This window comes from Myotis myotis, unplaced genomic scaffold, assembly GCF_014108235.1.
Source record: "Myotis myotis isolate mMyoMyo1 unplaced genomic scaffold, mMyoMyo1.p scaffold_m19_p_9, whole genome shotgun sequence".
NCBI classification, from domain to species: Eukaryota; Metazoa; Chordata; class Mammalia; order Chiroptera; family Vespertilionidae; genus Myotis; species Myotis myotis.
This window is the reverse complement of record NW_023416401.1, coordinates 35,649,047-36,611,868: the sequence shown is the minus strand read 5'-3', so window position 1 is coordinate 36,611,868 and position 962,822 is coordinate 35,649,047. Positions and strand designations below refer to the sequence as shown.

The following is a 962,822-nucleotide window of genomic DNA, read 5'->3' as shown; positions in this document are numbered from 1 at the left end:
AGCAGCTTGTAAGAAAAGATCTTTTTGGATATTGATTTTTTTGTGAAATTCTTGTAAACCTGTGCAAGCCTTTCTCTGTTTACCTAAATGGGAGTTTTATAGAGATAACAGATTTAAAATTTGTTTTACAAAATTTACTTTTAGCACTTGTCTTTTGAGGATAACAAGACAAGAACTACTTTGAGCTAATTCATACCTAGCACACATAATTATCATGTAAATGTAACCTCCAGGGTAATTTAAGTCTAAACAATATGCTCACATATGCCTGTGCTTATTCAACAATGCATTGCATTTAGATAGGGTTTAATGGTTTCCAAATGTGTGCAAGCTCACTTGTTCCTTGAGGAAGTTAGGAGGACTGGGGTTAATCCGCCCAAGGTCACTTACTGAGAAAATGGAAGAATGAGGCTTTAAATTCCAGTCTTCCCCTGGATGGAGACAGCTCTCTTTTTTATGGTTTAACATTAACACTGAATATGTTGATCCCCTTCTTCAGGGTTCCCAACCTTTGGCATGCTTGTAAACTTGTCCTAACATTCTACAGACATCTCCTAAGCCTACATTTCCATCCAACCATGCACCTCATGGGAATTGTGAGAAGAGCAAATCAGACCAAGATCATTCTAAATGACCTCACTTTTCTTTTTTATTATCTAACTAGAGGCCCAGTGCACAAAATTCATGCACTCGGGGTGGGAAGGGGGTGTCCCTTCAGCCTGGCCTGTGCCCTCTTGCAGTCTGGGAGCAGTTGGGGGATGTCCGACTGACGGCTTAGGCCTGCTCCCCGTGGGGAGCCATCAGTCAGACATCCTTAGTGTTGCTGTGGAGCAGGGAGAGGCTCCTGCCACCACTGCTGCGCTCGCCAGCCATGAGCCTGGCTTCTGGCTAAACGGTGCTCTCCCTGTGGGAGCACACTGACCAACAGGGGGCAGCTACTGCGTTGAACGTCTGCCCCCTGGTGGTCAGTGTGCATCATAGTGACTGGTCGTTCCACTGTCGATTTGCATATTAGCCTTTTATTATATAGGATAATTCTAAGTTATAGCTAACCCTAAATTCTAAAGTTATCGCCAAGACCGGTTTGGCTCAGTGGATAGAGCGTCGGCCTGCGGACTGAAAGGTCCCAGGTTCGATTCCGGTCAAGGGCATGTACCTGGGTTGCGGGCACATCTCCAGTGGGGAATGTGCAGGAGGCAGCTGATCGATGTTTCTCTCTCATCGATGTTTCTGACTCTCTCTCTCTCTCCCTTCCTCTCTGTAAAAAATCAATAAAAAATATATTTAAAAAAAAAATTCTAAAGTTATCACTGAAGTGTAGTTCATTTGTCTTTTGATTTGTTTCTTTATTAGGTTCTTATAAATTAAAAACACAGCCCTAACCGGTTTGGCTCAGTGGATAGAGCATCAGCCTTCGGACTGAAGGGTCCCAGGTTCGATTCCGGTCAAGGGCATGTACCTTAGTTGTGGGCACATCCCCAGTGGTGGGCATGCAGGAGGCAGCTGATTGATGTTTCTCTCTCATCGATGTTTCTAACTCTCTATTCCTCTCCCTTCCTCTCTATAAAAAATCAATAAAATATATTTTCAAAAAAAACACAAAAAAAAACAAACAAAAAAATGCCCACACCACGTGATTTGTTATTTGTGGGCAGATCATTCCTGTTGGGATGGAAGAATCTTCTCCTTGGGAGGATTTTTAAAGTTCTGAAATGGATAGTGATGATAGTTGCACAGCATTGTGAATGTAGTTCATGCCATGGAATTGCATACTTAAATATAATTTGAATGGTCAATTTTTGTATGTGTATTTTACGACAATTAAAAGTAATTTTTAAAAGGCAGAATGCCAAGGCAGCAAAGAGACCTTTAGACTTTCTTCAAACATCTGGAAGCCTTAGGAGCGGGAGACAATTAGCACCACAGAAAGAGTCTGGCCTTTGGAGCTGCACAGATCTGAGCTCCCAGTGAGTCCCCGTCGTCACTAGCTGTGTGACCTTGAGCAAGCGACTCAGCTCCTTGGCTCTCAGCTTCATACAGAGAAGAAAGACATTAATACTAAGCAGGATTTTTGCTAGAATTAAAGAAAATAATGTAAGTGTGAGGATTTAGAATATACCCAATTAGTTACTCTCAATCTCTGGGGCTTTTGGAAACTACCCACCCTGAGACTCTACTCCAGCTGGACACCCACCACTGTCCCGAGGGCCTGAGAAGTGATGACCCCTGCTGTTTAAAGCAGGCATCCGCACCCAGTGTTAGTACAAAGCTTCTTTATTTAGTGCTTCAGTGTGTGTGTGTGTGTGTGTGTGTTGTTGCTGTTGTTGTTAATTCTCACCCGAGGATATTTTTCCATTGATTTTTTTAGAGAGAGTGGAAGGGAGGGGAAGATACAGAGAGAGAGAGAGACATGGATGTGAGAGAAACACATCGATTGTTTGCCTCCTGCATGCACCCCCACCAGGGCCAGGGATCGAGCCTGCAACCGAGGTATGTGCCCTTGACCGGAATTGAACCCAGGACCCTTCAGTCCATGGGCCAATGATCTTTGCACTGAGCCAAACTGGCTATGGCTAGTGCTTCTGTTTTTTATACTTCTTCCCATTATCTATATTTCACTTAGCCTATCAAGAAGCTTGTGCCTCTTGTCTCCATACCTGCTGGCACTTAACAACACAACAGTCCTTTATATTAGTGCTGTGGTTGGTGGGTTTTCAGACTTAATTATCAAATCCTCTCTGACAGTTTGGTGATAACATCTTGGACCTGAGAAAGGAAGGCAGAGGCTGGGTGATCAGCCCTGTGGGAGGAGCGGGATGTATTCCATGGGCCCTGCCTGGGCGTAGTCACAGTGGACCTCACTCTGAGTAGTTCGGGGTCTCAACACTTCTGAGTCCTATTTCCCTCTGTTCCCAGGAATGGAAAGGGTCTGTCCACCTTCCCCATATCTTTCTTTGTGACTTGGAAAAATTCCCAGATTTACAAAAGGAATCTATTCCTGATGATAACAATTTATACTTTTCCTACACGGAATGGCCAAATTCTCTAAGAACATGCACTCCAAGAGAATTAAGTTATGCCTGTAGAAATCATGTAGGTTAGTTGGAACAGTAATAACCACTGATCAGATGGCATCTAGAGAGAACAGAAAAGTGCCTAGAATGGAAGGCATGGTCTATTGATTTGTTTAGCAGACATTTTGCCCTGGCTGGATCGCTTAGTTGGTTGGAGCATCATCCGATACACCAACAATTGGTGGGTTCGATTTCCAGTCAGGGCACATACCCAGGTTGTGCGTTCAATCCTAGGTCAGGCACATGCAGGAGGCAACTGACTGATGTTTCTTACTTCAATGTTTCTATTTCCCTTCCTTCCTCTCTAAAATAAAAATAAATTTTTAAAAAAACACACATATTTACTGAGAGCTGTTCTGAGAGCTTAGCTTTTCTTAACTCCTCTGGATCCTAACACTAACAACATTATCTTCCTTTGGATCCTAACACTAACAACATTATCTTCCTTTGATATATGTGAAAACAGGCATGGAGAGGTTAAGTCACTGCATTTGGACACACAGGCAGCAGGTGACAGAGCAGTCAATTGCTGGAGCCCATGCACTTGTCACCGCTCAGTTACTACTGGCTTGCTACTACTATCCAGCCTCACTGGATGTGTAAGTGCTGTGCCCAGCTGGAAATGCGAGGGAGACTATTAGAAAGGCTCTTCATCTGTCTATACTCTATAGAAATGCACTGAATCTCAGTTGCTATGGCGGGGGGGAGGGGGGGCAGGGAGGGAGAGAGAGACTGCCCCTCACCTCTTGCTCACATGTCCCAGAAGGCAAACATCAGACAACAAATGTTTAATATGCCTAAATAATGGGGCTTTTGACTAAACACCGTTCTAAAGAATGATATTCCAGTAAAGGGTATGCAAACCAGAATTTTAAAATAAGGAGGCAGAATGATTTTATGCCAATGATCTTGTCCCCGAGACTGAAGGGAGGTGGAGAAAATGTGACTGCTTATTTAATAGAGTTTCTAGAAAGCAGTATCTGATTACCACTTCCTCTAGTTGTCTTGGAAAGTGCCATTCCTGCACAAAGGAGAAAGAGAGAAGGTCATCAAATCCAAATAACTTCAAACCAACTCCCAAAGCAAGCCTGGCAAATAACTCGCTGCCGGAAACTGAGAGGAGCTCCCAGGAGAAGAGCTCAGCTGGGCACCACCCAACGGGGCTGCCAGAGTGAGCCAATGGAAATGCAGGACACCCAGTGAAATTTGCATATCGGATAAACAATGAATAATGTTTTTTATGAGTATGTCCACGTTGTTTATCAATTCAAATTTAACTGGGAGTCCTGTATTTTATCTGGCAACCCTACTCCCAACACTAAAAATGTGTACATAGTATAGTTTTCCCTGGAAGCATTAGCCTTCCTGCCTCATTATACCCCAAAGTGCTGACCTTCTTTCACTAAAAAGAAAAACTGTCCATGAGAAGATATAGGAACATTAAATGTCTTATATAAATCAAATCAGGGCACCAGCGGTGTAAAGTGAATTTTATTATTGCTGCTGTTCTTCCCAAGTCAAATTAACAAAAGTTGTGCAGAACTGCCGGGCTGAGAATGAAGAGGAGCAGGGTCTAGTCCTGTACCTGATCCAACCTCCACCCCCAACTCCACTCCCACTCAGATCTTGGGAAGCGCTGAGTTTTTTCCACTTGATAGCTGGGGCCCACTGAGTGGTGAGGGCTGAAGGAAGAGGGGTAGAGATGGGAAGATTTGTGTATGTTCGTGGGACTTGCAGGTCGGGAATAAATTATAGTTTAACTAGAGGCCCAGTGCATGAATTCATGCATGGGTGGGCTCTGGCTGGGCCCAACCCCAATGGGGGGCGGAGGGGCGAGAGGGGGGATGTGGCCAGCCAGGGGGAGTTGTTAGTATCACAGGGTGTATACACGTTTGCTGTTGGCTTTCGGATGAGTTGAAGCTTCAAAGGCGCTTTAGTGTCAGGGACACTTACAGCTTCTGTTTCTAAGCCTCTCCCTAGACAGGTAATGCGGGTTAGCTCCCTGCTGACAAACCCTCTAAAGAGAGGCCGTGGTGTGATGTGGCTGCCGTCTTTGGTAGGAAGCGGTGGAGAGAGAACGCAGGAGATGGTGGTTGTGCTGGGCACCTCTCCGGGACACCTGACTGACGGTCCAGACCTTGAGCAGTTTTCCTCCTGATCACTCGTCATTCAGGTTCCTGGGCTATGAAGGCTGGAGAGCGTTTACTTACTTAGAATCACTGAAGGGCACACTTCAGTGATCTGGGTCGGGGGTGGGGCTGCGGGCGTTTGGCTGGCCGGCCCTGCCACCGGTCGTTTGGTCACTTGGCTTTTATATATATAGATATTTAAAAGTTCACATTAATTAATATAATTAGATATTTGAGTGATTGTATCACAATGTATGTGCCTGCTATTTTAGTTAAAAATAAAAATGATACATATCTGTCTCTGAAAAAAGAGCTGGAGATAAATAGGTGTCAGTCCAAGGGTCTGATTTATTTCTGAGTGTCAGAGTCCTCACACGTAGCACAGGTCTCTTCTTGCTCTAGAACTCTTCGATGGGACAGTTCCTCAATGGGCTTTTTAGGCTGAAGGAATTTCATAGCTCTGAAAAGGGAATTAATGTCATTATTTAGCAAGTTTCAGCTGAGGGATAGAATTATTCTTGCTTTACTACTGAATAACCATCATAAAGTAAAAAGGACTGAACTTAACTCCACCCTCCCTCCCCCCCCCTCCCAAAAAAAATCCACATGAAATAATAGTGCCATTCATTCTCCTGCACTAGCAAAACTTGCCAAAGAAACAGTTGTTCAAGGGCAATTGCCTCCAGGCCTTTGCTCACCAGCCTTCTTTTAAAGAAAATGAACCGCTTTGAGTAATGAACAACACAAGTATATTCACACTCTAACTTCGAAAGGAATAAGAAACTGTAATCACAAACTTTCCACCCCTAACTGTTTAAGCGAGTTGGGCGGATTCTGAAATTACTTCATTTCCCAGGTCCAAAAATACTTCCACACAAGCACTGTGATTCTTGCTTCTTATACATAATCACAGTGGTCAAGGTTTCCAACCCACGACTGTCCACTGGGCAAGTAGTAAGTTTTCTTTTGCCCACATTTATATTGAATCTTGATTATTTAATTCTAAATATCAGCAAGATCCATTAGTAGGTGGCTGAAGGTGGTAGAAATCCTATAACTCCTGTTTATTTGGTACTACGAGTAAGAGAAAACATAATGGCTATTTAAATATGGCCAGGCAAAGCCAAAAACCATTGAATTGTACAACAAGGTTCTAGTGAATCCAAACTTTAAACCTTTGTTTCAAAATTCCAAACCTTAGAAAAGTGTATTTTAATAGCATTTTTAAAGATATTGGATTACAAATGAAAGACCAAGTTAGAAAAATTGGATTGCCATTTAAGTGACATTAATAATAATGAAAAGTATTACTATTATTATAAAAAATGTTTGAATTTAAAGCATTCCTTTCTTCTAATAATTTGAAGTACTTAACAATATGCCATATTTTACTTGTCTTCGTGACTGAAAATTATTATAAAAAAAACAAAGTGCACCCTAGCTGGTTTGGTTCAGTGGATAGAGCATCGGCCTGCAGACTGAAGGATCATGGGTTTGATTCTGGTCAAGGGCATGTACCTGGGTTGCAGGCTCAATCCTCAGCCCAGCAAGAAATCAATGTGTCTCTCTCACATTGATATTTCTCTCTCTGTCTCCCCTCCTCCCTTCCACTCTCTCTAAAAATTAACAGAAAAATATCCTCAGGTGAGGATTAACAACAACAAAAATATAGAAAAAAAATGACTTTGGATTATTCCAGCTCTCTATCAATGCTTAAAGTAAAAGGGAAGAACTTCTTCCTCTATTTTCCTTCTCATAAATATGGATAATTAACCAAGATAAATTAGTTCCCAAAGTAGATCTAGGGTAGCTCTCTATCCAGTTTAAATTCACTAGATAATTGCCAATTCTCCCATATTCTTTTTCAACTCCTATCTATGCTCACCATATGCCTTGGGATAAAAACAGGTAAAGAGAGATAAGCTCAGGTCTTTCCTCGGATCTCTGGAGAAGAGCATTCTTTGCTTTCTTTTCATCTGTAGGGCCAGGGTTATGACTGACTATCCACAAGGGTCCTGTGATCACTTCGGAGTCCTACTCGCCCCCAGTGGACTGAAGAGCACCGCTGAGCTGCTGGCCAGCACCTTCCAGCAAGGGCGCTAGACTACTGCAGAGGGCTCCCTGCTACGTCTTCCGAAACCACTAAGGTTGAGGCAGGATCGAGGAGTAGACAAATTATGGGTACAAAAGAGTTACTGAGACCATTCAAAAGGTGTTCCTGTGTTGGGATCCAACCCCAGCAGGTCCAGGGGTTCCCAAAGGTGTGAACGGAGTCGGCAAAGAAGAAATGACATGGAGACAGCGTTCAGTTGATCAGCAGCCTAGCCAGGTTCTATCTTTATTCTCCTGTTACATCTGTATTTATACCAGTTGATTTTAATCCTATCCATTCTATTCCAAAGGTTAGGGCATTTGTTATCTCCATTCCAAAGTCACTACTCTACTGTTCTGTTAAGCTACAAGGAAGTAACTGAAGGAGATTATCCTAAGTAAAGATTATCTAGTTTAAGCGTGATTGTTCATAGTTAAAGTGATTAACTACCCGCCTGGCACTTAGTTAAGGGGTTTTTACTGATTTATTCCCTTCCTTAGTCCTGTTAATCCCTAACTCCAGGGAAAAATCCCCACCTGGGGAAACAACCTTTCTCGGAGAGGTGACCTTGGTTAAAACACATAGCGCTAAGTAGGGGAGCAAACATATTAAGAACAGTATGCCATATAGGCCAGGTCCCTTGAAACATATGCTGTGCAGATGTTTCTTCCCTGCAGCGACTGTGTCAAGCAGCAAGGATGGACTGGCTTCTGGCATTCCTGAGTGCCCAGCTTGGGTCCTTGATTTCCTGTACGGAGAGCCCAGAGTTCAGCCCTTTGCCTCCCAGGTCAGAAAAATCTGGAAAATAATTATCCTTTGGGTTCACTCAGTGCGACCATTTTTAACACCCCTCCTGCATCCTGGGTGCACTCTCAGTGAAATCAACTTTGCCGTCTAGAACTCTTCAATTACTTAATCCTTAGCTTTCCCCCTCCGCTTCTTTCCCCGATTTCCTTCCTGAACTTCTTTGTTTCCCTTTCTCTCTTTCTGCCTTTGCTAAACTCCCCCTGTCAGTCCCGCTTTCCAGGCCTGGGGCCTGTTCGAAGACCTTATCTGGTTTTCTACAGCAGCACTATCTAATGCCAGACATGTGTGTAATTTAAATTTTTCTAGCAGCCACATTTCAGAAAAGTAAAAATAAAGAGGTGCCATAAACATTTTATTTAATCCGATATATCAGAAATACTTTGACATGTAATCAATATAAAAACAGATATTGCCAAAACCGATTTGGCTCAGTGGATGGAGCGTTGGCCTGCAGACTGAAAAGTCCCAGGTTCGATTCCGGTCAAGGGCATGTACCTGGGTTGCGGGCACATCCCCAGTAGGAGATGTGTAGGAGGCGGTTGATCGATGTTTCTCTCTCATCGATGTTTCTCTCTCGTCGATGTTTCTAACTCTCTATCCCTTCCTCTCTGTAAAAAATCAATAAAAATTTTTTTTTAAAAAAATGAAAAATAAATAAATAAATAAATAAATAAATAAAAACAGATATTTTACATCCCTTTTTATATGAAGTTTTTGAAGTTCTGTGTATATGTTATAATGATAGCACATCTCAATTTGGACCCGCCAGTTTAACTACCCAATAACCCCAGGTGGTTGATGGCTGCCCTGTTGGACAGTGCTCACATGGAGACTAATTTGTCTGCCCCAGTGCTCCTCCCAGCATTCTTGTCCCCTTTTTAATTTAATAATAGAACCCCAATGTTTAGGTTCTATCTCAGCCTCTTCTGCAGTTCAGCATAGCCATGTAACCAAGTTCAGGCCAACCAGATACAACAGCAATCATTTACCACCAAGATGTCTCCTTATGGGGAAAAGGCACCTATACTTTTGTTGACTCCTCCCGCTTTAACATCTGGCTTGGGATTTTAAAAAATCTTTTAAAAGCGAAAGTGAGCTCACTGCTCTCCTCGGGAGCTCTGGGAGGCAGAGAGCGTTCTTGGCCTCCTTTCATCTGTTGGAATGAGCCTTGGAAAGCCATCAGGGAGCTGTCGTAGCCTGAGGCTGCTGGTGTCTGGACTCAAGCGTGAGTGAAATAAACGTCTGCCTTATTTAAGTTATTGAAATGTGGGCTTTTTCTGAGCCCCATCTTAACTAATGCACTTCCATAAGATGGTTTTTGTTTATAATAAGATCAGTCATAGCAAATAGCGGGCAACCTTGGGCCATACTTTGTGGAAATGTCCTCCCCAGTGTCATACCTTACTATGGTCTGCCTCCAGGGATGTTCTAAGTGTCTACAGGCATAAAGACCCTTTTGACTCACTGAATAACCTGGAGAAGGGAGCTCTCTCTAGCTGGTTATTAGCCTCATTGAGAGAGAAAGAGGCTTACTTGAAACTACCTACTGCCATGTGTTCCAGGGGATGAGAAAATGTCAGTAATATAGACTAGAGGTTCAGACTATATTTCACTTTAACATTTAAAGCTGAGAAATAAAAATGTTATTGTCCTGGCTCTCAAGGATCAAGTGGAACATCATGATGCACAGAGCTGTCCACTGTCTCGTTCATAATGAAAAGGGGCCCTTCCATCTTTTAGAACATGTTTCTTTAAAAGGAAAAGTGCTCCAAAGGCAATTCAGACCAAATAAAAAGGAACATGAAGTGCAGTGAGCCGTGTGCAAAGTTGCCTATGATAACCCCTGGGTCACCTGGACAATGAACTTTTGCAACCAGAAACCTTCCTCTTGCAAAAGGGGCTATACACAAACTTGGCTTCCCACAGGACCCGGGTCTTCCCTGGCAAGGGGCTAACACCAGGACACAGCGGGCATCGGCTGGACGGTGGTGATCATCAAGAGACACACCTTACACAGCTGAAGAAATTAATTACTAAAATTTTAAAAATCATTTTCTCAGTCACTTTGGGAAGTATCTGGGAGTTTCTTTATAAACTAAGCGGACATCTACCCTATGACCCAGCAATTCCACTCTAGGTATTTGCCCAAGAGAATTGAAAACATATGTCCACACAAAGCCTTGTACAAGAATGTTTGCAGCAGCTTTATTTATAATAGCCCCAAACTGAAAACAGCTGAGATGTCCATCAAGGTAGTACTGGCTAAACAAACTGTGGTATATTCATTCAATGCAATTCTGATAGACAATAAAAAGCAATGAGTTACTGTGATACACTCGACAATAGGGATGAAAGCTCAAAACAATTATGTGGAATGAAGAGAGCTTTACACAAGAGTCCATGCTGTATGGTTCCATGAAATGGTTACATGAAATTCTAGAACAGGCAAAACTAATGTATTGCGGGAAAATATTAGAACAGTGGTTCAGACAAGAATTGATTGGGCAGGGGCAATAGATATATATTCTATATCTAGAGTGGGGTTTGGTTAACACACATTTACACTGTTGCCCAAACTCATTGAATGGTGCTTTTAAAACTTGTGCAATTCATTGCATGTTATTACTGTGGTAAAATGTACATAGCATACTAATAAAATTTACCCTTTTAACCATTTTAAAATATACAATTTAGTGGCATTAAGTAAACTCACTTTTTATGCAATCATTACCACTATCCATATCCTGAATTTTTTATCATCCCAAATTGAAACTCTATACCCATAAATAATAATTCCCCATTATCCTCTCTCCATAGCCCCTGGTAATGACTATTCCACTTTCTGTATCTATGAATTTGACTATTCTAAGTCCCTCATAAGTGGAATCATACAATATTTGCATTTTTTTAGTTTGACTTATTGTATTTACTATGTTTTCAAGGTTCATCCATGTTTGAAATGTATCAGAATTTCATTCCTTTTTAGGGGTGAATGAACACCACATTTTGTATATGTACTCATTCATTGGTGGACATTTTGGTTGTTTCCCTCTTTTGGTTATTGGGAATAATGCTACTGTGAACATTGGCATATAAATATCTGTTTAAATCCTGTTTTTAATCTAGATATGGAATTACTGGATCATATGGCAATTCTATGTTTAATTTTTGAAGAACTGTCATATTATTTTTCATATTAGCGACACCATTTTACATTCCCACGGACAACACACAAGGGTTCCAATTTCTCTACGTTGCCAAGTCTTGCTATTTTGTTTTGTTTTTATAATAGTCATTCTAATAGATGTGAAGTGGTATCTCATTGTAGTTTTGATTTGCATTTTCTAATAATTAGTGATGTTAAGCATTTTTTTATAAGCTTATTGGCCATTTGTATATCTTTTCTTGAAAAATGGCTTTTCACCTCCTTTGCTCAGTGTTTTGCTCAGTGTTTAATTAGATTGCTTGTTTTTTGTTGTTATTGAGTTTTAGGAATTCTATATGCATTCTGGGTATTATTTACAAATATATTCTCCACTTCTATAGGTTGCCTTCTTACTCATTTGATAGTATCCTTTAAAGCACAGAGGTTTTGATTTTTATGAAGTCCAACTTTTCTATTTTTTCTTTTGTTGGCTGAACTTCTGGTGTTTTATCTAAGAACTCACTGACAAATCCAATGTTATGAGTCTTTCCCTCTAGGTTTTCTTCTAAGTGTTTTATAGTCTTAGTTCTTAAATTTAGATCTTTGGTCCATATTGGGTTACTTTTTGTATATGATGTCAGACTAGAATGTTCCAACTTCATTCTTTTGCATGTGGATAGCCAGTTTGCCCAGCACCATTTGTTGAAAGTTTCTCCTTTCCCTGCTGAATGGTTTTGGCATTCTTGCTGAAAATCATTTGACCATATATTCAAAGGTTTATTTCTGGACTTTCTATTTTATACGATTGATCTATACATCTATCTTTATGCCAATACTATACTATTTTGATTAGTGTCGGTGTTTTTTATTTTGGGCCTCATTCAAGCACTTCTCCAAAAGCCTTCTTGAGATCCTATAATTTTTTTGCAAGATTTATAATTTCACTTTGCTGTTGATTTTAATTCCTGCAAAAAAGATAGCTATTAAATGGGTTCTGTATCCAGCTCATCCAGGTTGAAATCCTACTCTGTCACTCACTTGACCTAGTACATCAATTTCCTCATGTGTAAATGGGTTAATAATAATATTTACCCTATATATTTTTAAATTAATATTAAATGAATCATAAAACAGTACTGGCACATAATAAACATTCAATAATGCAGTGTTTATTTTTATGGTTGTGTTATACAAGCAATTAACAAAGACATTGATGCCTTAGATTGAGACACATGCTGATATTTAGTAGTGTTATGGGCTGAATTGTGTCCCCAAGAATTCATATGTTGCAGTCCTAACCCCCTGTACCTCAGAATGTGATTATATTTGGTGGCAGGACCTTTAAAGAGATAATACTGTCTGTCTGTTAAGAAGAGGTCATTAGGGTGGGTCCTAATCCAAAATTATTTGTGTCCGTATAAGAAAAGGAAATTAGGACACAGACACACATAGAAGAAAGACCATGTGAAGACACAGGGAGAAGGTAGACACCTACAATTCAAGGAGAGAGGCCTCAGAAGAAACAAACCCCATTAACACCTTGATATTGGACTTCACATTCTCCAAAATTGAGGAAAAATAAATGTCTGTTGCTTAAGTCACCCCGTCTGTGGTATTTTGATATGGCAGCCCTAACAAACTAATACAAGTGAGGAGGGATACTGAATGTGACTATCTAACTTTAACAAGTTAGTTTTTTAAAGTTTCATTAGTAAGTATTTCTGTTCTGATCATTTTATTTCCCTTTCACCCTTGTAGCGAAGGTTTCCTGTAGTGAATACTGGAATACAGATGGCCCTGGTATCACCAGACACATTTCTCTATCCACAAGGATGTCACAAGAGGTTTCTGGCAAATGTCTCGCTAAAATACGTCATTCTGACTACAAGATGTTCCTGCTCCTCCAGTGAAGCAAATGGAAACGAGGTTGGTTGGAGTGAGTTCAGGTTTCAGGGGGAGTGCCTAGCAGTCACTACTTTTTAAACTAAATAGACACAGTGCCACTTTAATCATCCACTCTGGCTTTTTTCTGAAGCTCAACATTAAACTTACCCAGTGCCCCAATCCATAAGTCACCTTTTCTGTTGTGTTGGAAAATCTGGAACTTATTTGCTCATCTCTGGTCTTTCGCTGTCTCTCCCTCTCTCTCTTCCCTGATTCCTCCTGTTCAGATAGCCCTGTGATCACATCTGTAAGTTCTTTCAGGACTCCAGAGTGTCATTTATCTAAGCCTGACTCTCAGTTTAAACAGTTAGAAGCTCTTTTGGCATCTGTCTTGGGTTGGAGATCACTGTGCTTGAGGGAGAAAACTAAAGCTTTATCATTTGTGCTGTTTTGTTATACTCATTGCACTCTTTTCGTTTACATTGATCATCTTTCTTTTGTCTTTCCTAGTTTTGTCAGTCTAAAATTTTGTTCACTGTCACAAATATCTTTTAACTGCAAAATCTCATTAGGTTAATATCAGTTTAATTCAATATATACTATTGAGAGAGGTAAGATCCATTGATATAATATAATAATTTGTATAAATATACTCAGGAATTCCAAATATAGTTCTATTTTTTGCTACTCCTTTGTCTTGAACTAATCTTGGGCCACTGTCATATATTACAAACAATATATTTAAAAGTGTAAGTATCGCCCTAACCGGTTTGGCTCAGTGGATAGAGCATCGGCCTGAGGACTCAAGGGTTCCAGGTTTGATTCCGGTCAAGGGCATGTACCTTGGTTGAGGGCATATCCTCAGTGGAGAGTGTGCAGGAGGCAGCCGATCGATGTTTCTCTCTCATCGATATTTCTAACTCTCTATTCCTCTCCCTACCTCTCTATAAAAAGTCAATAAAATATATTTTTTTTAAAAAGTGTAAGTATCAAAAGTAGTGACTATCATATACTAAATCATACCATGTTGTTCTCCATTAAATGACGCCAGTTTGGGAAGGTACATACTTTTTCTCCCTCCATGTGTCCTGTACAGTGAACATGTTTGCATGCTTGTACCTAGAGCCCTTTCAGTGACTCATCTATCAGGTCCCCTAGACACCAGAGAAGGTTTGCAAGACCATACACATTAACTCCCTCCAAGATTGAGATCACTGAAAACCTGCACTGCCCACCTGAGCCCCAGTTTCTCAGGGGATGCGGTCCTGCCACCTAGTACTGATGCCATCGTGGGAGAGGTCTCTGCCACCTCCAGAGCTGCTCTAACATTTCCACTGAACGGCATGGCAGGACCTTCTCAAGAGGTCTGCAGAAATAACCCAAGAAACCTCTCCCCGACCACCAGATGTAAGAAGTGGCTGCATGCTCCTCAGGCCATTGCAGGGAAGGGGAAGTGAGGAGAGGGCTAATGGAAGAGAGTCCCCCTTATCTGTGCTTCAACTTGAGCAGATTAATTTTTTAAAATATATTTGACTTCCTTATAAGATTTTGTTTCAGCAAAGCTTACAAGATGGTTAATTAGTATTTCTAGAGGTTATTCACATCTGCTCCCACTTAAGGTTGCTAGGTTTAGCAAATAAAATACATGATGTCCAACTAATTTTGAATTTCAGATAAGCAACAAAAGGAATTTTAGTATAATTATGTTCCACATATTACATGGGACATACTTATACCAAAGAATGATGAGTTGTTTTCTGAAATTCAAATTTGTAACTGTGCCCTGTATTTTATCTGGCGCTCCTACCCTAAACCCAATGACCAACAGCCCTTTCTCCCACTCAAGAGCCTGAAAAAGTGGCAGACTGATTCCTCAAAGTAGTCATTTGATTCATTAAAATGATATGCATAATAAAAATTTAAAAACAACCACAAAATATTTGGAAAGTAGAAAAAAATGAAAGAGACACTATAATGAGTTGATCAGAATGGAAGGCTGGGTCCAACTCTTTTAACAACCTTTCTGGCTCTTACCTATAAAAGATAAATTATAGTATAAACCCTACTGTCTTGGATTGATTATAAGAGGAAAATGTGGTATGTGTAAAGGTTTTGTATATTTAAAACACCATAGAAATATAAGCAATTGTATTGATTAAGAGCATGAAGCAAAATGTAGCATAAGAAAACTAGTTTAACACCAATTAGCAGTTGGTTCTTGTTTGCAGACCTCAGCAAACTTGAACCAAAAATCACTGCCATGCAGAGATATAATGGCTAAGCCATATGGAAGAGAAAATGTTGCTGCCTTCCACAGGGCACTAAGGCTGCTCTTATAAATGTTCACTGAGTTTGAAACCAAACGTGTTTGTAATGAGCACTGGGTACATAATTAGTGCGTACCGTCAGATGCTTTCTAAGGTGGCCCCTGAGCCATTTTGCCTAGATAACCACATAAAAATGGCCAAGTCTGTAGTACAGTTAATAACATTGTACAAATTTTAATTTCCTGATTTTGATACTACCTGATTATTATGTAAGATCTTGTCATTGGGGGAAGCTGAGGGGACGGAAACACAGAAATTCAATGCACTATTTTTGCAAAGTCTTGTGAGTCTAAAATGAACTCAAAGCAAAAAGTTAAAAAAAAAAGAGTATCCAGATCCAACCAATGCCCAGAATGAAAGGAAACCCAAACTACTTCTAGAATGCAAAGAAGCCATAAACCCTACAAGAACACTGGATTATGCTACATTAAGGACAGGCTGCATCAACATCCTCACAGGCTGCTCTGTTCTTGCCAAGAAAGGATAGCCTTTCACCAGCTCTATTTTCCTGAACCATTTGCTCAATATCTCCCCTCAAATCACTATTTTATGTTTTCCATTAAGAAAAATTACCAGGTATACTCCTTTATCTTAAAGAAGAAAAAGAGTATAATAATTTTTCTTATTTTCAGATAACCAAGTAGGAAATCAGACGTCCCTAGGTAACCTGTAAAAATGCCAACTTTGTTTTATGTAAGAGATGCCAAGACTCCTTGTGCCACTGGCACTGTGGGCGGAGGGATTTCCTGCATGCTAAGTCACTAATGCAAGATGCATTAGCTCTTAGCTTTAGAAGTCTCAGATTTCTTGGCACCAAAGGGTTATGAATAATCCTCTACACCTCTCTTGACTGTTGGAGGCCTTTCAAAATGTATCCTAGCCTTCACCGCTCCTGCCCTTTGATCTTGTCAGGGAGAATACAAGATCTCAAGTTGTTTATACCCTAGATTACCTGCACTGCTTCTCCAACTTGAGTGTGCACTAGAATCATCTGGAAAAATACAGATTCTCAGGTCACACTCCCTGAAATTCTGATTCCACAGCTATGGGCTGAGGCAAGTCAAAAATACGGACTATGATCACACTATGAAAATCACTGGCAGAGAGTAGTTGCTTATAAACAATAAAGAAAACGGCTTAGTATATATGAAGTTTCATTAAAAATGATATGAAAATCAAAAGGTTTGACATGAGCATTGAATCATTAAGAAATGAAAATGTGATCATGGCTCATCAGCGCATATTTAGACTTAATACTCTGTTCAGAAATCAATCATTTAAGAATAAAAATTTAGAAATGTCTTATTATTTTCACTTGTTATTTCAATGGGACAAAATAAAGTAGAATTCCTTAGTGCAGTGGTTCTCAACCTTCCTAATGCCGTGACCCTTTAATACAGTTCCTCATGTTGTGGTGACCCCCAACCATAATATTACTTTTGTTGCTACTCCATAACTGTAATTTTGCTACTGTTATGAATTGTAATGTAAATATCTGATATGCAGGATGTATTTAGGCAACCCCTGTGAAAGGGTCATTCGACCCCCAGAGGGATTGCAACCCACAGGTTGAGAACCACTGCCTTAGTGGTTCTTCCCTAGTTGTGAGTATTTGCATCTAAAGTGCAAAGACTTGACTTGGGATGGTGCACACACAATAAAATATACAGAATATGTATAATAATATTGTACACCTGAAACCTATATAATTTTATTAACCAACTAGAGGCCTGGTGCACAAATTTGTGCACGGGTAGGGTCCCTCGGCCTGGCTGATGATTGAGGCCTTTTGGAGGTGCTGGCTGGCTGTAGGGAGGAACCTGGGAGGTTGGCTGGCCAGCCCCCTGATTGGGGCCAATAGGGGGCCAGATGAACGGGGAGGAAGGGGAGAGAAATTGTGGAAGGTTGGCCAGGGGGTGGGGCCATGGGAGGTTGGCCAGCTGGAGCAAGGGGCCACGGGAGGTTGGCTGTGGGAGCGCACTAACCATCAGGGGGCAGTTCCTGCGTTGAGCATCTGCCCCCTGGTGGTCAGTGTGCATCATAGCAACTGGTCAACTGGACATTCTGGTCGTTCCAGTCATTCGGTCGTAACAGTTGCTTAGGCTTTTATATATATAGATGTCAACCCAATAAATTCAATTAAAAAGTAAAAAATAAAGTGCAAAGACTGACTTCTTTTTAAAAGTGTCCACAAGGAGAAGAGTAGAAATGAATTAGCATACAGACTTATTTAGTTTACATGGGTCGTGATTATTTAGGAAAGTTTGAAGAACAAGTTTCATTTTAAAGCTGGGCAGTCTTCAAAGAGCCTTTTTTTTTTTTTTTTTTTAATTCCAACCCAGTTCCTACTTCCTTCCTGAACAACATTCCTCTTAACACCTCATTTACCTTCAAACTTGGCCATTTATTGTTTTAGACTGGTTTAATTATTACTGATTTTGGCAACTACCTTCTGCTCTATGTGTTGAACAGGTCTGCATTAGACACTCAGAGCTCATTTGGCAGAAGGTATTTAATCTAGTTGGAACTGAGCTTATATGCTTCTCTGGTCACCAAACTGGGAGAAAGTGAATCAGGATATTGCAAGTTACCTTTAGAGCCATGGGAGGAGATTCTGCAGGAAGAAGCCCCAAACAGGAGGCATTGAAAAACAACAGCAAACCAGGCTGATGACATTGTCAGAGTCCTGATGGCCAAATTTTCTGAAGTGGGGCACACCTTTGGGCATACAACTTCCAGGAAGCATTTAAAAAAAAACAAAAAAACACAACAAACTTTGTGCTACATTGAACTGGGGTTTTAATCCCTGTAACTGAGTCCCAGCCTGTCCCGGGCTCAGTCTGCCTAAGCAAAGAGCTGCCTAGCTGTCTATGTTGAGTCTTTCTTTGTTCCTAGAGGCCTCCGTGGGGACACTGCAATTGAAATCCTATTTAATGGGGCTTTCCTGTTGCTGGCTGAGCCCTTGCTGCATACCCTGGAAAGACTCCTGCTGCCCCTGCCTGCCCCAACACCTCAGAAGGCTAGATGAGGGTGGGACGTTTGGATCACCATAGCCTTTTAAGCCTGGGGGACCCAGGTTGGACTCAGGGCCTTTATGAAATGGAAGGTATTATGTGTGTGATCCTCTAATTCTAAGGTTACATCATCTCCTTCAGCTTGTCTGCTGTGGGGTACAAACTATGTAAGAAACAGCCAAACCTGAAGAGAATTTTTATGAGTTTATTTGAGCTAAACTGGTGATAATGGCCGGAAGCAAGATCTCAAGGGATTGAGAAAATGCTTCAGAGAATATTTTATACATTACAATCAAAGAAGGAGGCAAAAGGAGGTTATGTGAAATCCATTGATGACAGATTAGGGAGGTGGGAGAATGCAAAGTGGGGGAAATCTCCAGGATTGGATAAAAAAATGATAGACACATACTTCTTTTACATATGTGGATATAGGATAGTTAACAGTTAACAATCCTATATAATAAAAGCCTAATATGCAAACTGTCCCCTCAGGAGTTCAACCGGGAGTTTGACTGCTCGTTATGATATGTGCTGACCACCAGGAGGTGGCGCAGAACATGGCAGGTATCGGCGATGTGGCGCTGGCAGCAGGCGGCAGTGGAGGTACTGCCAGCCCAGATGGGCCCCGGCGAGAGTGGGACCATGGTGGGATGGTGGAGCAGGTGAGCGGGCGATGCCAGGCCAAGGCAGATGCAAGCGGGGACCCAATTGCCCCACTGATCACTCTGCAGACAGTGACCAGCGGCAGCAGTGGGGGGCGGGGGGGGGGGGGCCGCCACCCGGCTCCCAGGCACTGAGGGAGCTGGGTGGGGGCCCAGCTCCTATTGATCACCTCGTAGGTGGGATGGTGGAGCAGGTGAGGGAGTGGCACCAGGCCAAGGCAGGGTGCCAGACAGGGTGCGGGGCTGCGAGGCTGGGGGCAGGAGCTGGGGCTGCTGGCCTTGATAAGCCCTGATTGCAACTGGGCAAGATGGCTCCAATCAGCCCTGATTGGGAATGGGTGAGATGGGGCTGGACACACCATGAAGCCCTCCTGCGGTCCCTTCCAGGCAGGCCAATCTTCCGCAGTACCCCCCCCCCCTCCGCTCCATGCACGAATTTGTGCACTGGGCCTCCAGTTAACATGAAAACAATGTCAATGAGGAGCTTTGTGGTCTCTGCTTTGGTGTAATGATTGTGTCCTGAGGGGTTTAGAAAAGGGAAATTACCCTGACTTTCCAAAGGTATGGTGTTATCGTAGATGTAGAAGACAATAGTCTCAGTTAAAGTAAAGACTAACTTTTGTTAAAGAAAATACTGGCCTAGGACCTTACTACCCACATGTCCCACTTCTAGTTAGAAAGCTTTAATTTCAGACCACCCTATGATGACTTCAGGCCTCTGAGTTTGTAAGGCCTGCCATGCCGGTCTCCCCTGCGCTTGTCAGGTTTAGTATGTGGCCCCTTTTTCATCCACAGCATGATCATCCTCTCCCACGCCAGGGATCCTCAGCAAGTGGCTGTGTTAGACACCAAACATTTATTCGAAAACTCACCTTTTAGGATACCTTCTTATTATTTTGGGAAGTACTTACATGATTAACATAAAATTATGTATTCCTCTGATTGTGGCCTCTCAATGAGAGAGTGGTAGGGCATGCTTTAGAATAAGATCACTGGGCAGCCGCTACTGGGGATCTAGCCTGCAGCCTGGGCATGTGCTCTGACCGGGAATTGAACCTGGGACCTGTTGGTCTAGCCCAGTGGTCGGCAAACTCATTAGTCAGCAGAGCCAAATATCAACAGTACAACGATTGAAATTTCTTTTGAGAGCCAAATTTTTTAAACTTAAACTATATAGGTAGGTACATTGTTACTAACTTAATTAGAGTACTCCTAAGCTGGCCTTTACTAAAAACGTCTCAATCTGATTGAGGTACGTTCGCTGAGGTCGACCCCTTCCAACTCTCCCATCCACACTCGTCTGGTATACTTGTTTCTGTAGGATTTGCAGCCAATTGGAAAAATACAGGTAACTTTATGCTTCGAGTAGGTACTTTTGTCACCCGCACGCGATTTGCAGATGCAACTAGCACTAACCACTGCACAGCGAGACTGCAGACTGGCTGGCTCACTCAACTCATGTATGAATCGCGGGCGAGCCTCCCCCGCGCTGTGTATCCCGTCGCCTGAGGGACCGACACCCCCCACTTCTTCTAACGCCACTTCTTCACAATAGACTCGCCCAGGCCGAAAACCACTTCTGCACATGGGCCACAAAGTTTCAATCGCACTGTACCTGCGCACCCTCACGTGGTATTTTGTGGAAGAGCCACACTCAAGGGGCCAATGAGCTGCATGTGGCTCGCGAGCCGTGGTTTGCCGACCACTGGTCTATGGGATGATGCTCAATCCACTGAGCTACATCAGCAGGGCAAGACCATTAGGCATATAGGTTTCTCTGAGGCTGAGTTCACAAAGGCTGTCCGATTTAAAGATTTATGCATATTAGATACATATTTCTTAAAGTGAGGGTAGACTTCTGACCTTTTTTTTTTTTTAAATCCTCATGGGAGGACATGGTTTTTATTGACTTTTTAAAAAATCCTCACAGGAGGACATGTTTTATTGTAGAGGGAGAGGAAAGGAAAGCAAGAGTAAAAACCATTGATATTAGAGAGAAATACTGGTCAATTGATTGCCTTCCATTGCCTCCCCTATGTGCCCTGACCGGGAATCAAACCTGTAACCTTTTGGTGCACAGGATAATACTCCAACTGACTGAGCCACCCAGCCAGGGCTGATCATTCTTTTACCAGTGAGAAAACTTGGCCTAAAGATCTGAAGAGCCCTGTTCAAGTTTGAAAGAGTTTACTTCCCTGAAATCTACATCCTTGGACAATATCATGGAAGCTGTAACTTCCCTCTGCCTGATATTCTTACCTTTGAAGGAACCACCTCTCTACTCTGTGTGATCATTATGGGTTGCTTTGGTCCCTGCTGTTCCCTAGGTGACCCAGTCAGGGAGCACCCACCAATAATGTGATTATAAAGGGGTGGTGAGGCTGAATCTACTGATTCTATAGACCTCATAAACTGAACTTGTCATAAGCATAGATTCATTAGGCTTTTATGTTTGTTTCTAGTACCTGCTTTATATTCATGCTTCTCACTTAAATTTTAGTGACTATTTCTAAGAATAGTTATGGTGATGTAGGAAACAGGATCTGTTTACTTTAGGGTTTGGGTTCTTTCCATTGAAAATGCTCTGTTCTAAATCCTCCTGAGAGATAGGGTGAGGTTTTTTACCATCGGGCATGTAGAATTTGGGGGTGGTGGTTATGAAACTTTCTACATCTTGATTGTGGTGGTGGTTACCATTGTATGTGTTTGTCAAAACTCATAGAACCAAAAGTGTTGAATTTTGCAATCTGTAAATTTATACCTTGAAGGGAATCAGAATATCCTACCCCAAAATATGCCACTTTGGCATAGGATTCCTTTCAGCTAACGAGTATTGAGAATCAACAGATGCAAGAAGAGTTATTGCCCTTCTTTACCTGCCTAAAAGCAGGACATAAATTTCTCTTCGTGAAGGCGTCTCCTTCCCCTTCACCAGGAGAGGAGCAATTCTTATCACTGTGGACGAGGAGTTGGCACTGAAATGAGATTGCATAAACATACATTCCTGAAAATAACCTTTATATTCCATTATTTCCCACGTTTTTGTTAGCCATTTCTCCATGATTTATCACCCCTTGAAGCCCAACCTTCTTTCCTTTCCTAAAAGAGTATATGTTCCAAGTTTAATAATTGAGTTCCACTGCTTTTCTGTAAACTCTTGTGCGTGTGAATATTAATTAAAATTCTATGCTTTTTCTCCTGTTAATCTGTCTTTTGCTGGTTTAATTCACCGGTCCCTAATTACTAAACCTAAGAGGATAGAGGAAAAGTTTTTCCTTCCCAACAAGCTTAATAAAAATAAATAAATAAATACATAAATAAATAAGTAAGTACTTCCCTGAGAAGTGTGTATGTAATGTTAGTATTTGGGGGTAAACGGAAAAGGATCACAAAACAACGTGCTCAGTTTGATCTTATAATGGACATCAGTGCTTTGGATTTATCCCCAAATTCCTGCACCATAGAAATCTGCCCCTTCCTGATTCCAACTGCCCTGAAAAAGATAAAGTTAATTTGTCTGTGGGAAAATTTGGGAAATATATTATTAAATATTTAAATATTCAGACATATTGAAATAATTACAAGAGTTCATAGAATTGCTCTCATGACTCAGCATTTAAGGCTCTCTCATGTGCTGAATATCAGACAGACAATATAAAATACCAGAAATCATTGTTTTCTGTATCATATCAATGAATCATTCAATTAAGTAAACATGACCAATCCCAGTAGGGGTCACTGCCATTCGTTGCAAAATCATATAATATTGATTTAGAAGAAAACTTTGACATCTAAACTAAGATTATTCATTTAGGATGCAAATTATTTTTTTTAAAAGTCTTCCTCTGTATCTCATCACATTGAATAATCTGTTTTAAATCTGTGGACATATATTTTACAAAAGTTATACAAATTATTTTAAGGGCAACATGGCTGATGAAAGATAAACAAGAACTAGTTAAAAGTTTTAATTGTTTGCCTGGCCGCTGTGGCATTCACACCAGGGGGTTAGATTCCCTGTCAAAGGAGCCACCTACCGGGTTGCAGTTTGCTCCCTGGGACACTTTGGGGGAGCCAACCAATCAATGTGTTTCTCTTAAATCCATTTTCCTCTCCACCACCCTCCCCTCCACTCTCAAAAAAATCAATGGAAAAAAATGTCCTCGGGTGAGGATTAACACCAAAAAAAAGTTTTTCAGATTTTATTTGATAAAAAATCAGTTTGAATCAGGCAGCACCAAACTACAATTAGGAATGCTCCAGTAACAATAGCCAGGGGGCAAGGCTTTTATAGAGAAGATATGGAAGTAAAGCAAGGAAATTATCTGAATGGCTATAGCTTAGATTTGCCTTATTTGGGAAAGCCTGCTTGGCTGTTCTTGACCAGCTGTCTTTAGTTTTTGATGTCTTAACTTTGAGGCATTTCAAGCTTAGGTTTGGTTTGCTTATATAGCCTACTAAGGCATTAAAGCCACCTCAGTCTAAGGACCTCCTTGTGGATAAAGGGGAGCAGAGTTTGCCACCCCAAAATGTGCCTTTTTGGGGATATTGATTATTTTAGGTTGGTTAATTTTAAGAAACAGCAGATATGGGAGAAGCTTTGAAAACCAAGCAGAAGTTGCCCTTTGTAAAGGACATTTACATTTATAAGGGAAATATCTCCACTTGTAAGGGCGTTTCCCTCACTGTACCAGAAAAAGCAGAATATCTAAATCTCTAGAACTGTTGTTGATGGAGAAGGCATGAATTTAAATCTGCATAACAATCTTGCCCTTGTTTACTGTGATTTTCCTGGTAATCTCCCATCAATGACTCCCCATCCTCTTCTTTTGACTTTAGCTGAAGGTGGTATTTAAGGTCACAGCTTCTGCCATTTTGTCGAGTTACTCAGTGTCCCTGAATCTTTGTTAGTAAACTTTAATTTGTTTTTCTCTTGCTAATCGCTTTCATGTCAATTTGATTATTAGATCAGCCAGAAGAACCTAGAAAGGTGGAGAAAAAAATCTTCCTTCCTTGTCACACATTTCATTTATTCATGTTTTTACTTATCATTGTCTTTGTTATTACCTAGTGTTTTTAATTCTACCTTTATCATTTGTTTCTAGCACTTTAAACACTAGTTATTTTGTACTACATGGAATAGATAACTAATACAGTTAGATTGTCCCTGCCTGAAGATTATTCTTTTGGCAAAATACATTGGAAAAGGGATCTTTGTAAGTTCCATGTATTAGGTTTATAAGGAAATTGTCTACCTATAAAGAGCACACATTCCACCCGGTCATTAATTTCTGTGGTTGGCTGATGAATTGGAAAATGAAATTGGGTTCATGGAATTTTAAGGCTAGAAGGGATCTTAAGAATTATGGATACATCATGGTTTTTGCTATTCAGTGGCTCCATATCTACAGCAACCAGTGAGTGAGTGAACTGCAGGAAGCTGCATGATCATTCGGATATACACAACCTGGAAGTACAGACAGGTAGCACACCATGGAACAACCTTTTGTTCTCATCATAATTTGCTAGTTAATATTAATAATAGGAAGAGAGCAAAGGGAAGGCCAGAAATTAGAAGCATGGTTATCTGGGCAGCTTCATCTGGAAGTCGCAACTTCACACTCCACACAGGGAATCATGGGTTCATTCCCTGCAGATCACTGGGGGGAGGGATAAAACAAAGGGGGAGATGGGTGCATGCACAGTGAAGCTGAGATAACCTAGGAAAGGTGCTTTTCTGTTAGTCTAAATAGCCAAAATTCTTGGAATTTTAACTAGAAATGCACTGAAACATGATGATGCACTACATACAGGAAAAACTGTCCAGATTCTATAATGAATTTCCTTGATATATTTTCTTTATTATAGATAGAGTCATACCCACACACACAAATAATTAAAACTTAGTTTTAGAATGATTCCAGAAAAACAGTACTTTTATCTCATGAAGAAAAGCATATAAAGTTACTAATGAAATTATAAAGATAAAAGTTGAATGAGCATGCTACTCATGGAACAAAGAGGCATTTTCCTAGAATAGATTTGTTCTTTGTTGATCTTTACCATTGTAACCAGTGAAATTAATGAGAGAAAAAGAAAAAAAAGAAAGAAAGAAAGAGGAATCACTTTGCCCATGCACATATACCAGATAATTTGTCAGCATTAAAGAAATAGAAGTAATGGGAGAATCAATGAATTGAAACACCTGTCAAGAGGTGACTGAATTAAATTCTATTGTCCCAACATAAGAATATTATTATGACATTAGAGGCCTGGTGCACAAATTCGTGCATGGGTAGGGTCCCTTGGCCTGGCTGGTGATCAGGGCCGATCAGGGCCATGGAGGTTGGCCAGGGGGAGGGGTCGTAGGAGGTTGGCCACCTTGATTGGGGCCTTTGGACTGGCCGGCTGGGGGCTGGGGCGTGAAGAGGGGCCAGGGGAAGTTGGCTATGGGAGCATACTGACCACCATTGGGTAGCTCCTGCATTGAGCGTCTGCCCCCTGGTGGTCAGTGTGTGTCATAGTGACCAGTCATTCGGTTGTTCGGTAGCTTAGTCTTTTGTATATATGGATCATATTCTAGAATAAAGAAGCTGAAGGATTTTTTGTTTAATTTTGAGTAGATACCTCTTGTCTACTGCTGGTCACATCAATTATAGTTTCATCCTCCCCTTCCAATGGTGTGTGGATGTTTGACAGTTAATCAATTGAGGATTTGATCTTTGTGACAAAACCTGCTTCTTTGCAGAGTAACTTTCCTCTTAAAAACCTTCTTAACAACTTACCACACCTTGAACTGGAAGTGTGTTGGGGGTGGGGACATTAGAACTCATTTTCTACTCTTACAATCCACTCAGTCAAACCATGGTTTTAGTCAGAGTTGCATTCAGGTGTTTACATGATGTCATCAGAATTATATTTCCTACTCTTCCTTTGAGGTTATGTTTCTCTCTCTCTCTCTCTCTCTCTCTCTCTCTCTCTCTCTCTCTCTCCCCCCTAATTCTCTTCTGATAGAAATATGCTCATTATTTGTGGCAGGAAATATGGCTACTGGTACCCAAATCCTTCAGATAAACTTATAATTTATGGTACAAAAAGGAGACATTCCCTCTCTTTCCCAGTACTTCATATATCAAATCTCTTGGAAGAAATATGAATGGACTTACATGGGTCAGAGCCCAATTGCATTGTGAAAACATGGCTGGGATGTTATGATTGGATGAGGTGGTCAGTGTACCCATCCCCATGGCCAGTCCCATGGGATCTGCGAAGACCAATTTCCCAGTGTTAGAGGAGTTTTGTGTTGAGAAGACAAAAGCAACAGATTTACCATACCTCATACTCTCTGTTGCCTTAGCTGTGTTTCCTTTCTCTCCCATGGCTCATCCTGCCTTTGGTTAAGGGTTATTTCCAGGACCTCAGAACCTTTTTACTAAAATATTGTTGAGAAACAACAACAACAGAATTAAATAAAGTAAATTTGAAAATCTAATTGGCTTTATTGAGTGATTTGTGAATCAGGCAGCATCCCATTGAACAACTAGAAGAGTACTCCAAAGGGTTGTACAAAGTGGGAAGTTTTTATAGAAAGACGGTGGGGCAAGGGAACTATGAACAACAGAAAAGAAAGGATTATTTTTAGATTAGGACAATTTCTTTTTCAGGGAAGGGAACACCAAGCATTTTTATCATGCACATTGCCTCTTCTTTCTATGGGAGATGGAGGGAGCCCAGGTACAGATTACCTCATTGGTGTTGACCAGAAAATTCCAGATTGGTTTATTAAGATTATATTTCTCAAAAAATTGAAACACAAATTAAGTCAGGTATGAAATCTAGGTTTGGTATCATGGACTTTAAGCACAAATGACACCATTTTAGACCTGTGGTGTTCTCTTTAACAATATCAATATTTGCATCCTATTAAAGAGTTGGGGAACTAGCATCAGCTTGCGTTTTTGTCTCTTTTGTGATTGTTTTTTTTCTCCCAGTAAATTTCAGGGGGAGGAGTTAACAGGGGAAAATTACTTTTATGAAAGGTCTTTTGTTTTTGTTTTGCTTGTGTGTGAAATATGGTGGAAACTGAAAAGCAAATGAGGATTAAAAGAATTAAAAAAAAAGACAGAAGGAGAAATGGCCTCATAAACCTCAACCTTTCAAAGTAAAATTATAGTTGCTGCAATGGTTCCACATATAAGGGACTCAGTGAATTGTACTGAGGCAAGTCATGACGAGGCAAAAATGCTCAGTCAGGTAGGTATCTGAGTGGTACTACAGTCAAAGAAAAACCTTGCTTTGAAGCTGTTTACTGAAAGCAATATACATTTATTGAGCACTTAAAATTTGTCAAGCACTGTGCTAAGTTCTGAGTATAAACATAGGTGATTAAAAGAGACTGTCTTAAGAACTTAAAATCTAGCTATTGTGTTGTATAAATCTTTTACTTCCTCTATATATTTTATTCTTTATTATAAGTGATGATTTTAAAAGATTCTACTGTATTTCCTTCTTCAAAAATACTTTTATGTATAATAATAGCTACCATTTGGTGAAGTCCTATTATGTTATACAGTATACACTTTATATACACTATCTCTAATCCTCCCCAAAACCCTATGAGGTAAGTGTGATTATCTTCAAATTACAATGAGAACAATGAGATTTAAAGGGGTTAAGTCAATTCCTCAAGATCAAGTGGCATAGTCAGGATTGGAACTCAAATCTCAGGTCTCTTTCTCCTATTGTGTTTTTTGCCTCAAGGCTTCTATCTGCATCTTCTCATCTTTGCCTCCCTAGGGTAACTGCCTCCTGCTCTCACAGTTTCTCAGTCTGACCCAGTTCATCCTTTCCCACTGACTCGGGCCTACCCTTGGGTTGGTGTCCACCTCTGGCTCAATCAGTTGTGGGTTCAAATGCGACAACTGATTGGTCTGTGTAGCAGGGATATCTGAGGCAGAAGTCCGCTTAGAGGAGGATGTCAGCCGTAGTGAAGATGGTTGGCCTTCAATGCAGTGCAGAGTAGTAGAACATGCCTCCTAAAATGTGTTGTTTTGCCCTAGCTCAGTGGTTGGCAAACTGCGGCTCGCAAGCCACATGCGGCTCTTTGGCCCCTTGAGTGTGGCCACGAAGTTTCAATTGCACTGTATGTGCACGCTCAAACGTGGTATTTTGTGGAAGAGCCACACTCAAAGAGCCACAGTTTGCCGACCACTGCCCTAGCTGGTTTGGCTCAGTGCATAGAGTATCAGCCTGCAGACTGAAGGGTCCCAGGTTTGATTCCCATCAAGGACACATGCCTGGGGTGCGGGCTCAATCCCTAGTTAGGGGGTGTGCGTGCAGGAGGCAGCCGATCAATGATTCTCTCTCATCATTGATGTTTCTATCTTTCCCTCTCCCTCTCTGAAATCAATCTATCAATCAATCAATAAGTAAATAAATAAATAAATAAATAAAATGTATCACTTTGACAATGGAGAAATAGCAAATACAAGAAAAGCTCTGTTCTCCCCTTATTTGCCAAAAGTTGCGGCATAAATGTATAAAGATGTACTCCCTCTGAAGCCCTCTTCACTAGAAAGGACAGAAGCTAATCACCAGAGACAACTTCTAGACCAGCCATGGGCAAACTACGGCCTGGGCCGATCCCGCCGTTTGAAATGAATAAAACTATTGAAATAAAAGACCGTACCCTTTTATGTAATGATGTTTACTTTGAATTTATATTAGTTCACACAAACACTCCACCCATGCTTTTGTTCCGGCCCTCATCCAGTTTAAGAACCCATTGTGGCCCTCGAGTCAAAAAGTTTGCCATCCCTGTTCTAGACTCTTATCAGCCTGGAGATGGCACCAAAGAAATCTACATAACAAACTTTACTAATTAGACTTTATCTTCCTTAGTTTGCCCCGAATATTTGTCTTTCTATAATTTGCTACCCTCAGGAGCTCAAAGTCATTTTCCTTTGTCTTGTCACTTTTCTACAAAATTATTACTTTTTTTCTTAAGATGCTATATAAGCCTAACTTCTAACCACCCTCTTTGAGTTATTATTCATCAATGAGCACTCCCAGGTATGTTCAATGCACATGTCTGTTTTTCTCTGATCTGTCTTGACAGTCTGATTTGCAGGGTCCCAGCCAATGAACCTAAGATGAATAGAAGAAAAAGATTATTTTCCTTCCCTACAGCAGACACACACTTTTATTAATTTATTAATCAATATAATGTTATTAAATTTTGTGTCCTAGCTAGCAGGGGACTTGCCAGAGTCATCTTCTACAGATGAAATGGCTAACCAACATGTGAAGCAGATGCAATATTGAAAAGTGACAATCCAATGTCAAAAAATGGGATGGTTAAGCAATCATAGTACATAAGTAGTCACACTACGAAAGCATCAAAAGTTATGTTTTCAAAAAAATTTAATGACATTGGAAATGCCCAAAATATACTAAGTAAAAAAAAGCAGAATAAAATTTATAAACACATCCCATATAAAATGAACATAATGTGCATTTATAACTTATTAGGAGGCACTATAAAGTCCAAAAATAAAGAGAGAAAGAAAAGAAAGAAGATATTTTCCTGGAAAGTGTCAACCAAGAAGTTCTAGAAACAGGAAAGAAAGGCAAGAAAATATATGCTCTTCTGCATCAATGTTGGGGAAGGGGGTTCTGGACCAGGAGGCAGACATTCCAAAGCAGACAAAACATCATTGGTTCCTGCATCTGTAAAAATACTGTGTTATAGAGTTAGCCCCCTTTGTTGGCATTCTGCATAGCCAATTTATGATTCAAAGCTTACCAAATACTCTGGCATAGGGAGGGTAATGTTCTCGCAAGTATGTCTGTCTTTTTGAGCACATGCCACTGTTGTGCTAGAATACTAGGCTCGCTGTCTGGGTGACAAAGCAGCCCCTGTTTGTATAAAGTAAGACAGTTACTTCATTCACTTCAAAGTTCACCAGGGAAGCTCTGAAACTTCAGGGCAGAGAAAGCAAACCCTAAACTGTGGTCAACGTGCCCCAGCAAAAAGAAACCAAACAGGTTCAACCTGAAACTGCCTACCAACCTTTCCCAGTTCCTCACCCCAGAGAATTCTGAGATCATTCAACCAAAGGGACAGCTTTTTGTGTTTGTAAATGACATTTGGCCCAAAGTAAATGCTTATGTCCTGGGATCTTGTGCATAGGTTGGCTCCAAAACACAACGTCTCTACTGTTTGCCCTTGATGGGCACACCCACATACATTTTGAGGTTACAGAGGTAGATTTTTGTGGATAAGGAAGGAATAAATTCCATAAACACAAACTGGACAACCATTGGTTAGATGGAACCAGGGAAAAACGTCTGGGAAAGAAAGCAGACCACAAACTGAATGTGAGTCAACAGAGTGATAGAAAATACACATAAACATGTACATGCGCGCGCGCGCACACACACACACACACACACAGCATTTTAGGATGTTCAATGAAAGCATTGTTTGTAAGACAATTCTACCCCTTTCTCTGTCTACCTCCACTGAAAACACAAGTGGAATACTGTTGCAAATAGAACCACAATGATAGCATGCATGTAATTTGGAAAACAATTTTTGAGGAAAGAGTGAATAAAAACAAAGATGTTTACAGAAATGCAATAGTAATCAATAAATGTATGAGTGTTTACAATGAAGGAAACAGCACCGTAGATGAGAAGGGAATGATTATAGGAGTTAGTTCACACCATTTGCTAGCAGAAGCATAAAGTACAATCGAACTCAAAAGTTTCAGTTAAGTATTTTGAACTTACATAGAAAAGTCTCCTCAAATCGGGATAAACTATCATTAGGCTATCTAGATATAATAGTGGTTAATATTTTTTGTATGATGCTGTTTTCCAGGCAACCTTTTAAGGACCTTAATGCATTAGCTTACTTAATTCTCACAGACACACTATGAAATGGGAGCTGTTATACCTTCATTTTACAAATGAGAGACTTGAGGCACAGAAAGGTTAAATATCTCCATCATGGTCTTAGTGCCAATGGAAGTTTTTGAACCCAGAAAACCTGACTGTTATCCAAAAGTCTGGAGCTCCAATTTTCATACAGTGCACTCCCCTGTGGAGCTCATTCCTTGGCTTTCCTTTTGGAGTTTATTATAATGCCTCAATCTGCCCAGCAGTCAGGCATAATAATTTTGGATGTTATCAATGACTTTGCATTCAAAAGTGTCCCTTTCTTCCTTCAAGCTTCCAACTAGCTTCTGGAAAGATCCTGGAATCCATAAAAAATACTTTCCACAATATGTCTGCTGCTCGTTACAAGAATCTCTTAGAGTGGACTAAGATTTAGTATTTATAATAATACTAGAGGCCCAGCACATGAAATCATGCATGGGTAGGGTCCCTAGGCCTAGCCTGTGATCGGGCCCATCTTCCGCCCGCTCTTCAGTCCCCGGTCCCGCCCTGCCAACTCCGCCAGCCACCCGGTTCCCCTCACTAGCCCCCCACCTCATAGCGACTGGTCGAGCGATCGAGCGGTCGTTCCAGTCATTACGCTTATGGTTGCTGGCCTTTTATTAATTAAGACGCATTTGTATACAATTTTATAAGCACTTACCTTCTTACAAATGTTCTCACTTCTTGCAAAATCCTGAAAGCATGTCAAGGCTAGTATTCTTCTTCCCATTCTAAGGTGAAATAACTGAAGTCCTGAGAGTTCAGGTGGCTTGTCCAAGGACATATAACTAACATGTGACAGAACCTGCACTAGAATCATATTCAGTGAGTGGTCCCCTGTGTGATGGAAGCTGTGGAGACCAGGACAGTTGTTGGGGAATTCCTTTGGAATCTCTCACATCACTAATATGGTAATACATAACCCATAATAGATCTTCAATAGAGTGTTGAAAGACTTTGGTAGCAGGAAGAAATGTCAAGGAAATAGTGAATAAAGACAATGATGTTTATAGAAGTGCCATAGTAATCAATAAATGTATGAGTGTTTATAGTGAAGGAAACAGCAAGGTTATGGCTATTGACAATATGAAAGCACAGATGACAGGCATACTGTGGAGATATTGTGAGTTCAGTTACAGACCATAGCAATAAAGCAAATATTGCAATACAGCGAGTCACACAAATTTCTAGATTTCCCAATGCATATAAAAGTTAAGTTTACACCCTGGCCAGTGTGCTCAGTAGTTAGAGTGTTGGCCTGTGTTCCAAAGGATTGAGAGTTTGATTCCTGGTCGAGGGCACATATCTGGGTTGTAGGTTTGATCCCCGGCCTGGTGGGAACTCCTGCAAGAGGCAATCAAACGTGTGTGTCTCTCACATCAATGTTTCTCTCTCTCTCTCTCTCTCTCTCTCTCTCTCTCTCTCTCTCTCTCTCTCTCCCCCCCCCCCTCCCTCCACTCTGAAAATCAATGGGGGAAAATATCCTCTGTTGAGGATTAACAATAACTACAAAAAAGTTAAGTTTACACTATACTGTAGTCTATTAAGTGTGCCATAGCATTATGTCTAAAAAAACAATGTTCACATTTTAATTTCAAAACACTTTATTGCTAAAACATGCTATTATCTGAGCCTTCAGCGAGTCATAATCTTTTTGCTGGTGGAGGGTCTTATAAAAAAGTCAGGATCTGTAAAGCACAATAAAACGAAGCTCAACAACACAAGAGCAGAGATGAGAGAAAATAGATAATGTCAATGACATAACAAGAAATGAAGGTGCTAATTTAAAATTATAAATGTAACCAAGAGAGGAACTTAAAATGAGAACCTAACTCTATTGAGAAAAGTGACAGGGCAGAAGTACAGGTGAGTGCAATCTTCACCTTTCATGGTAGGAAGTAAGAAAATACTACATCAAGAAATAGCAATGTTAGCATATTATTTAAGGACATGAGGCCATCACCATAAGAATAAAAACAGAAATGACTAAAATAGTTAAAAAATATTTTCATCTTAGAGTAGGGACTACTTTTTTTTATTAGCCCTTCTCTACAATTCTTTTTTTTTTTTTAGCTTACAGAATGCATTCCTATGATGAAACATTTTATAATCACGTTTTCAGAAGGAGGATACACAAAGTGGGACAGAGTCTTCCTACAAAGAGATTCTTTGTAAAACTGCTTTGTCCAGGAATGGCATCACCAGAAAGTAAACAGAGCCCCAGACGGACCTGTCTCATGAGCTTTAAAAATGGTTGTATTGGGCCAGGGTTTCTGACAAAAGGCCCTCTCCTCATTAGCATAATCCTCTGGACAGCTGTACGGATGCATGTGTGGCCGGAGGTGATGAGGACCAGCTCTGCATGGTGGGTTGACAGTCTTGCTGCTTTTGGAGAATTCCCTGTCTTGACCACCCCTGCCTTCTCATTCAGATGTGGAGCATAGAGCCATAATGGTAAGGGATGCTTTCACCCGGAGAATCATCCTCACTAGCCTCTTAGTTCTAATCGGACAGCTGTCTGTTTGCATCACAAGAAGTCATAACATTTCAACAATCAATTGGCCCAAAAGCATTGTCCAGACAGTAATGGTAGTATATTTATTGTAAGAGGATAAATTAAACCACAACTGTGCCTTTAAATTTAGCTGGCATGTTTCCTCCTACCATACTGTCATTTTTGTGATTTATTCTGTGCCTGAAATTACTTGTCCCACAAGTTGATGTCAGGCTCTTTGTTTTCAACACCAGGTAATTACGGCTGGAAATGGGGGAGGTTAAAGTGGTTTGGGAGCAATGTGTGTAGGGCAGTGGTTTTCAGATTGTTTTCAGTGGAGCCTGGGGTGCTGCAGAGAGAGATACCTTCATGGGGGTGTCCCAGGGAGTGGGGGGGGAGTGGCCAGCACTCTGGGCCCCACCTCACTCCCAGTTAATCAGAATAGAAGGCTCCAGAAATAACTCCTTGAAAACCACTGGTGTTGTGAAATAAACACTGCGCTAGTACTCAGAAGACCTGGTTTGGCTCGTTATTTTTCTCATCTACTTGGTAGCTCAACAACCATGAACAATCATATTACCTCTTTGCTTCTGCTTCCTCACTTGTAAAATGGAGAAAATGGTATCCTATTCCCCTATTTCACGAGGTTGACTCTTTGAATTAGATTTTTTAAAAAAATCCTAGGTTATTATAAAATCCAAAAGTATTATTGCCTAGAATAGAGAAGAGGCAATCTCTGAAGAGTTCATTTAATTTGGCTAAATATTAATGGAGGACAACACACATTTTAAAAAATTTTGTTCAGAAAAGCAATGGAATAGTATCATGTGGGAATAGCTCCCACCCCTCCTCTTTGAACACTCTTTTCCCTCAATTTGTATTAAGTTACACGTATATAAAAGACAAGTGACAAGCATCCTGAAACCCAAGGGCTGTGTATGTGCCCCCAGCTCCCAAAGGCCCACTTAATTTTAAATGCAGCCTTTCAATTCCTATGATAGAGAGGAAATAAGATGCAGCAAGATTGTAAAATTACACAAATCAGATGCGAAAAAGAATTTCGAGTTTGTTTTCCCAATGATTGCTCATTTCCAAACATACATTCCTCTGCCACACCCTTCTTCACTTCTCAGGTATCAGGGGTAAAGCTTCATTTATTTCCTTCACAGTATTCCCATCTCTTCCCACTTACACAGGTTTGTTCCAGTGTAAGCATTGGGTCCAAATTTCAACTTCCCATTAGGGCTGATTAAAATCTTTATCAAGTGGAGTGAATGTTTTTAGATAAAATATCTCTTAAATTTAGTCTCCTCCTCCTTCTCTTCCTTGATCTGGGAGATGGGCAGGACTTATACATCCTCTTGATGCCTTTGAGATAAAAGGGGCTTGGACGGCGCAGTATCCAGGCCTCCTCTGGCCCCATAGGCAAGGTCCTCCGTCTGCTTGGTGAAGTTTGCTGCTGGAGTAATCTATGGCTTGGTCGGTGCCCAGTGGGCTCTCTCTCTCTGAGCTATGCCCCACCTCCCACCAGGCCCCTGACAGTGGGTCTATCCAAACCTCTGCCGTCAGGTCTGCTTATCCTTGCCCTCTGGGGACACCACAAGTTCCCTGGTTCTCAAGTCAACCACCTTTGTGTCTTCCCCAATCGTGAAACTTGCGTTCAGAATATTCTGGGTTCCATGAAACTTCCTGGGAATCAAGTGCAGCTTGGGAAACTGTACTCCATTCTTCTCTGAACCAACCACAGTGTGTGACCTGTCTCAGCCCCAAGCGAGAAGACCCGAACACGCCCAACCATCCACGCCCTTACCGCAGGCTCCTCTCCTCTCTCCGCTAGGACCCTAGGAAGAAAGGTAGGCTTTTGCCTCTCAGCTTCCCTTCATCATATCCTTTTTCTTCTGGAGATGACTTCTGCCCTTACCCCAGGATAAAAAGGGCTCAAAAAACAGAAACTAGCTTATCATAAAGAAACATAGCCAGGAATTGTTCAAAAGCATTTTATCTGTTTGGCAAAGAAGCCCCTTAGGACAACAGCAATTTGCCTCAGCTGGGAAAGGCCTGGGCCGGTGTCAGAGACCAGCCTCAGAGAGGCAGGAGGTGCCCAGGCTCTGCACCAGGCTCACCCTGCCCTGTCCACAGAGGCAGCCCAGTCAGCAAAGACCCAGGTAGGAAGGGGTGAGACCTCGTCCTACTGCTTCTCGATCCACCTGACACAGGGTCAGATCCTGAGATTCCCAGGGAACGTTACATTGTGTGGAATCCCCTACTTCTGGCCTTTGCACACTTTTTACTTTATCAAGCTTCCTTGCGTAAGTCTCAGTTTTTCTCCTCTATGAAGTAGCTGATAAAAAATAAAATCGACTTCATAAGGTTTTTCTCAAGTATGAAAAAGATAAGGTATTGAATATTCCTTAGTGAACTCAGAATTGTAAGGGATAGCCCTAGCAGGTTTGGCTCAGTGGAGTGTCAAGGGCATGTACCTTGGTTGCAGGCTCCTCCCAGGCCCTGGCCCGCATCAACGTGTGCAGGAGGCATCCAATCTATGTGTTCCTCTCACAAAGACATTTCTCTCTGTCTTTCTCTCTCTCTTCTACTCTCTCTAAAAATCAAAGGAAAAATATCCTCAGGTGAGGATTAACAAAATAAAGAAAAAGAAAGAAAGAAATGTAAGGGATAAAAGATTCCTTTTTCTTCAATACACCCAGATACTAATAGTGTAGTGACTACAAAGAACTGTTAGTTTTCTCATTGGCATTATTTAATAGAGCAGGAAAATAAGAGACTTGTATTTCATGGAAACAAGAAAACTATTTTCATGCTGAAAGAGGAAAACGTGGCGAGTGAACATTTTTATTCTTCTTGAACTGGCTCTTGAGCAATAACGTTTGCTAATTACCACCCAAAGGTTACCTTGTTTGCTACTTATTCTTCCACAGAAATTAGAATCATTAGGTAAACTTCTTCCCCTAAAATTGAACTGAAATTCGATTGGAATTTTGTAAAACCCATTTTGTCATTCTTAATGTATCTATCTACATATATATAATAAAGAAATATTCTAATTAACTGGGACGCTATAACGGGTCCACTGGACAGGAGGAGGTTGCATTCGCAGCATCAGGGGCAGGGCAGCAGGGGCCTCCATGTGCCTGTGCTGGGGGAGGGCCTGATCAGCAGAGGCCCTGGCTGCTTCAATGGCTGGAGAGGGAGGCAGGGCTGGACCTGCAACTTGAGGGTGGGCGGCGCCACTCGATTTCAAATCTCGTGCTGGGCTCCTAGTCTATAATAATAAAAGGGTAATATGCTAATTAGGCCAGATAGCCGAACAACCTTCTGAACATCCTTCTTGATGACCATCTGGACGAAGCCGGGGCTGTGAGGGCCAAGTCACTTGCACGAATTTTGTGCATCGGGTTCCTATATAACTATGTGACCATAAATCTCTTTCTTGTATGTATTTATGTATCTAGCTATCTAATCACTATAGAAATCACTACAGAAAAACAAAAATATATATTCCCAAATATTCATCTCTTGATGGTGTTATTCTTTAAAAATATATGTATTTTTTATTGATTTTTTACAGAGAGGAAGGGAGAAGGATAGAGAGTTAGAAAGATCGATGAGAGAGAAACATCAATCAGCTGCCTCCTACACACTCCCTATTGGGGATGTGCCCGCAACCAAGGTACATGCCCTTGACCGGAATCGAACCTGGGACCCTTGGGTCTGCAGGCTGACGCTCTATCCACTGAGTCAAACCGGTTAGGGCATTGATGGTGTTATTCTTAAGAATTTAAGAATTAGTTTTAAGAATTTTATGAGTTTTTTTTTTACTAAAATTAGACGTTTCCTCATCATATTTTAGCTGTTTACAAATGATATGTATAAAAGTTGCTGATTTAAAAATTTTGTCCTTTAGCTGCCATAAAAATAAATATAATAATTATAATAAGTAATAAAATTATTGTAGTATTGTGCACCTAGGTTGTAGACAAAGAGGCACAAACTATAGCGCTCAAATAAACTAGGACAGTGATGGCGAACCTTTTGAGCTTGGCGTGTCAGCATTTTGAAAAACCCTAACTTAACTCTGGTGCAGTGTCACATATAGAAATTTTTTGATATTTGCAACCATAGTAAAACAAAGATTTATATTTTTGATATTTATTTTATATATTTAAATGCCATTTAACAAAGAAAAATCAACCAAAAAAATGAGTTCGCGTGTCACCTCTGACACGCGTGTCATAGGTTCGCCATCACTGAGCTAGGAGATTAAATCTCCCCAACTGTCTAGAGGTGAATGGTCCAGTGTTACAATAAAGCGGTATTCCACAAAGTTATTCAAGCATTCAGATTTCTTTCATCTTGTGCTACTGTTATATAGGTTAGTGTCCTTTCCACACAATAGACACTGGATAATCTCCGCATCCACATTCTAGCCCACAGAAAAGTCCAGGCCCAGTAGACTTGTCTTTAAGGGAATGACCTGATGAAGTTACACACTTCATCTTCACTCACCATGGGCTTCATCCTAGTCACATGACCACACCAGTTTGCAAGGTAAGCTGTAATCTACAGTGCCCAGTTGTCAGGCATATAAACATGTTCAGTTAAAATTCAGGTTGAAGGCAGAAGGAGGAATGAATAGTTGGGATCAATTACTAGACTCTTTCCCCAATATCATAAAGTTAAAATACTGTGATACTGGTATAAGCATAAATAAAACAATGGAGTAGACTAGGAAAGCCAGAAACAGGCTCAAATTCAGATGGGATTTTAGCACATACAAAAGGCAACTTTTTCAATTAGGAATTTGAAAAGAAAATTAATTATTTAATCAATGATGAAATCTGGATAACCATTTGAAAATGTCAAAGTTAGATTACATGATAAAATGCATTTCAGATGTCTTAAAGGCCTAAAATGCTATAGGGAAAAATTGATGACAATGGTGACCAGACTATAACTTCTGCTTTAGCTGGTTCCCCATCCCACAGTTCTCTGGACCATATTGAGCTTAATTATCTCCTCATTGACCTTCAGCAACCAGAACTATAATCTTATACCACATGTAGGGGGCAATGATTGTCTTAGGTCAGTAGAGTGCTTTCCATTTTGTTTTTGAATCCTTTCTTATGAAGTGATATTTTTTATGTTGATCTTATATATTGCTAAATATAATGCATAAAACTAGTAATCCATGTAATGACTTCTGTTTCCCATCCTGAACTAGCTTATATAAAAATTAGTCTCGCCCTAGCTGGTTTGGCTCAGGGGACAGAGCATTGGCCTGCGGACTGAAGGGTCCTGGGTTCAATTCCGGTCAAGGGCACATGCCTGGGTTGTGGGCTTGATCTCCAGTTGGGGGTGTGCAGGAGGCAGCTGATCAATGATTCTCTCTCATCATTGATGTTTCTAGTTCCCCCTCCTTTCCTCTCTGAAGTCAATAAAAATATATTTTAAAAAATTAGTCTCTAACTCAACAACAACAAAAAATAACTTGATTAGAAAATGGGCAAATAATTTGAATAGATATTTCTCTAAAAATTATATACAAATTGCCAACAAACATATGAAAAGATGCTTAATATCACTAATCACTAGAGAAATGCAAATCAAAATCACCTCACACATTCTACTTATTGATAGTAGAATGGCTACTATTAAAAAACTGAAACAAAACAAAACAAAAAATGTTGGCAAGTATGTAGAGAAATTGGAGCATTTGTGCACTGTAAGTGAGAATGTAGCTGCTATGGGAAACAGTACAGTGGTTCCTCAAAAAATTAATAAAAATAGAACTATCATATGACCCAACAATCACATGTTTTAGACAAATACATAAGATTCCACTTATGTGAAGTGTATAAAATAGTAAATTTTAGGGACTGGCTGCGTAGTTCAGTTGGTTAGAGGGTTGTCCCCATATACCAAGGTTGCAGGTTTGAACCCCGGTCAGGGCACATACAAGAATCAATTATGAATGCATAAATGAGTGGAACAATAAATCGATATTTCTTTTTCTCTCTCTTCATCTCTCTAAAATCAATCATTCAATAAATAAAATTTAGAAATTAAAATAGTCAATTTCATAGGAACAGAAAGTAGAATGGTGGTTAACAGGGGCTGAGGGGAGAGGGAAATGGGGAGTTGTTATTTAATGGATATAGTTTCAGTTTTGCTTGCACAACAATATTAGTACACTTAATACCACTGACCTGTACACTTAAAATGATTAAGATGGTAAATTTTATGTCATATGTTTTTTACCACAACTTAAAAAATTCAGATCTACATAGAGTTCGAGAAATGAAGCATTCAGAAATAAAGATAAAATAAAATATTTTTTTCTTATTCTTAACTGGTCTAACAGATAACAATTAATTAATAATAGCGCCCTAGCTGGTTTTGCTCAGTGGATAGAGCATCAGCCTATGAACTGAAGGGTCCCAGGTTCGATTCCGGTCAAGGCACATGCCCAGGTTGCAGGCTTGATCCCCAATAGGGAGCATGCAGGAGACAGCTGATCGATGATTCTCTCTCATCACTGATGTTTCTATCTCTCTCTCCCTCTCCCTGCCTCTCTGAAATATATAAAAATATATTAAAAATAATAATAGCAACAATATATTGCGCGATTATAGCTATGGATAAGTGAAGTATATGAGAGCAGTATTATAAAAGATGGGTGGGAGGAATTAGAAATATTATTATAAAGTAGCTGCAAACACATGAAGTGGTTTGATGTTATTTCAAAGTAGAATTAGATAAGTTGTAAATGTATATTGCAAACTCTAGGGCAATGATTAAAAAAAATTTAAAGTATAATTGATATATTAAGAGAAGAAAGAAAATTGAATCATATAAAATGCTCAATTAAAACCAGAGAAGGCAGAAAGAGTGGACGATCAAACAAACAAACAAACAAAAAAACAGAACAAGAACAACTAATAAAAAGCATTTTTGCCTGGCTGGTATGGTTCAGGGATTGAGCATCGACCTATGAACCAGGAGGTAACAGTTCAATTCCTGGTCAGGGCACATGCCCAAGTTCCAGGCTTAATCTCCAGTGTGGGGTGTGCAAGAGGCAGTCAATCAATGATTCTCTCTCTCTCTCTCTCCCGTCCTCTATCTAAAATCAATAAAACTATTTTTAAAAAGCAGTTATAAATATGATAGCTATTAATCTAACTATATCAATAATCACTTTAACTGTGAATTATCTAAAATACTGATTGAAAGACAGAGACTATCAAGGTGAATAAAACAAGACCCAATTCTATATTATCTATAAGAAACCCAATTTAAATATAAAGACATGGATTAAAAATAAAGGGATGGAGAAAGGTATACCATGCTAACACTGACTAGAAGAAAGCCACAGTGAGTATATTAATTTCAGGCAAATGATCTCCTGCAATATAGTGGAAAGTACTGCTCATGCCAATCAGGCCCACAGCTCTGGGAGAAGTGTTTGAGAAAAGTCAGAATGTTTATGTGTGTTGACTTCTTTTTCTGCCATTATCTAAGTTCTATGAGAGAGATGATGCCAGGCACACATTAGCCAGTTTGAAAGCAGAGTGAAATGGGATACATTTCCACCAACGACATTTTGTTAAGGCTTTCTCTTGTGTTCTTTACCAGACAATGGGAGCTGGCCAGATTAAAGTTTGGTTGCTTTCCAACACCAGCCTATTTTTTTCACATGGCCTCAGGGTACCCATCACAATACTTCAAGTGTGGGTTTGTGCCATCATGCACCAGCCAGTGAGTAAAAGAATAGACTCTTCAGGTTTAAGAACATTTTTTCAGACAAGATGTATGGCTGTGGTTACTTCACCAAGGAACGGAATGGAAGGAAATATACCAGAAATGTATTAAGAATGCACAGACTGGCCTTTAAGAACCTGTAATTCTTTAGTCTCTAAAGCAGTGGTTCTCAACCTTCCTAATGCCACGACCCTTTAATACAGTTCCTCATGTTGTGGTGACCCCCAATTTCATTGTTACAAATTGAACATAATTAAAGCATAGTGATTAATCACGAAAACAATATGTAATTACATATGTGTTTTCCAATGGTTTTAGGCGATCCCTGTGAAAGGGTCGTTTGACCCCCAAAGGGGTCGCGACCCACAGGTTGAGAACCGCTGCTCTAAAGCATTCCCCACAGTCCCCACAACTGAATCCGCCTGCGAACATACTCTTCAATAGCACTTTAGCTGTGGCGATGGAGGATAACAGGTGGAAGAACCTTCCAGAGGCAAAGCCAAAGGCCACAGAAGACAATGGAGAAGGAGATTCCTTGGCAGAGTCAGGGTCTAACATAGAAACACATATTATTGCCAGGGCAGGGAGCCTTTCAGGTCAGTGGGCATTATGTCATTGCAGTAGTCTGATGATTGCTGTTTCCCTCTCTTTCTCTTTCTGAAAGAGGATTTTTATAATCTTGTTCTTAAATCACCACTATCTTTTTGGTGGTCTTGAGGGTGGAGAGGACAGATGCTTCTTTTTCAGTAGATGCTCACATGAGGGTCACAAGTACACTTGATGAGGGGAATGTATATCACTCAGAGGTCCTACATTTTGAGCTGAATGGAGGGAACAAATGGAACTCTGTGTTGTTTCATTAGATCAGAAGAAAAATGAGTTTTGTGTGTAGGAAGAAAAAGAGTGCCCTAGCCAGTTGGGCTTAGTGGATAGAGCATCAGCCTATTGATTGAAGTGTCCCAGGTTCGATTCCAGTCAAGGGCACATGCACAGGTTTCGGGCTCAATCCCCAGCAGGGGCCGAGACAATCAGTGATTCTCTCTCATCATTGATGTTCCTATCTCTCCCTCTCCCTTCCTCTCTGAAATCAATAAAGATATATTAAAAGGAAAGGAAGGAAGGAAGGAAGGAAGGAAGGAAGGAAGGAAGGAAGGAAGGAAGGAAGGAAAGGAAGGAATAGGCAAGCCTCCTCTTGTTCTTTTCTCTCTTCCCAGTGGCCAAGAGGTTGATAGGTATCAAGTGCTAACGCAACCATATTAGATAACAAGAAAGCAACCATGGTGGAGCAACAACTAGACGGAGTCTGGGTCCCCAACACCTCATACCTGCCATACCAGCTCTTGAGTGTTTATGCTCAGACTGTGACACAAAGAGAAATAAAATTCTTTTCCTGCTGATATGGGTCCTTGTTAGAGCAACGCAAGCGTATAGCCTAATTAATACAGTGTCATATCACATTGCATTGTAACTGTTTTTTCTTAGTTATAATTCTTTTTATTATAAGTATCCAATTAATATATTGATAGTATCCGCTAATAATAGCATGTAGCAAGTGTCTACTGTAATCCAAGGGCTGGAAATTCAACCAGCCCTTACAGGATCTAAAACAGGAAATAGAGAAGCCATCAGTAACTGAGGTTACTGCCTCTGCAAACTAGTTTCCTCTACTTTGGTTGGTATATGACCAAATATGATTGAACTGGTCCCATCTTTACATCATTTTCTAACAAAGACAGACTGGAACTTTAGTCCTAATTTAAGAGTTACCAGCTTTGACTAATTCAAGATCAATATTGATGAAGAAAGTTCTCAGAAAAGGCTGGTGTCAGCTTTGTAGATAAACTATGGGTCTAATACAGTATATTACTAATTTACATGTCTGTCTTCTGTATTATGCTTTGTGGCTAAGGCTGTGGAGAATCAGGAACTCCCATTCATTGCTGGTGGAAATGCAAATTGGTACAACCATTTTGAAGTAGAATTTGGCAATATCTAACAAAACCACACGTGTTTATTTTTGACACAATTGCACTTCTAGGAAATTGTCCCCAAGATACACATTCAATATTATAAAAATACATATGCATGAAATTGTTCATTGCAACATTATTTGTAATTGCAGCCTAAATGCCCAAACATAAGAAAATAATTGAAGTATGGTACATTCATACAATGAGAACTATAAAACTAAATTAAAAATAAGTATGATATCTATAAACATGTGGAGTGATTTCCAAAATAGATTCTTTTTTTTTTAATCATCATCTGAGGATATGCTTATTGATTTTAGAGATAGGGGGAGGGAGAGAGAGAAAGAGAAAGAGAGAGAAACATCAATGTGGGAGAGAACATGGATTGGTTGCCTTCCAGACATGCCCTGCCCAGGAATTGAACCTGCTACCTAGGTATGCGCCCTAACCAAGAATTGAACCGCCAAACTTTTGGGGTATGGGATCACACTCCAACCAACTAAGCTATACTAGCCAGGGGTAAAAATTCTCAGTTTTAATTTCTGTTGCATTAAATATAATAGCTATAGCCCACATAAATAAAAACTTTTGGCTCTTCAATTACTTTTAAAAAAATATCTTTTTATTGATTTTAGAGAGTAAGGGAGAGGGAGAGAGAGATAGAAACATCAATGATGAGAGAGAACCATTGATCAGCTGCCTCCTGCATGCACCCATTGGGGACTGAGCCTACAATCCAGGCCTTTGACCAGAATCGAACCCAGGACCCTTCAGTCCACGGGCCAATGCTCTATGAATGAGCCAAACCAGCCAGGGCTCTTTAATAACGTTTATAGTCTAAAGAGGCCCCGAGGCATAAAAGTTTGAGAATTTCTGATCTATCATGAACTACTTATTGCATAATAAAAAATGTATCTGCTTTTTGTTTGTGTAAAAAAACAACAACAGAAAAAACAGAAAGGGAACTCTAGAAACCAATGATCTTGGTGACCTACATGGTGAGAGGAATCTACAGGACTGACACTTCTCTAGGTAAACCTTCTAATTAGTATTGATTTTGGAACCACACTAATCCTTTAAATACCAAAAAATAATCATAAAATCAAAATAATGTGTGAGAACTACAAAATGGAATATAAATTTAAAAAAGAAACTTAAATCTATTTCAAAAGAATAATAGTCACATTGAAAGGGTAGAAGAAAGAACTAACTCGAGTAACTTAAACATAGTATTTTGACCTTATACCCTCAGAGTAAAGAAAAAATAAATGAATACTGAATTATTGTAGCAGGTTTGTTCTTTGCAGAGGCATGTCTGATATATCCTAAGATTGAACAAGTAATAATTATCTTGAGAGTAATGGGAAACAGGTTTCTCACTGTCAGAGAAGATAATTAACACTATGAAAAGTGGAAAGATTGAAATGAGTCCTGTGGGGTTGGAATGGAATGTATCAGTATGAATGCATGGTTTTCAATGTGCTGTATGGACACAGAGGTGTGAGTGTGTGTGTGTATGTGTGTGTGCGTGTGCACACACGCATTCTACCTCTGTCCACTGAGAGGTAGAAGTCACGACACTCCAGTAGTGATAAGCACACATACAGCCCATGTCTTAGTTTCTAAATACCAATGTCTACTGAAAATAGCTGGGGCTTTTTGGAGAAATGATTGCTTCCAGGGCTGGGGCAGGGAAAAAACAATATGACCCTGAAACATTTTGTCATTCCAGAAAATAAGAAAGTCCTCAAAGAATGAGGGAGTCAAGTTACAAGGATAAGGGGGTCAGTTTGAGGAGCTCCCATTGGCTGCGTTTGAGACAATCTGCGCACCAACATAAAGAATAATAGTAATTAGCTATAACCCACTTACTAAAAGGACTCCATACATCCACAGAGATATAAATAAACAAGCAAATGGAGAAGAAAAAGCATTTATGTATAGTAGAATGCCAACAAATAAATGTAAATGATGGTAGAAATCACCAATTGATAAATATGATAGTAATATTTGATTCAAACTAGAATCATAATGGATTAGACACTATCTTAACAAGTAATCAATGTTAACATTACCCAGTAATGTAGCAATTTTCAACCAGTGTTGAAACCGTAAGAATTTTTAAAACATGAAATACATGTTTTAAACCTGTACTTAGTGGCATTGACCTCTTTTCCCCTAGATTCCCAGGTAAAAAATGACAACAGTCAACATGACAATAGCTATCCAGTGTGAAAACCCTCTCTTGAACCATAAATATATAGGCCATATAATATAGTTGCATCTTATTGGTCACATCGCATAATAAAGTTGCATCTGATTGGCTAATTCTGGGTACCAGAAGTCCTTATATACCAATTATAGGCACCTGACTTTTAAAAAGTCACATTGGAGCAAAAAGGGTAGGTAATTACTACTATTTATTTTTTTGTAAATCAATCAAAATCATACCTATTTTTTGTCAGATCAGCAAAAATATATATAATTTTTGTTGTGATGCAGAATTTTAGTAATTAGTTTATGTATGCCATGAGAAAAAAAGGTTGAAAATCACTGCAGTAAGGGGATGTCAACATTGAAATTATCTGCCACCTAATATGATACACTGAGGACATAATGTCACTTTTGTGATTTATCTGTCAAAAATGCACAGCCTCGATTTAACTATGAGGAAACATGAGATAATGCCAAAGTGAGGTCAGACTGTGAAATAACAGGTCTTTACTCTTCAAAAATGCCAAGGCCATGAATGACAAAGACAGACTGTCCCAGATTAAAGGAGACTAAAGAGACAGGCCAACTAAATGCAACCTGTGACCCTACATTGGCTTAGTCTAGAAATTTTGGCTTTTGTCTGAAGGACATTATCTGACAACTAGCAAATTATGAATCTGACCTGTATATTGAGTAACAGTATTATATCAGTGTGAGTTTCCTAATTTTGATGATTGCATTATGTAAGAGGAAGTCCTTGTTCTTAGGAAACTCATACTGAAGTATTTAGGGCTCAAGGGGTAACATATTTGCCATTTATTCTCAAATGATTCAGAAAAAAAGGACATACATAAAGGAAATAAACGTGTGTGTGTGTGTGTGTAAAATCTGGGGGATCTGGGTGGTGAAGAGTAGATGGGAGCTCTTTGTACTATTCTGACCACTTTTTTGTAGGGATGAAATTATGTGAAAATTACAAAAGTAAATGAGGCCTTGGCTGGTGTGGCTCAATTGGTTTGAGCGTCAGTCATCCCATGGCACCGAAGGGTGGCAGGTTTGATCACTAGTCAGGGCACATGCCAGGGGTGCTGGTTCGATCCCCGTGGGCGTGTACAGGAAGCAGCTGGTTGGTGTGTCTCTCCTTCTCCTCCCCTCTCTAAAATAAAAATTAAAAAAAAAATGTTTAAAGCAAATGAGGAAGAAATTCTGATGCATGCAATAACATGTGACCTTGGAGATACTCTAAGTGAAATAAGCCAGAGCCAGAAGGACAAATAGGGTCTGATTCAGCTTCTGTGACGGACCTGTAGAGCTCAGGTTCATGGAGACAGAAAGCGGAACGCAAGTTGCCAGGTTCGGGGAGGGAGGAAAGGGAGTCCCTGTGTAGTGAGCACAGTTTCCGTTTGGGAAGATGAAGTGCTCAGGAGCGGGTGACAGTGGTGATGGTTGCACAGCAGTGTGAATGCACTCGATGCACAGAATTGTGCACTTAAAAAGAAGGCAATAGTCGTCTTCACGTTGTGTGTGAAGCCTTCACTTCACAGAGTGAGTGAGGGCTGCCAGGCCCAGATTTACCCGTCACCCCACACCGCCGGCCCTCCTCCCCAGGACTGACTACAGCTGCAGGCTCAGTCCACAAGAACGCGGGGAGCGGCCTCCTCACAGCAGCCTGATTACACGATGGCGACAAGCTGGCTGGGGGGCAACTTAGTCACGAGGGTCACTGGTCAGCAGCCTGTTGGCAGGGTAGCACTTCCCAAGGGCGCGGGTGACACTGTGAAACAGGCATCGGTAAACTTTCCCCCTGACCTCCGTGCCCGTGACCTCTGCGCCCCGTGACCCCTGCGCCCTGTGACCTCCGCAGCGTGAACAGGAAGAAGGAGCAAAGGAATCGGCTGACTCAGGCAGCCTCGCCTGGCCCAGCCTGGCGCGGGGCGGGTCCTGCTCTCAGCTGGGTTGCTCACTGTTTTTAATAGTATAAACAATGGTAAAGTGTTTTCTATGCTTTGTTGGCAGTAATTGCCTGTTCGGTGTCAAATATCAAGGACCGGGTAGATCTCCTCTTATTTCAGAAAGGTACAGGACCAAGCGAAAGCATCCCTTCCGTTTTCACAGCCGCAGTGAGGTTTCAGGCCCTTTGTTCTGTAAAACCCCATTACCCGGACTCTGCCTCTAATTTGTTCTGGAGAAAACTGCGAACTTCATCTTCCTAAAGTGTTGTGGAGTTGTCGTCACTTCCTGCAGAAGAAAGCCCGACCCCACCTGAGTCTAGCAATGTAACTTTAATGTACCTATGAGGTTTGCTTTCTCTGACTCCCTCCTCCCGTATCCACCAAATTAGACCACGGCACCTTAGGACCGTGAGAACAGACCGGTCCTGTGTCCTGTCCAGTAGACAGCCGCCATTTGGCTCACGTGACTTGGAAGCCGCCATTTTGGCTCACGAGACTTGGAAGCCGCCATTTTGGACTGCGTACCTTGGCAGCTACCATTTTACCTCACGTGAGGTGGCAGCCGCCATGTTGGCTTGGGTGACTTGCAGCTCCCCTGGGGGTCGCCATCTTGAACCGGCAAAGGCCAACCCCTCCCTTTGAATTAGCCAATCGGGAAAGACTGTGCGCCTGAGCTCCAATCAAGAGTGAGGGGCAGGTCACGTGCGTCAGGATTAAAAAGCCACGCAGAGCCTGCTCAGTGTGCAGGTGCTCCCAGGCCATGGGCGTGCGCAGCCTCCTGCAGGAGTGAAGATATTTGCCTTGCTGCCGGGCGCCCCAGTGTACTTTGTGTTCTACCAGGACCCCTGAATTTGGGGGCTCACCTTATTGCTTACAGAATAAATCCCCAAAAAGTGTGATTGGGGATCAAAGAGTGCTTCCGAGACTTTATATATACATTGTTGAGTTCTCTCACCAGCTTTGAACAAAAGCCTCCTTTTCTCCAAATCCTTGTCAAATCGACATACTTCAGTTTTTGAAATTCACTTTACTCATCTTTTCTCCTCCTTTGAACTCCTAGCACATTCACCTACATTGCTTACTTATTTTGTTTTCGGACAAACCAGCTTACAGCTTTGCACATAGTAACCATTCAGGAATATTTGTCAATATCTGTCAAGTGAATAATATTACTATTCCAGTTCATGTGTAGAACCAGTAATTGTACCTAGAACCTGGTGCCAAGGATAGGCAGCTTTAATTTTAGCTTAAAAAAGAAGACCTATTGCTTTTCATGATAATGAAAGTGAAAGAATCCAAACTCACTGCAGAAAACTTGCAAGAGAGTGAGAAGCCACAACCCCCCAACACTAGCTTGGGCATTGTTTACATTTAGGGCTACACACAGGCAATCGTGATGCAACAGGTGAAGCTGAATCCTAGAAATACACAATTTTATTTTTGTTTTGTTTTGGTGTACATTCAAATAATGTCTGGAGTGGATCTAGAAGGTAAAAGAAAATACACCTTCAATTTCATTAACCTGAAAGAAAGAGTATAAACTCTCTTTGTACGTCTCTAAAACTTCTCAGCTTTATTTCTCAAGAACAATCCATAACTAGGACTGACTACTATGTGTGAACAGGGACCGTAAGGGGGGAGGTGAGGCATTCGAAACCTACAGCTCAATCAGTGAGGAATGACTAGTCCAGTATTTAAAATTTTTTTTCTAGCATAGTTCACCTGATAGCATATAAGGATTCCTTAACAGTAACTTAGTTAAGTCTTCTTTATACAACTTGAATATGAGCAAACAAAATTTACTCTTTTTTCCTGGATAAAAGTTTAATTTGCTTTTTTTTTTTTTAAATCCTCACTAAGGATACGTTTTTACTGATTCCATAGAGAGAGGAAGGGAGAGAAAGAGAGAGACAGAGAAGAAGAGAGAGCGAGAAACATCGAATAATTGGTTGCCTCCTGCACATGCCCCAACCAGGGATTCCAGGGATCCCACACACAACCTAGGTATGTGACCTGACCGGGAATCGAACCCACAACCTTTTGGTGTATGAGATGATGCTCCAACCACCTGAGCCACCTGGCCAGGTCTATTTTGCATTTTTAAAAATACAAACATGGTTTGATTACAATTTACAAAATAATAAAAGATGTATGGGGGGGGGTGTGGGAGAGAACTAGGAAAAGCAAGTGTGTGTTTAAGTTATATTAGAGAGTAATCTTTTTCTAAACAACACTGTTAGAATGAAAAGCCAGAAGGTTATTTTGTGAACTGGATTTCAAAGGTACATGGAAGGACTTGTATTTCAGATTGAGGATATCTCAAGAATTCTTCCAGGTTCGGTGAAATAATGACACAGGCAAAGCACTGTGGTTACAGAATCATTAGTCCTTTTGGAAAATGTACTTTTTGGTCAGAATAATAAGAAGTGGCAAGTGACTAATCAAATAGAAGTTTGTGTAGGCTTTTGCTGTATTCTTTTCCCTAAAGAAGCTGGTAGGATGAGCATATTTTATCAGATGAAAGCAAAGTGAACTTAACCTAATTCAAGAAATCTAGGCCCCATTTTTCAAAGGGTTATTTTGTTTAGTTTTTTAAAAAACTAAATGGGATTCTTGTGAAGGACAAAATATTAAGGACAAATAACAGATTTGTGATTTCCATTGAGGGATAATATATCCAAAAGGAGAGGGAGAAAGAGAGAGAGAGAGAGAGAGAGAGAGAGAGAGAGAGAGAGAGAGAGAGAAAGGAAGGAAGGGGAGAGGGTCTTGTCTGCCTATAGGCCATAGAGTCCCAGGTTCGGTTCCGGTCAAGGGCACATGCCTGGGTTGTGGGCTTGATCCCCAGGGGGGTGGGGGTGTGTGTGTGTGTGTGTGTGCAGGAGGCAGCCAATCAATGATTCATCATTGATGTTTCTATCTCTCTCTCCCTCTCCCTTCCTCTTTGAAATCAATAAAAATATACTTTAAAAAAACTAAAATTGATTTTGAACTAGTATACATGTATGTGAGTTGTTGCCAGCACAAACGAAAGGGGAGAGAGAAGTCTGGACTGATTCAGTCATGTTTCACCCTGAGGAGGAGCCCCGCTGATCGAGTCCATAAATGTGTTGCTGAGGCGAGCTTCCAAAATGGGTGGGAAAGAGAAAATAAAATGTATCTAAGTTTTGAAAATAAAGTATATCCAAGTAACTTGGAAGTGAATGTTTTCCTCCCTTTTAAGGTAATATGGAAGAATTGTTTTGGCTTTTGCATGACATCCTGTGGACGCCTGATGAAAACACTGGGAGATAACAGATTGTTCTCTTTTAAAAATATGCCAGGGGAAGAGAAAGCCTTTACTTAAATGTTCCTTGCCTTTCAGGGGATATGCTGCCTCCATCCATGCGTTGATAGCATTTAGTTCAATTCTGGGAAAAGCATCTTGCTCTCTTTTTAAGTATTGTAATGCTTGACCAAATTGTCTGCAAAAATTACCTGCATCAAAATTAACCTTTCCAATTTTGCAGATTTGGTCATCCAATTCAACAATGTAAATGGTTTGATGGCCTTTGTTATTATTTTTTGTAAAAGGCAATGAATAATGAGCTCCCAGGGTGTCATTGGGGCTTATTCACACTTGCGAATGATTAACTACCCAAGACTCTTGAACTGCAGAGCCAGTTTTAAAGGCCCCATATACAACTTCATCCTATTTTAGATCCCTGCTATGGAGAGGGGGCATAGAGTATTTGCAAAAATCCTCTCTAACTCAAACCAGACCAAAGTTAAAATGTACAATAATTGAGGATTGGTACATAAATTACATCTATAGTTACAATCCACTGTATTTAGTAATTAAAAATTTCCTGCCTTGCAAGAAATGTTAAAAGAAGTTCTTTAGAGAGGGGAATATTAGGTAGGCCAGAAACTCAGACCTACTTAAAGGAAGAGCACAGAAGAAGAAATAAGTGAAGGTAAAATAAAATGATGATATAGGCCCTCTGTACCAGTCAATGACTGGACACTTGCCTTCACTAACTTCACTTCAAGTGGCCCTCTCTCTCTCTCTCTCTCTCTCTCTCTCAGTTCAGGCTTGTACAAAAAAAAAAGTAGAAGATGAAAAAAAAATAGCCTGCTTACCATGTACAGAATCCCATTCCCTTCCCCATTCTCTTCCTCCAAAGATAGCCATTGCTAATATTTCCTTGAGTATCATTTTAAAAAATATAGGCATAAAAATTTTTACACAAAAGGGATAATACTATAGTTTTCTGTACCTTGCTTAAAAATATAGCCCTAATCAACATAGTATATTATTAACCTTCTCATACCAGCTCAATCCAATTTACTTAATTGTAATTACAATTTTTATGATTTTTAAAAAACCGTTTTTGTTTATTTGGATTCCTTTGCCCAACTTTTTTAAAACAGAATTCTTTCCGATGGTTTTTATGAGCTCTTCATATATTAGGTACATTGGTCTGATGATGCCTGCCAGGTGCTGCAAGTACTTTGCTTTTGAAAATTTTATGGGATTTCCCCTCAAACACAGTTAAAAAAAACAAACAAACAACAAAACAAAAACAAAATGCTTATAAACATTTACATATTTTATTCTTTCTCAATTTTGTGTCCTGATTGGAAAGGTCTTCTCCATTCCAAGATCATATTCATGCCCCACGCTACTGACTTTTTGGACAGGATAATTTCCTGTGGACGTCAGTGCTGTGTGTAGCAGCGTGTTTAGCAGCCATCCCTGGCCTCTATCCTCCAGAGGCCAGTGGCTTCCCCCCTATCTAGTGACGACCAAATGTCTCCAAACAATGTCAAATGTCCCTGGGAGGCCAACTCGCCACATACACACCCTCTGGAAAATCACTGTTCTAGAACATATTTAGTGTATTTTAAGTTACTTTAATATTTCAATCTTTAACTCAATGAATTTTATTTTTGTTAAAGGAGACAGAGATCCAGCTTCATTTTCAACTAAAAGTAGTCAATTATCCAATTCAATTATCCCTGATCTGAAAAGCCACCTTTGCCAAAATCTCCATCTCTCTCTGTATTCTAATGTCTCATTGTTCTTTGTTTCCTTTTTATTCTCAGTACAAAACTTTTACATTGTAATTATTATCAACGTCAAAACACACTTTAATGTTTGGAGGGGCTTTCCCTATCCTCCCCCACCCTACTTTCTCTTTTAGAATTTCCCCAGCTATTGTGAGATCTTTAATTTTTATGAACTGTGGCCATTACAAAAAAAAAAAAAAATCCTGTTGGTATTTTAATGGAAATTGCTTTGAATTTAAAGATTGATTGGGGGAAAATAAACATCCTTCTCCTTTCACTACTAAATCTTGCTAAAAACAATGTTATAGTTTTTATTTTACTTAAGTCTTCCTTCATGTCTCTCCGTAGAATTTTAAAGTTTTCCTCATAAAACTTGCACCTATTTCTTGTTAATTTCATTCCTGGATATTTCGTCGTTTTGTTGCCATTATAAATGGGTCCTTTATAGCTTTAGGAAGATAAATGGACACATGTGAATGGATTAACTACATTCATGGAAGTAGGAAAAAGGGAATAAGTTAACATCTGGTATGATATCTGAAAGTCTTTTTAGTGGGAGTCACAGGAAAATAAACAAGTTAATAGTCAAATAGCAAAATACTGTAACTTAAAGTGAGGTGTTACGGAAGAAATAAAGGGTTGAGCTAGATCTGTGGTTCTCAAGCAGAGATGATCCTCACCCCACCCACACCAACCCCACCCCAGCCCATTTCCATCCCCTCTGGAGGACCTCTGGCAATGCCTGGGCTGTTTTTTTGTTTGTGACAACTTGGGGGATGGGTGTTACTGACAAGTATTGGTTAGGGCCAGGATGCTGCTAAACATTCTACAATACACAACAAAGATTATCCAGCTCCAATTGTTAATAGAACTGTGGTTGAGACGCTGAGGTGGACGGTAGCATTGAGGATACCTACATTTAGGTCAGGATATCACAGACTCCTGGGACCATCCCAGGCCCAGTCGACTTAAAAAGAGGAAGTAAGAAGACATCCCTTACATTTGTGTGTAGTATACATATGCACATTTGGAGAGTGGAGAGTAATTACGGTCTTTCACATTTAACTTTGTGTACTTGTTTCTTGCTTGAATTTTTTTAGCACTTTTTCTTTTTAAAAAATGAGAAAAGAACACAAATCACAAAAAGCTATTAGGTTGGAAGAGAGCCTTTTGTAAAACTACTGGTAGATTTCAAAGAAGAGATTTTGAAGCAATCGCCACACATGATCAGTAGGCCCTGATACCATCATCTGTGCTTAAAATCTGTTTTATATACTGCCTTCCACATCTATTGGATCTTCCAAGAAAGAATGACAGAGAACACCTGACTTAAAGCCAGGCAATTTATGCCCCGCACTTGGTTTTATACCTTTTAGCTTTGTTATATTTGGGTGTTAAGTTATATTGACTTTAGAGAAAAATAATAACATACTTCACTGTACTATTAAGTAAGGCCACCTAAGTGTTTCATAGACTGTAAAGCACACTACAGATGTATGATGAGGCCAAAAGAGGGCAAAGGCTGTACTCAAATTATCTCTTTACTCGGTCCCCTTGAGTCCAAGGCGCTAGGCAAAGGAAAAGGAGGACTGGGCTACAGAGGAAAAAGGATGGGAAGAGAAGTGCAGGCTAGGAGAAAAGTGATTACCTACTAATTACATTATTCATTACTAATTACATTATTCATGTAATTAAGAGATGGAGACAATCCTGATGGGGTCGATAAAAATCATAAGAGGGTTGTAGCCCCACACCAGGCCCCTGAAAAGACTATGGTCAGCTTTCTTTAAGTAGTCCCAGCCCCCACACCTGAGATGTGAAGCGATAACTATAAAATCCTTGTGCGAGCCCAGCAGTCTACATATATGTTTTTAAAAAATATCTGTCCCCCAGAGATTAGAAGCAAAAGGGATGGATACAAGGCTGAGTGAGCATCGTTCCTCCACCTAGGACAGGGCCGGATGGAATTCTTGCTTGATCAATGGTTGTTTAGATTAATGAAATACATTCTGCAATTACTTCCTGGACCTGGCATCAAAATAACTGGATGTATTGATACATTTTTCTGGCTTTTGTGCCTTTGAAGGGTTTGCAGGCTGTGAAAAGTAACTTTAACAACTGTTTCTTTTCTTGGCCTTGAGACAGCTTGAGAAGATAAGACACCCATTGGAACGAAGTATGCCTGGAGGGGAAAAAATAATAGTGAAAAACGTTTATCAGCAGCCTTCTCGAGCACCAGTTTTCCAACTTAATTAACTTTCATATGAACTCAGCAAATAATATGTAGCACATGTAAATCCATATACTTTTATTAATTAAAAAAAAATTTAGCACTGGAAAAAAATCCTGTCATTGGATCAGTTTTACAGAGAGGCGCTAGGTGGGCACTAGAATTGACAGAGCCAGAACTAAAAGTTGCTTTTCCACCTTGGGAAAAGCAAATACCGTTAACAAAAAATATCCTAAGCAATTGCTGATTTTTCTTGCCTGTGTTATGCAGACTCCAGGCACTTCTCAGAACGAACCAACGTTTCAAAGCCCCAAACAAGTTTGGGAACGAGCCCTGGGGGTGGGGACCTCTACCAGGGGAGTGCTCACCCCGACAGGTGCCCGGGTTCCTCTTCGGACCGTCTCACCAGCTTTAATAATTGCTTTGATATTATGCGCTCCAGCAAAAGGCGAGCATTGGCCGGATCAAGCCGGACCTCCAGCGAGAGCGTTTAAAGTTCCACTATTTCCTCTTCGCTATTTGAAAGAAATCACGTGCGCCCCTCCCCCTGCCCCTAAAGTTTGTCTTCTAGCCAAACTTCTAGCCAAAGTTTGTCTTCGCTTCCTCTCTCGGTTTCCAACTCAGTTGCCAGAGAATCGCCGTCATTAGCCAAGTTCATTTAGACGAGAAGGTGCCTTTGTGTACAGAATGAGAGCCATCGCGTGGCCAAGGATAACCACGCGGAAGAAGGAAACCTTTTTTGTCGCGAGCTGCTGCCAGCGGCCAGGAGGCGTGTTTTGTCGAGTGGCCGAGGCCGCTGTCGAAGTTAGCAAACAAAGCGTCTCCCCAGTAACCGCCGGCCTCCAGCCAAGGCTGCTGCCACTCAGGCCGCGGCGTGGGCCCCTCCTCCCGCGTCTCCTCCCGCCCTCCCGTCCCCAGCGGATGTGAGCCACCAATCCCTGCAACAAACAAGCCTTCAAACGCCGGCTCGCAGCGGCCCCCAACGGGCGGCCCCCGCCCCGGCCCGGCCCCACATCTGTCCCGCTCGCGGGCGCAGCAGCTGCTTCATCTCCAGCCAGGTCCCGGGGAGGAGCTGCGCCCAGCAAGTTGCAGGGGTCCGTTCAGGGCGCTGCTTTGCCCCGGGACCAAGTTTATTCGCTTTGTCCTTTCAGAAGTGTGTTCTCTTCGGTGCTGATCAGTCGGCAAACCACTGAAGGAAAAAAAAAATCGTGAGGTCGCTGCCTGCTTAAAGTGACGCTTTCCTCCTTGTTTATTCATTTTAAGTCCTGTAATTGGAAAAACCACCCAAGCTTTGTAAACTCTGGCCTCAATTCACTCTGCTGGCGGGGGTGTCTTTTTTTGGGGGGGGGGGGGTGAGTGGGTGGGAGGCTGGCTTTAATTTAATCCGAAAACAGAGGCTCCAAAGTCTAGTTAGTCATCGTTTGGCTGCCTTCTTCCTCGGGTTTAACCTTATTTCCACGGAGCGAGTCCTGCCGGGTTCTCCATTGAGGTTACAAAACAAAAAGAGCACAGAGCCGAAACTGGAGGCCGGCTCGGGCGCTGACGTCTCCACCCGGGTTATTTACGTTGGGGGTTTTTTCTCTTTTAAGTGACGGTGAAAGTCGCACTGTGGCCTGTGACAGTTCGTTTACTTCAAAGCAACGGGACACACACGGGGAAACTCGGCTCGGAGGAGAGGGCGGGGAGGGGGTATGCGTTTCTTGGAATCAGCCAAACAGGATCTGGTCTTTGAAAAGGGTACTTTCGTCAAGGACTCCTGTTGGAGTCTTCCTCAACCAAAACAAACCTACAGGAGCATGTGTTTTTCCCCTCCATGACTAGTCTGAAATATCCGATGAGAGAAGGGGCCCCCTAGCAGGGCTGAAGTCATAAAAGCAGACTTGACCGAAACAGACTTGACCGAGCAGCCCCGGTGCGGTTCCCGCCGTTTCCTACAGGCGGCAGCTGCCCGGGTCCGAGCGTGGGAGAGGCAGGCCGGGAGGCGGCGGGACGGGCGGCGCGGAGTTTTAAAGAGCATGTGAGCATGACAAGTGTGCGCCGCAACGTGTTCGATTTCGAAACTGCCTTGCAATCCGGCCCGGAACTCGCAGCGTTAGCCCCGGGGCACAGTCATTCTCCCCGGGTGTCTGTGTCTCACCCCCCCCCCCCCCCTCGGCCCCGCACGGTCGACGGGGGAGGAAGAGCCCCCGGAGGAGAAGGGTGCGCCGCGCCGCGCCCGCGAGCCCATGGCAGCCGCGCGTTCGGGAAGAAGTTGGTTCTTGTCCCGAATACTTTCCCTCGGTGCCCCGCCCCTTGAATCAGAAGCGGCCGTCTCATCCCGCGGCCCGAGCCGGGACTGGAGTGTGGGGCAGCTGTCAAAAACGAAGGGGGGGTGAGGTGTGCTTTTCTTCCCGGGGGTCGAGGAGAGGAAGGAGGGGGCGGCCCGACCTCCATCTGTGGCAGCTTCCTAACCAAACACACCTTCGTCTGCCCCGGGAAGAAAGGCCCCAAGGAGAAACGCGGGGCACTCGGCTGGGGTGGCCGCGGCCCCACGAGGGATGCGGGAGGCGTGCGCGCCGCAGGGAGGAAGGATCGCGTTTCTGGGCTCCGCCGCCCCCACCCGGGACCGGTAACAGCGGCCCCCGGGGGCGCGGAGTGAGGCGGCGTGGCCGCGGCCCGCGTGCAGCCCTCCCCGGCAGGAAGGTGCGGGGGAGGGGCGGGGAGCGGCGGGCGGGGGACGGGGCGGGCGGCTGGGGGCGGAGGCAGGACCTCCTGTACCTTCCCCTCCTCGCCTCTCACTCTGACAGCGCCGAGGTGCGCCGATCGGGAGCGGGGAACAAAGGAGCGGCGTGGGGAGGGGAGCGCGCTGGGCGAGCGAGAGCCCCCGGCCGGCTGCCAGGAGGTCCCGGCAGGAGGAAGCCCAAGTGTCACTTGAATTCCGCCCAAGAAGCGGGCGCCTGCGATCCGAGCGCCGGGGCCGCACTCACTGCTGGAGCTCGTCCTGCAAGTTCCCGGAGCGCCCTCCGGGGAGGACAGCCGCTGGCCCCCGGCGCTCCCGCTCCCGCCCGCGCCCCCGACACCCCGGCGGTGCCCCGCGCTGGAAGGGGAGCTCCAGGATGAAGAGCAAGAAAGGTAAGGCTCCGCCGGCTGCCGCCCCGCGGGCGCGTGTCCCGGGGAAGCGTGCGCGCCGGCCGGGCTCGGGGCGAGAGTGACTTTGTGGACTTGCCAGCCCCGCGCTCCCCGGCTGGGACCGCGCCGGCCCCTTTGTTGAGGCCGCGGCTGAAACGGCAGTGGCCGCGCTCCTTCGAGACACAGCACGAGGGGCGGTGGTGGGGAGACGGGCCTCCACGCCGCTGGCACGTTGTCAAAAAAACACACGCTCGCCGCCTTGTTTGTGCGCCTCCAACTTTCATTGTCTCAGCCCACGCCCCACGCTTCCCGAGTCGCCGCGTGGCTTCTCGCGGGTTCTCCGGGGCGGGGAGTTCTGAGGGTCCTACTCCAGGGGTACCCCCCCGCGCCCCGCTTTCCCCGTCGCGACCGGCGGCAGCCAGGAGCGCGCCTTTGTCTGAAAGTTGGGCTTGGATTCCGGGGTTCCCACTCCCCCCCGTCCCCCCCAGCTGGGCCCGGGCACTCTCTTCTCGGGGGATGGGGGTGTTTTCACAATCAAAAGGAATGCGGCTCCGACCCCCGGGTCGCCCTCGGGGGTGGGAAACGCCGGGAAGCGGGTCTGGGACATTCCCGGCCGCTCCAGGTTTTCCCACGGAGAGTGCGGGGCGGGATGGAGAGTTAGGGCCGCGGGCAGGCAACACACACACACACACACACACACCCCACACCCACACCCCCACCCCCGGGACGAGCCCGCGTCCGACAAGCAGGCTTGGTTGTAAGTGCAGAGCGAGGCTGTCATTGTTTCCACGAAACGTTCTGGAAGCCGTACAACTAAAACTTGCCGGCAGTCTGGCTTAAAAACAAAACACACACGAGAAAGAAGAAGGGGGGAAAAAGGCCTGCCACCACGAAAGGTCAGAAATGTTCGCTCCCTCTCGAAGTGAACTTTTGAGCTCCTGGCGGGGGGCGGGGGTACCCCGAATGTTCCGTCGTGGGCCCCGTGGGCTTTTCTGTTGTGATTTATGCGAAGTGGCTCAAAACAGAAGTTAGTCGCTGGGGAAGCCGCGGGGGAGGGGGCGCCGCGCGCAGGCGCAGAAGCGCGCGGAGTTTCCGCGGCCCCGCATTCTTCCAGGCGGCCCCGCGGGGACAGTTAGAACAATACGGGCCGAACGCCGCCCCCCGCCCCCCGCCCGGCTCCGGCCCGGCCCGCCCCGGGGTGCTGTGCTCGGGCTGCCGGCCCGGGGGCCTTGGAAACCCGCCTCACCTCGTGCTGCACGCGTCCGAGTCGGGCTTTCGTAGCGGTTGGGAGTCGGCGCCCAGCGACCCCCCTCCAGGGACAGTGACAACTCGGCGCGGACAAGTTTGGCCACGTAACGGCGCGGGGAGCACGCGGGTGGCCGCCCCGGAAGGCCATGTCTACTCGGGGAGGACTGACAGGTCTGGACCCTGCCCGGAGGGACTCTCCCGCGGGCGCCGGGACCCCCTGGGATAAGTTGGGGTGTATGTGTGTTGGGAGGGTGAGGAGTGGTGCTGGTGAGCCCACTGCAAAGCTGGGCTTCCGCGGGGGCCGGGCGCCCCGCATTGTTCGGGCGCTGCTGGGGGAAGCGTTGTAGCTTCCCCGACCCCCCCCCCCCCCCCGGCGCCCCAAAGCCTTCCCGAGTCCCCGCCCCCACCAGGCCGGCCGTTGGGTCTCCCCCCCGCCCCCCGCCCCTCTCCTGCCCAGGTACCGCCGGGCGTCCCTCGCCGATTCCCCGCACTTTAGGGTGCCTACCCGCCCCCGCCCCCGGCAACTTTTGCCTCCTCCCCCCCCCCCCCCGCTCCCATTATCCCTCGGTCCTTCCGCGGCACTCGGTGCCTCCGGTCGCCCCCTTTCCCCGCCGGCCGCAGGACTGGGGGCTCGGAGTCGGCAGCCCGGGGCGCCGGGCCCTCCGCGGAGCGCCGACTCCTGGAAACAATGAGAGGTGCGTGTGGGGGAAACTTTGCGCCGGGCGCGGCCCGGCTGCCTCACCTTTTTAGGTTTTCTGGGTAAATCCCCCGGGGTGGGCAGCCCCCTCAGAAGGTGGAGGTTCTCGGCACCGTCTCCGGTTTCCTGTAACCCGAGAGCCCCGCGGGCCGGTGGTGCTCACGCCGCCGTCGGAGGGGCCGAGTTCGGTGCGGGCGGAGGGAGCCGCCGAACAAAAGCTAAAAGCCGGCCGCCCGGGCCCCCTCCCCGCGGCCGCCGCGGCCCCGCCACCCCGCGCCGGCTACTGGGGGGCCGCGCTCCGAGCCGCCCAGCGAGGACTCTGGAAGAAATCTCCCCCCCCCCCGCCCCCCGGTCCCTCTCGGCTTGGACTATTGTTTGTCTTATAAAAGTCCGTTTTCAAGTTTTCTTGAAAACAAAATCACCTTCAACTCCATCGCAGAGCCCGGGCTTTGGGAAGACTGAAAAGTGATCATAGGGTCTCGTCTTAGAGAGCAGAGGGTGCCGAAAAGAGCCCCCCAAAGGCCCTAAGCCACGCAGAAAGGGGCTCCTTGAGGAAACCCCCGAAGTCTCAGCTCGTCCTTCCTGACCGTGGGATTCTTGCGATAACGTTGTTCTGTGGCTGCTCCTCGGCGGGGGTACGATTCCTGTCGCTTCTGAGCTGTTCTGGGCGGGCAGGGAGTCTGTTAGGCTAGGCTTGCCTTTTCCTAATTGTGCCTTAAACTTTTCCTTCGATTATGTGAATCTGCGTCTAGGTTCCTGCCTCTTCTAGGGATCCAACCACTGCTCCCAGCTCCCTTTCGGAAAGGAGAGGGTTGCTTTACAGACGGTGGGAGCCCTGGGCCATCTTCCCAAACAACATTCCCTTGTATGTGGATGGAGAGAAGGCGGCCTGTGATCCCACACCCCTCCCCCCAGCCACATATTTTTAAAAAGTGTAAGCAGAGAGCAGGACGTTTGGAAACCAGTCGTAACCGGGAAACTTTTCAAAGGCTCTGTTACAATAGGAAATGAGTAACGTGGAAAAGTCTTTTTGTTTTTCCAAGTTGAGCCACAATCCGGAGGGAGAGTTTTAATGAAAATAGTCCTGACAGCAGCAAACGTGGGTGAAATATCAGCTGCTGTAGCCAAGAAACTGAAGTCTTGACTTCCTGTTACTTCAGCTTTTGTGCACATATTGGAAATATTTGTTAAGAGGTCCAGAGGCCTGGCACTCATTTGTTTAAATGAACTGAGAACAGAGTCAAGTCGCCCTGCAGTTGGGTGTTGCTTAACTGAAACCTGCTTTTGTGTGTCATTAACCTGTTGTAAAAGCTCAGGCTTCTTGTCAAACTGAAGCCGATCGAAGTGCAGGCTTCAGGGTCTTTTTGTTGTTGTTTTAAATTCTTTGTTATTATCAACTTACAGTTGAGAATTCACTGTTTAATGAGCAAATTTTCACACTTTTAAAAAAATTTATAAAAGGGAGGGGGGTAATAGCTTTGAAAAGAAGGTCTGGCTTTTCAGACATTGAGGAGTTTAAACAAATTTGCTTTAGTTACTCAAGTATTTAAAAGTTAGAGTTAAAAAGCTAGATTTCTTTGCAAATATAAAATGTACTCATTTATAATTTATTAAGTTGTGTTTTTTTTTATGAAGAGCTCTTCACCCAAATTTTAATATGGGTTTAAAATTTTTCTCATCTTTTCAACAGTGAAAGCAGTTTCGGTTTTAAATGTACCTCTTTTTCTTTTAAAGCAGTTTAATGAGCCTTTGGGGGTGGGTAGCTCAGTTGGTTAGAGTGTCGTCCCCATGCTCCACAAGGTTTTGGGGTTCCATCCCTGGCCAGGCCATATACAAGAATCAACCAAGGAATGCATAAATAAGTGGAACAACAAATCAATGTTTCTCTCTTTCTCCCCCTTTCTATCTCTCTAAAATCAATAAATAAGTTTAAAAAAAATAAAGCAGTTTAATGAAAGCTTCTGGGAAGGGAAACATCAAATACATGGGGTTAACATTTAGGATTCTTCTGTGATTGGTTTATTGATGGCTGTTTAATAAGGCTTGAGCTAAAGTGAATTTGCAAGTTCATTCTGCTCCTTTTTTTTTAAATTAAATTTATTGGGGCGACATTGGTCAATATGATCATGTAGGTTTCAGGTGTGGGTTTTTGTTACTCATCCTGCTCTTTTGTTAGAACTTGGTTTACTTGGTCTTAGGAAGGTCCTGCCTTTTCTGTGGACACTGGCCAATACCTTCTGCCCCCTGCGGTCCAAAACTGACCATGTGTCACCAAATAAAGTCAGACTCAACTAACTGGGGAGTATCTCATCAACAAACCTTTGAATGGATAATTCTTTGAGTTTCATTGTGTTAAAAGGCTTTAAAAGGATGTGTGTGTTTTTTAAAAAAATCCTCAAGTACAGCTGAAACCGGTTTGGCTCAGTGGATAGAGCGTCAGCCTGCGGACTGAGAGGTCCCGGGTTCGATTCCGGTCAAGGGCATGTACCTGGGTTGCGGGCACATCCCCGGTGGGGGATGTGCAAGAGGCAGCTGATCGATGTTTCTCTCTCATCGATGTTTCTAACTCTCTCTATCTCTCTCCCTTCGTCTCTGTGAAAAATCAATAAAATATATTAAAAAAAAAAATCCTCAAGTACATTGAGTGGTTTATCACTGTGAGGAATATTCTGTTTTTATTTCCTATCCAGGCAAACCACTCAATTAAGTTTGCATCAACAAAGTTAAGAATGCCTAACTTTAAATTTTGTGTCAGTTTAATAAATTTTCTTTATGTAGAAGTACTGTTAGGTTCAAGCATGCACTAGTTTATGACTCATTTATATCCTTAAAATTTTAGATCAATACATTCTAAGAGTTGCCCATGTTCTTTGTGTTGTTGTGGGGGTGTGCGCGTGGGTGTATGTGTGTGTGTGCGCGCGCGTGGGTGTATGTGTGTGTGTTTAATAGCGTATAAAGTTCTAAATTATGTTTAAATGTCTAAAAGGGCCAGGTCTGAATTTTTATTGAACTCAGTCTGTGTGTGATTTGAATATCCTTTAATGGTGTGTGAATTCTTAAAATTTCTGGTGGGATTAAAGTACTTACAGACAAGAGATTTTCCTTTGGGATTGCATATTCAGGGTTGTTGTTTTCTTGTCATATAATTAAGACAACTCTGCTTATTGATACCTCCTGTTCTAGGTTCAGATTAATCTGGCAGTAGAAATTTATATGAAATTTAAATTTTTATTCAGTTAAGGCATCTCTGACCTTTTACTAATAGAAAAATATTTTTTGTGCAACAACACTAAAAACTTCATTGGTTGTTTGTATTTACTAAATAGCGACCAGTACTGGCCATTAAAAGTGGTGTTGAATAAATGTAAGGAGCCATGAAAAAGAAATGACCATGGAATTGGCAGAAACTTTAGACATGCATTTTATCTTTAGAATACTAACTGGGTTAAGAGTGTGATTTTCCCTCATATCAGTGAAAGAAATGTACAGATATTCCCTTTTTATTTCAAACCTTCAGTGGAAGAAGGAAGAATAGCATTTAAAATGTACAATAGAACACTCATTAGATTTATCCTAGATTAGCAATGACTTCAAAGAGGTTGTTAGACACATTCCATCTGTTGTAGCACCTTTCCTGATGCACAGGTGGCAAGCTGTTATTCACTTGGGGTGGGGCTTTGTCTCCTCTGTTGGATTACAAGAAGGACTTTTCTGAGGATCATTCCAAAGGAATGTGAAAAGTTGAATCCTAGCGGAGTGGGCACGAAAGGGCATCCGACGACTGGTTGAGAATCTAGAATGTGCCTCTAGTCAAATTACTCTGGAGCCTTTACATGTGCTCTGGTATTTCAGGACAGAAAACACTCACTGGTCCTTCCCCTGCCTCTCAGTAGTTGAGAAAACATGTTTACACTGAATGGTCAAAAGAGATGAGTTTTGCATTAGGTGCTCTGCTGATGAAACCGGTTGACGGCTGGCCTTTGTCCTTTCCTAGGTGTTGTCGCCTCCGGCAGTGAGACCGAGGATGATGACAGCATGGACATCCCCTTGGACCTTTCCTCTTCTGCCGGCTCAGGCAAGAGACGGAGAAGGGGCAACCTGCCCAAGGAATCTGTGCAGATTCTCCGAGATTGGCTGTATGAGCACCGATACAATGCCTATCCCTCAGAGCAAGAAAAAGCATTGCTGTCCCAGCAAACACGTCTATCTACACTACAGGTGGGGAAAAAAAACGTGGTATATGCACTCAGGTTTCTTTCTTTTCCCCCTAAAGTCATTTTATAGCATTCCTGTATGTCAAGTCATTAAGTGCCTCCTGACTCAAAAGCTTGGGGTGGGGGATATCTCTTAAACTTTCTAGTGCTGATAGCTAATAACTGGCTATTTAGAGAAACAAACACTTGACAGTCATCTGTCAAATAACATTTCCTTTAATGCCTAAAAGAGCCTTCCTTTGTGCAACAATCATAAAAAGGAGGTTAAATCTTACTCTATTACCCAGGAAACTGGTTTGATATTTAAACAAGGACAGACCTCAGTGAGGTAATTCATGTCTGTCTGTTGACACAGTGATTTGAACTGAGAAAAATCAGTAACTTGGGGGAGTGGCCCTTTTCATACAGGAAAGATTTTCCTGTAGTTGATTAACTTCAATGCTGGGCAGTAGGTAATCGGTTAATATGGGGGAGTCAAAAGGTAAACCTCCTTCTCTAAAGTAACTTTTAGACATTTGAGAATTTATACCTTTATTTTCCTCCTGAAAAGGTTTATGGATGATGAGACAAGGGAATTTGTATTGGAGAGAAGCAGGTTTATGATAGGAAGCAGTTTTTTTTCTTGTCTAGGCTCAAATACGTTGGAATAACTTTGTAAGTTCCGATAAGTCTTTTCATGTCTTCTTAAATGCAAAGAGATAATTAAGCATCTATGGAAGGTTCTCAGAACATGTATGCTGAGTGTTAAAGCATACCCAAATCATTTCAGGTCTGTAACTGGTTCATCAACGCCCGCCGAAGGCTCCTCCCTGACATGCTGAGAAAGGATGGCAAAGATCCAAATCAGTTCACAATTTCCCGCCGTGGGGCCAAGATATCTGAAGTGAGCTCTGTGGAGTCAGCAATGGGCATCAAAAACTTCATGCCAGCTCTAGAGGAGAGCCCATTTCATTCCTGTCCTGCTGGACCAAACCCAGCCCTAGGGAGGCCACTGTCCCCTAAGCCGTCGTCTCCGGGATCAATTCTGGCTCGTCCATCAGTGATCTGTCATACCACTGTGACTGCATTGAAAGATGTGCCTTTCTCTCTCTGTCAGCCAGTTGGTGTGGGACAAAACACAGATATACAGCAGATAGCAGCCAGCAACTTTACAGACACCTCCCTCATGTACCCAGAGGACACGTGTAAATCTGGACCAAGCACAAATACACAAAGTGGTCTTTTCAACACTCCTCCTCCTACTCCACCGGACCTCAACCAAGATTTTAGTGGATTTCAGCTTCTAGTGGATGTTGCACTCAAACGGGCTGCAGAAATGGAGCTTCAGGCAAAACTTACAGCTTAACTATTTTCAAGCAAAACAGTTCTAACAAATGTTATGATTGCCGGGGTGATGGCAAGAGATAAATTGCATTATTTTATATATTTTTTTATTAATATTTGCACATGGGATTGTTAAAATGAAGCTTCCTGTTACTGAGATGTCTTCAATGGAATACAGTCATTCCAACAACTATAAACTCAAAGCTACTGTAGAAACAAAGGTTTTTTTTTTTTTTTTAATGTTTCTTGGTAGATTATTCATAATGTGATATGGTTCCCAAGATTATGTGATTCCCCCCTCCCCTTTTTTTTGTTGGTGTTTTTTCAGACTGTGCAATACTTAGAGAACCTATAGCATCTTCTCATTCCCATGTGGAACAGGATGTCCACATACTGTCTAATAAATTTTCAAATTTTTTTCAAACAAGTATGAATCTAGTTGATTGATGCCTTTTTTCATGACACAATAAAGTATTTTGTTTAAAATTTACTGTAACACAGACTGTTTTGTTGAGGGAGGTGCTTTAAAGTGAGTAGGACTATATCACACCAATGAGAGGAAGTTGGGGGGTGGGTTGAGTGTGAGTTGGGGGGTGTCACCAGCTCTTTGAAGAACTTTGGACAATAAGCCAGTATGTATAAACAGGATGTGTGATATTTACTCTTGATAGGAGGCATAAAGCTTTTCTTAAAGCAGGGCAAATTGAAATGAATCATTCCATCAGACTTTAGTTAACCACTCAATCCCTTGGTAATCTGTCCTGCATATTTTAAGACATGGCCAGTGTTGAAAAGAAAGGTCTCAAAGCACCTGATAATGGCTTAAGTTTCCAGAAGTAAACAACCTAAGCAGTCTCTTAATATTACCCCTTTTTCATGTTACCCTTTAAACTTTATTCTTTGGTACAGTTAGATAAGGAGTGTACATTCAAAGACAGCATTATTTGTACAGAAATCACCTTTTAAAACATTTTCTAAAGTGATTAAAACAGGTTCTATCTTTTGTGGGGCTGTTAACTAGGTTTATTTTCTAAGGTCACAGTTTGTGAGAAAATGGTGCCAAACACAAGCGGAGTTTGTTGGGCTAGACTTTATTTATGAAGCCAGGATGGCCAGAAGGGAATTGGTGGTGTTTCTTTCACTTACGGTTGAGCAGATTTGTCACATGCCACAAAACCATTCTTTGTAGTCATGCTTAGTATGAGGTTTCTTTGTTATGACACTCATGTTTTTTTCTAGCCCTGACCCAGCTATGATTCGTCTAAGTTTGAGGAAGCATCAGAGCTTCATCATTGTTTAAAGAATATAGAAAAATTCTTCCAAATTTAAGTTTGCCTAATTTTGAAACTAGAAAGTCCCTACTGTAAAAAGAGCTAAACTCCAAGACTTTTTGAAAATGGAAGAAAAGAACTTACAACCAGGAGGTGTAAGAAAAATAGGTGAGGAAAAGGTGTGCTGCTGTAACCTGGTAAGGGCAGTTTGGAAGGGCACATCAGCCTCAAGTGGGCTGATCCCACCTCAGGGTCATATAAGTAGATAAAACCAAAACTGAAATAAGAGTATATAAAAGGAACAGAATAAACACAAATAAAAATGAGATAGAGGTGATTGAGAATCATTACTTGCTCTAATAGCTAGATCAAAGGCTGAAAGACTTTGAGTACAGATAAGGGAGACCAGCAAATCATAAAAGGCTTTCCCAGTTAAGATGTTTTATGAATCATACCAGAAAGGGGAGAGAAGAAGCCATATGAGTGATTAAAGAAAATGTCAAGGGTTAGATGAAACTCAAAGGTTTAAGAAAAAGATCACCCCAAATTGCCTGTTTTATTTTTTCCCTCTTGAAGTTGATGGATAATAAATGTAATTTTTTTAATAAATGTAATTGGAAAGAAATATATTTTAAAAATTTTAACTCTAAACCAAGTAGAAGTTATTTTTATGCTTAGTATTTGCATTGAACATTTGTATATCTTTTCATTTGCTTATTTTTAACCTATTTTGTTTAAAGTTCATCCCTTTTAGAGAGTGTAGATTTGGGTCTTTTTTATTTAGCCTAATCTGCCTTTTTTTCTTGGTGTTTTCAGTTGATTTACATTTCTGTAATTACTGATATGTTTGGATTTATTTACCATTTGGGGTTTTTTTTTCCTCTGTTACTCTTCCTACCTTTTGGGTTACATGAATATTTTTAGTATTTTGGTTTTACCTTTTCTATTGTTTTACAAACTATACTTTAGCTTTTTAAATTTTTGTTCAATTACAGTTGACTATAGTGGTTGCTCTGGGATTACAATATATATATCTTTAACTTATTACAATCTACTTAGCATTAATATACAACTTCATATATAACCTTCCAACAGTATAGTTCCATTCATTCTCTCCTATTTTCCTTTGTGTTTGATATATATTATGGCTACATGATAAATCCAACAGGGCAATGTTATAATTTTTCCTTTAAACAGTTAAATGTATTACAAAAAGAAAAAAGAGTGTACATATAGTCTTTTGTATTTGCTAAATATTTACCATTTTTGAGGTTCTACATTTGTGTCAGTCCAAATGACATGTCATTTTGCTTCAGCTTAAAGGAATTTCTTGAGACTTGTGTGGGCTTGTGGTGACAAATTGTGTTTTTGTTCATTGAAAATATTTTATCTTTTAAGGGTAGTTTCATTAAAGATAGAATTAGGGGTAGATAATCTTTTTCTATTTTTCATTATTACATCTATTATCTTCGGGCTTACATTGTTTCTTAATATGTTTTTATTAAAAATATTAATGTTTTTATTGATTTTTAGAGAGAGGAAGGGAGAGGGAGAGAGAAACATTGATTGGCTGCCTCTTACATGCCTCCTACTAGGGATCCAGCCAGAAACACCCCCCATGTGCCCTGACCCAGAATTGAACAACAACCTCTCCATGGATGGAACATCATTTAACAAACAGCCACACTGGCCAGGGCTGGCTTCCACTGTTTTTGATGAAACAACAGTTGTCTTTTGTATCATTCTTCTCTTGTATGTAATGTCTTTTTCTCTGGCTCTTTTATTATCGTATTTCAGTACAATGCTGAAGGTTTGTTGAGCTGCTTGGATCAGTAAGTTTACGTTTGGAAAGTTGTGGCCATTTCTTCATCCCCCCCCATCCCCCCCCCCCCCCCCCCCCCGTTTTCTCCTAGAATTCCAGTAGGTTTATATTAGATCACTTGAGATTCTCCTACATGCCTCTGAGGTTCTGTTTTTCTTCAATCTTGGTTCTCTTTGCAGATTGGATAATTTGTATTTGTTTACTTATCTGCACATTGGAATCACCTGGAAAACTTTCCAAAACCCCCACAAAAGCTATGGGATGGGTTTAGAAATTTTGAAAAACTCCTTTGGTGATGCTAATGCATAGGCAGGTTTGGGAACCACTACCCTAAATAATTCTTCAGCCATTGTTTCTCTTCATAAGTAGAATATTAGGAGTCTCTTTCCAGACAAAATTTTTGTTTTTGCAGTCTTTTTGTTGGGGCATCTTTGTGAAAGAAATGTAATTTGCTGTAAAATTATCACCCAAGTTAACTTATCCAATTAGGTTAAACAGTTTGAAAGTGGCACTGAGATTACCCTATAGTATACATATACTAGTAGTCCATATAATATGTAAAGCCAAGCCACTAACAGATCTAACACTGCAGGGAGGTAACATGCATTTGTATCAAACCAAAAAATAAACTTTATCTCTGGAAACTGGAGAGTTAAAAAGCAACGCTCAGAGATCTAGTGTTAGGTCTCCTTGGGCCAATTAAGAGGAGAGCGTTACAATTCTGTTGCTTTAAATTTCTTCCCAATGATTTTTTTGCTTTGAAATTTGATTGCTTAAATGATTGTGTGAAAAGCCAGTGTGTATGACACTAACATTTCCTCCCCCCAGCCTTTGGATATAGTAAATCTCCACAATATGGAACACCATGTGTTTTAAATTATCTAATCGACAGTCCTTCCCATTATGAAGTTATCAGGTGTCATCTGTAAACCCATACTGAAATGAAAATGTTAGATTAATTTGAAATGGACAATATATAACATGTAATATTTTATACTCTATATTATATTAATTGAACATTTTATGTGCATATCTCATTTAATCCTCACAACCCTGATGAGATGCTACTCCCATTGTGTATCTAAGGAAACAGATTCATCAATGTTCAGCTTGTCTGGTTACCAGCTGCAATAGAGCCCACATCCATGGGGTGATTCTGTAAGCTTACACTTTCCACATACTATGCCTGAAATGAAACAGTTTGGAACCATCCCACTTTTATTACCCTGTTCCGTAAGGATTTGGTGGTTGCTTTGGCAGATGATCATAATATACATGTTTTATCTTCCAAGTACCTCAGTTTACCGTTCTGCTGTTTATTAACCATCCTCCCCTTGCCCATTCCATTCCCTTTGGCCACTTTTGCTTCTCAGGAGACTTGCAGGATCTGACACATCCTCCTGGTGTCCTAAGCCTTAGGGCTAGCCAGCCAGGGCCTGAAATAATGAACTCTGCAATGCCAAGAAATGTTTTGTAGCTTCTATGTGTAATTCTTAAACTTAAGCTGGTATTCAATGTATTTAATTTCCCTTCCCTTAGTGGCTTTTTGAATCTGCAACCTCGGGCTACTACCATTTTTAGCACACTTCTCTTTTTTATTTTGATTGAGAATCTTTAGGCTTATCCTAGTATGTATAGTTACTCTGTGCTGCTCCTTCCAACTTCCTCTGTCTTTTAAGCTATATTTTGCCAAATAGAGATTAAGGATTGCTCTGGGACAAGGGTATAGTTTAACTGAACAACAGTTGTAATTTTAAAAGGAAAGTAAAGATATATGGGAATGCCTTCCCACTCTTTAACTCCAACCCCAAAACAGCCACCTTTTCTAAAACAATGTATGTCAATTAGAGCCAAAGGTCTTACATGAAATACAGCACGGGGCAAAGATCAGCTTTAAAATAAATAAACACCTCTTTGTGAACAAAATAAAGCAGAGCATTCTTTCCCTTTGGAGACCTAAGATACAGCAGGAATAAACTTGGCCTATATAAGTTTTATAAAAGAACTGCCACCTCCAAGCTCGACTAAAAGATTAACTTTATTTGGTGAAATGTGTTTCTATTCACAGGCAGGTGCTGCCCTGATTCACCAACTCCTGTTAATTTGAACCTGCAGAGGTACCTTTGATCAGCTCTCTCAGAGCCTCACCGGTTTCCCTAGTTGGCTCAGAAAACATCAAAAGAACTGTAATGCCGACTCTAATCTCAGCCTTCCTGTTTCTGCGTCTGCCCACTGGGTTCACACAGCAGCATGTTTTCCTTGAAAGGCATTCTCAGCGATTGTACTGGATGTCACAATGTTAAACCTGCATCTATGGGGGGGGGGGGGTGGATGGGGGTGGTATTTCTCTTTGTAACTCAAATCTCTGCAAATGATGAATCAGGCCTCCTCGGCTCATTTGCACTGACATTTATGTGGGTATGTAAATTAATGCCTGCTGGCCTGATGCTGGAAGTAAGGAAGAAACAGCTCAGTTAAGGGGAACTCTGTTATCAGTAAAGCAGTTACTAAGTGCAATATATTCTGTCTATGAAGGTGATGTTCTTTGGGGCTCTGGCAGTGAGCTGAGAATTCTGAATTATAAACAAATAGCAAATGTTCCTTACCAAGTCACATTTATACTCAAGGGTGGTGGGTAGGTAGGTCAGATAACATCTAGTCTTTTTCTTCTTCAGTTGGCATCGCATTCTGTTTACACTCAATTACGATTCAATAGTTATCCTTGGGCCTCATTGCTCTTTCAAGGCCCATATAATTATATAATTTTGTCCTCCAGGATTTCATGCCTGTATTAGGATTTCTAAAAAAGCCTTGTTTTTACAATGCATTGGGTGGTATTTTAGAATAAGAGGGGCCATAGGTAAAAGGGAACCGGACTTGTGTAGCCTTAAGCAAGTTACTTGGCATCTGTAAGCCTGGGTGTCTTCATCTCTAAATTTGGTAAGAATAAGTACCTAAATCTCAAGGTTGTTGAGAGGATTAAGTGAGGCAACAAAGTGGAAACTCTAAAAATTTTAGAGCAAAGCAGATTGGCCTACAAATGTGTTTTGTTGAGATAGAAGGTCCTCACTCCATACACCTACCATTTCAGAGTTCTGCTTCCACATTGCCACCTGGCAGGTGAATGTTCCTAATCCAGTTTCAGCCTTTGATCTTGTCCTTCCAGGCCCTGGCCCCACCTGCTCTTCCCACCTCCAACCTGCCTTTCTCCAGTTTCTTACAATAGCAGCAGTTCAGTTCCTTTCCTCCATCTTCCTTCTCCTCTAGGATGTTTATACAAGAAAGTGAGGTGAGGGCTTCAGAAATGTAGGCTGGAGCCAGTGGTAACCCGTATGCCGAAGACTAGGTAATCCTCATCTCTCTCAAACGAAGCTGTTTGAATTTTCAGCACTGGCATCATTTCTGCAAATTTCAAAAGAACACCAGTTCTTAGTTACTAAAGGGATGAGTATTCAGAGCCCTGATTTGCTGTCTCCTCCTCCCTCTGGGCACACTTCCGTGGAATGCTGTGAAGACATCTCAATTTGCCTTTTGTGAGTTCTTTTTCTGTTCTTGTAAAAGATGTCAAATTTATTATGAGTGTGGAGCAGAAATAGGTATATAATTTCCTTTCTTTTTTCCCCCACCTTTAGAGGTAGAAGGACTTTTAGGGATCATGTGGATAAGATGAGAAAATTGAGTTCATCTCTTAACCTTTTCAAGTTACTTGACCTCTCCAATCCTCAGATTCCTCATTTCTTTGTTTTATACTCCAGGGAATATTTATCACATATCACAGTCAGCCTTGTACGAGGAACAATGTCTGATTTAATAGAATCTGATTTGTCTGTTCTCAGAGCTTTGCTTTTGCCTCATTCCCTAGTTACTCGAGGAAAATGTTTTTCCTTCAACTCCTTTCTTCGCTCTTTACTCTCTCGTTTTCTTTCTTTATCCCCTTTTTTATTCATTCACCAGTTTATTACAAAGTACATTTTGTGAAGGATACAGATAAGCAGCCAGGTGAAGAGGTGAGATCCAGAAGGGTCCTGAGTATAGAGCTTCTGTCCCCATGGCCCTGGAGTATGCCACCCTCCTTGCATGTGGGTGCATCCACCAACCCAGAGAGTCTTACCAGGTGTGATGCTCTTCATTGGAGACTAATGCTGCCACCTGATATAGAAGGAAGAACACTGAGCTTAGCTTCAGAGGAACTAAGTATTAATACTAGGCCAACATACTGCTAACTTCTCTAAACTGGTTTTCTTACCAGCAAAGCAAAGGGTTGGATTAGATGATCTCTTCAGCCTCTGAAAGCTTTAAACCTCTAAGGACATAGATAATAATTCATATAGATCCAATAACAGTATGATCATTTGAAATCAATAAAAGTTCTATAAAATACTGATCATCAGTATTCTCCAAATGATGACATTTAGTGTTCTCAAAATGAGGAAATAACGTCTTTCTTTGGACACAACTATCAAAAGGGTGATTGTAAACGAGGGATGACTCTTTGTCCAGGGAAGAGAGCAGTCTATGTTAAAATATTAAGTTGGAGAGTCTAAGTGCTTTAATTCAGATATAATTCATGGGAATTGTGAAGAGGAATCAGCTGACAGAGAGCAGAATATCGGGGGGCACAGAATGGGGTATTGCTGTTGAGAAGATGCCAGAAGAGGGGGGACATTGTGCCTGGTTGCCGGAGAGTGCCAGGCCAGCCCTGTTAAGACCAGGTGTGATGTTCTTCATCGGAGACTGAAGATGAAAGGATTTCAAGGACCTGGGGGATTTCTTGACAGAGCTCCAGGAAAACCTGTAATGGACTAGGAAAATGACTGTACTTATAAACATAAGTCAAGGGGGGCTATTTGGAAACCAGATAGGAAAGGACCTTATGACTCCAAGGAAGGGAAGCATGTAAATTCTGAAGTCAGAATGCAGAGCTTTAAAACAGCTGTTCCTTCAGAGTAGCTGGACAACTGCATGCTTTAAAATGAAGGATGTTTGAAGAATAGTGTCTTACTTGAGAGAGAGCAGCAGCTATGCAGAGCAGATAACGTTTGTGCACAGAGAACGTTTACTTTGTATTCTGGATTCCGTTACGAAAAAAGTGGAGAGGAGCCGGTGGATGGTAGGAGGTTGGGGAGCAGATGGGTAGAAACAGAGCCCAGGTTCTATATTTTGGCTATGCACCAGAATCTCCTGGCCAGAGGCTTTCAAATACAGGTGTGGAGGCTCCATCCAGGGCCCACTCCATAATTTGCAGGGCCCAGTGCAAAATACACATGTGGGCACTTTAAGAAACAGGAAAAAAGTACCCTTAAGGGTACTAAAATGTAAAGCTTTCCCCTTTCTGTTGACTTGTTATGGGGTTTTCTATTTGCTATCTAATGCTATTTTATGTAAAGGAAAACTACAATTTTGAATTATTAGCATGAAATTAATTTTTACTGCTCATCTTTATATTGTGCAATACCAGTTTTAAATGGAAATATGAGAGAATATGTGGAATCATCCAAATTACACAATTTCTATTTCATAACTTGTACATATGCATATATTTTGTTCTAACTAGAACAGTGGAAAGGCTGCATAAACTGTTGTTTATTTGTGTTTTCTTTTTTACTTCTTAATATGCTTATACCCTAATAACATTACCTTCTGCTTACTAAGGATGGACTAAAAAAAGGAATTATGGGTTATCTTTTTTTCCCCTTTCCTTTTATGTTATCATTTTCAGCGTAAGTAGTTGGCTAATACAGGGAAGTAGCAAGAGCAAGAAAGAATACAAAAGGGTTTCTTGTTCGTTCATGTTTCTTAGAATGTCATTGCTTTCTTTCTGGTTTTAATGGAAAGCATGGCTTCTTGGGGCTGTCAGCACCTCTACTGGTACTTACTCAGTTATAGACCCAGCACCTGGAACCTGCTTTGAAGTCTTGCTGATCTCCCACTATCTCCAGTGGGGATCTCTCGTGGGTCCCCCGGAATCTTGTGCTCATGGTCATGGGGACAGCTGTATGAGAGTGAGGCAGCAAGGAATAGCTATGGACATATGATGTGTATGGCCTCTCCTCATGCATATCCACTGTTGTCCCACTGGACTTCATTTACAAACACAAGTTCAAAAATACACTTACTAAGAATTTTAAGATGGTTACAGCAGAGTGTAAACCAAGCACAGGGTCCATTGCACATCTGTGCCATTTCCAGAGACATGTGCTGGCTGAGTTTCTACATTTGTGAAATAAAGGGAGTGAGACAGAATGATCTCCAATGTACCTTTTAACTCAAAATTCAGTGAAAAAAAATGTAAATAAACATTAAATTCCAGTTATGTTAAGTATACTGAAGTATTCAAAAGGAATGTCCATAATTTTCTTTGAAATTCATTTAAAAAAAAAGATAGATTGATGACTGTAGAGAGGATGGATAATGGATAGATAGATGATATAGCAATTTCAGTGAAATTTAATAGTGGAATCTGGGTAGTAGGTAAATATTGGGGTTTTCACTTAAGAGTCTTCAATTTGGCTGTGTGTTTGAAATTTTACATTGAAAAATGTTAGGGGGAAAATGAGTGATTTGGCATCCAGTCTTCATGACTAATGCAGAAAAAATGAACACCATGAAGTAACCTGTTTAACTGGTTAAAAGCTGTTGGATTTAATAGCTAATCTAAGATGTAGCTAAAGGGTTTCAGCTTAAGAAGCAAAAGTTCAAAACTTCTTCTACTGAAAACTTTTAAGGTAGCAATTATTGAATGTTTACTGTCAGCCAGGACCCTTCTGAATGTTTCTAAGTAACATGTCATCCAACTGAATCCTCACAACAATCTATGAAGCAGGTAAAATAGGTATACAGTTATTTGTCTTTGACAGACAAAGAAACTGAGGCTCAGCAGGCTAAGTAAATGAGCTTGTCCAAGATCATGGAGTTGGTACCTGACAGAGTCGAGATTTGAATTCTGGGCTGAATGAACTCCCACACAGCTCTCAGCCAGTATTTTACTCTGTTCTGCCTGTTGCCTCATTTGTTGGTAAGAAAGTTAGGTTTATACATACACAATATATTAGTTGGTGGGCCTCTGAGCAGACAGCCTGATGGAGTAAAATATTCCCTGCCCACGTGTGTGTGGGTCGCAGGCCTGCTTCCAGTGTAGCTGTGTATGATGGCTTGGCTGTGATTGTGCACAAGTCACTTATCATTCAGCACCTCAGTCTCTTCCTATGTAAATGGCGGCAACAAAACTTATCCATGTGGAGAAAGAAGAGGACTTTCTGTGCTGTCTTTCTTCACGTTTTGTGCAGCCTCTTCTGTGTTCAGCCCAAGGCAACCAACCGCAGGCCTTGAGGACCATGAGGAGAGTGATGGAAGCAATGTGAAGAGAAAGATACATTCATGTGCTCGTTGGTTTTACTCTGAAAGTACACTTTTTTAAAAGAGAAAGTAAGAGAAAGGGAGAGAGAGAGAATCATCAATGTGAGAAACATCCATCAGCTGCCTCCTGCACGCCCCCTATTGGGGACCGAACCCAAAACCCAGCATATGCCCTGACTGGGAATTGAACAGGCAAACTTTCAGTGCAGAGGACGATGCCCAACCAACTGAGCCACACCTCCCAGGCCTGAAAGTACACTTTTTGAGAATTAGAGGCAGAGAAGAAACAGCAAGGCATAGGGTTCAAGCCATACCAATAGGATGAAGAGAGAACTGCCAGATTAATCAGTGAGGAGGGGAAGTAGGAGGAGGTGCTGAGGTGACGGTCACCAGGGCTGCTGTGGGGAGGGGAAGGGAGATGGGGCTTGTGGCCTTGGAGACGATAGGGGTGGCTGATGAGAGGTGTTGAGTGGAGGTAGGAGAGAAGGGTAGATGGAAGCCTTCAAGTCAAGCCCATGCTCAGCACTGTGCACACCTGATCAGTGGGCTCCCTTTTAGAGAGAATCACCCTCCTATGCTATTGAGGTGTCAGGACAGCTGTTCCTCCAGCTGCAGACACACTGCCCATGGCTTACTTTGCAGACAAAGCCCCAAACAAAGTCTGCTCTGTGTGTCCCCTCCACTCCCCACCAACTCCTACACCCCCAGGCAGGGCAGCTCCTGAACTAGGGTAAGACTGATCAATGGTAAAACCTATGCTTGTGATGTACCTTATTGGGCAAATCAAATAAGACCAATCCCTAGGGAAATGCCTTATCATTTCTAAAGTATTGGCAAATTTAGCTTAATACAGGCATTTCCTGGATTATAAAACGTTCATACAAATTCAACGTTAGGCAAATCACTCCATAGAGCACTTAGTAACATTTCAGATATGTGGGGAAGTAATTAGCTTTAGGTGAGGTCATCAGGGTGTAGCCCTCATGATGGGATTCATGTTCTTATAAGAGGAAGGGACAGGCCCTCTCTCTAGGCCTGTGAGGATACAGCGAGAAGGTGGCCAGCTACAAATCAGGAAGAGGTCCTCACCAGGCCCTGGATTTGTCGGTGCCTTGATTTTGGACTTCCCAGCCTCCAGAACTGTGAGAAATAAATGTTGTTCAAGCCACTCAGTGTTCGGTATTTTTATTGTAGCAGCCCAAATGGACTATAAGACAGCAAGTGATTTGCCCATGGTTGTGCAGCTGAAAAATACCTCTACACAGGGGGCTTCTCAACCTCCGCTGCACAGAAACACTCTAATGTCATTAATCTGATTTCTTCAAGCTTCCCTGATTGAAGACCATTGCTGTCCAGCAGTTCTCAGAGGCTGGCCCGTGGACTCTGACATTAGACCAGGGGTGGGCAAACTTTTTGACTCGAGGGCCACAATGGGTTCTTAAACTGGCCCGGAGGGCCGGAACAAAAGCATGGATGGAGTGTCTGTGTGAACTAATATAAATTCAAAGTAAACATCATTACATAAAAGGGTACGGTCTTTTTTTTTTTAGTTTTATTCATTTCAAACGGTTTGCCCACGGCTGCATTAGACTCACCATGGGGTAAATTTGTTAGAAATTCTGATTGGCTCTCTGAACAGACTCACTGAGTTAGGATCTGCTGGGTGCAGAGTTGCAGGGGAGGCTAGGCTAAGTGATTCTTAAGAATACTTAAGTTTGAGTACCATTGTTCTCAAGATTGTGAAAAGCTTGCAAGGCAAACCCCACCTTCTATAAATCTTTGCCTCACTCTCTCCAATTAACCACTTAATGTATTTTGTAAAGGGCAGAATTTTTTGGCTAATTTTCAAGTTTTCATTTGGTTTGCTTCTTTGGTATTTGCTGTATTTGTCCTCTTCCCTTTCCCCCACCTTCCAAACAGTGGAATGTGGCTGCTATTTGGAAGGTAGGAGCAGCTCAGCTCGGTGTTTTACATGTAATAAAGAAATGGTGCTTTGCCTGGCCCAGATGGGGGCCAGGTGGGGGAGGGGTTGGGGGGGCTTAGTTGGTTAGAGGTTGTCTCCATATGCCAAGGTTTCCGGTTTCATCCCGGGTTAGGGCACATATAAGAAGCAACCCGTGAGTTGGTAAATAAATGGAACACACAAGTCTTTCTCTCTCTTCTCACCCCCAACCTCCACAAATCAATTTAAAAGAGAAAAAGAAATGGTGGTTTAAATTCAATATCAAAGCACAGTCTTACCAGGTCTGGAGATGAAATATTAACCAGACCTCAGAATCAAAGCTGCTCTGTGCAGTTCTCTGTGTGCTTTCCCACACTGAGGAAGAATCCTCTGTCCTAATGTGTGTTAAAAGGCACAGGACAGTTTGCCTATGAACTGCCCTTAGGTGGTAGCTCAAACCTGGGTGTTATTAGGTGGCGCCAGCCCTGAGGGATAGCAGTGTCTTCCGCCTTCCAGCCAGCTCAGGAGCAGCAGGAGAAGGCTGGGTGGGAAGGGTTGTAACTTTTAGCTGTCCAAGGGATGTGTCTGGGAAATGAGAGTTCATGTTTATAGACAAACTAGAGGCCCAATGCAAGAAATTCATGCAAGGGCCACAGCCAAGGGCCTCTGCCGCCTCTGCTTCAGCCCCCGCACCCGCTGTGGCTTTGGCCAGAAGGAAGGACATCCGGAAGGACGTCTGGTCTAATTAGCATATTATGTTTTTATTATTATAGATAGGTCTATAAAGTCACACACTCTGATATGGGTCTGTCTGAACAGGAAAAGGAGGACTTCTTTGTCAAGACGTCTACTTGAAAAGAAAAGAAAAAACGTACCCACTGACATATTGCTTACTTCATAGAAGGAAGGACACATTCTTGATTGAGCTCCAAAGGATTTTGGACTCAGGAAGGATGTTAGACTCTATCTTCATCTGAGACCGTTTGTTTGCCAAGAACCAAAAATCAATTGAGCCAGTTAAATACAGTAAGGTTGGTTTTAAAGACACAGTAGGTGTACTTCATGCTATGTGTCACTTTGTCAGTGCTATGATTTGCAAGGCAGTCCTGCTCTGTACATTAGGTTTGCAATGCATGCAGAATCTTGTTGGTAGTTCTTTGAGCAAACAAGGAGCTTTCAAAGTTGTGGTGTCTCCATACCGAATGAGTACAAACTAAAAAATGCTGACCACATTGCCCTGGCTATCAGGGAGCCTGTGAAGAATTGTAGTATTCATTCCCCACCACTCAGGACCCTGGGGACCTGGGTCCTTGCCTTGGTGAAATTACTTAATCTATCAATTTTCTTTTTTTCTCACTTAAAAATTGTTCAGTACTTTATGTTTTATTTCTGTAAATTGTCTTTAAGCCTTTTTAGAAGTGGAGTTTTACTTTTTTTTAAAAAGCACACACCAAAAACTAATAAGAAATAAATGAAATACCAGGAATAGGAATTGGTGTCCTGTGGTATAAACCTACTAACCTTCAAAGTGGTTAGGCTCTGCTCCCAGTACTGGCTTGGACCCCTATGGTGAGCCTGGACCTGCTGCAGGAGGCACTTCTTAGGCTGTCCTCTGAGGTTTATGACATAGTCCCAATTCCTAGATAAGTTTATACCCTGGGGCAAATATATACTTATTAGAGGCACAGTGCATGAAATTCATGCACAGGTAGGATCCCTAGGCCTGGCCAGTGATCAGGGCTGACTAGGTCCTGCCAGCTGCTGGCCAGGGCCTTCCTTCCAGCTGCTGGCCGGGGCTTCCTTCATTCCACACCACCCCCTGGTGGTCAGCGCACATCATAGCGAGCAATCGAACTCTCAGTCTCCCAGTCGAACCCTTGAGGGGACAATTTGCATATTAGACTTTTATATGTTTACTAGAGGCCCTGTGCACAAAAATTTGTGCACTCGGGGGGGAAGGGGGTTGTCCCTCAGCCTGGCCTGTGCCCTCTCGCAGTCTGGGACCCCTCGGGAGATAACGACCTGCTGGCTTAGGCACGCTCCCGGGTAGCAGAGGGCAGGCCCAATCCCTAGGTGCAGCCCCTGGTCGGGCTCAGAGCAGGGCCAACTGGGGAGTTGGGGCGCCGCCCCCTGTCATGCACAGAGCAGGGCGGATTGGGAGGTTGCGATGCCACCCTCAGTCATGCTCAGGGCAGGGCCGATGGGGAGGTTATGGCTCTACCCCGTCACACACAGAGCAGGGCAGATCAGGGGGTTGGGGCGCCGCCCTCTATCACCCACAGAGCAGGGCCGATCAGGGGGTTGGGGCGCTGCCACTGTCACACTCAGGGCAGGGCCGATGGGGAGGTTATGGCTCTACCCCGTCACACACAGAGCAGGGCCTGTTGGGGGGGGGGGGGGCGCCGCACCCTGTCACACACATAGCCGCAGGGTGATCAGGGGGTTTGGGTGCTGCCCCCTGTCACGCTGATCCCGGTGCCGGGAGGCCTTGTGGCTCCGCTGATCCCAGTGCTGGGAGGCATATTACCCTTTTACTATATAGGATAGAGGCCTGGTGCACATGTGGGGGCCGGCTGGTTTGCCCTGAAGGGTGTCCTGGATCAGGGCGGGGGTCCCCACTGGGGTGCCTGGCCAGCCTGGGTGAGGGGCTGAGGGCTGTTTGCAGCTGGTCACACACCCTTCAGGGTGGGGGTCCCCACTGGGGTGCCTGGCCAGCCTTGGTGAGGGGATGATGGCTGTTTTCATGCTGGCGGGTGACAGAAGCTCCCAACTGCTCCTTTTTTCTTTTCTTTTTTTTTTATTCTGGGCCAGCTTTAGCTCTGAGGCTGCAGCTCTGAGGCCTCAGCTGCTGAAAGCAGGTATCTGGTTTGTTTTGGTTCTATAATCGAAACTCTGTATCAACTCCAGCTCTGAGATCCCAGGCTCGCTGAAAGCAGGTTTCTGGGGTTTTGTTTAGCTTCTATATTTGTTACAATGTTTCTAAAACTGCAGGCTCAGAGGCTGGCAAGGCAGGCGGGGAACGTTGGAGTCCTCCGTCACTGAAGCAAGCAAGCCTCATGTTAGTTTCTAGCTGCCTGGCTGCCGGCCGCCATCTTGGCTGGTAGTTAATTTGCATATCTCGCTGATTAGCCAATGGGAAGGGTAGCAGTCGTACGCCAATTACCATGTTTCTCTCTCTTTTTTTTGTTTTGTTTCTCTTTTATTAGATAGGATTCCTTCTTTGAATTCTAGCATCTTTGTTCTGGGATTTACATAAAAGACTGCATTAAAACCACCACTATATCCCAGCCAATGTGGCTCAGTGGTTGAGGTTTGACCTATGAACCAGGAGGTCATGATTTGATTCCTTGAGCAGGGCACATGCCCAAGTTTGGGCTTAAACCCCCCTCCCCCAGTGGGGGCCTGCAGGAGGCAGCCAATCAATGATTCTCATCATTGATGTTTCTCTCTCCCTCTCTGAAATCAATAAAATATATATTAAAAAATAATTAAAACAAACAAAAACTCACCACCATATTTATAGACACCCTTATCTTCCCCTTCTTTTTTTAAAGCCAACTAGAAGATGCCTAGATTTTTTGTTGTTGTATTTTGTTTTTAATATTCACCTGAGGATATTTTCTCCATTGATTTCTTTTTTTTTTTTTAAATATATTTTATTGATTTTTTACAGAGAGGAAGGGAGAGAGATAGAGAGTTAGAAACATCGATGAGAGAGAAACATCGATCAGCTGCCTCCTGCACATCTCCTACTGGGGATATGCCTGCAACCCAGGTACATGCCCTTGACCGGAATCGAACCTGGGACCCTTCAGTCCGCAGGCTGACGCTCTATCCACTGAGCCAAACCGGTTTCGGCATCCATTGATTTCTTGAGAGGGTGGAAGGGAGGGAGGAGAGGGGAGAAAGAGAGAGAAACATCAACATGAGAGAGACACCTCGATTGGTTGTCTCCCAAAAGGGCCCCTACCTGGACTGGGGAACCTGCAACCGAGCTACATGCCCTTGACGGGAATCAAACCCTTGAACCTTCAGTCCACAGGCCAGCCCTGTAACTACTAATTGTATTTTTAAGTATGGCTCTGAATTTACTTATGAATGCCTTGTTTCTTTGTTTTGCAAAAATAGGTGCTAAAACTCATACATGTTTGGTGATTCCCACCTCACCTTGATTTCCACCTCAATTGGCAATATTTGAAAACAAAAGTTCATGTCTATTTGTCTAGGAATATAACCTATAGACACATTTCCATATGTACTGAAGATACGTTGTAAAATGATTTTCACTACAGAGTTTGTTTGTCATAGCAAGCAGTGGAAACAGCCTAAATGCCCATCAATAAATGGGGGGGGGGGGGGGAGAACTAAGTAATGTCTAATGGTTTATCCATAAAACAGAATGCTGTGGAGCCACTGAGGATAGTAGGTGGACCATAATGTTCTGAAATAATACATTACTAACTTTTTTAAATGGTGGGGAAAATGGCAGATAAGTTGCTTTGTCTTGCACAAATCACACACATATAAATAAAGAGTTTGGAGTTATATTGGATTCAAATATTAGCTCTGCCACTTACCAATGACCCTGCGATACTCCTTAATCTCTCAGTAACTTATTGTTATGACTGTCTCATAGGGTTATGGAATGCACATAAAATAGTGCAGCCAGGGCACAAGGTACTTTCTCAGTAAATGTAAACATGTAATGATGGTAGTGATGATGACAGTGAACATTTGAGCGCTTACCATGTGCCAGGCACTCACTGTGTTAATATATATATTTGAAATATGTTTTTATTGACTTTATAGAGAGGAAGGGAGAGGGAGAGAGAGAAACATCAATTGGCTGCCTTCTACATGACCCCTACTGGGGATGGAGCCCACAACCTGGGCATGTGCTTACCAGGAATTAAACCGGCAACCTTTTGGTGCATGGGTTGACATTTAACCAACTCACCCACACTGGCCAGGGCAAGAGCTTTATATAGATTTATTTAATCCTTTCAACAGCCCTGTAAGTATTGGTTTCATCCTAATTGTACAGATAGGGGAGCTGAGATACAGAATGGTTAAGTAACTTGCCCCAAAGACACAGCTAGTAAGTGGTGAAGGTAGGATTCAAACACCGGCAGTCTGGCCCCGTAACCTGAGCTCTTTCTCACTTACAGAATAGTCCTGCCCCTGCTGGACAGTCAGGCCCACTCATGGCACAATTTTGAGGCTGATGAGAGGGTCAGTCCAGTGTCTCAGAGAAATGCTGGCAACCCAGGGTGTCCCCAAAATGTATACACACTTTGAATGATTACAAAGGCAGTGTTTATTAAAATACATTTCATTTTCAAAATGTAAGAGAATCACCTGTTAAAGTGTGTGTTTGCATTTTTGGGGGACATCCTGTAATTGTAAATGTCTTCTAAGAGTATGGCAATGCTTTCCTACCTAACCCCAAGTCAGAATAGTATAATCAGAATGACACCTGGGTGTTTCTGTTGGGGTGTGTGGGGACGTTTCGCTTTGCCTTGGTTTTCTCCCATCTGGATCCTCTCTGCTCACGGATCTGGGGTCACAGACAGAAACCGGGTGGGAAATTCTTCACTTTGGGCTGAAGCCAACAGGGATCATGGTGTGCGTGTATGTGAGTGTGCGTGTGCGTGTGTGGAGACCTGTCTTTACTGTATGTATTATCTAATAAACACATTTAAATACCAAGAGGATGGAGGACTTTCCCTCTTTCGTAAGGATCCTTTGGTGACTCAGTTCTCATAATGACTTCTCTTGGAAGAGTATGTCAAGTTTTTCAGGGCAGTCAAGATGTCATATATTCTTTAGAGAAGCATTTCCTTAATATTGAACCCATATTCTCTAGTTGGATATTTCACCCAATTCTAATGTGTTGCCTTTGCTAGAAGAAAGCTGGTCCTTGGCCTCCTTATGGCCTATCTGAAAGTGAAGTGCCCTTGAGCACAATTACACCATGACTCAGCCACTGACAGATCCTGAATAGTCCGATGCCAAAACATCTTGGGTCCTCGTTCGCAGCATGTTTTACTTTCTTTCTTTACCTTCAGACTTACTCAGACTTGTCTGAATATTTATTCCTCACTTCACCGCTAGTCACAAGTGTTCATTCAGTTTGGAAATCCTCATTTTCCTGGGCTAACCTCTCTCCACTGTTCCAATTTTCCAAACTATTGATCAATTTTTCACTCTCTCTGTAAAGACTTCATTTTGAACAACCTGCTGGTCAAGGGATCCTTGGTGCACCAACCCAAGCCAGGACAAAAAGACATCAGCATCCTGAAAAAGATCCCCCTTCAATCGTCTCTGACTCATTGCCTTGCTGACTATCATAAGAAACAATCCAGAGCCCTTGAGTTGCTCTTTCCCCTTTGTCAAGCTCAACGTTGGAAGTGCCACGCTCACCAAGGCCTCCCGGACACTGCTTCTGTAGGGACCAGGCTGCAGAGAACAGAAAAGATTGGCCCCGGCCAGGGAAGGCAGTAAAGGCAGCGAGGCTCTCTTCCCTGCGCAAGCCAGGGAGAGGGGTGGCTCTCAATGAATGTGTTCCATTAAATCAAACCAGAAAGGAATCCAAGGGTAAGTTATTCAACCTCTCTCCTTCTCACCTGTGTTCAAGATCTGCCTTTGAGATCTGCTTCTCACACTTGGAATTATAGACAGACCCTGCATCGGCTGAGGTTGCAAAGAACCTTATTCTCGAAAGGAAATGATGTGACACAGCTGGGAGTTTTAAAAGTGTCACTGACAGCCCAGCCAGTGTGGCTCTGTTGGTTGAGCATCATCCTATGCACCAAAAGGTTGCTGAGGTTGCCAGTTCACTTCCTGGTCAGGGCACATACAAGGCTGTGAGTTTGACCCCCCAGTCAGGGCACATACAGATGGCAACCGATCAATGTTTCTATCTCTCTCCCTCCCTTTCTCTCTCTAAATGTGTCACCATGTCATCGGGTGAGGATTAAAGAGATTTTTTTAAAAACCCTTAAGAGGGTTTTTTAGTGTTACTGACTGACAGAAGTAAACATCGACCATAGAAAGAGATTAACCCGAAAACCAAAACCCTTAAAAATAGGTCCTCCTTTTTTCAGTTATAGAATATCAATCTTTTAATCTGGAGAGATGTTTAGAATGCACTGAATGGGCCATCCACAGTATTATTATCTAACCCCTTAGATGTTTCTCCTTACGGTTCATAATTGAAACTGCTGGTGGGATTGGGCTTGAGCCCTCAAAACAAGGAAGGCAGCCCTAACCGGTTTGGCTCAGTGGGTAGAGCATCAGCCTGCGGACTGCAGGGTCCCAGGTTCGATTCTGGTCAAGGGCATGTACCTGGGTTGCGGGCACATTCCCAGTAGAGGTTGTGCAGGAGGCAGCTGATTGATGTTTCTCTCTCATCGATGTTTCTAACTCTCTACCCCTCTCCCTTCCTCTCTGTAAAAAATCAATAAAATGTATTAAAAACAAACAAACAAAAAACAAGGAAGGTATCATTAATTGATGGCTATGTGTCCAAATCTCAGAAGGCTAGCTCTGGGGAAATATTTTCTCTTTGTAGAGCATTGGCCTCCAGCAGCAGTGAAAGCATTAGAAAAGCTACCAAACCTATAATTGTTGCTCATAACCTCTTCCTTAGGGTCAACAGGAAGAATGCATTTCCCACCGATGCTACAGAAGGGAAAACCGAAGCTCTATTTGTTACCCCCTTCCTCCTTTCCAAGGTGAAAGGGAGAGTTGTTCTATGGATGAATCTCTTTATTGAGACCTCAATAGGAGCTTCATGGTGTTGACTTACCTATCAAGTAATCTGAAAGGAGGAAACTAGCAGATCCTTCTCACAGAAGGCAGGCTAGAAGTGTGAAGAGGAGAATGGCAATCTTCATCTGTACTAGTGAAAACATTTGGTGCATCGAATTGCAACAGTTCACTAAACATCAGTGAGCAAGTGTTTCAGGATTGCAAGGATAAACTGGAAACTACAGCAGAGCTTGACTTCTGGTGTTTGTGAAAACACTTTCTTGCTTTCAGGCATTTTTTTATAAAGTCAGGCTTGGGCTCCTTTTCACAGAAGACATGGAGATAATGCATTGACGTGGCTCCACGGGGACCCAGGAGTCAGGAATGGCACCGGGCTTCACATTCTTGTGGTTATCTGCTGATGGCTTCCCGGGGCCAGCAGTGAGCCCTGAGGAAAGCATGTGGACCAGGAAGCAGGAAGCTATTTTCTCTCTCTGCTTCAGGGGAGATGATGAGTGCTTTGCAGAGGAATGTAAGACCTACAGTATTCTGTAAACTTCTACTAATACGTGAGTTAGGACCCTGAGACAGTTTTCAAACAGGGCCACTAGTTTCTGTTTGTAAAAGGAGTGGACCTAACCTTGTCTTAGCAGCTGAAAGTCAAACAGCCAGCAAATCTGAGGTCAATTTCAGCACCTTTAGGGTCTACAGTGGCATCCGAGAATGAACACATTCAGACACTGTAATTTTTCAATGTCATTTATTTAAACCAAAATCCATTTATATTTTCAACGGGGGGGGGGGGAATTTCAAAGATATAAAAATATATTCATATTCAGAACAAACAACTTTGTTCAATTTCTATAAAAAATGAAACTACATTTTTTGGGGGGGGGTGAACCCTGTAACATGGGAAATAGCTTCACTGAAATTCAAATTTCCACATGCAAAAACTAACTCATTTTGTTTGGGGATTGACTGAAATGGTTAGGAGCCCAATAAAATAAAATAATTAATTTGTCAGGCCCTGGATGGGTAGCTCGGTTGGTTAGAGTGTCATCCTGATATGCCAAGGTTCGGGTTTGATTCCTGGTCAGGGCACATACAAGAATCAACCAATGAATGCATAACAAGTGGAACAACAAATCTCTCTCTCTCTCTCTTTCTCCCTCTCTCTCTCCCTCTCTCCCTCAAATCAATAAATAAAAACTTAAAAAATAATTTGTTAAAGGCGAACACTGTAATCACAGTTGAGACTTTGGGAATAGTCAGTGCATGAACAAAGTAATAAGATCTTTGCTGCCTCACGAGGATCCAGCCACTTCAAACTCTTGAAGCCGTTTCAAAAGTACGTTGTGTGTTATTTTGGTGACTGGCATGGTTTTGCTTATGTATAAAAATCAGAAAAAGTGGCTTATCTGCTTAACAGTTTCCAAGTTTGTTGCATCTAAGGTGGATGGGTTTGTCCAAGAACGCGGTGGGGAGGAAGCACTGTGGATATAGGTTTCTTCAGAGCTGCAGCATTCTCAGATTACTGCAAGTTCACTTCATAAAATACTGCAATTTACTTTCTTTTTTTGATAAATCTGTATTTTTATGTATATGGAGTCAGGTTTGTGGATATAACCTAGCTAAACCCCAGACAAAATCAACAGTGACAAATAATTACCAATGTTAAATGTTGGAAGCATGATAGAGACCCCACTGAAGGCTGAATGAAGGCTTGAACTTGGGACTCAGATCTATTCCTTAATAATTATGTCACACCGGGCAAATCACTAAACCAGTGAGCACAGTTTTTCAGTACCGCAAGGATAAATTGAGAACCGCAAAGCATTATTCTGACCTTTCTTACCCTGGCGGACTGTGTAGAAAACAAAATTGATGAAATGTTTGCAAAGAAATTCAAGTGGCTGAGATATATACAGAGCTGCACAAGTTTGAGAGGCTAATAACTGCTTTCATAAAATATACAGCTTTTGACTTGACACTTTGACCTGTGTGTGATCATCACGGTAACGTGACTTTTAGTTTTCAGTATTTCAGTCCCTTCTGTGGGATACAAGGTCTACCCCCTGGCTCAACAGGGACTAGCACTGCGTGCTGTTACAATGAAAGCTACAAGGAGGTGCTTCTTTATTGCTTAATTATTCCCCCCAAAGGCAATTACTTCTATCTTGGAAAAAGCAGGACTCTGTAGTGAAGACATGCAGACCTGAAAGCAGTGCATTAATTATTTTATTAATTTCATCTTTTTACATTATGGGAAACATTCATCTATTTACAATTTTTTTTGTTCACACACAATCTAAGTAGATAAGCCTATGAAATTCCAATTCATAAATCCATAAAAATGTTCCCCATCCCTCCATCAGAAGGCTTTCAAATGAATCTTTTTTTTTTTCCAAACCAAAATAATTTTTAAAAATTACATTTGGGAATTCAGATATGCTAGTGATTTACATTCCAGTTATTTAAAATATGCATCTAGACATGTTTTAAAAAAGAAATGGTAAATTCACAAGGATAAGGCTTAAATTAAAGTGGTAACGCACAGTAAAACATTAAGGAAACATCTATAAATAACAGAAATATATTACAAATAAATTAGTTCTATTTACCATTTCAAATATTAAAAATCTTTAATCCATTTCTTCATCTCTCTTTACAAAAAGGTTATGTGAATTGTATGGAAACAACTGCAAAAAATATAATAAATACTTAATTTCTTTGAACTTTTTTTGATGCGGGAGACAAACTTCTTTTTTAATGCCCCCCTCCCCAAGAAAATGCCCAAACATCTTTGTACCAAAGTTAAACAAAATAAGTAATTTTTCAGGGTACATACATTTTCCATTATGAACTAAGAAACATTTCTACAAATACATCAAAAAGAACAATGTAACAAAGGTTATGCTCATGGATGTCAATTAAAGGGGGCAAGTGGTTAACAAGCCGCTTGATGTGGGGTCACGTTTTAACATCAATAATTAGCTCTTTATAAAGTGTTTGTACAATTTGTGATTAGAAGGAAGGCAAAGGTCATGATGCCTGTAGGCATTTAGCTAAAAGATTTAAAATTCTTACCAAAAATAGCTTATGAATATACAAATACCGCTCACACGGACAAGATAAATAGGACTTCTCTTGTCTCTCTTTAAAATATCCTGGGCTAAACCAGTTTCCAAAGAAAATATTGTAGGATGATCTGGAATCGTATTAGAAATCTATTTCTTACTCCAAATCGTATCTCTACCTCAGGGCACAGAGCTGTTGAGAACATGGGTTTTCCAATGGATACCACTTCCTTCACGTTAATCTGCGAGTTCCACGTCATTTGCAGGACTGAATGTGACCATAGGCTACCCAAGGTGGCAGTTGGCCTTACTTGATGCAAATTTTGTGTGACCTTCCACTGCTGCTAGAAAGTAAATAAAAGATGTATTCTTTTTAGAACCAGCAACACCTGAAGCTCAAAATCTCTGTATGCTCCAATTTTACAAAGCACTCAAGGTGCTTTGTTCACCCTAGTTAAAAGTTTGTTTTGAGATAAGTTAGTAGCCCTTGTAAACCACAGCAGTAAACATTTGTGCCCTGTTTATAAAGATAGCTCAAAGCATCGATGGCTCTGAGAGGTAGCGAATTCCCTAGTGGTTTTTGAATATGTCCATGAAAATAGTTGTTGCCAGAACCCATCACCTCTCTTAATTTCAGAAATAAAATTAAATTAGCACCTGGCGATGCGAGTGTGTTTTTTGAAAAAGCTTCTCTGGTGCAAGCGTATTTGATGTATGTTTTTAGAAGTCTTTCATTTTTCAATGGTAATTTCTAATACTTTAGGGTGGGAGCTGGACGTAAAACGCCAGTGATACTTTAAGATCCCCATATTCTAAATGTATTGACTGCTATGAATAAGGGCATTTACGGAGAACTTCAGCAAAGTGCAGACTGCCCATCCAGCATGACTAAAAATGTCAATCAACATTCTCTGCCAAAAGCCTGGGCATCTTTCAGTGTTTGTGCGTCGTGACTGTTCCCTCTCCTTGTGGTTGCTGAACCTTGCAAGTCAAATTTTTCTCACTACCTGGGACTTCAAGAGGAGTGGCAGCTCTTTGGAATGAGGCATGTCTATTGGGGTAGAAAATTTATTTTGTTGGGTTGACGTGGGACACAATCCTTATGCTAGGGGTTGATCGGACTCTATGGAATAGTAGTTAGAGAAGACTAAAGGAAGAGATATGTCAGCAATATGAACTAACAGGTTAAAAGAGATGGCCGTATAGCATTCAAGGGGATGATGGGAAAATCCAAAAGCTTCTCCGAAAACCACCTGGCTGCCATGTAGAGCGCTTCAGAAGCAGATGTGTACGTATACAGGTGTGTTAGGTAGGCTCCCCAGAATGGACACTAACAAATTAATAGAACCAACACTTTCCCCATTTAAGACCCTACTGCACAACAATATAATATACATAACACAATAAAGGTTGATGAAACATTTCAGGTCTAATTGTTTTTTAAACAATAGAACAAAAAAAAAATCCCTATGTATATCTTAAACTCTCAGTGCTTCCTTTGCCTTGCCTTTCTTCATTTTATTGCCTTTCAGAATAGATTAATTTCCCTGAAAGAGCGAATTTACAATCTTCTGCTGATTGAAACATTTGAAGCAGTGATTGATGAAGCATCAGTGAGGCAGTTTGTGCAGCTGTGAGTGGTGCCGGTACTCCCAGCGCCCGCAGATTTTGCTTCTCCCTTCCCCACTACACATCCAGGTCCCCCACCCCCAGCCCAACTCGGTCCCCTCTTGGTTTGTCACTCATGGATTCCGGTGAGATGGCGTGATTTCTGAGGCTGGAAATAAAGTGCTCCATCTGCTTTGCAAAATAATAACCATTGGGGAAATAAAGGGGGTCGGAGCCCTAGTTTCTTTCACGTGGAAGACGGTTAAGTCCCAAAGGATCCCCCTGTGTTACTGGATTTCTGAAATACCCTACGGTTTTATATTGCTGAGCTCTAGGGACACACTAGCTTGAGAGAACTGAGGATGGCGGGTGGCTTAAAGGGGCTATCTCTACACAGGTGGGCTTGGTTTTGCCAAGAAAAGAAAGGGCTGCCTATCCGGATGAGGCAGGTGACGCATCAGTACAGGTGGCGAAGCTCAGTGAATAACATAGGCCAACTGGTCCGGGCAGAGGGGTGCCTGGGGGGCGGCTCCTGCAAGATGGACAACGACACCGCGACAGTGGGAGTCCCTGGGCTCAGAGACAGACGGGCTCGGAGGCGGAGGGGGCCGGGGGAGGAGGCGGGCGGGCGGGTCGGCGGGTCCTGGGGTGCCGCCGCGGGGGCGCGCCCGGGCGCCTCAGAGCCGGGTCTGCGCCTCGGGGATGTAGATCTCGATGCTCTCGGCGCTCTCGGTGGCCGAGTTCTGGCGGACGGACGCGGCGCGCCTGGCGGCCATCAGGCGCTTGCGGGCCTCCTGGCGCTGCGAGCTCTCCAGCGAGCGCTCCCGGATCAGCGGCGCGGGGCCCTTCGCCGGCTTCTTTGGCACTGGAGGAGGGGCCCTTCTCTCCTGATCAAAGCAGAAGGTTCAGGACATTACACAGCTTCTCAGGACAAGCGTGGGGGAAACTGGGATAGGTCAGTAGTTAGAACACACTTTTTTTTTTTTTAAACCTAGGGGTGGTTAGTTCTGATCTGCACACTGCATATAACTTTTTCTTCATTTTTCTGGTTTGGGTATTCAAAAGATGCAGGGGGAAAAAATATACCGGTAAGCTTAAGGCCAAGGGTGAGGCTGGACTGCAGAACTAGGTCTCTCCAAAGAAAGGCTGCGGGTACTTAAAGGCCCCCTGCTGAAAGGCTGCGCGCCCAGCACGTTTAGTGGTTCTCTCTGGAGGTTCCAGACTCCTCCGGCGGCCAGAGATGGGCAAGGGTTGCAGCGGCAGCAGCAACAGCAGCAGCTTAGAATTCTGCACCCCCTCTAAGGAGGCGAGGCAGCTGCTGTGAGCTGGGTTCAGAGTTTAAAAGCATCACCGCCCTCTCCCCAGACCCACCCAAACCTAAATAGCCAAATGAGGAGGAAGAGACGATAAGACTGTGTTCCTTTAGCTTTGTAGATGCCTCAGTGAGTTACGCCCGTTTGCACACCACACACAAACACACAGCAATATACATTCCAGGGTCACCCTGGAGGGAAGACATGGGTAATTCCTACACTCTCAGCTCCAAAACGGCTCTCAAACATCCTGCTGGGATGGCACTCCGGGGCCCAGAGAGCTATTCCAATCATAGGGACAGACACTGTGAGAACTTAACACGGGATTGAAAGAGTTCACTTGCCTTAGCAACAGCAACTATAAAACAGGTATTTTTAAATGCCATTGCAAAGACAAAAGCCACTCATGACTTCAGTAGAAAAAAAAAAATGCCAGTGGGAAAGAAGGAAATCTAGACCAGAAAGGATTCTTATGAAAAGGATGATAAACTGAGGCTGCGAAATGGTCCATGTGAATGTTTTCATTTTAAATAAAATACCCTCGGTCCTCATAAATAAATGTGAAGTGTGTCATAAATGTGAAAAGTATCTTAAAGTGTAGAGTCTATGATTCTCCAAAGCGCATTCCTTGTGCCTTAACACTCATGCTGGTCACAGAGGTCCCTCCTTGCTGGCATGGGTGGAGCCTAGTTAAACTTATCACCGTGGAGTGGGGCCCGCAGGCAGTGTAAGGGAGTCTGGGTGGCCCAGAGGACAGAAAAGGAAGCACAGAACGCAAACAGTATTCTGCCAACTCTGATTGTGCTCATTCATTTTTTCCCCCTAAAGTGCACGGGATGATGAAAAGCTCTGATCATGGACAAAGTGTGTAAGGATTTAGAAATCAAGTTAACTAATGATTTACTGTGCGAATGTCAATAGTTACCTATATCATTTCTTAGCATCACTCAGTTTGGACATTTAAAAATCTTCATTGTTGAGCAACTTCGTGTATATTTTTAAAAGTATGAATACTGATCATTTTCAGTCATATTTCCCTATTGTGTACGTTATATATTTTAACAATACAAGTGGGAAATTAGATGGATGTGTGTGTACATCTGTAGTGGTTTTTTAAAAAAATAAGACCAATTCAAAAGCTTATCTAGCTGACAATTTTAAACACAGATTTAAAAAAACAAGCTGGATTAAGTGCACATGTTTGGCTTCCCAAGTGAGAGGCCACATATACACCAATGGTACTTTGATGCTTAACACTAAACCCTCAGGTTGACGGGTGACAGAGTTGGAAATTAGGGATAGGATGATAGTGTTGCTTTCCTGTCCCCTGGGACTGGATTTCTCCTGGGAGCCCACTGACCCTAAGAATCCTGATACTATGGGCAGCAACAGAATGGACTGGATTGCCATGCGCTCTGATAGGTGAGGAGATCTGAAAAGGTCAGGGCCACCAGTGCTTCAGGGGAATAACCGTGAGTCATTTTTGTAGTTGAATCTCTTGGAACTATTTGACCTCAGGCCAGAGGAAAGCAAAACATTACAAAAGTGGTGCATGACAGCCCAGCCTAGGGAGGACATTGTATACCTGTGTGAGCCTGGTGGAACCACCATAGTCCAATGTGCAAATTGTAATTTATTAATTAAAGTAAAAAATTTGAGTCTTTATTTCTAAACGGCTGCATGAGGAACCCAGTGAGCAATATTCCCCAAGGCAAATAAACCAAAAGTAAACTCTTTTATAAAGGAAAAAGTCCAACATTTTTGATTACTGTGAAACTCGATGGTGTGTATATTTTTAGACTTGAACAACAGTGGTTTCTTTATTCCTATATTTATGAAAGGATTATCAAAGTCAGTTAGCTTTCAGGGCTTATTTTCCTCAGAAACACATCCTAGGGCTGTAAGGAAGTTGAACTCTTGCTCTATGTAATCATGCACTGAATATGTCATTTATTTTAGTTTAAAAAGCAAAATGGAGGCAGTTCCTTCCAGTGACTAAAATGGTTTAACTTAAAGTTTAATTAACAAAAAAAAAGCCACATTCCCAATTTTCCAATTCACAAAGACAGGTTTTTCTTTAAAAATATGCCTGAAACATATTACAGATAATATCCCAAATGATTACTATGTAAACATTGTCATTACAATGAAATTAGTATGATGTCAGCTCCATTTCACATTGTAAACAGCAAGACTGAATGCAGAAGCCTATTTAGACTGTCCAATGTTTGTGCAGGTTTTTAAATGAACCATACAAAATCTACATTGTTCTACCTTCTTGTCAAGAGGATCCATCTGTTTCCAATTATTGGCCTTTAACTGATGGAGTTCATCAAATTTCATACTAATATTTTCTATGGACAACTGCAGCATGTCCCAGAACCCCGCCAAATCCTGGGAGGTGGGCCTTGGATGAGCATTAGGGTTCTGTACAGAGAAAGAAGAATATTCATGCTTTAGAGGCGATCCATGAAAACAAGCACAGGGCCAAAGTAACATTTTCAAATACTTCAAACAACAGAAGGAGAGTGAGTTCCTTTTGGTTTTCAGATAAAAGTGGTAATTATATAGTAATTTATAAATGGTTATTTAAAAAATTATACTTTCAGCTCTACTGAGGTATAATTGACAAATAATAATGACATTTAAAATGTACAATACGATAATTTGATATACATTGTGAAAGAATTCCCTCCATCAAGTTAAGTAACACATCCACTACCTCACATATTTACCTTTTAAAAAAATGTTTGGTGAGAACATTAAGTTCTACTCTCTCAGTGAATTTCAGTTATACAGTACAGTGCTACCAACTATAATCAACATGTTATACATTAGATCCTCAGACATATTTATCTCCTAACTGAAAGTTTATACCCTTTTACCAGCTTCTCCCTATTTTTTCCACCCCTCAGCCCTCAGCAACCACTTTTCTATTCTGTTTCTATGAGCTTGACTTTTTTGTTTTAGAGGCAACTACAAATGGTCATTTTATATACACATCCGTTTGACTTTCAAATGCCGAGGTTGTAAAACTCTTCTTTTGTAATGCAACATCAATCAGTACAGTGTATGGGGAGAGTAATCATTTGAAAATCCAGAATGTATGATCTACAATAAGATGCATATAAAATACCATATTTAAATGAAAATACCATCTTTGAAAAAAGTACAGTATATTAGAGTTGATATTTGACTACCTGCTACCTAACTTATTCAGAGAACAGATACATAATCTAAAATATGATTTGTTTTAATACTAATGTTGAGTGAAATACTAGGGAAGACAGATGAGGAGTAATAAAACATATGTTTAACAATTAAGATGCTATTAATATAAGAAGTCATTTATCATATAAATACTTTGGCAAAATCATTTGGAAATGAATTTGTTTCAAACCAGTGGTTCTCAACCTGTGGGTCGCGACCCCTTTGGCGGTCGAACGACCCTTTCACAGGGGTCGCCTAAGACCATCCTGCATATCAGATATTTACATCACGATTCATAACAGTAGCAACATTACAGTTATGAAGTGGCAATGGAAATAATTTTATGGTTGGGTCACAACATGAGGAACTGTATTTAAAGGGCCAGAAGGTTGAGAACCACTGTTAAACTGACCGTAACATAATATAGCAAATGTGAGAACACATATCTACACATACACAAAGAGTCCATAGTGATCCATTTGCTAGATAATATTGAACAATCTTTGGTATTTAAGGGTTGGCTTTCTTTGCCTCCATCCACATCTCCCTCCAAGTACTAGAAAGTATGAACCACAAATTATTATGATCTAAGACAGAAAAAACATAACTAAGAGAATGAAGGTGCCATGCTCATTGTTAATCACTACCTGCAGTAGTGGCTAAAGCATTAGATTGGTGGGAGCTGCCGTATGTCAGATGTTTATAGCTGGGGTCAGTTTTGGTTACCTCTAAGTATTCAGGCAACTAAGACTGTGAGACCTTATGCTGTATAATAACTTGAGGCCAGTTTCTTCTTTTAAAACCAACCCTCATAAGAAATGATATCAGAATTTCAGAATGTGTAAGGTCAGTGACCATCAAAATTAATGGGTTGGAAAGAACTTTTTAGCCCTTTGAATGAACTAGCATTATTTGTCTAGACTCAAAATAAATACAAGTAAAGATGTTTTTATAAACTTATAGTTCTAAAACTACCCATAGTTCTGAAATTCATTGGAAGAAGTAAATGCTAAAGTTTGTAAGCATTTGGTTCAGTATTAAATCTGTGCTAATGACACCTGAATTAATGAGTTTCTCTATAACATTTTGATTTAGTGAACTAAAAAAAAATGTTTCTAAATATCTAGGTTCAGAAAGACAGATAATAGTTTGGACAAAGTACCTCTCAAATGGAGTTTATGGTCTCACAATATATTTCCTTATCTTATTGATGATCAAAAACTAAGTTGCTCATATTCTGGAGTTCACTAAAGTCTTTTAGGTCATAAGCTCCATTGGCTAAATTGTTTCAGTGCACCAGTGCATGACATGATAGTTCAATAGGCAGAGTTATTTTTGACTCTGTATATTGGGCAACTTGTTCCCTCCTCACCAGGAACCTCTTTGCCCCCATATCATGAAAGAGATAGAAGAGGAAGCAGTGAGAAAGAGTTCAGGCACCCAGCCAGTCTCTGAATCAGTGGGTCATGTGACATCTCATGCACAAGAAGAAGTTGTAGTACTAGCCTTAGTCTGAACCAGGCCACTTAGGGTTCAGAGATGGTAAAGAGTGTAAAAAGATGAGGGGAGGTTGGGTTCCTTGGTTTAGTTTTACTGGGGAAAAAGTAACTCTCATCCATTCATTCTATGCCTGAGAGTCTAGATAATGTGTGGGTGTTCAAGTGTTCCCTTTGTCAGAGTAAGAACTCAAGACAGGAGAACTGGGTCTGGATGTGACTAATCTTAATGTCATTCTTATGCAGCTTTGTAGACCTAAATAATGCCACTACCAGGTCACCATGCTTCCTGCTGCAGAGGAGGGAGAGCTGACTGGTCAGCCTCAGGTCCCTCCACCAGGGTAAGAATGCAGCTCAAATTCTAGGGGATAAGTAGGGTGGTGGGTGGATTTAAAGGGATTGAGGTCAAAGAGACTGAGATTTGAATCTTAGTGCAGCCTCTTACCATGTGGCCCTGGTCAAGTTACGTAGCCTTTCCATGCCCATTTTTCTCAACCGTAAAACCATCATAGAAATAATGGCACAAGCTGCTCCATAAGATCTGACACAGTGGGCTCTTGACCTTCCCTCCTGGGACATGGTTTGACCGGCCATCAATGGCCCTTGGCCCACAGTGTGGTTCCGCTTCCATCTACCTTTAACATGCTTCTCACATTTTGCCACCTAAGTTCCTCTAGTGGCCAAGGAATGTGAGCCCATTAGGAGCTAGGAAACATCAAAAGATGGCTTTAACAAGGTTAACCTTTCCTGGACATCTGCAAAATTTTCGAAACGTTTTGTCTGCAATTTGATCTTCAAAATCTGCATAATATTAGTATTCTACTACATAATATACTTGCCCGTAGTATAATTCTTTAAAAAGGCATGCTCTGTGCCCTGCACTGTGTACACATTGGGCTCCAGGTATCTAGCAATCATTTTGAGAAGTATAGCTTTATGCGTGCTTTCTTACATTTAAAGAACAAAGAATCATGTTAATTAAGATGTGTGACACATTACCAAGTTCACGAATTAGCGGGAATTCTGTACCTGGCATGAAGTGAAGCTCAATAAAGTATTTTTGGTAGTCACTTATCAATACATTTACTAATACATATTATCTATAATCCAGAATAGAATTTCTGGGAAGGTGAAAGAAGGATCAGCTAATTTTTGCTGAGGGAAGGGAAGACAAATTATAGATGGGAGGATGGTGAGTAGGAGGGAAGAGATAGCTCCAAAGGAAGATCTCAAAAAGAAAGGCCTGGTGCAGAGAGATGGAGAGTACTAAGGTTTGCATGCTTCCTGTTTTTTCTTGGCCGAGTCCTGTCTAGATAAATCCTTTTCATTCTTTATTTGTCCTTGTTAACAAGAAGATGTGGTTAAAACTCTGAAATCATAGTTTGGGTCAATTAGATTGCATATAAGAATGTTTTTGCTTTCAACAAGATAAACAAGTTGCTTTTCATTATCTTTGTTTTAGACCCAGCCTGACCAACAATTGGCCAATAAAAGCTATTCTGTGGAATGACTGTAGAGCTGGTAGTAGTTTTTAAAAAGGGCATATGTGAGTGAGGAAGCGCTTGCCCCTGTATTAAAATGTTGCTGGCAGTGGTGCTTTTGTGCCTGTTTTGCTTTATTTTGTTCTGGTATGTCTAAGAAGGATCCATGTGTCTCAGGGAGATCAAATCTACACTTTGTGATGCCCTTCACCTCTGGCCCTTGAATTAAAACAGAGAACTCTGATAAGGATATACGAACTGATGGCTATTTCAGAAAGAAACTCATTATCCAAAATGGTTTTCTGTAATATTATTTTTGAAATACCAGGTGGTCCCTATTTTGGTAAGAATAATGAAATCAGAGATGCCATGTGAAAGCCAGGAGAATGGGGATTTTTCAGTTACCATAGAGCAGGAGATGGAATTTTAAATTAGTTGGGTTTTTTCTTCTACGATTTTTTAAGCATGAAAGTATTTTTAATTTTAAGAGCAGATAATAAGATTCATCAGAAAACTCTTGATTCCAAGAGAGTCCAATGGGCCTTGACTTGGTTCAAAATCAGGCCAATCTTGATAACACACTCTTCTCATGGTACTAGCAGGAAAGGGGAGTGATGGGGAATGTTACCTACCAGGTTTTCTTCACACAGTTCTCTGAACTGGTAGAATTTCTGGGCCATGAGAAGTTGGGCACTGCCAACTGCCGTTCGGATTTTCCCTAGAACTGAAAAGAGCAAACATACAAGGAGTTTACACATTATGTCTCATTGTTGAGATTTAGTCTGGTAAAGCAAAGAGGAAGTTATGCTGCAATAATTGGGGAAAACAGCACACACACAGTGCTCACACACACGTGCACACAGCCCAATCGTGGTCGTTACTCTGCTGGTCTATGTAACAGAGGCTCCTAGGTTAAAGCATAAAATCAACTGAGGGAAAAACACGTGCTCATCATGCATATTTCTCAGGGATCACAGCGTTTTCCACCACAGCACTGGACGCTACCAAGAGGAGAGGCAAACGGTTTTGTTTTGCTTTTTCCTTTTACTGCAAGGATGAATTGCAAGTGTTTGCCCGTATAGTTATGGATTTACTTGTGTCAGCAATCCGGGTCTGCCAGTTTGTTTGTTTTTTTAACCCAAATCCAAACACAAGAAAAGCCATCCTGTCTCGGAGGGGGACCCCTTGGCACTCACCATGTTCCAGCCATAGTTTCATTATTTTTCCGGAGCTCTGCCTCTGGTACTGTCAGGAAAGAGCCACTGGCCAGTGGAAAGACTTTCTAAGGAGTGAACATTTTCAGACTGTTGCCTGGGGAACGCCAGCCCCGTCCCAGCTTTTCCACTCCACAGCCCAATGTTATTGTTAACGTGGGTTTAATTCCCTCTGCACGGTGCTGAAACTCTGCCCCTTTGCAAGTCACTTCTTGCCTTCTGTGCAGTCTAAGGCGAGAACCTTTCAACCGACGGGCGTGCTGAGACGGGGCGGGGCGCTGCACTGAGCGGTCCTCAGGTCTGCATTGTCCCAAGGCTCTCCCTCCAGCCGGTGGGGACCAGGGCACAGCTGCACTGCTGGAGCCCTGCCACCAGGCAGCTCTCAACATGCCCTCCCTGCCGGGAAGGAAGGGGAGAAGGCACCCTGCTTGCTCATAGGAAACCAGAGGGGGCACTTCTCAAAGTGCACTTGGCCTGCTCAGAAATCCTCCCGGGGAGGCACAGTATAGGACTGAAGCAATGGTTTTGCTGTGGTTTTGTTATGGGTGTACAGAACCTGAGACTCAGAGTGGAATCAGGTCTCCCTTCCTTGACCTCATTCCTCACAAAGTCTGAGGAGAAGGAAACAGAAGAAAAAGAAACTTCATTTTGGCCCTGGGTTTTCTAGAAGTCTGCTTCTGTTTAAAACTGCCAGGCTAGCCAATGGTTTGTAATGCACATTAGTCATGGGCACTCCTCTAATAGTTCAGCATTCCCACACACATAACTCAGGGCGATGACGAACTCTCCAATATGTCACCAGGCACGCCAAACAGCTGAAGTGCAGGAATTCGCCTACTCAGTGATAGCGAGGGGCCGCCCTGGACAGCCGACTGGCAGCTATTGCTCAGGGCGAAGTTTTTACTTCTTTCCAATTTGCTTACACTCTTTTGAGATGGCTAGTCCATTCCTCTCTAACGGATCGATCGGTTGTTGGAGGCCTCCTCTCCCTTTCTCAACACTCCAAAAGCAGAGGGACAGCATATGCAGACACAGGGCACCACAGCAGTTAAGAATTCAGGCCCTGAGTAGGCCAAGGGTTCTGGCTCCAACAATGAGAGCAGCCGCGTCCTGGACAGTCACTTAATCTGTTTTCTCACGTGTAAAATGGAGCAATGGGTACCTATTTGTAGGGTTGTTGTTAAAGTTAAAAGTGGTACTGTATGCGAACTGTTTAGGTCAGTGTCTGACCTATAGCAAGCACTCAATAAATGCATATTATCACCTAGGGCCAGGACATTGCACTTCCTCTAACTGTGAGCCCCACACAGAGTAGAGGAAACAAACCAAAGCCTGGATGATCCCTGGCTGCCTGGGATGGGTGTGTGCGTTGATGACCTGTCCTAGAGCTGAGACAGGTCTGAGAAGGCACTTCCTAAGTGAACACGTGGCTTTAGGCCAACTCCGAGGTTCCTGAATTATCTTGCTGAAGGGGAGGATTCTGACACCAGCAATTTTCAGAATGAATCATGGGAGATTAGATCTAATACCTAAGTCTCCAATGGGCTGCCTGGGATCGCTTAGCTCCAGGCAACTGGCATAGAAACTCAAACAATTCTGATGTTCCTCAAACTTTGCACTAAGATTCTCACTTACAGCCGAATACCTGCGCTATGTAATAGACTACCATAAGAGTAGCTAAGACAGTGATTCTCCAATGAGGAGAAAGAAGTGCTCCAAACAGTCATCCAGGCAACACCCAACCGCGGTGGGTAGGACTAACTCGGATTTCTTCTCAAGGAAAACAAGGGACATCTTTCTTCATTCAGTATGGTTTGGCCAGAACCCTAGATTTGGAGCAAAAATACCTGGGGTGGAGTGTGGTCCTTCTGTTTCCCAGGTTTTTGCCATCATGTTCCTTGAGTGGAAATGTCTTACTGGCTCCAGGATTATTCGCATTTCCTGGGTCCAAGTGATGGTCTTTTCTGGGCCCAGGGTAGGGAGATGACGATTTGGGTCAGGGGGGAAATATGAACCGGGAGGGTGTGGGACAAGCAGATGATAGCTCACACTTCTCTGACCTCCATGCTTTTTTTTTCTTTTTCTTTTTTTAATATATTTTATTTTTTACAGAGAGGAAGGGAGAGGGATAGAGAGTTAGAAACATCGATGAGAGAGAAACATCGATCAGCTGCCTCCTGCACACCCCCTACTGGGGATGTGCCCGCAACCAAGGTACATGCCCTTGACGGGAATCGAACCTGGGACCCTTCAGTCCGCAGGCCGACGCTCTATCCACTGAGCCAAACCAGGTAGGGCGCATTCTTTCTTTTTCAGAGAATTAAAAATTCATTTTAATTTTTAGGGAAGAAGCTCTAATGAAGTTTGTTCCGTTTTGTTTGTCCACTAGACACAAACTTGGTGTGATAACTCTTTTCTCCTGGAAGTAAATTTCATATTTGTTACATATGCCTTAAGGAAGTACAAAACTAATAAACAGCATGTGGTAAATATCAGTGGAAATAAACACTAGGGAAAATAAAGCTGAATGCTGGTAAAGAAATGAGATAAAGAAGAGCCATCATAATGTTATTTAGAAACTACTCTAAAACATTCCATACCATCCTTCAGCAGAGTGCAAAGAAAAGACTTTGATCGGGGATTCTAAGAAAAGAAGTATAAGGGAGCAACAGTAACTAAGCTGTGGGCTTTCCCCATGCATATAAAACAGCCCACCCTGGTATTAGAAAGTTCTGGAAGAGGCCTAGAGATAGTGCATCTTTCCAGGGTTTGCCTTGCATCTCACTATTTTACTGTAGCATGGCAGCAGTTAACTTCGTAGGGTTGGCCTGGCCCTCAAGGACATGGCCAAGAAAGCCAGAGGAGCCTAAAAGTGTGGGGTCTATGCAAAAGCGGTTGGGCAAGGCCAACCTTCAAATTATGTTTTCATGGAGCAGGACAGTCGTTGTGGGTTCTGGGAATTCAATCATTCATTCATTCAGCAACTATTTATTAAGGGCACTGTACGATGTGCCAGGCACTGTACTGGAGGGTAGGATAAGGTGATAAGAAAAAGCCCTGCCCTCATGGATTACATTCTGGTGAGGGATAGTGGGAGAGACTGTGAAACAGAAAAACAAGATTTAAAGGCTTGGGATTTGCTAGACGGCTTGGAATGATCAGATGGTGCTGAGTGTGACTGAGCACTTCAAAGGGCAGTGAGTCCCTTAAACGGTGGCTAGAAAACATTCCGTCTTCTTGGCCTCTCTTAGGAAACGGAGAACAAACAAACAAACAGCAAACAAAAACCGCGGTTTGAGATGGTATCAGTTGCAATATGAAAATGGACTCTGGACTAAACAGCATGTTGTATAATTTTATTTATTGATTTTTTTGAGTTGATTGATTTGAAAGAGAGAGAGGAAGAGAGATTTGTTGTTCCACTTATTTATGCATTCATTGATTCATGTATGTGCCCTGATCGGGGTTCAAACCTGCAACCTTTGGCATATTTGAACGATGCTCTAACCAACTGAGCCACCCAGCCAAGGCAACAGCTTGTTTTAGTAGTCATCATCTGAAAATGCCACTGTTTTTTATTTGGAAAAAAATTAAAATACATGAAAGTAGAAAGGGCAAAATAGCAAACATCTATGTATATGTTCTTCCCTAAAGAAATAATTTTTAAAAATGCACTTCTTAATTTGTGTTTCTTTTCTTCTCTCTCTCTCTCTCTGCAATGAAATAAAGCCTACAGATAAAGTATATGCCACTTCTGTCCCGTTAGCCTCCCTTCCAGAAGAAACCACTGGACTAGACGAACAGTCCAGCCTATCCCTGAGTTTATGAAGGTTTTCCCCCTGGTCCTAGGAAGGTGACAGCTAAGGGCCCTTGGAGTGTAAACGAGAGAGCGATAGTCAGGGGCAATTCCACTGGCACAGTTGAGACCCCACAGCTTAAGGCAGCAGACTGTCTGAAGTCAGATGGGAGGTTTCCAGCCTGTGCTGCGCCAGGGGGAAGATGTGCTGCTGGGGTTCCATTTAGTTGGTTTCCTTCACACTCTGGTCCATACAGTCTTTCCAGATTGCTTACCCCGTATGTAGTTGACAATTTTTACCTCCCATCTCCCTTAAGGCACATTCCAGAATAATGATCTTTGCTGCATACCCAAGCATGACATTCAATCATGAGTTATACTATCTATTTGTGTAATAGTTCATCATGTAACACGCCTTGCCTTGCTGTGTCACTCTTTTTATATCGGTAAGTCTGCTTCTCCCCAGGGGTTTTATTAGTGCCTGCCAGTGCATTTTTAGATCCCTTTCTCCCTTTCCTTTCCTCCCAGCTCCTTGGTTAGTCCAGCCCTCAATGGAAGTACAGGACAACAGCCATAAACACTGTTGAACTAAATTCCTTCTATTTAAAAAGTGGGCCCTAACCGGTTTGGTTCAGTGGATAGAGCGTCGGCTTGTGGACTCAAGGGTCCCAGGTTCGATTCCGGTCAAGGCAATGTACCGTGGTTGAGGGCACATCCCCAGTGGGGAGTGTGCAGGAGGCAGCTGATCGGTGTTTCTCTCTCAACGATGTTTCTAACTCTCTATCCCTCTCCCTTTCTCTCTGTAAAAAAATCAATAAAATATATTTTTTAAAAAGTGGGTACCTTTTTATTAACTCTCCCATTTATAATGCTAGAAACCTCTCAGCCCACAACAGATGGCTATGAGGGATCATAATAGAGAGGATAGGCCCAGGTTAATTCATATAAAGCCAGGAAGAGTCTTTGGATGGCCATCACTGTTTGTTCCAGCAAAATTCTATTTATCTTATTACCTTGTATTTCAAAGCATTTTCACACGCACAACTAATTTGATCCTCCTAGGACCCGGTGAGGCAGGGCAGATATAATTTCATTTGGAAAATTTGGGCCCAAACGAAGACATGCCTTCCCCGGGTCCCCACAGTTCTGGATCCCTGTCTTCTCACTTCTGGTCCAGTTGTGTTCCTTTCTCTCAACACTTATTGAAAACTAGGCCTGAAACTCCTAAAGTGAAGCTATTTGATGGTGATTTCTTTCATTTATCAACACTTTCTAGGTGGTACACGTGGATAGAAGGGCAATGGCTATGACAAGTCAAGGGGTGGGGGTGGGGGGAATTTGAAGAAGTTCAGCAGCCCAAGCCCGATGGGAGAGCAAAGCACATCTCCACTAAGTCATTGTCACACAAAGGAATTTCAGCTGTGAAAACAAGGGAGGAACCAGGGAGGATCACTTGAAAGGGATGGTGGTGTAAGGTTCAAATTTTGGTGTTTCTTTTAAAGAATATACATGTAATGAGAAGCAGAGAAAGACTATTTTGGGTGTGGGGGTCTTTTGTGAGAACTATGATTTTAAATCTCTTGGCTACATTCAGTTAAAACCCCAGATATTTAAAAGATGTTATACCTACCCCCCCACCAACATCCCAGTGTGACTTTTTTTGGTTGGGGGACAAGAAGGGGGTATAAAAAGCACAGGGGTAAAGGTAATGAACAGTTTCTTTTAACCCACAAGTGAATCCATGACAAAGCTGCACAGAGTTTAGTGTGCTGTGGTAGCAGAGTGAAAAAAAGGACTGTTTCTTTTGGGGAAATGCCTGACATTTTGCTGAGTCAAAATCAGTATTTCAAATCCTTAGGCATAATTAATATATGCATTCTTTTTTTTTAATATTTTATTGATTTTTTACAGAGAGGAAGGGAGAGAGATAGAGAGTTAGAAACATCGATGAGAGAGAAACATCGATCAGCTGCCTCCTGCACATCTCCTACTGGGGATATGCCCGCAACCCAGGTACATGCCCTTGACCGGAATCGAACCTGGGACCTTTCAGTCCGCAGGCCGACGCTCTATCCACTGGCCAAACCGGTTTCGGCAATATATGCATTCTTTAAAAAAAAAAAAAAAAAAAAAAAATATATATATATATATATATATATATATATAACTTATTTATTTTTAGAGAGAGAGGAAGGGAGAGAGGGAGAGGGAGAAACATCAGTGTGAGAGAGACGCATCAGTTGCCTCCCACACATGCCCCCACCAGGGCCAGGGGTGGAACCTGCAACCCAGGTACATGCCCTTGACCCAGAATTGAACCCATGACCCTTTGGAGCTCAGGCTAACACTCTAACCACTGAGCATGCTGGCCAGGGCAGAGGTTTGCTTTCATTAAGGGAGCTGGAGTGGCCTCTTATCTCATAATTTTAATGCTTGAGACTGTTCCACCGTTCCCTATCATCCACGGGATAAGCAGAAACTCCCTTTAATGGCTTGCAGACAAGGCCCAGCTGCCCAGCCTGACCTCTGCCCACTCTCTCGGTGCTTTGGGCCCCCAGGTCCCCAAATCCAAAGTTGCCTCTCTCCTAAGTGTCTTTGCTCAGGCTGTACACTAAACTGGGGATGCCTCCTGCCTTGGTGCCTACCCACCCTTCCCCTCCCCTGTCGCTCAGGTGTACCTCCTGCAGAAAGCCCTATCTCCTTTCACCACCCCCTCCCCCCCGCAATGCTCCTCGAATTCCCATGGACATCTCTGTCTTTTTCCTTCCCACGTGCTTCCCAGCATCATCTATTTATAGGTCATACTTTCTAACCAAAGGAGACCAGCCCTTCAATGGCATAGACTGTGCCCACAAAACATGTTTCAAAATTAACTGACTCATCTACAAACTTTATGTTAACCAGAAAAATACATTAACTGCAACATTCCAGGCCTTGACTATTCTGATTCTTTAAGGTTTTAGCAGGTCTAAAGTTATAGTCTTGATGAATTGATTAGTAATACAGTCTTGGCTGGACTATTCTTCCTCTCTGGTTTCTCTTATACTGTTTGTGCTGACTTAGGCTGGACGAGCCAAGCCATTTTTGAATAAGTTGGATATAATTGTGTGTGAATTAAACCTTTTTATCCTCAGGTTTTGAGTTCTTTGTACTCCCCTGGCTTTTCTCTCTCTCTCAATGTTGTAAACGTTATGGGTAAAGGAGGAAAAAGGAATTTTTAAAAAGTGGGTCAACCCACTTATTTTAAAGTCCCGTGGATTCGTCCGACTGAATCTGTTGACTGCATGTGGGGATTATCCATGTGGAGTCATTCTTATTTACGAGTGTGACCTTGTGGGACAGAATTTCTCCAACCAGCTGCTTCTCAACAGTCCTGACCCAGAGCTGCTGTGGGAAACAGGTCTCCACAGAAAACGTGGATGTTTCCTTCCTGGCTGACAGGGGCTGCTCTGCATTTAACCAAAGTGCTTTCCTTTTATTTATTTATTTTGTAGCTGAAACTTGATGGCTAATGAACAAAGAGGGAGATTCACAAGTAGAAATTTTCCCATAGATGAAAACCAGGGCTTCCACAGAGGTAAAACATGGTGGTGGTGGTGGTTGGCGGCAGGGGGACGGGGGGGAGGGTGCTGTTTTGTTTGTAAAGAGCAAGTTTTCAAGAACTCAGCTAATTTTACTTTTTTCTCCCCAGTCCCTACTCCAGGAGTCTTACTCATGAAAGGTGGTTACGCTCCAACCCCTATTTCAATTTACATCAGCATGGAAAAAGTAGTAACATCATACGCATCACATAGTTAACTACAAGCTTTGAACCTTTGAAAGCTGGAGGAAATGAAGTTAGTTAGCATTTCCTTTGGTAACAGAGAAGAAAAGAACGCAATGCTGTGTTTGAAGTCCATTGTAATTATATTCCACAGAAACAGTTATTGGTAGAGATCTTGCTCCATGAGCCAGCCCCTCTCTCTGTCCTCTCCGCCTCGCTGCCGCTGCCGTGCAGGAAGGAGGGCACTCATTCCTGTCTGGAATGATGGGCACAGCGCTGGCCTAGGGAGCAGGAGAGCTGGTCCGGGCCTGGTTCTGCCTTCAGCTTGCCATGACTTCACCTCGTCATGCCTCAGCGCTCCCCTCAGCCTGGAGACCACCCCCAGGGAAACACACCCACAGAAGCATGCTCTGTAATGTCCTCTTTGTGCCCAGGGCAATGCAAAGCAAAATGAACTGAGCATTCTACATTCTAGAAAGTGAAACATAAGTCACATTACACACTGTTTCCTTCTTATTACTTTCACTTCCTCCTCAGTCACTAATTTCAGGTTGGCCAGACCTTGAAAAAAAAAATTATAGTGTTTGTGTGTGTGTGTGTGTGTGTGTGTGTGTGTGTGTGTGGTGGGGGAGGAAGGGGAGGGACCTTTTGAAGGCTACTCCAAAAGTAAGATGAGACTAAAACAGAAAGTAGCTAGGATGCACCACCCACCTCTGCCGGCTTAGAAATACACAAGGGCCTGAGGCAGATGAGTTGCAGAAACCATGAGGGCTGCTCTGCCTGCCACCCACTGTTTCACAGGCTGCAGGGCCATGCCACAGGCGACACCGAGCAGAGCGAGCCTGGCGATGGCACCGATAGACGGTCACAATGATGACTGTGCACAGCTTCCGTAACTCAACCTGAAACCGGGCAAACCCCATTTCAGGTTTCATTACCAATCCCACACTGGCTGCCAAGGCTCACAAGCCTTCTGGGGGACTCGGGGCCAAGTTTCACTAACTTGGATGCTATTACCAGGCAAAATTAAAGTGGAATTAATCTGCCTCCTGCACATGCTCTAGGTTTATCAGTTCGTTTCAGATAGAGCCTGAAAATTCCCCATATAAGCCGTCCACAGTTCAGGAGGCAAAGATAGATTTCCAAGTACAATCAGCCAGTATTCCATGCGAGGGCCACTGAAACCCGAGCCTATGTTTTTCACCCGCAGTGGTAGACAGCATTCCTAGTTAGAAGCATTCAGTTCCATCTGGCCGTTTCTTTCCCGGTCAGATAAGACCAGACGTATCTATGGAACATACAAGCCACTGTCAAATAGCACTGAGCCATCTCCCCCAGACAGCTGTTTCTCACAAGGGCTTCATTGTCTGAGAAAAGCTTGTATCATTTTACGTCAAGTGCTGCAGGGACAAGCATTCTGTCAGCTGCCACAGTTCGGAGGAAAACACTCCCTGCAGATTCTCAGTATTTTGTTATTGAGCCAAAAACCCACTATCGACTCTTAGGGATGAGGGTTTAAACAAGAACGAAAGTCCTTGCTCTGCTTTTATTTTATCAGGAAAAAGAATAGCTCCACACACCTGGAGAATTTAGAGTTATACTTTTCAAAAGCTAGCTGGCGGTTACTGGGCGACTGCACGTGCTTGCTTCCCTCTGCCCTGCATGGCACACGGTTACCCAGCCTCAGGTAACCCGGCAGAGTGTTTCCAGCCCGGAGGGAGCGCCCAAAACAAAAGCCCTAGGAGGCAGCTGTCAGAGGGAGGATAATGGCATCATAAAATAATTGATAATTGGATAATTATCTAAAATTGGATGGCTCCTTTCTTTGATTGCAACCACTCAAGCCCAAAACTGTACTTGGAATTCCCATTGAGCAAAGAGGTTTTATTCCTAACTCATCCTCCCCTCCTTCTATTCTGCCACAGACATACAATGCAGTTGGCTCTTAAACAACGTACAGATTAGGGGCACCAACTCCCCGTAGTTGAAAATCAGCATGTAACTTTTTTTTTTTTAGAAAGAGTATGTGACATTATTTGGTCATTTTACTTTATTTATTGTTAAATATATTTTTATTGATTTCAGAGAGGAAGGGGGAGGGAGAGAGAGATAGAAACATCAATGATGAGAGAGAATCACTGATTGGCTGCCTCCTGCACGCCCCACACTGGGGATGGAGCCTACAACCAGGGCATGTGCCCTTGACAGGAATCGAACCTGGGACCCTTCAGCCCGTAGGCTGATGCTCTATCCACTGAGCCAAACTGGCCAGGCAGCATATAACTTTTGATTCCCCCAAAACTTTAGTTGTCCCTTGGTATCTGTGGGCCATTGGTGCCAGGACCTCAGCACCAAAATCCATGGACGCTCAAGTCCCCTAATATAAAATGGCCTAGACTAGATCAATGCACACAGTCATATCCACAGACTGTAAGGCACAGGCTGAAAACAGTACAGGTATTTATTGGGGAAAAAATCCTCCCACTGGCCGGTGGGACTCGGTTGAGCATTGTCTCATGCACCAAAAGGATGCCGGTTCAGTTTGCTGCCGGGGCACATGCCTGGGTATCGGGTTCGGTCCCCTGTCAGGGTGCATGCTGATTGATGTTTCTCACCGCCCCCGCTCTTCCTTTCTCTCTAAAATCAATAAAAACATATTTTTTTTTTAAAGAAAAAAATCCTCATATAAGCGGACCCACACAGTTCAAAGCTGTGTTGTTCAAGGGTCAATTGTATTTTTAATTCAGGAAGACATTTTAAAAAATACCTTACATTCTCATAAGCATAATGAGTAACTATGAACAGGATGATAGCATACTTATTCTACCTACCTTTGGCTGTTGCGAACATTTAAAAAGATATATTTTTATTGATTTCAGAGAGGAAAGAAGAGGGAGAGAGAGATAGAAACGCCAATGATGAGAGAGAATCATTGACTGGCTGCCTCCTGCACGCTCCACACTGGGAATGGAGCCGCAACCCAGGCATATGCCCTTGACCAGAATTGAACCCGGGATCCTTTAGTCCACAAGCTGATGCTCTATCCACTGAGCCAAACTGGCTAGGCTACTTTTAAAGAAGGCTATTTTTAAAGAAGGGTTTTTTTTTTTTTATTGTGATAAAATATACATAAGATCTACCATTTTAACAATTTTTTAAGTGTACAATTCAGAGAAACATTAAGTACATTCATCAAACATTGTAAAAGATTATAAAATTGGGATAATGATGGTGTCCCACAAAATAAATAAGCAAATACAGTATGGTAGACTCTTCCTTTCTCTCCCTGTCCTTCTTATTTTCCATGAAGATTTTGAAGACTAGCTCTCATGGGAGGGACTTGTGAAGGAGCCACCTTCTCATGTACCCTGGAGAGAGCCCCTTCTTGTATAGGACCCAAAGGACATAAACGGCGGCTTGACCAAGAGGTAGATACAGCTGTGGTTGACCCATGTACCCAAGCTATTTTTCTGCTGTACACAGATTATTTTTTTAAGCTGGTTACTTAGAAATTGGCTATGCCTGTCAAACGGGATTGACCCCTCTTCTTTCCCACTCCTTTTAAAAAAAAAAAGTTAAATTAGAGAATTAGTAAAACAAAGGCCCTGTACAACTCCAGGCCCAGTTATCAGAACAGAATTGTGGTTGCCAAGACACCAGGAAGAGATATGTAGAGAGAGCTTTAGAGGACGGCACCCAGCAACAAAGTATTATTATCTTGTCAACTGTTATTCATGTTGTATCTGTTCCATCAGACACTTCTGTGTTCTGTGACCTTGGACAAGACACTGCCAGAGAGCTGTTTTGAGGGCAAATGAAACAACACCTGTCAAAGTCTCCAGCCCTCTGCCGGGGTATTGTAAGGACAAGACGAATAGTCTTTCGTGTGCTTATATTCTCCCTTCTCACGGTGGAGGTTTGCTTGGGCTTTCTGGTCATGTCCTTCCTTGGATCTGCCTCACTTAAAATTGTCATCTCCCTAACCAATGGACACAGACAACAGGGGGGTGAGGGCATGAGTGGGGAGGATGGAGGGTCATGTGGGGATAAGGATACATATGTAATAACTTAATCAATTAAGAAATTAAAAAAAAATTTGTCATCTCTGACCTGAGCATATGAGTTTACCTCCACACTATTTAGAAAGCGGGAATGCTAGTAAATAGGAGCTCCTGTTTTGTACCCCCAGAGCACAAAAGAAAGAAAAGCCTTCAAATGCTGGCAGAACAGAATCGCGTCCCAAGAGCTGGAAGGGACACACAGGGCTCATCTAGACCATCCAGCCGACCAACACAACAGTCCAATCTCCCATTTCTGTGGTAAATGCCTCTCTCTCTGCCAAATCCTTACTCTGGTGAGAAGGGCTCATCACCGCACAAGGTTACACCCCTTTCCATCTCTTGACAAAAATAACTGCTAGTTACGCACTATTTTTTTTTAGCTACGTAGGAAGAAATGTTTTGTTAGATAAAATACTTTTGTAAAACAAAATTTTCAAAGTACTTCAAGGACTCAAATACACATTCATGGATCCTCTGCTATGTGCTAGCAAATAGGAAGATGATGAGACAGTAATCCTTTCTGTCCTCAGAGAGCTCACTTTCAGTGAAGGAGAGAGATACACACAGATTATCATAAAATTATGTTGGAAACACCTGATAGAGACACGCACAGGCTATGACAGAAGCACCAGTGAAATACACCCAACTCAGCCTGAGGGGAGACATTCCACAAAGACTTCCAGGTGAGGCCCACGCTGAGACTCAAGGAAGAGCCGTCTATTGTAAACTAGTTGGGCTTACACAAATAGATGTCACTAATTTGGATTAGTTTTATACATGTTAAAAACCACATGTAAAGGGCATTGATCTCTAAACTTTGTGTTAGCAGTTTGATCTAACATTATAAAGTTATATTTAGCCGAAACCGGTTTGGCTCAGTGGATAGAGCGTCGGCCTGCGGACTCAAGGGTCCCGGGTTCAATTCCGGTCAAGGGCATGTACCTGGGTTGCGGGCACATCCCCAGTAGGGAGTGTGCAGGAAGCAGCTGATCGATGTTTCTCTCTCATCGATGTTTCTAACTCTCTATCTCTCTCCCTTCCTCTCTGTAAAAAATCAATAAAATATATTTTAAAAAAAATAAAGTTATATTTAAAAAAAGTAATAATTTGACCCTTTCATTATAGTCCATTGACTTTCAAACTGTATTCCAGAATTTTGGGGAGAGGGGGCTGGCGTGTTTTTAGGCACCTCGGCCTGGGGGTGGTAGAAGCTAAGCAGGCAGTCCTCCGGGCCCTCACCAGGGGTGCTTCACTGTTCCTCCTGTTGTATTTGTGGGTGTTGTGTGCACTTTTTTCTAATCAGAAAAGGAGGTTCTGATATTAAAATATGTTTCAAACTACAAAGAGAGGCCAAGTCCCCAGTGAAGAAGGGTTCATTACATACTTCTCATCTAAGGCCAATTTACTCAGGTGGGTACTTTAAAGCAAAGCACCAAAAGTATTCCCACCCCTAGTTATCTTTGCTCATTCTGCAACCATGACCCTGATACCCTTCCCCTATCCCAGGCAGCAACCTCATAAAATGAAGAGGTAGACTTGAAAAAATTAATCATTATCCTGAAGAAAACACCCTCAAGAAGTACAGTTTATTAATGGTGGGATGGTGGCACATTCATGTACAAAGACAGCAAATTATCATTCTTTAGAACAAATTGTGTTATAATGAATACTATCATAATAAAAATCACGTCATATGGAATAGGTTTATAATTCCTAATTCTAAATCAATGTTTTGCCCTGGCTGGTGTGGCTCAGTTGGTTGAGCATCATCCCATGCATCAAAAGGTTGCTGGTTCCATTCCGGGTCAGGGCATATGCACAGGATTTGGGCTTGATCCCCACTTGGGAGTGTAGGGGAGGGAGGCAGCCTGATCAATGCTTCACTCTCACATCTATGTTCCTCTCTCTCTCCCTTCCCTTCCTCTTTCTCTAAAAATCAATACAGAATCTTTTTTTTTAAATTAATGTTTTAAATAACATCTGATATAAAGTTATAGAACAGCTAATGTTTGGGTAGTTCCTTTGTGTTTATTATTTTGGGACTTTACCAGTCATGTACATTTCAAAATACAAAAATGTTTTTCTTTTGTCCCAAATGCAAGATGAGAACCTGGTTTTCTGACATGATTGTCAGAAATATGTTGTTTTAGATACATCAACATATAGTTTCCATGGCTCTTTTAGTCTAAAGGAAGGTTTTCCAAAATAGTTATACAATGTCTATACAACACATCATTTTGAAGCTGGGTTGAGAGAAGTAGATCTAGTCTCAGGTTAAAAGGAAACATCAGATGAACAGCTACCCTGGGTCCTACTGAAAGCCAACCAGGAAGGTAGAATGAGTCCCACACGAATGGATTGAAATCTGAAAGACAGCTTGTTGTGTTGAGCAGCACTCAAAGGCCATAGCTCCTGAGACACTGATTTTTCCTAGAAAATCTAGTGCACTTTGGGTATGCCCACATGGGGGAAAGAGACCATGAAGCAGCTGCTAAGGCTTTCTTACTGAAACCTCTCCCCATCCATTGCTCCTTGGGGCGCCTCATCAACCTGCTATGAGGGCAAAAAGCTAATTCTGCTTGTGGATCAACGCTCAGGTGAGCCCCCAGTGGCACCGACTCTTTGGGGCAAGTGTCGAGGAGATTAATTTTTCCACTGCTAAGTTGTTTGTACTCATAATACGAAAGAATCTAATGAATGTTACAGAAACCCATTTATGGATTTTTTAACCTGCTCATAAGGGTAACAAATAAGCTAGTCATCTGGTTGGCAGGGTCTAGGCAGGAGGCAGGAGCAGAGGGAAAAGATGTGAGCAAGAAAGTGGACATGGAAAGGAAATCCCACAAACTACTCTTATTTCCCAGACTTAGCTTTCATTGAAAAATACGTCCTTAATGGAAAACTTACTGCTCCTTGACACAGTGAGTTTGGCTTACAGTGGGGCCTTGACTTACGAGTTTAATTTGTTCTGAGACGGAGCTCGTTAAGGAGCTCATTAAGGAGCTCGTTAACTCAAATTACTCTATCAACTCAATGCAAAAAATCAGGAGAGGCAGCTGGTATCTCAAAAAACTCGTTAGTCGGGACGCTGGTAAGTTAAGGCCCCACTGTATTTAGTAAGTCTTTTTAACATGACTTATAGTAGGCTCTCGGTCTACTTATTAAGAAATTACTATTATTTTTGTTGGGGATGATAATGCATGATAGTTATGTGAGAGAAAAAAAAGTCCGTGTCAGTGTGAGATACATAGTGAAGTGACATGATGCCTTAGATTCTTTTTTTTTTAAAGAGAATCTGGCAAAAATAACAGTAAGTGGGGGGAAATAAGAAGATAAGACTGGCCAAGTGTTACACTTCATGATGGGCATATGAGGGCTCCTTACATTAAACTTTCTATTTCTGTGCATGTTACAGTAGGTTACAAAGTACCCAACTGAGTAAATTGGCCTAAAATTTTCATAATAGGAAGTTAAACACCGATTTTTAAAATAGGTCGAAAAGCCACACTGTGACAATGCTCTTCCAGCTGGTTCCCACACAAAAAGAAGGCAAGCCTACCACTAAATGTCTTTGATTCATCAGTTGGAAGATCCACCATTCATTTAATAATAGTTTTTCAGAGGAAAATAAATGCACAACATTAAAATGATTGTAAACTATATCAAATTTCAGAATTGTTGAAACGTGCCTCGAAATCATCGTAACTTGCCATTTTTCCTTTGTCAGTTTTCAATAGGAATTGTTGCTAAGAGGCCAAGTTTGAAAAGAAAGGTGTACCAGGTCTCCATTATTTATTTAGTCATCATATTTTATTTTATCACTTGATTTAAGCCATTAAATGGGAGTTCGTGTTAACTTAGCGGCTGAAGGTTTGCCTCCCTAAAACGTAAGCGAGCAAGTGCAGGCGAAGCAGGCTTAAGAATGCAGTAAGTCTGAGCCTCTCACTGGCCTGTACATTGCTACCCTTGTTTTAATATTGCCTGCTAATGAAAGTAATAAAACTGTAAGATTATAAATGCCCAAAGCACACGTATCTGTGGACCTTGAAAGGAGTCAGAGTCACTGCTAGTTTCCCGAGAATCAGCTACCCCTTCAGTAACACCTCGGGGGAGAGGAACCACGCTGGGCAGAGAAGCTTCGTGCTCTGCAGAGAGGAAAGGATCTATTCTAGGTGCTACAAGTTACGGATCTAGAGCGAGTGACGGCGTAACCAGAGGGTCTCTTTTCATCGTGCCGCCCAGGGGCGGCTGGGCTCTCCGCGGGATCGCCCGGCGCTCCCACACGCCCCCTTGCGGTAGGGTTAGCCTGGGGGCTGGACACGTGCATCTGGCCGGGAGGAAACCACGGAGTCTGAAGACGCCAGGTGCGCCCAGACCTGCGCGCGCGCGGACAGATGTGCACAGCGGCGTTACTTACTGTCTTCCGGCAGGTTGTTCTCCCGCTCTTCTCTCTCCATCTGCTGGCACCAGCCTTCCATGCGGTCTCGCTCCGCCTGCAGAAGCTTCAGAAACCAGTGGCCATCCCGGTGGCACACTGACCTTTGAACGGCCTCCATGGGGTCTTCGGTGATCGAGTCAATCCAGGGGTCCGGGGGAGGCAGGATCGAAGGGTCAAAATCCGCGTCGAAATCGTCGTCGGCCGCACAGGCGTGGTAGTGGTTTCCTGAGCCCTGAATGCTGACGGTGGAGGTGCTGGCGTCCCGGGAGAACTGCCTGGCCGCGGGGCCCGGGCACGAATTGTCCTCTATAGACTCCAGAGAGTTTTCCAGGTTGTCGTGGAAGTCCAGGTCAGCCTGCACTGCCGTCGTCACACTGTTGGATCGGGTGAACCTGCGGAAGCTTGGAGGAATGGGGAAAGGAGATTTAGTTCAAGGATATTTCTTGAAGCAACACCACTTTCTACATTTCTTCATGGTGTGACAATCGGGGTCTCATCTCCTCGGTCTGCAGAGGCACGCCCTGATACAAGCATATCAGTAGCCGTAGCTCTAACATAAAGAATGCGAATTTCTCTCCCGGCCAGCGTGGCTCAGTGGTTGAGTGCGGAGCAATGAACCAGGAGGTCGCAGTTTGATCCCCGGTGGGGCACATGCCCAGGTTGTGGCCTCAGGCCCTGGTGCAGGAGGCAGCCTATCAATGATTCTCTCTCATCATTGATGTTTCTCTCTCCCCCCCTTCCTCTCTGAAATCAATAAAAAAATATTTAAACAAAGAATACAAATTTCTCATGTTCATTCAGTATTAAAGCACAGCGAGAGAAATTTTAGAAGTGGAGCAATCAAAGCCAGTATAATGTCCCATAGCCAGTTTCCTCCCCATATCTGGACAGCCTGAATCCTGAAATTCAGATTGGTGAGGGGTAAGGGAGCAATTCAATTATGTCTTATTATGCATAACTTGCATAGAAGTGGGAGGGAGGGGAACCAACCCAAACTGGGCGAAGGCTATCATGAATCTGGCAAAAATCACATTTTCCCAGCGGCAGCTCTTACCAAGTAAGACTTCCTGAAAGCAAACTAAAGAATTGGTAGGTTCCCCTTAAAAGTAAGACTCCTTTCCCTGCTAAGGATTCACCTGTCTCTTGATTGCATAGGTCATTGTTATTATTTAGAACAAAGCTTTGGGGGCAAAAATCAGCTCACAGTTCTAGAGTTTTCCTGTACCGTCCTCCCCTGTGCCTTTAACTTCCCTTCTCAGAGTCCTTCTACCAAGGTGATAGAAGACAACTTGTTAAGAGATTCAATCTGAGCACTTTATATGGACAGCCAAAGGACTCTGAACATCCCTGGTTGATTCCTGCAGTGAAGGTGAAGACGTGGAAGATGGGAGGGTTGGGGAAGAACCGAGGAGCAGTGAATTCTTTCTCAGACAAGGGGAAAGGAAGCCGTGGGTGTGAAGCAATTTAAATGCACACACACACAAGCTTAACGGCTCCTGGCGCAGGCGGGAAACAATGGTGGAGAATATAAGTCCACTGAAGGTAGCATCGTGTGTCTGTTACCCCATCTATATTTCTTTGTTTTTTTTTCTTGAGTCTGCAGGCCGACGCTCTATCCGCTGAGCCAAACCAGCTAGGGCTTGTTTTTTTTTTTCTTAAGGTAATTTCTTGATCTAATATTTTATATATTTTAATTGTGAAAAAATACATATCACAAAATTTACCATTTTAATAAGTTTTGAGTGTACAATTCAGTGGCATAAGTACATTATTCACATGGCTGTGCATCCCTCACCATTACCCATCTCCAGAACTTTTTCATCCTTGATAATTGAAACTCTTTACCCCTTAAATAACTACCACTCATTCTACCTACCCCTTCCCCAGGCTCTGGCAACCACCATTCCTTCTGTGCCTTTGAGTTTGACTACTTTAGGTCTTCCATATAAGTGGAATCATAAAGTAATTGTCCTTTGGTGACTGCCTTATTTCATTTAGCGTAATGCCTTCAAGGTTCATCCATGTTGTAGCATGTGCCATAATTTCCTTCCTTTTAAAGGGTGAATAATAACCCCCCCTTATTCATGGGGATATGCTCCAAAACCCCCAGTGGATCCTGGAAACCGTGGTTAGTACTGAACCTTGTGTATACTGTTTCTCTACACATTCATACCTGAGATAAAGTTTAATTTATAGACACAGTAAGAGAGTAAAAACAATCCTATATAATAAAAGGCTAATATGCAAATAAACCAAACAGTGGAACAACCAAACAACCGGTCGCTATAATGTGCGCTGACCACCAGGGGTGGGGGGCCGCATGTGGAACATGGCAGGCATTGGATATGGGTGGGATGGTGGAGCCGGTGAGTGGGGGCACCAGATCAAGGCAGGGTGCTGGTCGCTGTTATCAGGGCAAGCCTCTGGTGCTTACTGAAAATTCTTTGCTCCCTCGCGCTGTGGCCCTGCAGGCGCTCGCATCTGCTGCCAGTGATGGCCCCACTTGCACCCGCTGCCCATGCCTGGTGCCAGCCCTGATCGCTAGGCACCATCAGTGGGTGTGAGTAGCAGCTGCCACCCCCTACCACCCCTGAGGGCTCTCCACCTTCCCCTGCTCCTGAGTGGCGATCGGGGCAGCAGCCGCCGCTCGCACCCACTGCTGGCGCTGGCCCCAATTGCTCAGCGCCGTTAGCAGGTATGAATGGGGCCAGTGTTGTCAGCGCATGGGAGCAGCAGCGACCAGAGCAGGGCTGCCGGCAGACAGGGGACCGGGGGCCATGGTGGGAGGGGTTGGGCAGGGGCATGGAGGATGGGCTGAGACCCGCCCCTGAGCCCACCACAGTCTCATGGCCCACAATTCCTTTCAAGGTGCACGAATTCGTACACTGGGGCCCTAGTAACTAATAATACAATAGAACAATTATAACAATATTCTATAATAAAAATTATGTGGGTCTCTCTCTCAAAATTTCTCATTGTACCAAACTCACTTTTTCACTTAATGGAAGCACCATACAGTTTCTCTTTGGCATAGCTGAATGGCCAGGATCACTACTCTTGTGCTTTGGGGCCAATAAGTATAAAAAGGGTTACTTGAACACAAACACTGCGATATGGGACAGTCAATCTGATAACCTAGTCTGCTGCTGACTCACGGGCAGGGCAGGGAGTATACACAGAGCTAATGCCCTGGACAAAGGGATGATTCACTTCCCAGGAGAAACAGAGAGGGATGGAGCAAGATTTCATCATGCTATTCAGAATGGTGCACAATTTAAAACTTATGAATTGTTTATTTCTGGAATTTTCCATGTAATATTTTCAGACATGATTGACTGCCAGTAACTGAGACCTCAGAAAGAAAAAGTGCAAATAAGAGGGGACTACTGTATGTATATACCATATTTTGTTTATATACTCATCTCTTGATGGACTCTTCTGCTATGAACATGGGTGTACAAATATCTCTTCGAGAGCCTGCTTTCAACTCTTTTGGGTATATACCCAGAAGTACAATTGCTGAATAATATGGTAATTCTGTTTTTAATTTTTGAGCAATTGTCATGCTGTTCTCCATAGCAGGTACACCATTTTATATTCCCATCAACGGTGCACAAGGGGTCCAATTTCTCCACATCCTTGCCAACACTTATTTATGTGTTTTTTTTAATAGTAGCCATCCTAATGGGGCTGAGGTGGTAAATTTTCTTGACCAGTTCATGATTATACCATTTTAAGAGTGCTCATTTGCCAGTTGATTTTCAGTTACTGTTTCATGTTCCATAGTGCACTAAACAATACAACATTTAATAAACCAGATATGCTTCTTAACTCTCCTGGAACACTCTGTGAAAGCCAATTAAGACTAATACTCTGATCCCTCAAAAATAAAGAATGACCAGAATAAAACAGGTAATTATTTGCAACCCTATACCCCTTAGAAAAACTAGAAGTCCCAAAAAGGAGAGAGTCCAATCATCTGAATAAATCATTTCCCCCCCCCAAGACAATAAATATCTAGGAAAAAAGTGGCTGCACTAATCTGTGTTAGTTATTAGCACAGTCAAAATGATCAAATATGTTGTGATTCATTTTATGAAGATGGACCAGACGAAACTGGCCCATTTCACTGTTTGCTGTTTTCAAGAAATTACTTCCATTATACCTGGTCATGTTATAAGTTTTCAAACTCTCCAATGGGCCATTAAAAAATCACATAATGCGAGAGTCTGAAGGCAATGTTGTAGATCTCTTGTACTAGCAAGGAAACATAGAAGAGCCACTTATTTCCGAACTTCCTGTCCAGCTGCATATGTGTGAATTGGATGGCTCTCCTTGCAACAGTTGACAGTGTGGCTGTTCTACTAACACAAAATCCCAGCTATGAGAAAACACGAGGCTGCACTCTCCAAGATCCTGTGCTGCCAGAGGCATTACATTTCCAGACTTAAGGACGGACCAGTGCCTTATTGTTTCCAACTGGAGCAAACTTGCCAGAGACAGAATCTGTTTCACATACAAAACAGAGACCTACTTTCCTGGGCCCGTTTCTATCGACACAAAACCGTACCATTGGCATTCCTGACAGAGGCTCCTGGCTATGAATCTGGTAAAGTCTCCACCTCCTTAAGAAAAATCACTTGGCAGCAGATTAGTAGGAGTTTGTGCAGTTTAGTCACCCAGAAAGAAATAACAGTTAAGTGAAATGAAAATGGTTTGGGATTAAAAGCGGTGCCTTTGAACTCAGGCAGCCCTGTCCCGGCTGCACTGTGTCTATCAATTAAGTTCCTCAAGCAAGTGCTTTCTTCCACCCAGAGCTTTCAAAGAATGTTCTGCTCTACAGAACGTTTTCAGTCTCTCATGGGCAAAGTTCCTTCTCAGGGAAGGGTGCCATCAAGTTGTTGCTGTTTTAAAATTCTGATAAAAACAGAGAAGCAGTCACTGGATTAATTTCTGTAGTTTTGAAAAGAACAGATCAGTTGCTGGTTGCTGCTAAAAATCCAAAAGCTGAATCCAGTGTCTTGCTAGTTTTGAACCCACAATCTCCAGTGTTGAAGCTTCTTGGGTCCTTCATGCCCTGAAGGCACAGTGTGTAATAATTACAGCTTCTGAAACAGACCGGCCAATATTCTGGTCTAAGGAGCAAAAAACCATGAAACTACAGACTGGCTCAACCAGTATGGGACACAATACCCTGTCTGTTCTGAATAGCAAGAGAAAAGTCACTTGTTAGTATTCACCTCTGCTGTTGCTTTGTGCTCCTTCTATGAAACCAGTTTATATTTCAATTAGAGGATTTTCTGCCCCCCTCCCGCGACTTTTCTGCACAGCAGGCTACAAATCAACACGCAGATGGCGCGTTGCAGGCCCATTCTCATCTCCTCTGTCCGATGGGGCTGTCTAAGCAAAGTAAATCATGAACAGAAACTAAGCACAGTTGTTATCTTTAGAATATACGTGCTTGGGACCTGCAAGGATTCCATTATGCGAGACCTAAGCCATGAAATTATCTTAAGGAGACGGACTCAGTCGTCCTGTTGCACAATCCTCTGGCTTCTGGTGATCTTTATCTCTCTCATTCACATAGTGGTTGCTTCTCAGAGCTACATCTAGTTTCAAAAGGAGAAACACGATTCCTATGCTGCTCTTTCTTTATAGGGGACTTCAGACATTTGTCACCAAGCCTTTGGTCAAGGCCAAATATATGTGGGATCTCAAAACGATACTCTTCAAAAGTGCAGTCATCTTGGTATTTTATGAAATGGTTCCCTTTAACTGATGTAAAGCCCAAGATATCTCCTTACATAAAATAAAAGATAGGTTAAAAGAAAGTTGTGGGGTGAGGAGATTGAGATAAAAATTACAACTTTTTAGCCCTGGCCGGTTTGGCTCAGTGGATAGAACATTAGCCTGAGGACTGAAGGGCCTGGGGTTCAATTCCAGTCAAGGGCACATGCCCGGGTTGCAGGCTTGATCCCTAGTAGGGGGTGTGCAAGAGGCAGTTGGTCAATGATTCTCTCTCATCATTGATGTTTCAATTCCTCTCTCCCTCTCCCTTCCTCTCTGAAATCAATTAAAATATATTAAAAAAAATTACAACTTTCTAAAAAAGAGGTTCATGCTTTTTTTGTTATGGTTAATCCTCACCTGAGGATATTTTTTCCATTTTTTTTTAGAGAGAGTAGAAGGGAAGGGGAAGAGAGAGAGAGAGATCAATTGGTTGCCTCCCACACGTGACCCTACCAGGGCCAGGGACCAAACCTGCAACCCAGGTACATGCCCTTGACCAGGAATTGAACATGTGACCCTTCATGCCCAGGGTGATGCTGTAACCACTGAGCATGTGACTGGGGCAAGGTTCATGCTTTCTGTCATATCAGCTTCCCAGTTGGAACAGCGCATGAAGAACCTAGGCCTAATGCAGCCCTTGTTTCCAAATTCAGTAGGGAGGAGCTCTCCAGCTCCCCATTTGTATGAGGTTAGCACTGTCTTATCGACACATTTTAAAACTACCTCAACACAAAAATCCATTGGTTATTTAAAACCCTCCATGTCGGTCACTCTTTTGCTTGAAGAGCTCCCCCTTATATATTTATTTATTTTTGAGAGAGAGAGAGAGAGAGAGAGAGAGAGAGAGAGAGAGAGAGAGATCAATTTGTTGTTCCACTTATTCATTGGTTGATTCTTGTATGTGCTCCGAGCAGGCATTGAACCTGCAACCTTGGCATATCAGGACAACACTCTAACCCACTGAGCTACTTGGCCAGGGCCATGAAAATCTCTTTAAGCAAAGGAAATAGAATAGGTTTTCAACATAAAGACTCTCTCTACTTCAAATAATTGTATTATATTTGTCAAATAAAAGAAAGAGAGGAAATGGGAGATAACCACAGTGGGCTTGTTATCATGTGACAGCTTCAGAGGGCACCCAGCATGCTGCCAGCCTCCTTTCAGGGCCAGCTGGGCAGGTGCTAGCGCAGTGATGAGCTGTCACTGCAGAACCTTGGTGAGGAGTCTCAACAGAACATCCTTGAACTGGCTGCCCCAGGAGGAACTGCTTTCTTCAGCAATCCAAGCATTAGGTCACTCCCTGGCTCCTGCCCTCAGGCAGCTAAAAGCCCAAGAGGTCTCACTTACAATTTTTTTTTTTTGTTATTGTGGTCTTGTTGTTGGGTCAAATGGAGGCCATAGGCTTGTGAAATAGATGCTTTTTGTAAACTAAATTATCTTGAAAAATGTGTAAGAGAAAGAGAGAGAGGTGGAAAAGACAAAGACAAAAGGAAGGAGGAAAGAGAAAAAGAAAAAAGAAGGAAGGAAGGAGAGAAAGAAAAAAAATGAACGTGTATGAGGCATATCAGGAATTATGCCAAGTTTCAGGCTTTTGAAACTTGAAACGCATGAATGACGCACCTTTAAAACTCAGGTGTACTGTAAGGAACTATTTGGCTAGATCATGATATTGTTAACTTGGCAAAGAAAAGAGGCTGTTTGCCAAATCCCGTCTAAGATCAATAGTGGGTATTAGGCTATGCAGCACTCCAAGTAAACTGTGAGGAGTGGGGATTGATCCAAAGCTTCTGAGTTGGCAAAGGCGGATATTTTTGACTGCCAAAGGTCTTTCCAAGTCTGTGGTTCCTGAATTGGCTGTCAGAAGGTTCTGTCTCAATTTTGGCTTTTTGTTTTAACGTCCTGCCTAGTTGAAAAGACACAAATCACTAGAAGCCCAAAGTTTACATATTTAAGTCATTTGCAATCAAAAGAGATCATTCATAGTAGTTGACGCTTGCTAAAAGAGAAAGCAATGCTACCTCTTCACATTGTTCCACTCAGTTGTGAGGCCATGAATTTGAATGTATGAAGCAAGAAAGATTTCAGAAACTCAGAATTTTATAGAAATAGAAGAGACGTTGGTGATAAAAGCATAATCATCTTATTCCCTGAGGCATGTGCGTTTAGAAATAGAGAGCAGCTTTCATAATAGATTGCCAGTACTTTCCTCCAACACCTACACCTTGACTTGTGCATTCACAGGCCTGCTGAAGTGGCAGGTGTCATTCTCAAGCATATTTTGATGCCAGCAATAGTCTCCCCAACCCCAGCATTGAGTGTCCCCTGGAGCCTACATATTATCTTGCAATAAACAAAAGGTAAACTAGGAGAGAAGGAGATGGCTCCACCAACTGGAGATAAGAAAGACCAGAGGCTTTTTTGCAAATCACCAAAATACCCATCTCTCCTATTCCCATCCCATCAACACCAATGAAAGGATTTTGCCTTTCCCTCGCATACACATAGCTCCAAACGCACAAATCCTACTGATGACATTCACTGTTACCTAACTTCACATATTTCACGAAGGCATGGTGGGGTGGGGGAGTGGTTGAAGGAAGAAAAGAAGCCACAAAGTGATTTACTACCCACTTATTCTAGTTAAAGTTTTCTATTCTAATTCCCTGGATGCTGAAGGCAAATCGTCCTTGATGTAGCACTTTGTCTCACATGGATGATCGCTAAAGATCCCAGGTAGTTAAGAAGTCCTTTACAAAGACACAGATGGAAATATTAAATATACATACACCAGAAAAATAACATTCTGGAGTTTCCTTTCTAGAAAATTGCCATGAGACCAGTAGCTTCTATCTATATAATCTCTAACATCAGATGTCAGTTTGTTAATTTGACAATGTTGATAAATAACAAAAAGCACATAAGTTCAAAACTTCTACCATCCCTTAACACTCTTAGTTGTGAAAATTAAGAATGACTGATTTATAAGTTGTTACAAAATATGTCACAAATATCTAACCTTATGAAAGCTGAGTTGCAACAGGGGCTGAAGGCCAAACCTATAACACTCACTTCACACTTTTGTTTCTGAACTAGAGATTACGTCAGCAATATGGCAACATGGGAAATATAGCAATAAGCAGAAAAGCAAGACTCAGTAGATTGTGCCTACACCTCAATTAAGAGTCTCCATATATGCATAATACTAAGCTAAAATTGAAGAAAAACGAACCCGACTGGCATGGCTCAGTGGCTGAGCATCTACCTATGAACATGGTTCAATTTCTGGTCAAGGGACATGCCCAGGTTGCAGGCTCGATCCCCAGAGTGGTGGAGGCAGCCGATCAATGATTCTCTCTCATCATCGATGTTTCTATCTCTCTTTCCTTCTCCTTTCCTCTCTGAAATCAATAAAAATATATTTAAAAAAATAAAAATAAATGATGACAAAATAATGACTTTTTGAATACCCCAAAGCTGGAAGAATTCATCACGGGTAGATATACACTATAAGAATGGTTTAAAAAAAATTCTTCAAGCAGAAGGAAAATGATGCTAGGTGGAACTTTGGACCTACACAAAGGAATGAAGAACACTGGAAATCATAACTTGGTGGATAAATATAAGACTTTAAGTCACTATTCAGAACTTGCTTTTATGACTACTTTATTATGACCAGGACTAAAAACCAGTCAGAAGTCTGGGGTTGGGGGAGGGGCTCATCCACTCTAATCCTCACTGCAGGATGATCTGGCTGGGATTGTAGCTTGCCAAATCCTTGATGTCAGAATCTTTGGGTCTTGGGTTCAAATTGTTTGTAAATTTGCACGTATCCTCCTATTTTCAGTGCAGTAATCCTGCCTTCAACTGTGCTGCTGTCCTCCAGACCAGACACCCTTTTGTTTTAGCCTCTGAAGATGAAAAGCCTCCAGGCTTCTGCCCCAGGGAGGAAGGACTGGCACGGGCTCTGCAGGTCCAAGGGGTTTGTAGCTCCACCTTCATTCTGCTTTGACTGCCCAACATATTCCCATGCCTTCTGTGGGCTCTGAAATTTAAATCAAGGTACAGCTTGGATTTCTGCATCACTGGCTTTAGATTCAGTTTCTCTGATCAGCTAAGTCGGTTATCACTAGTCTATCTGCCTTCCAGCTTTCGAAATGGTCTCTGTGTGTGTCTGTGTGTTTCCCTCTCCTGTTCTCTTCATCCGTGGCAATTTGTGCCAAAACAAAACAAAAAATAAATATGGTCAGAAACAAGTAACCCAGGGAAGTTTGATGCTTTTGCTTTGTTTTTTGTTTTTTTTTTTTAATAAACACGAAGTGGAATTCAAATAAAATAAAATAAAATAAAATTTTCCTGGAAAAAGTATGGGTAAAACTATACCCCTATATTAATTCATGGTTAATGGATAAGATTATGGGGGATTTTATTTTATTTCTGTAATTTATAAATTTTTATAATACATAAATATGAACGTACTCTTTATCGTTAGATTATCCAATTATAGAAAATATAGATAATACTTAATAATAAGATATATAATCAGTTTTTTAAAATGCTCCAAAGCCCATCAGAGAGTTATAAACTGTTATTATGCTATTGTACGTTTTTTTCTAATTAAATTTGCTGTTTCATACCAATTTTATAATGAAAATAATATTTTTTCTCTTTGTGTCCACTGTTATAGCCACTAATGGGCTAGTGCAAGAAGTTTAGTTTGAACCACTGTTGAAGCACAGTTTTTACCCAGAAGGAAGGGGAGATCCATGGGAGACTCTTTGCTTCTCACCTTAGTAAATAGGAAGGATTGGTTTACTAGATTTGCTAATTATCAGCTTGGAAGAAAGGAAGACCTCATGCAAATTCCCGGGGAGTCATCAAAAGACCAGACAGAATGGATACAGGATGCTAGGAGGCCGTGGGACAGAGAACCGTGGTGGAGGTGAGTAATCCCGGGGAGGAGGTGGCACGACTTGCCCGCTTTGTTCAGCACCAGTCCTGCATGTCAGCAAACATATGCCGTGTGGATCCTGTCAAACAGTGCCTCCAGCCTACCCGAGAAACGGAATTGAAGGAAGATAGCTAGTGTTTGATGGAGATGAGGTGTTTCTTCACGGCCTTCAAATAAGCTGTCTTGTTCCCAAACCACATGCATGCATTGTCCCTGGCTTGGTGCTGCCATGGCATTCAAACTGGTGACCTTTAGCATTCCTCTGTGCAGGGCCCCACCATGAGGCGGCCCTGGAGAATGAATGTGGCATATTTGCTATCAATGGCATTCTGAAGATGTCATGGCTGCCTGCAAATATATCAGCATTTGTAATACTCATTTTGATTCCCCCTCCCCCCCCTTTTTTTTAAGCAGATAGGTTACTTAGTGCATTTTACTTTCTACTAATGAGTTACTGACTTTTGTTTTGATTTGGAACACTGAAGAGCACCCTGTATTTACAAGTCTACCCTTTAACAGACAAACCAGCCGGGTGGACTTTGCTATGCTAGTTTTGGTTCCTAAATTGTGGCAAATTCAAAAGGTGATAATGAATCTCTTGGCCTCTTACAAAGTCTTCCTCTTCCTCTTTCTGTACTATCTTTCTCTGGCTCTGTTTTCTTTCTTTCTCTCACTTTTTGTTAGGTTACTGTTGCGTATCAGTCTGTTTATTTGGGGAAGGAAGAGATGGGTTGTATTGGCCATTCATTGTGAAAACAACAGTCTCAACTTTATCACTAGATAATTTAAGAAAATCCCCTGTCTGTCATTAGGTAATTTCATCTGCCCAAATTAGCTTTTTAAGATCCCATCTAAATGAATTACTACCAGCAAAATTATAAAAAGAATTATAATTAGAGACAGAAGATATAAGTAATCCCTGACTGTTTGACAATGGATTTCCTTTGGAGAGGTTGAAAACATCATTAACATAAATTTAAATGCTTATTTACTTTACAGAGGTTAACTATAAAGTGACCTCTGAGGAAGGGTGCGTTTTAGAAAGTTAAGCACCAACATTGGGTTTACTAGTCCTTTGGAGAATGAATTTTAAATAAACTACTCAGTTTACCGAGGAATTGACCATCCTTACAAACTTCAACAATTCATTAAATGTTCAACTTTTCAATAACATGATTAAAGTGGCTCATTTGAAGTTTTTGGGTTGCTACTAGGCCAAATAATGCAATATTTTACATTCTGAATGCTGGGCAAGTGTCAGGGCATTAATTTGGTAAAAGAACAGTTGACTGCAGGGGAAATGTTTAAAGGAAAAATTTAAATTTGAGGTTATTCTCTTACTTTAAAGAAAAGATGGTATAATTGCTTTCTTAAAATTTCAATCTTTAGAGAGATTCTATCTGGGTACATAATAGAATTGGAAATACTTATACAGAGCTTCTTTTATGTCAGGTAATTTTCTAAAGTTTTACATATATGAAACATCACACCCCCAGGACAAAACTCTGAGGTTAACATTGTCCACCCTCCTGCTTTGTTAAATTAATAAAATTTATTTCTTAGAGCAATTTTAGATTCACAGCAAACTTAAGCAATTTCCCATATACCTTTGCCCTCTTCTCCCCACTACCAACATCCCCCACCAGATGGTGAACCTACAGAACGTGTAGGTACACAATGGTGAACTTACATGGACACACCATTATTATCCAAAATTCATAGTTTACATTAGCATTAAGTCATGGTGTAGTGCATTCTATGGATTTTGACAGCTGTACAATGACATATATTCAAGTATCATAAATGATCCTACCACTGTAGTATAACAGAATAGTTTTACTGCCCTAAAAATCCTCTGTGCTCTGCCCATTTATCCCTCATTCCCCAATCTTTGAGAACCATTTTTTTACTGTCTCCATGTTTTGTCTTTTCCAGAATGTCATATGGTTGAAATCATATAATAACATGTAGCCTTTGCAGATTGGCTTCTTTCACTTGGTAATGTGCATTCAATTTTCTTCCATGTCTTTTCGTGGCTTGATAACTGATTTCTTTTTAATGCTGAATAATATTCAATCGTCTGTATATACCACAGCTTATTTATCCATTCACCTACTGATGGGCATCTTGGTTGCTTCTAAGTTTTGACAATGATGCCTAAAGCTGCGGTAAACATCTGTGGGCAAGTTTTTACATGGACATAAGTTTTCAATTTCTTTGGGTAAGTACCAAGGAGTGTGATTGCTGGATCATATGATAAGAATATTTTTAGTTTTGTAAGACTAAAACTGTCTTTGAAAATGGTTGTACCATTTGGCATTCCCACCAGCAATGAATGAGAGTTAATGTTGCTCCACATCCCCACCCGGATAATAATGGGAAATTTTCTTTTTCCTTTTCCCCATTTATTCATTATTTATCATTCATTGAGTGCATATCAAACACCAAACACTATTAAGTGCTAAGAGAAAACAAGGAATAAGATAAGTCCTCGTCTCTTAAAAAGTTTACAGTGCCAAATAGAAAGGTTTGTTGAAGAGGAATAGTTTCGCAACACAACAGTAATATACACAGTGCTTATATGTATGTAAATGCAATGTGCTTACTCTACTATTCTAGCTAAACCTTCAATGGAGTGGCCTCCACTATTAAAGTAGAGGAGGGAATCAGCTAATATTGTTTCAGGCTTACCCTGTAAATGCTATCAAAAGTTAACAGACAATATCATTGAATCTTGTTGGTTTATCCTGGGGGAAAATACTTGTACCATACTTGCCAACCTCAAGATGAAAGAGGACAAATGCATGTGGACTCACCACTTTTCTTCTTCTACTTGCACTCCTACGGACTGGAACTTACTGGGTGCTTTATTTTCCCCTGTTTTGTCAGGTTCTTCAGCATCATCCACCTAAAGAAATAATCAAATACGTAGAGGTGCTCCATTTTATTTATCTCACTTGAAAAACAAATGTCACATCTCACTAGAAACCTCTGTACTCTACTAGAATGTTTTGTGATTTGTAACCATTTTCTTCAATATTTTTGCATTTAATGAGAGCCATTACTACATTATTATAGCATGCACTTTGACTCTGCTGATCTTCATAAAATGCAATTTTAGTCACTTAAAATTTACCTAATAAATGTTTGTGATTCCTCCATAGATTTGTATGTACTCACCTGTGAGCACTATGTTAGAAGGGAACACTACATGGGACTATGTTCTTAGAAGTTTTGAATTTGCAGATAACAAAATACAAAAGAAAGGAGAAAATTAATTGATTGTAGTCAGAATTATTGATTTTGGGAGATTTAGGTCTTTACCTCATTAAGATAAACCGTAGAATATCTTCACTCCCCCCTTAAATGTTTCCATTTTAAAATGTATAGTTCCAGGGGTATTAAGTACATTCACATTGTTGTGCTGACATCACCACCATCCATCTCTCTAATTTTTGCATCATCTTATACTGAAACTCTATACCCCCATAGGTTCCTCGATTAGGAAACTTAATTCTCAAAATAATCCTATGAGGGATAGAGGAGGAAACAGGCTCAGGAAGATGAAGTAATTTGCCTAGGATGACACACAGGACCGACCTCTGCTCTTCCCTATTCCAAATCCTTCGGTGTTGGGAGGGTAATTAGCTTCTAGGAAGATGTGGAGGGCATGGTGGTGGAGACTTTGGGCCACAGCCTTCTGCTGTGCCATTTAATTCCAAGCACCAGGGCTAGGAGTTCTTTTAGGAAACTTGACAACTTGTGTTATGGTAACCTGCAGGTTATAAAAAGCATTTGACTCATCACTATTAGAGAAAGTTTAATTACCCTTTAAAAGTGGACTCTGCAGAAAGGGCTGTGAAAATACATCATTGTTGTGAAAAATGTACCCCGCACCTGGCTTTTAGCTGTGCCCTATGTTGGTTCAGTGTGGATAGATTTATTGGACACCACGTCAGGAAGTTATTATTCAAAAGGGCACCTGCACTACAAAACCGGGGGAAAAGAATGACTCTTCTCCATTGATAAAAGGGTAAGCCAAGCTGAACAGATGGGAAAAACAAGAATTAGTTTGATGTTATCTTTGAGGAGCAGAAAATAGTGAGCTGAACTGACAGCCCTGATGAGTTTTCTACCATTTTTATGAGATGCTTGATTAAATGGCCAATGATTATGCTGGAACTGCTGTGCATTCTTTCCTCTTGATGCTGTGATGTGAGTAACTGCTTTCCACACCACCAGGCTCTTTGGTCTTGCTCTCCCTCCCTCCCATATCTATGAGGAGGGACTCACATTTTTGTTCTCATCTGGTTACTCAAGGGTGTTGAACGTACTGTAACACAACCCGATAACCCAGGTTATTCTTGAATGTCCACTCCTTTGTTGAGAATCAAAATGTGCATTAGGAATTGAGGGCCCTTTGTGTTTGACTGTGTTCATGTTTGTTTAGTTACCCTACAGTTTGAGTCACACATTCAATTTAAAGAACAAAAACAATAGCTGCTAATATCTAAAGACATAATGCCTTCATAATTTTGTTTCATCACGTTTAACAATTTAGGGAGTCCAGAGCCAATAATTTGAAAATCTGGTCCTAGACCAGTGATGGCGAACCTATGACACGTGTGTCAGAGGTGACACGTGAACTCATTTTTTTGGTTGATTTTTCTTTGTTAAATGGCATTTAAATATATAAAATAAATATCAAAAATGTAAATCTTTGTTTTACTATGGTTGCAAATATCAAAAAATGTCTATATGTGACACGGCACCAGAGTTAAGTTAGGGTTTTTCAAAATGCTGACACACCGAGCTCAAAAAGTTCGCCATCACTGTCCTAGACACAGCTATGTCATCCAAAATGGCAAGACCACAAATCTGGGAAAATATAAGTTACATTTCTTAGTTTTGGGTTCCTAATTCGAAGGTCGGAAAGGGAGGCTGTTACCTGTATCCCAATTGACAGGCATCGATTTTTCTTAAAGTGATCCTTCTTCCTGTCCTCTGTAGTGATGGTGGCTATGGTGGTCGTGGTGGTGATGGTGGCAGGGTTGTTGCCCATGTGTTGACTTGCAGGGCCATGGATCTGGGCATTGGCGGCTTCGATGGCGGCTGTCAGAGCCTTCATACTGTCCAGGCTCTCCGTGGAGTTGCTCAGTCCAGACTGGCTGATAATATCTCCTCGCTGGCCCTGTCCGTCCATGTAGGCATCCTGGGCAGACTCTGTGCTACTCTGGGCTGTGATAGAAATGAAAGGTTTCGTGGTAGTTCTGGGTGGGACTGGAGGTGGTGTCTTCTTATATGTTGTAATGCAAGATGACACTGGAAGACAGTGAAAACAAAGACACTGTGATTTCTGCATGGGTTTTAATTTCTGATATTGTAACTGACATCCATTGGAAACACACTAAGACACTTAACAAGAACACAAGTCCATTGACAGACTAAGTGAGATTCCTGGTTGGGCCCTTAGGGCCTTTCATGAGGTGACACCCCTACAAAACTGAGGGGACAAAAGACCGAAAAACACCAACCTCTGAGATGGAAGTTTCTGAAATGGAAATTAATATGAGTCAACATAAAGTAGACATGATTAGCCATCTGTAGAAATCTTCTCAGGCAACAGTGCACCCTGAGAGATAATATATGCACATAGATAAGGCCAGGGTGGTCTCCACCTTCTCAGGAAAATATTAAATATAAGTAATATTAAACCAAGTAACTCGTTAAAGAAGATTCTGATGGTTGATAATAAACATTGGGAAAAAAAGGAAAGCATAGAGATTGTAAGCATGTAAAATCTTAAAAACAGTATGAGGTGCCTGGGTTGGGGGGGGTGGGGTGGGATATACAGCATATTATCATAGGTTCCTGCAATTTGCTTTTATCAACATCAGTCTTTCTTTCTCTTTCTTTCTTTCTTTCTTTCTTTCTTTCTTTCTTTCTTTCTTTCTTTCTTTCTTAATATATTTCTTTATTGATTTCAGAGAGGAAGGGAGAAGGAGAGAGAGATAGAAACATCAATGATGAGAGAGAATCATTGATCGGCTGCCTCCTGCACACCCCCCATCGGGGATCGAGCCCGCAACCCAGGCATGTGCCCTTGGCCAGAATCGAACCTGGGACCCATCGGTCTGCAGACTGACGCTCTATCCGCTGAGACAAGCCGGCTAGGGCCATCAGTCTTTCTTTTTCCTTTTCCTTTTCCTTTTCCTTTTCCTTTTCCTTTTCCTTTTCCTTTTCCTTTTCCCCTTCTCCTTCTCCTTCTCCTTCTCCTTTTCCTTCTCCTTCTCCTTCTCCTTCTCCTCCTCCTTCTCTTCCTCCTCCTCCTCCTCCTCCTCCTCCTCCTCCTCCTCCTCCTCCTCCTCCTCCTCCTTCTTCTTCTTCTTCTCCCCCCCCCTCCTCCTCCTCCTTCTTTTCTCTCTCTCTCTCTCTCTCTCTCTCTCTCTCTCTCTCTCTCTCTCTCTCTCTCCTTTCTGTCTCTTTCTCTCTTTCTGGATAGAACTACATGAACTTTTGTTCTGATTTTTTTTGGTGGTTGTTTCTGAGCAGAACTACCTCTTGAGAGGCAATACACTGCACCAAAGTCTCCTTTAGTTGTAAAATAAATGTACACACTAGTTTCTAAATCAGTCTCTGTGTGTCTGTTTGAGCCTACTCCCTGATGTGCTGTCCTTCAGGGCGACTTGATCACCTCAGGGCCTGCACCTGCGCAGTGAGGTGTCTGTGGACCTGGTGAGTTAGCTGAGGTCCTCCTGAGGCTCCAGCTGAAGCCGGCTCCAGCCCTCTCTCCAACTATCTAATTCAGCAGTTCTCAACCTGTGGGTCATGATCCCTTTGGCGGTCGAACGATCCTTTCACAGGGGTCGCCTAAGACCATCCTGCATATCAGATATTTACATTACGATTCATAATGGTAGCAACATTACAGTTATGAAGTAGCGACGAAAATAATTTTATGGTTGGGTCACAACATGAGGAACTGTATTTAAAGGGCCAGAAGGTTGAGAACCACTGATCTAATTGTAACGCTGAGGGTCTTGAAGAAGCTTTACACACTGGCTTTCAGCTTTCCACTTGTGTAGCACGATATAGGAAAATGCAGATCAAAATGAGTTATTAAGTGTCCAAATGGAAACTCCTTGCCAGTGAACAATTTATCAGCTTTCTACAGGCTTTTGTCTTTCATTTAAGATTATTGCATAAAACATACAGCTTTGCATGGGAACAGAGCTCAACAATCAGCAGTCCTGAGAGGCAATGTGTCCAGTGGAGACTCACAGAGCCTGCAAGGTGCAGAGCCAGGAGCAGAACCAGTCTGGTCTCAGGTTCCCCTCCGGGCCACAGTGAAGCTTCTGGCCCAGTAACGCAGGCATGAGCATTGCCAGTATCCCACCTCACCCACTGTAGTTCCATGCACTGTCACTACCGGGGAACTACCTTGTGCTCCCTAGGAGGGTCTGAACAGGATAACCCTACTCAGGGTAATGCTAAGACCAGAGCGGGTGAGAGGAGGAGTGACCATAACTAGGATAGAATCTGCCTATTTGAACCAAATGAGATTAGATCAACTTTATTACTTTTCCTACAATAAATCTTTACAATATGAACTCATTATTTTCTTAAAAATGGATTCCCAGGACATTTGGTCCACTCATATTCCAAAGAAACTCAATCCACATTTCAACATCAAATGTCTGATCTTTTGAATGATTTACTGCTTGTGGTTAACTACCCCAATTTTCTCCTTTAATGTAGACGGTCAAAACCGGACAAAGCAGACAAATACAGAATCGTTTCCTTTGCTGTGATGTGCAATAAAAAGTCTGCCCCGATGTGCTGAGTGTGATATGGAGGTGGAGGGGCACCTTATTTCCAGGGTAAAGACTGACTGGGCTTGGAGCCACTCGCTAGGGCCCATTGCAACTTGGTGGCATCTGAGGGCTGTTGTCGGCTCCTCTTCGATATCCATAGGGATAACTCTGGCTGCTGAAGGGAACCAAAATTTTGACTCCAGAAAACTGCTTTTAGGGATATTGATCTTAAGCTGTTTACTAAGAAACAAAAATCTCAGAAAGAACCTTTGCTCTCCCCTCCACTCCCCCTCTCCCTCTTTCCTGCCCAAGAGATGCAGACTGAGAAACTGCTTTGGGAAGGGAGCTTTGGCTTAATCACTGTAAGAATCTTCACCCTAGCAGGAAGACTCCATGCCTCTCAGCTAGATACCCATTGTTTCTGAGTTGCCCAGCAAGAATTTGCCTGCTCTATAAGTTCGCCTCCTCCTCAACTACCTGTAAATCACCCATTCTCACTTCTGACATCTAGTCCCCTGTTGCCCCCTCCCCTTTCTCCTCGGTTCAGAAATGTCTTATATACCCAATGTTGCCTCATGGTCTTCATGCCTATGTGCATTCTCCATTCGCATGTATTAAAACTTTGATTTTCGACTGTTATTCTATCTCTATTAATTTGATTGTTAGCCCAGCCAAAGAGTGGGAGAAAAAAGTATTCATATATTTTTTAGCCCCCACAGTACGTTGATCACTGGGGACTTCCAGAGAGCAGCAGCAATGCCACAAGTTCACCATGGCTAGATTGGACAGGGAGAGTTCTGGGGACATGTCTTCCCTAACAGGCTGGCCGAGCCCCAGTGCCTGAAGGAAGTAAGAATTTAAGATTGTCCCACTTAGAATAAGGGAGCTGAATAGAGGACAGGACTCATCGGCTGTGTTTTTATCCCACGGGCTTTGTGATGAGGTTTTACTGTGGTGTGGAGCTTGTCGCAATGCTACCCCAGGAATTACAGTCAGGCACCATCTGTCAGTCATCAAATAGGTATTGGGAGTTCAAATCTCCAAGACTGCCGTTTGAAGTAGAAGAAAGAAGATCCAACACGCAGCTCACAATTCTCACAATTCCCTTCTTTCTTGTGCCCCAAATCTTTTGCATTCAAGGTTGCTCTAGAACTCATACGACTAAATCCCCCAATTTTCCCCAGCATTACTCTTTCCTAGCTTTTCAGACTAAGCCCTAAACCCTCCTTCTGTCCTAAGTTTTTGTTTTTTTTTTCATTCTACTCTCATGATTTAATAACACGAATGACTTAGAATCCATTGAGATCTGAGAGCCAGGAAGAGTATGGTAGAGGAGGGTATTAAAAAACTGTGGTACATCTGTACAATGGAATACTTCGCTGCTATAAAAAAGAAGGAACTCTTACCGTTTGCAATAGCATGGATGGAACTGGACAGCATTATGCTAAGCGAAATAAGCCAGTCGGAGAAAGATAAATATCACATGGTCTCCCTCATTTGTGGAATATAATGAACAACATAAACTGATGAACAAAAATATTTTAGAAAATAATAAAAGTAATCCTGATATTTTCAGATTTTTAATATTTCCTACAACTTTTGTGATATACTATGTTAGCACAGTTCTGGTAATATTATTATATTTAAAATATTAATGTTTATTGCACATAATATTATATTTAAATTGTTTTTCTTGAAATATTAATGTTTATTGCATGTAAATGACTAATTATTTTGTATCTACAATCTGGTAAAAAGATTTATTTTGTATATTGTAAACAACAAAAAAAGAGCCCTAGCTTGTTTGGCTCAGTGGATAGAGCGTTGGCCTGTGGACTGAAGAATCCCTGGTTTGATTCCTGTCAAGGGCACATGCCCGGGTTGCAGGCTCTATCCCCAGTGGGGGGCATGCAGGAGGCAGCCAATCAATGATTCTCTATCATTAATGTTTCTGTCCCTCTCCCTTCCTCTCTGAAATCAATAAAAATATATATATTTTTAAAAAGAGCACACATAATTCAGGTGGCCATAAAGCAGATGTAGGATCAAACCCACTTTCTGCATCTTCTTATTAAGGGGTCTCACTGTCTAAGCTAATAGGTCAGATACTATAAAGCTATGTTGAAGAATTATTTAGCAGTTCTTGGTTACTAAATTTTAGAAAGTCTTTCGAACCTAAGAACAAGCCCATAAGAGTTGATTGTGCACATCTCTTCCCAAATCTGTGTTCAGTGACATTTCATTAATAGCTTGAAACTGAACTTGGTCTGAGTGTTTACGCCATGGAAACTGGCAGATACTATAAATCAGTAGTTGTCCCCTGGAGAGCCTGTTGTTAAGCATTTCCAGCACATCTCAGTGCATAGCGGTTCTATTTAAAATGTGGTCCACAAATAGGTATCGATTCACAAACTATTTGATGAGTGCATGGTGAGATACACCATGAAAATTGAAAGTAAGCTTTTAGAAACTTTTCTAACAGTTCTACAGAGTAGTTTGTCAGTTGATTCTAATGAAAACTGCTCGTTTTTGTGTGCCTTTTTAAAAAATTTCCTTTTCCTAGTAATTCATTTTCATTGCATTTTACCAAAGTATTGTTCTGCAACAGATTGGACATCAAACAAACAAACAAACAAACTGGTCTATCACTGGAGATAGTCTGAGAAGCATCTGGATAGTTGGAGAAGCACAGGAAACATTTCAAATCCAGTGGACAGGGCAGAGGTAGTGCATGTGAGATTAAGGACATATTAGTGAAGTAACTTGAAACTACAGGGAACTTTAGAAAGCAAAAGGACATAAAAAAGCCAAGAAAAATGTGGAAGGATCTAAACTTGGGACGTAAAGAGTTTCCTGCACAATTACAGGATGGACTTGTGGTTTTAATGTCAGGCAAGTTGCTTATTTATAATGTGTATGAAAAGGGGCCACATACTCAACCTGACAAACTCAGGAAAGGCCTGTGTGATGGCCTTACAATCTCAGAAACCTAAAGAAACCACATAAGATGGTCTGAGATTAAAACTTTCTGACCAAGCAGTTTAGTCATGTCCTAGGCTAGAATTTTCCCTGACAAAGGTCAATCTTCACTTTAACTAAGCCTGGGTATTGTCTTTTTGCATCTAGGATAACATACCTGATAAAATTGCCTTTGCAAAAACAAAGTAATTTCCCTTTTTCCAGACCTCTCAAAGCACAGGTACCACAGCAGAGTAGAGACCACAAATCCCCTCATTGTCATTGTTATCATGGTAGTTGTTGGCTGTTCACTATCCAGTCTGAGGACAGAACGGCTAACAGAGAAGTTCACGACTGCTGCTTCCCGTCAACAGGCCCAAAGTGCTGGCCTTACAGTGAATTGTGGAGGGTGTGGCCTCCATGGTGGTTTATTACACAGGCTGGACTTCCCCACCTGATGCCAATCAGTGGCCTGGCCTGAGTCCTTCACAGGATAAAAGCACAAATCCAGGTGTAAACAAAGATGATGAGATGGAGAATTCCTCCATACCCCTCGGTGGGCCATTAGATCCACCTCAGCACCAGAGAGTGTCCCGTACTCTAACACACACTGCGCTAAAAATCCAATAGACCTGGTCTAATGGCAGAGGACGAGCTCACTGCCCCCATTGTTGGATGGTAAGACTGAGGCTCACAGCAGGTTAAGTTATGCAGCTACTAAGTGGTACAATTAGCATACTCAGGGCTCCAAATCGCATCTCTTTTCCTTCCCCCAAACCACCTGTATTCATCCCCCTATGAAACTATCCGTTTCAACACCTGGTCCAGTGAAGCCTGATGCCTTCCATCAAAAACTGCCAGGAAACTGCTCCTGGCACAATCCTTTGTGCCCTGCAGGAACCTGACAAAGGTTTGGAGAGTGAATGAATTTGGAGGGGTCAACAAGGGTGTACCAGCTACAACTTTAAAAACACTGCAAAAAGGGGAGAAATTCCACACACACACACACACACACACACACACACACAAATACACACACAAATACACATGGAAAAAATCACTCCTGCGTTTCAAAATATTTACAGCATAACATGGACAGGCCACCCAAAGTGTGGTGGTCAGTGGTCGCGGCCCTGCCGGCGTCATGGTGAGAAGGCAGAGGGCTGAGGCGTGGGGGGCTGGGCTTCTGGGACAGGAGCAGGGCTTCCCCTCGCCTTCTCTCCTGGTTAGTTTTGGCTCAAGGGACGTAGCCATGAGAACGATTTCCACTCAAGTCATCCTCCTCGGAAACCACAGAGACTAGCTAACCTTTTCTCCATGGGAGCCGAAAAAAAGCACGCTTGTGTGAGCGTGCAGGGGGAGGACAGGGAATGTGGACAGAGAGGGAGGGGTGGTGGAATAACTCTTGTAGTCATAAGACTTGCCAGTTGGTAGTTACTAGTATTCCAGACACTTCCTAATGCCAGACAAATGCCCCAAGCCCGGGCATGTCTGGCTCAGAGATCTGTTCAGCTGATAGCAGCCGTTTCTTGTGGGGAGAACAGATCTTTCAGGGAGCAGTGCTCTGAGGCTAATCAAACACAACATTGTTCTCAGAAGGGAGACTGGAAAGGTTTGTTTCAGTCACTTTTTTTTTTAAGAGGCACTCAAGTTGTTTTAACAAGTTGCTACAAAACGTGGGCTTCCTGAGGTGAGCCGGTGGCTCACAGTGCCTGTACTGTACCAAAATCCAGAGAGGGAGGGATCAGAAAGTTAGTCATAAAAAGGGGGGGGGGGGAAAGAGCCCCAGGCACAAGGCGTAGCCACTCCTCTGTTAGAACCACAATCAAACAAGGCTCAGGCAATCCTCGCAGCTGCTCTCCAAATGTCAGCGCCAGCCGTCAACACAGCTTGAAAGCCACCCAGCTGAAGGACTTTGTGCTGTACCTTCTCGCCCACATTTTCCCCGAGCACTCCCAGGAACCTGGCAACAGGTAACGTGGCAACCTTTGCTTTATAAAATGGCAAGTGGCATAATTTCAGAGAAAAATGGATGTTTTTCAAGTCAGCTGTGTCTCCCGCACCAACCCCATCCCCAACCCCCCTCCCTCCCAACCGAAAGTCTGGGAAAACAAAGTAGTACTTTGGGACTGGCAACCGTACTCTCTAGTGTCCCCTGGTGGCCAAGATTGGAACATCACTGATGTACCGTGAAAGCTGCAGCTCTGCTCCAAGGTAAGTCACGCTGTAGGAAGGGGTGGACACTTTTGCAGGACTTGTCTTCCAAAAAAACATACAGAGTGGAAGTTAAGACTCAGAATGTCTTGATTTTTAATTTATTGCTTTAACAAAAATTTTACTTTAGCTGCAAGGTAAGATCTCTGAGTCGAGGTTGCAGAATTTAAAAAATTATATATATTTTATTATTTTATTGATTTCAGAGATGAAGAGAGAGAGAGAGAGAGAGAGAGAGAGAGAGAGAGAGAGAGAGAGAGAGAGAAACATCAATGATGAATCATTGATAGGCTGCCTCCTCCATGCCCACACGGCATCAAGCCTGCAACCAGGCATGTGCCCTGACTGGGAATCAAACCATGACTTCCTGGTTCATAGGTCAACACTCAACCACTGAGCCATGCTGGCCAGGTCAGATTTATTATTATTATTTTTTAAGCAGTAGCCAGTGTAACATTTTTTTGTTAAGATGGAAAGTTGAAAAGCAAGAACTGCTGTAGCCTTTGGTCTGATGGATGGCAATGAGGATTCCCTCTGGGTGAGACATGCATTTTCCATTTTAATCCAAATTTGTATGTTGACGGCAGAAAACCTTTCTGGCAGGAGCATTTGTAATTCACTTTGCTGGCTTCCCCATTTGTCTATTTGCAAGGATTACTTAGGACTTCCAGACTGAAGGCCCAGCCTCCCAGAGAGCAGGCCTCGCAGCCTCACCTGAGTGCTTTGATCTCTGTGTGGGGCAGACACCCACAGAAATGCCCAGGGCGATGCTTTGCACCAGTCTCCTTCCCCAGGTTCTCCTTCCTCTGCTCCGTCTCCTTCGATTGGGAGGCTGGACCACAGTTGTGAGCTGCTGGTGCTTCCGGCCAGTTGCAAGGGCAGCCGTTCTTCCTCCCTCTCTGGAAATGTTAACTGGAACCTAAGAAAGAGGCTCAGATCAAAGGAGCTGTTCTCTTCAAAAGTTCCATTAATTAACTAAATTAAAGGAAGTTAAATGCTGTTTGGAGGAAAGTCATTTTAGAAGGCCCCCGTCCAGGGGCTGAGGTCTCAGACTTGTAATGTGGACTTTTAATGAAGTTTGGCAACAAGTTAAATAGTATTAGAAATTGAGGGTTACCATATGTAAAGCCAGTTGTTGCCTGAAATCAATCATTTCAAAGGAGCATCTTGAAAGTAGACATTTGGCTAGAATTTCATACTAAAGATGAAAAACCCAGGGCTCTGAGTAAGAGTCATTTGCCCAGTAGCTAAGGTGAGTCACAGCCTCTGAGAACTAGGCACACATGTTGAAGTCAGGATGTCGAAAACACGGGGCTTACTAATGTGCAAGGCAGGGCTGTTGCTTCCAGTAGTCTCTTTCACGGCTCATTTTCCCGGCCTTTTCAACAGGTGCGATTGAGTCATCCAGGCACACAAGTGACTGTGCTGGCAGTAGCATCTGTTGGGATTGAATTTCCATTTGTTCCATTACTTTATGAAGTGATTTCTACCACTGAATCAGATATGTCACTTCCTCTAGGATTTAGGGATTTTTTTTCCTTGTTTGTAACATGATGTGTCTTTCAAAGTTTGTCACAGCAAGGTCTGCAGGCCTTCCTGGGTTGAATGGACCGTTTACAGGAGGGGAAGATCCAGGGCCCAAGGTCAGGGTTACCAAATTATGTAAGGTTTCCTGTTTGTTCCAACTCCTCAGGTGAGGGTAGACCGAGTTTTGTTGAGAGACAGCATGCCGAGGAGGCTGGGGTAAGGGGAGTGCCAGAGCAGGGAAGGACATTTTTCTTTTAAGCTTCTCATCAACAAGCTTTCATTCTTCTCAGATGTCACTTCTCAGAAATACGCTCCCGTATTCTCTTCTGTGAATTCCCACCCCCGACCCCCCCACCAGACCGAGAGAAAGGAGTTAACTAGGGATGTAAGAATCACAAGGTCAGCATTGTTGTCTGTTTTATTCATAATATGACCACAGTCCTTAGAACGTGTGTGGCACATAGTAGTGCCGTGTGTGGAAAATACTTGTTACACGAAGGAATGAACAGGAATGTGAAGAGACTTCTTGGCAAAAAGAAAAAGGGACCAACAAGGAGGTCACCAGGGCTCAAGTCAAGTGAATACTCACCAAAGCTATTCTCAGTGATCTTGGATGTTGTAATATAATCTCCTGTCACCAATGCCCGCTTCTGTTTTGCCATTGGCCAAATGCGATGGTGGCTGGCCAGCCCTTGACATGGAGTTAGTATGGGAAAAATCAATCTATTACCAGTGGAAACCGGTTGTTCCTATGGGGTATCCACCTAATTTCCTCTGTCCTCTCTGGTTGGCTTTGTCTGTAGGCACTGAGCGGATGGCTGTGTGAGGGGTCCCTGATGCTAACTGCCCGCATCCCGTGCAGCTGCCCTTCTTCGCCTCAGTTCCTTTCACTCCTCATTATTCTGTGGCTGCTTCTGTGCTCTCCTGCTCGCACAAGGTGCGTATCTGAGAGCCAGGGAACTTTCTTTGCCTCTGGTCTTCTTTCATGAGAATTTGTACTACCTGCACCATGGAACCTGGAGCCCGGAGTACAAGGAAGAACCTGGAGTGGAATCGGACAACTAAACAGGACTCTCCTGCCATGTAGCTGTGTGTCTGGTAAACAAAATAGAACTCAAGAGTACCTGCCCCAAGGCTACATATGGGATAATGGTTGGTTCTAGATGGGAGCAAGGTATTGGGCATATGTTGCCAACCTGTCTCCCTGGAGAAGGTGAGATAGACAAGCAGACAGAATGACCCGTGTACACACCAGGGTAGGTCGTATCTAATGAGAGTCCAGTTAGGCTGAGTCCAAACTAAAGCTTCAGGCTGGATTTATCAGTAACCTCTGCTCACTGGCAAGCTTTCTGGGCTTTGGAAAGGAGGCAGGCCTATTAAGCCAGCCCCCTGCTGCTGCCCTGTGGACAGAGGGCCGGGAGGGAAGGCTGGACCTGGAACAGAAGTTTTTGCACAAGTCAAACTCAAATCCCCAAACCTGGGAAAACAGGATGTGTGGGGAAGTAAAGAAGAAAGAAAATGCATCCACCATTCCTTCCTGTTGGTTTCAGCATGATGAGGAATAATTACCTGGGTCTGGAGAGCAGGGCCTGTGGGAGGCCACAGGAGGCCCTGGGCTGGGCAGTTAGGCAGTTAATTATTCATCCTACTCCTTTCCTCTTTCCTCCCTGAAACCCATCCTTTAAAAGTTAAAACAGGAAAAACTCTCTGGGTTAGCCTGTGGAAAACTGTTTGCTCTGCTCTTTACTGACTCTCAAGTAACAGAATCAGCACTTTAAAATGACACCTCGTTATCCAACTGTGTCACCGGCTGATGACACAGATCCAGAGAAGAACCTGTCCAGGTGCCCGTGGGGCTCTCTGTCCGCATCACGAGTTCAGCCCTCACACGATTACAGTTTGAGTGCAAAGGGCCACTGAAAGGCGGCACTGAAAATTCCACTTTACAGCTGGGTTTTTATCATTGGCCGAAATTAAATAAAAATAACCCAGGACACTGGTGTGGCCAGTACTAAAGTTTGGATCAATTCACTCTGCCCACCTCCCACCATCATCCTCATTCCCTGAATGTAATAAACCGGGTGCATCCACAGCCCCAATTCCCCACCTGACAAGGAGGTTGGAGAGTTTGGTTGTCCATGTTCTCCAGGGTGGAGTCTGGTTGGAACTGGGTACTTCCCATCTAAGCCTCTTAAGATGACCTTTGAACCCTTGTGAGAACAATGTCTGAGTCCCAAAGGCAGTATTGAATATCTGTTGGTCCGATGTGCTTGGAATTCAGAACTTTCGGGGCTGTAGAAAGCTAATAGACATGACACACCAAGGGGGGGGGGGCAGGGGGAACACCCCTTAATCTCGTATTCTAAGCCAGCGGTCGCCAACTGGTGGTCTGTGGACCACTGGTGGTCCGTGAGGTCTGAATGGTTGGCGACCGCTGCTTTAAGGAAACCTTTGGAGCAGTGGTCGCCAACCGGTGCCTGCAGGAGACAGTAGGGCATTCACATTGCAAGTAGTTCCAGGGTCAGGTTTGGGGCAATGGCTTTCAGAATTGCAGGTGAAGGAATAACATCCACCTAGCCCTTCAGATGCCTTAGAGCAGTTCCCTTCTAGGGCTCCTTCAGAGGCAGCTCTGGTCCTGGATGGAGCCCTGTTCCAACCAAGCCCACACAGAGGGTGGCAGATGGCGCTGGACTTGGCATTGTGGGTGGGCAAGGTTTCTGTAACTTTAAGGAAAAGAGGAATCTAAGATCAGATCTCATAATCCTTCTCACATGTCTCTTTCCTTGACCTCATTGGAATTTTGGATGTTTATTGGTTTATCCCTATCAGAAACATCCACTATGGTTTTTGTTATAACGGTCATCGGAGCACTAGCGGGGAATTTTAACTGGCCTCTTCCCACAGAGTGGACCCCTCTCTATACAAATTAGAGAACGGGGTAGTGTGATGTGTTCTTAGAAACACTTCATATTTGCAAGGTTGTGTGCATGTGTTTGAACACACCCTTTCCATCAGTCTCTTCTTCATTCTTATTCCCTATCCTCAAGCTATAGTCTGACTTGACAGTGCAGTCCATAAATCAACATTCTTTCCTTGGCCACCATAATTTGCAGTGACAGGAGGGTGGCCCATGCTAGGTCCAGGCTGGGCACAGCACTAACCTGACGTAGCTCAGGACACTCACCTAAAAGTTTATCTGCAGTGGTACTCATCACTCATTAGCATATTGCCTACAGACAGTTTGAACATCACTTTCAAAACACACCCATAGCCCGAATTAAAGAATAAACTAAGAATAAGATATAAGTAGACTGAGCACTAGCAATTTTTATTACCTAAAGCAAGCCAGGCACTGTCTCCGGGTGTGGGTGACATTCTACTTCCCAAAAGGAACCATAGAAAGTAAAGGCAATACAAGGTGAGTATTTTGGATTTTTGCTGTCAGAGGTGAAAGATTTTAAGTACCACCTCTTTGAAAAAGCAACTATAACCCCTGCAAATGTACCAAGTCAGCATATGTTAAAATATTCTGCGTCGTATGTTTGGGACTGAGGTTGGAAATTTATGCTCATGTTTTGGGGTTGGGTTATGATTGTGATTGTGATTCATAATCATGATTGTGATAGGACTGCTTAAGTGCAGGAATGCGGAAAGACTAGACTAGGAATCAAAATGAACTACCAATCAAGGGTGGGGAGCTGGATCACCAGGAAGGGAGGCACGTGATGGCGCAGCTCAAAGGTTCGGCCTGTTTGCAGTTGCTGATAACCTTGTCAGGTCTCCAGATACAGGCAAGTCTTGTCACCCTGCAGCACCTGGCTGAGAAGTAATAAAAAACAGTTGCCTTATCTTCTAAGGATGGAATTAACCCAACCGCAGCCCATGGTAATTAGAGTAAACTGAAATTGCTTGCCATTTACCAAAAAAGGGGGAGGGAAAAAGAAAGGAAAAAGGCTTTAAGCAGGAAATTGTGTTTGTCGCCTTCTCTCTCTGGATTTTTTTTAAAAAGTGAGCAAAACAGCCAGAAGTTTTGCAAGGAGTGAGAAAAACAGCCCGCCCGGCTGCCCTCTCCCCGGGGGACCGGGCTGCTGACAGCTCAGTCCCACGTGATGGTCTAGAAAAGCTCAGGCTGACGAAAATCCAAGAAAGCTTCTTAGGAGCTTTCCTTCTAAATGTAAATGACTGACTCAGTGCTTTGCTAAGCGGGGAAGGAAGTCACCATCCCACCGAGTGACTCATTCCGGGCTGATAGTTCAGGCCGTTGGAGAAAAAATTTTCGCAAAAGCAGCAACAAATCTGCTTTAAATACTAGCACAGTAAGGAAATTCCTCTCTCTCGGGCTGAATGCCATCCACACAAAAGAGCTCCTGTTGACATCTCATTTACAATCTCCCCCAGGACACAGACAAGACCATTTCAATAACCCCGGCTCAGAAACACCCATTGTTCCAAATCTTCAACTAGCGACGGGCTACCAGCACTCCCTATTGTTGTGTAAAAGAAAGGATTTAGAAGGAGAAGGGTGGGCACTGTGGAAGCTCTGAACAGAGGAAGGAAAAAACTCCCTTTGACCCAGTGCTGTCAGAGGGCGTGCGTGAAGAATAAAGTTAATGGATTTCCATTTTTTTAAGAAGTGCATAAGCAATGTCTGTGATGTCCCTGCAACTAGTGATTGGGAATTTTAAATTTGATGCCAATACTATGTGCTCTGAAGCTCACTCCTGCCAACATGCTAGTAAACCAAAAGCCAAAATACTCAGCCTCACAAAAGCCCTGAGAGCAGGCCGAGCGAAAGCCCAGGTGAGTCTTTGATCTGGGCTGTTTCTCCGGAATTTCTAGCTTGACTGTCCTTTCCGAGGAGAATTTTCGGGCTCAGCCTTAGAGCCCACACCTGTCCATAAGGATTTCGTCCTTCCCATCTCCACCAATTTGCTTCTTCTGTTAGACAAGCGTGACCACTTCCTGGAGTTATATAATGTAGTCTTTAGGTGGTTTTTCTCCAGATGTGCCACAAATGAAGGGGCACATTTGTGTTTACCAAAAATGGGCATTTCTCAAATGCTCAGGGTCTTTGACCTCCTAATACATCTTTTAGTTAATGTTCTCCTTCTTGGCAAATGACCCCTTTGTCCAGAATTTAAGCCAAAATTCTGAGCAGTATCTCTACTTTCTTTGGTTCTTTCTCTCCTAGCTCTTAAATCCCTCTGGAATCATTCCACATCGTTCTAGCCACCTTTCTGCTTCCTTAAGTCCTATTATCTCCTTGCTGGAGGATCACAGAGACTTCCTAATTCAAGGTTTCTCAAACTGCTAGTTGTGACTTAATAATGGGTCCTGGGATAATTGAGGTGGGTTATGCAGTTTCACCATTCAAAGAGTGAAATAGATTAGAAAATGCCATTAGAAAATGCACCCAACAAAGAAGAAGTATTGTTTTGCAAAGCGTGCTTCAGTTTGTGTGTGTGTCCAGATGTGTGTGCATTCTGCAGTTTGTCTGTCAAAATATTTTGAGCGATACTTTCCTAATTGGTCTCCCTGGGTCTGTCTCGTCCCTGCTTCCACACTGTTGTACACACTTAAGGCAAGAGTTGGAGATACGAAACAGACCCTGTCACTGTCCAGCTGACAGATCTACCCTCAGGGTAAAGTCTCAAATCTAAGGCTTTGGAGATTCTGAATAGCTTGCTTCCTGCTCACCTTCGTGGTCTCAGAACTCTACATGCTCCTGCCCACTTTTACTTTTAGTTGTTAAGACCATCAAGCTCCATTTGTAAATGGAGTAAGTCCTTTCTTCCTCTTTCTCCTTCAGGTATCAGCTTAGGTGTCACCTCTTCCAGGCAGACTTCTGGAATGTCCTTCCAAATGCCTCTACTAGACCTCATTGGAATACAGCGCTTTTATTTGACAGAGCACTTACTACATTGTAATTATCTTCTCAATTCCCTACTAGACCGGAAGCTCCCAATGAGCGTTCAGTAAATATTTTGTTGGGTAATTATTGTGCAGTGAATGGTTCCGTTTACACAGTTTACATTTCCTTTCTCTATATAAATCTGAATAACCATTATAAAGTATCTTATCTCTATTTCTCTACGCGTTTGTTTTTATTATCTTACACTTCAGTATCTCCTGTCCACTTGCTTTTTCAAACACAACCTAATTGATTTAAAAATTCTCTGAACTCTTAGAAATCAGAATAATAAGATTTGGAGGAAGCTGTTGAGCTTCGGGCTGGTCCCTCACGCTCTCTGAATCTCAGATCATTCATGTGCAGAAGGGATCATTGTGCAATGATCTCTAAACTCTCCTCCAGTCTGCCACTCTGAACCTCTGGCTTGAGCTTTCTCTTTTTAAGGCCCAGAAAGGCTAATTGGTTTTTCCCAAGGTTACACAGCTTTTTAGTGCTAAGATATTCTTAGCCTTTCTATAGGTTTTTAACAAGCTGCACACAAGAAACATAACTTTTTCCAGAAACTGGCAGTGCCACTGAATTTGTGGGAAAAATAATCATAAAATTAAATAAAAGAGAACTTAAAAAACACACACAAAAAAACCACACCCAGAATGGATTCCTGCCTAGGCAGGTCCTGACACTTTTTAAAACAGTCTTGCTATTGTCTGTTATTAAATGGAGAGATGTTCAGATTTCCTTTTTAAATTGGAAGTGAAAAATTAAAGAATTCTGTACATCCTGACCCCTTGAAGTGGGGAGGCACAATGGGCAGACACAGTCTTCCCGAAGGTGCCAACAGAAACATCCACATACCTTTCTGAGTGCCGAGGCCCTGGGTCCCTGGCCCGGAACCACTCTCAGCTAAAGCTGTGCCTCACCAAGAAGAGACTTGGCCTCAGTTCATGTAACCCCCCTCCCATCCTTCCCCTGCCAGAAGTCAAGGCCCCGCTTTTCCTCATTTACTTACGTTACAGAGTTTGGGTTGGATGACCTGCTCTGTAAAGCAGAAAGTCAACAGAAAGACACCCCTTTGGGAGAAAAAAAACCTAAAACAGTAATATTACTTTTATTTTTCCTAATGTAAGATGTTGCACCCTATAACTTAAGCCAGTGTTTAATTTGTTGCTTTTTTTTCCCCTCTAAAAAGACCAGCAGTAGTTTGCCTTTGATTGACACAAAATTATAAGAAGAAATGGACTTTGAAGTGCATTCTTACAAAGAAAAAGGAAAGTCACTTACTACTCTAACTCCATATAAAACTACTATGCACATGAGGACCAACTTTGACATCAGATAGTTATAGTCCAGTGATGAGCTTATAGATGACTTTTATTTTATTCTTTAGGCTTCTCTGATTTTTCAATTAGGAAAAATGAACACACATTACTACTCTAATCATAAAAAGGTGCAAACATTAGAATAAAAATTAGATATACTATTATGTTTTCACTGCTATGACAATTGACTAAATTTTATTTTTACCATATATTTTGCTGTATATTTGCCTCTACTTAACATATATATATATATACATATACATATACATATACATATACATATACATATACATATACATATACATATACATATACACTAGTGTGATAGGAAGGGAGAGGGAGAGAGAGAAATATTGATGAGAGAGAAACAGATTGTCTGCCTCCTGCACACCCCTTACTTGGGATGGAACCTGCAGCCTGGGCATGTGCCCTGATAGGGAATCTAACTGGCAACCTCTCATTGCATGGGACGATGCTCAGCCAACTGAACCACACCAGCCAGGGCTAACCATTTGTTTTTGAAGAAAATTTTATGATTGCCAAATTTAAAAAAAAGAAGAATAATGAAAAACTCTTCACATTGTTTGATGTTTCACTCTTTAACCCTTAAGGAACACTAACCCATAAGACACAGACAAACACTGGCATGTGACTCCTTTACCACCTGGCTGTAGCCTATTTCATTTGCCTCTCCTGACATTTTCACACCTAATGACTTATCACTTGGAGAATGCCATCCCTTCCATGCCTTTGTGCCTGTGGGACACCTTGTTTGTTTTCTGATAACCTCCCTCCTTGCCAACAGGAGGACCCCAATGCTGCTGACTTTTGCACGCAGCCATGACTTTTGGGAGATGTGAGCACCTTCCTAGATTTGGAGGCTGAATCTTCATTAGTCTGTAGGACGAAGGGATGAGAAGGGAAGTCTGGTGGGAATGCCTCTGGGCAGGTTTACCTCCCTCAGGGACATCCCTTTCTTCCTCGGAATATTGTCATCAGCAAGAGATACTCTGAACTGTGTGGCTGCCATCTGGGGACCACAAGGAGCATCTGCCTGAGAAGACAAACGCACGCTGATCTTCACAGGTGAAAGACGGCAAGGAGCTGGGTTTGACACATTCGTTGGCTGCCCTTCCAATGGCTGGCTATTTTTTGAAAAAATAAATGCCTTTACCAGCTAAGTCACTTTGGCTTTTTAATGGATATTTTTATTAAGTTTTTAGAGAGAGAGGGAGGGGGAGAGAGAGAGACATGGATTGGTTGCAACCTGGGCATAGGCCCTGACTGGGAATTGAACTGGCGACCTTTTGGTGCACGGGATGACGCTCGACCAACTGAGCCACACTGGCCAGGGCACTTTGGTGTTATTTTTAAAATTTTGTTTATTTGCTTACTTATTTGTTTGGCGAGGCACTTATGTGGTGTCTTTCCATATACTCAGTGTCCTTCTTTTCTTGGAAAACTGTTCATTCATCAAGAGTCACTTAATTTGGTTCCATTAGCATTTCCTGCATATGTTTATTACAGAACTCATCACACTTGGCTGGTTCTGGTCCTATTTACTCTAGTGCTCTCAGTGACCAGAGGCAGATTTTTGTTCACGACTCTATGTACTTGTGGGATTAAATGATTCTATGTGGCAGATTCTATCACACAAGGCAGTGCTTTTCAGCTGCCATGCTGCAAGAATTTTTAAAACATGCAATACCTGACTATTTAGTCAGGGCACTGACCTCTTTTACCTTAAAATGTCAAATAAAACAACGACAACAGCCAACACAACAATAGCCATCTGGTGTGAGTGATTAAAAATTATACGTTTTTGGGGGGTCAGATTGGCAAAAATATAACATATTTGTTGGTGTGCTGCAGAATTTTAGTAATTAGTTCATGTGAGGCGTGAGATGAAAAAGGTTGAAAAGCACTGACCCAAGAGAATGAAAGCGGTCTGGGGAAATTGGGACCGAGCTAGTGGGGAAGAGCAGGGTGGCAGCACATCTCTGATTGCCGATGGCAAGAAAGACTGGAGAAATGTGACCTCCTCACAGCTGTGCCAGGGCTGCCTCTGAACACTACAGAGGCAACACGTGTGAAAGCCCCTTGTAGACTGTGCAGATGTGACAGTCGGACCGGCCCCAGCAGTAGCAGTGCTTGTTGTTTCTTTTTCCGGAGCCAGCTGAGTCATTTTTCCAAACCACAGTTCTTCCGGGAGCAGCATCAATTGACTTGGCCTTTGGTTGATATTGAGTTGGGACTCTGGGAATACTACAAACTATTTTCCAAAATTTGCATAAAATTGCAAATTTTAGGCTAACTGGGAGGGGGAAAGATGCTGTAAAAATTAATTGGACCAAAGGGAATGGTCTCTAATCAAATTGCCAACTCCCGCTCCCAACTGGCCCCAAAACACTCATCATATTTGATATGAAAGTAATCTGATGACAAATAGGTGCATTAAAAGGAACCAATTCTTCCAATATAGTTGAGGATGCTGCTACGTAGATTTTAAAAGTGACTGGAGTCAAACGGAACTCGAAGAGGAGACAGAAAAGAATTTTTAAGTGGTGCATAAATAGAACGGATCATTTTGGTGGTTTGGAGAAAATGGGTAGGACACTGGGACTGGAGGGTCTAATGTTAGCACAGTAAGTGCCAGTTATCAGAGGTCTCTATTTTCTTGAACAGAAGCGTGCTCCAGTATCTGGGGTGGGGGTTGGAGGGGGTGGTGTGGAGAGGGGGCCAGCAGGAGGGAAGACGGGTCATAGGTGAACAATCTCTTGGATGCGCTGGAGGATTGGCCTTGGAAATTCCACGGGAGGAGAGAAAAAAGGCTCAAGGAGATCTTGGCAGGTGGGAGGAGGTTGGAGCAGAGATAGCAAGTCTGGGCAATAGAAAAGGGGAGGCAAAGGGGAAGGGAAAGCCAAGAAAACATTTTTCAATGCTTTGTCTGAGACACAGGCAGCCCTGAGCACAGCTGTGAGGAGGTCACATCTCTCCAGTCTTTCTTGCTATCGGCAATCGGAGATTTGCTGCCAACCAGCTCTTCCCTGCTTGCTCAGTCCCAATTTTCCCCGATCACTTTCGTTCCCTTAGGTATTTGCTCTTTGAAAGGTAAAAATATAGCAAGTCTGACAGAGGAATGCACTGAGGGATGGGGGTGAGGATTGCATATTTAAAAGAATTCTTGTAAACATTCCTTTCTTTCAAGCATGTATTTTAAAAGGAGGTCTCTGTAAAGCCTGCCTTAATTCAAGGGAGCATCTGAAACAGGGTATTTCTGATATTGCTAATAGACCTATAGTGGTAGCAAACACATTTCCATGGCTCTCAAATTATAATTAAGTCTAGAAAGGGAAGAACTGATTTTTTTTTTTTTTTTTTAAAGAACAGTTTATTGATTTTTAGAGAGAGAGAGGAAGGGAGCAGGAGAGAGAAACATCTGTGTGAGAGGGTAACATGGATGGGCTGTCTCCTGCATGCCCCTTACAGGGGTTTCAGCCTGCACCCCAGGCATGTGCCCTTGACCCGGAATTGAACCAGCACCTTTTGGTGCATGGGATGACGCCCAACCAACTGAGCACACCAGCCAGGGCAGAGCTGAATTTTATACTTTATCTGTTACAGGCCTGGAATTGTGCTAAGTGCTTTTTTTTTTTTTTTTTTTAACATATATATGCTCTTCATTCCATTTTACAGATATGGAGCTGGAGGTCAAGTTCAGAGAGGCTGGTACCTGCCAGTGGCATATGGCAATGATCAAAGCTGACTGCAGCAATATCTTCCATATGACATGTGCTTATAGAATAGGGGGCAGTGAACTTTTCTATCAAAAGCCATACATATTTTAGGCTTTGCGAACCAGGCCATCTGTGTCCCAAACACTTAGCTCTGCCATTGTGGCAGAGATGTATATAAATGAACAGGCTGGCTGTCTTGAAGAGGTGAGCCAGATTGCACAGGAGAGCCGTTTGCTAAGCCTGCTCTCCAACGTCGCTACTTCCTGTTGGGAGGTGGAGTCTAATTCCCCTCTCCTCGAACTCTGGGAAATGTGATTTGCCTGGGACTGAGAGAATGTGAAGGAAGTGACACTGCATGACCTCTGAGGCTAAAGAGGTGATGCAATGTCTACCTTACTCTCGGCTTGGAGCCCTGAGCCACCACCGAAGCAGTCCAGTTGTCCTGAGGCCCCATGCTGTAAGCAGGCCATGCTAGCCATGTGCAAAGACGGAGAAGTGCTGAGGCTGTAAGAAGAGGGGGTTGCTCAGCCAGCCCCCAGTTTTAGCTCTTCCCCTGACTGCAAGCCCCGGAGAGATGCTGAGCCACAATTAGCCAGTGGACGCTCCTCCAAACTCCTGCCCCATAGAAACAGAGGAATAATATGATGCTGTTGTTTTAAGACACACAGAACATTGCTCCCAACTGGTGTGTGGCAGATATGGGATGCAAACCGAGGCTGGCCTGACCTCAACCATGTATTCTTTCTATTACATGATTGTTTCCAGCAGAGGTTGTATTTTTTTTTAAAACTGCTAAAATATATGTAATAAGATTTACTGTGTTAACTATTTGAAAATGTACAGTTCAATAAGTACAGTTACATTGCTGTGCAACCAAGTCTCCAGAATTCTTTTCTTGACTCCAGCCCTAGCACCACCATTCTCCTTTCTGTCTCTATGAATTTGTTGACTCTAGGTCCCTTGTGCACGTGTCCTTCTTGTGACTGGCTCATTGCACTTAGTGTGAGTATGTGTGTGTGTGTTTCTGTATTTATGTATTTTAAGCCCGTGTTGGTTAGCGAGCCTGACCAGTGCGTAGCAAAGATTTGTCAAGGAAAAACATCAGAGCTTCCAGGCCCTGTAAGTCACAGACACAGTATGTCCCAGGATGGACCTTGCCCTCACTCTCACAATGACAACTCAGTGTCCTGCCTCTACAGGGCTTTGAAGAAAAAGGAACCCCTGCATCAAGAATAAGATAAGGCTGTTGGATTTGTTTCAGCTTGTGCGCTGTTTGACTTCCCTCTCAGAGCCATGCTCTGAGAATGAAATCATTTTCTCTCACGCGGCCCTTGCAAAGAGCATCCAACACAAACACTCGCTGTCTGCTTCCTTATTTCCTCTCTGTCCAGGGTGTGCACTGAGTTGGTAGAATTTCTGTGGCTGGCTGTGAATTATATATCGAGCCAAAAATCCTGCAGGGAATCAGCTCAAATGCTACTACTTGCTTACGCAGACGAAGACGGAGCCTTTGGGAGTTTCCTTGACCTTCTCTGCCTTCCCTTGTGCCTAACCTAAGACCAAAAGGCCGAGGTCACACTTTTATTTATTTTTTATTATTATTATTTTTTAATATATTTTATTGATGTTTTACAGAGAGGAAGGGAGAGAGATAGTTAGAAACATCGATGAGAGAGAAACATCGATCAGCTGCCTCCTGCACATCTCCTACTGGGGATGTGCCCGCAACCCAGGTACATGCCCTTGACCGGAGTCGAACCTGGGACCTTTCAGTCCGCAGGCCGACGCTCTATCCACTGAGCCAAACCGGTTTTGGCCACACTTTTATTTTTTAAATATATTTTTATTGAATTCAGAGAGGAATGGAGAGGGATAGAGAAATGGAAACATCAATGACGTGTGATCTCTGAGTCCGTGGCCTGTTTATAACACGCGTGCTAACTTCGCTTCTGTGATAGAGCTGTTGAGAGGTTAAGTGAAATAATATATGTCAAGGTCCTAGCACAGGACCCAGAACAAAGTAAATGGTTAGTGGTGTTATTACTACCTAGAGGCCCTGTGCACGAAATTCGTACAAGAGTAGGCCCTCGCAGCCGCCCAGGCTTCATCCGGAAAGTTGTCCGGAAGGTTGTCCAGATAGTCGTTCCGCTGTTCGGCCGTCTGGTCTAATTACCATATTACACTTTTATTATTATAGATTATTATTATAGATTGTCATTAATTGTAGTTAGCATTATTAAATTGCAATGAATAGCTATTTGCACCATCTTTGATATTCCCCGTCTCCTATTTCCAGGCTTCATATAAATAAGGTATCCAATAACACATTCAACCTATTTTAAGTTCAGCTAATAACATCTCTTGTTGAAGTTCTTCAATGCTCTGCTAACAGTGGAAGTCCCCTATAACAGGAGGGCCTTTCTCTTTGCTGCCCAGCTGATGGAACTTTTCCCAGCAGCCGGAGGGCATGGCCCGGCCTCAGTGAGGATGCTCCCATTCCCCCTGGCTGCCTGCATTCCCTGACCCGTCTGGTCAGACCTGGTATTTTTCCTCCCTCCTCCTGGGCAGCTTCCATATCACCCAGACAGCTGCTGCCACATCCCGTTGCTTCAGAAGCGGAAGGAAGGCGCATTTCGGACCTTTCCGGGTGAGTGACAGCATTTGAGATGAGATGAATGAAATGCCAGTGCTGAGGGAAAACCAGACTTCCCCCAGTCACCTCCGCTCCACCTTCCTCGTGACACACAGAACGAGCCTGACCGATGTCAGTCCCTGCCTTCTGGTCTGGCAGCCTCTTTGGGAGACAGTGGGCGCTGGTGACGTGGGTGTGAACTGTCCCTTCGTGAGGGTGGCTTTGCGACACCCTGCCACTGAGTGAGCCTGCATGCAGCTGGCCACTTTGTCCTTGGCTGTGCCACCGAGCCTGCCAGCGCTCTGTGGACATCACGGGGCATCTGCTCCAGGGGCAGAGGAGGTATTATTCCAGGTCACCCATGGGTGCCGCAGGGATTTTCCTCAGCCACCACATGATGACTGAGTGAGAGCATTCCAGGAAACCAGAAGGGCTGCTCGAGCCTCTGGAATGTCAAAGGAAACTGCTTGGCAAGGCTGCCGGCCCTTTTCTGCTGTGTCATTTTCTCTGAGCCGCGCTTCCCTATGTGGCTGCATGCTCACTTCCCGCCGAATCCCACAAACTTTAACCTTTACCTTCCTTACAAGGGAGAGTCTATTTTTTCCCTTCCACAGAAACTTTAATTTTTTAAGATTCAAGATGTCCCCAAATGTCATGGAAACTCACAGATGAAGAATACCCACTCCCTTTTAATTCAAATGTATTCTGTTTAACTAGCAGGAGGGACTGGTTGTATTACATCTGATTGAGGCCATATGCACCCAAGGGTACAGGTTATGGACTCAATGTTTGTGTCCCCACAAAATGCATATGTTGAAGCCCCAACTCCCAATGTGATGTTGTTTGAAGATGGGGCCTTTGGGAGGTAAGGTCATGAGGATGGGGTCCCCATGATGGGATTAGTGCCCTTAGAAGAAGAGACACCAGATCTCTCTGATTCTGTCTCTTTGTCTCTTTCTCCCCATGTAGAAAGGCCACGTGAGAACATAGTAGAAAGGCAGCCATCTGCAACTGAAGACAAAGACGAAAGCTCTCACCAAACATCTAACCTGCTGGCACTTACATCTTGGACTTCCCAGCCTCCAGAATTGTGAGAAATAAATGTCTGTTTCTTAAGCTACCCAGTCTCTGGTATTTTGTTATAGCAGCTCAAGCAGACTAGGCAATACCTCAGGAGCAAAAGAAACTAAACTCCAACCCTAACTGGTTTGGCTCAGTGGATAGAGCGTCGGCCTGCAGACTGAAGGGTCCCAGGTTTGATTCCGGTCAAGGGCATGTACCTTGGTTGCGGGCACATTTGCAGTAGAGGGTGTGCAGGAAGCAGCTGATCTATGTTTCTCTCTCATGGATGTTTCTAACTCTCTATCCCTCTCCCTTCCTCTCTGTAAAAAATCAATAAAATATATTAAAAAAAAAAAAGAGAAACTAAACTCCAAGAAATAGAGCACAAAAACCAGGCAGCTGTCACTGGGTACTCCTCCTCCCTGCCCTAAAATACAAAGTAATGATTTTCACAGATGCTTCCAGAAGCAAAGTCTAGCCACTACACACGGATATGCAAAAAGGAAGATCCAAGGCTGAGCCCTGGGATCTGCCAGAGCTGCCTCGCAGAGCCTGGCCCTCCCCCTCAGCCGGTTTCATGGCAGCGATTTCTACCTCCTACTTCCTGAAAGACATGGCTTTTCATTCCCCTCATCACAGCAATTCCACATGTAACCCCACAGCAATCCTGCGAGGGCATCGAACAGGTGTTACTATGAGTGTGTCCTCGGCACTGTAGGGGTCACGCCGTGGCTTATGAGCTTTTCAAAAGGATAAGGTACCTAAGTCTTGGAAAAGAGACACTGTCATTAAACCATGAATAAATCTGCAAAATCAAAACTAATAAAAATTTAATTAAATGCTGTCATAAACTAATATTATGTCAGCATCACTTATTGTTAAACTATTAACAAAGTTCCATTACATTTTTATTTTATTTTATTTTTAAATATGCCTTTATTGATTTCAGGGAGGAAGGGAGAGGGAAAGAGAGAGAAACATCAATGATGAGAGAGAATCATTGATTGGCTGCCTCCTGCATGTCCCCTCCTGGGGATCAAGCCCACAACCCAGGCATGGGCCCCTGACTGGAATCGAACCTGGGACCTGTTAGCCTGCAGTCAGACGCTCTATCCACTGAGCCAAGCTGGCTAGGGCTCCATTACATTTTTTAAAAATGTTTTTATTGATTTTTAGAGAGAGGTAGTGAGAGGGATAGAGGGATAAAAATAGTGATAACAGAGAAACATCATGGATTGGTTGCCTCCTGCATGCCCCCTACTGGGGATCAAGCCTGCAACCTGGTCATGTGCCCTGACTGGGAATAGAACTTGCAACCTCTTGGTTCATGGACTGATGCTCAACCACTGAGCCATACCTGACAGGCTGAAAATACTTTGTGGATTAAAATTTTTTTATTTTTTATTTTGTGAGGGTTTCCTATATAGGTTTGATTACCAAGGAATCACAGCTAATCAAACTGAGTACATTTTGCATATATAAATTTAATTATAGACAAAAAATGATAAAAAATCTTTCAAAATATTTACAGAAAACACATTCATTTAATGGGGATGTGGATCACTGTAATATGTTGGAAATAATTTAGGGTGGATTTTCTAAAGGAAGCAGCTCCTGCGTTGAGCGTCTGACCCCTGGTGGTCATTGTGTATCATAGCTACTGGTAGAATGGTGGAAGGGTTGGATGGTTGCTTAGGCTTTTATATATATAGATTTTTTTTTGCTTTCAGACTATCATTTTAGATTGAAAATGTAGAGGCCATTTTCTGAATTTGGGAGTCAAGTACAAAAGGGGCTTTGCTATCACTATTACTTTAGCCTTGAAGACTGCTAATTAGACCACAGGCCTTAAAAGCTGCCTTCTTAGGCAGCTTAATCAGTTGTTATTCTTTTAAAGTAAGAACTTTGTTTACATTGAAAACTTCCAGTAGATTGATAAAAATAATAAAAACAAACATATAGACATTACACTCTTAAAAAAAACAAACAAAAGAAAATAAATCAGTGATTCAACTGGCAGATTTTCCTTTACAGCTTGCCTTTGATTTATAAATTTCTATTTCCTGCCCCAGGGAGGGTAGTGAAAGCGAGGTTATGGTGCTTTAGCTGTAAACTGTCTTCTGGGTTATGCTAATTTGCTGAAGGTACTCCAGGCTGCTTATTCAGCACAAACTATTAGTTTTTGGTTACAGAAGGCTGCTCTCTGTATATCTGTGGTTGTTGTCACTTTAGTTCTCTTAATTCAAAAACTTCCATATTCTTGATCAGTGTTGACAAATGGCACACTCAGAAACACAGTGAATTTATAATCGACTTCATAAAAAACATTAATATTGATGAAATCAGTCTTTATCTAACACTTTGTTGGATTAGCCTGAAAACCTTTCCTCTTCTCCTCACTAACCTCCCACACCACCCCCTAGGACTGGAAGAGCAGGTGAGGGGACAGTCCATCTGATGGAAACACCCCCGGTTTGGGTTGTGATTGGCGCCTGGCACTGTTCACCTGGGAGACTGCTCCTGGATCCACACAGATGTCATGGTTCCCAGCAAGGTGATCAGGAACTCTATTCCCTCTAAGTTCTTTCAAAGTGGAGAAGCAACTGTTTATGTTGCTTGTTTGTCTATGGCTTTGCCCCAAGTGAAACTGACTTCAGTGGTGCTATGACATAATCCTAGAGGAATGATCATTTGTTTGCCAGATCTTTGGATGCTGAAAAAAGGGAGAGATGCAGGGAAGTCAGCAGAGAAAGAGGAAAGGTAAAGAAGAGAATAAGAACTTATTGAGCACTTCCTGTATGCCATTTACTGTGTTAAATCAGCTTGTTTAGCCTTAAGAAATAGAGATCCCCTTTTTATTGGTGAGGGCACCAAGGCAAATAAAGGTTACTTGCCAAAACTATAAGTGGTTACTTGCCAAACAATGGTTGGCTTTCTGTTGCCTGATGGCCCCCCAACCCCAATTCCATGCCTTCTATTGCATGTGTAGAAACAGAGGAGTGCAGCTGGGATACAGGGGGAGGAGAGGGAGGGGAGGAAGGGAAGAAAGAAAAACCACAAAAAAAAAAAAAGAGAGCGCTCTGAAATGCTGCCAATAGTTATTCAAGGTCAATTCTATCTGCAGCAAGGGTAATCCTAAGCAAGACCACAAACTAGGCATACCTTGTTTCTGGGTCACATTGCCCCATCTTTGCCATTTCGGGAGGGTCCTAGTTTTAAGAAGCTATTTGGTAAATTTTCAACTTAATTCTCATTCCTCAGAGACATTGCTATGTAATAGGAAAATTTTGCCAAAAGTATAATGACAATTTTCTGCAAAATACATTTGAGAAGGGAACACTTATTTGCTTCGTAGGACGATCCAGCTTCCAGGCTGGCCTTGTAAGCAGAAAGTCGGTGTTGTTTTGTGTTTTGTTTTTGTTTTTAATTGCAGAGATAACTCTCTCCAGTCTCGTTTTCAGCTTCTACAATATTGCATTTTTAGATTCCTGACCCTCCTTCACATTTCACCCTGGGCTTTGGAATGGGGAGGAATTCCTTCCCTGGAGGAAGCCCTTCCCTCTCTGTAGCAATCTGGCTTGAAGGCCTGTAAAGAGGTTTTGTTTTAATTCCAATAGTAAAAATGTGGAAACGTCATTCCAAATTTATTACTAGAAATAGTAATAAATCAGCTATCTATTTGTTAATGGGGTTTACCACAGTCTAACCTGACAAATGAACATATAGCTTTGCTTAAAAAGTAGAAAGACAGTGACAAAAATAAAATTCACCTGGGGAGGAAATGACATCAATACATTTAGAATACTTTTTAAAGGTTAAAACCATTTGGGGTTGCTATAGACTGAATATTTGTGTTTACCAAAATTAATATGTTGACATTGTAACCTCCAGGGTGATGGTATTAGGAGGTGGGGCAATTTGTGATAGCAGCCTAAACAGACTAAGACAAGGGTATTTTGGGATTCATCCCATGTCATATGGAAAATAGAATTTAAGCAAAGCAAATGAGTATCCCACTCCTCAGCACACATGTGAAGTTAGGTCAGAGCGTTGCAACAGAAAAAGCAGCTCTACTTTTACAGCTGTGAATTTTGAAAATGGGAACAAAAATTGCATCACGATTTTACTTGATTTATCTTTCCCATATTTGAGGATTTGTTGCAATTCCTGGGTCTGAGGCCATGAGGTCATCAAAAACACCACCTTGGACGTGACAACAGCCCCAAGTCCCCTGCTTTGATGGTTCATGAACCATTATCAGGGAGAAATAAGACACTTAAAAAATATCTAAATATCTAAATATCTAAATAAAATGGAGTGACAAGAAGCTAAAGAAAAACAGAAGCTTCACGTGTCAGGGGAGCTTTTGTTTATAAAATCACAGTTGTTCACAGAGGTTTTACTGTTGACGCTCACCCATTCTCCTCTAGTGCTAATTGAAACCCCCAGCGTCCCCACTGAGAGGCGGGGGGGGGGGGGGGGGCAGGGGGGACGGGGTGGGGGGGAAGAGGGGGATAGCCTGGGGGTTGGGCAAGGGCTAAAGTCAAACTTCATTCCCTCATACAGGCTTTGAAAAGAACTTGATGTCATTTTGGAATCTTACCTACCTACCAGGTAGGAACAAATCACCTTTGAGACAAGTCTCATCACGGAACACACCTTGGGTATCAGCTGCAAAGCCTGTCATCAGCCTCCATTGCCTCATCTTGCCCTTCAGACTTGCTGCCTCCCTGCCTGAATGCTCCCCACTCCCCTCATGTCTGAACTCATCTCCTCATATGCTGGATAAAGAGCTTCTGGTTGGGGCTGGGCCCTCCCGCCCTGGAAAGAAATAGCTGCCTTCGGAATATCAGAGCAATTCTAATCAGGCGTGACTCAGCTCTTCCGTGACCTCTGTTTTCATTTTTCCTCGATTAGGCTGCTGCACTGGTCCTGCTTGTGGAAATATGTGTCCCTCCCTCCACCTTCTCCCTCCTTGCTCAATTTCAAGGGGAAAAATCCCTTTTAAGAGGAATATTTAGAATTCTTGCCCTGGGATGGTTTTTCTCTCCTTGCCATTGCCCTTACTATCTCCCCTGCCCCTCAGTTTGCTGTCTGGATGTCTCTCCCTTACACCAGTTTTCTGAGTTTGGGCTTATCAATCTAAAATTAGATTCCAGGATTCTTCACTGCAGTCCTTTCTTTCCAACTTGTTTTTCCCTATTCAAATATTTCAAACTAAGTGAAGCATCGATGTGTGTTTCTGTTTAAGTATAATTTTAAGTCTTATAATGTGGAAGGACAATTCACTTTAATCTTACCATTAATGTGATACAGGCTTTTTCATCCTGCTGAATTTAAAAGCTCATGTGAAGCTGCACAATGCTGAAGGGGGCACCCCTGCTTCAGAAGAAGAAAAGGAATAAAACTGCAAGCAAAACTACTTGGTAGGAAGGAGCAACTGGAATCTGTTGATTTTCTCTTATGACGCTGACAATTGTTTTATTTTTAAAAAGAGAACAGAAAGGGAAAGGATAACGCACCTACAACAGTAATGCTATTTTCAGAGTTCTAGGGTAATCCAGAACAGAGTCACTTTTGAAGAAAAAGAAATAGGTTTCATTTCTGGCAGTGGATCCGGCCACTGATTTGCATAGTCCTTGACATGAGAAGTTGTATGACGATGCCTTGAGTTCATTCCACAGATGGAAAGTAGCAAGTACAGGAATTAGCTAAATATTCACAGGGACTACCATCTGAGGTTTGATTTGGAATCAAGAGAGAGCGTCCGACACACATTTCACTGAGCATGCTTGTCAAAAATCTGACATTCCAGATGCACCAAGAATGCATGCACTGAGCATACACACACACACCCCGGCCGACAACTGCATCCCAGGCGGCCCTTGCAACACACATGTTCTAACACAGTTACAGCAGAGCATGCTCCCAAGCCTTCAACAGCCCTCAGCCAATCAGCTGCCAAAAGATGCTCAAGCAGCAGTTGAAGTGGGCCTGGCCTCTGGTATCCATGGCCACTTCCGAGAACTTCCTGTGACTCAGAGGAGGTGATGAGGAGGCTGTTAAAACAGCCCCCAATAGTCAGCCTGCTTCCTGCCCTCACTCTTCCTTACTCTCATCTTTCTCTGGAGACCATATACCTGTTTTGGGGGTTCAGATAGGCCATGCTGCCTAGTAATAACAGTAGTGACTAGCATGATAATGAACAGAACTATAGTTATAGCTGAAGAATCGTTTTTACATTATCGAATGTTCTCGTAGCTTTCTACAAAATTTTATTTTGTTTTTCTGTCCTTTTGTTGTAAGTGGAATACTGTGCTTAAGCTAAGCAGGCAATGGAAAGCTCCGACTTCAAGGCCATTTCTTGATAAAACATCCAACAGCCCGGAGTGGACCAACTGCTATCTGGAATTCTACAGATAGTGACCTGAAACTCGGAGCCCGCTTGCGTGGGAGTTTCTGCCCGCAAGGTCTTTCTCATGGGCCTGCTTGCTTTTGTTGCCACTTCTATGTTTTGTCGGGCACGGAGAGGTTTGGATAGCCTCTCAATACAACTGCGTGTTACCGAGCTTGGGGAAGGTGTATTCCTGCTTAGCCTCGCAGAGGCCCGAAACGTGCCCCCTGCTCTCACTGGCTCCTGGAGGCGACATCCTTGTGTTCCTCCCTCTCGACCGGGAAGCACCACGGCCTGCACCTGCTCCTGGTCCTTGCCTCGCCTGAGAGGAGCAGCATGCTTCTTGCCAGGCGTGTCAGAAATATTGCCTTTGAAACTTGGTTTTGAAAAAAATGTGATGGTACTAAACCTACAGAAGGCAGAGTCCCCCACTACGGACTTGCCAGCCCAATGGGTACATTACTGAGCCCCTTTCTCATCCTCCAACCTTGGAACGCCAGCCCTCTCAATCCTTTATTTGAGTCAAGCGGATGGTCTCACCACTCCAACCCCCCTTGCATTTTCCCACTCCCCACCTCCATGCATTGCCCATTCATCAAGCCACATCGCCCTTTAAATGTGAAGACTCACCTTAAACCCCACCACCTCTTCCAAGGAGCCTCCCCTCCGAAGCATGACTGACAAACTCCCAATAGATGAGAACACACACATCCCAAAACAAACACAGAAACTCACAAAAAGAGAAAATTACACATTCTCTACTTTCAGATTATATGCGTCTATGAGGGCAAGGGAATCAACTTTATGCCAATAACCAATGAACCATTTCAAACAATGAGGTATTTTTAATAGTCTTGGGGGTTACTCAGCAAAATGCTGCTATGTGTCTTTTCTTCCCCAATGATTCTCCTCTGTCTTCAAATCCCTCTTCCTTTTCTTCTCAGCTTCTTGAATGCATAACGAACGGGGACTGCCACTTGCCCGATAGGGATAATATGGAAAATACTAGAGGAAGCTGGGCCTCGAAATCCCCCCTGGGTGTCACACAGCTTGGGAAGAACCTGCACTTGAGCCTGGCAAATGCCTTAGCCACTTGGTTTCCTCATCAGGAAGCCTTGATGACTACGGGCCTATATATTCCTGGGCAATCATGTCTGCTATGTTGGCATAAAGGGACCAAAACGCTCTAGAGAAGGCTCTGCTGAAAGATTGGGGGCAAGGCTCCTGATAAGACCCAATGTCCAGCCTCAAAGAAGGCCTTTGGAGGGCCAGGGGATCCCTACAGAGCCCTGGATCTGAGGCAATCACATCAGAAAATACAAACAGATATGTTCGCTCGTAAATGCTGCCTTCTCGGGTCAGCGTTCATGCCACTTGTGGAGGGTGGAGAGACTTGTGGCAGAAAATGATCAGAACGAGGAGAAACACAGACGGAATGGCAATAGCTGGCAATTAGAACATGGCATCAAACACCACTGCCACAGAAGCTTACTAGCTATAAAGCCACGCTATGCAACCTTGAAGCAAAACATTACTGATTTTGTGGTTGTAAAACATACCTTCAACTGCAGAACTCAGTTTTATGACACCTTGAATAAAAACAAAAAGTGGCAGTTATATAATGGACCCGAAATACCTTTCCCAGTCTTCTCTTAACAAACACATGCTTCAGATCTGGACTTTTTTTTTGCTGGCATTTTGATAATTTAACTAAACAAATGTCGACTTTAAGAACTAAGTAACTTTCAGTCTGTGAATAGACATCATGGGTGCCTTCATTTCCCCAGGAAAATCATTCAAGGGAGTTTTTCATGAAAATGATCTGACATGTTCCTGGGTGAAACAAAGGCCAATCTGTCTGTCTGACTATTTCCGTACATAAATCATGCTGGATAATGGATTAATAAAACTTCATACAATAGGCCACCAATGTCTAGTACTTCTTATTTATGACTGTGTATAGAGATCCTTTGATATATGCTGGAGCAGGGTTTCTGTTGAAATATGTAACAGGTGGTTAAAAACCATGGTGTGATCTGGCAACCCCCTTCTTTGGGGTGGTTGGGTTGCAGGCGTTTTCTGGTCTGAGTGTTAGGCAGTCCCACTCCCTGAGGGTCAGACAGAGAGGACTATCTGAGCATGCCAAATTGTTCAGGAAGCAAGTGCACATTACCCTTGTGCTTTTTGGGCGAATCCAAAGGTAAAACTGCAAAACTAAGATAAATTAGACCTGCTTCGATGATTTGATTTAAAAGTTTCTCTTTGTAAGTAATAGTTTTAAATAAACAATATTCCCCGAATTCTCTGTGATGGCCATGACACTGTAGGCCGAGCAAACATGTCTACTGTTTTGGTTGACATCCCGGTTCTCTTTGAAGTTGGAGGAGTTTCAAATTAAAAAATGGAGACAAAATTGGTAGACCAAATGGGCTTCAGCATGAACACACTCTGATTTTAGCAGATTACGTTCACAAAAAGACAAACTTGCTCTCTATCATAAATTTCAAGTTGTGTGTTGAATTTCATGTTTCATGCAGAACAGTAGTGTCTGCTCAGTGTTTAACAAGGGACTCTTCAGGGGGAAAAGTATGTATACTATATGTATGTGTGCTATTATAAATTTTGCTAATATGAATGATGTGTAATAAGCAATCTACAAATAATAATAAAATATACAGTACTCTTTGTTGCAAGTTCTATTATAGCCAATTGACTCTCACATAATGCTTCTGTTGATTTTGGTCAAACACTTGTATCCACAGCCAGCAAACCAACCATGATTTGACAAATTCATGCATTTAGTAGCGCCCCAACTGCTCTTTTCCCTATAAATTTATTATCATTACACCTTTTATATGATCTATTGTTAAACTATTTTTTATGTTCATATAAATTATTGTCATTAAAGTAAAACTCTTTCAAGTTCAACACTATGCAAATACTCCCACCATGACCTATTTCAAGCTACCAGGTTGATGTCACTGAACATGGAGTTGAGAAGAGATGAGCAGTAGCAACACCATTGTACAGTATTTCATTATACAAGTACAGTAGATATAAACAACCGTAAGAGTATGGATAGCAAAATGTAGTTAGATGATTATGATGTAAAGATTTTTAGGTATTTACTACCGTTGTTGTGTTTTTTGTTTTTTTGGTTAATCCTCACCTGAGGATATTTTTCCATTGATTTTTAGTGAGTGGAAGGGAGAGAGAAACATCGATGTGAGAGAGACACATCAATTGGTTGCCTCCTACACAAGCCCCTACCAGGGCTGGGGATTGAGCCTGCAACCGAGATACGTGCCCTTGGCTGGAATCGAACCCAGGACCCTTCAGTTTGTGGGCTGAGCCAAACCAGCTAGAGCTATTACCTTTGTTTTTAATTTAATTTATTTAATTGTAAGTTTAAATTATTTAATTTGTAATAATGGCTGTGTTTAATAATGGACTCACAAAATTTCTGAAAAATGTAACAACTGGCTCTCCCAACCTGGTCAGAACCAGGTCTAGCATAGCATTATCTTAACTGATGTTTCTTTCTACTCAGGCCCAGAAAAGAAAATCTCAATCTTCAAAATACTTTCTGAGTTATTCACAAAAAAGGATTATAATTTAACTGAACAAGCTGAATGTGAGTAAGCTCAGCATTTACTATTATTTTGCCAGTAATTTCAAAACCTTTTAAACCTGTCATATGCAAAAGTATACTGTACATAGGTCACCTTGGAAATAACAGTCATTGACAATCAACTAAGAACACAACCTAAACAGACTTGGCATCCTTTTGGTCAGGTGACTATGCCAAGAGGTATGAGTCATTGGCTTATTAAACAATGATCCTGTCTTTTGTAAACTGTAGAATCTTTATACAGGAAACCAGGTCAAAATATTGATTTTTTTCCCCAGCTATCTTTGTTTTTGTGTTTAACCATGTTGATAGCAACAGTGAAAGGACAAGGCACTCTAATCAGTATGTAGAAATAGGCACTATGCAAGCAAAGCAAGAAAATCTAAACAAATTCATATAGGAAATGTGGGTGGTGATGGACCAGAGCCCAGCAATGCATTTGTTGGGTAAGAAGGAAAAGATAAGTTAAAAAAAAATAAAAGTCTGACTTTAGAACTCTAATTATAAAGATTATCTTAATAAAAACTTTAGTGATTCATTAGCTCCATATGAACTGTTCTTATTTTTTAAAAACTCAAATTAAGCTTTTTTTTTAATAGTAGGATAGGCCTTTATATTACAAGTAACTATGCTATAGTGAAAATAAAGAAGTAGCTAAATCTAGTTGGATAGCTAATATTGACATTTTACAAAAAATTATAGAATGAGGGAAAATATATATGTTATCTTATAATATGAATCATTTTTATAAGTTTGAATATTTAAGAAATGATTAATGTTGATGCTGAAAAGTTACACGTAGCACTGCTGACTTGCAGGACACACAATAGACATTATCTGGTGATTGGCTGACAGTGACATTGCCTGGAATTCAGGGTGAGCCATAACACATACGCATATGTATATACACACAATGGATCCTACCCTTCCCACCCCACATTTAATTCCTCATAGTTTGCAGAAGTGTTTGAAAAATAGAAAAAAACCCCCAACAAAAAACAAAAGAGAGAAAAGAAAAACAAACTGTTCTTTCCTCAATTCAATATCTTTAGTGTAGTAAAATTCCTAATCTTGTGGGAGATTCATGCAGACCATGTCCATTGTCTTCCTACAAGTCAGAGCCAATCACTAACCAGAAATGCTTCCTGCAGCAGTTCTCAAATTCCAAAGTTACTTCACCGTCTTTCCTTCCACTCTCCCCTAATGATTAATTTCTTTTTTTTTTTTAAATATATTTTATTGATTTTTCACAGAGAGGAAGGGAGAGAGACAGAGAGTTAGAAACATCGATGAGAAAGAAACATCAATCAGCTGCCTCCTGCACATCTCCCACTGGGGATATGCCCACAACCCAGGTACATGCCCTTGACCGGAATCGAACCTGGGACCTTTCAGTCCGAAGGCCAACGTTCTATCCACTGAGCCAAACCGGTTTCAGCTGATTAATTTCAATTGATCTAAAATAATTCTTAGGAGAAAGGGTCAGGTTAAAGTGTGAATGACGAGGGCTCACTAAAACCCTCTAACGATACCTCGTTGTTGTTGAAATACTAATCAAAACTTTAACCCTGGCCATCAAGGCCCAATGTGACATATCCCTGCTTATTTTCCTATTTATTCTACTTCATCTCACTTGACTTTCTCTTTTATTCAAGACTAGAGGCCTGGTGCACGAATTCGCGCACAAGTGTGGTCCCTCAGCCTGTTCTGCGGGATCAGGCCAAAACTGGTTCTCTGACATTCCCTGAGGGGTCCTGGATTGCAAGAGGGCACAGGCCAGGCAGAGGGACCCCACTGATGCACGATCAGGGCCAGGGAGAGACACGGGAGTTTGGCCAGCTGGGGAGGAACCGTTGGAGGGCTCCAGGGTGTGTCCAGCACATCTTGCTCAGTCCCAATCAGCCGGACCCCAGCAGCAAGCTAACCTACTGGTCGGAGCATCTGCCCTCTCCACGTCATAGCGAGCGGTTGAGCAGCCTTAGCATACCACTAGCATGGTACGCTTTGATTGGTTGAAAGGCTGACTGGACAACGGAACACTTAGCATATTAGGCTTTTATTATATAGGATGCTTTAGTCACTTCTGTCTTCTTTCTGTTCTTTGCAATGCTAATGACTTTCTACCTCTGGCTATTGCCCTTGCTACTCCTTCTGGCTTAAATGCTCTTCCCCAACCTGCCAGTCTGCCTACAGCTAGCATTTTCTCTTCTTTCATATTTTACTTCAAATGTCACTTCCATGGAGAGTTCTTCCTTGACTACTGTATTTAGCAGCCTCAGTAATAACTTTCTAGACCAAGGGTGGGGAACCTTTTTTCTGCCAAGGGCCAGTTGAATATTTATAACATTATTTGCAGGCCATACAAAATTATCAACTTAAAAACTAGCCTGCTATATATGGTCAAAGATTTAATTAACTCACCTCTAATGCCTTGGCAGGGCCAGAACAAATGATTTTGCAGGCCTTATATGGCCTGAAGGTCGGACATTCCCCACCCTTGCTCTGACCATCTTTCTCTTTTATTTTTTTCATAGCAGTCATCACTAGGTAGAATTATCTCATTGACTTATCATTTGGTTCCTTGTTTATATCTATTTTCCTCATTAGAATTAAGCAGAGTTGAGAGCAGAGACCTACCTGCTCTGCCTTGCTTGCTGCTGTAACTCCCCTGACTAGAACAGTGCCTGGCATAGAGTAAATACTCAATAAATATTATCATTACCAAGTATTTCTAGGTATCCTAAAAGAGAATTTTATTAATTCCAGCAAATGTACTTCCAACATGTTATCTTAGTTGTGGATATTGCTGACTAGAGTTCCCAGATTTCACTATAATGACTACTGTCCGTTTCTACTCAGAGGCCAGTCTTCATGGAGGTGAACATTGAGGTGTGGAGTGAATATACATAAGTTACAGTAGTTAATTAGGTTTCAGGGTTGTAATATTAAAAAGGTACCTAAGAAGTAGTCTATCAACTAGTTGAAGACAGATAATGTTCTAAATGGACTTCAAGGAATATTAGCTAATTGATTTTATATCCAAATATCTCTAGAATCTACAGTTCTCACCTCTACTGTCATCACCCTAAGTCAAATTATCATAGCCATGTTCACATGACTCTATATGCTAAGAATTGAGAAAGAGGAACTAAGAAAAAGCCATTCAGTTTTTAATAACCTCCTTCCAGTGCATTCTTACACTGCAGCTGGAGTGATCTTTTCCAAAGCAAGTACAATTATATGTTATAATTAAATGTTAAATGGCTTTTTATAATTTCTAAGATAAAGATAAAAAAGTTTAACATGACTTGCAAAGTCTTCACGATGTCACCCTTGGCAGAATAAGTATGGCTACAAGTTCCTCCCTACACCTGCCATAGAGAGCTGGGGGCTATGTGCCTTCTTGAATCCAGGCAAGCTCTCTGATTGCCTTGACCATTAAAATACAGTGGAAATGATGCTCTCCCAGGGTCTCTCCCAGGCTTTATGAAACAGACAGCTTCTTCCTCTCGTCTGTTGGATCATTCCCGCTTGGAACCCCGAGATACCAGGGTAGAAGTCTGAGATTGCTCTGATGAAGAGGCCGGGTGCAGACGTTCTGATAAACCCCATCAGCTGAGGGAAGAAGCTGGATGGCCTGGAGGAGACTGCTGATGAAAGCTGGGAGGGCAGGAAAAAACTGACCCTGGAGATAGAAAGAAAATGCAACTTTTCTGATGTAGTGGCAGAAAGTTTGGCAACATTATGACTTGTAGTAACATGGAAAGTAGAAAATATACTTAATGAATTCTTAGATTTTAGTGAGGAGATTTCTAGGCAGAATGATTAAAGTGCCAATTAGTTTTTTTAAACAGTTGTATATAATAAAATATAAAGACAAGTTTAAAAAAGAACTGCTTAGTTTTCAAACAACATTTAGAGAAAATATAGAGCTAGTAATTGTCAGTTTAAAGAAAAAGGTAAAAGGGTTTCACATTTCTAGTCTTTTTAAAGGCAAAAGTCTCTCAAAGTAAGAAATTGATTGAAGGTGAAAATCATCTTAAGGGTATGGCTGTAAGACCCTTTCATATGATTTTAGAAATATTTAAGTGTGTGCCTCATAAAATTATACAGAGACATGAGGGCGTCTAAGAATCCTAAGGGTATTGTTCCACAGCAGTCTGATTCTGAGCACAGGACAAAGAAGGACCTATATTGAGGAGAATTGTGGATGTGTGTTTTGTCTAAAGGAGTAAAGTCTAATAAGATTCAAAGGAAGTCCAGAAAGATTTTAAGAGAAGTGTATTAGTGGAGGCATTATCAGCTAGGACAAAAATGGGCAGAAGTAGTTCAAAGTGAAAGAGTTTTTAAAGGCCCCCATCTCCTATGGTCAGGAAATAGGCTGAGAAGATTATACAGCTGCTAATACCATTTCTTATGTTTTATGGACTGAATTGTGCTCCCCGCTCCCTATTCATATGTTGAGGTCCTAACTAATCCCCAGTGATGGTATTTGGAGATGGGACCTTTGGGATGTAATGAAGTTTGATAAGGTCATGAGGGTAGGACCACCATGATGGGAATAGTGCCCTTATAAGAAGAGGAAGAGAAAGATACTATTCTCTCCACATGTACACACTTGAAGAAAGGCCATGCTAGCACACAGTGCAAGCCAGGAAGAGCGTTCTCACCACAACCTGACCATGTGGCACCCTGATCTCAGACTTCTAGTCTTCAGAATCGGGAGAAATAAATATCTGTTGTTTAAGCCATGCAGGCTACGGTAGTTTGTTACGGTAGCCTGAGTTGACTAAGACATTATACAAACAGGACAACTCAGAAGGTGCAACCAAGAGTTTGGAGGGTGGAGACAAGAGTTGCAGAGAATCATTCCCAGGAAGTGGGACTGTGCCCTCTAGTTAAGGAACTGGCAACATAAGAATTTCAGAATTGCTATGTACCTGTGATGGCTATGTGCCTCTTGTTCCTCTTTGAATCAAAGTGCTCATTGCATCGATGTCATCTCTGTATCATTAGCCTGTGTGTGGAACAGATGCTTTTTCTTTTTAGTTCACAAATCTTCATACTGAGAGAAACTGTACTAGAGAACTATATCAAAGGAACTTCGTCAGCCCCTGGACCTTATTTAGATGGTGAGAACCTAAATCTCAAACTTAAACTTCATGCCATAAAGAGATCAGATTTTTGGAAGGCTTTAGAAGGAGTGAGTATATTTTGCTTTACAGAGGAATCTAAATAATTTGTGTACCGAGGGTGAACCATAGCCTACTAGAAATGGAAACTGTTAAATTAATTGAAACTGTTCCAATTTCAATTAATTTAAACAGTAGAATACAAATTAGGTATGAAGAGAGCAATTCTGCAAGCTGTGGGGATGGAGGGAACAGAATCTTTAATTAGCCATCAGCGCTAAGGTGAGCAGCCAGTCCTTCTTCCTTTGGATGAAGGGGTACAGTAGGAAAAGGTTCACAATCTAGTTAGAAATTACTTCTTAACTTAAACTTAGGAATAATTTAAACAATTTGAGCACTCCAATTTCCTTTAGGTCAGTGGTTCTCAACCTTCTGGCCCTTTAAATACAATTCCTCATGTTGTGACCCAACCATAAAATTATTTTCGTTGCTACTTCATAACTGTAATGTTGCTACTGTTATGAATCGTCATGTAAATATCTGATATGCAGGATGGTCTTAGGCGACCCCCGTGAAAGGGTCCTTCGACCGCTAAAGGGGTCTCGACCCACAGGTTGAGAACCGCTGCTTTAGATGCTCAGGAAAGCGCCCTGATTTTCACCAAAGACATAAATGTGAGCGGGAACTGATTGCCTTTGTTTTTTTTTTTTTCCTCTGCACTACTGTGCCCACACACGCCCAGCAGCCTCCTCTTCTCTGCACCAGGGTTATAAAAAGGAATTTAGGCAACTTCAATTGTGCTGAGCTGCCTGTCATTCTCCTTGATCTGGGAGGGCTCGGTAGCTGCTTTGACCAATAAGTGATCTCTGCAAGTATGTGGGCCCAGAACTTACGATTTCTTATATTTTGGACACTATCCCTGGGAGCCCTGAGCTACCACGTGAGAAGTCTTGAAGCAATGCTGGAGGTACCACTTATAGGTGCTCTGTTCAGCCGTCTCAGCTGAGCCTACACTCCTAGACATTGAAACTAAGGTGCCAGGCCTGTAAATAATACCATCCTGGACCCCTTAGACCAGTCCAACCTCTTGCTGAATGTGGCACAGAAGAATCACCTAGCTGAACCCTGTCTAAATTCTTGACCTATATGATCACAGGTTATAATAAAGTAGTTGTTTTTAACCTGCTGAAATACACTTTGGGGCAATACTAGCTACGTAGTGACAGATAACTGAAACAGTTACCTCTGCCTAAATTCTGACCTCACCGTACAGCTAATGTCTTCGCTTTCTGTTCAACAGCCATATGACTCTTTTGGTTCTCTGAATATTAGCATGATATTAATATTAACAGGAACATTAACATCTCCTCACCCTTCTTGGCCTTTCAGCTCTTAGTTTACAAAAATTTTCTCAGGAAAGCTCTCCCTGACCCAGTAGGTGAGTTTCATTGTTACAGTAAAGTCTCCCACAAGAACTGTATTTCTTTCTTTCAGAGCATTTACCTCTGTGATTATTTCATTAATGCTGGTCTTCACCTCTAGATTGTAAACTCTGATGAACAGAGAGCAGGACTCTTTGATCATCACTGAATTCCCAGAGTCCAGCAGTTTGTCCGGACAAAGCAAGTGCTGAGCAAATATTTGTTAAGTAGATGAATGAAATATTTGATGCAGCTGATAAGGATTCTCTCCTTACCACAACCTTTAATAACTGTGCCACGATTCTTCTCTCACATGCGGTGCACATTTGGACTCAAAGCCACTGTAACTGGGAAAGACGGTGTGACATGATATTAGGCCACTGCTCCTGCCTTGCTATTGTCTGTGAGGGCAGCTCAGCACAACTGAAGTTGCCGAAGTTCCTTTTCATAACCTGGTGCACAGAAGAGGTGAAAGGTTACTGCTGGGTGTGTGTGGGACAGGAGTGCAGAGAAAAAAACACCCCAAAACAAAACCAATCAGTGCCCGCTCACATTTATGTCTTTGGTGAAAACCGGGGCGCTTTCCTGAGCGTCTAGAGAAAGTTGGGGTGCGCAAATTGTTTATATTATTCTTTAGTTTAAGTTTAGAAATAATTTCTAACTAGATTGTGAGCTTTTTCTTATAACCCTTCACCCAAAGGAGGACTGACCAGTTGCATGCCTTAGGGCTGATGTCTGGTTAAAGAGTCTATTCCCTCCATTCCCACTGCCTGAAGAATTGTTTTCTTCATACCTAATTCGTATTCTACTGTTTCTTTTTGAAAATGCATTTTCCCAGTTATTTAGTCCTGTGGATGTGGAAAATAGATGATCTATTGGAAATAGTCTTTCTTAAAACATTTCTGCTCTATTTCATTAAGGTTTTGATCTGTCATTTTTGTTGTAAGTGAAATAAATGTTCTTATAATTTATTTCTGAACATGTCCTTATAGGTATCAATAATTGTCCTTTTATTTCCATTTTACAACTTAATAAGTATGTTCCTTTGCCTTGTTATATTTCTACTTAACACTAGTCATCAAATGGGTCCATGTACAATATTTCATTAAATGAGTTCAGAAGAGCTCCACTCAAAGAAAGGAAGATTACCAATTACCCATAATGTTCCTGTTCTTTTTAAATGAAAACACTGCCAAATGGCAGGGCTACTATGTAGACAGATATGGCTCGTGTCATTTCAGTGAGTGCAAACACTCTGGGATTTTGCCTGTTTCTACTTCTCTGATGTATCCTCCCTCCCTAAGTGCACAATACTGCACTTGTACCTTTTGAACATGTAACTGATTAAAGAGCTGGCCAGGAGGCAGATGTAGGCACACCTTTGATCTCTCATCCTTGGGGGCCAAGGGAGGGCAGACACCTGGCGCTGCCAAGTGGGGAAACAAAACACAGCCTGAATTACCTTAAAGGGAACCGCAGGTCTAGCCAAAGGTGCAGCTGGATTGGCTGAATGGGCACGAGGGAGGAGAGCCCACAGTTGGGCAGAGAAAGTTCCAACACTATGATTCAGACTACCTGGGGGTTGGTTAGGATGACCATTTCTTAGGCAGAGGGCTGGAAATATCAGGCAACTGTATTAAGAAAAAGTGAAAAGTAATTCTTTTGCAAGGAATATTGCAAAATGTTCAGCTGTGCACATGCTGAAAGGCAATTTTAATGGCAATTCAGGAAGCTTTCAAGGAAAGGATTTATGCACCTTTTCCCCCTTAGCAGAACTCTTTTGTTTCTTAAGGATGTCTGCCACCTTTACACCAGGATGTTGTAAATGCTCTTAGTGAAAATGAGATGTAAGCACTTCCTACGATTTTAGTGAAATTGCATTGCCCCCTGGCGTCTGTGTGCTGTTGTTACACCATCGCATAGAAAGTCTAAAGAATGCCAATCAGCTGTGTAAGGCTGTAGCTTCCCGTCTTATCTTGGATCACAGAATATAGTCTGAAATATCAAATGTAGACATGGTTTGACAAGAACTGGAGTGAAAATTTGAAATAAAGACCCTTTCCTTTGCCATCCTCAGCGGAATCTCCTGAGATTTTCAAGTAGCTTTGAAAAGGAATGGATAAGATTCTAATGAGCAAAATTTGAATTCATGAATGGTCACGTGAGTGGCTTCCACACATTTACCCATTTTCCAAGAACCAACTCAAATATCTCCTGTGCTATAAAACCCTTTCAGGCTTCTCTGTGGCGTCTGGTACACACCTGAACTGTCATGCCTTTCTCTGCCTTCGTGCTTCCTTCTCTGATGGAAACTTGAAAGCGGGATTACACCTGGTTTTCCTTTGTATCCACCGTGACTACCACAGTGCCTGGCAGATGGTACGTGTCTAACAAAAATGTGTTGTTTGTTGGTTGCATATAACAATGCTATTCACAAAATGATCCAAAGTATTTACTGATTAGCCACCTGCTGAAAATCAATATGGTAACCAAATTGGAGGCAGGAGAACATGGTCCTTGGATGGATCTTAGGAGGCCCTTAAGCTCCCTGAAACTGTCAGACACCATGTCCAATTATGGCAGAGAAGGTCAGAATAACCTAAACCTAGAATATATCTAGCTATAACAATCTAGGGACCTAGAAAACTATTCAGACTTTAGCTTCCATTTCCTTCCCAAGTGAACCTTATTCTAGAGAGATCATGAGTATATTTGTTATCACTAATTCAGTTTTAAATTTCTTTGGGGGCAGATATTTCTAGTAGTAAGTAAAGCTTCTGAATGTTCTTACTGAAGATAATGTGGCATATTGATCAAGGCCATCAACCCTGAGCTGAGTGACAATAAGCATGAGACCTTGGTGATTGGGGCAGGTTAGGTGTACTGAAGGGCAGATTATGAAGGAACTGAAACTATGAATCAAGGGCCAGACTTACCTGTGTTTCATGGATACAGTGCTATTCTGCTTTGGATATCATTTTATGACAGAAAAAAATGACCAGATATGAAGAATTGATTGTATTAGGATGAGTCAAGAGGTTGCTATTATTAGCAAGACTGTTTTTAGTTATAGTATTGTCAAATTAATACTATTATTTTTTTGTTCTTTTTTTCTTTTCAAATTAATACTATTAATAAAAGTTTCTTTGAAGCCATTTGTTATGCTTTTTTTAAAAAAATATTTTATTGATTTTTTACAGAGAGGAAGGGAGAGGGATAGAGAGTTAGAAACATCGATGAGAGAGAAACATCGATCAGCTGCCTCCTGCACACTCCCTACTGGGGATGTGCCCGCAACCAAGGTACATGCTCTTGACCGGAATCGAACCTGGGACCCTTGAGTCCACAGGCCAACGCTCTATCCATTGAGCCAAACCAGTTAGGGCTGCTATGCTTTAAATACAAAAATTTCCAAGAAAGAAGGCTGGCATAGTAGAGGCACAATTCATGGTTTTTAAGGACTTGAATTTTATAGTCAAACTAAATAGGTACAAATATCGACTGTACCACTAACCAACCATTTGACCTTGAAAAAAAATCACTAAACTTTCCTGTATCTCAGTTTCCTCAATCACCAAAATGGGGATGTCTGGATGGCTACTAAGAATGGGAGTCAAGAGCAGTCTTCTTTGTCTCTGGTTCTTTTTGAAGGGGTCCGCAATATGCCACTGTGGCATAAAATTATTTTGAGCTGATGGCATTTGAGAATAGGCTCCCTTCTCCCCTACCCCCGAAACTCCCTTATCTTCCTAAAAGCAGAGCCTCACAAACAACTCAGTTGTTACAAATCCATTCCCTAGGAGTTTCTGCAACAAGAGAAGATGGACTCTTATCACCAGAGAGAAGAAATGTCACCACATTTAAACAGACATTGTCACAAAACTATTATATCTCTCATCTGTTTCCCTAAGGGTCCATTTCTCTTTCCTAAAAGTCATTCATAAGTGCTTTTCTCTTCCTTCCCTGCCCCTATTAAGATGGTACATAAGCCTCAAATTCTAACTGCCTCCTGGAGTATATTTTTCTGTGAACTACTGTATGTACATAAATAAACATCTGTCTTTTCTTAACATGTCTTTTGACAATTTAATTTGCAGGCCCCCAATGAAAAAACATAAGAGGGTAGAGGAAAAGGTTTTCCTCCCCAACATGTCTCTATAGGGCTTTGGACTCCACGATGCTAAATCTCTTCTCAGGTCCTCAGAACTAGCTTGACACCTTGCACCAAGATATCCTCTGTTTAAGAAAACGTAGGAAAATAGATGAGAGATATCACAGTTTTGTGACAATGTCTATTTAAATGTGGTGACATTTCTTCTCTCTGTTGATAAGAGTCAATCTTCTCTGGTTGCAGAAACTCCTGGGGAAGAACTCAAATGGCAAATGTAAGCCCACCATAAATCGGAAATAAAAATGCCCCATACTATTTGATGTATTAATATTGGTAGAACATCTTTTATTTTTTTTAAAATATATTTTATTGATTTTTTACAGAGAGGAAGGGAGAGAGATAGAGAGTTAGAAACATCGATGAGAGAGAAACATCGATCAGCTGCCTCCTGCACATCTCCCACTGGGGATATGCCGGCAACCCCGGTACATGCCCTTGACCGGAATCAAACCTGGGACCCTTCAGTCCGCAGGCCGACGCTCTATCCACTGAGCCAAACCGGTTTCGGCGGTAGAACATCTTTTAATACTATGAGCATTTTTGAACATTGGTTGACAAATATAAGTGCTAGGTAAATGCTTGTTAAATAAGAATAAATCTTCACGATATTGCACAATCCTAATCTTTAAGGCAAAGTAATTCAGACTAATTTTAGGGTTTCAAGCCTCCTAGATATTTTTCTTATTTGACACCCCATCTTTATAATCTTGCATATATGATGATGTAAGAAGCGAATGCTATTAAGAAAGAGAAATCTCTTTACTGTTGGAAAAATATAATCAAAGTGAAATTATTTTAACTAACTTCTGCCTTACAATTTTTGTTTAAATTGACTTTTAGAGAGAGAGGAAGGGGGAGAGAAAGAGAAACATTGATGTGAGAGTGGAACTTCAATCAGTTGCCTCCTGCATGACCCCCATTGGGTATGGAGCCTGCAACCTTTTGGTGCCCGGGAGAATGCCCAACCAACTGAGCCACACAGCCACGGCAACTTCTGCCTTTTGAAGTGTAATTGGGAATAGCATTTTTAGACATGTACAAAGTCATGTTCAGACTTACAAAATGGAATGGGTGGGTGACTGAAGTCATAAATGGTGGCAATAACCACTAACAATGGTGCAAAATTATGCATCCCATGGGAGTTTGGAAATATATCTATACTAGAGGCCTGGTGCACAAAAATTTGTGCACTCAGGGAGGGGGGTCCTTTAGCCCGGCCTGTGCCCGCTTACAGTCTGGGACCCCTTGGGGGATGTCCACCTGCTGGCTTAGGCCCGCTCCCCGGGGAATTGGGCCTAAGCTGGCAGTCAGACATCCTTCTGGCAGCCTGGGAGCCTTCAGGGGATGTCCACTTGCCAGCGGGGAACAGGCCTAAGCTGCAGTCGGACATCCTTAGCATTGCCGAGGAGGCGGGAGAGGCTCCTGCCATCACCGCTGTGCTGTCAGCTGTCAGCCTGGCTTGTGGCTGAGCAGAGCTCCCGCTGTGGGAGTGCACTGACTACCAGGGGGCAGCTCCTGCATTGAGCATCTGCCCCCTAGTGGTCAGTGTGTGTGTCATAGTGACCAGTCATTCCCAGTCATTCTGCTGTTAGGGTCAATTTGCATATTACCTTTTTATTATATAGGATTTTTCAAGAAGAGATTAAACTTAGAAATGGACCCTCTAATGCAATTTCAAAAGGCGTATGACCATCAGTGAACTACATGGGGCTTGGCAGAGCACACTTGGGCTTCCTGGGAATTCCAGGGCATTCCAAGAAACCTGGCAACTGATTACTTCCTGGGCAGCTGTTTCTTCCCTCCCCCCTCCCCCCAATTCTTCTTTGTTAGTTGTCAGCTAAATTTTTATGTGAGTGAAATATCCACCCTGCAGAAACAAATTCTTCTTAGAGGTTTTCATTTTCATTGGCAAATGAATTGCAGAAATATTGATTGTCATTTTCTAAGTCTAAATTGAAAATGCAGGGGATGTTTCCTACCAGTGCAATCAAGCATAACATTGTGCTATGTTTTTGAGAAATTTCTAAGTAATTTCCATTTCAATGTTTCTAAATGTAAATAGCTATTCTGATTATCCATGCTTGTATTAACCATATCCTGAAATTAATATTTGACAACTGTCAGGTAAGTGAAATGATTGATATTTGGTCAATTTAACAATAACTTTTCCATAGCTAAGCACATTGAGATGGAGGTCAATTAACTTTAGTTTACTTCATTAAGACCATCTATTTATGGTGACAGATGTTTACTAGACTAACTTTAGTGATCATTTTGCAATACATACAAATATCAAATCATTAGGCTGTACACCTGACCCTAATATAATGTTATATGTCAAGTATACCTTAAAAAAAAAGCATCTGAAAAGTTAAAACTGCTTGACCCTTGTTTGAAACCATTTAATAGCCTCCCATTGAAAAATATACACGATCCTTCATCTGGCGTACAACACGGGCTACCTGGGCCCTCTTTAGTCCTTGTTTTAGCTTAGACCACTCCCTACCAACATCACCTCTACCACCTCCACCTTTCTCACCTCCACTACTGCCATCACTTTATCATTTCCACCACGTCCACCACTATTATCATCCCCACTCTATTGAGTACTGCCAAGTACCAGGCACTGATTCAACTTTAATATGTGTGATCTCTTCATCTTACATTCTGATTAAAGCAGAGTGTTATGGTCTGAATGCTTTTGTCCCCCTAAAACTCACCTGTTGGAATATTAATGCTAAAGTGATAGTCTTAGAAGATGGGGCTGTTAGGAGGTGATCAGGTTATGAGGGCAGAGTCCTCATGAATGAGATTAGTCCCTTACAAAAGAGGCCCCAGAGTACTCCCTTGCTCCTTCTGCCATGTGTAGGTACATGTGAGGCTTCTTATAAACTAGGAAGCAGGGCCTCACCAGACTTAGAACCTGACCATGTGGGCACTATGATCTCCGACCTCCTGCCTCCAGAACTGTGAGAAACACATGTCTGGTGTTCATAGGCCACTCAGTCTCTGGTATTTTGTTAGAGCAGGCAGGATAGACTCAGACAATGAGAAAACTGTGGCCCAGAGAGATTGTTACAACCTGTGCTTACATAGGTCCAGGTGGAAGAGTTGGGATTATAACTTGGGGCTCTCTGGTCTCAGAATCTGAGTTCTTCATCTCCAGGCAAAATGTCTCCCATGTTTCAAATGCCAAGCGTTTTACTTCTTTTTGTAGCTCTTCTCACAGTGCTTTTCACACGGTGAGAAGACAATACATGCTGAAATTCAGTACTGGATGCAAACGTCAGTAGCCCAGCCCTGTTTGGGTGGCTCAGTTGGTTGGAGTGTTGTCCCACACACCAGAAAAGGTTGAGGGTTCGATTCCCAGTCAGGGCACATACCCAGGTTTCAGTTTGATCCCTGGTGGGGGTGCCTGCGAGAGGGAACTGATTGGTGTTTCTCTCTCACATCCACGTTTTCTCTCTCTCTCTCTCTCTCTCTCTCTCTCTCTCTCTCTCTCCATCTCTCTCTAAAAATCAATAAACATATCCTCCACTGAGAATAAAAAAAGTCAGTAGCTCAATTAACATTCAACTTATTTACCGAGTGTGTGTGTTTTAATTTAAAAAGGCACATCATACCATGGACAATTGGTTTTAATATTCCTCATAAAGTCTCCATTTAAAAAAACAGTAACCTGGCTTTTAATCTGTTTTGCTCCTCATATTAAATCCAAGATATTTTATTTTTTATTTTAGATGGTAAGGCAAGGGCAAGGGTAATCTCAATTACCATTGAAGATAGTCAATTACCATAGACTACATAAAAATAGAAGACTATAAGGGGAAGATCGAAAGTAAGGAGGAATTGGAAAATAATGAGTCCTGTATATGTAATGTAATGACCAGTGAATTGGACAAATTTATGCCAAAGGAGTCTAATGCATTTTTGTTTTCACTTGGAACTCTAGTGAGAGAATCTGTTGGAAAGAGCAACTATATCACTTGCCTTTGCTTGACTTTCCAAGCTGCAAGCCATGAACAGACAAAATCTGACATTAGGAAGGCAAATTTGCAGAGGCTTGGTCAGAATCCTAGCATTTCCACTGAAACTTGGGCTAATAAATCAGATCTTCCCTGTGACTAATAGGACACTGCTGTTTACTTCACAATTTCTTGTTTCCTTCATCCTTATTATCTTTGCTCACTTCCATCCCCTTCAGGTATCTCATCCATCCCATCCTTTTCCACCTCCAGTCCTATGGGAACCCTTTCTAGTGTGAGCAACTCCTTCCTTCCAGACGTCTGCCTTAAGGAAACTGACTTTTCCTTGATAATCCTGTTGCCCCGAAGCCCTTGGCAATTTGAGGCCACTTCTCCTCACAGGCCAACATACATGGACAAATACATTACTTTACAAACTAGAAAAGGTTCCACATTTTCATGATTTAAACTTCAAATTTCAGCAGGGTAGCTACTGAAGTCTCTTCTCTACTAGTGTTCCCAGTCACCAGGTTTCTCTCCTTGAGCGCAATCATGAATGTTCTCAGTTTTCATGTGATCACCATGCTCATGGTCATTTATGAATCATTTTTCTATTGCCACTACCCTACACACGCCCTTGTTTTGAGGCTGAGTATACCATTTTCTCTGTTGATCTCTACTAACTCCCAGGATATTCCTCATCTTCTGTCATGACTTTCCCTATTTCATTGACCTTTCCATTTCACCCTCTAAAACAACGGTTCTCAACCTGTGGCGGTCGAACGACCCTTTCACAGGGGTCGCCTAAGACCATCCTGATTATCAGATATTTACATTACGATTCATAACAGTAGCAACATTACAGTTATGAAGTAGCAAAGAAAATAATTTTATGGTTGGGTCACAACATGAGGAACTGTATTTAAAGGGCCAGAAGGTTGAGAACCACTGCTAAGATGTCAACATTCATGTTTATAACCTCACAAAATGTCCTCAACTTTAGTGATTGTTCTCTCTACTTTAATTTATCAACTACCAGCCTGGTCATCATACCTCAGACATCAGCATTCTCAGTACAACTCCACCTCTAAGTGATTGAAGAGTAAAAATGCCCCCATGACCACAATCTCTTTATCTTACACTTTAGTCACCTCTTCTGTGGACTAACTCTCCCATAGGGCCTCTGGAGGACTCTAGCATGTCTCTATGTCTATAGTTTACCCACTGAGCCAGCTCTTTGTGCGTTTCATGTGTTGTCCTATTTAACCTGCACACTAATTCAACAGAAGAGTTCTCTGTTCTTTTGACAAACTACCACTTATATCTATTCTAATATTACTCATCACCTATATATTCTTGGGGCAGATATAAAGACACTTAAAAACCTTCAGTGGCTTCCCAGAGATTCAATCCAGAATTCTCATGTAAACAGCAAGTGATTTCCATGATCTGGGATGGTCCATGTTTCTAATGTATCTGTACCCATCACTTCATAGATCCAGTGCTTCAGACAAACTCAAGTACGTTCAAACTTGCTCTTGTTTGAACATATCCTGGGCTTTCCACCTCTGAGCAATTTGTTTGGTTCTTCTTCCTGCTTCATCTGCCTATGGGTTTATCTCCTATTATCTCTGCCTATTGAAGTCCCAGAGATTCTTTCAGGCCCAGTTCAAATGATACCTCCTTCACCAAGCCTTCTCGTGAGTACTGTTTGATTAATGACTAGTGTCCAAAGCTTTAAAAAAATACATTGAGTATGTATTTCTTATTCAGTATTCTTCTTTTTACATTTTTATTTATTGGAGAGAGAGAGAGAGATAGAGAGAGAGAGAGAGACAGAGAGAGAGAGAGAAGAGAGAGAGAGAGAGAGAAGAGAGAGAGAGAGAAGAGAGAGAGAGAGAGAGAGAGAGAGAGAGAGAGAGAGAAGAGAGAGAGAGAGAGAGAGAGAGAGAGAGAGAGAGAGAGAGAGAGAGAGAGAGAGAGAAACACCAATTTGTTATTCCACTTATTTATGAGTTCATTGGTTGACTCTTGTATGTGCTCTGACCAGGGATAGAACTTTCAACCTCAGGTATGGGGACGACACTCTAATCAACTGAGCTACCTGGACAGGGCCTTATTGAGTATTCTAACAGATAAAATATGGAGAAGATACTGAAATCAGGTGAGAAAGGGCCAAATATATAAAAACATCAAGAGATCAATTTAGTTTCTCTTTATAATAAACAACCCAAACTAAAAATGTCAACATACATAAACAAGAACTGTTCTAATAGAATCCTATTTAAAAAATAGCTTTATTGAAACCTAGCCTGAGGTTTTTATGGAGAAAAGGTTAGACTGGAAAGCCTCCAAATCTGTTAAGAGAGAAACTCCCTGCTCCCTGCCCCATCTCTATTTGGGATGATCAATGATGCTTTTCAGTCTAGAGGCCCAACTGAAAACCAAAGTGAAATAATAAGTACATAAATGGCTAGAAATAAACAGAGCTGCAGCTTTCCCCATATGAGGAATTTCCCCGATAATGAGGATCAGACAAAGAACTATCATCACAGAGAGGAAATGAGGCATTAAGCAAATAATTAAGAAGTATTAAATCATCTCAGAGAATATTTGTAAGACTGTAAAAGGCAAACACTGTTAGCCATATTGCTGAGGAATGATGGTAAGAAAAAGTGAATGGCCCAGCTGGTGTTGCTCAGTGGTTGAGCATCAACCTATGAATCCGGAGGTCAGGGTTTGATTCCCTGTCAAGGCATATGCCCTGGTTGTGGGGTCATCCCCAGTGTGGGGAGTGCAGGAGGCAGCTGATCAGTGACTGTCTCTCATCATTGATGCATCTATCTCTTTCTCCCTCTCCCTTCCTCTCTGAAATAAAATATATATATATTAAAAAAGAAAAAGTGAATGAAATAAAATTAGTATCTGGGAGGGAGTGTGCTATCATGGTCTCTTACTAGGTGCATGTTTTTTGGCAAATTATTTACTCTTCAAGATTCTTAATTCTTTTCCTCAGTAAAATGGGGCAAATAATATTTCCCTCACTGGTGTGACACAGGATTAAATAAGGTGACAAATGTGAAGCACAGAGAGATGATTCTGAAACATGAATGGGCTCAGCACTTGATACCTATTGTTATTTAGGAATAGCAATAAGGTGATATTTGATCCAGGTGGTTAAATAGCTATACTCTATTATTGATCTGAAAGATGTTCCCTAAGGGGACAGTTTGTTAAACTAGCATGTATAAATAATATGATCAAGTAAGATGTTTTCATAATTTTCTTGAAAGTTGCTGATTCTCCACTTTCATTGCATGAATCAGTTTCTCTTCTAATCATAGCAGGAAGAGTAATTCACCCAAGATTCTATGATATGCTAGAGTAGCTAATCATCACTGAAAAGTTACAGAAGGAAAGACAATGGGGGCTGGGACATCCCTCTCAGGACAGTTGGAGGCCTTCTCTGGAGAGCCCTAGACAGAGCCTAGGGAGAGAGTCTTTCTCTTGAGAAGAAAAATTGCTGAGATTCAGATGAAATAGGGGGAAAAAAAATCAGAGACACTTGTTTTAGAAAATCACCATTTCAGATACAACGAATCACTTAAACTACACCAGGATATACAAGATCATTATTAGCTGGCAACACTGCAACCAATATTGTGAGAGAAGGCAGCATAGTTTGCTAAATTATCTGATCAAATCAAGCAAGGATTTGCAGATAATAAAAAATGTCTAAGGGTTATTTAAATGAGAAAGCTGTAAGCACAGAATATTCCTGTATTGGGTTTTTCTTTTGGTTGCAATAGTTTAACATTTGTCATTACTTAAAAAGCACTATTTTTTTCCTAAACATTGGAAATAAAATTCCTGAGCATTGTTAAGAAGCTCGCATAACCTGGTGAATAATAGATGCATCTTTCTATCTCCGTGATGTAGTTATAACTTGACAAGAATGTTCTTTTGTGAAGTGGATTTAAGTGTGATGCATTATTAGCAAACAAAAAAGGAATATGAAAAAGAACATGGTGCATTTTTTTTTTCTAGCATTCAGTATCTCAGTGCAAATACAAAGGTGCTACATTTAGATCCTCATTAAAAGAAAACCATAAACTTAGAAACCCAGGGGGACTTTACATCATACAAAATAATTGGTATTCAAGGCCCCTGCCAATATGAAATGGTGTAGTTGCAAGGCTTACCAAGACAATGCTATGGGAGGGCTTTCTTGCAAACCTGACCATTGAGGTTGAGTGTGACTGGAATCCCTAACAGAGCAGTAAGAAAGCATGGAGGAAGATCGTTTACACGACTATTGTTTGGAGAACTATAGCACACATTGTCTATAGTATTAGTAGCTTTATTTAAAGACTACATTGGTTATGTTGGTGATAAATATTGCGTATTTGTATTCAGTTCCCTTATATTAATGTTCCCTTATATTAACGCTGTGGAGAGCAAATGAGGCTTTATATAAAACTGTTTCTTTCCTGCAATTTTTCTTTTGCCCTATAGGCCTTGATCGTGGAAACTGACTTCAATTGCCTCAGGAAGAGAAGAATTCCAGCCTAAACCAAAGAAATCCTCGGTTAGGTTCTAATTAGCCTTTTAAAATTTATAAAGTAGGACACACACAACCTACCCTCTGAGAAAGAGTAGGAACATGGGGCCCTCCTCGTGGAACAGATGTTGGAGGCATTATAATAGATGGAATAATTGCCCCCACAAAGATGTTCAAGTCCTTACCCCTGAAGCCTGTAAATGTGATCTTATCTGGCAAAAGGGACGTTGCAGAAGTGATTAAACATTTTAAGATGGGGAGATAATTCTGGATTACCTGGGTGGGCCCAATGTAATCCCATAGGTCCTTATAAGTGAAAGAGGGATGGGGGAGAGTCAGAATCAGAGTCAGAGTCTGAGTCCGAGTGAGAAAGACTTGCCCAGCCATTGCTGGCTTTGAAGGTGGAGGAAGGGGCCACAAGCCAAGGAATGTATGCAGCCTCTAAGAGCCGAAAAAGGCAAGCAATACATTCTTCCCTAGAGCCTCTAAGAATGTAGTAGCTCTGCCAATACGGGTTTAGCCCAGTGAGACCCATGTCATAATTCTAAACTCCCAGAACTTTGAGATAATAAATTTGTGTTGTTTTAAGTCACCAAATTTGTGATAATTTTCTATAGTAGCAATAGGAAAGTAATACAGGTACTGTCTCTCAAATCTTTGTATTCAGTACTTTCATGTACTTCAGCTGATAGGTGCCCAGTTAGAAGGATTTTCTGATTACATTATCTGGGTTTTCTTGAATCAGCCTTTATAAAATGGAAAGATAGTTTTAAAAATTAAGGATAATACTAGTAACATGAGCATATGTAAGCAACATAACAGAAAAGTGGAATTGCTTTGTTATATCCATTCATTAATCACTTTATAGGTTAAACATGATGATGATTTTGTCAAATCTTATAAGAAAGTGGCCCTCAAATTTAGAATTATCAAAATTATGAATAACATTTACTCTTAAAGATGAGAACCAAGCTCTAAATAGATAAAGTTTTGAAAATATTAACTAGTGATATGAGGTCACCACTATAGAAAAGTGCTTTTAGAAATACTGAAAGTATTGGAGGTGTTGTTCAGTGGTTAAGCATCAACCTATGGACCAGCAGCTCACGGTTCGATTCCCGGTCAGTGCACATGCCCAGGTTTTGGGCTCAATCCCCAGTATGGGGCGTGCAGAAAGCAGCCATTCAGTGATTCCCTCTCATCATTGATGTTTCTATCCCTCTTCCCTTCTCCCTTCCTCTCTGAAATCAATACAAATACATTAAAAAAATAAAATTTAGTAACAATGTAAGGCAGAATTATTTTCCCATCTAAAATGTATGTGGTGTTGAAACCGGTTTGGCTCAGTGGATAGAGCGTCGGCCTGCGGACTGAAGGGTCCCAGGTTCGATTCCGGTCAAGGGCATGTACCTGGGTTGCGGGCATATCCCCAGTAGGAGATGTGCAGGAGGCAACTGATCGATGTTTCTCTCTCATCGATGTTTCTAACTCTCTATCTCTCTCCCTTCCTCTCTGTAAAAAATCAATAAAATATATTAAAAAAAATAAAATGTATGTGGTTAGTGGTTATCAATTCTAAATGTATTGATTCACAGGAAAAAATATGTGTGTCTTAAAATCAGAAGTAAGAATGAGATGCAAAGTAGAAATCCAACACTGTAAGGGAAGCAGAGAAAAGCTGTCCTCAAAAATGGAATGGGACATCCTGGTCACTTAAAGGAAAGATTAATGTAATTATGAAATGTCCCAAACAAAAATATGAAATTCCTGTATATGTAAGGCTACCACAATATCTTAAAATAAACTTTAGGATGTTACTGTTCATAAAATTTGCATTTCTCCCTATAGTTTAAGGTATTATATTCTAGTATGTAAAAAAAAAAAAAAAGATAAAACAAAACTAACTTAAGAAATGAAAATTTGTCCTACTTAAAGATGACAAAAGGCTAAGAAGCTAAGGAATGGGTTAAGGGGTAATGTGGGATGGTTTGGAAACATCTGGCAGTGTCTGCACTCCCAACTCCTTCCCCTGTGGATTCTTTACATATTTGCACAAGCCTCATGAATACAGGAGACTGTGGCTTCTTTCATCCAGCCTCCTTTCTGGTCTCCAGAACCCTCAAAGGAAGTATTTATGAGAAACAGATTTGATAATGAAAATGCTGCCATTTAGAACCCGGGAATTAGTTCATTTATACCCAGCACACCTTTAGCAGGCCCTCACCTTGCCCCTGGTTTCATGTGTTCCCTAACATATATATATCATATGTATCAGATATATATATATATATATACATATATCTATCTATCTATATATCTATATATATATTTATATCTGTCTCTCTAGAAAGAATTCTGCCTCCTGTAGCACAATGTTTTTGTTGACTATAGCTCTCAATAAATGCTTACTCTTAAAAAAGAATCTTTGAAGATTCTTTGTATTATGATTGTATGATTGCATCATTTGCAAAGCAGGATCAGTGGTTTCTAGCAGAATTTAAGTTCATTTATTTCCCTGCTCATGTTAAATGCTCCAAACTATTCCCCAACCTTAGCCTATAATTGATATCCTCAAACGACAAACTTTTTCATCAAGTAGATCAGCATAGAAACCCAGCTGCCAAATAAGCTCTATTCTCCATTTGACCTTTAATGGATTTCAGAAATGTAATTTTAGATTTCCCATCCACCAGGGTCAGGTTGCCCTCATTTTTGTGATAGTCTGAATGTCTGAAAAATAATCTCTGTCCTTGTATATATTAGACAACATGTATCAGGTATCCTTTTTTTAGTGCTCCTATCATTTTCCTCTTCTAAACATCATCACGAAGAAGAGAAGGTAATTAACTATTTCAATGGGAAGCTGATACATGTTAGGAATTGCTACCCACCTCAGCAAATCACAATACAGGTGATGGATATAAAGATATAGTCTCCTGTGTCTAGGATTTGCACCCATACTACTACACCCAAGTCAATATGACATAATTGTTGTTCAAATTTTCTTAAGTTGCAAGGCTTGGAAGACCAGTTCTGATAGATATAGAAATATATTTTGAGATAAAAGATTTTTGTGATGAAAGCAATTTGGAAAATTCTGGATCAATGAGGATGAAAGAGGTTGCTTTACTGTAGGCTTTCTTAGAGTCTTTAATATGGTAACAAGACTATGACTTTCTTAATGGTTTACATGTGAGATACACTCAATTGCATCTCAATAGGTGAGATATCTTTTCTTTTTTGTTTTAAATTCTTTTTCTAGAGTACCTCATGAAATCCTGGAATACAGTTTGAGAAATGCTGACAAGCCCCGCCCACCCCTTGTTTTTGTGAAATTCCTAGGCATTGCTAAGAATTTCTAAACTATAGGATTATTAGTGGTGTCCTGAGGCTGGATCAGGATTTGAGTGGGCAATACCAAGGAAGGAGATATTTACTTGGTTATCTTTAGCTCTTGGAAAAACCTTTGGGGATTCCAAGATGATTTTGGGACCTTGGTCTTTAAAAACTTTTAAAAATCGAATTTATTGGGGTGACATTTGTTAATAAAATTATATGTTTCAAGTGTACAATTCTATAATACATCATCTGTATATTGTGTTGTGTGTTCACCATCCTAAGCCAAGTCTGTTTCTGTCACCATTTATCTCCCCCTACTCAGAGACTTTGATTCTAAAGCACCATTGTCTTTAAATGGCCTGGCATGGCCTGCTGGTCCCAGGATCTTTGATGGTTTGCTATGGGATGAAGTGACTGGAGTGCCCAGAGAAGGCTGATAGAAGTACATTAGAGGAGAAGGAAGTTTTAAGAAAAAATGAGGAAAGGAAGTAATTGATCTTCTGGTTTCCTCATTCTTTTTCAACTATTTATTTCTATGGGAATTTCCCTATAATATCTATTCTTTTTTAGTTTTCATATAATTTTTTCCCTTCAAGTTTCCTAATTTATTAGGTTTTTGATCACCAACAACAGGATTAGGCTCTACATCTCATGCTACTATTCACCGAGACCAAAACTTATGGTTCAGATTACTGAGGGCGGCTGGCTTCTAATAATGTGAGGGAGAAGCAAACATAACTTAGGAAATAAGGCGGTACTGCATGCCACACAAAACAGGATTTGGTGTGGATCAAAGGCGCATCTGAGGATCTGGTTTAGTAGGAAACCTCAAAAGCACCCACATACAGACCATCCCTGATAAAGGAAGCTTCCTTTTATATATGGGCCAGATGATTTCCACAGCTAATAGGTTAATTTGAAAAACATGAGTCAGATGAACAAAAATTACTCAGAAAGGTTAAATTAACATGAGTATGGCTTTGAGCAAGTAAACTTTAAAATAAATGTTTAAGTGTATTAGCCTGTATTTACATTTACTACTATGACAACATAAGATTAGCCTAAATAATTCCATAATTCCACCATACAATAATATTTTTAAAAGGGTTGATGAATTAATTTAATATTGAACATAAGGAAAGATGAGAAAATCCTGAAAATGACAAAATGATGGTCTATATTTTTCTCTATATTTGCTCAAGTCATTTTTTTTTTTTTTTAAAAAGTTCATCTCATATATTAAGGGGCTATCCTTAGGAGAACTCTGAGAAATTTACTGATAATTTAATACATCATCAAAATAACATCAAGGGAAATAAATTCCTGGCTGCTTATAGGCTGCCTCTGGTAATGTAATCTAGTTCAAGATCCAAAGTTAAGTGCTTCTTACCAGAGGGGAGAAGTAATCTTTTCCATTATGTGTATTTTTTTTGGAGTGTTTTTATTGGTAATACAAAATGAAATGGACCCACTTCCCCTCACCTCCCAAGAAAAAGTTGTATATGGACATGAAAAGCACATTATGAGACTCAGTTATAAAGTTCTCATGGTCTTCAGAGTTCAAATGCAGTTTTATCTTTTTAATTATCAGTTTATTCCTTTACCAGGCATTAGAGTCTCTTGTAACTATGCCCTCTCTCACTCCCAGTTTACAGTGGACTAGAAAGCCATTAGCTCTCCAAGGTCACTCAGTACCTCTCCCTATTTATTTACACTGGCAGTGGTTCAGGCCTGGGAAAGGCAACCGCTTTTCCACAAGTGAAGGCCAGATGATCAAGGCTGACCGAGACCTCCAAAAGGCAGCTGTGTGCTAACTATTGAGCACTTAACGCTTCGAAGGGCCCTCCTGTTAGTGAGCTCTCCTGTTACATGTGTGAGGAGATGAACATGAGCTCTGAATTACTGTCAGCAACCAACCTTCTTTATTAACTTTTCTCCTTCATTAGGAAATCAAGAAGCTGTGTCCCTGGAAATTCAACCGGATTCTCTAAGGCCCCAGAACTAGTGAACGAGGCAGGCCTGCTGACGATGGGGAGCTCGTATCTAGGTCACTCACTCTGAACTTCCTCATGTTCGTGAACGCCAGGCAGCATCGCATCATGAAGCCAGCACCCCAGATCACATTAAAGATCTTCAGCTCTTAGCTTAAGGCATTCTGGCTTTCTCAATATAAGGGCCATTATATTTCTTTGCATTGGTCATCTCTAGGAGCAAACACGAGGCACACTATACTTTCTAACACTTGATTTTCCTCTTTCCTATACTCTAATCTAAATGTTGAATAAATGCAAAATATTTAATTATACTGTGCACAGGCAGAAACCTGTCAGAAAACCCAATTTAATAGAAGGTAATCACTGCATAGATGTATACTAGTCAGATTAGAGGTGTAGCTTCTTGCTGAGTATGATAAGATAAAGAGAAAAGGGAAAGTCAGATATCCAGGCTGACTCAGCACAAGTTGGTATATGATTATATTCAGGCCATGACTTCTCTGCGTTTTCACAGCCCAAGCCAGAGCGTCCCAATCAGTTCAAATGGAAGTGTTTTCCCCCACTGAAAACTTGTTTATCTGAAAAGGGCAAAAGGGAATGCATATTGGGTGAGGAGGCTGCTGGGACGTATTTCATCTTTGCATCTCTACTGCTCAAGGTGTGCTGCTTGCTTCAGCTGCTGAGGTGAGTTGATGGTGGCCTTTTAGGTGTACAAACTGTCTGATCTTATCAGAGGAGCAAAATACTATGAGAAGCGGGGAGAAATAACCAACTTGGCCTCATGGATCTCCAGGGTAAAGGCATTTTTCATTCTGTAATGTCAGTGTGTGCTGCTGTGGTTAATGATAGGAAGTCCTGACAGGGCCCTGTGTTGGGCCTTCCTGAAGTAATCATGCCCTCCCCCCAAATCAGTGAGGACTCTGGTTTCTAAAGAATGTGCACATCATAATATGGGTTTAGGAGAATGAGAATGCTGCAAAGTCAAAGAAAATGGCAGGGCAAGGTGGAAGGGGGATTCTAAGTATTTGATGAATTCTTTGCCAGCTGGTGAGCTGGGGACATCGAGGTTGTCACCCTCTTCTATTTCCTGTGGGATGGCAATAGGACAGTTCCCGAGAGGCAGAGTGGTCCCCTCGGTGGACTCTGGCTGGGGAAGGGACCTTCTGGGCAGAGTTGCTCTGGAGATACTGGGCCTCTCCTGAACTCTCTCCTGGACTTGAGAACCAGGGGGTAAGGCAGGCTGCAGGGTCCTATATGCCCCATCCTAGGGGCAATTGGTCTCAACAAAGTTGCTGGTATCTGAGCAAACTGCGTAGCTGGAAGAATTTAAGCTCCACGGGCAGCAGAAGGGCTCACTTCTGGGAAGATACGCCTGCTAGATCCGAAACAGGAGAGAGCCGAAAAGTCAGTGAGGCCCGCTAGCAGGGCTCCTGCCATGAGGGGAAGGAGAGGCAAGAGAAAGGTAAGCAACAGGGTGAGAAGACCGAGGATAGGGATCCAAGTCCTAGAAAAGAGTACACGATGGGAATTTGGTCACAGAACTAGACAGGAAACGTATATGCCAGGATCGAAGAAAGCAAGAGCCATTTCGGTGTTCTAAATTCCTTGAAGCCAGGATCAATCCAGAGCTGATGAAGGTGTGGAGCCCAATGGTGCGGGCTGGTCACAAGACCATACAGGGAAAGGAAGGATTAGGAAAGACGACGGAGATCTAGGCCCATTAGAGAAATCCCTTAGTCCAGATTTCAGGATCTTTTAAGTGGTGTGAAGACTGTGCATCCCCAGAAATAGCTGGTCTTCAGGATGGAAGTTTGGAGCTGTCCTGACAAGGAATCAGAACTGTCAGTGAGAGACCGGTTCACATGCTTGGAGTGTTATCACATTTACTTTATTTTACATGCTACTGGGCAGCTATGTGTTTATAGGTTGGGGAAATTGACAAGAAGGGCAGAAATCATGATACATACTATAAGGGACAAATAAATGAGACTGGTAACAAACTAGACAGAGAAGAAAAAAAGAAAGGAGAGAAACTGCTTTAAGTGTGAGAAGACTGTGGTTCTGATTTTCAGTGAAGAAATGGACATGCGAGGAAGGCCTGTATTCAGAGAGTGGCCGTTTTTCATTTGTTTCATTTTAGAAGATGGAGGGGTGTTCAAAAGGTCACTAGATAATGACAAAGCCCCTGTTCTCTGGAAATGTTCTCATTGTGACAACTTCACGGAATGCATTTCAGCTGGTTTCCATTGTCCCCGGTGAACACACGTCAGCGGCCGCCAGAGGGAGACTCCGCCCGCCAGCTTGCACAGAGCAGTCCCTTGAGGATTAATGCGCCCAGCATCACACACATTCCTCCCCAGTTTCCCTTCGCACGCCGAGCCTCTCATCTCCACAGTTCCCAGAGCAGCAGGCGTGGCTATATCTGGGCAATTATACCACTGGGAACATCAAGACTGCTTTGTAAAACCATAACCCTCCAGAACAGATGCTTTACAAAAATGTACAAACAGGACTGCAGTGACAGCAGTTAGGATTATGGAAGCCAAGTCACGTCACTGCATTTCCCCACATCGCGTTGGGGAGGAGAAAGCTCTGCAGAGAACCCTCCGGCAAGGCCGGAGCTGCATATGAGGGACCAAGGGGTTGGCGAGATGGGCTTTGCACAGCCAGGCTCCGGTTGGTGGGGAGGAGGGATTCTGTTTCCCTCACTAAAGTCAAACTTCATGACTAAGGGAGAAATAGTAGTTTTGAAGGCCCATTGCTAGATATTCTTTCAATTCTTCTCAAAATAACTTTGAATTAAAGTGTCTGAGCACAGTGATTCAGGTCTCTCTGCTTCCCAGCTCTCCAACCCAGTGGCCATTGAGTCCTAGGGGTCAGGCCTAGAGAGAAGGACTTTTCTTTAGATATATATTTTTATTGATTTCAGAGAGGAAGGGAGAGGGAGAGAGTGATAGGCATATCAGTGAGAGAGATGAGAGAGAATCATTGATTGGCTGCCTCCTGCACGTCCCACACTGGGGATTGCGCCCACAACCCGGGCATGTGCTCTGATTGGGAATCCAAGGGAGACCTCCTGGTTCATAGGTCCACCCTCAGACACTGAGCCAGCCAGCTAGGCCAGAGGGGAGCACTTTTAATTTGAGCTTTATCTCTTTGTTACTGAGCTGATGTCATAGAGATTGGAATATACTCAGATGAAAAAACACTTCTAGGATTTATTAATATTAGTATCTACTGTCTTTTGGATATTTTTGATAGGAGACTTGTGTAAAGAGAAAAGACATGACTACACAGAAAAGCGAACAAGGGGAAAGTTAGCATTTATAACACTATTTTGGGGTTCCAGAATTAGGTAATAAAGGACAAATGTGGGGATCTTAAGGAATTTTTTCTGTAGTTCAGTTCACAAAATGCAGTGTGAACTGAATAATAGAACTGTGGGAATAAGTTAATAGACAGAAATGAGAAATTCAGGTTCGTATTGCAGAGAAATGCAGAGAAATTGGTAGGGTTACTTTAATATTTTGAGCCAAACAGATTTTGTGCATGACGATTTCAGCAAACCATCTGCAAGGCTCTCTGAAAGACATCTAAAATAAATGAAGGGGTTATTTCAGTTTATTTTTTGGAAAAAAAAAATTTAAACTTTCTGGACTACTTCTCAGAAAACTTCAGGAATGAGGGGGAATGCAATTCTGTTTTGCTCTGTACACCTTCTGGTCAACCAGTATTGTACTGTGTACTATTGCAGCTGGAATGAGTTACTTGTGTTTGCCTCTTATAGATGTGTCACACGTCAGCAGTCACAGTGCAATTCTCCATAAGATGCTGCTCTGCCTGAGCCATCAGCAAAGGAGCAGTAGGATCCAGCTTAATCTCGGGCCCTGGACTTAAACACAGAGCCAGACATACGATGCCATTGCGACAGGATGCTCATCTCTCTCAGTGACAGTTATTAATGATGTCGTTTTCAAGCTACAGGATATGGGCACCACTGAGTTTGGAAATGGAGGGAGGGGAGAGACACTTCGGTATGAAATATAAGAGAAGACCCAAGTTTAGAAAGGGAGAACTGAGTGTCGCCGGGTACTATAGATGAAATTGTGAGTTAGCTCTGTGGGAATAAAATGAAGAAACAGGCTGCTAAAAGCCTGATTAACTAGTAAGCCAAGATCTCACATTTGTTTGCTTGTATCTTATTTATACATGTGAACCCACCTATTTGAATATAATTTGTATCTTAATATTTCATGACTCCAAGTTCTCTCCCTATTACTGTGTCAGTTTGAGCAAAGGCCAGTAGAATGACTGGCATGCAGGTGCTGACGGTGGGAGAATGCTTCCTTATTTGCTTTGGTGGAGGCAGAAGACATGGGTCTAGATGTCCTCCCGCCTTGTAATGAGGCCCTGTTATCACCGACGTATTTGCCCTCATTGGTTGCTGAATTTCTGGAAGGGTGGGAATCATATTTTCTGTGAGGGCAAGGACTACATCTGTCTGATTGAAAGGGGCTCCTTAGAGCCCTTTGCTCACATTAAAGAGGCACAGGAATGAAATCCTTCAAAACATTCGCCTTTGGATGTAGCCTCTGGGTGACACAGTGCTTAGAGCAGAGGACCCTCATGGAGTGAGCCTCCAGGGCAGCAAGCTCTTGAAATTCTGAATGACACTGTTCCAACTGTGAGAAAAGGGTAGATATACCCTATAGAACTCATTCTTTACACACAGCTGATATCGCAAGGTGAGGCCTTTATTGTTAGAATTGCTAATTCACCAATTGGAAGCCTGGACGGTGTGGTCTTCCCCCATTTTGCCTGAGCAGTGTTGGGGATGGGTGAGTCATTGCTTGTATGGCAGCGCCCAGGACTCCATCTTACTGTCAGGCCCTGCAGTGGGCTCTGTGAGATCCCTCCCTGCTCCAGCCCCCCCCCCCCCCCCTGCCCCGCCAGGTGCATATCCAGGAAGGGCAGAGGGCAAGGGGACCTGTTTGGGCATCTGGGCTTAAATGGCTTTCAATGTTGCCACCTGCTCTCCAACAAGAATTGAAAAGTTTGAATAAATGTAATCAGAAGTGATCTAAAGCTTGTAAAAAGTGATGAAGCAAAGTAATACAAAAGGACTTAAATGAACTTTGCCATGGAGAAAGAAGTCTCAAGGGCACAGCTCAGATATGACATTTTTAAGCTTCTGTCTGGTTTTCATCAGGCAGAAGGAAAAGAGAAGAGAGGAGCCAGGTTTCTTTAAGTATAGTAACGGGATTCCTGTCTTTGAGATGCCTTACACCTCCTATAATCTCGTTGGATTCACTCTCCTAAGAGAATGGGACACAGAAACTTTACAAAGTCTATTTGTTTAGCTAGTTTATTCAAAAAAATATCTATTAAGCACTTATTATATGCCAGGCATTGGGTATACAATGATGGGAAAAGAAACAGCACCTTTCTTTCAAGGTGCTCATAAAGATGTATATTTACAAACGATGGTAAGCATGATCAAAGAAAACAACATACAGGTAAACTCAAATCCAAGTCCAGCCTAAATAAAATTAGAGAACAGTAGTGCAACCCAACATGGACACCAACTCCCTGGACACCTTCCTTCCCTCTGTGCTGCTCTGCTCGGCCTCCAGCTCTTTGTGGACGACACCCTTCTAGGAGTCCTCCTAAGACTCTGATAGTGCAACTTGAGAATCCTTCACTGGCCATAGCCGGTTTGTCTCAATGGATAGAGTGTTGGCCTGCGGACTGAAGGGTCTTGGGTTCGAGTCCAGTCAAAGGCAGGTACCTTGGTTGCAGGCTTGATCCCTGGCCCTGGTCAGGGCAGATGTGGGAGACAACCAATTGATGTGTCCCTCTCACATTGATGTTTCTCTCTCTCTCTCTGTCTCTCCCCCTCCCTTCCACTATCTCTTAAAACCAATAGAAAAATATCCTTGGGTGAGGATTAACAAACAGCCAAAAAGAATCCTTCACTGTACACAAATAACTCAACAGCAGTATCGAGCCAGCTCCTGTGATCTGATAAGCTCCATTTGAGTGTAAGCTGAACTGTTAGCACCTTTGAGTTGGAACTGAGTCCCCAGCAAGGTGCCAGTAGAGTTGAAAATAATTGCACATGTCAACTGGATAAAGTCCTGTAGTCGTTTAGGAAGACAGATTACACCAGGGTTTTCAGCCTCTTTTCAGTCTGCAGGGAACATGCACATTTGTGGTGACTGAGTCCTAGAGCATTCTGCCCTGGAAAAACAGTGCAAAAGTTGAGAATTTAGCAAATGGTGTTGAAGTAAAAAGTGTCGGTTGCATGCTAGACTGTAAACGCCCTCAGGCAGGAATGATTTCTTATCATGTTGGTGCTGCTCCTAGACCTGAACTCTGGTTTGGCACCGACAAGTGTTCAGTGTTGGCTGGATGGAAGGATTAGATAATATTTGTCATTACTTTCTTTCTCCTCATTCTCACCACTGCCAGGCTTTGCTAAGACAGGAATCAGAACTAGATGGTGTGGGAATAGGGGGTATGTTTCCCTGCCTCTGGGATTCAAGGGGACCCTTCCAGGATAGGCCCACGTCTGGTTTCCTCTATGGCACACAAACTAAAGCGCAGGTCCACTGATGGTGAATCATGGTTATCCCTTAAAAAAAAATAATATAAATGAAAGCACTTTAAAATGAAGTCGTAGCTGCCATCTCAGAAGAACTTCCTTGCATATCTTAGTCTTCAAACCTTGGAAATGTTAAAATAGGGCAAAATAACCTCTAGACTGGGCCTAAAGCAACATTGTCTCTCCAACAACTGTTTGCAAAGATAATAAGAAAGCAGGTATTATGACTACCAGACCAATGACTACTGGATTAAAAATTAAAAATATTGTTTAAAGTTAGCATCACGATGTTGGCTTATCTGCACCTATAGAAATGCCTTCCTTCTATTGATGTAATTGTTCCCCTTCCCTTTCTCGTAAATAACCCTCGCTTCACCTCCTAATTGGAACACTATTTGGGTTTCTTCCTGAATCAGTGCTTCTCAAATAACTATTCTTTGGATCTCAAATCAATGCTTGTTGCCTTTCACTTTTATTTTTAGGTTAACATCCACCAGCCAATGAGAGGCAGCACAGATACCATTTTAAATAGAGAACTAAAATGTTCTGTAGTAGAGAGACTGATTCTTCTTGCATGGCTAAGTTTAGGACAGACAGCTTGGGACATGGATGCATTTATGCTTCTCCGTGCAATGGGCTCTCTTCATACATACTCTAAAGTCCTTCCTTTCATACCAGGAGAGGTGAACCACCATAAACCAAGACCTTTTCCAACTCCATTTGACCCACTCTGACCAAAGCCCTGGTTTAGAGAAGGTGTGCTTAGGGAAGATGATTTGAAGGGTTTGTGGCTCATGCTTCCTCTTGGGAAACTGAACACGCTCACCTACCCCTATAGATTGTGGTCGGTGCCCCACTTCACTCCCACCCTTTTCCATTCCGCCCCCAGCTCCAGACCCTGCAGTGGCACATGAGGTTTTGCTTTCTTTGTTTGTTTTGTGTCAAAAGGAGGCATGGGTGAAAAAGATTGCAGTCTGTGTCTGATGGTCTTCACATTGTTCCCAGAAAAGCTCCCACGAGAGTCAGTACCATTAACTGTGGGGAGAAGAGCACAGCTTTCTTTCACATGTTCATTCCACAGATACTTTTAAGGCATCTATTGCAGATGGTGCTGTTCAAAGAGCTGGAGCAATCAGTGTCATGAAGGAAAAGAAAGCATAGCAAGGGACAGGGGAGTGACGTGGGGTGGCACCAGTGGCTGTGAGATAGTGCCAGGAAGAACAAGGAGCTTGTGGTGGGGGAGGGAAGAGGATTCCAAGTATGGGCAGCAGCAGCAGCCCTGGAGCCTAAAATAGGAACACACCCTTGCTGGGGTTCGGAAGGTCAGAGCTCCCCATCCCATGGGTCGAGGTGCCCTGGTGAGCAGCTAATGGTTACAGGTGTCCTGAGAAGGCCGGAGGGCAGAATCTGGGCTGCTGTGATGGGATAAAGCTGGGAAGCACGGTGGGTGAGGGGGGACAAGCAGGCCGTGTGCCTGGAACAGAAAAGTCCAGAAGAATAACTGAAGAGGTCTGAGAGGCAGCATGGACCATACTGGGCAAGGCCTGGGTGGTAATTCCTTGAAAGGAAGTAGAAAAGCAATAAGCATGTCACAGACTGTTCCAGGCACTGAAATCTGATAAGAACCTGATAACTGGAGATGATAAAAGCTACAGCCTGATGCCTCACATAATGACTTCAGTGATCAATTCTTTTATCATTAAAGTGCATCAGATCATATCACTATGAATTACAAAAATCAAGTTAAAGAATAGCCAGGTGAGCCCTAGTTGGTTTGGCTTGGAGGATAGGGCATCGGCCAGTGGACTGAAGGGTCCCAGGTTCGATCCCAGTCAAGGGCATGTACCTTGGTTGCAGGCACATCCCCAGTAGGGGGTGTGCAGGAGGCAGCTGATCGATGTTTCTCTCTCATCGATGTTTCTAACTCTCTATCTCTCTCCCTTCCTCTCTGTAAAAAATCAACTAAAAAAAAAAAAAAATATATATATATATATATATATATATATATATATATATATATATATAAAGAATAGCCAGGTGAATTGGCCTGTTTGTAAATAAAATGTTATGCCCAATTGGTCTACTGGAACAAGAATGAAATGTAAGACAAAAAATACAAATAGTTACCCACGTGAGACTTTGTAGACCAACCCCCTGAAAAGTGGTTCAAATATCCCACAGACAGTCAGCCACGTTGGCTGTGGCTAGGAATAAGACATGCCTCCATCTGACAGTGATTGTATGGTTTACCCACACAAAGTGAGGATGGGCTCTGGAGAAGGGAAACATATAGAAATGTATACAATCGCCTCCCTTATCTTTGCTTTTATTTCCACAGTGTTAATGTCTTGTGGTCTACCATAGCCCAAAAATATTAAATGGAAAATTCCAGAAATGAACAACTCATAAGTTTTAAATTGCACACTGTTCTGAGTACTGTGATGAAATCTCACACCATCCTGCTCCATCCAGCCCTGGACATGAACCACCCCTTTGTCCAGCATCTCCACGCTGTGTATGTTCCCAGCCCATTGGCCACGTAGTAGCTGTCTCAGTTAACAGATCAACTGCTGGGATATCACCATGCTTTGTGTTCAAGTGACCCTTATTTTACTTAATAATGGCCCTAAAGCACAAGAGAAGTGATGTTGGTAATTCAGATATGCCAAAGAGAAGCTGTAAAGTGCTTCCTTTGCACGAGAAGATATGTATATGTAGGAAAAACAGAATATACTAGAGGCCTGGTGCATGGATTTGTGTACTGGTGGGGTCCCTTGGCCTGGCCTGCACCCTCTCGCAATCCAGGACCCCTCGGGGAATGTCAGGCTGCCGGTTTTGGCCCAATCCCCATAGGCCAGGGAGAGGGACCCTCTAGTATGCATATAAGATCTTTGGTTAATCTCTTCCTGCCCTCCCTCCTCCCCCTTCCCTCTGAGATTCATCAGTCTGTTCCATGTTTCCATGCCTGTGCGTTAAGTGTCTGCTCCCTGATGGTCAGTGTGTGTCATAGCTACCAGTGGAATGGTCGAATGATCACTTAGGCTTTTATATATATAGATAGGGTTCCGTACTAGCTGCAGTTTCAGGCATCCACTGGGGGTTTTAGAGTGTATCCCCATGGAAAAGAGGGGACAGATGTACTGCATGGATCCTAAGAAACGATGCCTGGGTCCCGGTGAGAGGCCTTTCTCATAGGTTCACATTTGGGGGGAAAGAAGGATGGTGGGTTAATGGCTAGAAGTTTTGGTTTTCAATCTTCTCTGTCCTAAAAGCTGAGGTTGCAACTCCAAATGGGGACTCTCACTGTACTTATTGCTCTCCCAGCTGCTGCTGAGAAACGCACCCCCGCCTTCATCTCTGGCCTGCTCTACTAGTGGGTGAGAGCATGCACCGCAGCAAGGCTCAGGTCGGCAGCCTCTGCGGCAGCGCCCAGGCTGGACCCAGGGGATGGCAATGTTAGGTGCGGGGCTTGCACTAGCAGCTCCTCTTTTGTTGGCCACTGCTTCACATGAAAAAGACCTTCAATCTCCAGGGTTTCTTTCCCATTGGGAAATCTTACGTGGGGCGCATACTTCTCATTTATACCTGTTAACCTCCACGTTAGAGCAATATATGACCACGTTATAAAGCTCAGTTATTAAGAGCTGAATCCGCCCAGGTGTTATTTTCTTCAAGTAACTGATAGGCTCTGATCTTGACCCATTAAAGGGCACTAAAGTGGGGTGTCCAGTGGCAGGTGGTGGGGAGCTAATTATTGGCAAGGATTTGTCAAGTCACAGAACTGCCCCTCTAATTATTCCTTTGCCCACTGCAGCTGAAACTGTAGGGATCTCCAGCAGAGAAAATGGGAAGGCACAGGAGGCGATAACAACTTTCAGTTAAGATGCTGAAGTTACCACTTTTTGCAGCTTGCAGAGCTACAAGTTTAAGCAGCTGCACCAGGGATAGAAGCAGTTCTGTCTAAGCTGAACCAATTATCTCTCAATCAGTTCATCAGTTTGAAAGTCAAATTTATAAGACAGCAAAGTAGTTTATTGATTTTTTTTTTAACAAAATTATCCTTCAGATGGATGCTGAAATGGCTGGAGATGGGAGGGTAGAAAGAGGGATTGGGGGGAGAGTTAAGGGAATATTTGCAAAAGATCCATCGCTGGCATTTAAAGTTGTTATTATCTTTAATTAAGCCTCATAAAGCAATGCTTCGGTGTGAAACCAGACACTGCATATTGGGAGATTTATATACATAAGGCAGAATGTGAACTGCCACGAGTACAATCAGGGGTATTTTGAACTAAGACAATTCTACCAATTCTTCCTCTCCCTGCTTCTCCCCCAGCCTTCACAGCTTTATCAGCTGAGCTAGAGTTTGCACAGCTGCAGCTGATTGAACTCCCGCTCACCTTTTCCAGAGCATTTACTAGGTCCCCCAACCTACCAACGCTGATACTAACCAGGCAAGTGAGAAGATTAGGAGCCAGGAATAATAAGGAGGAAGGTGGGGTAATCCAAGATGGATACAGTTGGAAACCTGTGGACATATAACTCAGATAGTCAAGGCTTATGCAGTACTTGAGATCTAAAAATAAAAGGTTTTAAAAATGATTTATCATTCTGAGTTATATAAGAAAACACAGGCAAGCAAGTAAGGACACTACTAAAAATCTGCCTTCTTCTGAAATGTCCAAATAATTCTGGGGGTGTGGTATTAACATTGGAAATAGTTCCATAATTAAGAAAGCATTTTAACTGAAGACCACAAGTTTCTTATCCCCCCACCTCCCTACCTTTTAAAACATCATTTTGATTCAGAACCAGTTTGAGGTGAGAAGTGTGGATTGCCTATTCAATAATTTAATCCTATTAAGTCTGTCTTTGGCAGCACAATAAAAACATGCAGTTTTCTAAAATGGTTTAGGGCTTCCCCATTAAGCAACTGAAATCAAGAAGAGTTATATTTGGAAAGGATCATTACAAACTACTCACGGGTTAAAACGGTCAACTGTTTTCAAACAGAACCAGGGTTGTGTATGATGGGATGGAGGAACAACCCTAGAAGGAAGGCTCTGAATGAACACATTCAGTTATCATTATGGTTAACAGCAACCCCCTAAAGCAAAAGGCAGGAAATTAGCTTCAGTTTGCTCATCAGCTTCTGGTTGAAATCCTCCTGTGACACACATTCAACTAGAATGCTACTAATGGACTAAGAGGTTTGGAAGTATGTACTGATGTATGTGGGTTTTCAAACTCAGCGGACAACACAGCATATGCACTTTCTCTTGCACTCCTCAGATGAAGGTGCCACAATGCTTCTGAAGTGACGTGTCCTGCAGATATCAGTTGAGCCCTGGCTGGTGTGGCTCAATTGGTTGGAGTGTTGTCCCATGCACCAAAAAGTGGCAGGTTCGATTCAGGTCAGGGCACATACCTGGGTTGTGGGTTTGATCCCGGTTGGGGTGCATGTCTGGGGCAGCCAATTGATAATTGATGTTTCTCTCTCTCTCTCTTGCTCGCTCTCTCTCTCTCTTTCTCAGTCTCCCTCCTTCCCTTGTTCCTGAGTCACACTTATGTATGTCATGTTCTCTTAAACAGCAAGATCCAGAAGAATCCTTTCTAATAAAAGAGCAATATGGAAATTAACCATCACTCTGTGGCAAAGATGGCAGCACCCATAGTGGCCGGGGCGGGACGCTGGCGGCATTGCCCTGGCAATGCAAGCCCAGCATCCACGCCCTGTATGCATGGAGGGAGGGGAGGCGCCTCGGGGCCGGAGGCTGGGGTAAGGGACACTGGTGTCATTGTAGGCCAGGTTGAGGGACCCCCTTCCCTCCCGCCCCATGCATGAATTTTGTGCATCGGGCCTCTAACACATATAATAGAAGATAATCAATTGGCATGGTTATTTTCATCTTTCTTCATGTTTCCCCTAGAGCTGCTGGAATAGATCAGAAACACCAAGTGCCTTTGAGTTCTCCCTGGAAAAGAATAAGGAAGAGGGGAGGCAAAGGTTTGAAAGAGGAAACCCGGAAAGTGGCTTGAGAAATGAAAAGGCAGATGCTGCAAAGAATGTAACTTATTAACCCAGTAACTTCCGTTTCCACCAGCGTGGCAGAGAGCTGCACCAAGGTGAAGCACTCACCTTTGTTTTGTTGCTCTGACACTTCTCATGGAGCAAGAGTTCCTAATACATTTTTAGTGTAAATTTGTCAACATCACTCTTTAAAAATTTGTTTTTTATTTTTTAAAAATGTTTTTATTGATTTTTAGAGAGAGAGGAAGGAAGAGAGAGAGAAAAACATTGATGAGAGAGAAACATCAACATCAATTGGCTGCCTCCTGCAGGCCCCCTACTGGGGATCAAGCCGGAAACCTGGGCATGTGTCCTGACCAGGAATTGACCGTGACTTCAACGGTGACCTCCTGGGTCATAGGTCGATGCTCAACCATTGAGCCACACCAGCCAGACATCACTCTTTCTCAATAAAGAACAATGATAAATATTTCCTATAACTTTCCACAATTCCATTCAGCGCTTCACTTTTTCTACTTTCTAAAGGGTTTGTCAAAGCCTTTCTAAAAAGACAGGTGGCTTACACTATTACATTAGACTGTGGCTGTGGCAGAAACCTCTTCTTACCATAATTGCTTGGGGAGCTTCTTCAGCTGGTAAAAGCTGAAAGCCTGCCTCTAAGAGTTGGGCTTTGTCAGAGAAAAGTCTACAAAGGCATGGATTTATGTTGTTAAAGATACTCTAAGCTGGGCTTATGTAGCTTTATTCCTTTGTCCTGAACTCCCATCTCCTCAAAAAACCACCTGCAACTGTCGGTTACTAATTACTTACTGCTTCTGAATCTGAAGGGAAAAAAAAAAAGCAATGAAATCAACACAAACTTCACCTGCTACTACTAGGAGAGTCAGGGGAGACAAAGAAAAGGATCCTTTAAACATTTATTGTTTTTCATTTTGTTTTTAAAGAATTCCTTCTTAGAAGGAGATGTGTTCTTTGATAAATGACAATAACAAAGGAGCCTCTTTCTAGAGATCATCTTCAATTAACCTCTGAGCCCAGGAGACTTCATTTAACCAAAAAACTATAAAAGAAAAAAGGTAAAACCTAAAGATATGCTGATGTGAGGTCTATTATTGCTTTCTATAGGATCATAACCATAAAATATTTGCTATTTATTTTTTAAATTTTTTTTGCTATTTATTTTAAAAAATAAAGTTTCTTTTATTATGAAAGTAAAATACTAGTATGTGCACTATAGAAAAATTGGAAAATAAAATATAAAGATAAAAAAACACCAAATTTAGTTCCAATACCAAAATAACTGCTGTTTAACATTCTAGTGCATTTTCTCCCTTTTTTTTTTTTGTCTGGGCACAATTTCTTGACACAGTTCTGAACTATATGTGTATAGGCACATATACTAGTACATGCACACAAACACAATTTTGGATAGTTCTTAAATGTGCTTAAATTTATAATATACTATAATCCTATATAATAAAAGCCCAGCGACCATAACAGCGTAACGATAAGGATGACCGTTCGACCAGCCGCTATGAGGTGCATTGACCACCTCTCGGTCCCTCCCCCCAACCCTCAGGTTCCCATTGCTGGATGGCGAACCGTGAACCGGGATGGGTAGTGGTGGGGTGGGACTAGGGAGAGCAGGCAGAATGGCCAACCTCTTGGTGTCCCGCGCGCGCGGCACCCCCCCCCCCCCCCCCCCCCCGCAGGCTCTGATCACTGCATGGCCAACGGGAACCACAGGGAACCAGGGTGGGTGGCAGCAGGGTGGGACTGGGGACTGGAGCGTAGATGGAAGGCGGACCTCTTGGTCCCTCCCCCTGGCCAACAGGCTCTGATTGATCACCAAATGGTGAATTGGGTGGGTGGCGGCGGTAGTGCAGGACTGGGGACTGGTGAGTGGCAGAAGATGGCTTGGATCGCAGGCTAGGCCTAAGTACCCTACCCGCGTATGATTTTGTGCATGTGGGGCCCCTAGTATAATATAATAAGATATAATATGATATGATATAATATAATATAATATAATATAATATAATATAATATAATATAATATAATATAATATCAGGTTTTCCACCTTTATTATTATAAAATTTTCTGAAAACTTTTTACACTCTAATAAACCATTGAAGTGGATGTTTCATAGCTTACTTAACCTTTCTTCTATTGGTAGACAAGTATTCACCACCAACAAGGGTTGTTCAAATCTTTCACCATCATAAATAATGCTGTGGTGAACATCTTTGTCTGTAATTTTTTTCTTTGTTTCACATTATTTCTGCAGAACAGATTTATAGAAGGATATTATAAGTTAAAAAATAATGAACATTTAAAAAGTTATTTGCGATTTCAGCACATGGCTTGGGGAGTATTTTAGGGCTTAAATGGAAGTAGAGTGGGAGTTTTGCTGTTGTTGTTAATCCTCACCCAGGAATATTTTTTCCATTGATTTTTACATTGATTAGTTGCCTCTTGCATGAGCCCTGACTGGGGCCTGTGATCAAATCTGCAACCCAGGTATGTGCCCTTGACTGGGTTTTGAACTGATGACCCTTCAGTGCTCGGGCCGATGCTCGAGGTTATCAGTATTTTTTCTGGCTTTTCATAGTGCTTTAATAATTTTGGGGGTAAAAATGATTCATTTTAAGGGAAAGCTAGACAAAAATAAAGAAAAAATGTTGATGCAAATCCTTTATAGATTTTTCCATGTTTTAATATCCACTCCAGATATGTGATCAGAAGCTCGTGAAGTCCTCTTATTCAGAGATTCACAAATTAAATAGAGATTTGAGACCAGGTCAGGACTGAGGATACTATTAATATTACTTCCATATTAAAGATAAGAGAGAGATGAAAGGCAGGGACGTAACCTTTATGGGGCTTTGGTTAGAAGAAATGGGGATAAAATGGCATTAACAGCTTGAGAATAAAATGGAAGCCTTTTTTTTTCCTTTTCTTTTCTTTCTTTCTTTTTTTTTTTTTTTTTTGCACAAGTTAACATTTGCCCATCTCCTGGATTCTTATTATCACTTATTTCCAGAAGTTCTTTCCCCAAATAAGAAATTGTTGAAACTTTGTTCCTCAAGATGGTGTGGGGGAGACAGGCAACCATCCCACTCTCTCCAAAAGGAAGTGGTTTATTTTCAGATGCATAAGAAAAAGTGAGTACTTTCTGCTTCTGTGTAGATGTTGGAGTTATCCAAGAAACTTTTAGTATTCATTGGAGCAGAAAATTTCCCAAGGAAATCCTCCATTTTCATCTATCAATCAACTATCAACAAATATCCATGGGACGAATCTTAAGTGCGAGAACTGTAGGTTTGTGTTTCAAAGGCTAATTGCTGAACCACTGCAAAGCTTAAATTAAGTGGTATTTAAACTCTTCAATCCTGTTGCAAGGTACTGCACAGAGACCTTATATAATGTAGTGCAGACTTCAAAACTGCTATAGACCAAAGTTGAGAGCGTTCATTCTCTTGATTTAAGCAATTTAGAAAGTATTACAGGATTTTGGAGTGTGGGTTTCTTTTTCTTTTTTTTTCTGATGGACAGCTATTCATTCATGTTCCAGGTAACTAATTTTTAAATAAAAAGAAAGTTACTACAATTTGTGTCAGTTTTAGCTGGGTTTACATCAATCTTCTTTTTATTTAATGAAATACAATAAATGTGCTGTCAATAAATTAGAGAAGATATTGCTCTAGCTGCCATCTGAATTTAACAAACAAAAAATTCCATAAGCTATATAAATAGAGCATAACTGGTATCAGGATTATTTTCTTTTTTTTTAAAAAATATATTTTATTGATTTTTTACAGAGAGGAAGGGAGAGAGATAGAGAGTTAGAAACATCAATCAGCTGCCTCCTGCACATCTCCTACTGGGGATATGCCCGCAACCCAGGTACATGCCCTTGACCGGAATCGAACCTGGGACCTTTCAGTCCGCAGGCCGACGCTCTATCCACTGAGCCAAACCGGTTTCGGCAGGATTATTTTCTAAGAGAAGTTGTGCTCTATTAAAGTTCAAATGTGACTTGATATGTCACTAAAGTCATCTTACATTATTTAAAGGACAATGGATACTATTGTCTTTGAGAATTCTTTACCTTCACCTTTTTCTAAGTGAAGATTGTTGTTTTTATTTTGAGTAGTTGAATATGATTAAAGAGTATATAATTTAGCTCGTAGGTTGTAGAATGGTGATAAAGAATACTTGGGTAGAACTGGGAAGGAAGGTAATGGGTTCTGACAGTGCTAAGCGACACTGTGTACAGGAAGCAGTAGCTAAATGTAACTTTGGGTGGTTTCCCATTGGTGAAAGTTGTGTTGTGTTAGGTGGGCATCTCTATGTGTGTCAATAATTGTCTTTTTTTTTGGTTTGACAGGCAGAAGATGTCATATAATAGAGACGAAACAGTGCCTGCCCACCACATTCTCTTCCAAGGACACCACTCTTCTCAAACTCCCCATTGAGGGAGTTATGGCTGCTGCTATCACTGGAGGCCCAGGGAACAGGAGAGAGAGTGGTGATGAAAATGTAGTCATAGAGATAATGGGTGAAAATGTCCCAAACTTGGGAAAAAACATGGGTAAATGCAATAGACATTTCTTCTCTAAAATTTTCTAAATTATGTTTGACATTTGAAGCAAAGAGTATAACATTGTAAGAGCCTCCTCAATGTGTGTGGAGAAAATATTTAAGATAATCCTATATAATAAAAGGGTAATATGCAAAATGACCATAATGGCAGAACGACCAGGAATGACCGGTCGCTATGACACGCACTGACCACGAGGGGGCAGACACTCAATGCAGGAGCTGCCCCCTGGTGGTCAGTGTGCTCCCACAGGGGGAGCTCCGCTCAGCCACAAGCTGGGCTGAGGGCTGCAAGTGCAGCAGGGGTGGCGGGAGCCTCTTTCATCACCACGGCAGTGCTAAGGATGTCTGACTGCTGCTTAGGCCTGCTCCTGTGGGCAATGGGCCTAAGCCACAGTCAGACATCCCCCGAGGGCTCCCAGGCTGCCAGAGGGATGTCTGACTGACAGCTTAAACCCAATCCCCTAGGGAGCAGGCTTAAGCCAGCAGGCAGACATCCCTCGCGCAGTCCGGGACCCCTCGCTCCTTACTGCCTGCCTGGTCATTGCTCCTTAGCGCTGTCTTGGAGGCGGGAGAGGCTCCCACCACCGTCACTGCCACTGCACTCACCAGCCATGAGCCTGGCTTCTGGCTGAGCAGCGCTCCCCTTGTGGGAGCACATTGACCACCAGAGGGCAGCTCCTGCATTGAATATCTTCCCCCTGGTGGTCAGTGCACATCATAGCGACTGGTTATTCTGGTCCTTCAGCCATAAGGGTCAATTAGGCTTTTATTATATAGATAAAAATTTAAAAGATGATGGAAAGAAGTTCCTTGAAAATGACAAAAGGAAACAATGTCTCATTATGATTTTCTGGCCAATGTCAACATTTTGGAACACAGAAAGGCTTTTCAGAAGCTAAGTAGAGGACGGTGTGGACTGGTTTTCTTAAATTTAAAGCTTGAATTGTGGGAGAAAATATATAATTAAATAAGAATATCAGATGGGAAAGAAATTCAAGGTTGGGCTTAAAAGAGACTGGATGGCAATCCTACCCAGAAATTCAGGATGAGTTGTCTTGGTCAGAAATATACTTTTAAGGTATGAAACTGGTTAAGCAAAATTATTTAAAAAATATTTTTATTGATTTCAGAGAAGAAGGGAGAGGGAGAGAGAGAGATAGAAACATCAGTGATGAGAGAGAATCATTGATTGGCTATCTCCTGAACGCCCCCTACTGGGGATCGAGCCCACAACCCGGGCATATGCCCTTGACTGGAATCTAACCTGGGACCCTTCAGTCTGCAGGCCGATGCTCTATCCACTGAGCCAAACCGGCTAGGGCAGCAAAGTTAATTTTAATAACATTATGTATCCCTTTGAAACCATAAAATCATAACAAATTTTAGGGATTAAAAACTGATTAAGTTTTGACAGTTTGTCATATTTTTAGAAATAATTTAAACTGGTAATTTTTCTTTCTTTTTTACCCTTTTCTACCAATTATCTTGTATGTTGGTGGAATTAGCTTGTCAATCGGACACCAACAGATGGCAAAGAAAGCTTTCAGAGTGTCAATGGTTACATGATCATTGATTCATCATTACAATACATGGAAGACTGTTTCTTATTTGCCAGTGTGGTAAAATCATGGTACTACTCATTTTGGTCTTCTCTGTTTTTAAGTAAGAACACTTGGCAGCAATAAAGGGTTGCCCTGAACACTTTACAGAAAGTCAACAGCAAGAGGAATATATTGAGAGAAATACAAAGCCTAGGGTTTTGGATTTCCCTCCTGGAGTGGTGTAACACTATTACTCTAAAGCAGTGGTTCTCAACCTGTGCGTTGAGACCCCTTTGGGGGTCGAACGACCCTTTCACAGGGGTCGCCTAAGACCATCGGAAAACACATATTGACTATATAATTACATATTGTTTTTGTGATTAATTGCTATGCTTTAATTATGTTCAATTTGTAACAATGAAAATACATCCTGCACATCAGATATTTACATTACGATTCATAACAGTAGCAAAATTACAGTTATGAAGTAGCAACGAAAATAATTTTATGGTTGGGGGTCACCACAATATGAGGAACTGTATTAAAGGGTCACAGCATTAGGAAGGTTGAGAACCACTGCCCTAAAGTGTAGGCTTGTCCAACTGCCAACATTAATTCCATGTATTGTTTTTAATTACTATTACTTTGCTATATTTGTTAAAGTTCCATATGAATTGGATCAGACAACTCTGGCCTATGAAGGCTTTTAAATGTGGCAGTTTCTTTAATAATAAAACAATGCCCATTGGAGGTATCATAAAGGTAAAAAATTGAATTTTTAGGTTCTATATTGTCATGCCATTATTTTTTGAGAAATTTCCCATATAGTAAATATTCACATTAAAGGAGTCTGATTTGTGTTTTCTCATTGACTTTTGTAACTGGGTTATGAATGATCACATCTTTGCTTTACAACTCAATCAAGAGATCAGTCAGATCAGGGTTACATTATTGTATTTTTTTACTTAGTCTAAGGCAGAGACCTCTGATCATTTTATCAGCCACAAAACAGAATTTACCACCTGCTTAGTTTATAAGAGAGTTGGAAAAAATTCTTTTCCCCCCATTCAGTGCTGTCTAACAATACTACAGCTAGATCAAAGGATTAGACATTTGATCTCTAAATCCAATATAATGCCAAATGAAAAAGTGTAATATGAAACTTTAAGCCCAAAGCGTATTTTCTTTTTATATGCTTTTTCTTCATGCATTTTCTCTATATTTTACATCTTTAATTTCACTTTAAGCAGATACTCCACAGTTAGACAAACCAATATGAAAAGCCATGTCAATAATATGTGAACAGAATGGTTTCTTTTAAAAAGAGGTATTTTCAGAAATTTTGATGGAAAACACAGGTTTTAGACATGGCAGGAGTTAAAGGAATATTTGTGGGAAGAAAGTATCAAAGAAAAGAGTCCTCTCATGTAGCAGACAGGTTTTGTATTAGATTATTTCCAGGCATACCATACTTCACTAAGCATTTACTGACAGGCAACGAGAATTTAAAAGCCTGCTCTGTCCACTACTAGCTGTAGTGCTTTGGTCAAGTTGTATAATAAACTCTCCAAGCTGTAATTATTTTTTTTCTCTGTACTTCATCCCTAGTCAGGAGCTACATAGGTCACGTCATAGAATATTCCTTAGGATTACCTGAGAGAATCTATGCAGCCCGTTCATAATGCTTTTTAAGTAGGAAGTGACCACAGGTTTAGCTATTGTCAGTATCCTATCTAATAATAGAGAAACATGGTAATTAACCATAACTTCGCTACCCTTCCCATTGGCTAATCAGGGCGATATGCAAATTAACTGTCATCCAAGATGGTGGCTGGCAGCCAGGCAGCTGAAGCGAATAGGAGGCTTGCTTGCTCCAGTGATGGAGGAAGCCAAGGTTCCCCGCCTGCTGCTGCCGGCCTCTGAGCTGCACTCTAAGAAACAATGTTGCAATTATAGAAGCTAAACAAACCCCAGAAACCTGCTTTCAGCCAGCCGGGCCTCAGAGCTGTAGTTGCAACAGTGTTTCAATTATAGAAGCCAAACAAACCCAGATCCCTGCTTTCAGCAGCTGAGGCCTCAGAGCTGGAGCCGAGCCTCAGAGCTAAAGCCAGCTCTCAGTTTCAGTGACAGCCATAGAAGGTAAATAAATCCCAGAATAAAAAAAAAGAAAGAAAAAAAGGAGATTTGGGAGCTTCAATCACCTGCCAGCCTGAAAACGGCCCTCAGCCCCTCACCCAGACTGGCCAGGCACCCCAGTGGGGACCCCCACCCTGAAGGGTGTGTGACCAGCTGCAAATAGCCATCATCCCCTCATCCAGGCTGGCCAGGCACCCAAGCGGGCCCCCCAGCCTGATCCGGGACACCCTTCAGGGAAAACCAGCCGGCCCCCACCCGTGCACCAGGCTTCTATCCTATATAGTAAAAGGGTAATATGCAAACTGATCCTAACAGCAGAAAGACTGGGAATGACTGGTCACTATAACACACACTGACCACCAGGGGGCAGACACTCAATGCAGGAGCTGCCCTCTGGTGGTCAGGGCGCTCTCACATGGGAGGACTCTGCTCAGCCACAAGCCAGGCTGATGGCTGCCAGTACAGTGGTGGTGGTGGGAGCCTCTCCTGCCTCCTCAGCAGTGCTAAGGATGTCCGACTGCAGTTTAGGCCTGCTCCCCGCTGGCAAGTGGACATCCCCCAAGGGCTGCTGGGCTGCCAGAGGGATGTCTGATTGCCCTCTTAGGCCCAATCCCCCGGGGAGCGGGCCTAAGCCAGCAGGTGGTCATCCCCTGAGGGGTCCCAGACTGCGAGAGGGCATAGGCTGGGCTGAGGGACCTTCCCTCACCCCCCCCCCCCCGAGTGCACAAATTTTTGTGCACCGGGCCTCTAGTTAATAAATAAGCTTGGCTGAGAAATTTAAAATCAAAGACAGGGTAGAGGCATTGTAGTTTATAACTTACATAGTGCTTCCTTATTAATGATCTCATTAGAATATCACAACAACCCTAAAGAATAGCTGTATATTCCAAACAAGGTAGTTTTAATCCAATACCCTGAAGTGAAGGTTTGGGTATATTGCCGGCGCCAAGTCTTACTTTTAACTAAAATATTTGGATGACTGAGTAAGGGTGTCTGTTTTCCCATAGTTATGTGGGTAATTGCCCATTTTTGCATTTTACTTTCCTACAGTAGCTCTAACCCTAAACTAATAGTCTCAGTTGCAATGGTTTATATAAAAACTTGTTCGATCTATTAGATGGAGAAATATCTGGTTGCTTGAAGCAGATTATATAGGCCGAGAGGAAGTAAGATTCTATCATATTTATACAAGTCCAAAAGTCAATAAATCAAAGGAAACATAATTACAAGTCACTCTAACTCAGTTCCCAATTTGCTGTGGTTTGCTGGGACCAATCTGTCCATCCTCACTCACGTTGCTAAGGGATCCTTAGGGCCTCTTAGAACTCAGCCCATCGCCATGAGTTTCCCAAATGATACCAGACACTTTTTGGTGGACTTTGGTGTATGGTTTCATTTTGCTAATATGAAGAATGAACAAGGCTGGAAGAGAAAAACTTAATAGTATATTTTGTCGAAAACATGAACAATTAAAATGGATTGACACAAAAATCAAAGACTCAGAATGTGGGTTGTTGTGGGGGAAAGTTATAACTAATAACTTCAATTTGCCAAAATGAGGACTTTTTTTCAGGCAAGGGGAAGTTTAGGAAAAAGGGACTGTGTTGTGAGTATCCAAAAATAAGGAGTAAAGGAAGAGAAACAGAAGGAAAATTTATATCATGTCATAAAAACATGGATGTAAATTTGACCTGTGTATATGGGGGAAATGGTTAAAATTAGAGCAAAGTGATTTCCTGATTTCCACAGAGGAGTGCATTCTTTCAAAAGTTAGTACATCCCGTCATCCTGTGAGAAAGTAGATTTTCTGTTTTCTACATGAAATTGTATTTTATTCAATGTAAGAAGGAAACTAGTAGAAGAAAATTAGTATAATAATATTGTGGTTATGTGAGAGAGAAGGGGAAAATGAGAGAGAGAGAGTAGAAGAGGAGAGCAGAGGAGAGGAGACAGAGAAAAGAGGGGGAAAGGGAGAAAGAGAGAGAGAGAAGAAGAAGAAGGAGAAGGAGAAGGAGAAGGAGAAGGAGAAGGAGAAGGAGAGGGAGGAGGAGAAGGAGAAGGAGAAGGAGAAGGAGAAGGAGAAGGAGAGAGGGGAGAGAGAAAGATAGGTAGAGAGGCACGTAGAAGTAATGGGAGGGTAGAATGAAGGATACATAATCTTATACCATAAAACAATGGCTTAAAAAAGAACAAATCTATGGGATAGAGAAACTGTGAAAGGTGATATTAAAATTCTTAAGGTTGTACTTCTAAATATCTGAGGTGCATACTTAGAACCTATTGTAATGGTTTATAACTCCTTTAATGGGTAATTTTTCCATGACTGTAAAGATAATACATCTTAATGTTCAGTTTGATGTAAGGGTGAAGCCCTGTACAAAAATCTGATATTTTATACTTGTCCACTCCAAAGGCAAGTCACATCTTCCTACCCTACCTGCCTGCAGCTGCAGCCACGCCTGCCACCCTCCCACCCGGAGAGCTGCAGGCTGTGGCCCATGGCGTAGGACGAGACGCACCGAGCCCGAGAAGAGCAGATGCAATGACCACGGCGTTTTTGCTTACTTCTCCCTACTTTGGGGTGTTCTCCCACAGAGGACCCCTCCAATCCTTCAATTGTTGGATTCTAAATATAAAATCCGATTTGGATTCTAAATATAACAACAGAGTGAGGAGTGGACCACCTCTCATCTCCTTGGACAGGCTTGTCAGATCCAGCAAATACTACACACAGTTTTGTAGTAGAAGTACGTTCCCTGCAATATTTGGGGTATACACACACAAAAAAAATTACTCACTATTTATCTGAAACTTAAATTCAACTGGCAACCTGGATTTTATCTGGTAACCCTGTTGTTGAACTCCGGGAACCTCCAGAGTAGCTGGAAGGGTCCTAGAAAGGTCAGGTGTTTGGTGTGAAGACCATGAGACAAGAACTGTTGCAGGAAGTATAAGTAAGCTGTCTCTCAAAGAAATCCTCTGAGTGGTGAGCAAAACATAAGCCATCTGGAGTCCCCTGCCACTTTATCGATAACACCCCCTGAGGCAGAAGGAGTGAGCCAGTGGCCCTTCTCCTTCTCTTCGTTCTTCTGAGCAAGCATCTGCATTTTGTGTATTGAAGGCGTGGTTTCAGTACAGAAGAGCAGCTGGCAGGCGATGAGACTGCTAGGGTGAGGAATGGAGCAGACACTGGAAACGGGTCATGTGTGGGGTGGGGATGATGAAAAGGAGAAAACACCCAAAGACAGTGATGTGCTACAGGCACAGGGCAGACCTTTAAACTGCACTTACTGCACGAATGTAAACACACACATAAATATGCCCATGATAATTAAACAAATAGCTTTCCATTGCATAAATCAGCCTTATTTAATTTATAAACCTCATCTGTGGTTGTTCTTACAGAATTTCTGAGTGAACAAGAACGCACATGCACTCTCTGCTTGGAGATGGCCGTGGGGAAGAGCGGCTGAGCTCCCTGAGGGGCCAGTGCCATGTCTGGGGGCACCTCTTTGCATTGGTCAGGAAGGAACTCCTGTTGTTTAGCCTCTAATATTTTTTCTCCCCCAAATTCCTACTTCAACCTCATATTTCTAGTTAGTAGGATATTAACTCAGGTTTGAGGACTTATTCTCAATTTCAGACATTTGATGCACCTAGAACAGAAATGGAATAATACAATATTATGGCATAAGCTCTTTCTTCTAATTTAGTCATCATTATTTATCTTGATGCTAGGATTGATGATCTCGTAGAGCTACTCTGTACTGGAGTGATGCTAAATTTAATCATAAAGTTAAGACTTGTTAAGATGGAGGGGATTTTCTTCTTGGACACAAGTGTCATAAATATAAAAACACACACGCATTGTTGTACATAACTCATGGTTGCATTCTTGTGCGGGTCCCAGTGTCATGGGAACCAGTTAAGCTCTTCTGTGCCTGTCTGCCTAAAATCTACTGATAAAAATACAGTTTAAAGGCATAACCCTAACTTCAATTTAGAGGGGAAAGGAGGTGCTCTATACATATGACAGTCAGAGGTTTTAAAATAATGAAATAAATCTGCCTTCTGTTACAACGAAAGGGAACTCGGAAAATGTGCAATCAATATGACTGGATCATTCATTTCAGGCCTTTGGGGATAGGCATTTTGTGGGTATCTTGCAATTAGAAGAGCATGCCACCTCTGTGATGCTCAACAACCATGGTGTGTGGCTTGTTTCAGGGTCACACCCCTTGAAGTCAGAGCTGGTTATGGAGAGTAGCGTTGTTGGGGATGACTTTGCTGGCGCCTAGGATGCTGTGTGGGGATCTTGTGAAGACCTGTCCCCTGTGCTCTCCCTCCTGGTCCCCTAGTTGCATATTTTTTTCTCTGTTGAAAGCAGAGATGGTGATGGAGAAAGAAGGTTGGGCGTGAATGTGGCCAGAGGCTTTGCAGGGTGTGGGAGATATTTTGTTATGGTGACTGTGTGGTAACCACAAGGACACAGTGTGTTGTCTACGGGGGCTGTGGCACACCGGGCGCCAGGCCAGCCTGCGCCCCGGGACAGCCGCTCTGCTCACTCACCCGTGCTGCTCTGAATGGTCCTCACGGTGGTGGTGGTGCGCGGCGGGGAGGAGGACCTCAGGGACACGCACTCGTCGTCCTGGGAGCAGCCCTTCTCGATGGCCCGCACGTAGCTGTGGCTCCGCATGCGGAAGCAGCCGGGCACCGGCAGGTCCAGAGCTTCCACCGCCTGGGACTCCAGCTCGCTGAACACCGACTCGCACACGGACTCGAACTGCCCGTTCACTTCCATCTCGCTCACCTGCGGGCACAGACAGGGCGCTGTCACTCCGGAGTGTGCCTCCTCCCGCCCAGTGGGCAGGTGATCTCTCCCTTCCAGCACCTCCAAAGCGCAGCTCCCCAGCAGAAAGCAGCGCCCGATGGCTAAAACGCCAACGCATTGGCTTTCCTCTACATTACGGTTATTCCAGTGCTGCCCAGGGGCTATTCTCCTTATTTATAAACGCAAACCCAGGGAACAGTCTTATCGGTCCATGTCAGAGTTCATGTATTTCAACAGAAGCACTTCCAGCACAAACATGTTAGAAACTAGTATTTATTGTGCTTTTGGAAGTGATTAGTTCATCAAATAATTTCAGTGTAGACTGAAGTTAAATTTAGTGTAAAGTATAAAACAGGCCCTATATTTTCCAACAAGATACTCATATTCTGCCCCAAAATAGAACAAAGCTGCAATGTCAAAATCTGGAAAAGCACTATCAAGATTTTCAAACTACGTACTATCTAAAAAGGTTATGCTCTCCTTTTTAAAGAACTGATAGCCATGGTCCACTATTTATAAATGTGTTGTAAACATTTTCCAAATGAGGCCTTCTCTTTTTTGAGGAATCAGTTTTTATTTGTTTATATGCCTCTGTGTATAACTTACATTGGGCTTGAGCACCCTCTAAAAAATAAATACGGAAATAAATAAATAAGCCAGACCCAGTGCTCCAGTTCCCACTTTGCAGAGATGTGGGAGCATTCTTCAATTTTCTGGTTCCTTTCAAAACTTCATGTCTAATTTCCTAACATCAAATTCATGAGTAATTGAGAATTTAACAGGTTAAACTGCAACTAAGCTTAGAATACATAGTGAAAACTATTACAATATTTGACTCTTTCCTCATTTTATGTTATCTGAAGACTCCCTCCAATAATGCCTAATTCTTGAAACTTCAGATAAAAGTGACCAATTTCTTTAAAGCATACTAAGTGGAAAAGACATGGATTTCTTAAAAATTCTTTAGAGTTTAAAATAGTATTTTAGCATACTTCATCTAATTTTATATAACCCCTGCATGCTTTTGAGGCTAATTATATATGTCCACATTGAAAATTAAATCTAGATGATCTATATACATGTTTTTTTAGGAAGTACTGGAGACTTAAAGGGACATGATATTTGCAATTCATTGTCAAGGAGAGAGAGTTACATGCAATTCTTTTGTAAGTTTTAAATGATTTCAAAGTAAAAGCAAAATAAGCTTTTACTATGTATGTGTGTATGTATTTATGTAAACATGTATATGTATCACTTGTTACATTTTCCTTTTTAGTCACCATTTTGCCAAACATCACAAAGAAATAGTACATCCATCCTTGTGAAGGTAACTATTACACGTGAATAACTAGCTTTCTACAGGTATATGTGTCCTCCTGGCTATTTTTCATAAACATTGAATCATAAAGTAAAACCAAACACAAAACATGTATAACTCAACAGATTATAATAAGGAAAACACCTGTATAAGCACTACCCAGAGCAAGAAGCAGAACTTTTCCAGGCACTCATCAGCCCCTCCATAAGCTCCATCCTAACCACAATCCCCACCCTCCCTCCAAGAGTAACTCATACTCTGAGTTCTATTGCAATCACTTCTTTGCATTTCTTTTTCTTTTCTTTTTTACCCAATTGTGCATTCCTGTATTCTGTAGTTTAGTTGTACACATTTTAAATATTTAATGTATCTTTTTAAAAAAAATATATTTTATTGATTTTTTACAGAGAGGAAGGGAGAGAGATAGAGAGTTAGAAACATTGATGAGAGAGAAACATCGATCAGCCGCCTCCTGTACATCTCCTACTGGGGATGTGCCTGCAACCCAGGTATGTGCCCTTGACCGGAATCGAACCTCGGACCTTTCAGTCGGCAGGCCGATGCTCTATCCACTGAGCCAAACCGGTTTCGGCTTAATGTATCTTTTAATTCATGTTTAACATACAGGTCTTCCTTCATCCATTTTAAAAATCATATTCATCCATTGAAACATCTGGGTCATTTGACCTGTAGAGATTACCATAGTTTGGATTTGCAGATTTCATATTTACAGTAGGATTTAGCATATATCTTTCTTTGTCTTTTATATTTCCTGAAAAGTATAAGCTGGATCCAGATATTTTTCTTTTCTTTTTCTTTGGATCAGAAATTTTGATCAGACTCAGGCTCAATCCCTTTGGCAAGACTAGAAGTCATGTGTTCTTTCATTAGGAGGCACATCATGTGTGAATTGTCTCTTATGTTGTTAGGAGTTATTCGTGCTCAAACGTCCAGATCCATTAACTCATTGAGGGTTTGCATAATGGTGATATTTTATTTCCAACAACTTTTACTATTTAGGAATAGTTTTATAAAGAAATGCTTCCTCTCATATTACTTGGTTACCCAATGGTTTAGTTCATATGGGAACTACAGGAAAAAGGAATTTTCACTTTTATTTACTAAGTTTTAGGGTAATACATTTGTTCCCTCTTATCTACCAAAAGTGAACTGTACTTTTAAAAATATCAAAATAAACTCATAGGTGTAAAAACATTTGATGGTTTTAAATAGAATTCACTTATCATTCTTAGTGAACTGGAATTTGTCTCAGCTTTGGCCAGTGAGCACCTCTTTGGTTGGCTCCTGAGTCCTTTTGACCTGAAGCTAGTAGTCTCAAGTAGCTTCCTTGCTATCGGTATGACAAGGTATTCTAAACTCATCTCATACGTTTCCTGCCCAGTCCTGGAGTCAGTATTTCCCCCCAAATCCCTCGTTTCTATTAGTGGGAACTGTTACCCAAGAACACAATCTGCTCACTAGGAAGCTTTGTTGTCATTGCTACTTGTTGGTCATTGTTCCTAGGTTATGAATTCCTCCATTTCAAACCCATCTCTTTTATATTATAATTATTTCTTTATTCCATACTAAATTCTGCTTCTCGTGCACACAAAGATGACAGGATTGGGATATCCTACAATTATTCACTTGCTTTATTCCACAATACATGCACAACAGCCTCATAATAACACATTAATACTACCACTGACCATATCATTACTGAAAACAGTTAATTCTTTTTTTTGGGGGGCGGGGTACATATGCTCTCTCCATTCTTTCCTCATTTTAGAATAGTTGTACTATATTTACATTATAAGAGCACATAACCTATATGTTCTGTCCCACTTTAGCCTGCTGTTAGTCTTAGTATCATTAATAACTATATTTTTGAATGCTTGACACTACTTTTTCATATAAAAAGATTATTCTTTATCAAATTTATACATAAATATAGGTCAAATAATTATAGATGGCCTCACTTCCCTCATCTGTAAAATGGTTAAAATAATACCTACCCCATATTGATGCTTTAAGGATAAAAATAAAGTAATATATATAAATATATACTATATTTCTAGGCATATGGTAGGCACTGCATAAGTAGCTTATACTATTTTTCGATATAGTGAGAAGAATGAGACAAATTATTCTCTCAGATTGAGTTTTGTAAATAAAAAATGATCTTTCTTATAGTTCATATGAAATTAATGAGATATTATGCAAAGCTTCCAGACTGTATCTGGTAAACAATACATTGTTACTAAATGTATACAAACATTCTTTTCATTTTCATCATAACTACTACTACTACTACCACTATTATTATTATTTTAAAATATATTTTTATTGATTTCAGAGAGGAAGGGAAAGGGGGAGAGAGAGAGAGAAACATCAATGATGATGAGAGAGAATCATTGATTGGCTGCCTCTTACACATCCCCTACTGGGAATTGAGCTGCAACCTGGGCGTGTGTCCTTGATAGGAATCAAACCTGGACCCTTCAGTCCTCAGGCTGATGCTCTATCCATTGAGTCAAACCAGCTGGGGCAAGCCTTACTTTTAAAAGCCCTCATTTTTATTAGATGTATATATAGCAAAACATAAAAAGGGAGTAACCATATAAAATGATGTTCAATTATTATCTAACATTCAAGCACAATCTGTTTTTATGGTTATTTTATTTCTGTGGGGTAGGAATGTCAAACATACAATTTAGTTATTCTAGGCCAATTTCTTAGCTTACAACATTTTACTTTGCTCTTTCTAGGAGACTTTGAAAAATATATGTATCAAGTTTTAAAAGGGTACAGGATATAATGCACTTAAATTCTACACTGTTAGGGTTGCTACTAATGATTTATAAGAAAGCATATCTTCAACATTATAAAAGTCTACCACTTTTTGAAAAGTCTAGAGTATGTATATATGGGTAGTATTGCTTTGAAGAAGAAACTATTCTCTGAATAATGGCAATATTGGAACTGCAATTGAAAGTTGAAATTATCCTTAAAGATGCTGTCTTACCTGATAATTGAATATAGAACTAGAAAAATGAGGTATCATTAGGAATCCATTTAGGATGGCTATTCTTCCTGTATTTTACTTAAGGTGAAATGATGATACCATTGAATTGCAGAGCTTTGCCTGCTGCAGTATCAACATGCTTCTTCGGTAATTTGTTGATATCTCATTAACTCTCACTAGGAAGTAATATTGTCTCACAGAAGGTCATGTCTCTGGCTCAGGGACTACTAGCAGGCAGTTGCATGGGCACACTATCCCGATGGGGGAAGTGACACACAATGTCCCATTGGGGGAAGTGACATGTGCTCCTGTTTTAAATGTGTAAAATTATAAAAGCAGTGAATGTGTATAAACATTTTTCCTATAAAAAATTTTAAGCCCACTGATGTATTCTGCTCACATAACAATTGTATTTATAGATGATTTTATAATTGCAGAAGACTATGTGATCATGAGGCTGTCCAGAATAAAGATAAGCTTAAAGAAGTTTTAAATGTTGTATTATATTGTTTATTGTGAAAACATAAGGACAGACAAGTCCAAACTTCACCAAATGAGGCAGCAACTATTTCCCTGAGAGTTGCGTTTGTGAGCATCACTGGGCAGCATCAGCTAGCAAACATAGGTATGCATGCTCTTAGAGATTTCTTTAAAGTAAGGAAATGCTGACATTTCACATGCCAGTTTTCCATGTCTCCCACCCTGCTCTGCTCTTAGAACCTCACTGTGGTCCCTGTCTTTCTTTGCTCTTCAAGAATCCATGTAGATCAGGGAGTAGGGATGAAGTGAGAGCTATGGTTCTATTTAAGGGACTCCCTCAGAGATCAGAGATGCTTCCATGCTTAGCCTATAATATCATCATTTTTTGTTCAAATGCATTATTTGTCTAATCTATACCAACACCACATTATACTATCACTTCCCTGTATCAACATCACTGCCATCACCACCATAAACACAATCTCCATCACCACCATCACTACCACCACTATTACCACCATCACTACACTACTATCACTATCATCACCATCTTCTCCAACACTATTACCATACCACCATCATCACTATTACCACCATCACCACCACTACCACCAGCATCACTATCATCACCACCATCTCTACTACCACCACCATTACCACTGTTACCACCATCTTCACCATCATCATCACCATCACCAGCTCTACAGCACCATTAATAGCGTTAATTCACCTTGATGATCACAATGTCTGTCTTCCAAACTAGCTTCTCTGCCTCTAGCCTCACATCGTCTCCAATATTTCCACATTTTTTGGTCAGATTAATTATCCTATGTCAAAATTCTGATCAGATTTCTTGCTTGCTTAAAAGCTGAAGTTTTAATTAATCTTTAATCAATCCCATTCCTAATGAATAAAGTCCAGTCCATTGGGCCTGCCAAGCAAGACCATTTGTATAAAAATGTCTCCAGAATAAAATTCGGAATAGGTTTCCATTGCTGCCTCTACAAGTATTCTAAGCTCCATCTAAACCCGAGCATTTGCTATTCCTTGTAATGCTTCAGGCTAGCATTTTTCAAAGTTAAGAATCAGATACTACTTTATTTGTTAAAATGCCTAGAAGCTTTTTCTTTAGAATCTGGGTACTTAGTATCTTTTTCTCCTTTGCTTCAGGATCTTATTGACAATTTCATGACCATAAAGACAGTCTCATTTAACATCTGGTTACTTACATATCTTACAGGGTGCTTATAAGGACTAATATTTTAAAAATATAAAGCAATTGGCATAGTGCCTGACCTAGTAAAGGTGGCTTCATTGTTAATTCCTGCCCTACCTATCTCAGAGTGTTTTTGCAGTGTTCAAGAAAATAATGTTTATGCCAGCACTTTTAAAATTTTTTTGTATGTTTTCCATTAGACTGTAAGCTTTGGGGGTGGTGGCAGCAGGGATTATGTTGTATTCATCACTGAATAGCATGCATAATCCAGCTCAGTGTTCCGCTCAACAAATACTAGTATTAGCTGAATTAATAGCATATTGCGTATTTCTTAAATTGTGAGATAACTTTAAATGAAGTGTTCCTACGCATCATTAAAATAACCTTTTTTATTTTGTCCTTCCAGAGGAAGCTTCTGAGGTACTTTCTGCTTTTCTGGTGACCCCTGAAAGCTGCAAGGTCAAATGCCCCAAGAGTCCCAGGTTCTTTTCACCCCAAGCTTCGGCAGTACACCGCTCTCCCATGCCCTCTGAGACCCTGAGTGGGAGAGACTAGAAAAGCTTTAGCTGAATATGTTGCCTTTATTGAGTGTTTTTAAAAAATATATATTTTTATTGATTTCAGAGAGGAAGGGAGAGGGAGAGAGAGATAGAAACATCCATGATGAGAGAGAATCATTGATCAGCTGCCTCTTACACGTCCCACACTGGGGATCAAGCCTGGGAATGTACCCTGACCAGGAATGGAACCATGACCTCTTGGTTTATAAGGTCAACTCTCAACCACTGAGCTATGCTGGCTGGGCAAACTTTGAGTCTTCATCTCCAGTCCTGTGTACCAGTTCTTAGAAGTGGACTTCTGTCTCATTACCAAGCCACACTATTCACCTAGGACCCACTGCAGGTAAATAGATTGTATCTCATTTCTTGTCTTGCTGGCCTGCTTAATACTTGTGCTTTTATGATTGGACACTGCCTTGGTTTTGCCAGTGAGGTCTACCATGTCCTTTAATCCTTTGAGCATCTTACAACTGAAGCCTCATCTATTGACTTCTTGCTGACAAATTTACTGATGCTCATGAATTTCCAAGAACTCCCCTGCTGTGCTTTATTTATCTGCAGAAGACCCCTCACCTGCTGGTAGATTGTTGATATCAGGGGCCAAACGCAAGCAGCATTCAGACCAGGCCTCCTGCCTGATTCAGCAGTGGTCTCCTGGGGGAATGACTGACTCTTCACCTCGTCACTCTCAGTGTCCAGTAACCCTTGTGCAGTTAATGGCCTGCGGCCAAGGTGCTCACCTGGCTGATGGTGCTCATGGCTCGCATGTAGCTCTCATTCCTGGAGCGGAACTTCGGTGACGTGAGCAGGCCTGCAGGGTCAAGGCTGTCCAGGCTTCGGTTGATGGAGACTTCACTTACTGCCCTCAAGTAACTGTGACTCCGGATCTGGAGTTTGGGGGAGTGTTCATTGGAAATCCTGGAAGAGAACAATAAAAGGGATGCATTTAGTCACATTCTAAAATGTAGGCAGTAGTAAGATGCGGCAGTGCTATCATTAACATGGCACCTAAAATGCTGGGGCCAATAATATAAATGCCCTCCCATGATTGCTCAACTCCTGCATGGTGTCGCAGAAGGAAAACCTTTCACAGGAAATCATCATGGTCTGGTGACACCAGAGAGCAATTAAATTCTCAAACTATGAAACAATTTCGCCGTTCACCTTTGCCTCGGCATCTGGGGAGGGAGATGACAGCTGCGACTGCCTCGCCCCAGAATTCTGTCCTGTGTAATTTGTAAGCTTTTCCTTTGTGCCCCTTTCTTTTCAGTGCTTTCACAAAATAGAAATTTTAATTTAAAAGTTCCATTCAAAATGAAAAAACATTATAAATAAGTAGAAATTATAAAAAAGAAATGCACCAGAATTTTATGAAGAAATCGATAAAACTTCATGGCAGGCAATATATAAGGCCTAAGTAACTATAAAGGAAAACAATTTTCCTGGATGGAAATATGAAATATTGTAATAAAATTTCCCCAATTAATCTATAAATTAATGCAATTGCAATAAAAATTCCCACAGAATTTTTTTATTGGAATGTAACAAACTCCAAAAGTTTATATGAGGTTCGTAGCAGTATTATTCATAAAACCTAGATTTGGAAATAACCCAAATGCCTATCAATAGACACATAGATAAGTAAAATGTGGTATATCCATGTAATGGAATACTATTTCTCCATAAAAAGAATGAAACAGTCATTGAATAGGGAACATATCTGCAACACTACACAATGTAACAAAAAGGGTTCACATCCTTAATATGTAAATTAGACTGAAAAATGAATAAAGAACAATGCAACCAATTCAAATAAAATGGGGAAAAGCTATAAAGAGGTAATCACAGGAAAAGAGATACATGAATTGACAGGAAAATACATTTATATGCCACCATGTTATAAAAAGATGTTCAGTCTCACTAATAATTAGGGAAATGTTGATAAAAGGTAAGATACTATTTGCACATTAAATTCATGCACATCCATGTCCATGTTCTCAGATGGTAAAGATATTCTTCACAGTTCAAATGTCCTCTTAGCATTGTATAATATTGAACCCATTCTTTAAAAAAACATGCAGAAAATTTTATTTCACTGAACAGGAAGTTGGAGGTAGAGTACTCAAGATTAATTCAATGCTTCTGGTTCTTTCCATTTCACAGCTTTGCCATCTTGTGTTCTGACCTTTGTTTTCAGGGATTTCCCTTCCTTACAAGGTGGTTGCTGCAGGTCTGGGTCTCATGCATGTTCATACCCATCATGTAAGCTGCCACCACACTGTGGCTCATAGGCACCCCACCGTCAGAGGTTCTGGCCAACAGCTCATTGAGGTCCCAGCCAACACCAGTCCCAGAAGCCAGAACGTGAGTGAAGATACCTCTAGATGATTCCAGCTCCCTCAGCCATTAATTTTCCCAACTGATGCCCCAGACATACTGGGCAGAAACAAACCATCCTCATGTTGCCCCATCTGAGTTACTGACTTGCAAAATCCAAGATCACAATATTGTTTTATGCCACTAAGTTTTGGGGTGGTTGCATCCATTCATGAAGCTTGTATGGAATTACTTAAAATAATAGCCAAAAAAGATACATTCAATAATACTAAACTCGGAGAATTTGGTTAGCAGCTACTTTTTGCAATTATACTGAGGGAGGGACCAGATTAAAACAGATCTAGAATTTAATATAAAAATGAACCCCTTATGTATTTTACTATCACAAAAGAGAAACTTTCTAGAAATGCCCCCTCTGGACCCTTCAAATAGCTGCCAAACATGAAAAAACCTCTGTCCGGTCAAGCAAATATTTTCCATGTGTTATGTACTATTACGGCAATTCATAGTGGGCCATTATAAATGCCCACACCAAAAATCCCAACCAACAAACCGATAAGGTAAAGAATTCATTTTCCCTTTACATTCTCTTCTAGGAAAAGAGAACCCTAGCTAGACGCATTATAATCTCAAGTTCACTTCCCTTTAGAACCTGAAAGGTAGATGACAGATGTGTTTCTTTGGCTATTTTGCAACTTGTCCCAGAGCAATGATATTGCCATCATTAATGATGATGGGCTGTTCCAAATGGTTATCTGGGCAGCAATGGGGTGGTTATTTAATAAATGGTAGATTTTCAAAAGAAGAAGTGAATTTCCACTGTTTTGAAGAATGAATGTCTGCTGGCTGGGATGGGGAAATGAGGGCTCATTGCAACAATCACTCTGGCCACTTGTAATGAAATATAGCATAATTCCCAAATTTTGAAGTGAAAAATCATTCAGAAAGGTTTGAATAGTTCTATTTTGGTGAGTCATTCTGATAAAACAACATATACATTAATAATACACTAAATATAAGGAAGTGAACTCTTTTATCTGTACATTTCGAGAGCAGAGCCCACAGCTATCAATATAAAGGGACAGTATGTACATGTGCTCCTGATGCGAAAACACTCATTAAAAATACCCTGAAGAGTGCATTGATTACTTTATGTCCACCTCAAAAGAAAGTTGACTTGCTATGAGGAAAGGGAACGTGTGTATTCAGAAATATTAGCTCTATGTTAGATTATTTTTTGATGTTGGCCTATTCAAATGGTATTCATCTTTTCCCACTTTTCTCTCTACATAACTTATGCTAAGTTCATCTCTTGTGGTTTATCAGAACTGAACTGAGATTTTGAACTGGTTGAATCCCATTCATTATCATGTCCTTTAACTACACCTAAAGATGAGATGCCTTAGGTGGCTGAGAGGCAGAGATACAATCAAGATATCAGTAAGGTTGCCATTGCAAAGAAGAGAAAATGCAGTGATACTCAGACCATGACATTTTAAACCAAGGTCCCAAAAGAGAAAATGACTAACTTTATTACTAAAAATGTATGTAACTTTATAAGATAAATAAGCTCTGGGGATCTAATGTATAGAGAGCATGGTGGTAATAGTTAATAACAATATGTTGTGTACTTGAAATTTATTAATAACTAGTGGCCTGGTGCACAAATTCATGTACATTGAAAGGAAATTAATTAGAAGAAATATTTTAATATTGCTATTCGCCCTTTCTCTATAATAGAAATGTCAACCAAATTCATGGTTGACAACGACAGGTGGGAACACATGTGTGCAGTTGGCACCAGTGAGACTTTATATGTATTGCGCATGTGTGAGTCAACTTAGCCTTTTATAGATATAGAAGAAATTTTTTAAATTTTAAAGTTGAGGTATAATTGACATATAACATTAGATTAGTTTAAGGTGAACAGCATAATGATTCAGTACTTGTATATATTGTGAAATGCTCACCATAGTAAGTTTAATTAACATCTATCACCACGTAGTTAGAATTTTTTTTCTTATGAGAACTTTTAAGATTAAATCTCTTAGCAACTTTTCAGTATAAAATACAATATTATTAACTATAGCCCCCATGCTATACTCACTTCCCCATGAGTTATTTATTCTATAACTGGAAGGTTGTTCACCCTCCATGCCCCACCTCTGTTCCCTATATCTATAAATTTAGTTTCTTTAAGATTCCACAATCAGTGAGACAATAGGGCATTTGAAAATAGATCTTAAGCAGGGCCACCATACACAAAAAGGTAACTGCGAGGTGATGGATGTTTTAATTAACCTGGTCATTATACATCTTAAATATATAAAACTGGGGGGGGGGGGTCAATGGCTTCCACTACTAAGTTTATACTGACAATCACAAGTCTATTTGTAGCCCATAGCTTTCTCTGAAAGTTTAAAACTAAACTTCTAATTAACTACTGTGCATTGCTATCTGTAATTTCCACAGGTATCAAAAAACCATCCTGACCCCCCTAAACGAACACATTACCTTTCCCTCCGATTTGTTTCTTTCCTTTTATTCCACATTGAGATGAATGGCACTGAGATTTACCCATTACCAAACCAGAAACCCAGGTGTTTATCCTTCCTCTTTTCTTAACTGTCCAAGTCCCTTTGATGATCAGTTCTCAGTTTTACTTCCTATACACATTTAAAATTAATTCCACTCTCAGATAATGAATGGGTTAGAATGTACAGATCCTCCTTGACTTAGCTATGGGTTTGCATCCCAATAAACTTATTGTAAATAACGCTGGCAACATGTACACTGTAGGCTATCAGTTGCTTACTCTTGTGATTGATTGCATGCCTTGCTATGAGCTGTGGCTCAGTGCCACTGCCCAGCATCATGAGAGTATCATGCTGCATATCACCAGCTAGGAAAAGATAAAAATTCAAAATTCAAAGTACGATTTCTACTGAATACATAAGGCTTTGCACCATGCTAGAAGAGAAAAATTGTAAGCCGAACCATCGTGCCAGCGACCATCTGTAGAAAAAAACTAATAACATGGCCCCTGACCTACTCCCAAACTGGATGTTAGACCTGAGTTCATGCCTGAGAATAAGCAGTTAATTTCCAAATCTTTAAACTTCTGCTATGATGAGTCAGGGTCTATGTGTGTGGGCTTGAGCATCACTGTGCATGAGGCCCCTGAGTATTCCATGTCCCAGCCTGATGGATGGGTCAGTGCTGTAGTCAGTGGAGAGGAAGGAAGGCATGAGCCAAGGGAGATGGTGGGACTTTCCCCTTGTTCTTCTTTGATTTGCAGCATTCTTGTCTGATTCCCTGGGAAATGCAGGTGGTTTCTAATGACCAGACTGCCCTACTGAGTATCGCCTCCTGCCTTCCAATACATCACTGGCTCCCACAATTCCTTATACTATAGCTATCCTGGTGCCTTAATTAAGGAATGGAAAGACCAGACGTGACCATACAATTTTAATGTGCCATGAAATACACACGAATGCACATTCATTTGCTATGTTTTACCACAGCTTTAGCTGTAGAAATGCAACAGTTCTGAAACTTATAGAGAAAATAACTATTCATTCATCCAAATAGAAAGAATAAAACGGTTTTGCAGTAAATGTGAAGAATCATTAACTTCACAGATTCTGAACAGAAAGTATAATTGCCCACCATATAAGGCAGAAACATATTTTAAACCATTGTTGAGCAGAATGAAAACATGCTGCACCAATCCATTATCACCAGAATCAAATAGTATTCAGATGGCCACATGTTCTCTGAGTAAATCAGTTAGGTACAAAGACAGTAATAATTAGGACTGTTGGCAGTCAAAAGCTTTTCCAAAATCATACTCAGGTATTGAAAAGATGACTTCTGCCCACTTAATTACTTTTGCATCATGATAAATGATAGTAATTTTTTATGCCTTGAGCAAGAAAGAATGGAAATATAATATTTACCCCAATGAAGATGGCTTAACTTATCCATAGAGAAGCACTGAACAATTATTTACTGACACATAAAAAGAGATACAAGCTTTCTGATCAAAATGTTCTCTATTATGGTAGCAATATAATACATTATACATATTCTGCTGTGGAAAATACCAAGATTCTTATTTTAAATTTAAAAAAATTAATTCATTTTTTTGTTTAATATATTTTTATTGGTTTCAGAGAGGGAGAGGGAGAGATAGAAACATCAATGATGAGAGAGAATCATTGATAGGCTGCCTCCTCCATGCCCCACAATGGGGATGGAGCCTGCAACCTGGGCATGTGCCCTGACCAGAATCGAACCATGACCTCCTGATTCATAGGACGACACCCAACCAATGAGCCACACTGACAGGGCAAAAAAAATCCCAAGAATCTGATAAGGAATGTGTATAAAACTCCAGCTAGGGAGCCAGGGAACTAGACAAAATAAATAAACAAAGCTACTCTTTCATATGCTGCTGTCCGGAGAGCTAAAACTCATCTCGTTTCTTTCCCTCATCTACACCCTGAAGGCCCTTCCTCTTCTCTGGGTCTTTATTAACCCTCTGAGTGCCAACCAATATCCTAGGAACTATGCTAAAATTGCCAAGGCATTTTTGCTGATTTTACAGCAGTTTAGGAAAAAAAATTATGAATCGCAAGTAAATGAAGTTACATATTCAAAAACTTAAGGAAACCTTTACTACATTGACATATTTAGCAATATCATCATCACTAATAAAAGCAGACTTAGAACTGGACGCCATTTCGAAGCTTTGATAGCGCTCCCGGCACTTTTGGCGAAAGACAGGAGGAGCGCGATCGTGCTCCCCGGCACTCGAGGGGTTAACTAGCTTTCGCCTCTGCACTAATGAAAACGGCGTTTATGGTTTATGCCCCGTCCAGCTCTGTCCTACGCTCAGTGGTTTAAGTGAAGGAAAGGTGTGTCTGTTTCCCAAGACAGGGCCCTGACCACAAGGCGAGTCAGTCCCGGAGAGCGCCTGCAGGGGGCGGTCGACGCCGAGGAATGAGCAGAAGGCGCTGGCTGCGCAGGACATTCTGCACCTCTTGTACTAGGTATGTAAGATACAAATCTCCAAGAAAGGGGCCTTCTGGGAAGTTCAGGGGTGTTTGCTCAAATCAAGTTGTTAAATGTTTGCCATTGGTGACTTAAGGATGCGGCCTGGGTAGATGTGGCCATCTTTTCCCAGGCTCTCATTTCACAGATGAGGGAGTAACAGGCCCAGAGGAGCGCTGCGCTCTAACTAGCTAGTGAGAGGCATGGCTGATGCTAGAACTGAGGTCTCCCCCGAGCCTGCCCCTTCTCCCCGCTTTAAAAAAACTCCAGGTGGCTCCTGCTGCTTACAAGATAAATATCTAATGCTAAAAGAACATTCCCCCTTCTGAGTTAGCATGGCTAGGCTTCCAGCGGTTCTCAACCTGTGGGTCGCGACCCCTGAAAATACGTCCTGCATATCAGATATTTACTTTACGATTCACCACAGTAGCAAAATTACAGTTATGAAGTAGCAACGAATATAATTCTATGGTTGGGGGTCACCACAACATGAGGAACTGTATTAAAGGGTCGTGGCATTAGGAAGGTTGAGAACCACCAAAAGTGGTGAATGAAGTGCTCATTAGGGAAAAACAAGCACAAACTTGAAATGAGATAGAATTATGGACATATTGCAATATCTTACTATTTTACAACAACCTTAGGCTCTCATGGTAAGGCCAGTTAATAAATTAATGTTTTTCTAGCTGTATCTGCCTATTGTCTTTAAATATATTTAGAAATGAGGCTGTTGTTTTTTTCTAGTAAACACTTTGGGAATTTTATTATTATTTTCACCCCATCCTCTATTTCTGAATCCCACTTAGAACAATTAATTTAGGCTCTCAGGGTATTTTTAAAAGCAAGCTACTCAAAATTTGGTCCTGGGACTGGCAGCATCACCTGGGAGCTTGCTAGAAATATGGAATCGCAGGCCCCCTGTCAGGCGTACTGCACCAGCACCTGCATTTTCACAGGATTCCCAGGTGTTCCTTATGTGCATGCAAGTTTTAACAGAAGTCCTCTAAGCCCCCATCCTCCTCTCTGCTGGAGACATGGCAGCAGGACACGGGGCTCTAAGCCAGTGGTCGGCAAACTCATTAGTCAACAGAGCCAAATATCAACAGTACAACGATTGAAATTTCTTTTGAGAGCCAAATTTTTTAAACTTAAACTATATAGGTAGGTACGTTGTTATTAACTTAATTAGGGTACTCCTAAGGCTTAGGAAGAGCCACACTCAAGGGGCCAAAGAGCTGCATGTGGCTCGTGAGCCGCAGTTTGCCGATCACGGTTCTGGGCTATGGTAGCATCCATACACTGTTCAAATTACTCAGCGCTAGGATTTTCCTCTTGGCCTGGGCTAGGATACAAGAAGCTCAGATCTCCTGTTTAAGCCTTACTAAAGGCCTGGTCAATGGTTCAAGTCTGCCAGGCAACAAAAGCCTCATCATTTCTCTCCTCCTAATGACAAGGCAATTAATCACCAGGGAATGTTAGTGATTTCCTTTTCTTTTGGTTAATCCATATTTTTTCCATTGATTTTTAGAGAGAGTGGAAGGGAGGGAGGGAGAAACATCGATGTGTCCACATAGATCAGTTGCCTCCTACACATGCTGGACCCTGGCCAGGATCAGGCCTGCAACCCAGGTACATGCCCTTGACCGGGAATTGCTCTAATCATCGAGCAAAACTGGCCAAGCCAGTGATGTCCTTTTTATTGCTCATTTAGGAGAGTCTCTATCTGTGATGCCAGAGAGGCTTTCAATTCAGGTGTCAAGGGCATGTAATGGAAAGGAGGTGGACTTGTCTTGCTAGAGAGGCTGACTTGCTAACAGTTGCCTCCTTCTTGCTGCTGGCAGGAGGTGCTTATCATTAAAGGGGATAGTTTAGCCATTGCCCAATCATCCCAGTCTCCTACTTGGCCCTACTTCTTTAAATAAGACACTTTAAAAATCAATTCATTAGCTGAGAAAGTACTATCACAAGAAACTCTCGTAGAAAACTGTGGAATTTTAAATAGTAAATACACAACTCTAAAACAACTGTTTTACTGAAATATGTATGCAAAATAGTGCACAAGTTATAAGCTTACAGCTTGACAACTCAATGATTTGTCACAAAGGAAATATACCCACAGAACCAACTCTCAATAAAAAAGAAATTCTTTCTAAAAAAAAAAGAAAGAGCACTTTCTTGATGACTAGTATCCCTGAAGCTCCTTGCCAATCACACATCCTCCCCTTCCCCAAGGTAACTGGCTTCTAGCACCACAGACTTGTTTGGCCTGCTTTTAACTTTAGATAAGTGGAATCATAAAGTATGTATTCTTTTGTGTCTGGATCCTTTCGCTCAACATGGTGTTTATGTGATTTATCCTGGTTGCTTGGTGTAGCTGTAGTTTGTTTATTGGTCTAAGTAGTCCATTGTATGCATATGCTGTTATTTATCCATTCTATTCTTGTCGATGGACAGTTTAGCCATTGCCAGCTGAGGATGTTAAAAATAACACTGCTATGAATATTTTGTATCTTTTGGTACACATGCGTGTGCATTTTAGTTGTGTATATACCTAGGAATGGAATTATTGGCTTATAAACTCTGAATTTTGGGGGAATGACAGTCCACCACCGGCCCCAAGCACTCCCGCATGTCCTTCCTGAGTGTGCCAAACTTCAAGCTATATCCATCCCTGATACTGAGCACTCCCTGTTGCTGGTCACATAGGAACTAAGCAGGTCACAGCCACTATGGTGTGAATGCTGCTTGCTCCTCAGGGGAAGCAGGAGGACTGGCATGTTTGCTGCTTGCTACAAAAGGCTCTGAGCCCGAGACCCCGTGTGCCTCAGCTATTGCACAGCCCCTTGTGTGAGTGGCTTACATCTAGGCCCATCGTGTTCCCAGTGGGTGTGTGAGGCAGGAAACCAGCTCACCTGTTTGATGTTCCTGCCATTTGCTGTGCTGTGAGTTAGAAACTGTCTATTACATCTCAGAGCCCACTTTTGGCAACTGAGGAGTATGGCAAGCCACCTTGCTTGTCTACCTAGCAATCTCCTTTGGGGTCTTATTACTCCTTGCTCTCCCTCCATGAGGTTGGGGTTCTCCAAAGTAATCTCTTATTATTCTTCTGACTCAAGCTTTTTAGAACTTGATGGCTACTATTTTATTGCCCATTATTTATATACTTCCATATTATCAAATAAGATAATTCTTACAGAAATTCTGTGAGGCAGGCATTATTTTACAGAGTATTTCACAGTATTTATATTGCACTGAAGACAGAAGGTTAAGGGGTACATTTGGTTTTATAAAACTATGATAACAATGGTTACCATAATATATAACTACAACCCTTAATGCTTTATATGTGACCTAGAAGCCCAGCACACGAAATCACGCAGCCCCGCCCACTCATGTGAGCCCCGCCCACCCACCCACCGCCCTGCTGGGCTCACAACCCTGCCTACCCACGCCAGTCTTTGGTTGTTACAAAGTTAGGGCCACAGGCTTTTAATACATACATACATATATATATATATATAGATTGTTTCATAACAATAAGATATATGTTATTGTCATTCCCAATAAATTAATAAATCAACATGCATTAAAGCTAACTCACCTGATTACAGTCACACAAACAGTAACACCCTGCAGCATTTATAGTCTAACTAGAGCAGTGGTTCTCAATCTTCTGGCCCTTTAAATAGAGTTCCTCATGTTGTGACCCAATCATAAAATTATTTTCGTTGCTACTTCATAACTGTAATGTTGGTACTGTTATGAATCGTAATGTAAATATTGGACATGCAGGATGGTCTTAGGCAACCCCTGTGAAAGAGTTGTTCGACTGCAAAAGGGGTCGCGACCCACAGGTTGAGAACCACTGAACTAGAGGCTCGATGCACAATATTCGTGCAAGAGTAGGCCTTCCTTCCCCCAGCTGCCCACACTGGCTTCCCTCTGGCACCCGGCACTCGGGACCCAGGCTTCCCTCTGGCCGCCAGCAGGCACCTGGGACTCGGGCTTCTCTGGCAGCCCCGGCTTCATCCGGAAGGTTGTCTGGAAGGACATCTGGTTTAATTAGTATATTATGCTTTTACTAGAAGCCTGGTGCACGAAATTTGTGCATTCGTGTGGTCAGAGATCGCTCAGCCCAGCCTGCACCCTCTCGCAGTCTGGGAGACCTCGGGAAATGTCCAACTGACAGCTTAGGCCTATTCCCCACTGCACTCGCCAGCTGTGAGTCCGGCTTCTGGCTGAGTGGTGCTCCCCCTGTGGGAGCACACTGATCACCAGGGGGAAGCTCTTGCATTGAGCATCTGTCCCCGGCAGTCAGTACGCATCATAGCGACCAGTTGTTCCACCATTTGGTCTATTTGCATATTAGTCTTTTATTATATAGGATTATTATAGTTCTGTAAGTGGCACAGCTTGAACCCACATCCTGGGAACTCAGCACTGGTGTTCACTTCACTGGACACTTTGCCAAGACACCTCAGCCCTCATCAACTATCTGCTTGTTTGAGTCCTCCACCTGGCACTTGATTGAATGAGCTGTGAAATGCCCAGTGATTAGGCAGAGAATTAAGAGAGGAAGGAGAATGGAAGGTTTGGGAAATTCTTGTACTAGACCATCAACCTCCAAATAACAACAGATTGTGCACCGCATATAAAATTGCTTCCAGAAGGGGAGTATAAATCCTTAGAAATCTAGAAGAGTATATATGTGTCTAATTTTAAAGGAAACATTAATTTAGGCTTTTAAAGGTTACCAGTCTCATAATCATCTGGAGCTCTCTTTCTCCAGGAAAAGTAGTTCTAGCAGGTCAGGAGGGGTGTCTTCGTGTGTGTCTGTAGAACTCAAATGAAATGAATTCTCAGAAAGTCAGGAGTCTTTCATGTTTTTTCATTCACCATGCTAACATGGCCTCAACCTAGATCCAAGAGACTGGCCCCTGGGAGGAACAAATACATGATTAACTTTTCACACCGACCCAGTTCTTGGCTTCTTTGCTTAGGGACCTTGGCCACTCTTGGGGCTACACTGACTCTCCATCATAACCTAAAAGTGAAAATGCTTTCCCGATTCACCCTGCCACCCATACCCAGTGCCAGCATGTTTCTTTGGGGACATCACACTATTTCTCTGACTCTGAATGTGACAGAGGGGAAATTGCATAACATTTGTCCAGTTACCATTTCAAGAAACTGATTCGAAGAGATCCTTGGGAAAATTATCTTATATATATGTTCATAAAATCAGTTTTAAGGGCCTATTACATTTGAAAAACCTGTACTTCAATGATTGCTTAGTTTTCCTTTAAATATACATTCCAAATTATGGCTGGGTACTTTGGCAGAGTGGGGGAAAAGGGTTTACATAGACGTTCAGAGGGAAATTCAGAAATATTCTTCAGTGACCAAGAACTCCATGATGAAATGTATCTTCAGTAGGGAGGGGCCATTTCAACATCAGCCCATGTAAATCCAGAAATGATTATTTCAGAGGATAAGAGGGAATATCTTAAAGAAAAAAATGTAGATACTTTCATTTAAGTGGAGAGATGGTGAAGAAATATGCCTATGTGGCTGGGGAGAGGGGCTAGAAGAGGATATACAATGTTATATCTTAAAGTAAATTTCACAGAGGCCTATTGGTTATTATTTCATATTGAAAGTAAGGAAAAGGAAGCAATTCTCAGCCATCTTACTTGGAATTTTTATACTATATTGCTATGGCCATTTCTTCTTGTATAAATAAAAAGTGATATAAAAGTCATTGCAAGGGTATCTGGGGTAGAGAGTATGCATATTTTGATTCTGAAAGGTATTTCAAATCAGTGATAAGCTTAAGTGGATCAACAAGACCCAGTCAAAAACAGGTCTTGCATTTTTTTTTTATTGCTTAAAGTATTACAAAGAATATTACATATGTCTCTTTTTTTCCCCCGCCCTTGACAATCCCCTGGCCTCCCCTATTCCCCAGTGTCTTATGTCCATTGGTTATGCTTATATGCATGCATACAAGTCCTTCGGTTGATCTCTTACCCCCAACTCCTGCCCTGCAACCCTCCCTGGCCTTCCTGCTGTAGTTTGACAGTCTGTTCGAGGCAGCTCTGCCTCTGTATCTATTTTTGTTCATCAGTTTATAATTGTCTTTATTATCCATAAATGAGTGAGATCATGTGGTATTTTTCCTTCATTGACTGGCTTATTTCACTTAGCATAATGCTCTCCCATTCCATCCATGCTGTTGCAAATGGTAAGAACTCCTTCTTTTTTACAGCAGCATAGTATTCCATCGTGTAGATGTACCACAGTTTTCTAATCCATTCATCTACTGATGGGCACTTAGGCTGTTTCCAGATCTTAGCTATGGTGAATTGTGCTGCTATGAACATATGGGTGCATATATCCTTTCTGATTGGTGTTTCTGGTTTCTTGGGATATATTCCTAGAAGTGGGATCACTGGGTCAAATGGGAGTTCCATTTTTAGTTTTTTGAGGAAACTCCATACTGTCTTCCATAGTGGCTGCACCAGTCTGCATTCCCACCAGCAGTGCACGAGTGTTCCTTTTCCTCCACATCCTCTCCAGCACTTGTCGTTTGTTGATTTGTTGATGATAGCCATTCTGACAGGTGTGAGATGGTACCTCATTGTTGTTTTGATTTGCATCTCTCGGATGATTAGTGACTTTGAGCATGTTTTCATATGTCTCTTGGCTTTCTGAATGTCCTCTTTAGAAAGGTGTCTATTTAGGTCCTTTGCCCATTTTTTGATTGGATTGTTTATCTTCCTTTTGTTAAGTTGTATGAGTTCCCTATAAATTTTGGAGATTAAACCCTTATCGGTGATAACATTGGCAAATATGTTCTCCCATGCAGTGGGCTTTCTTGTTGTTTTGTTGATGGTTTCTTTTGCTGTGTAGAAGCTTTTTATTTTGATGTAGTCCCATTTGTTTATTTTCTCTTTAGTTTCCAATGCTCTAGGAGCTGTATCAGTGAAGAAATTGCTTTGGCATATGTCTGAGATTTTGTTGCCTTTGGATTCTTCTAGTATTTTTATGGTTTCCCCTCATATATTTAAGTCCTTTATCCATTTTGAGTTTATTTTTGTGTATGGTAGTTTCATTTTCTTGCATGTATCTGTCCAATTTTTCCAACACCATTTATTGAAGAGACTATCTTGACTCCATTGTATGTTCTTGCCTCCTTTGTCAAATATTAATTGAGCATATTGGTTCAGGCCGATTTCTGGGGTCTCTATTCTATTCCATTGATCTATATGTCTGTTCTTGTGCCAGTACCAGGCAGTTTTGAGAACAGTGGCTTTGTAATACAGCTTGATATCTGGTATTGAGATCCCACCTACTTTGTTCTTTCTCAGGATCGCTGCAGCTATTCGGGGTCTTTTTTTATTCCAGATGAATTTTTGGAGAGTTTGTTCTAGGTCTGTGAAATATGCTGTTGGTATTTTAATGGGAAGTGCGTTGAATTTATAGATTGCTTTGGGTAGTATGGACATTTTAATGATGCTGATTCTACCAATCCATGAACACGGTATGTTCTTCCATCTATTTATGTCTTCTTCTATCTCTTTTTTCAATGTCCTGTAGTTTTCTGAGTTGAGGTCTTTTACCTCTTTAGTTAAGTTTATTCCTAGGTAGCTTAATTTTTTTTGGTGCGATGGTAAATGGGATTGCTTTTATAGTCTCTCTTTCTGTAAGTTCACTATTGGTGTATAAAAATGCCATAGATTTCTTGGCGTTAATTTTGTATCCTGCTACATTGCCGAATTCATTTATTAAGTCTACTAGTTTTCTGATGGAGTCTTTAGGGTTTTTTATGTATACTATCATGTCATCTGCAAATAAGGACAGTTTTACTTCTTCTTTTCCAATTTTGATGCCTTTTATTTCTTCTTCTTGTCTAATTGCAATGGCTAATACTTCCAGTACTATGTCGAACAGGAGTGGTGAGAGTGGGCATCCCTGTCTTGTTCCTGTTTTTAGGGGAAATGGTGTTAGTTTTTGTCCATTGAGTATGATGTTGGGTGTGTGTTTGTCATATATGGCTTTTATTATGTTGAAGTATGATCCTTTTATTCCCACCTTGGTGAGAGTTTTTATCAAAAATAAGTGTTGAATTTTGTCAAACGCTTTTTCTGCATCAATTGATTTGACTATGTGGGTTTTTTTTTCAATTTGTTTATGTGATGTATCACGTTTATTGATTTGCGGGTATTGTACCATCCTTGCATCCCTGGGATAAATCCTACTTGGTCAGGTCTTGCATTTTTATATTAAGTACTGCTTCTTTCAGTCCGATAAAACAATTCAGCCAATAATGATTGGTATTGGTATTCAGAGAAAAATGTTCATGAGAAACAAGTTCTTCAGATCTAACATTAGAGTCCGGGGTGTGGGATCCTCTTCTGAGATCAGGGGGCCTGCAGCACTCATATGGAATGAATTCCCAAAGCAAGCAACCTGTCACACATCCATTCTTTCACTTGCTTTTTACAAGACCCTCCCTTTGTACTATTGCCATTGATATTTACTCAAGAATCTCTGATTAAAGATAGTGAATCTGTAGAGAAAAATTTAATTGTGCACATCAGAGTCTTGAACTAATTGCCTTTTATGTTGCACATATAAAGCAGGCCATGCCTCTCCTTTTAGCTCATGTAGGGAAGAAAAGGCTTTTCTGATGGAAGGATCTAGGTTAGCAATAAAAACGGTTTCCTGACAGTGGGGGCTGTAGGCGCAGGCTTCTCAGGGTTGCTGGGGAATCCCTCACTAGAATGCTCAGGCAGAGAGAGACCCGTGCACAGCAGCGACGTGTGGAGAGACACACGCCCCTCAGAATCGGCCAGAGTGCAAACTTCTGGAGCCAAACCTCTACATTTGTGAAATAGAAAGGCTTAGCATGGCTATGGGAAAGAAGGACAAATGATCACTATATTAGGGGTAAAAATTCCTTGGGAGAGCAGACAAGGAAAGCAAAGAGAAGGGATGAGGATGTGACAGGAAGCTGGATCCTGCCATGGAGATGCAGGTGGGCACCATGTCGGCTCTGGCCATGGCTTTGCACCTGCTCTCCATGGCCCTGCCCTGTACTGGAGCCTCTTAAGTCACTCACATGGTATCTACACAGGAGATTCCCTTGACATCTAACACTCAGTATAACCCACCCTGCTCTCACCCTCACATTTCCTGGGTGAACAGTGCCCCTTCTTTGTATGGACAAATATTCAAAGTATCCCTAATCATTGTTTCTTTAATCTCCACAATGAGGAAGTTGAATTAGATTGTGATTTTTACTACCGAGTTTATTCGAGAAAAGCAGGAAACAGCCTCTAGATTTAGCTGAAGGAAGCGTAGTTACTTGGTTTCTGTTAAATACGACAGCCTTTGGGGAGAAGGGAATTGGACACTGAGTTTTTGGCATTGGGAAGTGGGAAGGCTTCCTCCGAAGGACTCCCTGTGAGGGTATTTGGCCGGGCTTCAGCATCTGTCACAAGGGGGTTGGTAGATTTATGTGCTTCTCAAGGAGGCCCCTGAACTTGCTTTCAGCATGAGATAAATCACTGTCACTTTGCAGACAGGCACAGACAAACATGGCGGTGACTTTTGCTTCATTAAAACAAAAGAACCAACCAGGCTCCCGCAGATGTGGTTTCTGCCTCTTCAAAATGACAGAATCAATTAGTGCAGGTTCACCTCCACAGTATGCCACGGGCATGGCTTTTGGGCTGAGGCAATAAAGACCTGTCAACTATGATGATGTTTTTGGAGAACAGGTGGGGAATGTGTGGCAGCTCATCAGGATATGAAAAATGATACCCCTTGGAAAAGTAGGTACAGGCATTGTAATAATATACTTGACAGACACCTTCCCTTCTAGCAACTTTGCAAGGCATGATGATAATTACTAATCAAATTGGCTCAATATAGTATAACAGTACTCACCAGAAATCAGCCCAGATGGGAAAACTGTGAAAAACAGCATTTTTTTCTCATTAATTTTATACACTTTTATTACTACAATGGGGTCATGAAATCTAAAGTGGCTCACAAAAAAAAGGCTGTGGATTCATAAAGCTGGTGTGAATCCAGAGCTGTCAAAGTTTGGTCTGTGCTGTATGATGCCATTTATTTACTGAATCAAGGTAATATATGTGTGTGCATATTTGTATGTGTGTGTGTGTGTGTGAGAGAGAGAGAGAGAGAGAGAGAAAGAGGAAGAGAGAAAGGGAAGGAGAAGCCTTATTCAGATAAAAATACATTAAATATTTACTTAGGTGTCAGTGATAACCATCATGTAATATACACTATTATACACAGTCAGGTATTATATATAAAGTATATTTTCTTAGAAAGTATAACAATATTTTCATTTTATTTATTAATTATTTTTTAAGTTTATTTTTTTATTGTTGACATTATTACAGATGCTCTCTATTTTTCCCCCACTTCTCCCCTCTACCAGCGACTGCCCCACCCCAGGTCTTCACCACTATTGTCTGTGTCCATGGGCTACGCATATCCTAATATATAAAAACCCTGGGTCTGTCACATCCACAACGACCGAAGACTTGACCTAAAGCCTAGGCTGTACACCCAGCAGGCTCTGGTGGGTGGGGACTTATGACAGCGCAGATGGGGACGGGGGAGGCGGGGCTGACACTCACACTCACTCACAACCGCGCACACACACAGACACACAGAGTGCCTACCAGCTCACAGCCTTTTCTCCCTTTCTTTCCCTCCCTCCCAGCTCACTCTCAGAGCCTCTCTCAGAATGAGGAAACAAAACAGATTGGGCCTGAAGAGGTCTGGATGGAAGGGAGGGCTGGCAGAGGGTGGAGTGGCTCCCATTGGCTCCGCCCCCTCCCAGCCAGGAAAGAGGAAGAGGGACACAGGGAGGCGGGGACTCCGGGAGGACTGCTGGGAAAAACAAGAGAGACAGAGACTGGGGGAGATCAGGCCGGCAGGGGAGGGCAGTTGGGGGCAAGATCAGGCCAGCAGAGGAGGGCAGTTAGGGGTGATCAGATAGGCAGAGGCAGTTGGAGGCAAGATCAGGCTAGCAGGGGAGAGCAGTTAGGGGTGATCAGGCAGGCAGGCAGAGGCATATAGGGGCAATCAGGTAGGCAGGTAGAGAGGTTAGGGGCAATTAGGCAGGCAGGCAGAGGCAGTTAGGTGTGATCAGGCAGGCAGGCAGGCAGGCGAGTGGTTAGGAGCCAGCAGTCCCAGATTGCAAGAGGGATGTCCGACTGCTGGTTTAGGCCCGATCCCAGTCTAAACCGGCAGTTGGACATCCCCCAAGGGGTCCCCAATTGGAGAGGGTGCAGGCTGGGCTGAGGGCCCCCCCCCCCCCCCTGCACAAATTTGTGCACCAGGCCACTTAGTATATATATAAGTTCTTTGGTTAATCTCTTTCCATCGCCGCCCCCCCCCCCCCCCCTTGTGCCCTTGTGAGATATGTCAGTCTGTTCCATGCATCCATGCCTCTGGACCTATTTTTTTCATCAATTTATTTTTTTTCCATTAGATTCACATATAAGTGAGATCATGTGATGTTTGTCTTTTTCTGACTGGCTTATTTCAGTTAGCATAGTGGTCTCCAGGTTCATCCATGCTGTTCCAAACGGTAAGAGATCCTTCTTTTTATAGCTGCATGGTATTCCATTGTGTAAATGTACCACAGCTTTTTTATCCAGTCATTTAACTGATGGGTACTTGGGCTGTTTCCAGATCTTAACTATTGTAAATAACTCTGCTATGAACTAGGGATGCATATATCCTTTCTGATTGGTGTTTAGGGATTCTTAGGATATATTCCCAGAAGTGGGATCACTGGGTTAAACAGTAGTTCCATTTTTAAATTTTTGAGGAAACTCCATACTGTTTTCCACCGTGGCTGCACCAGTCTGTATTCCCACCAGCAGTGTACTATGGGTTTCCTTTTCTCCACATCCTCACCAGCACTTGTCATTTGTTGATTTATTGATGGTAGCCATTCTGGCAGGTATGAGGTGATGTCTCATTGTCATTTTAATTTGCATCTCTCTGATGATTAGTGACACTGAGCATTTTTCCATATGCCTATTGGTCATCTGTATGTCCTCTATGGAGAAGTCTCTATTCAAGTCCTTTGCCAATTTTTAAATTAGATTGTTTGTCTTCGTAGTGTTGAGCTGTATGAGTTCTTTGTATGCTTTGGAAATTTACCCCTGATTAGATGTATTATTGGCAAATATGTTCTCCCATTCAGTTGCCATTTTGTTGATGGTTTCTTTTGCTCTACAGAAGCTTTTTAGTTCGATGTAGTCCCATTTTTTTTCCTTTGTTTCCCTTGCCCTAGGATATGTATTGATGAAAATCTTGCTATGTGAGATGTCTGAGACTTTTCTGCCTATATTTTGTTCTAGGATTTTTATGGTTTCATGACTTATATTTAAGTCTTTTATTTATTTTGAGCTTATTCTTGTGTATAGTATGAGTTGGTGGTCTAGTTTCATTTTTTTGTATGTACCTGTCCTATTTTCGCAACACCATTTTTTGAAGAAACTATATTTACCCCATTGTATGCTTTTGCCTCTTTTGTCAAATATTAACTGACCATAATAGTGTGGGTTGATTTCTAGGGTCTCTGTTCAGTTCCACTAGTCTATATATCTGTTATTGTGTCAGTGCCAGGCTGTTTTGATTATAATATAGTAATATAGTTTGATATCTTTTCTTGTGGTCCTTCCAACTTTGTTCTTCTTTTTCAAGATTGCTGAGACTATTTGGGGTCTTTTTTTGGTTCCATATGAATTTTTAGAATATTTGTTTTAGACCTGTGAAATATGCCATTGGCATTTTAATAGGAATTGTGTTGAATCTAAAGATTGCTTTGGGTAGTAGAGACATTTTAATGATGTTAATTTTCCCAATCCATGAACACGGTATAAGCTTCCACTTGTTTGTATCTTCCTCTATTTCCTTTGACAACGTCCTATAGTTTTCTGAGTATTGGTCTTATACCTGCTTGGTTAAGTTTATTCTCAAATATCTTTTTTGTTGTTGTTGCAATGATAAATGGGATTGTTATTTTAGTTTATCTTTCTGAGAGTTCATTATTTATATACAAAAATGCCATTTATTTCTGGGTGTTAATTTTGTATCTTGTTACTTTGCCGAATATACAAGATACAGAACATTTCATCCCAAAGTGCAGGTAGAATATACATTTTTCTTAAATGCACATGGCAAATTCTCAAAGATATACCACATGTTAGGACACAAAATAAGTCTTAACAAATTCAAGAAGATTGAAAATATATCAAGCATCTCCTTAGATCACAATGGCATGAAACTAGAAATCAACTACAATAAAAAACCTCAAAAACATTTAAACACATGGAGGCTAAATAGCATATTATTAAACAATAAATGGATTATGAATAAGAACAAGGAAGATCAAAACGATAATGCGGTACCATCTCACACCTGCCAGATGGCTATCGTCAACAAATCAACAAACGACAAGTGCTGGAGAGGATGTGGAGAAAAAGGAACCCTTGTGCACTGCTGGTGGGAATGAAGACTGGTGCAGCCACTGTGGAGAACAGTATGGAGCTTCCTCAAAAAACTAAAAATGGAACTCCCATTTGACCCAGTGATCCCACTTCTAGGAACATATCCCAAGAAAGTAGAAACACCAATTAGAAAGGATATATGAACCCCTATGTTCATAGCAGCACAATTCAACATAGCTAAGATTTGGAAACAGTCTAAGTGCCCATTAGTAGACGAGTGGATTAAAAAACAGTAGTACATCTACACAATGGAATACTATGCTGCAGTAAAAAGAAGGAGTTCTTACCATTTGCAACAGCATGGATGGAACTGGAGAGCATTATGCTAAGTGAAATAAGCCAGTCAGAGAAAGATAAATATCACATGATCTCACTCATTTATGGAATATAATGAACAACATAAACTGATGAACAAAAACAGATCCAGAGACAGAGAAACATTGATCAGACCATCAAACCTCAGAGAGAAGGTAGGGGAGGGTGGGGGTAAGGGGGAGAGATCAACCAAAGGACTTATATGCATGCATATAGGCCTAACCAATGGACACAGACAACAGGGGGGTGAGGGCATGAGTGGGGGTGGTTGGGGGGTATTGTGGGGATAAGGACACATATGCAATAACCTAATCAATAAAGAAATTTAAAAAAAAAGAACAAGGAAGAAATAAAAAACTTCCTGGAAAAAAACGAAAATGAACACACAACAAACCCAAATCTATGGGACACAGTGAAAACAATCCTGACAGGGAAGTTCATAGCATGACAGGCCTATCTCATGAAACAAGAAAAAGCTCAAATAAACAACCTAACCCTATAACTAAAAGATTTAGAGAGAGAAGAAGAAAAGTTCAGAGTAGGTAGAAGGAAGAAAATAATAAAGATCAGAGTGGAAATAAGTGACATAGAGACTAAAAAATAAATACAAAAGATCAATGAAACCAAGAGCTAGTTCTAGGGAAAGATAAACAAGATTGAAGGACCTTTAACCAGACTTATCAAGAAACAAAGAGAGAGGATCCACATAGATGAAAATCAGAAATGAAAGAGGCAAAGTAACAACTGACATCACAGAAATACAAAGGATTGTAAGCAAATGCTATGAACAACTATGTGCCAACAAACTAGACATCCTTATGAAAGGCCTGCACAAAATGGACAAATTCCTAGAAACATACAATCTCTTAAAACTCAATCGGAAAGAATCAGAAAACCTGAAAAGGCTGATCACAACAAGTAAAATTCAAGCAGCAATAATAAAAATAAAACCTCCCAGTAAACTAAAGTCCTGGGCTGATGACTTCACAGGTGAGTTTAACCAAGCAGACAAAGAACTAACACTTACCCTCCTAAAAAAGTTCCAAAAAATTCAAGAGGAGGGAAGATTTTCAAGCTCTTTTTAGGAGGCCAGCATTATCCTAATTCCAAAACCAGATAAAGATACTACAAAGAAAGAAAATTACAGGCCGATATCGCTGATGAACATAGATGCTAAAATTGTCCCAAAAATATTAGGATCCAGCAACACATTGACAATATCATACACCATGACCAAATGGGATTTATTCCAGGAATGCAAGATTGGTTCAATATTCTCAAGTCAATAAACATGCTACATCACATAAACAAAAAGGGTGAAAATCACATGATCATATCAATATATGCAGAAAAAGCATTCAACAAAACTCAGCACCCATTCATGATAAAAACTCTCAACATGCTAGTAATAGAGGGCTCATTCCTCAACATAATAAAGGCCATATATGCAAAGTATGTTCATACTTTTAAGGTTGCTGTATTTTTCTTGTATACTATCAGGGGAATTTTGGGAAACAAACAAAAGCATAAAGGAAACCCCATTAAGACAGTCTTGGGAATTGTCCTATTTTTTTGATAATCTCTACACAGTGCATGTGGGTTTGGGCTAGGGGGAGGGAGGGGGCCCCTAAATTTCCTGATACTGCATACAAGATGGAATGTGCGCATGTGCACTGTTTGGGCGAGAGGGTTCATACCTTTCATCAGCTCCTCAAAAGGCCTTGTGACCTAAGTAAGTCAGTCATTAAGTAAATAAATACTTAATCCTTATTAGCCAATTCTCGGCCTAATCAAAGAAATCTTTTAAATTTACTTAATATAAAAGAAATTAACTTACACCCCAATTAAAAAAAGAAAAGAAAAGAAATTAACCTGGACATTCAGCTCCTTGACAGAAGGCAGTTGTTACAGTCATCCCCGCCCCCTGCTCAAGTCAAGGAAAGGAGCAGAGGCCTTTCACAAGGACGCCCAGTAAATGTCTGTTTGGATTTCTGACATGTTTTTACATTTACATATCCAGAGAGGATCCTCTGATCTTTCCTCACAAAGCTGCTTCTCTGACAGTCCCCCAGTTCTGGACCCAAACCCTTTCACTCTTCCTTTCACAGCCCACATCTGATCCATTCACACCTCTAAAGGCTCTGCCTCCAGAACAGACGCAGCGTCTGACCACTGTCCCCCATGACTGCTCCCAGTGCTGCCACCAGTCCCAGCTCTCACTGCCGCTCCCCTGGAATACTGCCATAGCTTTCTCCTTGATCAACTTTAGTTTCTCCTCGAAGAGCAGCGGGAGTAATTCCTTTAAAATGCCACTCCACCTAAAACCTTTTAATATCTCCCCACCTCTCTCGGTAAAATCCAAAGTGCTCCCAAGGCTTCCAGGCCCATCATCAGTCTGGCTCCATTCCCTTGGGGACCGTCCTCCATGGTTCTCCCCTTGTCCACCTGCTCTAGCCACACGGCCTTTGTGCTGTGCCTCAAACACACCAGGTGCCTCCAGGACTTTGCACTTATCACTCCCTGCCTGAATCATCTTCTCCCTGATGGCTGCAGGCCTCACTTGCTCACCTCCTTCAGGTCTTTACCCAAATGTCCTCTTCTTGGTGTGGCCTTCCAAGGTCACTCTATTCGAAGGGCACCTCCCCTGCTAATTTTTTCCTTTCCAGCACTTATTCACATCTGACCTACTCAATACCTATCTATCTTTTTTTTTTTTTTGTCTACTCATCAAGAATGAAAGCTCCAGGAGGGCAGGGGCTGCTATAAATTTTTTTCACTGTGGTCCCTTAAGTGCCTGGAGTGTCTGAGGAACAGCAAATATTAAATATTTGTTGAATAGGTAAATAAGTGAACAAACAAGGATGCCATAAGCATTTAAACTTTTCATTTCTAACTATACACAGCTCCTCCATTCTCCTTTGAAGGGTTAGGCATCCCTAGCTAGGTCCTAGGTGGTCTGTGAGTACTGCCTGCCCTCACACTCCCTTGTCTGGCTGTGTTTCCACCTTCGATCCTTCTTTAACCATGACAGCATGGAAGGTGACAGCAATAATACAGGAAACTTATCAGCTTGGACTTAATATATAAATAGGAGACTTTGTGTAGTTGACCATATGCATTATTGTGATACATGTTGGAAGCTTATTTCAATTATAGGCGCTGCTTCATTTTTTCTGAATTCAGAATGCCAGTGTTACAGGTACTGCTCCTAATACCTTGTTGAACATGACTGTGGAAGTGGGTAGAGATGCCTGAGGATGGGTCCATGAATAAACAACCTTAGGATGTTCCCTGTTTGGCATTTAAATTATGCTGAATGTAGCAGGTCCCTCTAGGTTTAAAGAGCTCCTTGCACTTGAGGATTTTATGTGGGGCAGGAAAGACTGCTGAGTCGTCCACATGGGATCACACGTGGCCACAAAGGCATGTTTGGCGGCTGCCTCTAGAGGGCAGATTGCAAAAGTTGGCAGAGACTCCACATAATTACCAAGGTAGCTGCCTGGCTGTGAGCTACTATCCAAGGTATCCAGCAGCAGAGGAAGTTCTGCCAATGCTCCACACACAGGATCTGGCTAATCTGATAACATACGGTGGAGAGAAACTGCATCACTAATTTCCTCTCCCACCATGACTGACTTCTGCAAGTCTACTGTCTCCTTATTTCCCATTGTGAGGACTTATGCATTCATTCCCATGCAGTGTAATTAGTATCATAAAGGTTATCTTAGAGATTATAGAATGACCCAATGAAAACTTACATATTGGTTAAGTAAGAAAGCAACTTCAACCAATTTCCCTTGTTAACTGGCCAAATTGGCATGACTCTAATACTTGGTGGACGTATGTTACCGGCCAGGATTGGGGATCACAGAGTGATCCTAAGCAGCAGAGGTATTAGATGTCAAGAGAAACCAAGAATAAGTTCCTAAATCCTTTAAAGCAGATAAGGGTTGATTTTCTTTTCGTTTGTTTGTTTTTTACAGGTGGCTAAGATAGATATTCATTAAAAAATATTTTCTGTATTGTCCATACCTATTTTCTCAGGGTTGCATAGCTTATTGAGTACCAATGTGGTAAGGAGCAGGTTTTTGGTCAGCTCTGCCTTTTCTGGGTATTTCTGGCTGCTTTACCTCAGCGAGACTGTGATCTGATTACGACTGGTGGGCCTTGGAGAGTGGATGTTGTGATGATGGAGAGGGAAGAAGATGGAGGGGTTGGCCAATGGGCTGTCCCTTCTGCTGGGGTTTCTTCACAGCATTCCTTTGGTCCCTGAAATTATTCCCTTTCTCACAGTATCGAGGGTAACCAGCAGATTCAAATGACAACTATTATATTTTCTATAATTTATCATGCTATTTAAAGAGTAGAGGTTTGTTTGTTTTTTAAATAAAGGAGCACAAAAACATTATTAATATATTTAAGTAATCATTTAGATTTACTGTAGTTATCTCCAGGGCCCAGGTAATGATCATGGAAGGCAGACAGAGGCCCTCCAAGCTGTTTTCACAAGACGTAGCTCAGCTGCTTACGGTGTAGCTGGTTGCTACGGGCAACCACTTAAATAAACTCAGGGAAGGTCCAGGGGGTTGAGTAGCACAGGCATTTCATGAATTTACCTTATTTTGGGGAAACAGAACAAATAAAAAAAAACCTAAGGTTTTTTCCCCCTAAGGGTCACTTCTTTCTCTTGCTAATACTAGGAATTTCCTCTGCCTAACAGATTTTTTTTTCAATACAGCCAGTGAAAGAAGAATAGGAAGGATGATCATAACCTACCTTCTAAGCAGCTCAGCCAATCTCAAGATATTCAACAATGAAAATAAGGAGGAAATTTCTAGCTGTGATTTAATATCACCATAACTGTAAATTAAAAGAAACAAAAACAAACAAAAAGCCACCTATTTTCACAATGGCCCTAGTTTATTTTCCTGATAGTAGATTGTTTATATTTAACCCGAGTGGCAGACTCTTAGAACCCAACCCTGATTTTGAGAAATTGAAATGGCAGGCTTTATGGTTATATATCTTTTGATTTTGGTGACTATGAATGTATTTCACTTTATATCATGCTTTTTACTTAATTTTTACTCTCTTCAAATGATTGAGGGCTTTGAGGTCCTAAGCCTTTATATTTATTGAAATTACTTTAAAATTCTTAGCTCATTTCTGTACTATTACATAAGATTTATAATCCAATAACAATTGTGATATGTTGTAAATATCTTTCCTTATAAACTAAGCCTTTTTGCCTTCATACATTTGCATGAAGAATATTCCCCATTCAAAGAGAAAAGTGGTTACACAAATTATTGTACACGCACACAATGGAATGCTTTGCAATTGTTGAAGATAATTTTTTAAAATATTAGTCTACATGTACTTGTATAAAACGATGTTTTAAGATGTAATTTTAAGTGAAAAGAGCAAATTGTAGAACAGATTTTTTTTGGTGTGAACAATTACAGTACTTTTAGTCTAAGGTAAAATACCTAATATTATTTTGAAAGTTATAAATAATTGTACAAAATTGTTTTCATCACTCTTGGTGGCACTTAATCATATATATGCAGTAGAGACAGAGTCTTATATTTCTCTTGTCTCCTTCAGGGAATGTAGCAACATAAAAACTTTGATTTTTCTGGAAAGAATTCTTGATTAAGAGTGAGACAACCTGCATCCTAAAACTTGCAGAATATTTTAAGCAAGTCATTGCTCTTCACTGGGTCTCCACCTCCTAATTTGTAATATCACAGGGTTGGAATCATCTGTAAGGTTCCTTCTACTTTTGCTTCTAAGATTTTTCTTTCATCTTATATCTAAAGAAAGACTACATAAATACAGTGCTCAGTGGCATACAGATAAATGTTTAAAAACTGGCTCTTTGGGAGCAAAAAACTTTGACTTGTAGGGTTTGTTGATTTCCTTAATGTAAATATTCCCATCATAGCCAATATCAAGGTACCAGGGTGACAAAACCAAGAGTGAAGTTGGGAGAGATATTGGCTCTTATTAGCCAACTGCACCCAGACAGTGCGGCTGAGTGGCTCTTTTCAATGAAGAAGAGCGCAGTCTCAGGCTGGATGAACATGGCCAGCTATTTTAACCCCTAGCTTCTCTCACTCTAAAACACAACTTTTCTTCACTGAGTGGAGGGAAACAACAAAACACAGTGGTTCTGTCTTGGGCTTTTTAATTTCGGCCTCTCCAGGCATGAGCTCTCAGGTTAGCAGCCCAGTCTTCCCAATGCCTGTATCCTCAGCAGAGTGTCCATCTCTTAAAGTCTGGCACAGGGATGACACTCCTGAGGTGGAGGCAATTTCATGTGCAGTTGGTAACCTGGATCTATGCCTAGTGCTCGCAGCTCTGCTTTTCTGGTGAAAGAAAAGTGGTCCAAAGAACTAAAAGAAGTTTCTGAGCTGGAAGTCAGAGATGATGTCCAGATGGTGAAGACAGTCGTGTTCAGGAAGAAGTCCCCACAGTTCCGTGAGATAGTGGGAGGAAGAAAGTTGGGATGGAAAGCAAAAAGCTGGAGCTTAAGACCCAGCTCCGAGCCTGGCTCTACCTCATGATGCTCAGACCAGGCAAAACTCTTGGTTTATCTGTGAAGTGTTGGTTAGTTTCAATTCTACATTCCTTCTGAGACCATTGGGAGGACCAAATGAGATGCACTGAAAACACTTGATAAACTGTTATTTACAACTACAGGCCCAGTGCACGAAATTCGTGCACGGGTAGGGTCCTAGGCCTGGCCTGAGATCAGGGCCTATCTTCCCTGGCTGCTGGCAGCCGGCCCTGCCTCCTGCTGCTAGTAGCCCTCTGTGTATGGGGCAACCAGCAGGGCGATCGGGGCCTTGGTGCCACCCACATCTGCTGCCACCCACCCCTGGTTCCCAGTTCCCCATTGGGTGATCGGAGCCTGCTGGCCGGGGGGGAGGGACCAAGAGGTTGGCCATTCTGCCCACTCCCCGGCCCCGCCCCTCACTGCCGCTGGTTGCCTTCTGTGTGTGGGGCGACTGGCAGGGCGATCGGGGCCTGTAGGGTCGGGGCAGCTCCTGCGTTGAGCATCTGCCCCCTGGTGGTCAGTGCACATCATAGCTGACCGGTCGATTTGCATATTACACTTTTATATATATAGATTATTTAAATAACAGTTTGAAAAATAGGCTTGGAAGAAAATTAAAATGTTACTAGTTGTCAGGTTAGATGATCATGTATATTTCCTCCTCATTGATGTGATTGGTTGGGTTCACAGATAGAGTGACAAGTGGTTAATGTGATCATTGAAGAGGATGCTTCTTCAATTCTTAAAGGACTAATTGTTGCTGGTTTCTTAGAGCCACTCTCCTCCTCCTCAGAGAACTAGAAAGAACAGGTATTCCCCAGGAGAACTGAGGGAAATATGCTAATGTTCAGAGTGGATGACAACACGAGGGATGGATGCATAGATATTTTTAACACACTAATGTGTACCTGCCAGACTGAGTCTCCAGGTGGGCTGGCAATGCCAAGTAGGGTTGAGATGGAACAGGAAGCTTTCCAACGAACCACAGATTCCGAAGCAGAGGGAGGGTAAAGAGTCTGAGCGAGCACAGACACAGCCAAAGGGTGCCCGGCAGATGTGTGATGACAAGCCAATTCAACATCTACGGTTCAGAGCGACCCTGAAGCTACTGTTTAAGGCACCTTAGGCATATATAGGAATTGTGTAATGGTGAATTAGCGTTCATTCAATATCTCCTCAGGGCTGGGCCAAGTGCTTCACAAACATTACTTCAGATAGAGTTTGAATTCCTTTCGACATGAGAGACAGAGAAAATAAAAAGTGTGTGAGAAGGCTGTAACTTCCTTGAGAAATGTTTCCACACAGAGCTTCCAAAGTTCTAAGGAGGAAGGAATAACAGCCAACAGGGAGAGGTTAAATTTGAGAGGAAGACTGAAAAGAATAGACTTTTTCCCCCTACTCTTCTCTCCCATTAGATTGTAAACTATATTATCCTAGGAATACTAACTACTAATATACCCCAATCCTTAGCACATAGGAGGTGGCCCAAAATTGTTTTAATAGAAATAGCTAACGTGTGTGAAGCACTTACTATGTGCTAGGCACTATTCTAAGTGTTTCACATATGTAATCATATTGAATCTTCACAATGGCTCTTGAGGTAGGAAATATTATCACCCCTGTAAAACTGATGAGGAAATTGAGGCACTGAATGGTTAAACGATTTCCCTACAGTAACCCATTTAGAAATGACAGAGCTATGAGGTAACCTCACCTCAGAGCCTGCACTCTTGAGCAACATGCTAGAAAACCTTTGTTGAGTGAATAAATTAATAGGAGATGGCATTTCAGGGGTACAGGGTGGGAATAGCACAAACAAGGGCCTTGAGGCATTATTATTGCTGTTCACCAAATATAGCCAGTGCTCCATTTTCTGGGCATATGGTAGTATTGCATTTCTTTGTCTCTTTGAAATTTGTGTGGCCTTGTAGATGGCTTTAGCAATGAAATGCAAAAGCTATGTATACAATTTCCAGGAACTAGAGCTCAACTCACCACATTCCCTTTTTCTGATTCAGTAACCATGGAAGCACCTATTTCCTCTGTTCTGGGAATCAGATAATTGCAATGAGCAGAGCTTCCTTCCATTTAATGATGGACCCATATTGTGAGCAATAAATGAACTTTTAAGATTTGAGGATTACTTATTAACAGTGTAACTAACCTAGCCTATCATGGGTAGTACATAAATTGGTACCAAAAATGAGGTAGCCATATTACAACAATAATTAAAATACCATACCCTAAAATATGTAGCTATGATTTCAGGATATGGTAGCAAGCAGCAAGGTAATTGTTATCAGAGGCTGGTAACATGTTAGGCAGAGGTGAAATCAGTTGTTTACAACAACTTGGAAGTAGATGATGTGACAAATGAATTTGTAACTCTAGGGAACGTAGTTGCAAAACACAATGTTAGTAGCACGTGTCGGTTGCTATTGGTCGCCTTCAACAGGTGTTTTGCAGTTTGAAATGAACTCAGAAAAGAACTGGTTAGATTGCAAGTAGAAATGAAAGGGAAGAAGGAGAGGCTGGACATCTGAGGATTTGCAGGATTGGAAAAAACAACTGGCTTCAACCCAGCTTGTAAAAGGTAACTGTGCTCTCTTGGCTGCTCTGAATTCTTCTGAATTCTGCTCGACTATGCCAACTGTCAGGGCAGGTTCTTTCTCAAACCCTTCCCATTGTACTAACTGTCGCGGTCAAGCACCTCTGCCAGGGGCTGGACCTTCTTAGACACCGGGTGGTAGATGGAGAAGCCATGATAAGTTGTGGATGTATAAGAATGAGTCCATATTGTAGAAGCTAGTGGCCATACAGCCATCAGAAAAAACAGTCCTTCACAGCAAAGTCCCATACAGGTAGCCGCACACCGGCTGATAACAGATACATCTTTCCCACATAGTAGCACTGGCCTCTGTACTCACAGCCTCACATAGTAGCAGCACCTGAGCTCTCCACTCTTGCCTCTCTGGCCTCTCCCCTCTCTCCAGCCTTTCCTACACTCCTCTCTCAGCAGCACCAGTACACTGGCTGGTTAGTATCATGTATTATACCACTTAAACAAAGGAGGCCAGTTGCTAACAGTGACATCAATCATTTGGGTTACAGAAGAGCACGCGTGTGCAGTATAACGTGAGATTGTTGTGTCCTTGCACCTGTGTATGGCATCTTAGCCTTGACCATTCTGATTAAGATTCCCATGTTCAGGGTGGCCTTGGCCGTCCAGCGTACTATCAAGAAGGCATTTCACACTCTGTTGCCTTGACTATCTGGCATCTCTGGCATGGTTCCCACAGTAACATGAGAAGATCTTTGAGTGTTGAAGACATGATGGAAACTCGTGGCAAGATTCCAATCAAGGATATGGCCACATCACCCCAAAGAACCACAAGACTAGATTAAAGGACATGGTAATAAGAGTAGTCCTACAATGTCTCTCTGGCTCAAAGAGCACACTTCCCCTGATGTGTGCTTTGGATATGATCAAGAAGGATTACAGAAATAGAAGGCTCTCCCAGAGCAGAGATCCAGGAGACATGAAAACAATGAACAAGGAAGTTGCTCCCAGGGAGGAGAACTGCAGCCTAATCAGAAACATTCCCTCCCCAGGGTAGAGGCTAAACATTTTACCCAGTGGGATTGCAAAATTGAGACGGAGCAGTGACCACTGTTGTCTCCCATGTTCTTGATGTTGAGTGGGAGTGTTTAGTGTGTATGTTTTGTCCTCGTCCTGCCTTACACGAGGTATATTGGGTGTGTGGGAAGAAGATAGTCTGTCTTTGTGGGTCGCGGGTCTCCAGATGCAGGGGAGCCACATCTTGATCGGGTGTTGACACCATACCCTTCTACATAGACTATCGAACGTCACCCCCAGACCAAAAACTATGGGATGAAGAGAGGACCAGGACAGAGTGTTTGGTTTTTCTCCCTTTGATGGTGGTGGTAGGGCATGAATATGTTGTGCTTGAAGGAAAGAGAGTGAGCCAAATATTTGGCGTCCAGGAGATAAACTTTGGTAGTCATTATTGCTACTTGCCAAATAGTGTTTTATGTGTCCATGTCCTGAGTGCATGGGAAGATTGCCTTCTCTGCCCTCTTTGAAGATACACACTGCCATGCCACTAGCTTTTGCCCATCAAATGGGAATGGAGGTGACCTGTCCCACTTGCAAGTGGAAGCATTAAGATTCTGTGCACTTGCCCTGGCTGGGTGGTGGTGGGAACCTTTGTTGATGTGGTGTGTCCGTACCTTAGTCCTGGGTGACCTTGGTGAGCAGAGTTCCAAAATGACCCAAGATGGACATGTAGCATGAGCAAGAAATAAAGTTTTGTTGCGAGATGCTTCTCTGATTTGGGGGTTGTTTTACGCTGCCAGCATAATCTAGCCTATCCTGATTAGCACAGTCCTAAAGCCAGCAAAACAGGTCTCAAGCACAATTAGTAGTTCCATTTGATTTAAGCATAGAATGCTCAGAAGGGGACAGCAAAAGAGAAGAGCTCAAAGGAGGGTGGAGTCTTCTTGTGAATCTCTTACTGCTGTTGAGTACTACATACACAGACAAAATGGATTCAGAGATGAGTTCTCAGTAACCTGGTAGAAAGTTTATGGAAGGAGTAGTTGCAAAGAGAGGCAACAACTCCAAACGTGGCAGCAAGACAAATCGGTCCTTTGCAATCATTCAAGTGAGAAAGAGCGAAGTTCTAAAGCTTGAGGAAGTGAGAAGTGAGCTGCAATGGTTCAAGAATGAATTTAAGAAACTGGTAATTTGGTTCACAGACATGAAAGAGTCAGGGAGAGAAGTGATGTACTTCAGCGGTAGTGAATTCTTCGGGAAATCTCATTTTCTTGCATGCTTAGATTAAAAAGAGAGGATCAGTGTACCTGAGAGGAACACAGCACTGGTCTTATGCTGAAGACTTAGACTCCATGGGATGGAAAAATTGCACCCAGAGACATGGGGCTCCTTACTAGTAAAGTGGGGGAAATCGCATGTGGTGATTAAATGGGAAAACAACAACAACAAAAAGGAATGTAAAGCTGTTAGCACTCAGTCAGGCACTCAGAACCTTATTCAAACTTAAATCTTTCTGTCATGTTTCCTTCTCTCTAAGCCAATCTGAATTTTTCGTTTGTTTTTCACCTCCTTCAAAGACTCACATGCAGTTTTTCCCTCTCTGAGGTGATGATCCTTGCAGGTACAGTTCAGTCCACACAGGTCTCCTTCCCAAATTGGCTTTCCTACAGAGCACTTACATAGCAAGAGGCCAGCGTGGGGTACAGACTACACTATTACCCACACCCACCTCATAAAGAAGGAGGAGGTTTTTAAAAACAAGGCATGGCAATTAGGGGCTGAATATAATAGGCAATTTCTCATTTCAGTTTTGTATGTTTTGTTTTTAACTGGGCTTATTTCTAGCAGGGGGTTGAAAGGTATTTAGATAATTTGTCTATGAGCTAGTGAGTGAGTTTCCATGTTTTAAACTTTTTTAAAAATTTCTTATTTTGGAAGGGTAGGGAGAGTTGGGTGAATAGAAGATAATAGAAGAAAATACATGATAAGGGAAGGATGGGAAATTGTCCTGAGTTTCTATCTCTGCAGGTGTAAATGCATAATTTTGAAGTGTCAGACTGTGTTATTTTGTTCCTCCGCCCACTGTGAGGAGCATTCGCTATTGTATGTTACAGTTATACTGAGGAACAGGTAGAGAGGAATGGCAAAACATTTGGGGAAAGTGGAGAACAAAGAAAAACAGAGACATTTCATACACTAAGGAGAAAGGTGGACTGATACACATTGCTATGTTCTTAAATATGGGGAACTCAGATAACCCTCAGGGAAAAAATCCTCATGCTCCCATCTTTATATCACCTCCCTCCCCCTCCCCCATCCTTTTTCTGGTTAGGGAAAGAACATGAGGAGCCCTAGGTGGGTAGAAGGGGCATGTGGAATGTGAGGAACTGGCAGAGGACACAGTGTGTCTAGAGAGAAAAAGGGAAGAAATAAACTTAGAAAGCTAACCAAAAAAAGAGACCCTACAGTTTGGGTTCTTGCGATAGAACGGACGCATTTTAAATCTCCAGAATTAAAGGCGAAGGAGAACATCCTGTGTATCTCTTCTCAAATGTTGTCATTTATCAATACCACTTCCTTTTGTCTTCAAATAGTAAACTATTTCTTCTGTGCCTCCTCTTTACAATTGTCCACATCAGCGCTTTTAGATGCCTCAGAGACCATGTAGACAAGGGATAGCACCCGGGGAGTCACTGGCCAATGAGAAGCTGTGGCTGTAGCACGGCGTTGGGAGGCGTTCTGAGCCCCAGGGGTATGCTGCTCAGTGGGAAGGGTGCTGAGATCGGCTACTGCTGTCTGTCCCTGACCTGGTTGGGAGCCTTCTAGGTGGTGCTGTCCACACTTGCAGCCCAAGCCTCTCATTTAATTGGGGCCGGGGCGCACAGAGACATTAATCCAGTTGCCAAAAGCCACAGAGCTATTTCGTATCTCACTAACTTATTATTATTTTTTTAAAAGTGTCCTATCAGGGAGAGAATGAGATTAAGAGAATTAACGATTCTGAAAATGAAAAACTATCTGCCTCCAAGGCATTTAGGATTGAAAATAAACCTTCCTGAAGCCTTTTGTTAGACACTTTGTCAAAATTGTTAGGCACCCTGCTTGGTCTTCTCCAGAGCCAAACACGCACAGAAGCCTGGGGGCCTTCTCGCCAATTTCAGAGGCGTTTGCAAGTCTGTGTGTCAGAGACTGTTTCTCCCAGGAGGTAAGTTTCCTTCACGCTTGGATGAAGGGATAAAGAAGAAGGAAGAGATTTTAAGGTGCTATTTGCCTTGGATTAATGGACATTTAAATTTAGCTTTAGAATCTTTTAAATGACAGCTCACAAACGTTAGTTTAAAAAATTCTTCCTTTTCACAATATATTGAAAAAAAAAACAACCCACCACAAAAATCTTATCCTAGATAAGATTTGGACATGGTTTTAACTAATCATGATAGCAGGCAGTAGTTTTAATTTTAGAATAAATGGCATATCATAACAAATTTAAGGAAAAGAGTTCAGTCCTTTAACAGAGCCAAGCTGGAACTCTGGCCCCCAGATCTCTCCCTTACTTGCCTGAGAATTGACTATTAAACATTCAGAAGGTATTTTTGAAAATAATAATATTCTTGGATGATATGTCATTTAGGTTTATTGTTAGCTAATAACGGAAAAGGAAGGCTAGTGGTGAGGGGAAGGGGTTTATTGCGGCCGTGGAAGAAGAGAAGGGAGTGAAAGAAATAATGGTCCTCGGAGAGTAGCTATGGGAGTTTTACAGCCCAGAGGTGGAGTTCACTGCCTCAAGGCTGCCTCTGACTCTAGAATGTTCGGCTGACCTTTGGCCTTATGTATCTAAAAATGCAACAACATTAAGTAGCTGATGAAAACCATCCTCATAAGTAAACCCTCAAGATGCCTTTGGAAAACAGCGAAGGGAAAAGAAAAGAGAAAAACAATGTCAGAGAGTGTAGGAGTACCTTCTCTCCAACATTTCTGAGAAGATGGGAGTTGAAAACCTCAAACAAAATGTTGCCCCAATCTCACTTGGCTAATTTTAGTTATCTTGGTTCATGGCTATGAATCATCCCTAAAGCTGTGAATTGCTGAGGAGGAAGGAGGAAAAATTGACTTAAATGTCAGAGCAGTAGGAACAAAAATATAGTTTCTTTTTTGGAGAACTAGAATTCCAGAATATGGGGATCTTTTTTCTTCTGAGGAACTAAATGCTTCAAACTTCTAGAGAAGTAATTATCTCCAGTCAAAACATCGTCAAGGAATAAAAGACAGCATTAATTATGAGTGATGTCATATCCCAACTTTTGCCTTCAGAGTGTATTTCCTTTTTCTTCTTCTGTATCTCTATAAGTCCTATTAAACTAGAAATCACTAGTAATCATATGTATTTGAGTATGATGGAAGCTTAATATGCAGACTGTAATGAGAGATGGCGCTCCTAAAGCAGGTGAGGAAGAAATGGATGGAGATAAATATAACTAGGAGAAATAAGTCTGGGGAATGGGAGGGTAGCATAGAAATGAAAGACATATTAGAATGGTCAGATGCTATCTTGCCTGCTAACGAATAGGCAATCAAGAAAAGGTATTTCCATTTAAGAGGTGCCCCCTAGTAAAATGGCTATTGTTTTGAGTTTCTACAGGTTTAGAGGAAGGAAGTAGAAGTCACCGACTCTGCTCAATGACTAACTTCACTGTCTGAAGTGCTGACCCTCTCTACCATCAGCTTAGCCACTGTCTGTGTAGTGGTCTCTTTTTGCTCTGAAAGCTTGTGAGCAGTGAAAGAAATAAATGCTAGTTGCATTAAAAAGAGCTATTGAAAAAGGACAAATCAATAAAAAAAAATAAAATAAAAAGAGCTATTATGTAGAAGACAAAATGAAAAAGAAAGACTTCCAATGGCTTGGGAGCTGATTTCTCACAGCTCCCAAGCTCTGAGGAGAGTAGCTACCAGGTATAATTGTGGACTTGATTTCTGCACATACCCCTGTCCCTGGCCTCCCCCGAGCACTCTCCTCACGTTCCTTATGGCTCTACTCCTTTCTGCTCTCCCATGCCTGGGTACCGCTGTGAATAGCAGCAATCACTGTATTTCATCACCCAAGATGTATACTGTCATTCAGCTGATGTGACAAATGCATCCCTATAGGTAAACTAATGGGATAAAGGAGGTGGATGGGTCTCCGGAGGTTGGAGACTCCCACGACTTGGTTTTCATATTAGGAAGCTGATATCTTGAAGGTCCAAGTGACTTTATTGCCCAAAGCTTTCCTTCTTTTGCATCTTTTGGAAGATGTCAATGCCATGACTACGACTATCTATTATTATCGCTAGTGGAGAGATACTTTAAAATCCATAGAAAATATTTGCCAGAAGGGTCCTTAGCTAGCCCCATTTCATACCACCTTGGACCACTGCCTTTATTACATATCCAGTTCTTTTCACACTGAGTATCTTTAATTTTATGAGCCTCTGTGAGCTGTGCCAGAGTACAATAAATACCTGTTTCTGGTTTTCATTTCTATAATTAATTTTTACCTCACGTGGCAGTATTTGTTATGGAGTGAACTGTGTTCCCCACATAGATATGTCCAAGTCCTAACTCCCAATACCTGTGAATGTGACCTTACTTGGAAATATGGTCTTTGCAGTTTAATCAAGTTAAGATAAGGTCACTAGGGAGGGTTCTAACCCAATGCCACTGGTGTCATAAGAAGACAGCCACATGATGACAGAGGCAGAGATCGAAGTGCCGCAGCTACAAGCCAAGGAATGCCAAGGGTAACAGGTGCAGAACAGAAGCCCGGAAGAGGCCAGGAGATTGTCCTCTACAAGTTTTAGGAGTGAGGCTATGCTGACCTTGACTCCAAACTTCTAGTTTTCAGAACTGTGAGGTAATAAACTCTTATAGTTTCAAGGTCGTAGTATGGCACGCCCGGGAAATGAATACATGCAGAAATAAAGGCAAAGGGGAGGGCAACTGGAAGCCAAAGGAAAGGAAGAAGAGCTTCCTTTCTTGGGATGGTTTACTCATGTCATTGGTTCTAAGTTTTTTTTATTGAAATGATCCATAGTGGTTTCACATGCTCCATTGAAAAATTATTGATGAGGGGGCTCTCCCTGTCCACTTCCTTAAAATATAATGTAACTTGCTATTTAAATAAATTTCCACCATGGAATGGTTGGTTGTTTTTGAATGTCATAGGTCATAATCTAGTTTATTTTCCTTTGGGAAAATTTATATTTTATTTATTATGTCTTTTAATATCTTATTTTGTAGTGTATATAAATGCACAAAGAGCAGTATGTATTTCCTCAAAACATGTAATCAAAGGCACTTAAGAAACACAAATTATCCGTGATATATTATTTAGGTCCAAATGATGAGCTACATGATGCTGTGTTCCAAGCTCGGATTTACTTCTGTAAATCAAATTAAAAATTAAAATTTCAATTTCAGTAGTTTATTTTGTAAAGCTCTTCTCTGTTTACAAAGGGCACATGTGGAGGTAAATATTACTTATATCATATTTTTCAAAACAAAAAAACATTTGAAGGTCTTACAAAATATATTGAGTGACCAAATTTAAAAATGTATATCAAGAACCTTCACATATCACCCAATTTTAAAACATGACCACATTCTAGAAGCTTCTCCAATATAATCTGATCTATTATATTACTCAATTATCTGAACAGTTGAAGGGTCTTGTAAGGAAGAGATTTCTCATAGATTTAGTGGTTAAACAAATGTCCAAGAGTTGGGGTACATGGGTCTTCTCAATAACCAGAAATCTTACTTTCTTTCAGAAGCCAGTCTGGATTATATCAAACTCTTCATCTTGAAGATTGGGGATTCAGCTTATGTCCATGCATAGTACACCTGAATGCCCTTGTCTTTGAAAGCAAGTCAAACCCAATGTCAAAATCAATAGACCAGTCAATGTATCACAATGCTCCATGGATAGAATGTTTTCTGTCCCATTTATTCTAGGCATCACACAATCTGATCCTAGGTAATAATATTAGAAGGAGGTGGACTACCAGACGTATAGTGTTAGAAACACTTACTTGAGTGTGGTGAGTTCTGTAAGGGATGGCTGAGTAGCCTTGAGATAGCTTTCTCTTCGTGCAGCAACTTTGGGAGACGGCTTGGGGCTTGTGTCCGAGTCACCACTGTCTTCATCTCCCATGGCTTTGATATAACTGCCACTCCGCATTCTTCGGCATGGAATTTCATCATCTTTACCTCGAGGGGTATACCCTGTCCATTCATCTTGAGGAACCTATTCAGATATAAAAGAGATGATTCATTTTTTATAAAACCCTACATTTTTCTTTTCTTTCCTTTTTTGGGGGCTCTGACCCAAAAACTTCAGACGTTAACTTTTCAATAATGGCATTTTACTATAACTGGTTTGAAAATAATTTGAATACATGGAAATCCATGTCTGAATCTTTAAAACAACTTGTATATTAGGAAAAATGAAAATCATTGGCTCAGATTTACTTATACCTCTCAGTTTTCATGTTGAGAATAATTGAGTCAGGCATAAGAATACCATTGGAAAGGAGATCGGTTTTATTAGAGTTTTTCAATTATTTGTTTTCAACTGACATTTAGAATTTAAAAAAGGTTTTTTTCGACATCTTCCTTGAACCCCTCAACTCTACTATCTCATATCCGATCTTTCTTCTTCCTCAACCAGTGATCTATACCAGCTGCACTGACTTCCCAATCACCTGTTCTTTCTGAACCCTCTTAATTTGGATTCAGCCTCCAAATTAAGGGTTACCAATGACCTCCTCATGAAAGCTAGTGGCATTTTCTTTAAATTATTCTTGCTCTACACACACACACACACACACACACACACACACACACACACACACACACTACCACCACCACCACCACCATCACCTCTTAAAGCAGCGGTTCTCAACCTGTGGGTCGCGACCCCTTTGGCAGTCGAACGACCCTTTCACAGGGGTTGCCTAAGACCATCCTGCATATCAGATATTTACATTATGATTCATAACAGTAGCAACATTACAGTTATGAAGTAGCAACAAAAATAATTTTATGGTTGGGTCACAACATGGGGAACTGTATTTAAAGGGCCAGAAGGTTGAGAACCACTGTCTTAAAGAGTTTCTCGACTCACCTGGGATAGCTATTACTGTACTTATCTGAATTGTTCTTTTCTTCTTGCTTTGCTGGGTCCTATTCTAGTCCCTAATTGTGGGTACCACACAAGATAATGTTCTCAGCACATTCCACAGCCATTCCCTCTGAGTTCAGCAGAGCACTACATTACAATATAGAGAGCTTCTTTATGACTTTTCTTCGCTTGCTCTTAGATTTTCCACTTCAACATGGACTCAACTTAGGTTCTCATTCTTCCTCCACTTGGTAAAAGACACGAATAATTACCACTCTTTATACACATTAAGAAGTAACAGCCTACAGCACACAGGGCTTAATTTAAAAAGAAGGGGAGTCTGGTTCTTGCCCTCAACATGTTTACAGGAGATGAGAAGACAAAGCATAAATAAATTTGAGAACCGTTCCAAATCAACATGTTAACAAGTTTAAGGTATGGTGCCATAAATGGAAACTGGCCCAATTTGCAATGCGAAGTTAAAAAGGTATTTAATATTTTGATGCTAAACATTTACTGATTATCCATTAGATAATACAGTGTTTCATTACTAACATTTAACTATGCTAAGCAGTTTGTTTATAGGGTCTTATTTCATTAATACAACAACTCTGCATTTTTCAGCATTTCTCGGGTGAGAAGCAGGAGCTCAGTTAGCTTAAGAAATTTGCCAAAGAACATATAGCTACTAAATGGCAGCACTGGGGTCTAAAGCATTTTGTTTAACACAACAGATCAGAATTTACTTACTCCCAACATATGATACATACAGGTATTACACATAGATTTCTAAATGTTATACAGGTTCTAAGAAGTGAGAATAGATGTTCCACTTCTTTCTCCCTTAAGTTATGAATTTGACTATATAATTTGAAAGCTAATGTCTAGAAACATCAGATTAAAGAGTTACTACTATTCATGGATCTGAAAACAGTTGTTTATAAGTTCTAATCCTGAAAAGTACTAAAAAAGTATGATTAAGTTTCACTGTGCAGCTTGTTTGTTTTATTAAACAAATTCTTAAATCATGTTTCCATATGCAGGCACTGTTCTAAATGTTTTATAAATGTTCACCCATTGGATCCACACAGCTGAAGGGTAGTATTACTATTATCCCCATTTTACAAATGATGAAACTGAGGTTATGTAACTGACTCAAAGTCCCGGCCACGAAGGGCAGGGTTCCAGCTCACAGATCCGGGGCCTTGCACTTGATCACTGTTTGATGCTGTCTCTCTAGGCTACAATCAGTAGTCCTTAGGGAACCGAACACTTACGGTCCCAGGGCACCTTTGTAATCCATCACATCTGATGCATTTGCCATTTATCACTTACGGTAGTAACAGTGTAGAGTTTTTACTTTTTTAGCTAAAAAGCATCAGTGTCACTATAGCAACAGGGGACATTTCTTAGGGAAATTATAAATGCTGAGAACAGTCTTGTTTTTCCCTTCAATTGGCAGATGACTCACTGCAAAGATATGATCATGTTCAGAACCTCATTGTTGACTTAGTAGTTAAATTTAATAATTAAGTTAGTACAGCTGAGGGTCATAGATGTGCCCACGACATTGCCATTTCTCAGTACTGATGCGCAGTTTGTCAGAGACTAATGACATATTAGCTTATATCACTTATGAAACAAAACATGGAAAATTTCTGATTAGGTGTTTTCTCCAAAATCAGTTTGTGGCCGAAACCTAGACTTGGCCTAGAAACAGGCTATGATTATTAAGAAGGGAATCAGCTGGTTAGTATTTAATCTGTATATCTTTCAATTAAACATCATTTTCAAATGACTGCTTCTAAAAAGTTGTATGTAAGTGACTTACCTTGGGATGGAATTTAAAAATTAATGTTATTTATACACTTAAAGATAGCCTAGAACAAGATTACATATAAAAATGCAGAAATCAGTTCTAGGAAAAATGTAAAAAAACCCACAAAAACCAAAAATCAAGACCTTGGAGAAGAAAAATACTGTTGCTAAAGTTTAAGGGCCAGCAAAATTGTTATAATTGCACCATAGTTTTTATTCCGAGTCTCTTACATTCTAGAGTAAAAGGTCCGAGTCTCTTACATTCTAGAGTAAAAGGGAAGACAGTGGTTGGGTACATAGTTTTCAAAGAAAGCATACAAATTTGTGAGGTGTTTAGAGCATGAAATATTATCCCCTTTTGATTGAAAAGAAAGGAAACTCATAGTTACAGCTACTATTGTGATCTCTTCAAAGGTTGCTATGTCTTCCTGCTTCAGTTGCACAGGGAAAAATGATTTAGGGAAATAAAAAAAATTTAACCTTGCAACTGTCTGTGGAAGCCTTTATTATTACTAGTCTTAGCAGTTTAAAGTAATGAAAGTCGGTAAGAGAAGGAAGCTGGAGCAGATAGAAAAGCAGCCTGGTCAGTTCTGCTTGTCTGCCCCAGTTTAGGAGGTGGTTGGATCCAACAAAACCCGCTAATAACATATATGTAATAACGGCTAAGTTTAACAGTAGTTATGGGTTAGAGAAACAGAGGATCATTAGCTTTTTTATGTATCTGTTTAAGTATTAAAATACCAATGGAGAGTTTTATTTTTTATAAAATGAAATGAAGATTAGTATGGATTTTTCTATTTTGATTATAGCCAGTCTATAACTTAAACCACTAGTCATCATTCAGAAGTACAGAAGACCTACCTCTGACCAAGGAATGGCCACCATCAGTGCTATCATTCTCTTATTACAGGATGAGGATGTTTTATTAACTGAAATAGAGTTATGGGCACTGAGTGATAGCCATTCAAAATGACGGCGACAATCTATTCAGACACAGAGAAAAGAAAAATTAAGCAGGACATAATGAGGCATGCTTACATTTCCTAAGTCTCTCTCCCTTTCTCTCCTTTGCCTCTCTCCCCCTTTTCATTTGCCCTTGCAAGTATTTTTTGCCCGTTTATTTTCTGGCCACTGTCTGCGTGCCAGGAATATACAGCAGTGAACAGTACAAATGTTGATCCCATGTTATTGAGCTTACATTCTATAAGGAGAACAGGAAGAGACAGATAACAGACAAGTACACAATCATGAACAAGGTAATTTCTGAAACCATAAATGCCTTGAGGAGAGCTTGGGGAAGGAGTTCCAGGCAGAGGCATCAGCCGGGGAGAAACCTCTAGAGGAGGAATAAGCTTGGTGTAATAAAAGCCTAGGAAACATAGGCCAGCTGGCCAGAACCCAGGGAGCAAGAAGGGGCAGCGCAGGTCTCACAGGTCCTCCGAAGCCCACCCTAAACTTCTCTTCAAGGCTTAATTCCCAAAGCTCCCACCAACTGCTCCTGTCTACACTGATCTCCATTATGAAATCTGTGGCATAGATCATCTACATAAGGGTCAGCAAACTGTAGCTCCAGACTAACTCCAGCATGCCATTTATTAGTAAATAAAGTTTCATTGGCACATAGCCATGGCCCATTCATTACGTATTGACCATGGCTGTTTTTCAGGTACGGGGGCAGAGTTGTGGTGGAGATTGTGTGGCCCAAACCAGATCCACATGTTCCATCTGAGTTCTTTGGCATTTGTATACACTACTTGTTTGTGTTTTTGTGTCATCTCTCCAAATACTCAGTAAACTCCCTGAACTTGGGGGAGCAGTACTGCTGAAGGGTCAATGTGTGGGCTCTGCAGTTAGACTGCCCAAGTTTGAATTCTCGCTGGGCCAGTAACAGGGCACTTTCATGGTCAAGTTAACTAAGACCTCTATGCCTCAATTTCCTGGTTCGTTCTCCACTCCATAGAGCCATTTGTGGATTACATGAGGTAATGCCCACAGGCCACAGGAAGTGCTCCTGTTATGGCTGGTGTTATGGGAGTTGTGCATGACTCCCAGCACACAGCATGGCACCGAGCGTACAGATGCTCCTGGATGATGGATGACATTGGCTTTCCAAGAGGTCTGATGCCATGTTCAAGTTTCTCTGGTAATGGAGGGGCAGAAATAATTGAAATATAGTAATCAGAAACTTAAATTCCTAATGTATTGTCTAGTCCCATTATTTTTAAGGGAAAGTCCCCATCAGGAAGTAGTGCACAGCTCTTTGCCCTGGGACTCATCTCCATCTTGCTGGACTAAGGGGGAACCTGCTTCCTTGGGCCACTTATCTTGCTTGGCTTCCAGGTGATCAGATCTCAAATGCTTTCTTCTGGTTCACAAATTAGAAACCTTGGGAAGAAGAAACCTGCAGGGGAACTATTTTGGTATTTGTATTTTTTAGAAACCTAGAGCCTATGCCTTCCATAGGTATGAAGACCGTCAAGGCCAACTGCTGGGGCACAGAGGCTCTGGGCTCCATGACAGTTCTACTCTGGGCAGCTCTTAGTCTCAGAGGTCAGGGAGGGAGAGGTTGGAAAAAGTAAAGGGGGCAACTTCTTGCTGTTTATCCTGCTCTTTCTAGGGCCCAATACAGTGCCAGAAACAGACCACGTGACACTGAATGAATTCCAACACCAGCTTTGCTTTCACTCACTGCATTTGACCTTGGATAAGTCACTTCATCTCTTGGACTCAGTCTTTCAATCTGTAAAATGGGGATGATAACAGATGTTTAATGAATATGGATAATGTGTGTGAAAATAGTTGTTAACTTCAAAGCACCATACAAATCTGAGAATGAAGATTAGAAATCTGTCTCTTCATGTCTACTGTTAAGTATGGTCAGCTGTACCATCTTGTGAGTTAAAAAGCAGTGACATTTTAACTGACAAACTTCTAATCATTAAAGTAGATATTCTAGCATGAGAATATAAATGCAAATAGAATATATGTAACCCTATGTAAAAATAGAAAAATTGCACAATATAAAATTATAAATATTATAAATATAAACATTTCATCTATATATCTATCTTCTATAGTAAACATTTGTTCTCCCAACTTGGCCCACAGGCACAAAAATGTATTTATCTTTCTTCTGAGACCTTTGGAAGTGGACTGTCCTCTGGAGCAGCCATATTCCTCCCGCCTCCTCCCAAGGCTTCCCCAAACTCAGTTGAATCAGGATCACACTAGTTCTAGGAGACCTGTGAGCCTAAGCTATAAGCTAGGAGACCTGGAGGTCCTTAAAATATATTTCCCATAGGGAACCTTAAAAGATGATATAATTCAAGGCAATACCTTCTATCTGAATGCTTCAAAGACTTTGCTGATTTTTTTGGGGGGTGGTGGTGGTCCTATTGCCACTCACTTAATAAAGTTTTCATTTAGATAGACAAAGTACTTTTACCCTTCTTTAGCTTTCCTCTAAGCGCCAAATACATTTTACTGACTCCAATGCAAACCCCACAATAATTTTTATACCACTAAGAAAGAAATGAATGTCACCAACTAATTTCTGATATACCATTGGTTGTATGATACATTCAATATCAAAGATGCTAAAATGTTGCTCTGGCTGGTGTGGCTCAGTTGGTTGGAGCATCATCCTGTACACCAAAAGGTGGTGGGTTCAATTCCCGGTCAGGGCACATACCAAGTTTCAGGTTTTTTTTCTCTCTCTCAAATTAGTTTTTTAGAAAAGATGCTAAAATGTTAAAAAAGGATATTAGAATCAATTAAACACCCCTTTAAAGAATATGTGCAAAAATAAGAACAAGAAATGGACATATTCTGGGACAGTAATTATAAACTTAATGTTCATGTTCTTAGTGACAAAATTAATAGTAATAATTAGCATTAATCTATAGCATGCTTTTGAAAAAACATTAAGTATAAATGCAACATAATGTTTCATGATTCTTTTAACTACCTTGAGAGATAAGAAGAGTAAATGTTATAATTTCAGCTTGTCAAGTAAAGAAAGTGAGGTCCAGAGAGGTTAGTAGTTAGTCCAAGTGGCACTGTGCCCAAGCTGGGTCTGATGTACACATTCCAGGGATTTCTCACCCATATTCATTTCTTAGCTATTTTGTAATAACTATTATTTTATGGTCTTCTAAAGAACACATTTCACATAAGAAAACAACTTTTTAGTGTTTAAAGGTCTTTCCGGAGGAAAAAAACAATAAAATAAATAAGAATTACATGCTTTGAAATAAAAACTTATGAGAAATACTATTTCAGACACCGGAAGGCTTGCCTTGAAAAGGCTTTTTCAAAGCACACATGGTTGAGTCGGCTTTGGCTGGGCTGCAGGCATAATGTGTAACTGAATGTAGATAGAGTCAGACATTCTGTGCCAATGATGGTCTGAGAGACGGTGGCTGGGGGATGAGCCATGTGTGAGTGACTTCTGGAGATTGGATTATCTCAGGATGGGAAGTTGGATGGTGAGGTCTGGAGTAATGAAAATGCGTGAGATTTTGGGAAATCTGAGAGCCACAAAAGGAATGAAGACACTTAGAACGCCGGGACAGCTGGGATGGAACATATGTCCTGACAAATACCAGGGAGGCCAGCGCAATTCTGTGAGCAGCTCTGCAGTGTAGGGAATTGGGAGGAAAACTGATCACCCTAAGACTTGGGGCGGGGGAGGGATTTAAAGCAAAGTCCTAGTTCATCAGGAATCACAGAGACTGAGAGCAAGGACTCAGACATTTGATTGACTAAGTAGAAATAAAGGCAATATAGCAGGGAAGAGCAGTGACTGAAATGGTGAAAGTCAGTTATAGGTTGATATTGGCAAGACTACCCCTCAGCAGCTGTTGATTTCTCCCCAAGCATAGATTATATCAATGAAAGCAACCAGATACATGAAGGTGCTTGGCGATGGCCAAAGGGAGTCAACCTACCAGGCCTTTCCTGAACTTGGGGAAGGGTAGCTCTGAGAAGGGAAAACTGTATTTATGAAAGGAGAGGCAGGGACTTGATGTTTATGGAATAAAATGACATTTATGGAATAATCTCAAAGGGCTGGAACTGGTACTTATGTCACTTTATTTTCATCCTTCCAGCAGCCCTATGAAATAGGCATTACTGCTGTAAAAATGAGACTCAAAAAAGCTAAAATGACTTGCCCCAGGTCATAATAATGAGTAGGAGTCCGCATTTGCCAGCCACAAAGTTTTAAGTAATATTACCCTGCGTCTGATGAATGTATGTTGACTGAGTGAATGAAAAAATAAACTAAAAAAAAAGGAGTGCACCACTCACTTGCACTGTTTTTTGAAATAAAATTCAATTAATAAAATAAGCACACATATGATCTTGCCACTTTCTAGCACCGATAAAGAGGGTTTAAAATAATAAATGTTTATAATAATTATGAAGTAAAACAGCGTTTGCCATGTCACTGTTTTGTGGCATACTTATTGAAGGTCTTATCAGTTACTGCTTCAACACAAATGGACAGTTTTGGGGGGAATCAGAAAACTTACAGGAGAGCCACGCCTTTCAAGGGTGGCTTTGGGGCCTCCACGCACCCCTGGTTTTTCAGAATTTGTTAGAGCCTTCGCCCGGATTCAGTCCTGCCTACCACTTTTCGCAGAAATGGCTTTAATGCACGGGCCTTCTAAGCACTTTTAGTGAGCTCTCAGATTCCCTACTCACTCGGCTCCTTTGCATCTTCTTTGCAGCTGGGAGAACTGCTTTTCTGCTCCACACAGCTTTCAACTTGACAATTGCGACTTGGCAAAAATGTCCCTGTAGCCTTTTTAGCTTACTCTTCTCATAGCCAAAGCAGAAAAAAAAAAAAGCAAGAATAGGAAAGTTACAATTACGCAACGTGCAGATTGGTGTTTTCCAATCAGATTTCCCTGGAAACCGCCCTTTCTAACTCCCCTTGAAGTCTGAAGCTGGTGTAAACCTTAAATTGCATGAAAATGACCTTTTAAGGACAAGAGTAAATACCCACCTCTTTTAAAATAAGACATATGCCCTTTGCCACATCTCCCTCCAAACAATATTTTTAAATGCTACTTAACAGAACTTTGTAAATAGTGCTCTGCAATGGTCATTTGTTCACTCTGATCCTATGGAATGACTCTCACCCACCGACATTATAGGTATCTTTGAGGTATCCAGAACCGTAGTAGGTGCCAGGTAAATACTTAAGCATTTTATAAAACAGTCTCAAAGAGGTTTATACGTTTTAAGCGGACTAGGCAATTCTGGGGGATGGATGAAGAAAAAGAGTAAAAACGGTTTCAAAGCAAGTCTCGCTGAGTTGAGTACTAAACTTGAGTCCCTATGAATTACCTACTGCGTTTGTAGTTTGTTCTTAGAAATCCTCTTCCCTGGTGGTAACGCCGTTCCTTAGGAGTTGACTGTATGTGTGTGAAGTGCATGGACGCCACTGAGAAATGGCACTGCAGGTGCAATGCAGAGGAGCAAGGCCTGTGACCCTCAGAAGGGGGGGAACCCATGGGCCTTTGGGGCTGTAGAAAATGCTCCTGAGGTGAGGCTGACATCAAAGGGGGCGCTCTTCTTGGGAAGATGTCCTTGTGATACCACATCAAGAAACAGTAACTAAGATACTACACTCCGGTATCATGTGGGGACAGGGCGGAAAGTGAATTTTATTCATCACCCACCAGGTATTTTGATTGTAGTGGGCCTCTGTGGGTTGTGCTATCCCACACCCACTTCTGGCTCTTGTAGTCACATCCCCGTGATTTTGCTTTGGGGGAACTTTCTTCCCCACCACCCAAGGTCCAGGTATTTCAGGGGTAACACAGGAGTTGGGCTCAGCCAATCAACCCATTGTATCCCCAGCTCCACTGCTCTGAGCCTGTGATCTAAGCCTGTTCAATCAGCAAGTGCCTCTGGACCTCGGAATGCTGGGACGAAGATATTTTCCTCTCACTTTGTGTATCAATAGGGTTGCTGGTAGCCATGTATAATCCCTAATACACAAACATTATCTCACAGAATACCAAAACCCTATGTTGTTATTAATTCCATTGCAAAGGTGAGAACATTGAGATTCAGTGCTATAAATAATTTACACCAAATCTTACAGCTAGTAAAAGCATAGAATTGAAAGGCAGGGTTGTCTCACTCAAATTTCTGTGCTCTTTTTCAGGTTGCTGTCTATAAGTTTCAAAATTTAATAACAATGATTTTTCACTAAACATAAAACTCAAGAGTGAGGTTGCTGGGACATACAATGCTATATAATATTTTGAAACTTGTAACAAGTAATGAAGGTTAGATGTTTGGAAGAACCAAAAGACTTAAAAAATGTCCACACAACACCCATCACCCAGCAGTCACAGTTGGCTATGAGTTTTAGTGAAATATCAGGAAGAACACAACAACCCTAAAAGATTACAAGATAAAAACAACAGAGGCTTAGGTCTATGGTGAATATCTTATACTTTTTTTTTTTTTTTTACTGACTACATAGGAGATATGTTAATTTAGAACCCCTTCTTAGTTTTTAATGAAGCTGTTCATTTTTAACACGTCTTTCTGGCATTTTAGAGGCCTGTCTGTTGGATTGCAGTGGCTAAGTGTTTTTCCATTATAGTAGTCACCAGTGTGGTGTCTGTCTACCACATTCTCTTAGGCACATTCCCCGAGGCAAACTAGAATTCTGTGTCTGGTGTTCAGAAGCACAGATGTGGTAGAAGGTTAGTGATCTTCCTCCTGGGGTCAATGGAAACCCAGATGTAGAAATATCATTCATAAAACTAAACTTCAGTGTCGGCCAAAATCTTACAACTCTCTCAGCAGGAGTGAGACCCCACTACTTGTCAAATGCTTATGAGTAGGAATCATCTCCCTTAGAGCATAACGTCTGATAATCTTATTATGAACAAATGGTACAGCTAGTTTATAGTCTATAAAATATCATGCCAGCATCTCCAGTATTTATAATTAATACAAAAATTATGAATTTTAAAATAAATTTCAGCAAAAATTTTCCTTTAGTTTCTCTATCATTGCTTGATTTTGGGATGCTAAGTTTCTCAAATGAGGCTATACATTATTACTATAAATTCAGTGGCTCATTACCTTAGCTATTTGGCATCTATAAAGAAAAAGATAACATATTTAAGAAGAGATACAACTCAACATTTCCTGCTTTTCATCATCACTGCTCTATCTTGGTGCTACTTGGGCTTTTAGTCCAAGTTACATTCACAATTTCTAAAAGGATACTACATTCAAATGGGCCAAAATAGAATCTATTCTTCATGAATCTTTGTCAATCTAATACAATAAAACCATTATCTTTCAAATTATGTGAATCTAGATCTTGATATCTGGGAAGAACTGAATACTAGTTAGGGTGTCCTTATGCACATGGGTAATACAAAATTCCATTTTAATAACCACCATACTAGGAAGTTGTCTCTCGAGGATTTGTACTTTAAGCCTATATTCCAAACCACTGTTAGGCAGCATGATAAGTAGAACTAACAGGAGTTGTCATACCAGCATGTGCAGAGGGGAGTGTGATATACTCTAGAGCAGTGGTTCTCAACCTTCCTAATGCTGCGACCCTTTAATACAGCTCCTCATGTTGTGGTGACCCCCAACCATAAAATTATTTTCATTGCTACTTCATAACTGTAATTTTGCTACTGTTATGAATCGTAATATAAATACCTGATATGCAGGATGTATTTTCATTGTTACAAATTGAACATAATTAAAGCATAGTGGTTAATCACAAAAACAATATGTAATTATTTATGTGTTTTCCGATGGTCTTAGGCGACCCCTGTGCTTAGGTGAGCACAGAGTAATGACTGGTGTGGGATCCAGATCAAATGGGCCTTGCAGGCCATTGTAAGGACTGTGGCTCTTACTCAGGGTGAAATGGGAATAGACCTGAGGTTTGATGAGAGACGTCACACATTCTAGTCTAAAAGGAATACTTAGGTTGCTGAATTGAGAGTGACTAGAGTAAGGGTGGAATTGGAGGGAAAGTTTGGAGGCTCAGGAGATAATCCAGACTAGAGTTGAGGGTGAGGAGTGGTGCTAGCATTGGGGGTCAAGAGAAGATAGGGCCAATACGTTTCTTAATGATGATCTGAATGTGGGTTTGAGAGAAAGAAAGGAGTCAAGGATAACTTTGAGGTTTCAGGTCTGATCAACAGGAAAGATTGCATTCCTGTTGGCTGAGATGAGGAGGCCTAAGGGAGGCTCAGCCTGGGGAACAAGGACTAGGAGTTCAGTTTGGGACATATTAAGTTTGAGATGCCCAAGAGATATCTAAGGAGAGAAGTTGAATAGGGACCTGTATAGACAAGTCTGCGAGTTCAGGCAATCTGTGCTGGAAAAAAGAAATGAGGGCCTTCACATGGCATTCACAGCTCTGAGAATGAATGAGGTGACCTGAGAAATGAGTGTTGGAAGAAAGAGAACTGGCCCAGGATGTGCCCATTCGGCACTGATCCAGCCTCAGAAGATGGTAGGTAAGAAGGAACCAGTTACCAGGCTGAGAAGGATCAACAAGGTGTGTTGCTCTAGAAGCTGAGTGAGGAAAGCTTTTCAAGGAGGAAGGAGTAATACATTATCACAGTGATTTTTCCCAGGCCTTAATCCCACTGGGACATTAAATTAGCAACATTGCTTTTATCCCTTAGTCATTAGTTGCTTTATACAAAGAGTTCTGCTGTTCATGAATTAGCTTTATCTTCCCAGCAAGATGCAAACTTCTTGAAATCAAGGCTTTTGTTTTCATCTTTTTCTCTCTAGAGTGATAGCTCTTAAACAGTTTTTGACTACATCTCACAGTAAGAAATACATCTTACTTTGGGAACCAGTATATGCACATATGCAACTGAAAGAAAGAAATGTTTAACCTCTCTGCATGCGTGCACTCTACCATCTTTTCCATTTTCTCTGTTATAATCTAATTAATTAAAAGTAATGTTCAGACCCAATGAATTGATTTTCACTAATCATTAATTGATTGCAACCATGGGTTTGAAAAGCACTGCTTTTAGAACATCCAGCACAGAGTGCTGCCACATTCATTATTAATCAGAGACAACATTATTCATCTTCGTTTCTCCCATCGTGCCTTCTGTAAAGCAAATGCTTAATGTGCTCTTGTTAAATGAATAGCTTTGAGATCCTAAAGTAATACTTCTTCAACTGAGTTACCATTACTTTTACGATTGTATTTGTGTAGAAGAATATCTCTTAAGAGTGCTCATATGTTCAGCCTGAGGACAGATGGGAGTGTCTTTCTGAATGGGTCCCTGTAGCCTAGAGTCAGAGAACACTCTGGCCAGAATTAGAGTTGCTGACCAGATGGAGTGGGTCCGTTAGGTGGGTTAGTACTAACTAATGCTGAATTCATTGCATGTCTTGTATATCAGCCTTGGGGGGCAGGGGTGATAGGGTTCAAAATATTTTTAAAAAACAAAACTAACTCACTAAATTTTTTAAAAAGACTTTCATTCACCTTAGAACAATTATGTCTTTTATTCTAATTAATAAGATATTAAATGTCAAAATGAAACATCTATCATTTAGGAAGAGGGGAAAAATTAAATATTCAACAACGAAAATAGATGGTCTGGAACAAAAATCACTAGTAATAGCATGTCTCAGAATTTTGAAAAGTCCAACTATAGAAATGAGGTATAATTAACTGTAGACATTTCACTCAAGAAATCTTTAAAACAAGAGCTGGGCACATAAGTCCTCAATAAATATCAGGTGATGCTTAAATCCTTCTCCATACAGCACCTAAGGAAGTGGCACAGAAGAAAGTGGAATATTTTCCACCATGTAATTCTTACTGCTGTAGGTTTTCACCTACATGGAAGGAGCTTGGTGCAATGAATATAGCATAGGTTTTGGAATCAGGTAAATCTGGGTCCAAATCTAAATCTCTTATGAGATGTGTGATTTGGCCTAATTACCGTAACATCTTTTGACATTAGTGTTCTCAAACATCTAATGAGGACAATAACACATACTTCAGGGACTTAGTTTACTATAAAGAAGATATAAAAGTATACATATATATGTATATTAGATAAAAACTTGTTTTTTGGAATTCAATGGTTTTCTTGTAGAAGTCATGTCCTAAGTGATGCTTAAATTTCCACGTGCGGCAAACTCCTACAGCTTATTTAACTCATAATAGAGCTGAACCACGAGGCATGATGCACTAGTTCTAAGGCTCTTTCAACCTGGGGTGAGGACGAGGAGTGCGCTTAGGGGGATCTCCAGAGGTCTGTGTGTAAGAGATGGTGGGTCAGTAAAGGTTCTCAGAGCAAAACAGAAAAAGCAGAGATTTGTTTTAAAGAGCTGGGTCACATGATTGTGTGTGTGGGGGGGTGGCAATTATGAAATCTGTGGGGGCAGGCTGGTAGGTCGAAAACTCAGGCAGGAGCTGAAGTTGAAGATATTCTTGAGGCAGAATTTCTTCAGGGAAAGCCTAAGGTTTACTCTTGGGCCTTTCAACTGACTGGATGAGGCCCACCCACATTATCTAGGGTAACCTCCTTTATTTAGAGTTAACTACAATAAAACCTGGATATAAGGAACTAACTTGGGTGAGGAGGTGTCTGTTAAAGCCGAAAGTCTGTTATATAATGAAGTAGGTTTTCCCAAATGTGTATGTTAAAGGACTTGACAAATTAGCTAGTTTACCTGTTTTTACTTATGTAGACACACTTGTGTAATTAAAATTAAGTATATATGAACATTTTAATTTCACAGAAAAGTTTTCTACATGTAGCACAGTAATTTTAAATTTGTACTGACTAGGTCTAGTAAATTCATGCATTCACTAGTCACAGCAAGTAAGCAAAAGCACACGGCTGGGGCGTGGCTTAACATACAAGGGAACAAGGGCCAGCAGATGCTAAAACTGCTGCAGAAAGTCACTCCATGAGATAGCAGAACTAATTACCGAACTCCATATGCTGTGATCACATGCTAATCATTTGCCGAACATTGTTTGCCAGCAGTGACTCTTGGATTTAAATATATAGACTACAGTTGTAGATAGGTCGGCAAAATTACTAGTGTTTTTTCCAACATATGGTCTACTCCCTAAAATCTGTTAAAAATAACAGTGAATTAATAATAAAAAAGTAACCTGTTAATTTTTATTATAAGCACATCTTAGTTAAAAGCATTTTAAAGTTAACTGGGTGTTACTTTTCACATATGACATATGGACTGGAAATTTTGTCCTCTATATTCAAAGTCTGTTAAATTGAGGTCTGCAAAACTGAGGGTTTACCATATCTTATATGAACTAAGCACATCACCAACAAATGATCAAGTGACTAAATGTCTAGAGCAGTGGTTCTCAACCTTCCTCATGCCGCGACCCTTTAATACAGTTCCTCATGCTGTGGTGACCCCCAACCATAAAATTATTTTTGTTGCTACTTCATAACTGTAATGTTGCCACTGTTATGAATTGTAATGTAAATATCTGATATGCAGGATGTATTTTCATTGTTACAGATTGAACATAATTAAAGCATAGTGATTAATCACAAAACAACATGTAATTATTTATGTGTTTTCCGATGGTCTTAGGCGACCCCTGTGAAAGGGTCATTCGACCCCCAGAGGGGTCGTGACCCACAGGTTGAGAACCGCTGGTCTAAAGCATCTACCCACAACAAGCAAGCAACTCAAAGGCCTACTTAGGTTGTCCAAGTTTCAGAACAAGTTATAAACTATTTTATCTTCATCCACTTACATTGGAAGTATTTAGAAAATTTAGAATTACATAGTTAACAACCTGGCTCTAAGAGCTTACTCGTTACTCAGGAAAAGTTGCTGCTTGCTACTAAATACGGTGATCGGTGGTGGTTGGAAGGAGTGAAATCCTACACTTTCCTCATACAGTGAACATGTAAAATGTGAAGACCTCCTGTGTGTGCAAAGCACAGTGCCAGGCATTGCTGGGGCAAATATGGGTCCCGAGTGTGCCCAGTTACTGTGCTTTACAAGTGCTGAGAATTTCTAGTCATATTTGTTTGTAAACCACACAGTGGAATATCCTTAACAACCGAAAGACCCTGATCAGGGTGATTAAAATGGATGAGTTGCTATAAAAAATTGCCTTGAAAAAAGAACAACTTCCATTGTAATATTTTCTTATCTCAAAGAGATTAGTTATATTTTACTAGATTTTATTTGTAATATTCCATTGTAATATTTTCTTATCTCAAAGAGATTAGTTATATTTTACTAGATTTTATTACTCTGTCTTAAAGCCCTGCGCTAGTGATAGAAGAGTCATTTTGTTGGGCTAAAACACCAGCAAGACTCAGTTTTTTTAAATCTACTCACTGAAGCTTTCTTACCACAGGGGTTGACTATTATTCTAACACAATTTCTCCCTTCTCTCTCTCTCCCCATTGTTTTAATTCCCTGGCTCCATCCCAATCTACATTATTTTAAATCTCTAAGAAATTAAATGTCATCCAGTAATATTGTACTATGGGTTAAAAATGTTTTCCTTTTTTCTAAGCTACCATGGGGGTTTGGAGAGAGAACAAAACGTTTGGTGCATTCATCACTGCACATGACTTTGATAATCTGGGCTATTTTGCTTTCTCAATGATAAAGTATGTCTAAGATGTTACAATTGTTGGTATTTTTGAGTCTTGTTTATAAAGATGATGCATTTGTATAAAGTATAAGATTAATGTCCATTGTTGACAAAATTAATGTGCTCACACCTGAGTTGAAATTCACATACAAATAAAGTCGAAAGGGGTCATAAGAGGGAATGTACATAAATATCACCTCATCTAAATGCTTCATTTTTGTAAAAAGAAAGAAGCACTCTAGTTTATTGAGGAGGGAGAGCTAACTCATGATAGTGAAGGTTTAATCATAAGAGGAAAAGAAGAAAGAAAATAAGTTATGTTTGGATTGTTATATCATAACACACCGCTGGAAAGAAGATGGAAAACACATCTTAAAAGCGTAGACCACATGAAGGCCTCCCCCTCCCCCTCCCCCCCCAACACAATCCCTGTGCCATCTTATTAACAAGCTTTTCCACATGTAGCTGTTGGACCTAATGAGAGGTAAAATCTTTTTTTTTTTTTTTTTAAATATATTTTATTGATTTTTTCACAGAGAGAAAGGGAGAGAGATAGAGAGTTAGAAACATCGATGAGAGAGAAACATCGATCAGCTGCCTCCTGCACATCTCCCACTGGGGAAGTGCCCGCAACCCAGGTACATGCCCTTGACCGGAATCGAACCTGGGACCTTTCAGTCCGCAGGCCGACGCTCTATCCACTGAGCCAAACCGGTTTCGGCGAGAGGTAAAATCTTGCCTTTATGTTAGAACCTGATTTATTTCCCCCTCATTCTGAGTACTCCTAGAGCCAGCCCCAGGGCCTCCAGAGCCAGCTCCATTGTTCATCATGAGTATTTATCACTTGTACAGAATGCCAAGGGTTGCTCCGAACTATACCACCCTCGTCAAAAGAAAGCACAAACTCCTTGCTCCTGGACCACTCAAAACATTTACTGAATCTAAGAAAAGGGAAATATCGTCGTGATAAAGCGATGTGTCCAGTGCGAGGGCCATTTAGGCTACCTCTGAGAGGTAGATTCTGAGGAGACATGGAAGAATGGGTGTTGGAGGGCTCTTTCTCCTTAACCCAACCACTCACTGCCATGGCTTCAGGTCAGCAGGAGCAGGTGCAAGCCCAGAATGAAGTAACCCAGGTAGGTATTCAAGTCACATAATGGAGGGGTGAAGAGTACAATTCCTTCTCAGTGGGCAAACACCATTCACTTGCCATCTGTGCGACAGCATTCAGGGTCAGGAGAATGCCTGACGAAGGAAGAAACAGAATCTAATCCCATTACCTTTTATGAGCACTCAGAGAAAACTTCTAAAGGAACCGAGGATAAGCATGTTGCATAGGATGACATATGCCTTTGCCCTGACACAGACCTGATTTCCTTTTTCATATTAGCCAATAAATGCAATTTCCTCCTAAAGTGTTTTTTAATAAATACAACCAGGAGGATTCTAAGACAGGTGTATTTTTCTGGGTGGGAAAGTGATGCATTTGGTTTCATTTTCTCCTGGTGTCATAATTTTTTGCCTTCAGCAATGCTCCCAAGATGGGAACACTGATTTTAATATTTCATACTTTAATGGACTATAGTGCTTCTGTATATCTACTCAGTTTGAAAATTTGGGTGATAGTATATTTTCAGCTCAACCTATTTGAATTCTTATCCTAGACTCAGTGGGATAGTATGACAGCTAGTATAAGGCTACTATTAACCACTTATTTTGGGCAGGTTTGTATACACATTATTAGATATCTGTAAAGTCAGATAAAATACACTCGAAATTATCTTTATATTTAGTTTTGTAGCCACAGTGTCTGCCACATTCAATAAATAGCTGACAGAAGAATGATGGGGAAAGTACATAATTAGAAGGGTGAAAAAAGAAAAAAAATTCTCCATGTGCAATTATTAAACACTCTTTCCAACCACATTTAGGTTTCCATTAAATTAATTACAGTCACCAAAAAGTAGAACTCAGCTGGGATGTCTTTATATATAGCCTATGTTCAATGATTGTGATTGGTTCCAAAGAACTATAGGTTATAGGTTAGAAAGGAGAATAATTTATTTGAGTCCTCACAGCATAAAACTTGCCCTCCTTACATAATATGGATGGTAAATGTGGCTTTAGAGTTCTGCTTCTTTCTCCAAAGGGTATTTTTTTAAAGCACCCACAAATGTCATCCCATCTATTTTTAAGCAGAGTGCTGCTGGATAAACAGCTGAATCGTCTAAACCCAATGGGAAAATTCAAAGTTTAAATAAGCTGTTTTATCTCATTGAAAATAAATGGTGCCGACTGACTCAGAACATATGGGATTTTTGCATTCAGTTACATGTACATTTTCCTTGAACATAAGATTCTAGTCCAAGCTGAAAAAATGAAAAAAAAAATAAACTTTAATAATAAAGAACCTACTTTCTAATTGTCCTACCCAACGTTCACTAATTTCCAGCTACAACTTCCTCCTTACGTTTTCCCTGCCAGTGATGGAGTGGTCTCTGCAGACTGAGGCCCTGTAGAGACAACACAAATTCTCAAAAACAGACCCATTCTGGCGGTAGGCTTGTGATCTCTCACAGATTTCATCTTTTTAAGATAAAAATGGGTTTGGGGTTTTTCCACAGAATTCATTTTTTAGTAAAAGTTATATATGTTAATTCTCGAAAAAACCCCCACAAACACTATAAATGGTGTAGAGTTAAAAGTAGAAGTCTCCTGCTGCCCAGTCTCCCAGTTCTTACTTCCTAAAGGTAACCACTGTTGTTATCACTTTCACATTTTCCTTCTGATATTCTGTGCATATATGTGTGCATATCTACATATCCACATATAAGCACATTTTCTTTTTTAACAAACTCATATTATACCATAAATACTGTTCAGCACTTGACATTTTTACTTTAGTATATATTGGTCTTTGCATGTCAGTGCCTATAGGCCCTCCTCCTTCTTTCTAATAGCTATGAAATGCTTCATTATATGGGACTATTCATCCAGTTAGCAAATGTTTAATGCCCATCTTCCCTGTGTCAGGCCCACTTCCAGACACTGAAGATGTAGAACTGAACAAAACGAAATCCCTGCCTTCATGAGGACCACATTTTATGTTTTAGCATCACAGATGGAGGAACTAGCATATTAACAGTACACTGAGGGACACTTCAGCATCACATTTCTCTCTTTCTCAAAGAGGGCTGCAATGAATCAGCTAATAAGTAAATCTTTATACCAATTTATCAGTTGAATAAATTGCAGATATTATTTTTATATATTTAGCCTTTTATATTTTCTTTCTATAATCAACCTCTTAAGAAAGAAAATGTGGATTTTTCATGGTTAATTAAATTAATGCAATAACAATTTTTTTTCCATCGAGGTACTCTATCTTTTGAAAATCTACATACTCAAGTACCTTGCAGTCAAATTGTATCCATATTGAATCCTCCTACATGAGGCTATGATAATTCCCCAAAGGCAATCAGACCAGATGCCTCAGTTTCCCTCTACTTCTATTGACCACACGTGCTAGAAACTGCTGATTTAAATATTTCATGATACCCAAATGCCTCCCAGACATTTTTTTTATATCTTCTTTTGGTGTCTGCATAACATCAGAACAAAAGGAAAGCTGTTTTGTAAACCCAAACAAAGTGAATGTACTTCTTCTTTCACATAAAATTCAAGAAAATGATGCTTTCTGCAAAACTGGGCCAAAAAATCAATTGTTACTTAAGTGATTTTTGTTCAGGAAGCCAACCCGAAAAAAACTCCAGATTGGGACAATTGCTCATGAACTTCTTTTGCCTCTATGCCCCATATATTTATTACAATTGAAACCAGGTCAAAATTTACATATAATGGCATCTTGGATGGGAGAGAAGAAATTCGAGTTGCCAGATTGATGGGTGTACAAGGAAGAAAGTGAGTCTTAGCCCCTCTACCTCGGCAGTTGGAAGGGCGCTAAAGTGCCCTGCTTCAGCCTCTGGCTGCCCCATAATGGCCTACTTACCCCAGAATGTATGCTCTATGCTCCAGACTTCTTCCAGTGTTATCGGGGACATTTGACTGATATGAACAAAAGCTAGGAAGCCACTTAATTTTTTTCTGATTTTAAAATCATGTCTCACTAAAAAAAATGTTCCCTCTGGACACTGTGACACAAAACAGTTTGTTTTGTTTGGTTCTGGATGTTATCCAAGTCTAGCTCAGGGAAAAAGAAAATAATCCCTTTTTGTCAAGTAGGATACTATGAGGGGCACTTAGTTGAATGTTTTCTATTAATTCAGAATTTTTACTCTGCACAAACATTTGCAAACTTGAGTGGGAAGTGAGGTGCCTAATCACTCTGCTGCAGGGTGGCTACGACTTGCAGAAGTCAGCCTTGTTACTGGGAAGTATGAATATTTGAAGAACCCAAATCAGGTCATTTTGACTCATTACCAAAAAGGTAAAGAAGATATATATCCTCAAATGAAATATATCTGCTCTAGAGGCCTGATGCACGATATTCATGCAAGGGGCTTGGCCCTCACAGCCCCGGCTGCCTCGCGGCCCCACGGTCCCTCCCACTGGTCGTTCCAGAAGGTTGTTCCACTGTCCAGTCTAATTAGCATATTAGCTCTTTATTATATAGGATAGTTACTGTCGTTGGGTAGTTTAAAATGTAATAGGGAAAACATTGAATATGAAGTGTGCACGTGTGTTCATGTGTGTGTGAGAGAGAGAATACTATGGAATTCCAGTCAATTTTTGGTGATAGAAGGTTCTTTTGCACCCAGAGATAATCATTTATTACCTTGAATAAGACATTTTTATCTCATTACAGTTTTTACTGGGAAAGATTGGCATGGTCTAGGTTCATGATATAAAATGCAAAACATGTGACACATACCTAATTTTACAGGCCAATGCCACTCTCATGCCTCTATTGCTATGTTTCATGAACACGGATTCTTTGAGTGAAACAAGCAATGGCATAGGCTTGACACAAAGTGTAAATTCCTGAAGACTGGGTTTTGTTATGGTTCTTCCTTTCCACAGAGAAACCAAGCTCCAAATTAGTCTTTTACATCTCCATACAGGGAGATCAAAACAGTTTTGCAAATTGATGAAAATTATTCATATAGATTAATCATGTTTAAAAAACTATTTTTATTGATTTCAGAGAGGAAGGGAGAGGTAGAGAGATAGAAACTTCAATGATGAGAAAGAATCATTGATTGGCTGCCTCCTGCATGCCCCTCCTGGGCATTGAGCCTGCAGGCATGCACCCTTGACCAGATCAAAGCCAGGACTCTTCAGTCCCCAGGTCGATGCTCTGTCTACTGAGCCAAACCAGCTAGGGCTAGATTAATCATGTTTTTATTTTGTTGAGTTCAGTGGATAGATAGTTACAATATGATAAAGCTGAAAGCACATAGGTCCAAGAGAAAGATCTGATTTCCAGTTAAATTCTGCCCCTTATGAGCCATGTCAACTGCAATTTACATTCTGGGTGCCAGTTTCTTCATTTGTAAATGAGGGGATTGACATTTGCCAAAGCATGATGTGAATAGATGTGCATGTGAAGCAAAGGAATTGAATCTGATAAACTCAGTGATATACTCAGACATCTGGAATCTTTAGATGCTAATATGGATGGCAACTCTCTAAGGGAGCAGTGCAATATAGAGCTTTTCCCAACCTCGTCCATCTTGGAATGCTCTTCTGGATGCCAGTTATGTGTCCACCAGTCAAACCCACCAGCACGATACTACGCCCCCGCTAGCCCCTTCATGCACAGGGGCCCTTCCAGACCTGCTGCCATGTTTCTCCCCCGCCACTGGGGAAGGAAAATCCAGGCTTAATGGTTCCCATGCTGACTCCTGAATTGATTAATAAGTCAGGTATAACTCAGGCTATGTGGTAAAAGATTTGGTGAGATGATCTCACTCATATGTGGGATATAATGATCAACATAATTTGATGAACAAAAATAGATCCAGAGACAAATGGCAGGGGAGGTAGGGGGGTTAGAGAGCAACCAAAGGACTTGTATGCATGCGTATTAGCATAACCAATGGACACAGACACTGGGGCGGTAGGGCTTGCCTGGGGTGGGAATGGCTGGCGGGGAGGGGGAGTGTTAATCAGGGAAAAAGGAGACATATGTAAAACTTTAGACAATAAAAAAAAAGATTGGTGAGTAGTTTTATTTTGTTTTATTTACTTGATTTGATCCTCTCCTTGTAACTGGAAACATAGGCATGAATAGGACACAGCCTCTGCCAAGTGAATGACATCATCCCTTCCCTCAAGTGGCTTACAGATTGCTGGGTGCGACAGATTTGTAAACAACTGGTTTTAAAATAATGTGATATGTGTTACATTAGTAGTATGTGTCAGTTGTTAGAGTAAATCTTTATTTTTTTCAGGTTTTATTAGGGCAGGTCATTATGGAAATATTGGTCTTTTAGAATGTAGAAGGGTTTAAATGATCGGCTTCTGAAATTTCTATTTGTTTCATGTGATGTGATATTGCAGGTGACTGTAGGTTTTTCTGTTCATCTGTCAGCAAGAAGCAAAAATTTCACCATTGATTTCCTTGCTCTTAAAAACATGTCAATTACACTGACGACCTAGGCACTGTGTTAAGGCACCAGGTACAAGTCAGCGCAGCAGAGGCTCACTCTGCTTGGATGGACTGTGGCCTCCTGGGCAGCTGCTTAGACAGTTGCTATTTACACTCAGGTCTTTGACCCAAACTAACTTAGAAGAATGAACGCAATGGAAGGGAACCTTTATAGCAATTAGCTCTGCAGCGTCCCTGGTTGCCCCTGCAGTCTCGAAACCACTACCCCTGAGGCTGCCACTCAAGTTCCCATCTGCAATGGTTAGTTTAGGTGGCCGCCAGGCCAGGCTAGAGTACCCAGTTATTTAATCAAACACTGATCTAGGTGGCTCTGTAAAGGAATTCTGTACATGTGGTCAATATCTATGATTATAGTAAACCCTCAGTTTTGTGGACCTTGATTTATCAGACTTCGGATTTAATGGGCAAAATTTCCAGTCTGTATGTCATATGTGAAAATTAACACCCTGTTAATTTTTAAATGCTTTTAAACCAAGGTTTTCTTATAAATAAATTAACAGGTTATTTTTTGTTACTGTTATTTTTAACCAATTTTATGGAATAGGTCATATGTTGGGAAAAAAACTGTAGTAATTTCACCGACATAAATAAATATTACATATGTACAACTAAAATCTACATATTTAAATCCGAGGATCACCGCTTGTAAACAATGTTTGGTGAATGATTAGCATGTGATCACATGGCATCGCTCAGAGTAATTGGTTCTGTTGTCGTGGGTGTGACTTTCTGCAGCAGTTTTAACTGGTGCTGGCCAATGTTCCCACGTGTGCTAAGCCACGCCCAGCCCTGTACATCTGTTTACTCCTGGTGACTGGTGAATGCACCCATTCACCAGATCTATTCAGTATAACTTTAAAATGATAGTAATAACATATAGAAAACTTTCCTGTGAAATTAAACTTTTCATATATACTTAATTTTAATTAGATAAACGTGTCTACATAAGTAAAAACAGGTAAACTAATTTGTCAATTTTTAAAATATACACAGTTGGAAAACCTACTTTATTATATAATGGACTTCCAGCTTTAATGGACATCCCTTGCCTGAATTAATCCGTTATATGGAGGTTTTACTGTAATTTTATTCCAATTGTAAATGTGATGTGTTTTACTGCTACTCTTACTATTTATATTTGTAGTGAAACTATAATAGTAGCATTCATTTATAAATATTGCATTGAGCATATGTATCTTTTTTTTTAAAGAAAAAAAATATGAACCTTGGAAATTTTCCCTCAAATGTGCAATACAATAGGTAAAAACCAACCTGTGGTTTTATTATACTTGAAAATAAATTAGCGTGCATTTAACATAGTATTTTGCTATTCTCCTTTTGTAGGCTGCCTTGGTAAAAAAAAAAATCATGTCATAAAAGAGATGGAAAATTAGATCTGGGCATGAAGCAAAGTTGTTCTTAAATTCTAGCTCAGATAATGAGTTGCAATTTGAACTAAACAATAAATGATAAAGGAATTAATCCCTGTTCCATGCATGAAACAGTTCTTCCTTTTATTATTTCTTGCTTTTGAAGAGTAGGATGGAAGGACTACTTTTCTTTAGACACTGACCTAGGATTCATGAACTTTATTATTATTTTTTTATCCCATGATAACTTTGCCCACAGGATTTGATTAATGAATCGATTCACCCATCCATCCATTCACTTTTATTTGCTTCTTATATGCCAAGCACTGTGGGAGCAGAAGATATAAGTGTCAATAGACTCGCATTTGCCCTCAGGGATCTTTCTGTCTATTGGAGGGAGAGGTGAGATTAGTGGGGGGAGGGAGTAACAAGCACTCCAGTGTGATTACAGTCAACTGTAGAAATTGCTAGAAAACACATACCAGACAGTGCAATTAGCATGGAAGGTGGTCCAAGGAGGTCATACTTGACTAGTTACTTGAATGATGGGCATACTTTGCCAGCTGGGCCCAGGGGAAAGGGAGAGGAAACAGTGTACGTGGAGGCATGGCCATGTGAAATGGCACTGTGTGTTCGGTATGAAGTACAAATTACGTACAATCCATGGAGACTTCCCTGCAGATGGAGGCCTCTCTGGGCACTGTGAGAAATAGATTAAGTTGAAGTCACTCAGTTTCCTGCTAATAGTCTGGACTAGATCTAAAGCACAACAGGTCTTTTTCAGAATTCTTCTCATTGGATTGTCTTTTTTTAACAGTAATATGGCACTGAAAGCAACAGACATGGCTGCTTTTCTTTCTGCGACACAGGTCATATTTTCTAAATCTATGTTTCCTCCCTTTCTCAGCAAGCCTGGCTGCCCAGGGAAATTCCCCAAACTAGCCTTTCTTCTTAACTGCTCCCTCTTTCCTGAACAGAACATTCACCATCTGCTCAGCCACCCTGCACTGTCACATCCCACCCTCAACCACCACGTTATCACCTCCCTTCTCCACAAGACCTCATTTCTGTTGTCTAAAATCCCCACACATGGCTTCACCCATCCACTTCCTCCTTCCACACTTTCTCTAACCCACGACACTGGCATTGTGATCCCTCCAACCATGCCTTCGGGTGCACACTGAACACTTACAGGGCTTCTCTGCCCCACACGCCAACCTTTGTCATGTCTCTTCCAGAGTCATCTTTCATCTCCCAAAATATCACCACAGTATTAGCTTCCTATGGCTGCCATATCAAATGATCAAACTTAGTGGCTAAACATAACTCACTTATTCTCTCACAGTTCTGGAGGCCAGGAGTCCAAAATCGGCTCACTGAGCTAGAACCAAGGTTTGGGCAGGGCTGAGCTCCATCTGGAAGCTCTAGGGCAGTGATGGTGAACCTTTTGAGCTCAGCATGTCAGCATTTTGAAAATCCCTAACTTAACTCTGGTGCCGTGTCACATATAGAAATTTTGTGATATTTGCAACCATAGTAAAACAAAGACTTATATTTTTGATATTTATTTTATATATTTAAATGCCATTTAACAAAGAAAAATCAACCAAAAAAATGAGTTCGTGTGTCACCTCTGCCACGCGTGTCATAGGTTCGCCATCACTGCTCTAGGGAGAATCCGTGTCCTCGCTTTTCCCACCTCTAGAGATGCATTCCTTCCCTCCCTCCACCACAAAGCCAGCAGCACAGCCTCTTCAAACCTCTCTGCTCCTAGGGTCACATGGCCTTCTTCTGGGGTCAAGTCTCTCTCTGCCTCCCTTTTATAAGGACACTTGTGCTGACATTCAGTGTCTGGCTAGATAATCCAGGAAAATGTCCCCATCCAAAAATTGTTAGCTTAGTCACCTCTGCAAAGCCACATTTGCCACGTAAGGTAACGTGGGTCGTTTCCTGGATCAGGGTGTGGGCATATTCTGGGCCATTTCCCACATACCACAACCACCAACACTACATTATAGTTAATTAGGTGCCCACTGTGTGCCAGGCATCATTTAATGAGATAGGCACCATTGTTATCTCTGTTTTACAGATGAAGCAATGGAGGTGCAGAAAGGTTACTTGATTTGGTCAAGGTCACATAGACAGAGAAATGCTCGAACCAGGATTCAAGCCAATGCCTGTCAACTCAGAAGCCTGTGCTCCTCTCACGAGGCTGTGCTGCCCCTCACATTCTGAGACTGTGTGCAACGTGTCTTGGTTTGCATCACAAGGACCCTGAAGACTATCTCAGTCAACACAAAATGGAACATTTCCCAGAAATTGTACATTTCCTTCTCTAGCTGTACTTCCAGATATTTCTCCCACAGAGAGTACTGCTCATTAAGTGCTTGGATGGTAACAAGTAGCAATTTGCTTCCCCCATGAAAGACCAGTGGAAGCCCCCTAATGGTCTGACATCAGACTATGGCTGACGAACATTAAGGGCTCACTGAGCTCAGGCAAAAGCACCGTGGAAAGAGTAATCATAGAGCAGGACTGGGGGAAAATTGTGTTGAAAAGGACAATGGAAATGAAACAGAAATGTGAGGCCCAGCTACTTTCACTGTGGAGAGAGCAAGAAAAGCAGAAAACTCCCGGAGGCATAGGGGCTATAGAAGAAAGCTGGAGGATAAAGAATACAGTACAAAGAAAGGCACTTTCAGATTAACAATAAAGGAAAAGTACAATCAGGGCAGGCCGCTGGAGGTCAAAAGGCAAATGAATAGGTAGGCAGTGACAAATTAAGGAATTTTTTTTTTTTTTACAATCCACTGTTCATTTTTAAGATGAAATTTTCCTCTCATTCTTAAGGAGCAGTGGCCCATGTGGAGAATAGAAAGAGATGGCCCCTGGAATTAAGCAGACCAAGGGGCACATGTCTTAAGAACAGTGCCACTTATGGCAATTTGAGCCTCAGTTGTAAAATAGGAATAGGAACAAGATGACAGAATTTATGCGAACCGCTTTATCACAGTACTTTGCATGAATAAGTAACAAAGAATCATTGCATTCAGTTTCTGCAACATCATCAAAACAAAAGATAATAAAGCTTGTTATGGTGCCCAAGTATCTACTCATGCATTCATATAGAATTTGAATGAAGTCTATACGGCTACTAACTTTGAATAAGAGACTGGATATGTTCCTTCATGGAACTGGTAGGTTAGTGAAGCAGATAATCCTATAAATAGAGGAAGCATGGTAAAGAAATAATGGATGCTGTGAAAACATATTGGGAGAGGGGACTGAACTCAAAGCTGGCCAAAGAGGGCTTCTTGGAGGAAGTGCCATCGCAGAGGAGGCTTGAAGGTTGTAAAGGGTTTAAGTAGGGGAGGGAAGAATTTGGGATAGATGGATGGAAGAGACAAAGGAGAGAGCAGCTCATGCAAAGGCCCTGGGCAGGAGAACATGGCACCTTTGAGAAAGTTAGAAGTCAATCAGTAGGGTTGAAGTGAAGATTAGACAGGGGGAGTGTTAGGAAATGAGGCTGTGAAGGAAAAGGTCTCCACTTATGTCATACCCTGTAAATCAAGGAGTTTGGACTCTATCCCCTGGGTAAGGAGGAATCACTGATGATTTATATGCAGTAGAATTGGTGATTTTTATCTGTATTTTAGAAACATTTTTGGGCTACAGTACACAGAATGGACTGGAGTAAGGGCAAACTAGAGGCAGGAAGACCACTTGGAGGTATCTAGAAAAATCAAGGTGAGAAACCAGAGACATTTAACTAGGATAGTGGCAGAGAGAATGGAGAGAAGTGAATAGAAATAACATTTATAAGACATGATTTCTTCACTCATTTATCCATTCATCCAACCGACTTTTATGAGTTTACCTTGGAAATGTGAGAGTGAGATAGAGGTAGGGAAAATCAAGGTTTTCCCATGTTTTGGGATTGAAAAAACTGGGTAGGCAGGGTTGCTACTTACAGAAGTAGGAAACACAGGATAAGGATGCTTGTGGGGAAGATACTAAGCCCAATTTTAGACCTGATAGGTTTTGAGTAATACCTTTGTTTTCATAATGCAGACATCCTTGCATTCTCCAGACCGTGAGCTTACATGAGGTAACCTTAGCAATAACAAGCAAGTCTAGTGATATTTTAGTCCTCTCTCATCTTTGCTCCTCCGCCACTTAATTCTGATTGTCCCCAAGAATGAGCTTCACATTTATTTGGGAACAAATCTGTTTGCTGCCTTCTGCTCAGGCCTCCTTGCCATCATGCCAGGAACGTCTTATGATGGCGGGCCATCTGTAACAATGCCGCTGTCTCTGTTACCACTGTCCTCAGCTGATGGCTGCTCTGTGGTCTTTGCTCTGTGGGTGTGTGAAGGCAAGGTGGTGGTGCTGCTTCCTCTAGTTTTTCCGCATTAATTAACACTGAGAGTTAACACGCGAGTCTGCAAATAACACATGCCTTGCATTTGGCAGCTTTGAATCTCATCTTGAGTATGAGTGGGTTGACCGTTGTAGACAACAGAATCATGAGAGGGAAGCTGGCCAGACAGCCTTGCAGACTGACATCAGCAGGTTGGTTTTAGGTAGCTCTAATGGATAAAATGTCATGCTGGTATAAGATAGTTCATGTTGTCCAACTGACAGGAAATAGAAGAAAACACCTTCGCGGTTACAAAAATTTGCTTTCTAGTTAGTTTCTTCCAGTGTAATGCAATCCAGAGGTATTAGAGAGAAGGGAAATGGAAAATAAATATTAGAATTAAAGGAGAAAAAGAGTGCACGGGGCAGCCAAGGATGGTCTGGAGCAAAGAGCTGTGAGAGGGAAAGGGGGAAAGATGAAGAGAAAATGAACACTTTACAAATAAAAACCAATCCACCACATTTGCACTTCCAACAGGGTTCTATAAACAGAGAATGGAATTGAACACATCTTAAAGCCTTGAAGAATAGGTAACATATGTCTGTCTGTCTTGGTGTTCTTAAAAATGAACTGTGGTAGACTAAAATGACACACTCCTCCTTTGCATGGCTGTACTATATTAAAGGCATCTCAAGAGAAATGCTCAAATTTGTAGGTGGAGCATGGATGATATTTCAGTGGAATTAAATCATTAGTGGCAGCTGACTACTTGTACTCAAACATCCTGTTTATACTTTTAAGGAAAACAGACACCGTGAATACTTTAAAGGGGGGAGGGTCATAAAAACTCTTTCATTTCTATAAAAGCCTGTGATGTTTAAAGATTTCCACAAAACAAAAACATCAGGTGTTCACAGCCCACTCCCCACTCAGGAAAACAGAATGGGAAGGTTTGACAGTAGGAATAGAAGAAACATTTCCTTTCCATTTCTCCAAAATTTCCACATAGTTTGGCTGTTTTTGAATAGACCTTCTGAAATGCCTTTTGAGGTCACCTACTTTGAGAGAATAGAGTCTCTAATTTTCAGGTGACACAGCAGTGAGCCCAGAGAACATAAATCTTGATCATATTTTTCATTTTTGTCGTTCTTATAGAAAAGATTGCAATTTCCTTCCCATCTTGCTAAGCTTTTGCTGGTTTCAGGGATTTGTGCTCCAATCTGACTAAAATAAAAACCCTTGTGTTAAAGGCTGAAAAACTTATCACAAAAAACATAACCAAAGTAGCAACGAAAGTCTCAGACAGGTCTCATGGTTTTTAATTCCATGAACTTCAGTGAACAAATAAGTACATTTTCCACAGGAACTAAAAGCATTGCAGCCATGGTAAATAAGAAACTAATAGCCAAAATTCATATTACTGTGATGCTGCTATTTTAGAAATACAATCTTACAAAATAAAACCCATCTAAAGTAAAGCTGGAATAATGTTAGCAACTGAAAATATTACCTTCTCGAGAATAACGTGTACTTAGAAATGAAATGACTCAGAAACCAACACGATTTATGTATTCTGCTTTCTTTAGAGCACATTCAACATCAATTTATATGTCATACTAAATGCTAACTATATTCAATAAGCAGTGCTTAAATAAATTGGTCTATCTCTGCTGCATCTACATTTTCTGCTGTTCAGCTAAATTCACTTTGCACTATGGGTGGTAAAAAAATATTATATAGATGACATTTTTACTAAAAAGCTGGATTTTTCCCTCTGTCCCTCTCATAGATAAGCAACCTAATCAGAGAAAAAGGGTTAGTTGGGGGTACTCTTCCTAAAATTGTTCATTCCACATTCACAGACATAGTGAAACATGACATTAACTGCAGCATGTTAAAAGAATTATGGATTAGCACAGAAATCAAACACAACGAGACTATTTATTTTCTTTTCCATAGCCCAGAATTGCCATTAGCTTACCTTATTAGCTGAAATGCCAAACAGAATGTCTTTATGGAAAATTAAGTTCATTATTCATCTCAGCGTTGATTTGGTATAGTGCAGCTGAGAGCATTTAGCTTCTCTCTATGATTTGCCGATGCAAAGTGAGTGAGTAAGGCAGTAAACACAGAACTTGGGAGGCAGGGAGTGGTTGGCCGTGGCTCACAATGCTAGACTTGCAACTTTACATTTCATTCATATCAAGATACCTAAGGAAATCAAATCTTATCACTGAAGATTATCACTTAAGTGAATACTTAGTGCAAATTTTAAGCCCATCCATGCAATTTTGCATAACATTTGCAAGAACAGTGTCCTATATGCTCACTACCCCAGCAACATTGCATTGCTATTTTTTCATTATCTCGATGGATTCTTAGGCTATTGATTCACATATAGTGGATAATGTATATTCTGTGAAGGAGAAATCCACATGGGGAAGCAATCTCGATTTTTCGTTTTTTGTTTTTTAAAGAGAATACCTGTGATAGTCTGACTAGCGATGGAATGGCAGATGTAGATTACAAATTTGAAGGTAAGTGTATAGGCTCACAAATTGGATACAACATTCACAGAGCTAATGAAGAGAGAGACTGTAGGGCTCCAGGGGTAAATAGCAATAAATATCGTCCTCTGGACATCATATTCTCTTGTAGAAAAAAAGTCATATTCTTTAATAATTCATTAATTTTTTCAAATGAATTAAACACGTTTTAGAGTTGATTTTGGAAAACACTTTTTCCTTCTGAACAAATGATTTCCATAAAAAGTACCCCAGAAAAATCTTGTTTCCTTAAAGTGTGCCTCGTTTCCAGATGGGCAAAAGAGCTATTGCAGCTTCCTCTCCAGGTGTTTCAGTTCATAGAATTTGAGCAGGCAGCATTTTTTAAATCCAGCTTTACCAAGTAAAATGTGCAATCACAACAAGACCATCCTAGGTTATCAATAGACAAGGACAACGTGACTTAGCAAAGCTATTTTAGCTTAAAGACTTTTAAACCTTTCTTGTCTTTGTCATGATGCCAACTTGGCCCTAAAACTTTCCTCTCCTGAATTAATAAGACTATGGCTGCCTCTAATTCTATATAATAAAAGGCTAATATGCAAATCAACTGAACGGCAGAATGGCTAGTTGCTATGACATGCACTGACCATCAGGGGCAGATACTCAACACAGAAGCTGTCCCCTGGTGGTCAGTGTGCTCCCACAGGGGGAGCGCCACTCAGCCAGAAGCCCTGAGCGGGGCTCACGGCTGGCCAGCGCAGTGGTTGTGGTGGGAGCCTCTCCCGCCTCTGCGGCAGTGCTAAGGGGAGTGGGCCTAAGCTGTCAGTTAGACATCTCCTGAGGACTCCTGGACTGTGAGAGGGCACAGGTCAGGCTGAGGACCCTCTCTCCACCGAGTGCATGAATTTCGTGCACCGGGCCTCTAGTGAGATATAATAAAGAAAAAGTAATAATTAGTTGATTTGCCTCAAAATGATAAACATAGAATTACCATCTGACTGAGAAATTTCACTCTTAGGTATATATCCTGGAGAACTGAAAACATGTATCCACACAATAATTTGTACACAAATGTTTATAGAACCATTATTCATAATAGCCAAAAAGTAGGGAAACAACCCTAATTTCTTTCAATTGATGAATGGTTTAAAAATGTATTCTACCCAGACAGTGGACTATTATTTGGCATTAAAAATAAACTAAGTATTAATAAATGCTATAACATGAATAAATCTTGAAGACAGTGTGCTGTTTGAAAAAAGCCAGTCACAAAAGATCACATATTGTATGATTCCATTTATATTAAATGTCCAGAATATGGAGAATCTATGGAGACAGTAAGTAGATTAATTAGTGGTTTTCCTGGGCTTGGGGTAGGAGTACTGGGAAGTGAATGTTTCTTATCAGAGTGATGAAACTGTTCTTAGATTGATGGTTGCACAACTCTGTGAATGTACTGAAACCATTGAATTGTATATTTTAAATAAGTAATTTTAATGATTTTCAAAGTATATTTCAATAAAGATGTTAATAAAATTATTAATTTTTAAAAGAAACATTGTCATGCTATGTTTGTAATTATAATAATCTTATATTATAAATTCTGTAGAAGGTAGATAGGGAGAGTTAGAAAAGAGTAGGGGCAACCCCAAACCTGGGAAATCCTTGAGGACTCATCAGCTGTAGACCTACGTACAGAACCATTTGTGCTGGTGTTCAGTCATGGCTAATTTTCTTTCTTTTTTTTTGTTAATCCTCACCCAATGACATTTTTTCCATTGATTATTTTTTTAGAGAGAGTGAAAGGGAGGGAGGAAGGAGGAGGAAAGAGAGAGAAACATCAATGTGAGAGAGAGACACATGCACCCCACAAGTACCTCGACCAGAACCAGAGCTCAAACCTGCAACCCAGGTACATGCCCTGGATGTGGAATTGAAACTGCAACCTTGCAGTGTGTAGGTTGATGTGCTAACTGCTTAGCAAAACCAGCCAGGGCATAATCATGCCTAATTTTCAATAAGACAAAACTCCAAAAACAGAGGAGTAAGAGCAAGAGGAAAAGGAGGAGGCGGAGGAGGGGGAGGAGGAGGGAAAAAAAAGAAGAGGCAGAAAATAGAAGAAAAAGGAAGGGATAGAAGAAGTGAGAATAGGGGGAGACTTGTTTTTGATTAGATAACATAAAAGGACAGATGATTCAAGAGGGAAAGTGGCATCACAAACCTTAATTCTGATGATATAATATGAAATGATTGAGATGAGAATAAAAGAAGAATACTTTTAAAGAGGCCAAAAAATTGTACAAGGAGAGTTTTGAAGTGTTCAAATTAAAGGACTTTGATTCAAACTTGAGAAATGAGTTCACAATAAAAAAGAATACACTAAATGATGAGCATATGCAAGAATTTTACCAAAGGGCTAAAGCACAGAATAAAATGAAGTTTGTGAATTAAAGAAAAGGAATAAAAAAAACCTTGAGCAGAAAATAAAAGGCCATTTAAAAATATATGAATTGGAACAAATAGAAGAACAAGGACAATCCCAAGGCTTGGTCCAGATGGTATAATGTGAACAGATGATGATGAAGGAGGAGGAGGAAGGGGAGGAAGAGCAGCAGGAGGAGGAGCAATGCAGAGGAGGGAGAAGTAGGACAAAACATCAGACTTTGAAACTTCACCATTTTCTCTATCAAAGAAAATGATCCTCAAATTGGAAAGCGTAGAAGAAAAAGCTTGGTGAAGAGAAATTTAAATCCCAGGAAAACCTCTCACATGCAGATGACTCATAAATTTATATTTTATTCCATATCTCCCACATGAACTTCAGCTACTTGACAACTTCACTTAGATACCTCAAAGCACTTAAAATCAAATCATTTTCTCATCTCTCCTCCCCCTCACCATGTCCTCACTGTACTTCTTCTAGTGTTCCCTACTTCAGTGAATGAAAAACCATCTTTTAAGCAAGTCAGAAACATAGGTATCATTCTGAACACTTCCTTCACATTCCACATCACCCAGTCCTGTAGATTTGTAATCTCTGGGAACTGTTCACTTGCTTCAATATCATGCCACCATCCTTGTCCATTTTCTTTCACCTGGAATACTACATTTGTCTTCTAACTGGTTCTCCTTCCATTTTACCTGTCTTTTGACTTCATCTAAAAGGATGTTTTCAGAAGGCAAAGTGGATAGCAGCTTTCCCCACTCCAACCTCCTACACATACAAATTAGGGTATAAAGATTAAACATATCATCTCACTTCTGGGAATATGTCTGAAGAAACTGGAAACACTAATTCCAAAGAATATTCCCACCTCTATGCTCACGGCAGTGTTATTTACAATAGCCAAGCGTTGGGAGCAGCCCAAGTGCCCATCAGTAGATGCCTGGGTAAAAAAGCTGTGGTACATCTACATAATGGAATACTACTCAGCCATAAAAAAGGGAAATTTACCTTTTGTGACACCATGGAGGGACCTGGAGAGCATTATGCTAAGTGAAATAAGCCAGTCAGAGAAGGACAAATACCATATGATCTCATTTATATGTGGAATCTAATAAACAAAATAAACTAACAAACAAACAAACTAGAAACAGACTCATAGAGAACAGACTGACAGCTGTCAGAAGGGAGGGGGGCTTGGGGATGCAGTGAAAAAGGTGAAGGGATTAAGCAAAAAAACCTCACAACCTCACAGACACAGAGAACTGTATGGTAATTACCAGAGAGAAAGGGGGGGTGGGGGAAATAGAGAAGGGTAAAGGGGGTATAAATGGTGATAGAGGAGACTTGACTTTGGGTGGTGAAAATGCAATACAATATACAAATAATGTATTATAGAAATGTACACTTGAAACCTATATAATTTTATATAACCAATGCCACCCCAATAAATTCAATAAACTTAAAAAAATTTTAAATGTGAATGCAGCCTCCAGGACCCTGAATGATATCGTCCTGCAAATCTTACCAGACTCATCTTGCACCATCTTGGTGAGGTAGCCATATTACATTCATTTCTGACCCTTTTGTTTCTTCCTGCCTTTTCATGATTCTCTAGGCTGATTGTCTGGTTTACACTAGCCCTTCCTTCGATCCTAACCATTACTTTCTAGGGGCATGCGTCTCTGAACTGCTTAAATGAGTGTGCCACTGCAGTATCGTAATCTCCTGTGTATGTATTGAGCACAGTGGTCATGGGATAGGCTTGTGTTTATGAGCAGAAGGTTCAGAAGGCGCACGGGCCACTTCACTCTTGCCATCTTTGAAGAGACTTACTTGGGTTGAGTCTCTTGGTTAAACTCACAATGAAGAGACCTCCTCCCAACCCCCCTGCCCATTGGCCACTTTTCTAATAGGACAAGTATGAGGCATTCATGGAGAGAAGGCAAGGAATAAACTTTTGGGTTCAGGGACCCAGCAGGTGCAAGATATTTAGCATAGTACCAAGAAAGGTGTCCTGGTCTTATAAGCAGAATTCAGCCATAGTTCCTCCCAACGAAGAAAGAAACAGCTCTGATTACACGCAGGGAAGAGCTCCCATCATAATTTAATAGTAGTCCCTACTATGGTAGTACTAATTTAAATTCATTTGTGTGATTGGTCTGAGTAACATTTTCTTCCCACTGACAATAAGGTGCTTGAGAATAGGAATCATGTCTATTTCTGATCATCTTTGTATTCTTTGCATCTACACAGAGCCGGCAATCGTAGGCATTTAATAAATATTTTTTGAATGACTAATGAAGAGCTCTTAAATTGGCAGCTGTGTTGAAATGGTAATTTAGCATAATAGCTACCAGCAAAATAATTTAAAGCATGTGTTCTATGAAGGGTGTAAGGACTAGTCTTATTTATTAAGTCTCACTATTCTATATCTGTCTCTGGTTAACATGGCTGTGGTGTCATTACTGCATGAAGATCCACTATTAATTAAATACATACATTTTGCTTAGAAAATGAGCAGGCAGGATGTTGATTTAAAATATCAAGAGATTTATTAGATTAATAATTTAATATTCCAATGAAGACATTTTCCTTTTTTTTAAAAAGGGCACACCTAAAACCATTAAGCTTAAGGTTTTGTGCTTAGGCAAATTATATCTTTGTGTACCCTAAGAGCTTTCGGGAGGACCCAAGAATCAAGGTGGGTGATCTTAAAGATTGCTAAGGGAAACACAGCAGCAAGGGATGATGATGGACAAGTCTTTTGAATCATCCAAAGATAATACCTGATGGGCTTGGATTTATAACACAGCCTCATCCTAGAACACTGTGTTACACGGAAGGTCTCTGAGCACTAAGAGAAGCAGCCTGGGTTTATGGAAAAGTAGTATGCTAAGCCGACAGTGCTTTATTTTTATTTTTGAAGATTAACTTGGTTGATAGGTAAACACACACCCTGAGCTTTCTTATGCAGTCATCTTTACTAGTATAGAGAGAAAACAGTAGGGAAATGTTTCTAAATGTTAACAAGACTGGTTTTCACAGAAACTGAGTTTTCTCACTTCTCCACCTGGAATCCATTCCAAACAATAAAAGCCACAATAAAACCAAGTGAAAAGCATACCCACAAATCACATTTTTAGCAAAACCAGCCGAAAATCCCCAAACTCCACAGCCAGAGTCAGGCAGAACATCAAAGAGGGAAGTCATATCAATGTGGTAGGTAATTGGGAGGTATGAGCTGACCCTAGAGAACTCCATCAAATATATCCTCCCCCAAAGTGAGGGCCTCATCTCAGAGGCATGTGCTGTGGAAAAGGCCAGGACTAAGGCAGGTGGTGGAGAGTGAACGGCCCAATCTCATTAAGGTCCAGAAAAATTCTTTCTGAAAATGACTATCATTAGGGTTTTTATGTTGCAGGCAGCCTGTGAGTTCATCCATGAAATAACTGAGGGAAAAAAGAACTAGGTTTGGTCTGAGAGTCAGAGTACGTGTGACTACATAGATGCATTATAGCATCAACAAACAGTTTATAACTATAGCAACAGCAAAAGAAGCCCTGGGCTCAAATGCTTGGGAGGCTACTGCCCAGCAGTCTCTTTAGAGGAAGCTTCTGATTCTCTAGGAAAATGCAACTCATTCAAATAGGAGTAGCATAAAAGGAATGCACATGCAGGTACTCTAAGAAATATGAAAAAGAACAATCACAAATTTCTTATAAATAATGGATATGCACTGGAAAAATATCGTTTCATAAAGAAGATTAAAAGAATAACCCAATGAAGCAATTACAGCTACATGTAAAGGAAGATCACAAAGCAGAATTATAAGAACTCAGGGAAGAAGTGAGAAGACAACAAATGGTTGCTGGTAGGCAGCTGGAGGATGTAAAACATGAACTGACAGAATTGAGGGAAAGGAAGGTAAATGAAGGGGTTGGGATCAGTGAAATAGGTGCAGGGAGTCAAAAGGTCCAACCTTCCAGTTATAAAGTAAGTCCTTGGGATGTAGTGCACAGCATGTGGATATCCATATATATAAAATCTTAATATGCAAATAGACCAAACTGCAGAACAACCGAACAACCGGTCACTATGACATGCGCTGACCACCAGAAGGTGTTGTGTGTTGGCAGCAGGTGGCAGAGCTCAGAACATGGCAGACATCAGCTGTGGAGGGATGGTGGAGCAGGTGAGCGGGGGCGCCAGACCAAGGTGGGGCACCAGTCGCTGTCATTGGGGCAAGCCTCTGGTGGTTATTGAAAATTCTTTGCTTCCGCATGCTGTGGTGCTGCCCAGTGTTTGCACTGCTGCCAATGCCAGAGCTGCTGCTCACACCCACTGCCAGTGTCAGAGCCACCACTTGCACCTGCTGCTGGCACCTGGCACTGGTCTCAATTGCTCTGCACTCTCAGCGGGTGCAAGCGGAGGCTGCCGGCCATGATCGCCCCTGAGGGCTTCTCCACCTCCCCCTGCTCCCGAGGGACGATCGGGGCAGCAGCCGCCACTCACACCCGCTGACGGTGCCAGCCCCGCTCGCACCCACGGCTGGTGCCAGCCCCAATCGCTCCGCGCCATCAGAAGGTGTGAGTGGGGCTGGTGCTGTCAGCACGTGGGAGCGGCAGCAGCGGGAGCAGGGCTGCCAGCAGACCGAGGACTGGGGGCCGCAGCAGGAGGGGCTGGGTTGGGGCACAGAGGATGGGCTGAGACCTGCCCCTGTGCCCACCACAGTCTCGCCACCCACAGTTCCTTTCAAGGTGCACAAATTCGTGCACTGGGCCCCTAGTAGTTAATATTATTGTATTGCATATTTAAAAGCTGTTAAATAGATCTTAAAAGTTCTCATCATAAGAAAAATAATTTTTAAAATTATGTATAGTGATGGATAATGACTTACTGTAGTAATCATTTTGCAATATATACAAATACTGAATCATTGTATACCTGAAACTAATATTATATATCAAGTATATCCCAATAATAATAATAATAAAAAAGAACCAGCAGCCAAATCTAGTTAGTACATTTTAGAAGAGGTTTATCTTCTTAATGGACTTAAAAGCAATATTTTGAAGATGCAACCTCACATGAAGTTCCTGTCGGCTATATATAAGTTGATACACTTTAAAAAATTGTTTTCTATTGATAATTTGTTATTATATTTTTGTAAAATCATTAATGGCTGTTAAATATGATGAAATGCCTTTCATGCACATGAGATAGTCATATGTGTTTTCTCCTTTAATTTCCTAATGCTGTGAATATTGTGAATATCTTCTTGAATGCTAAGCCTTCCTTTTATTACCAAATAAATCCTATCTGGCCATGTTATTTTACATTAAATTAAATAATTGTTTAATCTTACTCAAATATTTATTAAGGATTTTTATATCAGGTCCATGAAAGAAATTGCATTAACATTTTTCTTTCTCAAATTGCCCTTGTCTGTTGAAGAATATACTAAATCCTAAAATGAGTGAGACATCTCTTTTGTTCAGATCTCTAAAAGAATTTTTGTATGAGATCACCTTTCCTTGCAGGTTTCATAAAACTATTTGGGTCTGGCCTTTATTTTCTGTGTAAATTTTAAGCTAATGTGCCAATTTATTAAATTGTTGTAGATATATTCAAGGTGTCTGTTTTTATTGAGTTTTGAAGAATTTATTTTTCCAATAATTATCCACGTAAGTTTTCAATATATTGATACGAAGTCTATTTCTGTTCTAGTCATATGATAGATTTAATTTCTACTGTACAGTTATTCATGTTCCTGTCTTCATTCTTGATAATGTTTATATTATTCTTTTTTTCTCACTAGGTAGTTTAGGCCTCAATATGACTAGTATTTTCAAAGAACAGCAACAACACAAAATGTTCAGAGTGATGATCTCTGGGTAATTTCTATTATCTTTATTTTCTTACGTATATGACAAAATTTCCTTAGTAAATGTGTATTACGTTTATGAACCTCCCCAATGATACCTGTAGTAAAATAATATACGTTGAAACAAAGTAAAGACATATGGACTAAATAGGAGATTCACAACTGGTTGAATGGCTTTCCCTAGATGGTATATAAATGTTTTCATTAAACATGATAGAATGGTTTCTAGAGGTATGCATAAGCCTTCCTGTTTGGCCTTACTCTGAACGTTTTTTATCATCAACATTGATGATGATATATTAGACACTATTATAAGATATAACACATCTTGGGAAAAATTAAAGTACTGGATTTTAGTTTTAGTATTCTCAAATTTTGACAGCAGAAACATTTTTTTGCTAGTCCAAATGGCACTTTCAGGTGGGGGAATTGGAAACAAGCTATCTCTTTCTCGAGATTCTACTGCTATTTGCTGGAAAATCATAGTAACAAATAAATAACAGTAAGATAATACTGATATAAACGATGTCCCGCAGAGTTAGTGCATAATCTGCATAACAGTCAGGGGTGGACCTGGGCTAGAAAGACATATCTATATCTGTACGATGACATTTAATAAAAATAAATATAATATACTACCTTATGTAGTACTGTGCACGATCCAAGTGCACAGTACAGCGTGGGAGAAACATGACAACATGATTTCATGTGACAAAATGGCTTGAAAATTTTATCTGAGTGTGAGATAGGTTAGCATGGCTTCCAGACAAGCTAGTGCATTGATTGAAGAAGGGTGTTTATATCCAAAGATTTTCAATGGATGCTGTGAAGCCTGAATTCAACTATAATACTGTTCACACATTTATACCATAAGGTAAAGGGATATTGCTTTCCTTGAAACAAGATATAATTTGTCAGTTGGGATGTTGACAGTGCTGGAAATCCTGTTCTTAGGGAATTGCTAAAGAAATTAGGTCTTTTGAAGATGGGCCAATGAAGACTTAGGGACAAATAACTGTTTTCATTAAGCATATGCAGGACTGCCATGTGGAAGAGTAGTTATGTTTATTTCATATGGCTCTACATCCAAGTTAAAGGGAAGTGGATTTGTATTCACAATAGAGAAGAATTGTCAAGTATGGCAATTGGTACTGGAGTAAAAATTCAGACAACCTTTGTAGAGGTCATTTGGTAATATATATGCAAAAATCCTTAATATTTTACATACTCCCTGATCCACCTAGTCCACTTCTAGGAATTTCTACTGAATAAATAATTGGATGCCCCTTGAGGCATTTGTCACAGTAAAAGATTTGAATAGGCTACTAAATTAATAGGAAGAAAAGAAAAAGAAATGTGAAAAAACAAACAAAACCTAGAGTGGGGCAAAGCAAATTGGAAAGAGAGAATGAATTCAATAGAATAGAAACTACTATTATATTAAGTACAGGGGTGAAAAAGAGAGTGAGATATTATTAGAAAATTGCCAGTCAAAATAAGGTTGAATGCAGGCCACTGAGGCAATGGCCCAATTTTTTTAATTAGATGAGAGAATTGTGATTGCTAAAATAAAACTTAGATTGAGGATCTCTAGTGAAGTGAGGTCAATAAAAATAGTTAATGGGTGGGAAATTAGTTATTTGAAAGTGAAGAAACCTATTACTAATGGGCATCAAATTGTTTATAATGTAGAGGAAGGAAGCAAATTATTATCTATACTAATAATAGAGGGATATGCAAATTGGTCAGGACGCCCTCACACAACAACCGAACAGCAGGCTGCGTGGGGTGACCAGGCTGATTGGGGGGGGAGGTGTGAGGGGAAACCAGGCCAGCAGGGGGCAGTTGGGGCAACTAGGCAGGCAGGGGGGAAATTGGGGGCAACCAGGCCAGTGGGGGGGGGGAGTTAGGGGTGACCAGGCCAACAGGGGGGGCAGTTAGGGGCAACCAGGCTGGCAGGGGGGGCAGTTGGGGGCAACCAGGTTGGCAGGCAGAGGTGGTTAGGGGTGATCAGGCTGGCAGGGGGGCAATCAGGCAGGCAAGCAGAGGTTATTAGGGGCGATCAGGCAGGCAGGCAGGTGAGCAGTTAGGAGCCAGCATTCCAGGATTGTGAGAGGGATGTCCGACTACCAGTTTCAGCCCGATCCCCTGAGGGGTTCCGGATTGGAGAGGGTACAGGCTGGGCTGAGGGGACCTCCCCGCCCCCGTGCATGAATTTCGTGCACCAGGCCTCTAGTGTACTATAATGCTGCATTAACAGAGGGCTTTAGGATGTAGTATGTTGAGGAAATGCTTGCTATAGAAGGGTGCACTCCAGGTTAGACAAGTCCAGACATTTGTGATTGTCTCTATGTGAAAATAATGGAAAGAGAAAAAAAAATCTCTGCAAAATAATTATTCAAAATTAGAATACCTAAATTATTTTAAAATACTAAGATTTACTTGCACTTCTCTTTTTGAATCGAAGAATAGTGTATAGTATTTGGGAACACTAACCAGAAAATAATTTTTCACATTTATCAAAAACAACATTTATTACATTGCTCAGAATATTGAAAAACTGTAAAAATATTTAAATGCCAAACAATTGAGAAATGAAGAATTTAACCATGGCATACTAGCATATTTTAGTAGCTGTACACATTTTCATTAAAATTATACTACTAAAATAATAAGCATTTATTAAAACGAACAGCATGATTTTTACCCTATCACTTTAGGGAAACTGAGGCCAAATGCAATAGTTTCTTCCTAATTGCCAGATTTATTGATATACTTTTCATTCCTTGCCTGACTCAACTACTGTTTGGTGGTTGATCTTGTTGAAGCTTCTTTATTCTGTGATATCTTCTTCTCCCTTTGCTTGCATATGAATTTTTTTTTTTTTTACAGAGAGGAAGGGGGCGGGACAGAAAGCTAGAAACATCGATGAGAGGGAAACATCGATCAGCTGCCTCCTGCACACCTCCCACTGGGGATGTGCCCGCAACCAAGGTACGTGCCCTTGACCGGAATCGAACCTGGGACCCTTCAGTCCACAGGACAAAGCTCTCCCCACTGAGCCAAACCAGTCAGGGCGCTCCTTTCTGTCTATCTTTTGGACTCTTTATTATTGTTCTCCTTTTGCTTTTTGTCTGTGCTTAAAGTCTGGCTAGCTCAGGAAATGGGCCCATGCTGCTCATCTTCTAAATTACACATGCCACAAGGTGATCTCATTCATTCAGACTCTTCTCTCCCTTCCACATGGTAATTCCCAAATGACCTTTCTCCATTCCTGCCATCTTCCTGAACTTCAGAATAAAAATTTTGCTGCTTTCACTTCTCCATCTTCCTCACATGAATTTTAAAAAAAATGTTTTTTATTGACTTTTTTTTTTAGAGAGAGGGAGAATGATAGAGAAAGATAGAGAGATAGAAACATTGATGAATGCCACATCACTCATCAGCTGCCTCCTGCATTCCCCTTACTGGGGATCGAGCCCACACCCCGGGCATGTGCCCTGACCGGGAATCCAACCAGCAGCATTTCGGTGTACAGGACAGCGTCCAACCAATTGAGTTTTTTGCTTTTACTTTCATTGCTTGAACCATAATAATCTTGTGTCTAGATAACTGTAATAACCTCCACATAGTTTTGAATAAATGAATACTTGTCTATGGGACATCTTCAAATGGCACATCAGATTCAAAACGTCTAAAATGAAATCATTTTCTCCATCCAAACGTATTCTTTCTCCCATATTATCTGTCAATATCAGAGGTACTGATGTGCACCCAATTTTTCAAACCATGAATTGTTTTTCATTTCTACTCCTCTCTTTCTGACAACTCAATCATTCACTCTCCAAGTACAGGCGATTATGTATTTCAAACGTGTTTTCTCCTTCTTAAAAATTGCTACGATCAGGATCCTTCCCCTCTTCCAGTATAATGAGAGCTCCTTGTGGACAGGAATCAGCCTTTTCTTTTTCAACTTTGTGGTCCTAGCCTTCATCAGAGTGTCTGATGTATAGTTAGTGCTCCTTGAATTAAAAATTATATTATGTACGAAAAAAGACAAAACAGTATATGACACAATAATTGAAAATGTGTAAAATGTATGTATTTATATTTATAGATATTGGAAGGAGTTTTCAAGTGATAAAACAATTGGGGTTTTATTGTAAAGTGAATAATAAACACTTTAGTTAAAAAAGAAGCAGCAAATATGCAATTCACAGGTAAAGAAGGAATCTAGATCCACTCATTTAATATAGTCTAAAAAAAAAAAAGAAGAAATATCCAGGAGCCACTGCATATGTACATACAGTGAGTTCATTTAACTAACATGCACTGGATGGATGATTTCAAACATTTCATGCACAACTTAAAAAAATTATACTTGGTTTTTAAAATATATCCTGCATTAGGCAGTAGATTCTGTAGTAGGCAGATGAGTGGGTCCCCGAAGATCCCACTTCTTAATTCATGGGACCTGTGAACGTGTTACCTTACAACGGGGACTTTGCTTCTGTGATTAAGTTAATGATCATGCGATGGGAAGATTACCCTGCTTATCCAGGTGGTCCCAATGGTAAGTGAAAGGGAGAGATGGGGGAGTCAGAGAAGGGGACGTGGCCACAGAAGCAGCATCAGAATGAGGTGATGGCTGGCTTCGAAGAAGAAAGAGGCAGCTAGGAGTCAAGGTGCACAGGCTGCCTCTAGAAGCTGGAAAAGCAAGAAAACGCTTCTCCCCTAGGACCTCCAGAAAGGACTGAGCTCAGCTATTGCTGTGTTTTCAGCTCACTGAGACCCACTTTGGACTTCTGTCCTCCAGAACTGTAAGGTGATAAATTCGTGTTACTTTCAGCCACAAGGTTTGGTACCTTGTTATAGCAGCAGTAGGAAACAAATACAGATGCTATAGGATTCCATTCCATCAAAAGCCTGACCAAATGAAATCCCTGCAGTGGCTCTGAAATCTGTTTTGTTGCATTTTACGTTGCTACTACATTCAGGCTTACTAATAAAAATAATAGCATTTACTGAGGCATTATGTAATGTCCCTTTCCCAAGTATTGTTCTATGCCCTTTACATTACATTAACTAATTTAATCCTTTCAACAACCCTCTGTGATATGTATTGTTATCTCCACATTACAGAGGAGGAGACCGAGGCAGAGAGAGGTTACATATGCACTCAAAGTTGAATAATCAGTAAAACACAGTTTGAACACAGCCTTCTGACACCAAAGCTCTTCCTAGAACTAACTTCATGGCCTTCAAAATGCATGGCTGCCAATGAAGGAACTCCCTTATCAACCTGCTATTTATATTTACTCACTCTTCGGATAACTATCGTGGTAGACAGAATTTTGGCTCCCATGATCTCCATCCCCCGGTGTCACACCTGTGAAAATGTTATCTTAGGTTTCATGGCAAAAGGGACGTTGCAGATGCCATAAGGTCATTCATTAATCAGTGATCTTAAAATAGGTAGATCATCCTGGATTAATCTGGCATACCCAGTGTAACCACATGAGCTCTTCAAAGAAGAGCTTTGTTACATGTATTTTACATGTATTTTATGACAATAAAATAAAATAAGATAAAATATAATATAATATAATGAAATAAAATGAAAGAGGAGAGCTTTCTCCTGCCTCAGTGCAAAAGATGTGGCAGCATTAGTGAGAGAGATTCAAAGCGTGATAAAAATTTCAATGTGCCGTTCGTTGGCCAACAGATGAAGGGACCACAGTTGCACAGCTACAGGAGCTGGGTTCTGCATCTACTTGAAAACATTTGGAAGCAGGGTCATCCCAGAGCCTGCGGATAAGAGCCCAGGCAGCTGGGACCTTTATTTCAGCCTTGGGAGGCCTTGAGCACAGCACTCAGCTGAGCCAGGCTGTGCCTGGACTTCTGACCCATGAACATGTCCACTGTTTAAATCTCTCTGATTGTTCTCCCGAGAAACTCTGAACTGAGCTGGCTGCTGCAATAAGGACTGTATAGACGTGTACACTCTATTGCTTCTTCTCCCCTTCCCTCTCTTTCCCTGGGGCCTTCACTCTCTCCTGCTTATGACCATCATCCATCCACCCACCCATCCATCCATCCATCCATCCATCCATCCATCCATCCATCCATCTATCCAAAATGGTGTTTGCTAAACACTAACTAAGTTAGGCCTGGGGGATGCAAGGTTGAATTACTGAGTGATTAATAAACATGGAAGAATGCTAAGAGAAATCTCAATATGCTTCCATAGAAATGATAGAAAAGCTTCAGAGATACAGCATTTCCAGTTGGGAAATCTTTCTTGTCTTCTACCCTTCCTTTCCTAAGCCTCAGGTTGTGATTCTTATTCTTAAAAACCCCATATTCTTTGTTCAGGTATCTTTATGCTTCTTACTTTGCCTTGTATTATATTTATTTAACTATGTGGTATCCCACTTGACTGTAAACTCTCTGAGAGTAGGAACTATTTTACAAATCTTTGAATTCTTTTCTCCTCTCAGCTTCAACCCTTGTACACAGCAGATCCTCCTGGTTTTGCTGTTTAACTTGATCACTCAATAAAAGCTCCTTCACAATAAATCCTAGTACAGGCTTTACTTTGTAATAGGATATTCAAGGTCCAACAGAGAATCTACTTATTTCAGGTAATATGCCCCCACAACAACTCTTTAACAACTGCACATTCCTCAAATTATTCTAAGGTCATGACCAAAAGTTTTTTCTGATGGACTGTTATAAGAAAGAAGAAAAGTAATCAATTTTAAGTTTTTTTTGAAAACTACCTAATTAAAAAAAACTACCATGATATTTAACAATATCATGATTAATGGCTCTTTATCTCTTTTGAGAATATGATAAATGTTAAGAACTTTTCTCCCAAGCAAAATGAATATAAAGCCTCCCCTCCCAAATTTTTAATGTAATATCAAGAATTTACTGAATCCCTGGAGTTTATTCTTACCCACCCTACATTTCCCCAGCCCAGCCTGAGAACACTTGAATTAGGTAGGTAGGTATGCCCAGCCTTTCTGCATTTGAGTTCTCCTCAATCCCCCTCCCCGTCCTCTATCCCATCACAGGGTCTTCTCAAGGTAGGATTACTTCAGAGGTCAATCAAACTGCTCCTCAGTTCTGCTCCTGGGTTGCCTCAACTCTGAGTAACCTCCCCATGAACACTTCAGGCCTGGAAACCCTCTGAGGGTCTCCATTAGGGATTCCTGCCTCAGTTAGCTTTTCTAGAAAGGCCTTTTCTGAAAAGTAAAGTTTTCCAACTGGCTTGTGACCAATGACATTTCATGTCTTTCTGGGCTGAAGTATCTCTCCCTTCCCAGCTCTCAAATATGGCCATAGAACACCAGGTTTCAGAGAGCAATATGAGAAACACGGCTTTGAAGCTTGGTAAGTAAACAAAGGAGACCAGACAGCACATGTTTGGTTAAACCAGTTTCCCCAAAACAAAAATCTACTTTCAAAAGGACATCCCAGCGACTGTTCAACTACTGCCTATTATGTAAATAGGTAGTCACATTTACAACTCAGAATGGTGTGCTTAAGTCTCCCATGGACACCCATAAATTAGTATTTTAAATTTTAGTGTGCAAAGGGAAGGCGTGAGACTCACTCACCTCATGAATAGGGTTAATGTAAACACTGCCCTGGAAAACCCATAGCAACTAGGGTCTCTCTAGAAAGCTCTTGCTCTTTGGTCAAAGGCAGGAGAATGGGATGTACACAGAAGTGTCTCAGGTAAGATGCAAACCATACCTGTTGGCTGGGGAGAGGGCCTGTCAGATTGGCAACCAGTTGTGTGACTGGCTGTAGCAGAAATTCCTAAGCCTTGCCAAGCTCTGAGTCCATTTGCACCCAGACTCAGCTCCTAGAGGTGCCAAAACATTGTAATTTACAAATAACTATGAGTAGGAGGAAGGCTTTGCAGGCTGCTTTTATAAGTGAGGAGGAAAATCACAGATGAGGCTTAGTGTCTGAGAAAAAGCTTCGGTGCAAAGCTCAGAGTGTGAATGGAAATATTATTCTAGGTACTTCCTGGTTGGCTAATGGTGAGGCGGGCACATAATGCAAAGCAGGAGCAGAGCAGGGCCCCTGGAAGGGTCATGCCAGGGCTGATGGCAGATCCAGGGGAACAAAGACATGCCCAGCACAATGCTCCACGTGCATAACGTGTGGCTGGTAAATGCTTGGGGAGAATCTGGGCAAATCCTCGGGATCCTAGTGAAAGTTGATTGTCCTCATTGAAAACTATGTACTTTATAGACTATATTCCTCGAAATAACTCCACGAGGTGAGTCTTTTTGCAAAGGAAGGAACAGAAGCTAAGAGTGGTGGAATGGATTATTTAATGCCACCTAGTGGGTAAGTGGAGGAGCAGGCATTCCCACAGGGCAGCTCTCACTCTCACTGAGCTGTCCTGTGCCACGTACACACACAGAGAAGTACTGGCCAGCTCTGACACTGCTGAGCACTGAGACATCACAACAGGATGTCACCTCCTCAGGGCAAACCCAAATCTAGTAGAAATCAGTGCATTATAATAGGCGCGCACGCGTATGCCCCCCCCCCCCCCCCCCCCCGCCACACACACACACAATACCAGCCCAAAAGAAGAGGAGGAATGCTGTCTAGTAGCTTTCTATGATGATGGGAATATTGTATATTTGTGCTGTCCAATATGGTAAACACCAGCCATACCTGGTTACTGAGTTGAGTACTAGAAATATGGCTACTGTGACTGAGCAACTAAATTTTGATCTTTATTTAACCTTAGTTAATATAAATTTAAATATCCACATGAGGCAGTGGCTACCATATTGGACAGCACAGAACTAGACTATTTGATTTAAAAGGAATCCAATGGGCCATCCACCATCATTTTACCAAATAGGGAAATTTCCTTCGCTCCATCCCTGAGATGTTCACCCAGACTTTCATTACATATTTTTAATAACAAGAATTTCTTCACCCTACTTGAGATCTGATGCCTTTGTTAGAAAACTCTTCCTGATCTAAGAGCTCCATTCTCAGGTGTATGATCTGGGGATGCAGCTAGGTTTTGGTGTAATAATAAACCCACTCATTACTCCCAGGGTTCTCTCTGGACTTGCCCTCTCTGCTTTTCTCATGCCATTGAACTTCTATGGCTTTAACGGCAGCCCCACTGCATCTCCATTTTCTGGGTTTAGTGTTGCTGCCGCTGCCCACAGAATCCAGGAGAGCGCCTCCTGCTGGCCTGGTGCTGATGCTGAGGATGCTTTCCCTCATGGACAGTGCTCTGCTTACTGTCCAGATTTTTCTCTAGGGCCTGGGCAGCCCCACTGCCTCCAGGACCAGAAGATTGGTTGTTGGACTCTATGCTCTCTGGGGAGTTTGTCTGTCTTCTATGTCACCTTCACACCATTGCTTGTCCTGAAAAATTCTGCCCAGAGTGTTAAATTGCTGGGGCCTCGCCTCTAGGCTGAACCATATTCTCCATCTTTGGGAAATTTCAATATTTTAGAAAAATGATTCCATATCATCTTGTCAACCAGAGACTCAACCCTGTCCTCCATACACTTATTCTCACCAGCCAGGTGGTTGGCTATCTAGATGTTCTGTTCTTTAACCCAAGCTGGTCTTTAGCCCTTCCCACTTTTATCTAGTTACCTCTCCTGGAGTTCAGTCTGGGTCAACTGAACAGGTGCTAAATAAATCTTGGTTGAATGAAAGACTTGTTGAGAATGCCAGTTCTATTAAATCATTCAACAAAAGTTTTCCTTCTACACTCTAGACGATGCAAAGGGATTATATATTATGATACTTGGATGGATTCCATGCTTGTTGAAACTAAGAAAGACATTGCTACATTCTATTCATTCATTAATCTAATAAAACCTTCAAAAACATAAATGAGATTAAATTGGCATGGTTTAATTTTAGTGAATTCATTCATTTCTTAGTCATCTACAAAGCCCTATTAACTGAATTATTAACATTTTATTTTATGCATGGGGATATTTTATAAAATCTTGAACCAAGAGAAAGTGAAGGCTGTGGAACATATCAAGCCTGTATCCATTACTTAAAATTAACTTCATCCGGGCTTAAACAAATAGGAGAGGGCATTAAATAAGGGCTTGCTAGAACAGGAAATTACCCGCAATGAGCTACACGTACATGAGGAAAAATCCAAAATAAGCTGAGAAGCAGGATAAGAAAGTCTACATTGACTTCTAAATTCATAGTTAACTATGGCACTATTTAGCCTGATGGACTTAAAACGTGTGAGCATGTATGGCTACTGATGAAATGAATTCAGTTTAAACTCTACTAATATCTGTGAGTAGCACTGTTTATGCATCGGATATAGGTATCCAGCTCTAAGCTGATACACATGAGTGCTCTGTCCTGGGTATTCTATGACTCGATCTGGTTATCCTTTTATAAGGTAATTTATAAGCATTCTAAAGATAGACCTTTAGGGAAACATCTCTTTTCCTTCTGACTTAGAGTGATAATTTAACAGATAGTAAAATTGGTGAATTTCTCCAATATTTAGTTAACAATCTGGATTACAGGAGTTCATGCACCAAACAGAATTCTGGCTCATAGTATGCCTGGGAAATAACTATCTGGTCTCCCTAAAGGACAAATATAAAGTCAAGCTGATTTCGAGGAATCGTATTTGGGGATATTTAGTTTACTTCCTCATCATTTCAGTGAAATTACTTCTTATAGAAGCAAACATTCCCAAGTTAATCCAAGGAAAGGATAGAAAATGGGAAGACAGTGCTCATTCAGACATAACCTTGTAGTGTTTTAACAATGTTATAACTACAATCAAGTTGGCAGTCTCAAGGGACCAATAGTACTGTTTCTCATTGAGACAAACAAAAAAAGCAAAAACAGCCTTGAGCCATGGTTCTTTTATAGGTTGAGATATAATTTTCCTGCTACATGAAATATTGTTCTAATACAATTTAACACTTTCTATATCTAACTTTGCAAATGAACCTCATATATGACTTGCTTTCTAACATGATCACTCTCCAAACTAGACAGGTTTACAGTTAAGCACAATGGTAGGATCTTATTTTTTAACTATAGTTAATCACGCTTTAAAATTGGTATTAAAATACATTCTCATCAAGAAACATTCTTGCAGGAAAAGATCAAAGGGACTATTTACATAGCAGAGGCTGCATGATATAGTGGAAAGTGAACAGATTTTGGAATCAGATGATCAGGTTTTAAATCTTTGTTCTGTCATTTAATAGCAGCATAATCTTGAGCACATTAATTACTCCCATTTCATATAAAATGAGGGTATGCATAACTGCCCCAGAAACTTTCAGAAATAAGGACAATATATGTTTAAACATAGGGCCATAGAACTTCCTCAATAAATTATGGTCTTTTTTTTTCTCCCTTTCTACTCATTCTCCTCCTCCATCTTCTTCCTCTCCTTGCCATCATTCAGTATCTCATGAACTGCATCCAGTATGTGATAGAAGAGCTCTAGACTGGAAATCAAAGGGCCTGTGTGTTCTTAGAAAAGCTAATCCCTTTCGCTGGGTCACAACTGAGGAATAGGGTATGAGGGTGACATAGAATGATCTGTTATGCCTGGTCAGTGGTTGAGCTTGACCTATGGATCAGGTTCCATTCCCAGTCAGGGCACATGCCTGAAGTTGCAGGCTCGATCCCCAGTAGGGGGCATGCAGGAGGCAACCGATCAATAATTCTCTCTCATTATTGATGTTTCTATCTTCCTCTCTCCCTCTCCTTTCCTCTCTGAAATCAATAAAAATATTTTAAAAAAGAATTTTCTGTTATAGCTAAGAAGTGGTTCTATAGTGCGAGTTAATCACAAATTCTTGGTAACCCATGCTCAGTTGTGTTTTCATGAAGGACAGGGCACCAGGACTACAGTCTGGGAGAGCAGTGAATTAAACTTACCAAGCTTGGAATAATTACTTAACATTTTTTTGGACTTTATCAAGGTCTTCTGATTTATTAGATTTATTAAGAGTAGATACAGACTATTCCCTCTGCCTACCCGGGTCATTAAACTCTCTTTGATAGCTTAGATCTGCTTATTGGGGAAGGAATGGGCAATAGTTTTCAAATTGTGTGTGTGTGGGAAATTTCTCCCCACCCCAGGAAAACTTGGATGCAGGACAGTAGATGGGGGAAGAGGATTTAGATTTGAATCCTCCTTTTCTTCCTCTTATTGCTTCATTAGGAGTAGCTCTGTTTTAAATTCTTTTATACAAACAAGAAATTCATCTAAATAGGTTAAAAGTGTAAAATGCACTGAGCTAACTGATCTTTGAAGTTCTTGCCAATAACTGCTTATATTGACTGTGCATGTTCACTGGGAGTTCATAAAGAAGAAAGGCACAGCAAGATGCATTCTCCAGAAACTACGGAATAGACTAAGCCATGACCAAATTAGTCCCAATGCTTAAAGTAAAAAAAGCAGGGGGTGGGGCAGGAGGAAGAATTTCTTGAGTATATCTCTCTATATAAAAGCCCAGCAACCAAATGGCGCAACGATTGGAAAGACTGGAATGACCGGAACGACTGGTCGCTATGATGGGCACTGTGGCAGCCAACCGGCCCAATCTGGGCCCCTATCAGCCCCTCTGAACCTCCCATGGCCCCGCCCCCCTCCCCCAATCAGGCCTCCCACCCCAATCGGGAGCGGGGCTGGCTGGCCAACCTCCCCCCAGCTGGCCAGCCCCCCATAGGCCTCGATCGCCGGCCAGGCCAAGGGACCCCACCCATGCACGAATTCATGTACCGGGCCTCTAATAGTTAAGATAAATTAATGTTTTGTGCTACATGATTGAGGAACACTAACAGACTGAGTAAGAGGAAGACTTCCTACTGGCCCTGCTTCTGCATGGCCCTCTAAAGCCGAGAAGCCATGAGGATGCCAGCTAATGTCTCCAGGCCTCTGTCTCCTCATCTGCAAACTGATGTTTTCCTGTTCCAAATGATATTATAAAATGGCTACCTAAAACATAAGGGGAAGAAAAGAGAAAAGGAAGAAAGGAAAAGGGGAAAGTACTGCTAAGCCCAATTCTCTTTTGTTCAGAAGGGTATAGGACCTGGGAAGGTGGAAGTAGGTGGGAGTATAATCAACTTCCATGCCTGATTTCTAAGGCTGATTTCAGTAAGATCAAAGAGGGATGATAGTAAGGTCTTGCTTGGTATGGGTACAGTCTTCCAGGTTGTTCCATAATATCATTTTGGGAGATTTGGTGGTGTTGACAATAGTGGCGGGGTGGGGTGGAAGGGTTGGGAGGGGGTTACGGGAGGTGGGATGGTGCGGGGGCGGGAGCACATAGGAGACAAAGAGAAGCTGGGCTAGACAGTACAAGCTCTCTATAAGCAAGAACAATATCTTGGAAATTTCAAATTTCCTGTCATGAAATAGCTATAGGACTTGGTTATCTAGATTTACCAATAAAAGCTAATAAGTATAGTTGGTTTGGGGATTTAAAAAAAACAGCATGAAAGTCAAAATATGTATTTTTAAAGTAGTATGAAAGCTCATATGAGATATTTTTGATTGTTTAGTTCTTGAGATCACATAGCATGAAATAAAATGTTTCTTTTTCTGTTCAATGATTGCGTAAGTCAAATATGGCAAACCTACATGACAACTTTCGGCCTGTGGACCTGAGTTTCCACAAGCCTCACCACTCACCCCTCACAGAGAGTTCTTGTTTCTGGTGGATTTGTTTCACCTCCTTTGTGAAAGCCTCAGAGAGAAGGCAGCAAGCAGGAAAATCAGCTATTTATAGGCTTTTTTTTTTTTTTGACTAAAAGTGTCTGCTCAGTGTGCCATGGAATACTTCCAAGAGGTGGGAGAACAGGAAACTATCTAAAATCATCTAGAAGGCTGGAGGAGTGTTATGGGGGAAAGATTTTTATATGGGAGTCATTTTCAGAAAGCTCAGCGTTCATTTGCAAACAAATGACAGTTACTTTCACTGACACCTCCTGAGTCACAGAAAAGCCAGCTAAACTTCTTCTAGTTAAGAGGAGAAGGGAAAAAAAAGACAAATTCTCTAAGGATTACAAATAGTTAGGATCCTTTAAGGGACGTAAAGGCAAAGTCCTGCGGGAACGTGCCTCTCTCTGTACGTACGTATTTACTGCAGGAGGGATCACCGGTCGAGACTGATGTCCATAATACAAGTTGGGCTAACAGTTGGCCTTCTAAGAGTGGGCTTCAGGTCCTGGGTGACCTTACAGGAGTCCTACTATGCTCACAGGAGGATCTTTATCTTCAGTCATTTCCATTTTTATAAAGAAAAATGGCAAACTATTTGCTCAAATTTTCACAATTAAGAGTCATAATTTTATTAAATTGTAGTGCATTATTCCCATGAATGATAATGGGTTTATTTTTATTGCTTTGGTGGCAATGTGGAAGCAGGTGAGATAGGGAGTATGTGGCTGTCTGAGAAAGTCTGAGCTCCCCATGGTCCTGTGGAGGAAAGAGCTCCTGAGAGAGAACTGACTTCGATGCTTATGTTCTTTGTCTGAATTTCTGCAGCCTTGTAAGTATGATGTAGTTGGCTTCAGTGATGTAATCTCACTCTTTAGATTAATGGAGAGGATTAATCAGGGACTTTGGGCAGGGGTGAAGAAGAGTGACGGACAAGAAGCTTCTGTCATCTGCTAGCAATAGCAGAACTCCCACCTATGAAAGTTGCCATGGTGGAAACACTCCTCAGAGAACCTGGATAAGCCCATAAAGAAAGCAATGAAGAGTATATAGAACCCCTTGTAGACAATCCCCATAGCTGCTACTGTTAATTAAATTGTCCTGTTGACATACCAAAGCTTCCTGGAATAAGGCACCAGGGTCTTGACAGACTTAAGGGATGAAAATAAAAGGAGGTTTTATTTGAACAAACTAAACCTTGAGGAGGCCAGAAGAATTGTGTTCCATCAGGAAATATCAAGGCATGAGAAAATCTGACCCACTAATGTTAAGCTTTCAAAAGATCAACCCTTTATGATCTTTTCACTTGTAGACAAAGCTTTATGTGTAGTTGGCACGTTGACGAAGAAGCCTAAAATCTACTCTGTGATGAAGACCTACTATCATCCAACACTGGGAGAGTGCTTTCCTTTACCATGGAATCAAACTGTGGATTAATGAAAATTAGACCCAGCAAAATATAAAAGAAAAAGTGGTAAGGTACATGAATCACATGAAGAAGCAGAGAAACATGGTAACCTCAGGATTTGTAAACTCAAAACATTGAACACTAGGTTTTTTAATTTATTAGCAAAATTTAAAGTTAAAAAATGTTAAACACCTAAACAAATACAAAGGTTGTGTTATTATACCCATTTTTCAGATACAGAAATGGAAATACTAAGTAGAGGGAACCCAAAGTCATGTCGGAAGTCAGTGGCAATATTAAAGCCCATGTTTTCATCTGCTAGGCTAGACTGCCCCCTTCAGTAGATAAAATGATAAATTTAGTTGTTAGTTCCCTAGAATTGGGTTAAAGCGTGGTTCTTGGATTTATTTATCTCTGTAACAAAATCACTCCAGATGTACAGAATCAGAATCTCTTGGTTTGATGCCCAAAAGGCTCATTTTATAGACACTTTCAAGCTGATTTTCATGCATACACAAAATTGAGGAACCATTGCTCTAATAGTCAATGATAAAGCAAGTGACCACACACATACATGATTCTATACATGCAGATGAATGTCGTATTATGCTAATTTTTACCCACATGGATGCCAATATATATATAATGCTTCATATAGTATTTACAACTTTAGAGCTAGATGTTTTTTTTTTTTTCATTTCCTTACTTTTTCATTTTGAAAGCAATGACCAAGAGGTCAGACTGTAGCCATTGTCATCTCCCATGCACTCTTCCTTTCATATTTTCTAGAGTTGCCCTGATTTAAAGGTCTCATTGCTCAATAATTCTCTCCTACATGTCACATTTGGACAGTATGGTTACAGATAAGTTAACAATTTTTATCTTAGGAAAGTGACATGAGAGGTGAGGAAAACTGGCTGCCAAGAGAATGGAAGATGCCAGCAAGAAGGATATTGTCTTGAAAATCCAGTGTCAGGGCTCTGTCGCTGTGTCTAAAGGTCACATCTCCATTTGTCTTTCTTTGGCATGTGGTTCACTCATAATAAAACCATTGGAGTGCAGGAAGTACTGATAGGAATAAGAGAAAAAAACATACTCATTTCTTTATGTTAGAGGTTAAAAATACTACCTGCCATTTGTAACCATAGAATTATAGGTTGCAACCAGCATATATGCACACAATGTACACTAACCCTGGACTCCACATTATTTTGCTTCATAGACAGTTCTGTGATATCACAAGCCTACATTTTATAAAATGTTTTCTAATTCTGTAAGAACAATGAGTAGGAACTATAACTAATAGAATATAGTGACCTAATAGTAAAAGAAAAGATCTACCTGTCTAGAAAACTTATTTTGCAAATGTAATTAGAAATTTATTTATCTCAGAAATAGAAACAAGGTAGGGTATATTGCCAAACTTTAGAAAATAAAAAATAAACTACCCAATTTTTTAACGGTAATTCTATATATTCTTACACTTAAAAGGTTAGAGAATCAGAAGAGGTCTTTCTTTGGTCATTGTTTCTTTAATAAATGTTCTTAAAAAATAATAATAATAAAAATAGTAGAAATAAGAAACTGGCCAAAGGTAACAGAAGGAGTTGTAGGATATGTCTCTCCTTACACTATATTATCTCCTTTACCTCTGTTATTGGAATAACAGCAATGGAATCATTCATTCTCTATATCTTTACTTTTGAGCTACAAATAGAGAGAACTGGGTTGAAGGAGAATAAGTGATTCATTGAAAAAAATTAGAGCACCCCCTCCAACTGTGGTTTCAGATTAAGCATTTATAAAAACACTTGAATATGCACTTACAAAAATAAAGTAAAAGAATTTTCCCTGTGTCATAATGTGTTCCAAATGGGAGTTATTAGAGGTGAAGCCAGAAGGCAGGGGGTGAGGCAAGATGGTCTTGAGAAGCAGGTAAATGAGCCCTAGATGTGAAGTGACACATGCATGTTATTCCTATCCAATGGGAAAAATTACAGGTTCAAAATTTCAGGTGAGTAAAACAAATCACAGTGAGATTATACAACTCTTCATGGGCTTTTAAAATTTTTTTAAAATATATTTTATTGATTTTTTACAGAGAGGAAGGGAGAGGGATAGAGAGCTAGAAACATCGATGAGAGAGAAACATCGATCAGCTGCCTCCTGCAAACCCCCTACTGGGGATGTGCCCACAACCAAGGTACATGCCCATGACCGGAATCAAACCCAGGACCCCTCAGTCCGCAGGCCTACGCTCTATCCACTGAGCCAAACCGGTCAGGGCTCTTCATGGGCTTGTTAATAGTAATCTCATTTTACCTAAACTGGCCAATTTTCATTTTTTAAAAACCAAGCTTCCCTTGCAAATGACAGAAAATAATCTAACTATTAATAATGAGGTGCTATAGTTTGAACCATATTTGTAATTTTAACTGTTTAGATCTATAAAAATGGAATTTCCTCTGATTCAATTCCATCTCAATGAACACAAGAATCTACTAAGAGATGGTTACATTAAAACCAAAAATCAAATTGGTGAAAACAAACAAACAAACAAACAAACAAACACCCTTAATCTAGTCACCAAATCAAAGTCAGCTTGGTAACACTGCATATGTTTTTAGTGGTTCCTATAAAACCTCAAACAAAAAAAATACAATGAGTTCTACCATTTACAAATCACTGTTGGTGTAAAGATGTGTAAAGCCATGATCTCAAAGGGACCAGAGATTATGGGTAAATATTTTTCTACAGAATGGTAAATTATTACTTGGGTTACTATCTTTAATTTTCAACCAAGCAAACTGCCCTATAAGGATGCAAGGGAGTGAAGAAATAAAATGCACTGACCACTGAGAGACCTAAGGCTAGTTTTCCTCTTTTACTCAGTGCTAACTAATGCTAAAACTTCCAATAGTAGATTGGACTTTGTGGGATCAGATAACCAAGCACTTCTGGTGTTATTGAAAATGTCTTTAAAATAATAAAACTATAGACCAAGAATAACAAAGTTTCTTTAACAACCTCCAAGAAATATATTCTTTTTTTTTTCTATTTCATTTCAATCTTCCTTTTACTACCACTGAGTCTTTCTGGACACCTGCTTTCACATAGTGTTTTTCCAGTTGTCTCCCCCACCACCCCCATTACTTGGATATGGGCGATAGTGAGAATTACAGAAAACCCAGGAGAGAATTGTGAGGATTCTGCTGCTGATCACTGATTCTACATTCAAAGTTAACATCAGGCAGGAGTAGCCTCATTTCCCAATCAACAAAGAAGGACCTCTCCACTGAGATCCGTGACAAATAGGGAGATTGTGCAAGACAAAGAGGAAATACATTAAAATTTCTGGCACTCTTTGCTGGATTATTAGAGCAATTTAAATAACAAACAAACAACAACAAAAGAAAACCATCAACTAATGTGGTGGATGGGGGTTTTAAAACGGCAGCAAGGAAACCTCACAGTAACCAAAGCCACTAGCAGAATTGCTCAGCACTGTCACACATTTCACGTACAGTAGTTTAGTTGATTCCGTATAATTTAAATTGTTCTAAAACAAGAGGAAGAAAAGCCTCAGCCAGGGAAAGAAAAACCTCACTGGGCAAAGAATGAAATAATCTTGAACAAAATTTTGAAAAACAGTTGTACCTGCATTGAAAAATAATCCTGGGTTCATGCTTTATGAATGATACTTCAGTGATCTTTGGTGGAGTCTTATTTAACCAGCAGCCACCCCCCCTCGCTCCCCGCCCCCCCCAAGCCCCTCAACCATCCAGAAATTTTAATTTTGCAACAGAACGGTAAGCATTCAGGATTCATGTCATGGAAAACGAATGATCACATTTCAATCACTAGCCACATAATGTTCTCTAATAGCACCTGGCACCTTAGATCATCTGTGTCAGTTAAAGATTTTACAAAGCCCCTGTGCGGACACCAATTTGTGGGTGTCCGAAGTATCAACCTGTTTTCTTACCATCTGCACATACATTAGTTTGTTAGCTCTTACAGTCTTACTAGCTATTATTTAGAGAAGAAATAAAATAACAAAACGATCCTCCTTCCCCCCTCCACCCCAAACCACCCAAACCAGCAACATACTATCCCCAAATACAAAGTAATAAAAGAGCTGTACCCAAACCTGGTCAGTCCTTCCATTTCTTGAAACTTGCACACAAACTGAAGAAACCCACTCAGCCTTAAAGAGGTCGATCATTTTGTTCTCCTAAAATTTCATCTCTGTGAGTGCGTTCTTTCCCGGGTCTGTCTTGCTCTCTCTCTCCCTCTCTGTGTCTCTCTACTTCTACCCGAGAGTGTTTTCTTTCTCTTTTCCTGTTTCTGCTGCTGAATGAACGCAAAATACATGATTTGAAGGGATTCTGGTTTTTAGGCTAACAGTTGGAAATCTAAAATCTTGCTCTTCTGAATGGCTTTAAATACCAGTCACTCAACAGATAACGTTTACATAAAGACGCATCTACAGAACCAAGAATCTTGCTTTTTTAAAGCAAAAACAAAACCACAACAAAAGCTCCTTTTATTCCTTTCATCCCCTTCCTATTTTATTTACTTAACTATTAGCACTTACCCTGAGATGTGCCATAAATGCTCTATTCCAAATGTATAAAAGCCAACCACATCTCAACTGAGAATTAAACAGTTTTAATGTCTTCAAATCCATGTCCCTGATCCAAAGCCTGATACAGACAGTCACTGGCAGTGGTACAATAATTCTACACAGCAGACATCTGATTCTTGACATTTAAAAATAACAATATTGGGGGGGAAAAAGAGCCCTTTTTTTAAAAAAAACTACAAACAGCTTGTGAGTGAGCACATTATCACCAATTGATTGTATTAACTGGAACTGGCAGTGATTTCAAGCTATAATATTTCATTTCAAAATCAATGTCACACAGAGGCCAAATACCTATAGACCTCTCATTTTCTATATAATTACAGCAATGGCCTATGTTAAATTAATTCTAAGTGATAATTGGACAAAGGGAGAATCAGAACTGTGCTAGTATTTAGATGCTATTATTGGTGACTATTAATTTAATCTTTGTTCATTCTTGAATCAAATTAGGAACCTTTCAGTCATTCTGTTGCTTGTCTAAGATGGATCACATTTCATAAACATGCAGGCACACATATCAAAAACCCCCAGCACATTTATTTCTATTTCTGAAGCACATTAGAGACTCAGACTGATATCAAGTCTTAGCTCTTCTACTTACTATCTTTGCATTCCTGGGCAATTGATTTAATCTTTTGTGCCTCAGTTTTGTTGTCTGTAAGCTGGAGTAAACAGTAATACTTTACAAAGTTGATTTAGGTACTAAATGAGATACTGTATGATTTCTAGCTCATAAAAAGTATTTGATATATGCTACTTCCTCTGTTGTATATTTGGAAGGGGATTGGGATCAGGCATAGTAAAAGGAAAGAATTCAGGTTTTGTAGGCAGACATCAGTTTTGACCCGCCATGATGCTATGGACTAGCTGTGTGTCCTTGGGCAAGTTACTTAACCTAATTTACTAAATCTCAGCTTCTTCAACTGTAAAATACCTTTTGGTTTTAAAGAGCAAATTAGATAACATTGGGAGAACATTCACTTTTGGTAGGTATTTATTGAGAGCTCCAGGCTCTGGAAAATTGCTTTAATTAGTACTCTGCATATGTAACTTAGGAGTTTAAAGATGTAGACTGAGATCACAGGCCTTTAGATCAAGTGTCTCACTTTATAGCAGAGGAAGGAGACCCAGAAGAGCTGAAATAATGGTTCCAAGCAACATCAACATCACTAGTTCATGGTAAGTAGGGACTAGAACACAGACCCTCTTATTTAAAGCTCAATGCCTTGTCCACTAAACCCTGTGATGTTGAAATTGAACACATTGGAAATCCAATTTCAGGACTAGGTGGTAATTAAAACAATACAACTAGAAAAAAACAAAACAAAAATCTTCTCTTTCTTGAATTCCCCAAATTTGCTTCTAAGGATGAGCTTACAAATGAAATTATTCCATAGGAGCTGGCAGGAGCTGGCTACATCCATCTTTCTGAGAGGAGCTCGCACAGGACAGCAGATTCTCCTTTTCCTCTAAAGCAAGACAGGAGCTGGAGAGAACGTCCAGTTCTCAGGCGCTGCCCATTCTCCTGCCTCCCCTTGTGAATGGCCAGCTCGTTCACTTTTTTTAGAGGAACTCTTCGACATCAGCACAATGGGTGAGAAGAACACACTGTTCTACATTTAGTTTACTCACTAACCTACTACTTCATCATATTCAGTTTGAAAGCCTTGTACAGACTAGGAGCTCAATAAATATCAAAATTTGTTAAAGAAGGTATAATTTGCCCTAGCTGGTTTGGCTCAGTGGATAGAGCGTCAGCCTGCGGACTGAAGGGTCCCAGGTTTGATTCCGGCCAAGGGCACATACCCGGGTTGGGGGCTTGATCCCCAGTGTGGGGCATGCAGGAGGCAGCCAATCAATGATTCTCTCTCATCATTGATGTTTCTATCTCTCTCTCTCCCTCTCCCTTTCTCTCTGAAATCAATAAAAATATATTTTAAAAAAAGAAGGTATAATTCTACTCTCAGTTATATTTAAAGGCTTGAACTAGCTCAGGTTAGGGTTAATTATTGCCTAGTGTAGAATAGAAACTATTAAATGTTTTCAATATTTTGATAATTTCAGAATTAAAAATAAAGGTGCCTTGTGTATCAAAGTCAGATCAGTGATTACTCTGAGGAGGAAGGGAGAGAAGTGGGGTTGAGGAAGGAACATGTGAAATCCATTGCAATTAATGTTTTATTTCTATAGCTGGGTGATGTATAAATGGATGTGTATTTTACTTTTTTATACCTTTTTGTAAGTCTCAAATATGTCATTTAAAAATTGGCTTAAAATAAGGTCAATAATTTGAAAATAGAATTTCCAAATCTTTATGATAGATCCACTAATATGCCTGTGCTAAATCCCATACTTAAATCTTCAAGCTTTCATTCTCATTTTACTAAAGAATGTAAATAATATGTTTACGTTAAAGATTTTTTCTCCTTGCTCGCCATTTTCATGCCCTTGATTCCAGGGTTGTGCTGGGTATATAGGAAAGAGCTATGTTGCATCACATAGATCAGGGGTCCTCAAACTATGGCCTGCGGGCCACATGCAAATACAAATATTGTATTTGTTCCCATTTTGTTTTTTTACTTCAAAATAAGATATGTGCAGTGTGCATAGGAATTTGTTCATAGTTTTTTTTTTAAACTATAGTCCGGCCCTCCAATGGTCTGAGGGACAGCAAACTGGCCCCCTGTTTGAAAAGTTTGAGGACACCTGACATAGATCTAAGTCTAAATCTCAGTTCTATAATTTACTGGCCACATATCTTTAAATAATTCAATATTTCCAAGCTTTGGTTTCCTCTCTTGTAAAAAGAGAGTATTATTATATCTAGCTCTCAAAATTATTATGAGGAAAATTATTATTATTAATATGGAAATGTTTGCTACAACATCTGGTACATAGTAAGTTTTCAATTAATATTAGTCTCTTTCTTTCTTCCTCTCTCATTCTCTCTCTCTCTCTCTCTCTCTCCCCCTCTTTCTCCTTTCACTTTTCACCACTACTTGAGCTTTTTACTTCACAATGGTATAAAAAGAAAAAAGAATTTAAGGTAGGAAGAACATGGGCAATTATGCAACATAATGGAAGCATTTTGTTACTAACAAAGGCTAGCTCCAGATGCACGTAGAGTATCCTTCTTTAACCTGATATTTCTTATCTAATCTCATCACTATTTATTAAAGTCCAGTTTTTTTTTAAATTATTCTATTTTTGCTGCTAGTCACAGAAACTATAGAAAAAATATCCTATTCTAGGGCTTCTATCTTATTATCCATTCTTTCTTCAAGACAGATAGTCTAATCAAAGTATTTTATTCTCAGTGATGGATGAGATTTATGTGCTTAAGGCAGTTATAAAGTTTTCTGATATAATTCCTATAATGGTCATTTCCATAAATAAAGAGGCGTGGGTTCTAGTCCTACCAGAGCCACACACTAACAGCATACCACTAAGTCTTTACCTTTCTTTGAGTCTAGTTTTTTTATATGCTAGATGAAGAGGTTGGATTAAATGACCCCTTTAGCTCTAACTTAAGCAATGCACCATGTAATTGTGTAGTGTTTGTGAAAACTATCCACATGTTGGTGGCTTCTTCGGAAGCCTGGGGAACGGCTCTGGCACTGTCCTTGCCCACTGACTGCCAGCCTGGAATATTCCCAGGGTTTGTAGACACATGTCCAAAGGAGCCAGTTTTGTCAGGAAGAGAGCAAGATGATAAACTTCTCAGTGGAAGACTTTTTCTTGCATTTCTTCTTAAGATTAGAGTGGGAAATGATTATAGTACAGTAAGAACTTTTTAAAGAGATGAGGATAGTCGGAGAAAGAGGGAAAAAGACACTGTAACAAGGAAGGATATGAGGGTCATTGTTATGAAGGGTTGTGTCGTAGGAAAAATGACAACACCAGAGGAAGGTGGTAGGGAAGGGAAATACTCTTCCCCTATTTTTTTTATCCAGGTGAAATCTAGTTTAAGTGACTGGAGGGCAGCGGGAAAACATGAGGAGGTTGTGGCAGAGGAGGAGCAGCCTGTGGTGGGTCTGTACGTGTGTGGGATTTACACGCTGACACTAATTGCATTTTATTGTGTGGATGCTTCCCCTTGTCCTCCTCCTCTCTGCTGTCCTACTCTCTGCAGCTGTGCTTGTCAGGTCCCCTAACTGGCTCCAGCTCCACCTTCCCAGTGCTCAGGGCATTACCCCCATTCCCTATGCTCTGGGCAGCGGGGGCTCAGGTGGGAGTGTGGTTAGTGTTGGTATTGGTGTGACAATTACAATGGTAAGACAGATCAATTCCCCCAAACTAATAACTCCAGGCAGAATTTTACAACTAAAAATAAAACAAAAACCAGAAAAGAACAACAACTCTAGATAGATATAATTAAACTCTTTCCAAAATTCCAGAGGTCATTGTTGACTTTTGTAAAAAGGTGGATTTATTTTAACATTCTGTGTAGACTTCCCTTTCCTCTCCTCTCTATCCCACAATCCTTCAGACAAAAGAACACAAAACATTAATAACTCCTTGCCTCTATGCGGGTGTGCTTTTCAAAGCACTTTGATGTCTAGTAACTCAAGATACCTAGATGAAGATGGTAGCAGGTTTATTTCCTGAGAGGAGCACTTAGCCAGAGAAATGTTAAACAAATTTTTTTTTTCATGCAGACTATTCATAGGAGAGCCAATACTAGACCCAGGAGAAGACACCACACAATTAGCAGGTATAATTTCTGAACATCCACCACCCGACAGAAATGGTACCTGAAGGTACTGGCAGGAACGTTCTTGCTGACACGTCTCAGACTTCACCATGGCCTGGTCCACGTTCACCGAGGCCTTCTGGTAGACCTCCCGGGCGCGGCTCACCGTCAGCGTGGACGACCAGGCGCTCTTCTTCAGGAGCGGCGCGTCCAGGTTGACGGGCAGGTGGGCACAGGTGGAGCACTTGACGTCGTTGTTACTCCGGGAGGCCTTGACCGCCTGCTCACTGATGGTGTTGTAGGTCTCCATGAAGTACTGCGAGGCCGAGCGGTCAGGGCACCTGCCCATGGTCATCACGCCCGACGGAGAGTGGTAGATGCACATGTCGCTGTCCAGGTTGTCGTCGGAGCTCCACCAGCCCGGGGAGGTGTTGGGGGAGGTGTTGGGCCGGGCCTTGGGCTCCGGGCGCCTCTCCTTGCTCTTGCTGCGCTTGCCATACCTCACGGTCTGTGTTTCGTCGGGGCTGGCTTTGCCCCCGTTGACGCTGCCTTTGGATGGTCCCTCCAAGGAGTGCGACTTGGTGAAGAGCTTCTGGACCGAGTGGACCAGGTGGCGGATGCGGCCCGGGCTGTCGCTGCGGTGCTCCAGGGCTGTGCGCTTGTACTGCAGCGTGTGGTACCCATCCCGGCTGAGCGGCAGCTGCCTCTCAAACTGGTCCAGGAGGTTCGGGGGGATGCGATTGGCCTTGGTGGCCAGGGTGCGGGGCACGAGGGCGCACTCGTCCTTCAGCTCCTGCTGCGAGTTGTAGTGCCTGCGCGGGAAGGTGCTGCTGGCCAGCGGGTCGCTGAAGGGGCCCACGCACTCGGCCTGGAAGGAGTTGCGCTGCGTGTAGTAAGGGTGGTCAGCCGGGTGGTGCTCCACTGGGCTCAGCAGGTATGGCTTGCGGTCCGAGTGGTGCGAGTCACAGGCGGAATCGCAGGTGACTCCGTGGTGATGGCTGCGGCTGCCGGATAACCCTTTCATTGCTGATGGGGCGCAACCGCGGGGGTCATGGACACCCCGTGGTCAGGTTCCAGACCCGTCTCCCGCCAAGACCTGGGGGATGAACAGGAGGGGGAAATGGTTAACAGGTCCTTTGGTAAATAGATATTGCTTTGTCTTGCGGTGCTGTCTGCTACTGTGTTTGTTTTCTGGCAGAAGAACTCATCACTGTCCCTGAAAGCAGTTGCACTGCATCGTTGGACAAACTCCATCGCCTCTGTAGGGTGGGAAAGACAACTCCAACCAGATATGGGGAGACTGTAGGGGTGAAAGCTAGAAAACCCGGAACAGGAAACTATAGAAATGCTTAAGTGTTTTAAAATTATTTGGAAAGAGGACCCCTTTTCCCCTTCCTTGCTTCTCTGGCTTTATCCTTAACTATATGTGAATGGGAAATCTAACTCACCGAAGGTTCATTTGCTCTGGGAAGCCTTTGCTGATCCCCCTTTGCAGACAGGACTAGTTCCCCTCTGTGCTTCCCCACCAGTTACTCTCTCAGCGCCGGTGGAATTGTCTCTGGCTTTCCTGGGTAGCTTCAGTTCCTTGCAGACCCGCCTACCTTTTAGGCACCTTTACATCCCTCTCCCTAGCACCAGGCCAGCCATGTAGACACATAGAGTAAGCATTCCATAAATGCGAATAAAAAGAAAGGAATAAATAAAGGAGTATACTGGCACCTTATATATAACTTGAGGATATAGCTTTCTATCTTCCGTCACATGCTTTCCCATTAGAATTCTGTAGTAACAATGACACCACACAGGCACCCCTCCCCCACCATGGTAATCAGAATTGATAAAAATAACAGTCTGGCAAATAAACCAGAGCTGTAGAGACAATCTGCCCCTATATTTCTGTCATCAGAGGGTTAACAAACCTAGAGCAGTTGAAGAAGGACTAAGCTTGAATAACATGGCACCTGTTCTTCCTGGCTTAAAGGTTTCTGGCTAAATGTTCACAGATGATGGCAAGATGGCCAAAGGGGAGGTCCTTGAAATGTTCCCGAGGACATGAAACACCTGGGCTAAGGGTCAGCTCAGCCTCTGTGAGAAGCCACTCCTGTAGATCCACTGTGGGAGCTCATTCACTCTGAGCCCAGGCCTTCCCCTGGTGTAACAGGGGCTGCTGTTGCCCCAGGCAGAGGATTTTCTGACTCTAACGGAGTGTGTTCTCCAGTCACTGACCAAGTTTCTATTGTCAGCCCGAGTTTTACCCATCCAGCACCCCAAAAAGTGCTTGGCTGATGGTGGGAACTCAGTAAAATATTTATTCAATAAATTAACGTATTAGCGCAAAATCTCCCAGAGTGGTCTGTACTGTGATTCAAGTCACATCTATTGAATGGAAAGATAATTGTGTGACAAGGGATGGGCCACGCCAAGGAAGGAAGGGACCATCTTACAAACATTCCAGGTACCAGTGGTTTTCAGAGTGAGGCAAGAGAGAGACAGGTGAATGGTCTTTGTGCCACCCCCCAACTCTTCACAAACCATCAAAGACTATCCCACCTCTGTAAGTTCCAACTGCCTTAGAGTAAAAGTTTGAAGAATTTGCCTGCCCTCCTGACTATATAGAGGACAATCTATTTGAAGGAGAGAAAGAAATTGACATCTGAAGAGGAGAAAAGGAAATCAGAACTCACTAGAGGCCTGATGCACAAAATTCGTGCAAGAGTAGGCCTTCCTTCCCCCAGCTGCCGGCACCAGCTTCCCTCTGGCACCCAGGACCAGGGCTTTCCTCTAGCCCTGGCTTCATCCAGAAGGACGTCCGGTTTAATTAGCATATTACCCCTTTATTATTATAGATTAATAATAATCCTTCCTGTGGATTAGGAAGAACCTGTAAATCAAAACTTGCCCATTGAGGAGAGACTCATGAAAAAGGAAACTTAAGCATAAAATACCTTGGAACTGCTTTGTATTAAGTTTTGACTCCAAGAATAGGTGTGAAAAAAGGGATATCAGAAGGTTAAATACATGTTTTTAGCAAAACTGTGGCACAAACTAATTTAGATGAAAAAATCCATTGTATGAGGAAGTCTATATGAAACAGGTCCTGTTGTGGACATTTTTGCCTTTTAAATACGGATTTAAAAATAAAAAAAAGCAAAAATAACAATCTAGTAGGATCATACTCACATAATTAGTCTTAAGATTACACATGAAAGAGGAAAATGAAGACTGAGAGGAGGAGCACCTCCACCTGCAAGGTGAGGTCTTACTCTTAAACTCCCTTTCCAGCACATTTCTTCCTGCCAATTCTCCCCCTCCCCTTCCTAATTAATGTTTGTAAGTGGCATCCATGGCCCTCATTTGCTCCAGCCTGTGGTGTAACTGGGTATCTCTCCTGTGCAGGGCCCAGTGTTTGCTGCTGCAGACCAGGGCATGGCCACAGCAGTCCCTAGAGGCCAAAGGGCTTGTGAGGTGCTCAGAGACATGATCTCATCAGGAAAAAAAATACGAAAAGCAATTCTTATTATCTTCTGCATTCTTGGATAAGGAAGCTGCTAGCCCCTGAATTAGATTTTAAGTGGCTGTAAAGGTTTCTGAAAATAGAAAGGGAAATTGCCTTTCATACTTTCCCCTTTGAGTGTGGGTGGGGACTGTAGGTAAATATGCCTTCATAACGGTTTCTATGATGATCCTCTCTCTTTTTTAGTGTGTCTACCATGACTTTAAAATTATGTTTTGTTGTTCTCCTAAGTTTAATTTTACTATCAGACAACATGTCCTGATTTGGGGATTGGAAAATTTGTTGAGTATATTGGATATCCTGAGATGAGTTCTGAGGTTTAGAGGGAGAGATGAAGCATCAATGATGAGAGAGAAACATCCATCAGACACCTCCTACACGTCCCACACTGGGGAGCAAGCCCTGACTGGGAATCCTACCCTGACTTCCTGGCTCATAGGTTGAAGCTCCACCACGGAGCCACGCCAACCAGGCAAGATGTGCCTGGTTTTAACGGACTTCCCACACCTGTACAGATGATGACCAAAGCAAGAATCCAGCAAGGTAAAGGAAATTCTCAAGGTAGATAATTTATTAGACCAAGAAAAAAACAAACAGACCACATATTAGAAGATGCTGACAGTGGAAAAACAGTGTTGCAAAGCTGGCAAGTCCTTATTTCATTTTGATTTCTGTGCATGTCTTTATTTAGAGCTGCTGTTCTTGATTTTTCTTTATATGCAGAGAGAAGACCATGTGGAGGGCTCCACTCTCTCACTCAATGAGGACTGACAGCCAGGCTATCATGACTAGCTTTAGAAAGAACAATGTGGGGAACCCCACCCAGGAGAACAGGGTTCTGGTTTGGGGAGGCATCAGGAGGAAGAAATCTCCGTAAATCTTTTCAGGGTCAGGAGGCTTCTTTGGTTTCCCTCCGTGAGACCTGCCCATGCCAGGTTATAATAGTTAACTAAAGAGAAAGAAAGCATTCCCTTATTGAAGAGTATAAAGTAATCCCAGAATAATGACTTTGTTTCCCAGTCTCCCTAGATGTGCATAGGTGACTAATTCCGACTAATGAAATATAATTGGAAATGGCATGTGCAATTTCTGGAAAGTGTCTCTAGCATGAAGGGCATACTCTTGGATATCCCTTTCCCTGGCTGTAATGCAGACCTGAGGGCTGGCAGAGCAGTGAGCGATCTGGTACATGAGGCAGAAGTAGTAGTAGTTGGAGCAGCACAGGGAAAGCACCTGGCCACAGTGGAGGATCAGTTCATCCCTGGATGCATACCTCTGCATCTTGTTTATGTGGAAGGAAACAGACCTTTATCTTTGTCTCTGCCACTGGTATTTTGTTTTCTGACATTTCATCTGGACCTATTCCCATGTAAGATGGGTAGTGAGGACCAAATCCTGGAGAGCCTTTGTTAGTATCCCAGATCGCAGGACCTCACTTTGCATGTGGAGGCACTCCATGAGAGTGATTGAAACCAGACAGTGATATGGCCATACCTCTATAGATATTTTTTTTGGCTGTAGCTAGAGCCTAGATTTAGGTGTGGGGAGAGGTCCAGAAGATCTAAAGAAGCAGTTACTTCTTGCTTGGGCAGTTCATGGGAGAAGACCAGAAGGGAGGATGGCCAGCTGGGGCTGTGCCTGTCTCAGGCTACTTGCTCATACATGTGTGTTGCTACCACAGTTTAAACACACGACACTTTTTCCAGAAGAAAATTCTAGGTAACATGGATGCAGATTTTATTAGCAATTTGTCCTCTATTAATAATAAATCTCCATTCTATAAAGATTGAGAATGAAGAATCGTATGAATGTATAGGCTTATGATTTTAAATAAAAATAATTTAAAAATAAGGGAATGGTTCTAATTAATATATTACTAAAACACAAAGCCATGCCACTTTAAGGTAAAAAATAAACAGAAAACTGAACAGAGGTGAGAGTGTAGGTTGACATTGGCCAAAGGCCCACTTCTCAGATATTTTCTGACCTTCTGAATTTGTAGCTGTAATGGATAGCTGAATGCCATTTTCTTTCACTTTTCCAAGCTTTCCTACTTGAAGGTTTACAGGTGTTGTATACTTAAAGTCATGTAAGTACCATTAGAGCACCTTTGAATAAGCACAGTCTGAAATACACTGGTTATATTGCTCGAAGTACAATAGTAAGCCATTTTCTATACGTGGAATGTGTTCTGGCTTCTCTTTAATATTAATTACGATCATAATCATCTGCAGTTAGATTTTGTTTGTGCATACCTCCTTCAATCAATCTGAGTCAGCTCCTGTAAATAAATGCCTTTGGAGCATTTCCCTTTCAAAAGATACAGTATTGTACAACCCCCGCCACCCCCACCCCCCTCACAAATAACCAACAAAAAACCCCCAACAACATCCAAAACCTCCTCCAATTTGGTCACAGTAGGTAGTAGAATTACAATTGCCTTTGTTTTCATATAAAAGCTTTAAAAGAGTGGTTTCATTTCTGTTTTTGAGCATAAAAAGGTGAAAGATAGTGTTCTTTGAGAAATGGTTAGCAAGTCATGAATATTGGTATATTCGTATTGCTGGTTGAGTAAAATATCATAAGACGTAGGAGGGAATTTTTATGTGGAGATAAGTGAGGCAGTACATTTTAAAACCTCATGATATTATTTTGAATTGACACAAGTGGAAAGGTGACTGTCCTGACTCAATGTGACCTTGGAGATGTGCTCCCCATGGAATCGTTCCCCTTCCGATTTCTAGGAGAGTGTCTGATTATCTCAGCTATGCCCACAGATGGATTCCTGGGAGTTGCTGAGAGAATGTGGTCACCTAGACCAGACATGGCAAATAGCTCTTAAGGGGGGCACCGTGAGCATGTGGATACTCTTTCTAATGGGGGTAAAACAGATGTCTGCAGAATTTTCACACAGAAGAGCAAAAAGGTTTCTACTCATGGGTGCATGTAGGCACCGGTGATAGATTTGAAAGAGGGAATGTAAATTCCCTCAATGTCTACTAAAAAAAAAAAAGTTAGTTTAGAAAAACATACAAGCCATTGACTAATCTAGGAGAAACAGGAATAAAGGAATCTATATATATAAAAGTCAAGGGACCGGAACGCCGGAACGACCGAATGACCAGTTGCTATGATGCCCACTGTGGCCGGCCAACCAGCCCGATTGGGGGGCAGACCCCGATTGGCCCCCCCCCCCTGATCAGGGGTGGGGCCATCTGGCCAACCTCTTTCAGCCCCTCCCCCAGCTGCCCATGGCCCCTCCCCCTAGCTGTCCCTGCCCACGATCAGCCCTCCCAATTGAGGGCAGGGCCAGCTAGCCAACCACTCATGGCTCCTCCCTCCCACTGGCCTGGCCTGATTGGACCCTATGGTGGGGAGCCAGCCGGACCCCACCCATGCACAAATTCATGCACCGGGCCTCTAGTGAGGATATAATAAAACTAACGAGATATAAAGATAGCCATGATAGAAAATGAAAAAATGCAAACACAATGGCAATCAAAACAACACAACAATTCAACTTGAAAAAAATAAGCTAAAATAGCCTCTAATGAAAGCTGAGTTATTTTTGTCTATATCTCTCATAACTAGCTGAATAGTCTTGTGAACATGTTCTGGCACATTCTGGACAACTTGCTTCACAGCCAGACTATATAGTTGGTTTTTATGTTTTTTGTTTTACCTGAATTAAATGTTTTCCTCCCATAAATTCCCTTCTTTTTAAAATTTGTATTATTTTTTAAAATAAAATTTAAGGAGCGTCTTACTGATTATTAGTTATGTTTAGTTCAAGTAACTAAAAGAGTCAATTATTGGTCTTCTGTGGTTGTTGGCAAGTCCAGGTTCTTTATTTTTAAAAATTTTTATTGGATTTATTGGGATAACATTGGTTAATAAAAGTATGTCAGTTTAAGGTGTACCATTCTATAATACATCATCTGTATATTGCATTGTGTGTTCACTACCCAAAGTCAAACCTCCTTCTGTAACCATTTCTTCCTCCTTACCCTCTTCTACCACTTCCCACCCCTTTCCCTCTGGTAATCACCAAACTGTTGTCTATGTCTATGAGTTGTTGTTTGTTTGTTTTTTCCTTCGCCTTTTGAAAAAGAGTAAATTCCCTTCTTTTAAATGCTGCTATTTTTCTTACCAAATTTGCTATACAAATTTACTTTACTGAGTGCCTATAGTGCGTCCCTATTGTGGTAGCTGTTCAGCTGACACCTGCTTTGGGGAATTGTTTCCCCTAACCACAACATCTGCTGACAACATCCTGGCTAGGAACACTGAAGCCAATCATCACATCCTCTGAGCTGATTGAACTAGATTTGAAGACCCAACTCAGGGGCATCCACGCAGAGGCTTAGCTGAGCTAATCAGATGCTGGCTCCTGGAAACTTAAATGGAAATGTCCCTGGAGTCACTGAACCCTGATGTTCTCATCTACAAGGTCAAGTAGAGGAAAGGGTCAGTGTTGGCATCATGAGAAGCCAGAGCTATTTGAAAATGTGAGGCAGCAGAAACAGGGCCCTACAGAGGAGTGTGTGTAATGGAGGAGAGAAGCAAATATGCAGAGGGAAGCAGATCCAGTCTCCATGTCGCCCCAGGGAAAGAAACAGAGGGAAGCTGCCCAACAATCTTTTAGGTCTAGTCAGGCCCAGCTTCCTATCCAGAGCTGAGAACCTGTAGTTGTCTGTGGCAGAACCATTATAGGCCCACAAACGCATACTCATCCAAGCGGCCCTCCTGCCCAGCTGGGGCAATTTGCCAAAGTGCTCTATGTCCCACAGAGGCCAAATGTGAGTCCATCTCTGAAGCAGCCCCATCAGAATTTGCTAAGGCGTCTGTATATAGTTCTTTTCCAGGTTAAGTATTTATTGCTTCAACAAACTACTCAAACTGATTCAGATTTTACATTTCCTCTTTCAAAACTATTACTGGTGCCTATATGCACCCATGAGAGAGAAGTGGTCAGATAGCACACAGGGGGTGAGAGAAAGGGCAGTCCTGCAGCCAGTCATTTTTAAAAGAATTTTTTAAATATATTTTTTTATTTATTTCAGAGAGGAAGGGAGAGGGAGAGAGAGACAGAAACATCATGATAAGAGAGAATCATTGATCGGCTGCCTCCTGCCCACCCCACACTGGGGATCAATCCACAACACGGTCATGTACCCTGACTGGGAATCAAACCATGACACTCCTGGTTCATAGGTCGATGCTCAACCACTGAGCCATGCCAGTTGGGCAGCCAGCCATTTTCAATGCCCTGTGGAGTGTTTTTCCATTGGTGAGTTCGTCCTTACCTGGCCATGGCAATGGTTGCTGTTGATGGGAATTAGATTTGCAATTCCTCAAGCACCACTCTTTTCTTCTGCTTCCATCTTCACATAATTTCTAAAGGTTCTATTTTTCACTCTACCTAAATAGCTTTGTTAATATTAGAACCAGTCTCTCATTCCCCACTAGACTTCTATATCTAATCTTAAATTTTAAACAAACAAATCCTTCACCACTAAACTTTCTGCTATGATAGAGAGGAAAACATAACGACATTCATTGTCCTTAGGTTAAAGTCATTTAGTTTTGATAGATAAAGTCATTTAGTTTTGATAGCCTAGAGGATAGCAGTCAATATAGTCTTTAAATGTACTGGATATGAAGTCAAAGCAAATCAATACATATGAACTTATGTCAACATTTGTTTATTAAATAGCTATTGTTTACATGCACTGAGTACTGTAAAGAGAATTACAGATTCTTAATATCCCACCCTCAACTTCCTAAATCTCAAATTTTCTCATTCCCTTACTCCTACGCCCACTGCTCTCAAGTAGCTCTCATGATACTTTCTTCCATTCTCTGGCTCCTCAACTCCTCCCTCTTCTTCAGTTCCATTAGCCCATCTGGTCTTCCTTCCTTCCCTTGGCGGCCTAGGAGACACATCACACCAAACATTCTTTGTTATCACCCTAAGCTCCCTGCTCTGTGATCCTTCTGCCTCATCTTTTCTGGACTATGTCAAACCAAGGACAGATGCCACCATCCTTCTATCCTTCCACATTTGGGGGGGGGGGGGCTGCTGAGTGTCACTGGGAATGAGACTGGTGCAATGACAAATTCCCTGTGTCCAATCTCAGCTCTATTCCCAGAGCTGATTAGGAATAATGTCATGGATCTCCTGCTTCTGTTCACGCTATTCCAAGTTCTTGGCTCCACTCATTATTTTTCATCTGGACTTGGTTGGAAAAACAAAGACCAATAAATACTATGTGAATAAAAAAGGCATGGTCCCTCTGCCTCTAGTAACCATACTAATTAAAAAATCTTTGAGCATCTATATGCCAGGCACATGTTGACCACTTCAAACAATGTATGGTAGGGACTATTCTCTGGATAAGAAAACAGACTACTAAAGATTAAATAACTTGTCTGAAATCATGCAGTTAGTAAATTTTGAACCTGGCATGCTCTTAACCACTAAGCCTTAATGACTTTGTTTCACCACTTCTAACACACACACACACACACACACACACACACACACACACACTCGGCAGTGTTTTCCACAGTGCTAACAGTATGGTTTGTAATGTGAGCTTTGCTATCTGTGCCATTTTTAGCTTTAAATTCTTCCCAGACTCCCCATACATTTATGATATAATCTAAACCTTTGAATATGACCCAGAGCAGAGATCTTCATGTTCTGCTCCCCATCTTCAAGAGAGCCTTGTCTCCTGTCACCCCACCCCTTACACCAGCAATACTGGCCTCTGTATTCTTCCCCATATGCCATGTTGTTTGTGCTTCCTGCTCCCTCAACTACTGACTTCTGTTCCCTGAGCAAATTCTTATTTCTCCCGCAAGAGGAGGTACAAATATAGCCTCCTTTTAAAATTTCCCTGTGCTAAAGGAAACATGGAAATGAGAGGCTTCACCTAATTTACAAACTAGTTGAAGAAAAAATCCACATAAATGTGAAACAATCAGAAAATAATACATCAAAATCTAATCAAGCAAGCACTAGATGTTGTGGTATATCTCTGCATACCCCAAGTAAAAAGCCTTTGAAAAAACAGTTCTAAAAGGTGCAAAAGTTAAGGAGTGAAAGACATCTCAATTTAGGAGGATTAGAGTGTGTAGAGAAGCACATTCTTCACAGATGAAGTTCTTGGGGCAATGTGCAGTGCCTGTTCTAGTGCAAGTATTCCATCTCTCCTTGGGCTTTTTTTAATGCTACTCTGCTTTCATCTTTGATGATACTATCCAAATGGAAGTCAGATCATCTGAGAGCTACAAACCTGACTTCATTATTAAGGTTCCTTTCACTCAACTTCTCTTTCATATTAAACCACTGGCCTGTCGAAGGGAATTATAAGAAACAGGTATTCATGCTTGCATGGCTGTTATTGTTGGATGTTATCTATTCCACAAAGAGTGTCTTGTGAATGAGGCATCATGGGGGATATCCCCCTCTAGTCTTAATATTAGCAAGGCTGTGTGTTTAACGACTGCCATTTAATCTTGCCAGTTCTGTAACTCTTGTAAAGTGAATACGTTTCACTTATGCTTTGAATACCAGGAAGTTTATTGGCAAATTTATGACAAAACAGTAATGGCTTCATTATTTTTCCACTTTTATTCTACTTTCATTATCTTTACTTTGGCAATATGCTCTATCCCTTTTCATCCTATATAATAAAAGCATAGTAGGCAAATTGTCCCCTTGACCAGGAGTTCGTCTGGGAGTTTGACCAAGGGGTGGGGCAGGAGGCCCCGGCCAGTGGCAGTGGCAGGAGGCAGCCAGGGAAAGAGAGGCAGTACCTGGCTGGCAGCTGGAGGCCACTAGGGAGCCTACTAGTGCATGAATTTTGTGCACTGGGCCTCTAGTATCTATATAATCTAGTAAAGCAATTGTGAAAAAGTTGGAGTGGGGGTGGCAAATCTATATCTATCTAGTATCTATCTATCTATCTATCTATCTATCTATCTTTATTTATTTATTTATTTATTATTGCTTAAAGTATTACAAAGGGTATTACATATGTGTCTTTTTTTCCCCCCCGCCCTTGACTATCCCCTGGCCTCCCCCACCCCCCAGCGTCCCATGTCCATTGGTTATGCATATATGCATGCATACAAGTCCTTCGGTTGATCTCTTATACCCCTTCCTCCTGCCCCCCAACTTTCTCCGGCCTTCCCGCTGCATTTTGACAATCTGTTCGAGGCAGCTATGCCTCTGTATCTATTACTGTTCAAAAGTTTATAATGGTCTCTATTATCCATGAATGAGTGAGATCATGTGGTATTTTTCCTTCATTGACTGGCTTATTTCACTTAGCATAATGCTCTCCAGTTCCATCCATGACGTTGCAAATGGTAGGAGTTCCTTCTTTTTTACAGCAGCATAGTATTTCATCGTGTAGATGTACCACAGTTTTCTAATCCATTCATCTACTGATGGGCACTTAGGCTGTTTCCAGATCTTAGCTATGGTGAATTGTGCTGCTATGAACATATGGATGCATATATCCTTTCTGATTGGTGTTTCTGGTTTCCTGGGATATATTCCTAGAAGTGGGATCACTGGGTCAAATGGGAGTTCCATTTGTAGTTTTTTGAGGAAACTCCATACTGTCTTCCATAGTGGCTGCACCAGTCTGCAGTCCCACCAGCAGTGCACAAGTGTTCCTTTTCCTACACATCCTCTCCAGCACTTGTCGTTTGTTGATTTGTTGATTATAGCCATTCTGACAGGTGTGAGATGGTACCTCATTGTTGTTTTGATTTGCATCTCTCGGATGATTAGTAACTTTGAGCATGTTTTCATATGTCTCTTGGCTTTCTGAATGTCCTCTTTTGAAAGGTGTCTATTTAGGTCCTTTGCCCATTTTTTTGATTGGATTGTCCTTTTGTTAAGTTGTATGAGTTCCCTATAAATTTTGGAGATTAGGCCCTTATCAGATATGACATTGGCAAATATGTTTTCCCACACAGTGGGTTTTCTTGTTGTTTTGTTGATGGTTTCTTTTGCTGTGCAGAAGCCTTTTATTTTGAAGTAGTCCCATTTGTTCATTTTCTCTTTAGTTTCAAGTGCCCTAGGAGCTGTATCAGTGAAGAAATTGCGTCGGCATATGTCTGAGATTTTGTTGCCTTTGGATTCTTCTAGAATTTTAATGGTTTCCTGTCGTACATTTAAGTCCTTTATCCATTTTGAGTTTATTTTTGTGTATGGTATAAGTTGGTGGTCTAGTTTCATTTTCTTGCATATATCTGTCCAATTTTCCCAACACCATTTATTGAAGAGATTATCCTGGCTCCATTGTATGTTCTTGCCTCCTTTGTCAAATATTAATTGAGCATATTGGTTCGGGCCGTAGTATCTCTTTATTATGAAAAATATAAAATTTTGTTAATCTAGCTTTTCTCTCACTTGGTACCATCAATTAGCTACAACAATGGTTCTCAGGCCTGAGTGTGCATAAGAATCAGCTGGAGGGCTGGTTAAGACACAGGTTGCTGGACCCCATCCTAAGCCATTCTAAGGGTTTCTGAGGTGGTTTCCAAGAATCTGCATTTCCAACAAATCCCCTAGTGATGTTGATGTTGGTCCAGCTAAATAGAGAGAATTAGACTCTCTATTTCTTACATCTGTGATTCTTTCTGGAATGCACATCTTCCTTCCTCCACTCACTATTCTAAACTCATACTTTTTCTTCAAAGCCCAAACTCTATTGTCACTTTTTTGGTGATGCCTTTGTTGTATCAGTAGGCAGAGTTAACAACCACTCATGTGTTCTCACAGAGCTCACTATTCATACTTCCACCAGGCACTAGAAATGCCTGTATTTGATTTCCTTATATGCACATCTCTCTCAGTAGACCCTGAGAGATTCTAGAGGGCACAGACTGTCTCACTCATTTTCATATCCCCATTTCCTGGGAAAGTCCCTGACGCTGTCCATCAATAATGAGCTTTATAATCTCTGAAAACTATAAAAGCTAAGCACATGAAAGAACTTAGGAGTTGGTTGCCTGGGAATAGTGGCCTCCATGCTCCCAGCTATCATCTAATCTTGGGTTGGGCAAAGAGGTTGATTCATCACAGGGTGTAGCTCTGACTGGGGAGAAGGATCTGACACCTGACCCAGAGCCTCTTGGATCCCCATGTGGCAATATTTCTACCTATGTTGGGTATTTCCTACCATATTTTAACATTTCTGCTCAGCCTAAGAAATCTCCCCCCTTAGTTTTGTTTTCTCAGAAAATAAAGGTAGGTTGTTATGCTTGTTCTCAGCAACTAGAGGTAAGGAAGCAGCCCACACATGGAGTGGGAATTAAATTAAACCCTGGGACCTGAATTTAATTTCCAAGTGATAATGAGCTGAGGGAGAAGTCTAAAAGAAATGCCTCAAGCTCTCAATTGGCCAATCGTATCCTAGAATGTCCATAGCACACTAGATTTTCCTTCTTGTGCTATGCAGTGTTCACTTGTGTAATTCCTATTTTCCTACTCAACTGAGCTCTCTGGGAACAGAGGGTGAAGTTCACCTTTGCATTCCCAGTGCCCAGCACACTAGCTGGTCCAGAGCAAGGTATCCTAGTATTGTGGCATTGAATGGCATAGTGAGAATATTATTCCCATTTCAATTCTTTCATTCCATTTAGTTTAGTCAAAGTAAAAAAATCTATTTCTTGATGATATGTTTTTAATACTTCTAGCCTTTCCTCCCTTTTAAGCATCTACCTAAGTGAGCAACCTGTTTTCTGTTTTGCTTTCTTTGTTCTTATTTTTAAGTTAACTTCTATTGGAGGCAAGGTAAATGGAAGTGACATGAAGATTCTTAAAAAATGTTTAAATTAAAAGTGAGTCTATTTTTAGAAAAGTATTAAGTAAAAACCAATGCCAACAAAAGTGGATATGGTAAACATCATGATGGTGGTATGTAAATGATGGGTGTTTAGGAAACACCAACATACAGCAGGTGCTCATTAAATGTTAGTTTAATAGATAAACGACAGTGTCTTGCATCTCCTCTCTCTCTCTCTCTCTCTCTCTCTCTCTCTCTCTCTCTCTCTCTCTCTCTCTCTCTCTTTACTTTTTTAACTTCCACAACAGGTCTGGATCTGCCTCCAGTTTGTATTATTGCAATTATCTCATATTCTAAGCTACATTCCTGTCTCTAGCTTCTGCCTGGTTCCCCCATGCACTAGGATGAGCTACTCATAAATATGCCATGATTTCTTCTCACTTAGCAATAAAGCCCTTGACTTCACACATTCAAGGTCCTCCAAAGCTGGCTCCAATCTCTCTTTCCAAAATACATCAGACCAAGTTCCTTTCTATAAACCACGTGGATGTTTGTGATTCCCAGACTATACCTGGTATCTTCTTGGTCCCGAGGCTTTTAGTGGAAAGCCCTCAGAATCCTAGTCATCTTTTAAGGCCCTTTCAAGCCCTCCCTCCATGAAGCCTTCTTTGTTTATTCCATCTGGGGGTGATCTGCCTCTCCAAGCTCTGAAAGCACTTTGCCTGCGGGGAAAGAGTCATCATGTATTCCTTACATTTAAGGTATTCTGTCAGTGCTTTCCTAAGGGCCCCATTTTCTCTTTTAGATTTCAGGCTCTAGGAAAGGCAAGAACCAATTCATATACATCTTTCTACCCCTACCCTACTTTAGTTGACTAAATACCTTACTGACTGAATTAATAAACGAATGGAGATATTTGGGGATACGCAGAGGGAAGAAAATGTAGAAAATCAGTGCACTGCTTACAAATGCTACCACAGCTGAAGAAATGGACAGCAAACTCAGCAGAAGGAAAACTTCGTTGGGAATTTGAATGTGTTGATTCATCCAACTTGTGGAAATCTATCTCCTTTTAAAAATATGTACTATTGAAAAATATTTTTCAAATTCATGTTCTTTATCATCTAGACCAAATCCTCCCATTTTAAGGCAAGAGAATTGAGATAAGAACAGAAAGAAAATGTCTGGACATACAAAACATTATATACGACCTGCACAGCTTTGACACTGCAAATACTAGTATGCTCAGGTAAAGCAGTCCTGGGTTCTCTGTAGCATGTTTCACACCTCAAAGCTATCACGTCCTTTAAAACTCTGTTAACCATAGATATAACCATAAACAATAAGAGCCGTATTTGTACTCTATCCACTGGGTCTAATTTTTTGGCTGTTTCAGAAACGTTGGAGAAAGCTGTCTGTGGGCTATTTGGGCTGACCTTCCCTTACAAGGTGGAGTGATATTATCCCAAAATACATTTCACAGAAGATCTTTCTACAAGAGCTGCTTCTATTTTTAATTTGTTTTTGTTTCATGCCAGATGCCTCATTAGAAAAATAGCAATATTGAAATGGCAAAGGTACTAAGGTTAATAATATTAGTATATTTATAACTACTCAGCAAAAACCACACCAAAAAAACCACAAAAAAAACCAAAAAAAAAAAAAGAAAAGAAAAGAAAACAACAAAAGACTTATTTGCATGATCTCCCAGAGAGATGGATCACTTTTATAAGGAAACACCAATAATCGAGTCTATAACTCTGGGCTGGAGGACAATTTTTCTTCCTGACCCTACTCTGGCAAAAATTCCCCTTTGCTCCCCTTATACCACCGATAGAATTGGGGTGATCCACTCTCAGGCGCAGCATTTACACTAAGTGTGAACAAATCCTCTCAGTAACCGAAGGCTGTGAAGGACTGCATGTGAGATCAGCCTCCTTTAGCAGGGCAACGCTAACCAGGGCATGCAGCCTTGCTCCACTGAGCCAAGCAGTGCAGGGTCATAGGATGGTGGTCAACAGTGGTCATATGACATGGTAGATGGCCCAAGATCTGGTAGAGTCTACAAACTCTGAGGCAATGCTGGGCTGGCTTCAGAGTGACCTCAACCTCTAAGGAAATAAATTTTAGGAATTTTATTTATTTTTGGTGGGTCCTTAAGCTTGAGGTTAATCCAAGGATAGGCTGGGCCTCTGAGGATGCTGCTGGCAAAATGGACCCACCAGACTTCATCTGGTTCTACTCCAAACTTCAGTCTGTAGAGTCAGATTGTAAGGGCATTGATCATAAGCATTTTGGGGATTGCCATTCGATGGATTTTTAGTTGATGATCAAAGAATCTATTCAAACCAGGAGAAAAGACATTTGATCTTTTACAGTTTATCCACTTCATGAATCACAGTTTAAGGGACAGGCCTCAGAATTAAAGCAAAGCTGTCAAGACAAAATATTTTGTTTTTACAAAGGTGTATAATTTATACAATTCTTAGCTGATAATGCACTAAACTGTTATTTACTCCTTAAGAAGGCTTGAGGTCATTCAATCTTTCAAAATATACTTTGGTTCTTTTCCCACACCTTATACATAAAATATAAAAGGAATAGCCACATGCACCCCACTCATTTGGTACAAATAAATACATTTTCTAGACAACTGAATGTGCATGATTTTGCAAAGTTTTTTAATAGAAATGCCCAATTCCATTATTTATAATCATCATCATCATCACCATCATCATCATCTTTAATCTCTGTTCTGTTTATTTTATATAGTACTTTCACTGGCATTAGAAAAATGATCAAGACAGTTGAAATGTATGTACATAGAGGCAGGGACTAAAGAACTAATAAAGATCATTTGGAAATCACCTCCATCAATCCAATACTGTATCCAACTTTCTCTCTCCTTTCTTTCTTCCTTTCTTTCTTCTTTCTTTCTTTCTTCTTTCTTTCTTTCTTTCTTTCTTTCTTCTTTCTTTCTTTCTTTCTCTCTTTCTTTCTCTCTCTCTCTCTCTCTCTCTCTCTCTCTCTCTCTCTCTCTCTCTCTTTCTTTCTTTCTTTCTTCTTCTCTCTCCTTCCTCCCTCCCTCCCTTCCTCCCTCCCTCCCTCCCTCCCTCCCTCCCTCCCTCCCTCCCTCCCTCCCTCCCTCCCTCCCTCCCTCCCTCCCTCCCTTCCTTCCTTCCTTCCTTCCTTCCTTCCTTCCTTCCTTCCTTCCTTCCTTCCTTCCTTCCTTCCTGAGCAGAGGAGACAGGGAAAGACAGACAGAAACATCGAATGTGAGCACATCAATTGGTTGCCTCCTGCATGTGCCTGGACCAGGGCCCAGGCCAGGGAGGAGCCTGCAATCAAGGTACGTGCCCTTGACCAGAATCGAACCTGGGACCTTTTGGTTTGCAGGTCAATGCTCTGTCCACTGAGCCAAACCAACTAGGGCCAAATTTCTTTATAATTACAAAGTTTAGTGGTGGTCATTACTTGGTGCCAAGGAAAATATCAAAGAAGGTTCTGGTAACTGTCTATCCCCTTCTTAATGTTGTCCAAGATTTTGTCTTTTAAAAATAATTCCCACTGCTTCTCTGGCCATTTCCAACACTGTTTGTTTAAAAGTATCACTGAGTCAGCGATGCAGGGCCCCAGCAAAAGAATAGATTTAGAGTTAGAAAGGACCATAGAATTTCCCCAAAGTATGTTCTGTGGATCTCTAGTCCTAAGAGAGGTTCCACGAAGTAAAAAACAACAACACAAATATTTGGTGCAATATGCTTGAGGAAAGCTGTTAGTAATAGCTTTTCTTTAGAGATTTGAAACACCCTTTATAGCCTATTACAGGCTGTGAACTGTTGCAGTTAAGAAACCTTTTTAACATTTTACCCAGCATTTTGTAAAATTGCCTGGTCACTGACTTTTTGAAGACTATCTCTTGCCATTTCTCAAAAAGAACATACCTGAGGAATTGCTGACCGATAAGTCCCTCATTTCACAGATGGGGAAATTGATCATGATTCCCTCTCCTTTTACCTAAACCACTTTTACCCACAAGAATCTTGGGTAAGTATGACTAACAGGCTTTTGAAGTGGAAGATGTCTATGTTTTTAAAAGAAAAACTTATCTCTAGGAAGTTTAATCGATTTATTCAAAGTCACCAATTAACCAGTGTCCGTGACTAGAATTTAGAATTTCCTCAACTTCTGTTTTCTCCTTCGCCCATGATAAAAGGGCTTTTTCCACTATATAAGGTCGCTTGTCAGAAATTATTACAGCCCACATTTTGTTTTATCTTATGGTGAGTCTTTTTTCCCCCTCAGTTGAGTAAAAACCTTTTCCACAGAATTCTACCTCATCCACTTCCCAGCTGAATGGAAACTCTTCAGTTCTCTCTGAAAACACAGTCTGCCCAAGGCGCAGCACTCACACAGGAAAGCGACTCTAGAACTTTTTTAGACTTTCCCTCAAATCTACTTATGTTATCTATTTGGAATCACAATTATTTAATTTAATTAAATATTACAAGGAGTGTTGAAGTATGAGTGCAGAAGAGTCATTTCCCCAAAAACTTAAAAAAGAGAGTGGTTTATCTTTAAATTCAGCAGGTATCAGAATCACCCGAAGTGCTTGTTAAAACAATCTGATTCAACTGCCCCGGAGTCTGAGAATTTGCATTCTATCAGGTGGCCAGGTGGTACTGATGCCGTAGGCCCAGGGACCCACTTTGAGAACAAACTACCACTGACCTTTCATTGTGATGCACTAATCTGACATTAAGTAATTTTCCACTGCTGGCATATGCTGAGCCAGATAAATAAATATTATCACTTCACCTCTTTGGCAGCCCAGCTGCAAAAGGAGAGAAGAGAAAGAAATGCAGTCATCAAGAACATCTTGACTTGAAATTGGCAGGACCAGACACGAGAGAAGAAATGTAGACATAAAAGAGTTTAGAGACTCAGTGTATAGTGTACAAAATTAAGCCCAGAATAGAGAGCTTGAAGGGTGATTCTATTCTATAGGAGTGTTTTTTAGGGAGGAAAGGCAGTGATATCAAAAATAAAAACCCTTATTTGGAGATGAGAATTTAAAGGGTACAAAAGGAGAGGCCAGAGTTTCTGGTCCATTTTTGATTAAAAGCACAGTAAGAAATATGTAGCTTACTTATTGATCCAGTATAAAAGAAAAGAAAACCAGCAGTATGTTCTATTCTATGTGATCCTATGCTACCTACCTGATTCTATTTCATTTTATAAAATACTGGCTATGAACACAAAATTATTCCTTGACTCACATTTCAGAACACAGTGTGTACATAATGACTGGTGCTGTTAGAAGGCTTGTTTCTGACCATATCAACATCTCTAGGGTCAAACCTGGTGTGGCAATCAATAGAAACAGAGAGGTGAGATGGGTCTGGGAACATCCCAGATCTCTTGCCTGAGTTACAAGTTGGAAAGATGGCAAGCCGACAATGAAAGCCTCATATTGGGGTTTGATTCACACTGTCATTGGTGAGGGCTGACTTGGTGAACGAGTGACCTCAGCAAGCCCCCCCCCCCACTTCCTGGGCTGGGGTGGAAGGAGCAGGTGATGGTTTCTGAGTGGCCGTGGAAGTGCTGAAAGAACCAGGGGCCTGTGGCTGGGGCCTGAAGGACACGGGTGCGCCCAGTGCACCATCACAGCCTGCAGTAGAGATCACAGGCGTCAGCAGCAACAGGCAGCACAGAGGACCCGAGGGCCAGGCAGGTGTTGCCACTTCTCAGCTGACACAGAGGACGAGGGTACAGGAGCCAAAGCTTAGGGACCAGGGAGGGCAGGCTCTGGGGAGCCAGCCCTTCTCCGAAGGCTGGGTTCACTTGCCAGCGTGGCAAGAATGTTTAGTTTGCCCAAATATCCATCTTAAAGGGAGAACCTTGCATGGAGGGACTGTTACCTTCACAGAGCTAGTGTTTCAAGTTCTCGGTTTTGACTAGAGTTGGGGTCTCAAGAGGCAAGCTCACTTTACTGTGGAAACTAAGAAAAGCTATGTTGCTGCACATCTGATTTGTGACTGTAGGTCTGAAACCTGACATTCCAGCATTGAAAAAATTTTTGGTGTATGAAGGCGACATGCAGTGCCTCCTGTTATTTTTAACACTTACTCGTGCCAATGTTCTAGACACTGTACTGAACACTGAATCAGACAAGGTTCCCTGCTCACTTGGCTCACGGGCAGAATGAGAGGAACACAGCCTACCGAGAGGCAGTGTGATGGGGGAAGGGATACGCATGAGTGCGAGTGGGACACATTTGGGAAGTAGAAATAATCTCATGACATATTTAAAGGTAATTGTCATAGGAGATGAAAACTGTGCACTCACACGTCACTGATTAAACACCTCAAAAATAGTCTGTAACCATAGAATTTCGCTCTTAACTCTGCTTGGCTGGGATTTAGGATCTTCGGCAGCACTTTTGAAAAATGAATATTTCTGGCCTCCACTCCTGAAAACCTGCGATTTGACGGGACCACTTGTATTTCAGCATGTTCCCGTGGTGAAGCTGCTGTGCAGCTCCAATGGGTAGCCACTGCCATAGGGTTATGTGTGTTTTTAATAAATGCTCTATCTGCGTGCGCCTGACTATTTATGGGGCATTCTTGAGAGGACAGAAATGACTGATCTAGGCTCTCTCAAATATGTTTCTCAGTGAGAAAACATCCTTACACATATTACGTAACCTCCAATTCTGCATTAATTAGAACAAACTTTAAAATTTTTGTTGTTGTTAATTTTCACCCGAGGATATTTTTTCCATTGATTTTTAGAGAGGGAGGGGTAGGGACAGAGAGAGAAACAGCGAAGTGAGAGAGACATATCGACTGGTTGCCTTCCACGTGTGCCAGACCGGGGCCAGGGATCGAGCCTGCAACCGAGTGTTCCTGACAAGAATCGAACCTGCAACCCTTCAGTCCCAGGGCCAATGCTCTAACCACTGAGAAAAACCAGCTAGGAAAACAGTTAGTTTTGTGTCCTAAACTAACTGTAAGGGAGTACCCATAAGACTGTCAGCTGATTTCTCAACAGAAACTATGCAGGCCAGAAGGGAGTGGCAAGAAATATTCAAAGTGATGAATAGCAAGAACCTACAACCAAGATTACTCTACCCAGCAAAGCTATCATTTAGAATTGAAGGTCAGATAAAGAGCTTCACAGACAAGAAAAAGCTAAAGGAGTTCATCACCACCAAACCAGTATTATATGAAATGCTGAAGGGTATTCTTTTAGAAGAGAAAGAAGAAGAAAAAGGTAAAGATAAAAAATTATGAACAACAAAGAGACGACAAATACATATCTATCAATAAGTGAATCTAAAAATCAAATGAATAAAAAATCTGATGAACAGAACAAACTGGTGAATGTAATAGAATCAGGGGCATGGAAAGGGAGCAGACTGACAATTCTCTGGGGGAAGGGATTGTGGGGGTTGTGGGAAGAGATTGGACAAAGAGCTCACATCTATGGATGAGTACAGTGGAGGGAGGGGGGTGAAGGCCTGTGGTAGGGTGTGAACTGGATGGAGGGGAGCTATGGGGGGGAAAAAGAAAAACATCTGTAATAATCTGAACAATAAAGATTAAAAAAAAAAAACCCCAGCTAGGGCTAGAACATGCTTTTAATAAGCTATGTGAAAAGTAACGAACTTAAAAAAATGTGGTAGAAGCATCATGTCAGGTAGGGGTAGCCTACTCCTTAATCTTGAATAATAGATGTTATGAGGCAAAGACTTGCGTATTTGTTTTTAAGATGCTTAACCCACAGTAATAGAGAGCCTCACTCACCTTGTTCTTCGTGGTTCTGCTGGAAGGTGTGTTTGTTCAGGAAACCCTAGCTTGAGTTGCTGAAATCAGTAGGTAAAAAGCATACTATCTGAAAATATGGCAGTGGTCTGAGGGAGTACAGTTAGAAATGAACTTTTCTCTACGCTGGAAAATCTAACACTGATAATATTGTACTTAAAACCATGACAGCCTTTTGCTACAGAAGGCAAAGAGTGGTAAAAGTAGTTTGTGTCCTAAACAGTTGAAACAAATTGCTGACGATCTCTCCTAAGTGAGATGTTGTTACCATAGGCATAGAAGACTTGTGAGAGTCATGTCACACAGGTTTTTAGCAACTAAGTTCTCTTATTCAAGATGTAAGATCATATAAGCCAAACAACTGGGTGGAAATAGAGGTTTCAGTCCTTGGCTAGTGATATAGTTAATCTGCACTTTTGTATCAAAGTACTGTTATTGGTTACTACCACCTTGGCAAACCATTAACTGCAGTTTTATTTTTTCCTTTATTTATTTTATTTTAATTGCCATTTATCCCCCTTATACTCTTCCACCTCCACCTACCCCCTTCCCCTGACAATCACCACACTGTTGCCCCTATCCATGAGCTCTTTCTTTTTTCTTTTTTGCTCAATTGCTCAGCTCCCCGCAATTAACATCCCCCATTGCCCTTCACCAGAGCTGTCTGCCTGCTCTCCATCTATGAGTCTGTCTCTATTTTGCTTCTTAGTTCAGTTTGTTCATTAAATTCCACATATGAGTGAAATCATATGGCACTTGTCTTTCTCTGGCTGGCTTATTTTGCTTAGCGTAATGTTCTCCAGGTCCAGCCATGCTGTCCCAAAGGGTAACATTTTCTTCCTTTCTATGGCTGGGTAGTATTCCATTGTGTAAATGTACCATAGCTGTTTCATACACTCATTTGATGATGGACACTTGGGCTGCTTCCAAATCTTGGCTATTATAAATAACACTGCAAGACTGAGTTTTGAAAGAGACCAATTCTCTAGTAATGACACTAAAGAAACCCTGGATACTAGTTTGTTGACATTATGACTATGAATCTTTTCTTGCTCTTGATTTTTATTGATTGATGATAAGTACTCCTATTTCACAGAAACAGCAGTTGAATAAAAAGAGAAAAACAGTTGGACTTACAACTTTATAGATTTCTCTTTCCCTTGATTCTCCCAGTAAAGTGCTAATAGTGGGTGAATTCCTTGAACAGCAGGGACCATCTGCTTCATTTTTGGCATCTCCTTGGTGTATGACACACAGAAGGTGTTTGTTCAGTTATTGTTGACTGCCTACCTTACAAGACTCCTGCAATATAATTTCATCTTTCTATTTACGTGGAATGCTAAAAAAACCCTCAGTGTAATTAGATATTCCATACAAGTTTTTCTTTTGCGTAGATGTTTAACACTATTGTGCTCAACTTGTTTTGAGTTTTCTAGAAGAAATGTACTTTTCCTTCCTGTTTTTAAGCTGACTTAAATTCAAGGCTCATACTGATAAACTGCAGCTTTCCTGATCTACCATTATTTCTGATAGGTTCTTGAGAATGCACTTGCAGTAGCATAGAAAATAGAAGTAATCATTTACTACATTTTCATGGTTAAAAACTTTTACAAGTTAGTGGTTGGACTATAAAAATGTCATCCCAATAAATTTAGCCATCTAGTATTCCTACCTAGTATTAAGGAACAATTAAAACATCTTTCCAATGAGCATGTGCCATTATATCATTTAAATTCTAAAGAGACACAAACAAGTAATTTGGAGATGTCATCTTTTTAAAAAATATATATTTTTATTGATTTCAGAGAAGAAGGGAGAGGGAGAGAGAGAGATAGAAACATCAATGATGACAGAGAATTATTGATCGGCTGCCTCCTGCACATCCCACACTGGGTATCAAGCACACAACCAGTGATTGTGCCCTGACTGGGTATTGAACCATGACCTCCTGGTTCATAGGTTGATGCTCAACCACTGAGCCATACCGGCCAGGCTGGAGATGTTATTATCTACAGAACAGCTTCCCCTCTCACTCCCCCATTTTCAAAGAAATAAACATGTAATACATTTGCTGGCAATTTCTGTGTTGGTATTAGCTACAACAGAATGAGAGTAAATTGAGAGAATTTTAGTGATTTTAAGATAAGGAATGCAGAATGGAATTTGATTTTTTTTAAAAATCAAATAATTTCAGATCAAAAATTTCATGCATTAGAACCTGCTTCTTATAGGCCAAATTCAAATTTGATAACCACTTAGAATGAAATGCAACATTTGGGTACGTGACTTCATGTGGACTATAGTATTATCTCCTTAGTGGACTCTAGGACAATTAACACTCTTTAAATGACTGCTTGGGATCTGTGCAAAATTGGTGACTAGGAATCAATGCCATCTGCTAGCACCTGCCTTTGCAGCATCTGGGGGGATGTTGATTATAGAGCTGTATTTCTAGCAAGCTACAGTGGAATGACTCACCTCCTCTCTTGGACAGAAATAACGGATTGAGAAGGGATACCTCATTTTCTAAATATATAAAAATATTGAAGAAAATTAGAAGGAATCTTTCTGATGTCATCTGTGGTGTCTAAAATAACATAAATGTCAAGAGGGGAGGCTTGGTGGAAGTGAGAGGAAATGTCTACAAAACCTGCAAGGATGATTACTTGGCTGGAAGTCAGGAGTCATAGCTCTAATCCTGGTTTTGGCTCACAAATTGCTTGAGGATAAGACATTTAAACCCTCCAGAGTTTGATTTTTCCAGCTGTGAGTTGAGACAGCCTTACCTTAATTAGATGAGTACAAATACAGCAAATATGTAACTCCTATTGCAAAGTTTATGATGGTAAATGCCTATCAGGTAAACCTGCTTTCTCTCTGAAGACAAAGTTTACTGGGCACTTACTTTGCATCACAATTGGGACATCTAGCTTTACATGTAGTGTGCCAGCCTTTAGGATGAAGGCTGGACCCTACACATATTTGATTATTCTTAGTACAGTGGTTGGTTTATCTGCAGTACTCAAATATTGGAACAGAGTTGATTTTGCATGAATTATCTCATAAAAATGAAGGGGGAAAAAAAATCCCTTTCTCTGATGGTGGGTGAGGGGATAACAGATAGTAATCATGCAAAGAAAGTTAAAGTTGGATCCTTATTAAAAATAAGTTTTTTTCTTTATCCTTCATAATATGAATGAATTTCCCTTCATTTTATATGGAGAAATGTACTCCTAGACTCCTCCATAATATGAATAAATTTCCCTTTATTTTATATGGAGAAATGAACTCCTGGACTCTGTCAGTAGATGGATTAAAACACTTAGAGGACTGTTGCTCAGTTTCAAGTTGTCCAATAACTAGAGTACTGCTCATTGTGGGGTATATAGTTATTTGGTGTGCTATAGCTAACTGAATCACCCAGCGAGGAAATTACTGAAATTTGCAGTTCTTCAGATGGCAATGCTAGTCCCTTTCCTCATGATTTGCTTGATGGCTCCTCTGTGAAAATGTCAGCAGGAATAGAAATAAGTCCTGATTCCTTTTGCTGGACCATAGCACTTTCCTTTTCTCTTTTTGTAGCGGGGCTGCCAAAGAGGTTAAGTGATAACATCTACTTAGTTGCTACTGGCTCAACATGTGTCAGCAGTGGACATTTTACTTAATGTCAAATTAATGCATCACAATGAAAGGTCAATGGTAGTTTTGTCTCAAAATTTATTTGGTCTCTTGGTCTACAGCATCAATATCACCTGTGCACTTATCCTTCCTATATAATAAAAGCCTAATATGCAAATCAATTGAACGGCAGAACAACCAGTGGAACGACCAGAAACTATGATGCATACTGACCACCAGGGGGCAGATGCTCAATGCAGGAACTGCCCCCAGCCCATAGGCCCCAGGCCAGCCAAGGCGGCTCCAATCACCCCGCTGGTCGCCCCACAGATCGGCCCTGATCTCTGGCCAGGCCTTGGGACCCTACTCATGCACAAATTTCATGCACTGGAACTCTAGTTAGAATATAAATCACCAGTGATTCTGATATCTGCTATTGTTTTGAAACCCCTGATCTATGATATTTATGCTCCAGTTAACAACTAACTGTTATTCTACTTGGGCCCATTTTTATTTTGAAAAATAAGAGATTATTTTATATGTTAATTTATTCCATATGGATAGCTAAATTTAACAAACTAAAATCAGATTTCTTGTATTCCTAACAACTCTAGGTTATTAGAAATATTAGGCTATTACCTAATATGGCCTATAATTTCAGGTGGGGCAATTTCAATTCACATTAATAACTGTGGGGAAAATGCACTTGAATTAAGACTAGTTCTTTCCACCAGGGGTCTCACACTCTAGTGGGAATATTTAAATATATAAATACATGAAATAAATATACGGCATGTCAAGAGCTCCCTGGAGAAATTCAAAGCCAGGGAGCAGGGGTTGAGCCGTAAGCAGAAACTCACAGTGCTATAGGCGGCTGGTGTGTCTACAAGGTCTTGATCACACCAAGGCCTCAGTTCTATGATTAAATAGGTGAACCTGGCCATGCCAGAGCAAGCCTCCTTTCTGTGCCTTTGTTTCCTTGCTTCTAAAATAGTCTGAGGTGGGCTTGAACTGTGTTTTGAAAGGGCCCCTTTGCTGTTGGTTTAGGAGATGGAAGAGGCAAAAACTGGGGCAACTCTGTACCTTCTGCAACTTACTTCTCTGTTTACATATCAAACCCCATGTAAGTTTTTTTTTGAGAAAAAGATTTCACAACTGAATCAAAAAATAATCTCTGAGCTAGATGATATCAGGTTTGTTCCAACCTACAGTTCTATAGTTGCTACTTCTTCATGAACTTTCTGGGAGAATTCATTAGTAGGAAGAAATACCTTGAATTCTTTGCAGGAAGTTGTTATGGAACTACATTTTAAGGTAAAATGATAAGTATTTTTGTTAAACACAGCTTCTATTTATCATGTAACATGAAATAGAAAAATAGTGAATTCCTGAGTTTTCCTGAAGAGGTATATAATTACTTTTTCTACTTTCCTGATTTAGGAAGAGAAAAGTTTTGTTTTTTTCTATGACAAAATTGAAATATGCACCCTTTTGGACTTGGACCAAAATTTCAAAATAGATCAGAATCTCAAATGAATGAAGAAAATGTCTTATAGTTCAGTTTTCATTATTATTGATCCTTAAACTAAATACCACTCTTCAGTTAGTCTTTTACTTATAAATATACAGGGTGGGGAAAAAGTAGGTTTATAGTTGTGAGTATGGGAAGAAGCAGTTTTATTACTGTACTATTTATTAATTATCTTATTATTTATTTGTATCACAACTGTAAACCTACTTATGCCTAATCCATACAGTGACAGAAATTATATGCTCTCTCTCATACTACCATATGTCTTGCTAGCTTAAAAACATTACAACAAGAATGAAAAATTTTTTTTCCAAACAAAAACCAAGAGAATAATACTCCAATAAATGAACATTGGGAAACCTATGCTGGAAACCTGCTCTGTTTTACTTTCTTTTTTTTTTCTTTTTAAAAAATGTTTTTATTGACTTTTAGAGAGAGAGAGGAAGGGAGAGGGATAGAGAGATAGAAACATCAATGAGAGAGACATGTCATCGATCAGCTGCCTCCTGCACAGCCCCTACTGGGGATTGAGCTGCAACCGAGGCACGTGCCCTTAATGGGAATTGAACCTGGGACCCTTCAGTCTGTAGGCTGATGCTCTATCCACTGAGCCAAACTGGATAGGACTGTTTTACTTTCATAGCAATTTATAAACTCAGCCTTAATGAAAAGTCCTTCCCATGGTCACTGTTGCTTCTTTTAAAACATAATTTTAATAGTTTTATTATAAGCTAAGGGTAATAAGCTCAGCTATGGCAATTCTGTACAAGAATAACTGGGAATACTTTAAGAAAGGATGCTAACTAACCTTCAGTCAAGCCCCCTTGGAGTGAACCTCATGGAGATTTAAAGCAGTGGGTGACCTGAATAAATGATAATTCACTGCACGATAGCTCAATGTCTGAGCCACCCAGTTACAATCTAAGGAGGTAATCAAGACATTTAAAAAGGGATAAGAAAAAAAGCTGGAAAAAACTCTACAGAAAACAGGAACAAAAATTGAAATTGCTAATTATAACTGAAAAAGGCATGGTAGAACTGAATCCCAAACATACGATGTGATTGATCTGTATCTGATATTTGTTTGTAAACTTGGAGAGTTTCAAAATTAACCAGGGGTAGGGAACATCTGTCCCAAGGGCCCTATAAGGCCCTTGAAGTCATTTGGTCTGGCCCTGCCAAGGCTTTAGGAATGAGTTAATGAAATGTTTGACAAAATAGAGCAGGCTAATTTTTAAGTTGATAATTTTGTATGGCCCGCAAATGATGTTATAAATATCCAAATGGCCCTTGGCAGAAAAAAGATACCCCACCCCTGAATTAAGCCTTTGATTTTTTGAAAGTAATGATCAAAAGGGGGAAGAAGAGATAAAATAAGAATATAGTAGACCAGCCCAGAACAGGCTATTTCTGAAACATCAATTATATTTGGATGCTAAGTTTACAAGTTCTTTCTGTTGGGAGAATGTTGTTTCTGAAGACATTTTGCTGTCTTTGTGAAAGGATAGTGAATTCTGACAAGCTTTAGACCTTAGATGAGAAGAGAAGTCAATGAAAACAGGACATTCCCTACTCTTTACTATAGCAAGATGCCCAACAGCCTGTAGAAACGGATGCTACACTAAACTGTATCGCCCTAGCTCAACTGAGCTCTTAACCTCCCTTCCCCTCAAATGTTTATAGTTCTATAGTTAAACGCCTGACAGCTTGATTTGCTCTCTGTGCTGTCTACCACAGAATATGTTTAACTTGTTGGAACCTGGTCTGGTGCTAAATAGCCCAAGGACAGTGATGCCACTTGAGAGACACCCACAGTCACAATTGCACCAGCCAAATTTGTTCCTGTGCGCATGCCTTCCCAGAGAAGAGAGGAGCATATGGAAGGTTCGGGCTCCTTGCCATCTGTCAGGAGTGGGCAGGAGGACTGCACGTGATCCCAATTGGCACTGATGCTTGGGAGATAACGATTTACACAGAGAAGGGTCTGCTTGGCATCAAATAAGAACACTTTTCAAAAGGGGACTGTGAGAAGCCGAATGCCAAAAACAACTTTGTTCCACTCCTCTCAGATCTACGGGTTAACCTATACGACTCTGAGGGCAGCAAAACCCCACTCACTGCTTATTCTGGAGTCTGAACATTCATTCACACACTATATAAATATTATTGTTGTAAATAATAATAATATTTACAGAACTACTGCCCAGCAACTTTAGTTTCCAAGAATTTGTTTAGTATAATAGCCTCATCCATAAATTTGAGACCAAGGTATATAACTCTTTTCCATTTCTATTTGTGCTTCTAACAAGTAAGGTATGAAAATGGCAGTGGGAATTATTGTTATTAGGAAAACTGAAATTCTGATTTTTGTAGCATCCCCTTACCACTCTGAAAATCTTACCCTTATAACTTGGATCAACATCTACACATGACCAAATGAAAAAATATAAGACATACAGTTACTATGATCACCCTATGTATGGAGGTGGTAGTAGATGGCCATACAAGGTTACCATGAAGGCTTCTGTTAGAAGTTTATCCAAACTAATCACTATGTACTTTAAAACTCTTGAGTTATTTCTCAAAAGTACTGCCAACAGTTTGGTTCTTTACTGAGCAGGATTGGTTTACTGAGCAGTTTGGTTCTTTACTGAAACACTAAACTTCTATTTTAGATGCCCTGTTTAAGTTCTTTGTATATTCTAACTCATCAAATCCTGTTAAGAATTCTACAGTGTAGATAACATTAATTTCCTCCTTTTACAAATGAGAAAAGTATAGCACCAAGAAATAAAGTAACTTAACCCAAGTAATATAGATGGTAAGTGGTGGTGGTGGTGGTGGGGGGGGGGGGCGGGCAGGATGCCAGTATAGGAGGGCTGGTGCTGGACTCTGTGCTTATAACCACTAGTCTTTACTGTCCCCACCCCCCCAATCTAGGATTGATGCTTTTGGCAGGGTGAGGAGGACTAGCTGGTAGTAGGGGGAGTGGGAAGGGTAGGAAGACAGAACATAGAGGATGCATTGGGATTTCCCTGTTTCACATATGCTATAGTAAATTTCCCAGGAAATAACTGTACTGTCCGTTGGAGAAGGCAGGTTGCATTAGGGCTGAAGGACCTATAGAGGTGCCAGCAGCATCCTGCCATTGCACCGATGGACAAGGATGGGAAGGCACTGGTGGTCATGCTAAAAGTGCTGGCTACATTCCAAGGACCCTGATATCTCTATTTTTCAGTCAGTGTTGTTATCCTTATGTCCTCATTTCTGGAAGAGTCACCTAATATGTGATAAAGTTTTTTCATGTAATAGAGTAACAGGCTACATTAGTGTTTATAAATGTGGAAGTTTGTCGAGTCATTAGACATAAACCTGGCCAATATCAAGCATCTACCCCAACCACATTTGCTACCAAACAAATTCTAGCATAAGAGGAGACTTTCGTGTTGGAACTATTGAGCATATTTTGGGTGGTTCTTCATGCAACATTATGTATGTAAAGACATGTAGTAAATACTCTTCTAGAGTAATAATAAGCATATTAAACTTGCTTATATCGGGACAAGTGAGTACAAGGAGAAGTAGGTACCTGTGGGAAAGTAAAAATATCAGATAAAAATATCAACATGAGCAAATACCACATTTACCCCCACAGATTGAGGATATGGAATGGTGGCGGCAGTAAGCAATGGAGAAGGAAGATAAAGAAAGGGAGCTTGCTTCCCCCCTTCCCCCCTTAACTGTGTTAAAAAGGAAGAAAACAACTTTACAGTTTTCCTCCCATCTAACAATAAGCCAGAGGATGTGGTACAGAAGAAAGAGCTAGGATATTAACATTACAAAGAACGAGGATGCCTTGCACATTTGCATTCCTTTGGTCTTTGGCAATCATCTCTATTCAAGCTGAGCTGTGAAACACACCATACCCGTTATTACCTGGCTCCTGGACTAGCTGTGTGCTTTGTTGTTGTTTTTAAAATTGTGTCTGTTGCTATGAAACCGAAGCACTCCAGACTTAAGATTTGAAATATGTAAGCTGACTGGAGTACAAATCAACACAGAATAATTCTAGTTTTGAACAAATATATGTCAAATTCAGATAAGTGATTTCATTGATCTGAGCCTCAGTTTCTTTAAAATAAATATGCTGTTAGATGTTTTCCAGGTATCTTTAGTCACTAACAGGTGAGAAGAGACTACCAACCAACTACTAACTAAGCAAGCACAGGCATTAGGGGGGGATAAATGATAAAATACCACTCAGCGGATTATATCACAGAATATTCAATTCAGGAACTTGAGGCACACCCTGGGAGAGCCATTACAATGTTTTTGGAGTCTTTCTCCACAGATTTTCTCAGCCGAAAGAGTAATTTCTACCCATGTTAGAGGTTACTGCAGGAACTGGCATTCTGGGCAGATTGCACTTCCTGGTGGGGGCCAGGGGACAAGGGCGGCTAGAGGAAGTGAATGGAGGGGAACCAGGAGTTGGTCTATTGCAATAGAGGTATTAGTGATGGGGCTTTGAACTAGGGCAGCAGCGGGTGCAGGGCTGGACAGGAAGGGAAACATGGCAGAACTATCGTGACGCTGAATTGAAGAAGAAGGCAAAGATCAGGACAGAATTGCAAGCACTAGCAATGGATATCTCGGGAACCTGTATGCACTGCAGCCAACCAGTACAGGCACTGTACAGGGTTCTAAGAGTTGCACACAGTTCTACGTATGCAGAGGGACAGACAAAAAAGATTGGGTGATTTGTGACATGCACAGACAATGAAAGTTTTGCCAAATTAACATACATGCCATATCAAAGATTCCTGAAAACAGATAAAGTTGGTCACTAAGGAAAGATTGGTGGAGGCCTTGACCTTTCTCTGGACTCAGTTTGTAAGCATGCTGAATCATTTCAATCTCCCCTGCAGGCACTTGAAAAAGACCTGAAATTCGCACATCTAACATCCTTAGCTTTGTTTGAAGGTTCTTCTTGGCAAATAGTTCCCTTCCTTGGCGGTTAAGGAAACTTGATACCAACAGCTGATGTCACCAAGTTTGCACATGCAAGGGTAGGTCATGGCAGAAGCACAGGCATCAGGGGCAGAGCATAGAGAATCCTGGTGAGTTTAACTGGGAGATAAGGCTGGACAACATTTTAAATTTACTGACTGATAAGGGGTTGAGCCTACTGATGGCTGTTGCACAAGGAGGTACCGTAACCATCAACTTTAGCAAGCTAATCTGGCAGCAAAGGAAAAATGGATCCACCCAAGTAGGATTCTTGAGCCATTCTGTCAAATAGGAGCCTGCTGAAATGTGTTAGATATAAGGTGATAACATTGCAGTATGTTGTTCTATGCCAGGAACTGTGCTAAATAAGCTTGTTATCTATAACCTATATTATCTATAACCTATATTAAATAACCTATATTATCTCACTTAATCCTTACAGCAACAATGTTATCAGTTGCAATTCAGTGAAGAGCCCAGAGAGGCTCAAACTTTTAGGGCATTTGCTTGCCCAAGGCCAAGTGACAGAGCCAGCTTTGAACAAAGACTTAATCTGACTTCTCACCTGTGCTCTTAACCAGTAAACTAAGAAAGGGATATTGAAAAGGAAGAGCTAGTGAGAAGCACTGTGAAGCAGAGCTCACACAGTTAGATAAAGCTGCCTGAGAGGTGAGCATCATCTCCCCGATGGGTTCTCTGCAGATGTTCAAGGCCTGAAGAAAAGAACTCTTCCTTTTTATATCCATCTCCTTAAATGTAAAAAATGAACAACTCTGCTTGGAGGCAGGGCTAGTAGGATGGAATGGACTTGCCACGTGAGTTATTCTCACCATTTCTCTGATGCATTAGGAGCCAGCCTACCATTAAGTTCATTAAAATTGTAGTGGGCCACTTTAAAAATGTTCTACCTTCCCTGTGCTGTTGTAATGAATGCCCCATTTCTTTTCCAGAGTATATTCAGTGCTGCCTATTGCCACATAGCTCATCCTTTAATTTCCCCTGATGTCTATGAGGTAAACCTGAGTTGTGCTCTGTTGTATGGTATTGGGCTCTTAGAGTACAGTTATTCTTCCCATCCCACCCCACCCCACCCAAGGATACATGCCAAGGTATCCACGAAGCAATGTCTATTGTTGTAAAAGGCCTTTTTGACCAGATAGCAATCAGTAGTCACATCTTATTTTAAGAGATCACTTGTCAATTGCTTCCCATTTTTAATAGTTTCACTCGGCATTAAGTGCTACATTCTGATTCATACAGTAATTTTATTTATTTTCTATTTCTTCTGGCAAAAGTAAAATTCTCAGTACTCATAACTGTTAGAGAAAATTATTATTTTTTGCCTTTCCAGCAACAGCCCTAACCATTCCAAATCCAACTTGTATGTTTATAAAACTGTAGTTCTGTTACATTTATAATCACTACATGGCAAAGGGGATTAATTTCCCAACATACTGATGTAACTTGGGATGATTCTCTAGCTTAGCAGAAGTAAAAAGCATGTGTCAGGGAATCATTCATTCTTTTATGAGCCACAAATATAAAGAGAGAAAATTAAACTAAGTACCCTAATCCCTAGTTTCTTGTTCTACCTTTGTCATTTCCTTCTGGGTAATATTGGGCAAGATAATCCAATATTCTGAACCAGAGTTTCCCCAATTATAAAATGGGAAGACTACTTGAAAGTATTGTAAGAATTGACTTGAGAAAAAAAAATGAATGGATATGTGTGTGCAAACATTGGTAAAATCACCACAGGAGAAACTTAAATAGTGTCTGTGAGGTGTGAAGTCTGGCTCCATCAATTTCTATACCTATACATTTGAGAATGTTGTTAAACAGTGAATTTCTTGAAGAAGAACAGGTGAATGGTTAGATTGCTGAGACAATCAAATAAATATTAGTTAAACCACACGTAAACTGTAAAGCAATATGTAAATGCCAGAATAAATAGTAAAACTCATGTAGGCCTTATTAAGGGTCATAAGTGAACATAAGCATATACATACTGCTAAGTCAGTTAAATAGGTCACAGGGGCAACTACCTGCTTACCTAGCTTCTGAGCCTCGCTATGGAAATAAGCATGTTCCAGTTCTCTGCTCAGCATTATCTGCAATTGCAGTTGCAGTGAGCTGTAATAAAATCGACTTTGGACTTGATGAGAGTGGGTGCTTGTGGGGTTTTAAGAGAAGCTATCCAGCATACAGAGTGGTCTATTGGGAGATCTAGATTTAGAAATAAAGGCATCTCATTTTTGTTTCTTGTTTTCTGTCTGCTTGTTTTGCCTGCCTTTTGATTATACTCCATGATGGTATCTAAAATCTGTTCTTGAGTTGTAAACAAATTTGAAAGTATATCATCCTTGAGTAAAATTGCCCAGTAGCATGATTTTACATAAGTTCATTTTTGTTGCATTTCTATTTAATAACAGATTTCTGATACTACAAAAAAAAAATTATATCCCAAAGAATGTCATCTGCAAACATAGAGATTTTATTTTGCACTATTTCTCCCATAACCTCTAATAGTAGCATGTCTATGCTAAGGAGTTTGCATTTATCTCTAACTTAGACATGAAGACTGACCCCTGGATTTTATCCCTGAGCAGTCACTTTCAGACCCGGCCTTAGGATGCCCTGTTCCCTCCTGTTATAGCCCTGGCTTACCCTGGAATTGCCATAATCATGAATCATGATCTGCTCTCTTAAAGTAAAAGGCAAAAACACTATTATGAAAATAGCTTCCTTTGGTATAAGCAGAAGTTTAGCCAGGAAAAATCATACAGGCCAATAGAGCTAATACATTTAAATACTTTTATACTTAGGACATACAGACCTAAGTAAAACATAGTTTGTTTTCAAAGCTAAGATACAGAGAAGAAAAAAAAAGCAATAAAGCTTAAGTTGCTCCCATGCATTTATCAGATTCAGGAGAGAAAAAACAAACAAACAACCAAATGGCTTTTGAATATGGTATTTTGACTATTTTCATGCCAACGACCAAAAAGAAAAAAAAAAGCAACCAACAAAAATAAAACTAAAAAAATCCCATTTTGCCCTAACCGGTTTGGCTCAGTGGATAGAGCATCAGCCTGTGGACTGAAGGGTCCCAGGTTTGATTCCGGTCAAGGGCATGTACCTTGGGTTGTGGGCACATGCCCAGTGGTGGGTGTGCAGGAGGCAGCTGATAGATGTTTCTCTCTCATCGATGTTTCTAACTCTCTATCCCTCTCCCTTCCTCTCTGTAAAAGAAATCAATAAAATATATTTTTAAGAATCCCAGCTTAAACAAATACTGAGTTCAGTAAGTAGGTTTATTTTTCTGCAGAGGAATGGGACAACAATTTTGGAAGGATGCTTTCTGTGTATTGAGGGTTGATTACATAGGAAGCACAGAGTGGCTGAAGGAGGCCATGTTTCTCACTGCCAGAGAAGGAAACATGAGCAGGAACACTGTGGGGCTGGATTAAAATGAGAGGTAACAGTATAAGCAAGGGTTTCTCAACCTTAGCACTACTGGCATTTTGAGTTAGATAATTCTTTGTTGTGGGGGGCTGGCCTGTGTTTTGTAGGATATTTAGCAGCATCTCTGGCTTCTACTCATTAGATGTGGGTAGTACCCTTGCTGTCCTCAGCTCTGTCAAGCAAAAATGTCTCCAGACATTGTCAAACGTCCTTTGTGGGAAAAATCGCCCCAGTGGAGAACTGCTGGTATGAACTGATAATTTTTAGTAGATTAGAGATGTGTGTGCACACACACATATTTCCTGGTTCTATTGGGAGGACTTGGAAGCAATGATACTAGAGTAGCAATGAGCACATCTAGCACCCAGGTGTTGTGTTCTAACTGTCCTTCTTGGCCAAAAGGAGTCTGGGCTCCTTGGAGAAATGGCTTCTCTGTCATATCCAGGGCTGGTGCTGGGGAAGTACAAGATGATCCTGAAACAACTTCTTATGCCAGAAAGGAATAAAAAGCTAAAAAAAATAATGGGGACATATTGAAATGACATAAGGAGCTTGCCTAAAGTTGTTCCCTAGGACCAAATCTGTAGCACCAGATTAAAAATGTTTGAGGCAGCTAAACAAATAACTGAATAAAATAAGAATACACAGTCCATACAAAGTAAATTAGAGAGAAAGCTTTTTAATATAGTAGAATATGAACTAACAAAAAAGCAGTGATCCCATAATTAGAAGATTACATAGGCTGATAATTGATGCAGGCAAGAATAACCAATGAGTGCCTAAACTAGTGGGGAAAAGTGGGTGAGTATCAGTATATTTACAACTTAAAGTTCTTGGAAAACCACTGGCTTAGTTGAGTATATGGTTGAATTCTTGTATAAATGTTTTTATTGGAAGATTGAAAGAAGCCTAAATTTTGGCACATTCCAGATTCAAATGAGCATGTATAATGTACTTAGTTAGTATCAATGCCTGTTAAAATTTTTTTAAATGAATGAATGCTGTATTCCCATTAATGTATGATATATGGCTGTTGCATCAATATAAGAATCATAAATTTTCCATGGCAACATGAAGAAAGCAGCTAGTTGTACTTTTCTTAGCCTAAATACATTTTTATCACATCAGTAGAAAAGTTTTAGGCCTTCAATTATGCATATGATTTACAGTTTTAATGCGGAAAAACCATTTCTACTCATGGGATAAGGAAGGCAATTTTTTAAAAAATTATTTGTTTAAAGTATATTTTTATTGATTTCAGAGAGGAAGGGAGAGGGAGAGAGAGAGATAGAAACATCAATGATGAGAGAGAATCATTGATCGGCTGCTTCCTGCACACCCTTGACCAAAATCAAACCCAGGACCCTTCAGTCCACAGGCCAATGCTCTATCCACTGAGCAAAACCAGCTGGGGCTGGAAAGCAAATTTGAATTATTCCTTTTTATTTGTAGTCCTTTAATATGAAGTCCACTAGAGTAAATTGATGGGGATGCCAGCAAGTGAACTTGTTAAGGAATAGAACTGTAAAATGTAAATTATTTATTATATTGTTAAACAGTATGAATTGGTTTTAAAATGTAATGTTAGAATCATTTACACTTTTGTTGACTTATACTGTACACCAATACAAAAAGGTTCATCCCTATTATAATAGTTTTTACAAAACTGAGATGACCTGACTTGCAAACTAGTCATCTAAAGTAGAAGACCTCGAAGATTTCCCTGCTTAGGGATTTTTTACGCAACTTAGTAGTTCACGTTCCTCTGTGTGAACTTTTCACCCTCCTCTCCTCCCCTTCCTTTCTCCCCATCTACATTAATATTTTTTTCTCGCTTCTTTATGGTTTCTGTGGACATGTCCTCTATTTGTATTTCTATCCCACACAGCACCTGGCGCTCAATATATTTGTTGAACTTATCTGACCATTAAGGACACACTAGTAGTTTTTCACTTTTAGGAAGCTAGGTATTGGGCCATTAGAACAAGACCTTTTGACAACCCCTTCAGCAGTTAAATTGTTGCCATGTTGATGCGCCTAAATATAGAGACACATTTCTCACATTAGTCATCATGCTGACATTCATTTTGCTTCTTAAAAATATTCCTACAGAGGCATGAAAAAGGTGTGACTAAAGGCTCTAATTGATTACTTTTAGCAAAAACTAAGAGAAGTAAAGGGAGATATTACTGCTGCTGCTAATAACGACGATAATAATAGTTGGCTTGTGTAGAGACCTTTCTGTGTGGCAGTCTCGGTTCCAAGTGCTTCAGACACGTTAGCTCATTTAACCTTGACAACAATACCACGGGGTAGGTACAATTATCCTCCCACTTTCCGATGAAGAAACTGAGCTACAGAGAGGTTAAGTAACTTGTACAAAGTAAAAAAAGCTGTTAAGTCATGGAACCCGGGCTAAAGACAGCAATCTACCCACTCTGCTGAACTGAAGAGTAAAGTAACGTTGCTTACCTAACCTAGTCCCACGCTAACCCGAGACCTCTACATCCGAGGCTGTCAAGGCCTGGCACACTACCCCCAGGGATTTGCAAATGCATTTGAAATGAGCAACTCCCACAGCCCTGCCCATCCCAGCGATGGCTTTGGGTCACTGCATCTGTGTCAGAAGAGAGAAGCCCACACAGGGCCAAGGTGTGTGGTTCACCAAAGTGGAAACCACACGTGCGGCTTTCTGCTGGGTGCCAACAGGGATGCCAATGACGGGAAGTGCTCTCCTAACTGCCTCTCATCCGATTCTAGCATAGACGCTGCTGCGTGCCACTCCAAGGCCATCTCTCAGAACTGCCCAGTTTCTAGGTGCATGCTGAGAAAGGCTTTCATAGATGTCTCCCTGGGAGCAGAAGAATCCCCAGAAGTTTTTGAAAGAGGACAGAAGGAAGGCCAAGAGACATATGAAAACAAGCTCAAAGTCACTAATCATGTGAGAGATGCAAATCAAAGGACAATGAGGCATCATCTCACACCTGTCAGACTGGCTATCATCAACAAATTAACAAACGACAAGTGCTGGAGAGGATGCGGAGAAAAAGGAACCCTCGTGCACTGCTGGTGGGAATGCAGACTGGTGCAGCCACTGTGGAGAACAGTATGGAGTTTCCTCAAAAAACTAAAAATGGAACTCCCATTTGACCCCGTGATCCCACTTCTAGGAATATATCCCAAGAAACTGGAAACACCAATCAGAAAGGACATATGCACCCCTAGGCTCATAGCAGCACAATTTATAATAGCTAAGATTTGGAAACAGCCTAAGTGCCCATCAGCAGATGAGTGGATTAAAAAATGGTGGTACATCTACACAATGGAATACTACACTGCTGTAAAAAGGAAGGAACTTCTACCATTTGCAACAGCATTAACCTGGAGAGCATTATGCTAAGCAAAATAAGTCTAAGAAGGATAAATATCACATGATCTCACTCATTTGTGGAATATAATGAACAACATAAACTGATGAACAAAAACAGATCCAGAGACAGAGAAACATTGATCAGACCGTCAAACATCAGAGGGAAGGTAGGGAAGGGTGGGGGTAAGGGGGAGAGATCAACCAAAGGACTTGCATGCAAGCATATAGGCCTAACCAATGGACACAGACACCAGGGGGGTGAGGGCATGAGCGGGGAAGGTGGGGGAGCAATGGGGGGGGATAAGGACATCTATGTAACACCTTAATCAATAAAGAAAATAAATAAAAGAAGAATCCTCAGAAATGTTTTCCATCCCTATGGCAGGAGAAACAGGGATATGGCCCCAATCTCTGTGTCTCTGCTGAACTTTAAATCCTATGCTGTGTGTTGCTGTTGTCTACTCATAACAAACCTGCCTTTTGCATTTATCAAAGGTCCTGCAAAGGGGCTGTGTTCAGTTGTTGGTAAGGGTGGGGCAGGGAGGGCCTGGGGTGTGAAATTGCTTTAAAACCACACAAGAAAAAAAACACCAGAGAGCCCAAGGTAACAGGGGACAGAAAGGTTCAGGAGGGACACAGATCGTGTCATTTTTAATGAGTTGGAGTACTTTCTACAAGCTGAGTAGTAACACGATTTCTCCTCAGAAAGGTGGGCAGCAGTTTTAGTGTAATAACACTTGGTGGGGTGGGCGGCAGGCTTATCTGAAATCAGGTAAAAGGCAGGGATCTTCTGAAAGTTAAAAGTGTCATGGAAGGTTAGCAGAGGTGCCTTGAACTGACACGCACTTATAGCCAAGACCAAACATGTGAAGTTGAGGAATATAGACACTGACAAACCAGATCAAGGGAGAGGAGAGATGAGGCTCCATGACTCCAGTCCTGCTGGCCTCGGGCTCCTTCTCCACACGATAGGGAACATTGCCACAGAGCAAATCTCATCCAAAAGCTGCGAGCCAAGTTCGGAGTCCACAGCGCAGTGTGCAAGGCCTCCTGCTTCTGACTCCAGTTGACCTCTTCCCCTTTACCTCCCGCCCCATCTCGGCTCCTTCACATCTGACTGCAGCATCCAAGCCAAACTAACTTTGTCCTTTGTGGTACCAGCTCTTTTACTGACTTCTCTGCATGTGCTCTTCCTTCTGCCAGCAACACCATTCCTTCTTTTTTCCTTATACATACATAATCCTCCCTCCAGGAAACCTTCCGTCTTTGGCCCTTTGAAGTCTGAGTTAGTGACCCTCCTGTATCTCCCAGTGCTGGAAATGACTATGCTGCAATGACTGTGTATTTGTACTCACCACCCTAGTAAAACTAATACTAATCTCCATGCCAGTACTACTAGTAATAGTAATGTAAAACAAGTACTAAGCCAATAGTCAACAGCTAACATGTCTACTGCTATTTCTAGCACCAGCACAAAGTCTGGCATATATGAATGCTCTGTAGATAGTGGGAGAAAAGAGAAATCCCAATTCAGACATGCATTTAAGTCTGCGACTATATCCTGAAATCTTAAACTTAAAAATTTTAGGTAAAATTTTTTCTCAATACAGAAACAATGCATATGCACTACAGAAAAATTAGAAAATGCTTTTAAGCAGAACAAAACAAAAAATTGTAATTCCACCATGTATGGACAGTCACTGTTATCTCACACTACCTTTTTCTACACCTTTATTCAGGTTTTGTAAGTTCCTTTTCCCAATCATGACTATCTTGACCATCTTTGTATGATAAGAGAGCAAAGCCTGCAACATTATTGATAGGTCTGAATATCTTTCCACTGTACAATAATATATTTAGTCAAACCTCTGTTGTTGACTATTCAGATAATTTCTGTTTTTTTTTCTTTTATAAACAACAGCATTCTATAGGTAAGTATTTGTGCATGCTCTATATTTTTCTTAGAACGAATTCCAAACAAGTGTAATTACTGCATTAAATCTATACAGACATTTCCGACGTTTGTAATCTTGTGAGATGAAGTGGCAGGTCACACTCAATGGAAAGTGTCTGAGGGTCAGGCTGCTCCCTGGCCACCCCAGAGTATTATCTTAAAACAATACAAACACAAAGCAAACTTTGCCAATTCAACATTTGGGGAAAAGGTGGTTCATTATTTTAATTTGATTTCTAACGAGGATAATATTTTCTATGCTTTGTGTGCCATATAAATCTCGTCCTCTGTGAACTATCTGCCATGAGCACTTTCTTTTCCTATTTTTCTATTGACTTACAGAAAGCTCTCTTTTTATTTTTATTTTAAATCCTTACCTGAGGATATTTCCATTGATTTTTAGAGAGAATGGAATGGAGGGAGAGAGGTGGTGTGAGGGAGGAAGAGGAGGAAAGACAGAGAGAGAGAACCATTGATGTGAGAGAGACACACACCTATTGGTTGCCTCCCAACCAGGGCTGGGGATCGAACCTGCAACTCAGGCATGAGCTCTTGACTGTGAATCGAACCTGTGACTCTAAGGTGCATGGATGGAAATTCCACTTAGCCACAACAGCCAAGGCAGAAAGCTCTATTTTAATGACAATAACACCTTCAACATGCCAATTAGTCACCGTGTGCCTGGCACAGTGCTGAGCCCACTGCTTTCAAATACACGGAAAATATTTTCCCAGGTGGTTTGCCTTTTAAAATACTCTTCTAATAGCATCATCACTCTAATTTCTTGAGGCAGTGTTTGAAGCAGTCTTTTAGAAGTTGGCATTTGTCCATGTTTAGCACTTAACAGCTTGAGTTGGGGGCTGAGGCTCAGAGCCTGTGTAGGCTGCCCTTCCCAGAGTCTGTGCAGCCTTGAGCCCACCCTTCATTGGAAAGGCCCAGCCCGACAGGGTGTGCACCTGCTCACGCCCTCGTATGCTCTGGCCTGTGACTCGGTGGGAACCTCAGAATTAGGGCCTCTGTGAGCATTCCTCTAAGACTGCTCTTCCCATGGATCCCACAGACAGAACTAGAAGAGTAGGTGTGATGAGTATAATGACACCACTTTCCAGTGACAGTAAAATGTGGGGTAAAAACAGTCTGGAGAGCTCTTGGAGATTTGTCCAAGCACCTGGAAACCACATAGTATTGGGATTGAGAAAACCCAGCAACGACTCTTGAAATATCATGAGACAGACACTTCCCTGGGTGGTTCTGGAAACTGTCAACCCTGTTGTCATGGTTATGTGAAAGGTGGTCTACGCTGGCCCCTCTGTTAGCTTCTGAGCAGAGCCTAACGGGCATTTTCTCTATTGCCTGTCTGCCCCTCCTTTCCCCTAAGAAGGTCCTAAGGCCACAGCATGGGCTGCTGCCTGCCTCTACCAGCGCACTCCACCAAGGCCTGTTGTGGTGGCAAATAGGCCATCATCTGTGTTCCCTTCAGCCTCTCATGGTCATCGAACTGGTACTTACTGCCTTTCCTGCATGGAGAGGTAAGATGCAAGCTTTGAGTTTTGGAATTGGAGCTGAGATAGACAAAAGCTGTCTTTCCATTTACCTGGGCTCTGGCCCACTGAGCTGATGGAACTCGGGGAAGGAGCTCCCCACAGAGTCCGGCCGGCCCTGTCCACTTGGTTCTGGGCCTGCAGATGAGCAGTCATTTGCTTCTGCTCTGGGCATGCATCTTCCTCAGGAACTGGAGGTGAGAGGCAGGGCTGGACAGTGGCCAGACGGTAGCTTTCAAATCTAGATATGACTCAGACTAAACTGGGACCCTTGTTAAAAACTAGATGTGTGGGCCTATTCCCTTTTGACTCGACAGGACAGGACAGGGCCTGGGAATCTGTCTGTAATTAGTTGATGATGTCTGAAGTCATTCTAACACAGCCCATCTGGCATTCTGAAAGGAAGGACTTGAGGGAGAATTGGAAGGGACATTTCACTTGTCCTGGTTAAAAAAAAAAAAAAAAAATCTAAAGGTGCATCACTTTCAATGTCCTCCTTTCAAAACCTGAACAGCAGTTTAGTGTTGCTTTTGGACAGAGGTTATTTTACAAAATGCAAAGTAATTACGGCAGCAATTAACCTCAGTTACAGAGGCTCTGTGCATGGACAGATTATAAATACAGCAGCACCCAGGAAGGCATTTGGGAATCCACATTTTGCTTCTTTCATCATCTTGGCCTTGGTTGTGACTCATCTCCTCTCCCCGCAGTGGCAAGATGGATCGTCTGCGTCCTCCTGGTCCCTGGGTCTCTGTGCTTCCCTCCCATCCCGCCGCTCAGATTGCTTCCTTACCTGCATTTCTAACTTCTCTTGTAACGTGGGCTGCTGCGGCAGACACCAACACCCACAGGCCAGTCACAGAGGTAGAAAGGTTGTGTCGGTGTCGAGAATGTAGTCGGTCTAATTAGGCTCCCTCGGAACTCGCCCACCTGGTTGAACCTAAAGAGAACTGGCACACTGGTGCCTGTTTGGGAAGTGCCATTTGAAAGCCACAGGGCAGATGGAGGTTGTCACAGCAGCCTGAGGTGGGTAGGTGAGGGGACGGATACAGCCCAAACCAAAGAATCCATGACATCCCACCTTCCAGAGTGTGGGGTCAGAAAGTCCTCTTGTGCATGTTCTTCCTTCTGGACATCTAGCCAATAACGATGCCTCACTGGCAGCTTCAGAAGCTCAGGGGCAGATGGGAACAGCCCCCTTGCAAGTTTGTGCCAGAATGAAGTTGTGTCATCACCTTCTGAGATGGAAGGTTGAAGAACATGCTGCTCACCTCCATGGATCCCTGAGGGGCTCAAGGGAGTTTGGCTGATGATGAGGTCAAATCTGGAGGTGACAAAGGCAGCAGAACCCATCTGGTCTCATCTCTGTCCAGTACATCCCACAAGTGAAAATGAAATCAAGAGCATGACTGACACATGACCAGAACCAATGGACAAAATCCACTTAGAATTGGCTTTCCCTAACTCCTCATTTCGTATTCATTTGACCACTTGATGCTAGTTAGTACTAGCCAGAAATAGAAAACCGTGAATTGCTGTGCAGATTATTAGAAAAAGAAATAAGATTCAGTTCTGAGAACATGTACCTGAGGTACAATGTGGAAGGCAAGTAGGCCCAGCCTGATTCCTATCGGAGGATCGAAAGGCAGACTAGTGATGCGTGGGGGGGAGGGCTTTAGCTTGCTGTCCAAGTGCATGCTCTACAACTTACAGATGATGAACGCGAAAACACTTGCCCTTGGGCGTTGGAGTGGGTTCAAGGTAGTGGATCTCCGGGTGGTGCAATGCACTTGGGAAGTCATTCATTTCGCAGCGAACATTCTGGGACTCGGGTCTTCTAACCTCAGAGGCTGTACTCGTTCTTTACTACTCTGCCTCCTGTCGCCCTGTAGAGTGTCCACTGAACTCAGAGCCGAGGATAAAGGAAACTACAGATGGCCTTTGCCTTCCTGTAGCTTCTGCTCTGGTGAGGGAAGTGGACATGCATAAAGTTATCACCACACACAGGCAGCAGGGTCAGAGTTTAGAGTCACAATTCAGGTGGCAGAAATGAAATGTTCTGTTTTTCCAGATCTGAATTCAATTTACCCCCAGGACCCCATTTCTGCTAAGGAGTTTTTCCCCCATAACCTTTTTGGTAATTTCACAGTCAATTTAGAAATCAAATTTGATGGATCCAAAGTTTAAACTCCATGAAAGGATCCCCTCCATTACCCAGAGCTATTCTCTCCACCCTTCCTCACTGGGTGGGTATGGGGAGCAGATAAATGACACAACACCACAGCTCTGGGCAGGGGACTCCTCTGTCTGCAGCTTATTGTTCTTTTTCTGAAAGCCTGGGCCTCCTGGTCACGGGTCAGGGACCTTAATCACAGCCTGCTCACCGGTACATGCAGTCCCCTCCGGGAGAGGAAGTAAAGATATGGTGCAAATGTGCCATTTCTCACACCCTGATTGGTTTGGGACCTGCCCGCTGTCAGACAGAATTGAGGGGCAAGCGAAGGAGATTAGGCTACAAGGAGAGGGCCCGGTACAGTGCCTTCATGGGGACCACAGTTGTACAGAAAAGCTGGTAGACCCATCAAATTAATAGCCTTTTAAGAAGAGATAGTATCTTCCTGCATAATGTTCCAAAAAACTATCTCCCATGGATAATCTGGTCTGAGGCAACAGGTGGCTGAGTCTCGGGTCACTTGGAGTCATGAGAAGCAGTCACATGGGCTGTAGCACACTACATTTGGGGTGATCGTTGTGTCGTCCCACACAGAGAGCATCAGTGCTGGAAGGAGGGCCTCTCTGTTTGGACTCTTAGATAATTGTTACTTTTACGTAGTTACTTTGCCTACTCACTAAAAATGGAATTGCTTTGATTAAAAAAAAGTTAGCAACAAAGTACAGGTATTTCCATTGTGGTTTCTTCATTCCTTTTACTTAGCGACCATACCTGTTCCACTGTAAACATAGACGGCCGTTGTACGAATTTACCTAAAGGTTCTGGGCCTGAGCAGAATGCTTTCAAGACTTATTGCAGTGGATAAGCTAAGGGGCTCCCAGAGGAGGCTGACAGAGATGAGAGTATTCAGACTCATTATCATTGACTCATTCACTTCCTCCATTCAGTCAAAAAATGTTTAAATCTAGGGGCATCTACTATATTTTGGTGTAGAAAGATGGATAAATGGATGGATGAATAAGATAGCATGCTAGGCTTTGTGGACAAAGGTGTAGTTTCTGCCTCAAAAAACTTCAGAAACCTTTTGGTGACATAAGATTATACGTAGACAGAGAGTGAAGATAATATTTTCAGAATTAAGAATAATACCAGACAGTAGTACAAAAGATCCCTTATACTGTCTGCATTATAATTTGGTGCCAAATAAAGAGTCTAGGGCAGCGGTTCTCAACCTGTGGGTCGCGACCCTTTTGGGGGGTTGAATGACCTTTCACAGGGGTCACCAAAGACCTTCGGAAAACACATATATAATTACATATTGTTTTTGTGATTAATCACTATGCTTTAATTATGTTCAATTTCTAACAATGAAATTGGGGGTCACCACAACATGAGGAACTGTATTAAGGGTTGCGGCATTAGGAAGGTTGAGAACCACTGGTCTAGGGGAAGGGAAAATGACAGACTGATGGAGGCCAGGCCAGGCCCTCAGCAGGGCAGTGAAAAGGGGATAAAATGTGGACAGACAGCAAAGAGAAAATGTGTCCATGGAGCAGTGATCAAATCGGCCTGGCTGGAGAGGGGCCTCTTTTTCAAAGCAGCTTGAGGCAGTATAATGAGGACTCAGAAACACAGTTCTGAAAGTAAACCCCTGTCCCCTTCCTGAGAGCTGTGTATGTTTGCCCAAAGGACTTATCAGATTGATTTAGTCTTTGAAAATGGAACAAATGGAGTTACTGTAATGATCATAAGAAAGAATACATGCCTGCCTGGCATACCGTAGGTCCTCAGTAAAGGCTTCTTCCCTTTTCTCTTGTGCAGGGTGGGCAAAAGTAGGTTTTCAGTTGTGAGTACAAGAAGCGTTCTATTCTTGTATTATTAATTACTGTATTATTTTCCATACAAATAACTGTAAACCTACTTTTGCCCCACCCAGTAGGTAGTGCATTATAACACACATCACATCTACAGCTAGATCTCATTTGATTCTCACCACTACCTTGTGAAGTGGATAAAGCAAGTATAAGCATCCTCCATTTATTGGTCCTATGAGATTTCTACTCTACTACCCTCCTTAGGGAAATAGAGAGAAATGCAGTAGCACTCTGCTGTTAGCTCAAACAAAGACTCAAGGATTAGTTAAGGTGTTATACCACTGAACATTCCAAAACAGAAAAATTCAAGAATAGTCACATTTTAGGAAGATTAATCTGGCAATGGTGGGCAAATTAGATTGAGAAGGACTTACTCAAGTTTGCCCATTGTTCCAGGATCGGCGCTCCATCCTCCAAGGGCTTCTATGATTTTGTGAGACTGTATTGAGACACCTGAGTACATTTCTGTCTCTCTGTTAAACTGTGAATGCCTTGGGGAAAGGCCCTGTTGTCTGTCTGATCACCCTTGCAGAAGTTCTGGCCTAGAGTAGGAGTTTAAATGAATAAGTGAGTGAGTAAATGAATGAATAAAATGCTACTGAACAGCATTCTAGAAAGGTCCCAGCATGCCAAAATCTACATAACGATTCACAATTCGGAGACTAACGTGGGATATTGTGGCAATTATCAGCTCACATAAGAACAAAGAACCAGGAATGATGACCCATCCCTGAGAAGTTCTAATTTCCATGCTGAAATCCATTGAAGCTGGATGGAGACAGAGAGAGATGCTAATTTTGTGTGGGCGTTTGAAGTTAGTCAGCTCTGACACACAAGCGACCTGCCTCAGCTCCCATAAAAACCGGTTTGCTGAGAACTCCAGGAGGGAGCACATGATGAGCTTATGACGCAGGGAGAGAAGGGGCTCTGTTGTAAAGGCCAGCTTCTGCAATAGCTTGTGTGGGAAGAGAAACAAGTGCTCCCGACAGCATTACTTTACATCTGCTTTCAATTACTCTCCTGCATTTCTTGCGGTTCTTGCTTGCACAAGAAGACAGCGACTTGCACACCTAGAATGTAGCCACCTACCACTTTGAGCTGGCCGAGGTGCAGTGCTAAATGAGAAGAAACCGCATGGGTATGTCCCGAAATCCACACATGAAAGTTTATGTCCTTTACTCACAGCAGGTCCCCTCAGACACTTACTCAGAGCCAATGTATCTTTATTTTAGATGCGGTTGTAGAGAGGGAGCGGCCTGTATTACAGTGGTGAAGGGGAGGGCTTTGGAGCCAGACTGCTTTCATTCTCATCTGGCTCTGACATTCATTAGCTGAGCCACCATGAATGAGCTATGGACACCCTCTGTGCCTCAGTTTCCTGAATCGAACAGTGGAAATAATAGGCCGTAACGGATGGGGTTGCTATGAGAATGACAGCACTCAGCAGGCACTAGCTATAATTATAAGGTGCAGCCAGCTAGTTCCTAAGCTCGGAGTGGAGCAGAAGCAGCAAGAAGGTGCTACTAAGGCAGATGTGCTGAGAGGGGAGGCAGCTGAGGTGGTGGTGGCCATGCGGTCACCAGAACACAAGCACACATAAAAAGGTTAACAGTTCAGGGATACTGGTCCAATAACTAGAAACAAATGAAAAAGGCCTGTCTGTCCTTTAGATCTTTCAGTCCGACCAGGGAGCTGGACACTTAACAGATGAACATACAATATCAGATATGATAGGTGGTTTGAGGGAAAATAAAGCAGCGCCTGGGAAGAAGTAGTGAGGATGCCAGAGAAAGCCTCTTGGAGGAGGAGCTGGGGGCGAGGCCTAGATGGTGGGCGTTGTCTTGTGCACCAAAAGGTTGTGGTTTGATTCCCAGTCAGGGCACAGGCCCGGGTTGCAGGCCCCATCCCTGGGGGGCATGCAGGAGGCAGCCGATCAATGTTTCACTCTCACTTTGACATTTCTCTTTTCCCCTCTCCCTTCCTCTCTCTCTAAAAATCAATGAAAATATTTTTAAAAATAATAAAAGGATTAACTTAAGTCAAAACAAGTAAGCACCTGGTCAGGTAAAATCAAGTTCTGGAAAATTGGTTCTTGTAAATCAAGTGTTGGCACTATAGTCACCTCAGCAGCATCTTTAAACAGATAAATGAGTCCTAAGATTACACAGTGGGTTTCATTAAAGCTTCCTTTTGTTTATCATCCAGACTTCTGGAAAAATATCACCTTGCTTTGAAATCTCTTCTGTTTGTTCTCTTCAGAGTTTTAAAAGGCAGGTATATAGTGCACATGATAAACAGATGAACTTAAGTGAGTGAAATAATTTTTCATTTCCTGACTTTTAGTAAGGACTTAAAAATTTCAGAGAGAGAGAGAGAGAGAGAGAGAGAGAGAGAGAGAGAGAGAGAGAGAGAGAGAATGGTGTACGAAAGATCCTTTTAGTCTATTAAGAAACTTGGCAGGAACAAATGAACACCTTAGTCCATTACAGTAGAGAAAGCCACGGGCTATGAAGTGGTAATAGCATTTTCTTCCCTTGTTGTAAATGACATCTGATAGTTTGCCATAATACTTTAAGTGCACAGTAAAAGACAAAATTGCAGTGATTAAATTCTAGAAAACCAGGATGTGAATGAATGGAACTTGCAACTAGGGCACAAACATGCCCCTCTGAGTGTGAGTGGTTAGCCAGAGATCTACGCTCAACCAATGGTTTGCACTTGTCAGACAGGAAGCAGGGTGCAGGGCACCACGCCCAAAATGGAACTACACCCATTGAGACAGCAGAGGAAGGTGCTCTGCTTCTGAAGCAAGCTTAGGCTCCGGGGATGTGCCACTCCTCTCAGGGAGCCTGTTGTAGGGGCCTAAACGGGGATGCTGACAAGAGCCTTGGGGACAGAAGCCTAGCCTGAACCAAGGTCGAAGGAGTCTTAACAATAGGATGATAAAGAGAATAGGCCAGAGGAAATTAGGTTGAGACAGAAGTTTGCATCCCAGAATCTGGAGACAGAGGGTTCCAGAAAGGGCAAAGGGAAAAACTGTAAGAGCAGAAGCCTTGAAGACCCTTGGGAGAGAGGAGGAGAGGGAGGGAGACTTTCTTGATCCAAGAGAGCATCATCCGAGGTCATCTCATCCTGTTGACAATAGTAGGGGTTTACTGAGGGCCTTCACTGTGCGCCAGGCACTGTGTCCAGAGATTTGCACATTTTCACTGGATTTCTACAACAGCCTTCTGAGTGTTGTTGTTCTTCCAGTTTATGACTGAGGAAACTGAGGCTGAAAGGGAGGCTACTGGTAAGTCACTTGCCCAAAGCCTCAGAACTAAAGGTGCTGGTGTCTGAAGGCAGATATCTGACTGCAAAGCCTGAGCTCTCCATCACTCCATATACTAGTACTAGTGGCCCGGTGCATGAAATTCATGCACATTAAAAGGGAATTAATTAGAGCAGCGGTTCTCAACCTGTGGGTCGCGACTCCTTTGGGAGTCGAATGACCCTTTCACAGGGGTTGCCTGAGACCAGGGGTCCTCAAACTACGGCCCGCAGGCCACATGAAAATACAAATATTGTATTTGTTCCCATTTTGTTTTTTTACTTCAAAGTGAGATATGTGCAGTGTGCATAGGAATTTGTTCATAGTTTTTTTTTAAACTATAGTCTGGCCCTCCAACGGTCTGAGGGACAGTGAACTGGCCCACTGTTTAAAAAGTTTGAGGACCCCTGCCTAAGACCATCAGAAAACACATATATAATTACATATTGCTTTTGTGATTAATCACTATGCTTTAATTATGTTCAATTTGTAACAATGAAAATACATCCTGCATATCAGATATTTATATTACGATTTATAACAGTAGCAAAATTACATTTATGAAGTAGCAACGAAAATAATTTTATGGTGGGGGTCACCACAACATGAGGAACTGTATTAAAGTGTCACGGCATTAGGAAGGTTGAGAATCACTGAATTAGAGGAAATATTTTAATATTGCTATTTGCCCTTTTTCTATAATAGAAGTGTCAGAGATGAAAGAAAATTAGTAAAATGTATATGAAAATCTTCCTCCTATTAGAGTCTGGGGCACACCGCAGGACCCAGAGTCAAGTCCCCGCCCACCCGTGTGCACCTCAAAATCGCGCGAGACCCAGACCTGGCTGGCTCTACCCCCGTCAAGCCCCGTGGGGTGGGGGGCACAGCCATCTTGTGATGGTGTGATGGAGCGAGGGTCAATTTGCATATTACCTCTTTATTATATAGGATACCTCCTTCCTGGGAGGGAAAAGCGACAGAATATAATAAGTATTACAGGTCCTGGAGATAGAAGAGATTATTGAGGAAAATAATACTCAGACTTGGAAGTGAGTTCTCAGAAGGATGAGCAAATCTATTAGAACCAAATGTGTGACAACCAAGTTTGCCTAAGGAAAGACCTGTGGTATCTTAATGTCTCGCCTACCCCAAATAGGATGGAGGGAACAGAACATGATGGGGTGAAGGTGCCCCTTCCTGGTGAGCCAAGCTGGTAGCTAGAATTAAGATCAGAAACCTTGATCTGCTCTGGGCCTTTTTCTCGTTGAGGGCCGAAATTAATTTTGAACAGTACCTAACACATAGTAGATTATTAATGTTTCTTGAGTTGAAATCATGTATTTTCAAAATTCTAATGAAAAATTCTTTGGTTTGCAAAAACTATGAAGAAAATGAATTTTTCTACCCTCTTAGCATTGGAAATGGGGGTGATGGTTTGGATAGAATTTGAGAGCTGGGGCACCTGGTGGGGGCAGATTCCACCTAAGAGTAAAAATCAGGACTGGTAACATTTTTAATTCTTTTCTACCTAAGCCATCTCTTGATGTAGCTATTAAAAAGATATAAAATGTGGTTTCATTGCCCACTTTCTTTACCATTCACTTTCAGAGAAAATTTGTTACCATTTTCTTTCTTGTTTTCCATTCAGTCTCCCATTTCCCATCTCTTTTCTGGTTATTTAGTTCTCTGGGATCAATCTCTGTGTTAATTTCACTATTGTCTTCCATTTCTGAGTCTGCTCGCCTCTGTCATTTTCCAAGGATGAAAAGGTTAAACTGACAGATATATGCTTTGAGGAATGGAAAAAAGAAAAACAACCTGTGCTATGGGGTTTGGGGGTTTGGCTCCATAGATTGCCAGGCTTCGCTGACTTAGTTATGAAACACTATTTTGATTTTTGCATCAACAAAGAGCTTATTCATGTCAAGGTTTTGAAATGATAAACTACATTGATGGAGGATTAGTGACTGTCATAGAGAATTTTTTTTTTCTTTTTTTCTGGTATGAGGAAAAGAACATGGCTGCCAGGAAATGGTCTGGGCCTAATAGGATTACTCCATTTGGGAATTTGCAAATCAGTAGAACCAGTCAGCCACTGGGAAGAGGAGATAGCTAAGGCTGCAAACCATACCTGCTTCATGACTTATGGCTTCAAGGTGGGTCTGGGCCTTTGTGGGAGGCCCTGGGGGGCCGTCCTCCCGCCTGAATGAAGGGGACCAGGGATGGTTCTCCTGCATGTGGAGGCAGCTCTCTACTGACCCCCACATTTCTCCTCTGGCCTCCCACTCTCCTCCCCACCCCCAGATCACCTCTAACATGGACTCTCAGGGGCCGCAGCCAGCTTTCTGCCAAGGCCTCATCGGACTGACAAAGGCCAGTGAGGGAGCATGCTCAGCTCTGGTTGAAGAAGCACTGCCTGGAATGAACAATGCGCTGAAGAAAGCATTTTCCCTCAGAAGTTGTGCAGGCAGCAAGAAGTTGAGAATCACCTTTTTGTTGAGAGGGTCCCTGTTATGCTTTTACCTTGGGCCTTTGGGACAGACAGGAGGATATACCTGTCCATGGAGGGACCCACATAACCTTCTGCCCAGGCATGGTGGGACTGGAACCTGCCCATTGTACCCCTGTAGAAAAAAAACAACAGTGAATCTGGTTCTTTTAACAACTGAGTTTGGTTGCTTTTTAAATAAACAGTTGGGTGGCCTTTCATCATATTAACTTTGTTTTCTTTTCAAAAAACCCTTAGGATTCCTTATATCTAGGTTAGACTCTTAGAAGCAGCAGAGCCATTGAAAGCCAGGCTCTGGGACTAGAGAGCCAGGGTCTGAATCCCACCTGTTCCCAGCTAACCTCTCTGTGTTCTGTTTTCCTGTCTCTAAAATGGGAATAGCAATAATATTTCCATCATCAGTATGATGTGACTATTAAGTGAGTTAATGCATGTAAATCCTTAGAACATTGCCTGGTCTGTGAGTTCATTAACATTGCCTATTAGAATATCTCCAATTGTATTTAATACTGTGCTTTAGGAAGAAAATAGAACTCGCCAGCAAAGTGTGAGCCAGACTATAAGACAGAAGCAAACTTGAAGCAACGAGCATACATCATTCTTTGATCTCTTAATATTTCATGCTTTGGGGGTATATAATAATAATATTTTAAATATAGTTTGTTTGGAGCAGGATATAGGGCCTAACTGAACACTATGGTTAGTGCTAACATTTATGCAGAGATTTAAAAAAAGGTTAAAGTGAATGCCAAGGTAAATTTTGAAAGAAAAACACCAAGAATTCTTAAAAAATATATATGTTTTTATTGATTTCAGAGAGGAAGGGAGAGAGAGAGAGATAGAAACATCAATGATGAGAGAGAATCATTGATGGGCTGCAACTGGGACATATGCCCTCACTGGGAATCAAACCATGACCTCCTGGTTCATAGGTCGAAGCTCAACCACTGAGCCATGCTGGTTGGGCAACACTAAGAACTTTAAACATACTTACTTAGTACCTTTTATATAAAACAAGGACAGTAATATCTTATATAGGGTGTCCCAAAATTCATGCAAGATTTGCAATTGAATTGAACTGAATTGCAAACCTTGCGTGAATTTTGGGACACCCAATAATAAGTTCAAGAGTTAGTATGTTCTGTAAAACAATGGTTTCAAATAATGAGATTTCCTTTAAGTATAATATGTAATTCTAAGAGTAGATGCCTAAGATAACTTCAGGCTACATATTTAAAATCTCTGTTGATGAAAATTATTAGATAAACTAAAACTGGGGATGATGCTGTTGGCCCTGAGTCCTTCTGCATGGTAGCGTTCAGCGTCACAATCTGGCAGTGAGCTAGTTATCTGTCTGCCTGCCCTCAGGTTCATACCTTGAACTTCCCCTGCTCTGCTCTGCCTCACTGGGTTGGTTGCAAATTCCATTTCCCAGCCTCCCTTACAACTGGCTTGAGTAAGGTTGAATCTGTGGGAGGGTTAGTGGGAACTCGAAGGGTGGGAGCAAGGGAGAAACCAGGCTGTTTCTCCCTCTCTCTGCTTCAAGTGGCCGTAGTGTTCATCGGATCCAGCCATGGCTTTGGGTTCTCATGACACACCTGTTCCTTGTGCCTCCACCTCTGGCTCTAGGGGGGTATGGGAGTGCTGTTAAAATTCTTGCCACCATCTTTGTAACTAATTCCTTATATTAAATCGCCTCTAGTGAGTCCTGTGGCATGGATTCTGTTTTTCTCACAAGACCATGGCTGTTATATCTCCACTATCTTATCATAGATAATTTCACTGGTCAGAACATTTTTTCTTACATTTATTAAACACCCTTTTCTATATAGCACAACATTATCTCAGAGTTATGTAGCGTTATTTGGGTGTATGCGGCTAACTCAATATAATTTATAATTGTCTGTATATAATATCACATAGATAAAACACTTGGCATAAGTACTATTCTTTTTTTTTTTATTCTCAAAAAAGAAATCTGTTATTTTCTCTCTCTAAGAAGATCATTTATAAGACGGGTGAGCTGTTTGTAATAATTAGGCTAAATAGTAGCATAAATCACACTGGGAAATATGTATGCTATTGAAGACCACCTGTCAACACATTTTGCACTTCACATGGTGGATTGTTTCTTAAGGGAAAATAAATTTATTTATTTAAATCCTAAAACACAGATGGTATATGCTAGAAAAATCATTTGAATAGATACAGCTTTATAATAATATCTAAGAGCTGAAGGCAGAGTGGGAAGTGAATTCCATATTACTCAGAGATTTAATATCTTCATGTTCAGGAACAAGCTGATCAGGGCTCTCTGCCTATTTGATTTACCATTTAATGCACAATTGCTTGAGCATCCCTAAAAACCGTACAGAATTACTTAATAAACCTTACAGGGCAGAAACTTGAAAAAACTACTACTATAGTATTTCATCATTTATGGAAAGTCATATCACAATCTTTGTTAGTCCCAAATTAAGGGATAGGTTCATACACATGTACGTCTTCCTTGAATGATTTCTCTCTTGTCTAGTTAACTCCTTTTGTCCTTCAGATCTGGGGTTAACTGACACCGCTTCATTGAGTCAAATTCCCTCTGTTACAGTCAAGTCACAAAGACCATGCCTGCCCTCAGTAGCACATATTTGCTTAATTATTGGAAGCGTCTCTCTTTCCAACTACACAGGAGGCCCTATCAGGGCAGGGAATCTTTCTCATGTTGTTTATGTTTATTTTCCTAGTGAATTGCACATACTAAATAGTTAGTACAAGTCAATTGAATGAACGAATGAATGAATGATAAATAGTCACAGAACTCTTCAAGGTTAGGAAGTGGTAACAGCCCTGGAACTGTCTCTAACTTCCACGTCAAGCTCCAGGTAACTCATAAACTCTGCTTTCATTTGTCCTTTCTGGAGGTAAATTCACTTGGCAAAAATTATCTTTTCTCTACCAGCCCTCAAAAGGGACTACTTGTTCGCTAGATATTCTAATTGTAGTGGTACAATAAAACTGCAAGGGAATTTTGATTGGACAACAATTTAAACGAAAGGCATAGATATCAATGTGAATGAATTATAGGAGATGACAGTTATCCATCCTCAAGGAATGGAAAGATTGGAGAGGAGTTCAAACACAGGGGCGGGGGGGGGGGGGGCGTGGGGGGGAAGGTGGTGAGAAGGTAAGAAAGTGTACCTTAAACAGAAGCATATAAAGGTGAATAATAATTCAAGTAAGAAATTATTTCATCTGCTCTTCATATTTAAAAAAAAAATCAAGTGGTTTGGTGGTTAGCAGAACCTAGACTGAAGAAAGCTCACTTGGTTTCTCATGTGCCCCATCCTATAAGACTAATGCTGTTTATCTAGAGCTTAGTCAAACTAACATTCTAGTTGGAACAAAATGAGTGAATTAAAATGTGATTGGAAGTGGTTTTGTGCTGTTCCTGCATTCTCAGTGCTAATATTAAAAGCATCCAATTACACACATATACAAATAAATACATAAAAATATTTCTGGGGAAGAAAATCACTATAATACAGTGGAAATGAACATCTAATACACTTAAGTTGGTGTTTTATAATTCTTAAATAATTGATTTTAAATTTTTAATGTAAAATAGGTATTTTGATGAATATATTAAAATCTTTGGAGAGTAGTTATCAAAGTATCTTAAAATTGGTATACTGATTCTTCATTTTTATTTGTTTATTGGTTTATCATTTGGTCCTATTTTCTGAATGAATTTAATTTCAAATGCATCCACTAGAGTCTTTTTTTTTTTTTAATATATTTTATTGATTTTTTACAGAGAGGAAGGGAGAGAGATAGAGAGTTAGAAACATCGATGAGAGAGAAACATCGATCAGCCGCCTTCTGCACATCTCCTACTGGGGATGTGCCCGCAACCCAGGTACATGCCCTTGACCGGAATCGAACCTGGGACCTTTCAGTCCTCAGGCCGACGCTCTATCCACTGAGCCAAACCGGTTTTGGCTAGAGTCTTTTATAATTCCAAAAACCTCTTTAGTTTACAAAGAATGAAATTTGACTTATTAAGTGAGTGCTAATTTTCTTGAAGATTTAGGTTATTAGAATTATTGAGAAATATGGGATGGTAGGAAAACACAAGGAAATTGCTATACTGAAGGAAGACAGTTATAAATAGCATATTACATTCTGCTAGAGATAAGCTGGTTTTTAAGATGGATGCCATGTGTGGAATTTTGACCAAAGTAAACTAATATGGACTCAGATTATAACTTTTCTGGGAAGAAAAAAACATTTCTCCATCTCAGGGATAATTTTTACAGCTTTTATTTTTTTACTAGAGGCCCGGTGCACAAATTCATGCTCCAGTGGGTCCAGCCCTCCCGCCCTGATGGGGGCCGATGGGGGCCAGGCTGGTGGGGGGGGAGGGGACACGGGAGGTTGGCCAACCAGCCCCGCCCCTGATCAGGGAGGGGGGGGCTGATCAGGGTGGGGCCAGCCAGAAGGAGGGGTTGCAGCTGGCCGGGGGGAGGGACCACAGGAGTTGGGGGGGGAAGGAAGGGGGTCAATCGGGGTCCCCATCAGGCCGGTTGGCCACCAGAGTGCGCGTCATAGTGACCAGTTGTTTCAGTCATTCCACTGTTCTGGTTGCTTGGCTTTTATATAGATGCTAGAGGGGAAAATATCAAAGAAGGTTTCTTTAAACTCCTTGGCTCTTTAACACGATGTATCGGATAATGTAGGCCTCGCATTGTGACCAAGCCTACACCCTAAAGCAGGTTTTCCATTGCTGGCTAAGTCCACACCACTGATCGGTCCTACTGGTGATATGTATTAACCAGGTGCCCAAATGGAGAAAAGAAACTGAGTAGCCTCTGACCACTCCTGGGGGTTGGGTTTCCATCTAAGTCAACTGGCTGACTTTGGCCACAAGCCTGTAGTCTCAACCACACTAGCCTTGTGTTTCTACTGACGGAACTGGAGGTGACACAAAAGAGCATACTGAGGACAGAAACAAAACCATTGCAAATGCTCTCAGAGAAGAGGGTACATTGACATTGGTCATTCAACTGAATATATATAGTCATTTGTCAAACTTCAATGAGGTTGTCTTACATAATGAAGGGTGGCTATCAGGTCCACTTTTAAGTAGATGAAAGATTTTGGGGGATGCTGAGCAATTTGTCTTTGCTGCCACAGAATCATCAGCAATGGAATAAAATTACAGGCTGGAGACAGTTCACAATAAGTAAATAAGTACTTGGAATCTCTTTAAACAATTCGGAACAGATTGCTACATGTTACTCTCTTGATATATAGGGACATTTGCACATTTAACCATGAAATGATTCATCTACTGAGTTCCTACTAAGGTTAGGCTCTGTGTTCAGTCCTTAGAAGACTGTAAGTTTTCTAATTTGAACTTGGTTATTATTTTGAAGTCTATTAATTGTAAACTAAATATGCAGCATAGCAAATAAGCCCAGGTCTTTAAAAGAAATTGTCCTAAGAAATTGTTTTATCTCAGGTTTGCAAGTAAATAATCCTCCAACTTCCTTAGTTCCTCCAATGGTATGTCCCAGTGTTCCACTCTATTTTTCACGTGGGAATAATTTAACCAAACCATTGGAATATTGTTTAATGATGATAGTAAGGTATCTGATATCACAATCAGTATTGTATTCACACTCAACTTTTATGTCATTGTGATATTGTGATTTATAATAAATATATATTTAGTTTACAACCCTGTTTTTGACTCAGAGCTCCAAAAGCCCTTGGAATTTCCCAAGTTATGAGAGCTATAAAGTCTTTTGCTATGTTAATGAAGTGACTTTGGACTGCACCTTTGGATAAGGGCTGGTTGCCAGGAGAACCAGCCTTGTGATAAGAGGATTGGAACTTTTCGTTCCATCCCCCTGACCTCCCAGAAGAGGAGAGGAGCTGAAGGTTAAGTTCAATTGCCAATGGCCAATGATTTAATCAAGCATGCCTATGTAATGAAGCCTCCATTTAGAACCCAAATGAACAAGGTTTGGAGAGCTTCTGGATTGGTGAACATGTGGAAATTTGGGGAGAGTGGCATTCTCAGAGAGGGCATAGATGCTTAGTGCCCTTTCCCCATCCCTTGACCTAAGTATCACTTCATCTGGCTGTTGATTCATATCCTTTAATATTCTTTGTGATAAACAGCAATCTAGTGAGGAAACTGGTTTCCTGAGTTCTAGCAAATTAATGGAACCCAAGGAGGGAGTTGTGGGACCCTGTAATTTAGCCCATAGGTCAGAAGTACTGGTGACAACCTGGACTTGCAATCTAACATGAGGGAGCGAGTAAGGGAGGGAGTAGTGTTGTAGGACTGAGGCTGGAAGCTGTGGAGCCTGTGCTATCTCCAGGTAGACAGGGTCAGAATTGAGTTACATTGTAGGACACCCAGCTGGTGAAAAATTGCTTGGTGGTGTGGGGAAACTGTCACCCCACAATGGAATTGGGCCCAGAACCCATTTTAGTCATCCCTTTGGAATTCTCATAAACTAGGCTCTAGTAAGATGGAAGACAATGGCCGAGGGCTCCATGGCTTGGATGAAATTTTATTTTCCACTACTGTCAGGTTGTACTGAAAAAGGAAATTATTTTTAAAGTACTATGAGAAGACACTTCATCTCTTGTCCTTAATAGTAGGTAAATATTTATATTTATTTTGCTTTTCTCAATATATAAAAGCTATACGTAATTGTTTACCACTTGCAAATGCATAGGTATATTTTAAGGAAGGGAATGTTTAAATGTGGAAAAGATACAGACTTGGAAGACTGAAAGATCAAATATATGTTAGAATAAACCTATCTTTCTAAAAAGATATCTTAAAAACATCTCCCCTCTTATCATAATTAGAACCATGTTTATATTATGCCTCTAAGGGGATGGGAATACAAGGCTCGGTAGGGTTCTGTCTCTATTCGGAAGCCTCTGAGACTAAACTGCCAAAACATAATTTTTAATGCAAAGTGGTGTGAACAGATTTTATTTTAATTGACACATCTGAAGATGAGTAACAGTGAAAGACAAAACAGTGCAGGTACTTCAATGAAAGTTGAACAATATTTTTACTAAGAGGTAAAAATTTTTAAAAAAGTATTTCACACAAGAAAGTTCCAGTCACACTTAATGATTTTAAAGCAAAAGGTTGTTTGACTTATCTCTCTAGTGCCACAGCATTGTGTTCAAGTAAATGGAAAGCCTCAATTGTCTATAAGAAACATGTGAAGAAGCGCTTTTCTAAGGGTCCATAAATTGCTTAAGGGATGAGGCACTTCTGCCTAAGGGGGAGTCACAAGGGACCAGATTCACCTCCTACCTGAAACAACCAAAAACACTGGACAAAATATATGAAACAATAGTTTTCAAAGCACTGGACATTCGGCAATGAAGGACAGTGTTCCCTAAGAGATGGGAAAGAAATGAGGTGAACTTGACAATCACTCCCACTTATTCCAGAGTGTCCAGGCTCTGGTGCAGGAAACGGAAATCCAGGCAGGGCCATGCTGATTCCCTGAGTTTAGCAGACAGAGAGTCCAGGGAAATCTAGGCAGATTAACTCAGGACACAGTACCACAGAGGAGAGCTACACACAGAGAGAAACCCAGAGATCTGTGGGGAGTCTGACTGGCAACTGCATGTGAAGAAACTACCCAAGGCCAAGATTATCAAACAGTGTGTGGTGCTCATTCAGAGCTGGGAATAGCACCTACTCCCATCAGGCACACTGGGAAGCTCAGAATTTGTGGGGCATTGGGTAGAGCACCCAGGGTGCTCTTGCTTCAGTAGTGGGAAGAACTAACTTCATATTGACAACTGCTCTATAATCATCTAACATATCATAAAAGCAAGACATAAAAAGATCAAGCTGCTTCCAAGCAGTTTAACTGTATCATAGGAAAAAAGAGCTCAAGGATATTTATAGGAACACAAAAAGATATAGTACCCAAACAGGTAACATTCACAATGTCTGGTAATCAATCAAAAGTTAAGTAGAGACACAGAAGCTAAAATAGACACAAACTGAACTTCTGGAGAGAAAACTAATAGGTATGAGATGAAAATACAATGGATGGGATTAATGACAGATTAGACATGGCAGAAAATTTTACAATATAAAAAGAACCCACAGAGTGATGAAAGAATCCCTCAAAGAAAAGCATTGGTGATCTGGAATTATAGACTAATATATGTGTAATTGGAGTCTCTGAAGGCTTATTGAAGAAATAATGGCTGCAATTTGATAAAAACTATAAATTTACTAATCCAAGGGCTCAATTAATTCCAAACATGAGATATGTGAAGAAAACTATAAAAGACATATCATAATCAAATTGAATAAAACCAGTGATGAAGAGCAAACCTTGAAAGTACCCAGAGAAAAAGGACACTGTGTACAAAGGTAACAATAGCAGCAGATTTCTCACAGAAGCAATATAACCAAGAAGATTTATGTTTATAGTAATAAAAGAAAAAAGAGACACCCTATCAACCTAGAAATCTAATCTATACCTAGAGAAATAATTTTTCAAAAGTGAAGGTGAAATAAAAATGTTTCACTCTGAAAGAATGCCTCTGATATTTCTCATTTTATCACTCCTTTTCCAGGAAGTGAAATTGTTAGAGTCCTACTATGTAGGCAGAATAACGACCCCCAAAGATGTCCATGTTCTCTCTCCAGAGTCAGTAAATATGTTACTGTCAGTTCAGGCTGCTATAACAAAAATACAGAGACTGGGTGGATTAAACAACAAACATTTATTGCTTATGGTTTTGAAGAATGGAAGTCCGACATCAGGGTGGCAGGATGGCTGGGTTCTGGCGAAAGCCCTCTTCCAAGTTACTGACTGCCAACTTGTCATTCACATGGTAGAAGGAGGGCTAGAGAGCTCTGCGGGGGTGTCTTCTTTAAAGGCACTAACCCAGTTATGAGGCTCCTCCCTTCTGCTACCATCATATGGGACTTAGCATTTCAACATATGATTTTGGGAAGGGGGAGACCACAAACATCCAGTCCATAACAGTTACCTTACATGACAAGAGGTTTTGCAGGGATAATTAAGATGAAAATCTTGACATTGGGAGGTTATCCTGCATTATCTGGGTGGACACTGGTAATTACAAGTGTCCTTATAAGTGAGAGGAAAACAGGAAAGTCAGAGACAGAGGTTAATTTGAAGATGTTCTGCTGCTGGCTCTGAAGATGGAGGAAGGGGCCATGAGCCAAGGGATGCAGGTGGCCAATAGAAGCTGAACAAATCAAGGATAGGATTCTCCCCAAGAGCCTCCAGAAGGCAGTACATGAGAAATCTGAGACAAACTATGCCAAGGCACACCATCATCAAATTGTACAAAACCAGTGATAAGCAGGAGATCTTGAAAGCAGCCAGAGAAAAGGACAGTATGTATAGAGGAATACAGGTAAGAATGGCAGCAGTTATCACAGAAGCAATACAACCGAGAAGACATATGTTTAAAGTACTAAAAAACAAAAAACAAACCATCCTATCAATCTGGAAATCTAATCTCTACCAGAGAAAGAATACCTTGACTTTAGCCCAGTGACATCCATTTTAGACTCCTGACCATCAGAAATGTAGGTAATAAATGTGTGCTGTTTTAAGCCACTAAATTTGTGATAATTTGTTACAGCAGCAATAGGACACTAATACACTTATATTCAGAGGATGATATTTGGGTGTTAATTGACTGAATAATCAGGTAGATTTTACATGTGTTAGATATTTTTTAAAACTTTTACCTATTCGTTAATAACCACACTAATATTTCCTTTCTACCTTGCATAATTTAACCTTGAAAAAATATTAAAAATATTTCTGCTCCAAAATTATTTTAGATGTTGTTTACCTGAAAATTTAAAATCTCTAACTGTTAAAAGCTTTTACTGTTGTCAGCAAAGTACTTGAATCTATAGTTCTCCAATAAAAGGGTTTCTTATGATCCTAGTCATTCTTCTCTCTTTCATATTCAACAATGGAGAACCCAGTACGGGAATATTAAAATAAAGTCTATATTTGATAGAAATACCTTCTCCAGTGGGGTCATTTTACATTCTTCCCTCTTTCATATATATTTTTGTAACCACAGTAAAGAAGAAGTGGTTATTTCATGAAAATTAGGTAGAAGTAGTAGGAGAGGGGGGCAGTCTGGCCTTGTAGCTAGGACTTTAATGCTAGTGCTAAGAGAGAATTTGTGGGAGGCAAAAAGACAGAATAAACTAGAAGTTGTCTCCTCGCCAAGTCAAGTACTTAGGCTTGGCCAAGACAACAGATGAAAATTGAGAAAAGGCCATTAAGAGAGTTTTCAGGCATCTTCTGCTTATACCCTGACCTTTCCTTTCAAGCATGTAACCAAAAAAGCAAGGGGTGATGTTTGGTCTTTTTTCTTCTTCCACCCACTGATAGTTTAATTTAACCTACTGAAGATTTCTTTCAAACGCAGAAGAAATGTTAGCACCAAATTATATCCTCACTCAATGAACTCAAGTCCTCTTTGTCAACTTTAAATAACTAGCCAGTCTTTTATAGGCTAACTTTTATATCTTTATAATCTCTTTTTTTTTCCTTTTTAAGGGGCAGAAACACTTTTCTCACAATACTTTAAGACCCAATTTCACATGAGAAGAATCTTGAAACAACTGCAAGTGTTTTTCTGAGGCCCTTCTGTTGACCTGGAACTTCTAAACTCTGTCTCATCCAGTTTTTCTCCAAATTTGTTAGACTTCCTTTGCTCAAGACCAAAGGTCTCCCTCAGAAACACGTGAGTCACAAGTGTAATGAAAAAGGTTCTAGTAGCCACATTAAAATAAATTGAAATTAATTTTGATATTTTACTTGACCCAGTATATCAAAGAACATTTATGTAATCAGTATAAAATTAGCAATGGGTTGTTGCCTGTCCTCTCTGTATACAAAGGCTCTGACGCCAGTGTGTATGTCACATTTACATTCAGTTCAGAGGAGCCTCATTCCAATCACGCCACAGACACACTTGACAAGTGGTTAATGCATTAGAGAGCATGGCTCCAATCTCTCTCCCTTCACAGTCCTCAGGAAAATTCTCCCCTGAGCATTACCTAATTTCCAGTATCTTTAGCTTGTTATTGGAATTTTTTTCTTGCCTTTAAACTGCACAGACTTCCCTTGAAAGCCCTTCACTTGAATTATCACCGCTTTGAGTTCCATTTCTCAATTTTCTACCCCTGATAAGCTGTTTAAATCAAACCTAGGGCCACATCATTGCATTAGTCGCTGCCCACAGCTCTCTCCTTCTCTGCCTTGGTTTGCTTTCACAGCTGCCTATCTGCCCCCACCTCCAAACCCCCGCCTTTATTTCTCCTTTGTGCATTCATCCTAAAGGAGGGAGATGGAGACCGGCTGTGATTCTCAAACTTCAGAGTGCCTCGGAGTCCCCTGGAGGACTTGTTAAAACACTAGCTGCTCAGCCCCCACTTCCAGGTTCTGACTCTAGAGATTTGGGGTGAAGCTGGAGAATTTGCATTTCTAAGTTCCCTGCTGCTGGCCTGGGAGCCCCACTTTGAGAACCACTGCTCTAAAGTGTCTGTCCTTGACACTCTGACTTTTCTCCCTGGAAGGGCCTGCGCTGGCCCCTCTCCTGGCTGTTAGAGGCCCCACTCGGTTCACGGTCAGGGGCCCTCACCAGTGTCAGGGCCGACCTTGTATTAGCCTGAGTCCATCCTCTGGCAAATGAGACCTGGGAGGTGGAGGATAGGGGAGCTTCTAGAGCTTTGCATACTCTGTCAAGGGGACAGACAGGCTTGCACTTTTCAGGCCTCTGCCTTTGTTGCCTAGGTGCATCCCTCAGAACTACGGTCATCATCCTGGGTCCCTGAGGGGATGGCCAAAGAGGCCAAGCCACGCACTGACCACAGACAGAGATGAGAGAGATGACTGAGGATTTCACTGAGCCGCTGAAAGAAACCACCTGAGGCCTCCCTCCTGTGGTGTGAGCACTAGGCAGTGTGCATGTCAATTAGGCCATCTTGAACTGGGTTTTCTGTCAGTTACTGCAGAGAACCTCCGGACACTTCCTGTGAGAGCTTCCATCCCACCCTCTCCGATGGCCATGCGCGGTTGGTGTTTTTCTTAAGCCAGCTTTCAGCCCCACTTCCTTCTCTACTGAATTCTCTCTTCCCTCCCTAATTTTTTCATTTTTGAGGTTTAGGATAGGAACACAAATGGAGGGTCCTAGCTTGTGGCCTTGCCCATTTCTCTTCCCACGCTGTGACAGCCATGCACGTGGGCTCCTGCCAGTGTGTCCAAGCTCTGTCCATAACTCCCCACTCCCTGTAAACCACACCCTTAGGCCATCCTTCATCTGAGTATGCCCATTAGTGCTTGGTCAGCCACAGGAGGGAAGACCTGGAGAAGAGCTATGATGTGTTGGAAGTGGGCTCAGGGCCTTTGGACTGGCAGTTCCAGCTTCCCCGAGACCTTGAACATGGTCTAAAATGGGAGACAAGGGGAAGCTTGGCCTTGGGGGATCCCCAGGCTCCTCATGCTACCACGAGGGAAACGACAAAATGAAGGCCACCCTAGGCCTTCTAATGCGGAGCCAGGCAGTGGCTCCAGGTCACTCAGGTCTCATAGAGAACAAGATGAGGGATGCTCATGTGACAGTTGATTCTTGGACTCTGTCACTTACAGTAAAGGCTTCCCTTGCTGAGTAGGAACAGGGCATGGCTACTACTCTGATCATTCTTTGGAACAAGATAATAGCTTAGTGTATTACTTAAAAAAAAATCTGAAAAGTTTTAATTTTTTTTTTAAAAAAGTATTGCATTATGTACCCTAGGCATTTCAACCTTCGTGGTAAGATTTTCTTTTACTCTCATTTCTAAAAACCCCACTCCTTCTTCTTCCTTGGATTCAGTTGCTGAAATAAATTCATTAGTTATTTTTTTTCAGGAAGGACCTCATTTGGTAAATTTATTCAGAAGACTCTTTGTTTTTCTATATTAAATTTGAGTAGGAAGTAGATACAAACTGATGTTCATCTGCCCTCAGCGCTTTGGAAAACTGATCCTATGACTCGTGACACAGACTCACTGATGAAATGTCTAGCCTACCTGCTCTTCCCTCCTTGTGAGTAATCTGTGTCCACCCCTCCCTCCAGCCAGAAACCTTTTATGTATTCATAAATTTATTTATGTCTGGGTATTCTGGAAGTGAACAATGCTGTCATTCAGTTCAGGGAAATATTCTTTTAATTTGCTCACTCTCTTCTCTTGCTTTTCTAAAACTATTAGACAGATGTTGGAAGTTTGACTCTACTCTTTATGTCTACATGTATTGACTCTGCCCATTCTTTCCATCTCTCTGTTCGTTTCATGATATTTTTGAGAATCCTAGAACATTCATTCTTTTAGCTGTATTCATCCTGCAACCAAGTCTTTAGACTGAGAGTATATGTTTATTTTTGGATCATATGGTTAACTCCTGGGAATTTAAAAAATAGTGGCTTATTCTTATTTTATTAATATCATTGACTATTTGAGGATAATTATATTATTTTTATAGTTGTTTTAAAGTTGCCTTAGTTTTTTATTGACAGTGTTTCCTTGGGGTTAGTTCTTCCGTTTGTTGAGTTTGATGTTTCTCTTTGAAGGTGTAGGTATTCTTTCAAAATGTGATGATTTTTGGTTTTCTGTTTATACTTATGTTAAAGGATAGGATTGAAGACTGAGTTTCCTCAGATCAAACAAGAAACCCTATTAACTTTCCTGTTCGTATGGGTTCTGACCTCTGCAGTCTGCCTTCTATAATTATGGGGAGGGCAGGATGGGTGAGACTGACTTGCTTTGGGGAGTAAAGGAGAGGGAATTTCTCTTTACCTGAAGCAACTGGGACCTCTTTTGTCAGAATCCCCATTTCAGAATACACATTCAGTGCCTTACCTTAAGGGCCAACCCTAGCCTCAGTGGCCTCATTTCATTCCCCCAGGTTCTACTCTGCTTATCTCAAAGACAAAGCAGCAGAAGTGCTTTCACTTTGTTGGGAGAATAGTTCTGGGCCATTAGCCTGGAGAGAAGTATCGCAGCTGTCTGGGCTCATGTGTGCCTGAGGATGAGGTGCCCTACTTACCTGGCTCTTCTGAAGGCCATCTCCTAATTACTGATTCACTTGCCCAAGGCCCTTCCTAGTGCTTGGTACAGTCTGCCTCTAGCTTCTTTAGAGCATTTTTTTTTTTTTAATTTTACCCTTGAAGGCCCATTCTCTTGTGTGTATTTTGGGCTGTGTGTGTGTGTGTGAGAGTGTGTGTGTGTGTGTGTGTGTGTGTGTGTGTGTGTGTGTTGTTGTTGTTTTTAATGGAGATGTAATTGACATATAACATTATGTAAGTTTAAGATGTTGATTTGGTCCATTTATATATTGCAATATGATCACAGCATCAGCTAACACCTGTATCATGTCACATTATTATCACTTCTTTTTTTGTGGTGAGAGCACTTGAGATCTAGTCTCTTAGCAATTTTGAGATATCTAATGCAGTATTGTTGACTCTAATCACTATGCTGTGTGTTAAATCTCCAGGCCTTACTCATCTTCTAGTTGCAAGTTTGTACCTTTGACCAACATCTCTCCAATTCAGGCTGTTGTTTTTATCCTCATTTTGATTCCATTTGCTTAATAAGTTCTCTACTGATAGCTCCCTTAATGCTTCTCGGTGTCGTTATGAATTGGCTCTTTGTTTTCATTACCTTCAGCCTTCTCTCTCACTGAAGCTATAGGCATATCTTTCCACATGAGTGTTAGTCCCACTCCAGTTCACTCCATACACCTATGTTATCTTATATGACAGCCAGTAGCCACAGGAAGCCATTGAGCACCTCATTTTGAAGACTTTGTACAAAGAAAAAGGAATGTAAAATATCTATTAATTTTTTACATTAACTACAGCACTACTCACACTGCTGCGAGTCATTCCTTAGATAAAATTAGGAGGATGGGGTAAAGATAATGAATTTAATATGAATATAGACCATCTATACTCATATCTTATCACAAAAAACACAAAAGACTATAATAAATTATGCTCCTAAAAGTAGCAGTGTGGATGAAAAGGAGAGGTCAGACCAAGGATATATTATTTGGTAGAATCTATGTAACTTAGAAATCTGTTTATTATGAGTAGAAAGCTCAGGAAAAAATTCAGTGTTTTAAGCTTGGGACAATGGATCAATAACAGTCCTTTCAATCATGTTAATTGTGATGTCTTTCAGGAAGGAAGGGCTCAGTGGTACACATGCCAATGGAAGTGTGAAGATAATGAGTTTGACTTTGAATTGTGGTATTTGAGGTGTCCTTAGGCTATCCCATGTCCAACAGATAGGTAACAGCATGAACAATGCTGAGAAAAGAGCATGGGGCTAGGGATATGTAGATGGGAGCTTGCATGCAGTGGATGAGACCGCCTGGGAGCATGCACCTAAACATTGGTGCTTTGGGAAACCCGCCTTTGAAGAGTTGGCTGATGAGGAAGAACTTTGAAGGGAAAAAGAGTATCAGTAAAGTGAACCTTGATAAACTTGTATATTCTAAGACCTCCCATAGCATTAGCACAAAGGAGGCTGTTACAGAGTAGAAAATTTTTTAGGCCTGCTTAATTACCTAGCCACCTCAGCAGCTTGACAGCCTGTGCAAAGTTTCTAGGAACTGAGCTCACACCCCTGAGCAACGGCCCACAAAGAACAGACAGATCAAAATTAAGAACAGTCCTGACCTTTAACTTACCCAGAAATGAGTAACAGGAGGATGATGAATAGCTTGGCTAAAACCACGCAATGAGCTTCTGTAACTTGGCTTTGCTTGCTATGGGAACCTGAACACAGATGTAGTTGTCCCCTTTAAATATTGGACTCTGCAGATGGTCGTGGCCGCTTCCCTCTTGGGCTTCCGGAGTGGAGGAGCGGACACTGGCCAGTCAATAAAGGCTCTCTAGATTTTAATCAGTTTGGAGTCCTGCTCATTCTGTCACTCGTGCTCCACAACAGAGGCCACAGGTAGACATGTGTGTCAATAGTAGCTTTTAATACACTTCGTGTTTCAGGAGTTACATGAACATGTTTTAACCCATGGAAGCTTTTATCAGTCAACGGTTTTAAGAGGGCACATAAATGTGAGGAGAAAGTACAAACCTGTGAACAAAGAGAGTTTGCCATGGAAACAAGGGAGTCTTACCTTGGGTTAGATTGGGAGGAATGAATCTAGCTCTTATTCCTGCTTGTTTATAAAAGATTCTACTAAGAAAATTAACTAGCCATGGTAGAAATTGTAACCAAATTTGTGTTAACTCCAAATCTAAAGCCGAGTAGAAGGACTTTTCAAATTCTAAGTACCTGGCCAAGGGGAGATTCCGGTTGTTTTTTATGCTATAAACATGGGGGGAAAACAACTTTGAAAACAGATTAAGGCATAAATTCTTTTTATTTTTTTCCTGTGGCTTAAACTTGGTACACAAAATGCTGAACACCACCACAAAGCATATAATCACTGTCAAATATATTTGAGCTAGGGCTTCAGGTCAACATGGAAACTTCTAATTCTCAAGTTGAAGTCTATAGTGAATAATGTGGAGTACCTGAATGAAAAACTTGATCTTGTTTATTATATTTAAAAATGCTAGCCAGAAGGGGTTCATATTGAGTTCAGAAACATAGTCTATGGTCTAAATTAAAAATAAATACTAAGGACTACACAAAGACAATGGCATGCAATTTCTGTTAAACAGCCCAAGCATCTGTCTTGAATCCACATTATTGCTTTCAGCGTTCAAGAAGAACGGATGCGAGTGTATGAGTTTACCACTGATTAGAATACCCATTATCCAGATAGGAGTGAAGTTTGATCAAATTATAAAATAATACCTAAAGAGTCACCAACATGGTGTTGCAGAAGAAGATAAATAGATTTAAAGTTCATCAGTTCACCATGCTCGTGTGGTGTACTAGGTTTTAAATGATTCTGCAATAAAGAAGACACAGACTTCTGTCTGCTTGGAGTTTACATTTTAGTTGCCAGATACAGATAAATGCTTGACAAACAACTATATAAATAATTTTAAATGCGTTGTAAAGGAAATAAAAATGGGATAGAGAGTGATGTGGTGGTGGGGAACCATTTTGCCCAAAGTGCTTAGGAAAGGCCTTAGGCTGGGGAGGGCACTGCAGGCAAAGGGAACAACAGTGTTAAAGGAAAGAGGCAGGAGAAGCTTGTTATGTTTAAGAGGGAGAAAGAATGGTAGGGTTGCTGAAATCCCATGGGCTGGGTGTGTGGGGAAGTAGCAGGAGATGAGGATAGAGAAGTGGTGTCCTTTAGGCCATGGTAAGAGGCTTGTATTTTATCCTGTTTGTGGAGGGAAGTCATGGGCAAGTTATAATTGTTATTGTCAGATTCACCCTAACAACACCACCCCAGCTGCTAAGTGGAGCATGGACCAATGGAGATGAGAGTGGGAACTGGGAGAGGAGTCACGAAGCTATTGCCCTGGTTTAGGGGAAGAGAGAGAAAGTGGTTTCAGCTGTGGTGCAGCAGGTGAGATGGTACAAAGAGGTTGGACCAGAAACAGTTTGGGAGTGAAAGCTGATCAAATGGGTTTGTGGAAAGTTAGCACGTGAAAGAGATTCAAGATGTTGCCCAAGAGTTTGGCTTGAGCAACTGATATATGTGGGTGATACGTACTGATATGGAGAAAACTGGGGGGAAGTTTGTTTAGACAATGGAGAATTTGGGTTTGGATCTGTTACATTTGAGATGCTTATTAGATATTCAAGTAGACATGCAAGTTGGCAGTTGAATAAATGAGCATGGAGCTGAGAGGGGAAGTCTGGGCTGGAGTTGTAGACTTGGGTGACATCAGCCCATTGGTGTTTTCAACATCTATGGGACCAGACGAGATCATCCAGGAATAGAGAAGGCAGTCAGGAAAAGAGCTCCCTGGGGAATCCCAATGATTCTAAGGAAGTGAAAGAGAAACTAGGAGGTAAGGTGGAACAGAGCCTAGAAAAGAGTAGTTTAAAAAGGATTAGTCAACTGGCTCAAACTGCTGAGTGACTGAATAGGACACAGAGAGAAAACTGAACAAAGGATCTGGCAAGACTTAGGTTACATTACCTAAGATTTTCCCTAAAATGGGGATTATAATGCTTTGTGCACAGGAGCAAAATACCAAATATACTTAAAAAATATCTTCACCTGAGGATATTTCTTAAAATTGATTTGAGAGAGAGAGGAAGGGGAGGGGGGGGGAGAGAGAGAGAGAGAGAGAGAGAGAGAGAGAGAGAGAGAGATATGAGAGAGAAACATTGATTGCCTCCTTTGCAGGGATCAAACCCGAAACCTAGTTATGTGCCCTGACTGGGAATCTAACCTGCAACCTTTTGGTTTAGGACCGTGGTTGGCAAACTGCGGCTCGCGAGCCACATGCGGCTCTTTGGTCCCTTGAGTGTTGCTCTTCCTAAGCTTTAGGAGTACCCTAATTAAGTTAATAACAATGTACCTACCTATATAGTTTACGTTTAAAAAATTTGGCTCTCAGAAGAAATTTCCATCATTGTACTGTTGATATTTGGCTCTGTTGACTAATGAGTTTGCCGACCACGGGTATAGGGGATGATGCTCCAACCAAGTGAGTCACCTGGCCAGGGCTACTTTTGACATTTTATACTTTTCAAAGATTTACATTTTTATTTAGTTGTGGCCTTTTATTATCTTTATGGAGTGCTAAGATATTCTGAAATAAATGCTACTCATTTAGGAGCTAAGGTTATGTCAATGACTCGGTATTTTATTCCTTTGATACAGAGATGTATCAAAGAGTTAATATTTGTGTGTGTGTGTGGAAGTGCCTCTTTGCATTCACAGAGAGAATGTGCCTGACACCTTTGTAGATGGCATTCAGGAAATACTAGTTTACAAACATTCCTTCCTCAAAACAGTTATTGGGTACCATTATGTGCTAGGCACTGTGGTAGGCATGGGGAGAATCTGCAGTGAATGAGAAAGAGATCCTAAGGGAGTAAGATGTAGAACTTGCCAGTTATAAAAACAGTCATGGGGATGGAAAGTACAGCATAAGCAATATAGTCAATAGTATTATATTGTACTGTGTCAGATGGGTACTAGACTCATGGGAGTGATCAGTTGTAAGTTATACAAATATCTAATAATCACTATGTTGTATACCTGAAATTAATATAATACTGTATGTCATTTATAGTTGAAAAATTAAGAAAATAAATTGTCAAAAATATATATCAAGTATACAGTTTAAACATGAATATTTTAGAGAGGGGAGAGAGATAGAGATACAGATAGATATAGAGAGGGAGGGAGAGGGAGAGGGAAAGGGAGAGGGAGAGGGAGAGGGAGGGAGGGAGGGAGAGAGAGGGAGAGGGAGAGGGAGAGGGAGGGAGGGAGGGAGGGAGAGAGAGAGAGAGAGAGAGAGAGAGAGAGAGAGAGAGAAATAGATCCTGAACATTGGTTCTCCAGTGACTTCAGCCACTGTAGATACTCATCCTGGTATTGCAGAGTTTGATTTAGAGCAGTGATTCCCAAAATGTGGTGTCCGACCAACAGCCTCAATAGAACCTGGGAACTTGTTAGAAATGCAAATTCTAGGGCCCTATCCCAAACCTACTAAATCAGAAACTGAATCAGCAATCTGTGTTTCAACAAGCCCCTCGAGGTGACTTTGAGGTGTGTTCACATGTGAGAACCATCAGTAAGGAGGAATGCAGGCTGTCATCTGGAAAGTTTTCTCATTTAAGCTCCACTGGAAAAATTATCGTATCAAATGAGAACATATCACATGCAGAGGTAATGGTGGTATTTGTCACTTTATGTTCCATTTCTGAAGCCAGTACTTGGTTATTTTGGCTTAGGGTGTATTTGAATCTACTTTTGGATTCAGATTATGTGAAGCTATTTAAAACTTTTGGGGGTTATTTATTTCCATTATATAAGTAAAACTGAGAGCTCCTGAGAAATCAGCCAACTGTGCAGATTGGCCCCAGTCTAGATGTATGGCTCTTCGATGCCAAGTGGGAGCCCAGTTTTCCTTGTCAGCACTGCCTCACTTTCTCCCAGAAACAGTTCAAAATTTTCTATTTGATTATTTGCTTATAATTCCCAATCCATAATCTTACCTCTTATTCTTCATGGGTAAAATATGCTATTAATTAAATAAACTTCCTGATACCAATCCTGAAAATGTACCTAATTCCAGCACGCCTTTCTTTCTTTGATCATGCTTAGATGAAGGAACTCTAATATAAGCATAAGGTGCCCAGGTCCCCACCCTCCTCTCCTGCCTCCTCTATCTTAAACCTTCCACTGCCCATCAGTATCTTTCCTGCAGCATTTAACATGCTTCAAGGCTCTATAATCTTAAGAAAAACTAAATCGTGCCTCAATTTCACATCATTTTTAAGCTGTTGATCGCAATCTTTTATTTTATGGAGCAAAATTTTTAACGCTTGTCTCTCTTCTCATCACATTCCCATCAACCAGCTTGCCATTTGGACTGGCGGTCAGTTAATCTTTGCAAAATAAAATGGCTGAATGGACGCATTTAAAAACTTGAAAATACAGAAAGTTACCAAACTATACCATGTATCATCTCTTTACCTAAATAAAACCATCCTGGGAGTTTTAAATAGTTATCATCTTTATATTCCCAGTCTTCAAAAGACAAATAATAGTTTAATGAAGTTCAGAGCACAGTAATGTTTGGGAGATGATATAGAACTGGTAGTCAAAATTTCTGCTAATATTATCTAGGAAAAGTAAAGATAATTGAAATTCAAAGGCTTTTCCTTAAAACTTTAAATCATCATACCCAATCAAGGTTTTATTGGAACAGCAAACAAGTAATACCATGTGAAGGAGGCTTTTTATTTCTCCTTCACCCTGTCCAGCTTTATGAAGCTAATAGAATTATAGCACAATATTTTGCATCAAAATGAGAAGTAAAGAAGAGGAACTAATAAACAACACAACTGATTTTTTTTTTGAAGAGTCATCTTCTTCCAACCTTTAAAATACATATGCTGCAGATGGCAAGAGGCCCATGAAACAAGGGAAAAGAGGTAACTCGTGAACGAGCAGCATTGGGAAGATAGGGAGTATATTTTGAAAGAGAAATACTAATCTCCCTAACAATATTCAAAGAAAATAATGACTATTTATTTAGTTACTATGAAAGAGTATAGAGGGAAAAAATGGAAGTTTAAGATAGTAGTTGAAGTCTTCAGGTAAAAATATTTTCATTTACATATGCTAAATCTGATGGTACTAATATTGGAGCTATATTAGAAATCTCATTACTTATCAAATGGCCCATCAACACATAAAAGAATTTCCAAAAAAAAATAATAGTTTTTAGTCACTTCTTGAAGACAAAATGGCAGACACACAATGAGGTCTCCAATTATGCAGTGACCATTGGCTTTTACAAAATACTGAACATTCTACTTGCTGAACATTCTACTTCATTAGTAACTTGATGTGTTACACCACTGACACATCCAGCTGTAGGAAAGAATATGAGAGAGAAGGATGTTCTCAAAACAAAAAAGATACACATAGAAAAAAGAGAGTGGTCCAGGCCCTAGTTTATAGAAGAGATCTAGAGTAAAGATAACCATACTCACAGAAAAAGAGTGCCATGGCCCAAGTTAAAGAAGTTTCACAATTTCAAAGCAATTAGCAAAGAGGACGCAGCTCTTCAAGTTTTAATTTTAGCTGTGAATATACACAAATCTATGCAAAATAAAAATTTTGCCCTCAATAAAGAGTGCCAACGTTCTTCTGCCAGCTATTCTTTCTTTCAGCTTGTAGCTAAGAGACTCTATCCAAAGATGATGCTCATTTAATGTTCTAATGTGTTTCCTGTAGGATGCCTTGCGTGTCCAGAATATGTAAGGGAAGACTCTAGGACTGACCAGCTTTAAGAAAGGCTCTCTTCAGTCTGTCTGTTTTGTCCTTCTGTTAAGATGGAAGGCGCAGGCAGAGAAGCTGGTAGATTTGTTGTGTTAGGTCGTGGGCGTTCAATCAGCATTTAATAATAATGGTAAGTTTGAATAATGTTTGTCATTGTAGGTAGAGCAACAGAGCACATTTTCCCAGAGCAGGATGAAAGGAACATATTTCAAACATGAAAATGCAGAAATAGAAACAAGTTGAATAATCATTGTATTCATGCACTTTATCCCTCCCTTCTTCATTTGAAAATATGATTTCACTGAATTTTATTCTGGCTAAATGATCAGAACTTTAGTTTTAAATCTTAGAGAATATTTGAGATGATTTGTTTGCATTTTTCAATCCTGGTTTGAATGGTCTTTTTAAAAATGGAGATATTGACATGTAAGATTGTATTACTTTGTGGTGTACTACCTACTTGATTTGACATATGTAGTATACTGTGAAATGATTACACAAGAAGTTTTGTTAACATCCATCACTACACATAGATATAAATTTTTTCTTGTGATAAGGACTTTTAAGATCTACTCTCTAAGCAACTTTTAAATATACAATACAGTATTGTTAACTATTCTTCACCATGCTGCACATTACACCCCCAGGACTTATAGCTGGAAGCTTATACCTTTTGACCACCTTCACCCATTTCTCTCATGTCCTACCTCTGGCAGCACCAATCTGTTCTCTGTATCTATGAGTTCAGTTTTTAAGAGTCCATATATAAGTGAAATCATATAGTATAATTGTCTTTGACTTATTTCACATAACATAATTCCTCAAGGTCCATCCATGTTGTTGCAAATGGCAAGATTTCCTTCCTTTTGTGTGGCTGAATAATATATATATATATATATATATATATATATATATATATGATCTCATATTTATTATTCACTCATCGTTGAGGGACACTAAGGTTGTTTCTGTATCTTGGATATTGCAAATAATGCTGCCGTAACCATGAGAGTGCAAATATCTATTTGACACAGTGATTTAATTTTTTTGATATATACCCAGAAGTGGAATTGCTGGATCATATGGTAATTCTATTTTTAAGTTTTTGAGGAACCTTTATACTGCTTTCCATAATAGCTGCACCAATTTACAAGCCCCCCAACAGTGCACAAGAGTTCCCATTTCTCCACATCCTCACCATTTATTTAGCTTTTTTATAACAGCTATTCTAACAGGTATGAAGTGGTACCTCATTGGTTTTTTTTTTATTTTTATTGTTGACACTATTACAGATGTCCCCATTTTCACCCCTTTGCTTACCTCCACCCAGCCGCCGACCCCCTTCCTTCCTGCCACCACCACACATTGTCACTGTCTATGGGCTATGCATATATGTTCTTTGGCTGATCCCTTCACCTTTCATTCATAGTGGTTTTAATTTGCATTTTCTTGATGATTAAGAATGTTGAAAAAAAAAAAAGAATGTTGAGCACCTTTTCATGTACTTGTTTGCCATTTGTATGTCTTCTTTGGAAAAATGTCTATTCAGATTTTCTGCCCAGTTATTAACTGAATATTTAAACTGAGTTATATGAGTTCTTTATATATTTTGGATATTAGTTTCTTACTGGATGTATGATTTGCAAATATTTTCTCTGATTCCATAGGTTGTGTGTTTTGTGGATGGTTCCTTTGCTGTGCAGACGCTTTTTAGTTTGATGTAGTGGCACCTGTTTATTTTTGCTTTTGTTGCCTTTTCTTTTGGTGTCAAATCCAAAGTATTATTGTCACCAACCATATCAAGGAATTTACCATTTTTATGTTCTTCTAGGACTTCTTTGGTTTCAGGTCTTATGTTCAAGCCTTTAATCCATTTTAAGTTGATTTTTGTGTACAGTGTAAGGTAGTGGTCCAGTTTCATTCTTTTGCATGTGGCTGTTTAGTTTTATGCACCATTTATTGAAGAGACTACATTATTTTCTTAGAATAGTTTCTGGTACTGGAATCATTAAGAAAAGCATGATTCATTTTCAGCATTTAATGTATAAACCAAATTGCCTTTCAAGAAATCTATATTAAATCATAATGCTATCAGCAAGGTATAAAGTCATAGCCTATCTTTAGTGACATATTAAAAATTATGTAAAGTCATGACCTATCTCTAATAACATATTAAAAAGTATGTAAATGTAATAGGGAAAAATTGCTTTTCATGATTTAAACTTGCATTCCTTTAAATTACTAGTGACATTGAATCGTTAACCTGTTTCTATGTGACTCTTTAGTAACTATATTTTCTTTTTAAAATTCCCTTGACACATAACCTACTGATATTTTTATATAGCATTTTTATAATACTTTTCATTTATTTATAAGCCATATTAAAATATAAAAATGTTATATATTTGTAATTGTGTCAGTTTTAAAGTGTGTTAACTTTTATAGTTTTTTCTGTTTTTCTAAAGTTTAAAAGTCTCCCCATTCTAGAATATTCAAAGACCATTTCATTCTTTTCTTCCTAGTTTTCTTCTGGTTTGGTTTTGCATACTCTGCTCCACTTCGATTTTGAATTTGCTGTGTCCATAGGACAAATTTTGATGGGCAGGGAGGCAGAAGGGGGAATATAGCAATGTTTTGGAAGTAGAATTAAAGAATATGTAGAAAGCATAAGAATAATCCACTTGTCTGGGTGAGGTAGTTGCTTTGAGGAATGTAGGTACAGTGAGAGGTAGAGCTGGTGAGAAGGGAGGAGAGGGATGGCCCAAAGATTCTGATCTAATGCATTGTGGCCTATTCTGGAGGCGGTAAACCTGCCTCAAATGGCTCTTGGCTAATTGAAAGTAGCAGGACCTGGGAGCAGTGGCCCACCTTGGAACAGGAACATCAGCTAGACAAGAAAGACTTTGCCAAATTTCAGAGCCAGGTTTTGGAGCAGTGCCTGATGCACAGAAGTAGGAAGTGCTTATGGCATTATAACAATTTCTGCCCCAAATGAGGTGGGGTTTTCATCTTTGCCCATGGTAATTCTATTCAATGTAATTTAAATTGTGTTTTCAAAAGGAAGGGCGTTTTTCTTATTTCTAGCAGAATAACTGAGGTTTGCATTGGATATGCAGGTGTTACTGCCACATATCTTTCTTATTCTTCTCTAATAAAAAACAAACAAACATCACCAGTTTTCATTGCACTGTTCTTTCTCTGGGGTCCAGATAATATATCCACATGTAACTGCTTTCATTTTCTGAGGCTGCTTTTTAAAGACAAGAGCTTAGTTCATTTTTATATAGATTCCTATTTTTAAAGGGTGCTCAAATAAAAACATCGAAAACAGTGGAATATCAAAATGCAAGAAAATTAAAATTAGAAATGCCTGCCTACAACAGGCTCATATTTCTGGATAGGCAAAGGGCAGGGTTTTTGCCACTGTGGAAAAAATGTGCTTTGTTCATTAAATCAGAATTCCTTTTAAAAGACTTGATCATAGTTGTTTTGGAGGAGGCTTGGAGTTTCTCCCCTCTTCCTCCTCCTGTCACCTTTTGTGACATGATTCAAACGTAGTAAGGAAGTAGATGCACTAGCATAACTCAGACATGGCAGAGATGACAGCCCTCAAGATGAGGCAGGCATTGGGGTGACAGAGTTAAAAGGTTACAAAACAATTTAGGGACCATAGAGGAAAGGAAGGAAGAAAGAGGCTGAGGGAATGGTCTCTGCCTATTACAAAGGGGTGGCCCATGTGCTCCAGATGGTCCCATAGCTGAAGACAGAGGCCTGCAAAGAGCTTAGAGAGTCAACTAGGTGAGAAAAGCTCACCCTGAATCTCTAATGCCTTTCAGATTCTGTATAGGTTGGAATAAAATGTTTGAAATTAAAAAATTAAAAGCTGTTCAAATATTGTCTGGGTGTCCCCCAATGGACTGGGCTGGATAATAGAGAATTTGTGGTGTGCTGCACCATCTATCTATCTATCTATCTATCTATCTATCTATCTATCTATCTATCCATCCATCCTCTATCATCTATGTATCTATGTATCTATGTATCTATGTATCTATGTATCTATGTATCTATGTATCTATCTATCTATCATCTATCATGTACTTATCATGATACTGTACCATACACATGTTATAATGTTGGGTTATATTTGTAGGAATTTCCTTGATTGTTCTAATCCACTGCTTGTTCCCTCCTCAGATCTCCTAAGTCACATTTTCATTGCTATTACCATATGACAACTCTTTTGTAGTTATCTTGACTGTTTTTTATTATCATGATGCTGTTGCCCACAGTTAACTTATAGAAAATACTCATGCTTTTAGGGCAGGACAGACAGACCTGTGATGTAGGGCTGGTAATCTACCTTCTGTGAATACTAATGGGTAATGCCAAACACCTCTCAGAGATGTGGTGAGATTTCAGTGGGGTAGCCCATGATAAGCACTTATTACCTATGTGCCTGACACACAGTAGGGAGTAGGCCCTTAAGACATGCATTTCCTTTATATCCCTCTTTGCCCTCATCATTATGCCTTTTATTCCCAGCTGGCCTGGCAGCTCAGTGATAATAAGCAGCCTGTTTTGTCCTTTCTGCTATATCTATACACTCAAGCACAGGGCCTTGTGGAGTTTAGATGATTAACAGTTACTTACTGATTTGAGAATATGATGGAATAGTGAAAGATGAAAATAGGAAACCTCAAATGGTTATATATTTTATGAAATTTGTTTTAAAAGTTTTTCTTAAGTGTAGTTTTCGATATTTATTAAGACAATATAAATTTTTTAAAATGCTCTATTGAAAGTGAGTACCAGATTAAGTCTGTAAAAGAACATAAATTAAGCAAAGAATGATGAATACCACAATGTAGGTGAGATTATGGTATTCCTCACACCCCTTTCACATGCCAAGAACAAAAATAATCTAAATTAAAAAAAAAAAAGTCTTCCATTCTGGAAAGCATTTGCAAAACTTCCCAGGATAAGGAAATAAATCATTAGCCCATTGTAATGATTTATTATTATCTCTTATATTATTATTAATTTTGAAGAGATAACACAATCAGTAGGAAGGTTACAGCTGGGCAGTTTTCATTTTACAGCCCCTTTGATGACAGCAGGTACTGAAATGCTAGCACAGGATCCTGGAACTGTGACTTGAAGGGGCGATATGAAAAGACAGGTGATTTGAAATTCTGAACAGAAAGCAAGGCACAGAGAGCCCTATTTAGTCAGCAATAATGGAAAGAAGAGAAGAGGCTACTGTGGACAGACAGAAGAAAAGAAAAAAACAGCCTCAGTGAATAGGAAGGCTTTGGGTACTTCCCTAGTTTGTAGTCTTGAAAAAAATAATCAGAAAATCCTAAAACAAAGTGTCCAGTATCTTAACCATTTCTCCTTGTGGTTTCCACCTTGCTTTTGAGATGCAAATTTTATAGCTATAAAAAAAATTACAAAAATCAACTCCACCTAAGATGTGTATCATGTATGCTTCTCAGCTAATTCGGCATACACATACTTCATTTAGGTCAAATTTAGTCAAATTTTTGACTCAATAGAGCCACTGTGCTCCAAGATACATAGAATTGAAAAGATACAATGTTGAAAATTAACATTGCAATGTTATTATAATATTTAATCTGGAAGAGCTCAGAGAATGTCAGTTCAGTGTAATTCTCCAGTCCTTTGCTGTGGTTAAAGCTTTAATGCTCATTCTCTTCCCCATTTATGTTTTACTGCCTTCATTTATGAGTTAAATTGTGTTCCTCCAAAGTTTATATGTTGATGTTCTAAACCCCAATGCTGCAGAATGTGACTGTATTTGGAGACAGAGCATTTAAAAAGAAAATAAAATGAGGTCAGATAGGTGGGCCCTAATCCAACATGACTGGTGTCCTTATAAGAAGAGATTAGGACCCAGACACAGAGGGAAGAGCATGTAAAGCAAGGCAAGGCGAGAGGCTGTGGAAGAAACCAACAGCCCTAGCAAACGCATATACTTTTAAGAGAAGGTACAGGGTGGGGCAAAAGCAGGTTTATAGTTGTGAGTGTGCAAAACAGTTTATTCTTGTATTATTATTTACCAATTATTGTATCATTTTCCATATGAACAACTGTAAACCTACTTTTGCCAAACCCTTATTTGTCAATACCCCCCCCCCCCCCCCCACACACACATATACTAAGGGTGCTTTCTCCTCCACCTTCTTTCAGATATCTCTTCACTTCAATTGCCCCAGTTTCACCTGCACTAGATTATTCAAATAGGCACCCCCAGTCTCCACTCAGCTAGAGTCTGCCTCAGCCTTGTGGACCCTAATCCAACGTGACTAGTACCTATTGGACCTTTTTCCTAGGCCAGTGTGCAGTGAACTCCTTACCAGATTCCCACTTCCAGTCTTACTGAGTAGCCATGCATATTGCACTCAGCCCATTACAGATCCGTTTCAGGCTTTGAGCCTTTCTCCTGCCCACAGACCTTACCTGCCCTAAAGGCCCTATAGCATTTGATTCCTGGCCATCCTTACTGCCCATTATTCCCCACTTGTGTCCTCCATTCTAATCTAACAGGCATACCTAACTGCTCTGAGCATGCCTGTGTTCCGTCAGAGTAGTGTCTATTTCTGCCTCACTGTTTTGCTCAACCCATTTTCCCTTCTCAGAAATCCCTTCCATTTACCGACTCTTCCCCATTCTTCAAAGGCGATTTCAGATCTAATTCCTGCGTGAACCCTTATTCAGAGATAACAGCGAGGTGACCCGCCTCCTTGAACTTCAGTAACGTATCCCGCTACTCTAGCTTGATTAGCAAGTACCTCTGAGCCCAATGCGACGCTCCATCCCAACGGCCACCTCTTAGCTCAGGCTCCATTGGACCACTCTCTTCAGTGGGACCTTTCTTTTAGTTCCACTTTAAACTCTTTTAGGGATACATACGTTTCTTACAACAGGAGGCCTCAAAGGCACAAGGCCTGCCTCATGCATAATAAACATGTTAATAAACATAACTATTAATTATAAGCTACTAATAGTTATAACATAAAATATTAATATATAAATAATACTGATCCTATATAATAAAGAGGTAATATGCAAATGGTCATTATGCCGTGACGCGTAACGACCGATCAGCAGGAGGGCGGGGCAGCGAGCTCCGTGTGGCGGAGACCTATGAGTGGCAGAGAGCTACGAGCGGTGGTGGGCAGGGCAGCCAGCCGAGGCAAGCGGCAGCGAGCTACTCGCACATGGATTTATGCGCAAGGCCACTTGTCTTATACAATTAAGATATAATTTCTATACTTAATTAAATTCTAAGCAAATAAAAAGTTGTGCCACTTATAGTCTATGGAAGTCATAGGTTACCATTTAAAAAATTCACTTTTCACCCTGCCTGGTGTGGATCAGTGGTTAGAGCATTGGCCTGCACACCAAAAGGTCAAGGCTTCAATTCCTGGTCAAGGGCACATACCCGTAGGTGGACCATTGGCCCTAGTCAAGGCATGTGCAAGAGGCAACCAATCAATATGTCTCTTTTACATAGATATTTCTGTCTCTCCCTCCCTCCCTCCTTCCCTTTCCTCCTTCCTTCCACTCTCTCTAAAAAATCAATGGAAAAAATATCCTTTGGTGAGGATTATATATCTATTCTAATCAAAGACAAACATGCAAATTGACCGTACCTTCGCTATGCCTTAAGCCACGCCCATCAGCCAATCAGAGCAACTATATGCAAATTAACCCAACCAAGATGGCAACAGGCAGCCACGGAGCTGGAGTGAGCAGGAGGCTTGGTTGCTCCAGTGATGGAGGAACCCAAGCTTCCCGGCTGGCTCTGAGCTCCACTGAAGGCAACAAAGTTTCAATTATAGAAGATAAATAAACCCCAGATACCTGCTTTCAGCCAGCCATGGCCACGTGGCCGTGGAGCTGGAGCGAGCAGGAAGCCAAGCTTCCTGCCTGCCATGGGGCTCTGAGCTCCACGGAAGGCAACAAAGTTTCAATGATGGAAGGTAAATAAATCCCAGAATAAAAAAGAAAAAGAAAAAAAGGAGAGGCTGGGAGCTTCCGTCGCCGGGGGGCTTGGCCAGCCTGAAAACGGCCCTCAGCCCCTAACCCAGACTGGCCAGGCACCCCAGTGGGGACCTGCACCCTGAAGGGGGTGTGACCAGCTGCAAACAGTCAACAGCCCCTCACCCAGGCTGGCCAGGCACCCCAGTGGGGACCTGCACCCTGAAGGGGGTGTGACCAGCTGCAATCAGTCATCAGCCCCTCACCCAGGCTGGCCAGGCACCCCAGTGGGGACCCCCACACTGAAGGGGGTGTGACCAGCCTGCAAACACCCATCAGCCCCTCACCCAGGCTGGCCAGGCACTCCTATATAATAAAAGGGTAATATGCAAATTGACCCTAACAGCAGAACAACTAGGAATGACTGGTCACTATGACACACACTGACCACCAGGGGGCAGACGCTCAATGCAGGAGCTGCCCCTTGGTGATCAGTGTGCTCCCACACGGGGAGCTCTGCTCAGCCACAAGCCAGGCTGACGGCTGCCAGTACAGCAGTGGTGGTGGGAGCCTCTCCTGCCTCCTCAGCAGACTGCAGCTTAGGCCTGCTCCCCACTGGCAAGTGGACATCCCCCGAGGGCTGCCGGGCTGCCAGAGGGATGTGTGATTGCCATCTTAGGCCCAATACCCTGGGGAGCGGGCCTAAGCCAGCAGGTGGTCATCCCCCGAGGGGTCCCAGACTGCAAGAGGGCACAGGCTGGGCTGAGGGACTGCCCCCCCCCCACGAATGCACAAATTTTTGTGCACCGGGCCTCTAATATAAACAAACAAACAAACAAACAAACAAATAAATATATATGCGTATATATATTCACTTTTAATTATTAGTTATATTTTGGGGATGTATGATGGAAGTTTTCTATCAGATTTTACCCCTCAAGGCTGGGGTCTTTGTCTTAATTTTTTTTTTTTTTTGATAAAACAATGCCTGGCATAAAATGAGTACTCTGTAAAGGTTCTTTGTTCAATGAAAATAAATGTAAGGCTCCTTAGAAAGACCCACATATGTTTCCACAGATAAATTGATAAACCAGAAAGAAGAGCTTATTGTTTAGTAGTTTTTTTGTTTTTTTTTCTATGAAACATCTGTTTTTGGATCTTAGGGAGACTTTTTTCCTTTATATTTTGTAGGCTTGAAAAAAATAGTTGTGCTCCATAAATATCCCAGTATGAGTCATTTGCTTAACCAAACAGCTGCTCATTAGCCAAATGCTCTTCATTTTAAGTCATAGACTTAAATCAGTTTTCTCACGTGCCTCTTTCCTTCCCTCAGGAGCCAGCAAAGTGAGACAGATATTTTTCTGGACCACTAAAGAGGTATAGATCTGCCTTTGACATGGGAATCTAAACTTCGCGAAGTCAAAGAAGCCATCCTAGCTCCAACTAATAAGCTATTTACATAGCTTTGGTTGTCCTGCTAACACACACAGTGCTTCATCTTTCATTCCCATCTCTCCCCATACACCGCTGCAACATTCTCTTCCCTGCCACATCCAGACTATCAGTTCTCTCATTTGGGACACCCTGCAGGGCTTTGCCCTTTTTCACCCCCTCCTGTCTCCATCACCTACCTGCCCACTAGGTAGGAGGTAGGTAGTCTGTGTCAAAACCACTGGCAGAAGTAAGTTGTTTCAAGGGAGTGACACGTATTTTTGTAAATTCTTTTGTAAAGATGGGGCTACAAATCAACTCCTAGAATTACTGTCTCTCCGCAGTCACTTTGAACGACTCAACTTACTTTGGCTGATAAATGCAAAGCAACCATTTGCAGTTTTTATCAGAGACAACTGCCGTTCAACTGCCTGCAATGAGCTGGGCTTAATAATTTTATTTCAGCGTAACGATACTTGTTTATCACAGACAAACTCATTTATGGCAATGGGATATTTGGTTCATATTACTCTCTCCCATCTAAGAGAGGCGACTGCACAGTGTTACCTTCTTTAAACGTGGTGAACATCATCAGTCGTTCCTTAATGGAAGACAAAAAGTGCCTAGATGCTTTGGAAGAGGCCAGAGGAGAACAGAACTTTAATTTCTGGAAAGACAAAATGAGAGGAAATAGAGTTCTCCAGTTTTCATTTATGGTATCCGCTGTTCTCAGCAGGTTCCAATCAGATATGCATTTTTTCCAGAGGACATCTCAAACACGTTTATACTATTGTCCTGAGCCCCTGGCTCCAGGCCTTCCTGCAGCCCACAGAAAAGCCCTATAATTTAGCAACTAATGAGTTAATGCCTGACACCAAAACGATCAACAGCTTCAGGCTCCTGCTAAGCAGAGACATTCTGATTGGTTACTGGTTAAATACAGTCTTTTGAGTATTGCCCAGAAAACATCATTTTTTTTTTTTTCCAGGCACATTAGGAATTAGTGCTTTTCTGGAAAGCATTCTGAACATGCTAGCTTTGAGGATGAGGGTATTTACCTCTCGTGGGTTAATTTTTCTCATCTGTGGAAGGTGGAGTGCCCTTGCTTAGTTTTCACACAGTGCTCTAGGGTTGCCTCCAGAGGAGACTGCTGCTGATATAAATCAGCCCCACTTCACAAAGAAAGGCTCCTCTTTCTCTGGCTTACTCAGTAGGGTCCACTCTACCTTTTTGTTTGCAGAAAGAATTTTTAAAAATGGATTTTGCTGTTAAAAAAAGGTTGAAAACCACTAACTAATCTTTCATCCCATTTTAAATATCTAAAATTTAATTATAAATATAATTATAAAAAATTACATGTATGTATAATAATAGCAAGTACTTATATTGGGCCTACTCTGTGCCAGGCATTTTTCCAAGTGTTTTACATATTTAAACTCACTTATTCCATAGAACAATGCTATGAGCTAGTATTATAATTATTATAGTAATTATTAAAGTCTAAAAAGAGAATGGTCAAATATATTTATTTTCACGTTTATAATTTCATTTGAAGTCATAATTTATTCAAATAATCCTACAATGACTAATTACATACCATGATATTGTCTTTCTTATGCACTATAATTACAGATTTCTAGACATATTTTTAAGAGCATTTTTTCTTCGACTCTTGCATTTCATTAGACAGAGTAGCAACCGTGCTTTCTCTATGGCTCCTATGTTTTGTTTCTTCAATTTCAACCAAGACCTAGAAACCCGTTTGTAATAATAGTCTGTGGACATGGGTCTGGGTAGCTCTAAATGTGCTTGGGAATTTCCTGAGCACCAGTTCTTTTCTTCTTCTTCTTCGTCTTTTTTTTTTTTTTTTAAATCTTTATTGTTAAGAGAATTACAGATCTCCCTCTTTCCCCACCCCCACTGCCCCATCGCCACATGGTTTCCGCCCTGCCCCAAGCCTTCACCAGCCTATTGTCTGTGTCCATTGGTAATGTATATATGCATACAATTTCCTTGGTTAGTCTCCCCTTCTACCCCCCTCCCCTAGATCCATCAGTCTGTTCTATGTTTCCATGCCTCTGGTTCTATTTTATTCATCAGTTTATTTTGTTCATTAGATTCCTGGCCCTTTTATTTTGATGTTTAGATACAATTGTTTGTGTGGGTTTTTTTTGTTAATCCTCGCCTGAAGATATTTTTCCATTGATTTTTAGGGAGAGTGGAAGAGAGGGGGAAAGACAGAGAGAAACATTGATGTGAAAGAAATGCATTGATCAGTTGTCTCCTGTAGGAGCCCGACCAGCCCCTGGGGCCCAGGAGGAGCCTGCAACCAAGGTACGTGCCCTTGAGTGGAATCAAATCCAGAACCCTTTGGTCCGCAGGCTGATGCTCTATCCACTGAGCCAAACTGGCTAGGATGATACAATTATTGATAGACTAGAGGCCCGGTGCATAAAATTCATGCGGGGGGGGGGGGGGAAGGGGGGTAGTTCCCTCAGTCCAGCCTGTGTCCTCTCTCAATCCGGGACCCCTCAGGGAATGTTGGGCCCTAAACCGGCAGTCGGACATCCCTCTCGCAATCCGAGACGCTGCAGCACCAGTGACCACACTTTTCCTACAGGTGAAAGGCATCTTGCTGTTGTATGGGCAGCTACATTTTTTTGCCCTGATTCTAAAAAGTAGTACATAACATGATCCTTCTGAGGCAGTAGTACCATTTTCTCCATCTTATCAGTGGAAAAACTGAAGCAGAGAGAAGTTAAGTAATTGGCTTTGTCACAATTATAAGTGTCAGAATCAGGGCTGACCACAAAATGTGCAAGCCAGAGTCCATGCATGTCATCGCTGCATCATCCCGTTTTTTCAGTGTTAGAGTAGCCTTGCCAGGTCTTAATTTTTAAATCTAAGAGACTATTTCCAATATATAGGGTAGGGTCCCTAGAGTCCTGGCCGGCAATCAGGGCCATCTGTGGGGCGGTCGGTGGGCGGGGCGATTGGGGGTCCCCACTGGCACCCTCCTTGGCTGGTGGCCTGGCGCTGCCCACTTGCCAGCCCCACCCATGATCGCCACCACCGGTCACCTCCCTCTTGGGGGGCAGATGCTCAACACAGGAGCTGCCCCCAGTGCACGTCATAGCAACCGGTCATTCCACCAGTTGGTCAATTTGCATATTAGGGTTTTATTATATAGGATATGAATTGCCATTTTATGTTCAGGTTTTTGTTTTTTCTTTCTTCTTCTTCTCCTCCTCCTCCTTCTTCTTTTCATTTTTCTTCACTGCTTTTCTCTTGCTGCTTTCCAGATTCTCTCTTTGATATTGTAAATAACACTGCCATGAACATAGAGGTGCATATATTCTTTCTGATTGGAGTTTTAGGGATTTTAGGATATATTCCCAGAAGTGGGATCGCTGGGTCAAAAGGAAATTCCATTTTTAATTTTTTGATGATTGCTGCTTTATGGAGGAAGGTGAATCATTTATTGTTTATAAAACCTCAAGGCAAATAGAAATTCCAAGTATAATTTAAAAGCCAAGAGGATCTGAAGAAATGAGTCAGAATCAACTAGGATTAATTATATTAATTATATACTTTTATAATCACTGGGCTCACCTGCTGCTAAATTATATATTCCAAACAGACTTTCAAGAATTGTTCAAAATGAAATTATGTAAACTTATTAGAATTATTTTTTTTTAAATTTAAGTAGATCAAACCCACAATTCAGAGTATAGCTCATAAAATACTTGTAGATTCTAATACTCTAAAAGAAAATGTATATTGCTTGATATTAGAAAATTCACCTCATATTAAAGGCACTAGAGGCCCGGTGTATGAGTTCATGCATGGGTGGGGTCTGGCCGGCCCTGTCCCTAATCAGGGGCAGGGCCAGCTGAGGAGAGGGGCTGCGGGTGGTTGGCCCGCCAGCCTGCCCCACCCCCTGGTCGAACTCCTGGTCGAGAGACAATTTGCATATTAGCCTTTTATTATATAGGATTGGAACTTAGCAGCCTGCTTGTTCTGTATCTGACATGTAAATGTTTACCTTACTGTCATATATTAATCATTTACAGACTATGCCCATTACTTTCCAAAGTGTACCATAAAATCAATGCATAAAGAATTTATGCCCTTGCAATATAAAAAAAAATACATATTATTTTATAAAATGTAAAAAGGTTTCATAGCTTTTGATTTTTTAGTATTGACCTTAAGTTTTGGCCCTATTCTTTTTGTGGGTAGTGAGTGACATTATGGATTAATAACTATACTTGATCTTAGTCAAAAGGCCAAGAAGCCATAGGGCTAATTAGTTAATATATTTTGTTAACTAAGAATTCAACTGAGTTGGGTGGAATATCACCAAAAGATTGTCACTAAGCTAAAAGACTCAAGTATCAGCAAAGCATCTCTTCAGAAAAGGAAGGTTTAACAAATTCTTTGTTGCTATTCTACCAAACTAGCAGTTGGTTGATTTGAGCTATCCTCCTTTCCAATCCCCATGAGAACTTTGTGCTGACAACACTGCCCCCTAGTGTTCTCTTGCTTTAGTGCACTGTGAGTAAAGGAAAAGAAAATTACAAGATTTATTTTCAATATACAGTAGGTCCTCGGGTTACGTCGGAGATCCGATCCTACTGCACGACGTAAGTCGGAACCCACCTACATAAGCACCTGCGTCACTCACATGGAGCACATACACAGCAGTAATGAAGTGAAACAGTAAAAAAATTTAAAAGAAAAATAACAATGCCTGATCTTTACTTGTGATAAATAATAAAAACCATAAAGTACATATGTACATACGTTGAAATGACCGAAATTTTTTTTTTTATAAATAAATGGGAGATGGCAACGTAACCACGAAATGACTTACGTCAAGTCCGACATAACCCGAGGGCTGTCTGTATACACTCTTTTTATTGTGTGTGGCTATAGGATGTGTAAGATATTTTTCTGTGAATTAAACATTTTGTCATGTTTGTCTTGATAAAATATTAAAGCATGCTAATATCGCAAAATTTTTTATAATGAGTAAACGTAGAAGTAGAATTTAGATACCATTACATAATTTCTGACTTAATGAAGTGAGGAACGAAGTACCTAATATTTTGGGTGCCTCCTATGTTAGAAGGTCATATTCAAAGTGAAGTATGAGTAAACTTAATTAAATATCTAACTTTTAAAGTTTCTACATTTTATAATAATTTATTAATTTGATCTCCAATTTGGGGAAATAGTAAAGATGGAGAGACTAGAGAAGATTTTAAAACATTTATATTTAAAAACTGAACATTTCAGGAGGGATAAATTGTATTACAATGTTTTACATAGCGAAGTTTACATACCACTGGTGATAAATTATTTTAGGCAATGCAAGATATGTGTTTTAAAGGTACTCATTTTTTATGAGCAACAGTGAAAATAAAACTGAATATTAAACCATAATTTCATAGATATTAATATTTAAGACTACTTTATACATGAATTATAAGGCTCAAGCATATATGTTTCTAGTAACTTGGACTCTCAGAAATAGATCAGAAATATGAATTTCAAGTGCTTCTGAAAGCCTGGATTTTGCTGTTTCTATTCTTCTAGTGTCATTTTATATGTTCCTCTGTTGAAGGTATTTCCTGTAAGTTGTAGTTACAATTAGAGCAGTCCTGTCCAAATAGGAATATAATATTAGCCATAAATATAATTTAAAAATTTATAAGGCATTTAAATAAGGAAAATAGTTTAAATTAGCTTAATAATACAATTTTAATCCAATATATCCAAACATTGGTAGTTCGCTTTTTTCATACTACATTTAAAAAATATATTTTTTTATTGATTTTAGAGAGTAAAGGAAAGGGAGAGATAGATAGAAACATCAATGATGAGAGAGAATCATTGATTGGCTGACTCCTGCATACCTCCCACTGGGGACCGAGCCTGCAACTGGGAATCCAACCATTGACCTCCTGGTTCATAGGTCAATGCTCAACCACTGAGCCACGCCAGCCGGGCCATACTACATTTTTGCAATTCAGTGTGCATGGTACACGTATGGCACTTATCAGTTTGGCCTAGCCACATTTCAACTGCTCAAGAACCACCTATGGCTAGTATTGAATAGCAGAGACCTAGGGATATTATCAGATTACGATTTAGTTACTGGCAAAATATCTCATAGGAGGCATGTACAGGCTTAGATGTTGGTGCGTTTATATAGGCCGCTTCCATCCAGAAGCACTTCTGGTGGCTTTTTGTGTGTGATATTGCCAGTCATTGATTACCATTGTCTCGATCTAATAATTCATTAAAGGTTGTAAATGGTGATATTGGAATTTTAAAATTTCTTCTTTATTTAATCATGGAACTTATACAAGAAGAAACATCTCATCAACTGTGCATCTGCGTGGGAATAGCCTGTACAGAAAAGGCAGAATAAATGCTGAGCTGTTCCCTTTACTTGCTAGTTTGTAAAGTAATGAATTTGGTTCCTCACCTTTTCAAGGATGAGCAATATATTATTTTTTCAGTCTTTTTAGGAATTCACGAACTTGAACACATTTGACATGTTTCAATCCATTGCAGTTGTTATATTTAACATTATTAAACTTTTCTCATCTTTGGCCACTGGGAGACTCATCAACTTGATATCAGCACTCTGATATCACAAAAGCACCCTTTGACATATTCTGGGATCAACTAGCACATTTCCTACCACATACCTGTAATCAGCTATTTCTTCAAGGAATCCTTGATCCCTTTTAGTGGAAAATGGTATGTGAAGACCATTATGTCAGCACTGTTTCTAAGTCTATTCAGAGGACAAAGCTAGGAATCATTTAGTTTTATAAAATAATATGCACTATGAAATATTTCCTATTCAAATTCAACAGATTTTTTTTCTCATGTTAAATATTCAGATTTTTAATGACATGATTGTAATTGCTCATTTGCTTTATCCATATATACACTAACAGTTTCAGAATAAATATTAGGATTCCCCCCACCCCCAGCAAAATGATTTAAAGACCAGTTTAAGCTTCTTCACAGTGTTTTTGTGCTTATGATAACATTCCACTTAGAACAAGAACCAAACCTGTTTTAAAGTCACTTGGAACAGTCCTCTTGGTGTTGCTGTGCCACCTACTGGATGTACAGGCTCAGTTGTCTCAATTTGCTTTTGATGTTCAGGGGTTGCTTTCTTTTAAATTTAATTTTGTTTTATAATTATGTAAAGTTTTATATGACTTTACGTATTCCCCCTTCTATTTTCTTTCTCTACTTTAGGTAACTATTTTATTTTTATTGCTGTGATATCCTTTCATTTATATGTTAATATATACTTATAAATGTGTAATTTTTATATATTTATAAATATCATATACATTTTTCCTTCCGTTTTATTAGGTAAATGATAGCATAATTTGTAGACTTTTATCCACCAAAAAGAATTATATACATATTATTTCAAGTGGAGAAAAGTACATATATGTAAAATAATATATAATAATTATATACTATAATATTGTAGCCCCCCCTTACCCATTGGGGGATAGGTTCTAAGACCCACAGTGGATGCCTGAAATTTCAGATAGTACTGAGTCATATATACTATAATCTATGTTTTTTCCTATACACCCATATCTATGATAAAGTTTCATTTATAAATTAGGCACTATAAGAGATTAACAATAACTAATAATAAAACAGAACAATTATAAGAATATACTGTCATAAGTTATGTGAATGGCTTTGTAGTTCCGATTAAGTAAAACAAGGGTGGAGTCTAGTTGGGCAGAGCTAGGCTGGAAGTGGTTAGGAGCACTCCACCAATAGGAGCGTGGGGAGAGCTTTTACAGAGAAAAGGTGGAAGCAAAGCAGGGAAACGATTGACTACAGCTTGAGCCTAGTTGGTTGGTTGTGATTGGTTGTCCTTAGGTTTCAGTTTTGTAACCTTGAGGCATTTACAGGCTTAGATTTTTGTGTGTTTATATAGGCTGCTCTGGCATTGGAGCCACCTCAGTCTAATGGCCTCCTTGTTTAATTAATTTAACTGACATCACCATTGTTATATTTATGTTACATATTTTCCCATATATATGTACAGAAAGTAGAAAAAGAAACATTTAGAAATGTTTAGGCAATTTGTCATTACCACAAAGTCCAAGTATGTGATTTTGTGGAAAACAACTGTTCCCTTCATTATAGTTAATTTGAAAAGCACTGGTTCATGTTATTTGCTTTCTCTTTTGTGTATCTTTTTTTTTACTTAGAAAGGCATGCATTTCTTTTTCTAATACATTTTTATTAATATCTTTATAAGAGTTTATATTCTACTAGAGGCCCGGTGCATGAAATCTGTGCATGGGTAAGGTCCCTAGGCCTGGCCGGCAATCAGGGCCAATCTTCAGGACGACGGGCAGGGCAATTGGGGGCCCCCACTGGCACCTGCCTTGGCTGGCCTGGAGCCTGCGGGCTGGGGTTAGCTCCTGCATTGAGTGTCTGCCCCCTGGTGGTCAGTGCGTGTCATAGTGACTGGTTGTTCTTCTGGTCGTTCTGCTGTTTGGTTGATTTGCATATTAGGTTTTTATTATATAGAATAATTTATGAATTTATGGATAGTTGTATATTTCCTTTAACCCTTTTTTACTACTTTATCTAATAGCTAACTATAGTAAAACTGAAATTAGCTGGCAATCCCTTCTTGTCCCCCATTCTCTAGAATGTACTTTCAACTAGTACCATTTACTCCCCATTGATACCTTTGAGGAAATCAGAAAATTTATTCTATTCCTTTTCTTCTGTCTCCTGTTCTCTTCTTAATTGACTTCCCTCCACTTTTAGACAGTTCAGTTGAGTGTATATAAAGCAAATGGCCATTAGATTTTATACCCTCTCCCTTATAACCGACAGGTATTCTAAGTTATACAAATAAATACGTAGTTAATGTTTACCACCAGTTTAATTGATGTCTCTTCATTCATCTTGGTTGTCTGAAGCTTGTTCTCCAGTAAATTAGGAAAGGCTCATAGAAACTACACTCCCTCAGTTCTTACATGTGCATAAAAACTGTGACTATTACATTTAAGATCAGTAGAGATGCATATAAAATCCTTAGCCCATGTTTGTTTTCTTTGTATTTCTTAAATGTTACCCCATTGTCTACTGACCTAGAGCATGCCATTGAAGTCTGATTACAATCTTATTTTCTTTCTTTTATAAGGGATATTGACCTTTTAATTTGGTGCCCAAAGGGATTTTTTTTAAAAAAAATTTAAATATCAATTATTTTACTAGACTATGTTTAGGTATAGGCCATTCTGGGAAAATTTTGCCAGGTATGTCCTCTCAATATGTAGTACAAATCTTTTTTTTTTTTTAATTTCAGATAAATATTCTTGAATTATAATTGGTAATATTTGGTCTCTTATGTAACATTGATTCTCACTTATAGATGACTTGGAGCTCCTTTGTCTATTATCTATGTCTTTTTAAAAATATATAGTCATGAACTGGATAACCATTTTGATCAATGAACAACTACATATAGGATGGTGGTCCCATCTATCTTCTATATATATAAAAGGCTACTTTGCTAAGTGTCCGTCCGACTGGTTGCTATGACGTGCACTGATCACCAGGGGCAGACACTCAACGCAGGAGCTGCCGAGCTGCAGTGACTTAGCAGCAGTGGTTCTCAGGTGACGCACCCTAAAACCAGAGAGAAGGGAGCTGGATTCCTTGCGGGGATGCGCGATTCCACCTTCAACTGTGGGTTATGTTGTTGCTGGGGCACCGTCAGCCCTGAATCTGGTTTAATGCACACTTGTGTTTACATTCCACACCCTGTATAACAGCAACTTTGCAGAGTGCCTTCTCACACTCCAGGACCCCTCAGAGATATTGGAGAGCCAGTGTCGGCCTGATCCCCGCAGGCCAAGCCGAGGGACCCCCACCTGCCAGAGGGACCCCACTCACTCTGCAGACACCCTTCAAGCTACAGCGCCACCCCAGGTGTGGCTGGCTGGGGAGGAACTGTGGGAGGTTGGCTCCAGGAAGTGTCCACTGGTCTTGCCCAGTCCTGCACCACCGGCCACCTTCTAATTAATTTCCTTTCAATGTGCATGAATCCATGCACCAGGTGCACGGGGTCACTAGTAAGAATATAATGGAACTCAAAAATTCCTATCACCTAGTGATGTCATAACGTCATGGCACAATGCATTATTCATGTATTTGTGGTGATGCTAGTGTAAAGAAACCCACTGTGCTGCCAGTCATACAAAAGTATAGCATATACAGTGAGGTACAGTGCATAATACATGATAGTAATAATAAACTGTTATTGGTTTATGCATTTACTATATTGTTATTTTACTTTATTTTTTAAAAAATATATTTTTACTTATTTCAGAGAGAAAGGGAGAGGGAGAGAGGAATAGAAACATCAATGATGAGAGAGAATTACTGATCGGCTGCCTCCTGCTAGGGATCGAGCCCACAACCCGGGCGCGTACCCTTGACTGGAATCAAACCTGGGACCCTTTAGTCCGCAGGCTGATGCTCTATCCACTGAGCCAAACTGGCTAGGGTTTAATGTTATTTTAGAGTATACTCTTTCTACTATATAAAAAAGTTTATTGTAAAACAGTATGTTTTCTTATGCTGGCGGCAGCCTCATATATTTCCTGTTTACCACGTCTCTTGATGGCATTATTTTCTCTTGTGCTAGATTTAATCTTGTGCTGTTTTGTACAGTAACATGCTGTACAGGCTCGTAGCCTAGGAGCCATAGGTGTCAAGTACGCTAAACCATCGAGGCTTGTTAAGTCCTTCTATAATATTTTCACAATGATGAAATTGCCTAGCAACACATTTCTTAGAATGTATCTCCATCATTAAGGCAATGCATGACTCTATACAGTTGGCCCTTCATTCTGTGGGTTCTATTTCCTCGGGTTCCACATCTGCAGATTCAACCAATCACAGATTGAAAATATTTGAAAAAAATGTTGTTATTGCTGACATGTGCTATGTAGTTGGGCCTACAATGATTGCATCCAAATTGAAGAGTATAGACTTTTTTTCTTGTCATTATTCCCTAAGCAATATAGTATAACAACTATTTATATAGCACTTACATTGTATTAGGTGTGATAAATAAGAGTTGATTTAACATGTAAGAAAGGGTGTGTATAAGTCATATGCAAATACTAAGCCACTTTATTTACAAGGGACTTGAGCATCTGTGGATTTTAGTATCTGCCTGGAACTAATCCCCTGTTGATGCTGAGGGACAACTGTATATTTTTTATTTAAAAAAAATTTGGATTCTCTGCTCTTGGTGGTGGAGAGGGAGAGGGTACCATAAGAACTGGCCCTGTGTCCAGACCACCTGGGCAGTGTGGGCGGAGGAATAGGAAGATAATGACAGGTAGGAGATGAGAGAAAAGAAACAAAAGAAGACAGTGGCCTAAGGATCCAATTTTCATTTTCTTCAGGCAGCTTAACATAGAAAGCAGATTTATCTTCAAGGCATTTAAAGTGATTCCTGCTAAATGTTCAGCTTAGAAACTCTTTCAACTCTGAACAGAAAACAAAATCTTTCATTTTACAGATAGAGATGGACTCAAACAGGCATCAAATGGGGAATTTTGAAAGAGGGCATTTTGTGTGAAGGTGTTTCTGTCAAAGACAAACAGATGCTATGGGATCTGCTGCAGTTTTAACAGAGGGAGAAAATACAGGCAGGCAGAGATGCGAGGAAGAGGGGCATCACAGATACAGAGAAAATTCCCAAGAGGAGGAAAGGGAGCAGCAAGTAGACACTGGAGGTGATCTTTAGCCAACTTCCTAAATGTGTTTCTCTTCCTTTGTACACAGAGAAATAGCCGTGCTGTGTAGGTGCATTGATGGTCTGTATGGATGCCAGGGCTGGCACTGCCTCAGGCTCCAGGAAGGAGGGCCATCCGTGTTTGTAAAGGAGCTCCAAGGTGGAGAGGAATCAAATAGCCAACAGCCTGGCTGACGTCCGGGTGGACCGTTCAAGAGCTTAATAGCCAAGAGCAGCGATTTTCAACCCTCTCCATCTCATAGTGCACATGAGCTAAATACTAACATTCTGTGGCACACCAAAAAATATTACAACTTTTGCCAATCTGACAAAATAGGTATAATTTTGATTCATTCACATTGGATGGCTATTGTTGTGTAGGCTGTTGTCATTGTTTAATTTGATAATCTATGGAAAAAGAGGTCAGTGCCCCTGACTAAACACCAGTATTGCATGTTTTAAAAATCTTTGCGGCACCCCAGTGTGCCTGCCATGGCACGCCAGTTGAAAACTGCCAGCATAGAGTATATCTGGGGTAAATTTTGAGGAATCTACAGAAGCTACAGTTTTCGGGGAATATTAGTAACGTAAGATCACATCATAATTGCACAACTAATTTATTTATATGTAAGCAAGTAGACTTTTCTTCTGTAAGCAAGACTTCCCATGTGGACTTCAGAGATGGTAGCTTTATATTTCTGAGCCGCTTATGTTTTCTCTTTTTCAGATGTTGTTTCTCCCACAATTAAGGAAGGATCACAGGACTTGAGGTCATCGAAATCCAATTCTCTCTCTGGGAGCAGTTCTTCACAGACAAAGGTGATGCTAACATTACATGTTCCTAACCTCAGTTAATAATGTTAGTGTTTTCTTTTTAGCCCTGAAATATACATGAATTAGACTTTTAGAGTATTTCCGGATACATATCCTGGGGGGCGGGGCGGGGGGGGGGGGGGGGAAGAAAAACCATATGAGTCAGAAGAGTGAATCACTACAGAGGGTGTTTCTAGTCTGTTAATTTTGGCTACACAGTATATAATAACCAGGGTGTGAAAGATTTTCAGTGAGAAGTCAATATCACTGATGTAAAATCAGTGAGGAGTCAATCTGGAAATCATGGGGCACATTTTTAGAGTTAGAATGTTAGTGTGGAGCGTGAATAAGCAGAAGAGGCATGGATTTCTGATTGTGCACTGACCTTTTCCCTCGGGCGTTTCTTTCTGTATTGTGTTTCCAAAAAGTCAGTCAGGCGTTTGCTCTACAGGCTCTGTGGGCCCCCATGATTGCCTCCAGGTGTGTGCGTGTGTGTGTGTGCGCGTGTGTGTGTGCGCGCGCGTGTGTGTGTGTGTGTGTGTGTGTGCGTGTGTGAATATTTCTTGAGAATTTCCTTTAAAGTCACAGTCTTTTTGGAAATCCCTATTTAATAAGTGTACACTATATTAATAACTGTAATCCATTTTACAATTTACAAAGTATATTCATGTTACTTCATTTAATTCTCTGAATAACCAAGGAATGTATTATGACTATTCCTATTTTATAGGTTAAAAAACCAACAATTGAAGCTTGTACAGGGTAAGTGGCTTCTCAAGGCAGCCCAGTGAACCACTGTCTGTAGCAGGAGCAGTACCTGCAGGCTGGGCTCTGTGGCCCGGAGTTCCAGCCTGTGACTGGGAAGGAACTGAACGCAGGGGCCAGCTGCAGCTCTGTGGCAGCGTGCCGGGTGGTCTGCATGGCAGAACAGCAGCCCCCAGCCCTAGCAGAGCTTGCGCCCTTCTTCCCCACCATCTGGGCACATTCTTCGCAGCCCACCTTTCTTCTGACGGAGTACATTTTTCTAAAACAGCTGTACCATGACAGGACCCCACTAAGAAGCCTGCGGTGGTCGCCAGTGACTACTGAAGACAGAGAACAATTCTAAAGTGAGGCCCAAGGCCCTGGGTCCCCCTCTTTTGATTCAGGATCATCTCTGGTCACTTCTGAAACAGCAGATGCTGCCATCGTGTAAGTACAGCTCTGGGAATGCGTCTTGCTTCTCTCACATTGCTTGCCCTTACAGTTCTGCTCCTAGAACACCTAGCCTCTTTCTGGATCCAGAGAAGCGTCACTCATCTTTTAGGGCTGGTTCACATGTGACCTCTACATAATGCTGCCCCGAGCTTCTAGACAAGTCACTCCTCTGTGTGGCTGTGATCCTTAACTCTTCTTGATTATGCTGGTATTTCTGTGAGCCTCTGTCCCTTCCACCAGAATGTGAGGGTCTTGAGGCCAAGAAATGTTACCTGATTCACCTGCGTGTGGTTACTGATTCTTTTAACTCCATATTTAATGCCTAAAGGCGCAGAATGAATTCTTGATATATCTTCATTTTGTGAAGTTTTCATACCTTTCCATTTGGGTGAAAGGGAAAATAGCAACTCTTGGGGACTAGCCAGCCTCTGCATCCTGTGTGTCTTGTGGGGCCAGAGTGAAATTAAATCGTGTTTGAAAGACAGGTAATAAGTTATTCCTGTTACAGAAGGTCCAAGAACACTTGAAATTCTAGCTTTCTCTTCTCCCCATGGAAATGACCCCTATCATTTCTCTTTTCTTCATTAACACTCTCCCCTCCACCCTCATGAAATATACTCCCATTCACTGGTAAAAAGTTAATTTATTTCCTTAGTAAGAGTAGAAGTACACTTTAAGAGTGCTAATGCAGCTGCGGATCTTACTTTGCTGAACGTTGGCAGTCACAGCTATAGAAGCAGCAGCTGCTGCCTCTGCAAGGGGACCCTGAGTACTACGCCTGTGCAAGCCTCGGTGTCTCTCAAAGCTAGATGTTTTGGGGGCTCGATGCTCAGGTGCAGGTTTTAAAAGTTGGGGTGCCAGATATGAGGTCCAAACCCTTTGCTCCTCATGGAAAAGCTCTGGATTGCGAATTCCTTCCCAAGCGGTTCACCACACTGGGGGTGGGGTTCATGGCACAACTGTCCCTCAGCCTCTCCTGGGTGCTTCAGTGTTTTCCCCCTCATATTCACTCACCCAATTTGTAGGTCTCTCAGCTAGGTTCTCCCCCGCCACCCCCCCATTCTGCCCCCGAGGAAATCTATAGCTGTAGATAGATTCTGTGTGTCTGTGGGAAAAGGATCCTCCTATGTCGCCACTTTAAACTGGAAGTTCCCCTTCTATGAATTGCAGGTAGTGGCAATAACAAACAAACAAATTACATAGAAATAGGTCTGTGATGAGTAATACATGGAACAACACATGTTGAAGCATTCAGCTAGCACCTGGCTCATGCTAAGCATTTAATTGCAGTTACCAATATTTTCATCATAGTAGACATAGTCTCTGTTTATGTCTTGGTTTTCTATTTCATCATTATGTAATTTATAAGTATTTTGGATGCCAGTTGACATTTACTTAGGTTGATTTCTTAGTTATTTATTTATTTTTTTTGGTTTGTCTTAAGTTTGCTTCCTTTTATTTTGTTTCTATTATAGTTTTTTATTTATAGCCATTTCTTTTTATGTTAATGGCAAGCTAAGAATTCAAATTTGGACATAAAGAATGATTCAGTCACTAATATATCCTGCTGGGTGTTTCCTCTGGCTGGGCACTCCACCCATTAAGATTTTTCAGAGAACTTGATTGATATTACAATAGCAAAGTTACTATGTCCAGCTACTCTGTGAAATGAAGATATCAACGTAACTCTTTACAAAATTAAACATAAATTTTAAAAATGATTATCTTTACAAGGTGTTTGCATGTTCTCTTAGAAGCTCTCTAAATACAAGTAGCAAAAGACTTAACAAAGTTTTATGCAGAAAGCTGTTGAGGCTTTGCTATAAAAAAATAATAAAAGACATATAGTTGCTGGATATAAATAGCTTCTGAAGGTATCTCTGTGCAAAAATAAAAATCATTTTTCATGCCCAGCATTTTCCAACTTTCTGAATTGTTCTGCAAAACTGTTTTATTCTCATGCTATAAAAATCAGACAAACCAAACTGATGATGGGGAAAAATAATGATCGCAGCTTATAAACATTCACATATGCCTTTTGTTCAGGTAGCACAAGTACTAAATATGCTCTTTTGTGGAGTTCTATTTAACTTTTATGAACAAATGCAGAAAATGGGAAACTGGGTTATTCAAAGGCAGAAGTAGAAGAGCAAATGCTGATACAGCCTTTCTACCAGAAATATGGAGAGATATCCACCTTCTCCTTTTCAGCTCCACGTATGCTCCAAACTCCTTCTGACTTCTGATCTTTTCCATGAAAGAGTGGCTGCAGATGACTGGGTTGCTGCTATACTTTCTGGCATTAGTAATATTTTATGAACTAGAGGCTCAGTGCATGAAATTCGTGTACTGAGTGTGTGTGTGTGTTTGTGTGTGTGTGGGGGGTGTCCCTCAGCCCAGCCTGCACCCTCTCCAATCTGGGACATCCCTCTCACAATCTGAGACTGCTGGCTCCCAACTGCTCTCCTGTCTGCCTGCCTGATTGCCCCTATCTCCTCCTGTCTGCCAGCCTGATCACCCCCTAACCACTCCCCTGCCAGCCTGATAGACACCTAACTGCTCCCCTGCTGGCCCAATTGCCCCCAACTGCCCGCCCCCCTGCAGGCCTGGTCACCCCTAACTTCCCTTCCCTGATGGCCTGGTCACTCACAACTGCCCTCCCCTGCCGGCCTGATCTCTCCCCTAACTGCCCTCTCCTGTCAGCCATCTTGTGCTAGGGTGTGATGGTCAATTTGCATATTACCTCTTTATTATATAAAATAGCATGGGTTGACCCTCAACCACTGAGCAACACTGGCCAGGCTCTTCTACATATTTTATTTTATTTTTTAAAAATATATTTTATTGATTTTTTACAGAGAGGAAGGGAGAGGTATAGAGAGAAACATTGATCAGCCACCTCCTGCACACTCCCTACTGGGTATGTGCCTGCAACCAAGGAACATGCCCTTGACCGGAATTGAACCTGGGACTCTTCAGTCCACAGGCCGATGCTCTATCCACTGAGCCAAACCAGTTAGGGCATCTTCTACCTATTTTAGTTTGTCCTTGGATCTCCCCACTTCCCTTCTATATTTTATAGCTTTGTCTTTACTTTTCATGCTATAAATTTTCTTTGATTATTTTATTGACAAATTGCTCCTATTTCATATTTATGTTTTATGACTGTAGTAGCATTTCAATATTCTGTGAAAATACTTAATAATATTAAATTCTAATTTCTAAGAGTTTTTTATTTTGCCATTGGGGTCATTTATTCATTCTAGCTTTAATCTGGTGTGCTGTTGATTTTCCTTAAATATTTATTGCTAACACTTACTGTGTATCAGGTCCTATTGTAAGCATTTATATATACCAATCATTTAATATTCGATACTAAAGTACTTCTCTAAGGTAGGTTCTATTACTGTCTCTATAATACCGACGAGGACACAGAGGCAGAGGGTTGTTACTTGCCCACAATCACACAATTAAGTTAGTGAGATCCAAATCCAGATAATCTGACCCTAGAATCTTATGGTATGCTACTTTTCAAATGTGTAGTGCCTTTTGGGTATTTGTCCATAAGTTAAAAATTTAGCATTAAATTGATTAATTTAGGTGGTTGACAGAGGTTATCTCTGCTTTTGTGTTGGGAGGACAAACCCCAGTGATAATTTCTAGTTTGCTTTCCTCTCCTCAAACTTCTGACATTTCTCCTCTTCCTTCTCCACGCTCAGTGCAGCTTTCTCATACTTCATGGAGAAATAGAAGCCATCATGTGGGGCCACTGCACATCTGTAGAATGCTTCTAACTATCATAAAATCACGAAACACTAAGTTCCTTAAAAAGTTATCAACGTGTGGCTTCCTTTCATGGTGAATATTAAATATTTAAACATATATTTAATGAATATACTTGTAATTACTGAGTAATCTATTCTATGAATTTCACACACCAAAAAAAAACCCAAAACACCAAACTATTTTATGACCAATGTTATAAGCAATACATTCCTCTAGTTTTAAACCGACAAGATCCATTTCGATGTTTATATTTTAAGCAACATATTTCTGTATTCTTAAACCAACATGATGATTTTACAGATCTAAAATCTTGTTTATGTATGGCGAGAATTTGAGAGACATGTCTGTTCATTGGTTTGTATTCTGGAAGATAACCAGCCTGTTTTTAAGGGCAATACCAGCCCTCCTGTCCTTCACAGCAAATATTAATTATTGTATGATCATTAGAATAAGCCTGAACTGGGCAGAAATCTGTTCAACACTGTGTCCTCATATTTTTGTACAGAGCACACACTCAAATAGTTTTGGTTGGCTTTGCAGAGGTTCTGCCGCACCCGTTCCATGCCCAGGCGGGTCTCAATGCCAGCCTGAGTGGCTTTGACCTCTAGCACACACGGACCTGCCTTTAATCAGATGCACAGAAGATTGGCCCCAGATCCTTGCCAGGGAAGTAGGCCTTTGAACTGTTGGCTGCTCACCTTTTATTGAAAGTTCTTGACAGAAATATTGAAGGAGGAGTGTTTAAAGGACCCGTGGGTCGATGGATTCCTTACCATGACCCTTTCATGGATTAAAAGCATGGCAGTCTCCCCTGGAAAAATATACATAGATATATCCAAATAAAACGGTGTATTTAATTTCAGAGGCGTGCATAGTCTTGAAAGCACCTGTTAACCCTAGAGAATCCAGTGCATGACTATAAATAGGCTTCCATTTTGGCCAATTCTAATCAACTGTTAGTGATGGCCAGGAGCCCAGTTTGGAAAGGAATCTGAGCCCAGCTTGGCCTTAGCAAAAAAGCTCTTTGAGCTACTTGCACATACTCTGTAGGGGTGAGAAAGTGCCGACCCAGGTAATGGGCTAAATTTTGGTATTTTTGTTCTGTCAATTAAGATAGGCCAGCAGCAAGCTGTATATGTTGACATGTTTGCTCATTTTGCTAGCAAATTACTTCCATGGAGTTGGATTGGGCATTATGGGTTTCGCTTGTATTAAGGAAATAATTATTAGAATGATTTCTAACAAACATTAGAACAAAGTATTTAATTTTCCACCATAGAAAAAGTGCTTGATCTTATTCATTTTTTTCAAATACATACAAAAAACATCAGTAAAATGCTTCTGGAACCCCAGTGTAACCAGAGGTCACACATTAAGGAAAGAGTGGTCCTCCTAACCAGCCTGAATTTAAGCACAGGTAGCCTCTACTTCTTGAAAGTTCCCTTTACGCCACTTCATTCTTATGAAAGATCTACATTATCACCTGTGTTCGCTAGCTAAAACACATCTGGAGAGAATTTTCACTTTTATGGAGAATTTTCACTTTTCACTTTTGCTTTAAGGTGATAAGCAAAAAACAGCAATGAGCATTTGTTCGGCAGCGAGCGGTCACAGAGGCAGCATGCACCCTGAGCAGGGAGAGAGGCTCTACGAGCTCCTTCCCCAGGAACTATGCTCAGCATCTCAACAACAAGCCCCTCCGCTTCCAACAGTGTCTGTGGGCGTCTCTGCTTTATCTTGAAGATGATGTTCTTGGTTTTGGCACCTCATGACAAAGAAGTGGCAGACAAACGGATGCAATCGTAAGAGGAAATACAGAAATCGAAACCAAACACTAAGAGCAGATGGGCCAAAAGTGAAAGTTGTCCAGGAACTGAACATGAAGCACGTGTGTGAGATTTTCGCTGTGATGGACAGCGCTGCCCTACATGCAGGAAAGTATGACTTTCGAAAGGGCACCTCGGTTTAGAGCAGGTTTGCAGAACGTTTTGAGTGCCCACCAGAAATTGTATAACAGGAAAATGCGCGAGGCTGAGCAGTCAAGCACACTGTCACATTTCAAGGCTTCCACATCAGCCTCAGTAAAACAACAAATGTCAACGTTGGACATTAGTGACCTGCCTGCCCTGATGAATTCAGAGGACAACAAGATGTCCAGAGAGAACTCCTTTCTCTTTTCTTACGCCCCACTCTCCTGTAGCTCCTGCTACCCCAACCTCTGATGAGTTGGCCCAACCCCATCATCACCACCTCTCAGTCTTCCAGTGTGCTCATTGCTTTCCCACTTTTGCTAAGTGAAACTATGCTGTACATGTACCATTTCTACTTTATTACAGGCTGTGTATTTTTCATATCATTTCTGTTCTAACTATATATTAATGTTATCTTAAGTTTAATGTGTTATTGGTATGATTTGGTAGGTTTTCTGAGTCTGGGAACACTAAAAAAAAAAAAAAAAAAATCCAGACCGAATTTCCCAGGTCTGGCAATTGCTTTTTTGTCTCTATGCCATTTTGGTTTACAAAGGTTTCACAGGAATACTCTATGTTAGATAGCTGGGAAAAATTATAAGGTGCAAAGGCTGAGGCATGAGACAAATAATTCATCTGCATTATAAACAGACACTCAGGTGAAATAGTTTGCTAGTTCTCAATGTTGGCTGTCCTGGTTGGTAAAACAAGCTACCATTACAGTAACTTAACCAAGTATGTCAAAGGCATGTGGCCCGCCGGCTGTGAGTTTGATGTGCTTGACTTAGCGCATAATGTGTACTACGTGAGAAAGCTGGGTCAGTAGGTCCACTGAAAATACTCTGCTGGACCAGTTGATGACTCAGTTGCTTTTCAAAAGAAACCAGCACCATCACCAGATTGATCACGCTCTCTAAGCCAGCGGTTCTCAACCTGTGGGTCACGACCCCTTTGGCGGTCGAACGACCCTTTCACAGGGGTCGCCTAAGGCCATCCTGCATATCAGATATTTACATTACGATTCATAACAGTAGCAACATTACAGTTATGAAGTAGCAACAAAAATAATTTTATGGTTAGGTCACAACATGAGGAACTGTATTTAAAGGGCCAGAAGGTTGAGAACCACTGCTCTAAGCATAATCTGGACACTGAGAATCACTCACATGCAAAATTTTGGGGGAAAACAACACTTTTTTTTTGCTGGCCAGCATCTAATAAGCAATGGGCATTTTGGTAACAAAAAATACAGTGCTGCACTGGATGCTAACAGAGATGGTGGACACAGTAGAGGGAACAGTGAAGAATGGCTCCGACAGGCGATGAGCTATGGCTTAGTGTACCTTAGGCTGGGTTTCCTGGGGACAGACTCTCAGATAGAGATCTGAGCAGAAAGTTCAGTGGGGAACCCTGGGGAAAAGCACAGCTAAAGTGGTAAGGAATGGAGGATGGGGTGGAGGAAAATACTGAACTCTGGAGCTGGGGTGGCCTCTCAGAATTGTCCCAAATTGAGGCGAGGAGGCTGGGCTTTTGTATCCCCTTCACTGACTGGTCATTGGGTGTGGGTTGCCATGGGGATGAGGCATAACCTTGAGTGAGGCAGCTCCCTTCAAGCAAAGGCAATCCACCAGAAGGGATACAGCTTAGAGCCATCAGCTGCCAACACTCCCAGCAGTGTTTAAATACCTTGGCCCTAATGCCTTGGCCAATTACAGCATCCACTACAACTGGCAGCTTTAATAATTGAAGAGAGTCATTGACATATAATTTGCACATAAAGAACATTTGGTAAATATATGTTGAATGAATAAGTTGTTATTAGGAGGGAAGAATGGTGAGCAATGAATTTAAAGATCATTAGAAGGAATCCTATCTAATAAAGAGGGAATTTGCAAATTGGCTGTCACTCCATCACAAAGATGGTGGCGCCCAGTCCCCTCAGCCTCGCCGGGTGAGCGGCAGGCAGGCTGCGCAGCTGGACCCACCCCCAGGAGTCCTCCAGTCCCACTGGTGGCGAGCCGGCAAGCAGGCCCCGCAGAGAGCAGACAGGAGGGCCTGCTTGCTGGTTGCCGCAGTGTTGAGCAGGCAGGCCCTACAGAGAGCAGAGAACCACAGGGAGCGGCCTAAGCCATCAGTAGGACATCCCCTGAGGGCTCCCATATTGGAGAGGGTGCAGGTTGGGCTGAGAGAGGCTCCCCCCCCCCCCTGCACGATTTTCGTGTACTGGGCTTCTAGTTTAAATGAAAAAACAAAACAAAAAAAATTAACTTACATCCAGATAACTGTATTGTAATTTAGTCATTGCTTTAATCATTTAATTATTCAGATTCTGGATTTATTAAGCCTTGGTGAAAAAGTAGAAGGGAAGGTTTCAAAAGGAGCTCTGATTTAAGGACAAAAGTTCAATAAGTGAGGGCACCACCCAAATCACTGTGAAATAGTGATCATTCCACTATGTAAGAAGAGTTTGATAGCAAATTTAATGTCTTTTATGAAAGAAAGAAACAATTAGTCTTGTGTGAAGCAGCAGAGGGAAGTAAAAAGCATCACTGAGTGAATTTTTCCAAAATTAACAACTCTTCCTGCTTGGAGCCCTTCAACAGTCATAATCATCATCTAAAGTTCTTTGTGAAGGTCGTTTCTGAGTACAACCTATTCCACTAAACCCAAGAATCTGGCACCTCTTCCTCTGAGTGTTTGGACCTGCTCACCCTTGCAGCCAGCAATTTCATTACAATGACATTTTCCCAACATTATGCATTCTGGTGTTAGATGATACCCCCTACTTTACTTGACATCCACATTACAAAAAAAGTTCTATGAATCAGATGCTTGGGCTCTCATTGGGTGGTTTAGTTGGTTGGAGCATTGTCCCATATTCCAAAAAGGTGACAGCTTCAATTCCTGGTCAGGGCACATAACTAGGTTGTGGGTTCCACCCCCAGTTGAGGTATATATGGGGTATTATTGTATATGGGGTGAATTAAATTCCTTGTTTCTCTCTCTCCACCTGCTCTCTAAAAATCAATAAAAATATATCCTTGGGTGAGGATTAAAAAAATTAGATGCTTGCAATAAATCTGTTCTATACAGAGACTTGCCTAGTAATTTCAAAGATGCTTCACCTTGTTTTCTCAGTGGTCTTCAAACTACAGTAGATTCTAACACTTAGGATATAAGCATTGTAGCCCCTGAAGATTTATCTGATTAAATACTTTAAAGATACCTAATAAGTTATATTTAACTATTATGATAGTATAACAAAAATGCTTAAATTTAAATGCATAAATTTTCACTATGACTCACCGATTTCATCCCGTTAAGATTAAATAATTTTTGTACAGATCCCCAATGCTTCTAAGTGAAATAAGTCAGTCAGAGAAAGATAAATATCACATGATCTTACTCATTTGTGGAATATAATGAACAACATAAACTGATGAACAAAAACAGATCCAGAGACAGAGAAGCATTGATCAGACTGTCAAACCTCAGAGGGAAGGTAGGGGAGGGGAGGGGTAAAGGGGAGAGATCAACCAAAGGACTTGTATGCACGTATAATAGCCTAAACAATGGACACAGACACTGGGGGGGGGGGGAGGGGTGAGGGCATGAGTGGGGGGGGTATGGGGGGACAATAGGGGGATAAGGACACATGTAATACCTTAATCAATAAAGAAAAAAAGAACCCTGACATACCAGGATTCTAAAATGTGGAATAAAACTTTAAAATAAACATTCTGAAATACGTATGTTGATCGGAGAACAAGAGGTAATTGTAACTCAGACACTTAAAAAGCTTTCATGCTGCCAGGAGGCAACCTACTCATTTGACACTGTATCGGTTGCTAATGGTTTCTGGCTAAGGATTTGATTTTCTTTGTCTTAACCATCAAGGGATCACCTCTTTCCAAATGGATTGCAGTCCACTGGCTAATCTGATACTAAAATACAGCACTTAGTTCTGTTTTGAAAATTCTTAAGTACACGATCAGTCTAATTTTGGTGACAACAGATTTAATGTGGACAATATGTACACATCATGTCCACTTCTATGACAAATATTACCTAGGAAACCTAAAAGTACCATACATTTGGAAAGATTATGGTTTATTTTATTTTTCAGTTATGGAAAAAAATAGGCCAGATACCTTTATAGCAGTTTTCTATGACAGCGTTAAATTTATTTTTTGATTAAGTGGATTAGAAACCCTGATATGAGGTAATGTTAAAAGGAACTCAGCTGGTCATCAGTTTAAGCATCTTCAAAACCAGATATGTTAAAACCCAAAGCAGGTGTGGGGAGAACGTAAGAATTGGCCTAGAAACACAGCCCCTTGAAGGGTACTGCAGCGCATTTAACTCAGATTCTCACTTTTGAAGTGAAGACACCGAGTTCTAACATGATTACATAAAAAATTTGCTAGAGTGGGTCCTCCCCTGATTTTTACAGCCCATTTAACTGGGGTAGAATATTCCTAATTTCCAAATCAGTGCTTCTTTGTCAGGAACTCTTAGAAAGTACTGGATGTCACCTCATAGATTCTTTACCAGAAAACATGTTGTTTGTGCCTCAGTCCACACCTCTTTACTAGAGAGGTTTAAGATGGTCACATTGACACAGTGTGTTTACTTGGTTTGCTCTCTCAATACAGTTTATACATTTCAAGTCCCAGCTGTCTACCACTCATTCAGCTGTGGTTAAAAAAATTTCCCAGGAGTTGAAGTGGAGGAAAAGGGGAAGTTATAAAGTTCTCCTGCTTAAGAATGAGAAAGAGAAATATTCAGAACAAAATTCAGTATCCAAATAAATAAAGCTCAACAATGGAATTTAATAATACAAAAGGAAAATGTATGTGTCCATTTTCCTCTTTACCTTCTCTTCAGTATATTCTATCCTTAAAACTCTAGCAACGATTTTCTTTGTTCACATAGAAAAATTGACATGACATTATATTTGCATGATAGAACCTCTTTGATAATTCTGTAAATTGAAAACACAATTTCTGTCAGTTCATTATTTAGAGATTCCATATTTTATAGTGCCACAAACTATTTGCTTACAGAATTCTTTGCTGGCACTAAAATACCAGAAGGCAAAGTTGTGCTACAGAACAGAGGAGAAAAAGTTGAGAAAAATAGCAACAACGTATTCAACATGTCAGAGGGATATGAAATTATCATTTTAGAGTCAATTTGAAAAGTATATCGCAATTTCTTGTGGCTACAGAAATTTTATAATGTATATTATTAATATGGATGTATGGATGCCGAGTCTATGCTATGTAAAAATGGCCAACTAGTGAAAAAAGAGTTGTGTCCATTGTTTCAACTGATATACATAGTCAGTAAGTTTAACTTTCATTTATATGTATTATAGTCATCCCTAGGTAGCTGTGCAGGATTGGTTCCAGGATGCCCTGTGGATACCAAAATCTGTGGATGTTCAAGTCCCTTATATAAAACTAGGGGCCCGGTGAATGAGATTCGTGCACTCGAGTATGGGGGGGTCCTTCAGCCTGGTCTGTGCCCACCTGCACGCTCTCACAGTCCAGGAGCCCTCGAGGGATGTCTGACTGATGGCTTAGGCCAGCCGTGGGCAAACTACGGCCCGCGGGCCGGATCCGGCCTGTTTGAAATGAATAAAACTAAAAAAAAAAAGACCGTACCCTTTTATGTAATGATGTTTACTTTGAATTTATATTAGTTCACACAAACACTCCATCCATGCTTTTGTTCCGGCCCTCCGGTCCAGTTTAAGAACCCATTGTGGCCCTCAAGTCAAAAAGTTTGCCCACCCCTGGCTTAGGCCCACTCCAGCCAGCAGTCGGACATCCTTAGTGCCACCATGGAGGTGGGAGAGGCTCCCGCTACCACCGCTGCACTTGTCAGCCATGAGCCCGGCTCAGTGCTTCTGGCTGAGCAGCGCTCTCCTTGTGGGAGCACACTGACCGCCAGGGGGCAGCTCTTGCATTGAGCGTCTTCCCCCTGGTGGTCAGTGTGCATCATAGCGACTGGTCGTTCCACCATTCGGTCTATTTGCATATTAGCCTTTTATTATATAGGATGATGTAATATTTGCACATCCGCCCATATTTTAAATCATTATTAGATTATTTATGATACCTAATACAATGTAAATGCTATGTAAATAGTTGTCATACTGCATTGTTTAGAGCAGTGGTTCTCAACCTTCCTAATGCCGCGGCCCTTTAATACAGTTCCTCATGTTGTGGTGACCCCCAACGATAAAATTATTTTTGTTGCTACTTCATAACTGTAATTTTGCTACTGTTATGAATCGTAATGTAAATATCTGATATGCAGGATGTATTTTCATTGTTACAAATTGAACATAATTAAAGCATAGTGATTAATCACAAAAACAATATGTAATTATATGTGTTTTCTGATGGTCTTAGGCGACCCCTGTGAAAGGGTGGTTTGACCCACAGGTTGAGAACCGCTGGTTTAGAGAATGACAAGACAGAAAATTGTGTACATGTTCAGTACAGCTACAGCCATCATTGGCCTAACTACTGGCCACAGCAATCAGACAAGAAGAAATGAAAGGCATCCAAATTAGAAAGGAAGAAATAAAACTGTCATTATTTGCAGAATATGTGATATTGTATAAAGAGAACCCTAAAGATTCCACCAGGAAACTATTAGAACTGATAAATGAATTCAGGAAAGTACCAGGATACAAAATAAATATCCAGAAACAGTTGCATTTACAGTATATATACCAATAATGAACTATCAGAAAGGGAAACTAAGAAAAAAATCCCATTTACAATTGCATAAAAAATACCTAGGAATAAATTTAATCAAGGATATAAAATCCTGTATACTACAAGGCCATAGTACTCAAAACAGCATGGTATCGGCATAAAAAAAGACATTCAGATCAATGGAACAGAATAGAGAATCCTATGTCTTTATGGTCAATTAATACTTGACAAAGGAGGCAAAACATACAATGGGGTAAAGACGGTCTAATCATTAAATGGTGTTGGGAAAATTGGATAGGTACATGCAAAAAATGAAACTAGATCACCTTCTTACATCATACACCCACCTCAAAATAGATTAAAGACTTAAATGTTAGACTCAAAGTCATAAAATCTTAGAAGAAAACATAGGAGGTAAAGTTTCCCACATTTCTCATAGCAATATTTTTTTCTAATATATCTCCTTGGGCAAGGGAAACAAAAGGAAAAATAAACCAAGACTACATCAGACTAAAAAGTTTTTGCACAGCAAAGAAACCATCAACAAAATGAAGAGACAACCACTGAATGGGAGAAGATATTTGCCAATGATACATCTGATAAGGGGTTAGTATACAAAATTTAGAAAGAACTGATAAAACACAACACCAAAATGACAAACAAACCAATTAAAATATGGGCAAATGATTTGAAAAGACACTTCTCCACAGAGGACATACAGATGGCTAATAGACATATGAAAAGATGTTCAATGTCACTAATCATCAGAGAAATGCAAATTAAAATCACAATGAGATATCACCTCACCCTGTCAGAATGGCTATCGTTGATAAATCAACAAATTAGTGTTGGTGAGAATGCAGAGAAAAGGGAACCCTTGTGAATTGTTGGTGGGAAGGCAGATTGGTGCAGCCACTGTGGAAAGTAGTATGGTGTTACCTCAAAAAATTAAATATTAAACTGCCTTATGACCCAGCAATTCCACTTCTGAGAATATATCCACAGAAACCCAAAACACATTCGAAAGAATATACGCACTTATATGTTCATTGCAGCATTATTTACAATAGCCAAGTTTTGGAAGCAGCCCAGGTGCTCATCCTTACATGACTGGATAAAAAAACCTGTGGTACATTTACACAATGGAAAAAGATGGAAATCGTACCCTTCCAACAGCATGGGTGGACCTGGAGAGTATTATGCTATGTCAAATAAGCCAGCAAGAGAAAGACAAACGTCATCTGATTTTACTTACATGTGGAATCTAATGAACAAAATTAACAAACAAAATAGAAACAGACTATAGTCCTTAGGGTTTGGGGGGCTGGGTATAAAAATTGAAGGGATTAAGTAAAAAAAATAGCCCTCATAGACAGACAACAGTATGGAGACTATAAGAGGAAAGGGAAGTGGGGGGAAGTAGAAGAGGATAAAGGGAGGCTAAACGGTGATGGAAAGAGAGTTGACTTTGGATGGTAAACATATAATACAATATGCAAGTGATGTATTATAGAACTGTACTCAAAAACTATATATTTTTTCACCCCAATAAATTCAATAAAAAGAAACATAAAATGATAAACCTGAAATTAATCACCAATTTTATGACATTGAAACAAAAATCTGTCAAGGTAGAAATGTATGAACCATAACAATATTTATTTAATAATGGTTCTTAGGAAGTTCTCCCCTTTTATTCTGCTGAAACTAACATTCATTTATACTAAAAACCTCCAACCAAACATATGTCATATTTAACTCAACCACATAAAATCCTCAAGTGGAGAATATTCTCTGTGTGAAAGATTTCAAAAGATTCAGATATAACCTATATCTTTTTTTTTTTTTATCAGTTTAGATGTAACCTATGTCTTATTTTTTGCAGCTCATCTCTGTAGATAATCTTGGAAAGACAGGCACATTTTCTATTTTATACTTTCTCATCCCTAGCTCGAATTAATAAATTCGAGCAGCCAAGTACACTAAGCTTTCGTGGACCACTACTTTGATTTATAATATCCACAGACAAGAAGCAATTTTTCCCCCTTTGTGTGTATCTTTCCGATGAGCAACAGGACTAGCAAATCTCAGGAAAAAATGTATTGAGAGGAAAAAAAGCTGAATCAGAAACTTGGTGGTCAGTTATTCATTTATTATTTTTTCAAGTGTTAGAAAATGAGAACTAAGTAGGGGAAATTGAGAACATTATCTTAGCAGTAAATAATGAAGAATGATGAATGTCATGTACATTTAAAAGATCACTTAAAATTAGTACTAAACATAAACTAAGTAATATAGTGTATTTGCTCTATGCTGTGTACTAAATACAGAAAGTGCAAAGATAATTCACAAAACAGAGGGCATCATCAATGAAAGGGCGGAATATAAGGACAAGGGAATGAGAAATGAGAAGAAATGCAAAGTTCACCTCTGGCAAATCAGAAATCCTTCAAAAAGTTTTAAGATCAAAGGACAACAAGTTTTTAATAAGAGACAAGGACAAAGTGTAAAGGACAAATGATATTTCTTTTACAGCGTCTATTCAGGTCTGATGGTCTTTCCTACAGAGGTCAATCACTTCATCTAATATCTGGTTTTGAAGGATATTCATAGTCGGTCCACCCCACAGTCAATGAGCTCTGTCTAAATACAGTTTAGAGCCTCCCGGAAAATGGATGTGACCTCCAATAGTAGAAAGCCACAAAGAACATCATTACATACCTGTATTTTGAACCGGGGAATCAATCAGCACACAATTAAGCAAGTAGACATTTCCCCATATGAAAAAGAACAGAAACACTTGGTAAAAATACAAATCCCCAAGCTTGACCTCAGGTACAATGAAGAGTAGAAACAGAATTCTGATAATCTGCATTTGCACAGTGGTCTTCGTGAGCCTTATCTTTGGGCAGGTTCTGAAACACTGCTTGCTAACGCCTCCCCTGCTCACGAACAAAACAAAAAACAAACGCACACACAAAAAACAAGCACCAACAAATACCAGTACCAATGAAACGAGTATATTCATAAATGATGACTGAAGACAAGTTATATTTAACCCAAATTGATTTCTCAAGTCCATATAACCTTTTCTCCTCTGCCTAGGGATGGTCTGACCTGTGGGCAACAGGGTTCCAAGACTAGCCACTCTCATCTCTAACTGACGTAAGTGCCTTTCTCATTCAGGTACCTTAGTCTCTCCTTACCATAAGGGTCTCCTCCTTTTGAAAAAAAAAATACTTTCATATGTGTCCAACATAAAAGAAAAAAGGACCTGCTAACTCCTTGGAATGTTTCAATAATTACTGATCATTAGCTTCCAATTTCTAGAGTTATTCAAATTTTGAGTTTCTAGCAGATATACTACATCATAATTTTTTTTAAATCATGATCTTATTACTGCATCATCCCTACCATTTAATTTATTAATTTAATGTTAACTAGAATTTGTTCTTGATTATGCTATGGATAATATTTTACCATTTGACATTATTTGTTTAAAAGGTTACTCTTTTAATGTTATTTGAAGTCTTTTAAAACTTATTTTTATATATGTAAACCAGACATTACTTTAAACAACTGCTAAGGATATTAGTGATCTCATGGGAGCTGAATTTACCTTACAGCACTACAACTGGAACATTCCATGAAACTGTCTGTTTCCTTCTTGAATTTATCTGCCAATTAAACAAAGGTGCTAACCAGAATAAAATTGACCTAAAAGCTCATTATTTTCAAATTTTAATGAACAAAATCACATATAGATACTTTTGGTAAAATTTACTCCTTATGGTTGTACAATTGTTGACTTATTGGAAGAGCTTCTAATAATGGCATATGATCTACTGCCCAAATCTCAATAATAGTATTTACCGAATTATAGACCAGAGGTGAATAGGAGCATTTGGGGTGAATATGGTGATGAGTGATTTAACAGAACTACTGTTCCTAGAATAACTGGATGTCTTTCCATATCATCTTAACATTCAATAAATGCTGATTAAATAATCCTTAGAATATTTAAAAATACAGTTAAAAATATGCCTGGGGGCTCATAGTCTTATGAGAAATCATGCATATCAATGAACAATCATAAATTGTTAAACTATAGTTCTGTGTACCAGGCTGGGATCCAAGAAAAGAAAATGCTTAATTCTGTGTATCAGGGCATTATCTCTTTGCATCTCTAGCTAGTACTTAGCACAGTGCCTGAAGTATTCTTCATAAATGTCTCTTGAAAAACTAGAATAAATTACTTATTAAATGACCTGATATCAACAGCAAAAGAGTGAATTTGGACTATCTAGTTTCAGAGGAAAAGGAGTTGATAGAAAGTTTTTACTTGAAGAGGCTGAGTTTGATGTACCTGGTGCACATTCAGATGGAGATATGTGGATATATGGGTCTGCAGGTCAAATCCAGGGACAACAGTGCCTTTATCTTTGCTCTCTAAACTAAGCTGGCCCTGAAGGCCAGAATTTCAACAGGTGTGACCAACTTTGAATGTAAGATTGAATAAAACCAAATTGAGATTCTAAAGAGGTGATGGTGAACCTTTTGAGCTCAGCATGTCAGCATTTTGAAAAACCCTAACTTAACTCTGGTGCCATGTCACATATAGAAATTTTTTGATATTTGCAACCATAGTAAAACAAAGACATATTTTTGATATTTATTTTATATATTTAAATGCCATTTAACAAAGAAATATCAACCAAAAAAATGAGTTCGCGTGTCACCTCTGACACGCGTGTCATAGGTTCGCCATCACTGTTCTAAAGACCCTTATTCTTTGCCTCTAGGTGTCTAATCTTGGAACAAGGGGTTTCTGTTATAGAATTATAAGAAAGCATGTTTTCCAGACTATTCTATTAAGTTTCTCCAATGTTTGATTTCCAGAAGAAAATTAAAGTAAAATTGTCCTTACCTTCCCCTGAAACAAAGCAGAAAAAGACATTTACATTGTTAATATAACCGTTTCTAAGCTCTTCTGTAAGAATGTCCTGTCTTTAAAAGACATGCTTAAGCAGTCATTTAGAGGAAGAAAATAGCTTACTTTATCATAACATATGCAAAATTAGCATGTTCATCTGCTTGTGGATAATAATGTAATAAGGAGTTGCAGATTATTGAAAAATTTTTATTTGTAAAGCTATTTTATAAATATTACTGAGGTGCATATAATGAGAATTCTTAGTTATAATACAAAATTGTGTTAGCTTGCATCATAATCAAGTCTTATGCACAGTAGCCAATAGCAATAAAATGGATACAAGAAACAGACTAGATCTTATTTGCCGGGGTCCAACCCCAGCAGGTCCAGGGGTTCCCAAAGGCGTAGACGGAGTCGGCGAAGAAGGAAGGACACGGAGACAGTGTTCAGTTGATCAGCAGCCTAGCCAGGATCTCCAGCCAAGTTCTGGTCTGGATCTCCAGAGAGGCTCTGGTTTGGATCTCCAGCCAGGTTCTGTGTCCATGTTCTCTTGCTAGGTTCTCCAGGTTCTCCAGCCAGGTTCTGTAGCCATGTTCCCTCGCTAGGTTCTTCAGCCAGGTTCTGTCCAGGTTCTCCAGCCAGGTTCAGTCACCAGGTTTTAGTCAGGTTCTCTTGCCAATTTCTGTAGTCAGGTTCAGTCCAGGATCTTTTGCCATGTTCTCTCCAGCAAAGTTCTTCTGTCTCTAGGTTCTGTGTAGGTTCTGTGTGTAGGTTCTGTGTGTAGGTTCTGTCTTCTAAGTTCTGTCTTGTTACATCTGTATTTATACCAGTTGATTCCAATCCTATCAATCTCTATTCCAAAGGTTAGGGCGTTTCATATCTCCATTCCAGGGAGTTAAGATTATGTAGCTTAAGCATGATTGTTCGTAGTTAAAGTGATTAATTACCCGCCTGGCACTTAGTTAAGAGGTTTTATTCCCTCCCTAACTTCAGGGGAAAATCCCTACCTGGGGAAACAACCTTTCTCGGAGAGGTGACCTTGGTTAAAACACATAGCGCCAAGAAGGTGAGCAAACATGTAAAGAACAGTATGCCATACACGCCAGGTCCCTTGAAACAGCAAGGATGGACTGGCTCCCGGCACTTATTTATGAAATGATGACTATTTAAGTACCAAACATAACTTCAAAAGAATATATATATATATATATTCTAGAAACCAAGCCCACTTAGGTATCAATAGCTAGGGGTGGATGTCAATGTTTTTACTTTTAGTCCATTTGTATGAGAATCATAAGACGTACTCTACCCTGAGAAAGAAACCCTGGTCAACCCATTTTCATCCAAATCAATAACTGAGTTGCTATCTGGTCCTTCCATGTGCTCATCATCCACAAAATGGCTTCTCCCCTTAGGTTGATAAGGTTTAATGAGAAACAACAACTTTCATTTGAATTAGGAGACTATCCATCCCAACTAGTCCATGTTCACTTGAATAGATATTAAAAAAATAAGTAAAACATAAAAAATTGTGAATTCTATCGTACCAGAGACTATATAAAAACTCTTAATCAGCCATTTTCAAGAAATGTGTTAGTTTTTGAAGAAATAAAACTGCTCAACTTCAGGAGGAAATACTAACTAAACCATCAGAGCCCATGCTTGACATTTTAAAGTAATGAAATTCAAACTCTGCCTTTTATACTTACTTGTACCATATTGATTCCAAAGTACTTGGGGTTTTTCACAGCATGACAAAGCACAAAGCATACAGTTTTCCAAATCTTTATTTGGTCACAAGTAGCATTTATCTCGAGGAGTCCTGTTAGGCAAGCAGTGCCCACTCACCCACACAGCATAATAATCTAAAGTAGATTTTGATCATTTTATTCTTTTCTTCCCTCAACATTCAAACAAATCCTAGAGCGTGGGTAGACTGACAAACCGGAAACCGTGGCCTGATAAACTTGTGGTCTGTGCTGGGTCCATCCTGCACCAAACTAGAGGAGGGGTGGAGACAATTTTGACTGTAAGTGCCAACAATTATGGAAAGTCTGAATATTAGTTGCCAAGGCAAAAGCAGGAGTAAAAAGCTGCCTTAGGACTGTAAAAGAATTGCCAACATTTGTCACTGTTTGTATCATAACACCTTTTTTTAGTATAAGTCTTGCTTTATAATCTGGAAACTACTTGTATATAGTTTTAAAAACTGTTTCTATCCTTTGCAAGCCATTAGTCCATATATAACCTTTCATCTCCGATCAGTGTGAAAAGCCTGACGCATGTGGGGTAGATGAGCAGGCCATGTAGATGTCAGCCACCGACGGGGCTATATTTGGCTCTGTGCAGCCACACTTGCCGATTCTGTTCTCATGCCAACTTCATCCTACCCAATGTCCAAGTCAATCTGGCTGAATGGCTGCAGGTCTTCCCCTTCTGTTTACCATGCTACTTATGCTGATGATCATGTCTAGGGCCTCTGTGCTCCTGGAATGATGCTCCTGTTCTCAAAATTATGCTCTTGATTGGCCCAAACATGATTTCCCTCCGGGCTCTGGGATTTTGTCCCTGTCCCCTTTGGAATACCTTTTCTGGTAAACTGATAAGCATTACAGTCCCTTCTGGGAGCTGGGGTATCTGCCTTAGTCTCATTTCTGATAACCTCCAATCTGTCTGAGCCCTTGCCTTGCTTCTGACAGTCTCTGTCGTCAGCATGTGACCCAAGGACAGGCTCTCCAGATGTGGATTGCCTAGTGGGGGACACAGTAGTGACTGCTAACCGTGTCGTCTCCTTTAGGATTTCCTATCATAGCCATGGGCTTGGACTGGGTTTTGACTTTTCTCCTGACCATAATTGCTCTGGGAAACAATTGCCATCCATTCATCCTTCCATGCACTCACCCATCCATCCATTTCTTTCATTTGTTTATTCATTTTTATGAAGGGCTTACTCTACGCCAGATCCTATGCTTAGTGCCAGTGATGCAATAGTTCCCAAAACAGACATTATCTCTGTTCTAGCAGGGGAGACAGATGGTTAAGTAAACAATTACAATAATGCATGCTAATTGGCTCTCCACACATGTGCCTGAGTAGGTGGGTCCAATGCCAAGTTTCCATGTGGTCTTTATTGCCCTGTTTCTCTGTGAGCACACAACTTTACCCAGCTGAGGCCAAATAGGCTATTTTCAGTTCTTTTATTGAAAACTTTAGGAGAAAAAAAAAATCATTTCAAGTCAGGAGAGCAAGCATTAGTATTATACACATATTTAGATAATAACTCTTTAGATTTGCATGGAGTTTTAGAGTATGCAAATTCACTTATTTATAGATACTATTCTATCTTCAGAGCATATTTGTGAGGTATAAGTAGGGCAGGTATTATATTATTTTAACCCTCATTTTATTGAAAAGAAACTAACTTTTATATAGGTTAAAATAGCTTTAGCAAAGTTTAGAGCTGGAAACAAAACCAAGTCTTATTATTGCTAATATAATTCTACCCACTGTATTAATTCAATGGAAACTTGCACAGTTTCTAAAATCTCAGTAATGCCAATTCCATGTTTCAGTGTCTACATTTTTATACAGGTTAATGCTCACAGGATAGCCTTGCTTGTCACCAGTTCCAGAAAAGAGGCAAAAGATAACACACAGAACGCTAAAGTGTTGATTTATCTTCCATTAAATATTTATTACTTTAATCTATGAACCTGAGTGGGAAGTGGGAAGATGAAATCACTTGTCTCTTATCTTTGGACGGTGTGAGATCATTACTAAACTCGCACAAAAACATCAAGTAGTACTTGAGATATTTCCCAAAGAACACTGGGAGACTTTGTGGCATGATCCTCACCACCACCCTCTGTGGAGAAGACTCGCCTCTTATCTGTTCTTATATGTATGTTTCTTCTTTCCTTTCCCTTTTCTTCACATACCAATATGACTTTTATTTCTTTAAACAGCCTGTGTCCGTGAAACTCCAGTTAAGAGTTTACTTTTACGGCCAGCTGCCTTCAGTCCACCAGTCAGTAGTTTTGTGTGTGTGTGTGTTTTTTTTGTGTGTGTGTGTGTGTGTGTGTTTTTATGCCAAGCAAAATTCAAAGGTGTCCCATATGACCACATCTTAGCCAATCTATTTTTCTGTCTACCTTATTTCTGGAATGATCAGAAAAGTCTGGCATGTAGCATCGCATACTTAAAATGGAGTTAAAATATGGAAAATTTTCATTTTTATGTGAAATCTTTACATGCAGATAAACCTTAAAAGTGAATTTTATGCATCATGATTATTTTGAAGCAAGAGTATTATAGAAACTAAAAAAAGTCAGTTATAACTCTTTAATCCTCTTAATCAGAAATCAACTTGAGAATTACTGGGACGAGATCAATGGGAAGTGTGACTGCGGCCCTGGTACCCTCTGTGCCATTTGCCCTCAGGTGATTTTGTCACTTGGTTTTGTAGAATGAAGAATTTTCTCCTGCTGGTTCTCACTTGCTCTCTGATCCTTTAGGTGTAAATGTATATTCTCTGAAGATGTTTTGAATAGTACTACTATGCACTTGTCACCCTGAGGGCCCCATGACAGATTCTGCATTAATAGGAAGGAAAAATACCCCCAAATCTCTCATATTGTGGGCTCTTTTAGAATTAAATTTTCCTCAAGGGTTTTAATCAACATCCTTCTTAGGATGGCAAAGTAAGCCTTCAGTCTGTCTTTGAAGAGTATCTATTTCTTGCAAGTTGAAAAGAATCCCTATTCTGCAGGGAGTAGACCACAGTTCATACAATAGCTCCAGGTAAATAACTACAGAAAATCAACAAGTATAAATCATAACTGTACAACAGTGCCATGTGTTGGTAAAACAACAGTTAACGTGATAAATGTCCAAAACCTGAGAGCTGGAAAGGACTCGAGGAACTACCCAAACCAACGTCCATACTATGCACATGAAAGAAACAGAGACCCTGGAAACTAAGAGACGTACCAGTTTGTCGTCTGTCTTGTTATTAGAAGAGCAGAATGCGAAAGAAGTGCTGTTCAGTAGCAAGAACACGAGTTCTGGAGTTAGACAGACGTAGTGCAGCATTCTGACTGTGTGGCCTTGGCAGGTTACATAGTCTTTCTGAATTTTAATGTCCTTTTGAGGTTAATAATATTCATATTATATTTATGTGAGAATTCTATGTGATATAGATATATCACCTGCCACACGACTGTTTAAGAAATAATAATTATTGTTATCTTGCATATATGTAAGTTCTTACATGGCAAAAGCATTTTATCTTTAAGTTCCTGGTGAGATAAAGTATCTGAAGCACTTGGTTCATAACAGGCACCTAATAAATATTTCCTGAATATATCACAGAGAGATCCCTCATTTCGCATTACAAATTACACTTAAAACCATATGTTGGGGATTGATGAGTCTGTAATGGGCAAGTAATATTGAATAATTTATCTCTTCATTTGCTTTCCAGGTGGTGTCCTAACCTGTGAATGTGTGAGTGTGTTTCATGCAAATTAATCTCTGTGTCTCATCTTTCAGAATATTCACATTTTCTTTCTGTGAAAATATTTACAATAGCTAAATGCCAGACTTGTTTAATACCTTCGGAGCAATCATACATTTATGATCTATCATATTTTTGAAAGAATACTAGTCTTGGAAAATTATATGATTCCGGTATGAAGAAATTAGAAGAAAGTCACTTAGAAAGATATATATCTTTGCATAACAATTTCCCTAAGTATGATGGATATGAAACAGTTCCTCATTTTCTGAGATCAAAGCTAAGAAATAGGTCAGAAAAACCAATTAAGTAACAATCAGTGACTAACGCTCTAGGTTTTAAAATATTTGTGGTAAGAAAACAATGAGGATGGTTAGGGAATAAATGGTAACAGAGTAGTTTTTTTTTTTTTTTAAATATGGAATACTTCACGAATTTGCATGTCATCCTTACACAGGGGCCTCGCTAATCTTCTCTGTATCATTCCAATGTTAGTATATGTGCTGCCAAAGCAAGCACAACAGAGTAGTTTTAAAGCATCTTAAATATTTGTCATTTCCTAATGTTATTTTTTAGGTATAATTAAATAATTTTATCCTGTAACATATTCTGTGGTTTCCTTATGGGTGCTAATATTAAATTTGATGATGTATCTAATAACAGAATAAGCAGAGAAGTCCTTATAAAATGAGTAATAAATGGTTGAGAAAGAATTTTAAATGATCTCTCCCTCCCCTCCCCCCCATTACTTTAAACAATAGAGTTAAAAAAAGAAGAGAAGTGGATTGTTGAATCTTAGAACTGAGACTATTATTGGAGAAATTGGGGTGTCCTCTTTCCCACTGGGTGCTGGGGGTGGGATACATACGCTATCTCTAAATAAATAATTTTGAGAAAAAATTAAAGCTTGCTAACCTTAATATTAAAAAAATAGAATTTTAAATCATTCTATTTACAAAATTAGAACATATGCCCTTTAAAATAATTTGGTGAGGTGTGTCAGGAGTGGGTAGGAAACTGGTTATTGATAGTAAACTTGTCACATTTATCTACCATTTCTTTTGCTTCAAACCCTGGGAAACAATGGAAACAATATTTTTTAACCCGTCACAAACATCACCAAAAAGAGAGAAAAGACCACCATCAGCAGAAAAATTAATTTGAGAGATCTCTGAGAGATGTGAAGCAAAAGTGATCAGATTGAAAGAGAAATAAGGCAGGATAAATCACAGCCCCAAAGCTACAGCTGGAGAGATGAGAATGGTGCTGGGCTTGCTGAGTTAATAGGGGCAGGAAATTCCCAGGCTGGTCAACTGGGGCACTACCTCTGCAGTGCCTGAGGGGTTCAACATAAGCACGGTTGCCCTCAGGATAAAGTAGAGAGTATAGCTGAAAATGAGAGGCCCCAGGTGGCTAGTGCTACCTGGAAGGCAGGGTCCTGGCCGACTGACTGGCAGCAGCTTCCCTAAACCCGATCTTATAATCAGACCTGTATCCTCAGGGATGCAACCAGACATCTGCAAACATAAATATGAGCAGAGAACCAAGGATAACTGAACAGCTCCTAAAATTCAATACTATCAAAACAAAAGAAAGACAACACTCAACTATAAAGAGACTACCTTAGAAAACATATATAAAAGAGCTAACAAAAGGCTATAGTAAATGAGAATATTATCTTTATACAAATTAGAGTACTACATGCACTGAAAATACATGAATTGACAAATAACAGAGATCTTAGAAATGTAAATCATAAATATTTAAAAAAACTACAATGGGTTGGCTGAATATTACATACTATGTGTCAGATCTTATATCTGCGATATAAAGGAGTAGTGAGTGTATTAATAAACTGGAAGATGAAAGGGGAAGAAATCTCCCAAACACAACATCCATGAACAATGAGATCAAAAGCACAGGAAAAAAGGTAAGAGACTTGGGAATAATTCTACAAGTTCCAGCATCTGTTTTATTGGATTATATAAAAAAGGGTAATGGATGTAAAGCAAATAATTTAATTACCATATCATAGCTTAGGAGTCCTAAGTTTTTGAGTGAAAAGGATCCTGTGAGTGCCAGGAAGAGTGATTGAAGAGACTTGACTCACAAACTGCGGATACTCCAGAAAGCAAGGATAAATATGAACTCCTATGGCAGCGGTTCTCAACCTGTGGGTCGCGACCCCTTTGGGGGTCCAACGACCCTTTCACAGGCGTTGCCTAAGACCATCGGAAAACACATATATAATTACATATTGTTTTTGTGATTAATCACTATGCTTTAATTATGTTCAATTTGTAACAATGAAATTGGGGGCCACCACAACATGAGGAACTGTATTAAAGGGTCGCGGCACTAGGAAGGTTGAGAACCACTGTCCTGTGGGCTTCTAGGCAGAGCAGACAGGTGACTTAAAAGGAAGAGAAAGAGAATCAATTCAATAGGATCTCTTTCTTCAAGAGCCCTGAATATAATGGAAGAATATACTCAAAATTCAGATGGACACTGTTTTTGTATCTTTAATTTTATGCCTACCTAACCTAGTCATTTTCTTGCAAGAGGCATAGGTCTGTACCCTGGCAAAACAAGACATGTTTCTAAGGAAAAGAAGACTGACTATGAAAAATAGTGATGAATAAAGTAACAGGTTAAACACAGAAAATTGTAATTGATGTACAATGTAAAAATATAATAATACTGAACTGAGATCCCAGATTATCTAAATCTGGATCAAACAAGAATGGGCAGTGAGGAAGGCTGTAAAAGAAAGTTAAAAACATGTTCATGTTCTTATCTTAATTGGGGAAGGTTACAGATACTGACAGACCAGCTGGAGATACTAGAACTCTTATAGGGCTAGAAATAAGATTCTTGAACATTAGGGAAAAAAATGAAAACAATATAAGAAAATATAAATAAAATTATGATTTCAAACATGAGCTATCACAATACATTCAAATGGATAAAATCCCCTGCTTATACTGTAGAGACTCCTGCATCATGTGAAATAAGAAAAATCGAAACAAAAGAATGCCCGCTTGCAACAAACATATCTAAAACTAAATGACACAGAGAGTTATTGCAATAAGTGGATTTAAAAATATATACCAGACTAATAAGAAGAAAGGAAGTAAAGAAACATTAATATAAGGTAAAATAGAATTCATGGCAAAGAATACTAAACAGGACGAAAAGAGATATTTCAATAAAGATAAAAAGGTTCAATACAAAAAGATATAAAAATCATAAACATAAAACAACAGAGCTTTTCAAATATGTAAAGAAAAAGTAATAATTGTACGGAGTCAAACATCATGTTGAGAGACTTTAATACATGTATCTCAGAAATCTACCTGTCATGTGGTTTAAAATTTTTAAAAAGTGAGGATTAAAGCGCTGTTTCTCAGACTTTAGTGACCATATAAATCATTAGAAACTAACCCTACATAAAAAACAACAACACAGGTGTTATTCTCAGGCCATAATCTTTATTCTCATCCTACTCAAACAAGATATGCTTCTTCAGAGACTCCTAATAATTTATGAGTAATGTGATTTTTAAAAATCAGAGATAATCAAAGCTAATGTGGGATTGACTAAATTATTATTTTTGTCTTTTAGATATTACTATATACACATGTATGTATGTTTATAAATATATACATATATACACACATATATATACACACAAAATTTTACTCTATACACATGTATGTATGTTTATAAACACACACACACACACACACACACACACACACACACACAAATACTTGACAAAAATATTTCTTGGAAAAGCAAAATTATTGAGAAGTCCCTGGTTCCTATTTGAATCTTTCCTTGGGACAATTGAATATTAATATAAATACTTTGCCACAAAGAGATGATAACATTGGACATTGAAAAGATAAACTGATAAATCTTATAATTGTTTAAATTTTTCTGGTCAATTGTCCATTTTCTATTTAAAATGCTTCCTGATTTAATAATTTGAAACACAACCAAATCTCAGATTGCCCAAGCAATCACCACATTCTAAGGTAGAATTACCTCTAATAGCCCCATTATCTTAGTAATTACTATTTCAGAATGTATCATAATGACACTATTATGAAGTCCCTTACTACAAAACGTTTTCCTCTGATACTGTAATAGGTCCAATGGGTCTGCTCATTGGAGCTATCTTGCAGGAGAAGAGTAAGAAGCAATTGATAGCCTTCTTACTTTTAGGCTATCATGATGATTTCTCTAAGTCCATTCAAATACCCATTCACGTTACAGAGAGAAAGACAACTTTGTAATTCAGAATTCCCATTCTTCCTAAGTGTATTGCAGCCCCGATAGCTGTATTGCAAGAGTTTCAGTTGATTTAAGGTCATATATTTTGCTCCATTGGGAAGTATTTCTTCACACAGAAGATAAAGAATGTGCCCACATACCTGTGTCTACATTTTGATTATCTCTTGGTTCCTTCAACTACCTTGTGAAGACTGAGGGCACGTGCGATGCCTGTCTGTGTTACATGCCCCAGTACAATGGATATTGAATATTAAACAGGTAACAGCGGTTCTGTGTAGACATTCAGAATCATGTTTTTCTGCAGACCTTTTCTTTAGAACAATTCTCTTGAGCTCAGATAATTTAGAGCCACGAGGCAAGAGGCCCTGACTGCATTTTAAGCTGAAATCTGACTCTACTGGGAAGGTGAAACCTTTTTTTCATAGATGGAGACTGGCTTCTCTTAGATGTGATCTGTCCTAATTAGTCAATGTATTACTCATATTAGAAATCAACATTCATCTTCATCATCATCATCATCATCATCAAAATTTTCATCACTATTGTCTTTATGGTTTTTCCTGTTATGAGCTACATGTGTTAACTCATTGAACTCTCTCAACTCCATGAGGTAGGTAGGTAGGTAGATGTTATTTCACCTTGAACTGACAGCCCAGAAGACTGAGGCCAGGGAATTTAAGTAAGTTTCATATGGTGACAAGGTTAGCAATGCTGGGTCAGAACTTGGCCTCTGGAGTAAATCTGCTTGTATTCAAAATCCTGCTCCCCCACTACAAACAGTGTGACCACCTGGTGCATAATCATGGACATACTTTATCAGAGATTGAGATGGATGGGGAAGAGGAAAAGTACAAACTGTAGGAAGAGGGAAGATTGTGCAAACTGGATGGCATATTAAAAAAAAAAAGAGCCGGGTTTGGTAAATGCCAGCTTCTGATGCACACTCCAAGGTGGAAATATATACAAACGCTAGAAGATGCAGCTGATTATCTAAGAGGAAAATGAAATTAAGAGATCACACTTTGGTAAGGAGATAAATAAGATATTAAAATGTCCTGTGACCACGAATATAGCACATTTCCCCAGAAAGTAGATGAATTCATTTTAAACCTCCAACTTGACACTTTCAAATCAGAAAAGTCACCTTCAGGCAGTGCCATCTGCGGATAATGAAGGGATAAAAAGAGAGAGAAGCAAATCTAAAAATTCTGACAAGTGTTTTAATGCATAAATCAAAGTGACCTTCTTTTAATGTTAGCCAGAGACAAAATAAATAAGCAAAGAGGTTCTTTACACATGGAAAACTAAGTGGATAGAAATTCTAGTAATTTCCTATGACTTCCCCCCAACATCAGTTGCTTAATAAGAAAAAAAAAATCTGTCAACACTGGGAGGAAACAACATTTAGATGTTAATCACCCTCTTTGGAGTTCCTTTGCCAAAAGAGTTAATAAAAGATTATTTATAGCAAAGATTGTCTTAGTTCACAACTTAAACTCCGAGAAACACAATAAGCAACTAACCCAGTAAGATGTTTTTGGAGATAAAAGGAATGAAGCAAGGTCAATATTTTCAAAAGAAAGGCATAAAATGATGGAGAGGCATTGGAGAACATTTTTACAATAACCTATTTAGGAGCAGAGAACCTTATTTATTGGAATAGTTTATTTTGAAGAAAATAAATGAAATTCATCTTTTCCCCCACAACTAAGGCTTTGCAAAATTTGAAAGACTCATCAGGTAACATGCATGCAGTAGATGGGATGTGAATGCTTCATGTAAAACAAAGAGCTTTGAACTAGGAGCTAATAGATATGGATTCTAAATCTAGTTCTGTAACTGCCTACACTTGGGTAAGAATTAGACTTTACCCCCTCATGCATCTGTAACTTTTTGGGGGTCAGATTGTTGAATGGATATATAATTTTTAAGATTCTTTCTACTTCTAATACTTTAGCTAAGCACACTGCTTAATTATATAGTTACTATGGCTTGAAAAGGTTCAGCAAGTTTCTCTCACTTAAAATTTCATAAAAATGACTGCTCTATTTTGAAGGAAGCGGTGGAAGGCGAAAAGGGAGAATCCTTTATCACAGAAATAAGTTTATTCTAAAGTCTCACTGTTATCAATTTTCTATAATTTTAGGATGGCCCCCAGAAACTCATTTTAATCTTAATTTTGACAGACAACTCAAGTGCCAAATATTTTTAAAAGTTAATGTATGACTTAAAAATAGTTCAGCCACCTATATTATAATGCTAAATGTCTTCTCCCTCAGGGCCCAAGGAATTTTTTAAAAACATTTTAAAGTATCATTCTTAGCTACTTTATGTTCACCAAGCTAATAAACTCATAAATGCCTAATTGAACAAACACAACCTGAAGTTTTCTGAAAACATCAGATAAAGACCACTTGTGTTATCAAACTTATCCTTTCTTGTCCTGTAAATGTAAACATAAGTTTTCATTCAGTACATCTCATACTGGCATATTGTTGGCACTCAGGAAATGTTTCCTGAATAAATGGATGACTCACCACATCTAACACACACAGGACAAATCAAGTATTAAAATGTCCAGATTCCACTAAAGAAACTTCAATTCCTGCTCAAAACATTTTTCTCCCTTTTCCATTAATCTAACCTTTTGAAGGTCAAATCTTTAGTCCCATTAGTTTTCTTGACAGTAAAATCACTTAAAACCTTTGCCACTTCAGAATCATCACAATTTGCCAATGGGATTTTTCCTCTTGTTTACTTCGTGGGGCCGGTCATTTGACATTCAACAACGTTCCCAGATCATTACATTAGAAAAAAAATCCGTGGCCATCATTTCTCCAGAGCTTTCTTGTTTCAATATCTTGAAGTGCTGGTAATGGCAATTTTTTTCAACATTTTAATATGATTGCTAATTCTTGGCTTCTGGGTTGTGATTAGGCTAAACTTTTTTTTTTTTTTTTTTTTTTCTGTGTAATAAAAAATAACTAGGAAACAAAATTACTTCCTTTTCTTTCCTTTCTTAACAGATGTAAGAAAATGAAAAAAAATACCCAACCAACCGGAATAGAAAATGTCCTGAATCTCTAACTATAAAAGAATTTAGCGACTTTATCCCACTTGAAGGCAGCCATATTTCCTTCTGGCTACATTTACATGGGAAACATGTGACTGGTCCCCTAATTAGTTTGATGAATGCAGTCACAGGTACACTGTTCCTACAATATGGACAGGAAATAATGAATGGCCAGAATTTCATTGAGCAAAACCAGAGACAGCTGGGTTTGTCTGGCATCATTAATCTGGAAAACAACAGCAAGCACAGAATGCCACTCAATTATCTAGAACGTAAGTATTAATAATAACGTTAAGTTCGACAATAACAGATTCAACTTGACATGTCTTCGCCGCAGCAACAAGTCAACAATGTTTCTCATTAGTGCTGTTCTTTGTTCAGTTGTATTTAAATGCAACATGAGTTTATAATGTCTTACAAGAGACATGCTGATTATCTGAAGAGAATCTAAAGATGTTTAAAAATCAGAAATTGTTGTCTGTAATCTAATAGTGGAGCTGATTATTGGAACTGAACCCACTATAGCCCTAGGAGTCTTTCCACAGCTAACTCTCACCCTCTCTTCCCTTTCCTTCCCACATGTGTCCCTCTGTCCTCCCACCCCCCAACTCTAGTGAACTTCTAAGACCCTTGTTTTCTGGGGGCTCCTCCTCTCCAGCTCATCTCACGCCCGCAGTCCCTCCTTGCTCCATGCCTTCTGAAGTGCAGAAGAAAGAGGGGGTAAGAGATCAACCAAAGGACTTGTATGCATACATATGAGCAAAACCAATGGACACAGACAGTAGAGGGGGAGGGTTGTGAGGGCTTGTGCTTGGGGGAGGATGTAGTGGGGGAGAGGTCAGTGGGGGAAAAAGGGAGACTCATGTAATACTTTAAACAATAAAGAATTAAAAAAAAGAACTGAAGCTTCACTTTTGGTCATCAGCTCAGTATAGTTTTCCCCAATTATACTGTTTTTCTTGTCTCCTTAGAATAACACATTTTTGTAAATAATATATATTGTAATGGAAAGAGCTCCCTAGAGTTGGTACATTTGACAGGATCAGGCAGAAACTTGCCAGAACGGAGAGTTAACAAAGGACAATAATAAAAACTTCATCTACGGAGGCAGCAATGTTCAACCTTTTTCATCTCATGGCACTCACAAACTAGTCACTAAAACTCTGCAGCACACCAAAACTATATTATGTTTTGTCAATCTGACAAAAATAGGTATAAGTTTGATTTAGTCACACTGGACGGCTATTGTTTTGCTGGCTGTTGCCATTTTTTTGTTGACAATCTAAGGGAAAAGAGGTCAGTGCCCCTGACTAAATAGTCAGGTATTACACGTTTAAAACATTTTTGTGGCACACTGGTTGAAAATCGCTGCACCATGGCATTAAAACCTAGTCTATACCTTGGAAGTGTTGAAACTTTTTTTTCATGTATGGAATCGATGCAAAATGAGGAACTTATACAATGAAGTAGAAAAAAAAAACACAAAAGAAAAATCCTAATGTGACAAAACTAAGTTTTAAAAAATGAAGGGTCTGCAAACTATACTCGGAGGCCTCATCACTAAAGCCTTGTGCCTTCGTGCCAATGCTCTGCCCTCTCCATTCATAGGCACACCTCAGAGATCTCACAGGGATGGTTCAAGGCCACTGCAATAACATGACTATCACAATAAAGCGAGTCACACATATTTTTTGTTTTCCCAGTGTATAAAAAGTTATGTTTACACTATACTGTAGTCTATTAGATGTGCAATAGCATTGCCTAAAAAACAAGGCACACCCCTTAATTAAAAGATACTTTACTGGTTAAAAAATGCTAACCATCACCGGAGCTTTCAGTAAGTCATAATCTTTTTGCTGGTGGAGGGTCTTTCCTTAACACTGAGGGGTGCTGACTGATCAGGGTGGCGATTTCTTAAACAGGACAACAATGACGTTTGCTGCATCAATCGACTCTTCCTCTCAGGACTGATTTCTTGACAGCGCTAGACGCTGTTTGACAGCACTTTCCCCAGAGCAGAACTTTCCAAATTGGAGTCAATCCTCTCAAACCCTGCTCCTGCTTTATCAGCTAAGTTTATGTAACGTTCTAAATCCTTTGTCATCACTTCAACACCCTTCATGGCATCTTCAGCAGGAGCAGAGCCTCTCAAGAAACCACTTTCTTTGTTCATCTATGCAGGGCAACTCCTCACTCGTTGAAAGTTTTATCGTGAGATCGCAACAATTCAATGATCACTGACCACAGATCACCATAACAAATACAGTAAAGAAACGTTTTACGTTTTGTGAGAATTACCAAAATGTGACACAGGGACACAGAGTGAGCAAATGCTGTTGGAAAAAAGGCACCAAAAGACTTACTCAGCAGGGTTGACCCTAACCTGTAGTTTGTAAAAAAAAATCGTATCTGTGAAGTGCAATAAAGCACCATCAAATGAGGTGTGCCTGTATATTAAACCACGCTCCCGCTTTCCTTGGCCACATACCTGTTTTCATTCTTTCTTCACAGTATGTATCACTCTTGGTTATGATATAATAAGGGATTGTTTGCTGGATGTTTGCTTCCTTCACAAGAATGAAGGAGGCCCTGAGTCGGGAACTGGTTCTGCTCAGAGCAGGTATCCAGTAGATCTCTGTAATTAGTTTATTCACTCTAAGTAACACAAAGCGTCATGGTTAAAGAACCCAGATTTTGTCCTCTTTGTATTTTATCACCTAAAATGCAGAATTACACAAATATTGTTAAGGAATGGATTAAAATAAGTGGTTACATGTCCAGTAATTTTTTAGGTGACACGAATTTAAAATGTATGTAATTCTAAGTTGAGAAGAGCCATAATTCCCAATGGTGACAAAGCTAAATCTTACAGATGACAGGAGGAAAAGTGAGCTGTTTAAAAATACGTAGGTGCCAACGCCTTCTGTGAATGTAAACCAGCTACTCGACGGCCCTTGCAGGCTGCGAGGCCTCTGTAAAGGAAAGCACCTGAGACTCAAGAGCTCTGAACCACAGGAAGTGGCAAGTGCCCCTGACAGGAGCGTAAGCCGGCCCGGGGACCAAGCAGAATGACGAAGCCCATGGCGGAACATGGCCTAGTCGTGGAGGGGAAGGGCCTGGATGTTGGGAAAGTGTCAGGGCTTTCAACATTGAAAGTATTCCTGTTCATTGAAAACAACAGATACTTCCCTGCATGCCTTTCCAGTTTCAAAGTTTCATGTACACTGGATCCCTTTGCAGGGAAGTAAATTATTAAAGGCTTATGAGGCTTGACAGAGTTACAATGAGATGTAAACTTTACTATCCTTATACTTATCCTTCATGAAAGACTATTCCGTTTAACTAATAAAACTGACATGGAAATACTGACAGATTAAAGTACCCACAGTCCATTGCTGAGGCAAGCAGGACCAGCATTAGGTCACGTGATTGGACTCATAAAACTGCAGGGCATGTTTTCCAAGTTACACTCATTTATATTTAAAAGAAATCATTGTATAAACGGCCCAGTTTAAGATAAGTAGGGGGAAACACCAATCAGAAAGGATATGTGCACCCCTATGTTCATAGCGGCACAATTCACCATAGCTAAGATTTGGAAACAGCCTAAGTGCCCATCAGCAGATGAGTGGATTAGAAAACTGTGGTACATCTACACAATGGAATACTACACTGTGGTAAAAAAGAAGGAATTCTTAGCATTTGCAACCGCATGGATGGAACTGGAGAGCATTATGCCAAATGAAATAAGCCAGGCAGAGAAAGATAAATATCACATGATCTTACTCATTTGTGGAATATAATGAACAACATAAACTGATGAACAAAAACAGATCCAGAGACAGAGAAGCATCGATCAGACCATCAAACCTCAGAGGGAAGGTAAGGGAGGGTGGGGGTAAGGAGGAGAGATCAATCAAAGGACTTGTATGCAAGCATATAGGCCTAACCAATGGACACAGACACCAGGGGGCGAGGGCATGGGTGCAGGGGTGTGTGGGAGGGGGACATGGGGGATAAGGACACATATGTAATACCTTAATCAATAAAGAAAAAAAAGAAAGAAAAATTAAACAGACCTTGCCACATCTGGTCAGAAAAATTAAACAGACCTTGCCACATCTGGTCATGCGTGTGCACATACATACACACACACACACACACACGCACGCAAGATAAGTAGGGGGAAAGCACACTGGGTGTCTCTCCAGAAGGCCCATGAGTTGGTATTTTCAATCCTTCCCCACTGTGACTCATGTGAAACCAGGGCAGACTGCCTCCAGTGTCGCTAAACTTGAAAGTGAAACCCTAGATATTTCACCCATTGGATCTGTTAAATCCTCAAAATCTCAATTTTTCACATGAAAAACTGGTATACAAAGAGGTTATATAAATGCTTATGGAAATGCCAGTGCCACAATTTTACAAAACCCCAAGAGTCTTTCTCACTTACTTTTTTTTTTTTTTTTAATTTATTTTTTTAATTGCTTAAAGTATTACAAAGGGTATTACATATGTGTCTTTTTTTTCCCCCCCGCCCTTGACTATCCCCTGGCCTCCCCCACCCCCCAGCGTCCCATGTCCATTAGTTATGGGTATATGCATGCATACAAGTCCTTCGGTTGATCTCTTATACCCCTCCCTCCTGCCCCCCAACTTTCCCCGGCCTTCCCGCTGCAGTTTGACAATCTGTTTGAGGCAGCTCTGCCTCTGTATCTATTACTGTTCAAAAGTTTATAATGGTCTCTATTATCCATGAATGAGTGAGATCATGTGGTATTTTTCCTTCATTGACTGGCTTATTTCACTTAGCATAATGCTCTCCAGATCCATCCATGCCGTTGCAAATGGTAGGAGTTCCTTCTTTTTTACAGCAGCATAGTATTCCATCGTGTAGATGTACCACAGTTTTCTAATCCATTCATCTACTGATGGGCACTTAGGCTGTTTCCAGATCTTAACTATGGTGAATTGTGCTGCTATGAACATATGGGTGCATATATCCTTTCTGATTGGTGTTTCTGGTTTCCTGGGATATATTCCTAGAAGTGGGATCACAGGGTCAAATGGTAGTTCCATTTGTAGTTTTTTGAGGAATCTCCATATTGTCTTCCATAGTGGCTGCACCAGTCTGCATTCCCACCAGCAGTGCACAAGTGTTTTTCTCACTTACTTTGAAGTAATATAACATAACCTGGAAACCCTGTATTCAATAATGTTTCTTAGGTAGAAGAATGGAGCGTTCAAGGGAGGAAGGTGGTGGCGTGCTAGGTGTAGACTCACTTTTCCTTAAAACTTGAGGACTGTTAACACAGTTTGACATTCCCCGTGACAATAAGAGAAAGGCCACAGCTTTCATCCCCATGTGGACTAGCTAGCAATTCTCTATTTTACGGCCACAGATTATATTCCTGAACGTTGACTGTCTCGCAAATACATTCCCTTATGGATAAAGCTGACAGAGTGTGGTTTGATGAGCGAAACACCATCATCACTGCTGAAGACATCCATGGTCCAACCCATACTGGTGGGGCTGGTCAGAAACAGCATAAACTTCCCCTGTAAATTCAAGGCAAAGGGAAGGGGATGGGCAGGCTTGAACTGTGTGCCCCATTAGGCCTATGCTCACTTTCAAGCCTTCACTGCTTGTAGAGAGAAGGGAGCTAGGAGAGAGAGGGGACTGGTGGGAGGGTGTGTGTTGGAGCTCTTTCCATAGATTTGAGCCAAGAGACCCTGTCAGGTTTCTTTTTTTCTCTCAATCCAGGAACGGGTGCTTGATTTAGGGAACCACCAACAACAAATAAACCAAAAACCAAAATAACACCTGCACAGGCAGTGGGCTAAAAGAAGCAGAGGTCAACTGACCAGGGGAGAGAAAACAAGCAGGAAAAAAAAATCTGTGCTTCTGATCTTTTCACCTTGCAGATCTTACCAAACCACTCATCTGTCATCTATTTCTGGGTGCATAAGAGATTATATGGATGCTTGTCCAACTTTAATGTGGGTAAGAATCAGTAGCTTGTTAACAATGAGATTTCAGGTTCTTATCACTAGAGTCCCTGACGCAGTAAATCTAGTGTGTAGCCAGGAATGTGCAATTTAAATAACCTCCCAGAAGTGAGTCTTACACGCTCTTGGAGAAACAAGGGCCCCAAACAACTATTAACCAGCAAACATATCTCTCATAATATATTTCTGTCAAGTTTAATCCGGATATTAAAGTATTTTTTCATCAATTTCTTCTTCATTAAGAATGTTTAGAATCAAGGCAACAATAAAGTTGGTATCATAAACTAACCAGGGAGCCATTTCTTTCACTTTTGTTAGGTAATATCTAATTTTAAAGAGCATTTCGAGTCTGCCTATGTTCTATGAAAAATGCCATCTAGTCAAATAGCCATGTTCCTATTTAACAAGAATGTGAAATGAGAGAACAATAGATTTAAAGTTCTTTATGCCTAAAAATAGATATTTCATAGTGCTTTCCTCTATTAAATTTGCTTTTGAGGAATCAGAATTTAATTTTAAATCCAATTTCACTATGCCACACTATGACTCTCTTATTAATGACTAGAGGCCCGGTGCACAAAATTTGTGCATGGGTAAGGTCCCTAGGCCTGGCTGGTGATCAGGGCTGATTAGGGCCTTCCAGCTGCCAGCCAGGGCCTTCCTTCATTCCACGCTGCCCCATGGTGGTCAGCGCACATCATAGCGAGCGATCCAACTCCTGTCTCCTGGTAGAACTCCAGAGGGGGCAATTTCACACACACATATATATGCATATCTATATATATATGTGTGTGAAGATAGGACACTTGCTTTATATTTCTTAATTCTTAAATAGTTTTCAACATTAGTGACATCTGATGCACATGATTGCCATTAACTGTTTATATTAAAGGTTCTCAACCTTCTGGCCGTTTAAATACAGTTCCTCGTGTTGTGACCCAACCATAAAATTATTTTCGTTGCTACTTCATAACTGTAATGTTTTTACTGGTATGAATCGTAATGTAAATATCTGATATGCAGGATGGTCTTAGGCGAACCCTGTGAAAGGATCCTTCGACCGCCAAAGGGGTCGCGGCCCACAGGTTGAGAACCGCTGATCTAAGTGTTTGTAGGAATTTGTGCACTAATAGGGATTTGAAGTCCTATTGTAAAAACCAAAAATTCAAATCTATTTAAGAGACAGATGACTATAGTTTTAAAATTGTGGGCCCTGCTCCTGACCATCGGTATCAGCAACTCTGAGCAAGAGGCCTGGGAACTACTCTTTTTTAAAAATGTTTTATTGATTTTTAGAGAGAGAGGAAGGCAATGGAGAGACAGAGAGAGACAGAGAGAGACAGAGACAGAGAGAGAGAGAGAGAGAGAGAGAGAGAGAGAGAGAGAGAGAGAGACATTGATGTGAGAGCAAAACACTGATTGGATGCCTCCTGTAAGCCTCCTATTTGAGATGGAACTCGAAACCCTGGTATGTGCCTGGCCTGGGAATGGAACAGCGACCTTTAGGTGCATGGGATGATGCTCAACCGGGTAAGCCATACCGGCCAGTGCATAGAGGCCTATATTTTTAATTTTGAGTAACATTGGTTAAAATATTATTCCTACTGTTTTATTTGCCGTGTTTTTAGAAAACACCTATGTAACTTATTGAGCATTACTTTGATGTTCTTGTATAAACATGCATAATTCATATTACATTCTTATTTACTTTATGTTAAAATAGGTTTAGGTTTTTGACAAAATGACTTTGTTCTAATTTTGTTTTGTTTCATAACATTTTAATTTCTTTTGGTTACATTAAGGACAAGATCTCTACCACATGCTCATATTTCTCTTTCTGTGAAAACAATGTTTCTTTTTCTGGATATAAAAGTAATGCATGTTCCCTGTAGAAAATATGAAGACAACCAAAATTACCCATAACTGATCAAGTAGAGAAAATTTTTTGGTATCCATCATTTTGTCTTAGGCATTTATATAAGGATAGGTATATATTTTTATGTTTATTGTCTTACTTATGGATTGATTAATTGATCAATCTATTTCTACTTGGAATTACAAAATTCATATGCTATTGTTTTTTCATTTATTTTATCCTAAGAACGTCTCTTGTGGAAAAAAAATGGCTCTTTAACAAAACTTGTTTAACAACCTATCCAGTGTTAAAAATTTGAACTTGCCCTAACCCGTTTGGCGCAGTGGATAGAGGGTTGGCCTGTGGACTCAAAAGTTCCAGGATCGATTCCGGTCAAGGGCATGTACCTTCCTTGCGGGCACATCTCCAGTAGGGAGTGCGCAGGAGGCAGCTGATCGATGTTTCTCTCTCATCGATGTTTCTAACTCTCTATCCCTCTCCCTTCCTCTCTGTAAAAAATCAAGAAAATATATTAAAAAAAATAAAAATGTGAACTTGTTCTCTTCTTTTTAAACGTTTTTTGTGCTTGACTCTAATCAAGGACAGCATGCTTCAAGGAACAGGTATCAACTTGATGGGGAACATATCACGTACTCAAAACTGCATATCCTAAGTCTATGAATCAGGAGGGTTTTCTGTACTTACGGGACATAAATATAGAACAGATCACTCCATACTGTTCTATATATACTAGAAGAAAATTGCTGAAGCAGGCCAGGCAGTCTCAGGGCAACTGAATAGTAAATTAAATGCATAAATGAAAACGGAGAGGGAAAACACTATTTGCAGAAGCTTTCCAAATGTCAACCTCTTTAAAAATCAAGAAGCTAATTATTTACTGCACAGACAAGTCACCAAGGCAGGAAAAAAAAAATATGGGCTGCCTTGGGGTTTGATTATTTCCCCCAAGCAGTGATTATATGCATCAGCATCCTATTCACTGCCATGCTAATTAGGAGCTTCATCTTCATTGAAGAATCTGCTTCCTTTGTTTGATTCAGCAAAACCAGCTGAAATCAGAAGTCTGTTCCTTAGGAAACCTTTATCCTCTCCTTCTCAAGCATCCTGCTTGATCTCAGCCCCCAAAAACAAAATGTGTTTTTCTTGCTTTAAACATAAAGGGTTTCCTTAGGTAACCTCGGAGCGTAATTACCTGGTCCAGGCAAACAAACGGAAACGGCCTCCTGCCATTTCCCCCGACCGGAATCCCTCTTCCTTCCATGTTTCAGAGGTGTCTCTATTTTCATTCCCTTTTGAATTCTGGAACTTCTTTTGAAAGTGATTATTGTCTTTGCCATCAACATGGTTTGACTTAATAATTTGGGAATTTCAATAAACTTAAACTGGGCGGAAATAGGAAAAGAAGGTCTTTCATCCCAAATAAATACCTTTCACTTATTTTATTTACCTCTTCCCAGTGGTGACAATGAAGCTCAGAAATGGGAAATGGTGCTGAGTGGCATGGGAGAAGGTGTGGGGAAGGACTTTGGAAAAATTGTTGCATCAAACTTAGAAAAGAGAAGGCTGAGAGGGCATTCCACAGAGCACTGTGTTTTGAATAGGTCTAGCTTGCCATTTGCTGAAAAGAGCCTGGATTTAGTCATTCAACTGCCATCTCAGTCTCAGTCTATTCAGCCTTAAGACCAAATAATAAAGTATAAACAAGTCTTTTTTCTAAATTGTAAAGTGCTAAGTAAAAAGTGGCTTTATTATCATTAACTTATTTTTTTTTTAATTATTTTTATTGATTTCAGAGAGGAAGGGAGAGGGAGAGAGAGATAGAAACATCAATGATGAGAGAGTATCATTGATTGGTTGCCTCCTGCATGCCCCCTACTGGAGATCAAGCCCACAACCCAGGCATGTGCCCTTGACTGGAATCGAACCTGGGACCCTTCAGTCCGAAGGCCGACGCTCTATCCATTGAGCCAAACCAGCTAGGGCCATTAACTTATTAATATATGTCTTGAGTAGACATCATTCAAATTCTAGAAAATAATTCTAAATTGAAATGCCACCGACTGGCTACACATTACTAACTGGAATCAGTTGATTTAGGCCGAACTATCCACGTGGCTGGAGTGAGGACACCGCAGTAATTACTAAAATACTTCAATATGGATGAAAAGTCATTTTCATAGTCACAATTGGCTGGGATATTTAAAAAGGTAATGGTTTGATTTCTGTTCCTTTTAGCTCTTTGTTAGAATTGATATATTATTGGATGTGTCTTTCTGATACTGTGCTCTCCATGGCAAGGGAATATAAATCAGCAAAAGATACTATTCCTGCACTCAAAGAGGGAACTATATGGGTAAAAGCCAAGTGGAGAACAATTTTTGCAGCTCCCACCAAAACTGGAAATCTTTTACCCTCCTGGGGGTCTTGAGTAGCGCAAATACATATGAGGTTCTCAGTAAATGAAGGTTGACTGCTGAAAAAAATAGCTTATTCATTAGTATAAGCATTTAATGCTATAAAATTTCCTTTTTAAGTACCGCATAAGCTGTGTCTCACAAGTTCTGATATTTGTTTTCATTTGCATTCCACTCAAAATAACTTTTAAATTCCTGTTGTAACTTTTTCATTAACCTGTGGGTTTCTTAGAAAAGAGTTTTCTCACTAGCTCTATTGGCATGTAACTGACATATAACATTGTGTAAGTTTAAGGTATAAAATGTAATGTCTATATATGACCAGACGTCCTTCCGAAGGAAATTGGGGCTGCGAGGGAAGCCCGGATCCCAGGTGCCTGCCAATGGCTGGAGGGAAGAAAGGCCTACTCTTGAACAAATTTCGTGCATCGGGCCTCTAATATCTATATATCTATATATCTATATATCTATATATCTATATATCTATATATCTATATATCTATATCTATCTATCTATCTATCTATCTATCTATCTATCTATCTATATATATAACTATAATAAGGTTAGTTATTACCTCACACAGTAAATTTTATTTTGTGCTGAGAACTTTTAAGATCTACTTCTTAGCAACTTTCAAATATATAATACAGTGTTAACTATAGTCACCATGCTGTACCTTATATTTCCAGAATTTGTTCATCTTATAACTAGAAGTTTGTACCCTTTGACCACCTTCACCCATTCCTTCCCTGCTCCCTTTCTCTGGCACCCATCAATCTTCTTCCTCCTTTTCTTTTCTTTTCTTTTCTTTTCTTCTCTTTTCTTTTCTTTTCTTCTTTTCTTTTCTTTCTTTTCTCTTTCTCTCTCTTTCTCTTTCTCTTTCTCTTTCTCTTTCTCTTTCTCTTTCTCTTTCTCTTCTTTCTTCTCTCTCTCTTTCCCTCCCTCCCTCCCTTCCCATATTTTTATTTATTTCAGAGCAGAAGGGAGAGGGAGAGAGGGATAGAAACATCAATGATGAGAATCATTGATCCGCTGACTCCTGCATGCCCCATACTGGGGATCAAGCCTGCAATCCAGGGGTGTGCCCTGAACAGGAATTGAACTGGTAAACTCTTGGTTCATGGGTCGACACTCAACCACTGAACCACATTGGCCAGGCAAGATCTCTCCTTTTTCTTAATGCAGGCATTTGTTGCTATAAACTCTTCTCTTAGAACCACTTTTGATGCATCCCATAAGTGTTCCCATTTTCATTTGTGTCAAGATATTTTTTGATGTTTTCCTTGATCCATTGGTTGTTCAGGAGCTTGTTGTTTAATCTCCACATATGTGTGAATTTTCCATTTTTCTTTTTTTGCTTTAGGACAAATAAAGCTCTATTTCACGTAACTAGGAGACAAGTCTATTATCAGCTGTCAAAATTCTTGGTGAACTTGACCACTCTTGAAGAAAACAAGTGGAATGATTACATTTGTAGGAAATAAGCAAGCTTGCTTATTTTTTCCTTCTGTTTACTGTTTATTTTTAAATAATAGCAAGAATGGAAAATAAGCTCAAAATGATCTAAAAGGGCTAGAGACACTGGAATTGTTTATTCACCCTCTTAAGTGAGCAATTACACAACTGCAGCAGCTGCCTTTTTAAGGGCCTCATTTCTTCAGGGGTTACCTAGGCCTGCCTCCCACTTCCAGCCTGCCCTGCATTTGGTGCCTCTGAGCCTGGAGCTGCAGTGGGCTTCCCATTGGTGAGAGTGCCTTGGCGTTGAGCATCATGTGCTCTTCCTCTGTCCATTCATTATTCTCCCCCGTCCCCCCATCCCTGAGATCCTAATTGATTTTTAATCCAAAAATATATAATTAAATGTTTTTGGTTTAAAAAAGTACAACCAACACACTAACGCGAAAGGCTCCCTTGTCAATTATATTTCTTCTTCTTGGATTTGAATGTTTGTATCCTTTGCTTAAGTTTGTCATCGATATTTTTCTTATTTACATGTAGAAGTTCCTCATATATTTGTACTACTTGTTCTTTGTGGGTATTTGTACCAGTCATTACCTTGCCTTTTAACTGTATCTATGTGCTTTAAAATTAGTTGTGAATTTTTGAAATGGTGATGCCAATGTATCGGCTTTTTTTCTTTATACCTTTTTTGCATTTAGTATCTTTTTTCTAGAAAAGTCTTCCCTACTCCAAAGTTATAAATGTATTCCCCATTTTTTAAATTGCTCTCTGGGGTTTAGATTTTTCTACATTTAAAAAACTAGGTTATACATTTACATGCTTGAAAAAATCAGCTATATAAAAAGATATGTACTAGAAAGTCTTGCTACCCACTCTGAATTTGTTCTATTTATCCTCTTGCCACTATATTTACCCATTTAATTTAGCTTATTCTTCCAGAGCTCCCTAATATACACACACACATGCAAATATATATTTGTAACTGCTTATCTATCTATTAGAGGCACAGTGCACGAAATTCATGCGTGGGTAGGGTCCCTAGGCCTGGCAGGTGATCAGGGTTGATTGGGGCCTTCAGGATGCTGGCTGCAGCCTCCCTTCCTCAGTGGCCAGCTGCCCGCCGGGGAACCCCATGGCCAGATTGGAAATGGGCGTGGGTAATGACGTCATGTAGCAATGCCCAGCTTTCTCTTCCTAGCAATGACTAACCCCCTTGCAGTTTCTTCAGCCCGGGAACACGACCTGGTGCAAACAATTTACACTGTAACCAAATGCTTGTGAAGCATTTTTCCGTGCCTCATCTCATTTAATCCTCACAGAAGTCCTGAAGTAGGTACAGAGGAGACTCGGTGGAATCCTATTTTCTTTTCATTAGCCAGAAAACAGAGATTTAGAAAGCTCAGAAACTTGACTCAGCTGAAAAGAAGACATGGTGGACCTTGAAAATGACTTCGGGTTTCCTCACTGTGAAGAATATAGTCAAACACTGCTGCAGTTAAATATTTTACCCTTTGTTCTCCCTGTGTGATCTACAATAATAACCTGCTTTGTGTTGATGTTACTGCTGTATTGCTGACAATTACCTGAAAGAGAAGTTGGGGTGCTTACTGGGCTGGAAAAAGTTTAGCTACATCAGAAAGCAGGTCTAATTAAACAAGTTTACTCTAAATCTATAAAAGGCTAAGTTGACTCGCACATGCGTGACACATATAAAGCTCTCAATGGTGCCAAATGCACACGTGTATTTTGATCTGTCATTGTCGATTGTGAATTTGGTTGACACTTCTATTATAGAGAAAGGGCGAATAGCAATAGTAAAATATTTCTTCTAATTAATTTCCTTTCAATGTGCACCAGGTCACAAGTATATCTATAGATGAACATAAATAAATGCATATATATATAAACATATGTATGTATATAGCCTACTTTACTAAACAGAAGAATGCCTTAACACTTTAGTATACCAATAAGGCTAGAATTTTAAAAATAATCTGATGTAAGAATTTAATTTTCCCCCCTAAATAGATGTTTGACTTAACTTTTTCTTGCTGTCTCTCTTTCCCAACTGTGCTGAGGTACCACTGTGGTGTCTCTTGCCTCACCTTCTGGAAAGCGTAAATTTTCCTTTGAGAACCCACATCTGACCTAGTGGCAGCCTTATGGGGTGTGTAAATTGAACCAATGCTCAGGATTGGGATGGGCCCAGCAGTCGCTTATCATAATGGCCATATTAGGTTTAGGTATGTAATCTAAGCCATGTAGAATGAAACTTAAAACTTTGCATGGAATGCTGAGCAGCGATGGCCACTTTTACACAAGATATGAGAGAAATCCTCCTCACACCTACGAGGGGGCCCCACTATCGAATAAAACCCACATCATGTAACACAGAGCAGACAAAAGGAAGACACAGGATCATTGGAGATGTTTGTAAAGCTCTTGGCTTAAGCACTACCTGAAGCCATTGTTCATGTCCCCTCAGACTTTTCAGTTACATGTGCCGAGAAATGACCTTAATTTTTAAGATAATAGAAATGAGGTTTTCTGTTACCTGCAGCAGAAATAATCACACCTGACATAGCTCATTTTACCTTACAGTAAGTATCTACACGTCCCTGAATGTGCTCTGGTGCTCATTTCTGTTCTCACAAGCAGTTACGTCCATTCTTGTGCCAACATTAAATTGTTTTAATTGCTTTATACTTTTTTGTGTTGGGAAACTCTATTACTCAGTCCCATGTCTCTAAATAGGGATTTCCCACTCCTGTGTCTCCCCCAGGAGAAGCAATTTATTTGAGAAAATGAAGCTCTTGACGTGGTCTCTGGGCCTGGCAGGACCTGCAAGCCTGTGCCCCCCCCTGTCCGCTCCCCTCCTAGGTGAGGTTCCTGGCGGTGCGTTCCCCCACCTGTCCCGCCTGTGGCCTGGCGGGTAAGTTAAAGTTGAGGGAAGAAAGAGGAAGCCCACGCTGCATTCCCCCCTTTGGCTTTATCGCCAGTGAAGGAAATTGTATTTCAATTATTTCACAATCAGGAAGAGCACCTGGGAGGGGGTGGTGTTTGAAACCCTCGGCAGTACGTTTTGATACCTGGTAGAGAAAGTGTCTCTTGTTATTTTTTTCCTACTTCTTCGTCAAAATTTCAGAGGTAGAAAGACCATTTTAAAGTTAACTGTAAATTCAATCTCAAGTCATAAATTACTTCTAATACTTTAGCCTTGTTACCTAAAGTCTTATTATACTCATTTATCATTGAGTTCGTGAATGAAATGCATCTAATTCAACTCAGCAAATTTGATTTAGCTTTGACCTTTAGGGTTAATACAAAGAAACATGTAGATGACAGAAATTCATTGTTATCTAAGATAATTTAAGAACAATCTATTTCTAGAAATGTTCATTGCCTCTTTAACCCCAATCCAAATATCTAGGAAAAGAAGGATTTAAAAGCACCAATTAAAAACAACAAAACCTATTTAACTTAAAAAAGAAACTTAGAATATTTTTTTTTAAGGAGCAGCAGTTGCTTACTTTTTATAGTTTAGAAATAATACATGGCAGGGAGAACACACATTCCTTATATCTACTCAGAGAGCAGCATAGCCAGTGCCAAGATACTGCACTATAAAATACTACAGTAGTATACTATAAAAAAACTGACATCACTATAGGTCATACAGAATCCTGGACCCTTCCCAACAGCTCGGCACACACAAAACGTCTTTCTCTGAATTTGCTGCTTTTACAACCACTACATGAGGATCTTATTGGCTGACACAAGGCTGCCCTATCAGCTGTCATGTCCCCAAACCCTGCATGTATCACCTTTCCACATTCGGAGATGCGTAGGGAGGGAGTCCTTCCTGTGCGTAGGAGTGGGTAGGAGAAACGTCATTCATCTTTGGAAATTTTAATACTGACCATTGCATTTCCTTGAGCTCTTTTTTATTTTTATTGAGTTCAGAGAGGGAGGGAGAGGGAGAGAGAGATAGAAACGTCAATGATGAGACAGAATCATTGATCGGCTGCCTTCTGCAAGCCCCCTACTGGGGATTGAGCTCGAAACCCAAGCATGTGCCTTGACTGGGAACCAAACCCTGAACTCCTGGTTCATAGGCTGACGCTTAAACACTGAGCCCACCAGCACCCTTGAGCTCTTTTAATGGCACAGACCAGAAAATGTGCTCCCACACTTGCTACAGCAACCCCATCAGGTGCCTGTAGTACTCCTATTCAGCCAGCAGAGGGAGCAGAGGCACAGAACTTTGGAGACCTAGTCATGCACTGCTTATCTTCACAAAGGGCAACCCCCCACCAAACTGTGTTTTCCTTAGAAAAACAGTGCAGAGAAAAATAGCATTTTTGAAGAAGGGCATTTACCAGGGCTTTTAATATTATATCAATATATCTAATTTCATACTTGATGTTTCTGATTTAAAGACTTCTATATACACCCAAATGAGGTCTGAGGTGAACGCAGGATGAACAAGATAAACAGCCAGTGCCAGCCATCATTCAAATTTAAGTCAATTCTTAGATCAATGCAGAGTTTATCACTCTCAGAAAAAAGTCGTGCATTTTGTTATAACTGTTATGCTTTAAATAAACATTCCATTCACATTCTGATAACTTAAAAATAAAATGCACTAGATTTTCTTTAATATTCTGGTCCCTGAAACCTAAAGAAAATGAAAACAACAACAACAAAACCCACATAGGCCTTATTAAAAGCAACCCAAATGAAGCATTTGTTTTTAAATTGCCTAGCTCAAACACAGCACCACTTGATTACAATTGCCTCTTTGCTGAAGCAAGACACACACTGTGCTTAGATTCTCCTTCAGTCTGAACCCCTTTTGAAAGGCGAGGGAGAACCCGGTGGTGAGGAATGTAATTCACAACGTAGCCTTTTTATAAGCTCTGACACTTCCATTAGGTTTAAGTGGAATCACACAGCGAATTTTCCACAAGCTAATTTTACTAGGGAAAACTGTTTTGAAGATGTCTGCCTTCTAAGAGATGCAAAGCAGTCCAGTTGGATCTTCAGAGAATATAGACATTCTTTTACTCATCGCTTGCTCCCTTTTTCCATTTCCCAATTTACTTCTTCTCATGGCCCCAAATGCATGACAATGCCTTCTACCTCACCATTATGAATAACGGGATTGGGGGTTTTCTTTCTGGACAGATGGAATGTTTTTACAGTAGAATATCGTAATGGTTGCACAACACTGAATGAACACACTAAAACAATTTGAATCATACATTTTAAATGGATGAACTGCATGGTATATGAATTATTTATCAATAAAGATGTTACCTTTAGCACTAACCGGTTTGGCTCAGTGGATAGAGCGTCGGCCTGCAGACTGAAGGGTCCCAGGTTCGATTCCAGTCAAGGGCATGTACCTTGATTGTGGGCACATCCCCAGTGGGGAGTGTGCAGGAGGCAGCTGATCGATGTTTCTCTCTCATCGATGTTTCTCTCTATCCCTCTCCCTTCCTCTCTGTAAAAAATCAATAAAATATATTTAAAAAAAGATGCTACCTTTAATACTTTATATCTTGAAAGATTTTGTTCCTTTCACTTACTAGTATATAGGCTGTTCTGTTTTTCACTAATCAGATTCTCATCTCTTCCCTAAGGTGACGTCCAGACCCTGAAACAAATTTTAACCATAACTTGACAAGTACATATATTCAAACCAATCTCAAGAAAGAATAAATAAAAACAATAAAAAAAGGTTAGTCCATAAAAATTCTAGAAGAATCCAAAGGCAACAAAATCTCAGACATATGCCGAAGCAATTTCTTCACTGATACAGCTCCTAGGGCACTTGAAACTAAAGAGAAAATGAACAAATGGGACTACATCAAAATAAAAAGCTTCTGCACAGCAAAAGAAACCATCAACAAAACAACGAGAAAACCCACTGTGTGGGAAAACATATTTGCCAATGTCATATCTGATAAGGGCCTAACCTCCAAAATTTATAGGGAACTCATACAACTTAACAAAAGGAAGATAAACAATCCAATCAAAAAATGGGCAAAGGACCTAAATAGACACCTTTCAAAAGAGGACTTTCAGAAAGCCAAGAGACATATAAAAACATGCTCAAAGTCACTAATCATCCGAGAGATGCAAATCAAAACAACAATGAGGTACCATCTCACACCTGTCAGAATGGCTATCATCAACAAATCAACAAACGACAAGTGCTGGAGAGGATGTGGAGAAAAAGGAACACTTGTGCACTGCGGGTGGGAATGCAGACTGGTGCAGCCACTATGGAAGATAGTATGGAGTTTCCTTAAAAAACTGAAAATGGAACTCCCATTTGACCCTGTGATCCCACTTCTAGGAATATATCCCAAGAAACCAGAAACACCAATCAGAAAGGATATATGCACCCCTATGTTCATAGCAGCACAATTCACCATAGCTAAGATCTGGAAACAGCCGAAGTGCCCATCAGTAGATGAATGGATTAGAAAACTGTGGTACATCTACACGATGAAATACTATGCTGCTCTAAAAAGGAAGGAACTCTTACCATTTGCAATGTCATGGATGGAACTGGAGAGCATTATGCTAAGTGAAATAAGCCAGTCAATGAAGGAAAAATACCACATGATCTCACTCATTCATGGATAATAGAGACCATTATAAACTTTTGAACAATAATAGACACAGAGGCAGAGCTGCCTCAAACAGATTGTCAAACTGCAGCGGGAAGGCCGGGGAGGGTTGGGGGGCAGGTGGTAGGGGGGCAAGAGATCAACTAAAGGACTTGTATGCATGCATATAAGCATAACCAATGGACATAAGACACTGGGGGATAGGGGAGGCTAGGGGACTGTTTAGGGCGGGGGGATAAAATATGAACACATATGTAATACCCTTTGTAATATTTTAAGCAATAAAAAAAAAAAAGTTAGTGACAACGGCTAACTCTAACAATGATAATAGAGAGAATGCTCAGAAATTTCAACAATTTAAAATAAACAATTTAAAATATCTAAAGATTCAAAAAATAAAGCTGTTAAAATAAAGGGGAGATTTCTCTATTCCACTAAGAAAGTAATGAATTTAGATATGAATGTTTGACCTCTCGACTTTCAACTAAATGAGTGTCAAAGAAACATCATTTAGTTGTTGGATTCCATTTCTTTTTCATTTTGTTATACCTCCATGTAGTGTGTATGTGATTTTCTTTCTATGCTCTGATCTGATTAAAAGTTAGCCTTGTTCCTTGTTTCTTTACTAGAAAAGAATTGTAAACATATCCTATATAATAAAAGCCTAATATGCTAAGTGTCTGACTGTTCATTTGACCGTTTGACCAGTCACAATGACGTGTACTGATCACCAGGGGGTAGACACTCTGACTGGTAGCTGCTGGGGTCTGGCTGGTTGGGACTGGGCAAGATAGGCCAGACATGCCCTGGAGCCCTCCCATGGTCCTTCCCCAGCTGGCTATCCTGATTGGCCTGATCGGGACTGGGTGAGACTGCCCTGATTGGCCCCGATAGGGACTAGGCGAGACGGGCCGGACACACTCTGGATGAATTCGTGCACCAGGCTGATTTCAGCCTGATCCCTGCAGGCCAGGCCAAGGGACCCCACTGGTGCATGGACTCTAGTCCTATATAATAAAAGGGTGATATACAAATTGACCCTAACAGCAGAACGATCAGAATGACCGCTTGACCAGTCATTCTGAGGTGCACTGACCACCTCTCGGTCCCTCCCCCAAGCCGGCAGGCTCCAATCGCCCAATGGTGAACAGGGAACCAAGGGTGGGTGGCAGGGGATGTGGGTGGTGCCAGGCCAAAGCTCCTACCCCACTGATCACCCTCCAAAAAGAGGGTGACCCATGGCGGGAGCGGCGCCGGCAAGCAGGCAGGAACAGCTGACCTTTTAGTTCCTCTCCCCAGCCAGCAGGCTTTGATCGCCCGAAAGCGAAAGGGGAACCAGGGAAGGGAGGGGTGGGGCCAGCTGCTAGCAGCTGGGGGAAGATGGCCCTGATTGCAGGCCAGGCCTAGGGACCATACCCACACATGAATTTCATGTGCCGGGCCTCTAGTATTATATCGTCAAAGAAACAATCCAGAATCTTGCATTTGTCTTATTTTAAAACTTTATTACCTAACTAGAGGCCTAGTGCATGAAAATTCAAGCACTGGAGGGGGGATCCCTCAGCCTGGCCTGCCCCCTCTTACAGTCTGGGAGCCCTCAGGGGCGGGAGGTGACCCGGTGATCAGGGGAAGGTGACACCCCCATCACACCTCTGCTGCTGCCACTGCCATCAGCACAAGCCTTGGTTGGCCCTGGTTATCTGTGCCTCAGGTGGCCCTGGGTGGCTGGGGGGCTGAGGGGACTGGGGGGCTCCGGAGTCAGGGGGACAGTGAGTATATGTCAGTGGGGCTGACGGGACTGGGAGCTGCCATATTTGAGGGTGGGGCAATCAATTAGCAAATTCCCTCCTTATTGGCTGTGGGCACCGACATCTTTGAGGGTGGGACAGTCGATTAGCATATACCCTCTTTATTAGATAGGATGCCATTTATGATGTGACTATATGCAAAATGAGTTTGGGGACCATTTCCTGTCAATGAAAATTAGCTAGTCATGTGATATGCAGCAACATGTTTTACAGCAAATTTAGGCAGCATTTATTAAAGAAAAGTATTGAGACTGAAGAAGGAAATGGTCTTCTACTTGGTACTGGTCAGACACATCGGAGGCTCTCTGTTCATTGCTAAGCAATGCTGTAACCTGGAACACTCCCAGAGGAAAGAGAATGAGCCCATTGAAACCAGGAGAAACCAGTACCCACCTTCAAAAAACTGAAGGGCAGTCAAGTGAAAGATCAACTTTGACATAGCTTTGATAGTATAGAACGGTATTTGCTGTACACATAGTACAACAGGTGTAAGTTATGGGGAGACTTAGGTAAGGGCTCTGCAATGTTTGGAGCTGTTCAAGGGGGAACAATGCTTGCTTTATGCCCCACCAATGGTCTATCCTTGAGAACATTTCATGTGCACTTCAGAAGAATGTGTATTCTGCTCTTGTTTAGTGGTTTATTCTGTTGCTAAAGTCTGAATTGCCAGGGAGGAGGGGGGTTGAGGGAGGTAGAGGAGCATATGGGGGGGTAAGTGGTGATGAACAGAGACTTGACTAGGGGTGGTGAGCACACAAAACAGTGTACAGATGATGTGTTGTAGATTTGTACACCTGAAACCTGTATAATTTTGTTAACCAGTGTCACCTCAATAAATTCAATAAAAATGAAAAAAGTCTGTACAGTGGGGCCTTGACTTACGAGTTTAATTCGTTCCGTGACGGAGCTCGTAATTCAAATTACTCATATGTCAAATCAAAAAGTGAATGAGTGAGACACGTGATGCTGGGCTGATATTGTGGTGTCCACTGTGACGTTCGCTGCGCCAACTAGCGGTGGGGTATCTTGCCGGGGTCCAACCCCAGCAGGTCCAGGGGTCCCCAAAGGTGTGGATGGAGTCGGCGAAGAAGGAATGACACAGAGACAGCGTTCAGTTGATCAGCAGGCTAGCCAGGATCTCCAGCCAAGTTCTGGTCTGGATCTCCAGAGAGGTTCTGCTTAGGATCTCCTGCCAGGGTCTATGTCCATGTTCTCTTGCTAGGTTCTCCAGCCAGGTTCTGTAGCCATGTTCCCTTGCTAGATTCTCCAGCCAGGTTCTGTCCAGGTTCTCCAGCCAGGTTCAGTCACCAGGTTCTAGTCAGGTTCTCTTGCCAATTTCTGTAGTCAGGTTCAGTGCAGGATCTTTTGCCATGTTCTCTCCAGCGAAGTTCTTCTGTCTGTGTAGGTTCCTTCTTCTGAGTTCTGTCTTCTTCATTCTGTGTTCTGAGTTCTGGCTCTTGCTGTCTTGTTGCATCTGTATTTATACCAGTTGATTCAATCCTATCAATCTCTATTACAAAGGTTAGGGCGTTTCTTATCTTCATTCCAGGGAGTAAAGATTATGTAGCTTAAGCACGATTGTTCGTAGTTAAATGATTAATTACCCGCCTGGCACTTAGTTAAGAGGTTTTATTCCATCCCTAACTTCAGGGGAAAATCCCTACCTGGGGAAACAACCTTTCTCAGAGAGGAGACCTTGGTTAAAACACATAGTGCCAAGAAGGTGAGCAAACATATTAAGAACAGTATGCCATATGTGCCAGATCCCTTGAAACAGCAAGCATGGACCGGCTCCCGGCAGTATCTAAGGCTGGCTCATAACCCGAATTTTAGCTCGCAACTCAAAGCAAAAAATCAGCTGAGAGATGGCTCATATCTCGAAAAACTCGTTAGTCGGGACACTCGTAAGCCAAGGCCCCTCTGTATTTGTGTTTATCATCTGTTCAGTTATTCTATCCATTATTAAAAGTAGAGTACTGAATTTTCCAACTATTGTTGAATTGCCCATTCCTCCCTTCAATGCTGTCAGTTTTGTTTCATCAATTCTGTTTGTGTTTTGGAACTCTGTTGTTAGGTGCATATATGTTAATAATTGTTATATCCTCCTAGTGGACTGACTCTTTTATGAAATATCCATCATTACCACTAGCAACATTTTTGTTTAAAAGTCTATTTTGTCTATACTAATATAGCCATTCCAACTCTCCTAAGATTGCTATTTGAATGGTATATCCTTTTCCATCATTCATCTTCAAGCTATTTATATATTAAATCCTAAAGTATATCTCTCAAACACAGGATATAGCTGGATATGTGCTTTTACCCATTCTGATAATCTCTTTTAACTGACTCATTCATATTTAACTCTTTGTACGCTATAAGTGTCTATAGATGTTTTGAAATCTTTTTTTCGTGAGAATTTTCACCTTATCATTGCTGCTATTGTGAAATTTATGCATTTTATAAATCCAACAATACCATGATATGCATATGTCTTATTTAATTGCTCTTAAGTCAGTTTAGAGAGTAAAATAAAATAAACAATTATACACTCTTTTACTTTAACCTACATAATTACCTTGATTAGCACTCTTTTTTCTCATGTGGATTCAAATTATTCTCCAGTGTAGTTTGCTTTCAGTCTGAAAAACTGTGCATACTGCCTACACTCCTGCCCCATTTTAGTTGTTTTCTTGGTCATTCATTTATATATTTAACTAGTGGCCCAGTGCACAAAATTTGTGCGGGGGGGTGGGGGTGTCCCTCAGTCCGGGACCTCTGGCTCCTAAACGCCCACCTGCCTGCCTGCTTGATCACCCCTAACCACTCTGCCTGCTGGCCTGATCAACCCCAACTGCCCCCCTCTTCTGGCCCAATCGCCCCCATCTGCCCCCGTCCCCCGCCGGCCTGCTTGCCCCCAACTGCTCCCCCCTCCCCCACCGCCCTGCTCTCCCCCAACTGTCCCCACCCACCAGCCTGATTACCCCTAACTGCCCACCCCTGTTGGCCTGATTGCCCCCAACTGCCCCCACTGCCAGCCTGCTTACCCCCAACTGCCCCCCGCCGGCCTGCTCACCCCCAACTGCACCCCTGCTGGCCTGATCACCCCTAACTGCCTCTGCCTCTACCCCACCACCATGGCTTTGTCTGGAAGGACATCCGGAAGGTCTCCCAGAAGGTCTCCCGGTCCAATTAGCATATTACCCTTTTATTAGTATGGATGACTTGAAATCTCTTTCCCCCAGCCCATACAGCTTCTTGTTTTATGATTTAGCCTGGCTACCGAGGGATTTCTCCTGGGAAAGCATAAGCCAGTTATTGGTCAAAGGTTGTGCTTAAGCTCTGTCAGCCAGTTATATTTTTACTCTTTACCACGTGATGCCTGTCTGGCTTGTAGGCTGTGATTACAGCTTAAGTAGTTTATGTGGTTGCCTCGACATTTAGCCAGGGACTACTAGCTTGGATTTCTCTTCCCCTAGTACTCCCGAGAAGGAGCAGTCTTAGGCACGCACATGGTCTTTCAGATTGCCAGGCCAGGTGCGGTTTGTTCTTATGCCTGCATTACGAGGAATTGCCTCGGGGTCAAGGTAAGATTTTGTTTAGACAGTTTTGCTGAAACCCCTAATGCCAGTGAGGCTTCTGCCCTTCATTGATGGATCTCTGTGTGGTTGAAGGGATGTTTTCTAGCCTGTCCACTTCCAGCTCCCATTGCTCCTGGACGGCTGCAGCCAAGCACTTGCACCCAGCCTCCCTGACCACCATGATCTCAGGCAGGCTCTTCTTTCCACTGTTTCTCTCTGTTAAATTCTCACGACTCTGCCATTTTGCTTGTTTCTGCTTGTATCATGGAACCATGAGTGCCTTCTTAAATGCTCTCTACCCAAATGCTCATTGCTTTTGACAATGTCCTTGAGTATGAAACTCTTCATGCTCTGTTCCTAATAAAGTCAGCTCCCTCCAGCAGAACTGGGGAGTTCATCATTCTTGAGACCTACTTCCTGCCCTGGCAGAACATCTGTACCACCATACAAGAGCTGGGGCAGAACATGTCGGCTCACCTTTCCCAGAGTGACACCTGCCTCGCCAGCAGAGGGAGTGGCAGAGATGACCCCATCTTCTTGGCCTTTCCTCCTGAGGAACCTTGGCCTTACAAGTGAGCTGGCTAGAGAGATCAGGGAACTAGTTTGCTAAGCCTGAGTAGAGTTTCTACAAATGGAACTTCAAGTGGAATAAAGGCATCCTGATCTCTTAGTCACACCTGCCTGAAATTGAGCTTTTACAAAATGGGACTGGAACAGATGAGGATGGCAGCAGCCTGTCCTTCCCAAGGTGAAACTGTGGCCCCAGACCGGGAGCTGGGGAAAAGAGAGAGCCCGATTTTCTGAATTAGAGTATCCAGAACATGGGGTGGGAGGTGGGGTCATAGTTCAAACGTTACAGACTCTTGCCTTAAAGGAGATTTTTTTCGTTTTCTGGAATGAGTATTTCTCTATTTGTTCTCTGTCCTTAGGACAATTCTCTTTAAATGGTTGTTTTAAAGAAATAATTGCTGTATCCAGTTGAGTGACTGTTTATTAGGAAGAGAATCTGCAGTGATCCTCGTTTCTATTCTGGAACTCATCTTTTCCTTTGCATTATAAATAAGGCAAATACAAACAATGACTCCTTCTTTTGGATAAACTTTTTTTCTCTCTCACAAAGATGGTACCTTCTATTAGTTTCATACATGTTTTTCTATAGCAATAATTTTATTTCAATATTTTAAATAACAGAGTCACCAATAATTAGTGCATTACAGGACAGAGAAAAGCTCATACCCTCTCAAATTGGTTTATATTTAAACAGCATTTTATTGTTTCGCAATGCTATTGAAATTTTAATAGCATCTGTACTCACTGGAAAGGGGCTGGAATCTTCTTATCCATAAGAACATATAATGAGGATAAGTGCCTACGGCATGCAAGTGATTGGTGGCAGAGCTAGACTGGCATCCAACACTCACTCTTTTCATTAGAAAAAGTACTGTAAAAAAATCTGTTTATTTTATGTCTGGATGAGTAACTTACCTACCCACGAAGATTTAGATCATTATTAGACTGGAAATTTTCTCTTTCCATATTTTAATTCAATAACAATGTGATGAGACTTGTGCTTTTGGTAAGATTTCCCATGAAATGAGACATCACTTGGATATATAAAAATCTCACTGGTGAAATTACTTGACATACACACCTATTCTTTATTTGATACAATGACTGAATTTTAAGTATCTCTTTGAGGTAAAAAAAGCTATTGACAATTTTTAAAAAAATCTTTTGACAGTAGAAGCAGCTGGCTGAATTATTAAAAGGGAATGTGTTGAATTACGGCTCATATTTAATTGAAGGATTCTCATCAACTCGATCACTATCTTGAAAATGAATATTTACCTTGACTGAAAACTAATGAAGATTAATTATAATGCTATTTTAAAGAACCTTTGAAAACCATTAGTTGTTTGAAAAACACCCTTAAAATAACCCCCCTTCAGACTATGTTAACAGTTGCTAAAAAGAGCAGTAAGCTGCTACTAGATATATCAAAGTGCCTACTTCATGGTCACAGGTCATCAGATGGCATCACTGACTCGTGGAAAGACTATATTGCCTTTGCCACAAAGGAAACGATCTAGACATTACTGGCTCTGTATGTAATCCATGTCATGCCCGAAAGCCAATATGAAAAGGTGAATTGCACATGTCTCTTGACTTTTCATAATCGCGGTCCACAGATTAATCTTGAAGTGAATCACTGAGCGGTAACTGGTAATTATAAGACCTGCAGTGTCAGTCGGGCAATGATAGACAGGTAGGAACCAGCTCTGTGCTCAAAGCAGCTAGGGAGGTCTGAAGATTTCTCCTGACAAAAGAGATCAAAAAATGGCAGAGTAATTGGCCACTATTTGCACAGGTTCTGGGTTTCTTCCTGATTTAAATACTCAGTCTTGCATACAAATCATTCACAAAGCCTGCATTTCTTCCTTCTCTCCTTCTTTCCTCTCTCTCTCCCTCCTCTTCCTCTATTCTGCCCCCTTATTTTTCTTTCTTTTATTCATTCCTCAAATATGCATTGAATGCCTACAAGAGGCTGCACACTTTGATAGAAACTGGGGATACAGCAGATAACAAGGTAAACATGCTCCTCATTCTCAACACTCACATCCTAATGACATTGGCTGGGGGAGGGACAGACAGACAGCTAACAGTGAACAAACACAGGGTGATGTCAGGTTATGAAAAGTGTTATGAAAAAAGTAACAGAGGTGGGATGAGATGGGGTGGAGACCAGGCGCTTTAGTTAGGGCCATTAAGGAAGGCTTTCTTAAAGACATAAATCTGAGACCTGAGAGTAAGAAAGGATGGACTGTGAGAACATTCCAGAAAAAGCCAGGGCAGAATCCCTAAAATGAATGGAAGAAAATGTAGATAGATTTTTATTAGAATATACTCATAATATGGGAGAGAAACAATGTTCTGGCAGGAACATATCAAAAATAATAATTTGAAGTAATGTTTACCTAATATCCCCAAATGATTAGAAGTCCAGTGGGCAGAGCAATTGGAACATTAAAGGTGTTAAAGGTGGTTCATTTCCACTCTTCAATAGTGAAAGAAGTAACTGGACCCACTGCCTGAACCGAGTGTGACCTAAGAGTTCTGAGAACCAGTGGAACCTCTCAGCCACTGCTCTGGGAATCTGAAAAGTGAGAGTCACCCTCCCCTTTCAGCAGTGCCTTAGTCTAAGCACAACTCCTCACGGAGATTTTGGGGAAAATCTCCACAGAATGCTGTGTACAATGCATATTTCTGATGGGTTGATTTTTGTCCCCAACATGAACTATTAAAATGTACTATTATTGGTAAACAAATGTTAAATACTGTCTCTAAAAGTAGTTATCTCTCTCACCAACCATAAGTAGCTCAGTGCTTTGAATTTTAGTGTTGTTGAGGAAAGGATTCTCTCTGGCACTGGGGCCCCTGATTTAGAAACAATCCCAGAGCAGGCCTCTGGCTCACAAGATCCAAAAGGGCTATTGACCCAGCAGAATTGGGTTTCAGTTGACACCATCTGCTCACTTTGAAATAATGGCCTTGACTTTTCAGGCCTTCACCAGAAAATATTTTGGTATCCTGTTAATTACCATTAAAGGCGTTAAAGGTGATTCATTCAATATTTTTATTTTCCTTTTGAGGAGGAAGGTCTAGGCTTGGCATGTTCAGAGTTCATGAGAATCATATTGCTTTCATATAGATTATTTCCCAGCCTGAGATAGAGAGAGCATCTGCCCCAGACATTTAGCCACTGTCAACTCCAATGGAAACCACAACAGATCTTTCTGGAGACTATCCACCACTAGCCAGAGTTAATGGGCAAGAGAGGGCACCTGGGAATCAGGTCATAGGGCACCAGGCAGGCAATCATGGAGTCTAGTTTGGTGGTCAAATGTCATAGCTTAAGCACAGACAATGGCCAGCAAAGCCTAGTGATAGCTGGATGAGGCTTGGAGGTCAATAAATATATAGGATGCAGGCAAAGGGTCAGTTATTATATGTAGACCTATCCCTTAAGAATGCAGATCTTAATTAAGTCTCATTTATTCACTCAGGAAACATTTTTAAAAGCACATATTTGTACCAGGCACCAGGAGACACAAAGACCAGTGTGTGGGGGGAGGAGGTGACAGATACATAAATGGATAATTATGAGTCAATGCATATGTTTGAAATATGCACAGGCCATCTGGAGAGCACAGCTAGAGAGCATCTAGCCCAGCCTCGCAATGGCAGCGTGAGGTGGTGGGGGAGGCCAGAGAGGCTTATACATTGATACCTGAGCTGAATCATAACAGAAGCAGAACAACTGCTCAGACCAAAGAAATCAGCATTCTGGCCATTAGTGACAACAGGGTGGTCGCAAACCGTGTTTCAACAGATTGCAGAAAACCAAACAGTATTAGCAAAAGACTCAGGCTCTGTGCATGACAGTGTAGAAATAGGACTGAGATACTGAAGATTCAAGAGGCAGGTCTATGTGGATCATGGATGTGGTAACCCTCAGGAGGGCTGAGCTGTGGGCCAAAAAGAAATAAACAATTCCAGGGCATGACCTGTAATCACAGGGAAAAGTAGGGACACTGAAGACACTAATTCGAGTTGACCAAGCACTGAGATTAAATGCACACTGACTTGTTTCTTGGCCAGAGATTTACTGCTCTTTATGACTTGGTCTGGGGCCAACTACTTGTCCCGAAGTCAGAGCATAGAGCTGGGCCCACAGGTGGATGCTACAAACTCCTCAGGACCAGCGTGACTGAAGCCACCAGGCTGGGGAACCACAGGGACTAAGAGGCAAGGCAGCAGCGAAGAAGGAAATAAGGGCACCAGCCCGAGTTTGTGACTTGATGAGTGAGGCAGTTTTCTGACCTAGTTCAGACTTTCTCCTGAGTTTCCTGCGTGGCAGGAATCAATCCCAGCGCAGCTGGGCTCCGGCTTCTAGACGGAAGCCTGCAATTAGAAGCACCTGGCCAAGGCAGCGTGCAGCGCAGGGACTCAGCTGTAGCTTTCTGTAAGTGAATCCTCTCACGGGTGGGGTGGGGAGTCATTAAAAAATAAATAAAAGCCATTGCAAAGATGGATATGGAGCTCTCCGTGCCATTATTAAACACTTTGTCTCTGAGCTGACTGTGTACTATCTAAGTGCAGGTATTACAATAGTAATCTCAGCTGTGCACCAACTCATTTGCTCACAATAACAAAGGGACAATTTCTATATTACATCTCTCTGTAAAATACAAAGCTCATTAAAAGAGCCAGCCCAGGGTTAACCTGTTAAATCCCATGCACAAATACATAAAGTACTTGTACAACATTTTCAAACATTTCTGTTCCTATTTGTTTTGATTATGTAGTTATCAAAATTAAAGCATATGTAGGTATATGTATAAATATAAATATATGTGGATAGTTTAAATATATAGCATATTTTTATGTATCTACATATGTCAGCCATGCATTTATAGTTCTAAAAGGGCAGAGATGCCTTTGTTATTGAAATATACTTTTAAGGATATCTAATCTGCTCAAAACCATAAAAAGGCTTTTTCCCTAACCCACCACAAGTGTGTTGTGCAATATAGTTGTAGCAACCCTATCACTCTAACAGCGATTACATATAGTGCCAAAATATGTTTTTACTCTTAAAGCATAGCAACCTGATATATAGATATTAAAGAAACGTTTCAGAGGTTACCTCTTCAAAAAGGATAAAACCTCTACAGATAGCTGCCCCAGATCAATGCAAGTTTTTCCCTTCATAACAAAAGGTAGCATAACAGTATGTCCAGAAGATGAACAGCCTTCACTTGGTTTTTCTTGATACTTACAGCAGTAGGCTTTTAGTTCTACTTTAAAGACAAAGATTTGCATAATGATACTTTTGTATTCCTATTCATTTGACCCAGAACATGGTGATATCAGTTGAAATTTCTAGGAACAATTACATCCTTTCAGAAAGAACTAGAATAAATCATCTGAATTGAAATATAAATAAGGTGGAAATTCTGATCACCAACACGGGCTCCCACACGCACACCTACATTTCACTCTCCACAAAGAAGGATGTGGTATTAACAGCTGAGAAAATAGAATAGCTCCCAATAATATATTTCAAAAGAATAAGTATTTGTCTGAAAAGAAAAAAAGAACGACTTAATTCCTTCTCCCTGACATCTCAGGGTATCGACACTCTCCTTATAACCGCTAGTCAAATTGTATTGCAGAAATGGAGGGGTAGAGAAGTACAAGGAAAAGGCAGAGGAAAGGTAAGTACAAGGAAGAGCTCAGATTCAGAGGAAGGACAGTAGAGAAAACATTTGGAAACATTTAAGGTGACTCACTGATGAAACAAAAAATGTCAATTGATTTCAAGGAGCAAAATCGATATTGCCATAATAGCAATTGCCTTAATAACATTTTTTTCAGAAGGAAAAAGTATTATCTGAAAGAATAACTGAACACAATTGTGAAGAGCACATGTTTGCTACAAAATAGGAAAACCTATTAAAATCCTATTTTGCTACAAACAAACTCAAAAATACAAACAACAGAAGGGTGGTTACCAGTGGGAAGAGGGATGGGAAGGGGTATAGAGCAAGCATGTCAAACTCTCGGCCTATGGGCTGCATGCCTCGTTTATTTGGACTGCGTTAGCCTTTGAGTTTGACATGCTTGGTGTAAAGAATAAAGGGGTCAAAGTTACGGAGGGAAACTAGACTTTGGGTGGTGAACATCAATGCAATATACAGATGATGTATTATACAGTTGTAAACTTGAAACATATATAATGCTATTAATCATTGTTACTCTAATCAACTTAATTTAAAAATCCTATTTTGTTGTTAATTCTCTTCTCACATAATAGTAAATTTAAACCTTGGAAAATAAAACCTGAAAATAAGAGATTTTAAAGATACCTATGTCAGGTATAGCAAAGCATCTAATATTACATATTAAATTTGTATATATAGTTTATTGGCTTTCAATTAACTTTAAATCATCCAATCACTGAAAATTCACTAGATATGGTTCAAGACTGTATAAAATAGGTTCACATATCAGAAGAAATCACTGGATACAATAGTCCACAGCAAGACTTAGTTTTTAAAGCATTTTGAGTTTCAGTAAATCCTATTTTTAATGAAACTTTTCCTTCCTTTGTAAGCTACATAATATTTTCCCAAGAATACCACGAAATTTTATAACAGCATTCTATATCACTAGAGGCAATTGTGTATCTCCTGTGGCTGCTGACTTCACACGTGAAAATATGATGATACTTATAATCTCCTTATGCTATTCAAATGAGGGGAGCAGTAAGGCCCCAGTAAACAGAAACTCAAGATAGATGGGAACAACAGCAATGTCCGAGTCCTTACAAGATAAGAAGTTCCTTAAAAGGCAACATTGGTACAGAGTGGTAGGAAAATGGATCGTGATATCAGCAAAAATCCAAGTTAATTCACAAAACCTCCAAAGTCAGCCACAGTCACTAAACAGAGGGTAAAATATACACCCAAAGTCTAGCAGAATCAGTATTCAAGCTAGAAACAAATGCAAGATCTCTTGATTTTCAATATGACATTTTGGGCCACAGATCATGGTATTCCAATGACCCAACTGAATTGGTAAGTGGTGGGAAAAACTGGAAATTAAGTCACTTAACTTATAGTTTTTCCAAAATGCCTGAAAATTTTCCATGTAAAGGTTGTTGTCAGTGTTCTAAAATAAATTAATGGTAAACTCCTAACAATTAATGATTCTATAGAGTCATGTAGGGGCAGGGTAGAGGAGAGTGGGATTGCAGTCTAAGGCCATCCTTTAGCACAATGGTGCTATCCAAACGAATGAATACATCACAATGGAGGGGCTACAGAAATGGGAGAGATAAATTTCTAGTCATTGCAAGAAGCACAAGAAATAAAGATGTCCCTCTGAAAAACTCCACAGAACGAAAGACTAACCATGATGTTTGGAGATGAAGAAAGAGGAGCCTTTAAAGTGTCTGCATGTTTCAGAGGGATGCATGGAGACCTAGGGGTTGCAAAACTAAAGTATTACAAAAATATTGTATGTGTTGGGTCAGCATGCAGCTGACAGAAAGAGCACCACTTATGGTAAATAACATCTCAGCATTTGGTAACTATTTGGCTGTATAAATATTGTAATGGGCCATGTTGGTCAACTCTTCTGCTTTTCCCTAATTATGGAGAGGGTGGGAAATGGGACAGACTGGAGTGAAAGTTGTCAGGCACACTGATCCATCATCCTCACAGGCCAATCTATATTCTCATAGATACATCGTTCTCTGTAACTACAAAGAATGCTGCAGCCTTCCCTGAGACATCGGACTTACAGGGAGGTAAGGAAGGGTAAGGGGGAAGCTGTGGACTGTTTTAAATTGCCTCTGACCACTCCCCCCACATGAACATTCCACTCAATGTCCACTTTGGCAGTGGCTTACTCCGGGGTGTCAGGACTATGGGACTCAGCCTGCAGCAATGCCAGGAGCAGGTGGGATTACTTGGGCACACAGCCCCCTCTTTCTAAAAGAGGGATTGGGAAAAATGACATAAGAATCTACAAGATAATTTTCCAAGTATTTTAACCACTAGGTAAATGATTATTTATTTCATTTAATTAATAATCAACATAATTAGTACCATCCTGAACTATTTATTACGTAACTGAACAGGATATTCCGGAGCATGCTAAACAGATGCCTTGTCATATTTTCTTAAAGAAGCTTAATCACACAATCATTGACTGCCTTTCTACCACGTCCAAACCTTCTCCAACACTGTGATTTACACTATTGTAGTCCTTTCGATTTCATTACAAGAACATTAAATACCTTTTCTCCCTGTTGGTCTTTCAGGCTATTCTTAAAGCTCCATGTAACCTAAAAAACTTTCTCAGTTACATAGGCAAATAACTATCTGCTATTTCCCAGATTGTCTGCATGTGTTGATTCCAGAGAAATCACTGACACAAAGGCACCCACATCACCTTAAGAAGGAAAGGGACATATATATACCTGAAGTAATGATTATGCAATGATAACTGACCTATTAGTAAATTAATGCATAAATGGTTTTAGTGGAATTGGGTAAAGATTCTGATTATATTTAAATGTGCATTAATATCTCTTGCCATTTTAACACTTGAATATTTAATATTTATTGAGCCCCTACTATATTAGATATTAGAAAAACAGTGAACACGATAAATTCAGTCCTTGACTTTGTGAAGTTTATATTCCAGTAGAGAGGGCAGGTACCAGCCCTACACACACACACATATACCACACACATCAGGAATGTGGACAATGAGAGAATTACACATTGTGGAGTCAAAATATCACATAATAAGAGATGAGGTAGACATTAAAAAGTGGCCATGGAAGGCTACTCCGATGACATTTTAGCACAAACCTAAAGAAGGACATTGGAGGCAGAAAAAAACCCAAGACATGCTTGGGTAGGAGGAGAAGCAAGAAGTTGGCTCTGCAAACATGGTAAGGAAAGTATCCGCCTTGTTTTGCGAGGAGGCAGCCAGTGGGAGGGATCATAAGAAAGGATGGCAAGGAGGCAGGGACCACATGCAGAGAGGTTTATTGAAGAAAAGCTTCATTCAAGTCTTTATTTGCACCACATTCTATTGAAAAAAATCATGGAACACTATGTGGTCTTAATAAATAAAGGTCTTTAAATGATCACAAAAAACATCACCATGTCTTTTTTTCAGATATATACTATGTGACTACGTCATTGGTATAGGGCAACTGCAGACACTCAGACTTTGCACAGAAAGAAACAAAAACCATTATTGTGGCCAGTTTATCAGCATGGCAAGAGCGAGAGCAAGAGCGAGAGTGAGAGCGAGAGAGAGAGAGAGAGACAGAGAGAACAATTACATACTCCTATGAAAAAAATAACGTGTAGCTCTTTATATTGAAGTTCAGTCTACCATAAACATTTTCTTTCTTTTTTTTTTTTAAATATATTTTATTGATTTTTTACAGAGAGGAAGGGAAAGGGATAGGGAGTTAGAAACATCGATGAGAGATAAACATCAAGCAGCTGCCTCCTGCACGCCCCCTACTGGGGATGTGCCTGCAACCAAGGTACATGCCCTTGACCGGAATCGAACCTGGGACCTTTCAGTCCGCAGGCCGATGCTCTATCCACTGAGCCAAACCGGTTACGGCTACCATAAACATTTTCTTTCACATGGTGAAGAAAGTGAGAAGTAATGACATTTTAAAATATAGCAAAGAGCTGTGATACTTTAGAGCAGAGGTTGTCAAGTGTTTTCTCAAAGGGCCAGGCTTTGTGGGTCATACTGGTTCTATTCCAACTACCCAGGCTTCACCTTTCTGGCACAAAAGCAGCCACAGACAATACATGGAAGAACAGGTCTTGTAAACCTTTCTATTCACAGGAGATGGGTCAGATTTGGCCAGTGGGGTGAATTTTGCTGACCCTTGCTTTAGCAGCGAAATGATATCCAAAAGAACAGCTCCTAGTATCAAGCAGATTCCTAAAATGGAAAAGATTCCAGAAAGAGTGACAAGAGACCCTGCTAGGCTGGATTGGCCAGATATCCTTCTATTTTACTAGCCATAGGCACCAAGTCATGTAACAGTGTACATGACATGTAACAGTGTAAAGAATTCCATTAACTGTCTCTATTGACTATATGCAGATGTTAGAGAAACATTTGTCAAAGCTCTAGTTCTAAGAATGTGTGTGAACCCTTCTGGCACTAAGTAGACAGCTGGCACAGATGATCCTGAAGTTCCCATCCAACTCTGACATTTTATGATTCCAAAATTCAAATTATAATACAATTACTAATACCTGGCAGAATTTCAAACACAGGAGAAATGGTGTTTTATGACTTCTTTTTCCTGGCTTAATATTTTTGCAAATTCTAGATTGCTAATTCCTGAAGCTTGGCAGCTTGAACAATACTTGACAATTTCCAAGTCACATTGCAATTGCTTTCTTTTAATTGAGGATGAATTGGTACAGCATGAAACATCTGAAAACTAAAAATGGATGCTTTGGACAAATCATTTTTTCACTGAAATGAGTCAATCACCACTAAATAATAATTCCACTTTTATACATCAGTCAGTGGATATCTTTGACTAGAACTTATATAGTATAATTATTAAGTACACATTCACTGGCCATCTGTTAGAGCCTAAAATCATGCCTGATATATACTGTGATATAAAAATACTTATTAATTGAGTGAATAACACAGACTCTGCGCCATAGTGCTTAGGTTCAATTTCCTGCTCTGCCACTTACTAGCTGCATGGCTTTAGAGAAATTCCTTGAATTCTATGCCTTTCTTGCTCACTAGTAAAATGGGACTAAAATACTATCTACTCCATGGGGTGTTATGAGAATAAAATGATATATTATCTATAAAGTATGTGGCATAGAGCCGGTTACATAGTCTCAATAAAAATTGATATTATTTCCACTTCTATTTTCATTCAACCAAGTAAAACAGTTATCTAATATGTTAACAGTTTGTAATCCTAGGGCAGAAATGAGCTTCCAGGAGAGCCTGGTGCTATACTAATTTATGGCAAAGCAATACTCAAAGTTCTACTCTAAACTATCTTGCATTCAACATGGAACAAGGCAAACATCATAAAATAAAGAACTGTTAAGATAAATAAACCAAGTACTTTTATTTGCTCTCTGTAATATACTTTTTGCTAGGTATTATGAGGGATACAAAAGCATGGAAAAGGTAATTCCTATTATCTAGGAGTTTTAAATCTTCTCAATAAAATAAAATATATAATCAGATAAAGCTAATTGATGTACTCATTACACATTTATTGAGCATTTACTAGGTATCTGGCATTGATAGCACAACGGGCGATTCAGATGTAATCTTGAGAGGCAAGTCACATAGCTCTGTGAATCCCAACAAAATTTTATGAGACTCAAATGTGATCACTACACAATGGGCTACATGACAGGTTCTCAACACCCTGAGGACTTTGAGGAGAGGCTATCGGTGTCTGGAGGAGAGACACAACCCTCCTCCAGGACGGTTACACCGGAGAAGCGTCTAGGTGATTTGTGAGGCAATGATCTGGAATAAATCTGCTTTTAATGCTATAACTAGTGTCCAGCTCTGATTTTCTTTGAACTTCCCAGCTAATTCCTTCTTCCTGCCCTGCCCCTCCTAAATGAGGGTCTTCCCTGGAATTCAATCATCCATAATTTTTCTTATACCTGTCTCCCTGGGGTAGGAGGTTGGAGGGCAGGGTTCATCTTAATGTTAAGATCCTATTGGAACTCAGGCCCTCAGTTTACCTGCCCAAGGAACCTTTTCCCATGTTTTAACTATGCACAATTTTCCATACTTAGATACAAGTTTGAGTTAAATATAATGAAAATAGAGGGAAAGAAGGAACAATTTAAATGTCAAGGAAGAGATAAATTATTCAAGCTTTTTATACCAATGCGTATGTTATTTACCAGTTACTTCTCTTAAATAAAAATGGATCAAATGTGTGAAACTTTCCTTGTATCCCTCATAAAATATTTTCTTATATATAAGGTTTATAGTTTTAGATCCCAAAAGGAGATTGAAATATGTGGCCAATTAAGCCTCACTATAAGTTTCAGTTAGAAACATTTGAGTTTCTTATTACTTAAGACCCAGGAAGTCTTTGATTAAGAAAGCTGCCTTGCCAGGAAACCAATTTCCCCACCATGGAATATAACTAAAGAGTGAAATACTGCTGAGAACGTGTGGGTGTCAAAGGCAAAACACTCTACTTGTCAACATACACATACAGTATCTTTATGGAGAAGAGAAAGTATCTTAACCTTTCTATAGTGGATCGTCCATGAATATATTTACACTCAACACCAACACAACCACTAAGAACAAAATGCAAACAACACAACAACAAACCACACATGGGAATTGAATAGTGGGGCCAGAAACCAAAACACATTAGAAAACATCAGCAGAGCATAGATCTGATATCCGCACTCTCTTTGACTGTAATCATCTAACTAGGGCAATAAAACACTAGATGGATAATATGGAATTTCATTCAACAAATTCATTCAAATTTACCCAAGGTGGGAGGCAAAGAGATTTCAGAGATGACTCCCAGGTTTCTAATGTAAGCCTTTGGGTGTGTGGGTAGCGGTGACAAAGGTGGGGACAGAGAAGAGCAGAGAAGGGAGGGGCAGATAGGAGGAGGCATTTATGAGTTTAGTTTTGGAAATAATGAGTTAAATGTGACTGAAACACCAGTGGATGTCCTCCTATTTCACACACAGGCCCCAAACATGATGAATAATTCATGTCTGAGTTATTTAAGGAAATGAATTCAGGTAATAACTCAAACTAGGCCATTCTTGCTTTGCTTTTGCTATTCAAACATTCAGGAATCATTTAAACCTACTTTTAATTTATGGTTTGAACTGCTTTCTTCTAAGTCTAGCTTCATAGGTTATATAACACTCCAATTGGTTAATCTCAAATCGGTAGCATCCTTATGTTAATAAATTAGATTTAATCTCAAATTGGTAGCATCCTTGTGTTAATAAATTAGATTTAATCTCTAGTTCTCTCCTCCTGATATAAAAGTTTAAATTATTTCTTAAAGACCAACTCCTTGCTTTCCACCTGTAAAACCAATATGGACAGATAATACAGTAGCCAAGTGGCTCTGATGGCAGACCCTGCTCTGCCACAGACTAGCTCTGTGTTCTCTGGCAAGTTAGTTAGTGTTTCCACAGAGTCTTCATCTCTGAAATGAAGAGTACATTTGAGAATTGATTCATGGCTTAGCACATAATTTAAAAACATTATACATGTACTTGAAAAGAGTTGGTATTCTCCAACGGTTGAATGAAGAAGTCTACGTATAACCAGTAAACGAATCTTATTTGTGTGTTGATCATATCTTCTGTATCTTCAACAAGTTTTCTGTGAGCTTCCTCTACGATTGAGAAAATATCATGGAATCTGTTACTTTGATGATAGATTTGATGATTTCTCCCTGTAGTTGCACAGTAAGTTTTCTCACAAGTGATAGTGAAGATTAAGTGAGGTAACTTAGGTGAAATGCTTAAAACAATGCCTGGTGAAGGGAGTCAGAATGTGCCACCCCAAAATATGGCACTTTGGCACAGGGATTATTTTGAGCCAAAGGCACTTGGAAAAAAGCAGGAAAATAAAACATTACCCTTTGAGACAGCATAGAGGGACTTGGAGAGTATTATGCTAAGCGAAATAAGCCAGTCAGAGAAAGACAAGTATCACATAATCTCACTCATATGTGGAATCTAATGAACAAAATAAACTGATGAGCAAAACAGATCCAGAGGCATAGAACCATGGAAGAGACTGTGGAATCTCAGAGGGAAGGCAGAGGTGGGTGAGTTGTGGGAAGAGATCAACCAAAGAATTGGTATGCATATATGCATAACCCATGGACACAGACAATAAGGTGAAGGCCTGGGGCAGGAGACAGGGTGTGCTAGAAGTAGTCAATGAAGGAAAGAGGGGGCTATATGTAATACTTTCAACAATAAAGATTTAAATTAAAAAAAAAAACTTGTGGAAACAGAAAAAAACACACATTTGTGTGCTTTTCTCATGTTAATCTGTCTTATGTCAATAGCCAAAGACTCTAAGGGTAAATATAAAATTATATCTCCCCTACATTGGCATATACCTAAGTATTTAAATCATGTTTGCTATCATGTTTTTAATCATAAATAAATACCAATAACCAAAAAGTCCTCAAATATTTGAAGTGCCAGAGAGATAGGCATTGTGAATCACTATCATTATTTAGTCAAATGTGTACCTTATTTGATTTATAATTCCCAGATTACATGGGAATGGTAAAGAATTCTGGCACTAATGTTTAAAATGGTTCCATCTTTTCTCTAACCTTAGCTTTTATATAGAAACTAGAGGCCCGGTGCATGAAATTCTTGCACAGGTAGGGTCCCTAGGCCTGGCTGGTGATCAGGATCAATCGGGGCCTTCTGGCTGCCAGCCAGGCCTCCCTTCCCCGGCTACTGGCTGCCAGCTGGGCCTTCCTTTGTTCCACGCCACCCCCTGGTGGTCAGCACACGTCATAGCAAGTGATCAAACTCCCCCTCTCCTGGTCGAACTCCCGCAAGGACACTCTGCATATTAGCCTTTTATATACATAGATGAGCTATTTTAGGTGAAAATTTCTAGCACATGATGAGTATACAGCAAGAACGAAATAATCTCAGCTAACATGCCTTCCCTCCTTTTCTTGTTCTCCTATAATTCTCATCAAGCTGAACCTTTTACTACCTAGTAAATTGTTCTTGGGTATTCTTACAATGTCAACAACTACTCAAAAATGTGAGTTATAATAAATTCCATTATATGCTATTTTATAAAAAACTTATCCTTGCCGAAACCGGTTTGGCTCAGTGGATAGAGCATCGGCCTGCGGACTGAAAGGTCCCAGGTTCGATTCCGGTCAAGGGCATGTACCTGGGTTGTGGGCACATCCCCAGTAGGAGATGTGCAGGAGGCAGCTGATCGATGTTTCTCTCTCATCAATGTTTCTGACTCTCTCTCTCTCTCCCTTCCTCTCTGTAAAAGATCAATAAAATATATTAAAAAAAAAACTCTCAAAAAAAAAACACCTTATTCTATCATACAACAAAAAATACGTTTCTTTAAGAGAGTTCTTAATAGGTCAGTTAATAAGAAATGGCAATTTCAGTTAGAATTAATCTATGTAGAAATAACTATTCTACTGTGAAGGACTGAATTGTCTAAGTAAACAATTTCACCACCACCATGCACTCTGTGTGTGTGTGTGTGTGTGTGTGTGTCCTTAGGGCTTGAAATGACCTCATCAGTATGATTTTCATTTTGACACTGATATGTTTCTGAGACATGACAAATAAACACAACATTCCACAAGTAGATCTTAGCTGTCTTACAGATGTCTGAAACAGTTATGATACTCAAACAGCACCAGAGTTCTTAGCTCCTAAATTATTTGACTTACATAAAAGTAAAACAGTAAGCTATACCTCAAAACACATAAACTTGCAGAAGATTTATAGAATAATAAAATAGAAAAAAAGCAACAGGATTAAAACCTCTGCCAAGATTGATGAAATATACCCCCAAACTTTTTTGATCTATTCCTGTTAAGTAGGCAGCTCTGAATTTCTGCTGAGAAAGTCCTGGGGTTAACCAACAACAAAGTGACAATTCAACCTCAAAGACAAATAAGAGGAGCAGACAAATTCATTATTTGCATGTATCCTGTAGCAAATAAAACATCTATTGACCAAAATTTGATTTCATTTGCCTGTGGGCATAAAGCTGCATGCATCAGGCAAATTGGCTATAAAACTAGGCTTTTAGAGGACAAGAAAGAAAGGGATACATTTGAACATACTAAAATCAGATATAAAGAGTATAGGGACATTTATTCAGGCTAACCCTTTTTCTTAAAGAATCTATATTTTACTTTCTGCCCAAACGGTGTCTAGATAACAAGTCAGAAAACAGAATACAATTGCCAACTTTATGCTTTGACACTCAAAGAGTCACTCTTTTTAAAAAAGGGCCTTGCTTGCTATGTGTAACCAGTGGCAATGGACAGAGCCAAATTTCCTGGATAGATGAGCAAATATTCTGAATTTTCCCATTAGTTTTGTAAATATCCAGTGACTACTAGTAAATTTGGGATACATTTTCTAAACTATGTTCCTTTTTTAGAGTCTAAAATAAAAATTTCCTCCCTTGTAGAATGATATTGGAGAATAGGAATGTAGTCTCCATTACCTTCTAAAACCATGTCTAGGGCTCTGGTCAGCTTAGGGGGCTGCACAAGTCTTTAGAACTAAATATGTTCAGCATATAAGCATGGTATTAACTATTTTTAAGATTTATCTCTAGTCTTTAAAGCAACCTTGCTGGTAACACTAACACTGCCCCCATTTTACAGATAAAAATACTAAGTCACATAGAGCAGTTCAGTAAATTCTCTAAGCTCATGCTGTTAATAGGTGAAAGTTAAGTTTTGAACTCAGATCTTTGTATTCAAAACCCTATTCTTCCAACTTTATTGTCAAATATGTGCCATTAGTCGATTGACTGACACACACATACTTTTGTGCATAATTTTAAGTAGCTCTTTATGATATGCATCCTGAGATTGCAAGAGAAGGCAGTAGAATGAATCCCCAGGGACATTTATCCTAATTCCTTCTTTTTGTAATGGAGGTAACCGAGGCCTAAGGAATCAGCCAAGGACATATAAGAAAGTAATAACAATGTTGGAAGTGAGATTTTTCCTTTAAGCTTAACATTAGGAATGCCATAACATGACATGAAAATTTTAATGTCCTACTATTAGAATAAATTATGAAATAAGTTTTAAAAATAAAGTTTTAAGAATCATGTCATACATTGTTATTATTTATGCTAATACATAGCTGCAATAAGCTTTTTCCAGGGTGCATTTTGAAGCTGATGCTACAACAGAACACATCACAGGAAAAAAAACGTGGGGACTTGGTTTAGAAACACACAGAACAAATTTCACACTGAGCTCTAAAAAGTAGGCATTGAGCCCACTTTCTGGAATAAATCAAAGAGTAGGCAGAAAACAGACAGCAGGAACAGTTATTTTAGCAAGAAAAGTGAGATAAATTTACCAAGCCAATCGCCGGATGAAGGATGCAGATGAAAAGATGCAGAGAGAAAATGTGCAATGTTGATACGTGAACACATTTGAATGCAAGAAAGCAAAAAACCAGAAAGCACAATTGTCCTAAATGTGAACAAACATTCAAATTATGCTGCAGCTGCAAAATTTAAACTCAAGGAAGAGACATTTGCAAAGGAATTTATTAAATAGATGTGATTTCCTGCTTTCACATACCCAGTGGCTCTTTTATAAAGTAAAATGTCCAATTTGTCTTGATATAAATGACATTTCCCTTGTTGTACTCAATCAAATAGCAGAAATTCCTTTGTGAACGACTCTGCTTATTAGAGAGCACAATGCTATTGATAACCAGACGTGCAGGCTCTGAATCACAGAGCTATTCCACCTAATAAAATGCCTTATATATTGAGTATGGTCTTATACAATAGGGAGGTTTTCATGCGAAGGAAATTAGTTTTTCCCTAATGGCATATGCCAGAGCAGTTTCTTTGTAAGAAGTTATGTTTCTTGCTGAAACCAACCCTTGGTTTCCAAACCTGTCCATCTGTCTTCCTGTTCTCCCTCCTCTCTTCCCTCCACATCCCCCACCCCCGCAACCATCCAACACATATTTATAAACCTAAAGTATATAACACAGCAGGGCATCAAATGTATCAAAAGACTTACTGTTGAAGATTTTATGATATTAAGTCATTATCTGACCAGAAAACAGATCCTGACCTTTACACACCTCCCACACTGGAAGTTGGCAAGCAAGTCCTCGTATTGCCAGCAGTCTTGACTGCAGCTGCAATGTAGAACTTGTGACACCAACCTGGATCATTCGTTTTACTTAGTGGTTCCCAAAGTAGGGTCTCTGCACCAGCAGGACCAGCATTACTCAGGAACTTGTTAGACATGCCAATTCCTGAGCCTCATCCCAGACCAATCCATGAAATCACTTGGAAGCCTCCATACAAGACAGCGGTCCAGACCACTGGTAAGTGAAGTCATTAGAAATAAGTCAGGAAACAGAGTGGCAGGTTTTAAATGTTAGTGAAGAAGTTTGGTCAATGGCGAATTGATAAATCAAAGAATATTTTCTGAGCAAAAAGCAGACATGACCAAACTTATATTTAGCAAGACTTCAGGGCTGAATGAGACCGGAGAGGTGATTGCCTTGTTCAGGTAAGAAGGTATAGTCATTTCCTCTTTCTTTGACAACTCAGGAAAGTGACTGGGACTGTTCACTGGGTTTGCATTCTGTGCTCAGGATGTGATTTGTTCTAAGACATGCTCTCTACTGTCAGCCATTCTCTTCACCCCATAGTTTGATTCTGTCTTCTCTTTGGCATTTCTGCCTTGCCATCTGCCACTACCCTGGTTTACCTTTCCCGCCTCTTTCTGCTGCCCTTTTCCCTCCCCCCTCCACTTTCATTTCATTTCAATTTGCACGCTAATGTACATTCTTTAATTTTAAATGTTTGTTACCGGTTTGTTTTAATAGATGCTCCTTACAGAGTTCACCAATTAATTACATTCCTCCTCTAAACAAATGATCTTCCAGGTCACAACACAATGGGAGGCTTTACCTGACTTTATTTTAATCTTATGTCAATCCTTATTATAATCTTTACATCACAATAACAAACAAACTTGGAATCAATTTACTGTGTTAAATCCATTTTGCTGGCTGACCATCTCTGCCACATTATGTTCTGACATGCAAATTTAAGTCACTCATTTCATACAAATAATGACACTGTTAACTGGTTGTTTCCAGATAGGAAAGAGAATAATTAAATATTTGTGTGTCCACAGACACCTTTTATATACAAAAAAATATACAGTGAATAATAAATATAGATATAACGTTATTACATTATCTTTAATTCCAATGTTTTGGTCATACTTCAAATCTTATTATATGATGGCTCAAATGTACATGTGGACCAAGATGTACTTCTTGTTCTGGAATGGGAAATTAATCAATGAATAAGTTAGTTTTGAAACAGAGCTCACTCTGGTTCTATGACATTTGGAAATCACTATTAACAACTTTAAAACACAAAACATTTTCTTCCTGGAGATAGTTCACTGAGGAGGAGGAATATGTGATTTATTGTATGCTTTGAAAAGAAGAAGGAACTATGACAGATGCCTCTGGCTCCCTGGATCACCCCACCTTGGCCCACCTCTGACCCCAGCCACACTCACAGACATACCATTCTGGGCCACTTGGCTCTCTGGACTTTTCAGTGTCTGCCTCCAGTGACAACTCTTTCTGCTTTCTACTTCATGAGGTACCAGCATAGTCCAGCAGGTGGTGCTGTCAATGCCCCAGGGAGCAATTGACAACCAAGGGGAAAGGTCAGTGGATAAACTTGCTGCACATCCTTCAGGCAGAAATTCTGGAAGGTCGCTCTATCATTTTAGGGGTCCCAGAATAATCAAGTTCCCCTGGTACACAGTGGTGGGCTGGTTCACCCACCCTTATTTTGGTCTTTTCTTCCCAATTCATTCTCTGCTCTCAATTTTTGATCCATGGGATTAGCTCCCCAAAAAACTACCCATGTCATTCTCTCATACAAGCAACCTAAACAAAGATGCTAGTTTACAGAAGTACTCAGCAATATCAATCCCCTGTAGCTGACTCCACACGCGTAGTATTCCTGATTCATACTTCATTAAGACCCTTCTTTTAATCTTTTCCAAAGCTACATAATAAAATAAAAGGAGTGAAGGTCATAGTATGGCCTCTGTGCTTCCCCTGCCTTTCTTAGCACACGTAGATCACATTGAGCATGTCTGGGCTGATTAACATTTGTACAACACTCTAAGAAAAAATAAAAGCTGATACTATGCCACCCGTTTTCATAATTCCATGCTTAACCTAAAGTACAACAGTTTGATCCACAGTCATGCCAATGGCATTTGCCTGATCTGCCACTGCAGATTAACAATAAGAATGCAGGGGAAACATGTACAACACATCTCATTCAGAATCCATACAGCCAACTAGGGAGTTAAAAATCACAGTCTCTAAGTCCAGTTGCCTGTTAATGTGTCTGGAATTACAATCCATAAATGTTTATATTCAAATATACCATGCTATCAAAAAAAAAAGAAATTGTTTCCTGTAGGATGGTTGAAGAGAAAGCTGTAGGGATGTGATAAATAAAGGAAAAAAAAGACAGTTTACCTTTGAATATCAATTCTCCATTTTTCTAGCTTGTAAGACAGGAACAGATCCAAACTTTGCAGTTTTTTAGCCCGTTACCACTCGGGGCACGTGATGTGTGACTGTTCTGAAACAACAAAGTGCAATAATTAGATGCAATAACTATCCTGAAACAAAAAGATACTTAAGAAGATCTCATAAGAACTCCTCTGGCAGGCTCCAATTCAATGATGTGAGGAGGGGGTCTCCCAGAAAAGTTACATGGCTCTGGTCTTGCATGATGAAAGCACTTTGTACTTTTATGCTTTTCAGAAAATAAAATCAATCATAAAAATGTCACTGAAATAAATAGGTTTGATATGCTACAATCTACTTTTCTACTATTCACAATTATATCCTCTTTAAAAAGCAATAACATGCACGCATCAATCACTGATTTTATAAGACATATTACACACACGACTGTATTTACTTCCTGTGCATTGTTGTAGCAACACTTCAACACAGCAGCTGTGACTAAAAAAGGAGGTAAAAAATACTATTCTTTTCAGAGTAGTTCATCTGACGTCACAGGAAGACAACAAACATGGCATAACCTTCCCAAGTGTACCACTAGGGGTTTGCCGTTGCCTACGCCACACCACTCCCCTCATGATTAATGATGCCTTCTCAAGAAAGCGCTAAAATGGGACTTCTGCTTGGGCCCAAACGTATGCAGAGGTACGTATCCCCACATCACTTGTTTTATGTGAACTGTAACTATTCTTTCAAAAAGGTCACAAAGAAAAGGACATTGTCACACACAAAAATGATCTGGTGTTGAAAGGGACGGAATTAACAGAGTTCTGCTTCTCTTTTCCTTTAAGCAATATACTTTTGTGGCCCTACCTAGCATATTAAAATATTGTCAGAAAAGAATAAGAAAATAGTAAACCTAAGTATTAAGTGGAGATGTAATGATATTCAGAATTGAGAATATTGAAAGGTTTGAGTAATTTTTTTAACCTAAGTTAAGAATGACAGTGCCTGGCTCTAGCTGTTTTGATTCAGTGGATAGAGTGTCGGCCTGCAGACTGAAGGGTCCTGGGTTCGATTCCAGTCAAGGACACATGCCATGGTCATGGGCTCGATCCCCAGTAGGGAGCGTGCAGGAGGTAGCCAATCAATGATTCTCTCTCATCACTGATGTGTCTATCTCTCCCTCTTCCTTCCTCTCTGAAATCTATAAAAATATATCTTAAAAAAAAGAATGCAAGTGCCTGAATGAATGTAGAAATTCTCTTACAGAAGAGGAATCAGAGGCCAGACCAGGTGACAGGGCTAGCTCGATCTTACTGTGCTAATAATAAAGGCAGGAGGACATCCCAGAATCTCTGCTTTGAAGTTCAATCCCTTTAGAAACTCATACATTGTATTTGTTTCTAAAGAGAATACCAAACATTCAAAAAGTTGAGGGCTTATACAATTCTCTGCAGAACTTCTTTGAGCAATATTTGAGACTGGCACAGTTGACAGGTTAAGTATTACAATGCTGTGGGTGATAAACTGCAAGAACAATAATAACAATGGTATGTACTTTCATAACACTTAAACATGCTGGGAATATTATATTTTCACTTATGTCTCATTTATTCAGGTTACAAAGGATAAAAATGAGATTGTATTATCAAAAGCTATCAGGTATAAGTATGATTTTCATGGTTTAAATATAATTATTACCTTAAATATTCTCATTATACCACTAAACCAGACAAAATCTGAAAGGAATTTTCCCCCTACAAATATGGGGAATTGGTAACTCAAGAAGATAATGGAAAATTGATTATTGTTAAACATACAGAACTGACATTTATTTCTTCATAAGTATTTACTGAGAATATATTTTGTGCTAGACATTGTTCTTTATTGACTGTAAAAACAAAATGGAAAGAATATGCAAGTTCTGGAAAAGAATCCCAGATCCCAAGATATACAATAATAAATCAATTTTAGCCCTGGCCAGTGTGGCTAAGTGGATAGAGTGTCAGCCCTATCACAAAAGGGTATTGGGTTCAATTCCAAGTCAAGGGCATGTGCCTAGGTTGCAGGTTTGATCCCCGGCCCCAGTAGGGATGTATGTGGGAGGCAGCCAATGGATATGTCTCTCTCACATCTCTGTCTCTCTCTCTCCCCCTCCCCTCCCCTCCACTCTCTCTAAAAATCAGTGGAAAGCATATCCTCAGGTAATGATTACCAAAACGAAAAAAATCAATTTTATTACAATTGGAGTATTTCCTAAGTTAGATAAGTAATATAAAGAAGTATCTTAAACACCGGCTGGTATCTTAAATGTCATCTAGCTAGTGGTTCCCAAAATGGATGATAATCATAACTGCCTGGATGGCTGCTGAAAATACGAATTATGGAATTTCACACAAGAGCTATTAAATGAGAGTATTTACGGGTACAGTCAGGGCAATCTGCATTTTGAAAAATGCTCCCCAGTTCATTCTCCTGATCAATAGGTTGGGAAACTTACTGATTCTTGCCTAGGCTCCTCATTATAAAGATGAGGAAATTGGCACTATCATCTCAAAATCAGGATGGCCAATCAGACCAGGGGATTGACTTGCCCAAGGTACTTGCCCCTTGGTGACAGAATTGAGATTAGAATGTCAAAATCCTTATTTCCTGGGATTTTAGCCAGAACTAACCAAGGCCTTCTAACTCGTAGTATAGCTATCTTCCATCTCAAATAATCTCTCTCAAGTTTTCCACTCAATTACCTCTTTTACTGAATAAGCAGCATCATTTAAAATATAATGTTTTATCCTAAAATTTTTATTCAAACTTTATAGCCCATAAGGTAATGATTGTTTGAAGACAAAGTTAAATTATCTGCTTCCTGGTCCTTCTACGCCTGCAGATCCTGGAGTGAGAATGAATTTCAGAACAAGGTCTTCATTTATTTTGTGATTTTCCATATGTCTGAGACAGTGTCAGATCACATAAAAAAAAGACTAGCCCATTTCCACTTCCTCTGCAAACCACTTAGCTAATTGATCCCTTATTTGTGTATAAGAAACATCAAGGCAAAGCTGGATGCATGGGTATGCAACCTGGGCAGTTGCATGAAGCCTCATGCTGAGAATGGGCCTGTGCTTTAATATTTATCTTTAAACAGTGTTGGTGGATTGAGACCAACAGGATAGTGGCACATGTGGGTGAGCAGGGGGTATCTACACATCATGCATGTCCTCAGCCACCCCTTGCTATCTCATCTGCATATAAGTGTGCATGATGGTGAATTCTGGTGGACCCAGGATTTCTGGGAGCTCGGTGAGATTCAATATGAGAATGAGGTAGAGTATTTATGTCCATGACTAAGTAAGTGGGGAAGCTGACAGTCCCCAGGGGCCATGTTGTCTGTTCCAACCAGAATTTGCTTTGAACTTCACAAGAAGGTAATGGTGCTAAGAAATACGGATGACCAAGGAGCTCTATAAAGGGGAGTCGAATATGCCACCCCAAAATACACCACTTTGGTATATTGATTATTTTGAATTACTAATAAAAGTACTCGAGAAGCAGCTTGTGTAAGAAGCACACTCTGACCCTCCTTTGTCTCCCTGAAAGCATACTAGTAAGATGAATTTCCCCTGGGAAAGGTACCCTCCGTGTACCAGCATAAACTATCCTCATCACCAGAGAGAGGAAATTTAGGGCCAAGAGGCTGCATAAGCAAATCTTGTTACTTCTTCACCAAACACCTTTGTCTTGCTAGTTTGTCACAAATTTATTGTTTCCTTGTCTAAAAGGTATAAATGCTTCCTGCTTTGGTCACTCGAGTCTAGTTTTTTTATGGGACTCCCATACATAAGAAATTACATTTTTTTCTTCTGTTAACTTATGTCAAATTAATTATTAGACCAGCCAAAGAACCTAGGAGAGAAGAAGGGAACTTTTTTTCTGTTCCTACAATTATATATCTTTTATTTCTTTAATTTTTTTCACTTGTATTAGCCCAGTTTTGCTGAAAATGATGGCAAAGAGAAAGAGAGAAAGTGCAATCCATAGTTCCTTTTGTTCAACCCTTCCCTACTCATCAGTGAGCCAATGAGAGAGAGAGTTGGTAGAATGTACCCATATCGAGAAGTGAAATAAAACAGTAAAGTTTTATGCAGTGTTTCCACTGGTCTGGTAAGAAGGGTATACATATGCATGATCTACTAGTATTAAATATAAATTGCGTAATTTTGGTGATTTTGCAAATAACTTAAATATTCTTTCATTTACAATGTACAATATAAAGATGAATAGTAAAACTCATGCTAATCATTTAAACTTTTGTTTTTTCTTTCCTTAGAACTACCTTAAATAGTAAATGTAAACATTATGATAAGTTGAGAGAGAAATGGCAGAAGAAAGAAACAGTCTTGTATTTTAGAACATTTAACCAACCTTCTGCCCTGCCTTTGGAACAAGTGACCTGCATTTTCATTATGCCCTGGGACCTGCTAGTTATGGGACATTAACAGTTACCCTGTTGCAATGAACTGGCACACACTCTAGCAAGTGCTTCAAGCATTAACTTATAGTTTAAGCATTGGATGTAGGATATAGGAAATGAACTGAAAATCCTAATATAACTGCCAACTAGACTGTTCTCCTCACATGTCCAAACGTCTTCTCCTTCCTTCCCAAATAGCTCTTGCATATCTGACCAAAGCTCCTTTATTGAACCAACCGACCTCAGAAGTCCTTCTGTTTCTAATTTAATTTAAATTAATAATTTAATTTAAATTTTCCATTTCAGACTCTACTGCCTTCAAGGTCAAATCCTCAGTTGGGAAAGAGAAAAGTCAGCAATAAAAACAATTTACTTTTTTTTTTTAAACTTTTTAAAAAATATATTTCTTTATTGATTTCAGAGAGGAAGGAAGAGGGAGAGAGAGATAGAAACATCAATGATGAGAGAGAATCATTGATTGGCTGCCTCCTGCACGCCCCCGACTGGGAATCGAGCCCATAACCCGGGCATGTGCCCTTGGTCTGAATCGAACCTGGGATTCTTCAGTCCACAGGCCGACACTCTATCCACTGAGCCAAACTGGCTAGGGCAACAATTTACTTTTAAAGTGTGAATAAAGGAGATACCTTACACTTTTGAGAGATATTTATATTTTAAAGAAGCACTTACTTGCTAAAGTATAAACAAACTTACTGTGTAACAAATAATTTTAAGGGAGGAAACTTTCCATTATTTTCTGCTAAGAAGTTCCTTCTACTCTAATCCTGTTGGAAGAATGGGCTGTACCTATTTCTGAACAACTGCACATGATTTTTTAAAAATGGGGTAATGTGTGCTCAGATATAACCAAGAAATTTTCCAATCAACTGAAAAAGGCTTCACCATCATGCAATATATGTTTATTTCATGTCTCTTTAAGGCTCACTAAAAACAAAGCACCTTAAAATGTGTAGTGCTAGTTGGGAGCTTAGCCTCCATTTAACTGCCTTTGCTTATTTGACCCGTGTTCTTCCCTTTGCATCCTCTCCTTTATATCTCAGCCCAACTGTGACAGCTTTGCAGCTTCAGTTTGGCTAAAGAACTCTCTGTGCTGAAATTGTAAGGGACTGCCCCAAACACAGACTCACTTCTCCACAGACCCGATGCTTTGGGGCTCCCGGTGAAAGGCAGGCGTGCAACGACTCACTGTGATGGTATAGCTGTGCCAGCAAAAGAATAATAATCTATTTACAACTTTTAGAGCATTGCTCAGCAGCATCTTTTAATCCATGTGGCAGAAGACTAAAAGATCTTTTCCTTGGGCAGGTTTCTCAGTTAAAAGGAAGGCTCTCCCTGGCCAGGTGGCTCAGTTCCTTAGAGCGTCGTTCCGTACACCAAAAGGTTATGGGTTCGCTTTCTGGTCAGGGCACATATCCAGGTTGCAGGTTCGATCCTGGCCATGGTGCATACAGGAGGCAACCAATTGATGTTTCTTTCTCACATTGATGTCTCTCTCTCTTTCTCTAAAAAATCAATAAAAACATACAATCAGGTGAGGATTAAGAAAATAAAAAGGGTAGGGTGCATCACCCAAGATTTTAAAATTGGATATTGTATAATTTTATATTAAATTGGTTATTTATTGTCAATGACTGAAGTGGGATCTCTCAATACCCTGCATTTACACAGCGTTTTTTCCCCCTGAAATCTCAAAGTTTAATATGTTTGCAAATAGTTAAAAAAAAAAAAACCCACAAAACACAACAACAATCCACTAGACCCGTGGTCGGCAAACCATGGCTCGCGAGCCACATGCGGCTTTTGGCCCCTTGAGTGTGGCTCTTCCACAAAATACCACATGCAGGCGCCCAAGTACAGTGCAATTGAAACTTCGTGGCCCATGCGCAGGAGTAGGTATTTTGTGGAAGAACCACACTCAAGGGGTCAAAGAGCTGCATGTGGCTTGCGAGCCGTGGTTTGCCGAGCCACAGTTTGCCGACCACTGCACTAGACTATTATCTATTTGGCCTGCTGAATTCCCATTGTTTTTTCTTCATTCAGTGGACTTATAGTCTTTCCACATCTCTTTTAATTACCCGTGTGGAAAAACTTAACAGAACATAATAAGAATAGCTCCATTTATTGAGGGCTTACAATATGCCAGGCATTGTTCTATGCACATTACATTGATTGCTATTATTATCACCATTTTACAGCTGAAAAGACCTAGATGTAGAGATGTTAAGAAACAGCCTAAATTATTAATGCTAGGAGGTGGAGGTGCCACAATACAGACCTACTCAGCCATGTGCTCACACACTGTTTTACCTTTCAGTGCCTCAGGCCAAATACACAGATTTATTTTCATGAACAATTTTTTCACTCATCTAATTACTTTACATTAGCCTGGCTGTAAGGCTGTCAAAGCTTCTCATGTCCCAGGAACTTTAAATAAATCACTTTATTTAGATATCATCATTATCCTTATTTACAGATGCTACAATTGAGCCATGGAGAGATTAAATTACTTGGCCAAGCTCTCAGAAAATTTTGGAGCCAGGATTTAATTCTAGTTATTTTTATCATTATGCTACATCTTTCTCTTCTGCATCAGATTTAGCTTTCTTTATTCTTAAAAATCAACTTGCCATGCCAAAGTTTAGAAAAGCCTTAAAAGAATGAAGTTGGTAATTAGTTTAATTGTTAGAGCCAAATTTTTAGTAGCCAGAGACCAAAGTCTTAGTTCCAAGCCCTGACGTGCCAGTTGGCAACACTGGTGTCATGGCCACAAACTGTAACTTTATTTCCAGTTGGCTGCTTCCCAAATGAATACTACTAATCATGAATCAGTGACTTATGCACTTTTAAACATGGGCTGGAATTTATCACTCATCCAATCTATTTTCGTCATTTCATAGATAAGAAAGACACAGAGAGGTTAGGTGGCAGGCCTGATACCACACAGCGAATTAGTAGCAGAGGGGACACTAATTTAGATTTCCTTATACTAACTCTGGGGGTCTTCATACTGTACCACAAAGGCAGCCTATGCTGACTATTTTTTCCACAGTGTTTAAAAAAATGTATTGATACATTCAACAAATATTGAATGGCTACTATGTGCTAGAACACTGTTTCAGGTTCTGGGGTTAGGGTAGAAAACAAATTCCTTCCTGGAACTTCACATCCTGGTATTGTAATGGTAAAATGAACTAAACTTTTAAATGATAAAATATTATATGAATTTAATTACTTTGAGTTTAATCACCGACAAAAAGTGTTGAAGACATATTGGCCTGAAATATGGATAATCAAAAGTTATAACATCTAATGGACATAAGAGTTATTACTATAACTACCATATTGCACATAAAATTAAAGCCCAGTCATTATACATAAATAGGGGTGGTTGTTGGTTTTGTGGCACTAACAGAAAGATGGGGAAGGTAAGGTTCTTGCTCTCAAGAAGCTTAAGGATAAACTATGAGTCACGTAGATTACAGAAAAATATTTTCCCCTCAAGTTAAACTACATTAAGCAAATTCTACAGCATTTAAAACTTATCTTTTACTTCATGACCATTAAAATTAATTCTCCATAGGTGCTGAGAATTACAGCTATAATTAAGTGAATAACCTGAAATCCCAAAGCCCCAGTTCAATGTTCTGAAATTGATCTATTTAACATTTTTTAAAATTATGCATACTTTATTTTGTGTCAACTTGTTGAGGATCAGAGGAATAACAATAATAAAAATGTAAATTTGCCTCTAAATCAATATACAATCTCTTCTTCTTGCCAATAATTATGATAATAAAGTGACAAAATTGAGCTCTTGGTCACAATGGCTGGCTGCATTTGTTTTTAGTCTAAATAGAAACAGCCACCTTAAAGCAATTTCATAATGGAAAACATAATGGAAAATAAGTTTAAAGCACTGTACTAAATCTATTCTTTAATTACAAAATTTTGCAATGTCAATAATACCATTACCTGCAATAATCAGGGTTTTAAAAATATGTCATGTTTTGAGCAGACCATAAACTATGCTTTAGTGTCTTCCAACATAGAAAATTCTTTAGTCTGACTCACCCACCTAATAAGTACATTGAACAGATATGGTCGACTTCATATTCCCTGAAGACGTACCTCTGAGGGACAACACTAAAACATCTTGACTAAAGCCCAGCAATAGAAAGATATGAAAAGTCAAATGTAACTTATTGTTATAAATTCATAACCACTACACTTACAAGCTTGCATAAAAGTGCTGAACCATTGAAAATGCATCCTCTAATATACATATACCCACTATTCAGAAGTGTATTTTCATCTATTGTGGATCACTTATTCACTACTTTTTGAGGAATAAAGATACAAGAATTCACATTCAGAAAATATCTTGAATGGCAACAGGTGGAGAAACATGTAAAGGGTTAGCAACTGTAGTTGACCCACCTTGTCTTGTTCATGCCTACATTCCTCACTGTGCCTTTCGAAGACCCAGGGAGGGAAACATGTTTCAGGTGGCAAGGTTCCCTGAGACCTGCGGAGTGCTCCCAAAGTGCAATTTGCTGCAACAATTTCTTTGGTTCCCTCATGGTTCACATTGGGCAGAAGATTCAGTAGAAATAAATTGTGCACTTGCTTCCCTGGCCAGTGCCATCACAGTAAAATGTCTGCTACAAAAGAGGGCACAAAGCTCATTTTTACGGTATTTAGGTGAGAAAGTCTATGCCAGAGGCAAAAGAAGTACAGGAAGACAGGGAGCCTCTTTCTATTGCCTTTATTTCCAACATGGATGGGAAACGTGTAGGGTCATCTGTAGAAAAGGCTATGAAAGACACATTTTTGTCTTTGGCATATTTCTGTACATCTCTTTCCCATTTTTATATCTTTTTTTTTTTTCAAATTTTGTTACACCAGGTTGCCTTTATTAAACTTCACCACCTGAGACGTGGCCCAGCCCAGAGAGCCTCTCTGTCCTGCACACCTGTGACCCTCCTTCCTAAGTGAGAGGCGTCCAGAGGCATGACCATCAAAAGCTGATTCAGCTCCATCAGGCAGTGCAGCTCGGACTAGTAATAAACCTCAGCAACACCACTAAAGCCGGCAGACCAGAATCACAAGGGAAACACATTGGAAGATAAACTGTCATTGGAACCATGGCCCAAAAATGTAGGGGAGGACCTGCATCTCAAACTTAAAACAGTGACCGCCTGCGACTATAAAACACTTAAATAGGATCCAAAGTCTCCTTTGTCTAACTTTACAGAGAAAATATCCAGGATATAATAAAAAACTACCGATCATACCAAAAAAAAAATCACAACTCACAGGAGAAAGGACAATTAACTGATGTCAAGATTAAGATGAGTCAGATGGTTGAATTATCTGACATGGATTTTAAACAGCGATCAAATAACTGTTTAAGCAATCAATTACATATTCTTCTAGAACACATGGAAATATAGAAAATTTCACCAAATAAATGCAAGTTATAAAAAATAAGCAAATGGAAATCATAGAATTGAAAAATACAATAACGGAAATAATAATAAAAGGAAATAAATTGGAAGATGGGCTCAAAAGAAGAGTAGAAAGGACTGTGGACAGATCAACTGATTCACCTAATATGAACAACAGAGTATAGATAAAATATTTTTTAAATAAACAGGAACTCTAGGATCCGACAGGACAGTAGCAAAACACCCAACATTTATGTCACTGAACTAGCAGAAGGAGAGGAGATAGATAATGGGCCTAGAAGAATATTCAAAGAAATAGTGACTGAACACTTCCAAAATTTGGTAAAATACTCATATGTACAAATTCAAGGATCTGAGGAAATCCCAACAGAATAAACCCAAAGGAATACATACCAAGTGTTTTTATAGAACATTAATTTGAATAATAGTAGATTGGCCATTTGGAACCATGGAGATGAGAAGAAAGTGGCATAATGTTTTTCAAATAATGAAAGAAAAAAATGTCAACTATAAATTCAATTTTCTGCAAAATTACCCTTCAGAAATAAAGATGAAATAATGACTTCCTTATAGAAAGGGAATATAAAAGAGTTTGTCACTAGCAAACCTAACTTTAAAAATTGGTTATAGAAGGTTCTTTTAAGCCAAAATAAAATAAAATAAAGTGGAGCATAAGGAAAGAATAAACAAAGATAAGAGCAGAAATATAGGTATGTGCAATCTTTTTACTCATGAATTCCATAAATCATATTATTGACTGAAAAAAAGGCAATCTGATATTCAAGACAATGACATCTAAAAATGTGGGAGATAAGAGACCTAAGTAGAAGTAAGGTTTCCATAGATTAAGGTGGTAAAATGTTGGTACTAGTTGACTGTAATAAGTCACATAAGTATATTGTAATATCCAGAGTAACAACCATGAAAACTGTGAAATAAAATACACTCAAAACCACTACTGAGAAACGATTTCAAATCATGTATCTGATAAAGGATTAATATCTAGAACAGAGAAAGAATGCCTACAATTCAACAATGACAAAAACAAATAATTAAAAATAGGAAAAGAACTTAACAGACAGTTCTCTAAGAATATATATAAATGGCCAATTAGCACATGAAGAGATGATCTACATCACTAATTATTAGGGAATTGAAAATCAAAACCACAAAGTGACATCACCTTATATTTGTTAGAATGGCAATCATCAAAAGACAAGAGAAAAGTGTTGGTGAGGATATGGGGAAAAGAGAACCCTTGTGTACTCTTGGTGGGAAAGTAAATTGGTGCAGTCACTATGGAAAATAATGTGGAGATTCCTAAAAAAATTAAACATAAAATTTCCATAATGATCCAATAACCCCACTTGTGGGTATATATCCACAGGAAAGAAAAAACAAAAATCATGAAGAGATATCTGCACTCCCATGCTCATGACAGCATTATTTATAATACCCAAGATTTAGAAACAACCTAGGTGACCATCAATGGATGAATGGATAAAGATGTCATATATATCTATCTATATCTATATCTGTCTACCTATATCTACCTATATCTATATCTATATCTATATCTATATCTATATCTATATCTTATATCTATATCTATCATCTATCTCTATCTATACTAGAGGCCTAGTGCATGAAATTCATGAACGGGTAGGGGCCCTAGGCCTGGCTGGCAATCAGAGCTGATCAGGGCCTTCCAGCTGCTGGCTGGGGCCTTCCTTCATTCCGCGCTGCCCCCTGGTGGGCAGCACACATCATAGAGAGTGATCGGTCTCCCAGTTGAACTCCCATGGGGACAATTTGCATATTAGGCTTTTATATAGAGAGATATCTACACACACACACACATGCACACACACATATATAAATATATACATGTATATAAACCAATGTACTCTGTATGAATTTTGCTTTTTAGATTCCATATGTAGTTAATATATACAGTATTTGTCTTTTTCTGTTTATTTCACTTCCCATAATGCCCTCAAGGACCATCCATGTTGTTGCAAATGGCAGAATTACCTTCTTTCTCACGGCTGAAAAACACCAATGGAATATAAATAAGTTCTGGGCATATAATGTAGAGCGTGGTTATTATAGTTAATATACTGTATTATATACTCACAGTTGCCAAGAGAGTAGGTTTTAAATGTTCTTACCATAAAAAAAATGGTAATTATGTGACATGATGTAGGTGTTAGCTAAGACTATGACAGTAATCATTTTTCAATACATAAGTATCAAATCAATACACTGTACACCTTAAATTTATACAATATTTCATGTCAATTATTTCTCAAAGCTAGACATAAAATATTAAAATAAAATGGTACAGAGTGATAGTTCTTGAAAAACTAAATAAGAATTACCATGTAATATAGCAATTTCACTTCTGATATATACCCCAAAGAACTGAATGCAGAGACTCTAACATGTATTTATATACCTATTAGAGGCCTGATGCACAAAATTTGTATAAGGGGCTCAGCCCCCACCACTGCCACCTCTGCCTCGGCCCCCTGCTGCCACAGCTTCATCTGGAAGGTCATCCAGAAGGACATCCAGTCTAAGTAGCATATTACACTTTTATTATTATAGATGCTCACAATGGCCTTACAAAAGCCAAAAGGTGAAAATGACCAAAATGTCCACAGGCAGATCAATGAATAAACAAAATGTGGTACACAAACTATTAAATACTAGAGGCCTGGTGCATGAAATTCATGTACCAGTGAGGTCCCTTTGCCTAGCCTGCAGGATTGGGCCGAAACTGGCTCTGTGACATACCCTGAGGAGTCCTGGATTGTGAGAGGGTGCAGGCCAGGCCAAGGGACCTCACCGGTGCACGACTGGGGCCAGGGTGAGACACGGGAGGTTGTCCAGCCAGGGAGGCACCATGGGAGGGCTCCAGAGTGTGTCCAGCCTGTCTCATTCAGTCCTGATTGGTGGCACCCCAGCAGCAAGCTAAACTACTGGTTGGAGCGTCTGCCCCCTGGTGGTCAGTGCATGTGATAGTGACTGGTCAATCGGTAGACTGTCTGCCCCTTGATGGTCAGTGCACGTCATAGTGAGCGGTTGAGCAGCCTTAGCAAATCATTAGCATATTACGCTTTGATTGGTTGAACGGCCAAGTGGTTGACCAGATACCTAGCATATTAGGCTTTTATTATATAGGATTATTCAACCTTATAAAATTCTGATGTATGCTATAACATGGATAAACCTAGAAGATATTATGCTAAGTAAAATAAGTCAGACACAAAATGACAAACATCACATGATTCCACTTATATGAGGTTCCCAGTACAAGGCTAATCATAGAGAAAATAAAATAGAGGTTATCAGGAGCTGGGGAAAAGGGGGATGGGGAGTTAGTTTTTAATGGAAATTGAGTTTCAGTTTGAGATGATGACAAAGTTCTGGAGATGATAGTGATGATAGCTGCACAACAATGTAAATATATCTACTGCCACAAGACATTTCAATCAATGATGGACCACATACGGAAGGGTGGGCCCATGAGATTACATATAATGGAGATGAAAATCCCTCTCACCTAGTGAGGTTGGGTAGCCATGGTTAGGTGGTAGTGCAATGCATTACTCATGTGTTGGAGAATTGCTGAAGCATGATAATTCTATGTTTAACTTTTTGAGGAACCACTATACTGTTTTCCATAGTGATTACACCATTTAAATTCCCAACCAGCAATGCACAAGTTCCAATTTCTCTACGGCCTCACCAACCCTTATATATGTAAAATACCAGCCGACTCAAGGATGCGAAGTGGTACCACACTGTGGTTGTGATTTTCACTTCCTTTATGTGAACAATAACGTTTAAAACACATTTATGTAAGGATTGTGAAGAGAACACACCCTGTTCCATCCTTTATGATCAGAAAAATAAATTACTTCAAATCTTATTCAATAAATGTCCATATAGTGGTATACTCAAGGAAGATAATTTCAGAAAATATATATAGAAAATTACAATAATCTATTGTCACAGTTATCATTAACATGCACTGCCTGTTCTGAATATAATTTTAAAAAAATTCCAGCCGAAACCGGTTTGGCTCAGTGGATAGAGCGTCAGCCTGCGGACTGAAAGGTCCCAGGTTCGATTCCGGTCAAGGGCATGTACCTGGGTTGCGGGCATATCCCCAGTAGGAGATGTGCAGGAGGCAGCTGATCGATGTTTCTCTCTCATCGATGTTTCTAACTCTCTATCTCTCTCCCTTCCTCTCTGTAAAAAATCAGTAAAATATATTTAAAAAAAAAAAAATTCCAATTCCCACATGACCTGATTTCAACCCTCAAAGGAAGATCTCATGTTTTCATACAGCATTAACTAGAGCTTAGTTTGCTAAACTTCTAGTTATATTTTCATTTTAAAATGTTATTAATCAAATAAATGCATCCTTAATGCTTCATGTGCATGAATTATGCACTACTTGGATGGGCAGAGCACTGAGTTTAGTTCCAGTCCTTGTTCCTCCTCTGTATACTTGTGCCACTGTAAACCAGTCACCTAGCCCTTTACAAGACTCAGTTGTCATAGGTGAAGAGAACATGAGTTTAGGAATCAGAGCCTTGGGCAAGAATTACTCCATAATTCACAGTCAAACTCTTAATGTCACAGGGTCCTTATTTATAAGGTATGAAAATAATCCACTCACTGCATCTTACACTCACCTCTGTCAGAATCCAATAAGGCACCACAGGAGATAAAGGGGCAGACAGACTGTCAGGACTATTGCAGAGGTCTGGGCATCGGGGGATGATGGTTTTGAGTAGGCCGGTGGCCTGGTAAGATTATATGCATCTTTTCAAGGCAAAGCCAATAGGGTTTGCTCGTTAACTGAATGTTGGACATGCAAGGGAAGAGCTGAGAAAGACTCCAAGGTTTTGGGCCTTAGAATTGGGAACAATCGAGATCCATTTACTTTGAGGAAGACTGAGCTTGAAAAAAGTTTTGGGTGTTAGGGGGAGCTCAAGTGTTAGGTTTGAACAAGTTCAGTTTATAAAATGTCCGAGACATGCAAATAAGCATGGTGAGTACGAGGTCTGATTTGTGTTTTATAAAAATTCTTGGAGAAGAGTGAGACTGGCTATAGGGACCAGATGGAAGCTAAAGATAGAGTGTGAGCAAAAATGAATTAGGGCATGTAATAATGCTGTGGCAGGAATAATGAAGAAGGGACTTAAAGGAGAACAATGCTCAACTGGGGATTAAAAAAAAAAAAAGACAGAGGAGGGCTCATGGGTGAACCCAGGATGGCTGGTAGGAAAAAGAGCAAATTTGAGGGGAAAGATGAGTTAAGTTATATAAGAATCACTAATAGAGATCATTTAGATATAAAAATAAATAAAGGGCAGGCCCAACTGTTGAGAAGCTCACTGGGGAAAGCAGACAATAAAGTGATGACAGTAAGAAAAGAGTGTCAAATGTGCAAAAACTTGAGTCATGCAGGGGTGACATGGGGGTCATATTGATGAGGTAGCTGGGTTTGAAATGCCCTTGGAATGAGAAAATCAAACTGCTTGTCCCTGTTTTTAAATCTGTGAGTGATACTTTGCAATGTTACATATCTCATTTTCAGGCCACCCAAAAGTATTGACAGGGTTACATAAGAATAACATTATTTACGTCTCTCCCAAATGCCCACAACAAAGAGAATAATTTGAATTATTTTGCAAATCTTGAAAGCGAACACTAGTGCTCCTTCAGATTCTATACAAGACTGTTTGCTTTTGGTGGGAGGATGGATGAAAGGGGGAGATGAGGACACAGCTTGAGAACAACGTTTGCTTCTGTCCTGATTTTTGCACTGTGCTCTGTTTCTTAAGGTACCACAATTTAAGGCTTAAATATGCACATGGCTATATACTATACCATCATAAATTGGACATAGGAATTATTCATGTTTTGAAGTCCTCTTTAGTTGTCATCCAAAAAAAATGTACCTTTTATTCAAGAATACTATATTTATATTCACATATATACTCCACTAGTCAAAACGGACCTACAGAAATAATTCCTTGAGATTAACACTACATTGTGTTCTCTGCAACCTGGATGCATATAGCCTTTTTAATTGTTAAAGACAGTAATCATTTTTTAGGGGGGAAATTATTGAGATAAAAATCCACTCAGCAGTTGAGAATTAATGCTTTCAGGAAATGATCCAGTTATTTGCTAAAATAAATTTTATTGCAGAAATGTCAAGTTCACTCAAAAACCTAGCTTCCAGTGTTCTCTAATGTTGAAGACTAAAAATAGTTACAATATATGGCCATTATATGCTTTTCAGTAATAAAAGCTTGATTCCCCCACTACTAAGCCAACTTACACATCCCTTTTACAAGCCCACCCGTGAATGCATATTTGGAAAAATTACAAATTTGGGCCTTATCTTATTAAAATAGACTAGTGATTAAGCAACCAGGGTGCAGAAGCTCCTAGATCTTGTGTTTCAAAGGCTATTTCTCCTGCACTTGAGATAAAAAGATCGAGCCAGGGGACAATCACTGTGATACTGAGTTTCTCTTTTTCCTTTCAAAGAATTTTGAATTTTGGTTTGGCGATGGTCTTAAATATTCATTTGGTGTCACCATATGACAGAGGCAAAGACAGATCATTAGAAAGTTGGTCCTAGGGTAGAGAACCCTTACCAACGATACAAGCATCTTAAAAGCAGAGAGGAGAGCAGAGAATTGCATTTATGGAGAATTGCATTTACCTCCAATAGTAGTTACATTAATTTTGACAGTTGTCAATGAAGTTGACAATATGTGGTCAACTCCAATTTAAAATAATTTCTCTGTTCAGAATGAATGCCAACGTTTGTCGCTTTTTATTTCTCTGAACCTCATGACTTAAAATCACACGTCTTGTACACAGGCCAATTTCTAGATATATCACATTTAGCCTTACATGTCCATGCATAAATATATGCTTCTCACACATACCACTTGAATTCTTAAGTTTTCTAAAGAAATAGTTGGATTCCTTTATATCTAATCTTGTTCTTTCCAGGCTGATCAACATTGAACCTGTCCATGGAATTAAGATAAAATAGCATGATTCAACGTAGAAAAATGTCAACTGCTGAACATAAGGGTGCTGAAATAACCAATCCTAGTCTGGCAAACACCCAAGGCATCCCCCATAGCAACAGAGCTGATAGCATAGCAACAGCAGCTACTTTGCCACAGAAAAATCAGAAGCAATATTCTTGGAAAAAATGTAATCCATGTTAAAGTCAAATATGACATTTACTTCAACCAAAAAAACCCCTGTGAGTGCATGTGTTAAATGATGCTATTCCTTAACAACTGTAAATTCTCCCATGCAGGGTGAATGCCACTTTGATACATTTCAAGGCCAAGTACTTTGAAGCTCAAACTTCCTAGGTGTTCTCAGCCAAACTGTTATGTTCCTTAAAAAGCTAGAGAACAATCTTTTTAAAATTTATTTTGTTCAGATAAGTCCTTCCACAGTTTTTAAAAGAATCATTTGAAAGAAGAATTTACTGAAGTTATAAGTTTAATTCATTGGCAATATTAAGCTATAACATGAAGAATATTAAAATATAATATAAAATATATTGATTAAAATACTCTAATATTATTTTATTTTTTTAACCCTTATGCAAGGATATTCATTTTTAGAGAGAATAGAAGGGAGGGAAGCTTGGGGAGGGGGAGAGAGGAGGAGAGATAGAGAGAGAGAGAGAGATCAATGTGTGACACATCAACTGGTTGCCTCCTGCACACCCCCCAACCAGGGCCAGGGATCGAATATGTAATCCAGGTACGTGCCCTTGACTGGGAATCGAACCTGCAACACTTCAGTTTGTGGACTGATGCTCTAACCACTGAACACACCTGCCAGGGTGAAAATTTCATTAAAATGAAAACATGTAGGATTAGATTTTGGATTTGCCAGGCTACGAGCTGAGCATTTGCAGAGAATTGGGACATATGTCACAAAAGAATTTGATCACTGGACATTTTCTGAGTTTAGTAGAGTCTGAGACTTTCTCTTGTGAATCAAAGGCCCATGCAACCACCATAATAGGGTCTGGATCTTGGAAGGGACAAACCCCATGAATACCAGCTCTTCCTCAAGTTTTGGTGAATATGTTGTTCTGAGGGAGCCAGGGAGCCTGAGAGTTGGGCAACAACACTTGAAGTGTCAAGAGTAGAATGAGCCGAAAGGTGTCTAATAATGACTAGAAAGAAAAACGTCTGGAGACAGACTGGTCAGTAAGGTTCTCTGCAGTTCCAGTACCAAGAAGCTCTGCTGGTAGGAGCTACTGGTGGGTTTAAGGAAAAATGAAATAATATTCTCTTACTGCCCAAACAGATAACAATGCCTCACATGTTCTTGCCTATGGGACCTGACTTAATAAGATGATTGATGTGCAAGACTTTTCACATTTCTTTTAAAAAATAGGGACCCATTTATCACCTCCATTTTCCCACCCTAGTTATTCATAAGTGAAGTGACACAGTTTAAAGACCAGAGAAAGAATTAGACTTCTGTTATTGCATGTGATGGACTAGTTTTGTGGCAGTTAAACCAAATGAGTTAAGTAGCAATGGAAAATATTCTTTACTCCCAAAACACTGGAATTGTGCTTTTAATTTTCGTTGAAATGCCACCAGAGATCCATTTAAACTGTTTTTGATAAGATACAAACTAACACACTGCATCCGACTGCTGTGTGGAGAATTTTCTTAATTTCACAGTTGGTTGGAAAGTAAACTATCACAGAATAAAGGAGAAAATTCAGCACTGGCTACCTGTAGTAAAAGAATATACGTCAGTAAGCGAGAAGAAGCACTATCATCTTGGTGGAAAACACTGTTATACAGAACATAACCTTATCTAATCTCACAGAACTTCAAGGAGCAGCACTTACTACCTCATCTGGACAAAAACCAACCTTTCATTTACTTGACTACACCCTTGTTAAAATCTCTTTGGAGTTCTCCCTGTTTTAAGTGTCTGGTATTTTGGCTCTCTCACTTCTCACATGGGCCTAATTTATGTGTAGTTCTGATAAACACACCTCCAACTGACACTTTGGATAGATAATGTTCTGTTTGTTCTAGTGAAAGAAATTAGGGGAGTTCTTACTGAGAAAGTGGTAGCAGTAGTACTAATAAATACAGCGGCTGTTTTCTTGCGTTAGATTAGAAGAAACACCAATAGCATCGTGTGTATCCCAATCTGCAGAGCAGCCAATTAAAGAGAATGTGTTGGAGGGATTTGCAGAGCCTCGGGTGTGTGTTTATTTTACAGGTTTGTGCTGGGGCCTGTTAGTAGTGGCTGGGGAGATTGTGCTCATCTCTTCCCAGCACAGAGGTCTGTGAAGACTTGCTGGTAGCTTGAAGTTGGCCATGGAGAAAGTATACACACCACTAAAACTGGAAAATACTATACATCTTATTCTGAAAGCTGGTTATTAACTATTGCCAGCATACCACTGTCTATAAAAGATATCTGGATTGTGATTCTGGACCATTTATAAATACTGGACCACGGACAGGTATAACTGAGTGAAATAAAAATGTGTTGAGCTTACTTAGGGATTGTCTGTAATAGATGATAACTTTGAATTCACCTCAGGAGGAAGAGACCTGTGTGTGGAGAAGATTATGGACAAAGAAGGAAGTTCTTTTCAGATAAAGGTAATCATATTTGGGCTCCTTAGGAATAGCAATTATAAACAAATCCTTACTACCTCACAGATTGGCTAAAGGTTGCTGGTTAAAGAAACATGAGCTGCCAAGGTAAACTAAAAAAATGAAAACAAACAAACAAGAAACCTCTTTAGAAATTTTTAAAAGTATATTAAATAAAATTCTTGGCATCCTAATTATGCAAGAAAGTTGAATATACAACTCAAGCTGAAAGCCATGAGTTCCTTTTGTATATAACTTGGAGTCTACAGAGCAAAGATTTTCTCTGTGTCTTTTTTAAATAGGCAATCTTAATTCTAGCACAAAATTTAATGACTATTAATTTATTTAATGTAAAATGCTAATTGAGGAAATAAATATTTAGAAAGAAGAGGGATATATCAGGGGTATATAGGATTTCATAGATGGTGTGAGAGTAGACAGGTCAAAGAGAAGATCCTTTGTACATTATTTCTCCATGCATAACTGTATGTTTAAAAAACGTAGGCAGTTTAGAGAAATAAAATAATATGTTAAGGTAAAAACCATATTATCAACAAATGTCTCTGGTACCTTTTGCAATATCACTTCACTTTCCTTAGCTTCCTGTTTCATTATTATTCTTTTCAAATTATGTGGCTACTTTAGGATGGCCCATGTCCTCTTTCTTTCAGAAACATAAGATCCATGGATTTCAACTTTCTCTCTAGAAGCCAAGAAGAACTAAGTTTTACATAGGTTTCCTTGAATGACAACGGAGTAATCTTAACATGTATTTCATGCAGAATCGCTTCTCAATAATGTTAAGTATTAGTTGTACCTCTAAGTTAACTCTGCCTCTTAGTCTCCCCGTAAGGTCTTAAAACATTGCTTTCCTTCACATCAAATATTGTGTAAGTGGCCTTTTCATTTTATTCTACCAGAAAGCTTTCACAGGAAAACTGAGATGGGAGGGTATTTTCTCATCTTGTTCCAGACAGTGATGGTACACAATGTACATTAATGCCCACACAGAAAAGTTAATAATACTCTACGAGGAGTCTATTTTTAGATTAATAGAACTCATTTATGCAAAGGAAATCTGTACTGTGAAAAGAAGAAAAATCTTCAAATGTTTGGAATAATTCTGGATAAATTTTAAGAAAAAGGCAGCCTTTTCTTTTCTACATTGGATCTGAAATAAGTAAGTGAATTCAAAGGCTTAGCCATGTTGCAAAGGCTTTTTAATTGCTCCTATTGATCATGACCTACATCTGCTTCTGCTCAGTACATAGGGCTGCATTAGGCACTGGAACCAGTACCCTGGGAAGGAAAATTCACAGCCATCCTAATGTTACCCAATGGCAGGATAATTATTTATATTTAATGTAGAGATGAAGATCATTTTGTTGGACAACATGATAGCAAGGTCTTTACTGGTTAATACTGCATTAAAATATACTGCTTCAAACACCATTAATTCTCCCATTAGGTTTTAGCAGACCATAACATTCCTTAACCCACAAAAGACAGAGCTCTCAGTATAAAGGTAATTATTCTAAATTTATACAAAAAATTGGGATTATACATCACCCTCACAAACAGACACACTGGTTTCATTCAATGGCACTGTTTCTAAATATCAATAAATCTTTGAAGAGCATAAAGCACACCACCTAGGGACACACTACTTGGGAAAAAGCCAACAGCCCTCGGACTTTTCGGTTTTAATAAAGTGACAAGTCATGAGTGCTTTTCTTAATGCGAGGAGTGGAATCTGCCCATCACTCCGGGATCCCTCCCTGCTTTTAAACAGGGTGTGATGTATACAGCTGTGATGTATACAGCTTTAATGAAGGAATTCTATATGTTTAAGTGGTCAGAATCTGTATTTTGCCTTTGTTCAAAATACATTAAATATGCTACATGCCTTCATCTCATGTCAAACTGAAGAAGGGAATGTGAGAAGCTTGGACTTCATTTTACGGCCAAGTCCCAGGAGTTAGTTGCACTTTGCTCATGCACATGGGTGGTAGGAAGGAAGGAGGCACATGATGGGGTGAGAAAGTAGAAGGGCCAGTATTTCCTCCCCCTCCGAACAAATCCAACCACACATGGTGAATCCCAAAGTGACAGAAACCCTGGTCCTAATTCCTGAAACGGCTGGGTGGGCCAAGCAGGCGGATTTGCTCCAGGCTTGGGACACATCGAGGAGGGTGGCGAGTCTTCTCCAGAAGTGATCCCCTGAATTAGGCAAGGTAGAGATCAGAGGAGAGTGGAGACCTCCGGAATCGGTGGGACAGTATAATGACTGCCTTCTTCCAGCTCTTAAGTCCCACCTGGGGCAGGATGAGGAAATGTGGCAAACAGAAGGGAAGGGAAAGAAAGGACGGTTTTGTGCAACGAAATGCTGCTGCATGGAAAGTGAGCATCCAGGCCCAGCCCAGCCCGGCCTCAGCCTCTTTCTGCTTGGGGGCCAGTGGACAGAGAGAATAAAATGTGATGGATGTCTCCCCTCCTATTCCCAGCCTCCCCTCCCACCTGGGTCTGTCCCGCTCAATACCCTATCCTGTAGCCCAGCAAGGCCCAGCTGAGTAGCTCCCATCCTCAGACAAGTCATTTAAATTCTGAGGGCCTGAATATGTATGTCCAGTGTCCAGTACTGTCACAGAGATTCTTTATTATCCCCACTGACCTCCTCGTCCTTTGACATTCTGTGAAAGTTGGATCACTTACTACAGTTTATTTTAATCATTTGTGTACATTCCTGCCTTTCTACTAGACTGTGTACTCCCTTATCATCCTTTCCTTATTTATCTTTTATTCCCAGGGCCTTAGACAGTGCCTGTGAGATACTATTACCTCAATATTTGCTCAGTATGTGTAAGGCATGAGTAAATGGTCCTTTAAATGCTCCAATAAATGCACCAAACTGGTGTTTGTATTTCAAACACCAGTTTGAATTTTTAATTCAAGTTTTAATTTTCAAGTTTTAATTTTCTCTCTAAAGTGTTGCATTTGATGTTTTATATGAAGATTTGAATGCTGAGGTATTAAGAACTAACACCATTTTTAGAGAAACTCCCCTTTTCAATGAGTACATTAATATTGTGTATACACAAAAGATACACACTATATATAATATACTACATAATTTTGAGTGTGTAGATAAACCTAGACACAAAATTATACATATTTATATATTCCCATATTTGCCTATATATAAATTCAGTTTGATGAAAAGCAAACTGTAATTATTATCACTAATTTCCTGTATTGCTTCTGTGAGATTTGGGCTATTTCCAATACAATAATATTTTATGAAAAACTGAACTGAAGAGTGTAATCTCTCTTGTGAAATAATTAAAGGTACTTTAAATAAAAATTTAATGTTCATTTTAGAATAAATTATATAACTAAAATTTATATCTAAAGGATATTGGTATCTGATTATCTTTCCCTCCTTGCTTTGATTGATAAAAAGCTAATACTGTACTAGTAATTTTTAGTTTTTCCTTCTAGTGAAGTATAATTAACTTAAAATATTACATTAGTTTTAATGTATTATATAGTGATTCGATGCTTAACTAATTCTAATAATTTTTCAAAAATTGATGGTACATATTTTTGTTTTTTCTGTATGCTTATTGGTTTCATCTTAAAACTCTGTCAGTACTTCCTCTTTGTCCCTACTTATTTGTTAACTTACTCACTGTAAAATCCAGCCATTAATTCAATTTCCAACATTTATTGAAAACCAACTATGTGTTAGGCAATATTTTCCAATAGGATTCATTCATGTTACTTCAGATCCTCTTTGCAACAGTGCAAAGCATTTTAAAATGACATTGACAGATTAAGTTCAATTACATAAATTCACTGGTAGACCTTTGGATAACTAAATTTCTTTCAAGAAATAATAACTTTACCAATGTTACTTTTTCTTAACTTTTATTACATTTATTGGGGTGACACTGGTTAATAAGATCTGTTAGGTTTCAAGTGTACATTTCTATGATACATGGTCTGTGTATTACATTGTGTGCCCACCACCCAAAGTCAAATCACCTTTCATCACCATATATTTGGCCCCCTTTACCCTTTTATATCCCTACTCCCTTACCCTCCATGCTGTTATAGCTGTCTAATGAGTTTGTTTTATATCCCACATATGAGTGAAATCATATGGTTCTTAGCTTTTTTGTAATGACTTATTTTGCTTAGCATAATAATAAATGGTAGTACTGCATCTTTTCTTATGGTTGAGTAGTATTCCTTAGTATGTATTTACCAAATCTTTATACAATACTCTATCGAAGGACACTTTGGTTATCTCCGTGTCTTGGCCACTGTGAATAATGCTGAAATGAGCACAGGGGTGCATATATCTTTGCAAATAAATGTTTTTGAATTTTGGGGGTACTCAGAAGAGGGGTTGCTGGGTCATAAAGTAGCTCCTCTTAATTTTCTGAGATACTGCCATACTATTTTCCATAGTGGTTGTACCAGTTTACACCCCCACCAGCAATGAACAAGGGTTCCTTATTCCCCACAACCTCTACAACACTTGTTATTACTTGTCTTATTGATAACAGCTTTTCCAACAGGTATGAGGTGGTATTTAATTGTAAGTTTGATTTGCATTTCCTTAATAGCTAGTGAAGTTGAACATCTTTTCATATACCTGTTGGCCATTTGTATGTCTTCTTGGGTGAAGCACCTGTTCATGTCCTCTGCCCATTTTTTAATTGGATTGTTTGTTTGTTTGTTTGTTTGGTGTTGAGTTGCATGAGTTCTTTATGTATTTTGCACATTAACTCCTTATCAGAGCTGTCATTTGCAAATATCTTCTACCATTCAGTTGTTTGCCTTTTTGTTTTGTTGGTGGTTTCTTCTGCTGTGCAGAAGGTTTTTAGTTTGATATAGTGCTATTCATTCATCTTTGCCTTTACTTCCCTTGCCTTTGGGGTCATAAAATGTCCTCTATGACCAAGGTCCATAAGTTTAGTACCTATGTTTTCTTCTGTGTAATTTATTGTTTCGGGTCTTACATTTAGATCTTTGATCCATTTTAAACTAATTTTTGTACACCAAGAAAAGGAAAAAGCAACACAAAGGTTCATTGCAAAGGGATTACAAGGAGAGAAATAAACAAATTTAGATAAGATAATTAACTAAAAGGAAAAAGAAACTTCAACACATTTGGTTTGGGATATCATTTTCCCCTGACTATTAAAAAGCTTCTCTTTATGAAATTTTCTATGTGTGAAGAAGAAGATTCTGTTTGTCAAGATCGGTCTCCCATTCTCCTGGGAGAAACATTATAAGAAACCCAAAAGCCCTGGTTTGAAATTCTATTCTGTTCTTTCTATTCTTTTCATTGAAGAAAGGCACTGATAATCCATTTGACTGATGATTCAATTGACTGTGTATAAGAAAGCAGAGTGGTCCTTAGATATAGCAATCATGGATTGTTCAAGTGTACCTTTCAAGGGAAGAATGAGAGTGTTACAAGCATGCTGTGTGATAACCACTGCAACTTATTCTTCCCCCAGAACAGCAAGTTCTTAGAATGGTATTGGAATAAAATAAAACTTAATCCTTAAAAGCATAAGCTATTTGCTTGTAACCTCAACTAATTTGCACTTTGTTCTCTACACTGCTCCTTACTTAAGGCATCTTATCAGAAAGACACAATCAGAACAAACTTTGTAAAGGTGGAATCTGTTTCTCTTTCCCATTTCTATGATTGCATAACAGTATTATTTGTCCCTAAGAGGAAAGAACATGGAAGCCAAAAGGGGTCTGTCAAGTGAGGATCTGGAGAAAGAGAATTCCAAGTAAAGGAAAGAGAAACTACTCCCTAAGGTGGGGAGATGGAACCAATGGAGGCCAATGTGGCTGCTGGAGTCTGAGAGGCCAGATGCCAAATCATGGGTGCATAGGCTTTGGCGAAATTCCAGCTACATTTTGGATAAGATGTAGACAGAAGTTATTGATGAATTTCAAGGGAGAAGAGATGTGAAAATAGTAAACAACTTTCATTGAAGAAAGGCACTGATAATCCAAATCCCAAGAAAAAAAATATCTTAATCAGCTTACCCTTGAAGGGTGATGTGAAACTATATAGTGTAGATTTTCATATATCCTCTTATCGACGTTCACTTTAAATTTCTAATGTGTGTCATTTGTATAGGCTTCTGCTGGCACTGATGAACCAGCCACTGTGTAAAATTGAAAACAGTGCTATCAAATATGTTGTCATACTCAAGCCAAGAGTACTGAAGACTCCGCTCACTCTGCTACAACAACATGGCTTCTTGGAAACAGGCTGCAGAGAAAAGCCTGGGCTGGATGCAAGCCTGGCCTGGATTTCAGTCCTGGGACACAGCCAGCTCTGGCTAGCATTCATTTTTTAAATCTTATTTCCACATGTTTTATTTTTTCTAAATTATGCATAAATTATTGAAAGTAGATAAAAAATAAAACCATCAGTTACGTAAAGTTAATAATTCACATTTGCAATTTGTCTCATCCACAATAAAGGCTTAGCGAAGATTTGCAGTTGGAGTTGAGTGGAGCCAACATTATGACTGTGTGAAACTGCCCAATCACTTGGAAACAAAAGTCAAACACTGGACTAACACCAATTTCAATCCTGAAATCTATAAAAAGAATAACAGCAAATACCCTACAACAGCTTTATGGCTTTTGATTGAAAAACCCACACTCTGCTTGTGTCTTTGCTGTTGCTAATGCTGGTGGGTGAGCTGGCTTTCGGGCAGGGGGGAGGTACTTCACAGGTACTTGCCCCTCCTGGTGACTGAGAACCTACCTCATATAACTTGAGGACCACCAGAGGCTCTGTCAGAGACTGAGCCCAACAGGGACCAGTAGGCAGAGGCATGCAGAGGAGGACCTTGGGGTGCAGTGGGACTTTTATTGACCTGCCCTTGAGCCCGGTGCTGGTAAAAGCTGGCCTTGGTGCGCAGCTTGGTCCTTCCCACACACACCCAGGAAAGCAGAGGCAGCCACAACCCGTGCATAGCTTTGTAGCTCCGAACAGATTTCTCAAGGCCAATCACAGGCAGCGTCTGACATTGGCCTGCACCAGAATGCCTCCCAAAAGGCCTCAGAACCAACCCACCCAGTGGCCAGCTTCAGACAACAAAGTAGGATCCAGTTAGCTTCACAAGCAGCTTATCCGAAGAAACATCTCAGCAGGCCCCAGACCCTGCGGAGGTGCAGGGCGTGTGGCTAGCACCTGCACAGCAGCTGCACTGTAAATGAGGCTGATCCTCCGTCAGCCGCTGAGGGGTTGACCTCACACATGAACGGGCCAGTAGCAATCAAGACGCAATTACAACAGGAGGGGCCCCTACAATGATGACTTTTTGAGAGACAGAGAGGAATATCTTATAGAAATGCACAACATTTTATCACAGGTAGTCTACGTGCACTGGAAGACTCTTAAATTAAGCAATTCCATCCAACATTCATGAGGCATAGAACTCTAGAAACTGTAAAATACCTTTTAACTTCATGAAAATCAACTCCAGGAAAGAACAAGACATTTGAGGAAACATGCATTTTTTACAAAATTCTAAATCTACACATAAGCAGAGTACGCTTAACATGTTATGCTCACCCTCACTGTCTGTAAATATTCTAAAAATGACACGAGGCGAAATTGGCAAGCAAACCTTTAAACCTTTTTAAACTCATTCATCAGAATATCAGATGGCACTGTTTCTTCCATAAAACACTGCTTTTTAAAAGATGACCTGTTCTCTAGAGCAGATGATATGGCCAAAGATGAGGGAGTTTGCAGACAGAGGTAAACCTTAGGAGTAAGAAAACGAGAACACAGAAACCCACACTCTGCTTGTGTCTTTGCTGTTGCTAATGCTGGTAGGTGAGCTGGCTTTCGGGCAGGGGGGAGGAGCACTTCACAGGTACTTGTGTTAGTGTTCCTGCAGCGAGGAGAGGCAGCGGAACCGAAATCAATGTGGGCCCAGTGCCCTTCCTTCAGTGCTTCACTCACTATTCCACCACCTTGTGCTGAATACGCCGCCTGTCAAGTGTCCAGCGTGGCAGTGGGATATCATCATGCAAAGGAACAAGCAGGTGTCCATTCTCATGGACAGTGCAGTAAAGGAGACAGATATCAAGGAGTCACACTGATGCATCAACTATTACAAACTGTAAAAGGGCCAGGGAGAAAGGGTCTCTAAGAGAACAGAAATTGACCTCATCTGGATTCAGGCAGAGTTTCTATGGATGCTATGCTTAAGAAATAAAACTTCTTCACTCCCAAATTTAAAAAACAAACAAAGGCACCCCTTCCAGTTATAAAGAAGTCATGGGCATGTAATGTACAGCATTGGTAATACAGTCAGTAAGACTGTAATACTTGGAACAGTGACAGACGGTAATTAGAGTTTTCATGGTGATCACTTTGTAGTATGTATAAATTTTGAATCACTATATTGTACACTTGAGACTCATAGGATACTATATGTCAACTATTTATCAATAATAACAATCCCCACAAAACTCTGCGTGCCATGGGGATCTTATTTGTGAACTATTCATGGATAACTCTTTTATCAAAACACAATGTTTCCTGAACAACCAGTGCTTATGGAGCACTCTCAACAAGACACATATGAGTGTGACATAACTTCTACTTCCAATGCATTTATTGACACCTAGACAGAAAGACATATATTGTGGGCACAGTAAAATGTGTTGAATATGACAGAGGAGAATCTAAAAGCCAGAGAAGCACAGGGACAGGTGAAGGCTATCCTGAAGATCAAGCTGCCCTAGCAAGTGCATGAAACCCATTGTCATGCCTTTATTTTTAAATTTTATTTTGGTTTTGGGCTATGTGCATACGTTTATTTCAGTTTCGCATCACTTGTATGTTATGTAATTTCACAGTGTTGTATATACGTCATTTTTGTGAGGCATCTTAAACCTTTCACTTAGAGAAGAGAGGCACAAATGATTTTTAAGGGAAAATTGTGGGTGGGAGGGAGAAACAGAAGGAGCGGCAACCCTTCCAGAGCAAGGCTTTCCAAACTGGGGGAGCTACCCAAGTATGAAAGAAGGCACGGAGGCAGGAAACTCAAAGGCTGTGCTGGGGAAGGAGGCCCTGTTGGTAAATTGCATTACAGATCCATGGGAGGAGATAGGGCAGACGTTTTGCAGAAAGAGGTTGATTTCAAACTATAGAAGTCCTTGATCGGGAGAATTCTAGGAGTTTAGCGGTGAGTGTGGCAGTGCCATGGCAACGGTGCTCAAGTCTGCATGTGAGCAGGACAATTCTGGGGCAGTGTGACCTGCAGAGCATGATCACTGATCGGATTTACAAGGAATGAAGTGTGGGGTCTAAATGGGGGCAGAGTTAAAGACGTTCCCAATGTTTCTAGCCTGGGTCCCTGAGAAGATCAAAATGTTCTACATGAAATACAAGAGAGTAGGGACAGGTACAGGCGTTGGGATGATGGGTTCCATTTTAGACATGCTGTCCACAGAATATCTATGGCTGGGATTTCTAACTGAGGGTAGGATGCAGGTAGTTGGAGAAAATATTGACTGAAAATAGTAGGGAGCAGCACTTATTACTTCCCAGAGTTGCCGCAATATGTGGGAAGTTGAAAATCCTTGCTGACAAAGATGCTGAAACCAAATCTTAGAAAAGACAGTCATGACCTATTTAAGATACACACTACACATGGGGAAGAAACTAGTCCCCTTTCCGCCCCCACCAAGAGGATCTCCAATAAGGGTTTAGTAATGAAAACAATAAGCTTCTGTCCCCACAAATGTCCGACAATGTGTATTTCTTTTTTTTAAGTACTGTAATGTGTCCACTAAACTATCAGGAGTCATCATTAGAGGACATATTTCAATAATCCATAATTAAATAATACATCAGACAGATATCACCCTTTGTAATCCTTGAAAAATCTATTAGGATTGTCATTGGTAATATAATAAAAACTCTCTAACCTCAAAAATGAAGTTCATCAAATTTAACAGGATGAAGAGTTGCCAGGTGTGAACTGCTCCAGTGGTTCTCAACCGACCCCTTTCGCAGTTGAACAACCCTTTCACAGGGGTCGCCTAAGACCATCCTGCATATCAGATATTTACATTACAATTCATAACAGTAGCAACATTACAGTTATGAAGTAGCAACGAAAATAATTTTATGGTTGGGTCACAACATGAGAAACTATATTTAAAGGGCCAGAAGGTTGAGAACCACTGTGCTAGACTATCAAGGTATCATATTGTAGTAAAAGGTTCTAATTTAGCAGTTTTTGGGTTTTTATAAAAAAAAATTTGCATCTCTAATATGGTCTAATTTGCCAGAAATTTAACACGAATAAGGACAAGATATTTATGGTACCTGAAATATCTTAGAAACCTCAAGCCAAGCTTCACCTTTTTCCCTAAACTCCATATAGGTGAGTATCAAACGATCCGTTACCCACTAAAGTTTTACAATGATATACATAAAACCAATACAAAGATACATTAAATAATAGCCTCACAGCAATGCCACTCTCACTTACTTGCATCGAAGTGGGACGCAAACACCACGGCATCTTGCGGCTCACGCAGAAAGCAAGCGCTGTGGTGTGAGGACGGACCGGAAACTCAACAGTGAGGCCAGCAAGGGGCATGCGCAGTCTCCATCCAGCGCTCATCCTGCAGGAGGTGCAGCTGGAAGCACTTGGGCCCGTGGGCGGTCTCTAGGAGAAGGGCCCTGCTTATCATGGGCCATGCATGCCCATGGGGCGTTTGTGAGCGTGAAGGTGGGAAACTGAAAAAGCACCCCGAGCCTGTGTGCAAGCTGCTCAGGGAAGCAGCACAGAAGCACTGACAATCCTGCCCTGACCCTTCGGGAGGTCGGGCCTTCTGCCCAAACTGGAGGAAAGCATCCTAGTTAGTCTCTTCTCGCTTGAATTCCAACATGTTTTCCTGATTAGGGCAAAGGAGCAGTGATTGTAAGCAAGTTAACGTTATTGTCTTAAAAGATTTTAATCTCTATGAAATAAGGGTGCTTCTTACAATCAATGGCATGTGGTAGTTTAACTACAAGCATTATTTTCTGACTCTTTGGACGCACAGTGTATTTTACAACCGGTATCAAACTTGCTGAATGAAAATAATTATGAGTAATCACGCCAAAAGGAATGTGTCATTCATGCTAATACTATCTGGCATGTCTGAACAGAGGGAAAATGACCTCCCATTTGACCATTGCCTTAAAATAATCACCACATATGCACAGAAAAGATCTGACTTCTGGGTTTGCCTTTAGGAATTAAGCCATTTTTGGAAAACTACCTTCACCGTTTAGCTTTAGGACCATGACAAAGAATGGGAGGTGAGGTAGTGTGTTTGAATCCCAGAGGTATTTCTTCCTCTGAGAATGTTGGGACCCCTGACATTATAAAGAGGATGTAAAGGTCTCCTTGTGGTTGCAAAACATTTCCCAAAGAGCTTTACAGGAGACTGAGCAGCATAGTGGTAGCTTGATTACCTAGATAACATCATTTTTCAAAAGGCTTTACATTCCAATATATAAGTGTCAAAGTTATAAAATTAGAGTCCTATCACCCTAACACAACTGGTAATAATATGGATGTGTTTCCTTCTAGTCTTTTTTGATATCATATTTTACACTGTTATTATATGCATATACAATTTTGTAACTTGTGTCTAGTGACAATTGGATTACAAGTATTTTGTCAGTGATGTTCAACCTTTATTAGCTGCCATCTTTAATAGTTTTTTAAATAAATGTTACTGTATTTTACATGTGATTTTCACTATTGTTTCCAAAATTTGGCACTATAAAGCTTTAAGATTCATGTATGTTGAAATAGTTTTTAGCGTTAAATCAAATTTAGGATATCAACGGGGGTCCATTTTATTATGGCTTTTGTAGAATAAGTGTATTAGTTATTTTTATACTATGTAGAATAGCACAGATTCTATTTGCACTGTACTCTAGTGTTGATAATTAGCTTTACTTTTATTGCAGGTTTTTTTTTAACAGATGAGAAACTGAAACTACCTTGCATCTACTTGATTATTTATAAAGCCAAATAACTTCCCACATTTGTTTGATCATTAAGGTTCTTGTTTTGTGACTTGTCTGTCCATACCGTTTATATATTGAGTTACTTTAGTTTTCTCACTCAATTATTATAACCTTTTTCATATCATGCAACTTTCTGTTTATGTCTTTTTATATGGAGATTTTTGATGCTCAGAAGTTGAAAAATTTACATTAAATACTATGTCTATTTTTCTTGTATTTCTTAAAGCATAAGAAGTTTCTTTCAGACCATCCAGAGAGTTGGTAAATATTAAATTGAGTTTTCTTCAAATGCTCTTATAAAAAATAAATGTTTAAATTCTTAAGGATTTATTTTACTACTTTATATGAGAAGAGGGTTTACATTGATTTGACTCTTTTTATTAGCCAATTTTTCTAATACTGTATGTTGAATAATTTTTATCTTCCACATAGATTTATGATCATTCTAGCAATATACTAAGTTTCCAGATGTGTTAGGATCTATTTCTATGGCAACTAACCCATCTATCTATTCTCAAGATAACAACAAATGACTTTAATTATTGTTGGACAAATGTCTCGCAATGCTCACTTGTAACCTTCTTACCCATTTATTTCCTTTTCAATATTTTAGAATAGAGATTTAGAAACATTTTTTTGTCTTATAAAAATATGTTTTTAAAGGCTTTACTGAGTTTGTAATGAACCTGTCTAATTGTAGATAATTAAAATATTTATAATGTGTACTATTCTCTTTTTAGAAATACGTCTTCTCTTAAGATTTTTTGTTTATTCACATAGGTCATATGTAATTTTTATTAAAATGATTACTAGCTATTTTATTGAATTTTGGCACCAAAATAAATTGTTTTCCTTTCTAAAAAATGTTCACAAAATTACAATTACAAAATATCGTTTATCTTGCCAAGTTAACAGCATTTTATTCATTGTAATTTTTAGTTGATTCCTTTTGATCTATGGTATATACAAATATCACATAAAGAATAAGAATCACTGCTTGTTTTTAATGTGTACATCTATTTTTTCTTATTGTATTGGCCAGAACTTTCAAAACAATATTAAATTATTATGGTGATATAAAGTACTATTATTATATTTCTCATTTAAAGACAAATGTCTCCTATAGTTCTCAGATAAATTATAATTGACCAATTTTACTATATGTTGAAACAAGGGCAATTCTTGCCCTTAACCTTCCATGTGTAAGGCAATTAATTGGTCAAAATCCCTACAATGGTGTTAAGTGCATTTCTATTTTTCTAATAAAGGATATACTTCAGAATACTAGGGAGATAGAAGGTAATAGACAAATGATCAGGCTCCCTTCATTATTATCATCACAACTTTATAATGAGAATCTTCTTTGCTCAATTTTCCCATTTTATTTTGAGTAAAATTTGATCAGAAAGATAGGCCATAACCAGGAGAAAAATACAATATAGTTAAAACCAACACCAACATCAACACTTTATGGCAAGCCAAAATCATTTAGAAAATATTTCTATAATATTAAAAGAAAAAAATACAAATTTTGTACTTGATAATAATGAAAGTTGAAAATGAAATATCACAGTACTGTTAGTAAATATTATTCATTCTTATAATTTTTTCAATTGATATGGCTTTAAGAATACTCAACAACACAATTCATGACATTTTTAGATATTTACCTTTGTTTGGAAAAGAAAGATAAGAGTGGTTTTGCAATAAGATTTTACCACTTAACCTGAGAGTTTTATTCTATTCCTTTGGTGAACCAAACAGGTTAAGATGTTTCAGAATAGAACCCATAAAATGAGGTCAGATTTTAAGATGGCTGGGCTTTGGGATATACAACAAAAAACAAACTTGTAATAGTGCAGGGAGGAGGGGGGAGATCTGGTAAAAGAGAGAGCAGACCACAGTACAGGGTGAATAGCCACTACTCGGGGGTCAGTATCCAAGGTATCGGAATGCTCACAGGTTACATGTGACAGTTGAAAGGTTAGTTTACTTCAGAAAGTTGCCAAGGTATAAAATTAGGTAAAACCTTTTCAAAAACTGTCTTTTAATCTCTAAAATTAGCAATTAAACAATGGTGATTTTGTGGGTATACATTCCAAAACCCAAATATAAATTCATCAAATCAGACTACAGTTCTCTAATCTATATATATAAAAGCGTAAGCAACCATTTGACCTTTCAACTGGTAGCTATGATGTGCACTGACCACCAGGGGGAAGACACTCAACGCATAGGCATGGAAACATGGAACAGACTGATGAATCTTAGAGGGAAGGGGGAGGGGAAAGGGTGGGAAGAGATTAACCGAAGATCTTATAAGCATACTAGAGGCCCGGTGCAGGATTCGTGCACCAGTGGGGTCCCTCGGCCTGCCCTGCAGGGACTGTGCTGAAACCGGTAGTCCAATATCCCCAAGGGTTCCTGGATTGTGAGAGGGTGCAGGCCAGGCTGAGGGACCCCACCGGTGCATGAAGCTGTGGTGGGTCAGAAGTGGGTCAAGACAATGTGGGCATGTCTGTCATGCTGGGTCAGATTACTGAACAGATGAGAACATAACTGCATTCTATCTATTATGACCCTCTAGCTGAGGAGGTCCTGGAATGTGGCATGAAGGTATCAATGAAGCATAGCAACACAAACTATGATGAGCAACATCTGTTCACTCACTTCACATGGCAACTCTTAGTCCAACATAAACACCATATGCTAAAAATACAATCAAATAGGAAAACAATAATTTAAATCATGTTTAAATCTAGGTACAAATGGACATAGGCAGATTTCCTCTCTAAATTGGTCCTGACATCACTTTATTAAAACATGAAATTCTTACAAAAGGGTGTTATTTTAAAGCAAAAATCCTATCTAATAAAGAAGGAATATGCTAATTGACCCTCACACCGTTGCAAAGATGGCGGTGCCCATAGCCAATAAGGAGGGAATATGCTAATTGACTGCCCTGCCCTCAAAGATGGTGGCACCCACAGCCAATAAGGAGGAAATATGCTAATTGACTGCCCTGCCCTCAAAGATGGTGGTGCCCACAAGATGGCCAGCAGGGGAGGGCAGTTGTGGGCTATCAGGCCAGCAGGGGAGGGCAGTTAGGGGGGACCAGGCCTGAAGGGGGGGGCAGTTGGGGGGGACCAGGCCTGCAGGGGCGGGCATTTAGGGACAACTAGGCCAGCAGGGGAGGGTAGTTAGGGGTGACTGGGCTGATGGGGAGGGCAGTTGAGGACAACCGGGCCAGCAGGGGAGGGCAGTTGGGGCGATCAGGCCAGCAGGGCAGCAGTTAGGCGTCAATCGAGCTGGCAGGGACGTGGTTAGGGGATGATCAGGCTGGCAGGCAGAAGCGATTAGGGGCAATCAGGCAGGCAGGCAGGCGAGCAGTTGGGAGCCAGCAGTCCTGGATTGTGAGAGGGATGTCCGACTGCCGGTTTAGGCCCGATCCCACTGGGATCAACCTAAACTGGCAGTCAGACATCCCCTACGGGGTCCCAGATTGGAGAGGGTGCAGACTGGACTAAGGGACACCCCCCCCTCCACCGCCCCTAGTGCACGAATTTCGTGCACCGGGCCTCTAGTATAGAATAAAATACTCCTTAGTTGCAAGAATGCATCCTTGATAGCCATTAAATATTTTCAAAGGGCCCAAAAGTTTGTTGTGAGGAATTACTTTAAGAATGAGTAGAGCCCTGGCTGGTTTTGTTCAGTGGTTAGAATATTGACTGTGCACAGAAGGATCTTCGGTTCGATTCCTGGTTAAGGGCGCATACCTGGTTTGCAGGTTTAATCCCCAGCCCAATCGGGGCAGTGCAGCAGCAACTAATCAATGTGTCACTCTCACATTGATGTTTCTCCCTCTCTCTTTCTCTCTCTCTCTGTCTTAAAAAAAAACACAACACAATGGAAAAAATATCCTTGAGTGAGGATTTTTTTAAAAATAAAAGAATGAGTAGAATCTAGTTCTATTTTTCAGATCTTTCATATAGAAGCATTTATCAATTAACCTTTGAAAATATAAATTTGTTTACCATGAGTTTTTATTTGAGCTTCTACATTGACACACTTTAAACCTTTTAGATCTTTTAAAACTGAGGAGCTTTAGGGTCTTAGATCTCATAAAATTTTATGAGAATATGCTCATCATTCATTTTGCCTAGAAAATAAGCCCCTTAAGATTTCCTCTCTTCCTCCTCTTCTTCCACCTGGACACATTTACTGAGTGCCTACCTCATATTAAGGCAATGTATTGAGCTCCAGGGGATGCGATTATGACTAATAGGACATGGTACTTTGCTTCAAGAAATGCAAGCTAGTGAGGATGCAGAAATTCGTACATCTAATTACAATATAACCCAGTAAGTCCAACGATAAATGTATGTCTACACAGGTTGCTTTGGAGCATGAAGAATTTTCCCACTCAGCCTGAGGAGGTCTGAAGGTCATAAAAAGAGGAGGTGGTGGGGTTAATGCATAAGCCCTTCCTCATAATTCTTTTCTGATATAATTCCCATCAAGACAAGAGGCTTAGGGTTATCCCCATTCCTAGATTTGACTGTCAAATAATTCATGGTCCATAATGTTAAATCTGATCAACTATAAAACTGTAAAAGTAGGAAGTAACAGAAACCCAGTCATTATGTATTCATAATATTCAAATCTGCTTAATAACCATAATTCTTTTAAATGTCTGTACATAATAGTATCAATGAAACTAGAATAGTTTGAATAGGTACTAAGGATCAGACTCTTTAAAATAATCATTTTTTTTAAATGGCAATAATAGCATCCTCAGAAACATAACAGATTGCTTTGCTTTCCATAAAATCAGTACATAAAGGATGCTATTCTCTTTACCCTCCAGTGAGCTCAAAAGGCAGGAATGCTGCCAAGATAATTCAATGTGCAGGAAGTCTTTTTTTCCTGGGAAATTTCAAAAATATCACTAATTCGCTTTGATTTCTTACAATGATTATAAAACATTTATAAGGCTGGCTGTATGTACTAGTTTTAACTGACAGATTTCTTTTCCCACTGCAGTGCATTATTTTTAAAAATATCCTTCTTCCTCCCCATCAATTTCATAATAGGAAATCCAGGCAAAGTGTTTTACTCTTGCTTAACCTTGAAATATATATGTTGTGCTCAATGGAAAATCTATCACTTGAATAGTTTTTAGAGATTTGACACGAGAAGGAAAAAAACCTTTGAAATATAGACAAAGTTAAAATGTAAAAGAATACAGTTTGGGATTGTCAAAAAATAATGTTAGATGTTCTATGAAGGTCAAAGCCCACCCCTTCCCTTATATTCTCTCTAAAGATGCATCAGAGTATGCAGTGGTGGTAACTGTGGTGATCCCCTTACTTCTTTATTTGTCAATGTTCTCTTTCATAATTCATTTGAAATTTAGCTTGACCTTTTTTTTCTGACCCAACATATTAGTTATCTATCATAGGTAATAATTTTGAAACTTACTTTCTGACAGCTTAAGGGGAAAAATGAGATTTAGGATAATGGACAGGAAACGAATTGCCAGTCAGCATGTTAAATGCTTTGTTAGAGAATATACAAATTGTAATGGGAGGCTGAAAAGGAAATGGGCTGATGCCCGAGGAGATAAAAGGCTTTTCAGAAGTCACATCTGAGCATAGCTTACAAAATTTATAGGTGTTCACAAGAGGTTAAGAAGAGAAAGAATGTATGAGACAAAAATATACACAATCAACAACACACAATAGAACGAGCCAGAACATAAGGTCCTTTTGGAGGAGGTGATGAGTAGCTGTGGTCATCTTCAGGATAGGTCCTGAGTGAAGAGTAAGGAGAGGGGACAGGGTACAGGGGAAATCTGTCATTGGCCCGTGAAGGACTTACATACCATGCCAAACATTGGGGATCTTATCCTTCAGACTTTCAATGTCCAGTATGATAGCTGCTAGCCACATGTGGCTGTTTAAATATAAATTAAATAAATACACGCAAATATTCAATTTCTCAGTTGTAGTAGCCTTGAAGGGGAATCTAAAACAATTGGGGGCTAGCAATCTGAATCCGTGCCAGTAACCAATATCCTAATACACATTCTTGTTAGCCTATAATTTAGTCACTGCCCCTTCCTTAGGCAATAATCTGTTTTCCTAAATACTTCTGGTTTACAAGGGCCATAAACCAAGAATGTAACAGTTTAGCCAGAGGGGAGGTCACTGGCACCACTCAGACCCGGCCTTTGGGTATAATCTCACTTCCCCCATCCCAACCCACAGAGGGACTGCAAAGCCCGTGAAAAGTCTGGAAACCTGGTCTATATGTGATGAGACAAAGAAACCGAGGGGATAAATGGGAGAGTCCCTCCGCATTCAGTACTCAGCTTAGGAAACAGACTCCCCCGAGTCACCTGTACTAGTACATCTGCAAATAAAGGGTTTCTCCTGAATCTTCTGAGTACCCATTGTGTGTTTTCTGGTCGCCTGGCAAATTCTGCAACAGCCTTATTTCAAATGCCTAATAGCCACATGTGACCCCTGGCTACACAGCACAGATACAGCATGTTTCCCTATCACTGGAAGTTCAATTGGACAGCACTGCCTTAAATAAGGAGATAATTATAAAGTGGAGATTGACCGGATTGTACCTCTGCTTGATTTTAACAAGTAATCGAAGTCAAGTAAAGGACTAGCTTAGCCCTGGGGCTGGAGGCAGAGGGCCAATTAGAAGGAAACAGAGTAGACACTGAACTAAAACTGTAACTGTGGGAAAGTGGAGGAAGCTGCCTATTTGAAGGGGTAGAACCAAGAGGACCATGCTAATTTCTAGTGTAGATGAATGGAGGATGGTGATGCCGTGGTTCTCAACCTTCCTAATGCCGCGACCTTTTAATACAGTTCCTCATGTTGTGGTGACCCCCAATGATAAAATTATTTTCGTTGCTACTTCATAACTGTAATTTTGCTACTGTTATGAATCGTAATGTAAATATCTGATATGCAGGATGTATTTTCATTGTTCGCAACCCACAGGTTGAGAACCGCTATGGGACATTATAGTGGCTGGAGCATCGAGATTACTTTATTTTTTGACCCGTTGTGCTGTAGGGGCCTGGGGTTTAGAGAGGAGGTTTGAGTCAATAGGTTTCAAAAATAATTTCTCATCATTTTTCCTTTACAAGGAACATCCTTTCACAGTTGCCTAAAAACAAACACTCTCAGCTTTCACATGACGCCTAAAGTTTTAAACGTAGGTGAAACAAGAAAGTAGAGTTGAAACTCAAATTGGCAAAAATGAAGGCTTTGCCGAAACCGGTTTGGCTCAGTGGATAGAGCGTCGGCCTGCGGACTGAAAGGTCCCAGGTTCGATTCCGGTCAAGGGCATGTACCTTGGTTGCGGGCACATCTCCAGTGGGGAGTGTGCAGGAGGCAGCTGGTCGATGTTTCTCTCTCATCGATGTTTCTAACTCTCTATCTCTCTCCTTTCCTCTCTGTAAAAACTCAATAAAATATATTTAAAAAAAAAAAATGAAGGCTTTGACTAGGTTTAAGGCTTTTTCTCACTTAATCTTACTACCTGCAAATAAGCAGTGCAAATGATAAGAGCCATCTGAGGGTACTAGGAAGTGGGGGCTGCTCCCCAGTGTCACCCTAACTCCAAGGTCTGAGAGACTCCTCAGGAAGAAGAATCTTTAATATCCCCAAACTCAGAGAGAGTCCACATCAGCACTTAAGGGTCTACTACTCTCAGCTGTGTTTTGCACTACAGCTAAAGGCTTCAGTATTCCACTTCTTACCTCTTCATACTGACCCTCCCTCCCCCACAGTTATCTCCCACCCCATCCTCTTTATGCTAAACTACTAAGCCCCCTTCTTTGCAAAGAAAACAGAAGTACACCCCAACTCCAAGGCAACTGCCACCATTCATCTCCATCACTTTCCTGCTTTTTTCTTAGGAAGGCATCTGTGTTTATTTGCTGGTTTACAAAAGGATTCACAGAAAATTTCCCACCATTATATTTAAAAATGAAAAATTGCTCTATTTATCCTTGACAACAATCAAAGAAGAAATGAGACCTAAAATTGCTGCCAGACTGATTTCCTGAATGTATTCACCTTAGTTGCAGGCTGTGATTGGAAGTTCACTTGTAAACGGCATGTTTGGAACATAGAACATTAGAATGTAATTTTCACATGAAAAATATTACAAATTAGGTTTCCAAGCCAACTGATAAAAGCAAATTTGAGACACATCTACTTAAAATACCATAAACTTCCATGAAATAATAGAAAATGGCACATGATATCATAGTTTATTTTCCTTTAACACACATTTAAACACTTTTGAACCAATGCAAAGTCCACTGTTTCCTTGGCTTGACTAATTTAATGCTGGAGTCTTAGCCACAGGTGGAGTTGGTGTTCCGTATGCCGTAACATATGTGCTATTGAAATTTAAGAGGAATGGGACCATGGGGGGTGAATTTCACATCCAAAAATCTCAAAAATCATTAATTAATTAATTAATTAATTAATTAGAGATCAACAAAACCAAGAGCTGGTTCTTTGAAAATACAAACAAGATCAACAAACCTTTAACCAGGCTCAGTAAGAAAAAGTAAATAAAATCAGAAATGAAAGAGGCAAAGTAATGACTGGTACAAAAGAAATACAAAATATTCACTATCTATACTTCCTAGCCACCTACCTATTCCTTAACTTATGGCAATTTGACTTCAGCTATACTCCATTAAACTTCTCTTCATGTCTTCACAGGTGGTTTTTCATTGGACTTGAACATGACCTCCTTCAGCTTAATTAAATTTTCTTGAAAAGTTCTGTGTGGGCTTAAGATTCACTTCCTTGGAAAACTGTTCTTCACCATGTAGACTGAATTACTCCATCTAAGTGTTCTCATGGTCATCTATCACTCATCAAACATTTTAGTAGACAATTCATTATCTGTCTGATTCCTCCCAGGCCTGTTAACACCCTGAGGGCTGGCACCATTTCAATTAGGTTCATCATTAAACTCACTTCCTTATCAGAAATGTAACTAAAAGGTGTTGAGTAAGTATTCGTGGATGAAAGAATGAGTAAATGAGTGGAAGAATGACTCTGTGATCATAATGAGAAGCATCAAGTTCAAAGCAGTGGGTCAAGGAAGGTAAGGGTGCAGATGTAGAAGTCAGCTCATAGAGTGACTTGAGGTGGGACACTACTGCCTGAAACATTTGGACTCAAGAGTTATTATTAATGACTCATATGTGTTGGACTAGGGATAGGAAAAAATTATTGAAGCACAAGAGCCTTTTAACCATGATATTTACTGCCATGACATATTCCATATTTACTATGCCCATGACACTACTCAGGAAAATGGGCCCAGGGAATGGAAAACTTCACAGACAAAAGGCAGGTACTAGCCTTTCAGAGAACAGACCTGACTGAAGATCTGGAGTGGACACGGCGTTTATCTAAATCAGTGGCTCTGAGATATAGAACAGCTACATGAAAGCACCTGAGGAAATTCAGATAATTCCACATTCCTAATTTCAGTCCTAGAAGATTCTAATTCACTAGGTCTGGGTGAGCCGTAAAAATCTCTAAAACTCTTCAGGCAATCCTGCTGTGCAAAGAGAATGCCTGATCCAGTTGAACTCGTTCATTTCCACAAAAGGACACTGACCTCAGGATAGGCTTGGCATTGCACAGGGCATCACTGGCAGAGCTGGGACTACAAGTCCCATCTCTTAACCTTGACGCTAGAGTTCACATCATTCTAAAGAAGTGCAAGAATTGACCAGATGTTGGAAGAATAAAATTAAAAAGGGATAATATATCTTAACCCGCTTTACAGCACACTGTTGAAGTTAAAGGTAGTCAATAGTTCTCTCCCCTTGAGCACTGAAGCAGTGAGTGAGGTGAGACCACACTACCATGCAGCCACTTTGTTTAGTGAACTAAGATTACAAGAAACCTCACCTATTTTCATGATGACAGTGGATCTACAGATGGTGGGATGTTTTACACTGTGGGGTGAGTTATAATTGGCATTAATAACGGATAGCTCATAGAGGATAATAAACATCTGTTCTTCATAATTTCTAAGAACAGAAGAAATAAAGATGAACTCACATAATGTTATAGGCTTGAGCCAGGTATGCATTAACTCTTTTCATTTATTAAATGTTAGAATTATCAAAGGAGGTTGCTTCATTGTTCTTTATGGTGGGGCCTTTAAATCTCAGAGGCATTACACCTATTCATTGCAAATGGCAGAGGGTGACACAAGTTGATGTCTCATTAGAGACCAGTAATACCTCTGGCCTTTTATGTGTTTCCTCAGTGGAATGTCCTACATGGTCCCCAACAGAATCGGTATATGTTGGCACAAATGCTACTTGAAAAGCTTTGGGATAAATCACTATTCCCTTTATTTTACCCAGAAAAATCAGCAATCACTCAATATGCTTGCACAGAGAAACAATGGTCAAGATCTTCCTTAAATCTCTTGAGATGAGGACAAAATATGTAAAATACAGGTGACGGATGGGCAACTGCTTTTGTGACATCAGTGTAAGTCACTGTACCAATTAGGCTTTTATGAATTATATTCTAGCTTCATTTCCTACCTCTTCTTTTTTTAAAAAAATATATTTTATTGATTTTTTACAGAGAGGAAGGGAGAGGGATAGACAGTTAGAAACATCAATGAGAGAGAAACATCGATCAGCTGCCTCCTGCACACCTCCCACTGGGGATGTGCCCGCAACCAGGGTACATGCCTTTGACCGGAATCGAACCTGGGACCTTTCAGTCTGTAGGCTGATGCTCTATCCACTGAGCCAAACCAGTCAGGGCCTCTCCTTCTTTTTTGGTCTTTCTTTCATAGCTCATTCACCCAGTAAAGAAGGAGAGAATGCAAGCATGTTTTGATGTTTTCAGTAGTTCTATAAAAGTCTCTTTAAAATATAAATATATGTTTATTTGCATTTTTGAAAATTTACTAATTTACCACACTTTGTATATACGGTTTCTTTTAGCAAAAGTAGATGTTCCCAATAGGAATACAGTTTCCTTGCAGTATTAGAATCTACACAGGTCCATCTGGACGCCACTTAACTCTGTGACAGGAAGGCAGGCAGCTTGTGCCTAATGATGGCACTGACAGGAAGGACAAGGGACACTGACCTCCTAATGTCATCAAATAGGAGGACTTTGAGGTACGCCTGTTAAACTGAAGGATGTTGGCAGAGCCATTTAGTCCTTAAAATACAGCATTTGTGTCAATAACTCCCAAACTGACCTATTCTGCTACTAATCTGGAATGTAAGAGAAGGGAATAGGATGATTTAATTCTTTAAAATAGGGGCAGTAATTATACTACCTCATAGGACCTTTATGAAAATTAAATAGCCTAGTGGATATGTCATATGCTTTTAATAATATTGTTTATAATATTTTGGTTAATAGGGAGTCTTATAACATATGGATTATTAATTTTTATGGATTATTAGTTTTAATAAGTATAAAATACCCCATTGCTGAAATGATGTTTGATATAATTAATTTCTACCCATTCAAAAAATTTTCAGTAAAACTATCCCCAGTAACTCAGAAATATTAAAATGATCATATTCATCATAAATGAGGGTAACCAAGTCACAAGAAATCTATGGATAATAAAATGGCAACTAAATTATATTTATGTTACTGTATAAGGTACTTTCCTATGTATTAAAGTCTAATGAAAATATTTACTTATATTTTCATCTGTTTGCTTATGTATTGAGCAATATGTTTGGGGCATTAATTAAATGCAAGCTACTAAATTAGATTTTTGAAGGTATAAAAATTAAGAAGACACAATCTCTGCATTGAAGCAGATTCCAGAGTGAACAGAGGCCAAAATATCAACGTTGATCCTGAGAGATTACATTTTCATACTGAGGGCCACAGAGAACACTTGAAGGGCTTGGAGGAGGATGTGATGCAATCAGCTGTGCATTGAGAGCGGTGTGGAAAATTATTGGAGGGAACCAGCTGGAAGGCCATTGCAGTAATTCAGGCAAGAAATGATAACAGGCGTGCCCCTGAACCAACAGTCAGAGGGGAGAACAGAGACAAGTAGATACATCAAGGAGACATTGAGAGTGTAGGATCCACTACTAGTTTGAGGGTTAATGAGAGGGAGCTTATTCCCAACTTAAATTTGGGTCTCTGAAGAGTTGATGGGACCACTCACAGAGATGTGAAACATGGGAAGAATAGCAAACTCAATCACAGGGAAATGATAAGATACATTTAGGGACTGGAAAGCCAATAGGAAATTCCAATAGAAATGGCTCCCCTTGGAGTTTTTTAAGTGAGAGCTATATACACATAGTCATCAACAGTGTCTAATAGCTACAGAAAACCATGGGGATATCCCCCCACCCCAGGGAATATTTTCTGAGAGTAAGAAGACAAGGGCAAGAACAAGCCTTGGTCTCCCAAGCCTTAGGTAGTGAAAATTGTGACAAGATCAGAAATGAGCCAGATTAGCAGGAGGAAAAGCAGAGTGATGAGTGGCGTCGGTGTCCTGAAAATCAAAGGCAAAGAAAGAGCATGCGGTGGAGGTCATCAGCTGAATGAGAATTTAGGTGGGAAAGCCTCTTCATGTGGCACCCAAGAATTTTCAGGAACCTTGGCCAAAGAAGGGTCCTTGGAGGCCAGAGAGCCCCTGAATGAGGGGTAGTTGCCACAGAAGATGAGTGGAGGAGACGTCAAGTGAAGACAATGCCTCCAAGAAGCCCAAACATAGAAGCTCTGAAAAAATACGAAGATGGAGAAGGAGTCAAAAGAGGCCTTTGATTATTGTTTGGAGACAGAAATGTTTAAAGGACCAACAGAAAGAGAAATATCAGAGAATCAAAAGAAAGTGAGAGAAACCGAGGAAGTGAGGAGGAGGCAGACGGAGGCGGGAAATGGAGCACCGGATTGCTGGTAAGTCAGAGCACAGCCCTGTGGAGGAGTCAGGGTTTTCCTTTATTTTATTTTACCTTTTCATTTTGGAAAGCAGTCAGTAGAAAGCTCCATACGTGACGTTTATTTTACTCTCACAGTGGCCCACTTTTCCTCTTGATAAGAATGTATTGAAGGTCTATTTCACCCAGATGCTGTGCTATGTGCTCACAGGACAATGGTATATCAAACAAGGTGCCTGCCATCAAGGAACCCACTGCTTTAGGGGTAGGATGAAGACAGAGGTGCACACATACGTTTCTAAACCCAATGGCAGAGTGATAATCTTAGCATCGATTTATAGCTTGCAGTGAGTACAGAAAAGCCCTATGTATCTTTCTATCTCTTAGGCATGAAAGAGCCCTATGTAGCTTTTTATCTCTTAAAGCCAATATTAAATTAGTCCACCCCTTCTCATATAATTGCAAGCCACAAGCTTATAAATGTTGACCACTTGAGATGGCTAGATTAGTTATTAATCTAGCCAGGGAACTGGAATTAATTAACTTTAGCAGTGAATGGCATTTTGACCTTGGTCTAATCAGGCCAATTTTCCACTTTGGAGAACATGATTGATTATCTAGTTCATTTAGAAAAAGAACCCTAACGGAACAAAACAGACAAACACCGTAAGTTTTACCTTAATTACTAGGATTACAGTGCAATTCTTGATACAGTGTGTTTTTCCTCTGATAAGAAAATACACAATTAAACCAAAATGACTCTTTAGAACTATAAATGGTTAAGGAAAGATATAAATGAAAAGTTCAGGCAAATTTATCAGGGAAGGTGAGATTTATTTTACTGTAATATCAAATGTATTCTTTGTTGTTGTTGTTGTTAATCCTCACTTGAGGATATTTTTTTCATTGATTTTTTTAGAGAGAGTGGAAAAGGAGGGAGGGAGGGGAAGAAAGAGAGAAACATTGATGTCAGAGACACACATTTACTGGTTGCCTCTTGGACTCACCCTGACTGGGGCTGGGGATCAAACCTGCAATCCAGGTATGTGCCCTTGACCAGGAATGAAACCTGAGACCCTGGGGTGTGCAGGCCAATGCTCTAACCACTGACCCACACTGGCTAGGACATGTATTCTTTTTATTCTTCACTTTATTTCATTATGTTTTGCACCCAGCCTCCCTTTTCACAAGATGCAAAATACTTTCATGCTATTACTATCCCATATACCTATACCTAGTAGAGCAAAATGTGATAAACTCTTCTAAAGTACTTTGAAATTCTGCCATCTGCACAAAGTGTTTTATAGTATACAGGTAAATAGCACCCTTGATTATTTAAAAACACTTCAATGTGAAACACACAGTGAAGTTATCCAGATGTACATCAACTGAGAGACATCACAGTGTAATATATTAAATGCTATGCATGAGAAAATGCTATTTTATGCGGCATCTATGCTGCTACCAATGACCTATATCAATACTCAGAGACAGGCTCACACAATGAACAAGGTTTTCAAGAGAAAGAGTGAACCATGTTAACATATACCAAAGAGGCAAACACAGTTTCCTTTGCAGAGTGCATTCACATGATTTAGGGTTCAGCCAGCCACACTGCTGTGTTTTTATTGAATTGATTTACCAAATAAGCCTTAAAATTAAATACTCTTGGGTACAACTACCATTTTGATACTTCAGTGAGGACTTCTGGTTCTATGTGCAAGTAAAAGGGACATTTCTCTCCTTTCATTAAAACAGAGTGGCTCATTTACTGGCCAAAAATGAGGAGAATCAGCATTAATTTGGGGCATCCTTTCTGTGCCAAGGATATAAATACTCAAGTAATGGTTTGGTGCATTTTTAAAACAAGCATTAGGGCAATTTCCATAGCAAAGGAAAAACCATCATTGGTAATGTTGCAGTGAACATAGGGGTGCATATATCTTTGCAAATAAATGTTTTCAAATTTTCTGGATAGATACCCTGAAGAAGGGTTGCAGGGTCATATGGTAACTCTATTCTCGATTTTTTGAGGAGCCTTTAAACTGTTTTCCATTATGATTGTTTCAATGTCACCCCCAATAAATTTAATTATTTTAAAACAAACAAACAAAATCATATTATTGGCAGTGCAGCTTCTCTTAAAATGAAGGTACTTTCTCCTTGCCAAAAATTGAGCTCGAATGGGTTTTGGAAGGAAGATGGACATGGGTAATTCACTGGAACAGGTTAATGTTTGTACCAAAGAAGCAGAGACGAAAAGGAGCAAACCTGAAGCAATTATAGGACACACAAACTAGTTGCATCCTTTAAAGTCGCTGATTCTTTAAATACTGATTCTTAAAAGACTTCTCATCAACTGATTCTTAAAATACTGCCAACTTAGAATTGTATATTCAGTACAAATATCTTTCAGAACGAAACAGAATTAAGTACTTTTTCATATAAATAAAAAATGAAGAGTGTGTTTTGCCAGTGGCTCCCCTATAAAGGGAATTCCAAAAGATATGTTTTAGGCTGAAGGAAAGTGACACCAGATGGAAACCTGAGGTGCAAGAATACCGAGGGATAGGAAAGTGGCAAATATGTGACTAAATCAACACAAACATTTACTAAAGAAAACCATAATATCTAACTTGGTGGAGTTAAAAAGCAGAAAAAAAAATAAAAGGACAAGTCAAGATTGGAGTGACTATAAACAAAAAGAAAATTAAGGAAATGATGCACACACATTCAGAATGTTGTCACCATTTTATTTGAAAATGGTGTGTAGGTTACCTAGATGTTAGTGTATAGTTTTCTTTATATCTTACAGATGATTTTATAAATATAGATGCTAAACTGCCCAAGCAGTGGCTCCAAGTGTGAGTTTCTCAACCACCACCCCATACTGTCAAAGATGGTAAGCTGCTTGCCAATGGGCATGAATGAACCATCTAAGGTTAAAAATCACAAATGCATAATAGCCAATTAGAAGAGATGTTTTCTCATGCATTTATTGGCTCATTTATCATGTACTTAATATCTCCCTGCCAAATATTAGTGTCTATTTTTGTTAGACACTCTTTAACTGTCTATAAGCAGAAGCAGAGGGAAAATTTGGTTGGATTTAAGGTTGGGATCAAGGACATGTTGAATCCAATGACTATGTGGTCAAGGAATTGAGGGTGTTACAAATCGTAATGAAATGACTGACTGGCCAGGTCCAGGAGAGACTGAGAATCAAGAAAACTAAGAATTTGAGTGATTGGGACTGTGTGTACATCTCAGTTAAGAACTGGAGAGCATTATGCTAAGTGAAATAAGCCAGTCAATGAAGGAAAAATACCACATGATCTCACTCATTCATGGATAATAGAGACCATTATAAACTTTTGAACAATAATAGACACAGAGGCAGAGCTGCCTCAAACAGATTGTCAAACTGCAGCGGGAAGGCCGGGGAGGGTTGGGGGGCAGGAGGGAGGGGGGTAAGAGATCAACCAAAGGACTTGTATGCATGCATATAAGCATAACCAATGGACATAAGACACTGGGGGGTAGGGGAGGCTAGGGAACTGTCAAGGGCGGGGGGGAAAAAAAGGACACATATGTAATACCCTTTGTAATACTTTAAGCAATAAAAAAAATTTTTAAAGAACATGGATAATAAGAATAAATAAGATGAGGACTATACAAATGTTTTATGGTCAATTAAAATTATTGCACACGGAGTTACTTGGATAATGGCAAGGATCAAGATGCACCAATATGAGGAAATTGCTGAAATAAGATGGGAATGGAGGGGCAGTAACTGTGACACCATCACAGTTGATTTCCCATATTGAGCTATTTCTATTAATATTCGTCTTAGAGGAAATAAATTCTACTACATAAAAGAAAATAATACTATCTACACACTATCTGTTCTAGCTGATCTATAAACATGTAAGACTTAGGTCCCTATCAACCCCTAGAACAGTGAACAGCCAATTGTTTGCATATAAGTCCTTTATTCTTTTCCCTTCATTTTTTAAATCCTCACCCCAGGATTAAGTTTTTATTGATTGGAGAGAGAGAGAAAGGGAGAGAGGGAGAGAGAGATCAGCATTAATTTGGAACATCCTCTCTGCTCCAAATCACTAGTAATGTGAGAGATGTGAGAGAGAAACATCTTTGTCTCCCATATGTGCCCTGACCCAGGATCAAACCCGCAACATTTTTGGTGCATGGGATGATGGCCTGGACTCCATTTTTATTTAGCAAACATTTATTGAGAAGTTCAAGAAATGTTCTTAGTGTCACAATTTAGCATGGGAGATAGACTATCAGCCATTTTCCTATCCTTGAAAACTTGGTAAACAATGTGCACTGCTCCTTCTGGTCCAGACATATTTACCCTCATATAAAACAAGCCAAGAGGACGCTAACTCCATCATACTTCCCAGAGGATGCAGTCAACGGCTACGTGGTAACTCACTCTTACGACAGAAAATGCCCTAGTGAGGGAAATGCTCAGGGTGACTTCCATGACCAAATAAGGCTATGATCCTCACCCATTTGTAATCTGTAGGACAGGATAGATTTGTAGTTCCTGCAGCTTCCTAGAGATGTATAGCTGGAGAATTTGAGTCGTGCTAGAGTCTATGCAGTTTGTCACAGGGCTACTCTGGTAATGTTTCAAGGGTGATGCTGGGGCAAATTATTACTTTTAGATTAGCTGAAAGTGTTCCCAGACTGAGCCACCAAGTAGCCATTGACTGTCTTTTTTTAAATCAGTTCAGTCGCCTTCTCTTCAAAATTCTTTGTTTTCTTAAGATCCTTCTATTAAATTCCTGATATGCTTATGTTACACAGAGTTAGTTTCGGTTAGAAGCAAAAGAACAAAAAGGAAGCAATTGTTGCCTGGGTTATGAGTAGACAAAATGCAATATTTACAAATGGCTTTAGTGACAGTGTGAATTATTCATCTTAAACAAAGTTAATGTTAACATGAATCACTTTGTAATTACGTTATGACTAGAATCAAATGAATTATTATGAGCTAAAGCTATAATAAAAATATTATGACACAATATTATTATATATGTACAATAAAAATTCATTAGAATTCCCACCCTGCAAAAAAATCTGTAGATGACTTATATCATTTAAAGTATTTCAGCTATGGCTATTTATATTTGTAAGATGTAAATTTCCTCTAAGTCTGTTTCATCATTTGTAAAAGAGAATACCAACTTTCTCAAAGTATCATAAGTTAAATGAGATATCTATGCAAGTTCTTTGAAGTCCCTCCATAAGTTATGAACCAAGTCTAAATAGCAATTCCAAACTATTTTATATTAATAACCAAAGGTCAGGTTTATGCCCTTGTTAAGTAGAAAAAAAAAGAGGCTGACATCTGAAGTTATTGAGATCATATAAAAGAATAAATTTAGCTTTTAAGTCAATTTGACAACTTCCCAACAAAGTATAGAGGAATTGTGTGTGTTTTTTAATTAAAAAGAAGTAGAAAAGTCTTCTCAGTGTTAGGAAAATTTTTTTCAACTATGTAAATGTACAGTAAAACTGAGTAATTATATCTGCTTTCACATTTCATTTTTTGTATCCTTCCTTCAAAAAACATATTCAGTAACTATTGAGAAAGTTTATTCAGTAAAAACAACATGATGATAAAAGATAATAAGGGATTATACATTTATAGTAGCACCATTTCTTTTTTTAAAATATGTTTTTATTGATTTTAGAGATAAAGGAAAGGAGAGGGAGAGAGAGAGAGTAACATATATAGGCTGCCTCCTACATGCACCCACTGGGGATCGAACCCAAAACCTGGACATGTGCTCTGACTGGGAATCGAACCAGTGACCTCTTGGTTCATGGGGGTTGATTCTCAACCACTGAGCCACACCAGCTGGGCCATTATTTCCAATCAAAATACATAACTGCCCTTTTAGGCTACTGAAAGCAAAAGAGCTAGCAATGGGAGCTGCTTAGTGCTTTCAGATTATTAAAAATAGGTACCCTTCAGGCAAAGATGTCACCGAGAGTAATCTATGGACCACCTGCATCAAATTACTTGAACTAACTTTTTAATAAATATTTGTGAAATTTTCCCCAACCCTCGGATTTATTAAACTACAATTTCTTGAGAAGTAGAAAACAGGAATGAGCAATCATAATGAATGCCCCATGTATTTTCATGTAAAAATTCATCTATAGTTGACTTTATCACTGAGCAGAAAGAAGGCAAAATAGAATCACTACATGATGTTGGAAGAGTTGTACACTGAACATCTTTGGAGGGCATTGTTGATATCAGTGTTGATATACAGAAGCTCTGATTTCCAAACTTCATTCATACCTTATAACTGCCAAGGAATAATTACCAAAACAGCAACTGAGAAAATCCACTGCATTTGCACTTTTCAAAACCTCAGTTATCAATGTCATTCAGTATGAGATGTACAAAGGGTTGCATTTTGATCTACCTCTTACATATTAAGTAAATTATCTATATCACTTGGCAAATTAAATGTTTCATCATATATTTGATGGAGTCTGGGCTATTAAACCAAGGAGCCGAAGAAGAAATAAATCCTTTGTTAGAAAACTTAGACCAATAGAGTATTGAATAAGCAATTTTACCTAATGTGAATTAATGGTCTTTACTCCTTGGTTATTTAGTATACATTTAAAACACTTCTGAAGAGAAAAAAAAATCTATCTAAAAATCTATTTCTTCCCTTGGGAGTAGTACAAAACCTGGTTTGTTTCTTTAAAAAGTAATCTCACATTATAAAAATTAGTTAATGCTATGGTCAAGTGATAATCGGGATGAGTGGCTTCAAGAGCCACAATCAGAACTATAGCCTCCCAACACCTATTTTTCTCAAATCAAATGCTAAGCAAAGTGTCTTCAATTTAAAACCAAACTACCCAAGCCTCCTTGGTTATCTGCATTATCATTGATCTTTTCGGTAACTGAGTCTAATATAATATTGTGTTGGGAGATTATAAAGTATCACCTTCCTCAGTGCAGGTTATCCAAGTTGGTTCAGATTCAACACTGAATCCATCAGCATCGCCCTAATATTATTTCCTGACCCACATTTTTATCCTTTTGTTCTCAAGATGCATTTGTTTAAATATCTTCTTTCATCTTTAGTTCTGCAAGCATGTCAAGTTTGTCCTCCAAAGAGACATTTCCTTTATCTTGTAATGTACTTGTCAGAAATTCTCAATTAACCTAATAGACCTTTACCGAAATACAGTACAAGTTATCAGACGTGAGTTGTTGTTTTTAATAGGAAAGAAAATCCCAGTGAATAATTTACTGTTGACTTGATTTTTTTCACTTGATATGTGTTTTTAATGAAAAAAGTGTTTTTTAATCATATATCCATCAAAATCTACAGTATATTTTATTAGAGAGAATAAACACCATGATGCCATAACTTTATTGCATACTATTACAAATAAACTATTATGTTTAGTATTTCCATAAATACTATTATATTTAAACATACTTTATAGAAAAAAGTTAAAATAAAAATATTGTCTTAGAAAAAAATTGAGAATTAAAGGGAAAAGAATGTAGGATCATCAGAAAATGACCTTTTTTAATGATAGAATGTTCCTAGAAAATCAATATCAGACTAATAACAATCTCTAGTAATCAGATTTTCTGATGAAAGTGGAGCTTACAGAAGATCAGGTTGAAAACCTAAAAAAGATTAAGTTGTGCAATAATTTCCTCTTCCTATATATAAATAAATATGAAAATAAATAGAAAAAACATGTGTTCTAACATGATTCACATAATCAGAGCCTTCTAGAAAATTTTAATTATGATCCATGGAAATAACTTTATCCGTTATGCTGTGAACTGAGTAGCTGAGAGCACGGACATAGAGAACGGGTTTTATTAAAGATTGGCAAAATTTTCAGATCTATTTCAAGGCGCATTATGGTCCTGTTTAAAAGATCGACAATTGATGGCCTTCTTATAAGTCCCATGAGGGTTCCAAGCAATCATATGAATGTACACAAATTCATTTGGGCTCAACGATGATGGATACCTAACATAATATAAGATGTACGTGCCATTTGATCTCACTGTTAATGGACCCATCATTCACTACCACTTTACTCCCCATTTCAATGGAGAGGCTGAAAATAAAAGGAGGAAAAAAAATAAAAACAATGGCTTGTTCACCTCTTTTCTTGGTTAACTTGAGAAACTCATTTTTGTATATTAAAAGCCAAAGCAGTAAGTTACCAGGCCTTGGGCCAGGTCTTTCATCACTTTTCCAAGCTTCCCCTGCTACTGGCTGTTTCTGCAGGGATTCCTGGGGATGGGGCCCAGCACTGTGTGGCTGAGCAAACCTCCAGGGGTTCTGATGATGGTAGGTTTTCAAAGACTGACTGTTGATGCCCAATTCAGTGCACCTGGGGTTAGGACCCCAAACTGGCATTTCCGACAAGTTTCCAGTGGTGCTCAGAGGACTGCCTGGGAACCACGTTTTGGTCACAGCATCGGTGAGTTAACCTGTCTGTGAATTTTCATAAACTGCCTTTCACTTTCATTAAGTTATCATGATGACATCTCACCACAAGTCTATAGATAAAATCAGACAAAAATAGACTACATCAGCTTAACCACACATCCTGGAAAAAATAGTTTTATATGAAATATGTGCATAGGATTGAAATCACACAGCCCCTACGAAGAGGCGCATCTTTGTTGAATGGATGGATAAGGAAAAGGAAATAATTGCTTCTAATCTGAAACAAATAGAAATGCAAAATCCAAAAGCCCTGTCTGTAAGCTATGGTATGTTACCAGTGTACAGTAGGGGGCCTCATCTTTCCCTTTATTCCATTTTTAAATAATATGGATTTTTATGGACTGCCATTATATTGCTACACATTAGTGTGCTCCTGAATATTTTGGAAAGAAGCCCAGGCAATGATTCTGCCAATCTACTGAGTGGCCAGTGATACTATCTTGGGGTTTTCTCCTTTACAGTTATTTATCTGGGAAGCTCACATTTATAGACAAATCATGTGTTATCTTGCTTCCATCATGAAAATCATCAGGGGCCACACATATCTGCGACTCACAGCCTGAAACCCATTATTGCAGTTTGTAGAATGTGTCTCTCCGTAATGATGAAATGCACTCCACTTTGTTGTTTTAGGAAAACGACAGCTTCCTCTCAGGTCTTTTTAAAGGTCAAAGGATAGTCTCCATATCACCACTTTCTCAAGATTCACCTTGAAATATTTTGTGCATCCTGTTTTTTGCATCCATGTCCTTTACCAGGACACCATGCATTCTGGCAGCTGACTGCTCTGGAGTGTGCTGGCAGGTACACCTAGCATTCTGGGAGACAGACCTGAACCAAAGAACACAAGAGCCCAGGGTAGTTGGGGGTAGATCTGATCTTGGAAGTGCACACTTAGAAAAAACGTTCTGCTTCAGAAAAGAGTCATGATATTCTTTGAGACGTGGCAGAGCAAAGAAATCTCGCTATTCTACTCATTCAGAAATTCTCTTCAGAAACGTTAGGACACGAGGACAGCAAATAAAGGGGGAAGGTAGGCGGCAGCAGTAGAAATGAGGTGCTGGTGCTGCGCATGGTCCCCCGCGCAGTGCACAGGGGGAGGGCTAGAGCCGCAGTGACGCGTGTGCCCGTGAGCTGCTCAGCCGCTGCAGCTCACACCAGCGGAGTAAAAGGGGAGCGTGTACACACACCCACCAACACACCTGCTCTCTCGGCGGCCCCGAACCCAGAGCTGATTTTGTCGATGAAGCTGTCCTTCGCAGCACTTTGCGAAGCTTATGCACTTCAGTGTAGTGGCTCAGTGGGGAGTTCTGGAGTCACACCCCTGAGCATTAAAAGTCAGCCTTGGACACTTAAAAAACAGTTTCTTGAAACATGTTACTTAAAATCTTTCTAAGCTTTAATTTCCCCATCACAGGGATATTAACAGGCTACAGAAGGTAGGATAAAATTGCCTTTAATTCACAGGAGATACGGCGCAGCATAAATCCCAAGTATCTTAATGGCATCTGGTGTAATCCCAGTGCAAACACATGGGGCTTAACAAGTCCATGGTGATAGCACAGCCTATTGGTAGAGCTTTACTTAGAATGCAGCAAGTGTCTACCACTACATTTTATGACTAGTTTGTAAAACTCAATAAACATTCAGTTCTTTATTCTTATTATAAGGATAGTAACATTAAATCATATAAATTATCATTCTTTAGGGTAAAAATGATCAAATATTAGCAGCTTTGTATTGTTCATCCCAGCAACTGTGATAGCTGCAGTGACTACTCAAAACATTATCACGATCGCCAAATCGTGGAAGCTCAAACATGTGCTTGGGAGGATGCTTGGCACATGGTGTACATGAGGGCTATTACTCTAGCATTAATTCTGTAAAGTGCAAATATTTCCATTTTAATTGCTATGCATGCCCAACATTCTATGCATACCCTCTCCTCTGTCAGTATTACAAAAGGGGGCCTTGTGATGAGTGTCAAATGTGACCACAAACCCACAAAAGACATAGGTTCTCTTTCAGGGGCTTATGTTACAAAGAGATTTCCCAGCGCATTTATTTAGCAAAGTAAGGGATTTCAGAACAACAGTGATGAAAAAGCTTGTTGTTTTAGCAGCTTTGTTGCTATGTTTTTTTTTTTTAATGCAAGAAAATAAATATTCCAATCTCATAAAAGTCTTAATTCTAGCAAAGCTATTTTTCTTTACAAGCAATAGGCCTAGATTTTTAAATGAGCAGCCAGTTCCAGACCACAATAGCACAGAGATAACACACTGAGTCCCAGAGCAATTCATTGACCTGACAGCAGGAAGTAATGATGCATCATGAGAATCCACATGGACAGTATCACTTTGCCAAGAAGCATTAGGCTTCCTTTTTAAGGAAGATTTGATTTGGCTGCTATTTCTAGAGAGCTTGAGAGCATCTATATCAATAAGATGCAAACCTGCCCTTTTATTCATCTGAAGCGATCACACCTACATGCTGAAAAGAAAGCAAAGAGATTGGGGGCAGGGTTCAGATGCGTAAGTTTTTTTTCTATGCAAGTTTCCAGTGTAAGGCATCCTCGTGGAATGGGAGAACCTTTTCATAAAAACCCAGTGCCTTAATGACATACGCAAACCGCTAAAAAGAAACAACAGTTCCAAGATGGACTCACATGTGCTAAGCCCCGCATCCACAAACCAACACTTAATGCCTAACCTAGTTGCAGTCTCAACCTCTTCCAGGGCTGTAACCTTTAGCCAGCCAACCTGGAATGATCTGGTCAGCACTAGTGAGGCCATCTGCCACACAGACTCTACCATCTTCTGAAGGAAAGTGACCTTCCCTGGAATCCTTGAATAAAGCCAATTTGATCTTTAAAGGTACTCAGTTGAATTTTGTTTTTCTTAATGAACATTACCACTGAAAACCTGCAATTTTTAGCACCACTTGAAGATGAGAAAGAAATATTTGTTGTATATTTTTGTCTCAGTTATTATAGGAGAGTTTATGGCTATGTTATTATGAGAGAGGGGGGATATGAATGAATCTTGGGGAATTTATCTAATATTTTCAAGAAGCAGAGCATGAGAAAATTATAAAATGTAATAAAGCATAATTTTTATGAAGTACTTAACATAGATACTGAATAAAACAAGATAACAGGCCCCAACTGGAATGACTTAGGCTAAGCCCCATATCACCAAACCTCGCCTTAACTTAATTAGAGTTTCTAGCTCTCTCAGAAATGCAATCTTAAACCAGTCACTCAGGAATCACCTGATCAGCACTACTTGGGTAATCAGCCCGATAATAAGATCTTTAACATTTTCTCAGTTAAATTTTGCTTTTTAACCATACTAAGGAAATGTTCTGAATGATTTTTTCACTTCCCTGAATTAAAAAAGGAGAAAATAATAAGCCAAGGTAGGTAGTATTATTTCAGAAGGCTGAAATTTCTTTAGAATTTCTAGCACTTATGTATAACAGTTTTGGATGCAACAGAATTGTATGATTTGGCAGTAACAGAGAAGTACAAACTAATCGTATTGTTAACATTTGTATGTACACGGCTAACTCCATACAGTAGATACTTAATTGTAAACAGCTATCATGTCTCTATTATTTCAAACTATTCCACCCTTGTTCTGTGTTACTCACTCACATAAGATGTCTCTATTAGCACTGTTCTGTGTTGGGGTGGTTTTGCTTTCTAAAAGGTAGTTTTAAAGTGGGCTGTCTCCTAAGCACTGAGAGCTGGAGGGCATTGGCATCAGTACAATGTCACAGCAATATCTAGGACATTGCCACACCTTTAGCTTCCATTTTCCTCCATTGTGAGACCACTATGGACTAGGCATTTCTGGGTGTGAGGATTTGGCAGAGAACAAAACAGGCTATGATATCTTGTTCCAGTGAGGAGGTGCCAACTTTCCGAGGCCCGTGTGAGTCCCAACTGTTCACAGGGTATGTCTGCATTTGCTCTACCACCTCTCCTTCTTAATTATCAGGACTTTTGTCTTAACAGTGGAGAAAACAAGATTCTCCTAGTTTATCACGGAATGAAAAAAGAGTAACATAGACAACAAAGGTTATCCAAGAATCAGTGTGGCCTACACAATGGATGATAAGCATTATGTGCTATTTCACTGATTTGGAATGAGAAGACTCCAAAGTGGTTAGGTTTCTTCTCAACTCCTTAGTGACATTTTTCAATTCATTTTAGCTTTATTTCTCCATTCAGAAGAGGAAAGGAGAGAAAAAGAAAAGGAGGGAGAAGAGAGAGAGAGAAAGAGAGAGAGAGAAATAGTTTCATTCTCAGACCTTATTTCAAAGCTGTGAAGTCCAATGAGATAAGGTCTCTTATCTTATTCCAATACAATGTCTTGGGATTCTGGTAACCACAAAGAAGCTTTGGTTAATCTTAGAATTTCACCTAGGGCAGCAGTAGCAGGAAGAGGAACATAGCAGTTGCAAGGGTAGGACTACTGCTAGTCAAGATAGTAATATTTATGGTGAATCACTACTGAGTGCATTCATGTGTTTGGCATCTTTGTGGGTATTTTTATGGTTAATCTTCAGAACCACCTGCTAAATGACACATAATACTCTCAGTCCCATTTTCAATTGAACAAATTGAAGGACAGAGAGGTTAAGAAACCTGGTCAAGTTCACTGAGCTGGTAAGGAAGAGAACCAAAATTTGAACCCACATAGCCTAGCCTTGGCTTTTGTGGTTTTAATGACTATAACATACTGCCTCAATTCTATGCCCATTACAGTGAAAAGCATCCTCATAAATATTCTCCTCTGTGTTTTCCACAGAATATATTTGAAAGATGAAGATGCTGTAGTCAAGAATGTTAAATGCCTTTTCCAAGGTCACTAAATGATAGATAGGGGAACATAGCCTAACTTTTCACTATAGTTTCTACTTATAAAATTAAATCTCTATACCTAAAAATTCAGCATATACTGAGATATAAAATTCAATATGCTAGTGATAAACATAGCAAAACTATTTTAAATCCTTGGGTATTAACCTGGTGCAGGGGGACTGAAAGATGGACAAAACCTTGGTGATTTTGATCAAAGTCACCCTCAAATGGCAGAGTTAGACACCACACTCCTGGTTCCTGGCTCTTCCCTCAAGAGGCACAACCACAGGCCCATGCTGTCGGCCCACGTGCCTGGCCCGGGTTCCTATATGACCACATTAATTAATTTAGTGAGAAAAATGTAAAAAAAACCCTGAAGACATTAGCATCAATGTTGACTTTAAACCTCAAAGGAAACAATTAACAATGACCTTCACAGTGAAATGAAGAACATTAACTCAGGAGCCCTGACTATATTTTCAATTCCATAAGGATATTGACTCATTTGAGTCAGCACCACTTGTGAATATTTCACTCCGTAAGGATTTATGTTATCCTGAAGTAAACTTCCTTTTCTTCTCTATTTTCCAGCAAATCAGACTTATGAATTGCTCTCTAATTAACTGTCTTTCATATCATTTTCTTATAGAAGCTGCTGAGTGTTTAATTATTCAAGGGAGAAGAGGGAAGACATTTAGAAACATTACCATGAATATAGGAAAAGGAGAGCTAGAAATATCCGTGGAGAGCTCTCCTGAACTCCGGATTCATACATTCATCACACTGTCTCCACCTGGATACCTATTATATGCCTCATGCTTACCAATGACCTCCTCATGTCTCCCTTTCAGTGAATTTTCAATTCAGCAGCCAGAGGTACCCTCTTAGAAAGCCAGTCAATTACACTTAAAAAGAATATAATCTTCTATGTCAATTATACCTGAAAAAAAAGTCACCATTTTACTCGTTTCTCAAAATGTATTAAGTGGCTTCCTTCCTCTTGCAGAGAAAGCTGAAGTCATCTGGGTGGACACTCAGTCCTGCAAGGTGTTTGTACCCGTGTGCATCCCCCCTGCTGCTCCAGCTCACTGGTCTGTATGCAATTTCTGGAATTTGCCAGACAGCACCCTACCCCAGGGCCCTGTGTGCTCCATCTGTCTGGAGCATCCAGATGTCTACATCGCACTTGTCTATTTCCTACCTTTATGCAATTGTGACTTGTTCAGTGAGGCTTTCTTTCCTTCACTCCCCTATTGAAAGATGCAACTTTGTCCTCAGCTACTCCAGTCATCGCCCTGCTTCATTTCTATCCATTGCACCTATTCCCATAGCCTACATTGTATATCCTATATAATAAAAGCCCAGCGATGGAATGGCGGAACAACCAGAACAACTGGTCAACCAGTCACTATGATGCGCACTAACCACCAGGGGGCAGACGCACAATGCAGGAGCTGCCCCCTGGTGGTCAGTGTGCTCCCACAGGAGGAGCACTGCTCAGCCACAAGCCAGGCTAACAGCTGGCGAGCACAGTGGCCTGCCTCTGCAGCAGTGCTAAATCGGACATCCCCTGAAGGCTTCTGAACTGGGTACAGGCCCGGCTGAGGGACCCCTACCCCTGAGTACACGAATGTCATGCACCGGGCCTCTAGTATTGTCATAACTTTGTTCATAGTTGCATACTACCTCTATAGTGTGCATGGAAGGAGGACGAGTCTTGGTCTATATTGTTCCTGATCTAGTACTAATGCAATGAATACTGCCTGGCACATAGTTAAGTGCTCAATGCATATTTCTTAAAATAATGAATAGGAAATAAATGAATGACAAGTGGAATTTTATTTTATTAAATAAGGAAAAGAGGTCAGATGTGAAAGGACCAACTGTGCACCAGGCTACTTGAGAGTACTAAGGAGCTCATTAAATTAATGATCTGATGTGGTTACATGTCCTGGCAAAAGTAATCAATAGCAGTGAATGTTGGTTCTAGATACGCTCACCAATGGAGCCGGGCAACACATTTACTCTGTGTAAGTACAGTAGCCATTCAGGAATGACAGACTTTAGTATTAAAAGTAGGCCGTTTTTAAACGTTCCTTGGCCCACAGTCACATCCCTAAGCTCATATCCTTCAGCTCCGTGGCCATGGGCAGGTAACTTATCCTCTTCATGGTTTTTTATAGAGAAAAGGCTAGAGGCTACACACTTAAAGTCTAGCAGAAGTTTCTCAGGGACTTCACTGGAGGCAGGGCAGTGTTTACAGATAGCCCAGCATTGGGTGTGCTCATTTCCTTTCTATTCCAGGATCCAGACTTCTTTGCCCTTGGCCCACAGCAGTTTCAAAGAGAAGATATCCATCAGAAGAAACAGAAGGCCTTGTTATCTGGGAGAAGTTATCCCTGCATTCACCTTGGTGAGCTCACTTCCACCATCAGGTACAACACTCCCAGCTGTCACCTCCCTGAGTAATTAACAGGAACAGACAACCAAACCTGTCAGTGTGGCTTATCTGTCTGTACCTGAGAAGGCCCTGATGCTAACAGTTTTGAAGATTACTCATTTAAGAGAATTTTGCTACTGTTTTCTATTTCATGTTCAATTAAATTACTGAAGGGCTAATTTATTTTTCAGCTCAGGAACATTTGTTCTCGTAATTTTTTGTTCCTGTTTAGTAGCATTGCACCTTCTCATGCCTGTCACCCTTATTCGTAAGCAGGATTTCTACCAAGAAGCTTCAGTTTAAGGAGAAAAGCTGTCTTTGTACTTGTGCAATGTAACTTCCCACCATGAAGTGGTGTGACAGCATGTCACTTCCATCATATAGATTCTCTATGTGGAGCCAAACTATAGAATACTTTGTTTAAACATTTGAACTTAAGTTGAGTCAGCTAATGTATTCATTATATTCAACACTAAAAAAACAAAAACACACACACCATCCATAAAAAAAAAAACACATCAAAATAACCCCATCTCATATCTGGTTAAAGGAGACCACAAAAATCCAAGTAGAATTTACACAAGTAAAATCCAAAATGCCCAGAAAACTGAGTGGAACTGGAGAGTTAGAGCATTAACTACTCTATAAGGCCTCTAGCTTCCTGGAATATACACTTGATACACTGAGGGGGGGGGATGGATGTGAATCTTTCTCTTAAAAATCCTCATAGACATACATCCTATAAATTGTTTATCTTTTAAGGAAGTTTTTCCAGACATGGAGCTGGCCGAAGCATTAACGTCATTTCCTCTGAAAACTTGATCTTGTGGAACACTGAGCTTCAAGGGAGTGCAGTAATGTGTGGTCGAGCTGGACACCAGGGCTTCTAACTTAGACCCAGGTGTCTTTCTTAATGACTAAAATAGAAGACAGTCTCTTTGGAGAACGACAGACTTTTCTTAGAGTTGAAAAAGAAAACAACCTAAGAATTCAATGTTTCATTTGACAGATGAGTAAGCAGATGCCCACAAGTGCTTTGCCTCATTTAAAATCCAGTGAAAATAGAGTACATTTTCTTGCCACATGCTTTTTCTTTCTTTATGAAATAGGATTTAAAAAAATATGTGATCCTTACAACCCCTGGTTTAAATAAAATCACACATCTGTCAATATTAAAACGGATGGAAGCTGAGCTTTTCTAAAGAAAATATAAGTGGGGCTCCCTTCAACCTTACTCTAGCTTGAGCTTTAGAAGTTTCCTGGACACACATTTGAAGCTACTGTTGTAGAAGAGAGGATATTGGTATAACTTTCAGCTTATGTGTCTCTGGGACAAAGAACTTGAACCTTTTCATCTATTTCTAAACCATTCATCATTTCCATGGCTCCTCTTTCGAAGTCCTCACATATACTTTGGCAGCACAGACAGAGGGTGGGTAACACACAAGGACTGAGCATTTACTCTATCCCAGGCACCACTCCGATTCTCTGTGAGCTCAAGAGAGGAGCCAACAGAGTTCTGGACTAAATATCTCAAGAAGTAGACAGGCCCCTTGAACCCCAAAGAGTGTGTCCCCACATGGCAGGATACTGAGTTGTCACAACCCATAAAGGAACTTCAGGGAGTCTGCCCAGTGACCTGTGCCACGGGAGTGGCAATGCCTTCAAGGGGAACAGAGAGCAAGGCATTCTGTGGAATTCTCAACTGCTCTCATATCTATTTTGCCTCATGTTGGTTATTCTGAGACTGTGATTGTGAAAATGATGTCTACACATTTAGGTCACTGTAAACTGAATGAGCACCTGACACAAGATCAATTTTGGAGGGGTATATTTTTTGAAACTAAATAAAACCCCTTTCAGTATTGATGAAGGGATCTGGTAAAAGTATTTGAAGTTGGGGTTAGCAATGGCTTCACTGAAAATAAACTTTGTGTTCACTTTATTTAGTGAGGAGAGTCAGAAAAGAAGGAAAAAAAGAAAAATTCGGCAACATTCCCATGAAGCATTGTATTCTAGACTCCTGCGTTGCACAAGGGAACACTTGTAACTCTTGTAGCAATGGGCTTTGAACACATTTGTGCTCTCCCTTTAACTAATAGCTAAGAAAGGGAAAGCTGAATATTCAAAACAAGACAAAGCAGTTAGATTTACCTTCAAATCCAAGAACAGCAGTTTTTGCACAATTCAAATGCAGTCATTGAAGATAAAACATTTGCTGATGATGAGACCAGAGAGCATTGCCTCAGCGGTCACCGTTATTTATCGCCTCAGAGCTGAACATCAGAAACCAATTCAAACATCACAATGGCCACGACACTTATCATGAGCCACCTTTTTTATTTTCTTAAACAAAGACATCTTTTTCTTACTTTCAAGAATTTTTTTGAAGCTGAATGCTTTCAAGACACTTGGAGATTGATCTTCAGATTCAAAGTAGCATAGCAGTTAGAGATAAAAAATAAATTACCAACAAGCCTAGTGCGAGAGCTGGCATTTGAAATTCCTGGAAGAGGATAAATGCCGGCAACTGCCTCAGTATGAACAATGCAGAGTGATACGTCAGCCGACGCACCAACTTGCTCTGCTTCTGGGGAAGTTGCAAAGGACCATTCACTAACTCAGTAAAGTCACCTAAAGGAAAAATCCTCAGGAAAACATTCATGCACTATGCAGTAGGATTTTGTGGCTAATCAACTGCATTCATCGAGCCCTAACGAAGCTTTTTCAAGATGCTAGGAGTAGTTACAAAAGAATAAGCAGTAGGATTATGATTTACCCAAAAGATAAGTTGCAATGAGAGAAGGAAAATGACATTCTGAAACATTCAAACATAACAAACAAAACATATTACTTAGAACTATTTTACCTGAAGATGGCATCCCTACTTATAAGGCAGCGGTTCTCAACCTGTGGGTCGCGACCCCTTTGGCGATCGAACGACCCTTTCACAGGGGTCGCCTAAGACCATCCTGCATATCAGATATTTACATTACGATTCATAACAGTAGCAACATGACAGTTATGAAGTAGCAACGAAAATAATTTTATGGTTGGGTCACAACATGAGGAACTGTATTTAAAGGGCCAGAAGGTTGAGAACCACTGTAAGGAATCACAATTTAGGCTCTAGACACTAATGACTTCGAGTCATAATGAGCATAAATCCCTACCCAAACCTTGGCAGACTTTGCTGAAGACAAGACTGAATTCCTTTGGAATTCATTGATTCCCTCCACTTACACGTGTATTATGCATGTTGTTTCTACTTCTTTTTGCTCTCAGGTTCGGCGGTCCTGTCTACCATCTCTGTGTCGGCACCCTCTTCCTCCTTTCCTTTCTGAAATGCTTATGCTTCAGAGAAGATGAAAATAAGTCTTTGGTAGATAACATCTCATATTTTATTTCTCCTCCCCTTCTTTCTCGCCCCTCTAGACAACCCATGATACACAATAACTCTGAAGATCCACATATATTTATTGTGCCCAGGTTTAGAGACTGTTGGTAGGAGGGAGAGAAGGCTTATTCTTGGTTAATGTTTCCCAGGAGGTTCCTTCTTCTCAAGATCTGGGATTTGGGATCCTAATTCCTAGAAATGGTTGTTCTCTCCAAGTGCCATGACCCAGAGGTGCCCTATTTTGTATAAAGAGGTGCTTCTGTTGATTATCTCAGTTATCAGCAATTAAATAAAAATGTAAACTCTGAAGCTGAAAGATTAATTAGAAATAGATGAACTGGTCTAAGCTGCCTTGAAATTGATGGCATTGTGCCCAGAGAAGGTAAACACTATGCCCATGGTCACTCAGCTTGTTGTACAAAATTGATAGTTCAAGAGGTTAATTCTGAGATATCTCACAGTTTGTAGTTGACTCAGGTTTAATATGTAGGTTTTTATCAATTTCAATCATGCCTCAGGCAAGATATCACTTTTAGCTCTAGTAAACGTGTCTTGCATATGGGAGCGTACCCTGAATCTAAAATGATTCTTTCACTCACATTACTTCTGTTTTCAGAAGATAGACAATGAGACCATTTTCTGAGGTCAATAATCAAGAAAACAAAAATTTTAGCATGTTTTTTAACATAAATATGCACCTTTTGGCCTGTCCCAGTCTATGAAAATTGGGGAAAGGTTGAAGTGAAAACATTTCTTCCCATCTGACTTTATTTCTGAGTTCTCACGGAAACACATGGAATTTAGGAATGTTTTGCAGTGGCCCTTGATTCTTTGAGAACTGGAGAAACACAAAAGAAGTAGCTTACTTGCAGAGAAAATATGGGGTGGGCAAAATTAGGTTTACAGTTGTGAGACAGTTGTGAATGCACGAAACAGAGTTTATTATTAATTATTGTATTGTTTTCCACATAAATAACTGTAAACCTACTTTTGTCCATCTCGGTATTAACATACAAAAGCATAGGCCAAGACAGTCTGCAGTCAGATGCTACCCTGTGAGAAATAGAATCGAGTTCACTAGAACAACGTCTAGAAAGACATGCAGAGTCTTTAAAAGATGGAGAGAGAAACCATAATCAAGGTACAGAGTTAGCATGCCAAACAGTGAAAAAATCAAAACAAAGCAGAGAAGAGGTGCTGGGGCACAGTGGGGAATAGTGTAGAAATTAGTTTCAGGCACGCCAGATTCAAACCCCAGCACAAGGACTTAGGCTTAATGCATTATAGACTAGATTTTGCATTCAGCTTCAGCTATTCTTTAGCTTGCCTTTTGCTACAATTTACTAAGCCTGTGTGGGAAGTGGAGGTGGACACAAGAAAGCTGACAAATGAATATAAAAAGTTGTTTTCGTTAGTCCTAAATTGCAGATTTCTGAGCCCTTAATTCATGCATTTGACAAAATATTGCCTCTTCATCTTTCAAAAGAAATTCTGTTTTCCCTCACTCTTTGTTCTGTCTTTCAAACCGGCTTTACTTACTCATACATATATTTATATTTTTAAAACTATACTCATTAATGGCCATTGTTTTTCTTATTCAGTGAAGTGCCAACTTAGCATGGAAAAAAGAATACCATCGATGAAACCCAGCATCTTTCCACCACAGTGGCCTATCAAAAACACATCTTATAAATCATTTCCACATGCTCAGGTCTAAAACCAAGGCTGAGAGGTGTTACTATTTAAACCTCAATTAAAGTTTATATAAATTTAACTTTTCCCCAAATGAACCAAATATAAACTTAAAATTTCTCACTTTTGCAAAAGAAAAAGGCAAAAATGCTTAATGTAAAATACTATAGTCTTTTTAATCAAGAAAATTTCAATCAATTCTAAGGAAATTTAATATCAATAATTCTTACTTTTTCTTTTTAGCAATAGAATTAAAGACTAGATTTTAGCTGTCCCATCCCATCATTTATTTTAATATTCACATGTAAGAACAAGGGCTGGAGGAAAGCACAGAGTGCTCTGACAACTCAAGGCAACACACAAGTATGAAGATGCTAATCCAAGTTGAACTACTGACTCTCTTCATTAACACAAGCAAATCATTTGATGCACCGCTCTTCTGGCCAGCCCTGTGGCACACCTAGTCCAAAACAACACCAGTATTGAAAATCCAACTTCTGTACACAAGTCCTGCTACTGCAAAAGAACTAATGGTATTCCTTTTACCTTTTTCTTTCCAAAGAAACTGACAAGTATCAAAGTTCAGTTGGAAAATTGAAAATATATATATATATATATATATATATATATATATATATATATATATAATTAAAATATACATTGCAACCAAATTTAATGACTTGGAAAAAATAATCCAATTTAGTTGATTCATTTCAATACCTTCCCAACTGATAATGCATTAGAAACAATACCTCCCATGATCCTAGTGCATGCACCAAAATAAAAATGGTCACAGTAAATAAATAAATGAATAAATAAATAAATAAATAAGGTGGAAAATGCAATGATTTCCTGGATATTTGCTTTTTCCTTGACTTTGGAATCCTGTTTGATCTTAAATCATTGATCTAATAGCTGATTTTAAAGTTAGAAATACTGCCAAGCAAATTCAACAATGCCTTTACATGATTTTGTATTTTATTAGTCACTCAAGCAACTATATACCAGTATATCTGAAGGCATTACTCATTTAATATTGATCGATTATGCTATAGACTAACTATTTGTGTCTTTCCTAAATCCCTGTATTGAAACTTAATCTTCAATATGATGATATTTGGAGGTGGGGCCTTTGGGAGGTAGTTAGGTCGTAAGAGTGGAGCCATCATGCATGGGGTCAATCTCTCATAAGTGAGACCCCACAGAGCTCCCTTGCACCTTCTACCACATGAGGACAGAGTGAGAAGACAGCCAACTATGAACGAGAAAGAGGAATCTCACCAGACAGAGAATCTGCCAGCCCCTTGGTCTTGGACTTCTCGGCCGCCAGAACTGTGAGTAATAAACTGGTGTTGTTTATAACCCACCCTGCCTATGGTAATCTGTTTCAGCAGAGCTGCCTAAGATATATAATAATTAAAGCAAATAGTCATTTTCTATTCAAAGCTTTGTTTTTTTTTACAGGGCACACATAAAGATATTTCCCCACAACTTCTTACAAATATAAAAAGATCATATGGGCTTTGTTACATTACATTCTGAGGGCAAATGTCTGGTAGACAAAATCAATTATAAAGTAAAAAAATCTATAAAGTCTTTCCAGCAGATATTTGCTTTTTTTTTTTTTTTTTGAAAAGGAAGTTAAGAATTCCTGGAGTCAGGGAGATCCTTTTACACTGAACTACAAATAAAGAGGGAGTATATCTATATGCTATAATCACTCCAGGGCAATAGTTTGTTTGTTCATCCCCACAATGGGCGTCATTCCCCTCTAAGCCATCAGGTGTCTGTGCTGGGCTCCCACAATGAGATCCAACCCAGCGAGAGGAAGGGAGCCCACCTTCATTGTCCTTGATGATCTCTCTATCAGTGGCTACATTACTGCCCTTGTATCCACACTGGCCCATAAGATTCATTTCCCACCTGCATTTACACTGCAACTCTGCACCTACCTGAGCCTTGCTCCTGGCACCCCGCAGCCTGTTCTCAGCCCAGTTGGCTGCCACCCCCGCTTCTCAGAATCCCTCTCTGTCCTGAGCCAAACCCTAATATGACATTACTTTCACTTGATTTTTTCCTTCAATGTTTAACATTAAAGGATGGAAATTATATAAGGAAAATGCAGGCTACTAGTAATTGGCTAAATTTAGATGAAATATGTTGAATCGATAGCAACTGAAGTTCTTAGCCTTTCCAACTGGTTCTGAAGCTCACCTCCAGCAGAGGCCAACTTGCAGCTGTGTGGGAAGGGAGAGATGGCAGGGTTTTCTCCAGGTATATCAAATGCCACCACGGCCCTCAGCAAAACCATGAAGAGGCAGAATTTGTCTATGGAATCTTTTAATCTCACTTTTGAATTTCTTTTGTGCTTTTCACTTGCTTCGAAATGTTCCTCTGGGCAATACAATAAATCCCCACCTAGAACTCAGATTCCCCTTCCTATTCCTTGTGCATCAGTTAAAACTCTCAAAAATGACATATTTCTGGCAAATTTTAATCTGGTTAATACAATTAACACTAAGTTGTTCACTATGCAGAACTCTACTGTGACATTTTTCTTTTAAAATTATGATTATGAATCTCAATGATTTAATATAATCTGAAATTTGTAGAATACAAGAGAGATCATTTTGACCAGGGAGCCATTTTTCTTTTAGCTGATTTTCAAAAATAAATTATATTTAATAAAACTACCTCATTAGCACCAACCTCCATCATTTCACCTCTGTAAGTAATTTTATATCCCACTTAACTATAAAACAAACAGTCCTCAATTTGGGACAGAATGTGAATTTGCATTTGCCACAGAGAATGCACAAATAGATTCTATTATTTGTTGCTTATATGATAAAGAAAACAAGAATATGGAGCTAGGGAGCATAGAAAATCAATGTAAGAGCAGAACCGGAGGACTCCCAGTGGGAAAAATCATTTCTCTGTGTCTAACTAGTGAAATGGTCAGCATAGAACTCTTTAGGGCCAACTATAACAGGCCCTTGGTTTTTTATTTGTCTCCTCATTTTATTATTTATTTCACTGCTCATGGGCATTTCCATTAGAGGGAATACCTCCAGTAAACTGTGTGGAGGGAGAAAGTTAAAACTGAAAACTAAATGCTTTGGGTGAATTTAGTAGTCTCCGTTTGTCCCTGTCTTATGACAACAATGATCAAGAAGCAACTGCGTTCTGTGCAAACAAGTTCTCTGTAATGGTTTTGATATTGTTGTAAGTAACTAGTTATTAATAATAGGCAAGGCGCAAAAGGAAGGCCAGACATTACAGGAAGGCCAGTCATTTGGGCAGCTTCACCATGAAGCTGCAGCTTTGCACTCCCCAGGGGACCACCAGCCTATTCCATGCAAAACGCCGGGCAAAGGAAAGGCAAATGCATGCCCAGTGAAGTTGGTGTGACATAGGGAAGGTACTTGCCTGCCAACCACACTTGGGAACAGAAATGGTTGGCCAGAGTGGGCATGGTCACCACAAGCACACAGAAATTGGGGGACAAAATCTCCTAAACAAGCAGTTCCCTTTCTCTTGTTGCTCTTGACTCTTGGCCTGTGGGGCTCATTTGATCCTGCTTCCTTGCATTGGTCCCTATGGCCCATGCAGACCCCACACACAAGGGACTAATGTGGGAAACACAAGCTAAGCTAGCCTGATGCTGGATGGGCCTAGGCTCCAACATGGAAAGGAAACTCTGGACTCTCGCTCTAATTTTAGTTCTACTGAAGCCCCAGCTACACGTCCCCTATGACTGAACTAAGAGAAATGGGACTTTGGAAACTTAGGGATTTAATTCCACCCAAATTAAAAGCTCTCATTCTTCCATGTAAGCCTCAGAAAATTCCTTTTCTCGGGATATTGTAAGAATTCCACTCCCATGAAGAAGTGGGGGAGATGAAGCCTGCTCTCCTCCGTTAACAGTTTTAAATGAAGGCTTCTCATATCAGCATGTGGGCTACATGTGTAACTTTTAGTAACTTATTAGGTGATATAAACAAATCACAGTAATCTTTATGTAACTTTGACATCCCGGCCAAGTCTGATATTCATACAGTCATGAAAAATTTTATACAAAGCTCTACTTTACATTATGTTTTTAATGTCCTCCTTCTAGCTCTTTTCTTAAGAAATAGTTTTCTTATTGCATCTGGTTTTATTTATCAAACTAATGATTAAAGTACAAACTCATACTACTCATGATGGAATCTTTCACATTTTAACAATACACTTTTAATTGTTCATAAGCTCTCTGTGAAAATTTAGTTTCAGACAAAATGATCAAAATGTCTCTCACTGGAGGAACCAGAACCCACTCCCTGAGAAAATCAGTCCTGCAGATGGGCCACGCTGCTGCATTGTTCAAAGTGTTGATAAGTGACTAATGTAGGGTGGATTCATTAGCAGGTGGCACCTCGCAAGGAGACCATTTTGCAATGTCTTCATTTCACTTTGTGCTCTTCACAGCTCCAGCCTATTTAAAGTAAGACACAAAGCCAAGCCTCACTGCGCTGACCCTGTTCCCCGGCAGTGTGCTTTCTCCTTCCAGCTCCCGGGGTCAGGGTGCATCCCAGTAACTCAAATGACACCATTTTGGAGAACGGAGAAAAGATTCAGTTAGAACAATTGATCTGTTCATTTAAAACTTCAGGAAACATAGTTTCATGATAATAAATAAATTCATGATAAATTAATAGTTCACCAAAATGGAATATTTTTGTGTTTTCAATGCACAAAAGTAAAACTTTTAAATATTTGATATGTTTTTCTTAAGAGGACAATGAAGGGCATTTAAATATCTATATCTATCTATCATCTATCTACATATCACAAAAAGGGAATTTCTATTTTTCCTCTATTACAAAAATATATATTTTAGGTTATTTATCATATTTGGAAAATGGAAAGTTATAATTATCCCTGCTCCTCCCCACACCCAACTACTCCCAATTAAGCTTCCAAAACCTCTGAGAAGGATTTTATGGCTCTTCCTAGCATATTTGAATTTCTTATTCAGTAATCAGATTTTTGGGGCAAGCTTACTTCTCCGAAGGAAAATTCCAAGAACAATTTTCTGTAGAACTACAGTCATGCATTTTGTGTGGGCATATATGAGAGGCTGTTCTCAGATGTTGATTTCTACCTTAGAATTTTCATGATGAATAATATTTCTTATTCCCCATGTCACTTTGATGTTTGAATTACTTCACTCTAACCTTTATGAAGTAACAGTTTCAAAAGATACGTTTCCTTTCCCTGTTGGTTATTTTCTAAAGCATGGACCCAGGATTTCAGAAGCAGTCCTCTTGCTGACTCTTTCCAGAAGGTACAAAGGCCAACTGACCCAAAACTCTATCAGCAAACCAGGATATGCCTTGTTTAGAAAGTGGCCTGAGATTCTTGGGGTACGCAAATGTTTTTTATTCATTTGGAGCAGAGTTGTTGTTTTTTTCAAACTGGTTGAACATTAAAATCATTTGGGAACATTTTACAAAGAACTTGTACATTTTACAAAGAGCCCAGACTAATGCCTAGAGCTCTGACTAATTGGTCTGGGTTGGGGCTCAGGGGCCAACATTTTAAAGCTTTTCAGGGGTTTCTAATATGCAACCATCGCTGCAAACCTCTAGTTAGAACAACAGGTATAAAGACTTTACATGGTAATATTGTCTTTTATAAGACAACACCATTTCACATACATGAGTTGACAGGACGTAAGGCAATCATAGAGAACACATCCCTTGTTTGCTCTCCTTTAGGAACATTTACTATGAATGAAACAATTCTCCAGATAATAGTAATCTAGCCTATCAAGGTGAAGATGGTAAATATTTAACGATTCTTGTTGGAACTCTTTCCAATAAATATTACATAATTCCTTGCCCTGAAGAAAATATACTAAATATACTTTAGTTTTTTCTTGACAGTTTCGAATCATCATTGTAGATATCTGTGATTGTATTATCTAGTCTTTTTGATATTTAAGCACCTTCACTAAATGGAGTCAGAGTTTGAAAGTTTTAAGGGTAGTGAGACTTATCATCCTCAGTCTCAATTACTTCTTAGTATTTTTTAATGTGTTTTTATTGATTTCAGAGAGAGGAAGGGAGAGGGGGAGAGAGACAGAGAGAGAAACATCAATGATGAGAGAGAATCATTGATGGACTGCTTCCTGCACATCCCCTACTGAGGTTCAAGCCTGCAATCCAGGCATGTGTCCTGATCAAGAATCCAACCAGTGACCTCCTGATTCATGGGTTGATGACCAACCACTGAGCCACACGGGCTGGGCACTATTTAGTATTTTTAACTGTCTGACCTCACCCACCCATTTCCCTTTGCTTTTGCCCTTCCTGCTTCTAATCTAATGATGCCAATATTGATTATGCTATAATGACTTAATATAATTTGAGAAGATCATAAAGCTTGAGAGACTAGGTAATCATGCTTATTAAATCAAATCCGTTTGATGTTGCATACAATTTATGGTTGGGAGGCTCTGTTGTGAGGACCCAGGGATGTCTGTTCTCCTACAAAGGCAAGCATGTGAAGACTATGACTGATGTCTTCCATGTAAATCTTTACCAATGTTTTTCCTTTCGTGACTATATTCAGGAAATTTATGTTGGCAGAAATTTGACTGCTAGATAAATGGGATATTCTTATATTTAAAAATCTAGGTTATTTAGAGCCTCGATCTGAGTGAGAGATGGCTGGAAGTTTCAGAGTGAAGAGATGACCTTGAACATGAGTTGAAGCACTGCTATCCTCCCTGAATGCTCTCGAGCCCTAACTAAGAATCATTCTGCCTGATGAAGGGGCCAGGAGATTGCCCAGGACACAATCTAGTTGATTGCAAATTATCGAAATTAGAAAAATAGTTAGAAATGTAAAGACAGAGAATAAATCGAGAAATTATATTTTACTCAACAATTCTTCCAAGCAGAGGTCCTATAATTAGTGTCAAAAATGATGCTAGATGCAATTACCAAATTTATAGTCCACATGTACTTCAGATATTATGCTGACATTCGCTGTGCTGTAATTTCTAATTATGCTTTCACAGCGAATCAGAGCACCTAACTTGTAATTTGGAAAAGCCCAGAGATAGCATATTGGATTGCACAAAATATGTATCATTAGCACCTGGCTCTAATCCCTAAACATTGGAATGAATGAGCAATAACTGTGCTAGAAAATGTCAAATGGCAAAGAAAAACTGTACGAATGTCTTGAACATACATGTAATTCATGGTTCCTTGGCTTTTCACATGTGAGGTTCCTAATCTTTGCAGAGTGTATTCTAACTTTATGAAGGTAGAACATTAAGATGAGTAGTATTAATAGTGTTAAATAATATTGACAGTATTAAAATATTATATAAGAAATGTGTATTTCATTTCTTAGAACTGCATAATTTTTTGCCTACTTCTGAAAAACTGTCACCTCTAAACTTATATAAGATTTCCTCATCTGTAACCTTTTAGAAGAACCCATCAAAAGATCAAAATATATGGTGTGATGTGATTTCAGTTCATTCTACATGTTTGTGTTACTTGGGGTAGAACCAGGAGAGATTTTTACATATGAAACATATTTGTAATATGAGATGCATCTATAACCTCACAAAATAGTATCCCTAAGGAAAACTTCCTTTAAAACATCGAATATCTATCTAGTATCACTATACAACCTGTGAAGTTATTTCAGCTACAAAACACCTAAAAATGCTAATGTTGGCATATAACAATCCCACTTAGTCCCTTGGTCCCCAAGCTGAGTCTGAGCAGGCCAAGATGGGATTACAATCTATGAGAGGGTTGGTCCTCTTTGCAACACCAAATGAGATAAAGAGCAAGAGACACAGATTCAGTACATATGAAAGGACTCCCTACTTACCCTAACTGTCCTCCAAAAAGAGCATTTGTAGTTGGTTGAATTATACCTTCCCCCAAAGATATGCTCAAATCTTAACCCGTGGTACCTGTGAATATGACCTTATTTGCAAATAAGGTCTTTGTAGATGTGAGTAGTTACGATGAGATCACACTAGATCAGAGCAGCCCTGAATCTAGTAGCTGGTGTTCTCATAAGGAGAGGAGAGGATATCCTGAGATGCACACAGAGAAGAGGCTGGGTGAAGCCAGAGGCAGAGGCTGTAACTATGAGGCGGGAATGGTAAGCATTGTAAGGAGTCACCAGAAACCAGGAAGAGTCAAGGAAGCCTTCAGAGAGACAGTGGTCCTGCCAACACCTTGATTTTGGACTTCTAGCCTTCAGAATTGGGAAAGAATAAATTTCTGTTGTTTAAAGTTCCCTCGTTTGTGGTAAATTAAGCTCTAGGAAACTAATACAGCATTGAAACAAGAATTTTCCTATCAATAAGCCTGGGAGGAAAAAAAGAAAGCAGTCATTTCCAACCATCCTGGGAAATGACTGCACCTCTCTCTTTCTTTTTAAATAAAATTTTAAAATAGATTTCAGAGAAGAAGGGAGAGGGAGAGAGAGATAGAAACATCAATGATGAAAGAGAATAATTGATCGTCTGCCTTCTGCATGCCCCACCACTGGGGATGGAGCCAGCAACCCGGGCATATGCCCTGACCGGGAATCGAACCGTGACCTCCTGGTTCATAGGTCGACACTCAACCACTGAGTCATGCTGGCTGGGCAATGGCTGCATCTCTTAAACCACCCATCCCTCACCAGCTCTTTCCCTTCTGATTCCCCAGCACCATGGTCCATTCCTAATGTTCACTTTTCTTTTCCTGGTCTTGGCTAAACCAAGCAATCCCTCCAACACTTCACCCTGCGCCATCAGTTACCATGAGACATATGTTCGAAAGCACAGCATTACAATCATGTTGGCATGTTGTCTTTATAGTTTACTAGAGGCCCGGTGCACGAAAGCTGTGCACTCAGGGTGGGCTCTCTCAGCCTGGCCTGTGCCCTCTCGCAATCCAAGAGCCCTCAAGGGATGTCTGACTGCCAGCTTAGGCCCACTCCTCACGGCAGTCAGACATCCTTAGTGCTGCCGTGGAGGCAGGAAAGGCTCCCACCACCTCTGCTGCACTCACCAGCGTGAGCCCAGGTTCTGGCTGGGTGGGAGGACACTGATCACCAGGGGGCAGCTCCTGCGTTGAGCATCTGCCCCATGGTCAGTGCACGTCATGGTGACCAGTCATTCCACTGCTGGGCTGAAACCGGCTCTCCAACATCCCCCAAGGAGTCCCAGATTGCGAGAGGGTGCAGGTCAGGCCAAGGGACCCCACCGGTGCACAATTGGTGCCAGGAAGGGATGCAAGAGGTTGGCCAGCCAGGGAGGGACCACAGGAGGGCTCCAGGGCATGTCCGGCCCATCTTGCTCGGTCCCGATTGGCCAGACCCCAGCAGCAAGCTAACCTACCAGTCGGAGCATCTGCCCCCTGGTAGTCAGTGCACGTCATAGCGACTGGTCAACCAGTCAACTGTCTGCATTCTGGTGGTCAATACACGTCATAGCGAGCAGTTGAGCAACCTTAGCATATCATTAGCATATTACGCTTTGGTTGAATGGCCAACAGGAAGATCAGACACTTAGCATATTAGGCTTTTATTATATAGGATGGTATCTTTTCCCTCCAGAAAAATAAGTGTTTTAGTGATAATAAAATTATATGTAAATCTGATTGTTGCAATTTTAAATAAATATAAATAAAAGTGCTTCCAATAAACATTTTTTGTTGTTGTTTTCCTAGATTGGCCATTATGCAAGAAAAGATTATTTGCCAGAATGGGACTGACTTCTTTCTAATTTGGGCAGTTGAAGAATTAATCTGAAAATATATAATAAATTTAATTTTATCTGGTAGAAAATTGTATTCAGTATTATAAATCATGGTTAACATTAATGATACAATATCAAAATGCATTTAAAAATCTTATACTTCTCAATACTTCCATTCATGTACATGGTCCCCACTGTTTCTACAAGGTCTTTGATAATTATTGTCCACTTGTTCACTCCAATCCAGGCACACTGGCCACTTGGCCATTCCAGGAGCTCTTCCAATTTTGCATTGGGTGTTCCTTCTCCCAGGCAAACTCCAATAGCCTCCTGGTGAATTTGCTCACTTCCTTCAGGCCTTTGCTCACATGTCACCTTCCACAATATGTCTCCTTACCCCTGGCACTCTTGATATTCCTACTCATATAAAATTTGCTATATTTCATAGCATTTATAATTTTCTAATAGACCACAAAATTTATTTGTTTATTATGTGCACTTTGGGCCCTTCTCCCCTGCTAGAATTACATCCTAAGGAAGCAGTGATTTTAGCTGCCCCCCATCCCGCCTCAGCTTGAATATTATAAGTGCCCAGAAAAGAGCTTGGTTCATTCTTATAAAAAATACTTATTGAGCACATACTAAGTACTCAATAAGTATTTTGCGAGCCATATTGTGTGTAAAAACTTAGGTGTCCTCTACTCTTCGGAAGTTTGTTTTTGAAAGAGGGAGATGGACATTAATTAACATGACTCATAACAGGTTGTAAATTGAAGATACATACGTATTCTGAGGAAATAAACAATCCTATAAAAATATAACAAAGGAACAACATCTGTATTTAGAGTTCCTTGAGGAGGAACACTTTTGCTCAAATATAAAAAATTATTATTGAACTGATATATGAAATATAAGTAGAAGTTAACCAAGGAAAAAAAGACTCTCTAAGGAAAGAGTATGTGCAAGTGTCCTGTGGGCAGCAGGAACAAAAAGAGAGAGAGATAATTGGCCTATGTGATGGCTTTGGTCATTCTCCAAATAAATGGAAAGTCATTAACATTTGGGTTTTTTATTGGGAAAAGTGGGGAGTGGGGAGCCATGAGAGATATGATCATAATTATGCTTTGGTGAAATTACTTAGGCTACAGTCTGAGGAATTATGAGCTCTTTTGATTATTTAGGATCTTTTCAGATTTCTATTCATAGACAAAGGTTAAAATAAATCAAATAATTGTATTTTACCATAGTTAGGAATATTTTATGGTAAAAGTACAACATGTCTTACAGTATGATTCTACCAATGGGTAATTTTTAAAAATCTACTTTTTATTTTATAAGGTCAGAGAAACCCAAGTAATGAACATCCGCCACTCTCAACTCTACGTGACACATTTAACCCATAAGTAAGGTTTAAAAATAGTTTCTAGGTATCTGACTGTAGATAATAATTAAAGGAATGCGTATCTTAAATTATTTGTTAAATAAGCATAAATATGTTTCTCAACTCATTACATATTTCAGTTCCTTGTTAGGCTTTAATGAATACAGTTTCTAAACCACAAATAAATATTTAGTAACCTTAGTTCATGCTGATTTTTAAAAAGGAGGAAAAGTTGAAATAAAATGTCACCAGAACAGTAGGAGGTTTTCCCCATTCCCAGTATAATGATCTTTTGATCATCTTTCTGTACATGTAGGTCATGCAGGTCTGTAAAAATAGGCTCGCTCCCGCTGGGGATTGTGTGCAGTGGAGCTTCTCATGATCAATAATGCCACAAGTTTGTTCAACCAGAAAGAATCTTAATAATAAATACATGGAATTACAGAATTTCATACAATTTAAAACTTGCTTACAGAGTTCTTAATATTTTAGTTACAACCCAATTTCACAAATAGTGTGTGTGTGTGTGTGTGTGTGTGTGTGTGTGTGTGTGTGTGAAGTCACTGCACTATTTGACTGTAATCTCAATTTTGATCATTTTAAAATGTCATGAACACCAAAAACATGCTCCTATTCGGAAAGTAAGAATAGTTTGTGTGGGTTTTATGTGGGGGAAGATATACGTCATGCCCTCCATAAAGGATGTCTAGTAGATTAGTATATAAACCACAGACCATTTTTGTTTTCACATCTTAAAGGAAACCTTCCCTGAATTAGTTTTGTATAAAAAAACAGTTTGTAACTGTACTTGCTGTAACTATTTTATTGGGGTGTTTTTGTGTGCCAATTGCATTTTGTAGATTGTTATCACATAACACTATAACCCAGACGGTTTCAGAGATAACTACTGTGATAGAACTCAGCAGGAGTAGCACAAAGTTATCTTGTATTCTCACTTTATGTATTTTGGTTGTCTGAATTTTTATTTTCCCAAATAGCAAATAATATTGGCATTAAATTAAATTCTTCATGGAGTTTCAGTTGTCTGCACTCACTCTCTGCCTACTCCTCTAAAAGCCTTTCCCTCATCTTCTTTATCTTATAAACTTACTGTTGATTGTCCTTTAGTTAGGGGATCTGATGAGGGGGAGAAAACTTTGGATTTTTTTGATTCCTGGACATGTTCAAATTGAGAAGAGCAAAAAGGCCCTTCTTACATTGGATCTTTTTTTTAAAAAATGTTCTTATTGATTTTTAGAGAGAGGAATGGAGAGGGATAGAGAGATAGAAACATAGATGACAGAGAAATATCATCGATAGGCTGCCTCCTGCATGCACCCCCACTGGGGATCAAACCCACAACCTGGGCATGTGCCCCGACCAGGAATCGAACCAGCGACCTCTTGGTTCCTGGGTCAGTGCTCAACCGCTGAACCACACTGGCCGGGCCCCTTTGGTTCTTTATTACTCTTTCGTTGTTTAGCATTTTGTGATAACATTCCCATTGCAAAGCCATAGTTTTTTAAAAAATGTCATGTTATATAGGTTAAATTTGTACATGAGAGGGTTATTTGTGCATCGATGTAGTACTCCTATTCTCACAATGTCAATCTGAAAGAGTGCCTTGGTCCTCTTAAGCAAATGACAGCAAAAGCCCTTAATTACCCCGAGCACTGAAGTAGGAAACAGCAGACCTGCATTTAAGTGTGTAATAGCTCTGAGCTGTATAACTATCTTTAGGTCACTTAAATGTTCTGCTCTTCTTCCATGAAATAGGGATCATAATGCTCCGCACTGTAATCTTAGTAGCATTCATGAACATATATTATAAAATGAAAAACCTTACACATCCATAAGGTTTTATTTTTAACATTAGATTAAGAACAAAAGTAGCACTGGCATTTACTAATTTTTGTTTATCCAACGTCTCTTGTATTTTAGATACACCAAGTAATATGTTATTTTACTGATTCAAGAGTTTGTGAGTACTTATTTATTTATTCTTTCCCAGCTCTGTTGAGATTCAGGTGGCATATAACTATTTCAGGACACAAGGAGGTGATTGGATATACATATATGTGGTGAAATGTCTATCATAATAAGGTTAGTTGACATAAGAGGCTGTGAGTACTTAGATTAAATTTAAGATAATTAGTCAAAGGTCCCTCTTAATTGGAAAAGACTAAACATTGATTAAATCTTCGTCCTAGAGGTGAAGTTCATGATGAATAAAATTCAGACATATCTGTAGGTAAGTAAAATTATCTGGTCTTCGATAGTTCAACAAACACTTGAGTGACTATATTTTTAATCAAAAAGTGATTTAAACATGCTTGAGAAATAATTGCTCTCTTTTGTAACTATTTATTGTAAAGCAGATGAACCCTATGATTTGATATCAAATTTACTAATATTAAAAAATTTCAAACGGTTACAAAACTCTTTAAAAATTGATAAAACTTAAAAGCATATCATCTACTAAAAGTAAAGGAATAAAATATATATATATTTCATATAAATGGAAATGAAAATATAAAGCTTGGGTAGCAATACTTTTACCAAACTGACTTTAAAACAAAGGCAATTACAAGAAACAAAGGAGGATCCAGCAATTCCACTTCTGGGTATTTAGCCAAAGAAACCCAAAATACTAATTTGAAAAGATATATACATCCATATGTTTATTGCAGCATTACTTACAATAGCATATTATAGAAGCAACCTAGTGTCCATCAACAGATAAATGGATAAAGTAATATGTTAATTAGTAAAATAACATATTACTTGGTGTATCTAAAATACAAGAGATGTTGGATAAACAAAATATTATTCAGCCATAAAAAAGAATGAGATCTTGCCATCTGCAACAACATGGATGAACCTAGAGGTTGTTATGCTAAGTGGAATATATCAGACAGGAAAGACAAAATACCATGTGATTTCACTTTTATGTGGAATATAAACAACAAAACAAACAAACAGAACAGAAACAAACATATGGATACAGAGAACATTTTGATGATTGCCAGATGGCAGAGGTGTTGGAATGACGGGTGAAAAAAGGGAAGGGATTAAGAAGTACAGATTGGTAGTTACAAAATAGGCATGGGGATGTAAAATATAGCATAGGGAACATAGTCAATAATATTGTAATAGCTGTGTGTGATGTCAGATGGGTACTAGATTTATTGGGATGATCAGTTCGTAAGTTATATAAATGTTTGACCTTATGTTGTCCAACTGAATCTAAAACAATGTATGTTAACTGTAATTTAAAAAAATTAATGTGTAAGTCCAACCAGGCCTTCAAAGCAAAAATTAATTAAAATGTAACAAGAATCACTTTTGCTGTTCTGGCAATCATTCATTCATTCATCTATCCAACAGATATTTACTGAGACAACAAGCCTACCAGGCACTGTTCTTAGTTGTTGGAATACATCAATGAATAAAACAGGTAATGTCTCTGACTTTATGACTTCACTTAAAACAAATGAGGAAACTAAGGCCCAATAAATTATTTGTCCAAAGCATATGACTAGTATAATAATAAGTATTTATTTCCAAATCATCATATCCCTAGTTAATGATAGAGCTGGGATTAAAATCTCTCAGGCTATGGAAATTTTCACGATTCTACACAGTTCCTCCTCTCTTCCCATTCCATCACCCACTCATCTGTTTATAATAACTTTTAAATAGTAATCTATCAAATGTTGTTATTAGATTCTCCTGCAGTATGACAAAAAACAATACAATTTTTAGCATCTACAGTGACACATTCCCCTTGTGTCGTATATTCCAAATTCTGAAGTAAACAATCAACACATCTTATAATTGTGATTCCGACAGCATGGGCACAGAGAATTGGCATGAAATATTCAATGACTGATTACCTCTGATAAAAAATTTGGAGAAAAATTTAAGCTATTGTTACTAATTCCACCCTCTGTGTTCTTCCCAAATTAGTCTATTTGTTTGTTTGTTTTTATGGTCTTAGTACAAAAATAAATTTCTCTTTAACCCTAAAATTGTCTTTGGTTAGAACTTAACATAATCTACAAGAAATATATTAATTTTTCCTACTATTTTGGAATAAACTATCAACCTAATTTTATTCTATTTTCCTCTTTTATCATTTGAAATTTTAAAAAGTAATACCTTTTGAGTGCTAGAGTTTATATCTATATTATGCCAATAATTAGAAGGCAGCTGCTTCTAAGACATGTAAATGTTGGAGAAATGTCAGTCATACAGTTGTATTTTGTTTTCTTGCTTTCAATTTTTAAAAAATATGTTCCACCTACAAAGCTTGCATTGATACTGGTTATTTTTAGCTTTCACTCATCCTATGTATCAGTTGATGTTTCCAATTGTTTCCCATATCACTAAGAGAATACAGCTATTTTCTGCCAGGTAAGTATTTGGGGTTTCTTTGGAAAATATACATTGAGCTCACTTTTTAATTTCCTTAGTCTTACACATTCTTACACAAAATAAACAAACAAACAAATAAACACACATATAGATAAATGTGTATATATATAAATAAATATAATATAAATATACATATATATCGATACTTCCTACTTTTATGATTCTGTATATCATTAAGAAGACTTTCTCTGAATAAAACTCCTAGAAAAAAGGGAGTCTATTTAATTGACTCTAAAAATAATTCTACTTGGTTATGAGAACTTGTGTCACTAAGAAATATCTAAATATCTATCTATATATATAAAGAGGTAATATGCAAATTAGCTGGGACGCCATAACAGTAACAACTGGCTCAGGAGGAGGCTGAGCACACAGATGGGCAGGACGGGACTGTGTGCCACCCCAGCCCCAGCAAGCGGAGACACCCTGGCCCCAGCAGCCACGGCAGCTGCTGGGGTCTGGGGTGGACCCAGAACAGAGACACAACACACAGAGGGGCCCGCTCCTGCTGGGAGACAGCATGCCAGTAGTCCCACCTCTGCGTGTGAGCTGCAGAGGAAACACCTTTTCTGACCGCTCATTGGCTAAGCTCCCTGTACACCACTCGCAGTGTTCTTGGTAACTTGGGTAATAAGATTCCAAGAAGGTGATCTAGGGTTTTTCCACCTCACTCCTGGAGGAAAAAATGAAGGTCCACTGCTAGAGGGGCTAAGAAATGACATATCTTGCCTTAGCCAGTTTGGCTCAGTGGATAGAGCCTCAGCCTGCGGACCATAGGGTCCAGGTTCGATTCATATCAAGGGCATGTACCTAGGTTGCAGGCTCCTCCCTGACTGGAGCCCAGGTGAGGGCTCATGCAGGAGGCAACCAATTGAAGTGTCCCTCTCACATTGATGTTTCTCTCTGTCTTTCCCTTTCTCTTCCATGCTCTCTAAAATCAATGGAAAAATATCCTCAGGTGAGGATATAAAAAAGAAAGAAAGAAGAAATGTCATATCCTATGAAAGAGACGTCTTGAAAATGCCTAAAGAAAGTTGTCATGTTTTCATGGTGAAGGGACTGGAATCCATGTTGATGAAAACACCTTGGTGGCTGTAGCGGCTGGCAGTGGCAGCAACAGTGGGTTGATGGGGGTGGCACCTTCCCCTGATCAGCTTGTTGCCTCCCGAAGAGGGAAGCCAGACTGTGAGACATCCCCTGAGGGCTCCTGGACTATGAGAGGGGGTAGGCTGGGCTGAGCAACCCCTCCTCCAGTGCATGAATTTCATGCACCGGGCCTCTAGTTTTATTAATAATCTACTTGATCATTATCCCTAATTGCTATACATGTCTTTGAAAATGTTTTTGACAAAAGAGTAAATATGATGGCATTTTCTAATGGTGGCATGATTTTGTGAATAGAGCTGATACAGATAAAGTACCTGATGATAACATATACTCTAATAAATTAGTCCCTTATAAAAATAAAACTAGGGTATAAAAAGCATAAGATAGTTTTAGCTAAACTCATCAATTTTCATTTCAACCCAAGCAAAGTAATACACTAGTTTATGTCCAGCATTGCCAGCATTTCAGAAAATACTAAAATGCCTTAGTCCTGAAAAGAGGGGTTTCTCATAATTAAAGCATTACTAAATCAGTATCTATATTTAAGAAAGCAAAGCCTTGTTAAATTTATGCACTTACAAAGTAGAAGCAACATGTTCTGTGATCATTATAATCAGGCCCAGCACTGAAAGAAATAGCACACTTTTATTTATGCCATGCCAGCATGCTTCCAACTTAAAGTCAAATTGTACAGAATATAGATATGATCATAGCAAATAATTTCAGGAAATACGTCACACATTAGCATACTGTCTTGACCGCTTTGTCTTAGTCACATCGCTTTATAGTACTTTGTCAAAAAAATAGTAATGAGTTTGTTCACAATGTCAACCTTAGCCACATAGGATGTGGGAAACTTGTTTCGACATTGGGTCATATGAATAATGACAAAATAAATGGGACAAGTGATAGGAAGTGGCACTGTGGGCTCAATATCAGTCTTTTGCCTACAAAGCTGTCAAAAGAAGCTAATAATATATTAGGCTGCAGAATGAACTGAAGTGATCATCTCATTGGATACGACACAAATCAGACCCCATCTGATGTACAACACTAATTTGTGGGAATCACTTTTCAAAAGGAACACTGGTGAGTTCAAGTGCTTTCTGAATTAATTAAATGTTCCTGAAAGCTTGTAATATGAGTGATAATTTTTTTAAAAAGTGAGGATGTTAATATGCAGACTGGAGAAGTTAGCAAAATACTTGTGCTTTTAAATATCTTAAGAGATATTATGCAGCAGAAGGATTAAATTTATTTTGACTTCCTGAACCAGTACTATCACCTAAATATATTAGTAGCTACCTAAGGATGAAGGATTATTAAAAGTAAATATAAACATTTTTAAAAAGTAACTGACAGGGTCTGCTAACTCTGGGGATGTTTCACTCTACACATCCTTTTCTTCAAGAAGCGTTATGTGCCACTTTAAATGGCAGGATGTGAAAGCATCAACATCGGTAGAGTTTGTAAAGTAAGTTTTAAAATGATGAAGCATTTTGGAATAAAGAGTCTTAAAGTATACTAACAGAGAGAAGCTGCTAATCACTATAGAAGTGAAATTCAGTCTGTCTGCAACCCTGTCCTCATCGTCCTAGGAACTGTCAACAGCATGAGTGAGCAGAGAAGACCTGCTGTAGCCCCCTTATGATGCCTATGGAAGGGATAGCCTTGAAAATGTGAATATTATTACTTGATTGGATAAAGAAAGCTGTGATCACAATACACGCAGTATTCCAAAGAACACAGCGAAAAGGAGACAGTGTCAGGTGCTCTTTAAGGACAAAGGTAATTATGATCCTAACGTCTGGAAGCCACCACAGACATTTCTTATTTCTCTGCACAGAGCTAGATAATAAAGCAAATGGCCATTGGTAGGGACTGGCTCCAATAATGAAGAATGTGATTATTATACATATGCTATTTGGAATAGAGGAAACATTACCTGCAATAATAACTCTGAAAAAATGTCTGTAAGGGAGCCAACTTTAACTCTGAAGCAACGCTTCTAATTTCTAGAAGAGACAGGTAAAACCTGGCTTATACATTACATTTAATAATATTAATAGAGATCACAGTTACAATGATTAAAATAAGAACATTGATTCTGGCAATGTCAGACTAAACTACACTCCAAAACGATACTGACTCATTGAAAAGTAGAGTGTCCTCTTGGAGGTTGCCATAGACAAAGACAAAACAATTAGGTCACCAAATATCAAATTCTTTAGACTATATGTCATGACTAAGTCTCATTTTTATTCAGAGGTATAAAAGAAAATTTGACATTTGTTAAAGAGGTTATGTTTGTATGTGTTTTTCTGAATAGAGAATCAATATCTTTATGACAAAAAGCTTTTAACTTGGAGAAACTTATAGCATTTAAAATAATTAACAACTATGATGCAGAATGCAGCATTTTAATGGTTTTCTGCAGCCCACTTCCCCCTCACCTTCACCCTAACATCACATCAGAGAGAATTCAAGGTTTTAATGCTAAGATGGAATATTTTAAAATAATATATTCCTACTTTATTTCCTTAACGTAATAAGTGTTTAAGAGAACTTTCTACATTCCCAGGAGAGAGTGGAGAGACAGATAAACAGATGGACAGACAGATAAATGGTTTTACCTCTTACTAACTATGTGACCTTAGGCAAATTACACAAACTGTCTAATCTTCTATTTTGTTATCTATAAAGTGGGGTTAAAAAGGTACCTAGCTCTTAGGAATGTTCATAAAATCAAATAAAAGTAGGTAAAATGCTTAGCAAGTACCTGAAACACAAGTTTATTCTTAAGAAATATTAGTTACTATCATCATACAGTCTTCTAAGAGGCCTCCTCTTTAACTCCTTAAGGAAAGTTCTTATAAACTGTGTTTAAAGAGACTAATAATTGAAGTAATGGAGAGTCAAGTGAGTCAGTATTTATTGAGTGCTCACTATGGGTCAGACATCTGTCATCTCATTTCCTCTACACTGTATTATACCATTTTAGCCATGAGTAAACAGGCTTACTGGAATATAACAGGCCCAAGATTAATCAGAGAGAAAGACATTCTCACTCCATAACCCAGGCTCTTAGTAAATATGCAACACTCAAGCCAATTGCTATGAAAATAGAAACATATTCTCTAGCCCATTCTCTCCTTGTCTTGATTTTGCTAGACTTTGCTTTATTATCACTTTATGCATTTCTTTTCTACTCAATTGTAAATTCACTGAGGACACAGGTGGTGTCACTCACCTTTATAGCTCTCACAGTTCAAAACTGGAGTATACACACGCCAACACAGACACACAAATGTAGAGAAGAAAACCTAGGTCAGTGGTTCTCAACCTTGGCTGCACATTAGAATCACCTGGGAATCTTTTCAAAATCCTGATTTCTGGGCCTCATCCTCCGGAAATTCTGTTTCTTTGTTATGGGGTGAGGCCACAACATTAGTAACAAAGAAACAGAATTTCCGGAGGATGAGGCCCAGAAATCAGGATTTTAAAAAGATTCCCAGGTGATTCTAATGTGCAGCCAAGGTTGAGAACCACTGAACTAGGTCCACGTTGGTGGAGAGAACACAGCAAACGAAAGGAAACATTCTGGCAATGAGCAAATAAATAGGCCCCCCAAATGAAACACATGCTCTTATTTTCAGTGCCATGTTCTCTGGGACAATTTGTTGAATTTCTAAAATCTGCAGGTCAGTTAGTTCACCCTCCTCCAATCTTGAATCATTTTATAGTTTGACTCCAGTCTCCTTCTCTCCTCAGTCCTGCAGTTAATGCCCCTTTCAGCTTAGCTGCCTTGATTAACAGCTCTGTAAGGTCTACATTCTCTGTTGGATGAAATATTTTGTGTTCCCAAGTAATTCTTTACCTCTATATGCTGGCAACTTCAGCTGCAAGAGAATAAATAACCACCTGCCACCACGTTTTGGAAGCCAGGCTATCACCGCGGGGAAGTATATTTTCCTATCTTCTCCCATCACCTGTGGACAAATTGGTGGAACAGGTGGCGTTTGCCCAAGCAGTTCTCCTAGGCCTGGCAAAGCAGCCAGTTCCTGCTCAGACAATAGATGAATTTAAACCTCCAATTAATCACCACATAGCACTTCGCCATAAGTGGTGCATCATGTGAAGTTATTTTCCTTGTAATGACACTGGTATTTCACCTAAATTGGGCATGAAATAGATCTGTGCATTAGTTTGGATTAGCAGAGGACTCTGACTATGGCACACCTAATAATTCTAATTACCGTTTTTGAAAACTTGTTATGTAATAGGTGCTATACAAAGCACCAGATCAATATTATTTTTATCTTTTAACAATAGAATAAGGAAAGAATGCCAATTGCACAAGTGAGGAAACTGCGACTCAGAGAAGTTAAGTAAGGTTTCACATCAAGCTAGGATGTGAACAAGTGGCAACGGAGGGTGACTCTGACTGTGAAGATCTTCTCTCTCTACCTATTTAACCTAGTGACCTGAAGGAATTGTATCTATACTTAATAGCACTTAAGAAGATCCATGACATGGGCAAAAGAATTATTGAAATATAATATATGTATGGGGAAATTTAATAAACCCTTATTGTTATAACTTATTCATGAAGAGAAAATGAAAAAGATATTTGATTAGAAATTTGAAATAGCTGTCATTTTAACATGCCCTTTTCACCCATCGTTGAGAAACAATGCTGCCTGGTTACTTCATTTTGGTGCTCTTCCCCTATGATTCACACCTACTGCAAGCTCAGGTAAACATCTGGCCTTACAGTGTTGCCCTGTGGGGCCTGGGGTGTGGGGAGCTGCAACCTGAGCAAGATAGTTCTCTGGCTGCTGCTTTTTCTGTGAGTAATAAGCCACTTGTGTCTCTAACCTAGGGTTTCATGTCTCCCGTTAGTATATGTGTATACAACCAGCAGGCTAACTTGTTAGCTTGCATGATGAGTAATTTGAGAGCCTTCTCAGTTTCAAAATTAACACCAGAGGTTCTCAAAATTGGCTCCTGGACCAGCTGCAATAGCATCATGTGGGGAACTTGTTAGAGAAGCAAAAAAAGTATTGGGCCTCAGCTCAGATCTACTGAATCAGCAACTCTGGGGTTAGAACTCAGTGGTTTATCCTTTAAGCAGCCATTTGGGTAATTCTGATGCACATTAAAATTTATGAGTAATAGGGGGACCTATAAGCTGATAGGTAGAGCACCTGAATTAATCTGAAAAGTAATCATGTTATTTTAAATCTTAGAACACATATACTTATGTGAATATGGGGTTAAGTTTCTTATATGTGAATAGAGGGTTAAGTTTTTCCTTAAGTTTCCTTTTCAAGGCTTGTGCGAAGCAATTGAGGAGGTGACTCAGCTGTGAATCCAGCAAGCAGAACTGATAAGCATGGTCAGGCTGACCCACCAGGAGTCAAAACATCATCTCATCAATATCATCTCATCGCCTGATGACTAAATGACAATAGTTGATGAAGTCCGTTCCTGGTCTCACCCTAGCAGCTTCCCCTATGTAATCCTGTCCCCTGCACCTTGCTGGAAGGCAGGATTTGATGCTTATAAGCACCCTGTCGTCTTGGTTGGCTAGCCTTCTCAATAAATGTCTAATATGATTCAACCCTGCCTTCGTTATTGGGCACAGCAACAGGTAGCCCGAGCCCAACCAGGGTTTCCCGGTAACATGAACTGCTGAAATGTACTTTATTCATATATTTCTAGTTATAATAGTTTCATGCGCCTTAATAACATAAATCAATTTTGAGCACACAACAGCTCTACCTCCAAAATGGTTTATATTTCTTGGAAGAAATAACTCCTACTAGTATGTATTTGAGTACTGATTAAAAAAATTCTCTAATGTATTACAAACTCTACATTCATGACTATGATCTAGCTCTACTCAGAAGTTTCCTCAATTCTAAATACTTCATTACTTAAGCTAAAAATAATAATCTGTATTGAGCATCAATGAAAATGAAAAGCCTATTTTATCAGTGTCCCTAGTAGGAATATGCCTTGATTTTAAAAATATAATTACTGATTTTTAGAAATTCTGATTATTCATCATAAAAAACTCAGAGTATAGTAATGAACATACATTATGCCAGCCCCTGTATTACCCATTAAATACCTGTCATCCCGTTTGAAGCTTAACCCACATTGATGAGCAAGGCAGGATTATTACTTCCATAAACACATGAGGAAACTGAGGCTTACTGAGACCAAGTAACTTGAGGAAGGTTGTGTCTGACAAGTTGCCAAGTGGACATGTGACCTCAGGACTGCTCTGTCCTGGACCTGAGTTCCTCCTGTTGATATAAATTTATATGAGTTCCTCCTCATATAAATTGCTTGTAGCCTATAGCTGTGTGCTGATTTCCACTAAGTACTTAATAAATATAAACTTATGTGGAGTCACATAAAACATAGCTAATAAATATACCAGAAACATGAAATCAAGATCAAAACTGCTATATCTAACAGCTGCTCTTTATGCTAATTCACATATGGTAAGCTATAATAGTTCCCTCCAGTGACTTTTCCAATTTTATGGAAGATAAATTGAACTGGAAAACCCTAAGTAAAGAGCAAATTCTCTATTTTTTGTACCATATGTATAATTTTAAACACCTTATTTTTGGGGGGTGTAGGAAAATCATAAAACCTCTCCATCATATCCTATCTAATAAAAGAGAAACATGGTAATTAGCGTACATCCGCTACACTTCCCATTGGCTAATCAGCAAGATATTCAATTAACTGCCAGCCAAGATGGCAGCCGGCAGCCAGGCAGCTTAAAGCTAACATGAGGCTTGCTTGCTTCAGTGACGGAGGAATCCAATGTTCCCCGCCTGCCGCTGCCGGCCTCTGAGCTTGCAGTTTGAAACATTGTTACAAATATAGAAGCTAAACAAAACCCCAGAAACCTGCTTTCAGCCTGCCTGGATCTCAGAGCTGGAGTTGATACAGTGTTTAGATTATAGAACCCAAACAAACCAGATACCTGTTTTCAGCAGCCGAGGCCTAAGCGCTGGAGCCAAGCCTCACAGTTAAAGCTGGCCCAGAATTAAAAAGAAAAAGAAAAAAAGGAGCGGTTGGGAGCTTCAGTCACCTGCCAGCCTGAAAACAGCCCTCAGCCCCTCACCCAGACTGGCCAGGCACCCCAGTGGGGACCCCCACCCTGATCCAGGACACCCTTCAGGGCAAAGCAGCCGGTCCCCAGCCATGCACCAGGCCTCTATCCTATATAGGAAAAGGGTAATATGCCTCCCGGCACCGGGATCAGTGTGACAGGGGGCAGCGCCCAAACCCCCTGATCGCCCTGCGGCTCTGTGTGTGACAGGGAGCAGGGCCACAACCTCCCTATCCGCCCTGCTCTGTTTGTGACAGGGGAAGGCGCCCCAACCCCCTGATCAGCCCTGCTCTGTGCCTGATAGGGGAGATATCCCCAACTCCCTGATCGCCCTGCGGCTCTGTGTGTGACAGGGTGCGGCACCGCAGCCCTCTGATCAGCCCTGCTCTGTGCCTGATAGGGGGGAGCTCCCCAACCCCCTGATCAGCCCTGCTCTGTGCCTGATAGGGGGGAGCTTCCCAACCCCCTGATTGGCCCTGCTCTGTGGGTGATAGAAGGTGGCACCCCAAACCCCCCTCCACGGTCCCTGCTCTGTGTGTGATGGGGTAGAGCCATAACCTCCCCATCGGCCCTTCCCTGAGTGTGACAGTGGCCGGCACCCCAACCCCCTGATCGGCCCTGCTCTGTGGGTGATAGAGGGCGGCACCCCAACCCCCTGATCCGCCCTACTCTGTGCGTGTCAGGATACGGAACCCCAATCCCCCTGATGGGCCCTACCCTGAGCGTGACTGAGGGTGGCATCGCAACCTCCCAATCCGCCCTGCTCTGTGCATGACAGGGGGCAGTGCCCCAACTCCCCAATTGGCCCTGCTCTGAGCCCGAACAGGGGCTGCACCTAGGGATTGGGCCTGCCCTCTGCCACCCGGGAGCAGGCCTAAGCCAGCAGGTCGTTATCTCCCGAGGGGTCCCAGACTGCGAGAGGGCACAGGCCGGGCTGAGGGACCCCCCTCCCCGCCGAGTGCACAAATTTTTGTGCACCAGGCCTCTAGTTAATAATATAAAATCATAGACCAGCGGTGGGCAAACTATGGCCTGCGGCCGGACTGGCCCGATCGGCTGTTCTATCCGGCCCGCAGAGCTGAAAGAGCGGAGGGTTTTCTTGCTCTCCCCTCTGCTCCTTCACCAGCAGCAGTGTTAACATGGCAACATCGGGAAACACGGCCGCAGCTCCTTCTTCTGAGTCCAGTTTAAAAGAACCCATTGTGGCCCTTGAGTCAAAAAGTTTGCCCACCCCTGGCATAGACTGTCCTTGAGCTTGCTAACAAAAATTTACAAAAGTAAGATCAGGCGTGGTACACAAATGAAAAGGTTTACATTTGTACAAACAGGAATAGATCCTCAAGTAAGGAAAGGAAAAGGAGAAAAGTACTAAGGGACAACTTCAGTTTCTATGTGAAAAGCTGGCAGCCAACCAATTAACAAAACACAAAGCCTCAGGCAAGGGAACTGCTATCACACTCTACCAAATAAAATGAACTTCACCTTTTAAAAGCTCTAATCAAGCTAAACTAATTTATTAAACAGTATAAGACGTGAAATCCAAGCCTTTCAATGACATAGAGGCCAGAAGAACAAGTGTAATTACTTCATTCATTAGCAAGTGGATTAAAAATAAACACCTCCCGATCATTACAAGAACTAAGTCATATAAGTACACGTAATACAATGTAAATTAAAATAATGCACTTGGAAACATTCAATAAACTGTACAATGACCAGGTTCACTGTAGGTAGTCAAGATATGACATCATATATAGTTTCATTTTCCATTTAGGGCGAAGTTACCAGGATACTTTCTGACAGCAGGGGTCCTGTCAGCTTGTACTTTGGGATCTCAAGGAGAAAGTTGCATCATAATCTGTGTACGTCAGGCCTTTAAACAGTGCACACAGAAAGAACACTAAATATGTGGGAGAAGGGAAGCCAGTGCTAATTTTGTGGGCCAGGGGAGAAAAGTTTTAAAAAGCTGAGGTAGATTTGCAAAGCAAGAGAGAATGAAAATGTGCACTGAGTTCTACAGTTTTGATGGGAATTGAAATGGTACAAGAGCGCTCACAGACGAGTAGGTCACGTCTGAAAGGTTAAGAGTCAGAATGAACTAAGCACGTCATTCTAAAAGCTAGCCTCTGCCTTCTCCAAACTTTACTCATAGAAGTGAGACACACAGAGAAATAAAACAATTTCAGTTTGGCTCATTCTTTCTTCCTTAGCCCAGTGTCTTCAAAATTAGCTGAAAAGGGAAGATAATTACTAAAGGCTAGGAATCACATAACGTGTCAGGAAAACCAATGGTTTTGGCTCCCAGGACTGACTGCAAATTCCCATTCCAGAGCTTTCTTACTTCTGTGATCGAGGGCAAGTTACTTAGCATTTCTAACCCTCAGTTTTCTGACCTCTAAGATGGGGGCAATAGGGTGCAATTCATAGGCTTTTTAAAAATGAAATGTTTATGATGACGTTTAGCTCCTTTTTCTTCACATCACTTCTCAAAATCCAGGACCCGAGTGCTTGCTCTGAGAAAGTATGAGTGCTTTCTTAGACATGGAATTAGTTTTCCCCCATCCAAGCTACACTTAGGGCTCAATATTGTGTGATCTATCCATATTTTTGTAATGAGATGGTAGGAGAAATGAGAACGCCTCAGTCGAGGCATTCTGCCATCCTATTAGAATGACTGGGCTCTTTTCTCACTTATGAAACACTTCACTAAAAAAAAAAAAATGTCTTAGACAAGGTTCAGTGTTCAGTGTGCTGAGAATCACCCCTGAGGGGAATGACAGTGCTCCTTCAGAAGATCCTCCTCCTGTCCTTGGCTGCTAGTTTTTTCCCCATTGCATTCAATTTTACACTTTCTTCATCTTCATTCTCTTTTTACCAGTGTGTGTGCATCTGTGGGTGTGTGTAGGGGTACACACATATGAATAAAGACAAGTAAATTGTCACTTACCCAGGAAGTCTCCTATCTCATTCTTTGTAATTAGTTCAACTTTTATGACTTCATGAAGGTTTCCATAACCCGATCCTCTCCAACTAGATTAGATGCCCCTTTTGTTAGATTTCCTAATACCTTGAATACATAGGTAGTCTGATGCTCTGCACAGCATATATGTTTTGATATTCTTTCCTATACTAGGCTGTGAGTTCTTTGAGGGCAGGAACCATCTGATTCCTCTTTGTATCCTGGATTTAGTTGCCTGGCATGTAATAAGGCACTCAGTAGACAACACAAGAAACTTATATAGAAGCAGCAAAAAAAAGTCACCCTTTCCTTTATCATTTAAATAGTAAATATTATTCCATACATCGAAAGGGAAAGGTTTCAGTCATATTCAATGCTCCTCCAAGTCAATCTCAAATATAAGATAGCACTTCCCTGTTCCAGCTCTTCATTCATGTAGGCAATTCCCCAGTGCTATGCCTTACAGACCATCTCCGTGCAGTCATGCACTGTTTAACGACAGCGATACATTCTGAGAAATGCATCACTAGGTGCACTCACACAAACCTACACGGTATAGCCTATACACACCTAGGCTGCATGGCAAAGCCTACTGAGTGTACAGTGCAAGCCCGTACAGTATGCTACTTTACAAAGAGAGTAACTCAAACACAGAGAAATGATGCAATCAAGAGATGTGGTAAACATGAGATGGGGCTGCTATAGGTGTAAAATGGCATAATCCTTTACAGCAAAGTTTTTAATAAGCAGAAAGAGTACACTCTAAAATAACAAAACATATATTGTACAGTAATACAATTGTACAGTTGTCTACTGAGTGCCTTATTGTACAGTAAATGAATAAACCAGTAATATAGTCATTTATTATTATTACAAGATGTACTGTGCATAACTGCATATTCTATATTTTTATACAACCGGCAGTGCAGTGGGTTTGTTTATACCAGCACCATCACAAACACGCGTGAGTAATGGATTGGGCTACAATGTGATGTTTATGGCATCACTAGGGTGATAGGAATTTTTCAGTTCCATTGTAATCTTAGGGGACCCTTGATGTATATGCAGCCCATCACTGACCAAAGCTCGTTATGCAGTACATGACTGTAATTCTCTCTTAAGTTCAATATTTCAAGTTCTCCTTTACTTAGCTCGCAAAATGCAATTTACTCTGTGCTTGCAGGTAAACAGTGCTGATTTATTTTTCCCTTTTAATTATAGGTGTAAAGAGGAAAACAACTCAAAAATTTCTGCGGCATTAAACAAAGAAAACCTAGGTATTAGTCAAAGTGCAATTCCAAAGCATTAGGCCCAAGCCTCCTACGGGATAAGGAAGTGTTCTCCCTTTGGGAAAAATTCATCTGTATCAGAGCTCCTGGGCACTAAAGTTGAGCACCATGCGTCAGCGTTTAATTGCATACATCTAAACTCTGACAAAGGCAGAAATCTCTTCATGCTGTAATTAATAAAAACTCTGAATGTACACATCAGGCTCACTTTTTTAGAGTGCCCACTGAGATAATTATACCAGTTGTTTCACTTCTGTCGGCTTCATTTAGAGAAGAAGCCCAAAGGCCAGGGATGCCTCTGCACTTTCTATCTATAGCACTAACTACAAATATACATGTAACGTTTGTGAAACAATAATACTAGGTTTTAATATATTTTTGTAACAAATCCTTTTGAATAGTCCAGGGGCTATATTAGAGTCAAGTTCTGTTTATTTTCTTGATATTTCTATATTGATTCCAACATGAGAAATTATAGGCCATTAGTATACCACTTAGAATTATCTCTTCTTGAATATTTTTAGCAGTGCATTACTGGTACTTAATTCTGCATGTGAACCATAATATGGTTTTCTCTAGACCCAAAGCCAATCATTTCATTAAAACTTTTCTAAGGAATAGCTCAGTAATAAATGTTCTTAGTGCTTACACTTTGCCAGACAGTGTTTTAAGTGATTTACAGACAAAAAAAATTGAGATGTATTTTAAAACTTGTTCAATATCTCAGAACTACGGAGATGGAAATTTAGGAATTGAACATATTGATTCTGGAGTCCATGGTCTTAACCACTATATCTTAAATGAAGTTTATACTATAGTAAGTGAGGATTTTTCAATTTTGAAAAATGAAGTTGAATCATAAAATGCCTGACAAAAACTATTAAACTTAATTGTAGTATTTTAGTCTTATATCAGTTTTATTTGAATACTTTTTATTACTAATCTCATACTTAACAATTTTTTATGTAATAAGCTCTATACCAACTGATAGAAAATCAGAAATTAGAAATTATTTCTAATTTTCATTAAAATATAAATGCTTTTAGCCCGGCCAGTGGTGTTCAGTTGGTTGAGTATTGACTTATGCATTAAGAGTTCACTGGTTCAATGGTCACTGCTTCAATTCCGGTTAGAGCACAAGCTGGGGTTGTAGGCTCGATCTCCAGTAAGGAGCATTCAAGAGGTAGCTGGTGGATGTTTCTCTTTCATCCATGTTTTTATCTCTCCCTTCTTCTCTCTCTAACATCAATTATATAAATATTATATATTTATATGTTTGATACCCATTCTTTTTCAATTGATTAAAATAGTAAATGTGATCATTTCAGGAGCCTGCCTGTTGGTTGTCATCTTGCCCTCACAGTTCCCAGTTGAGGAACTCTCTTTTTGTTAAAAATTTTTGAATTTCGATTTCTTATCTCAGGTATTCTTCTAAGCCAGAGTCAATTTGTAGGAGAGAAATGATGACCATCCTGGGCTTTTGACTGATCAGTCTGGTACTTTAGACTTTAAGTTTTCTCTAATACAATATTTTGCTATCACTCACATTAATAAGATTTTACAATTAGTTTTAAGTACTAAACACATCCTCAACTAACCCAGACACATTTCCCTTAAATAGGCTATGGCTGGCTGCCTCTCTTACTTCAAGTTTTCTTGTACAGATAGTTCTTTCTCAATGATTCCTACTCGGACCACCCTATTTAATGTTCCAGTATTATTTCAACTCCAGCTCTCCAGCAATTTTCATTAACTAACCCAACTTTGTTTTTTGTTATATCAAAAACATTATATATATATGTGTGTGTTTTATTATACTAAATATCATATTCTAGGTCTAAAGAGAAAAACAACTATTATACTAAATGTTTTTAATATGTGTCATATAATAATGCCTTTGGAAAATTTGTATAGGAAAAATAAAAATAATTTATTAAATAAATCTTAATAGTAATACCTTGTTGTGAACTACACAAGCATGCATGCTTGTACATGCACACAAAAACTCATTCAAGTTTTACTTTTCCACATTATTTCTTCACTTTTCTTCCTAGATTTCTAAATACTATTTTAAAATGGCCCATTTATTCTTCTACTAAATGCTTGCAATGTTTTATATATTATGTTAAATCATCCAGCAAATATTTGTTGATTGCAGTGTTGGCATATACACATCAGTAAACAGAGTGAACATCTGCCACATTTACACTCTAGAATCAGAAGACAGACAATAAACAGTAGATGTAATAAATAAGTAACTTTATATGTGGTTAAAAGGTGATATGTGCTATGGAATAACAAAAAACAAAGTTGGGTTAGTTAATGAAAATTGCTGGAGAGCTGGAGTTGAAATAATCCTGGAACATTAAATAGGGTGGTCCGAGTAGGAATCATTGAGAAAGAACTATCTGTGCAAAAAGACTTGAAGTAAGAGAGGCAGCCAGCCATAGCCTATTTAAGGGAAATGTGTCTGGGTTAGTTGAGGATGTGTTTAGTACTTAAAACTAATTGTAAAATCTTATTAATGTGAGTGATAGCAAAATATGGTATTAGAGAAAACTTAAAGTCTAAAGTACCAGACTGATCAGTCAAAAGCCCAGGATGGTCATCATTTCTCTCCTACAAATTGACTCTGGCTTAGAAGAATACCTGAGATAAGAAATCGAAATTCAAAAATTTTTAACAAAAAGAGAGTTCCTCAACTGGGAACTGTGAGGGCAAGATGACAACCAACAGGCAGGCTCCTGAAATGATCACATTTACTATTTTAATCAATTGAAAAAGAATGGGTATCAAGTTGAACTTCCCCAAAGGTTAGAACCTTAAAAATGCCTAGGAAGCATGCTGCAGGAACACTGAATAAAGACATTGATAAGAAAGAAGTGACTAAAACTTTTTCAACAAAACTTCTGTGCTGGATAAAGTTGGGTCTGTTAGAAAAAGGCAGTTCTGGAGGTCAGATGGAGAACATCCTTTTCCACCAGGGGGGTGAGGAGAAGAAGAAGGATAGTGCTTTCATAAGCCAGCCTCAAAATTTGTAGTCCCCCCAAATGTAGAGAAAGAAGAGAAGTCTTTGTGGGCTAGAGAAAGCCCCATCTTCTTCATGCAGATGTAAATGGAGCAACGCCAGGAGTCCTGCATATAGAAAACACTGGGAAACTGATTTTTCAAATGCCCGAGGGTTAAATTCTGAGCAAGCTAGCATTACATTGATTCAGAGAGTTGGGTAAGCAGATCTGATGTCTGGAAACTTGCATGGAAGACACTAATACCACATAATAATGCACAGAGAACTGAGAAAGAACATCTGGTAATATAAACAAGCAACAGCTGCTCTGAGGACTTAAGAAGATTTCATGAACCTCTGTAATTTCCCAACTTGCAAACTTCTAATTTTTGTTATTCTATTCATTTCTCAACTCAAATGTTACTTCCTCATTGATGGTTTCCCAGATCCCCCACTACATAAAGTTTCTTGGCTTTACAATCTCATAGAGCTTCTATACTTGTAATTAAATCCACAATCGTAAAATAATAATTTATAGCATGTCTCTCCCTCTAAAATATAAACTTTATAAGAAAAAAACAAACAGGATTTTTGGTCTTACTGCCCATTGTTTCCCCAGTGCTTCGCCCAGTCCCCAGGAAAAGGAAACACAATAAATGTTCCTCAAATGAGTTAATGAAGGCACATCCAGAAAACAGAGCCTCAGGAGTGATTATGACATAAACTGTTGCCAGTTATTTTAGTGGGATGGATAGGAGTGTGGTGAAGAGAGAAAAAATCAAAAAAGAAGTTAAAAGCCAGATTTTTAAGAAGAACATAATAAAATACCCACAGTCTACAGAAATAAAGAAAATTTGCTGATATCAATCATTTTAAACATTGTTATTCCTTCATGGTTTACAGATGGACACTATAAGAAACATTATCTAAAGAACAAATCTGTATTTTTCCCAAAAATTAAAATCTGAGAATTAAATTAAAATTGATTCTGTATAATATTAAAATATTATCCATACAGGCATTAACTTAATAATTGGAAGGGAGGGTTGAGAGCATAGGACCTGGAATCAAACCAGGAGGGTGGTTTCCCAGGTCTGTCCTTACTAGATGGGCAAGTGATTTATCTTAATTTCCTCATCTGCAAAATTGGGATAGTAACTATAAACTGAACTTTAGAACTATCAGAAGTTAATCATATAGTAAAAGCAATGTGCTTATAATAGTACCTGGTATACGGTAAGTGGGATATACATTTCTAATTATTATTGTTGTTGTTATCTATATATTTCTCAAGAATATGGACTATACAGGTGACCATGTTACTATATAGACATTTCACAAAGAATTAAATGGTTACTTGTCATAACAAACATTCCTGGTACCTGGAAGTTCCCTTATTCTTCTGTTAATGAGCTTTTGATATGTCTTTTGAATACTCTCTAATTATATTAATTTATGGAGGTTTTAAACAGTAAATTTCCTTAAATTCTCTGTAGAAGTAGGCAAGGGGATAAGGTATAATCTTCTAGGTGTTATGCATTGAATGCTATTTATTATGCCTATAATGACCAAATTCATTGCAATTATACCTTTTAAGTCAGTTTGAAGTTCAATTAACTTTTAAATAAAGTTATTTTCAAAATTAAACTAAGAAAAGGTAATTTGGCCTAGGTACCAGATATTAAAGCAATTTAATAAAAACACAAAAACCTTTTGAATACAGTTTATAAATATTCACATGATTTGTCTCTAATATTTGCCTGATATGTCATAATACCACAGGTTCTATTTACTACACACAGGTGTACAACACAGAAAACCAGTGGCTCTTGTCTCTCCTCCCTTCCTATGGTGAAGTGACATGACAAGATGGATGGGGAAGAGGGTCATCAGGCAAGGGTAGGGTGGCACAGTTGTAGGTAGAAACCCTGCTTCAGCGGCCATTCTGACACAGTCTCATTCAGAGACAACCCAGAAAACCATGCTTCTCTCCCCTGCTACAACTGTGTCCCGGGGGACGGTGGATGAGTAGAGGGGTCTCCAAGCACAGAAGACAAGAACGAAGCCCATGGAGGAAGAGTGTCAGCCACAGTTCTCTGCCACTGCACTCTCTGCACAGCTGCAGCCACATCCTGGCCATGTCAGGAAGGACTTAGGGCACTTTAGATGAACACTGACACTTCGCACCGAGTCCTGGCACTGTTCTGTGCCCTGGCTATTATTTAATGATCAGGATCAACCTTTTCTAAGACTTGTTGTATACCTTATGCCACAACTTGGTCACTAGATCTATGATGTTTTTTCCTCATGCCCATATCCCTGCTGAGCTTGCTAATTTATTCAGGACATGGACCTTGACTGTTATTGCCACCCCCTGTTTCAGGGTTTTATGGTGAAGGTTTTGGTGGGGGCATATTTCACCAGCAATCCCTATCCTACTCCAGCTATTCTTACCACATCAGCTCCATCCAGACCTCCTGTCCACACGGAGAGATGTCCTGGGCATGAGACAACCTAAATGGAGATGTCACTTGCCTATTTTGAAATCTGGCCTATTTCCATTCAAAATTTGAAAGAATGTAGGAAATAAAGATTAAGTCTACAAGCTTTCCCATTTCATACACATGGTCATATCACACTATTGACCTTAGATTCCCTGCTTCTCTGCTCTACACCTGTTTGGGACACCTATTCAGTACTTGTTGTTGGACTTCTCTTACTGACATGTTCACCTGCTTATACAATTTTTCATCTGGTACCATCTTTTCCAAATGATATGATCTGCTTGTGGGGCTATAATTATTACCATGTTTATTCTGTTCTAATAACATATGGTAGGCCATGACAAATCATAGCACGGCATAGAAAAGAATAGATACACTGTTATTCTATTAAACTATTTAAAATTAAAGTATTACAATTTTGAAAATATCATGGCTGGAGTTACCTTAATTTTTTTACCAAAATTTATTCGATGTAGTTTCCTGAATATTCTAACAGTAAAGGAGTATATTTCTTGTTCTATTTTCTGCTCCTTGGGAATAAAGATTGAAGGTAAAATATGTTTTTCAGGACTCAGAAGTCACTACTTCATGACTAATTCTCCCACTGAATTCATGGATATTAAAGAAGCCTGAAAGTGAACAAGCTCCCCAAAGTGAGCTGCATACGTCCTGTTCACGCATGATTGTGTTTCTATTTAAGTATCTCTCTTGTTTCACTTTAGAACCTCAAGTGCAAATATGGGATGGAGGATAAAGGCAAAGAGCTGAAGAATAATTAGAATTTGACCCCAAAAATGATAAAACACAAACTTTAGCAGATATCACAGTTGGAAACACATAGAATCGTGACTAATAAATGTAGAAAGACTAAAAGTTGTCTTTTTAATAGGAATAGTTCTCTGCTTATGAGGTAACACTAAAAAGGAAAGACCCAGTTAAAAAGAAAGACATATCATAGCATCCAGATATAGCAAATGACTCAGATAATTCCCAGGATTCTTTTTATTTCAGACATCATTAAAATAATAACAATTTTCTTATAGTTTCACCCTTCTTTTTATATATATTTATTTATTTTTATTTATTTTTTTTTTTACAGAGAGGAAGGGAGAGAGATAGAGAGTTAGAAACATCAATGAGAGAGAAACATCAATCAGCTGTCTCCTGCGCAACCCCTACTGGGGATGTGCCCGCAACCAAGGTACATGCCCTTGACCAGAATCAAACCTGGGACCCTTGAGTTCACAGGCCAACGCTCCATCCACTGAGCCAAATCGGTTAGGGCAACCCTTCTTAGTTTGAAGAAAAATTCAGTGCATTACTACTGCTTGACACAGCATAATTTACAAAGTTTTACAGAGAATAAGGATTATTAAGATGTGAACTGCTGAACCATAAAACTGCACTGTGTGGAAGATGGTAGGAAATCTGAAGGTTGTAAGATGACATTAACCCTTTGTGGTCCAATGTTATTTTTGGAATTCAAACAGTCTGGCCCAAATTAATTGACAGGATTGAATGTTGAACTTTTTAATGTTCTTATTGCTCGATGTTGGACCTGCTCCTAACGCCTGGTCTGTCGAGTCAGCCTCGAGGTTGGACCGAAAAGGGTTAAAATCAAAGCCCAATTCAAATGAAGGCAAAAATCTAAAATAATGCATTAAGCCTGATTCTATATGATAAAAGGCTAATATGCAAATAGACCAAACAGCAGAACGACTGGTCGCTATGACATGCACTGACCACCAGGGGACAGATGCTCAATGCAGGAGCTATCCCCTGGTGGTCAGTGTGCTCCCACAGGGCACATGGCTGGCTAGCGCAGCAAGTGGTGGTGGGAGTCCAGAAGCTGGGCTCATGGCTGGCAGCCATCAGTCGGACACATCCCTTAGGGCTCCCGGACTGGGAGAGGGTGCAGTCCAGGGTGAGGACCCCCCCCCCCCACTCCAAGTGCACGAATTTCGTGCACTGGGCCTCTAGTATCATTATAATTAACCTAGTTATCAATAACAAGAAAGGAGCAAAGGGAAGATAGACACGGCCCAGTAAAGTTGGGAGGGACTAGCAAAAATACTTGCTGTCAATCACACCTGGGAACAAAGACCATTAGCCAGGATGGGCATGGACACTGCCAGCATAGATTATAATGGGGCCAATCTATCCACTCCTGGTCAGGTCTCAGCCCACTGCACTTCTAGAGGGAATTTGACCCATCACTTGTCTCCCTTCCCTTCTACCTTCAACTTTATCTTTGTTATTAACACTTTGTGGTAAGAATTTCATTATCAAGTGTTAATTAAATTCCAGTAGAATCACTTTAAAAATTTTATGGGAGCAGATTAGAAGGTGCTATAGACATTTCCCCCCTAAACACAGCATGCTTTGAAAGGAGGCAGTTTTGGGAAAGACAGAGACAGTGTAAATTGCTCACATTCCCACTGTTTATTCCTCCCACACTTTTACAGCTGCTTGCATCATTCTAGCGTGGGATGGGAGGAGGGCTAAGGAAACTGACCATACCAACTCCAAATATGGAAGATGGAAATTTGATGAGCTCAGTTTTTTTCCTCAATGCATTCAAGCCAAACAGCTTAATTATACCTATTTTTTAAATGTCTCTGTAAATTTAATATATTTTTATATATTCTCTCAAGGTCTCAGAGTTGTAATTCTCTTGTTCTCTTGAACACACTTGCACAGTAAATTTTGAAATTCTCCTTAACCAAAGCAGTAGCAAAACTGAGTAGGAGGTAAATACATATAGCCAAAAAGATGTCAAATGGTAGGCTGTACAATCAACATGCCACCCCCCCCATTCTCTTTCCTATAAGCATAATCAAAACTTATGATTTTAATTCATTCTTGCCCTCATTTATAATGAACTAAAGAGACACACACACACACACACACACACACACACACACACATAATGACATAGGGGAAAAACCCTCATAAGACTGAAAAATCAGATTAACTCATGATTCTTTTTTTTTTTTTAATATATTTTGTTGATTTTTTACAGAGAGGAAGGGAGAGAGATAGAGAGTTAGAAACATCGATGAGAGAGAAACATCGATCAGCTGCCTCCTGCACATCTCCTACTGGGGATGTGCCCGAAACCCAGGTACATGCCCTTGACCGGAATCGAACCTGGGACCTTTCAGTCCGCAAGCCGACGCTCTATCCACTGAGCCAAACCGGTTTCGGCAACTCATGATTCTTGATGTTGTTTAAAGATAGTAAAAAATTACCTAAGATCACTGTTCTCCTTGTATCTATTATGCATTGTGAGACTTAATGAAGCCTTTTTGGGTGCTAACTTTAGTAAAATAGCCTTTATGGTAGAGATCAACCAAAGAACTTGTATGCATGCATATAAGCCTAACCAATAGACACAGACACCAGTGGGGGTGAGGGCATGAGTGGGGAGGGGAGACAATAGGGGATAAGGACACATATGTAATGCCTTAATCAATAAAGAAAAAATAAATAAAATAGCCTTTATGACTATTTTAATTCCTGAATTTAAGAATGGAAACATATATATGTTTAATAAATAGCAATAAATACAACAAAAAGGTTATTAATTTTGTCATCATTCATAAGAGAAAATTATTTTTAAAAGCAATGTTATCAATGTCTTTTTCTCATCTCTCAATTTGAGGACTATGCATTTAGATAGAGAAAAGAAAAACATCATTTTCAATATGTAAAATTTAGATTCCTCAGTATTGTCAGAATTTAAATTCACTACAAATTTATGAATATACAGGGTGTCCCGAAATCATGTAATCACACTTAAACAACTGATAGCTCAATTAATGTCTTTTTCTTTTCAGCCAGAAAAAGCTTTGAACAAAGGAAATTCACCCTAAAATGCTAATGGAAGTTTGAAAACACAATTGAAGTACAAACACTACCTTTATAATTATTCAAGATGTGTATACATTTTTGGGGGGACACAGATCAAAATGTATACACACTTTAACAGCTGAAAACTCACTCAATTTTCACATCTTTTAAGGTTTAACTGATTTAAAATAATGAGTGAAGCCAAACTAAACTTTGAAAAAAGAAAATTTATCCACTAGACTTTTTTAAGGGGATATATAAAAGATAAAGTTTACGGCATAAATACTGAATGAAATTATTTTTGATGTTTGTGATTTCATTGCTTTGTGTCATCAGCAGTGCCTGAACCAGAATGGTCATCAGTTGAAAACAGGCATGGACAAAAAAAAAAAAAAAGATTCATTTCTGTAGATTCTTTTAAATTTTGAAAATGAACTGTATATTAATATACACTGACATTAAAATCATTCAAAGTGTGTTTATATTATTCGGACACCCTATATGAGATTAATAGTAATAGAAAACGAGTTAGCAGGAATAATTTGCACAAGATCAATCTGTGTGAGCTATAAGAAAAATCACATAATTACAAGTCTTATAATGTATCATCATGATCATTTTACCAGTTAATGGGCTTCATGATCATGGTCAAAATCACTGAATCATTGACAAGGAGAGACAACTACAAAATACCCAGCAGCTCCAAGACTGGGGATGGGGACAGTTTGTCATTGACCCTTTAACAACAGTGAAAAATAGCAGAGCTGCTTCTCATACAATTTGAGGATTTATCTCCAGCAACTTCCAACTGAAAGCAGTCCCTAAGCCCACTGGCCACATTTACTTTAAAATCAAACTCTAAAGACACTAATAATTTCCAAACTTGGTAGTATCCATGTGGACATCAAATGTAGCTTTTAAGCCCTCCAAGAAAAGTGAAAGCTGACCAATAGTCATCTGGGAAAATATTAAAATAATTCATTCAAATTATGAAAATTTAGAAACTGATACAAGAACATTCCATATTTTATCATTTAAGACATTAGATGATTCTGGGTATTACGTAATAAAATGAGGAGGTAGCAGGGGATTCAGTGTACACTTTGAAACAATTTTTCAGGAATATTTTCTTTATGAAGACCAATGTTGTTGTTTTTAAATATATTTTTATTGATTTCAGAGAGGAAGGGAGAGGGAAAGAGAGATAGAAACATCAATGATGATGAGAATCATTGATTGGCTATGCACCCCACACTTGGGATTGAGCCTACAACCTGAGCATGCGTCCTGATTGGGAACTGAACCATGACCTCTTTGTTCATAGATCAACACTCAACCACTAAGCCATGCTGGCTGGACTGAATACTAATGTTGTTTTAAACAATTATATTTTCCCAATATTTTTCACTCTACAGAGTTTTAAGTAATCAAGAGTTTTTAAATTCTGTAATTTTTTTATGAATCTAAAGACTAAGTACTAGAATTAGAAATTACACAGGGTTGTAAACGTAATGGATTGTGCTCACGTCTCAGTAGAAAATCAAGCATTTATATAAAATGCACTTCACTGAAATATAAACTGCATACAATAAAATTCACTAATGCTCACATACAACCTAATATTTGTAAAAAGTATGCCCTTGTATAGATACCATCTAAATCAGGATATAGAATATTTTTTTGTACTACAGAAAGTTCCCTTGTCCCCATTGGTAGTCGATATTCTCACCTGACTCCCAGCTCCTGAAAACCAGTGTTTTGCTTTCTGTCATTGTAGTTTCACCTTTTCCAGAGGTTCATGTGGATTGAATCATACAGCACTGAATGTTTTGAGTTTGGCTTCTTTCACTTTGTAAAGTGATTTTGAGATGTATTCATGTTGTGTGAATTAATAATCTGTTCCTTTATAAAGGCTGATAGCATCACATTGTATCCATATTCCACAAATTCTTTACCTATGCACCCAGTTGATGGACACTTGGGTATATATCCAGTCTTTGGTTATTATAAATAAAGCTGCCAAGAACATTAGAATACAAGTCATTGTGTAAACTTGTGTGTTCATTTCTCTTGTGTGTTTATTTCGCTAGTGTTAAGGTTGTTGGGACACACAGAAAGTGTTTGCTTTACTTGAACTGTAAAACTATTTCCCAATGAAGTTCCACCATTGTATATTTCTACTAGTAACGTATGATATTTCCAGTTGCTCTTCATCCTTACCAGCATTTATTATTGTCAGTCATGTTTTCATTTTAACCATCTCAGCAAGTTGTAAATGATTTTATTTTTGATTTTTATTTTCATTTCTCTAATTACTAATGATGTTGAACATCTAGTCATGAGCTATTTGCCATTCCTATATCTTCAATGATGACATTTTGAATGATGACATTTAAAAAAAATCAGGTTTTTATTAAGTGTTAAGAATTCTTATCTATATTAGATACAAACTTTTTAACATCAGAATTAAAAATATGTTCTGGCAGTCTGTGGCTTGTCTTTAATTTTTCTAAGTAGTGTATTTTGAAAGCAATACCTTTTAATTTTTAAAAATCTAATTTATTATTTTTTTTCATTTTAGAACTTATGGTTTTTGCCCACCCAAATTCACAAAAATACTCTCCTTTGTTTTCCCCCTCCCTACATGTTGTAGATTATAGGTAAATAAACCAGATTAAATTAGTCTTTGTGTAGGATGTGAGTTAATGGTGAGTCATGTCATTTTTCTCCCACGTGGATATTCAATTGTTCCAACATCATTAATTACTAAAACAGCATTTTTGTATTGAATTATTTTGGCAAAATTCAAGTTAGCATATTCATGGACTTTCTCTTTTTTCCCCCATTGAGTTATATAAATACTTTTACTTGAACACCACATTGTCTTGATTAATGTAATCTATAATGTGCTAATAGAGTTTATCATAAGACTTTAAATCAAGTACTGGAAGTTCAAATTTGTTTTCTATTTGAAAATTATTTTGATTCTCCCCCTTTTGTGATATCATGTGCATTATAGAATCAAACAGTCAATCTATTAAGATATTTTATTTTTAATTTATTAATTTGAGAGAGAGAGAGAGAGAGAGAGAGAGATATTAACCTGCTGTTCCACCTATTTATACATTCATTGATTTATTCTTGTATGTACCCTAACCAAGGATTGAACCCGCAAATCTTGGCAGGACAACACTCTAACCAACTGAGCTACCTGGCCAGGACTTACGAGATTTTCAGATTACACTGAAAATATATATCACTTTGGATATAATACAATATAAACAATACTGAGTTTTTCAATTATATGAACATGGGATATCTCTAGATTTATTTAGCTATTTTTACTTTTTTTTTCTGTTTAGGACCTCAGCAGTTGTCTCTGAATGGAATAAATTCACCTCAACACTTTTACTGTTACCATTTAAACTAAGACCTCATGCATGCAAAAAAAGCTGTCTCTTCATTAACTTATTTTTCAACAAATATTTGTTTGATGAATACTAGATACCAGACACTGCATTGCGTGCTGAAAATAGAATGGTTAGTCTAGAGATGTTTTATCTTTTCTCTCAAGGAGCTTACAATTCATTGAAGACAGACATCATTGAATAAAAGTGTAAATATTCATTGAAAAAGTCCCATAGCCTATCTAGTGTGGCTCAGTTGGTTGAGCATGGTCCCATGCATCAAGAGGTCACTGGTGCAATTCCCAGTCAGGGCACATGCCTGGATTGCAGGGTTGATCCCCAGTAGGGGGCGTGCAGGAGGCAGCTGATCGAATTTTCTCTCATCAGTGTTTCTATCTCTCTTTCCCTTTTCCTTCCTCTCTCTCAAATCAATAAAAACATTTTTTTTAAAAAGAAAAAGTTCAATGAAGAAAAGAGCACTGCTTTTTGAAAACTCATAGTAAACTGAAATAGATTGAATTTGTAAACACGCTTACTTGAGGAAGGGTTCTTTGACCATAATCTGAAGGGGGAGTAAGAGTTAAATGGCATATTGTGACTTCAGTAGAGATAAAAAGCATATTAATTGTAATTTTTAGCTCATATGCTATTAACAAGATATATTATCACAATTTTCATTAGACACATCATGATTAATAATTAGTTACAACAACTCTCAATTTGGCACATTCTTGTCATATATCTAAAAGCAAAATTAGGGGTTTATTATTTCAAATGGAGAAGAATGGTATTTTTTGTACCGTAAAATAGAAGAGCTAAGAAAAGAGTAACAGCAAGTTTATAAACTTTTGATTCTAAATTTATAATCTTAGTAAAAGAAAAACTTATTTATATGACTTTAAAGATTAATTTTGTGAAAATAAGAAATTCTAGGCCTCATTCAAATATGTCAACCCAATTCAACTCCCCTTTTGATCTGATTTTAAAACTAGAGGCACAATGGGACAATATAAGGGACAGGAACATTAGAATATTTCAGATTTGTTTCTGGGCTGTCACCTCAAAGGGCCTGCATTGGAGGGAAGGCTAGTAATCTAGTAGAAGTAGGACATCATTTGAATTAAAGTTGAACTTAAAGCTAAACTCTTCTTCTTCAACTTTTCCCAACTGTATAAAACTTCTGTCAGCAAATTCTAGTAATTGAAGGTTGGTGATATTTAACCACATATGTTTTAAAAGCACATTACTTTCACGTTCTTTATCAGTTTACACTTGCTGTTTACCAAACTACCCAAAAATTCAATGGCTGAATACAACAACCGTTTATCTAGCTCACAACCATTTAATTAGTTCAATAATATGCTTGCATTGCTATTCTGTTGATCTAGGTCAGATTCAGCTTATCTTAGCTAGGTTGGCTCAGACATTTGAGATGAGCTTGAGGGTAGGCTTGGGGTTCTGGTCTTAGATGGCAGTTGGCTGGTTATGGGGCCATGTGTCTCTCATCAGCTATTGCAGGTGGCCTATGCTTCTTCCCATGCACACTAAGTACTAAAAAAATCAAGAGTGCAAGCTCCACTGGGCAAGAACTTTTCAAGACTCTACTCAATCACTTCTGCTAATATCCCATTGACCAAAACAACCCACGTCAGATGGGAAGATCTGTAACATTGCCATTAATATAGAATTTGTGGTCATTTTCATAATTGAGAACATTCTTGGTTTAAAAAACAATAACAAGCATTTACTTTAAATCCTAATATAGGAAAGGCACTCAAAATACATTTCTAAACAAATACATTACTGAATGAACAGACCCCTATGTCAGCTCATTTCATATCTTAGTCTCTGACAATTTAAGTATCAATTGATATTCAATGCCATTTTCATATAAGTTGATCAAAGGAAATGGAATAACTCAAGTTCTTGATTGGGCAATATGAACCCTGTGAATTACCTGTTTCTGAACCTGATTTTGTTGCTATAAAAGCATCTCCCTGTTACTGTATGTAGCAAATGACTCCTCTGGCTCTAATGATCTAGAAGCTTCTAGACCTCAATTTGCAAAGGTTTGAACAAAAGCAATAATCTGAGTTTTGACTTTATCTAAATTATAGGAAATATGGCAGTTGCAATACACCTAGTGGTACTCCAAGTCTTTGAGAAAAATCAAAGGAACAATGAAGAAAGACATGAGAAATTGTAAAAGCTCAGTAGTGTTTACACTGACTTTGAACTATGAAAGATTGAACACAAATTTACATAGTAGTTAATTGAGTAGATTATTAGACACTAACAATATTCAAAACAAGTTGGTTCAAGAATCTCTCTCTTGAACAGGTTGGTGGTTGCCAGAGGAGAGGGATGAGGGGTGAGTAAAATGAATGAAGGGGGTTAAAAGGTAGAAACTTCAGTCATATGTAAGTGCAGGAATATAATGTGCAGCACGATAATTTTAGTTAATGACACTGTATTGTATATTTGAAAGTTGGTAAGAGAGTATCTTAAAAGTTCTCATCACACAAAAAAATGTGTACTATATATGGTGACAAATGTTAACCAGACTTATTGTGATCATTTCACAATATATATAAATATTGAATATGTTGTACACCTGAAATTAATCTAATGTTATATGTTAATTATACTTCAAGGAAAAAAAGGATATCTCCTTTTATGCATTATAGCCCAAATGGCTACAGGAACATACAAAAAAACAGTGAACAGAGACCACCCAGCGTGGCTCAACGGTTGAGCATCAACCTATGAACCAGGAGGTCACAATTTGATTCCTGATCAGGGTACATGCCCAGGGTTGCAGGCTTGATCCCCAGTAGGTGGCGTACAGGAGGCAGCTGATCGATGATTCTCATCATTAATGTTTCTATCTCTCCCTCTCCCTCCCTGAAATTAATAAAAATATCTTTTAAAAAACAAAAACTGAACAGTTAATTTCTCAAAATCAAAAAATAGCTGACTGAGCGATAAAGTTACCCTAATAGGGGCAAGTTTGTTATGGTTGAGAATGTCCAGAGTAGAAGCAGCAATTCATATGTGGTTGGCTTTACTAGTAAAGCCATCCTAAAGAATGAGCAATGTTGAACTAAATGACAAAAGCGCATCAAATGAAAATACTGTTTCTACCCCAAACTACTTCCCACAAACCTATCCACTGCATAAGAGAAAGAACAAGATCAGCAATGGATCCCCAGTAATTAGCTTAATGCTGTGCACTATAAGAGTAATAAAAATTGTTGAGCATATCACTGAATAGCAAAAAATCCAAGATGCATCATTATTATACTACGTGTTTTATTGGACTTGGATTCGTGTGTTATGTCATTTGAAAATTCCAATTATTGGGACCAAAATGGGAAGTCCTACAGTCTTATAGAGTTCTGAAAAGGAAGGAAACATAGGCACTGTCTAAAGGAAATCAGGTTCTTTTTTTGAACAATGTGGCTAACTCCAGATCTGGACATCAAAGCTTACTAAACCTGAGAATACAAGAAGAGAAAGGTAAATTCCCCTTACCCTGTTTTTAAGACTTCAAGAACCAACTACTCTAAAATTTGGTGAAAAAAATATACTTTAAAGGAAATAATCAGCAATCTTACAGAACTGAAATGCTATGGCATTAGAAAAAGTGTCAACTCCACTGGACTTTTACATTTACATTTCTATCAGCAATTTTTAACATTCGGGTATTCAAAGTGTGCATATTCAATATATGCTGTTAATCATTTATGGCTTTTTTATAATTTAGAAATATAAGACTATTGTTTGGTTTCCATTGCCATTTAGGGCACAAATCGATATATCAAAATATTAGCTTTCAATGTATCATATAAGAAGCACCCAAATAACCCATAAATCCCAATCTGCCTATAATCACTATTATTACATTGTGATATGTCTATTACAATTCAGGTACCAAAGGTGCCTTCCTGTACCCACAGCTCATTCTTAGGGTTTTTTTTTTTGCTGCTCACTGGCACAAAGGGGGCTTATACATGCCCCATGAAATCATATTCTTCTTACTACTGCTTATTGGGCTGTGAATAAATAACCGACTGAAGTGGACCAATCAGATCCTCACAAGAAACTGAATCTGGTCCACAGAGATGGATCACCTGGCTCTGGATAGCTGATACGGAAAGTTTGTAAACTCTATTTGGGGGTCACTGCTCTGGGGCAGGTTTGAAGATAGAAAGATAGTGATGATGTAGATTCACAGAAAGAACAAAAAAGGAGAGGCCATGAGGCCTACAGATACTATCAGCTAAAGGGAGTAATGGCTACCTCCAGGCCAGGTTGAACCCCAACAAAATATTCCTCACGTGCCACCTCAAAAAGTCCCCTTTATCTAAGCTAGCAAGATAGGGATTCTGTTCGTTATACTAGTGACAAAATGATCCTATGACATCTAATTTTCTCTTTGCTCATGTAAGGGGCTGGGTCAATGGTTGAATTTTATATGAACACTTGAGAAGTGTGTGTGTGTGTGTGTGTGTGTGTGTGTGTGTGTGTATTTATTATCAATTATGATTAATAAAGAGGGTTATTCTTGTACAAAACATGACTTAGGCTCATGTTACATAAAAGTTAATTGGCTCTATTGAAAGTTTACTTTGTTGGTTAATTCTACACATGCCATAAATCTTTAGGTGTGTATTGAAATATTTGATGTAATCCTATTCCTGTTTGTTCATACAATTGACTTATTTAAATAAATCAAATAATGAAAAAAATCAAAAGTCAAAAATCTAAAAAAAAGTTTATATTTTATTGTTTACAATAATTCATAGATACATTATCATCAACCCTGGTGCATGGCTTTGCATGGTCAATATCAGATCTTCATATCAGAGATGGGGCCAAAATGATCAGTTTCCTAAAATTCACTGGTGAATATAACCTGAATCAGAGTTTGGCATTAAGGTTGAATTATGAAACCAAATTCTAAGCATTCAAGATGTTAGATATAAGATGGAGTACAAATTCAGAAAGATTAGATAAAGTAGTTAGTAGAGACAGATGGTATCCTGATTACCCAGTATTTATTTTATAACTTTATATACTCAATAGGTGGGTTGAACAACTTAAAAGGTGAAAAATTAAGGGTGGGACAGCCAAACTTTGATACTAAGAATCATCAAAATGTGAAGCAATTTAAAATTACAGCTATATAATGTCCTCTAGAAAGAATCTAATTTAGGGAGTTTTAAAAGCAGTTGTCCTTGAAGGTAATTTAGTAAAGTCATAAAATGATATCTGTGTTTAAATTAAATATATTGTACTTTGAGTGTATAAAATGATGAGTCATGTCTTCAAAAGTTAAAGTGACCTGAGATTTTGTACATATTAATATTCTATTTTTAAAAACTCTATAGAACATCTTGCTTCAAGTTATACAAATTAAAGACTGACAGCATCAGCAATCAGACAGAGGTAGATAAGAATATGTTTAAGACAAAATATTTATAACAATAACATTAGTAATATTAGTAATAGTTCACATGTATTGGATACTTCTATGTCACGCACTGTATCTCATATTATTTGATCTTTACAAAAATTGTCCTAGAATAGCTATTCTATTTTTCTCACTTCAAATATAAAAATATTTTAAAAAGTCAGATAATTTACCCAATATTAAGATGCTGCAAAACGATAGGTTTGATAGCATACTAGTAAAATTTAAAAATATCAATGCCCTTCAGAAATTAATACATGCCAGATTTGAAAAAAATAATAATCTTTAGTATTATCTTCCCACTGTAATTGGCTAGGTGAGAATAAGGAAAATTCAACATAGTGAGAGTTTATAGATGAAAAATTAAAGCTCTTATAGAGAAAACTTTATTAAAATCAAAGACTGGCAAAGTTACAAATATCCTTAGAAATGTCTGTACAATCATTTAACATAGTAACACCCATTTATTGAATATTTATTGTGTGCCAGGTCCGATACTAAGCATAAGCACTCTTTGTAAATTGGCTCATTTAAATTTTACAACTACCCCAGACTCATGGTCAAACTGTGGGAGTAAGTGTTCAAACTAGAGAAACCAATCTGTTTTAAAAGCCCATGTTCCCGGCCATCGTGCAGTAACCAGGGGCATTCACCGACCTTCAACTTTCCTGTTTCTATTTACCAGGCTTTGCACACTAGAAACGTTTGGGATATCCTTTCCCTACATTGTGTATAAAATACTTGAAAAATAGGCAAATGTACATTTTGAGAGGTCTCGTCCATAAATATCTTCCTATTTATGTCTAAGAGGCACTGACTCATCTCAGATCTTGAGTATCTGAGATGCAGCATAATTTGTACGCTTGAGGAAGAGTCACCTTGGCTCATCCTCTTCACCACCCACACGTTTTCTCTGCAGTAACTACTCCTATTCTTCCATCTGATTCAACGTTACTCTCTTTCCCCAGTCCCAAGTCTCTGTTCTGTTAATTAACCTTGACTGGAGTGACTGGCAATTTAGTACATGGAACAGAGAAGTATGACATTGAGGAAAAGATATGCAGAAGTAAGACTATATGCGCTAGGAAGACAGGTAAGGAAAGCTCACAGGGAAAGATTTGCATAAACATCATTATAACCAATTTAAAGGAAATAGCCTTTCTGTTTTACAGTTATTGATTTTATAGCTGCAGAAACAACATAGACTGTAGCAATTATAGGTTTCATAAAACAGTTTGCAGTTATATTTTAAAAGGAGAATGTTTGTCATTAAATTCCCCTTGCACTAAATGTAAACTCCCTATACTTCACATAAGTAATAAAAATATCTTTAAATACATCAGTGTGTGCTTAGCCCATGATAAATATATTAATCAATGTACCTTTTTCTGGCAACCAATTTTCCCTCCAACCATGTGTCTACTTGGTTAATATAACTTTCCAATTTATAACAAGACAGAAATATTTCAAACAGCATGACATCAAATATCACCTGCAAAACAGTAAATGTATTTTTAAACACTTACCCAGTCTTGGTAAATCAAGTGTAATCAGCTCTGCAAAAACTCCATTAATCTGGGATTATATGTGAGTAAATTGGATGTCTGCTGATCCTTTTAAGAGTGTCCCAGGAAAAGGTGCAAGTTGTAATCATAGAAGGCTCCCCAGAGCACTGCTCACCATGTGCTGAAATACAGAGGGGCCAAAACAGGAATGCAACTGTTAGCAGAGCTTCCTCATTACATTTTAAAAATATAGACATACTTTTTATTGATGTCAGAGAGGAAGGGAGAGGGAGAAAGCGTTAGAAACATCAGTGACGAGAGAGAATCATTAATCAGCTGCCTCCTTCACACCCCACACCAGGGATTGAACCCACAACCCAGGCATGTGCCCTAACAGGAAATTGAACCATGACCTCCTGGTTCACAGGTCGATGCTCAACCACTGAGCCACATTGGCCGGGCTTCCTCATTAACTTTTCACTATTATTTAGACATGTTAAACTACAAGAATAGCAGCCTTACTCTCATCCTTTAACTCATAATTTAGAGGAAGGCTAGTCAAGTCATCAAGAGCATGGGCTCTTGGTCAGATCACCAAGCTTAATGTTGCCGCTCAGCCAAAGAGCAGATTCGTTGGACAAGCTGTGTAGGCCCTCTGTAGAGAACTGTGAAAAGAATAATTAAATTAATACGAGTTAAGTACTTTTAGCAGTGCTTGATAAATAGTGCTTCCCCATATTTTATACCTTCCCCTACATTTTTTTCTGTTCTTGGTTAAAACTTAGGAAAGAAGGCAGAGAGTATGCCCATTTATTGAGCATACAATATAAAGCCCTGGGTTGATGCTTTATAAAAATTATCTTACTTAACCCTTAAATGGGATATTATTTCTGTTTTACAAATTAAAAAACTGAGATTCAGGGAATTAGTAATTTGCCAAAGTCAGATAACAAGAAAAGAGTAGAGTTGGGGCTTAAACTATGACCATCTGCTTTTCAAAGTCCTTGCTCCTTCTGAACACTTTCGTCCTGAAGGGGTGATTTGTCATATTTTGATACTGTCCACAGAGAAACAACAAACACAAAAAATCTAACCTTTAAATATGAGTTGATATACATACTATTTCTTTTATAAACTTGACTTACATTTACTGACACTAAATTTTAGGAGATAGGGTGACTGAGACGGGAATTAGCCAGCAAAATTCAGCACATGAAACAAATTTAAACAACATTCAAAGAAATTTTTCTATTTGCCTCTCTATATTAAAGTACTTATAGTGACATTTACCACCATCAAAATATAACTAACAAAAAAGGCAACTTTTCAAATTGCTGATAGTCAAATTTACAGATTAAGACTATAAAGTCAGGCTGATAAAAATTACTTTTTCATTATAAATTTACTATCTTTATTAAAAACCTGCAAATAGTATAAAATAAATGTATGAAATTATAATTCCACCATATCATCATAGTTGTTGCTAATAATATGGAATATTTTCTTCTAGACTATTTTTCTATGGTTAGTTATTTTTTTTCTAGACATAACACAATATTGTGTCCTATTTATTTTATAATATAACATAAACAGTTCAAGGTTTAATAGTTTATAAACATTTCCTTTATTAAATAAAGTAGCAATATACATTTTATATAAAAGTTTAACTTTTAGCCGAAACCGGTTTGGCTCAGTGGATAGAGCATCGGCCTGCAGACTCAAGGGTCCCAGGTTCGATTCCGGTCAAGGGCATGTACCTGGGTTGCGGGCACATCCCCAGTAGGAGATGTGCAGGAGGCAGCTGATCGATGTTTCTCTCTCATCGATGTTTCTAACTCTCTATCTCTCTCCCTTCCTCTCTGTAAAAAATCAATAAAATATATTTAACAACAACAAAAAAAGTTTAACTTTTAATATTTTATTACTATGAAATGCAGATCTCAAATGTCTTTGACTGTATCAAGCCTCCGAAATCTCTCTTGAAGATTAAGATAAAGAAAACCTGAATCTGACCTTATCATCATCATTTATGACACAATATGAAACCTCTTATACTTCACATTAGAAATGTTAGTGGGCTTGATTATGGGGTCCTGCCCCAGAGCCTAGTGGGGAGCATTATATAATAAAGCCAATGTATCCCATATTACCTTACTAAAATCTAAAAAGGTCTAAATTCGGATACCCTTAAATTCTAGATGAGCACAGTCTTATGCAGTGCTTACCATTAGCCAGACATATTATTTTAACTGCTCTACATATAATAATCCATCCAACACCCTGACAAGGTAGGTATTATAATTAATCCCATTTTACTGATGAGGACACTGAGGCAAAAAGAAACTCGTGACTTGCTGAAGTCCATATAGGTATGAAGTGACAGAACTCTGACTTAAATCCAGTCCAACTCGAGTATCTGCATTCTTAAGTCAGAATTCTTAATCATGTGCTTCACTCTCAGAAGTAGAATTTCTAAATTAATAAACATTTTTATAATATTGTATACTGACCATCTTCTTGGGATTTGTACCAATAGTGTCTGAGAACAACAGAAATCTCATATCATGACTCTCATTTGGTTATATTATATTTTAAATTTTTGGTATTTGGCAGGCAAAGACAATTAATTTTGTGGTTTGCTTTGATTTTTATTTGCTTTTCCTGATGATGATGAGCACGTTTGTTATTTTTGTTATCACATTTGTTTTTTCTTCCTTCGATTATCTTTGCAGAGCCTTTGGCTAATACTTAGAGTGACAGTTATCTATTGGGATATTCCTATTCCTCATGCTAACGTGCAAGCCTTCCTCCAGGCTTATAACTGCCATCTCCCACCTGTGGGAGAGGTGTGGTAACTGTGGTAATGTTCACCTGGAAGGAGTCTCCTTTCAAAGCCATTCAATCTGGAAAGGCAGATTTCCTTCCCCCCTTCCCTTCACTGGTCCTCCTTCCCTCTTACTTCCCCATTCCCGCCATTCACTTGGGAACTGCTGGGAGGAATTATTGGGAAACCCCTTGGAATGTTCCCCTGCAATGGTTCTTCTTTCAGTTCAACTTCTCACGACTCAGAAACATCCCATAATCTCCAACACTGGTATCTTTCAGAAACTCCAGTCTCCCTGAAGTTCACTTCATTCTACCCACTCTTATCATCTACCACCATCTTGGGCATTCTGCATTGCTCACTTAGTGAATAGATTTTGTTCATTATGCGAATAACTCATTCAACATTCCCAACCTCTGATGCTTTTCTCAGCACCTCTGCCAATCTTTGGCTTTAGAGAGAATGAAAAGTCAAAGCAATTACTCTTTCTATAAATCATCTTCAAAACAAAACACTCAAATGTCTAGCAATCTAAGCTGGAGATGACACCAAATGAACTGTCTTTCAGCCAATCATGCTCAAAATGTGATGATGTGTCAAAAAGACAGAGGAGCCAGCCTAAAGGAGTTCCCAATTGCCAAACTACAATAAAATGAACAACAAACAATAGTTAATTTCATCTCATGGAATAAAATATATATCCTTGATTCCATCCCAAAAATAAGTATTTGAATGAATCAATAAGAATAAAGCAGCTTATTTTTATAAATCTTCACCTGAGGATACAAAAACATCAATGTGAGAGAGAAACATTGGTTGGTTGCCTCCCATATGCGCTCCAACTGGGGATCAAACCTGCAACTGGGGATCAAACCAGTATGTGCCCTGAAGGGGAATTGAACTGCAACCATTTTGGTGTACAGGACGAGTCTCTTACCAACTGAGCCACCAGCCAGAGATTTCAACTAATGAAGACAGAAGGGATGATGCAAATAGAAAATTAACATCTTGCAAACACCACAGTAATAGTTGTTGCAAAGGCAAGAATCACTCATAGAGGCTAAAATGAGTGGGCAAGTGTATATGAGAAAACTGGATACTTGCATAGTCTCAAACGGTCTCCCTCACAAAATACTTATTATCTGCAGAGGAAAAAATGTAAGTTTGTCATGGGGAAAACTGGCAGACTTTACCAGAATCAAGTGTCCAAGCTTAGCATCACCAAGAATAAGATATGTCAGCATCGTGCGGTTTCTCCTAATATGACACATTTTTGTCATATCTTTGTTTCTGGTTTATTCTTGCCAAAAATGAGTAATCTGAACTTAATCAGGAAGAAACGCCCAAATTGAGAGACACTGCAAATTAACTGGTTAGCACTCTTCCAAAGTATCAAGGTCATGAAGAGAGACAAAATCTAAGGACGTTCCCCAAATCAAAGAAGAATAGAGACATGAGAACTAAATTCAATGTGTAATACTGGATTTAGTCCTAAACTAGAAAAAAAACATATGTGGTATAATTTGCAAAATTTAAAGAATCTTTATAGAATATTTCAATACTAATTTCATGATTTTAAAATTGTGCCACAGTTATGTAATACATCAACATTTAGCAAAGCTGGGCAATGAGTTTATAGAAACTTTGTAAAATTTTTGTAAATGTTTTCTAACCCAACTTATTTCAAAATGAAAGCTTAAAAACATTTTAAAAGCCCCTAGAAATAGAAGAGCAAACTAAATTCAAAGATAATAGATAAATAATAAGTACAGAAATCAACTGAGTTACAAAAAGATATATAATGAAAATAACTATGTCAAAAACTGTTTCTAGAGACTCTTAGTAAGACTGATTAAAAAGGAAAATAAAATTTAGCAATATGACCTGAAAATGAGGGCATCACAATAGTAAATAAAAGTGTCTACAAAAAAACTTTATGCCAATAACTTATAAAACAGAACAAAGAATCAAGAAACACACCCACACCTATAGAGATGCCTAATTTATAACACAGATGTTATATCAATAAGTGGGAAAACAATAAATTGTGTCTTTTCAATAAATGGTGCCTGATAAATTAAAAATGCTTGTGGAAAATTAAATGTGTTGATCACTTCATCACACTGTATCCAAAAGATTTAAAAAAAAAATGCCAGAGAGGTAGTAGACTAACATGAAAGGTAAAAACAAGACAACTAATAGAAAAATGGCTAAAATTACAAAAACCAATAATACCTAGTGTTGACAAAGATAACAGAAAGTAGAATTCATATGTGACAAGTATAAATTGGTTCAATCGCTTTGAAAGACTATGCAGCTAAATAGCTAAACAAAAGAAGAGCTTTTTGCCAACTCTATGTATGTGCACCAAAAGATATAGCAGAATCTTCATACCTGTTTTATTTGGAAGGCCAAAACGCATCAACAAGACAAATGTTCATCAATAATAGAATTGATTAATAAATTATGCTATATTTAAAAAATTGATTGCTCTACAGCCACAAAGAAGAACCAACTCTTTTTGTCTAAAACATGGATCAACCCCACAGAGATAATATGGAGTAAAAAAAAAAAAAATCAAGAGAGCATACTGTGTCATTCCATTTACATAAAATTCAAAAAACTGACAACACTAATTTAATTTATAATGGAAAACATTATAGTGACTACTCAGGAGGTAATTAGGTGGCATGATAAGGGAGTTATTTGGGCTGGTAATAACATTCTGTATCTTTACATTAAGTGGGGGTTACACCAGTGTATTCACTCACCATGTTCACCATGCTTTACACTTAAGCCTTATGCACTTTACTGTACATAGGTTATAATTCAGTGGAAATTAAGAAAAAAAAATTTCTTGAATGAACTCTTTTGTCTCAGTTTACCTTGTTTAAACATGCCCCATTATCAGACAGAGTTTCCAAAAGATGCAATTAAAACCAAGTATTAATATCTGAGAATACCTTTCTCCATAAAATAACTGAAGTAAGAAAAATAAAGTTTTTTAGCCTTCATCTTTTTGCTGAAAAAATGAATGTTTTCACTATCTGTTAATGACTTTGTAGAATAAGAGAAGATAATATCCTGGCTTTTATTATAAATATTGATTATAATAAATACTGATTATAAATACTAATTTTTCCTCTAGAAAATGGAGGGAAATTTTAGTTATTGAATACTGTAAAGTTCAGCACTCTGGGATATCTTGGAAAAATATTTTTTAATAAATTTTTACCCCCCCCCCCCCGAGGATATGTTTTTACTGGTTTTTAGTTAGAAAGAGAGAGAAACATCGATGTGAGATGAGACATCGATCGATTGCTTCCCAAACATGCCTTGACTGGGGATCAAATCTGCAACCCAGGTATGTGCCTTGACCAGGAATTTAACCCACAATCTTTTGCTGTCTGGAACAACACTCCAACCAGCTTAGTCACCTGGCCAAGGCAGAAAAAGATTTTAATTTAAATGTACCTGACTGTTTTAGAAGAAAAAGAAAATTTTAAATGAGACATTTCATTTTCTAAACTAACAAAATATTTGGAGCTATATAAAGGTTCTAATACAAACCAATGTATTTAATTTTCCTCGACATTAAAAATAAATGCAATCACAATTTCCCTTGAATATTGTAAAATTGTTAGAATTTTCATCTCTTTCAACTTCAATCAACAAACTCAAATAAACCTCAGTTTAAAATATTTTTTAAAATATGTTTTGTTGATTTTTAGAGAGAAAGGAAAGGAGAGGGATAGAGAGATAGAAACATCAATGATAGAGAAACATCATCGATCAACTGCCTCCTGCATCCCCCTCCCACCGAGGATCGAGCTTGCAACCTGGGCATGTGCCCTGACCAGGAATCGAACCAGTGACCTCTTGGTTCCTGGGGTGATGCTCAACTGCTGAGCCATACTGGCTGGGCATTAGTTTGAAATCTCTTAAACAGCAATCATGAACTTATTTTCTCTGAGAGAAAATTTCACTTTAAGAACACACTGACATATCTTGTGGGGGAGGGGACAGCAGGACTGGAAGAGATGAACTAAGAACTTATATACATAGTCAATGGACACAGACATTAGTGTGGTAAAGGCTTGGGGGAGGACAGGGGCTGGGAGGGCCAAGGAGGAGAAAATTGGGGGACATCTGTAATACTGTCAACAATTTGAAAAACATACCAATATGCAGTCCCTTTCCTTAAGGATTTCTCATTCTGTTGTAGAAGGGGATTATAATATAACTAAAGCCATAGTCAACATATGAAATGTGAGTACTAGTCACATAAGTACTGATCTAAGATAATCAGGATTTCCATGAGCCCTTCTACTACCCACAGGACCTGACATGGCTGGACATAAACATATTGCTTTCCTAAATTCCATAGGATAACAACCTGAAGGCAAAAAGAAAAGATTCAATTATGATCAATATACTCTGATAGGAAAAAGCTGGGAGATACATATACTGTCACTTTTGAAAAGCAAAATAATAAAATAAATTAAATCTAGCAGTTAGGATGTGTTCCAATTATCTAGAAAATCTGTTTACCACCCTTCTGTTCAATACCATCTCCGGGTAAATGAGATATTACTGTGCATACACACAATGTCATTTACAGATCCGGGGGGGAATGGGGAGCTGCAATTTGATCATTTGGATAATCACATTTTCCTAGAACTTTAATAGGATATCGTAACATACAAATTATTTTGTAGAGATCCTCTTTTGACTTTTATTCTACTGTATTCATAGAATAAATACAGTTTCTCAGTTCCTCCGAATTTAACTCTTCCCATTGCCATTACCAATGTTTCCATTTGAAGGTTGGATCTAATTACTGAGGTATCAGAACCCAAGTAGCGCCATGTAATTATCTTGCTAATTAATGCTCTCCAGGAGACTTTGAAATCAATATAGGCCACTCTGCAGAAATAATGACCACTGAAATCACAGCTCTAACACACACTGAAGTGAGCACACTCCAATATGATCCATTTCGTAGAAGCTTAGCAAAGGAGATGGGGAGGAGAGCCAAAATAGCTGACCATAAAGGCTATATCGGCTCATAGCTATAAGGAGGTGCTACCTTAGCAGACAGTCACCGGTTCTGTCTTTAGGATTCTCTCCAATAGTGATGTGAACGCTACAGAAAGGGATATTAAAGAATTACATAATCCTTTCTTCAACCAATTGTTAGCTTGTTTGCTGTAAATTTAAACATTGCCACAGGCTTCTAATGGTTGGCAACTCACACTGTGGAAAATGTCACTGGGCTTTGCTAGCCTCCTAGCTGTGCTCCACGGAGCAGAAAATTAAGCCTGACATATTTGGGGAGGAGTTTTCTGGTTTGTAAGAATTTATAAAAATAGCCATACTTATTTATTTCAGGGTCACATTCATAAGCTATTAGGAGCTCTGAAATACGTAATTTTATTTTATTATGCATGCTAAAATCTTAGATCATTCTGGCTCAAAAATCTATCTAATGTTCATATTATATACACACAGCATAATAAGATATATTTAAATCTATAGCACTTGATAGTAAAGTGAGGATAATCAATATCTAAACTATGTAGTTCTGCTTCAGTTTATTCTGATTCCATTCAATAAAAATAAGACCGATTATTTATCAAAATATTAGAATTTCATCATGAGTAACCCAGACTTGATATATAATGCCATCACTAATTTAAGTCATATTTAGCTATACTAGGCTCAAATTTATTTTATTTTATAGATTTTGTATGAACTATGCTACTATTTAAAACCAATATCCCTCTTTATAAGGAGTTTGTTTTGACATATTTGATCATTACTAGTAAGCGCATTTTTTTCTCTGTTGGATAAGCAACAAAAGAACCATATCTCACTGATTTGCCTTGCCACACTTACTTCACAAATCTGGAATAAAACCCCAAGGTACTAAAATGTGCCAAACTATAACATCATCATCGAAGAAAAATATCCATAGTACTGTTTTTAGAAAACTTTGCACAACTTTTGTAAAAACATCAAAACTCTTAATCATTCAGAAGCATTTGCCAGTTTCATCAAAATAAGGATTCGACTCCCTATTTCTTGCCAAATTTTTTTCTTACCCAACGTGGAATGTTCTCTTTTGCAACCTAAAAGAGAAAAATTGCACCAGGCTTCTAGATTCTATCTGCACTATGACAAGTCCATTTTATTACACATGCCACGAATTCCAGCCTTCAGAGAAAAACGCTCCCAATTCTCTCCCTTTCCTCTACACCTTACCCTTCATGTTTGCGCAGTTAGCACTTTCATCAACACCACTTTCTCTTACCATGGCTCCTACAGCCACCCCCTCAGCCTTTTCAAAGTCCTATTGATCAAGCTAATGACATTTACTGAGCACATTTACTGCTGTGAGGGAAACACACATACATAAGACACGCAACAGCTTTCCTTAAACAAACATAAATGTCCTGTGATTCCTGTTTGTCTTATAAAGTAGCCGGGCCCTAACCGGTTTGGCTCAGTGGATAGAGCGTCGGCCTGCGGACTGAAAGGTCCCAGGTTCGATTCCGGCCAAGGGCATGTACCTTGGTTGCGGGCACATCCCCAGTAGGAGGTGTGCAGGAGGCAGCTGATCCATGTTTCTCTTTAATCGATGTTTCGAACTCTCTATCTCTCTCCCTTTCCTCTGTAAAAAATCAATAAAATATATTTTTAAAAAAATAAAGTAGCTGGGTGCCTGAAATTTCCATCATCTCCCAGGAGTCAAATCATCTCTCATCCAGTTAGACACACCTGACATCTTGTCTTTCCCAAAACTCTCATTTTAAATTAAGAAAAGCCAACATTTCCCTCCCCCACAACCACCTCCCAGAATTCTGTACACTCTTACCTTTTGTCCTTAAAACATACCCTCATGAGCAGTGTTTTATGGAAATGTGTAAGCTCTTATTCGTATTTGACTTCATGTTTCTTGATCAGTGATCCTCTGTGTGTGACTCTCCATTACTTTCATATGTGGCTCCAAATTCCTAGAGAAGAGGGTCTTGTGACGTTTTGAGCCCTCAGCATGTTTAAACGCTAATATGCTCTATGTTTATGCCAATATCAACCTGGAACTATGGATGCTCCTGCACTCATTCTCCGAAAGCCTGGGCAAAATTGTAAGGCAAAAGGCCCTATATGAAGTGCAGTGACCAAAGACAAGAAAGCAAGAATTTGGGGAACATTTCTGGCTCTCAGACACTCTCCTGTTTTAAATGAGGTCAGAAGTTTACAACATTTAAAATATAAATCACCACACACTGAAGCTTTCTGCTGTTTAACTGTTCGCTCTGCTTCTAGAACCCAGGGCTGCTTATCTCTCGCTTTCTTTTGTTTTTCCTTCAAGGTCCCAGGGGATAGATTGGCTCAAAAAAGGCTTCCCTTGAGCAAGGGGCAGCAAGTCAGGGCAACCTTGCGGATCACCTTCCCGAGCTGACATGTTTCCAGTGACCTGAAGTGGCTACATCTGTTCAGGCAAGTTATTACAAGCAGCTTCAAGAGGGAGCCCCACACTGAGAAACACAACCGCAGCACAGCCTGTGTTGGTCCCCAACAGGCTGCAGCCTCCCGTGATTGGCACTTTGCAGTTCTCACTCTCTCCAACCCGATATTATTTCTTCATTATAAAAGGCTCTCTGCTGCCTTTGTTTTTTTTTTTTGGTTATTTTTTCATGATGAACAAATTTGACTTAGAGAAAATATTACTGTCAGACTAAGAATGAGAAGCATTAATGTACTAATAATAATGTGGAAATCTTGAACCTTTATAAGATATTTTTAAATATTTATATAACACATATACAAATAGCATATACATTTATTAATAGTATATATATGGAAATGTATAAACTCTTATTCTTATTTGGCGTAATATTTCTTTATCTATCCTATATAATAAAATCCTAATATGCAAATTGACCAAACTGGCAGAACGACCAGTCAATATGACATCCATTGACCATCAGGAGGCAGGCGCTCAACACAGAAGCTGTCCCCTGGTGGTCAGTGCGCTCCCACAGGGGGCGCACCACTCAGCCAGAAGCCAGGCTCATGGCAATGCTAAGGACCTCTTGGGGGATGTCTGACTGTGGGGACCGGGCCTAAGCCAGCAGTCAGACATCCCCCGAGGGGTCCCAGACTGTGAGAGGGCGCAGGCCAGGCTGAGCCCCGCCCCCCCAGTGCACGAATGTTGTGCACTGGGCCTTTAGTGTGTGTGTGTGTGTGTGTGTGTGTGTGTGTGTGTGTGTGTATACTTCCCCACTCTGTTTTTCAAGATTTTTCTGTGTTGGGCTCATCCATATTTTACAAGCCTGTATCAACTTATAGGTACTTTGAAGTTAAATATTCTCTGTCCCTCTGACAAACTGACAGGTGAAAAAAAATCCAAGAAATCAAATTGATAATTCCCAGGTTGTTGCTAACTGCCATTGCACTTATCCTAGCACCCGAATACTTTTTTGCCCAGATGTGTATGATGTGGATGAATAAGCTTTCAGGCTGAGGCATGAATAAAAACACTCACTGGCCACTGCTCCCATTGGTGACAGGTATGGGGCTCTGTGAAAAACATAAGCTTCTGCCCTTCATGCCATAGACCAAGTTGATCTCCACACCTACATATCTACAAAGAACAACCTTCTTTTAAACAAACATGACGTATATGTATGTGCAGGTCACAGAAGCTGCTCAGTATTTTGAAATATGAACAGGTTTTGAACAATCTTCAAGCTACCCCAGAAGAAGCTGGAGGTACAGATAGGCTCCAACTTTCCTGCAATTAGTCCCTTCAAAAAAATAGATCTCCCTATGTACACAACCGAATGGCTAAAAAAAAGACAACACAAATTCTTGCCAGGATGTGGAGAACCGGGTCACTCATACATTGCTACTGGGAATGTACAATTGGACAGCCATTGTGGAAAATAGTTTGGCAGCATCTTGTAAAACTAAACAGGCACTTAGCAGAGAACACAACAATTGCACTCTTGGGCATTTGTCCCAGATAAATGAAAACTATGTTCACATAAAAACCTGTACACAATTGTTCAGAGTAACTTTTATTCCTAATAGCCTGAAACTGGGCACAATCCAGATGTCCCTCAATAGATACAGACATACTATGAAATGCCATTCAGCAATTAAAAGAAACTATCTGATAGATTCACAGCTTGGATCAATGTTAAGAGAATTATGCTGAGTGCAGAAGTCCCCAAAGGGTGTATGCTGTATGATTCCATCTATATAAATAACATTCTTGAAGTAACAAAATTATACAGGTAGAGCTCTGGCTGGGTGGCTTAGATGGCTGGAGCATTCAAAGGTTGCAGGTTCAATTCCCAGTCAAGGGATATGGTATACAGGAGGCAACAGATCTGTTTTTCTCTCCTCTATCCTCTCTCTCTCTCTCTCTCTCTCTCTCTCTCTCTCTCTCTCTCTCTCTCAAAATCAATAAAAACAGATCCTTTGGTAAGGATTTAAAAATTATAGTTAGAGTACATATTAGTTGTTGCCAGGGTTAGGGATAAGGGATGTGTACTTTAAATGGGTAGTACCAGGGAGCCACATGGTTATAAATACTTCTGGATCTGGATGTTGATTTTCCTGGTAATTACACAAATCTATACATGTGATACAACTGCATAAAATACACATACACACATGAGTGCATGTATAACTGGTAAAATCTTAATAATCTCTGTGAATTATACCAATGTCTTTTTCCTATTTTAGATAATTTATCATAGTTATGCAAGTTGTTTCCAGTGAGTTAAGGATACAGTTTTTTTGTCACTTGCTGTGAATTTACAACTTCAAAATAAAAAGTTACAAAATGAAAGAGCAATCTCTTGAGTCCTCCATACCCTTCTAGCTACTGCTACATTCGGCAATAAAACTCCTCTAGATCTGGATTCCATTGACCAAAGCTCCAATATAAAATGAATTTATATCATACTAAAGCCTTGAAAATTGTCTAGGTCCTAAATACTCAATAATCTTTTTATTTCTTTGCTGTTATTTTTTAAATTTTTTTCTTTATTATTGACAGTATTACACATGTTTCCCTCCTTTTCTTCCCATTGACTTCCTCCACCACCCCCAGGCCTTCGCCACACTATTGTCTGTGTCCATGGGTTATACCTATATGCATATAAGTTCTCTGGTTATTCGCTCCCAAACCACCCCCACCCTGTTTTTAGTTGTAAATAAATCTCTGTGAAATAATACTATCAAAAAAAATAAAACATTTTTAGGGAGTTTGGGAGTACATTTTTCTCGGAAATTTAGGTTTCTGGTGAAAAAATTCTGAATCCCATTAGTGTAAAATTCTATTCATATCTCAGTCTGATGGAGAAGAGCCGAAAAGAGGAAGTCATGCATTATTCTCAACATGAGGATTATTTTTTGCAGGTAGTGAAAAATCTTAGTCCCATGGTTTGTGTTCAAAGGGCCAGAGTGCATAAAGAGAATGCAGTACACTCACAATATTAAAGTTTTATACAAGAGCAAATAGGAAAAAGATGTCCGTGTAGGATTGTCAGTGAGGCAATGATGAAAAGCTGAAAAACACTTTTGCAGATGATCCTTCTACAGACAATTTCAAAATAATTGACTTATCTCCCCACTCCTTATTTTCAAAAACTCCCAGTATAGGTAAGAATCTCTGAGTTACCTTTACAAAAGTGAATTCTTTCTACCTCATCACAGGAGATATTATTAAGAATGCCAACACACTCTCCATGCATATTTATAGAGGCTGCATCTGAAAAGTCAATAGTGTTTGTGATCTTTTATGCCACAAGCCAAACACAATATAAACAGATAGCAAGGTAATTTCATGAAAAAATTGATTTTTGCTCTTTACTTTCATAATAAGTAAATTGTGCCTAATGATTTAGCATACTGCTTTCATCATCGGCGATCTCACCCTGCAGCTGCTGAACAGGAACAGAGAGAACTGTGCTCATCTAGTACACTGGCATTTTCTTTGCTGACCTAAATTATAAAGGACTTGCTTCAAGTCTATCAGGCAAACTAATTTTAAACACCAATTATGTCTAAAATATAGTTAGTTATTCAGGAATAGCAATGGAGATGCATTAGAAGAACTGGCATAGTATAATTACAGAAAAAGTAGTTGGCATACTGTTTTTAGAACTATAAACTGGTCAATTATTTGGCTCAATATTTTTAGATTCAAAGTATATATCCATTATCACTTGCCTAATGTTACCCTCTTTACATTGCTCCTACTTAATCTTACCAAGTAAGCTTGATTTTATAATAAAAAATCAGTTTCCTAATGAGTAAATGTAACTATTTCTTTAAGAAGTACTAAGGGCCCAGCTGGTATGGCCAGTGGTTGAGCATTGATTCATGAACCAAGAGATCCCTGGTTCTATTTCCGGTCAGGGCACATGCCCGGTGTTGGCTTGATCCTCAGTATGGGGTGTGTATGAGGCAGCTGATTAAGGGATAGAGAGATAGAAACATCAATGAGAGAGCGACATCAATCGCTCTATTCCTTTCCCTTCTCTCTTTCTAAAATCAATAAAAACATATACAAAAATAAATGAAGAAGCACTAAGAAAGCACATATTTCTAAGCATTTAGCAATTCTACCAAATATTATACCCCCAAAAATGATTTCTAAAAACAAAGGGAACACTCAGAAATAGTAAATTCACTTCTTCAGGGACTACATTAGTATTGAGTTGGTCACATATTTTTCTCAAAATGCTAAAAAGGTTAATGAACTTTATTTCATCAACATGTATTTTTGTAAAGAACAAATTGACTCATTTTAGTGACCTTTCAAACAAATAGCAGTACATATATGTATGACTACTGTACACTGAAGTAAAGTCATAATTCTCAGAAGAAAAAAATTATATACAACATCCATCATATAAATGGTGGTAAACCAAAAGCATCCATTTTGGCTAAATATTTGTTCTGACAATTTAAGAGTTTTCTAACAAATCTTTTACTCCTACCCATTATGCTATATCTCCCAATGTGGCCAATATTTACTTTTTATGGTTTAAATATTATGATGGTTAATTTTATTAGTCAGCTTGGCTAGGTCACAGGTATTTGGGCAAACATGCCAGGATATTGTTGTGAAGACATTTTATTTTTTTTATTTTTATTGAATTATTTGGGATGACATTGGTTAAATAAAATTGTATAGTTTTCAGGCATACAATTCTATACTACATCATCTGAATATTGTACTGTGTGCTCACCACCCCGTCAATTTACCCATCTCCATTTATCCCCGCCTTCACTCTCTTCTACATTACTCCATACCCGTTCCCTCTGGTAATCATAATACTGTCTTTAGTGTCTATGAGATGTTTTCTGTTTGTTTATTTGTTTGTTTTTGCTTAATCCCTTTACCTTTTACACCTAGCCTCTTAACCCACCACCCCTCTGACAGTTGTCAGTCCGTTCTCTTCATTTCTAATTTGTTTGTTAGTTTGTTTTGTTCAGTAGATTCCACATACAAATGAAATCATATGGTACGTGTCTGCCTCTGACTGGGTTATTTCACTTAGCATAATATTCTCCAAGTCCATCCATGCTGTTTCAAAAGGTAAGATTTCCCTTTTTTATGGCTGAGCAGTATTCCATTATGTAAATGTAATGCAGCTTTTTATCCATTCAACTACTGATGGCCACTTGGGCTGCTTCCAAATATTGACTATTGTAAATAACGCTGCAACAAACTGCATATATAGAACTGCATATATTATTTCAAATTAGTGTTTTGGGTTTCTTCATATATATTCCCAGAAGTGGGCTCACTGGGCATTAAGGCAGTTCCATTTTTAATGTTTGCGGTAACTCCATACTGCTTCCATAGTGGCTGCACCAATCTGCATTCCCCAAAACATTGCATGAGGGTTCCCTTCTCTCCATATTCATGCCAACATTTTTTCATTATTGATGACAAGCATTCTGGCAGGTATGAGGGGATATTTCATCATGGCTTTAATTTGCATTTATCTGATGATTAGAGATAATGAGCATCTTCCCATATGTCTATTGGCCATCTTTATGTCCTCTTTGGAAAAGTGTCTACTCAAGCCTTTTGACCATTTTAAATTGGATTATTTGGTTTTGGGGGGGGGGGTTTTTGGTTTTCAGTTGTAGAAGTTCTTTCCTTTTTTAAATTTTAAGCCCTTATCAGATGTGTCCATGGCAAATATGTTCTCTCACTCAGTGGGTTGTCTTTTCATTTTGTTGGTGGTTTCCTTTGCTGTGAGAAAACTTTTTGGTTTGATGTAGTCCCATTTACTTATTTTTTTCCTTTGTTTCCCTTGCCCAGGGAGATAGATAAAAATAAAATGTTGTTACAAGTAATATCCAAGATTTTACTGAATATGTTTTCTTTTAGGATGTTTATGCTTTTAAATCTAACACTTAGATTAAGTATTTAATCCATTGTGAGTTTGTTTGTGTATGGTGTAAGAAGGTGATCTAATTTTATTTTTTCACATATGTGTCCAATTTTCTTAACACAATTTATTGAATAGAAGGACTATTTTTACCCCATTGTATGCTCTTGCCTCCTTTGTCAAAAATTAATTTACCATAAAGGTGAAGGTTTATTTCTGGGCTCTCTATTCTGTTCCATTGATCTTTATGTCTGTTTTTATGCCAGTACCATGCTGTTTTGATTACGATGGCCTTGCAGTATAGTTTGATATCAGGTAGCATGATTCCTCCAACTTTCTTCTTCTTTCCCAAGATTTCTGTGCCTATTTGGGATCTTTTGTGATTCCATATCAACATTTGGAATATTTGTTCTAGTCCTGTGAAATACACCATTGGTATCTTGATGGAAGTTGTGTTGAATCTATAGATTGCTTTGGACAGTATGATCATTTTAATGATCTCAATTCTTCCTATACATGAACACAGTATATGTTTCCATTTATTTGCATGGTCTTCAATTTCTGTCTTCAGTGTCTTGCAATTTTCAGAGTACAGGTCTTTTACCTCCTTGAGGCGAGTAGTGATCACCAGATTGATACAGGTTCAAATTCAGTGCCAGTGCTGAGTTTGAGGCCACTCAGCAAATGTCTCAGGCTATACCAAGTCTAGATGCCACCCTCTGTGTGCTCGCATACCTTTATTATAAAAGTTTTAAATAAAGAACTTATTAATAACAATCACTTAATGCCATTTGAAATAAAACTGTTATTAAAATTCATGATTCTCACTTGGTGTGGGGGAAGGAAAGAGGTAAGGGAGAGAGGAGGGAAGGCGGGAGGGAGAGAGGGAGAGAGAGAGAGAGAGAGAGAGAGAGAGAGAGAGAGAGAGAGAGAGAAGGGGAGGAACAAGTGGTATTTCCTCCATTCACTCTATTTTTCAGTTGCAAACACTGAAGAAGCAGTGACTGTGGAATGAAGTAGGTTAGAGACTACTACAACGTTTTAAACAATTCAGCTGACCAGCATCCTCCACTGCACCAGAGATAGATAGCTATTTTCCAAGGGAAGAAAAGAAGTTCAAATAAAGAAAGACAGATCTCAAAGGTCACAAAATCATATGATGGGAGAGCCTTCTGAGGTAATCAACTAATTCTATTTAATCACATATTATTCCTCAATATTCAGCCTAGTGTATGTTTTGGCCAAAAATAGCATAACAAAAACAATACCGTGTGTGCATGCATACACACACACACACACACACACACACACACACAGAGAGAGTCATGCTCAACAAAAATGAAACAAAGATTCAGAAACTTCAGAGGTGGCATGAATAATAAAGAAAAGTCATTCCATTCATTCATCCAAAATTAATATATTCATCAGATACATTGCTAGGTAGCAAAGATACAAGTCTGGATAAAGTATGTCAATATTCTCGAGGAGTTTATAATCTGACAAGGGAAACTGACAAGTGAATAGGCAATTGCAATCCACTTTGTTAAGTGCAATGTATATGGCTAAGTGCAGGGTTGGGGGAGGGAGGCGGTTAAGAGAGTAGTGTAAGAAAACTCCATTACCTCCACTGTGCAAAAGCATGGCATTAAGCAATCCATGTTCAAGCATCTTAGCTTTAAAGCTTGCATTCTGTTCATTTGTCCATGTAATGTTTTAGGGAAGATCATATGGCATCCTTTTGTGAGTTAAAAAGACAACTCTCTTAACCCACAGAGACTTGGATGATTCAAACCCTACCTCCCTTCAAATGCCATTATGCTGACCTGCTTTATTTCATCACTGCTCTAAGCTTTTCTAATCACCCTTATAACTTCTAGTTTTAATTACTGAGTCTTTAATCATTGTCTGTTAAAATTGGGCCTTTGGCATCTATGTCAGTTAAGAATAGAAAAAACAGGAAGATTATAAATGTATGATGCTTTCACATAAAATATTTTGGTGTTTGCATTGGCCCGAGGCAAAGTGGCAAAGCAGGTCAGCATAATGGCATTTGAAGGAAGGTAGGGTTTGAATCATCCAAGTCTCTGTGGGTTAAGAGAGTTGTCTTTTTAACTCACAAAAGGATGCCATATGATCTTCCCTAAAACATTACATGGACAAATGAACAGAATGCAAGCTTTAAAGCTAAGATGCTTGAACATGGATTGCTTAATGCCATGTTTTTGCACAGTAGATCCACTTCAGTATGGATGGTTTCTGAATACATCATCTGTTTTCTGTCCTTCTTCCAGCAAGCCCTCTCCATGTTGTACTTAATACCGCCCCATGGCCTTGATGGTTTAATTCTTATCAAGGCTCTGTTGTTTTAATTTCCTGTCATGAAGTAGGACACAGGAACAGGTGTCAATTTTTAACCTGATATAGTGCATCGCTCTAAACATGAAATATGAAGACCGGTTTGCTGTTCTCAAGACCAGGTTGCCATTCTCAGTCATGTAATTTCAATGTACTTAATAAACAGAAAATGCTATGAGATGGGGATGGGCATAGATAAAGAGAAATGTAATTTGTGTTTATTTCTTAAAGAGCTTAGACTTTTGGGGCCACAAGGCATACATATTCAGGCATAAAATGGCTAATAAGTAATATTAATAGTGACCTATTACACACGTGTAAATAAATACAAACATGAATGAATCACGACTTCATTCACTCAACAAGCATTTACCATTTGTTTACCACTAGTAGGCACTATAAAAGGTGGTGGCCATGGAGAACCAGGATATGACCTTTTAAGGGACTCAGTTGAGTGATTCCATGATACTGATAATTAATATTTGCTTAAGTAATGAGTTTGAAATAATATATGCTGAAAACACACACACACACACACACACATAGAGTATAAATAGGACCAGAACAGTGTCATCTACCCCAGGTTGAAGGTACTTGGTGGGGGGATGGAGGGGGGAGTGGGTAGGTACATGTATCAACATAAAGGAGAGCTTCCCAGTGTTGTTAAGGCTGAGCCTTGAAGAAACTGGAACTGAGGCTATGGTGAGGAGGAGGCAGATCTGTACCTTTTCAAACATCACTTTGAAAAGGTACAGATTAAAGAACAAATATAAGAAATGCGAAAAATAACGCATGTCATTGTGTATGGCTGCAGCATAGGGAGTGTGTGGGAGATGGTCAAAAAAGAACCCAGAGTCAGGTCACCTGCCAGGCTAAGGAGTTCGGGCTTTATCCTTTTCAGTATGGACAGTAGGGAGCCACTGAGTAAGCAATCTGAAGAAAGGTGCATTTAAATTTTGGCAAGATCACTCTAATAATAGTGTTAAAATTGATTATAGGGGAAGAGGAAAGAAAATGTCTACAGTAATAGTCTAAGGGGAAACGATAAATGCCTTCCTAAAGCAGGAACTACTTTAGGACAGGCAGTGGTAATGAACAGGAAAGGCCAGATGAGAAGCAGAATCAACAGAAAGCAGAGTTAATGTTCATGGGGCCATGGAGGGGAGAAAATAAGAAGGTGAAGGATGGGGGGAACACGAGACTGCCAGGGTGCTGACATGGGTCAGAAAAGAAATCCTAAGAGTGACTGAAAGGTAACTAGACCACTTCGTGACTCCCCTGATTATACACACCGCCCAGCCCTTGGCCAGCCTTGCCCAGCATGGCATCAGCATCAAAACACACACACACACACACACACACACACACACACACACACACACACACACACACCACATGTGCACATGCATACATACACAGTCATTGGTCTGTCCTTCTTTCTCTCATTTCTATCTTCTCTTCACCTCTCCAATATACACATACAGAATTTTCTATTTACACTTTTCTTATGTAAAATTATTTATTAGCCTCTTTCTTCAATTTGTCTCCCTTTACCCATCTCATCCAAAGAAAAAGCCTTCCTAGATCTGCATTTCTTACAAGAATGGGGAGTAGAGAAGTCATTGCAAATATTTAACATATATCTTGTCAAATATACTTTTTATTTATATTTTAGAGTATACTCTTTCTACTTATAAAAAAAAGCTTGCTGTAAAACAGAATGCCAGGTTATACCAGCGGCAGCCTCATACATCTTGTGTTTACCACAACTCTTGATCACATCATTTTTCTGGTGCTTGATTAGATCTTGTGTTGATTTGTACAATAATCTGTTGTACTGGCTTTTAAGAAATGTTAAGGTATTTTCTTTAAAAAAAAAAAAGAAAAAATATGAATGATAAAATGGCTCTAAGTACATATCTATCAAAAATTACTTTAAGTGCAAATGGATTAAATGTTCTAATCAAAAGACACAGGGTGGCTGAGTGGAAAAGAAAATCAGAATGTTAACATATGCTGTCTATAAGAGATTCATTTCAGATCAAATGACATACAGACTGAAAATAAAGGGTTGGAAAAGGATATTTCATAAATATGTGCATTTAAATAAAAGCTGTGCAGCAATACTTATATGAGACAAAACGGACTTTGAAACAAACTCTATATCAAGAGACAAAGAAAAATCCAGTTATTCCACTTCTGGGTATTTATCAGAAGAAACCCAAAACACTAATTTGAAAAGACATATGCCGCATATGTTCATTGCAGCATTGTTCACAGCAGCCAGAATATGGAGGCAACCAACAGATGAATGGATAAAGAGGTGGTACATATATACAATGGCAGATTACTTGGCCATAAAAAAGCATGAGATCTTGCCATTTGTGACAACACAGTGGAGCTAAAGGGTATTATGTTGAGTGAAATAAGTCAAACAGAGAAAGACAAGCATCATATGGCTTCACTTATATATGGAGTCTAAAGAACAAAATTAATGAACAAATAAAGCAGAAACAGACTCATGGATACAGTGAACATTTTAATAGTTGCCAGAGGATAGTTTCTCTCAGGAGCTGTGTGAAAAAGGTGAGGGGTGTAGAAGTACAAATTGGTAGTTACAAAATAGTCACAGGAATGTAAATAATAACAAAGGAGTATGGTCGATATTATAATAACTATATGTGGTGCCAGATGGATACTAAATTTATTAGGGTGATCACTTCATAAGGTATATAAAAGTCTAATTGCACCCTAGTCGGTTTGGCTCAGTGGATAGAGTGTCGACCTGCAGACTGAAGGGTCCCAGGTTCAATTCCGGCCAAGGGCACATGCCCAGGTGGCAGACACAATCCCCAGTAGGGGGCGTGCAGGAGGCAGCTGATCAATGATTCTCTCTCATCATTGATGTTTCTATCTGTTTCTCCCTCTCTCTTCCTCTCTGAAATCAATAAATTAAAATTTTTTTATAAAAGTCTAATTGCTTGATTGTATACCTAAAACTAATATTAGTCAACTGTAATTTAAAAATTGAAATAAATAAATGTTGTCATATGGAAATTTGGCAAACATGGGTGGTTTTACTTTATAATACATTTATATTTGATATATTAATATAAAAATGAAAATCTGTAGATTCTAAAATAAAATAACTTTCAGAAGAGTATGAAAACCAACGTTTCAAATTCTGAATCCTATTTGATCACATAAAATATCAAATTGTCTAAAAACCATCACAAGTATAAATAACACCTGGCATATATAATGTCATTATTTCAAACACTGTATGTGGGTCAAGGCAATAACCAGATGTTAATGTCATTGTGTTCTCCTACGCAGCTTACTAAAATTATTTTTCAGTATATCCAGTAATTGCTTTTGGCACGTACTAGAGTTCCATAACTCGTTCTCCACTGTCTTGAGAGCTTTCAATCTGATTACATTTTCCATGATGTAAACCACAAGTCCATATTATAATCTACTAAAAAGAGCTGAATTCGATGTCCATTCTCCCTGTGCTTTATCTCATATAACTTCACATTGTTATAAATGGTTATTTTAAGTTTCTTTTTTTAATATATTTTATTGATTTTTTTACAGAGAGGAAGGGAGAGGGATAGAGAGTTAGAAACATCGATGAGAGAGAAACACCGATCAGCTGCCTCCTGCACACCCCCTCCTGGGGTTGTGCCTGCAACCAAGGTACATGCCCTTGACTGGAATCGAACCTGGGACCCTTCAATCCGCAGGCCGACGCTCTATCCACTGAGCCAAACCGGTTAGGGCAATGGTTATTTTAATTTCAATGGAAACCAAAGTTGTATCATTACCACAATATCAGTTGATAGGAACTCTCCTGCTCCTACCTGAGGACTGTGATCTTTGTCATTTCTTATTAAGGAATGCCCACTAATTTAGAAAATATTTGTTTTAGCCAAGATATAACTAGTGTCAATAGGAAACTTTTTAAGTCAGAAGAATAAACAGTCTTTAGTCTTAAAGGACAGTCTTATTAAAAAGGTAGGCTTATTTGAAGAATGATTCTGAGCAATTGATCAGTGATTCTTAGTTGGCTATATTTCTCTTCTTTAATACTAGGTAGAGGTGAAGCAAATTTTGTTTAACAAAGTAATTAAGTGCTTTTGGACACAAAGCAGTGCCTGGGATTTTAGGTATTTGAAACTTGCCACTGTGTATCAAGGCACTAGAAGATTAACCCACATCCATCTGGAGCACACTGAAAATACAATTTTCTTGACAAATGGTTATCTAGATTACTTATAGCTTAGGTCACTTGCAGTCAGAGTCTTCTGATTCCATAAATTCTGACTCCATCTAGTGAATCAATGGGAGGCACTTTTCCCAGCATAATGAACCTTCAAAGGTCTGGATTCCGGATTCTGCCATGGAACCCATGCATTTTTATGATTTCAGAGAGTGATTTGTGGTATTTGTTATTTATTAGACACACACACACACACACACACACACACACACACACACACACACACACGGTTCAGGCATGATGGCAATGGCTGCATTTGTGGGTGGTGCTCCCTCCAGATCTGCGCAAAGAAGAGGATAAGGAAACGTGAATGATGTGTTCTATTAGTATCTTTTGCAACTGGAGAGAGCATTTACTACCATTTTAATCTTCTCAAGAAGAGAATCAAGTTCTGAATAGAAAAGAACTGGCACATTCCTCCAAGTTAATTATTCCTAGACTCCGAGCTAATTTTTCTCATGCAAATAAATTTCTTGAAAAATGTCAAGTATTTATAAATGCTCTAAAACCTTTAGTCACTGGTCATGTTTTCCTTGTTAAAGAAAATATGAAGTATATTTTTATCTCAATGAATTGGGAATAATAAACATGTGCTTTTAAGAGATAAACAAGTTCTGTTGAAGAATATTACATTCCTCAGGATTTAAAAATTAACTTCATCTTCAATTGCTTGTACAATTTCTTTAACATTGTCTCTATGTTGTGACATGTACATTATTACTTTCTTATGAAATATATAATCCATACCACTGGGGTAATACAAACACAATCATGATTCACTTTGAAAGGAGGTCAAGAAAACATTCTTTATGAACTGGTGAGGGGGAAGAACACAGATAATATCACTGTTGGTGGGAGTGTGAGTGAGTGCAAGCTTTGTGGAAGGCACCTGGGCTGTATCAAAATTTAAAGAGCACATGTCCTTTGATTCACAAATCTATTATTTGATACCCATTATATGTAACTATAATTGCATATGCATAAAATATGTAAAGAAATTTTATTAATGCATTAATACTAATAGTATAATTCTTTAAATTTTATTGAGCATGCACTTATAAGAGGATGGATAAATAAATCGATATTATGGAGCAGTTAAATATAATGAAGTAGAGCTCCATGTACTGACTTGCAAAGATATTCCATATGCACTGTTAAATGGAACATGTAAGGCTAAATTACAAAATAATGTATCTGCAATGATCTCATTTGTGTAAAAACTATCTATCTATATTTCTATTACGTATGTGTTATAAAAAAGTAAAAGGATACTACAAAGTATGGTTACCTATAGGGAAGACAGTAGAATTGGGAAGAGCACAAAATTGGGAGCCCAGGAAAAAGATAAGTACAGTGACTTTCACATTTTGCGTTTTACATTTCACATTTAGTTTTATCCTGTTTGAATGTTTTACAGTGAATATGTACTCTAGATACCTTTCAACATAAAGTTTAAAGGCAAATGCAAAGTTTGGAAGGCAAATTAATAGGAGAAATGAAATACAGTATAACATCTTAATCACAAAATCATGCAGTGTAATTTAACTTAAATCTCTAAAGCATACACTCAGGAAATGGAATTGAGGGAAGCGGTAGTCCTATAATATTGGTAAATTAGTCTTATACCTGAGACAAAACCAAGGATTACTTTCCATGAATCTACAGATTGAATGATAATTCAAAACAAAACCAACACAAAGAAAACACAAACACCAGCTCCTCACATGCTGTGGACGGAGTAGGAGGTGAGGCAGCACCTACATGATATGAAAACACCGAAGACTCCTGGAACATAGCATGCATTACATTAGTGCTAATAGCCTGTCTTCTGCTGAACCTTAACTTGCTGCTCAAGTCTTATTTTCCATTTTTATTGCTTACTCCTCCCTAACACCGATCCTCCCTCCCAAAAGCTGGGCTGTCTCACAGTTCCACAGAAACCATGCCATTCTTACTATATGCTTCTGCACTTAGGGTGCCTCCTCAGCCAGCACCTCCTTTTCTGAAAGTTCTCTGACACTGACACATCCACAAATTCCCTCCAAAATGAGTGGGTCCCCAATTCCATGCTCATATTATGTGATCTCCTGTCCTGTGTCTTCACAGTTTATTGGACTAAGTGTCCATCCATACCATCACCTAATAGTCAGATTTTCTTTCTTAAGAATTACACCAAGACAGTCATAAGTACCAAGACTGAATCAATAACTAGTTGCTCTTGGAGCTGGACAATCATGAAGAATCGGGAGACACGGAAGCCCCTGGGGCTACTTGTGCTAATTATTAAACGAAGAGAATGAGGTTGCAGGCACTGAGAAGCAGAACAAGAACCAAATGATGTCAGTGAGAACAAGAGTGAAGAGAGAAGAGGAGAGGAGAGGGGACAGGCATAGCTGGTTTCTTCCCAAAAGCTTTTTAGTTCTACCCATGAGAAAATCCAGTGGTTCTTTGTCTCCTTTGGTCTTACGGGAAACAATATAGTTAAAAAAACCCATCAATTTTTTTTTTTTTTATTGATTTCAGAGAGGAAGGGAGAGGAAGAGAGATAGAAACATCAATGATTGATCGGCTGTCTCCTGCATGCCCCCTACTGGGGATCGAGCCCGCAACCCAGGCATGTGCACTTAACTGGAATCGAACTTGGGACCTTTCAGTCTGCAGGCCAATGCTCTATCCACTGAGCCAAACTGGTGTGGGCTAATAAATAATTTTTTAGTGAAGCTAACTTGATTGGGTTTAGTCTTAGATATTGGATAAAGAATATTCCTTGGACTATCCCTATATCAATTCTGAGTCTACCCATCTTTCAAGGCCCAGCCAAATTCTTTTTTTTTTCTTGAATTCCAATTTACAGCAATTATTCTCTCCCTCAGTGTGTGCACCACAACAGTCTGTGCCTCGCAATTGCAGCTTAGATGGAAATAACTTTCATTTGTTATGCAATGACTTTGATAGGGCATGATTAACTGAACTGAGACTTCCTTTAGGTGAGAGGTAAAGTGCTCCATTTCTGCCCTGGCCAGTGTGGCTCAGTTGGATAGAGCATCATCTAAAAACTGAAGGGTCACAGGTATGATTCCTGGTCAGAGTACATACCCAGGTTGTGGGTTCAATAGCTGGTTTGGGCATATATGAGAGGCAACCTATTAATGTTTCTCACATCCATGTTTCTCTCTGTCTTTCTCCTTCTTCCTTCTTCCCTCTATGGAATAATGAAAAACATATCCTTGGATGAGGATTTAAAAAAATAAAAATAAAGTACTCCATTTCTTCAATACTTTCCTTATATTGAGCACTTTGAGCATTCAAGAATTATATTGACTAAGCTGCTAAGCCTGGGTTCCAAAAATACAACTAAATCTCACTCAACTGAAGTAATTAAGGCATATATTTTACCATTGAGATCTAATAAAAATATTTAAATGAAAGAAGAGGGCTCTAAAATCCAGTAAATGTGGCAAGCACCAATTTTATGTTCAAAACCCAGATGCCATCTCACAGAAAGATTACAAGTAAACTATTATTATTGATGTGTTATATCCCTTACACAAAATCTTCCAGGAATAGAATGAGATAGATGAAAATCTTAAGTGAAATTATACTCATGAATATTAAAAGTTATAATCTAACAGGTAATATAATACATCACAAATACACAATCCTTCATTATTTCCCAAATAGTATTCATTAGAAAATAAAAGGAATATAAATTCTGAAAATCATTCTTGTTCTACTTTCCACTAAAACATAATAAAATACCCTTTCAAAATTACAACAATCTTTACAAGCTGACCTGCACCCCGTTTCAAGAAGCACACTAAGCTGAGTGTTAAGGGATATCATTGACAGTAGAATTGAATCTAACAGATATTCACCATGAACTATCTCTTCATCTTTACAACCTCTCACTTCCTATTTGTCTACCCCATTTAAGCTTTGCCATAACATTAGTATGTTTTCCAAGATCTCAACTCCTTGCTTGTATACCAGCTTACCAATGTTATCTCCTCTGCTCAGACCCCACACTGGTGAGATATGTTTTTCTTTAATCCTTGTTCTGGCATCAGGATTCAGCCTCTCTTAAGATATATTCTAGAAGGCAACTTAGTGATGTAGTTACCAGTTTAGTTCTACTCTGCTACATACACATGCAACTTTCCTCACCAGTCACTTAATTTAAATAGAAGTGTGAGACACACCCTAGTTAACATTGAAGGAGCTTTAATCAACAATCAAGAATACTAATTTATTTTTTCAATTAATTTCCCACCACTAATCATTAATTTCCAACCAGTATATCATGTACCATTTCTCAGTTAATAAATACTACTCATATATATATATATATATATATATATATATATATATATATATTATTTATATGTATAGAATATGTGTGTATACATATATGTCCATTTTATTTTTAATGTATTTTTATTATTGATTTCAGAGAGGAAGAGAGAGATAGAAGCATCAATGATGAGAGAGAATCATTGATCAGCTGCCTCTTGCAGACCCCAGTACTGGGGATCAAGCTCACATCCCAGGAATGTGCTCTGACCGGGAATCAAACTGTGACCTCCTGATTCATAGGTTGACACTTGACCACTAAGCCACGCTGGCCAGGTTATATACCCACTTTAAATGATTGGCATGTAGCTTACTGAAAAGTTTTCCCAAGTTAAAAATATTGAGCTTTTGTTTCTGTTTTCTAAGACCTAGAAGTTTGAGACCTTATGTGGCCATTCTTGTATCTATTGCGGTGGACCAACAATTGCTTTCAAAGTGATAGATAGATAGATAGATAGATAGATGATAGATAGAAAAATGATAGATACAAAAAATGATAGATACAAAAATGAAAGACCAATATGATAATATTCAGAGGTGCATTTATTCTATAACATATGATCACAATGATATCTTCAATTGCTAGAAGCTACAGGAAGTATATCTTGCAAGAGTCAGTCCATAAGCATTTTTGATGAATATGATTTTTCCCTTCAAAAGTAATCTTTCATGTGATAAAGTAAAAGCATTTAGATTAGTGGGCTATTAATGCCTTTTTATTATATCACTAGAGGCCCGGTGCACAAAATTTGTGCACTCGGGGTGCGGGGGGAAGGGTGTGTCCCTCAGCCCAGCCTGCGCCCATTTGCAGTCCAGGACCCCTTGGGGGATATCCACCTGTTGACTTAGGCCCACTCCCCGGGGGATCAGGCCTAAACTTGCAGTCAGACATCCTTCTGGCAGCCAGGGAGCCCTCAGGGGATGTCCGACTAAAGGCTTAGGCCCCCAAGGGTCGGGCCTAAACTGTTAGTTGCATATTCTTAGTGCTGCCACGGAGGTGGGAGAAGCTCCTGCCACCATCACTGCACTGGCCAGCCATGAGCCAGCTTCTGGCTGAGTGGCACTACTCCTTGGTCTGACCTAAACCCTAGAGATTAGTACTTCATTTTACAAGTTTTTCTCGGTTTATAGGCAGCAGCAAACTCAGACCACACAGTTGGGTGTGCAAGAAATGTTGCTTTCTTTATTGTTTAGTAACCAAACCTAACTTCAACTTCAGCCCCCATTCTGCCAAGTGAAAAAACAAAAACAAAATATTATTTAACTTAGGTTCCCTACCCGCTTCTCTGGAGTTGTACTTCCATGTCAAACAGTTTATATCTCAGGCAGAGGTGCCAAAGAACCGAGCAGGGTCAAGAACATCTGGACCTCAGTCTTCTGTCTGGGCTGGCCCCCACCCAGCTGCCCTTGATCCTTACCTTAGAGCTCAAGTCCATGCTGATCCCTGGTATATTCTCCTCATCTGGGCCTTGAGGCCTCTTGAGTCCAATTTGCTCTCTCCCTCCCTCCCTGCCACCTTCTCTCTCTCACACAAAGAGCTATTGGGTTTTCTGGGGTGAGGTCCTCTGACACCTCCTCAGCCCCGTTGAATGGACACCATCTTGGTGCCTTGGTCACGGCCACAAAGCTGTGTGGCTGCTCTCAGACCCTCCGTCTCCTGCTGCCTTAGGGAGTGACTCACTGGGAGGGGAGGGTCACAGTCCTTTTTACATGGCCGCCAACAAACACTCAGTGTTCCTTCCCTCTAGTTCTCCTTCTCCTCCTCACCCCAGTCCAGGCACGTCTATGTGCAGAGCAGGGGAGGGTGGGAGGCAGGCGTGTCTGACCCAGCACACAGGCTTCCAGATCCACTGCTCCCCCAGGAGGTCTTCCACGCTCTGGACCTCGACACCCAGAACCTGCCCCCTCTCAGCTGCAGGTCTTTGCCCGCAGTGGTCAAGTCTGTTTAGAGCAGTGGTTCTCAACCTTGGCTGCACATTAGAATCACCTGGGAATCTTTTTAAAATCCTGATTTCTGGGCCTCATCCTTCGGAAATTCTGTTTCTTTGTTACTAATGTTGTGGCTCTACCCCATAACAAAGAAACAGAATTTCCAGAGGATGAGGCCCAGAAATCAGGATTTTAAAAAGATTCCCAGGTGATTCTAATGTGCAGCCAAGGTTGAGAACCACAGGTTTAGAGGCTTGAAGTCAAGAAGTGCCTCTTTGTTCTCTGCCTTATGGAGGCGGTCAGTGTGGAACATTCCTGCCTGGACTGGGGAGGGGTCTCTGGGTGCTAAGAATACCAGGAGGGGGAGCACAGACTCCTCCGAGGGCTCTGAGTTGGGAAAGGCAGCACCCCCTCACCTCTAACCCCAGGACGTTTCTTTAGAAGCAGAAGCCTCATCCTGTGCAGGGGCCTGTGCTGGCTGCCTCAGTTTCTCAGAGACAACGAATTTGATGAACGTCTTTTCCCCACTGCAGTAGCTGCTTCATTTGTTCGCTCTCGCATTTTTCATTAGCTGCTAAATCGCCCCCGTGGCTGCAAACCTGTTGTGCCTGACTCAGCCAGTGGGGAGCTATGGGAGCTGTGCAGGGACAGGGGAAGTGGGAGGGGGGCCTGGCCTGCAGAGAGGGTCAGTGGTGCCTGCCCAGCTGTCTCAGAGGATGTGGCTTAGGTTAGGTCCTGTCCTTTGGCGACTTTAGGAGGGGAGGCTGTGTCCTCCGCTCCCCACTTTGACTCAGGGGTGTAAGTTCTCCTTGCTCTCTGGCCTCATAACTCAGTGGATCATAGTGGGATGCAGCAGGCAGGCAGCTTCTGTGGCTGCACACAGGCATGAGCAGGTGGCTTCTGTGGCTGCACATGCTGTGGGCAGGCGGCTTCAGAGGCTGCACACGGGCTCGGGCTGTGGGCTTCTGCTGCCGCACACGGGCACGGGCAGGCAGCTTCTGGGAGGTCGGGGTTGCTGCCTGACCTGCTCCCCGGCCCTCCCGCCCTCCGATCACCATGGTGATCTCTGGGCACAAGCCAGCTGGCAACCCCAACTGGCTTTCCGATGGCGATCACCAGCTGAAGGTGGCCTTTGCCCACCCCCAGCTCTTGCCTGCCGCCTGGGTTATGGATCACCATTCTTCAGTCCTTCCCCTTTCGCCTCCCTGCATGGCTACGTAAGCAAATTAACCGCCATCTTGGCTGGCAATTAATTTGCATATCGCCCTGATTAGCCAATGGGAAGGGTAGCGGTCGTACGCTAATTACCATGTTTCTCTTTTATTAGATAGGATACTTTGTCTTCCATCATGTATTTCTCACTTCCTTTCTAACATTCTGTCCTGCTTTTCATTTCATGTTCTAACAGATAAGGACCAACCATTTCCTATTCCTTTGGTGTTTAACCTTCTTCACTCACTAATGTAAAATAAAGTAAGTGGAGATCTGACTTGAGAATCCCTCACACAGACAACCTGTTAAGCCATGTAATAAGCAAAACCTAATCTAACTTATTCTGCAACACAAGCAAAAGTTAACTTAGGTTATTTCTTGCAAATGCCTCTAATAACAATGAACAAAACAAATCATTTTCCTAACATGATATGATATAATCGTCTTTAACTAATTCTCTGCCATCAGGACACCTCCATTGTGATAACCAATCATTATAAAGATTAAACAGCTTCTGCATTTTTTTTGCTTTGTAAACTGTCCTATGACAATGCATCTTTGAGCTTTATTCCACCTTTAGTTCTAAAAATCCCAGATCATGAACTGTTCTATTATGCATAATAAACTCTTGATTAAAATTTAATTGATCTGATGTTATTTTTAACACTAGCATGTATATGTTCAAATCCTATTCAGTCTCCAAAGTCCCGTTAAAGCACCACCATTTTTATGAAATCTTTTTGGATCTCTTCATTATGAAGGGATCTCTTCCTACTCTAAATTTCTAGCATTTATGTAGTTTCCTGATTGTTCTTATCTCACCCAGTAGAATGGAATGACTGAGCCTGTTCTGCAGTGAAATCCACCTGGATTCCATTTTGCAGTCCCACTCACTGAACTTTACTATATATATCACCCCATTATATGTATGTATATACATACATATATATTATAATATAAATATAGTACATATAGAATATAAATATATGTAAAAATATATGTATTATATATTGATATAAAATGTGTGTATTTACCTGCTAACCCTCAAAAATAAGAAAGTTAATAGATTTTTTTAAAAGGGCTATCTAAAATATGAAACCTTTTCTCTATCATTTGTTTTATATTTTATGCTACCTCACATATATACAATTCTCTCTTCAGCATAGTACCTAAAAAAACATAGAATTTAATGAAGATTGTTGAATGGGTCTCCTGAAGTTCTTTAAATCAAGCATGAATTTCATGCTACATTTCAGCAATGTAGGTTAAATAGCAATATGCTGAATTATTTCAAGGCTAAAGCAACTAATGTAAATACTTTGGAAACCAAGAAACATGCATAAAGCTAGTTGTACTTCAGATACAGCATTTAGAATTAATAGAGGATGCCTGGCCATGTCTTTGCACCACATTATTTTGCCTAATAACGGTCAAATGACAGATCCGCCCACTAACAGAGTTCAGCCAAGAAATCAGAGGTTAATTAGCTTCACTCTCTCTCCCTACAAAGACTAAATGTCCTAGGAATTTCTGCATCATCTTCCAGATAGTACAAAACCACACACACAAAAAAAAACATTAAAATATTACCTGGGGAATAATGTTCTAATATTCATCTAATTGAAAGCTCATTACCTTTTGCAGTTTTAACTTTTAAAATTCAACTACTGTGCAAGCATATTTATTAACAAGTACAATAATATGAACTTATACTAAAATATTCAGTATATTAATAAGACTTTCATGGTTTTCATTAACATTCATTTTCTTTTACTTTATATAATTAAATTTTGAAAATATAATCATAATAAAATTTAGATGTAAGATATCTCTCTCTGGTTCAAGGGTAGGAAACTGTGCTGGAAATAACACTAGACTGGGAGGTAAAAGACTTGGGTTCTAAACGGGTTAGTCATAAAATTAACTATGTATGGATTTGTACAAAGCTAAGCACCCCCAATCATAAAAAAAGAAAATACATACTCCAAAGGAATGTTTACTCATGAAGCTCAAGTGCACTTGTTTTGGGACTATGCTATATAGAATGCAAAGTGTTCAAATATAATGGATTATTATACTTCCTTGTTTTTAAACCCATGTAATGTGACCATATGTCCTTCTTAAGTAACCAAATGGAGAAAAGCTATACATTATAATACTGGAGGGAAGAAGCTAAATTCTTCCATTTCCATTTGAACTTCCACTACCTGTGCATCTAAATTCACAAGTTTGAGAATAAGGTTAGCTGCGATTATTGCAATGGCTCCTATTTAATAAATAAAATAACTCTAGATCAGTTCTCTGAAACTCACTGAATTAGAAAAGATTAGTGCAAAATGCACTTTCACTATCCTAATAAGATGTTCAAAGTAAAAAAAAAAAGCTGCCAAAAACTATGGTAATGCCATAAAATTATTTCTTGAAAGAAGAAACAATTTGTATACCCCAAAATGGTTTTGATCAACAGAAATGAGGCTTCCTGCTCTAGCTGGTTTGACTCAGTGGACAGAGCATTGGCCTGCGGGTTCAATTCCAGTCAAGGGCACACACCTCGGTTACAGGCTCCTCCCTGGCCCAGGCCCTGGTCAGGGTGCGTGAAGGAGGTAACCCATCGATGTGTTTCTCTCACATCGATATTTCTCTCTGTCTTTTCCTCTCTCTTCCTCTCTCTCTCTAAAATCAATGAAAATATCCTTGGGTGAGGATTAGAAAAAAAAAAGAAATGGACCTTCTACTAAGATGACTACTCAAGACAGAATCAAATACGTGATTTAATACTGTACCTGACAAATATTGAAAAGTATCTAACCTACCTCATATCAGCTTTATCTGAGTTTCTTGGGGTCCACAGAGGACATATTAAGAGCTAAATTTTCATTAGGAAGGTAATTAGTTTTACATACTAAGTATGATTTCTAAAAATCTCCCCTATCAGAGAAGTTAATAAATAAATGTATTAAAATTGATTAGAGCCCTACCTGGTTTGTCTCAGTAGATAGAGCATCAGCCTGCAGACTGAAGGGTCCCGGATTTGATTCCAGTCAAGGGCACACGCTCAGGTTGCGGGCTCAATCCCCAGTGTGGGGCATGCAGGAGGCAGCCGATCCATGATTCTCTCTCATCATAGATGTTTCTATCTCTCTCTCCCTTTCCCTTCCTCTCTCTGAAATCAATAAAAATATATTTAAAAAATAAAAAAAGAATTGATTAGAGCAGTGCCTGAATCTTACAAATGCTCAAGAAGTTGAATCTGTATTATAAAAAACACATATTATATATTTATATTTATACATATGTAAAATATAATGGTAACTAGGTTTATTTTTTACATTATTATTATTATTATTATTATTATTATTATTATTATTATTATTACGGATCTGTGAACTACCTTTGTTTTCCTATGGAAACTCTGCAGTCCACCTTGATGACAGAATGGAATGGTAGGGACTAATCAATTTTTATTTACCATGTCTTGTTCATCAAAATAATTTTATCCCTTCATCTTTGGAAAACAAGTTGAACCATAACAGCAACAGTGGGAGTATTTTCTAATATCAGAGCTGCCTCAAGGTCAAGTATTCTCTAAATATTCCCTTATACTGACAGAGCTAATACCATGACCACTTGGATACCCATAAAAAGATAAGTATGACAGCCAGATCAAGAAAGACTACCTATTGTTGTTTGGAGGTTAGATCTTATTTCATCAGCAGTATCGCCTGTATTTTCTTTTTACTGTGAGAAAAATAAAAACAGCTAAAATATTTGCTTGACTTAGTAAACAAGAGCAAATAAAAAATTTCCATGAACTGACACTTAAAATTAAAATGACTTTGGTGCTTTTCCAGGTCCATCCCACACCTTTGCCCTCAAAATTCTTCATACCCCCCTCCTCTCTCTTCTCCCTTTATCTTTGCTCATTCCCAGCTCCACTGTGACTGTCATGCCTCCCTGATGTCTGGAACAGCGCCTTGTTGCCATGGAAATAATCACTTTAAAAAAACAATACAATTCAATAAAATAAGTAATAATGAAAGCTGAGGCAGCTTGTACCTAGCCAGGAAGGGAGGGCAGAGCCAGAAATAGAACCAGCCTTACTGACACTAATAACTACTCCTTTGATCTAGCCATTAGGCCACTAGAATTCCCTTTTCTTTTTTTCACTTTCACTTTCATATTTGGACTCCAAGATAATATCAGCAGCATGCAGCTTTTAACTTAAAAAATGCTAAAGTAATGGTGAGACAATGAGGCCTGTTCCATGATTATTTGAGATCATTAATTGGTGAACAACCACCATACTCAGGATGACTTAGTTCTTAAAATGCCTCCCTCAGACCTTGGAAAATCTGGTTCAAAATGGTATTAAGAAGACTGGAAATCTATTTTTCTTTTTTTTTTTCAGTTACAATATTGAAATACATTCATTTTGTCATAGGTCCATAACTTAGCAGAAAGCCCCTCTGTTGCTGATCACAACTGATTTGAGAGATGCAGACTGCTTGTTGTTCTAAGGAATAAGGTACCACATTATATAAATAAATAAAATAAAAGCAATGGGAATTAGCATATGGAGCTTTAAAAAGCCACAGGGTATTCTACAATTGACAGGCTGTTCCTGCAAAAGAAATCTATGAATTCAGGGTTCTTGCCATCCAGAGACTTCTAAACCAAGATGTACAATAAAAATATACATACACATAATATACTGGTAACTAGATTTATTTTTTACATTTCACTTTAATCATGAATAATCCTATATTAATTGTGGAGCAATATCGAATAGAGTTAGGAAACCATGTCCCTAAATAGACGATATATTGCACTGTTGTTCAAATCATGTCTGTAGAGAATATGCCATTTTGTAGATCTTATGAAAGCTTTCCAAGCATAGTAAAAGCACAAAGAAATATATAGAATATGAGCCATGACCTTAAGAAACAACCCCATGGATTTAGAAAAGTAATGATGTGAGCTGATGAAGTGTCTTAACGCTAAGGGTCATTTACTCAAAAAAATTTAAGTGCATTTGTGACCAGGGATGGGTTGTGGGGTGATTACAATGATAGCTATGATTTCTTTTGGGAAATAAAACATCTCTTCAGGAACTTATAGTCCACTGGCTATGGAAAATTACCAAATATAACTACAGTTCATCATGGTTACTGCTATATTAGTACTATATAGAAGTAAGAGTTACAGTTATCACACATTTTTAAGTTAGCCATGCCTGGATATGCCAATAGATCTACCCAAAGTCAAAGAGCTGGTTAAAATCAACACAGGTGGTAATGGGAAATACTGGGCAGAAGTCTTCTGAGGTCCTCGTATTAATGGGAAGAATTACATATGCATAGCATTAGTGAGGAAATGGAGTAGCAGGTAGGAACTATTTCAGAGTCCATTAGAAGATGACTAATCGGGAGACCAACACTGTTAAGACCTAGAAATGCAAGAATAAGGATGAGCATGCAGAAAGTAGACTATGTTTAGAATAGAGGAAATGCCAGTTAAAACAAATGAAATGAGGCAAAGAAAGAAACATAGTGAAGCATCACAACTACATAATAGGTATAATTAGGGTAGAAAATCTGTGAAGCAAGAGTATGTGAGGTGAAAGAGAAGTTTTGTCTCTATAATGCTTAGAGATAAATAATAATAAAGCTACCTAATCTAAATATACTATAAATAAAACAAGATTTAAGTTAGAAAGGGAAGTATGCTATTCTTTAATGTTTATTGAACAGCTGCAGTGTTCTAACTGCTCACATCCTCATTGGAATGATAATAACAACCATGGGAATAGATAAAAGGGTAGGAAAAAGACATGATGGGGCAAGGTTGAGTGGAAAGATCAGTTTATTGAGCCCCTATTACAAACATGTCTAATAGTACAAGGCATTTTGTTAGACTCTTTGAGAAGTAAAAAAGAATTTAATAGCCTAAGAAGAGATACATGAATGAAAATATTACAAAGGCCATATTTTAAAAATTAACTTAATAGATTAAAGCAAGGCCATATCACTGACAAGATGAACACTTTTAAAATTTCTCACCTTGAGATTGATGATTTCAGTTAGATCTTAAATACCTCTTACTACAAGTGCCAAATTCATACAAGTTTTGAGTTATCACTTAAAGAAGGTGGGAGAGAGTAACTTTTTCAATGTTAATGTGATATCTGAAGTTAATAAAGACCCTGCTTCAGATAAATTTGGGCATCTTGCCAGCAATAGTTTCATTACCTCATTATTCCTTCTTAATTTTCTTTACTGTCTTCTCTGCCTTACTCATCCATGCAATGCTTCTAACCTTATGGTTCTGTTACTGAACTGCATGCTCTCACTAGGCAAGCTCATCCATTCCCACTGTCTCTGTGTCTTCACTGAAGATTCCTAGTTCTAAATCTCCAGGTCAATGACTCTCTCCTGGGTTCCCAAACTGCATACCCATCTGCCTACTATACATCTTCAAATGGATGCGCCATAGATATATGTCCAAATGGAGGCCATCTTCTTTCCCTCAAAACCTTCTCAGTCATTAGCTTCACTGCACCCCTAATCAGAAATTTCAAAGTCATTCTACCATTCTCTTCTCCATATCATACTTTACCTTATAACTATTCCATTTATTCTTAGTGTCTCTTTAATATTGCTATTACCCTAACACAGAACCTCATTTCTCTCTTGGGACACTGCAAAGATCTCTGAACTTACCTTGATGTTTATAGCTAGTCTCCAAGCTATCCTCCAGGCAGTTTACCCCATACTTCCAGTGTAGGCCCTCAATCCCTGTAGAAAAAGGTCCGATCTCTTGAGACTGGACTAGACACTTCATTATCTGGTTCTTTTCTTACTTAACCTCCCAACTTAACCTCTTCTTCACTCTCATCTGTCTATGATAATAACATTCCAGACAGCATTCTAGAGTCTCCCTCCCTCCTCCAAAAAGTAATGGTCTTTTCATGAAACAATATGACATATTTGGAAACAGGACTATCATTAATCCAAAACGGATATTTATCACAAGCAACATCATTTATAACAGCAACTTAATACAACCTATCCTGATAAGCTGATAGCTTATCTGTCAATGCTACAAGACAAAGTACTTCCTAGGGAAGAAAGATCCTCCTGTGATCACTGTCTCAAATATAGGCACCAGTTTTTCAACAGCACTTGGCAGGAAACTTCTATAATGGAAGAAATTCAATGAGGTTACTTTACTCACCCTTGTCTCATTCAAGAAAAGTGGCAGAGTCCAGTTGCTGAGAATGTGCTCAGAAAATGTGCTTTCTTCATCAATATTTTGCCTTTGGCCAATATGAACCAGAGTGGGCTTTCTTGCATGTCTATTGCTCAAATAAGAGCCTTATTAATCCATTACACCATCCCCCACAGTTGAGTCATTGGTTAATTTTTGCAACTTGAGTGCTGAGGAATGCTGACCCCAACCAATAGCAGGCTATCACAGGCTGTCACATATTTTTAATGACTTCAATGGCATTAATTCAAAAAAATCTATTTAATTTGAAGGCAATTGAAGAAACAGCCACATGGCCCACAGCAGTGCCTTAAATTATGACTTGCAGCTTAAATAACCTGGTTCTTTTCAACAGCAGCAACCTTCAGAGTTGCTCACTAGAATTATTTTTTAATGTTTTTTAAAAATATTTTTATTGATTTCAGAGAGGAAGGGAGAGGTGTAGAGAGATAAAAACATCAATGAGGAGAGAAAATCATTGATTGGCTGCCTCCTGCATACCCTACTCTTGGGACTGAGCCTGCAACCCAGGCATATGCTCTGACCAGGAATCAAACTATGACCTCCTGGATTATAGGTCGATGCTCAACCACTGAACCACACCAGCTGGGCTCACTAGAATTGGCTCTTATGTCATCTCATGGTCAAGCTGACCTATACTCTTTGTTAAGGTATGCTACCAGAAGCAGATATTCTCAGATTAAAGTATCATCTCCCTGGGGTAGAAGAAGTTTCTAACTACCTGTAGACAGTAATTCACTGAAACAGGGAAACAGTCTGGCCTTGATCAAATCACATCTACATATTGCTTAATTATTAGGCCCTCTTTATCTAACCTACAAATAAATTTTAAGGCATTTTGTATGACAAAGGGGAATAATGTATTAGGTTCATTGTTGTTACTGATTTGTTGTTGTTTGTGTGTTTGTTTGGGGTTAAAAACTCTCAAGGGGGCAATTTGAGATTTATTCTTTTGGCAAATATGGAACAAGGGAAAGGGAGCCTGATCCCTCTTAGGTCATATGTCATACAAAAATGAGACCTGGTACCAGAAATTGCCATAAGCAACCCAGATAGGCATCTCCAAAGCCATTTATAGACAAGTTATAAGTGGCACAACTTGAGATCCATGGACAAAAGTCTCCTACTTCACATCATTATGGTATGTTAGTGAAAGAGCTGGTTATTCCCCAGCAGAGCTTACCCATCTTCCCTTTGGATGCTGTATGATTCTTCCACTCATAGCTTGATTGGATTCTTAAAACCAGAACAAGGGAAAATATATCAGAATTTTCTCAAAAGGTGACCAAGGATCTAGAGGTCCTCAATATAGACCATTTACTAGAGTATTAGTTATTCTGAGACCATTAGCCAAGCTTCAGATGCTCCAGGAAGAAAAGGAATTTGGCCTCATGTCATATTTTACTTAAAAATAACTTCCCGAGCACAGCTAACAAAAGAGGATGCTGCTAGATATCTTATCTTGGCTGATCAGCCTGCTTACATTTAAAGGCTAATATTAGACAGAAAAAATTTATAACCTACTGATCTCTCTATAATATTTGTATAGTCTAAGATGATCTTACTCAGGCTCATGAATTTATATATCATCTTTATGTTTTATGATTCCCACATTTATATCCCCAGACCCAGTCTCAGTTCTGAAATCCAGCCTCACATTTCAAACTACCTATTTGGCACCTTAACTTGGGTGTTTCAAGGATTTTTTAATCTTAGAATGACCAAGATAAAACATTGGATTCCTGGCCTCCATCTGTTCCCAACTTCAAGCTTCTCTCTCTCAGAATATGGCGCCAGCGAGCAACTGTGACAACCAGAAACACACAAGTCACCCTGTTTCTTCCCTCTCCCTTCATATTCAATTAGCAAGTCATGTCTACTCAATCCCCAAAATGAATCAGGAAATGATTTCATTTTCTATATGTCCTCTGCTTCTATCTCAAACCAGACTTTTATCTGATGGGTAAGCCCCATCAGCCTCAAAAAGTATCAATTTACTAGATGACATGGATTTTGCTGTTGCCAATACATTGTTGAAAATTTAATAAGTATAGATTATCAAATGCCTACTATTCTTTAATCAGGAGAAAACAGGAATCTATTGAAGGTTTGAGATGGTAAGAATTTAAAAATATGCTTTTATCCCATTCCCATTTCACTGGCATTTTGAAAAGAACTTCCTTCAATCTAAGTATGACAACATCTAAACAATAAAACAACACGACAGAAAGATGCACTGGTAAATGGAAAGATTTTCTTGGAGAAGAATTTGAAGAAAAAAACACAACCCTATATGAAAAGCCCCCAAATCTCTGGCTTCGATAGCTTTTCAAAATAGTTTAATTAATTATTCATGAAATGTAGCTCCTAAATGAAAACTTCAGTTTTATTATTAAAATATTCCTTCTTTGTAATATAAATTCCTCTCCCAGTTAGGCAGATATTTTAAGCAGGTGGGAACAAATATATTTTTAGAAATCAAGATGTTGATAATCAGAGAAATTAGTAAGGTTCTGATGTCAATAGTGACATTTCAAGATTTCTTTTCTCTTCAGGGATTTCATAAATTGCCTTGCGGGGGTTCAGTTCTCATCTGTTGACAATAAAGCATGCTCAGCTCCAGCAAGTGAAGATGAGCTACACATGGGGAATATCTTCATTAGGCCCAGCCAACCTTAAATACACCAGGAGTTTGCAGTAGAAATAAAATCTTCCCCAGGCTAGTCAGAGAATAGTATTAAATAACGTGAAATAAAAGAAGGAAGAGTCTTATTTATTTATCAAGAAATTACAGTCTTTCATTTGAATTTTATGTATAACTTCAAAGTGTTCCAACAAAAGTGTTGCTGTTTTTAAAAAATGTTCCAGCAAAAGATGTGTTGTAAAATGAGCACTTTTATTTAATCTTATCTTTTTTTCTTTTTAGATTGCTTATTTCTAAAAAAGTAGGAAGATAGGTATTATAGTCTCTTAACTTATTTCTAAAAAAGTAGGAAGATAGGTATTATAGTCTCTTAAAAGAAATCAAGATAAGCTTATTTAAATGAAGTAGCAAGTTAAAATAAAATTAAGATTTTTGTCTCATTTTTTTAAATTATAATTTCTAATGTCTGTCTTATTGGGAGAAGTCAGTGCATAACCTCCAGACAGATGCTCATGATTTACATAAATAAATGGAACAACAAATTGATCTCCCCGCCCCCCCCCCCAAACACACACACACACATCTCTCTCTCTGAGTTTGGATCCCGTTGCTACTTACTAGCTAAATGACCAAGTCAGGTCACTTCATTCCTCATAGCCTCTGTGCCAAATGGGTATGATAAAGTAATCCATCATAGTTTAATGGTGAGGAGGAAATAAATCATTGAAATGTTTAACACAATACATAGTGGGAAAAAGTATAACAAGTGGTTGTAATCATTATTATTAGTATACCTTACTCAATAACCAGGACTTATAAGTCATGAAAAGACTATATTTCCTTAGTTTTGTTTCAGAAAGCTAATTTTCTTAAAATTATTTGATACTAGAAGCCCAGTGCACAACATTCATGCACTGAAGGGGTTTGTCCCTCAGCTCGGCCTGCGACTTCTCGAAGTCCGGGACCCCTCAGGGGATGTCTGACTGCCGGCTTAGGCCTGCTTCCTGCTCTTTAGCACTGCCTTGGAGGCAGGAGCGGCTCCCACCACCAATGCTGCGCTTGCCAGCCATGAGCCCGGCTTCTGGCTGAGCGGTGCTCCCCCTTTGGGAGCACACTGACCACCAGGGGGCAGCTCCTGCATTGAGCATCTGCCCCCTGGTGGTCAGTGCGCTTCATAGCAACCAGTTGTTCTGCCATTTGGTCGATTTGCATATTAGGGTTTTATTATATAGGATAAAGGCACACACACTATTAATTCTAAAACAAAAAACAACAAAAAAACCATTTTATTTTATTTTTTCCCATCAGCCAACCTCATTCCCTTTGGCAACAATCAGCTTGTTCTCTATATCTATGGATCTGTTTCTGTTTTGTTTTGTTTATTCATTTACTTTGTTTTATTTATTTATTTTTTAGATTTCAGATATAAGAGCGATCATACAGTATTTGTCTTTCTCTGTCTGACTTATTTCACTCAGCACAATACCCTTTTGGACCATCTATGTTGTCATGAATGGCAAGATTTCATTCTTTTTTTATTGCTAAATAATATTTCATTGTATATACAGGGGTGGGCAAAAGTAGGTTTACAGTTCTGAAACAGAGCATATTCTTATATTATTTACTAATTATTGTATTATGTCCTTTTCCATATGAACAACTGTTAACCTACTTTTTCCCATATATTTATATCTCTATATCTATAAATAGTTCACATCTTTGGTAGAACATCTAGGTTGCTTCAATATCTTGGTTATTACTAGTAACACTACAATGAACATAAGGGGGCATATATCTTTTCAAATTAGTGGTTTATTTGTTTTTCCTGATATATAACCAGAAGTGGAATTGCTGGATCATATGGCAGATCTATTTTCAATTTTTTGAGGAACCTCCATACTGTTTGCCATAGTAGCTGCACTAATTTACAATCCTACCAACAGTGTACAATGGTTCCCTTTTCTCCATAGCCTCACCAACACTTGTTTTCTGTAGATTCATTGATTATAGCCATTCTGATTGGTGTGAGGTTATACCTCATTGTAGTTTTAATTTGTATTTTCCTGATTATTAGTGATGTTGAGCATCTTTTCATATGTATGTGGCATCTGTATGTCCTCTTTAGAGAAATGCCTATTTAGGTCCTCTGCCCATTTTTTAATTGGATTGTTTTGCTTTTTTATGTAAAGCTGTATGAGTTCTTATATATATTTTGGTATTAACCTCTTATTGAAGTTCTTTATATATTTTTGGATATTAACTCCTTATTGGATGTATCATTTTTTACTATTCAGTAGTCTGTCTTTCATTTTGTTGATGCTTTAAAAAAAAGACCATTTAAAATTACTAAAGTCTACATAACATTTTAAAATATTAATTTATTATTTTTATGTACTTAGGAACCACACTTTACTTAAGCAATGAACTTTTTTTATCCTATGATCACATTTTTTGAACAGATAAAATTTATTTGAAATTATCAACATCCATTTGTATATTGTAAGATAATATGTTAAAGTCCCTAAATATTTTTTTCTCAAATGTTAATTGTTCTTGATTTTTCTTAGAGGTGTAGCACAGCCATAAGTCCTAATGTTTTTCAGTGGGGTAAAACTGTCACAAATCCAGAATTATTAGAGCTAAAGTTAGTAAATTTCATTTGAAGGGGAATATAAGACATTTGTGTGGGGGTGGGGGGGGCGGGGGGGGTGGCGGCTAGCAATCTGAATCTGTGCCAGTAACCTGCCTTCTAATGCACACTCTTGCTCGCTGATAATTAACTCCATTGATGCCTGTCCTGTCTTGCAGAGCCTGTTTCCCAGAATACTCCCATTTTACAGAGGCCATAAACCATGAACCATCCACAACCCCTGGAGGGGGTTATCAGCGCTGGCCCAAGGCCAGGCCTCTGGGTGTAATCTCACATCCCCCATCCCAACACATAGGGCTTTTCGCAAAGCCCTCAAAAGGTCCCAAGCCTGCCTTATTTGGGGGACAAAAAACCCAAAGGGTATAAAGGGAAAGCTTCTTCCATATTCACTCACTCAGGCTTTGGAGAACTGACTCCCCTGAGTCACTGTACTAGTACATCTGAAAATAAATGGTTTTTTCCTGAATCTCCAAGTACTCCTTGTGTATTTTCCGGTCGCCAGGTAAATTCTGTAACACACTCATTATCATGTTTCTAGTTAATAAAATTTTAAGATACATAAGGATAAACTAGTAATTTGTAGCTCAATCTTACCACATCTTACAAGCCAGTGGTATTTAAAATTGAAATTAATCAGCTAGAGGTAAACATTTCCTTAATTCTATTTTTTTTTTCAGGACATATTTATCTGGCTAGTAAGCAGGATTTATGAGTGAATAAAGTTGTTTTACAGATCATTCATCAAGTACTCTAATATAGTGTGTGCTTTTGTTAATTTAAATATTAATTTAAAGTCAACAAATATTTTATAAATTCTTACTATGTGGTCAGAACACAGGCATATAAAATCATATTGAGAGAAAAGGCATACTTAAGGGAAGCAAACAGTGAAAAGAGCAGCATATGTTTAAGCATTTTAAACACATTGAGTAGTGTTACAAACAAGACAAAAGGCCCAAAATGGAGTTGCTTATGCTATGTTCCACACCACCAAAACGAGACAATTACAGTTTCTGCTTCTTCCATAAAGGAAATCTTGAACCAGTCTCTCAGGAATTACCTGATCACCACTAGTTTAGCAATTTGCCTGAGAGACCCCTGCCATCCTCTAGGGAAAGTGGCCTTGCAATAACTAACCTAGTATAATTTCCTTAGTCCTGTTCCCTTCTTCCTATAAACATCTTTTATTTTGTATAACTCTCTGGAGCTCCTTTATATCTGCTAGATTGGATGCTGCCCGATTCATGAATTGTTGAACAAAGGGAATAAGATCTTTAAAATTCACTCAGTTGAATTTTGGTTTTAAATAGTAGGCAACATCTTACACATTTTGATTTCTTCCTAATATCCTGCACCCCAATTCCAATGTGTGTGTGCCCCCCCCCCACACACACACACACACATTTCTCCCACACCAGCTGTGTGCTCTATAATCCAACTCCATCTTGACACTATCTACCTGGGGGAAAGCATCAGGTCCCTGAGGTTAAGGATGCAGTCCTACAAGACTGTTCCCACCCCTTCAGAAGCCAACTACAGGTCCAAGTTGTCATCTGTGCTTTTGACCCTCAGGGCATAGATTGGAGGTTCCCATGATCCCTACTTGAAGTTTGATGAATTTGCTAGAGCAGCTCATAGAACTCAGAGAAACAGTGTACTTACTAGATTACCAGTTTATTACAAAGAATATTACTCAGGAACAGCCAGATGGAAGAGATGCATAGGGCAAGGCAGGGGAAAGGGCTCAGCACCTCCATGCTCACTAAGCATGTTACTTTTCCTGAATCTCCGTGGTGTGTTCACCAGCCCAGAAGCTCTGAATCCTGTCCTTTGAGATTTAAGGAGTCTTCAGACATAGGCATGGCTGATTAAACCATTGGTCCTTGGACACTGATTCAATCTCCAGCTCCTCTCCTTCTCCTGAGGTCCAAAGATGGGACTGGAATTTCCAACTCTCCAATTACATTGTTGGCCCCCCAGGCAACCAGCCCCTATCCTTTGGTGATTTCTAAAAGTCACCTCATTAACATAACAAGACACCTTTATTGCTCTCCTCAATTAGGAAATTTCAAGAGTTTTAGGAGCTCTATGACAGAAACAGGATGAAAACCAAATATGCATATATATATATATATATATATATATATATATATATTATATCACAGTCTCCTCTGCTTTTTTTCAGGAATACAAAAAAAAAACGTAATAATTTTTTCATTATTAGAAATAACTTTAGAAGTTGAAGACAAATATAGCGAAAAGGAAACTGCATTTGTTTAGTAGATATACTAACCTGAAATTACACATGCCTGCCCCTCTCTATCCAGGACAAATTGTTTACCAACTCTGAGTCTAACAGGCCTGAAATGTCTATTAACTTAATAGCTGGTAGAGAAAATGTTTTGAAAGGGATGGAATATGATTAGGGGGATGGAAGTTGAAAGCGGTTATTGCTGCCACTAAAACATAAATATAGAAACCACTTCACAAACACTGGAAATTGGTAAATGGAGAGCAACTGTTATCCCTTTGCTTCCATCTGTGTCACTTAAATCAATTTTCTATGTGTCTATTAGGCCAGAGATAAGTCACTAAATCTCCAAAAAGGGAATATTTTTAGTTTAGTCATCTAAAACAAGCCAGACTATTCCAAATCAAATGTGACCTATTTTAAAGACCTTTAGGGAAGGTAATTTCAAAACATTTTTTGATAACACTTCAATGTCGAATTCTTAAAAAGGATATATATCTATCTTTAAAAACTACTTATCTTTCCTATATTGCAAATAAATTTAGTATACTACCAACAGGAAATCCTAAAAATAACAAGAGTTACAAATGACAGTTGACAGTAAGCACCTACTTGTGTGTATTCACCTTCTAGTAATTATATCTAGCACACAAAGCCTTGTAAAAATAAATAAATATTATTATCCCATTTAACAGGTGGGGAAACTGAGGGTCAGAAAGCTACTTGTCCAAAGTTAAACATCAAATGAGTAGACAAAAAATGTAACCATAATAATTGATGTTGAGTGTTCTAGGATGTTTTTTTTTTCCCTCTACACTATGATGTTCAAGAAAGCTTTTCTCCCATGTTTTCTCAGTAATCCTTTGTTAAGGCTGTTGGAAATAAAGCCAGCACTGTGACTCAGCACAATTAATCCCAAAATATTGATGCTTAACATTTTTTGTTTCAAATTGCAGGTGTAGGCTCTATTTAAAAAGGCAGCTGGAGAAGCAGGTGGCATAGAAAAAGCTAGCTATTGGAAAGAGGGGGAAGGGGGGAGGAAAGAAACCTTCAAGTTGTGTATATAGCTGGAGCGCCTAATGGGTAAGTGCCCTGTATTTCCCAAGATCTGCCATATCCCCTTCTGTGCATACTTGTGTGTGTGTAAGTACAGTCTAATTATCATGCAGACAAAGTAGCAACTTGAGCCCAGCTGGCATGGCTCAGTGGTTGAGCACTGACCTATGATCCAAGAGGTCATGGTTTGATTCCTGGTCAGGACACATGCCTGGGTTGCAGGCTCAATACCCAGGGGGCGGGGGCATGCAGGAGGCAGCCAATCAATGATTCTCTCTCATCATTGATGTTTCTATCTCTTTCTTCTTCTCCTTTCCTCTCTGAAACCAATTATATATATATATATATATATATATATATATATATATATATATATATATATATAATTTATATATATATATAATATATAATATATATATATAATTTAAGTAGCAGCTTGATTGGGGCCAAAAGCTAGATATGTCGAACCTCAGAATGGTCCTGAGAACATCATTACCAAAGCCTTTACTAAGGAAAGGCATGGGATACCCTCACACTCAGGATCTGCCCCAAGCACACAGGCAGCAAAGAAGGATGCAGATGTGGGTTTAGAGGAGACGATCAAAGATTTTGACAAGATGTTCATAGGTGGCTGATAAGGTTGATTTCAGCTAGAGATAAGCTGACCTGGATTACTGTTAAAAACATGCAAGCTTTGCCTTAAGTGTATGGTAAAGGACAGTTTTCCTGCTGTTGTTCTGAACAGAGAAAGGACAGGCTGAGCTTTCTAACCTGATGCTCCAGCATCTGTTAGTGGCTAGTGGCAGGTGATGGCAGGCAGCGCTTCTGAGCGGACTGGACCAGTGGGGCGCTGATCTAGACCAATAGAAGCAAATTCTCAGGTCGGCTCTTGCAGTGTCCGTGGCAGCATCCGTGCATCCTTTCATGTGGGCTGCTCCAGGCTGGACTAGCAGAAGCTGTTTGAGGTTAGAGATACTGAAAGACCACCAGTTAAGCTGATCTCAGGGTTCCCAAACTCTGCTTTAGAGCAGCAGTTCTGCTCGAGCATGCATGAGAGCCACCTGGACTGCTTGCTCATGCACAGATTGCTGGGTTCACTCCCAGAGTTCCTGATTCCGTCAATCTGGGGTAGGGAATGAAAATTTGCATTTCTGACAAGCTCCAGTGTGTCCTGATCCTGTTGCCTGCCTAGGGAAAACATTTTTAAGAGCTATTGCTGCAGAACAAAAACTCTTACACTCCTGTCTACCACTGCCTCCCAAAGTTTACCATTTCTGAAAGCCCTGGATGTCCTCTTTTCCATCATCTATCACCAGATAACTCCTCTTGGGTATATAAAAAACAGCAAAAAACCAAAACAAACAACCAAACAAAAACACCTTCTAAATTACTTTGAAGTCTTGACATTACCAGGAATCTAGACTAATAGCAGGTTGTGTAATTCATGTACAAACCAGGAATCAAGTTATACAGTTACTGTTATACCCAAATGGTCAATGGTCAGAATAAAAATTTCGACCATTTATTTTAGCTATAGGTTAAGCCAAACCAATGCTTATTACAGTTCGCACTACAAAACTCTCTGCCCAAATGGGTAGCATAATTTATCAGTTAACATGCACAGGCTCTCATGAATGAAAGGTGAGAAAGAAGTTTGAATCCTTCAACTTCATCATTTTATTTTTAAATTTTAACCCCCCAAATACTACTGTTTATCCTGGATAAAATGAAAAAGCTAGCCACAACTGCTGGCAAAAAGACCTAAAACAAAAGCACCAAACAATAGTAACATGACAGTCTCTTTTCCCTTGAGTTTTCCTTGTTTAAAATTTGTAAGAATTACACTTAGTGAATTGCCAGACACAGCGTTTGCAGGCATACCTTGGAGATGTGTGTTTGGCTCCAGACTACAATAATAAAGCAAGTATCACAATACAATGAATGAGTCATAATCTTTTTGCTGCTGGAGGGTCCTGCCTTCAATTTGTAAAACACAACACCCGTGAAGCGCAATAAAACGAGATGTGCATGCAGTGACCAAGAAATAGTGACATTTAGTTATCAGTGTGCATCAGTAGCACCTGAAAGTCTTATTCCAAAAGCATAATCCCCAAACCACACTGGCAAAGGGCCCAGGAAGCTGTGTTTTAACGAGCAGCCCGGTGAAGACCCAGCGGGGGCACACAGACAAGGGGGAGCCATGTGCCCAGAGCTCCTTGAAAGAAAGGAGCCAGGGTCTTACACAGCCCAACAGCAGGGGCTACTGACCGCAGCGTTTAGAGAACTAAATTTATGGTCCTATATAGTGATAGCTGGGGTCCACTACTCTTTGATTAATAAGCACCTAAACTGAAGTTAATAACTTCATGTTATCTAGCTGTGAGAATAGATAGGATGTTTAATATTCCTTAGAACACTAACATGTATGAGGGATCATAGTTGAACTCACAACTATATTATTACAATGTTTTATAAATCCAATAAAGTTGAGAAAATTATTCTTGCATTGATTATTTTTACCCAAGTTAATCAGAAAGAGGTATTTCCATTTATATTATTGCTAGAAATGAAAAATCATAGTAATCCCATACATTCACTTAAAATAGCCATTTTCTAAATAATAAACATTTATTACCTCATTTGCTTTTCAAGAAAACTATGGGAGACAATAAGGGCAAGCATGTTAATTCTATTTTACAAATGACAAAGATTCAGATGGGTTAAAAAGGCATGTCCAAGATCACGTGGCCCAGGAACATCAAAACCAGATCTCAAAGCCAAGTTTCCTGATATTAAGACTTTACCACTGTACAGTATTGCTTTGTTATTATTAAAAAGCAATGGATTTGTAAAAAGTTGCTTTGTAAAGTGATTAATCTATCTAAAACAAATAACAGTAATTATAATTATTTTCAGTCCTATACTTGCCAAGGGAAAGTTTATCCTTAAATAGCTAAAGTCCTTTCTTAGGTCTGCCTGTCAGGTAGGTCTTTTATATGTTGAAAATTATACTCACTTTTCACTTTACTCCTATTCATATTTTCTACATAATACTGCTATCTAGGAGGTTTTCCATGGGCAAACCAAAGGTAAAATTCCACAAGCAATATTTGAGGATGAAAAAAAAAAGTCAAAAAGACTGCTGCGTCCCTTAATGAAAAGACAACAGTCAGCAGCAAATGGGCCTGTCTTATTGTTTTTACCACAACCCCCATAAAAAGCTCTCTCATCCCCATTCATTCTCTCTCTTCTCTGTCTCCCTCTTCCTCATTTCCTTCCTTCCTTCATCCCTCCCTCTCTCTCTCTATCCTCCCCTCCCCACAAAGTAATTATATGGAAAGTTTACCGGTCAAGCCAGCTTTATTAAAGACTGCATGGATTTATAGGTGATCTTATCCCCAACAATACTGAATACTTCAAAATCCTCACTTAACATCATATTGCAGAAGGTAATAGCTTAATATTTCAGTTATGGTAGAGCCTGCCCTGGCTAATAAATATCAGATTAAAAGTTATCTTTACCATTTATTTTTCTTTTTTTCTGAATAATATCACAAACTAAAGGCTCATTTCCTAAATAAGTTAACAGTAGATACTCTTAGTCCTGATTTGAAAATGTCAGCAAATTTTAAAGTTGATACATTAGAATTTACTTTTTAATTATAAACCCTATTGTTGTTTAAAAGTCTCCATTATAATGTGTGAGTAGTCAGTCACTAATAGGGATTAAGAGCATGCAATGTTTACCTGATCAATAAACAAAGTACTGAAGTTCAGCCAAAAAGGCAACTTCTCTATAATCATCTACAATATACCTGGAACAGATAAGCGGAATTTTTTAAATTCAGATAATGTAATGTAATTTGACCAAGATAATAATTCTAAATTTCATTCTTTCTATCTTCCAAATGCAGTATTAAAATGATGGTATTTGAAACACACACAAAAAACAGACCTCTCAAAAAGATCATACACCATGACCAAGTAGGATTTATCCCAGGGATGCAAGGATGGTACAATATCCGCAAATCAATAAATGTGATACATCACATAAACAAATTGAGAGAAAAAAACCACATAGTCATATCAATTGATGCGGAAAAAGCATTTGGCAAAATCCAACACCCTTTCTTCATAAAAACTCTCAGCAAGATAGGAATTGAGGGATCATACCTCAACATAATAAAAGCCATATATGACAAACCCACAGCCAACATCATAATCAATGGGCAAAAACTAAAACCATTCGCCCTAAAAACAGGAACAAGACAGGGATGCCCCCTCTCACCACTCCTGTTCAACATAGTACTGGAAGTACTAGCCATTGCGATCAGACACGAAGAAGAAATAAAAGGCATCCAGATTGGAAAAGAAGAAGTAAAACTGTCCTTATTTGCAGATGACATGATACTGTACATACAGAACCCTAAAGACTCCATCAAAAAATTATTAGACTTAATAAATGAATTCGGCAATGTAGCAGGATACAAAATTAATGCTAAGAAATCCATGGCATTTCTTTATACCAATAGTGAACTTACAGAAAGTGAAACTACAGAAGCAATCCCATTTACCATTGCACCAAAAAAATTAAAATACCTAGGAATAAACTTAACTAAGGAGGTAAAAGACTTATATGCTGAAAACTACAGGACACTGAAAAAAGAGATAGAGGAAGACATAAACAGATGGAATAATATACCGTGTTCATGGATTGGTAGAATCAACATCATCAAAATGTCCATACTACCCAAAGCAATTTATAGATTCAATGCAATCCCCATTAAATTACCAACGGCACATTTCACAAATCTAGAACGAACGTTCCAGAAATTCATCTGGAATAAAAAAAGACCCCGAATAGCTGCAGCAATCCTGAGAAAGAACAAAGTAGGTGGGATCTCAATACCAGATATCAAACTGTATTACAAAGCCACTGTTCTTAAAACAGCTTGGTACTGGCACAAGAACAGACATATAGATAAATGGAATAGAATAGAGACCCCAGAAATCGAGCCAAACCACTATGCCCAATTAATATTCGACAAAGGAGGCAAGAGCATACAATGGAGTCAAGACAGTCTTTTCAATAAATGGTGTTGGGAAAATTGGACAGATACATGCAAAAGGATGAAACTAGATCACCAACTCACACCATACACAAAAATAAACTCAAAATGGATAAAAGACTTAAACGTAAGACGGGAAACCATAAAAATACTAGAGGAATCCACAGGCAGCGAAATCGCAAACATATGCCGAAGAAATTTCTTCTCTGATAATGCTCCTAGGGCAATGGAAACTAAAGAGAAAATAAACAAATGGGACTACATCAAAATAAAAAGCTTTTGCACAGCAAAGGAAACCATCAACAAAACAACAAGAAGACCCACTACATGGGAGAACATATTTGCCAATGATACCACCGATAAGGGTTTAATTTCCAACATTTACAGGGATCTCATGAAACTTAACAAAAGGAAGATAAACAATCCAATAAAAAAATGGGCAACGGACCTAGATAGACACTTTTCGAAAGAGGACATACAGAAGGCCGAAAGACATATGAAAACCTGCTCAAAGTCACTAATTATACGAGAGATGCAAATCAAAACGACAATGCGTTATCATCTCACACCTGTCAGAATGGCTATCATCAACAAATCAACAAACGACAAGCGTTGGAGAGGATGTGGAGAAAAAGGAACCCTTCTGCACTGCTGGTGGGAATGCAGACTGGTGCAGCCACTGTGGAGAACAGTATGGAGCTACCTCAGAAGTCTAAAAATGGAACTCCCATTTGACCCATTGATCCCACTACTAGGAATATATCCCAAGAAACCAGAAACGCCAATCAGAAAGGATATATGCACCCCTATGTTCATAGCAGCACAATTCACCATAGCTAAGATTTGGAAACAGCCTAAGTGCCCATCAGCAGATGAGTGGATTAGAAAACTGTGGTACATATACACAATGGAATACTATGCTGCGGTAAAAAAAAAAGGAACTCTTGCCTTTTGCAACAGCATGGATGGAACTGGAGAGCATTATGCTAAGTGAAATAAGCCAGTCAGAGAAAGATAAATACCACATGATCTCACTCATTTGTGGATTATAGAGAACAACATAGACTGCTGAAAAGGGACAGACCCAAAGACTGAGAAACAGCGATCAGGCTATCAATCCCCAGAAGGAAAGTAGGGGAGGGCGGGGGTAAGGGGAAGAGATCAACCGAAGGACTTGTATATATGTATATAAGCCAAACCAATGGACATGGACAACAGGGGGATGGAAGCATGAGTTTGTGTGTGTGGGGGAGGTTGGGGGTTAATAGGGGGGATGAGGACACATTTGTAATACCTTAACTAATAATAAAAAAAAAAAAAAGAAAATGGAAAAAAAAACCAAACAAACAAAAAAAACAGACCTCAACTAAGATTAGAATCTAGAGGGCCTGTAGGGGGAGTTATCGTGCCCTAGACTAGAGAACTCTACTACTAGTATTTCTGTGTCCTCTTAACTTCCTCTTTCTCTCTATATAAGAATTTGCTCTCCTTTGTTCTAGCAAAATCACACATGGCTTACCATGGCTGCATGTTCTGGATTACAATGCTCTCCACTGCTTCCCCACATAAAACCTTTTTGTTGAAGAAATACCTGCCTTTTTCTTTACAGTCAACATATTTAATACTATCCATGTTATAAAAGAAAACATATTAGTGATGTCTTTGGCTGAAATTCTCCATAAGAAACTTTTTAAATGATAGTAACATTTCACCATGTATGCTTTAAAATATAAAAATTCTGAGGATAAAGTTGCCCCCTTTTAAGTCTATATTCCTTCCAAATTCTAAATTATGTTTTAAGAAATGTTTCAATTATGCAAATCAATGTTTCCTTACATTTTAAAATGAGAACCTTGTACTCATGTTATGCAAATAAAAGAAAAAACTTACCCAAAACGACTGAGATTGTATCTTAGAATGGAAATAGCCACCCCTTTCTTCTTCCTTCTTCCCTCTCCATCTTCCTCCTTCCCACCCTCCCACTCTTCTTTCTTTCTCTCTTTTTTTCTTGCAAAACTCTAGCTGAGAGTCCATGGATTATTTGCAGGATGGATTTTATGTTCTGGGGAAAACATTTGCGTGTATATCAGGTTATGCAATATTAAAGAGAACTGACTCTCACTGTTATTTTTCTCTCTCTGACTCGCTTCTGCAGCCTGTTTTTCCTACTTGCTTAATCTTGGCTGCTCCTTCCCATATTATCAGGTCATCAACCTTTAAGTGCCCCACGCCCAGTCAAAACTTCTCTGCTAACTGCTCTCAGACTCGGGATCTATAGAGATGCTACAGATGGTTAGTGTTGGATGAGGGAGGCTTTATGTCAGACACCAAAGTCAGGACTTTAGAGGGAGGAAAGGGGAAAAGGAATATAGGTAGTGATGAAAATGTTCTTCAGCCAACATTCTTTTTTTCTATAAGCATTTGAGTATTTCACTACTTTTTACTTGGAAAAGAATATGCTCTTAACGATATGCATTAAGAAATATAAGCAGCCCTGACCGGTTTGGCTCAGTGGATAGAGCGTTGGCCTGCAGACTGAAGGGTCCCGGGTTTAATTCCGGTCAAGGGTATGTACCTTGGTTGCGGGCACATCCCCAGCAGGGGGTGTGCAAGAGGCAGCTGATCGGTGTTTCTCTCTCATCATGTTTCTAACTCTCTATCTCTCTCCCTTCCTCTCCATAAAAAATCAATAAAATATATTTAAAAAAAGAAATATAAGCAAATGAGAACTCATTTAAAATCATTAATTAACCAAAAATTCAGCTCTAGTTTAGTTTGAAATATATTTTTATTTCCCCCTATGAAGCCATTTTTTCCTTCTTAACAATTATTTAAATGAGTTTGCATTTATTGAGCACATTACTAAATGCTCTGTGATACAGTAAGAAAATGTGACAAGTAAGAGAATAAAGTTAGAATACAACTTATACATAAAAAGTATATACTTGTCACAGGCAAAACTCAAGGTGTAATGTATATTCTAATTACAGCTACCATAGGTTATACTACATATACAATAACATTGATGAGCAGTGATATACTTTCACATGCACTGCTGAGAAATAGCTTTTAGGGTTAAAATAAATCTAATGAGTTGGAATGAGCTCTATATTTTCTTATTCTGCATAATTTTGCCATATATCTTTTTAAATACTTTCATAGGAAAAATATCAATATAAACATCAAATCGTATGAAAACAGAGGATTCAACAACACATGGAAAACAGCAGGGAACGGCAAACCTAGCAAATTCAAAGAAGCTCAGAAGAAGAAACATTCTCCCAGTGTCTACAGGGGCAATTATATAGGATATCCACAGTATAACTGAAATAAAAAGACTTCTTCCCAAGCCTTCCAATGATCTTGAGATAAAGGCTAAAAATAGAAACTATATCCTACCAGTCCTTTGAGCAAATCCCGGAGCTAGAGAATAACCCTGCTGAAGAATGGGATCTTCACTGTATAGAAAAAGAACAGAAATATCAGAGATCTACTTAAGATTAAGCATATTCAGTTACACACAGTTGGGAAAATGTTCACATTCATAGATGCAGTTCCAGGGCTTGGTGCAGTTAGTGGATGAGAGAGAAAGGGAGTGTCCATTCAATTGCTAACAACAACTAAAAACCGAATCTTCATCAGCCCCCAAAGCAGCGGCTATAGCAAAGCAGGAGTGTCCGCACCATAGCTATTCCTTGATGGGATCTAAATCACAGGGCAGCATCCTGATCTCGATCCCACTGGTGGACAGCACACATGATAGATTTAGCAGCACGTCTTGGATCATTTTTCCTGGATACTTTCTGTAATCTTAACATAACATAGACACACTCGTCATTAACTGAATGTGAGGGAAGGAGAAAACCCCATAGAGTCTGAAGTCTCGTACTGTGTTGGGCACTATTCAAAAGAAAACATACATATTTTTCAGTGCCAATTTCTCTTGTTTTCTTGGAAAATCAATTGCCATCTGAGAACTTAAAAATATAGCAATAAAAGTAGATAGTGGGAGGGGGCATAATAGCTGCCCATTGTTCTCACAGTGGACTTTTTCCACTCTCACATCTAATACAAAGTGACTTTCTCTGACTCTCACCTTATCCTGGCTCTCTGGCTTATCCTGTGTGTTCAGGGACTGTCTCGGGACAGAGACTGGGTCCAGTGGATTCGCTTACAGCACCAGGATCAATGGGGACACTCACTGGGAACCAAAACTAACGTTCAAGAACAGACTGGCCTCGAGGGAAGGTGCCAGAGTGTTGAGAAAATGAAAACAACTGCATCCTGATGGGCACTACCCTGAGACCTGGAAAGAACAGAAAATCAGAAAAAAAAAGCGCTGCTCTCAAGGAGCAGAAACAGTAACAATTACAGCATCAATTACAAGCAAATGAATAGGAGCAGTGAAGAGGCTGCAGAGATTTAAGGAGAGAGAGTTGAAAGGGACAGAACTTAGACACACAAGTGAGGCTTTAAAATTCACAAGGCTGTGTTGGATACGATTAGACATTTCCTATGATAGTTCCACAGAAGAGATATAGACCTCTGGGACATTGTCCCAGTTAGCATGAAATCTTGTGCGTCATTTTTAACAGTGGCTTTTACTAGTATGCATACATTTTAACCTGTGAAACCATTCTGAGAGGGGGGAGAGGTATTGTCATCCTTTCTAACCTAGAATACTGAGGTTGACTCAGAGGGAAGGCAGGGGAGGGTGGGAGGGTGGGTGGGTAAGAGATCAACCAAAGGACTTATAGGTATGCATATAAATATAACCTATGGACACAGACAGTAGGGGGGTGAGGGCCTGTGCTGGGGGTGGGAGTGGGCGGGGAGAGGTCAAGGGAGGGAAAAGGAGACATATGTAATACTTTCAACAATAAAGAATTTAAATAAATTTTAAAAATAAAATACTGAGGTTAAGGGAGATTCAGTAAATGTTCAAGGTCACATTGCCAGGGAGTAGCAAGTGTTCCCACCAGATGAGATGAGAGAAGTGGTAGGCAGATATCCGTTGGCAACCCCAAGCGCATTAGAATTAGTGTGGAATATGGATTGGGAGTGGTTGTGGGACAGGGTGAATTAGATGGGCACAAGCAGAAAAGTTAGAAGAATATTGCAACAGTCTAAGTAAGAGAGAAGTTAGTAGCTGCCCAACAAATAGACATTATGGAGAGATAAGCGGGCCACCAGTACTTGAAATAGAAAGAAATTTATAATAACTAGAATTACATAAAATTACTGGTCTTATGAGAAAATGCAAATGGAGACAATTTAGTCAAAAGTTGGATAAGCATGTTTCTACTAGAAGACTTCGGTGATGTGAAGACACAGCAGTTTCTGTGGTCTCTTCCAACTCAAAAAAGGTCGATGATTATATACTCATCTGGATTTTTGCTTTTAAATTTTGTGGTCTCCTGTCACATTAAATTAGTTTGGTGTTAGTTGCTGAACCATGAAATCCATTTACTTTATGTAAGAAGGTGGCTTATTCCATGCAATTCTAACCACAAAACAATAACCATTAAGTTGAATCCCACTTTAGCAATACAAATTTTACCAACCAGAAAAAATAATGGGCAAAACACAATTTAGTTAAAAGGGAAAAAAGTAACATTTGCAGTAAGAAACAAGAAAAGTGAGGGTGGGAGGACTTCATTCTACAGAAAAGGAAAAAGTCTCCCATAAAACCAACCCACAGTATTATTTAATCCTCAAGTTTTTCCCTTGGAGGAGAAAAAGATGGCATCTTCACATAAGTAAATGCAAAAAGTTCTGGCTGCATGAAAACGAGGTAGCATAAAGAGGGGAATTGGATTTGAACTTGTTGGATTATCTGCACGGAAGATATCTCTTATTGGTCCTCTTTCCCTCACAAGTAGAACAGCAGTAACACAGTGAAGTCAAAAGAACAGAGTGCTGGATTAGATTTGGCTATGCTTTTTAGTGGCTCCCTGAGCCCAGGAAAACCATTTCACTCAATTGTGTATCCGAAAACACCCAACAGGTACTCAATAGACACCTGGTGTGTAACTATCCTACACTGCTGGGGATATAGACATGGACATAATATGAATTTTGTCCAAAGGACTTACAGTTCAATAACAGTATACAAACCTATAATCAATTTAGGCCTTAACATGCTGGAGGTGTTATGATAGCTACTTAGGGGTACTAGAGGGAATGATGAGAAAAAGAAGTCAGCTTTATAGAGGGAAGGAAAGAAGGAGATTTGGGAATGGCTCCAAAGAAAAGGTTATCCTTGATCTAAGTCTTGACCAAAGGGTGATATTTTATCAGGTGCTTATTCTTGGTTATAGTTGTAGTGATGTGTGTATTTGTATGTATGATGGAGGAGTGCTATGCCAGGCATAGAAAATACCATGGAACAGCATAGAACAAGAACAGTAAGCAGTCCACTGCAGCTGATACATACCACTTAATGTATAAATCAGAGGGAAAACAAGGGGTTGGAAAGGTCTTTATAAGCATAAGGCCAAATCATGAACCATAAACAAAAAATAATAATTTGCCAAAATTACAATAATATTTGAAAAGCAATGGCAAGATAGAATCAGGACACCGACTTATAGGCTATAGCATATGGGATAGATAGGCATATGGAATAGCAAAGGGTTTATAGTTGGTAGTAACTAATAAAAAATAAATAAACCAATTAATAATGGGTAAAAGACATTTTGCAAAAGAAGTAATGAAATTTCCAAGAAAAGTCTAAGTCCAAGAAATGTCAATAAAAATATTTCTGAAGGTAATTTGACAATACCTAGCCAAACCTCTTAACCTAACCTAGCAATTTTTCTCTCTTGTATATAATCCCTCCAAACATATATACTAGTACACACACACACATACACATACACATACATGTACATATAGATATACATGTGCATACAACTATATACATATATATTCATCAAAATGTATGACTGAGAATGTTCATAGCAATAGAATCAATGTATACATTTCAGTACAGTCATACAGTGAGAACTAATTATTAATAGCCATACTCAACAACATGGATGGATTGCACAATCATGATCAACAAAAGAAATTGTAGTGGATGGTATGATGTGCCACAGAGAATCCTCTCCTTAATCCAAAGCATTAATTTACCTGGCTGCTAGGAGTGACACCTACTGTAGGCTCATGCCTGAATTCCTCTGCCAATGGGAGCAACCCTCATCCAATGAATGGTTGACATAGACCTGGCACCATTGCTTCAGTGTGGGTTATCTCTAAAGGGCTATCATTGCTCTAGAGAACAATTATTTACAATGGCAGTCAGAATGGCAATCAGGGATTTTTGACCCATGTCTGGTAATGGAGATGGTTAATAAAACTCATTCTTTGTGGAAAGATAGATGACCATCCAACAAGAGTACTGTTCAATTATATGATCAAAGCAAATCAAAGGTTGATGATCGTGAAGTTAAGACGAGCTGCCTCATTAAAAAATTATGATCCCTTTCATAATTTGTGGACCTGAGCCAGTTTTTAGCCACCAAGCCCATTAACTAAAGGAAAATTGTTCATATGAAGAAGGACCAAAAAACCCAAGTATGTATGATAATGATTCTCACAGTCCTTCCCCGAAAGGGGCAGGCAGCCATTTACTAAGGTATCCAAAACTAGGAGAAGAAGAAGAATACACATATATATGTCAAGGACAGTTGAATACAGTGTACTAAAGTACAGGCAGTGGTGTATGACTTGCTTGATTGGTCAGAGGCTTGGGAGAAAAATAATTGGAAGATTGGGAGAAAAGAGGTCTGGGGAAGAGGGACCTGGAAAGACCTATGGGAGTAAGCACAAGTGTTCATAGCTTAAAGAGCTTGTTATCCCCATGTTACAGCCTCCCAGAGAGCAGCCACCATAGAAGCAGCAGGCACAATCAGGTAGATAAATGATATGGTCAGCTGACATCAGCCAGCCCCCCCTTGACCACTTGAATGGTAGCACAAATGGTATATAAACAAAGTGGCCATGGTAGTAGAGACATACCTTATGCATAGCCCAACATCATGGGATCCATCATCAAGACTGATCTACCTACTGCCCCCAGGCAAATGTCAAATTTTTCAGTAACAGAAACTAACACTCATACCCTAGTATGGAACCATCCCTCCAGGAGATCAACCAGATACTTGGCTATCGAAATACACTGGAAAACTTCACTCTGAAAGAGTCAGTGATTGATCTCAACTGGAATTGATACATATTCTAAGTATGAGTTTGTTCTGCCTGCCCAAAGGATCTCAGCCAGCACCACTATCCACAGGCTTACGAAGTATTTAATCCACTACCATAAGATGCTATGTAATAATGAATTGGGCCAAAGCACTACCTTCATCAAGCGATATATGGAAGTGAACATAACTATGAGGACCCACCAGTCCTGTCACATCTCACACCACCCAAACGCTGCTAGCCTGACAGGATGGAATGGCCTTTGGAATTTACAACTGAGGTGCCAGTTTGGGGATGATACTTTGCCAGAAATCATGATGCCTGTTTAGGAACCAAGGGGTAGATGTAAGAGTGGCTCATTTACCATCTCTTCCCATGACTCATTTGGGGAAGTTGTGCTTCCCATACTAAAAAATCTAGATTCTGAATGTGTCGTGGTCTGGTTCCCAGATAGAAAACACTTCCAAAGGGCCACTTCAAGGGGAAAATAAAAAGCTATGGCTGCCACACAATCACCCCAAGCATTTTTTTCTTAATCAAGAGACCAGCAGGAAAGGAATATTTGATTGCGATCATCAAGAGGAGAGAAGGCTCGTGTTTCACAACAGGACAGTGTGGACATGTTTGGCACTCCGGTAATCCACTGGGCCACTTTTGGTCTCCTCCTGACAAATTGCAATGGTAAATGGAACAGTGCAGCAGCCTGAGAAGGGCATGGTGTTCAGGAACTCAGAGCCTTTTGAGATGACGATCTGGATCACTCTACCTGGTAATCCATATAGACCGGCAGAGGTGCTGAGAGTGAGGAAACTAGAATTAATAGAAAGGAAGGAGATAATGAGTATCAGCTGTGGCCCTGGGCCCAGGTGCTGAAGTGAGGCCAACCAAAAGCCTGGAGGAGCTTTGCCCCATGAGACTAAATAAATGGGGTGAAATTTCAAATTCAATATGTGAACTCTACCAAGGTCAGACTGCCAACAGGCTGCTAACTTGACTTATGCTACCTTAGAAGGAAATATCAACACCGGCACATTCTATTAATAACAAATTGCTGCCCGGCCGGCATGGCTCAGTGGTGGAGCATTGACCTGTGAACTAGGAGGTCATGGTTCGATTCCTGGTCAGGGAACATGCACGGCTGTGGGCTCGATCCCCAGTGTGGGGTGTGCTGGAGGCAGCCAATCAATGATTCTCTCTCATCATTGATGTTTCTATCTCTCTCTCCCTCTCCCTTTCTATCTGAAATCAATGAAAATATATTTAAAAAATTAAATAATTAAATAAGTTGCTTTTCAAAATAAATATAAGATAGTTTTGTTTTACTCATAAAAAGTAAATGAGTTACCTGATGATTTAGATCTATAGTACATAAAAAAGTTACTTACAAGATGCTTAGTATATAAGTAATCATTGTTATGCTGACATATATTTACTCTAAGAAAAGTAGCAAATAATGTAAAGACAATATTATCTTCCAGCAAAGAGAGTCCGAGGCATTTTCATATTATCAAATGATCATGGAATTTAAAGTTTTATATTCACATATATGAATTCTGACTGCCAATTACTAGCTATGGCAATTTATACAAGTTGTTTCTCTTATGAATCTATAGTTCTTCATCTCTACGTGAAAGAAGAGGATGCTCACTCTACAAGATTTTCTGTGATATATAAAACAGCATTGTGCTTAGAACATTGCATCAATTATAGCCAAAGACATTATATTTAAATAATGGCTGATAATATTAGAGGAATAGTCTTTAGTCAATAAATAATCTTTAAAGAGATTTAAAGTCCAGTACCAAAAACAAGCTTGAAGGAATGTCAATTATATGTATAGTTTTTGCACTTTAGCTGATACAGGTTCCACTCCCTATAAACCTTAGTACCTAGCACAGAGAATTGTAATAATATATTATCAATTAATGTTTATGATGGATGAGATTAAAATCATATAAAAATGGAATCCATAATTTAGACCACAGTATCATATTCTGGGCAACTTTCCCAATTAGTCTGTCACATTGTGACTCATGGAATTGTCTTTAAAAATGTGGTAATATGAAAATGGTTTATGAAATATAAGCTATAAAATATTTCAGGGTTTATAATATTAAATTTTATTTTATTACTTGAATTATAAAACAATATTTAAAAACTAAAAAAGTATTCAAATACAAAACTTGTATGCAATTAATCAAGTTACAGATTTGTGAAATTCATTTGATCATAATGTTCATACTGAATTGCCTTTTAAAAAAGGATGACTAATTCACTACTAAGAACAATGCTAATATTTGTACTGTAAATTTGGTTTACCTTTTTTCTACTTTTACAAAAATAACCTTGAAGGAATGTCAATTATATGTATAGATTTTGCAGGTTAGCTAATATAGGTTCATATATAAGCTCTGTCACTTGCTAACTTTGAGTCTTGGCCTAAGTTTCTTACCTCTCTGAACCTGTTTTTTCATCTGTAAAATGGGAATATCACCTGCCTTAGAGGATAATTGTAAAGTCTAGAAACAAAGTCAGAAAAGAGCTTAACACATTGAATATAGCAGGAATCCAATAAAGCAGGTTATTTATATCATGAGTATTTGCATTATGCAATATATTGGTGAGTGTCTGATAATTGATTTCATTTTAGTTTTTACAGAGCTTGTCATGTCTCTTTCTCTCTCTCCCTCTCTTTTAATCACTTCGAGGTTTCATAGTAAAATATAAACCTGTTACTCTATTCATTACATTATACTGTTCAATAAATACTTTACAGTATTTCAATTCTGGCACTGGTATCTTGGCAAGCATTCTGGCCAGGATATATTTCGTGCTTCAGGACCTAAATGTGTAGTGACATATTAATATATTATGAAATTCTACAAATATGCAGTGTCCTTTAAGAAAGAACAAACCAAATGGTCACACTTCATTACATAATATTGCCCATCCTGTCATTTTTTTTTATCAGATGTTCTAGCAATTGTGTCCTTCATGATAACTTACAATTTCAAATTCAATATATGAACTCTACCAAGGTCAGGCTGCCATCAGGCCACTAATTTGAGTCATGCTACATTAGAAGGAAATATCAACACAGGCACATTTTATTAACAACAAATTCTATACTTTGAATTCCTTTCATTGATGAAAAATAAAATAATTGCATGTAGATATCAATGATTTTCTATTTCAAGTAAGAATTTCACCATAAGACCTTTATAAAACACTAGAGGCCCAATGCACGAAGATTCGTGCAAGAATGGGTCTTCCTTTCCCTGGCTGCCGGCACCACCTTCGCTCCATCCAGAGCTGCCTTTCTGCCTTCCCAAGCTGCCCAGAGGCCCAGAGTGGCTGGGGCGGTGCGGAACACCTGTGTCCTGCCCCGCCCCCGGCAGCTCAGCACCTGCCTATGCAAATCAACCCACCATCTTTGTTGGGTTAATTTGCATACTCACTCCTGATTGGCTGGTGGGCGTCACAAAGGTAGGGTCAATTTGCATATTTCTCTTTTATTAGTGTACATACAATATGATTTTCAGAGGCAAGGATACATGGTATAGACTGACAACTGTCAGTAGGATGGGGTGGGGGCAGGACTGGGTGAAAAAAGAAGGGATTAGCCAAAGAACATATATTCATAGTCCATGGACACAGACAATAGTGTGGTGATGGCCAGAGGGAAGGGGGGTGAGACCTGGGTGGAGGTGGGCAAAGGGGGCAGATGGGGACATATATAATAGTGTCAACAATAAAAAAATGTATTTAACATGTTTGATTAATGCCTGAAATAGTAAGAAATCTATGAACTGCCCGCATATATACAAACATACATACTTCTACATATCCAAGGGTAATGTTTATTACTTAACTTTCTATAAAGATCCAATATTCTTCTAAACATTGGTTTATAGCTATGGAGGATAAGAGGTGCTGTTACAGGTTTTGGAAGACCAATATAAGATGCTATAGGAAATATGTGCTAATGACACATAGAATGTCATGGGAGAAGTCCTCATCTTGTTGAGAGGGTCTGCAAATAACTATTTTGTAACAACACTAGAATATCATTTTCTATTTTCACTCTCTCTCTCTCTCTCTCTCATGAGTTTACAATAAAATTTTCCAGAGGTTTTATGATGTGACATTCATTGCAACCTGGACAGTTAATAGATTTAGAGGATTATAAAACAATCAATAAACTATATATTGCTAAATACATTTTGTTCTAAAAGACATCTAATTTACCATAAAATGTTAATAGTATTCATTATACTTATTTTTAAATGAATTAATACATTACTTAAAATATCTCAATACCATAAATACAAACATATGTAATACACACAAACAAAAGATGTTTGAGGTGTACAATGAATTTTGTGTAAAGGGGTCCCAAACTGAAAAATTTTGGTAAATACTACCTTAGTGTAAAGATTTAGTTAAAAATAAGAGCTCTGTGACTTCCAATTCTACTCAAAGGTATGGGAAGCTAGGAAGAGATTGCTCCCACACTTACAATGAAAAGCTGTACAAATTGAAAATTCATGAATTGTTTTGTACCCATTGGAGAGCTGAGTTTGTGGGTCAAACAATTGGCCCCTCATCTAGGAGAGACAGTGGATTGCATTGAGAGATATGTGAGCTCTGGCTTACTTGTAATAGACACAACAAGAAACAAGAAGAACTCAGTTAGGGTTGGAATAAACTATTGGAGGCCAAGGGTAAAGTGGCAAGATATTTAGAAGCCCCTGACAGATACCAAAATTGGAGGAATTCCCATCATCTTCAGGTTGATTTCTCCATAAATCCTACCAAAGGCTTACAGAAAAGTTTGGAAATATTTAAGTAAAGTGTCCTTTGTGATGCATACCTGGGGAAAGGGAACAGCAACCGCCACTGACAGGGCACAGAACTCCACCTGGAGCCTTCTCCCCATGTCCCCTACAGAATGAAAGCTTTAATCTGTAAAGAGAAGATAAACTAATACCATCACTTCTGGGCACTAGAGAGACTCTATTGAAGCTATGAAAAGAAAACAAAAACAAAATAAATCAACTGATAACCTATCCCTGAGGGAGTGAAAGGAATACATGCTGGGCTCAGATGAGGAAATGGCAAGAGAACTAAGGAGGCCACACCGCAAACACCCAGGAGTACAATGTATCTGCCTCATAGTGAGGCTAAATGAGAACAACAGAGGACATACCACCACTTCCATGCCTTATTGCCATGCTAGCACAGCTCAAGAAAAAAACAAGAAACACTGCTCAAAGAGGAACAAAAGTGTGGAGGAATGCCGATCAGAACACAAGGTATCACTAAAGGAACTGGAACCTTATCACTATCACCAGGTTCATGAAACTTCAACTCCTAATTAGATTTACTCAAGCCCTTGAACTAAAGGACTAGAAAAAAATGAAAGGAATGCCTATTTATAAAAGTAAAACCGTTTACCTCAGTCTCTATTGAATTACACAAGATACCCAATTTTCAACAACAAGCAACAGAGTATCCAAAAATGGTACAATATCAAATATTTTAACACATATGTAATTGGAAACCCAGAAGAAGAGAGAAAATAGGATGGAGCAAATGTTTGAAGATGTAACAGTCAAGAATTATCCAAAATTACAGAAAGTCCCAAGCTGTAGGCACAAAACAATTCAGAAAGGATAAAAAGCAAACAAAATCCTCCTAGTTATATCATATTCAAACTGCTGGGGGAAAAAGACAAAGAGGAAACTTTGAAGGCAGCTACAGAAAAAGACACATAACATAGAGAGGAACAAAGATTAAAATTAGCCGTAACCGGTTTGGCTCAGTGGATAGAGCGCTGGCCTGCAGACTGAAAGGTCCCAGGTTCAACTCCGGTCAAGGGCATGTACCTTGGCTGCGGGCATATCCCCAGTGAGAGGTGTGCAGGAGGCAGCTGATCAATGTTTCTCTCTCATCGATGTTTCTAACTATCTCTCTCACTTCCTCTCTGTAAAAAAAAACAACAATAAAATATATTTTTTAAAAAATTAGAGTGGAATTTTTGTAACTAGAAAAGCATGGAATGCTGAAAAAAGAAATCAATGCAGAATTCTATACCCAGTGAAGATATTTTTCAAAAATGAAGTAAATATTTTCTCAGACAAAATAAAAACAAAAACCAAAAAAAACCCCACAAAAACAAACAAGCAAAACTGAGCTAATGCATGCCAGTAGACCTATTTTTGAAGAAACTGGTAAAGAAAATTTTTCAGGAAAAAGAAATATAGGTGCACATAGAAATGTGAATCTACACAAAGAAATAAAGAGTGCTGAAAATGGGATCAATGAATGTCAAATAAAATTATTTTTTACTTTTAATTGATTTAAAATATAACTGGTGGTCTAAAGCAAAAATAGCAGCAACCTATTGTGTTTATAGCAGGTGTAAAAGTAAAATTTATAATAAATATCACAAAAGATGGGAGAAAGGAATTGAGAATATATTGTGATAAGGTCCTTACATTACCTTACATGGCATTCATATAGTGATATCTAAAGGTGGGCTCTAATGAATTAAAGATGTATATTATGAATCATAGGTGTAACACTAAAAAAGTAACACAAATAAATAAATAAGTTCATAAAGACATACAATGGAAGTGTAACAAACATTCAGTTTATATGAGGAGACAATAAAAGAGAGAAAAAGCAGCCGAAACCGGTTTGGCTCGGTGGATAGAGCGTCGGCCTGCGGACTGAGGGGTCCCAGGTTCGATTCTGGTCAAGGGCATGTACCTGGGTTACGGGCACATCCCCAGTGGGAGATGTGCAGGAGGCGGCTGATCGATGTTTCTCTCCCATCGATGTTTCTGGCTCTCTGTCTCTCTCCCTTCCTCTCTGTGAAAAATCAATAAAATATATTTAAAAAAAAAAAAAAGAGAGAAAAAGCAAGCAACAATGGAACAAACAGAAAACAGCTAACATAGATGGTAAAAACAAAATCAAGACCCAAATATGTGCTATCTACAAAAAATAGACCATAAGTATAAAGAAAAAGATAGGTTAAAATTAAAAGAATATAAAAAGATAAACTATGTAAATGCTAACAAAACAAAGCTAAAGTAGCTATATTAATAGCAGATAAAGTAGTTGTCAGAAAAAGAAATATTATTACTGATAAAAAGAAACATTATGTCACAATAAAGGAGTCAATTCTCCAAAAACACATCATCCTAAATGTATAAGAATTTTACAACAGAACTTCAAACTATATGAAGCAAAAACTGATAGCGCTGGAAAAGTGAAATACACAGGTCCACAATTATCGTTGGAGTCTTCACCACTCTTTTCTAAGTGACAGACAAGTACACAGTAAATCTGTAAGAATATAGAAGTCCTGATCAATGCTATCAACCTATTTGACATAATTCTCATTTACATTTATAGGACACTCCTCCCAACAACAGCAGAATACACAATCTTTTCAATTTCACATGAAACATTCCCCAACAGAAATTATATTCTGGCTTATAAAAAGAAAACATCAGTTTTTAAGGTAATAAAAAGTATATTCTCAAAGTAACCTATGAGCCACATAGGAAATGTCACGTTAAAAATATGTAATACCTAAATCAATAAAGAAAGAAAGAAAAAAAATATTTTGAACTGAAAGAAAATGAAAACAACAACATACCAAAATTGGTGGGATATATTTATATGTATATTGGATTCATAGAGTGACATGTATAGCTATCAAAATTAGTAATATAATTCCATTTTTATAACATATAAAAGGATTTGCAATATCATCAAATAAAAAGATAATCAAATGATATAATCAAATAACTTGATCATACAAATATTAATATCAATAGGATCACTGGAATTTTATTAATTCATTTTTAGCTATAATTTTAAATTTTTCTTTACTGAGCTTACTTATCATTTTAAATTACTAAAAAGTGAATTAATATGTCAAACATGTATTCACTTTTCTTCAAAATATATTTGTAACCCTTCTTAAAGTTTCAGACATTTCAATGTAATTAGGCCATAAATTACCTTCTAATTTAAAAAAGAAAACTATATAGAAATATATACAAGTGATTTTGGAGCAAAACAAATATCTGCTATCTAAAAATTACAAAGTTCAAATGTGAAAAAATTTGAACCACCTAAGTAAAAATATTAATACTAGTATTATCTATTTATATAATAAATGAGTAAAACATCTATTCTTGAGTGTAATAAACATTCAGTATTAAAAAAAGCTACCTATAACTGTAAATACACTCCATGAGCCTTTTATAAAGCCAGTTATGTGTATGTGTGCCTGGTAAATGAGATTGTGAATGAATTACAGCTACAAACTTAAATTATGCCCATAAATTATGAAATTTAATGGCTTCTGGAAGAGTTTCTAATCTTATTAAGTGTCATGATTAGTGATATTATTGCTCACAAAATGCATCTTTCAAGATTTATTTTTCATTCAAAAAAGAATATTTTATATTCTCCCAGAGCAGAATATAATTTATAGCCCAAACCTAAAAAATAAGAAAATACTGTTTTGCTATCATTAAATGTGATCCACCAATTCTTTCAAAACCAATAAATATTCACTCCCACTGGTATTTGTTTTCTCATCTGGAAAATGGATAATCAAAAAAATGTCTTCTTAGAGCTTTAGGAAGGACTTTAGGGAGCTCTTCATAAAATGAATAACGGAAATTGCGCAGTGTTCACTGGCAGAACATTTGCATTAACATTAAGGTGAGAAGTAGTTCAGAATTCATTTAACAACTATGAAAGTGATTTGGTTGTTATATTCTTAAAAATTCATTATGATTACCTGTTTGCCTACTAAGCACAAGGCATTTCCCATAAGCTAGAGGAATGGATTTCCTGAATTGCTTTTGCAGGTTGGAATTCTCAACCTTTTTACAACAAAGTATAGTAAATGACTAAACTTTTTTGGTATCATAAATAATCTAAGAGAAAAATTTCAAAATTCATATCGTATCAACAGAATTTGCTTGATTATTCTAATGTCTGATAAAAAAAAAAGGGGGGGAGCTAATCCCCACTTCTGTCAATGAGAAAACTCAGTGTTCCTTAAACGAGCCTCTTCTAAATACAAAAGTTAATCACAAAAAGGCTGCTTCAATTTTGTCAGCTCATAGGATTCTTAAAAGGTTGGGGTCAGCTACTTCAGAACATTTATAGATGTCCTTGGAAGAGTGACACATCCTTGGCACTCTGAGGGCCTGCAATGTTCTTAGATAAGTGTGAGGTAGCCAGAAAAGATCACTGCCTAGGCAAGAAGAGGGCAGGGAATCTGAAGCCGCGTGAGTTTACTAGGCATTTGGTGAAAGTTGCGGGAGAATCCTAAAAGGACACACTAAGATCCACGTAGATGAGAAGGGTACCGAAGCAAACTTCTCCTTTCTAATTTTATTTGATTCCAGATATCTAATTGCACTGATAGCATGCTGGGTCCCCTATCTCAGGTCCTAAATTTCTCCCTCCAGAAATTAACAACCATTTTCTTTTGTTTCTGGTTGTTATGGCATCTTCCTAGTTTCATTATTATCCAATATTTTAATATAAATTTAAATTCATGTACATTTAAGACAATACAAGGTGACTACAGTTCTTGATTTGAAGGGACTTTTAATAATTTCAAGACAAAAATTAGTCAATTATACTGCATTCCCTTCAAATTAGTTTTTCTTTAAAACCATCTGGATTGCCTTCAAACTGTGACCAAATATTGAGCATACTGTTCTCTGTGGGATGCTGATTTGATTCACGGCATATCTGAAAATACAGAGTTATTAATCACAAATTGGGGGTGGGGGAGAGAAAACAGTAGTATTTCTTAAGTATTTATTTGTTTAAAGTCTTCTTTAATTTCTTTTTTGTTTGGAATAAAAGTGCATATACAAGAGATAATGAAACTGACTACTAAATTTGGAACTTTTTCTTTACTTACTTTCCCAAAACCAATTACTAGATAAATTAATTGCTCGATTTCCCTTAGCAGGATCAATCTAACATTTATTGTCATTGCTTATTCTACTGGGGGAAAAACTTATCTTAAATCTTAAAATATATTTATATCTACATTTTATCTAATCACTCACTCCAATCCATGTGCAGTCCCAGTATACACCAAACTCCCTTCAAGTGTCCATGGAAATGAAATATAACTACATATTCTTCAGTGGGCTAAAGTTTGATTTGCATTTTATTTACTTTATCATTATTTCAAGCTCAAAATCTAGGAAAGAATTGCAAAATTATGAAGTTAAAAAATAAATGGTTCCACACATCATTACCATAAGAGAGTTCATAAGAGTTAACTCATATTTGAGCAAAATTATTATACTGTACACTGTTTTTGAAATCTAATTGCAAAACTGACTGCTTCCTATTTGGCCACCAGCCCTGAAGTTGACACGAATGACTAGCCACACTCATGCTCTTATTTGAGCCAGATTTAAGATCAGGCTCCTACTGTCTCACCACTGATGCAAAGGAGAGAAAGGTGTCAGCTCCACTTTCCAGAAACCGGCTCAGGGACACAGCCACTACCACAGGGCACACTTGACACAACACTGCAGAGAGAACTGAATCGGTGCTACTGATGCTTACCTTTCTGTTGGAAAACACAATGTTTAATCAATTTCTGGGCATTGTTTTGGGGCATACCGAAAACTATTTCCCTGCATGTTTCAGCCCCAAATGCTTCTTCATTTAAACATTTATTGAGCATCTACTGCAGGCTGGGCATTATGCTGAGCACATCGCAGTGACCAAGGTAGACATGACCACTACTTTGATGGAACTTCAACACTAGGATACAGTGAGGGCACGTTGGAAGAGAAGTAGACAACCCTACTCCTTAGCTCTCTCCATCTGCAAATGCCCTAACACAACCAGATTATAATGGTTTTATGGTGGCTTCTATGAAGGCTGGCATGAAGGTTGTTGTTTTTCTCTAGGGAATTTGATTGCACCAGTCTTTTCTCTCTACCAGGATAGTAAATTCCTTGAAGGCAGGAACCCTACATCATAAAAAATTATATGACTTCTTCTGACATCCAATTGACTAATAGTTCACATTGACCCATCATTTTTCTTGCAAAATGGATATCGTATTCACTTCTTGATAAAAGCAATAACAAAAAGAAGTTACAGCATCCTGAACACTATGAAGCATAGATAAAAGTGTTTATCAGTGCACACAAACTGCTGAGCCTTTAAGGTTCCCAGGGCCCTCGCTCCTGTCTCCGCACTCTTAAGGAATGTGGGAAATACTATGGCTGGATTTGAGGCCATTGTAGAAGTAATGTTCTCTATTTAAAAAATTTTCCCCAGCCTGACCAGCATGGATCAGTGGTTGAGCATTGAACTATGAACTAGGAGGTCACGGTTGATTCCCAGTCAGGGCACATGCCCAGGTTGCCAGCTCAATCCCCAGTGTGGGATGTGCAGAAGACAATCAATGATTCTCTCTCATCATTATCTCTTTCCCCCTCTCCCTTCCTCTCTAATTCAATAAAAAATTTTTAAATCTCTAGCCAAATGGTCTTTATAGACATTTGAAAGTCATGTCCTATTGTACCTTCAAGTCATGAAAGTCATGAATGTATGTGACAGTTTCTGCTTTTGAATTGTTGTATTACTCTTGGACTAAGGAACAGATTTATTTCTTTAAAAGACATATCTTGTTCGAAAAGGATCTATAGAGTGTGAAATATGTATCACACTAATGAAGAAGTAGATACTGGTGAGGAAGAATGCTGGGACTGAAGCCAGACTTCTTGTGTTTGCATCATCTCTCTACTGGTTCTGCAAAAATTACTCCCTGTCTAACCACAGGCAATTCTGTATCTCAATTTCCATTTTCATAAAATGGGGATAATAATATTACTACATCATAGAGTTATTGTAAGAATTAAATGGTTATACAAAGAACACATGAAGCCAACTTTTATTTGCCCAGGACACAACAAGATCTTGGGAAATTCTAGATATTATTAAGTTATGTTTTCCTCTTATATATGCATTATCTTCTCAATAAGATCTGAAATCATGTAAAACCAATAAAATGTGATTGGGTACTCAGTAGCAATAATGAAGGAAAATACATTATAATAAAAGAGGCAATGTAGTAGGTTAAATTAGAAGACTATGAAATAAGTATTAGAAGTAAATTAGAAGTATATGGTTAAGATGATTTGTTGAGAGTGATTATGAGATTATTAATGTTGGAGGTATTATAGATTTTGAGTTAGTAAAAATAGAATGCATTAATGTAGTGAATTTCTGAAATTAGAGTTTGTTTGGTACAATCCAAGAAGATGCAGGAAAACTAAGAAGGGAGTTTCAGATATTTTATAATCTTGTAAACCTACGAACAAGGTGAGCCACAGACACAGCTGGAGATTAGTTAACCAAATGGAGCAGAAAGACAGCTTTCCCATGCTAGTGATATCATGTTGAGAAAAGTCACATGCAGAGGAAGTGAAGAATAAACGGGGACAGAGCAACAAGCAGAGGGGTTAGGTCCACCTTGGGTGAAGGTTGGAGGTGGAATTGGGAAGGGAATGTGCAATAACCAAAGGATGGAACCTCAGGAGACACCTGTGGCTATTCTAAACTTCTCAGTTCCAAATCATGCAAGTCTGCGAGTGTAAAACAGGTGTGTGGGAATCCACATTGCCTCCTTTTGGGCCTCATAATGCAATGCACAAAACTAGGATTATTAGAGCTTATCGTTTTGAGAACTTGTATTAGATTGGCATGGTTTCTGGCGGTTTTCACAGCTTGGGATTTAGATTGTGTCCCTTGTTACCATCAAAGGGTGGAATCCACCTAAAGAAAGCAGGAGGGGTAGATAGGAATCCAGAGTGCCCAGGCCTGTTCCACCCAGTTTCAGATAGAAAAACCATCTGCTTCTGTCATCCATTGTTCTAACGGTCACAGGTTTGATGTGTAAGTTATGGAGGAAATGCTGACCTTCAAGTAGATCCTAAAATAGATTTGGTCTCCACACTCTATCCCTTCTGATTATTGATATGTGACCGTCCAAAGTCCTTCTGGCAATTGTTATGCGTGAAATGACCCCATTGCGTCAATGTTCAGTATCTCATTACAAAATAACTTCATAATAAAAAGGTGATCTTTTCTGTCAAACCTGCATGTAAACTGTGCAGATCTGTGATCATAGAGGGAGATATTCATTAAATCTCATTGAACTGGCTCTTTACCAAAAGATGTTCCACTTCTCTGAGTTCATTCATCTATTTTTGGTAACAAGTTATTATAGCAAAGTGCTCTTGTTTGTTTCAGTAGAGGATGGAGGTGGGCACCACCATATGGTGGGTAGCACCATATTAATTTTACCACAATATAAAAATAAGAAATTGGCATTACTATATCAGATCCCACTGGGGCAGAAACCAACCTATAATATGAGCCAGAAGAATCTGTGTCACATAACTAGTCACTAAGTATCACATGCTAAGCATAGCCAGGGCACATTTCAACCAAGGATCTAAAAGCATTTTTAAAAGATTCAATTGTGACAATCTCAATGGAGCCCTAAGAGTTACAGTGTTACTATGTCTATAAACTTGACAATGTAATCTATTTAGGGCAATATATGATTTTAACCTAAATTATTTATACAAATATATAATATATACAAAAGGTGTGTGTGTATAGCATGTATATTTAATATAGTTCCCATCTCAGTATATTCTAGTCCAGAATGAGTTAAAAACAGCATGATAATATAAATAACTATGAATAAATTCAACTTATTCATTTAATTAATTCAAGATTATCATTAAATATTAACAAGCATGAAGGTGTTATTGCTGAATACATTAACAACCATCACTCTGAATGTGTGAAAATACCTATCCTCTAATAAAAGTCATACTTTCTTCATCTAAATGTGTTGTGTTTTTCTTGCTCAGTTTGTCTAAAGTGAATATATGTCTTAATTTTGCATCCTCTCATAATATTGTACATGTATTTCTTACAGAAAAATACTGGACCCCAAATCACAATAGAAATAACATTTAAGCCCGACCAGCATGGCTCAGTGGTTGAGCATCAACCTATGAACCAGGAGGTCACGGTTCAATTCCCAGTCAGGGCACATGCCCAGGTTGCGGACTCCATTCCCAGTATGAGGCATGCAGAAGGCAGCCAAGCAATGATTCTCTTTCATCATTGATGTTTCTATCTCTCTCTCCCTCTCCCTTCCTCTCTGAGATCAATCATATATATATATATATATATATATATATAAATAACCTTTGAATGCTACTATCTACCCACCAAGTTGACAAAAGTTAAGTAGGCTGGTGACAGTATTGGCAAGCATTTAGAACTTTAGGGAGTTTTATTTACCATTTGTGGGAGTCCAAATTGGCACAGACACCTTGCAAAACAGCTAGTCATTATCTTGAAAAGCTGGCACCTGCATAGCCCAGCCTCTTACACATACTTATCGAGAGACATGCATAAGAATGTATATGTCAGCCTGGTGGATAACAGTAAAACAAACAAAATTGACGATCAAGCATCTAAATATACAAAAATAAGAGAATGGAATTCATACAACACTGAAAATATGTTAACTATCTACATCAGCATAATGGATCTTCAATCCATATTGTTAAAATGAAAATAGCAAGTAGAAGAATAATACTAACATTTTGCTGCCATTTTAGTAAAGCTTAAAAGCAAGCAAAATAAAGAATAGATTTTTAGGTATGATGCACATAATGGCAAAAGAATAAAGAAGAGAGATAGTATGACAACAAAGTAAAGGTCAGGAGAGTAGTTTACTGTGGAGGAAGGAAGGCACTGAAGTTAGGAAGCTGAGAGCATTTGGAACATTTCATGACTGGTAATGACCTTCTATCTGAAAATGGATGTCATGTTCATGGTATTTGTTGAATTGTTATGTTTCATATCATAAATGGACATAAAATAGTTAAAATGTCTTAAAAATGCATCACCTTAAGCCCCCAAATTTCCTTTAAGGGTGTGCATTTTATACCTGAAAAGTACTATTCACTTCTCCCAAATTAAGAAATTAGGGGTTCTGTTTTCTAGTTTCAATACAATCATTAATAGTTTTCTAACCTTGGACATGTTTCTTAATCTCTCTGGGATCTTTTTCCAACCTGGAAATACAGGTCTTAGGTAGCAATCCCTTATGTCTTTTCTAGAGGATATTCTTAAAATTCTATAAATCTCTGGGCCTACTGCCCTAGACGGTTTGGCTCAGTGGACAGAGCCTTGGCCTGTAGACTGAAGGGTATTGGGTTCAATTCCAATCAAGGACACGTACTTGGGTTGCAGGCATCTCCCAGGTAGGGGCAGGTGCAGGAGGCAACCAATCGATGTGTTTCTCTCTGTCTTTCCCTCTCTCTTCCACTCTCTCTAAAAATCAATAGAAAAATATCCTCAGATGAGGATTTAAAATAATAATAAACTAAAGAAATCTCTGGGCCTGCTATCTTAGAAAAAGTCCAGTCTGTCAATGCTCAAAAACAAGCCTACAAGAAGTTAATCAAATGTATAAGTGTCTACTTATGTCTTTTTAAACACCGAGTTCTTTAACTATAACACACTCAATTTCCTCTCCTTTACTGAGTTCTGGCATCCTAGGATTTAAATTTTTCAGCAGCCACAGAAGGTGGCTTCTCCCTCTGGGAATTTAGCAGAGCCAGATGGAGATTTTTTTTTTTCTCATACAGTTCAAGCTAAGATTTGACTTTAAAATCAAAGGGCATGCAGCATTATTCAATGGAAATAATACTGGACTGCATATTAGAAGTCAACTCCCCATCAGGGCTTCAGACCCTCACTGGTTGGATAATTCGGCCTGTCATTTATGATCCCCAGGCCTCAGTGAATTCACCTGTAATAAGGTGCCAGAAATGGACGAAAGCTCTCTGGGAACCAGCACAATAGGATTACTAACCCAGCATAGTATAATTGTACTTAATTTAAGTTTGCTCTTGAGAACCATTTTTTTTTTTACCTAATAATCAACTGGTAACATAAAATGTTCAAAACTTGTTGAAATCAATTACCAAAACCAAACTTGTAAAGACCACTTAGTTCTTCCTGGAATACTTTGTTTTTTAAGAGATTGGATGGAAATGGTACGGTACATACAGTGATGGAGACACATATAGAAATTCCTAATTCACTTGTTAACCTAATATTTATGAACTTGACATTGTTCTAGTCACTGTAAATATAGCAGCCTCTATAGAGCTTACATTTCTGTCACAGCAAGTAAGTACCTATTCTGAAAGATGACAGCAAGAATATTCTTCATCACTTTCACCATTTATTCCATAAGCTCATCACTGAAACCTTGAAGCATTTTACATGTTAGAGATTTGGGGACATAAACCCCTAATTGACTCTCATATATTCCTTCTTCAGTCACTTCAAGAATAAGCTAGTATCAAAATCTGATGGGCTCTAGAGTGATAGTTCAGCTTTTTAAAAAAATCTGTTATTCTTTGCTGCATAATGAATAAAATCAAACTCTTTAATTTATGTCCCAAAGCTTCGCTACGCTCTGTGTTCGGCCACACACTGTATGTTCCAGCCCTCACAAAGTAATGACTGCTCTCTACACATGTTTAGCCCTTTTGCTTACTCACACACTTGAGCCTGGCTATGAAAGTACTCCTTTAAAGCTCAACCCAAAATGTATGTCTTTCATAAAGTCTTCTCCATTCTATTCTCTATTTTATGAATTGAAACCTGTTCTTCACTTTGAAAGCATTATGTTCCTATACAACAGCATCTTCCTCTGCTGCTTTGTATCAGAGACACCCCTCTACATGTCTCTCCAATGTGAATGCTATGCCCTGTCTGAGGTAGCAGAATTCAATAATCATCTAGGGGGATTGGCTGCACCTATAATTTAACTCTGGAAAGAGGTTTTTATATATTTAAATGCAACTGCTCCAGATGTTCTACAAACTCATAACTCTTTAATTACAGTAATAAAAACACCCTAAACAAAAAAGTAATTCTAGAGAGATGAAAGCTGCCTACTTTATAAATTCTTCATTTCACTTTCATCTCCCAACACATTCATAGCATCAAAGCAAGGTAGCAGCAGGTCACAAGGCATGGGACCAGGAGAGGTGAGGAAAGGCTATGGATGCATGAACAGCTCAGGGCGCAGGGGCTCAAAACTCTTATAGGCAGATAACAGAAATTAGATGAGTTAGATGGTTAGAAACCAGAAGACTGCAGGAAAGGTGGCCAGAATGACCAGCAAAGAAGCTCAAAGTATGCAAGATGATTTAGGTAACAAAGGGGACAGTCAAAAGCTCAGAGAAATATCCCCGGAAGAAGGTAGGGTGGAGAGTTCCCAGAGAAGTGTTCTAGAAAGTGCACAAACATGGCCACACGTAAGGAAGACTCTAGTCATGATCCCATTTCAAGCAGTGACCTTCTATGTTTTTTCCTCTATGCAAAAGCCAATTCCCAGACACAGCTGAGTGGGACCTGCAGGCAGAGACATGCATACCTAGTGGAGGTAGGGATCTAAAGGCCAATGGTTCTGATTCTTTAGCATCCATCACAATCACCTAGAGAGCTTGTTAAAACAATGATTTCTGAGTGCCACTCCCTGAGTTTCTCATTCAGTACGTCTGAATAGGGCCCAAGAATATTCATTTCTGAGAAGTTCCCAGATAATGCAATGCTGCTGGCACTAAGACCAGACTTTGAGAACCACGTCTATGGCTCATCAGTTCTTATACCTAGAACCATATGCCCTAGAATTATGTGACAAGCATTGTAAATGCTCATACCTGAACCTGCCCTAGAGATGGAGTTTAAGATGGAGCCTGAGATCATATATTTTGTAAGTTTTCTGGATGATTCCAATGTCTACACATGGTTGAGAGTTGCTGATACATATGGATGTAAAGTTAAAGCATGACAGTTCATTTTTGGATTCAAGGAGGTATCTTTCTGAAGGGGAACTGGCTTCTCTCTTTAAACCTATGGATTTAAATTCTTCATGGGCCTTCTAGTGGTTATGTTTAATTAAAATGCTTTACTTAGCCCAGCCAGCATGGCTCAGTGGTTGAGCATTGACCTATGAACCAGGAGGTTATGGCTTGATTCCAGGTCAGGGCACAAGCCCTGGTTGCAGGTTCCATCCCCAATCTGGGGCGAGCAGGAGGCAGCCGATCAATGATTCTCTCATCATTGATCTCTCTCTCTCTCTCTCTCTCTCTCTCTCTCTCTCTCTCTCTCTCTTCCTCACTGAAATCAATAAAAATATATATACATTTTTTAAAAATCACTTTACTTACAGCTCCTGCTCAGTCAAAGTCCTATTTATGCCAATACAGGATTTAGGTAATATCAATAATTCATAAACTATCATAGAAGTTTTACTTTATCTTTAGGAAACAAAGGATAGATCTAACAATAGGAGGAATACTTTGGTTTTCTGCATCCATGCTATTAGAACTTAGAAAAAAAATATTTTTTCTAAAACAACCATAAAGCAACCGAGAGGAAATCCAATAAAGTTACTGAGGAATGACAAGACAAATGGGCAGGTTCATTTCTGAAATTGTATAAGGAATATTGACTGACTGAAATATTGGCAATGCTTTTTTTTAATCCTCACCCGAAGGCATTTTTTCCATTGATTTTTAGAGATAGTGGAAGAGAGAGGAAAAGATAGAGAGAAATGTTGATGTGAGAGAAACACATTGACTGGTTGCCTCCTGCACACACCCCAACCAGGACCTGGGCCAGGGAGCAGAGATGAGCCTGCAACCAAGGTACATGCCCCTGACTGGAATCGAGCCTGGACCCTTTGGTCTGCAGGCCAACGCTTTATCCAGCCAAACCATCCAGGGCGGCAATGATTTTTAATGCAACTTTAGAGGTAGGGAAAATCATTAAGTCCCTTGCAACATACTAGCCAAGTAAAACCCCTCAAGGTGGGAATACTGTTTTGAGCTCTATGTATTTTTCAGAATTACTAAATAATTGGTCAATTAATAATAACTAATGTAACATATTATGATGGAATGATCTTAATTTTGTTTACCAATTTCTCTAATAAGTATTTTTTAAAAGATGTATTTCTTTTTAGTAGCATTACATTCTGTCGTCAAAATAATGGTCTGTCCCTTTAGATTAACAACTAAAAGCTTACACAACTTTCTTTAGACGATTTACACATCCCCCAGGTTCTACCCATATCTACAACAATGTGCAATGTGCAATTTCTACAACATATTGCCTTTTTTTTCTATGCTGGTCCTTTGTGCCTTAGTATCAAACATAGTACATGGCAAAGAAAGCATCAATAAATGTTATTTAAGTACTAGATTGATGCTATTGTCTAATAGGTCCTGCATTAATTTGCCTCCTTAGAAAATCATTTTGTCTATCGTATTTTAACCCACGTTCCTTAAAGGTGTTCACAACCTTTATTTATTCATTTGAGAGAGAGAGAGAGAGAGAGCGCTGTGATGACTTGAAGCCTGACTGCCTGCTGATGGATTAATTTGGGTTTTTTATTCCAAGATTTTCAACTCAAGGCAACTATTTAAAATCTCTCATGCTTTCTCCAAATGATCAATCACTTAACCACTAATCCCACCTTGTTATCTCCATTCTCCCCATTCATTTTTCCCTTCATCACTTTCATCAGCCACCCTCTCTAAGAGTGTATCCCAAAGTCCCCCCAAGAAATGCAGTTCATCTTTGGCTTCCTTTGTTACACTTTCTGCTTAACCTAGTTTACATGAAATATGCCAACCTTCCTTCACAGACTTCCCAGTGTTTCAAAATTTAATTGCGGATCCCCCACTTATCATTACAATCCTACAGTTTATAAAGGCATTCAACTCCAGTGGGTATTTCACTGCCACTTCCATGTAACAACTCTCACCTGAGATTACAGCTCACAGAATATTAGTATTTTAGGAAAACCTCAAAATCACATGGTCAACCTGTCAACTGACACCTGGGTAAACTGAGACCCTGAGAGAGGTGCACATTACACGCCACAGAGTACTGTTGCTGGCAACCCACAGAGGAGGAGGCTCATACGAATGGACTTAAAAGGCTCAGGAAGAACCACTGCACACTTCCTTCCCACCACTGACATTTCTTTGACATCACTCATTCCATCCTCCGAGAAACCATCCCAGACTCTCTCCCACTGAGTTGAGTACCCTGCTCAGACCTACCACAGTGCCCTGTAATCCCCCATCACCCTGCTACCCTCAGTGGATTGAACCCTGTTCTGTTCCTTCTTTCTCACTAAGTTCACTGAAATGAGGATGATGCCATTTCTACTGATGGTCCAAGCACTTAATGAGGAGCCGACATATTCATAGAACCCAGACTTAAGACCAAAGCTTTAAGCACAACTTCTTCGACTAAAATGTATTTAAACTTTCTGTTCGAACATGCCCTATTATTATAAGCCAGAATTTTAGATTACTGAGTGCTTTGTTACCTCACTTTCATTCTTTGGGCAAATATTAAGAACCAATATTCAACAATATTTTTAAGAAGCTCTGTGCCAACCGGGGTGCTGAGGAAGGAAACAATGGGGACAGGTTGAACTACTTTATAAATGGTGGTCAAGAGTGGCATTAATGAAAAAAATAACAGTCGTGTGAAAAGGAGTTGCAAATAGGGAAGGGGCAAAATTCCAAACAGATAGAACAAAATATCTTTAAAACTATTAGTTAGCCTTACATCTTATACTTAAACTGTGTAATGTGAACTACTCAATTTCAGTTATAGAAATTATAATAAAATGTTTTGACTCATATATATTCCATACATGCTTATAGAAATTAACTTTAAGATTTGTCTAATATAAACTTATTGAATTTGGATTTCAATGTGGGGACCTTGTAGATTAAAAAAGGGCCAAGCCTCCAGACATAAGATTCCCTGTCTTCAACAGATTAACCTGTTGCTATTAGTATATGTATTACTATTACTAGAACCAGTCTAGAATTTTCACAAAGTTTATGTCCTTTGTCAATTACACATTCAAATTTGAGTCAGGAATGTAAAATAATTCAGAAGAAAACAAAAGCATTGGCAATAATCTTTATGGAAACACAGGAAGGAAAATGTAAGATTTGTTGCCTGTGACACAAGGACAGCAAGGACTTGATAATGGGCATTCGCTATTCTAGCAGTTTTGTATCCACCTTCCTTTCTGCTTCTGTTAATTTACACAAGCCACACATCCCATACCAATATTTACTTATCTGAGGAAGGGATGCTTATAGACTCAACTTACATTTTTCTTAAAAAATTAAAGTTAGAAGACTATATAGTGGCATTCTACTGGCCATTGGAATCACCTTGCTCTTGAGGTAAGGATAGAGCAATGTTGATTTATCCATGTCTACGTAAACCGACTGGCGTTTTTAATTCTCTCCAGCTGAATTGCAAAGAATCCCGAGGCAGCGAGCACATTCTTCCAGGGAAATACTGGAAGGATGATCTAACATCTTTTTCCGCTTGGCCATAAAAGCCCTTATCGCATCGCCCAAGGTGTGCCCGGTGTGCTGCGTTCCTAGCTTGTGTCCTTACGGCAAACTTCACCGTTCTTTGTGTTTCTTTGTCTTTGAGGGATGTGCTCATTTATCCTTTCAAACAGATGGCTCAGGGGGAAGCAGAGAGCTGAAGTTCCTCCTGTGGCCTGTAGATCCTTTCCTGGAAAGAAGGGGCTGACTTTCATCAGAGCAAGCAGATGGTCACACCCCAGAAGCTCCCACAGAGATTCACCTCTGCCACACACAACTTCTCTGACAAGTAGGCAGAGGCAGGTGGAAAGCAGAGGGGAGCCAGACATGCTCTTGGTTCTCCATGCCTTCACAACGCCTGCATCCTGAGAGAGCCCGCTGAAGCAGGCACTACTAAAACACAAGGTAAAAGACAATCTATGGAAATATCTCTCTCTTTTTTTTTATTATTGACACTATTCCAGATGTCTTCATTCCCCCACTTCACCCACCTCCATGCAGGGCCCTCCCCGCTCCCTCTGGCCATCACCGCAATGTTGTCTGTGTCCACGGGTTATGCATATATGTTCTTTGGCTAATCTCTTCACCTTCTTTCCTCCAGTGTCCCCTCCAGCCTCCCCTCTGACAGCTGTCAGTCTGTTCCATGTTTCCACACCCCTGTTCCTATTTTGTTCCTCAGTTTATTTTGTTCATTAGATTCCACCTATAAGTGAGATCATATGGTATTAATACAATAGACGTTATAGAACAAATTAGCTTCACCTTCAAACTTCAGGGTTGTGATGTTAGCAACAGTAAACAGTAATTCTGTTCCTATTGTGTCCGCCACCTATGAGATGTATGGAAACAGGAGGCAGGAACTGAAGAAAAATAAGGGACGTGTCACTTCAAGAATTTCCAAATAACCACCTCCTGGGCCAGCCAGGCTGTGAAGTGAAACAATTTAAAACTAGAGGAGGGTATATCTTGCAGGCACCTGGAGACACATTTCTGAGAGCAATCAGTTTTGCAATACTGCAGCTTACTTGATTTCCATTTCACTCTACCATTTCTTGGATGCCTACCAAATGCCAGGCACTGGGTTAGGTCCCCAGGGAGCACAGAGCCTGGTGTTAACAGACCTCTGTTCAATTACCTGCTCTACCCATGGTACTTCTGTGGTCTGAGAACATATTCTGTAAAGCATGATATCACTTTCTACATAGGACTCAGTAACAGAGAAAGCATTCAATTAGAAATATAATTACTATTATTATTATTAGAATTATTATTACAGGGACATACATTTATAAGAAACATGCCTTATGTTACAGTTCAGAGTCAAGTGGGAAATTAAAAAACATAAGTAGCTACATTGCAATAAGGTAGATACTGTATCTGAGGCATATATAGACTGTGGTTAAAACAGAAAGGATAAAAGAATGACACAGCAGTGAAAATAATCCATACCCCTCCTAGAGTTTGTCAAATCCTAAAGCTAGAACATTTCAAGTGAAGGTCTAATTTTTTTTTAATTAAAAAAAATCCTATTTCCTTCTATGCCAGAAATCTATCAAAAAAAAAAAAAATACTCCAATAACCCCTCTAGCCTGGTTCTATTTTTTTCTGTTATTCTTGTCTAACATTCTAAAAGAAGCATTATGTTTATTGTTAATTGTCTGCTTCCTGCCACTTGAATGTGAACTCCACAAGAGCATGCCTTTTGTCTTTTGTCCTTGCTGTTGTGCAGGACTGAATTAAAAGGACATAGAATAGTACCTGGCTTGTACTAGTTATTCAATAAATTGTTGGTTGATGATGCACGCATGCATGCATAAATGAATGAATGAATTGGTAATTTCCATCACCTAACAGTGGGCATCTTCAGGATCTAAAATACATTAAAAAAAATATCTGGCAAAAATGACCTCAGTACAGAGGAATACAGTTCTAGCTATTACTCCTAACTTACTGACATCCGACTTATAAGTAAACTACACATGTTGGTTCTCAGTGCAGGACGCAATGTGGACAATTGAGCTATTCTAGACTTTCCTTCCTTCACTCAAATTTAAATAAAGAGAAGTAGTTTATATAAAGATATTTGACAGTTATTGGTGCCTGTGAATAAGATCCCTTGGCTCTCTCATTCTCTCACCAGTTTCAGGTCCAGGATCAAGGGAAACCAGACCTCTGGGATGGTACCTGCTAGAGCCTGAGCGTCACGCAGGAGATGCCTAATTCTCTGGCAGAAGGGGTGAGGTATATTCCTGGTCACAATTTAGGATTTCTTTTTTTATAGATATAGGGCACTGAATTTTTCATTAGAGTAGTATTATTTTGCTTGTAGAAAATGAGTCAAAAAGATTTAGACATTTAAATTTAGAAGCCAGCCACCATGGGATAAGACAATTTCTATGAGATAATTCTGTTTGATGTCTAAAAATATTCAGTTTATAAGCACACCTTTGAAATATACCTTATTGGTAAATTAGCATTGCCAATATTTAAATCAGATTTCATGTGAGTTTATTAGCTCTCTTTGGACCATCTCAACCCACTTTATGTGTGCCAACATTTCTACCCAAAAGGAATTCCTGAAAGAATAAAAACTAAAGAAAAACTATTTTGTATTTGGTTCTATTGAGTTTTAAAACCTAAATCACAAGATGTGAAATATTGTGTTACTATAACAAAACCTATAAGACCCAAATTATATACATATATATATATATATATATATATATATCCAGAAATCTTTCCCTTAATGAAAAAAAATGGAATTTTCCCACCTATCAATCAGTAAAGTTTTCATTCTATTTAATATTGGTTTTCATCTGCTGGGCCCTTTCTAAGAAAGAAACTGTGAGCTGACTGAAGGCACATGACATAAAGGCAGAGGATAAGCCACATGGAGCAGGGAAGGTGGATGCAATCAGAAGTCTTGTGTGTTCCACCTGCCGATGTACATCCACCTCTGGGCTCACCTTGACTATTATGAGACGCTCCTCCTAAGGGTCAAGTACAACTGCTTCTTTCCTGTTAGCCTCTGGATTTTTTTCCCACATCTCACCTTGCCTTAATAAATATTCATTCTGACCAGACTAAATTAAATTTCCATTTTAAATGTTGCTTTAGAGGCACTGATTGTTTCACAATTGAATCTTTGGGGAGAAATACATGACTCTGATTTCTTCTGTAGTCTCCTCACAGCATATGGTACCATGTCAGGGCTGGGCTATAGGAGCTGTGGGTCTCTTTCCCTAGAAATGCAGCCCATGGAGCCTACAGGAAATACTGGAAGTTGTATCCTTCAAGAACCCAAAGGACAGAGTGCTTCATAAATACTTGCTATTATTGAATTTGTTTGGTGGATTGCTGTCACTGTTACCACATAATAAAGAAAAGTGAAATAAGTAAGATATAGGAATTTTCAATAGGAGAAGAAAAATACTTCATGACTAGACAAGAAATTGTTTAATTCTTTAATTGGATCTACTTTGATGTAAAAAGATGGTTGGCAGATTAGTTCTTGCAGATGAAACATACTGTTAATAACAGCATTTTATTAATTGCCCAACACGCGCCCACCTTTGAACTAGACACTTCACATAGGCTGGAAAATTTAAACCTTTCAAAAACTCTGATATGTAAGTTTAATTATCCTCCTTTTTCAGATGAGAAAACTGGGCTCAAAAAGATTAACTTTCTAGTCATCCAGCTAGCTAGATGACTGAATAGTAGAATCAGAACAGGGGGGGCAGGGAGAGACAGGGGTAACATCCCTAACCTGAAACACACTGCTCATATAATGAATCTGATGGTCACCTTCCAACCGACAATGCCCTAATCAACACCTCAAATTTCATCTTTTCATAAAACTCAGGTTATTGTTTCCCAATTTGCTGAAGAGACATGCCCAATATTGTCTCAAAAAATCAACATGACTTAAATAGAGCTCAATTTTTCTCACTACAAATTAGCTCTTTATTCCAAACTCTTATATGTTCTAGCAATGTCACTACTTCCAGTGTCCTCACAGTCCAAATTTCTACTCAACCTATGCCATCTCCAATAAAAAATAATCATCATCAAAAAAGACTGATCTGAACAAAATAGGTCCAGAGACATAGAAGCATGGAACAGACTGTCTAATCTCAGAGGGAAGGTAGGAGTGGGTGGGTGGAAAGAGATCAACCAAAGAACTTGAATGCATATATGCATAACCCATGGACATAGACAATTGGGTGGTGAAGGCCTGATGGGGGAGCAGGGGCAGGAGAGAAGGAGTCATTAGGGGAAAAATGGGACATACAAAATACTTTCAACAAGATAGATATTTTTAAAAAGTAAAATAAAATGAAAATAAAGCAGCTGCTATACATTGAAAAGCCACTGTGCTGCCTACTGGGGTTCAGGCCTAAGAGAGAAACAAAAGCCAATGCATCCCTTAAAGGAGCTTAAAACGTAGGAGTATTCAGATAACATGTTTAAAATGTAAACCATAAAGTAAATGATCCAGAAAAAGGTAACTGGAAGTCAGAGGAGAGTTTATCCTGGGTAGAGTGGTCATAAAAGCTTCATGTGAGAGGTGAGATTTGCCTGGGCCTTGAAAGAAAGAGGGCTTTGAAATAATTATTTTAAAACGAATCCTTGCTCATGATAAAATGCTCAAACTGTATAGAAGATCATGGGGGGAGGGGGGCTGATTCTTCTTTTCCTAGGAATTCAAATAGACAAGAATTTAAATGCATGAAGTACAAAGAAACAAAAGGAGAGGAAAGAGAGTCCAGAAAAGCACAGTCCGACAAGCAGGGTGGTCATGGTGGGGAAAAGGTTTGATGTAAGGGACTATTACAAATGCAACTGAGCCACAAAGGGAACCAGCTGTGCCTTCACACATGTGACCAATCGCACATTTGAAGGCCGAACAGAGGCCAGGTACGTGCTCGGATCCGCGGGACACAGAGGAGTAAAAATGAATGTGATTGTTACCCTTGTAGTTTCAAGGACAAAGTCTAAGGAGTCTTACAGTGACTTTGGCAGTTCTTCAGAAAAGTAAATCTAGGTGCAAGTTTAATCAGAAGGAGACCCTGGAGTCAAGAAGTTCCATTAAAAGTCTTCTGTACATTCCAGGCATAAAATGATTACATTTTGAAGCTGCTGCAGCAGAATTCTTAGGGTACAACTACTTTAAACTCTAACTGAATGGGAAAGAAATTTAAGACCTAGGGAAGTTAGGTGTTTTGCTCAACTTTGCAATGTAATTAAAGACTTTATAAAGTAACCATTGAAAAGACAGTCTTGAAAAACTAAATGCAAAAATAAAACTTCAATAGTTTATGAGATGTGAAAGGATGATACCTTTTATCACTTCAGAACTGGAAAAGATTTCTTCAAAAAGATAACTTACCTATACCATAAAGAGAAGAATAAAAAATGCATTTTTATAACATATGTTAATTATACCTTATAATAAATAAATAAGAAAAAAGGTATCAATCTTTAAATTTTTAAAACAATCTTTTCATGCCTGCTTTGGCAGCACATATAGGAAAATCATGGCCCCTGCACGAAGATAACGTGCAAATTCACGAAGCGTTCCATATTTTTTTAAAAAGGGGACCTATGTAATACTTTGAACAACAAACTTTCAAAAATAATAATCTTTTCACTCAAAGACATCATAAAAATGAAAAGACAAGCCACCAGTTCAGCGAAGATAACAGAAGTGCATATTACAGAAAAACTCTTGCATCTAGAATATATACATGACTCTAATAAATCAGTGGATTTTAAAAAAAGAAGTGGACAGCATATATAACTAAGCATTCCACAGATACCTGAATACTAACCAAGATAGGAAAAAAGGTCAACATTACCAGCAGTCAGGGAAGAACATATTAAAACTACAAGGAGATATCACATCACAACCATAAGATTGGCAAAAAAATAAAATGTATCATCAAGTGTTGGCAAGGATATGGGGGTGGGGCGGGGAAAGGAGCTCTTATAGATTACTGATGGGTGTATAAAGAGGCACAACCCCTTTTGGTAATTTAGCATTATTTGCTAAATGTGAGCATGTAAATCCCACCCTCCTACAATTCCACTCCGAAGGAGATAGGCTAAGGAAAGGGTCCTCTTTGTTAGCACAAGGAAGTATAATATGAGTTTTCAAAGCAATCTTGCTGGAAAATACCCTAAATGTCTAGCAATAGAAGATTGAGCCCTTAATCATGATAGATTATTCAATGGAATACCATATAGCAGTAAAAATGAATAAATAAAATCTACATGAATGAACAAAACACTTATCAATTAAAGCAAGGGGAAGAAGACTACAAAAAGCATGTTACTATTTACACAGAGTTTAAAAACAGCATAAAGCAAAATGAGACTATCTTGCTTAGGTTCATATACATACATAGCAAAGTATAAGGAAATGCATGGAAATATTACACACAAATTCAGCATACAGCATAGGTACCACTGCGGGGAGACATGCTTGGAGAGAGAGTACATTGGGAATATTATTAACAATATACATACTTAATTCATACTTATTTCATAATCTAGGTGGTGCTTATTATATTGTTATTTAATTTTTTGGTGTTAGTGAAATATTTCACAATAATTTTTAATTAATAATAAATAATTGAAAAATAGTTTGTAACACAGATACAGAGTAAATGGGAGAGCTAGAGTCAAATATTATTTGAAAATTTTTCAAAATATTTCATGTCTTCTTTTCTCCCATTCCTACTTCCCTAGACCTGGTTCTCATCATTTATTCCTCAATTAGTGCAACAGCCTCCCAATGCTTCTCTCTGTCCCAATCTAGTAGTAGACTCATCTATTCCCATCAATTCAAGAGGCCACTTGTTCATGTTACTGTCCACTCAAAATCTTCTGCTATCCACTCTGAACATCTTATATAGTCATTGAAATCCTCCACAGTATATATTCATCTTTCTTAATCAAATTCATCTCCAGACCTAATTAAAATGCACTAGAGCTGTGGTCAGCAAACTGTGGCTCGCGAGCCACATGCGGCTCTTTGGCCTCTTGAGTGTGGCTCTTCCTAAGCCTTAGGAGTACCCTAATAAGTTAATAGCAATGTACCTACCTATATAGTTTAAGTTTAAAAAATTTGGCTCTCAAAAGAAATTTCAATCGTTGTACTGTTGATATTTGGCTCTGTTGACTAATGAGTTTGCCGACCACTATAGGAACTAGCGCAGAACACCATCCTCCTGAACCAGGGAAATGTCAAGTTGGTTTGCATCTATATGTCTTTATTTTTTTTTCCATCTTATTGTTGAAAGTATTACATATGTCTCTTTATTTCCCCCATTGACCTTTTCTAACCCGCCTCCACCCCTGGCCCCCGGCTTTTGCCACCTATTGTCTGTGCCCATGGGTTATGCATACAAGTTCTTTAGTTAATCTCTTTCCACGCACCCACCCTCCCCTGCCTTCTCTCTGAGATTCATCAGTCTATTCCATGCTTCTATGTCTCCGAATCTATTTTGTTCATAAGTTTATTTTGTTCATTAGATTCCACATATGAGTGAGATCATGTGATACTTATCTTTCTCTGACTGGCTTATTTCACTTAGCCTAATACTCTCCATGTCCCTCCATGCTGTCTCAAAGGGTAAGGGGTCCTTCTTTTTTACTGCTGCATGGTGTAAATGTACCACAGCTTTTTTATCCACTCATCTACTGATGGGCACTTGGGTTGTTTCCAGATCTTAGCTATTGTAAATTATGCTGCTATGAACATATGGGTGCATACATTCTTTCTGATTGGTGTTTCGGGTCCCTTAAGATATATTCCTAGAAGTGGGATTACTGGGTCAAATGGGAGTTTCATTTTTAATTTTTTGAGGAAACTCCATACTGTTCTCCACAGTGGCTGCACCAGTCTGCATTCCCACCAGCAGTGCACGAGGGTTCCCTTTTCTCCACATCCTCGCCAGCACTTGTCATTTGTTGATTTTTTGTTGGTAACCATTCTAACAGATCTGAGGTGATACTTCATTATTGTTTTAATTTGCATCTCTCTGATGATCAGTGACTTTGAGCATTTTTTCATATGTCTTTTGGCCTTTTGTATGTCCACTTTGGAGAAGTCTAGTTAGGTCTGTTGCCCATTTTTTAATTGGATTGTTTGTCTTCCTTTTATTAAGTTGTATAGTTCCTTATATGATTTCGATATTAACCCTTTTCAGATGTATCATTGCCAAATATGTTCTCCCACAGTGGAATCCCTTTTCATTTTGATACTGTTTTCTTTTGCTGAGCAGAAACCTTTTGTTTTGATGTAGTCCCATTTGTTTATTTTCTCCTTCGTTTTCTTTGCCTTAGGAGATGTATCTGTAAACATATTGCTATGAGAGATGTCTGAGATTTTGCTGCCTATGGTTCTCCTAGGATTTTTATGGTTTCACAAATTATATTTAAGTCTTTTATCCATTTTGAGTTTACTCTTGTGTATGGTGGTCTAGTTTCGTTTTTTTTGCAAGTATCTGTCCAATTTTCCCACTGAAGAGACTGTCTTGACTCCACTGCATGTTCTTGCCTCCTTTGCCAAATATTAACTGACCATAACGGCTCGGTTCAATTTCTGGGGTTTCTGTTCTGTTCCATTGATCTATATGCCTGTTCTTGTGCCAGTACCAGTGCATCTCTATGTCTTTGTTAACAACCTCTGCCTTCAGAAAAGCCAACCCTTCTTTCATTTAATCCTTACCCAACCATACTATTCCAGCTTAAGACCTTCCTCTTTGGGAAGCATTACACCAGGGGTCCTCAAACTGTTTAAACAGGGGGCCAGTTCACTGTCCCTCAGATCGTTGGAGGGCGGACTATAGTTTTTAAAAAAACTATGAAGAAATTCCTATGCACACTGCACATATCTTATTTGGAAGTAAAAAACAAAACAAAACGGGAACAAATACAATATTTGTATTTGCATCTGGCCCGCAGGCCGTAGTTTGAGGACCCCTGCATTACACAATGATCCCATTCTTTGTGGAGCTCTGCCCCTCCATAAAAAAAATAAGGACAAGAAAAGTATGATTAGTCCCAGATATTTGAGCACTTAGTTTTATTTTAAACACATTCTGACAAATTACTTCTTTTTTAAAAATATTTTTATTGATTTCAGAGAGGGAGAGATAGAAACATCAATGATGAGAGAGAATCATTGATTGGCTACCTCCTGCACAACCCCCACTGGGGATTGAGCCTGAAACTCCAGGCATGTGCCCTGATCAGGAACAAACTGTGACCTCCTGGTTCATAGGTCAATGCTCAACCACTGAGCCATGCCAGCTGGGCCCAAATTACTTGTTAAGGTTGCATCTTAATCTAATCCTTTACATTGAATGTTAAGTTTCCCAAGAATTTGAATTATGTTTTGCTCTTCTTTATTATCCACACTAATGATTTACTGGAGATATTATCATTGTTTTTTGTTTGCTGATACTTAGAATGAATATATTCAGGGCAAATATCTAATATCTGTAATCTAGATCCCTTAGAATTCTTAAAACAGAATATCTGAAGCATAGAATAGGTTAGAATGTGTCACATGCCTGGCCAGAAATGAGTATAAAAAAAATCATGGAAATACCTAGAAGACTATGATTCCATATAATTTTAAATGGTAGGTTCCAATAACTCTTATGAATGAGAGCCACCACTCCTAGGTCCTAACTAATACCTATGCAGAAGTCAGCCTCAAAGAAGAGAGTCAGCCGTAGCCACCACCCTCTTTCCCACTCCATTTGTCTCTCATCCCTGACATCTTTCATTCCTCAGTGAACAGCTGTAACCCTTGCAGATGCAAACCCTATCCCAGCCCCTATCTCTGTTATCCCTTGAACTCATGGTCTCATAAACAAAAAATGAAAAGCAAACCAAGATATAAATATGTAGCAGATTCAGTGGAGGCACGGGAAGGAATGCTCAATCCTATGAGGTAAAGTTCAGGAATGAAGCTTGAGCTAAGCCTTGAAAGGCAAGGATACATTCAAGTGCAGACAAGTGGAGTGGTGAAGCTATTACTATATTGAGTAAGAAGGAGGGAAAAAGGAAGGGACAGGAATCTTTTTGTGCTTTTTAATCCTTTTCTTTTCAGCCCTGTGTCTACCAGGTATTATCAGAGTATGCTTAAACGCAAAGAGTTGGAGACTGCAAGGAGGGCCATGCAAAGCCAGGTAATGCTACCCTTGGAGTTATAGTCCTTACAGAGTTGCACCATTCTCTCACTTGTTTATTCCCTCAATCAGTGTTTACTTAAGTGCCAGGTGCTGTGCTAGGCAGTGATATTTAGTGAACATGCTATATTTAGCTATTGATTTCCTGGAATGCACAGTTCAGCGGGGAAGGCAGTCTATTGGATAATCACAAAAATCAACTCATTATTTACTATAAAAGGATCACACCAAAATATATAGAGCACTAAAACTGCATTCAGCTGGCGGGCTTTACTGACTAAATGACTTTTCAGCTGAGGTTTAGGAAAGAAGAAATAATGTGAGAAACAGTGCTGCAGGGCGAGTGGGGGAAAGACATCTTATTCAGTTGCATAGAAGCTACAGAGTCAAATAAGTCTCATCTGAATGGCTAGGCCAGGGTTCACACAATCAACTTCTAAATGTGTGACAGCCCCAAGGTTCCTCTGCTGCCTATTCCTAGCTCCAACTGGAAAAGTGCCTCCCTGTTCAAAAGAAAAATGGAAACGGTTCCTTTGCCTTCTGGGTTCCTGTCTGGAAAAAGAACCTTTTAGGAGTAACTGTGCCTTGTCTTTTTGGTAGAGTAGTATGATGAATCATATCAAAGGATAGTGTTTGCAAAGTCTGAGACAAGATCAAAATGCCATTTTCCTCTGAAACTGCAGCATGTGTTTTATAAAGAAATCTCAGTGATATCTAGCAGGAAATTTTCTAGTCCAGAAATACATTTCATACTGCATTTCCACTGAAATTGAAACCAGGAAAGGAGAAGTCCCCTGGGAAAGTTTATAATCATGAGGTTAGAGTAAGGCTTCATGCCTGTCCTCCTATCATATACTCATAGCCATTCTCCAGTAGCAGAATGAAAAGGGAAGTTACTCTAGCAGATGTTTTCAAATTAGCCAAAATCGTGTCAGCTGGAAATGTGCCGAGAGAGAGAGAGAGAGAGAGAGAGAGAGAGAGAGAGAGAGACCCAAGAGCTGCCTAAGGGAGCCATTTAAATAAATGTCTCTGAGTCCTCCTGCTGCAAACTGAGATGCACAAACCAGGGAGATGAGCAAGTCCCAGCACAAATCCTCCTCTCCTAAATGCTTATCCATGGCTTCCAAAAGCCCTCTGCTTTGCTGAATGCTAAGGAGACCTGGCAGGGCTAGGCAGTTGACACACTGCCAAATCACACTCTTCATGCTTGCTTTTGTGTTGCTGCTTACAAATCCGATAAGAAAAAATTGAGAGAAGATCCAGAAATTGTCAACGACATCAGGTGAGTGAACTATGATAAGTTAATATGAAAATGCAGTTTAGTTTCAGGCGATGACCAGGACTGTGGGTTTGTGTCTTGAAGCAGATCCAGAGCATTGATATCCAGTTCACAACAACCCCATGTGGGTCAACCACAGCCTAGCTACGTTGGTTCTCAACTACCCAAGAAAACGCCCAAGATTCTGGGCCAAAGATCTGTGGCTCTATATCCAGAGGGCTTCCTTTATGTGATGTGCCTTTTGAAGTGGGATGTCATTTTTTATCCAGGCATCATCAACTACTACAGGAAGGAGAAAACAATAGTCAACACCGACCAGGAGAAATCTTAAGCCAATAAAGGCAGAGAATATCTCCAGTTTCTCACTCGTATACTGGTTGTCTGGCCCCCACCATTTGCTACAGCAAAGGAAGTAAAATTGATGGGTCATCACATCTCATATGCAATACCAACCTCTGTGCAATCGGACCAAGAAAGAAAGGACCTCAAAGGGAAGTCAGTCACCATTTTAGCCTCCCTATAGCCACATCTCAACTTTCCTGTTCTCAGTCCCATGTTTTGCTCTGCAGGTTTGTGTGTTGCAGGGTTACAAAAAAAAAGTAGCATATATATATATGTATGTATATATACACATATATATGTATATATATGTATGTATATGTATATATATACACACACACACACACACAAATGCTGCAATGCTTTATGCATTAGTGGTGTATTATATATAGAAAATATATATTTTGCAGAAGCCAGATAGTATGTGTTAGAAGAAAAGGAACTTGTACATGGTATCTCATACAATGAGTTGTCAGTGAACGTTTTACTAAATTAAGGTAAATGATTGAAGATGAACTCTAAATCCTCCTCTGTGATTGAAGAATGTTTTACTTTCCTAGGAACAACATCTTTGGCAATTCCTGATGGACCACACATCCAGAGAAAATCACCTTCACTGGATAGTAACAGACTGCAAATGCCCCATGATAAAAAAAAAGGGGGGGCAGGGGGAGGAAGTCATGTGGGGACCACTGGAAGTATCCCTGTTTCTGAAAGTAGAGAATTATAAGCCCTTAGATCTTCTGGAATAAAAGAGACAACCCAAGACATGGGGTGCTTTTGAACTTCCAACTGTCTCAGCAGCACAAAGGTTTCTAGAATGTAAGCAAAGCTTTCTTGTGATTGTGTTTTAAAATAAAAATATGCAAAGAGAACAACATACCACAGACATAAGGCATAAGATTTAAGTGTGGGAGGTGAGGATTAGAGAAAAGTGTCTCGATTTTCCAAAATCCTTTCAGCCCTCCTGTTCAATGGTGCTCCTTTAGCAGGAGGAAATAATTGCCAAAGGAAAAAGAGAAAAGAATCAAAAGAACTCACAAGTACATCATTTCTTTAAAGTAAGCATGGAGAGGCAGGTGTGGTTTCTATAGCGATGAAACCTTCATAAAAATCTTCCAACTGAATGCTTCCTAAGAGGAAACAGGTCCTTTGGCATGGAGCAGAATTGCTCTGATAAAGGGCGGAACAATTTATGGGAATGACCAAGAAGGCACCATAATGTGAATTTGAATCTATCCTAGAAATCTCACTATAAAAATATAGGGTTAGATAGAACTTTACTATTTTTTTATGTACTTGAAATACAAAATCAGAATGCTGAATTCTTCTTTTCTGGAGAAGTTTCTATTCAGGGAATATGGCACATGTCTCAATTAAGTTGTAGCTGAACTACTACTATGCTACTAAGTATGCTAAATGAGTAGACAGTAAAACTTCAATTCCCCTCTTCCCAATTTTAATTTTATATTTTAAAAAATCAATCTAGATGGCTACGAATCAAAGGCATATATACCCAATGGAGTTAAATCTAAGTACATGTCATTTGTATTTCCAAGTGTGATTCAATCAGGCACTTGTACTTAAAAGGACTTAGGAAGTAGAACAGCACTTAGTTTTAGGCTATTTCTTTTTATGGGCTCCATAATATTTTGAGAGAAAAGTCTTGATTTCAATAATCACTGATATGGTTTCCCAAGGTTTTCATCCTGGCAGAACAAAGTTTATATTGAAGAAATTAAAGATGCTAAATCATGAAAATATCCCATAAAGATAACTCATATATATTATTCCCCCCAAGCACAATTCTTCCTGTGTTTTATAAACACATGTAAATTTTAAAAAATACCCCATATTTGCAAATGCATCCAAGTTTTCCTCATATAAAGTAAACTAATACTTTCTCCTCAGTGAGACAATTTTTAAAAATCAGGGAATTTTAAATCTGGAACTAGAAATATTTGAATGCAGTGACTTCCCTACAGCACCTTTAAACTTTGAAATAATAAATCCTAAGGAAATGAATAACAAGGCTATTGACATCAAATTTCTATGAACTTTCCTATGTCATGACAGCATATGATTTTCTGAAACAAGGGTATCTTTTCTATCCAAAATATTAAATTTCATATATTTTAGATAGATAGATTCAATATTTCCTTAAGGCTTTGAATTTCCTTTTTAAAAATATAAGCAAAGAAACCTTTATCCTTTTGACATTGAGTAAATTAGGATACTTGTAACATCTCTTGCCTTCATGTCATTTCCATTCAAGTTAGGGAAAAGACTATTGCTATATCTGCAAACTTAGGCCAGTGCAAAGTTGTTTCCTGCCACAAAATCCTGCTATAAGTAACAGTCAAAAGGCAGTGAGCACCTTTCTGGTAACAATTTACATGGGGTGGTGTTTGCATTCGGTCCTAAAATCACTTTCCTGGTTCTAAACACATTCCTCCTCCCAGGGTCTGACTACAACTCAGATTGTTCCATGAGCACTTCACAAAGTCATTGGTGAAGACTACCAAAGCTAAAGATCTGTCTTTAATTGGCACTTCTATTCTACCTCTTTCATCGTGTAATTCCATAACTTCACATGTTGTTCCCGGGTCAGACTGGGAGCATCGATCTCTCCCACCCCGGAGCCAGACTCACACTGTCAAGCGTGTACAGTCTCTCCTGAGTCCATAAAAGAAAGAACATCTCACCCCCGGGGTCCCTGTCCCGACGGTCTCTCCACCTCAAATGCGTTCCCCTTCAAAAGCCTTCCTCTTCTCAGACAGACAATTCCGCAGCGCTACTGGCCAGGAGGGAGCGAGCTCAGGAGCGGGGGACAGACTGGTGCGCAGGCATAGGCATTCCATGTCTTGGACACCGGAGCAGCGAGCAGCGGGCCGCCCCTCCCCATGCCCCCCTCCCACTCACTGCCACCCCGGGAAGCAGGGGCAGCTCGCCTTGCCCGAAGAGTGAAGCAGCCACAGTCCTGAATGCAGGGTCTTCATCCCCGCGGGGCCCGCGAAGGTCCCTCCTGCAGCTGCAGCCGCCCCTCAATGAAAGTGCAATTTGTTATCTCTCCCGGCCACGAGGACAGGTCCCCGTTTGGTCTGGGCTGCAACCCCGCTCATTCAAGTCGCTGAATACCGGGTCTCATCGCTCGCCACCCCATTCGCCAGGAACTCTCCAGTAGCCTCCTCCTAGGACCCTGGTGTGTGTACTGTGTGTGTACAGTGTGTGTGTGTGTGTGTGTGTGTGTGTGTGTGTGTGTGTGTGTGTGTGTGTGTGTGTGTTGCTGTACCTCGATCTCACCCGGTGCCTCTGTCTCTCTTTGTGCCTCTGTTTCTCTGGCTTTCTCTCTCTTGCGCGCGCGCATACACACACGGAGGAGGCTCCGCAACCAATGCCAAAATGTCACCTAAAAAGCAAGTGCAACAACTTGCTTTGGAAACGACTCAGGAGTCGAGAAACCCCTGCAGTGAGCAGCCCCCTCCTCCCCTGCGAGGTGCATCAGGGGGTGGGGACCGGAGGGGTGTGAGTTTGGCTCGGGGAGATGCCCAGGAGTGGGTTCTTCTCCCCTCCCCCTTCCGGGACCCTGTCGCAATTAGAAATCCATCCCTTCCCGGGCCCGGGGAGAGCGGCGAGGACAGCTCGCCTGGAGAGGGGCGCGCCGCCCCGGATTCCCGGGACCCTCAGGGGGCCGAGCCCGGGGTGCGCCCCAGGCCAGGGCAAGTGGTCCCCGCGGGGGCGGGTGGCCAGGAGCCCATCCCACAGCCCCTACGCTGGCGAGAGACGCAGAAACCTCGCAGCGGGCAAGACACCTAGCGCACCACGACCGTGGCCGTGGCGATGTCCTGGGTTCCGGGGGCCGCCACCACCCGTTCACGCCCCGGCTCCCCGGCGCCGCCCGGCGTTACCTTGCCGCTGCTCGCAGTCCGGCCCTCGGTCCTCCCTGCGACCGTCTGTCAGTCCCGGCAGCTTCGGAGGACGGAGGGTGAAAGGGGTGTCCCGGGTCGGGACAGGCTCTCCGCGGGGTGAGGGGAAGGACTTGGGAGTGGAGCCGAGGCGGCTGCGGCCGCTCCTGCCACTGATGCTGATGCTGATGCTGATGCTGCCGCTTCACCGGGGCTCCAGGTGTCGAAGAGGCCGTGTCCCCGGGATCGCGGCGACGGGAGCGCAGCGCTCGCCTCTGGCGCAGAGACTGAGCGCGGGGACACCGCGAGCTGGGCTGGTCACCCGCCTCTGGGTGCATGTTAATACGGCGGGGAGGAGTCCCGCGCTTCCTCCGCCCAACCACCGGGGCTGGCGGGCGGGCGGCGGCGGCGCCGGGAGCTGGCCGCTTCCATCCGCCCCAGCCGCCCCAGCCGCCCCAGCCCGGCCCCCGGCCCCGGCCCCGGCCCCGCACGTGCGCCGCGGCGGGCGGGAGGCGTCGGTGTTCCCGAGCGCGCCCTCGGCCTGGCCTGCGGGTGCTGCCCGCTCAGCCTCGGCGCTGGCCAGGACGCTCACACCCGACTGAGAGGCAAGCCCCACCGGCCGGGGATGGAACCGGAGGCGGCCACCCGTTAGTGGGCGTGTCCCATCCGTTCCCTGAGCAGCGTCCTCGGAGGAGGCAGCCCTGCTCCTACCCTGGCCTTCTGTAGGGCTCCGCACACTTTCTAGGTCCTCTCTTCGTTATCCTCGAGGTCCCTAGTAGAATTTTTTTTAATATATTTTATTGATTTTTCACAGAGAGGAAGGGAGAGGGATAGAGAGTTAGAAACATCAATGTGAGAGAAACATTGATCAGCTGCCTCCTGCACATCTCCTACTGGGGATGTGCCCGCAACCAAGGTACATGCCCTTGACCGGAATCGAACCTGGGACCCTTCAGTCCGCAGGTCGGCACTCTATCCACTGAGCCAAACCGGTCAGGGCCCTAGTAGAATTTTTTCAGAAGTAATCGCCAGAGAGGAGACGGAGTAGTGGAAAGAGTCAAGGGCCGTCGTTCTGTAAGGCCGCTGAAACCTCCCTTCCCCCTCTTAACTAACTTTTCCAGCAGGCCCTGGTTAATGTAAGATCAAAAAGAAACCCTCCCCCCCTTCCTGTGTTTTAACTGACCTTTCCCGTAAGCTCTGGTGCTCTGGTCTGGTCATAGCATAGCTATCTTATCTCCTCCTGGGATCGGGTGGTGTAAAGACAGACCACTCTGCCCCTCAGGCAACTACAAACACTGGCCTGTCCTTGCAGGAGATTGCAGGAGATGAGCTATGAGTTAACTGATAACCCGGATTCCTGCTGTCCTTGGGAAATAGTCGACTACAAACACAGGCTGTCCTTGTGAGAAGTGAATTATGAGTTGATTGTTAGACCAAATTCCTGCTCTCCAGGCCACCTGCGTGTGGTTTTTGCCTTTATAAGCTCATGCTTTGCCCTTACTCAGGACTCCAGTCAGCCAGCACTTCCCTCGGGTTGCTGCCTGTCTGGCTGCGAGTCCCTGCGCCGCGCTTGTAATAAAAAGAAACCTCTTGCTCTTGCATCAAGTTCTGGTCTCTGCGCTTGATTTGGGGCCGTCGCCTCTTCCGTCGGATACACCGGGGGTCCTGGGACCCTACATTTGGGGGCTCGTCCGGGATTTGGGGCGACCCCCCTTCAAGCGCCCAGATCGGTCTTGGAGGTAAGCAGACTCCGGAGTCGCTCAGTGTTCGTTCTGTCTTCTGTTCGTCCTCAGTTTCGGTTTTTCGGAACGGCAGGTTGCCGGCTCCGTAAGGAGACGGCTTCTCTGGTTGAAGGGTCTTCGACCAGAAAAACTGTCACCCTGGGGGACGCCCCGGGGACGGGTGGTGACCGGGAGGTCCTGGTCACTTCTGGCTGCCTGGCAACGGGCACTCGTGTGTCCGGCCAGACCAGCGTCAGGGAGGGATATCGTCCCTCAGCAGTCATTTTGTATCTGTGTAAATTCGTGTGGGTCCGGTGTCTCGTCGTGTCGCTTTTTGTTCTTTGTTTTTGTCTTCTGCTCCTCCTCTCCCATCCAGGTAACATGGGCCAAGGAAGCAGCACCCCTCTTTCTCTCACAGTGGCACATTGGAAGGACGTCCGGAGTCGGGGACTCAACCTCTCCGTCAGTGTTAAGAAGGGTCCTTGGCAGACTTTCTGTTCATCTGACTGGCCAGCCCTAGGTGTAGGGTGGCCAGCGGATGGGACTTTTGACCTATCTATTATTTTTGCAGTAAAGAACAAGGTGTTCCAGTCAGGGGCGGCAGGCCACCCGGACCAGCGGCCATACATCGTCGTGTGGCAGGACCTGGTCCAAAACCCTCCCCCTTGGCTCAAGCCCTGGCTGGCGTCGGGAGCCTCCCGGGTTCTCGTGGCCCAGACCCCTCCTGCAGATCAGGCGAAACGTCCCTTGGCTGACTCCCAAGCCGATCTTCTCCTCTTGGACTCCCCACCCCCTTACCCCTCTCCTCTCCAGCCAGAGCCACCAGAGAGACCAGAACCTGCGGCACCCCCCGCTCCTCCAGCAGAGGGGCCAGCCCAAGGAACCCGGAGTCAGAGGAGACACCCTGCGTCCCCAGATTCGACTGTGGCTTGTCCTCTCCGGCCGTACGGACCTCCACCCCCTCGCGGGGAGGATGACGAGTCGGCCCCGCTCCAGCCACTCCAGTACTGGCCCTTCTCCTCGGCAGACCTCTATAACTGGAAAACTAACCACCCTCCCTTTTCAGAGGATCCCCAACGCCTAACAGGATTAGTTGAGTCCCTTATGTTCTCTCACCAGCCCACTTGGGACGACTGTCAGCAGCTTCTCCAGACTCTCTTTACTACAGAAGAACGGGAGCGGATTCTTTTGGAGGCCCGAAAGAACGCTCCCGGCCCCGACGGCCGGCCGACCCAACTCCCCCATCTGGTAGATGCGGCCTTTCCTTTGGCCAGGCCGGACTGGGACTTCAACACGGCAGAAGGTAGGGAGTACCTAAAAGTCTACCGCCAGACACTAGTGGCCGGCCTCAGAGGGGCAGCGCGGCGCCCCACGAATTTGGCTAAGGTAAGGGAGGTCATCCAGGGGCCCACTGAACCACCCTCTGTTTTTCTTGAACGGCTGATGGAGGCGTTCAGACGATACACCCCCTTTGACCCCGCCTCGGAGGGACAGAAGGCCTCGGTAGCCATGGCCTTCATAGGGCAGTCAGCGTTAGATATTAAGAAAAAGTTACAGAGGCTTGAGGGACTGCAGGATTTTACCCTCCAGGACTTAGTTAAAGAGGCAGAGAAAGTATACCACAAGAGGGAGACTGAGGAGGAGAAGGAGCAGCGGAGAGAGAGAGAGAGAGAGGAAAGGGAAGAGAAAAAAGAAAAAAGGGAAGAGAAAAGGCTAACCCGTATCTTGGCCGCAGCAATAGAAGGAAGTAAACCACAGGAGAAAGGAAAGGGAAGGCAGGTAGGTAACCTGGGCAACAGGCCACCGTTAGGGAAAAACCAATGTGCCTACTGCAAGGAAGAAGGACATTGGAAGCGGGAGTGCCCGAAGAAGCTAGCGAAAAAGGCGCTGGCACTCCAGGAAGATAGTGATTGAAGAGGTCGGGGCTCGGACCCCCTCCCCGAGCCTAGGGTAACTCTTAAGGTGGAGGGGAAGCCTGTCAACTTCCTAGTGGACACAGGAGCCCAGTATTCAGTTCTTAAGAAACCGCTAGGGCCGGTCTCCCAGAAGACCTCCTGGGTAATAGGGGCAACGGGGAATGAACAATACTCATGGACTACCCGAAGAACAGTAGACTTAGGAGCGGGACGGGTAACCCACTCGTTCCTGGTCATCCCCGAGTGCCCTGCACCTCTGCTTGGGAGGGATCTGCTAACCAAAATGGGGGCCCAGATCACTTTCACCCCACGGGGGCCGACCCTGACCCAGCATGGGGAACCAATTACCCTCTTGACACTTCAACTCGAAGATGAGCACCGGCTGTTTGAGGACAGAATTCAACAGAGTGAGGGGTTAGCGGAGTGGCTACATAAATACCCTAAGGCCTGGGCTGAGACTGCGGGGATGGGCCTGGCTGTCGAACGGCCCCCCGTAATAATAGAAATCAAGTCCTCTGCAACCCCGATTGCAGTGCGACAGTATCCCATGGCGAAAGAGGCCTGGAGGGGGATCAAGGTCCATATCCAACGCCTCTTGCACCTAGGGGTTTTGGTCAAATGCCACTCCCCGTGGAACACCCCACTCCTTCCAGTAAAGAAACCTGGAACTAATGACTACCGACCAGTGCAGGACTTAAGAGAGGTCAACAAGAGGGTGCAAGACATTCATCCCACGGTTCCCAATCCTTACAATCTCCTAAGTTCCATCCCTCCGTCTCACGTGTGGTATTCAGTTTTAGACCTAAAGGATGCCTTCTTCTGCCTACGGTTACATCCCGCCAGTCAAAACATCTTCGCCTTTGAATGGAGAGACCCAGACTCAGGGATAACGGGGCAGCTGACCTGGACCCGGCTTCCCCAAGGATTTAAGAATTCTCCCACCATCTTCGATGAGGCCCTTCACCAAGACCTGGCTGCCTTCCGCGCTGACCACCCGCACGTCACTCTTCTCCAGTACGTAGATGACCTCCTCCTCGCAGGAGCCACTAAAGAGGACTGTGAAGCAGGTACCGGGGCTTTGCTCTTAGAACTCTCTCGCCTAGGATACCGGGTCTCGGCCAAGAAAGCACAGATATGTCAGCGGAGGGTAACATATTTGGGATATGCCCTAGAGGAGGGGAAGAGATGGCTCACTGAGGCCCGGAAGAGCACGGTTACCCAGATTCCCAGGCCACAGACCCCCCGACAGGTCCGCGAGTTCTTGGGAACAGCTGGATTCTGCCGCCTCTGGATTCCGGGTTTTGCAACCCTGGCAGAGCCCCTCTACCCGCTGACAAAACAAGGGAATCCCTTCGAATGGGGAGAGACTCATCAAAAGGCCTTTGACAACATCAAAAAGGCCCTCCTCTCTGCTCCGGCATTGGCCTTACCAGATGTGGCCAAGCCTTTTACTCTGTTCATAGACGAGAGGAAGGGGATAGCCAGGGGGGTCCTAACTCAGACTTTAGGCCCATGGAAAAGGCCAGTGGCCTACTTATCCAAGAGGTTAGACCCCGTGGCTAGAGGGTGGCCAGGCTGTTTGAGAGCAATCGCAGCCACTGCCCTGCTCGTGAAGGATGCAGACAAGCTTACTTTGGGGCAGAAACTGACTGTAGTGGCCCCACATACCCTCGAGAGCATTATCCGGCAACCGCCGGACCGGTGGATGTCCAATGCTCGGATGACCCACTACCAGAGTCTCCTGCTAAACGAAGATCGGGTCCATTTCGGGGCCCCGGTGGCCCTCAATCCGGCAACCCTATTGCCGGAAGTAGATCCTGAGGGGAAAGAAGTTCTACACTCGTGTCGCGACATCCTAGCAGAAGAGACAGGGCCAAGGAAAGACCTTAAGGACTCTCCCCTGTCGGGACCTCAGCTCACCTGGTTCACAGATGGCAGCAGCTACCTCTATGAAGGTAAGAGGGTAGCAGGTGCAGCTGTAGTTGATCGGGACCGGACTATTTGGGCTAGTAGCCTGCCCGAAAGGACTTCAGCCCAGAAGGCTGAATTAATCGCATTAACCCAGGCCCTCAGACTTGCAGAAGGCAGCCGAGCTAATATTTACACTGACAGCCGTTATGCCTTTGCCACTGCTCATGTGCACGGGGCCATATACCGTCAGAGAGGTCTCCTCACTTCAGCAGGAAAAGAAATTAAGAATAAACAAGAGATTCTTGACCTCCTAGAGGCTGTCCATGCCCCACGGGAAGTAGCTATCATCCACTGTCCCGGCCATCAAAAAGGGACCTCAGAGATAGCCGTGGGAAACAGGAAAGCGGATACTGAGGCGAGACAAGCCGCTCTTGGGCCCCGGCTACTTACGCTTGCTGTCGGTCCCGTGGTATCCCAGCCAGAGGCCCTCCTCTACACCCCAGAGGAAGAGGAAGACCTGTTTAAAAGGCCAGAAAAATACCACAAGGACGAACTCGGGGTTTGGAGGACCACGGGGGACAAGATGGTAGTGCCAAGGGAAGCGGCCACCGCCTACCTCCAACAGCTACATCGCCTCACTCACCTGGGGGCCAAACACCTCAGCTCCACCAGCCGGGCCACTGGACATTATGTCAAAGGACTCGATCGCCTCTCAGAGGAAGTAGTCAGACAATGCAAGGCATGCCAGCTAGTAAACATACACCCATCCCAGGTCGGGACGGGACAGAGACTGAGGGGAGATCGGCCAGGAAGTTACTGGGAGGTAGATTTCACAGAGGTGAAACCTGCCCGCTACGGTTATAAATATCTTTTAGTCTTTGTAGATACTTTCTCAGGTTGGGTAGAAGCCTTTCCAGCCAAGAGGGAGACTGCAACCGTGGTCGCCAAGAAGATCTTGGAAGATATCTTCCCTCGGTTTGGAGTTCCAAAGGTAATCGGATCAGACAACGGTCCGGCCTTCGTTGCCCAGGTAAGTCAGGGAATGGCCAAGATACTGGGGGCGGATTGGAAATTACATTGTGCTTACAGGCCCCAGAGTTCAGGTCAGGTAGAAAGGATGAACAGAACGTTAAAAGAGGCTATGACTAAATTGTCCTTAGAGACTGGCGTGGCAGACTGGACGGTCCTCCTTCCCTTTGCCCTTTTCCGCGCGCGAAATACTCCAGGTCCCTTAGGAGTAACTCCGTTCGAGATTCTGTTTGGGGCCCCTCCGCCCCTGTCCGCTGACCCATGGTCTGTGCCCACAGACACTCATACCCCTCAATCCCTGCTTGCCAGGCTGAAGGCTCTCGAGACTGTCCAAAAGGAGGTGTGGACCCCCCTGGCTGCCCTCTACCAACCAGGAGAACTACAGATTCCCCACCAGTTCCAGGTTGGGGACTTCGTCTACATCAGACGCCATCGAGCTGCCAACCTCGAGCCGAGGTGGAAGGGACCCCACCTGGTATTGCTGACAACCCCGACAGCGGTCAAGGTAGACGGCGTAGCTGCTTGGATCCACGCCTCCCACGTCAAGCGAGCACCCCCTTCAGATGACACCTACCATGGATGGGCTGCAGAGAAGACAGACAACCCTCTCAAGCTACGGATTCGCCGCTGCCCTCCTCCTGCTGAGCCTGCCGCTGATAAGTAGCAACCCCCATGCCCCAAAAAGACTAACTTGGAGGGTAATGTCCCCCCACACTGGACAGACTGCTTGGTCAACCACCAGCGTAGCCCCGCCAGGGACCTGGTGGCCGGATCTAACACCAGATCTCTGTGCCATGGCTGCAGGGCATACACTGTGGGACATACCAAAGCTTAGCATAGACGACACCAAGAAAACAATTCAGGGACCAAGAAGGCCAACTGGCGCGCGGGAGGGGAGCTGGGTTGCCGATGCAGGTCTATGCCGAAACCAACAGACCCGTGAGCGTCTTTCGAGAACCTTGTTCTATGTGTGCCCTAAAGATAGGCAGGGACACAGAAAGAATTGTGGGTCTGAACAAGAGTATTTCTGTGCCAGATGGGGATGTGAGACGACTGGTACTGGATACTGGGTTGAAGGGCCCCCTGCGTGGGACCTCATCCAGGTTAAGAGGCCAAGGGAAGGTAGCTACAGGAGGCTCTGGGGGGGTTGGATCAACACCCTGAATATCTCCTTTACCCTGGCTGGGCGGTCATATGAATTAAACAAATGGCGCCGGGGAATAACTTGGGGGCTCCGACTGTACAAGAACCAACATGATGATGGCCTCCTTTTTAAAATAATATTGGATGTACAAGAATACAGGCCAAGGCCACCAGTAGCGGTGGGACCAAATCCCGCCTTGTCCGGCCGGCAGTTCCCTGAGAGAAAGAGGCCCCTCCCCACAACCTCAGTGCCGGTAACGACCAGCCCAGCTCCCAGAGGAGAACCGGCAGACCCCATAAACTCAGAGCCTAGCACTGGTCAAAGACTGTTAGGTTTAGTAGAGGGGGCCTACAGTTTCCTGAACATGTCCAAATCTGACCTGACTGAGTCTTGCTGGCTTTGTCTAACAACGGGGCCTCCCTACTATGAAGGAATAGCCTTCCGGGGAAACTATACCAACACCACCAGCCATGACCATTGTTCGTGGGGGCAGCAGGGGAAGCTAACCCTCACTGAGGTCTCGGGGCAGGGCACATGTATAGGACAAGTGCCAAAAGATCGCCAGCATCTCTGCAGTGAGATCTTAGCAAATCCTTCCTCTGCAAGGTTTTACTTAGTACCCCCAATAGGGGGATGGTGGGCCTGTAATACGGGGCTTACTCCATGTTTAGCAGCCCAGGCCCTCAACCGCTCTCAAGATTATTGCATCCTTGTCCAGTTGGTCCCCAGGATCATGTATTATCAAGCTAATGTATTTGAAAAAGAATTTGACTCTTATCCTCCTTCCCATCGAGATAAACGGGAACTTGTCTCGCTGACCTTGGCCACTCTCCTAGGGCTAGGGGTCGCGGCAGGAGTAGGCACAGGGGCAACAGCCCTCATTAAAGGCCCTATCTATACTGAAGAACTCAGAGCTGCTATAGACGAAGACCTCAAACATATAGAACACTCCATTACTAAGCTTGAGGAGTCTCTGACTTCCTTGTCTGAGGTAGTCCTACAAAATAGGAGAGGGCTTGACCTCTTATTCTTAAAGGAGGGAGGACTGTGTGCAGCTCTCAAGGAACAATGCTGTTTCTATGCTGATCATTCAGGGGTGATAAAGGATTCCATGTCAAAACTTAGGGAGAGGTTAGAAACTCGCAAAAGAGAGCGAGAAGCCAAACAAGGCTGGTTCGAAAGTTGGTTTAACAGCTCACCTTGGTTTACAACCTTAATATCCTCACTAGCAGGGCCCTTAATTATTCTCTTCCTACTCCTAACCTTCGGGCCATGTATATTAAATCGTCTAGTCGCCTTCATCCGGGACCGGATCAGTGCGGTTCAAGTAATGGTCCTTCAGCAACAGTATCAACCTGTGTCCCTAGATGAAGGTCTCTAGTTCCATGATTGAAACTCCCCAAAAGAAAAGGGGGGAATGTAAGGCCGCTGAAACCTCCCTTCCCCCTCTTAACTAACTTTTCCAGCAGGCCCTGGTTAATGTAAGATCAAAAAGAAACCCTCCCCCCCTTCCTGTGTTTTAACTGACCTTTCCCGTAAGCTCTGGTGCTCTGGTCTGGTCATAGCATAGCTATCTTATCTCCTCCTGGGATCGGGTGGTGTAAAGACAGACCACTCTGCCCCTCAGGCAACTACAAACACTGGCCTGTCCTTGCAGGAGATTGCAGGAGATGAGCTATGAGTTAACTGATAACCCGGATTCCTGCTGTCCTTGGGAAATAGTCGACTACAAACACAGGCTGTCCTTGTGAGAAGTGAATTATGAGTTGATTGTTAGACCAAATTCCTGCTCTCCAGGCCACCTGCGTGTGGTTTTTGCCTTTATAAGCTCATGCTTTGCCCTTACTCAGGACTCCAGTCAGCCAGCACTTCCCTCGGGTTGCTGCCTGTCTGGCTGCGAGTCCCTGCGCCGCGCTTGTAATAAAAAGAAACCTCTTGCTCTTGCATCAAGTTCTGGTCTCTGCGCTTGATTTGGGGCCGTCGCCTCTTCCGTCGGATACACCGGGGGTCCTGGGACCCTACAGTTCAAACCCCTATGCCATTACTTTCAAACAATTATGGCTCAGAACCTCAGTTTCCCCATCTATACCACTATAGTTCTTGAATGTGCAGCTTAGATTGCACAATATATATCCTACCGCTTCCTGTTTGTATTATTCAAAGGGTAATCAGAAAACCACATCTGTCTCTCCTGTTCTCTGACCTCAGTAAACTTCCCACTCCCCACCCCAAGTGCCTTTGGAAGCCTGGCTCTTTCATGGAGCCTGAGATCCTCACCTTTATGTTCTCTGAAAACAGTACTTAATCCTTGTGGCCTCAGGGTAAGAATAGCTATAAAGGGTGTGACTGGGTGAATTGTGATGTGGGTCAAAGAGAAAAAAAAGTCAATCAAGTATTCATTGAACTCCTCTAGCCACTTAAGTACTGATGTTCAAGATGATAATGATAATAGTTAAAAGTAATCGTGGTCAATCACGGTTTGCCTATACCCCCCCCCCCTCAAAAAAAGGAAAAAAGAAAAAGAATAGGAAAATATCATTTGTGCCACAGCTCCCACAGAGAACATGATGCCAAAGAGTATATAATCTTCTTTATGTAATTGTACCCATAAAGCTATAGCATAAGATTTAGCATCTGCTTTGTGTGATATCTAATTATAAATATTAATAGAATATCCTTTTTCAAGAAAACAGTTCTAAAAATGCAGGGAAGTGGAAAACAGTTTCTATAAAGATATGACTCAGAAAAATAATCGCCTTTCTGCAATTTTACTGAGTGATTTTCCATTACTAAACACTCAAAGAAATGGAGGTAAATCCTCAGTGTAGTAGTAAGTGACAGAAACCAAGTATGGCTAATTTATGAGAAAGTAATTTATTGGGAAGATATTGAAAGCTTTCATAGTTGAAGGGAGGGTGTTAGGTTTGATGGAGCATTTGAATCAATTCCTGCCCGCTCCCCTCCCCCCTTTTCAGGCCATTTCACTAAGGACATTCCCTTTGCTGAGACCACATTTCACTTGCTGGGACCACATTCCATTATCACCCCTCCAGGTATGCACAGAGAATTCTCCGCCCAGAAAAAGCCCGCCAAAAGTCCTTTAAAAGCCACTGACTCCCTTCCAAGCTCAGCCACCTGGTGTGCGAATAATCGAATAAATTCTTAATCCCTCACCATTTTGGCCTCCTGCATTCCTCCTTCGGTGACCTAACAGAGGTCTGGATAGCAATCTTGGAAACAGGCAGGATTTGAGATAGAACTGGAGGGCTAGGAAGCTGGGAAGACAAAAACAGTTTGATTTGGTGCTGCTCAGTCAACATGAGTAAATGCCATCTGTTATTTCCAACTTCACATTACTGGATCAAGATGCGAGTCACAGGGTAGAGCATTTGACTAGCCAACCTTCATTCAGGCACTAACTCCCTGGCTGTATCAGCATAGGGAGAGGGCTGGTTTTTGACTTCCAGAATGGAAGGCAGTCACCTGGTTTTATTACCCTTCCAAAAGCACACATGGTTAGAAATAAGTAATTTCTCAAAAACAAATTCAGGGAGCTATTAAAAAGCAGAATTTGAGCCCTGGCCAGTGTTGCTCATTGGATAGAGTGTTGGCCTGCTTACCATAGAGTCCAGGGTTCAATTCCCGGTCATGGATGTGTACCTAGGTTGCAGGTTTGATCACTGGCCCTGGTCGGGATGTGAAGGAGGCAAACACTAGATATGTCTCTCTTTCTTTCTCCCTCCCTCTCTCCCTTCCACTCTCTCTGAAAGTCAATGGAAAAAAATATCCTCAGGAGAGGATTAAAAAAAAAAAAACAGAAAGAAAGCATTTGATGCTCACATGAGAAATATGATAAATGTCTGTTACATTGATCAACTATGAAATTTACATTATTTCTTAGTTACAGTATTTGGAAATGAACAGTGCTATTGTGCAAGTAAAAGTGATAGCACTTTTTTGTAGTAATTGTGCATATACTTATTTGCAGTTAAGGAATGCTATTTAAATATCACATGTATGGCCAGTTACTTTATTTATATAAGCATAGTGCCTATAAGCAATACTGCAAGCCAGGGCCAGCAACTGTGTTCATTTCTAGTCATAGACAGTATAGTTGCTGGACAGTAGCCCAGGAAAGATGTCCAGGTCCTATTCCCTCAAACCAGTGAATGTTATCTTTCATGAAATTTGCAGATGTAATGAGGAATCTTGAGATGAAACGTTTATCCTGAATTACCCCATGGGCTGAATGTAGACTCTATGGGGCTCTTATAAAAGGGAAACAAGAAAGTCAAAGACAGGAGGAAAAAAAAGATAGAATGATGGAAGCAAAGGTTGGAGTGATGTACTTTGAAGATGGAGGGAGGTGACCATGAGCAAAGGAATGCAGATAGTCTCTAGAAGCTGGAAAAGGAAAAAGAATCTCCCCTAGAACCTTCAGAAAAAAAAAACGCCAGCCTGCTAACATCTTGATTTTAACTCAGTTAAACTGATTTCAGACTTCTGATCTCCAGAACTGCAAGATGATAAATTCATGTTGCTTTAAGCCACTAAGTACAGTGGGGCCTTGACTTACAAGTTTAATTCGTTCCTTGACGGAGCTCGTAACTCAAATTACTCGTATGTCAAATCATAAAGTGAACGAGTGAGACACGTGATGCTGGGCTGATGTCATGGCGTTCACTGTGACGTTCGCCGCGCCAACTACCTATGGGGTATCTGAAGCTGGCTCGTAACCCGAATTTTTGCTCGCAACTCAAAGCAAAAATTCGGCCGAGAGACAGCTCGTATCTCGAAAAACTCATTAGTCGGGACACTCATAAGTCAAGGCCCCACTGTATCTAGTAATTAGCAACAGCAGCCATAGGAAACTGACATAGATGGCTTAGTTAATCCTTGGGAGCACACTATTGGTAGCAGGTGTCATGAGAGCTCTTACTATGGAAGAAACACAAAGGTCTATTTACTTCTGGAGAAGACAACTCAAAGCAGGCTAAGTCAGCAGTGTATTAGTAAGAACAGGAAAGTGGAAAACATGGATAGATAGGGTTCCTATCCATTCCTCTGGTCATAACAAAATGGTTGCTTTCTTCTTAGACCACAACATGGACAAACAGGTAAAATCCCATTAAAATGAAGAATAGTTGTGAAAGAAGAACTCAGAGGGCAAAGTGAATGGTAAATGTGAAAGACGGATAAGTTTCTTCTCCATTAACAAAGCATTCTCATTCATTCCCATGGTCTTAAGTAACATTTAAATGGCATCCCAGATCTATATCTTTAGCTTTGATCTCTCAGCTAGTTTAGATATTTGTGTATCCCAAAACCTGCTAAACAAATCCATTTGAAACTTTCACTTGTCCCACAGACTTAATAGCTCCAAATTAAATTCGTCACCTTCTGCCTGTTCCCTCCATTCAAATTTATTCCTTTTCCTGTTACACCTTATGAATTGATGGCACTACCATCCACCAAGTCACCAATCCCAGAATCCTGCGAGTTATCCTAGACGTCTGTACTCACCAATGATGTCTAATCCATCAATAAACATTGTTGATTTCTCTTACCATGTGAATTGATCTTGAATCATTCCTATATTTCCACTAGAGGCCCGGTGCACGAATTCGTGCATGGGGGAGGGGGGTCCCTCAGCCCAGCCTGCACCCTCTCACAATCCGGGACCTCTGGCTCCTAACTGCTCACCTGCCTGCCTCATCGCCCCTGACAGCTCACCTGCCTGCCTCATCGCCCCTAACTGCCTCTGCCTCGGCCCCACTGCCACAGCTTCATTCGGAAGGTCGTTTGGCTGTCCGTTCTAATTAGCATATTATGCTTTTATTATTATAGATGTCTATTTTATGTCCCCATCTGGCTTTGCCATCTCACCCCTGGTTTATTATCCTCCTAACTTTTTTCCTTGCCCCTAGTCTTACTCCTCTTCATTGCAGCAAGAATAGTCTTCTAAAAATACACCCTGAGCATGTTAATCCAGTGCTTTACCTACAGTTAAGCTCCTATAATAACATACAAGGCTCTCAGAAACGTGCTTTTATCTCTTTCTTCCACCTTTGTTCCTATTATTGTATACATTATGCTTCAGTACATCAGACTGCTGCTTATAATGCCATTCGTGTTGCGTGCTCTGGAATAAATCTATAAGTTTCTCATATTATTGTCTCTGTCTTGAATGCCCTCTCTCTCCTCTTACTGGCTAATATTTATTTCTCCCTCTAGGCTTGCTTCAGTGTACCTCATGCCTGAATCATTCAGTTGGATTAAGTGTTGACAGTACTCACCGCAACTCACTGTACCTACTACTATCTTAGTACTTACCACATTATATTAAAATTTTCAGGGTATCTGGGTTGTATTTCTGAGACTGTAGCTATCCATATTTGGATCCTCAATACCTACCATAGTAATCACCTCTCAATAGAAAATAAATACATATTTGTAAGACTCAATTAACATGAACTGCTTAGAAAACATTTTGTAATGTCAGTATACAACTTAATATAATTTAGCAGAACCCTATGTATAATATAATATAACCTGTAGCCAGATTTTAAAACCCATTGCTCATCAGGTTTAATAAATGAAGCTTTCTTTTTCATGCTAAATGAATACAAAAAAAATATTGAGGAGACATATGAAAACATCATGTCTATTTTTTCTTACTAATAGCCAATCCAGTGAAATGAAATAGTCTTGTTATTCTCAAATACTTTTCACGTAATATTTTTGCTTTATGTTTTATTTAACAGTTTGTATTAAAGATATAAATGCTGTAATGCAATTGGTTTAGCTTCTATTTCAGCCCTTCTTTTATACCCGGTCATTTTGTTTACACATTAATCTATAATATACTGTCTCTTCTGGTTGTCACCTCTATTACACCCCTATTTACTTTCCACCTTATGTACTTGCAATATGGTGTGAGGCCTGTGTATTGCAATCTGGCTTTGTTCTGATAAAGGTAGTCTAATTTCCCCAACAAAACGATCCTTTGAAGTTTGTATTTCCTTGATATCTAATTAGAATTGAATGCTGTGAATAACCGATTTTTCAAATTTTTCACTATAAACTTTGATTACTGTCTCCTGGTATTCTTTCTATTTACCTGGCTCTAAGCTTTCCTACCACCTCTATAATTATCATGCCCCTGAGACAGTAGCTGAAGGCATTGGTAAGAGTGAGATCTCTGAAGAGAAAGCACCCTTGGTCTGGGCTCTGGGAAGTCTCTGTAATTCCCCCTGGTGAAGGATGAAGAGTCCAACATTAGAGGTGGGAGCAAACCCAGATGCACAATGCTGTGAAAACAGCAGTTCCATGGAAGCCAAAGAAGAGAACATTTTAGAAGATAGGACTGCTCAACGTGAATTTCTACTCATATAACATCTCCACCTGGAGGAAATGTATAGATATCACAAACTCACTACATACAAACCAAAGGAGCCATCTTTGGTCCAGCATTAGCACCTTTCCACAGTTTCCCACTACTGATCCATGCCACATATATTCAGACACTAAAGCCAGAAATGTGGAAGTCATTCTGAAACTCTTCCTTCCACTATATCCATTACATCTAGTCACCAAGTTTTATTAACTTCATAGGACAATAAGCTATCTATTTCACTTGACTGCTTAACAGTTTTCAGTACATCCTCGTCTTCAAGTTAAAATCAAAGCATAGGTATGCCATAGAAAGACCTTCACAATCTGATTCTTTCTTCATTAAATTATCAAAATAATTTATTTGAGTGAGATGACTTTTAACATACCGGATTAAAAACATTATTAAAATTATTTTTGATTGGTTGCAAATAGTAATTTATAGCTAAAAATAAATATGAATGAATCTAAGAATGATAAATGTAAGAAATAATAGTACATATATATGCATTCATCCATATATACTCTAGTGCATGCCCCTGGACCAACTATACTAGTACGTTAGCATGATAGTAAAAGCAGGAGAAAGATTCAGAATATCTTGATAACTAAAAAACATTAATTAGCATATTATTGTATATATTTTGAGAAGAGATATACTCTATACTTTTTGTATAGAAGTATCACATTTAAGAACTCCCTTGAGAACAATCCCATTTACAATAGCATCAATGAGGTGAATAGCATCACGAGGTTAACCAAGGAGGTGAAAGATTTGTATACTGAAAACTATAAGACATTGATGAAAGAAATTGAAGAAGAAACACAAAAAAATAGGAAAGATATTTTGTGCTCATGGATTAGAATAATTCATATTGTTAAAATATCTATACTACCCAAAACAATCTATAGATTCAATGCAATCTTTATCAAAATCCCAATGGCATTTTCCCCAGAAATAGAAACAAAGAATCCTAAAATTTGTGCAGGACCGCAAAAGACCTTGAATAGCCAAAACAATATTGAAAAATAAGGAAGAACCTAAAAGGATCATGCTTCCTGATTTTGTACTATAGTAATAAAAAATGTATGGTACAGCATAAAAGCTGACACATAGACCAATGGGGGACAATAACTGAGAGTCCAGAAATAAACTCATGCAAATATAGTCAATTAATTTATGACAAAGGAGCCAAGAATACTCAATGGGGAAGGACAGTCTCATCCATAAGTAGTCCTGGGAAAACTGAACAGCCACATGCAAAACAATGAAACTGGACTACTATCTTACCCCACACACAAAAATCAACTGAAAATGGGTTAAAGACTTGAATGTAAGACCTGAAACCATACACTTTTGAACATAAAACATAGAAGGCAAGCTTCTTGACAATGGTTTTGAAATGACTTTTTGGATTTGACACCAAACATAAAGGCAACAAAAGCAAAAATAAACAAGTGGGACTACATCAAACTAAAAAGCTTCCACAGCAAAGGAACCATCAACAAATGAAAAGATAATCTTTGGAATGGAAGAAGATATTTGCAAACCACATATTTGATAAGAAGCTAATATCTAAAATACACAAGGAACTCATACAATTCAATAGCCAAAAAACAAATAACCCAATTTAAAAATGGGCAAAGGACCTGTTATGATATCTGTTATTAAAAAGACAAGAAATAAATGCTGGTGAAGATGTGGATAAAAGAGATCCCTTTTGGTGGGAAAGTGAATTGGTACAGCCACTAGGGAAAACAGTATGGAGGTTCCTCAAGAAATTAAAAACAGAGCAAATATCATAGAGAGAGCTAACTTAGGTGGTGATCTGGAAGGCTCCTAAACCCAGCTCCTCCCACAGATGCACCAAATGTGTAGCTACACACGGAGCAGTTCACTCTGAAAGGGACCTGGAAAGCAACTCAGTGATTCCTACGCACTGGACAAATGAGGAAGTATTCACGTTAAAATGATTAGGAAAGGCTAAAACACACTCTAGTGATTAATCCCATCCTAACACCGTGCCTGGACCCCAGCACTGTGCCCTATAATCCAGAGGGAACCCCCAACTCCCAGCTCCTGCCTGAGGAGCAACAGGTTTGGACCCCACATCTAGCACCCCAACTTTTAAGACACCCACTGGACCAAAACACCTAGCTCTGAAAGCCAATGGGCTATTGTGTGATCCACAAGACTCCAGCAAGCAAAGAAACAATGGGAGTGAGCATGCATCTGGCCTATCCCCACCTCCCACTCACACCCCCACACCCCAGGGGTCTTTTTTTGTAAGAGCTAAGCCTCTGCAGACTTTAAAAGCTGCTGCCTGGGGGTCAGCCTTTTAATTTAGCAGGCACTTGGGGCTGGCTTTGATCCTCCCCACAGACCAAGGAGGCCGGTGTACAGCTCTCTCTCCTCCTCCCCACAGCCCACTTCAATAACATCATCAAGGTGCAGTATCACCCTGGAAAGGTATGTATACATATGTATGTCTCAAGCTTTTGAGGCTGCCATGGAGGGAAGGACCTCAGATCTCTTGGCCCTAATAGGACTGGAACTTCCATTCACAAGTCTCACAGGACTCTAGCAAACAAAGGAACACTTACTAAGAAGTGCAGGAGCCCTTCCCGACCAGGCTATTCACCTGGACCAAGCACGGATAGAGCAGGCAAAAGTGCCTATCTCTTAGTTTCTCTCTGGAAGGGACTGTCCACTTCCACTCAGCCTGCATCTAGACACTGACTCCAACCTCCCCTTTGGCACACTGACAGGTCTTGGTACAACTTCAAGTATTGGGAGCCACCAAGAACAAAGAAGGAGTTGGGCAATTACAAAAGTTGGAGGGGCAGCTATGAGATGGGGCCAGGCTAATAGCAGCATTATTCCCAATAGGCAAGGTACACTAGTAGAAGCAACCTGAGTGTTCATAGACACACACACACACACACACACACACACACACACACACACACACGTGCTATTCAGCCTTACAAAAGGAAGCTGGGCCATATGCAACAATGTGGATGAACCTCGAGGGCACTAAAGTTGTTGCTGGGGGCTGGGGGAAGGGGGAAATAGGGAGAAGTTGGTAATGAGATTTCATATGTGACAATAAAAACTACAGTAGTTGTCAAGAAGAGGGAAGACCACACCCATCGCATTGGATTTATGGCTTAAAACTGGCAGACTCACTGGATCCAACATGGCGAATAATTGCACCTAGTGGTAACCCCTAGCCTGATGATGTTCTCATTGTAATACATTAACAAACTACATGGTAAAACCTGTACCACCATGGTCAGAAACGGAAAATGATACAAGGACTCAAAATGGCCCACGGAGCTTCTCTGGGAAATCTCCACCCTTCCCTCAGGAAGGTCCCAAATACTCCTTCCCCTTATTGAATACCATATCCCCATTAAATGAACCTCAATAAATGAAGCAAATTCCACTAAAGGGGGTTGCTCTGTCTGTGGAGTAGTCCATTCCCTGTCTCACTGCTTCACTAAAAGTTCACTTTCACTTTAAACTCTATCCTATCTGGCACTTGAATTCTTTGCTGTGTGTAGCCAAGAATGGGCAGTGGGTCACAAACTCTGGGGTTCCTGGACCCACAGAATGTCTGCATCAGTAAGAGAGTACCAACTTTTAGATATAAGATGAATAAGAACTGAGGATAATGGAAAACATGGTGACTATAGTTGACAACAGTGTATTGTATAATTGACATTTGCTAAGAGAGTAGAACTTACATGTTCTCATCAAAAGAAAAAGATAAATATGTGAGGTGATGAGTATATGTATGTATGTATGTATATATATGTGTGTGCATATATAAATTATCATGTTTCACACTTTAAATATCTTAAAAGTTTTATATTTTATTTATTTATTTTTTTATTAATCCTTGCCCAAGGATATTTTCCCATTGACTTTTAGGGACAGTGGAAGGGAGGGAGACAGACAGAGAGAAGCATCAATGTGAGAGAGACACATCAATTGGTTGCCTCCTGCACGTGCCCAGACCAGGGCTGGGGATCAAGCCTGCAACTGAGGTATGTGTCCTTGATCAGAATTGAACCCAGGACCTTTAAGTCTGTGAGTTGCCACTCTATCCACTGAGCCAAATCATCTAGGGCTAAATACCTTAAAATTTAATTTGTCAATTATACCACAATAAAGCTGAAAAAAGCAGTCCTCCTTTTAGTATTTTAATTGAGCAAAACATTTTTACCCTTTCAAGAAAATGCTTACAATTATGTAGTATTCTAATTTATCCAGATACATAAATGTTCTTGACAGACTACATTAAGTAAAACTGTTTAAAAACAAATAATATAATTAGAATTTGACCTTTAATTTTATATGCAATATATCCAGCCAACTGAAAGAATAATTATGTTATTAATCTTAATAATTTTTTGCATTGCATTTAATTTGTTGTTTCAACTCCAGTTTATATTTCAGTTTTTCATAGAAAGATTGATATGTTCTTGATATGTCTGGAAGAAAATACCATTTTAAACATGACGTTTGTTAAAGATAATCTAGATTAAAATAATTCATAAAACTAGAATGGCCTGAAATTAGCAGAAGCCAGCACTAACCCAGCAATGGGGACATATGCTTATGTAGAATTTTACTTTGTTTTTATTGTTTCAAAACGTTTAAAAGAAAATCATCTTCCTTTGTTAGTGAGAGAATGTGTAATTTAGGGAACATCAGCAGTGAATTTCTAGTGATTGGTGAATAGCTGAATAAGTGATGCACAAAGAATTCCATGAATAAGCCATATTTTCTAAGAATTAATTTCTTTAGATACAAATTTGCAATAAGGTATAATTTTATTGAATCCTCAGAAGCATAGCTCTCAGACATGCATTATTAACATTGATATGTCCATTCTAAGATATTTTAAGGTACATTTTTCTTTTAAAGGTGAGTATCCATTCATGTCTAGGAAGCTAGAATGACACAGGTATATTTTCTAGTAGTTAGGATTCAGTTTCTAACATTCACTCTTTCAAAACATGTCACAGACTGTTCTTACTCTACTTGGTATCAGGAGACTTGGAAGAAAAAAAATAAAACACCAAAATGTGTCTTTGTCCTTAAGAATGCTATACTCTAAAGCAGAAATTAATAAAATGCACAGTGCAATGCTTGTTAAAAAGTTGGCATTCCAAAGAAATGATAGGTATATAATTTTATTAACCAATGTTGCCCCCAATAAATTTAATAACAAAATTAAGTGATTGTTGATAAGTTAAAAAAAAAAAGAAAAAGAAATGGTAGCTGATGGTGTCCAGAATGATTGTTATTTTTATAGTTTTGCAAGAATTAGTATTTTGAGTGATAATATATCACATAAAAATTAACATACCAGCAACTGGAACTATCTGAAATAGAGCCCTACCCCAGCTCTCCACACTGGATATTGCCAAGGCTATATCCTAACATTCATTTGTTTCTCAGAACTTCATTCCTAATTACCCAGGAAACAGGGTAAAAATATACAGGTTGTTCACGAAAACTTGATTCTGACTTCTTTCTGGGCACAGAGCTAATCTGCCTTTCCTAGACTACGTCACTGCTATGCCCATAAGACTGTTCTGGTGAAATAAATACAGTTGTAGAAATGACATGTGCTACATCCAAGCCCAGTCCATAGTAATCTCTTACCATATTTTCCACTACCTCTCTCTCTGAAAGCCTGGCTGGATATTGACACACAGAGTGCGGCTTGTACTGAAAAAGGCAGAGACCCCACCAAAAAAACCCCCAGTTACCAATTGGATATTCTATGAGCAAGAAAAAAAATTTCTAATGCATTTAGCCTCTGAGGTTTTGAGGTGTATCAGCTACAGAGCTAGTGTTAATTTATCTAATACAGTGAAGAAAGGAAAGAAAAATTTTGGGAGTGTCTACTGTGTACTAGACCTTATATACACGGAATTTTTTTTTTCTCCCAACCAAGCTTACAAATTTCCCAAAAGCAGTCCTAGTCCATGATGGAGAAACTGACACTTGAGTTATAAAATTTTCCTGGGATCCATAGCCAATAAGTGGCAGGGTCAGAATTTGAACCCGAGTTTATTGGCCTCAAAGATTGTATTTTTACAATACATCTTATAGTCTTTGGTTGACTTTTAACAACTAAATTATGTATTCCATTTCTATAACAGATTCCAAGCAATAATCCAAAAGTTAGCAATTTTGAAATCACCAACAACAAATAAACTGTAAAAAGCTGAAACAAAATTTTATAAACCATAAAAAACCAGGGCTATTTGCGTGGGTAAATGGGCCTAATTAACTTTAGAGATACTGACATGATCCATATCCTATGACCCTAAAACATGGTTAATATACCCAATAATTACCTTGAGTTAGGCAGAAGAAGGAAATTTTATTTATATACAATGGCAAAGAACTATGCAGTTGTATTAAACAGCTTTGTTAAAATATAACTGATATGCAATAACCTGCACGTGTTAAATCGCACTTAATAAGTTTTTATCAAGTTGTGTGTGTGGTGTGTGTAGTATGTGTATGAAACAGTCATGATGCCATTACAACAATCAAGATGACATATTTATTCCCTCCAAAATTCTCCTGTCTCTTTATCTTCCTACCACCCTTTACCAAAAACCTGCTCTTTCCATGCAACATTTTGCCTCTTATTACCATATATTATTTTTTTAATTTTGTAGAAATGGGATCATATAGCACGTACTTTGTTCCCTCTGGTTTATTTCACTCAGCGTGGTATCTGAGAGTCAGCCATGTTGTTGTGTAATTGATAGATTTCCCTAGCATATATATATCCCAACTGGTTATCCATTCACATGTTGGTGGATTCTTCTCCCAGTTTTTGGCTGTTACAAATTAGCTTTTATGAACATTTGTGTGCAAGTTTTTGTATGCATTTAAGCTTTAATTCCTCAGGATAAATACTGAGGAGAATCACATTTTATTTTTTGCATGCACATATGCTGTTGTTTCAGCGCCCTTTGTTGAAAAGTTAATCAATCCTCTCTCCACCAAATTACCTTTGCAACCTTTTAAAAAATGAATTGACCAGATGTGTGAGTCTTTTTTGGACTTCGTATTCTGTGATATAGATATTTATGCCAATACCACACTGTCTTGGTTACTATGGCTTTATAATAAATCATAAAGTCAGATTGTATAAATCATTGAATTCAATTTTTTTCACCCTTTTTAAAGATAATTAGCTACTTTTTGATGCTTTGCATTTCTATATTTTAGAGTCAGGGTATCAATTTCTAATTTAAAAAAAAACTGTTGGGATTTCAATTGGGATCCCTTTGAATCTAAAGATCAGCTGGGGGAGAAATGATATCCCAACATAAACACCACATATTTCTCTATTTATTTAGGTCTTTATTTCTCAAAGCAATGTTTGTAGCTTTCAGCACACAAATCTTGACAACTGTGGTACAGTTTATCTGAAGACTTTTAGATTTTAAGGCTAATATAAATGAAACACTTTTGATTTTAACTTCTAATTGTTTACTGAAAGTATATAGAAATACAATTAATATTTGTAGATTAATTTTCTATCCTGCAGAGCCACTAAACTCACTTATTAGTTTTAGTATTTTTTTCATTCCATAGGATTTTCTAAATATGCAATGATGTGATCTGTGAATAAATGTAGTTTTACTTCTACAATGTTGGTTCCTTTTCTCCTTTCTTCCTTCCTTTTTCCCCTCCTTCCTTCCCTCCTTTTCCTTCATGTCTAGAAACTCCAGTGCAATATTGAATAGAAGTAGTGAAAGTAGACATTCTGCATGTGTTCCTGAAATTAGCAAGAAAATATTTATGCTTTTGTCATTGATTATGATGTTACATATGGTACTTTCATGGATGTCTCTTAGCAGGTTGGGGAAGATGTCTTCAGCTGCTATCTTACTCAGAACTTTTATCAGTAACGGTCGTTATTTTGTCTGATGTTTTTTCTGAATCTTTTGAGGTGATCACATTTTTTAATCTATTAATGGTGAATTACATTGATTGTTTTGCAATGTTAAACCAACTCTGATTTCCAGTGATAAACTTCACTTGCTCATGATTTATTATGCTTTTAAAATATTGTTGGATTCAATTTGCTAATATATTGTTAATTGCTTTTCATTTATACTCATGAGGCATGTAGATCTGTAATATTTTTTGAATGTCTTTGCTGGTTGTAATATCACAGTAATGTCAGCCTTGTAAAATGAGTTTTCACTTTCTGAGAGTTTGCATAGAATTGTTATTATTTCCTCGGTAAATGTATGGAAAATTCATCAGCAAAGGCTTACATACGGGCAACCGTTGGGTACAGGGGACAACTTCTAAGCAACTGAGCCACACCTGCTAAGGCAAAGTGCATTATACTTTTAAAGAGTAGCCCATCCCTTACATGCTGCTTCCTCGAGCCCTTGACTGTCTGGTTGTGGAATATCAGGCACCTGCTCCAATTAAATCTGGAACTAGTAGCATAAAGTTAGGCTCTTTGCAAGTCTTAAATGAAAATAAAGCCTCCTGACATTTTAGGCAATTCCTTTTCTGTCTTTCTTTTTCTGATTGATAACGTCCAAGTTCAGAATCATGAGGCGGTTATAAAACTACCACCGAGAATTTAGACTTTGGCGTTGTTCTGTGTTGGCATTCCGATGCCACAGAGGCATTCAGAAAGAGATTTCTGGTGGAAGTTCTATTTCACAATGCAACACCTTTGAGTTTGCGTAGAAGTGCAATGCTCAACTCTTTTCACGACCTCTGGGAAGCAAGGGGGTCACGTTTTAGAGGTGCCCGGTGCTGTCTCTGCTATGCACACACACTCAGCGCAGTGTAAGGAGAGCCACATGCTCAGTGTCATGGAGCAAGACGCACGTAGCATTGGTTAGCTAACAATGGGGAGCCGCTGACATGTTTTAGTCCAGAATGAAGAACAGTATAAATAATTCAGATGTCACTGAAGACAGTAACAGAAGAAGTCAGAAATCGCATTTTTAAAAAGGAGCATTCTTTAGGGCTTGTTTTCATTCAAATAAAGTCCTGCAAAACATTCAATGTTTGCTCTTTACATCAGTAGCAAAAAGATGCGGGGAATGGAAAATAGAGTTAGAAGAGTACAATGAAGAAGAGGGACTTCTGCCCTAACTGGTTTGGCTCAGTGGATAGAGTGTCAGCCTGCAGACTGAAGGGTCGCAGGTTTAATTTCGGTCAAGGGCATGTACCTTGGTTGCAGGCACATCCCCAGGAGGGGGTGTGCAAGAGGCAGCTGATCGATGTTTCTCTCTCGTCGATGTTTCTAAGTCTCTATCCCTCTCCTTTCCTCTCTGTAAAAAATCAATAAAATATATATTTTTTAAAAAGTAGAGGGACTTCTGAGGACCTTTTCCCTTCTGACATGATCCTGGTAGGACTGAACCACCATCCAGAGGGAAAACCATTTCTGATTAAAAATTCAACCTGGGCTGCCTTAGCTCAAGGAAAACTGAGTGAATTTGATCATCATAACAATGAGTTTAAGTCATTTTAACAGAATATTTTTCTTTCCTTTTTTTTTTCCCCAGTGGAGGGGAGCTGAAGGCTGGGAAATTAAAGGTAAAAATTACCCTTTTAGAAATATAATAGAGCATCATTTTACATTTTAAAATCAATCTGCAAAAGAGAGAGAGAGAGAGAGAGAGAGAGAGAGAGAGAGAGAGAGAGAGAAACATTACACCTACAAAATAATTAGAATCTCACTGCCTGTTCAAACTGTTACTTATTGTAGGTACAAAAAAGGACAATGCAATTCTTGCGGCAATAATGAAAGTTCTCTTTTGGTGTGCCCTTTCTAAAGAAATTTCTGCCCTGGCTGGGTAGCTCAGTTGGTGTGGAGCATCATCCTCATACACCAAGGTTGCAGGTTTGACCCCTGGTCAGGGTACATGCATGAATCAACCAATGAATTCATGAATAAGTGGAACAATAAATCAATGTTTCTCTCTCTCTCTCTCTCTCAAATTAATAATAAAAACAATAGAAGATTCATTATATAAAAAAATTTCTAGGCATGTACTCTGGCAATCTAAAGGTAAAAATCAAGAAAGAAACTATAACTGAGTTAAGAATGAAATTAAACATACTGGAGTGACTTGTCTGTTGTAAGCCTAGAAGTACTGGATCAAATCAGATGTCAGTCAGTGGACTCTAAGAAGTAGACTTTCAAAAGAATGAGATAAATTCCAAATAATAGATGAAATAATTGGGAACTGGACATTCTTATCTTGAGGACTGCATATTTACTCTCTGACCCAGGGAAGTGTAGGACAAAGGAGAAATTCAAGAAAAATAATTATACTAAAAAGCCATGGTTAACAAAATAAAATAGGAATGATTTCAGGCCATTGAAGAAGTATGCAAAAAGCACATTTGTTTGATTGGAATTTAAGCAACTATTTTTCTCAGGTGGCCCTGGGTACACTGGACCAGTGTGTTCTTCCTGGGGCAATAGTTACACAGCTGTAATAATGTAAATACAATTTATTGAGTTTCCAGAATCAACTTATATAATATTTAAATATGGTTACAAAAGAATATAAGATGGTATGGGTACTGCCATTGTAAAGATAAAAGCCATATATGACAGAATTTAGAAGGTAAATGTGAGGAAGATGAGGAAAAGTTGGAGAGCTAATATCTTCAACTGAAGCAGAGACTTCAGTTGAAGTTGATGGATCAAGTTGTATAGATAATTCTATTTAAAGTTGAAAAATCACGTAATGACTTAACTAAAATAATGAAATAACTAATTCAATTAGAAACACTGTGAGGTGGCTAGTCAGGGGTATTTGAAATGAGCTAAATTCTTAATCATTCACAAGAAAATAAATGAAATTGTTTGATAAATCAAGAAATATCTGTGTATTATTGAATTAAAGGTATAACCACCAGAAGAATCACTAGAAGAACTACTAAATATGCTTGCTTTTCTGTATCAGGATTGGAAATGGTAAGAAATAATATTAAATATTATAAATTATGTAATACTACTTAATTGTTACCATGTCTATGCATTACTTTGTTAAAAATAAGGGAAACAATAAAAATTGGAATGTATTAAGTAGAAATGACATAGGAAGGCATTAGAATAAAGAAGATATTGTTATTATGAAGCATGACTCCTTCACTTCCAAATTACATAGAGGAAATAGATATGATGTAATAGTGAGACACTCTTAAATGGGACATTCAAAATTGATTCGTTCTAAAAGTAATACATTCACAAGTTATTCCTAATTGACAGAAAGAGCAAAGCTTCTCAAGAAACAAAATGACTTTCAACGGGGTGTTTCTGTTGAAGTCAGATTTTGAAAATCACAATTTCAAATGTTGAAAAGACAAACAGAATGAAGAATGACTATGAAAACATGGTCCAGCCTCCATTCTTAAGATTTTAGTGTAAGGAAAAACACATGACTTGTGATACAAATTTGAAATTAGAGCAAAGATGGCCTAAGCACAATCATTCGGGCAGATGGCATAATGCTACTAAACTACCTGACTTGTTTTCCGTGTCCTTATTATTGTTAATGATATTTTTTAATCAAAGAGAAAGTCTTGCAATATAGAACAGTTTTAAAACTTTATTAAGAGAGATGAAACTCGATAAATGAGAGATATGGTAAAACAGCCTTAGGTACATAAAATGTGTAGAAGTAAAATATATTGAATGAACTTGCAAATACAAGTGAAGAAATGTTGTTGATGGAAAAAAAGAGTTTGGTGACTTTTGACCTTAGATGTGCCAATGTTACCATAACGTTTTTCAAAAGAAGATAAAGAAAAAGTTCTGATATTAAATATTGCCAAATTTTATGTCATTTTCAGCAAAATGTTGCAAAGTACTTTGGAAAAGGTAATTTAATAACTCTCTTTAAACAAAGAAACTAGCCATCAATACAAACAAATAAACATGCATACGGAAAAATCCTCATAGGCTAATTTTTAATGAGAGGATTATTGACTAAACCTGGAGAAGCTTACAAATACTGGAAAGTTACCTTGATTTTCAGTGATGCATGTAATACACCCTCATATCCTGTGCACAAGATTGAAAAGTGATCACTGGATTATAGCCCAATGAGTTAAAATCATATCTATTTGAACATTTGTATTTCAAGGATGTTGATTAATGCATGGTGTCAGTTACTGAGGATAGCAATTTGGAAAATCAATAGTGGTACAAAACAGGGCTCTCCAGTGTCCTTTTTACAATTTTGTCATTGGATTGAATAAGGAAGCTAAGCTGATTAAGTCTGCCAATGCCACAATATTCCTAGAAAAGGATGACATCAGAGGACCGAATAACTACTCACAAAGATCCCGCCATGCTCAGAAAATGAGCTAAAACATCATGAAACATAATGGGAATAAATGTTATAACCTCTTGTTAGAACTTTTTCCCATTAATTTTTTTATATCTCTTTTCCTCTATTTCATTTTATTTTTTCCCATCACCATTTATCCCCCATACCCTCTTAAGATCATCTGATCAAGTAGATTAGAAAAATATCATGGCAGTTTATGTTTAAAAAAAAAAAAGCTTAACATAAGCTCAATGTGAATCAAAAGTAGGCAGGCCTATCTAAAAATATAATGTAAGATGTAGTTTCATTAACAGACATATAACTCTCCAATCTGGGAAACTGAGTCTTCTAGTTTTTACATCTAATTTCAGTTGATTACTGAAGGAGTAAAATTAATTCTGCTAGTGATATTTCAAGTTGTTGGCAAGAAGCTGGAGTATCTTCAGAGGAGGAGAAACAGTGTTGCAGGAACTGAAATCCTATTACACAAGAAATTGCTGAAAGCATGGGAGCCTTTCCAAAAGATAGAGGACTTGTTCCTGTTGTATTTTCATGCCTAATAGAGTAGTCAGTAAATGCTTATGAAAGATTAAATGTGTTGTATATAAAACAAAGCTTTGTTCAAGACCTACTACAGCCCTCTAGATCAAGAAGTCTTTTTTAACATATTTATGTCACATGTTAATTGTTTTTTACTTTTTGTCTTGCATTGCGATCAACTCTTTTGTGATGGCTCAAACACTGTATTGCCTTTGACTTAGGACGCTTGAAAGTAAGTCAAAACTCACCCAAAAGTATTGTTTTTAAACTATTTCAGTGAGGAAACTTTCTGGACAAGTGAAAATACGAAGAAACAGTTGTACCCTTGTCTGCATAATATTATTCAGAATTAACTTCTCAGATTGGCCTTTAATTTAAATAAAGGCAATTGTTTGGTACTTGGATTTTCATAATCCTGCTTGGTGATATAACCTTTAGATAACTATTTAGTAACTAGGACTCTGTTCCAAGTGATTCCCAGATGTAGTCACAAAAGCATGTGAATCCCATTATTTCTATTATTAAGCACAGACCTTGGCCCAACAGTAAAGTTCTCACTGTTTTCCAGGTGCTCTGCGGATGTACAGAGAGAGGCAATATGTTATTTTTGGCTGCCATTGAGATCATATTTTGCTTGTTTATTTTGATGTTTTTCAACAAGGCAAAGAAGAGTGATTTTAGGGTAGAGGTGGCCATATGGTCCTCCTTTTCAAAATTCCTTCTGATATAAAAAGAATTTACTCTAATCATTGTGTGAATGTTGTCCAATCCTAAATGGAAATCATCTCAGTGATGGTAAGGTCCAAACATTCAACCTCCAACTGTATGTGAATAATAGCCATGTTCTATATCCTTCCACTATCTAAAATCCCCTATCTGAAAAAAGAATGTGCCCTCATTTTGGATCAACCTCCTGTACACTTTATCATCAAATAATGATGTCATTATTTAACTAGTTTCTTGCGCTGAAACCACAGAGGAATCTTCTACTATTTTCCCTTCTTTACTTCATACATATAATATGGGCATGATTTTTATCTTCAGATATGCTTATCATCTAATCTGCCACTGTGAAGGTCAGGCTCTCATTTCCTAGATTATTTTAAGAGCTCCTACATTGATCATATGTGTTCTTTTACAATCTAACCCCAACAAATACCACCAGTGTCCATTACGTATGGCCATATTTTCCAGTTACACAAAATTTACCACCATTCTCAGGAAACACCACCCCCTTTCATAATTCCCTGCATTTCATCTATCTGTAGGACCCTTTTGTTTCTCTTGTGATTGCCCAGACAACTTTTAATTCTATGAACATATATTGGGAATTTATTACATGAAGAACAGTGTTTCAAATCTTGGAGGTGATCAAATCTGGAAGTTGGAATATCAGTTAGGAAACCATGGTTCTGGTCCAGATTGGGAAGATAAGGGTTGTCATATTGGAGGATTGAACAAAGGGAATGGGCAAATGGGATATTAGAGATCTACTTGATCATTTGTGCACATTTTTTATAAAGGGGAGTTGAAGTCTGAGGAAGGTCTGTATTAAGTTCTGAATTTAGTCAATTATAGGCAAATTTCTTCATCTTTACACATTCCTTCACATTAAATGGCCTCTGTGATTCTGTACCTTTCAAAAACTTTGGTTCAGTCTGAGGTTTTCTAGCTAGCTCAGGCTCCACATACACATTTTCTTCAAAATGCATGTGAATGAACACAAGAACCTAACCTGATTTTAACCGAGCTCTCATCTCTAGTCCCCACTGCTACAGGTGACAGTCATAGCATGAGAGAATGGTACACGGCATATAGTTGGCACTTCATATGCTATTACATAGATATTTCACTGAAAAAAATTGTATTGTATTAACAAACCCTTTGAATAGGATAATACTAAATTTCACTTTATGAACAGAAAAAGAGAACATTGATAAAGTGATTCTATTTTATCCTCCCCTCTTTTCCTTCGTGAACATGTGAGCTATTACTACCAACAGCAACAAAAGATTTTCTACAGCACTCACTACCATTGAGCATGTTCTTGTTAATAATTTAGAAACAGAAATTATCTCACAGCCTTAAATTCCTTAATTTGGGTATGCTGTTTTCTCTTTGTTTTGTAATCCCCTGGGGTACACAGTGCCTACATGGAAGTATTTAGCTAAGTTTATTTAAGCTTGAATAGCCAAATTGTCTACTAGGATCACCACATGTAATTGATGGAATCATTAAGTGCTGTTTCCAACATTGGTGCATGATTTATTTTGCATTAAAAACAATTGTATTTGTTGTTTTTATTTCATGAAAGTTTTTTTATTAACTTAAAAGCACAGAGAGCTATAATTTCTTTTGAATCTAATAAATTGCTAAAATGCCCCATCAGAGCAAACATTAAAACAAACAAACAAAAAAACACAAAAATTTATATGTCTCTCAATACATAATTGCAATGTGTTCCATTTTCTACAAATTTAGTTTTATACATTTCTACTTAGGTTCTTTCTCATATGTGCTCAATCTGAGGCCCTTTTTACAACTCCTGACCTGCCTATCCAAGGCTACCATTGAAAGCACTGGTTGACTCTAAGCACATTCCCACTACTCCGTGTTCTGCCTTAGGAGATGATTTCTCGTCCTCTAGTCTAGGTTGTTACTAGGATCACTGTCTAGAGACAATTACTCTCGCTTTTTCCTGTTGTCTTCCTACTGGAAGGTCTCTTCTTTCACATGAGGAAGGTCATATGTGTCTCCACTGTAGTTTCCACTTCACCAGACCTCTTTATATTCCAGAAGCTCATCTTGGGTGAGTATATTACAAGTGAGTTCCCTGTCTACTGATAGGAGTGAATGGCAAGTTGTAGTTTATTTGCTTTTTCTGATACTTAACAACTGAAATTATATGAAATAATGGGAATTTTTATTATAAAATTTTTTATATGTAATTCATATCTACAATAATAAAAACGTAGTATGCTAATTAGGCCGGACAGCTGAATGACCTCATGTAAAGTTAACAGATTTGGGATAATACATTAATGCTACCATTTAACCTGTTGAGTTCAATTCCATTTTTAAAAAATAATCCTTTTTTCAGACTTATTACTACCCGTTCCTGTGTGCAGTATTCTAGGAGATCAAAATATAAAGGAAGAAAGTAAAGAATAAATTAAGAGTGATGCAGGATCAAGTATAATGAAAATTTCTGTATAAAGTCCTCTGTGCACCATCTACAAGATCACCACAAAATGAATAATGAACCTATATGTAAGAGCTAAAACTATAAAATTCTTAGAGGCAAGCATATGTGTGAATATTTGTATAGTTGGATTAGGCAATGGCTTCTTAGCTATGTGTTCAAAAGCAAAGCAACCAAAAAAAAAATACAGATAATTTGGACTTGCTCAAAACTAAAAGCTTTTGTGCTTCATAGGACACTCTCAAGAAAGTAGAAAAACAACCTACAGATCAGAAAAAATATTTATAAATAATATATCTAATAAGCATCCAGTATTCAGCATGAATAAAGAACTCAAAACTCAACAATAGAAAGACCAAAAAAAAAAAAATTAAAAATAGGCAAAGAATTTGAATAGACATTCCTCCAAAGAAGGTAGACAAATGGAAAATAAGCACATGAAAAGTTGTTCAACGTCATTACTTATTAAGAAATGCAAATCAAAACCACAATGAGGTACCATTTCACACCTATTGGGATGGCTATAATTAAAAAGACAAAAAATGAGTAGTGTTGACAAAGATGTAGGGAAATCAGAACCATTACACTATTGGTGGGACTATAAAATAGTACAGCTACTTTGGAAAACTGGCAGTTCTTCAAAAAGTTAAACATAGAGTTAGTATATGACTCCGCAAAACAATTTTAGTTATATACCCAAGAAAATAGAAAACATCTGTTCACCTAAAAAGTTGTACATACGTGTACGTAGAAACATTATTCAGAATAGTCAGAGAAGTTGAAATAACACAAATGCCCACTGACTGATGAAAGAATAAACAACATTTGGTATATCCAAATAATGGAAAAATGCACAAAAAGGAATGAAGTAATAATAGATGCTAACATGGATAGATATTTATAACATTATATTAAGTAAAAGAAGCCAGACACAAAAGACCACAAATTATATGATTTCACTTATATGAATTGTCTACAATAGGCAGAGAGAGAAAGCTGATAAATTTCTAGGGTCTGGGAAAGCGAAGAATAAAATATGACTACTAATAGACACAGGATTTATCTTTTTTAAGGTGACAAAAATATTCTGTAATTAAAATAGTTGTGATGGTTTTACCACTTGGTGAATATAGTAAAAACTACTGAAGTATATAATAAAGTATACTGGATTATATACTTTAATAGGGTGAATTTTATTATTGTAAATTATATCCCAATTTTTAAAAATATCCTATATGAACACAATTTTAAGAGCAAAGAATTCTGTCTGGATAGATTAGAAAAAGCAAAAAAAAAAAGAGTTGTATTTGATATAACTTTAGCATCATCAGAAAATATGCCAGATTATGATGTAGTAAGACAAGTATAAGAAGGAAGAGAATTGCAAATCCTTTACCATCTGAGTGGGTGTGTATTCAGGTATGAAATATATATTATTTTTTAACATTTTAAAGTAAAATATCTCTTCTTTAGGTTTTCATTATAAAAGGGAAATGTATACAATGTATATGTAAAACAAGAGTTTTAAATTTTTCTATAACTTGTCTTATTAATGGTTTATAAAATTTGGGATTTTTAAATTTTTCTATTTAACTATTTGAAATAATTTGGCATATACTATTTTATATTCTGAGTTTTCAATAAGTACTTTTACAAGCATTTTTCCATTTGATTCCCATATAATATAACTTCCTCAAAAATATACTTGTTATTTGCTACATTCATCAGAATCTTCCCTAACTTTGGACATTTAAGATGTTTCTAATATTTCAAAAACATAAATGATACTCTATGACTATGTATATTTGCCCAAAGTTTAAGGATAATTTTCCTCTGTGTAATGATGAGAAAACTATTTTTACTTATAAATAGTGCCATGTTCTTTTGCTCTGTGATAATGAAAAATTTCACTGATAAAGTTTCTATGCTGCATGTCTTCCCTCTCAGCCAGCAGCTTATCAAATTCAACTCATCTGCCAAGCAGTTAGGCAAAATTTAACAGCTCTATTTGTCTGGGTGAATACAGCAATGTCATTTTACCCTTTGACTTTTTTATGACTAAAAAGTAAAATGAATATGTTTCTTGTTATTGAAACCATTTTTATGACTCTACATTCTATCAAAAGGATAGCCCACAACTATAAACCTCTTCCTCAGAAAAGGGCTGATTTCCATCTCGTGGAAATTAAAAAGTAATAACAATTCAATAGAGTAATCAAGAGATAACAATAACTTTTATTTTGTAAGGCTTCCAATAGAAATTAGCTAAAGAAACTGGCTCTTTGTATCTCAACTCTAACTGATATGTAACTTGTGACTTGTTTGCATAGAAAGGAGTGAGAGTGATGTTAGGTGACTTCAGATGCTACATCATAAAAAATGTTGTATGTTTTCTCTTTTTTAATGGATATTCATATTTGAGCACTGAGACACAATGTAAGAAATCTGACTCATTTTGAGACTACCATACTGAAAAGACCAAATCTCTGCTTCCTCAACAACCCAGCATAGCTCCCAGCCAATGGTCAGCACCTACTGTCAGCCATGGGAGTGGCGACTTGGGTGCCCACTCAAGTCAACCTTCCTATGACTGCAGCCATTATCTGACTGTATGAGAAGCCACAAAGGAAGGAGTCCCCAGCTGATCCTAAACAGTAATTATTACTCCCATATATTTATTGATTGTATGCACACAAATTATGTACTGTATTTCATATTCTTCGTTGCCATTTGAAGTTATTTTATCCTAGAATATCCAAGTGTTCTATCCTCTTCGTAGTTTTCATCTTTTAATTTGAAAAACTTTTTTGTGCCTACTAGGTAGCTTTCTTGCCCTCTTGGCCGAGCCCTTCCTCTGATTCCGAAGACCAGTGGTTGTCATGCCTGGCAAGCTTAGCAAACTTGACTTCAGCTCAGCAAATACTTTTCTTCCATTGAGTAAGTGGTCCTTAAGATTTTTGCATTAATGAAGATTTTCCTAATTGTACATAGCGATTGATGGTCTACAACATATCTACGATCATGGGTATCCCATTCCAAATGTACTCCCCAAGAAGTGTTCAGGATCATGGATTGAACACAGGAGGCAGAGGTGCAGCATCTCATATACTCACTGGCAAAAGTACTTTCACCACAGACACAGGCAAATGGGAAGTTTTCATGGTCTCATGATTGTATTGCTGGAAATACAACTTGGGAAATCCCTTGAACTAGCTCCATTATCTAGGCCCTGAATGTGAACCATCAGGATCCATAAGGAGTTGGTGGGATGTCATTGTTAGGGTCGCCAAAGGAGGTATGCATGAGGATGAAAGAGGTAAAGAATTATGAATGTATTAGGTCATCTGGATACCAGATGGTTGACCCCCAAAATGGTGCCAGCACCCAGGGACGAGGAGTCAGAGATTTTAAAGGACTCTAGGCAGGCTTTTACTGGGCAGAGAATTCTCTGGGCATTCTGGGTCCTGGGAAGGTCTGCAGGACAAGGATAATAGTCTTAGCAAGTGAAATGTGGTCTTAGCAAGTGGAATGTGGTCTTAGCAAGTGGAATGTGGTCCAAGGGGAAGGGAATGTGGGTTGTGAAGTGGTCTAAACGTCAGTTCCCAGGGGAAAGGATATCAATTCAATTATTTGGATTCAGTTATTTGATCAGACCTAACCATCACGAGTAACTGATTTTAGATTAACTGTGAGGTATAGCCCTGAATTTTTAAAACATATGTTTTTATTGATTTCAGCGAGAGGAAGGGAGAGCGAGAGAAAGATGGAAACATCAATGATGAGAGAGAATCATTGATCAGCTGCCTCCTGCACACCCCCCACTGGGGATCGAGAAAGGCAACCAGGGCATGTGCCTTAACTGGGAATCAACCATGACCTCCTGGTTCATGGTTTGACGCTCAACCACTAGTCACACCATCCAGGCATATTTGTGAAATATTTGACATTTGTTTTTTATCTGTGTTCTTTCCCATTCTCACATTCTTCACACTTTCCTCTCAAATATTCAGTTAAAATATTAGACCTTACTCCTTCCTAAACAAAGTTTATTTTCAAGGGACTTGATTCATACCAAATTACAAATAATAATACGAAATAAGAATACTATGCCCTTCTTAGGATTATTTAGGTTTTAATAAGGAGTCATACCATATAGGAAAAAAGCAAAGCTTTTCCTATAGTGTCATGGGAGTGAGCTGACTTTTTAACATCTCCAAAATGGCTTCACACAAGCAGTTGCTCACCCGATCTTAAAGTCAGCTGTGGCTAAGAGCAAACTTTCAGGGCAGTCAATTACTTGGTAAGAAATGCTTACTCTTCTTGTATATCTCAAAACAGCATTTTAGAGAGGAAAAATGATAACAATTTAAATATTCACTATGGGTCTGAAATGCTTTACTTATTTATATAATTATAAATATTTTATAGCAAAAAAGCAGCTTTAGTATATATATATTCAAATGCTTTATGTAAATTATTTTTCATAATGCATATCTTTTTTTTCTGATTTTTAAACACTCATTATTAACATGGAGATGTAGAAAATCAGTTTTTTTTAGTTGGAAGCAATTCTTTCAAATCTTTAGCATTTCCAAAATTTATTCATGATTCAAAGTCCCAATGAAAGTATCATAACTTTGAACTCAGAACAAACTTAGGCTAATTATTTTTATATTTTAATTACAAATAATCATTTGTAATCTATTCATTACATTACTTCTTTCTAAACACCAATATTCCCATTACCTTTAAACAATTTTTAGCTGTATGTGTGCTCAGCCTATATATGTGCTACTCTATGTTTTATTACTTTTTATTAAAATGTATGTATTTAAAATAATTTTGTATTACTGTTATGCATTTAAAATGATCTCACTTGCCATAAATAGAATAATTACAAATGTAATGATTAAAATCAAGTTTTTATGTTAAAGAATATATATGTAATGCTAAATCTACTCAATGTGCAAAATTGCATACCTACAATTATTACATTACTAAATGAGAAAAAGGATAATATTTTTGATTAGTCATTGATAGGAGAAAATTTTGGCTTAGCATAAAGTGAAGATGATGTTGCTAAGTTTTACTTTTTAAAATTTTTAAAGAAGCAAAATTTCCACATGATAAGAAAACAAAGTAAACAATTACTTATTCCTCCGATATAGTCAGGTACTGAGGATTAATTACCAAAAAGATACGTGACCTTTGTTAGACTTATATTTCAAATTGCCATCTGAAGTAAGCAACAGAATGAATGGATCTAGTTATATTAGTGCTTTGCCCACATATGACAAGAAAAATATTTATTTTCAACTTACCAGTGCCTTATGACTAGGAAAAAATGTTTAGTAAGAACTTCTTTGAAATATTTTAAGTGCCTTTTTATAATAATCCAAGTGGTTTATAACAAACATTTCAAAAAGTGCATAAGCAGTAAGTAGTTCAGACAACAAGAAGACATCAATCAGATCAAGAATATATGCATATTTCTAATTATGTGATGCTTAGATTCTTTTAGGCTTAGATTCTTTTAGGCTTAATATTTGCACAAACTTAACTTGTAAGGAAACTGGTTTTATTAGAGAGCTCACACTATCCTTGGCTTGCACTTCACTTACCCCTTGAAATTTAACCATGTGACTTGCTTTGGTGACTGGAATGATGGGGGTCACTTCATGGTGGAAGCTTCTAAGAGCCATTGCACCACATAGTTATTACAATATTATCCTGTATTATAAAAGGCTAATATGCAAATTGTCCCCTCAGGAGTTTGACTGCTCACTATGACATGTGCTGACCATCAGGGGGTGGCGAGGAACAAAGGAAGACCCCAGCCAGCAGCTGGAAGGCCCCAATCAGCTCTGATCGCTGATAAGGCTAGGGATCCTACCCGTGCTCAAATTTCGTGCACCAGGCCTCTCGTCTATAATAATAAAAGTGTGATATGCTAATTAAACCAGACACCCTTCCTTATGAAGCTGGGGCTGCAGTCGTGGGATCAAGGAAGCCGAGGCTGTGAGGGAGGGATCCATGCATCATACACGGCTGCGAAGGCCTACTCTTGGGCCTCTAATTAGCTATATTCCCTACCACTTCATAAGGTATATAAATGTCCAATCACTGTGTTGTACACCTGAAACTAATATAATATTGTATGTCAACTGTAATTGAAAAAATAAATTTTAAAAGTGTGAAAAAAAAAGCCAGTGCACAGTTCCTTATATTTCCTTGCCCCAGCTGTGGTAATTCCAAATGTTTCAATGGTGGCAATGTGTCACAACAGGTTCTAAAATGAAGGCCACCATTGTGGAGCAGAGCTCCAGCCAAACTGAGCACACACACTCATGTTTTGTAAGTCAAAGAATATGTGGGGTTTATTGCCACAGCTTAATCTAGCCCACTCTGATGAATACAAACACAGATTTTTCAAATGAGCAGATATATGTAGAAAATGAAATTAACTTGTAAATTCCTGCACTTAAATCTTATTAACTATTTCTTCCAGAGGAACTTGATGCCCTAATTACCTCACCAAACATGGAAGACTTTCTGAGTGAAAGTCAACATGCTTCCGTCTGAAATAGCAGTTATTTGTGAATATTCCCCATCTCTTCAAAGACAGTCAAGAATTTGGAGGCCTACCCTTAATATAAATGACAATTTTGACAGATTTAAAAATATTTTTTTCTAAATAATTGTGTATTCCCAGTAGAACAAAAACAACTCCTTAGAATTCAACACAGAATGTTTTGCTTCCATTATAACAGCTTAAATGCCTAGAGCACATTTTCTTTTCTTTTTTTAATATATTTTATTGATTTTTTACAGAGAGGAAGGGAGAGAGATAGTTAGAAACATCGATGAGAGAGAAACATCGATTCAGCTGCCTCCTGCACACCCCCCACCGGGGATGTGCCCGCAACCCAGGTACATGCCCTTGACCAGAATCGAACCCGGGACCTCTCAGTCCGCAGGCTGACGCTCTATCCACTGAGCCAAACCGGTTTCGGCTATTTTCAACTTTTTTTCTGAAATATCCACAACTAAATCTAAGTTACTTACATGCCTTTTCTATCCACATTATCTCAGGTAGTGGTTTTGTTGATTTTTATTATTATATAACTTTGGTTCCCTTGCTTCCACCCTCCATCATGATTTCTATACTAGCTTTTCAGACCTCATTAATGATACCTTCAGGTCCTTCCAATACCACATTTTTTTGCTATTGAAGTATCCACTTTTGATACCAATTTTTGTTTGGTTATCTATTACACTGTAATAACTCAGTGTCTTTAAAAAATCGATTTTACTATTTCTCATATTCAAGAAGAATTGACCTGTGCTGAATGGTTCTTCTGCTAGTTGTATTCAGCATCTCTTTTGTGGCTACAGTTAGATGGTGCTGAGGTTGTAATCTTCAATATTTTTTAATTCATGTGACTGGTGCCTCAGCAGAGATAGATGGAAGTCTTGGCTCAGTGGTGCCATTGGGATGGTGAGCCTCTTTTCCATCACTTGTATTTTCCACGTGGTCTTGACACATAATCTCCTAGCAAAACCAGGTGCATGAATTGGCTCAGAGTTTTCTAAATAACAAACCATTGAAGGGGTCAGGTCTCCTTAAATATTAGGTATGGAAATGACACAACATCACTTCTGCCATATCCCATTGGTTAAAGCAGAATCAATGTGGCAGGCTACTAAACCATGGCTTGAAAACAGAAAGAAATGGCTCACTGAGGATCCTTTTATAGGCTAGCTACCACATATGTTAACATAAATGTGTTACTATTAGACATTGTTGGTCTCTGAACTGCCTGAAATAATATTTTGTCCTACTAGTGGTATGCCATCCACTTTTTGAGAAACATTGGCTTAGCTTTGTCATCATTATTTGTTGAGATTACTAAATGATAAACATTTAGAGCAATTTAAATAGTACAATGTAGCATGAAAGTATTTAACTGCCTTTTCAAAGATTTTGTCGTTATGAATGAATTGCTTTTATCTCTTTTGAATTAATGTACTACAGACCCTTCATATTCTAGTCACAATAGAGTAGTTTCCTGCAAGCAATGCGATAAAAAATGATTTAGACAGATTGTCAAAGCCTTGCTTAGGAGAGTTCAAAGGCACTTAATAATCTGAACAAATAAGTCTGTGATATCTACTGGTTAAGAATAAAGTAGAAAATATATACTACAATGATTTATTTTTAACAAAATAACATGCTTCTTTACACAGCTAAAAAATGTTATGAAATTGCCTGAAGCCTTTTTATTTGGCTGTTTGAAGTAAAATATCATTTTAAAATGAGCTTTACAGACTACAACAAATAAATCAGGTAGTTGAATGCCAATATTTGTAATATGTCTTCAAAACACAGAATTAAGTTTCACCAAAAGTGAATTTTTTGTAGAGGTGTCAAGTAAACTATTACTGTTGCAAAATTCTCCTATTGATCAGCTATTGGCAATATTACCTACATATTATCCTTACTACTTATAGGAAATGCTATGAGAAAGATAAGTTGAAGAAGGAACTGCTAAGCCAAAAGGAATGAGAATTTGATGATTAGGAAACTTCTATTCAGATAACTTGCTCTGGAAACAGAGCCAAGGGTATGCTGGTTAAGTTTTTGGTGAAGAGATTAGGCATGCAACTCACAGACCAGTCAACCATGTCAGTAAAAACTCTGTCAGCTTGGAGCAAGAGGGAAGAGACACATAAAGTGAAGAAGTGCCATGTGAGGACACAGAGATCACATAAGCCTGTGACAACAGAGGCTGGGGTTACACAGACACAAGTCCAGGAACACTAAGGCTTGCTGGCAACCATGAGAAGTTGGAAGAGAAAACAGGGTCCTGCCCACACCTTGATTTTATACTGTAGCTATCAGAACTTTGAGAAAGTAAATTTCTATTGTTTCAAGCCACCTGGTTTGTAGTCATTTGTTATAGCAACCCTAGGAAATAAATGCAGGGAGTCTGATGATGATAAAGAAATCTGAATTCTTTAGAAAAATAGACAAAAGCCTTCACATATGAATATCCAGTAGGCTATCAGACAATAATCTCACCTAAGAAAATTAAAATAAAATCTCACAGAATCAAGAGAAAATTTTGTATTATTCCTTTAGAATTGTAGCAGACAATAAAAATACTAAAAATATATTTTAATTTAATTTTAAAACTTTTTCAAAATGTTAACTCCTACCACACAGGATACACTCTGTCTATTCTATTCTGTTCTGTTTATTCTATTCTATCCCATTGCATTCTGTTCCATTCTATTCCTGTGATGTCATAAAAGAGGGCAGTGACTGGCTGTGAAGGACCTTGAAAGTGATCTCCTTGTGAGCTATGAAGGTTACCATGGACACGGTGTAGTACAGAAAATCACAGGGGGAGAAAAAGAAAATGATGAGAGCCAAGAATACTTTCTTCACTTAAAGTATATATTTCTGAAAGATAATTATTAACTTGTAATTTTCTTACTGAGTTTTCTTTGTCTCAAACTATGATCTTTTTAAATGTCAAAGTCCCTCCTAATAAAAGCAACAAAGGAAGATCTTGATGTAATTATTATGAACAGTTATTCCCATTTCATTCCCATTTTGATCCTTTCTGTCAATTTGCAAAGACCTGTAAAGTTAATAAAAAATGGTTAGAAGACAGAACTCTTCATGGCGGCGGCGGCGGTGGGGATGCCCTGATGAGCTGCATGCCTGGCAGGCCCTGGAACCCCACTGGCCTCCCCCTGCCCAGGTGCTCTGCACCCTGATGCTGCGAGGGTGCTGATCCAGCTCTGGCCTCAATGATGGTGAAATATCTCTTGGGCCAGAGCGTGCTCAGGAGTGCCTGGGAACAAGTGCTCCCTGGCCGAATCCCTGTGGCAAACATGTCTTGACAGAAGACATAGCGCACCAGGAGGGGGCCCCTGATTAGAAGCTCCTGCCCTGAATCTCCTGACCAAGACCAACAGGATGCCCTGCTGGCAGAACGACTGATTCCTGCCAATGTTGCTCACTCGGCGTACATCCTGAGGGGTTCTATTGTGGACCCACAGAACCAGACCGTGACCACCGTCCCCTGGAACATCAACCACGCCTGGCTGACGGTGGGGGAGGAACGATGTGTTTACTGCGTGAATTTTTGTAACAGCGACCACACGGCCATCCATGGGGAAGCTTGGGGCACTTCTAGCTTGTTTGGCCTCTCCAAAGCTGTCCAGGAATTTGGAATCGCCCGGTTCCAAAGCAATGTGACCAAGAAAGATAATGAAAGGTTTGGAAAATATTTTGGCCAAGCTGCAAGGTGAGGCCCCTTCCAAACCCCTTGTTGAGACAGCCAAGGAGAAGTCAAAGGAGATGGCACTGGCAGCTAAGGTGAAGGCCAAGGACCTTGCCAGCAGGGCAGCCAGCGAGCCAGCAGCAGCAGTTTGTGTAGCCAGCCCAGGCCCTGGTGACGCATACCAGACCATCCGGCTGCACTCCCTCCATCCTCCCCTCTGTACTTTATTATTAAAAGTCAGCTTCCGGCCCTACCTACTGTCTGGGTGGTGGGTTGGGCTGGTGTCTGTCTGGCATCTACAGTGCACCAGGCGTGTTCCCCACATCTGGGCCAAACCGGCTTCTTCCCACATCAAGTAGCGGAGGACAGAGGCAGAGCGGAGCTGTGACTTGCCGGGAGTCACAGTGTGCAGGCAAAGGGTACGAGACTGTAAGCTCCACCAGGGCAGGGACTTTTGTTTTGTTCTCTGCTGCATCCCAAGTCCCTGGGACAATATCTAGCACATAACAGACACTCAATAAGTACCTGCTGAATTCAATCAACTCCTCCCCTCCTCCCCCCAGAACGGTTTGAAGACAAATGGGCTGTGCTCTGGAATAAAAATCTTGCCCTTTCAATGTTATATAATTTGTTATGATAGAAATACAATAATCTTGTTTTTGAAGAAATTATTTTTACTGGTCATTCATCTCTATTTTTAAATACTTGTATATCTTTATATTTTCATTTATTTTATAGATTAATATTAATACGAAATTCTGAAATAAATGTGTATTACATATATGTCATAGTAGTCACAAATTTACTTTTCTACCCAGAGACACTGGAAGGGGACATTTTTATGTTTTAGGGGCATGCTGTGCGTATGCAATAGAAGGTAAATAAGGCCGCAGAGCAGAGGCCCACAAAGAAAAACTAGCACATCAGTTGAACAGAAAATATATTTATCAGGGTTCAATCAGAGAAGCAGAACCAGCAAATGAGCGTGTGTGTGTGTGTGTGTGTGTGTGTGTGTGTGTGTGTGTGTGTGAATTTGTTTCAGGGGATTGGCTTATATAACTAGCAAAGCTGGTAAGACTGATGTCTTCTAATTGATGCTAGATGTGCGGTTGACTGGACAGAGTAAAAGTAAGTGCCAGTGCACATGGGGAAGACCAAAGCAGGATGGAATCCAAAAGGCTGAGCCAGAAACCACATGAATGGACGGAATCCATGTCTTGTTTCCTCTGGCCTCGGTAATGAGGATATCTTGCAGAAGCCATGCCCTTCATTATAAAGCTAGACACAGACAGACAGTGCAGGGGTCAGAAAGCTAAAGGCTGTTCCAGGGAAAGGTGGGACGCTTATAGGTTCAGCTACTGCTTTAGGCCTACGTGGTGAGTTAGTAGATCTGCAAAATGTGAACTACAAAACGCTGCTGGTAACCTTCTGACTCCCAAATAGCACAAGGATACACCTTGCGGCCTATCTTGTGCCTCAATTGATCTTTCCAGGCATGGGTAGATATCTATCCTCTGTATTACCTTAGGCCTTTGTAAATTATAATGGTTTCCATGCATTAAACACTCCCTGTGCAGCAGGCACATGTGTTGTCTCATGCAATCCTCTGTAATTTCTTGTGAGGTAAGATATGTCTAGGATCATGCTGATGCTCTGAACCTCCAAACCATGCCCATCTTCCATACAGCACATATGTGAATATACTCTGATTATTTCTATCCACACGTGTCTATCTTTCCCAGTACCCTGGAAACTCCTGAAAGGCAAAGCATCATCTTTTTTATGTTTCTTTTCTCAAGTCAGTTTGTATTTTTTCTTTTGTAATTTACTCACTCTATAGGAACTTGGGTTACCAGTTTTGCTTTTGTTTTTCTTTGTATAAACAGACAATAAAATCTCCTTTTAGGGTAACATCAATAAATTGTAATCAAATACTTCTTGGGGGGGGAGGCAGTGATTTTTAGGCAAATAATAATGTATAAAAGCTTCAAGCAATTTCCAGAACCTTAACAGATTTTTTAATTACCTAAAAACCTTCATCAGTTCTTTGGAGTGATAAAGTACTGCCATGACCTGGTACAAAAAACGTTCAGCAGCATTCCGGGGGGAAGTGACTGCTGTCAGGCACCAGGGAAGTGCTCACAAGGTCATTTCTCTTCACCTTGCAAACAACAGCAAAAAGAAAATGAATGTTTTGGTATGACCAGGTGATAAAAATAACATTTAAAGGCATCGATAAGAGAGAAATATTGAATAAGGAAAGAAAAACAAAACAAAGTAGTACCCATATTAGGAAAGGGGTCTTCATTAGAGGATTTTACTGACAGCACCCTCAGGGCCCTAAGCACATTATTGGGAGAGATGTCATTCGACCTAATTTTAAAATAGAGCATCTATTAGCATTGCTGGAGAAAATTTTTGAAAATAGGAAACAGTAAAAAATAAAATGGTTTTATATCTAGGTAAGCAGAAGGTTTTTATCACTTATTCTTGACTTCCACCTTTAACAGTATTAAAGTGTACGATTCCAAAGGCATTTTGAGCTCTTCTTAAGAGGAGGCACGCTGAGAGTCCTCAGACATGCAGGGGTGAATAAGTCACCATACTGAGATGACACTATGATGGGTGCACATACAAGAAATGAGGTGACTGCAATTTACAATAGCTAAGATCTGGAAACAGCCTATGTGTCCATCAGTAGACGAGTGGATAAAAAATCTGTGGTACATTTACACCATAGAATACTATGCAACTGTAAAAAAAAAAGAAGAAGAAGAATTTCTTTACCTTTTGAGACAACATGGAGGGACCTGGAGAATATTATGCTAAGAGAAATAAGCCATTCAGAGAAAGATAAGTATCACATGATCTCACTCATCTGTGGAATCTAATGAACAAAATAAACTGATGAACTAAATTGAAACAGAGACATGGATACATAGAACAATCGGACAGCTGTCAGAGGGAAGGAAGATTGGGGAATAGGAAAAAGAAGGTGGAGGGATTAGCCAAAAAACATATAAACACAACCCATGGACACAGACAACAGTGTGATGATGGTCAGGGAGAAAGGGGAGGGGGCATAACTAGAGGGGTGCAAAAATGGGAAAAATGAGAAACTCTGCAATAGTGTCAACAATTTAAAAAATTGGAAAAAAAAGAAGAAACATAAAATAGACCCAAATTAAGTTTACAAATTTAGTGGAGGAATCCAGGGAAACATAATAAATAAATGCAACATGTGATCAAATTGGATAGTTTTACTATAAAGGCCATTATTTGGATAACTGGAAAAACTTGTGGGGTCTGCTTATTAGATGACAGCATCTGTATGACTGTTCATTTCCTGATTTGAATGGCTGCAGTTTGACTACGTAAAAGAATATCTAGTTTGTAGGAAATATATTCTAGAATATTTTGGAGAAAAAATAAAAGAGGTGAAGATAGATAAGGTGGGGAGGTGATTTTTTAAGACTTTCTCTGTTCAATGAAAGAGCCTGGGATTTATATTGAAAGTGATGGTAAATAAATAGACAGATTTGATTAGGTTAATGTCATTAAACTTTATCTGGTGACTTATACTGGGATTTATACTGAAAGGGATAGTTAATAGATAAACAGATTTGATTAGGTTAATGTCATTAACCTGTATCTCTTGACTTTGGGTTTTGTGCATTTGAATGAATGAGACTGAACACAGGAAAACCAGTGGGTTTTGATGGTAATGGCAGATCAGGAAAAAAAACCAGTCAGTAGATGTTGAAGGCCTTAACTCAGGAAATGCCAGTGGATACCCAAAGAAGCAGGTGTATTTAAAATATATTTAAATAGTACCATTGACAAACTAGGTGATTGAATGTGGAGTGTGAGATAGAAGGAGAGTAAATGCTGATGCACGTGAACAATTAGGTCATATATTGAGAGTAGATTCACAAGGGAAAACACAGCAGTTGAACACCTACCATGTGGCTGGAGCCGTGCTGTGTTTGCTTTGTAAGCCTGCTTCTTCTATGATAATTCTAGCTAACCATCACTGAATGTCAGGCACTGTTCTGAGAGCACTTTACGGATTAATTCAACAACTCCATGTAGAAAGAACATTATTCTTAATTGACAATCTAAGTTGTTCTCCCCTATACCATGCTGATCCACAATGCTATTGGAAGCCTTACATGAAATGATGTATGTATGTAAAACATTTTAGCACTATTCTGAAAACAAAGAAAACATGATAATTAGTAGCCAAAAAGTTTTTTTTTTCCTTTATACTATGTCCTTTTATAATTATTCATTGGTATTTTTTAAATTTTCTCATCAAAGTATATACATTTTTTCATAGCATGTTATAAACCATTTGTTTCTCATTTGCTGCAAACTTTTTTTCTCCTGGAATCTAAAACAACAAGTTTTGGATGCCTCTCAAAAATATGAGTAAGACACAGGAATTTTAGAAAGAAGTACAGTCAGGACACAGAAACAGTCTGCTTTTAATTGGTGCCTTGCTTCCTTGTAACAGGCAGTGTTTCTGTCAGGCATGGAATGGGCAACGGGAAGTAATTCTGAACAGCGAGGCATGATAAGAATGCCAAGCAACTTTTCTACCTTCTGCAGTCAAAGCTACACTTTGTCTTTGTTATGAATTTTTAGATTATCAAACATACATATTCAAAGATCATAAGAAGAGGTAAATTGTAGTTGACCTTGAATAATGACATAGATTGTATCCAGGGAAGTAAATAGAAAGGACATTCTAGGAAAAGGAATAACGAGTGAAGTCAGAGCAATAGTAATGCACACGATAATCGTTTAACGAGGGATGGTTAAGGGCCTACAGTGCCATGCAGAGAGGCATGCACTACGGTATTGTTGCACAGCAAAGAAAACTAAGGCTCACATCATGCTGTTTCTCATTTCTATACCATTGCATTTATACTTCCCCAAACCTTCATGCTGTGATCTATGCACCTTTGTTCAGCTAAAAAGTCACTATTTGTTATTGACGACGCAATGTGTCACTTCTACAAATCTTGTAAGTTATTTCCTAATTCTGCCTTTTGCAAAATAGTAATAATTGCTCATCTTGCTCCTTAACCAAAATAAATTTTAAACTTTAATTTTTGTATATTTTACATTATTGTAAGTATATTTATTTTCCACATACTAAACTTGAGGACAGGGACTATACATGCTTATTTTTGTATCCCTAGTGCATGCCACTCTGATCTTAGGAGGTTTAGTGGTATTCTTGAAAATATCTGTGCAGTAACAATTCTTCTAACTTGCTTCATTATAGTAGAGACAAAACTGGAAAAGTTAAATTACCTCCATTACAAATACAGGGTGTAAAGTGTTCTCCATACTTAACATGATACAGATGGTGAGAACGGAAATAAAAAGAGGAGGAAATAAACTTAAAAACCCCTTCAAGAATAAATGATAGAATTTAATGACAAAATGAAAGTAGAGGATTTAATAAAGGAAAATTTTCAAGAAGAAGTCTGCCCAATAGTTTGTGTTTCTATGACTCATTAAAACTAGACTGGTGTTTGAAACAATTATAGAACACAAAAGCAAGATAAAATCAAAACCAGAGCAAGAGTAAGGTCAAGAGCCCTGTCGACGGCTTTCTTTCGCTGTCTGCCCAAGTGCTTTCTTCATCAACTTGGATAAAAATGTACTGGCTTTGCAATTAACGATAGGAGGGCCCTCTCCAAACTGCTAATTGTTCTCAGAGTAAGTTTCCCCACATCTTCTTAAATAAGAAACATGGTCTTTACCATATAATTAGAACAATATAATGACAATAAAAACACCCAAGTACCAGCCATCCCACTTAAGAAATAGAACCAAACCAACCTTTGAGAATTTGGTGTACCTGTCCTTTCTCATTCCTCCAAATTAAATAATCTTTTTAAAATATATATACATATATATTTCTTTATTGATTTCAGAGGGGAAAGGAGAGGGAGAGAGAGATAGAAATATCAATGATGAGAAAGAATCATTGATTGGCTGCCTCCTGTACATCACCTACTGGGGATTGAGCCCGCAACCCAGGCATGTGCCCTTGGCCGGAATCGAACCTGGGACGTTTCAGTCCGCAGGCTGACGCTCTATCCACTGAGCCAAGCCGGCTAGGGCCAAATTAAATTATCTTAATGACAAAATTATGGTCAATCATTCTCTTGCCTTTTAATTTAAAATTTTAATTTTTTAATATGTATGCATCACTATATTAATTTATTATTTTCACATTTGGGGGCCTTATTTAAATAATAGGATGCTATTTACAATATATAAAGTTATAAAGCTATTGGGACAGAAAGCAAATAATTAATTTGGAAATATTTTATATTCAAAGATGGAAATATTTTATGTTAAAAGATGCAATGAAGAAGAGAAAGTTAACCAAAAGAGTAGTCACAGAGCTTCAGCTTTTTAAAAAAGTCAAGGAAAGAATTTGTAATAACTTATAAATACCAAAAGATGCCACTTTAAAATTGCTATTCTATAATAAAATATAATAAAAAGGATACAAAATTATATAGGTATTAAAGCAATTGTTATATTTTAGGGACTTAGTCTTATTTTCTGTATAATTCTTAAAAAAAGGAATAAAATATTAAAAAATCAGTATTAATTTTTACTATGGTGGTTATTGTCATGCCTCTGCCCATTTGTTTTCTTGACTTTTTTATCCTTTCATATGCCAGGACAGGATTCACTTAATGATCCCAGAGCAGGGTAAAATGCAACGGGTTCCCAGAATACTACGCATACACTGATCACCTCTAGCAAATGAGGGTAGAGATTTAAATATACCCTCAAGGATCTCTGGTTGTCTATATAAAAAAAGAAATGGCCAAAGGTTCTCCTTGATACTCATCATATGTTAATTTTGAAGTATCATAATAATGTTAGCAAGTAGAATATTTAGGGGGAAAACACACTAATTTGAGTTCCCTTTTCATATAAGTTCACTTCACATAAAATCTTAAAGCTATTTTGACAATAAAATACACTTTCAAAAATATATTTCTAAAATAATACCTATTATTAGGAAGCCTGATTTGCTTCAGGGAAATTTTGTGGTTTTTTTATTTATATTTTACTTAAAAATGAAGTGTGCACTAAGATGTGCCAGTTAAGATTAGTAAAGGAAAAAGCGTAAAATGCAAAGAGCCTCTTATGTTAGTTTGCTTTTAAATGTGCTTTAGTCACAGAAAACCTAAATGTTTACATTCCCACCGTGTGAGGACATTTTCCATCATAGTACAGATACTTCAATCATGTATTTTTGGCAAACTGATCAGTGAAATGTGATGTCTCCATATATTATTTTGCATTTCTTTGATGATACTGAGACTCTTTACATATGCTTATTGAAAAATTTATTTCCCCTAAAATTTGTCTATTAATTCCCCTGTTATTAGTTCTTTTGGGTTTTATTTTCTTACTGATATAGTAAAGAGACTCCTTGGATATCAGAATTATTAACCTTTTACTACTTTACTATAAATGTCTTACATATTTTCTTTTTGTGTTTTAACTTTTTATGTGGTGTCAATCTTTTTTTACAGCACCTATATTGTTTCATGTTTCACAACTTCTCATCCAAATATCTTCTTTATGAGTAGTTGCAATTTATTATCTATCAATCATCTACCTATCTATTTACCTATCCTTTGACTTTATGCTTGTCACACTGTGTCATTTGGAATAAGGATTTTGGGTGCACAGTAGGATATTAGTGGCATGTGCCAGATTAAAACTGGCATTGAATAATAATTTTCACCTACCTAAATAGTTTGAAAGAATAAACAGCATTTATTACTAGATCCAAATGGTCTGAAGGCATATGAAAAAATGGAACTCTAGGTAAACTAAATTACTTTCTCAGAATAAACTTGACCAGTTACCCTCCATGCTGTCTCTTAGAAACAACTTTCAATGGCTGAGAACATGACTTCATTCTTTCAGTTCTTCACTTGAAGGTGTGATCTTTCATTTGGCAAATATATCATTTGCTTTCATAGATGTAATCAGGTCTGCTACTGTGTGAATGTGGCAATTGCAACAATGAAGCATAGGAAGTTGGTTCAAAAATTAGAGTACTATCCAAGCGTATTCAAGAATAGCATTAATTGGCCCGGCTGACATGGCTCAGTGGTTGAGCCATGAGGTCATAGTTTGATTCCTGGTTGGTCAGGGCACATGCCCAGGTTTCAGGCTCGATCCCAGGTGTGGGGCATGTGGGAGGCAGCTGATGATTCTCTCTCATCATTGATGTTTCTGTCTCTCTCCCATTCTCCCTTTCTTTCTGAAATCAATGATAATAATAAAAAAAAGAATAGCATTAATTGAAGTTCTTCACAGCTTTCAAATGGCATTTAGCCAAAGCCAGGAGGCTAACAGCAATTTGGGTTGCTGTCTAAGACTCGGGGTTACAGAAAGCATGGGAGCCTATGAAGGATTAGCTTACAGTTTTAGCATGCTTTGTTATAGTCTGATTGCATGCATATGAAAAATGAGTTAGTGGAAATGTACTGTACAGCTGATGAAAAAACTGTTATGTGCTTTGTATTTGAAAGTAGAAAAAGATTAATTTAAAACTTCACCAAATGATGTCACCATAATAAATTAAAGCGCTCAGCTTTGCTATGGTATTTTATTCTTAAGTAAGGTTTGTATGAGGAAAATATTCAAATGCTGATTAGATATTCCTAAGTAGCTATTTATCGTACAATTAATTCAATTTAAACAGATTAAGGTTATTTTTTTCTAGGAATACCATTGTTGATTCTGATTCAATGACATTTTTAAGTTACTCTTTTAAAAATCCAAATGGCTTTTACTTAAGATCTTGCTAAAGTGATAATAAAGCTAGGAAATTTCCAAAAATTATCTTTTAAGAGCACCCTTTTAATTCTCTGAAGGGAAGGTAAATATCACCTGTGGGTTTTTGTTTGTTTGTTTTGCTGATGACAGTCTTGAAATATTTACATTTTCAGTTACCTAACAATCTTAACAACCATTAAATTCACCCCAGGACTAAACTATTTATTATGAATAAGAAAAATGTTTAGCTTTTTACAGACAAAATGCTGATGAGGTTAAACATTATGATGCTGAGTGTAATCCAATTAAAGAAGGCACCATTTCAAAATGTCATATCCCATTTTCTACTTCAACATGAGCCAGTGAAATAAAATAATTCGTTTATCCTTTCTCTGCCACATCTCATTCATACACAAAATAAAGATTGCATAAATTTTACAAAAATATCAACTTAAAGAAGAGATGTGAAAAGCAGTTCTTTAAGTCACATACAAGACAAATGTCTAATTTTATCAGTTCTATTTAACATTATACTGAAATTCCTAACAAACAGTAAGAAAATAACAAAACTGAGTGAATACAGACTGGAGTGATGGAAAAAATTATTGTTTTTAGATGATGCGGGTAACAATATAGAAACTCCTCTCAAGGATACAGATAAATAATTAGAAATTACAATAGAGTACAGCAAGTGGCTGAATATAAGATAGATATTAAAAAGTTTATTGTACTTCCAAGTATAGCAAAAAAAATTTAGAAAATGAAACTTAAAAATAGATACATATATAGCTATCTATTTCACTTTAAATGATATAGGTACATATCTATATAATTTTATAATAACATTAAAATATAAGTATCTGAAGTTAAGACTAACAAAGAATGAGTAAAGGCAAGATGTAGAAAACTATAAAACTTTCAAACAATATTCCCAAAAGGTATTTTTTTTAACTTACAAAGTTGATTCTCAATTGCATGGGAAAGAGAAAAGGCTCAAGCTCATTAAGAATAAATGACAATTGTGGAAGGGAAATATTATGAAATACTATATTCAGTATGCTAAGAGAAAATAACTGTCACCTTAGAATTCAATAACAAGCAAAAAAAAAAAAGAAAAACAGAAAATAACAAGTATTGTTCAGGATGTGGAGAAATTGGAATATTCATAAATTGCTGCTAGAAATGCAACATGATGAAGCCACTGTGGAAACCATTTGTCATTTCCAGCATTATTCATAATGGTTAGAAAGTGGAAGCAATCCTATCTAATAAAAGAGAAACATGGTAATTAGCGTACGACCGCTACCCTTCCCATTGGCTAATCAGGGCGATATGCAAATTAACTGCCAGCCAAGATGGCGGCTGGCAGTGGCTTGGAGGGGAAGGGGCAGCAGCTGGGAGCGGGAGGGAAATCCCAGCCACAGCGGCTGTTAGTGGGAGGGGCAGCGACTAGGAGCAGGAGGAGCAGCGGCTGGGAGTGGGAGGGCAAGCCCAACCACTTTGGCTGGGCGCATAAGGGGCAGCGGCTGGGGGCGGAAGGGGCAGAGGCTTGGAGGGGAGGGGCAGCGGCTAGGAGCAGGTGGGCAAGCCCAGCCCCAGGGGATGGGTGCAGGAGGGCAAGACCAGCCCCAGCCACTGGGATCAGAAGGGCAAGCCCAGCCCCAGTGGCTGTGAGCAGGAGGGAAAGCCCAGCCCCAGCCACTGGGATCAGAAGGGCAAGCCCAGCCGCAGGGGATGGGTGCGGGAGGGCAAGCCCAGCCCCAGCGAATGGGAGCAGCTTGGAGCGGGAGGGCCAGCCAAGCCCCAGCCACTGAGATGGGAAGGGCAAGCCCAACCACTGTGGCTGGGAGCATAAGGGGCAGAAGCTGGGAGTGGGAGGGCAAGCCCAGCCCAAGCCACTGGGATCAGGTGGGCAAGCTCAGCCACAGGGAATGGGTGCGGGAGGGCAAGCCCAGCCCCAGGGACTGGGATTGGGAGGGCAAGCCCAACCACTGTGGCTGGGAGCATAAGGGGCAGCTGCTGGGGAGGGGGGAGGGGCAGCGGCTGGGAGCTGAGGGGCAGCGGCTGGGAGTGGGAGGGCAAGCCCAGCCCAGCCCCAGCAACTGGGAGCGGGAGGGCAAGCCCAGTCCAGCCCCAGCAACTGGGAGCGGGAGGGCAAGCCCAGCCCCAGCGACTGGGAGCGGGAGGGCAAGCCCAGCCCCAGCGACTGGGAGCGGGAGGCCTAGCCCAGCTCCAGTGGATGGGATCCGGAGGGCAAGCCCAGCCCAAGCCACTGGGATTGGAAGGGCAAGCTCAGCCACAGGGGATGGGTGCAGGAGGGCAAGCCAGCCCCAGGGACTGGGATCGGGAGGGCAAGCCCAACCACTGTGGCTTGGGAGCATAAGGGGCAGCGGCTTGGAGCAGGAGGGAAAGACCAGCTACAGGGGCTTGAAGCGGGAGTGAAGCCCGCCTCAGCGAGTTTCGCTCCCTTCTCTGCTTTGCTCCAGCCACAGGAAGCCCTATTCTTGCAGGAATATTCCTGCAATGGGCCTCTAGTCCTATATAATAAAGAGCTAATATGCTAATTATATGGATGGCAGAATGACCTTCTGGAAACAGCCTGCCGGAATGACCAGTGGATGGGGGCCGGGGTCAGCGAGCCTGCACTGCCAGGCCAGCCATGGCAATCCTGGCAACCCCCTTCCACAGAGGTGGCAGCGTAGGCCTGGTCCCGGTGACCCCCTTCTGCAGAGGCGGCTGCAGGGGAGTGGACCTAAGCTGGCAGGTGGACATCTCCCGAGGGCTCCGGACTGTGAGAGGGCACAGGTCAGCCTGAGGGATGCCCCCCTCAGTGCACGAATTTTTGTGCACCAGGCCTCTAGTAAGCAAAAAAGCCATCAACTGATGGGTGGATAAACTAAATGAGATATATCCATACAATGAAATATTTTTCAGCTCTAAAAATAAAAGAGATATTACAATGTGGAGAACATTTAAAAACATTGTGCAAAATGAAAGAAGTCAAACATAAAAGACCATGTATTATGTGATTATATTTATATTAAAAGTCCAGAATAGGCAAATTCAATAAACAGAAAGTAGATTAGAGGCCATTAGCAGCTGAGGAAGTGAGAAATGGTGAGTAATTTCCAACTAGTATGGGCTTTGTTTTGCGGTGATGAAAATGTTTTAAGATATTGGTGATGGTTACACAATATTATAGATATAGTACACTAAAAACTACTGAATTGTACATTTTTAAATGGTAAATTTTATCCTACGTGAATTATATTCCAATGAAAAATTAGTGAGAAAAAAGTTGGTAAAAACATGGGCTAATGTTACAACTGCATTTTTTCTACTTTCTTAAAAAAATATAATACCTAATATTTGTTGGGAAAATAGGCCAGATCTGAAACATTAGGTAGTAATAGCTCATTGCTAAGGACCGAATGTTTGTACCCTCAAATTCACATGTTGAAATCCTAGTCCCCATTGTGATGGTATTGGGAACTAAAACCTTTTGGAGGTGATTAAGTTTAGATGAGGTCCTGAGGCTAGAGCAGGATGATAAGATTAGCGCCCTAATAAGAAGACACCAGAGCCCTCTTTCTCTCTCCTCCACATGAGGACACAGCAAAAAACAGCCATCTGTAAACCAGGAAGGAAGCTCTTACCAGGCACCAAATCTACTGGCACCTTGACCATGGACTTTCAGCTTCCATAAATGCTTGTTGCTGAAGCCACCCAGTCCATGGTATTTTGTTACAGCTGCCTGAGCTGACTAAGACATATATCAAGCTGGGAGGAGATATTAAAGTGTGGAAAGATTCTTGCATTGCTTAGGACAAACCTAAAGCTATTGATTATTTTAAAAATCTGTTAGGTTTGTATATAGGTAAAAATATCTAGGATATTCATTAAAAGTCATAAAGAGTATAAGTCTTTGGACGCATAACTTCAAAATAATAGCACAAAAGTGGAATTTTAAGGGACAAGCAAAAGTAGAGCAAATAGAAAATTCAGTAACATGTAGTTTGCATGTGAGAGAGATGTGAATCATTATGACCAAAGGGCAAACTATAGCATTTTGTATTTTCCTAAAATAGCCACAGCAACATTTCTGGTCTGACCTACTTTTGAAGAACTAAAGCAATCCATTAGCAAGAAGTGAAGCCCACTCCCTTTCTATGGAAATTGGGTGAGCCTATGTGACTACTTTACAAGTAGAATGTGGCAGACATGACACGGCATGACTTCTATTGCTGGGTCATAGTAGGTGACACAGCTTCCATCTTGTTTTCTGGGGACTTGCCCTTGGAACTGATGACATGCCTTAAAGAAACCCAGATTACATGGAGGGGCTATGTATGGGTGTTGTGAATGACCTTCCCAGCTAAGATCCTATTCTATAGCCACATCAAGACCATACGTGATGCTCTGACTGGTTTGGCTCAGTGGATAGAGCGTCAGCCTGCGGACTCAGGGGTCCCAGGTTTGATTCCGGTCAAGGACATATACTGTGGTTGCGGACACATCCCTAGTAGGGGGTGTGCAGGAGGTGGCTGATCAATGTTTCTCTCTCATCGATGTTTCTAACTCTCCCTTCCTCTCTGTAAAAAAATTAATAAAATATATATTTTTAAAAAAGAACCATATGTGAGTAAATGAGCCTTCAGGTGACTCCAGCCCCCCGCCTTTGGGTGACTGAAGTTGGATAACAGAGTGAGAGAGATAAACTGCTTCCACCAAGGCCAGCCCAAATTACAGATTCAGGAGCAAAATAAACTTACCCTTGTTTTAAGGCATTTATGCACCATAGACAAACCAAAACTGCTAAACTTTTTATTGGTATAACAACCCCGAACTTGGGTTTCTGTTCTCTGTTATGCAGAAGAAAACATTAGGCTTCTTTCCAAATGGCTTTATTTATGGATGCAGTGGTTCTCAGCCTTTTGGAGTTTATGACTATCTTTTAAATCTTAGAAATGTTGGCAGAAGCTTGAAAAAATTAAATGATTCAAAACAGTATCAAAGATGTCAGCCAACACCTCTGCTCAGTTACTACCAACATCACAACGTCTCACAGAATTTCTAGAAATCCACAGCTATGCTCACTTGATGTCCCTTTGGGGTGGTCTGTTTCTCTAGAACTGTTCTCCTGTGACCTCTGCTTTTGGTGCAGAGATGAGTCGATACACTCAGCCATAGCTCCAGTAAGTCCGTGACCTTTCTTGGCACCGGCTGCTCTGACTCTCCCCTGCAGCCAGTTATAAACATCTCCCCCGACCCCACCCTTGGCTTATGAAGTGGATGGATGGCACGATGTTCATTTTGGCAGTTGTCGTAAATGTAACTGAACTTACTGATTGAAACTTGATGACACAATTGGGATATCACATGAGTTGACACCCAGGGCTGTGATGGAAAGTAACCGATTCTTAACTCTTTGTGGACGGAAAAGCTAGGGTATGGTGGTTGCTTCCTTTTCAGGATGCAGTTAGTGGACATTAGGTGCAATGCAACTTGTCACCTCCCTGAAAATAAAAACTACAAAGCAGCCATGAGAGGACCTCAAGTAGGAAAGCCAAAGTTAGGGGAAAGAATGAAGACAGAATTTTGCTATCAAGTTCATTTACATTCTCCTGGCTTTCTAAGGAGACCCCACACATAGTGTGAATTGGTCTAGGTGACAAAAACAAGCGTATTAATGCTAAGAAGCACATTTTGCATCAGCTGTCCTATTTAGAATAGGACATGTTTCTGGTTGCATATTTCATATATGTTTTTAGGCACATATGTTCTCAGAAGCTGGGTATAAGAATACATTAGGATTTAGACCTAGATAGAGATGAATATAGATAGATATACATATAGAGATATATGACATATGCACAGATTTTCTATCCTTGTGGTGCTCCCAGGCAGTGTGGGCAGAAGTCCACATCTTTGAAACCATGAGCTAGTCTCTTAGAATCGCTCCGTCCCATTTTCCAGCTCACTACATGGTCACCCACAATTGGTGGGATTCTAAGGTCTCTAGAAGAGCAAGATTAAGAAGCATCCAGACTTCATGTATATCACACTGAATCAACAGCTACTGCAAATGTCAAAAAATATGTGTTCAAGAAAAAGCAGAATTTTTTTTAAAAAATCACAGAGGGATAAATATAATGAAGTAAGGCAAAATTTAGGACAGAGGCATCAGGCTTGTACAAGTTTTCACAGCTACTCATCGGGGATGAGGGAGGAGTCATGGGGCCTAAATATCCAGAGTATTTCTTGAGGTAAGTGAACAAAAAAAATAAGTGAGATTTAATAGTATTGCAAAAATATATATAAAAATGAGAGCGTTTAAGGTTTTCTTTTTAGAAAAACTGAATTAACTTAAAAACTGAGTTACTTGTTAATTTTAAGGACTGATAAATTTGTCAGAAGATAATACGATGCAATCTTAGAGTGCCTGTTTTCCTTCTGGAGTCCTATTTTCTGTAGTATTGTAGGCATTTGTAGTTGTATGATAAGAAAGCATTGTTATTTTCTAAAATAGAGTTTCTTATGAAAACTGACTTGTTTTGGGTGTTTCTGTAACTTATAACACTACAGGAACATAAACAATTCAGCCTGCTAATTTTATTACCATGTTCAGTTTGTTACACATAAAAACAAATATTACTCAGAAAATAATTTAAATTTTACTAATTTAATTTTAAACATGGGTTTTATCCTAAATATATTTAAGCTATTTGTATTAATGGAATGTAGAATTTCTTATTTTTTTTTGCTAGTTTCACAAGGTTAAATTAAAAACAAAAAGGAGGAAAAATGCAACATTTTTGTAAGTCCAAGAGTGACACTTTTGGAAGGAAAAGAAAACGTTCTTATTTTTTATTTGTTTGCTCTGTTTTTTGTGTTGTTTTTTTTTTTGGTTTTCTTTTTACTTAGAACCATCATATACTATTATTAAGCCAATAGAAATAGAATGCCTTTGGAAATGCAAGCATTTAAAATATTTTCTGACATGTTGTAATAAAGCTGAGCACTGGGGCTAAGAAAGCACAGAGGAGGGGCATCTAAGGGCCTGGCTGTGGGATCGTGAGGGACAGGTTTTTAGTGGAAGTGACGCTGAGTAAGAGTTAGCCACGTGTGAAAGGGAAGAACACTCTGCAAAGAGAACAGCATTGGCAAAAGCGAGGATGAAGAAGGAGTGGTGTGTTTGTGCAATTGCGACAGTGACACTGTCATGTACAGTGAGAGTGAAGGCAGCATGTGCAGCAGTGCCTGGAGTTCCAGCTGCAGACGTCTGAGGGGCGATGATTTTAATGCTGTGCTAGGGAGTTGGACTTCATTATGAAAGTCACGGGACTCCTGTGAAGTCCATTTTAAATGGCGTGAACGAGAGGGTGAAGGCCCTTGTGTGAAGTAGGTCATATAAGAAGAGGAATATGCTTTGGGAGGAAGAGAAAGGAATTTTACCTTTGTGGTACCCAATTTAAGTTATCTAAAGAAGGCTATGAATCTCAAGGGAAACTTCTGTGCTAGAAATAATTGCTTTGGGATTCATCAACATGTGCTACCAGTGATAGGAGTCAATGAATGCTCTCCAGGCAACATGAAAAGTGGAATAATAAAAGAACCAAGCTGTGTTCTGAGAAAACATGAGTTTTCATAGGTTCCTTTGCAATATCATGCCGCTGTGTTCCTGTGTATTGACCAATATGGAAAAGGTTTCGGTGTGCATATTTTGTTACTTAACCAAAATTGATGGAGCATAAATGACCAACTCCACAGGAGCCAGATTAGTGTTGTTTTGCTTATTGCTATGTCACCAGTACCAAGAAGAGTGCCTGACACTTAGTAGGCTATCAGTAATCCACTGCAATATTTGCTCATTTAAAGAATAAATAAGGAAATAAATTGATTAGGGGTACTGGAGATAGTTTTACATGCTGGGGAACAAAATAACTAAGGCATGTCTTCTATTTTGAAGGAACTAGTTGCCTTATATGGAAGACACATCAATAAGCAATCATTGTAAAATAATATGACTGGGAGAGGGCAGAGTGAACAGGTTAGCTGGGATGACAACAGGTGGAAAAAGCATGAGGTCATAAAAAGAGCACAGTGTTTCAGAGGGAAGGGTATTTTTCATGTGCTAGAGGCATAGGGTGTTCCAAGTCCTAAATGTACACATGTTTACTCTAATGCTGCTAAGTGCAGTGACCACTCTCACATGTCTGCTTTGCAATTTAGCTACAAAAGATTTGAAGCTGCATATTAAAAAGAAATAATTTATACATTTATTTACTTGAAGCTACCATTTACAGTACTGATCTGAATTGCATTTTGCAAATTGCATTTTCCAGAGAATGAAAATGGTTTCCTTTTGCCATGCAACAAGGAATCCCAGTGTCGGAGGTCAGATCTGAGGCACATGGGTAGGAACCAGGCCTCCCTGTCCACCTGCTTTACCATGGATAGAATGTTGCAATTATTGTTCTGGCTGCAAGGTGGCTGCTCCACCTCCAGGCATTGCCTAAAATCCCAGGCAGGAAGAAATGGGAAGGTCATCTTTTTATTAGGAAGTGAAAGAAGGTTCACTCAGCAGAATTCCATTTACATTTATTAGTCCTGAACAAGGTTAAATGGCATAATTATGCCACTACAAATAATGTTAATGTGTATTTCAAGGAGGAAGTAAAAATTAATTGTAAAGTATGGGGTTAGGCCTTCAGATGCAATATGTCTGAGGTGATACCTTGAAAGTGCTCTTTCTCATATGTAATACTTTAAACAATAAAAAAAAAGAAAGAAAGTGCTCCTTCTAAAACACCTAGAAATTCTGTAAAAAAAAACACACACGCACACAAATAACAACCATTCTGTTATATACGAAGTTACACTCTTGGGAAAGAAGGCAATACCCCTAAATGCCGACATGAAGATGGACCCCAAAATTGCAGCAGTAAGTCAATGTTGATGGGGTGGGGATGCAGAGAGGCCAACCTTCATAACCTAGGGTTGTATGCTTGAGGACCAATGGGGCAGAAAGCATAAGCCTTGGGCTGCCTAGGGCATGGAGTGAGGATTGAAAACCCCACATTAAGATAGGACCCTCGAGTGGTGGTCCTTTCACTAAAAGAATGGCAGGAGAGCATCCTCCCCCTCCGGGGGAGAAGACAAGAAAGGTACTGTTTTCGTTTTAATTTTCATTTAAGCACAAAATTTGGTTCAATAAAATTGAGGCCCAGGAATTAACATAAAGATTAGTCCCTGGATGGTGACACACCTGGGATTGTGGACAAAGCAAATGCAAACTGCTCTGAAGAGATATGCCACAACCTAGCCAGTGTGGATTCCCACAGGAAAAACAGCCCGTCTGAAGATGAATTCACAATTATAAAATAGCATAATGCTTATGGAATTTATCCACTTTGATTAGAAAAAAACATCCCAAGACATTAAGGAAAGAATATAATAATCTAAAGAAAAAGAGTATAAAGGAAATAATTTAAAAATATTTAGTCATAAAAGAAATAATTGAAATTTTATGGGAAAAAAGGCAAAATATTAAGAAAACAAGGTACTGAGAAAAAGAAAGACATTTGAAAAGATCTAAATTAAAAACAGATGAAGAAAATAGAGTCTAGCTATAGATAAAGAGATAAGTAGGGAGATAAAAAAAGTTACACAGGATGTTGTACAGAGAAGGAGAGAGATAATATAGAAAGATGAATGAAAGAGATGATAAAATAAACAATCCCACACAAAGCAAAAACATTTCAAAAGAAAGAATTGAGAGACTGGGGGGAAAGCAATATTCAAATAGAAGGATAAATAAAAATAATCTCATAACTAGATATATTGTAGTAAAATTTTGGAATGGCAACAAAGAGAAAACACTAAAAATAAATCAGATAGGAAAAATTGGAGTGTAGTGATATTAAGGTAACCTGCCCAAGTGGCCAAGTTAAGATTTAAATACATCCCTCTGTGCCCAGGGTGCAAGTTCTTACTTTTGCAGCCTCCCTAGGAAATGTTTGCACCTGAAGATTTGTACCTAAAAGTGTGATGTGGACCTGAAGGAGAAGAGAGGTATAATAATACAATAAACAGCTCTCTATTTAGCCGTGAGTAAGCTGTGAACTTCCTGACAAAAGTGAGCAGTTTCATTCTGAAGAAATGAAATCAAATGAAAAAGCAGGCTTAAATAATAAATGTAATCACTTTCAGAACTATTTAATCTTATTTTTCTTGAACTGATGCTATTTTTTTCAAAGTATTTAAATGCAAAAACACTTTTGTTCCTCATCTTTGTGAGAATCTTTTAGTGGTTTACCACTTAATATGTCCTATTATGATTTAGTTCTCATTCTTAATCAATGTAGATTAAAATATTAAATGAGAATGAACCAGACTAATTTAAGAACATTAGGAAGATAAATTCTATGAAGATCCCTTATTAGTTTGTTCTCACATTTTTCTTTTGAATGTCTTTATCTTCCTATTCTGTGAAACAATAGAGCACCTTCACATAATGCCTTATTATTTTAATAATTAAGTTGGATAACCTTTGACCTTTTTTCTGTTAAGATTGTAGGAAATGATTTCTAAGTAATATTTCAGCCACTGTAAGTGGGATCAATAGGAACACAACAAATTGGTAGGTATGACAATAAGTCATGTGAGGCTTTATTATGTAAAGTATTGGAGAAAAAGCTTTGAACACATCTCTCATAAAGGAGAAATATACCCAAAATAGAGAAATTCTATTAGTTGTAGAAAATAATTGCCTTTTTCATCCTTATCTACCTAAAAGAACACCCAACATAAACAATTTCTTTAATCCTAAGAGAACAAAACTGCATAGGTTACAGAAAATTACCCATATACTGTTTTTCAAATGTACCAGTATAAATGTTGTCCATGTGGGAGCACACTGACCACCAGGGGGCAGCTCCTGCATTGAGCATCTGCCCCCTGGTGGTCAGTGAGCATCACAGCAACCGGTCATTCTGCCGTTTGGTCTATTTGCATATTAGGCTTTTATTATATAGGATAGGTCAATTCATCAATACCATTACCCTGTGAGTTAATCTTTTAATGCAACTTCTACTGAACATTAGAATATTTTAGCCATTGGCAAGAACTGTAGATAGAGCAGAGGGTGTTAAATTGTGCATAAATAATAGAGCTAAGTTCAGTAAAATCAGGAACTTCTGTTGTGTTTTTTTATTTTTTAAGTTAAAGAGTAGTCGGGCTAATGAATCAGAATGAAACAGTGCCATTTTCTAAAAGGTCAAAAATGTATGACTTAGAGCCAATTAACAAAAAGAGCAATGCTATCAAGACATGTTTTGGACCAAGTAGCTGTTTTTTAGTTATTACGTCAAAGATTAAATCTGCCCCCCCCCTCCCCGCTTCCTTCCCCTGAGTATAACAAGGTAAATTACTAGCTAACAGTGTCTACAGATCTAAAGTCAATGGAAGAGAGAAAAAACTAAATGAAAGTGGAGGTCAAGTGAAGATGACAAAGTATATAGCCAGCTTTTACTGAAATTAGCATAACCTCATTGTCTAACCTTGAAGACTAGATAAACTTGACATGTAAAAAATTCTAGAAAAAAAAGACCAGAAATAAATCTGTCAGTGACCCCCTAGTACTGTGAAGAGGGAAATTGAAACTTATTTGGGAGCAGATCCCAGGCACTGACTGAGGCCCTGACACTGAAGCAGGTCTCAGGCTAAAGGAACTGAGTGCGAGGAAGGTGGTGCTGCAGTGGGCGGAGGGAGGGCGTGGTTTGGCGTTTTTTTGCATTTCGTCATTTTTTTTTCTTAATATTACTCTAATACTTTGAACATACTCTTGTCAATCTCACCCATCACGTCATTCCTTATTATGAATTCCTCCCCATAGAACAGAGATTAAAATACCCCCTGGCATAGCCTCTTTGTGTTTCCTGTGTATATTTTTGAAGATAAAAGAGAAAAAAAACCCACAAATACACTTAAAAGTCAGACCAATGGATAAAATATTTTTATTGTCCTCTCAGTGTCCCTTCCGCTGTGAGCAATGAAAGTGGAACACAAACTAGATTAAACAAAAATGGGATTTATCAGATCATTAAACTGAGAAGCCCAAAGCTGGCACTGGCTTCATGTATAGCAGGATGCCGGGAACGAGAGGATGCCCGCAAGGCTCTCTTTTTCCCTGGAACTCTTGGCTCTGCTTGTCATACAGCAGCTTCATTCTGCAGGCAGCTCTAAGCAGAGAGTAGCTCTCCACATATTCATCTCTAAAATGATTCCGATACTCACAAACTGTGTCTCATGCTCTCCTTGGTCTCATGCACTCCTCTGTTTCAAGATTCAGAGAAGTTACAGACTGAAAGCTTCACCTCATGGAGGAAGGGCTTGTTTCCCTAAGAAATATTTCCCATGGTACCCAGTTAAATGTTTTTGAATAAATGAATGAATGAATCTATCAGTCAATGAAGTCATTTCTAGAATGTTGGACATTTTTTGAAATGGTAAAATCTGTACTCTTCCCCTTTATCACTTTCCCTGCATTTGTTAAAACACTCTTAACAACTAGAAAATAAAGTGTGGGTAGGAATAAAAACATTTAGGAGCAGTGCATATTTCCAGAATGCTGCAGGTGGGTATGAAGACATGAGCAGCGAGCTAGTAAAACTGGGGACTCTAACCAAGTTCATTTGACATTTCATGACATTCTTAAGTATGGGACAGATATGAGGAAGCCATGGAAGTTTGAATAACTATACAACAAAGTAGTGAGTCTTTTTTCCTTTAATATGTTTAATAAATTTTGATTTTGGAATAATTTTAGATTTACAGAAAAGTTGCATAGATAAATATAGAGCGTTTCTATGTACCCTTTACCTAGCTTCCAATTATGGTGATATCCTTTTTTTCAACTTTACTTAGGTATAATTGACAAAATATATCTATGGTATACAAAGTATCCATTGGTTAGGCCAATATGCTTGCATATAAGTCCTTTGGTTGATCTCTCCCCCTTACCCCCACCCTCCCCTACCTTCCCTCTGAGGTTTGATGGTCTGATCCATGCTTCTCTGTCTCTGGATCTATTTTTATTTATCAGTTTATGTTGTTCCTTGTATTTCATAAATGAGTGAGATCATGTGGTATTTATCTTTCTCTGATTGGCTTATTTCACTTAGCATAATGCTCTCCAGGTCCATCCATGCTGTTGCAAATGGTAGGAGTTCCTTCCTTTTTACAGCAGCGTAGTATTCCATCGTGTAGATGTGCCACAGTTTTTTAATCCACTCATCTGCTGATGGGCACTTAGGCTGTTTCCAAATCTTAGCTATGGTGAATTGTGCTCTATGAACATAGGGGTGCATATATCCTTTCTGATTGGTGTTTCTAGTTTCTTGGGATATATTCCTAGAAGTGGGATCACTGGGTCAAATGGGAGTTCCATTTTTAGTTTTTTGAGGAAACTCCATACTGTTCTCCACAGTGGCTGCACCAGTCTGCATTCCCACCAGCAGTGCACTCCTTTTTCTCCTCCACATCCTCGCCAGCACTTGTTGTTTGTTGATTTGTTGATGATAGCCATTCTGACAGGAGTGAGATGGTACCGCATTGTCGTTTTGATTTGCATCTCTCAGATGATTAGTGACTTTGAACATGTTTTCATATGTCTTTTGGCTTTCTTCTGTCTTCTTTCGAAAAGTATCTATTTAGGTCCTTTGCCTATTGTTTGATTGGGTTGTTTATCTTCCTTTTGTTAAGTTGAATGAGTTCCCTGTAAATGTTGGAGATTAAACGCTATTGGTGATAACATTTGCAAATATGTTCTCCCAAGCAGTGGGCTTTCTTATTGTTTTGTTGACGGTTTCCTTTGCTGTACAAAAGCTTTTTATTTTGATGTAATAGTGATTAGTAAAGTAAAGATTATATCAAAATATTCTTGGCAACATTTTCTTTTTTTTCTTTTTTTAAAATATATTTTATTGACTTTTTACAGAGAGGAAGGGAGAAGGATGGAGAGCCAGAAACATCGATGAGAGAGAAACATTGATCAGCTGCCTCCTGCACACTCCCCACTGGGTATATGCCCACAGCCAAGGCAAATGCCCCTGACTGAAATTGAACCTGGGACCCTTGAGTCCGCAGGCCGACGCTCCATCCACTGAGCCAAACCAGTTAGGGCTTCTCGGTAACATTTTCAAACCTAATCACAACCCAAGAGGGATTCTGATATGCCTCCATAGGATTAAAAAGGACACATATTCAAGGTATCAATAAATAAAACTAGTTTGACATGCTCTTATGATAAGTAACAAAACTGATTTTGACATGATCCCACAAAACTTAAAGCTAAGAGTTCAAGGTAGCAAATTTAAGGTAAACAAATATGATGTAAAGTTTTGTGTGCAGGTTTAAAAAAAAATACACACACACACACACACACACACACACACACACACACACACACACGTAGGACAGAAATCCTTAAAAATAAATTGGGAAGAGGAACTCTGGATCAAAAAATTAAATTATGAAATAATAGTGGATAATGGTCATTTCTGAAAGCTCGTATTAATTTAATCACTGTCTACGTTTTGATATTTTCTTGCCTTCTCCAAATAAAATCTAGTAAACGCCACATTTTCTAGCTTCCCTTAGAAGGTGCAGGCATATGATTTATATTTCACCTATAACATGAGCCCATATAAGTCAGGTCAGAATGGAGCTGCCCTAGGGAGAGGCTGCCCTAGGTGTGAATGGGCTTAGCAGCTGCCAGAATAGCTCTGAGACATGGTTCTGGGAGTTGTTCCAGGTTGCTTGATGTAGACTCTGCTCTTACAGTGTGGCCAAAGTTTCTGGGCACTAACATTTTGAAAACAAATAATAATTTTAATTTCTCCACTTAAATGGACAGATCTCTTGGCAACAACTCTCTTCATTTTTGTTTGAAAAAATCCTGATTTAGTCATCACTTTTGAAGGATAATTTTGCAGAGTACAGAATTCTAGGTTGGTGGGTCATTTCTCTCAGCACTGTAAATATTTCCCTCCACTCTCTTTACCTTGCATGCTTTCTGAAAAGAGGTCAGATGTAATTATTGTTGTTCCTCTTTAGCTTTGAGTTTTCTATAGTTTGAAAATGAGATGCCAAGATACAGGGGGGATTTTGTTTTTGGCATTTACCCCACTTGATGTTCTCTGAGCTTCTTGGATTTAATTTGATATTTGACATTAATTTGGAAAAAATATTAGTAATTGTTGTTTGAAATATTTCTTTTCTTCCTTTCTTTCCTTTTTCTCCTACTGGTATTCCATTTGCATATATTATACTTTTTGTAGTTCTCCCATCGTCCTTGGATATTATGTTTACCTCAGTCTTTGTTCCCTGTGCTTTTTGGTTTTCAAGGACTCTATTGATATATCCACATGGATATTCTTTCCTCAGCTATGTCCAGCTTACTATTAAGGCCATTAAAGTATTCTTTATTTCTGTTACTGTGGTTTTTTAATCTCTAGCATTTATTTTTGTTTCTCTATGAAGATTTCCGTTTCTTTGTTTACATTGGCCATCTGTTCTTGCATGTTGTCTCCTTTATCCAATAGAGCCCGTAGCATATTCATCATAGTTGCTTTACATCCTTGGTCTGCTAATTCCAACACCCATGCCATGCCTGGCTCTGATGCTTGCTCCATCTCTTCAAATTGTGTTTTTGATATTTTTTCTTGCTATCAGACAAGATGCACCAAGTAATAGGAGCTCCTCTAAATAGTCCTCTGTAATGTGGTGGTAAGGTGGGGAGAGGGGAAGCATCCTACAGTCCTGTCAGCAGGTCTCAGTCTTTTAGAGAGACTGCATATCTGGACTCTCTCAGCTTTTTCGCTCTCCCCTTCAAAGGGACAAGAGAGCTCGAGTGGGTTGGAGTTGAGTATTTCCTTTCTCAGATCAGCTAGGCTCTGATTCACTAGTTTCTCCTGCAGGCGAGTTTTGTTAAAAACAATGGAGTGGTCTGGTATATTTCAAAACAATTCCTTTTTCTCTCGCCCTGCATGGAACATGTGGGAATTTCTTCCTGACATTTACTGTGGGAACCTGATGGAATTCCTGGGGGTAAATCTGACAGTATTGTAGAGCTCATTATGACTGAGTGTCCCTGGTGTTCTGAACTCTGAGAGTCGTACACACGGAGCCTCCAGCAAGTCATCAGTTATGGTTCAGGTTTTCCTACCATAACACTGGTTCTCACAAAGGTTTCTGCTTATGAGTTTCTGCTCTGCTAACCTGCAATGATCATTTTTCGCCTGTCTCTCCATTTAGGGGGGTAGTGACTTGCCCTGTGTCCACCCCTCTCTTATGAATCCAACAAAAGTTGTTGATTTTTCAGTCTGTTCAATGTTTTACTTGTTGTTAGGATGGAGTGGAAACTTCCAAGCTCCTTACCTGTGCATACAGAGTACTTCCCCCTAGCCTAGAGTCACCCAAAATCCTGGTGTGTCTGGAAGAAAGAGGGGTCCCTAGCACACAGGCCTTTTAGTTTAACCCTTTGCGGTCCAATTTTATTTTTGGAATTCAAACAGTCTGGTCCAAATTAATTGAAGGGATTGAGTGTTGAACTTTTTAATGTTCTTATTTTAAAGTTTAAACCAAAAATTCACTGGTTATATTATTAAGTATGCTCAATCAAAGAGTTTATTCTTTAAAACATTTCATAGTGTGGTATCTTTTGAAACATTTCCCTACATGCAACCCAGCACCTTACTGACAATGCATATAATCGCAGTGGTTTGCGGTGTCGACCTCAGCTCCACGTTGGACCTGCTCCCAGCGCCTGGTCTGTCAAGTCAGCCTGGACATTGGACCAAAAAGGGTTAAACATTGGAACAGTCCTGGGCAAACTAAGATGAGTAGTTGCTTGCCCTACTTCTATCATCCTAAATGTTCCCCTCTGCAATCCCTTGGCAGTTAACCCCTTCCCCAACCGTCAACCCTGAGAACTACCCATCGATTGTTCAATCTCTATAGCTTTGCTTTTCCCAGAATCTCATATAAATGGAATCATATAATATGAGTCATTTGAGGTCTGGCCCTTTTACTCAGTTCTCTGATGGATGTACAATAAGTCATTAATTTGCAGTTTGTCCAGCTTTTATCTTGCTGGACAAAGGGTAGGCGTGTTGCTCTGTCTTCAGCTCTTTTCATTTCTGAGCTAAAAGTACTCATCTACTTTTTGAATAAAAGAAATAATACCTTAATGTAAAACTCAAATGGTGATCTAAATTTATGAATTTCTTACATATGATAAGCAATATAAAAATATGTGACAGTTTGATAGATGTTTTTCAAAAGATGATGCCAAAAAAGGAGTCGGCCAAAACAAAGGGAGGGAATGGAAATGTTAAAACTGTAGAGAATAAAAAATGCAGGGCTATGTGCTACTTAGACTATAGGAAGACAATGGTCCCTTTATGACTATCTGGGGGAAATATACCTTTAAGCAGTTCTCTGCTAGCTGTTATTATACTCCAGTATCACCAATTAAAGGCCAATGTTTCATGAAAAACAGTGATTGGTATCATAATTCTCTTTACACGGTGCAGTAAGGGATAAACAGGCAATAGCTGTTTCCTAATAGATTCATCTCCTCACAAGAATAATAAAATTATTACTCAGCAGCCTTGTAAATTATTACAAATTACTGCAATAAGCAGAAGGTAGTCAGCCTCATTATTGCAAGTCTAGGCATTTCAATATTAATCAAAGAAATCAGTAATGAACAAATGAGGTATTTCTTTGTACATAGTGTATATTGTTTTCTAGCCTCCCACCCCTTGCATGTTTGATAATGTGAGTGAAATTGTGATCCTCTTCAAAATACTGTCACTCGGTACATAGCACATTTCTTAGATTCACAGGTTTAGACCTCCTTTATTGAACACAAGAGTAACAATTTCATGTCAACATTTAAAGAGAGAGATTTTACCCAGAGGTCATTTATGAGAAATGGAGAATGCAATATTGTGTTATGCAGGCCTTCAAATAATTTTTAGAAGTCAAACCTGGCACAAAAAATTTTTTGATTCACTTCAGCAATATCATCAGAAGCACACCAAACCCTAAGGTTATACTAGTAAATGCAAAGCAGGACCACCCTTCGTTCCCATCTAACATAGACTCTAAGATATGAGCAAGGGAAAAACATAAAAACAGAAAGAAACATACACACAGAAACACACATGCACATGTGCACACACATGCATTCATTGGCTAAACTGGATATAGAGTGGGAACCATGTTTAGGAATAAACAGAAGCCCAGTTGTTATAACTGGCACGAAGTCACAGTCAAACTAACTAGACTTGATGCCAGTTACAAAGAGTTTGGTCATAGATCCTGAAACCCCTTACAACATAAGGGTTCCGAGCTAAGTTTGGCATTTGGGGCAGAAGAGTATACGTTAAAAAGGAAAGGCAGCACAAATTCTTAACCTTGCAAAGACTGAAAAAAAAAACAGTAAAAATTCATAAGTATACTTGATTTATATATAAAATGTCTGCTGAACCCACCCTTCTGAATTGATTTCAAAAAGGCTGTACTCTTTTAGAGGCAAATGTTCTCAAGGATTTTAAGATCACATTGTGAGGCAAGGAATACTAATTGACTACCCTAATATCTATTTTCTTTCACTCTTGATAATAGAACCCCACATTTTAGCTGAGCACACTGCCTCCTGGAACCAGAGACTATGTCTCATATCCTACCTAACAGTTACATGTGGCCATGTGACCAAATTCTGGCCAATCAGTTGTAAGCAGACCTGTGGGACTTCTAGGTTCTCTTAAAGGGGAGGAACTAATATTTCCTCTCTTTTGCCCTCTTTGTAGCTTAGAGAACAGAAATGAAGAATGGGGGAAAAAAGCTGTGGCATCTATATATATAAAAGGCTAAGCAACTGGCCAACTGGCTGATTGGCACACTGACACACACTGTCCACCAAGGGGCAGATGCTCAATGCAGGAGCTGCTGAGCGACAGCAACTTTGCAGAGTGCCCTCTCACACTCCGGGACCCCTCGGGGGATGTTGGACTGCTGGTTTCGGCCCAATCCCCACAGGCCAGGCCAAAGGAACCCAACTGCTGGAAGGACCCCTCTCACTCCACAGATGCCCTTTGAGTCCTGGCACCGCCCCAGGTGCTGCTGGCCAGGGAGGGACCGCGGGAAGTTGGCTCCAGGGTGTGTCTGGCCCGTCTCACCCAGTCCCACCTCACCAGCCACCTTCTAATTAATTTCCTTTCAAAGTGCACGAATCCGTGCACCAGGCCTCTAGTATTTATATAATGGGAAACTACTCTGCTGTAAAAAGAAAGAAAAGTTCACCTTTGCAACAGCATGAATGGAACTGGAGAACATCATGCTAGTCAGACAAAGACAACTACTATTGATTTCACTTATATGTGGAATTTAATGAACAAACTGAACTGTCAAGCAAAACACAGACAGACTCATAGAGAACAGACGGTGACACACACAGAGCCAGACTGCTACTGCTCAGGGTCTCATGGCTGGTGTGTTCTCTTCCTTTACTACCCATTTGTCTGAGATGTCTGCCTATAGAAAATAGCAGGCTGATTTGCTCTTGCTGATCACTTTCTGTCTTCCACAGCACTGGTTGATGTAGGATAAATCAAGATTTGGGTTTAACCTTAGAGAATAGGGAGGCCAGTTAGTCCACTAGCCCAGTCCACATATTCTGGTTCAGCTAACCAGAGTTCAGATTAGACTGGGGCCAAAACTTTCATGAGTACAGTGATTCTTTTGTGTTCCTGTCTTACTATTCTCTGTTAAGCACCTCCTTTAAGAACCTTTTGAAAGGGTCTCTCTAGATGTATTTGTTTCTAGGTTCCCTGACCATAATACCAGTTAATATAAATACAAATTCTCCATAAGTTCTCAGAAGCATCATGTATAAGGGCTATTACTGTGGACGAACTTCACTCATTTGAATAAAAATGAGGTGAAGGCTAATATGGATGGAATTTAGGGAGTGAGTGAAGAAACTGGTGAAAATGAGGAATCAGGGGTCATGCGGGTCCAGAGTATGGCAGGGCCTCCCTCTTACACTTTGTGAAATATTTACAATTATGTCTTTAAAGCATTGGGAAGGATTTTGAGGTTTTAAACAGGGAAGCGAAATTATTAGATTAACCTTTTAAAGAGACTCTCAATGAATGAGAAGCAAAATTATTAGTTATCCTTCTTATTTGTTTTTATGTTTTAATGTTTTAAAAATTGACTTAGAGAGAGAGAGAGGGAGGGAGAGGGAAAGGGGAAAGGAGAGGTAGAAAGAGAGAGAAGCATCAATGTGAGAGAGAAATATCCATCCACTGCCTCCCATATGCACCACAACTGGGCATGCCCTGATTGTGAATCAAATCAGCAACCGTTCAGTGTACAGATGACACTCAACCAACTGAGCCACACCAGCCAGGACTAGTTAGCCTTTTTAAAAGACAGGACTAATCTTGAATTTTTATTGCTTATTTGACAGCGAGCTTTTGTTTACTTATAAATTCTATTTTATTCTTATGATTATTTTATTCATATAATTTTATCTTTTCTATTTATATTTTGTTCCCTCTTCAAAGACTTAAAAATGGCAATCCCAGCAACAACACAGCACTGGTAACTCTTACGTAGCCAGCTCTGGGCAGTGAACTTCCACTGGACAGAGAGGCTCTGTAGCCTCAGAGGCCAACCCCAGAACACTGCCACCCAGAGGCTGACCCACAAACTGACTCTTTGCTAAACACAAAATAAGGCAGTCTGGGAAACAAATGCGGCTTGCTTTAAAATAAGGACTGTGGTTTACAACACAGAGGAACAGTGTATCGCAGGGAAGCTCAACACTCTCCTGAATACCTGGCAGGTCTAAGGCGAGCCACACTGAAGAATAGAAGAACCGAAGGACCTTCACTACTGCAATATTTTTTTTTTCTTTTTTCACCTTTTAACTAAGAAACCAATTTTTTTTCTTTTTTTTTCTTTTTTTTCTTTTCTTCTTCTTCTTCTTCTTTTTTTTCTTCTTTTTTCTATCACCTGATTTTACCCTTTTAATTACTACCTTCTTATTTTTAACCAGTATTATTACTGCTACCATTTTACCATTTCTTTTTAAAGTGCCATTTTATTTTCTCTTTATTTTATTTTGGGATTAGTGTTCTCCATTCTATTTTCATCGTTATATTATTGGTTGTTTCTAGTTTGCATTCATCTCCAGGGAGCTGTTGCTGGAATTTGTTGGGATTAATTGCTGTTCTATAGGAGTATTCTCCTCATATAAAAAAGTCTCTTCCCCTCTTCCACTTCATTCTCTCTTTTCGCTCTTTTTTTTCTTTTCCTTTCTTTTCTCGCTTTTACTTTCCCCCCTCCTTTTTCCCAATTTCATTTTTGCACTCCTTTTTTTGGTCCCTATTTTTCTTTTCTTTTTTCTCTTTTCTCTTTTTCTCTTCCTTCTTCCTTATCCCCTAATTCTCTTAATTCAGGTGGTCACCTTTATTTGGGGTTATTAATATCGTGAATATATTTGTGTATAGTGCCTGGTACGTGGTGCCTTGTTGTGTTGTATTTTGTGCCTTTAAATCAACACAGCAGATCCAAGCAACAGCAACCTACTGAGCACCACACCCTCTGCTGAGGAACAGCAGCTGTACGTGAAACCTCGCCCCACCAGCCAGAAGAGCCACCACAGCTGTGAACAGCACCCACCAGAGGAGTTGCTGCCAACTGAAGAGCATCTGCTACGGCAACCGCCCGAAGAGCAACCGCAGACCAAGGAGTCACTGCCACCAAGGGAGCAGCCACTGAACGACTCAACGTCTAGATATGTCAGTGAGATCAAACATGGGTAGACAAAGAAACCCCCAAAGGAAAGAGAAGGAGGACTCTCCAGAAAAGCAGCTCAGTAATACAGAGGCATGCAACACGACAGAAAAAGAATTCAGAATAAGGGTCCTAGAGTGCATAAACCGGATGGAGGAAAAAATCGACAACCTCAGCAAGAAGCTAGAAGAAACAGATGAAAAAATCGATAACATATGGAAGAAGCTAGAAGAAACAGATGAAAAAATCAACAACTTAAGTAAGACCCAAGAAGAAATGAAGAGTGATATAGCTGCAATGAAAAACTCCATTGGAAGTATCAACAGTAGACTAGGAGAAGCAGAGGACCGAATTAGTGATTTAGAAGACAAGGAAGCAAAACACACCCAAAACGTACTGCAATTGGAGAAAAAAATGAAAAGACAGGAGGAGAGCCTAAGGGAGATTTGGGACAACATGAAACGAAACAACATACGAATAATAGGGGTACCAGAACAACAGAAGGATGAACAAGGATTAGAAAACCTATTAGAAGAAATAATATCAGAAAACTTCCCTGAGGTGGGGAAGAAAAAAGTCATACAAGCCCAGAGAGTCCCAAACAAGGTGAACCCAAAAAGACCCACACCAAGACACATCATAATTACCATGGCAAATGTTCAGGACAAAGAGAGAATCTTACAGGCTGCAAGAGAGAGACGGAAAGTTACATACAAGGGATCTCCCATTAGATTGTCAAATGATTTCTCAACAGAAACACATCAGGCCAGAAAAGAATGGACGGAAATTTACAAAGTGATGCAAAGCAAAGGACTGAATCCAAGAATACTCTATCCAGCAAGGCTATCTTTCAAACTTGAAGGGGAAATAAGAAGCTTCACAGACAAAAAAAGGCTAAGGGAGTTTATCACCACCAAGCCAGCAATGCAAGGAATGCTAAAGGGACTGGTATAAAAATAAGAAATAAAAAGCTCAGAAAGAAAACAGCCACACAAAAACAGAAATGGCTACAAACAAGTACCTTTCAATAATAACTTTAAACGTAAATGGACTAAATGCTCCAAACAAAAGACATCGAGTGGCTGAATGGATAAAAAAACATGACCCATACATCTGCTGTCTACAAGAAACCCACCTCATTAGAAGGGACTCACACAGACTGAAAGTGAAAGGATGGAAAAATATCTTTCAGGCAAATGGAAAGGAAAAGAAAGCTGGGGTAGCAATACTTATATCGGACAAAATAGACCTCAAAGTGAAGGCCATAACAAGAGATAAGGAAGGCCACTTCATAATACTAAAGGGATCAATACAACAAGAAGATATAATCCTGGTAAACATATATGCACCCAATGCAGGAGCACCCAAATTCATAAAAAAACTCCTGGAAGATATCAAAGGAGACATCGACAACAATACAATCATAGTAGGGGACTTTAATACACCACTGACAGCACTGGATAAGTCCTCTAGACAAATAATCAGCAAAGATACAGCAATCCTAAATGACTCACTAGATCAGATGGACTTAATAGACATCTTCAGAACACTTCACCCGAAAGCCAGGGAATATACATTCTACTCAAATGCTCATAGGACATATTCAAAAATAGACCATATATTGGGTCACAAGCAAAGTATCCCCAAATTCAAGAAAATTGAAATCATAAAAAGTGTCTTCGCAGACCACGATGGCATAATATTAGAAATAAACTACAATAAAAACAACCCAAAATACTCAAACACCTGGAAGCTGAATAGCATGCTATTAAATATTGATTGGGTTACCAATGAAATCAAAGAAGAAATTCGAAACATCCTGGAAACTAATGACAATGAAAACACAACAATCCAAAACCTATGGGACACAATGAAAGCAGTCCTGAGAGGGAAGTTTATAGCTCTACAGGCCTATCTCAACAAACAAGAAAAAATGGTAGTAAATCATCTAACTCTACAACTCAAAGAATTAGAAAGAGAGCAACAAGAAAACCCCAGAGTGAGCAGAAGGAAGGAGATAATAAAGATTAGAGCAGAAATAAATGACATAGAGACCAAAAAAACAATACAGAAAATCAATGAAACCAAGAGCTGGTTCTTTGAAAGGATAAACAAGATTGACAAACCTCTAGCCAGACTCACCAAGAAGCAAAGAGAGAGGACCCAAATCAACAAAATCAGAAACGATAGAGGCGAAATAACAACAGACCCCACAGAAATACAAATGATTGTTAAAAAATACTATGGACAGCTCTACTCCAACAAACTAGACAACCTGGAGGAAATGGACAAATTCCTAGAAAAATACAACATTCCAAAACTCAATCAGGAAGAATCTAAAAATCTCAACAGGCCAATAACTATGGAAGAAATTGAAGCAGTCATCAAAAAGCTTCCAGCAAACAAAAGCCCAGGACCAGACGGCTTCACAGGGGAGTTTTACCAAACATTCAAGGAAGAACTAAAACCTATCCTCCTCAGACTACTACAAAAAATTCAAGAGGAAGGAACACTTCCAAGCTCATTCTATGAAGCCAGCATCACCCTAATACCAAAACCAGGTAAAGACAACACAATGAAAGAGAATTACAGGCCAATATCCCTCATGAACATAGATGCCAAAATCCTCAACAAAATCTTAGCAAATCGGATCCAGCAGTACATCAGAAAGATCATACACCATGACCAAGTAGGATTTATCCCAGGGATGCAAGGATGGTACAATATCCGCAAATCAATAAACGTGATACATCACATAAACAAATTGAAAGAAAAAAACCACTTGGTCATATCAATTGATGCAGAAAAAGCATTTGACAAAATTCAACACCCATTTTTGATAAAAGCTCTCAGCAAGGTGGGAGTAGAAGGATCATACCTCAACATAATAAAAGCCATATATGACAGGCCCACAGCCAACATCATACTCAATGGACAAAAACTAACACCGTTTCCCCTAAGAACAGGAACAAGACAGGGATGCCCACTCTCACCACTCCTGTTCAACATAGTACTGGAAGTGTTAGCCATTGCAATTCGGCAAGAAGAAGAAATAAAAGGCATCCAAATTGGAAAAGAGGAAGTAAAACTGTCCTTATTTGCAGACGACATGATATTATACATACAAAACCCTAGAGACTCCATCAAAAAGCTACTGGACTTAATACATGAATTTGGCAATGTAGCAGGATACAAAATTAACCCCAAGAAATCCGAGGCATTTCTATACACCAATAGTGAACTTTCAGAAAGAGAGATTATAAAAACAATCCCGTTTACCATCGCACCAAAAAAATTAAGCTACCTAGGAATAAACTTAACTAAAGAGGTAAAAGACCTCTACTCAGAAAACTACAGGACGTTGAAAAAAGATATAGAGGAAGACATAAACAGATGGAAGAACATACCGTGTTCATGGATTGGTAGAATCAACATCATTAAAATGTCCATACTACCCAAAGCAATCTATAAATTCAACGCACTTCCCATTAGAATACCAACGGCATACTTCAGAGATCTAGAACGAACTCTCCAAAAATTCATCTGGAATAAAAAAAGACCCCGAATAGCTGCAGCAATCCTGAAAAAGACCAAAGTAGGTGGGATCTCAATACCAGATATCAAGATGTATTACAAAGCCACTGTTCTCAAAACTGCCTGGTACTGGCACAAGAATAGGCATATAGATCAATGGAATAGAATAGAGAGCCCAGAAATCGGCCCGAACCAATATGCTCAATTAATATTTGACAAAGGAGGCAAGAACATACAATGGAGCCAAGATAGTCTCTTCAATAAATGGTGCTGGGAAAATTGGACAGATATATGCAAGAAAATGAAACTAGACCACCAACTTACACCATACACAAAAATAAACTCAAAATGGATAAAGGACTTAAATGTACGACAGGAAACCATAAAAATTCTAGAAGAATCCAAAGGCAACAAAATCTCAGACATATGCCGAAGCAATTTCTTCACTGATACAGCTCCTAGGGCACTTGAAACGAAAGAGAAAATGAACAAATGGGACTACGTCAAAATAAAAAGCTTCTGCACAGCAAAAGAAACCATCAACAAAACAACGAGAAAACCCACTGTGTGGGAAAACATATTTGCCAATGTCATATCTGATAAGGGCCTAATCTCCAAAATTTATAGGGAACTCATACAACTTAACAAAAGGAAGATAAACAATCCAATCAAAAAATGGGCAAAGGACCTAAATAGACACCTTTCAAAAGAGGACATTCAGAAAGCCAAGAGACATATGAAAACATGCTCAAAGTCACTAATCATCCGAGAGATGCAAATCAAAACAACAATGAGGTACCATCTCACACCTGTCAGACTGGCTATCATCAACAAATCAACAAACGACAAGTGCTGGAGAGGATGTGGAGAAAAAGGAACACTTGTGCACTGCTGGTGGGAATGCAGACTGGTGCAGCCACTATGGAAGACAGTATGGAGTTTCCTTAAAAAACTGAAAATGGAACTCCCATTTGACCCTGTGATCCCACTTCTAGGAATATATCCCAAGAAACCAGAAACACCAATCAGAAAGGATATATGCACCCCTATGTTCATAGCAGCACAATTCACCATAGCTAAGATCTGGAAACAGCCGAAGTGCCCATCAGTAGATGAATGGATTAGAAAACTGTGGTACATCTACACGATGGAATACTATGCTGCTCTAAAAAGGAAGGAACTCTTACCATTTGCAACGTCATGGATGGAACTGGAGAGCATTATGCTAAGTGAAATAAGCCAGTCAATGAAGGAAAAATACCACATGATCTCACTCATTCATGGATAATAGAGACCATTATAAACTTTTGAACAATAATAGATACAGAGGCAGAGCTGCCTCAAACAGATTGTCAAACTGCAGCAGGAAGGCCGGGGAGGGTTGCGGGGCAGGAGGTAGGGGGGTAAGAGATCAACTAAAGGACTTGTATGCATGCATAGAAGCATAACCAGTGGACATAAGACATTGGGGGATAGGGGAGGCTAGGGGACTGTCTAGGGCGGGGGGATAAAATGGACACATATGTAATACCCTTTGTAATACTTTAAGCAATACAAAAAATAAATAAATAAAAAATAATATCAATCCCCCCCCCCCAAAAAAAAAAGGCTTAAAAATGGTATGTTAGAGATTATCATCACTGTTGGTTTTGCCCATTTCTCATGTTTTTGGTGTGTGTGTGGGGGGGTGGGGGGGAGGGAGAAAGAGATAGAAACATCAATGATGGGAGAGAATCATTGACCATCACTGGGAATCAAGCCTGCAACCTGAGCATGTGCCCTCGCTGGGAATTGAACCCGTGACCTTCTGGTTCATAGGTCAATACTCAGCCACTGGGCCACACTGACCGGGCTAGCCCATGTATATTTATGTAATTTATCTGACACATAAAGCCTCATGAAAAATAGATCTTTACTATGAAGGGTAATTTTTATTAAAATGTCAAAAGCATACAAATCTCAGAAAAAATGAATATTTAACCATAATTAAGTTAACTTTGAAGGTTTGTTAAATAAAAAGCATTTGGTCTGAACCCAAAGTATACAAAGCAAAATTTAAAAGACACTATGAAAAATTAATTAGAACTTGAAGAATGTGAAAGAAACATAATAAAACGTTTGTAATCCCTTTAGAAGCTTACCTAGCTCTCCAACTCATTGTCATTTTGTTTTTGCTGGTGCTCTAGGGATCAATAAAAGCTCTGGTTGAAAAACTCTAACTACTAGTGCAGAAAGGAATTGCGTAGGGTTTACTTAGTCGTGTCATGGAGCCTTAAGGAAGGCAATAACAATCTCTGATGTTCTCCAGAAAAGCGGAAGCTTACCACGTGGAAACAAATGTTCTAAAAAGTAGAAGTTCAACTACTTTTTAGTGAAGGGAAAGAGAAGCTGTCTACTCATGAAATATGGAATACCAGATGGATTTAAAGAATAGTTTGGGGGAACAAAGAGGCAAATAACCCATGTGGAAAATGGACAAAGGATCTTAATAGACATTTCTCCAAAGAATCTATACAAATGGTCAAGAGCACATGAGAAGATGCCCAACAGCATTATTATCAGGGAAATGCAAATCAAAGCCAGAGTGAGATATCACTTTATGCCACACTAGGATGGCTAGAATCAAAGTGTCAAACATTAAGTGTAGGCAAGGATTTAGAGCAATCAAATACTCATATACTTCTGGTAGGAATATGAAATGGTATAGCTGTTTGCAGAAGAGTCTGATAATTCCTCAAGGATGGTTATAGGGGGATAAATGGTGATTAACAGATACTTGACTTGGGTTGGTGAACACACAATACATTGTACAGATGATGAGTTGTAGAGTTGTGCTCCTGAAACCAATAAAATTTTCTTAACCAAAGTCACCTCAGTCAATTCAATGAAAAGGGAAAAAAGATGAAACAGAGTTACTTAATGACCCAGATATTTCACTCCTAGGTATATCACCAAGAAAAATAAAAACAGATGTCCACACAAAAGCTTGAACATGAATATTCATACCATCATTGTTCATGATAGCCAACAATTGGAAACAACTCATGTTCATCAACTAGATCCATGGTAGGCAAACTGCGGCTCGCGAACCACGTGCGGCTCTTTGGCCCCTTGAGTGTGGCTCTTCCTAAGCCTTAGGAGTACCCCAATTAAGTTAATAACAAAGTACCTACCTATATAGTTTAAGTTTAAAAAATTTGGCTCTCAAAAGAAATTTCAATCATTGTACTGTTGATATTTGGCTCTGGTGACTAATGAGTTTGCCGACCACTGAACTAGATAAACAAAATGAGGTGTATCCATATAATAAACTACTATGCAATAATAAAAAGGGACAAGGTTCTGATGAATGTGACAAATGGGTGAATCTTAAAAGAATATTGCTAAGTGAAAGAAACCAGTCACAAAGCCATATATTGCATAATTCTATTCATATGAAATGTCCTGAATAGGAAGGTTTATTCAGGCACAGTACAAATTAGAGGTTGCTTATGGCCAGAGAGGATGGAAATTTAGCTGGATGACAGCTAAAGGTATGGGAGTTTCTTTTTGAGAGATGAAGTGCTCTAAAATTGACTGTGGTGATGATTGCACATTTCTGAGTATATACTAAAAATTACTGAATTCTATACTTTAAATGGGTGAATTGTATAGGTATGTACACTATTTCTAAGCAATGTTTTTAAAAATCCCTAAGAACTCAAGAAGGTTACTGATTTTAACCCCTGATTATATTTAATATAATTTAATATGAATCCAAAATCCAAAAAGACACTAGTACAGAATCATATTCCAATCATATTATTGTGACACATCAGAGTAAAGAGATAAATTCTTTGAGGCATTGCAGAACCCACTATTCTAAAATATATATCCCCTTTGCCACAGCTTTAATTATTCCTCACAGAAGCCATAAGTCATATAGTTTATGGGTTACACTAGTATTTATTTATTTTTTAATATGTTTTATTGATTTTTAAAGAGACAGGAAGGGAGAGGGATAGAGAGATAGAAACATCAATGAGAGAGAAACATCATTGATAGGCTGCCTCCCGCACACCCCCAACTGAGGATGTGCCCTGACTGGGAATCAAACAAATGACCTCTTGGTTCCTGGGTCTATGCTCAACCACTGAGCAACACCAGCCAGGCTCAATATTTAAAATAGCATTTCCTTCCTTACAATTTGACAGAAAATCCTGGCTCTCATGGAAACACTTAATAAACCACCTATCATCATAAAATTTGATTTTACAAAATACCCAGGAAGTTAAATTCCAGCTTAAAATGTAAGATAAGCAATACCTGTATTAATACTAATTTCAGAGCAACTCATTCTTATTGAGGTTTTATGTAGCTTGACACTAGCAGGAGTTCAAAATTATAATGACAATTATATATGCAGATTTTTGTGAGACTTTCTCAGTGTTTCACTGTATTCATATATTCATTCCCATCTGTATCCATATTTTTCACTCATCGAATATGATTGCCCTGTTTTCAGGAGGAATTAAATATTGGAATTCAGAAATGTAAACTGTTACAAATTAAGTTAAAAATCCTATATAATAAAAGGCTAATATGCAAATTGACCAAACAGCGGAACGAGTGGTAGCTATCACATGCAATGACCATCAGGGGGCAGATGCTCAATGCAGGAGCTGCCCCCTGGTGGTCAGTGCGCTCCCACAGGGGTAGCTCCACTCAGCCAGAAGCCAGGCTCATGGCTGGTGAGCACAGTGGTGGTGGCGGGAGCCTCTCCTGCCTCCACAGCAGTGCTAAGGATGTCCAACTGATGGCTTAGCCCGCTCCCTGTGGGGAACGGGCCTAAGCCATCAGTTGGACATCCCCCAAGGTCTCCCGGACTGCAAGAGGGTTCAGGCCAAGCTGAGAGACATCCCCCCGCCAAGTGCACAAATTTCGTGCATCAGTCCTCTAGTATATATATATATAAAATCACTAAGTCAGATTAATAAAGTAATACAACTCAGTTACTTAATTTTAGAAGTTTCTTTGAGAAGCTCAATCAAGTATACTAGAGGTCTGTGCCATAATGTCATCAAAATGCCTTATGTCAGGCTAGTATCATTCTTGTTAGTACTGAAGGAGCATCATGGTGCAAGACTTCCTCCAAAGTTGAGTTCCACCAGCTGGTTTTATGAAATTCTCCCCGCTAAGTGTACCTCAGGGTTCATTGTTGGGGATGGAGAGTGTGTACTCCAAGGTGCATGTTTAAGTGCCATTATTCTCTGTATTCTACAAAGCCTCCTAGTTATTTTAGGCCATGGCAGCCAACTATTTCCAAAAAGTCTCCCTTCCTAATCTACCCCCAGAACTATCTGCACTCCTAGGCAAGACAGGTTTACTATCAGGGCTGTATGTACTTTGGTTATTCAACTAATGTTTGCTAAATTGAGCAACCAATTGCCTTTGAATTCCTTAGTCGTTCTCAAATAGCTGAATGTTAGAAAACTACTCTCAAAAACTTAAAACTTGAAAGCACTAGTTTATAATGAGCCAGGCTCTTCCAGGGCTTAAGTTTTGAGAAGACTTGGTTAGGTACTTGTGGAGGCTATATTAACTCTTTAAAACCACAAGGGATCTATTTAGTAAATTGCTGGTTCCGTGCTAATTTGCATGGCTGACTTGCTCTAATTTTTAGGTGGGATGGGAATTTGGTAGGACACAGTGAATGAGCAAAGCTATTGTGAATGGCTATATGCGAATGAGCCAAACTATTATAACAGACTAGAGGCCCAATGCATGAAATTCATGCAAGAGTAGGCCTTCCTTCCTCTGGCTGCTGGCACTGGCTTCCCCCTGACATCTGGGACCTGGGCTTCCCACGCAGCCCCAGCTTCATCCAGAAGGTCGTCCAGTCTAATTAGCATATTACACTTTTATTATTATAGATCATTACCTAGAACTTTATAGTTTTAAAAATGTTTGCAATATTATGTAACAGGCTGAAGTAGTATAACACTTTGAAAAATAATTATACAGGTTCCCCTCACTATCTGGACGTATGAAACCTTTTGTAAGGCAAGATGGTGAAAAGCGAAAAAGCAATTACCATTAATTTATATGGAAACATTTCTGAATGTTCTCAGACCCAAAATACAACACATGCCCGATGTGTTTATTTTGTTCACAATGATTGAAACAATTACCTCTAGTTTCATTCTAAGCATAATACGCTTATGAGCTTTCTTTGGCTTTTCTGATACCTTAGGACACATCATGCAAACAGATGCACAAAATACAGTTCACCTTTGAACAACACAAGTTTGAACTGTGAATGTCCACTTCTATGGGATTCTTGTCAATAGATACTCTAAATGTATTTTCTCTTTCTTTTGATTTTCTTAAAAACATTTTCTTTTCTCCATTGTACATATATAGGTGTTAATCTATGTTTTGTTATTGATAAGACTTCTGATCAACAATAGGCTGTTAATAGTTAAATTTTGAGGGGAGTAAAATGCTATATGTGGAGTTTTGACTGGATGGGGTTGGGGGGAGATGATCCTAACCCCCAGGTTGTCCAGGGGTTAGCTGTAAATTGATATTAGCACAGACACAGACATAGCGCTGGCGGCTTGATGCTGAGAGGCTGAGTGTAGTTCCTGGGGAAGGAGCCTAGTGGGGCCACAGTCACGGCTCAGGGGTGCTGCCTCTATAACAGTTCACTGAAAAACAAACGCTAAATGCTATTTTTGCTCTTCACCTTTTGTTTTTATAAAAGCAAAAATCCTCTTCAGATTTTTTTTCAGTTAGTGAAAGAGGTACTTATGTAGATTGTTTGTAAAAGCAAAGTGACCTAATGTGAACTTTTGAAAAGTGGGGATACCTAGAGATTAGAGGATTATATGATAGAAAGATAAAGATGTATTTTCTCCATTAGCTAACCAAATTGGTGGAAAACTGCTGATGTAGAGGTGTCACGGATCATTCTGCTTCATGAGATCATCCAAGGACTAAGGATCCTTGTATCCAGCTTCCTTATCTTTCAAGGTGTTGTCTGTTCTGGTTCAAGTGATCTTATATTAATATACAGAGAGGGGCAAAAGTAGGTTTACAGTTGTTCCTATGGAAAATAATACAAGAATAAACACACGCTCACAACTGTAAGCCTACTTTTGCCACCCTGTATTTGCTTTCCAGCCTTTAGGAAAGATGGAAGGGAAGATTTAGAGTTGTAATATTTATTAAAATGAGGAAGTCCATTGGAAAAAACAGTCATATGGCCAATCCTAGATGTAATGTAGGTTGAGCAGCCATGTGCTCTGTTGAAACTCAGTGAGTTTATGGCTACATGAGAGGTGGAGAATAGTCCTGGGGATCAAAGGGGGAGTCCATATGGTGCTAGTGAAAGGGCCTGGAGATGATCTCATTGGAGCCTCATGATGCCGGGTTGAGTGCACACTGTTTCCTTATATTTTACAGGGTACAACACTGAAGCTGGGAAAGGAAAATATTCTTATATGGATATATATTATAACTGAAGCCAGTTATTTAGATAATTTCTAAAAGCTATAAATAAAATAATTAATATTAGAAACAGTAAATGTCAAAAATAATAGCTGAAAAAGGTAAAAGTGAATGACTCTAGGTAACAGGGCCTGAGATTTGGATAAGATGGGAAGGAGACGGATGTCTTTCATTGTTAATATTTTGGTTTAACATGATTTGTTAAACTTTATGCATATATTACTTTGCAAGAGTTGAAAATATAAAGAACAAATATATATATTTATATATATATACTTATATATATATATATATATTCACATACACACACACACACACACACACACACACACACACAAAAATCATCAGCCATAATTTAGGCAGATTGTGTCCACTTATCTCTAATGGCCCTGTAATACTAATTCTGTCTTTAAATGTTCTCTAGAAAATGTTAAGTTCCAAGTCATGGTATCTTTTTGAAAATAAATACATAAAAAATATTTCACCCTGTCACACCAAACTCACTCCTTGCCACCTCCACATTAGAAATTCGCCACAGATTTGGGTAGTTAGATAAAGAAAGTACAGCTATTATGCTTCATTTGGCCAATCATTCGCTAACAGCTCTAATCTCAATGACCTTGACCCAGTTCTGTACAACTTGGCTAACTAGGGCAATGAAGAAATCCAGATGCCCTTAGAAATTACTCTGTTTAGTCAAAATATGAAGATTATGTATATCACCTTAGATATTTACATGTCATTCAGCAACTTCTTCATTTATACCTTTCAAGTGATTGGTGAGCACTTGAAAGGCACAAATCATTCATCCCATAGTCTAAGTATATTCCATATGTTCCACTTTTTTCTATCTCAATGTACTCAATCTGTAGCCTCTCCTTGTATTGCCCTCTCTTCTTCATAGGACAGTCAATGTGATATTTTTTAAATTCAAATTATTTGAATTTGACTTCAGTACACTTCTACTTTCAATGAGTTCCCAATATTTTTTAGGATAGAGCCCAAACTCCTTACATCTTTACTCTTCTTTGAGCTTCTCCACATGCACCTCCTTCTGCCTGGAACACTGTTTTATTTCCCTTTTATGTACCTGAATCAATCATCTTGTTGTTTTAGTTGTCAACCTACTATTATTTTCTCTGTCAATCCATCTCATATGCTTTCTACTGGGTTAGGCACTCTATTATATGTGCTCTAGTAACATCTTGTACTTTCACTAAATGAACTCATCACATGGTATTGTAATTACCTATTTTTCATTGCCTCTAAAAAACAAACTATGAGGAAAGAGATGATGCTGAATATGTCCATTGCTGTATCTTCAATATCTTGCACTGTGATTGGCTCTTGGCAGAGTCTTAAATGAATTATTTTGCCTTGTTTTAATAGCTAGACATGTTTTCCCTATATTTAATAAAAAACTATTTCCCTCTGAGGCTACACAGAGTTATCCCTGGTTCTAAATCAGGGTCCTTCACATATTTGAAATTCACTATTGCTCCCTACCTTTAAATATTCTATATTCCTAGTTAACTATTAATATTTTTAAGTTGTTTCATATACATATTTATCTGAGTTTGAGGGAACACAAAAAATACCATTTTTTTCCCACATGACTTTGGACAAATTGAAAGATAGACACAAAAGCCTCATGAATGGAAATTTATTAAAGATTCAAGATAGCCCTGGTCAGGTGGCTCAGTTGGTTGGAGCATCATTCTGTACATCAACAGGTTGCAGATTCCATTCCCAGTCAGGGCACACATAGGAGGCAACCCATCGATGTTTCTTTCTCACATCAATGTTTCTCTTCCTCTCTCTCTTTCTCTCTCTCTCTCTCTCTCTCTCTCTCTCTCTCTCTCTCTCTCTTCCTCTCTCTTTGTGTCTCTGTCTAAAAATCAATAAAAACATATTCTTGAGTGAGTATTTAAAAAAAGATTTAAAATAAATTGCAGTATGTGGCTTAACTGTGGAAAAAAGTGGGTTTGCTACTACTTATACCTGGCTCTCCTAAATGTGGGTATTGGGACGGTGCAATCATGAAAAATTTGGCTTTGTAGAATAGATGCGCTTGCCCTTAATTTCTGTCTTGCAATGCCCTGGGATGGAGAGGTAAAAATGACTCTCGGCATTTACACATTTTTAGAAGATCGGCTCCACCAAATTCATTAATTAATGATTATCACCACTAGTCAAGAAAATCATGGAATAACAAACCAGGAAGTCTCCATATTTGAAGTCTCTCCATATGGAAATATAAAGCAAGAAGACAGTTACCATCCTCTAAAACGATAGCTATATCAGGTTTTCCCATTCTTCTATTTCATGCTGCAAATTTTATAACTTGGATGGAGAACTTTGTTTTTTATTACTGTCAAATTTTATTATTTATTTTAGATCATAATTCTAGACCACCAACTTTACCAATATATTGATCTCCCACTTTTATTTATAATTGTTTTGAGCTTTGTATAAACTTTGGTAAGTAGTTCTGTTTTCAAAGTCATTGGCTATAGTTTTCAACAGAATGATATAGAATTCTGAAATGGGCCTCTAGAGACTCTGACCAATGTGGAAATGCATCAGAAAGGCTGTTATACCCTAATATGCCAGAATTCTCAAAATCATACATCCTTGCATTGTTGTATAGAGTAGCCAAAAGGAGGAGCTATGTGCTACTATTTGAAGTGACAAAAAGCCAATGTTATATACATGCCCTATCACTGCTTGGCCTTATCTGTAGACCAATTTATGTGCCTTACTTCCAATTAATAAATTTATGTTGGTTCACTGGAGATATCCTCTTAAATGTAGGACTACACAGAAAACAAAGTGCAGTTGAATATCTTTCATTTTCTTATCACAAATAATTTTCTGTAGCCACAGGAGACTTTTATTCTACTAAGAAAATGTTTCTGTTGAATTCCTTATAATGACTGAGTATATTATACTCTACAAAGCTAATTCAGTCTTTCTAGTCCCTCTTTTTCTTCCAGATTTGTCAGTGAGGCAAAGAAATGATCATGTGATTCACTCAAGGATCATCATACTTCACACATTTCAGAAATGGGATTGTGCCCTTATTAGCTGCGTCATCTGCAGCCTCCATACTGTTATTACTGAAAAAGTACCCAAACTCTCTGTTTTTGAAAAACAAACACAATTATATTGTTCTTGATCACCAGAAAGTTGCTGGATATTTAAAAAACAAAACATTGTTTTAGTAAAATTAATCTATATGAGTAGATCTAATTCTACTTTTTTTTTTAAAAAAATCAGCTATCTTCATTCAAAGTCAATTTATAATTATTGCAGATCTCAATTTTATATTGTCCTTTAAAATTTACAAAGACCCACTAACTCAGTTTTCTCATTTAAGTTATAAAAGGGAATTTTATATTATTTCAAAATAGCCTGTTTTTCCCATGATCTATTTAATAAACATATTTAAGAGTCCTTTTAACTATATTACAATATACATGATGAAATATAATGCATCATATCTAGTCATCTAGAATTCATTTAATGGTGAATGATAATGCCTCATGTTTGTACAATGCTTTACAATTGAAAAATAGTCTCATGTGTTCTGTGTAATTTATCTAATTTGTATTAAAATATCCCAGTGAATATTTAAGATAGTTACTATTTCCTCTCTTTCACAGGTTAGGAAGCATCGCTTCAGATAAGTTATTTTCCCGTGAGAAGGAAACATAGCTTGTGGCTGGACCAGAACCTAAGCCCTGGTGTGCCAAACCTGTTCACTTTACCACGACCAGCAGTGGCAGGTGATGTAAGAAATGAAAAAAGATGATGGTCTTTCTTATAATGACCTTCTACCAAGTTAAGAAAAAGATTATGGTGATTATCCATCATATTTGAGATAGTAATGTGTTTTAAGGTAGTTTTAATTTTAAGAAGTCAAAAATGTCAAAATCATTTTGCTTGCTCATTTTAAAGTGCCAGGCCTAGCTGACATTTTTGTGTTTCTAGGTTGGTTACCATTTCAATAAACCAAATGCTAAGATAAGTGGCAGTCATTGAAGAGAACAGTCAATGCCATGTCCTTGAGAAACAGCTATGTGTATGTACACAGGCAGCTGTAATAAAGCAAAAGGCACTGAGCACCTAGAGTGAGAAGACCGGTTCTTGCCCGGCTCAATGATATCATACTTGAGTGAGCTCAGCCAGGTCACTTCAAGCCTTGCACTTAGGTTCCCCTTAGTATAGCATGGGAATAATAAACCCTCACATTGTTGAGCGGGGTTCCTGTATGAAAATATTTATGAAAGATTTAGAAACTATAAAGTGCTATATAAATGTTAAGTATTATTGTTTTAAATCCTACATCATTTTCATATTGGAGAAGAATATAACATAGGTTAACTTTGCTTCTCAAAAAAAAAAAAGTCCATAGTCCTGGCCAGTGTGACTCAGTTGGGCATCATCCCAGGCACCAAAAGATTGCTGGTTTGATTTCTGGTCAGGGCAAATGCCCAGGTCGCAGGCTTGATTCCCAGTAGGGAGGCAGCCGATCAATTTTTCCACTCTCACATGGATGTTTCTCTTTCTCCCTCTCTCTTCTTCTCTCTCTAAATATCAATAAAAGTAGTTTTATAAAGTCCATAAACATAAACAATGGTCCTTTTTGAATAAATATGTAATTATCTAAGACTATAAAAATCCAGTCTCTATAAAAATCCAGTCTCTGAATTACTTGCTTATACTTCATGCCAATGTTCTGGGAATAAACAAGAATTTGTTCTGTTCTTTTGCTGTAAGCACAATATTCAGCATATGCTACTATAGTTACCTAACCCAAGACATATTATGGTCATTGTGAAAGGATGCTCCTACAAAGGTGGGTTAGTAAAGGCAAACCACTATAAAGTAAAATTGTTATCTTGTTGATGTGCTTTCAAACATAAAGCCTAACAATTCACAGACTCAGAAAGGGAAGTCGCACCAGGCAGGACTTCCATTCACAGAACTGTAGGGCTGAGCATGGGCTGCAGAATCTGTAGGTGCAGGCCAGGGCAGGACTGCTGACCCAGCAGTCACTGTTTGCACCCTGATTTTCACCTTTGTGTTGGTGTTCTCGCACCAATTACTGGGGCTACCAGAGCACCACACTGTCCTCTAGGGGAGCCCTGATTTTCCTTTCAAACTCTGGTTCCAGTTTGTTGATAAAGCTGTGCTTCACATGGCTTGGCCTCTGAGTAGTACTGTGACCACAGAAACTTAACACAAAAGTAAATTCAAATCTTGAACTTGTCACTTGCTTGGCTTACATTCCTTTTGGATCGCTTTCATTCCTATACTAGTATGTATGCATTTCACCTGTTTCCACACTGTTTGCAAATGATTCATGTCCAGTTCTATACTGTGCTCTTTTTCCACCTCCCTTCCCATAGTCTTTCCCCCAGGTTCTGCATCAGGCATGCAGACACGTACACGTGTACCTGCCCAATCTGGTAGAGCTGACAGAGCCAAGCTGGAGTCCTCTTTGGTGGGAGGGAGGAAGACAATATCTCTTGATATGTCTTTCTGTGGCTACCTTCAGAACTGCTGTGAGAAACTAGAGTACTCAGTGAGACTTTATTCAATCCCAAGGGGATGTATAAAAACTTCACAAAATTCATAAGATATCAGCTTCCTCCCATGACTCAGAAACTCTGCAGTATATTCAAAGGCTGATCAGAGAAGAGAGCCCCATGCTAGATCCAGACTTTTCGTTCATGGTTCAGCACACCATCCCGAGTTTCTTGTTATTCCCAGTTTCATTTCTACCTCAGACTTCCAGACAGTTTGTACTTGTTCCCAATTCCTGTTTTGGGTTCCAGGAGGTACAGTCACCATTTTTTAACTGTCAAAATAATTTTGCATCTGGGAATACAGAGGAAGAGGTGAGACCTTCAGAAGGGATGGATTATTGGAGTCATTTCCTCTTGAGGAAAGTTCAGTGTGATTCAGTGCAGTCATTTTTAAACTTCATTGTGCCTTGAAATCACCTCTGAAGTATAGTCATGCACCACTTAATGGCCAGGACACATGTGAGAAATGTGTCATTAGGCAACTTTTTGTTGTATGAGTATCATAGAGTGACTTACACAACCCTGGATGATATAGCCTACTGTACATGTAGGCTATATGGCATAGCCTTTTGTTCCTAGGCTACAAGCCTATACAGCATGTTACTGTACAAAACAACATGAGATTAAATCAAGCACAAGAGGAAATGATACCATCAAAAGATGCAGGAAAGCCTGGCGGGGTGGCTCAGTGACTCAGTTGGTTGGAGCATCGTTCCGTATATCAAAAGGTGGAGGTCATAGGTTCAGAAAAGAAAGCAAGTCACACTAGCTATGTGACATTTTGAGGATTTTGTTGTTGTTCTGAGTGTTTATGCTTCTATCCCTTGTGAAGTTATGAGCAGTGAAAATCTATTTAATACATCTACTTGTTATTTTTAATCTAATTATTGAAATTCTCAGATCTTTGTTGTTTAGCAAGGTTTTATTTTATATAGAACTCCTGCTATGATGCAGGACACCATTCTATTTGTGATTGTGTGTGCATGTGTGCTCACCAAATGTCTATCCCTGGATGATTAATATATCATAAATCCCCTGGGTCTCAGAATTGCTGTCCACTATTACTTCTTAGTAAAGTAAAAATGTTTGGGTGTTTGTTCATCAATAGTACTCCTTGTGGATGAATTTAATAACAATTTGTTGGCACCCACAGTGTACCTGACATAGAGTCAGCTCCATTATTACACTATAAACTAAAAAAGTTTGAACTCCACATGTTGATGGCACTATATTTTACTTTTTTAAATTTTATTGATTTTTTACAGAGAGGAAGGGAGAGGGACAGAGAGTTAGAAACATCGATGAGAGAGAAACATCGATCAGCTGCCTCCTGCACACCCCCCACTAGGGATGTCCCCACAACCAAGGTACATGCCCTTGACCAGAATCAAACCTGGGACCCTTGAGTCCACAGGCCGACGCTCTATCCACTGAGCCAAACCGGTCAGGGCTATATTTTACTTTTTTTGCCCCTGAAAAAAAGACATATAATCCTTCTGTTTTAGAAATGTTCTTCTGTGAATTCCCATGTTTTCTGCCAAGAGTAGAATCATGGCAACATATTAGAGGCTGCAGTGTGCACACTGGATGAGAAGCCAGTTCTCATGGGTTTATTTCTGCTTTCTTGGTTCATTACACAGAAAATTCACTTTCATGTCTTAATTTCTCTAGCTATTTCCTTTGTAAACACAGAAGAAAAGATTCAAAGACTAGGTTTAATTTAATCTATTTACTTGTTATTACTAAATACGTTGTAATTTGCAAAAAGATGTAGTTTCAATACTGCCATTCATATAAATCTATACATTAGAACCAATCAGTCTGTGCACATTGTCTGACTACAGAAATTCTTATGCATGTGATTTGAGAAACATTTCATGGGGCTATGAAAAAGTGGATGAAAATGACTTCAGGTTGAATTTAACCAGTTATGTTTAAAAGCCACTGGTAAAGTGAAAAAGAATACAATTTGTAAAGAATCACCTCAACAATGAACTCCATGAACTCTTCTCTAACATGCATAGTTCCAACAAATCTAGTGAACTATTTCTACTAAGTTCCTCTGGATATTGCAAACTTATAGATATTTGATAAGATCTGGTCTTCCTCACTTGGGAAACCATGTATATAATCTTATCTAAATATAATTTCTTTATCTTACCTAATAATAGACAAACATGTAAATTAACTGTCCCTCTGCTACACTCACCAGCCAATCAGGAGAGTATGCAAATTAACCCAACAAAGATGGCGGTTAATTTGCATACATAGAGGCAAAGCGGTGGAGCGAAGACTGAAGGCTCCGTCCAGAGCCACAAAGACTGAAGGCTCCCTCTGGAGCAAAGGCCTGGGTCCCAGGTGCCGGAGGAAAACCGGTGCCGGAAGCCAGGGGAAGGGAAGGCCTATTGCATGAATCTCTTCAGGCAACAGGCTCTAGTATATAATAAATGATATGTAGGGCTAAGAAAATTAGCATAGAGGTATATTATTTTAACTTTGTTCCTAAGTAGGTGTGTCACCATAGTTATGTGTCTTAATTTTTGTGTGTTTCAGCTCTTTTTCTAAAATATGTTTTTATTGATTTCAGAGAGCGGAAGGGAGAGGAGAGGCAGAGAGAGAGTGAAATATCAATTTGAGAAAGAAATATTGATTACTTGCCTCCTGCATGCAACCTGACTGGGGATCAAACCCACAACCTGGGCATGTGCCCTTAAAAGGGATCAAACCTGTGACCCTTTGGAGCATGGGGCAATGCTCCACCAACTGAGTTACATCAGCCAGGACTCAGCTTCATTTTTTATTCTTTTTTGATTAAAGTATTACATATGTCTCCTTTTTCCCCCATTGACCTCTCCCCAGCCACTCCCCACCCCTCCAGCACACGTCCTCACTCCCCTGGTGTCTGTGTCCATTGGTTATGCTTATATGCATGCATATAAGTCCTTTGACTGATCTCTTACCCCACTCCCCACCCCTGTCCTTCCCCTGCCTTCCCTCTGAGGTTTGACAGTCTGTTCGATGCTTCTCTGTCTCTGGATCTATTTTTGTTCATCAGTTTATGTTGTTCATTATATTCCACAATGAGTGAGATCATGTGATATTTATCTTTCTCTGACTGGCTTATTCCACTTCACATAAGGCTCTCCAGGTCCATCCATGCTGTTGCGAATGGCAGAAATTCCTTCTTTTTTACAGCAGTGTAGTATTCCATTGTGTAGATGTATGACAGTTTTTTAATCCACTCATCTGCTGATGGGCACTTAGGCTGTTTCCAAATCTTAGAAATTGTAAGATTGTAAATTGTGCTGCTATGAACATTGGGGTACATATATCCTTTCTGATTGATGCTTCTGATTTCTTGGGATATCCTATATAATAAAAGCATAATATGTAAATTGACCGAATGGCTGAACAGCAGAATGACCATCCAGACAACCATCTGAACGACCATCCAGGACCACGCCATGACACCCATTGGCGCCAGCCTAGCCAAGGCAGGTGCGATGCAATTGGTTAGGGGCCCAGCCATCACCCCATGATCACCCCACAGATAGAGGCCCAGGCCACCGGCTGGTGGATGATCAATCAGGGGGGCTCCACAATTACCCCCAAAAAGGGTGGCCTGCAATGGGTGGGCGGGGCCTCCCTCTGTGAGGGAAGCCCATGTCTCAGGTGCTGGAGGGAAGCCAGTGCCAGCAGCTGGAGAAGGAAGGCCCACTCTTGCATGAATTTCATACATCAGGCCTCTAGTATTCCTAGAAGTGGGATTACTGGGTCAAATGGGAGTTCAATTTTTAATTTTTTGAGGAAACTCCATACTGTTCTCCACAGTGGCTGCACCAGTCTGCATTCCCACCAGCAGTGCACAAGGGTTCCTTTTTCTCTGCAACCTCACCAGCACTTGTTGTTTTTTGATTTGTTAATGATAGCCACTCTGACAGGTGTGAGATGGTACCTCATTGTCATTTTGATTTGCATCTCTTGGATGATTAGTGACTTTGAGCATGTTTTTACATGTCTCTTGGCCTTCTGTATGTTCTCTTTCAAAAAGTGTCTATTTAGGTCCTTTGCCCATTTTTTTATTGAATTGTTTATGCTCCTTTTGTTTAGTTATATGAGTTCCCTATAAATGATGGAGATTAAACCCTTATTGGAGATAACATTGGAAAATATGTTCTCCCATGCATTGGGCTTCCTTGCTGTTTTGCTGATGGTTTCTTTTGCTGTGCAGAAACTTTTTATTTTAATGTAATCCTATTAGCTTATTTTCTCCTTAGTTTCCATTGTCCTAGGAGCTGTATTGGTAAAGATATTGCTACAACATATGTCTGATATTTTGCTGCCTATGGATTCCTTTAAGATTTTTATGGTTTCCCATCTTACATTTAAGTCCTTTATCCATTTTGAGTTTAGTTTTGTGTATTGTTTAAGTTGGTGGTCTAGTTTCATTTTTTTGAATGTATTTGTTCAATTTTCCCAATATCATTTATTAAAGAGACTGTCTTGACTCCATTGTATGCTCTTGCCTCCTTTGTCAAATATTAATTAAGCATAGTGTCTTGGATTGATTTCTGGGCTCTCTGTTTGATTCCATTGGTCTATATGTCTGTTCTTGTGCCAGTATGAAGCAGTTTTGAGGACAGTGACTTTTTAATAAAGCTTGCTATCCAGTATTTAGATCCCTCCTACTATGTTCTTCTTTCTCAGGATTGCTGCAGCTATTTGGAGTCTTTTTTTATTCCATATAAATTTCTGGAGAGTTTGTTTTAGGTCTGTGAAATATGCCATTGGTTTTTTAATGGGGAGTGCATTGAATCTATAGATTGCTTTGCATAGTATGGACATTTTAATGATGTTGATTCTACCACTCCATGAACATAGTATATTCTTCCATTTTTTTATGTCTTCATATATGTCTTTTTTCAATGTCCTGTAGTTTTCCAAGTAGAGGTCTTTTACCTCCTTGGTTAAGTTTATTCTTAGGTATCTTAATTTTTTTGTTGTTTCAATCGTAAATGGGATTTTTTAAAATCTCTATTTCTGTAAGTTCATTATTGTTGTATGAAAATGTCATAGATTTCTAGGTGTTAATTTTGTATACTGCTATATTGCTGAATTAATTTTATTAAGTCTAATAATTATTTTATGGAATCTTTGGGGTTTTCTATGTACAATATCATGTCATATATGAATAATGACAGTTTTACTTCTTCTTTTCCAATTTGGATGCCTTTTATTTCTTCTTCTTGTCTAATCGCTATGGCTAGCACTTCCTGTACTATATTGAACAGGAGTGATGAAAGCGGACATCCCTGTCTTGTTCCTGTTCTTAGGTGAAATGGTTATAGTTTTAGCCCATTGAGTATGATGTTGGCTGTAGGTCTGTCATATATGGCTTTTATTATGTTGAGGTATGATCCCTCTATTCCCACTTTGCTGCGGGTTTTTATCAAGAAAGGGTATTGAATTTTTTCAAATGCTTTTTCTGCATCAATTGATATGACCATGTGATTTTTATCTCTTAATTTGTTTATGTGCTGTATCACACTTATTGATTTGTGGATATTGTACCATCCTTGCATCCCCAGAATAAATCTCACTTGGTCATGGTGTATGATCTTTCTAATGTAATGCTGGATCTGATTTGCTAGAATTTTGTTGAGGATTTTGCTATCTATGTTCATGAGGGATATTGGCCTGTAATTATCTTTCTTTGTAGTGTCTTTATCTGGTTTAGGGATTAGGGTAATGCTGGCTTCACAGAAAGAGTTTGGAAGGGTTCCTTCCTCTTGAATTTTTTGGACTAGACTGAGGAGGATTGATTTTAGTTCTTCTTTGAATGCTTGGTAAAACTCCCCTGTGAAGTCTGGCCCCGGGCTTTTGTTTGCTGGAAGTTTTTTGTTTACTGCTTCAATTTCCTCCATAGTTATGGGCCCATTGAGATTTGTTTATTCTTCCCGATTGAGTTTTGGAAGGTGGTATTTTTCTAGGAATATGTCCATTTCTTCTAGGTTGTCTAGTTTGTTGGAATAGAGTTGTTCATAGTATTTTTATTTTTTTACAATCCTTTGTATTTCTGTGGGTCTGTTGTTATTTGACCTTTTTAATTTCTGATTTTGTTTATTTGGGTCCTCTCTCCTTGCTTCTTGGTGAGCCTGGCTAGAGATTCATCAAACTTGTTTATCCTTTCAAAGAACCAGCTCTTGGTTCATGATCTTTTGTATTGTTTTTTGTTCGTTTGTTGTTGTTGTTTTGGTCTCTATGTAATTGATTTCTGCTCTGATCTTTATTATCTCCTTCCTTCTGCTCACTCTGGGCTTTTCTGGTTGCTCTCTTGAATTCTTTAAGTTGTAGAGTTAGATAATCTATTATCAGGTGTGTGTGTGTGTGTGTATGTGTGTGTGTGTGTGTGTGTGTGTGTGTGTGTGTGTGTTTCTTTTTTTTTGAGGTAGGCCAGAGATGCTGTGAATTTCCTTCTCAGGACTGCTTTCATTGTGTCCCATAGATTTTTGAATTGTTGTGTGTTTTCATTGTCATTCATTTCCAGGATGTTTTTAATTTTTTCTTTGATCCTTTTGGTAACCCAATCATTGTTTAATAGCATGCTATTTAGCCTCCAAGTGTTTGAATTTTTTTATTGTTTTTATTGTAGTTTATTTTGAATATTATGCCATTGTGGTCTGAGAAGATGCTTGATATAATTTCAATCTTCTTGAATTTTGAGAGACTTTGCCTGTGACCAAATATGTGATCTATCTTTGAAAATGTCCCATGAGCATTTGAGAATAATGTATAGTTCATCAATTTGGGGTGAAATTTTCTGAAGATGTCAATTAAGTCCATGTGATCTAGTGAGTCATCTAGTGTTTCTTTGCTGATTTTTTGTCTGGTTTATCTAGTGGTGTCAATGGGATATTAAATTCCCCTAATATGATTGTATTATTGTCAATCTCTCCCTTGATATCTTTCAGAAGTTTTTTTTTTTATGTATTTGGGTGATCCTGTATTGGGTGCATATGTTTACCAGAGTTATATCCTTTTGTTGCATTGATCCCTTTAGTATTATAAAGTGGCCTTCCTTATCTCTTGTTATGGCCTTCATTTTGAGGTCTATTTTGTCAGACACAAGTATTCTTACCCCAGCTTTTTTTCATTTCCATTTTCCTGAAAGATATCTTTCCATCCCTGCACTTTAAGTCTGTGTGAGTCCCTTGTTCTGAGGTGGCTCTCTTGTAGACAGCATATATATGGATCATTTTCCTACCCATTCAGCCATTTGATGTCTTTTGATTGGAGCATTTAGTCCATTTACGTTTCAGGTTATTATTGATAGGTACTTTTTTGTAGAAGACACAGCTTCTTTATTTGCAAAGCAGGGGGCAAAGCAGAGACGATGCCACAACTCTCTATTCTTATACTTACTGCAGGACATTACTAATCAAGCATAAAACTCCATTCCATTGAACTCACACACTGCTTCAGAATCATTAGCACAGTACATCCCTGGATTAAATTTTACCTGATTACATTGAATGCTTACTTTGAGCCAGGCACTATTTTAAATGCTAACTTGTATTAATTAATTTAATTATTTTTAAATATATTTTTATTGATTTCAGAAAGGAAGGGGAGCGAGAGAGAGAGAGAGAAAGAGAGAGAGAGAGAGAGAGAGAGAGAGAGAGAGAGAAACATCAATGATGAGAGAGAACTGTTGATTGGCTACCTCCTTCAGGCCCCACACTGGGGATCTAGCCTGCAACCCAGGCATGTGCCCTGACCAGGAATCGAACTGAACTGTAACCTACTGGTTCATAGGTCGATACTCAACCACTGAGCCATGCTAGCTGGGCACTGATTTAATTACTAGACAAGTAAGAGGTATGCATAATTAATACCCTTATTTAACAAACGAGGAAAATGGGGTCCTAAAATTCACCTGTAGTAATGACAGAGTTTGAAATCAAGCAGCCTAAGCCTTTTTACACTTTGCTACTGGGCCTCTGAGTTCTCTAGGGTTCATTTCAATACAAGCACTATGGTTACACTGAAAGCATACCACCTTCATTTGTCAGTGATATACATCCTCTGCTCTCTGGGGATTTTTTTTCAGTTTATTTGCAAATTTATTCCTACCACACTGTCTGGCATATAATGGGAACTCAGTAAATAATAACTGAATGAATAAATGCTGATCTCTCCATAGCCTTTTTTCAATACTCTTTTTAAAATATGATTTTAAGTTATTTTTATTGCCTCAGTCTATTATTCTGCAATGTCACTATTGATCATTTCCCAAACAGACTCTTTTTTGGTTTTCTAGGCAAGTTGTTAGTTCTTTATTGGTTGAGTATTTATTCCCATTTTAACAATTTATTTCGACACCAAGGTAGGAGTTCAACAACAGGCAATGCTTAATTGCAGAACAGTAATGGTGCTTTGCACAGCTGACTTTTTCCATGCGAGAGCAGCAGCCCAAGGAGAGCAGTCAATTGCCAGACTGGGAAAAGCCTTGACTGACTAAAGAACAGATGCTCTTGAGTATAATTATTAGAGATTTGCAGTGACCTAGGTAGCTATTTAACTAAAAAGGAAACATAAAGTGAACCAAAATTGGATTATTTTGAGGGGATTTCATGGTGAGTCACTGAGCAGAAGTTAGTGACATAAAAAGAGCAAATTGGCAAGCCAGTGTTTAGAGTAAACTATATAGAATTAGAGTCAAGACAACTTAAAACCAATGGAAAATTTTCTCTTAATTCTTATGTGTTAGCAGAATGAAACAGTGGCTAACTTACCTGAGTCATGAGTAACAACATAAAAGCCACAAATAACCAGAAAAGCACAGAAGTTTAGAGTATGCTTATGAATAATACTTTCTGTATATAACTATGTTTTCTGGCAAGTAGTCTTCCGAAGTTCCTAACATATATGCCTGATAAGTATGACATTTGAAAGCATAATATTTCTCCCAAATACCATCTCAAAACCAGGGATGAAAGCTTGAGGCAGCTTCAAGTAATAGAAATAAGGGCATACTGACATCTACTGCAGTGCATAAGAAAAGAACTAGGTCAGAAAGGGAACACAGAAATACCCAAAAAAGCTACTGGCAGGAGCTAGAGAGGATGAAAGGGTGGAGAGGAGCCCAAGGGGACCTCCTATCTGATGCTAATTGTACTGTAGCCACCAGCTGCCTCACTGAGCTTCTCTCTGGCTGGTGCCGCTCTGCCCAAAGCACAGGGAGGATACTGAGTGCTGCCCTCCAGGGATAATTCTGCACAGCTCTGAGAAGAAAGGACATATATATGGGGAGAGAGATGGATATATTTTATTATAATATTAAGGAGAAAGTGTTTATTTTAACTAGAAATAACCAATATTGGGAGACACAGCAGGACAGAGAGAAAATACAGTTGCTGTTCAAATTATTTAAATGCCGCTGAAAAGCTGTGGCCACAGGCAGGTACCAGCATAAAGAGATAACAGCAGCTCCTGCAGCATGATATTCCCTGTTAGGTGGAGCAGTGGTTTCTAGTAGGTTCAAAATAAAACTGTCAATTTTTTCTACACATTGTCACACTGGCTTGGCTGCTTTCCCCCTTCTTGATATCCCCTTATTCTAAGGTCTGTCTGTCCATTTCCAAAAGACTCATGATGCAAAACACTTCTCCACTCCCCTCTACTATGGACTGATTTGTTCCCCTCTCTAAACTTACATGTTGCAGTCCTAACCCGCAACCCCTAAGAAGACAGTATTGGAGATGGGGCCTTTGGAAGATAATTAGGTTTAGATGAGGTCAAAAGGGTGGAGCACCATGATGGGATTAGTGCCCTTAGAAGAAGAGACAGGACATTGCTCTATCTATCTATCTATCTATCTATCTATCTATCTATCTATCTCTTTCTCTCTCTCTTTCTCTCCTTCTCTCCCTGTTTGTGTTCATGCATGGAAAAAACTTCAAGTGAGGTTACAGTGAGAGGGCAGTATCTGTGATCTAAGGAGAGAAACTCCTCACCCTACTGGAATTTTGATCTTGGACTTTCATCTCTGGAACTGTGAGAAGAAAATTCCTGTTGTTGAACCCACCTGGCATATAGTATTTTGTTACAGCAGCCCTAGCTGACTATGAAATCCTATCTGCCCCATGTCGTCCAAAATCACATTGAAGTATCGGCAATATGTGGTCTAAAACTTTTTCCCCCACTTATGCAGTCAAATGACCCAGAATAAGTCATGTAGACTTGGCCAAGGTACTCACCTGCTTTTGGTATCATCCACAAAACAAGGGACTCCATGGATGATCTGTAAGAGTAGTTCTGATCTTTCCACCCAACAGCCCTGGAATCCTTTGCAAGAGCTGTTTACTTGTCAAATTGATACAATTGACATAAGGTCTGCAGGAGGGGAGTTCCCCAGCGCTCATTTTAGTGCTCCATGGCATTTATCTCCACCATCGTGACAGAAAAACAAGGGTAAGCAGATTGACCCTCTGCTTCTGCAGCTGTCCACCCCCGGTGCAGAATGTTAGAACAGACATATGCCAGCCCTGGAGACATGGACAAATGCCAACATGACAAAAGCAATCAATACAGCCTGCTCGGTGGCTGTTAACCTGTCCGAAGGACTGAGTGGCCAAGGGAAAGCACCACCATTCAACATGTATGTTCTGTGTGAGTCTCCTATTCTGCCGAGGTGGTGCTGACTGAGTGTCCAAGGGAAAGCACCACCATTCAACATGTATGTTCTGTGTGAGTCTCCTATTCTGCCGAGGTGGTGCTGACTGTGCCTCTACGCAGGATGCCAAGTCCTTCAGACACTGAATGTTCCTATCAGGATGATGCGCTCTTAGGGGTTTCCTTAGGCAAAGAAATCAATTTTTCTACGTCTGAAAGGCAAGCATCTCTATCTGCTTCCTGTCATCCTAGACCTCAAATATATCTGTAAAGCCATGTTCTAGGATATGTGAAAATTACTCCAAGGCATTTAAAAACACACACACAAAAAACCTGGTTCACATTATTCCAGGATCTCTGCACTCTGTTATTTCAGTCCTTGACGAAAATGTAAATGGAATATAAGAGCAACATTGTACTCAAGGAAAGAAGGCTTTTCCTCAAGCAGTAGGTAAAGAAAGGCCATTTAAATCCTTTTAAATTCTCAACTTTGCCCATGCAACTTTGTCCTTGTTCATCTAAATTGCGACAGAAAGAAGCTAATGTAAAAGGAACTCTGAAATAAATGACAAACATGAATGACAGACAGATGAAGGCTGCTTTTAAGAGTTATTTGGACTAAAAATAACTTCAGTAAGTCTTAGAGCTTTCCTAGGAAGTGATGAAAAACCTACCTGGGTGCACTAGTCACCGTAAGAATAGGACCTTTGCTTCTGAAAAGGACAGTCTTGGGAACTGAGAAAATGTTCAAAGTGATACCATGACCAGGACTGGAACCCGAGAAAATGTTTCAATGTTAAATTCATGAAATCATTATTAAACCTGTATATTTTGTTGTGAAAAATAAAGGCAAATTCTACCCAAGACAAAAAAAACATGCTCCTTTAAATATTAATTTTGGAATTAGTTTCTTTGGAAATCCATCTTAACTATGCAGAACAACCATGCGATGCGGACTTACAGCAGTGTTTCTCCACTGGGGGTGATTTCGCTCGCCAGGGGACATTACTTTTTCAATTTCTAAATGAGTGTTTATTGACTGTCTACTGTATGCCAGGCCCTGGGAGGCCATTGAGCACACAGTGATTGATGGCTCATCCTGTTGTAATAGAACTTACTGTCACGATGGAAAGACAGACATTCTACAAAGTTATTACAGTGAAAGGTGTTACTGTAAATGAGGGGATACAACATAATTTGGAAGGGTTGAGTCATCCAGGTAAATAATCAGAGCAGGGAGAAGAGCCCAGAGAAGTGGTTCAAGCAAAATATCACTAGTGCCTTCCTTCCCTGAAATAGTTTACGATTCAGGGAGCGGGTATTGGGGGAGTGGGGGGGGGGGGGGCAAGCATATATGATGAGAAGAAGAGATTTTCCTTACTACCTCCTAATTCCTTAGTATTATTCTCCTATGTCCCTGTACTTCCTGCTGTTGGGTTTCTGCTTCTGGAAACCATTGCTACCATTCTGATAAGCTCCTGGATATTCACTAAATTATTCTTTTTATGGCTTCCCTCAATCTGCTATAGAATGCAGAGATGACTAATAATTAAAATAACTTATTTATTAATCTTAATAAGAACAGTTGGCAGTGATGCTGTACTAGATCAGGGAACCTGCTGCTGAAAATGCTGGTCTGTATCATTTTTGCTTTAATGGCTGGATGGAGTGGAATTCAAGAGTAGCTAATATATTGTTAGCATCAGCATAGTATGTGGCTGACAGCATTTTATTAGAAGGTAAAGATGAGAAAAATTGCTAATTCTCAAAAACTATGGCCAGAAAGAAAAATTTTGACAAGGAAGTCAGTAATTAAAATATTTCATAAGCTGGTTTGGTCATTTATCATAACCCAGGCTAGTTACCATAACTATCTATATAAAAGCCTAAGTGACTGTTACAACCAGACGACCAGCCAGTAGCTATGACGCGCACAGACCACCAGGGGGCAGACGCTCAATGCTGGAGCTGCCCCCTGGTGGTCAGTAGGCTCCCACAGCCAACCTCCCGTGGCTGGCCAACCTCCTGCAGTCCCTTCCCCCGGCCAGCCAGCCCCGCCCCAATCGGGACTGGGCGAGACAGCCCTGATTGGCCCTGATCACCGGCCAGGCCGAGAGACCCCACCCATGCATGAATTTGTGCCCTGGGCCTCTAGTCTGATATACAGTGGGATGATTTGACTAATTCAATTAGCACCTTATTCTTAATACTGTTGGTGCTGTGTACCTGTTATTTAGAATGTTTCCCCAGGGATAACTTTCACTCGACCTCCATGAAAATGTTTCCAGTGCTTTGAATAAGTGTTTTGAATATGCTGTGGAAAAGTTTTGCTGGGCACTCGCATACACACACGTACACACACACTGCAAATAGGAAAATCTCTTCTCTTCACCCAGATGCCCATCACTTAGATGTGACTGACAGACTGAGAGCCTGAAGACCCAAGTGGAAGTAGAGGGAACCACACTCTAGTCTAGGATGTGCGGGCTCCGCAGTGAGGACTCGCTGAGGAGATGTAAATCTCATTAGATTCAGAAATCATTTTCACTCACAAGGTAGCAAAAGAGAAAAGAATGTGCGACACCCATACTTTGTGGAAATTCCTAGTGAATGGGTATTAATCCTCTAAGCCTTGCTGGAGGAAAGAGGCCAAAGAGACTCTTAAAACCTTTTTGCCACAGGCAGGTTCAAGGAAGCTACATATTATTTTGTTGTCAGGATTTTAAATTATATTTATTGCTCTTTTACAAAAGACCAGGATTAATGAACTCATCCTCTCTGTTCCATTTAATAACATGTTAGATGGGAAAAATTTTTTATCCTAATACATAATATAAACCTTTATGTAAATAAAATGCTTATGGTTTGAACATAAGAAAAAGTATATTTCTTTCATATTTAGTAAATATAGAAATAATATTAAGGGGGCAATAGTGTATAATATTTTTAAATATATTTTATTGTTTTTATTGATTTTTTACAGAGAGGAAGAGAGAGGAATAGAGAGTTAGAAACATCAATGAGAGAGAAATATTGATCAGCTGCCTCCTGCACACCCCTTACTGGGGATGTGCCCGCAACCAAGGTACATGCCCTTGACTGGAATCGAATCTGGGACCCTTCAGTCCGCAGGCCAATGCTCTATCCACTGAGCCAAACCAGTCAGGGCAATGTATAATATTTTTATTTCAGAAAAGTAGAACATAAAAAATTCCCAAATGTAGACACCCCTAGAGGACATGAATGTATTACATTTGTATTGAATTACTATGAGATGATACCATAAATATTGTTCTATATAAAGTTTAAAATGACCCTATGAATCAATTTATGATTTACACACTTTTATTCTTTTAGTAGATTAGAAAACTTCAGCTCAGAGAGGTTAAAGGGTTTACACAGGGCACAATGCTAATAAATGGCAAACCTAGCCAGATGACTGGACATAGAAAGCATCAATTACGTAAGCCTGTTGTCTGCGCAACAATAATTTCAGGTGCTGAGAAACAGAGAGGGATTAGTCCAGCTCTAATAGATTTAACAGACTCTTCTACACTAAATAAATGCCATAAAGTTCTGCAACGGAAGTACATAAGGAGCCCATGAAAGACCAAAGGAATGTCATCATTTCTCCGTGAAGGGACAGAGGGAGCAAAAGTTCACAGGAGAGATGAGCTCCAATGAGTGAGGAGGTGCTCACACTGGCGGCCTGAGCAGTGTGGCACCGGCAGAGGAGCCAACGAGTGGCAACAGCAGGAGGGAGCAGCCTGGTGAAATCAGAAATGCATGCAGTTCAGTATGGCTCAGTGTGTATACGAAGGGCAGAAGATGGCATGGGAATGTGAGAGATAATGCATCTAGAAAAGATGGGAAAGGCCATGGAAGACTTTATAGCCTTTGCTAAGCATTTTCAATTAAATTTTTACATCACTGAGAAATGTGAACAAACGTAAGCATGTTTAAAACTTCATTCTGAAAGCTCATTCTTTTTAGAAGAGATAGAGTAACAAGGAGCAAAAAGAGATAGAGGAAGAACTATTGGGAAGGTATTCAATCATCCCGTCTGACAGGACGATGGCCCTGGGCAGTCGTTGGGTTGCTTTTTCATGTTTCACGCACCGGTGCCTATAAATCTTTAGAGTTATTATGTAAAATGACTTAGCAATATGTAGCTAGAGTAATAAAATCTTTCTGAGAAAAATAGTTTGTATTATTTTTAAAGAAAAAAATAATTAGTATATTCAATAGATAAATCTGAACCTCTTTACATTAGTAAGAATTGAATAATAGGAAAATTCATAACATAACTTCAAGGGGCCATTAATATATGCAAAGAAATATTCATAACAACTAATAATTTAAGACACATATTTAAAACATTAGGTTTACAATTTTTTAAAAATCCATAATTGGCAAGGCAAAGTAGCATTTCCAGATGCTTTTGGCAAGATTGTAAGTTGAACCAAATATCCTGAAAAAAGATTGGATAATAGCTACAAACAAAAGTTTACATTTTTCACATTCTTTAATTCAATAATTCAACTCCTAGGAATTTATTTGAATAAATAACAAGGCAGCCTAGTATTGTGGTTAACAGCATGATTGCTGGCATTGCACTGCTAGGATTTGAGTCTAACAGCTGTATGACCTTGGGGAAGTTACCTAATATCTCCATTCTTCAATATGTGGAATAATATTAAAGGAATGAATAAACTGCATTGTTTAGTGATTGTTGGTGTGACAAAGAAAACCATCCCAAAGGTGGAAGTACCAGAATAGGTAATCCAACTATTAGATATATGTTATATGAATAGTAGGAAGGTAAGTGGACAGATAGGTAGATAAATAGATAGGGAGGAGGAAGGACAAAAAGGGAGGAAGAAAGGGAGGAGGGAAGGGAAGGAAAAGAGAGAAAAGAAAGGTGTTAAGTACATTCACATTGCTGTGCAACCATCATCACTATCCATCTCCAGAACTTTTCATCATTCCAAACTGAAACTCTGTACCCAGTAAATGATAATGCTCCTGCCCCCAGAGCCCAGTAAACACCATTCTACTTTGTGTCTCTATGAATTTGACTGTTCCAAGTATCTCATATAAGTGAAGTCATACAATACTTGTTCTTTTGTATCTGGATTTATTTCACTTAGTATAATGTCTTCAAGGTTCATACATGTATCATGTTGCAGCATGAATCAGAATTTCATTGATTTTTAAGGCTTATTGATAATTGCATTGTATGTATACACTACATTATTTTAATCCATTTATCTTTCAATAAGCACTAGGTTGCTTCCACCATTTGGCTATTGTGAATAACATTGGTATGGACATGAGTGTACAAATATCTGTTCATATCTGCTTTCAGTTCTTTGGAATGTATACCCAGAAGTGGAATTGTAAGACCATATGGTAATCCTATGGTTAAATTTTTGAGGAACCATCATAACTTTTCCCATAGTGGATACACCATTTTACATTTCCACTGACAACACAGATGTTCTAATCTCTCCTCATTCTTGCCAACATAGGTTAGTGTGTGTGTGTGTGTGTGTGTGTGTGTGTGTGTGTGTGTGTTTTATAATAGCCATTCTAATGGGTGTAAAGTGATATGTCATTGTACTTTTAATTTTCATCTTCCTAATACTTCCTAATAGAGATGTTGAACATCTTTGCATGTGCTTATTGGCCATTTGTATATTTTCTTTGGCTAAATGTCAGGTAGACCTTGGGTACATTGTGGGTCCAGATTCAGATCACTGCAATGAAGCAATTCTTGCAATAAAATTATGCTAAGTGAAATAAGTCAGACAGAGAAAGACAAATACCATATGATTTCACTTATATGTGGAATCTCATGTACAAAATAATGAACAAACAAAGCAGAAACAGACTCATAGGTACAGCGAACAGACGGACAGAGTGGAGCGGGGTTGGGGGACTAGGTGAAAAGTTGAAGGGATTAAGCAGTACACTTTGGTAGTTACGGAATAGTCACAGAGTTGTAGATTACAGCTCAGGGAATATAGTCAATGTAATGATAAATATATATGGGGCCAAGTGGGTACTTGAAGCAGCAGGGGAACCACTCTGTAAAGTACATGACTTTTTAGCTACTTTGCTATATAAAAACTAATACAGGATAATAATGAATGTAAATTATAGGTTCAAAGGGCTTTCAGGTTGGGGAACCAGAATACTTCCAGCCCTGACTCCATGAGAACAGAGGCTCCTTTGGCTGGGCTTCGCCCAATGTGTCTTTTCACCTTGCTGTTGATTCGTATCATTTAATATCCTTTGTAGTAAACTACAAAGTCAGAAAAAAAGTCATAATTATTTTGCCTTCAATTTGTAAAAAATGCACCATCTGTTAAGCACAGTAAAGTGATGCACAATAAAATGAGGTATGACTATATTCAGACCCTTTGCACATTTTTAATTGAGTCATTTACTGTTTTGCTATTATTTTTAAGTTGTAGTTCTTTATATATTCTGAATATTAACATCTAACTAGATGCATAATTTGAAAATATTTTATCCCTTCTGATGAGTTGCCTCTTCTGTGGATAGTGTCCTTTATGTACAAAAGTCTTTAATTTTGATCTTTGATTTATCTATTTTGTTCTTTTGTTGCCCGTGCCTTCGATGTCATATCCAAGAAATCATTGCCAAATCTAATGTCATACAGTTTTTGCCTGAGTTGAATTATTTTTAATTGGCTTATATTTCAGAGATCTCTTATTTTACCTATTAATCCAAAAAATAAAAATCCTCAGGGGATACAGTTTTTAATTTGCATTCTAACACTTAGTCTAAGGAATGCCAAAAAGAATATTCATTGATATTCAGCATCCTAGCACAATATAATTTTAATAAAGACAGAATATATTCATTAAAGCCAGCACAAAAGTATTCTTGACTTGAGCAGTGACATCAAGTCCTAATTCCTTTCTCATTTTTCCATTATTACTACTAAAAAACTAGGATCAGTAATTTTAAAAATATATATGTTTATTTGGAGAGGGTTATATGTAAGGTAGCCAAAAGGTCCTGAAGGAAATAAATTGAAACACTGAACTATAGCTCATAATATTTCTCATAGTTATGGGGTAAATCTCTTTGCAAACAGATGTGGTCCATTTGTGGGACATGAATGACAAGTCACTGTGGAATAAGCAGTTGTGAGAAATGAGTTCCATCTGTTAAAGCAGAATATCTGAGAAGTCATTCAGCATGCTTATTCTGTATTCAGTTAATGTGGATATAATAAAACTAAATTATAGAGATGATATTATAGAATTCAGTACTTCAGTGCTAATGACTCAGACTACTTAACAAGATGCTAAATGAGAGGCTGTCTGCATTTGGGATTCAAGAGCAAAGATAAAATTTTAAAGCTGATAGTTTTTAGTTCTTTATAGCTTCATTCCAAAAATATTTATTAATAAAGCAATTCACATTCTGGTTTTTAAGAACCTAGTTTTATAGTAGTAATAATGGAAAAGTGAGAAAGGAATTAGGACTTGATGTCACTGCTCAAGTCAAGAATACTTTTGTGCTGGTTTTAATGAATATATTCTGTCTTTATTAAAATTATATTGTGCTAGGAGGCTGAGACAATTCAATTGAATTGAAATTCAGTTATTTTCAACAGTGGTGATGGAACAACAGGATATTCACATGTGAAAGAATAAAGGTGAAACTGTACCTAACACTAAACAAAAATTAATTCAAAATGGACCAAAATTTATAAGAAAATCTCATAAAATTCAACACCAAACAAACAAATGACCCAATCAAAAAAATGGTTAGAGGACCTGAACAGACACTTCTCTCAAGAAGATATATGAACAGCCAATAGATATATGAAAAGATGTTCAACCTCACTAGCATTTAGGTAAATGCAAATAAAAACTACCATGAAATACCACATCACACCTGTCAGAGTGGCTGTTATCAACAAGACAAGCAATAACAAGGAACCCTCATTCACTGCTGGTGGGAATATAGGCTGGTACAACCACTATGGAAAATAGCCTGGTGATTCCTCAAAAAATTAAGAATAGAGCTACCATACGACCCAGCAATCTCTCTCCCGGGTATATACAAAAAACTTGAAAACATATTTGCAAAGATATATACACCACTATTTTGCAGCATTATTCACGGTGGTCAAGACATGGAAACAAGCAGAGTGTACCATGATAGAGGACTGGATAAAGAAGATGTGGTACATATACACAATAGAATACTACTCAACCATAAGAAAGGATAAAACTTGCAACAACATGGATGGACCTTGAGAACATTATGCTAGGTGAAATAAGTCAGTCAGAAAAAGCTAAGAACCACCAGATTTCATTCATACGTGGGATATAAAACTAAAACTTGTGGACACAAACAGTAGTGTGGTGGTTGCCAGAGGGAAGGGGCTAGGGGTTAAAGGGGATCCTAATATATGGTGACAGGAGATTTGACTTTGGGTGGTGGGCACATGGTGCAATATACAGATCTTGTAACATAGAAACCCACATCTGAAACCTTTATGATCATATTAACCAATGTCACCCCAATAAATTTAATTTAAAAAATAAGTTAAATCTTTAAGATCTTTAGTTAGGTAAGACCTTCTTAGACACCAAAACCACAGTGACAAAACCAAAACAAACAAACAAATTTTTTTTAAAAAAGTAGGTAAGTTGGATTTCATCAAAATTAAAAACTTTTGTGCTTCAAAAGACACCATCAGGAAAGTGAAAATATAAAATACAAAATGAGAGAGAATACTTGCATATCATATATCTGATAAGTGACTTGTAGTCGTAACATGAAGGAACCCTACATCGAAATAATAAAAAGGTGAAGAAATGAATTTAAAAATAGACAAAGGATCTGAATAGACATTTCTCCAAAGAAAATATATTTATATCTAACAAACACATGGAAAGATATACAACATCATTTACTGCCAGGGAAATGCAAATTAAAACCACATTGAGATACCACTTCACTCACACTACCATGGCTAGAATCAGGAAGTCAGATATAAACAAGCAGTAGCAAGGTTGCTGGTGGGAATGTGAAATGGTGTAGCTACCTTTGACAACATTTAGTGTTTCCTTCAATGAATTAAACATAGGGTTACCGTATGGCTAATTAATTCACTTGGTTTATAGCCTAGAGAAATGAAAACGTTTGTCCACACAGAAATGCATACATGAATGTGCACAGGAGCATTATTTATAGTAGCCCCAAAGTAAAAACAATGCATATGTCCATAAGCTGATAATTGGATATACAAATTATAGTATACCAATATAATTGAATATTATTCCGCCAATAAAAGGAATGAATTACTGATGCATTTTACAGCATGAATGAACCTTAAGTCATTATGCTGACTGAAAGAAACTAGTCACACAAAAACAAACATTATATGATTACATTTATATGAGATGCCCAGAATTGTCAAATGTATAGAAACAGAAGGTATAGTCATGATTGTCTAGGGCTGGAGTAGGAAAAAAATGAGAGTAATGGAGAGTGACTGGTTTTGTTTTTTTAAGGTAATGAATATGTTCTAAAATTAGATTGTGTTAATGGATGTACACTGTAAATATATTTAAAAACAATACATTATATACATTAAATGGGTGAATTATAAACTACCTAAATTGTATCTTCATAAAGCCATTTATTTCAAAGCCATTAAAATTATATGGGGAATTGCTCTGAAATTGGAAGTGAAGAGGAAGAGATTAGCCTTTGAAATTAGACATGGAAAAGTCATTCCATCTGAATGGTGTTTATCACTTAATTGAGTTTAGACAATTAAGTGATGGCTGCTTCCCTTCAAGGCTTTCATTTATTTATTTATGCCTGGTTACTATTTCCTGGGCACTGGATATACAAACATGAGAAAGAAAATGCTTACTCTCAAGCTCATCAAATAATGGAAGGGGAGAGAATTACATACAGTAACAGAGATAGAAATATGGCATCAATGCAATAAAAGCACAGCATAGAGGACCTCACTGTCCAGGTGGGTATTTGGGAGTTGGGCATAAAGACAAAGGTGATCAAGAGGAACGTTCCTGAAGGGTGGACTGGAGTTTATCAAGTGGTCAAGAGAGAACGTACACAAGAGAATGTGAGTTTCTTCCTTTAGTTCTTATAGACTTCATGGGCTGCTGATCTTAGATTGATCATTAGGAAGGACATAGCAATATAGTTAACTTTAGAGATTAATTTTACTTGCCATGTGCACAAAGCCCAGTGTGGTCATAAAATTGGAGTTTTTTACCTTCTGCCTTACTATACTAACAAGGCTTGTCCTCCACTGAAATATCATGGTAGTTGTTTTCTAGATTCATAAGTTTTATGGGGAGTATATTTGAGGCAGAAGAGAAATCTGAGTCGGAATTCCTTCCCTATTACTTACTGGCTGCATGAGCCTTAGTTTTCTGTAAATTGTATGAAAATGACAACAGTTAACTAATATGGTTCCATAAAGATGAAAGGAAATAGAGTATATACATGTATAGAACTTTAATACATGGTACTAGTATTGTTATAATTACATTTTCTTATGCTGAACAGATGAAAGATGTTTTAATTTCTACAGAATATTTTAAACTCACAGATATTTTATCCTGGTGAGCAGGACCTAGATCATTCAATATATCTATTGTATGCTGACATTTAATCAATACATAAAGAGAAACAAAATCAGTTCTCTATTACAATAAAAATGCCAGAGGCCAGATGCATTGGGACAAAAAGCTAAGGAAATGAAAACCTAATGGGCAAGGGAATTGAGCCAGGTATGATCAAGAAGACAAGGCAAAAACTGCTTACAAACCAGGCAGACAATCAAGTAAAGATGGAGAGCAGCCTGGACTCGAGGTCACGCTCAGCAGCCGACAGTATTGTCAGCAGCATTTAGGAGCTGGGAAGTTAGCAGGAACTGAGGAATAGTAGCTGGTATTTGTTTCCTAGGATATAATAAGCACCTTTCTTTGGGGTTTTATCTCCAGTGAAGAAGGTGGAGTATTCTTACTACCTTTCCATACTGCTTAGCAGACTGACTCTCTGTTTGATTTGCATAGTTAGAAGGATTTCCATTGTACAAATGAGAACACATATGTGTATTTCTGTGTCTCCACCTACACACATGTATATGCACTTACATACAAGTACACATATGTAATGTTTATGTCATGTACATTGAAAATTTCCTCCAGAGTTAAATATCCTTAAGTGCTATTTCTTTCCATGAGTGGCTGCTTTTACTGAGACCACCTCTACATGTTTCTTTCTATAGCATCAGTGGATGGAAAGTTGCCCGTTTCTTTCACAGTTCTTGAATGTTGGGTTTGATGAATGCTAAAATAGCTACACTAAAAAGTGGAGAATAGAAAAGTGTCACTTCCTACCCTTGACTTTCATCAACCTTGAAAGGCTTTTCAAAATGCTAGTCCATGGAGGCAGGTAAACTGCTTTTAAAAAATCTACTTATTCTAGAATATAAGGCACCATTATTACTACTAGTACAAGTTCCTGCTTTTCCAAAGAATAGCCTTTATTCACAGATCCTCCTTTGTCCAGCAGCTTTCCAAAATAAATTGAATGGGCATTCAATGTTATTGAATAAAGGTTATTATGTCCTCATAGTATGACTTTTCCAGACCTACACTTAAATTTGATTCTGAATATAAAATTCACTAATCACTTAGATGATGATTATTATTGTAATTAATAAACATCTGGTATGCCACATGGGTAAGAATTCCATTGACCTTAATACTGGGGATTGTAACTTGCTGTCCAGTGAAATTAGGCTAAAGAGTATAGGACTAATCATGAGACATCAAGGGAGAAATACGTTAAAAGTAATAAGGGATGATAGATGAGGTTAAAGAGGGTCAGAAATCTTGTTTTTAATCCTTTCACTTAAAAATTTTTGAGTCTTACAGTCTAAAGTGTGTCTCTTTCACAAAGCATTTAACTACAGAAAATAAACCACAAAGAAGACAGCAAGAGAGGAAGAAACAAGATATATGCGAAATACTGAGAAAACAATTTAAAATGGCAATAGTACAGCCTTTAAATGTAAAAGGATCAATATCTCTAATAAAAGACATGGAATGGCTAAATAGATAAAAAATAAAACCCTACAGAATGCTGTCTATATGCTGAAGGAATGAAAAAACATATTCCATGAAAATGGAACCAAAAGAGAGCAGGGGTAGTTATATCAGACAAAATAGACTTTAAGTCAAAAATTATAACAAAAAACAAAGAAGGTAATTGTATATTGATAAAGGGATCAACTCACTAAGAAAAATAACAATTATAAAATATATACACCCAACATGGAAGCACCTAAATTTATAAAGCAAATAACAGATCTGAAGGGAGATCTATAGTGCTATGTTCATTGCAGCATTATTTATAATAGCCAAAATATGAAAACAACCTATGTGTCGCTTAACAGATGAATGTATAAATAAAATGTGGTATTCATGTACAATAGAATATTATTCAAGCTTTGAAAAGAAAGAAATCTTGACATATGAAACAAAATAGATGAACCTTGAGGACATTAAGCTAAGTGAAATAAGCCAGACACAGAAAGACAACTATCACATGATCTCACTTATATGTGCAATTAAAAAAAATAAAAAAGCTGAACTTATAGTAACAGAGTTAAGTAGAATGGTGGTTAAGAGGCTGGGTGTGAGGGAAGAAAAGAGATATTGATTAAAAGATAGAAATAAGATGGTTATTTCTATTATTAGATGGTAAGTCCTAGAATGATGTAATGTACAACATGATGATTACAATTAATGATAATGTATTAAATACTGGCAATTTGCTGAGAGTAGATTTCAACACACACACATACACACAAATGGTAAATATGTTTGGTAATAAATATATTTTTGTGGTAATTATTTCAATGTATAAATATATAAAAGGTGATATTATACAGCTTAAATATATGATTTTTATTTTTAATCAGATTTCAATAATGGTGAAAAAGATAAAGATGTGTGAAAATTTATAGGATGCAATTACAGTTAAAGCATTTCATAGAGGAAAATCTATAGCTTTTTATACTTATACTAGAGGCCCGGTGGACAAAAATTTGTGCACTCGGGGGGAAGGGGGGGTCCCTCAGCCCGGCCTGTGCCCTCTCACAGTCTGGGACCCCTCGGGAGATAACGACCTGCTGGCTTAGGCCTGCTCCAGGGTGGCAGAGGGCAGGCCTAATCCCTAGGTGCAGCCCCTGGTTAGGCTCAGAGCAGGGCCAATTGGGGAGTTGGGGCGCCGCCCTGTCATGCACAGAGCAGGGCGGATTGGGAGGTTGTGATGCCACCCTCAGTCACGCTCAGACTAGGGCCGATTGGGGGGTTGGGGCACCGCCCCCTGTCATACTCAAGGCAGGGTCGATGGGGAGGTTGCGGCGCCACCCCCTGTCACGCACAGAGCAGGGCCAATCAGGGGGTTGGGGAGCTCCCCCCTGTCACGCACAGAGCAGGACCCATCAGGGGGTTGAGGAGCTCCCCCTGTCACTCACAGAGTAGGGCCGATAGGGGAGTTGGGGCACCGCCCCCTGTCACACACAGAGCAGGGCCGATCAGGGGGTTGGGGCGCCGCCACTGTCACACTCAGGGCAGGGCCGATGGGGAGGTTATGGCTCTATCCCATCACACACAGAGCATGGCCCGTGGGGGGGGGGGGGGGATGCCGCCCTCTATCACCCACAGAGCAGGGCCGATCAGGGGGTTGGGGTGCCGCCACTCACACTCAGGGCAGGGCCGATGGGGAGGTTATGGCTTTACCCTGTCACACACAGAGCAGGGCCCGTGGGGTGGGGGGGGTGGGGGGGTTGGGGTGCCACACCCTGTCACACACAGAGCTGCAGGGCGATCAGGGGGTTGGGGAGCTCTCACCTATCAGGCACAGAGCAGGGCCTATCAGGGGGTTGGGGTGCCTTCCCCTGTCAGGAACAGAACAGGGCAGATAGGGAGGTTGTGGCCCCACCCCCTGTCACACACAGAGCTGCAGGGCGATCAGGGGGTTTGGGCGCTGCCCCCTGTCATGCTGATCCCGGTGCTGGGAGGCATATTACCCTTTTACTATATAGGATAGAGGCCTGGTGCCCGTGTGGTGGCTGGCTGGTTTGCCCTGAAGAGTGTCCTGGATCAGGGTGGGGACCCCACTGGGGTGCCTGGCCAGCCTGGGTGAGGGGATGATGGCTGTTTGCAGCTGGTCACACACCCTTCAGGGTGGGGGTCCCCACTGGGGTGCCTGGCAAGTCTGGGTGAGGGGCTGAGGGCTGTTTTCAGGCTGGGACTGAAGCTCCCAACTGCTCCTTTTTTTCTTTTCTTTTTTTTAATTCTGGGCCAGCTTTAGCTCTGAGGATCCAGCTCTTAGGCATCCGCTGCTGAAAGCAGGTATCTGGTTTGTTTAGGTCTGTAATCGAAACTCTGTATCAATTCCAGCTCTGAGATCCCGGCTCGCTGAAAGCAGGTTTCTGGGGTTTTGTTTAGCTTCTATATTTGTTACAATGTTTTTTAAACTGCAGGCTCAGAGGCAGGCAAGGCAGGCGGGGAACGTTGGTTTCCTCCGTCACTGAAGCAAGCAAGCCTCATGTTAGTTTCAAGCTGCCTGGCTGCCAGCTGCCATCTTGGCTGGCAGTTAATTTGCATATCTCGCTGATTAGCCAATGGGAAGGGTAGCAGTCATATGCCAATTACCATGTTTCTCTTTTATTAGATAGGATTTAGAAAGAAAATATATCTCAAATCAATAACTTAAGTTTCGCCTTACGTACTTGAAACACAAATAAGGGTAAACTCAACTGAAGGCAAGGAAAAGGAAAAAAATGATAAATACAAGATCAGAAATCAATTAAATAGAAAACAAAACAACAAAAAGAGAAAAACAACAAGTCAGACTTGATTCTTTGAAAAGATTAACAAAATTAGCAAGCCGTTAGCTAGATTAACCAAGAGGAAACATGAACAAACACAGATTAACAAAATTAAGAATGAAAGTCATCACTCACTCCTCAGAAATTAAAAGCATTATAAGGACCTACTATAACATAATCTGATGCCAACAATTTGACTAGTGATGTAAAACTGGCAAATTTATACATAAATAAAATTGACTCAGGAAGAAATAAAAATCTTAATAGAATATAACAAGTAAATAAATTGAATTAGCTATTTAAAATATTCCCATACAGAAAAGCCCAGGTCCAAAAGGCTTCACTGATGAATTCCATCAAAAATTTAAAAAGAAATAATATGAGTACTCGACAAACTCTTCCTGAAAATAGAGGAGGATTAAACTCATCCCAACTCCTTCTATGAGGCCAGTATCATCCCAATGCCAACGTTAAAGATAGCACAAGAAAATAACATTATGGCCAATACAAGTCATGAATATAAATGCAAAGATTCACAGCGTATGTTAGCAAACTGAATTCAACAATATAAAACAAATTACACACAAGTGCACTTTATCCTAGCAAATGTAAGATGGATTTAATATTTAAAAATCAATTAATATAGTGTCCTTGTGTTGAGACTATAACTTACATCATATAATGTTTTTTTTTTTATTCTCACTGTAAAACTTTGTTTCCAATGCTGTTATATGAAAGCATAATCAATAGATAAAAATTGAAGGCTATTTACAGCATTTGTTTCAAAATGAAGATTATATTATAAAATTAGTAGCAAAACAACCACACAGTTTGTTGCACTATTATTGAAAATCTACAGAAAAATCATATTTATCTAAAGACCAAAAATGTGATGATACCATGAATGATTATGACTTCTTTGTAAACTGCATATTTTATCATTTACTAAATGCCTAAATGTTTGATGGTTTATGGGTAACATGGAGTGAATTGAACCAATTTGGTTTCTCCTCTCTAGAAGTCTACAACAGACAGTGTTAACAAATATGTATCCAGTTTTTGAACTATTTCCCAAACTAACTTTTATAATTTGAGTCATATATCTCTGATCCCCTTTCATTAAAGGAAATATGGTTTAGGGGAAAGAGCCCTCAACTGAAGGCAAAATGGTATTTGAGAAAGGTTCTGTTACTTACTGGCTGCACCTCAATTCTAAAATCCTTAACTTCAGATAGAAGCAATATCCTATCGGAAATGTGATAATGAATGTAAAAGATAATCATTTGTAAGTTGCTGTGGAGGAGTAAAATAGCGAAAGTCCAAGGCAATTAGGTAAATTTTTGTGTGTGTGTGTAACAGATAATGGCTTGGAACTCACTGAGGGGAAGAGCATTAGGCAGGAGGGGGGCAAGAGGGAGAGGATTTAGGGGGAGAAGAAAGAAAAGCCCAGCTCATAAACAGCCTCGATATAAACTTGGAAGAAAATATTTTTAAGTTAAACACAAACAGAAAGCATCTATTAGACTAAGACTCCTGAGGTTAGTATCTAAGGATAACTCACTTTTTATTTCTTGTACTGTCTGTCATAGTATTTTACATGTTATAGATGTTCATTCTTATTAATCCTCACCTGAGGATATTTTTTGTTCACTGATTTTTAGAAAGAGTGGAAGGGAGGGAAGGGAAGAAAGAGAGAGAGAGGAACATCAAAACATCTATGTGAAAGAGACACGTGGATTGGTTGCCTCCCATATGCACCCGACCATACCAGGAATAGAACTTGCAACCCAAGTATTTACCCTTGACCAGGAATCAAACCTAGGACCCTTTGCCAGGACCGGTTTGGCTCAGTGGATAGAGCGTCGGCCTGTGGACTGAAAGGTCCCAGGTTCGATTCTGGTCAAGGGCATGTACCTTGGTTGCAGGCACATCCCCAGTGGGGGGTGTGCAGGAGGCAGCTGATCGATGTTTCTAACTATCTCTCTCCTTTCCTCTCTGTAAAAAATCAATAAAATATATTTTAAAAAACAACAACAACCTAGGACCCTTAGGTTGCAGCCCTCTAACCATTGAGCAACACCAGAATACTTAAGAATGTGTTCATTCTTAAGTATTCTAGAAAACAGAGCTCATGGTTCATTTGGGATGTACAAACTTAAGGATGTAGCTATATCTGAAAGTTTTATTTTTAAAAATCTGAACTTTTAAGGAAATGGGTTTTCTACTCATACGACAGTGTCCCAGCTGCTTCTCATCACCAGTGTTCCAGTATGACTTTCAATGCCACCAGCCCACAAAGCCACAAAACTATAATCTCCTCCACACAACATGGATAATAGTATCCCATTGCTTAAGTTGTCTTTGGATCTCCCTAATTTTCTCCTAGCTTTGCCTCTTCTCTTGACCAATTTACTTCCTATACAATTGACCTCAGGGCCTCAGTTTTTGACAACTTCACCTGCTACCTAGCTTGATTTGCCCATTAAGATAATGAAAGTTTTTACAGTATCAAAGCAAAGGAGTTCTGATCATCACTGAGAAATACGTTTGTGTGTAGGGGGAAAAAAGATAATGTTTTTGCCAACGTTTGTTGCTATGCGACCACTACACTATGACAACTAGCACTAAAATGAAACATAACTTCATAAATGGAGAATGGTTTAAAGGAATGCAGTTAGAGACTGTTAATAAAGCCAGCACCTTCTGGAACCTCCTAAAAGGAATCAACCGAAGAGGAAGTCAAGGGCATTATAGCAGTGCATCTGGAATGCACAACTAATTATGATTACAGCTGTAATGGGACACCTACACCAGTTACGATGCAAAAGAGACAACATCATCATTTAGATTTTTTAAACATTTAAACTATAACTGAACTAGAATGCACATTTTTGCAATGGAGAGAGCATGATCACAAAGATGACATGAACTCTATGGCTCCTCTAGGAAACAGTATAAAAACCAGCCATTTATATATCTGCTGAACATTTTTTTAAACAAATGCTTTATATTAAAAGTTGTGTCTGATAAAAAAATTTTGGAGAATCTAATAATGGCATCAAGTATTATAGAAAATAAGCTATGTCTTGGGGATATTTTCTCTATAGGAGACAAAGCATTCTCTAACTCTTGTTATTTTCCCCCTTTTTGTGGGGTGCCAAAGTGTAGCCCCCAAATTCACATCTGAATCAAGACTTCCTACTTTTCCCTCTTTCAGGAAGAAAAAAAGTAATTATAAGTCAGGGTTCTCTAGAGAAACAGAACCAATAGGATACAAATACAAGCTCTCTGTTGTATAGAGACCTGAAAATCATTTTGAAATTTCCCTTTACCTTTCACTTCTTATGTTGCAAGCTGAACTACCATTGCAGTTATAATCTATATATATAAAAGCCTAAGTGACCAGCCAACCAGCCAAGCGGTTGGTAGCTATGATGGGCACTGACCACCAGGGGGCAGATGCTTAACGCAGGAGGTGCCATGACGTTCACTGGTCCTTTACAAAGAAACAGCACTGAGGACCTGGCACCCACAAAGCAACACTCGGCTTCCCCCAACCACCCCGCCACCACCCCGGAGCAACACCCCACCAAATCGCAGCAGATGCTGCTGAGACCCCCTGGTACAAAATGCAGCCCATAGCCCGGCCTAGCCCACTGTGGGTGTCGGGTAATGATATCACATAGCCACGCCCGGCTTCCTCTCCCTAGCAACTGGCCTCCTTGGAGTTTCTTTAGCTCAGGAACACAACTTGCTTTACAACATTTCACACTTTAACCAAATGTCTATGGAGTGTTTTCCTTTGCCTCATCTCATTTGATCCTCACAGAAGTCCTGGAGTAGGTAGATAGGAGACTTGGTGGAATCCTATTTTCTTTTCATTAGCCGGAAAATGGAGATTTAGAACTTGAGCCAACTGAAAAGAAGTAAGAAATGGTGGACTTTGCAAATGACTTCAGGTTTTATCACTGCATAGAATATAATCAAACACTGCTGCAGTTAAATATTTTACCCTTTGTTCTTCCTGCGTGATCTACAATAATAATCTGTTTCATGTTGATATTTACTGCTGTGTTGCTGACAACTACCTGAAAGAGAATTTGGGGTGCTTCACCGGGCTGGAAAAAGTTTAGCTAAATCAGAAAGCAGGTCTAACTAAGTAAGTTTATCTATATATAAAAAGCTCTCATTGGCGCCGATCACACGCATGTGTTTCCTTCTGTCATTGTCAATCGTGAATTTGTTTGACACTTCTATTATAGAGAAAGGGCGAACAGCAATATTAAAATATTTCTTCTAATGACTTTCCTTTTAATGTGCACAAATTTGTGCACTGGGACTCTAGTCCTTTATAAAGCTCTTCACAAAAGTTCCAATGATTCATTTGGATGAAATTTTATTAATCATAGGAGATAAAAATTTACCTTAATTTACTGAAAAGCATAATCATTATGTTTATTGGTTCTTAGAAATCCTGTGTGCCGGTGACACCAAAATATGCTTTTATTTATTTTACAATACATCATCTGTGCATTGTATTGTTGTATTGTGTGTTTACCACGTCAAGTCAAGTTTCCTTCCATCACCATTTATCTCTCCTTTACCTTCTTCTACCTCCTCCTAACCCTCTTCCCTCGGCAATCACCATACTATTGTCTGTGTCCAGGGGTCTTTCTTTTTTCTTTTTATCTTTACTTAATCCCTTCACCCTTCTCACTCAGCCCCCAACCCTCTCCTCTCTGACAACTGTCTGTCTGTTCTCTCTATCCATGAGTCTGTCTCCACAATCTCAGACATTTCTCACAGAAATATTCTTTTTTCTGATATATCACCTCAGGCAAAAGAAGCAAAAGAAAAAATAAACAATTGGGACTATGTCAAACTAAAAAGTTTTTGCACAGCAAAGGAAACCATCAACAAAATAAAAAGAGAACCCACTGAATGGGAGAACATATTCATTTATCTACACTAATAAAAGAGAAACATGCAAATTGGTGTCACTCCACTATGCCCACCAGCCAATCAGATGAGTATGCAAATTAACCCAACACAGATGGTGGTTAATTTGCATATGCAGGCACCAAGCGAAGACTGAAGACAACATAGAAGGAAGCCAAGAGCTGCAGAAGGGAGCAAAGCTGCGGAGAAGCAAGCCGGGTGGCGGAGGCAGGAGGGAAGCAAGCGGAGTGGCGGAGGCGGGAGCGAAGCCCACCTCAGGGGGTTTCACTCCCTTTTCTGCTTCACTCCGGCCGCAGGAATCCCTATTCTTGCAGGAATATTCCTGCAACTGGCCTCTAGTATATCTGATAAGGACTTAATATCCAAAATTTATAAGGAACTTATAAAACTCAACAACAACAACAAAAAATCCAATTAAGAAATGGGCAAAGGACCTGAATAGACTCCTCTCCAAAAAGGACATACAGATGGCCAAGAGACATATGATAGGATGCTCATTGTCACTAATCATCAGTGAAATGCAAATTAAAACCACAATGAGATATCACCTTGCATCTGTCAGAATGGCTATCATCAACAAATCAACAAACAGCAAGTGTGCACTGTTGGTGGGAATGTAGTTTGGTGCAGCCACTGGTGAAAGCAGGATGGAGTCACCTCAAAAAATTAAAAATGGAACTGCCTTATGACCTAGCAATTCCACTTCTGGGAATATATCCAAAAAACCCTAAAACACTAATTCAAAAGATTATGCACTCCTATGTTCATTGCAGTGTTATTTACAATACCCAAGATTTGGAAGCAGTCCAGTTGCCCATCAGTAGATGAGTGGATAAAAAGGCTGAGCTACATTTATTTTGAAAAATTTTACCAAAATATGCACTCAAAAAACAAAATTCTAGCCTTAAAAACAAGTGAGTCCAACTAAATGCAACTAGAATTTCAATTTTTCACTTAATACAACATGTAAATATAATTATAAATTTTATGATGTTGTTTCTAGCTATAATAAAATAAACACCAGCCACAACACAACACTAAGGATGAAAATTTGCCAAATATGCCAGAATATATAAAAATTCTCACTAATTTTATGAAGATAAATTATTACTTGTGTAATATATGATTATGCATCTTTAAAATCCAAAAAATTAATTTAAAACTTTAGAACTAACTAGTTTAGTAATGCAGTAATCACTAGATTTATCCTATGTCAATAAACAATAATCTAATCTAATAAAAGACAAACATGCAAATTGACCATACTTTGCTATGCCTTAAGCCACGCCCACCAGCCATTCAGAGCGACTATATGCAAATTAACACAACCAAGATGGTGGCCGGCAGCCATGGAGCTGAAGTGAGCAAGAGGCTTGCTTACTCCAGTGATGGAGGAAGCCAGGCTTCCCCGCCTGCCGCGGCCTGGCTGTGAACTTCACTCAAAGCAACAAAGTTGCAATTATAGAAGGGAAATAAACTCCAGATGCCTGCTTTCAGCCAGCTGTGGCCACGGAGCTGGAGCGAGCAGGAGCCGGCTCTCAGCTCCACTGAAGGCAACAAAATTTCAATTATAGCAGGTAAATAAATCCCAGAATAAAAAAAAGAAAAGGAAAAAAGGAAAGGCTGGGAGCTTCCGTCACTGGCAGGCTTGGCCAGCCTGAAAACGGTCCTCAGCCCCTCACCCAGACTGGCCAGGCAACCCAGTGGGGACCTCCACCCTGAAGGGGGTGTGACCACCCTGCAAACAGCCATCAGTGCCTCACCCAGGCTGGCCAGGCACCCCAGTGGGGACCCCCACCCTGAAGGAGGTGTGACCAGCTGCAAACATCCATCAGCCCCTCACCCAGGATGGCCAGGCACCCCAGCAGGACTTCCACCCTGATCTTCAGTGCAAACCAGCTGGCCCCCACCCATGCACCAGGCCTCTATCCTATATAATAAAAGGGTAATATGCAAACTGACCCTAACATCAGAACGCCTGGGAATGTCTGGTCACTATAACACACACTGACCACCAGGGGGCAGACACTCAATGCAGGAGTTTCCCCCTGGTGGTCAGTGCACTCCCACAGGGGGAGCGCTGCTCAGCCACAAGCCAGGCTGATGGCTGCCAGTACAGCGGTGGTGGTGAAAGCCTCTCCCGCCTCCTCAGTAGCGTTAAGGATGTCCAACTGCAGCTTGGGCCTGCTCCCCACTGGCAAGTGGACATCCCCCGAGGGCTCCTGGGCTGCCAGAGGTATGTCTGATTGCCAGTTTAGGTCCAATCCCCCTGGGAGCAGGCCTAAGCCAGCAGGTGGTCATCCCCCGAGGGGTCCCAGACTGCAAGATGGCACAGGCCGGGCTGAGGCTCCCCCCCCCCATGTGCACAAATTTTTGTGCACCAGGCCTCTAGTTATAAGATAAAACAAAAGAAAAATAATTTCATTCAAAGAAGCAAAAAAAAGAGAAAAATCTAGAATTAGCAAGAAAAATTTGCAATTCTTATGATAAACAGTTATAGGACTTAATAGGAAGAAGCAAAGGGAGATCTAATATATTAAGATACACATTTTTCCTCCAAAGGATTCAAGAGTATTGAGAAAGCAATAGTTCCCAAATTAATGTAATGGTTTAATTCAACCCTGATGATATTTTTGTGGCAAGGACAATAATTAGTTTAATAGTTTGTTTGGAAGAATAAGTAAGTACAACAATAGTTTTAAAAAGTCTCAAACATGTGCTGGGGGGTAGGGACAGCCAGGGAGAGGTGAATGGGGGGAAAAGGAGACTTACGTAATACTTTAAACAATAAAGAATTTAAATTTTAAAAAAAGTCTCAGACAGAGACTTTGTATTAGTAAATTACCCACAAAATATAAAACAAATAAAATAGTACGGAATCGGTGCAAAACATGACATAAAAGTAAACAGGACAGATATCATGAAAATAACCAAACTCATTAATAGGATGCAAGTTAAAAAGTACCATCACAAAACAATGGGGCTAGATTCTTTAAAAAGAATTTGGGGTAAACCAGTCTTGCAAAAAGAGATTATTCAAAAATTGGCTTTTCAAAGGACATTATTCAAAAAGAGTTTGGGGGGAATTGATCAAATCCAAGTCTCATGTTATACTCTAACACAGTGGTTCTCAACCTTGGCTGCACATTAGGATCACCTGGGAATCTTTTTAAAATCCTGATTTCTAGGCCTCATCCTCCGGAAATTCTGTTTCTTTGTTATGGGGTGGGGCCACAACATTACTAACAAAGAAACAGAATTTCCGGAGGATGAGGCCTAGAAATCAGGATTTTAAAAAGATTCCCAGGTGATTCTAATGTGCAGCCAAGGTTGAGAACCACTGCTCTAACATAAAGAGTTAAATTTAAACAAGAGAAAGTGGGAAAACATGTATATTTAACTGATCTTCGGATGGGCAGACTTCCTAAGTATATTAGCAATGAAGAGAACACAACAGAAACATAGTAAATACATGCCTAGGTAGAGATTTAAATGTTATGCTTGCCAATTAAGGCTGTCTTCACCCACCTCGCACTCGCGTCCAGGCTGTCCAGTGTCTGACATCAGAAGGATGAGGCAGTTTATCTCATTTCCAGCTCTTCTCTGTCCTCTGATGTTGTGACTCTGAGCTTTTCCTGTTAGACTTGTTTCTTGAGCTCCAGGATGTCCCAAGATTGTCTCTCTCCTTTACTTTGAAGTTTTCGTAACCAAACCAAGAACCCAGGCAGGCTTTTGAGTTAGTGGTGGAGTCCAGGTGAAAGGTGTTTTAGGGATAAAATAGGCAGGTTTAGGGAGTTTTAGGAATGAAGAGGGGCTATGGGGGAGGAAGGCAAAGATAAGGGCTTGGAGCTGCTGGAAGGCATACATTCACAGAGAAAAAAAAGAGGTGCCACAGGATAAGGGGAGAGGAAGACATGCATTCACAGAAGATAGGGAAGAAGGGTTCCTTTTCCTCCACATCCTCACCAGCACTTGTCATTGTTGATTTATTGATGATAGCCATTCTGACAGAAATGAGATGGTGGTTTTGATTTGCATCTCTCAGATGATTAGTGACTTTGAGCATGTTTTCATATGTCTCTTGGCCTTCCTTATGTATTCTTTCAAAAAGTATCTTTTGAGGTCCTTTGCTCATTTTTTTATTGGGTTGTTTGTCTTCCTTTTCTTAAGTTGTATAAGTTCCCTGTAAATGTTGGAGATTAAACCCTTACTGGAGATATCATTGGCAAATATGTTCTCCCATGCAGTGGGTTTTCTTATTGTTTTGTTGATGGTTTCTTTTGCTGTGCAGAAGCTTGTTATTTTGATGTAGTCCCATTTGTTTATTTTCCCTTTAGTTTCCATTGCTCTAGGAGCGGTATCAGTGAAGAAATTGCTTCAGCATATGTCTGAGATTTTGCTGCTTTTGGATTCCTCTAATATGTTTATGGTTTCCTATCTTACGTTTAAGTCCTTAATCCATTTTGAGTTTATTTTTGTGTATGGTGTAAGTTGGTGATCTAGTTTCTTTTTCTTTTTTTTTTTTTTTGGCATGTGTCTGACCAAATTTTCCAGCACCATTTGTTGAAGAGACTGTCTTGACTCCACTGTATGGATGCAGAGAAAAAGGAACCCTCATGCACTGCTGGTGGGAATGCAGACTGGTGCAGCCACTGTGGAGAACAGTATGGAGTTTCCTCAAAAAACTAAAAATGGAACTCCCATTTGACCCAGTGATCCCACTTCTAGGGATATATCCCAAGAAACTAGAAACACCAATCAGAAAGGATATATGCACCCCTATGTTCATAGAAGCTCAATTCACCATAGCTAACATTTGGAAACAGCCTAAGTGCCCATCAGCAAATGAGTGGATTAAAAAACTGTGGCACATCTACATGATGGAATACTACGCTGCTGTAAAAAGGAAGGAACTCCTACCATTTGCAACAGCATGGATAGAACTGGAGAGCATTATGCTAAGTGAAATAAACCAGTCAGAGAAAGCTAAATATCAGATGATCGCACTCATTTGTGGATTATAATGAACAACATAAACTAATGAACAAAAATAGATTTAGAGACAGAGAAGCATCGATCAGATGCTCAAACCTCAGAGGGAAGGCAGGGGAGGGTGGGGCTAAGGGGGAGAGATCAACCAAAGGACTTGTATGCATGCATAGAAGCATAACCAATGGATACAAACACCAGGGTAGGGGTGAGGGCATGAGTGGGGGGATGGGGGGACAATGAGGGGATAGGGACACATTTGTAATACCTTAATCAACAAAGGGGAAAAAAGAAGAAGATAGGGAAAAGCCACAGGGTATGGGGAGAGAGAGTAAACAAACTTTCACAGAGGAGAGAGAAATGCCATCAAATGGGAGAAAGGGGAAAATAGATTTTCACAGGAGGTAGAAAATTCTACCACTGAAGGGGGAGAGTAAGAGAGGGACCCCAGCTGGGGTTTGGGCTTTGAAGCTGTAATTCTACCAATTAGAAGGGAGTATGAAGAGACAAAGAACTGCAGCCTTTATAAACCTTAGCAAAAATGAGCTTGGTGGGTTACTCCCTTGGGACTCTCTCCTTACGTGGGAGTCTGTACTTGCTTCCAATAAATTTCCACCTTTTTCATCTACCACCTTTTATCCGTGGCTTCGTTCTTCTAATCTACCTGGTCAAGAACCCTGGAAAGAAATCACTCTTGCATCCTGCTTAGAAGAACAATCCGACTCACAGGTTTGTTCAATAATAATTTTTGGTGACAAATTGCCTCGACACGAACCCCATTCAGTTGTTACTGATTTGACAAGCCCAGTGCATTGCATATTGTAGGGTGATGTACTACAGCAGTCCTGAGGGAACCATAGGTGAACATTTCTTTTTTTTTCTTACGACATTTCATTTTGAACTAGAATTATAAATCCCACGATTTTAAACATTGCTTTATATTCCTCCTCGACACTTCCAACAGCCTATTGGGCTTTTAACTCTCAATCACCAACAGCTCTTCCTCAAAGCTGGCAACTCCCACAGGAACTTAGGGGCCCATTCTAAGCATACTCTGCATACTTATTCCTCACCTTGGAGACAGTACAATCCATTCAACCACCTGCAGTTTGAAAGCTCTCGTAATCACGTGACCCACTTTGGCAAACAGGGTCCAGGAAGTTTAGTTGCTGCCCTTGCCACATACTATGGTATGCCCTGGGGCAGAGCACCTGTGCCTTCCTTGTTCCAGTTGCAGGACTGGCCTCCACTTTGCCTTAAGTCAGTGGTTCTCAACCTTCTGGCCCTTTAAATACAGTTCCTCATGTTGTGACCCAACCATAAAATTATTTTCGTTGCTACTTCATAACTGTAATGCTGCTACTGTTATGAATAGTAATGTAAATATCTGATATGCAGGATGGTCTTAGGCGACCCCTGTGAAAGGGTCGTTCTACCGCCAAAGGGGTCTCGACCCACAGGTTGAGAACCACTGCCCTAAGTGATGCACAGCCCAGCCCAAAGAACTTTTACATAGTTTTGTAACTCAAAAATGTTCCCTCAATATAGAATATATAAAATCACATCCCATATCCTTAGACCCTCACAACACCTTCCTGTGAACACTTCTAGGCCAGTGGGATGTGTTGTGTGACCCCCTCCCTTCTTCCCATCTCTCCTTCCTCCCATGTGCCTCTGCGCCTATTTGCATTGCAGTTTATACATGAAAGCAGAAACTGTCATGTTCACCTGTGTGTCTGCTGAGCAGTCCCTGGCACTTAGTAGACATTCAGGAAATATTAGTTGAATGAAAGAATTACATAGACTCCATTTTCTAAAAGCTTCTCTCCATCCATTATAGACATCTGTACCGAAGATTCTCTAGTTAGCACGTATAACAGCGGAAGGGTTAGCATTGGTTGGGGAGGGAAATGGCATTAAAAGGACAGAGAGTTGACTACAGAGAGAAATTACTGTGACACAATTAGGATCTCTTAGAGGAGAAAGGTTGAAAGTAGGGATGGATTGGTTTGATTCAATTAATTCTCAGCATGGTGAGGTCATCTATTTTTACCTCCATTATCCTAAGAGTAAAAATTATTCGACTGCTCAGACTGTGCGAGTCTTTTGGCCTGCACCAGCCTTTGACCTGATTTGCTCTATTCAAGTCTTCAGAGAACTTGATTCAAATCTGTATGATGCACTGAGCCTTTTAGAAAAGCTTCCTTCCTAAGATTACAGTAATTTTGAAATAAGTTTTTTCTTTTGTGTAGTAGTATATTAGCACACTGAACTTTGTTCTGTTTGAGTCCATAGGTGTAATGCTTTAATTTGTATTTTTGTGTTATATATTTCCTATCCTTTGCCCCCTTTTCTGTGGGCATGCCGACAGAATTGGACCATAGTACTCTAAAGTAAACACTTTCCTCTTTTATTTATGAACCTAAAATTTTACTATCTCTTGGGTACTTTATTTTCTTCGAAATAAATTCCTAAAATTTGAGTTTTTAAAACCAGCCACAATTGTAAATGATCATGGTTCCTTGGTAGACAAAGGCACTGTCCAGGAAATCTTTTCTTAAAGTAATGAACACAACAATAACTTAGAATTTACAGAATGACTTACATGAGGATTACTATTTGCAATAACTATAACATTTTGGTTATATCCACTATAATGTAATCTAACTATTTGGTTTTATAAATTGATTTTGCCTAATGCCCATTCTATGATTTATTCATTTTTGACATGTCAGTGTCCATCTACATTTACTGAAAAAATCTATAGGGTGAAGATGACATAGTTCCTGTCCTCAAAGCACTTACCATTTCTTCTCAAACTCCTACAAAAATTCTTCCTCAAAACAAATGTGTTTAGTGTAACAGAGGTAGATTTTTATTATGCTTCAGGTAACATTAAAGTATTAGTACAAAACTATCAAAAATTGATACTGATGACTTGGGGGTAGGGAAAGTGAGATAAAATGCATATATAAATATCTTGCTATTTTCCAAAAAGGCCATCTGTGTAATTTTCAAACACCATTAGTTTTCATGTTTATTTTTCTTTCTAGAGGAAGAGTGAGATCTGAAAAGAGACTTTAAAAAGTACTATACTGATTGTACTACATATTGTGGTTACTTGTGGCAGTATCACAATGAACTTTTCCACTAAAAGAATATATATTTTTTTAAAAAAAACTTGCAAAAATGGTAATAGAAGATACAAAACAGATATTTAGACATTTCAAAGATATGACAGCTATAGATGGCAGTTTGAAGATTGACTTTCTTAACACAAAATTTCAAATAACCAAAAAAAAAATGGCATATCTCATTGACTAGGATAGGGTCTTTAAAGTTTTTTGCAAGGTCCATTGAAGCCCAAGAATAGTTAGTGGACTTGTCCGCTTTTTTGGACATGATACTTTCCAGACCTGCAGTCGCGTTCAGGGAATATGTATGTGCTGTTTTGAAAAGCTGCAGTGTATCACATTCCTAATGCAATAGTTTGAAAACAGGTTGAAGAGAGAGAGCTGATATAATTCAGTATTCTTACCCTGAGCATGCTTTCTTTTATTCTATTTCCTTTGTGAAATTCTGTAATTTCTAGAAGCAAGATTTTAGAATATATTCCTAACCAAATAGTCTCAATAGTTTATAAAATTTAAATTGAGATAATAAAAACAAAGGAGTATGTTTGAGAAACCTACTAATTGTTGATTTTTCTAGGTGGGAAAGAATATGTCAAACATCTCTTATGGTCTATTATCTTACCTATATTCATCTGTAAGAAATGGCTTTATGCCTTTTAAAAATAGAAAAAACTATAATTTAAGAATGCAGGCATCTTTAAATGACTCTAGGAACAAGATTAATCTCTCTGAACCTCAGTTATCGCATCAACAAATGGGGGTATATGCTATCCCTACCTTATTTCTCAGGGTCATTAAAAAGCTTAAATGAGCTCTGCTATACATTGGAAGAATGTCAGCATCATTGGAAGTGACAGAGATAAGAGGAGAGACTCAGGATATAATGGTATCAAGTTCAAGCTGGAAGCTTATGGGAAGATCTCTCAAATCTATAGACTCTTAGTGCTGAGTTCAGATTGGCTGGCTGTTAGAGAGAAATAAACATAGAATATATGGAGACCTAGGATAGAGTTACAGGTGTCCCATGTAGGTAAATGTGGACCCTTGGCAAATCTTCACAATGAAAATGTGGATGATGTCTATTATGTGTAGGTTTTTATTATTTATTTATTTATTAATTATTTATTTATTTAGCTTATCTGTGTTTCTAAATATTTTACAATGGACAGAATTTTATTTTACACTGAAAAAAAATTTCATGTAAAAAATATACTGGAGCCCTAACCAGTTTGGCTCAGTGGATAGAACGTCGGCCTGCGGACTGAAGGGTCCCAGGTTTGATTCTGGTCAAGGGCATGTACCTTGGTTGCGGGCACATCCCCAGTAGGGGGGGTTCGGGAGACAGCTAATCGATGTTTCTCTCTCATCGATGTTTCTGGTTCAATATCCCTCTCTCCCCTTCCTCTTTGTAAAAAAATCAATAAAATATATTAAATATATATATATATATATATATATATATATATATATATATGCTGGAAAGAGCAACTCTTATAGAATTGCTATAATAATTAAATAAGATCAATATCACCACAATGCATTAAATAATTTTTTAAAAGAAAGCCAAAAAAAGAATTAATAAGATGCTACAATAAACCACTATTGAAATGTGACTTTTTATTCTCTCCATATCAACAATAGGCAAAGAGCTTTTTATTATTAAACTTCCTGGGGTAACATTGTTTAATAACATTATGTAAGTTGTTTACAGTAGAATGCTAAGAGATGATGGGTATTTGTATAAGGAGGGTTGGAGTTGGAAAGCCATCACTTTGCAACTATCATGCTAAAGATTGAATCAGATTGGGACCCTCAATGGAAGCTAAATCTAGGGGTAACATGTAATGGGGAGAAGGATATATGCATGATAAAAAAGTATCTTTCACAGACTACTTATGACTTGTAAGGGGGAAAAAGTGCAATTATACAGTGGAGAAGTCAGGCAACACCTTGACCAATTTATGGCACTGTTTAGAAACAGATAAACATCACTCACCTCTAGATGTGATGTCCTGAGAAGGACACAACACATTATCTATTCATTAATATGAATATGTGGTGAATAAACATCTTAATTAAATTGTTGTTTTTAAAAACTGAATTACATTTTTTAAAATATTTTTATTAATTTCAGAGAGGAAGGAAGAGGGGGAGAGAGATAGAAACATCAATGATGAGAGAGAATCATTGATCGGCTGCCTCCTGCACACCCCCCACTGGGGATCGAGCCCGCAACCCAGGCATGTGCCCCTGACCGGAATCAAGCCTGGGACCCTTCAGTCCGCAGGCCGATGCTCTATCCACCAAGCCAAACTGGCTAGGGCTGAATTACATTTCAGTGACTGAAAAACACATTTCACATCAATTGCAATATTAATTTGTTAATGGAAGTATATCAGTGTATAGGCTTCTTGCTGTCATGTCATTTCTTTGCTTAAACTTGTTTTGTTGGCATCTCCATCTTGTAGTCTTTTAATATTACAGGTCCCAAATGAAAGGAGAGTACAGGACTAACAATCCACTTTAGATAACCAATGATAATAATTTTTAAAATTTATTTCCCTCCCCCCAAAAATATGGATGAAAAAAAATTGAAAATTTAAGGTATTCTTTCAGTGATTATTTAAAATGGCAGAGGGATTGAGCAAAAAAAGAAAAAAGAGAGAGAAAGAACTCATGGACATAGACAACAGTGTGGATATTTAATGGGGAGAGGGATGGGTGGAGCTGGAAGAGGGGATGAGGGATAAATGGTGATGAAAGAAAAGAATTTTTAAAAAATAAATGAGTCCAGCCAGTGTGGCTCAGTGGTTGAGCATTGACCCAGGAACCAAGAGGTCACCAGTTCAATTCTTGGTCAGGACACATGCCCTGGTTGTGGGCTTGATCTCTCATTGATGTTTCTATCTCCCTATCCCTCTCCCTTCCTCGCTCTTAAAAGTCAACAAAAACATATTTTTAAAAAATAATTAAATTAAAAAAATAAAATGAAAAAAAAGTTGTTGAGATACCTGCCTTTTTTTTAATCATTTTGTTTTCAGCTGAGCTCTTCCCTTACTATTATACACATTAAATATTTAATGAATTTCATTTGTAGTGTTATGGCAGAAATCTGTTCTGGGAAAATCTTTGTCCCACCAGTCATGCATACAGATAGGTGTTTTACTATTTTAAGGTATCTGTTCTTTCTGGTTCCTTCTTCTCAGCAGCATCTTGCTGCCTTCCACTCGGGCACTTTCCACCCCACATCTGATTATTTTAGGTAATCTCTGAAGTATTAGGATTTGTGAAACAGTCCAAGCCCCATATTACAGCCTTTTGAATATCCTTCTTCATTCATTAAATATTCTGAGTTATAAACTATGATACAAGTAGACAACTCAACTAAGAACTTCAACTGCAGAACTTCAACCCTAGAAACCACGAGACAGATATGTTAAATTATTTTGTAAACTAGAGGTCCCTCAGCCTGCCCTGTGCCCTCTTGCTGTCTGGGAGCCCTCGGGGAATGTCTGACTGATGGCTTAGGCCTGCTCCCTGCGGACATTCCTGAGGGAGCACACTGACCACCAGGGGGCAGCTCCGGCCTCGCTCCCCATCACCCCGCTGCCATAGTGGCCTCCCTCTGTAGGAGGCGACCGGTGGGCTGATCGGGGGGATGGCGCCGGCTGCCCGCCCCCCGCCCCCACTGCATCGCCCCTCAGCCACCACTGGTCACTGCTCCTCCTCCCCCCAATCGCCATCCCCTCCCTCTGCTCACTGGCACCTGCCTTGGCTGGCCAAGTGCCACCTGCTCTCAGGCCCCACCCCCTACTGACTGGTTGTTCCACCATTCAGTCGATTTGCATAATTGGTTTTTATTATATAGGATAGCTTCCTCCCTACTTGTTATGAAGTTCAGTATAACCAAGGTCTCTTGATTGAAGGAGGAATATAATCCCAAAATAGAATTGGGAAAAGGATACTATCACAAATCATTTTCCCCCATTGTAATGATCCCAGGGGCCCACAAGAAGAGATGTGGTAGTGCAAGCAGCTTAGGGATATCCGGGTACAACTCTGAATTATCTGTCTAGTTATACATATACTTGTTGAGCAACAGCCAGAAGAGGTAAGGAGATAGAGACAGGGGATTCCATTTTGAATTTGGGGTGTAGGGTTTCAGGTGGATTATATATGTTGGAAAGACATACACAGGAGGAGTCTACATAGTGCAGGAGCTAATGCAACATGTGTTAGTATGGCTTTGTCCTAATGGGACAAATTTCAGAAACATTCTCAATACAAGGAAGGCCCTGCCAGAACTAGCAAATCACCAAATATTGTTACACAATAGAATTTTTATGCCTAAGGTTTATATTTCCACCCTGAAAGACCAAACATTCCCAATATACGTGTTTCCTTTTGAGGGAATGTCATGTAAGGCCTTAATGTTTCTTGATGTAATTTAACCATCAGCAAAGTTACATCGGCTCTCAGTGTCTCCTGTGCATTTTCAGAGACCCAGGGATCCATTTCCTCACAGTGCACTTGAGGGATTCAAGCCCAACTTTGGTCTAAGGAGTGTGATAACCAGAATTGCCCTTCTAGCTAAACTTTTGCTGGAACTTGTACAAAAAGACCAGGATCCAAACATTCTAAGGCAATTACTTAATTGTTCATTATTACTGCTTAAAATGTTTATGCATTTAAACTGCTGAGCAGACATAGACCTCTTGACCTCTATCTATATAAAATGTCAGTTCCTGCTAAAAAATACCACGCCTCACTTATTTGTGAAGTAGGGAAAACGGATTTTGAAAAAATACTGCAATAATTTTCCTCTCGAAGTTCTTTATGTGGTTTAAATAACTGGTTTGTGTCGGTTCATTTAAAACACGACTGACAATTTTCGGAAGAAAATCCCTCTCAAAGAGGCATTTAAGATTAATTTTTAAACAAAATAAATGATTTTGTACTACTCTTCTTAAAAAGTGCAATTATCATTATAGCATTTCTTAGTAAGATTTCACTTTTTCCTATGTGTCAAGGACAGTACTGACAAGTCTTGTCTACACAGCTTGAAAAAAAAAATGATGACACTTTAAGATGAGTCTCTATAAAAATGGTTCTTAGAATCATTTGTGAACCAGAATATTTTAAGAAGTAAATGGTATTTATGGATCTTCAATTTTCTAAAAATCCTCCATACCCACAATAATTTATAAAGATGCTTAAGGACGTCAAGGATCCTCTGAGGATCCCTATATCCTCAGTCTAAGCGAAGCCCCAGTAAAGGGTCCTGTTCTAGCACAGTTTTTTATAGCATCGGGGTCGGAGTCATTGACATGGCTTTCAACCTGTCCATCCAATTTACTGGTAATGCAAATGAACCATTTACGGGCTCTCTCTATGCCTGCTTCCTCATTGATATAAGGAAGATAAAGTACTTTCTCCACAGAAACAGTATGAGAAAAAGTCTTTCAACAAATATCTGATGGACATTTGTTTGAATTGTAGGGCAATGCATGAGGGAACAAGACAAATAGTCTTCATTGGAATTTATGGTCTAGTAAGAAAGATAAGCAGCAAACAAATAATAACAATAAAGAGTCGATTCCATTTTGGTGGGTGCCATGGAGGGGACACACAAAGAAAGTATAGCAGAGATCTGAAGAATAGGCCATTTTTTTCACTTAAGTAAGAAATCTGGGAGAATGGTATTATAAACCGATGAAAGACCAGGTGTGAAGCCCCTGAGAAATAATCCTTCAAGGAACTGAAAAAAGTCTATGTAGATGTGATCCAGAAAGCAAATGTGAGATAGAGGTTGTAGGAAATAAAGAGCAAGATCCCATACTACTGTCCATCTTAAGGGTTTGGGACTTTATTCGAAGCAATTTACTGATAGGTACATCAATGACAAGACAAGATTGTGGGTGTTTTTTTTTTAATAAATCTAAATTAACAATCTAAAACAGAAAGCAGTAGGCCCATATGTAATCATGGCAAATTTATCAACCAGTAAGGCAGAAATTATTCTAATTCTCTATAATCTCTTCCAGAAGATAAAAGCAGAAGAAATACTTCCTAATTCAATCTACAAGGCCACCATTGCCCTAATACCAAAACCAAACAAGGACATCACAGAAAAGGAAAATACAGACCAATATCATTCATGAACATAGAAGCAAAATCCTCAATAAAATTTTAGCAAATTAAATTCAATAATGTATAAAAAGAATTATACACCACAACCCACTCCCACCCGTGCTTTCTTAGATTATGTGAGAGGAAAGAAAAACATGATAAAAATCCTGACTTCCACAGCCTTATTGAGCAGTGAAGAAGGAAACACAAATTCACTCAATCTCAAGAATTCTTTTATGTCAATGGAACCTGACCCAAACAAGCTTTCAGTTACTGCCCCAAATTCACCATTAACCCAATTCCCAATCATTCTGTAGGTTTTACTTTGGAGAACTGCAAAATACCTCTTAGTTTACTGTTTTCTAGCAAGTTTCAAATAAAATCAGGGATACAGCGCTGGTCAAGTTGAATAAATTATTCTGGGGGAGAAAGAGAGAGAGAGAAACAGTGTACATTTTAAATGAAAGTCTTCAGTCTAGTGTGATTAAGCCACAGCAGGAAAGGCGTGCTTTCAAGCATTTTAGGCCATTACAAGCAGGCACTGGTGAAAGAAGCCGGAGGCCCTTGTGAGCAAAGGAATACAGAGCCAGGTGTCAAGAGCCACGAGGAGGAGGGAGCGTAACCTCCATTTCCCCACAGCAGATGGCTGACCTCTCTGCCTGCTTTGGCTCTGCTCTTCCCTCTCATTTCTCCTAACAGGGAAACATGGGTTTAATAGCATCCCTGGGTCCCTATCCTTCCTATGGCTGTGACTCCCTTAGCAGCCGGCTGCAAGGGCCTGATCTGTGGGTGGTGTTACTGTAAACATTTCGGCTGCCAGTCCTGTTGCAACAGATATTTTAAAAGCTCTAATTCAATACTCAGTTAATTCAAACCAAAGCACCTCTTATTAATCATTTCCATCTGATCAGGTGTCTCAGATCCAATAACTAGACATTTACCTCTCCCATGACAAAGCTCCCATTTTCTTTCCCCAGCTGGACAAGTCAGGTCTGCGTGCTCTCTCTGAGGGCTGGCTCACCTGGTACCTAACACCCTCTAATGCAGAGGCCCTCTCTTCCTCCTGTTTGTTGTCCCAAAGTCCTCTGGCCCTAGCTTCCTTTCAATCTGCTACACTTTTCTGAATCATGTCTGTTTCTTGATTCTCAGGAGCCAGGCCTCAGTCACCAGGCCCAATGCTCTGGCATCTGTTGTTTGGCCTCCCTGACATGACTGCTTGCCTGGCTGCAGACTGTTGCCAGACTCTTTGGATTCCATGGTAGCTGGTCTGGTTGCCATTTTGGCCATTGTGTATGTTGTGGACCATCCACCAGCACTTTCCCCATCTTAGGGAGCTTGATGGATCACGGGGCCCTATCCTTTGTAATCTGCTTTAAGGTGATGGAGTAACATTGTAAAGCCACAGCATGTCAAGAATTATTCTTTTTTAAAAAAGGAATTATTTTTGCCGGGAGCCGGTCCATCCTTGCTGTTTCAAGGGACCTGGCATATATGGCATACTGTTCTTAATATGTTTGCTCACCTTCTTGGCACTATGTGTTTTAACCAAGGTCTCTGAGAAAGGTTGTTTCCCCAGGTAGGGATTTTCCCCTGAAGTTAGGGAGGGAATAAAACCTCTTAACTAAGTGCCAGGTGGGTAATTAATCACTTTAACTACGAACAATCATGCTTAAGCTACATAATCTTTACTCCCTGGAATGGAGATAAGAAACGCCCTAACCTTTGTAATAGGGATTGATAGGATTGAATCAACTGGTATAAATACAGATGTAATAAGACAGCAAGAGTCAGAACTTAGAATACAGAACTTAGAACACAGAACCTACACAGAACTAGAGACAGAAGAACTTCGCTGGAGAGAACATGGCAAAAAGATCCTGGACTGAACCTGACTACAGAAATGGGCAAGAGAACCTGACTAGAACCTGGTGACTGAACCTGGCTGGAGAACCTGGACAGAACATGGCTGGAGAACCTAGCAAGAGAACACGGACACAGAACCTGGCTGGAGAACCTAGCGAGGGAACATGGCTACAGAACCTGGCTGGAGAACCTGGAGAACCTAGCAAGAAAACATGGACACAGAACCTGGCTGGAGATCCGAAGCAGAACCTCTCTGGAGATCCAGACCAGAACTTGGCTGGAGATCCTGGCTGGAGATCCTGGCTAGGCTGCTGATCAACTGAACGCTGTCTCCGTGTCATTCCTTCTTCGCCGACTCCGTCCACACCTTTGGGGAACCCCTGGACCTGCTGGGGCTGGACCCCGGCATATTTTAATCTCTCCTCTCTCTCTTTCTCTCTCTCTCTCTCTCTCTCTCTCTCTCTCTCTCTCTCTCTCTCTCTCCCACACCCACCCACACACACACACACACACATGCACATACACACACATCCATATCCAACCTACCAGTAAGTTTTGTCAAACTTCAAGGCATTTACCCAAATGCCACCCCTTTCCTCTACCTCCAACAAATGTTATCCTGGTCACACCCGCTATCACCTCTCACCTGGACTATTACAATAGGTTCTTGCTTTTACTTTGACTCCTACAGCCTAGTCTCCATACAGGAGGCAGACTGATAATATTAACAAATATGATTATGTCATGTCCCTTCCTCAGGACATCACTATAGCTTTGATCACATCCTAATAAATGCACCTAGGGTGAATCTCTTAGCCCCAGGATATGGTCTTTATTCCCAAGGTCTGGTCTCTTTGGAGTTTCAATGTAAACTCCAATGTATTTTCTAAGTCTTTCTGTCTTGCTAGGACTCAGATACCCCTGCACCATTGTGTTGGGCAATTGCTAAAGTATCTGTTCATCTCTCTTTTGAATCTCCAACTATTTCCTTCCCTGAGTCCCTTGTCCAGGTCAGGGGTCAGAAAGGATTTAAGAAGAGTTTATATAAACTTATGAGAGTTTCCCCCTTATGGTTGTCTCCTTCCAGGATCCCCCCACTTCCCCTCTCCCTCCATCCCCAATCAATTTCAGTCACTTTGGCAGTCTCACTTCCTCACTTCATTTAGGTCTCAGCTTAAATGTCGCCTCCTCAGGGAAAGAGCCTAGGGCGGTGCTGCTTTGGCTCTAGAAACGTTATGGGAAAGAAGTGGCCACATGGGCTGTGTGGACTCACTGAGAAGTAAAGCCACAGTAACAGAAGTGAGCCAAGGTGGGGCGGCTGTCAGCTCACTGCAAAGTCAGAGAAAAGAGGGCCTTGGAGAGAGGTTCGGGGGCTTGGCCAGCTGCTCCCTTGGTTGCGTCTTGTGGGGACCCTTAGTGTTAGGGGAAAGAGAGCAGAGACACAGGCCTAACGCAGGAAGGCGTGGGCAGGCTCTAGAGCAGCGGTTCTCAACCTGTGGGTCGCGACCCCTGTGGGGGTTGAACGACCCTTTCACAGGGGTCGCCTAAGACCATCGGAAAACACATATATAATTACATATTGTTTTTTGTGATTAATCACTATGCTTTAATTATGTTCAATTTGCAACAATGAAATTGGGGGTCACCACAACATGAGGAACTGTATTAAAGGGTCGTGGCATTAGGAAGGTTGAGAACTAGTGCTCTAGAGTGTGTGCACTGGGTCCTTTGCCTTGAGGCTTTTATCTTTCTTTTGCCTGTGGAAATCCTAGGGGAGGTGTCAGGGGAGGGTCTTAACAGAATATTCATTAGCTTTCCAGGTGTGTCCTTCAATATGTTGGTACATCAAAATGTGCATGTAGAGGTGTCAAAGTTATATTCTAGTTAGTTTCATTTTTAAGGAACATCATCAAAGAGGGCCCAGGACTAACGCCCAGGACAGTCTGGGATGGGTAAGCCATTTGCTCCTAAGTGTGGTTAGGGAAGATAAAACCTTGTGATTTATTAGCTGACTGTAAATTGCTCATATTGTTTGGCCTTGTTTAATTATTTTGTCTCAGTTTCCCTTATTTCACTTGTCAAGGCATTTCCCTTGCTTCTTACTATCCTGCCTCATTTCCTCATCTTTAAAATGCAGTGATAGCTGCTTCATAACTTATCCTCTGGCTTGAACGCATATAAAATACTGAGAACAGTACCAGACACGTGGCGAGCACTGAATACATGCTCGTTATTATAAAACAGCCTCACAGATGAGCCTGGGGGTGAGGCTAACTCAGCATTGCAGGGCCACAGGGAGAGCCTCTTTGAGAAGCTACAACTGCCAACACAGCCCGCTGTCCTTGGAAAACAGTTGGGCAGGGGGGTTGTAAAGAGAACCCTTTCAGGAAAATTAGCGGAAGCAGAGAGAAGCAAATAGAGCCTTAAGATCAAATGTACAAGAGCCATTGGTGAAGTATTTTAGGGGGATCACAAGACCTATAGTAAATTCCTCTGAAGTGAGGAAAAGGGAGAAGAGAAGATCACAAGGAGGCGTCTCGTCAGGGCAAATAAGTTAACTTTCGCTATCTGAACAGTTTTACAAATTTTAAAGTGCTGAAATGTTCCCAGCTATTATGAAAATAGTTTCATTCACAGTTACATCCAAATAGTTAGCTAAGACTGATAAAAACAAACAGAAGAGGTAATTTGAAAAGAAAGTTTTCACAAAGATGAGAGTGTAATGACAAATGAGTCAAGGGCAAATGGGTGTTAATGAATTATCTGAAGGCAAAAGTAAGAAAAACAAAAGTTGCATATAAGAATTGGTGAGGTCAATTAGATGTCAAAGAAACAAAGCCAGCCTAGAAACCTTAAGGCATGATTAGAAGCTCTAGTTATTTAAGAAACAGAATAAAAATAGGGGCTTAATTTTGTAGATTACTTGTGGCTTGATGTTCCTCACTTTGTAAGGCATACTCAATGTCTAAATGGCAGTTCTATTCACAGATTTGAGCATGCAATATTTTCCTGGGAGAAATATAAGCATGTGGGGTTTATCTCCATTTTAAAAAAATACATTTTTAGTGATTTCAGAGAGGAAGGGAGAGAGAGATAGAAACATCAATGATGTGAGAGAATCATTGATTGGCTGCCTCCTGCACGCCCCCTACTGGGGATCGAGCCTGCAAACCAGGCATGTTCACTGACCAGGAATCGAACCATGACCTCCTGGTTCATAGGTTGACACTCAACCACTGAGCCACACCAGCCAGGCTCCATTTTTAATGTTACTAAATATTTCCTATATTAGAAGATTTCATTTAATGTACATAGATTGAATTCAGGTTGAAGAACAATGTAGCAGACATTACTATGTTTTGCCCTTTGTATAATGTAAATAGATGGCACTTAGACAGGATAACCCAGAGTCACGCCATTCTTAAGTTACGGAACCAGACTTCAAGGTGTCTGAATTTCTGTCCAGGACACTGCCAGCCATGGGAACACCACCCCCTCGGTCTTCCACGGGCTCAGTATATGCCTGAGCTGCCCTTCTGCACTGTGTCTGGTTGACAGCTTTGATTGACCTGAAGGTGCCCTCTCAATGCCAATGCTAACTAACTGCCAAGATGTGGAACCGGATTAGGAACTCTCTGATCTGCTTTAGGCCTCTCAACAATGAGGATTAAGCACAAAGATTCATCACTATTTCCATTTCAGTATTTGCAGGTTCCGTCCTACCTCGGCACACAACATTCTCACTCTCTAACTTTGCTCTTTCTTTCAAACTCAGATCACATCATCTTCGTTCTGTAAACAGAGGCTTTGTAATAATAAACTTAGTCTCATAGAAGTATGCACGGAAACCCCCACCGTTCCATAACATCTGGTGCACACATCTGCCTTGAATTTCTCTTCTATAAATTAGAGCACCTCACGGCACCTCTCTCCCTTGGATTGCGACTTAATGACAGCCTGCAGATTATTAAGGAAACAAATTATATGTCACTTCAAGAGGCTGGTGTGACAGAGTTTGAAATATTCTTGGCTGGTACGTATGTTTTCTTTCTTTTGCTCATTGGAGAATAGTTTCCCTTATGACTCAATTTTTTGACAATTACTTAGCTAGGAGACAAAATTGTAGAGTATCTTCAACAATTTTTAAGCTAAGTTTCAGAAAAAGAGTCAGAATATTATGTCTCATCCAGCATAGATGATGTATGCCCCATTTGCTCTTTGTGGCACTCAGACACATACCCTGTGACTGAGAGAACTTACCCCTCAGCTGTTGGCTCAGCATTTGAGCCGATGAACGTCAAACTCTGATTTCCTCATTTATGGTCAAGGTTCTCAGGAACCTCTGCTAAAACAATAGAGAAAGCTCTCTCATGAACAAAATGATCTTGCCACCTTAAATAACAGCCTGCCATCACCATATCATAATGGTTCTTTAAAACCTGCTCTGTTGGAAAGACTGAAGGAGAACACCAAAGGTAGCAGTGGTAAGAGTCAGGTTAAAAGGAAAGAGAGTGGGAGGGGGCGGGAGTTCAGAGCCCTGAATTAAAAGCTGTAATGTCTTTGGATTTGCTTATTGGGGCTGTCACTAGCTTCAAACTGAACATGCCATTTGGGTAACATAATGACTAGTTTTCAGCCCACTCCCAACACTGGGTCCCAGGAAGTGTTTCTCTCCTTCTCTCCGTCCTTCAGCATGAACACAAGCTTTCCTAGTGAGGCTTCCAGCTTTGTGGCACACCTTTCCCAGTCCACACGCCAATCATCCTCTCTGGTTCCTACCAGATGCCCCTGAAATAAAGCACTGCCCGGAACCCTGCAGGCTGGGGACTCTGATGGCTGTGACAAGTATAAGAGGCCAATTAGCACACCAGAGGGGTGGCAACCTTGCCCTCCCTGGGCAGTCACAGTGCAGGGTTTGCTCCAGAAAGTCCCCCACAGCAATGTTACAGGCTGTTCTTTTTTACCCTGAGAGGTGAAAAGAAAACAGGAACGAAAAGCGGAGAGTGCACAGCCATCTGCATCAGATGCGGCCGGCAGAGGAAGGCGGCCCGGCAGCTTTTCCAATCCTTGTCCTGGAAAGAGCTGCCAAAAGTCAGAAAGCAGACCCTGTCCCGCTGCAGAGAGGTGATAAAGGTGACCCCGCACCAGTTCTCGGTCAGAAAGCTCTCTCTAAAACATCAAGAAGCACTCAGTGACACTTCTCTGGTGTCTTCCTAAGAGGCTCTCAACCAGAATCCCCCACACAAGTGTCTGTGTGTTTTTCCTCTATAATAACTAGGAGGTAGAACCTTCCACAGCACTATAGTTCACTTCAGGGCTCCTGATATTATGGAAAAACAAGGAATTTGAAAGGATATGATCTAGGTTCATGTCCTAGATTGGCTATTTCTGGCTGTGTGCCCTTAGGCAGGTCACTTGCTGCACCTGCACTTCAGTTTCCTTATCTGTAAAATGGACATGGTACTATGAATGCCTGCCTGCTGACTCACACAAAGAAAAGCATGTGAAAGTACCCCTTTCTACCTGCTAAACCCGATGCAAGTTGACCCCTCTTATTTTAAGTAGAATTGTTTTATTTTTCCAATTGTAAAATTATATCTGCTTATTCTAAAACTTTTCAGAAAATAGAAAGAAAGAGAGAAAGGAAGAAAGGAAGAAAGGAAGAAAGGAAGAAAGAAAGAAAGAAAGAAAGAAAGAAAGAAAGAAAGAAAGAAAGAAAGAAAGAAAGAAAGAACAGAGTGAAAATTGTTTCTATTTCTAAGCAGATAACCACTACTAACATTTTGATATATTTCTGTTTAGGCTTTCTTTGTTCACACGCTCCCATTTCACAAAAATGGCTTCATAGTATGCCACTTGTTTGTAACATGCAATTTTTATTTACTGCAAAGTGAAACAATTTAAGTTATATTTTTAACTATAAAAATAAGTAATCCAGATGAAAATGCAAGATAGCACAAATATAGCCAGCATATGGCATGTCTCCACTGTAGTCAAAGTGAATTATTCATAAGCATTTGCCAGGAATATCCAAGGTTACTGAGCTGTTCTAGAACAACAGGGTACAAATTCTAAAGAGGAGATTGCTACATGTTCAAAAAACCCATTTCCTTTTCCTCCTGGACATGTAGCAAAGCTGTATTTGCTACACCCCCTTATATTTAGATGTGGTCATGTGACTGAGTTCTGTCCAACAGAATGTGAGTGGAAGTATAACGTGCTAATTTCAGTTGGAAGTGGTTAAGAGGGTGTGTCTTCCCTATGTACTCTCTGGTTCTCTGTCACCTGAATGGAAGGAGCCCGTAAACCTGGGTCCTGAAATGACCTGGAGGTAGACCACCTGGCAAACACACATTGGAATTGACATAAATAAAAAATAAATTTCCACTGAGCCACTGAATTTCAGAAATGACACTAGCTAGTTTTACCTACCCTAACAAATAAAACTTTTAACATATTTCTGAAAGGGATAGCTAGCTAGCTTAATTAGGCAGGTTTAGGGAGCCATAGAGATAAGGGGGAGGTCTATGGGCGAAGGAATACACAATGAAGACTTGAAGACACCAGTGTGTTTATCTTACTTATACAGAGAAAAGAAGTGCTACAGGCAAATAGAAATATATCTGGCCTGTGCAATAAAGACAGCCATAAGCCAAGGACAGGGGTATCTCGGGCCTGAGCAATTAAAGTGACCAGAAGTTAGGCCAAAAGTAGCCCTGACCTGAGTAGCTGGGAGGGCCATAAGATAAGGCTTTCTCTGCCAACACAACTGAAAGAGCTATAAGATAAATCCAAAGTAACTCCAACCAACAAGACAAGGGGGAGAGTGGTGGGAGGGGGTGGGGGGCGGGTAGGCACTACATGGGCTTTGAGCTTTGAAAGCGAATTCTATGTAACAAAATGACCAATAAGAAGGGGTTAGGTTCAGACAAAGAACTGCAGCCTATTTAATGCCTCAAGACAAAAAAGAAGGCATCACCCTTCTGAGGGGCCCCTCTGTCCAGCCAGGAGGGACAGAGTCTTAGGCTTAGAATTTAGAATTAGGTTTTAGAGGTAGCATCTGCTTGCAATAAAGTTTCTGTACTTCTCACCTATCACCTTTCGTCCGTGGCTTCATTCTTCAAAACCATTGAGATAAGAACCCGGGAATTCAGTGTATTCCAGTTCAATTTTCACATTTCACTTCTAAATAACAGGTGTAAATTGAACCTTGGAGTCAATCCAGCATTTTCCTTAAATATAGGCAGACTTAAAACTTATTTTAGTGTTTTAATTTCAGAAGTGTAGAGAAATAATCTGTGTTCTCACTTATTTGGTACAAATAAATCTCTACCCACCCCTTATTAAAAATTTCTAAATTCCTGTTCCCAGGTCTTTCTTCCTATAAATAAAATTAAGACCTAAATGCAAATATCGCTGAAAGAGACAACACATTCATTTCACTAAATGGCCTAAACTACCTTAAGGATGGTCTTAGAGATTATGAAAAGAGGTATAAGAGGCTCTCTACCCTCAAAGAATTAATTATACTATAACAAAGGCAACAAAACTAGCAGATTTAATAGCATGGGTCCAATACCATAAATAATTGCTCAAATATAGTTTCCATGGAAGAAAGACCTTATTTTTTCTCCAGTACCTTAATAGTATCCAGCACATAGTACACTTTCTACAAAATTTGCTGAACAGCCATTGAAGTAAGTGACTAGCGAACAACTAATTATTATACTGTACCTCACTATGAACTAGAATAGTCAGGGAAGGCTTAGTGAAGAAAACGGGGCTTGCAGAATGCACCAGTAGTTTATTCCTTTGTATCACTGAGTAATGTTCCACTATATACCATATTTTATTTAACAATTTACCAGTTGGTGATTCTATTATTTTCTATGTGGGTAAAGATCTATCACTTTTACACTGCAAATCCACAGATTTTTTTGTTTGTTTGTTTGTTTGTTTTTGTGGGTTTTTTTTCATTTTTTGTTCTTTTTTTGTGTTTTGTTTTGTTTTTTGCCTCTAACCCCAACAGCTTGTACTCATTCCGACAGCAAAGCTGCTGATTTTGTGGCCAGCATCATCCTTTAAAACTACCCTTCTTACCAGGAAGAGCTAAGCAGGGAGTAAATGCTCCAGGCAAGGTCACATGTTCTTACCTGCTGGTCTTTCAGTTTTTCAAGAATAAATGCTTCAATTTGTTCTTTCTTCTCTGGGCCAATTTCCTGTACCCAGAAATGATTGTTTTGGACAATTTTGACCTGTCTTATATAAAGGAATCACTGACCTCTTCCTGCGACTATTACCAGAACTCCCTTATCTTCTGAAGTATCTTGAAAGTCAGGACACAAAGCTTAATACTCTTAGAATCAACAGGAAACCATTACAGTAAGTTTAGAAGTGAAACAACCTATTTACACCTCAGGGACGGTAGCATTGAGCAGCATGAGGAGGCAGTTGGAAGGCAGAGATTTCAACCGGGACACTCTTGTGTGAATCAAATAGGAAGGTGTTGTTTTTGTTGTCATGTTTTAAATCTTACATCAATTAAATGCAATGCAATTAAGTTCTGTATTTTTTTAAAAAGGACGTTCTATTTATCTTCCATAATGCAACTTTCATGCTATTTAATATATCCCTTTTGAGCATTTGTGACCCTATCTTTTCTGCTTATCACTCTGCTTCTGTGCACATCTATATAAAAGACAGTATAAAATTACTAACAGTTTGGAGTCTTTTCCACATGCTATGAGGTCCATTATCACGAAGTATCTAGCAGCGGTTCTCAACCTGTGGGTCACGAACAATGAAAATACATCCTGCATATCAGATATTTACATTACGATTCATAACAGTAGCAAAATTAAAGTTATGAAGTAGCAACAAAAATAATGTTATGGTTGGGGGTCACCACAACATGAGGAACTGTATTAAAGGGCTGCGGCATTAGGAAGGTTGAGAACCACTGAGGGTCTTGTGCTTTCTTTGGCCCATCGGTATTTGCATATAGTGTTTCCTCCACTTAGTACCTTTTTTTGGCCCACCTTTTGTCACCTGGTTAAATGCTACCCATCCAAATATCATGTCCTTCAGGAATCCTTACACGACATTATAAGGGCCTTTCTACACTGTTGACAAGCCACATTATAACTAGGTATCTGCACAATTTCTCCAATTATTCTTAAATTCTGTGACAGTAGGACCCATGCTTCCTGGTTTATCGTTATATTCCAAAGACTTAGTAAACCTTCAGAAACAGAATATGTGTTTTTGTCAATATATGCAAAATTGCTTTAATGGGAAGTAGTAATACAGGATTCCTGTTAAGGGGACCAACTCCTTATGACCTACTGCAAACTAATCAACCTCTCTAAGCCTCAGTTTGATTTTGAAAAATTGGGAAATCTTTACACTCGCTGTGATGATTAAATGGGAAGGTATTTTCAAAACCTCTTACACGGTACCTGACATATAACAAATGCTTATAAATATTAAGTATTAATTAGGAAGTAATTACCATCCCTGTTGGTGGCAATGGGAAGGTGTCGCTCAGCCTGCTGTGGGGAGTTGACCTCCACTCCTGGCCCCCTGCCCTCTGGACCCCACCATGTGAATACTGCAGTTCAGTTTCCTCTTGACTGTTCCCAGCCAAAGCCTGGGTAGTGGGGGACTCCTTTGGACAAGGGACTTCTCTAACACGCACCTTGCCTCAAAGACTCTGCTTCAGCTGGCCAGAATCTTTCCTGTGGTTTGATTACTTCTCTTTCTACCCCATCCTCCATTGCCCCGTCCCATCTTCTTTCACAGGTGTCAGTTCAAGACTCCCACTGCCCCATCCTGACTCCTTCCGTGACCCTTTTCTGTCATTCCTGCTCTACATGTCTGAGCCCATCCTGGTGCCTACTTCTCAGAAGACTCTAACACAGGTGGTGCCAGGGTTGGTCCAAGGAAACAGATTGAAGAAGGCCTGGAATCTGCCTCACTCGCTGCCTGGAGGACAAGGAGGATGCCATCCTGAGTGGTGTGCAGTACATACAGATCCCGGCATAAGCAGTGATCAAATTGCTGCCGAGTTCTTTGTTGGTGACTTGGAAAACATCCTGGCAGAAGGGATCCCCCTCCAAGGGCAATGGTCCAGGCACTTGAAAGATATGAGGGAGGAATCATGACAAAGACAGCAGAGTTGGCGGGTTATTGCTAAGTTGCACTGAGACCCCACAGAAGCAGAATGAAAAACGAGGGGCCATGAACACGCAAGGATAAGTATGAGAGCCACAGGGCCTTTCGGTCACTTCCAACAAGGTCCGTCTCCTGTAGGGAGAGCCTGACTCAGCTGAGGAGCAGACTCACTTGATTGAGACACAGAGCTCTGGAGAAGTGGAAATGCTCAGCTAAGGCCGTCTGCTTTACTAAGCTTGGGGCCCTGGACGATAAACCTGGGGCCCTGCAGCATAAGGGAGGACATCTGGATGGATGTGCCAGTGGATCTGGCTCTGGGGCCCTAACCCTCAGAGCTTGCTAACCCTTTCTACGGGGAGTGCTTCCTCCAGGCAGGAAGATGCAGAGCCCTCTCCTGATAGGGTCCCTCTCTCATGAGCTGCTCCCACCTTCTCTCCTGGGTTCCGGGCTGATAACTAGAGTTATAACCACCTGGGAGTATGTTGGACCATATAAATCAGGAGAGAGATTATAGTATATTGAAAGGTTTTAAAAAATTAACTTGCATGTAGTAGCAATAGCCAAGACAGTGTCCCTGGGAATGGGTGTGTGGGGAGGGGGCATGCACGAAAGGTGAGAGGGCACCAGCATAACCAAGAATCGCAGTGGTGGTTCTTCTCTGAGGCAAATGCAAGACAGGCTGACCCAAGGCTGGGTTCATTAATACCCAGGGGGCTGGTGGGAACTGAGGCAGTTAGGATCATTAGATGCTTCACCAACAGTGGTGATGTCACCCACTAGAAGCCAGGTGGCTGACACCAGCTGAAACAACTGAGCAGTCAGTGTGAATGGGCTCACACTGGTGTGGAGATGGTTAACAGAACATGCATCCTTAGAAGTAAAACACACCAACAAGGATTCTGCTTAATATCTGGAGCCAGAGAAGGCAAAATCAAGGAGCAAGAGTTGAGGCATTTGCCCCAATATAATGTCAGAATCACTAGTTTATATCCAGAATCCGCTGACTAGAAAGAAGGAATAAACAAAGCTGAAGTAAGTATGTGCTCTAATGATTGCCCATCTTCTTCCCCTGGGGGAAGGGAAATATTTAAACCTGACGACTGTTGAACACAGGGTCTAAATTGATACTGATACTTAGAATCCCAAAGCACCATCAGAAACCATTCAAAATAAAAGAGGTACTAAAAACCTCATATAAACAAAATGACTCAGCCAGTTGACATTAGCTAAACTTTGTCACCATCATGATAGGCACATGAATGGAGTGTACACAGTGGCAGAATTATATAGACCCTAAAACATGGACTTCTTATCAAGGCTGATCTAGTTACTGCCGCCTCTGAATATTCAGCCTGCCAACAACGAGACCAGTGTGCAGCCCTGTATGACTCTCTTCCTTGAGAAGACCAATCAGCACATGTGACAAGTTGACTATATGAGGCCCCTTTCATCCTAGAAGGGCCAGCGTTCATCCTCATAGGAATGTTATTTTCCAGGCATTGACTTCTGGGAGGTGGAGCCCTCGGGACTCTCTAACAGCCTGGTTGAAACTTTCTTAGAATCGCACTGCAGCCTGCGACTCTTTCTAGCCCCATCTCTCTCCTTTCTCTTCTTTTTTCATATGTATCAGCCTGAAGGCTCTTCCCATACACTCCCACTTTCTCCCTGTATCCTTCATAAGTATTCCTCTAGTAACCTCTTACATGTCTAATCCAATGTTAACATCTGCTTTTCAGCGACCACAGGATGAAGCTGGGGATAGGCAAGAATATTTTTAGCTCAAAAGGGTAGCAGTATACTACAGATATTCCTCCAGTTCACATACATATTTTGTTTCTGAGCAAGGAAGTTAACCTCAATCTTTCAAGAGATAAGGCATGTTTTATTTTTTGTACATTTTATGCTGCGTTCATACCAGATCCTGGCATTTATACCAGAAAAAAAAAATGAGGAGTTTATTCTTCAGTTAAATATACAAGATGTATTGGTATATTTAGAGCCCTAAATAGACACAAAGGAAGAAAAGCTTCAGAAACATAAATTTAAGAAGACAAAACTAGTCTTGCAGATAAGCTGTAGAAAAAATAAGACAAGGAAGTGACAGGTGCTTGGATAGGTAGATGAAGACGAGGAGAAAAAAAATGAGAGCAAAATATTCTTCCTCCTCCCTGACTTCTCTCTTATGCTACACAATCCACTAGAATTTCTTTGCTATCACACTTGTGATTGCATCAGATAAAACAAATGAAAAGTACTGTGAAATCCCTACACCTTTGTCCTCAGCTACAGAATAATTCATTCATTAATTCTCTCATTCATTCAACTAATCACTTAATGAAGGCTTTCTTGTGTACTGTGCACTGTTCTGAGTTCTGGTTCTGCTCCAAATTCTTGTTTGCTACAAGATTCTTTGTTATGGCACTGGTCTTACACAAATCTCTCTTCCTCCCCCAGATGCTAAAGTGGTTCAGGCCTTGCTCTGTGTTTAAGACTCTCGTGCCTGATTTGCAGGGTAGGGCAAAACCATCGGACATTTCTTACATCTCAGCAAGTCAACTGTAGGAAAGGAATGGAATTCACCGGCCTTTGAGAAGCCACCACATCTCTGAGATTCTTATGTTAGTTTTTAATGAGGAGGGTTAGAAGGCAAAGAATTAAACAAGAAAGCTGGAGAGAAGTATGGGAACTTGGGTATGCTAAATATGTAAAAATGCCCTGGTGTGGAAGGACTTCAAGGTTGCTAGTAGAGAGAAAGCATCCCTCAGTACCCCAAAATGGATATTCCTCACCCAATGACTGAGAAACAATGTCCTACAAGTAGGGTACTTTGAGTATTGGTAACATTTAAATACCCCCAATAAACTATTCTAAAAGTTGGTATCAGGCTCTCACTCAGTAGTGTGAAATAATTTATGATTTTTCCTAGGAGATCTTAATAGGAAGAAAGCAAAATCAGAACTGGTTCCCTCAGGAATATACTGGGCCACGAGTGAATGAAAAACACCAACTGAAGTTTAAGGCCCTGAAATTAAACCTGTCCAACCTCACAACGCTGTTCAAACTGGGGCCTTGCATTTTCTTTTCTTTTCATTTCTTTAATCCTCACCCAAGAATGTGTTTTTATTGATTTTTTAGGGAGAAAGGAATGGGGGTGGAAGAGAGAGAGAGAAAATAAAGAAATGGATATGAGAGAAAAACATCGATCAGTTGCCTCCCGAACATGCCCTGACCAGGGTTGGAACCTGCAACCTGGGTATATGCTCTGACTAGGAATTGAACCCACAACCTTTTCATATACCTGACTGTGCTCCAACCAACTGAACCACCCAGCCAGGGCCCTTGAGTTTTCTTGAGAGCAGCAGGTGGGCCGTCTAAGGAAGAAGACCATTTTCTGGACAAGTTGTTTTGGTCTGGTTTTGTCCATATGAAGGATGTAGAATATGACCCCTTGATGCGGAGGGTGGGCCCCACACCAGCAGTATCACTGTCACTACCCGGCTGTCAGAAATGAGAATCCCGGGCCTTGCTTTGCACCTATGGAATCAGAATCTGCATTTTAACAAGGTCATCAGGAGACATGTTGACACATTTAAGTTTGAGAAGCATGGCATAGCTCAGTGGACAGGCTAGGGGTCGGAGAACTGGCTCAGATTTCTGAGCCTGCCTCTTACTAGCTGACAAATTGCTTAGCATCTTTGTACTTGTACCTCCTCATCGATTGGGTAGAGCCAATCTCTATTCTTTCTCTTATTTCTAGTCTTTGTTTTTCACTCTTCCTTGTATTTTTTTACTCATGATTTTTCCATGTTTCTGATATGTTAGCCTTCTCTACTCATTTGTTTTTACTGGACACCTTTGCATAGGAGGAAAGAATAGACATGCAAATACAGCATGCCTCATTTTACTGCACTTTATTTTATTGAGTTTCATGGGTGTGTTTTCACAAATTGAAAGAAAGATCCTCTACCAGCAGAAAGATTCCAACTCACTTTATGACAATACTTGCTTTATTGTGATGGTCTGGAACCGAACCCGCAGTATCTCCGAGGTTTGCCTGTATACCCATCCATATAGAAGCGTCCCATCCAAGCTCTATGCATTCAAATAAGCTTGACAAAATAATAAGGTTGTTTAGTGAATATAAAAATTATTTGGCTAGTTAAAACACTATTTATTCCACTGCATGTCAAACAGCCTCCCAGATTCTGGGCAACTGAATGAGTTAGCCAATTTGTATGTAACTGGTTAATGCAAATTTTGTCTTTCTAGCAGTTTTTAGCTAACCACTACACTTTGCTTTTCTTTGAAAAGAAATATGGCTAATTGATGATATACAAACTATTCTCCTTACATTAACCAAATCATCATGCTTCAGTTTGTGGTCTCTTCTAGCTCTAAAATCCTATGATTCTAACTTGAGGATTCCTCAGACCAAAACATTTGTTATTAAATATTAAAAATCAGGGAAATGTAATTTAATGTGTTACCCTCAGGACTTCCCTTAGATGCATCCATCTAAAGAGGAGACTTGGCCCAAAGGCCTCTCAAATTCTCTTTATTTTTTCCAACAAAAGTCTGTCTCTCTCTGAAATTCAAAGACTATCTGGGTAAACACTTTTAACCAAGCTCTTTAATATTTTAATCCCAAACCTACTTTCAATTCAATTATATATCTAATTGCAAATGGGAAACATTTCTATCAATTTCCTAAAGATAAATATGCATGAGGTTTGGACCCCAAAATTAAATTCAGGGATTTTTGAAGTTGATTTTTAAATGAAGCTAGACAGCAAATTCACCTTCTGAATAAAAATTTACTGAAGTGTATAACTGAATCACTTAGCACTCCTTACAGAGGATAAAACTTCTTCTACAAATACTCCTTTTCCTTTAAGTTCCACATAATTTTCTGGCTATAAATCTTGATGAAGCGGGTAATCTAAATACTGATTCACTGTTTCATCCTGAATTAATCACAAAAATTTACAAATCGAAAGAATAACTAATACTTTAGAGAATTCATTAACAGCTCCAGAACAGAAATAAATGTCCTTCCTCTTAGAAAATATAAAAATATGTCAGAATATTTATATGCTCAGAGCAGCAGATATTTAACTCTCAAGATGTCCAGCCATGTCAATCAGATATGTAAGACATGGCTGCAAAAACAACACATCATATTTAAATGTTAGCTATTAATGTCTCATTAGTTCCTGTTTCCTTAGATATGGATTTACAAAACTCAGTAGATTTATTAGGTCTGTGGGTGGTAAGGAATGAACCACTTTGGATTAAGTAACACCAATCATTTACCTTTACTGATCACTCATTATGAACCAGAGATGTACTTATAGTAACATATTCAATATTCACAATTGCCTTCTACAGGTGAGGAAACCAAGGTATAGAAAGACAACTTGCACAAGGTCGCACAGGTGATAACCAACAGAGTCACAATTTGAACCCAGGCTGTCTGATTTTAGAGTCCATGTCCTTAGCCTTGACATTGTTGTCTTACCCAACTCCAAACTAACATACACTTTATTATATTAGATCCGTTTATGTTATACCCTAATATATTATGTTCTACCCATATGTTAACAATATATGATTATACCATATTACATTATGTAATGTTGCCTTTTTTTATGATGGTGCCACTAGGATTCAGAAACAGTAATTATTATTTAGGCCATTAAGTTGAAGAACCCCTCTTGCCTTCCCTAAATCTAAAGGCATAACTTCAATTTATCTCTTGGGCTCAAAAAAATATGAAAATAATCAAAACAAGAACAACAAACCCATTTTCTGGCTCTACTTCATAATAAATAGCAGTGTCCCATTGTCAGTGCTCTCCCTCAGCGATTGAAGATTCAAATGCCTGGAGATCTTGACCCAGCTGGCACAGCCTGGTGCGAGGGGAGGCGCTCACCCACAGAGCATGTACCCTCTGCATGGGTGCCACTCAACAACACCTGGTCTGTGGTGGCCATGAGGGAATGGTAATCCAGTATTGTCAGAACCTCTAACTTGTCCAGAGAAGTAAAAAATAACAAAATTTAAAATTTGACAATACATTTAAATATAAAATACTGGAAGGGCTGAAGAATCTGTACAGGCAAACAGATGATACTCATGGTCTGCTGTCATCTGGTCATGAGTTTGTTACCCAGTGCTTCTGGTCTCTACTTATTGCTGACTTACAGCATCATCTCCTGGGGTTGGAAGCTTATCTAATATTTATGACTCACAGACTTTTATCTGACCTTAAGGATTCCAATCTCTAGGCAAATTCTTTTCCACAGGCAATGGATGAATTGATGTGAATCTCCTTGTCTGTCTGTAAATCTCCTCCACCTGGAGTGATCCCTGCTTTGGTTAATGCAATCACTTCTATTTGGTCACCCAAGGACCTTTAAGCTCATTTTTTAACCTCACAGATGTTATTGATAAGCAAGTCTAATGGGATTTACCTCAAGATACAGTATTTCTGAAATCTCTCTAATAATATTTTTATGGTTTCCTGTCTTACATTTAAGTCCTTTATCTATTTTGAGTTTATTTTTGTGTATAGTGTAAATTGGTGGTCTAGTTTCATTTTTTTACATGTATCTGTCCAATTTTCCCAATACCATTTATTGAAGAGATTGTCTTGACTCAATTGTATGATCTTGCCTCCTTTGTCAAATATTAATTGAGCATAATGGCTTGGGTCGATTTCTGGGTTCTCTGTTTGGTTCCATTGGTCTTTATGTCTGTTTTTGTGCCAGTAACAGGCAGTTTTGAGAACAGTGGCTTTATAATATAGCTTGATATCTGGTACTGTGATCCCTCCAATTTTTTTATTCCATATGAATTTTTGGAGAGTTTGTTCTTGGTCTGTGAAGTACGCCATTGATATACAGAAGGCCAAGAGACATATGAAAACATGCTCAAAGTCACTAATCATCCAAGAGATGCAAATCAAAATGACAATGAGGTACCATCTCACACCTGTCAGAATGGCAATCATCAACAAATCAACAAACAACAAGTGCTGGTGAGGATACAGAGAAAAAGGAACCCTTATTCACTGCTAGTGGGAATGCAGACTGATGCAGCCACTGTGGAGAACAGTATGGAGTTTCCTCAAAAAGTTAAAAATAGAACTCCCATTTGACCCAGTAATTCCACTTCTAGGAATATATCCCAAGAAACCAGAAACACCAATCAGAAAGGATATATGCACCCCTACGTTCATAGCAGCACAATTTACAATCTTACAATTTCTAAGATCTGGAAACAGCCTAAATGCCCATCAGCACTTTTTAATCCAGAGTGGATTAAAAAGATGATACAGCTACACAATGGAATACTACATTGCTGTTAAAAAGAGAAGAAACTCTTACCATTTGCAACAGCAAATGGATGGACCTGGAGAGGTTGTGGAAAAAATGCTGGTGAGGATGTGGAAAAAGGGAAATCCTTGTGTAGTGTTGGTGGGAATGCAGATTGGTGCAGCCACTGTTGAAAGCAGGATGGAGTTTGCTCAAAAAATAAAAAATGCAACTTCCTTAAAATCCTGAGATTCCACTTCTGGGAATTTATCTGAATAAACCGGGAACACTAATTCCAAAGATTATATGCAGGGTTATTTACAATAGCCGAGTTTTGGAAGCAACCCAAATGTCCATTAGTAGATGAGTGAAAAAATAAAAAAGAAAAAATAAGCTCTGGTACATTTACACTGGGAATGGAATACTGCTCAGCCATAAAAAGGAAGAAAATTTTACCCTTTGCAACAGCATGGATGGAGAACGTTATGCTAAGCGAAATGTCAGTCAGAGAAAGACAAGTACCATATGAATTCACTTACATATGGAATTTAATGAACAAACTGAACTATCAAGCAAAAATAGAGACAGACTCATAGATAGAGGGCAGGCAGACAGTTCTGATGGGGTGGGGGTAGTTTGAGAGGTGCGGGTGAAAGGATTGAGCAAAAAAGGAATAAAAAGAGAGAGAACTCATGGACATGGACAACAGTGTGGTGATTGTGGGAGGTAGGGGGTAGGTGGAGGTGAAAAGGGGAATAGAAGGGATAAATGGTGATGAACTAAAATAAAATAAAATAAAATAAAAATCCAAACTTTTTAACATATACCCTTCAGAACATGAGTATATGTCCAGTCACTAATCACACCTCAGTGCACACGTTAGCCTCACTGACCTCTTCACTGTCTACCCTCATGCCTTTGGCTTGGTGTATTCTAATACTTTGGCCAACAAATGTTTGATCTGGGTCTGAGACGGCACTGAAGATGTAAGACTGAGATGCAACTTGCTTCCCAGTTCCACCACTGCCTACCCAAGTGTAACTTTTGCCTGGCAGAGACAGGAACACTCAGTGGAAGGAAGAGTAGGGCTATTCTCTAAAGCTGTTTCGGCAACAGCAACGAGCTAGACACGCTTAGTTGTCAATCATTGGCTCTCCTTCAGAGTGGCATTGACAAGTATAGATGATGGATATCATTTTGTTCATTAAATCCAACTATCCCTATTTCTGATCATTATTATCAGGCAGTGCTACCTAGCTTTCAACTAACCAAGACATTTTTGGTTATAGTACAGTGGGCTATTCATTTTCAAAGACACAGTCACTAAAAAAAAGTTTTATGTATGTATTTTGTGTCTTGTATAACTAATTTTAAAAATGACTTTTTCTAGGGTCAAAGAATGTAATATACTTCAGAAAACAGAACTAAAATATCTAATAACTTATGATCAGTATAAAGCAATATGCAATTTATCTATTTAACTTTACAGATGATCCATGCTAAAGAAATTCATGAGGGGTATGTTCCAGAGTTCTTATTATAAACCTCATGAAGGAGGCTGTGTTAAGATGAGGTTTGGAAGGCAGAAAAAATTATATAAGAGGAGGAAAAGGTGCTTTGGGCCAAAGAAATAATGAGCACAGGTGCAGAAGTTGGAAATGAGCTGGCCTGTGTCTATAGCAGCAGGTGAGGGATAGGCTGGAATGTTGGATAATTGAAAGTACTTCAAACCCAGAAAGCGTTTCAAGGGTTTCATAGAAGGCTGTGAAGCATCACTGGAGCTTATGTTGTATATATTGGTATGTTTCCGGAATATGAAATGAAGGAGATGGTTAAGGAAGATCTGCCTCATAGACTGGTAGATTGGCAAGATGAAGGAGAGACTGGGGTCAGAGTTAAGAAAGCAGGATCCTGTGAAGGAATTGAGGTACGACTGGTGTGAATCTGGAGTAGTGCATGCATTGGAGGGAATACATGTGTGAAGGAAGAACGAACAGGGTTTTTGAGGGTTGAATTTTTATCAGTGAAAGAATGAGCAGTACTAAACGACCACAGAATTTTCATCTTGAGTGACAGGATTAGTGTTATTTTTGACAGACACAGGAGCTAACCTGAGTGATGGAAAAAAAAAGTTCCATTTCTTGTTAAAAACTTTGATTTTGAAGAGCTCTCTTAACCTGGTTTCTTTAGAAAACAGAGCGTGATGCATTATCTGCAGGTACACATCCTGAGCAGTGAGGGTGCCAATACAGGGGAGCGAGGTGAGAAGGGATGTGTATGACACATGCAGCGCTGCTTCCCTGGACTGCCTCCCCTCACCACCCCACCCACTACAAGCTCAGGCTTACTAGGTGTTTATGAGGTGTTTCTTTCAGCTCACAAGACTTTTCCATACATACAGGTTGGGAAGAAAACCAGGGTTGATTAGTCTGTGGGTGAGAAGAAGAGGGAAATCAACCTCCTTGGCTCCCTTCACGCTCTGGTTTCTCCTTAGTCAAAATTTCCTCCAAGGGTCATTAACTCCCTGATCCTTAGGGTGCCAGAGCCATACCTGGAAGTGTAGAATTTTAGTCAAGATCTGACATAGTGGGAGGAGCCCAGAATTCCAGGCATACAGCTGGTCAACCAGGAGTGGCAGCCAGAGGGAGGAACTGGCACTGTCAGGGAACGTGATGTTGTCCGGGAAGTGCTGGGCACCTTCACAGGCAGAACACATCAGGTATACAAAACTCATCTCGAAGCTGAGAAATAACTCCTCCAAGTGAAATTAACTTGCTGAAAGTTGAATATATGGGATCAAAGACTGGAGTGAGCCTTGTAACAAAAGGTACAGGGTCAGAGTTTATAATTTTCTCTCCCATCAAGTTATAATTAAAAGTTGGGCCCTAATTGGTTTGGCTCAGTGGATAGAGCTTTGGCCTGAGAACTGAAGGGTCCCAGGTTTCCGGTCAAGGGCACATGCTTGGGTTTGGGGCTCAATTCTCGTTGGGGAGCATGCAGGAGGCAGCTGATCAACGATTCTCTCTCATCATTGATGTTTCTATCTCTCCCTCTCCCTTCCTCCTTGAAATCAATAAAAAATATATTTTTTTAAAAAAGTTGAGAGGATAGGTAAGCCTTGGGGAAAAGAACATACAGAGACAGAAGGAAAAAATGAGAACCTAACACTAGAAACCGAGGAACATAAGGGAAAAGTAAGGGAAGAAGAGAAATATGGCATGGTCACATAAAAAACAAGGATAAAAACAAAAACACGGTATTAAATCCAGGAGAGACCTATGCATGGATCTGGTAGTGGGGAACGTTTTGGAGAAGTAACTATTGAACAGGGTCCAATGTGGCAGAGTAGTCCAGAGGAATGAAGAGAGAGCAATGGAAGTTGAATCTGGCAACAACTCCCCTGTGCTGTTAAATGAAATAAAATACCTTTTATACTCCAAAACTAGATATAGAATAATATATTTCTCTGTGAGACAAAGTCCTCAAGGGAGACATTCCATGAGCTCATAAAGGCCTCAGATTTGAGTATCTCCATCACACATCTACATGTTTAGACGGTCCAACGTGCAGGGTCTTCAATGACTCAGGACCCTGGTAGGTTGTAAGCCCCGATGGCCCCAGCTGGAGTCAGGGTTCTTTGGGAAGCCGAGAGTTGGCAGTGAGGGTGCACATGCAGAGAGCACAGTGGTAGTTCCTGGGGAGCTAAGTTCAAGGCTACTTGAGAATGCAGTTTGAATAGGGGTCTCTGGATAGATATAGGGAATACATGAAAATCAAAGTAAAGAAAGAAAATCTGGGAATTCTGAGGGGACATGGGAAAATTATCTATGGAGAGCCCTGGGAGGTCAGTCCATAGAGGAGAGGGAACGTAGGGCTGAAATTAAGGTGATGACCACACTGAGGGTAGTCACAGAGAAACAAGCAGTATAAAATAGTTGGCTTCTGAAACAGAATGCCTAGACTCCAAATGAAGTTCCACCACTCCCGGCTTTGACCATGGCAATTTACTTGGTCACTCCAGGTCTCAATTCCCTCACATGAAAAATAAACATGTTATATGACTTAAACTGACTTTGCCTGAGTTTCTCCATCTGTGAAATGGAAATAAATGTGTAGGTTGAAAAGAGAGATATATAATTGCACTAATCAACGAGTATAGTGCTTTTGAAAAGATGGAATGCTATGGGGCCATGTGATTTACCACATGGTGTATTCAGAATATCCCAATCGAAATCAAGCAGGCATTGAAAGAGAGCTGTGATCACAATTCAGTGAGAAAGGCCATCAGGACAGCAGCCTTGTTTTCTGTTCAGAGCAGCTGCCTTCTCTGAATTGGTTAAGCTGTACAGTAGCTTTGCAATTATGATGTGTATGCCTATGCACTTTACTCTTACAAAGTCATCTCCACGTTCATCTGCTTAGTCATTAAGTTTTATGGTGGAAGTTGAATGCTTAATGAAATTGAAGTTTTGAACTGTTTTTATGGCCTCTACGAAAATCTCATTTACCACAGAGTAGCTGTGAAAAGATGTGAATGACAGATGAAAGTGTATAGCATTATTATAAATGGAAGAGGAAAATTAGTTCACAGAGAAACAAAGCTGACATCATTTTCCACCATTTCCTCCACTGCTTGATCACTTCCTCCATTCTTTCATTTGTTTATTCACTCATTAATTCATCTACTCAACAATCATTTACTAAACACCAATTGAAGTAACCAGGACATGGTCTATTTTTACAAAGACTCTAAAATATAGATGGGAAAACTGATAGGGCCATAGACAAAACAATTCAATATTAAACATGCTACTCATACTAGTACTTTCGTTTGGAAGTTTTATAGGGAATGGTGACTATAGAGTAGAAATTCTCTAGTATAAGATTCAAAGGGAACATGAGACAATAGGCAATGCTTATGGGAGTTGAAACTGTGTGTGGCATAATAAATTTAGTGCCTTTTAAGTAGGCTGGAATAATGAATGAACCAATAAATAGTCTGAAATACAGATGTCCTAGTCCAATTTACATTATTTGAACATTAATTTTACAAGCTCTCTTTCTGTGTATGTGTGTGTGTTTCTATCCCTAAAAAATGAAAAGTTACAGAAAATGAAACTGCCAATTTTTATATTGATCCTCAAAAATCAACTAAACTGAACAATTAAGCCAGTGGCTATGAGCATATAAAAAGTCAGGAATAAAAGGTCAGAATACAAAAGCATTCACTAAGGTTATATTTAGTTAAATTAAATGGTTGGGGGTTTTTTCATAAATTTATTTGATTTTAGGAACACCATGGATGATGTACAAATACTGTTATGTTAATTTTAGCAAATTATGTGACAAAGTACCAGTGGAGAAAGGACACAATGCAGTCGGGGGATTCTCAGCTGTGACACAACTACATACACAGTGTCAATAAGCAAATCAGTATCACAAGGCCCCCCTGGCCTTAGTGGATATTTTTTACCAACAATTTTTTGATAAAATGAATGCAGCAGTAGAGAAAGAGATTAGTGGTTGATTAGGCCTGAGGGCCTTGTTGGAAAATTAGGAATGACTGCTAATGGCTACAGAGTTTCTTCTACGGGTGCAGAATGTGTCCTAAATATTGATTGTGGTGCTGTCTATATATCTCTATGAACATAGTAAAACCATTAAAGGGTAAAAAGTAATAATATCTGTCTCATGCCTCCGCAACATACCAAGGTCTTGGGGTTAGTTCTGGTAAAAAAAAATAATTTATTTTCACTTAAAATCGTGGTGGTTTTCAATGGGAAGGGGTATGCATGGCTCAGGTAGGAGCCCAGATGCTCTGAATCCAAGAAGGTCAACGTTTGGCCTAAAGCAACTTCCCCTCTGGGGCCCCTATGAAGCCTGTGTCCCCTGTGCATGATCTTCCATTTCAAGTCCTAAGGGACTTGACTCAGAGAAGCTATATGAGGAGGAAAATCATTCTGGACAAGGACACTCAAGGGACACTGCTGCAAATTTCAGCAATTGAATCAGATTCTGTCAAGCAGGGGAACTCAGGAGCTCTCTGCCAGGCAGAAGTAGGGGATAGGCACAGAGGCCGTGTGCAGGCACAGCTGTGAGCCCTTCTACTGCCTGCAAAGCAGTGACGAAGAAAGCCCGCTTCCCTCCTCTGAAGAACGATCTCTGATTGCCTGAGGAATAGAGGAGAACACATGGCAGATATTTTAGGCCCTTGCCTTTGAGAAATTATCTTGAGTGTTCTATTGGGTTATTCTGGAGAAAATGCTAACCCTGCAATGCAGGTCTGAAGGTGCCTGTCACTTAGAAAGACAGCAGGGTATAAGACCTTTTCCATAGATTGGTCCTATACATCAGCTCCTCAGCTCCTCAGCTTTTAATTTCTTTCTCTCTCTCTCTCTCTCTCTCTCTCTCTCTCTCTCTCTCTCTCTCTCTCTCTCTCTCTCTCCTCCACCCCCTCACTGGCTCTACAAAAACAAAAACAAGCCATCATGTAACCTCTAGTTTCAAGGAAGTGAACCCTGCCAAAAATCACATGTATCTGGAAGAGGACCCCAGCCTAAAATGAGATCACAGCCCAGAAACACATTGACTGCAGCTTTGTGGGACTGAGCAGAGGACATAGCTAAGTCATGCCCAGATTCTGATAACACATGATTAGGTAACTTTGATAATAATGTCCTTCATGATTTAGTTTCCAGCCACTTCTTTTGCTGTCTGCCTGGTTTCTCTTCCTAAGTCACTTGTTACACTAGGACCAGTTGTGCCCTGGCAACTGTTCACATGGTCTTGGAGCTTCTTCTGACCTTGTCCTTATTTTGGTTATTATACTTGGATAAGTTGCATGCCTTATGATAGGAGTGGTGAGGCAATGCTAGAAACTAGGAGAGGCTCAGATATACAAATGCATCATATAGAACAAATCAAACATTGCTTTACAGCAGATCAGAAGACCATATTTCTTTAATCTATCAAAATGGTCACCTACATCTACCTAAAAAAATGATCACAATATAGTTTCTACATTTTTATGTTTTAACACTTAAGTCTAATCTGACATCATGCAATGTATCATATCTATTAGTTGTTCCTATAGTAAAAACAATGATAAGTATTATTCTTTAAAACAATTTTAGCAAATATAATGACATATTTGGTGATGACTAGAAATCAGTTATTTTAAAGGACTATCCATCTTCATGCAGGTCAGAGACTATTTTCCCCACACTCTATAAAGTGTCTAACACTCTGTCAACTCTCCATAAAGTGTGAAACAGCACTGATAATTAAGCCTTTATATTTGTGCTCATTATCCAGAACAAAAGGTGTACATGCTACTAAAGCACAATGACATTTCTCATTTGAATATTTACAGTCCTGACAACTTGAAAAGCATATTATGTGGTGTTTTTGTGTGTGTGTGTTTTTTTAATCCTCACCTGAGGATATTTTTCCCATTGATTTTTAGAGAGAGTGGAAGGGAGGGAGGAGAAGGAGAGAGAGGGGGGAAAAAAAACCATTGATGTAAGAGAGACACATCGATTGGTTGCCTCCCGCATAAACCCCACCAGGAATCGAACCTACAATGGAGATAGGTGCCCCTGACCAGGAATCGGACTCATGAGCGTTTGGTCTGAGGGTCAATGCTCTACCACTGAGTCTAACCAGTCAGGATTATTATGTAGTGTTAATACAATGTAGAGTTTCACATTCTTCTCACAAGCACAGGATACAAATTTTAGGTAAAAATTAGAAACCACAAACATTTAACCTTAAGAACAGAGGAATAAAACATTTCATATGAAATAAGGTCACTTGAGTATGTTAGCCAACTCACAGTAAATGCTTTGTTCAATTCTTTATTTTTGTGAATATTAAGATTCAGGAGCCATAGTAATTCCAATAGTTTGTAGGGTTTGAATTTGGGTCATCTCTGACTTAGCATTTGCTTCACCCCTCTCTTTTGGGAGCATTTCTTTTCATTGCTGGAGGGGAACTGTGAAAGTCATTACACCAACACGACTGCTAAGGGCCATATGGGCACCCATCTTCAGTTTTCATGGACGAATGGTGAAGGTGAATATTAACTCATTCTAACTGATGTTCATCTTACAAAGGCAATGTCTCTCTTCACTCTCTGTAGAACTAAGATTAATGCTCAGCAACCAGGGGATCAAAGAGCCTGACAAATGATTGAAGATCTCTTTTAAAAAATGTTTTTAATCCTCACCTGAGGATATTTTCCATTGATTTTTAGAGAGAGTGGAAAGGAGAGGGAGAGACAGAAAGAGAGAAACATCAGGATCGAGCCTGCAATAGAGGTAGGTGTCCTTGACTGGAATCAAACAAGCAACCCTACCAGTCCACAGACTGATGCTAACCACTGAGAAAAACCAGCTAGGGCTGATTGGGGATTTTTTAAAGTTCATAGCTATCATTCATAAAAACCAAGGTTTTTCATGAGAAATATAGGTAAACATAGCCATGATATAGTCCAGTGGTCAGCAAACTGTGGCTCGTGAGCCACATGTGGCTCTTTGGCCCCTTGAGTGTGGCTCTTCCACAAAATACTGACTTCTGCACATGAGCCACGAAGTTTCAATTGCACTGTACATGCACGCCCGCACGTGATATTTTGTGGAAGAGCCACACTCAAGGGGCCACAGAGCCGCATGTGGCTCGCGAGCCACAGTTTGCCAACCACTGATATAGTCCATTATAAAAAATGATACTGAAAATGGAACCCAAAACCTTTAGTTCTAGGTCTAGGCCTGTTAATGGTGGTGGTAGTAGTGGTGGTAGTAGTAGTAGTAGTAGCTATCAATTATAGAACACCAAATTTATAACAGGTACTAGAAAGAGCCCCCATGAGGGACAGCTAGTCCATTGGGAAGAGAGGGAAAAGGCCAATGAAACTCTAGAGGAAGTGAGGTGCGAGTTGACATCTGGTGGGTGAGTTAGAGTTGGTGAGATGAATTTGAGAGGGAAAGCTGTTCCTGAAAGAAGAAAGTGCATATGCAAATTATGTGCCACTAAGTATGATGCATTTACAAAGCCTTCTATTCTTCATTTCATCTGAATCTAAGACTTTCAGGATGATGAAACAAAAAAATATTAATCTACAAAGCAAAGCAGAGGCAAATTGTGATGAGCCTTGCTTATGTCAATAAATAACCAAAAAGTTTTAATGAGGGAAGCGAAATGTTCAGGTTGGTGTTTGGGTTGTAGAAAAATTGTGTGGCCAAGCCCGAGGCAGAGAGGGCACAGCAGAGGCAGGTGTGGCTGCAATCTTGGTGAGAGATGACAACAGAATTAGTGAGAGACGTAAAGAGGTGAGAGCTCTAGGACTCGGATGTTGGCTGATATGTTGATAACACATACTCTGTGGGATAAAGAAGATCCTATGTGAACATCTGTTTTTTATTTTTTTTCCTTCTGGCAACTGAGTGAAATGTAGGGCCCTCACTCAGATGAGATAAAAAGGGGAAGAAAATGGTTTAGGAGAAGATGGAAGTTTTATAGTTAAACACATTGAGCTTGAAAAGCTGAGGAGACATTTAAGGGAAGTTTCTACTGGGCAAAAGTGATTGTGGCTTAGGATCAAGAGTGCAAGCTAGACAGGGGTCATAGCTTCAGGTTTGTTATTCCTAACTGAGACCTTAGAGGTAGTTGCACTCACCCAGGGAGATGGTATAGGATTAAAAAAAAAACAAAACATGAAACCCCAGGGTGCAAGCCTGCGGAATACCAAATTAAAGAAATGTAACTAGGAAGAAGAACTGGTAAAGGATGCTGAGCCTGGGTCAGGTAAAGGGAAAATCCAAAAGGATATGCAATCTCAGAAATTAGGGAAAGATTATTTTAAGTAAAAGGGAGTACTTTTGAATACAAATGGTACAGAGACGTTAAATAAGATAAAGTCTTGGAAGTGACCAGTGGTTTTTAAAACAAGATGATCATAGAGGACCTTGCAAAAATATTTTCCATGAAGATTTAGAGTGGTAGTCATATTACAGTGGATTAAAGGGTGAATAAAAGTGAAGCAGGAAACTGAGTACTTCTGATGCTTCCTGGTAACGGGAAGGTAAGAACATAGGCTGTCAACCATGACAACCTGGAACCCAGATCTAGAGAGGGTTTATTTTGTTAAGATGAAAATATTGAATGTAATGAGGTGTCATGGCAAAGATGCCATTACCGAGAGAAATGTTAACATAGAATGAAGAGAGTGGATGGTTAACAGGCTAGATCCTAAGGACAGGAAAGTAGATGAGATTAGAACAAAAGAACAGGGGATTAGCCTGGAACGGGGGAGAGGGGCCTCATTATCCCAGAGTGAGAACAAAAAAGGAAGAAAATATGAACAGGAATGCTGGTAAGTTTAAGGGTAGAGCTATACAAAGTTGTGGAAGTTATATTGTTCTCTTTCTCTTTCTCTTTTTTCTCAGTACAGTAAGAGTCAAGGTTATTTGCTGAGGATCAAGATTAGCAATAGCATAGTGGGTTCAAAAAAATTAGATTTTTTAAAAATAGCATGGGCAGAGAAGAGTAGAGAACTGATTACAAAAACAGAAGGATTGAAAGGCAATAGTCCTGGGACCCAGCTTTGGTTGGACAACATGAATGCATGAATTGACAGAAACCCCAAAGTGTAGGCTTTCGAGTCTTCTCCAGTGGGTCTCCTCAGCGGGGTGCAGGCATTGAGAAATTGGGCTGTTGGACTGATCTCAAAGTAGGCACTGATGAGCAGGTGCCATGGAAGGGTATGGAGTCAAGGGTACCTCATTCACTTAATCCTCTTCACATCTCTACAAAAGTATGTCCTGACCTTCATTTAACAGAGGATGGAACTATCGCTAATAGAGGGTTATCTTGGCCCAGTGTCACCCAGCCTGCACAGCTGAGCTGAGAGAGTTAGCTAGGCCTTTGGAAGCAAAGTCACTGCTCTCCCCACTGCACTGCACTGCCTCTCCCTGGGACACATGCTCCTAACCTAAACAGAAAAAAGGGATAAGTGCTTCCCTAGGACAACTTTGCTCCCCCTGTTCTGTAATATAAAGCCAGATTATACACACAAAGCTTTTTAGCCCCTGGAAGAAAAGCACTATGCTAGTTTAGAGGATGTATAAATGGTGTACCAAATTGCTCAGATCTGTGTTCAAACAGTGATAAGCTCATTTTTGAGACATGATTATTAAAACCCAATCTCTGTGTTTTTTTGTTGTTGTTCCAACTGATTTTCATTTGCCTTAGCAGCAGACGCTCTATGCGGGGAACATTAGAGCTGATCTGTAGTGAAGGCACTAGAAGGCTTTATAGCTTCGGCTGTAAACCAGAATCACACACTCATCCAAGCGCAGATTTAATTTCCTTACCCCTTTGGTGGTGATTTATGCCATTGGACTAAAGCTACTCTGCAAATGCTGGGGTGGGGAGGGGGTGCGGGGGGGAAGGAAGGAAAATAATATTTTATAATTAGATATCCATTATAGCCAAGGAATTTAAAATGTTTCACCAAAGATGTTTCAATGCCCACTTTATAGATAGGAAATGCAACAAAAACAAATAGCAGCTCCTCACCTTTTGCTTCTGAGCCTCTAGGTAAAATTCTCAGCAGCCTTCAGAGCTCAACCAGCTGCCAAGCTGAATAGATTTTTGAATGCTGAACATTTTGGAGGAGTGGGTCTATGTAAAAGCATTATTTTTTTTAAAGAAAACTTGTTAGTGCCTTACTTCAAGGCCTCCAAATAGGGACTGGTGTCTAGAGGTCCAGGAGAGATAAGGCAGGAAGCTAGGGCCCTGGCTATATGCTGAGCCCTCCTTGTCCTGGGAATGCCTCTTCTTGGTCTCCCTCCTTTTGCTGAGGAAAGACAGATAGTCAGAGGTCCTCATGATGTTGTACATCCCACCCAGTGGCATGGAAGCCCGGGAGAAAGACAATCCCAGACAGAGGCCAATAAGCCAATCACAAGCTTATTCCTTGAGTCAGAACAAGCTCACGGAATGGGTAGTGCTCACTCCATGTAGTCTCTTGTCAAATCCCTCTGTCTTGGCTCCATGATAAATGTCTGATACAGACTTTATCAACAAAATTGCTACCAAAATGCTTTTGATATCACCAAGTGATAACTGCATACATGGAAAGCCAACAGGTAACTCATTCATCAATTTTACTGGAATAATCTTTAAAGCTATTTGGTTACAAGTTTTATTTTGTTTTTCTTATGCAGATACTGAGGAAGTTCCTACAGTTTTTACAGCATAAGACTAAGAAAATTAACATCAGTTCTTGTTGTCACTCTGTACCTTCCTAGCATTGTTAGGGTGGACGCAATGGTCAGCTGCAAAGCAGCTCATTATTTTACATTATAAGCATGCAATACACACCTATAGTGACACAACCATGGAAAATGAATGTTTGAACAACTCTATCCTATGTCATCAAATTTTAAAATTACTCAAACTTACTAATGCCTGTAGAGAATCTGTGTCATCTAAGACAATCCTCTTTGATTTCTGCTCATTCCCCACTGGTGTGTTATAACCAATTAAAATGTTTTGTTTTCCAAACCATATATTTTTAGTTGGCCCTCAGAGCTCTTCTGAGAAATCTCCGTATCTTTCCCAGGATGATCCTAAATATTCCTCCCCTTATTGAATACCTACCTCTTCCACCCTGGATTAAAAGAACCTCAATAAAGGAAAAAAATTCCACTAAAGGGAGTAGCCGATAGTCTGTTCTCTGTCTCAGTGCTTCACTAATAAACTCACTTTCACTTTATTTTTTAATTTAAATTCTTTATTGTTTAAAGTATTACATGAGTGTCCTTATTCCCTCATGGACCTCGCACCCCAGCACATATCCTCACCCCCCTACTGTGTGTGTCCACTGGTTATGCTCATATACATGCATACAAGTCCTTTGGTTGACCTCTTACTCCCTCACCTCCCGCCTTCCCTCATAGGTTGGACAGTCTGTTCAATGCTTCTGTGTCTCAGGTCCTATTTTTGTTCTTCACTTTATGTTTGTTCATTATATTCCACAAATGAGTGAGATCATGTGATATTTATCTTTCTCTGACTTACTTCACTTAGCATAATGCTCTCCAGGTCCATCCATGCTGTTGCAAATGGTAAGAATTCATTCCTTTTTATAGCAGCATAGTATTCCATTGTGTAGATGTACCACAGTTTTCTAATCCACTCATCTGCTGATGGGCACTCAGGTTGTTAAAATTTCAAATCTTTGCTATTGTAAATTGTGCTGCTATGAACATATGGGTACATATATCCTTTCTGATTGGTGTGTCTGTTTTCTTGGAACTTCCATTTGACCCAGTAATTCCACTTCTGGGAATATATCCCAAGAAAACAGAAACACCAATCACTTTAAACTCTATGCTGGTTTGCCTTTTAATTCTTTACTGTGGGAAGCTCAGAACCCACAGTGGGTCATGGACACTCCTGTCCCCAAAACATGGAACACTTGCATCAAAATTAATATTCTGAATAAGTCAAAGGCATGAAATCAAAATCTAAAACTAGCCAGTCATTGTAAACGTTGAGCAATAGAAGATGAACTATCTTTTTTATGTCAAGCTCAAAGGGAAAAGAATCTTGATCTGCATTACCCTCTAAAAATTTAAATGAAAATGGAGGTGTTAGAGGAGGTGTGTGTGAAAGACTACAGCAGAGTTGGGGGAAGGAGGGCAGAGGCTGCTGAAAGTACAACTGAAGTGGTACAGCATGTTCTATTCAATGCATTGTCACTCTAAGATGCAAGCTGCTTTTGACACTGAGCTTAAGAGGCTACAGGTTGTCAGCCAGCATATAGAGCAGCAGTTCTTAACCTGTGGGTTGCGACCCCTTTGGGGGTTGAACGACCCTTTCACAGGGGTCGCCTAAGACCATCAGAAAACACATATATAATTACACTAGAAGCCCGTTGCATGAAGAGATTTGTGCATAGGCCTTCCTTCCCCTAGCTGCTGGCACCAGTTTTCCTCCGGCACCCGGGACCCAGGCCTTCCCTCCAGCCACAGCGGAGAAGCGAAGCCTCTTCAGCCTTCAGTCTTCGCTGCTCTGGCCAGAGCCTTCAGTCTTCACTCCACGCCTGTGTATGCAAATTAACCACCATCTTTGTTGGGTTAATTTGCATACTCTCCTGATTGGCTGGTGAGCGTAGCAGAGGGGTGGTCAATTTACATGTTTGTCTATTATTAGGTAAGATGTTGTTTTGTGATTAATCACTATGCTTTAATTATGTTTAATTTGTAACAATGAAAATACATCCTGCATATCAGATATTTACATTATAATTCATAAAAGTAGCAAAATTACAGTTATGAAGTGGCAACGAAAATAATTTAATGGTTGAGGGTCACCACAACATAAGGAACTGTATTAAAGGGTCACAGCATTAGGAAGGTTGAGAACCACTGATATAGAGGGTGCTGGGTCTCACACAGTTTAAAAATTCCACTTACTGGCTGTAGGGAAGCAGTGACTATTCCAAAGGTTTCTTCTAGTTTGAACCTTCTAGGTTTCGTTGCTTCTTAGTCACACAGTACAAACACTTACTAGGGGTGCAAAGGTTTAAAATAGCTCACCCTCCTCTCTGTAAAGAGGCTTAGTTCACACCTAGTGAGAACCACTTATTCATTTTAAAACAGCCTCTAGGAGAAATGGCAGTGACATTGAGGAGATGTCCTAGGATATTTTAAGAAGATAAAAATGTGTTTTCCTTTAGGAACTTCTCTGAGATCACTATTTTCTGGATAAATATTTGTTTGGGTTTCTTGTGTTGTATTAATTTTTTTAAATGAGTAAACTTTTACTAAAATATTGTACATATTTTGTGATCTACATTAAGCACATAAGTTTGTCATTGTGGTTATATGTTTAATCCTGAGAGTAAAAATGTACCTCCATGACATAAGAAGAGAAATAACATGATACTTTAGAGTTCTGTAGGTAACTATAAGAGATTGAATATATAATTGGACAATGGCCAGACCATATATGACAACAGAACTCTGACCCACAACCTCTGTAGCAATAGGCCCAGACAATCAGGACTTTCTCAAAAACTGCCACTGCCCATGTTTGTATCTTTGCTTCCAACTCAAATCCAAAGAGAGCAAGGTAGATGTACATGCCAAACCCATCTCAGAAGAAGCCCACTTCTAGTTAGCACATCTCTGGCCTCCCCAGCCAACAACTTTCAATCAGGGCACACCTGAGCCTTAAATTCTTCCACTTTAAAGCTTTGCCCCTCTTCTGACTGCCTTTGAATCTCTGCCAAAAGCAAGTGACAGTGGCTGACTTCCTTTCCATGGTAAGCTCTAAATAAATACTTTCCACTGGTTCCAGCATGGATGGCCTTAGCTTATTTCCACAGTTTCCTCAATGTTTCACCAAGACAGTCTGCTCTATCTGGTGCGGCAGATCCCAGTCTGACCAGGTGTGGTACCCACAGAATTACCTTGTCATTTATTTGCTGCTGACAGCTTGTGGAGTTTGTGCCCTAGAAAGTCAGTACTAATGTTGTGGCCCCACCCCATAACAAAGAAACAGAATTTCCGGAGGATGAGGCCAGGAAATCAGGATTTTAAAAAGATTCCCAGGTGATTCTAATGTGCAGCCAAGGTTGAGAACTACTGTCTTAGTGGTTTTTCTCTTCTTTTAGTCCTTCTAAAATAGGCAAAGTAGCCCTTGGAACATAAATCTAAAAGTGATAAAATAATTTCTCATTTTAGCCCAGATTAGTGCAAATGTCTGTCCTTTTGATGAGAGGCCTAGAGCAATTCATTATCTCTTCAACTGTTCATTCATGTACTCAACAAACAGCTTTTTTGAGCTAATGATGCTCTAGATCAGTGGTTCTCAACCTTCTGGCCCTTTAAATACAGTTCCTCATGTTGTGACCCAACCATAAAATTATTGTCGTTGCTACTTCATAACTGTAATGTTGCTACTGTTATGAATTGTAATGTAAATATCTGATATGCAGGATGGCCTTAGGCGACCCCTGTGAAAGGGTCGTTCGACCGCCAAAGGGGTCGCGACCCACAGGTTGAGAACCGCTGCTCTAGATCAAGGTAATTTTGAGGAAACTGGAAAGAATTAGACATGACTGGTGACAAAGCACTTATAACCCCAGGAGTGATAAAATAAAAGTAGCAAAATTTTCTGAAACCTAATGCAGAGAATATGAAAACTTCTCAGGGAAGTCACAAGCAAACAATTGCACATAACTAGAGAGAAAGCAAGTACAATCCATTGTAAATCAGGGAAAGCTATGACAGGGTTTGAGGCAGGCCTGGATGGGTGTGTTCGCTTGCAGGAGGCTCAGATGAAGACATATTCCCTCTCTAGGATCATTCTCCTTATTAAAACATAACAAAATATAGCAAGAGGCTTTGGAAACTTTATGTACTGTATAAGTGTCAGTCATCCTATATAATGAAAGCGTAATATGCAAATTAATCAAATGGCCGAACAGTAGAATGACCATCCATCCGGACAACCATCCAGGACCATGCTATGACACCCACTGGCATCAGGCCAGCCAAGGCAGGTACAATGTGATTGGTCGGGGCCCAGCCATCACCCCATGATCACCCCGCAGAGGGAGGCCCAGGCCACTGACCTCCCTCTGCAAAGGAAGTTGCCAGTGGCCAGAAGGAAGCCCAGGTCCCAGGTTCCGGGTGCCAGAGGAAAGTCAGTGCCAGCAGCTGGGGGAAGGAAGGTCTACTCTTGCACAAATTTTGTGCATCAGGCCTCTAGTAATTATTATATATTAATTGTGATTATTTTCCCCCCAAATATGCCATCATTAAAATAAGTATTTAAAAATGTCTTCATGGAAAACTTAATATCTACAGAAAGTGGTAACCATGAGTAAATAGTTTTGGCATGGCTGGTCCAGGGGAGGGGGAAATTATCTCCCATCAGTCTCAAGCTATTCTGTATTCTTTACTCTACAAGTGTCTACCTTAGTGGTTCCCAAAGCACAGCAGGCACACAGAGTGTTACAATGAACTCATGGGCTTCTATGGGATATTTTATATTTTTGAGCGGGACAGAGTAATGCTCAAAAACTGTTGGACCCCATGCAAACTACTAGTTCAAGGTAGTTTACAGTTTCAATATGAGATCACATTATATACCTTTTGATAACATTCATCCTTGCCAACTTGGATTGTTGGCAACTGCTGTGATAGAAAGCTGGTACTACACATAGATCAATGTGGAAGGGAAAGTGAGGCTGGTACCATCCAATCTGATCCAAAGCTTGAGAAAGTGTGCAGTGCCCAAAAGATGGCCAATAACCCATTAGAAATTGTAGTCATTTAAAACTTATTTAAAATATATTTTTTACTTTTAATTTTTTGTAAATGGTTACTAAGGCATCATGTTTAAATAATTATTAATTTATTGGACCTAACTGCTTAGCAAGTGGAACTGTTGGGTGTTTCTTGGTCTAGGGGGATCCAGAGAAATGAAGGAACATCCTGTGAATAGAGAAAATCTAGAACCCTGTGGTCTATGTAACTGACAAGAGCTGACTCCAGAGTGGCTGCATTTGCAACCAGGTCTGTATGGAAGTGAAGTCTCTTAGGTTTACCTGAGAAAATGCTGACCATGAAAACAATTACTGGATGGTAGATATAATGTTTTAAACTCCTTTAAAAATGTTTTGCTCTTTTTTAAAGTTATAAACATATCTTGTCAAATTCTTCATCCTGCTTTCTAAAACAAATAAGGAACACCATGTCCTAATGTATATTCTCCTTACTTCCCTGAAAGGAAAGTAAGAAAGAAGGGCAAAAATATCTTCAAATTCATAAATAGTTCAGGTCTATATTTCCAGTCCTGGCACTAATATTTTTGAAGTCTATGGGAAAAGTATGTGGGGGCCTTCATCCCAGATATATAAATATTTAAAAGTTATAAATCAAGCTATCAAACTGTTAAATAAAATATGTTCTATGCTCTCACCATGAAAAAATAATGCCTTCACAAGGACCTAGAAGGCCATGTCCTAAATTCTAAGAGTCCGTGAGGACCCACTGGGGAATATGGCGGTGTTAGGAGTCAGCCAACAGACAATCAAGCTTCTTTTCCCACCTTGGCGTTATGCTACACCTACTGCACAACAGGTGATCCCCTACAAGACAAGGGACCTTGCAGGCAGACATGCACACCCAGCTGGCACATCTATTCTCAATTCATACCACTGCCAACAGCCACACTTGCCCATCCCCTCAAACCTAGGCAAACACACCACTGCATCAAATCCCTTAAGATGATGGACCCAGGAGAGATATTGTGTAGATCCTGGAAGTGTGCTTGGTGCTATCTGGGCAGGAAAGACCAGGTTCCTGGTGATTCATGGTGTAGTCTAGAGTAAAAACTATTGGTGGAAACACCCCTGGCCCTGCAGACTTCTTATTCCATGGGGAGAATTGTACCTGATAATGAGCCAGAGTGAGGTCCCCTAAATCCAGGATTCAAGGCAGGTGCCTCTTGTGCCAGATCTAAAGATGATGCTAAAATTTGCATATTTTCTGGCCGTTAGGATGTAAAAATAAAAAAGTTGCTCCCAGAAACAAACCCCTTCCCTCCTAATCACTTCCTGTCAGAAAAAAAAAAAAAATGAGTGCTCTTGGTTGCGTGGGTTTTCATTTTTAACATGCAGAAAATACAAAATAAACTTGGCAACAGGCAGCACTTTCCCTGCTGTTCTTGTGATATTTCTGGCGTCGCTTGGGCGGAGGATGTGTGCCAGATCAGCACTTTGGTCAGCACGCCTCACTCACAGGGCGGCTTACCATGTCTACCTTCCCAGATGCTCAAAGCCTCCAACACAGGTCTGAATTCAGGCAAAGATGAAAATGCAAGAAAATCTGCGACCCCAGAGGAACAGTGTGAGCTAAGGTATTTCTATCTGGGACTAAAAATTCCAGTAGGACCGGTTTGTGGCCTTGAGCAATGTGCTCTTTAATTTATGCACTTAGTCATTCGTTAGGACATTTAATGAGAACCTAATGTGAGCCCGCCACATGGCTAGGCATCATGTACCAAATTAAAGCACTTCATGAGTCTTCCTACAACTGTAATCTGGCAACACTTACCCTGTTTTAAGAAAGCTTTCTACTAACTGCCATAAATATCACTGTTAAGTTATTGCATAATGATACTATCTCATCATTTCTTTTATGGTTGGAGATGTCCAAATAAACATCTTAGACTCCTGAGCCACAGTTTCATTTTACATTATAAAGGATGTCAAACAAGTAAATTTCTTCCCACAGCTAATGCCCCAAGGTCACATCATTTATCATTCTCCTGGCAAAACAAAACAAAACAAAAAAACCTAGTTAAACATAGTCTATTACACCGTGGAATGCATATGTGTAATGAAGACTCTTTGTGTTATTTGTTTTGGTTTTTGGTATAGATCTAGAAAAACAGATTGAAAGTAAAAAAGAGGCAATCGTCCTATCTACTGCCTTCTAATCTATTTCCCAAAATGTTTGAGAAGGGTGTTTTGAATGGAGACTACAGAGGATGAGTCAAACAGCAAGGCACGGTCTTTGTGCGTGGACACCGCCAATACCAATTGGCTGACACAGACACCGAGTCTTTTTGTTAGGTACAAACTAAGGAAGTGGTAGGCACCTGGCTATATTATCATCAGCTTACTATTCAGAACAGTGTAAGATTATAATGGCATATTCTCCCATAAGGGGAAGCTGAGATGAGTCAACCTGACTTTCTGCTCTACATGGCAATTCTGTTTCTCATTTCAAATTAATAGATTGGGATGCTTATTTCTAGTCCAGACTCCCTATGTTTTGATAATGCAAATCTGACCAACTGAAAACAGAGACAAACCTGAATGCCTCAATTTTCAGACTCTAAACCAGGGGTGGGCAAACTTTTTGACTCGAGGGCCACAACGGGTTCTTAAACTGGACCGGAGGGCCGGAACAAAAGCATGGATGGAATGTTTGTGTGAACTAATATAAATTCAAAGTAAACATCATTACATAAAAGGGTACAGTCTTTTTTTTCAATAGTTTTATTCATTTCAAACGGGCCGGATCCGGCCCGCGGGCCGTAGTTTGCCCACGGCTGCTCTAAGCCCTGCTGATCAGGACTAGCAAATGTGCACTTGGACCCTGGTGAAACTTTTTCTGCCCCTGCCATGAAAAGACTCACTGAAAGCCCCCGCAGGAGATTTGCATTGATATGCCATGTAGGTGAGTTCTAGGCCACTTCCTGACTGCTCAGCCGGGTAATGTGCACAGCACAGGCTGCCTCTGCTGGGACCCTGGGAGCCCACACAGGTGCAATTCTCTGGGAGGACCTCCCTGAACTTCCGCAGACCTGCCTGCATGACATCTCTGCTTCAAACTTCAGCATTGCTACAGAGTTATCAAAAACTGTATTGATCTTTGATGTTTGTATTCTTATTTAGCATTTTTCAATGCATTTCTCTCAATAGTATGATCTAAAATTTAAATCAGCCTCTCAAATAAGCAGAACACATTTATAAGCACTATAGAGGTTTTCTGAATGATTCTTGTCCAAGAAAAGGGAGATAGGTTGGGGGGAAACACCCTCTTCAAGTCTCAACAACTTGAATTCCAATGATAGAAAAGTTGGCAGAAGAATGCTAAATATCAGGAGCTACATCACAGTATTAAAAAGAAAAAAAAGGAAAAAAAAAGGCAAAGACCTAATTTTTGCAGTAGTGTAACTAAATGAACATTGGCACCATTTATTCACCATTTACTATATATTGTCCTGAAACTCCTGCCTTGCGCTTATAGGTACTAGCATTACCAGAATTTTGGAAGTTCCAAATTATTTTTACTATGATAGTGGCAGTCTGCTGATGTGAAAACATGCAGAGAATCCAATAGTATTTTCCTCCTGAAAGTTGAAGTTGAGAGGGCAGTAGTGACAAAATCAGCAGTAGTTTCTGAGCATCTTTAAATATTTCGTGAAGTTACTTTAAATTTCACTCTAAAACTTGAGTTTCCTAACACTCATGAAAGTGCACATAGATACCATTTTAGACTATATTTTGATCTTAAGATGTGAGAAAATAGGGGGCCTCGGAGAGAAAAGAGAGAGGTATGGTGGATGCAGTGGTCCCGCCCAGACTCCCTCCAGAATAAGAGTCCTCATTCCTCCAGCCTCTACCAGTGTTAACAGACATAGCAGGGACTGGCCTATGCAGGAGTATGAAGGTCCCCCTCCCCCACTTTAATGCAGGACCATCCCAGCTCCAGAACTCTGCAGAGGATCAGCTGAGGTTTTTGGAGCAACCACATAGCAGTGCATGCCCAGTCCTGCTTGCATGCTCCCTACACATGGCAAGGGCAAGGGCAAGGGCACTGCCCAGTAAATCTCCTGCATCCTAGAGAACTGACCAGTTCTCTAGAGATAAGGCCTCCGTGCTCCACCATCTCTTTTCTTCTTTTCAGAAACTAATCTGTCTTAGTCTGCTCAGGCTGCTCTAACAACATACCTCAGCCTGGGTGATTAAACAACAGACATGTATTTCTCACCAGTCTAGAGACTGGAAGCTGGAGATCAGGGTCTGATTAGTTTCTGGCAAGAGCTCTCTTCCTGGCTTGCCAGAAGGCCACCTTCTTACTCTGTCCTCATCTGGCCTGTCCTAGGTGAGTGCATACAGAGAGAGAGAAAGCAAGTCTGTACTTCTCTCCTTACAGGGCGTTAATTATATTGTAAGGGCCCCCCTGTCATGATCTCATCTAATCTAAATACCTCCCTCAGGCCCCATCTCCAAGCACTGCAACACTGGGGATTAGAGCTTCAGGATGAATTTCGGGCCTGGGTTTGGAGCATTCAGTCCATAACGGATCCTGACTTTCTACCCCTTCAGGTAGAGTTAATGTCCCCTCAATGAGGAATAGAGTATCTGTGATTAAAAGCTACAGCTCTGGAGGTCCATGACATCATATATGTGTATGTGTGTGTGTGCGCGTGTGTGTGTGTGTACGCACACGCGTGCACACACAAATGTGTGTAATCCTGATTCTATCATGTTTGAGTAACTTTGGCAAGTTATCTAACACTCTGAGGCCAATTTCTTTACCAGTAAAATGACGATGTAATAATAGCGCCTGCTACATAAGATCATTGTGAAGATATAAAGAGTAGGCACAGGCCCTGAGCATAGTAAAAAAAAAAAAATCCATAGATGTCTCCCTGTCTCCCCTTCTCTAATGTGAACATGCTGAGGCAGAGGCCCAGTGTTTAGATGGCTCTGGGTTCCCTCTGCCTGGTACTATGCCTGATAGTGGGTGAACACTCAGCAGTTTTTTGTGTGAAAAGACCTGGGGAAACGTGGCAGGAATGAAGGCTATGAAAGGAGTTTAGAGTTTTGCTGAATGCCTAACTAGGCAGTTAATCGTAATAGGCTACTGCCTAGAAATGACTGAAGTATACATTTTTGCTTCTTGATTTCTATAAACTAATACTCCTTTTATTCATAACCCATTTACATTATAGGGTTTTCTGTTTCATTGGTATGCAAACCCTTTAAAATTTGGGCGCCCTAGAGAACAATGTTGCTCCAACATGGGCAAAGTACAGCAAACGCGCTGTGTCTCCAACAACACAAATCATGAAAGCTAATTAGTTTTAATAATGTGTTTCAGGTAATTAAATCACAAAGTTCCATGAGTGCTTATTACAGCAGTCATAGCTCAGAGGGTAACCGGATTTTGAAATATGATTTGTCATGAGTCCCCTTCCCACATCCACCTCCACCCTCCGCTGTCTGTTCTACCTTCTGGTCTGAAACTTTCCAAGTTTTAATCTCACTGTCAGATGTTTCCATGACTCACATTTCATCATAGTTCAATGTCTTTTTATTATATCTGCTATAACCTCTTTGTCTTTAAAGTCTGGGCTATGGGTGCTTGGATACTTCGGCTACAAGTAGACCTCAGAGAGCTCAATGCCCACACTGAATATTAAATAGGCAGCAAGATCAAGTTAGGTATTCTTAACCTGACATCTGAGTATTTGTCACTTGTAAAAAAGGCTAAAGTTACACAAACTTCCCTCACTATTGACATTTTTATATACATCCTTCCAGACAATATTAGATAAAGGTCATTGGTTTGTGAGCAGCAGCAGCCATCCTTGCATATATAAGCACAGCACAGGAGTTATTAGGCCGGTGCTGGAATCATTCAGAGAATCAAAGGAAATGCTGAGCTGCCAGGTGTCTGGGAAGAGGGCATCCACACAGCTCAGTAGGAGTCATGAGAGAATACTCAATTCCTAGGGGCCATCGTGCACCTGGCTCCATTCCAACAACTACCAGGTTGTGAGTTGGCTTTCAGTTTCCACTTCTGGGGCAGAGAGTTTGGTTTGGCTAGTGTAGGCCAGATGCTTTCCCCTGGATGAATCAACTCAGGCGGGAAGACAGGGTGATTGATGGTCCTAGAGAAGGGAAGTATCTACCAGGGTTACAGCCCACCACTGTGCCTACTGGATCTAGTGCCCCTGCTGGGTGTGCTTGGAACCTGCCCACCCAAAGAGCTGCAAGAAAGGTGGGGGATGGGCAGCCCAGGGGCTGTTCCCAAATAAAAGAGGAAATGCTGGAAAAACAAGGAAGAAATATTCAGCCTGCACACTTTGATATATGCATATGCAATTCTATAGATGTAGTTTCTGATAATTTTCTTAAAGCAAATAATTAAAAAAGTAGAGTTGCTAGGTCAAAGACAGAACATATTTTTAAGAGTTTTATAAACCACTCATGTCAGATCTTGGCTTTCCTTTGATAAAAATGGTCCAATGGCTTTTGATGGTAGTCAGAAAGAAATGGAATATTCTCCTCCTAGACCATGATTCCCCGCAAAACCTAGTCACTGACTCCTCTATGACATCTCCTTCCATCCTTGACCTCCCTCAAACCAAGCCCTTTCCTTCCCAGAACTCGTACCCTTTCCTCTCCCTGGAACTTTGCTCCCCCAGAATCCCACATGACCTGCTATTTACATCTCTGCTCACATTGAGCTGCTCCAAAACAGCCTTCCACACCCACCCACCTAAAATGGCACCTTCACACTGTTCCCCTTTCCTGGTTTGTGCTTATCACTAATATCCCTGACATAAGATATACTCACTCATGTTATGTTTATTTTTGGACCCCTTTCTAGAATGAAATGAATGTAAATTGCCAAATTCCCCTTCAAGAAAGCTGTACCCATGTGTATACTCCAGCTGTGATATATATATATATGAATATATATATATATTCATATATATATATATATATATATATTCATATTCACAGCCCATTGAGGTTTCTCTCTCATTCATTTTCTATCTTCCTATTCCTCTCCCTCTCTCTCTAAAATCAAAAAAATTATATAGATATAACTTTAAATCTATGCCAGTCTTATAGGCAAAATTCCTCTAATTGTATTTACTACAGCGTTTCTGGAAGAATTCATCTAGTTCCTGCTGAAAGCTTCCAGCCACAGAAAGCTCTGTCCATCCACTGAGGGACAACTCCCACAGTTAGAAAGTCAGTCCTCCCTTACACTGAGCCCACATCAGCCTGTGAACTTTTCTGTGGAAACCTGTTCCAAGTAAATGTGTCCTTTTGCCATGCTCACAGTCAGGATTCATGCAGCGATGTGGCTATTTCATATAGTAAACTGGCTATATGGGTTGTAAAGAGAGCTGGGAAACAAGTAGTAGGTGGGGTTTTAGGAACTTTAGAGCCCACAGAAGGAGCTCCATGTTGCTGTTGCTTATATTATAAGTTATATCAGCATTTCTGAGGCGGATGGCTGAGGCTGAGTCTGGTACTGCTAAAACCAAGACTGCTAGAGCAACTGCCACAGAAAGACTGATGCAGAGCCTGGCCAGTACGGCTCAGTGGATGAGTGCCGACCCATGAACCAAGAGTTCATCAATTAGATCCCAGTCAGGACACATGCCCAGGTTGCAGGCTCAATCCCCAGTAAGGGGCATGCAGGAGGCAGCTGATCAATGTTTCTCTCTCATCGATGCTTCTATCTCCCTATCCCTCTCCATTCCCCTCTGAAATCAATAAAAACATATTTTTTAAAAAAAGAAAAGAAAGATTGATGCTGAGAGGAATAGGAAAAACCAGGAAGGAAGCCCATTCTCCACTCCTTCCATCTTCCAAGTCCCTTCTACTGGCAGGACTTAACCCGAAGTCCGCTAGCAGGCTGCCAGAGAAATGGTTTGCAGAAGCCCAGCCTCAGTAACTCAGAGAAGAGCAGACAAGGCTGAGGTTTGATACTGAGAGGTAACAAATAGAAACTAGCACACACACTGTTCTTCCTTCCTTACATTGACCCATGAACCAGGAGGTCATGGTTCAAGTCCTGGTCAGGGCACATGCCCAGGTTGCTGGCTCCATCCCCAGTAGGGGGCATGCATGAGGCAGCGGATGGATCATTCTCTCTCATCATTGCTGTTTCTATCTCTCTCTTCCTCTCCCTTCCTCTATGAAATCAATAAAAACATATTTAAAAAACTGTTTCAGAATAAATAACAATAATTTAGCCATGTTGTTTTCCTTATCATTATGGAGGCATGCCAGATTATAAACCTTAGGATACAAAACCAATCAAAATGGGAGTGCATTTTTGCCTCAATTCACCAGTACAAGGCTAAGGGTCAGTTTTAGACACACACTATACCCCACATAGGAGGTAGTAAAGTGCAGAAAACTCGTGCTACAAGCATTTCACTGCAGATACTCCTCCTTATAAGAATATCACCTTCTTCCTTTTGCAGCGCAGCTAGTTGATGAGGTAACTGACTCAGATGCATTACAATAGTTTGGAAGCAATCACAGCCTGACTTTTAAACCCTAAAAAATAAGCCTCTCTCTCTTAAAATCTGCTGGCTCTTCTGCTCTCTTCTTCTGCATTGTTTCTTTCTTTAAAAATAAATATATAAAACAAAACATGGAGCCTTGCTACAAGTAAGAGAGGGAAGATATGATGTGATAAAGTCAGCCAGGTAGCTGACGCTGTAAAAGCTCTAGAATGGAAGAAGGACACTGGAAGTTAAGTCTGACCTTGGAAATGATTCAACATTTGATCTAGAGCCAGTCATCTTCAGTTCGTTTCCTTCGAGACCTTAGTTTTTCCATCCATCACTAGGGCAATTTTTCCCCAGAAAAGTTGTTTGAAAACCTGGGAGAAAGTAGAGTGAGCCCAAAGAATTCTTCATCAGTGTGTGTTTAAAATATTCCAGCTGACAAGTGGTGGCAATAAAGCCTGCGTTAGGCACTCTGGTGCCTGTCAATTCCTTCTCCATTTTTGGTGTGTAATCAAAAGAGCCTAATGCCAAGTGATGGAAAGCATCCTTCCTGCATTATCACCATCTGTTTCTTTGGCATCCACCACAGACAGCTGTGTAGCCAGCTTTCAAGCTGTTTATTGGTGTGTCACATGGAGAAGGTATTGATGGACTGACTGGATCTCTTGAAATTGGACATTTTTGTTTCTCTCTGAAATGTTTATTCAATATCTTGTCAGTCTTACAGGATGTTCAACAGGCATTTATTCAACGACTCAACTAACCCCTGACAACAGGGTGGTTTCATAACTACGAATGGGTATTTTGAGAAAAAAATTACAATGGTGTCAACTCTCAAGCAAGCTATAGATGGAACTAGAAAAGGATCAGAAAAAAGAAAATGAAATGGTCAAAAGGAAGAATGGATCACCCTGTGAGTACAGACTGAGAAGATCTGCACAAAAGTATGCAACAATAGAGGCAGAAAGGTATAATTTAAGTTTCTATTATCATGATGTTTGTGATAAAAGGAAGATATTGGGTTTAAGGTGGGTGGAGAAAAAAAGAATAAATAAAGAATAAGTAAAGAATAAAATCGAGTCTATCTTTACATAATGGCAATAAACCTAATATTTCTATGATTTAAAATATCCTAAAAAGATAGAAGCTGGCCGAAACCGGTTTGGCTCAGTGGCTAGAGCGTCAGCCTGCGGACTGAAAGGTCCCAGGTTCGATTCCGGTCAAGGGCATGTACCTGGGTTGCGGGCACGGCCCCAGTGGGGGATGTGCAGGAGGCAGCTGATCGATGTTTCTCTCTCATCGATGTTTCTAACTCTCTATCTCTTTCCCTTCCTCTCTGTGGAAAATCAATAAAATATATTTAAAAAAAAAAAAAAGATAGAAGCTGAATTCTAAATGACTCACATATATGTATTAAAATATATTGACATATTATATATGTATGTATACCTATGCACACATACATAAATGTAATATAAATTTATATATAATTAGAGAACATAAAACATATGTTAGAGAAGAGAAATCTAAGCTTTTTGGGCAAACCTCTAATCTCGAAGGTCAGCACCAAGAAGATCAGAAAGTTCTTTCATAAAATGCCCTTCAAGTTCACTCTAACAGGCAGAATATTAGACCAGACGTCACACAGTACAAAAGACTAGCATTTCTTATTTGATTCAACACTTTGCTGAGCAAAAAGTTCTGTTGTCAAGTACTGTAGAAAACACAAATAAGTTTCCAGTCCTAAAGGAGTTTATAATCAATTAGAGATGACCAGATGTACTAGTAAAGACACACATATATGGTATATATAAATAAACACACAGCTGAAACCGGTTTGGCTCAGTGGATAGAGCGTCGGCCTGCGGACTGAAAGGTCCCAGGTTCGATTCCGGTCAAGGGCATGTACCTGGGTTGCAGGCACATCCCCAGTAGGAGATGTGCAGGAGGTGGCTGATCGATGTTTCTCTCCCATCAATGTTTCTAACTCTCTATCTCTCTCCCTTCCTCTTTGTAAAAAATCAATAAAATATATTTAAAAAAAATAAAAATAAAAAATAAACACACAAACGTATATTTACTTTTAAATACTATTATAAAGAATGAGTGCTACAAAAAGGTTACAAATCAAGTCAAATGATTCAGAGAATGATTATGGTTCAGAGAAGGTGGCTATCACCCCCAGCTGGATTAGAAAATGCTCCTTGAAAGAAGTATTGTTTGAGCTGCATTTTAATGAATTAGTTGAGTTTGATCACCACACTCAGATGAATTTGAGTATTTCATTCCCAAAGACCGATGAGTGAAGCACGAAGACAGGAAATCAGGAATTGTGTCTGGGAATAAATAGTAAAGTGCCCAGATAGCCTAGAACTTGAAGTGCTTTGAGGGTGAGCAGTGGTCTCTGATATAAAATGCCACTTTGATGTCAGTTCATAAAGGAATTTTGAATGGCATCCTAAAGAGGTTAAATCTTAAATCTCTTCAGAAAAGAGTGATGGGATCAGATCTGCCGGATGAACAGATTCTAGAGGCAGGAAGGCCAGTCTAGGGCAATGATGAGTCTCTGATTTAAAACTGCTACTGCTGGAAGGGACTCAAGAACCCTTTGTCCATCTGTTTATTTTATAAATTTAAAAACTAAGGCCTAGATGAGTACAGTGATTCATCCAAGTTCAGTGAACTCATAATGGTAAATCCAACCAGAACATAACTCATGGTTCTACTCCAAAAAAGGAGACAGCAAGATCTTAGAATCTTAAAATGAGCAACAGATGGTGACAGTATCATCAATTGGCCTTGTTGACTAATTGAGTATGAGGAATGACAGGGAGAAGTCCAAAGGGACTCAGACATTCTAAGCCCTCTCCCTACCTCCCTGCATTCTGTGCTTGCCTGGGGGCCTCTGCCACCACCAGACATGTTTGTGCTACCCTATGGTTAGCCCCTGCCCACTGCCTCAACCTACCTATGCTCTCCCAACCCAATTCAAAGATCCCTCTGGTTCCTACCTCTTCCACAGTCCTATATTAGCTTTCTATTGCACTGTAACGAATTGCCACAAATTTAGTGCCTTAAAACAGCACCCCGTTTTGGGGTTTGCAGTTCTGTAGATTGTAAATCCAGCATAGCATGACCGAGTTCCCTGCTCAAGGCATCATGAGGCCAAAATCCCCGTGTCAGCCTGGCTGAGTTTCTATCTGAAGGCTCTGAGGAAAAGTTCGCTTCCAAGTTCATTCTTGTTGACAGAATTCAGTTCCTTGAGGTTGTAGAACTGATTGTCTGGGAGCCAGGGGCCACTCAGCTCCTGGAGGTCATCTCATTCCTTGCCACAGGCCCCTCCATCTTCAGGCCGGCAAAAGTGCATCAAGTTCTTCTGCCTTGACTCTCTGACTTTTTCCATCTCTGAACTCTGGGCCTGGATATAAGGGGCTCCTGTGGTTAGGTCAGGCCCAACCGGATGATCTCCCTAACTTAAGGTCAACTGACTAATAGCATCTTGAGAGTAAAATCCATCATGTTCACATTCTGGGTATGACGCAGAGTGTGCGCACGAGGGGGTATCTCAAAATTCTGCCGACCACACCCTTCTATTTACAACAGTTCCTTTTCTCTCATCCAGGTTTGGGAAACACACATTAATTCAATCCAGACTAAACTGTGAATACCACAACTTCTCTCAGTAACGTTGGTCTTCAAAGGCATCTCATTAACTAAAAATAATTTCCTGATGCATTTTCAGGGAGTGTTTTTGGAGAGATTTGAAGATGGGAAGGTTGGTGGACAGAGCTTATGTTAAAGCAGGAGTAATGGTTGAACCCATCGTTTACACCACCCTGGACTCGTAGGGATGAGGGTTTTTATATCTGTGCACAGGATTAGTCGTCCTGGGTGAAAATTACCAAATCATGCTATTTTTCCTCTTTTCTCCATTCTCAGAGGATTAGCCTGCTGTCATCTCAGCATCTTCTTCAGTAAGCTGGGAGTTATCGGAAAATTTTTTAAAAAGGAAACCAGTTACAATTTGATTCTCATGCAAAGAAGATAACAACCAATCAGCCTGTGGCAGCATTCCGCACACTCTGCATAGCAGGAGGACCGTCATGTTGCCAGCTACTCTATATTCGGCCATCCTTCTCCCAGCAATCACGTCTATAATTAGTACTGGCACATTGTGCCTAATTAGTTATTTCTGTGGCATACGGGCATGGAATGTATGTGTTCCGTAGTCACCCCACTTTACTGTTAAATTGCCTGTAGAGATTACTGGGAGGGGAATGAATAATTAAGCTTATTTCTTTGTCTCGTGTTTTCTAATTCCCTTTGATTCTGTTCAGGTGATATAATTATACTGTATCCATGGCAATGCTCATTATCTATTTCTATAGGTGAAATCTTTGGGGGCTGCTGGTGAAATAATTTTTTCTCTTAATCTTGCTTCAATCTGTGAACCATGAATGATGGAGCAGCTAAAAGTCACGGGTGCTAATATGGATTTACCCTTTAGTTAGCATGTCACGCTAATGCTCACACTCAATTCCCAACTGCCTTTTTTTTTTTTTTTTAGTTTAACAGAGAAATGTGCCTACCCTTTTACCCTTTATCTACATCAGAATTTTGTTCTAATGAACTGCTCTGTTATAATGAGTACCCAGACTATGTAATGCTACTGAAATGGTTTTGATATTTTTAGACAAGGTATAAATAAGAGTTTAAAATTGTAATGATAAATTCTGCAAAACACGTCAAACCACAATAACTTTACAGTATTGTGGCATTTAATAAAAGTAACTGTAAGATTAATATCCTACAGTATTAATCTTACAGATTTAAAACGTATGCCCTATTTTTAACTACTTTGATGATTTCAGTGCTGCGCCATTGATGAGCAAACAGCAAAAGATTTGAATCAGAAAACATGTTTGAATTTTTTTAATTTAAATCTTTATTGTTGAAAGTACTACATAAGTCCCCTTTTCCCCCATTGACCCCTTCTACCCCTCCCCCGCACCCCTTTGTCCCAGTCCTTCACCACCCTATTGTCTCTGTCCATGGGTTATGCATATATGCATACAAGTTCTTTGGTTGATCTCTTCCCACCCACCCCCATCTTCCCTCTGAGATTCCACAGTCTGTTCCTTGCTTCTATGTCTCTGGATCTATTTTGTTCATCAATTTATTTTGTCCCCTAGATTCCATATATGAGTGAGATCATGTGATACTTGTCTTTCTCTAACCCTAGACTTTCTAACCATAAGACTGTGACCAAGTTATTGTTCTTGTGCTAGTCTTGGTTTCTTTACTTGAAAAAAATAGAATGATAATAACTCTAAAAGATTCTTGTGAGGATTAGAGATAATTGACACATTGTAAGTGACCAATAAACGGGTTGACATTGTCACTATTGGAATAATCATGAGATGATGCTTTGTGGGAAGGCAGCCTCTTGGGCCATGCCCAGAATTTCTCAATCAGAATCTTCAGTTTCACAAATTGAAGTTTAGGAAGCACTGATGCTGAAGACAGCAAACTGATAGAACACAGACATTTCAGCTCAGCCAACTTCATGTTTCATAGGCTATTTTGTCATCCATGATTTGAAACTAGATCCTTTTTAAATTGTTGCAGGTTTTGATAAAGTTAAATTAATAGAATTCTTCTTCTTTCCACTCCCAGGTTGACAGAAAAATAAAATAACACATCTGGAGAAGCTTTAAAGATCCTGTAATCCAAACTTTATGCAAATTATGGTACCAATCTTCTGCATTATGCATTTTATTTATATCAAAATGAAAACTAAGAGGTAAATCATGTACCTATTTTCCAAGAAATAAAGGCCTGTGGACCCTTGGTCTTTTGGAATTCTGTTTGAGGTGCTGGCTATTCACATTAAAAAAGTGTGTTAAGTTCCTCAGACACTTTCTTTTTCTAGAATAGGTGACAGGCAGCGCCCTCCTTCAGAAATCAAATAGGCTCTATTAAAAAAATATATACCAGCTTCCAAGTATTCCCTTTGAACTGAGATCCCATTTATATCTGTTTGCTTAAAAGATACCGGAAATACACATGGCTGGTATAGTATGCAGTGTATGAGTTTACTAGAGCTACCCTAACAAAATATCACAGACTCTGTGGCTTAAATGACAGAAAGCTATTTTCTTACACTTCTGGAGGCTGGCAGTCCAAGATCAAGGTACCAGCAAGGTTGGTTCTGAGGAAGCTCCCTGCTTGGCTTGATGTCAGCTGCCTGCTGGCTGTATTCTCACATGGCTTTTTCTCTGTGTGTGCCCATCCCTAAGAGATAACTCTTCCACCTCTTAAAAGGGCACCAGTTGTATTGATTAGGGCCCACCTTCGCGACCTCATTTTAACTTAATTACCTCTTAAAGACCATAGCTGCAAGTATGGTTACATTCTGAGGTAATGGGAGATGAATTTTGGAGGGACACAATTCATCCCATAACTTGTAAAGTGTGAATATATTAACATAAAAATATATGAATTCCTACTAGTCTAAAATACCAGATTTCTATATGATCTAATTCTTACAAATGTTAGGGGAAATGGGAACTGATAGGTCCATTTTGCTGCCTATCAAAAAGCATTTTTTGCCAGGTAGCTGCCCACTTTGGATAAGTACTATAGTTTCCATAGTTACAGAAATGGTCAGGACTTCAAAGGAACCAATATCTTCAACTGAACAAAACCAAATGAATACAAATGTATTGAATACAATTCCCCAAATGAAATGGACATATTCATAATTCTCAAAACAAAGATATCGGGCTATGTCTTTGCCCAGAAGCAAATCATACTTAAAGCGATATCAACTCCCATTAAACCCATATTAATACTGAGAAATTATTAAGAAAATAAAACTATTTCCTGATTGAGGTCCTTTTTTAAAGAATTAATCTCAGTCCTGAAGTTTTACCTTTTTTGTTTTGAGCAAAATTCAGAATCAACTCTTGTGGAAATATAAAAGTTGACACTATGATACTAAGTTATGACCTTTAATGTACTTTCTAAAAACTGGTATTTATAGCGTTTTCATTTATGACCCCAATTGGACTAGTCACACATTTCTTAATAAAAGAATGAAAACTGAATACTCCACATAACTTTACCCTATCTCAGATGTTCTAGATATAAAATATTTAAGAAAAATCATTCTAGAGAATTACTTTTCCCTCAGTCAGTAGTTTCACTTGTCTTGGAGTCTCTTGACACTAAATTGCAAACACTGATGCATTTGCAATGAGGTTTTACATTGAAGTTTAGCTATCTTTCCACAATTATGCCATAGGGGACGATAGTCATGTGAGGTTCTTAAGGGGACATTTTAACATTGAATTATGCAAATGTTTTGTACAGGAGACTTTGATGAAGTTTGAGAAACCCGTAGTTCAATGACTACGGGTTTTGAAAAGTGTACCCTTGGTAGCTGGTGCTGGGGTTCACGCTGCTGCCTTGCTGCAGAGGTGGAGAGCTATGTACAGATTCTGTTCTTCCCACCTTGTGACTTAAAAATAAACCTCTAAAGAACTTGAATGTAAAAGCATTACATCGACATTTCATTAATAATTTCAATGCAAAAAAAGCAAAGGAAATATGAAATCACCCACACGGAAAGTGTTATGTTCTTGAGTTTCTATTACGTTTGTAAAATGGTTCTTAATTTAGAAAGGAAAGATTTAGATGATCAAAATAGTATTCAAAAAAGTAAATAACAAGTGAACTTTTGTTTGAAAGTTTCTGGAAAGTACCTATTTTTAAAGACAATATAACCAGATAAGATTCCCCATCAATTTGTGTTCCTATGCTTGATGTGAGCTAAATGCATATGTTGTAATTTTGCAATTAATGCTATAATGAAACTATTATCTTTATTTTTATTAGTATAGAACATTACTATATGTTACTATATATTTTATTAATGACAACATTTGTATTTGAGACTTATATACCATGTAAAAAGGAAATGGAATATGAATATAACTATGAAAAGTGAAGAAGCAAGTAAGAGCAATTTCTTGAAAGGCGACTGGTGGTACTAAATAATGACAACAACCATTTCTATGGAGATGCTTTCTTGATAAAAGTTGTGCCTCAGACTTCTTAAATTTTTCCAGGTTCAATGTCAGCACTCACCATGTACATAAACTATGAGAAAAAATACTGCAGTAACAGGTATTCAAAAATTCTATTGAAAATACTGTCACAATGAACCATGGAATTTTATACCATGTGGGTATTGCTCCTTGTTCATCTGTGCTTCTTGTTCACATGGTTATCCATCAGCATCCAAAGGACTGACATTGAAAAACATGGTTGGTTCACTTAAAACTAACCCAGCTTTGTCCTAGAAGCAGAGGAACCCGGGGCATGCTGAAAACTTTCTTAAGTGGAGTCTAAAATCAAATGAAAACAGAAGGGCATGCAGCAAGTCTCCATTTTATTTGGAGTCTGTTTAGCTGAATTAGGATGACAGGAGAGAAGCAAATGGCTTCTTCAATTGCATATAAACTGAAGATAACCAGACCCAGAGGTCAACACACAGTATTTGTCATTCAGCTCTGGTTTGAGGTCCTTCAGAAAGAGTCTTAGGGCTGGGGGGCAAGGGTGCAAAGAGCCAAGACCTGGGCACCAACGCTCTACAGGCCTTGGGAGCAGCCACTTCACAGGTGCTATATTCATGGTAGCTTCTGCTATAGCCGTTACTTATTAGTAATAAATCCACAAGGAAGCACTAGGCACTGATAAACTGAGCAACAGAAAGACAGAAGGGAAACAGATGACCATCAGTTTGGTCAAATATTTAACCTTACAAAAATCTAAATTTTAACATAATTATATGCTGGCAAATATTTTATATGCTGGCAAATAGTAATAAGCTCCCCAACTGGTGTAGCTCAGTTGGTTGGAGCATCACCCTGTACACTGAAAGGTTATGGGTTTGATTCCCCATCAGAGCACATACCTGGGTTGCAGGTTCCATCCCTGGTTGGGGTGTGTGCAGGGGAGAGGGGTGGCCGATCGATGTTTTACTCTCGCATTGATATTTCTCTCTCTTTCTCTATCCCATCCTCTCTCTCTCTCTCTCTCAATTCAATAAAAGCTTCTCCTCGGGTGAGGATTTAACATAATAATAAGCAATGTTAGAAAATATTAGAGCACACGTTTTTCTCTCAGATACTGCTGGTGCGGTAAGAGTGAGACCACCTTGGAATGCAATGTGGCAATATGTTTCAAGGGACTTAATGAAACTATCACTGTACCAGCAATGCTGCCTTGAAGACTGCATAGGAAGGAAAACAGGAAAGGATTTATATGTAGATGGTGCTCACAGAGTCATTCACAGCAGCAACGAAATGGGAACAACTTACAGGAAGCCCTTCTCTAACAAAAGTTGTGGGGTTCTGCTTCTGCTTAGGATGTAGAAACTGTAAGAAACTGGTTCTTGCATTCTAAATCATAACTTCCTTGAGTCTATCAGAGACCTGCATTTGCAAGATAACAAGTAAATCAAATTCTAAAGAGTGACAAACCCCACCAGGGTGTTGGGACACATGATCAGGTTCACCTTTGAAAGCACAGGCAGAAGAGAAGGTAGGAAAAGAGAAAGCAGCTGAATCTTAACATGACAGTGCAGCACTCCCGAGAGCCTCTCACATGAAGAGGGCACAGAAAATCCTGCTCACTCCCCAGACCTCTCACTCAGAGGAAGCAAAAGCCTGAAGCCCCTGGAGAAGAGGTAAGAAATGTTCCCATGCACAGGCCCCAGGAAAGACCTACTGCTTCCTCGGGAAAGGGAGAAGCAAAAATTCCTGCCTCTGGGGAAAGAGTAGGAATCCTTCTCATTCCCAGGATCCTGCATCCATGCAAAGCAGGGGTTGCTGATTTGGGGTAAAGCACGGGGCGCTCTCTCTCACCTAAGACTCCCACAGATACAAAGCAGATCTTTGTTACAATGGGGTGGAGAGAACAGAAATGCTGAGAAAGCCTCCCACCCCCACCTCCTACACACACACACACACACACACACACACACACACACACACATACACATACACGTGTTTAGTTGGACAGGGCCTGCCTAAGACTGAGGCTGGGCCAGAAAAACCAAGGATACCTCTGCCCCCACCATGAGCTGAGCACTGAAGTAACAAGCCACTCCTGGTAGAAGGGCAGGGGTGAGGAGGGAGGTCTCCCTGGATGTGCAGATGTGCAGGGACTCCTGGAAGCTGAGGGTGGAGCAGGAGCCTAAAAAAACACCTTCCCACATTCCAGATGAAGGAATTTGAATTCTGGGGTACACTGAAGGTAACTATAGCAGCAGGAAAACCCAAACACAGCTCACCTGATGGTCAAAAAAAAGAAAGAAAAAGTTGTGCACATTTTCACTCCTGCTCTATACAAATTGCCTAGTTTTCAAAAAACAATTTTAAGCATACAGGAAGAAAAGAAAATTAAACCACTGACAACAGAAAAAGCAACAAATTATGGTATGAGAATTATGCAGGTATGAGAAATTATATTTAGAATATAAAAATATTTCTATGATATGATCATTGCCTTAGGAAATAAGTTTGGATACATATCTCCTCATATTCACAGAAATAAATAAACAAACAAACAAATAAATAAATAAAATTCCTGGAAGCAATCCTATATAATAAAGAGCTAACATGCTAATTAGACCAGATGGTGGAACAACCTTTCAGAATGACCAGTGGGTGGGGCCGGAAATATGTCTGACACTTTTTCATATTATTCTGCTAAAAGGAGCTTGCACTGCTTGGATACCAGAGAGCTACAGGTACCAGGCTGCTCAGTGATAAAAAGAATACCTGCTAGTGGGCAAAATGTTTAATTCTCCTACAACTGAAAGGCTGAGCAAAAAACTATATCCCAAATATGATTCTTAATCTCTTAAGTAGTAGTAATGTTGCTGTCATGATCAACATTACCATTTAGTATTTTTGCATGATATGGACACTACATAAATTAGCTCATTTCATATTTATAACTTCATGAAATAAATACCAATATAATTCCCATCTATATATATAAAAGGCTAAGTAACCACTGCAATAGGACAACTGGTCGCTACAATGTGCACTGACCACCAGGGGGCAGATGTTTAATGCAGAAACTGCCCCCTGGTGGTCAGTGTGCTCCCATAGCCAACCTTCCACGGTCCCTCCCCTGGGACTGGGCAAGACGGTTCAATCGGCCCCGATCACTGGCCAGGCAGAGGGACCCACCTGTGCATGGATTTGTGCACCAGGCCTCTAGTTTACATATAAGAAAACTGACATCTAAACTTCGAGTATATTTAAAGCATCAGCAGCTATCAAACCCAACCAATATTAAGTAAATAATAATGGTAATGACTGTAAAATTAGTTGTTCTTTACTCCTGCTCTCTACAAATTAAGTGTTTTAGATATGGTTTCAAAACTCCTTAACTGAGGCTCAGAGACAATCAATTTGCCTAAGGTCATGCAGCTAGTAAGGGAAAGTGCCCAGGTGCAAATAGAGATCTACCATGCTTCAAAGTACAGACTCTTACCCCCTGTGCTTTATAGACATGACATTGGAGTCCTGAATCAGAGCTTTCTGCCAAGCTCCTGTTTATAACGTAACCTGAAGTATTTTATAAGCTAGTCCTGATTTTGGCAATTGCTTTGGATTCTGGTTTGATGAATCTTCCTTGCTAGCTGGTTCTGGTCCATTCCTGTGCAAGCCAGAACAGCCCCTGGCCTGTCCAGGAGGGAGTTTCTCTAAGCTTCCAGACTACCAACCAATGTGTCCTGAGTGCACTAGCACTTGTAGAAGGAGCCATGTGTCTGGTTCCTAATCCATCTGGTCCCAGGTCTCCCACACTTCCACTGTAGGCTTTTGCTTTCTCTGGTCATGAAGGCAGTTACTCACCTTATTGTTGTTGTTAGAACAATTAATATGATGTCTACCCTTTTAACAAATGTTTAAGTATAAAATAGAGTATTATTAACTACTAGAGGCCCAGTGCACAAATTTGTGCATGGGTGGGGTCCAATCAGGCTGAAACCCGCAGTCCAACACCACCTGCAGCTTCTACCTGCCACTCCTGCTCACCCTGGCCCCACTGTGTCTGCCGCGGGCTTGCGCCCAATCAGTCCTGATCAGGAGAGGCTCATGCTGCCGCAGCAGCACTCACCAGCCATGAGCCTTGCGTCTGGTGCCCTACCAAGGTGAGTGGCCTGCAGGATCTGGCTGAAACCAACTCTCCAACATCCCCTGAGGGGTCCTGAATTGCAAATTGCAAGAGGGCACAGGACAGACTGAGGGACCCCACCAGTGCACAATCAGGCTGGGGAGGGACTGCAGGAGGGCTCCAGGGCGTGTCCGGCCCATCTTGCTCAATCCCAATCAGCCGAACCTCAGCAACAAGCTAACCTACCAGTCAGAGCATTTGCCCCCTGGTGGTCAGTGCACATCATAGCGACTGGTTGACCAGTTGACTATCTGCCCCCTGGTGGTCAATGCATGTCATAGCGAGTGGTTGAGCAGCCTTAGCATATTATTAGCATATTATGCTTTGATTGATTGTTTGGTTTATTCTGCCATTTGGTCTATTTGCATATTACCCTTTTATTATATAGGATAGGCACAATGTTGTACTGAAAATATTTAGAATTTAATGCATCTTGTATCTTCCATTGAATAGAAGCTCCTCATTTCCCCTTCCTCCCAGCTTCTGGCAACTACTATTCTAATCTATTTTTGATACCTCATATGTACTAGTCAGGTTTCTCCAGAGAATCACAACCAATAGGAGATAGATAGATAAAAGATGATAGATAGATAGATAGATAGATAGATAGATAGATAGATAGATAGACTGATTACAGAAAATTGGCTCATGCAGTCATGGAGGTTGAGAAGCATGTAATTTGCTACCTGTAATCTAAAGAACCAGGAAAGCCAGTGGTATAAACCAATCTAATTTTAAAGGCCTGATAACCAGGGGGCTGCTAGTATAAGTCCTGGAGTCTGAAGACCTGAGAACCAGCAGCTGCTATGTCCAAGGACAGGGGAAAAAATGGGAATCCCAGCTTAAGCCTTAACCCTTTCTTCATCTTTTGTTTTAGTCTAGCCCTCAAAGAATTGGATAACACCCCCCACTTTGGTGAGGATAGATCTCTTTATTCAGCTTACTGAATCAAATGCTATTCTCTTCCAGAAACACCTTCACAGACACTCAGAAATAATGTTTTACCAGATATCTAACCATCCCTTAGCCCAATCAAGTTGACACATTGAATTAACCATCACATCATGTAAATGAAATCATGTAGTATGTATCCTTTTGTGACTGGCTTATTTCACTTAGCATGATGTCCTTCAGTTTCATTCATGCCATTGCATATTTTAGAATACAATATATACATTTTTCTTATCCACTCATCTATTAATGGACATTTAGGTTGTTTCTACATCATGACTACTATAAATAATGCTGCAATAAACATGGAAGTTCAAATATCTCTTCAAGATTCTGCTTTCAACTCTTTTGGATAAACACCAGAAATAGGATTGCTGGATAATGTGGTAGTTCTATTTTTAATATTTTGAGGAACTTCCATACTATTTTCCATAGTGAATGCACCATTTTGCATTCCGAAGATAAATAGTGTCAGGAAAGGGACATGTTGGCTACTTACTACTGTTGATGAATCTTAATTGTAGATTTAAGTTTTTCCTAAATTTGAATCAAAACATGACATGTTCATAATTTGTTTCATTTTAGGTTAGTCAAAATGCCAATAAGTTGACCTTTCATATGTGTCTTGCTGGAAAAGTGGGTTGGAACTTCGAGCCTCTTATAATTAATTCTCCCTAATAGGTGTGCTGAGTGATCTCAAACCTGTAGATCATGGAGAGGCCACTACTTTGAACATGCAAACAAAGTCATCTGGTCAGAATTCCTGAAGTAAAATTGCTATATTTTCCTGTACTTGAAGTATTTTTTTCTCTGTGTACTTTTTAAAAATGTTTCAAATTTTCCACATCCTCTCCAACACTTGCTATCATTACTTTTAATATTGGCTATCCTAACAGATATAAGTGGGTATATTATTGTTTTAATTTGCAGACCCCTTATAATTAGTTATGTTGGGAAGTTTTTATATATCTGTTGGTCATTTGTATGTTTTCTTTGGAACATACAAATGTTTATTCAAGAACTCTGTCCATTCTTTTTTGATATTTATTAATGAAAGGTTTTATTGAACAAAAATGCTGGCCAAAAAAAAAGAGAGCCTGCCCAGCCAGGGTGGCTCAATGGTTGAGCATTGCTCTATGCACCAGGTCTCTGGTTCGATTTCCAGTCAGGGCACATGCATGGGTTTCAGGCTTGATCCCCAATACGGGGTGTGCAGGAGGCAGCTGATTAATGATTCTCATTATTGAAGTTTTTCTCCCTACTTCTCCCTTCCTCTTTCTGAAATCAATAAAAAAAATTTTTAAATTACATGTACTGAGATTTTGATAAACCAGTTGACATAAGAAATTAGAAAAACGTGTTATTAGTTAGTAACAGATAAAGTCTGTCCTTCTGGACAGAGTAACATTGTTATAAGCTTAGAATGCCTCCTGCTATTTGGATGAGAAATGAATTCTGGGCCCTTTGGAGAGGATACAACAGACATTGAAGCAGAGGAAAGTTCTGTATCTGAAGGCCAATCCAGTGATCAGCTGCATCTTTGGACATTTTGCACAGCTACTCAGTCCTCCTGTTCAGCAAACAACCGACACTGGCCTTTCCACCTCACCTGTTCCACGTGTCTGTTCAATAAAGACAGATGACCAACTGTTGGTTGATACCAACAGAATGGCTATCTCTGTCAGTGCCCTTTAAATCCCACTCCCAAGAGCCAGCCCAAGAAAATTCAGTTCAACAAGGATGCACTTAATACCTAGTGGAAACAAAATAGTAAACTGAATGTCATGGGGTAAAAAATATGAGAAGCCTGAACATTCTCTTCAAGGTACCTGTATAAATAAGTGAGGCATGCAGTTCACTGCACCTTGTACAGCTCTCACTGCAGTTCAGCATGAGACCAAGAACATAACCCATGCGTCAGCTGCCTTGGTTCCAGTCTTGGAAAGTTGCTCTGCAGCTTCCTGGCTTTTACCAAATTTCTGTACTTCAGTTATCTCCTCCGTAACATATGGATAGAAAGTAATATCTTACTCACAGGATGGTTATGATAACTTAATGAGTTAGTACATATATGGCATTTAAAACTGGCACACAGAAGTGACATATAAGTGTTTGCTAGTATTATTGATGGTGTTGTTATTTACAATAGCAGAAAGTTTACTTTCGCAGCCTGCAATTTACGTGTTTGCTATCTCCACCATTCTGTGAGTTCCTACAGAACAAGGGGAATGATTACTGCTACCTAGCAAAATGTCTGGCACACAGCAGTGCTTGAAATGTGTTCATTGAAAGAATGAGGAAAGGTATTTACAGTATGGCTGTAGAAGCTGAGAATAGGGGCACATTATCTTAAGAAAATCAAGATAAAACAAGTCAGTCTTTTTGTTGCCGCTCATCTGGCCTACACTTCATTTTTAGGTTTAATTTAGAGGGGAAGGAATAACAGGTTAGAGGGAAAGTGGAAGACAGGATTAAGTGTGGGTTCCTAATGAGTGGCAAAATTTTTTTGGTTTTGTTTTGTTTTTTTAATTCTTTATTGTTTAAAGTAGCAAAATAGCAAAATTTTTCAGTAAGTATTTTCTTAATGGATTAGTAAGTGGAGAAATAAGGGATCAATGAATAGCTTTGAAGATGGAGATCAAACATATCTGTCTTCAATATCTGTTGGCAATATGGCAGACAAAAAAATTCTGAAAACCTGGAATGAAAAAGCACTTAAAATTCAACATAATTTATGAAAGATGTGCTTCTAAATGCATCACTACATTTACAAGAAAGTCAGGAGAAACTTCAGAGACCTCCACCTGAGCAGGAACACAAACCCAGACTAGAAAGCAAAAGCTGACTGCATCCTGCTATTTCCAGAACGCTGGGAGCTCTGAGTTTTTATACCTCCAGGGAAGCTGGGATGTCCTGTGGGTATAACTAGCAGTATGGAAACAAAGGTTTTCTCCTAAAGCAGAGAAATGTGAAGAGCTAAAACGTGAATGAGAAGACGAAGATAACAAAAACTCTCCCCTGCAGGAGAGGGGAAGAAAAACCTTTGTGACTTAGCATTGGCTGTGCTGGGGCGAGATTCCTCCTTGACTATTGGTAACCCCAGCCAGCCCTCACACTGCATTGGGGTAAAAGTCATACTGTTTCATGGCACAAAAATATCCCAAAACGGGCAATTACATAAATTTAATGTGGGCCTCTACTGAAGAGAAAACATTATTTATGTAGCCTCAATAGGTAACCTGAAAATGAATCATAGGGAAACATCAGACAAACCCAGACTGTACAACACTTAACAAGTGAGCAGCCTGTACTCATCAAAATTATCCTCTATAATAAAAGGCTAATATGCAAATTGTCCCCTCGGGAGTTCGACCACTCACTATGGCGTGTGCTGACCACCAGGGGGCAGCATGGAATGAAGGCCCTAGCCAGCAGCCAGTAGCCAGCAGCCAGCAGCCAGCAGCCGACATCAAGGGAAGGAAAGCCCCAGCCGGCAGCTGGAAGGCCCTGATCAGCCCTGATTGCCAGCCAGGCCTAGGGACCCTATCTGTGCACAATTTTGTGCACCAGGCCTCTAGTCAATAAATAAAACTGTTCAGTTAATAGAGACTAAAGGGACATGAAAACTAATGCAAAATTAGAAACATTTTCCTGTTGAAAAGAACATTATTGAAACTATTGGCAAAACTGAATATGAACTATATTTTAGATATTAATTGTATCAATGATAAATTTCCTGCATTTGATAACAGACTATAGGATTTTTGCATTCTTGTAAAAACATGCTGAAATATTTAAGAATTAAGGAGCATAAATGGATAAAAGCCACCCACAAATGGTTCAGAAAATAAGAATAATAAAGTTAATGGGGCCTGGCCAGCATGGCTCAGTGGTTGAGCATTGACTTATGAACCAGGAGGTAACAGTTCAATTCCTGGTCAGAGCACATGCCCATGTTGTGGGCTCGATCCCCAATGTGGGGCATACAGGAGGCAGTTGATCAATGATTCTCTCTCATTGTTGATGTTTCTGTCTCTTTCTCCCTCTCTCTTCCTCTCTGAAATCAATAAAAATTTATTTAAATAAATAAATAATAAAATAAATGAGGGAAGATGTTAAGATTGGTAGTCTGGGTGATGAGTATGTGGGAACTCTTTGTATTATTTTTGAAATCTTTTGTAAACTTGAAATTAATTAAATTACTTTAAAAGTTTAAAAAATTATTTAAATTATTTTAAAGTTTAAATTATTTTAAAGGTTTAAAATAATTAAATGGTTTTTTGGTAGCATCCCCAAGTGACTGAAGGAAACTCTGATTCTTTGAAGTGAATCTTAAATCAGGCCTCATGGACTCTCACAGATAAAGTCTCAAAGAAGAGGAGAGCACCATCATAATCAGTATTTTTTTAAATTAGGAAACAAATCATTAAGGGTAAGAGCATCAGAAACAACAACTAGCAAAATCAGATTTGTTAAGGCATGAGATGCGAGGGTGACCAACTGTCCCAGTTTGTCCAGGACTGACGTGTTTTCCAGGACACTGAACTTTAGGTGTTAAAATCTGGACAATACTAAGCGAACTGTGATGCTACAAAACATCAATTAAGTATTCTTTAACATTTTTAAGAAAATAAAAAGTGTGCCAAAAGCAACAGCAAGAAAAAGGCTATCAAAGACAAAAAGGTATATTTGAACAGGAACCAAATAAAACTTCTAGCAATAACAAAATAATAATTAAAATTTAAAATAAAATTAAAGAGTTAATTGGTAGATCAGACGTTTATGAAGCGAGATCTAGTATATTAGATGATTAATCTGAAGAAATCATATAGAATGGAGCACAAATAGTAAAAATATAAGAAATGTGAAGAAAAACAGGGAGTAAGATGATGCAATAGGAAAAATGGAGTGAGGTCTAATAGACAATCTAATAAAATTGAATGTCAGGCAAGAAAACAGTCAAATTACTTACAAAGAAATGAAAATTTTAATGAGGACCAATTTTGTTGAAAATAATAGTAAAAGGGGAAAATGCACTAATATTTTCAGAGTGCTTAAAGAAAATTGCTGAAAACCCAAATGGACACCTAAAGTGACTATCTTTTGTTTATATGGAAACATCTTTATTACTAAGTAGAGGCCCGATGCATGAAGATTCTGCAAGAATAGGCCTTCCTTCCCCTGGCTGCCAGCACCAGCTTCCCTCCAGCACCCAGAACTCAGGCTGCTTCGCTCCGGCTGCCGTTGCCATCCACTGGGACCCGGGCTGCTTTGCTCCAGGGACTGCCAGACATCTGGGACTGGGGCTGCTTCTCTCTGGCCGCTGCCACCACCCACCAGGGGCATGCTCTGAGCTGTGCTGCAGCGGCTTGGAGCACGCCCCCACCCCTGGTGTGTGTCCACTGGGGCTGGAGGTGGCACGCAGTTCCCTCCTGCCCATCTGTGTCCACGGCTCTTCCTGAGCCGGTCGTGATGCCTGGCTAATTTGCATATTACCTGTTTGTATATAGGTAGATAGATAGATAGATAGATAGATAGATAGATAGATAGATAGATATAGATAGATAGCTCATCACAAAAATAAATTCCAAAATACTTACTTTAGGCAATAAAAAAAATCATCCCAGAAAGAAGGTCTAAAAGCAAGAAGGAATGATGATCAAAGAAACTTCTGAATATGTGGTAAATCTAAACACTTTTTATTGAAAAAACATTGAGAATTATGTCAGTATTCAAAAGTCTTTTAAAAGACAGAACTTACATACTAGACAATAATAACATATTCCAGAGATGGGGGTGATGAGAGATAAATTATTCTAGGTTCTTGTATTATTATATTATGTTATTAACAATAATACTGTGTGGTAACAGCACACCAACAGGCAGAATAATAAGTGGAATATAATGTCTAGAAATAAGCCTAAATACATAAAGGAATTGACAGTGTGGTGTCTCAACAACTAACAAGAGATAGGCTATTAAATGAATGATGCTGGCACAATCAGAAATGACAAATAGAGGAGTAAATCCTCATTAGAATAAATTCCAAATAGGTTAGATATTTAAATGTAAGAAATGAAAACACTAGAAGAAAACAGGAACTAATTCTTTCTAGACTTGGGAAGGACCCAAAACCCAGAAATTAATTTTTTAAAACCTTGATTAATTGAATTTCATAAGTATAAAACGCTGCATAGTAAAAGAAAAAAGTCATTGATGAAACATTGAGAAAATATATGTGCAACTCAAGACAAAAGGGAAAAACTTCTAAAATATTAAAAAATCCTAGAAATTAATAAGAAAAAGATGAACAACCCATTTGAAAATTAAACCAAGGAAATGAAAAGTTAGTTCACAGAACAAGAAATATACATACTCCTTAAATGTGAGAAAGACTCAAGTACCCTAATAATAAAGAAAAGGCAAAATTAGGACTATACCATGACATAATTTTTCAGTCATCTGATAAATATCAAAATGTTTGTTAACATGCTCTCTTTTTTAATTTAAATTCATTATTGTTTAAAATATTACATATGAACATGCTCTCTTAATGCGTTTAGGAAAATAACAGGCATTGTCATACATTGCTTATGTAAATGTAAATTGGTACTATTTCTGTTGAGGATAATTTGGTAAAGCCATTAATATTTAAAACAGATACAGCTTTTAAGCCTTTACTATTATTTTTTTACTTTATTTAAAAATATATTTGCATATGTGCACAGTGAATCAGCATATTTTTCATTCTATCATTATCTTAATGACAAAAAATGGAAGATATTTGGATACAGGTGTCAGGTTAAATAGAATTTATAGAATGAAATATGCAGCAGTAAAAATAAAGTTCTCTATGCACTGATATGGGAAGTATTTAATGATTTTTGTTATAAAATAAAATACAATATGTATATTATGTAACCTTTTGTTATAAAAGAAAAAATTAAGAATATGTATTCCTATTTTGTTGTTGTTAATCCTCACCTAAGGATATTTTTCCCATTATTTTTCAGAGAGAGGGTGTTAGGAAGGGAGAGGAGATGAGAGAGAGAGAGAGAGAGAGAGAGAGAGAGAGAGAGAGAGAGAGAGAGAGAGAGAGAGAGAGAGAGAAACATTGATGAGAGATACATCTACTGGTTCCTCCTGCAAGTGGCCCAACTGGGGGACAGGGAGCAAACCCGCAACCCTTCAGTGTATGGGCCAGCGCTCTAACTACTTACCACACCAGCCAGGGCCTTACTTATTTTTATGCATAAAGAAAGTTTGGAAGAATAAACAAGAGAATTATAATAATGGTTATCTTCTTTGCAGAGAAAGCAGTCTGGAGTGATAGAAAAAAATGTAGCTGGGAAAAAGAAGTGGGACCAATTTTAAATATAAACATGAAAAGAAAGTTGTTATATTTTTGAATTATATAACTGCATTGGATACTGAAAGAAATTCTAAGGACTTTTGTTGTATTGATTTAGAAAAATATATAATTCTTATGTACAAGTGATGTGCATATAATGAAATATAGAGAAAGGTTAAATATAAAGAAAAGATGAAGTTTCAAAGGATTGAAGCAATGTAGAATAGTTTCTCAGATCTAAAACAATAAAAATAAAGTTATCTAAAATATGTCCAAATGTTTAATATTAAACAATATCTTCTAAGAAATCCATGGTTTAAATAATAAATCATGTGGCAGTTTACAAAATATTTTAGGCCTTGGACAACCACTTCAATTGGTTGGAGCGTCCTTCCATACAAAAGGTTGCTGGCTCAAACCCAGTGCATTTGGGAGGCAACCAATAAATGTTTCTCTCTCTCTCTCTCTCTCTCTCTCTCTCTCTCTCTCTCTCTCTCTCTCTCTCTCTCTCCAATCCTCTCTCTCTCAAATCAATAAAAACATATCCTCAGGTAAAGATTTTTAAAAAAATCAATGAAATAGACAAGCAAACAAAAATATCAATGAAACAAAAAGCTGATTATTTGAAAGGATTAATAAAATTGGCTAGACTGAGAGATAGACAAAGATGTTAAAATTATCTAACTAACATGAATTGTTTAATAGCTACAATAACAGTCAAAAATAGATTATGATGTTAAAATTTCATCAAAGAACTGGAATTTAGAAAAAATCAAATAGAAATTTTAGATTTGAAACAACTGAAATTAAGTAGTTGAGTTTAACATTAGATTAGACAGCACAGAAGAAAATTAATGAATTGGTATGGAAGTCAGTAAAAAAAAAATCCAATTTGAAGCACAGAAAGCAAAAGTCATAGAAAATACAGCAGAGAACAAAAAGCATACAAAAATGGCAAAAGCTCTCATATACATGCAAATGGAGTTCCAGAAGTGAAGTAGAGAGTAAACTGAACAGAAGCAATACTAGAAGAGATAATTGCCTCGGGTTTTTCAAAGCTGACTGAAGATACGATGCCATAGTATTAAGAATCCCTACAGACCTCAAGCAAGACAGATACAAAGAAAATCATAACTAGAAATATCAGAGTAAAACTACCGAGAAAATTATAAAACACACCAAAATATCTGTAGATAAATGGTGAGATACACTATCTTTATGGACAAGAAGATTCATTATAATGTAGACTTCCCAAATAACCTATAAGTTCAAAGCAATTTCAAACAAAACCCCAATAGGATGTCTCATGCAATTTGACAAGTTGTTTCTAAGATGTATATGAAAGAGTAAGAATCAAGAAATATGAAGGCACTCCTAAAAAAGAATGAAGTGAGATACTTATCTTACAACAGACTGAGGCTTTTTATAACACAATGTGGTATAAGCTCAGAAATAGATAAATGACCCTACTGTGCAGAAAAATGTCTAAAATTAGTCCCATGTATAAATTAAAGCCTATTCCATTTCAGTGCTATCATGGTAGATCCTGGGAAAAGAAGGAAAAATTTTAAAGCTAATGGGCAGTAGAACATCCATATGGGAAAGAGAAATAAAATGGGAATCTTTATACTAAATTGTATGTGAAAATAAATTTCATGTAGACTGTATTCTGTGAAAAGCAGGACTCAAAGCTATAGAAAAAAAAGAGACTCATCTATATTATGGTTGGTAAAGGGTTTCTTAATAAAAAAAAAAAAGAGCACAAATTCTAAAGGCATAGTCAAATTCAGCTGCATAGTAATTTAAAAACTATTATTAAAACAGTATTTAAAAGGTCCAAGGACAAGAGAAAAATTTGAAGGAGTATTCACTCCACATTAACCAAAGAAGATACTTTATTCATAAAGTATCTATTTAAGGCAATGAGAAAAAATAAACAGATGCATAAGTGCCCAAAAACAAAAGTGCTTTCTCTTATGTATAATCATGGAAAAGCAGAATAAGATGCCATATTAAACCCACATGAGTAAAACTGAAAAATAATGTGTCTTATAGTACCAATTGTTGCATGAATGTATAGCAGAGAAGACATTTATATACTGCTGTGAGCCAGTAGAACATCTCTGGAAGACAGTTTAATAATAATTAGTAACATCAAACATGTATATTTCACAGGATTTAGCAGTTCAACCTTTTGTGATATGCACTCTGGAATAGGTCTTGCACGTGTGTACCAAGACCTATTTCGAATCTTGCATGCACTTTTTAAAATAGCAGGAATTGTTTAAAATAGTAAGAATTTGGAGGAATAAAAAGTCCCTTATCTGTAGAATAACTACCAAAAAAAGTATTATATATTCGCACAATGAAATAGCATATACCAGTGAATAAATTGGAGGTATGTGTATCAACATCAATGACTATAATCAGCAGAAAATTAAGAGGGGGAAAGTAATGCAAAAATGCATGCAGTATATTTACATAAAGTTTAAAATGTCTATGTTGGTTAGGACAAGTTAAATATATAGCACACACTTTGTAGGAGTAGGAAGAAGCAGGAAGTAAAGATGCTTTCTGCCTTTCCCCATTGCCATTTATCCTCGTTTATTTCCTCTGATGCCCTTCCCTGAAAATTATTCCGAAAACTCCGAAAAGTAGATCTAGGACTCCTACTTTGGAGGAAGTCTTGCCAGCAGTCATATTTACAAAGGTTTCGATTCTAGCTTGACCACTTATTAGACATCTAATGTGAATTGGTTGCTTAATCTCTCTCTCAATTTTTTCATCTGTAAAAGGGGAATATTTTAATAAGATGTAAGGTTTAAGTGAGTTAGTATATATAAAGTACCTACAAATAGGAGGCCCCATATAGTAAATGCTATTCCCCTTTCTCCTCCTCTTTCAGTTTTGAAGGGTGTCCTTGGCAAGTTTGCTTTGTAGCACTACCATTTATAAACACAACATCAACTTTGAAATCACACATATCATAAATATGTGGGGTAATTATATTGACCCATTCACACATGAAATTATCACTAAAATTATTACAGGTAATATGTGTTACAGTTGCATTCTTAAAGTTACACAAATATCTAAGTCTCTATTAAAACTTACAGTAATGTTATTTTTCTTACTTTAGAAAAGAAATTTAAAATTTTTCTTTCAACTCATATTTGAATTATTCAACATATTCAAATATGATTCGAACAGAGCATTCAAATACAATGTTCCTATAAAAAAAACTAAACCTCACAAATCCTTATGATGAGATTTCAAAAATAGCTTTCGTCCTCATACGGCAACTAAGAATTTATTTTTATCACATATACGGTGATGGTTAATTTGATGTGCCAACTTGACTGGAGCTACGTTGCCCATTAATTTGTTCCAATACCAGCCTAGATGTTTTTGTGAAGCCATATTTTAGATGTGACTAACACTTAAGTCAGTAGATTCAGGAAAGCAGATGATGCTCCATAGTGTGAGTGGGTCTCAGCCACTCGGTTGAAGTCCTTAAGAGTAAACACTGAAGTTTCAGAAAAAAGAAGCAATTCTGTAAATAATGCTGCGGTGAACATTGCTGTTCAGATATCTCTTTGAGATAGTTATTTCATTTCCTTAGAATATATACCCAGAAGTGGAATGAGAAATCTAAAAGAAAAACAAAATCATAGAGACAGATTGGTAGTTGCCAGGGGGAAGGGGTAGGAGGTGGTGAAAATGGTCACAAGGTACAAACTTCCAGTTATAAGATGTGTTAAGTTCTGGGATGTAATGTACAACATGGTGACTAGAGTTAACACTGCGTTGTACATTTGAAAGTTTCTAAAGGAGTAGATTTTTTTAAAGTTCTCACCACATACACATACACACACTCACAAATTGTAACTATATGAGGTGATGAATGTAATAACTAACCGTATTGCAGAAATCGTACGTCAGTTATATCTCAATAAAGCTGGTGGGGAGGGGAGGAGAAGCAATTCTGCCTCAAAAGTACAACTTGGAAACCCCACCTGCGTGCCCAGCCTGCAGATTTTGGCCTAAAGAACGAAATATCAACTCTTACCTGAATTTTTACTCTGCCAGCCTGCTCTACATATTTCAGACTTAACAACCTCCACTATAATATGAGCCAGTTCTCTCTATATATATTCTATTGCTTTGGTTTCTTTGAAGAATCCTGACTAATGTGTCCACTGACTGAAAATGAAAAAAAAAATCTTGAAAGTTAAAGTTAGACTTGATTGAACAACTCTGAACCATATTCTAATTTTAAGCAATTAAATATAGTTTTACAGATACTATGGCAATTTGCACATTGACCTTACAGGATACTGTTTTTTAATATTCTATAATATAGTTTTTGAAAACTCAATACCAAAGAAAATTCATCCCTCAAATTTACGTTTACCTTTGCATCTATCTTAAATATCATTTATTGCATAAGATTTCTGCAGAGATAAATACAATAGGCTAATAGTGTCCCATTAGTACATGATTACACCAGCAGTAGGAAAGTGTTAACACCTTTCATATAAGTAATAGTCTTCAAATGATTATAACTTTGCCTACTGTTTTTAATAAAATCATTGCTTACCTATAAAATCATAACATTGGACCTTTGTCAGGAAAAAATAAATCCTAACTTTATGGGATACACATGTAAATGAGGTTCATATTTCAGGGTGTTTGTTGGATGAAGAATCTGAAATAACCATCCCCAACACCCCAAAATATAAACCATTTAGAAAGTCCTCAAAAGAATTTATAATGGCTAATGGATTGATAATAAGATACATAGTGGGATATTTTCCCTAAAAAATTTCCTGAATATTGTCAGAGGAAATGAAATAATTAGCCTTTTACATTTGTAAATGCTAGGATAAAGTCAAAGGAGTTAGAAATTATAAACCGCTTCTGAATGATGAAAATGCCATAGATATCAACCTTTATATGTGACCTCAACATTTTTTTTATCATTCTAAACTAGATTTTATTCATTTAAAAATACCAATAGATAAAGTCTGAATTCAATTGACTTTATATATTAGTCATGTGAATAGACTGTATGGTGGTTAGTAGGAACATAATCATTTGTTAATTGTTGGTTTCAAATTAAAAATCTGGGCTGTTTGAGCAATTTAAGTGAGAATAGATGCTGTCAATTGCCATGCCAGTGACAAAATTCCACTATAACTCTTGGGTGTTTTTGAGTTTCTAAGCCTAGTTAGTGATCACATCTTCCTGAAAACTTTCCCCTCCACTGTTAATGTCTTTCTTTTTGAAATCAGCCACTTTTAATTTTTGCATGTTTTTAATAGCTTCATTGGAATATCATTGACAAAGCCCTTTACACCTTGAGAGAATGATTTAAATAAATTCTGTCCAAACTATTTGCCTCCATATTTTCCCTTGCAAATTCGTCTTCCACCCTGTAGCAGACTTCATAGTTTTTCTCCAATCGCAGATAGAAACATGTCATCTGTTTTGTGATCCAATTTCCTCCGTTTCCATTGCCTATGGGTTGAATTGCTAACTTAGTGTAGCATATCAGGCTCTTCATTATCTTTCCCTTGCTTACTTTGTAAACATTCTGACATTGCACCCAAGATACTTTATTATCCATGACTATGGATGCATTTGTTCCCAAATATGGCAGGCTTTCTCATGCCTCTGATACCCCCACCAAACCCTTTCTCATCTTCTCTGCTGACAAATACTATTCATATTTTGAAACCAAGCTTTTCGTGACACCCATCTCCTGAGCATTTTGTCAGTCTTCTGGGTGCCCATAGCACTTCTATTTATGTCACTGTGATAGCACTTATCAAATTATACTGTAACTACTGTGTACATACTTCTTTTTGCCATGATACAGTACACCCCTGATGAGTAAGAATCCTATCCCTTTTTCTGTCCCATCTGCAATGACCGCAACAGTGCCAGCACATTGTAGGTGCTACCACCTACTATGTATAAATAAATGAAATTGCTTTCTCTGAAATAAGTCAAAGGTTAGATTAGGCAAAGGATTTTCAAAAAGAGAATATAATATATATTTTAGATTTTTGCCCTGAGCCATTGTCATAGTTCTGCTTGAACAGATCTATAAAGTTGAAAGAAAATAGAGGAAAGTACTTAGCTTTCATAAATATCTGAATTCTATGCTTCCTGAACTAGCTCATTTTCTAGTTGATAAAGTCTGCTTGTAGGAAGTAAATATAATTTATAAAATGGAATTTTGTGTTGCATAACCTGATAAGCTACGATTGCAATAGAAAAGTCTCATAGAGGCCTAAAATGTAATTTATAATAAATATAAAGGCTTCTGCAGGGATTGAGAATTCTTGGATACCCTCCAGGAACCTAAAATAGTCATTCCTGATAGCATACACAGAACTTTTTTGTGAAATCACAATTTATTTATTCTCTATATATAGGCAAACACCATCTATCAGAAGCAAACTCAGAAAACATAAGTTCACACTGATATGGTCTTATATGTTTGATTGTCTGTTTATCTTAATGAAAGCATTGCTCAAATAGGTGGGGGGAAATACGAACAATATGCCAATTTGCTTTTATTAATGCAGATATTTTCTAATAGAGCTTCCTTGTTGCCTAATGTATATCACTGTAGCTCCTTAACTTGATATGCTCAATGAACTTGATGTCTGAACGGAAAAAGAAAAGGAAAATCTGAATAATTTTCTCAGCTCTGCCTCACACTGAGCTGTAGGACCTTGGGCAGATCATTTGACATCTGTGTCTTAGTTTTTTTATGGCAAGAGATAAACATACCTCCACTACATTATTTATAGAATTATTATAATATACTACTAGACTATAAGGAAATAACATAAACATTCTTATAAACTATAAAACAAATAAATACAAATGAATGTAAATTATAATTATCCAGGCATTACAGCATTTAAATGTAACTTCTGTAATTTTAGAAGTATGAAAGAAATGACTTCTGATGAACACTTCTTGAAGATGGGTGTTTCAAACTTGATTAATGTACTGAGGTTTGGTTTAAATTTTAAAAAGCCTACAAAGAGGTCAGAAATGATGAGTCAATTAGATATTAGTCTCCTCCTACTAGACTTGTCCAGTGCCTACAAAGTCAAGGCTAAACACTACTTCTTAGGGAATATTGCTCATTAATCACCATCAGTAAATATCTATGGAACCTTCCTACCTATGACAGTGGAGCCACAGCTGGCCTCCTTCAGGTGCTTTATTAATCTATGACCCCTTTGGCATAGGCAGCGAGTTGTTTCCAATGATGTATTTATGAACAGGTTTGTGAACTTGGGTTAAGTTCATATCTTGTGATCATCAGATGCTTGTTTCTCATGGGCAGTGCTCAAGCTTCCCTAGTGTTCCTACTGAAAAAGAGCCAATGGGAGATCACAGACAGGTGAAGGGAGTTAACTATATGCCAGCTTTGTGTGTGTGTGTGTGTGTGTGTGTGTGTGTGTGTGTGTCTGGCACATTTCTAGGCAGAGGTCTCATAGCTGCCATCAGGTTCTTTAGGGAAATGCCTTCCCTGAGGATGGTGCTCATTCTACAGAAAGGGCCTCAGTGGGTCTGACATGGAAGAATGCCCCCCATACATAGTGATAGATGTTCTGAAAATCCAGTCAACATGAGAAGCTCTTTTCATTATCTTTTCTCTTTTCTTAGGGCAGATTCCATTTTAATTTTTTTGAGTTCTTCGCTTATCATTTTCCTTATTACTTCCAGTGCTTTAAAAATAGTTTTTAAAGTCTAAACTATGTTATGTTTAGAAACTGTAAAATAGCTGCGTGATTCATGTCTAGCATAACTACTTCCACAGAGATATTCTTGTTTATCAAAAAGTAATTTAGAATTTCCCTTCCTATTAAATCATCAACTCTCCGTCAGGGTCCTTGTCTAATCTTCAGGATGTTTTTCTAAGATCCCAGTGTAACACTGCATTTTGTAGTATTCTGATAAATATTTTATAATTTTTACTGATCAGACCTCAATTTTAGATAGTTACTACTATTGCCATTTTAAAAATTCAACGTGACATTATTTTGTGTTGTCCTCTTTATTTCACAGTTTTAATGAATAAATCTACAACACTTAATAGATGATCATTGCTCTAGAAATAGTATAATGATGAAATATTTTGTTTCAACTTATTTACTCAAATTGAGTCACTTGACCTCTGCCTTTCTATTGGGATAAAACCAATGATTTCTGGTTAATTATCTTGGAGATGTAGGACCAAAAATACTTTTTAAATGCCACATTAATGGTTATTTGTAAATTACAGTCTGTGCCTAATTTCAGTGTGGTAACTTTCTTAGCTTTCATTAGTAATAGCTACTATTTATGTGTGTGGAAATTGAATTATAGCCCATTTGGTCTTTGTGATATTTGAGAGCTTTTTAATGAATACTAAGAAGGAAGCACTTATGAGAGACAAGAAGGTAAGAATTTGATATAGTCTCTGTTGACTAAATATAGGGTTTACTTCAATTTGCAATCACGTGAATGATGATCTGAAGCATTTAGAAGAATTCTGAATTCCAAAGGCTCTTTATGCAAATAAGGGTTGAGTTCAGGAACTGTAACTCTCATGTGCTACACAGAACCCTGACATCATGGCCCATATAATGCTATTCAAAGTGTTGCAGATCATAATGAAGATTAGCCGACAGCATCTACTCAAGAAGTTAGTATTATAAATGAAAATATTTTAGGGGCAAGTTATTTCTTAAGAAAAGGATTTCTGATTTAGAGAATTGATCATTTAAAATTGGGGTAAGTTATGGGATACTCAGGTTAAAAGGCAGAGATTTGAAATCAGTGCATATTTACAGTTCTTTCTTTGATCATCCAGGTAAAGAACTCTTATAGATTTAATTGTTTATTGGGACAGAACAATTTGGTGATAACTTACATTTTGTTTTATCTTAAAACTTTCATAATAATAAAGCTGAAAAATTTCACATTTTTATTAGTTGGCCTGGATAAAGAGTGTGGTAATGGGTATTTCTTTAACTGTTGACATTAAACTTGGGAGAGGATAGTGAAAAAAATAAACCAGCACCTTGGGGCTACTATCTGGTAAGTGTCATAGGTAATTCTAGATCCTTTTCCAAATCACAAAGTAAGTGATATATTTGCACAAAATCCAAAAGGGAAAGTGTGTGTGTGTGTGTGTGTGTGTGTGTGTGTGTGTGTGTGTGTGTGTGTTGTCTTCTAGAGAAAATGTGTTGTGTGTTTTTTTAATTAGAGAGGTATTTGCCAATCCACTTTACTCACCTTCTTATCTTTTCTGATGATATCCTTAATAATTATCAAGGAATGTTTGTTTCTATAGTAGTGAAGGAGACAGAATAAAATTGTGTAAAATATTTCAATGGGCTGATGGTGCTTAATCTCTTATCCAGGCCATTCTACTGGCTCCTGAAATGTTAACACATTTAAATGGTATTGTCAACATTCCACACTAATGAATCAAACTCGGGTACTAAAAACGTGATAGATCTTAACAAACAGAAGAATAACATTAAGAGACAACTGTTTTAGGATAGAAGAGATTAATGTCATTTAAAGTATGTTGTGTTCAAAGCATAAGCTGGCTAATTACCTAAAGGAAGATGTCCAATGGAAATTTTTGAATGGGGGATAGAGCTTATGACCAGGCAGGGATAACAGTATATTCATAAACCATGCTTGAGTTTATGCAAGTGAACACGATCATCCAGAGAGAATTATTAACATGTGGTCAGTGACGCCCCTAAGGGTGTCCATGAGCCCCTGAATAAACTTATATATAAAATTTATAAGAATCTATTTCTTTAAAAATTGACCATAACTTTAAGTAGATTCTCAGAAAAAGGCTGTAATACAAAAATTATTTTTAATTGTTGGACCAGGAAAATACAAATCTATAATAATAAAAGCATAATATGCTAATTAGACCAGATGTCCTCCTGGACGTCATTCTGGATGACCTACAGGAAAAAGCTGAGGCTGTGAAGTAAGCCTGGGTCCTGGGTGCCTGCCGGCGGCTGGAGGAAAGCCTGGTCCCAGGTGCCAGGGGAAGGAAGGCCTACTCTTGCACGAATTTCATGCATCAGGCCTCTAGTGAAAATATAAAGAGAGAACTTGAATAATGTGGATCGTGAAGAGATAGTTGGTAAATAGAATTAAACCAGCCTTTTTGAAAGCCAATGATGTGCCAGGCAACAAAATCTAGCTACAAGTATCTTAAACAATGAAAGTCAGAGCAACTTCAGGAATACTTAAATCTATTGATAATATAAAAGAACTAGAGGCCCAATGCACAAAATTCGTGCATGGGGCTGGGGGTCCCTCAGCCCAGCCTGCACCCTCTCCAATCTGGGACATCCTTCTCACAATGCAGGACCGCTGGCTCCTAGCCGCTCAGATGCCTGCCTTCCCTAACCACTCTTCATGACTGCCTGATCCCCCTAACTGCTCTCCCATGCTGGCCTGATCGCCCCTAACCTCCTCTGCCTCGGCCCCACCACCATGGCTTTGTCTGGAAGAACATCCGGAAGATGTCCAGTCTAATTAGCATGTTACCCTTTTATTAGTATAGATAATTTCCTTGACCATTAAAAATCACCATTGAGATATTTTTCAAATTTTTAAAAAAATATGTTTTTCTTGATTTTAGAGAGAGGGTCAAGGAGAGAGAGAGAAACATTGATCTGAGAGAGCAACATCGATCAGCTGCCTCCCACATGCTTCCTACCTGGGATACCAGGGATCAAGCATGAAACCCTGGCATGTGTCCAAACCAGGAATTGAATTTGTGACCTCTCTGTGCACAGAATGACACCCAACCAACTGAGCCACACCAGCTAGGGCTCAAAAACTTTTGATAGTAGTTTTACCTATTCTTTCAGTCTACTTGGTGCCAGGTGCTGCATCATATAACAATTCAAACAACTTCAATAAGTTTTTATTATTGAGCACTGAAAGTGTTAAGCTGTGAACACTTTTAAGAAAATTACATAATACATGCAATGAGCAATATTAGAATGCATTAAATATATTATTGTGTCTTTAATTCACTAAGTTAATATGACCTTGAAAATGTGCTTAGAAATAGCCTCTTATTTTAGGAGTAACGGCAGCATCTGTATTGTGTTAAATGCATGGTAACTGAAAGTAAATAAAATTTTATGAATGAAATATAATTTATGTGGTATTAGAAACAAATATCATGTATTACTATTTTCTTAAATAATTGCATGAATTATAATTATTCTTTCAGATAGATCAGTCTGCCACCACATATCTCTTGACCAATATCAGTGTCTGTAAAATCAAGAAAACCAGACATTATGTGCTTTACAATGTAATGTACTAGGAAGTACATACTACCACCTATGAAATATTTAGGTCTAAAATACTAAATTTCACAGTATCATTAGATATAACACCAATTTACAAGATAGAGGAACAAGTTAAATAATACCACAAGGAAGCAATTAGCCAATCCTGGAATATTGGACAAACAAGTTTCTCCAACAAACCAATGGCCTTTTTTTTTAGACCCTTATTTATTTTTATTTTTTGTTAATCCTCACCTCGAGGATATTTTTTTTCATTGATTTTTAGAGAGTAGAACGGGGGGAGGGATGTGGAGAGAGAGGTGTGAGAAAGAGCAACGATTGGTTGCTTCCCACACACACCCCAGGGGACCAGGGATGGAACCTGCAACCCAGGTACATGCCTTTGACTGGGAATTGATCCTTCAATGGCCTTTTTTAAATGAAAAAATATATAGAAGGAAAATGAGAAAGGTTATTGCTATGATATCAAAGAGATAAACTTGAAACCCAATCCAATCAACATAGAGAACTTTTTGGATCATTTCTTGAATCTAAGGATTCAAGTTTTTTGGCTATTCTGAAAAACTCATGCCTTACATATTGCCTCGCCCACAATTTGTCTATTCTCTACTTCTAAAATTCTTACCAGATTGTGTTGAAATTTGTCATTCTTTCCACCATATCTATTACCTAACTTCATGGCTTTTCTTTTCTTGTTTTTCTTTTTTATTGTTTAAAGTATTACATATATCTCCTTTCCCACCCCCCTCGCCCCCATCGACCCCTCCCCGGTCATTCCCACCCCCCAGTACAAGCCCCCACCTCCCCAGTGTCTGTGTCCATTGATTATGCTAATATGCATGCATACAAGTCCTTTGGTTGGTCTCTTACCCCACCCCCTCCCCTGCCTTCCCTCTGAGGTTGTACAGTCTGTTTGGTGTATTTTTTGCCTCTGGGTCTATTTTTGTTCATCCGTTTATGTTGTTCATTATATTCCATAAATTAGTGAGATCATGTGGTATTTATATTTCTCCGCCTGGCTTATTTCACTTAGCCTAATGTTCTCCAGGTCCATCCAAGCTGTTGCAAATGGTAAAAGTTTCTTCTTTTTTATATCAGCGTAGTATTCCATTGTGTAGAAGTACCACAGTTTTTTAATCCACTCTTCTGCTGATGGGCACTTAGGCTGTTTCCAAATCTTAGCTATGGTGAATTGTACTGCTATGAACATAGGGGTGCATGTATTCTTTCACATTGGTGTTTTGGATTTCTTATGATATATTCCTAGAAATGGGATCATTGGGTCAAATGGGAGTTCCATTTTTAATTTTTTGAGGAAACTCCATACTGTTTTTCATAGTGGCTGTACCAGTCTGCATTCCCATCAGCAGTACATGAGGGTTCCTTTTTCTCCACATCCTCACCAACACTTGTCATTTGTGGTTTGTTGATGATAGCTATTCTGACAGGTGTGAGGTGATACCTCATTGTCATTTTAATTTGCACCTCTTGAATGATTAATGACTTTGAGCATTTTTTTTTCATGTTTCTTGGCCTTCTGTATGTCTACTTTGGAAGTGTCTGTTTAGGTCCTTTGCCCATTTTTAAATTGGATTGTTTGTCTTCTTTTTGTTAAGTTGTATGAGTTCCTTATATATTTTGGAAATTAATTTTCATTTTGTTGATGGTTTCTTTTGATGTGCAGAAGCTTTTTTATTTTGGTATAGTCCCATTTGTTTGTTTTCTCCTTAGTTTCTTTGCCCTAGGAGATGTATCAGTAAACATATTGCTCTGAGAGATGTCTGAGATTTTGCTGCCTATGGAAAAACCCTCTGTTTTTAAAGAGCTTATTTGATTAGCTTGAGCTCACCAGTATAATTTCTCTTCTACCAGTAAGGTAACACTATCATGGGAGTAACACCAGAGGACAGACATCATGGGGTCAAAACTCTGCCTACCATAATTCCCTCTGATATTATTCAGTTGTTTATTACTTTAAATAACAATCATTAATTATATGAATAATAGTCAATGGAAAAAATAAGAAAGCAGAGTCAAGGAATGAATGAATTTTCAAAAGGACTGCATGAAGTGGCAGTTACTCTGAAAACCACCCAAATATAACAAAGTGGGTAACTTCATTCAGGAGCCTTACCTACCCTGGTGTTTCTGAAATTATTTGCTTAATTTCTTGGAATAAGAATTCTATTTCTATGGCATGGGTCTAAATATCTGGCTAACAGGTAAGAAAGTTAGTTCTTTATTAATAAATTCATAAATTCCAAAAATTTTAAAGTACAAATTAACAAATGAATTGATAGTGAGGAAAAAAAATACATAGGAGATTCTGATCCAAAGGTGAAATAATGAAGGGTAAGGGTTTTCGTGGGAGAAGTTCATGGGGACAGCAAGGTTGAGTTTGGATGTGACCATAGGCCTAGATAGGATGTGATAAGATTAGGATGACACCATGACCATGAAGAAAAGTTGGAGGTGCAGTTCACTGGAGTAGAGGAAGTCACTGAAATTAAGAAAGAACACATACTAGAATGATACCAACAGGGAATCCAAGAAGGAGAAATAGAAAGTGCATGTGAAGTAGAGGAGGAGAGTGGGGATCCTTAAATACTTTTGTTCACATTCTGTCAATGCTATAAGATAGGTAAGTTAACAATATACTATTTACAATTTTGCAAATGAAGAAGTGATGCTCAGAGGCTTTTAAGTCAATTTACTAAGATGACACATTTATGAAAGTGACAGGTTTAGGACTGTACAAAACCTTCTGATTACAAATCCAGCGGAAAATCAGCACCAATTTTATTTAAAGGTTTTCATTCTGGATGAGAAAATAGATAGAGGAATAAAAGCTAAGAATCCTTTCTGGAAACATGATAAAAACAAACTATTCTAAAAATAATAAGGCCCACACTGACATGTGTGTGTTTTTTTCTAACTGAAAGCTACCACATTGATGCTTCTCTAATGAGGTGCCATATAGCCGTGCCTGAAATAACTTTGGGTAAGGAGATGACTTTCATTAATCTACTTATGAACGAATCTGTTCATTAATTAGGTTGGACGGCACAAAAGCAAAAACAATGACACTCCTGTTTCAGAGTGTCAGCCAGAATCTAATTAGAAATTAGTGGCTGAAAGGACTCAAATATTTCCACTTACATTGACACTGGCTGAAAGGACTCAGTATGATTATAAATCATTTCATGTTTGAGACAGCAGGGGTGGGGGAAACATGGGGTAGAGGGGTGTGGATAGGTGGCAGATCACACATCAAGGTCAGGGCCAGCTTTCAGACCATCCTTTTAAACTCTCCAATAATAAGAGGATTATTAGGAAAGGAAAAGAACAAAATCATCACTTCACCTTTCTTCTCTCTCTATGGTCTTTTCCCTCCCTGCCCTCCTTTACACACACACACACACACACACACACACACACACACACACACACACATTGTATGCACACAAAACCACCATACACATGATCTGAAGATGTTTACAAAACTACATGTATGTAATAACATGGTTGCTTATATTTTTATTTAGGCAATCTTTTATTCCTTCCAAATTCTAAATTGTGTTGGCAGGTCATTAAGAAGACAGATCAAAAAAAAAAAAAAAAAGAAGACAGATCACCAGTTTGACCCAAGAGCTGGTTCCAGGCAACTCGAGGCTCTGCCCTCTCCCCCCTGTGCATGGAATGTGTGCTCTGCTTGCTTTTCCCAACTAGAAGCTGCCCAGAACCCAACCTTGAATCAGAGCTCTCAAAATTCTGGTCCCTTAAAAATAGATTACTCCAACTACAGATAAAAACTACACTTAATTTAATAAATGAGAAATGGGTGAAGATTAGATTTTTCTAGGCTTAGCTTTTTATGCAAATAACATTTATTTGAATATACATGTCAAAAACTACTTTTCAGAAAATAAAAGAAAATGACTTCAAGCAGCTTTCACTATTTTTATTTGTTTCTTGTGTTTTACCTTTTGGGTTGGAAAACTTGTTTGTCGTTGGCAGGCATGTCTTTAATTGCTGTCATATTTTATTTGTGAATATAGGTATTGACCTAACATAAGGCCTTAACTATAGGACATCTCATGCAGTGTCAGAAGTAGCGTTCCCAAGTACTTCTGTCAATCAGATGTGGGGAGAGGATCTGACTGCGGCAGTTGCTGCTCCTGACCTTGATATTACAAAAGTCCCAAAGGCCTTCTACTCTTTAATTTCCTTTGCAACCAAAGCAATCCATGTCTTTCATTATTAAAGCCATTTTCATAGGATAGATGCCTCTTGGAGAGATGGATATAAACTGTAGACCCTGAATTCTACAGACTCTACATGTTTGTGTGAGTAGAGAAGCACACTTATCCTGCCTAGTTTATAAATATTTCCTTCTAGCTATAATGACAATAAAAATGAAGAAGAAGTAATGAGCTATATCATAGCTGCATAAATTTTACTAATGAAGAACTTGATATAGGAAATGCCAGTCCTCTGTAAATAATGGTTTTTTAAACAGCCTTACATTTATTGGATTCTTCCTGTGTGCTAGGTAATGTGCTCAGCAGTGAGGCTGCATAATAAAGGCAGATTTCCCAAGGAAATGATGGGGTGGGAAGAAGACAAGGTAGGACAGTCCAGTTAAGAACATCAAGTGCAAAAGCCATGGAGAGCTGCAGCAGTCCCGTGGGTCTGAAGTGCTGGATGTTGTATTAGAGGTGACATTAGATAAAGAAGTATATACAGCCCTAGCCAGTTTTGCTCAGTGGATAGAGCGTCTGCCTGAGGACTGAAGGATCTTGGGTTCGATTCTGGCAAGGGCATGTACCTCAGTTGTGGGTTCCTCCCTGACCCGGACCCTGGTCGGGGCTCCTGCAGGAGGCAACCAATTGATGTGTCTCTCTCACATAGATATCTCTCTTGGTCTTTCCCTCTCTCTTCCACTCTAAAAAACAATGGAAACATCCCCTGTGGGGGGTTGTAGGAGGCAGCCGATCAATGATTCTCTCTCATCATTGTTTCTATCTCTCTCCCTCTCCCTTCCTCTCTGAAGTCAATATAAATATGTTTTTAAAGAAACATTGAAGAGAAAAAAAAAGAAATCTCTAAAGCAAGGTAAGCAGTGACCAGGGCAAAACAAACCTAGAAAGTTTAAGAACGTGGTATCTGCAGCCAAGTGAAAAAACAACCAAGAAGAACAAAAGAGATCAACTGTGTCAAATGGCCTGATAGGTCAAGGGTGATGAGACTAGGAATTGTCATTGGCAGGTCACTAATGAGCTCTAGGGGACTATTGGAGCCTCTCAGTTTCTGATGTTCCCCTCAAGTAATTAAAACATCAAGAAGTAGGCATTAACCTCCCTTCCCCTGTGTTCTCAAACACTGCTGTTTAAATGGTATATCTCCAAAGTACAATTACCAGCAAGCAATGACAAATTACAGGAAAAAAGACAAGATAGCATTTCTTGTCAGTGTTAGGTGGTAACTCTTCCTTCTCTATATTTTAATTAAAATAGTTTTATTAAATTAATGATTCTCTTTCCTTAAAAAAATAATGCATGTGCATACCTATGTTCATTTGCAGCATTTATATATATATATATACACACACACACACACACACACACACACACACACACACACACACATATATATGAAGATTGTGCTATGAAATTCAAACTGTAGGAGTGAATTTTTTAAATCCTCATCCAAGGATATGGCTTTGCTGATATTTTTAAAGAAATAACAAGAAAGAGAGAGAAAAAGAACACATCGATGTGAGAGGGAATCATCGATAGGTTGCCTCCTGTACACGCCCCCACCAGGGATTGAATCCATTATAGGTATGTGCCCTGACCAAGAACCGAACCCACAACCTACCAACCAAGCCACCCAGCCAGGGCTGGGAGTGAATTTTTTAGCCTACAAAACCTAGTTTCCAAAGCAGTTTTATTTAGTCAGAGGTTGTACCTGATAGCTGGGAGTGAGAACAGCAAAACAATATCGGTATTGGTGAGGAGAATGGATTTAGAGGATAGAAATCGTCTTCCAGTACTTCCCCCTGACATTTTAACCATAGTAGAAGGGATATTTATATGATGCAATTAATAGTTCACCTAAATTTTTTTTTCACCTAAATTTTAAAAAACGATTTTTCTGCAGTGCTAGTTGAAAGGTTTACTGTCACAGAAGACTGCTATGAAGCCTCTGACACCTGCTGATGTTTTTACTTGCTGGGGATCTTTCCCACCTCTCACTTCAGACCTGCTTGTTAAGATTCTGTTCATTCTCTTCTATGTTGTCCTTTTTCTCAATTATCCTAAAGACACAAGAATTTAGGAACCTTAATAAGCATTTCTGAAACTACAGGTAATTTTCTTCTTCCTAAGGGGTACATTGCTGTCCTTTTTCTAACCGTTTAGGATAGATGCTTAACTCAGTCTTTCTTACAGATATAAAATTCTAGGCTTTATAATTGTCTAAATTCCATATTTCAAATGTGCTAATGTGGAACATATGCTCATTTATTTATTAACATTTTCTAATATTTATTATATCTTTGACCCATACATTTTTTTGTGTGTTCTTATTGACTTTTAGATATTGACTTTCATTTCCATAACATGGTGCTAAGATAAAGTGAGTTTTAGAATATTAATTATTTGAGATATATTAAGGCTTGCTTTATTGTCTAATATTTGGTCAATTTTCTGTGTGTGTCTCTAATGAATGTACATTCTGCACCAGTTGAACCTGATAACATATATGCCCGTTACATCACATTCATGTATCTATTTTAACAAATCTAAGTATGATTGCTGATTTTTTATGAATTGCTTTTTCTGTCAAGTCCTGACCTAGATATTGTTTGTTTGTTTTCTTTTTAGTTAAATTTACTGGGTGACGTTGGTTAATAAAAAGATACAGATTTCAGGTGTACAATTATATGATACATCATCTGTATATTGCATTGTATGCCCAACACCAAAAGTCAAATGTTCTTCTATCACCATATATTTGACCCCCTTTACCAACTCCACCCCCCTTTTCTGGTAACCACTATACTGTTGTCTGTGTCTATGAGTTTTTGTTTGTTTTTTTCATGTTTCTTTATTTGTTGTTTCAGTTTTATGCCCCACGTATGAGTAAAATCATATGGTTGTTGACTTTTTCTGACTTATTTTGCTTAACCTGATGTTCTCAAGAGCCATTCATGTTGTCACAAGTATTTGTATTTAATCTTTTCTTAATGGCTGTGTAGTATTTCATTATAGATGCCTACCAAGTCATCTTTATCCCAACATCTACTGAAGGGCACTTTGGTTGTTTCTATGTCTTACCCACCGTGAATAATGCTGCAATGAGCATAGGGTAGCATATATCTTTGTGACTAAATGCTTTGAAAATTTTCAGGTAGATACCCAGAAGAGGGGTTGCTGGGTCGTATGGGAACTCTATTCTTAATTTTTTGAGGAACCTTCATACTGTTTTCCATAGTGGCTGAATCAGTTTACATTCCCACCAGCACTGAACGCGAGTTCCTTTTTCTCCACAACCTCTTTAACATTTCTTATTACTTGTTGATAATAGCCATTCTAACAGGTGTGAGGTGGTATCTCATGGTGGTTTTGATTTGCATTTCCTTAATAGCTAGTGAAGTGAGCATCTTTTCATATATCAACGGGTGAGCACACAGGTACTTAAATATTCCCTTTGGCATATTTCTGTATGCTGCCCTCCTGCTCTCCTCCACAGCCTGCAGCCTCTCTCGCTGCTAGTCAGTGTGCTTCCTGGCTGGCACACACCATCTCTGTAGAACTGGACCAAGCAATTTAGGGTTAAGTGGCCTCTAACCTGATGTCCAATCTCAATGCTACTGTGCTTTCTGACAGATTTTCCTTTGCATAATCCTTTAGGATGTCCATTCTAGCCATGGTTACTATAGCAGCCAACAGCCTTCCTGCTCCTCTAATTAATTCTGAAGCCTAACAATAGGATTTGCCTAATGTGGCTGATCTGGCCAATTGTGCTAAATATTCCCTCTTCTTCTGTTAAACTCTACAGTGCAGTAATGAACTCACCTCAACCTAACCTACATTCACCCTCGTTGATGGACCAGCGCGCTGGGTAAATTTAGAGGATTCGGTCAGATAACTTCTAAAGTTGCTTTTTTTCTCTGAGCCTCAGTAGTAACCCCTCTGATCCCTGGAGAAGCTGAAGGTAACATTACTTTTAGCAGTCACGACGGAGGAAGAGCAACCGGACTGTACACATCCCCCTCTTTATTCCCTTCCTCTGAGCTACCAGCGTGGGTCTACTTTTCTTACTGAAATTTCAAAACTGATTTTGCACTGTTTTTGTAATAGGCAGATTTCTCCCATCCTTTCATATTGACACAGTTTGTTAGGTCCCTTTCCTGTGGGTGGATCTGTTACTCCAGCTCAGGCCAGTACCAATGACAGCCTCTCCACTTTTGACATCCACCCACATTCCCGCAGGAGTTGAAAGTCTGTGTGTCTGAAGGAAGATTTTAATTTATCTGAGCAATATGTGGCAGTGACTTTGACTCTGGAAGCTCTCTTAGAAATAATGCTGGAGCTTGACATGAGCAGGGACATTCCAGTTCTCCTGTTTCCCCATTTAGTGTAAACAGTTGGCTGCCTGGCACCATTCTAATGAGTAAGTGCTGCCTTCCTCGGGCATGTCCCAAGACCAGGCCGTCTTAAAAATAGGAGGTCATAAAACTTCCTCCTCGTGAGCCATGGTTTCCAACTGGGGTTGTATCACCTCCAACTGGACATTTTGGGAATTTGGAGAATTGGGGGGAAACTAGGGGTGTTTTTATCACAAGAGTTGGAGGGCACTGTTGGCAGTAAATATGGGGTGAGGAATAAGTATGCTCTTTGACCTGCAATGTTAAGAACACTCTTTCTCAATGACAAACTGTTCTAAGTCCTGCATTATTCTTGATTGTTCCGCAGAACAATTTATATAAGTGAAAATATGCTTATAAGTTTGAGTCTAGAGTCTAAGCCATTTTACATTTAAATATACAGATTTTTGTACAGTTTTAATATGTTGAATTTAATATGCTGAATTGTGCAGGGATACAACCACAAAGTAAAATATGGGAGAGTTACTTTCATTTGTTGGAAAGTCTAGTAAGAGTTGTTCATTATTTCATAAAGTTGTTTCACCAATAACTGTACTACTTCTGATATTTAGATTCACTCTATCAATCTTGCCTTGGAAGTGTCCACTCACAATGATTCCATGCATGGAGAGCATCATCTGACCACTTCACTACACTTTCTAGAGTGGTGGTGCCTACGCATTTGCATATTAAGATACACATTTTATTGTAAATGTCTTTCCTGGGGTTTTCCCTTTACATAACATTAGAACATATATTTATGTTTTAAGTATATGTGGGTGAGCTACAGCATTTATAAATTTTATTTCAGGAGAGTAAAGGGTAGTGTTACAAAACACTATGAAAAGAAGGCCTTGTCTGATAAGATTGGAAATCTCTTCCTAGGTGAAAGAATCTCTTCAAATAGACTTTATTTTATAACAACATGCCTGAGGATGAGCCCAATCCGCCACCTACCACACAGTACTTGCAGAAAAGTGCATTTGTGACATAACTTCCCATACTGTATATAGTACTAACAACAACTCTCATTAATTGAACTGTGCTATATACTATTCACATATTACATCTAATCCTCAACTCACCAAGAGTAATTATTATTAATTCTGTTTTATAGGCAAGAGAAATGATGCAGGACAAAGGTTAAATAATTTGACCAAAATCATACCATTTGTAAGTGATTTGATCCAAATCAATCAAATTCCAACGCCCCTGACTGCCAAAGGCAGAAATGCACAGAATTAAAAACTGGAAAGGCAAAGAAGTTGGTAAGTAGCTCCATACAGCCATGCCCAGTTTGGTTAAATGAATTGTGGGAAAGTGAAAGCAGAGAAACAACAAAGCATTCATTACTATCTATCACCATCTCCCAGTCCTTAATACTAATATTAGGACCCTCACTTGAGTCCCACAAGTTCCCATGCTACCTCTGAGCACAGCACTTGAAAAATGGCTAGTCTGGATCTAGCTATACTGTATGTGTAAAGTACACATTAAATTTTAAGGACTCAATCTAAAAAAATATAAAATATCTCAATAATTCCATGTTTATTGATACACATTGTCAATTCATTATTTCTTATGCATCCTTAGTGTGAAAAAGAAGGGAGGGAGAGAAGGACACTTTAATTCTAGATGTTCAAAATAATTGTCTGTGATGATTTCCTTCCATCTTATTCCATGGCCCTTAGAGAAATTCAGCAAACTTATTTGATACACAAGACCTGGCCATACCAGCAAGCAAAGAAGAGCTTCTAATTATTACATGGATGACGGTGTGAAGCAACTGTTAGAACAATTTGGCTCAGGTCTCTAAGCTCATTACTGGGCATGTGCCCATAAGGACCGTTTGAGAGTCTTTTCAGCTGAGCCAGCCAGGTTGCAGAGGAACTACAAAGTCCTTGCCACACCATTTTTCTAGAAGAACCTAAGTAAAATGCAGCCACAACTTGGAAATTGTTTAGCTTTCAACTCACGTGGGATCTGTGCTCAAAAACTGTTTATGAGCCCCAACAGGAGGAAGCGTTCATTTCTCCATTTTCTCTGCTCCTTAATTAATAGCACTTAACTCTTTCTTCCAGCCACATAATTAGGTGCCTATATGTCTGGCTTCCCCTACAAACTCAGCAGTGGCAAGGAAGAGGTCTTATTCCTCTTTGTACTTCACCTAACACCTGACCTAGTGGGCATTCAGTAAGGTTTCGTAGTTGGGTTTATCTCGCTTGACTGTTCTGAAGAGACGCAGGAAAGAGGAGGCACTGACAGAAGGACATTGGACTAAACAAATGGCGGAGCTGGGCTATAATTCAGGCTCCACCACTTACTGATTTCTCCTGGGCTCAGCTCAATTCTCTGTAAAGCAGGAGAGTTCAGCTAACCTATCTTCAAGGTTCACTTCACTTTAAACCCTTTGTGGCTCTGCTAATCTGTGTTTTGAAAGTCAGAAAATGTTTACATTTTGTCTTCAAAAAAAGAGCAGATTCTTTTTTTTAATCCTCCCCAAAGGAGGGAGGAAGGGAGAGAAGGAAGGAGAGAGAGAGAGAGAGAGAGAGAGAGAGAGAGAGAGAGATGAGAGAAATATCAATTGGTTGCCTCCTGTGTGCACCCCCACCTGGGATCGAACCCACAACCTAGATGTGTGCTCTAATGGGAAACCCAACCCACAACTTTTGGTGTACACAATGCTCCAACCAACTGAGCCACACAGCAAGGGCAGGAGCAGATTCTTCTAATAAGGATATAAAATATAAAAACTGTGCAAAAAATGAAATTAGTCCACTTTCTTACATCATACACAAAAATAAACTCAAAATAGATTAAAGACTTAAATATAAAACTCAAAACCATAAAAATCCTAGAAGAGCCGTAACCGGTTTGGCTCAGTGGATAGAGCGTCGGCCTGTCGACTGAAAGGTCCCAGGTTCAATTCCAGTCAAGGGCATGTATTTTGATTGCGGGCACATCCCCAGTAGTGGGTGTGCAGGAGGCAGCTGATCGATGTTTCTCTTTCATCGATGTTTCTCGCTCTCTATCTCTCTCCCTTCCTCTCTGTAAAAAATCAATAAAATATATATTTTTTAAAAATCATAGAAGAAAGCATAGGCAATAGAAACTCAGACATTTCTCATAGCAATATTTTCTGTGATATATCTCGGGCAACGGAAACAAAAGAAAAAATAAACAAGTGGGACTACATCAAACTAAAAAAGTCTTTGCACGGCAAAGAAAACCATAAACAAAAATGAAAAGACAACCCTGAATGGAAGAACATATTCACCAAAGACACACCTAATAAGGAGTTAATATTCAAAATTTATAAAGAACTTATACAACTCAACACTGAAAAAAAACAAGCAAACTAATTAAAAATGGGCCCATCGGGTGTGGTTCAGTTGCTGGAGCATCCTCCCATGCACCAAGAGGTCACAGCTAGGCTTGCTGGTTCTATCCCCAGTAGGAGGCATGCAGGAGGCAGCCCACTGATTTTTTTTCTCATCAATGTTTCTATCTCTCTCTCCCTTCTTCTCTAAAGATCAATAAAAACATGTTGTTTAAATGGGCAAAGAAACTGCTAGACTCTTCTCCAAAGAGGACATACAGATGGGCAATAGAATATGAAAAGATGGTCAATGTCACTAAACATCAGACAAATGCAAATTAAAACCACAATGAGATATCACCTTACACCTGTCAGAAAGAACATCATCACAGAATCTATAAACAAGTGTTGGTGAGGTTGTGGAGAAGAGGGAACCCTGGTGCGCTGTTGGTGGGTATGCAGATTGGTGCAGCCACTGTGGGAAAACCCACATATACCATAATTCATTTTATTCTAAGATAGACTGGCCTTTTTATTGTCTCCATCTGGGGGCTCTTATGAATAGAGCTGCTATGAACATTCCTGTATATGTCTTTAGGTACACTTAACAAACTCAGTTATGTTAGATATATACCTAGGAGAATTCTGAATTATTGGCTATGCATATGTTCAGGTGTAATACATACTGCCAAATAATTTTTCACTGTGACAGTGAATTTACACTATTAATATACAAGCGTTGCATTTGCTCTGCATTACATGCCGGATTCACGAATGCTTATCTTCATTGTGTTAGTCAGTACTTAATCTCATGCAAATTCCTTTCTTATTTCCAAAGACTGTTCATGTTTCTCAGGCATAGGTCAGGCACCTTCAATGTCCTAATGTGTGGGGACAGGAGAGGGGGTGGGATAAATATTAAGCTCAATGTTCCTTTGAATATTTTCTCACCTATGCTTGAGATGAGGGAAACACACCCCCACTTCTTCCGTTTACAAGGATGAAACTCACAGCATAAAAATGTCTTTCTCTTTTTTAAATTATGGTAAAATATATACAGCAGAAAGCCATTTTAACTATTTGTACGTGTACAATTCAGTAGCATTAATTACATTCATTATGTTATGCAACCATCACCAATATCCATTTCCAGAACTTTTGCATCATCTCAAACCGAAACTGCATTCATTAAACAATAACTCCCATTATCCCCTCCCAGACCCTGGCAACCACCATTCTACTTTTGTAGATAGACATATCAATCAACATCTGAGTTCTGTTAAACCTCCATCACTAAAACTCCCACCTATATATTAAACTAGAGGCCCAGTGCACAAAATTCATGCATGGGTAGGGTCCCTAGGTTTGGCCAGTGATCAGGGCCAATTGGGGCCTTCCAGCTGCCGACCTGGGCCTCCCTTCCTTGGCTGCAGGCTGCCAGCTGCCAGCCAGGGCCTTCCTTCATTCCATACCGCCCCCTGGTGGTCAGCAAATGTCATAGTGAGTGATCGAACTCCCAGTCTCCCAGTCAAACTCCGGAGGGAACATTTTGCATATCAGCCTTTTATAGGTAGGTAGGTAGATGATAGATAGATAGATAGATAGATAGATAGATAGATAGATAGAGCCTACCTTTTCATGTGTCATGCCCTTACTACCGGTATTATACCAAAGAGTCATGAAACACATTCTCGAATACATCCTCTGAGAAATTGCATGTTGGTGTGACCCCCTCACTTTGGAATTTCATACTTTGTATAAGCTGACAGCTCAGTCAAAATTTCTAAACCACTACAAGTGCATGAAACCTTAGGGAATTTCATTTGTTTCCTTTAATCTCCCAGTTTCTCTGACTGTATTTTTATACTGTCAGAATTTTTTCACAGAAGAGTTCCCATTAGTACTCCTTGCCATAATGTGGCTGATGCTTGAACTTTCTGTTTGGCTTTGACAATTTGGGAAGCAGGATATTTCCTAATGTGGGAAGTGTGAATTTAATATCTCTACTGTGAATCAAGTGAATGGGCTGAATTTAGCTGATATTGTGGGAGTGACTCAATAACTCAGCATTTCTATAAATGCATCATCCTGCCAGAGGACGTTCTTACATGATTGCGCAGCACCTTTGGCCTCTCCAGTAAACTGAAGATATGAGAACTGGTGGTAATATTAGGAATTGTCTCTTTGTGGTGCTACATGAAGGAATTTCCCATAACTTGTGATCTATTATCTATAACAAGGTGTGTATTTTTGAAACCTTTTTATGAGCAAAACAGATTCTTCAACTCTCTAATGACACTCCAACCTGGATAAAGAGTGATTTTTCCCCTCCCCATAGAATGCAGCATCTGCCTTATGTGAAGAAGTATGTGTAGATTTATAACTGATCTTTATTAAATGTGCTGTGATTTCACATTGCCAGAACCGAACCTTTTCCCAAATGCAAGGTTTAAATCAGAAAGGACCTCGAGATCTTTATCCTATTATCATTTCAGGGGAAACTGCCCAAACTCTAGCAGAGAACTTTCTACCAAGTATATAATAGACAATTCCAGTTTCCAAAGAGTTTAGATGGTCCCATAGAATATCAAGTAACTTGACAAAAGAGCAAGTCATCATCACCTACAGTAGACAATTCAGCAGAGGGCTTCCCTGTCTAAAAATCCGCCGATATAAGCCCAGCAAACTTGTCCTATTAAGGGCCAGATAATAAATGGTTTAGAAATAAATGGTTTAGTTTTTGTGGACTATGTAGTCTGTCAGAATTACTTAACTTTGCCACTACAGTACAAGAGCAGTCAGAGACAATATGGAAACAAGTGGGCATGGCTGTGTCACAATAGATTATATTTACAAAAACAGACAGGGGTCTACACCTGTTAGAGTGGCCATTATCAATAAGACAAGAAATAACAACTGTTGGAGAGGTTGTGGAAAAAAGGGAACCCTCATTCATTGCTGGTGGGAATGTAGTCTGGTACAACCAATATGGAAAGCAATATGGTGATTCCTAAAAAAATTAATAGAGCTACTGTACAACCTAGCAATCCCTCTCCTGGGTATATACCAGAAAAACTTGAGCCTGGTGGTTGGTCAGTGGTTGAGTGTCGACCTATGAACCAGGAGGTCACAGTTTAATTCCCAGTCAGGGCACATGCCCGGGTTATGGGCTTGATCCCCCATGTGGGGCAGCCAATCAATGATGCTCTCTCATCATTGATGTTTCTAGCTCTCTAGTCCTCTCCCTCACTCTCTGAAATCAATAAAAATATATTTTTAAAAAAACTTGAAATCATGTATTCATATAGATATATGCGCCCCTGCGTTCATTGCAGCATTATTCACAATGGCCAAGACATGGAAAGAACCAAAGTGTCCCGAGATAGAGGACTGGGTAAAGAAGATGTGGTACATATACACAATGGAATACTTCGCAAGCTAAGAGAGAAACCATATGCTGAGTTACAAAAATGTATTTTGCACAATCAGTACAGTGGTTCCTACCACAAATAATCCTTTGATGTTGTTCAACTGTCCACAATTACGTTTCTTCCTCCTTTGCATCAGAAATTAGTTACTCCTTTAGAAAATTATAACGTCTTATCTCCTACCATAGCAAGATGCATCTTTGTTGCTTTCTCCCCAAGCCCTGCCGTTAGCCCTCAAGAGTCCATTATCAATATAAGTAACCCAAAGGAATGAATGTATGCACACTCTCCTGTTGGTGGGTACATCTCCAGGACCTCTCCCCACTAATCTTATCTGCTAAGAAACCTATTCTATCTAATTTACCAGAATCATCAAAAAAAATCTAAACAGGTTACATGAAGAATTAGTTGTTCCATTCCATAAAATGTGTTTTTAAATTTTTAGAATAACTTAAGCAAAATTTTGATGGAGGCAGGTTCCAAAACTAAAAGTCAGCATATTGGTAGTGTGTGTGTGTGTGTGTGTGTGTGTGTGTGTGTGTGTAATCTGATAAAGATTCACTTCTAAGACATGGATTCACTTCTAAGAGCTTAGATTTAGACAGGAAAAATTGGGGCATAAGGGAAAAACTATATTCTAGTTGGCAAATAACCATTACTGAGTTCTATGAAACTCTTAGAACTTCATAAAATAGTACAATAAGCTGCTTAAAAGCAGAGGCCCTGTTCTGTCTCACCAGCTACATGACGGGAGGACATGACTTCATTTCTCTAAGTCCTGGTTACCCTGACAGCAAAATAGAAATTGTCATAACATCATTTACCTCATACAGTTACCATGAGGATTGAATGACTAATGCATAAATCACTGCTTAAGTGACAAGGACAAAATGTGTTCTCGCATGAGTTCTCTCATGCTTCCTCCTCCCAGTCCTTTAAAAGAGAAAGGGGTTTTTTCCTTTGCTTCCCTTTGCTTTCTTTTTCTTTCCTTTTCTTCACTCACTTGCCCTTGAATGAATTCTGTCTTTGCAACCCAATCCCAGGCTTTTGAGATACAGATTGAGAACAATGGTGGGGGCGGGGTGGGGAGCAATAGAGGTTAAGGGAAACAGGAGAAAAATAAACAGATAAACCCCGCACAGGCTTCATGAGAGCAAGAGGCAGTTGTGTAAAAGACACCAGGGCAGTTGTGGTATTGAATATTTTAGGAGAGGAAATGGGTTTTTGAGATGTGTGGAGATTTGTGTTGATGTGGGTTATGGATTGAATGCCCTTTAATGATATTGGCATTTCCTTTTAATTACTCTGGTTTCTGGTCAGTGCTTTTTGACTGTGACTCTGTAAAGAGACTGGACCACATAGGCCTCCAAATTATATATAAATTACTGCCACGGTGGTGATGACATTAATGGATATTGTATCGTCCTCTATATATATGCAAATGTGTGTGGGAGCTGTAGTAACTAATTTTCTGTGGGAACAGGATACTGTTTTGAGGTAAGAGTACACTGAGAGAAGATAGCATGAAAAATATATTCTGGGGTCTAAATGGGAAATTGATGCTACCTCTCTGAGACAGTACTAGTATAAGCAAAATTTTAAGGAGCTTTCTAAGAAATATTTGTCACAATAACTTCTCTAAAGTCCCCAAATCCGACAACAAAAGCTAGCCAGAAGCTCCTAAAACATTTTGACATGGTTACACCAGTCTGCATTCTCTCCAGCAGTGTATTAGGGTTCCCTTTTCTCCACATTCTTACCAACACTTGACATTTGTTGATTTGTTGGTGGTAGCCATTCTGACAGGTGATACTTCATTGTTGTTTTAATTTGCATCTCTCTGATGATCAGTGACCTTGAGCATTTTTTCCTGTCTCTTGGCTGTCTGTGTGTCCTTTTTGGAGATGTTTCTATTTAGGTCCTTTGCCCATTTTTTAATTGGGTTGTCTTCCTTTTGTTAAGTTGTATGAGTTCCTTATATATTTTGGATATTAATCCTTTATCAGATGTATCATTGCCAAATATGTTCTCCCATACAGTGGGATCCCTTTTCATTTTGTTGATAATTTCTTTTGCTGTACAGGAGCTTTTTATTTTGATGTAGTCCCATTTGTTTATTTTCTCCCTAGTCTCCTTTACCCTATGTCAGTGGTCGGCAAACTGTGGCTCGCGAGCCACATGCGGCTCTGTGGCCGCATGAGTGTGGCTTGAGTGTGGCTCTTCCACAAAATAACACATGCAGGCGTGCATGTACAGTGAGATTGAAACTTTGTGGCCCATGCGCAGAAGTTGGTATTTTGTGGAAGAGCCACATTCAAGGGGCCAAAGAGCCGCATGTGGCTTGCAAACACATTAGTCAACAGAGCCAAATATCAACAGTACAACGATTGAAATTTCTTTTGAGAGTCAAATTTTTTAAACTTAAACTATATAGGTAGGTACATTGTTATTAACTTAATTAGGGTACTCCTAAGTGGGCCTTTGCTAAAAACGTCCTCAGTCTGATTGAGGTACGTTCGCTGAGGTCGACCCCTTCCAACTCTCCCATCCACACTCGTCTTATATACTTGTTTCAGATAGACGAGTGTGGATGGGAGAGTTGGAAGGGGTTGACCTCAGCGAACGTACCTCAAAACAATATACCTCCCCCGTGCTGCATATCCCGCGGCCCACCTGTGCCTTGTCTCCCATCGCCCAACCTACCAACACCCCCCACTTCTTCTAACACCACTTCTTCAAAATAGACTCGCCCAGGCCGAAAACCAACTGCTGCACATGGGCCATGAAGTTTCAATCGCACTGTATGTGCGCACCCGCACGTGCTATTTTGTGGAAGAGCCACACTCAAGGGGCCAAAGAGCCGCATGTGGCTCGTGAGCTGCGGTTTGCCGACCACTGCCCTAGGAGATGTATCTGTAAACATACTGTTATAACAAATGTCTGAGATTTTGCTACCTGTGGTTTCTTCTAGGATTTTTATGGTTTCTGGACTTACATTTAAGTCTTTATCCATTTTGAGTTTATTCTTATATATTATGTAAAGAAGTATCTCTTACCCTTTGAGACAGTATGGATGGACCTAGAGAGTATTATGCTAAGCTAAATAAGCCAGTCAGAGAAAGACAACTATCACATGATCTCACTCATATGTGGAATCTAATGAACAAAATAAACTGATGAACAAAATAGATCCAGAGACATGCAAGCCTGGAACAGACTGTGGAATCTCAGAGGGAAGCAGGGGTGGGTGGGTAGGAAAAGTTCAACCAATGAATTTGTATGCATCTATGCATAACCCATGGACACAGACAATAGGTGGTGAAGACCTAGGGTGGGAGATGGGGGTGGGCTAGAAGGAGTCAATGCGGGGAAAAGGGGGACATATGTAATACTTTCAACAATAAAGATTTTTTTAAAACCTCAGCACTGAATTGCCAGGGTCCTTCACTCCAACTTCAAAGAGACATCCTCTCATAACTTTAATCAACTGAAGATAAAATAACATTTGAAATTTTTAGAAAATAATTTGGTTTAAAACGTGTTTTTCAATTTTAAAATAGCACGTCTATTCCTTGCTACTCCCAGACTTAGATATGTTTTAAACATTGCTCTAAACCAGCTATGGGTAAAACTAAAAAAAAAAAAAAAAAAGACCGTACCCTTTTATGTAATGATGTTTACTTTGAATTTATATTAGTTCACACAAACACTCCATCCATGCTTTTGTTCCGGCCCTCCGGTCCAGTTTAAGAACCCATTGTGGCCCTCGAGTCAAAAAGTTTGCCCACCCCTGCTCTAAACTGTATTTTCCATTTAAAGTCTATACAACTGTATTTTATCCATGAGTCACTCCTAATGTTTACAAAATGCAATTTTATTGAAGAATAACATTTTATGGGAAAAGTTATTTTCAATAAATTCAGTATTCAGTTCTATAATTTTTTAAAAAAGCAAAAATTGAAATATGTAAATAAAAAAAGAAAGAAATTAATGTGCTGAAGGTAAAATCATTAGCACAATGCCTGGCATGGAGTCAGTAATCATACCCATTGCATAAAGATAAAAGGTTAATCAATGAATTAGAATGGAGAAGAATCTACACTAATAAAAGAGAAACATGCAAATTGGTGTCACTCTGCTATGCCCATCAGCCAATCAGATGAGTATGCAAATTAACCCAACAAAGATGGCGGTTAATTTGCATATGCAGGCACGGGGCGAAGACTGAAGACTCCACCGGAGTGAAGACTGAAGACTCCACCGGAGTGAAGACTGAAGACTGAAGACTGAAGAGGCTTGGCTTCTCCGCTGAGGCCACGGCGGAGAAGCCAAACAGCCACAGAGCTGGAGGCTTGGGTTGCCACTGGCAATGGAGGAAGCCAAGCTTCCAGCCCACCCTGGCCGCTGCTCAAGGAAGAGAACAACACACAGGCACAGCCAGGAGCCTGAGAGATCAACACAAAGGGGCACCTGCTCCAAGCCTCCGCGATGTGGCTGGGGGCAGGCCCTCAGTGGACACACACACACACACACACAAACACACACACACAGGGTTCCTGCTCCGAGCGTCCATGGTGCGGCTTGGGGCATGCTCCCAGCAGACACACACACACACACACACACACACACACACACACACACACGGGGCACCTGCTCCCAGCTTCTACTGCCAGACTGTGGCACAGGGAGTGGGCCTAATCCATCAGTAGGACATCCACTGAGGGCTCCCGGACGTGAGAGGGGGCAAGCTGGGCTGAGGGACCACCCTCCTCCAGTGCACGAATTTCGTGCAACAGGTCTCTGGTCTATATAATAAAAGCCTAAGCTACCATTATGGCTGAATGACCAGAATGACCAGTTGCTATGATGCGCACTGACCACTGGGGGCAGATGCTCAACACAGGAGCTGCCCCCTGGTGGTCAGTGTGCTCCCACAGGGGGAGCACCACTCAGCCAGAAGCCAGGCTCATGGCTGGCTAGTGCAGCAGTGGTGGCGGGCCACAGCGGCAGTGTTAAGGAGCAGCGAGCCGAGTGGTAAGGAGCGAGGGATCCCAAATTGTGAGAGGGATGTCTGCCTGAGGAGTCATGGACTGTGAGAGGGCGCAGGCCAGGCTGGGGGACTGCCCTCCCAGGGAAAAATTTTGTGCACTGGGCCTGTAGTATAGTAATAAATAAACCAAGAGCAGGATCACTGGAGTGGGTGTGTAGGGTAGAGGAAAGTGAGGTAGAAGTTAGTAAAACAGCCCAAGCATTAGCAAATCTGAACAAGGGAAAATAAAATCACACCCAGATAAATATTATTAGAAATAAAATAAGACACAAGTAATTCAAAATATATTTAGAATTAGTATATAATATATTAATCTCCATGTATTAGAACCATGGAAAATATCACATTTAACATAAGAAGAAAATACATTAAGTGTAGATTTTTTTGTTCTAAACAGCAAATTTTTACCAATTTGTGGAACAAACTACTTCCATCCACTGGATTTATTATGGTGTTTATTTTTCATACATCAAATTCTTTTAGTGTAGGGATAGTTTTCAAGTAATTTCTTCTGTTTAGTATGTATGAAAAGCTGTGGAAACTTTTTTTAAAAAAATATTCTAGTCCCACATTGGTTTACTTGTAAGTTCATCCAAGCTTTCAGGAAAAGATCATTCTTATACTACATAAACCATTCAAAGAATTTAAAATAATGTAGTGCCAACACAAGCAACAGTAGCAAGAGGAAGTGTCTCAGTCAAGAAAGAGGACCTAGACAAATCACTTCAATCCATTCCTTGATCTCCTTGGACTTGCAATTTACAAACCATATGCATTCAACAGTGTTTTCTTAGTTCTGCCATTAAATAAATTATTCACCTCAACCAAATAGAGATGTTCACTCAGACACTTGTGCCTGCCAGATACCACTGATACCACTTCTATCCAGTAATGCATTGCTGGGAAGCCTGCCTGCTCTTAAGACTTGGTGGGTCTGACAGAACTCAGTTCATGATGGAAAGCTCTGTATCTATCACTTACCCCAAGGGCAACCCTCCATATTTCTCCTTAACATGGCCCAATAGCACTTCGCAAGTTTACCAAATGTTGTGAAATTCTGATGCAAATAGCATGGATTGTTCAACAACTGTAGGGTTCTATCAAATAATCTCTTATTTGTCACTTTCTATGAACTTCAATCTCTTCTTCCCACCACAGACGCCTCGAATGCCAGGCCTTATGGCCCAAGCAGCAGCACTGTGGGCATTGCAGCCGGGACTTTGTGCAGGCCCTTATTTTGCTCCAGACACTACTTAAAGTGGGAAGCCCTCCTTATGGCTTGTGATGAATGAATCAGAGCCATATTTCCAAGTGTGGAGTATGCTGCCTCCAAAGTGGAAAACATAAATCCTACCAGTTTTCTTAGGGGTGGGGATGCAAACTACAATAATTTTTCTTTTAGTTTGGAAAGAGATTTCCTGCTACACCCCAGACCACTGAATCTCTAAAAATTTAAGTGATGTGTTAAACCCCTAAAACTTCGTTGGGTTTTCCCTCAGTCTGTGAAAAATAAGCCCTCCAAAGTACTTAACACATATTGTTAACCTGGTGTGATTAACATGATGTCATCAATAAGTGTGATATTTTGTAAAATGTCCAAAACTGTCGGGTCTAGATCTCCACAGACTATACTATGACACACATAGCCCTGGGGCAAAATCACCAATGTGTACTGTTATCCCTTCCATGTAAATGTGAACTGATTTTACAGATGTGGAAAAGAATGCATTTGCCAGATCAATGGCCACATGGCATACACCCCAGGCAGTGTTAATCTGCTCCAGGGAAAAATACCACTTTTGAAGCCCACTATCCATTCAAACTATTTGTTTTGTTGTATCGATAAATACTCTTGGCTTTCTACCTATCTTGTCTCTGAGAACATTTTATTCTATTAACTATCTTCATAGCTCTCTGTAGGTCAAAGCCCCTAGCTACCATTCCAAACGTTTGGATCCTTATAATTGTGCTTCTCATCGTAAGGCACTGACACTTAGCCTCTATCACTTTGGGATCTATCAAACCATTCCTATCAGAGATGTCAGGTTTTTCATATCTCCTATGCCAGCCTGGGTCTGCAGAGGAAAACCACCAACAAACTCAGTAATCACATTGGTATAATCTTATCAGCACATTTCTTATTGCTTCAGTGAATGGAATATCCTCAGATCATTCTCATGCAAAACAACCAACTCAAGGATTTTTCTGGCATTATATAGTATATCCACGCTAGTGTGACTATTTCTTTGGGACTTTTGATTCCCTTCTTCTGAATTTACCATAGCATATCTGGCTTTTCTAATTTATGTGGTGTGGACAATCGCTTGTCCCAAGTATCTAAGAGCCAACCTAGAAGGGGTCTTTTCCAGGACTATAAATCCAGTGTTACTAGATCATGTACAACATATTAATAAAATCTTCATTTTATAACTTATGTTCTGTTTCCCCTTAATCAAAATTCCTAAGGACCCGCCCCCAAATATACTGTTCTAGCACTTGCCAGTACGTGTTGATAGCTGCAGTTCCTTTGGTAAATAGTCCATTTCTGCTCCTAGCAGATCCAGCACTTCCCCAGCGAGATTATGCTGTAACTTGATCCCAGCAATTGGTCTGTTGACTGGGAAGAACAGTGGGGATAGATCTTAAAGGAACATGATTTGTCTTGCAAGGCAGAAGCCTGTGCATCATCTTTAAACAAAGTGGGAGCACTAACCTCTAATTAGGAAAAGTTCACAGAAACTTGAAGATTCAGTGTTTCTGAGTGTTCCTTGTCATTGTGACTGGAAGGGAAAGTGCAAGTAAGTTACAAAGGGACAATTTGTCTTTAAGCAATTTTAATTTGTCTTTAAACTAGCCTTCAATTAGAAAAAAAGTGTTAGCTCTTACTTCTGCAATCCACACGGTCCAGGAAATTCTAGATATGTGGGTGCATCAATCAAATGTCTAGATCCCAACTACACTGTTAATGTTCTATTCCTGCCAAATAGGGGCCATAATCTTGCAAAGCTTAAAAATTCAAATTATCGAGAAGCAACTAAGATGGCGGCATAGGTAAACACCGGGAAATTGTCGCCTCACACAACAATTGAAAATTACCGCAAAGGACTGAGCAAACATCATCCAGAACAACAGGAAGGCTGGCTGAGTGTAAATTCTACAACTAGAAGGAAAGAAAAGCACGCTGAGAGCCAGAGGCGCTGCGGAAGTGAAGTGCAGAGGTACTGCGGCTCGCGTGCGCGCACGAGGAAAGGGGGTAGCACCTGAGGACACGGCTGTCTTTTTGAATCACAAGCTCCTGACTGCTCTGAACTCCGGTTCCGGGAAGTCTCTGGGGACCCAGGACACATACGGGGAGAGGCTGGTCTGTCCGGCAGCGGGCGAACTTGAGGGCGGCTTTCCCTCAGAGGTGCTTGCAGCCGTTACCGGGACACTGAGACGCGCGACTCCGGGCGGAGAATCGGCCATAGCTGCTTTCTCCGCCCTTTGACTCCCTGAGACCCCGCCCCACCCAGGCTGCGGCAGAGGCTTTTGCATGTGAATGTACCTAACTGCAGCCGAACCAGGCAGACCCTGAACTTCCAAGAGAAGGCCCAAGGCCCCGCAGCGGCTTGCATTGCTTCACAGCTGAGCCTCTTTGTGGCTCCTGCTGTGTGGCCTCAGGCAGAGGATGAATTAGCACCTCCTTAGATCCAGGAGCCACTGTACCCAGTGGTCAGAGGGGGTCCATCCAGACTGTAACTCCTCAGATCCATAAGGGACACACTCAGGGAGCAGACTCAGTGAGCACCAAAGCCCCACTGAAGCAAGTCTTGCCCCAGAAGGGTGTCTTCAGCACAGAAGTTCTCCCACTTTAGACACAGCTGATTCTCACAGCCAATTGGCCTGGAGGTCAATTCCTCCCAGTGATTCTACAACAACCAAGGCACCAAGAGTGCACCAAGAGTGTCCACCCCAGGTAACTGGGGAGGCTGAGCTACTGGGCCCTACAGGACACCTGGCGCACAGGGCCACTCTATCAACACAGGGAAGCTGCCAAAATGCGGAGACAAAGAAACAGGTCACAAATGGCAGAAATGGAGGAAAGCAAACGATTGGATATAGAGTTCAAGGCCACGTTTATAAGGTTTTTCAAGAATTTTATGGAAACCGCCGATAAATTTAATGAATCCCTCAATAAGTATAGTGAGACCATGGAGGACATGAAAAAGGACCAACTAGAAATTAAGCATACACTGACTGAAATAAAGAATAATTTACAGAGATCCAGCAGCAGACAAGAGGATCCCAAGAATCAAGTCAAAGATTTGAAATACAAAGAAACAAAAAATACCCAACCGAAAAAGAAAAAAGAAAAGAGATTCCAAAAATATGAAGATAGTGTAAGGAACCTCTGGGACAACTTCAAGCGTACCAACATCAGAATTATAGGGGTACCAGAAGGAGAGAGAGGGCAAGATATTGAAAACCTTTTTGAAGAAATAATGACAGAAAACTTCCCCTACCTGGTGAAAGAAATGGACTTACAAGTCCAGGAAGCGCAGAGAACCCCAAACAAAAGGAATCCAAGGAGGACCACACCAAGACACATCATAATTAAAATGCCAAGAGCAAAAGATAAAGAGAGAATCTTAAAAGCAGCAAGAGAAAGACAGTCAGTTACCTACAAGGGAGTACCCATACGACTGTCAGCTGATTTCTCAACAGAAACCATGCAGGCCAGAAGAGAGTGGCAAGAAATATTCAAAGTGATGAATAGCAAGAACCTGCAACCAAGATTACTTTATCCAGCAAAGCTATCATTCAGAATAGAAGGTCAGATAAAGAGCTTCACGGATAAGAAAAAGCTAAAGGAGTTCATCACCACCAAACCAGCATTATATGAAATGCTGAAAGGTATTCTTTAAGAAGAGGAAGAAGAAAACGGAACTCTTACCATTTGTCACAGCATGGATGGAACTGGAGAGCGGATAAATACCACATGATCTCACTCATTTGTGGAATATAATGAACAACATAAGCTGATGAACAAGGACTGATCCAGAGATGGAGAGGCATTGATTGGACTGTCGGGACTTGGAGGGAAGGTAGGGGAGGGTGGGGGTAAGGGGGAAAGATCAACCAAAGGACTTATATGCAAGCATATAGGCCTAATCAATGGACATGGACAACGGGGGGGTGAGGGCATGAGCGGGGGTGGGGGGGTGGGGGGTAGAGGGTAACGTGGGGACAAGGACACATATGTAATATCTTAATCAATAAAAAATATATTTAAAAAAAATTCAAATTATCTTGCACCTCTATAACTCTTACAATTAAAATGCTCACATATACACATACATATATATACACATATACACAAATGTATATAATTAAGAAAAGAAAGAAATCTAAAATTAAATTACAAGCTAATCGGATAAATTATATGATCACTTTTTTTCTACATGCATATGATATTTCCAAAATTAATACATGATTAAATGATTAAGTGAATGATTATCTTTTTATTTATACCTGAAGAAAATTTAGCTGACTGATCAGATATCCTACACTGTCTCAACAAAAGGAATTTTAAAAATATGTTTTATTGATTTTTTACAGAGAGGAAGGGAGAGAGATAGAGAGAAACATCGATGAGAGAGAAACATCGATCAGCTGCCTCCTGCACACCTCCTACTGGGGATGTGCCTGCAACCAAGGTACATGCCCTTGACCGGAATCGAACCTGGGACCTTTCAGTCCACAGGCCAACGCTCTATCCACTGAGCCAAACCAGTTAGGGCAACAGAAGGAATTTTAAAAAAATTATCAGGGTTAGTATTAATCTAGCAAATCTAAATGTAAAAATGCTAGAATATTTTTCTTAATTTGCTTTAATTTTTCAATATCATCCATTATCCTAAACTACAATATGTAATTAGAAAACCAATTACTAGTTAATTTGGATATTTTAAATCAATGCAAGGAGAGACACTGCCACATAATTATATTAAAACATAGATGAAAATATACTAATCCACTTTTCTGCTCATGTGTCCTTTTACATTCTTTAGAAGAGTCCCTGCCAACGGTTCTTGCCTTTCACCCTCCTTTTTATAACTTTCAGATAAAAAGTATGTTCTTTTTATCAGAACCATTTGATGTTCAGAGGGCTCAGAAAGCTTTGTGAAGTAACTTTGAAAACTCTTGAGATCTTTTATGACACTTTAGGCAGTTGTTCCTATCAATAGGAATTTGAAATCTCTCCCCTGCAAATAATCATTTTCCTTAGTTCACAAGTCCAACCTACAAGTTTAAAATAGGTCAGGGATTTGAAAAATTCAAAGTCGAATTTCCTAATAGAAAGCAGCATGATCAAATAGCGAGACTCGAGATTCTAATCATTTTTGATGCCTAGATGGACCATGACCTTGAACAACTTAGTTAACTCTTTGACTACTTCATTTTATAAAGCCAAGAGAAATAAATACTTTGATCTGTCAATTTTACAGGAGAAATGAGATTGTCAAAAGCAATGTTTGTCAGAAGTGAATGCACACCTCAAAAGAAGGTCTAGAAACCCATCATTTCTAGAGTTCACTTTGCCAATCTAAGCACAATTCCTTAGTCTTATGTGCTCTCCAGGGAACATAGCAACATTTGTAGAGGTAACTACTAAGATTTGAGTGGCATGCAGCTCCAAGCTAATTACCAATAATTTTCATGAACATATTTCCCCTCAGAAACCTAGCTTGGGCATGATGGAGAAGAAGAAGAAGACATGTAAGTTGATCAAAAAACTTCATTAGATCCCCATCTCAGAACTATCTGCCTACTCCTTTCCTTACCAAATTCCATCAATTAAAGTTAATTTGGGTAAAATGCTTCTATTAGGGGCTACAAGTGGTTATGAAACATAATAGTCATTTACTCCTTAATGTTAAGAAACACACTAAGTTATTCCAGGCTCAATAATTGGGAGTTTTTCATTAAAGTGAAAAGAAAGAGGAAAGCAATCATGGAAAATGAATGGCTTGGGGGGGGGAGGAGTCAGGCAGACTATATTAGGGGTAAGAAGCTTGCAGCATGGTGGACACTGCGTGCCTGGAGGGAGGGGAGGGTCTGGAAATAGAAAGAGAAATGGACTGAAGTGCCCCTAGGTTGGCAGGTAAGTGCCCCAACATTTCTTTGTGGGTGTTCTTGCTGGAGGTTTATCTAATTAATGTCTTGATTACAGTCATTTGAACTTGCTTGGAAAACTGCAGTGTTTTGTTTGCCATAATTCATTCCAGCCTCCCCCTTTCAAATCTATATTATCAGCCAATTGCCTGCTGGCAAAAAAAAAAAAAGTAGAACAGATTCCTGCTTGCAAGACCCATGCTCTTTCTCATTCTATTCTACCAAGACTTCTACTCAAGTGAGCAACTAGAAATATTTTTCCATGAGTTAGATCTCCAAGATTCATGTATCTCAGAATAAAGCTGCTTTCCCTTAGGTCTTTTTCAAATGGACAGAACTATTTAGACACAAGAAGGAGTCATTACAAAGTAGAATCTATTTTATATAGAAAACCAGAATGGCCACTGACAGGGGCTGAGAGAACATGAATGAGGTTGTAAGGTCATTGCCTGTATCATTTAGGGTCTAGTCAGGAGACATAGTAATGTGAGTGAGAAAGTTCAACATAAAGAACTATCAGCATGGAATTGGAATAATGAAGAGTTGGTTAATGAGAGTTAAAGAGAATTCTTAAGAACACAGGAGTAGCAGATAAAAGAGGCAACCAGTATTTTAAAGGCTGAAATAGGATACCCACAGAAGGACCCTCTTCTGCAGGATGGAAATCCAATCCTCATTGGAAAGGGCAAAGCCATGGCACTCTGGATGCTAAGGTGCCTTGTCAGTGGGACTTGCTGAAAATCTGTCCTCTAGGCACCAATGGAATCTGTTGGCCTCTGGACACTACTGGAATTGAGGGCAGGAGGCAGACTTCCCTGTAGAAGCCCCGTGCAAGAAACAGCCATGACTCTGCAGGGTCCCAGAGCTAGAGAAAGCTGTTCCATTGCAAGAGCTGAGCACTGAAGAAAGTGTATCCTGAAGGAGCCCAGGGTTAGAGCAAACCATGCTGCTGCAAGTGAGCCCTGGAGAAGCACGTTCTGCAGGGTCCAGCACTGGAGAAACTGCAGACTGGAGACTGGCCGAGGCTGGCAGGTGAGTGCACAAAGGGTGCCACGGTAAAATCCCACTCACCTGCACAGCAGGTCTTGGGTGCGTGATGTCCATAATGTCATCAGGCCAGAGTTAGGGCTGGGACCTTCCAAAATGACTGTGTACTCTGGGCACATAGCCAGGGTAGGGCCCTAGATGCTCCCCACTCAACTCCTGTCCACACACAAACATACTGCGGATAAATCCATGAAAAAGAAGCCAGCAGCACCCTCTAAACTTGGAGCCCCCTTCATCCTACAATGTACCTTCAGCTCCTTCTGTGGGCAAAGCTTATTATACTTGCCGCTAAGGAGAAATGCTCCGTTCTGGCAGAGAAGGTAATGAAGGGTGAATGTACAACTCAAAGGTATAAATTGAAAATTGACATAATACATACTAAAGGATCATAAAACTAAAATAAACATATCTATAAATAATAACACCAATACCAATTACATTGTCCTGAGCCAACGTGGAAAGTCCTAATTAATGTATAATCTAGAACAGGTAAGAACTAACTTTTTTTTTTTTTCAGTTTTACTAATTATAAAATCTGCATGACTCACCCAATTCATCAATTTAATTTAACAAATGAAAATGGCAAAATTAACACCCATTATTTGTCACAACCTCAAAAGCTTCCTTCCTCACTTATTGTCCTCCTCCTCCAAAGACCTAAGCTTTAGAGTGCACATGATTCTTTTATTCCACAGCCCTTCTGCTCCCAGCATTCAGTGAATCACCACCATAGTTTATCTTAATTTCTACTACCAACAGTCCAGGAAATTATCACAGAACTCCATTAGCTGTGTAATAACTTTCTGGTTATGTTTCTATCTTTCTATTTTTACTACTCTAATCCTATATAGTAAAAACCTAATATGCTAAGTGTCCAGTCACCTGTTCAACCAATCAAAACACAATAGGCTAATGATATGCTAAGGCTGCTCAACCACTCGCTATGATGTGCACTGGCTACCAGGGGGCAGATGCTCCGACTGGTAGATTAGTTTGCTGCTAGGGTCTGGCAGATTGGAACTGAGCAAGATGGGCCAGACACGCCCTGGAGCCCTCCCATGGTCCGTCCCTGGCTGGCCAACCTCCCGTGTCCCTCCCCAGCCCCGATTGTGCACCGGTGGGGTCCCTCGGCCTGGCCTGCACCCTCTAGCAATCTAGGACCCCTTGGGGGGTGTCAGAGAGCCAGTTTTGGCCTGACCCCTCAGGCCAGGCTGAGGGACCCCACTGGTGCATGAATTTGTGCACCAGGCTTCTAGTGCAGTGACGGCGAACCTTTTGAGCTCGGCGTGTCAGCATTTTGAAAAACCCTAACTTAACTCTGGTGCCGTGTCACGTGTAGAAATTTTTTGATATTTGCAACCATAGTAAAACAAAGATTTATATTCTTGATATTTATTTTATATATTTAAATGCCATTTAACAAAGAAAAATCAACCAAAAAAATGAGTTCGCGTGTCACCTCTGACACGCATGTCATAGGTTCGCCATCACTACTCTAGTGTATTGTATAATGATCATCCCATGCTAACCTATCTAAATATTTTTGGTTATATGACATTTATTTCAAAAAGTAAAGAACTAGCCCAGCCAGTGTAGCTCAGTGGTTGAGTGTCGACCTATGAACAAGAAAGTCACAGTTCATGTCCTTGAGGCACATGCCTGGGTTGCAGGCTTGATCCTCAATAGGGGGTGTGTAAGAGGCAGCTGATCAATGATTTTCTCTGATCATGGATGTTTCTATCTTTCTCTCCCTCTCCCTTCCTCTCTGAAATCAATAAAAATATTTTTTAAAGTAAATAACTATGTTCCATTTGATCAAATTAAACTTTCCTAGATTTAGATAAAATGTTCAAAAACCATTAACCCCAATGATTTCTTCCGGCGATTTTATGAAGCGGCCTTTCTGCTTGTATGAGAAAGTTGCATCTATAGGGGAGCGCTTTTCATCCTTGTGCAGCGTTCCCACCCTGTTTCATAAAGCAAGAAACTGACGGCTTAATCCCCTAGAAGGGAGCTGCCTCTATGAACTCTTTCTCTTTTCAGTATAGTTGAGAAAAGGACACTTGGTTCAATACCTTCTGGATAATATTTTTGGAAAAGTGTGCCCTTGAGATGCATAGATTCTCTGATTTTCCTGGCAGTTAGTTTATAGAGGCATAAATTTGCTGTTCCCGTGCATGCATCAATGCCTGGAGAAGGAAAGCAGTATAATGAGGGGTAAGGAAGTACACTTGGCTGTGAATCTAAACTATTTCTCCAATCCAGTTTTTATAAAATTGACATTTTAAAATTGAAATTTGGTGTTCATCTGTTTTACTCACATATTTTACATTCATGACTGCAACTTCTGGAGGGGAAGAATAATGTTGCTTAGTTCACTCCCTGAGTCCCACCCCAGGCACGGCATGCACCACCATCAGTTAGAGCTCTCTCCATGGCATAGTGAAAACACTGATGCCCAGAGAGGTGAATTGACTTGTTCAACTGTGTGCCTAACTAGTGAAAAAATGGTTTATGAAGTCCAAATTTATGAAATCCAACTATAATGCCATTGGGAATAAGCCATGGTTCCTTTCCTTTGGTAGTCATTGGGGTTCCTCTGAGAATCTGGCAAAAGCTAAGAACTCTTATTCTAAAAAATGCACATTATCACACACACACAAATATTTTCAGCAATTTCAGGAGGTTCACAGCCTCCCTAAAATTGACAATCAGGTGATCCATGGAATCCAGGGTAAAAGCATCTAATTCTTATTATGTTTATTCCTTTTTAACACTCTTCCTCCTATTCTAATTTCATTCTCCTTCATGAAAATCTTGCTCTACAATGTCCCCTGATTTGATTATTTTAAAGTTATTAGCTAGCATGCTTCCCACATCCCTAACTGGTATTTCTAAATGGTATTTCTCTTTCAAAATAACTAATATCCCCTCTAAGACAGCATGACATAGCTATTATAAAATGTATTAATTCACCTATAAACATAGGCTCCTGAAACTAGATTTTGAACTAAATTAAGTTTAAAAGTTGAAGTGATACATTTAAATCGCACAAAAATGCACTCAAATTTAATGAGTAGGTTTGAATTCACATTTGATAATTGATAATGAGCCATCATGCCAATTTTTTGTACATAATTAAACATGCAAATTTAAAGTTATTCATATTATTCAATAAGAACATGATAGCATCTGTCATCCTCTTCATGTAACAGGATATTAAATGCAAGTGTCACCCAAAGACCTCAGGGAGACAACAGATACTGCCTTCCAGAGAAAGTGCCAGACCACATGTGAAATTCATAAGCAATGTCCGGAAACAGTTCATAAACCTCATCACCCCCCCCCCAACATTACTTATATAAAAATAAATAAATATTGGAAGGTGAATAATTTTTTATGGGAGAGAGTTCACCCCCAAGAGTGAAGACAATGAATGTATTTCCTTTTCACCTTAAATCATGACAAAGGGGCTTTTACGTGTCACCTAAGTTAGAAGACATGGTCACCTGGTGTCTTGTGCCTTCCCGAAAAATCTAAGGTATAAGAGATAAGCTTTGATGGCGGGTCAAAGGAAAATTGCTGGATCTTGGATGCTCTGCATTAAATGAGTCTTTCAGAGCAAAGAGTGAATGTTTGGGATGCTCATGGGAGACCCAGTGTCCGGTCTTGTCCATGAGGACTGGCTGGCTCTGCTTTAACATTCTGCAAAGGGCACAGAGTGCTTATGCCAGGTCATGCGATAGCCATCAAATGAGAACTTCCTTGCCTCCCTGTCCTCAACTCTCCTTGCACGCAACCCTGGTGGAATAAGAACAGAAGGGGGAAGAGAAAAGAGAAGATGCTGAGCAAGGCCCCTGCCCAACCAGAGACCTGACACATGCAATGGGTCCAGGCTGGGGGGAGGGGGAAGACTCACCTTTAAGTGGTAGGTACGGTATGTGGGATTGGACATTTTAGTCACTGAGTGAAACCATTTATATTTGCTGGGAAAAATGAGAATAGGCAGCAAACACCATTATATTTCATCTTGAAAGAAGTAAGGGACAATGGAAGCCCAAAATAAAGCTGTATGGTTACATCCCTCGGGAAGTGTTTGTTCAACATTTATTAAATATTGTGAAACCAAAAGAAGTGAAATTTAGTTTTGAAAGGGTATGGAGATTAAATTAAGATATAAAACTGGGCTCACGGTGCTCTGGAAACATGAAAACGGAAGTAAAGATAAGTCTCTGCCAGAGAAAAGAGGAGAGAAGAAACACGTGAATAGTGGGAAACAGACTGGTCAGTCTGTACTGACATCAATGAGTTGTAATTATCTCATCCTTGCATGGTTTTAAAAACATCAGCATAATATGGCATGCATAAACGCGGAAGAAAATTAAGTATCATTCTGATTATCACCAAGAAAAGCCTGCTAAGGCACCCGACAAAGTAGGCTGAGACACCAAACCAAGCCCCATGCTTAATGTCACGATAATGGAAGGAAAAAGCAATATGCACCTAATATCTATGGGTAGATGCTATTGCAAGATAATCATGAGGGAGGTGTGAGGCAGAGTAAAGAGAAGAGACACAGGCGTACAGGTTGTTTGGGTCGGGTGGGATTTGTCTGTACAGATGTCACAGCCCAGTTTTTGGCTTGGAAGTGTCTCTAACAGTACGCCCAGTGATGTGACGGTAACTGTTTACGACTGGTTCTCCGGGAAGAAATAAAGGCCTTATTCATTTTGTTGTTGTTTTGTTTTGTTTTTTTCTTTCAATTTTATTTTGTATTCACTTCAGGTGTACAGTTTAGTGGTTAGACAATCATCTACTTTACATAGTGTTTGCCTCATTGTTTCCAGTACCCCAACTGACACCACACATAGTTATTGCAATAGTATTGATTATATTTCCTATGTACTTTTTTTCCAAAGAGAAACACTGAAAAGATAAATTAATTTTTTTAGGGCCCTAGCCTGTTTGGCTCAGTGGATAGAGCATCAGCCCACAGACTGAAGGGTCCTGGGTTTGATTCTGGTCAAGGGCATGTAACTCAGTTTCAGGCTCAATCCCTAATCAGGGCCATGCGTGAGAGGCAACCAATCAATGTGTTGCTCTCACATCGATGTTTCTCTGTTTCTCCCCCGCCACCCCCACTCTGTCTGAAAATCAATGGAAAAAATATCCTTGAGCGAGAATTAACAACAACAACAAATTATTTTTAGGGCCCTTAGGTGAAGGAAGGATAGGATGAAAAAAATAAAAATGGAAATGGAACCTGTCTGAGTAAACTTTTTAAAAACATTTTTATTTTGAATCATGTAAATGTTTTGAATCATGTAATCATGTATATATTCAAAGCATCAATTTAAAGGATTTTCAAAAGTAAATCCTGACATTCAAAACAAACTGAAACACATGGACCTAACAGAGAATATTTTACAGAGGATTTCGAATCCTATACTCTGACCTTTATGGACTATATTCTAAAAACAAACCAAACTGCAAAAAAATCCTAACCTTTACTCAATAATTGTGATGTTAAAAGTCATATTAGAATTGCAGTTTCCCAGTGTTTAAATGTATGTTGCAAAGTAAGGCAATTAAGAAAACCAGTGAGTGCACTGAATATTAAATTTTAATTGGAAATGTCAATACCAACATAAACTTGTGGCTTTTAAAAATATATTTCCTAACTCAACATAAGAACCTAAGAGAGTAATGTCTCTGAACTACATATTTTCAAATGATTAAAATGGCAAATTTTGGGTCATGTAGAGTTTATCACAATTTTATTTTTTTCTATTTCTTTTCACTACAGAGCTTAAGGATGTAGAAAGGCAGGATTGATTTTTGTTCAGTATGTGGTTGAGATTAGAAGTCTCTCTGGACTCAGCAACCGTGGCCTGAAGGTCATATTGGAACAACGTCCGGGTAAATGAGCTCTAGAATTGGAGGCCACCCAGGGTACCCCACAGACCAGGCAGGGCTCTTCCCAGAAAAGGCTTTCCAGAAATGGGCACCAAGTGTCACGAGCCTGTGCTCCCCTCCCCGCCTCCCCATGCTCAGCCACCTAAACAATTGCTCATCTGCAGTTTCTTTCTCCAAAGGTGTTTGCAAGGACTGACCTACAGAAGCCCTCTGTGTTTAAACAACCAGCATGGGTGGAGGGGAGGCTCGAAAAACACCACACTTATTCCTAATAACATTTAGAGGCTTAGGCAATCCTTTCAACAATAAGAAAGAAGTGTGTGCTTTGCTTACATAACATCTCTTCACTTCTGATGTTTGATTTGACAACCGCAGCACACACAGTTAGCATCAAATCTGAATGTTTCCTTTAACCCCAAGTGCTTCAAGGAAGCCTAACAGGACTTTAAGTAACAGGAATGCAGGAAACAGAGCAACCTGCTTGCACCACTGCCTCTTCCCAAACTCTCTCTGAGTGCCTTACAGAAACCAACAATGACTGAACATTTCCTTCTCCCCAGTCCATAGGAATTCCAAATCCCCCTCTCTGGAGTGAATATTTCTCCTAAGTTAATAGGCAACTACCACTCCTAAATTCAGGTTTTGAATGAATAAGACTTGAATACAACCGAATGCAAATTAATATTTAGGCCTTTCTTGATTTTTACTTTAAGAAGGAATATTGGCAATTTGATTTATACAGTTCAAAGTCCTCTTGTTTTATTGAATAACTTTATGTCAGTTTTTATCAATCATTCAAGAACTGAACTCACCTTTTCCGAATGAAATATATTTTGTTTTCAAAATGAAATTCCCTTCTCAATTACACTCAGAAATTAGAGGATGGATGTCTCCCACTTTGGTGGCAAGCTTCCTAGTTCCATCCGTTTGGGCAGAACACAAGAACAAATCATTCTGACCTGAAGCTAATGGCTCCAGGCTTCACAGAACATTTAAAATGTAAGAAAACTTGTACATCCATGCCTAATTAAATATTTGAAAGTAATGAAATAAACTACTTTGAACTTATTCAAATTTTCTTCAGAAACCCACTAATTTTGATTAGAATGTATATTCATAAATGTAATTCAAAAGAAATGCTTGCTCAGCTATGCTGAGGCGTGTGTACGAGACACTTGTGCACTGGGAGAGTGTTCTCTCTGCTAGGGCTGCTCCTTGTCAGGTATCCACAGGGCTTGCTCCCTCACTTTACCCAGTTCTCTGTTCAAATGTTACTTTTTCAGAGAAGCCCTGTCTAAAATATAACCACCTAATACTTTGTTTTCAATCATGGTATTCATCCCTACCCAACATTATATTATGTATCTACACTACTAAAAGACAAACATGCAACTTGACCGTACCTTTGCTATGCCTTAAGCCATGCCCACCAGCCAATCAGAGCGACTATATGCAAATTAACCCAACCAAAATGGCGGACGGCAGCCATGGAGCTGGAGCAAGCAGGAGGCTTGGTTGCCCCAGTGATGGAGGAAGCCAAGCTTCCCAGCTGCCACAGCGGCCCTGAGCTCCACTCAATTATAGAAGGTAAATAAACCCCAGATACCTGCTTTCAGCCAACTGCGGCCACGGAGCTGGAGCGAGCAGGAGGCTTCCCTCCCACCCGCCCTGGCCAGCTCTGAGCTCCTCTCAAGGCTACAAAATTTCCGTTATAGAAGGTAAATAAATCCCAGAATTAAAAAAAAGAAAAAAAAAAAAGGAGAGGCTGGGAGCTTCTGTCATGGGGGGGCTTGGCCAGCCTGAAAACAATCATTGGCCCCTCACCCAGGCTGGCCAAACCTACATGGGGAGAGGGTCCCCATCGGGGGGGGGGTGCTTGACCATCCTGCAAACAGCCATCAGCCCCTCACCCAGGATGGCCAAACCTCCATGGGGTTAGGGTCCCCACTGGAGGTTGGGGAGGCTTAACCAGCCTGCAAACACCCATCAGCCCTTCACCCAGGCTGGCCAGGAACCCCAGCGGGACCCCCACCCTGATCCGGAACACCCTTCAGGGCAAACCAGCCAGCCCCCATCCATGCACAAGGCCTCTATCCTATATAATAAAAGGGTAATATGCAAACTGACCCTAACAGCAGAATGACTGGGAAAGACTGGTCACTATGACACACACTGACCACCAGGGGGCAGATGCTCAATGCAGGAGCTGCCCCCTGGTAGTCAGTGCACTCCCACAGGGGGAGCTCTGCTCAGCCACAAGGCTGACGGCTGCCAGTACAGCGGCAGTGGTGGGAGCCTCTCCCGCCTCCTCAGCAGCGCTAAGGATGCCTGACTGCAGCTTAGGCCTGCTCCCCGCTCTCAAGTGGACATCCCCCGAGGGCTGCCAGGCTGCCAGAGGGATGTCTGACTGCCAGCTTGGGCCCGATCCCCCAGGGAGCAGGCCTAAGCCAGCAGGTGGACATCCTCCGAGGGGTCCCAGACTGCAAGAGGGCATAGGCCAGGCTGAGGGACCCCCCCGAGTGCACAAATTTTTGTGCACTGGGCCTCTAGTTTATTGTATATTTCTATATTGTCCTCTGTACTTAAATGAAAGCTCCATGATACTGACAATTTAATATTTTGTTCACTCTGTAGCCTCCTTTCTCAAAAGAGTATATAATACATAGTAAGTATTGGACAAATGAATTCTTTTCATGTTTAAATTCATTATCCCTCCCAAGACCTGACATTTTCTATGTGTTCCTCTAGTCAGAAGGGATCTTAGAGAGCATCCAAATAAGAAAACTGAAGACCAAAACAATCGCATGACTTCTTCAAACGTGCACACTTCATTAATAACCGAGCCAAGCCAAAATCTATGTCTTGATTCCTAGCTACCATTATACCACACTGGCATTGACTTTATGTTTATGTGGCAGTATTTACACCTGAACAAACATAGGAGATCAGTTAAAGCACAGGCTCTGACATTAGACATCCTGTGTTCAGATTCCAGGTCTGATGCTTACCCGCTAGGAGAACTTGGATAAATTACAATGTCCTTACGGCTGTTTTCTCATCTACACAATGAGAATTACTATGAGCATGTATAGTGCTTAGAATAGTACTTGGAACACAGTCACATCTCAATAAATGTTTCCTCACATATTATCTCTAACTGTTATTTTCCCATTGCCTAGCACTGTTTTTTACAACATACAAAATTCTAAAATGAGTTTGTGTGAAACATTCTGGAAAATATTTTCTCTTTTTGCCAAAGTTCTTCAATTCCTTTATTCTCAGGAAAAAAAAAAAAAAAAGTTGCCTCTAGCCCTTAACCACATCCACTATTACAGTTATACAGTGTCAATGGCATATACTGAAAACACTGGATTTCAAGATAAATCATGATATGTAGGAATCTTTTGGGTTTGTTTGTTTACCAGTATTTCTGCCACTAACCTATTCTTTGAAATTCAAGAGAATTTAGGATCGCTTTCTGTAAGTTTCCTGCTTCCTAGGGAAAAATAAATCTATTTCTGACTTGTACCACAAAGAACTATCGGTGTTTTCGGTGAAGAGAACAATGAGCAGACTCATTGTACCTTTGTAGTTTTGTCTTTAGATCCAGTGTATGCTTTCGGCTGAGTATCAGTTCTATGATGGATGGTTTCTGTTGCAAAAATGTGGGTGAAGATTTAACTCATTCTCAAATTTGTCTCTGTTTCACTGATAATTTGTTTATGTAAAAAAAAAAAAACTTCATGGTCCTAACGATCAAGATATTAATAGGATTCCCATTATAACAATGACCAACATTAGCATTCTACTGGGGACTTGGGTACCAGCAACGGCGAAGTCCAACACTCCCATTGATTACAACTAAAACTTCTGGACAAAATAGAAAATGCAAAAACCTAGGGGTAGAGGAAACTTGAAGAAGGAGGTCAAAACTTGAAGAAGCAACCCATAGGTGGGAGAGATTTTCCCTGTCTCTCCTCCCTGCTTTGAACAAAGGGTAGCCCCAGGCAGAGGCAGCAGCAAAACTTATAGCCCATCTCCTGGTCCAGAGAACAGGAAAAGGAGATCCTATGGTCCAAAGAGAGCAAGGGAATGGCTTTTCTCTGCCCACTGAGTGAAGGGTGACTCCGATTACACTAAACTGTAAAGCAGCAGTGTGGGGAGCCCAAAGACATATGACCAGTTCACACAAGACAGTTACCTGAGGGGGCAATCCTAAGTAGCCCAGATGTTAGAGTGATCAGATAAGGCACTGGCACAGCTATTATAACTGAAACCAGACATGAAACGGGTCCGGGCCACCTTTCACTGCTTGAGCCAAATTAAGCAGAGACAAGGTTGAATCCTATATGAGTGTTTATTCCAATAATGCTGGCAGTATGGAGAGAGCAGCAGGTGATCCTGTAAGTTCTAGTCTAACCTCCCCTGCTAGCTGGCTGATTATACATGGATAATGAAGGAAGGCTACGTGCAAGGGGGAAGGGATGTAGGATAAGCGGCTGTAGAGTCCGTGGTCATGTGTCTCCTTCCAGGATCTCAAAGTCCGGTAACAAGGTAGTCAGTTTTCTATGTGGTTAATAGAACAGTCAGCATCCCTGAGGCAAACGCCCAGAGTGGGTCAGGGTCCAGGCACAGCAACCCAATCAAAGTGTGTCCTGTCCTTGGTTTGTTCTCAAATGTATTTTCTCTTCTGAGTAATGGACCCATTCGGGCTTAGCGGCATCTCTTACCATTTCACAGTCCCGTTTTTCTCCAGCTTCCCAGCGTGGGAAGAAAACCTCTTATCTCTAGTTAGTAAGGAGAATAATCATTAAACAACTGTGGTCCTTTCTTGTTGCATGTCCTTCCCCCTATCGTAACTATGTTCCATGAAGTAATCTACTGTAAATGAAAGACATTCCATTGGAAAATAGGAGCTATAAAAAAGAACCCAATGGAAAATTTAAAACTGAAAAAATGCAGTACTTGAAATGAAACTTTGTTAAATGGGCTCAATAGCAGAAAGGAGATGGAAAAGAATCACTGAACTTAAAAAATCAATAGAAATTCTTCAGCCAGAAGAATGGAGTGAAAAATGATTCAAGAAAAAATGAACACAACTTCACTATTGATAATACAATATCAAAATTATAACTTTTGTGTCATTGGAGTCCCGGACAGAAAAAAAGTGATTGTTAAAGAAATAATATTTGAAATATGTGTTATGCTTGTTCGGACTCCCAACTTATATGAAAAATGATTTATTTACTTATATAAATGTATGCAATATACATATAGATCTACAAAAAATAGCAACTGCATATTATATATATATATATATACACATATATATAAAGAGAGAGAGAGAGAAAGAGAGAGAGGGAGAGAGAGAGGTGAGGGTAGGTTTACAGTTGTTTGTATGGAAAATAATACAATAATTAATAAATAATAATACAAAAACAAATTGTGTTTTGTGAACTCACAACTGTAAACCTATTTTTGCCCACCCTGTATCTATGAAGAAATCAGGAAAAGGAAAACTGGGACTGTAATGATAAGATAAAGCTAGGAGAGAAGTCTGTAAATTAAACATATTTCCTGAGTTTCTGTGAACTTTCTAGACATGTTCCATCAATTTGGGCTTTTCTAGTAGCCAGCAGAAAGTGCAGAGAGGGTCAGGCATGTGACTCACAGCAGTCATGCGATGCAAATAAACCAACTGTCTAGAAGCAATTGTTATTCTTGAAATGAACACCCAAAAAAAATATACTTCCCCCATCAGTTCCCACTATACAACATCCTCTACATCTTTCTTGGGTAAAACAGGAATGGATGTCAAAAGACTGCTCGCGGAGAAACTAAGATGGCGGCATAGGTAAACACCGGGAAATTGTCGCCTCCCACAACAATTGAAAATTACCGCAAAGGACTGAGAAAACATCATCCAGAACAACAGAAAGGCTGGCTGAGTGTAAATTCTACAACTAGAAGGAAAGAAAAGCACGCTGAGAGCCAGAGGAGCTGCGGAGGTGAAGTGCAGAGGTACGGCGGCTCGCGCGCGCAAGGAAAGGGGGTGGCACCTGAGGACGTGGCTGTCTCTTTGAATCACAAACTCCCGACTGCTCTGAACTCCGGCTCCGGGAAGTCTCTGGGGACCCAGGTCTCATACGGGGAGAAGCTGGTCTGTCCGGCAGCGGGCGAACTTGAAGGCGGCTTTCCCTCAGAGGTGCTTGCAGCAATTAGCGGGTCACTGAGACCCGCGACTCCGGGCGGAGAATCAGCCATAGCTCCCTGATCCGCCCTTTGATTCCCTGAGACCCCGCCCCACCCAGGCTGCGGCAGAGGCTTTTGCATGTGAATGTACCTAACTGCAGCCCAGCCAGGCTGACCCGGAACTTCCAAGAGAAGGCCCAAGGCCCCGCAGCGGCTTGCATTGCTTCACAGCTGAGCCTCTTCATGGCTCCTGCTGTGTGGCCTCAGGCAGAGGCTGAATTAGCACCTCCTTAGATCCAGGAGCCACTGTACCCAGTGGTCAGAGAGGGACCATCCAGATTGCAACTCCTCAGATCCATAAGGGACGCACTCAGGGAGCAGACTCAGTGAGCACCAAAGCCCCACTGAAGCAAGTCTTGCCCCAGAAGGGTGTCTTCAGCACAGAAGTTCTCCCACTTTAGACACAGCTGATTCTCACAGCCAATTGGCCTGGAGGTCAATTCCTCCCAGTGATTCTACAACAACCAAGGCACCAAGAGTGCACCAAGAGTGTCCACCCCAGGTAACTGGGGAGGCTGAGCTACTGGGCCCTACAGGACACCTGGCGCGCAGGGCCACTCTATCAACACAGGGAAGCTGCCAAAATGCGGAGACAAAGAAACAGGTCACAAATGGCAGAAATGGAGGAAAGCAAACGATTGGATATAGAGTTCAAGGCCACGTTTATAAGGTTTTTCAAGAATTTTATGGAAACCGCCGATAAATTTAATGAATCCCTCAATAAGTATAGTGAGACCATGGAGGACATGAAAAAGGACCAACTAGAAATTAAGCATACACTGACTGAAATAAAGAATAATTTACAGAGATCCAGCAGCAGACAAGAGGATCCCAAGAATCAAGTCAAAGATTTGAAATACAAAGAAACAAAAAATACCCAACCGAAAAAGAAAAAAGAAAAGAGATTCCAAAAATATGAAGATAGTGTAAGGAACCTCTGGGACAACTTCAAGCGTACCAACATCAGAATTATAGGGGTACCAGAAGGAGAGAGAGGGCAAGATATTGAAAACCTTTTTGAAGAAATAATGACAGAAAACTTCCCATACCTGGTGAAAGAAATGAACTTACAAGTCCAGGAAGCGCAGAGAACCCCAAACAAAAGGAATCCAAAGAGGACCACACCAAGACACATCATAATTAAAATGCCAAGAGCAAAAGATAAAGAGAGAATCTTAAAAGCAGCAAGAGAAAGACAGTCAGTTACCTACAAGGGCGTACCCATACGACTGTCAGCTGATTTCTCAACAGAAACCATGCAGGCCAGAAGAGAGTGGCAAGAAATATTCAAAGTGATGAATAGCAAGAACCTGCAACCAAGATTACTTTATCCAGCAAAGCTATCATTCAGAATAGAACGTCAGATAAAGAGCTTCACGGATAAGAAAAAGCTAAAGGAGTTCATCACCACCAATCCAGGATTATATGAAATGCTGAAAGGTATTCTTTAAGAAGAGGAAGAAGAAAAAGGAACTCTGACCATTTGCCACAGCATGGATGGAACTGGAGAGCGGATAAATACCACATGATCTCACTCATTTGTGGAATATAATGAACAACATAAGCTGATGACTGTCGGGACTTGGAGGGAAGGTAGGGGAGGGTGGGGGTAAGGGGGAAAGATCAACCAAAGGACTTATATGCAAGCATATAGGCCTAATCAATGGACATGGACAACGGGGGGGTGAGGGCATGAGCGGGGGGGGGGGGGTAGAGGGTAACGTGGGGACAAGGACACATATGTAATATCTTAATCAATAAAAAATATATTTAAAAAAAAATTAAAAAAAAAAAAAAAGACTGCTCGCACTCCTAACATCCCTTTGAGTGATCATGTCATCGTTAGACATGAGCAAGAGGGGCTTTGCTCAGGGGATTACTAATGGCACGTCACCAACTTGTTCTGAGGTGTACGGTTTATTGTTCCTTCAGGTGATGATGAATAAGGCCCACCGGGAACGAATCTATCTTAGGCAGGTTTAATAAACACGACTTCCCCAAGGGTTAGAGGTGGGTGAGGTTCAGCTCCTTCCCTACAGCTTTGCTACTAGGTTATAGTGACAACCCACCTCAGAGCGCACATCCCAAGACTTGCCGAGCAAACATTTATAAGCAGTAACATGTTTTGTAAGCTCCACGGACATGGCTTTAGGTGATCCTGCCATACAGGTTCACTCGAGGCAGGTGCCACACACTCCACAGAAAACGTGTTGCTGGCATCCCCCTCAGCATCAGGCCGCCTGATTCCTCCCAGCCTCCGACTCAGGCCCATATAGGAGAGACGCTCAGATGAAGCCTCGCTATATTCTTGCATCCAGTCAATGCAAGGGGTAAAGAGTATCCATAAGACTGTAACCAAGCCACATGGCCCAGGGTAGCAAGAGAAGCCTATTTCTCACATTTATTATGCTAATTAGCCCATCACTTCAATGATGCAAATGTATCCATTGCATTACTGTTCTATTGAGAAAAGCCTCTAGTGTTGACGTAGAGCAGTGGTTCTCAACCTCGGCTGCACACTGGAATCACCTGGGAATCTTTTTTAAAATCCTGATTTCTGGGCCTCATCCTCTGGAAATTCTGTTTCTTTGTTACTAATGTTGTGGCCTCACCCCATAACAAAGAAACAGAATTTCCGGAAGATGAGGCCCAGAAATCAGGATTTTAAAAAGATTCCCAGGTGATTCTCATGTGCAGCCAAGGTTGAGAACCACTGATGTAGAGTGTCCTGCTAATGCCTATCTCACAGTGGCTGCCAGAGATTATAACCTTCTGACAGAGTCAGACAGATTAAAAGTCGTAGTGACAGTAACATCAGTGTTTTGACATTATTTCTCTGATGACAAATCTTGTGTCGATTTAGCGGAGCCATGTGGCCCAGATATTTGGTCAAACATTATTCTGGCGTATTCCACAGCCTTTCACTTTTGTACATGGTGTCTGGTCCCCGGGCCTTCCTCCTGTCCCTGTGGTTTATCTTCCTTACCTCAACTCTACACATCTATGTACCTCCAGACATGTTGCTGAAATTTCATTATCTCCGTCCTCCCCTCCCCATGACGGCCTCCCAACTACTTCACTGTCTGACCCTACCACCTACTCACAGGAAGAGCTCTTGTGGAAACCCAGGCTCCCAACCCACTAACCTCTCACTCTGGAGACCTCACCATTTGGTGGAGACTCATACTCAGTGGCGGCTCCTTCAGGCTCTTCCTGATCGTGCCTGCTATCTTGTGGACATAGTTAGTAACTACACCAGGGCTGGACTCACCTAAAGACGAAAGACTTTGTTCCTTTCCTGGAACACAAGGTAACTTAAAAGAAGCACAATACCTTTACTGATTGTTCCAATCAAATAGGAGTTCTGAGTCTGTGCAAGCACTGTTCCTGGGGGAGGCATTGTGGTAGCAGTCTCATAAACATCCTACACAAAACCCTCC

General features: G+C 39.8%; 3 protein-coding genes, 2 long non-coding RNA genes, 1 other non-coding gene and 1 pseudogene across 19 annotated transcripts; 4 read left to right on the top strand and 3 right to left on the bottom strand.

Annotated features, from left to right (window-relative positions):
- Nucleotides 1–52,031: 52,031 nt before the first annotated feature.
- LOC118663005 lies at nt 52,032–60,047 on the bottom strand. Its single transcript, XR_004969957.1, has 3 exons — nt 59,861–60,047; nt 55,131–55,951; nt 52,032–54,714 (listed from the first exon to the last, which is right to left on the bottom strand). It is a non-coding gene; the product is annotated as an uncharacterized LOC118663005 (long non-coding RNA).
- TGIF1 (TGFB induced factor homeobox 1) lies at nt 57,549–65,838 on the top strand. 3 transcript variants are annotated; one of them, XM_036322228.1, is made up of 3 exons: nt 57,549–57,873; nt 63,810–64,033; nt 64,799–65,838. In XM_036322228.1, the coding sequence occupies exons 1-3, from the start codon at nt 57,858–57,860 to the stop codon at nt 65,372–65,374; spliced, it is 816 nt and encodes a 271-aa protein (XP_036178121.1). In that variant the 5' UTR covers nt 57,549–57,857; the 3' UTR covers nt 65,375–65,838. The 3 variants fall into 3 exon arrangements, with proteins under 3 accessions (XP_036178121.1, XP_036178122.1, XP_036178123.1); XM_036322229.1 differs by lacking the exon at nt 57,549–57,873 and adding an exon at nt 59,057–59,289; XM_036322230.1 differs by lacking the exon at nt 57,549–57,873 and adding an exon at nt 60,194–60,450.
- Nucleotides 65,839–90,790: 24,952 nt separating this feature from the next.
- On the bottom strand, nt 90,791–708,311 carry DLGAP1 (DLG associated protein 1). 8 transcript variants are annotated; one of them, XM_036322630.1, is made up of 14 exons: nt 707,735–708,311; nt 610,900–611,059; nt 497,375–497,480; nt 324,602–325,636; nt 260,302–260,516; nt 222,561–222,738; nt 214,960–215,200; nt 162,818–162,847; nt 130,639–131,012; nt 128,507–128,598; nt 114,932–115,353; nt 98,313–98,404; nt 93,768–93,920; nt 90,791–91,067 (listed from the first exon to the last, which is right to left on the bottom strand). In XM_036322630.1, the coding sequence occupies exons 4-14, from the start codon at nt 325,562–325,564 to the stop codon at nt 90,858–90,860; spliced, it is 2,970 nt and encodes a 989-aa protein (XP_036178523.1). In that variant the 5' UTR covers nt 325,565–325,636; nt 497,375–497,480; nt 610,900–611,059; nt 707,735–708,311; the 3' UTR covers nt 90,791–90,857. The 8 variants fall into 8 exon arrangements, with proteins under 8 accessions (XP_036178523.1, XP_036178525.1, XP_036178524.1 ...); XM_036322632.1 differs by having other exon boundaries at nt 130,639–130,928; XM_036322631.1 differs by lacking the exon at nt 162,818–162,847.
- LOC118663191 lies at nt 138,271–154,933 on the top strand. 5 transcript variants are annotated; one of them, XR_004970007.1, is made up of 4 exons: nt 138,271–138,435; nt 141,007–141,140; nt 153,739–153,817; nt 154,772–154,932. It is a non-coding gene; the product is annotated as an uncharacterized LOC118663191 (long non-coding RNA). The 5 variants fall into 5 exon arrangements; XR_004970004.1 differs by having other exon boundaries at nt 141,007–141,301; XR_004970006.1 differs by lacking the exons at nt 153,739–153,817; nt 154,772–154,932 and adding exons at nt 146,013–146,126; nt 148,239–150,138 and having other exon boundaries at nt 141,007–141,301.
- Nucleotides 445,685–445,791, bottom strand: LOC118663952. The gene has a single exon (XR_004970233.1). It is a non-coding gene; the product is annotated as a U6 spliceosomal RNA (small nuclear RNA).
- On the top strand, nt 707,667–715,112 carry LOC118663267. Its single transcript, XM_036322716.1, has 4 exons — nt 707,667–707,811; nt 709,547–709,704; nt 710,572–710,755; nt 711,371–715,112. The coding sequence occupies exons 1-4, from the start codon at nt 707,667–707,669 to the stop codon at nt 714,970–714,972; spliced, it is 4,089 nt and encodes a 1,362-aa protein (XP_036178609.1). The 3' UTR covers nt 714,973–715,112.
- A 33,665-nt stretch (nt 715,113–748,777) lies between these two features.
- LOC118662681 lies at nt 748,778–749,406 on the top strand (annotated as a pseudogene).
- Nucleotides 749,407–962,822: the final 213,416 nt, after the last annotated feature.

Excerpts from the sequence above, each read along its gene's own strand:
- DLGAP1 (XM_036322630.1), bottom strand. The coding sequence starts at position 325,564 with ATGAAAGGGTTATCCGGCAGCCGCAGCCATCACCACGGAGTCACCTGC. Across the intron at positions 222,739-260,301 it reads ACAGAACTCACCACACTCAA|GATTTCCAATGAACACTCCC; the intron begins GTAAGTGTTTCT and ends GTTCTCTTCCAG. Across the intron at positions 115,354-128,506 it reads CAAGTAGAAGAAGAAAAGTG|CTTCCGCAGGTTCACCCGAT; the intron begins GTGAGTCCACAT and ends CATTCCTCCAAG.
- TGIF1 (XM_036322229.1), top strand. The coding sequence starts at position 59,265 with ATGTCTACTCGGGGAGGACTGACAG. Across the intron at positions 59,290-63,809 it reads TACTCGGGGAGGACTGACAG|GTGTTGTCGCCTCCGGCAGT; the intron begins GTCTGGACCCTG and ends GTCCTTTCCTAG. Across the intron at positions 64,034-64,798 it reads CACGTCTATCTACACTACAG|GTCTGTAACTGGTTCATCAA; the intron begins GTGGGGAAAAAA and ends AAATCATTTCAG.
- LOC118663267 (XM_036322716.1), top strand. The coding sequence starts at position 707,667 with ATGTCCTGGGTTCCGGGGGCCGCCACCACCCGTTCACGCCCCGGCTCC. Across the intron at positions 707,812-709,546 it reads GCAGCTTCGGAGGACGGAGG|GTTGCCGGCTCCGTAAGGAG; the intron begins GTGAAAGGGGTG and ends TCGGAACGGCAG. Across the intron at positions 709,705-710,571 it reads GTGTGTCCGGCCAGACCAGC|CCCACTTGGGACGACTGTCA; the intron begins GTCAGGGAGGGA and ends TTCTCTCACCAG.